This window comes from Lissotriton vulgaris, chromosome 3_1 (genome assembly GCF_964263255.1).
Source record: "Lissotriton vulgaris chromosome 3_1, aLisVul1.2, whole genome shotgun sequence".
Classification (NCBI taxonomy): domain Eukaryota; kingdom Metazoa; phylum Chordata; class Amphibia; order Caudata; family Salamandridae; genus Lissotriton; species Lissotriton vulgaris.
Window position 1 is genome coordinate 1564783797 of NC_141689.1, and position 1050576 is coordinate 1565834372.

Sequence of the window (1050576 nt, forward strand, 5' to 3'; positions counted from 1 at the left end):
CAAACAAATAAATTAAATTAAAGTACAGCAACACTTGAAAGTCTGAGTTTAATAGGTATAACTTGAATCTAGATATATTATCTTCCTTATACATATATACCTTCCATGTACGTATGTTTTATAATTATTACTTTACTCCTAATTCAGCATCTCAAATGCACGATCCTATATCTAACCCTATCCCTCTCTCAATATATCCTCTACCTCCACTCTCTGACTCATCCCAAACCTCATTCTACTACTTTCTTCAATGTACTACCCTAGTTCTCCCCATACAACTCTCAATATATCCTCTGCCTTCTCTCCCTGACTCATCACAAACCCTATTCGACTACCATGATCCCCAAAATAACCCTTCGTAGACTCTTCCCTACTCTACTCCTCCTTGCATCATCTCAAACCTCTTTCACTATTCAGATCTCCCAAACAAGCCTTTCTAAACCCTTCCCTCATGTATTTCTCCTAGACTGATCAGATACCACATTTTTCTCCTTAATCCACTTCTAGAGACTCTTCCCTCCTCCATCTCTTGTTTACTCATCCCAAACCTCCTCCTACTGCTATAATCCCCGAATAAACGCTTTCTAGATCTTTCCCTCTTCTATCCCTCCGCTATCCTTTTCAATCCAACTAACAGGCTCACGTGTCCACTGCTTAAATTAATTTCACATTTCCCTATACTAATTCACCAGTAATCCTTTATGGGTCCCGGAGTTGCGTGTTATTTGCCGAAAAACACTTTTATGCATTGCATGGGGAAGTGAGCGCTATATATATATATGCAATTACAATTACTTCCATAACACTTCTTTCCTCTTCCCATCCCAGATTGCATGTGTGCATCTTCTCCTCTGACATCACACACATCAACTGCATCAGTGGGTTCAGGGTCAACTTGGAGCCCAAAGCAGCCCTGGCATTTTTGTCGGACCAGCCCTCACCTCTGGGATGAGGAGGGGGGCAAGTGTGAAACACTGCTGCTTACCAAAACTTCCCCCCAGCACTGCTGCTTTTGTTACTGCAAAACCAGCCCCCAGAAACAAAATCGGGCTCCACCCTTCCTGCCTCCCGGGCCAACGGCTGATGCCCTCTACGCCCAGTCCAGCCCTGGGTAGGTGCGTAAATGGATATCTTGTGCACCTACTTCTGGGGCAGAGCGCGCATTGCACTTGGCCAAGCCCCTGCACCGCTTCCCACTGCAGAGCCCATCCCAAAGGCAGACACTGAGACTAGGCTTCAAAGTGCCACAGGTGAAAGCATCACCTTCTGCGTAGCAGCCCACAGACCCTGTTTTGACAACCTAGTTGCCCAATGTGACTTATTCACCTGCATCAGCCTCGTCCTGCTCTCTCTCCGCCAATGCTGCCCAAACCAGGCCCCTTCACGACCACCCTCTGAACTTTTTGTATGGGGAGGGAGAAGGCAAGCACTGCTAACACAAAACCATCCACAAACCTTGTTGAAGCCCAGGCCCCACGTGGAACCCATGTCTGAGCTATCACTTCAGAGACTATTAATTCCTCCTGCCTTCCAGGAGTGCTTCCACTGCTGTCTTTGCATGTTCCCTTGCCATTTGTTACAAACCACAATCCCTAACTATCCTCACAAATCCTTACTATCCTATCGCCTACAATCTACAGTACTTACCTCTAAGGTATGGCCTACCACTAAGGCCCGGCTCCTGACTCTGCCCCTACATTGTCCATTATGCCGGTCCCCCGCCCGGCCCATCCCCCGCCTTCCCTGACCCGAACCACTTCTCAAAGGACTTGGGGTCCCCTTACCTCCGCCGGCGCTCCTCCATCTAAAACCCCTGTGGCTACACGTCACATTTTCCTCCTCTTCCTCCTATAATACACCGTTTGTCTTTTCGCCGCCCGCCCGTCCCGTCCCCTGCCCGGCCCGCCTGCCCTGCCTGCCCCGACCCTCGCCTGCCCCTACATGAGTGCCCTTACCTCCGCCGACGCTGCTCCCACCTGTCCGCTCGCACCACCGCTCCTCCCCTACGCCATGTCCGCTACTCCTCCTCTGCCGCCGGTCCTCTGCTCCTGACGTCACCGCTCCTCCCCGCGCCATGTCCGCCACTCCTCGGACGCCGCTCCTCCCCGTGCTCCTAACGTGACCACGCATGTCGCGGCCGGCGCTACTTTTGAGGGACTACTTTTTTTTTAACCCAAAATTTTAAATAACGTTTATTTTTTTAATTTATGTAGCCTATAACCATCTACATACCCTGCCGATTTCAACGATTTATCGGGTGTGTAGATTGGCGCAGTGGTTCCCGAGTTTACCCGCCTCAAAGCCTGAAAGTTTCTGCTTTATTATAGTATATATATATACTAGTCTGGGTGTAAGATCCTGATATGGTGAAAGGATCAATCAAGAAGGCAGGTTAGCTCAGGAGAACACAAATCGATCAGCCAAGCAAAAGTCTCACTTTAAAATATGAACACGCCTTCATAACAACCATTGTAAGAAACCGCTGAAAATGAAGTAGTACTTGTATTACTAATTAAGCAGTAGCAGCGAGTTTCTTACGAGTTTCTTAAACAGTGACTCATCTCGACACCCATCAGAGAGTCAGATTGTAACCACGACTTCTCCACCATAGTCACAGAGAGCAGAAAACGCATAGCACTTGAAGAGACTGTTGACAGACGAACCATTGGAAAAGAGACAGAAGGTACTGCCTCACTGCTCGCTCAAGTTTAAAAGTAATAATGTCAATAAAAGATAATTAAGGGCACAGTACCTGGGGCGTGGTTTGAGCGCCGACCGGGATGGCTGTGTGAGCGTGCAGCTCCGCTCCGAGTCCCGACATTTATCCTGGTATCCCTGCCATTGGTGCCCCCGGGGGTGCGGATTTACCGCACGAGGTGTTGCTCGAGCGGAGGGGAGAGTCTGAGCGCCAACGGGACCTCGGAGAAAGTGCGGAGGTCCGTTCCCGGAGTTCGGAGGAGCCGGGCCGAGAACAAAGGAAAATGGCGGCGTGAGAGACCTGAAGGACCCAGGGACGGAGCGCACCCGAACTGAGCCGGAGTTCCGGCGGCTGCCTCGCAGAGCAAGCGGAGCGGGGGCTCGACGGAGGGTACCTTCGGCGCTGAACCAGAGAAGCAAAGACATCGTGACCCCAGGGTTCGGTGAGTGCGGCGCCCCTCCCCCCGCTCCCCGACATAGTAGCCGAGTGAACAGCGGGCTGCTCCTGGGCGGCGACACCTGCAACCGGCAGGGGTCGAATACCCGGGGCACTGGCCGGGATCCTTTGGAGGGGGCCGCATGGGAAAGCAGATTCGGCCGCCTACGTGAGGAACAGTGCAGGCGTGCGGCGGGCTCCAATGCGGCAGCGGGAGCGGACCCAGAGCACGAACGTTTCAGGACCCTGAATGCCGAGGGGCACTGCAACTACCGAGAGTGGCTGGACCAGATTTGGACGTGCCCTGCACACCAGTAGGGACTGCGGGGAGCCATTGTCAGCGGCGAACCCCACCCGTCTGGACAGCTCATAGTGTGGTGGTTGAACGAACGCAGAGCGAGGGCTGGGACAGCAACTTCAGCCTACTACAGTGTACTATTTTTGGGCGGCCGGCGCGATCGGCTCTGGAAGGTGCCCACTTGCTCTTTGGGGGTTGTGCTGCTGGCTCGCTGCGGCTGGTTTGGAAGCTCCCTGGGTCTCTGCTGGAGCTCTGGTGGACCCCCGCAGCACACGGCCATAAACCATCTGTAGCAGCCCGTGGATTAAAGTGTGCTCTGAGGGTGCAGAAGAAAGGAGGAAGGGGCATAGACGGTCCTTGATAGTGAGTGCTGAGCCCTTGCATGGACAAACACTGGTCCCCACTGGGAGGAGTCAGTGGGCGGGATGTGCCTGTGCTAGGAGCACTGTGAACTGGCGTGGCCCTTGGCGGTGGCCCGGGAGCAGCACCTGACGCGGTCAAGATGGCCGCTCTTGGCGGTGTTTTGAATAAGCCACAAGGGCGAGACGACGCGACCGCCTTGGTCCAAGATGGCGGAACCCAAGCCCCATTGGAGGCATCGACGCCAGAACAGAGGCTGAACCTGCGTCTCGACACCATACTGGAGGCGATCACCACGACGAAGGAATCGCTGCACTAAGACATAGCGCAGGTCACAACGGGGCTGGGTCTACTGAGGGCAGACCATGCCAAGCTCTCGGACGGAGTGAAAGAGAATGAACAATTGCTTCGGGAGCTGAAACCAGCGGTGGTGACCGCGGAACACCAACTGATGGATATTCTTGGCCGCTTGGCGACTCTGGAACGACGGGCGGAGGATGCTGAAAGTCGTAACCGGAGGAATAACGTGAGGGTGGTGGGCCTTCCAGAAAAAATTGAAGGAGGTGATGCTGTGACCTATATAGAGAACTGGTTTAAAACGGTTGTGGCACCGGAGGGTCTGTCTCCCTTCTTCTCCCTGGAGAGAGCGCATAGGGTTCCGGCCAGACCGCCCCTGGAGGGCCGACCACCTCGGCCGATGGTGGTAAAACTACTGCACTATAAGGACCGCGATCTGCTAATACAGAGGGCACGGTCTCAGGGCCCCTTCCAAGTGGACAATAACAAAGTTACGGTCTTTCCGGATTACACGCAGGAAGTTCAGAAAAGCAGAGCGTCCTTCTTGTCCGTGAAAAAAGAACTGAGGGAAGAGGGGATTCAATACTCCTTGCTCTTTCCTGCCCAATTAAGGGTGATCCTTGATGACAAGACCCACTTCTTCCAGACCCCGGACGAGGCATGGTCGTGGCTTGATCTGTACCGTGCAGGAACGGATCGCACGAACAAAAGTGGAAGGGAAAGGCAAAAACCGGTCCAGATTAGGAAGTCGCAGCGCATTCGCACACGGAACAAACTCAAGAGGGCCGTGCTAAAAGCTCAGATGGCGGCTGACAAGAAGGGAGCATTGGCTGCGACGGCGATCATCACGTGGTCACAGCAGGAGAGAACGTCGGGGGTCGGACTCGGAGGAGGAGGGAGAGAAATCTGGGGGAGACGAATCAGACATGGGGAGTGCAAAGGGACCAGCGGTCACCCCGCAGACTTCGGATGGACTGTTTAACGAGTGACGTTTCGGAGACCTGAGCAACTCCGAGGTACCTATTGGGACAGACTCTCCAGATTTTTGGTGGACTATCAGGTAAGGGGCTGTGAAAGCAGCATGGGATTGAGGGCGCGGGTGGGGGCTCTGCCTACCCTGGATCGGCGCTCTATCACCCTCTTGTGGCCCTTAAGGCCTTCTGTGGTGACGACCACAGATTAGTGTAATGTGTGTGGTATTGATGGTTTGGAACGGGGCTGAAGCTGGGTTATTAGGTCCTGTCCTGGGGAGAGGGGTTTGGGGAGTTTTGTGGGGTGTTTTGAAGGGGGGATACAACTGCTGTGATGCGGGAGACAACTGTTTGTTAATAATACTGTGCAGAAACGTATATTATGGGGACGTTACCTAATTTAAAACGCATTACATGGAATGTCCGTGGACTTTGAACGATGGTGAGACGTCATAAAGTGCATGCCTATTTGGTGAGACGTGGCGTTCAGATAGCAATGCTACAAGAAACTCATTCGACCAAGAAGGAATGCGGTGCCCTACAGAAGAGGTGGCGGGGTCAGGTGCTCACTAGCGCCAAGAAACCGCATGGTGTACGTTGCGCTTTATAAATGTTTTAAATTAGAAATTAGAATTAGACATTAGGTGTTTGGCACAACATACTCAGTATTTGCCAGAGGGGTGCTAATATGGATAAGGGCGGGGACACCATTTCAGGTCACGAACCAGCGGGTTGATCCTGAGGGTAGATATGTGGCGGTTGAGGGACGACTTTACGGTAGGGAGGTGGTCCTGTGTAGTGTATATGCCCCCAATTCCGATCAGGCCCGCTTTTTTGACGGTTTAACAAGCTCGCTGGCCTATTTTCTGGCTGGCCCTGTCTTATTGGGGGGCGACTTTAACTCGATCACTGATGTGGTGCTGGATAGATCGCATCCGCCATTAGCCGACTCCCCAGTGCGCAGGCTGGCAGCTCACAGAAAGAATTGGCAGGAAAGGTGGGGACTGGTAGATGTGTTGAGGAAGCAGCATCCTGAGATTAGGAATTATTCCTACTTTTCCACAATACACAAATTGCATGTTAGACTAGACTCGGTGCTGTGTAGTGGCCCCTTGGCGGCTGTGGTGACTCATACTGAATATCTGACCAGGACCATTTCGGATCATAACCCCTTATTGGTGTCAGTGCAGTGGCAGCAGGCGAGGTCGGCGGTTCCATCATGGCGGCTGGGGCCTGATACGCTAGAAGATCTGGTGTTTAGTGACACGGTTCAACAGGCCATTGACCACTATTTTGAGGTGAATGAAGGCTCAGCCACGTCGAGATCAGTAGAATGGGATGCGATGAAAGTGGTGGTGAGAGGCGTGTGCATGGGTAGATTCTCGAATGCGAGGACGGCAGTCTTGAATGATCTGGCGAAAGCGGAAGAGGTATTAAGGGGGCTGGAAAGGCAAAGGCCTGAGCGACCGGATCTACAGGAGCGATTGATGGAGGCTAAGGAGGTGGTGGCGACTGAGACTGAACGGCTGCGGTGCTATGATTATAAGTTGTACACCATTAAGGTGCATGCGGAATGAGATAAAGTGGGCACACTCCTTGCCAAGCTTGCTGATCCAGAGCCTAGGGGGTGTCCGGTCATGAGTATAAGAACGGAGGAGGGGGACGTAGTCTACTCGCAATCAGCAGTCCTGGCGCGCTTTCAGTCCTATTACACGGGATTATATGAATGCCACCTGGAGGCGGAGGTCTCTGAGATAGGCGAATACTTGGACTTGATCTCACTGCCGGTGCTGGATGACGAGGAGGCAAAGGAACTAGGGGGTCCCATAACATTGGCAGAGATTAGAGTGGCTATTAAACAGATGGCTCGAAATAAAACTCCAGGGGGGGACGGCTTACCGATAGAATTCTAAGCCAAATTTGTTGATATCCTAGCACCCAAACTATTGGTGGTGTACTCGGAGGCAAAGCAGTTGGGATGCTTGCCTGAGTCAATGAGGGAGGCGCTAGTAGTGCCACTGTTGAAGCCAGGCAGAGATGCGTTGGATGTGACATCCTACCGACCCTTGTCTATGCTGACAATGGATTATAAGATCTTGAGTCGCATCCTGGCCACCAGGTTACTGCCGCACATGACCACATTAGTGCATAGAGACCAAGCGGGATTTATCCCGACTAGGAACACTTCGATGAATATACGCCGACTGGTCCGGATTTTGGATGGTGCCGGGGCCTCGGCTCTTGACCCCGTGGTGTTAGCAGTTGATGTCGAAAAGGCTTTCGACAGCCTCGAGTGGGAGTACTTAGATGGGGTGTTGCTGAAATTCGGAGTCGGGGAAGGATTTCGGAGGTGGACAAAGGTGCTTTACTCGTCGGCGAGCGCAAGGGTACGACTGGGGCCGATTGTATCCTCGGCTTACCCTGTTTGTAGGGGAACGAGACAGGGCTGCTCATTGTCCCCTCTGTTGTTCGCATTGGCGATGGAGCCGCTGGCGGCACAGGCAAGGTCAGGTGCCATGTACAGTGGGATCGCGCAAGGGACAGAGTTGCATTACATATCATTATATGCTGATGATTTGCTATTGTACCTAGCAGACACTGGACAATCCCTAGAGGGAGCAGTGGATATGCTGGCTAGATTCGGGCAGCTCTCAGGCCTTAGGGTGAATTGGACCAAAACCTGTGTATTCCCATTGCGGGCGGGTTCACCTTGTCCCCCACTAGCGAGAGAGGTGGTGTGGGAGCCCTCCTGCTTCACCTACTTGGGTGTGCGCATTTACCATGAGGCTGCGGACCTATTAGAGGGGAACATAGGGCGTTGCATTCGCGCGCTGAAGGGTTGCATGGATTTTTGGGCATCCCTCCCCCTGTCGGTGTATGGCCGAGTAGCATTATTGAAGATGGTGGCACTTCCGCGGCTGCTTTATTATTTCCGAACACTGCCGATATGGATCCCACAGCGGGTCTTTAAAGAACTGAAGATGTTGGTGACTGGCTTCCTTTGGGGTCATGGGCGGCGTAGGGTGGCGTTGGGTACCCTGACTAGACCCAAGTTTAAAGGGGGGATGGCAGTCCCCGACTTTGAATTATATTACCTGGTGGCACAACTGCAGATATTAACGCAAAATATTGCTAGAGAATTCAGGGGTCCTGAACGCGAACGTGGGACTGGTATCCAGAGGTGTGTCTTGTCATATATAGTCATGCAACAGAAACTGGATACGAGGGACCTTATGGTGGAGGAAAGGACGCTAAAATTATGTTGGCCCAGGAGTCTGAAAAGAGCGAAAAGAGACCGGCCGTATGCACCGGAGATACTGCTGGGGATGCTGACCACGCTGCCGCATGGGGGCGATTGGTCCCAGCTGTTAGAATGGGAGGAGTTGGGCTTGCAGATGGTGGGGGATCTGTACATTGATGGGGTGTTGGTCCCCTATTAGACGTGGCAGGAGTAGTTTGGCCTGCCAGACGGGACTTTTCTACTGCACGCAGCAGTGGTTACGGCGATGCAGAGGCACTGGAAGGGAGGGCTGGCCGAGCCGGAAGTGACTATGGCATGCCAATAAGTGGTGATGGCCGCGGGCACTGTTAAAGCGGTAACTTGCCTCCACACTAGAATGTTGAATGAGGGACTGGTGCCACTGCTAGCACTGAAGTCGCAATGGGAGGACAGTATAGGCAAGCCCATACCGGACACTGTCTGGAGCCATGTGCTGCAACGGACGTGGAAGGGTACAAGGAACGCACGATTTCAGCAGGTGCATTTCTTCATCGTACATAAGGCATACCTGACCCCGGAGAGGATAAAGCGGTACTTTCAAGTGCTTGACGCAAAGTGCCCGAGATGCTTGGCGCCCGAGGTTGATCTGGATCACCTGTTGTGGGGATGTCCGAAACTAGGGGCGTACTGGCCGGAAGTGGGGGAACTCCTGAATGCGGTAACGGATAGGGAAGTGGACTTTGACATGGCGGCGTGTCTACTGCTCTGGTTCCCTCATACTAAGAAGACGAAAATCACGAGTAAATTTATTGACCTGGGACTCACGCTGGCTCAGAGAGAGATAACTTGGCACTGGAAGTCCAAAGAAGGCCCATCAGTAAGGAGATGGATGAATGAGCTGTTGAGATGGTCGGGCTGTGAAAGTGTTATCAGAATGCGACAAGCTACTAGAACTGGCAATGAGAAATGCTTGGAAATGGCGAGAGCATGGGAGATTGTGGTCCAGGCATTGCGTGACTACATGATAGAGGTTGAAGGGGAGGAGCAATGATTGAACAGGGCTCCATGTAGATTACGTGATTGCAAGCAACTCCTGATAAGTAGCGTGCTCCAGTGTTGGTACGGATTATGTGTGCCCGCGTCAGCAGCAGTTGGGGGGGGGGGTGTTTTAAGGGAGGTAGTTAAGCACTGCGACACAGTTTAGGAGAGTACCGGCGGATGGGACTTAGGGCTGGTCCACGATGAGGGGGGATCCCGAGGAACGCAGGTAGGCACCCGGGAAGTACTACTAGGGAGATCCAGGAGGAGGTCTCTGGAGAGATATGGGTGGGACTGCATTGGAGCGGGTAAGAGTTGTTGACGATGTCCCCATGAGAAATCTGTGTCTGTTTGATGGTGCATGGAGGGTGGGATTTTAGGGGGGTAAAAGCAGATACTGAATGCTGGAGCTGACCGACCGCCCGGGAAAGGCGAACACTGTGGCATCTTCTTGAGAACGGAAGACTTGGCGCGCCGCCCAGCCTCCGGGATGTGGGCTAAATGGCTGTGTACGATATCTATGTCACTTCAACTTTTGTGATGCCGTAAGTGTACTGGTTGGCCTATTCTGAGGTCTTGTTTCTAATTCTGCAATAAAAATAAATTTAAAAAAAAAAAAAAGGGCACAGTACCTGCAGTAGAAATACTACCATGAGACCACGCATTAAAGATGCAGTAGAAGGGGCTTGTTGAGTTCTTCTATTCTTTTCGTTCTTGAAGAATTCCTTGTAGAAGTTTGCAGACTATGCCAGTGTAAGATCCTGATATGGTGAAAGGTTCACGCAAGGAGGCAGGTTAACAAGAGAAATCCAAGGTTTAATTCTCTGAAAGAAGAACCCAGCTCCACATCCAGTCAAGGCAACAGTCCTGGTCATTTCAAAACATTACATTCCATCACCTGGGAGACCAGGAACAAGTACAGAACCCCTAGCTGCACTGACATATGACATCAGCTGAAGAACCTGCTACATGCTGTAGCATGCTGCATACTACAAATTTATTTTGTGAAGTATCCGCAGATTTCCAGACACTTCTCCTGGGGACTAACCCTGGGCGGTGAACTACGCTTTGCTCGCGGAGTTTGCGGAGTTTACCGCACTCCGCGTTACGCCTAGCTCGCGGAGTTCCGAAAAACTCCGCTTCGCGTAGTGTATCAGAGTTTTTTTCCTCGATGTCAACGTCAAGTTGGTGACCGCGACAGAGGAAAATCAACCTCCCGGACAGGTTTTTCCTCGTTCGCGATTGTCAACATTAAGTTGGTGTGCGCAAGCGTGGAAAATATATTTCCCGGCGAGATTTCTCAACGCTGGGTGGTCAGGTTTCTCATTGGGAGTGGTCATGCATGCTCGCGACCGCTGGTGAATGAACTGCTTGTTCGCGTTGAGAAAGCTGCTGCTCGAGTAAAAATCTACTCAAGCGGCAGAAAAGGGAAAGAAGGTACCGCTTGAGCAGTGCAAGGTGCCGTTCGCGATGATTGCACAGTGTGGACAAGCGTCTGCACTGTGCAATCACAACGAACATCATTTTTCAATGGAACCCTGCCACTTGCGGACCCCGTGTGGCGCGGTGGAGTTTTTTCGCCACTTCGCGGAGCTGCGTGTAGTGCAACTCCACGAACTCCGCCCAGGCTTACTGGGGACTCGCTACTGCTTGTATTACGCAGTATCAACATCGATTACCACAAACATCATCCTTTTTTTGTTAATGGATATTATTTCCATTTAAAGTTGGCCACATATGCTTGAGCATGCTCACACATAGGTGACCATCGCTTAAAAGGCTTCCAGCTGACTCAGAAATGGCTGACCTTGCTTCATATGAGATGCACTTGCACACGAAAGCCGTTAAAAGGGCTTTCAATCCAATCAAAGATGATCGTCCATGTGTGTGTGTGCACGGGCAGCCATATTTAAATATATTTTAGCCAAACTTAATCACATATAAAAAATAGACGTCCACGTGTGCATGAGCACACGTGCACATGCATTGGAAGCCATTTTGTAAGGTTTTTGTAATAAAAATATTTATGTATCGAAATACAAAATCTTTTAAGAAAACAAGCGCTGGCAAAGCCAACAATAGGCTTATAGAAACCCCAAACCAATTGGCTTTGCCAGTGCTTGTTGGTAAAGTTGTCAAGAAAATTAAACAGTAGATGATCAATTGGCATATTTTGAAATGCCTTACTTGTTTATGAAAAATGCATGAGCTGCAATCTCAAAAGTCTAGACAGAGAGAAAACAAATATTTCTTCACTTCAAATCTAATTGTTACAAATACCATAATGATGTGTTTTAGTGTTATTTTAGAAAATAATCCTTTAAGCCATTCAAATAACCTTCCTTTTAATTTTGCAAGATCCACGACTGCAAAAATAGGTCTCTTAGTCAGTTGTAGAGAGCAACACATTTCTTACCCCAATATATGTGTCAACTTTACTTAACTTATTGTTTTCATTAAAACGTATGCTGTGCGAGTTGAGCCTACACAGCACTGACCCCATGTGTGCACAATATATGACAGGAAGCTGGAAAAATCTGGGCTGCCACTGTACAAATAACATTCACGCAACAATTTAGGGCTTATTTGATTAAAGGCTTTCTGGTAAGTCCTTCAATTTGCACTATGGAATATGTCTTCAAATGTCTCTGGAGGCAGATCACAAAGTCATAACTACATTTACAATCTACTGCTGCTCACAGAGGAAAGGAGGTATTATGCTTCCCATAAATCTGATGAAAAACCAATAATGTCTGTGTAGAGAGAGGGCCGGCAACATCCCTGTACTGTATATTGCACCATATCTTCAGAGGAGCAGAAAAAGCTGTCAGTGTAGTGCAGAAGCAATTCGATAAACTCTTTTTGTGGGAATCTCTCTGGTGCAACATTGAATCTTATTGCCTGGAATTACAGTGACATACAATGATTTATGAATTTATACAGAATTGGGAGCCTCCCGGTTGGGGCATTTACTAGCAGTTGGTCTAAGACAGCCAAAGCAGCATGTCCGTCTTGCTCAGCGCCCATAGAAACCATAGGCCATCTGCTATTTGAATGCCCAGTGTATGCAGCTCCACGGAGAATATGGCTTCGCCCAATGTGCAGGTTGATGGGCACCGATAGAGGGTCGGTGGCAATTAGAATTATCCGCTCCTGCACTGGTATGCCACTTTACATAGCTGTGGCAAAATTTCTAGGCTGGGCCTGGACCATTAGAAATAGACTGATAAATGACTAATATGTACCCAGGGTGCCAAACTTAAATTTTAATTCTAAATCAATGTACAATGATGAAATGGATATATATTTTAAATGTAAAGTACCTAGAAATGTTAATTCTGTTATATGTTTTATATTTATTTGTATGTTGCTTTTATGACAATCGTCAAATAAAGCTTGTTTGACTTTGACTTTGAATTTATTACTACATTTGTGAAACTTTCTATAGTTCAATGTAAACTGCCTTGCAGCCTCCTTATAAAGCTTCCCAACATGGTAATATGCTTTAGAAGAGGGGTTGGGGAGAGGTAAAGTACAGACTGTGGCATCTGAGGAAATTGGTGAAGGAAGGGTTAAATGGCTTAATGGCTTTAATGGCTGAGAATCTTGAGAAGTAAGGTGGCATGGGGGACAAAATCAGCTCACAACAAAAACTGCGATCGGCTGACGTGGCAAGTTGATTACAGACTTTTATAGCACATATGGCCTGATTTAGTTCAGTGGATGGGTTACTCCGTCACAAATGTGACAGATCTCGTCCACAGTAATCCAAGTGCCATTTGATGTAATGCACTTGTAATATCAACACCCATCCCCACCACCCTTGCCAAGACCCTCAGGGTTGTCATCCACAGCAAACTCAACATGACTGCCCAAGTCAATGCTGTCACTACCTCATGCTTCCATACCCTGAAAATGCTAATGAAGATTTTCAAATGGCTCCCAATCAGCACCCAGAAAACCGACATGCACCCTCTGGTCCCAAGCAAGTTTGGTTATGGGAATAACCTCTATGCTGGGATCAACAAAAACTTACCACAAGGCTACAAGCCATTCAGATCTCAATGGCCAGGATCAGTCTCAAGCTCCCACACCGCATTCATATTACACCAAACCAGAAGGAGCTCTACTGGCTCCCATTCACAAACGAGCACAAGTCAAACTCCTCACCCACACTTTCAAGCCACATTAGAACACTGGTCCAGCATGCCTCAACAAACGCATCTGCTTTAAAAAACCCTCAGGCCCCTCCGCTGGTCCAGACTGCTACTTGCACAAGTTCCACACATATGGAAAACCAGATCTGTTGGTCGGGCCTTCTCCTGCAACATTCCTAAAGCATGGAACACCTGCCACTACACATAAGAGCCTCGTCCTTACGTCTTGAATTCCGCAAGAAGCTAAAGAGCTGCCTTTGAGTAACCCACTAAGCCCTAGGTGTGCCTAGACTCACACCTGCTCAGTGCCAGGATACCCTTCTGGGTGTTTGTGCGCTCAACAAATCTTAACAAAATATGGTGGATGGAATATTGGTTATGGTTATGATAAAGTAATCTGTGCACTAACCTAGATATCAGGCCCAGGGTCTGGTCAAAAGCTTAATTATGGTGTTCGATTTTCACGATTTTCCTGACAATTAGATCATTTGGTTGAGCAATGGATCAAGGGCTGACAGCAGCAGCTTTGTTCCTTGTATGCCTAGAGTCCTGCTCTGTGTTTTTGTCACCTGAATCTTTCTTAATAAATGATTTGCACCTTGGTTAAGCACAGTGGTCCGGTTGGCACGATGGGGGTTTAGGGATTTATTACAAGTAACTTGGGACCTTTTTCTAGTTGGGTTTGTACCAATGGAGCTGTGCCATGTCCATCTGGTCTGGAATGGTGAGGACTTGCATTGCTTGTCTTGCCCCATTGAGGACAAAACTATGCTCACCCAATGGTAAATGGGATGACGGCAGTTGCTGATCTTTGCCTGGATCTTCATCTCCTTTTCTAGTGGAACCTGAAATTTGCGTTGTCTGCATGCATTTGAAAATGTAGCTGGCAGAGTTTTATAAATTATGCCAGAAGGGGGGAACATCCTTTACTATGCGGATGTTACCCCGCGCTACCATTACTACGCGTCTCTTACAACGCAAGTCGTAACCACGAATTGCGCTGGAGGGCGCTCAAGGACAAGGAATAGTTAATTTACTATTCCAACACCTTCCCTACTATCCACGGGGACTGGTGTTGGAATAGTAAATTAAACTATTCCTAAGTCCGCCCCCTACAGCGCAAGTCGTGGTAACGACTTGCGTTGTAAAACACGCGTTGTAACGGTACGTGTGGTAATAGCCCGCGTCGTACCGTCATACATCCGCCAGAAGGTGCTGGTTGATGTTAAACAGGAGAGTGGAGTGGGGACCACCTTTGCATGTAACATATAATGATGCAGTTCGACAATTTAGTTGGCCCCATGCTAATCTTCCAAAAGTGGTTGCTAAAGGATGATTAGATCCATCATAAAATGGGATTTCATGGTGCTCAGAGTTACAAACTGCTCTTTGGTCGAGAAAATCAGAACTTATAGTTGTGTTTCATCTGAATTTATCTCATAGTTCACGTATATTTTTGCTGCCTCAGTTTCAATTGCACTTGTAGATCTGAAACCTATTTAATGCTCTTGCATTAGGTTCTGAATGTGTTTTGTGTCTACTACTCCTATTTTACTGTGACACGTGAGACCGGGAATAGTCCAATGACCAGCTAAGCTCTCGGGTCAGCTGTATGTTTCTCCTGGGAAAGAAGGTGTAAAGAGATCATGTTTGACATTTGAAACATGACAATAGTGCAATTCAAGGTCTTATTAGCTTTGTTTGACTTCTGCCTTGAACCTCTAGTTTCCTGGCTGTGTTTTCACAGGGACAATCTCTCTCCCCCTATAAAGAGAATATGCATAATATTAATTTTGGGGATTTCTTATTGAACAAATCTGAAAGATGTCATAGACAAGATAAACCCTTCATTGTACGCTCAGCAGGATGCAATCAAAATGGACCTTCTCCCTAAACTGTTGTACCGCTTCAACAACTTGCCTTTCAAACTCAGATTTAAAAACACTAAATGTGCACAAGGGTTTTTGGTGTATAGATACGTGGATACGTGAGGGAAAAGGGAAAGAAAAGCTATTTTTCATGTTCAGTTTAAAGAACAGCTACCAAATGACAGCTTTCATTTCCATGATGTAAAATTATATCTCAAAGCTTTTATTTATTCCTCTTGTCTCATTGGATTTGCAATAGTACAGAGAAAGGCAATATGTGTATGGAACTTAAAAATACAGATTTGTCACCTTTTAGCATGAAACATGCTGTCCTCTTGAATGAGAAGGGCTGTCATATCTTTCCATTACGGTAAAGAAGAAGTAGAACAACGCTCACAGCTTTCAAGATAGGAGGCCAAAGATTTTTCTTTTTCTGCCCTGAAGAAGTCCGCGAGGACGAAACACGTTGGCTGCGGTTTTATCTATTGTCAAGGAGAAGTCATGAATAAAGGAATTAAAACACACCTGCTGAATCAATGTCATGTGTAACTGTGTAGCTAAAGAATATCAATGAATGAAAAACTAATTAATGTAATTGTACAGCATTTATGTATAACTACAATTAAGGGTGCTGGATCATTCAGGTTTTTATGTTATTGAGGGATCGCTGCGGTCCCAGGAGACTTTGAGTTTGAGTCGCAGGTAAAAACTATTGACTGGGCAGACTTGCTATATTTAGGGCCGGGCTTTGCTCCGCTCTCACCCTTTGGCCGGGCTTGGCTCTGCCGAGGCCTTTCATCGTTGCAGCACCTGCGGGCCGGGCATTGCTCCGCCTTCTCTTTCGGCCGGGCTTGGCTCCGCCGAGCCCCTTCCACCGGACTCCAATTCCCAGCTGCCCCACCTGCGGCAAGGACGCCGCCTCCATCATTGCGTCGCGCCAGGAGGCGCTTAAAGGGCTGACCGGGGCCGAGTGCCCCTTGTAAAAACTATTGACTGGGCAGACTTGCTATCTTTAGGGCCGGGTTTTGCTCCGCTCCCACCCTTTGGCCGGGCTTGGCTCCGCCGAGGCCCTTCATCGTTGCAGCACCTGCGGGCCGGGCATTGCTCGCCTTCCCTTTCGGCCGGGCTTGGCTCCGCCGAGCCCCTTCCACCGGACTCCAATTCCCAGCTGCCCCACCTGCGGCAAGGACGCCGCCTCCATCATTGCGTCGCACCAGGAGGTGCTTAAAGGGCTGACCGGGGCCGAGTGCCCCTTGTAAAAACTATTGACTGGGCAGACTTGCTATCTTTAGGGCCAGGCTTTGCTCCGCCCTCACCCTTTGGCCGGGCTTGGCTCCGCCGAGGCCCTTCATCGTTGCAAAACCTGCGGGCCGGGCATCACTCCGCCTTCCCTTTCGGCCGGGCTTGGCTCCGCCGAGCCCCTTCCACCGGACTCCAATTCCCAGCTGCCCCACCTGCGGCAAGGACGCCGCCTCCATCATTGCGTCGCGCCAGGAGGCGCTTAAAGGGCTGACCGGGAGCGCGCCGGGAGAAGCCCGGGACAAGGGCGGGACCGTCTGAGGCCTGAGGAGGCTGGGCTGGGCCCGAAATCCTGGTCAAATCTTCGCAGATGTGCCCTGGAATTGTAAGCATTCATATTTCATATATCGATTTGTACTCCTCCAAAATTGAGACTATTTGAGACTGGCTAAAAATTTGCTTTAATACAATCTAGAACTCCGGACTGTAGATATTATCCTTCGGTTGGTATATTCCACTATGTGCACTCCCAACTAGTCTATTTAAACAAATAATTTCCCCTTTCTTGGTGATCTTTGAAAAATGACACACGAAACCAGAAGTAAGGCTGCAGCTGGAGGGACAAAGCTGACGGGAACCCTTGATGATTTTATAGTACGCACAAATTCGCTGATTGATCAGGGAAGTGTGCTCATGGAGAGAAGGGTATCCCAAGATCTAGCATTTGCCAAGAGGTCGTCCATGGGCCACATTGCTGAGGTTTGTAGCCCGGAAAATGTCATAAGTAATTCTACCCCTTTGCAGACACACGCAGAGGTCCACAACATTACTTGTACCCAGCCTGCCCTTCGGGACTCTATTTCCTGTGATTCCCAGGACTTGGCACCATCTGGAAATATTATGATTACCACACAAATAGATTCCCAGGTGGAAAGTAGCAATAATGAGATGCGAGGGAAAAGGGAGGGAGCAATCCCAAAAAATAAGCATACTAAAAATAATAATACAATCTCTAAGAAGGCAAAATCGGTAACTGTGACCAAACCGGGAACCGATAGCAGTAAAGAACCAGTGATGGGAGCTTCCGGGCGGATACAGGGAAAGAAGACGTTGGTTCTAGAACCATGCCTATGACTATTGATGATTCCATCTTAGATGACACTTTGGCTGACATCTTTACTAACAGCACTACAGCCAATAGTACAGGTATTAGTATAGAAAGGGAAGATCTACTTATAACTACACTGAAGACTCTTATTAAATCCTTGTTGTCTCCCCTGGAAAAGAAGCTTCTGGTAATAGAAACCCAACTAAATGTGCTACATAAGGATATAGAAGCCCTGCATACGACCCAGGCTAAAAAAGTAGCCCATTCAACCCTACCTGCTAATAAACCACAAATAATAGATAAGCATTTAACTGAAGGTAAAAAACCAGCTCCTAAAACCCCATTGCTAAACCCCCGCCCGCCTGAAACAAGTAAAACCTGTGTCAAATCCACTCCGGCCACTGAGGCTAAGATAAATAAACCAGACACCCTAAATGTTCCCACCCATAGTCCAGATAAAGCCCACCAAGATAGGACTGAAAAGCGCAGAAGCATTAACTTACCACCAGAAGCATGCCCATACGTGGTAATCCTAACCGGGGTTCGTGAATTGGCTCCCCAAGTTACGGAACCATTCTGGGCACTTAAAAATAAGGTGCTTCACTGGTTAAATTCCAATCACCCCCTTCCACCAACAATAACTAGTAACATTTTAATGGTACAGAGGGTTCCTTGGGTGGGACAAACTAGAAAGAGAACTCAAGGAGACTGTGTGGTGGTAACCTTTGAAGATTCACGAACAGTGGATCATATTTGTCTGAGGGCAACGAGAAATAATGGAGTTACAATCATGGCAAGACCATTCTCTTTTTTCTATATGCCAGTACAGCAACCGGACAATAGATGGAGTTGGATGAGGGGCCCTAATTATCCCAGGGGAGGGTGGGGGCATGAAATGCTTGGGGATCCAATTCAAAATATTTGGGGAGGGGGGTAAATGACGGCTGGACTTCAATACAGCGAAGGGCTGGGAGAACACATCACGGTGACCGACAGCACTATGCAGAATGGATGGGTCCACAGTATGTTCCATTCACCATCCCTTGTTATAATCGGTTCAGTGAATTAGAGGCTGTGGATTGACGCCCAGAACACAAAGAGGCCCCACAGTCCCCTTTATTTCTATCCACTCTTATTAAATCAATAGATAGTAGCGTAAAGCAGGACACTCTTGACATGAGCATAAGAAAGGAAAGCGACAAAAGGGCACTAAATGGAAATGAAACTATAAACTTGACAAATACCTTGTGGAGGGAGAATAATATCTGTAATGGAGTAGATACCAGGAACAACGGTAAATATACCGCCGTAGATACTAACACCCCTAGAAAAATTATATCTGTAAAACAGGGGAAGGAAACAGGAAATGTCAGTATGGTCCAAAATAAAGATATGTGTACTCTGATGTTTTGGAATGTGGCAGGTTTAAAACTGAAAACTACTAATCCCTCCTGGGAAACTGTCACAAATGGCCTGGACATATTGGCCGTTCAAGAAAGTTGGGCTATAGATCCCATACATTTAAACGGCTATAAAACATTTTGTACACCGGCAGTAGGTGGAGCCCATGAGAGACCCATGGGGGGCTTAATTACGTATCTCTCAAACTGTTTAGTGTATAAGAAGGTACGTTTTTACTCTAAATGTAATTTCTACCATAAATTAGCGATAGATACTAAAACAGGATTGAGTATCATGATTATAAATTTTTATAATAATATCCCAGGTAATGCGATTCGGGATATTTTGAAAATGTTAGTTAATGACTTACAATGTGAAATAGACAGCAAGGAGAAGGAAGTAACGATTTTATTTATCATTCAGCAGCAATATACTATGATAAAAAGGGAGCGTTTATATTTTATGTTTGTTGATCTTACATCGGCTTTCGACTGCGTGCCTCATTTTAAATTATGGGATTTGATGTATAGGCTGGGCGTAGAAGAGTCGATTATTCGATTCCTAAGGGAGTTGTACTCAGGGGCCACTGCTATTGTACGTTATGGAAAAGGGGGGTAATGTAGTAGGTCTTTTGGGATAGGGCGTGTTGTTCGCCAGGGGTGCGTTTTGGCGCCCTTCTTATTCCTTATCTACATAAATGGCCTTGAAAGTTGTCTGCTGCAAGAGTGTGGGGATATGGCCAAGGTTGGAAAAAGATCTATCCCTGCACTCTTGTATGCAGACGACGCTTTCTTAATGGCCTGTACCCCCATGGCCCTGCAAAAATTGATAATATCCTTTAATAGGTTTATGCTCAGTTTGGATCTAAAAATTAACTGCAGCAAGACTTTTTCGATGAACTGTGGCACACGTACTAAGAAGCAAATGAAAACAATGTATATAAATAATGCTCCTCTAGAAAAAACATCCACCTTTCCTTATTTAGGAATCTTGTTCCACGAGACTGGTTCTTGGTCAAGTGCGGTGAAGGCAAGAACGCTCTTGTTCTCTAAGACAATAATGGCCTTAAAGAGTTTTATTAAAAAACTGGGGAAAAAAACGATCAGGGAAATTTTAACTATTTATAATGCAACGTGTGTATCGGTGGCATTGTATGGAGCAGGGCTCTGGGGATACTCCAATATAAAATCAGTCCAAACAGTGGAAAATAAATTTTTACGGCATATCCTGTCAATACCAGAAAGTACAGCGACTTTTATTTGCCATGCTGAGCTGGGGCTGCCGTATATTTCAGATACAATTAGAATACAGCCCGTTCTTTTGTGGCACAGGGTATGGACTGTAAATGAATGTGTACTAAACCGCGCCATACTTCAAGACGTGTTAAAACTTGAAAATGTAAATGGACTCGAATGGTTAAATTACGTCAGAACGTTCCTGACGGAAATTGACCGCTTACAATATTATGATGATCCATCTACAATGGTACATATCTCTAGAAAATTATTGAAAAAACTGTGCATGGAGTACTTGAGTGAAAAAAGACTGTTAGAAGAAACTAAGAAAAAGACTGTTTCCTCACATCAGTTGATTTTAACCAGAGACAAATTACAGCCATATTTAAGCCTCCCTATGAATAATTATGATAGATTTCTTTTAACACGTTTCAGACTTAATATTGTTTTTAGATTATTCACCTTCCCTGAAATGAACTCTTAGTCAAATGAACTGTCTGTATGCCCCTGTGATGAATTATCTGTACAATCCGATATTCATGTTCTATTCTTTGGAAATTTTATACTTTGCCTCGTAGGAAACTTATTGTCCCTATCCTAAAAGAGATGATTTTACATAGATGTCGCCCAGCGTTTTTAGAACTGCAAAAAATGGACACTGTTTTTACTGTTGTTTCATTATCTGAGTTTTTTAGACATGTTTTTAAATATCGGAAATCAATTTGTTTGGATGAAATTAAATTGTGTATATTATGGAAACCATGAACTGTGACAACTTCTCCTTTTATAAACAGCTGCTTTATTAATCACTGTAAATTTATTTTATTTGCTGCTTTTATGGTTATTGACTTTTTAACCGAATAAAGTACTTTTTGAACTTTGAACTTTGAGTCGCAGGTCCTGAGCAACTTACAGCTTTTTTGATACATTATCTTACAGCTAGATAAGTGCAGTCCCATTTGCCTCAATCCCCGAAAAAAATATTTCTGTAGTAAATAACTATATCCAGTTGTTATTGGCATGATGCATTTGATTTCTATGGGTTGCAGATCGTATTTTCTTACATTGCCTTTGAAATTTTCATACTAATCTTAATTCATTTAAATTACTTAGTTGGAGAAGGTGTATCAGGGCTGGATTTATTCTCATCAGCAGATTTGAGGTGATCGTCATATTGTCGCATTGCTCACTGTCGAGCAGATGCCAGAGAGAGTTTGTACAGTGACTTTCACAATCACTGCTAATCAGGAGGTACATTAGACAAGTGTGAGTAGAGAGGCTAGCGCGCACTGTAAGAGTCCCGTCCCCCTCTCTGAAGGGAAGTATGGCAAGGGGCAAGTAGAGGGGTGAGGTTTGGAAGAGAGATGGTTACTTCAGTGTTGATGTGATTGGAGAAAACCAGAAACTGAGCACAGAGAGGGATTAGAAGTCATGATCCTACACTAGATCAGCACCACATGCAAATAAGTAGTTACTGTTTGGGAGAAATGCTGAGAAGTTGTCTGTGGAGGAAAAGGCTCTGGGCCGCCATTGATTTATTGTATAATTTCATGGAACAATTAGGCAAAAACTACAAAGCAGCAAAGAATTAGGCAGTCTATAGTAACACGTGAAGAGCTAGATGAGGTAGTTCTGCTGTGAATAGTAGTCGTTGACTGGCAAATAAAATAGCAAACTGGCTGTTAGAATGGGGGGGTCTCTAGTTGGCAATGGTTTGCATCTTCGTCCAACAAAGGGACCCTTGCTTCTAGTCAGAGTAAGGGGGCTACACTCCTAAAATAACCCCTGCTCACCCCTGTGGTAGCTTGGCACGAGCGGGTAGGCTTATCTCAGAGGCAGCATGTAAAGCATTTGTGAACACATACAGTACTACAGTGAAAACACTACAGATGGACACCACAAAGGTTTTACAAAAAATAAGTATTCTTTATATAGACTTAACACAAGACCCAAACGACAAAAATCCACAATACAGTATTAGGAAAATGACTTTTAAATGGTAAAAATAGCTTAGTTCAAAGTTGATGATAAATGCAATATGTTTCTCACAAAGTACCTTTGGATGCTTAAAGCAAGATAAACAAAAGGTTCTACAAGGAGGGTGATGCATCGGTTCCTTGCTTCGGGGAGGTGATGCGTCTGTTCCTCAGTGCTTGTGCAAAGTAGGCGATGCATCTTTTCCTTACTGGAGAGGAGGTGATGCGTGGATCTCGTATTGTGTTCCAGTTCCGATGCGACAAGATGGTGCCTCGATGCGATGCGACGATCCGATGCGATGCGACAAGATGGCGTCTTTGATGCGGTGCGACGACGTGACGATGATGCGTGCATGCCTGACAGCCGGGCATCAAACTCTGTAACTTCTGAGCCCCGACAGGCCCTACGACACACTTCTGCGGTCATGCGGCAGCGACCCTTGCGGTGGCAACAGGCTTCTCCGGGGATGCGATGACAAACAGCTGCGACGGAGACGCTCTTCTCCTGTGACCTTTGCGGCGGCGACACACATCTCCGGTGATGGATGCGACGGCAACAGCTGTGGGGTGACATGCTTATTCTCGTTGAGTTGCGCTTCCAGCTCCCAACAATACACAGGCTTCTGCAGACAGAATTCCCAGCAAGGAAATTCAGGGGGGACCTGGCTGTGAAGTCTTGTATGGGGAACAGCCTTTACGACGCGGCTGTTACACCGCCGTGCCCTTACAACGCGGTCTTTTCAACGCAAGTCGTTACCACAACTTGCGCTGGAGGGCGCTGCAGGACAAGGAATTTTTTAATTTACTATCCAACACCTTCCCTACTGTACGTAGGCTGGTGTTGGAATAGTAAATTAAAAAATTCCTAAGTCCGCATCCCCTCCAACGCAAGTCGTGGTAACGACTTGCGTTGAAAAAACCTTGTTGTAACGGCACGCATTGTAAAAGTACGCCTCGTAAAGCCGTACATCCGTCTTGTATCCCTGAGACTTCAGCAGGAGGCAAGCACACTTCAAGCCCTTGGAGATTCTTCTTCAAGATGATGAAAGTTCATTAAAAGTTCCTTCTCCTTTCCTTGGTAAATAAGTAACCACTGCAGGCCAACCCCAGAAAGTAGCAAAGGTTTGTCTTGATTCCCAGAAGTGATCTAAAGTTTCAGGGTCTGGGCCCCAATATTTATACCAGTAATTTCTTTGTTCTCTGAAGGCAGAGAGTGTCTGTACCTGGCCAAAACCAGTTCTGTCCTCACTGGGGCAGCTTCCTGGCAAGAGATGGAGACAGCATTGTTGAAAGCAGACCTGGCCCAGGTAGCTGAAAGGAAATTTCCTCCTCCTACTCTCTATTCGATGAGGACTCAGGGGAGTGAAAGCAAATCTCCGCCCCTAATCTCTATTGAGCCAAGGTCCTATTCAGCCCAGCCCTGACTCATCAGACTGCTGGAGTCCAAGCCCTCCTGTCACTCACAAACCAGACATACAATACACAACCTAGCAGAGGCAGGCTGGATGGTTAAGTAATAAAATACCTACTTTCAGAAAGTGGTATTTTCAAACACAGAATGTAAAAATCACCTTCACTAAAAGATGTATTTTAACATTCTGTGTTCAGGCATACTATATTCGTTTTTCTAGCATGTTCCCTGGGTAGATTATAATTATAAAATGTTATAATCAAACTGCCTATTCTGGCCTATGGGGACAGGTAGCCTTGCAATAGTAAAAAACGAAATTGGCTGTAATTCACTATCAGGACTTGCCACACACACCAGGGCATGTCCTACCTTTTACTTACAATGCACCCTGCCCTTGGGCCTACCTTAAGGGTGGCTAACATGTAGAAAATGGAAGGTTTGGGGACTGGTAAGTAGGTGCATTTACCAAGTCGACACAGCAGTACTAGTCTGCACACAGGCTCTGCAATGGCAGGCCTGAGACACACTTTACAAACTGCTTCTGTGGGTGGCACAATCAGTGCTGCAAGCCCACTAGCAGCATTTGATCTACGGACACATGGTGCACTGTACTAGGGTCTGACAAGTAAATCAAATAAGCCAATCATGGAGTCACTAATCCATTACAAAAATTTACATTTGGGAGCACTTGCACTGTGGCACTGAATAGCAGTGGCACAGTGCCCAAAGCAGGTAAACCAGCAAAACATATCAAAATCAGAGGACACAACAGCGGAAAATGTAAGGGAAACTCACGCCAATGGTACCAGGTCTAACACTGACTGAATGAACCATTAAGTTAGGCAAGGATTGATTGGTTCAGGGGAGTAAAATCAACAAGCTCACAGCGACAAAGCAATCCAACTCTAGGATGCTTTGTGTGCAACAGTGTATCATTCAAGGTGCAGCGTTTCCTCAAGCTAAACACAAGTATCTATATCAAAAAGGTGTGAGACATCTGTGAGAGGCACATTCTCATAGTGCTCATTGTGTGCTGACATGGAGTGGTTTGTACACTGGCACGCTTAGTCTGACCGAAGAGGAGCAATCAAGGAGCGCGCCGCCTTGGCAGAAAGGATAACTGATTCTCAGGAACTGACAGACATCCCGATCCCCTACCAGAGCCAGCATGTGCGGGTATTTCCAAGCCCTCAGTGGAATCCCAGCATTGATGCCGATGTCCGCATTACAAACCGTGACAAGGAGTAAAAGCATGATGGAAGACCAGGGTTGCAAGCATTGTAATTGTGTAAGGTGAAGCACATGCCCACCTTAGATTACTGTGCATCTCATTATAGGCCTCCTTTTAAGGAGTGTCCCGGGTATGCAGCCTGAGGCCCATCATCCTTCAAGTCTTAACTGTGATTAGCTATATATATATATATATTTAGTTGTATATATTCATTCTTGAATCCGCCTTCTTGTATGGACTTCTATCAACACCTTAGATTCTTACAGCAAAGGATCTCAGATCGTAGAATTGATCCTCAGCCAATACCTTCACTCAGCCTTGCGGAGCATGCGGGATGTTGTGGATATATAAGTATTTGTTTGTTATATTATTTTCCAAGAGTTGTGCAATTATTAAATTATAGTTTTTGAAAGGATAGATTTGCTTGGTTAAACTGTTTTGAATCTTGTTTCTCTTGAGTATTCACCACAATTGCTATTATGTAGCAAACATTTAATAAACACGTATCTTCTTGTACAGAGCTTTGCTGGTGGCAAAAGTAAAAATGTGAACATTTTTGCATGCATATGAGTAAAAAATTAAATAACTCGCAGCGTGCTGAAATGCATCAATGTATATCCATTGTGACTAACTGTTGCTTTAAGGACACACCCTAGCCCAAATGAAAAGAGAACCTTTGAAGTGATTAAATAAAAAACTCTGAGGCTTATTTACATGCCCCTTGTCTCGCAGGTACGTCACTTTTTCTCATATTAAATTGTAAATAAGCCCCTCCATGTGTAGTGCACACAAATGAATATAAAGCTCACAATGTGGCACCTGAATTTTATGTTATGTTATGTTAACTGGTGTTTTGTAGAGCGCTCAGCTACTCAAGCAGAGTATCCCGGCGCTATCAGACCCAGCAAGGCACGGAAAGGGAGTATCTGACAATTATTGGCAGAACAGCCACGTCTTGAGCTCTTTTCTAAATGACAGCAGATTCTCCATCTTCCTCAAAGACAATAGCTTGTCAGTACAGCCACAGCAATACTTCTGTTTTCAAACAGAAAATGACACAGTGGTCGCTGATCCAACACAGTTGAAGCTATGCATCCCACAGATAGACTGTATCCCTCAGTTTCGCCTACAGAGATCCTGTCAGAGCTGCCCTCGCGGCTTCATCGAGCCGGCTGTCAGGAGATGTTACATTAAGAAGCATGATGATTGTTCCCTTGAATAAGAGATTTTCTCCTTCAATAGTCATTGCACAATGAAGCCAGACAGTTATTCACAATCTGTCTGACTTTCAATGCAGTAGGGATAAGTTCACAGGGTCATATTTACATGCCACCAATTTTGCTTCATTTTTAACATGGGAAAAATGACGCAAAAGTTGTGCAAGGGGCTTGTAAATCTGCCCCACAGTTTCCTCTCCTAGTCTTAAGGTCTTTTTGGGTGACACTCTTCAACAGAGGTCCACCCATGAACCTCAAACTCTGATTCATGCATGGTCCATAAAATAAAAAAAATAAAATTGTAAATTAATACTTGTATAGCGCACTACTCACCTGCAAGGGTCTCAAGACGCTTGTACGAATACCGCTGTGGAACCCATCCTGGCTTTCCCTGTGAGGCGTTCACTCCTGGGCACCCCCAAGGTGGAGGCCAGGCATCCTTAGCGTTGTGGGGGCCATTGTGGAGATTAAGCAAGCTATTGCCCAGAGTTGCAGAGTGGGACTCCATGATTGGAATAGGCACTGAGGTGAGAATTATCTGGTCTGTGGAATTTTGAGCCCAAGACCTGCCGTGGCAGGGAATTGAACCCTGGTCGCGGGCTAGACCTCTGCATCAGGGTCTGCCGCTCTAATCATTGAGCCACACTTCTCCACACGAAGGTACCTGCATTTCTATGCAGCAACAGATGCAAGCAATAGCACAGGCATATTACAAGTTGATTTTACTTTGATATTATCTGTTTGATAAGTTACTTTGATATTTGTATGCAATGGTCCAGACTCAACTAGTCTCCGTCATGGAGAAGATAAAGGCAGATTTTAGATTTACCCGTGCAATGTCCTGGGCTCAGTATGTCTCCATACCTGGCGGCTCATCCGTACTTGGCGTTTCACTCTCTTTTTAAGTTCTATTCACTTACCTGACAAACAAAATGCCACCATAGACATTAATGGATCACCCAATTTTCCAACCAACAACACCCTCCAAGAAAGTGTTCATTCTCCATTCTCATGATGGGAATCACCCTCTGTAAACTTGACTGCCCCTCCCCCCCCCCACGTTTGAGTAAAGAGATTGACAGGTTACTTCTTTTATATCTGTTTAATACCCCTGTTCCCTTCATAATACATGATAACAACATAACGGTATAGGCCTTTGCTCTCAACAAAATTTTGGAGTTTCTTCAAAATAACCAGATTTTATCAGGGTATTTCAGGACATTTCTGTGAGTGATAGCACAGATTCCATAAAAGAAATGTGATTTCCATTTTCACTCTGTGAAATTTGGCTAGCTCCTTACAAACGCTATATACCTGTGTTTATATACTGCATAACTTGCTGATCACTGGCCAGGCAGGCAGGAGACATGTTTGATGGTGAGCTGGAATGGTAGCATGGAGTGTATTTGTGTAAGTTTAGACTTGGATGGCAGGAATATATATATACGTAGTGCAGTGTGAATGAGACCTTTGCAGGTGTTTGCACCTATCATTTCTGAGAGGCCCTCTCTTATAGTGCTCATTGCGCGCCGATGTGGGCACATAGTACTCGGGTAATCTTAGTCTGACCGAAGAGGAGCCATCAAGGAGGGACCCGCCTTGGCAGGCAGGATGACTGCTTCCCAGGAACTGATAGCCATACCAAATCACCATCCAAAACCAGCAAGCACGGGTATTTCAAGGTCCTGTTAGGGATCCCAGCTGATTGCATTGATACTGATCTCCCTCTTACAAACTTTGACAAGAAGTGCAAGCACTTAGGAAGATAAGTAGCACTGGGACCAGGAATGCAGCCATTGTAATTGTGCAATGTGACACACATACCCACCCTAAATTACTCTACGTCTCAGTGTAGGTGTACTTTATGGAGTGTGCCGGGCATACAATCTTCAGGCCCATCATCCTTCAAGTCTTAAATGTGATTAGCTGTATAGATATTCATTGTTGAATAGCCTTCTTGAATGGAGGTCTATTAACACCTTTGATTCTTACAGCAAAGGATGATAGACCGCAGAATTGGTCACCATCTAGGACGTCCACCATTGGTCTTGAGGAGTATGTGGGATGTTGCTCTTGTGGACAAGAAACTGTTTCTTTCTGGCACATATTATATTCTTTTCCAAGAGCTGCACAATTTTCAAAGGATAGTTTGGTGTTTGAAAGGATGGCATTGATTCTGGGAACTGTGGATAAAGGTTTCTGGAGTTATGTTTCAGTTGGAGGTTCACCACAGTTGTCATTATGTAATAAACATTTAATAAACATTCAATTACCTTCTTGCACAGAACCTTCCTGGCGGCAAAATGTTGATGAAGGAAGTCAAGACATCATCCTAGTTCTGATACTTGGATTAAATACATTACCTTGTTTTCAAAAGCATGCATGCGTGGAAGGATGAGTTGTCTGTATGAGTGTAATGTGGTATGGAGTTGGAGCACCTTTTTTAAAGTAAATTCCTGAAGAATTATTAGTACAAGCTGTCAATGGTCCTCCGTCAATGTGTTCCTGCTGCCTCCACCCAAGTTTTGTCCCTGATTCTACTGTTCCTTCTCCCGTTGATAGATTTTGTCTTTTTGGCCCTGCTGTGGGTACATTTCTCTGACTAAAATCTACAGGAAGGCAAGAGACTTCTGCTTCCAAATCAGCCGTGTGTCAGTCAGCACGTGGGGATGAGAGGACTGTGGCAATTCTTTCACGCTTCTAATTTAGCGTCATAGAGATCAAAGTCATGAGTTTGTATTAATGTCATTTTTAATGTGCTAATGGCGCCGAGACGCCTTCGGGTATTTGCCTGCGCTTAACAAATTTCATTAATAAATAAATAAATGATAAATGTGTGTGTGTGTGTGTATGTGAGAGTTAAAGTACAACAACCCACAATTTGTTTGTGGTCATGAGTATAAAGCCATTGAGATTAGCTGTTGCTTTTTAGACACAATGGGGCATATAATTACAAAGATGTGATGGAGCGGGGCGTTAGCCTTCTTGGCTTAACGCCTACCTCCGCCACTTCTGAAACGCAGGGCTGCACTGTATTTACAATAATACAGTGCAGCCATGTGTTTCTTCCTGCACTGGTGCTAATTTCAGCTGCCTAGCGCCAACGCAGATACGATAGTGCAAGGGTGCCTGCGTTGTGGTGAATGATTGTTTATGTGCTGGAAGGTGTCCCTTCCTGCACATCAACAATCTTAAATGGCGATTTGTAACTTCTATGTGTGCTGCACATGTTGCAATTCGTCATAATTAAAACAATCATTTATATCCAGGAAGGGACCCCTTCCTGTACATAAACAATCATGCATGGCGTTTTGCTGTTTTTATGTGTGCTGCACTATGCAGCACAAATGAGAACAGCAAAAACGAGGAGAAATAACGCATTTCTCCTTATTGCTCCCTGTTAAGACCAGGTTTTGCCTGGTCTTCATTTTTTACGCCACTCTTGTAAATTTCGGGCAGCATAAAAATCAATAGGTGTTGTGGCAGAACGCCCACCACAACACCCATTGCCTTATTTACAAGGCAGCGTTAAGTCACATTTACTGGCTTGTAAAACTAGTGACGTTCTGGTGGCGATGGGGGCTTGTAAATATGCTTCAGTTTATCCCAAATGAAGAAAACATTTTAGAAAGCCTTAAGTAAACGTGCCAAGGTCTGGTGCACAGAAACAAATTTGAAATGTGCGATGCGGCACCTGAATGAACTTGCCAGTACAGCTGAAGCAACGCTTCTGTTTTCAAACAGAGAATGACGCACCCAACACAGCTGAAGCGATGCGTTTCTGTAGACAGACTGTATCACTCCACTTTGCCTGCAGGGATCCTGTCAGAGCAACCCTCACGGCCTCTTCAAGCCGGCTGTCAGGAGTTGTTACGTTGAGGAGCATGATGATTGTTCCCTTGAATGAAAGATTTTCTCCTCTCATGGTCAAGGCATGTTGAAGCTAAACAATTCTTCATAAATTGTCTGACTTTCAAATGCTGACTTCAAATGCAGCAGGGATAAGTTCATAGGGCCTTACTTATGAAGCCTTATGCCGCAGTTGAGACACTTCTTAGGTGACGCTGCTGCGGCGTAAACAATGCGCCACACTGCCATATTTCCAAAGTGACGCATCTAGGTAGATGCTTCTCTTTGTAAACCCATGCGCTACATTATACCTACGTCAGGTATATGGTATGTAGGGTGGGTGTTACCCCATAAAAAAGGCTTGTATTAGTAGCGCAGTTAAATCTATGAGAATTCACTGCATCACTTCTACGAGTTCACTGCGTCATATCCTTACGCCTGCTTCACAGCAGATGTAAGGACTGATGCAGGCTCTTTTACACGGGACTCGCCCACGTGTATTGACACATTGCTGGAGTTGCATCTGTTTTGCGACACACTCCAGCAATGTGTCATTAATGCGCCACCAGATACATTAAGATTCCTGATGTATCGGATCAATCCGGTTAATCCTTGCGACATGGAGCGCCGTACTGTAAATACGGCGCATCCATGGTGTCGCAAGGAGGGCGCACTGAAAAGTGTTCCATCCCTGTATTCAACCAGCGATGCAACACTTTTCATAAATGAGGCCATCAGTTGCTTCTTCTGGTCTAAAGGGCTTGGTTGCTAATTGGGTGACACTCCTCTCTTCAACCGAGGTACACATATGGATCTCAAACTCTGATACATGGTTTTGGGCACCTGATTATACCTTCATCTCTACAGAGTCTCTGGTACAACCAGCAGCACAGTCACATTATTGTTCTTTTAAAATATCTGTGTGCTGCTTTACTTCTATGGTTTTATATTATGGTCCCGGCACAGCTAGACCCCGGATTGGACTTGGAGCGGGGTAAGACTGACTCAACTTGGAGTTGTCTGGGAATTAGTGCTTATTTATTTATTTGTGAGTTTTATATAGCACAAACTAGACCCGAAGGCATTAGAGCGCTTTGCAGAATAGGCACAACAATAAATTAAAAAATTTAAATTTAAATTGATACTTGTATAGCGCAGTACTCACCCGCAAGGGTCTCAAGTCGCTTGTACGAATACCGCTGTGGAACCCATCCTGGCTTTCCTTGTGAGGCGTCCACTCCTGGGTACCCCCAAGGTGGCGGCCAGGCATCCTTAGTGTTGTGGGGGCTGTTGTGGAGATTAAGCAAGCTATTGCCCAGAGTTGCAGAGTGGGACTCCATGATTGGAATAGGCACCAAGGCGAGAATTATCAGGTCCGTGGAATTTTTGTGCCCAAGACCCGCCGAGGCGGGGAATTGAACCCTGGTCCAGGGCTAGACCTCTGCATCAGGGTCTGCCGCTCTAACCATTGAGCCACACTTCTCCTATATAGATAACAGCCTTTTGGTTGCAAGTGGTGGTCGTTTTTGGGACTGGAACACCTTTTTCATCATGAAAGATTGATCCAGAGCAAGAGAAAGAATGGGAGAAAAAATGTGGAGGTGAAAGGTAAGGAAATGTTTACAAAAGGAGAAAGCAGGGAAGAGAAGAACAAGTTACCTTCCGTAACGCTCTTTCTGGTAGAGACTCTATCTAGCTGCAGATAACTCACCTTGATATTCCCCAGGCATCAGACTGGATCTGGAAACTGTTCAGCAGTTCCTCTGTGCATTGATAGGTGCTGATGTGCGACTCTGCACCAATGTCATTCCACTCAGGAAATGACGTGTGGAGCCTATAGAAGTGCCATTCCTGCACGTTGATGTTAGTTGCCTTCAAGACTGTCTGCGCCCTCAGACGCAGACCCCCAAAGCAAAATTGACCCAGGAAGTGTGCAGATTCTTAGACTACGAATTGTATTACTCATTACACTCCAATCACAGAACAGGGAGGATGGGAGCGTTGGTGAGGAATCTATGGCTAGATAGACTCTGTTCCAGAAAGAGCATTACCAAAGCTAAGTGACCTGTTCTTTTGAAAGAGACTTCTAGCAACAGATTCCTTACCTTTTTAATAAATATCAAAGGAGCACCTAATTGGAGGTGGGCTGTGACTGGACTCAGACTAAAAAGTCCTGTAGAACCGAGTGGGAAAAATGCCCTTATCGGCGGACCTGCCTGTCCAGACAATAATGCTTTGGGAACGTATGGACCGATGCGCACGTAGCTTGCCGAAAAATGTGTAGGAAAGGGTCCCTGCAAGCTAACACAGTGGTAGAAGCTTTGACCCTGGTAGAATGCGCACACAGTCCTTCCAGGGGCTGCTTTTTAGCAAATGCCTAGCAGACCTTAATGCAGATTGTGATCCAGTGGGAAATATTTCTCTTCCGCACAGTCTTCCTTTTTTTCGCTACAGTGAACTCCACAAAGAGCTGATCCTCCTCCAGGTGGTCTTTGGTACGATCTATGTAGCAGCTCAGGGCTATCTTGGGGTCCAAGACATGGAGCCTCGCCCCCTCCTTAGAATGGTGAGGTGCAGCATAAAACACTGTCAGTTTGATGGTTTGGCCCACATGGAACTGCATCACAACGCTTGTCAGAAAGCATGTTCAAGTCTGCAGAAGCAGTTTCTCTGGGAAGATGGTAGTGTACAGTAGGTTGACACCGAGGGCTTGAAGCTCACTCACACGCTGCACCAATGTTATGCTGACAAGGAATACTGTCTTGAGGGAAAGGAGCCATAAGGGACTGCTGTGAAGCGGCTCAAATGGAGTGTGCTTTAGGTTGGTGAGGACCAAGTTAAGGTCCCACTGTGGCATGACGAAGGGAGAGTGAGGAACCAAATGTTGTAACCCCTTCAAAATTCTCATAACAACATAAGACTTGAACAAAGAGGGTGGATTCAGAAACTGTAAAAAAAGGTGAAAGAGTCATAAGTTTCCCTTTAGCCCGTCCCAAAGCTAGGCCTTGCTGAGCTAGAGTCAACAAACAAAGAATAAAATGCCAGATTACTTGTCCTAAATGGGGTCACTCTGTTGAGTGCCACACCAAGCTGTAAATGTGTTCTAAATATAGGCATATGCAGTTTTAGTCGAGAGCCACCTGACTGCCAAGCTGATATCAACCACCTCCAGAGGAAGGTCATAAGTGTTCAGCTGTAACCACTTAAGTTCAATTCATGAAGTTGGAGATTGCAAATTCTCGGGTGCAGAACCTTGCCCTACACTTTGTGACAACAGGTTCTCCCAAGGGGCAGCATGATCGGACGACAGATGCTCAAGCTCAGGAGTTCTGGATAGCATACTCTCCATGGCACCCAATCCGGTGCCACTACGATGACTTGGTCATTGTTGGTCCTGATTTTCTTGAAAACTCAGGCAAGAGTGGTATGAGCAGAAAGGTATTTAGGAGTCTGAAGATCCACTTGTGGCAGAACTAGTATAGCAAGAGATATCTTGGAAACTCCAACTGCTGGCATTGCGTGTTCTTGGTGGTGGGAAAGAGATCGAGGCAAGTTTCTCCCCATTCATGGAAGAGATCCTGCACCATCACTGGGTGTAACTGGCACTCCTGATTTGCTAGGCACCAGCGGTTGAGCTAGCTGCCCTGGCTACAATGATCCCACCAGGAGGTACACCACCAGGAAAATTCCGTTGTGACCCAGCCAGTTTCAAAGATGCGAGAACTCCTGGCACAGGTCCATGACCACACCCTGCTCTGTTTTTTGAAGTACCCCATGGCAGTGATGTTGTCTCTGAGCACCTGCACCAGCCTTCCCTAGATGGATGGAAGGAGGGCTTTCAATGCCAAGCAGATTGCCCTCAGCTCCAGAAGGTTGATGTGAAGCTGAGACTCCCCCAGAGACCAGAGGTCTCGGATCTCCACCCCTTCAGATAGCCACATTGGTCACCACTGTCAGATCTGGGTGGGGAAGGAAGAGAGGGCTGCCACTGACCCGAACGCGGTCCAATAATAACCATGCAGATCTTTTGCAGGCCCCTCCAAAATCTGAACGTGGTCAGAAAGGTCCCCTGATTTTAGACCCACTGAGACCTCAGATCCCACTGCAGAGCCTGCCTGTGCCACCTATGCACTCAACGAGCAGGATGCAGGAGGGTATCAGTCACAGCAGTTTCAGAGTCGACCACCCTGAAATCTAGGGCTGAGACTGAATGTACTGGACTCTCTTTCTCAGAGAGCACAGGCACGAAACCGAACCATGTACAGAATGGCTCTGATGAAGGGAAGCGTATAAGAAGAAGTACCAACCATGTCATACGTCTGGCGCAGGCAACCTCTCAATAACCCCTTTGGCCAAAAAGGCTTTCAATTCTTCTCTCAAACAGAAAGATGATCAGTCTTTGCGGAAAAGGTGGAAAGTCTAGGAAAAAGTACCAAGCATCAGCCATTTGAGATTCCTTTCTTCTTGCGGGCCACAGCAACATCCCTGAGGCTTCCATAACAAATCCTGCAAGCTGGAGCTGTTATTCATTTATTTAACAATTATATTCTTTATTCTTTTTATCTTGTTTTTTATTTATCTCAAGGTCAGGGTTAGCATTCTGAGAAGTACCTGCCTTTTTTGTTTGTATGTAAGGTAAATGCTTAACTCTTGGTCCTGGACTACAGAAACTTTGCTCACTCAGAAGCTGCTACAACTATGTTGGTTGCAGTCCATCTATTTGCTAGGTGAAAATGCCTTAATTTATGTGGAATTGAAAAAGAATTTCAATAAAGCACAAGGCACAAAATACTGATATACTGAAGTGAAAAGGCTTTGAGGATAAGTGTAGAGTGGTGGTGTGCAGCAGTAACAGGCAGATTTAAAGTAAAGGCGGAACCAGTGGTGGAGCACAACTGTGTTCCTTCTTTAAACCTGTGAGATGAATTTAGATCAAAACCAGGTCTGAGAACAGAGTGGGTTGGTAATATGGAATGCCTCAAGAAGAGAGGCAGCCATATGAAATCACCGAGGTTTCTTCATAATTGAGCAACATGTTCTCTGCTTTGCATTCTTATGAGCACAAACATTTAAGGCCCATCTACCGTTAGAGGAGTGTGTGGAATTGCTAAGTGTTAAGTATTTTTGTGCATTTATGTTTCTGTGCATCATTAACAACTTGATAATGCAGTTTCATACTCATTTATACATGTTAATTGATAATGTACTTTTGTCTTTAAAACAAGTTTTCTTAGATGTGCAGAAGTGCAGTTTCATGACCTTTGCTAAATAGGCCTCAATTTGGGCCTAGCAGCCATGAGTTCCAAAATTAATGTCATCCTTGTCTTTCCCCCTGCATGTTTCACTATGTTTTATTTCTAGAGCACGCAGTCACAGAGAATTGTATTTGTTCATTTCCATTGTCATTTCATTGTGTTTCCATTGTTCTCTTCTCCGGCTCAGTCACAAAACTGCAACAATTACTTCAATGTCCTTCTGCTACCTTACTGTGCACTATTCATTTCTAATAGCTTGTTGTTGTTCATGTTTCTAGTTTGTTCCACCATCTTCACATGGCATTAGCGTAGAGTGTGCAGAATACTTAGGGGCATATTTACAAGAAAAGTGACAGAGCGTGCCGTTAGCCTACTTTTCTTGACAGCGAGCTCTGCCACTTTCGAAAAGCAGGACTGCAGTGTATCTATGACAATACGGTGCAGCTCTGCATTTTTCCCTGCGCTGGCGCTAATCACATCTACCTAGTACCAACGCAGGCACCCTTGCACCCTTGTGCAAGGATGCCTGTGTTGTAGGATTGATTGGTTATGTGCAGGAAGGTGTCCCTTCCTGCACATAAACAATCTTAAATGCGATTTGTAACTTCTATGTGTGCTGCTTTGTGTGAAATAATGATGATTAGCTTGTCTCCTTTCTGGTGAAGAATTGGCTTGGTAGTTTAGTCTGCCCTGTTCCCATGATGCACTGGGCCAGGGACAGACTGAATTGCATATAGCCAGGTTCTGAGCTGGGATGGTGCAGTGAGATAAATAACGGTGATGGATCAAGCCCTGATCTTTGGACTGGGTAAGAGTGGTCTGCTTAATTCAGACACCCTGTTTATCACCACCCCCTTTTCTAAATCGTTTTTGGCCACTATAGGTGTGGCAGGGTATACTCAGACATGAGTCCCTTCATCACTGCACCATGAGGATTCAAGCAAGCCGGGCCGAAGACGGCTGAAATGCCAGAAACCGGTCCCCGGTAGCTTGTCTCCTTTCTGGTGAAGAATTGGCTTGGTAGTTTAGTCTGCCCTGTTCCCATGATGCACTGGGCGAGGGACAGACTGATTTGCATATAGCCAGGTTCTGAGCTGGGATGGTGCAGTGAGATAAATAACGGTGATGGATCAAGCCCTGATCTTTGGACTGGGTAAGAGTGGTCTGCTTAATTCAGACACTCTGTTCATCACCACCCCCTTTTCTGAATCGTTTTTGGCCACTATAGGTGTGGCAGGGTATACTCAGACATGAGTCCCTTTCTCACTGCACCATCAGGATTCAAGCAAGGCGGGCCGAAGACGGCTGAAATGCCAGAAACCGGTCCCCGGTAGCTTGTCTACTTTCTGGTGAAGAATTGGCTTGGTAGTTTAGTCTGCCCTGTTCCCATGATGCACTGGGCCAGGGACAGACTGATTTGCATATAGCCAGGTTCTGAGCTGGGATGGTGCAGTGAGATAAATAACGGTGATGGATCAAGCCCTGATCTTTGGACTGGGTAAGAGTGGTCTGCTTAATTCAGACACTCTGTTCATCACCACCCCCTTTTCTGAATCGTTTTTGGCCACTATAGGTGTGGCAGGGTATACTCAGACATGAGTCCCTTTCTCACTGCACCATCAGGATTAAAGCAAGCCGGGCCGAAGACGGCTGAAATGCCAGAAACCGGTCCCCGGTAGCTTGTCTCCTTTCTGGTGAAGAATTGGCATGGTAGTTTAGTCTGCCCTGTTCCCATGATGCACTGGGCCAGGGACAGACTGATTTGCATATAGCCAGGTTCTGAGCTGGGATGGTGCAGTGAGATAAATAACGGTGATGGATCAAGCCCTGATCTTTGAACTGGGTAAGAGTGGTCTGCTTAATTCAGACACTCTGTTCATCACCACCCCCTTTTCTGAATCGTTTTTGGCCACTATAGGTGTGGCAGGGTATACTCAGACATGAGTCCCTTTCTCACTGCACCATCAGGATTCAAGCAAGCCGGGCCGAAGACGGCTGAAATGCCAGAAACCGGTCCCCGGTAGCTTGTCTCCTTTCTGGTGAAGAATTGGCATGGTAGTTTAGTCTGCCCTGTTCCCATGATGCACTGGGCCAGGGACAGACTGATTTGCATATAGCCAGGTTCTGAGCTGGGATGGTGCAGTGAGATAAATAACGGTGATGGATCAAGCCCTGATCTTTGGACTGGGTAAGAGTGGTCTGCTTAATTCAGACACTCTGTTCATCACCACCCCCTTTTCTGAATCGTTGTGTGAAATAAAGCATTTCTCCTCATTGCGCCATGTTAAGACCAGGTTTTTTTTTGGGCTTAATTTGGAGTTGTCCCATATTTATGTCAAATTAACAAAGAGGGGAGGGAGGGTTCACAGGTGGATTCGTACCCCCTGGTCAATAGTTTATAAACAAACAGAATCCACTGTAGGAAGGGTTTCCCTAACTATGGTTGGGAACACCCTATGTTTTAAAATATCCCTCACACACCAAAAGGACCCTTGGTGTCATGCTTCATCATTGGGGTCTTCGCACCCCTCTACGGGATGCGGCGTGCTACGACCTGCGACTACGCAGGAGCACTTTATCAAGACTATGTGTGGTGTATGTGAAGGTCTCTTATGTGAGTGGTGAGGTTATAAACGGCGAGTGAAGTTTAAAAAGGGCTTGGCTCGTGGGGTAACAAAGAATTTTAATCTGCCCCCGCGCTGGCACTATTAAAAACGTTTCGGAGACTGGGCTCCCTCTTCAGGACAGGGTACACAAATCCCCACCTTACTCACGTGTTTCTATTTAAAACATGAAGTATTTTTACAAAAGTGAAATATATGTGCAGGACTGAGAGCGGAGCCGCGTATGGGGATGTCAGGCAGCAGTGTCTCCTAGACCTTCGTAACGAATCAGCACGTTAATCCCCTACGTTCCACAGGCTCATGAGGCATTGGAAGAGAATTATTACAGTCAAATATAGCAACTCGATATCAACCAGTAGGTACATAACATGTCCAACACATATATTTCACTTTTGTGAAAATACTTCATGTTTTAAATAGAAACACGTGCGTAAGGTCGGGATTTGTGTACCCTGTCCTGAAGAAGGAGCCCAGTCTCCGAAACATGTCGACACACACACAAAGGAGGTAGTGCACATAGCCTTGCACTTCAAACCTCCGCTTACTGCACGTTTTTAATAGTGCCAGCTCGGGGGCAGATTAAAATTCTTTGTTACCCCACGAGCCAGGCCCTTTTTAAACTTCACTCGCCGTTTATAACCTCACCACTCACATAAGATACCTTCACATACACCACACTTAGGGCCCGATGTAGCCGAATTCGGCCGTTTCCGACCGGTATTACGGTTTCATTATGTAGGGGGCTACATAAGTACAGATTCAGTAATTTTACCGATTCTGTACATTTACCGATTCAGTAAAATACCGAATTGGTAAATGTACAGAATCAGTAAATAGAGATGTAGGTGGCAATCTGAAGAGTGCCACAGGCCTTCAGGACTCGGTATTTTACCACCCAATCCAATTGGGTGGTAAAATACCGAATCCAGGTGTGCTTGCACATCTGTGCATGCACACCTGTGCCATGTGACACACAGACATGCCCTTAGGTCATGTATGTGTGCCACATGGCACACAAGCCTGTAATTGGGGTGCTAGAGGGTGTCAAAGTGACACCCCCCGCACCCTTGCAAGAATAGGTAATTACCGAATCGGTAAATACCGATTCGGTATTCCACTTTGATTCCTATGGGCTTCAAGGCCCATAGGAATCAATGGGGGATACCGATTCGGTATTTACAGAATCGGTAAATGCCAAATCTTACAGATTCGGTATTTACCGAATCAGAATTACCTACATTTCCCCCCCTCTAATTTACCACTTCTTAAATACCGAATCGGTATGATTCGGTATTTTAGAAGTGGTAAATTAGATTTACCTACATCGGGCCCATAGTCTTGATTAAGTGCTCCCGCGTAGTCGCAGGTCGTAGCACGCCGCATCCCGTAGAGGGGTGCGAAGACCCCAATGATGAAGCATGACACCAAGGGTCCTTTTGGTGTGTGAGGGGTATTTTAAAACATAGGGTGTTCCCAACCATAGTTAGGGAAACCATATTTATGTCACCCCTATAAATATGGGGCAGCGTCAAAATCAATGGGAGTTGTGGTGGAATGCTCACCGCAACACCCATTGCCCACCCCTTTCACGCTAAGTATAGCTTGAAAGGGTGCCTTACAAGACAGCGTGATGCCAAGTTAAGTGGCTTAACACTGACTTGTAAATAAGGCAAAGCCTGTATCGCCACAGGATCGTCGAAAAAAGTGGCGTTCCTGTGGCGATAGGGGCTTGTAAATATACGCCTTAATCCGGCACTGGGATAAAGTTTAGGTGTGAAGCGGATATCATGCTTAATGAGACTGTGCACTGATTTTCCCTGAATGTAACATATTTGTTCATCCACAATGATTCTGCAGTTTTGCTAAGTTCGTATACAAAAATAATGTAGAAATGCCTTTGATTTTGGGCTTGAGCCAGAAGACTTTCCTGAAGACTTAGATGCTGTCCGTTTCCCTCTTGATTTTGCTGCCCACTTGGGTTTTTCAATATTTTTGATTTTGTACTACTCTGAGATGCCCTGTTTGCTGCGAGCCTTCATGGCATTAATACTGTACTGCATTTGTTTTGAATTTTAAAAATAAATCTGTTAAATTATCCCGCTGATCCAGTTCTAAATTATTGAGTGGGCCCTTTTACTTAATTGACTGTATTTCTGATATTTTTGATGTTCAGGGAGGTGCTGTACCTCGTGGAACGATCGCCTCATAAAATTGACATTTAACACCGACTCTGACTCTGAACACAGTCTCCGACTCTTCGAACTGCGGACTTTCTATTTGGGTAAATTTTGGGGTGTCAAATTTGAGGAGTCCCTTGAGCCCACACCAGTTTAAGGCCATCCTGGATCTTCGAATATTCAATTGTGGGCCTGAGGCTCATCAGAATGCAAAAAACAATTGATAGTGTTTTAAGTAAGGTAGTAATCAAAAAGAAAACATTTATAAAACAATCACACATACTGCAGTCTTAATTCAGGCTTAAGGCTCAGAATCAATGCATGAGCAAAAGTCAGGTTTATGAAAAGCCACCAATTTAAGTTAGAAACAGAATGCATCTAGTCAGGTCTTTCAAATATGTATTGCTTTTACATTTAGGGGCATATTTACAATAAGGTGGCAGAGTTAGGGTGAACTCTAAAATAGCATTTTGTTGCACTCCGTCACTTTAGAAACACATGGATGCACCGCATTTACAAAAATATGGTGCTCCCCGCGTTTCTCCGAGCTCTGGAGCTAAATTAAGTGGCCTAGCGCTGACGCAGGCACCCTTGCACCATAGTGCAAAGGAGCTTGCATTGAGGGAATGATTCTTTATGTGCACAACACTGACCCTTCCTCCACATAAATAATTCAGAATGGCGATTTGTAACTTCTATGTGTGCTGCATTCTGCCCCACACATAGAAGTTGCAAATTGAAATTTTTATAATGATAGTCCATGGGCAGGAAGGGACCTCTTCCTGTACATTAACAATCGTTCATGGTGTTTTGCTGTTTCTATGTGTGCTGCACAACGCAGCACACATAGAAACAGCAAAAACGAGGAGAAATAAAGCATTTCTCCTCGTTTCACCATGTTAAGACCAGGTTTTCCCTGGTCTTGATTTTGGTGCTGCCTCCTATTTATGCCACCCTTGTAAAAAGGGGGCGAGTCAAAATCAATAGGTGTTGCGGTGGAACGCCCACACAACACCCATTGTCTACCCCTTTCACACTAAGTATAGTGTGAAAGGGCGCCTTATTTACAAGGTGGTGTAAAGCCACTTTAAGTGGATTAACCCCACCTTGTAAATAAGGCAAAGCTCCTATCGCCACAGGAACGTCACTAAAAGTGACGTATGTGTTATAGGGGCTTGTAAATATGCCCATTAGTTTGCCAGAATGAGGGACGAAAGAGCAGCGATGATGTTTTTTCTGCCTTCTGGAAACAAACCCTGATATTCTTTGTCTGTCTCAGTTCTGTGAGACTACCATAAGCAGCCCACACACACTGCACAGTAACTGATATAGGTTTACCACAGACTGCCGAAAAACCCCTATCGAGAAAAAAACCCTCAAACTTGAGTCAAAACTGAGTTGAAGGAGGAAGTGAAGTCTGCAGTTCTCCAAAATGTGTCTTAAAATAGTACTCATTCATTTTATTTCCATTGCACATGCCAAGTTACTTCATGTGAACTGTCCATAGAATACTAATGAAGTCAACTCAGCTGTTTTTGAATGTGGGGCATATTTACAAGCCCTAAGCGCCGCTGGAGTGTTAGATTTTTTGATGCTCCTGTGGCTCAGCACCATTTTCCATATTTACAAGGTGGTGCTAAGCCACTTTGTGTAGCTTAACGCCACTTTGTAAATATGCCCCTTTCTGCCTCAGTCCTCTGAGGCGAAAGGGCGTGCAATGGGTGTTGCTATGGGCGATCCACCGCAACACCCATTGCTTTTTGATGCTGCCCCAGATTTATAAGGCAAGGCAGTGCCAAAAACTGTCACTGTGGAATACCAGGCGTTAGAATGGCACAACGAGGAGAAATTATTAATTTCTCCTTGTTGTTTGCTTTTTACATGTGTGCTGAATTCTGCAGCACACATAGAAGGTGAAAATCACCATTATTGATTGTTTATGTGCAGGAAGGTATCCCTTCCTGCACATAAACAATTGTCGCCACAGTGTAGGCACCCTTGCAACGTGGCAACAGGGTGCCTGCGCTAACGCTAGGTAGCTTTTTTGCACCAGTGCTATGGGAAACACAGGGGTGTGTTGTATTCTTGTGAATACGGCGCATCCCTGTGTTTGGAAAATGTCAGAGCGCGACTCTGCCAAATTTGGCACAGCTCAATGCTCCAACGATGTCTTGTGAATATGTCCCTGTATTTTCTTTAGTTTTCATTTAAAAAAAGGGATATTGACGGTTTGTTTCCCTTAGCAATACAGTTCAAATGTAAATGCTGTGCAAAGTTTAACCAATTGCAGACTTTTCTACAAAGTTCCAACAATAATGCCACACTTTACTCCTCCTTTATTGTTTGTCACTATAATGCACAAGGGTACAGCACCTCAGCGTTTACAGTCACCATGTGCTGTAAATAGCATTTCCATTGTACCTAGTGGTGCTATGTGGGGAACAGAGGAGGTGGGGTCCCACTCTTTCAGTTCCCTGAGGCTAAGGTGGCCTGGACTATTTGAAGCTGTAATAAAACCTATTTAAAAGAAAAAGCAATGAGCACCTACTCCTGGTGGTTAACTTTAATGTGAGATAGTGACTTCACTTTGCCTACATATACTGCCCTGCTGTTAATAAAACACTGTCTGCTCCTGAAATGGGTCTTAAGAATCCCACACTTTGTTCAAATTTCAAACAGGGTTAGCTCCTCCGTTATGGGGGAGGAGCTTTGCCCCTCTGCTGAGAGCCAGCAGATTCAAACACATGAAAAATAAATGACGATGAAACAATTTTATTATCATTTAAAACATTTTCTGACCTGCAAACTGCCAGTGAGCCGAGGCCTAGGGCAGGGCATGGCCACCCTTTGACTCCCGCAGGAAGGATGAGTGGTAGGCACTGTAAGTGCGCATGTCAGTTTGGCTGGCCATCTTAGGACGGCCAAATCGACATGCACAATTAGCATTTCTCCAATCCGAGCGGTGTCGCACAGCTGGGTGGAGAATACACAGGCTCCCAGGCCGTGTCTAAGTGGTAAATTAGGCCGCTCAGACCAAGCCCAGCGCTTCTCTCATGCTGGGTGATAGTATTCCCAGCATGAGAGCGAAGTCCGGATTAGCATCAGGGAACCTGCGCAGTGTGCACCAACCGGTGGGAGTTGAGGATCAGGAGAGGAGCAAGGCGGCAGCCACAGCGGCAAGTAAGTACTATTGGTTTTTTTTCCCTTTTTTGTCTGGTTTTTATTTTTATATTTCCCCTGCGCTGCCCCACCACTTCGCATTCCAAGCAGCCACCACTAGCAAACTGTAAAATTAAAACCATCTTAGACTCTGGTAGACCTAAGTTTTATAACACCCTTAATTGGTAATTTTTCACACTAATCCCTTTTCAGGCTTCTAAGTTATTCTGACGTTATATAGGTATTCATAAACCTGGAATAGGTATGTTTTAAAACTTCCCACCTCTTCTTGAAAAACAGATCTGCAGCAGTGCAGTGTAAAAACTTCTGAACAACACAATGCTCTATGTAACAAGTCTGGCAAGAATTCCTTACTCCTTGGCTCAAATTCCCTCCAAACTGCATGAATACTCTTCTTTGGCTGAACTTCCCACAGGATAATTTGTTTTCATGGGTACTCAGCACTCTTCCTCTCATACCTCTGGCAGGAAATCCACTCACAGGTGAAACCTGGATCATTTTCCCATGTGTGCAAAAATATTTAGGTCTCACCTGAGATAAGGCATGTGCTATTGCCTGCAAGAAAGTCTGTTTTCTTACAAGGTACTTATGCCTGCCCATTGCCTATCATTGGTTGGCTTCATCATTACTCTCATTTCCTTGCTTCTCTTTGGTCAGGGCGTGTCAGCCTCATTCCCTCTTTGTGTGTTTGATCATCCCCTGGAGTATGGCCCAAGTACTGCTTCCTTTCTGTGTCCAGATTCCTTCCACTGCTTGCACACTTGCGGAGATATGTTTTATTTGCGTTTCATTTCAATGTCACTCCATAACAGTGCATGTGCTTGTAGACTTGTCTTCCTCACATCCATCTACCTCCGCCCCACTCCCTCCCCTCTCTGTGTTGTTGTTGGGCCCCTCCCACCTTGATTTCCATTACAAGTCATGACATCACAAGCGTGGAGTTCAGCTCTGGCTGGCACTAGAACATTCTGCACAAGAGAACCCAACCTACACACATTTTATAGATAAAAAAAAACATTGAACACCCTGGGGAAATTTACTCCCGGTTCAGAAAATAATACAAACGTCACTTTGAATCCTGCTCGCACTAAATAACACCACAACAGTGTATAAACATCACTTCTGCTAAGCAGTCATTACTATGCAAGCTTTTGAATTAAGAACTTCATAGGTGCTGAAGAATAACAATTAATGTAATTCAATATTTAACGTTTACTGCAAAAAGTCCCTGTCACTCTTTTGGACTCTATGCCTTTTTCTGTTGCGTCACTTATGCTCTTTATAAACTTCCGTTAATTTCTTTGTAAATTAAAATGCAGACACATCATGTTCTTTTTAAAGCAGAAGCTATTGTTTGTGGACTTGCCAATGAAATGTGGACTTCCTTTATTCTGTTTTGATAGATATTTTTAATTTAATTTAAATAGCCAAACAAACATTATTAAAAAATACTAAAGCATGACTGGTCTTTGAAAATCAAATCTATAACACAAGAAAGAAAAAAAAGAGGGGACAGCAGTCCACAACCCCATACTTTTCTGTTAGAGAAGCATAAGACCCCTGGCTTGCCTGGCAAGCCTTCGCCTCAGCGCTAAAGATTTTCTTGCAACTGGTTTAGCTCTACCTCCACTGTGTTGGCAAAGGTGGCATGGCCCTAAAGCAAGCAAGGAAATAAGCCCCTATAAGCTATGTGAAGGTTATGAAATACCATCATGATAGGGGAGAAGTGGGCCCCAAATGCCCCTGGGCCCAGGGCCACTGCACTGGGTGCATTATTGATAGCTACGTCCCTGAGTACCTCTGCTTCTCTTGTACCTGGTACCAGGTCTCACGTCCCAGATGGAACTCAAGGACTAAATGTGGCCAGTATATATCCATCCTCAGCAGACACAGTCTATTGGACACTGAATATCAGACACTACATTGTGGTGCAGTAAATCGGGAGCTATTACCAGAACATGAGTACATCAAGAGTATTATTAGGATGTATGACGTTACAACGCAGGCTATTACAACGCCTGCCTTTACAACGCGGTTTTTACATCGCAATCCATTACAACGCATAGCGCTTTGGGGTGCTGGATAGTGAAACGTTTAATTTACTATTCCAACACCAGTCCCCGTGGACACTAGGGAAGGTGTTGGATAGTAAATTAAACATATTCCCTATCCTAGAGAGCCCCCCAGCGCAATGCGTTGTAATGGTTTGCGTTGTAATGACCGCGTTGTAATGGTAGTGCGTTGTAAAAGTTTCATTGTAAAGGTTGTTCACCGTTAGTTAGGACCACGTTTCCATAGGGAAAAACTTTTTTGGATTCCTTATAACTTGGTGGCATTTGACTTTCCCCAAAAAATCTCATTCACTCAGCTCCTTCCTGGAAGTTTCAGGGTGATACGCCAAGCAAGGACTGAGAAAATTAGGGGTCCCAAAATACGTTTTCCACATTCATTTTTCCATAGGGAAATTAAACAGCAATACTGCAAAAACTGCTGAAAGGATTTACACCAAATTTGACGAAAAGCTAGATCTTGGTCTAGGAGGTATGCTTTTTGTGATTTTGTGTAACTATGTGCAGTAGTTTTTGAGCAATTAAGGCTCAAAACATTGTATATTTCACATTGCAGAGAATCCGCTGAGCCAACAGAACTGATTGGCGGCCACCACATCAACAACAATGTGGCTGCAGCCATCTTAGGATTCAGGACTAATTCATGAGTCCTCTAGAACAAGTGAAAAAAAGATATATGGGGTTAGGGTAAGGATACTCTGCCCCCAGGACAGGTGGGGGCGGTTCCTGCCCAACGGCCAGCACACTTAAGAATTTAGGGAAGGAGGGCATGTGGCCCGCATCCCTGAACCTCTGGGAGGCCCTAGGTACCCCATCCACCAGGGCCAACATTAAAAGAAAGCGGGGTGGCACAAGGCCCCCCTCACCGAGCCTGAAATGGCCCCAGGGCCCCGTTCCAGAGGCAGAATAAAAGTAAAAGGGGAGGGAGACATGTGGTCCCCTTTCCAATTCCAAAAATGCCCTGAAGACCCAATGCCATGGGGCTAGCTCATTCACCCTGTCCTGGGGAACCCACCCCTCTGGGAAACTGTAGTTTTACTGCCCATGCTCTCGCGGACAGGGAACACTTGTCTTCCCCCACCCGACGGGATCTCTAAAAATGCTTCTGCTGATTGGGAACTGGCTTGTGTTCCATTACCGTGCTCTTTCAAGCAGGGAAAATCAGATTGCACATGTCTGGTGGAAGCATGCATAATCAGCTGCTCCTGTGTGGTGGGAGCAATGCTGCCTCTGGATGCACCCTGGAAGAGTGCAAGCAAGGAAGCCATGGGGTCACGGGGGCCCAGGGGCTCCTCCTCCAGTCCTAACATTAGGTTTTATGGGTGCCACAATTGGGCACCGGGCACCTAGTCAAAGGGGCTTTTAGGGCCGCTTTTGTCTCGGGGTGGCCCCCCTCCCCTTAAAAAAAATAAAGGCCGGGGCTTGGCCAGGCAAGATGGCCAGGTAGACCTGTCTTACCTCCACTCCTGGTCCATGCCAAAATCCCGGAGTTAGCAGAGCCATCAATTCCGCTCAAACCAGCCTGACGCGACCCTAAGCAGTCGAGGGACATGGCGGAGGAGCAGCGGAGGTGATAGGGCATGACCAAGGTGCTCGGAAAAGCTGAGTTAGAAATCAGGAGCCCGGCAACATGGCGGCCGTAACGGGGGAATGACAGGGCAGCCCCAGAAGATATACGGCCCCTGCGGCGATCCTTGTGGAGAACATTAGGGGATTCTCCGGTCACCGACTCAACCCTACGGAGCGACACGACTCACCAAGCAGGATCGGATTGAGGTACACCCTCATGGCTGTGGAGCCCTCAAAATGGCGGCCACCACCTATGAAGGAGCGGAGATCAGCCGCTAATGATGTCGGCTGCTAAGAGACCCACCGCCTCATAGCGGACATACAACGGAGCACCTTTTTGGGGAGTGGCGAGAACAGCCCACGGGAGAACAGAAACAAAAGGCCTGGCGGCGCAGCGTGGTCGGAGCTGCTTCCTACATTCAAGTGAGTGAGGGGAAACAAAGGAGAGTCCTTGGGTGGCTCATATTGGTGGCGGGGGTCATCACAGATCTGGAGAGTTCCACCCTGCATGGCTTCTCACCCAGAGAAGGATCAATCGAATATGCTGTAGTGTAGTTCCTATATTCCCAATAAGCACTGCGCATTTGAATAATATATCCTATAGAATTGACGTAGGACTTAGGTCGACTAGGTCTCTATCGAATATATTAGACTTAATTGTGAGTGCCAGCTAGGTCAGAGGTCGCTAGAAACTTTCTTGAATAAACAGGAAGGTATTCGTTTCTGGCAACCGCATAAACATGACAACTTTGTTTCCCCAAGAATAAAACTAATCTTCAGAGTCGTGGAAACAATAGATAGATATTTCACTCAGTCAATCGTGCATGCTTCGTTTCATCAGAGGTGCAGAGAAATAGAGAGACGGGCATTTTCAATAAAAGGTTTATTGAACAGTCTTCTTTCTCATGCAAAAGAAATGAACTGCCTCAATCGTAATACTAGTTGCAAAGTATAATGCGTACAGTAAGAAGAGTATTATAAAATAATACTGTAAAAGCATTGTATGGTTCCTAGACCATAGATAAATACATACATAAATAACAAAGGCTAAAAAGTACTCAACTGGTGATTCTAAAATACGCCTACCCCAATGTACCTAACCTAAGTCTAGTACGAGGGAAGAAGTAAGTGAGGTGTAGCATAGGTTTACTTTGTCTTTGCCAAGAATCTAACCAAGATTTCTCTTAGGATCTAATCAGCTCCGTACCTTGGTTTTAGAATGTCGGAGGTCTGGTATCTCTGTCTCAGGACTCGATTTCACACACCCCACTCGAGGGGAGCTAGGAAACACTTGAGCTGGATTCCCAGCGAGAGAAAGAACAGCCTCTCTGTCAGTGCGTCAGCTGGAGGGTTGGCTTCCTTCGGCACTTGCTGTAGCAAGCTGCGTCATGCAAGTAGATAGTCGAGCTGCTCCGAACCACCGTGTGTTTGCTAGGGCAAGTGTAGGCATATTTATACCTTGAAGGTGCCTTGTTTGACGTAAAGTCGAACATAATAACATCACCAAAGAACCCCAAGGGATGTCCCTGACTGCTGAAGCCGAGTTTTCCAAGAAATCATTGTGGCTTTTTGGAACTAGTGTTAGTAGCCATGTCTGTATTTGGACTGGATGGGTTATGTCTAAATATGGGCAGGATTTCTATGCCAATATAAGGGCAATGTGAATTGTACCTATATAAGTGCATGAATCGGTAAATTACGCTTGGTTTCTAAAATGCTCCACAACACCCACTCCACTTTATTATGTTCGATATTACTAAATTCTAAGCATTTTTAAACATATCTAAAGCATGATGTGTAAAAATACCTCCCAAAACGCATCAATTGCATTTGAAATGGCTGTACACGAAAGATGTGCATTTGTGCTGTATGGCGTACGCATTTAAAAAAACAATACTTTCATTCAAAGCATGTAGTGTGACATTGGAAAATGCTTTATCAGAATGAGTCATGAAATAACATTTATGAAATGGCTCTTAAATACAGAAGAAAGTTCGAGACTATTCCATGACATAATATATATATACTGTTCAGGTTGTAGACAAGGTCAAATATTGTCTCTTGGAAGTGTTTCAAAGAATACTTGTTCTCTGAGAATAGTTCTACTTTAAGCAGATTACTTTGTGCCAAAAAAAGTTCAATTTTGTAAAAGTAAAAATCGCAATAAAAGTAGAGTTCTAAAGTTGAAAGTTTTGTTATGAAAAGTGAAGGTCGAATACAGAGTCCCTTAGAACCCTGCGTGCTAACTTCAAAAGTCATTCTCGTTGTTTGGAGAAAACATCAAATCTTCTAAGCTGGCAAAGAAATCATCTACCACAGTAGGTGAAAGTTGGACCACTTCATTAAGTAAACCAATAGCAAAAAAATGTGAAGCATCGCTATCAGCGTTAGCCGCATTAGCAATGTTTGTCGGAGAGGAATACGGATGTGGTACCTGTGTGGCTGTCGATCCACGTATCTCACTGTCAGCAGATTGCGTCCGTGAGATCTCAATGAATGCCGTCATCAGGATTGGTAACCGCTGGGGACAACATGATGCATGGGCCCTTACCGAACCAAGCAGGGTATCAACATCTGTTGGCAGTGCTGATGGAAGTGTTAGGCAGACGTCCAACACGCATTATTCTCCACATAGCAGGCATCGTGGAACAGGTAAGATGCAATCTTGCCAGATTGGTTGGAATGATAGGAACCGCGTGGTATTCAGGTCTCTTAAGTGAGCCACGCCCAGGAACTGTATCATGCGCTCATGACACTTTATTGCCAGGGGAGTGTTCTGTATGGTAATCTGGGTGTCGCTGCTGACCGGACTTGCCATATCGAAGCAGGAGAAACAAGAATAGGATTCCTGCTACGAGTCCCAAAATGAGAGGTAGGCCGCCGAACACAGAGTGCACAAAGTTTGGAAAAATGCTGAGGACTGCTTCAAATTGTGCTAATAGTCCCGAAAAAACTGTCTTAAATACATGTACAAAATGTACGGGGCAGTTTGTTAATAATAGGGCATGTATCTCTGCAGAGGACCTTGCAACTTGTAGTTCATACGTCTCTTTAGACGAGGTCAGTGGCACTGTTTTTTTGTAAAAGAATGGCTTTCATTCTGCTTAAAGTATCAATTCGAATAGAAGAGCTGTTCAGTGAAGGCCATAGCGTTGACTCCCTGTCTGTCTTAGCTTTAGGAAACAATACCTGCATACAACAAGTGACCCTGGCTGCCACAGTTACGAGATAGGGTTTTCCTGGCATCATTCCACAACAGCTGTGATCATTCAACATTATATAGCTCCCGTTAGAAAGATGCCTAAAAATTGGATCTATCACTGCTGCCGAAGAACCTTGCAGGTAGCAGGATAAATTGTGTGAAGAACCATCACAGGCTACGTGTAAATTAATACCCTCACATAAAAGTGTACCACTTAGTGCGCTTTTGCATTGTGTACCACTAAGAAATACCTCTTTTACCCCACTCCAACATTTGTGTGTGTATGGTAATTCCCAGGTTGACTTTATGTATTCATTAACCCAACCTTTCATAAACGGCAACTGGTATATGTTTCAAACAGTATTGAAAGTTGAAAATTGTGACAGGCAGAGTGATTATCCCATGTAATAGTCATTCTGTCACAAGTTTTTACGAAGCAGTTAATGGTAATCTTTCCAGTTTCTCAATGCTTAGCACCGTATAGTCTGCTCCTCTTTGTGCCAAACTGATTTGTTTATCTGTAAGGTTAAATACAGCAAACAATGACGTGGTGTTGATTAGACGCCATGGCACATATCCAGATTGAAGATTTTGCAACGTCCAGCCTAATAGCAATATAGAACGCAATTGTGACTGGCCATGCTGTAGCATGAGCAAGTCCTGTTCCATTATGTCTATGGCCGATGATACTATGCTATTCAAAGAATAAATTCTGATGATAGGGTTGTTAACCCATTGTCAACTACAGAGAGTGCTTTCTCTAAATTAATACAATCAATTTCTCGTATTCTTTCTGCAGTCTCTGCCTGTGTCGCTTTCCAAGCTTCATTATAAATGGCATATATACCTGCTTATATGAAATGTTTTTGACGTAGTTTTGCAGGACCTTGTAAGAAGTCCCTTAAATCAACGCCTTCTTTAAGCAAAGATAAGTGTTGTTTAACCTCTGTAAGAGTAGATTTTTGTAGCCTCTCAAGGCACAGTATTCCTACACTGTGTGTTGTTACTATCCCTGGATGTTGTCTCTGGACATATTTTGGATCTCGCCTAGTTACTGTAAACCCTGGTGTCTTATTCAGGAATCTATCTTGACAGTTATTCGTGTCTGTGGGCCAGATTAACAATTTTTTCCAATCAGGATCAGTTCTGTTTTTTAGAAAAATACATTTTACATCGACCCCTCCCTCTGAAGTATTTTTGCCATCAGGTGTAGGTGTAGGTATAGACGGTTTGTTTAAATCTTTTATCTTGCCATGCCAAACCAGGATGTCTGTTGAACAGTGTCATTTAAAAACATTATTTGTGTGGATGCAGATGGGGGAAAACATGGCGGCAGCTAGCTGAGCTGCTGTGGTGCTCCGTGACGAGCTCCCGCTAAGGCTCCCTCCAGATCCACGTTACCTGTAATGAAGCACATTCTTCGAGCTGACTTTGCTTGTGAGGGGATGCTTGCTCTATCGGTCCGGCGCTGAGAGCCGTTTTTGCTTCTTTTGGTGTTTGTGCCGGTTTTTGCTTCTGCTTGTAATCCCATAATCCCGTATACCTGCGGCTGAATGTCCGTCGTCCCGGAGGTGCCGCTCTGGGGTGTCCCCTTTCTGTTTCCATGGCCATAGGCGGATGGAGGTGGACGTCGTGATTGTACTGGTATGCCTGCTCCTTTCCGGTGTTCTCCCAAAGGTTCAGGCGCTGGCTCAGTAATTTTGAAGATCACATCAGGAAATACACCGTTGGGGTTGAGGCTGTGGTCTGCCGCACTGGAGCTAAGAAGGAGGAGGAGGGCACGGAGCCTGACACTGTTTGTTGCTGCCTCGGCTGTTACTGGAATTCGTCCAAAAGAGCGGAGCAAGGTACCTAGGAGCCCTGCAGACAAGTTACAGATACAGGTACGGGCGCAGGCGGACTTAATTGCGACGGTGGCGGGGGAAGAGGCAAGCAGCGCTACTGAATGCGGTAAGGACATTGAGCCTAACTGTTCTCTCATAACATCACTGCTAGTATCCACTACACCACCTGGGGCAATAACCACTGCAATACCGGCTGTAGTAACGGGTGTATCCTCCGGTTAATCTCCTGCTCCCTTGACCCTCTTCAATAAAGGCAAAAATAAACGAGGCCGGAAAAAGACGGAGGTAGCAGGCGAGTCTGTACCATCTGTACCTTCTGTACCTTCTGTACTTTTTGAGCCGAGCCCCGAGTTGTTGGTAAGGAGCAAGCCCTCCTCATTCCAGTCCACTGAAGTAAAATCTAAAAGGACAAGATCCTCCAGGGTCACTAAGAACCCTAAAGCAGTACTATCTTCAGGGTCTAAAATCACGCCGTCACTACGTTCATACTTTAAGGTAGTTCCCCAAATGTTGGACTTATCGGATGATTGCAGAATGCCCTCGGCTGGGGTTACAGCTATTCCAATTGACTAGGACTCTGCAATAGTTTCCACAGTGCCGCCTCTTTCACCTATCCCTGAAATTGAGATTGAAACCGTGGCACCGAATGTAGTAGCCCTTCTCTGGATTCCTCCAATAAGATGGAGGGGGTCACATCCGATACATTTGCTGCGGATGTGGAAGCCGGTGCAGGCACTGAAGTAGGGGCCGAGGCTGAGGAACTGGGAGAGAAGCATGTTGCCTCTCATACCCACCCTAATACTATTGAAGAGAATGAATTCTCCAGCACGAACAAGGGTATGAATTTGGGCACAGATTCCACCATTCCAGTTGCTTCCCTACTGGCAATGTTTTCTTCTCTGTCGCTTGACATACGGAAAGGGTTTAATGAATCCTCTGCAAACCAAGCCGAGATAAGAAATTATTGTGAGTCTTTGGATAACAAGATTGATCTGCTCACGTCAAGAACGGGAGTCCTGGAAGAGACAGTGGCTGTATTATCAACACATTTGGACCAGGCTAAAGTAGATATTGACAAACTCACTTGTGAAGACTTGGCACTTAGTGAAAGGATGGAAACATTGGAAAATAACGCCAGGCGCGGGAATATTCACATCCTGAACGTCCCAGAAGGATCAGAGGGCTAGGACATTAAACATTTTATCATTATTCTACTGAAGGAATCCCTAGGCTTAGATCATTCAATTGAGGCGCTGGCCATTGATATCAAGCGGGTGCATAGGGATCCCTTTAGGCGAAACCCTCAAGGGTCTAAACCACGCAAGATCTTGGTAAATTTCCATACTTACACTTTGAAGGAGCAGATTCTTAACTTGGCCCTAAAACAGAAATCACTCGCCGGGAAGGGGTTTACTTTTTTAATCAGGTCTGACCTGTCCAGAGTCACCTTAGAGAAGCAATGGGAGTTTGGGAGGCGCTTGGATGCCTTTAGGAAGCTGGGTGCAACTGCCCAGCTTATGTTTCCGGCTGCCTTAAAAATCATATACAATAACAAGATGTTTAACATAAGATCTGTGCAGGCAGCCGATGAGCTATTACTGGAGCTGGGTAATAAGAGCAAGAAGGGTTCTTCAACGTAGGTTAGGTTGGTATTACCTTTTCGTAGGCCAATCTACCTTGTTATTTACTATTGCAGGTCGCAATTTTGAGATCATATTGAGATCATTACATTAAGACCATTTTGTAGAAGTAAACTTAATGGATATAATCCTTTAGAAATATATTTAAAATGGTGGAGCAAGGAAGGGAAGGGATAACTAAATATATAAAAAATATATATATATATATATATATATATATATATATATATATATATATATATAACGCTCAAAATCCTCCCAGACTTCAGCAGAAGAACAAGACAGCACTCGAAGGGTAGAATATTTTCAACACGCCAGATTTTATTTAGCGGAGGGGCACACACAGACGCGTTTCGGCGTGCTGCCTTTGTCAGTGTGTGTTACACTGCGTTTACTCTCGACATTGTTTTTAAACATCATTCTCTCGATCCCACATCCTACAGGACATGAACATAGAAAGGGGACTTATACCATTTACAGAATAAAGGCGGCCATCTTGTAATGTTTGTTCTAATAACAAAACAAGTTATTGTCATACATTTTATAAACATTTGGCCCACAGATGAGCAGATGCCTTACTCTGTCCATGGTATTTATAATATACATAATCCAAAATGGAAAAAGTAATCAAGCCGTGGATCGGCTAATGTCCCTTTTCAAATAAATCAATGCAGTCCTTCAAGTTATAAGACTTCAGGTTCGATAACATTCCTATTGAAGTTACTTATAAGTAAAAGTAAAGTATGGGATTCATAAGGTAAGATGCTAAAAGTATGGCAGCAAATTGGTACATTTTCACAGAATTAGTCGATTATCTACAATTCTAAACTAACAATTCATCTGTAGAAATAATCTCTCAGAATAAGAATAAAAGTAGTCATCCAGCAATCCATTGTGAGAATCCAATCAAAATTAATCAATATTAAATCAAATATAAATCAAAATTCAATAAATCATGTTGCATTGATGCTCGTGAGGTTTGATATTGTCACTTTGTTTTGGCTCCTTTTCACACCTTTTCACAAAATCATAGATATACAGGGATCACAAATTACCCAGCTTGGATTACCAACTTTGAAGGGTACATTGTTAGTATAAGAAGTTGTATACATCATATGATCCCAATGCCCGTTCTTAATCTAAAAGCATCGTCATGTGCTAAGGAAAGACAAATCTCCTCACTCAAGGTTAAGCAACACAATATAAATGCATATAACGTTATTCCTTCATCTGACAAATAACAGTTCTTGACTTAAGTGTATGCTATTATGGGGTCTCCCTGTTGTAGATGTCACTCGGATAGGTCTTATCACAGCTTTCTAGAACGATATGGCATCTACAATCCTCTAAATATTGTTATCATTGGGTGATGGATCTGGTTTATTTACCCAAGTGAAAGGCCATCTCCTTCCCACTGTTAAGACCTTTCGGATGTTTTGTTGAAAGGTCTATGATGTATCTCGATTCCAGTCTCCTTAGCCTGCGTAAACGGTCACCGCCACGTATATTGGGAGGCACAATATCTAGGCCGAAGTATTGAAGTTTACTCCGGTTCTAGTTTATGAGCCTCCGCAAAGTGACGAGCCACCGGATAAGCCTGGTCCACTTTATCAATGGCTCTTAAGTGCTCAAGTATTCTTAACTTGAGCTCCTTAATCGTGCTCCCAATGTAGCGTAAGCCACAAGGGCACTGTAGACAATAGACGGCATACTGCGTACTACTGGTGATGAATTTGTTAATATTCATTTTTCTTCCTGTGTCAGCTATAATGTACGAAAGGACCCTTTTACTACCTGCGCACGCTTTGCAGCGGCCACAGGGGTAAAAGCCTTTTTGCTCCCTTAGGGTGTTAATTCTTTGGGGCAATTTTTCAAAATGGCTGGTCACTAGCATGTCGCCTATTGATCTGGCTTTACTGAAGGCCAGCAGAGGATGGGCTGGTAGGTCTTCTTTGAGCACATTATCCGTTAGGAGAATGTGCCAATTTTTCTTGAGTATACCTCTTGTATTGTATTGTATTTGTATTGTATTTATTTATTTGTAAAGCGCTAACATTCATCCTGAAAGGACATCACGGCGCTGAAGAAAGTTGCAAGTGATTTGACATCAGCTCTGATTGAAAATTATTGATCTGGCCTGGGAAAGAGGAATGTTTTCAATTGTTTCTTAAATGAGACAAAGCAGTCATTTGTTCTAATTTTAGGGGGTAGCTCGTTCCACTTTGTTGCCGCAATGTGAGAGAAGGCCCGCTCTCCCATCCTGACAGTACGAGCTCGGGTGATGACTGCTCTTCCTAACGTCATAGATCGTAGGTGTCTAGAGGGTTTATGAAATCTGACCCTGTCATGTAGGATGGTGGGGCCTGTGCCGTGGAGTACCTTATGAGAAATGCACAACAGCTTAAAGATGGCTCGTTGCCGCATTGGGAGCCAATGAAGCTCACGCATGCAACTTTTAGCTGAATCATATTTTCTTTTATTGCAGATGGCTTTGGCAGCGGCATTCTGAACCAGCTGCAATTTAGAAAAGAGATAATCCGCCATTCCTACAAACAGAGAGTTACCGTAGTCCAGCCTACTCATCAGTAGTGACTGGACTAAGGTTTTCCTGCAATCCGTTGGCACCCAGGGGAAGACACGTCTAAGCAACTTCAAAAGTCCAAAGCTCCTTCCACAAGTTATAGAAACATGGGATTTCATGGATAAATCCCTATCCAGTGTTATACCTAAGTTTTTTGCTTTAGCAGTGGGGTTGGGAGGCAAACCCAAGTCACTTGGCCACCAGCTGTTGTCCCAGGCCTGTGTGCCTCTGCCGAACAGTAAGATTTCGGATTTGTCGGCGTTTAGTTTAAGACAGTGGTCCTGCATCCAAGTTGCTAATTCGGTCAAACAGTTCGTGAGTCTAGTTTTGGAGTCATCATTTCCATCAATGGTGACCATCAGCTGAGTGTCATCAGCATAAGAGCACATTTCTACGCCCCACTTTTTGCCAATGGTTGCCAGCGAGGAGACGAATACATTAAACAAAGTTGGGCTCAATGACGCCCCCTGGGGAACTCCGTATTTTATGAGTCGTGGAGGGGATGTGTAGTCACCCAAACGTACTGATTGGGTTCGATCCGCTAGGAACGATTGTAGCCATCCCAATGCTTTGCCCAGTATTCCTTTCTCTGCCAGGATGTTCAACAGTTGATTGTGGGGTACAGTATCAAAAGCCGCTGATAGATCAAGAAGTATCAGTGCGACTGTTCTACCCTGATCTACCTTGGTTCTGATACTGTCTGTCACCGCTAAGAGTGTAGTTTCGGTGCTGTTGTTTGTCCGGAACCCTGTCTGTGAATCATCCAGCAGGCCATTTGCTTCCAGAAATGTGGACAGAATTCTGTTGACCAACTTCTCCAGAACCTTTGATAAGTAAGGTAGCTGGGATATTGGTCTGTAATTGGCCGGATTGATTACGTCTGCTCCAACCTTCTTTACTAAAGGGGTGACTAGGGCCTGTTTCCATGAATCAGGAAATTCAGCAGAACTAAGGGAGAGATTGAGTACTCTAGTAACTGCTGGACATATTACAGGAGTTAACTGGGAAAAAATGTGATGTGGACAAGGGTCAAGTGGAGAACCCGACTTGACCTCAAGCATGACCTTTTCTACCTCCTCTTCTGAAAACGGGCCGAAACCATGGCAGCTGGTGTGTGCAACGGTTGGTACATCCTGTTCATAGATTTCGGTCAGGTGATTTGGAAAGGAGGCGTAGATGGTATCAATTTTTTCGCAGAAAAAGTCATTGAGCTTATTACAATTTTCCTGTGAGGGGGTAAGATGTAGGGAGAGATTGGTTGGGTTGCATAATTCTTTGACGATTTTAAAAAGTTCTTTTGAGGAATTTTTATTCTCAGATATTCTACGTGTGAAGTATTCCTTTTTCGCCTTTCTGATTGCCCTGTGATAGAGTGTTTGAGCTTTCCTGAAGTTATCTTTGGTCTCATCTGTTTTGGATAATCTCCATTTATGCTCAAAGGAAGTACAATTTCTTTTTAGAAGCTTAAGTTCAGGTCCGTACCATCTCTCTGATTTTTTGTTGCCTGGTGTATGACGAGATTGGGTGGTCGAACAATGTTCAAGAGCATTTTTGATATTTTTGTGAAGGAGATCTATCTCCTCATGGATATCGGTGCTTGTGCACGAGGGGTGTGAGAAATGATTTCTAAATTTATCAATTGTGAAAGATTTCCAGTTTCTCGTGCTTACTGTAAAAACATTGTGTTTTTTGGTCTGGGGGATAGGAAGATTAATATGAAAGGTAATCAAGTAATGATCAGTCCATAACAGTGGTATTAAAGGGTCGATGTCTATAGATTCAATATTAGAGAATATCAAATCTAATGTATGTCCTGCAATATGAGTTGGTTGATGGACTCTCTGAGATAATTGCAGGATAGCCATGTCTTCCACTAGTAGATTCGTCAGGGAGCTACTACTGTTGTCCAAATGTATATTAAAATCTCCAAGAAGGAGGATATTCTTATTCTTCAAACAGACAGGCATGATTTGTGTAAGTAGTTGTGTACTAAAATTTAAAGTGCAACCTGGGGGATTATAGATTAAAAAGCCTCCGAATAGTACATTGGTGTTCATGGACACAGTAAATGCCAGGACTTCATATTTTTCAGCCGGCACGATAGTCTCTTGCCTGCATGAGAGGTGGTCTCTGAACAATAGAGCTACACCACCACCCCTTTTATCAACTCTATTAACATTCAATATCTTATAGTCTGGGGGAAGGGCTGTGACTATATCAGGGATATTATGGTCATCTAGCCAAGTTTCCGATAAACACAATAGATCGGGTTGATGTTCATTAAGAAGATCCCAGATATAGGTGGAATGTTTGGGTAATGATCTTGCGTTCGTGTATAGGCATTTAAGGGGAACTGTAGGTAAATTTAGTGTCACGGGGGACAGCGTGGGGGTGCATTCCCATCTACAATTATAACAGCTGAATGGGCCGTAAGTATCCATCGGACCCATGTGGGCACAGTCAGATATATTTATGGCTGTCGTACCAGCCAGATCCAGCAAATTACGGTGTGTATAAGTGAAGTTCCCGCTAGAGTCCGGCATCTTACCCATGATTTGGGCAGGGGTCCTGGCCCCTGACCCCGGTCGGCCGCGGACGGGCGCAGACGGGCTTGGCTTAGGCGCGGCTTCGGCGCGCATCCGGCGCGCCCGCTGCGCCAGCCCGCTGCGCCGTCTGGCCACCTGACACATGATATAGGGGGGAGGGAGAGAAGAGGGCGGGAGGACGGCGCGACTGGAGCGCTGTCCCCGCCTCACTCAATATGGCGCCCACCGCCGCCGAGTATCGGCTGAGAAGCGGCTGGGCAAGTGTTAGGAAGTTTGTTAAGGTGTCAGAGTGCCTATGATTTAATTCCCCTTATTCTCAAAGCCCCCCAGGATAAAATAGTGCAATTTTTAAAATTTCATAAAAACGCTCCAATGCTCCGAGTTCAGATAACACAGATCACAGTGTTGCAGCTCGCAGCCCCAGTTCCCTCAACTAGGGAGAGCTTATAGAGGCACCGAGCGCAAGAAAGAGACTGATTAAATAATCTAGGAGGGCGGGAGGACGGCGCGACTAGAGCGCTGTCCCCGCCTCACTCAATATGGCGCCCACCGCCGCCGAGTATCGGCTGAGAAGCGGCTGGGCAAGTGTTAGGAAGTTTGTTAAGGTGTCAGAGTGCCTATGATTTAATTCCCCTTATTCTCAAAGCCCCCCAGGATAAAATAGTGCAATTTTTAAAATTTCATAAAAACGCTCCAATGCTCCGAGTTCAGATCGCTAATAACGCTAATAACACAGATCACAGTGTTGCAGCTCGCAGCCCCAGTTCCCTCAACTAGGGAGAGCTTCTAGAGGCACCGAGCGCAAGAAAGAGACTGATTAAATAATCTAGGAGGGCCGGAGGACGGCGCGACTAGAGCGCTGTCCCCGCCTCACTCAATATGGCGCCCACCGCCGCCGAGTATCGGCTGAGAAGCGGCTGGGCAAGTGTTAGGAAGTTTGTTAAGGTGTCAGAGTGCCTATGATTTAATTCCCCTTATTCTCAAAGCCCCCCAGGATAAAATAGTGCAATTTTTAAAATTTCATAAAAACGCTCCAATGCTCCGAGGTCAGATCGCTAATAACGCTAATAACACAGACCTCTTAAGTTCTCTGCTCCTGATGAATAAGGAGTTATGACTCTGAATTTACCTTTGTTGTCACCCGTTAGTCCTCTGCGTCTACCCTGCTCAGGATTGTTGGTCAAGAGAGTGTGTCTTTCAATTCTCCTAACTTTACTTAGGGTGTTACTCAGTAGTTTTTCACCATAGCCCCTGATTCTGAACCGGGATACGCACTCCGAAGCAGCCGCTTCGAAGTCAGACTCTTTGGAGCAGTTCCTGCGAAGCCTGAGTAGTTCCCCGTAGGGGATACTGTTGATCAGTTGGGGAGGATGACTACTGCTGGCAAAGAGTGTAGAATTGCCAGCAGTCTCCTTTCTAAATAGGCATGTGTGGAGGTGTCCTTCTTCTACATATATCTTGAGGTCCAGGTAGTCCGCTGCCACCGGACTAACTGTTCCAGAGAAATGAATATTAACATTATTTCTGTTCAGGACATTGATGTATTCATGTGCTGTGTCACATTCACCACTCCATATCAGGAACAGGTCATCGATATAACGATGCCAACATATGACCTTTCCCTCCTTACCTCCCAATACACAGCTCCTGGGCACCTGCTCCTCCCACCAGCCCACAAACAAGTTCGCGTAGCTGGGAGCAAAGCAGGGGCCCATCGCCGTCCCAGACTTCTGAATATACAGTTGATCCTCAAACAAGAAGATATTGTGTGTCAAAAAGAATTGTACAAATTCAAGAATCATGATGTTATGTCTTGAAAAACGTAACTGGCGTTGTCCTAATGCATGTTTGACAGCCTCTAGTCCATGTTGGTGTTCTATTCTAGTGTATAGACTAGTGATATCTAGTACCATCAACAGATATTCTGGTTCCCACACAAGGTTCTGTATTTTCATCAAAAAGTCTTTTGTGTCTCGTACATAGGATTCCATAGTTGATACCAAAGGAAACAAGGTCTTATCCACAAAGTGAGACATGTTCTTGGTGAGGCTCCCGATAGAGGAAATAATTGGGCGACCAGGTGGGCAGTCACGGTGCTTGTGCAGTTTTGGGAGGTGGTAAAATGTAGGAGTCATGGGGCAGTTAATTTGTAAGAACAGATGTTCGTCCTTATTCAGCATCTGGAGATCATACCATTTTGTGATCAATGTATCATAGTCTTTTGATACTCTGCTGGTTGATCTCATTGGTGCATTTACTAAAGAAGTTCTCATCCGAAAGCTGCCTCAGAGCTTCGTGTTAATAGTAATCTTGTGTCATTAAAACCAGATTCCCACCCTTGTCTGAGGGTTTCACAATAATGTGCCATATATATATATATATATATATAAATATATATATTGTTGTGATTGGCAGTAGTGTAAGAACCATGAACACCACTAACCTTGTCCTGTAGCCAAGCAGAGACGATATCTGATGCTAAGCCCCTTATTTCCTCACAACACAAAAACCCAACAGAGAATATAAACAACTCTGTCAGACTCCGCGCCACAGAGGAAAAAAGGGAAAGAGGATGAAGGTGTGTTCCCTCCTTTTCTCACAGGGACTTGCTTTACTCTCTGGGCTGGGTCTAGGATACCTTCAACGCTGTATTCCTCTTTTCCCTTCCTTTATTATCCAGTGTAATCCCAGTCTTTTATCACTTATGCCAAAATCAGGAACTCCAAACAATGCCAGGTCCGGAGGCTAAATATCAATAGCACGTGCCTCTCCTCAGCACTAGTCCCCTTCAAGAAAGGCACTTTCCTGTCCCTCGTGCTCCCTAAGATTGTTTCCTTCACAATGCAGGGGCTGAAAGATCCACAACCGGATTAATTGGCTCCGGCACAAAGATAAGATACTGTATCCTCAATTGTACTACAAAAGTCTCGGTGAAAAAAGAGCAGGCGATAGGCTTCTGGGTTCAGTACCTGCTAAATACACACAATGTATCTTTCTACAAACTCGAAGTTGAGTTAGAAGCGTCTCGCGCCTCTCAGTGTACCGCGGCTACAATTACTAAAGATCTGCAACAAAGTATCAGAAGTTCCAAGATTTCTATACACGGAGAGAAAAGGCGAGCCCGCGCTTTTCTCACAAACATTTAGTAAGTGGTTACAATACCAGCCGGCATGCAAGCACTCGGTTCCAGGATAAACAGGCTTCCCAAAAAGGCTGTAATCTTCACGCTGGGATCCGGCGGGGAACACCATCCGCCCTTCCGATTCTCCTCCAGGTTAATTGACAAGCACTTTCCCTTTGGAAAGGAAGTGCTTATATCCCACTAGGAAATCCCAGGGCAGTCTGGGACTTGTAGTTTCCATGAGTTTTCCTGATTTCTCTGCATACCTGGAATACAGTCCTCGTGATCTCAAAATCGCCACAGAACCCCCTCTCGAGGACTGCCGTCCCGGCGGTCGTCCCGGCTTCCCAGGATACTTCTCATGGAATTGCGCGACCAACTCAGGACAATTCAGATTGGCCAAAGGCTCCCACGTTCTTTCCTCAGGTCCGTAACCCTTCCACCCAACCAAGTATTGGATCCTACCCCTAACCATACGGGAGTCAAGGATAGCCTGCACCTCATATTCCTCCTGCCCATCAATGTCAATAGGAAGTGGCCTATCCAGTATTCTTGCACCATCAGGACAAGGAAGGAGTAGGGAAACATGAAATACGGGATGTATCTTCCAGGAATCAGGGAGGGACAATCTCATAGCCATAGGGTTAATAACCTCCACTATGCTGTAAGGCCCCACATACTTAGGCTTCAGCTTGTTTTCCCCTTTCAAATGTATGTGCCTAGTGGAAAGCCACACCCTGTCACCCACCCCATATTCAGGTGCTGGTGATCTCTTCCTATCAGCAAAGCGTTTCTGGGAAGACTGAGCACTCGCCAAGCTGTTACGGGCTGCCACCAACACCGCCTTGAGATGGGCATGATGTTCATGAATGCTGGGCACAGGGGAATGCACGGGTACCTCAAAGGGAAGGGCATTGGGATGATAACCATACAAACAAAAGAAAGGAGAACAACCCAAGGTGGAGTGTATGGCATTATTATATGCAAATTCAGCCATCCAAATTAACATCGTCCAGTCCATATCATTTTGCAGAGCAAAACAGCGTAGATACTGTTCCAACGTCTGGTTCAGACGTTCAGTTTTGCCATCAGTCTGGGGGTGATAGGAGGAAGAGAGACGAGCATCGACGTCCATGGTCTTACAAAGAGCCTTCCAGAATCGGGAAGTAAATTGGGTTCCACGATCCGTAATGAGCACGCAAGGAATGCCATGTGCTCTAACGATATGTTGCAGAAACACCTGCGCCAGTTCAGCTGAAGTAGGAAGACTCGACAACGGAATGAAATGACCCATTTTTGTCAAATGGTCGACGACCACCAGGATCACGGTCTTTTCATTACAGGGTGGCATTTCAACGATGAAGTCCATAGACAATGTGTGCCAGGGTTTTGGAGGAATAGGCAGAGGCCTCAGAAGTCCCATGGGTTTGACATGGACGGATTTCCCTTGCATGCAGACAGTACAGTTTTTGACATACTATCTCACATCAACTCTAAGGTTGGACCACCAGAACTCACGTTCCACACCTACTATGGTCTTGTAGATTCCCAAATGGCCTCCTAGGGGGGAGTCATGTACCCATTTCAGGACTTGCAGCTGTAAGATCTCAGTGGGTACATAGATAGCGGACCCATGGTAAGCAAGATCATCTTTTTCCATTCGATGTGCCGGATCTTCTTGTATCCATGCTTGTACATCTGACTCTGCCAGGGCTATCTTCACGTCGTCCAGAAAGTCCTGTGTAGCTAACAAGGCTATAGCGGGTAGACAACCACTTGCTTCTTTCAGGATTAGTGGGGGTTCTTCCGTGGAGCCCGCATGTTGGTCTTCAGTTTCACCTATGCAAGACAGGGCATCCGCTTTACCATTCTGGGGTCCAGGTCTGTACTTGATAATAAAATCATAATCCGAGAAGAACAATGTCCATCTCAACTGCCGAGGCGTAAGCGCCTTCGCGGTTTTCAAGAACAGAAGATTTCGATGGTCTGTGTAAATTTCAACTGTGTGAACAGCTCCCAATAGGTAGTGACGCCATTCTTCACATGCCCTTTTAATAGCCAGGAGTTCTTTATCCGAGATGGAATAGTTGATCTCGCAAGGCGTCAATTTCTTGGAGAAAAAGGCAACAGGATGCAGTTGACCAGTGTCAGGATGGCGTTGTGATAGTATACCCCCTATTGCATATTGCGAAGCATCAGTTTCCAACACGAAGGGTATTTGAGGATCCGGATGGCGAAGGATGGGAGCTTGGGTAAACTGATCTTTCAGATACTGGAAGGAGATAGCCGCTTCTTGGTTCCATACAAATGGTGTGTTTTTTCTCAACAAGCTGGAGATGGGATGGATTATCTTTGAAAAATCCTTGATGAACCGTCTATAGTAATTGGCAAAGCCAAGGAAACTTTGAACGGATTTCACATTTGTAGGCGTACTCCATCCGATGATCGCCTCGATCTTACTAGTATCCATTTGGAATCCATTGGCGTTGATGACATATCCAAGAAATGCGACCTCCGTGACATGAAACAGGCATTTTTCAAGCTTGGCATACAAGGAATGATGTTGCAACTTCCTGAGAACGATCTTCACATGCTCCACATGTTCATGAAGGGTCGACGAATAGATCAAAATGTCATCGATATACACAATACAAAAGGTTTCTAGACAACCTCTCAATACTTCATCCATGAAATATTGGAAGGCGGCAGGGGCGTTACAGAGCCCGAATGGCATCACTCTATATTCGAACAACCCGAACTTTGTTCGAAACGCCGTCTTCCACTCATCTCCCTTCTGGACTCTGACCAGATGATACGCCCCTCTAAGATCGAGCTTGGTAAAGAAACGGGCACCCTTCAATTGATCCAACAGCACCTGTATAAGAGGGAGCGGATATCGATTCTTGATGGTCATTCTATTGATGGATCTGTAATCGATGCATGGTCGTAACTCGTCGCAGTCCTTCTTCGGGATGAAAAACATGGGGGATGAGGCAGGCGATGTAGAATGCCGAATGAATCCCGTAGCCAAATTCTCATCGAGGTAATTCCTCAGATACCGCGTCTCTTTTTCAGTCAAGGCATATACTCGACTACACGGTATGTCTGCTCCCGGAACGAGATCAATACGGCAATCATACACTCGATGTGGAGGTAACTCCGTTGCCTTCTGTTTGTCGAACAATGATCGGTAAGCCTTGTATTCTTCAGGAAGAACCGTGGCGCAACAATAGTGTCCTCGGGTACAATCTGTTGCCAAACACACAGAGGGCGTGATGTTATTCTTTTCCAGGTCAGGCAAAGCTTGCCTACAATTCTCTTTACAAAAATCCGATGATAGAGTGATGGTTCGCGCCGCCCAACTAACCTTAGGATCGTGAAGGGTCAACCACGGCATTCCAAGGATGAGCCGGAACTGTGGCGCGTCAATCAGATCGAATTGTATATGTTCCTGATGATTCTGGTTCGTCTGCATCAATAACGCACGTGTATGATAGGACACAGGGCCCGATGACAAGACAGTCCCATCGACTGCTTTCACTAACTCCGGTTTGTCCTTCTTCTCGCAGACGATTCCGATCTTCATCGCATATTCTTGATCGATGTAGTTGCCTGTAGCACCTGAATCCAGTAATGCATCGATTTCCATAGCTTCACGAGAATTAACCCAAAGGGTGACCTTCAGGTTCATATGAGCTACTGCGGGATGCAAGGTGTTTGCAAGTATTGGTGAGATCGTTTGTAATTTACAACCCAAGGCAGAGACCTCTTCCTGATTTGGGCGTTCTAGTTTTCCGCCGGTCGTCCTGATTGAATCATCGCTTGGGTATTTGGCCCTTGGAATCTTCCCGGCAAGGCATTCCTCGCCCTACAGTCCTTAATGAAATGGCCTCCCTTGCCACAATACAGGCATTGCTTCAGTCTTCTTCTCTTCTCCTTCTCTTCCTTTGAGAGGGGTCCCCTTATACCTCCGATCTGCATAGGCTCTACCCCATCAGGCGATTTCGGATGCTCCTCTGTGGTATTCTTGAACCGGGGATAGAAGAAACGTCCTTCTCCTCTGTTCCTATCACCCCTTCTTTCCAGAAGTCGGTGGTCCAATTGGACTGTCAGGTCGATCAACTCTTCACAGGTAGAAGGGAGCTGCACTACTTGTGCCAACACGTCTTTAAGCTCCCCTCTTAGTCCTTGATAGAAGATAGATATTCTTTTCGCCGTGGGCCACTCTGTTTCAACCACTAGTCGATTAAACAAAGTGATGTAAGAAAGCAAGTCTTGAGACCCTTGGCGCAATGTTAATAGCTCTCTATCCAAGGACAGCATGTGTAGCTTCCTATCAAAAAGTCTTCGGAGTTCTAAACAAAAGTCCTCGAAATTGTGCAGCACAGGATCGTTTCTCTCCACCAAGGGAATCGACCAACTAGATGCATTGCCTCCCATATACGACATCATGAACGCCGTTTTTGCTCCATCTTCCTGGAACACCCCTGGTTTACACAAAAAGTGTAACCTACACTGGTTCAGGAAGGTCTCGAACTTACGGGGATCCCCATAGAACCTTTCAGGGGGCGCAAGAGGAATACCCGTGCTTTGTATCACATGCACGGTGGGTACAGTGTCAGGAGGTGAGGAAGTGTCTGAGGAGGACAGAGAAAACCCCCCCCCCTTCAGCTCCCTGAGAGACCGTAGATGCAGGGGGTTGGAATGTGGCTGGCTTGATGTAAGACGCCCCTCCTGTTTGTTTACGTGCTAACCCTGCCACTTCTGTCCGAAGCACCCCCACTTCCTTATATAACACCTGATTCTCCGTTCTAGAAGTAGCGACCTCCTGTTGCAGAGCAGCAAGGCTCTCTACTACAGAGTTCAACACACTTTCTATATTCATCGTCTGGGCCGGGCTCATACACTTGGGCTTGTCAATCTGTCGTGATTGGCAGTAGTGTAAGAACCATGAACACCACTAACCTTGTCCTGTAGCCAAGCAGAGACGATATCTGATGCTAAGCCCCTTATTTCCTCACAACACAAAAACCCAACAGAGAATATAAACAACTCTGTCAGACTCCGCGCCACAGAGGAAAAAAGGGAAAGAGGATGAAGGTGTGTTCCCTCCTTTTCTCACAGGGACTTGCTTTACTCTCTGGGCTGGGTCTAGGATACCTTCAACGCTGTATTCCTCTTTTCCCTTCCTTTATTATCCAGTGTAATCCCAGTCTTTTATCACTTATGCCAAAATCAGGAACTCCAAACAATGCCAGGTCCGGAGTCTAAATATCAATAACACGTGCCTCTCCTCAGCACTAGTCCCCTTCAAGAAAGGCACTTTCCTGTCCCTCGTGCTCCCTAAGATTGTTTCCTTCACAATGCAGGGGCTGAAAGATCCACAACCGGATTAATTGGCTCCGGCACAAAGATAAGATACTGTATCCTCAATTGTACTACAAAAGTCTCGGTGAAAAAAGAGCAGGCGATAGGCTTCTGGGTTCAGTACCTGCTAAATACACACAATGTATCTTTCTACAAACTCGAAGTTGAGTTAGAAGCGTCTCGCGCCTCTCAGTGTACCGCGGCTACAATTACTAAAGATCTGCAACACAGTATCAGAAGTTCCAAGATTTCTATACACGGAGAGAAAAGGCGAGCCCGCGCTTTTCTCACAAACATTTAGTAAGTGGTTACAATACCAGCCGGCATGCAAGCACTCGGTTCCAGGATAAACAGGCTTCCCAAAAAGGCTGTAATCTTCACGCTGGGATCCGGCGGGGAACACCATCCGCCCTTCCGATTCTCCTCCAGGTTAATTGACAAGCACTTTCCCCTTGGAAAGGAAGTGCTTATATCCCACTAGGAAATCCCAGGGCAGTCTGGGACTTGTAGTTTCCATGAGTTTTCCTGATTTCTCTGCATACCTGGAATACAGTCCTCGTGATCTCAAAATCGCCACATATATATATATATATATTCAATGAAAAAACCATTGGTTTTAGGCCATATATAGTTAGGGATTTGCATTTACAAAACCTTATTTTACTCGCATAAAACCATTGAAATTCCATATATAGTTATAAGCGCTAACTATATATCGCGCACCCGCAATCCACTGCTGATGATGTCACATATTACATCATTCATGACATGGTTAGTGACATCACTGATGACATCTCAAATGACATCACTGATGACATCACTGATTACAACATCCAGTGACTGTATGTTTCTGTAAAGTTAAAATATGTTTTACATATTGAAGAATGAGTGGATATATAAGTGTCTGGATGAAGGATTTACTAGGTGCATGACTGACTGACTGATTGAGTGAGTGATTAAATGTGTCTCACTGAGTGCATGGGTTAGTGACTAAACTGTTTTAATTTGTGCATCATTATGGGCCAGATGTAGGTAAATTTTATTTTCCGACCTCTTAAATACCGAGTCATACCGACTCGGTATTTCAGAGGTCGGAAAATAAAAGTACCGAGATGTAGGTAAATGCAGATGTGCAATTACCGAATCGGAAACAGTCGGTATTTACCGATGCGGTAAATACCGACCAGTTAATGCCCATGCATTCCTATGGGCTTTGAAGCCCATAGTAATGAACGGGCATTTACCGGTCGGTATTTACCACATCGGTAAATACCGATAGCCACAAGGGTGCAGGGGGTGTCACTTTGACACCCTCTGGCACCCCCAAAAGAGGCTCGGGTGCCATGTGGCAGGCATACCTGCCCTAAGGGCAGGTCTGCCTGTCATATGGCATAGGTGTGCATGCACACATGTGCATGCACACCTGAAACGGTATTTTACCATCAAGTAGTATTTGATGGTAAAATACCGATTTTTTAATGCTTGTGGGACTCAGAAGAGTCCCACCTACATGTCAATTTTCCCTATTCCGTTAAAATACCGACTCGGTATTTTACAGACTCGGTAAATATACCTATCGGTAAATTTACCGAGTCTGTAAAATACAGGGACCTACATGTCAAATTGCTTTTACCGGTCGGTAACGGCCGAATTCGGCCGTTACCACCCGGTAAACGCCTACCTACATCTGGCCCTAGATCTGTTGTTCTACAAACTGCTGCATATGTTGATCAGTAGCTATATGAGTAACTGTATGGGTTATTGTTGGTTGTCCAAGTATTTGTATGGGAAACTGAGTGTGTGTGTATGGGTGGCTGGAAGGTGTGTGACTCTGTACATAGATGTGTGAGTAGTTGATTCACTATATGTATAGATTCAAAAGTGCATGTGCAAACAGCTGTATGGGCGGTTGACTGTGCATGAATGTATTAGTGAGTGAATGGATATCTCAGTGCTACATGTCAAATTAAGTACATATGTAAAACACAGTACATGTGAGAGTTGACATCTATAAATAACTGTGCATAAGAGCCAGTGAATGTGTGAGTGGCTGTATGGATCATTGTGAACATGTATCAGAGATTGTATAAGAGAGTAAAGTAAATATGTGTTAGTATATGTTTGAATAAGTAAGGTGTGTATAACTGTATAGTTGAGAAAATGGAGGTGTGATTGATTTTTGGCATAACTGACTAGGTGTGTGAGTAACTCCATGGATGAGTGACAGTCTGTGACTGTCTGTTTACACTGATTGTATCTAAGGTTATATTAGAGTCTGAAGAGGTTCATGGTATTATCACATGAATGATATCATCAGTGATGTTATCAGTCATGTCAAATGAGATGTTTTCAGTGATGTCATCAGTGATGTCATTTGAGATGTCATCAGTGATGTCATCAGTGATGTCACTAACCATGTCATGAATGATGTAATATGTGACATCATCAGCAGTGGATTGCGGGTGCGCGATATATAGTTAGCGCTTATAACTATATATGGAATTTCAATGGTTTTATGCGAGTAAAATAAGGTTTTGTAAATGCAAATTCCTAACTATATATCCACTATAACCTATGGTTTTTTCTGTGAATTTCATTGGTTTTTTAATAGCAAATATGAAAAGCTTTAAAATGTCAAGTACGTGATAGATAAAAACATTTTCGTATTTATGCACGCTGATGTGCTTTGAACGCTGCCCCCCTCCCCTCTTTTCTCTTAGTAGTACTCTCTCTTTGCAGATAGTGAACAGTAGTTAACGCAGGCCTTTACCCCCGTTGTAATCCGTCCTGCCTGCTTGTCTCTCCATTTGATTGATTATTATCCAAGCATTTACTGTTTTTCAATTGATTCTCTTTGGTTCATTCTCTATTTACAAACAAGCACAAAGTCGCAATACTCTGTTTAGTCTTTGCAGATCGTGAAAAATCGTGTAAAAAAATAAAAGTAATCGAGCAAAATCAGTAGGCCACTAATTGGATCTCTTTTTGACCTCGCTAAAATAGAAATATTATAAACAACCCTTCATGAGAAATATGAAAATAGTGAGATGAACTGAGCTCCACACCATGAGGGCTGCAAGACAGCTCGGCTCCGTCACCCACCCCGCCCAAAATAACGACAAACCCTATGCAAATATTAAAAATATAGACAACACACCAGCAAATAAACAGGGTAAAACATTTTATTAAATAACTATTTACATAACGTTGGTTTATAAGATGATGTCAGTAGTGGACCGATGTGTGAATAGGTCGGAAGCAGCACAAGGCGCCAAGATCCGGATGGAAAGTCCTGGATATTGGGTGCCATAGTTCAGAGTTCTGAGTTTGAGCCTTTTTCAATGCCTGTGCTTTGTTGTTTCCCCTCCATCAAAAACAAAAAAAAAATATAAAACTGTGCAAAAATACAAAAAAACCAAAAAATGTTTACAAAAGCAGTGCTTGTAAGACTGTCTGAAGCTTATTTCCACCTACTGCAGCTTCACTATTCCAAAGTAAGTGAGGGTCGTTTGTGGACATGACTGCATTTGAAAACAATGTTATATGGTACCTCCCTAAACCGCTTGACGGAGGCCCCCGAGGGGCGGTGTGATGACACGGACTCGGAGAAGACGCTTGGCTCCGACCCCCTCCCCAAGTCTTATAGCACTGGTGTAGCCTGAGATCGCCCCCGACATAGGCGGCCGGCTCCCGGGGTCCGGCGGAACTTTTTGCCTTTTGATGACTCTTCTATTCTGGACTTTGTCCCACAATCCGTTTGACCTGAAGACACGCTGTAGTGGGGCGCCCCTTTACCGTTTTAGTTGCCATTCCGCCCGCTTTTGCTACACTGTGCCTCTTCCGCCATTCAGCTGTTTACCGCCCGCTCTTGCGACTACAGCGTCTCGCTCACCATGTAGTTAAGTTGCTCCCGCTCTTGCGGTGCAGCGATAGGCGGCTGCCACAGGACTCTCAAAATGGCGGCCGGCTCTTCGGTTTTGGGCCTGGTCCACTAAAATGGCCCTGGGACACCTTGGAACTCGGACGCTTCCCTGATAGGGCTTGGGTCCCATTCTCGAAAGCGTCCCCTCAGCCGTGAAGATTCTACAAAAGTCTTGGGGGCCCCCGACTCCCGCAGGCTTCTGGTGGGGAGCGGCTGCCATGATTGCTCGTGGAATGGCCACGACGGAGCTACGAGATGGTAGTGCTCTCATGCTGACGCCAGCTTTAGTCTGAAACATCCAGAAACACTGTAGACTACCAATTCGATCAGTTCCGGTAGCGTCCCAACATGACCCGGAAGAGAAGAACTTGCCCTCCCCTCTTTGACTGATGGTTCTTGTTGCCTGTCCCCTCTGTTGTCATTTAACAGAACTTTTTGGACTGCTGAAAGGGGTTGTGTTCCGAACGCTGGTTGGTGGAGACATTTTGACTATATTCTTGACCTACGTTGTCGCGTAATGCGTTATATGACACGCCGCGTTAGCGCACCCGGAAGTGATCCGGGGCGCGGCGCGCAGCGCGTAACGTAAGCATAACAGGTCATGTGACTTGTTAATAAAACTTTTCATTGGTTCATTTTACTTTTGTTATTTTAATGATGAAAAGCTTGGTCATATGACCTAAAAATTACGCTTTTTATTTTTTTCAAACATTATTTTTTCTAAAACATATATGTTATAATATTCCAGGCTAATGTACTTTCCCGGAAAATTTACAACTGTCCTGCAAGTAAAATATATTCCTTTTTCGAGAAAAAGGGCGTTTCTTCGTTCCATGACGGAGCCGTTGAGTAAAAGAGACTCGGCCTGCTGTCTTAGTCGCCGATACGCCTGATTATCAGATTCTTATCGATCACTTTATGTTGCAGAAATGAAAAACACAACTGCCCTTGACCATTTATCTTTACTGCGTTCCTACATATTATACCTTTTATCCGTCATGTAATTGGACTGCTTTATTTCACTTGCCTTTTACTGATTCGATAACAGTGACTAAAAGTAAAAACTTTACCAATGTAAATACTACTACCGTGTTTTGTTTTAAAAACCTTTATTGTGAAAATATCAGTATACAAATACGGGCCTATAACCACGTGGGACGGCCACGGAGCAAACTGAAATCGTATATGATGAGGAGACATTTACACTGTAGAGGAACGTAACGAGCGGGCCATTAGGTTGCAAGAACTAAGGTGTCTAACAGTTGCGGAATCGGTGGACGTACATTTTGTAATTAAAATAAGACAGGGCCACTTACAATAACATTTTCTAGATATACATTTGCGGGCAAGGAGTTACGAGTCCCATTTATACCGGCGCCATTTTGGGCGAGGCCGGGCAGGTCCAAGATATAGTCAAAATGTCTTCACCAACAATCGGCCAGACCAGAACCCCTTTCGGCCCTTTATGCTACAAGATGGTGTCTTCCATTCAGAAAATATTGTTGGCAGCATTTTGAAAGGAAAGATAAACAGCCGTTCTCCTAGTGAGTCTCACATTGTTACATTTAGGAAGAATGTTGAAGAGTAATATGTGGAAAATCTGAAGCCATTTTTCTACAAACTCTCAATCAGCCTAAGTCATGGGCGATCTTTGTCCACACCAGGGCAATAGTGAAGCTGCAGCAGGTGCAAAAGAGCTTCAGACAGTCTTACAAGCACTGCTTTTCTAAACATTTTTTTGTATTTTTGCACAGTTTTATATATTTTTTTTGTTTTTGATGGAGGGGAAACAACAAAAAACAGGCATTGAAAAAAGCTCAACAGTGCAGGGCGCCTTGTGCTGCTTCCGACCTATTCACACATCGGTCCACTACTGACATCACCTCATAAGCCAACGGGGCACCCCACACTGACTTTCGGCGCAGCATTGTAGGATGGCCACACCAGTGCGGCAACTTGCTGGACACCACCTCGGTGCCATCCGGATCTCGGAGCGTTCGAGTCACTGTACCGCAAGAGTGACCGGAACTCAGCTAGTCACGCCGTCTTTCGGCGCAGCATTGTAGGATGGCCACACCAGTGCGGCAACTTGCTGGACACAACCTCGGTGCCATCCGGATCTCGGCGCGTTCGACTCACTGTACCGCAAGAGTGACCGGAACTCAGCTGGACACGCCGTCTTTCGGCGCAGCATTGTAGGATGGCCACACCACTGCAGCAATTTGCTGGACACCACCTTGGGCAACAGTGAAGCTGCAGCAGGTGCAAATAAGCTTCAGATAGTCTTACAAGCACTGCTCAGAACTCTCAACTATGGCACTCAATATCCAGGACTTGCCATTCGGATCTTGGCGCCTTGTGCTGGTTCCGACCTATTCACACATCGGTCCACTACTGACATCACCTCATAAGCCAACGGGGCACCCCACGCCGACTTTCGGCACAGCATTGTAGGATGGCCACACCAGTGCGGCAACTTGCTGGACACAACCTCAGTGCCATCCGGATCTCGGCACGTTCGACTCACTGTACCGCAAGAGTGACCGGAACTCAGCTGGACACGACGTCTTTCGGCGCAGCATTGTAGGATGGCCACACCAGTGCGGCAATTTGCTTGACACCACCTCGGTGCCATCCGGATCTCAGCGCGTTGTGCTGCCTTCGGCCTATTCGCACATCGGTCCGCTACTGACGCCGCCTCACGTGCCAACGGATTTTCTACGCTTTTTCTAGCCCTATGCCGCATAACAGGTCATGTGACTTGTTTATAAAACTTTTCATTGGATCATTTTACTTTTGGTTCCTAAAGATGGAAGGCTTGGTCATATGACCTAAAAATAACACTTTTCATTGGTTTAGAACATTTTTTTTTCCCAAACGATGAAAGCCCCACCTTGTTTCTGGATCATTCAGACTGAAGCTGGCGTCAGCATGAGAGCACCACCATCTCGTGGCTCCGTCGTGGTCATTCCGCGAGCAATCATGGCAGCCGCTCCCTACCGGAAGCCTGCGGGAGTCGGGGACCCCCAAGACTTTTGTAGAATCTTCACGGCTGAGGGGACGCTTTTCGAGAATGGAGCCCAAGCCCTAGCAGGCAAGCGTCCGAGTTCCAAGGTGTCCCAGGGCCATTTCAGTGGACCAGGCCCAAAACCGAAGAGCCGTCCGCCATTTTAAGAGTCATGTGGCAGGCGCCTATCGCTGCACTGCAAGAGTGGGAGCAACTCAACAACATGGTGAGCGAGACGCTGTAGCCGCAAGAGCGGGCGCAACTCAGCTGGATGGCCGCCACCTGGGGAGGCCCGTTCACGCCGCCTCCCCCACGCCCCCCCCCCGCCCCCCCGGGGCTGCCGCACGCAAATTTTCGGAGCAGCATTGTAGGATACCAAAACCAGTGCAGCAGTTTACTGGACATCACCTGGGTGCCATCAACATCTCAGCGCGTTCTGCTGCCTTGGGACTATTCGCACAACAGACCGCTACTGACGAGGCCTCCCCCCGCCCCACCCGGGACGCCCCACGCCAATTTTCGGAGCAGCATTGTAGGATCCCAAAACCAGTGCGGCACCCAGGCGACATCACCTGGGTGCCGTCCAGAACTCTGCACGTTGTGCTGCCTTGGGACTATTCGCACAAAAGACAGCTTCTGACCATTGTTGCTTTTTTGGGTGAAAAATGTTTAAATGTTTTTACAGTTTTTGTTCCGTTCATTATAGTTAAATGTTAATAAAGTTTTAAAATCTAACTTTGTTGGAGTGCTATATATGTTTAAAAAATCGAGTGAATGGGGCCTTGAATCGGGTTATTGTCATGTGTGGGCTTTGCAAGTGTACTGCTACAAGATCGGACATTTCAAACTCAAATGCACGTTCTTTTTCTTACCTTTCCGAAGCATGGAGCGCAATAGCAGGCAGAGAAAGGGTGATGCACGTGTTGAACACTGCCTGGCCTGGCAAGTTTCTGGCAGTGCCCCCCCCCGCCCGCTCCTGAAAGAGGGCACACACACACCGCCGCCCCGAGTACTTCATAAATCTTTAAAAGACCATGCGCTTGTTCATGAGGCTTAAATGGTTTATCACCCCTTCTAGAACCCCTGCATCGACCCTCTGACGTTTCCTGGAAGAATTAGCACGTAACACAATACCAAGCCCTGTCAGCTGAAACCCCCGAGAAATCATGGGGCATATTATCAAGGGGGGTTATTTCCGCTTTTTTGGCTTTAAAAGCCAAAAAAAAAAGAGATAAAATTATCTCCCTATTACCAAGCTGTCGCTAACACCAGCTAAAAGGAGATAGCGACCATCTTGGGCCCCGCTTTGCATATCAGTGATATTTATCACTAATGACATGCAAAGTGGGCGTGCCAAGATTTTAGCGACTGGAAACAGTCCCTAACCATCGCTATCTCCTATTACCAACTTTTGGAGATATTCGCGCTAAGCGCGAATATCTCCAAAACCTAACACCTGCCCTGAGCAGTTTTAGCCATGTTATCCAATGGGAAGTGGATAACATGGCTAAAAGCATTTGCTGGATAATGCATGAATATCGCTGACTTTTCAACGATATTCATGCATTGCGGCCGTTTTTTATCGCATTTGCGATAAACCTTGCTAATAGCAAGGTTTATGTGCGATAAAATTCGCCGATGTGCGGCGATAATTTTTGTCTCTAAACAAGTTAGAGACAAAAATTATCGCTAGTTGTTGGTAATATGCCCCCGGGTTTTTGCTTGCAGGAATCGGGAGGCGGAAGACTAGCACTGAAATCAGTAGTCTCACGCCTGAATCGGGAGGGTTGGCATGTCTGGATACTCTACAGCTGGGGCCATAAACTACATCCGCAGGGCTAGGTGATAGCCTAGGTCCGGCCTGGACAATCGGACACAGAGGAAGAGGAGTGTCAGAGGGTGCGGTAGTGAATAGGGTGAAAGGGAGGTGTCGGGCGGGCACAGGGTGTGATTCTCAGAGAAGAGCAGCGCAGATGGGGGGAAGTATATGGCCCATGCATGAGAGAAACAGCGGGGTGACCAGTGCGTGGAAGAGATGCTTGCGAGGGTGGGGAGCCATGCTGAGGATCGGCGGCGTGCAGAGAGTGGCCCTGGTCAAGGCATCTAAAATGGCTGCCGTGCACGACAAAATTGTGGCATTGGACAAAAACGCAAGATGGCGCAGACAATGTTTATCAATAAGGATTCATTTATAACAAAATATTTACTCGCAGTGACAAAATGGTGGTCAACACTTCCTGATTTCCATCGAATCGAACGTTAACAAACGTCACGCAGCAAAAAAAAAAAAAAAAGCTCACGCACAGAGCAGTTTTAAGCCATGTTATCCAATGGAAGGTGGATAACATGGCTAAGAGCATTTACTGGATAATGCATGAATATCGCTGACTTTTCAGCGATATTCATGCATTGTGGCCGATGTGCGGCGATAATTTTTGTCTCTAAACAATTAAAACGAAGCACAAAATGGCGAATTCCCGTTTCGCTACCAGTTTGCGGCCCAGTTTGCGGCCCGTGAAGCGCTTCTACCCTGAAAAATCTTTTTTTTTTTATTTTCCCCACGGGACCCTTTAATAACCCCAACAACATTCCTAGGGGGTCAAGAGGGGTATACCTTGCTCCCTTTCAATAAATTCCCCCTTCGTTTTTCACCTCTTCTTCTCTCTCGATCCTACCGAGAGATAAGATGGCGGCCGCTCCGGACTGTTTAGAATGTTGACAGACACCGGAGAGCCAATCAGCTTTCTGTTATCCAATGGAAGGTGGATAACATGGCTAAGAGCATTTGCTGGATAATGCATGAATATCGCTGACTTTTCAGCGATATTCATGCATTGTGGCCAATGTGCGGCGATAATTTTTGTCTCTAAACAATTAAAACGAAGCACAAAATGGCGAATTCCCGTTTCGCTACCAGTTTGCGGCCCAGTTCGCGGCCCGTGAAGCGCTTCTACCGTGAAAAATCATTTTTTTTTTATTTTCCCCACGGGACCCTTTAATAACCCCAACAACAATCCTAGGGGGTCAAGAGGGGTATACCTTGCCCCCTTTCATTAAATTCCCCCTTCGTTTTTCACCTCTTCTTCTCTCTCGATCCTACCGAGAGATAAGATGGCGGCCGCTCCGGACTGTTTAGAATGTTGACAGACACCGGAGAGCCAATCAGCTTTCTGCGCGCAAAGTTCCGTTTCGCGAAAAGTAAGCGGACCGGATCGCTGCCCGGAGCGCTGTTACAGATATATATCTTGTTTTGAACGTTAATTTCTCAAAAACTACTGGAGCACATATATTGAGACCTAGCAAAGGCACATCGGGCTAACAGTCCCTACAATTTTGCCAAGTTTCGTGCAAATCCATTCAGCCGTTCGAGCTAAAAGTGAGTCCAACCGCCCTATGGAAATTAACATGGGAAAAACGCGTTTTGGGACCCCCCTTTTTTCTCGCCCCCCCCTTGAGGAAACCCCCCCAAATTTTCAAGGGCTGCTCAGAAACAAAATGTGCCATTTTCCTGAAAATTTCAGCCGATTCCGTCCACAAACGCCAAAGTTATTAGACATAGAATTTTCAAAAATGCCATAGGGAAAAAATCCTAACTATATATACCTACTGGCGACCGCCAGTAGGTAATATATATATATATATATATCAAGCCAAGGGTGTCCTCAAAGGAAAGGTCGCATTCAGAAGAATTTCCACACACCATTCCAGGCAGCTGCCACCACCACGAGCCTTTGCAGCGTTCAATATTGCAGTGCGCCAAACGTTTCAAGCCATAGTCCTTGATCACTGGCCTGCAATAAACACAAAAGAGGCATCCACTTGAAAATCGGAACATTTATTGAATGTTAACAGTCCCGCCCCAGTGGGCGTAGGCAGGCAAGGCATCTTGGTAAATGTAGTCCCTCTGCCAAGACTTCAGTTCCGTGTATGCCCCAGTGGATTGGGTGCCTCATAGTGTCACAATATATACCCCAGTGGGCGAGCGCTTGCATTTAGTCCGGAGTGTAGCTCACCAATGCAATCCTGAAATAAGGCCCATTCTGTTCCAAATGGGTGCTCCGAGTGCGAGCACCAGGATCTGCTAAAAAATCAGCAGCGGGACCCCTCCGCGGCCGGACGAGCCGCCAAACATCAAGCGAAGGGTATATATATATATATATATATATATATATATATATATATATATATATATATATATATATATATATATATATATAATCAAAATTATCACCCTCAAAACATATTTTCTTAATATATCTCTCCTCCTGTCGGTGGTAGGGGTTTTTGTACCATCCTCTATCTTCTTACTATTCCGTTCTTTCTAGGAGCAGCCTGACGGTTATTCTCCTTCTTTTGAGTCTACCCCGTTCTGATGTGCCTTACACGCTACAAAAAATATCGCTTCAATTTTGTGTGACAGGGGGGACCTGGCAGGAGCTCGAGGAGGGGCGCTATCTACTGGACTTGTTCCGGTTAGATAATGTAAGGGTTTTCCATGGGGAGGGTGGCGGGGGGTGGGGGGCACAGGGGTAAGTTAGGTGTAGGGGGTGGAAAATATTCAAAAATGTCCTCATTGTCCATCTAGGTTTTATGTGGGTAGGCTTAAGGCAGGTATTGGTTGTCGACTTAATGTTGTACTTAGGTATTCTCCCTTTTTGTTATCTTAAAAAGTCTATATGGTTTGGACAAGTCTGGATTGATAGCTATGGGTAGCTTAAAATATATCTCCTGGAACATTAATGGCCTGCGCACCAAGCCAAGAGCTAACAGAATTATGCAATATCTACGAGATTCTGATGCGCAGGTCATTATACTCCAGGAGACTCACCTAACTCAGAACGAAATGCTTGCCCTTGTTAAGAAGAATAGATGGATTGACTTTGCTGTATTTTCCTCTCAATCAATGAATAATAGAGGTGTGGCAGTTATATTTAAGAAACAGATAAAAGCCAGGCTATTATCTCATGTAGTCGACCCAGGTGGTAGGTGGGCCATAGCATCGGTCGTTATAGCTGGTTCACAAATTACAATCGTGGGTTACTATGGACCCAATCAAGATGACCCCACAACCTTAGAGTCTATTTTTTCGCATCTGTTGTCATTTCCGGAACCCATTATTCTGGCAGGTGACTTTAATGTTGTATTAGATCCGGTGCTTGATAACTCAGCTAACAGTCGCCCCCTTGTATTATCCAAAACTAGGTCCCTTTTGCATATTCTATGAAACAATATAGGTATGTCGATATCTGGAGAGTGAGGTCAGGACAGCAACAGGGTATCTCCTTTCGAAATTACAAATACCACCATCAGTCTAGGATAGACTATATCTTAATCAGTCAGAGGTTAGTGGATACTGTCAAAAGCATTTTATATCTTCCCTTACATCTTTCCGATCATGCTGCGGTAGTAATGGAACTGGAGGGGACCACTAAAAATTCCCCCCGGGCTTGGTCTTTCGATCGTTCTCTTCTCTCTCAGCCGGATGATATATTGGTGCTTAAAGCTGAGGCTCACAACCTTATGAGAATTAATATTGGTTCGACATCCAGTGGAGTCATCTGGGACTCCTTTAAGGTCTTCTTGAGAGGGGTTATAACGGGTAAAGTGTCCTATCATAGGAAACTTTATAGAGAGGAAATTCTTGCTATTGAAGCTAAGATATCTAAACAACAACTAGAAATAGATGCTAATCTTATCTCTCCTGAGCCCGTGCTTAAACAGCTTCAAGATCAACTCCTGGTGTTGAAAGGTCAACTGGCTTCCGTTCTAACCTTTAGAATCCAACAAAAATGGGAAGCTAGTAAACTAGCCAATTTTGAATACGGTGAGGGGGCAGGAAAATTATTAGCTCGGAAAACCAAAACAGACCAGGTCCGCAACAACGTAGCCTCTATTATAGTGGATAATAGTACTTTCTCTTCTGATGAAGATATTAGGCGGGCTTTCAGGGAATTTTTTCAGACAATCTATCATGAAGACAATAACATTGACCCAGATTCTATTAATGGTTGGCTGAGTGAGATCCCCCTTCCTTCTCTTACCAATGAGCAGCGGGTAGTTTTAGATAGCTCTATCTCGGAGGAAGAGGTTAGGTCAGCCATTATAAAGGGCAAGAAAGGGAAGGCTGCAGGACCCGACGGGCTTCCTGCTGAGATCTATAGGGCCCTGGAACAAGAAATAGTGGCCTTTCTTACCATCATGTTTAAAATTTTATTAGAGGGCCAGCTACCGCCAGCTTCTTGGGACAGCGCTTCAATTACCCTTATCTTGAAACCTGGGAAACCAGCGGATGCGTGTGGCTTGTACAGGCCAATATCAATCTTGAACGTGGACTATAAGATCTTTGCCACAGTTCTTGCTAACAGGCTGGCCTTGGTTGCCCCTTCGGTCTTACATCAAGATCAGAAGGGGTTTGTGAAGGGGCGCCAATTGTACGAGTTAACATACGATCTGATAGGGGCCATCGATATGGCATTGGTTGAGTCGCTCCCATTAGCTGCTCTTACGCTTGACGCAACCAAGGCCTTCGACAGGGTTAATTGGGCGTACCTGTCGGAGGCCTTGGCCAAGTTCAACATGGGTGAGGGTTTTAGACATACTGTTGGTCTTCTATATCGGAATCCATCAGCGCGCCTTCTGGTCAATGGAGAGCTATCCGACCCCTTTACCATCTCAAGGGGGACGCAGCAGGGTTGCCCTCTCTCCCCTCTCCTATTCGATTTTTATCTCGAACCCTTTGCTCAACAACTTAGGGAGGATGTTAACATCAAATCTTTTATGTATAGAGGATGGGAGAGAAAAGTAGCCCCATATGCGGACGATGTCCTTATTCTTACATCTGAGGTCTCTACTGCACTTCCTGCAGTATTAAAAATTGCTCGAGACTTCGGGCAAGTGTCGGGCTATGAGATCAATGCTGCAAAAACTGAGATGCTGGTATGGAATGATGATGTGAGGGCCACGAATATACAGTCTAGTTCCTCGATGCGGTATCTGGGCCTGAATATGTTGAAAAATATCAATCTAATTGCTTCAGTAAATTTCTCTGCAATAGCTAAAGACTGTCGTAAGTTGATGCAAGCATGGGCCCATCTTCCGCTTTCATTGATTGGGAGAGTAAATTTGATTAAAATGTCAATTCTACCTAAAGTTTCTTTCTTATTTAACACGATCCCTCTTTACTTTAACCAATCCTTAATATCTAAGTTACAGTCGGAAATGTCATCTTTTAGTTGGGACAGGAAGCTTCCAAGAATTGCTTGGAAGAAACTCAGACGGCGTAGGGAGAAGGGAGGGTTGGCTGCCCCAGACCTAAAATTATATGCATGGGCATTTCAGTTATCTCATACCCATATGTTGTTAAAAATGCCTACCGACTACAGGGTAGGGTCCATGATTTCAGCTTTGCTTGAAGGGGAGGGAGTCAGTCAGTCTGGCTTCTTAATCAAATTTGGAAGCCCGAAATTTAAAAAATAATTAAGCTGAAGGTCTTGCAAGGGATGGCCAAATCATGGTCAGAACTATCCAAAGCTATAAAGCTGGGGTACTTTTGCAATAGGACTCCTTTATTGCGCCTCCCAGAAAGTCCTGCCTGGTTAGGAGATAGCTTAGCGGTCCCTTTAAAAGAAGCTGGGTTGGAAGTATGGGGTGACCTCTTTTTTGAGGGGGACCTGCTTACATGGGAACATCTTAGGAACAAAATCGGCCCCAATTTTGCAAGGTTTAAATATATGCAAATTGTTAGCTGGACTCATTTGTGGGGATCTACTTTAATTGGCCATAACCTGCAGGAGCTGTGGTCCGCCTCATTTGGCCTTTTATGGAACATCGTGAAGCCTGCTTGGTTACGAAGAAACCATCTCTTCACCCTACACAGGGCATACTATTCTCCCCTTAGACTTTCTAAATTCACTGTGGGAAAGATAGTAGCGTGCGCCAAGTGTGGCTCGGTAGCCGCTTCGGATGCCCACATGTTCTTTGAATGCCCCCATTTATCCACCTTTTGGGATGCGATCAGTAACATTCTCACGGTATCTCTGAGCTTTCAAGTATCTATGGAGCTTCCCCTTGTGATTTTCGGGATCCTGGATGGGGTCCAGACCGCAGCTGAAAAGCTGGTGTTCTATTCTATCTTATTGGCCAGAAGGGAGATCTGTAAAAAGTGGAAGGACCCTCTTCCTCCCTCCCTCCCTCAACGACTGGCAGGTATCCGTCCTGCAGATCTCACGACTGGATCTGGCTTGGGCCGGACATCGAAGTAGTAGGTCCTTTTGGCATTTGTTGTCATGGGAGCATTAAGATGCCCGGGGTTTTTTTTGTGGTTTTTTTCTCCCGGGTCCAATGATTACGCTACTCTGGTTAGCACACCATCTGTAGAGCCTTTTGTACGGTGCTAAGCCCGGCCCGATCGGGCTGTAACTTCCACCGGATAGTACCTATTTTTAGGTAATTTGGTTTTTAAGATGCATGGCTTAGGAGAGAAACGTTTGTGCTGAGGGAGGCCGGTTTCGTTCTCGTTTTATCCCTGCCAGTTTGACAATCTGTGACAGCATATCGTGACCCCACTTGAGTGTGCATCGGTAACCATGGTGGTATATGAGGACAAAGAAAAAAAAAACATTATTTGTTCAGGGATAATACAGGCTCGAAATAAAGCTTCTATTCCCTGCACTTGCCAGTCTTTTGAGCCCCAGACAGTTTTTGTTTTTATGTTGAACCCACTAACGCAGCAGCAGTACAAGCGGAGCAGGGAGGCCGGACTCTTTTAAACAGATGGTCAATTGAAAAAAACACATAAGGAGGACAATCCCCTACTTCCATCTGTAAGGACAATACTGGCCTTTTAATACTCGTATCCTTCGAGAACAATTATAGACCTCGGTGGCTCCCTTTTGCTTAATTGAAAAGACATCACCCCCATCAAACCAATGAAATTAGGTGGGTGGCAACTGATAAAAGTCCTCCAAACTACAGTGGAACCTGTAGGAGAAAAATCAATTATTCTGAGAAAACTGTCCTGATGAAGGTGTAAAACATTTACCGAAACGCTGCGTCGACAACTTGTGTTTTCTGTTTTTAATCTTTTTAATATGTCTATATGAATTGACACTGTTTTAATCTTGCTTTATGGTACTTCTGTACAGAATTTGTATTGTTATTGAATACATCTGTATTTTTAATATCACTGTTTTTTGATTAGTAAATTGTTTTAATTAGTCACTTTGAATATGTAATGTTGCACTTTTGGGTTGTGTGAGGTCAGTGGATGCTATATATATATATATATGTGTATATATATATATGAAAAAGGAAAACATTTCTTTCTTGTGCTAAAAAAACATATCTAATGGATAGGATTGCAGGGACTACTTCTGTTTTACTTTGTTTTTATGTTGTCACTCCAAAAGTCAAAGCCTAATGAGGACTGCTGGGCATAAAAGGCTGCTGAATAAATTTGCTTTGTATTGCTTAACATACTTTTCATTCCTGTCTTATTAACATTTTTGAAGTAAAATGTTTCCGGATTTGTGTTATTAAAACCTGAGAAGTATGGAAATTTTGCATAGAATGTTTTTGAGCTACCTTTTGGTGGCATTGGACAATGTTCCCATTGATTGTAAGTATAAATATTCCTAGGGTTTGCAGATTTGTGAAAGTAATGATGACCATATTGATTATAACAATACATTTGTGCATAATCTGATGAACCTTCTAAGTATTCATGTTTTGTAAATTTTGCAGACATCTCTAAATCTGACATCATAGTATTAACAGTCTCAAAGTACCAATCATCAGAAAATGTGCTGGGTGAAACAAAGTCACTTAATGAAACCTTAAATTGATGTGGAATCTTCAACAGCTCTGCCGGACAGTAAATTTCATAATCAGTTCTGTCCCATGCTATACCGCTGGGTATAGGAACGGCTGTGATGTTCACTGATGTCAAGTCTCTTTGTTCATGATAAGATGATTTGTGTGGCTTCAGGAGCAAGTTGATGTTCTTACTTGCTGTGTCCATTTTACTATATTTTCCATCTATCAGCATTCCCAAACTTAATACGAGGATTAGCCAAAGTAGGAGAAAAAGTACACCTAGCACAATCCAAAATTCAATCCATGGTGAAACCAGATACGTTTTTCAAGTTGCTGAAAGAGTTATGTTACTTGATCTTTAAAAGTTTTCTTGGTTGGCTTTGTTTCAGGCTTACTGGGATCCTCAGAAAACATATCAAAGTTAATGAAATAGCCAGAGGCAGTTCTGTCAATTGTTGGTGTTGCTTCAGGATTACTGAAAATCACTGGGGTTACCGGATCCTTTGTCATATTAGTGTAGTCCGATGCTACATCATTGTAGACGGGAGTGTCTTGACAAACTGTAATTTGGGTTTCAAGAGGCACAAGTTCCATTGCTGTGCTGCTTAGTCCTTCTTTTCTTACTGCAGATTCTTCAAAGGTGATGAGTCTTTCAGATTGAACCTCTTGGATAGTAGCAAGATTTGGTCTTCTGCTACATCTTTGTAGTCCACTGGGCCTACTACTTATTATCGGCCACATGATGTGGTTTGACCAGGTCGTTGGATACGAACCTGTTCTCTTTTCTTTCAGGAAGGGGCGGCAGTAACACTGTTCTTGATCTGTGGATTGCTAGTGCCGGTACTGGTTTTCTGTAAGAAGGCCCAAATTCCTTCTTATCCGCGATCTTTTCTCTGATTAGATCCCCAATTTTTGGAATCCAGACAGGCCTTGCTGGGACTGGTGGTTCTCCTTCAGTGATCGTTAGCTTCCGTATTGTGTTGCTTTGACTTCTCGTTTTCTCGCTTAAGTCCTGCAAAACAGCCAAACGTTCTTTGATATCAATGGGTTTTTGTTCCACCACTGAAGTGTGACGATCGAGGTCCTGGACATGCATTCTAGTACCAAAAAGGATTTCATATGGAGTGATTCCATCCAGAGAATTACTTGGCAGATTATTTAAACTACGTTGGACACTTATTAGATGTTTGACCCACCCGTCACCCGAGCCTAATACCCTAGCTGTTATAGATTGCTTTATGTCCCGTTTTTTTCTTTCCACAACTGAATTTCCCTCAGGATGGAATGGACTTGAATACCGCAATGCAACGCCCAAATTGACCATGGCCTCCTTGTAAGCTCAAGAGCTAAACGCTGGACCCTGGTCAGAATGTAGCGTGCCGACTGCGTATGTGCCGATAAAGACCCGCAAACCTTTTATAACAGTTCGGGTGTCAGCCTGCTCGGCCAGATCCAAATGAATCTTGTCTTAATAGTTGTGGGATCGCATTTGTCCATAGCGACGTCTGCGTGTAGACAGTCTAATGCTGTCTAGCAAAGGTGTCTGTCCTGGGCTGGCTATGCTGTAGTCAGGTATCTGGCGGCGTTCTCTGCAGCGATCTCTGTTGCAGTCAGGGCAATTAATTGCAAATTCGTAAATGTGGGTATTCATCCCAGGCCACTAGTATGTCTCTTTTAATTCTAGAATGGATTTAGAGATCCCTTGATGTATCAGACCCTCTCCCATATGTGCTTCTTGTATCAAAGCTACTCTACGTCTCCTGTTTGGAAGTACTCTATCGCCCAATCCAGGGATTCGAGCAAAAGAGACGGAGTTGGCAAAAATTATGTATGCATATTCGAGTGGATAGTTTAGAAGTAACGATGCATCGCTGCCTTTGCTTGTGGCATTGACAGCTAGCATTGTTTTGGAATCTATTTTTGTTTTTGAATGAGTGATTGCAGCTACGGAAGCCGTTTGCACAGCTGCCTTCGTGGCTTCATCAGCCAATTAATTCTCTGCAAAGTGAACGCCATCACGCTGATGACTCAGTGTATGGATCAAGTGAGTCTTTTGTAGTTCTTTCTGTAATTGAACTACCTGTTCCCAAAGCAACTTATGCTTGATTGTGCCACCTTTTGCATCTTTGAAACCATTTTAAACCCAGTTCTGCAAGTATTCATTGTAAGATTGAGCGCTGTAATACGAATCTCACACTATGAGTGTGGGGAATTCGCGATCGGTATTTCCAAGCACCATCTTGAAAGCCTGTAGTTCAGCTCGCTGAGCTGTACAGTCTCTGAGAGATTGTGTTTTTATGACCATAGGTCGGAATTTACCATCGCGCCAGCGGCCTTTAACAATCGCGCACGCTTCACTATAAGCTTGTTTACCCCCAATTGCGGGTTGCGCTGATCCTTCTGTATAGATTATACATTCGTACTGTTCCAGAGGCAGACTCTCAGTGGGCAGAGGACATTCCTGTTCGTATTGTAGAAATTCTTGAGTTTTCAAGTAGGGGTCAAACAAGTATTCAACGTCTGCTGCAGCAAGAGAGTTAACCCATTGTATCCATCTTGGATGTAAAGCCTTAGCATTTGGAATACTTGCTTTTGTCACTGCTTCTAAGGCAGGTACAGAAGTAACAACCATTATGCGTATATCCTGTGCGAGAGCTCTCTCTTTTGCTACTGCAGTTTGAACCGCTGTCAGAATTTTTTCGGCTGACGTGAATTTTATTTCAGCTTGTGGGTACAAGTGTGATTTGTCAGTAATTGGTACTTTTTCACCTTCATTAAAGGTTAAGTACGTAAATCAGCATCTTCCTGGGATTATTTTGATTACAAGGTTGCGTAAGTTTACCTGTGTCTGTAAATGTGATGTTGCTAACATGTCTGTTTGTATTGAACGCAAACTTTCTGTGTGTTTTTGAGTCCAATTTGTGGTTTTGAAATCAGATTTGATTAATTCATAGAGAGGTTTAATCCTTTCTGCGTATTTTAGAATGTATGTTCTTCCGAAATTCAGGAAACCTAGGATTGACTGTAAGATTTTCAGCATTTTTGGAGGTTGGAGCAGCGCACACCTTTATAAAAAGTTGGCTGCCAGGCTTTTGCCTTCACTTGATAACTCATATCCTAGGCATAGGACGTTGAGGTGGTCAATTCTCGATTTCTTAAAATTGAATGTGTACCCTTCAGAGGCGAATCCAAGTATAATGGTATTTACTCTGTTCAAGTGCCTGTCCAAATCATCGTCTGGTAGATAGATGTCATCGACATAAGATAATGCTTCATCATCATATGTTTGTAGTAACTCTGTTACTCTGTCTGAAAATGACCCCGGACTATTCTTGAATCGCCGGGGGAGATGACAGAAGTGATGTTGTGTCCCCATAATTGAGAAAGCTGTCAAGTTCCTGCTTTCAGGTGCAATGTTTTGACAGAAGAACCCGTTAGAAATATCTAATGTGGTTTTATATTTTTTTGCGCACAATGCTATTCATCAGTGATGCACTGTGTGCATTTTGTACTGCGAAGGTTTTGCAACAAGAGTTTAAATGTCTGTAGTCCAAAACTAAATGATATGTATTGTCTGGTTTGGAGACAGGAAACAAAGGATTGTTCATTGAGGAGGTGCATGTTTCAATCACCCCTTGGTATTCAAGTTGATCTAATATCGCCTTGACCTGTTTTGTAGCTTCTTGCTTAACTGGATACTGCCTCTGTGCAGTTTGTTGTGATTTTAACTGGATTTTATGGTGAGGGGTATCCTCATCCCATTCCACATGATTTTTATATAATGCTGGAGCCTGGGCTACAGTTCATTTTCTAGCATAGGTGTATTTTAAATGAATTGGAATATAATTAGAGAAGGCTGGCATAATGATGTTTACGCCATGTGAGCACTCCCTGACACATTTTGGTGGCCAGTCTTTTTCAGCTAGAAGAATGTCATAACCCTTAGAGAGCATCTCCCAAAGGAGTGCTCTTATTTTTCTAGTTATGTTCCGCTCCATCCGGAGCGTTACTTCATATAACTTATGGGGTACACTAACCCTGGTGCCAGCTGTTTCAACCTGAATGTACTCGTTCAAGTCCACTGTCTCCAGATGTTCCTTCAAGAACTTGCGGGCTATGGTGACTTCTGCTACGCTGTTCAGCATTGTCTGGGCCACTCCTCGTTCTTGAGTTGTGTCCTCAAGATCCTCGGCATGTCTCATTTTTAGACCTGCTTCCTTCTTTTGGTGAATTGGGTTTTCTTATTTTTTGGAACGTGTTGATCGTCTTTGGACTTCACGCATTCTTCCTTGTGTTCTGACCGTCCTCTTCTTTCCGATTTCTGTGAAGAAGTCTGAAAGGTACAGGAGGAATGTGTATCAGTATCTTGATATCTATCAGATTTTCTCAAATTATCCCTGTTCCTGAGGTTATACCTCTTTTCAGAGGGCTCCTTTTGAGGAGACCTTCCTCGGGACTGAGAACACTTCTCATTAGAAGTTTGTTTAGTGTTCTCCCATTTCTTTTTAAGAGTAGTGAGAGTGTTTTTAATAAAGACCTTTTCAGGATTTTCTGTTAGTTGGGGTTTTACTGGTTTCCCACCCAAACTATCTCTACCTAGTTCTTCATAGGATTTTTCAATTATTCTGGCCAGTTCATATGGTTGCTCAGTTACATCAAATTCTCTTAGTTTTTGGCGGATCGCCACGGATGCTGCTTAACCTTTAATATTAGCTAATATTATAGCTGGGACCTGTTTGAAATCTTTCAGTAATTCCATACCCAGATTTAAAGCAGGCTCTGCCCCGTATTCATTTTGAATCTGTTTCAGGACGTCTGGTATCACCGCCATAGATGGAACACTATGTGTTTTTGTGTAGATTGCAGCAAAGACTGTACCCCAAGTGTCGCAGTCCTCCAGGTGTTGTGCGATCCCCATTGGTAAACAGATGGTTAAAATTCTGTGTTTCTCATGAGGTGTACTATTAGGAAATACTGCCTCGATTTGAGTAATTTTTTGAGCTATCCAGAATGGAACTTTTTCCCTTGTTGCGGGTGATTTACCAATGACTGATTGTATAGTCTGTGGGGTCATTTTATTTGTGTTCCCCTGGTGAGGGGTTTGCTGTGGAATCTTTATAGGAGGTTGGACTGTTAGAGTCTGCATGACATATTGAACCAATTGTCTATGTATTTCAATTTGCTGTTTTATTTAAACTAAAAGTTCTTCACTCGACAGTTCTTCAATGTCAGGATGTGGTGTATAGCTGGCTAGTACCGGCCATGTTGCTCCTGGTCTACCTAGTGGACCGAGCCTGGTAATGTGATTTTGATGTTGTAGGGCGCCTTTAAACCACAGCTGATGCTCTTGGTACGTTAGTGGAATTTCAATGTCCTTGAAAGGATCGTATTCTGTTGGATTATCTTCTACTTTGTAGAAGTGAAACACATGCAATACTGCATTTGCTTCAGGGAAGACTATCCATGACTAGACTACCTTTGTCTGCCGATATTCGTGTGCCTCTATGACAAAAATTACCCTACCACCTCTAGGTGATAGGCCATTTGTCATAAGCTTCATAGCAATTGTTTTCCTTAAAGTTTTCCAGGATAATTATAGCATCCGGGTCGGTTTCTTGGAAACCTGTAACGTCTAAACCCGGTTGGTTAGGAGTTGCTGCAGCTCCACCAGTTGCGTTATTGTCGCCGTTAAGCGACATTGTTTAATGAAAGTTGCAGAACAAGTTTCAAGGATACAAAGATAAGGTGCACAATATTTTGGAACAATGTATCCTTGGACATTGAATCAACCAAAAACTAATACATAGGATTTTTGTCCTACTCAGTAATGGCGGATATTTTATCCTTTTACCCACTCCAGACGTCTATTGGAGTATTTTACGGGAAAAGGGGGCTCTGTGAAAAGCACGACTGAGTTACTCTAGTATCTAGCGTTACATTAGTGCCTTACCAAATGTTGGGCGCCATGTAGTGTAGTTCCTATATTCCCAAGAGTCTCTGCACATTGGAATAATATATCCCATAGAATTGACGTGGGACTTAGGTCGACTAGGTCTCTATTGTATATATTGTACTTAATTGTGAGTGCCAGCTAGCTAAGAGGTAACTAGAAACATTCTCGAATAAACAAGAAGTGATTCGTTTCTGACAACTGTATAAACATGGCAACTTTGTTTCCCCAAGAATAAAACTAATCTTCAGAGTTGTGGAAACAATAGATAGATATTTTACTCAGTCACTCGTGCATGCTTCGTTTCATCAGAGGTGCTGAGAAATAGAGAGACTGGCGTTTTCAATAAAAGGTTTATTGAACAGTCTTCTTTCTCATGCAAAAGAAATTAACTGCTACAATCGTAATACTGGTTGCAGAGTATAATGCGTACAGTAAGAAGAGTATTATAAAATAATACTGTAAAGCATTGTATGGTTCCTAGACCATAGATAAATACATACATAAATAACAAAGGCTAAAAAGTACTCAACTGGTGATTCTAAAATACGCCTACCCCAATGTACCTAACCTAAGTCTAGTACGAGGGAAGAAGTAAGTGAGGTGTAGCATAGGTTCACTTTGTCTTTGCCAAGAATCTAACCAAGATTTCTCTTAGGGTATAATCAGCACCGTACCTTGGTTTTATAATGTCGGAGGTCTGGTATCTCTGTCTCGGGACTCGATTTCCCAACACCCCTCTAGGGGAGCTAGGAAACACTGGAGCTGGATTCTCAGCGAGAGATAGGACAGCCTCTCTGTCAGTGCGTCAGCTGGAGGTCCGGCCTCCTTCGACACTTGCTGTAGCGAGCTGGTCCGTGCAAGTACATAATCGAGCTGGTCCGAACCACAGTGTGTTTGCTAGGGCAAGTGTAGGCATATTTAGGTGCCTTCTTTGATGTAAAGTCGGACATAATAACGTCACCAAAGAACCCCAAGGGAATGGTAGTTCCTTGAAAACGCCATGATTTCTAGGACAAATCAATATTCAAGCAAGGGGATGTCCCTGACTGCTGAAGCTGAGTTTTCCAAGAAATCGTTGTGGCTTTTTGGAACTAGTGGAAGTAGCCATGCCTGTATTTGGACTGGATGGGTTGTGTATAAATATGGGCGGGATTTCTATGCCTATATAAGGGCAATGTGAATTGTACCTATATAAGGACATGAATTAGTAAATTATGCTTGGTTTCTAAAATGCTCCACAACAATGCCTGACCTCAACATGGCCGCCCGTGCTACAGCATTTTCCTAGGACCAACAAAGTGATTCTGAGGTGTCCCCTCCTCTGGGGTCCCTGCCCGCCCACACCACGGCGAGGATAGAGGGAGAAGCTCCGGGCCCTGTGCCCCAATTATAGACGCACCTGTGCGCAGGACCCACCTGGGGGCCCCAAAGGACAAGGAGAAACAACTCTAGTGACAGCACCTGTTCCCTCCCGATGGACCTAGATGGCTGAAAGGTGTGCATATCACGGAGGCGGGACATAAGACACTCATCTGACGCAGACAGAGAGTTTTGAGGGAAACTTTTTATGTGACCACCGTCACACCCTCATATACAGACGAGCATTGGAAGACGCATCTATGCCACCAAAGAAGACGCCTGCTAAGTTCTCTAATTTTTTCTTGCCGGCTGAGAAACAACAATCATCGGCGCAGGGAGACCCCTCTGACGGCATGGCGCTCAAAAGAAAAGATCTATTGACAGCGCTACAAGACTTTAAAACAGAGCTGCGTGCAGAGCTCAAACAAGACATCAAGCCCTCATAGAACAGCTCAAATCGGACCTGACTACACAAGAAGCAACACTCCAGCAAGGCGGGGACTCGGTCGGCACGACGGTGCTGGACCTGGAGACCCACACTCAGGACCTGGATAAGCGATCCACGGATACCCAGGAGCAACTACAAGATTTGCAGAAGCAATTACACCTCGCACTGCTGAAGTCAGAAGACTTGGAGAACAGGGCCCGAAGGGAGAACATAAGGGTTCGGGACCTGGAGGAAGGGGCGGAAGCCCAAAACCTAGAGGCATTCCTTGAGGGACTTATTGCGGAAATTCTCAGCCCACGGCAGCTCAAAATCAAGCTGGAGAGGGCGCAGCGAGTGGGGACTCTATCCACAGGAGACCCCCGCAGACAGTGCAATGAACTCGCAAAGTTTCACTCCTTTAAAGTGAAAGAAGCCGTACTCCAAGAGGCCCTGACGAAGAGCAACATCGCCTTCCAGGGGTTTTGCTGTACCGTTTACCAGGTCTTAGCCCTGGCCACATTGGCGAGGAGACAACAATTCCGACCCATTACCACAAAACTCCGCGAGGAGCGCATCAGGTACCAGTGGACATACCCCTTCAGACTGAGCTTCGAATTCAAGAATAAGATGCAACACATCACAGAGTTCAAGGAGGTAATGAGGATACTGGGACTCGATCCTGGAGAAGTGGGGACCGTGCTCGATAAATCGGGGGGCAATAAGTGAGACACCCCAACAAACCCCCAGTGGAGTGCAAGTCTGAAGGTGGGGGTACAAAAGATCAGAATCATGAGGGAAGCTGGAGTCAGGACTACCGATGACCAGAGGCCGCAATAACTTACAAGGACAGAGGCCAACTTTGAGACTGCACTGCCTGTGGATCGGTGGAGTGGGGCAGACCTGCTAAGTAAAGGTGAACACCAGACCAATCTTCACGTGCTCTATCCAGGTAACAAGAAGCGAACTGTCCCAGCGTCCCGAGACGGGGGCTTATCAAGATTTCTGTGACATTAGCCAAAGCCCTATTTGAGGACGGTGTTTACCGTTACACTCATGCACACTGAACAATGGCGTATATTGATGATATCACCAGAAGTCGGGATGAGACCAGACGGGAACTCCAGCTGAGTCTCCCACGGACATGCCCAGCAGTGGAATGCTCCACACCGGCGGCGATCCAGTCTTCATCTACTATAACTGGTTGTTGGTATTGTTAGAGGATGTTATTTTATGTTCTTTAAATGGGGGGTTGGTGGGACACAGTAGTGGCTCACGGGACACAACGGATGGGCTAGAGCAGTAACATGTCTAGGATGGTTTGTATAGGGTGATGTCATGTTCTTAAAACGCATATGGGGGATGAAGAACAGGGTTTTTTAACCCAGCGGCGCCAGGGACACGCCCAAAGTCTTTGGGTTCACCTGTCTTAGAATGCAGAGACACAGGATACTTCTCGGTAGCGTCAAAGATCGAATTTATTGGCTGCAACCAGAAACAGAAGTCCACGAAGTACAAGACAGCGTACATTAGTAGGAGACTGCTCAAATTTGTAAGGCGAGTCATTCTCTTTTATGCCAAAAATCACATTCCGGACAAACACCCACTATTTACAATTTGTTCAAACATTGGTATTATTACAAAAGGCATCGCATGACGGAAAAACCCACTTTTCAGTTGTCCGGCCCACCATTAATTATACAGGAAAGCCCAACATTCCTTCTTACACAAGTCGGACAAACCCATAATAAAAGGACCACAACCCATGTAATAAAGAGGCCATAAAGGAAGAAACAGAAACAAATACAGAGCAGGATAAGGGATGTGTGTACATATTAAACTTTACAATGTCCTGTGCTCTGATCCTCAATCTTGATCAGCTATCGGGCAAGGAACTGGTTTAGCAAGGTCAGTTTCAGGCAACGAGGTCAGTTCACTCGGTTTATCCAGAAGTCAGCACGAACTCGAGCTAACGTGTACGTGTACCAAGGACTCGTTCGGTCGCAGTCGACGGCCTATGTGAGGGCAACCACAAAATGGCTTCCATGCACAAAATGGAACCCATGGTTTGGAACGAAATCTCCAAATACATAGTGAATCTGTCGGTCCAACATGACGAAATCACTCGTACTTGCCGAACTCACTAGTTACGGTTTGCTACTATCAAATTCGTAACGAAACCAGACATTTATAAAACGGGTTCACAATTCACGGAACCTCAGACCCTCCTTTTGCCCTTACATAGGCAATCACTCAGTCTGCGTCTGAATCGATGTCAATATTCATCAGATCATCAAGATGCTGCTGGAGCATCATCCTATTACTCAGTACTTCTCTCGAGACAGGTCTTCTCACACACGTAGTAGCACAAAGGCCACATATGGTAGGACCACACTGTACACAGAGACAACACGAGAAAAGAATCGCTAAAACCATCCCGATGATCATCAGAATCTTCCATCCCCAAGTGGATAACAGTCCCCAGAACCATCCAGTCAACGACCAATCTCCTTCGTCCACATATATAGACTTGGAGATCTTATGTAGCCTAGAAATGGCCTGGTATACTGTAGGAGCATTATCTGGTATGAAAATACAGCAACTCGATTGGATCAATTTACATACCCCACCTTGATCTGCAAGTATGACATCTAAAACCATACGATTCTGTAATGTCATAAGGCGATCCGCTTGAAGCTCAGCAGTCAAATTACTAAGGGCACCGGCAGTTTCATTTATGGTGGACTCAACCACTCTCGTCAATTGCCGTATGTTTCTACTATTAGCCATAGGTCCCCAAAACGGTAGGAAACCCTTGAGAAAGTCTCCCACTTCTTGTCCCGTGGTATCTTCCTGATTGAAGGCACCCCTAATAACTCTTGTTCTGTGGTAATCTGCAGCAGCAGTATACGTAGGAGGTAACAAATATGCAACATAACAGGTTCCTGAAAAATCAGGAGGCAACCATGTGTATGCTCTGTCATTGCAAACAAAATACGTGCCCTTAGCTGCTAAAAATGGTGGGGAAGTTTGGGATGCAAAGACATACGTCTGAGTACAAACACTCTTCCCTAACTGAGCCCTCGGATTCTTGCCTTTACCTTGTAGACAAAAATGACCACAATGGGGTACGATCCAAACGGAGGTGACCTTTTTCGTCTCTGCTTTTCACTCAGACTAGCACTATATCAGTCACGTTCCATCCGATATAAGCTAATGCCTCATCCTTAGGAATAGTCTCATATGTATCGATATCTCTAATCATATCCGTTATTCCCTTCACTAAGGCACTATTACTCAAGTTATCTTTCATGGAACGTAGGGGATAGACTTCGTTGGCATAAATAAACATCATCTGATATGCCCATACAGACCCATTGTAACTAAGTAGCAGAACCAAATAGGGAATACCTCTATCCGTAGTATGTGGCATAAGACCACACACCCAACAATTAGTGGTGTTCACTACCAACTGGTGTTGATGCAGAAGTTGTACAAAGGAATTATTAATAAACTCTGACCTTCTAATCAGTTCATGTTCAGGTAAAGTATGGAAAGAATGCAAAGAAGTAGTAGTAGGGAAAGACATAGGTTGGGAGGTGGGTGCAAATGTCAATTGGGTAGCAAAAACAATCCAACCCATCAGAGACAACGTCATGCTAAAAAACACTAGAAGACACATTATTAAAAAACATTTGCTTCGAATCAATTTACACAATTTTGTCTTAAAGTTCATCTCTGCAACAGCTCTCTCAATCTCAAAAAACTCCATCTTCTAACCATGCTGTTCGCGGCAGTTGGTTTTCTTCGCTGTAAGTCTAGGGAACGCCCTAGAACAAACCAGAACCGTCGACCTTGTGTCTACACGGTTTGCCACTCCAAGTTTTGATACCGCGACCCTACAGCTGAACCCAGATGGCGGTTCGAAAAAGAAAAAAAAAATAATAGAACAAAACAGCTTCTTGGATGAGAGAGTGCAGTTTTCGAAAACAGAAAGAAATTATTTTTTTATTAGTCCATTGTTTCTTGGTCGCAAATTATAACGGCCTTTACCAGGCACCTTCTGATCTCGGAACAACAATTCAAGCTCAGTGGTGTCCAACCTCAAAGGCGGAGGCACAGCTGCTTGCAAGATATCGTCTTCCTCTCGCTCAGACCTGGTCCATACCAAATGTGCGTCGCTAAACGGCATATATTTCGGCACTCTTTCTGTTTCTGAATCACCAATACCCTCACGGATCCACTGGTCGTACGGCAGAGGTAAAGGTACCCTCTTACAATGTACGCCGTGGATCCAATTTTTCTTGCTGTGGACTCTTACTGCTGTTCGTGTCGATAAAAGTACTTGGTATGGGCCGGTCCAACGGGGCTGAACATTCTTGGTCCGCTGGAAATTGCGCACTAATATCCAGTCTCCAGGATTGATGGTGTGACCTGGATCTTCAGATGCTTGTGGGAGGTTATCATGAACCTGTTGATGTAAGACGCGCATTTTAGCCGTCAGGTCATACAAGTAATCAACCAACACAGGATATTCGATGTCGCTAAACTTCGTTGGTCTCGGCACTCCCCACACATTTGCCGGGCGACCAAACACAATTTCGTATGGACTGAGTCCTATTTGGGAATGCACTGCAGTTCTAGTTGACAAAAGTGCCAACGGCAACGCATCGGGCCATTGGAGACCAGAACTTGCCTGAATCTTGGCTAACTAAAGCTTCAGAGTACCATTTTTTTTCTGTTCTGCCACTTATTTTTTTTTTTTTGTTGTTGTTTTTTAGACCAACGGTCCCAGATTTTATTTAATTTCACAAGTAACAAGCCAATAGATCATACAATGTCATATAAACGACAATCATTACCCAGTCAGTAACATTTTCGACATTTCGGTCGTATGTAGGTGAAAATAAACAGTAGCCAGGGAAGATGCATTAGTCCGCAATTCTCAGTTCCAGGAGAAATCTTAGGATGCAGTGCCTGCAGTGTTTGTCACTGCAGAAGGGCAAAAGTGGTCATGAAAGTCAACAGTGGTTGTTCCAGGCTGTGTTCCCTGGGTAGCACGGACGATGTCAAAGACAGGAATAACATCCCACATTACCATATGGGATACAGGGCTATAGTCGTGTGATCATGGCAGTATTTAACAAACATTGAAGAAAAGTTAAATGGGACGGGAGAGATCAACATCATCATGAGCACAGCAGAAACAATGCCAACTGCCAATCAAGAGAAATAATAGGGAAATAACGGAAGTAGGAGGGAAAACACATCAACAACAATCGGACTAGTGCTTGCGTGTACAGCAGTGTATCAGTGACACTAATGGTGCATGTGACGCTGTGTGTGGACAGTGTGGGGACGGGAATGGTCGTGGATTGAGGATTACTGCGGTCATGTGGCGGTAGGGGGGAATAATAGCAAGCAGACTTTGTTGGGCGTTACCCCAGCGGCCGGGGAGGAGAGGGGGGGGCGTGGCATGTCGGGGCGGGGAATGACGGGTCTATCACCGCTCCGTAACGAAGCGGTCATGTGATACCAGCCTGGATACAAGTCTGATGGTATGCAGTCAGAGTAGTGTCCCACTCTTGGGCAATTGGGTACATTCGAAGTCCCGCCGTCTCCTCTCTGTGTAATGTCACGCTCTCTGCGCTAGCCCAGTTGGAAAATGAGCGACGCCAGTCCACTGGTCGCGGAGGGGCATTATTCTTACAGCGTTTTGTGATGAGCCGCTTGGCCGTTATGAGCCCCAGGTCCCAGAAACGTGCCTGTAGTTTGGTCTGCTTGGTCCTCTTGTAGAGTCCCAGTAGGCATAAATCCCATGTCTTAGGAAGGGTGTCGCCCGTGGCTGCCGCTAATGTGTCAGCGACCGCCGACCAGTACATGGTAAGGTGAGGGCAACTCCAGAGTGCGTGTAGCAGATCCGAGTTCAGGAGTCCGCACCTGGGACAAGCTTCAGAGTACCATTATAGCACTCGACTAAACCAGCTGATTGGGGGGGATTCGCAGCATGAAATATCTGCCTTATGCCCAAACCCTCACACACTCTCTTCATGATCTGGCCCACAAACTCACTTCCGTTATCACTCCACACCATCCTTGGCAAACCAAACCTAGGGAAGAATTCTTTGAGCAAAATTTTAGCTGTGGATAAGGCAGTGTTATCCTTTAGGGGATAAGCCTCTACCCATCTTGAAAAGGCACAGACGACCACAAGGACGTATTTCAGATTGTTATATCTCTCCATGTGGATAAAATCCAATTGCAACACCTTGAACGGATACGTCGGAGCCGCGAAGTGACCGGCTGGAGTTGGGGTTCCCTTGCCAGGATTATGCATCAGACAAACCATGCAGTTCTTGACCAGAACACTTGAACACGTCAGCACGAACTCGAGCTAACGTGTACGTGTACCAAGGACTCGATCGGCCGCAGTCGACGGCCTATGTGAGGGCAATCACAAAATGGCTGCCATGCACAAAATGGAACCCATGGTTCGGAACGAAATCTCCAAATACATAGTGAATCTGTCGGTCCAACATGACGAAATCACTCGTACTTGCCGAACTCACTAGTTACGGTTTGCTACTATCAAATTCGTAACGAAACCATGACATTTATAAAACGGGTTCACAATTCACGGAACCTCAGGGACACAGATGGCAAGACATGGGAGGTGGGGTAAATTCCTATTGACAAGATGGTAATTACGATTGCATCATGAAACGTTAGGGGCATTAACTCAACGCAAAAAAGGCAGAAAGGCAGAAAGTATTGAAATACCTCATTGATCACCATTTTGATATAGTGGCACTCCAAGAGACTCACCTTCAGAGGGCCGACGAGCTGAGGCTTAAACATAAACAATTTCCCCTCATCTATAGATCCTTAGCACGCACCGGGGGTGGTGCTCCTCTTTCATCCTCAACAAAATTTCAACCTCTGGACGTCCTATCAGACAAGGAAGGCAGGATGATCTTGGTTAAGGGCTCCCTAAGGGGCACTCTTTGAACCTTTGTTGCCAGATATGCACCTAACATAGGCCAAGCAAGCTTTCTCACACATCTACTTGACACAATAGACCGCTTTGCGATGGCCAAATAATTCTGATGGGAGACTTTAATTTTACATGGCACCCGGACATCCATAGCACTCACCCACACAGGGCAGGCATTGGCTCCTTCACTGCAGACTTACAGCAAAGTGACAATGCCGGAGGGCGCCAGAGGCCCTCAAAATCGGCCCGGCCCTCCCGCAGCGCGGGACACGCGCGGGCGTGCCCAGGCAAAGCCCAGGCCAAGGGCGGGCCCGTCCGCGCTCATCAGAGGCCGGAGGGGGCCGGGTTATCCCCCTGAAAAGTGTCATACGAGAAAGGTGAGTGGTAAACCAGCGACCGAAGTATGGGAAGACGTACGGCCACCTCAGGCCTGCGTCCTACTACTATCATTGATAGTATGCTTGAGAGAGCAGTCAGTATTGTCTCCACAGAGATAGAGCTACTGGAGAGGAGACTTTCTGTGGGACTATCCATACCCCACTCCACTCTGCTTTAAGGAGATGAGCGGGGGAACTTTAGCGACCCTCCCTTGCTACCTTTGTCACCCAATGTCATAGTCAGCCCTGTGAGCCACCTACAAATCCAGTCAGATGCCCCTGAGCCGATGGACTCCGAGGGTAATGAGATTACTGAAGTCTTAACAGATCGGCAATCTCTGAATCACATCAAGGACACTGCCCAAAGTGTTGTCACAGACCCCAAAACAACAGGGGCTAAAAGGAAAAGAACTACGGCAAAACAAATCACCACTAAGAGAAAACAGACACCTCGCCCTTATCTACAGCCCACAGCCTTGAGCTCTTGCATACAAGGCACAACAGCAATACCCGCGGGGCCCATTGTCACAATAACTGACACTACTGTTGATCTAACTATATCAGAAGCCACGGCACATCCTGTCCACTCCATCCAGACCCAAACCGAGCATACAATAGCTCCAACTAATCAGATTAGACCTGGAGACATCTCAATTGACACTATAGTGGACTCGGTGTATGAACGCTTGAAAAACCTGGTTGACAAACATTTGAATGCCCTTTCGAAACGCTTAGACCAGTTGAAGAATTTGATTAAGAAACCTGATAAACAAAGAGGCTTATCTAGTGCTATTGGCAAAAATAAGGAGGTATGCCTATAAAGTTACAGAGAACAGTCAATTTAAACACGTCCCAGCAGACTATCGACCCTATGCCCCCTCCTTGTAACACCGCCTGCGTAACATGTGGCAATCAAAACACCAGCCCACTTTCCAAACCAATCCCTAGCGAGACCCTTTCAACAGGTATAGTGCCCAGCCACAATAGTATTACCAATACAAGTAACAGCTTGCGTTGTAATGTTGTGTCGGCTAACCTTAGAAATTTGCACCCTACACCACCAAACATCACAAACACTACTAGCATGAATCATAACTTAGACAACCAGGACATTATGCCATCCACAGTTGTTCTTAATCTACCTCCTGAAGCGTGCCCTTATGTTTTAGTTTTAGTGGGTGTCCCTCCCTTAAAGAAAGATCAACCTGAGTCCTGGGCGCAACTTAGGAATAAGAGCGCGGACTGGTTGGCCAAACATAAAGGTTTAAGGATGGCAAGTGTCAGTGAGATATTAATGGTGCACAGGGTGGGTTGGGTTGGCTCCTCCCAAAAGAATGTCAAAGGAGATTGTATTGTTGTAAATTTTAGTCGCCCACCGCTGGTAAAATGGTTATTGTCAGCACAGGTATTCAATAACAACTCTCCAACTCTTATTTGGTCACTGCCACTGGGGTTTTTCTATAAACCACCCCCGGTTTTACATATTTTCGCCATTCCTACACACACCTTGTATAACCGGTTTTCTGCTCTGTCTGGCTTAGAGAGTCTAGATGGCCCACCACTCTGTCCGTCAATTGTCATACCTGCGGATAACAGACCCTTATTAGATCCCATTATTGCCGCAGGCCCTGAACTGCCTAATTCAAACTTAGACGTGCTTAGTTGGAACGTTGCTGGTGTAGCTTCTAAATTAAACTCGACGGAGTGGGTTGACCTAGTCAAAAAACATGATATTTTAATGTTTCAAGAAACATGGTGTACAAAGGAATTGTTTTTAGAAGGTTTTGTGTGCAATAATAGTATTGTACCTAGTCCTAAGGTGGGTCGCCCACCCGGTGGTCTTTCGACCTGGATAAATATCTCAGCAGGGGGAGTATAAAAACCCTGGCAGCAAATAATGATAATTTTCAAGCAACAATCTATACACGTGGGGCTTCAATCTGTTTTATAAATTTTTATAAAAATGATTTTACAACTTTAACAAACAGGCATTTATTAATTTGTTTGAGTTTATCGCCAACTTACAAAATTATAATATGCACGATGAACTGGTCGGAATTTGTTTAGGCGGTGATTTTAATGTAAGACTCTCAAGCGACCCTGGCCTATCTGCTATTTTCTCGACCATGGAGCCTATGTGTAAAAGAGGAGCGGAACTAGCGGATCATTTATCCGCTTGCAATTTAATTAATGTAATGGAAAGAGTTGATGTAAACCAAAACAAGTACCGCATAATACCCACTTACAGGGGTCGAGGTTGCTCCTCTGCAATCGACTATGTTTTTATATCAGCCTCATTGGAGGATCTGTTAGTAAAGGCAGATGTTTTATGTACCACTTCGGGTGATCATAAAAAGATTTTAACATCCATTAGATTCTCCCCGAAACCTAGCCCCGTGATAGAACCAGGGGCAACTAACTTAGTGCCATCTACTGGTAAGCTAAGAGTAATTTGGAGGGGAATAGATAATAAAGCTTTATTTGCCAAAATGATCATCATCTTATCCACTGCTTGTTAGAACTTGCCTGTCATGCTGCGCTTCTGACGCAGAGATCATTGAGGGGTTTAGTAGCCTATGCGCAGGTATCAAACACATGATCTCAAGACCAGCTCCAAAAACTAGTACGAACCCTCAATGGTACGACGGCACCTGCTCACGGGCAAATAGAGAACTGCGTGCAGCATTAGTGGCTTCACACAGGGATGTAACTCTTGTTAGATCGTTACGATCTTGTTACAAGAAAGCGACCAGGCTACGAACAGACGAAATCTTAAAAGAACGCTGAGACAACCTTGCCTGTGCTGCTACACTGAATGAAGGAAACTGATTTTGGTTAGCAGTTAAAGCTATGAGATCGATGGGTCTAAATATCACTCCCATAAGCTGTAACATAATGAGCGAATCATGGGAGGCACATTTCGCCAGGATCCATACAGCATCATCAATGATCCCGGATATTAGTATTAGCCCTCCAGCCGCCAAGGTATTCAGATCAGTGATCGAAGTAGAGGATGCCATACATCAAAGTGTAGGGAACAAAGCCCCAGGCCCAGATGGGCTTTCTATTGATCTTATTAAAGAAGAACCGGAATTTTGGGCACCTCTTTAATGTAACGTTTTTAATAATTTGTCTAAAACAATTATTCCGGGGACTGGGTCCACTAGCATTATAGTGCCCGTCTTCAAAAAAGGTGACCGATCCGACCCTAGTTGTTACCGACCTATCTCTTTGATAGATAACACTGAAAATCTTAGGAAGGGTAGTGTTTAATAAAATTAGGATCTGGGCGGAGAAATACCAAATTTAAAACCAATGCCAGTTGGGTTTTAGGAGAAATTGGGTACAGTCGAACAAGGTCTGAATTTAAATTTAATCCTTGGTAAATATACGATTGTACAAAATTCACCTTTTTATTTGGATTTTATGGACCTCACATCAGCATTTGATTTTGTTAATAGGTCACGCTTATGGTCGGTCCTTTTAAATTATGGGTTGGACGTGGCTCTGGTTTATTTCTTGGCATATCTACATATGGATTTGAAGGTGCAGGTCAGTATTAGTAATGATGGGGAGGTCTCTGGGGAGATTGTTATTGGTAGAGGGGTCAGACAGGGATGTGTACTTGCCCCTCTACTTTTTATTCTTTACATAAACGATTTACATAACACCCTGTCAAAACTGACCAATTACGTCCCAAAAATTAATGGCAATATACTCTCCGCGCTGCTACACGCAGACGATGCGGTCATTATGGGCCGCACCCCCAATGCACTCCGCACTTTAGTTAAGGGTTTTGTGACCTTCATGACGGATTTGGAGCTCTGCACCAATTTTAAAAAATTGTATATAATGAGTTGTGGTCGAAAAAATATTGTATCAACTCCATAACATCTGGCACTGAATCCCTATCACGCACACGCACTTTTCCCTATTTGGGCCTAGTGTTTTCAGAAACAGGATCTTGGCAAGCTCATGCTGCCCACACCAGAAGCAAACTTTCAAAAGCGATTAATTCTATCCTGTGCCTTCGACAGCCGAAACAGGCAGAGATAGTTTCACCTTTAATGAAAATATGTAAAGAGCAGTGTATTCCGACAGCCACATATGGCGCGGAAGTTTGGGGATTCACAAATTGCAGCGGGTTCAAAGAGAAGAAAACAGATTCTGCAGAAAAATTTTGGGGGCTCAAATCTCTTCACCTTCCTATGTATGTCACAGGGAACTTAACTTGTTTTATATAGAAGATTTTATTAGGTCACGCCCAGCCATATTCTGGTTAAAAATATGGCAGAATCCAGCAGCATCCGTGACAAGAGAGATTATCATTGACTGCCTTAAGTGTGACAAGGGTGGCTCTATACCATGGCTTTCCGCTGTCAGAAAAAGTTTAACCTTCGTGAACTTGGAACATGTTTTTTTAGAACCACTAGTAATTGAGGGCATGAACAAAAGATCACTCATGGGGACATTATGCAAATCATATAATAATGAAAGATATGCCACCGAGCCCCTCAAACCTTCCGTAGTCAGGTACATGGCCCTTAGGGAGGCAATCGTCCCCCAAAACCCCATGCTACCTAAATACCTTTTAGATAGCATTGGGCGCTGGAAGAGGAGTTTACTCTTCCGCCTCAGAGACGGGTCAATAAAATACTCACTTTGTTTCCCTCTGGGATTTAATACAAATCTTGGGCAGATGCCTTGTCCGTGTAGCGCCGGAAGCAACCAAACAGTGGTACACTTCCTATTCTTCTGTAATTACTATGGTAAATATACAAAACAATATCTGATCCCGTATTTTAAGGAAGCAAGTGTCACCGATTACAAAACAGCGCACCTTGAAATCTTACAACTGGGAAGTGTGGATCTGATCCTCCGAGTAAGTTTGTTCTTAGCAGTGGCAGTACGTTCACGCGACTCTATGGGTGACTTATAACGTGTTAAACGCACTTAACAACGTCTAGGTGCACTTAGCTATTATTATTTCCCTATCTGAGCATTTACTAAGGCCGTATCGTTTAGGAGTGGAGGCGTAGGTAAAATTAATCATCATGTAGCATGTTGCGGTTATTGTTTACAATCATATTGCACTTTATCCTAACTTGATGTTGCTGCTGGTATTCATATTTAACATTATATGCACTATGTGGTTAACATTGTTTACACTATTTGCACTTTATTATATTATGTTGTCTTTGAATGCCCGTCCAACAGTTTTTTAAATGTTACCCTATTGGTCTATTTATTTGCCAACCTTTTAATATGACAGTGCTAATTTTTATTGTGTCTTTTCATACAATGTTTACGGTGGAAATTTCTGTTTGACTGTGATTGAATTGTGCTTTTATGGATTTCTTTTATCCGAATAAAGATCAAATTGAATTGTCAGGCCTGAGACATGTTTTAAAGTGCTCAGTTAGTTGGTGGCACGACAAATGCTGTAGGCCCTCTAGTAGCATTTAATTTCAATTTCAGATCCAGTATACATGAGGTACCATATACTAGGGACGTACCAGTAAATTAAATGTGCCAATCAGGGGTAGGACCACTTTACTGTGCTTCAGGGAGAGAGCAAAGGCACTTTAGCACTTGTTAGCAGTGATAAAGTAAACAGAGTCCTAAAGCCATTAAAAATTAATTCTGCAACCCATAGGAGCGAAGGCAAAAGGTTTAGGGGTATGCCATGCCAAGGATGTCATGTCTAAGAGTAGTCAACAATACCAGCTAGATGGCACACATTGAAAGAAGGAACAAGACAGGCAGCAAGTGTGTTGGGCCACCAGTTTGAGGTTTAGAATACCACATATTAGGATAATGGTCTTGTATATGTTACCTTTGAATGAGAAGGCATTCTTACAGCTCACTACCGAGAACAGGTGCCTTTTAAACTATTCCTGATGAATCACAAGATGATCCTCACATCTTAGGTTGATTTGTGTATCACACATAGAGGTGTAAGACCTAGAGCTATAAGATGCCATAAAAGTTGCAAGTGTGGCTCCATAGATGTTAAAGATCAGTGGGCAATTAGAAGAGCCATGCGTCACACTACAATTTATGGCTTTGTAAGTGGAGCAGAAAATTGCCAATGTAACCAATTGTCAGTGCCCTTATAAAAAAGAAGAAAACCAACTCTGTGCTGTGCCCTTTACCCTGCATTAGTAAGTCTGTCCAGAAGGACATTACGAGAAATCATATTGAACCATATCAAAAGCTGCATATAAATTCAGTAGGATGAGGGCAGCCAAGCTTTCCACATTTACAATCATCCTGATGTCATTGCTGGCAGCAATCAGTTATGAGACTCAAAGTGGTCCTCTTAGGAAATAAAGAAGACGGCCATCAAAAATTAACATTAACTGGTAGCCTTAAAGGGAAAAAAAGCAGGGTACAATATAGCATCTTGCATTTCATTACTCCAGAAAGTGAGGTTCTGTGTGAAACTCTGTTAATGTTTGTGTTTTACAAAAACAGGATGACACATAACACCAGCTGGATATTTCATATGTAAAAGATGACAAATACCAGGAATATGGCAAGCACTGGTAGTCTATCAGAGAAGTCTTCGGGGAGTGGCGTGATGTAAAATGAGGGCCGCCTCTGCAAAATGTGAAGCAGGTCCTTGAGTTTGTCAAATCCACAGATATTCGTTGGTCTTGGATGGAATGGGGCCCTCTGAAAGGTTAGGGTACCCCTGAAGGATTGGAGTCCATCTGCACCGCAGGGGCTGTAGGGTGGCCTCTGTTACCCCCTGTCTTAGGGTATAATAGAATTTTTGGGATGCTGCCCACTCCATAGGCTCAGGTCCTTGGTCCTGCTGTATCAAAGGATTTTACCCATTCTATGTCGACAAGGTACAATAGTTCTCAATTGGTATATCTGTTCTTGCAATCTTAGCAAAGTAACCTGTGCCGCTGCTTCAGCCTACAGCAGTGTGGTTGGATGAATAAATGGTCTCACGAGAGGAGCAGCTCGAAGTTCACCGTGGTATGCCACCTTCAATTAAACATGATGACACGCTTAACAAGCCAAATGCCTAGATGGACTTTAGAGAGAGGTGGCTCATTACCAAATAAGCTTAGCCTACTGAACGTATTTTACTGTTATTAACTTAAAGGGATTAGCGTCCACAGCTCTTAATGTCGGGTTGTACCCTACCGGAAAGTTACCTGTTTCAGGGGAAGCAGGGGTGTATGAGGTCATGCGGTGTTACAGGGTCCGGTTGTCTAGCTGGGAACCAGTTGGTGAGGTCTAACCTACCTCTGTCAGGCGTCCCAGCACGCAGCCCTCAGATGCAGAGCCCAGGGCTCAGTGACAGCCCCTGCAAGTATTCGCCCGCTACCAAGGACTTCCCTCCGGTGCACAGGCTGCAGGACTTCTACAGCAGGTGCCATTGAGCTGGGCACTAATGGAGCACGCCTAATTCCAGGCTGGGGACGACTAATAACTTCTCCAAAGCTGAAGGCTTTAGTTTAGTACAACTCAGGGCTCTGGCTCGCGCCCACCCTGAGCACTCTCAGCCCGGCCCCCTTTAAACAGCAGCCATGCTACCCATTGGAGTCAGTCCCAGGGTTGCGAGCCGCCTATTGGCCGCAGGAAGTGGAGATTGACTACCCCAGCGTCATGACATTGCCGCCTCAGAAGACGACGCTGTCTGCGGTGCAGGCATCTATGAATTGTGGGTAGGGGTGGAGGGATACACTTGCTCACAGGAAAGTTGCACTTTTACCTGAGGAGCGCGGGGAGGGGGTGGGGATGGGGGGTATTGGAGCGACACATAGTAATGACGACGCCCGACCACACGCCCCTCAAGTAGCAACACCTCTAGGGAGGGTCCTTCCACGCCTGTTTCTTGAAAATTATTGGGCGATATCTGGCGCTCATGCTCGCTCCCGTGAACCCTAAGCCACAGAACAGAGAAAGCGGGACATGCACCCCTCTTGGGCCAATCGCATGCTGTCTTTCTTAGGAAGACAGCACGCAAAGCCCAATAGCAAGTGATAAATTCCACGCACACACACAAGCGTGTGTTTGGAATTTTAAAGCTCTTACAAAATGCCTTGCAGGGCAATGCATGCGGGCTGGCTCAGGCGAGACCTAACAATGGGAACATAGGTGGCATCCAGATGATGGAGATTAGAAAATGAGAAACCACACACTGTGTTGCTCATATAAACGAGGGATATTTTGAAGATTCTGTAGCTTATACACACTGATGAGGAAAGAATTATATATACACATGCTTTATGTACCTGATGATGGACTGGAATTGCGAAGGGCATAAACTCAATTGAAAGTATGATCAGGGAGGTGATGGAAACAGATCTCTGAATAATATTCTAATTGTGGACGTCTTGAATGTAGTTGAAAAGCAAAAGAAACTAATGCAACAATGGGTTTACATGGGATCATGTGTGCACAGAAAGGCTTGGGAGCATAAAAAACGATTACGAGTGAAGATCCTGTGTTGGTAATTTTGGGGCTAAATGTCACACTACGTTTACCATGGATTCTAGTAATGTATGTTTTTGAGGTTTTGGACACAGCTAATGGAAGAATAAAAAACTTGTTGCATTTGGCTCGTGGGGGTTGAGTGGTGACGTATGGTATTCTGCAATGGAGATGGAGGCACTTGAATATTGTTGATCATTCAGTTTAAAGCTAAACTGATTTCAGACAAGAATAGCCAAAGGAATCCACTCTCGATAAAGAAGAGTCTAAGGACAGGGAATAATCCAGCAGTGTGATCACTGGACAAGGCAAAGGAAAAGTAAGTGTGGTTATACTAGGAACACTCATTAATATAGGTTTTCTGAAATTGTATAATCATACAAAGACGTCTTCACTTGATGAAGAATAAAAGTTATGCATGTGATGGTGTCGCCAGTCGACCGATGCATTTTCTTTCTATTTCCACAGTATGCACTCATCTTCCAAGTTTGAAACAAATTGTATTATGTTTGTTACATGAGGGAGAGTTCTCATGAGAACCCTCTTACCTAAGCTAAGGATGCTCTTAAAACTCATTGTGTAGACAAAAGCTAGTCAGCAACAGAGAGACACGTATATCTTTTATTCGGAAGCAATATTTTACAAAGGTTTATGTCACCATTTATGCTATACAAATCTACTAAGATCATAGTATTGCATTGTAATAATCTAACATGGGGTGAAAAGTTAAGCAAACATCTTATAGTCAGCACATTTCTAAGATGACATCAGTGCTAAGCAGACGCACAGCACCGCTCCACCATGAGCAAAGGTTGAAAGAAAGGCCTTTGGGCCTTGTTGCTGTTTAGGATTCAATATAGCTGCCTGGTACATATTTTTTTTAAAAAAACACTCATTTATTAATGAGCCATTTTAAAGACATCCCAAATTATTACATTAACAAATAAAATACATTGCACAGTTTATTGATGAAAATTGTATCAAAGTGCATTCTTGTATCTGTATGTCTTCTTCAATGGCAACATTTCAAAAGCATTTTGATTATCTGATTTCAGAATGGGATGACATTCAGTAGTTGAGATTGTGGGTAAGGATGTGAAAGAAATGGCTTTTGGTGTTTTTCTTTTGGGGTGTAAGAGTGATGAAGATTGTTTAATACAGCAGTGTTTCCGTTATGCACATATTTGAGTGAAATTATTCAACAGCTTCACTGGCAATAAGTGCAGAAGATGTGTTAGATTTGTGTAGTCAGGGAGCAATAATGATAATGTAGGAGATAAAGGTTTTGATAAGGCTGGAATGAAGCTGAGATTTCAGTATTAGTATGATTAGGTTTTAGACAAGGGAAGTGGTGAGGGCAAGAAGAAAATGTTTTTAAAATTTCAGGACTTTGATATTTTTTCCAGCTGCCCATCTGGGATAGCACTTTAATTATTAAAGATCAATGCCAGGAAAGATCCAGGGTAAAGTGCTTGAAACGTCATAGTTCACAAAGGGAAGTGTGAGTCTAATGTTAAGTGTAGTGTGTTCAGGGGCGTAACAAACGCCCCCGCAGCCCCTGCAGTGCGGGGGGGGGGGGCTCACTCCCTTCATTAAATAAAGGGGGCCCCCCTCAGCTCTTCTGAGGGCTGTGAGAGATGCTTGTGCAGAAGCAAGCCTCAGGCTGCAGCCTGCTCGGATCCCCTCGCCCCCTCCCTCTGACTGAAGAGAAACAAAGTATCAACATACATTGTTTCTCTTCAGTCAGAGCAACGAGGCCTGGAAAGAGGATGGGGTGGGGGGCCCCAGTGAGCAGGAGGCACAGGCAGCACCGAGCACTGCTCAGGGCCCTGACAAGGGTGGGAGTGGGGGCCCAGAGAGAGCATTCCACAGATCAAGATTTCAGGGACACTGAGCGACTGTGGGGCAAGGCATAGCCAGCGACTGTGGATAAAAGCCATTTCCATGAATTTGGGGTGAATACTCCCAGGATGTCTGTGGGTTTTAAGTCCCAAAAATTGTAAATCTCTGCAGGTATTTTACAAAAACTCTTCCAACCAATTCTGACAAGCAGGCCAAAAAAACCTGGGATTTCTTATTCTTCCAGTTTGAGGGGACATGGCCGGGCAGATTGGGTTGAAATGCCCTGTTCAGGCAGGGCCAAGGCTTATTTCTGTACGACTAATCCTTGTGTGTTATGGCACAGATGGAGCTAAAAACGACGGAATAGAATTCAACGTGAGTTATTACCAGTGTTTTTAGTGATCAGAAGACCATACATTAACTACATCTCTCATCAGCCAAACATATGCTACTCAAATACAAATACTTTTATATAAAAAGATAGATATTCAACATATGTGGAATGTACAGAATGTGCCAAAATTAAAACCCTTCTGCACAGATAGAATGAATGAAAGGCTTAAAGTGTCATCCATTCAATAAACAGGATACACATTAAATAAATCTCACACATCGCCTGCTATAAGTTAATGTACTCATGTTAAATTTAATCTATTTTCCACTTTATACTTTGTGTCACACAGTGCCTTAAATGAAGTCTCATGTGTTCAGGCTTGGCCATAGCTTACTATTTCTCCATTAATATGTTTTTTAAAAAAAAAACTCAACTCTGAAAATGTTTATAGCCACAACCTTTCTAATGATAAAACAATTCCTCCATAATTACAAACATTCTGAACTTCTCTACCCATCCAAACGGTAAGAGCTTTCCAACTCTTCCTTCTTGAAAAATAAGTCTGGTCATTAACGAGCCACAGACAGGGGCGTAACAAATGCCCCCGCAGTGGGGGGTGGGGAGGGCCCACTCTCTTTGGTAAATGAAGGGTGCAAGGCGGAGGGGAGAAGGGTGCAAGGCGGAGGGGAGAAGGGTGCAAGGCGGAGGGGAGAAGGGTGCAAGGCAGAGGGGAGAAGGGTGCAAGGCAGAGGGGAGAAGGGGAGAAGGGTGCAAGGCAGAGGGGGGAAGGGTGCAAGGCAGAGGGGAGAAGGGTGCAAGGCGGAGTGGAGAAGGGTGCAAGGCGGAGAGGAGAAGGGTGCAAGGCGGAGGGGAGAAGGGTGCAAGGCGGAGGGGAGAAGGGTGCAAGGCAGCGGGGAGAAGGGGAGAAAGGTGCAAGGCAGAGGGGAGAAGGGTGCAAGGCGGAGAGGAGAAGGGTGCAAGGGGGAGTGGAGAATGGGGCAAGGCAGAGGGGAGAATGGTGCAAGGTAGAAAAGGGTGCAAGGCGGAGGTGGAGTAGGGTGGAAGGCAGAGGGGAGAAGGGTGCAAGGCAGAGGGGAGAAGGGTGCAAGGCAGAGGGGAGAAGGGTGCAAGGCAGAGGGTAGAAGAGTGCAAGGTAGAGAAGGGTGCAAGGCGGAGGATGAGAAGGGTGCAAGGCGGAGGGGGAGAAGGGTGCAAGGCGGAGGGGAGAAGGGGGCAAGGCAGAGGGGAGAAGGGTGCAAGGCAGAGTGGAGAAGGGTGCAAGGCAGAGAGGAGAATGGTGCAAGGTAGAAAAGGGTGCAAGGCGGAGGGGGAGAAGGGTGCAAGGGGGAGGGAGAGAAGGATGCAAGGGGGAGGGCGAGAAGGGTGCAAGGCAGAGGGGAGAAGAGTGCAAGGGGGATGGTGATGAAGTTAAGAATGTGCCCCCCCCCTGAAACATTTCTGCGGACGCCCATGGCAACGCACACTACTTTGTGAGAGAGAGTGGAGTGAGAGAGATAGTGGAGTGAGAGAGAGTGGAGTGAGAGAGAGTGGAGAGAGAGAGAGTGGAGAGACAGTGGAGGGAGAGAGAGAGAGAGAGAGAGAGTGGAGAGAGAGAGTGGAGAGAGAGACAGTGGAGAGCGAGAGTGGAGAGTGGAGAGTGAGAGTGGAGAGAGAGAGAGAGAGAGTGGAGAGAGAGAGAGAGAGAGAGAGAGAGAGAGAGAGAGAGAGAGAGAGTGGAGAGAGAGAGAGTGGAGAGAGAGTGGAGGGAGAGAGGAGAGAGAGTAAAGAGAGTAGAGAGAGAGTAGAGAAAGAGAGTAGAGAGAGAGTGGAGAGAGAGAGTTGAGAGAGTCGAGAGAGAGAGGAAAGAGAGAGTGGAAAGAGAGAGCGTGGAGAGACAGTGGAGGGAGAGAGAGAGAGAGAGAGAGAGATTAGAGAGAGAGTAGAGAGAGAGACTAGACAGAGACAGTAGAGAGAGAGTAGAGAGAGAGAGTGGAGAGAGAGACAGTGGAGAGCGAGAGTGGAGAGCGAGAGTGGAGAGCGAGAGTGGAGAGTGAGCGTGGAGAGAGAGAGAGTGGAGAGAGAGAGAGTGGAGAGAGAGAGAGAGTGGAGAGAGAGTGGAGAGAGAGTGGAGGGAGAGAGGAGAGAGAGTAAAGAGAGGCGAGAGAGAGTAGAGAAAGAGAGTAGAGAAAGAGAGTAGAGAGAGAGTGGAGAGAGAGAGTGGAGAGAGAGAGTCGAGAGAGAGAGTCGAGAGAGAGAGTCGAGAGAGAGAGTCGAGAGAGAGAGGAAAGAGAGAGTGGAAAGAGAGAGAGTGGAGAGAGAGTGGAGAGAGACAGTGGAGAGAGACAGTGGAGAGAGAGAAAGTGGAGAGAGAGAAAGTGGAGAGAGAGTGGAGAGAGAGAGTGGAGAGAGAGAGAGAGAGAGAGAGTGGAGAGAGAGTGGAGAGAGAGTGGAGAGAGAATGTAGAGAGGGAGTGGAGAGAGTAGAGAGACAGTGGAGAGGGAGACAGTGGAGAGGGAGACAGTGGAGAGAGTGAGTGGAGAGAGAGGGAGTGGAGAGAGACGGAGTGGAGAGAGAGAGTGGAGAGAGAGAGAGTGGAGAGAGGGAGTGGAGAGAGGGAGAGTGGAGTGAGAGAGAGTAGAGAGAGTAGAGAGAGTGAGAGACAGTGGAGAGAGAGTGGAGAGAGAGTGGAGAGAGAGAGTAGAGAGAGTGGAGAGAGTAGAGAGAGTGGAGGCAGTGGAGAGAGAGACATTGGAGAGAGAGTGGAGAGAGAGAGAGTGGAGAGAGAGAGTGGAGAGAGGGGAGAGAGAGAGAGAGTAGAGAGAGAGAGAGTGGAGAGAGAGTGGAGAGAGAGTGGAGAGAGAATGTAGAGAGGGAGTGGAGAGAGTAGAGAGACAGTGGAGAGGGAGACAGTGGAGAGGGAGACAGTGGAGAGAGTGAGTGGAGAGAGAGGGAGTGGAGAGAGACGGAGTGGAGAGAGAGAGTGGAGAGAGAGAGAGTGGAGAGAGGGAGTGGAGAGAGGGAGAGTGGAGTGAGAGAGAGTAGAGAGAGTAGAGAGAGTGAGAGACAGTGGAGAGAGAGTGGAGAGAGAGTGGAGAGAGAGAGTAGAGAGAGTGGAGAGAGTAGAGAGAGTGGAGGCAGTGGAGAGAGAGACATTGGAGAGAGAGTGGAGAGAGAGAGAGTGGAGAGAGAGAGTGGAGAGAGAGAGAGTGGAGAGAGGGGAGAGAGAGAGAGAGTAGAGAGAGAGAGAGTGTGTAGAGCGAGTGAGAGACAGTGGAGAGACAGTGGAGAGAGAGAGACCGTGGAGAGAGAGACAGTGGAGAGAGAGACAGTGGAGAGAGAGAGAGTGGAGAGAGAGAGTGGAGAAAGAGAGAGTGGAGAAAGAGAGTGGAGAGAGAGAGTGGAGAAAGAGAGAGTGGAGAGAGAGTGGAGAGAGAGTGGAGAGAGAGAGTGGAGAGAGAGAGCATGGAGAGAGAGTGAGAGTGGAGAGAGAGAGAGTGGGGAGAGAGAGAGTGGGGAGAGAGAGAGTAGAGAGAGAGATTGGAGAGAGCGGAGAGAGAGAGCGGAGAGAGAGAGAGTTGAGAGAGAGTGGAGAGAGAGTGGAGGGAGAGTGGAGGGAGAGAGGAGAGAGAGAGAGAGAGAGAGAGTGAAGAGAGAGTGGAGAGAGAGAGAATGGAGAGAGAGTAGAGAGAGTAGAGAGAGTGGAGAGAGAGTATAGAGAGAGAAGGGAGAGAGAGTGGAGAGAGAGTGGAGGGAGACAGTGGTGAGAGAGAGTGGAGAGAGTAGAGAGAGGGAGAGACAGTGGAGAGACAGTGGAGAGAGACAGTGGAGAGAGAGAGACAGTGGAGAGAGAGTGGAGAGAGAGAGCGGAGAGAGTGAGAGAGTGGAGAGACAGTGGAGGGAGAGACAGTGGAGGGAGAGACAGTGGAGGGAGAGACAGTGGAAAGAGAGTGGAAAGAGAGTGGAGAGAGAGACAGTGGAGATAGAGTGGATAGAGTTGAGAGAGAGAGATAGAGTGGAGAGAGAGAGAGTGGAGAGAGAGTGGAGTGAGAGAGGAGAGAGAGAGAGAGAGAGAGAGAGAGTGAAGAGAGAGTGGAGAGAGAGAGAATGGAGAGAGAGTAGAGAGAGTAGAGAGAGTGGAGAGAGAGTATAGAGAGAGAAGGGAGAGAGAGTGGAGAGAGAGTGGAGGGAGACAGTGGTGAGAGAGAGTGGAGAGAGTAGAGAGAGGGAGAGACAGTGGAGAGACAGTGGAGAGAGACAGTGGAGAGAGAGAGACAGTTGAGAGAGAGTGGAGAGAGAGAGAGCGGAGAGAGTGAGAGAGTGGAGAGACAGTGGAGGGAGAGACAGTGGAGGGAGAGACAGTGGAAAGAGAGTGGAAAGAGAGTGGAGAGAGAGACAGTGGAGATAGAGTGGACAGAGTTGAGAGAGAGAGATAGAGTGGAGAGAGAGTAGAGACTGATTGATTAAGAGACTGAATACTGACTGACGGAGAGACTGACTGGCTGAGAAACTGACAGAGAGAGAGAGAGAGACTGACTGACTGAGAGAGACTGACTGACTGACAGACTGAGAGAGATAGAGAGACTGACGGAGAGAGAGAGAGACCGACCGACTGACTGACAGACTGACAGAGAGAGAGAGAGACTGACAGACTGAGAGAGAGAGAGAGAGAGAGAGAGAGAGAGAGAGAGAGAGAGAGAGAGAGACTGTGATGGAATTGGGGTCAAAGTGTGTATGAAGCTATGCAATGCCTCTTAAGATTGCTATTGTCTACTAATAAAAATGTATTATCAAAATGTGCTCTTTGTAGTTACATCTGCTTTTGAAATACTGCATTGTCGCATTGTCCAATGTTTTAAAACGGAAAGGAGAAGGAGCAGAGGATGCGCTTTTGTCAAAACTGAACGATGAGTTGGCCCAATGTTGTATATCATGACAGGAGTCTGCATCAGGAAACCCACCTAAAATTGGGCAAACTTCCCCGTCGTACTGTTGGCCGGGACCCTGTAATGAATGGACCACCACCTATGATAGCCTGCTGGCAGACTACGCCCAACCTTTAACTCCACCATCCAGTGTTACTCATAACGGCTGTATTGGTGACAGTGGCGTAACAATAGCCCGCATCCCCTGCAGTATGGCGGGTCGCTGGCCTGAGTGCTCTAGACTGGCACGCAGAATGGGAGGGGGGCCCCCTCCATGTAGTTTGCAGGGGGGCCCCCTCAAGTTTCGTTACGCCACTGAGTGTGTTGTGAGGTTACTGAAGGAGTTGGGATCAGGTGAAATAATGAGATTGTTGCACACTGTGTTGTGGTAATCAGGGATGTCTGGAGACGGGTGATTTAGGTGACTACTGGGTGGAGGTACTGTGAGGAACAAGTGGATGAGGATGTGGTCAAAGGAGGATAAGCACAGGGAGATTTGAGAGTTGTTGATGTGCTTAGGGATTTTTATGCAGTCAAGAGGATTGCAGTGTGATTGAATGGAATATGTAATGTTTAGCTTACGGTCAACAAGAAGTTGTGAGAAAAGAATGTTTTTTTGTCATTCTTCAGTTGAGTACAGTTTATAAATATAACCACTGGCAAAGGGGTTTAGTTGATCTCAGATGTTGTTCTAGATTCTTGAAAGTGTGGGTGGATGGCAGATGACAATGTGTGCCTAAAATAGGACAATAGTGCTAATGGTCAGTTGTTCAAGTGTCACCAAGTTGAAGTATGGACAGGTAGCTCTCAATGATTTGTTTAGAAGAAGGCCTACTTTGTAGTCTGTTACGCATAATTGAGGTGAGTGTGTGAAGGGCTGGTAATGTTGAATTGCTCTTATGTTGATTGTAAGCCTTGAGGCAAATGCTGTGCAATAGTTCTGGTTATACGAGTATGGGGTGAATAAGAGAGCTAGAGGTATTGCACACAGAGTGGCCAGTGTGATCCTTATGTAAATGTTCTAATAGAAATATTTATCAAAATTGGTGGCTGCAAGAGTTTCTGAAGTGGCAGATATAGAATTTTGGAGGACAGTGATTGTAAGGACTGAAGAAGACATGTTAGATGACTCTGGAGCAAAGATAAACATTTGTGATCGAAAAATGTTTGGTTTTGACAAGTTATAGCAAGGACAAGGAGTGGGGTTCTGTAAGTTTCCAGGTATTGAGGGATACAGTTTTGATTCCAGCACTGCACTTGGGATTGTAGATTGACATTCAGAGATTGGACATCAAAAAGGATCCATTGCTCTGCATGTGGTGCTGGAGGGTTAAAGGTTCTGAGATGCAAATGTGGATCTAAGAGTGAGGGAAGTGTGTTTCTGAGGTCATAGAAGATGTTGGGACTGGGCGAAGTAGAGAGATTGTAGTGCACTATGGTACAGCAAGCAGGGATAAGGTACAGGATTTTATATCTAAAGATTGATGAGTTGACACTCAGTGAATCATCGTGGAAGTAGTGTAATGGGTATATGCATGCAGGCATGATCAAAGGGATGTGGACATGGAAGGCCAGAAGTAGCCTCTGTGTCCAGAGGTCAGTATGAGGTTGTTGTGTTCTGTGTGGAGCATGCCTGAATATTAATGAGTATCTGGTCAGCATGAAGTACAGAGGAGATTGTATTCTGTATGTGGGTGTTTGTATACCTGTTACAAACCCAAACCCCAAGAATGTTCAGAGGGACCAGAGTGTGAAGGTGATCTAAAATGTTGTCAAGTTCTTAAACTAAAACTTTTGTGGGTTCAGGTCCATTGTAAATAGCAGGTGCATGAAATGGGGTGGTTACAGTGTCAATTAGTTGGTAAAGTATTAGTGAGTTATTGTTTTGGTGTATGGGTGTGAAAGTTGTCAGTGATGTTGTCACACAAAGGCTTAGTTAGCCAACTTTACATGATGATTGAGGGAAATAGTTGACGTTTGCATGGTGAGTCACTAATGCAGTGTGTATTCAGAATTCTAGGCTTAACATTGACTTACAAGAGGTATTGGACTTATGCTGGTCCTGAACTTTGAGGGGCGCACCAAGCGAAATCCTCATGTTGACTACTGGACTACTGTCCTGGTCAGGTGCTTCACACATGTGGCACAGTGGTGGCAGCGTTAGTGTTCTGCTGGTCACTGTGATCTTGGGTCATAGCACCAAGATCCTATGCACTTAAGCATGTGCGTGTATGCTAGTGTGGTTGTGTGCAGTGTATGAGTGAACAGAGTGACACAGGTTAGAATCCCTTGACTGTTCATATACACAACATGGCTATGAGTATGCTTTGCCAGTGGAAATGTTTTGCTGACATTCCTGAGACTGGAGGAAGGGAACCAAGACACTGAAGTGGGGAAAGTTGAGACAGGCCTCCCCCTTTTAAATCCGATTAGGTCCTTTCTGATACAGACAGCTGCTGATGGAACAGTCATTTGATGGATGGTAGGGTTGTGGAACTGCAGTATCTGTTAGTTCTAGTTCACAAACACTCTAATTTCAACCTAAATGGAACCTTTTCCAATATTTTGTATCATTAGTCTGGTAGGCCTTCTGTCTACAAGCCTTAAAAACATGCTAAATGTTCAAGTAGTATGTATTTGTTTTGGTAATAATGCATCAGGCTTCCTCAGTTGACACTAGTTATATTTTGCATTTCAGAAATATAAGATCATCTCCCCTGAAGCACAGTTTGTCCGAAATGCATTGGTAGTCGATGGACAACAAAGGAGGTATCTTATGTTGTTTTAAGATAATGTAATATACTTGGGAAACAGTTAGTTAAAAAGATTTGAAAATAGTTGCACCATAAGTAAAGCATTGGATAAACTTGGATTCACGGATGAATAATTCAAATTTGGAGTAGCCTATCTCAAACAAAGCAGTATGAGACTATAATTGCTCGCCACTTAGTGCATTTGGCCTGCAGTATCTTGTCTCAGGTTGTGAAAGTTCCTTAGAAGGTGAACAGCCCATTGTCTCTCTTCCTGATTTCTATCAGATTTGGATGTTTATAGTGAAGGTGCAGACTGTTCACACCTCCTCTGTGCATCTGTTGTGGGTGCTTCAGCCTCGAACTAAGCCCGCTGTAAGGAGCATCACTCAAGACAAAGGTTCAGGGGGCGATTTATATTATGGCCGATGACCTGTAAATCTCTAGAAACTTGGCAGACAAAAGTTCCCCGACAGGCTGTATTTTTGAACAGTCTGTCATGGTATGGATGATCCTGGGGCAATGCAGCTGAATAATCATTGAAAAGCAATATAGACTCCAAAATAAAAAAAAACCTAGCTGTGCTCATGACCAGTGTGAGTAGAAAGATTGTACAGTTGTGTTGTGTGGGTTTCCCATGTTCAGTGTTAGGCTCAGAAAGTCTTTTAACTCCACAAGTCACATGGGAGTCTCCAGGTGTGCCCCAGACTGAGGCAACAGAGTGCCTCCATGATTCCTCAGAAACCGAAAGGCATGTAAATGTGTTTGGTGCTTAATTTACTCACAAAATCTTCCTCCAGAAAATTATGGAAGTAGTTATTGGAAACAAAATGGAGTATTGACCTTACATCCAGCACCTACAGTGCATGGGGGACTCTGTGCCTGAACTAAATTAGGAGTCTGCCAAGTAAGCACTCTGCCTGTACTCTGCGATGTGCCTGCCTGCTTGGACTCAACAATTCCATGGAAAACTATGTGAACATTGTAGGAAAGTGCCCCTTTTTGCATGGTTACCCCTAACATTCTGCCAGATACATGTTGCCAACTTGACTGAGTGTGCCCTGGGTCCCTGTCAATCAGACTCCCAGGGCCTGTGTTCTTTCCCAATACTGTACCTTTTTCTCCACAATTGGCAAGCCTCTGGGCCACATGCAAGCACCTTGTAAAAGGTACCCCTGGTACCACCGGTCTTGTGACCAGAGAGGGCCTCTGAGGGCTGCAGCATGTATGATGCCAACCTCAGAGACCCCCTCACCATAAAACCCATAACCTGCCATGGCAGGCTGCGTGCTTTGATGCAGACCAAACTGAAGAGTCGAGATGGCATACATCCGTATGTGCCATGCCTACCCACACTGCCTATGGCATGGGTAAGTCACCCCTCTAGCAAGTCGTACAGCCCTAGAAGCAGGGTACACTGTACCACAGGGGAGGGCATAGCTGCATGAACAATATGCTCCTACAGTGTCCTTGCCATTCACAGACATTGTAGTTGCAGTGAAGCCATTTTGAACACATGGGCTGCAGGGCCGGCTCTAGGCTCATGGTGGCCCTGGGCAGGGAGCGTAGGTAGGGGGCCCGGATGAGGGGGTCCGGGCGGGGCGGAGCGCGCAGGCCAGTAAAGAGGGGAGGGGGTCAGGGAGTTTAAAAGTGGAACAGAGCCGGAGGCCGCCAAATCCCTGCCAGGGGCCGCCACGCAAATATGTATCCATCCTCAGAGGATTATTATATTAAGGATATATATTGGCGTGGTGGCCCCTGGGGTTTGGTGGCCCTGTGCAGGTGCACAGCTTGCACATGCCTAGAGCCGGCCCTGTGGGCTGGGAGTTTGTCAGCAGAAACTCCACAGCTCCATATTGACTTTATTGAAGACTGAGAAGTTTGGTACCAAACTTCTCAGCACTTTAGACCCACTCTGATGCCAGTGTTGCATTTAATGTAAAAGGCACTCAGAGAGGATCTTAGAGATGCCTGCTGGAAAACGACCATCCCTGGAGTGGTTCCTGAATGGCCACCCGCCATCTGCCGCCTCTCGGGGGTCCTGATAGAAAGCACATCCTCCTGGGCAGAGGTGTCATGCCTCCTCCCCCAGGATGGGGAGGTTCCATGAACCGAAAGGCTTGCTGCCTTTGTTAGCTAGCCCCAAGCCTCTGCTGCTATCAGGAGTTGGTTCCTGTCGGTTCTGACACCACTTGGGGCAGGAGGATTGGTGAAAAAACCTACAGAGAAAGGGAGGTATGCCCACCTTTGCCAACCCCAACCCTCAGGTGAGGGAGGCGAAGTGAAGCGCATATCTCAGTCCCCTCCATCTTGAAAGATGAGGGGACTCCACCAATGAGGACGAGGCTTATGCTCCCCCCACTGGAGGATGGCGTAAGTGGGGGCAAAGAGACCCCAGGTAAGGCCCCCATTGGTCCCAACCCTCACCCACCTGTAACACCCCTAAATCTAGGTATTTAGGGGCACCCCTGAACCTTAATCCTTAGATACGAAAACCTAAGAAGAAGAACAAAGGTGCCATGCTGCAGTGAAGATGATGGCAACAACTGCTGTGGCCCCATCCCCACCAGCCTGTCTTCTGCTTCAGAAAACCTGCGAGCTGAAACCAGCGAGTCCTGCAGCTAAGCACCTTCCATGAACCCTGGGGACCTGCCCTGCCTTCTAAAAAAGACTTGTCTCCGAGGATACGAATTGTTCAACAAAGAAACTCCAACTTCAAGAACTCCCAATCCAGGCTGATCCGCGTCCCCAGCACAGTCTGCACCAGTCGCCCACGGCCCGATTTCGAGTGTCTCACCTATCTGTGAAGTCTCCCCGGCAATCCTGACCTCGTCTGTATCAGTGACTGACCTATACAGGAACACCTCTCCCCCTTGATGCCTGCAGCCTGACTGAGACTGGAACCAGTTGAGAAACTCCAATACCAAAAGGCACCCCTGCATCTCCCGCCCCCTGACTTTATGGAGCCTAGCTGATGGTGTCCCCCAGCTATCCAACTTAACTGCATACCTGTAGGTCGCATTCATCCAGCATCCTGGTCCAAGCCTGTGGCCTCTTTCTGAAAATGACGACCTCCGTTGGAAAGCAATAGTTGTCAGACACTGATTTGAACCCTACACCCAGCCACTCCTGTGCCGCTGGTGGTGTAGCTTTGGTGCTGCTTTGTGGCCACCCTGTGCTCACTTTAATCCCTGGGACGTGTGCCTTAAGACCGTGGGTACCGACCTGCAAACTGTGCCTCTTCGAAGTACTCCCAGGCTCTATTGGATAACAATGTGCACAGCGACCTCTGTATCCGGCTGACCTAGTGCCACTGGTGGTGCAGTACCTACCTGGTCTTGAACCTTACCCTGTTATGTCCTAAACCCCCAAAGCCTGGGGAAGGACTTTGAGTACTTACCTGCAAACTGTTTAACATTGTGGGTACCTACCTTCAAACTGTGCCTCTTCGAGGCACCCCCCGGCTCCTTTGGATAACATTAGCCCCAGTGACCTCTGCACTCAGCCGCCCAAGGGCTGCTGCTAGTTCAGTACCTACCTGGTCTTAAACATTGCCTTGTGTTGTCCTAAAACCCCAAAGCATGGGGAAGTCGGTTGCGTACTTACCTGCAAACTGTTTATTATTGTGGGTACCTACCTTTAAACCGTGCCTCTTCGAGGTGCCCCCGGCTCCATTAGATAACATTAGGCCCAGTGTTCCCCGCACTCAGCCGCCCCAGTGCTGCTGTTAGTTCAGTACCTACCTGGTCTTAAACCTTGCCTTGTGTTGTCCTAAATCCCCAAAGCCTGGGGAGATACTTTTAGGTACTTACCTGCAAACTGTTTAACATTGTTTTCCTCAATAGATTTACATTGTAGTTCAATCTATTGCATTGAACTGTCAAACCTTAATACTGCAAAAGCATACAACTGTACTTGATTGACATCTACAGAAAACATTAGTAATATGATAAAGTATATACCTGCATTTACAAAACATTACTGCATTCTTGAAAAGTATTGCTACTTTTAAACTACTGTGAAACTTACCTGCACTAAGGGATTTTTAGTTCTAGAAATAAAATAACAAAATAACGTTTTGTACAACCTAATCGTCTGAATTCAGTCTTTGAGTGCCCCTTTTTGCATCGTTATCCCCTTACATTTTTGCCAGATACATGATGCCAACTTGACTGTGCCCTGGGTATCTGCCAATCAGGCTTACAGGGCATATGTTCTTTCCCAAAACAGTACCTATGTCTCCACAATTGGCACACCTCTGGGCCACATGAAAATCCCTTGTAAATGGTACCCCTGATACCAATGGCCTTGTGCCCAGAGAGGTCCATCTGTGGGCATGCCACCATTGGCGACCCCCTCACCGTAACATCCACACACTGCCACTGTAGGCTGGGTTTTGGTGCAGACCGAACTAAAGAGTTGACATGGCCCACATCCCTGTGTACAATGTCCACCCACACTGCCTGCAACATGGGTAAGTCACCCCTCTAGCAGGCATTACAGCCCTAAAGGCAGGTATATTATACCACTTGTGAGGGCATTGCTGCATGAGCAATAGGGCAGAGGGGTTGGCCTAACGGCTAGGGCGGTTGACTTCGAATCTTGGCAATGACGCTGAACATCCTGCTATTCTGGGCAAATCAGTTAATCTCCCTGTGCCTAACAAAAATGAATGTGTCCTCATATAATGCAACTGGAGCAATGTTAAGGGCTCTGATACCCGAAACCTGGTCAAGTTCGCACTATATAAAACTCTGTGTTCAAAAAGTTACGCTACAGTGTTTGTGCCATTCACAGACAATGTAAGTGCAGTGAAGCCATTTTGAGTACATGGGATTGGAGTTTGTCAGCACGAACTCCACAGCTCCATGGTGGCTTTACTGAAGACTGAGAAGTTTGGTACTAAACTTCACCTGACATTAAACCCACACTGATGCCAGTGTTAGATTTAATGTAAAATGCACTAAGGGACATCTTAGAGATGCCCCCTGGAAAATGACCATCCCTGCAGTGGTTCCTGAATGGCTACTCTCCATCTGCCTGCCACCTCTAAGGGTCCTAAAACAAAGCACATCCTGTGCAGAGGTGTCATTCCTCCTCCACCAGGGTGGGACGGCTCCACGAACTGGAAGCTCCAAAAGCTTTCTTCCTTTGTAAGCTAGCCAAAGCCTCTGCTGCTACCAGGAGCTGGCTCCCACAGGTTCTAACCCCCACTTTGGGCAGGAAAATTAGCTGGAAAACCTAGAGAGAAAGGGAGGTGTGCCCACCTTTACGAGGGGTGGGGAAGGCAAGTGAAACACACATCTCAGTTTCCTCTATCTTGAAGATGAGAGGACTCCCCCAATGAGGACGAGGCATATGCCCTTCCCACTGGAGGGTGGCATAACAGGGGTGTAGACACCCCCAGGGGAGGGACCCATTGCTCCCAACCTGCATCTCTCTGTAACACTCCTAAATCTAGGTATTTAAGGGCACCCCTGAACCTTGCTCCTTGGATACGACAACCTAAGATGAAGACGAACCGAAGAGCCATGCTGCAGAGAAGATGACAACAACAACTGCTTTGGTCCCATCGCTGCCAGCCTGTCCTCTGCTTCAGAGAACCTGTGAGCTGAGGCCAGGGAGTCCTGCAGCTAAGCAGCCTCCAAGAGACCTGCCCTGCCTTTGAAAAAGACTCTTGTCTTCCGAGGACACGGATTGTCCAACAAAGAAACTCCAACTTCAAGGAATCCGTATCTAGGCAGATCCGTGTCCCCAGCACACTCTGCTCCCGACGCCCACGGCCCGAGTTCGAGTGACTCACCTATCCTGTGAAGCCTCCCCGGTGATCCTGACCTCGTCTGCATCAGTGGCTGACCTATCCAAGACCCCATCTCCCCCTCGACACCTGCAGCCTGACTGCGACTGGAACCAGTTAAGAAACCCAGACACCAAAAGACACCCCTGCATCCTCTGCCCCCTGACTTTAGAGAGCCCAGCTGATGGTGTCCCCCAGCTATCCTACTCACCTGCCCAACCGTTGGTCGCCTTCATCCAGCCTCCTGGTCCAAGCCTGCAGCTTCTTTCCGAAAACGACAAACTCTGTTGGAAAGCATAAGGTGCCCAACACTGATTTGCATTGCAGCCTAGACCCAGCCACCCCATAGCCACTGTTGGTGTAGCTTAGGTGCTGTTTTGTGCCCACCCTGTGCTCACTTCAGCCCGGGGCATTTGCCCTTAGACCATGGGTACCTACCTTCAAACCGTGCCACTTCGAGGTACCCCCCCCGGCTCCATTGGATAACATTGGGCCCAATGACCTCTGCACTCTGCTGCCCCAGTGCCGCTTGTGGTGCAGTACCTACCTGGTCTTCAACCTAGCCTTGTGTTGTCCTAAACCCCTGAAGCCGGGGAAGTACTTTTAGGTACTTACCTGCAAACTGTTTAACATTGTTTTCTTCCTTAGATTTGCACTGTAGTTCTATCTATTGCATTGAACTGTCAATCTTTTCACTGCAAAAGCATACACGTGTACTTGATTTACATGTACTGAAAACATTCTTAATACTGTAAAGTATATAACTGCATTTACAAAACATTAATGCATTCTTGAAAAGTATTGCTACTTTTAAACCACTGTGAAACTTACCTGCAGTAAATGATTCTTAGTTCGAGAAATAAAACAACAAAGTAAAAACTGTTTGTACAACCCATTGGTCTGGATTCAGTCTTTGACTGTGAGACATAATTTCTTGTCTGAGAGTGTACAATAAATGCTTAACACTACCCTCTGATGAGCCTAGCTGCTCAGCCCAGTTACCACTAAATTGAAAGTAAGGTATTATCTACTTTAACCTATGCCATACCTTTGGGGACGCACTGGACTCTGTGCACACTATACTTCTTTTTGGTACAGTACATACAGATCCAGCTTCCTACAAACATCCACACCCAAATTACAAAATGCAAGTGCAAGCCAAAGTCTTTAGCGCCCTCGCATTCTAAAGACATTCCTGACAATATACAATCAATATGATACAGGTAAGAAAAACAGAACTCCTGAGGAGCTCTTGATAGTGAAGGTCCTCAGTGCAACATGCAGACAGGTCATCACATCAGCCTAAGTACAGTACTATACCATCACCATCAATGGATCCACCAAAAGAAGCAGAGCATTCTTCAAGACAATCAAGAACTGCATCCCTCCTGCCAGATTCACATATTTCTCACTCCACAGAAAAGTGCAATGCCATCAACCTCTTCTTCAGTGAAAAAAATAGAGAAGATCCGAGAAAACATTGACGCCCCTAAACCTACTTCATCTCATGAAGGACCTGGCCTGTTAGTTCAAGTTGGACGGCTTCCATTGGAGCAGGTCAGAACAGACTTTCATATGGCTAGGTCCAAACTAAGATGGCATGGTGTGCAAAATAATTGATTGGGAGGCAGCCTGAGTAATTACCAGTGGCTGAGAATAATTCAAGCATTCTATCCATCACAGTTTTGTATACTTTAGTATTGTCCTAAATACTGTGGGCATAAAAAAACATGAATAGCTGGTTAACTGATCAGTAGTTGGAATGGGCTGTCCCACTGCACTGTGTTGTATGCTGTGCTAGGTGGAAGTAAAATGTGAATGGCACAAAAATTAATCAGTAGCTGAAGTAGGCTGACACTGCTGCCCAAGCAGGAGGCACCTAAAAAGCCCTGGACAAAGTTAATAGCTCTTGCCTATGCAAGACTAATGGTTTTGCCAGTCTTTTATCCATATTGATCAGCGGCGTGGCAGCTGTTCAGCATAGCGAAAAGTTAGTGGCATGTCATAGAGTGGCATAGGGAAGAGAGGCGTAGAGTATGTGGCATGTGGCATGGAGTAGCATAGAGTAGTGTAGAGTAGAGTGGCATGGAGTAGAGCGATGTAGAATAGAGTGCAGTGCCTTAGAGTGGAGTGACGTTGAGTAGAGTGGAGTGGTGTTGAGTGGAGTGCTGTGGCGTAGAGTAGAGTGGGCGTAGAGTGAAGTGGTAGAGTATAGTGACATAGAATGGAGTGGGGCTGAATGAATCGAGTGGTGTGGAGTGGCATAGAGTGGAGTGGTTAAAGTGGAGTTGAGTAGCGTTGAGGGGAGAGGTGTTGAGTAGAGTGGCATAGACTTGTGTAGAGTTAAATGGAGTGGTGTGCAGTAGAGTGGCATAGAATAGAGCGGAGTGCTGTAGAGTAGAAGGGCGTACAGTTGGGTGAAGTAGAGTAGGACTGCATAGAGTGGCATACAGTGAAGTGGGTTTGAGTAGAGTGGAATGGAGTGGTGTAGAGTGGCGTAGTGTAGAATGGAGTGGCGTGGAGTGGCATGAAGAAGAGTGGAATGGGGTAGAGGAGTGGTGTAGAGTGGGTTAGAGAAGAGTGGTATAGAGTGGTGCGGCGTAGAGTAGAGTGGCACTGAGTGGCGCGGTCTGGATTGGAGTGGTGTAGAGTGCTGTAGAATTCAATTGTGTGGAGTGGTGTTGGTGGAGTGGCGTAGAGTGGAGTGTCATAAAGTGGAGTGGCATAGATTAATACAATTGTGGGTGTAAGTAACTCAAACAAGGGACCAAAATCAAAATGAGGGTAAAGGTATGAGGCATGAAAGGGATGAATGTCTGAAAAACGATGATAGGTGTACGGGGCGGCAAGCATTATGAGGGTGTATTCTGTTGTTAGTGTGGAATTTTACATTGTAACAGCTCTTAAACCAAACCACATAGAATAGCAAAGGATGATCTAATAGTAGAGATTCGGGGTAAGAATGTTTGACTTCTAAGGCAGTACATTTGGAATGGGTTGGTGTTTTCTTGGGGGAGAGAATACAGTTCTAGTTTGCACCCTAGTCTGTTCAGGCTAAGTTGATTTCAGTGAATCAAGTTCTAGAAATATGTACTTTGATTGTTCTATACTGTTCAGATGTTCTGATTTTCCATTGTGGATCAGTTGCCTCTTTCTTGGCTGTTGCACCAGCACTATGCTCTTCCTTCTAGGCACATTATGCTTTGATGGACTGTACCTCTATCTTTTGCTGCTTTTGAGATCTTCTTGTTTTGAGCCTGACGGCTCACATAATTTCTGCTTGCAATGGGCACTTGCCAAATACTAGTTGCTCTTTAGAGATAATGCACAAGGCCCCCTTCATCTCAGCTCATCACTCCCCACAAGATCCAGAATTCCTAGGATCTATAGACTTCATTCTCTCGACTGTTCTCCAACACTTCAGCTTCATTCTTGATGTTGTAGATAAGTCGCAAGTAGCACACTCATGGACACATATGAAAACCTCTGGAGCGGGTGTCCTTTTTTTCACAGAGATTAGTATGAAACCCCACGAAAGAGGCATCAAATGCTATAAATGCGGTGTTACGTAAAATGGACATTGACACCTTTGTCCAGATGTCTGTCAAGATAAGGGCAAACCATAAGGTAGTCCATGAGATGAATATATATCCATGTTTTACAAGATGGGACTGGAGCAAGCTCTCTGATTCTGCAGGGGAGAAAAGAAAAATAAATGTCAGCAGTTGATTGGATTCTTCACACAAGAGATTACTATGGAAGTTATAAGAAACAGATTGTCTAGTTTTTGTTTCATGGTGTGCTTAAATCTTATTTTTGAGGTACACTTGAGGAGGGGGTGAATGGGACACCCTCCCTCGCACACATAAACAGAACAATTAAAGCAATGTATTCACTCACACGCTCACACACAAACACATTCATTCACAACACTCTTCACCAAACATTCATACATACATACACGCACGCAGTGGCAGTGCGTCCATTGGGGACGCTGGGGCGTTGCCCCACTAGCCACATGGCCCTAAAATTAATGCAAGCAAATAATCAATTGTCAACTACTCCTCCTCCACTCTCACGCGCATGCGGCAATCAGCCACTGAAGGGGGTGGGGCGGTGCTGTGGCAGCACTCAACGTGATTTGAGTGACAGTCAGACACTGACAGTGGCGCATAGTGCCAGTGCACATGTTCAGGTTTGGGCTGGTCATTTTTATGTCTAGCCCGAACATGCGCACTGTCAGCCACTACTATACCTTTGAGTAGGGAAGCGAGGGAGGGGGGAACCCGAGAGGCCCTCGCAGCCCCATGGTCTCCTAGTGGGAGGGCCATATCCATGCCCTAGCCAATCCTGGCGCTGCTAATGCAGCGTCTGGATTGGCTGACAGTCAGACACAGGTCTCGCAGTCTGAAGGTGGTGCGGGACCAAGATCGGGATCAGGTAAGTTTTTTAGTTTACCCCCCCCCCCCCCCCCCATACCTCCCCACCCCCAAGAATTGCGGGCCGCGACTGTTTAATAACAGTCCATTTCTATACAAAAATACACGCGATACCGATCGTATTTCAGCAAGCACGTGTGCAGAAAGGGTAGGTTAGTTCCCTCCACTTCTGGAATAGGAGGGCAATGTGAGGAAGCTGAGGGTGAATAATACAGTCCTAGTTCTCTATAGACGCGCAGTGTGATCTTGCCTTTACAAATGTCGAGCCCAGAAGCGTTTCATGCCAACCTCAGAACCGTGGCAGTTTGGCCTTGCGGGTCTCTTCTCTGTAAGGGTACAAGCTAGGCGGTTCATGTAGATTCAACTCAAAGGCACAGTGATAGTGACGCTGCGGTTCTATTGCAAATGTTATTTCATTTAATAAAAGGCCAATATCGCAGTGTTGTAGAGAGGAACTAACCGATGCTTAGCATTTTTCCTATCAAATCTATTCCCTTCTTATTTCCCTTATCACGTTACCCCTAACTGTGCTTATTGACATTGAATGCCTCTTTTGTGATGCTTCTCTTAGATTTAAATGTGTGCCAGACCAAATTATAAAAGTTACCATTGTGAACAAAATTAGGTCAGTTTAAGGAAGGAGTTGCAAGAACTTATTTAAATTCTCGACCCCAGGTCTAATTGCACATAAAATAGTTTTGTATTGAAATGCCTCTCTTCTTTTCAAAGTGTTCACTGTGGAGACCTCCCCCGTATCGGTCGGGTTTGCTCGCATTTGGCGTGCTTGTGATGTGACACTCATCCCCAAATTTTACGCCCTACCACTTTGAAAAGTCACCAACCGCCACTGCACACACGCACGCACCAAACAGTTTAAACATAAAACAAACACTTACATGCAGCCAGCTCTGCCTCGGAGGTTTCAGAACGCTTGGGACTGCTGCCTTCCCTCATTAAGGTCAGCCAATGAGGGAAGACAGCAGTCCCAACGTCATCACAGAGTGGGATGGGGTCAGTGAGACTGCTGACCCCACCCTACTCTGTGATGAAGTGTCACTGATTGACACCAGTTGCGGATGGTGGTAGGAGTGCTGCGGGGCGGTGGGACGGGACGGGGTGGAGCAGAGTGGGGGGCAGTAAACTATGGAATAAGGCCCAACGGAGGTAAGTAAACAAATAAATAAACGGATTTTGTCGAGTGGCCTGCATCGCATTTGGCAATGTAGCATGCGCAATAACATTTGTTTTATTTATTTATTTGTTTACCTACCTCTGTTCAGCCGTATGCCATAGTTTACTAACCCCCACCCTGCTCCTCCCCTACCTCGCCCCACCCCACCGCCCTGCAGCACTCCAACCACCGGCCGCTACTGATTGACAATCGACACTGGTCGCTTCGGCTCTTAAAACTGAAGCACACAGGTGCGAGGCAATCAGTGACACTACCCCTCTTCACTGAGGGGAGGGTCTCAGGGACCTTTGCTATGCTGAGGACATCATGCCCACAGGAGCTGTGACTTCCTCAGCCCTGTAAAGTTCAGTTCAGGCAGCCAGGAGCAAGCGCTAAATGTGCATGTCTGGCTCCTGGAAGCTTGAACTGAAAGAGAACAGTGTCTGTCAGGCGACCTTTTTACAGTCTGACAGACACTGTTCATGAGGGGCGAAAGGAGGAGGGGCCTCTCCATTTTAAACTGGGTAAGATGAGGTCAAATAAACAAATGTATGGACAGACATACATTCACTACCATTTTAAGCAAAGGATTAGCTCAATTGACTTCCATGCTAAATTAGAAAAATGGCAAAAGGGATTATTTAGAGTTTAGTGGATTTGGGAGATCTACCAAAAAATGATGAATGTTCTGAGTGCACTATTAAGAGAGCATATCCAAGATTTAAACTCTAACTAGTAATGACAGTAATCCACAAGTTATTTGCAGATGGCCCACATCCACCAAGCACTGAATAACCCCCAAAGTATTTTGTCATTTTTCACCAGTCTTTAAATACTCATTATTCTATGGGGCATATATACAAGCCCCTATCGCCACAGAAACATCACTTTTAGTGACGTTCCTGTGGCTATATCGGCTTCGCCTTAGTTACAAGGCATCTTTAAGCCACTTAAAGTGTCTTAATGCTGTCTTGTATATAAGGTCTAAAAAACAGAAGGGTGTGTGGAGGGTCAGGGGGAAAGTTTCATGACCTGTCTGCTCGCTCCCCAGTCTTATAGATACAAAACACAAAAGAGCAGATCAAGTCAAGGGAATGTGTGTGTCTGTAGTATCAACGCGCGGCACCAATGGTGAGACGTGAAACAAGGGTACCAAACATGAAACCTCTTGGCGGCAGGGGGCTGATAAAATTCCCATCAGACCACCCATGTGGTGGAGTTTGCATCATGTGGGAATTTGATAATCATGCCATCCAAAATCCAACCAAAAAGTGTCGGTACAGGCAAAAGTATCACAAATCTGTGATCATTATGTGTATCCTAAAAGTGATGCAAACTGAAAAAAGGGGGGGAGTGACAGTGCTCAAAATAATTTAAAATTGGCTACCCAGACTTCAGAGGATGTACTAGGAGTCCGAGTGTCAAGGATTAAAAACACGCTAGGTAGTGAGACTACCCTGTGGCGCTAAATAGTGTGGTCAAATTGTGGTCGACATGTTTCAGCCGTCAGGGCAACTAGCCCGGCTTTCTTCAGGACCTCTATGTAACAAATCTTACTACTGCAACACCAAATAAGACGTCACAGTGAAGAAATGACAAACATGCACTTAAAAAGTTACAACCATATCCAGAAAGCTTAGAATACTTAAGCGTCCACTCAAGAGGAAGTAATATTTCTTCTTCCTATCAAAAAGAACAAGAGAGAAAACATGTTGAAGTCACACCAAGTCCCATATCAACACCATAGTGTTCACACGTAAAGACAATTCAGACACACCTGCATGAATAATTTACATTCTGCATACGGGAAAAGCATACTAGCTTAATCACATTGAGGAATTGCCTCAAAAGTGATACTCACCCAGCTTTGTGTGGGTGATGGCCTCACCTCACCCGGCAACCGCTCGGGAGTATGAGGCCCCGCTCTAAAGTGTAGAAAAAGACACAGTAAGCGCACAACTTTACCATGTCCAACCAATCGTTCTACATTCAAAAATCCAACAGACATATGATAGTGACCGCTCTGTCAGGACTGAACCTCAACTCACATCAGAGATTACAAGAAGGGTATTAAAGTCATATTAGCAGGACAAGAACTAAATCCTCTTGTGTACCACTAGGTAAATCTACCTGATGTAATGCATTAACAGTAATAGTAATAGCCTCATAGTCGACTAGTAGACCTGACTTTTGGATGGACACGCTGCCGCCCACCCATGGTAGTCGCCTGAGCCAATTTTAAAGTTAGAAATGCTCAATATATGCAGTGGTATACATATATATATCTAATGAATGGAATATAAGGCCACCACCTCAAAAAAGAAATAATGAGGACAGGAGGCCACACAGGCTCCCATCACTGAGCCTAACTTGGTTTACTGTTATTGACTCATTAGTATAAGATACAAAACCAGGCTGTATTGCAATAAAACGGGGGAACAGAGCCCCAGCCAACCTACCTCTCCGTCGGTGCCTCGAGGTGATGGCGAGCGGAAGTGGAGGTAGGTTGCAGCGGAAGCCTTCCTCTTTAAATACATGCCCCAAATGGGGCACACAGATCCCCATCAATAACTCGCCCCGGCAAGCTCTTCCCAAATCTCCTCAAACGCCATTAGAGCGCACGGACACAGAAGGAAGACCGCTATCTTCTCGCGCATGCGCGGGTCGGCAACTAGCACTACTCACTCGCGCATGCGCCTGCAAAGATTCCCGCAAAAACCCTTTGCTACTGCTAGAGATTGTGATTATGTGCTATTAAGACGGTTGGTTCGCGGTCAAAAGACTTGCACATCTCACAATTTATTCGTGAAGTAGAAAACTTCCAAAGAATAATTTAAGCTAGTGCTTTCACCATGTATAACCGTCACTGAGGACAGATATATGTTTTTCAGAGAGAAGTACCTATACTTCTAAGTTACAATGGTGTGTTGACACTATAAATAACAACATGGAGTGGCGAGGCTACATCGTTCATAAAAAGAATTGCAATGTCACAAATAGTGAAGCATTTAACTCTATCACTTGAATTAGGGATTGGGGAATGATGTAAACATCTATCAATAAAAGGGACTTGTTATTAAATGCCCGCATCGCTCAGGGAGATATATGAAGGGAATGGCTAGTTTGGGCCATTGATTTGGAGGAATGAGATTATTCTCTTCTAGTCTACAGCCAAAAACGTAAGTTGTGGCACATATAACAAGCTTTCAATTCTGTGTGTAGAATGAAAGGATGACGGAACCCCTTAATGTGCAATGATGGAGAACAGGTAATAGACGACAGAGGGGCAAACACACACAGTTAAGTTGGATGAGCTTAGAAGGTGCAAATTATACTCTATTTGCTACCCAGTTTAATAGACCCGCAACCAAAGGCTGCACTAAATACTAAAAAACAGAAGGGTGTGTGGAGGGTCAGGGGGAAAGTTTCATGACCTGTCTGCTCGCTCCCCAGTCTTATAGATACAAAACACAAAAGAGCAGATCAAGTCAAGGGAATGTGTGTGTCTGTAGTATCAACGCGCGGCACCAATGGTGAGACGTGAAACAAGGGTACCAAACATGAAACCTCTTGGCGGCAGGGGGCTGATAAAATTCTATCAGCCCCCTGCCGCCAAGAGGTTTCATGTTTGGTACCCTTGTTTCACGTCTCACCATTGGTGCCGCGCGTTGATACTACAGACACACACATTCCCTTGTATATAAGGTCCCCTTTCACGCTATACTTAGCCTGAAAGGGGCGGGCAATGGGTGTTGTGATGGGCGTTCCACCGCAACACCCATTGGGTTTGACGCTGCACCATATTTAAAAGGGCACGTAAATATGGGGCAGCACCAAAATTAAGACCAGGGAAAACCTGGTCTTTACCAGGCGCAAACGAGGAGAAATGTTTCATTTCTCCTCGTTTTTGCTGTTTCTGTGTGTGCTGCGTTGTGCAGCACACATCGAAACAGCTAAAGACTGCAGATTGTTTATGTGCAGGAAGGTGACCCTTTCTGCACATAAACAATCAATTAAAAAATGTGTCATTTTGCAACTTCTATGTGTGCTGCATTAAGCATGACACATAGAAGTTTCAAAATGCCATTTCAGATTGTTTATGTGCAGGAAGGGACACCTTCATGTGCAGGACGGGACACCTTCATGTGCAGGACGGGACACCTTCCTGCACATAAACAGTCTTTCCCTACAACGCAGGCACCCTTGCACTATGGTGCAAGGTTGTCTGCGTTGACACTAACTCTTGCACTATGGTGCACGGATGTCTGCGTTGACACTAGGCAACAAAAACTTGCACCTGTGCACGGGGAAATGCAGGGGTGCGCCGTATCCTTGTAAAAACGGTGCAACCCAGTGTTTTAGAAGAGGTGGAGAGCGGCGTCAAGCCAAGGTGGCTAACGCTGCGCTCCGCCACTTCCTAGTAAATAGGACTGAAAGTGTCAAATATAAATTTCATTAATTATAGAGTGATTATTCAATAAATTTACTTTATCCTAATGTAATAATTAGTTACATTTATAAATTAAATCATTTCTCATTTTCTAAATGTTTTTATATATTTTTTGTTTTAAACGAGCATTTGCTTACTGGATTAGGTGCCATCGCAAACAGACACTACATCCTAAGGAACGGTGGGAGGGTGGTAGTAGAGAGGTCCGAGAGGAATTGATGAGTGCATATGCAGGTTGACCAGACGAGTGTAGATGAGCTTCACTAGGTAAGAATGGTTTACCTTCTCTTTGTAACGCAGACGGTTGACACGGTTGGCCGAGGGAACAGGAGACGTACGGGGAGGGCGGGGAATTGGGCGAGTCAGAGAAAGTTTAGAGGTTATTTCATACGTGCTTAATATTGCAGAATGTGTAGGTAATACCTGCTAATGTATGGTCGGGCCACAATATCACAGATATTTGTTTGAGTTGGTTTTAGGCATGGTCCGTTTGAAGACAGAGTATAGAGGCAGCATGTACTTGTTAACCTTTCAACCTGTCATAGTTGCCTGGGGAGAAAAAAGAAAAGACAGTACATTTTTGACAATGCATATTGATGTATAATAACATGCTTTGCAGTCGCAAATAAAGAATTTAAAAAAAAACGAGCATTTGCTTATACATTAAAACAACAACCTATCTTTCAACCAACGTTTCACAAAGAAGGTGGAGACGGCCTGAATATAATGTGGAGCTACTATAATTATAAATCACTTTCATTGGCCCAATGATGATTGGTTCAATTACTTTTGCAGTATTAGAAAAATATTGCTCTGTTTGTAGTTGATATCCTTGGTAACCATTCTTGTTTGTAGGGGTGTATCATCTTTAAGACCAGCTGCATCAGCTACAAATCTGTTACAAAAGGCTGATGGTCTTACCTAGCAGAAAACAGTCCATCTTTGGTGGTCACTGCAATACCAGAAGCCAAGGCACTGAGAGGCTCGAACCTGGAAGAAGAAAAATAATTTTACCCTCTTCAATCGAGGCTCTAGGGATAAAAAACACCCACAATTTTACCAGGCCACCCTTCATCCCCCCCAAGTAGCTTTTCCATCCTTTTTCTCAAATAGTCGATCCGCATGGAAACAAAAACTCCAAAAACATAATTTGCAGAGAGATAAACTCCATAATATGGATTGGCTTAATCTCAACCCTACTAAAATATCTCCCTGCAAAAATTTCAATTTGTATTTAATCTCTAAATTCAGCCAAACTCCCTACCTATATTAGTGGGTACATTTACTGTTTGAGCTCCAGACGTGACATAATTCCGCGCTGGTGCTCGATAAAGAATAAATCCATTTTTTTTGAAGACACGTTCATGTACGACCAAAATTTGGGTGATAGGGTTTTATGAAAAAAGGTTGGGAAATTAATGGCGTTTTTACAAATGCCACAGAATTACGGCATAGTAAAAATCTTCCCAAGGTAACTCAATTAACAGTGTTTTGCCCCAACGATTTCACTTCCCCCTTCAGAGTAAATGAGGTCGGAATAGGAAATGACGTGCATAAGCGGGCTTGCCACACCCAAAATCTGCACTTTTCCCCCATTACAATCTGTTATGCCTGACAACCAAAAGTGCAGCAATTTCACACTACTCCGATTGGAGATTAGGCTCAAACAGTGCTTATGCACAATATACGATGTAACCCAAACTTCTAATGATAATGGAGAAGTGGAATTGTTGGAAAATTGGGCTCAAGTGAGATTGGGTAAATTAAGGTTTGGGACAAGCGAAGTGTTTTGAAGTAAGGAACTTGGGTGTGGAAGTTTGCCAAATAATGGAGGATCGAGTGTGCAAAGTGGGAAACAAATTGAAGTGGGTGGCAGTCACAAGGATTTTTAGAGTTTTATATAGCGCAAACTAGACGAGAAGATATCGGGTATCAGAGCCCTTTACATGAGCACCAGTTTCGTTACAGATTAACACATTCATTTTTGTTATACACAGGGAGATTAAGTGATTTGCCCAGAATCACAGGATGTTGAGCGTCATTGCCGAGACTCGAACCCGGTGCCCCAGCGACGAGGTCGACCACTCTAGGCTACATCCTCTAGAAATGGGTTACGAGTAATAGGGTGATGGGCGTAATGTAGGGGAGTGGAATTAAACGGACTGGGTTTAAGGGAGGGACTGAAATATGATATGAGCAGCAAGTTGAGGTGATAGAAGGTAACTAGAGTAAGGTATGGTGATTGACGAGAGTAAGGTATGGGAGTCAGGGAGGTATAAATTGAAACAAGTAAAGCAGATCTGTAATAAGGCAGGTTTTGGAAATGGACAGATTAGGGAAGGATTGAAAAGATTGAAAGAAAAATGAGTGGCTTGGCAGATTTTGGGTATAGAAGGCCGCCTTTTTTTAACGCAAACTTTATTGCATGTTTTCTTAACACATGTATACTTACATTTGTCTCTAAGCAATAGTGATATCTAATTTTACAAGTATAGGCTAGCACCGGGATTCTGGATTATATATTTACAATTAATTGTCACATCTCGTACATTGGTGCGCATATTCCTATACCCATTGTCTGTCGTACAGCTTGTGTTGTCTTCCTGCATGGGGTATAGAAGGCCTCATGAAGTGGTGTAAGTAGGGTGGATTTGCCTAAAACGATTTCAAGGGGGTATAGGTGTGAAGATATTTCGAAAACTGGGGTTAAGGTGGATTATCAAATCGGGTTTCAAGCAGTGTTTTAAATGGGCCGGTACTCACAAGTACTGAGTACCGGCACTTCTTGTTTTTACCAAGCTGAGTACCGGCACTTTTCCAGTGCCAAGGAGAGTACTGGCACTAGGATTGCTCAGATGGGCACTGGGCCGATGCCTAAGGGCCATCTGTGGCCTGTTTATTTCGCAGCATGTTTGCCGTTTTGGCGCCTGCTATAGGCCTGCCACAGGGGCTACTGGGCGACTGCTCCCGAAGCTCTGATTGTCCTCAGCCGCCCCCTGGAGGCCTCCATGCTGGGTCATCTTGTTAGTGGATTAGACATCGGCTGCCAGGGGCACAGTGATGTGTGCAGCCTGAATGGGTGGGAGGGAAGAGAGCCTGCAGTGACTGTGCCATTAAAAGCTTGGCCTCCCACTGAGGACTGACTCACTTGCTCCTGCAATTCGACCCCGCCCCTGTCCACCTGCTGGGACATTGACAGGGATGAGGTGGTGGAGATGGCTTATGCAGCCTGCCTGGAGCCCAGGCGAGGTGGGAGGAGGTGTACTGGCCTGCCCATCAGAAGGCCAGTATTGTTCTTCCCCTGACCTCTGCCCTACTGGACTCTGCACATGCTCTCGACCCTGCAGTGCTCACTGCCTGCCACTGCAAGGTCTCCGGCCATGTGACCTTCTATCGAGGGAAGAGTAAGGAGAATCAGGACACCCAGGAGGCATTTGAAAAGAAATGCGTCTAATGCTTCTTATTAATGATGGCATGCCAGTCTCTCTCGTCCTGGTGCACATTGATTCTTAACCTGGAAGGGCTAGTCCCGTTGATGGCTTGGCTGCATTTAGGGTTTAGAAGCGCCTTACATTGCTCCCAGAAGTACTTCACTCCACCCTTTATTTGCATATGTATCTGTTAATCGGCACACATGGAAAGTTTGAGATAACTGTCAAGGGCAATGCATGGGCAAAATGAATACCGTGTGAGGCGGCCGCTCCACCCTCCCTCCTGAAACCATAACGCTGATTGTGGTATTGTAGCGCTGCTCCTTTGGCAATATTGTCTCTGCACTTATTAGATCTGCACCCGCTCTGGCCGTGTAGCGCTCAGCTTTGCCCTGCTTTCAGAGAGATTACCACGTGAATTGTGTTTACTATTGATTGTGCACTAATTAGATCTGCACCCGCTCTGGCCGCGTAGCGCTCAGCTGTGCTCTGCTTTCAGAGAGATTACCACGTGAATTGTGTTTACTATTGATTGTGCACTAATTAGATCTGCACCCGCTCTGGCCGCGTAGCGCTCAGCTTTGCCCTGCTTTCAGTGAGATTTCTACGTGAATTGTGTTTAATATGCATTGGTGAGTCTGATTAGCATATTGCATCTAGGAAAGCTGCGCACTGCTTTCACTTAACTGAGACTGCTATTGTGATCGTGCTCCAGCGCCAGCTCGCATTTCCCGGTCCTGTTAGTGTTTATCTCCCCCTCCATTTTGTTGTGCCTGCAGCCCGCCCCTCCCCCTTCGCTCCCGCCTCCCAGATCCCCCTCCCACCCACGAGATACCTGGACCGTCCCAGCTGAGAAACCTCCGTGACTTGCCTGACTCCGTGTGAGGCGGCCGCTCCACCCTCCCTCCTGAAACCATAACGCTGATTGTGGTATTGTAGCGCTGCTCATTTGGCAATATTGTCTCTGCACTTATTAGATCTTCACCCGCTCTGGCCGTGTAGCGCTCAGCTATGCCCTGCTTTCAGAGAGATTACCACGTGAATTGTGTTTACTATTGATTGTGCACTAATTAGATCTGCACCCGCTCTGGCCGCGTAGCGCTCAGCTTTGCCCTGCTTTCAGTGAGATTTCTACGTGAATTGTGTTTAATACGCATTGGTGAGCCTGATTAGCATATTGCATCTAGGAAAGCTGCGCACTGCTTTCACTTAACTGAGACTGCTATTGTGATCGTGCTCCAGCGCCAGCTCGCATTTCCCGGTCCTGTTGGTGTTTATCTCCCCCTCCATTTTGTTGTGCCTGCAGCCCGCCCCTCCCCCTTCGCTCCCGCCTCCCAGATCCCCCTCCCACGCTCCGCCCCCTCCACTATCCATTAATGCTTGATGTCCCAACGCGCAGCGTCCACGCGCTACGGCCGCGCCGAAGGTGCGCCAAAGGTAAGCCCGTCTACGCCCGTCCGCGCCTGGACCGCGCCCAGCGCCAGACCCCCTGGTCCTCGTAACGTCCACCCCTCCCGCATTACTTACGATGCCGCCACCCTCCTAGCCCTCAACTCCGGCCCTTCCCCCAACTGCGTCCAAGCCGCCCCTGGACACACCCATGGACCCTTTTCCTGCAACTCCTGCAAGTTCGACGGCACCAAGAACTACTCCTCATCTACGATCACACAACAGATATCCGACCCCAACCACCTACAATGCATCCTGCTCAACACCCGATCGGTCCACAGGCACGCCATTGACCTCTGGAATCTACTTGACACCAACTCTCCCGACGTCGCCTTCCTAACAGAAACATGGATGAACGCCACATCAGCCCCAGACATCACCATTGCCATCCCGGAAGACTATAAGATCATACGCAAGGACCGTACCGGCCACACAGGAGGAGGTATCGCTATCGTCCATAAGAAATCCATCCGCATCTCAACCAGCTCAGACGTCAATCTTGCCAACTCTGAACACCTTCACTTCCAGATCCACATCGACCCCAAAACCACACTCAGAGGCACCCTCCTTTACAGGCCACCAGGACCCCGCGCACAGTTTAGTGAAGACATCACGGACTTCATCACTCCACACGCGCTCCCCTCCAAGGATTACATCCTTTTGGGAGACCTCAACTTTCACCTTGAAAAGAACAACGACCGCAACACCACCACCCTTTTGGACAACCTCGCCAACCTCGGACTTAAACAACTTGTCACCACCTCCACCCACATCGCAGGTCACACACTCGACCCTATCTTCACCTCCAGCAAACATGTCTCCTTCAGCCACACCACAGCTCTCCTTTGGACTGACCACAGCTGCGTTCACTTCACATACAACAAGCCCAATTCCAACAACCACCCCCAACCCACTCTGCAAAGAAACTGGAACAAAATCACCATCGACCAGATCTCCTCATCGCTTCTTCAAAACCCCCCAGCCCACTCCTCAAACCCAGACCAAGCAGCCATCAACCTCACCCAATGGTTATCCAACAGCGCCGACATCTTAGCACCACTGAAAAAATGACAAATCAAACTAGGCATCAAGAAGGCCTCCTGGTTCAACGATGATCTTAAGAAATCCAAGAAACTCTGCCGCTCCCTTGAAATGGCCTGGAAAAAAGACCCAACCACCAGCACCAAGGACGCCTTCAAAAACGCCACCCGCATACACCACCAACTGATCCGGAATGCCAAGAAAGCCGCTTTCAAGGACCGACTAGATAACAATGCCCACAACAGCAAGGAATTATTCAACATCGTCAAGGAATTTACCAACCCCTCGGCCAACTCCAACGACATCACCCCCTCTCAAGCCCTCTGCGACTCCCTAGCCTCATTCTTCCACAACAAAATTGCAGACATCCACAACAGCTTCGACAACCGACCCGAAGACCAACCCACCCAATCCCCTGCAGGACCCCCACCCCCCCTGAACATCCTCAATGACTGGAAGCCAATCTCCACTGAGGACACCAACCGTCTGATGAACTCTATCCACTCAGGATCCCCCACAGACCCATGCCCTCACCACATCTTTAACAAAGCAAACTCCATTATAGCACCGCACCTTCGAGACGTCATCAACTACTCCCTCAACTCCGCAACCTTCCCGGAAAGCTGGAAACATGCCGAACTCAGCGCCCTCCTGAAGAAACCCACAGCTGACCCCACCGAACTTAAAAACTACCGCCCTATCTCACTCCTTCCATTCCCGGCTAAAGTCATTGAGAAAGCGGTCAACAACCAGCTCGCCACATTCCTCGAATCCAACAAATCCCTCGACTCCTCACAATCCGGCTTCCGAGCCAAGCACAGCACTGAAACCGCCCTCATCACAGCAACAGACGACATTCGAACTCTACTGGACAATGGAGACACAGTCGCCCTCATTCTCCTCGACCTCTCCGCAGCCTTCGACACGGTCTGTCATAGCACCCTTTTACAACGCCTCAGAAACGTCGGAATCCATGGAAAAGCACTGGAATGGATCACCTCGTTCCTCACCGGAAGAACCCAGAGAGTCCGCCTCCCACCATTCAAGTCAGAGGCCACTGAAGTCATCTGCGGCGTACCCCAAGGGTCCTCACTCAGCCCCACCCTCTTCAACGTATACATGAGACCCCTCGCGGCCATCGCACGCCAACACAACCTCAACATCATCTCCTACGCCGACGACACTCAACTGATCCTATCACTCACCAAAGACCCGAACACGGCCAAAACCAACCTGCATGAAGGAATGAAAGAAGTAGCCAAATGGATGAAGCACAGCCGTCTAAAATTGAACTCAGCCAAAACAGAAGTCCTCATCCTAGGCACCTCCCCCTCCGCCTGGGATGACTCTTGGTGGCCAGAGGCCCTTGGAAAAGCACCTATCCCGACGGACCACGCACGCAACCTGGGCGTCATCCTGGATTCCTCACTCTCGATGAACAGACAAGTCAACGCCGTTTCTTCATCCTGCTTCAACATTCTTCGCATGCTCAAAAAAACATTTCGCTGGATCCCCACCGAAACTAGAAAAACAGTCACTCACGCTCTGGTCACGAGCCGACTGGACTACGGAAACACCCTCTACGCCGGTACCACCGCAAAAATCCAGAAAAAACTCCAACGCATCCAGAACGCTTCAGCCAGACTCATATTAGACATACCGCGTAAAGAACACATCTCTGGCCACCTGAAAAACCTCCACTGGCTCCCCGTCAATAAGAGGATTACTTTCCGGCTCCTAACCCACGCACACAAAGCACTCTACGAAATCGGACCCGAATGCCTCAACACACGACTGTCCTTCTACACCCCCTCCCGCCAGCTACGATCCTCCAACCAAGCCCTTGCCACTGTACCTCGCATCAACAAAACCACCATGGGAGGTAGATCCTTCTCCTACCTGGCAGCTAAAACCTGGAACTCACTTCCCACTCATCTTCGCCTTACTCAGAACCACCTAGCATTCAGAAAGCAACTTAAAACGTGGATATTTGACATGTAATTCCCCACCCTTCCTCAAGCGCCTTGAGACCCTCTGGGTATGTAGCGCGCTATATAAATTTATTGACTTGACTTGACTTGACTAGATGTGTTTCTATCAGCAAGTCTCACCCCGCCTCTAACCTTTCCCACAAGCCACGCCCCTAAATCAATTTAATGAGTACTTGCACTTATTTTTTCCCGTTTAAAGCACTGGTTTCAAGTCTGTTTTGAGCGTTATTGCTTCACTGGCTCACATTCTCTCTCTGAGGCAGGCAGCGTGACCCTCTCCTCTTCCGTTGAGGGAGTCCGTGTGATTCAGCCATGGAGTCCGTCTTCTCGCTGGTCTCTGGCTCCAGCAGAGGCTGCCTCGTGACCATGTCAGGTTCTTCAGTGCGACGGCTCCCTAGTAACTGACCCTTATATACACCAAGAATATGTCACAATGTGTTCCTCATCACAGTTGGGAAAGACCATGTGCCTCGAGGCTGTGGGGGTGGAACGGAAAATCACAGCAGCGATTGTGTTTTCCAAGTAAACTATCTACCTGTTTAATTCATTTAACCAGCAGCGTGGACAGTTAGTTGTGTAGTCTCTGAGGTGATTGCTGATTTTACGATGTCCTTTCTTTGCTTCTGCTGCAGCAAAGTTGTCCCCGATCGAGTGTGTTGTTTTCATGTTCCACGCGCCTTGTGACATCATAGTACAGATGGTGTGATGTCATCAGGGGTTTATGCTGATGCTATGGAGATATGCAAAATCCATGAGAGGGTTAAGATTTTGCCTGCTCTTAGATCACCTCATCGGTGTATTACTGTACTTTGCCCCCAGTCTCTACGACCATTTAGTAAACATTCTGATGGGGGGGTTGTCACAGGTCACCTTTCATTTTCCACTTATGCTCGGAAAACTCTTTTTCTGGATCGCGGTTAGACTTCTCATTACATTATTTACTTTCATTTTTCATGTATGTATTTATTTGGTGCATTTTAACAACCTAATAATCACTCACCGCATCCCCTGAAAGGAATAAAAGAATATAACTGAAGAAACAACGACCTCCGAACCACGTTTATGAGTGATGAAATACTTTTGAAAGGCCTTTTTAGGTCTCGTAGCGAAAACACAGCGCGTCAGCGCTGTGTCTCGCTAGAGATCTATTGTTAGCGACTGTGCTTCCCAGGAGACAGTCCCGGCCGCGCGCATCCTTGGAGCCGATTTGAAACTGGAACGCGCGCTGTGGCCAGGCGCTGTCTCCTGGGAAGCGCAAGCACCACACACGCATGCGCATACACACACACAAGCGCCCATGCACGCACGCACATACATACATACAGAGACACCCCCCCCCTGACACATACACACACGCGCGCGCACACACACAAGTGCACCGAGGCCCCCCCTCCTTCCCCCGCCGTCACCGTCGCACACATACATACACACACGAGCATACACGCACACACACACACACAAGTGCACCAAGCCCCCCCCCCAGCCTTTTGGAACTTACCTGGCCAATGTCAGGGACTCTTCTCTCAACACGCGGCGCCCAACCTCCTGCTAGCGCGGCCCCGGGGCTCCACACCGCTCACAGGGGCCCCGGGCCGCGAGACGCATTGACTACGCCTGCCTCCTCTTCCGGTCTGGACGTGGCCCCGCCCCCGTCACAGGCGACCGTGCCTGACTTCCGGGGCGGCCGCGGCGGGATTCCGGGGGCACTTCCATCTTCATTTACTGTCAAGTCGGAGAACGAGCTTAGTAAGTGTCCTCGATTATTGATTGTGGCATCTGCTTCAGCCTTGCTTCATCCAGAACATAGCTTGGAATTTTGCTGTCATGAGTTTCACGAGTATATCGCAACTATTGTGAAGTATAATAACTTCACATACAGTAACAGGATTCATGGCAAAGCGTGCGCATTAGACATTGTCAGCGACATTAGTAATGGCAGGTGTTCAAAGGATGGTGTTTTCGGCACAATGAATGTACAATATTCAGCACGCACATCGCGTGTACGTGTATCTTTCGATGTTATTATATTTATAGGGCGAGGATATCGCCAAGTAGGCACTGGGCGTTTACACCGATTATGGAAACAGGTTTGAAAAAAAAGTAGTCAAACTTCACTCCTTAAGGCAACTTCTATCAGACTGACTTGTACTTTAAAAATAGCGATTTCATGAGCGCGATATTAAAAACAATGGACCTACTTAGACAAGCAAATACTACAACGTCCAGTTTCTAAGTACTGCCGTAGCATTTCATGCAGTGGGACAACTCATCAGAGCGAGAAAATTCAGCAAAGTTAATCTGAATGAGTGTTCAGGACCCACAGGCCTACGGATACAATGTCAACTAGTGTAGGTTCCGTACAGTAGGCGCACTGCTGGGCAGAATATACAAGTGGTTTGATCGTGCACAGTGCAGTTGGTAGTGTCGCACAGAGAGTGCACTGTGCTTCAATGTAGATATCAGTAGATTATGCAGCGTCTTTAGTTCGTGCTTGTAGCAGACCTGAGAAGTAGCGACCGCATGCGCCTTGGGGGGGGGGCTAAAAGTCCAGGGTCTCTGGGACGCCGTCCGGCCGGAAGCCGTAGAGAGTTAAAGTAGCGCACTGCAGGCAGTGAGAAGAGGTCTCAGTCTGAGCAGCATCCTGGGGGTTGAATAACAGATGTTTATTGATACCCAACTCAATGGTGCTCAGTTTATCGACTCAGATGGATGAGTGGACCCGCCGGGATTTGAACCTGCAACCACAAGGTCAGACACAGAGCCCTAAGCCACCAGACCTGTCATAGAAGCCACAGTGCAAGAGTGGAAGTTGTTTTGCTGTCGCTCGTGACGACCAGAACGAGGCTTATCTTGACATTGGTTGCTGTGTTAGGAGGGGAGTGAAGAGTGGCGAATGATAGAGCACTTGATTTACTGGGACTGGTTTGTGTTTTTCTCTGCCACCCCCAGGCAGTGGACGGGTAATGAGACTGTGATAGCCCTCGCTGCCACTGATGTGCGCCCTCATACGGTGACAACCGGCGCGCGTTTCCCCCTCACGCTGGACATTTTATGGTGTGATGGATGTCAGTCTGGCCGTGGTGGATGTAACAGATGCTGGGTCTGTCCTGCCCCCTGGAGGTGCTCAGATAGCAGCCATTGTACAGCAAGCAATATGAGGATGTTGGAGGAGACCCGACCATACATTATGCACGTCAAAGAGGGTATAAATAGCAACCAAAAAGGAGATTTCGCTGGGTAAAAGCATGATGTACGGGTCCATGCATAATTTACGCCAAATTAGGCTCTCTGCGAACTTGAGGAGCTGAAACAAAAGGGGTTGGTTAGAACCCATACCAGTATCATGTGTCCCTGCACAGGCAGTAGAGGTGAGTGTGGCATGTGTCTGTTATTTTTATCTTCACTGGATTCGTTTCATCAGAGGGTGGTACATGGGCGGAGCCTGTTCAGTCATCCTGGTACTAGAACTGGTAATGTGGCCAACAGAAAGGAAGTCATGTCCACTGGAGCAGCTGTACCTTGGTTAACTTGCGTTGTTGCTTCCACGTCTCAATTTAAAGTTTTTGTCTGCCCTTCCTTTGGAGAAGATTACATTCAAATGTTAGTCCTCATCCCCCACAGACTCGTACTGTGTCACCCAACTCTAGGAGTTAGGCGTCATCTGGTGTGGTTGCACACCCATCCTATCTTTTCTTTCAGTGTGTATGTTTTGAATATCCTCCTGGCGCTTGGCAGGTTTAATTTCACATGTGGGGGGCTATTTGAAGTGCTGAAACAGTTCTCCAAGTGGCTTCCTCTGAGAGCTTGTCTCCAGCTCAAATTATAGAAGATGCAAACGTGTAAACACATCCCTAAGGATGGTATACTCCTTCAGAAGTAAACGGATGTTGGACTTGCTTCGACGTGCTGTATGTGTACTGTCTCCACAATGTATCTGTTTTCTGTAGGGTCCATAATGCAAACCTTATCAGATGTGGTCACTGTGCTGAAGTCAGTGCTGCAGTCCAAACATACAGAACTGACACGGACACCACCACTGCCATGCACCACATCACTCAGGGGCACCGCCACATCACTCAAGGGCACCGCCACATCACTCAGGGGCACCGCCACATCACTCTGGGGGCACCACCACATCACTCTGGGGGCACCACCACATCACTCAGGGACACCACCACATCACTCTGGGGACACGACCACATCACTCGGGGACACCACCACATCACTCTGGGGACACCACCACATCACTCGGGAACACCGCCACATCACTCGGGGACACCGCCACATCACTCGGGGACACCACCACATCACTCGTGGACACCACCACATCACTCGGGGACACCACCACATCACTCGGGGACACCACCACATCACTTGGGGACACCACCACTTCGCTCAGGGACACCACCACTTCACTCGGGGACACCACCACTTCACTCAGCAACACCACCACACCACTCTGGGTCACCACCACATCACTCAGGGGCACCACTCGTCACTCGGGGACACCACCACATCACTCGGGGGCATCACTCGGGGACACCACCACATCACTCGGGACACCACCACATCACTCGGGGACACGACCCACTTCACCCTTCCACCAACTCAATTACAATAACTTTTATTTAAGTATTAAAAAAATGAAAAGCCATTGTTATTTCTAATATCAATACACCTAAGTCATGTAAATACAACTCATATTGCATTACAAATGCTATAGGTGTCACATTTGCAAATGTTATAGCTATTGGCATTGTCATACACAATGCCAATAACTCAAACTGTAATGCTGCAAGACCTATTGCATTGTAAATGCTTGTTTAAACCAGTAGGAGATGGTTTAGTGTTTATACCTAATTTAAGGTGTTCCATTTGATTTCTCAACACATGTACATTTCAAATAATGACCAACAGCAGCGACCAAGAACTGAATGTGACTTCCGTTTCAGAGTCAGCAGTCAGTCTTATTTAAAAAGGAAAGACATAGGGCCTCATTTATGAAAAGTGACGCATCGCTGCGTGAAAACAGCGATGCGTCACTTTTCATTGCGCCCTCCTTGCAATACCAATGATGCATCATATTTACACTATGACGCATCATGTAGCAAGGAGTTACAGATACATCATTATTTCTGACGTATCTGTAGGCGCACAAGTGACGCATTGCTGGAGAGTCACAAAAGTGACACAACTCCAGCAATGTGTCCTTTCACATGGGGCAAGCCCCATGTGAAAGGGCCTGCGTCAGTCTTACGCCTGCTGTGAGGCAGGCCTAAGATTTTGACGCATTTGAGTCCTAGAATTTCACTGCGTCACTTCCATGACCCTTTCTTGCGTCAATACGCCCCCCTTGTATACATTATACCTGGCGCAGGTATAATGGGGTGCAGGGGTTTACAAAGTGATGCATCTACCTAGATGCGTCACTTTGTAAATATGGCGCAACAAGGCGCATTTTTTACGCCACTGGTGCGTCACAAAAAGTGACGCACCGGCGGCTTAAAAGTGACCCACAGCCTCATAAATGGGGCCCATAGGATTTAAAGGCAGCAACATTGAACGTACACAAAATGTAAACATCATGTGGCAAGAAAGGTGCATTTTTAACCGATTAGCAGACTGCAGTGATCTTTTACATTTGCAGCACGTGCAATTAAATTTGTTTTAGTTATTTATTTGTTTACTTACCTCTGTTGGGCCGTATGCCGCAGGTTACTACCCCCCACCCTGCTCCTCCCCTGCCCCGACTCACCGCCCTGCAACACTCCCACCACCGGCTGCTACTGGTTAACCCTCGACCCTGGTCGCTTCGGCTCTTAAAACTGAAGCTCCCAGGTGAGAGGCAATCAGTGGCACTACCCCTCTTCACTGAGGGAAGGGTCTCAGGGACCTTTGCTATGCTGAGGACGTCAGGCCCACACGAGCTGTGACTTCCTCAGCCCTGTAAAGTTCAGTTCAGGCAGCCAGGAGCCAGTGCTAAATGTGCATGTCCGGCTCCTTGAAGCTTGAACTGAAAGTGAACAGTGTCTGTCAGGCGACCCTTGTACAGCCTGACAGACACTGTTCATGAGGGGAGAAAGGAGGAGGGCCATGGCCTCTCAGCTCCAATGGATCGGTCACTCCCCATTTTAACCTGGATAAGATGAGGTCAAATAAACAAATGTATGGACAGACATGCATTCACCACCATTTTAAGCAAAGGATTAGCTCAGTTGACTTCCATGCGAAATTAGAAAAATGGCAAAAGGGATTATTTAGTGTTTGGTGGATGTGGGAGATCTACCCAAAAATTATGTGTGTGCACTATTAAGAGAGCATATCCAAGATTTAAACTCTAACTAGTATTGACAGTAATCCAAAAGTTATTTGCAGATGTCCCACATCCACCAAGCACTGAATAACCCCCAAAGTATTTTGTCATTTTTCATCAGTCTTTAAACACTCAATAATCTATAGGGCATATTTACAAGCCCCTATCACCACAGAAACCTCACTTTTGGTGACGTTCCTGTGGCTATATTGGCTTCGCCTTAGTTACAAGGCATCTTTAAACCACTTAAAGTGTTTTAATGCTGTCTTGTAAATAAGGTCTCCTATCACGCTAAACTTAGCGTGAAAGGGGTGGGCAATGGGTGTTGTGGTGTGCGTTCCACCGCAACACCCATTGGTTTTGACGCTGCCCCATATTTGAAAGGGCAGCGTAAATATGGGGCAGCACCAAAATTAAGATCAGGGAAAACCTGGTCTTTCCAGGCGCAAACGAGGAGAAATATTTACTTTCTCCTCATTTTTGCTGTTTCTGTGTGTGCTGCATTGTGCAATACAACAGCCAGTCAAGCGCACACAACAGTTGTAATGACGTAGTCGTTTATAGTAAAGCGATCAAGGATAAGATCAAAGACACAATGTTTTTTCCGTCTTAGTTTTTTTAATTTGGTGAGTGGTTGGGCCTCCTGTCCAGGAGAGACCAACGAACAAAAAGAAGAACCAGCCGACACGTGTTTCGTCAATCAGGGCAGTTAACCCAATGACTCTTCAGGGCTGTCGGGGAGTAAATGATCGTAGTATCGGGGGACCGGTGATACTTCCAACCCGGTCCTGGTCGGGTTTCAGGTGGGAGAAAATAAGTCCACACCAGAGGTGGCACAATCGGTAATGCCCAGATAATGTTAGTCCATAAGGCGGGTAATGCCTAAAGTATGGATCACGAGCGGCTCGCAGTGCCGGGTGATCAGGAGACGTGGAGCTGCCGGGTGCGGGAAAAGCTGCATTGTGCAACACACATAGAAACAGCAAAAGACCACGGATTGTTTATGTGCAGGAAGGTTATCCTTCCTGCACATAAACTATAAATTTTAAAAATGTGACGTTTTGCAACTTCTATGTGTGCTGCACACAAAGAAGTTTCAAAATGGCATTTCAGATTGTTTATGTGCAGGAAGGGACACCTTCCTGCACATAAACAGTCGTTCCCTACAATGCAGGCACCCTGGCACTATGGCACAAGGATGTCTGCGTTGGAACTGGGCAGCAAAAATTAGCACCAGCGCACAGGGAAATGTAGGGCTGTGCCGTAACCTTGTAAATACAGTGCAGCCCAGTGCTTTGGAAGCGGTGGAGCGCAGCGTTAAGCCAAGGTGGCTAACATCGCGCTCCGCCACTTCCTAGTGAATAGGACTGAAAGTGTCAAATATAAATTTAATTAATTATAAAGTGATTATTCAAAACATTTGCTATATCCTAATGTAATAATGAGTTACATTTATAAATTAAATAATTTCTCATTTTCTAAATGTTTTTATATTTTTTTTTAAACAAGCATTTGCTTACACATTAAAACAGCAACCTATCTTTCAACCAACTTTTCACAAAGAAGATGGAGACAGCCTGAATATAATGTGGAGCTACTATAATTATAAACCACTGATTCAATTACTTTTGCGCTATTAGAAAAACATTGCTCTATTTGTAGTTGATATCCTTGGGAACCATTCTTGTTTGTAGTGTCCCTGTATCATCCTTAAGACCTGCTGCATCAACTACAAATCTGTTACAAAAGGCTGATTGTCATACCTTGAAGAAAACAGTCCATCTTTGGTAGTCACTGCAATACCAGAAGCCAAGGCACTGAGAGGCAAAAACCTGGGAGAAGAAAAATAATTTTGACCTCTTCAATCGAGGCTCCAGGAATAAAGAACACCCACAATTTTACCAGACAACCCTTCATCCCCCCAAGTAGCTTTTACATCCTTTTTCTCAAATGGTGGTTCCGCATGGAAACAAAAACTCCAAAAACATAATTTGCAGAGAGATAAACTCCATAATATGGATTGGCTTAATCTCGACCCTATTTAAATATCTTCCTGCAAAAATTTCAATTTATATTCAATCTCTAAATTCCGCCAAACTCCCTACCTATATTAGTGGCTACATTTACTGTTTGAGCTCCAGACGTGACATCATTCCGCTCTGGTGCTCGATAAAGAATGAGTCCAATTCTTTTGTTGACACATTCATGTAAGACCAAAATTTAGCTTATAGGGGTTTACAAAAATAGGTTGGGAAATCAATGGCGTGGTTACAAATGCCACAGAATTACGGCATAGTACAAATCTCTCCAGGGTAACTCAACATAAGGTCCACCGACAACCACCTTATCTTCAGAAAACTACTCAAGAATTGGCTCTTCCCCACATAAGCACCATAAGCAAACAGAAATTTACAGCATATCCTCTGTATATAAGCATTTGTTTTCCCTATAGATATGTACCAATCTTTGTGTATTGCTTTGTATAAACATGTAAAATAATTGTTGATAGGAAGAAATAATAAATAAAAAATATATATATATTATAATAATAAATAAATAAATAAAAATCATCTGTGGTCTACATGTAAATACTTCCACTGTGCATCTATGTACCTTCCTTGTATCTGTTACTTTTCTCCTGAAAAAGCATATCCAATGCACTACCCTATTTCTAATCCTGTGCCCTCTATCAATATCTTTAATCTACATATACTTGCCTCCGTTATGTATCTTTATACTTTCAATGTACTTATGGATCTATATATTTATCACTTTCTTCAAATTTAGCATTTCCAATGCACTGCCCTATTTCTCAGCCTATACTTCTCTCAATATATCTTCTAGTCCAACCTTCTAACTCAACCCAAACGTCTTTCTACTACTCTTTCCAAAGCACTACCCTATCTCTCATCCTATACATCTATCAATATACCCTCTACATCCACTCTCTCATTTATCCCATACTACTACTATGATCCCCCAAAAACGTTCTAGACTCTCTCCTACTCTACCCCTCCTTGCATCACCTTTTTTACTAAAACGATCCCCTAAAACAAACCTTTCTAAACTCTTCCCTCTGACTCCTCCCCTCCAAAACTCTTTTTACTCATCCAAAAGTCTCCTCCAACTGCTAAGACCTAAACAAAATCATCCTTTACTCTTTTATCCCTCAACTATCCTTTTCAATCAAAATGAACAGACTAACATGTTAACTTCTCAAATTCCATATTCAAATATATGACTTCACCACTAATCCTTTAGGGGTTACAGAGTAGTGTGCTACTCGCCAATAAAGCGTCTCAACACTCCGTCAGAGTTGCAAGTGCTACATAAATGCAAACCTTTTCCCTTTTCTACCCCTCCCTAACCCTTCTCAATCGAAATACCTGACTAACATATCCACCACTAAAATTACTTTCATATTTCACCATACTAAATCAACACAAATCCTTATCGGTTACAGAGTAGCGTGCTACTTGCTCTTCAAAACCCCTTCAGGGCTAATAAGCGCTTTATAAATACAAACCTCTTTTCCTCTTCTATCCCGCCGTTTACTCTTCTCTACCCAAATTACTGAATAAACTATCCACTACTCAAATTACTTAATATTTTACTATACTAATTTTCAATACTAACCCTTTATGGGTTCCGGAGTGGCGTGCTACTCGCCAGAAAAGTGCTTCAACATCCATCAGGGGTAACAAGCGCTATATAAATACAAACCTTTTTTCCTCCTCTATCCTTCTGCTATCATTCCAAATCCAAATAACTTACTAACCTATCCACCACTTAAAATGTACTTACATGTTTCACTATACCAAATCAACACTAATCCTCTATGGGGCCCGGAGTAGCGTGCTACTCGCCGAAAAAGCGCTTCGACATCTTGTCAGGGGTAGTAAGCGCTTTTATAAATACAATTACAGTACAAAACAATTAACAGTGTTTTGCCCCGACGATCTCACTTCCCCCTTCAGAGTAAATGAGGTACGACTAGGAAATGACGTGCAAATGCGGGCTTGCCACACCCAAAATCTGCACTTTTCCCCCATTGCAATCTATTATGCCTGACAACCGAAAGTGCAGCAATTTCACACTACTGCGAATTCGAGATTAGGCTCAAACAGTGCTTATATGCAATATACGATGTAACCCAAACTTCTAATGATAATGGAGAAGTGGAATTGTTGGAAAATTGGGCTCAGGTGAGGTTTGGGTAAATTATGGTTTGGGACAAGTGAAGTGTTTTGAAGTAAGGAACTTGGATGTGGAAGTTTGGCAAATAATGGAGGATGGAGTGTGCAAAATGGGAGACAAATTTAAGTGGTTTGCAGTCAGAAGGAAATTTTTTTTAGAGTTTTATATAGCGCAAACTAGACGAGAAGATATCAGGTATCAGAGCCCTTTACATGAGCACCAGTTTCGTTACAGATTAACACATTCATTTTTGTTAGACACGGGGCGATTGAGTGATTTGCTCAGAATCACAGGATGTTGAGCGTCATTGCCGAGACTCTAACCCGGTGCCCCAGCTACGAGGTCGACCGCTCTAGCCGTAAGGCTACATCCTCTAGAAATGGGGTATGAGTAATAGGGTGATGGGAGTAATGTAGGGGAGTAGAATTAAACAGACTGGGTTTAAGGGAGGGACTGAAATATGATATGGGCAGCATGTGTGACAAGTTGAGGTGATTGAAGGTAACAACAGTAAGGTATGGGAGTCAGGGAGGTAAACATGGAACAAGGAAAGTAGATTTGTAATAAGGCATGTTTTGGAAATGGACAGATTAGGGAAGAATTTAAAAGATTGGAAGAAAAATAAGTGGCTTGGCAGATTTTGGGTATAGAAGGCCTCATTTTTTTTTACACAAACTTTATTTCATGTTTTCTTAACACATGTATGCTTACATTTGTCTCTAAGCAATAGTGACATTTAATTCTACAAGAATAGGCTAGCACCGGGATTCTGGATTATATAGTTACCATTTTTTGTCACAACTCGTACATTGGTGCGCATATTCCTATACCCATTGTCTGTCGTACAACTTGTGTTGTCTTCCTGCATGGGGTATAGAAGGCCTCAGGTCCAGGAAGTGGTGCAAGTAGGGTGGATTTGCCTAAAACGATTTCGAGGGGGTATAGGTGTGAAGATATTTCGAAAACTGGGGTTAAGGTGGATAATCAAATCTGGTATCAAGTCTGTTTTGAGCGTTATTGCTTCACTGACTAGATGTGTTTCTATCAGCAAGTCTCACCCCGCCTCTAACCTTTCCCACAAGCCACGCCCCTAAATCAATTTAATGAGTACTTGCACTTATTTTTTCCCGTTTAAAGCACTGGTTTCAAGTCTGTTTTGAGCGTTATTGCTTCACTGGCTCACATTCTCTCTTTGTGGCAGGCAGCGTGACCCTCTCCTCTTCCGTTGAGGGAGTCCGTGTGATTCAGCCATGGAGTCCGCCTTCTCGCTGGTCTCTGGCTCCAGCAGAGGTTGCCTCGTGACCATGTCAGGTTCTTCAGTGCGACGGCTCCCTAGTAACTGAGCCTTATATACACCAGGAAAATGTCACAATGTGTTCCTCATCACAATTGGGAAAGACCATGTGCCTCGAGGCTGTGGGGGCCGAACGGAAAATCACAGCAGCGATTGTGTTTTCCAAGTAAACTATCTACCTGTTTAATTCATTTAACCAGCAGCGTGGACAGTTGGTTGTGTAGTCTCTGAGGTGATTGCTGAATGTACGATGTCCTTTCCTTGCTTCTGCTACAGCTGAGTTGTCCCTGTTCGCGTGCGTTGTTTTCATGTTCCACGCGCCTTGTGACATCATAGTGCAGATGGTGTGATGTCATCAGGGGTTTATGGTGATGCTATGGAGATATGCAAAATCCATAAGAGCGTTAGGATTTTGCCTGCTCTGAGATCACCTCATCGGTGTATTACTGTACTTTGCCCACAGTCTCTGACAATTTAGTGAACATTCTGAAGGGGTGTGTTGGGAGAGGGGTGTTGTCACATGTCACTTTTCATTTTCCACATATGCTCGGGAACCTCTTTTTATGGATCGCGGTTACACTTCGCATTCTTTTATTTACTTACATTTTTCTTTTATGTATTTATTTGGTGCAATTTAAAAACATAATAATTACTCAGCGCTTCCCCGGAAAATAATAAAAGAATATGACTGAATAAACAATGACCTTCGAACCACGTTTATGAGAGATTAAATACTTTTAAACCAGTGGGAGATGGTTTATTGTGTATTTACCTAATTTAAGGCGTTCCATTTGATTTCACAAAGCATTTACATTCCAATACGAGCAACAGCAGTGACCAAGAACTGAATGTGACTTCCGTCTCAAAGTCAGCAGTCAGTCTTACTTAACAAGCATTTACAATGCAATGGTTTTGCCTTTGTTAAAGTTAGAGCTATTGGCATTGCTCTTGACATTATTTTTATTTATGTTTTTTTTAACATAAATAAATGGCATTGTCATTTACAATGCCAATAGCTTAATCTCTCGCAAATGCCACACACAAACACCCACAGAGAGCCCCCCACACACACACACAGCGCCCCCCCACACAACCACACAGCGCCCTCCACACATACACCCACACAGAGCCCCCCCCACACAGAGCAGAAGTATGCTACATTTAATGCGAGTCACAGGGCTTTAGATCTCATCCACAGAGGATACCAGACCCTTCTGGTGTGCATTAGTTATCATTCTGCGCAGTCTGTATTCGATCCATCAATCTCGGCGTCACTGGAGAGCGCGAGATACCCGGAAAAATAAACTGCGCGCGCATGACGCAGCCCCCACCTCCCAATCCTGACAGGAGCCGTTCAACACCCCCTTCGTACGCTGCGCTAGCCTCCAATTTTAAAGAGCAGTTTAGCTAAGAAATGGCACTTAAGTGAGGCACACTGATATATCCGCGGTAAACACAAGTACAATAACCGAGAATATGAAAATATTTTTTTTTTAAACCCAGCAATAGAAGCTAAAGAATTGAAGCACTGAACATACAAAGTAAACTGTCGTAGTAGGTGAATGCACAACAATACACAGTGGGCAAAACTGGACTGCAAACCACAGGAAGACTGTCACAGATTGGGACGTCCTCCAGGATGTGAACAGGAGATACCACGCCACCAACAGAGATAAGAACACCACTTGGCCGAGGACACAAAGCAAAACGCACTTTAATAAAAAGCTGGCAACAACAACATTACTGTTTAAGCCGGATTTGTTTATTTTTATTTGTGTGCCTGCCAAAAAAGCTGCATTTCTAGCGCGACTACCACGCCCCGGGTAAAATTATTCCCTATTCTGCTTAAAATAACGTTTCCCATTCAGTGAAGTATTTTTCGGGGGGGGGGGGGGGCGGTGGCCCCTCCACGCTGAATGTGTCCTTTTATCCATTTCAAAATTCAGATAAATGTACTAATAAACACGGTGACTCAAAGTGGAGCATTTCCAGAATAACAGTGAAAAACGCAGGCAACGCCTGATGACAGATCTCAAGTGGTCACGTCAGGTGTGTCAGTGGTATGAAGTATTGTAGAAATACAACTACTATACAATACTTAGTGTCCTAATGCATGTAGTCACTTGGTATCCATACTCTACATGACATTCATTTTGGAGCACATAACAGTCACGTAATCAAAGCACTCAGATAGATTACGGTCTCACACGAGGAAGTAACCAGGCTATTAAACTATCCCCCACTTCAACCATACCTACGACCAGGAGAAAGCCCGACTCAAGTCTTCGGACAGTTCTGTGCACCCGTTCACCCTACTTACAACTATCTTTCGCCCTTCTATCTGTTCATCCGTCCATCCCTTCACATCATCCACCTATGCATCCGTTCACCCTTTCACTTATACATCCACCCCTCCAGTCACCCACCCATCAGTTTACCCATGCATCCATCTATGCGTCCTTTCACTTCTCCCCATCTGTCCATTCGTCATCCTTCTACCCACCCAATCCCATTACTCTTCCACCCTTCTACCCTACCTTTCACATGTTCTTCTTCATTTCCTTTCAAATGTTCTTCTTTCTCTCTATCCTTCCTTACCCCCCCCCCCATTCTTTCGCTTAATATCTCCCCCATCTTGCCTCTTACCTTTGTTTTTTCTTACCTTTCCATCTCATGCTCACTTTTCTGCATCCCTCTAGTATTTTCACTATTTTCATTCATTCTCTTAGTCGGTTTTCTTTTCTGTGCATGACAGCACCCACGCCCTCTGTTATGGTGTTCCTCAACGGTGTTATTCATGAGCATTTTGTCAGTAGACATAAGAGGCCCATAAATAACTAATTAAGGTTTAGTAGGGTCCAGTTATATAATCCTTAAAGCCCACTAGCTTCCCTGGTTTAAACTCCTTACGAGGGCAAGGTGGGGGGCACTACGCCACTGGGCTCTTACGTAGCGGTACACAAATATTCAAGCAAGCGCAAACCATGGCCTATTTGCCCTTCCACTTCTCGGCCCCTCTAATGGCATCCCCTTTACAGGTGATACACATCCTCCGGGTTGACGGTCTTCTCTCTGTAGCAGCCGTGCTGGAACGTGTATTTAAACACAGGCCACGCTTTTCAACACTGTCCACGTCAATCGGGTCACTTCGTGGCCAACTCCTCTTGACTGCAGCAGTTGCATAGCCAGAGACACGAGGTCCCCCTGGGGCACAACTCAGGGACGGGGGGGGGGGGGGGGGGTAATACAAAGGGACGGGCACAGACCGGGCTTGTTGGGCCGCGGCTGGGTTTAGAAGAGGAAATCTCCGACGGGAGAAACGAACGCAGAGTGTGGTGGGAGAGATCGAGCACGCAGGCATCTGAGGGGCAGAGGTTACTTACTCTCTGATGGACAACAGAGGTTTGGGCGAGAACGTGAGGAGAAGAGGTGGGGGCAGAGGCCTGTGAGAGAGAACGAACACCGAGACCTCGGAGGGGGGAGACACACACGGTAACAATGCAGTAACACAAAACGGTGGTGGCCCTCTGCCGAATGGGGTGCGGGCCGCTGTAACCCACAGCTAGTCACCCATAGGCAATAGACTGAATTACGCCCACCCACCCGCGCAACAGCCCTCTGCAGCACGATTCCAGAAGCATCCCCTTTACAGGTGATACACATCCTCCGGGTTGACGGTCTTCTCTCTGTAGCAGCCGTGCTGGAACGTGTATTTAAACACAGGCCACGCTTTTCAACACTGTCCACGTCAATCGGGTCACTTCGTGGCCAACTCCTCTTGACTGCAGCAGTTGCATAGCCAGAGACACGAGGTCCCCCTGGGGCACAACTCAGGGACGGGGGGGGGGAATACAAAGGGACGGGCACAGACCGGGCTTGTTGGGCCGCGGCTGGGTTTAGAAGAGGAAATCTCCGACGGGAGAAACGAACGCAGAGTGTGGTGGGAGAGATCGAGCACGCAGGCATCTGAGGGGCAGAGGTTACTTACTCTCTGATGGACAACAGAGGTTTGGGCGAGAACGTGAGGAGAAGAGGTGGGGGCAGAGGCCTGTGAGAGAGAACGAACACCGAGACCTCGGAGGGGGGAGACACACACGGTAACAATGCAGTAACACAAAACGGTGGTGGCCCTCTGCCGAATGGGGTGCGGGCCGCTGTAACCCACAGCTAGTCACCCATAGGCTGCGCACTTCTCACTAGTGGAGAAGTGACGGCATGACGTCATGCCAGCTGAGGGTTGTGGGGGAAGGGAAATCCTTTAAAGAGCCATTTTCTTTCTGGATTCCCCTTCTCTTTCTGAAAAGCAAGAGCAGCAGCATTGTGGTAGGGTCGCCAGGGCTTTAATTGAAAGCTTTTTTAATATTATATATAACAAGCCATAGTTGCAGCTTATTTATTTTATGCAACTAATAACAATTGACAAAGCCAAAAGTCCTGACTTGTTGTAGGTATGATGTTACTTGTTGTATCAAACACCAGAATGCAATGACAGAAACAGCCAAATACAAGTCGGGCGGCACATTATGCCAAGTAAGCACAGATTTTTAGCACGCCCCTAATTACACTGGCCACGCCCCTTTCAGAGACCCCCCCTCCCCTCCCCCGTTTTTATATTTCAGTTTTATAGGCCCTGGGTACATTACTGACACCCCATTGTTTCCATGTTGGCATGGGCTACCTGGGCACCCGTAACGCTGTGGTAGCAGAGCGTGGGTGACCCTAATGCGGGCGCCTCCTTCTTTAGCACGTGGCTGAGCTGTGGCCAACAATGACCAGCAAAGAGCTCTTCAGGCGAGGTCCGCATCCCGTGATCGCCCGCCAACCGGGTCAAGGGTGCCTCCGAGGACAATGGCAGGCCGGGTCACTGAACTTTCACCAATGCCCACCCCTGGGGACTCCGATGGGGCCGCTGCGTCTCTGCAGCCCCAGGCCGCTGCATGTGCGGGATTCCAACCCGCGAGCCGTCTCTGCACGCGATGCGGCTGCTAATGAGCCTGAAACTGCGAGCGAGAGGCCCCGAGGACAGGCGGTAATGGCAGGCTGCGGCTGAGCGGGAGCTCCTGCCACCGCGCCACCTGCCGACTGACTGTCTGGAGCCGCGGATGGGGGCGCGGCCTGCTCGGTCAGCTTCTGCCCTGCTCGTGCGAGTACCGACCTCACTCCCCGACTCCTTCACAGCTGGCAATGTACATCCAATGTGCACCCCGGGATCACAAACTCAGATCAATATCCCGCGGCAGACTATTGTTCACTAAACCATGATTAATACCCAGCAGCACTTTACGCGCATTTGAATATCGTACAGCACTTTAAACAAGCTCTTTCAGCATTTTACACCGGTATTACTTGCATATTAATATTGTAGGTAACTTTACACACTTGGTAATGCACCACAACACTTTACAACCAACATAAATGCTCCCTCCTGCTCGTGGAGGGTCGATGCATGGTTTGCGTGGAGCACGTAATGGATGCGCAGTCTTCAGATGTGGCTGAGTGGTCCATGAGTTCATAGACGCGGGATTTGTGTGCTTCTGTCCTGTCAGATCTCAGGGACTGTTGGCTTCTTGCGTGTGGTGTAGGCTGGGGTTGCTGCCAGGATGCGGGACCTCAGGGTACGGTGGGCCACTGTGCGTGGAGCAGCACGTGCTTAACGGAGGCCGTCTGCCTTCCTGCTGTCTACAGTATCAGGGCCCAGCTCCTTCCAGGAGCTTTGCTGGTTTCTGACTCAAAGCCACGTCGACACCACATCAAACCCCGAGAGGGAAACCACAGGTTAGCAGGCTTATCCACTTGAGACAAGTATTGCTTGTTGATTTCTACCTAAAATGATTCAATATTAAAGTCATTTTATCAAAGGATTCTTTATCCCCATATTCCCATTCTAGTTGTCTATCAATTCTCCTATTTTGACCAGTGAGATGGATAATTTCTACTTAATGATGCACCATTTCCAGTAATCTTTTGAATCGTTTCGTGGGCGAGACACTTAAACTCTTTCAGTTGTCTTTGGAACAATCGGCTTTTGGAATAACGTGTCATTCAGGGATAGTGCCGGCAATGCCGGACCAGACACGGGGGCGTTCCCGGCGTCCCGTGACGTCGGCAAAAGCCAAAGAATGTCGGGAACGCCCCCGTGTCTGGTCCGGCATTGACGGACAGGCCCCTCGTCCAATGGCAAGGCTCCGTTTACGGAGCCAGCCAATCAACGACGAGGGCCGAACAAAGCCACCCTACAGTTCTCAACAGGATTTCGCCTGCGCCGAAAAGATGCGCAGAGCGCATCTTCGGCGAGGCAAAACCTAAAAAGGAAAGACATAGGATTTAAATGCAGCAATATTGAACGCCCACAAAATAAAAACGTCGTGTGGCAAAAAAAGGTGCATTTTTAACAGATTAGCAGATCAGTGATCTTTTAAATTTTCGTTCAATATACCCATAACTGAAACTATTCAGTATTTATGTATTTTTGTAGTGAGGTGTGTACGAACGGCCATGTCAACAGAGGGTGCATGAACTAATATTTCAAGGAAATATGTTAGAACGTCTCTTTTTTTCGTAATATCTAATTGCATGGATGTTTTTCTACTTAGTGGAGCACTCAAACCAGGGTGGTTAATTCCAGTCATTCAGCCGAGCCCAGTCTTAATTTTCTTCTGCATTGCATGGGAGATAATATAGCTTGCTTTCTGTCAAGACCCACTGCATCAACTACAAATCAGTTTCAGGAGGCATACCTGCAGGGCACAAGTCCTAAAAAAAGAAGCAGGGGGACTAACCTAGTTAGGCAGTATGCAAGTGACACCACGGCTCGTGACATCACACATGGCACCACAGGAATTGACATCATAGAAAGAGGCATCACATGCCACGACTTTACTGGAAGTAGCATCACAAGAAGTGACATCAGATCTAAAGCCCTCACAAATATGTTTAGCAGGTCGATCATGAGGGCATTGCGAGGATAATAGCACAGTGAGCTATGGAAGATGGTATGTGACTTCTACACCTTGCAATCCCCTTGTAGCATATCCTGTACATTAATTTACAAACATAAAATGTATTGTACATGTAATATGCACATTTTGATGTAAAGAGATCTGACAATCTGCATTGGAATAAGTAGGGCTGCACAAGACAAGCATTTGCAATGCAAATGGTATTGCCTTTGGGACCTTATATGTATTTAGCTATGCAGCACCTTAGCCTGGGTCCTGAAACATGGAGAAGTGTGGCTCAGGGGTTAGAGGCGGCAGACCCGGAAGCTGAGATCGGCCCTGGACCAGGGTTCAATTCCCCGCTTCGGCAGGTCTTGGGCTAAAAATTCCACGGACTCGATAATTCTCGCTCCGGTGCCTTCTCGACTCGACTCACGGGTTCACACTCTGCGACTCTGGGCAATAGCTTGCTTAATCTCCACAACGGCCCCTCGCGGCGGGATGCCTGGCTTTCACCTTGTGGATATCCTACCGGGGTTATCTCACAGGGGAATACCAGGACGGGTTCCCTAAGCAAGCGCCGGGAAACCCACTGCGGGTAGCTGTGCGCTATATAAGCTCAAATACATAAGCTCAAATACAAACATCTACTGTTCTTCAACATGTATACAGCATGCTTCTCTCATGACATATCATGTTGGATGCCTGTTATCAATATAAGCAGGAACCCAGCAAGGACAATCTAACTCATTTTAAAAATACTGAAAGTGAACATGGTCTCCATTCCTCTCAAAAACCTTTGAAAGACTCCTTATGTAGATATAATAGGATCTTCTAGACTGCCCTGCAGAGTGTTTCTGAATAACCTGAAAAAGGAAATCGTCTGCATTCTGATACCTGAAAATGTGACACCTTATTAAACCTTGTTGCGTTAAACCATATTTGTATAAGTGTACCCAATGCAAGGATTAATCTGATTTGATTAAATCATCGGCCTTAATCTCTTACTAAAAAAGAAAGACTAAACTAACATGCATCCTTTGTTTTGTTTACACACTAATCTCACTATTAAAAACAAGCACTGAGAGACACTGAGAATGAATTCTGGTGTTAAAAAATAGATAGGAGACACAAGTGAAAATAATGCAAAGTTTTCTGAACCACGTCACATAGTGATGGATTTCAGAATCAAGTTCACTGCCAGCTGAGGCTGTTTTGCCTGAAATTTATCTGATGGTATTATTCACAAGTCTGATATCAAAATTACAAAAAACTACATGTAATAATCACCAGTATTGGCCTGGGATTAAATGTAATAGTATTTCCTGTTCAGGTCAGATGGCAAAAGACAAAAGAGTAGCAGTTGGTGTACTGTTGGAACCTATATGGGAAAGTAAATGAAACGCACCTGCTGTTCCAAGCACTTTGCGTTCCACGCGTGAAGTGGATGTAGTTAGGTGCCATGATACGTGCACATAATTACAGCATGGCACGCATCTGTAGATGCAATGCGCACAGTTGAAATAACAGTAAAAATCGGAAATACTACTTATTTAAAAAGAAAGGTGTGGCGGTCTGCTGGGTGAAATAAATGATTAAATACCGCTCAGTTGTATCTATTAGGTGAATGAATTGTTATATCATCTGTGCGCATTGCATCTACAGATGCAAGCCATGCTGTAACTATGTGCACATACCATGGCACCTAATTACATGCACTTCATGGTGGAATGCAAAGCTTTTAGAGCACCTTGTGAGTTTCATTTACTTTCCCGTTTGGGTTGCAACACTACAGCGCCTGCTTCTGCCCGTGCTACACGCCCAGCGGCCGTATAGGGAGAACCAGTGTAATTAGTTGTTGCAGTATGCATGCATACGTCAAGCAAACAGGAAACGAGGCACCCACTAAGAGAACACATTCCCGGCGGGCCGGACTGCTCTATCAAGGTACTGGTCATTGTAGAATTGTCATCCAAGTGTATGTATGTTTGCCTTTCCCAAGTGAAGATTGTAATTTGATGCCGCAGCACGCCTACATAAACAGAGCATGACGTGAACTCACAGCAGCAATTCACAAGCAGAAACGAATAAAAAAAAATGACAGCATACTCACAGCCGCAATTCACATGCAGAAACAAATACAAACAAGCATTTTCAATGCAATGGTCTCGGCAGTATTAAAGGCATTGCTCATGATTTTTTTTTTAAATCATAATTAAATGGAATTGTCATTTACATTGCCAATAGCTTCATCGCTTGCATATGCGAGACCTATTGCATTACCATCCACACACAGAGTAAGTAGTAGAGTGAGAAGTTGATAGAGAGTAGGAGAGAGTTATTAGTAAAGAGTATTAGAGAGCGCATCAGAGCTGTGTGAATAATACCTGCGTCACCCCCGTGTCTCAGGTGCATCATCTGAGCTGTGTGAATAATAACAGCTGGGAGCCCCTGCCTGAGGTGCATCATCAGAGCTGTGTGAATAATAACTGCGTCAGCCCGTGCCTCAGGTGCATCATCAGAGCTGTGTGAATAATAACAGCTGGGAGCCCCTGCCTGAGGTGCATCATCAGAGCTGTGTGAATAATTACTGCGTCAGCCCGTTCCTGAGGTGCACCATCAGAGCTGTGTGAATAATAACTGCGTCAGCCCCATGCCTGAGGTGCATCATCAGAGCTGTGTGAATAATAACAGCTGTGAGCCCCTGCCTGAGGTGCATCATCAGAGTTGTGTGAATAATAACTGTGTCAGCCCCGTGCCTGGGTGCATCATCAGAGCTGTGTGAATAATAACAGCTGTGAGCCCCTGCCTGAGGTGCATCATCAGAGCTGTGTGAATAATAACAGCTGTGAGCCCCTGCCTGAGGTGCATCATCAGAGCTGTGTGAATAATAACTGTGTCAGCCCCGTGCCTGAGGTGCATCATCAGAGCTGTGTGAATAATAACTGCATCAGCCCCGTGCCTCAGGTGCATCATCAGAGCTGTGTGAATAATAACAGCTGTGAGCCCCAGCCTGAGGTGCATCATCACAGCTGTGTGAATAATAACTGTCAGCCCCGTGCCTGAGTTGCATCATCACAGCTGTGTGAATAACTGTGTCAGCCCCGCGCCTGAGGTGCATCATCAGAGCTGTGTGAATAATAACTGTGTCAGCCCCGTGCCTGAGGTGCATCATCAGAGTGGTGTGAATAATAACTGTGTCAGCCCCGTGCCTGAGGTGCATCATCAGAGCTGTGTGAATAATAACTGCGTCAGACCGTGCCTTTAGCTTTATAGTCCGAGTCAACAAGTAAGCATGGGAGGCACTGACTAACAACAAACAGACTGCCTGCATGTTTAAAACTGAACTCACTCTAACATATTAAGTACGTAGTGTGCGTGGACATGGAGAAAGTCAAAATGTAAATGGAGGAGAGTGAGGACTTCCTTTTGACACTCGCAGGGAGATCCGTTTTAAATCGAAAATAATACATTGAGTACCAGAGTACCGTCAAAGAATTCCTACAAATTACATTAACAGAATCCCCTTAAAAGTCAGGAGGGCGGGTGAGAGAAGAGGCAGCCAGCTTGTTTATGAGCGCCGCGCACCTCGTGAACAGCACCGCGCGCCCCTCTGCAGACTCCCCCTGCATTCCAGAGAGGCGCGCGACGCGATCCGGTCTGCCATGCAATGCTGTACAGACAAGACCTGGCCGCGCGCACAACGCTATCCTATGGGGAAACGCTGCGCGCGGCCAGGTCTTGTCTCACTTCGGCGTTCTCAGACTGCTGAGACGCCGACTATAGTTCTCGGCGAGAACGCGCTTTCAGCGCGCTACTAGCCAAGACCTAAAAAAGGACAGCATACTCAACCCGGCGCGCTTCTGTTTGTCCATTTTTGTTCATAGATTCTAACTAACATCCTAGACTGTACCAGAGAAGGGTACTGGAACTACAACACAAAAGGCGTGGAACACTCACAGTTATATTTTACAAGGCATTTGCCATACTTCTCTACACAGCTCATGTATCTTGATAACCAGGCCAAACATCTCAGAACAGGTAAAACAATGTTTTCATCTCCTTTCACTTTTCAAGGATTTTGGGTAGAAAGGGGAACCATTTCTTGTAAAACATTTATATAGAAGGAAAACAAAAATTAAGGAAAACAAAAGTTAAGGGAAAAAACATATATGAAATGTTCAAAAGCGAAGCATTGGCCCTTTATACACTGAGTAAATTACGCGCACGAAGGATAAGAAAAACAGGTCCCAATGGAGAAAGTACAAGAACAGCAAGTTCTTAAACACAGCACATGCAGTAACAGCACGCGTAGGTCAGAAATGCTGAAATGTTGTTGGTGGACCAGATATAGGTGTACAGTACACACTTAGCTGCTTTTTTTGCATGCTTAATACCCAATATTTTCATAAAAGTACAGCATGTGAGCTCTGTAATTCCCTTAGTCATGTGCAGCGTTATCTAAAACCGTTTAGTGTCTCCCGTTTGTATCTTTACTCGTGTGCTTGTGATCTGCATCAAAGATCATACAAAATACTACAAGGGGGCACGGATGTGTACTGCGTCAGTGCCTGGGGTTGCAATTCGTGTACAAAGCAGGTGTACTTGCAAAGTGACAACTCTCTCTTAATTAGTAGGGCAGATTCCTCCTTCATTGTCAAAACTTTGTGGCGAGAGTCGAGAGGGTGGGGGGAAGGAGGGATTACGAGAGCGACAAATTAAAAAAAAATATGTTAACGATTGGTGGGAACGGCATTTAGTGAAATGTTGTAAAACTACTGCGCTAAACCAATTGTTCTCTTAGTAATGGGAGGTGGACACACGTAATGATGAGTGGACACACGTAATGATGAGTGGACACAAATATGTTTAACTTATAGTGCGAGTATCTACAATGAAGTAATCTGAATCAAAAAACTAATGTAATAGTACTTTTCCTGCCCCACCCACCCTCCCCTAGGAGATGTTTCAAATGTTGACAGTTGGTGAGATGGGGAACAGATGTATTGCAGATCATGGGCCAGGGAATGCCGCCCAGGGTGCAGCCCGGTAGTGCCCGGAAGAGCTTCGGCGGCATCTGGAGGGGTGCGCACTGTAGCGCGGGAGTTTCCAGGGGGATCTTCGGTGGGACTATGAGTGCCGCTGAAGGGGTGGCCAGTGTGGCTGTGCACACTGCAATCTGGGAATTCCCAGAGGAGCTTCAGTTGGACTGTGTGCAGTGGTGCACACTGCAGCTCGGGAGTGACAAGGGAAGCGTCAGCGAGCGATGTGCGCAGCGGGAGGAGTGAGTGCCCTGGTGCACACTGTCTGCCACTTAGAGTGTGCGGTTGAGTTTCTGGAGGTGGGAGGCCCGGGCAAAGCGGAGCCTGCTCAAGTTTCTCCACCAGCTCAACAGAAAGTATGCAGAAAGTTTACTCAGGAGCCGCCCATTGCACTAGTGCACACTTCCGCCAAAGGGAGTGGCCCGCTCTCCCCGTCATGCCACAAAGAGAGGCAAGCTGTCCTATATCAAGAATGCATGCAGCAATCTGCCCCGCAATGGTGCCCCACAACCGGGAAGAGAGTGTTAGCGGCATGTTTGTCCTGTTTCGTTTCCCTGCTTGTGCTGTCTCTGCCTTCCGCCATGAATTGGCCCGTGTTGCAAACCTCAACCTAACTCCTTCAGCATGAAAAACATTGTAAGCGCATGTGTTGTGCGCATGTCAGGCAAAATAGAGTGCAAACTCCCCCAGCTAATCCCAGCACAAAACAAGCATTTATAAATGCAATATGACTTGTGTTTACGTGAGAACTATTGCATTGTAAATAAAAGTGCATTCCTCGAAAAAGGTACGAATGGGAGTAGGAGGGGGTGGTGGTGGGCAGAGAAGCCACAAACTGCGGGAGGGAACGGGGGCGGAATGGGAACAAAAACGTTTTGAAAGTAAAGGGGCCAATAGCTATGGAAGGAGAAAAAATTACGACATGGCCGTCAGGAGGCGGGATTAAGTTCCTGAGATACAACCAGATTGCAGCATTTAGTATTTCAGCCAATCACAAAGATAGGTGAAAAGAGGGCAGAGCTTCCCCCACTAAACTGTACACAGCATCTCTCGACGAGACAGCACATGTGCTGCCTAGCCCAGACCTTAAAAGCAATGAGTCTCCTGGGTCATTAAATCCATAATCCTACAAGAATATAACAAGTGTTTTTTAAAGCATTCCTAGCTGGAATTCTATCCTCTTAAATTGGAAGGTAATGCCTTCTTGTGGTTGTTTTTGTGATTGCATTTTGTGGACTGAAAAATGCTAAAAGAAAGACTTAGAGACATATTAGTTTTCTTTGCTTTTTTTAAAAACAATGTGTTTCTGAATCTTTTTTTAAAAAAAATTCACCTCACAATATGCAATAAAACAAGCATTAGATAAATATATTTTATTTCCGCACCAAGCCATAAAAAGTTTGCATAACAAAAACACTAAGGAAAAGTCATACATACAAAATTATTGCACATGGGGAAATACAAATGAAATCATTTTTAAAAGGAAAACATAATAGCTAACAATCATCAATAATACCGTTGATTGTTGCCATATTGCTTCTATATGATAATTCTGTTTAGTTATAAAATGGAAATGTATCCTCTTGTACAACAAAGTCTAAAAAGAAAATATATCATATTGTAGATATAAAACTCATTCATATGTCAATCTTAAAAGAAACAGTTCATAAAAATATTGCATCAATCAATATCCTGAGTGTAAAAAGAGAAAGACAGGCACTATACAGCCTATATGAGTTTTGCTCAGCAGTTTAGTTATGGTAATTAGGTTTTATCTATGGCCTTCTTTCCTAGTTTCCATGCACAATGCAAATACCGAGCTACTGTAAAGGCTAGTTGTTCGCTAGTGTCACTCTTGAAGAGTCTCATGGCTTCCCAATAGTGTCTCAGGCCCACGAGTTTACACACAGCTATGAGCCATTTATTTCGAGCAAACCTATATAAAGGGTAGAAACACATAAAGTGGGCCTCCGGTTCTTTAATATTAGGGCAGTTTGGATAAAATTTAGATGGAGAAGGCGGATTGGTCCATGCTGAAGTAGTAATTCTCAGGGGGAAAAGCCCACATCTGAACTGAACATATAGGTGCTTGGATTGGAAGGGGTAAATTCTATCCATATAAGGTTCAAAGATTGGGAGAGACATATGATTCAGGAACTGGCCTGTCAGGGTGCTATCTGGGTATGGTTCCCAACTTTGGATTAGAACTGCCTCCCAATATAACTGTTTTTCTTTTTGTGCATTGCCCTTAACAATCGGCTACGGGGATGTTCATAGTTCATCCATGCCTACTGTTACTTCTGGGGGTCACCAGTTGGCAGAGGCAGGTACCACTGTCCAAATAAGGACCCTTGCTTCTAGTCAGGGTAAGGAGGATACACTCTTTATATAACCCCTGCTCACCCCCTTAGTAGCCTGGCGCAAGCAGTCAGGCTTATCAATGGCAATGTGTAAAGTATCTGTACCAACACTCACAGTAACACAGTGAAAACACCACAAATGGACTCCACAACAGTTTAGAAAAATAGAAGTATTTAATCTAAACTAGACAAGACCAAAACAACAAAAATGCAACATACACAGTTCAAGAATACGGTTTCAAAAGAGTTCTTAAGGTTGTGTTAAAATAATCTACAGTTGCGTCATGTTTTAGCCAACAGTACCTTTAGATGCGAAAAAAGTTCCAAGTGAAAGCTGTAGCGTTGAAAAACAAGCGATGCGTCACTCCTGAGACCCTGGGGGGGGCGATGCGACAACCCCACTGGACACAGCGGGCGTGTTGTGATGACTCCGGTCTGTATGGGGAGGGATGCGATACCTTTTGTGGATTCCGGTGCGCAGTTTTCGTAGGAAGCGCCTTGCAAAGGTACAATGCGACGATCTTTGGGACGGCGACGATCTCAGGAGTGGCGACGATGCGCAGCGTCGATCTTCTCCTCTCGCGGACCCTCGATGCGATGGCTCTGTGACAACTCTCGCAGCGACGTGATGCGGTCCGCAAGCAGGTGGTGCGATGATCTCACCTAGTGACGGCAGGGTCTGGGACGATACTCGCAGCGATGGTACTTTTCCAGGAGCGATGCGTTCCCCAAGCGAAGGATGCGTTGGTGCTTGCAGCAGCAACAGGCGCTGCGACGATCTCGATCTTCGCGATGGAGGGAATTTTCTCGCACTGACGGGGATGCACTCTGCAAGCGAGCGATGCGTGAAACTTTGCAGAAAGTCTTAAGTATCTTTTCTTCCAGCTTCCCAACCACATGTACAACTTCCAGAGTCACCACAACTGGCCCAAGCACTCTAGGAAGGACAGAACTCTCTCAGTAGAGTTCAGGGAAGCTGGGGGTGAAGTCCTTTTGTTCCTGGGACTTCTTAACAGGGAGCCAGCTCAACTCAGGCCATTGGAGATCTCTTCAAGCAAGGGGACACAGCACAAAGCAAAGTCCTTCCCCTCTCCTTGGCAGCAAAGCAACTACAGGTCAGCCCACAAACACACAGCAGGACAGTCCTTCCTCTTCAGTCTACCAGCTTTCTCCTTGGCAGAGGTTCCCTCTTGATCCCAGGATGATCTAATTTTCTGTAGCCTGGGTCCTATACTTATACCCCTAAAAGTATTTGTTCCCTTTGTGCAGGAGGGCTCTGAGCCCGGACCAAACCAGTTCTGGAGCACTCTGTTTACATGACTCCTTCTTTCCTTTCACAGTGCAGAGCAGAAACATCAGATGCCCCACAGGAGGTGGAGCCAGCATTGTGGAGGGAAAGCACAGCCCTGGAGCACTTTGTTGACATGATTCCTTCTCTCCTTTCACAGTGCAGGGCAGAGCCATCAGACGCACCACAGGGGTGGAGCCAGCACTGTGGGGGGGCTGGAACAGTCCTATTTAGGTCCCAGGTGCAACTCCTCCCTCCCATCTCGATGCAGATCTCTCTATTCACCACTGGGCGGACTCATTCTGTCTCCTGGAATCCCCCAGCCCTGTCACTCACAAACCAGACAGTCAATTCACAAACAGGCCAAGACACACAGAAAGGTCAGACAAGAAAGCAGCCACTTTCTAAAAGTGCTGTTTTCAAACAAAGGATTTAAAAAACATCCTTCCTAAAAGATGTGCTATCAAATTCTGAATTCAGGGATACCAGACTTTAATTTTCTATCTTGCTCTTATGGGAATATACGCAGGTAAACATTATACACAGCATTCCCCATTATAGCCTATGGGCAAGATAGCCTTTCAATAGTGAAAAACGAAAATGGCTGTAATTCACTACCAGAGCATGTCAACCACACTAGTACATGCTCTACCTTTCACATACACAGCCCCCTACCCAGGGGGGGTACCTAGGGCCTTTCATAGGGGTCTCCAATGTGTACAGAAAGGGAAGGGTTAGGCCTGGCCAGTGTGGAAACTGGGCAGGTCAGCATGGCAGTTAGCAACTGCACACAGGCACTGCAATGGCAGGCCTGAGACACCATTTTAGGGCTATTCCTGCGGGTGGCACAATCAGCGCTGCAGGCCCACTAGTAGCATTTGAGTCACCAGCCCTGGCACACCCAGTACACTTTACTAGGGAATTCTCCTGGTAACACAAATATGCCAATCAGGGATAACCAATCACAATAACAATTTATACAGAGAGCATATGCACTTTAGCACTGATCAGCAGTGGTAAAGTTCCCAGAGTCCTATTGCCAACAACCACGGGTCAGGAAAAATAAGGGAGGAAGAAGCAAAAAGTTTGGGGATAACCCTGCAAAAAGGGCCATTTCCAACACCTACTCTATGTGATGTTTCTTTAATATTGTTCAGCCATGGAGTGCAGAGAGACCTATCAACACCTATTAGGTCTCTAACTCAGTCTCTATAGGTTTCTAATTCTTGCGTAGACCACAGTCTTATCCAATATAACAATGGTTTTATTAGGACTGTTAGGTGTATCGGACTTAGGGCCAGATGTATCAAGGCTTTTGCGACTCGCAAAGGCTGAAATTTGCAGAATTTCGGCCTTTGCGACTCGCAAACGGCCTTTTAGCATTTTTTCATATGTAAGAAAAAATCGCAATTTAAGGAATCGCAATAATTTGCGATACCTTATTTTGCCATAGCGTATAAGGAATCACAAATTTTGCGATTCCTTAAATTATATGTATGTAACTTTTTAAAAATGCGATTTTGTGTTAAGATTTCGCAAATTACCACCAACTTGTAGTTGGTGGTAATTTGCGATTTCTTTTAAAAATGCCCTATTTGGCATTTGTAAGGGTGGCATGTGAGGCACATACATGCCCATAGGGCATGTATGTGCGCCACATGCACACACATGTAAATTTCAGGGGTGCAGCAGGGTGTCTTTGAGACACCCCTGCACCCTTGAAATAATAGTCAAATTGCGATTAGCAAATTGCGAATTTGCAATTTTAAAATTATTGCACTATCATTCCTATGGGCCTCCTGGCCCATAGGAATGCATTGGAAATTATTCCTTATTTGCGAATTTGCAAAAGGCGAATTCGCAAATAAAGAATTTTAAGGAATCGCTAAAAAATAGCGATTTTGTACATACATGCCATTTTGCGAATTCTAAATAGCGATTCGCAAAAAATCGCTATTTAGAATTCGCAAATCGGAATCTTGATACATCTGCCCCTTAGTGCTAAGTCAATTCGTAATGGGGTGGTGTGCGAACTTGGGGGAAGTTTAAATCGACTCTTGATAAACTTATTTTCAATCTTAGTTCGGGACACCGAAGTGGCATAAGCCCCATAACTCTGCTCCATATATCGCAGATGGTATGACTGCTACTCTGTACACCGTAAGAACAGGGGACATCGCATCTCCTGATGCGGCCCTGTATTTTCTCACTATTGCTGAGGCTTTCTGTTTGAGTATGACTTTGCCTTTTTCCAGCTGCAGACCCCATGTTTGGCTGTCGCTTAGCCTCACCCCAAGATAATCGAAATGGGACACTTTTTCTAGAGGAAGTCCCTTGATTTGTTGGGATTTATAATCATAACCTTAGATTTGGAAAGATTTAGTGTGAGTCCTCTATCCGTACAGAAACTCAAATGCATTCAATTCTGTTTGTAAGCCCATGGGCGTACGAGAAATCAACAAGGTGTCATCTGCAAACATCAGGATCGGGGTAGGGATACAAGCTAGTTTAGGGGCATCATTCGTGCATCCCCTCAACTTCCTCACTGCACCATTAATATACAAACTAAAAAGTGATCAAGCAAGGACACACCCTTGTCTGACTCCTTGCTTGATCTTTCTCCTTTCTGTAAAATTAGCTACATTGTTCCATCTAACTCTTGTGTAGGTGGTAGCATGGAGCTCTATCAGTATTCTTAATAACTCTGGGGGGATACCATATGTAAGGAATGAAGAGATGTTTTCATCGTCCAGGAGAAGGAAAGAACTCCCTGACAGAAAGCACGGGAGTGAAGAGGATGTGGCACAGTGCCTAGTTCTGCTGACTCGAGAGGTGGCGATCCCAGTTCCTATCTTGTCGGCGCCGCTCAACATCCTGTGACTGTATGCAAATGACTCAATCTTTCTGGGTGATAAATTGTTTTATAAATATGCTGCAATTGTAAAAAGCAAAACGTATTGAAAATATAGTTCCACCAAAGCAGATTGTAGCAGTATTATGGCGGGGGGAAACTGATAAGAGAAGCAGACGAGGAACAAGCATTGATAAATGCAGGAAAACTATGTTGAAAGAAAGACTCCAGGCATTCTTTTCATTAAAACTTAACTAGCAATTTTCCAATAATCACTATTAATAGACACTGAAGTGTGTGAAGTACTGAAATATACATTAGATTAAAAATATTGGTGATTTTTGGGGGAGGAGCCAAGCTCGCGACCGTGATGGCCGCACTGTAGCTCGGCTCCGCCAGCCTTCCTGCCTAACACACATATCCTGACACGCATCCTGCCCCGAGACGTCACACTCGGGAAGAAATGGAAAGGTGAAGCAACGCTCATACTCACCGTCTGTCCTGGGGGCTCCTGCGAGCTGCGGATCCAAAGCTGTGCCCCTGTTTGGTCCGGGGCCTCCGCGGCGTGGAAACCGGGGACTTGCCTGTGGAGGTTGGCCGGAGTGACGGTGTCGGCGGCGGCCCTGGTGGAGGAGAGGGGTCGGCTGGGAGAGGCCGTTGTGCGGCGATGCCGGTGGCGACTCACCGGGCCTGGTCCAGCGACCGGGGGGCCCCGCGGTAGGGCGCGGCACGCCGTGGATCGGGGAGGACCGAGCAGGAGGCATCCCCCCTTTGTTGCCCTGTCTGGTCATCTTGAAGCCCTGCGCCCGGAGTCGGCGTGTGGCGTCCGCGGGGCGGTGACGCTGGCGGTCCCCCCTTTTGGTGGCTCTCCTTTCTGCACCCAGGTTGCCATTTCTGAGGCTCGAGGGGACTCCAGCGGTGGCCTTGCTTGAGAGCCCGCTCCAGAAGTTAAGGCGTGTGGAGACGCGGCTGGACCTGCAAGATGGCGGCCGGCGCCCTGGGTCACTGATTTACCCAGTGCGGCGAATTTGGGTCACTGAAATGCATGGGGGCCTGGTCCTGTGAACGTGAGCCCACGCTTGGCGATGTCCTTGACGCCCTACATTCTCTACGCGCGACCATGGCGCTCGACGCCCCTGTGCATGATAGAAGGTCTGCCGCCATTTCTGTTGGGCCGTCCCTCATGAACGCGGCTCGACTTCGAGTGTGTGCTGCTTCGTCCCCCTCAGTTGCTGTGAGGGGCGCTGCCACCGGGCATCGACAAGACTGTACGCCTGCGGCCCCGAATCTCCAGGTAGCCTTGATTGTGGCGGGTGCGGGGGTGGGCTCCACACCGGGGCCCGTTCCTGCTCGAATGATCGGGGAACGGCGTGGATTGCCGATTCGAACTGCCTCGGTGAGGTCCCTTTGTTACCTTGCGGGGGAGACTTTACTTTTCTGGGCAGCGAGACTACGCCCATACTGTTTGCTGTTCCAGTTGTCGCTATTGGCTAGTCTGGACTGCCGCAATGAGTTCTTGCTTTGCTGCTGGTTGCCGAAGTCCTCTGGTTTACACCCGTGGCCCGTCTTGTTCCGACCATCTGGCCTTTCCACTTTGAAATGTTTGCTGCCCACTACTTTATCACGCGTAGTAGCGATGATTAGGAAAGGACAGGGGTGAGCCGGTTTGATCCCGGAGGACTACTGGTTAACGGATGGAGATGAGGAAAGCCCCCAACTACGATAATATGGACGATTCCCTCGAAAGTTTATGGTACCTGAGTCTGTGTCAATTTCGTTTTGATGTTGCATAAATGTGTGTGAAGGCGAGGGGCGGGGGCCGGACGATTTGATTGACGGCTTCCTCTCCCCCTGGTTCTTTCTCCTTTTTGTTTCTTTTGTTTCCTTTCCCTCTCCCTAACTTTTCATACATTTCGGATTTCTATTTAGGGCGACAGGCACGCTGCTGGGGGGGTAGGCCGTAGCCTTCTGCAGGGGTGCAGGGTGGGGTGGGAGGGTTGGGGTCTCTTTTCTGTTCGTTTTCCCTTAAGTTCTATGGCTCTTTTGTATCCCTTTATCGGGACGCCGTGTCTGTGCGTGTCTCCCATGGTGTGATTGCTGGTGGGATGGGGGGGTTAGCTATTTTTCTTACTACGAGATTGATTGCACATATATCATGGCTTCCACGCCCCACCCCTGATAGCGGGATCCTCAGTCACTTTGCGCGCCTTTATCGCTGTGGGGCGCGTGCAGCAGAGCGGCGTTCTTTCTTTTCTTCTTTATAGTATTCCCCCCCCCTCTTTTTTTCCTCTTATTTGGGTTAGTATAGAGGATGATTGTAACTACTGTTGCTGTTCTGGTTCCTCCGTTATGTATCAGTACAATACTTAGGTGGTCGATGGGCACGTGGGGGCCACGGTGGGCACTTATTTCAAATATGGCGTCTATAGTCTGATTGCAGTGAACTGTTGCTGATAACCGTTTTTATTGATGCCTTTATGTCTTGATGCTTGATTCGTGGCCCGCTAAGGGAACTTAGATGAATAAAAACTGCAACTGATCCTGCTATACTTCCTATTAAAATTTAGCCTTCTTTGATCCTGCTTTCAGCGGTCGTACTCAGCTGTTCTAAGATTGACCTACTTGGCTTGCACAATGCTGGGTGACTGCCGGGAAACCTCTTTATTGAATTACGTGCTTCTCATAATGTGTCGTGGCCGGCCTGATTGGTTGTGGGCCCGTATTTGTATGCTTCTACCTGCGCAATAAAGGTTTTCAAAAATAAAAAATAAAAAAATAAATATTGGTGATTTTAGGAAAAAGATGCTATATCTGCATTATATATATCTATATGCTCTCCCCTGGATAAAGCCAATAAGCTCACTTGTTATATTTTGGTGGTGTGACTTTTCGACAAAGTCAGTAAGACTGCATGAGTGTGGTCAAGGTCTGTGAGACCGCGCGATGCACATGCCAGAAGGCCATGTGTGATGTGAGGCTGGCTTCTCAAAAGTGCTTGGCTTAAGGGCCTGGCCACAGGTCGTGCGCGGCAGGGTGTTGGCTTTACATATGGTAATAAAATATTACTTCATGTTTAAAAAACATGGAAATTCACAGAAAAAAAATCAAAGATTAAAGTGAGTTTATAGTTGGAAATTGAAATTATATCTTACTTTACATTAAAAAACCTTAAGAAATCACTGGAAAAAACAAAGGTTAAAGGGACATTATGTGAAAATGTCACTTAAAACATATTGTTTTAAACAAATAAAACCATGAAATTCACCAGTTATATTTATCTCAAGTAACTATAACTTGTGCCATAAAGTAACTATAACTCGCGCCCTCATCATACACTGCTTATGACCTCACATATTACATATTACCTGGACAGATGACGCTGTGAGAAGTAGCTCGGGTGAGTGATGCACGAGTAGTGTCTGGACCGCTCCCCCGACGGCCTCATTTTGTTCTGTGTGGAGGCGGACACCCCCGTGGTGCGGCATGTACTGGGGGAGCAGTATTGAACAGCACGTCGGAAGGTGCCTGCCTGACCCCAACATGGCAGCGGCCACACGCAGGAGCCCTTCTTTCCATGGAGTAAAGACCTCATCCAATTTTGCGCACCCACTCTGAAATAACCTGCATGAAAGCAGCATGGTCCAGTGATTGCTATCTAGTGTAGCGTGAGCAGCTGGAGAACTGAGTTGAAAAGACCATTGCAGCTCTATGGATAAGATGGCAAACAATACTGAAACTTCTGCAAGGAACATGATGTCTAAGCCTCTGGCGGCCATTCAGTAGGAGAAAGCAGAAAACGCAAATAGGTCTCACCTTTGGGACCTTATAAGTCTTATGCCATGCAGCATATTACACTACTCTACTATTACTACTTTTCTTTTTTCTTCTCACTTGTCAAGCCTTCCGTGACCCATAGCTGTACTCAGAGCATCTTTAAGGAATGGGTGGAGATTCATCACTCCCATCCCAGGCTGCCAATGGAGGATATGAAACTAAGTGACATGGAAAGTGGTAAAGCCTTTGTGGTGGGCGGGGGGTGGGGTGAGCATGCCACCACTTTGGGCAATTCTTAACAAGCTATCCATAGCTGCAGGCAAACGTGCAGTGCAAACACAGAGCACACAAAGGCAGTTACACACAAAGATATTGGCCCCATTCAAACACCACAGATATTGGACAGAAGCAGTCGAATAAACCCAGGAGCAGAGATGCTCTTTCTCACCCTCCACTACCGCTATCCCTCTTTCATTCTTTGTCTACTTCTTCTGCCCCTCTCCCCTTGATCTCTCCCCTTCCCTGATACGCTGCCTAGCCCCCTGTCCCGTGTGCCCTTTAACTAAGCACTCCTTTTCCCCTTGTTGGGGAAAGATCCAATTACTTATACTCTGGAGTCTCAGTGATCCCTCTGAGAGAGTCCACTGGGCCAAAGGAGCCACTCACAGTTAAGGTATGGTATGGCGCCCCTTGCCAAAGCACTCCCTCTCTCCTTTTTGGGGAAGGATGCAGTAGATAGGCCTTGGAGTCTCAGAGACCCCTCTGAGAGAGTCCACAGCGTAAAGGGAGCCTCTTGCAATGGAGTTGGGGTAATGATACCACTTCCCCTGGGATCACAACTTCCTGGACCTTGGACGCAGTTATTACTCGTCTACCGGTTTGTGCCCGCATCACCCTGTCCCACTTTCGTTCATGCTGTGTCTCTCCCCCTCCCCCTCCTCTTTTCCTCCTTCATTCGCTGTCTACTTCCCTGGCTCCTACCCCCTCTCCCCTGAATCTCTCCCCTTGCCTGCTTTTTCCCTTACGCATATTGTCCTCATTGCTTGTCTCAACCTAGCATGTTACTATGTAGCTATGCTCTAATAACCATGTAATCTTTGTAACGAAGTAACCTGCAACTATGGTCTGATACTCATGTAAAGAGCTCTGATACCTCCGGGTCTAGCCAGCGCTATATAAAACCTTTCAAATAAAAAATAAAAAAATAAACATCACTCATTACATGTTCTAGGACATCATTGATAACATCACTGCAGCATTTGAAATTACATTATTGATGACAAACTGTGGATGGCGGTGGAGCGAGTTTTAGTTAATCGAGTTTATCAACTTTGAATATCAGACTGATTTTCCAGGGGCATACCACACGTTGCCTGAAATTGAACCCGGAATGCTGAAAGAAAAGGAGTAGCATCTTATACAGTGACATGTTAAGGAGTTGCAGCTTTTACAGTGACATGTTATTTTGTTATATCAAGTATATTGAATTTGCCATTGGTCCTATGTATGAGTGCTCTTTTTTGTATGCAAATTGTCTGCTTACTTGATGTACTTTTTAGGAAATGGAGTCAGAGGTCAATGTTTACTGCTGAGACTTTGCAGCAGAAGAAAAATATATTTGGCCATTCAGTGTTAACGGACAAGTTATCAGTGTTCAAACTCACACTCATTCTCACCCTGGCTCTAGGGGACATTAGAAAGCTTCTGCTTTGGGCATTTGGGCTTCAGCTGTCGTTTATGCAGGGAGAATGGTTGTTGGTGATGTACCAGGCAATGTGATGAGCAACAGACATTTGGACACGAGAGAGGCTGCAGAACAAGGCTGTGGTCTATCCCCTCTCCTGTCTTTGTCAGAAGTAGAAAATTTGCTGCCCAGTCAGGACAATGGAGCAAAAGGAGGGGCCTTTCGGGGGGTGGTACTCTAGTCCAGGTATGATTTATGCTCGTTCAGCCTAACCTCACCACGTCACCACTACCCTCAGTGCTTTTACTCTCTCTATATCACAGAATACCTACCGCTTCACAGGCTTAGACCAAGTCCTGCTCTGAAAGGAAAAACAGAATTGGCAAAGCCAATCAGTCTGTCCTTTCACATGAATTAAAGACTCACAATTATTAATAGGGGTGTCTTTTGAGTCAGATGCAAAATCATTGAAATACTTTCAGGAACCTGCAGTTTCACAACTTGTTACTAGAGGTCCCTTTCAAAGTCTGATGCTACTGCTTCAAATAATCATCACCAAACTGAGGTGGTGTAACTTTAACAAATACATTTTAATACCCACTTCCGGTATGTTACTGCTTTATGCTTTTTCAGTATGGTAAATTAGGATCTTTGAAGTCAGGTTCGGAGGAGATGGGACATGGGCTGAGCGACTGGCAAAGACGAAGTAGAAGCTGGGACTCTGGAGCCTAAGGAAGCTGATGATCAAGGTGAAGACACTGGTCTTGCACAATGAGACCATGCCAGTTGTACGGTATGTCGCTCAAGTCTGGCCAGTGCAGCCACAAACAGCAAAGATCATCACACTAATGAACTTCTACTTCATCTAGAATTGCAAGATGGATAGAGTGAAGAATGAGGTGCAGTTCAAGACCCATGAGAACGGAGACAAAGGAGCGTCTGACATCGTCACCATCCTGAGGGGTATCTCAGGATACCATTAAGGAGGATCTCAGGATGCTACTGCATGCGTACCATGAGGAATGAAGACGAAAGCCATGCCAGCTTTGTGATTGAATGCTTCTTCCTACTAACGGTGTGGATGAGCCTCAGATGGGCAGAGTGGGTGAAGGCCATCCTATGTAATTGGGCCACACCATAGTTCTATGCAGAAGTGGAGAACTTCATGAAGGCGTTTGGCCAGGAAGCAGCTTGCTTGGACCTGTGAACTCTGAAGATCATCCAAAGAAAAATCAGAGCATAGGATGTCTGTGAACACATTTGTGCCTTCCCTCAGCATCAACAGACCACATATGGAAGACTGTCACCTCCAGACACCTGAGCAACAACCACAGCTGTAATCTTTTCTATATCTTTATTTTTCTCTCTGCTCCTCGTCTTGCTCTTGGTGCTGATACGTACCAAGCTCATTTCCTCTGCTTTTCATTTTAGATCTGGATTGCTATCCTTAATCTATGTCTTAATCTTACTATCTCTTTCACATTCTTTCATTTTTGCATCCTTTCAGTCTTCTTATTTGGCAAGTACATTTGTTTTTTTTGTCTTCATTTCTGTATTACATTCCATGTATTTGGAGTGAATATACTAACAGACTTGCCTCCTCCAATACTGATATTTCTACCACTTTCCAAGAATATTACCAATTACTCTACTCGGATGACACCAAGCCTTTGAACATAATATGCATGTTTTTTTTATGCCCTTCCTAGTCCCCCACATATGCCTGATAATTTCAAAATATTAGAAGCTGCCATTTCTCTTCAGGTAATAATGGACGCCATTAAATCCTTTAAAAAAAGCCAAGGCTCCATGACCTTATTGATTGTCTATTGAATTTTTACTTCTTTCTCTTCTATTTTTTCACCTTAATTGCTTGAACTTTTTAATTCTTTTTTATTAGACTCCAAGGCCACTGGTTCCTTTCTAAAAACCTTGATTGTCCTTATTCACAAACGTGATAAAAATCATGCCCTTTGTAAAAATGATTGTCCTATTTCATTAATCAATTATGATTGTAAAATATTTCCGAAAAAGTCTGGCAGCCCGCCTTGAGACTATTGTTCCCTTATTGGTCAAAACTAATCAGTCTGGTTTTGTAAAAGGCAGAGTGGCTGCTGATAATGCTAGAATATTTGAAAACATTATCACATATGGTAAAAAATATCTCTCTCCCCCTCAATGCATTGTCTTTGGATGCAGAAAAGGCTTTTGACCATCATTAATTGGCAATTTAAGTTTACTACTTTACAATGGTACGGTTTTGGCCCTAAATTAATCTCCCTTATAAAACTGTATATTCTGTTCCCTGTGTTAGTGTTTTTGTTAATGGTCGTTTTAGTTACATAGAGGTATGCGCCAAGGCTGTCCTCTATCACCTTTATTATTCATCCTCTGCTTAGAACCGTTCCTTGAACGTTTTTGTTGTAACATACTTATAACATGTTTTTAAATTTAAATCCACTGAAATCAAATTATCACCTTATGCAGATGATATTTCAATTTATATGTCAAATCCTCTTTCCTCTTTACCTCCTTTTTTAAACAAAATTCAATTGTACTCTAGTGTTTCTGGTTATACATTGAATTTTTCAAAGACTGAAATATTAACATTAAATTCATTATGTTTTCAATATATGTTTGCTAATACTGATTTTACTTGGTGCCCTATCAAAATAAAATGTCTGGGCATTTGGTTTTCTTCTACTATCTCTAAGACCATCAGTTATACTTTTAGGGCCAGATGTAGGAAGGCTATTACCGGTTGGTAACGGCCGAAATTAATGAATTTCGTCCGTTAGCGACCGGTAATAGGCTTTTCTCATGTTGGGGCCGAAATTAACGATTCGGTAATTTACCGAATCGGTAATTTAAGGAATCGCTAAATTACCGATTTCTTAAATACCGATTCGGTAAATTACCGAATTCCTAATGTAGGGAGCACTTAAATGAGTGCTTATCCCATGTTAGGACTCGTTATTTACCACCAACTACAAGTTGGTGGTAAATAACGAAAACACCCCAAAAAGCAATTGTATGCAAATTGCTTCAGTGCCATGTTGCAGACATACATGCCCTTAGGGCATGTATGTCTGCAACATGTGAACCCATACACAATTGAGGGGTGCAACAAGGTGTCAAAGAGACACCCTGCCTCCCTTCAATGTTTTCCCCCTTTTACCAAATCAGTATTTACCAATTCGGTAATTGACATTCTTTTCTATGCGCCTCCAGGCCCATAGGATTGAATGGCAATTACCGAATTGGTAAATACCGAGTCGGTAAATACAAAATCTGAACGATTCAGTAATTTTTACCGAATGATTTGCTACATAGCATTTACAGATTAGAAAATACCGAATCAGTAAAATTCTGTATTTTCGAATCGGTAAATGCTATTTACCTACATCTGGCCCTTAATGTTTTAAAACTCAACTTGCAGAAATAGCTTTCATCATGGTCACCTCTCCATCTATCATGATGGGGCAGACAAGATACTAATAAGATGAAGATTGTTCCAGAAGTACTGTATAAATTATCTATGTTACCTTTTAAGATACCTGCCAAATTTCTTTTTAATAATAAACATTTCCGTATTGCTTTGGTTAAACTCAAATACCCTAAGAATGAAGATGGTGCACGCTTTCCCGATTTTAAATTATATCACTGTGCATTTGTAATTCGACAATTTTTTGCATTAACCAATATTTTTTATGATACTCCCACACCTCGGTGGATTATGTTTGAACGTTCTGTACTGACGGACATTTCATGTGATGATGTTAGTCATATATCTAACTGTACTTTTATATCCACTAATTCTATACTAAAATATTCACAACAATTGATTCATACATTATTTTTTTCAGGTTTTGATTTGCATCAATGTTTTCTTGCTTCCTCTATTTGGTATAACAAGTTTATCAAATGTCGGAGCAAGTCCTTCTACTATAAACACTGGAAAGAGAAGGGTAGTATGTTTATTCATCAGCTTGTACAACATAGATATGTCCCTCCTTTTTCCCAACTACAAGCAAGATATAATTACTGAGCTTGTTTTTGCTGGAATATATTTTACAAACCTCCTCCTTTCACTCCTATTTAACAGCCAATAACTTCCCTCCTGATGTTGTATCTCTCACTCCTCATATATCACTCTACACCATTTCTCACGATTATATACCTAAAGTTGCTTATTTATATAATATGTTATGTGTAATAATCGTCTGTCCCTAATTGTCTCAAAACCTCTATTGAAATATTGTGGGAAGCTGATTTATCTCTCTCTCTCCCTTCTACTACTTGAAATAAATTGTGGCATAAGATGTTTAAAACATCTAAAGCTGCCCATATTACACAATCTTTATTTTTTATTTATAACAGAGCTCTCATTACTCCTGAATGTATTTAATTTCCCCCCACCTCATTGTCACTATATTGTTTTAGTTCTACAGGGACTTTTCTTCATTTACTATACCATTGTGCCAGTGTGTTTACATTTTGGGAAACAATTTGGTCAAAATGTCTTCCTTAGAACTATTTCATCAGATTTTGATTATCTTGCTCCTAAACCCCTGTTGTTTGCTCTCTTTATTGCTATTGCATTTAAGGTGATACTGTCTTACTGGAAAGACACTTCCAACTTGTCTTTATTAACTTGGTGGAATTTTATTTGTGACTAGCGTTGCTGCGATCTCAGAAGAAATGAAATGTAAGGAAACTTGTTATGATAACATTCAATTTACATTGTGTCATTTTTATTGAAACTTAATCATTTTAATATGGAAAACATTTAAAATTTTTGTTTTAATTCTATTTTTTTATTCGAGTTCTTGTGGATACACAGTATTTTTTGTTTTTCCGTCTCGTGCGTACACAAATAAATCAGAAGGTTTTCCGACGTGTGAGCTGGCCACATACAGTTGTCCATGTGAGAAGCATCGATTCTCCAAATCTAGTCCACACACTTGCAGCGATTGTCCTTGTGCTTTTTTGATGGTCATTGCAAAAGCGAGTTGCACCGGAAACTGTAAACGTTCAGTATTGGAAAGATTATGAGGGCCGTGGGGGGCCGGGGGGCCGATATTTAACAATTTTTTCTTTTTTCTTTTTTTTTTGCCAGAAACCTTCGCGGAGGTGTACTCAACAACTTCCCAAAGTTTCATGCCGATCGGATGAATGGTGTAGTAATGCATAAAGGACAAACAGACAGACATACTTTCGTTTTTATATATTTAGATGAACATAGAGTGGCTATTATTTCCACTCTCTCCTAATTTCAGAAAATCAAATCTGATCTACTCTGATTACCTTTTTCTACATGTCTCCTCCTCCTCGCCTCTTCCTTGATACCATTACTTTTTGTTTTTTTTCTTTCTTTTTTCTTTCCTCTTCTTTCCATCTTTTGCTTTTGCCTACTTAAACTTTCTTGTTATATATTTATTGTCTTATACTGCGTTTTTTCTCAAATTTGACATTGTTATTCTTTTGTGAACCTTCTTTGGTATTATATACTACTGATGTTGTATTTTATTGTTGACAATTCGTGTGTTCTTAATTCTTCAATATAAATTATTAAACAGAATAAAAAAAATATAATGCCTACCAGTATGGATGATATTCTATTCCTACACCTTGTAATCCTAATTGATTTATGTAACATTTCCTACAGGCTGATTAACATATGTATGATTCGTTGTCTCTGAATAATTTGTGTGTGATGTAAAGTGCTCTGACACCCTACACTGCTATAAGTAGCACTATAGAACAAATGACAGAGGGGCTATGGAGAAATGAGGGGTACTGTTGGGGGGTGGTAGAGAGGTAATCCGTGGAGAAGGAGGTCATTGGGGGGCCGCCAAAACCGATTGCTGTCCCAGATTCCACTATCCCTAAGCAGGCCCTATATAGGACCATGCACTCTTGATGAATCCTTATAGATCCCGATTCTCCTACACTGCACTAGCATGCTTAGACGCACAGTTCTAGACAGTCTCAAAACATTCCCAGAAGTATGTCTCGAAACCTATGCCTAGCACAACTTTTCAAGTGCGTTTCAACAACTGGCTCTGAATCTCAGATAGTAGTAAATCTGCACTTGAGCGTATCTGTTAATGTACTTTAGAAGATTTACTATATCTTTCTTAAATCTGTAAATCATGAAACTGTAAATATGGAAAAAACACAAGTGTACTGTACTAGTTACATGCTGTCATGTTCTTCGGATCCTGGTTTTCTACAGTGCGGCCACAACCAGACCTCACAGTACCGCTTGATCGAGATGCCTTTGATAGGTAATAACAATGTAAGGAGACAAACTAAACAGCCTCCCTGATGTGAGAGGGTATATTACCAGAATATTAAACCTTAAATATTGTGATGCAAAAATATTGTAGCCGAAACATAGAATACAAAAATATCATGAAGGTAAGAAATATATGGGTAATTATAGATGTACTATCCTTAACTGCACATATATGTATCATGGCAATATATTTCTTCAAGGTATGTAGATGTTACTTATGAATAGTAAATCTGTATTTCCCTAAATATACTTCTCTCACAATATTTTGGTAGTCGACATTATAGCAATTACATTTTCGCAGAACCATATTTTTGTGCACTATTCTGTAACATAAAATCCCCAGGGAGATGGGGGCGTATTTACAAGTCCCTTGTGCCACCGGTTCGTCACTTTTTTTGACATACCGGTGGTGCATTTTGCTGCCCCATATTTACAAGGACACGTAAAGCCACTGTGCATGGCTTTTTGTGTCCTTGCAATTACGGTACCTTTTCACGCAGCACTTTGAGTGACAGGGGCGTTCCATAGGTGTTGCTGTGGGTGTACCCACATAGCACAGATGGATTCTGCTAGTTTCTCAGATTTACAACATTTCATAAACCTGGGAATACGTCAGAAACCTACGCCTTCCCAGGGGAGGTGTATGGAGATGCAATGAGGAACAATATTCTTATTTCTCCTCGTATTTTTCCTCTTTCTATGTGTGCTTCATTCTGCAGCACACATAGAAAGAGGAAAACACATCTCGTGATTGTTTTTGCGCAGGAAGGTGTCCCTTCCTGCACAGAAAAAAATCATCCCCGTAACTCAGGCACCCCTGCACCATGATGCCTGCATTGTGGTGCAAAGGTGCCTGCATTAGCACATGGCAGGCAATTAAGCACCAGCCCAGGGGAGAGCTCAGGTATACGTCATATTGTAGTAAATATGATGCATCCCTTTGCTTCCAAAGTAACAAAGTGTGGCGCAGCCAAATGGTGTACTTTATTGTAAATTTGGTCTAGGGAATATTATCCTTCCCGCTCACTGTAGTATGGCTTTTTTTTTTTGTAGAAGGATGTTTCTCCCTTGGCATGCTCCTTGCATGCTTAGATAGGAACATAATTTAGACACTGTTGCCCACGTGGACTGTTTTCTTTAAAAATATTTGTATAGTGACATAACTATGACACCTTCTTTTCATTGAAGAAAGAATTTGCCAGCAAAGTATTACTTGTCCATTTTTAAAGGTGATCCTATGCTAACTACAATTTTATTAAAACCTTGTTTCCCACTTATAAGTTATAAGGCTGATTGACGTTTGGCCCACGTTCCTTAGTAACATAGGCATCAAAACTCGAGGGTGTTGCCTTTCAGGCCTACACAGCAAGCAGCTTATTAAAGTGTTTTGAAAATTCACTCATTAATGCAACCTGTATCGTTTAATAATTCACTCAAGGGATGTTGTTCTCTTCCCAAACATCTTACCACTTGCTGATTCAAACACAGCATCAAATATGTAAGATCTGTCCAAGTTATGAATGCTTGAAAATCTGTGGTTGATGATTGAGTGCATGTAAACAGCGTGAGCAAGCCCTTCATCAAATGTCTGAGGTAGGCTGAGCTACAGACTTCAATAGAGCTGCAGAACCACTAGCATTCTAATGGAAGACACCATGGGGCTTATTTGTAAGCCCCTTGCGTCGCAGGTACGTCACGTGACGCACAGGCGGTTCTACCTCCTGCATGATATTTACAAGCACACGTAATGCCATCCTGCATTGCTTTATTTGACTTGTAAATATCGCCCCTTTTCACGCAACACTTTGCGTGTGAGGGGCGTGACATGGGGGTTGCTGTGAGTGTTCACCCATGTCCACTGCTGCATTTCCAGATTTACGAGCAATGATAAACTTGGAAATACATCAGAATGCTAGGCCACCCCTAGGGTGGTGTAATGAGGTGCAACGAGGAGAAATGTTCTCATTTCTCCTTGTTTTTTCCTCTTTCACTGCATGCTGCATTCTACAACACGCATTGGAAGAGGAAATCACCTCAATTTATTGTTTTTGTGCAAGAAGGTGTCCCTTCCTTCACAAAAACAATTTCCCGAAGACACAGGAATCCATGAACCATGGCGCAAGGGTGCCTGCACCAGTGCATGGCAACAGTTTGTGCACCAGCGCAGGGAAAGACACGGTGATCCAACTGATTGTTGTAAATATGTTGCATCCCTGTGCTTTGAAACTAACACAGCGCGGTGCAGCAAAATTACTATGTTCGTTTCTTGTAAATTGGGCCCTGAGAGCTAGACACGGGGGGTGATCCTACTAGGAAGTCAAATGCCCTCACCATTTTACCTTCAAGTATTGCAATCTTTAGTGTTCTACCAGTCAATAGTGCTGAATGTGTGCTAGTGGTTGCAAGTGGTGAGGACTCACACTTATATTTCATCAAATTCAAATTCTGAGCAAGAGAGAGAAAGGGAGAAAATGGAACATAGAAACCGGTGATAAAGAGAAAATCAAGGATGAAAAAAAACCTGCATGAGAGTGCAATAGAAAGACAAGAAGAGTGGGCAGGTGGAAGAAAGAGGCATGAGGAGACATCAAGATTAGACAACCTTGTGTGAAGCCACTATAGAATTTGGCCTTTAAGAAATACTTTAAGGCCCCAGATATTTTTTACAAATTATTCAGAGTGCATACTACGAGCAATAGGCTTCTAAGAACATCTGTGGGCACTGTACTTATTTATATTTTCAAACTAAGCACCACTGACCAGCTGAAAAGTGCTCCAACAAGAAAGAATATCTAAAATGTGTTTCCTAGGTCCTTAGGATTTTAAGTCTCAGTCACAAGAGGTGGCCCATGTCAGTTTAAGTCCATGGTCCACAGCATATCCGCAATGCTAAGTTAGCCCCAATAGGGCTCTGAGATAAGGTTTAGGGGCGAAGGGGCCGAGCCAATATGTTCTAGATCTGTTCTAGAACCACAAGTCGATAGTACTTTTTCTTAGCATGAAATCGTGTAGTAGAGAAAAGTGTGGCACTCTCCCTACATTAATTTTTTTTTTATTGAGCAGAATTAAACAACATACATTAAAGCCAGCATCCCATAACATCGATATACATTATAATACAATTAATACATAATTTTTAATTATGGAGGAGTAATCATGTCAAACAGCTGGAATATGTCGGGCAAAGATCCTACCAACCCAGCTAGCTTGCTTACAACATAAAAATTAGGTTACACCGTAGTAGTATATATTTATGGAAAAAACCTTCTCTTGTACTAAAGTGCAAATGCAGTTAAACATAGAATCCTAAGAATATCATTGAGCAGCATAATTTACACAATTAGACAAAGTGCCAATATATGCTCCCGAAGAAAGTCAAACTAAAGTACAAGGCTTCTCTAGTACTAAAGTGCAAAAAATAGAATTAAGGTCAAAGAAATGTCATTTGACAGTGTAATTTACACGATCAAGTAAAGTGCAAATGCAAGTGCAGATATATACTCCCATTCTCATACAAAAGGAAATGGAAATACCATTGATGACCCAGGAGTATGATTCATAAAAGAAAATCAGAAATAATCCTTACCCCTGAGCCTTCTTATTAATCATAAACATATTCCAAATAATACTCAACACCAGATTGTCCCTGAAGAGGCCTTTCCATTTGATCAAAAAGTTTCCAGATTGACACAAATTTCTTAATCGCTCCCACCCTTTTAGCATATGCTTCTTCAAAGGTTCTCACACGTTTCATTTTTTTATACCATTCAATAAGAGTTGGGGTCTTGCTTGTTTTCCAATTCTGCAAGATCAATAAACGTGACACAAAGAAGGAAATTGATATAAACATTTCACCCCCTTTTGTTAACACCTGATTTGCGCTTTGTTTTAATAAACCAAACAATGCCGCCTCCGGTTCTAGTTGTACAATGGTTCCGATAGTGCAGCTGAGCCCAGCACATAATTTCAGCCAAAACTGCCTCAATTTAGGGCATGTACAGCCGATATGTAGCCAACCGCCCTCACTGGCTTGCTGACATCGAAAACAGGTATTTTCCACCTCCTGATAGATTTTTATGGAGAGCCTGTGGTGTTTAAGAAGCCGACCATCGGGACAGAAAAGCCATCCTTTTAAAATTGGCAGCCCTAAGTAGCTGGTTGTCATTCTGCGAAATCGCTTGCCATTCTCTAATTGAGAAATTGCAGGCCAATTAATTTTTTCTTTTTTCGAAGAAATTAGTAACAATGAAAGACTCCTCTTGATTTTGAAAAACTCTATACCAATTCCCTATGCCTCTCAATTTCATTCTAAACATGGACGCAAGAACTGAAGGGGTGCCTGTGTTACCTAAGGGTGCATATTTATTTATCCAGGATCTAACCTGAAGGAAACTAAAAAAAAAGGAGCCTACTCTGAGTGCCACATCTGGGCTGCACCTCCTCCCAGATCATACATCTGCCTCCTGACAAAAAGTGACCTAATTCTTTAAAACCTTTTAACTCCCAAAGTTTAATATGACTACTATGAATAAAAAGCCCCAAGCTCCTAGCCTCTGACAACCCCAAATATTCAAATTGCGTCGATTTTGCAAAAAAGAAAATACCGAAGCCTAAAGAGAATTCTTGAAACGTCTTATATCTTACTTTTTAGGCAATTTTGATGTTTTTAAAAACACCCGAAGCTGAGTCCCTGCTGCATTAGCCATTTTCCTCATTAAAAAACATCCAAAGACCCCCTATTATCAAGCAAACTAATTAGAATATCCATAAATGCTGCCTCATAATAGGTTCGAATATGGGGAAGTGCCAACTCCCCCCACTCCCCCCCCCCAACTTGTATCTAGCTGCAAAATTGATAGTTTTACTCTTGAAGGTTTTTTATTCCAAATAAATTGTCGGAAAAGTGTATCCAATTACCTAAAATATGCTGCACTAACTTTAATCGGGACATTAGAAAAAAGAAAAATTAAATAAGGGTAATACTGACATCTTGATCAGGGCAATCCGTCCTATCAAAGAAAGAGGGAAGCCCTATTTACCCAATAAATCTTTCATCTTACTCAAGGTAGCTTCATAGTTTAGCTTATAAAAATCTGCATATTGGTTTGATACATAGATTCCTAAATGGCGGATCAGTTCAATGGCACATGATTGTTGTTTCAAAATATCCGGAAGAAAATTACAACAAACATTAAGGGGGTCATTAGGATCGCGGACGGACTTGCGTCCGTCCGCGACCCCAGAGCAGGAGGGAACCTCCGCATGGCATGCGGAGTTCCCTCCTGTGCAATTAGGATGTGACCGCAAGGGTTGCGGTCACATCCTCTATTTTTAACATTGCGGCGGGTGGAGCTTCAAGCTGCACCCGCCGCAATGTTAAAAATGCACGCATTGCATTTGCATGCAGTAAGAGGCAGGCACCGCGCGGTGCCTGCCGCTTTCTGCATGCAAATGCAGGGGGGTACCATAGGTACCCCCCATGTGCACCCCCCACCTCCCCTTCACCTAGGGGGCCCGCAACGGGCCCCCGCAGTGAAGTTCCGTATGCTTTTCCACAGCGGAAAACCCGCCGCGGAAAAGTATAATTTACAGGCCATCCTAATATGGTGGACGGTGTCTGGAAGACACCGTCACCATATTAGAGCTTTGCCGCCGCGGTTGTAAGCCGACCGCGGCGGAAAAGCTGCGGACGGAAACCAGGACCCACCAGCCATCCTAATGTGGCGGTGGGTCTTTGGTCAGTCCGCTGCGGTTTTTCCGCATCCTCTGGGCCGGCGGTGCCTTCCGCCGGCCCCGAGGATGCGGAAAATTCGCAATCATAATGACCCCCTAAGTGCCAATACTTCAGTTTTTTTGTGATTAATTTTGTATCCTTCAATTGCTTTAAACTGAGTGAACTCCTTCAAAATTTGATCATCATTATGCTTTTCCGGTTTAAGGTAGAGTATCACATCATCAGCAAATAATTTAATTTTAGATATCCCCCTGTAGGAGTTTACATATATATGTTCTCCCTAATCTTTACTGCTATGAAGAAAGTAAACAAAACGTGCCACAGGGGACACCCCTGTTGGGTCTCACGTTTTATATCTATTAAACCTATAGATTTAGAATTTATCCTCATCTGGGCCCCTTGATAGATATTCCGAAGCATGGTAATTATTTGATCTAGAAAACCAAATTTTTCAAGGCCATAAAATAGTGCTCCCCAATGCACAAGGTCAAATGCCTTTTCAGCGTCAACCATCATTATTATTGCAGGGGTTCGATGAGTATTAAAATAGTCAATTGCTTGAATAAGAAAACTTGTATTTGATGACATTGATCTGCCTGCTATAAAGCCTGCTTGGTCCTTGTGAAATGCATACTGAACCATAGATGTACATCGATTTGCCCACATTTTCATCAAAATTTTATAATCTACATTTAGGAGACTAATTGGCCTATAAGAGCCAACTTCCCTAGGATTTTTCCCTTTTTAACGAAGCTAACTATTGATGCTTCCTTAAAGGCTGTTGGAATTTCCCCTCCTGCACTAGCAAAATGAAAAAGCTCAAGCATAAAAGGAAGTAATTCTGCTGAGAAAACTTTATAAAATTCGGTCGGCAGACCATAATTCCCACAAGCTTTACTTCCAGGCATCGAAGTTAGAGCCCTGGAGATTTCTTCTACTGAAAAGTCGGCCACTAAAGCCTCTTTTTGACCTGTTGAAAGTTTAGGGAGAGCTAGATCTTCAAAATAAGACTGTATAGCATGATTAGCTACCTGGTAGTCAGTTGAGTAAAGGTCTTTATAATGATCTACAAAGATTTTAGAGATGCTATCTTATCCTAAAACTAGATTCTGGGTTCCAGGAATGAGCACTTCAGTAATTACTGCAGCTTCTTGTTTAACCCTAGTGTACCATGTCAGTAATTTTCCTACCATCTGGCTTTCTTCATGATCTTTTTACTGATATGCTTTTGTACTGCATATCTCTTCCATGAAGAAAAATTCCCTCAATTCCCTTTTGGCCCTGTTAAGTTCCTCTCCAGTTACCTGACCACTGATAGAGCAGCCTCTCCTGTTTTTGTCAAAGCCATCTCCACTGCTTTCTGGAGTTCTACAATTCGAGCTTTACCCTTTCTAACTTGCGCTGCCATAGAAGCTATCATTTGTCTTCTTATTATAGCTTTAAACGCCCCCCAAACTGAAAAAAGACTCGCTGTTCCTCTGTTAATTAAAAAAAAAAATCCCCATTCCTTCATATCCCTACCCACTGTTGGTTCGTTAAGAGAAGTCGATCCATCTGCCACCTGGATTTCTCTGTAGCCCCCAATCCAAAATCAATTTCTATTTTTATTAAAGAATGGTCTGAGAAAGAATTAGCCATGATCTCCGTATTTGCACAGCTTAGAGAGTGTGATACTAGAAAAAAATTGATACAAGAAGCTGACTTAAATTGGCTAGAATAATAGGTAAACTGTTTTGATACACCATGAGCCCTTCTCCAAGGATCCACCAATTGATGACTCTGTTTAATAAGATCTATCAAATTCTTAGTCACAGGTTTCATCTGCCTTTTTGTCTTATTAGATGTATCTAATTGCAGATCCTGAATAAAATTAAAATTTCCTCCTAAAATGATTGGGCCTAGCGGCGTTCTTGCTCTATCATTAATACTTTTGAGCGCCACCGAGTCATCCTCAACGGGTGCATAGTAATTCACCAGATTCACCAAATTCCCCTCCATCTTTACCTGCATCCAGATCCATCTACCATAAGGATCTCTATCAACTTGAACAATTTCACAATTTAAACCTTTTCCAAGATAGATAGCCACCTCTGGAATTGCTGCCTGAGCTGAAGCAAAATAGGCCTTAAAAATATTTTGGAATAAACAGTTTAGGTTGATTAGTTTTGAGATGGGTCTCTTGCAAAAATAAAATTTGGGGGGAAAAGGCTGCCTATCAACTTATCAAGCCACCATAATTTTGCTTATTCGAAATACCTTTGACATTAATGGAAATAATACAAGCATTAGTACCCATTTTTCGCCTTATTGTTCAAAATTATATCAATTAACATATCCTTTTTCAAATTATACTGTTTTACAAAATTCTGGTTATCGCTTCTCCCTTTCTCTTTTAGCTTACTTTTTATATATAGACTATTCTGCTCATTCATTTTTCTTACAACACCACCCTTGCCGTGTGCCCTAACCCAAACCCAGCCCTCCCAGAGAACCCCGTGACCGAATCCCGTGACCCAAACCCTTAGCAGAAGGGGAATTGTCCGCCTTACCCCCTGCTGACCCACCTTGGTTCTCCTTCATGACGGGTGCCATGGAATTGCACCCTGATGTGATCGCCCCCCCCCCACCCCACCCTAGAAGGAGAAAAAAGAGAAAAGGAACAACAAAAAAGAAAAAGAAAACCCCAATTTGTTCCTTTTTACTTGTCCTTCGTAATTCGCTGCAGAAGTTCCTGTGCTTCATCCAGATTTGAAAACATATGAAACTTCCCTTGAATTAAGACTCGTAATTTTGTCTGTTGGGTAATAGCTGCTTGTGCCCCCTGTGCCTTGAATAAGTAAAGGAGTTTAAGAAACTCCTTTCTGTGATGTGCAGCCGCTGCGCTCATATCTGAAAAGATGCGGCAAAGAGGGACCTCTTGTGTTGAAAATTGTTTTTTTTTTAATTGCCCTGGTCAGTATTTGCTCCTTAATACGATAGTCTGCAAAATTCACTAAAATAGTTCTGAGAAGTTTGGAATTAGGAAATGGCTGTGCTGGAACTCTATGGGCATGGGTGATTGTAAGGTCCCCAGAGAATTCAGGAAGGACTGTACCCATTGAGCCGGTTGTGATCCTTCACACTCCTCCGGAACACTCACCAAACGAAGTTTGTTTGCATCTTATCCTCTGAAACCTGCAGCTGAATTGAGGTCATCTGGTCCTCCAACTGAGAGATTCTTGACTCAGCCTCCTGCAGACGAGATGGCATAGTCCCCATTGCCTCTTCAATTTTTGATAATCTTGTATGTAGTGCTGCACTCTCCCTACTTGCAGCGTTCCAATATCTCAGGTGTTTTCCCAGGATTCCTTTCGGGTCACGCCATCCAATCAGACCACATTCTCATAGGTAGTTTCCCACAGGACGGCGATGTTCCCGAATGGCAACAAGATGACCTTGATTCCCAGGCCTTCTCCGGTGAGAAAATATGAAAGTTCGCCTTATCAGCCTTAACTTCCAATGTATCCTCTTCTCTCCTTGCCTTACTCCTAAAACAAAGGCATTATTCTAACAAGGGTGCTTCTTCCACCTACAATACAAATGTGAGACAGAACAGAATCCAGGGTGCACATGAAATTCAAACTATTAATTCTAATGCAAGGGCTTCCAGGGAAAATGTATTTCAGGCCTACAAATTTAGCTCTATCACAAAAAGGAGCTCAGAGGGAAAAAGAAAGAACAGGGTTGCCCTCCACTCAAAGAACATCAATACCAATGAAACCCTGTCTTATGGATGCAAATCATGTCATTGTGCCTAGCAACAGATCACTCTCGTATCAGTGTTTGCCTTAGCAATAGCCTCCTAACTTTCATACTTTAGTGGATATCTACTGCAATGCATCTAGCATTTTTTTTTAAAAAACTATATTTTTCTATAAAACACGGGGAAGAAAAGTTGGTATATTGATTACCATCTCCTGACAATCGCACGGAACACCACAAAGAGACAGAACCGTTCCGTCTACACAGTGCGAGCACCAAAAAATGAACCAAAGATGTGTCAAAGCAAATTCTGCAGAGAAAGAAATCGTCTGTCAGAAAAATGTGTGGCGAAAAGAATGACACCTCACGGGAACACCACCCTCGGGGCAATGGGCAAATCCTCACCAGACTAGGCCCCTTTTCTCATCATTGGTCGTCATTCAATTAAAAAAAAATTGTCCAAACAGAACCCAAACAAAAAGTGTGAGTGCGCTAAAGCAGACCCATTGGAACTGCTAGTGACAATATAGTGTGATTAAAATCAACAGGCACACCAATTTGCAACCTTTTATTCCTAAATTATAGGTGTGAGCTGTTGAATTAAAAAGGCTGGTAGCTAACCTCGCATACCATTACCTATTGCCAACATGTTTCTCTGCCTCAAAAGTAAAGGCAGATTCGTCAGGGCAACACACCTTGTCACCACACCACTGTTGGACACTTTGTTCTGTAGCGACCTCTAGCAGCTTTGTTAAGTCATACCAGTTGTCGAGGGGAAAAGGGGCTTAGACGTGATCCTCCTGCAGTGAGGTTTCCTTAAAATACACTTTGGCCCTCCTGATTGTGATCATCAATCGTGCATGTAAACGCGGAGCACGTTGTCTCCACCGATTTCGGAGGCCCGCCCGTCTGAGAAGAAAACCTCACTGCAGGAGGATCACGTCTAAGCTCCTTTTCCCCTCGACAGCTGGTATGACTTGAGATGCCAGTTTATATGCCAGTTCTGCCATCCACAACATGTCTACTCATGATTCCTGAGCATCTTTGGCATAACACCTCAAATACTTTTTCAGTGTCTGGTTCAACCTCTCCGTCTGCCCGTCCGTTTGTGGATGGAAGGAGGTTGATAGGGAAGAATCTATGTGCAAAGCCTTACACCACATCTTCCAGAACCTGGCTATGAATTGAGGTCCCCTATCCGACACGATAGTCTCGGGAACTCCATGCAATTTGATCACGTTAGACATGAGAATCTGAGCAGTTTGGCTGGCAGTGGGAAGATTGGTACAAGGAATAAAGTGTCCAAGTTTAGTAAGGCTGTCTATCACCACCAAGACTGCTGAGAACCCCTTTTCTAGGGGTAGACCTGTGATGAAGTCCAAACTTATGTGTGTCCAAGGACTAATAGGTGTGGGCATGGGCATCAATTTCCCTTTCTTGCCCCTTGTCTCTCCTTTCGCCCTTGCACATTCTTCACATTCAACCACTCAACTCGCCACATCTTTATTGAGCTCTGGCCACCAAAAGTGTCTCTGCAACAACTCTTGTGACTTCTTGATACCCTGATGACCTGCCAAAGGAGACTCATGACACCACCGAAAGGCCTCTTTTCGTAGAGCGGAAATGGGTAGGTACAGTTTGGAGCGATGGAACGGCAACCCTTGTCGCATTGACCGCTCGCTGTGTTGAGTCACCCAGGCCTTCCATTCACCCACAGAGCGATGTTCCTTTACCTTATCCAAGAACCTTTCCACTGTTACAGCACCCACCACCTTGGATGGCTCTATTACAGAAACAGGTACAGCCTCTTTTGAACAGTCCTCTCCGGTATCTAACCTGGACAAAGAATCTGCTTTATGGTTTTCCGCCCCTGGGCAGAAAGTTACCACAAAATTGTACTCTGCAAAAAACAGCATCCACCTCATCTGTCTTTGGGAGAGATGTCTTGCTGTTCTCATGTATTGCAGATTCCTGTGGTCTGTATATACTGTGATAGGATGTCTGGCACCCCACAAATAGTGTCGCCATTCCTCAAACGCCCTTTTAATAGCCAGCAGTTCCTTTTCGGCTATGGTATAGTGTTTTTCGGCTGAATTCAACTTCTTAGACAAGTAAGCTACAGGATGTAGCTGTCCCGTACTCTGATCTCTTTGGGACAAGATCGCTCCCATTGCTTCATCTGATGCATCCGCCTCAACTATGAAAGGATCCTCTGTAGGAGGATGAGACAAAACAGGGGCTTCCGTAAATGCCTTTTTTAGGTAGTTGAATGCGTCATCGGCCTCTTGAGTCCACTGGAACACATACCCTTTCTTTAGCAACCTAGTAATGGGATCAGCCACCTTGGAAAACTGCAGGATAAACCGTCTGTAGTAGTTCGCAAAGCCCAAAAAGCATTGCACCTCCCTGACTGTCTTTTGAGTCGGCCATTCCTGCACAGCTAGCACTTTCCTGTCGGCCATCTGCAAACCCTCTGGACACAACATTACTCCCAGGAATTCAACCTGCCTCACTCCAAACTCACATTTACTAAGTATGCAGTATAGTTTATGCACCCTTAGCCGAGCCAACACCTTGCAAACATGACCTACATGTTCCTGTGGAGTTACTGAGTAGATCAAAATGTCGTCTATATAGACAACGACAAACAAATCCACAAAGTCTTTCAGTACATCGTTTAAAAAGAATTGAAATGCTGCAGGTGCATTGCAAAGGCCGAAAGGCATGACCTTATATTCATACAGCCCGTACCTGGTTTTGAAGGCTGTTTTCCATTCGTCCCTGCTCCTTATTCGTACCAAATGGTACACCCCTCTCAAATCTAGTCGTGTGTAGATCTGGGCCTCCTTCACCTGGTCTAGTAGCACAGGAATCAGGGGTAACGGATATCTGTTCCTCACTGTGTTCTTGTTGAGGACTCTATAATCTACTCAAGCTCTCAGATCGCCATTCGCTTTAGATATAAAGAAAAGAGGCGACGCACCCTGCATGATGGAATAGTAGCCCCCTCAATCAGATCGATAAGGCAGTCATACTCAATATGGGGGGGCAGGAGCTCTGCCATTCTTTCACTAAACACATCCTCATACTGGATATACTCCATGGGTAACAACACCTCCTTCTCTTCTGCAGTAGCAACTACATACGCTTGAGACAAAGCTGTAACTGCTATTTGATGCAGTGAAAACAAATAGTCTATGCATTCCTCAGCTGAGAATGTGATGGTTTTCGTCGTTCCATTCTATGATGGGATTATGGAAGCACAACCACGGCATGCCCAGAATCACCTCGTACTGAGGTGCCTCTATTATGTTCAGGGCCAGACTCTCAGTATGCCTCTCCGTAGCCATTTTGTATGTCAATACTACCATTTCTGTTCTTTCCACAGTCAACCCTGATTTCAGAGGTTGTCCATCAACAGTAAACACTTCCTCCGCCTTTCCCAATCTCACCCTGTGTATGCCCAACCGGGATACCAAGCCGCTGTCAATGAAGTTGCCGGTGGCACCTGAATCCAACATCACTTGTACCTGATGCATCTCGTGTTTCTATGTTAGATCCATGAGTATATTCATGTGTGTCTCACTGTCCACTAACGCCAAAGCTGTCAGGGAAGGAAGCTGCAATCATTGATCTGACCTCCCCCTCTCCGATGGTTCGCTGCTCTGTGATGGACTACAGTATGATGACACAGCTACTTTCTTGCCACTGGACCCATAATCAGAGGTTCTGGGTTTGGTAGGACACTCTCTTACAAAATGCCCTCTCTTCCCACAATACATACATAACCCTTGCATGCGTCTGGAGTTTCTTTCTTCTTTGGACAGGGCCGGTCTAACAGCACCTATTTCCATAGGCTCCGCTCCCGTTTCTGGAGAGGGGATTGGTTTGCGAAAAAACCTGTCATACCTGTAAGACCCCCTGACCCATCTCCGTCTATCCCCACCTCTATCGACCATTCTGTCGTCTAATCTCAGGGTCAAGCTAATCATAGCAGCACAAGTGGTAGGTTGGGGATCTATCTGGGCTATGACATCCTTAAGCTTGTCTGGTAGGCCCTGGTAAAACAACAACATCCGTTTCTCCTCGGGCCACTCAGTCTCTGCTATCAGCCTCTTAAAAGGTGGTTAAGTAAGTGATCAGATCTTTTTTCCCTTGTCTTAACTCAAGCAATTCCCTATCTGCACTAAATGTGGTAGCTCTACGATCGGATACCCGCTCAAATTCCGCCTTAAAAGCTGCCCAATCCGATAAAATGTGATCATTGTTTCTTACCAAAGGAACGGCCCATTAGCTGCATCCCCGACTAAATATGATATGGCAAAGGCAACTCGTGAGTGGTTATTCGGGAAAGATGCGGGTTTGCAGGAGAAGTGTAGCATGATCTGTGTTAGGAACACCTGCACCTTAGAGGGATCTCCGGAGTACCTCTCCGGACTAGCCAGAGGAATGGGAGGAGGGACAGTCACCTGAATCTGAGAGGCCCCAGCGCTTGCATCAAACGGATTCCTGGACAATCTCTCAACCTTTTCTTTTAAGGCAGTGGTTTCTGCTTTGGAAGAAGCCAACTCTTGCTGTACTAACAGAAGGATTCAGAAAAGGGGGTGGTGATGGACAGAGTATCTGAATTAAACAGAACACTCGTACCCAGTCAACAAATCAGGGCTTGATCCATCACCGTTTTTTTAACTCACTGCACCATCCCAGCTCAGAACCTGGCTACATGCAAATTAGTCTGTCCCTGGCCCAGTGCATCATGGGAACAGGGCAGACCAAACTACCAAGCCAATTCTTATACTGGAAAGGAAACAAGCTTCCGGGGACCGGTTTCTGGCATTACAGCCGTCTTCGGCCCGGCTTGCTTGAATCCTGATGGTGCAGTGAGCAAGGGACTCATATCTGAGTATACCCTTCCACGCTTATGGTGGACAAAACGATTCAGAAAAGGGGGTGGTGATGGACAGAGTATCTGAAATAAACAGAACACTCGTACCCAGTCAACAGATCAGGGCTTGATCCATCACCGTTTTTTAGCCCACTGCACCATCCCAGCTCAGAACCTGGCTACATGCAAATTAGTCTGTCCCTGGTCCAGTGCATCATGGGAACAGGGCAGACCAAACTACCAAGCCAATTCTTATACTGGAAAGGAAACAAGCTTCCTTGGACCGGTTTCTGGCATTACAGCCGTCTTCGGCCCGGCTTGCTTGAATCCTGATGGTGCAGTGAGCAAGGGACTCACATCTGAGTATACCCTTCCACGCTTATGGTGGACAAAACGATTCAGAAAAGGGGGTGGTGATGGACAGAGTATCTGAAATAAACAGAACACTCGTACCCAGTCAACAGATCAGGGCTTGATCAATCACCGTTTTTTAGCTCACTGCACCATCCCAGCTCAGAACCTGGCTACATGCAAATTAGTCTGTCCCTGGCCCAGTGCATCATGGGAACAGGGCAGACCAAACTATCAAGCCAATTTTTATACTGGAAAGGAAACAAGCTTCCGGGGACCAGTTTCTGGCATTACAGCCGTCTTCGGCCCGGCTTGCTTGAATCCTGATGGTGCAGTGGACCGTAGTACATATAGGACCGATTTAGACCAGTTTATCAGGTACCCTGACATCCCCCCAAAGACACTGCATATGCGGAGGAGCTCTGGTATGGAGCATTCTGGGTCCGTTAAGTGCACTAATATGTCATCGGCATAGAGGGAGATACGCTCCTCCTAACCGTCCCTCCACTGTATTCCCTTCAGCAAGGGGGTCCCTCTGATCAAAACTGCCAGGGGTTCTAAAACCAGCACGAACAGGAGCGGTGACAAGGGGCAACCCTTACGCGTCCACCTTGCCAATGGTATCTCATCCGACGTGTGACCATTAGCCAGCACCCTAGCCAAAGGCTTCGTGTACAATAGCCTTATCCACGCGCAGAATTTGGGGCCAAACCCCAGACGTGGAAGTATCACAAAGAGATATGTCCATTCTACCATATCGAAGGCCATCTTCGAGTCTAGTGATAGTATAATCGCCGGGCCTGACAATGAGGAAGCCTTCGCTAGCACTCCATGGAGGCGTCAAAGATTTAGTTCTGTGTTCCTGTTAGGCATGAAGCCCGATTGGTCTGGGTGTATTAAGTGAGGTAGGTGAGTTATCAACCTGGTGGCCAACTATTTAGCTAGAATCTTTTCTTCTGCATTCAGTAGGGATATTGGGCAGTTCGCCCTTCTCCAGGCTTTCTGTATACATTACCAGCAGAGGCGGGCTCACGGTTTCTGCCATCCATTTATACCATTCAATCGGGATGCCGTTGGGTCCCAATGCTTTTCCGGACTGGATCGATCTGATCGCTAATTGCAATTCCTCGACCGTAAGGCTTGCCTCCAGTTCTTGGGAAGCCTCCTGTGTCAGTGTAGGCATCTCTATGTTCCCTACGAACTCTGTCACAACCTCCTCTGTTATCCCCGATGTTGGTGTGTAAACTTCCCGAAAGTGTTGCACCAGTGTGGATACTATTCTCTCCGGATCTGTCGAGAGATGCCCCTCTGGTTGCCTTATCTCTCTTATTCCTCTGTTGTTTGTCCCTCGCTTGTCAAGCCACGCCAGTAGTTTGACCGTTTTGTTTCCTATGTCATATATTTTGTGTCTAGTTGTTACTATGTGAGCTTCCGTCTTTTCATGCAGGTGTGTTCTGTATTGTTGTTGTCTAAGATGCAAGGTATGCGCCGTGTCTGGTGTGGGGTTTGTTGCGTGGTCTGTGTCAGCCGTTTGTAATGCTATTTCCAATGTAAAGAGTTCTTTCTCCTTATCTCGCTTATGGCCCGTGATAGAAGCTATTGCTTGTCCCCTTAAGACTGTCTTATATGCTTCCCAGACAATAGAGGGTGATGATACCGACCCTGCATTTTCCGCAAAATAATGCTTTGTGGCTGCCCGCAAGTCTTTCTTTATTTGGGGAACATGGAGGTACCCTGGGTGTATAGGGTATATTTGTCAGTATTCAACCCTTGTACGGCATTGGGAGGCACAGAACTACATTTCCCATGATGCCAAGGTGCTGACAGGAAGTGTTAAAACATGTCCTGGTTACGCGTAATTCCTTCCTGTTTGGTTTCTCGCCGGGTTGGCGAGGATTGTTCTGAAGCCAGGGAGCGTTTGGAGCTGAAGAGGCTGAGGACTGTTTCTTTGGAGGAGTCCGTGAGTAAAAAGGAACGGTGCCTGCGTAGGCACCGCCTCTCCCCTGTTGCTTTGTTCCGTTAGCAGGTTCTTGCCGCTTGCGGAGCCTTTCTTTGTGACACAGCGGGTTACTGCGAGCCTTCCGCCGCGTAACGCCGTATCTGACAATACATTACTGGTTCTGATTTAGACATTTCAGCGGGTTACTGCGTGCTGAGGAGGCAGCGTAACGCCGTCTGATTCTCTCGATTGGGGAAGTGTTCTGAGGACATTACAGCGGGTTACTGCGTGCGGCTGCAGCGTAACACCGTCTGTATTTTGGGACCTTTTCACTTCAGTGCTCTTTGTGCGGAGCTTGGCGGTGGTCACAACCGCAGGTTACCGTTACTAAAGGAAATTCCTTTGGATTCAAACTTCTTTACTTTGGCTGTGAGAATAACAGCGCTTTTTGGTTTCTTTGATATTTTACTGATACCATCATCCTAGGTAGGGGGTAATCCAACGCTTATTCCAGGAAAGGCTTCTGTATGGTACTGTTGAGTAGCCTTCAGTCAGGGTGTCTTTCAACCTTGTCTTGCTGCCTTCACATTCAACTGTTCCTGTTGGTTCATAGGTCCTGCAAGGCTCACAAGATTTACAAGCAGGGTAGGGGTCTGGATATAAGCATTGGTATTGAGAGTATGCTAATGATTGACAATACACTGATACTTTATTCTGCTTTCCTCATCAGATGGTGTTACAGGATGTCATATGGTGTTTTGTTAGAAACATATGCAGAGGATGCTCAGGTATTATTGACATCTGGGTTCTAGCGAGAATTGATGAGAGTAGTTTGTGTACAAGTATCTTATTGTTGTGTTTATGTCTTTTCAGAGCCTTTGTCCCTGCTGACCCCTCCCCTACCTGGTGTCCCTCGCTTGTTAACTCGAAGACCCTGGGGGGAACCCCATGTCAGTGTACTTGGTGATGTCAGGAGATGGTCCTTTATTCTACTGCAGCTGAATCCTGCGAAGCCAAACCTGACAATATTCGCCGGTGGAATGTCTTTTGGAAGGAGAACAGCAATGTTATCGGAGAATGATCAGATATTCCCCTAGGCTTGATAGCTACTTCTACAACATTTTGCAAGCCTGTATTGAACATCATAAAATAGTCGATCCTTGACAGACTATTATGCACCGTAGAGTGAAACGTGTATTGATGTGCTGTGGGGTGGAAGTGCCTCTAGACGTCTGTCAGACCTATGGCTTCTGTGAATCCCTAGAAACGAGAAGTGCCAGCCGGTGTTGTTCGGGCGGATATCTATCCTCGGAGGCATCCATTGTAGCATTAAAGTCCCCTCCCATAATAAGTTCGCCTTCAGGCAGGGCCAGGAGGAAATCGTTTAAAGCCGGGAGCGCTACTGCGTGTAGTGCCGGGGGGATGTACACTGAAACTACATTGAGGAGTTTGCCCTCCCACTGACCCTGCAGTGCTGCAAATCATCCCTGATCATCTATTTTGGTCTGGAGCACTATAAAGGGAGAGTTCTTTTTCACTAGGATGCCTGTCCCCCTGGATCCGGAGGAGAACTCCGAGTGTACTACCATCTTATAACCCCATCTATCTATGTGGTAGTACACTCGGAGTTCTCCTCCGGATCCAGGGGGACAGGCATCCTAGTGAAAAAGAACTCTCCCTTTATAGTGCTACAGACCAAAATAGATGATCAGGGACGATCATCTATTTTATACATGCCGCCCTGTGAGGTGTGTCTCTTGCAGTAATGCTAGAGTGGGGCTGTGACGCTTCAGGGCCTGCAGTACTAGTCCCCTCTTTATCTTATCACCCAGTCCGCGGACATTCCATGTGACTAGTTTTAGAGATGTTACCTGTGTTACCTGGGCAGGGTTGTGTGCTCTATCAGGTTGTGGACCACTTGTCATGAGGACTGTATTTGTATGACTGGGAGTGCCATCTATTCGCCATCTGCGAGAGTATTTTCACCTTTCGATTCTCTATCTTACTACCAATGCCCCTGTAGACTAAAACCAAACTAGACCAATTCTCAACATCCCCTCCTCTAACCCCTCCCCACCTCCCTGCCTCCCTGCTTAACGGACTTAGAACTGCCCGCCACCCCAACTAAGCAGAGTGATTATTCCCCAACCCAACCATGGTGTAGGAGGGTGGATACCTGACTATGGTTGTCCCCAACTTTTTGCCTGGTGTTTTGCTGGTTTTCCGACTTAGTTGACCTGGGACCCTGCTATCCAGGGCCCCAGGCCTACTGCTCTCTCTGTAAAATGGATTACATGTACCTTAGGTACATATCTAATTGGTACTGGGCCACCTTATCAGACCCTGTAACTCAGGGCATAGGTGTACCCAGGGCCTACCAGGGGCTGCAGCATGTACTATGCCTTCCCTGGCTGGCCATCTAAATCTGACACAACTGGCTGCACGACAGCTGGGGCAAGGTGGTGTAATCACCCTTTGCTTTAGATATAGTATACCTATATCTAACCCTAAAATGGACACATATATTCCTATCAGTCAATCCTATGGCAGGCCTTGACAATCCTGAAGGCAGAGTGCTTGGAATTATGTGAGATGGTGCTCTGGCATGAGCTGAGCCCGTCTGCAGCTTGCGGAACCAAGTCCTAATAGCTGTTCCATGATAACGCGTACCATATACTCTTAAGTGCCTTATAATCCTCGCGGTTATTTGTCAACTTTGGTATCGCTTTATCAAAACATGTCGAGTAAGGTGTCATACGAATTGGAATACTAACCCCTCGCCAATTCTGGCGACGGGGTTAGCATTCCACCCTTCTAGAGGGACACGACATGTATGTAACTGTGAACCCCGGTTAAAGTTAACTCAAGCCTCAGCATCACAAAATGGATGCTGCCATCACAGACACAAGTCTGACCTCCTGCTGCTGGGAGTCCTTCCAGCGAGGAGAGCTTGGACAAAGGGTTTCCTGTCGGAGGCGGTGCTAGCACCATCCCAGACAGGGTTTTGTGTATCCCAGGTAGGCAGGGCTTTAGAGGAAGGTGACTGCAAGTGGCACCCCGGTGCTCACTGTGCATATGCCGGCTTGAACCAGTTCCAGGGGCACACCAGCCCCTGAGCTGGGGAAAGTCCGGACAGGGGAGAGGCGTGTAACCACCCCCCTTCCTGGTTCCACCCATGGGCAGGACCTAGTCGCGTACCAGCCCCTTTCTTTAGAATAAAGGTAGGAGCGGGGACCCTTCCAAATTAGATCAACTTTGAATCCTGAAACTACTTTCTACGAAAGGAACTCAAGACTTCTTCTCAAGATTTCTCCCTTGTGACTAAGGAGTAGTCACCCTGCATCTGCGGGCACCAACTAAGTAACCTGCGGTTTGCTGCACGTCCTTCCTCCGGAACCAGACCGACCAGCACGACGAGACCCGGCTTCCCTGGCACCTCTGACCTCTACCTACATCATCAGCCCAGCTGAGATTCGTGGGTGTGACGAGACCTCGAGGGACCGGCCATCTTCAGAACTGCACTACACTCATCCAGCACGACTGCCGAGGGATCCTCGAGTGAGTGCTTTGGGGTTCGAGAAGCCCTAACCCGGAGCAGCTCCAGCACAGAAGTCCAGCCCCCCAGCATCCACCAGATCTGCGTGGGGCCCTTCTGCTCTTTGCTGCTCACCGCGTTGTCCGGCTATTTGCCTGCTGGCTTGTAGCCCTCTTGACGACGAACGATGACACTTCCATCGCTGGTCTGGTTGCTCCAGACTGGCCCTTGCTTCCCTCCAACAGAGGAGCACCCCGGACCCTCCTGGTCCACTCCAGACGCCATTTTGAGTCCACTGTGTGGGCTTGCATTTGCCAAGAGTTGTTGCCCTAATCCTGGGTCCAGCATCACCGACAGCAGATACCTTTGTGGGACAGCTCGCACCTCCATCCTGGTTGCCGACAACGCCTTCTGGTCCGAGAGACTGCAGAGCCCAGCGTCGCCCACTCACCTGGTCGAGGTGACTTCATCCGGTGCCATCCTGGTACCCATCTAATCACTGGCTAGTGATTCAGAACTTGGTTCCCTCTGCTTACAGGTACTCTTCTTCAGCTGACCCAGTCCTTGGATCAGCCTGGAACATCTTCACTGGTCGCCTGCCAGCAACTTCCACTTCAGGCTCCTGGTTCGTCAACTAGGGTTTCTGACGACACTTGAACCCTATGCAGCCGCATCCCTTGGGCTAGGTAAACCGAGTACCATGGTGCTCCAGCGTAGAACAACTCTCTAAGTGTCTAGATCCACTTTCGTTTTTGACCTACCTAGTCGGGTTCGCCCGAGAACACTAACTTTGTAATTTCTAGCAACCATAGACTTTGTCCCGCATTGCGCGTGAGAGTTTCCACTCTGCACACGACGTCCCTAGGCCTCCTGCTTCTAATCTAAGGGTTCAGCATTGTAGGTCCAGCGTTTCTAAAGCCTATGAGAGTAGTACTTACCTGCTAGTAATTTCGCATTCCACTTCCAAAGTATATGGTTTTTCGTGCCCCTCGGGCATTTGTGTAAATTGTGCGACTTTCAGTATTTCTTTAAGAGCTTTGTATTGTGCTTAGTGCCCTGTCCTCCTAAAGAGTCCAGGGCTGTTGTGTTCTAAATAAATATCCTTTTATTTTCATAACAACTTGTGTGGTGTCCTTTCACTTGGTGTTCAAGGGGTATATGTGATGGTATAACAGCTGGCTTAACACGCCCTCTAGAGTTTAGCCTAAAGACTGCTCTTGTCCATGCTACTAGGATAGCTGGTCTAAAAGGTTGACTTGCAACCAATCATCAATAAGGGTCATTTGGACTGATACATAGTGATCACTAGAATAGTGAGCACTGCATATCAGGTCAATTTCTCACATTGGTGAGCAGCGGTTGGGATTTGCGCTTGCTGTTGTTTTACCACACGTATCCTAAGAATATCATTTGAAAGATCACATAAGTACCAAGGTACATATAACTTAGCCTAGAATACTCTGAGTTCTACTGAACCAGCTGTTGTAGTTCAACAGGGCCTAGCACACCCTGACTACAACTCTTAGCAAGGGATCAGTAGGCAAACAAATAGTGTAGGTAGGTGCATCACTTACACCACACTAGAAGCATGTCAGACAAAGGAGGGAACTCAGAGGCCCCCCTTGTGTCAGTTGACTCTCCACAGGTCATTTCAAGATATGCTGCTCTTAGATTCCAGGAGATGAGACAAGTGTGTACCTCCAGGAAGCTAAAACAGGGTTCTAACCCTACAATCCCATTCCTGATTGGTCTCTTAGAGACTTATGATGCCAGGAGGGCTTCTAACACAGGCCCTTCTAATCCAGATGGGAACATGCCCCCCTTAGAGGGAACCCTTGGGGACCCTGACCTCCAACTCAATGGAACATTTAGTGAAGGAGAGGAGGAGGATCAGGAGTTGTCAGGGGACGAGGCAGACAAAGGTCAGGTAGAAGTCAGTAGACTCACCAGGACCAACTTAAGTAGGCATGAGAATGGACTTGGGGGACCCCCAGGGCCACTCTTAGGCAGGCTTAATATTGGGAGTGGACGAGTTAGGTCTCTATCTAGAGGCTCTAACAGATCCATTCGAACAAATGGCTCTCAGACCTCTTCTCACAGAGGGATGACATCCCCTCAGAGGAGAGAGCATGAGGCCAAGATGAGGGAAGTCAATCTGAGGATTGAAAGGGAAGAACTTGCCCTGGCCAAAGAGAGACTTGCCTTTGCTAGAGAGCAGAAATTGAGTGGGACAGATCCCACTGGTGGCAGCATTTTACCTAGAGAAAAGGACAGGAGTTTAGACACTAGACACCTGAGTAAGATAGTGCCCCCCTTTAAAAAGGGGGATGACATCCACAAATGGATGACTGCTTTGGAGAGGGCCTGCACTGTCCAGTGCGCCCCCCAGAGTCAGTGGGCTGCTATCTTGTGGCTCTCCTTTGAAGGCAAAGGTAGAGATAAGCTCCTCACTACTAGAGCTGAGGATGCTAACAATTACCATGTCCTGAAGAACACACTGATTGATGGGTTTGGCTTAACAACTGAACAGTACAGGTTGATGTTCAGAGACACCCAGAAAACTCAGTCTCGGGATTGGGCTGACTTTGTTGATTGTGCCACTAAGGCTTTTGAAGGCTGGCTACTGGGAAGTAAGGTTACTGATTTCAAAGGATTGTACAATCTAATTATGAGAGAGCAAGTCTTGAGTAATTGTCAGAACCAGTTATTACACCAGCACCTGGTAGACTCTGATCTGACCTCTCCACAAGAATTGGGTAAGAGGGCAGACAAATGGGTCAGAACCAGGATTAGGCCTAAGAACCAGGGTGGTGACCAAAAGAAGGAATCAACCAAGCCTCAAGAGAAGGGTGGGAATAAATCTTCTGATCAAACCCCAGGGCCCCAAAAATCTCCTGAAAAGGGTGGGTCCCAAAATCCTTCCAATTCCCAAAAGAAACCTTATTGTCATACCTGCAAACAGGTAGGCCATTACAAAACTGACAGCAGTTGCCCAAAGGCCAACAACAATAAGGAGAACATACCCCCAAATAAAACTTCCCAGCCTCCTGTTACTACTAGTAGTAATCCCCCAGGTGGTGGGAGTGCCCCCAAGAATCTGGGTGCATTTTCTTTGGGAGTTCCTGGGGACTCTGGCCTAACCAGGTCCCCTGACTTAGATACTCTTGTCTGTAAGACTGGCATGGGGTTTGCCAACTTCACAGCTTGTCCCAACACTTTGGGCAAGTACAGACAGGAGCCCCTCATCAATGGTTCAAAAGTTGAGGCCTACAGAGACACAGGGGCTGGCATCACCATGGTGACTGAGAGCCTAGTCCCCTCAAGGCAACTTATACCTGGAGCCACATACCAGGTGATGAACATTGATGGAGTGCAGAGAGATCATCCCATAGCAGTGGTAAATCTCAGCTGGGGAGGTGCCACTAGCCGCAAGAGAGTGGCAGTGTCACGAAACTTGCCTGTAGATTGCCTACGGGGGAATGATTTAGAGATCTCAGCCTGGGCTGAGGTAGAGCAAGAAACCCCTTTTAAAATGGTGAACCTCCATGGTAAGGTTAGTGGGGCAGTGATAGCCACAGCCCCAGTCCAAGATGTCCTCCCTGAACAGGTCAGGAGGGCTGTGCCTTCCCAGAAAGATGCCTTTCCTGAACAGGTTGGCAAGGCTGTGATGGTCACAGCCCATACCCAAACTGAGTCCCTTCCTGAAAAGGTTGGTGGAGTTGTGATGGCCACAGCTCAAACTCAGACAGATAATAGTTTTGTGAAGCCTGAAACTATGGATCACTCCACTCAGACAGAGAGCATTGAGGAGGAAGAGAAATCTCCCTCCCACCAGACTCTAGGAAAGGATCAGCCTCCTCAGGGAACTGATCTGACCTCTTGTGAAGGAACTGCACCAGAGCTAGTCAGGCCTAGCCTGGCAGAGCCCCTGATGTCAGTGGACCCTTCCAAGGTGGGACCCAGTCTGGAGCAGGTAACCTGCCCCTCTCTACCCTGCCTCAGTCAGCCCAGGGCTGTAGAGGTCAGGGAGGCCAGTGGTGGTCCCCAACGGGCCCCCTGTCCAAAAGAACTTCCCAATCATCAGATTAAGGGCACTGAGGCTAGTAATCCTAGCCCAGTGAAAATAAAACAAACTCCTGAGGGATCCCGCTTAAAATTAGCTAGGGACCTCCCACAGAAGGACACTGTTGGGCACAGCCAAACCTGGGGCCTAAAAACCCCAAACCTGACCTGTCCTTCCAGTAAGCCAAACAGAGGGACTCAGCCTCCAGCTTTAGGTAGCCAGAGGTTGACCCTGAGAGCTCACAGCAACTCAGTCCTGGAAAGAAAGGCACATATGGTGGATAGTGATTGGAGGAAGTTGAGCCCAACAGTAGTGGAGTCTCACTTCAGTACTCCATTCCCACACCAGCCTTTTACTTTGCCAAAACACACCACAGGTAGAGATTCCCTATGGTGGAGACCCTCAGATACCCTTAGGGTGAGGGATTGCTTAGTGGACCATGAAATAGGGGGTAACCATGCCAGTGCAGGTACCACCTCATATGGCCACTCAGGCAATATAGGCTTACCTGGTCAAGGATAGCCTTACCTCCTTTCGTTTGGGGGGGGTTGTGTAGGAGGGTGGATACCTGACTATGGTTGCCCCCAACTTTTTGCCTGGTGTTTTGCTGGTTTTCCGACTTAGTTGACCTGGGACCCTGCTATCCCGGGTCCCAGGCCTACTGCTCTCTCTGTAAAATGGATTCCATGTACCTTAGGTACATTTCTAATTGGTACTGGGCTACCTTATCAGACCCTGTAACTCAGGGCATAGGTGTACCCAGGGCCTACCAGGGGCTGCAGCATGTATTATGCCACCCCTGGCTGGCCATCTAAATCTGACACAACTGTCTGCACGACTGCTGGGGCAAGGTGGTGTAATCACCCTTTGCTTTAGATATAGTATACCTATATCTAACCCTAAAATGGACACATATATTCCTATCAGTCACTCCTACGGCAGGCCTTGACAATCCTGAAGGCAGAGTGCTTGGAATTATGTGAGATGGTGCTCTGGCATGAGCTGAGCCCGTCTGCAGCTTGCGGAACCAAGTCCTAATAGCTGTTCCATGATAACGCTTACCATATACTCTTAAGTGCCTTATAATCCTCGCGGTTATTTGCCAACTTTGGTATCGCTTTATCAAAACATGTCGAGTAAGGTGTCATACGAATTGGAATACTAACCCCTCGCCAATTCTGGCGACGGGGTTAGCATTCCACCCTTCTAGAGGGACACGACATGTATGTAACTGTGAACCCCGGTTAAAGTTAACTCAAGCCTCAGCATCACAAAATGGATGCTGCCACCACAGACACAAGTCTGACCTCCTGCTGCTGGGAGTCCTTCCAGCGAGGAGAGCTTGGACAAAGGGTTTCCTGTCAGGGGCGGTGCTAGCACCATCCCAGACAGGGTTTTGTGTATCCCAGGTAGGCAGGGCTTTAGAGGAAGGTGGCTGCAAGTGGCACCACGGTGCTCACTGTGCATATGCCGGCTTGAACCAGTTCCAGGGGCACACCAGCCCCTGAGCTGGGGAAAGTCCGGACAGGGGAGAGGGGTGTAACCACCCCCCTTCCTGGTCCCACCCATGGGCAGGACCTAGTCGCGTACCAGCCCCTTTCTTTAGAATAAAGGTAGGAGCGAGACCCTTCAAAATTAGATCATCTTTGAATCCTGAAACTACTTTCTACGAAAGGAACTCAAGACTTCTGCTCAAGATTTCTCCCTTGTGACTAAGGAGTAGTCCCCCTGCATCTGCGGGCACCAACTAAGTAACCTGCGGTTTGCTGCACGTCCTTCCTCCAGAACCAGACCGACCAGCACGACGAGACCCGGCTTCCCTGGCACCTCTGACCTCTACCTACATCATCAGCCCAGCTGAGATTTGTGGGTGTGACGAGACCTCGAGGGACCGGCCATCTTCAGAACTGCACTACACTTATCCAGCACGACCGCCAAGGGATCCTCGAGTGAGTGCTTTGGGGTTCGAGAAGCCCTAACCCTGAGCAGCTCCAGCACAGAAGTCCAGCTCCCCAGCATCCACCAGATCTGCGTGGGGCCCTTCTGCTCTTTGCTGCTCACCGCGTTGTCCGGCTACTTGCCCGCTGGCTTGTAGCCCTCTTGACGACGAACGACGACATTTCCATCGCTGGTCTGGTCGCTCCAGACTGGCCCGTGGTTCCCTCCAACAGAGGAGCACCCCGGACCCTCCTGGTCCACTCCAGACGCCATTTTGAGTCCACCGCGTGGGCTTGCATTTGCCAAGAGTTGTTGCCCCAATCCTGGGTCCAGCATCACCGACAGCAGATACCTTCATGGGACAGCTCGCACCTCCATCCTGGTCGCCGACAACGCCTCCTGGTCCGAGAGACTGCAGAGCCCAGCGTCGCCCACTCACCTGGTCGAGGTGACTTCATCCGGTGCCATCCTGGTGCCCATATAATCACTGGCTAGTGATTCAGAACTTGGTCCCCTCTGCTTACAGGTACTCTTCTTCAGCTGACCCAGTCCTTGGATCAGCCCGGAACATCTTCACTGGTCGCCTGCCAGCAACTTCCACTTCAGGCTCCTGGTTCGTCAACGAGGGTTTCCGACGACACTTGAACCCTATGCAGCCGCAGCCACTGGGCTAGGTAACTAACTTTGTAATTTCTAGCAACCATAGACTTTGTCCCGCATTGCGCGTGAGAGTTTCCACTCTGCACACAACGTCCCTAGGCCTCCTGCTTCTAATCTGAGGGTTCAGCATTGTAGGTCCAGCGTTTCTAAAGCCTATGAGAGTAGTACTTACCTGCTAGTAATTTCGCATTCCACTTCCAGAGTATATGGTTTTTCGTGCCCCTCGGGCATTTGTGTAAATTGTGCGACTTTCAGTATTTCTTTAAGAGCTTTGTATTGTGCTTAGCGCCCTGTCCTCATAAAGAGTCCAGGGCTGTTGTGTTCTAAATAAATATCCTTTTATTTTCATAACAACTTGTGTGGTGTCCTTTCACTTGGTGTTCAAGGGGTATATGTGATGGTATAACAGCTGGCTTAACACGCCCTCTAGAGTTTAGCCTAAAGACTGCTCTTGTCCATGCTACTAGGATAGCTGGTCTAAAAGGTTGACTTACAACCAATCATCAATAAGGGTCATTTGGACTGATACATAGTGATCACTAGAATAGTGAGCACTGCATATCAGGCCAATTTCTCACACATGATACTTGCTTGACTGGGGTAAAGAGTCCAAGGAAGCGCCAGTCCCTTTTTCTGCCTCCCAGGCCCGTCTCAGTCCGGTATCCATCAGCGACACGACCATGATTTTGCTTATCCGGGGGTGTTATCTCGGAAGTCTTCCGATTAGCGGGTCATTCTTGATCGGCCACTTCTGCCTCTGATCGTGGTGAGAGGTTCGAGTTTGGACGTTGTGCGTTCCGGCTACCAGGTCTTCTTCGTTTTCGTGACGGTGATGGATTCTGCACCCATTACTTTGCTTCCCCACAGTACGCCATCCTTCAAGCCAGTCATAAGCCGCCTCAGGTGTCTCGAAGAACCACGTCTTGTCCTCTGCCACTACCCTGAGTCTCGCAGGGAACAGCATGGAGTAAGGTAATTCTTGCGCACGTAGAGCTTTTTTCACCTCCATAAAGCTTCTTCTGCGCCGGGAGACTGCCACCGTGTAATCCGGAAAGAAGGCTACTGTTGAGTTCTGTATTCGGATTGGTGGGGAAACCCTTGCCGTTTGTAAGATGGCATCTCTATCGTGGAAATTGAAGAGTCTGGCGAGTACTGGTCTAGGGGGGGTTAGGACACATTTTTTAAAAATTGAATGACAACCAATGATGAGAAAAGGGGCCTAGTCTGGTGAGGATTTGCCAATTGCCCAGAGGGTGGTGTTCCCGTGAGGTGTCATTCTTTTCGCCACACATTTTTCTGACAGACGATTTCTTTCTCTGCAGAATTTGCTTTGACACATCTTTGGTTCATTTTTTGGTGCTCGCACTGTGTAGACGGAACTGTTCTGTCTCTTTGTGGTGTTCCGTGCGATTGTCAGGAGATGGTAATCAATATACCAACTTTTCTTCCCCGTGTTTCATATAAAAATATAGTTTTTTTCAAAAAATTGCTGGATGCATTGCAGTAGATGTTAATGTTAATGTTAATGTTAAGTTGCTTCTAAAGCGCAATCATTCATCCTAGATAGGATATCACAGAGCTATGATTTCTGCAGTAAGTGGTGGGCTAGAACATAAATCATACGGAGTTAGTCGGGTTTAGGGAAAAGAATGGTTTTTAATTTTTTTCTGAAGGTCACTTGGCAGTCCGTGAGTCTAAGATCCATGGGCAGATCATTCCATCTGGTTGCGGCCAGATGGGAGAAGGCCCGCCCTCCCATCCTGGCTCTTTTAACTCGAGTAGTTGTCGCTCTTGCTGTTAATTGAGAGCGAAGATTCCTGGTGGGTACATAAAACTTAATCCTGTTTTTTAGGATGAGGGGGCCGGTGTTGTACAGTACCCTATGTGTTATACATAGCATTTTGAAGGAGGCTCTTTGCCTCATTGGAAGCCATTGAACGTGTCTCAAGCAGCTCTTGGCTGGGTCATACTTTTTCCTGTTGCAGATTGCCTTTGCTGCCGCATTCTGCACTAATTGTAATTTTGTGAACAGGTAATCTGCCATGCCCACAAACAGGGAGTTTCCATAGTCCAGCCTGCTCATTAGCAGTGACTGGACTATTATCTTTCTGCACTCAATGGGGATCCATGGAAAGACTCTTCTGAACATTTTTAACAGTGCAAAGCCCTTGCCGCAGATTGTTGACACGTGGTTTTTCATGAACAGGGTGTTATCAATGAGGACTCCTAGGTTCCTTGCTGTCAGTGCTGGGTTGGGAGGGGTACCCAGGGCAAAGGGCCACCAGCTGTTGTCCCATAGCTGTTGTGATCCACCGAATAGGAGGACTTCTGACTTGTCTGCATTAAGCTTTAGACAATGACTGTACATCCAGCTTGATAGTTCAGTGAGACAGTTTAGTAACCTATATTTCGGGTCCTCTTCTCCGTCTAGGGTTACCATTAATTGGGTATCATCCGCATATGAGCAAATATCGATACCCCACTTTCTCCCTATATCTGCCAGAGATGATACATATACGTGGAATAATGTTGGACTTAGTGAGGCCCCCTGTGGGACCCCATATTTGATGTTCCGGATGGGAGATGAAAAGTTGCCCAGACGCACAGATTGTGTTCTGTCCGACAAAAAGGATTCGAGCCAGCTTAATGCTTTTGCCCGAATTCCTTTTGCCGCAAGGGTTCCTAGTAGCAGGTTGTGTGGTACGGTATCAAACGCCGCTGAAAGGTCTAATAATAGCAGGGCGACTGTTTTTCCCCGATCCACCTGTGTTCTGATATTGTCCAGCACGGCCAAGAGTGTTGTCTCGGTGTTGTTATTTGCCCTAAAACCCGTCTGGGAGACATCCAATAAGTTGTTAATTTCAAGGAAGTTAGAAAGCTGTCTATGTACCAGTTTTTCTAAAGCTTTCGATAAATAGGGTAGTTGCGATATGGGCCGGTAGTTGGCGGCAGCTTTTTTTATCAGTGGGGTGACTACTATGTTTTTCCAAATTGTTGGGAATTCAGCTATGTTCAGTGAGAGGTTGAGTACACTTGTCACTGCCGGACAAATTATCGGGGTTAGTTGCGAGAAAATGTGATGCGGGCAGGGATCCAGCGGGGAGCCTGATTTGATTTCTAACATGACCTTACTCACTTTTTCCTCCGAGAAGGGGCCAAAACTGGAACAACCTGCCTGCGGGTTGGGGAGCCCATATTGCTCGGCGTGTTACAGGTCATTTTTGGAGAAAGAGGTATAGATTTTGTCTATTTTCTCGCAGAAAAAGTTGCTTATTTTATCACATCCTTCTTGTGATGGGGTCAGGTTAGACAAGAGATTTGTAGGGCTGCAAAGTTCTTTAACTATTTTAAACAATTCTTAGGATGAATTTTTGTTGTCAGTTATTCTACGTGTAAAATATTCTTTTTTCGCTTTCCTGATGGCTTTATTGTAAATCTTGAGTTCCCTTTTATACATAATTCGGGCATCTTGGGTTTTCATTAGTCTCCATTTATGTTCGAGTGTTGTGCATTTCCTCTTTTGTAACTTTAATTCAGGCCCATGCCATTTTTCTGACAATGCTCGTCTGGGTTTGTAGTTGGAGCATAGCACTGAGCAGTGTTCCAGTGCATTCATAATGTTGTTTTGCAGTTGGCCTATTTCATGGTCGATAGAGGTTCCTACAGTGTTTGTGTGGTCGAAATGTTGTTGGAATTTCTCTACCGAGAACTTCTTCCAGCTCCTGGTTTTTGCCACAGCCTGAGCCAGTGGTCTGGTGTTTTTGACAGGCAGATTGATGGTGAACTCGATCAAATAATGATCTGTCCATGTCAGTGGTTTTATATTGTTAACGAGGGTTGATCCTATGTTCCACTAAAGTATGAACTTTAGGAGGATATTGCCAAGGCAAACACTGATACAAGAGTGATCTGTTGCTAGGCACACTGACATGATTTGCATCCATAAGACAGAGTTTCATTAGTATTGATGATCTACAAATTTAGCTAACATAAGAGAAATGGAGCAAGAGCTTTACGAAATTGCATAGAATTTATGGTATATTCAGTTAATATTCCTACCTACATATGAAATGACATGATTAATAAACACATTCAGTAATAAATGGTTGTCAGTTGCACAACACAAGTGCTTCTGATAGTGTTTTCTGCTGGTTACATTTGCTTTTCCACATTAATTGTTCATGTATGTTACATTATGGCCTAAACACATCACTTTTTATGTTATTCAAGTTTCAAGTTTAAATACTTTATTCAACAACATTTGTCATAAAAGCATGTAACCCTAGACTAAACAAAATAAATTACTAATCTAAGAGATAAAAAACATATTAAATTCCATACAATTTGTACTTTGTTGGCGAATAACACAATAAAAGATGCTCATTTAAAATAGCGACACAGCACAAAGTTTTTTTTAAAAAAAGGTTTGATGATCAAATAGTTCATAGGAGTTTTAAAGTGCGCGTGCGTATTATCCATGCCCACCCCATGTATTTAGCTACAGCAATTGCAAGGTTAGGGGCACAATTTTCTTTCAGAATCCTTAAGGCCTCTAAATATTTCCTTGTGCCCAAGTTTCTGCATGCAGGCTTCAACCATCTATTTCTTGGGGCAGCATATAAGGGGCATACAAATAGAAAATGTGGGATATCCTCTACATGTGTTTTACAATAAAAACAAGTATTTGCATTATCAGGAGACCATTTAACCGTGAAAGCATTTAGAGGTAGAGAGCCAATTCTAAACTGGAAATACAGTTTCCTATCTAGAGGCTTGGAGATCAAATCCCAGTACTGTTCAAATTTTGGGGTCGTTTTGACTTCCAAAAACTGGGATGTCAGGGCAGATGGTTGATTGGAAGTCAATGCAGCGTTGTTTATCATGTCCCAGTACAATCTTTTCAATGTAATCTTTGATGGAAAATCATCTGGGTCTACTGCAGACCACAAGTGTTCAAGGTGCAATTTTTGGAGTAGTTTCCTCACTTCTTTAAGCCAAAGTACTTTATGGAAGGTATCGGAGTTATCAACGTCCAACAGGGCAGATGCGTAGTGACTCAACTCAGGAGTAGTTTTTATGCGCCTCCAATATAGGAGGGGACGCAGTCTGACCATATCCTCGATCCTTTTCCTCCCAAGATCGTAGTGGAGTGGGGTCGAGGGGGTACTCTGTGGAACACCAATTATGCGGCGTAGAAATTTATTTTCTGCAACTACTAAAGTGTTCAGATTGGTGAAACCCCATAATTCTGATCCATAAAGACATGCACCCAGCACTTTCATACCGTAAATCTCCATTATGGGCTGGATTGGTTTTGTGAATGAAGATTTGTGCTTTTGGGCTATTGCCCCTGCCAGCTGGTTGAATTTTAGCACTACAGAATCCATATGTGATCTCCAGTTCATGTTAGCATTTAGAGAGATGCCTAGGTAGGTAAAAGCATCCACTTCTTCCAAAAAAGCCCCATTGTATACCATTTTCCCCTTGAATTTCTTAGTGGGATTCAGATTCATAAATTTAGTCTTTAATGTATTTATTTCCAAGCCCCGAATCCGGCAGAAGTCACCAAAAGCGTTTATTGTCTTTTGTAGACCGCTGGGGGTCGGCGAGACCAGCAAGGTGTCATTTGCGAACATTAGTACTGGAACTCGCTTCCCATCTAATAGTGGAACATCCGTCGGAAATTGCTTCAAAAAGTCAACTATGCCATTAATGTAGAGAGAGAATAAGGTGGGGGCCAGGACACAGCCCTGTCTCACGCCTCTCTCGACAGGGAAGGATTCCGTGACGTCTCCCTGGGCTCCCCACCTAATACGGGCATAATTGTCCTCATGCAACCTTACAAGCAAAGTTAGTAGTTCAGGGCTTATTCCGAGTTCCCTTAAGACAACCCAAAGTTTTTGCCGGGGAACTAGATCAAAGGCTGACTTCAGGTCAACGAAGACAGCAAACAGAGGACCATTTAGCAGGGTTACATTTTTCCAGTATATAGTTAAAAAGTGGAATACCTGATCGACAGAGCTAGTTAAAGGGCGAAAACCAGCTTGGTATATGGAGAGGATGTCCTTGTCAACTATCCAGGCTTGAATCTTGTTTTGTACCATCCTGCCCATCAGTTTTTGTGCACAATCAATGAGGCTGATGGGCCTATAGTTACTTGGTAGAGCCTTATCCCCTTTTTTGTAGACTGGTATTATTTCCGCTCCTTTCCATGTTGCTGGTATCTCTGCCCCTTGTGCAATGGCATTTCCAAGCCATACAAAGTATTTACACCAGCTGTCCCTGTCCGATAAGAAAACATCTGCCGGTATTCCATCGATTCCTGGCGCCCTTCCTCTGGTCACTCCATCCATTGCCTCGTGTACATCTTTCAATGAAAACAATTCATTGGAAAAAATACCCTTTCTAGGGGCGAATCTATTTGCGAACCTGAATTATCTGCATATTGGGGTTTGAAAAAGTCCACCCAGGACTCCTTTGCTACATGATTTTTTGGACAGTCAGCTATTCCCCCTGAGCCCCACTTTAATATGGCCCAAAACTCTTTCTGTTGTTTATCAACACATGCTTTCTTCAAATCTAGCCAAAGGTTCTCATCCCACCGTTTTTTTGCCTTAATCTGGGTTTTTCTGTATTCGTCCCTAGCATTTAGAACTCCTATTTTAGCTCTTAGTGCTATACTAAGATTTTGTCTTGCTATTCTGCAGGATTGGTCGTACCAGCCCCTTTTTATGGGTGGTGCAGTGCCCTTCCTCTTCTTAATTGTTTTAAAGAATAGCTTCTGTATGTTAGCAAAGAACTTTGGCTGTGATTCTTCAATTCGTAACTTAAAATTGGTATCATTCATTAAAACCTGAAGTCTGGTTACTTCATCAATGACTAACCCCTCAAGGGCCTGCCTGTCCTCTGGATTATCTACTAATGTAGTCCATCTAATATGACGGAGATTGTTAGTTGGGACAACATCTAGGGTCATGAAGTTCCTAGCTAAATTTTCTGAATTTACTTTTTGTTCCATGTTGAATAGCAAAGACAAGGGGTTGTGATCGCTCTCCAACCTGGGAATGACCTGCATATCGACCACTTTGCTCCAGCCTCTAACATCTATCAAAATGTAATCTATCCTGCTACTTGATCTAAGGTTATCAAAGGTATGCCTGCCCTGTAGGTCAGAAGGCGTGCGGCCGTTGGCTGCCCTCAGTCCTCTGGATAGGCATAAACTTTTAACCTGTATTGCTACTTCTGTCCACTTTTTTACCAATGGAAGGTCTAACTGGGGAATTCCCCACTTGGTATCTTCCTCTTGAGTCAGATCACTATCCTCACAGCCTATAGGTTCAAATGTTGTGTTTAGGTCTCCACCCACCAAAGTAGTGTATTGCGTAGCTAGCAATTCTAAGTCATTATCTAAAGCACCTACTATATCAGAGGATGTGCCCCCTTGGGTTCCCCTTGCATAGATATTATATATTGCCAGCTTGTAGCCGTCAACCCAGGTGAGCACAATAGAAAGTAGGTCGCTATTAGTAATATGTCTCTGCTTAATAGTACATTGCAGAGATTGACGTATCCATATAACTAGACCCCCTGAAGGGCGTCCCTTGGTGTTCTTTATCGCGGGCACGTAAAAGTTTAGAAAGCCCTGGTGAAAGACTGGTGGCACTGACCATGTTTCCTGTAGCAACACAATGTCGTAACGGTCAATGAACTCACACCAGTCTGGAGTCTCTATTTTCTGTTGGATACCCGCAATATTCCATGAGATGAACTTGATGCTACCTTCCCTTTCCATATTCCTCTTATTTAAGGGAATAGTCAGGTTAGGGGGAAGCACACAAGGTGGAGAACTAACTTCAACTGCATTAGTACCAGTATGAACAACTAGTAAGTTGTTCTCTACTGCATTAAAGGCGTGATCTCTAGGGTCAGGTGTCTTGCCCTCAGAACAATCTGTTCCTTATGAATTGAGAGTACTAATATTTCCATGTTTAACCTTTACAATCTTTGGTTTCCCTAGGCTCATTGATTTTTCCAGTCAATCACATTGGCTTAGACCTGAAAGGGCAGAAAACCTGTTTTCTATCGAGATTACCCCATTATTTTTATTTTCAGGGATTTGGGCTTTTCTTATTACAGGGTTCCATTTTGTTTTTAACAATGTTGGATTTAGAATGTTTCCCTTTTTTATGTAAAAGAAATCCAACGTTAGTGGCACTATTTCGGTGGATCTACGCTGGGGGGGATATATAATAGCTAGAATGTTTGGTAAAACTTCGGGATCTGAGAAGTGTAGCACCACACAATCCCCCTTAAACTTTTTGATGCCACCCCCGATCCATTCAACCCTTCTAGCTTTTACTACTTCCTGTGCCAACTGGTCCCTGCCTCCTGGTTTAAAAGCCATATTCTTTGATAACCAGTGGAGTGATTTATTTATCAAAGAAGGGATGTTCTCTACTTGCCCTGGTTCTAGTTGAGGAACGTTTGCTAGAACCAATATTAGCGGGGAAGCTTCCACTATTAATTCAACAGGCCCTTTCTCTATGTTATCTATATCTTTTGTACTTCTAGAGGTGGGCCCTGCAGGGTCCTCAACAATAGTAGCTGGGTTTGGGATTCCTAACCCCTCCCCCCCCTTGAACAGGCCTCCAAATGGTGTTCTGGGAAGTTTTTGCTGGAAGATCTGACCCAAGTATAGTTTTAGTAATTTTTGGGTCAACTGTAACCGGGTTTAGTAAAGCAGTATTTGGTCTTTCTTCTGTTGTTTTTTGCAAAAGTGCCCCCAGTCTAGTAACCTCTTCTGTGAGCTGGTCAATTTTGCTTAGGAGTGGTTTGGTAATAGATTTAATTTTATTATCTATGGCATTCAGTAGCTTCTTAAATTGGTCTTCGTCCAGATTGACCTTTCCTCCCCCGTAACTCCTAGTATCATCTCCAGCATTCCCCTGGGGGGAAGCATCAGGGCGCTTTTTGCCTGATCGAAGACCACCCCTTTTTGGTATATTCTTTCCCCCTCCGTTTGTTACTCTAGGAGCTGGAACTGGTGTAGGGGTTTCTTCTTCTAGAGTAATGATGTCAGTATCAGTTGTACATTCGGGAGCTGGTTCATTGATTGCTACTAGTAATTGGGTCAATGGGTTAATATCTGGAGTCTGAAACACCTCATTACTGATATCAAGAGCTGGGGTAGGTAGAGGCGTATTGTCAATAAGCAAGTCTGGTGAATAGCTAAGACCCAGAGATGATCTCCTGTCCTGGTTGATTTTGGCAACTTTCTGTACCATGTAATTGTCTATTGTGTTAAGTGGAGCTGAAGATGTTTTTGCTTTAGACATTTTACAAGGTTTCAACAATGCAGCTTCGTGGGGTTTTAGATCAATATGGTATCCCAGACACTTTCAGGGATGCGGGGAGTCTGTCACTTACTTGAATAGTTTTTGGGCAGCGTTCTTGGCCCTGCTCCTGCCTCTTCCTGCCGATGAGGGCCGTAGAGGGCCCGCCCTTTGCCCGGGCCTTGCTCCGGGCGTCCCGCGAAGCGGGTATCTGTGGCGCTTTTGTGCGCCACCTGGCGCCCTCGCGTCGTTGGAAAAGGCGCCGCCGCGTAGGCTGCCGGGAATTGAAGTCCTGGAGCGGTGGCGCGTGTAGTCAGCTGGAAGTTGACTCTTGGCGGTGGCGGCTTGCTTCCAGGTGCCTGTGTGCCTTTAGAAGACTCCTGGCGGTGGCGGCGTGGCGGCGTCTAGCAGGTAAGTTTCCTCGTCTCCCCCGCTCCGCCGGTATCTGTGGCGCTTTTGTGCGCCTCCTGGCTCCCTCGCGTCGTTGGACTCCTAACACTTAGATTAACACGACAACAGATTATATGCGACATTCACGTCCCAATTATAACATGTGAGTGCAAGTAAAAGCCTTCGGCACCCTGATACGTTAAACTTGCTGACAATAAATGATCCATCAGCAGATAAAAAAAAAATGAAAGAAAAAGAGCACTTCTAGGAGCTCCACAAGCAAAGTACTACACCAACACTATTAGTGAAGCCACCAAACGAAGCAGAACGGTGTTCAAGACAATCAAGCACCACATCAACCCTCTGCCAGACCCACCTTTTAATCACTCTACAGAAAAGTGCAATTCCATCTGCCTCCTCTTCCATGAAAAAGTACAGAAGATACAACAGGACACCAACAACACCAAGCCTGCTTCCATTCTTACACCCACCCCTCCTATAGAATTCCAAAATGGTGAGTTTTCAAATCCCTGTTCCTCCCAGATCTTGCTGACATACTCAACTTCTTCAAAGCCACTTCGGAAGGTGATGTCTTACCATTGTCCATCATTAAGTTCTCTCTGGAGATCCTCTCTTATCCATACTTACAACTGTCAATGCCTCCTTCATGCAAGGTATCTTCCCGGAAGTTCTCAAGACAGGACAGATGTTTCCACTACTAGCGAAATCCAGACTAGACCCTGATGACTTTGCAAACTGACCCACCATTCATTGGCAAGATCATTGAAAAAGCAGTCTATGTTCAACTTCAAGACCACATTACTGCTGACCATCTCATGCACAACTACCAGACTGGCTTCAGATTGCTCTGTAGGATGGAAAACACCAACTTACACATCAGAGATGAAGATTAAGTATGGGCGTAAAATTTGTTCCGCTTGCGAAATTTGCGGATTTTCTGCAATTTCGCGATCTGCGAATCTCGCGAAATTGCAGAAAAATCCACGAAATCGCGCGGAACGAATTTTGCAAAACTGAAAGCACTTAGCAGGTGCAAAAGTTCAAGCTAATTTGCAGCCATTCCCTGTAGTGCTTCCTGAGGGGCCCCTCCAGCGTTCAGTTGCCTACTTGCAACTATTCTCTGACCCTGCTCTGACCCTCAAAGCAGTTATAAGTATGGCACAATGCTCCTGTAAAAAAATTAAACTGCAACAGGAAGCACTTACAGCTAAGGAAGCAGGTGCCAGACTTGAAGCTCAAATTCAGTGACACATTAACCAGCCCCAAATTAATTCATCTCAGTTGAGGCTGGGCAGGTGTGCTTTCCCCTCATAATCTACAGTGGTGAACCAGAGGGTGCTGTGATGAACCAGAGGGTGGCAGTGCTGAACCAGAGGGTGGCAGTAATGAACCAGAGGGGGCAGTGGTGAACCAAAGGGTGACAGTGATGAACCAGAAGGTGACAGTGATGAACCAGAGGGTGGCAGTGGTGAACCAGAGGGTGCTGTGATGAACCAGAGGGTGCTGTGATGAACCAGAGGGTGGCAGTGATGAACCAGGGGGTGGCAGTGATGAGCCAGAGGGTGGCAGTGGTGAACCAGAGGGTGACAGTGGTGAACCAGAGGGTGGCAGTGGTGAACCAGAGGGTGATAGTGATGAACCAGAGGGTGGCAGTGGTGAACCAGAGGGTGCCAGTGATGAACCAGAGGGTGACAGTGGTGAACCAGAGGGTGGCAGTGGTGAACCAGAGGGTGATAGTGATGAACCAGAGGGTGGTAGTGGTGAACCAGAGGGTGGCAGTGATGTACCAGAGGGTGGCAGTGGTGAACCAGAGGGTGGCACTGATGAACCGGAGGGTGGCCGCGATGAACCACAGGGTCGCAAACAGGCTGGACATGTGGAAACAACATGGTCCCGACCGTTGCGACCACACAAGTAAGTTTGCGTTCCCGAATTTGTAAAACACCCTCGCGAACTGGCAAAAACCCTCGCGAACTGGCAAAAAAATCCGCAAATTTGCGGATTATGCGAATCGCGAATTCGCTTTGCGAATTCGCAAATTTCGCCCATGCTTAATGAAGATGCCCCCTGCCTCCTGATATTGCTGGACTTGTCAGATGCCTTCAACATAGTTGATTATCCCACCCTCGTACGCACCCTGGAGCCTCAAATGAGATTGCCTGGCAATGTCCTTCACTGGTTCTCCTCCTACCTTCCTGTTGACATCAGTTAGTTTCGCATGAGGATGTCCAATCACCAAATTTCCCTCTCACCAGGGTTTCATACTGTCTCCTGTCACCTTCCACCTATATTTGGAGCCGCTTGGCACCCTAATCAGCATCAAGATTCCAATATGGCCTTGATACATGACTCTACTTGAAAGTTTCCTCTGCTTCAGAAATTGAACATCTGTCAGAACCCTCTTCAGAGTGCCATGGGGCACACAGGAACTACTGGGCCCAACTGTGATGGTTGAGGCTTTTACTCCTGTTCTCCTGGGGCCCGACCTACTATGGATCCTGCTCAAGTGGGCTAAGTGCCCCTTCTGTCCTTGACTGTTAGTGGTAGCTGTGTTTGAGCAGTCAAGGCTCCCTCGTGGGATAGAGGGGTTGTAGATACAGTTCAGTGAACACTACTCATAACTCAAAGTGCAGACATTGCGAACAATAAGTTAATGTCCACCCAAATATTTGCTTTTATATGAAAAAGTAGTATTTTTATTCTAATTCTTCACATGCAAAGGAATATGACATTCAAAAGCAAAAACACAATCCCCCTTGAGGAAGGGGAGCTAGTAGTAAGGGTCTAAGAAGGGTTTTTTGGTAGGTTATAAAAAAGGGCGCATAGCTGGGTATTGACACAATATTATTTCGTGAATATATGATGAATATGAGGTGCAAAAATGGGTGAGGGGAAAAGCCCTATAACCCCTCAATGTAGTGTCAGTCAAGACAGACACTGTATACAGTAATTTTGGTGGCCTTACCCGGCACGCAGTTCGGATTACAGATGTCAGATACACCCGTCTGATACACTGAATCATCAATTTCAATAGTTCCCAACGTGTTCGGAGTGTCAGATGTAACACTCGCTCACCCTAATCTATCTCGCAATACGAAGATTAACTTGACAAGAAATCCTCCTTTTATCGTGTATATTGCTAAATAGTCCAGGGCCCTGTTGGTTCGGAAGTATCACAGACGGAGCGACTCTCCACATGATACTACTTTGCGCCATAGCCCTGAGGAGTCGCGGGAAGATTGTCCTAGACGCAACGAGACACGTGTCGGCTGGTTTCCTTGAACATTAGAAAACACCCTTTTCTCAAGACCGATTCCAAGAATATTGATCATTTATTTGCAATCATATGCTTTGTCTCTTATTGTACTAAAATGTCTACACTGACAGTTTTGTTTATTATTTAGAGTGTGCATGGGTGGCGGGGAGCTAGTAGTTGTAAGGAAAATCCCTGTCCCACCCTCCTTCACGTAACATGTTCAGGGTTATTCCCCATTCACTGGTGACCGCATCAGGGAATGCAAACTATTAGGCTGTATTCAAGAGTTCTCTTTTGACTCTTCATGATTTCAGTGAAAAGTGACTATGGTGCAGCTGCACCTTCAGCAGTGGATCCCACAGGAACCCAGAGGACCGGATTCATTCGTACAAGCTCTGGCGGTGTGGCAGTGTTCAGCAGTGCAGAAAGTGCCCTCTCCTCGGTGCACCCAAGGTCAGATCCTGTACAGTGAAGTTTGGCTGCCAGTGGTGGATGCAGCAGCACCTAGCGGTGCATGCTCTTATTGTTGAGCAGTGCTGCTGGTCAATTTCCAGTGATCGCAGCGGCTCTGTCTTGGCACATACCAAAGTTACATTGCTCTTCCCCATATAAAGTGGGGGGGGAATTATCCGGCTCCCAACTGGAGCTCTGGTCACTCACATGATGTCCTCAGTGGCACCCTCAGGGAAACATTCAAGTTCAGTTGGGGGGGCTAGACCCGCTGGTCAGGGCAGTAATCCTCTCATCCGGGCCAAAACCCGAACAGTTGGCCACAGCGATACCAGCAGCTCCTTCTGGCATATGGGGTTGCCACATTTCTCTCTACTAGGCATCGATGTTTTGGTGCAATCGCCCTAAACACAGTGGATGAAAGTCTTGCTCTTCAGCCAAATTAAGTTCAATGTTGGCGCCTTGTGGCATACAGGCAGGGTCACCGTGGTAGTGCAACCTGGTGCTTCCTGCACGGTGCACTTCACATGGCTGAGATCACAGCAGCACTCTCCTGGTATACAGTGGTCATCGGACTGTTCCTGTACACGGGCAACATCCCAAATGGTGTGCAGCCGCTCTCCTAACACTTCGCTCAGCGAGTCCTCACAGTAGGTCTCCCAAATGGACCTCACAGCCACCAACGCTCTGCCTTTCCTTACAGGGCACACTGGTCTTGACAAGCAGGCAAGCACTGGTGCTCCAGGATCTACGGCAGGTAGTCTTGGATTTCATGGGTGATGTCCCCTCACCCAGTAGGTAGACTAGCAGGCCTTGGTCCCCAGTCCTGGTCACAGGCAGAAGGCGTGTAGAGCCTCCTCTTCTCACACAGCAGTCTGGCTGCTTGGCAGATGAGACATTTTTAGGGACTAAACCTCCCCTTCTTATAGTCCTTTTCAAGACAGCAAATGTAATTTAGGGTCTGGGTCTTTGAAGTTTTATCTTTTGCTTAATTTGAAGTGGGCATGTAGGAACTGGGGTCACCAGTTCCCCGGGTGTAGCTTGGCGCGAGCAGGCAGGCACCCGAAAGCTTAGGTGTAAAGCGACCATACAGCACACACATCCACTGAGACTGGTAACGCACACAATGACTGAGACCACACCAGTAAGTTTGATTTAAATCAATAAGTTTTATCTAGATCAAGGTTCAGGGAAATCAGGAATCAAGGCATCAGCATCTCCTTAGTACATTTCATCAGGGAAGCAAAGGGAGCAACTCAAGAATCAGTGTAGCATGTCTCAACAACCATTGTATTAGCGGAATAAAGACTTCATTACTCAGCAGTAAACATTTCATTAGAGGGGTAAACACTTCAATGGAGTAACTAGGGGCATTCAGAAAAAGCGGCACTAAGCAGGAGTAATCATTTCATTGCAGGTATAACATTTCCTTAAAGATCAGGCCGCATCTCTTTAGGCAAGAAGGAACATTTCTTTAATCAGCAGTAAACATCTCATCCGATAAGGGCAAACCTGTCCTCACTCAGGAATAACCATGGTGAAGACAGGGGGCCGCAGAAGCAGCACAGCCCGTACCTGGTTGATCCCCAGCAGTCCTTCATGGCACTTTTTGGTTCCTGCGCCCTTAGTAGACAGTTTCTTGAGTGGGGGGGGGGGGGGGGGGTTTGAGTTGAAGGCTGCTGACAGGATTCCTCCGCAGGTCACTGCAGATGGTCCCTGAGTTCCCCTCCCGTCAGGCCAGATCAGTGGGGATAGTTCAGTGTTCCTCACACAGCTTGGTGGGCAGCGCCTAAACCCTGTCACCCCCAGTGGTATAGGTTTCTGACTAGGCCCTACCGCCTAGGTCTCCTGCGTAGGTTCCCCCAGGTCAGTGGAGCCCCAACTGACTAAAAACTTTCCCTCCTTTCTGTATATATGCCCAGGTCAGGTGACCACACTCTAAGGTTGCAAAAGCAGACCCCGCCCCTATTCTAGAAGGTTCCAGGAGCTTCCCTACTCTAACTATGGGCGTGCTTCAGTGTCTCGAATGCCTCTTGGCAAGCAGCCGTCCAGATCACTTTTCGTGGCTGCTTCTTGGACGTTAACTCCGTCAAGGGGGCTACAATGGTACCATACCCCTTGACAAACCAGCAGTAATATCCAGTGAGGCGAGAAAAGCTCGGACCTCAGTTTGGGTTTCGGGGGGCTCCCAGGCCAATATGGTTTCAATTTCGGCCTGGAGGGGTTGCACCTTACCCCCGCCCACCAGGTGTCCCAGGTAGGCGACAGATCCCTGTCCAATCTTGCACTTGCTAGCCTTGATGGTCAGGCCAGCATGTTGCAGAGCCTGTAGCACCTCCTGGAGATGCTGCAGATGGTCCTCCCAGGTGCTACTAAAGACAGCTTTGTCGTCCAGGTACGCCGCTGAGAAGGACTCCAGGCCAGACAGCACCTGGTTCACCAACCGCTGGAAAGTGGCCAGAGCATTCTTGAGCCCGAAGGGCATCACCCTAAATTGAAAGTGACCCTCAGGGGTGGAGAACGCTGTTTTCTCCTTTGCTCTATCGGCCATGGCAATCTGCCAGTACCCTGATGTTAAGTCGATGATGCTGAGGTACCGGGCTGCTCCCAGCCGGTCAATCAGCTCATCTGCCCCTGGGATCGGGTGAGCGTCTGTCTTGGTGACAGAGTTCAATCCCCAATATTCCACACAGAACCTAAGTTCTGGTGTGGTGCCCGGTGGCGCCGCTTTGGGCACCAATAGGACCGGATTAGCCCAAGGGCTGCTGGAAGGTTTGATCACCCCCAGCTGCAGCATTTTGGCCACCTCACCTTGGATGCTGTTCTTAACTTTATCGGACAGCTGGTAAGACTTGGTTTTTACAGGCAGACTGTCCCCTGTGTCGACATCATGGGTACACAGATGTGTAATTCCAGAACAACGAGGCGTACTGCTCCAACACCTGGCGGCAGTCCCTCTGTTGCTCTGCGGTCAAGGATGAGGAGAGGACCACTCCCTCCACCGATCCATCCTTCTCCTGGGCCACCAGAAGGTCAGGAAGAGGCTCACTCTCCTCCTCCTCGCTCCCATCCGTCACCATGAGGAGAGCAAGCTCAGATCGCTCATGGTGTGGCTTCAGGCGGTTGATGTGGAGCACGCGATGGGGCTGTCGGGGGGTGTTCAAATCAACAACATAGGTGGTCTGGCCTCGTTGCTCCACAATCTCGTACAGACCCATCCACCGGTCCTGGAGGGCACTAAGCTCCCCAGGCTCCATGACCCACACCTTCTGTCCAGCGTCCAACTCCACCATCCGAGCGTTGCGGTCATACCACTCCTACATGGCGGCTTGGCTAGCCTCCAGGTTGTCTGAGGCTTCCTTCCACAGCTTGGTCATCTGGCTGCGGAATGCCAGCATGTAGCTGACGACATCTCGGGGAAGCTTCTTCGAAGTCTTCTCCCACCCCTCCTTGACAAGGCTGAGAGGCCCCCTAACAGGGTGGACATAGAGCAGCTCAAAGGGGCTGAACCCGACCCCCTTTTGTGGTACCTCGCGGTATGAAAACAGCAGGCAAGAAGGGAGAAAAGGTAACAGTTTACACGGAGCGCACAGCGTGTGTAAGTAAATTTAGGTTACAAGTATCGGTGGTGCACGCGGAAACACTGAATGTTGGACACTCCAGATACGAGTTGATGATTGACTTACATTATGGGATAGTGAACATTGGATTAATCGACTCGGCATACAGATAGCTATTGGTTGATTTATGTATGGTTTGAAGTTACTACCCACATATTACACTTGTGACGAAGATAATACTTAGACGTGCTACAAGATATTATAGAGATTACTGGTTGTAGACAGATGAGAAGACGTGATTACATTGAGGATTGAGGAATACTGAATACATTCTTTTTTGGGCCCTGAAGAAGTCTGAAAGTCAAACACAGACTAAGACGAAACACGTGTTGGCTGTATTGCTGTATTAAGAATCTCTTTTCATTGGATGACGGAATAAAAGAAGAAGTCTGAAGAAACTTATTCATTTTACTATTTTGAACTTGGACTGGATAATTGAGTGCTTGGTGAATTCTTTGTGCAGGCAAGGAAGGAGGATGTCCCACTTCCGCCTCAAGTCCTCTGGCAGGCTCCGGATCATCCCCTTCAAGGTCCTATTAAAGCGCTCTACGAACCCGTTAGTCTGGGGGTGGTAAGCAGTGGAGTACCGATAGCTCACTCCGCATTCCTTCCACATGGCCTGCATGTAGGCCGACATGAAGTTTGTGCCCCTATCTGACACCACGACCTTGGGGAATCCCACTCGGGTAAAAATCCCCATCAGGGCCCGCGCCACCACAGGTGCAGTGATGGTACTCAGAGGAATAGCCTCCGGGTACCGAGTAGCGTGGTCCACTAACACCAAAATGAACCAGTGTCCAGCAGAGGTCGGAGGGTCCAACGGCCCAACAATGTCAATTCCGACCTGCTCAAAAGGGGTCCCGACCACCGGGAGCGGTTCCAATGGGACCTTCACCTTAGTCCCAGTCTTGCCACTCGCCTGGCAAGTCTTGCAGGTCTTGCAATAGGTGTCAGAGGAAACTCTCATCCTGGGCCAATAAAAATGTGGGACTAGCCGCGCAAAGGTCTTGTCCTGGCCCAGGTGTCCAGCCAAAGGTATTTCATGCGCCAATTCCAATAGGAAGGCCCGGTAGCATTGGGGGACCACTAAGGTCCTCGAGGATCCATGCACCGGAACCTTAGGCTCACTGTAGAGGAGGCCATCCTCCCAGTACACATGATAACTGCAGTTCTCTTGGTTGGTTGCTTGGGCTTCGGCCTGCCCCCGCATACCTTTAAGCGTTGGGCACTCTCTCTGCGCCCGACAGAATTCCTCCCGGGTAGGCCCTCCTTCCACATGCCACTCGGCAAGGGTCGGCAAGTCCCCCACGGGAACAACATCCACCTCCGCGGACTCTGGGGGTACCTCCGCGGGCTCCCCATCCATCACACAGGGTGTGTCCTCCACACCATACTCCTCTGGACCGGCATTGGGTTGGGCCGTAGTTTCAGGCTCCAACCCGGGTTGAGTTCTTTGCCGGGCAGCCATGGACCTCGTGACCACGCAATTCCATCCTGGTAACCCCAGCATCTCAGTGTGGGCCTTAAACAACACTTCCTTCCAGGCGGTATGTTCCAGGTCGTTTCCTAGCAAACAGTCCACAGGCAAGGCAGGGCTTAAAGCAACTCTCAACGGGCCTTTAACTCCTCCCCACTCAAAGGGAACCTGAGCCACGGGATAGTAACTCATACTGCCGTCAGCCAACATGGCCGGATGGAATACGTCAGGCTTCACTTGCTCAGGGGACACAAGCCGCCTCACTACGGTGGTCATGCTGGCACCTGTGTCCCTCAGAGCCTCCACCTCCTCCGCGTTAACCTTCACCCTCTGCTAGTACTTAGCAGTGTTCAATGGTAAGGGCGTCACTGGGACCATCTCTCTATCCCCGAGTGAAACCAGGGTCAGGCCTGTCCACTCCCCTTCCCTATCTAGGGGCAGCTCAATCCCAAGCGCTACACTAGCCACCCCGGGACTCTTGCCACCTGTGGGGGTTGGGTGTGTCTTGCAACACTGGGGATCCCCCTTGTAGTGTCCAACCTCCCCGCATTCGTAGCACCGGACAGTTCTTGGCTGCTGACTCTTGTCAGGTTAAGTGGGGTTTGGGGAACTGGACTGAGGTGGGGTACCTACCCCTCTCCCAAACTGTCTGTTTTGTGGGCCTCGTGAGAACTCCTTCTTTTTATCTCCCCCCTCTTTCTTCTGGGGGAAACACTGTCCGCCTTTCGGGCCATCTCCCGCGGGGCCCTTGTGAGACACCCGGGTGCTAACCCAAGTATCCGCCTCCTCCGCAAGCTCACGGGGATCAGTCAGCTTGCGGTGCACTAGATGTTGGCGCAGCTCCGGAAAACATTTATCCAAGAGGTGCTCTCTCAAAAATAAGTTGTACAGGCCCTCATAATCATGCACCTCGCTGCCACGCACCCAACCATCCAGATCCTTACGGGCATAATCAAAAAAGTCTACCCAATTCTGCGTGGACAGCTTATGGCTGCCACGGTACTTCTGGCGATACCTTTCAGGGTTGAGGCCAAACATTTTAAGTAGCGCCTCATTCATGGGGTGATACCTGACTTGGTCCGCCTTATCTATGTACAGGAGGGTGTCCCTGACATTGGGAGTATGTATCGGTACAGGCCACCTCCCCAGTAGCTCTCAGGCACCCCATGGGCTGTCAAGGCCACTTCATACGCCTCCAACCACCTGGCGATGTCATCCCCCAGAGTGTAACTCGCTATTACCTCTTTGGGTAACCAAAGCTTAGGCTCATGTGGAGCCTCTGGTATGCTGCCACCATTAGGACTTCTTGGCGCACCTAACTGCAATGCTTGCAGCTCCAACTCCTTAAGCTGAAGCTCGTGTGCCAGCTCCTTTTCTTCCATTGCGAACCTTTTATCTTCCCTTTCTCTCTCCCTCGCGTGCTCTAGCTTGGCAAGCTCCCATTTCAATTGCCTCTCCTCCCTCCTGTTCCCAGTTTCTTGTGACGACTTACTCCTTCTAGACCCACTACTGCCTGCCCTGGAACGTCTTCCTGGCAACACATTTTCACTCACATCAATATTGAGAAGGTCTAGTTCTCCTGGAGCACCCGCCTCTCCTTGTGGGCCCTGCACCTCCTGTTCCCCATTCCCTCTCCCCTCTGGGTGGGCCCTTACCCATGCCCTCAAGGCTGTACGGAACTCCTCCTTTGCGGCTCTCCGCCCAACAGGCACCCCGATCCCCTGACAAAATTCCCTTCGCTGCACCACGGTATACTCTTCCAGATCGGCTAGCTGGAACTCCATTTTGACAGGTGGGGACCCAGATACTCAAAGGGAAAATCACTAGGACGTAGGTTACTGTATTGGGTCAAAACAGGACTCTACACACTCAGGTTAGACAGTGGGGGGGTCAATTGAGTAGGCTTGCATACACAACAGGTGTCTAGTCCAATTGCGGCACACTCTGCCTCACTGGAGGGTGCTGTAAAGCCACAGGTCCTGATCCCACCGTTCGCCAACAATGTAGGAACTGGGGTCACCAGTTCCCCGGGAGGTAGCTTGGCGCGAGCAGGCAGGCACCCGAAAGCTTAGGTGTAAAGTGACCATACAGCACACACATCCACTAAGACTGGTAACGCACACAATGACTGAGACCACACCAGTAAGTTTGATGAATCAAATCAACAAGTTTTATCTAGATCAAGGTTCAGGGAAATCAGGAATCAAGGCAACAGCATCTCCTTAGTACATTTCATCAGGGGAGCAAATGGAGCAATTCAAGAATCAGTATAGCATGTCTCAACAACCATTGTATTAGGGGAATAAAGGCTTCATTACTCAGCAGTAAACATTAGAGGGGTAAACAGTTCAATGGAGTAACTAGGGGTTTTCAAAAAATGCGGTACAAAGCAGGAGTAATCATTTCATTGCAGGTATAACATTTCCTTAAAGATCAGGCCGCCTCTATTTAAGCAAGAAGGAACATATCTTTAATCAGCAGTAAACATCTCATCCGATAAGGGCAAACCTGTCCTCACTCAGGAATAACCATTTCAAGAATCCCTTCCAGTAGGAATAAGTATTTAATTGCCCAGGGATAAACATTTCATTAAAGGGGAATAACCAACTCCTTGAACAGGAATGGACATTTCATTTTACACCCAGAGCAGGACCTTTCCTGGGAGCACAGGTTCCTATAACAGTACTGGCCCAGCTCAGGGGCCTGGCAGGCTTACAGTCACCTTCCCAGTCTCACAGGGCCAACCGGGCCCAACTCCAACTTTCCCCGGGGGAGGGCGGACACGGGGATCCCTCACCGCTCCTAGGGGGACCCCGCTCTCCTCCGCGCCTTGCGCCCTCCTCCCCGGGGGTTTACCTGGTTCTTCCGGCCGCTCGAGGCCCCTTGCGGTGATTGCAGCAGGACGGAAGGCTACTGCCCTCCGGTGAGCCTCACTCGGCCTGGTGCAGTCGGGGAGGCTTGCGGTTCCTGGGGAGCCCCCACGCCACGAGAGAGTCGGTCCCGGGCCTCGCGCTGACTTCAGGGGCCGGGGGTACAATCAGGCACATGTAAACAACAAAAGAGTGTCGGGGTCCGGTTTGAGGGTTTTGCAGGGTGCCTAGCGTCGAGGGCGGTGTGCCAATTACGCTTCCACCCCCCTCCCGTGACCCATGGTGTACCATGAACACACCATATAAGTGCTGAAGCCTCCTAAACCAGGAGTAACTGGGAAGAGAACTCTCTCCCCTTTTTTTGCACTTTTTTCACTAATTTTCACTCTTCACGTCCCTAGGTAAGGGTGGGCCTTAGCGTGCCCATACTGCCAGGGTTTAGTACACCTTTTTTAATGTCCTGATGAATGCCTGGTAACTTTACACCGTTTCAAAGGCAGAAACATGTTGACTGACAAATAACTAACTTTGAAAACAACCACACAATCATTTGTGGATTACTTTCCTACACCTAATTTTAAATGTATGACCTAGTGATCTGATAATAAATAATTTTTGATACACTCAAGACATCTTTTTAATTCCCTCACTATATAATATAATTTACTTTCACTGCACGCCCGAACTCACAAAACCTGCTCCGCAGTAACTCTGGCGTCGAAGCACACTAAAGAGGCACTCTGCCTCTTTAGTGGGGCCCAATGATGAAGCATGTCACCACTAGGTGGTGAGTGAGGGCTTTCCTAACTGTCCCAAGTGAGGCCAGTTTTTCGTTCTCCTGCTCCTGTTTGTGGTTTCTCAAACACCAGAGAACACTCTTTTGTTGTTTACATAGACTTAACCGGGGAATAAGAGTGCTCCATAACTCTCCCTATCTCTCTTCTTGTTGGTATATACAATCAGGCACAGCCTCAGGGTAGGCGCGCCCGCAGCCGCCGATGGCAGTGCGGCCTGCGGGGGCGCGACAACCAAGGCTCACTGAAGACGCCACTCTGGCGGGGGCGGATCCTCGGACGCGCCCCGCCAGGTAACGTGGGAACAGGCTTCGGGGCCCAGCGTGGCCCACTGCGGACTCCGGCGGCCCTCTTCTGACACCGGGGGCTGCCACAACGATGGCACCAAGTGAAAGGGGGTCCTTAGGCAGGCGCCCGGCGGCGACAGCGTCCGTCGGCCCAGGCGGGGGGGTCCGCTCAACTAGAGGCAGCAGCGGCGCTATACTCCAGTGCCTCGATGCAGCAGGCAGTGCTCTGGGGTCGACAGAGGGACCGCGGTGGCGGCGGTGAGTACCACAGCGCTTGGGCGTTCCAGTGCTTGGCTGGGGGGGGTCAGCTCCACAGTTCTGGCAATTACGCTGGTGGCACAGCGCTTGGGGAGGAAATACAGTGCTTTCTTGGTACAGCAGTTCTGGGGTCAACAGCGCTCCTCCAAGGACTCAGCAGGAAAGCGCTGGGGGCAGTTAGGCAGGTCAAGCCACACAACAGTTCTTTCAAGCTAGCGCTCGTGGAGACAAGTACAGCGCTTCTAAAGCACAACAATTCTGGCAGTCTACAGTGCTGGATAGGTAGGACAACAGCTTGGCAGTGGAGATGAGGCAGGACAGCACAGGGGTCCAGGTGAAGACAGGGGGGGCGCAGAAGCAGCACAGCCCAGTACCTGTTTGATCCCCGGTAGTCCTTCTTGGCGCTTTTTGGTTCCTGCGCCCTTAGTAGACAGGTTCTTGAGTGGGAGGGGGTTGAGTTGAAGGCTGCTGACAGGATTCCTCAGCAGGTCACTGCAGATGGTCCCTGTGTTCCCCTCCCGCCAGGCCAGATCAGTGGGCTAGTTCAGTGTTCCTCACACAGCTTGGTGGACAGCGCCTAAACCCTGTCACCCCCAGTGGTATAGGTTTCTGACTAGGCCCTACCGCCTAAGTCTCCTGCATAAGTTCCCCCAGGTCAGTGTAGCCCCAACTGACTAAAAACTTTTCCTCCTTTCTGTATATAGGCCCAGGTCAGGTGACCACACTCTAAGGCGGCAAAAGCAGACCCTGCCCCTATTCTAGAAGGTTCCAGGAGCTTCCCTACTCTAACTATGGGCAGGCAAGACAGGCTGGTATTGCAACAATGTTTAGGGGTTCCAGCCAGCTCCTGGCAACTAGGGTGCTACTACAAAGACCACTCCGCAGTAGCAGGGGCCTGTGGCAGCCATGTTGGAAGTAGAGAGCACCTGCACCTTAGCATTGGTTAGCAATGGGAAGGTGCTCGGAGACCTAAGGCCAACAAAAAAGAAGTTGGGAAAAATAAGGCAAGGGCGAAAAAAATAGGGAAAGACCACCCTAGGGCTGACAGGTCTAACAGGGCACTTCTCATTTTCATTCATGAAAGAGGTCTGTCACAGCAGGCACGATTCGGAAGCTGATTGTCCATAACGTATTGTATGGGAGTGACCAGAATTTCCACCTGGATGCCAGCCACAGTGATATGTGCATCATCAAAGGGTTATTCCCAGACCCTCAGCCCTACTCTTTGATTCTCTTATCAGCTCTATCTCCCTTCCTGGGATATGTCCAGGTGCCTCTTGTGATCTAATACTGAATCAAAGAGCAGTCTTTCGAATTGTAAAGGAAATCTCATCCTTTTTCTTCAGTGTGTTCACACCTAGTTCACAGGAATGCAGCAATCCACAAATTTAAAAGAATATGGATGAGAGCCAATATACACGAGATGCAAGTTACAAGTTATAAGTGTACAAATTGATTAGCAATCAATAGTCGTTTGTTGATGTTGTTGTATGTCTTTATTTCACACATGCTTGGTGTACATCTTTAGAGACAGCCAGACACAGATCAGGACTCGCTACACTGCGTTTTACTCAAATACTCCTCTTAAGAACCTTGGAGGGTCTTTGGCTCTTAACGTAATAAGCCAGCCTGATTTTTCTCTAATAAAGATACACAGTCGGTTCCCTTTGGCGTGAGGCCTCTCTCTTTGAGACAACGTCCTCTAAGCAGACACTCCATACCAACTGCGCACTACCGGATTGAATCTCTTTGGCAAAGGCACTCCACCACTACTTTTTTGCCCTGAAGAAGCCCTTGTAGGGCGAACGCGTTGGCTGTCTCTAAAGATGTACACCAAGCGTGTGTGAAAAAAAGGCATATAATGAGATCAACAAACGACTAGTGATTGCTTATCAATTTGTACACTTATAACTCGTAACTTGCCACTCGTGTGTATTGCCTCTCATCCATATTCTTTTGTGTTTTCTATTTGTGGTCATGCGGCAGCTGACCATTTGAGGTAGTCAACACAAAGACCAAACATACCTCGTGACTGACCTGGGTAGAGCAGTTTTCAATAACCCGGATGTTTCTTTACATGTCAATCTACAAATCTGTCCGGGGAGATTTCTCTCTTCCTTATGTCTTCACCAGGCATGCCTGGGATTCCCAAAATGGGATCCAGGGTCCTCCATACAATGTAACATTGCAGGCACATTTACTCAGGGTACTCTCTCTGCACACTCACTGTCCAGCAGTAATACCTCTTTCCATTGTACATTTACCTGTAAACATGCAGTCAGTATACACACTCAATCTGTGTGCACTTCACAACTCTTCAACCTTCATATATTGTACATCACACAAGCACACATATGCCCAGCACATGTGGTCCATGCTCACACACTGCACAGCACTACATCTTTCATGTAATGTATTCCTCTCAGGCATACATGTACCTGCACATGTACTAACCAAACATGCAATGCACATACTGCATCATCCTTGTGCTGCACCCTTCACAGGCCCACATACAACCAACACAGGGTCACTATTCCTGCATTGCGCAGCACCTAACACCTGATATGGACCAAGGGTGAGTTAAGCACACAGCAGCAGAACTTTTAAAAAGGTGAGTGAGCCTGTAGGCCTCACTCCATTCACACAGGGCAAAAGGGAACTGTTAATTTCCACTGATTACTACACTGTATGCTGCCACAGCTGCGCTTGTGCTGCTTAACCCCTGTTGAAAGTAGTAGCGTTCCACCACTATGAGGGTGGTACTTTGGGTGCCCCTCCCAGTCTAACAAAACCGTAATCTGTGAGACAGGCCCATGCTATGGTGTACACGCATGATGTGTGTTCGCCTTTGACAAGAAAAATCAGCGTTAGGGACAGACAACATTACGGTTGGGCACTCAGGGCAGAGATACATGTCTTTACCATGCAGAGGACTTTTCCGTCCCAACAACCTCCAACACAGCTTTCGCATCATCCAGCCCTGGATGATCAGTGCCTGCCTGAAGCTCAACCCAGCTAGGACAAGTTCCTGTTATTTGCCAAGAACAATGCACAAGATACAATGCAAACATGGCTAATGACATGAAAATTGATGGCTTTGCACCCTAGCTTTCACTGAATGCCAGGTCACTTTGATTCACCCTGGACACCAACCTCAGCCTCAAGGTACACATTGCTAGAAAACAAAAAGATGGCTTGGTATTAGCTCTCTCTTCTAAAAGAAAGTCATACCATTTCTTCCAGAACGTGACTTCAGAAGTGCTGTTCAAGCCATTGTACTTTTGCACCTGTATGGCCTTCAAGATGCCACACAGGCACCTCTTACGGGCAACCTATCTGTTGCATCACGTCTCATCCAGGGCCTATAACTATAAGTACATATAAATCCCATTCTGATAGCACTTCATTGACTCCTCTTGTCAGCTCACACCAACTTCAAACACAGCTATTTCATTTACAAGGCTGTCAAGACTAGAATCCCCGCTTATCTTGCAGATAAGCTCACCATTTCTGGTGGATTTCTGCACACCCGCAGCCAGGACACCATCAGACTGCAGAAATGGCAAATGCAAACAACAAGACAGCAGATCATGTCCATCTACGCTTCGAGGATCTGGAAGAACATTCCTATGTCCATGACCACATTTCGAAAAATGCTTCAATTTAGGGAGGAGCTGAAGATTCACCTCTTTAAGGAACACAACATTGCAATACATGAACCATCCTCTACCCCTTTTACTTGTTGACTGTATGCTTGTCTTTGACCATGAATAGCATTCTGATGCCTTATGGTTAGGTTACCACTATAGAAATACCATATATATACATACATACATACACATGCATACAGGAGTTCTGAATCCTATCCAGGATTCCTCTGGTCTAAACCTCTCTTTGCAAGATCCAAAGTCAATTGACGCTTCTCCACCAAGCCATATTACTTCATTTTTTAATTCGATCCAGCTCAAGGTTTGACTCGTTCAGCAAGCATTGAGCAAAAATATCCACTGAAACAGTTCTTAAGCTATGGGGAGCCATCAGCCTCATCACCACCATTTTCCTTTTCTTCTTTGGCCTCCTTTCCTTACTTTATCCCTCAGGATATCATTCTTTGTGACTATCAAGAAACCATACAGTAACCATGTGTAATGGCAGAGTTTTTGGCTTTATTTAGCAGTGATATAGATCATTAGTCTTGCTCGCATCTAGTATAGGTATTCTTAGCCTGTGTTGGCCCTTTTAAGCCCTTTTTTCCAGACCTAGAAGAGGATAGCTGCTTAATATGCCTTTATTCTTGACTTTAACCTGTCTATTGCCTATTGGCTTTGACATATTAGACACATTGGTATGGTTTATGTAGGTATTCTGACAGAGCTAAGGAGCATTTCACCCCTTTCAGGCCTACAGGCCTAGAGCTAGAGGGACTCCATCTTGATGAAGCTGAGAGGCTTTTCAGGGCAAAGGCAAAGTTTATAGTTATAACTGTTGTTCGCCCTAAGCAGACCGGAGAGAACCGGCCAGAGCTGAATCTAATCAGGAATTGTTCCCGGGCTCAGGTCTCTAGACGAAACAAGCAGACTGGTCACTGTGGGAGCGTCTAGCGCAAGGAGCCTGGTGCATGGGATTGGTGGGAGGAAGCTGCTGGCTGGAACTTTCCATGAGGAAACAGCATTCTATATCAGTGAAGTGCAGAGGCGGAGTCAGTCAGTCAGCCAGAGAGTCAAGCAGAGTGTGAGTCGAGCAGAGGGAGTCCAGCAGAGAGTCCAGCAGTGGAGTGGAGTTGGCAGAGAGAGAGAGAGGGTTCAAGCTGGAGAAGAGCTGAGTTGAATAGTGAGCTGGAACTGAAGGAAGCAGTCAGAAGCAGTTGCTTATCAGGAGGAGGTGTGAATAGCTGGAGTCTGAAGTAATGCCTTTTAGAAGAGACAGAGGAGAGATCGTGGACTAACCTATGGGAGCAGATGGAGTTAATTGGACATTGGCGCAGAGACAGAGTGAATAAGCTAGTGGAATGAACGGTGATCAGAGCGGCAGGAACCATTAAGATTGAAGATAGAAGGTGGAGACAGTCCGTGTGGGGGAGAGGAGTCCAGAGACAGAGCGATCAGCGCAGAGGTGTACCCAAGAGTGCAGGAGAGAGAGAGAGTCTGAGATGAGCCAAGGCACAGACGAGAGAGGAACCCAGATGACAGCTAGAACAAGACTTCACACTAATCAGGTGATATTGTTTTCATCACATTAGTTACACTTACACTTTATGTCTAATCTTTTCCCTTTCAGCGGAGTGTTCCTGTTATGTTTAATCCTTCTCTTTCAAGCGGTGTGTTCTACCTATAGTCTTTGTCAGATCTGTGTAAAGGTTTATATTGTACTAATAATAAATGACCCCATTAATTAGTGAATTAGTGTGCATGAGTTCTTTTATGATAAAGTTATCCTGGCTTCAAGCCAGTTGCTGTTGAGCCACTGATGGATCAAAAAGGGGGGTAGGAGCGCTTAAATCAAGAAATAACTCAGTCACATAGTGTGTATATCTTTATCCCCATACAGTGAGGGTAATCACTCCTGGTAGTTATTACTGTTTGAACAGATGCTACCCATGATCAGGTAAGTAATAGTGAGGGAGAGAGGAGACTTGCAACCAAGGGACTAAGTTAGTACACCATCCCATAATATTATTGTAGTAGCAGACCCTTAGTGAAGAGACTTCCCAATATATATATATATATGTATAGGTGTTCATAGGAATGTGGTCGTCGTTGATATGCGGCGTTAGTGAGAGCACTGAGTATGAGATCAGTGTGTATACCCACTGGATTGTGGCTTGAATAAGTGAGAACACTAGGAGGTTGAACTAGTGTGTAGTTTCGCAGGATTGCGAACAGTTTGGAAAAGGGAGCATTGGGTTCTGCAGGCCCGTGTGTAGACGCACCGGATTGTGTGTCATATCTGCCCTAGGGTAGAACGGTCTGGGTCAGGGTGGCCGCGAGACCAACTGATGTGAATAAGTGTGGTGTAGGGTATGGATATCCCTAGTAATCAGTGAGTATTCTTAGTATCCCTATAGATTTAGTGGTGTTTTTAATAATATGAGCTTGTATATTGCGAGTTCCCCATCCTCAGGTAGGTACCAGGTGCCTGGATAGTTGGTCCTGAGGAGGGAAGGTGAGTACGTTCTGGCTGGGTTGGAGGGGCCCCTGGGGGCTGATCCCACCTACTCAGAAAATCCAGCCATAACATCTGGCGTCACGAACTGTTTACCTATCCTGTGTGTCCTGGCCATGTGCTTAGAGAGTTTCCCATGTGTTCTGAGGGAGTGCCCTGAACGCTGGTTCCATCTGGCGTAATGTTGCAGTTTATGTAGCTTGTTAGACATAAGGGCTTGAACAGTTGCAGCGTGAGGAGATTGCATTACATCATGGCATTTGGTTTATTGAGGGTGGAAGGAATGGTTTTCATCTTGGTGTTTAAACTGTCAGAGTTGAAGGATGGCATTACATGAGGAAGCCAGTTACATCTATGTGATGGTCCAATTGTATAAATGTGTGTAAAAAATGCTTTTAAATTGCCCATTAAATTGCTTGCTGCATCTGCTTATGCTGTGCAATGTGAAATGTGTTCATTGTAATATGATTTGTGAAGTTCTTTGAATATAGCTCCTTGTAAATATGACTTGTGAATAGCGCCATATTAATGTGGCTTGTGAGGTGCAGGTTCTCATGTTGATCTATTGTGTTCCTTGTGCATTGCGCCTTGGATACCTTGTTTGTGAAAAGCTTGTCTTGTAAATATGGCTTATGAATTGCGTCATATTATTGTGGCTTGTGAGGTGCATGTTCTTATGTTGATCTGCTGTGTTCCTTGTGCATTGCGCCTTGGAAATGTTGTTTGTGAAAAGTTTGTCTTGTAAATATGGCTTGTGAATAGCGCCATGTGGTCATGGCTTGGACAGGGCATGTTATCATTACGTTAGGCAGGAGAGAGCTGGATCTCTCTCGGGTGCTTGGGGATAACGTTTTGAAAATATGTGTACGTGTCATCTGTAAACGTGAAGAAATGTGATCATGATTTTCCCATGTATCAATGGACATTGGGGAATGATTGTGCTTGAGCTGCCAAAGGGTTAATATCTTGAGTTGAGGTGGCAGTCTTTATTTTTTTTTTACATGCTGTCAACATGCATGGTTATCTGACCTGACTATAAAAGTCAGTGGATTATTTTAAGGATTATTTGATGGTTTGATTTTGACTTTTTTTTTTGATTCCTTGGTCTGCCTATGTGTTTTGTCAGTTTCTTGACGGAAAGGTACCATCTTGTGTTTTGCGAAGGGTTCTGTTCATTTAACATTCCTTTTGAAATGCGTCTACGAATTTGTGTGGGTTTGCCTTGGAACTGATGTGGTTATAAATCAACCAGTCGGATTACGGAGAGAGCTGTGTTTTTTTTTTTAAATGAGTGAAATGTTAAAAAGATGGCCCGTTAGAGTGCACGCTACGGAGCTGTTTTCATTAATTATTTCTGTGAGGGGTTTCCATCTAGACAGGAATGTGCTGGTTGCAATAATGATAGGTTGAGAATAATAAATCTTGCCCGACAGTGCATGGTAACATGTGCTTTTAATTAGTGGAAGGCAACCATGTGCCTTTGAAAGAAAAAAATGTTAAAATGTAACATTATTATTTTCCCAAATGTAAATTAAAATGTATGCTTTTATAAATGTGTCAGCAAAACCTTAAATTAAATACAATGTTGAAATGTATCTGCATTTTATGTTGTTTTACAAATTATGCTCGCAAGATAAGGATCTAGGGGTGCAATGTAATGGCAGAGTTTTTGGCTTTATTTAGCAGTGATATAGATCATTAGTCTTGCTCGCATCTAGTATAGGTATTCTTAGCCTGTGTTGGCCCTTTTAAGCCCTTTTTTCCAGACCTAGAAGAGGATAGCTGCTTAATATGCCTTTATTCTTGACTTTAACCTGTCTATTGCCTATTGGCTTTGACATATTAGACACATTGGTATGGTTTATGTAGGTATTCTGACAGAGCTAAGGAGCATTTCACCCCTTTCAGGCCTACAGGCCTAGAGCTAGAGGGACTCCATCTTGATGAAGCTGAGAGGCTTTTCAGGGCAAAGGCAAAGTTTATAGTTATAACTGTTGTTCGCCCTAAGCGGACCGGAGAGAACCGGCCAGAGCTGAATCTAATCAGGAATTGTTCCCGGGCTCAGGTCTCTAGACGAAACAAGCAGACTGGTCACTGTGGGAGCGTCTAGCGCAAGGAGCCTGGTGCATGGGATTGGTGGGAGGAAGCTGCTGGCTGGAACTTTCCATGAGGAAACAGCATTCTATATCAGTGAAGTGCAGAGGCGGAGTCAGTCAGTCAGCCAGAGAGTCAAGCAGAGTGTGAGTCGAGCAGAGGGAGTCCAGCAGAGAGTCCAGCAGTGGAGTGGAGTTGGCAGAGAGAGAGAGAGGGTTCAAGCTGGAGAAGAGCTGAGTTGAATAGTGAGCTGGAACTGAAGGAAGCAGTCAGAAGCAGTTGCTTATCAGGAGGAGGTGTGAATAGCTGGAGTCTGAAGTAATGCCTTTTAGAAGAGACAGAGGAGAGATCGTGGACTAACCTATGGGAGCAGATGGAGTTAATTGGACATTGGCGCAGAGACAGAGTGAATAAGCTAGTGGAATGAACGGTGATCAGAGCGGCAGGAACCATTAAGATTGAAGATAGAAGGTGGAGACAGTCCGTGTGGGGGAGAGGAGTCCAGAGACAGAGCGATCAGCGCAGAGGTGTACCCAAGAGTGCAGGAGAGAGAGAGAGTCTGAGATGAGCCAAGGCACAGACGAGAGAGGAACCCAGATGACAGCTAGAACAAGACTTCACACTAATCAGGTGATATTGTTTTCATCACATTAGTTACACTTACACTTTATGTCTAATCTTTTCCCTTTCAGCGGAGTGTTCCTGTTATGTTTAATCCTTCTCTTTCAAGCGGTGTGTTCTACCTATAGTCTTTGTCAGATCTGTGTAAAGGTTTATATTGTACTAATAATAAATGACCCCATTAATTAGTGAATTAGTGTGCATGAGTTCTTTTATGATAAAGTTATCCTGGCTTCAAGCCAGTTGCTGTTGAGCCACTGATGGATCAAAAAGGGGGGTAGGAGCGCTTAAATCAAGAAATAACTCAGTCACATAGTGTGTATATCTTTATCCCCATACAGTGAGGGTAATCACTCCTGGTAGTTATTACTGTTTGAACAGATGCTACCCCTGATCAGGTAAGTAATAGTGAGGGAGAGAGGAGACTTGCAACCAAGGGACTAAGTTAGTACACCATCCCATAATATTATTGTAGTAGCAGACCCTTAGTGAAGAGACTTCCCAATATATATATATATATGTATAGGTGTTCATAGGAATGTGGTCGTCGTTGATATGCGGCGTTAGTGAGAGCACTGAGTATGAGATCAGTGTGTATACCCACTGGATTGTGGCTTGAATAAGTGAGAACACTAGGAGGTTGAACTAGTGTGTAGTTTCGCAGGATTGCGAACAGTTTGGAAAAGGGAGCATTGGGTTCTGCAGGCCCGTGTGTAGACGCACCGGATTGTGTGTCATATCTGCCCTAGGGTAGAACGGTCTGGGTCAGGGTGGCCGCGAGACCAACTGATGTGAATAAGTGTGGTGTAGGGTATGGATATCCCTAGTAATCAGTGAGTATTCTTAGTATCCCTATAGATTTAGTGGTGTTTTTAATAATATGAGCTTGTATATTGCGAGTTCCCCATCCTCAGGTAGGTACCAGGTGCCTGGATAGTTGGTCCTGAGGAGGGAAGGTGAGTACGTTCTGGCTGGGTTGGAGGGGCCCCTGGGGGCTGATCCCACCTACTCAGAAAATCCAGCCATAACATCTGGCGTCACGAACTGTTTACCTATCCTGTGTGTCCTGGCCATGTGCTTAGAGAGTTTCCCATGTGTTCTGAGGGAGTGCCCTGAACGCTGGTTCCATCTGGCGTAATGTTGCAGTTTATGTAGCTTGTTAGACATAAGGGCTTGAACAGTTGCAGCGTGAGGAGATTGCATTACATCATGGCATTTGGTTTATTGAGGGTGGAAGGAATGGTTTTCATCTTGGTGTTTAAACTGTCAGAGTTGAAGGATGGCATTACATGAGGAAGCCAGTTACATCTATGTGATGGTCCAATTGTATAAATGTGTGTAAAAAATGCTTTTAAATTGCCCATTAAATTGCTTGCTGCATCTGCTTATGCTGTGCAATGTGAAATGTGTTCATTGTAATATGATTTGTGAAGTTCTTTGAATATAGCTCCTTGTAAATATGACTTGTGAATAGCGCCATATTAATGTGGCTTGTGAGGTGCAGGTTCTCATGTTGATCTATTGTGTTCCTTGTGCATTGCGCCTTGGATACCTTGTTTGTGAAAAGCTTGTCTTGTAAATATGGCTTATGAATTGCGTCATATTATTGTGGCTTGTGAGGTGCATGTTCTTATGTTGATCTGCTGTGTTCCTTGTGCATTGCGCCTTGGAAATGTTGTTTGTGAAAAGTTTGTCTTGTAAATATGGCTTGTGAAAAGCGCCATGTGGTCATGGCTTGGACAGGGCATGTTATCATTACGTTAGGCAGGAGAGAGCTGGATCTCTCTCGGGTGCTTGGGGATAACGTTTTGAAAATATGTGTACGTGTCATCTGTAAACGTGAAGAAATGTGATCATGATTTTCCCATGTATCAATGGACATTGGGGAATGATTGTGCTTGAGCTGCCAAAGGGTTAATATCTTGAGTTGAGGTGGCAGTCTTTATTTTTTTTTTACATGCTGTCAACATGCATGGTTATCTGACCTGACTATAAAAGTCAGTGGATTATTTTAAGGATTATTTGATGGTTTGATTTTGACTTTTTTTTTTGATTCCTTGGTCTGCCTATGTGTTTTGTCAGTTTCTTGACGGAAAGGTACCATCTTGTGTTTTGCGAAGGGTTCTGTTCATTTAACATTCCTTTTGAAATGCGTCTACGAATTTGTGTGGGTTTGCCTTGGAACTGATGTGGTTATAAATCAACCAGTCGGATTACGGAGAGAGCTGTGTTTTTTTTTTTAAATGAGTGAAATGTTAAAAAGATGGCCCGTTAGAGTGCACGCTACGGAGCTGTTTTCATTAATTATTTCTGTGAGGGGTTTCCATCTAGACAGGAATGTGCTGGTTGCAATAATGATAGGTTGAGAATAATAAATCTTGCCCGACAGTGCATGGTAACATGTGCTTTTAATTAGTGGAAGGCAACCATGTGCCTTTGAAAGAAAAAAATGTTAAAATGTAACATTATTATTTTCCCAAATGTAAATTAAAATGTATGCTTTTATAAATGTGTCAGCAAAACCTTAAATTAAATACAATGTTGAAATGTATCTGCATTTTATGTTGTTTTACAAATTATTTCTCTTTTCAGCAGCTGACAAATGGACCATGTTAATTCGTTTTTTTCCCAAATGCAGAATGTATAATCTTGTGTGTATAAGTTAGTTGCCCCTTTCTAAATAAGTGCCCATATTTTAAGTGTCTTGCCTTTAGCTGAATTAGTTGGACAAAAGTCTTTTTAAAAACTGGAGCTTTTTTAATTGGCAGTACACTGTAATAGAATTGTTTTTTTTTTAAATGCTAGCTTCCGTTAGTTAGAAAATAAGGCATGAGAACAGGCAAGGAATTTGTTTGTCGACCTTGGCAGACCAGCTGGTTTGTGCAGACGAGTTTTTTTTCCTTTGCTCTGCAAGTTTCGATCACGTCCCAGTTCGTTATGATTGGCTACAATCCAATTTTCTTCCGCGGATGGCTTGTTTATTTAAGGGAGGGGCTGGTTTAGAGAGGCTCATCATATTGCAGTTCAAGTAGCTTCACACTGTAGCGTGGCTCCTGCTCTGAAGGGAGGGGCTGGCTTAGGGAGGATTAGGGTATGTTAGGCCCTGCACAATGTTATTAAAAGTTAAATTTTGAATGTTTTTAATTAATTAGGATATTTTCTTTTCAATAATGAAAGGCACCCGGGGTGCTTTTTAAATGGAAAATTTTATTTTACAAGAATAATGATACTTGTTCTCTTGTTTCTAGGATTGCTGAAGTTGTGGTTGTGCGTGGGTCCCTCCCCCTTCCACTTCTTTTCTTGTTTTAGCTTTTTACTTTCATGTTTTTATTTTAGTTTATTGTTTTTGGATGATGGAACCAGACCAGACCAGACCAGACCGGAAGGGTGATGGATGGCCGCATTGGAGGAAGTGTCCGGATACCGAGGATGCAGGGTGGTGGCCTACACTGAAGAATTTGGACATAATCGCTTGGCCTGCATTTTTTTATAGACATCACTTCGAGCAGGCCCCACTTTTAAAAAAAAATAATAACACAAACATGTTTTATTTGTGACAGAATTATAAATGGATTTGATGCATAATCCCTTGGACAAGCAGGTCCCACTTTTTAAAGCAAAAAACATGTCACCTATTATAGTTTTTCTGTTTTCTTCAAAACAGTTTTTGCCAATGAAGGACCTTTTTTTTTTGGATGGTGGTTCACACATGTGTTCCACAGTGTGATTTAAAATGATTGTTTTGTTGTTCTAAGCTTGATTTTACACCAGCTATCTTGTAGAAATGGGGTTGTTTTTCTTTTTACTGTTCTTGCATTTTCACCTTGATTGATCAAAGGGTGGTTACCTTAAAATTTGGATTGTTCTGGGTGGTGTGTCTTTTAGTATGATTATGTATTAATGTTTGCCCAGACCTTGCAACTGTATTTCTCAGATTTCACTTTAAATTGACATATGTCAGTAGGTAGGCCTCATTTAGGCCTATTGTTATTTTCATCCCACAAACAAGCCCCTACACCAATAGTTTCATGAGTCATCATTAGCTTAAGTTGCCTATAGTACGTAGGGCTCATTTAGGCCCTTTGTTGTTTTCTCATTAGGAGTTGAAACACATTTAGTTCTTAAGTTGACAATAGTAGGTAGGCCTCATTTAGGATTAAGTTGTCCGAAGTAGGCCCCATTTAGGTCCCTTGCTGTTTTCATTCAACACATAAGTCCCTACATTATCATTAGAAGTTGAGGCACATTTAGTTTGAGGATGCTTTGGTTAGTTTCTGTTGTTATCAGATATGTTTCAGCATTCAAGTCAAGGGTGCTTTGATTTGTTTTTAGGTTTCTATTCCCTACAATTGAGTTTCAGGTGGAATTTCCTTGAGTTGTTATTGTTTTTAGGGAGTTTTTTTTTAGGTTTTGATTTGTTGATAGATTGTGTTGATGTTTGTTTATCTAGATGTTATTGTTTATAAGATGTTCGCAAGATAAGGATCTAAGGGTGGATGGCAGAGATATTTAGCAGTGATATAGATCTTAATCTTGCTCACATCTAGGATAGGTATTCTTAGCCTATGTTGTATAGATTATGTTGATGTTTGTTTAGATGGTTGTTGTTGTTTATTGATGCTCGCAAGATAAGGATCTAGGGGTGCAATGTAATGGCAGAGTTTTTGGCTTTATTTAGCAGTGATATAGATCATTAGTCTTGCTCGCATCTAGTATAGGTATTCTTAGCCTGTGTTGGCCCTTTTAAGCCCTTTTTTCCAGACCTAGAAGAGGATAGCTGCTTAATATGCCTTTATTCTTGACTTTAACCTGTCTATTGCCTATTGGCTTTGACATATTAGACACATTGGTATGGTTTATGTAGGTATTCTGACAGAGCTAAGGAGCATTTCACCCCTTTCAGGCCTACAGGCCTAGAGCTAGAGGGACTCCATCTTGATGAAGCTGAGAGGCTTTTCAGGGCAAAGGCAAAGTTTATAGTTATAACTGTTGTTCGCCCTAAGCGGACCGGAGAGAACCGGCCAGAGCTGAATCTAATCAGGAATTGTTCCCGGGCTCAGGTCTCTAGACGAAACAAGCAGACTGGTCACTGTGGGAGCGTCTAGCGCAAGGAGCCTGGTGCATGGGATTGGTGGGAGGAAGCTGCTGGCTGGAACTTTCCAAGAGGAAACAGCATTCTATATCAGTGAAGTGCAGAGGCGGAGTCAGTCAGTCAGCCAGAGAGTCAAGCAGAGTGTGAGTCGAGCAGAGGGAGTCCAGCAGAGAGTCCAGCAGTGGAGTGGAGTTGGCAGAGAGAGAGAGAGGGTTCAAGCTGGAGAAGAGCTGAGTTGAATAGTGAGCTGGAACTGAAGGAAGCAGTCAGAAGCAGTTGCTTATCAGGAGGAGGTGTGAATAGCTGGAGTCTGAAGTAATGCCTTTTAGAAGAGACAGAGGAGAGATCGTGGACTAACCTATGGGAGCAGATGGAGTTAATTGGACATTGGCGCAGAGACAGAGTGAATAAGCTAGTGGAATGAACGGTGATCAGAGCGGCAGGAACCATTAAGATTGAAGATAGAAGGTGGAGACAGTCCGTGTGGGGGAGAGGAGTCCAGAGACAGAGCGATCAGCGCAGAGGTGTACCCAAGAGTGCAGGAGAGAGAGAGAGTCTGAGATGAGCCAAGGCACAGACGAGAGAGGAACCCAGATGACAGCTAGAACAAGACTTCACACTAATCAGGTGATATTGTTTTCATCACATTAGTTACACTTACACTTTATGTCTAATCTTTTCCCTTTCAGCGGAGTGTTCCTGTTATGTTTAATCCTTCTCTTTCAAGCGGTGTGTTCTACCTATAGTCTTTGTCAGATCTGTGTAAAGGTTTATATTGTACTAATAATAAATGACCCCATTAATTAGTGAATTAGTGTGCATGAGTTCTTTTATGATAAAGTTATCCTGGCTTCAAGCCAGTTGCTGTTGAGCCACTGATGGATCAAAAAGGGGGGTAGGAGCGCTTAAATCAAGAAATAACTCAGTCACATAGTGTGTATATCTTTATCCCCATACAGTGAGGGTAATCACTCCTGGTAGTTATTACTGTTTGAACAGATGCTACCCCTGATCAGGTAAGTAATAGTGAGGGAGAGAGGAGACTTGCAATCAAGGGACTAAGTTAGTACACCATCCCATAATATTATTGTAGTAGCAGACCCTTAGTGAAGAGACTTCCCAATATATATATATATATGTATAGGTGTTCATAGGAATGTGGTCGTCGTTGATATGCGGCGTTAGTGAGAGCACTGAGTATGAGATCAGTGTGTATACCCACTGGATTGTGGCTTGAATAAGTGAGAACACTAGGAGGTTGAACTAGTGTGTAGTTTCGCAGGATTGCGAACAGTTTGGAAAAGGGAGCATTGGGTTCTGCAGGCCCGTGTGTAGACGCACCGGATTGTGTGTCATATCTGCCCTAGGGTAGAACGGTCTGGGTCAGGGTGGCCGCGAGACCAACTGATGTGAATAAGTGTGGTGTAGGGTATGGATATCCCTAGTAATCAGTGAGTATTCTTAGTATCCCTATAGATTTAGTGGTGTTTTTAATAATATGAGCTTGTATATTGCGAGTTCCCCATCCTCAGGTAGGTACCAGGTGCCTGGATAGTTGGTCCTGAGGAGGGAAGGTGAGTACGTTCTGGCTGGGTTGGAGGGGCCCCTGGGGGCTGATCCCACCTACTCAGAAAATCCAACCATAACACCATGTCACGAATGCAAGCAAAGATTCAAACAAACCAAAATAAATATACTTAGGGCCTTGTTTAGAGGTTGGTGGATGGGATACTGCCATAAACTACACTAGCCTTGTAATACGGTGGACGGGACATTTGCCACATTGGTGATGGAGTATCCTATCTGCGAAACACTACATGAGCCCCTTATAAACAACTGCAAATCTCAAACATTATGTCTGTAAAAAGAAAACTGCCTACAATGCATGGTTAACTATGTTTCTCAATCAATTCTGAAGGATGCTGACAATTTGCACCCTCCCAGACAGTCCCTGTTTCGTTGTGTCGAACCACTGCCAAATTCCAGAGAGCTCGGAAAGTGGCTACCATTCTCTGAGCTACTCACACAGAACCAGAGTCTAAGGAGACCGAAGAAACATGGTCTGTAAAATGGTCCTACAAACCCAACAAGGCTATCAGTAACATGCTTAAAAAGAATGCTCTAGCCCTTTTAAATCTCTCTGTATCACTGGCATTCTTAGCTGTATCAACATGTTATGGCTGGAATGCATCTCTGGCTTGCAGGCATCATGTTCTTTCCCACAGAACTTTCTGATACCCTCTACTGTCTCTCATGGGACCATGTACTCTATATGGATTTATGTGGATATAAATTCTCCTACACTACACTGACAAGCTTACATGCTGAAATGATTGTGATGAGACACAATCAAAGCACAGTTCTGGCTTTCATTCACAACACAACTCCCCACACCCAGATAAAGTTCTTTCTACATACATCTGTGATCAATCATGCAGGCTCCTGGCTGAAAGGGATCCCAGGAATGACAGCTGTATTATGATAACACAAAAGTGGCAGCTGTGCACTTTTCAAATACTAGACAATGAAACAAGGACATGTATGATTGTAAAATCAAGAATAGGAATGGTGATTTTGTGGAATTGTTCCAGACCTTGGAACTAGGGAATATGGGTTCTAACCCTCTCTTTTGCATTTGATCAAAATCTATGGTGCATATTAAGTACAACAGCAAATATACTTTTTTAGAGTCTGGCTGGAATCCAAAAAGGGACTCCTGACAGGCACATATGCATTTAAAAGTGTGGATTTACAGCGAGAATAGGTGCCCTTGTAAACAGTCCAATGACATGTTTTGTGAACCCAAATAGTAGTAAATCTGCACCTGCACATATTCATAAATGTACTGCTGCAGATTTGCTATTTGTACGTGAATCGGGTTCTATGTGATTCTGAGCAAGTCACTGTTTCTAACTCTGCCACAATTGTAAATATGGAGAAAAAACCACTGCGATGTGTCTGTTGCATGCTCCTGTTCTGTGCATCATAGTTTTCTGCAGTTTGGCCACAAAGAGACCCCACAGCACTATATAGTTGAGGTTTTCTTTATACAATACCAATGGGCCAGATGTACAAAGCTCTTTCGCAAACAGCCCAATTTGGAGAATTGGGCCGTTTGCAAATGATTAAAGGCACTTTTTAATATACAAAGGCTTAATTTGCGAATCAGTAACCTATTACCAAATTGCAAATGGGGTTTGGGATTCGGTATTAGGAAGGGGCATGTTTAGGGCGTCCCTTCCTAATACCGAAATGCAGTCACACAACATTCACATTGTACCACCTACTTCAAGTAGATGTTAACCCATTCGCAAATGGGACGGGTCCCTAAAGAACCCCGTCCCTTTTGTGAATGTTTGTAAAAACATTTTTAAGAGCAGGTAGTGGTCCCATTAAGGAAAATGGGCTGCATTAAAAATAGAAACATTACTTTATTGAAAAACAATCACAGATATGATGGTCTGCTGACCCCAGCATGGTCACCATCCTAGGGATTTTTGCAATTCCTAATGGGTAGCAAACCGAGACCTGCCGTATGAATATTAATCAAGTAGGGCTATTTGTGACCCACGGGGAATCATGGAAAGTGTAAAGCACACTTCCGTATATGGGTGTTTGCGAATACTAAATAGTAAATCGCAAACATTTGCTATTTGGTAATCGCAAACCATTCCCTACATACATCTGGGACAATGTTCTTTGTACAGAGCACCATTCATCCTTTAAACCATGCCTGCATTATAAGAAACACCTAAAAACATATCCAAGTATAAAGGCAAAATGATCAAACAAGGCACCCTCTCGATACTACCTGTAGAACCTGGCCCTTTATCAGGGTCTATCCCAGATTCTTGCTCCTGAATCCTGTTTTATTGGCATTAGGAGTCTGTGCTCATTTTCTCTGCTATCCAGTGGTAAAGTGCTTGTGCTCTCTCCATAAAATATGGTAAAGTTGGACTACACCTAATTGCCACCTTTAATTTACTTGTAAGTCCCTAGTAAAGTGGTACCACATGTATCTAGGGCCTGTAACTGAATTGCTATCAGTAAGCCTGCAGCACTCATTGTGCCACCAACTCAAGTAATCTTTTAAAACCTGTCTCAGGCCTGCCACTGCAGCCTGTAGTGCAGTTTTAAACTCCATTTCGATCTTGCAAACAATACCTTTAGCCAGGCCTAAACCTTCCTTTTTAAAACATATAAGTCACCTCAAGGTAGGCCCAATAGGCTCAGTGGGAAGGGGACATTGTCTTTAAAATGTAGGATATGTGTACTTTTACTTGTCCGGAGTGAAAAACGACTAAAGTCGTTTTTCACTACTGTAAGGCCGATCTATCTTATTGATTAACATAGGGTTACCTTATTGCGTTTAATAAGTGATAACGTTTGATAAAAAGCAGATAGAGGTATGCTGTTTCAACTCCAATTAATTGTTACTTAAAACCCTCTTTAATGGCAAAGTCAGATGTCACAATTCTAAAAATGGCATTGTAGAAATGTGGTATTTTCTTGTCCTAATCATTTGTGCCTTCTGACAGTATACTCGGTCAAATTACTGTGAATGGCTCTGCGGTTAGGGGTGTTTATTGCTTCCAGACAGTGACACAAAAGAGGGTAAAGTGTGGACAGGATGGGCCATCCTGCCAGAAGGGTTGGTGTGGAGGTGTACACAAGCCCCACTTATAGTTCAAAGGGCTTTGTCTCCTGAACACACAAAGGAACCTGACACTAGTCTTTTGTCATCTCAGAGTTCTTGGAATCTTGACAGGAGAAGGACGATCTTTCCAGAACCAGAATTGGGGTAGTATAGGGAATTCACCCATTTCAAAGGCTGGCACCAAGTATAAATATTGGATCTCTAGAGCCACTCTTCAGTACACTCCTGGACCTGTGGACATTACATAAGAAGGACTGCCTTGTTCTCCAGAGGACTTGTTACCCAGAGGACATCCCTACTGATTCCAGAGACCTTCCCTGCTGCTTGAGCCCTGCCCTGCTCTCTGAGAAGGAAGACTGGACCTTCTCCCTTCATTCCAGGCTAACCTGAGTGACTCAAAGGGTCAGTTGGCTGACCTCTTGTCCTGACCAATGCAACTTTGTTTCAGGCCATTTTCTGTTTGTATTTTCCTCGTACATCTAGAACCATCTGCCACTGTGACTTGCATCCAGGTGTTTGTATATAGCTGCTTAATGGCTCGGAGTATTTGTGCTGGAAGCCCCCATTTCCTTAATTTGTTCCATAGAATACTGTTATATTGTACTAGAATTTAATATGTGAGGCTGGGTTATGTCATCTATGATGTATTGGAGTTCTATCTCTGAGTTTATTCACATGGTCATTTCTTTCTTTTCTTTTCTGTTTTTTCTCTTCTTTTCTGTTCTTTATTTTTAGGTAAGTATAAGATGGGGAGATATGTTATATTGTACTAGAATGTAATATGTGAGGCTGGGTTATGTCATCTATGATGTTTTGGGGTTCTATCTCTGAGCTCACTGTTGAGTGTGGTAGTGACAGTTTAACCAGCTGCGTCTGGTAGGGTGGCTCTGTGTTTCTCCTAACATTAAACTTTAATCAAGATAAGCAGTGAACCTGTCAAATTCATTACAACAAATACCTCTTTGTACACTGTCAAATGCAGCTTTGAAATCTACAAAGCATACATATAGGGTTTTCCTCTGTTGTATGACCTTGTCTACCATTGAGCCTAAAGCTAGGCTATTGATAATTGTGCCAGAACCCCTACAAAATCCAGACTGATTAATGGGAATTATGTTATTAATTTCTGACCAATGTACCAATTCTCTAAGAACAAGGGAGGCGTAATATTTAGCTTCTGACTCCATTTGCGAGATAAGCCTATAGTTTGCTGGTTCCTCTAAATTGCCTACTTTAAACATAGGATTGAATATGGTGCCTCTTCAGCTTTCAGGTAAAATACCAGAGCTGCTTACTTCATTGTATAAATGAGACAAAGGAGTGGCCCAAAAATCTGCATCCAATTTAAAAATTGCTTGTGGGATGCTATTTGGTTCTGTAGCACCATCCTTTCTGCCTGATCTTATTATTTTGTAAACATCATCTTTTGTGTATTGTATTGGCAGGTCTTCAGTTGTGCTGTTTACGGTTGCTTTCACATTCTGGAATTTTCCAGATGTCTTGCCAGTGCTATAAGGTGGATTATTCTGTCCAGTTTGGCTACATGAAATCGGATAGATAGTGTCCCTTATTATTAGTTCTGAATTTACATTGTTATCCTTCACTGGCAAATATTTAATGATGTTTATAACTTCATTTCTATTGTTTGCCACTTTCCCATAGGTGTTTATCAAATGATATACCCAACTTGCCCCGAGAGGCAGGGAGCATTGATTGTCTTTTTTGGTTTCGTTAGGCAGTTAACCTGTTCCCAGAAAGCTTTGCCATTTGATTGGTTCGCATTGAAAAGCAGCTTGGACCAGAAGTTATCTGTTTGCTTCCTTCTGTCCTCCCAAATTTCCTTTTTATACAGTTTTTTAAGAGATTTTATTTTTTCCCAGGTACTCTTAGAGACAGTTTTTGCCTTTGTAGATTTTACCAGTGCTCTCAGTTCTTTGCTTGCTATCAAGGACCCCTCCCGAGGATAGTGCGCTGTTACCAGCTCCTTTGCTTTGACAGCTTTCTCAGGAGGGTGTTGGTTGTCCATCTTATATGCTTTAAATTAATTGTTGATATTTCTCCTACTGATGGCAGGGCTTCCATTAGCCTTGGTGGAGCGTTTAGTAATTTGAGGCGCTGATGTGAGTGATCACTTTTGATGGAAAATTTAATGGAAAAGTCCTTTACTAATGCGAGTAGTGGCAAGGTGAGTATTGTGTAGTCTATGGTGGACCCTGCCTTCATCATATAGTATGTAATCATTTGATCTGTATATGTCCCGTTTTAAAATGAAATCGTCTTTTATTGCTAAAAAATCCTTTTAATGCCAGGGGCATACGCACTTGTAGATCTGCCATAGTAAGGTGTCTTGATCCAAATGACCCGGAACTTAACTGCAAATTGGTAAAATGTTTACTTTTATATGAGAAATTAACTTGAATTGGTATCTTAAATGGCATTTTATCAAAGAGAGGAATATTCTTGATGCACTGTTTAATATTGTCTTATCTACTCAGAATTGGTTCTCTGGTGGACCATCAGTAAATCGAACATGTATACAACACTGGTATCAATACCATCTTGATATGATTTTATCAAAAGCTGTAAACCTTATTAATGTTAATTAATTATTTTAATATGTATATTATATTGTTTTCTTTAGGGATTGTTTAATTTTGTCGAAATTGTTAGGGTTTTAATTAACTTAAACAATTTCACAGGTGTCACTCCTGTCCTGACCAACTGGAATACAACACGCTCCAGAGGCCTCCCTGTAACTGCCCACCTGACCTGCTGCAACTGGACCTGTAACTGGAAATGTCTGAGCACATCTGGCCTCTGTTAGAGTGAGTCCCTGATCCCCAAGAGGTGCCTCCCCAGGCTCTGGACCCTTGAATGACATCAGAATGTACTCCTCTGCAAGAAAAGGTGAACACTTGATGGTTTGGGCTCTTCACAACCGCAAACAGGCCCGCGCATGCGAAACTCTGCCACCGATGTCGACCGCCACCGTGAAGTTTTGGTGTACCAAACTTTTTCAGGCTACATCAACCCACAGTGACAGCTGTCAATGTGAGAACTGCACTTTGAGCTACAGCAACAACAACCTACGGTGACAGCGACCACTGGCGATATAGTGACTACCCTCTGCAATGCCAGGCCTTTTTGTTGCTTTACAATGACGACCATCCACAACACTCTCCCTGCGCCTTGCACCCCCTTCCACCACAAATGGAACTCTTTGTGCCAGACTTTGAGAATGTAAGTTCTGTCAGCGGGACAAACTTGGTCCCTGTTTCCGGCCTGCGCTCCATCGCGGTCGGCCTGAACGTGTGACTTTCCCTCGGTCTAGCATGACCAAATGACAAACCCAAGTGGCGCTTTGTGTTTTTAAGAGCTATACCTACCTCGAAGTTTGAGATTGAATATCTCCAGTTCTACTGATTGTACGTTTGTCATACTGGTATCATTTTATTTATTAAAACGTACTCTATTGTTCTGAATCGATTTGGGACTTTTTTCTTGTGTTGTATTTTTACTTTATTACTGTTTGTGTGCTGCATTTATACTCAACAATGTGCTTCTAAATTAAGCATGACTGCTTTGTGCCAGGATACCAGAGGGAAATGCACAGCTAATTAAGAGCTAGATGTAGGTGGGCAAATACCGGTCGGTAACGGCCGAAAATTGGTAAATTTCCCATTACCGACCGGTATTTAGCCCTTTGCCATGTAAGAGGCTGGACTTAAGGATTCGGTAATTTACTGATTCCTTAATTTAAAGAATCAGTAAATTACGGAATCCTTAAATCCTATGTAGGGAGCACTCAAGTGAGGCGCACAAAAGGCTCACTGGGACCCCGCTGCGTGGGGAATCGCGCCACACACCTTTGCTGGCCCGGGGCTAAACTGTTTTGAGAACCTACCTGCTCCTCTGCTCACGGAGCTGCCTTTTTGCTCGTGCTGGCCGTCAGGACCGGAGTTTGCACTGGGATCCACCCGTCCGCCGGAGGACTACAATTCCCGGCATTCCTAGCGGCGCTTCACCCTGCACACAACGTGGTCGCGTCAGGAGGCGCACAAAAGGCTCACTGGGACCCCGCTGGTTGGGAAATCGCACCACACACCTTTGCTGGCCCGGGGCTAAACTGTTTTGAGAACCTACTTGCTCCTCTGCTCACGGAGCTGCCTTTTTGCTCGTGCTGGCCGTCAGGACCGGAGTTTGCGCTGGGATCCACCCGCCCGCCGGAGGACTACAATTCCCGGCATTCCAAGCGGCGCTTCACGCCGCGCACAACGTGGTTGTGCCAGGAGGCGCACAAAAGGCTCACTGGTACCCCGCTGCGCGGAACGTTCGCGCGCGCGCGCCGGGTGAAGCCCGGGACAAGGGCGGGCCGTCTGCGGCCGTCCGAGGCCACAGGAGGCCGGCCCGGGCCCCCACCCTAACATTGCCCTTCAAGTAAGATCCCTGTCATTATTGACTTTATATTTGCGCCTTAGGAAAGACATTATTATCCTGATTATAGGCTGGTTAGGGTAACTAGAGTATTAGTAATGGCTGTAAGATCAAGGAAAGGAAGGAAGTGTATCCCTGGGGTCACAGGTGGTTCGGTTACCGGCACATTAGATATGTTTATAAAAAGGGCAACATCAGTGCTGGAGCATGAAATTGCACTCACAGAACGTCGATTGTCCTTAGAACCTTTGTACAACAGCCGTTCATCATTGGGCCCAATAATACTGGCAGTAACTCCCGAGAATGGAGTCTCTAAAACACATACCTGTGCCCCAATAGAGGGGGCAACGATCCACCACGATTCTAGTTCACTAATATCAACGCGTGGGACAATTAACGAGCATGGCTCCACGGTAGAGATTAATGAATCCCCTTTAATTGACACTATAACGTGATCCACCCCACAGATCCAATCAAAGACTGGCTCAAATGACAAACAGAAATTAGGACCTAGCATACAGGCAAAAAAACTGGTGTTGGGTCCAGGGACCAACTGTAAGAGGAAGCGTGGGGGTACTCATCAGAAAGGTAGATCGCCCAAACTAATTAAAACTGCCAGAAATGTTGCAAATTCGGCTATACGGCCCCAGCCATTATCAAGCAGTACTGTCTAAGCTTGTACTAACCCCATATTGATTCCCCCGACTCCGCCATCTCAGCTGGTCTCGGACTTTGTGCCTCCAAACCCTGAGGCTTTCATGGGTCAACTGGAGCATTTAGTAAAGTCACTAATCTTACCTTTACTAGAAAGAATCAAAAATGTAACTGGAAAAATAGGGTTCCTGGAAAAGACGGTATTGGCTAATGCCGACTTATTGAGAATATTTGAGGCCAACTGCCATAATAGCACTCAAGAACCTAAAGGTTTGAGAAATTCTACTGTGGTTAACATACCTGTAGTATCCTGTAGTCCGGCAAACTCCATAACAGGGAGTCATAATGGGCCAGCACAAGTCGAGGTACTATCAGGAGTCAGGTCATTGCCCCAAACAGAACAGGAATAAAAGATGTTGAAAGTGTGGTTACAAAAGAAAAGGTTACGGTGGAGCAGCTCAGTAAAAATAGACACCAGAGGATGGTATGGTTTTTAGCAATAAAAAGAAGGCTATATACCCACGTATTGACCTGCCCCCGCAATCTGTTCCATACACTGTAGTCCTGACCGGGGTGCCTAAGTTGAATAATGATAAAAGGGAAACCTACTCAGACCTGAAAAACAAAGTCACTTTTTGGCTCAACACGTATAGACCTCTCCCAGCCCATCTACATGCTGAAATATTACATGTTCGGAGAGTGGGCTGGGTCGGACATAAACCAAAAGACCTCTCTGGGGATTGTATACTAGTCAATTTCAGGGATAGACGGGCAGTAAGGTTTATCTGTAAGTGTCAATAACGGTATACAAAGTTTAGATTTAAATTATTTCTACCTGCCTACACACACAGATTTAACAAACACAAATCAGTGGCAAAAACGGGGATTTTGTGATGGAAATAGAGACAGATTTAATATTCCTATTTTTAATCGTTATGATATACCGCAGGGGTTAGAGGATGTTGATTGACTCAACACTGTTATTCCCCCTGCTGACTTTGTCCCAATTGAAGGAAATGTTGGACAAAAATCATTGAGCGTGAAAGAAGGAGTATTTGAAACACAGACAGATGTTGGGGTTAATTATAAGGAAATTACTAGGAGTGAGGTGGGGGACACAGATGGAGTTAACTGAAGACGTAAATTCTGTGATTAATCTGGAGTCCCACGATGTTATCAGTTTGACGGGTAGTGAGTCTCCTAGGGCCACCTGGTCCTTCTTGTATTGGAACATTGCAGGTTTAAAATCAAAATTGGGGAATAAACAATGGGGTAACCTAGTGAATATGTATGACTTTGTGAGCTTACAAGAAACCTGGGCAACTGTACCACATCATGTGTGTGGTTTCAAAACTTTCTTTTCACCAGCTATCAGCTCTACATATGGGAGGGCCAAAGGGGGTTTAGCCACATATGTTTCTAACTTGTTTAATTGTTTAAAAAATTAGATTCTTTTTAATAATATGTACTACCATATAATCAGGATTACTATAGATAAAGTGTTTACTTTGATTTTGGAAAATTTTTACAATAATGTCCCTGCAGAGGCGGTGGAAGATACTTTTAAAACCTTAGGAAATGATATAAAATCTACGTTAAGTGGGAGATTTAAAGAAGTTTGTGTCATTTGGGGCAGGGATTTCAACTGTTCTATATGCCAAAGTGGTGAGAGAGGAACCTGCGGCATAATGCTGGAAAATGATGTTAGTTTAAGTCATTTTGAGCACACTTAGTGCAGGGACCTTCTCATGACATCATCTTTGGGTGTGACATGGGTTTCGTGAATAGAATGGTTAGACTTGAGACCCCCTTTGATCCCACTTTTAATGGTGGAGGGGCAAATTCAACAATTGATTTTATATTGATGACGGCCAGACATGGGGGAAAGATCCAGGTATTTCAAGTTTTGGATAACCCATTGAGCGACCACTTTCCCCTTAGCCTGGAAATATTAGGTAAACCTAAAGATCCACACGGAAATGACATCTTAAAACTGTGCGTGGATAATATTGCTATGGTTAGGAAAAATGGGTATGCTCTGAAGTGGACCACTGTGGTCCCTGAAGATTTCCTCCGTAATTTGATTAAGAAATGTGAGCCCCAATTCCGCGCCTGTACAGATGGGAATATTGATGATTTCGATTTTATAACAATTTTTTTAGATATTATTTCCCAAATAAAGAACAGACTATGGGTTGAATCGAATAACCCTAAAAAAACTCTAATTAGTTGGTTTGACTCGGCTTGCACTAAGGCTTATTCAAAGCTAAAACACGCTTTAAAATCCGCCCAAAAAGATCGCGCTCTAATCAAAGCCTTGAGAAATGATTACAAGAAGGCTTTGAAAAGGAGAAAGAATACCCTACAAAATGAAGCGTGGGAAGCATTGTGCGAGGCATCTTTAAATAGAGATTCTGCAGCCTTTTGGAAAGCAGTAAACGCACCGCCTATAAATGAAAATGTTCCAGCTAGGATAGAAATAGCTATTACTGAAAGGGAATGGGTTAAGCATTATTCGGAAATATATTCTGAGATGAGTTCTGAGGATGATTCCTCAGTAGTGGATCATATTACTGAGGATTCCCAATATAATCTGGTTACACTTAACCCAGCCATATCCTTAATGGAGGTAACCGCAAGCATAAATGCTAGCTTGGCAGGGAAAGCCCCCGGACCCGACGGGGTCCCGGTGGATTTAATCAAATATAATACCGGTCTATGGGGTCCGCTTCTCACCAAGCTCTTTAATGTTACCTCTCGCATAGGTCTTCTATCTTCCTGGTGTGAGTCTATAATAGTGCTGATATTCAAGAAAGGCGATAGAACAAACTGTCATTGCTATCGCCCAATATCGCTCCTGGACTCCACTATTAAGATTCTTGGCCGTGTAATTTTAAATAGACTTCAGTCCTGGGCAGAAGAAAATACAATAATTAGTGACCTTCAATACGGTTTTAGAAAAGGATTGAGTACTATTGATCAATGCCTGAATCTGCACGTCCTTATTGAAAAATATACCAAAGCAAAGGATGGTTGCATGTTTTTAACCTTCGTTGACTTGATGTCAGCGTTTGACTGCGTCACCCACTGTAAACTATGGCTGATCCTTGAAAACCTAGGAGTAGAGAACTCGATAATTCAATTTCTTAGGGAACTTTACTCGGGGGCAAGAGCCAGAGTTAGGTTTGGGAAAAATGGTGAATGTACAGAAACATTTGGTATTGCTAGGGGGGTACGACAAGGTTGTGTCCTTGCCCCTTTTCTCTTCCCACTTTACATTAATTATGTAGAGAGGAAATTATTACAGGAGGGCAGAGACATGCCGATGGTGGGCAAAAGACCAATCCCAGCGTTGTTATACGCAGATGACGCTATCCTAATGGCCAGGACACCAATGGCTATGCAAACCATAGTCACTCCCTTTACTGACTTTATGACTAGTCTGGATTTAAGGATAAATTGCTCTAAGACCTTTAGCATGAACTGTGGCCATGGGCCAGCTAGAAAGAGAAAGAAAAATGTTGTCTCCTCTAGCCCAGTTGATTTTACCTTAACCTTCCCATACCTAGGTGTTTTATTCGATCATACCGGTTGATGGAATAACACAATCAAAACAAGAAGGTTATTGTTTTGCAAGTCAATAATGGCCCTAAAATTTTTTTGTAAAAGAATGGGTAGAAAACCCATTAGGGAGATGCTCACAGTGTATAGAGCGACCTGCGTAGCAATTGTTACATATGGTGCTGGATTATGGGGACATGCAAATGTGAGGTCATTACAGGTGGTGGAAAACTCGTTCATGAAATATCTTTTAGCTGTTCCTGAAAGTGTATCGACATATGTATGCCACACAGAACTTGGGGAACCGTATTTAGAAGATGTAATAAAGGTTGCACCGGTTCTGTTATGGCATAGGGTCTGGACAACTGAAGAACGTAAATTAAACCGCTCCATCTTGAGCGATGTGATGAGGTTAGACAACGGTGGTATGATTGGATGGCTAAGTTATGTGAGGAAGTTTCTCACCAACCTAGGTTTTGGAAATAATTTTGTTGAACCTTTATCTATGTGCGATATTTCCAGAAAAGGACTGAAGGAAATGTGCATGAGTTATCTGGAAAAGCGTAGAACTATCACCGAGATGTCGAAACAAACGGTGGTTGCACACCAGTTGATAACAATTACCCCAAAAATGCAGCCATATGTCAAATTACAAATGAGTGATTACGAGAGGTTTTTACTAACTCGTTTTAGATTAAATATTATATTGATTGCGCTTAGCTTTCCCAACATGAATAATTGGACAAAAGTTTTATCTAAATGTCCATGTGACGAAACTTCTGAACAATCTGACATTCATATCCTTTTCTTGTGTAAATTTTATTCGATTCCAAGACGTAGATGGATTGTTCCGTTGCTGAAGACCATGGAAATTAATCGCTGTCGTCCTGCTTTTTTAGCTGTTCAATGTTTGGATAACATTTTAACTGTCGCATCAATTTCAGTGTTTTTTAAAAATGTTTTTAGATCACGAAAATCTATTATAACCTGATTGGTGATGAATTACTTGTATTTTATGATGAGATTCTGTAAATTGTGATTTTATTGTACTTTTATGGTTGTTCTTTTTTAATAACCGAATAAAGATTTGATGATGAGTGCATTTTTGGTGTAAGGATTTGTTATTTACCACCAACTACAAGTTGGTGGTAAATAACGAATACCTTTGAAAAAGCTATTTTGCGCTTTTTTAAAAGTGCCATGTGGCAGACATACATTCCCTCAGGGCATGTATGTGCGACACATGTGCACACATGCACGATTCAGGGGTGTAATAGGATGTCAATGTGACACCATGCCACCCTTGAATATTCTCCCCCTATTCTCCCCCTTACCATTCATTCCTATGGGCCTGGTGCGTTCCAGATATTTTAGTTGTCAATATTCTGGCTACGATACAAAACCGGTCCCAGGATGCTTGTTTTCGGTCTAGGGAAGACATGGCTTGGCAGTTCGGGCTGGACTGTTCCCATGAGGCACAGGGTCAGACTGATTTGCATATGGCCATGTCTGAACTGGGGTGGCTGAGTGAGCTAAAGAATGGTGATGGATTAAACCCAGATCAGTTGACTGGGGGTGAGAGTTTGATTTGCTCAAGCGCTCCATCCATCATCCCCTTTTGTATCGCTACGATACTTTTGTAGCACAATATTTCTGTGCTCCATATTCTGGTATGCAAACATGAACGAGAAGCAGGTGGGATAGGGAAAATTGTACTGCTGGGTCGATGTGACTTGACTTGCCTTTTTATAGGGTATGATGTTTCTTTCTTGGCATGCTTCCTGCATTGACAGTGTAGCATAATATAGACATTGTTGACCACTGGGAGTATTTACTTTCACAATATTTTAGAGACAACTATATTATAACACCGCCTGAGGAAAGGATTTGCCAGCAAAGTATTACTTGTGCCTTTAAAAATAAATGCCACGTTAATAATTACAACTTAAAAAAACCTTGTTTCCAAAGCTTAAGTTGTTAGCTACTTGATGTTTCCTTTGGAAAATAGGCTGCTTTCCCCTAAACTATCCTCACCATTACAGGTCAAAACTCCGAAGTATTGGCGTTCAGGCCAACACAACAAGCAGCTTATTAAAGTGCTTTGGAAATTCACTCACTATTGCAGCCTGCCTCCTGTCAAAATTCACTTGGGGAATAGTGTTCACTTCCCAAACATTTCACCACTCGCTGGTTCAAACACAGCATCAACAAGCATTTACAATGCAATGGTCTCTGCATTATTAAAGGTAGAGCAGCTATTGGCATTGCTCATGACATTTTATTTTTAAATCATAAATAAATAGCATTGTCATTTACATTGCCAATAGCTTAATCGTTAAATAAATGGCCACACACACACACAGAGCCACACACACACACAGACAGAGCCACACACACACAGGAGAGAGTCACACACACACAGACAGAGCCACACACACACAGACAGAGCCACACACACACACAGACAGAGCCACACACACACACAGACAGAGCCACACACACACACACACACAGACAGAGCCACACACACACAGACAGAGCCACACACACACACAGACAGAGCCACACACACACACACACACAGACAGAGCCACACACACAGAGCCACACACACACACACACACACAGACAGAGCCACACACACACACAGAGCCACACACACACACAGACAGAGCCACACACACAGAGCCCCACACACACACATAGAGCCACAAACACACACAGAGCCACACACACACAGAGCCACACACACACAGATAGAGCCACACACACACACACAGACAGAGCCACACACACACAGACAGAGCCACACACATTCTACTACAAGGCCATCACATTTACTGAACTGAGCCCTGAGGCTTTCACAGTCTGCACAAATTGATTCATTACAATATGAGTGCAAGGCTGGCTACCTGATAAAAGGCCCCCTCTTTGTCAAATGGCAGAGAGAGCAGTCATTGGCAGTAGTGTCTGTTCCTGTCTCACCAGAGCTCAGACCCATGCTTCTATTATGCATCAGGCCCTTGCTTGCTGTCCTCTCTCCGTGACCTCAGACTGACCCACAGTTTGGAAAGGCATATCCATGCTGACCGCCTGCAGCTACTTCTACTCCCTCCCTCAACCCCAGCCGGAAGAAAATGGCACTCGAGGGCTGTGTGGTTACTACAACTTGTGAATCTACTAATCTACAGACACAAGTTATTGTTGGGACTACCTCTCCCTGCCAGACTCACTCTCACAAGAGACACGAAACTGACACTTGCGAGAGAGGCAACAAACTGAATGAGCACATTCCCATCAGACTGAAAAAGGGGTGATATGCGCTGGTGGGCAGTGTGAGGAGGCTTGCACTGTCATGGAAGAAGCAGAACAACAGGAAGCACACAATCCAGGCATCTGTCACCTTCCGGGGAGAGGTAAATGAATTAGGCAAAGGCACGGGACGCCCCCTCAGAGTGAAGAGAGTGAGAACGGAGAGATGGTGTGCATGGAGAGGAAAAGGAAAAAGAGAAGACAGAAATTGAGTTAAAGGAAGGAAAGGAAGAAATGGCGAGAAAGCAAATAAAAAAAGTGAAAGAGGCGTATGTGAGAAAGAGGTGAGGGCTGAGATAAAAACCAAATGAGGGAAATGGATGCGAGGAAGCATACCAAAAAGTTTCAAATACTTGACAAAGTGGCATGACACTGCTTCCAAAACAGTCAGTTAAAGTGATATAGCAGCATTACAAACTGCCAACAGCAGGACATCTGACGTACATTGCTTACGATGCAAATGATAATATTGTGATAATCAGATAGAAACACTAACTTTTTAAGCATAGTGACATTGCTACGGTCGCTATGAGCCAGCAAAGTGCTTCGGCGCATCGTCGGGAGTAGTAAACGCTATACAACACCCAATACCATAGCACATTATACTGAGACTGAAAGCCCAAGGCTAAAAATGACATGGAGTGAAGTATGAATGAACCCGGATCATGCCCTAAATGACAGTGACAGTTTTATAGTCAGTGCCACTCAACAAATTCACCATGTATGTGCTTCAAATGCCAGCGAATGCTCCGAAATTTAACACCACCTCGTGTATTAAGGGACCATTAAGAAAACTGCTGGTACATCCAACTTTCCAAGACCACCAAGCGTTAATTCTCCTACCTGCAGGACGACTGAAAAAGCGGCTCCTTGCAGCCTCACGGTGCTGTCTGGTGGCAGGGTTGGAGTCGCTGCTATGTCCCTTTTTCCAGCGCTTTCAGCTTGCCGGCCGTGCCAGAGCACAGTTTCCCGGTCTTCCCCATGATGTCTACCGGCAGCAGGGTACAGAGTCAGCGGGGTAAGAAGAGGGCCCAGACAAACACACGTGCATGCAAACACTAAAGGGCATGAACACAAAAGAAGGACAAGCACCGTAATGCTTACCGCAGCTTGTAATGTAATGAAAACATTGTAGCCATTTTAAAACGGCAATGTCATGTATACGGCAATCGACCAGAGTCCATCTCCGCAACCTCCATAACTTTAGTACCGGCCGCATCCCTGCCCGAATCATCCCCCTGAGCCCCCGAGACAGCTGGGGCGGCGAGAGCAACACCACTCGGGCCGTCATTGCCCTACTGTCGGTTGCAGCAGGGAGCCCTCCATGACTGCAGCAGCAGCACGAAGACTAGTTCCGCCCGCCACGCCAGCTTCTTTCGGCTTCGTCACGCTAGCTTGGCCCTTCCTCAAGTGGCCCCGTGCCGCACCTGGCTCGAGCCTTGTGCTGTATCCATTGCGCCATCCTTCAAGGTCTCCTTTGAATCTTTAGCCGCTTTGTTTGATTTAAGAGCCATACCACGCTGCCAGTGTCTACACAGCCTCAGATATAACAGATCAGCCGAAGGGTCAAGCCGATCCCTTTTGACCGCTGTAATAACAGTCCACAATTTCCGGATCTCCACGCTCTAGCATCAGACCCAAGCAAAGTTACCGGGTAAGTCCACACAACCATGTTAGTCCGTCCAGTTAAGCATTTTAAGGTGCCTCAGGGAGAGTGAGAGCAGGTGCTTGCTCTCACTGAGGTTAGTAGGTGGCCATCTTGCCCACTTGTCATTGTCATTTCTATGACGTATTAGTATAAGTATTCACAGCACGTGCAACAGTAATTCAGCCCCAATACGCATATTGAAACAAAGCTAGACCAATGAGTGAAATGGAGTCCAATCTACTCTGTGTAATTCAGTGCACGGTCCGGGATGGGGGGAGAGCCACGAGGAGGTGAGAAGAGGGGTGGGGGGGAGTGGAGGCGACGAGAGGAGCACACAGAGCCCAGCGGCAGGCATGGAGTCAAAACCGAGCACAAGCACTTACCCAGGAAAGCAGACCACGCCATAACATCAACCTTCTTTCTCCGAAGCGAGGCAGAAATGCCTCGGAGAAAGCAGAGTCTTTTTCCGATTTGGGGCGTGGTTTGTGTTCTCTCCTCTTCCCATTGGCTGGAAGGTAAAATTCCAGCCAATGGGAAGAGGAGAGAAAGTAAATAGAAAGAAGCTTAAAAAAAAATGCCCCCGAATCCGAAAAAGACGGGGCATAAAGGGAGTGATGCCCCTCCCCTCTAATGGCTGGCCACCTTTTAGGAAACCAGCCAATGGAGAAGAGGGGCGGGTTCCAAGCCCCCTCTAAGAATCATTAAATCTTCGGGCTCCGCCCACTGCTACGCAGTGCGACGGTCCCTCGACCTAAAAATGTGTAATCTGTCCAAGTTATGAATGTTTTAAAATCCTTTGTTGATGATTGAGAGAGTAAGCCCTTCAGCAAATGATTGCTGAAGGCGGGGCCGCAGACCCCTTGAGCTGCATACCACTGGAGTCCTGATGGAAAAGTCCATGTGAGGAATTATGTGAGTGTGCGGCCACAGCGATTTTCACATAATAATATATTGGCTGCATTCATCACATAATTTATCATCTAATTCATAAACTGCCGATTTTAACCTTTCTGATGCTTATAGCTAGTGCAACCAGTGCCCAGACAGTGTTACCAAGTTTAAAAATTGCGAAATAATGAAGTAATACAATTAAAAATTGTGCCGCATAATTTGCCTTTTCTTGCTGCATATTTACTCAACTACCTGATAATTTGGCACTCTCCTTCTGCATAATTCCAATGGCCCTGGCTAAACGCTACTTTGTGCTACCTATATAAAACTTTATAAATAAATAAATAAATAGGACAGCAGATGTCCTCCCCATGCTACCTGCAAGTATTACAAGCTTCAGGGCTCTATCACTCAATAGTTGTGAATGTGTGCCAGTGATTACAGGTGGTGAGGACCGGCATTCATTATTTAGGACTGGGACTTATCTTTCAACATCAGACGAAGAGCAAGCGAGAGAAAGTCAGAAAAAGGAAGAAAGAAGGAGGAAGATAAAGATGGGAAACCAATGATAAAGGGAAAATCAGGTACGAAAAGGTATGTGCAAAAGTGCGAGATAAAAAGAGAGGGGCTGTAGGGAGGTGGAAGAAAGAAGCATTGGGCAAAATCAAAGCTAGACAGCCTGGTTGTCAGCAACAAAATCATTTTACTTTTAAGAAAAACTTTAAGGCCCAAGTAATTATTCGTGTAACAAATTATTTAGAGGGCCTTCTGTTATGCTGCACCAGGCGTCTAAGAAACAATTTGGGATCTGCACTCATGTATTTTTCCTTCTAATTGAGCACTGGTGATCAGCGCAAAAGAGGTAAAACAAAAAAGAGCCTCTAAAATTGTGATTCCTAGACTCTTAGGACTTCAAGGGTCAGTCACAGAGGTACCCCATCACAGTTTAAGTCCGTGGCCCAAGCTTATCACCAAATTCTAAGTTACCCCAATGGGGCTCTGAGATAACCATCAGACGTTCTAAATGTCATCAGGTTTCCTCTAGTCTAGCCTTCTGTTTTCCAGGTCCAGAGTAGATTGTCTCACAATCTCATCTTTGCGTTCAATCCAGCTCAAGGCTTGAGCAAGAATGTCCACAACAACAATCCTTAATCATGAGGTGCTATCTGCCTCAACACTTCCATTTCCATTTTCTTCTATGCCCTTCTTTCCTTCCTTTATATCTCAGGACATCTTTCTCTGTGGCGAGGAAACAGCACACTCTGCAGCAACAATCTCATGAATGCAAACAGTGTGTCAAGCAAACCCCAGCAAATGTACTTAGGGGCATATTATCAAGAACAGCGATAAAATGATCAATGCTTTAGCAGAAAATTGCCGCTAAAGCAGCGATAATGGGCTTGATAATATGTCCTGGAGAATTCCAATAGAAGCCCATCTATTGGAATTCTCAAGGGCATATTATCAAGCCCTTTATCGCCACTTTAGCTGCAGTTTTCTGCCGCTAAAGCTGCGATAATTTTTATCTCCGTTCTTGATAATATGCCCCCAAGGGCCTTGTTTAGAGTTTGGCGAATGGAGTACTTTGTCAAAATATGGCAAATGTCCAATCCACCATATTACAAGTGTTGTACACTATGATACACTGGTAGGGCAGCAGACGAGACATCCACAGCGTTTGTGACAGAGTATTCTGTCTCCGCAAACTTTAAAAAAGGCCCTTGGAAACAACTGCAAACCTCAAATATTACTATTTGTAACAAAGAACTCTTCCTACAGTCAATCAATCAATCAATCACAGTATTTATATAGCGCACTACTCACCCAGAGGGTCTCAAGGCGCTAGGGGAGGGGGGTCCGCTACTGCTCAAACAGCCAGGTCTTGAGTTGCTTCCTGAAGGCGAGGTGGTCCTGGGTCAGGTGGAAGTGGGTCGGGAGGGAATTCCATGTCTTGGCGGCGAGGTAGGAGAAGGACCGTCCCCCTGTGGTGGCTCTTCGGATGCGGGGGACGGTGGCGAGGGCGTGGCCGGTCGATCGAAGCTGGCGTTTGGGAGCGTAGAAGTTGAGGCGGCTGTTGAGGTATCCTGGTCCTTGGTTGTGCAGGGCTTTGTGTGCGTGGGTGAGGAGTCGGAAGGTGATTCTCTTGGTGACCGGGAGCCAGTGCAGGTCTCTCGGAGATGTGGCTGCGGCGGGGGATGTCCAGGATGTGTCGTGCTGAGGCGTTCTGGATCCACTGAAGTCTTTTCTGGAGTTTGGCGGTGGTGCCGGCGTAGAGGGAGTTGCCGTAGTCCAGACGGCTGGTGACGAGGGCCTGGGTGACCGTCTTCCTGGTCTCGGTGGGGATCCACCGGAAGATCTTTCGTAGCATGCGCAGGATGTTGAAGCACGACGAGGAGACGGCGTTGACTTGTCTGGTCATGGAGAGGGTGGAGTCCAGGATGAAGCCCAGGTTGCGTGCGTGGTCTGTTGGTTTGGGTGCGCTGCCCAGGGCTGGGGACCACCAGGAGTCGTCCCAGGCGGAGGGTGAGGATCCCAGGATGAGGACTTCCGTCTTGTCCGAGTTCAGTTTCAGGCGGCTGTTCTTCATCCATTCGGCAACCTCTTTCATCCCTTCGTGGAGGTTGGCTCTGGCGGTGGCGGGGTCGTTGGTGAGGGAGAGAATCATCTGGGTGTCGTCGGCGTAGGAGATGATGTTGAGGTTGTGCTGGCGTGCGATGTCTGCGAGGGGGCTCATGTACACGTTGAAGAGGGTTGGGCTGAGCGAGGAGCCTTGAGGAACGCCGCAGATGACTTCGGTGGCTTCAGATCTGAACGGGGGGAGGGGGACTCTCTGTGTCCTACCGGCGAGGAAGGAGATGATCCACTCCAGAGCCTTCCCCTGGATTCCGACGATGCTGAATCGCTGCACTAGTGTACGGTGGCAGACAGTGTTGAAGGCCGCGGAGAGGTCTAGGAGGATGAGGGCCGCTGTTTCTCCGTTGTCAAGCAGAGCTCGGATGTCATCGGTGGCTGCGATCAGGGCGGTCTCGGTGCTGTGGTTGGTCCGGAAGCCAGACTGCGAGATGTCGAGGGATCCGTTCGTCTCGAGGAAGGTGGCCAGCTGCTTGTTGACTGTCTTCTCGATGACTTTTGCAGGAAACGGGAGCAGCGAGATGGGGCGGTAGTTCTTGAGGTCGGTGGGGTCGGCTGATGGCTTCTTTAGTAGAGTTCGGCGTACTTCCAGCTCTCCGGGAAGGTAGCGGTGTCGAAAGAGGTATTGATGATGTCCCGCAGGTGGGGTGCGATGACAGCGTCGGCCTTGTTGAAGACGTGGTGAGGGCAGGGGTCGGTCGAAGATCCGGAGTGGATGGAGTTCATTGTGCGGACGGTGTCTTCGGTGCTGATCGGGGTCCAGGCGCGGAGGGTGGTGGTGGGGGGCGGTGGTTCGGTCGTGGCGTGCGTCGGTTGAGTGCTGAAGCTGTTGTGTATGTCCGCGATCTTGTTGTGGAAGTAGGAGGTGAGGGAGTTGCAGAGGTCTTGCGAAGGGGTGATGTCGTTTCCGGCGTTGGGGTTGGAGAGCTCTTTGACGATGCTGAAGAGTTCCTTGCTGTTGTGTGCGTTGTTGTCCAGTCGTTCCTTGAATGCGGTTTTCTTGGTGGCGTGGATGAGTTGGTGGTGTTTTCGGGTGGCGAGCTTGAGGGCAGTCATGTTGTCCGATGTTGGGTCTCTGCGCCAGGTTCTATCGAGGGCTCGGCAGTTCTTCTTGGATCTCTTGAGTTCGTCGGTGAACCATGGGGCTTTCTTGCTACCGGGTCTGCTAGGCGGGGTCTTCAGAGGGGCGAGGTCGTCTGCGCAGTCGCTGATCCACTTTGTGAGGTTGGTGGCCGCTTGGCTGGGGTTCGTTGCGCTGGTGGGTGGGTTCTTGCTCAGGGCGGTCGCGAGCTGGTCGGCTGTGATCTTGTTCCAGCTTCTGCGTGCAACCTGTTGCTGGTGGATCGTGGTCCTTCTGAAGTTGAAGTGGACGCAGCTGTGGTCCGTCCAGTGGAGTCCGGTGGCGTGGCTGAAGGCGATGTCCTTGCTGGATGAGAAGACGGGGTCGAGTGTGTGTCCGGCGTAGTGGGTGGGGGTGGTGACCAGCTGCTTGAGTCCGAGGTTGGCGAGGTTGTCCAGCAGGGTGGTGGTGTTGCGGTTGTTGTTGTTCTCCAGGTGGAAGTTGAGGTCCCCGAGGAGGATGTAGTCAGCGGACGGGAGGGCGTGCAGGCTGATGAAGTCGGCGATGTCTTCGCTGAATTGTGTGCGTGGTCCCGGGGGTCTGTAGATGAGGGTGCCTCTGAGGGTGGTCTTGGGGTTGATGTGGACCTGGAAGTGCAGGTGCTCGGCGGGTGCGAGGGTGTCGTCGGTGTTGGTCGTGATGCGGATGGTGTTCCTGTGGACGATGGCGATGCCTCCTCCGGTGTTGTTGATGCGATCCCTTCGGACGATCTTGTAGCCGTCTGGGATGGCGATGGCGATGTCGGGCGCTGAAGAGGCGTTTATCCAGGCTTCCGTGAGGAAGGCGACGTTTGGTGAAGTTGTGTCGAGCAGGTTCCAGAGCTCGACGGCGTGTCTGTGGACGGAGCGGGTGTTGAGCAGGATGCATTTCAGGTGGCTGCTGCTGTTGCTCATCTTGGTCTTGGTTGGTGCTGGAGTAGTGCAGGTCCGGATGCAGGTGAACTTGCAGGAGTTGCAGCAGAAGGGTCCGTGGGTGCGTCTCGGGGTGGCTCGGTAGCATCCTGGGATTCGGCCGGCGTTGAGTGCGCTGAGGGTGGCATTGTCGTACGTCCGGCGGGTGGGCTGGGGTCTGCGGGGGCATGGGGTCCTGGCGCTGGGCGCGGTCCAGGCGCGGACGGGCTTACCTTTGGCACTCCTTCGGCGCTGAATCGGTGCTCCCGCTGCGCGCGTCCGCTGCGCGGTTGCTCTGGGGACGTCATAATAAGGGAGCCGGTCGGGCGGGTCTGCGGGGGGCGGGAGCGGGAGCCAATCGGCTGGCGGGGGGCAGGGCCTCGGGCTAGGGCGGCAGGAAAATCTGGCGCGGGCTCGGCGGCCCTCGGGTGGCTGGGGTGGCGGGAGGCTCGGCGGCCCGCGGGTGGCTTGGGTGTCGGGAGGCTGGTGGGCTCGGCGGCCCTCTGGTGGCTGGGGTGGCGGGAGGCTGGTGTGCTCGGCGGCCCTCGGGTGGCTGGGGCTGAGAGCAGGAAAGGCACAGGAGTGTGGGGGTGACCAGGCCAGGAGGCGCAGTGGTCACAGCGCTATCTTCATAGGTGTTCCCTCAATGCACAGGGCATGTCCGCATGCAAATGAGGGAATCACTTTCACTTTGCGGCAGGGCTGTTTTATGGACGCGGGCGCAGAGGCTAACATGCCCTTCGAAGGCGCACTGTCACTGCGCTCCGGGAGGTCAGCCATCTGGAGGAGTCTAAGGAGGACCCATGGACCCCCAAAACATCCCCCTGCAGGAAACTTACATTTAGGGCAACCAATCATTCAGTTATAAAGCATGCATTTGCTTATTTTGATTAGTGGAGCAACCTTGATTTTATTCTTCAGGGGAAAGAAAAGGTAGAGTGTGCATCAATGATACAACCTTTAGAGGGGTTGTGGCTAGTTTGGAATCATGAACTGACTAAGGGCTAAACATATGTTATCCTTGGTATGGTATGTTATTGGGTACTTGTATACAGCACAACTGCCACTGGTTTGCCACTGTGGCAGTCTAAGGGGCAGATTGAAATGGAATTCACGCAACACAGTGCAGCAAGGCAAGTTGCTGATCTGATTTGCACGAATAGGAGACAGCTGAGAAGTGCCATATCTACTAAGATAAGGTGCTCTTTAGCTCTCTACATGCGCTGGTGCCAACGTAGACACCCTTTCACCATGGTGCAAATGTGCCTGCATTATGGGCAAGATTGTTTTTGTGCAGGAAGGAATGCTTTCCTACAGTAAAACAATACTTAGAGGCATTTCCTCTCTTATTATGTGTTCTGCAGAATACAGCAATGTGTTACTTAGCATTAGGGAGGCATACCATGGTGGAGCATGGGCGTTCCCATGCATCCACCCATGAATTTTGGTGCATTTCCGGGTTTACTAATGCTGGTAAACCAGGGAATCTATAAAAAAGCTAGGCACCCCAGAACAAGATGTAAAGAGGAGAAATATCTTTATTTTACCTCGCTAATTCTTTTTATGCGAGGTGCATTCTGCAGCATACATAGAAAGAGGAAAATGTCTTAAAGGATTCTTTTTGTGTAGGAAGGCATCCTTTTCTGTACTAAAACTATTATGCCACCAAGTGTGCCTGCATTGGCTCTAGGCAGCACACAGTGCTAGAAGACATCAGAAATGCACCACATCTTAGTTGATATAGCACATTTCTGCGGTCTCACTTTCATACAAAGCAACTTTGCTTGCTGCCTTGCATTGCATGACAAATTAGTAAACCTGCACCTGAGTTCTTCTGTGGAAGGTACATTATCCCGTTTTGAACTGTGGTTTACTAGTTTTGTGAGAGAGCACTCTCTTATTTAGGATGATGGTCTTTAACAAATGATTGTATTTATTTTTTTTCCTCTCTATCTCAAACTAACACTGCTGTGTTTATAGCACGGACCCTAATAGACAACACCTACTAGACAACACCCAAGTAACATGCTGTCTTCCACCAGAAACCTGCCGTCTATCCACGGCCCTATGCTGCCCCACTAGAGTCCGCATAACTTTGCTAGGACAGCAAGAGGATGAGATATACGATAAGTATAGGCTTAATGCAGCAATGATCCATGATCTAATCAATGAATTGGATCCCATTCTGGAACGACAGACACCTAGGACCAATGCTACCCCAACGCATGTGCAGGTCCTATGTTGCCAACACCTACTGGCGGCAGGCAGTTTTCTGGGGGTCATTACTGTAGCTGGAGATGTGTCGCAAAGCGCACTTTCAAGAATATTCAAATCATTCCTTGATGCCATGATGGCCCGGATCAAGTCACACATCAATTTCCCTACCACATCGCATGACCTTGCGAAAACTAAACAGGAGTTTTACCAGATATCTCGCTTCCCACATGTTTTGGGTTGTATTGATTGCACCCATGAGGCAATATGTCCCCCTGCAGCACAGGAATATTTATTTAGAAATAGAAAATGTTATCCAACCCTGAACAATTCTGCAAGATAGTAGCAGCATGTACCATGCTGCACAATATTGCGACAAAGGGAGGAATGGAAATTGAGGTGTCTGACAGCGATTCGGAGGATGAGAACCAGCAAGTGCCACACCACCATGCAGCAGAAGTGGCAAGCGCAGCAGAAGGGCGCAGGAGAAGATTGGACATCACACAAAATTATTTCTGAGGTGAATAATGATGACACAAATTGTGTATATTGCAATCAAAGTAATTTTTATTTAAATAAATTATGACATGAGTGTTGAAGCACACTTTTAATGTGACCAGTGGCACAGCATTCTAAGTAATGGACATAAGTGGATTGGAAATTAATAATGACTTGTAAGTCAGTCAAAAGGTCAGATTACAACGTTACATCACCATATCGGAATGTCAGTGTACATGGCAGTCTAGCGCTTTCTCCCACGAACACCCAGACGCCTGTCAGAGCCAGCATCTTCATCCCTCATGTTGAAAGCGGAGGGGGTACTGCTACGTGTGTTGCGTCTTCCTGCAGTGGCGACTGGCATAGCTATACTACTCATGCTTGAGGCCCCCTCACTACCCTCTTCCTGCGTGGACATGTTGGCTGCAATTGTGGTAGCATTCATAATTTCCACTGCATTGGTCACTTGGTCCAGTGCTTTAGCCACATCCCAGCTCCAATGACACATTTCTGTTTGCATGGTCACAGACATACGTGCCAGCAGTGCAGTTGTTGTGGCCAGCCTATTGTTGGATTTAGCATAGATTTTGAGGTGCTGCATTAGTTGACAATGGTGTCTTTTCTGGGATACATGTCCCTCCTGCATTAACTTGGTCAGTTGCTGCACACTATCGGACAGTACTGCAATGTTGGCTGACATCTTCCCAATTTGTATCTGTACTGAACGTGTGTTCTTGGTCTGCAAGCGCTGCATACGGATCATCTGTCCCTCAAGACCACCCCAGACATCATTTCATTGCTCCTCCAGCTGTGTTTTGAGTGATGTAGCTCTTCTACGCCGGACTCTGACATTGCTTCTGCAGAACTGTGTTTGTGGATTTGGGATGGGAGTAGCTTGGCCATGGCTGGCCTCAGGTGTTGCTTTAGCCTCATCATCAGAATCCATGGTGACCAGTGGTGGGACAGTTGCCCTGCGTGAACTTGGGGTACGCGATTGATTTGTTGGCAGAACCGGTGTGTCCACATTTTCAACTCCTGTCTCCTGTCTCGGCTGGACTACGGTAGCGCGCTGATGCTGGGGGTAAACCAGGCTGAGGCATCTAGGCTACAAAGGGTACAGAATGCTGCGGCGTGGGCCATTGTTGGCCTTCCCAGGCACTGCTCGGCCTCCAGCACTATCTCTGCCCTTCACTGGCTACCGGTTAGGCAGAGAATTAAGTTTAAGGCGCTCTGTCTGGCCTTTAAAATTTTGAAGCTCTCCTCGCCGCCTGCACTGGCTAACTTACTCATCCCCTATGCTCCTTCGAGGTCTTTGAGATCGGAGGCCCTCCATCTCGCGGTCTGCCCCCGCTTTAAACTCAGTAGGATGGGTGGCCGCTCTTACCGAGTACTTGCCGCTGGGTTATGGAATTCTCTCCCGGTGCACATTCGAGCTCTAAACAATCTGTCCGCCTTCAGGCGTGCTATTAAAACTTTCTTGTTTCCTGTACTTGCTTAGCTGTCTGTTTTTTCTTTTCCCCCTTTGTGTGTTATGTTTCGGTACTTGTTCAAGCGCCAGGACGCCCCTTTGCTGGGGCAGCTGCGCGCTGCATAAATAATATTAACATAACATAACATAACATAACTGCGCTTTTGTCCTGCATGTCCTGGGAATCACTATCCTCATCTTCTACACATTCTGCATCTGTGAGGTTAAACAGTGCAAAACAGCATTAATTAATGTCTGTGATGTCATGTCACAGTAATCAATTTTTAGGTTTCGGCTACCGTCCCACTGCGTAAGCAGTGGGTGGGCGGAGCCGAAATCTTTTGTTAATAGTATGGGGGCCTGAACACGCCCCTCTTCTCCATTGGCTGGCCTCGTAAATGCTGGCCAGCCATTGGAGGAGAGGAGCGTCACTGAGTTCAGGGCCCGCCTTGACGCGATTCGGGGGCGTTTCCGTGTCTTTTTTTAAGTCACGCCCTCTCCTCTTCCCATTGGCTGGAATTTTACCTTCCAGCCAATGGGAAGGGGAGAGCACGCCCCCGAATCCCTACACGCACTCCCATCCCACCCTCGTCCATTCATTCCCCTGTCCTCGCCCTCCCTCTCTCCCTTGAAACACCTAGCTCTGTATTTAACGTTGCGCAAGTCCTGCTGGCAGAAAGGTGAATCCAGAGACGCAGTGCCGGCTTGGAGAGAGTTTCCTTCCGTTATGGTCGTTGCGCGACAAAGTCTGCCCTCGTGCCAGATAAGAGCACCAAAAAAAAAAGCCTGCCGCATCTATGGCACCCCCTCTACCACTCTGGCCCCCCGGCCCTCTGCCTGCCTTCCCTCCCAGCTGAACACGCTAAAGGCAAACTGCAGGCGCTACCCAGCGTGGCAGGGTGCAGACATACAACTTGTATGTCAAAGTGCGTGGGTTGTTGTCACTGTTTCCATGTTACTCCAGCACAAACGACGAAACTCCCAGAGTGTGCGCGTTCCTTCTGTAATCACTTCTTCACGAAGTCCAGCTGAGGAGGCAGATTAGCAGGATGGTGTGTGTTTTTTTGTCCTCCATCAGAAATAGCAGCGTTTGCCGGGTTGTGTACTGTAGGGAGCGAAGGCACGTCGCCTGCGCATATTACAAACTAACAGCTGTAGGAGATCAGAGAGCCGGGCCATTCTCTAAAGAGAGGAAAACTCAAAATGACTTCTACGATGAAAGAGAGATTCCCTAAAAAGTGTCCTAAAACGACCGCATTTCAGCCGGACTCCCTCACTCAGTGCTTAATTTGTGCCGGTGCTTAGCACCGGCACTTATTGATCAGGGCCGGGTCTACAAATATCAGCACGTCAATGGCATTGATGACATATTTACCTCACTGACTTGGGCAAAAAGTGTTGTATTTGTTCGTCCCTCGTGTGAGTCCCAGTGAAGTGTTACGGCTGTGAGAGCCAAGATTCAAATGATTGAATTATAATTATTTACCCAAATCCTCCATATTGTATCCGTATTGCGAATTTGCATTTGGCGGCGCAGAGACAGCCCTTAGTTCATTGATGCCGGTGGGCGGGTGCCAGGCGGGACACCGATTGGGCTGGATTAGGTTTTTGCTGGGTGGGGGCTGTGCGGCAGGCAGCGTGCACAGATTGTTTTCAAAATGGCACGCGCACGCCCCAGCACGCCCGCACCCCACGAGGCATCAGCGGTTCAGCCAGGTCAGCCCGACGATGTGGAGGGTAGGCAGCAGGAGCTGCACCAGGCCTATCAGTTAAATAAAGTCAGTGCTCCAGCCGCCAACCCCCAGTAAACCGTAAGTACTACTAAGAGCCTTGATTAAGTTTCAAATCTCAGCAAACCGGGCTGTAGGCGTCTTTAGCTGAGGTACCGCACACGTGAAATAATCAGTGCACTGTCTGATAATTCTTGAGCTACTGTGTTTAACAATTGTTAAAGTGACAAGCGGTTTTCATTACCACCCTGGCCAGGACGACGAGGCTGGAAATAATGTACGGCTAGGGCAGGGCCCCCTGGGCATCGTCGAATTTTGAGGTTGTGGAGCCAGAGTTTTGTGAGATTAGAAACCACTGAAACTTTATCGAGGCTCTGAGCTCCGCTAAAGCTGCGCCCCGTTGAAAGATATTGAACAATCACAACAGAAATGAAACCAATATTTTATTTAATGCATGCCTGAATGGTAACTACAGCAGCACACAATTAATTTGCTAATTACTTTTGTGTACATACTCTTGGTTTACAGCTCAGACCTCTTAGGCTCATGACACACCAGGGAAGGGGTCAGAGAAGAGCAACAGGCCGAAATGCAAGCGAAAAGCCAGAAGAGGGGAGAGCGTGTGAAATAAATACACATGGGAGAATGCTTTCTGTAGCTGGCAGGGTGGAATCTGAAAGGCAGTGCGGCATAAAGTGTGCAGTGCTTTGATTCTCAAACTGGGCCGCCACCACCGATATTTTCTCTGAAAAAAACTGAAAATTATCCTTTCTAGCAGTCAACAAACAAGGGTCTAAGTTGAGTAATTAGACTAAATTCAACCAATATCGGGGTAGGACCGCAAACATGATCCTGAAACACTACCTAGAACACTGGTGATGTGACCAAACACCACAGTAGTGGCCGTGGCCCTGACAATTTAGCTACCCACGGCATTCACTCCCATTAACTCTTCGCCTACCTCCTTAGTTTTATGATCGTTAACTTCTAGCCTTCTACCAGTGTCTGGGCTGGAGCTGCAATTCTAGGACCCTTTAAAAACGTCTCCCATCTTGCACTACAGAGCTACAGAGGTGTGCATATATCACTTTGTAGTACTGCTTTCAGAGTGTCCCAGGTGCCCCTTCCATACTGGACCTTACTCTCCAGCCACTGGAACCAAGTACACCCAAACCTACCCGGGGTCAGTGTATCTTGGTTACATAAAAGGAATAGAACCGATGTTGGCCAAGCCTCTGCCACTGTGTCAACCCCCATCTCTTTTCCCTGTTTCTCTAACTGTTTTCCCACACTCTGCAACATCCTCTTTCTGCCTTTTAAAATATTTTCATAACCCTTTCTTCCTATCTTTCTCTCTTCTCAAGCATCCTCTCCTCCTCGGTCTTGATCAGCTACCTCTCTTCCCCATCCCCTTTCCTTCTGTCACCAGTCACTAGTCACTTATCACTTCGGTTCTCACCTGGCCTCCTCCCTCTTTTAAAACCAGTGCCCTGGGGCAAGAGTGTCTCAACGCTCCGACTGGCAAGTTTGGAATGTTCTGATGAAGACAAATGTTTACCAACATGTAAATAGGATTTACACATTTATTTTACATTAAATCTTTTGCTGACCTTTTTGTGCTTTGTGGAGAACATCTGTATGTGCTAGATGAACACTTCAGTTATCAGAGGTTTACCTTTTCTTTCTGTATTTTTATTAAGGTGTTCTTAATGTAATTTGCAATATCTTTTGTGATCTATTCGCATACTGGCTGAGCAATGCTGTTCTCAAGTGCACATTCTGTGTTGCTCTCCTTCACATGTGGTTGAATGATATATTATGATTTAATATTTGTCAACATTTCCCAGGGTTGCTATGAGGAAGGCTCCATTGCTGAAATTCAGATAGGGTATTACCTCTATTAACAGGGCCAGTTGAGGATGTGGGTGGAACCAATAGAGTAAGTGGGTGGAGCTGGGGAAAAGTAGGTGTGGCCTCCGACAAACATTTGAGCACCTGGACTTCATATTTTACAAATTAAGCACTGCCCTCACTACATCGATGTAAATCTGAGGTCGGCGTTTGACTATTCACCGCATCCCCGTTTCAGCTACATTACTTTCAGTTTGCCATTTACGTGTGCACTCCAGAAACGGGTTCTTCGCAGTTCTAAAAATGAGCTTCCTTTATATACGTGCAAAAATGTCGTAATGCGAAGGGGGTGTTAATCTAATACTATTGCTTCTTTAAAATGTAATGTTCAAAGGTTGAAACATACAGATTTCTAATTCCCTCACCAACAAGCTGTGCCGTGATGCAGAGTAATAGCAAGCTGGGCTAGTGTAAAATACGTGTAAACAATTATTTACTGAACTGTAATATTGAAAGGTAACAAAATACATTTTGCTGCGTAAGCAACAGCACAAAATTAAATGCATCGCAGATAACATAATGTTAAAAAAAAGTCGTTTTAATATTACTTGACGTAAATGAGGCAGCTGTTGGTAATGCAAGCTCGCCTGTTTCTGTTAATTTAAGACGAGACAATTGTTTTAGAAAGTACTTTAGCTATTTCGGTAGCAAAGTATATTTCAGAATGTGGTGCATTTACATAGCTTCCATTGACATTTATTTTAATCGGGTAGTGTGAAATACGGAATTACCACAGGAAGTCAAACCCACCCCTCAACACAAAAAATGGAACAATTAGTTGCATACGATGCAAAGCAAAATGCAATGTGCTGCCCACCACAAACGTCAGTAATTTTTTTCTTTTAGGTCACATGTTGTAAATAGTCCATTTTTTAAATATAAGAAGTCAAACACGTTAGCTGCTAAAGTTCAAGGGCTTGGCTATTAGTGGCTTTTAAACATAAACAAGCATTTACAATGCAACGGTTTCGCCTTTGGAAAATTTAGAGCTATTGGCAATGTAAATGACAATGCCATTTATTTATCTGTTTTCAAAACCAACACATAAATACAAATTTTGTCATTTACAATGCCAATAGCTCAAACTTTTCCAAAGGCGAAACCGTTGCATTGTAAATGCTTGTTTGTTTTGTTATTAAATTGAAAATATATTACACTATTTCGAGTTGTTTTTCTCATATTTGTGTGTTTGTCATTGTAACTGCTTGACCTGCCTACACTCCACGATCTAATGTCCATCATTACTAAAACTAAGCAATAGTAAACATTTAAAGGTGCATGTGTATTCCAACCCACCCCAAAATAAAAAAATTTGCATTCGAAATGGTGTATGCAAAATACACGAAAAAGATTATTGGTACTGTACGCTTTTCAAGCAGTGTAATCATTCAGTTAAACATGCTTATATATATTAGCTGAACGATTTGCGAAAATTACACATGAAATGGCTCTTAATACAGAAAAGAAGGTTGAGACCATTCCATCATATATGAATACAGTTGCTGTAAATGTGCTAGAGGCTGAGGTAATATATTGTCTCTAGAGTTCCTAAAAATAGAAGCTCTGTTCTTTAAGAATAGTTCTACTTTAAGCAGAGTACATTTGCCAGAAAAAGGTAAATATTTTGGAAGTTGAAAAAAATAATTTTGCTTTCAGGGGAGAAAATAGTTCCAAATGTTTTCAGTAGCTTTTGTTTATCAAAGCTGAAGGCCGAATTCAGAGTTCAGGGGAACGCTGTATGCTCGTTGCTTAAAAAGTTATTCTTTATGTTCAGGGGAGAACATCATTTCAGACAGACTCGCAAAAAATTGGTCTCCGACATCAGGTGAAAGTTCGACCAAGTTTGAAAATGCCACAACAGTGCAGTCGTGAGAATGATTGCTATCATCGATGTCAGGATCAGCAATGCTCACAGAAGGTCGTACCTGGGTGATGCTGCTCTCATCTCGTACTTCACTGCCACCTAATCGTAGTGGTGAAGTCTCAACGAATGCCGTCATCAGAATGGGTAGCCTATGGGGACAACACGATGCATGAGCCGTTACAGGACTTAGCAAAGTATCTGTATCCAATGGTACTGCTGATGGTAGTGTAAGACAGACGTCCAACACACATTCTTCTCCGCATAGCATACATCGAAGCACAGGTAGGATGCAATTTTGCCAGATTGGTCTGAATGAAAGAAACCAGGTCATATTCAGATCTCTTAGCCGGGCTAATCCAAGGACTTTAGTTATGCGGTCCCGATAGCGTATAGCTAGGATCGTTTCTTCCATCGTTGCTGGAGACTTGTCTGCGACTTGGCTTGCCATATCGGAGCAGAAGGATCAAAAATAAAATTCCTGCTACGAGTCCCAAAAGTAGTGGTAGGCCACCAAAGACAGAATGGACAAAATTGGGAAAAATGGCCAGAACTGTTTTGAAGGGTGTTAACAGTCCCGAAAAAATTGTCTTAAATATATGTGGGATACCACTGGTATCAGACATATTTAGGATATGGCTTAGCATTTCTACGAAATGCACGGGGCAATTTGTTGATAAAAGGGTATGCATCTCTGCCGTTGTCCTTGCAACCAGAAGATCATACGTTTCTTTTGATGACGTTAAAGGCACGGTTTTCTGTAAAAGAACAGACTTCATTCTGCTTAAAGTATCAATTCGAATAGAAGAGATATTCAAAGAAGGCCAAATCGTCGCCTCCATATCTGGAGTGCTGTTAGGATACAATACTTGCATACAGCAAGTGACCATGGAACTAACACTTACGAGATAGGCTTTCCCTGGCACCATGCCACAACAGCTGTGGTCCACTATTAGAATATAGCTCCCGTTAGAAAGCCGTCTAAAGAATGGCTCTATTTGTGTTGCAGGTGTGCCGTGCTGGTGACATGAAAGGTTATTTGAAGTCCCCTCACAGGCCCCATGCAAATTAATACCTTGGCACAGAAGTATACCGCTTAGGGATTGTTTACAATTGTTACCACTAAGAAATACATTCGATTTCTTTTCACTATAACATGTGTGTGTAAGGCAATTTCCATGATGACTTAATGTACCCTTTACCCAACCTTTCATACTGGCCCGCTAGTATATACTCTTGGCAGTATTTAAATTGGAAAGTTGTTATCGGAATTGTAATTATTCCGTGTATTATCCATTCAATGGCAGGTCTTTCTGACATTGTCAATGGTAATCTCTCAAGTTTTTCAATGCTCAGAATCGTATAGTCTGCTCCTTTTTGTGCCAAACTGATTTGTTTATCAGTAAGGTTAAAGATAGAGAATAATGACGTTGTGTTTATCAAACGCCATGGCACGTAGCCTGAACGCAGATTTTGCAACGTCCAGCCAAGCTGTACAATAGAACGTAATTGGGACTGACTGTGTTGTAACATTAGTAAGTCCTGATCTATTATATCGATAGCAGATGATACAATACTGTCCAGTGAGTATATTCTGGAGGACAGAGTCATTAACCCATTGTCCACAACAGAAAGTGATTTTTCCAAATTAATACGATCAATTTCTCGTATGTTTTCTGCTGTTTCAATTTGAGTTACTTTCCAAGCTTCGTTGTATGCAGCGTATATACCGGCCGCTATGAAACGTTTTGTACCGCTGTTTGCGTGTCCCATTATGAAATCACGCAAGTCAGCACAGTCTTTAAGTAAAGTCAAGTGTTGCTTAATTTCAGTCAGTGTACATTTCTGTAGCCACTCAAGGCATAGTTTCCCTACACTGTATGTTGTTACTGTCCCTGGATGTTGTCTCTGGGAGTATCTAGGGTCTGGTCTGGTCATTTTGAACCCCTGTATTTTGTTCAGGCATCTATCTTGACAGTTATTTGTGTCTGTTGGCCAGATCAACCACTTTTTCCAATCAGGATGTGTTCTGTTTTGGTGTAAAATATGGGATACATCTATCTCAACATCTGTAGTGGTATTACTATCAGGTATTGGCTTTGGAATAGATGGTTTGTTTAAGTCTTTAATCTTAGCCAGGCCAAGACAAGTAATCAGTTGAATGGTGTCATTCAAGAATATTATTTGTTCTGGGATCATGCAGGCTCTAAATAATGCTTCTAAACCTTGGACCTTCCAATTTTTTGTACCCCTGATGGTTTTCGTTTCAATGTTGTGTTTCCAGAATTTAAAACCAAATGTAATCATTTTTTCATAAAATGTTTCAGAATAAATTAATTTAGTATTTGTCAACATTGTTTTTATCCCTGTCTTATTTAACAGTTTAAAATAAAACGTTTCTGCATCACTTGTGTTAAACCCTGCGAAGTATGGGTATTTCTCATAAAATGTTTTCGAACTGCTTTTAGGTGGAGTTGCACAATGTTCCCATTGATTATACTAAAAACATTTCTAGGTTGAGCAGATTTATGTAAATAGTGATGTGCAAAGGGATTGTAACAGTACATTTGTTCATAATTTGACGAACCATGTAAGTAATCATGTTCTGTAAATTTTGCTGACATTACTAAATCTGACATCATATTGTTTATGCTTTTTAAGTCCCAATCATCAGAGAATGTACTCGGTTTTACAAAGTCACATAATGAAACCTTGAACTGAAGTGGATATTTCAAGAGTTCAACCGGGCAATAGATTTCGTAATCCGTTTTGTCCCAAGCTACCCCACCGGGTATTGGAATGGCTGGGACATTCACTGATGATAGTTCTCTTTTCTCGATGTGAGATGACTTGTGTGGCTTTAGGACCAAGTTGATGTTTTGACTTGCTGTGTCCATTGTACTGTATTTTCCCTCAATGAATTTTCCCAAACAAAGTACCATGATGAGCCAAAGCAGGAGGAAAAGTACACCTAACACAATCCAAAATTCAATCCATGGAGAAATCAGATAGGTTTCTTTGAGTGGATGAAAGAGTTCAGTTACTTTGTCTTTGAAAGTTTTTGTTGTTGGCGTTTCTTCAGGTTCGCTTGGATCTTCAGAATTTTTTTTGAAATTGATGAAGTAGCCAGATGCAGTTCTGTCAATTGTTGGAATTGCTTCCGAATTTTCCTTTGCTTTTTCATTTTTTCTTTCATTAGCATAGTCTGAGGCTACATCGTTGTAGACAGGTGTTTCTTGACGAACTGTTGCAATTTGGTTTTCAAGAGGCACAAGTTCCATGGCATTGTTGCATAGTCCTTTTTTATTCACTGCAGGTTTATCAAATGTGATTAGTCTCTCAGTTTGAACCTCTTGGATTGTAGCAAATTTTGGTATTCTGCTGTTTCTTGGGAGTCCACTGGGCCTACTACTTATTATTGGCCACATGATTGTGGTTTTACCAAGTCGATGGATACAACTCGGTTCTCCTTTTTACCAGCAAGGGGCGGTAGTACAACTGATCTTGTTCCGCTGACAGCTAAGACAGGTACTGCTTTTCTGTAAGAAGGCCCAAATTCCTTCTTCACCGCGATCTTCTCTCTGACCAAATCCCCAATCTTTGGAATCCAGACAGGCCTTGCTGGGACAGGTGGTTTATCTTCAGTGGCTGTTGGCTGCTGTTTTAACTTTATGTTGCTCAGGGCTTTTCTTGTTTCATTTAAGTCCTGTAAAACAGTCAAACGGTCTTTGATATCAAAGCATTTTTTTTCTACCACTGAAGTCTGGCTATCTAAGTCCTGAATATGCATTCTAGTCCCGAACAATAGTTCGTACGGACTGAAACCTTTTAGAGAATTTCTTGGCAGATTATTAAGACTACGTTGGACACTTGTTAAATGTTGGACCCACCCATCACCCGAACCTAATACCCTCGCCGTTATAGATTGCTTTATGTCCCGGTTTTTTCTTTCCACAATCCCATTTCCCTCAGGATGGAAGGGACAAGAGTACCGCAATGCAATGCCCATGCTGGTCATGGCCTCCTTATAAGCTCGAGAGCTAAAAGCAGGATCCTGGTCAGAATGTAGCATGCCAATTGCGTATGTGCCGATAAAGACTCGCAAATCTTTTATAACAGTTCTGGCGTCAGCCGAGCGCTGGGGCCTGTATTTTTAAGTGAATCTAGTCTTAAAAAGAAATTAATGGGACGCTGGATTTTACGTATAGATAGCCTTATGCTAACTACAAGAAGGGCCATGGCAATACTCCAGTCGGTTCGCTACTGCGATCTCTGTTGCAGTTTGGACAGCTCTTTGCAAATTTGTAATGTTGAAGGCTCATCCCCGGCCACCAGTATTCTGATTGTAATTCTTTCAGAGATTCCTTGATCTCTTGGTGGCTTAGACCCAATCCCATGTGTGCGTCCGCTATTAAGAAGATTCTCCTGTTCGTGTTTGGAATTACTATATCCCCCACTACAGGGATTCGAGCAAAAGGAACGGAGTTTGCATCAATTATGTATGTATAATTGAGTGGATAGTTCACGGGAAGTGCTGCACAGTCTCCTTTTGAAGACGTTTTTACCGCCAGCATGGTTTCCCCGTCTATGTATTTTTCTGAACGCTTTTTTGTGGCTACGGAAGCCGGTTGAGCTGCTTCCGCTGTGGCTGTATTAGCCAATGAATTCCCTGCAACGTGAACGCCATCACGTTGATGACTCAGTGTATGTATCACGTGAATGTTTCGTAGTTCTTTCTGCAAAAGAACTACCTGCTCCCAAAGCTTCTTATGCTTTATTGTGGCACCTGTGTCATCTTTGTAATCGTTTTGAACCCAGTTCTGCAAGTCATTATTGTAAGATTTGACGCAGAAATGTGAATCGCACACTATTAGTGTCGGGAATTCACGATCAGCATTTTCAAGCGCCATCTTTAAAGATTTGATTTCAGCTCGCTGAGCCGAACAGTTTCTCAGTGATTCAGTTTTTGTTATTTTTGGTCTGAATTTACCACAGCGCCAGCGACCTTTAACAATCGCGCACGCTGCATTGTAGGATTTATTATCCACATCGTAATGTTGTGCAAATCTGTCCATATAGATTACACAAGAGTACTGTTGGAGAGGCAGAATTTCGATTATAAGAGGATATTCTGCGTTCATATATTAGATCGTTCGGGTTGTGCATGTTCGGGTGAAAATAGAAATGTTCCCACTGTATCCATTTTGGATCTAATGCCACCGTTTTTAGATTAACTGGGCTTAATAACGCCTCAAGGGCTGATTCTGCTGTATAATCAGTTATTCTTTTGCTTTGGGCTTGTGCTCTTTCTTTTGCTACAGCAGTTTGAACCGCATTTACAATATTTTCTGTAAGACTGAATGTTTTTTCAGCTTGTGAGTACAAATGTGATTTGTAAGCTATTGGTACCGTTTCTCCCTCATTAGAGGTCAGGTACGTGAATCCGCATCTTCCTGGGATGACTCGGATTACAAGGTTGCGTGTGTTGTCGCGAGTTTGTAATTTTGTTTTAGCTAACATGTCTGTTTGCAATGATCTCAAAATTTCTGTGTGTTTCTGAGTCCAATTGATTGGTTTAAAATCAGGTTTTATTAATTCATAGAGAGGTTTAACCCTCTCTGCATAATTTTAGAATGTAAGTTCTTCCGAAATTCAGGAAACCTAGTATTGATTGTAAGTTCTTCAGCGTTTTTGGTGCTTGGAGTACAGCGCACTTCTCTAAGAAGTTGTCTGCTAGGCTTTTGCCTTCACTTGATAATTCATATCCTAAAAACAGGACAGTTAGGTGGGCAATGTGTGACTTTTTAAAGTTGAATTTGTAACCCTCTGCTGCGAACCCAAGTATTATGGTGTTCACTCTTTTCAAGTAAATATACAGGTCATCATCTGTGAGATAGATGTCATCGACATAGGATAATGCCTCATCATCATATATTTGTAGTAACTCTGTTACCCTTGCTGAGAATAATCCTGGGCTATTCTTGAATCCCTGTGGGAGTCAACAGAAATTTTTCTGTGACCCCATTATTGAGAAAGCTGTTAAATACCTGCTTTCAGGTGCAATGTTTTGACAAAAGAATCCATTAGAGATGTCTAATGTTGTTTTGTATTTTTTGCGAACGATGTTATTCATAAGTGCTGTACTGTGTGAGTTTTGTACTGCAAATGTCTTGCAACATGAGTTAAGGTGTCTGTAGTCCAAGACTAGACGATATGAATCGTCTGGCTTGGGGACAGGAAACAAAGGATTGCTCATTTGAGAGGTGCATGTTTCGATCACCCCTTGGTATTCAAGTTGATCTAAGATCTCCCTGACTTGTTTTTTAGCTTCTTGCTTAATTGGGTACTGCCTTTGTGCAGTGGGTTGACAATTTAACTGGATTTTGTGAGAAGGGGAGTCCTTATCCCATCCTACATGATTTTTATATAATGCAGGAGCTTGGGCTACTGCCCATTTTCTTGCATATGTGTATTTTCTATGAATTGGAATATGATTTGAGAAGGCAAGCATAATCATTTCTTCGCCATGAGGGCACTCCCTGACAAACTCTGGTGGCCAGTCTTTCTCAGCTAATAGGATGTCAGCCTTTTGAAAGGTTATCCCAAAACAGACCCCTTACTTTCCTAGTCTTATCTCCCTCTATACGCAATGTTATTTCGTATATTTTATGAGGTTTGCTAACTCTAGTATCTGCACTTTCCACCTGAATGTATTCATTCGTGTCCACTGTCTCTAGATGATTCATCAGGATCTTGCGAGTTATTGTCACTTCTGCTGCGCTGTCTAGCATTGTCTGGGCCCACTCTCCGTTTTTCAGCTGTGTCCTCAGTATCCTCGGCATGTTTGATTATTTTAATACTGGCTACCTTCTTTCTTGGAAATTGTAATTTTTACTTTGAGCAGGTTCCTTGTCTTTGGACTTGACGTGCTCTTCCCTGTGTTCTGACCGTCCTCTTCTTTCCGATTTCTGCGAGGAAGTCTGAAAAGATCGAGAGGGACGTGTATCAACATCTTGATATCTATCAGGCTTTTTCAAATTATCCCTATTTCTAAGGTTGTATCTTTTCTCAGAGGGCTCCCTCTGGGGAGACTTATGTTCTTGGTCCGGAGATCTTTCTCTCCGCCGAGGAGACCTTCCTCTGGACTGGAATCTTTTTTCTTTGGGAGTGGATTGTTTATTTCCATCCCAGCTCAGCTCTTTTTTGGAGTGTTTAGATTATTTTTAATAAATATCTTTTCCGGATTTTCAGTTAGTTGGGGTTTTACCGGTTTCCCACCCAAACTATCTCCACCTAGTTCTTCATAGGATTTTTCTATGATTCTGGCAAGTTCAATTGGTTGGTCTGCTATATCTGTTTCTTTCAATTTCTGGCGGATCGCCACAGATGCTGCTTCTCCTTTTATGTTGGCTAATAATATAGCCCAGACCTGCTTGAAGTCTTTCAGTAATTTCATACCCAGAGTTAAAGCAGGTTCTGGACCGTATTCATTTTGAATCTGTCTTAGTACATCTGGTATTACCGCCATGGACGGAACACCATGTGTTTTTGTGTAAATGGAAGCAAAGACTGTGCCCCAAGTGTCACAATCCTCCACATGCGGTGCGATCCCCATTGGAAGACAGATAGTCAGAATTCTGTGTTTCTCACTAGGGGTAGTATCCGGAAATACTGCCTCTATTTGAGTTATCTTTTGTGCTAGCCAGAATGGAATTTGTTCCCGTTTTGCGGGTGTTTTACCAAGACATGATTGTATGTTCTGTGGTGTAATTTTGTTTGTGTTTCCCTGATGAGGGGTCAGCTGTGGAATGTTAATAGCTGGTTGGACTGTTGAAGTCCGCATTACATATTGGACTAATTGTCTATGTATTTTAATTAGTACTTTTAGCTGGGCTAAAAGTTCCCGGTCTGACATTTTTTCGTTGTCTGGATGTGGTGTGTAGCTGGCTAGAACCGGCCACGTTGCTCCTGGTCTACCTAGTGGACCAAGCCTGGTGATGTGATTATTACGTTTTAGGGCGCCTTTAAACCAGAGCAGGTGCTCTTGGTATTTTAATGGGATTTCAACCTCCTCAAAAGGAGTGTATTCATCCGGTGGTTCCTCTATTTTGTAATAGTGGAATTCGTGTGTTACAGCGTTTGCTGCTGGAAAGTTTATCCATGAATAGAATACCTCTGTCTGCCGATATTCATGGGCCTCTACCACGAATATGACTGTACCAACTCGTGATGTCAGTCCGTTTTCTATAAGTTTAAGAGTTATAGTTTTTCTTATGTTGACCGGAATGAGTATAGCATTCGGGTCATTCTGTAGGAGACTCGTGTCCTCCTCTAGGAGTCGAGCTGCTATTCTAGCTGCCTCCCTCTCGTCTTCACTTTCCCCCATTTTACTGGCCGAAAGGTTTTTGCTGCAGATCAAGTTTCAAGGAAACAAAGATTAGGTGCACAATATTTTGGAACACTGTATCCTTCAACGTTGACTAAACCAAAAACTATACATAGCAATCTCTTCCTACTAAGTTAACCTCTTACCCACTCCAGCCGTCTTTTGGAGTATTTACGGGAAAAAGGGTCTGTGTGAAAAAGCACGACTGAGTTACTCTAACGTCTTGCGTTAGATTTATCACCTTACCAAACGTTGGGCGCCATGTAGTGTAGTTCCTATATTCCCAATAGGCTCTGCGCATTGGAATAATATATTCAGCAGTGTAGACGTAGGACTGAGGTCGACTAGGTCTCTACTGACTATATTAGACTTAAGGTTTGCCAGCTAGCTCAGAGGTCACTAGAAACTTTCTCGAATAAACGAGGAGTGTAACCTCCCTGGATAGACAAGAAGGGATTAGCTTCTGACAACCATATAACATGACAACTGTGCTCCCTCAGATTAAGAGTGTATCTCTAGAGTCGTGTGAAAACAATAGACAGCTATTTCACTCAGTCAATCGTGCGTACTTAGTTTCACCAGAGTGCAGAGAAAAGAGAGACGGGCGTTTTCAATAAAAGGTGTAATTTATTGAACAGTCTTCTTTCTCATGCAAGAGAAATGAATTGCCATAATTGCAATACTTAATGTAAAGTAAAGTGCGTACAGTAAAAGGACTATAATGAAATAATACTGTAAAAGCATTGATATGGTTTCTTAGCCATAAGATACTTTAAAATGGATAAAATATATACATACATATATACATTGACTAACGTACTCAACTGGTGCTTCTAAATACGCCTACCCCGGTGTACCTGACCTAAGCCTAATACGTGGGAAGGAGTAAGTAAGTAGCAGTTTAAGTTAAGTTGGTTTTGCCAAGAATCTGACTCAAGAATTCTCTTTAAGGGTTTAGCCAGCTCTGTACCTGGGTAATAGAATGCAGGAGGTCTGGTATCTCTCTTTCAGGACTCGATATCCCAGCAGCCCGCGAAGGCAGCTGAGAACACCGGAGCTGGATTTCTCGGCAGGAGAAAAGACAGCGTCTCTCTCAGTGCGTCAGAAGGGAGGGGCAGCGTCCGTGGGCTCTCGCATCAGCTGGGCTCTCGGGCAAGTAGATAGCTGCTCAGCTCCAAAACCACCACCGTGTGTTTGCTTAAGGCAACGCTGGTATATTTATACCAGAAAGGTGTACGTAAGGTTGGACATAAGACGTCAATAAAGATGTCACTAAGAACTGGCCGTTCTTACAGTGCTTCACAAGAGTTCTAGGACGAAATCAAAACAAAAGCAGATGGGGATTTCCCAGGTTGCTGGAGGTTTGGTTTGTTTAGAGAACTCGTTGTGCTTTCTAGGAATCCGGGGAAGTAGCCTTGCTTAATGTGACTGCATGGGCTACAACTAAATATGGATATGATTCCTAAGCCATTATAGGGATATTATTGATTATAACCGTACAAGGGCATAAAATAGAAATATCGATTTAGGTTCCTAGATAAAAACACAATAAATGGACTTCCCATTATGAATACATTGTGTACTGGATGTTCAAAGTGTGCACTTGTGCTGTACTGAGGTCATGTTCTACCTTTATAATTTAGGACAGTGGTAACATGCATTCATCTTACCTTCAGATGTGTTTGCTGCTCCTGACGTGTCTAGCTTTGTCACACCAACAACAGCTTCAGACTGGACTGTGGATTCAACCAAGTCCTCCATGGGAGTGTTTCCAGTGTCTGTTGGTGTTCCCCTCTAGTCTTCATTGCCTCCTTAAGCCAGTCAGCAATGCACACCTTAGCCCGACTGCGCAAGTCGTAACATCATTTTTTCAACTCTTCAATGGTGCGGTGTGTCACCCCAATGGCATTCACCCTGTTTTGGATCCGGATCTATATTTTTCTTTTCTCCTGCTCTGCCACTTTTAATGATAATTTGCCAAACAGCTTATCATGGCTGTGGACTACTCCCTCAATGAGGGTGTCAATTTCTTTTTCAGAAAATGTAATTTAATTTTCCTCTTCCTGCCTGTTTGGCTGCCCTCTGCTGATTTGAAGCTTCTTAAAAATGCCAGGTGTTTCCAATGTCTCAGTCCCACTCCTGTTCAGCTCCCAGAGCCGGCTTCCTCCTCTCCCTGAGACTGTGCACTGAAAATGAGGCTTGTGCTGCTCACTTCCTGGTTCTGATGTCATCAAGATGGATCAAAAGTCGACTTTGGTAATTGCGATTTCGCAAATAGCGAAATCGCTAATAGCGAGTTTGCAATTACCGAAATCGCTATTATATTTGCAATATTTAGCGATTCTTTAATTTATCACAATTTTTTTGTTGCATCACGTTTTAAGATTGTTAAAGATTGCGATTCCTTATTTGCGATTTTTAAGGAATCGCAATCTTTAACAATGATGCATGTGCCTGATGGAGCCCAACATTTTGCAGTGACTAACTTCCTGTGCTACCTGGAAGATTGATGGTCGCTCTATAAACGTTAGGGGTGGCGATTCTATGCAAAGCTGGCATCAGGCGGGGGAGGATAGGCTCTTCCGAAGTGGTGATGGCCGTTTCCTTAAGGTGACTGTTGAGGTGGGACTACGACATCTTACACTGTGCAATGTGTATGCCCCCAATCTGGCGCAGGATCGTTTCCTCCGAGACCTCTTGCGCGAGCAGGTACGTCAGGGTAGCCCCTCTCTGATTCTTGGGGGAGATTTTAACATGGTATGGTGTCCAACGATCGACCGGAGTGAGGGCTCCTTTAACGGGGCTGGGGCGATGTCTCTGGCGCTTCGCAAACAGATTGGCAACCTAGGTTTGTTTGACGCGTGGCGCTATTTTTCCCCGGATAAGAGAGAGTACTCTTTTTATTCGAGCGCCCACCGCTCTTATTCTCGCATCGATCATATGTTCCTATCCCATGACCTCCTCAGGGACGTGGTGGACATATCCATCTCGGACCATGCGCATGTGGAACTGCTCCTTCGGGATCCGCGGAACTGTCCCCCCGAGAGCGGAAATGGTATCTGCCACCGCACATCCTTCGTGATGAGGCGTCTGTTGAGGACATTCGCACAGCCATTATCTCCTATTTTGAGACCAACGACCTGCCCGAGACGCCTTTTTCGGTGGTCTGGGACGCCTTTAAGGCCACGATACGGGGCCACATTACATCCCTGGTGATTGCGAGGGCACGAGAGGGGAGGGCGGTGGAAGATGGCTTGGTGAGGGACCTGAAAGCTGCGGAGGCGCAGGATCAGGAGGGATCTACCTTGAAGACAAGACGCCACCTGGCAAATCTTCGGGGTCAACTGCGACTGCTGCGTACGAACAGGGCTGAGGGCTCCCTTCTGGCTCTGAAACAGTTGCATTTTGACGGAGGGGATAAGGTTGGAAAACTCCTAGCGAGACGGCTGAGGGTCAAGGCGGCCAGATCCCATAATGCGAATGTGGTGCTCCCTAATGGGGCGCGAGCGACGGCGGCGGGAGACAAACTGCGGGCGTTCCGGGATTATTATGCTTCACTTTACACGGCGGAACCGCCAACTCCTGCCCGGATGGAAGAAGTCTTGGAGCAGTATAGCGGGACGACGTTGCACCCCCTCATGGCTGAGCTTCTGGAGGAGTCGATAACGCAGGACGAGATAGCCTCGGCTCTTAAGGAGCTCAATCTGGGGAAGACGCCAGGCCCCGACGGCTTGCCACTCTCCTTCTATCGCTTGTTCCAGTCTCAGCTGAGTCCCTACCTCCTTCGGCTTTTCGCCTCTTTTGATGAGGGCCAGGGCCCTTCCCCAGATATGGGAATGGCGGAAATAGCCTTAATTCCGAAGCCTGGGAAAGACCCCACACTTTGCTCGTCGTACCGCCCGATAGCGCTACTCAATACCGACTTTAAAATATATACCAAGGTGCTGGCTAAACGGCTGGACCCCCATATGCCTGACCTCGTCGACTCGGATCAGGTGGGCTTTATCCGTGGACGCCAAGGAGCCGATAACGTACGGAAAATCTGGTGAGGAAGGCTCACCACTGGCAGATCCCGGCCTGTCTCCTCTCGTTGGACGCTGAGAAAGCGTTCGACCGGGTGGACTGGTCGTTCCTCCGGGCGGTCCTTTGCAAAGTGGGGCTTGGTCCAAAGATGGTCGCCAGGATCATGGCACCTTATGTTGCGCCAAAGGCTAGGATCCGCGTGAATGGGCGGTTAACGGACCCAATCAACATCGGTAGAGGGACTAGACAGGGCTGTCCTCTCTCGCCCTTGCTGTTTGCCTTGGCGATAGAGCCTCTGGCGGATGTGATCCGTCGCAATCCGGGCATTCACGGCATTCCGATGGGTGGACAAATCCATAAAGTCGCGCTTTACGCAGATGACCTCATCCTTAGCCTTATGGAGCCCCGACAGTCTTTACCAGCGCTCCATGCAGCGCTCTGCACCTTCGAAATCACCTCCGGTCTGAAAATCAATCACAATAAGTCCTGGGTACTTAACCTTACGATCCCTCAGTCTGATGTCCCCTCGCTAGAGCGGTTATGTCCATACCGATGGACCGCTCGCCACATTAGATACCTCGGCCTACTCTTGACCCCCTCACTAGAAGGCTGGTCGTCACTTAACTGGAAAGATTGTCGCAAATCGATCCTTGATGACCTGAGAAGATGGAAATCGCTTATCCCTTCATGGCTGAGAAGACTCAATGCAATCAAAATGTCTATCCTGCCCAAACTCCTTTGCCTATTTCAGTGCCTGCCCACGCCTATCCCCTTTCCAAATATCTGAGCCTTGCAAAAAGACTGCACCAACTTCATATGGGGGAATAATAGACCCCGCTTCTCCCAAGCACTCCTTATGGCCCGAGAGATCGCGGAGGACTAGCATGCCCTAATCTAGCGGATTATTATTGGGCCGCTCACCTGCGATTTGTGGTTGAGTGGGGCACCAGGAGGAGTGAGAAAGGGTGGCTCCATATGGACAGAAAAGGTAAGAGTGCCTTCAAGGGAATTTATTTTAGTATGTATTTTGTAATTTGTGATGGCTTTAAAAGGATGAATTCATAATCCTTACTGTGAACAAATCGAGTGCTAGTAGACTCTAATTCAATGTAAACTCAATTTTAACAGGACACAACATATAAACAAAACACGAGGTGTATTAGAAAAATAGATTTTTATCAAAAAGAATTTTAAAGGATACACTTCATATACAGATAAGTAAACAAACAAAGAATAGGTCTGTGGGTACACACAGAAATAAATCAATACGTGACTCAACAGAACCTAAAAGACATCTATCCCCAGTCACATTGAATAAAACAAGATAGGGATAAGATGTAGGGTCGACGTTTCGGTTTCCTAAGAGTTATTTGTAGAAACCATCTTCAGGACTGCTGTCAGTTGAAATCTGTACAGAGACGGGACGAATCGACTGCACGTCGCACGGCATTCTGCTTGTTACTAGTTTCTCGCTCCATGACTTGGTGAATCTCCGCTTTGAAATTAATTTTCTGCATGCGGCAAGTTAATTTCTGACTCGGCTCGGCATTTATACCGGTCCCAAAGGTTGATACAATACAATCTTTGCTCGCTACTTTAAAAAGATTACCACCGTATGGTTGTCGAATTATCTGCTCTGAAATTGACCATCTACGTATGGAAAGATTTATCTTCTAACTTGGAGTTGTGATTTAATTCACTTGTTTGATGACATACAGCTCATCGGGCGATTGCATACCTCGAAACGCCACCATTAGCACAGCAAAGTCCACTACTTGCTCTATATGCTAAGAGGGTGCTGAAAACGTCGAATAGATTACAATATCTCTGTACAGATTTCAATTGACAGCAGTCCTAAAGATGGTTTCTACAAATAACTCTTAGGAAACCGAAACGTCGACCCTACATCTTATCCCTATCTTGTTTTATTCAATGTGACTGGGGATAGATGTCTTTTAGGTTCTGTTGAGTCACGTATTGATTTATTTCTGTGTGTACCCACAGACCTATTCTTTGTTTGTTTACTTATCTGTATATGAAGTGTATCCTTTAAAATTCCTTTTGATAAAAATCTATTTTTCTAATACACCTCGTGTTTTGTTTATATGTTGTGTCCTGTTAAAATTGAGTTTACATTGAATTAGAGTCTAATAGCACTCGATTTGTTCACAGTAAGGATTATGAATTCATCCTTTTAAAGCCATCACAAATTACAAAATACATACTAAAATAAATTCCCTTGAAGGCACTCTTACCTTTTCAGTTTAATTACCCAAGCCCTCAAGGGTTTATTTGGGTCGCTCACTTTTTGTTAATTATCCATATGGACAGGGCGGTCACTGGCCGTACTATCTGGGATTTGGCTTGGACCCATAAAGCGGGGCGGTCTCCGAGCGCGTATCTGGCGGTGCCCACAAAGACAGTACTGGACGTGTGGGATAGGATAGCGGTACGAAGGGGTCTCACGACTTTTCCCTCCCCACACACCCCTATTGAGGGCAACCCGTGGTTCACACCGGCTTATCGCACCAGAGCCTTTGGTAAATGGACACAGGGCGACTGCAGAGTCCTTACGGATCTCTTTGATGGGGGTACCTTTAAATCTTTTGCCCATTGTAGGGAGGAGTTTCGGCTTCCACCTGAAGCTGAGTTGCAATATCTCCAGCTGCGCCATTGGGCCTTGACGGACGCGATATACCCTGGGGCCACCCGGGACTTTACTCCGTTCGAGCGCCTGGCCCGCTCCTGCACTGACACGAAGGGCCTAATTTCCCAGATTTATCAGATATTGCAACACCCTCAGACTCCCTCCTCGCAACCGTACCAACAAAGATGGCACACGACGCTGGGAGCCGACATCACGCCGACACAGTGGACTCGCTTATGGAGAGATATCCCCAATGTGTACCGCAGCATACCACAACAAGAAAACGCATACAAAGTAATGACACAGTGGTATTACACGCCTCAGTGCTTGCATAAAATGTTTCCCTCTTCCTCTCCCGGCTGCTGGAGGTGCCATCATGTGCCTGGGGATTTCCTACATATCTGGTGGACCTGCCCCCTGATCGCTATCTTTTGGAAAGAGGTCCTGAGCCACATAAGAGGGGTCCTGGGGTTCCCTTTGCCTGACGCCGCTAGTACAGTGTTGCTGGGAATCAAACCTGCCAATCTGCTCGCTCTGACCCGAAGTGAATGGAATGGTGAACAGACAAAATATCGACTCCAAAATATCGACTGGACATAATATCGAGTTTTAAATATAGACTGGACAAAATATCGACTGGACATAATATCGACTACAAAAATATCGTTTTTCAGGTAAGTGAAGTAATATCGACTGTTTAAAATATAGATAGCAAAAATATCGATTTTTTAATAATATATAATATTTTATAGTGTATTTTTATGTAATAATATGTGTGAAAAGTGTGTATTAATGTTATAAAATATTTAATTAAATGGAATTTGTTTTTTTAATAATTGCGTCATGTAATTCTGTAGCGGGTTCTGGGTTTATAGGGGAATAGGGTGGGAAGTAATTTAATAATAATTAATTAATTAATATATGTTTGTAAACATTTATAATTAATAATTAATTGATAATTAATAATAATTAGTTAATTAATTAATATAATTTTGTACATATTTTGAATTAGTAATTAATTGGTAATTGATTAATTGTAATTAGTTAATTACATTAATTAATGTACATTTTAATATATATAATTTTGTGTTATTGTTAAGTAATTAATTGGGAAAAAATAATATTAATTATTAAAATAATTACAGCTAATGTCCTAATATATTTACTTTATTGTTATTGTTAATTAATAATTAATTGGTAATTAAATAATATTGATAAATTTTGGGTAAAGGAGTATTTTTAGGGTTCAGGGTCAGTTTTTAGTTTTTGGGTAAAGGGGCATTTTTAGGGTTCAGGGTCATTTTTCAGTTTTTGGGTAAAGGGGCATTTTTAGGGTTCAGGGTCAGTTTTCAGTTTTTGGGTAAAGGGGCATTTTTAGGGTTCAGGGTCAGTTTTCAGTTTTTGGGTAAAGGGGCATTTTTAGGGTTCAGGGTCAGTTTTCAGTTTTTTGGGTAAAGGGGCATTTTTAGGGTTCAAGGTCAGTTTTCAGTTTTTGGGTAAAGGGGCATTTTTAGGGTTCAGGGTCAGTTTTCAGTTTTTGGGTAAAGGGGCATTTTTAGGGTTCAGGGTCAGTTTTCAGTTTTTGGGTAAAGGGGCATTTTTAGGGTTCAGGGTCAGTTTTTAGTTTTTGGGTAAAGGGGTATTTTTAGGGTTCAGGGTCAGTTTTGGGTTTTTGGGTAAAGGGGTATATTTTAGGGTTCAGGGTCAACAAATAAGATTGTAAATTTTTTTTCTATTATTTTCATTTATTATTTAATTATAATTTAATTTAAGTATTTTTAAGTATATTTTAGTCATTAAAATTTAATATTAATTTAATTTAACACTGTTTTTAATAAAGTCGATATTTTTTACATCTATATTATTGTTAACGATATTTTGTACTCGATATTTTTGTACTTACCTGTTTGTAGATAGAAAGTCGATATTTTGTCTGTCGATATTTTGGCAACGATATTTTTGCAGGTCGATATTTTGGCAGTCTATATTATTTCAGTGATCCGAATGGAATATATCATTACAAATGCTGGGTGCTGCCAGACAACTTATTGCCCTGTATTGGAAGAAGGCGGAGCCCCCCCCCCCCCTTGCCGCATGGTTTGAAAGACTCTGGCATGTCATCACTATGGAACTGCTCTCCGCGAGACTACAGTCTCGCACTACACGCTTTGAGAAAGTGTGGCAGCCCTTGGTGACCTATCTGTGCAAAACTGAACATGCGAGAAGCATGCCTCCTAGGCTGAGGGCGCTGCGTTTAGTAGATGATGCTGTGATCCCCTTTACCCATCGTAGACCCATGAGGTGATGGCCCTAGAGACCGAACTGTGCTTACTGATGTGTGCCCCGACGACTGCTCCTCTCCGGGTCCTCTCGCTCCCCCTTTCCTGACTTTCTCTTTTCTGTCTTTCCCTCTAGTCCCTCTTTGCACTATCCTTATTATTCTGTTGCCTTCCTCTAGGCTCCTGGTTGTTTGTTGGACCGCTATGGTCCGATAGTTGTTTTGGTTAGACCTCTGGTTGACTCCCGATCTTAAGGGCCCGACCCTATGCGTGGTGACATTTAGGCGTGGTGGACAGCACGCACTACTCTTTACAGCGGCCGGCCCGATTGGGATTTAGGCGGAATGCTATGTATGAGACTGACGTGATTACTGACCATGTACACACAGTATGTTATTGCAAATTTTTTCGTGACGCGGCCGGCCCCTTGAGGGTTGTAGGCTTATCGCTGTGTAACTGTCACCTTTTCTCCTGCGTACTCCCTTTTGGGGGTAGAATAAAAACAGACGTTGAGATAAAGGGTTTCTTCCTGTGGTATATACCCTACTCTGCTAAGCCGGCAACTCAGCAGAGCTACTAATAGAATGAATGAGTACCGTAGTCAGCTCCTGTAGTATTGCTTATCTATTGGTAGTAGCTTGACTTACCTCATTTTTTATCACTTCTTGATATATTAACAGACTTTGTCTTAGCATGGAGATAGAAAATGTGTTGAAAATTAAAAAAATATGTGTACATTTGCAGAATGTACAAAATATCTGAAGAACTCAAAAAACTTCAGGAAACTAAAAAAAACAAGATTTTCTGCAGAAATATCTATGCTGACTACTTGGTCACCCATTAATTATTGTTCACATTTTACAACTTAATGCTCTCGAAAAAGTTTTAAATAAATGACATCCCGAAGGTTTTGCAGCAGTGGTGCAATATCGGCCCCAGTAGCAAAAGCAGCAAGCAAGCGTTTTCAGCCTCTCGGGCCAGGCAGGGGCTGATCTGATAAAATTGCCAGGGCTGTTTTGGCTTCCCAGCCCAGACCTGCTGCTCACAAACAAACAAGGAGCATTACTGAGCAAACATTTGGTTTACTTAAATGGCAGATTCCAATGTCTGCACAAAAGTGGGGGGCCCGAGAGTATGATCCAAAAATATGCTGCAAAATCATTGTCACCTGTGCTGCATTGCATAATCTGGCCAAAGCTAAGAGACCCCCAATTGACCCTGAAAGTGACAAATCGTTTAACATTGTGTAGAAAATCCCCATCTCTTAGTATATACACGATTCGATGGTAAGCATGGGCGTAAAATCCGTTTTGCAGGCAAATTTGCGGATTTTTGACAATTTCGCGAATCATACGAATTCACCCAATAATCCGCAAATTCGCAAACTGCGAATTATTTTGCTTGGTTCTCACATCTTGAATATACCTGTTCACAAATGAGGGTCACAAATTCACTATTATAATACTTTTATAATACCTTGGTTCCGGATTTGAGCATAAAGGGTTTCTTCCTGTGGTATATACCCTACTCTGCTAAGCCGGCAACTCAGCAGAGCTACTAATAGAATGAATGAGTACCGTAGTCAGCTCCTGTAATATTGCTTATCTATTGGTAGTAGCTTGGCTTACCTCATTTTTTATCACTTCTTGATATATTAACAGACTTTGTCTTAGCATGGAGATAGAAAATGTGTGGAAAATTAAAAAAATATGTGTACATTTGCAGAATGTACAAAATATCTGAAGAACTCAAAAAACTTCAGGAAACTAAAAAAAACAAGATTTTCTGCAGAAATATCTATGCTGACTACTTGGTCAGCCATTAATTATTGGTCACATTTTACAACTTAATGCTCTCGAAAAAGTTTTAAATAAATGACTACCGAAAGTTTTGCAGCAGTGGTGCAATATCGGCCCCAGTAGCAAAAGCAGCAAGCAAGCGTTTTCAGCCTCTCGGGGCCAGGCAGGGGCTGATCTGATAAAATTGCCAGGGCTGTTTTGGCTTCCCAGCCCAGACCTGCTGCTCACAAACAAACAAGGAGCATTACTGAGCAAACATTTGGTTTACTTAAATGGCAGATTCCAATGTCTGCACAAAAGTGGGGGGCCCGAGAGTATGATCCAAAAATATGCTGCAAAATCATTGTCACCTGTGCTGCATTGCATAATCTGGCCAAAGCTAAGAGACTCCCAATTGACCCTGAAAGTGACAAATCGTTTAACATTGTGTAGAAAATCCCCATCTCTTAGTATATACACGATTCGATGGTAAGCATGGGCGTAAAATCTGTTTTTCGGGCGAATTTGCGGATTTTTGACAATTTCGCGATCCGCGAATCGCGCGAATTCACCCAATAATCCGCAAATTCCCAAACTGCGAATAATTTTGCTTGGTAGCGCTTGAAAAATCCAATATCGCGCGCGCGACGTTGACTTACCGTGATTCTGAGTCCGCCGAGTTGTTTTTCTCCCGGTTTTGCGTGTGCTGCGCCATTTTAGATCTTGCTGCGTGATCGCGCGAGAGTTTTTCGAACGCAATTACGTTATCACGGCTTGCCATCTTGCATGGCAAGAGTTTGACAACGCGATTACGTCATAAAGGCCCGCGACGGCGCGCAGCTGACTTCCGGCGATTTGAACAGCTCGCGTTCCCGAAATTGCAAAAATTACAATTCTGCACAAGAAATCCACAGCAGGAAGCATAAACCTTGTGAAAATGATGATTTTGATCAGAATAACTCCTCAGATTGACATTTGGCTGTACTTTTTGGTGCAGGAGTCCTTTTTTTGGGGTGGGGTGGGAGGAAGGAAGTGCCCCAGAGTCTCCAACTTCCTGTTCCTGTCCAGCAGGCTCCTCCCAGTGCTTTGTGCATGTACTGGTCACTTTTCATTTGGCTGTGGAGCTGGAAGGATTACTTTCTGTGACTGCTGCTGGATTTGTATTTGAAGACTTTTTGGACTTTGGTGTTTGGATCACTTTTGGACTTGAGATTTTACAAGTAAGTTGGTGTTGTTTGTTTGGGTCATTGCAGTTGAGGCAACTACAGTTCTAAAACTTTTTTCCCAACTTTAACAAAATATATATTGTGGTGGGTAGCCACAGTATCCAGTAGGCCCAGGGTTAGTCATGGGTCCGTGTTACAACTGTTTCTGTGATTTGTTTTTTAACTTAATTCTCATTTATGTCATGGAATTTTAGCTCACTGTTATATGTTGATTTTTTTTTTAATTTTGGGGTGCCTGTAAAGCCTCACTAGCCAGTAGGCCCAGGTGTAGTGAGTGGTGCTGGGGCCTAGTCTTTCTGTGGGGTGTCTTGAATTTAAACATCATTGAGGGCATGGATGGCATGGGATTGGGGTGATTTTTGAGTGTTTTTCGACTTTTTGGGGTGTATAACTGATGTTCCTCTGGCTTCCATTGCTTTTAGGTGCACAAGAGAACCACCAGTGCTACGAAGAAGTCCTGCAGCGGTGTGTGCAGCACAACGTCACGTGACGTCACGTGTGGCCACAGACAAGACAACTCTGCAACTCGTGCAAATGCGGCCTGCTGTTCTGACATCTCAAGAAGATGGCCCAAAAGAAAGTTGCCGTAGCGCCTCAGCGAAAAAAGTTGATAGTGCTACTGCCAGTAAGAAGGAGCAGAAGAAGCAAGTGGCGCCACCTACCAAGGCGACTGGTGTGCCCACCAAAACCTTTTTGGTGAAAAAAAACTACGCCTGCAGCAGCAGCGGTGTCCACCGGGGACCAAGCTGGAAGCAGCACCTCCGCTTCATTGGGCTCAGTGGCACCACGCCAAGTTAGGTCCAAGACCATGAGTGCTGCTGCGGCAGCCACTTTGGTTTTTCAATCACCATTGACCAGTGATGTTGGCTCATCACAAGAAAGTACCATCCAATCAACGCCGGGTGTAATTCAGCTGACGAGTGTTCAACAACCACAGCCACAAAACACAGGTGCAAGTAGTACAAGTGCAAGTACATGGGCAAGGAGAGGCGCAAGTACAGCCGCAAGGAGAGCCGCAAGTAGAGGCACAAGTACAGCCGCAAGGAGAGCCGCAAGGAGAGGCGCATGGACAGGTGCATGGAGAGGTGCGACTAGAGGTTCATGGAGCGGCACAACTGCCTACAACGCTTTTTCCTCCAGAAGTAGGGGCACATCAGGAAATTGCTATTCAAGAGGAGGTATCACCCGAGGAAGCCACTCCTCCTGATGATGATTCATTGTCTTCCAGATCCCCAGCAAGAAAAAGGTCAAGGAGGGCTACTACTACTACAAGTTCTTCTTCAAGCCCCCTTCCTTCTGATGACCTTTATCCTGATTGGAACCCACAAATGCAGTCTGAGAGTGAGGCACACCATGATGAGTCGACAAAGGTAGCTAAGCCTAAAAGGAAGGCTCCCGCAAAGCTTCGACTTATGGCTGATGACGACGAACAAGAAGTTGTGTCTTCTGCTGCTGATGAACAGTCTGACGATGACCCAGTCATCACAGTCGTTACTCCAGCCCCTGCAGGCATGCAGCAGACAGACATTTACACTCTATCCCGAATGGCTGCTGAGCGGGATATGGGCAGCGTGGCACTGGTACCACCACTGTTAACTACAACAGCAACACGACCTACAGCTCCCATCTTTTTTAGTCAGAAGGGCCGGCATGGACCTCCATCCAGCTCGACCTCAAGTAGTGGTGCTGTAAGTGAACAACAGAAACAGATTCAGCCACGCCCATCCTCCACTTCATGTGGCATTGAAAGTCAAAGTAGCACCTCCACCTTCAGCAGACATCACCAGTCCCCAGTTTGGGACTTCTTTACTGTTAGCGCAAAGGCGGAAAACATGGTCGTTTGTTCGATTTGTAAAGCATGCATTAGTCGGGGTAAGCTTGGTACCAACTATGGTACCGGAGGCCAGAGAGGTCCTCTCAAGCAACACCACACTATCATTTGGGAAACACACATGAGGAAGATCAAGGAAAGCAAAAGGAAAACAAATCCAAATGTATCCATTGATATTGCATCTGATGATGACGAGAATCTGATCATGCAGGGGGGAAGTGAAGAAGCGACAGACATTTTTTCTGGTACACCCAGTACCCCTGGCAGCAGCACTGCAGTGGTATCGCCCACACCCTCTACCCCTGCAACATCTATGAGGCACACTAAGAGTGTTGGACAGACACCAATGCGAAAAACTACATCACTGGGCCTAACTGGTTTGAAGACGTCATCATCATCATCACGTAAAATGATCCAGCCCACCATTCGCGGACTGTTCTGGTCGGAGGCGCCATTTGAACGCAACCACCCAACGGTACGTCTGTATAACGCAAAGCTGGCTAAAATGCTAGCGCTGGACCTTCTCCCTTTTTCTTTCGTGGAAGGGGTGGGGTTTCTAGAATTAGTGGCAACAGTCTGTCCTAAATGGAAGGTTCCTAGCCGGTCCTATTTTGCCAGAGTTGCGGTTCCAGCACTACATCAAGATATGCTGGAGAAGAGTGCTGTTCACACTATCCACTTGACAACAGACATGTGGACCAGTTGCCAAGCCCTTGATTACATGTGCATCACTGCACACTGGGTCTCTTTTGCGGGGTCTTTTGCAGGGGTTAAAGACAAGTCTAGTGCAGCTGTTGACCTGGACACAGTTTTTGAAGCTACTCGGAAACATGCAACATTAGCCATGTTTGCCATGGAGAAAACTCATACTGCAAAAAACATTTTGGAGGAGTTTAACAGTAAGGTCTCTGAATGGCTGCAACCAAGAAATCGCATAGTTGGTTATGTTTCCACGGATAATGGCAGTAATATAGTTAAGGCCATGCAGGACGGTGAATATTTCAGAGTGCCATGTTTGGCGCACTGTATAAACCTGGTTGTGCAAGATTTTTTGAAAACTGAAAACACAGTCAAAAAGTTACTGACCACCTGCCGAAGAATCTGCACACATTTCAGCCATTCTTTTAAGGCCCGGAAGGAGGTGAGGAGCATTCAACATGAACATAAAGTGCCAGTCAAAGGACTAATCCAGGAGGTGGCAACACGTTGGAACTCAACCTTTTACATGCTTGAGCGTCTGTCTGAGCAGTGCATAGTAATCAATGACTATGTCTTTCAACTAGGTTCTGATCATAATGACAAGAGGCTAGAGTTGGAGGAATGGAAGCTAGTTAAAAGCCTGACAGACATGCTTCGTCCTTTTGAGGTCTTCACGCGTGAAGTCAGCAGGGAGGACTGTTCTTTGAGCAAAGCTATCCCATTGTTGGTCATGCTTGGTCCAACTGAAGGCGGTGTCTTCAAAGTTCAGAGATGATGTTGGAAAGCAAGATGCATATCGGTTGGCGGAGAACTTATTAAGCCACCTAGTTGCCAATGAAAGGCTTCAAAACATACATACAGAACAACATTACATTTGTGCCACTATTCTGGATCCACTGTACAAAAAGGCAGTGGCCAGCAAAGCATTAATTCCTTTTGATGAAGCAGATGTTTCAAAGTACAAACATTGGCTCGCTGTGTCAGCCAGTCGGTTCGAAAAAGAGCGGCAGAAAATTCAAGGAGCCGTCAGAAGTCCAACTGAATCAGCAGGCCATCCAGCATTAAGTTCCACTTCTGAATCTGTGTGCGAAGGGAGTCACTTTCCCTCACAGCCGTTAACGACACCAGCAGCAACCGTATCATCATCCTCACCTGCACCAGGCCCAGCCATAATATTGTCGGAAGCGCATTGGCTAACTCATAAAGGGTTTCTTTGTTCCAGCGCTGAGAAGGCCACAGATGGTACGCAAAGTGGAGCAACCGTGGAGAACCTTGAGTTGATGGTGCAGGCCTATCTGGATGAGCCAACACAGGTCTTTGCTAATACGAACCCATTGCTGTATTGGTACAGAAAAATGGATCTATGGCCACTGATCACCAACCTGGCTATAAATTATTTGTCTTGCCCACTCGCAAGGGTGTCTTCTGAACGTGTTTTCAGTGCTGCTGGTGCCATTGTAACTTCAAAAAGGAGCCGCCTCTCGGTCAAAAATGTGGAGAAGTTAACACTGATCAAGATGAATCAGCACTTGATACCACCAGATTACAAAGTACGTGAATGTACGCAGGAACAAGAGGACACCGACTTAGGTGACGGAAGTTCTTCTCTGTTCCCTGACCTACTCCCGTCTCAATTCATGGAGTTTGAGGACGAGCACTACTTCCCTGACACCGAGCCCTGAAAATGACTTCCTTTTTTTCGTCCTTATTCACTTTTATTCCTGTGTGTCTTTCTTTGTTTTGCAACTTTTACCACAACAAAACTCTAATCACCTAATCACAAGTCCATCAGCAGCACTGTCTTCATCTTATATTCCTTATTGATTTGAAGGTGCCTCAGTCTGCATTCCTGAGGTTCACAAGTTCACAACTCAATCATGCTCCTTTATACTCCTCCTCCAGACTCCCCCTATCCATTTCCCTCACCATTTAGGCCCTGTTCTGTCACTGTCCTCAGCTGCCCAGCAAGTAGTGGGCAGCTGCTACGTTTAGGTTTTGGTGCAGTGGCGCAACCTGGACTTTGATGTAAGTTCTGTGCTAAGGTAATTTCTGCGAATTCTCCTGTGCTGCACCTCTGAATGTGTTTTGATGTATCATGTGCCTTGTTCTTACACCGCTGAATGTATGTTTATGCATCATTCGTTTTGTTCCCAGACCTATACCCCTAAATGTACGGTGATATTTAGTTGGTTGTTTTCTCCTAGTACAGGTGTTCCCTGTGAGGTCCTGGTTCCCTGCGTGATATTCTCCTAAGGTGGTTAGGGTTGCGTAGGTGGTACTTACCGGTTACCAGTAGTTACTGGTTGTGTGCTAAAGTGATTTATACTCTATGTTCTAAGTGCTAATTCTAACAGTATTTCTAGTTATAAAAGTGCTGATTCCTGACAGTGGTCCAGGTGGCCCTGTCTTGTACATATCCCCTGTAAATTCTGCCCGTGCCTGTTGGCACATTGTAAAGTGTATGTTTTTAATCTAATGTGTTTTGGTGTAATACAAAGGCTATTTTTATACATAACCTTGTGAGGAGTTTCCTTTGTGGTGGGCCTTGGGTGTTGTTGCTAGGGGTGCATGCGCAAACACTTAACTCACATTGCCTCCGAGTTTAGCCTTACTGCTCGTGCTAAGTTACCAAGGGGGTGAGCAGGGGTTATCTTGGCGCGTAACTCCCTTGCCCTGACGTGGAAGTGGTGGTCTCTGACTGACTTTGGCGCAAGCCCTGGCCGGCCAGGGATCCCATTTCTAACATTGGCTCGTTCATAATGATGTTGGCAATGTTTTAGGGGGGTTTGGTGTTATTTGGTCCAGAATTGGCAGAATTTTGGCCTTTTTGGGTGTTTTTCGGGCGCGTGTGTTTGGGTGAAAACTAAGTGAAAACTAGTCGTAGACCTTCCTTCTTCTTCTTCTTCTTCTTCAAAGAGCGCAGTGGTTTGATTTTGTTCTGCCTTGCTGAGATTGTTGTGAATCGCTGGAACAAGTGACTGTCCATGTGAGTTTCAAGAGGATCGAAGTAGTGGAAGTGCTGAAAACAGCAATGTTTTGTGAACAGCGCAATTTGCCATGTTTTGAATATACCAGTATTGCATGTTTTTGGGGGGCTGTTTGGGGGCTCCTAGGTTTCTGTGGGTGGGTTTTGGGGTCTGGGAGCACTGCTGGCACAGTCTAATGTTGATTGCATTTGTTTTTCAGGAAATCCATGGTGGAAAAGGGGAGTTAGGGCCTAGCTGCAGAGCGTATTTGGACTGAATTGAAGGTAGACCCATTTTTGCTTTTTGCCTGTTTGGAGGTGTTCTGCTTTTTGGCGGGTTGCTGCAGGGGTCTGGGGGTATAGCTCGGAAGGTCTCATATCGGATAAAAGTGTTTTGGATAAAATCCATGGTGAAAAAGTTTTTGCGTTTTTGCTCACTTGCCTGTCTTTGATGGGCTGTTTGGGGGGCTTCTAGGTTTTTGTGGGTGGGTTTTGGGGTCTGGGAGCACTGCTGGCACAGTCTAATGTTGATTGCATTTGTTTTTCAGGAAATCCATGGTGGAAAAGGGGAGTTAGGGCCTAGGTGCACAGCGAATTTGGGTTGAATTCCAGGTAGGCCCGAAATTTGCTAAGTCTCACTTTTTGTGGTTTTGCTTTTTGGCTGTTTGGGGGTGTTAAACTTGTTTCCGCCTGGGTTGACGGGTCTGGGGGCATTGCTGTGAAGGTCTAATACCGGATAAAATTGTTTTGGAGAAAATCGGAGGTGAAAAAGTGTTTCCATTTTCAGGCATTTCGCTCACTTTAGCGTTTTCGGGGGCCTGCTTGGGGGGGTTCCTGGTGTTTGTGGGTGGGTTTTGGGGTCTTGGAGCAACGCTGGGTATGGATACTTTTGATTGCAAGAAGTTTGAAGAAAATCCATGGTGGCAAAGGGGAGTTAGGGCCTAGCTGCAGAGCGAGCATAGAGTGATTTTGGAACGAGGGCTAAATATTTCTAAGTGCCCATTTTTCCATTTTTGCTTTTTGGCTGTTTGGGGGGGGTTAAACTTGTTTCCGCCTGGGTTGACGGGTCTGGGGGCATTGCTGTGAAGGTCTAATACCGGATAAAAGTGGTTTGGAGAAAATCGGAGGTAAAAAAGTTTTTCTATTTTCAGGCATTTCGCTCACTTTAGCGTTTTCGGGGGGCGGTTTGGGGGGGTTCCTGGTGTTTGTGGGTGGGTTTTGGGGTCTTGGAGCAACGCTGGGTATGGATACTTTTGAATGCAAGAGGTTTGAAGAAAATCCATGGTGGTAAAGGGGAGTTAGGTCCTAGCTGCAGAGCGCACATGGAGTGATTTTGGAACTAGGGCTAAATATTTCTCAGTGCCCATTTTTCGATTTTTGCTTTTTGGCTGTTTGGGGGGGGGGGGTTAAACTTGTTTCCACCTGGGTTGACGGGTCTGGGGGCATTGCTGTAAAGGTCTAATACCGGATAAAAGTGATTTGGAGAAAATCGGAGGTGAAAAACTTTTTCCATTTTCAGGCATTTCGCTCACTTTAGCGTTTTCTGGGGGCTGTTTGGGGGGTTCCTGGTGTTTGTGGGTGGGTTTTAGGGTCTTGGAGCAACGCTGGGTAAGGATACTTTTGATTGCAAGAGGTTTGAAGAAAATCCATGGTGGCAAAGGGGAGTTAGGGCCTAGTTGAAGAAAGCGTTTGACACTATTTTTACCTTAGGGCTCGTTAGGGTTAGCAGTATTGCATGTGTTTGGGGGTGTTCGAGATTTTGGCAACTAGGTTCTGGGGTCTACTCTTGGAGCACTTGTCGAGAAATGCCTAATTTTGGTTGCAAGTGGTTTGAAGAACATCCATGGTGGAAAAGGGGGGTCCTGGTTCCCTGCGTAATATTCTCCTAAGGTGGATAGGGTTGCGCAGGTGGTACTTACCGGTTACCAGTAGTTACTGGTTGTGTGCTAAAGTGATTTATACTCTATGTTCTAAGTGCTAATTCTAATAGTATTTCTAGTTATAAAAGTGCTGATTCCTGACAGTGGTCCAGGTGGCCCTGTCTTGTACATATCCCCTGTAAATTCTGCCCGTGCCTGTTGGCACATTGTAAAGTGTGTGTTTTTAATCTAATGTGTTTTGGTGTAATACAAAGGCTATTTTTATATATAACCTTGTGTGGAGTTTCCTTTGTGGTGGGCCTTGGGTGTTGTTGCTGGGGTGCATGCGCAAACACTTAACTCACATTGCCTCTTAGTTTAGCCTTACTGCTCGTGCTACGTTACCAAGGGGGTGAGCAGGGGTTATCTTGGCGCGTAACTCCATTGCCCTGACGTGGAAGTGGTGGTCTCTGACTGACTTTGGCGTAAGCCCTGGCCGGCCAGGGATCCCATTTCTAACATTGGCTCGTTCATAATGATGTTGGCAATGTTTTAGGGGGGTTTGGTGTTCTTTGGTCCAGAATTGGCAGAATTTTGTCCTTTTTGGGTGTTTTGCGGGCGCGTGTGTTTGGGTGAAAACTAAGTGAAAACTAGTCGTAGACCTTCCTTCTTCTTCTTCTTCTTCTTCAAAGAGCGCAGTGGTTTGATTTTGTTCTGCCTTGCTGAGATTGTTGTGAATCGCTGGAACAAGTGACTGTCCATGTGAGTTTCAAGAGGATCGAAGTAGTGGAAGTGCTGAAAACAGCAATGTTTTGTGAACAGCGCAATTTGCCATGTTTTGAACATACCAGTATTGCATGTTTTTGGGGAGCTGTTTGGGGGGCTTCTAGGTTTCTGTGGGTGGGTTTTGGGGTCTGGGAGCACTGCTGGCACAGTCTAATGTTGATTGCATTTGTTTTTCAGGAAATCCATGGTGGAAAAGGGGAGTTAGGGCATAGCTGCAGAGCGTATTGGGACTGAATTGAAGGTAGGCCCATTTTTGCTTTTTGCCTGTTTGGGGGTGTTCTGCTTTTTGGTGGGTTGCTGCAGGGGTCTGGGGGCATAGCTCGGAAGGTCTAATATCGGATAAAAGTGTTTTGGATAAAATCCATGGTGAAAAAGTTTTTGCGTTTTTACTCACTTGCCTGTCTTTGGTGGGCTGTTTGGGGGGCTTCTAGGTTTTTGTGGGTGGGTTTTGGGGTCAGGGAGCACTGCTGGCACAGTGTAATGTTGATTGCATTTGTTTTTCAGGAAATCCATGGTGGAAAAGGGGAGTTAGGGCCTAGGGGCACAGTGAATTTGGACTGAATTCCAGGTAGGCCCGAAATTTGCTAAGTCTCACTTTTTGTGGTTTTGCTTTTTGGCTCTTTGGGGGTGTTAAACTTGTTTTCGCCTGGGTTGACGGGTCTGGGGGCATTGCTGTGAAGGTCTAATACCGGATAAAATTGTTTTGGAGAAAATCGGAGGTGAAAAAGTTTTTCCATTTTCAGGCATTTCGCTCACTTTAGAATTTTCGGGGGCCTACTTGGGGGGGTTCCTGGTGTTTGTGGGTGGGTTTTGGGGTCTTGGAGCAATGCTGGGTATGGATACTTTTGATTGCAAGAGGTTTGAAGAAAATCCATGGTGGCAAAGAGGAGTTAGGGCCTAGCTGCAGAGCGCGCATGAAGTGATTTTGGAACGAGGGCTAAATATTTCTAAGTGCCCATTTTTCCATTTTTGCTTTTGGGCTGTTTGGGGGGGGGTTAAACTTGATTCCGCCTGGGTTGATGGGTCTGGGGGCATTGCTGTGAAGGTCTAATACCGGATAAAAGTGGTTTGGAGAAAATCGGAGGTGAAAAAGTTTTTCCATTTTCAGGCATTTCGCTCACTTTAGCGTTTTCGGGGGGCTGTTTGGGGGTTTCCTGGTGTTTGGGGGTGGGTTTTGGGGTCTTGGAGCAACGTTGGGTATGGATACTTTTGATTGCAAGAGGTTTGAAGAAAATCCATGGTGGCAAAGGGGAGTTAGGGCCTAGCTGCAGAGCGTGCATGGAGTGATTTGGAACTAGGGCTAAATATTTTTAAGTGCCCATTTTTCCATTTTTGGTTTTTGGCTGTTTGGGGGGGGTTAAACTTGTTTCCGCCTGGGTTGACGGGTCTGGGGGCATTGCTGTGAAGGTCTATTACCGGATAAAAGTGGTTTGGAGCAAATCGGAGGTAAAAAAGTTTTTCTATTTTCAGGCATTTCGCTCACTTTAGCGTTTTCGGGGGGCTGTTTGGGGGGGTTCCTGGTGTTTGTGGGTGGGTTTTGGGGTCTTGGAGCAACGCTGGGTATGGATACTTTTGATTGCAAGAGGTTTGAAGAAAATCCATGGTGGCAAAGGGGAGTTAGGGCCTAGCTGCAGAGCGCGCATGGAGTGATTTTGGAACTAGGGCTAAATATTTCTCAATGCCCATTTTTCCATTTTTGCTTTTTGGCTGTTTGGGGGGGGGGGGTTAAACTTGTTTCCGCCTGGGTTGACGGGTCTGGGGGCATTGCTGTAAAGGTCTAATACCGGATAAAAGTGGTTTGGAGAAAATGGGAGGTGAAAAAGTTTTTCCATTTTCAGGCATTTCGCACACTTTAGCGTTTTCTGGGGGCTGTTTGGGGGGGTTCCTGGTGTTTGTGGGTGGGTTTTGGGGTCTTGGAGCAACGCTGGGTATGGATACTTTTGATTGCAAGAGGTTTGAAGAAAATCCATGGTGGCAAAGGGGTGTTAGGGCCTAGTTGAAGAAAGCGTTTGACACTATTTTTAACTTAGGGCTCGTTAGGGTTAGCAGTATTGCATGTGTTTGGGGGTGTTCGAGATTTTGGCAACTGGGTTCTGGGGTCTACTCTTGGAGCACTTGTCGAGAAATGCCTAATTTTGGTTGCAAGTGGTTTGAAGAACATCCATGGTGGGAAAGGGGGGATTTGGGCCTACTTTACTTTCAAAGTACGTTTTGTCACCATTTTCCACTAGGCCTCAGACAGGTAGCAGTATCGCACGTTTTTGGGGTCTGATTGGGGGTATTCTACATTTTAGCGTCTGTCTTTAAGGGTCTGGGAGCCCTGCTGGGAAGTTCTAATTTTGTTCCAAAATCGTAGTTTACACTACACCTAGCTTGAGGGGAATGATCCGCAAAATTTGCCCATACTTATTTATCCTTCAAAAGGAGACGCAGAGTACGCCCTTTCGAAACTATTGTACTGTCGATTCTGAAACTGAAAGTGTGACTTTTTGCACTACACAGCGTACGTACCTTATATTTTTTTCTCAGTGGTGTTTTAATATCACTTCCTGTTTTCCAACAACATTTACAGGGCGGCTTTCACCCTGTGCAATGGAAAAAAGGATGAAGTCAGGCTTCACATTAGCGACCCGCAATTCAGCATCCGCTGGCAGGCAGTGGACAGGGTGTCTTCTGGTCACCAACATTTATCGACGGAGCGTCAGATGGAACGGAGGAGTACTGCAAATAGGAGGAATGGCTTGATGCATGCAACTTCCCAAATTCAACAGGACAAGTACAACAACATACAGTAACAGTATCCATTCATTTCTACTTTTTTTTAAGTAATGTTATTGCTGTGAACTTCTATGAATGTGACTCTGCATTTCTTTGCTCTCTGCTTCTAAATTTGCTATGTTTTTGCTATGTTTAACAGCAATTTAATGTTCTAAGTGTTTATTCTCTCTGAGGGCAGACAGGCAAGTGAAATTGCGTAATGACTGCAGCCCTGTACTCTCAACTTGTTTCTTCGTAGTTACTAGTAAGTTGCAGTAAGTAGTAGTGCTACTTTGCAGTAACCTAGCCATCCATTTAGTAAACAACTTCTGGCATGCAGTAGTGCACTTCCTTTATGTCCCTTTAAAGATTTATCAATATCTTCAAATCCAAAGATTCGTTTCTCTTCATTTGTTGTTTGACTGTCCATGCTGTGTTTTTTTTCCTCTCTACCAAACGTTCCCAAAAAACCCCATTCCCATCCAATTTTCAAACCCTAACCCTCTTCCCCCGGGCTGTGTGGTATTTCATTGTGGTGTGACTGACAACAACAATACATTCCACACACTTGCTGGGGAGGAAAAGGTCAAAGCAGCCAAAATCATTACAATCAATCAGAAGTTCATGTGCGCCATCGTGGATTGATAAGAATATCCTCCTCCTACACAACGTGAACAATCAAATGCTTAATGCTTATGTTACGTTGATGACGTGTCCTTTGCCTTAATTTCTTATAGCAGTCTAACTCCACGCAACTACTACTTATATTTACATTAATTTAACACTGCTTAGGCTACAATTTAGGGCACTGTTCTCTACCGTACTATCTAATGTACTGTTTCTAATGCTACGCTCAGCCAACTCAATGTTTCATTTCCTTTTTTTCATATGGTGATACTGCCAGTGAGTACCACGACTGCTACCAGCACAACAATGATATTGCATCCGTCGAGGATTCAACTCAACAACCAACCTTATTCACCAACCGTGATTCAAAAATCACAGGTAAGATAAGCATATTGGAGAGGTAGTAGAATAATGGGCTAGGACTAAAGTTGAGAGCAGAGAGTGACAGTACTACTAGTAAAGTACAGTAGTAGGGCTACTGAATTGACTAACTCGGTTACTTGCATTTTGGTACATTTCAGGACAAGATGTTTCATTCATGCTGGTAAGTTTGAAAAACCAAACGTCCAGTAACCACCTCCAACCCCCACACAAAATAATATGAGCGTGTATACTGTGTTTTGGTATGAAAAATATAATTATTAAGAAATATAAATTATAGATGTTGCTGTCACAAAAATAAAATAAATTACCCCAACTCACCCCCCCCCTCACTAATCAAACCAATGTCCAAAAATAAAAAAGTCCCCTTTCCCAAAAACCCAACTCCCACCCCCTCAACAGTCTTTAAAAAAGGGGCAAGGGACAGTCACTTCCTCTGGTGTCGTGGTGTGGACAGCTGGTGCTGCACGTCCCGCAGCTCTTTGCGGAGGTCCCGGAGCTGGCGCTGATGTTTTTTGCCCAACCGCTCCAGGTAGTCCACTCGCTTTAGGAGGCGGTGCACACGTGCCATCCAGGCTCTGGGGGGGGGCAGCTGTTGTTTTTGCTGCTGTGCGGCGGCGGCGGGAGGCTTTCGGGCCACGGCTCCGTTTGGCTGGAGGCTTGTGGCTGGTGGACCCGGGGGCAGTGGAAGAGGATGTACTGGTTGATGTGTCCTCATGCTCCTGAGCCCACAACCGCCGATACTCGGCACAAATAGCCTCCAGCTTACGGGCCCTGGCCCGGACAGCCATCTCCTTGCGGGTGAGCTTTTTTGGAGTAGCATCTATGAAGAAAGAAAGAAAAATACTGTAGCCAATAGTCTTTAACATAAAGTCAAAATAATTCAACGGAAAGTTGACACTCAATAACACCAGCATCAGTAACACCAGCAAGTAGCAAACACAGTATAACATTTTGAAGATAACGGACCAGGTTTTTTGATTGTCGATCCACAACTGGCGCCTCCCGTGTGTGACGTTATTTATAATTTCTAACCACTATTTTGACAGTGCCCCAGATAGGAGGAAGAACCTAAACCTCCAATTAGGACCAAGATCCAAACATAATTGATACAACAGGTATCTGTGCACACGTCGCCTTTTACAGAGTAAATGCTGTAGGTAATCAAACAACACAAGCAATAGACAAACAATGTGGAAGTAGTCTTGATGGAAGTTTTTCTTCAATTCAGATATTATTCACCACGCCCAGCCAACACGTGTTTCGTCAGGGCTAGTAGCCCACGACTTCATCAGGGCTCCCGCGGGCAGCAGTTCCAAAGCTATTGCCACAATGGCTATGTGCTCTTAGCCGGTTCTAATTTCGACCCGGCTACCGGGTACTGTGGAGGTTCTCGCTGATTCGTCTCAGCCGTCTCAGCTTTCCAGCATCTCCGCGTGTAAAAAATGACTTCCGCATTTACACGCGGAGACGCTGGAAAGCAGTACGGCTTAACCTGCTGCGCACACGGATACTCCTATGGTGTGTTGCATCTTTGGTATCAACCATCACACGGACGCACTATGGGTGGACTCACTACTACATACATAGTCAGAGAGTACTAAAAAAAGGCCTTTTTTACTTTTTTTCTCTTGTGTTGCAAAAGAAATTACTGGTACGTGAACTTGTGGTAGACGCCATAGTGGCAGGTCACGCAGCTTTTACCCAAGAAATACAGACACAGGCCATGATGATGCAGACTCGCAGTACTTTAAGCAGTACATGCAGGTGGGGATAGGAATGTCTTACTTTTCTATAGGGGTGGCACTGCCACTGGCCATACTTCATCCACTCAGCGTCTGCTCTACTACATCATACACCTCTGCTATCGATGAGGATAAAGAAGATAACATCCAGGCTTCCAAAGTACGTCTATGATTCTTCTTATTGTCTCAAATGTATCAAAATTTATTTTTGTCAACAACCAACTAACGCCCGTTTCATTATATTTTGGAAACCGCCGTCTTCTTTACAGTCATAAATATTAAGACTCGCTCGTCCTTCGTTTCACCCTTCTTTAACTTTTCGTTCTTCACATCCCTAAACTACATCTGATATGACTTGGCTTCACAATAAAAATTTGCCAGCTGAGTTGAAATGAAATAGAGGGGGCCAATGGTTACCAGAGAAGTACCGCAGCTAATGCTATAACAAGTCAAGGTGGACTGTCTTCTCCGTGATAGCCCAAAAAGTAGTTCTAAATTAGTAACTGTTCTTAACAGTACAGTCTACTTATACTAGTGTACTGTGTACTACTGTACAGTACATCATACACTCCTTTGTGAGCCTACTCAAAAACATTTCAATGAGTAAGGAGTATAATAACTTACCACCGTCCGCCGCCGCTGAGTCTTCCCCCCCAGCTCCTCCTGTTGGCGCCGCCGCATCCAGAGTGGACCCCTCTGCACTGCTGGCTCTGGCACTGGTGGTCATCTGTGCCGCATCAGATGTTGTGACGTCTAGGAAAAACATGTCATATTTTCAGATGCCATACACAACCCCCTATTTTGTCTCGTAATAGAAGGAAATGTTACATAACACATTTTTTATTACTGGGATTGAAAAAAAGTAACGGTTTTGGAGAGGAAGTGTTAACCTTTTATATGCTTATTCCATTAAATGCTACACTTCTTCTTTTGACAACTGATGAATGCTTGCTTAATGTGCACCATTTTTCTCATTACAGAAAGAAGATTCCATTGCCCTTCTGCCAGACGATTCACCAACTACTAGTAATTCATCACCAGCAGTACTTTAAGTACTTTAAAGAAGGTGGGGGCTCCCACACAGTTATTCTAATAATTTCATGTGTCTGTTAACTATTATTAAGTTTGAGTAATACTAATTTAATTCATGGGAATGTTGTTTAAACTTTAACGTCATCTTCATCCATCACCATTGCTCGCTCCGAATACTACGCTATTAAAAATTAAGAAATCATGTTTTCATTTCTTAATTGAAAATAACAATTTTAAACTAACAAACACTGTGTGCTTTTTGTTCACGAGTGAGTGAGCGGAAGGGTTTGAACTACTGCACTTGGCAGTCATGTTTCAGTGACTCAGATAGGCCGGGACTCGGCAGTAGTCTTCTTCTGTTCTTCGGGGTCGTAAAATCCTTGGTCAGACACACTAGATAGTCGGACAGGGGATTGGGGGTTCAACTTCTGTCGGACTGAGCTATGTCGAAAGTCGAACTGCACCAATCATCAACAATGTCCTATTTATCTTGTCCATACTTCTTTGTGTGCAGAATAGTCCCTGAAACACTAGCGGTATGGGATGTGCTCCTCTCAAATCAAAAAGGCAACTGCTACCTTTTACTTGGTGTAAACAATGACATTGTGTTGTTGGAAATTGTCAAAGCACTTACATTAAGAAGACTGGAATAGACAGGAAGGGCAACCCAGAGGACTGCACTCAGTGCCTAGAGCTATTGCTGGATCAGAGTTTTGTTTCACACCGTTTGCCGACTGGGCAAGCTTAGCTAATTACACAGACCGACTCATAATCGTAAATAGTAGTAGCACAGAGAGTGATGGTAGAGGCAGGATAAGAATGTAGAAAGTAGTCTACATTAGAAGAAGATCAAAGACTATTTTGTAAAACATAGAATTATTAGGAAACAGTTTGTAATGAATATGAGCTGTAAAAGTTAGGGAAGTATAAGTATTAATATAACAATAGAACAACTTACTGGGGCCAGCAGAAGAGCCTGCAAGGGACTTATCCTGTCCATCTTCTTCCACCGGAGTCTCAGTCGCCGTCGCCGCCTTGCTCCTGAGAGCTTCTGTTGGACATGAAATAAAGAAACACAACATGGATGATTGTTTTTGGGGAAATATTTGATTTCTTTGAACACAATCTAAAATTATGTCGGGAAACAAATTAACAAAAATTGCATCTGATCTGGTCAACTAGGAGGATAGTAGTACAGTATTGCAGGATTCGCAGACCGTCTAAAAGGAAAGTTATGTCATTTACTAACTACACCAACAACAAAAAGGTTCTAGTACGACTGCCATCACTCAGCAGCACGAGACGTCGCGTGACAGACACTGTCCGTCATCATGATTGCAGACCACTAACAAATGTAAAGTAATAAATAATATACTCAACGTATCAATCCACCACTATCTCTTCAAAGTGGCAGCAGCAGGCAGGAGTACAAAGAAGGACTAGACTTGAGTGTACTGTCTCCACCATTACGCAGTAATGCTCTCAAATGAGTAAAAAGTTGCAAACAAGTAAGCAAAGTAGCAACGCCAATAATCAGGCGAGCACCTGCAATGACAGAAGCTATTTAAAGATTAATTTACCTGCAATGTAATCAAATCAGCAGCATTCCTACTCTTCAGGAAAGAAATAGATTAGCAATATAACAGAGCAAAAGAAAAAAAAGTAGTTATTAAATAGCTACTTACCAAGGCCAGGGATCTCCAATCCTAGCAGGTCAAGCATATCATTCTCCCGGTCCAGGATGTCAGTCCACCGGTGCGTCACTTGCTGGTAGGTGCGCCGGACTCCAGACTCCTTCCACATGCGCCGGCACACCTTCTCCCACAGCTGGCGATGCTCCCGGAGGCCGTAACCGGAAGCAATCCGCCCACCTGCTGCCACGGTCTTAGGGAGGTGGGCTTGCACAAACACCATCAAGGCGGCCACCTCCATCACAGAGAAGATCTCCCTGGCCTGGACTAGCTCCCCCCTCAAACGCCAGCAAGGGAGCCGGGTACGGGGTGCTGGGCCCTTCCCCTTGCCCTTGTCGGCTCCCTTTGCCATAGTCGTGGGCACAAGAAAAAGGAAAGAAGAATAGGTGTGAAAAAATAGTAAGAGAGAGAGTGAAAGAAATAAAGTAGGTAATAAAGTAACAACAAGTAAAAAAATATATATATATATATATAGATGTAGGAAATTGTAGAGATAGATAATAAGCAAAAAAAAGCAAAAGAAAGTTCAGAAAAACATAGGATTACAAAGATGTAAGATGGATAGAAGATAGCATGCCCAAAAACCATAGCAATGAATGAAAAACAAGATGGCCGCGCCCATAGAGGACCGCGTGGGTAAGTTTGCGCGATATTTTCCCCGCGAGCACGCAAAAACACAGGCGAACTCGTAATAGCGCGCCGCACGCAACGCGAGATTGTCAATAGTGTCCGGAACCGTAAATACGCAACGCGCACAAGATGGCCGCGCCCATGTACGACCGCATGGGTAACTTCGCGGTCAGTGCGCTGCAAGCGGCTTGCGAAGACGCAAAAAAACCCGCGAACACGCAAAAAAAAACAATCTGCAAATTTGCACGAATTCGCAGATTGTAAGTTCGATTTAGCACGAATTCACGCCCCGCAAATCTCGCGAAATTGCACAAAAACGAATTTTGCAAAACTGAAAGCACTTAGCAGGTGCAAAAGTTCAAGCTAATTTGTAACCATTCCCTGTAGTGCTTCCTGAGGGGCCCCTCCAAAGTTCAGTTGCCTACTTGCAACTATTCTCTGACCCTGCTCTGACCCTCAAAGCAAGGTCAGAGAATAGTTACAAGTATGGAAAAAATGCTCCTGTAAAAAGAATTAAACTGCAACAGGAAGCACTTACAGCTAAGGAAGCAGGTGCCAGACTTGAAGCTCAAATTCAGTGACACATTAACCAGCCCCAAATGAATTAATCTCAGTTGAGGCTGGGAAGGTGTGCTTTGCTTTACCCCCATAATCTATAGTGGTGAACAAAGGGGGTGGTAGTGGTGAACCAGAGGGTGCTGTGATAAACCAGTGGGGGACAGTGATGATCCAGAGGGTGGCAGTGGCAAACCAGAGGGTGGCAGTGATGAACCAGAGGGTGGCAGTGATGATCCAGAGGGTGGCAGTGGCAAACCAGAGGGTGGCAGTGATGAACCAGAGGGTGGCAGTGATAATCCAGAGGGTGGCACTGGTGAACCAGAGGGTGGCAGTGATTAACCAGAGGGTGGCAGGGATGAACCAGAGGATGGCAGTGATCAACCAGAGGGTGGCAGCCTTGAATCAGAGGGTGGCAGTGATCAACCAGAGGGTGGCAGTGATGAACCAGAGGGTGGCACTGGTGAACCAGAGGGTGGCAGTGATGATCCAGAGGGCGGCAGTGGCAAACCAGAGTGTGGCAGTGATGAACCAGAGGGTGGTAGAGATAATCCAGAGGGTGGCACTGGTGAACCAGAGGGTGGCAGTGCGGAACCAAAGGGTGGCAGTGATGAACCAGAGGGTGGCAGGGATGAACCAGAGGATGGCAGTGATCAACCAGAGGGTGGCAGCCTTGAATCAGAGGGTGGCAGTGATCAACCAGAGGGTGGCAGTGATGAACCAGAGGGTGGCACTGGTGAACCAGAGGGTGGCACTGGTGAACCAGAGGGTGGCAGTGATGATCCAGAGGGTGGCAGTGGCAAACCAGAGTGTGGCAGTGATGAACCAGAGTGTGGCAGGGATGAACCAGAGGATGGCAGTGATCAACCAGAGGGTGGCAGCCTTGAACCAGAGGGTGGCAGTGATGAACCAGAGGGTGACAGTGATGAACCAGAGGGTGGCAGTGATGATCCAGAGGGTGGCAGTGGCGAGCCAGAGGGTGGCAGTAATAAACCAGAGGGTGACAGTGATGAACCAGAGGGTGGCAGTGGTGAACCACAAGGTGATGAACCAGAGGATAGCAGTGATGAACCAGAGGGTGGCAGCCTTGAACCAGAGGGTGGCAGTGATGAACTAGAGGGTGGCAGTGATGAACCAGAGGGTGGCAGTAATCAACCAGAGGGTGTCAGTGATGAACCAGAGGGTGGCACTGGTGAGCCAGAGGGTGGCAGTGATGATCCAGAGAGTGGCAGTGGCAAACCAGAGGATGGCAGTGATGAACCAGAGGGTGGCAGTGATGATCCAGAGGGTGGCAGTGGCAAACCAGAGGGTGGCATTAATGAACCAGAGGGTGGCAGTGATGAACCAGAGGGTGGCAGTGGTGAACCACAAGGTGATGAACCAAAGGATAGCAGTGATGAACCAGAGGGTGGCAGTGGTGAACTAGAGGGTGGCAGTGATGATCCAGAGGGTGGCAGTGGCTAACCAGAGGGTGGCAGTGGTGAACCACAAGGTGTTGAACCAAAGGATAGCAGTGATGAACCAGAGGGTGGCAGTGGTGAACCAGAGGGTGGCAGTGATGATCCAGAGGGTGGCAGTGGCAAACCAGAGGGTGGCATTGGTGAACCAGAGGGTGGCAGTGATGAACCAGAGGGTGGCTGCGATGAACCAAAGGGTCGCAAACAGGCTGGACACGTAGAAACAACATGGTCACGACCGTTGCGACCACAAAAGTAAGTTTGCGTTCCCGAACTTGTAAAAAACCCTCGCAAACTGGCAAAAACAGCAAATTCGCAAATTCGCACGAATTCATGAATTTTGCAAATTGCGAGTTTGCTTTCGCACAAATTCACGGATCGCAAATTTGCAAATTTCGCCCATGCTTATTCGATGGTACAGGAGCAAGAGAGCAGCGAACGCGCAGGGATCATGTGACAAATAACTCCTTCTTAAGTACACATTGAATTTATAATTCAAAATAAATACCAAACAAAGTGCATCAATTAGTGAACAAATGTTTTTCTGTTTAGTCACCATTTCAATTGAAGAAGAAGAGGAAGATGTTTATTTCGAAAATATTAATCTGGAACTGAAATAATTTTTAAATTCAAACAAAAAAATAAGCATATTATCTTTAACTTTTTGAAAACAGTGTAATTGTAGGATTCACTATGTGCATCTGTGATGTCCGGCGCTTGGTCTTTCTGTGGGTGGCTTTCTGCTCCTTTCTCATCTGTCTCTAGTCTCTCTTCTAGTGCATCCTGATGTAACCTGCTTACCTACATATATACAACTCACACTTGTATTTGGGCTAGGCTTATTTCTGCACTACCCCTGTGGTTTACTAACTCCACCTGCAAGTTAGCAGTTCTCCAGCACTTAAGGTGGCTGTAGACAACGCTTCAACAAAATGCCCAAATTTGTGGAGGCAGTAGGTGTCGCTGCTGATGCTTTTGTGTTGCTGAGTCTTGAGCATGTGTTTGGCCATGTTCTTTATAGCCATTCTTAAACCTTTAAAGACAGATCTAGTGGTTGCATTTCCTCCAGAAATGGTCCTATCTCATTTTTCTACGTGTATCCTCAATTCAGATGTACCCTGTGTTGCTTTCTTTGAATTTTGTTCCAATGCATGGGACCCTGCTGGTGTAGGGGAGCTTTCCTAGACAGCTCTATTTCTGGACTTAACAGTAGCCCTTAAATTATTCTTTCTCTTTCTGAAATAAGAAGGGATGATTTGGGCTGTTGTTGAGTTACTGCAGAGGAAGCAAAAGTTGTAGTTAGGTCTTCTAATGTAGGGGGTAGTGTTTTGTCTGCTGGGTCAACTTCAAGTCTATAGAAATGGTAATCCCTGTATCATCAATTTTTGCTTCTGTGTTTAAGACAGGATGAATCACCAACATCCTCTGCTTTTAATACTAAGAATATGCATGTTTTGGAATGATCTATAGATAATCAATATCATCATTCATTTTTTTAACTTTAAGTTTAACTTATATCTCAAACATATATGCACTCAGGCAGCATATTTCTAATATTGACATCATTTTGCGACCACACAATACACATTAGTTATGTTCGACTTATCGTGTCACTGTTATTAATGATTTGATGTTAGTCAAGGTTCACCAGCATCGCACCAATGGGCAACATATGAGCCTCAAAGCATATTGCCAATAATACTAAACATGCAGATATCGCCCCCTGCTGGGAATTTAAATGTTATATTTCTAATTATTATAGACCAGGCGGCAATCCAAAAATTATAACTGCATACGTAACAGCTAACAAGTACATCTTGGGGCCGATTCACAGAACTAATCTGAGACAAAATCCTAAACTTACTACTTTTGGTATTCACAGAAGACATTTAGTAGTAGTAAAGTAAAGTTCGGATTTTGTCTTAAATTACAAAATTAGGATTTTGTCTTAAATCAGGATTTTGTCTTAAGTTAGGATTTTGTCTTAAATTAAACTTAAGTTAAACTTAAGTTTGTCTTAAGTTTTGGTCTTAAAAAAATCCTAATTTAAGACAAAATCCAAATTTAAGACAAAATCCTAATTTAAGACAAAATCCTAACTTAAGACGAAATCCTAACTTTACTACTACTAATGTAGCGTTGTACGCAATGACGTCACGACGGGGCGGCCATTTTGTCGGCCGAGTCGTGACTTAATCACGGAGAGCTCCGGACGTTCCCGGCGCTCTCCTGCTGCATAAATATAATAAATACACGAATAAACTACCCTTGCCTCCAGCATTTCTTTAGAGGAAAGCATACATTACAGTGGCGACGAGTCGGGATCCGAAAAGAAAAAAAAACGGAAAATAATAAACAAGCAAAAGATTACCGACCCACCGGGCATTGTGGAGACACCACGAGGAGCAGCCAGCAAGGCTGAAGAAGCAACAGCAGGAGAGCGTGGCAGTGGGCAGTGCCAAGGCAGGCAGACAACCAGGGAGGAAAAGATCCACCAGCCACCACAAGGAGCACAAGTAAGCAGTAGTACAGGAGGACGCTCCCACAGAAGTACCCACCGTCTTACAGGCTAGAGGATAGCAGAAAGGGGAAGACACCCTACTGGGAAGCCGTCTCCCACCGCACGCAGCCAGTAAACACCCAGGGCCCTGGCGGAGTCAGAGCAACACGGAGAAGAGGAAGCCCCAGCGCCCCAACTGACCCATACGCACCAAGAGAGTATAAGTGCACCAGGCAGCCCAAGGGGATAAGAGACAGAGCCAGCGAGATGCGCCGAGATGAGCGCACAAGCATCCTCACTCACGATATTGATCCCATTCTTACCCAAACCGGGTGAGCCCGTAATGAAGTGGGAGGACTGGAGAGAATATTTTATGAATTACATAGAAGCCTTGGAGGATGAAAGCGGGGAACCTAATCCCAGTCAAAGGAAGAGGAGAATATTGCTACACAACTTGGGACCAGAAGGGATCCGGGTCTTCCAAAATCTAGTACCCACCCCAAGGTCAGCTGCAGATGGCGACGTGTTCCGACATGCGATAGAAGACCTGAAAAATCACTATCGGCCGGCAGTGTGCACGTCCATAGATAGGTATAACTTCCAACAAAGGAAACAGGAAACAGGTGAATCTATAGATGACTATGTAGCTGCGCTAAGAAAACTAGCGATCACGTGCAAATTTGGGGTCTTGCACGATGAATTCATAAAAGACCAGATAGTCATGCACACAACGAACAAAACCGTCCAAGACAAACTATGGGTGAATGGAGATGCAACGCTGAAGGAAGTTATCGCCATGGTAAAAAAGGCAGAATTATCCAAGAGGTGCACTGATGGAGCAAAAAGAGAATCCATCCCGAGGCCCATGATCAACAAAGTCGATAAAGCGGGACCAACGGAGAAAAGCAAAGCCACGGCAATGGAAGGGAAAGCCCCAAATAAGTGGACAGTTAGACCCACGCAACAAAGAAGACAGAACAAAGAAAGCACAAATGCGTGCTACAGGTGCGTAAGCCAGTCCCATGCAGCGTATGGCAAACGCTGTCCGACGTTCCGAGCAAAGTGCATGTACTGCGGGATAGTAGGACACTACGAGAATGTGTGTCGCCGCAAGACAAAGAGACCAACGGTAAAATACGTGACGCAGGAACAGGAGGAGGAAGACGAAAGGGAACTGGACGAAGAGGATAACGTGCTGTGTGTCGAAGAACAAGTGCTAGGCATCGACTGCAGACGTTCCAGGAAACCACTATGTGACTTGGTGGTAGGAGGAATACCGATTAAAATGGTTGCAGACTCGGGCTCCCCATACACTATAGTCCAAAGAACGGTGTGGAGCGATAACTTTAAACCCAGTCTCGGACCACATTTAGAACCTCCGGACATAAGACCAGCCACGTACACGGGAGAACCTATTCCGATGGTAGGATACCGAGTCTTAAAGTTTGATTTCAAAGGCCGCAGTGCCGAGTGCAAGCTGTACGTCGCGGAGAAGGGGCCATCAGTCCTAGGACGGATAGATCAAGGCGACCTGGGCATACACGAACTCAGGAGGAGACACACAGGTACTGATGACCAGCCCAGAGTGTCAACCCAACTTTGAGAAGATGAGAAGAGACTTTCCCTAAGTGTTCGGAGGAACAGTGGGCAAACTACAAAAATTCACGCACAAGATATATCTTAAGGAGAACACCACTCCGGTATCCCACAAAGTGAGGAATATACCCATAGCGGTCAGGGAAGCAGTACAACAAGAGCTGCAGAGACTGGAGGACAATGGTATCATTGAACCCATAAACTGCTCAGAGTGGCTAGCTCCGTTGGTGGTGGCCATGAAACCTAATGGCAAGGTCCGTCTATGCGTTGATCTCCGCGAGTTGAATAAGTGCATAATTGTGGAGAAATTCCCGCTGCCAAGGATAGAAGAAATGCTGGCCAAGACGAAGGGGATAAAATGGTTCTCCACCATTGATTTCACATCAGCCTATTACCAGATAGCACTACACCCTTCGAGCCGGAAGCTGACGTCCTTTATAACACCTTTCGGATGCTACCAGTTCCGCCGCATGCCTTTCGGTCTAGCATCCGCAGCGGCAGTGTTTCAAAAACTTATGCATAGACTGTTTAAAGACATAGAAGGAGTATAGTACTTCCAAGATGACATATTGGTGATGGGCAAGGACCAAACTGACCACGACAAGAAGCTGGCTAAGGTACTCCAGGTTCTGGAGGGTAATGGCCTCACGGCGGAATGGGACAAGTGCCGATTTGGAATGACGTCAGTTACATATCTTGGGCACGAGATAGGGGTGCAAGGCATAACACCCAAACAGACCAACGTCAAGGCGATATGCGACGCACCAGCACCTAAGAACAAAGAAGAAGTTAGATTCTTCTTGGGGATGGACGAATATTACAGCAAATTCGTGCAACACTTCGCCACCAAGACGCACCACCTGAGGCAGCTGATACGGGACAAAACATCATTTACTTGGACCGAAGAGGCACAGAAGGAATTCAACATAATAAAGGAAGACATCAGCAAGGTGGTACCTCTTCAAGGATACAATCCTCAGGGGCAATCCCTATTAACTACTGACACCAGCGAAAAAGGACTAGGAGCAGTCCTTATGCAGGAAAGAAAGAACGGAGAAGTGGCGACCCTCAGCTTTGCATCTAGGTCCCTATCCCCAACTGAACAGAAATTCAGTGTAATAGAAAAGGAGATGCTAGCAGTAGTGTGGGCCATGGGAAAGTTCTGACAATTCTTGTGGGGCACGAGATTCAAACTCAAGACTGACCACAAACCCCTGGTCAAAGTACTCACATCAAGCGGCCATGCCAGCGCGACACCCCGCATCGCCAAGATGACTCTGAAGCTGTTAGACTACAGGTATGATATGGAATACATCCCAGGGGCAAATAATAAGGTAGCTGACTACCTCAATGTTAGACGGACCGGGAGGGTCGGCCGAGGTTACGGGGAGAGGTCTCCAGGGAGAGCCGTCTCCAACGACTGTACAGATAAGTAACTTCCCCCCCACAGACGGACACCACACAAGGTTGAAGGTTAACGAGACTTTATATGCAATTCTTAGGTTACGAGGATGGATACAAGGAGGTCTGGACTCAGGGGTCCCCTCGGTTCTAGTCTCTGGTTTAGGAAAGGGGTAGCGGGACAGTCTTAGTTACCAATGAGTACAAAATAGCTCTCAATCCTCGAGCTCGGCGTTCTAGATGATCGGGCCGTGGAGGAGCCAAGCAGGTCCCGAGATGGATGAAGGAAGGACGACGGTCCGCGGCGGAGCCTGCAGGTCCCGATGGAAGATGACGGTTACAACGGTCCGCGGCCACGCCAGCAGGTCCCGACGACGATGAAGGATGAAGGTTACGACGGCTGTGGCAGCGCCAACAGGCAGGACGATGGTGCACAGGACAGAGCTATGGCAGCGCCAGTAGTCCGTCCAGGATGAGTTCCTCTTTACGTCTCTCGACTCCAAGATACAACTGCCTTCCTGCTCTGGAGCTGCCCCAGTTATAGGGCTGGCGTGCTTTGATGTCCGGACCCTCGCACTTGGAGGTCGGGAGGTCCGGGATGGGGGAGTCCAGACACCCAGCAGGGGGGTGGAGCCAGCGCCCGGGGAGGCGATGGGCGAGCGGCACTTGGTGGGGGAGAGCCATCGGCACCTCTTTCTCCCATTGACTTGCCAAGTAGCCCGCTCACCTCCTGGGTGGAGGGTGGTGCCGGAATGTCTGAGGCCGGGCCAGGCCCAGGGTTGAGGTCGATCGGGGGCCAGGCGGCCTCGTGGTGGAGTGTCCAAGATGGCGCCCCAGGCTGGGCGCGTGGGCCGGCAGTGGATCGGACCCTCGAGGTCGGCAGGCTCGAGGGCAGGGGTCCCTGAGGGGACGGAGGACGTGCAATGGTGGTGTGTGGTACTTGCGGGACTGGGCTCAGGCCTGGTTGGGCCGGGGGAGAGCGGCCCTTCATGTGGCCTGTCCAACATGCGTCCCCCCCAGCTGAAGGCGGGGAGAGTTACCCATCCTCTTGGGGACTCTCCTCGTCGAGGCGGAAAAACCGGGACAGGCCATCCGCGTTGGCGTGATCTGGCCCAGGCCGGTGTTCGACTGTGAAGTCCATACCTTGCAAGGAGATGGACCAGCGTAGCAACTTTGGGTTCTCCCCCCGCATATGCATCAGCCATTGCAGGGGTCGGTGGTCGGTCTGCACCCGAAAGTGGGTGCCGAAAAGGTAGGGCCGGAGCTTCTTGAGGGCCCATACCACAGCGAAGGCTTCCCTCTCTATGGTGCTCCAGCGTTGCTCCCGTGGTAGGAGTCTCCGGCTGATGAAGGCCACCGGTTGATCAAGGCCTTCGGTGTTCACTTGAGACAGGACTGCCCCAATGCCCTGGTCGGAGGCGTCCGTCTGGACGACGAACTCCCGGCTGTAGTCTGGGGCCTGGAGCACAGGGGCGGAACACATGGCGGCCTTTAATTGTTCAAATGCAGTTTGACACTCTGGGGTCCAGGTGACTTTCTTGGGCTGGTTCTTTGACGTGAGTTCTGTGAGGGGCCCCACTATGGTACCATAGTCTTTTACGAACCTTCGGTAGTAGCCCGTGAGGCCCAGGAAGGCTCGTACCTCGGTTTGGGTGATGGGGGGCTGCCAGGCCTGGATGGCGGCAATTTTCAGCTGTAGCGGGGCCACTAGGCCGCTTCCCACCTGGTGTCCGAGGTAGGTTACAGACCCTTGCCCAATTTGACACTTGCTGGCCTTGATCGTGAGGCCAGCTCGCTGAAGGGCTTGCAGCACTGCTCGGAGGTGGTGGAGGTGCTCGGTCCAATGGTGGCTGTATACAGCGATGTCGTCTAGGTAGGCGGCGCTGAATCCTTCGAGCCCCGCCAGGACCTGATTGACGAGCCGTTGGAATGTTGCTGGGGCATTCTTCATGCCGAAGGGCATGACCGTGAAATGGTAATGGCCATCGGGGGTGGAGAAGGCAGAACGTTCTTGCGCCCGGGGTGTGAGGCCGATCTGCCAATAGCCTGCTGTCAAGTCGAAGATGCTGAGGTAGCGGGCAGCTCCCATTCGGTCGACTAGTTCATCTGCCCGGGGGATGGGGTGCGCGTCTGTTCTGGTGACCGCATTCAAGCCCCGGTAGTCGACGCAGAACCGGAGTTCGGGTGTGGTGCCGGGGGCAGCTGCTTTGGGGACCAGTACGACAGGGCTGGCCCAGGGACTGTCTGAGGGCTCGATGACCCCGATCGTGAGCATCTTGGCTATTTCTTCCTGGATGCAGGCCCGTACCCGGTCTGGCACGCGGTAGGCCCGGTGGCGGATAGGGGGGCTGTCCCCGGTATCCACATCGTGCACACACCAGGAAGTGACACCCGGGGTGAGGGAGAACAGGCTGGCGAACTGTGATAGGAGGGCTTGACACTCCTGGCGTTGTTCTCTGGTGAGGGCCTCTGAGAGCCGGACCCCATCCACGGAGCCGTCTTGCTCTTGAGTCCGGAGGAGGTCAGGGAGAGGCTCGGAGTCTTCTTCAACCCCAGTGTCTGTGGCCATCAGGAGGCTGAGCTCTGTTCGCACAAAGTGGGGCTTTAGTCTGTTAGCGTGGAGGACCCGGAGAGGGTTCCGGGAGGATTCCATGTCGATGAGATAAGTGGCAGGACCCTTGCGCTCTATTACTTTGAAGGGCCCCGTCCATTTGTCTTGCAGGGCGCATGGCTCAGTGGGGGACATCACCCATACCTGTTGGCCAGGTTCGAATTCAATGGATGAGGCATTCTGGTCATACCATTTTTTCATGTCCTCTTGACTGGCCTCTAGGTTGGCCTTCGCTAGTTCTCTGAACCGCCGGGTCTGGTTGCGGAGGGTGAGGAGGTACCGGAAGACATCTGGAGGGTTCTTTAGCGGAGGCATCTCCCAGCCTTCTTTGACGAGACTGAGCGGCCCTCGCACTGGGTGTCCATATAGCAGTTCAAATGGGCTGAAGCCCAGGGATTTCTGGGGGACTTCTCGATATGCGAAGAGGAGGCACGGCAGCAGCACATCCCACTGGCGACGGAGGGGCTCTTCCAACCCCCCGATCATTCCCTTTAGCGTGCGGTTGAACCGCTCAACGAGTCCGTTCCCTTGAGGGTGATAGGGGGTTGTGAATCTGTAGGTGACCCCGCACTGTTGCCAGAGGGACTTCATGTATTTGGAAATAAAGTTCGTGCCTCTGTCGCTGACGACTTCTCGGGGGAAGCCCACACGGGAGAAGATCCCCATCAGGGCCCGGCCGACCACCGGGGCTGTCACAGTTCGCAGAGGAACAGCCTCAGGGTAGCGGGTGGCGTGGTCCACTAGCACCAGGATGAATCGATGGCCTTGTTTTGTGCGTGGGTCCAAGGGCCCCACAATGTCTATTCCGACTCTCTCAAACGGGGTAGTGACCACGGGAAAAGGTTGCAGGGGAGCCTTTAGTTTGCGGCCGCTCTTCCCACTGGCTTGGCACGTGGGGCAAGATCGGCAATGCTGGTGCACATCGTTTCTCATTTTGGGCCAGAAGAAGTGGGTCACTAGGCGACTGTAGGTTTTATCTTGTCCCAGATGTCCTGCCAGGGGGACATCGTGGGCCAGGTTTAACAGGAAGTCTCTGAAACGGAGGGGTACCACTAGTACTCGGTTGCTCCCCAGCTCGGCGATTCTTTGCTCGCTGTACAGCAGATCATTGTCCCAGTAGACCCAATGAGTTCCGGGGGTATCCCCTGCGCTTTGGGCGAGCGCTTGCTGGCGGAGTCCCTCGAGGGAGGGACAGGTCTTCTGTTCTTTGCGAAATTGTTCTTGCGTGGGCCCCCCTTCTTGAGGCCACTGGTCGAGGTTAGCGAGGTCGGTAGGTTGAGCTGGTTCGGCGGGAATGTTACGGTCGGTGTTTTCGGCCGGGGCGACCGGAGGCGGTGGCGCCGGCCATTCGGGTTCTTCTGGCTGGTGGTTGGCACGGGCGGCCATGGAACGGGTGGTGACGCACGCCCAGTCTGGGACGCCCAACATCCCCAGGTGTTCCTTTCGCTCCACGGCGGCCCACGGAGAGCTTTCCAGGTCATTGCCCAGGAGGCAGTCTACGGGGGCATCGTCTCGGACCGTCACTTTCAACATGCCGGAGACCCCCCCCCATTCGAAGGGGACGCAGGCCATCCGACACAGGCTCTCTGAGTTATCGGCTGATCGTACAGGGCAGAGAATGTTCGGTAGATACTGTTCTGGGGCCACCAGGTGACAGCGGACGGCTGTTACACTGGCCCCGGTGTCACGAAGGGCTTCGGCCTGGTGTCCATTGATGCTCACCCATTGGCTGTACTTCTGGGTGTTAGCGGGTAGGGGGACCCGCGGGACCATGTCTTTCCCCCCTAAGCAGGCTAGAGTCATGGCGGCTGGCTCCCACTCTTGATGCTCTTGTTCGTACTCTTCTTGTTCCTCGGAGATCTGTTCTTCCCCTAGGGCTGCAGCGGCCACTTGGCGGGGTCTTGGGCTCTGGTACTGCGGGCAGTTTGGGTCGTTCGCATAGTGGCCGACTCGTTGACATCGGTGACACGTGACATTGGCTCTGTACCCCGGTCGCGCTGGGGTGCTGCCCCGGTTGGCCGGGGGGGTGGTGTTGGTAGCGGGGGCGACCGGGGCGTTGTCTCTTCCTCGCCCTTGGCCCCCTCCTCCTCCTCTGGGTCGGTGCTGACCATTGTTGTTCCGGTTCTGTTCGTAGGACCCATTCCGGCCCACTCTGGTGATCTCCCACCGGTCAGCTTCGGCTGCGAGCTGCCGGGGATCCGTTAACTTGCTGTCGAGGAGGTGTTGGCGGAGTTCAATGAAGCAATTGTTCGACAGATGCTCCCATACCATCAGGTTAAATAGTTGCTCGTATGTCGTGACGTTGCTTCCTCGGATCCAGCCCTCGAAGGCTCGGCTAAAGTATGTTACATAGTCCACCCAAGTTGTACCCGGGATGCGGGTGCAGTCTCGGAACCTCTGACGGTACATCTCGGGTGTGAGACCATAGCGGGTGAGGAGGGCCGCTTTCATATGGTCGTAGGAGGTCATCTGGTGGTCCGGGAGCTGTAGTAGGGTGTCGCGGCCCTCATTGAGGAATCTTCCCCAGAGACCGGCTCCCCAGTCGCTTCTATCGATCCGGTGTGCAGTCATAGCGATTTCATAGGCTTTAAACCATTGCTGGATGTCGTCCTCTCTGAAGTATTCTCGGACAACATCCTTGGGGATGTGTACCTTTTTGTCTGTGGCCCCTGAGGTGGGGGGTCGCTCGGGTACCCCTGCTTCTTTATTCTGCTTGCGTAGGTTGATCTCGGCTAGGTTTCGTTCGTGTTCGTACGCCAGTTTCTTTTCCTCGAGCTCCCTTTGTCTCTGTTTCTCCTCTCTTTCTTCTCGGAGACGCAGGTGCTCTAAGTTGATTTTTTGTTCGGCCAACTTAAGTTCAACGTCCATTTTAAGTCGGGCCATTTCTAGTTCGTGTAGTCGGGTCCTTTCTCTTTCCTGGATCTCGCCTTGCGAGAGACCCGTTCTTTGCTCTTCCGGGGCCGTGGTCGTTTTTTCTATGGTGCTTTGATCAGGGGTTCCGGCAGCCCCGGTTTCTGCCCAAGATTCTAGGGCATGCTTAAAATCGTCCTTGGTACTCAGTCCGGTGGTAGCGATACCCAGTTCGATGCAGAATTGTTTAAGTTCACGATGGTTGTACTCCTCCAATTTCTCCATTTGGAATTTCTCGGTTGATCCGCTCTCTTTCGTGGTCATTGTGACTTCGTCGTGGGGTGAGCTACTCTCTGTACGTTTATGCGGTGATTCGGATCGCGCCGCTGGCCACCAATGTTAGACGGACCGGGAGGGTCGGCCGAGGTTACGGGGAGAGGTCTCCAGGGAGAGCCGTCTCCAACGACTGTACAGATAAGTAACTTCCCCCCCACAGACGGACACCACACAAGGTTGAAGGTTAACGAGACTTTATATGCAATTCTTAGGTTACGAGGATGGATACAAGGAGGTCTGGACTCAGGGGTCCCCTCGGTTCTAGTCTCTGGTTTAGGAAAGGGGTAGCGGGACAGTCTTAGTTACCAATGAGTACAAAATAGCTCTCAATCCTCGAGCTCGGCGTTCTAGATGATCGGGCCGTGGAGGAGCCAAGCAGGTCCCGAGATGGATGAAGGAAGGACGACGGTCCGCGGCGGAGCCTGCAGGTCCCGATGGAAGATGACGGTTACAACGGTCCGCGGCCACGCCAGCAGGTCCCGACGACGATGAAGGATGAAGGTTACGACGGCTGTGGCAGCGCCAACAGGCAGGACGATGGTGCACAGGACAGAGCTATGGCAGCGCCAGTAGTCCGTCCAGGATGAGTTCCTCTTTACGTCTCTCGACTCCAAGATACAACTGCCTTCCTGCTCTGGAGCTGCCCCAGTTATAGGGCTGGCGTGCTTTGATGTCCGGACCCTCGCACTTGGAGGTCGGGAGGTCCGGGATGGGGGAGTCCAGACACCCAGCAGGGGGGTGGAGCCAGCGCCCGGGGAGGCGATGGGCGAGCGGCACTTGGTGGGGGAGAGCCATCGGCACCTCTTTCTCCCATTGACTTGCCAAGTAGCCCGCTCACCTCCTGGGTGGAGGGTGGTGCCGGAATGTCTGAGGCCGGGCCAGGCCCAGGGTTGAGGTCGATCGGGGGCCAGGCGGCCTCGTGGTGGAGTGTCCAAGATGGCGCCCCAGGCTGGGCGCGTGGGCCGGCAGTGGATCGGACCCTCGAGGTCGGCAGGCTCGAGGGCAGGGGTCCCTGAGGGGACGGAGGACGTGCAATGGTGGTGTGTGGTACTTGCGGGACTGGGCTCAGGCCTGGTTGGGCCGGGGGAGAGCGGCCCTTCATGTGGCCTGTCCAACACTCAGTAGTGCCTCCGAGATGGAAGAAGCCCCAGCAGGCCCAGATGAGAGAGAGGTCCTGGTAGCCTTCACTGAGGATCTGGAGAAAGTGATACGCAGCCAAGAATGGACAAAAGATTATGAAGAAGATCCGAACATCGGTGATGTCAAGGAATTCTTGCTACAGGGATGGCCAGAAAAGAAACACCTACGGGAAGCACTCAGGAAGTACTACGAGGTGCGCAAGGAGTTTTCCATAGGAGATCAGGGGATATTCCTGTTTAGAGGGGGCAAGGTAGTCCCACCATTGGCATTGATGCCGCACCTGTTAGCGATACTACATGAAGGACACCTAGGTATCGTGAAAACGAAGATGAGAGCGAAACAGATGTACTGGTGGCCAGGAATGGACATCCAGGTGGAGAGACACGTAAGGGAATGTGACCAATGCCAGCGAGCGGACAAGACCCAAACACCCCTAAGACCTTCATTAGGGAAATTCGCCAACCCTATGAATCCTTGGGAAGAGGTGTCGATAGACATTCTGGGTCCCATGCTAGATGCCCAGGGTACCCTGAAGTATGTGTGTGTCCTCATTGACAGGTATTGGAAGTGACCTGAAGAGCATATACAAGAGGAGATGGACACGGACACGATCCTCCGATTTCTCAATGGCATATTCCTCAGGGAAGGCATACCCCGATCCATCTTGAGCGATAATGGTCCACAATTCACCTCAGAAAAATGGCACAAATACATGGAACGGAATGGGATCAAGACGAAGCATACAGCCATATACCACCCGGCCAGCAACGGCCTAGTGGAAAGGTTTAATTGCGTCATAATGGGTTCTAGACAAACTGCCATTGCGATGGGCAAGGACTGGGAAAAAGAAGTGCAGAGTATGTTGTGGGCTTACCGCATCACGCCCACCGGAACAGGGTATAGTCCATTTCAGATCCTGAGAGGACGGGATCCGTTCACTAAAGACAATATGGCGTGGAAAATCAAAACTGTCACCAGTAAATGGTCTCCTGCAGTAGTACAGCACAATTTGGAGAAAGCACAAAGAATATACACTGCGCACTACAATAGGAGACGCAATGTGAAGGAAGTCCCCCTCAAAAGAGGGGAGTGGGTTAGAGTGAAACTAGCCCTGCTGAGAAGGAAAGGGGACAGCAAATATAGTCCACCCATGCAAGTAAAGGAGGTGTACGACAGAGCAGCTTTGCTGAGCAACAGAAACGTCTGGTCCCAAGACCGCATGTCCAAATGCAACTAGATTCTGCAGTGGGCCAATGAAGAAAGATTGGAGACTTCACAAGATTAAACCCCACTCATGGACAAAGAGGTACGGTGTGGAGGAGAAGAGCACCCTGGGGCAGGAGCGAGTAGTATGGAGTCCGAGAATGGAAGTAACACCAATGTAGGAGAACACCTAGAAGAGATGGATGAGGCTCCGACAAGAGAGAACCCTCAGGTAATCGAAGACAGGCAAGCGAACTTGGCGGAGGACAACCTGGGGAATGCCTACACCACACCGGTAAGACGTACAAGGGTGGGCAGAGCAGTAGTGAAGCCCTCCAAATACAGAGACTATGAACTGGGAGATGGGAGAGTTAGTATGATCCCATGATGGACTTAACATTCTCTATTGTTATGTAAAGAAGGGAAATATGTAGCGTCGCGCTCTAGTTGTTGAGCGCGGCGCAATGACGTCGCGACGCAGTGGCTATTATGTCGGCCGAGTCTTGACTTAATCACGGAGAGCTCCGGACGTTCCCGGCGCTCTCCTGCTGCATAAATATAATAAATACACGAATAAACTATCCTTGCCTCCAGCATTTCAATCAGACGAAAGCAATGGGTGTAAAAATAGGAGGTATCCCCGACTAAAGTTCCTAAATCCGGATCACTATATTATTTGGAAAGACAGAAATTTAGGAACATGGTTGGCAAGTGGACTGAAACTGACAACTGAGAGGACAGGATATAAATTAACGGTACATACTAAAGCTTATGGTTAAAAGGTACTTTATTTTATTATATTGTTATAGATATAACCTTTTAACATTCATTGGTTTAGATCCAACAGTTGTACTCATATTGTGCACTTTAAAAATATTTTTATGTGTCACAATGCATTACAATTTAAATATACAATTCATCAACAATTCAGAAAAAATACATAAGTACAAAAAAAGTAAATATTAATCAAAACATATGGCTAGAAAGTAGATTATTATTGCTACGCGCGTTTCGGCTATTAGCCTTCATCAGGAAGCCATGATGTATGTTCCAAATGTACCTATACAAAGTGAGAAAATATTTAAAAATCCATGTCAGTGTCAGAATAAAGTCCTACTAATAAAGTAACATGTGCATTCAATACATTTAGTCTATTATTTACAGAGAAGAAGGCATTAGTTACTTACCTGTACACTATAGTTCTCCAGTATTATCTTTCATAGATTCACATGCTTGTATCTTCCCCGTCGTCATGGTGGGAGTCTCACGGTAACAGAATGACCAAGCAGTATCATAGAGAAGAAAACTGCATAGAAAATCCCCATAGGGACTGTAGTATTTGGTAACCAGACCATCTCCTTGTTTGGTCCAAAAGTCAGCCAATCAGCATCGCTGCCCTGCCCTCACACTCCCTAGCAGAAGCTTCCTGCCTCAGATTTCCGTCCCCGAGTGAGAGACATGGATAAATACCGAGAAACAGGATCTGCCTGAGAAACGGGGAGGCGGGCGGGCGCATGTGAATCTATGAAAGATAATACTGAAGAACTATAGTGTACAGGTAAGTAACTAATTCCTTCTCCAGTATTACATCTTTCATAGATTCACATGCTTGTATCAGAGTAGTAAGCAGTGCTCACAAAATTTGCAGCGTTTCCAGGACAGAACCCAGAAGGAAGCTCTGCAGCAAAGCAATGATAGAACAATACATATCAATATAATACTATATGTGCAGATATATATATATGTACAAACATAAATCAAAGTACTGCATAGAAAAATAATCAGACAATCAAATCATACCTTACTGAAATAGGCGTTTCAGAACAGCTTTTCCCACTGCCGTGTCCTCTTTCCACGCAGTGTCTAGACAGTAGTGCCTTGTAAATGAATGCACGCTCTTCCACGTCGCTGCTCTGCAGATGTCGGGCAGCGACACTCCTGCGAACAAGGCCATTGAAGTCGCCATCTTCCTTGTGGAATGTGCATTCACTTTAGAACAGAGCGGCTTTCCCGCTTTCTCATGACATTTCAGGATAGCTGATGATATCCATCTGGCAATACTCAGTCTGGACAGAGGAAGGCCTTTCCTTTGACCTTCGAAAGCAATAAATAATTGTTTGGATTTGCGGAATGTCTTTGTCCGTTCAATGTAGAACTTCAAGCATCTAGAGATGTCCAGAGAGTGCAATGCCCTTTCTGCTTCCGATGAGGGATTGCTGAAAAAGGTAGGCAAAATGATAGGCTCATTGAGGTGAAAAGACGTAGGAACTTTGGGAATAAAAGTTGGATTTGTCCTTAATATAACCCTGTCCTCGCGAAATTGTAAGAAGGGCTCTTCCACTGAAAAGGCCTGAATTTCGCTAACCCTCCTTGCTGATGTCAGTGCAAGTAGTAGGGCTGTCTTCCAAGATAGGAACTGTAAGTCTGCTTTGTGTATAGGCTCGAAAGGTGGCCTCATAAGTTGTGACAGGACTGTATTGAGGTGCCACGGCACTGGTGGACGCCGGATGGGTGGAAAAACTCTAAAAAGCCCTTTGATAAATTCCTTTATTATCCTGGAAGACCAGAGAGATGGCTCGTTTGGCTTCCTCCTGAAACGTGATATTGCTGCCAAGTGCACCTTCACCGAGGCATGCGACAGACCTGCCTTAGATAGCGACAGTAGGTAAGGTAGAATACCTTCGGGGTGTAAACGGATGTAAGTTTTGACTGTCGCACCAGTGGCAGAAACGGGTCCATTTCGCTGCATATATCTTGTTTGTTGACATAGCTCTTGCGTGCGAGAGAATATGCCTGCACTCCTGCGTAATGTCTAGATTTTGGAATTCCCGCTCATGAGGTTCCATGCTGACAATTTTAGTGATTGCAGATCCGGATGCAGAATCTGACCGTCTTTCATGGAGATGAGGTTCTGGAATGTCGGAAGCTGTATCTTGCTGCCCTTCGACATCTGAAGTAGTTCTGAAAACTACTCCTGCCTCGGCCAGGCTGGTGCTATCAGTATGACATGGCACGGTTCCAATCTCATCTTGCGAAGTACTCGCGGTATTAAAGGATACGGAGGGAACGCGTAGGCAAACCTTCCTGTCCAGTCCATGTGGAATGCATTTCCCTTGGATCCTTGCTGATGGTACCTGGACGCAAACTGAACGCACTTTGAATTGTTTCTGGTTGCAAACAAGTCTAATGTGCCCACCTTTGAAACAGGTTGTGAAGCTGAGTGCCGTGCAGTTCCCACTCGTGCGTCACCTTGGAAGTGCGACTCAGGGCATCTGCCCGTATGTTGAGGACTCCCTGTATATGTTGTACTTGAATTGAAATGCCGTGGTTTATCAGCCATTTCCAGATTCTTTGCGCCAATGTCGACAGCTGTTTGGATCTTGTTCCACCCTGTTTTAGCAAGTAAAACATAGTTGTGGTGCTGTCCGTTTGGATAAGTACAGACGATTGGCGTATCCTGGGAAGGAATGCTTGAAGCCCCAGAAAGACCGCTTTGAGCTCCAACATGTTTATGTGAAGCTGTGCTTCCCAGTCTGACCAAAGGCCCTGAATCTCCAGCTCCTGAAGATGCGCACCCCATCCTTTCAGCGAAACGTCCGTTGTCATCACGTAGTCGTGATCTTGAGTAACAAAGTTCAAGCCCTGGTCCAAGTTCTTCTGATCCTTCCACCATGACATGGCCACCTTCATACGGTTCGTGATGGTAATCCGATCCTCGAAGGTTCCTTTGGACTGAACCCACTGCTCGCCCAGTTGTTCCTGCAAAGGCCTCTTTCGAAGACGGCAATTTGGTACCAGTGGGATGCAGGATGATATCATCCCCAACATGGACTTGTACACTCTCACCGAAGTGGACCTTTTTGTCTGAAGTGACGCCGTTAGACCCATTATCTTTCTCATTCGGTCTTCGGAAGGATAGGCCTTCACTGCTCTGGTGCATATCCATGCCCCTAAGAATTGGATGCCCTGGGCCGGAGTCAGCGAGGATTTCTCCAAGTTGGTCCGTAGTCCCAAGCGCTGAAATAGCCGGATGCAGCACTGAAGAGATCTTGTTGCCTCTCTGAATGATGGACCTGTCACCAGCCAGTCGTCCAGATATGGGTAAATGTAATGCCCTTGCAATCTTAAGTGGGCCGCCACCGGGGCCATGCATTTGGTGAACACTCTCGGGGCCGATTTGAGGCCGAATGGCAGGACTTTGAATTGAAAATGGCGACTCTCCACGATGAATCTTAAATATTTCCTGTGCTTCCGATGAATGGGAATATGGAAGTACGCATCCATGAGATCCAAAGACGCCATGTAGTCTTTTTCCTTTATCATTTGTAGGATCTCTTGCAACGATAGCATTCTGAAGGGTATCTTCTTTATGTATTGATTCAGATCCCTCAAATCCAATACCTGTCTCCATTTCAGGGTTTGTTTCTTTTTGATGAGGAAGAAATGCGAATAGAAGCCTTTCCCTCTGATATGTTGCGGCACTTCTTCTATGGCTCCCTTTTGCAGAAGCGAGTGTACTTCCTTCTGCATTTCCTTACGATGTTGGTTGAGCCTGAGCACTGGGGGATGATCTGGTGGCATTTCTACGAATTCCAGAGTATGACCCCTGCTTATGACATCTAAAACCCATTTGTCCGATGTTATGGACATCCAGTTGTTGAAGTATTGAGACAGATAGTGGTCGTTTTCCGGGATCAGTTGTGTGGGGAGCGCCGGCCTGAAATCATTGACGTCTGTTAGACTGTTGATTCTTTCCTCTGGTGTTTGTTTTGCCCCTAGACTGCTGCTGGTAAGAGGAGTTGGAGGGCCTGTACTGGTTGTTGGCATTGTATTGTCGATATCCTTGTTGGCTATAAGGCTGATATCGATTGGTCTGAAAAGAGGATCTTTGATTGAATTGACCTCTTGCACCCCTTTTTCGAAAGGACTGAAACCTTCCCTGTTGAAGGGATCGTAGCGCTCTAGCTGTATCCGTGTCAGATTTTATGCCTTGCAATGCCTCGTCTATATGTTTCCCAAATAAATTTTCGCCATCAAAAGGCATATCGACAATCTTTGCCTGTACTTCCGGGCAAAACGATGTTGCTTTAAGCCAGCCTTGCCTGCGAAGCGAAACTGCCCCAGCTAACTGTCTGAAGGCCATAGACGAGACATCCATGGCGATGTCGATTGATTCGGCAGCAGACCTAGCTCCATCTTTAATGATGGCCGCCGCTTCCTCCTTCCTATCTTCCGGTAGCGCAGATAGTATGGGTGCAAGATCGGACCACATTTGCCTGTTGAAACGGCTAATAAGGGCCATTGCATTGGCCGCTTTAATAGTAGAGGCTGCCATGACCGCACACCTCTTACCGGCACCGTCCATTCTCCGTCCTTCCTTGTCTGGTGGCACCAAAGAAGTAGCCACCGGGTTTTTAGAATTCCTCTGCGCCGCCTGCGTCACAACTGACTCCGGTCTGGGGTGCCCTATAAGACAGGCTGCTGCAGACTCTGGCGCTCTGTACTTTTTTTCAATCCGAGGAACAGAAACCGCTATGGAAGCCGGTGTTTTTAAAATCTTTAGGCCCTCTTCCCAGATATGAGGGATAATAGGCATTGAACGAACCGATCTTTTGGCATCGTCCTTGAAATCATACAAGAAACATTCCGTCTCTTGAACTTCCACATCCAAATTGAACCTTTTAGCCGCCTTCTCCATGATATCATGGAAACCTCCGATGTCTTGAGGAGGGGAGGTAGACGGTAGTGGGATAGGTGACGGGGCCGATGGCAAAATGTATTCATTCCATTCCTGCCCCGAAGCATCATGAACAAGTTCTCCTTCTTCAGGTTGTTCATCCTCGTCGGATTCTGTTAGGTCATCCCTTATAGCAATTACTGGCGGTGATCTCACCACTTGTTCTTGTGAGGCAGAGTTTGTTTTTGGGGGCTGTGAAGAAGGCACCTGCGTAGATGGTTGAGAGATGTTTGCCTCTGGGAAACGACGGTAGTAGTCGTTTATCATGAACCTAAGGTCAGATACAAGAGACACAGGTATGGAAACCGTCTCCTGCCGCTCTTCCTCACGTGATTCCTCTTGTTGCTCCTCCTCCTCATTATAATCACCAGATTCTTGAAAAGACTCGTATCTGGAAGATTGAGGTCTGTCCTTGAAGGAATATACTTCCTCTTCGTCCGTGTCTTGGCTCTTTAGCTGAAGCTGAGAAGGACTGTAGGCGGCACCTGAGGACTCCTCTCCATCTGAGTCCTGCTCTAACAATGAAGAAGGTGGTAAAGGCGAAATCTGCGTCCATGAAGTGAACTCCGCAGATTTGCTGATAGTCGCCGAACCCCTAGTTGACTGAAAAGACCGAATAGAGATCATGGTCTTCGACTGTGGCGATTTGAAAGCCTTCGCCGCTGACAGAATGATTTTCGTCGACGGTGTCATCGACGGTGCCGTCGACGGGACCATCCTCAATGGAGCCTTCGTCGACGGGACCATCGTCGACGGGGCCCCCGGCGACATCCTCGACGTCGAACTTGTCGTCGACGAAGTTGTCGTCGTCGACGTCGTCGACGGTCTCTTCGTCGACAGTGAAATCTTACTCGTCGACGTTGTTGTCGTCGACGTTGTCGACGTCGACGCAGCTTTAGATCCTATCGTCGACGAAGCCGTCGTCGTCGACGAAGTCGTCGTCGACGGTGAAGTCGTCGACGGAGCTGAAGTCTTCACCACAGATTTTGGAGCAGAAGCTAGGGAACTGGTCGATGGAGCAGACCCAGACCCTTTCAGACTTGACTGCTTCTTCAGAGGAGTAATAGGAAGAGATGATGTTAATTTCTCCTTTGATTTACTCTTTTTAGGCTCCACTTTCTCCTCAGAAACAGAGGCCTTTCTCTTCTTGGGTGTCATATGAGAAGATTCCTCCTCAGAATCTGAGCCTGTTGTGGCCTTCTTCTTCTGAAGCCATAACAGCAAGCGAGCCTCCCTGTCTCTAAGAGTTTTGACAGGGAAGGTTCTACACTATTTACAATCCTTAGCCACATGTTTAGGATGAAGACAGTAGAGTCAGTCCTTGTGTGGGTCCTCAGAGTAGAGCCTGGCCTTCCCACAGGATCTGCAAGTCCTGAACAGCCTCTTTTTAGAACTTTCAGCCATAATGAAGAAAATAGGTACACACAATACCTGTCGTGATTGAAAGCAGCGCAAGAACACGCACGCGCCACTAACCTGACTCCGATGCCCAGCAGAGACGAGGAGATGACAGTCCTCACAACCTCCCTCCGTACAACACCCAACAATGGGAAGACCACCACTATTGGAGTAAGCACAGTCGGAGGACGCAAGGTGAAATGGCGAAGGGATGCGGGTATTTCAGGTATCTTCAGGTCAAGATATATTCTCAACGGATCACTGGTAAGACCTCCCTGGAGGTGGATGAGAAGACAGAGAGAATAATGTAGATCCGTAATGTCAAGAGTATTCTCCCTTCCCCTTTTTCCTAGACTCACCAATTCCTCCAATCTGGACTCCGTGAATGAATCCTGAATCATATACTGGAGAAAGTAGAGTCTACCCACTGTGTCGAAAAGTTAACTCCACTTCTCGAACACGATCCGCCAAGAGAATCAGGTAAGTGGGGTTTCATACGATAATCGTTAGGCAAGGTAACGTTTCCAGAAAAACCCAAAATAAACCTTTTGAGTATAAATAGCCGTCTACTCCAGCTATTCTGCAGTCTGAAACAAATATGTTTGAATTCCAAAGTTCAACAATTAAGGGAAAGTGCACTCTGCACAAAGTACTAAACGTTGCTCAAAACTAATGAAGATTCCATGAAACGGAAGAGAGCGAGCCCGCTCTCTTCGAGGGTTCCAATCCAACACGGTTCTGCTTTACTCACTGAACACTGACCACGCTGGCACTTCGTCGTCGCGGCGAATCACAGGAACACTGACCACGCTGGCACTTCGTCGTCGCGGTGGATCACAGGAACACTGACCACGCTGGCGCTTCGTCGTCGCGGCGGATCACAGGAACACTGACCAAGTAGGCTAGTCACGGACGCTCCACGGCAAGACTCCAAACAAACAAACATGCGGAAAACCAGGAACAAGATTGACAAGCCCCGTTTCATTCCAGGGGCGGAGTTTAAATAAGATCCTCCCATTGTGCCGAATCACAGTGCCACATGGCCTTCTGGGACTGGTAGTTTTTCCGTAGGGGGCATGTAACGCGATGTCTACTGCAACCGGCTGCCCTGCCATGGGCGATCGCTACAGAATCCCCTCTCGAGGACCGCCGTCCCGGCGGTTGTCCCGGCTTACAGGGATTGCGTTCATGGAATAGGTCAACCAAATCAGGGCAATGCAGATGATCTACAGGTTCCCATGTTCGGTCTTCGGGGCCGTAGCCCTTCCACTCGACTAAATACTGGACCCTGCCTCTCACTATACGAGAATCCAGGATGGACCCTACTTCGTATTCTTCATGCCCTTCCACTTCCACAGGGCCAGGGCGCACTGGTAACCGGACACCAGGTAGGCAAGGCCGCAGAAGCGACACATGAAACACAGGATGTATGGACCATGTCACGGGCAAGGAGAGTTTCATGGCCACTGCGTTTATCACTTCACAGATACCATAAGGACCAACATACTTAGGTTTCAATCTTGTCATTCCCTTCAGGTGCAGGTGGCGTGTGGAAAGCCAGACTTTATTGCCTACCTTATATTCGGGTTCCTGGGACCTTCTTTTGTCAGCGAAAGTCTTTTGGGCGTCTTGAGCCTTTTTCAAATTGTTCCGAGCCTCAATCAGGATCGCCCGGAGATGAGCGTGGTGTTCATGGATGGCAGGAACTAGGGATTCAGCGGGCCAATCAAAGGGAAGCATGTTCGGGTGGAATCCGTACAGGCAGAAAAAAGGAGAACATCCCAGAGTGGTGTGTACCGCGTTATTGTAGGCAAATTCCGCCAACCACAAAAGGGTGGTCCAGTCAGTGGCGTTTTGCAATGTGAAACAGCGAAGATATTGTTCTAGGGTTTGGTTCAACCGTTCTGTCTTACCATCCGTTTGCGGATGGTAGCTGGACGATAGACGAGCGTCGATCTGTAAGATGGTACATAGAGCCTTCCAAAATCTAGAAGTGAATTGCGTTCCCCGGTCTGTTATCACCACACTCGGTAGACCATGCGGACACACAATATTTTGTAAGAATACTTTCGCTAATTCCCCAGAGGTAGGCAAACCCGGTAAAGATATAAAATGTCCCATCTTGGTGAGATGGTCTACCACCACTAGAATAACTGTCTGTTTCTCACAGGATGGCATTTCTACAATAAAATCCATGGACAGGGTATGCCAAGGTTTAGGCGGAACTGGTAAAGGGTGTAACAATCCCGCTGGTTTAGCATGACAAGATTTCCCTTGCGCACAAATCGCACAGTTCTTGACGTACTCTTTCACATCGGTCCGGACACTAGGCCACCAAAAGGATCGTTCCACATTAGCGGTGGTTTTGTAAATACCCATGTGTCCTCCCAGTACAGAATCATGGGCCCATTCCAACACTTTGTTTTGCAACTCAGTTCGGGGAATGTATAAAGCATGGTAATGATACGCTAATTGATCCTTTTCACAGAGATGAGTGGGCTCTTCTTGGATCCATGATGGTATATCAAGGTCAGTGAGGGCGATTTTGACGTCCTCTAGAAAGTCATCCGAGGTGATCAATGCGATAGATGCTTCTGCGTTCTCAATTCCCTGAAGTATAGAAGGGGGTTCAACGGGCCTTAATGTGTCATCCTCCGCCAATCAGGAGAGAGCATCTGCTTTACCATTCCGTGTTCCAGGTCTATACTTGATAACAAAGTCAAAGTCAGAGAAGAAAAGGGTCCACCTCAATTGACGAGGCGTCAAGGCCTTTGCTGTTTTCAAAAACAGCAGATTACGATGATCCGTAATGATCTCCACAGTATGCACGGCCACGAGGAGGTAATGTCTCCACTCTTCACATGCTCTTTTTATAGCCAGGAGTTCCTTGTCCGTGATGGTGTAGTTGACTTCACAGGGAGTGAGCTTTTTTGAATAAAACGCCACTGGATGGAGTTGCCCTGTGGAAGGATAACGCTGTGACAGAATACCACCAAGAGCATATTGGGAGGCATCTGTTTCAAGAATGAAAGGCAGCTGTGGGTCTGGATGCCGAAGAATAGGTGCTTGAGTAAACCTCTCCTTGAGGAGTTGAAATGCCTTTTCTGCTTCTGCCCCCCATTTGAACAAAACGTTTTTTCTCAAGAGGGACGTGATAGGATGTATTATCTTGGAAAAATCCTGAACAAAGCGCCGATAGTAATTGGCAAAGCCAAGAAAGCTCTTAACGGATTTGACATTCTGCAGGGTTTTCCAGGTAAGTATGGCCTCGACCTTTCTCATGTCCATCCTAAACCCTTGTGCATCGATCACATAGCCCAGAAAAGCCACCTGTTGTACGTGGAAAAGGCATTTCTCGAGTTTGGCATACAAAGAGTTTCGTTGAAGCCTCTCCAATACTTTCTTCACATGTGTGATGTGTTCTGGGAGAGTGGCCGAATAAATCAGAATATCATCAATGTAGACGATGCAAAAGGACTCCAAACACCCCCGCAACACCTCATCCATAAAATACTGGAAGGTGGCAGGGGCGTTGCAAAGACCAAAAGGCATCACTCGATATTCGTAGAGGCCGAATTTGGTTCTAAAAGCAGTCTTCCACTCATCCCCGGTCTTTACTCTCACAAGATGGTATGCCCCTCGAAGGTCGAGTTTGGTGAAATAATGTGCCCCCTTGAGTTGGTCCATTAAAACGGGAATCAAGGGCAGAGGATAACGGTTCTTGATCGTCACTCTGTTTATGGCTCTGTAGTCTATACATGGTCGCAACTCATCACAATCCTTTTTGGGGATGAAGAACATAGGTGAGGAGACAGGGGAAGTGGAGTGTCTTATAAACCCGGTAGCCAAATTGTCGTCGATGTAGGTTTTAAGATACTGTGTCTCCTTTTCAGTCAAGGCATACACTCTACTGCAAGGGAGATCCGCACCCGGAACAAGGTCCACACGGCAATCGTATGCCCTATGTGGAGGCAGATGAGTAGCTTTTTTCTTATCAAACAAGGAAGTGAATTCATGGTACTCAACCGGCAAGACCGTGGCACAGCAACATCTGTCGACATCGCAGGACCCAGCCAAGTAAGAGGCGGGTGAGGGTTCAGGAGAAATGTTGAGAATCACCTTGTTCTGACAATGTTCCTTGCAATAATTGGATGTCATCCTGACCGTGCGTGTTGACCAGCATACCGAAGGGTCATGCAAGGTGAGCCAAGGCATACCTAAGATGAGACGGAATTGAGGAGCATCTATGAGATCGAACTGGATGTATTCATAGTGATTCGATCCGTATTCCATTAACAACGCAAGGGTGTGCTGAACCACAGGCCCTGACGAAAGGACTGAGCCATCCACTGCCTTGACGGTTTCGGGCGTCTGTTTCTTATCGCAGGGGATACCCATTTTGAACGCATAAGCCTGATCACTATAGTTCCCTGTAGCCCCCGAATCCAATAGGGCGTCGACTTGAAAGGGCTTTTGATTCATCACTTGTAGAGACACGTTGATATTCATGTGCGCAACTGCAGGGTGAAGGGTGTTAGCTACATAAGGGGAGACCGGAATATACGGGAGTCTTGAATCAGAGGTCTCATTCTGATCCAAGACCTTCAGTTTTCCGACGGCTCCTCCATCTTCAAGGTGGCCTGTGCTTTGGAAAAGGTGTTCTTTCCAGGAGTAGAATTCCGAGCTCTACATTCATTAAGAAAATGTCCGCCTTTACCACAATACATGCATAATTTGAGTCTTCGTCTCCGGTCCCTTTCTTCCCTGGTAAGGGGACCCCGGATTCCTCCAATCTGCATGGGTTCCGGCCCTTCTTGGGCCTTGGTTTTTTCTTCACCCCCTTGGCGGGGTCTGACCAGGGGATAGGAGTATCTAGTGTCCCCTCTGCTTCTATCCCCTCTCTGTTCCAACAACCTGTGATCCAGTTGTACTGTCAAATCAATGAGTTCTTCACAAGTAGAAGGCAATTGCACCACCTGCGCTAACACGTCCTTCAATTCTCCCTGATAAAACAGAGAGATCCGTTTCTGAGCCGGCCAGTCCGTTTCAACTATAAGTCGATTAAAGGTTGTAATGTATGATAACAGATCCTGTGATCCTTGGCGTAAAGTCATCAATTCCCGGTCTAAGGACAACATGTGGGACTTTCTGTCGAATAGTTTTCGCAATTCAAGACAAAAGTCGGAAAAATTATGTAACACGGGATCATTCCGTTCCAACAAGGGAATGGTCCAACTGGATGCATTTCCTCCCATATATGACATCACAAAGGCTGTCTTGGATGATTCATCCTGAAAGATTTGAGGCTTACATAGGAAGTGAAGACGACATTGGTTCAGAAATGTCTCAAACTTTTTGGGGTCTCCGTAAAACCTTTCGGGAGGAGCTAGTGGTATGCCATGGGTTTGCAGTATGTGTACCGTGGGAGCTGCGTCAGTTGAAGTGGAAGGAGCTGCAAACGAACCTCCAGGTTGGAACGAAGGAGGCAGGGGCAAGGTAGCAGGCCTAATCAATGGTTTGACATTTGGCTCCTTATGGGCAAGATCGGACATCTCTCTACGCAAGTCCGACACCTCCTTGTATAAGGCTTGATTCTCTGCACGAGATGTCTGGACTTCGTTTTGTAATTCTGTGAAACTCTCCAATAAGGAGGTAAGTATGGTATTGGTATCCATCGTCCGGGCTGGGTATTGTTCTTGGGCTTGTCAATCTGTTGTGATTGAAAGCAGCGCAAGAACACGCACGCGCCACTAACCTGACTCCGATGCCCAGCAGAGACGAGGAGATGACAGTCCTCACAACCTCCCTCCGTACAACACCCAACAATGGGAAGACCACCACTATTGGAGTAAGCACAGTCGGAGGCCGCAAGGTGAAATGGCGAAGGGATGCGGGTATTTCAGGTATCTTCAGGTCAAGATATATTCTCAACGGATCACTGGTAAGACCTCCCTGGAGGTGGATGAGAAGACAGAGAGAATAATGTAGATCCGTAATGTCAAGAGTATTCTCCCTTCCCCTTTTTCCTAGACTCACCAATTCCTCCAATCTGGACTCCGTGAATGAATCCTGAATCATATACTGGAGAAAGTAGAGTCTACCCACTGTGTCGAAAAGTTAACTCCACTTCTCGAACACGATCCGCCAAGAGAATCAGGTAAGTGGGGTTTCATACGATAATCGTTAGGCAAGGTAACGTTTCCAGAAAAACCCAAAATAAACCTTTTGAGTATAAATAGCCGTCTACTCCAGCTATTCTGCAGTCTGAAACAAATATGTTTGAATTCCAAAGTTCAACAATTAAGGGAAAGTGCACTCTGCACAAAGTACTAAACGTTGCTCAAAACTAATGAAGATTCCATGAAACGGAAGAGAGCGAGCCCGCTCTCTTCGAGGGTTCCAATCCAACACGGTTCTGCTTTACTCACTGAACACTGACCACGCTGGCACTTCGTCGTCGCGGCGAATCACAGGAACACTGACCACGCTGGCACTTCGTCGTCGCGGTGGATCACAGGAACACTGACCACGCTGGCGCTTCGTCGTCGCGGCGGATCACAGGAACACTGACCAAGTAGGCTAGTCACGGACGCTCCACGGCAAGACTCCAAACAAACAAACATGCGGAAAACCAGGAACAAGATTGACAAGCCCCGTTTCATTCCAGGGGCGGAGTTTAAATAAGGTCCTCCCATTGTGCCGAATCCCAGTGCCGCATGGCCTTCTGGGACTGGTAGTTTTTCCGTAGGGGGCATGTAACGCGATGTCTACTGCAACCGGCTGCCCTGCCATGGGCGATCGCTACAATACCTTAATCCAGAAGACAGGAAAATAGATTCCAAAAGGTCAAAAGTTCACTCAGGAACAGTAAACTGAGCAGAGCTCAGGGAGACTCCTTTCTCACATGAAGGCAGTTGGAAATCTGAGGCAGGAAGCTTCTGCTGGGGAGTGTGAGGGCAGGGCAGCGATGCTGATTGGCTGACTTTTGGACCAAACAAGGAGATGGTCTGGTTACCAAATACTACAGTCCCTATGGGGATTTTCTATGCAGTTTTCTTCTCTATGATACTGCTTGGTCATTCTGTTACCGTGAGACTCCCACCATGACGACGGGGAAGATACAAGCATGTGAATCTATGAAAGATGTAATACTGGAGAAAATTATTTTTATAAATATATATAAAAATATATATAAAATATATATATAGAAAAGGTTTTACTATATACATATATACACTTGCATGAACGAATCATACATTAACAATAGAGTGTTGCGTACATTATTCTTTTCTCTATTGTTTTCCTCTCTATATCAACATACATTGAAACCAGACTATGGGCCCTATTTCCTAAAGCAGTGCAATGCTGCACCAAGGGTGTTTATAATAGGTTAGGGTGCCCAGTTTCTAGTACTTCTTAGCCCTGTAATTCGTCTTTAAATAGTCAAGCTCTATGCGATCTAGTAAAGAGGTAAGGGAAAAGGAAAGAAAAGTGCAGGCTAAAAAAGGGAAAAAACAAAAGGGAAATGAGAGAGAAAGAAAAGAGAGGAAAAAAGAGAGAAAGAGGAAAAAGAGAAAAGATGGAAAGGAAGAAGAGAAGAGCAACAGAAAGACGGAATGGAGCGGATTGTGAGGTAGACCTGCTTGGATTCAGTCAGGGCAATTTCAGACTCAAAAAAAGATGTTAAATAGCGGAAATTTAGGAAAGTGTGTTATCACAAAACAGGAGGTGTACCTTACCAATCATGTATTGCTGCCGCAATACGTGGAAGGGAACTCTGGGGACGCCTCAATGGTCGTAGAACGGCCAATCTTGTAATGCAGACTAGAGTGCAGACGGTTAACCCTTCGCTATTGAAAGAACATGACGATGTTATCAGTCAAGTGGATATGGGGGACATATTTTAGTTTATCTCATGATTCGCTATATCCAATACCTGTTGCTAAGATCTTTGTAGATTAGGGAGGGGCCTGGGAATATCTCCAAATTTAGTAAATGTGACGCTTGCCTGTGTTCCTCTGTGTTTTCGGGAACCGCAACAGAGCCAAGAGAGGAAAAAAGGGTTTATATTAGAAAATATATTTGCAACACAAGAAGAGAGGCTTCTATTGGTAGTATTAGGGGGCAGAAGCTTCTAGTCGTGATGAGTAATGTTCCGAACCTGTTCCTACATGGATTATAGGCTTAGCATAATATACAAGACCTCTGTCGGGTGGTGAAAAAGGTCTGCATTACCTTAGTAACACGGCAGCAAAAGGGTAAAATAGAATAGTCCGCAAAGGATCATAAAGAAGGGAACATCATGATTAAAGCTGTTAGGGAAACAAGAGAGGGGGGAGTTTTAAGGACGCAGTTAAAAACTACTAAGTTTAGAATATCCAGATATGTCCTATCGTCTGAGGTTACCTGGTTGTATGGCAGCTCTGTTTGTATGGGTGAAAAAGATCAGTCTGTACAGTGACCAGAAAAATACAGGGGAAAGAGTATATTAATGCGACTCAGGATGGTAATCGTTGTGGTATTCGATAGAGAATGGCCGGTCTAATTTGATAGGGGATGGAATTTACCTTAAATTGAAGATAGCAGCGTCCTCCAATCTGGTCTGGTTACGAGCTTTCAGGCATCTCGACAGGATGTCGGAAGTTGTGAGTGTGATTAGATGGAGTCCCTATTTATGTAATGGGTTAACGCGCGCATTTGGTGGGTGATAAATCGGAAGTGAATCTACTATAACCCGGACGTATAGCTACGAAAGAATTAGACAGAGACAAAATGTAGCTAGATTATAAGAGCCTGTCTCGCGGCCATCTTAAGATGCCAAAGAAGTGCTCAAAAAAAGTGCTGTATTACATTTGAATAATACATTTTTGTTGCATTTGAAAGCACCGATTCCATATTTCAGTTAAACCTCCACTTGTGTTATGATGTTTCCTAAGTTATGAATCAATAGTTGTTCAAAGTGATGAACTAAGGGCCGGTTTTAAGACTACTGGTGGGGGCGCCGATTCCATAATTGGATTATACTTTCGATTATGTTATATTATTTCTTCAGGTATAGGACAACAAGGTGTCAATGGGCCACAAGGTGTTAGCCTGAAGACCGGAAGTTGAGCTACTTGGAGATAGACTAGGATACCAATATGTCTCAATTACAGCGGGGACTCTTGCGGCCATTTTGTAGTATTGAATAAATATAAGGTCACATATTCATATAGTTCTTTCTATATATTGGAGTGTTCCATGCAAAACAGTACTCTTAGTTGCATAAGAACCTATGGTTTCTTAGTTTGGAATTCAGTAAAGAAAAAGAAAAAAATGAATATTAAACAGTTTTGGATCAGCCGCAGTTATATTTTAACACCTGCTCCCAGGGTATTTCATTATTCATGCCTGTGGCATAGGTGTTCAAAATAAAAATCCAATACACTTCTCGACATTTGCGTATTTGTGTACTTAATGTACCTGATGACTTTCGAATTTTTTCCAGTATGAGCCAACGTATGTCATTGGCATTATGTTTTGCTTCCAAATAGTGTTTGACTAGTGGTGCTTGAATTTTCCCAGTTCGAATAGCGGACCTGTGTTCGGACAGTCGTATAGACATAATTCGTGCAGTTTCGCCTACATACCCTTGATTACATGGGCATAGTAGTAAATATACCACATTGGTGGTTTTACAATTTGTCAAAGTTTTAGGTTGTATGGATATGTTGTTAAAGGACTAGTTTTTAGTCTCAATTGCAAATTCACATGCAGCACATGAAAGGCATTTGTAGTTGACTACGACAGGGGTGTTTTCAGAAAGAGATGTTTGTATTGGGTGAGTTTTCTTTATTTGCATTCTGGACCTCACTACTAAGTCATTGAGATTTTTGTTTTTCCTATAGGCAAAAACAGGTTTGGGTAGCGACTGTTCCTTAGGTCTCGTTGCATTCAAAATATGCTAGTTTGCATTGACTATTTGTTGTATTTTGGCATTCATAGTAGAATGCCTTGTTACAAGGACCATTTTGGAATTTGACTCTTTTAGTTGAGGAGTAAGCAGATGCTGTCTGTCAAAGTATCTTGCTCTCTTATATGAGTCACGAACTAGACGCTCAGGGTAACCTCGGTTTATGAATTTGATTTTCATGTCTTCTGCTCTTTTGTCAAAGTCCGCTACCGTTGAGCAGTTCCTTCGGACTCATAGGAACTGGCCAAAGGGGATGCTGGACTTTTGTGTTTTAGGATGATGGCTAGTAAAGTGTAGAAGTGTATTGCACGCTGTGGGCTTGACATACAGGTCTACATTTAGGCTATCGTCCTGACTTGATATGCTGATATCTAAAAATTCAACCTTAGTTTGGCTAGATGTGGCAGTAAAGAAGATGTTTTTGTCACATAAATTCAGCCATGATACAAAGGTGGAGAGATCTTCTGTTTCCGAGGTCCAGATAAAAAATATGTCGTCTATAAAGCGAGACCATGATGAGATGGACTCACTGAAAGGAGCGATGTCATTGTAAATGTACTTTGACTCATATTGGGCCATACATATATTGGCCACAGTTGGGGCACAGGAAGCCCCCATGCTAACGCCTTTTGTTTGTTGATACAAAGAGCCATTTAAATCAAAGGTATTTTCAGATAACACTATTTTAAGACAATCCAAAATGAAGGTTTTTGAACAGTCTACATGGAAGGTTTCTATGAACCAAGATACTGCTGTTATGGCTCCAGATTGTGGTATATTAGAGGACAGTGCCTCTATATCCATGGTTACCATCCATTGAGACTCACAATTGAAAGTTAGGTTTTCGACTACATTAATGATATCTCTGGTATCTTTAATGTGCAAAGGAATTCTGGATATGTATGGCCTTAGAATGGTATCAATATACTTAGACAGAGGCTCTGTTATAGACCCAATGGTGGTGACTATAGGTCTGTAAGGTGGGTCCTGGCTGTTTTTATGAATCTTGGGGACTCCATATATGGCTGCCATTTTAGGTTGATGGATGTTAAGATATTACCATTCGTTCTCGCATATGATATTATCATTAAGCGCCTGTGTTGTAAGTGTGAGGATGGTGGACTGTACTCTTTTGGTGGGATCTTTTTTGATTGGAATAAAATGAGCTTCATCATGCAGCAGTTCTTCCATTTTGAGTATATATTGTTTAGTGTCTAAGACCACAATTCCGCCTCCTTTGTCGCAACACTTAATGGTTATGTCGTTATTATCTCTGAGAGCTTGCAGTGCCTGATGTTCATCATGGGTGATGTTAAAATTGGGCGATGGGATATATTTGGTTGCTGCTGTTAGTTTATTTAACACCATGTGCTCAAATATAGCTATCTCAGGAGAGACTTGTTCCAAAGAGGGTAGGAAGGTGGACATGGGTTTTAGGCCTGATCGATTGGTTATTTGCTCTGACTCTTGTGCAGTTACTTCAAAAAAGTTCTGAAGCCTGATCTTTCTGAAAAAGCTCATTAGATCTTTAAAGAGCTCAAATTTGTTAATAGTACAGTGCGGGACAAAGGAGAAGCCCTTGGTGAGTAATTTTTCAGTAGCAAGATTTAACTGATTGCCACTTAAATTGAATATAGGGATCTCTTTTAGTCGCGCCAGTATTGTGCATGTCGAGTTACTAGGTATTGATTTGGGTTCGGGTACATGTTGGAGGCTTCCTGGCAGTTTTTGAGGTGGAGGGTAAGCATGCATCTGTTGCCCTGGATATTGTTGGTTCGCAGGGGGGGGATGGTAGTGTTGGTTGTGCTGTTGGAAATTTCCCCTGAATCTGGACTGGTATCTGGGTTTCCAGCGTCCTTGTGCATTGCCTCGCTTGGCTAAAAAAGGCCTGTTGCCTCTATAATAGCCTCCTCTCTGATTCGTTGCACCTTGATCTTTGTCGCTGTTGGTACCTTCATTATCTGATCCCGAGGTATCCGAAAACTTGGTTACTTTCTTGGACATGTGAGTAGGGTTAGGTTGATCTGATGCCTCTCCTGTAGGTTCTGGCTGATAAAAATTATCTGCCAGATAAGGGTAAACTTTTTCTTTGCTAAAGTATTGAACATCTTTTTTAAGTTTGTCCATCTTTCTTTTTAGGAGATAGTCATTACATGATTGCATTTCTTTTTCCATGTCCTCAAGCTTTTTTACTGCATCTTCTACTGCCGAGCTATTATTAAGTTTTAATTCTAGGTCAGCTATTTCTTGTAAAAGAGCTCCAACTAGATGTTTGGCTGTTTCTACAATTAACATCATGAGGTCTGAGAGAGCGCAGAACAGAGTTAAAAATTGTATGGGTGCATCATATTCACGAGTAGTCAGCACCCACATATATAGAGGACTTACTAATTGTGTTCAAATATAATGTAGGGTTGAGAACTAATGTAGTCGGTATTAGAGTTACACTAAGAGCTAATGTAATGTGCTTTAATAATCAATAATGCTGTTTTAACATAGGGATGCCGTTTGTTGTGGAGTATTTCACTAATAAGAGATGTGTTTAATAAATCACCATTGTGCCTTTAGATTCGCCTTATTAAACTCACAATTGTAACTTTAAATGCGATTGAATGGCTTAGGTAGAGAATTGTATTTTGCTTTAAAGATTGATGTTAAAGAACGTAAATGTATTGCTTATGTTAGGATGTTGGTGCACATAAACGTGCAAGAGGCCCATTTCATGGAAATCGCGTAGGCCTGATTTGAAATGCCTTGCTTAGCATTAAATCGTAGAAATGTTTTTGGAGAAAGCTGCTTCAGCTAAAGTCAATTGCAACATTTAGAATTTGTGAGCCGATTCACATGCGTTCCTTTGCAGGTGCAGGACAAAGTAGATAGTGGAGTAGAAGGGCCCATTGTGTATGAGGGTTAGGATACTAGGCTCCGACGTGGAGGAGTAGCCGAGGAATTCAAGGAAGCAACTTGAAGCGAAGAAGAGCCTGGGACCCAAGGACGTTTTAACGGACAAGGATGGAGAGGTGCCATAATGGAAAAATCTGAAAACCAACACCTTCTAGAGGGGCGTACCTGAAGGCGTGTCGTTCGCATTGTGGGGTTTTGTATTAGGGACAGCACCCCGAGGGTGGAGGTAGAGCAGATGGGCTGAGCAGTCAGAGAGAGAGGTTGGTCAGGCAGAGAGCTTAGCCATAACTGAGTAGTCTGAAGATTGAGATCGAAGGAAAGTGAGTGAACTCTTTTGAGAGTCACCACTGCTGACACCTTTTTCTGAATGGGATATTGTTGAGTAGGGATGCCATTTAGGATAGTGTAGGGACAGACTAACCTGGATTTATTCTTTTTATAAATGCTTACTAAAACTCAGGTCATAGCAATTCTTGTTAGCCTGATGATTCTTGAATTGATCCTTGTATTATTTCTGAGTCGTCTGAGATTCTTTCGTAGGATTATGTTTGTATTAGTGCCTGTTTATCTTTTGAATCTTTTGCTGAGATGTTTGTACATCCAGTTGTATTTGGCTTTGTAATAAATCTTTGAACTTAGTTCCTAGTCAGTTGTTCTTTGGGGGAAGAAGGGGAATTGGTTGAAATTGTCTAATCATTGTTTAAATAGATTTCCTACTTCACTCTATGACAGGTAAAAAGTTCTAGTCGACCTGTGTCCGGGATTCTGGAGTATGGTAGGCCGACTCTAGAAGTAAAATCCCGCCCTTTCAGGTCCCTCGAGCATCTGTTTGCTATGAGGGACCATCTCTCTAAGAACCTGCGTATTTGTACAAAGAGTCCTGGAATATTCTCGACTCTTAGGCCCTGAGGTATAACTCCTGCTCTAAGGTACTGGAGCATAAATTCGCCATGTAGTTCTATTCTTTTTTTTATTTTTTTTAATGCCAACAATTTTTGATACTCCATGTTGTTCTGTATATTTTTACTTAATGGAGTATCAGTTGTTGTTAGATCTCCTACCATTGAGGCAAAATCTTCATCAGAAAACCCAAATGTGAGTAATGTATCCATATTTATGTAGGGTATGTGGCAATTTAGAGTAAAAAGCTGGTGTGCCCTGGATGTACTAAAGGGGAGAAGAAAAAAAAAAGAAAGAAAAGGAAAGAGGAAAGGGAAAGATAAGTAGATCGACAATAGTAAGAGACCTAGTGGGTTTAAAGGGAGGATGGATAAAGAGGATTGTGTAAACTAATTTTTTTGAGTAAAACCTAAACTGAGAACCTAAAGAGCTAACTAAGTAAACCCCCGCACAGACAGGCTGTGGAGACAATATAATAAAATAAAGTACCTTTTAACCATAAGCTTTAGTATGTACCGCTAATTTATATCCTGTCCTCTCAGTTGTCAGTTTCAGTCCACTTGCCAACCATGTTCCTAAATTTCTGTCTTTCCAAATAATTAGAGGAAAGCATACATTACACTACATGCCTCTGTGAATACCAAAAGTAGTAAGTTTAGGATTTTCTCTCAGATTAGTTATGTGAATCGGCTCCAATGTTGTTTTAAACAATTAATGAAAATGACAACTCTTACATTGCGTGTCAATTTCCCCTCTCTGGCCCCAGGCCAATTTGACTCTCAGCTAAAACAAATGAGATGTCCGTCATTCAAAGAATCAGTAATGATACAACTAGTCAATGTGTTTAACTATTAAGTTTTAAAATATCATGTGAGTGCCAGGAGTCCTGTTTGTTGGTAACATTCTTGCTGAATAATGTCCCTGCTACTAGAAGCGACACCTCAATGGTAAGTCACAAAGCCTGGAGAGGTGTTCCCATCAAACCATAATCATCAGTCCTCACCGCAAGGCAAATGCTCGTGTGGTGCCCAGCACCAGGTACCCGTTGGTCTTCTGAGTGAGTTTGAAGGCTTACTGTGTAGTACCAAAGTCCCTGCCCAGACAGTCAACAGACTCCCCCACGCCAAGTCCTCACCTCCACCTCGGCCAACGGCTCAAATTACTCATCCCAATCTCAACCAGAGGGCTCTATATATATGTAAACACTCTGCACCATCCTTAGGAGAGGCGCACTCAGATGCCAACATAATCAATAGTTCAAATCTGCTTAGCCAAGCAGTGTTTATTCCTGGTGCGATCATGTGAATGCATAAAAGAGAGAGAGAGAGTGAGAGAGAGCGAGAGAGAGTCACATAACCAAACAAGCATTTACAATGCAATGGTTTCGCCTTTGGAAAAATTAGAGCTATTGGCATTGTAAATGACAAAATTTGTATTTATGTGTTGGTTTTGAAAACAGATAAATAAATGGCATTGTCATTTACATTGCCATTAGCTTAATCTCTGCAGTCACTCTGCAGTCCCTAGCACTCCATAGCACTCCCTAGTCACACTGCACTCCCTAGCACTCCCAAGTCAGTCTGCACTCCCTAGCCCTCCCTAGTCACTCTGCACTCCCTTGCACTCCCTAGTCACTCTGCACTCCCTTGCACTACCTAGTCACTCTGCACTCCCTAGTCACTCTGCACTCCCTAGTCACTCTGCACTCCCTAGTCACCCCTGTCTCTGCCGACGAGGTGTGCTGTCACAGTAGCGTTGGAAGGATATAAATATTTAGGCATTGAGATAACCAGACAAGAAGATCAATTCCTGGCGAGCAATATCATCCCTCAAATAGATTGTTTCCAGATAGATGTGGATCACTGGCGCACACTCTCTCTCTCTCACTGATGGGAAGGGCTGCCCTTTTCTAACTGACCCTCTGGAGACTCCTTTATATTATCCAAAATACACTTTTCAAAATTCCTAAATCTCACATGTGGAGACTTGACAGCATTCTGAGAGCTCTACTGTGGGATGGAGGCGCAGCGTGAATCTAGTTAGCAAAACTTCAGCAGGGGGTGTACGACTGGGGTTTAGCAGTGCCGAACCTCAAGGCATATTACTGTGCAGCCCAATTGGCAGTGGTAAATGAGTGGGTATTTGGGGAGAGACAAGAACCCGCGTACTGAGTAGACCCCCTGGCCATGGGAAGCAGAGACTACCCGGCACTTCTTTATGGTAAGAGGGACCGGGGTCGGCTCCCACGACACACATCTGCAGTGCTGCATGCCTGGAAGACCGAAAATAGGAGCCTAGGATGGGAAAGAAAGCTCACAGCAGAAACCCCATTATGGGATAGTGACCTGTTGAGAGAAGTCGGGACATAATAGGTATTGAAAAGCTCGGATATATGGAGATCGGGAGCACAGGCTTCTTTCGAGACACTGGCCAAAGAGTTCGACCTGGCATTGTCAGAAATATTTTAATACAGGCAACTACAGCACGCCTTGAAAAATCACCTACTCGCAGGAGAGCTGATCCCAGATTACTCTTCCTTGGAAGACAGATTACTTTTGGATCCAAAGCCTAGTAAGGCAGATTCCTGACATATAAAAAAATTATGAATATGCCTGACAATCTTGGTAGCTACGAGAGGCCTGGTTGGCGGATGTAGGTGCCATAGAGGACAAATAGTGGAACAAAGCGCTCCAGAGCTCACAGGAAATAGCGATGAAGGCTAGGTTTCGACAAGTGCAGCTATGTATACTTTACAGGTCTCATTTGTCCAGGACAAGAGTGTTTAAAACGGGGCGGATAGGTTTGGCCAGCTACCCCAGGAGATGGGGGAAGTTGGGCAAATTTTTTCATACACTATGGTCCTGTCCAGTCATACAGAATAATTGGACCAAAATACTAGCAGTGATGATATAAGTGATGAGGGTATAGGCGCCACTGGACACCAAGTGGATGTTGTTAGGGATGTCTGTAGAGGAAAAATGGTCAAGACATGTTGGTATCTGGCTGGGGGTAGCGGCAGTGGTTGCTAAACTTAACAAAATGGGCTGTGGGGAGAAAGTAGGCCCCCAACTATCAGAGAATGAAAGTAGGACCTGGATTGGTGCCAACAGGCGGAGCAGACTATCTTTAGTGCCAGAGGGGCGTCACAAAAGTTCCAGAAAATATGAGTTCACTAGAAGCAATATCGGGGGGTGCGGAGGGGTTGGGTGGAGTGCTGGAGTCCCTAAGATGGATGTAAATGAACGGAGAAAACGGGCTCTATCCTTGAGCTGTATGAAAGGTCGAAGGTACTGAAAAATTATTTATGCTCAGCCCTCCTGCGAGGGGCCTAGATATGACAATATGAGCCATACCATTGTTATGTGTCTTAAAAACTACAAAATAAAATTAAAAATATATAACATCTTTCATTTAATGCTACATTGCAAATTCAGACACTGCATTCTTTTGACAGGACGACACCAAAATGTAGGAGAGTAGGGTCTGCAATCCTATGATCACCCGGACTTTTTGCTTTTGTTTCACTGGTTTACGACTTTCTCGGGCTGTGGGCCTGCCAATCAGACCCACAGCCTAGCTGTTCTCTCGCTAAATTGATGTGTACCTTAGGTGCATTACCCAATTGGAACTAGGCCACCCTGTCAGACCCTGTAACTCAGGGCATCGGTGTACCCAGGGCCTACCAGGGGCTGAAGCATGTATTATGCCACCCCTGGATGGCCATCTAAATCTGACACAACTGGCTGCACGACAGCTGGGGCCACGTGGCGTACTCGCCCGTTGCTATAGGTGTAGTATCCCTATACCTAACCTTAAAATGGACACCCGAGTTCCTCTCAGTCACTCCTATGGCAGGCCTTGACAATCCTGAAGGCAGAGTGCATGGAACCGTGTGAATTGGGCTCTGGCACGAGCCGAGCCCGGTTGCAGCTTGCGGAACCAAGACCCAATGGCTGTTCCATGATAACGCGTATCATATCGGTAACTTCGGTATCGCGTTATCAAGACATGTCGAGTAAGGTGTCATAAGAATCGGGATGCTGCCCCCTCAACAGTTCTGGCGACGAGGTTAGCATTCTGCCCTTCTAGAGGGACACGACATGTACGTAACTGTGAACCCCGGTTAAAGTTAACTGAAGCCTCAGCTCCACAAAATGGACGCTGCCACCACAGACACAAGTCTGACCTCCTGCTGCTGGGAGTCCTTCCAGGGAGGAGAGCTTGGACAAAGGGTTTCCTGTCAAGGGCGGTGTTCGCACCGTCCCAGACAGGGTTTGTGTATTCTGGGTAGGTAGGGCTTTGCGAGAAGGTGACTGCGGAGTGGCACCCCGGTGCTCACTACGCATCTGCCGGCTAGAACCAGTTCCAGGGGCGCGCAGCCCCTGACCTGGGGAAAGCCCAGCAGGGGGAGAGGGGTGTAACTACCCCCCTTCCTGGTCCCACCCTTAGGGCAGGACCTAGTCATGTACCCACCCCTTTCTTTAGGATAAAGGCCGGAGCGGGGACCCTTCCAAATCAGATCATCTTTGAATCAAGAATACTTTCTACGAAAGGACTTGAAGACTCTTCTCAAGATTTCTCCCTTGTGGCTAAGGAGTAGTCACCCTGCATCCGCAGGCACCATCTAAGAACTCTGCGGTTTGCTGCAAGTCCTTCCTCAAGGATCCGACGGCCCAGCTCGACGAGAACCGGCTTCCCTGGCACCTCTGACCTCTACCCACGTCATCAGCTCAGCTGAGATCTGTGGGTGCGACGAGACCTCGAGGGACCGGCCATCATCAAAACCTGCACGCTTTCTTAACCAGCACGACCATCGAAGCAATTCTCTGGTGAGTGCTCTGGGGTCCGAGAAGCCCCGACCCTGAGTAGCTCCAGCACCGAAGTGCAGTCTCCCAGCATCTCCACGATCTGCGTGGGGCCCTCCTGCTCGCTGCTCAGCACGTTGTCTGGTCACTAGCCGCTGGCTTGTGCCCTTCTTTGACGACATCCGACAACCAACGCTGCTGGTCTGGTTGCTCCAGATCGGCCCTTGCTCCCTTTTTCGAGAGGAGCACCCCGGACCCTCCTGGTCCACTCAAGACGCCATCTTAGATCCCACCACGTGGCCCTGAGATCTGCCAAGGCTTGTTGCCCCAATCCTGGGCCCAGCGACGCCGACAGCATCAACCTTCGTGGGACAGCTCGCACCTCCATCCTGGTCGCCGACAACGCCTCCTGGTCCGGGAGACTGCAGAGCCTAGCGTCGCCCACTCACCTAGTCGAGGTGACGGCCATCCGGTGCCTTCCTGGTACCCTCTGACTACTGGCTAGTAGTACGAACTTGGTCCCCTCTGCTTTCAGGTATCAACGATCACTGATCCAGGCTTGGATCTCCACGAACTATTCATCACTGGTCGCCGGCCAGCAAACTCCTTTTCTTCCGGCTCCTGGCTCGTCAGCGAAGACCCCCGACGCCTGTAAGACTTGTGCAGCCGCAGCCCTCGTGGCTAGGTAACTTCGGCATTTCGGTGCCTGCATAGCCTCCTTACTCTAGGGTCCCGAGTCCCTCGCTTCCGACTTGCCTTATCGGGTCCGCCCGAGACCACTAAACTTTCCGTGCCCTCAGGCACTTGTTTTAAATTGTGCACTTGAAGTATTTTCTAAGAGCTTTGGTTCTGTGCTTAGTACCCTGTCCTCATAAAGAGTACAGGGCTGTTGTGATTCTAATAAATATACTGTTTATTTTCATAACACTTGTGTGGTGTCCTTTCACTTGGTGTTCAAGGGGTATGTGATGGTATTACAGCTGGCTTAACACGCCCTCTAGAGTTTAGCCCGAAGACTGCTCGTATCCACGCTACTAGGATAGCTGGTCTAAGGTTGACTTGCAACCAATCACCATAAGGGTCGTCTGGAACGATACATAGTGGTCGCTAGAATAGCGAACGCTGCATATCGGGCCAACTTCTCACATTGGTGAGCAGCGGTTGGGATTTGAGCTTGCTGTTGTTTTACCACGCGTATCCTAAGAATATCTTGTGAAAGATCACATAAGTACTCCAGGTACATATAACTTAGCTTAGAATACTCTGAGTTCTACTGAACCAGCTGTTGTAGCTCCTCAAGGCTTAGCACACCTTGGCTACAACTCTTAGCAAGGGATCAGTAGGTAAACCCATAGTGTAGGTAGGTGCATCACTTACACCACACTAGAAGCAGCATGTCGGACAAAGGAGGAAACTCTGAGTCTCCCCTTGTGTCAGTCGACCCTCCACAGGTCACCTCCAGATATGCTGCACTTAGCTTCCACGAGATGCGACAGATCTGTACATCTCGGAAGTTCAAACAGGGTGCAAACCCTACCATTCCGTTTCTGATTGGTCTCTTGGAGACTTATGATGCTAGGAGGGCGGGTAACACCGACCCTTCTCATCCCGAAATGGAGATGCCTCCCCTCGAGGGAACCCGAGGTGACCCTGACCTTATCCATCTCTCCGCCGAGGATGAAGAGGAGGACGAGGAACCAGAGACATCTGGGGACGAGGCAGACAAAGGTCCAGTCATAGCTAGTCAGCTAACTCAGGACAACTTAAGCCGGCACGAGATTGGTACTAGGGGACCCCTGGGCCCTCTCTCGGGCCAGCTTAACATTGGAAACGGACGAGTTAGGTCTCTGTCGAGAGGCTCTAACAGATCCGCTCGAACCAATGGCTCTCGAGGTTCTGCTCGAAGAGGGATGACATCACCTCAGAGGAGAATGTACGAAGCAAAGGAGAGGGAAGTCAATCTGCGGATCGAGAGGGAAGAACTTGCCCTAGCCAAAGAGAGACTCGCCTTTGCTCGAGAGCAAGCTTTGAGTGGGACAATTCCCACTGGTGGCAGCATTCCCCCACGGGAACCCAGGAGTTTAGACACTAAGCACCTGAATAAGATAGTGCCCCCCTTTAAGCAAGGGGACGACATCCACAAATGGATTACTGCTTTGGAGCGGGCCTGCACTGTACAGTGCATCCCCCAGAGTCAGTGGGCAGCTATCTTGTGGCTCTCCTTTGACGGTAAAGGTAGAGATAAGCTCCTCACTACTAGAGTCGAGGACGCTAACAATTACCAGATCCTGAAGAACACACTGATTGATGGGTTCGGCCTAACCACTGAGCAGTACAGGTTGCTGTTCAGGGATACCCAGAAAACTCAGTCTCAGGACTGGTCTGATTTTGTTGATTGTGCCACTAAGGCTTTGGAGGGCTGGTTGCTGGGCAGTAAGGTTACTGATTACACAGGATTGTATAATTTGATCATGCGAGAACAGATTTTAAACAATTGTCAGAACCAGTTGTTGCATCAGCACCTTGTCGACTCGGATCTGACCTCTCCCCAAGAATTGGGAAAGAAGGCAGACAGATGGGTCAGAACAAGGGTTAAGCAAAACCAGGGCCAGAACCAGGGTGGTCAGAAGAAAGCAGACCAGAAGGGTAAAGATTCGAAAGGGGAACAAACTGACCAGAAGTCTTCGACAGGTCCCCAACAACCCAAAGAGGGGGGGGGGGGTCAGGCTTCCCAGAAAAAGAAGAATCAAGAAGGCCAATCGAAAAGGTGGTGCCAATACTGTAAAAGTAAAACTCACTGGTTTAGTGAGTGAATCAAGAAAGGAGGGCAGACTCCTGCTACTGCAGCCCCTAAGGCACCTGTGCCCCCTAGTACAGCCAGCAGTAGTAGTGCGCCTCCCAAGGGACTAGTTGGGTTAACCTTGGGTTCTGAGGGGTGTGACAGCTTAGCTGGTACACTCACTCAGGCTGTCCTTGTCTGTACAGGGGATGTGGATATATCCCCTGATGTCAGTCCCAATACTTTGGGCAAATACCGACAGACGCCTTTAATAAATGGCAGAATGGCTCAGGCCTATAGGGACACTTGTGCCAGCGTCACCATGGTGACGCCTAACTTTGTGGACCCTGGACAGATCATGCCAGGTACAGATTTCCTGGTGACCAATGCCAGCAACGTCACTACCAGTCATAGTATGGCGATTGTTGCTTTCTCCTGGGGAGGGGTAAATGGCCAGAAAAAGGTTGTTGTTAGTTCAGACCTCCCAGTGGATTGTTTGTTGGGCAATGATTTGGAGTCATCACAATGGTCAGAAGTGGAGCAACGGACTCACATGGAGATGTTAGGCTTGCCAGCACACGTGTTTGCTGTGACCAGGTCACAGGTCAGACGATGCCCCACTGAACAGGTGCTGGATCCTGGAACAACGGACCAGACACCACCCAAGAAGAAGAGCAGTCGGGTTAAGGCTTCGCCTTCCCCCTTGCCCCAGGTCGAGGATCAGGTCTCAGAGGAGGCTGACCTCCAGGAATTGCGGGAAACTGAACCTAAAGAACTCGAACTTGATCAAGTTGAGTTTCTGGGCTCAGGGGGACCCACACGAGAGGACCTGGGGAAGGACCAGTTAGACTGCCCTTCTCTTGAACCCCTCAGACAGCAGGCTGCTGCTGAGGCTGCTGGGAACGCCACAGGTACCCACAAGGTATACTGGGAAGATGGACTCCTGTACACTGAGGCAAGAGACCCCAAGCCTGGCATGACCAGGAGGCTGGTCGTCCCCTTGTCTCAGCGGGGTTTCCTCCTTACCTTGGCCCACGAGATTCCCTTAGCAGGACACTTAGGCCAGACGAAGACGTGGGACAGGCTTGTCTCACACTTTCACTGGCCTCACATGAACGAAGATACCAAGGAGTTTTGCCGCTCCTGTGTCACTTGCCAAGCCAGTGGTAAGTCAGGTGGCACGACAAAGGCCCCCCTTATACCAATGCCTGTGGTGGGGGTGCCCTTTGAACCGGTGGGGATCGACATCGTCGGTCCCATGGAACCACCAACAGCGTCAGGGCACAAGTTTATACTGGTGGTAGTGGATCATGCCACCAGGTATCCTGAAGCTATTCCCCTTAGGACCACTACAGCGCCTGTTGTGGCAAGAGCCCTAGTTGGAGTATTCTCCAGAGTGGGCTTCCCTAAGGAGGTCGTCTCCGACAGAGGTGCAAACTTTATGTCGAGCTACTTAACTGCTATGTGGAAGGAATGTGGTGTCAACTACAAGTTCACTACGCCCTATCATCCGCAATGCAATGGGCTTGTTGAGAGATTCAACAGGACCCTGAAAGGGATGATTCATGGACTACCTGAAAAGCTTCGGCGTAGATGGGACGTCCTGATCCCCTGCCTTTTATTCGCTTACAGAGAAGTCCCACAGAAGGGGGTTGGCTACAGCCCTTTTGAACTTTTGTACGGGCATCCTGTAAGAGGACCCCTGTGCTTGGTGAAGGAAGGATGGGAGAGACCTCTCAAAAAGCCTGGAACCAACATAGTGGACTATGTGCTTGGTCTCCGCTCGCGGATGGCTGAATACATGGAGAAGGCATCCGAAACCCTTAAGGCCAGCCAAGAACTCCAAAAAGCTTGGCATGACCAAAAGGCTGTCTTGACTGTTTACCAGCCCGGACAGAAGGTGTGGGTGTTGGAGCCAGTGGCCCCAGCAGCACTCAAGGACAAATGGTCCGGGCCCTACACCATCCTGGAGAAGAAGGGAGAGGTCACCTACCTGGTAGACCTGGGAACTCCCCGGAGCCCCCACAGGGTGCTCCATGTCAACAGGCTCAAGGCATATGTCGACAGGAAGGACATGAGTTTGCTCATGGCCATAGATGAGGGACAGGAGGAGGAGAGTGACCCTCTCCCCGACCTGCTCACTCAGAATCCTGACGATGGATCAGTTGATGGTGTTGTCTTTTGTGGCAGCCTCTCCGAACATCAACAGGAGGATTGTAAACGGGTTCTTCAATCCTTCCGGCATATGTTCTCTCTAACACCCAGTCAGACCAATTGGTGCACCCATGAGGTTGACACTGGTGACAGCTTGCCCGTCAAGAGTAAAATCTACCGGCAGCCTGATCACGTTAGAGACTGCATCAAGAGTGAAGTGCAGAAAATGTTGGAGCTGGGAGTCATTGAACCCTCGGATAGCCCTTGGGCTAGTCCCGTAGTTCTAGTGCCGAAACCTCACACTCCGGGCGGTAAGAAAGAGATGAGGTTCTGCGTAGACTACAGGGGTCTCAATGCAGTCACTAAGACTGACGCCCACCCAATACCAAGGGCAGACGAGCTTATCGATAGATTGGCTTCGGCCAACTACTTAAGTACGTTTGACCTGACAGCTGGGTATTGGCAAATCAGGTTAGCTGAGGACGCCAAGCCTAAGACCGCATTTTCTACCCCTGGTGGGCATTATCAGTTCGTGGTGATGCCCTTTGGTTTGAAAAATGCACCTGCCACCTTCCAACGGTTGGTGAATCACGTTCTCACCGGGCTGGATGACTTCTGTGCGGCGTATCTTGACGATATTGCTGTCTTTAGCTCCACCTGGGAGGATCACCTGGTCCACCTGCGGAAAGTGTTAGAGGCTCTGCAAGTAGCAGGTCTCACTATCAAGGCTACTAAGTGCCAGATAGGGCAGACACAGGTTGTATACCTGGGCCACCTCGTCGGTGGAGGCCAAGTTCAACCACTGGAGAGCAAGATACAGTCAATCAGGGACTGGGCTCCTCCAACCACCCAGACTCAGGTTCGAGCTTTCTTGGGCCTGACTGGTTACTACCGGAAGTTCGTCAGGAATTACGGATCGATTGTGACTCCGCTCAATGAACTGACGAGTAAAAAAATGCCAAGAAAGGTTCAGTGGACAGCGAGCTGTCAAAAAGCATTCGATGACCTAAAACAGGCCATGTGCACGGCACCTATCCTCAAGAGTCCAGACTACTCCAAACCATTCATTGTCCAAACAGATGCTTCTGAGTTGGGTGTGGGAGCTGTTCTATCTCAACTGAATTTTGATGGTAATGACCAGCCCATTGCTTTTATAAGCAGACGGCTGACCCCCAGAGAGAAAAATTGGTCAGCTATAGAGAGGGAGGCCTTCGCTGTGGTGTGGGCCCTGAAGAAACTGAGGCCATACTTGTTTGGCACTCATTTCAAGATTCAGACCGACCATAAGCCCCTCCTATGGCTAAATCAGATGAAGGGTGAAAACCCCAAACTGCTTAGGTGGTCCATTTCCCTACAGGGGATGGACTTCACAGTGGAGCATAGACCTGGCACTGATCATGGCAATGCAGATGGGCTCTCCAGGTATTTCCACTTAGAACAAGAAGACTCACCTGGTCAAGGTTAGCTTATTGTCCCAACGTTTGGGGGGGGGGGGGGGTCATGTAGGAGAGTAGGGTCTGCAATCCTATGATCACCCGGACTTTTTGCTTTTGTTTCACTGGTTTACGACTTTCTCGGGCTGTGGGCCTGCCAATCAGACCCACAGCCTAGCTGTTCTCTCGCTAAATTGATGTGTACCTTAGGTGCATTACCCAATTGGAACTGGGCCACCCTGTCAGACCCTGTAACTCAGGGCATTGGTGTACCCAGGGCCTACCAGGGGCTGAAGCATGTATTATGCCACCCCTGGATGGCCATCTAAATCTGACACAACTGGCTGCACGACAGCTGGGGCCACGTGGCGTACTCGCCCGTTGCTATAGGTGTAGTATCCCTATACCTAACCTTAAAATGGACACCCGAGTTCCTCTCAGTCACTCCTATGGCAGGCCTTGACAATCCTGAAGGCAGAGTGCATGGAACCGTGTGAATTGGGCTCTGGCACGAGCCGAGCCCGGTTGCAGCTTGCGGAACCAAGACCCAATGGCTGTTCCATGATAACGCGTATCATATCGGTAACTTCGGTATCGCGTTATCAAGACATGTCGAGTAAGGTGTCATACGAATCGGGATGCTGCCCCCTCACCAATTCTGGCGACGAGGTTAGCATTCCGCCCTTCTAGAGGGACACGACATGTACGTAACTGTGAACCCCGGTTAAAGTTAACTGAAGCCTCAGCTCCACAAAATGGACGCTGCCACCACAGACACGAGTCTGACCTCCTGCTGCTGGGAGTCCTTCCAGGGAGGAGAGCTTGGACAAAGGGTTTCCTGTCAAGGGCGGTGTTCGCACCGTCCCAGACAGGGTTTGTGTATTCTGGGTAGGTAGGGCTTTGCGAGAAGGTGACTGCGGAGTGGCACCCCGGTGCTCACTACGCATCTGCCGGCTAGAACCAGTTCCAGGGGCGCGCAGCCCCTGACCTGGGGAAAGCCCAGCAGGGGGAGAGGGGTGTAACTACCCCCCTTCCTGGTCCCACCCTTAGGGCAGGACCTAGTCATGTACCCACCCCTTTCTTTAGGATAAAGGCCGGAGCGGGGACCCTTCCAAATCAGATCATCTTTGAATCAAGAATACTTTCTACGAAAGGACTTCAAGACTTCTCAAGATTTCTCCCTTGTGGCTAAGGAGTAGTCACCCTGCATCCGCAGGCACCATCTAAGAACTCTGCGGTTTGCTGCAAGTCCTTCCTCAAGGATCCGACGGCCCAGCTCGACAAGAACCGGCTTCCCTGGCACCTCTGACCTCTACCCACGTCATCAGCTCAGCTGAGATAATGTAAATGTAAATGTAGGTGTATTTATATTGCACAACCTGTCACCCAAAGGGCATCCTGGCGCTTGCTTAGGGAACCCGTCCTGGTATTCCCCTGTGAGAGGCCCCGGCAGGGTGTCCACAGGGTGAAAGCCAGGCATCCCGCCGCGAGGGGCCGTCGTGGAGATTAAGCAAGCTATTGCCCAGAGTTGCAGAGTGAGACCCCGTGAGTTGAGTAGGCACCGGAGCGAGAATTGTCGAGGCCGTGGAATTCTGAGCCCGAGACCCGCCGAGGCGGGGAATCGAACCCTGGTCCACGGTCGATCCCAGCTTCCGGGTCTGCCGCCTCTAACCACTGAGCCACACTTCTCCACTGTGGGTGCGACGAGACCTCGAGGGACCGGCCATCATCAAAACCTGCACGCTTTCTTAACCAGCACGACCATCGAAGCAATTCTCTGGTGAGTGCTCTGGGGTCCGAGAAGCCCCGACCCTGAGTAGCTCCAGCACCGAAGTGCAGTCTCCCAGCATCTCCACGGTCTGCGTGGGGCCCTCCTGCTCGCTGCTCAGCACGTTGTCTGGTCACTAGCCGCTGGCTTGTGCCCTTCTTTGACGACATCCGACAACCAACGCTGCTGGTCTGGTTGCTCCAGATCGTCCCTTGCTCCCTTTTTCGAGAGGAGCACCCCGGACCCTCCTGGTCCACTCAAGACGCCATCTTAGGCCCACCACGTGGCCCTGAGATCTGCCAAGGCTTGTTGCCCCAATCCTGGGCCCAGCGACGCCGACAGCATCAACCTTTGTGGGACAGCTCGCACCTCCATCCTGGTCGCCGACAACGCCTCCTGGTCCGGGAGACTGCAGAGCCTAGCGTCGCCCACTCACCTAGTCGAGGTGACGGCCATCTGGTGCCTTCCTGGTACCCTCTGACTACTGGCTAGTAGTACGAACTTGGTCCCCTCTGCTTTCAGGTATCAACGATCACTGATCCAGGCTTGGATCTCCACGAACTATTCATCACTGGTCGCCGGCCAGCAACTCCTTTTCTTCCGGCTCCTGGCTCGTCAGCGAAGACCCCCGACGCCTGTAAGACTTGTGCAGCCGCAGCCCTCGTGGCTAGGTAACTTCGGCATTTCGGTGCCTGCATAGCCTCCTTACTCTAGGGTCCCGAGTCCCTCGCTTCCGACTTGCCTTATCGGGTCCGCCCGAGACCACTAAACTTTCCGTGCCCTCAGGCACTTGTTTTAAATTGTGCACTTGAAGTATTTTCTAAGAGCTTTGGTTCTGTGCTTAGTACCCTGTCCTCATAAAGAGTACAGGGCTGTTGTGATTCTAATAAATATACTGTTTATTTTCATAACACTTGTGTGGTGTCCTTTCACTTGGTGTTCAAGGGGTATGTGATGGTATTACAGCTGGCTTAACACGCCCTCTAGAGTTTAGCCCGAAGACTGCTCGTATCCACGCTACTAGGATAGCTGGTCTAAGGTTGACTTGCAACCAATCACCATAAGGGTCGTCTGGAACGATACATAGTGGTCGCTAGAATAGCGAACGCTGCATATCGGGCCAACTTCTCACACAAAAGATCCTTGGTTTATTTAATACTTTGAACTAAAAACTTGAGTGCACTTCGGTATTATTGTTATAATAATTGAAGAGTCATGTAATGCTCCCAAGGTACATAAGTATGCTGATATGCCTCAAGTCTAAATACTAACTTATGGCATCTCACCCCAGCAAACGTCAGTGTTTGCTCGCCTCAACTGCAACCTTACCTCGAGTACACTTTTAGCACAACTGATCCAATGCTGCTTTGCCATTCCTACCACCATACAAGCCATTCACTCAAGGCAAACAATAATACTATGTACAAGGCCTCCTTAACTACACCTTTGAACCAGCCTCGCCAGCTTTACGTCTTTTTTTCCAGTCAAGGTCTAACTTTTCCATGACCCACAATATATAACCATAGTTTGCACATTCCCAAAAACCCAACCTGGCTCTAATGTCACTTAATCAGAAAAACTCTATGGGGCCGTATCATAGGTCAGCGATAAGTCCAAAAGAATTTCTTTGTCTTTTTCATCCAATTGCGTATGGCGGATTGGCTTTATCCTTAACGGGATTGACACTTTACAACTCTGGAGGAAACAGTTTGAACTGTAACATGGGGCGTGATATAGATTTTTCTGAGGGAAAAAAGGAATTTGGATAAAACATTTTTGGAGAATGAGAAAAAGATTTATGTGTTGAAACCTTGAAAAACTTGGGGATTTTACCCAAATACTGACCAAATTACGCATCTCGTTCACTGTTTGTTATTGAACAAGCTGAGATGGCAAAGCAACCGACCGACCGGGTGTCATGAAACGTGCTGGCTGAATCATGTGATTATACCAGCATTGGCTTCGTACATCCGACTTAACAGCAAAGTCATATTGCTGTAAGAACACAAACCTTTGTGGAAACTTTACCAGACTTATTAAGAATGCTTTATGATCTCCTGACCAGTTGAATCATTTCATATTAATATTATAACTAATTGTGTACAAGCTTTCTCCATTACATTCAAATAGTGTAGAATAAATAAGACTATCATATATACTTAATTTTTTGAGATAACGGTAATGGTGCATCACTGTTTCTTTCCATTTTCACTTTACACCAGTGATAAAATTGTGGGTTTGAGTACACCTAGCGCTGGGCATTACAGCTCAAAGTTACTTCAATATATTTGCTGACCAAAACCAGTCACGCTGTAATCCCATATTCTAATACTCAACAATAAAGTTATTCTGCATGGCCCTCTTCCCTAAAAATAGCCCAAGCTCCTCAGTACTTACTGTGAACGGATAGTTTACTTTAAGTTCGCAAAAATCAAGCTACAAAACCTAATCGCAATGTTCTAAGTGCAAGGTTAACAATTTTGGGTTACTATTAATGTCGAAAGGCTATATATACTAAGTGAACGAGCCTTCCCAAAGGATGCAGACATAACTGGTAATGAAGAGTGACAGTCGAAGCCGTCTGCCCAGAAATGCAGTCGGTAAAAAATGTGGATAAGGCAAACATGGCTTTAAGAACAAGGAAAGCTGTGCATGAAGGTGCTTCCTTCATAGTGATGCCGGTACAAAGCTGATTTGAGAAGAACCTGGAACGCAGCCAAACCTATGTGACTTTCAACCTGTCAAAGTTTTAAAGTGAGACTTTTGTACCACATCCAATAGGGCAATAAAGCACATCTATTCTATAGTAACATGAATGTCCCCTGCCAATAAACCAGTAGGCTAGTGTGCACAGCGCCAACGTTATTACAAGCAGAAAAACAAGCATAAAGAAGAGGCTAACAAACCTCAACCTTCTCTTGAAAAGGATGCATTTTTGGGTGCTCTTAAGATAATATTAGTAATTCTTCTTCCTGAAAACCGAAGCGCGGAATATTAAACGCAGGATAACCAGGGAGTTGTGTCTAGTGCCGCTGTTTCAGAACACAGTGCTTTGGTGCTTACTAAATTCTGTCAAACTCTTACCTAATGTACAGCGATTTCGGACTGCGCTCAACCCTCGGACCTCGCTTAATAATATATGCTTTAAGTGTAACTCCAATACACCATAACAGACCTAGGACCCGTGCAATCGCCCTCCCACATATCAACATGCACGTGAAGTGTCACTGTAAGGGGTTAGCCTAGAACAGCAGCCACCACTCACCATATGTATCCAGTAACCAGTCCCCCAAATACGAATTGAGCTATAATGCCTCCAAATGCACCTCCCCCATATGAGACACACAACTCTCCCATGTTGTCACCCACCCGACGACCCCCTGGCCGTACTCCCTGTTGCCCCTCCATGGGGTTCCACCAGCTGGTCCACGGCCCAGGTTCAGACCACAGGTGCTGGCTTTGTTGTCACGCTTCCTTTTATTACTGGGCTGGTTATTGCTTTCCAGAGGTAGGAAATCCCCCTGCGGCTGCAGCATGGCACCCTGCGCGCTCGGCCACACCCGTCCCCAAAGCCGCTGTGCCCTCCCGACCTGCTCAGGCTGTAGCCAGGCGATGCGCAGAGTTACTGAAGATGTTTTACTATAGGAAGCCTAATTGTTACAACAGCATGTGACGCCACGCAACAAAGGAAAAGCAGACCACTGACTCAGCAAGTAACCGTAAACGGTGAAAGAAACGTCCACGATGAGCTCCTTGGGACTCCGTAGAGGGGACGGCCCCCATGCGCTGTGTCTTTAAGCTTTCCGTAGTCCATTGACTCCAAGTGAGCATGCGGCTGTTTTTCACGCATGCGTAATGATAAAACTCATTTTTTTTTCTAAAGTGTATTTCTCAATCCCTGCCCGTCGAAAGTATTATGCTGATGTTCGCAAAACAGCGCAATGTTCGGCATACATGCCAACATTTCAGGAGAGCAAAGTGGGAGATTAAAATAGCAAGCTGCGGCACTACGCCATAAAAGATGCTGGGCTCTGCGGTAGGAACAGACTTCCCAGGCAAACGTACCTATCAGAAGAGAGGCCGATATAGATATAAATAATACATTATTGTTTGTTTTTGTCATATACTTAGCAACAGGGCTTTAAGTGGAATGAAAACAAGTGAAAGCACAGCACGCCCTGAGGGATTCGGGGGCGTGTTTTTCGCGCTCTCCCCTTCCCATTGCCTGGAAGGTAAAATTCCAGCCAATGGGAATCGGAGAGGGCGGGACTTAAAAAAAGACCCAGAAACGCCCACGAATCGCGTTCCGACGGGGAAATAGTGACTGACAGCCAATCTCTTCCAAAGGCTAGCCTCCATTTATGGAGCTAGCCAATGGAAGACAGAGGCGGGACTAAGCCCCACACTGTAGGAACATAAGATTTCGCTGGGCGGAGCACTAGTGCTCCGGCCCAGGCGAAACCTAAAAAATAATAGTTCTCATGAAGACTGCGACTTTAGTGCAGAGTTATGATACAGTTCTTTAGTTGACCCATTGGAAGGCATCCCCTCCCTCTAGAATACTTTAATTATAAGGCTGCTGGTTTCCTTCACAAAGATCTATCAGTGAAAATTCAACTTTACACGTGCAGACAGGAGGTCATGTCAAGTGTCAATAACAGAAAAAGAATCCAGACTGAGTCCTTCCCCATGGGTCTGTGTGTCAAGTTCGCGGGGATTCTTACCGCTCAAGCTTCTGGAGCTTGTAGGGTCTCCAGGCTGCTGGAAGCTGGTTTCATTGTGGTTTGGGAAGTTGCTCATCCATCTTTCTTTTCCCCACAGACCTTAATAGGGGTTTCAGTTTACCTCTTAGAAACGGGCTTTGGTGAACTACAGATCAGAATCAGTTTAATACAGCAAAATGTTTCAAGGAGGGGGTGTTGTGACTTGACTCCTCCCATCGAAATATATTTGATTTGAAGCGGATAATTAAAAAGGGAAAGAATCGGGAAATATTTCTGTTTTTTCTTAAAATGTGGTTGTGTGTCGATATGCTTACTTATGTGCGGGTCTGTTCACATTTGTGCACGTCTGTGCGTGTGTGTCCACAATGTGTTTGCGTGTGTGAAGTTACACCCAATGCTGCATCAAAACATAGGACTCCTTGCTGGCTTCTAAGAGACAATAGCTGACATTTTTACTATACTTCACAAGCCCCCACCTCTCCAACCTCCAAAATTAGTTTGAGACAACTGTGGAACACAGGGAGGTGAAAGGGATAGCACAGTAGTAGATCGTGCAGTCATTTCCTTAGTGGTTTATGGCAGATGTCCAAAACCACACTAGACACATCGAAGAGGCATGCCTTGGTGATAGTATGGGATGAACAGTTACTCAACTGAAGATGTTCTTGCATGTCAACATTTAGCTTTTGTTTATCAGAAGATTTCCCTGACTATTAAGGGCAAGATGTACCACTAACGTATGCAGTATAGTGCAGCAGCTGCAAATATGGCTCTCTCCTCCCCTTTCCCTAGCTCGGGCGCTGAAATCAGCTGCTGTGTGCCATGGAGACACCTTTACGTCATCACGCAAGGGTACCTCCGTGAGTCTAGACTAGTTTATGTACTGGAAGCATTCCCTTCCATTATGAAATAGTATACATAGCCTGACTTTAACCCTTTCCCTCTTTTCATGCGTGCTGTAAAGTGCAGCACACATACAAAGTCGGAAAAGGAAGGAGAAATGAAAGCATTTCTCTTTTGTCGCACCTACTTCAGAAGGGCACAGTTTTTTAACGCTAAACCCTGTCTATTTTATTTAGTAAATAGGGTTTTGCGTCAGAAATTTTGGGTGGGTTTTAAGGGAACGTCCCTGCTCCACCCATGGTACGCCCCCTTGACGCTAAGTGATGTGAAGCAGCGCTAGGTGCTGCTTTGCGTTACTTTCACGCTATTTCCGGCACTATTAGCACTGAAACCTATGAATCGGCAAAAAATATTTTGCCCCGATGTGATGTAAACAGGGTGTAAAATCTTAGTAAATCTCCCCCCAAGTGTTCCACTGCCTAGCACGTGAGTGATATAACTACAAATCACATGGGGTCTCTGGGAGAGGCAGATGCTATGGTGCACATGATGCTACCCTCTAAAATGGTACATATCTGTGAATTATGCTTAATGTGGAATAGTGACTGCGCTGCGAATTTAAAGATTTAACTTAAATCTCAGAAATATGGAGTAAAAACAGCGCAGACTGTTGAAGTTGGAAAGTTGTGAACATAAACAACATTCTCAAATAACCCTGATTGAGCGAGTAAAGCAAGTGAGCCAGGCTATGATAAAGGATGTGTGTTGGCCGGGTGGAGGGGAGTGGGGTAGTGGGGGCCCCCTCCCCTGCCAGTGAAAGAACTAAAAAAAACACAGGTTTTTAGAATGATGCTACTGCTAAATTACATATAGGTTTCAAGATCGGACATGTGGAAACCAAATGTACATGCTTAGTCTTCAGAAAGAAGTAAAAATATATATACGTACAGGTAGTTTCATAGAAAGCTTTATCAATATAAATTATAAAAAGCATCCAAGCAAGTCATTAAATAACAGTAGTTGTTCTCTAGAACCAAAGATTCACTAACAGAAAAAAATGTCTCCACGACTCAGTTTGATATACTGAAAACATAAGGTTTAAATATTTTCAGATATGCAGTAATTTTACTTGAAACATTAATATGCTTGTTTCTGAAAATATTGACATATTTCTAAAAAAGTACAATATTTGGCATCAATTAGCTAATTTGCCTCCGAAGAGAAGTGTGTCTTCTATGAAACAGAATCCACTATAATCAGAAGAACAGATCCATTAGAAATGGATGTATGACATTACAACGCATGCTTTTACCACACATGCCTTTACAACGCGGTTTTTACAACGAAAACCTTTACAACTCATAGCGCTTTGGGGTGCTGGATAGTGAATAGTTTAATTTACTATTCCAACTCCAGTCCCCGTGGACACTAGGGAAGGTGTCGGATAGTAAATTAAACTTATTCCCTATCCTAGAGCGCCCCCCAGCGCAATGCGTTGTAATGGTTTGCATTGTAAAAGTTGCGTCTTAAAGGCACTGCGTGGTAAAAGTTGCGTTGTAAAGTATGTTTCCCATTAGAAATCTATTCCCCATCAAAAAAAAAAACAATTATGAAAGTAAAAAATAGACCTTTCCATGGAAAACAGAATAATAATGGTGAATGAGCTGTATTATTCAGAGGACACCCCTGTACCCCCCTTAGATCTCCCCCAGTCCATTTGAAAAACAGCCCATTCATCTGGGGAAAAAAGAAAACGTCCAGCACCCATTGGAAAAAAATAACTAAAATAGGAGCATAATTGAAAAAAAAATGGCCTTCTCCAATTCTTTTCTATTGAAATATGTTCATAAAAAAATAAGACAAAAAAGGTTGAAAATAAAAGTGTATATTATGTTATATAAATTGCATCTAACGCTATTGAAATATTTTACATTTTAAAGATTATTTTATTCAAATAATCAATGTATTTTAACGTTAAAAATATTATTCCTACCATGTTTTTCCTAAATATTTTTAACATTTACTGTAAAATATATCTATGCATATTAATTTAATTTAAAGTTTACAATAATAGGTGTAATGTACTTGAATAATGTACTATATTTTATGTTTATGTTTAATTACATTTGTCAATCAATCAATCAAGTGTCTTGTAAAGCGCAAATACTCACCCATAATGGTCTCAAAGCTCTAGGAAGGGGGGGAAAGATGATCCGTCGAAGGCGCTGTGGTTCTGTCACAGACTGTAATAAACCTACCTTTTGAAGGATTGACTTCAGATGTGTTCTTCTGCAATGTTCTGATGACCGGTACAGTTGCTTCGCCAATGTAATTGCCATATGAGGTACAACTCCTGATATAGTGGGGGGTGCCATGGAATTGTTAACGTAACCACAGATGGTATTTTTTTCATTCTGCTTCAGATAATTGACGGCAATATGGAGGCAAGGTTCTATTTATGTTGTTAACTTTTCAATCCTTAATAATAACTATCCGTAATTGCTTCCTGTCCTGCAGTTTAATTGGGATACAAAGCCCTATATACTAGGACCGGGCGAAACTTTAATTTAAGGAGAAATGTTGGTAATTTTGGTAGTTAGTTTAACTGTTGTGATGTGAAATGACCAACAATTATGCAATAACACTCGCTTGTTCACTTTTGAGTGATTTGGGGCAAAAATGCTTACTGCAAGAGCCAGGAACAGAATGCAAGTGTCAGTTAGATGCTGCTGGTCATTTTTGTTGCATTGCGCACTATTCTCTGGTCCATTTTGGATGTGAAGGTGCATTTTGCACTAAGAAAATGTCGCTAAATGCAGGGTTATGCTCCTTGTGTAATTCCGCCTAGTCGGTGTAACTCTGCTGTCATTGCACATAATTAGGCTACAGCAAATTATGTGAGTTACAACCCCCCTGCCATACACATGCCACAACACAATTCAATTCAATTGCCCTGCTTTCTGACCATATGAAACACTTTCAAGCTAAGATGACATATCTCTGCTGTCTAAGACCTGAGATTGTGGCATTGCATTCTTCTCCTTTCAAGTAGATTCTCAATCACATCGTGTGGCGTTGGGGACAGAATGGGAAATGGAAGGAACAAGGTAGAAGTAATAGAGTATGGTTTATTTATTTTTTAAGTATAGGAGGACATGTTAGCCTGCATGCCCAGATCCCAGATTATATAAAACTTGCCTTTGAGTCAATTTACTTGTGAAAATTTGCTAATTGGTCCCTTTCTTCGAACTTCTGAGAGTCTCAGGCTCACTGTTTAGAACAGGGTGTCTGGCGTTTCAGAGAGCCCAATTAAAGCCTGGTTTTCAGGATAACCACTTTCTATGTAAATACTTGTCATTTCTAGTTACACTATTAAGATGTGTCCGTTCTGAATGTATGAAAAATCCGGCACGGATCCAGCTCTTGTGAAGTAATGTTGTGTAGCCATCCAACAGACCATAAAGAACTGAATTATTTCACAGGTGCTGCCTGGGGATTCCAATTGTATGGAAAATGGAGTTTCAGAATGTACCACTTGGCTCAATGTTTGCACTATGCTTTCTCTGTGCAGTTTGGGCACTCTATCCCATTTGCTTGATTGTTCACCAATGTAGATAGACTTCCGTTTGCGATTTCCTAATAGTAACTTTTTGCAATTCGCTATTAGGAAATCACAAACAGCTATGTACAGCAGTGTTTTACACTGTTTGCGATTCCCAATGAGTCGCAAGGGACCTGCCTCATTAATATTCATGAGTCAGGTCGCAATTTGCAACCCATTGGGAATGGCTAGTACTCACAGAGACAATGGCCTGCTGGGGTCAACAGACCACCATGTCTGTGACTGCTTTTTAAATAAAGCAGGTTTTTAATTTGACAGTTGACCCAAACTCTTTTGAAGCCCGGGAAGAGCTGACCAGTTCTCTAGGCAATAAAGTTATTGCTTGGCTAAATAAATACTGTGGGTTTCCCATTGCTTTCTGTAACGACATAGTGTCAGTGAGTAGGGTTGACTGGATTGGCACTTCTAGAAAATCATGCAGAGGCGACTGTGTTATTGTAAATTTAAGACACCCGCAGCACGTCGCAACTGTATTGTTAAGGGCGGCCTCCTTACCTGTCACTGAGGACAATATAAGTGTGCGCCCGTTGGGGTATTTTTATAACCATTTGAGCATGACTCCTACTCCTAATTCTTATGTTGGTCATCAGACTCCCGCCTACCCCTCAAACAGGCAGGCCTTTTTTCCTGGGATGTCCCAAGATCATCAACCGCTTGTGAATATGGACTCATATTGCTATAATTTGTGTAGGCCTAACCCACAATCACTTCCAATTTTGCCCTTGTTTAACCGGTTCGGCCCTCTATCATCTTTAAGTGAAAATGATTGACTGTCCACCAACGAGGGCTCCTTAAATGAACATTGTCGAATAATGACCTGGAATATTGCCGGTATTAGGGCCAAAGTAGGGATTGATGAATGGATTAAACTAGTGAAGACCTTCGACATTCTTGCATTCCAGGAAACTTGGGACTTAACGAACAGTTTCTCTTTGGATGGTTACACACATTTTTCCGTACCTGCTACTAGAGGTGGGGCAGGCAGACCAAGGGGGGGCCTGTTAACTTTGTTTAAATCGTCTTTAAAAGGGGTGTTATCACAACATAATTCCGGTTCCCAAAACTGTTTGATTGTGGAATTTAATCCTCCCTCTTTTTCAAACATTTTGTTTATTAATTTTTATAATTGTAGCCCAAATGATGACACTAGGCAGAATTTGGATATTATTGAATCTTTCTTGTCAGTCTACAGAACCAAGGTAAAAGAGTTTGAAGTTATTTTATTAGGTGATTTTAATATTCATCCCTGCAATCAGTCATGCACAGGTCCCTCAGAAGAGGGGCCTCCGCACTCATTATTAACACACTTTGAGCATTCTATTAGGGGGGAGACCCTTGAATCCTACCTGAATGCTTGGAATCTGTATGAATCTAGTTGTGGGGAATTTGATAGCAGAACTCCTACCTTTAAAGGTAATGGCAACGGTACAGTAATTGACTATATATTTATGTCTTGTCAGATTTTGGAGAGGGTGGTTCACTATGGTACTACGGTCTCAGTATTTAGCGACCATAACCCTGTAGTAGTGGAGGTGTTGTCAACTGTCTTTTTGAATCACGTGCGGGTCAGGTGGGAATAGAAGTCAAGACGTGGCGTTAAAGGACCAGGGTAGCAGATTGAAGTGGTCTTCTGTTGTCCCCGAGGATGTTCTTCATGCCGTCCTTGATAGTACTGAAAACGATGTGTTAACATGTTTGGATACAAGGGCATCAAATCTCCAAGTAATGTCTGCCTTTGGTAATATCTGTAAAACCATTGACATCAGCCTGACTAATAAGAAAAAAAATCTAAGCATAGGGAGAAAAAATGGTTTGATCATGCATGTTCCAAAGCACACACTGTTTTGCTTAAGGCCCTTAAAGCTGTTCCTTAAGACCGCCCACTAATAACCACTATAAAAATCTTTACATAAAAAAGCCTTAGAAAATAGGAAGAAGGAGATCAGGGAATCTGCTTGGTTAGAACTGTCTCACCCTGAGATTGTCAAAAACAGTGCTGACTTTTGGAGGGTAGTCAACCAGCCCTTCTTTTCAGATAAGGATCAAGCTTCCCTTGAACTAAATATCCCGGATGGTGTTTGGATTGATCATTTTGAGGCAATATATTCGAGTAATTTAGTGGATGATTTGTCAGATGGCCTCTCCTTTTCTCTGGAGGTGCAGGGTGTTGTTTTTGAGGCCTCTGAAGTGGAAAAGGCCATCGATCAGACCTTAAAAAATAAGGCACCTGGGCCAGATGGAGTCCCTGCTGACTTCTTTAAAACGGAACCAAAGCTTTGGTCGAGGGTGTTGTGCCGTGTTTTTAATGCCATAACTAGATGTAGTATTCCAACATCTTGGAAGGAGTCTGTAATTATCCCCGTCTTTAAGAAGGGAAGTAGGGTAGACCCAGCATGTTATCGCCCGATATCTCTTATTGATTCATCAGTAAAAATTATGGGATGGGTCATCCTACTTAGACTCCAGGCATGGCTTGACGATAGAGGGGTCTTATCCCATCTGCAGTACGGTTTTTAGAACGAAACGGGGCACTATGGACCAGTGCCTTAATCTGCAGATGTTAGTGGATAAATACACCAGGGCAAAAGATGGGTCGTTATATTTAGGGTTCATGGACCTATCTTCGGCCTTTGACCTCGTGAACCGCTCTAAATTGTGGCACATCCTTGCCGAGATGGGTCTTGATCGGGCACTTGTAAATCTTTTAGCCGATCTCCACTCAGACCTCCAGGCATCTGGCAGGGTTGATTCAGGGGGACGACGTACTAGTTGTTTTAAGTCCAAAAGAGGGGTGAGACAGGGGTGCATTTTGGCACCCCTGCTCTTCACAGTTTATATAAATGCCCTTGAATCTGAGTTAAAGACAGCAACACCGGACATACCGCGTATAGGGGAGACCTGTGTTCCTGTCCTCCTGTACGCGGATGACGCAGTGCTTTTGTCCCGCACAGGGCTGGGACTCCAGCGGTTACTAGATGCCTTTGACTCTTTTATGATTTCATTAGACCTTAAAATAAATGCCAAAAAGTCACAAATTATGATGGTGGGTAAAGGCTCACGCTGCAAGAAAGTTAAAACGTTCTATTGTAGTAAAGCAGAAATGCAAAGAGTATCGACATTCCCGTATCTAGGAGTCACGTTTGAAGATAAGGGGAGTTGGGGCCCCCAAATAAGAAACAGAAATAATGCCCTAGTAAGAACATCTTCTGCCATTTTGAGTTTCAGCAGAAGGCTGGGGGCTAGGCCAGTCCCAGCCCTTATGACTATTTATAACGCTAAGTGCGTGTCTGTTGCAACCTATGGCTGTTCACTATGGGGATATGGATCGATGGACTGTCTTCAGGTTTCTGAAAATAAATTTTTTAGATCAGTCTTGTCTGTACCTCAATCTACACCATCTTATTCGGTTCATTCTGAACTGGGGGCTGATTTTATAACAGACAAAATCCGAGTGGCCCCTTTAATTATGTGGCTTAAAATTTGGCTTAATAATGAACTATCTTTAATTCAGGCCATTTTGAAAGACTGTCTTTTACTTGACAATGCCCACAAAATCAAGTGGTTAACCTATGTTAAAAATGGTTTTAGCGCTCTGGGACGATCTAACCTCTTCTCTTCACCGGAGACTATATTGCGGACTGATATTGTTAGAACTAAAAGTGATATGCTCATGAGGCTGTCCCTCTTAAGAGAGGAAAAAGAGCTGATAAAACCTTTGGTTAGAGCACACCTTTTGGTCGCAACTCCTCCAGGCCCTGAATTTTATCTCACTCTGGTTAACCGCCCCTTTCATAGGTTTTTATTAACTCGTTTCCGCCTAAATATGATTCACCTGATATTAGGTCAATACACAACTTGGTGCAAACCTGTTGAATTTCCACCTTGTTCTTGCAATAGTTTTTCTATCCAAGACACTATACATTTCACCATGTTCTGTGGGCACTTTACAGCGGAAAGGAGGAAGTATCTTGTGCCAATCTTAAAAAAGGCAGGGTTTCTGCAAGTCAGACCAGCACTTCTTTATTTGCAGCTGTTAAACCATCCCAGCACTGTCTTTCACGTAGCCAATTATTTGGTGTGTGCGGTACACACCAAGAAAAGACTTATGGAGAATGAGAGATAGGCCATATTGTTGTGAAGCTTTGCACCTTGCACTTTAGTAGTTAAATAGTACCATATATCAGGAACTAGGTTGATGGCGGTATGATGATTTTTAAATATTTTATGATATAGCTTTTTTATGAATTTAGTGATGTCTTTAAAAAATCTTTTGCTTTCTTGTTTTGTCTTTTAGTAAACTATGACATGGTTTTTAAATCTAAAGATGTTTATTTTTAACATTGTATAATGTGTTTTTTTTTTCCTTTATGTACCGTGCCTTTTTTTGATATTAATTTATCGAAATAAAGATTTTTGACTGACTGACTGATTTTGAAATGCAGCCAGTTTTCCTTAAAGAAAAACGGGATGAATTTAAAAAATAAAAGTTTTGTTTTCATGTGTTTAAGAGTATGCAGTGGTCCGTGCAATCACAGCCTGCTCTTAGAAAATGTTGCCGCCAACATTCACAAAGCGAAGGGGGCCCTTAGGGACTTGAATTTGGTGGTAACTGCACATTTTTTGCGATTGCATTACCTGTCACAAAACATTCCTGCATACCAGTGCGATTAACTATTAGGAAGAGACACCCTTTACATGCCCCTTCCCAATAGCGAGTTGCAAACCCTACTTTGCAAGTCGGTAATAGGTCACCGACTCGCAAAATATGGCTAGTACAAGACAAAAAGCATTTTACCGGTTGCAATTGAACCGATGGGCCGTTTGCGAGCGGTAAAATGCTTCATACATCTGGCCCCAGGTGTCTTTGTCAGAGTTTATCAGTCAACTAGCAAACAGTGACGTAACACAAGCATCAGCAGGCCATGCTGCGCAGTGGGCCCCCAGCCCTTTAGGGGCCCTTGAACCCATGAGAAGGGGCCCATTTAGCACAAAGTCAATAAATAGCTGTGTGAAAGGGGAGATTTTGTTTTGGGGGGGGGGGCCTTTTCACATCCTGCATAGAGGGCCCATTATTTTTCGTTACGCCACTGCAACCAAAATACTGCTAGGCTACGCCAGAAAGCAAAAAAAATTACAATAGCATTCATTTCACTGAAGTATCATCTAAGCTGTCTTTGAATGGAGCAGGAACCTGAGCTGCCAAATATTTTGCTTTTATTGGCGCACACAAGAGAAGTATGGCTCACTGCAGACACATGCACTAGAAGGGAAGCAAAGGGCTGAGAAGCTTAGAATGTCATTAACTCTGCATGAGCGCTCCTCTTAGGTGGAGAGTAGCCCAAATGAAGTGTATCATTACACCAGCAACATTCTAAATTGTGCGCTCAAATGTCTGCATTCTGGCAAAGTCTTGAAGCCAGGGTGGAACGCAGGCCCCTGTGGTTCAGGGGCGCCCGCAGCACTTAAGCCCCCCCCCCCCAAAGTACATGGGGGCACAATTTTGCGTTAAGCACTGGATTGGAAAAATACCAATGATTCCAAGCCACAAAATGACATAAGCATTTACCATTCCAGGCAAAGTATTACAGCTTTCATATGAGTTATGCATGTGTCCAGCACACAAAGAAGTAAAACATTGGTCAATAACACAAATTTGTACCAATCTAATAGATTTTAACTCAATAGAACACCATGCAAGCCGAGTAGGAGCAGAGTAAAAGCATCCACTGACACACGTTTCACTCTCATTAGAGCTCACCAGAGGATTATTGTCCAGTCCAGGCTTGAGCTTGAAACGCAGCATGATACCTGTACTTGTATTCCACAGCAGTCTATATTGACTAACACTTGTGTGAAGATGGGTTGTACTGCATGGCACCAACTTCATTTCACAGGAGGGGTGGGGGCAAAGCAGTGCTTAATTTGAGCCGGTGGTTTCCTGTGCCCGGCACCAGCACTTAATTGTCAACACCAGCGCTTGTGACAGTCTGCCACAAGTTGACACTGTTTGGCTACTTTGGAGATAACCACAACAATAGTTAATTATTATTTCAATATATTGTATTTATTTTTATTTTATTTTATTTTATTTATTGCGATTTTATATAGTGCGAACATTCCCCGAAGGTGTCAGAGCGCTTTACAAAAGAACCAGTTGCGATACGTAAGGACTTTCGATTAAATGAGTTACATAAGAGATACAAACAGAACAAAATTGCAAATGTACAAGGTTTAAAGTCACTCAGACTGAGGTTGTGTCCAGTTAGCTCAGTGGAATTCAACATTTCAAATTGTGGGGATGATAAGGACTTACTTTGTATCCTGGAACTCATCACACTCCTCCCTTACTCTGTCTATCTCTGTCTCCCTCCGTCTGTCTCCCTCTGTCTGTCTCCCTTTGTCTGTCTCCCTCTGTCTGTCTCCCTTTGTCTGTCTCCTTCTGTCTGTCTCCCTCCCTCTGTCTGTCTCCCTCCCTCTGCCTCCCTCCATCTGTCTCCCTCTGTCTGTCTCCCTCTGTCTTTCTCCCTCTGTCTGTCTCCCTCCCTCTGACTCCCTCCCTCTGACTCCCTCTCTCTCAGTCTCCCTCTCTCTGTCTCCCTCTCTCTGTTCCCCTCCCTCTCCATCTCTGTCACCCTCCCTCTGTCTCACTCCCTCTCTCTTCCTCTCTCTCCCTCTCCATCTCTCTGCCTCTTTCTCTGCCTCTATCTCTCTGCCTCTATCTCTATGCCTCTGTCTCTATCTGTCTGTCCCTGTCTCTGCCTCTATCTGTCTCTGTCTGTCACTGTCTCTGCTGTCCCTGTCTCTGCTGCAACCGGCAGTGTTTGCTGACATTCTTTAAAAAAAACAAAAAAAACACAGGTACGATGTCTGCAAGGTCCGCAGGCCGCCAAAGAAGGCTTGACAGGCTGCTGGTGGCCCGCGGGCCGTACTATGAGTACCTGTGGCCAAAATCAAACACAACACACTTCCAACCACACAAGCCACAGCGTGTAGTGTGGTACCTGCATGTATAAGCGAACAACATGGGGTAGTAAATGCTATACAAGCGCTATAATACAGTACAGTAAAATACTGCAGTGGCCTAAACCAGCGAGGCTAAAACAACAAGCAATGCAATAGGCCCCCAGTTACACAAGCCTAAGCCACCGGCACTACAAATGACAATGCCCCCCATTTACCTCCCTCAACCAGTCACCCAGTTTCTTATAATAATAATAATAGTTATTATTATTATTATTATTAGTAGTAGTAGTAGTAGTAGTATAGTAGTAGTATTATTATTATTATCAGCATTATCATTATTATTATGCTAATCCTTTAAGCATATGGTTAGGACATTTAGCTCAAAATTATTGAAAATGTCAACAGAGTATAGCAGTCCCAAATACAGTATAGTGTTCTGCAAAAACGCTAATAAATAGACCTTGAAATTAGGTGTCTAAGCTTTTGAAGTTTTACTATCTATGAATTCTTTGGAAATGTAAAACATGAGAAGGAAATTAAATAGCTCTTTCTTTTCATAATTAAAACACTGGAATGTTGAGCGCTCCACTGAAGACAATGGAGTGCTCTGGGCTTCTAATGGCTGGTAGAAGCCCGGAGCATCAACATTCCAATGTTTGTACACAGTTGTTGCTGTGAACAAAGGCCTCACGGAGCCCAAGGGGATTTCTCCCCCCTCGCCTTTGGCTCGGGCCTTTAACACTGATGCAGGCATTTAATTGCCGGTTAAGCCAGCTAAGTCTGGCTCTAAGGCTATATTAGAGCATCGGATTGTTGGGAGTTCCATTGAAGACATTGGAGTGACTGAAGGTCAATAATGGCTGGTACAGACATCTGCTCCAAGATTCATTGTTTGTCTTTCTGTGTGTAACTTTTTAATTTAGAACATTCTACCCTCAGTAGGTGGAATGTTCTAAAACATTACAGCCCTTCGGCTTTGGCCTACACTGGTCATTGGAGGACCTTTCTTTCCCTCATTATAGCTCCTCGCCTTGGGCTCTGGCCTTTTACTAAAGTACGCAAGTCTAGCCCTCATCAGAGGGCTATAATTCAATATTAGTCACTGGAAGACACTTGAAACTGCAACTATAGCTTTCAGAGAGGTAAGGCTGAGAGAAGGTACTGTTGAAGACATTTCAAGTTGCACAACAGAACTTGGACCAACCCTTTGTTCCACATATGTTAAACTAACAGATCTTCACTAAACAACATACCTTGTTGCAGAGAGTCTACGCAGATTGGTGTGCAACAAACAAATGAAAAACATGGCAAGTATAAATGTTAACTACTACCATTGTTTACCTCATTGTGAATGGATTTCCTTGCATGAGTGCAAAAGATTGAAAAATGATTGCTATTTCTATGATTGCTCAGAGTGCTAATGCACCTTATACACAGGTCGGTGTGCTTTTCTAGTTCCCGGTTAGGCCAAGCCAGTCTTCCCCTCTTTTTGGGTAGATGAAGTCAGTTATATTCAGTGGGCCACAGAGGCATCTGTTAAGTCATAGGACTATGGCAACAAGTGCTTTAGAAAAAATACAGTGCTTTTACAGAAGCGCACTGACCGCACGCTATGCACTCAACCAGGGCTGGACTGGGAACACAAACCAGCCCTGGCAATTATGTCTGACTGGCTGGAGGGAGGCGTTGTGGGGGGGTTGGCAGAAACACTGCGCTGTGCTTTTCTTACAAGGGGCCAATTTTGCAGCACTGCAGCAAAACCGCCCCCAGTAACAACAAGCATTGGCATAGCCAAAAGGTCTCGCTTTTGGGGCCTAATAAGTATTTAGTTATGCAGCACAATATCCTTGGTGCAACAACAACTGTTGCATAGCTAAACACTTATATGGTCCCAAAGGCGAGACCTACTGGCTATGCCAATGCTTGTTTATTAGGACGCAGATGTGCACACGATCACAACACAAACACAAACTGGCAAGGATCTGGGGAACTCTTAGCCACTCCCATTGGTTCTGTACATAGCTGGCTTCTGGGCGACTTGCTCCATTTGAAACACTAACTCTTTCTACCGGAAAAGGAACCATATGGATTTAAGACCACACAACTTGCCCAGGCTGGCACAGTAGGCAGAGTAGGGGAGCTGGGATTACTCCCGGCGTTGCTCTGGGAGTGCTGTCCATAACAAGGCAACTAGAGTTCTCGGAACAGCGTACACGGAGCGCCTTCGCCTGTTCCTACTTTATGTAGCGTGCTCGCCTCTAGGCACTGTGTGTGGCAAGGGGCATTGGGGAAATGGAAAGGTTTATAGACAGGCCACCAAATTAATGAGCCAGGCATTAAGTCTTGAGTAACCAGGAGCGGCGCATTCAGTTTGAGATGTTTATCTGAGAGTGAGAGATGCTCGGAAGTGAACGTCATGAAGCTCCAATACGTTTATAAATGAGTCATGTCAAATGTTGGCAGAGGACAATGGGTGATATGTGCACCAATGGGAAGCCGTCTTCCAGCTCGGACGGGGACGCTGTGGAACAGGCTCCCCAGCCCAGGCGGCTCACCCAACGCCAGATGGAAGACTTCCTAAACTGACACAACACTGCTCCTTGCAGGTGTTTTGGGAATGTTCCTGAGCGCTGAATGTGGGCTGAGTAAGATGATTTGGAACTGTGGCAGATACTGGCCCTCCTCTGCCACATAATTTCAGTGGCCCAGATTATAAGCAGTGCTTTAAAATGGGTGAATACTGTGCAACTGCACGTCTTTCATCTAAAAGGGAAAGAGTACCAGAGCTTCTCAACAGTTGTACATTAGTACCATGGGTGTAGCTTCAGAGCGGTATTTGGGGTGACACCCCCCCAGTACATATTCTGTAGTAAATAGTTGAGTAAAGGTGGTTTAAGTCGGGTATGGTGAGATGTTTGTCGAATCTCACTTGGAATTTTTACATGCACATGCAGGCAAAACAAAAACTCATGCACATACACTCTTGTCTCAGTTTCGAAGGTCTTAAAGATAGTTATTTTACCAAACTTTGATTCACAAGAAATCCTCATAATCCACACTCCTCGCCCCTGCAACTGCTCCATACGGCCCCCTCCTGCCCTGCATCTCGTATAATGTATTTTAACCAGCATGATACGCCCCTGATTATTACCTGTGAAGAAGGCGAATGCAGGCACACTTTGGAAGCAGGACCTACAGCTCTTACCCCCGCGGTCTCCACATAGGCTGTCACCAGCCCGCAGGGGCAGTGTATGTTCACCTGGGTCTCGGGGTATCCGGCACCAAACCCAGCAAGGCGTGGCCACACATGTAGCTGTAGCCCTCGTTGTGCATGAACAGCACTCCCAGGTTGGCCTCGGGCAGCTCGCTGGGCTCCCACAGGAGCAAACGGCATAGCGAGTCCAGCTCCTCTCGCACATAGCGGCGCTTGTCAAGGAGTCTGGAACCCGCAATGGATGCAGGCCGTCCGCTACTATCCGAAAGGGCTTCCCGCCTGTGAGCGTGTCCACAACCGACAACACCGTCCTGTCGTGGGGAGGTAGAGCTGGAGTCGCCATGATACGGGAGAACAAGCACATGTAAGAAAGAAAGAAAAAAAAACACGCGCACGCGAGTTGCGCTAACAAAAGAGGCAACAGGAGGAGGGAAGACAGGAGAGGGCATGCAAATAACTGTAAAAGCTGAAGCCACTTTGGCTTCATTTCACCGCCATTAAAGTTTAAAAATTGTAGTCAGCATTTTTTTTCAACGTTGTGTCACCATTAGAAAAAAAAATGTGGAGTACAATTTTGAAACTTTAATGGCGGTGAAATAAAGCCGAAGTGTCTTCAGCTTTTACAGTTATGCGTGTTTTTTTTCTTTAATGGGCACACTTATTACGGGGCTTGTTTTGTATATTGTGGCACAGGTACAAAGCAAGCCCCGGAATAACTTTGCCCATAAAAGAAAACAAACACACGCGCAAAAAACTGTAAAAGCTGAAGACAGTTCTGCTTTATTTCACCTTCATTAAAGAAAACAAAAAAACATGCGCGTGCGAGTCGTGCTAACCAAGGAAGCAACAGGAGGAGGGAAGACAGGAGGGGGCCTTCGCCTGTTTCCCTTGTTGGAACGAGCAGGGGCACCATATGTTTGCAAGTTAATTACAAAGATATGGTTTCCAAAGCTCATTCCCGCAAGGGAATCGCCAGACGTGCACGCGTTGCCATTGAAGGCAATGGAACGCATGCACGTTTTGGCCTGAAAAGGCGCTTCAATGGCTAAGGTCTTTCTCCTATGTAGCGCATGGGCGCTGCCTAGGCGAGACCTAAAAATGATCCCCACTGGTCCAAAACCGGCCCCCACCTTTCCGGCCCACTGGGGAAACACCCAGTGCCCGCTGCGGCCAGTCCGGCCTTGCCCTCCATCAATCTAAAAAGACAGTACCAGAACCAATTTTCTTGGTTATATGTATATAGACCTCATGTGATAGGTAGAAATTGGCTTCCTTAGGCTCCACTGCGGGTAGCCTACTTGTTTCCAAATGCTTTCTTGACAGCCATTCGCCAAAATAGCAAAAGAAACAGGGAAAATTGTTGGTTGCAAAACACCTAACAACACACTGAACAGCTCTGGGACACGCTGGTACAAAGAAGTGTTACAGTAATCTGCAATGGCCTTGGCTTTCAGGTAGGTTTGTTTCACCTGTATTAAGCAGGGATTTCCCCCTTTCATATGATAGGACACTCCACTTTGGTAGCATGGATAGTACCACAATAATGAACTATAAATATCAACCTGTCCTAATATTGACTACAGAATACTGACTACCAATATATTGAGTATTGATAGATGCAAAGTTATAATAGTAAGTATACACTTCCCTATATAGTCTTACTTTGTTGATATTGAACAGAGATGACTCCTGTGAGATTGTGTATGAAGCTTTCTTTTGCATGGACCACAGAGACTTTGCAAGAAAAATGGCAAATAGGTACAGTACATACACGTTTATGAAACTGCATTTGCATTATACAATTAAACAAATTTAGGTGGGACTTTTCAAAAGGCAGCCAACATTAGGACAGCCAGTAGGTCTGGCCTAGGCAACTGTGATTGTTTTTATTCCTTTGGGCATTAGAATTGTAAAAACAATAAAAAGAAATTAATTCCACCATTAAAAGGTAGTGTCCATATTTGAAAAAATAAATGAATAAATAAAAAATTATCCATCACAAAAATAAATAAAAAAGATATAAAATTAAAGCAAAAATGAAAGCAGAGACTGGCCTATCAACCCTGACACGGAAGGGTTGGATTATGCTTACCTCCACAATGATGTTCCGCTCACCCGATTTAAATGCCGGCAGAACTTGGGTTTAATCACAGTGGATACTACTATGTTCCGCTGTGATTAAACCCCTATAACGGCATCGAAAAAGTAAGGGCTGTCAGAGGTTGACCTCTTATTTCGCTCACCTTATTTAGGAGGCAATGGAGTTCAGCTTTCAGTGCCCATGACTGTCAAGAAAACCCTGGTGGTAGTGGGCAGTGAAAATTCCTAAATGCTCCCTTTGCCATGGTAGATAGCTTCCATGTTGAGGGGGGCATTTTCTTTTTGAAAATAAAAACAATTTGGTTTGATGGATAGCTCTGTCATGCTGACAGAGCCATGCACAACATTTTAAACAGCATTGACAGGAACCACTGTGATAGCGGTTCCTGCCAATGGTTCAGAAATGATCGTCGGCTTGACAGTCATTCCTAAATTTGGCAAGTGGTGTAGTCTCAGCCTCAAGAACATTACGTCCTCTGCCAGGCCAACAGAGGTTACGCCATCCGCCAAAACATAAATCAGGCCCACCTTTATTCACAGGCCTTAGTTTGCTTGTGTTCTGGTTCAGAGAGGACCTGGCTTGACAGTTTGGGTTGGACTGTTTCTGTTGGAGCAAGGTCAAGGATGATTTCCATATGACTGCACCTAAACTGAGATGGTGGACAAAAAATTATCAACTGGGATGCGGCCCAAGTAATTACCAGTGGCTGAGATTAATTCATGCATTCCATTTGTATTCCTAATTATTCACAGTCCAGGCAGCTTATGACGAAAGTGGGCTACTCTACTGCCCTATGCTGCAAGTTATCCTGATAACTAAATATGAATGACAACTGAACAGATAATGCCGTCTTCAACAACGGACGGAGAGGGCTGACCTAAAGTCCAGTATGTAGAAGAAGAAGGGCAGGTGCTCCACTGATGTAGCGAGCATCCTGACTTACAAATTTAAAACGAGGTGAAATGTTTATAGATCTAAGTTACATAAGTGACATATGCGATCTTTTTTTTGAGAATGCCAGTCCAAACCCCCAAAAAAGTCTAATATTGCATAATGGCATAATCTAAGTCTAAGTGTGCTTTTGTTCACATGATCAACACTGAGTAATTTTGCAGGCTCAATACTTCATAGTTTGCAGCCAGTGGGGTACCACGTTTTTACTTTTTTAAGATGCTTACATCATTTGCATTGCAATCTCAACAAACAATTTCTTGTAATACGATTTATGACCATTTCCATCCGACTCAGCTTTAACCTAAATAGCACTGTTGATGCCACTTTGTATAATGCTAATAGTCGAGGTAATTTATGCATTCAATGATGTTCCGTACTTCATTAATTGTGACATTTACTCTAATGCAGCATATGCAATGAACATTGATACTTTACAGACTGATGCCGGGCAGGTCACTGCCCCCTAAATGCCATCTCTGGTGGCTAGAGTGTGAATCTCCACTTGGGGTACGCCCTCCACCTTGAATCCGCAAGTTGGGATCTACTCAGGAGAGCTACCATTGCAAAGGGGATATTGTCTTCTTGCATTGATTTGTGCTGGGGGAGTTATGGCTCTCGAGCATCGATCAGACTAAAAGCAGTCAAGCCTAATGGCGGATACTAGTTTCAGTTTCCCGTGTGTGACATCTGCATGCTGTGTGTGCTGACGGTCACTGTTGGACAGGCCACGTGAAGGTCTTGCTCCCTCCCCGCATGACAAGGCCCGAGCCCGGCCCTCCAGGTGTAACCCACAGTAACCACCCGCTCCCCGTCTCATACGGGACCCCTGGCCCCGGACATCCCTGCATCATGGGTCCGGACCACTACCGGCCCCCTCGCCCGGCCTGGGCGCCATCTTGGACATTGCACCACGAGGCCGCGTGGCCTCCGATCGACCCTAACCCTGGGCCTGGCCAGGCCCCGACATCCCGGCACCACCATCCACCCAGGAGGTGAACGGACCACTTGGCAGGTCAATGGGAGAAAGAAGTGTCGATGGCTCTCCCCCGCCAGGTGCCGATCGCCCCCAGCTCCCCCAGGCGCTGGCTCCACCCCCCTGCTGGGTGTCTGGACTCCCTCATCCCGGACCTCCCGACCTCCAAGTGCGAGGGTCCGGACATCAAAGGGCGCCAGACCTATAACTGGGGCAGCTCCAGAGCAGGAAGGCAGTTGTATCCTGGAGTCGAGAGACGCAGTGAAGAACTCATCCTTGACGGACTACTGGCGCTGCCGTAGTCCTGCCTTGCGAACTACCGTCTTGCCTGCTGGCGCTGCCGCAACCTTCTGAAGCCTTCATCCTCGTCGGGACCTGCTGGCGTGGCCGCGGACCGTTTGTAACTACCACCCTCTCGGGACCTGCTGGCTCTGCCGCGGCCCGATCATCGAGAACGCCGAGCTCGAGGATTGTGAGCTATCCATCTTATCATCGTATCTACCAGATTGGTAACAAGACTGTCCCGCTACCCCTTCTCCCCAAACCAAGAGACTAGAATCGAGGGGACCCCTGAGTCCAGACCTCCTTGTACCATTCTACCGTACTTATCGAATTACTTATAAAGAAACGTTAAACCTTACTTCTGTGTGGTGTACCTCTGTGGGGGGGAAGTTACTCGTCTGTACGATCGCTGGAGACGGCTCTCCCCGGAGACCTCTCCCCTTGTCCTCGGCCGACCCTCCCGGTCCGTCTAACATTGGTGGCCAGCGGCGCGATCCGAATCAACGCGTAATCGTACAGAGAGTAGCTCACCCCACGACAAAACCACAATGTCAACCAAAGAAAGCGGATCCACCAAAAGATTCCAGATGGAGAAATTGGAAGAATACAGCCATCGTGAGTTGAAACAATTCTGCATTGAACTAGGTATCGCTACCACCGGTCTGAGTACTAAAGACGATTTCAAGCACGCCATTGAGTCATGGGCAGAAACCGGGGCCGTCAGACCCCCGGACCAAAATGTCGCAGCAGCAGAGAAAGACACCACGGCTCCCGAGGAGCGGAGAACGGGTCTCTCGCAAGAGGAGATCCAAGAACGAGAAAGAAACCGACTACATGAACTAGAAATGGCCCGGCTCAAAATGGATGGCGAACTCAAATTAGCCGTACAAAAACTGAACCTGGAACATCTGCGGCTCCGAGAAGAACGGGAAGAGAAACAGAGACAAAGAGAACTCGAAGAGAAGAGGCTGGCGTATGAACACGAGCGCAAACTAGCTGAGATAGACTTACGCAAGCAGAACAAAGAATTAGGGGTGCCCGAGCAACCGCGCACCCCGGGGGCAACAGAAAAGAAGGTACACATCCCCAAGGATGTCGTTCGAGAATATTTCCGAGATGACGACATACAGCAATGGTTCAAGGCCTACGAGATCGCGATGACCTCCCACAGGATCGATCGAAGCGACTGGGGAGCCGGTCTATGGGGGAGGTTCGTCAATGAGGGCCGCGATGCCCTACTACAGCTCCCAGACCATCTGATGACCTCCTGTGACCACATGAAAGCTACCCTCCTCACCCGCTATGGGCTCACACTCGAAATGTACCGCCAGAGTTTCCGAGATTGCACCCGGATCCCGGGTACCACTTGGGTGGAATACGTGAACTATTTCAGCCGAGCCTTCGAGGGTTGGATCAAGGGAAGCAACGTAACGACCTACGAGCAACTCTTCAATCTCATGGTATGGCAGCATCTTTCAAACAACTGCTTCGTCGAGCTCAGGCAGCACCTCCTCGACAGTAAACTGACTGATCCACGGCAGCTCGCCGTCGAGGCTGACCGGTGGGAAATTACCCGAGTAGGCCGAAATGGGTCACATGAACAGAACCGGAACAACCACGGTCAGCACCGTCCCCGAGGAGGAGGAGGGGGCCAGGGACGAGGAAGAGACAACGCCCCGGCCGCTCCCGCTACCAGCACCCCACCCCCGGCCAACCGGGGCAACACCCCGGCGCGGCCGGGGTACAGAGCCAATGTCACGTGTCACCGATGCCAGCGAGTCGGCCACTACGCAAACGACCCGAATTGTCCACAGAGTCAGACTCCGAAACCTCGCCAGATGGCTGCCGCCGCCCTGGGGGAAGAACAAATCTCCGAAGAACAAGAGGAGTGCGCGCAAGAACACCAAGAGTGGGAACCAGCCGCCATGGTTCTAGCGTGCCTAGGGGGAAAAGACATGGTCCCGCGGGTCCCCCTGCCCGCCAACACCCGGAAGTACAGTCAGTGGGTGAACATTAATGGACGCAGGGCCGAAGCCCTACGTGACACCGGGGCCAGTGTAACAGCCGTCCGCTGTCACCTGGTGACCCCAGAACAGATCCTGCCGAACGTTCTCTGCCCTGTCCGTTCAGCCGACAATTCGGAGAGTCTATGTCGGATGGCCTGCGTCCCCTTCGAGTGGGGGGGAGTCTCCGGCATGTTGAAAGTGACGGTCCGAGATGATGCCCCCGTAGACTGTCTCCTGGGAAATGATCTTGAGAGTTCCCCGTGGGCCGCCGTAGAGAGAAGAGAGCACCTGGGGATGTTGGGCATCCCGGACTGGGCGTGCGTAACCACCCGGTCCATGGCTGCCCATGCCATCCCCCGACCCGAAGAACCTGAATGGCCAGCACCTCCTCCCCCAGTCGCCCCAGTAGAAGACACCGACCGGGCCGTCCCCCCAGAGCAAACTCCCGAGGGGCTCGTTCAACCTCAGAACCTTCCCGACCTGGCTCAGTGGCGTCAGGAGGGGGGGCCTACCCAGGAACAGTTTCGCCACGAGCAGAAGATCTGTCCCTCCCTCGAGGGACTCCGCCAACAAGCCCTCGCCCAGAGTGCGGGGGATACCTCCGGAACCCATTGGGTCTATTGGGACAATGAAGCGAAAGAAGGGGGTTCCCCACAGGGTTTCTTTAAGGATTTAGGCAGGTCGTAGGGGGAAAAAAGACTGAGTAAAGAACAGAGCACGTACCCCGCCAATTGATCTAATGGTCCCAAAAATGGGATCCAGGTATATGAGGGGTGAAGAAGCTAGGAGTTGGCACTGCACCTGGACAAAATATATACAATCCAGATATATGCAAGGAAGAGGGTTTTTTTTGTTACCAAAAATATATATTTTTATTATTTATTCATCCATATACTTTTTTGGTCAGCATAAATAACACATAATATTGCACAATCAGACATCAAAAGTTACAAAGAGATAAACATAACAAGGATACATTTTCACTATAAGCGCCTACCCAGCAACAAACCACACTTCATTCATACTCTCATTCTCTCGGAATCTTACCAACAAATTCTACCTAAAATTCTATCACTCCACTAGCATTCATCATTACATTTCCATCATTCTGTTGTATGTCACACATAGGTGGTAAATATGTGGCATAGAACAGAGTCTTATTCAATACAATAACTCATTGTACGGCCCCTTATTAAGAGTAACATGATAAGCCGTAATTCATGAGACATAAGCCGACGCGCGTTTCGGTGTATGGGCCCAAAGGGCCACACCTTCGTCAGGGCTGGGGACTGTTGGCTGGGAAGTTGATGATGATCTAAAAACAAAACACAATGCCTTAATATTTTTCTAAAAATCAAAAGTTCATAATTCATTTATCATGATACAAATCTGGCTAATCAGGTGTTTTCAACAAATGCAGTTACTTTAAACCATGATTATTATCATTTTTCTTATCTTCACATAGTTGTCATTCTGACCGTGTGCAGTAACCAACTACCTAAAAGCACTCCCACTAACAGCCTCCCAAAAGGTGAGGTCTGTAAAGGCAATTGGATGGCCAGGGCTAAGTAACCAATCAGGGACACAGTTATTCTTCTTACACACTTAGCCATATTTCGCATTATACCAACATTCATTTTGAGACACATATTTGACCAGAGATGGAGCAAAGAGGTTATTTTGAGTCACTACAAGCTACCATATTGGGGATCCCTCACTTTGACTGGAGAGGAGGGAACTTTTTAAACACAATTAGTCCGTAGGAGGTATGTTTACAGTCATTTTTAGTTTTATTTTTATTTTTATTTTCACGGGGCGAAGTAACATAAAGATCAAAGTAGATACTACGACAACGACTCTGTCAGGAAGCTGTTTTTCTGCATGTTGCCTAGGTCTATAGCTGCAATAAAAGTTCAACAATATCCATAATGCGATTTACCTGGTGAAAATATTCACAGGATATTCTAATGCAGAGGTGCTTTATATATGTTTTCAGGAAGCCAGAGATCTCCTAGATGATAAAAAATGAGCTCTGATTGTCTAGGATCTCTGGTAATTTATTTTAGTTAAATAGCGACAAGGATTCAAAGTTTAATTACCTGGGTCCTGAAAATAATATTTAGGAATGGTAGGCTGCACTGCTACTGGTAGGCTGCGAAGAGGATGCTGGAAGGTCAATATATTTTCGTGATTGTGATGTTATCAGGTACAATTTCCCTAGGGTAGAATTATATAATCAACATAGGCACTCCACTCGTATGTAGGTTTATTCAGGGTAAAATCATTAGGGGTTTATACCAACCGGAAATTGCAGGAAGATTGAACTCTAGGTCTATGTAGTATAGTTCCGTCAGACGATATGTGATGTGCAAAGGGTGGCATATATTAGTACCTAATGGAGAATGAGACAAGATACATATCTTTTACACATAGGGGAGCAAGTAAATGCGGGTATGTGGTCAAAGCTAACCGAAACTAACTGATACTTTAGTATCGGGAATTCCTTACATGTGCCGATAGATAGACCGACCACAGGTTACTTCCAGAATGAACGCGGCGCGTAGCTGCCGAGGGTGTCGCCTGTGCACGGACGGAGACTGGGTTCCTCCAAAGTAGAAGAGGCGCGTGGCTGCCAAGGATGTCGTCTACGGTATAAACAACAAAGAGGGAGGGCACATGAAAAGATGCGGTTAAGCGCATTCTTTTCCGAAGAGCGAGGATCTTAGTCTATCGGGTAGTATCACTTACCTTAAATCAAGACGAAAAGTTCCGAGAATGGGGTTCCGGTTAGCCGAGTCGGCCGTTCCTAACGGACGTCAGGAAGCATGGACAAGCCAGGCCTGTCTAGATTTAAATAGCCGATATTTCGCGCCATAGTTGATGTCTGTCAGCTGCTAACGAGCAGAGAGCTCGATAACGGACTAGGAGGTTAGCCGGTGTTTTAATGTCGGCCATCTTAGAACGGGCACAAACTGCCTAGACAGCTCTATAGTAGCGTTTGGTCATTCGTTTAGCCGAAAATTGTATTTGTCTAATTAGCAGCGTATTATTATTTTTTAATAATAGAGACATATTACGTTATGATTTATAGAGTATCAAATGTATTTATAATAATTTTTTTATAAGATTTCTTCTCAAGGAGACACAAGTGACATCTAACACTGCATTTCAACAGTACTATTGAATTTGTCATCACTGTCTAGTGGTACTATTCACGTGCCTATAAGATTGATTATGTGCATAATAACTAGGGAATTAGACTATGACCTGATCTCGCTGATTAAACCAATCACCACAATATAGACACAAGCCTAAAGGAGCATTATAGCAATTATAGGTATAAGTACCTTATTGCTGTTATAGGTATAAGTACCTGGATATTGTAGTACCCGGAAATATGCAAATTCGCCTTTTTACATCGTATCTCCGATATAGGACAGTTGTTTCCTACTATAAAAAATTTTTTTGTTCACAAAAACTAGGGTCAGTCACAGTGGTCTGGGGGTTCATCTCTTACAGAAAGGCCTGGTGCCAGGGACATTCCTCATTGAGACCTTTGTTCACAGTGTCCAGAAAAAAGATCCAGAAGACCTCCCGTTTTTTTCTCAAACCTACGGGGTCAGTACCTGGGTTCGCTTTTATTTTTTCGAGAATGAACCAACGGAGTTCGTATTCCTTATGGTCTTTCTCAACCCAATGGCTGACCAAAGGGGCAGTAGTTTTTTGTTTCCTGATGTTAGACTTATGTTCCCCTATCCGTATTCTACATTCCCTGCCGGTTTCTCCAACGTATGGGAGATTACAAGGGCACAGAATTAGATATACGATATTGCTTGTCCGACAATTTGTCATGTTTGCATTCCGTCGTACGGATATCGTGCGAGTGTTGGTAGTAACTGCTTCTCCCACGATAGCCTGAGGACAGATGTGGCATGTCCCACATTTATGGTTACCATAAATGGGTTCAAGTCCGGTTATGGGGGTTTGGATCGATTCTGACATATCTTGAAATTTGCCTCTAACCAAATGGTTTCTTAGGTTAGGGTTTTTTTTAAAAGCAAATATCGGTCGGGTAAGGTGTGGTTTCTCATTGTCAACATTCAGGATATGCCAACTAGAGTTGATGGCCTGTCTGATCTTATGGTTCATTTCAGAGTGGCGTGTAACACACACAAGTTGGTTGTTTTTTTCTGAATCTCTCGGTGTGAACATCGCCTCTCTGTTAGTATATCTTGCCCGTTTGAATGATTCTTTAATCAGTCTGGTTGGATATCCTCGAAACCGAAGTTTTTTTTGCAGGATATCGGCTTGGGTCAGAAAGTCATTCATGTCGGAACAATTTCTCCTAATTCGGAGAAATTGACTGTAAGGGATACTATCCCTCTGACTCCGCGGGTGGAAGCTGGAGTATTGGAGCAAGGTGTTCCGAGCAGTTGGTTTAGTGTATAATGATAACTTGATGGCATTTTTGTCATGTTCAATCCAAACATCCAAGAATTCGATTTTCGAGGTACTGGTGTGGCTGGTGAATCTCAAATTGGCATCCGCCAAATTGAGCCATTGGATAAATTCAGAAAGCTGTTCTTCGTCCCCCTTCCAGATAAAAAAGATATCGTCTATGAACCGTTTCCAGTTCATGACGTTCTCGAAGAAGGGGGCCATTTCATTAAAGATGTTAATTTTTTCGAATTCACCCATGTATAGACACGCTATGCTAGGGGCACAACTTGCCCCCATGCTGACTCCAGTAGCTTGCCTGTATATGATGTTATCAAATTCAAAATAGTTCTCAAAAAGAACTATCCTGAGGCATTGCAAGATGAATTCATGGTTGTTGATCTCTGGTTTTTGTAGAAGTATGTTTTCAATGACTTCGTATGCTCCCCTTTGAGGTATGTTAGAATACAGTGATTCAACATCGAGGGTAACCATTATTTCTGAATTCGCGTAGAATGGTAACCCTTCTATTTGCTGAATGAGGTGTCCCGTGTCCCTTACGTATGACTCTAGTTCAGTCACCATTGGGTTCAAAAATTTGTCAATATATTTTGACAATGGCTCGGTGGCAGAGCCGATGGTTGATACGATCGGTCGCATGGGAGGGTCCACACTGTTTTTATGGGTCTTAGGAAGCCCGTAGATAATTGGCATTTTGGTGTTGCTCGGGGTCAAGAATTCTGCTTCCGCCTCACAAATATGGTTTTGATTGACACCTTTTTGGACCATGCTTAGGATTCGTTTTTTTAGGGCATTTTCAGGGTTCTTAGTGACACGGATGTAATGACCTGAAGCTGAAAGCAGTTCAGTCATTCTTCTCTTGTAGTCTTTGGTGTCAAGTATAGTAATCCCACCCCCTTTGTCACAGGGTTTAATTGTGATACTTTTATTCAATTCAAGCTCTTTCAAGGCATTGTTTTCTACCTGGGGGAGATTAGCTTTTGGTATTGGAACATATTTAGTCACTTTATTGATTTTATTCATGACAGTCTTTTCGAAGATGCTGACCTCCGGGCCCACCATTTCCAATGAGGGTGTGAAGGAAGATGGAGGTTTGCATCCCGATCTGTTGTTCTCACTGTTGGTGGGGGGGGCCTCCGAGAAGAATTTTTGGAGACGGACTTTCCTGAAAAATAGCTGCAAGTCCTTATTTAGTTCGAATTTGTTAAAGTTTGCTGATGGTACAAAGGATAAGCCCCTAGTTAAGAGTTGTATAGCCATGGGATCAATGTTCTCATTCGATAGGTCGAACACAGGGAGCCCCCTTATGTTCGCCAATATTGATGGTGACGAGTTTGTACGTACATCTGCGGCTGTCCGCGACCCTGACGGTAATTCCTCGTCTGGGGTGCTCTTGACGGGGGACGGGTGTTTCCCCGGCGATTTCCTAAAAAACGATTCTGTTGGTGATTGTAATTACCATTCCTGTTGCCACGGTTGGAGTTATGTCCCTGGTTGTGGTTATGTCCTTCATCATAACTAGGGTCATACTCTTCAGGGGTGTCCCCTTCAGAGTCTGTGGTTTCTGAGAAGGTGGTGACTTTTCTTCCCTGTCCCCATCTAGATGTCTGTCCCCGGGGAGCATTCTCTTCCTGGGCAGTATAGAAATTTGGGGCCAAGAATGGATATGCCCTCTCTTGGGTAAACATGCGGATATCCTTTCTTAGTTTTTCAGTTTTACGCTTCAGGAGATAATCAGAGAAGGATTCCAATTCTAGTTGGATCTCCTCGAGCTTTCTTTTACCGTCATCAACCGCATTGCCTTCTTTCAATTTGTCCTCCAGTTCACGGATTTCCTTATTCAGGATATCTATCACGGCGCGAGCTGTTTCTACAATGAGCATCATCCAGTCCCTGGAGCAACGATTGGAGATAAGGGCCCATCGCTCCAGGAACTGTCTGATTTCAATGAACATCCCAGGGATGTTTCGGACTCTAAGTCCGATTGGGATAGTGCCGGCTCGTAGATAGTCAAGCATAAATTTGGCGTGTAGTTCCGTCCTTTTTGATTTTTTACGGAGGTTTAAGAGTTTGTTCCAATCACCGCTTAAACCTTTAGGGACGGTAAAGTCCTGGTTGCCATCTGCTGGGAGACCCAGCATTTTGGCAAAATCGTCATCGGTGAACCCGAATGTTTTTATGGTGTCCATAATGATTGTAATCCAATACAGGATATATAGTATCAGAAAGAGATCCCCACTAAAGAAAACTCTAGTTATCCTCAAGGGCTATAAGTCAAGTAATGTGTTTTACATTCAACGCACTATTTCAGTCATACCGATTATCTATCATGACCCATCCTGAATTGGTTAACTTAGGAGGAAGACACCCGGATAACCCCCACAGCACAAGGCTGTGAGAACAAAGCGAAAGAAGGGGGTTCCCCACAGGGTTTCTTTAAGGATTTAGGCAGGTCGTAGGGGGAAAAAAGACTGAGTAAAGAACAGAGCACGTACCCCGCCAATTGATCTAATGGTCCCAAAAATGGGATCCAGGTATATGAGGGGTGAAGAAGCTAGGAGTTGGCACTGCACCTGGACAAAATATATACAATCCAGATATATGCAAGGAAGAGGGTTTTTTTTGTTACCAAAAATATATTTTTTTATTATTTATTCATCCATATACTTTTTTGGTCAGCATAAATAACACATAATATTGCACAATCAGACATCAAAAGTTACAAAGAGATAAACATAACAAGGATACATTTTCACTATAAGCGCCTACCCAGCAACAAACCACACTTCATTCATACTCTCATTCTCTCGGAATCTTACCAACAAATTCTACCTAAAATTCTATCACTCCACTAGCATTCATCATTACATTTCCATCATTCTGTTGTATGTCACACATAGGTGGTAAATATGTGGCATAGAACAGAGTCTTATTCAATACAATAACTCATTGTACGGCCCCTTATTAAGAGTAACATGATAAGCCGTAATTCATGAGACATAAGCCGACGCGCGTTTCGGTGTATGGGCCCAAAGGGCCACACCTTCGTCAGGGCTGGGGACTGTTGGCTGGGAAGTTGATGATGATCTAAAAACAAAACACAATGCCTTAATATTTTTCTAAAAATCAAAAGTTCATAATTCATTTATCATGATACAAATCTGGCTAATCAGGTGTTTTCAACAAATGCAGTTACTTTAAACCATGATTATTATCATTTTTCTTATCTTCACATAGTTGTCATTCTGACCGTGTGCAGTAACCAACTACCTAAAAGCACTCCCACTAACAGCCTCCCAAAAGGTGAGGTCTGTAAAGGCAATTGGATGGCCAGGGCTAAGTAACCAATCAGGGACACAGTTATTCTTCTTACACACTTAGCCATATTTCGCATTATACCAACATTCATTTTGAGACACATATTTGACCAGAGATGGAGCAAAGAGGTTATTTTGAGTCACTACAAGCTACCATATTGGGGATCCCTCACTTTGACTGGAGAGGAGGGAACTTTTTAAACACAATTAGTCCGTAGGAGGTATGTTTACAGTCATTTTTAGTTTTATTTTTATTTTTATTTTCACGGGGCGAAGTAACATAAAGATCAAAGTAGATACTACGACAACGACTCTGTCAGGAAGCTGTTTTTCTGCATGTTGCCTAGGTCTATAGCTGCAATAAAAGTTCAACAATATCCATAATGCGATTTACCTGGTGAAAATATTCACAGGATATTCTAATGCAGAGGTGCTTTATATATGTTTTCAGGAAGCCAGAGATCTCCTAGATGATAAAAAATGAGCTCTGATTGTCTAGGATCTCTGGTAATTTATTTTAGTTAAATAGCGACAAGGATTCAAAGTTTAATTACCTGGGTCCTGAAAATAATATTTAGGAATGGTAGGCTGCACTGCTACTGGTAGGCTGCGAAGAGGATGCTGGAAGGTCAATATATTTTCGTGATTGTGATGTTATCAGGTACAATTTCCCTAGGGTAGAATTATATAATCAACATAGGCACTCCACTCGTATGTAGGTTTATTCAGGGTAAAATCATTAGGGGTTTATACCAACCGGAAATTGCAGGAAGATTGAACTCTAGGTCTATGTAGTATAGTTCCGTCAGACGATATGTGATGTGCAAAGGGTGGCATATATTAGTACCTAATGGAGAATGAGACAAGATACATATCTTTTACACATAGGGGAGCAAGTAAATGCGGGTATGTGGTCAAAGCTAACCGAAACTAACTGATACTTTAGTATCGGGAATTCCTTACATGTGCCGATAGATAGACCGACCACAGGTTACTTCCAGAATGAACGCGGCGCGTAGCTGCCGAGGGTGTCGCCTGTGCACGGACGGAGACTGGGTTCCTCCAAAGTAGAAGAGGCGCGTGGCTGCCAAGGATGTCGTCTACGGTATAAACAACAAAGAGGGAGGGCACATGAAAAGATGCGGTTAAGCGCATTCTTTTCCGAAGAGCGAGGATCTTAGTCTATCGGGTAGTATCACTTACCTTAAATCAAGACGAAAAGTTCCGAGAATGGGGTTCCGGTTAGCCGAGTCGGCCGTTCCTAACGGACGTCAGGAAGCATGGACAAGCCAGGCCTGTCTAGATTTAAATAGCCGATATTTCGCGCCATAGTTGATGTCTGTCAGCTGCTAACGAGCAGAGAGCTCGATAACGGACTAGGAGGTTAGCCGGTGTTTTAATGTCGGCCATCTTAGAACGGGCACAAACTGCCTAGACAGCTCTATAGTAGCGTTTGGTCATTCGTTTAGCCGAAAATTGTATTTGTCTAATTAGCAGCGTATTATTATTTTTTAATAATAGAGACATATTACGTTATGATTTATAGAGTATCAAATGTATTTATAATAATTTTTTTATAAGATTTCTTCTCAAGGAGACACAAGTGACATCTAACACTGCATTTCAACAGTACTATTGAATTTGTCATCACTGTCTAGTGGTACTATTCACGTGCCTATAAGATTGATTATGTGCATAATAACTAGGGAATTAGACTATGACCTGATCTCGCTGATTAAACCAATCACCACAATATAGACACAAGCCTAAAGGAGCATTATAGCAATTATAGGTATAAGTACCTTATTGCTGTTATAGGTATAAGTACCTGGATATTGTAGTACCCGGAAATATGCAAATTCGCCTTTTTACATCGTATCTCCGATATAGGACAGTTGTTTCCTACTATAAAAAAAAATTTTGTTCACAAAAACTAGGGTCAGTCACAGTGGTCTGGGGGTTCATCTCTTACAGAAAGGCCTGGTGCCAGGGACATTCCTCATTGAGACCTTTGTTCACAGTGTCCAGAAAAAAGATCCAGAAGACCTCCCGTTTTTTTCTCAAACCTACGGGGTCAGTACCTGGGTTCGCTTTTATTTTTTCGAGAATGAACCAACGGAGTTCGTATTCCTTATGGTCTTTCTCAACCCAATGGCTGACCAAAGGGGCAGTAGTTTTTTGTTTCCTGATGTTAGACTTATGTTCCCCTATCCGTATTCTACATTCCCTGCCGGTTTCTCCAACGTATGGGAGATTACAAGGGCACAGAATTAGATATACGATATTGCTTGTCCGACAATTTGTCATGTTTGCATTCCGTCGTACGGATATCGTGCGAGTGTTGGTAGTAACTGCTTCTCCCACGATAGCCTGAGGACAGATGTGGCATGTCCCACATTTATGGTTACCATAAATGGGTTCAAGTCCGGTTATGGGGGTTTGGATCGATTCTGACATATCTTGAAATTTGCCTCTAACCAAATGGTTTCTTAGGTTAGGGTTTTTTTTAAAAGCAAATATCGGTCGGGTAAGGTGTGGTTTCTCATTGTCAACATTCAGGATATGCCAACTAGAGTTTATGGCCTGTCTGATCTTATGGTTCATTTCAGAGTGGCGTGTAACACACACAAGTTGGTTGGTTTTTTCTGAATCTCTCGGTGTGAACATCGCCTCTCTGTTAGTATATCTTGCCCGTTTGAATGATTCTTTAATCAGTCTGGTTGGATATCCTCGAAACCGAAGTTTTTTTTGCAGGATATCGGCTTGGGTCAGAAAGTCATTCATGTCGGAACAATTTCTCCTAATTCGGAGAAATTGACTGTAAAAGTGAGGGATCCCCAATATGGTAGCTTGTAGTGACTCAAAATAACCTCTTTGCTCCATCTCTGGTCAAATATGTGTCTCAAAATGAATGTTGGTATAATGCGAAATATGGCTAAGTGTGTAAGAAGAATAACTGTGTCCCTGATTGGTTACTTAGCCCTGGCCATCCAATTGCCTTTACAGACCTCACCTTTTGGGAGGCTGTTAGTGGGAGTGCTTTTAGGTAGTTGGTTACTGCACACGGTCAGAATGACAACTATGTGAAGATAAGAAAAATGATAATAATCATGGTTTAAAGTAACTGCATTTGTTGAAAACACCTGATTAGCCAGATTTGTATCATGATAAATGAATTATGAACTTTTGATTTTTAGAAAAATATTAAGGCATTGTGTTTTGTTTTTAGATCATCATCAACTTCCCAGCCAACAGTCCCCAGCCCTGACGAAGGTGTGGCCCTTTGGGCCCATACACCGAAACGCGCGTCGGCTTATGTCTCATGAATTACGGCTTATCATGTTACTCTTAATAAGGGGCCGTACAATGAGTTATTGTATTGAATAAGACTCTGTTCTATGCCACATATTTACCACCTATGTGTGACATACAACAGAATGATGGAAATGTAATGATGAATGCTAGTGGAGTGATAGAATTTTAGGTAGAATTTGTTGGTAAGATTCCGAGAGAATGAGAGTATGAATGAAGTGTGGTTTGTTGCTGGGTAGGCGCTTATAGTGAAAATGTATCCTTGTTATGTTTATCTCTTTGTAACTTTTGATGTCTGATTGTGCAATATTATGTGTTATTTATGCTGACCAAAAAAGTATATGGATGAATAAATAATAAAAAAATATATTTTTGGTAACAAAAAAAACCCTCTTCCTTGCATATATCTGGATTGTATATATTTTGTCCAGGTGCAGTGCCAACTCCTAGCTTCTTCACCCCTCATATACCTGGATCCCATTTTTGGGACCATTAGATCAATTGGCGGGGTACGTGCTCTGTTCTTTACTCAGTCTATTGGGACAATGACCTGTTGTACAGCGAACAGAGAATCGCAGAGTTAGGGGCCAGTCGAGTGCTAGTGGTGCCCCTCCGCTTCAGAGACTTCTTGCTAAACCTGGCCCACGATGTCCCCCTGGCTGGCCACCTGGGTCAGGACAAAACCTACAGTCGCCTGGTGACCCACTTTTTCTGGCCCAAGATGAGGAACGACGTACTCCAGCACTGCCGGTCTTGCCCCACGTGCCAGGCCAGCGGGAAGAGCGGCCGCAAGCTTAAAGCACCTCTGCAACCTTTCCCAGTGGTCACCACCCCGTTCGAGAGGGTGGGGATAGACATTGTGGGGCCCCTGGACCCCCGTACAGCGCAAGGACATTGGTTCATCCTGGTCCTGGTGGACCACGCCACCCGCTACCCCGAGGCTGTTCCCCTGCGAACTGTGACAGCCCCGGTAGTCGGCCGGGCCTTGATGGGGATCTTCTCCCGGGTGGGCTTCCCCCGAGAAGTCGTCAGCGACAGGGGCACAAACTTTATTTCAAAATACATGAAGTCCCTCTGGCAACAGTGTGGGGTCACCTACCGATTCACGACCCCCTATCACCCTCAAGGAAACGGACTAGTTGAGCGGTTCAACCGCACGCTCAAAGGGATGATCGGGGGTTGGAAGAGCCCCTCCGTCGCCAGTGGGATGTGCTACTGCCGTGCCTCCTCTTTGCCTACCGAGAAGTCCCCCAGAAGTCCCTCGGTTTCAGCCCGTTCAAACTCTTGTATGGACACCCTGTGCGAGGGCCGCTCAGCCTAGTCAAAGAAGGTTGGGAAATGCCCCCTCTAAAGAACCCTCCAGATGTTTTCAAATACCTCCTAACCCTCCGCAACCAGACCAGACGGTTCAGAGAGATGGCAAAAGCAAACTTGGAGGCCAGTCAGGAAGACATGAAAAGGTGGTACGATCAAAATGCCTCCTCCATCGAATTTGAACCCGGCCAACAAGTGTGGGTAATGTCTCCCACCGAACCGTGTGCCCTGCAAGACAAGTGGACGGGGCCCTTCAAAGTAGTCGAGCGCAAAAGCCCTGTCACCTATCTCATCGATATGGAATCTTCACGGAACCCTCTCCGGGTCCTCCACGCCAATAGACTGAAACCCCACTTTGTGCGCTCAGAGCTCAGCCTCCTGATGGCAACAGACAATGGAGCCGAGGAGGACTCCGAACCCCTCCCGGACCTCCTACGGACTCGGGAGAAGGACGGCTCCGTGGATGGGGTCCGACTCTCGGAGGCCCTCACCCTGGAACAACGCCAAGGCTGCCGAGACCTCCTGCTGCAGTTCGCCACCCTGTTCTCCCTCACCCCAGGGGTCACCCCCTGGTGTTTACACGACGTGGACACTGGAGACAGTCCCCCTATCCGCCATCGGGCCTACCGCGTACCAGACCGGGTACGGGCTTGCATCCAAGAGGAGGTGTCCAAGATGCTCACGCTCGGGGTCATCGAGCCCTCAGACAGCCCCTGGGCCAGCCCAGTGGTACTGGTCCCCAAAGCGGCCGCCCCTGGCACCACGCCTGAGCTCCGGTTCTGCGTCGACTACCGGGGCTTGAATGCGGTCACCAGAACAGATGCACACCCCATTCCCCGAGCAGATGAACTAATCGACCGCATGGGAGCTGCCCGCTACCTCAGCATCTTCGACCTGACAACGGGCTACTGGCAGATCGGTCTCACACCCCGGGCCCAAGAACGATCTGCCTTCTCCACCCCGGATGGCCACTATCACTTCAAGGTCATGCCATTCGGCATGAAGAATGCCCCAGCAACATTTCAGCGGCTAGTAAACCAGGTCCTGGCGGGACTCGAAGAATTCAGCGCCGCCTACCTGGACGATATCGCTGTGTACAGAGGTGCTACAGGCCCTCCAGCGAGCTGGCCTCACGATCAAGGCCAGCAAATGCCAAATTGGCCAAGGGTCCGTGACCTATCTCGGGCACCAGGTGGGAAGCGGTCTGGTGGCCCCTCTGCAACTCAAGATCGCTGCCATCCAGTCTTGGCAGCCCCCCATCACCCAGACCGAGGTCCGCGCCTTCTTGGGACTCACAGGCTACTACAGGCGGTTCGTGAGGGACTATGGCAGCATTGTGGGGCCCCTCACGGAACTCACATCCAAAAACCAACCAAAGAAGGTCAACTGGACCCCAGACTGTCAAGCGGCCTTCGAGAAGCTGAAGGCCGCCATGTGCTCCGCCCCCGTGCTCCAGGCCCCCGACTACAGTCGGGAATTTATCGTCCAAACGGATGCCTCCGACCATGGCATTGGGGCGGTCCTTTCCCAGTTGAACCCCGAAGGACTTGACCAGCCAGTGGCTTTCATCAGCAGACGGCTTCTGGCCCGAGAACAACGCTGGAGCACCATCGAGAGGGAGGCCTTCGCTGTGGTGTGGGCCCTCAAAAAGCTCCGGCCTTATCTCTTCGGCACCCACTTCCGGGTACAGACCGATCATCGGCCCTTGCAGTGGCTAATGCAGATGCGGGGGGAAAACCCGAAACTACTGCGTTGGTCCATCTCCCTGCAGGGGATGGACTTCACTGTGGAACATCGACCTGGGCAAGACCACGCCAACGCAGATGGCCTGTCACGCTTTTTCCGCCTCGACGAGGAGAGTCCCCAAGAGGATGGGTGACTCTCCCCGCCTTCAGCTGGGGGGGACACATGTTGGACAGGCCACGTGAAGGGCTTGCTCCCTCCCCGCATGACAAGGCCCGAGCCCGGCCCTCCAGGTGTAACCCACAGTAACCACCCGCCCCACGTCTCATACGGGACCCCTGGCCCCGGACATCCCTGCATCATGGGTCCGGACCACTACCGGCCCCCTCGCCCGGCCTGGGCGCCATCTTGGACATTGCACCACGAGGCTGCGTGGCCTCCGATCGACCCTAACCCTGGGCCTGGCCAGGCCCCGACATCCCGGCACCACCATCCACCCAGGAGGTGAACGGACCACTTGGCAGGTCAATGGGAGAAAGAAGTGTCGATGGCTCTCCCCCGCCAGGTGCCGATCGCCCCCAGCTCCCCCAGGCGCTGGCTCCACCCCCCTGCTGGGTGTCTGGACTCCCTCATCCCGGACCTCCCGACCTCCAAGTGCGAGGGTCCGGACATCAAAGGGCGCCAGACCTATAACTGGGGCAGCTCCAGAGCAGGAAGGCAGTTGTATTCTGGAGTCGAGAGACGCAGTGAAGAACTCATCCTTGACGGACTACTGGCGCTGCCGTAGTCCTGCCTTGCGAACTACCGTCTTGCCTGCTGGCGATGCCGCAACCTTCTGAAGCCTTCATCCTCGTCGGGACCTGCTGGCGTGGCCGCGGACCGTTTGTAACTACCACCCTCTCGGGACCTGCTGGCTCTGCCGCGGCCCGATCATCGAGAACGCTGAGCTCGAGGATTGTGAGCTATCCATCTTATCATCGTATCTACCAGATTGGTAACAAGACTGTCCCGCTACCCCTTCTCCCCAAACCAAGAGACTAGAATCGAGGGGACCCCTGAGTCCAGACCTCCTTGTACCATTCTACCGTACTTATCGAATTACTTATAAAGAAACGTTAAACCTTACTTCTGTGTGGTGTACCTCTGTGGGGGGGAAGTTACTCGTCTGTACGATCGCTGGAGACGGCTCTCCCCGGAGACCTCTCCCCTTGTCCTCGGCCGACCCTCCCGGTCCGTCTAACAGTCACACAAACAAAAAAGACAAACAGGGGATGCGGAGGAAAATCTTCCCTCATGTCTTGACTGTGCTTACACCAAAAGCCTTTCTGTTTTAGTGTGTTGGATGCAGTGGTGGCGATACATATTGACAGTGCTGGGGCAGGTGGAGGGAGCGCGTGGAGCACGGGGGAGCGCAGCGGGAGAAAGAAAAGAAAAAAACTTATCTCATGCTGCTTCTGCCATCTCCCCCCGAGCTCCTCGGCTTTCTGGTCCCATCAGACACTTGGACAGCAACTGACTCCCCATCCAATTCCCACGTTGCTCTCATGCTGCATTTGAGCATCATGGGGAATGGCCTGAGTGGGCTGCTTTGGTGTACCGCTCAGGTCAGGGAGTTTGTACTGTTTCTCCAACCTAGCTGTACAATACAGCCAACTTGGAGAAACCTTACTGCACATGTCTGTTTGGCCAGCCTAAGACTGCTGGCCAAACAAACACCCCCAGTTAGTAGTGCACATCACTCTGCCTCCCTCCCATTGCCCGGCCCGTCCCCGCCCATCCCCACACATGCTAGCTCAGCCAGAAGCTGAAAAATAAAACAATATAGTTTTATTTTTCAGCTGCTGGCTGAGCAAGTGGGGCGACGTTCCTCCACCATTGCAGAGAAGCCGCTGCTGGTTGGATGAACCGTTCACATCCACTGCACTAGAGGGAAAATGAGGTAGACAAGAAGGGTTCTTCCACCATATTAAAGCAATTAATTTCATGCAGAAAGTATGCCACTCTTATTTGTCATATGCTACAAAGATTAAGACATCACTGTCTACAAGCAGGTCTGAAACAATGTTATTGTAAGAGCACAGTCAGTTGCATTTTTTAGGTCTGGGTAGTCAGTGCAGCTGTCCTTGAACCTATTGTTACCAATTCTTTAAAGAGTTTAAGTTTGTAGATTTATATAGAGCGGCTTGTCACCTGTGAGGGTATCCAGGAGTTGTCCGTGGGCACGGGTGATTAAGGGCCCTATTTACTACAAAATGGTGATGCGCTGCTGTTAGAAATGGGGGTCTCTAGTTGGCAATGGTTTGCACCTTTATCCAAGTAGGGACCCTTCCTTCTACTGAGGATAAGGAAGTTACACTCCTAAAATAACCCCTGCTCACCCCCTTGGTAGCTTGGCACGAGCAGTCAGGCTTATCTCCGAGGCAGTGTGTAAAGCATTTGCACATAACCAACAGTAATACAGTGAAAACAAAACAAAAAGGCACCACACCAGTTTTAGAAAAATAACCATTATTTTATCTGTGTAAGCAAGACCAAAAATGATAAAAATCCACCATACAGCTCTCAGAAATCTCAATAATCAAAACTAGACTTAAAATACAGTTCATTGAAGTTGAAAACTCAATCCGGGACTATCACGTGGTCGTGAACAACAATTCTAAACAGTCCTTGCTGACCGTGGTATCATGGGCCAGCCATGGTGTTGGGTAGACCCGCAAAACAGTACCTTTTAGAAAATGCAGGGCGTTGGCGACCTCTCAATGAGCCCCGAAGAGCTGGAGTCTGCATTCGTCATTTCCGCAGGTTGGTGCAGGAGTCGTCAGGCCCTTGAAGTCAAACACGTTGCAGATTGAACTCCTCAGGGTTGAAGTTGGGAGCCGCGGCATCGGCAGGCATCAGGGCTGCAGTGCGAAGTGCAGAGGTGAGGCATGCGGTGCCCTCAGGTCGTGGTGCAGGAAGCGGCTCGGTGACTGTCGTCCAGCGATGTCGGTGAGACCAGGGCTGCAGTGCAAAGTGATGGGGTGCTCATCGTGGTGCTGGCAGGTCACGGTGCAAGCTGTGATGTCGTCGTTGCTGAAGCGCTGTGGTCAGCTGACGAACTGGAGTCAATGGCGCCGGAGTCAGTAGGCCAAGACTGCAGTGCGGGAAGAGGACGGTGATCGTGTAACTTACAAGCGGTGCCCTCAAACCACTGTGCAAGCAGCGGCATTGATGTTGGCGTGGAACAGAGTCGTCGGTGATACCTGGGCGGGGGCATGAAGCATGGCATTGAGGAGTACGGTGTCATCAGGTTGCGGTGCAAGCAGAGGCTCAGTGGCGGTGTCAGGTGGTGTCGTTGGTGAGACCAGGGTTGCAGTGCAAAGTGCGGCGGTGCCCTCTGCTGTGCCTTCAGGACACAGAGTCGGCAGCAGCGTTATTGACGGCATTGGGTTACTTTTCCTTCTGTTGCAGCACAAAACACAAAGCCCCCAGTGCTGGTAACAAATGAATTTGAAGACTTTGCTGTTCCTGAGACTTCTTGAGCAGGGTGCAAGCTCTACCTCAAGCCCACTCACACAAAGAAGTTGTAGAAAGTTCAGTCCAGTCCTTTCCCTGCACAAGACAGAGGCTGCCACTGCAGACCAACACAGGAAAGCACACAGCAAAGTGGTAGTGCCTCCTCACATCTTCTCCAGCTCTTCTTCTTGGAAGTGTTCTTGGTTGCAAAAGAGTTCTAAAGTTCTGGGGGCTGGGCCTCAATATTTATACTCAAAATTCCTTTGTTCTCTCCAGCAAAGAGTGTCTGTGCTTAGACCAAACCAATTCTGTCTTCTCTGGCCCAGTTTCTCAGCAGGAGGTGGAGACAGCGTTGTCCGAGGCAAACAGGGCCTATTCAGGTGCAAGGCAAATCTCCTCCTACCACTCTAAACCAGACCAAGCCTATTCGGGTGCTAGTGAAAACTCCTCCCACTACTCTGAATGCAGCCCAGGTCTATTCAGCCCAGCCCGACTCATTCAGGAAAGATAGGACATACATCAACCCCACCCCCCAGAGGCTGTCTGAGAGAATGTGCATCCCCAGCCCCTGTCACTCCAAAGTCAGACAGTCAATCAACAAACCAGCAGAGGCTGACAGGATGGCTAAGGAAGAAAATACCTACTTTCTAAAAGTGGTATTTTCACACAGAGAACATACAAATCATCTTTACTATAGATGCGTTTTTACATTCTGAGCCCAGGCATACCAAACTTTACTTTCCTATCTTGACCCAATGGAAAGTTATATTTATAAGATGTTATAAATAAACTCCCATTTGATCCTATGAGACAGATAGCCTTTCTATAGTGAAAAACGAAATGCACTCTAATTCACTACCAGGACACGCCACACACACTAGTACGTGTACTACCTTTGACATACACAGCACCCTGCCCACAAGGGTACCTTGGGCCTACCTTAGGGGTGACTTATATGTAAGAAAAGGGAGGATTAGGGCCGGGCAAGTCGGTGCACTTGCCAATGCAACATAGCAGTCACAACTGCGCACAGACACTGCAGTGTCAGGTCTGAGATACCTTTACAGGGCTACTTCTGTGGGTGGCACAATCAGTGCTACAGGCCCACTAGTAGCATTTGATTTACACGCCCTGGCACTCTCAGTGCACTGTACTAAGAACTTACTAGTAAATCAAATATGCCAATCATGGAAAAACCAATCCACAAAAACAATTTACCTGGAGAGCCTATGCAGTTCAGCATTGATTAACAGTGGTAAAGTACCCAGAGTCCTAAAAAGCAAAAAGCCTGGGGGTAAATCCGCTGAAAAAGTCAAGTCTAACACCCACAAGCCATTTTGCTGTGCAGAGCTGCGTCATTTTAAAAGCAAAGGGAGGCATCATAATTACAACAATATGGAGCATCCCTGTTCTTCTCCCTAGGGTACCTGAGTTGCAGGGATGAATGTTTTTGTACAGGAAGGGACACCTTCCTGCACGAAAACAAACACAAGAGGCCTTTTTCTCTATCTATGTGTACTGCAGAATGCAAAACGCATAGAAAGAGAAAAAACTGAGTAGAAACAAAAGTATTTCTTATTGTTGCGACTCCTTACTCCTCCCCTGGGGAGGTGTAGGACTCTGCTGCTTTCACCGGTTTGCAAAATGTTGTAAATCTGAGAATGCTGCAGAATCCATGGGTGTTACGTGGGAACAACCAACAGCAACACCCATGGCATGCCCCTTTCAAGCAAAGTGATGAGTGAAAACGGACCATATTTATAAGGCCATGAAAAGCACACAGGGTGGCTTTGCATGGCCTTGTAAACATGGGGCAGCATGTTGCATCAAGACTTGAACTCGGATCCGGATCCCGAGTCGGCAGCTCTGGCCGCTGTGCCATATCTTCCTCCATAAAATTATCTGCTTCGTACATGAATTCGTTTTTTCCTGTGGGCCGTATTTTTTTTTCTGTCGTTTTCTCTATCTGGCCCTTACCCATTGTCCTTCCTGCTCCGTATCCCTGTAAAAGGTGTTTGGCAAAGCCAACAGAACTGGTTCAATGAGCTAAAACAGGCAGATGCACAAATGTTTCAAGGTGATGGGATTCGAACTTGTGACCTCAACTCATTGAGCTAATTTCTCCAGCATCTTGCTGATACTTGCAGAGTGGGAGAAGAGTGAATCACAAAGTGCCCACGAATAAAATAACAATACTCTGTTAAATATGGCATACACTTTAATCAGATATCTAGTCTGTTCTAAATATATGGATTAAAAAAAGAGACAGGCATGTAAAAAATGCGGAGTCTCCTGCTAAAATTGAAGCCACGCTGCTACACATGTTTGAGAGTTATGCGTCTTGTAATATCCCCCTCTACAATCTATAAAGATGAAACAACCATTCAAAAATGTATCTCCTTTCACAAACCACTGCAGCTATCCACAGAGCACAAGAATCTCCTGAACACAAGCACGTGTACTATGCGTACTAACAATTAGCTCACTGTTTTTTAAATGATTCATCTCTCTAGTAAGGTAAGAACCAAGATCAAAGTACACTAAAGCAACTTCGCAATCTAGAACTGACTCAAGAACATTCAAGTCAGTTTTATGTTCTCTTCATATTTTGAGATTTCTGATCCAGTTTTAAGAGAAATTACAAGACTTGTCTTCAAATAAAGGTGTGTGTGACTTCAAAGTCTGAACATTTTCAGAAAGGAGAAAATCTTATTTTCTTAGGCCAAAAGCAGCTAGTGCTTGCAAAACATTTGCCAGAAGAGCTGCCAACGGTGTGACTTAATAAACCGTTAGCTGGGAACTTTTTATAAATAAAAACATTAGATTTCCTTAAACTCCAGTTTTGGGGTCTTGAAAGTGGAAAGGCATGCACAGCCATATGTAGACGTGTGGCTTAATTAGGAAATACTCTGGTTAGACTTGTGGCTTATTAGCACACCTGGGGATTCCTCTGGGCCCAGGCAGGTTAAATTAACGAAGTTCAAAACGGGTGTATGTTTGTCTAACAACTGCTATGGTGTTAATAGTCATTGACAAGTACACCAAGAAAAGCTATTTCATCCTTTTTGTTGAAATACCCAGACATCAATCCTCAAAGCTTTATCTACAAGTAGTTGTGTTTTAGTCTTGTCTTAGTAGTGAATTACTGCTAAATTTCCATGTCTGATTCACAAATCATTTCCTGTGAGTAGTTGCTCGTTCCCAAGACTCAGAAGTGACAAGCTCAGAAATTTCCAGTAATAAGACAAGCATATGCCTGGAATTTCACAAATAAATGTTTTTTTCCGCAAGAAACAAAGTCTTACTACTGTAAAGTATATTAGTAAGTTACTTGAAAGACTAGAGTAAGACACAATTACCCACAGGCAAAGCTTTGTGAGTCAGCCCTCTGTGTCAGCACTCCAAGAGCTCCTGGCTCACTCAGGTTCATAACAGTATTTTATTTTATTTACAATACTATTATGGATTGTGGGACCGAGCTTGCTATTGCTTCTGTAAAGATATGTGTGCCACTCTTTCCACTTAATGAGCCACATCAACCAGTGACTCTCGTGAAACGCGTACGCATACCGAATGGGCATATCAGTTTAAGTGCAGTATCATCAATACCAAGCATTACCAATGGGTTTCAAAACTTTGGTGCTGTGGAATATGCATAAAACAGCAACCTGTATGACTCCCACAATCCATGTTTTTAGGAAGGTATACCTTTCATCCTTGAACATTTCGTCTGCCTAAACAGGCATCACCAGTTGTACCACCTTTGCCATGCACATACACCATGTAAAATGTAGGATCAAAGCAGAATGAGGCTACATACCAAGATACACTTAAAATTTAGACTCCCTGAAAGAGGAGAGTATGATGTGTGTGTAAATTAAAGGTCAATTATGGTTATTTATACAGGACATAATATTGTGGCACGCCAATAAATGGCATACGTCTCTTCGTTATGAGGGAGCTTTTAAGTTCATGGACAAATACGGTGACACTGTGGGTACTTATTTGTAAGCATGGGGGACTCATCCTTTCTTCCACATCTCGAGGGTGAACTATACTCTTAAACTTAAGGAAAGGCCAAACCTCAGTATTATTTTAAGAAAGAAAACAAATGAAAGTGTTATGCAAATGTAATGTAAGATATATCCTGAGTATAAAATCAAGTGGGTGAATTGGGATTCTCGTCTGGAAAAAAAACTCCATAAAACGAGGGTGGGCAAAATTCATGTACTTTCTTTTTCGATTATTATGCGAAATGTAGGAAAAAATATGTGAAATTACGCAAAATGCACTCGGCATTTAGCACTATATTTTATCATAAATTGCACCTTGCCACCATTTTGGAAGCAAAAAAAGCGCAAAAAACACAAGTGCTCCAGGACGCTCCTTGGCTGGAGCATCTGTGCGCCTAATAAAAACGCATAACATAACATAACATAACATGAACAAACAACACTTGTGCGCCTTCTGTTCATTCACGTTGTTCCTGTGCTCCAGCGATGGGATTTTTACCCGAATGGACTTCAAATATCGCCAATGTGGCATAAATTGGGGAATTTTGCATCGCAACCATAACACAAAATGCTGAAAATGACACAAGAATACACCTAGGCCTACATAAAACAAGCACAAAGGGTCTGTGCACCAGAGTCAATGCACCAGTATCATTAAAAGCAACTTACCTAACTTGGAACCAGTCATGTCTCAGAGTGGAACTGGAATTAATTGTAGAACACCATCAGGGGCTTAGCCAATGGTAACAGTTGTCATCTCAGCAGATAAGTCACCAGACAGGGAAAGACAGCGCCATCAGTGATTGCTACTGGGTCGTTAGACAATAGCATCAGCAGTCCGAATTGGCCAACGCTTGCTAGCGCACAGAGTCTCTGCAGAGGTTTTGGACACTACACCTGAATGTATGCATCTGGTATACTTAAAACCTCGGCACATGTGTAGTGTGGAAGACTATTTCCTTGCAGTTTCTTTAAATGTATCTATGTCTACATTTTGTGTAACTTTTTGTTTTTCTTTGCTTTTTATTTCTGTTTATGTTTTTCAGGCCTTTTGACGTGAAACAAATCACCAGTATAGTGAAAGACCCTTCCTCTACGACAACCCTACGGAGAGAGTTTATGCCTGATATATTTGCATCTTCGCATACTGTGGCTAGAATGATACAGCTGCCCCCCTTTTAAAGACAACGTTGCCCTTTGTGTAACACAGTACAGCCTAATAGTGCCCTTTTACTAATACAAACCATTGGGGTCTTTGTTCAGGAGTGCACACCCCATGCTACAGCACTACTGCTCAAGTGGAACGAGGGGCATTTACTCGCCTTATCATGTGCCAGACTTGGAATATCCCAAAAAGCACTGGTAAAAGAGACATAAAATAAACTGCACACGTCCCAATAGCATGAAAGTGCCATCTTTCAATGAACAGTTTGTTTCAGTAATTCACCTGTTTAAAAAACAAAACAGAGTAATAAGGCTTCATGTGGGTTGAAAAGTTGGAGAGGGTCCCTAAAAGGGGCATGGCCAAAGAAGTGTAATTAGGAACCCTTTCCGAGAGGGGTGTCTTATTTAGTTTGGGTGTGGCATAACACATGAGATTCAAAATCCTGTGCCTTTCTGTGAGTTTCTGTTACTGCACCCAGACATACCTCAGAATAATGAAAGTACACCTAATACAAGCCAGGGGCGTAACTAGCATTGGTGCAGTAGGTGCAGAGGCACTGGGGCCCAGAGCACGGATGGGCCCAGTGAACCCTGATAACTGCTGTATTTACTATACCAAGAGCGGTCAAAGAGAACATTTTTACATCAGGGCCTAGGTCATCCTTGCTGCGCTACAGAAACAAGCCAGAACTATTGATTTTGCCAATACCAGTTAGTAGTATGAGATTAATTAGCGAAAGCCAGGATTTTCTTCTGAGAAACTAAAATTGAAAATGTTTCAAATCTGTAAATGAGACTGTGAAATGAATATTAGTAAGGTCGGCAGAAGGGGTAGTGGTCTTTGCAGGTTGTAAGACACAACCACGCATGCCTACACCAAGCATGACTTAACCACGCGGTCTTTACAACAACTGCGTCTTTACCCCGCATGGCTTTACAACTAATTTCGTTGTAAATCCATGAATGGTAAAGGTACATGTGTGGCAAAGATCCCACCCCAGCCCCCCTGCCCTGAGCCCTAAAATTGTGCCCTCCTGAGTTGTAATCTACCCGCTCCTGCCCTATTAACTACCCTGATCCCCTATCCTGAGCCATAAAACTCAGTCGCCTAACCCCAAAAAAACTACCCTAACCCCAGCCTGTTGTTCCGCTTGCGGGAAAATGGCGTGCATGCTTATGGCAACATTGTAAAAAGGCTGTTTCCCGTCTTCGAAGTGTCTCAGTCACTCCTGTTCTCCCCTTTCCACCAACTAACTCTGCAGCCGCTCACTCTTACAGGCACTTAAGCCTTTTTTCTCCTCATATCTTTCTGGTATTTCCATCTCTCAATTATCATCTCCTTACACTTTATCACTTTCACTCTGCACTTCTACATATACTTCCTTGCATCACCTCCCCTTCACCATGCATTCTTTCTGTCACAGGCACAATTCTCTCTCTCCGTCCATATCTGTAAACACAGCATTTTCTTTTCATTTGGTGCTGTCAGCATTTTGACAGCAGTGTACCTCCTCCAAACACTTTAACATAAAACGCTAATTTCAATGACCCTCCAGGCAGTTCGCTCCCCACTCCGCGAAGCTCCACCTGACTGCGCCAGTGCCACCTTCTCAGCTGCTGCCTCTGTGTCTGGGTTCTAGCACCGCCATAGGTTCTGCTCATTTTTCTCCTGCTTAATTATATTTTGTGCTGTGCTGCTTTATTGTAGTTGTACTGTGCCTGTTTTTTTGTTTTTTGTGGTTTTGCTCATTGGTTTTAACGCTTGTCCCCCACTGTTGCCTATTGTTTTTCAACCGCAGTTCTTTTCCCTCTCCCGCTTTCCCGCCGCTGCGTCCACTGCGGCCTGCCCCCCTCACCGCCCATTCACCTCCTCGCTTTTGCCTCCCAACTGCTCCTCCCTCTCACCACTCCTTATATGGCGCCCGCTGCACTGCAGTGAGAGCGACCCTTGACCCTGCCTCCAGGCAGGTCGCTCCCCACGCCGCGCAGCTCCGCCACCTTTATATGGCGGCCGCTGGTGCGCCTAAGGCAAGTCCGTCTGCGCCTGGACCGCGCCCAGAACCAGAACCCCTGGCCCCCGCGAACGTCGCAACACCAGACTCAACTACGACTCCAACACCCTCCATGCTCGCAACGCCAGATGATCACGTACCTGCTGCCTTGCTGTCCCAAAGCGCACCCAAAGACCCTTCTCCTGCCAGAACTGCAGCTTCACCAGCCTCGGGCCCACCAAACCACCAACCAGGAAAGAACCCAACTACCTCAGATGCATCCTTCTCAACACCCGCTCCACCTGCAAACACGCCGTTGAACTCTGGGACCTACTCGACTCCAACACCACAGACGTCGCCTTCCTGACAGTGACCTGGCTGAACCCCTCCTCGGCACCCGACATCGCCATAGCCATCCCGGAAGGCTACAAGATCACCCACAGGGCCCGCACCAATGGAGGACAACACCCTAAGCACCGCCAAAACCCTGCACTTCCAGATCCACACCAACCCCAACACCACCCTCAGAGGAACCTTCGTCTACAGCCCCCCTGGACCTCGACCACAGTTCAGCGACTCCATTGTCGACTTCGTCAGCGCAAACGCCCTCGCCTCCACGGACTACATCCTCCTCTGGGACCTGAACTTCCACCTCGAGAACAACAATGATGCCAACTCCTCCACCTTGATCGCCAACCTCGCCAACCTCGGACTCCGACAACTCGTCACGACACCCACCCACTCCGCCGGCCACACACTTGACCCCATCTTCTCCGCAAGTTCCCATGTTTCCTTCAACCACACCACGAGCTCCACTGGACCGACCACCGGTGCATCCACATCAGCTCTAGAAACCCACAGCGCACCACCGCACCCAACAGATGCCTCGCCGCTGCTGGAGCGGAGTAACCGAAGACCAGCTATCCACCACCCTCGCCCGGATCCCACCTGCAGACCCGACTGACCCTGACGCTGCCGCCCGCAACCTCAGACAGTGGGTCGACGACTGCGCCAACACCCTTGCACCGCTCAAGAACCCTCCAACAGCCACAACAGCAAGAAAGCCAGCTAGTTCACTGAGGACCTCCATGCCTCCAAGCAAACATGTCGAAAGCTAAAAAAAAACGTTGATCTGTGAACGAACCCCAGAAAGTTACGCAGCCCACAAGAATGCCACCCGCGGACACCACCACCTCATTAGAAACGCCAAAAGACCTCCTTCAAAGACCGCCTAGACAACAACGCACACAACATCAAGGAGCTCTTCAACATTGTGAAGGAACTCTCCAACCACAGCTCCAACACTAACGACATCCCACCATCGCAAGACCTGTGCATCTCGCTGGCCACCTTCTTCCACCACAAGATCGCAGACATCCACGACAGCTTCAACGCCATGACCGCCCCGGCAACCACTGAGACCTCCGCCCCCATGACCACCATCTGCACCAACCGCCTGCTCTCCTGGACCAACATCAATGACGACGACACCATCAAGATCATGAAGACCGTCCACTCCGGACCCCCGTCAGACCCTTGCCCACAACACATCTTCAACAATGCCAGCACCACCATCGCACCCCATCTCCCGAAAGCCATCAACATCTCCTTCGAGACAGCGACCTTCCCGGAGAACTGGAAGCATGCCGAAATCAACGCCTTACTCAAGAAACCCAAGGCCGACCCCAAGACCCTTAAGAACTTCCGACCCATCTCCCTACTCCCGTTCTCGGCGAAGGTCATTGAGAAGGCCAACTGGCCAGCTTCCTCGAAGAGAACAGTATCCTAGAACCATCCCAGCCCGGGTTCTGCAGCAACCACAGCACCGAAACCGCCCTCATCGCCGCCACTGATGACATCAGAACCCTGCTAGACAATGGAGAAACCACAGCCCTCATCCTCCTGGACCTGTCAGCCGCCTTCGACACGGTCTGCCACCGCACAATATGCACACACCTCCACAAGCCGAATCCAAGAGAAAAGCAAAACTAAAGGGGATAATGGATGAAGTGTTGAACAATGCAAGCACTCCCCCCAGTCAACAGATCTGGGTTTAATCCATCATCATGCTTTAGCTCACTCCGCCACGCCAGTTCCGACATGGCCATTTGCAAATCAGTCTGACCCTCTGCCTCATGAGAACAGTCCAGCCCGAACTGCCAAGCCATGTCTTACCTGGACCGGAAACAAGCATCCTGGGACCGGTTTCTGGCTAATCAGCTATTATCAGCCAGGCTAGCTTGAATCCAGTGGTAAAATGAGCTTACAATGTTCAACACTCCGTCCATCATCCCCTTTGGTTTTCCTTTGTTCCCCCTAAGTTGGCAGGGTATGCCCAGACGTGGGTCCCTTGCTCACTTTGCCACTGGATTCAAGCTAGCCTGGCTGATAACGGCTGATTAGCCAGAAACTGGTCCCAGGATGCTTGTTTACGGTCCAGGGAAGACATGGCTTGGCAGTTTGGACTGGACGGTTCCCATAGGACTGTACTGTAAATATATTAATTCCTGTTATACATTCATTATGCAATAATATGTTGTTATCTGCCCCAGCAATTTTGTTTTTAGCAAATTATGTCTCTGTTGAGGAAGCAACATGCTGTGTAACTCTCATATCTCATCTCCGTGATGATAATCTGGTAGTTGTTATGGGAATGATTCCCCTTTGCCGTAATTATGAACATAAAAAAGGAGGATAGGGTTTCACTCTTTTTAGACACTCCCTTGTAAGATACATGACACAACCACCACCATTCTTTGTTGACGTCCCCTCGAGGCTCCCGTCAGAGAGCACCGCGATTGGCTGTAGCTGAACGAGCCTCCGAGCAGCATCCAGCGCCTGCACCTCGTGTACCTCCCTATTAATTAACGCGATTGGGTTGGCTCATTCTGACCCAAGCAGTGATGGTGGCGCTATACAGGTAGGGATACGTCTTCGGCGATCCGTTTTTCATCTAGATTAAACACCGAGGTCTGGTGCTACCCTCAGGCACTTGGGGTATGTTCCATGTGCTACTAACCTCTGCAAACCCTTTTTGTGCTCCCTATGTGAGCTTTCATGGGTGATGAATCATTTGCAGTGGCCGAATGTGTTTTATCGTCCCTCTAGCGAGCTGGCATTCCCACGACCGCCAGACACGCTACGCGAGTTCCCATGGGTGTTGAGTCATTTGTAGTGGCCGGAAGTGTTTTATCGTCCCTCTAGCGAGCTGGCATTTCGATGACCCACTGACACGCTTCGTGATTAGGGAATCCCCCCACCCCCTTTTCTAGTCAATGCCTCGAGTCTGGGCTTGACATGACCCGGATTTAATTAATTGTACCTCTTGACTACGAAACATGGCTTTCAGTGACTGCTTTATACTTTCGTAACTATGACAGTATAATGGCAATTGATGCACGCGTTTTCAATTTCCCCCCCTTCCAGATCCACTATCAGGGCCTGACTATCCTAGCGACCCGTGCAGGCGGATTGATAACGCCCCCCATGGCAATAATAATATTTCAGACTACATGCAGAATAACCAGGAGATTGATACCCGGTTTCATCCAGACCCCACCTCAGTAAGTCTCCCTTATTCAATACCAATGCATACACTAGGACAACAATTACATGTCCTAGAGCCTAAACATGGGACCCCTTTTATATTTTTTCAGATTAACCGAGCAATGGAGGAACTAGTGTAAGGTCCAATACAGACGGTCATTGAGAGGTTGTTCATTAATGTAGGTATCATGCACTTCGATACCCCTCGTTAATGTATAAAAGTTCACCTTAGACTGTCAGACTATGACACTGTACACATGTTTTTAATTTTAGGTGCTCTAATATAATTTTGTCCTGATGAAGACTCCAGAATGAGGCGCAAATAGCCCTTTAATCCAGCGGAGTCGAAACGTAGACTGACTACACTACTGTCTCACATTATAGGATCCAAATATATCGAGATATCCATCCTATATGTGAAGAGACATAGGGAACTATGGATCGTATTAGACTGTAAAGGTCTTTTTCTAACGATTTTGTGATTGTGTTATTGTCACACCACCTTTACCCAGTCCCACACTTACCTTATCACCCCATCCTGCTCTAACACTTCTTTCTTCTTCACTGAGAGCACGTTCAAATTTTAATATGAGATAGATAACTTTGATTTACAAGAGTTACTTATGCACCTTGGCATTTCCAAAACTGAATTGTTTGAAAACTTTTCTTGATTCATTCTTTTGAAATTATAAAATTGCTTTGTTGATTCTCCAGAATTTTTTGTCTATTAAATATGAAATGTGGTATAGCATTGTCGTGAACTTTTGAATTTTGTGTTTTTGGCAAGTTTTGTTACATTTTTGATAATGTTTAAACACTGACCCATACCTAATGTACTTCCGGTACAGGGAAGACATGGCTTGGAGTTCGGGCTGGACTGTTCCCATGAGGCACAGGGTCAGGCTGATTTGCATATGGCCATGTCTGAACTGGGGTGGCGGAGTGAGCTAAAGAATGATGATGGATTAAACCCAGATCAGTTGACTGGGGGCGAGTGCTTGCAATGTTCAACAATCCGTCCATCACCCCCTTTGGTTTTGCTTTGTTCGCCCTAAGTTGGCAGGGTATGCCCAGACGTGGGTCCCTTGCTCACTTTGCCACTGGATTCAAGCTAGCCTGGCTGATGATGGCTGATTAGCCAGAAACCGGTCCCGGGATGCTTATTTCCGGTCCAGGGAAGACATGGTTTGGCAGTTTGGGTGGACTGTTCCCATGACGCACAGGGTCAAGACTGATTTGCATATAACTGTGTCTGAACCGGGGTGGTGATGGATTCCACCCAGATCTGTGACTGGGGGTAAGTGTCTGAAAAGTTGCAGAGCTCCGTCCATCATCTCCTTGTGTTTGCTTTAGTGACATCCAGACACAACCTGAACTTACCTAGACTAGTAGAGGCCACTCATTTGACTGTGGGTGTTATAAAAATGGTATGCTGCGTGAAAACAATTACAGAAACATTACTGGTATGGAACGCAGATTAAGTGAAACTTGTCAAATGTAAACAGAGGTTGCACTGTTGATATAGGCTACCTTAAGGGTTTTTGCAGTCATTGTCAAGAATTTGATCTGTGATTTTGCCTGGAACGTTAATGACATGAACAAAGGGCCTGGTCCGTAGTGAACGGTTTCAAAGTCATTTTTTAATTAAAGTAGGTCTCAGACTTGACAAGACCATCCCCACTATAAGCTGTTCTGCCATGGCTTATCAAGCCTCGGCGCTCTTCTCTCTCTCATCTCTTGGCTGCTTTATCTTCCCTCCAAATGGCCGAGCAGCTGAGGTTAAGATGTGATGCCCCATGCTTTCTCTTACATACTTGCCCGTTCCTGTACCCGGCTCTTGTACGTGCAGGCTTGTTCTAGCTTCCCCTCCAATCATTGTCCTGCTACAACCTGTGTCTTAGGCATGTGTAAGGAAAACATGCTTTGGGGCCACGCAGGTGCACACCTGCAGAGCCCATCAGTGTACAAGGAACAGCTCTTTTATGGACCGCTCCTGATAATGTCACTAGAAAACTAACTTATTTTCGCAGTTTGCAAACTCCTAAGGACATCAGAGCTCTAAAGGCCTGCTTCACTTAGGGAGTTTAAGCAACACGATTACCTGGAACAGAGCTCTAAATATTCATTAAAATGTCAAATAAATGTGTTAAATAAAGTTGCAATGAGCACATCTGCTTTCTTGAAAATCGAAAAATCACAATGCAATGGGCTTATATCTAATAACTGCGCGCACTGGAAACGCTTCTGTTTGAGAAACTATCAGGTGGAGACAGAGAAAGGTATAACTTCATACCACATATATATATATATATAGATATATATATATGTGTATATATATATATATATATATATATATATATATATATATATATATATATATATATATATATATATATATATGTATGTGTATATATATACCTCAGGGGGGTACCTTGACGCAAGCTAGGGGCGCCTTGGTTGTAGCAACGACAGTAATCATTTGTTATGACTGAAACAACAGGTGCAGTTAGCCCGGGTGCCACTACACCTGCTGTACGAAAGCTAGGCACGCCCTGCTTTGCCTCCTTCAACCGCTTGCTGTTGCTGCATATCTAAAACAAAAACAGACCGCCTTTGCCACTTAGGTAGACCCTAGCTACGGAATTCCATCTTCTGTTCCCCCCGCCACCGGGCTGTCGCACCCCACCCCACCTCTGGCTCGTGCCTGCAGCTCCCGGGAGCCCCCATCGCCCCCAGAGGAGGCGCGCGCCGGCTGAGGCCCTCAGTGCACACATGGCCTGTGCGGCGGCGGCCAGCTCCGGCTAGCAGCAGCAGCAGCAGCACAGCTGGGCGGCGGGCAGCCCCCTCCCCCGCAGCCCGCTCACTCCCACAGCAGCAGCGCAGAGCCCGCTCGCGCTCCGGAGCCTGGGCTCGCTCGGTCTCCCTGGGTGACAGCCGTGTTTTTGCAGATCGCTCTCGGCGCGTGCTCCCTGCAGGATGGCGGAGGCTGAGCTGCACAGGGAGAGGCTGCAAGCCATCGCGGTGAGTCCCTGCCTGCTTCGGTGCCGTGCATGATGGGTCTGCGTTTGGGGGCGCGCATCGGGGGTTTGCCCCCTCCCGAGGGGGTGCAGCAGGCGGAAGAGCACCTGAGAAGTTTGAAGCAGCTCTTCCGCTGCTGCCTCCTGGCTGCTCCCGCGTATAGTGGTGTGATCTTGGGCTGGCACTGGGCATCTCTTGCCACACCTTGACCTATAGTGAGATCGTTTCTAGTAGCATCAAGGTGATGGGGAAGAATCGATCATGAACCGATGGGGATGAGAGTGAGGAAGAAGGTGGGGCGTGGCGCGACTGATCAGAACTTAGTAGCACAAAGGCGTCCTCTTCAGGTACAAGAAGCCCCCATCGCATTGATGAAGAGGATGAGTGCAACATAGCGCGAGCACAGCAGCGCCCATCAACTGGGTATTCAAAAGGCACGTGAACGCCCTTATCAGAACACCCATTGCTCAGACCAGCCAAGAATCTAGCAAGTTTAACAGATTTACTCGCATGCCTCTGTATTTAACACGCGCACTTTTCGATCAGCCTGGCTTGTTAAAGACGCGTGGACACGTGAAATAACGTACAAACATTATGAATTTATTAAACAAACAATTGCAATTCGAAATTATACCGGGGTATTTGGATAGACAGAGACATTCAGGGAATAATAATGACAGGTAACGAGAGAAAGAAAAAGTGAGAGATAGGGGAGACGGAGGCAGGCATAAGGAGCGAGGGGGAAGACCGAGAGAGAAGTAGAGACAGACGGGGAAAGAGAGAAACAGAAAGGAGCGAGAGTGGTGTAGAGAAACAGGGAGGGGTTAGAAGGAATACTAGAGACAGACAGATGCAGGGGGAGACAGGCAGATAGAGAGCGTCTGCTACGTGGAAGATGAAGATAGAAACAGACAGAGTAAAACCTAAAGAGGGTCTAAAGAGCCACAGAGAGCGAGAGAGGTGCAGGCTAAGAGAGGTGACATGTGCATGCAATGTGTCACATTCTCTTCTGACGGATGGGGGGCACGGTTCGTGACAGTCAGGGTCGCACGGTAATGCTGAACATGTGTTCCCGCTGTGACCTCTGTGGGGCTCGTTACCTCCAGAGTTGCCTCTGTGACCCTCGACCTTTGGCTGTGAGATGCTGGGTATGGCCTCCAGTTCTTTTCTTCAGCGCCACATGTCTGGGATTGGACCTCGTGCAGAAATGCCTATGTATGGCATGTGGCTGTGGAGCCTGCATTCCGCAGGCTGTGTCGTGTGCCCCGTGGCATGACGGTGCCAGGCTGAAAAGCGCCCCGTGTGTCTGTAATGTGAGTTTGGTGTTCCCAGTGGAGTGAAGTGCAGGCCCAGAGCTGTTGGTATTCCGTGAGACTTTGAAGGCTGTTGCATATTGCAAGCAGTGCAGAAATGAAGACGCGTGACATCTGCTGTGGGCTGTCTGTGTTCTTTGAGGTTCCCTGTGAAAGCACGTGTCCTCTGCGCACTCCGAGCTGGAGGCAAGAGCAGCTTTTCAGAACAGGAGTGCAGCGGTCCTCCCCACTTCTCCAAAGGAGACTGCCTTCCGTGTTCACTGGCATTCTGGTGCAAACCATAATAAAGTTTTCATATGTTGGCCCTGCCCAAGTTCTGTAGTGTTTGCCCAGTTCACTTGTGCATTATCAATAAGGCTCCCCGTTTTCCGTTTTTACTGATTTTTACAGATAAATACAGACCGAAAACCATTTATTTTCTTGCCTGTATTTTTTTTAAATGTGGGTAAAACACGTGCTTTTTGAGTGATTCAAATACACTTTGACTGCCAGGCCAATAACTCTGTGGATTGATAGGTGAGGAGGTTAAAAAATGAAAGACATTTTAGTAACATTTTAGTAAAGAAGCTTAAACAGCAATATTAGCAACTTTATAGAAGAAACTGGAAGTGGGGGGTGTGTCTCTGCAAGGAACCAGGTCCTTTATGAGTGTGCATCATGAATCTAACTTTAAACCCTGCTGCTCCATTTTTACTATTGCTAAGTTGGTTATATAATTGATAGGCCTAGGTGAAATGTTCATACCACCTGGAAAATTTCCAGAGTTTCTGAATTTCCCATTCACCCAAGTTTGCGAAATTTCTCAAAATTGCACATTAAGCAATTTTGTGTAGTTTTCAACTGCTGCAGGCTGGTTCGTGTAGAAAAAGTCTTGCCAAGAGACATTTTCTCCTTGAATCTCGCTCTTGCCAGTGCCTCACATGATTTTTTTTACACAAGGTATGCTGTCTCTTGAACACAGTCTTTATGTTTGTTTTTGACAATGTTCAGCACTCCGCTGCCATTTTCACAAGGTTCGCTCTACAGAAATTATATGTGCATATATATATATATATATATATTCAAAATCACCTCGAAACAAGGAATGACGACGCTGTCTTCTGGCCAAATTCAAAATTTATTATCATCCGACAATACATTTTGAGTGTGACCAGAACACGGCGTCGTCATTCCTTGTTTCGAAGTGATTTTAAATATTAAACGGACCTGGCTTGGTTGGTCCAAAGCTGACAACGAGCCCTCTGATTTGGAGCCGCGATGGGTGTAAACAAGCAACAGGTACATACATATATATATATATATATACACACACACACACATATATATATATACACACACACACACACACAGACACACACATATATATATATTACCTACTGGCGGTCGCCAGTAGGTATATATAGTTAGGATTTTTTCTCTATGGGGTTTTTGAAAATTCTATGTCTAATAACTTTGGCGTTTGTGGACGGAATTGGCTGACATTTTCAGGAAAATGGAACATTTTGTTTCTGAGCAGCCCCTGACAATTTGGGGGGGTTTCATCAAGGGGGGGCAGAGAAAAAAGGGGGGTCCCAAAACGCGTTTTTCCCATGTTAATTTCCATAGGGCGGTTGGCCTCACTTTTAGCTCGAACGGCTGAATGGATTTGCACGAAACTTGGCAAAATTGTAGGGACTGTTAGCCCGATGTGCCTTTGCTCGGTCTCAATATATGTGCTCCAGTGGATTTTGAGTAATTTAGGTTAAAAAAAAGATATATATCTGGGCGGAGCCTAACCACACATCTGATCTGATTGGCTGTCAGCACTTCATCCAAGAAGTGTTGGCAGCCATCTTGGGACCAATATACATGATAGCACCTCATTAAAAAGCATTGTAGTTAATAGAGGGTTTTAGGACTTTAGTTACATTATAAATCATTTGTTGATGGTACCATACTCGTTTTAGGAATTGTGGTGGGTTCTAAGGTGATTTTACCATGTGAAAAAACCTTCTGCTGTGATATCATGAATATTGTTTGAAAGAAAACTAATATCTCATGATTTTCCCACAGTGGTTTGGAAGGGGATCTATAAGCTAAACTGAAAGCATATTTTCTGTAAATTCACATTATCTTTCTCAGTCATGTGAAAATGAAGTCTGACATTCTCAGTAAAACATGTACATCCAACAAGGACAGAGACTGTCAGTTGATTCCTTTGTGTTCTACTGCAGCCTCCTAGAGTGTTCTAAAGAACAACTAGAGCGCTAACAGTCCTACTTATTACAAAGGTATGGCACACCTGAAGCTATCTTGATTGAAATAAAGTGGTAACTCTTAAAACATTTAATTTAAAAAGAAACAACATGAGGGGGTATATTTTGCCATAGAAAGTATGATTAGTGCTGCAGAATGAAAAATTAGGGCACATTTTGAGTGACTTCTCAAATCCTTTTCTATTTCATTAAAACATTCTGACATGCAGTCTCCCAAAATGGCCACCAGAGACAAAAGAGCCCAAATGTAGCCCAAATATCACCCAGATGTAGCCCAAGTATAGCCCAATGACAGAATGTCCCAGAGTGTTCTAAAGAACAACTAGAGCGCTAACAGTCCTACTTATTACAAAGGTATAGCACACCTGGAGCCATCGTGATGGGAATAAAGTGGTAACTCTTAAAACATTTAATTTAAAAAGGAACAAAATGAGAGGGTATATTATGCAATAGAAGGTATTATTAGTGCTGCAGAAAGAAAAATTAGGGCACATTTTGAGTGACTTTTCAAATCCTCTTCTATTTCATTAAAAAATTCTGACATGCAGTCTCCCAAAATGGCCACCAGAGACAAAAGAGCCCAAATGTAGCCCAAATATCACCCAGATGTAGCCCAAGTATAGCCCAATGACAGAATGTCCCAGAGTGTTCTAAAGAACAACTAGAGCGCTAACAGTTCTACTTATTACAAAGGTATGGCACACCTGAAGCCATCTTGATTGGAATAAAGTGGTAACTCTTAAAACATTTAATTTAAAAAGGAACAAAATGAGGGGGTATATTTTGCCATATGAATTATGATTAGTGCTGCAGAAAGAAAAATTAGGGCACATTTTGAGTGACTTCTCAAACCCTCTTCAATTTCATTAAAAAATTCTGACATACAGTCTCCCAAGATGGCCACCAGAGACAAAAGAGCCTAAATGTAGCCCAAATATCACCCAGATGTACCCCAAGTATAGCCCAATGACAGAATGTCCCAGAGTGTTCTAAAGAACAACTAGAGCGCTAACAGTCTTACTTATGACAAAAGTATGGCACACCAGAAGCCATCTTGATTGGAATGAAGTGGTAAGTCTGAAAACACTCAATTTAAAAAGGAACAACATGAGGGGGTTAATTTTGCCATAGAAAGTATGATTAGTGCTTCAGAAAGAAAAATTAGGGATCATTTTGAGTGACTTCTCAAATCCTCTTTTATTTCATTAAAAAAACTCTGACATGCAGACTGAAACATGCACTTTGAATACCAGCAGCAGACGTCCCTGGTGAGCAGTAGCTTTACTACAGTGATCTAATGTGCAACTAGAGTGCTAACATTCAGAATTTATGGCAAATGTGTCACACATCTGAATGCCTTCTTGATGGAACCAAAGTAAACAAGCATTGAAAATGCAATAGATCTCGCCCTCGTTTAAGTTAAAGCCATTCTTTTTGTAATGAGGTGGCTTTTTAGCTTTGCTTTTATTAGTGTTTTTTCAACTTTCATGTAAATAACATGCATCTGTATGCATATAAGTATATGTATGCATGCATTTATGTTTGTATTTATATAGATATACAGATGATATATGTTTATATATGTATGTATATATATATATTCACTGAAAAAACCATAGGTTATAGACCATATATAGTTAGGAATTAGCATTTACAAAACCTTGAAAATTCACTGAAAAAACCATAGGTTATAGACCATATATAGTTAGGAATTAGCATTTACAAAACCTTGAAAATTCACTGAAAAAACCATAGGTTATAGACCATATATAGTTATGAATTCGCATTTACAAAACCTTATTTTACTCACACAAAACCATTGAAATTCCATATATAGTTAGTTGCACTAACTATATATCGCGCACCCGCAATCCACTGCTGATGATGTCACATATTACATCATTCATGACATGGTCAGTGACATCACTGATGACATCACTGATGACATCTCAAATGACATCACTGATGACATCACTGATGACAACATCCAGTGACTGTATGTTTCTGTAAAGTTAAAATATGTCTTACATATTGAAGAATGAGTGGATGTATAAGTGTCTGGATGAAGGATTTAGTAGGTGCATGACTGACTGTATGAGTGAGTGATTAAATGTGTCTCACTGAGTGCATGGGTTAGTGACTAAACTGTCTTAATTTGTGCATCATTATGTCTGTTGTTCTGTAAACTGTTGCATGTGTTGATAAGTAGCTATATGAGTAACTATATGGGTTATTGATTGGTTGCCCAAGTATTTGTATGGGAGACTGAGTGTGTGTGTGGGTGGCTGGGAGGTGTATGACTCTGTGCATAGATGTGTGAGCAGTTGATTCACTAGATGTATGGTTTCAAAAGTGCATGTGGAAACAGCTGTATGGGCGGTTGACTGTGTGCATGTGTGTATTGGTGAGTGAATGGATATCTCAGTGCTACATGTCAAAGTAAGTACATATGTAAAACACAGTATATGTGAGAGTTGACATATATAAATAACTGTGCATAAGAGCCAGTGAATGTGTGAGTGGCTGTATGGATCATTGTGAACTTGTATCAGGGATTGTATAAGAGACTAAATATGTGTTAGTATATGTTTGAATAAGTAAAGTTTGTATAACTGTATAGTTGAGGAAATGGAGGTGTGATTGATTCTTTGCATGACTGACTAGGTGTGTGAGTAACTCCATGGATGAGTGACAGTCTGTGAGTGTCTGTTTACACTGATTGTATCTAAGGTTATATTAGAGTCTGAAGAGGTTCATCGTATTATCACATGAATGATATCATCAGTGATGTGATCAGTAATGTCAAATGAGATGTCATCAATGATGTCATCAGTGATGTCATTTGAGATGTCATCAGTGATGTCATTTGAGATGTCATCAGTGATGTCATCAGTGATGTCACTGACCATGTCATGAATGATGTAATATGTGACATCATCAGCAGTGGATTGCGGGTGCGCGATATATAGTTAGTGCAACTAACTATATATGGAATTTCAATGGTTTTGTGTGAGTAAAATAAGGTTTTGTAAATGCGAATTCATAACTATATATGGTCTATAACCTATGGTTTTTTCAGTGAATATATATATATATATATATATATATATATATATATATATATATATATATATATATATATATATATATATTACCTACTGGCGGTCGCCAGTAGGTAGTTATAGTTAGGATAATTTTCAATGTTAAATCTCAACATTCTATTTTGAATAACTTTGGCGCCGGTTGACGAATCTGCCTGAAATTTTCAGGAAAATGGTCTCATGGCGGTCCGGTCCTTCCCTGAAAGTTTGGGGGGGATTCGTCAAGCGGGGGCCGAGATAAAAGGGGGGTCCCAAAACGCGTTTTCCCCATGTTAATTTCCATAGGGCGGTCGATTTCACTTTTAGCCCGAACGGCTGAATGGATTTCCACCAAACTTGGCAAAATTGTAGGGACTGGTAGCCCGATGTGCCTTTGCTATGTCTCAAGATATGTGCTCCAGTGGATTTTGAGTAATTAAGGTTCAAAAAAATATATATATCTATAGCAGCGCTCCGGTAAGCGCACCGGTACGCGCACCGGGCGCGTCACGCGACTTGCGCGGAGAAAGCTGATTGGCTCTGGGGTGTCTGTAAACATTCTAAACAGTCCGGAGCGGCCGCCATCTTGTGTCTCGGTAGGATCGAGACACAAGAGGTGGCCAAAACAAAGGGGGAAATGACCATAAGGGGGCAGAGTAGACCCCCCTTGACCCCCTAGGTTTGATGTGGGGGCCATAAAAGGGCCCCACGGGGCAAAAAAAAAATAAAAATTTTTTTTTGATTTTCGCGGGGTGAGCGCCCGGTACGCGCACCGGTAAGCGTACCGGGGAGTGTACCATGGGGAAAAAGAATGACAGTTTTAAAAGTAGCTGATTAGAAAAAAAAATGTTTAGTTGTTTTTTTTATATATACACATACATATATATAAATGCATATGCACATATATATATGCATATATGTCTATATGTGTGCGTGTAGAGAGAGGTAGAGAGGTAGAGGTGTAGAGGTAGAGAGGTAGAGAGGTAGAGAGTAGAGAGTGAGTAATAGAGAGTAGAGAGTGAGTAGTAGAGAGTAGTAGAGAGCAGTAGAGAGAGTAGCAGAGTGAGTAGTAGAGAGTAGTAGAGTGAATAGTAGAGTGAGTAGTAGAGAGTAGTAGAGAGTGAGTAGTAGAGACTGAGTAGTAGAGAGTAGTAGAGAGTAAGTAGTAGAGTGAGTAGTAGAGAGCAGTAGAGAGTGAGTAGTAGAGAGTGGGAGAGAGTAAGTAGTAGAGAGTAGTGGAGAATATTCCAAAGTTTGGCACAGCACCACTTTCACAATGAGTCCAATCAAATCATATCACTTAGAGTACTTATTGAAGCGCTGAATCTTGGTGTATATTCAAATGCTTTTATTTTCCTTAAGTTTATGTACCACAGCCAGCCGAAACGTTTCGTTCTGTACAACAGAACTTCTTCAGGGCGTTCTTATTTCCTTCAAGTTATGTCGGTATCCCGTTGTCATATAACTAGATATTTCTTCCAAATGTTAGACGAGACATAAGTATATTCTTATTAAAAGTGACTAGGTATCAATTTTACCCACACAATTCGGGCAGACTTGAGTAATTTATAGCATCCTCAAAGTCAGTCTTTCAAAAATTCCAAAGTATAGGACATGATAATCCAAATCCAAATGTTTCTCAAGAAAAGTCATTTACAATCGTTCGGAATATCGGTGTTTGGGCAGATATGATCCAGGGACCCCCAGTATGCAAGGGGAATTAGTCCCCCCTCTGCAAAGGCGCCAGTGGCCTGCATTGCAGAGAGGTGTAACAAGGGTGTGGCCTCATTACACTTCTCTGCAATGCAGCTCCCTCGTGCATACTGGAGGCTCCTGGTGGACTAGTTGACCCCAGGGACCCCCAGTATGCAAGGGGAATTAGTTCCCCCTCTGCAAACGCGGCAGTGGGCTGCGTTGCAGAGAGGTGTAACAAGGGGCATAGTCTCATTACACCTCTGCAATGCAGCCCCAGGCGCATACTGGAGGTTCCAGGTGGGCTAATAGGCCCCCAGGGGCCCCCAGTATGCAAGGGGAATTAGTTTCCCCTCTTCAAACATGCACGGGGGCTGCGTTGCAGAGAGGTGTAAAAAGGGTTGTGGCTTCATTACACCTCTCTGCAATGCAGTCCCCTGGCGCATACTGGAGATTCCTGGTGGGCTTTCAGGTCTTATATAGTTAGGAATTAGCATTAAAAAAACCTTTGAAATTCACTGAAAAAACCACAGGTTTCACACCAGTTATAGTTAGGAATTAGCATTTAAAAAACCTTTGAAATTCACTGAAAAAACCATAGGTTTCACACCAGTTATAGTTAGGAATTAGCATTTAAAAAACCTATTAAATTCACTGACAAAACCAGTTATAGTTAGCTGGAAATTTTACTGACATAAAACCATTGAAATTCCACGTTATAGTTAGTTGGACTCACTATAACTTGCGCGTGCAATGCACTGCTGATGACGTCACATATTACATCACTCATGACATGGTCAGTGACATCACTCATGACATCACTGATGACACCATCCTTGTGACATAGTGACAGACCTCCTTTCACTGTAATGTAACCCTTGAAACACATATTCAAAAATAGAAACTGAAATTTAAAAAAAATGGAGATACCCATATCAGTTGCAACAAGCAATTCAGTAATTCCACCATCTATATGCACATCCAGTCATTCACCAACAGTTCTATATAGTCACTCATACATATACTCACTTATCATATGAAGTGATACACCTATACATCCTGTTACACACCGACAGTCATCCAAAAGTTACTCACACACATACTCACACGTGCAAATAAACTATTGAACATCCATTTATTTGAATATAGAGTTATACACACACTTCCACCTTACTTGTATTGAAAATTACACATATTTATTCTCTTAAACAATCACTTATAGAAACACATACTTATTTAAACAGGAACTCTTACAATCTCTTACTCTCACATATACTCACTTATATACATCAATATTCACATATACTAGATTAAAACATATGTAGTTACTGATAAAGACACTAGTGAGACAGTCATTCACTCACTAACAAACACATATACACACTCATCCATCCATACAGTCCTGCACATATGCTGTCTTCAAAACACATACAAACAGCGAGTCAGTCACTCATGCATCTATGTGCTAAGTAATACCCCCACCAAACCATATAGACACTCATACTGATACTAAGAGAAACATCTAATAACCCATATACATACGCATGTAGCTACTTACCAACACATGTAGCCACTTATACACAAAGTGAAACAATAATATATATATTTAAATATTTAAACATTACTCACTAATATTTATTTTTCAGAAAGACACATATTCACTGGATGGTGTCATCAGTGATGTCATGAGTGATGTCACTGACCATGTCATGAGTGATGTAATATGTGACGTCATCAGCAGTGCATTGCACGCGCAAGTTATAGTGAGTCCAACTAACTATAACGTGGAATTTCAATGGTTTTATGTCAGTAAAATTTCCAGCTAACTATAACTGGTTTTGTCAGTGAATTTAATAGGTTTTTTAAATGCTAATTCCTAACTATAACTGGTGTGAAACCTATGGTTTTTTCAGTGAATATATATATATATATATACACAAACAAACCACATTGTGCTCAAAATGCGTAATTTCACAAAGTTTCGTGAATTTTTGCTGAATAGTATGCAATTTTGCACAGCCCTCATAATAAGGGATTGGTCTGGTCGTATCATGGGTCCCCAGCCCAGTCGCTGGTTTGAAGCCTTAATTGTGTACCAGGATGCTACTGGGAAATGGCACAAAGCAGGTTTGTGCCACTGCTTCTTCAGCGACTAACGAGCAAGTGGAAGAGGATATTCACCAATAGAGCCTTAAAACTGTACAAGTGTATGATGTTTATAACTGCACTTTATTCCTTGTGAAAAGCTTAATTAGTAAAACCTTTTGCGTGCATGTTTTACACATCTACACAAGTACCATCTCTGGCACAAATGGCGGATCCTGATTCATTGGGCTATGCAGCAGTGGTGATTACACTCACAGAAAGCACACACTAAGTTGGAAAACCAACCAGTACAGATGACATTTCACCCGTAAATTTTGAACTGGGATGAGAACATGGATCGTCCCAGGGGAAGGGAGCTAGCCTTTGGGAAGTTAGCAAAAACCCATGCAGTGAGGGTTTTGTTGATATTCACAATCCTTCTCAATAGATTTCCACATTCATTTATCACGTTTAATGTTGATGTCAAAAAGGCTGGTGCAATTGCAGATATAGGATGCAGAAAAACAGCTAAACGTTTCCATAGTGATAAAGGGTAACTTGGAAGTGATTTAGGGCCATATGACTCAAGCCAAATTGACATCGCAAACGCCGAAATTCGCAAAATTTCGGCGTTTGCGAATGTAATTTGGACAAATGGTATGTATGAAGGAAATGTGCTTTAAAAATAAGGAATCGCAAAATGTGCGATTCCTTATTTTGCGATTGCATTTAAGGAATCGCAAATTTTGCGATTCCTTAAATGCAATGTAAGAAGCCAAAAAAAATCGCAAATTGGCCTTAAGGAATCGCAAATTACCACCAACTTCTAGTTGGTGGTAAGTTGCGAATTCCTTTCAAAATGCATATTTTTTAATTTTCCAAAGTGCCATGTGACGTACATACATTCCCTTAGGGCATGTATGTGCGCCGCATGTGTACCCATGCAGATTTCAGGGGTGCAACAGGGTGTCCTTTGGACACCCCTGCACCCTTGAAAATATTCTCAATTTGCGATTAGCAAATTCCGAATCGCAAATTTCCCCTTCATTCCTATGGGCCTCCTGGCCCATAGAAATGAATGGGAAATTATTCCTTAATTGCGATTAGCAATTTGCTAATCGCAATTAAGGAATTTTAAGGAATCGCTAAAAAGAAGCAAATTTCTACATATATACCATTTTGCGATTTCTAAATAGCGATTCCTTAAAAATCGCTATTGAGAAATCGCAAAACGGAATGTTGATACATTTGGCCCTTATTCACTTGGTAAAATATTTTCCACGAGGACAAAAAATAAAAAGATGAGATTCATCCAAATCTTAACTTTAAACTGGTGGAATGTCTATCTATTGACATCCTGCCTGTTTCAGGTTAGGCATATGAACAGAAATGAAAAGTTTTTGATCGAATTCTATGGATGGATAATTTTATTGGATTGAGCGTGTGAGAGCATTCATTTTGCAATGGGATGAAGACTCCCTCAGTAAAGTTGTTTTTTCCATTTTTGATAACTTTATTCATAAATATATGACTGACCTACATAAACTATTTCTGCTAACATATTAGATATCTACATGCACTATCTCTATGTCACTGATCTACAGATACTATCTACGTATGATTACCATGGAGCTACATATACCATCCAAATGAGCATGACATTGATCTACATATACTACCCACACATGCATGTTACACATCTACGTATAGTATACAAATGTCATTTATCTACCTATCATCTACATGTACATGATTGAGCTACAGATTTGATCTATATATAACTACACATAACTGTTATTAACCTGCATATACTATCTACATTTTATTGTATTGTAATTGCATTTATATAGCGCTTACTACCCCTGACGAGGTGTCAAAGCGCTTTTTCGGCGAGTAGCACGCTACTCTGGGACCCATAGAGGATTAGTGTTGAATTAGTATAGTGAAACATGCAAGTACATTTTAAGTGGTGGATAGGTTAGTCAGTTAATTGGATTTGGAATGATAGCAGAAGGATAGAGGAGGACAACGGTTTCTATTTATATAGCGCTTGTTTACGCACGCTATTCAGGAAGGCTACAAAGGATTAGTGCTGAATTAATATGGTGAAATATGAAGTAATTTCAGAGGTGGATATTAGTCAGTTACTTGGAGAGAGAAGGATAGCGGAGGGATAAAAGGGGAAGAAAGATTTGCATTCATATAGCACTTGTTACCCCTGATGGTTGTTGAAGCGCTTTTCTGGCGAGTAGCACGCCACTCCGGAACCTATCAAGGAGTACTGTTGAAAAATAGTATAGTAAAAAAAATATCAAGTAATTTGAGTAGTGGATATGTTATTCAGGTTTTTGGGTAGTATATTAGTATAGTTTAATATGAAATTTGAGAAGTGAACATGTTAGCCTGTTTATTTCAATTGAAAAGGATAGTGGAGGGATAAAAAAGTGAAGGATTTCTTTTCAAATTTTTTTTTAGGTCTTAGCAGTAGGAGGAGGCTTTTGGATGAGTAAAAAGGAGTTTTGGAGGGGAGGACTTATAGGCAAGAGTTTAGAAAGGTTTGTTTTAGGGGATCGGTATAGTAAAAGAGGTGTCAGATGATGCAAGGAGGGGTAGAATAGGAGAGAGTCTAGAAAGGGTTATTTTGGCAATCATAATAGTGGTATGGGGTTTGGGATAAATGAGAGAGTGGATATAGAGGATATATTGCTAGACGTATAGGATGAGAGATAGTTTAGTGCATTGGAAGGAGTAGTAGAAGAAGTTTGAGATGAGTCAGAAGGTTGGGCTAGAAGATATATTGAGCGAAGTATAGGATGAGAAATAGGGTAGTGCATTGGAAATTTCTAAATTAGAAGAAAGTGATAAACATATAGATCCATAATTACATTGAAAGTATATAGATACATAAAGGAGGTAAGTATATGTAGATTAAAGATATTGATAGAGGCACAGGATGAGAAATAGGGTAGTGCATTGGATATACTTTTTCAGGAGAAAAGTAACAGACACACAGATTCCAGTACAAGGAAGGTACATAGATGCACAATGGAAGTATATACGTGTAGACCAAAGATGATTTTTTTTCCTCTCAATAACATAATTATTTTACATGTTTATACAAAGTAATACACAAAGATAGGTACATATCTATAGTGAAAAAAATGCCTGTATACAGAGGCATATGCTGTAAATTTCTGTTTGCGTATGGTGCTTATGTGGGGAAGAGCCAAATCTTGAGTAGTTTTCGGAAGATAAGGTGGTTGTCGGAGGACCTTATGTTGGGGGTTAAGAGTTCCATAGTTTGGCTGCTTGAACAGAGAAGGATGTGCCACCCATGGTTTTTTTCTTGTATGGTGGGATTTTGAGGCAAGATGCTCCTTTAGAGCGGAAGTTACTTTTTTGAATGTGCTTGGTGATTTTATTCCTGATGAAGAGTGGTCCCATTCCATGTATTGCTTAGTGGGTGATACAAAGCAGCTTGAACGTGGATCTGCTGGCAACCGGTAACAAATGTAGGGCTTTCAAGGCAGGGGAGATGTGGTCTTGTGGTTTGATATGCAAGAGTAGTCTGGCAGCGGAGTTCTGAATCCGTTGTAGTTTTTTCATGGTCGTTAAAGGTGATCCGTGGTAGAGGCTATTGGCGTAATCGAGTTTGGACAGAACTAGGGAGATTGTAGCTTGGACCTTGTGTGGAAATCCCAAATGAGGGAAAATTAGTCACAGCGTTTTTATAGTAGCAAAGCTTGATCTTGCTAGTTTATCCACTTGGGCATTCATCGACAGCTTGGAGTCCAAGGTCATTCCGAGGTTTCTTACTTCCTTCGATACTTTAGGCAGTGATCCCAGTTCATCAGGCCATGCGGCAAGCGGGTTGTAATGTTTCCAATCGCCACACGTGAGTATTTCAGTTTTTGAAGCATTCAATTTGAGATGGCTCCAGGTCATCCACTGATCCACGGCTCGGAGACAGCTGAAAATTGGTGATTTTCCAATGTCTTTGGGCATTCCAGTTGAAGGAGTATTTGCGTGTCATCTGCATAGTTATTGCACGTAAGGTGAAATTTATTGATCAATACTGGTAATGACTTCATGTAGATGTTGAAAAGCATGGGCGAGATGATAGAACCTTGAGGGACCCCTACTTTTGTGGAGTATGGTTTGGACGAAAAAGGTGGGGTATGGATGACATTCGTTCTGTTTTGAAGGTAGGACGCAATCCAGTCTAGAGCAGTTCCCTCTATGCCGGCTTCATAGAGTCTTGGTTTCAGAGTGTCATGGTCAACCGTGTCAAAGGCAGCTGAGAGGTCCAAGAGGAGGAGCGCAGCAACCCCGTTGCGGTCAACTGTATTCTTTAGGTAATCCCAGATGGCAAGGAGGGCAGATTCAGTGCCTCTTCCCGGACGGAATCCTGTTTGGAAGTCTGAAAGTATGTAAATCTCTTCAATGAATTGTGACATCTGGGCAAACGCTACTCTTTCTATCAGTTTGCCCAGCAACTGTCCATTTGTAATGGGTCTGTAGTTGTCAGGGTTCAGCTGGTCCAAGTTTGCTTTCTTCAGTAAGGGGCGTATGTATGTTGTCATTGAGCTGTGATGTCACCGTAGGTTTCCTCGTTGACTGCCATGCAAGTGTGAGGTGCATGCGTAAATTGTATCCAATCCAAAGCTGAAACAAACCTAACTCCTGCATCCACTCCATAGAACACTATGGTGGTGTTTTTTTTATCACGCAAACAAATCAATGGCAAGTTTGACACAACAGTTTTTGAGAAAGAGTTAGACAAAGCCACTGTGTGGCTACGAGCACTGAAAACACCCCCTTTTATGTCTTCCTTATAACCCAGTGTTCTTTGAACAAATTGTTACCAAATCAAACATGCAAGGCCCATCCCAGTTATGCTTTATTTCACGTTTGTTGTGGCTGTGTTCATTTTATCCCTCATTTAATGCAGTCCAAAAATGGGATTACTAAGAATATTGAACTTTAAGGTCCAACTTCAATTAAAAGTGTACATTAAAACGTAAACAAATAGATTCCGCGCAAACGCAGTAATTTAAGAGAATTGGGCACTAAATTGGGCAATGGTGGAAGGAGATATGGTATACAGCATAGTTACAAACTTTAAAACCCTGAAATGTGGCATGGGTTTTTTAACTTGATTGAGTTTGTATGATCTTGGGCAAATAATATTATCGGTCTATGTCTTTCCTTTACACATGAAAATTAGGACTACTTAGAAACCTAATACACATCAGTATTAAAATACTTAAAACAAAAAAAAACCACAGAAGGACCATTTTATTCAGTCAAGCAAAGAGTCACTTATTTGACAGTGTTTTGTATTACAGATTTGTATTTTGCATCAAACAGCAGTAGATGTTTCATACTTTATTCTATTCCTACCCGTTTGCTTGCAAATGAGGCTATGTACTTATTATTGGTGACCAAGCACATGTGCTTGCTGATTTTTAATTCACGCCTACCTCACACTGAGCTACCATAATGAAAGTATGTGTTCGGTTTTCTAGTTTTCTGCTAGAATTAATTCCTATCTGTGTTCTTTAAAGGAGTTAATGATGCTTACTGCGCACAACCAGGACTTTAAAGTTGAATGCAAAAGTGTGTGTGGGAGGAATCTCTGAAAGGTGTGTGGCTAATATAATTAGGAGTGTGGCTTAAACAATAACTACATTTTTGTGATCCCTATAGCGCGCCACCCGAATAGTATTTTGGTACAAGATGAAGTAACAAGCATTTACAATGCAATGGTCTCGTCTTTGCTAAAGTTAGAGCTATTGGCATTGCAAATGGCATTTTTTTCATTTTTTGTTTAAAAAAAAAAAAACATAAATAAGTGGTATTGCCATTTACAATGGCAATAGGTGAGCATTAGAGAGTAGTAGAGAGTATTAACAGTGATTAATAGTTAGTAGAGAGTGACTAGTTTATTAATAGAGTATACTTGCATAGAGTAGAGTAGGAGTGAGTTGTAGGCTATAGTAGTTAGTGAGTAGTGTAGATTAGTAGAGAGTAGTATAGAGTGAGTAGTAGATAAGTGTGTAGAGAGCGTGTAGGAGTTAGCGAGTAGTAGAGAAAGAGTAGTAGTGAATAATGAAAAGTATTATATAGAAATAGATTTAGTGTAGTGAGTCGTAGATAGTATATGGAGTAGTATATCTATTCAGTAGAGTGAGTAGTGAATGATTTTTAGAATAGAGAAAATATTAGAGAGCAGTAGTTAGTTAGTACTTTTGAGAATTAGAGTGTAGTAGAGAGTAGTAGAGTAGTAGAGAGTGAGTATAAAATTGTGGATAGTATAATTGAGTGAGTAGTGAGGAGTGTGACTTGTATGTAGTAGAGAGAGTAGTTAGAGGGTGTATTAGAGTGTGATTAGGAGAGTGAGTAGTAGAGTGTGAATTGAGAGTATTAGAGAGTAGTAGACTTTGAGTAAAGTGTGAGTAGCCCCACACACACACACACAGCCCAACACACACACACACACAGAGCCCAACACACACAAACAGAGCCCAACACACACACACAGAGAGCCACACACACACACAGACACAAACACACACACACAGAGCCACCCACACACACAGCGAGCCACACACACACACAGAGCGAGCCACACACACAGAGCGAGCCACACACACACAGAGCCACACACACACACACAGAGCCACACACACACACAGAGCCACACATACACACAGAGAGCCACACACACACACATAGCCTCACACAGACACAGAGCCACACACACACACAGAGCCACACACACACACACACACAGAGCCACAAACACACACAGGGAGCCACACACACACACACAGAGCCACAAAGACACACACAGAGCCACACACACACAAAGCCCAACAGACACACACAGAGCCCAACACACACACACACAGAGCCCACCACACACACACAGAGCCCAACACACATACACAGAGCCTAACACACACACTCCCCTGCTGGGAATAGGGACCCTCCTCTGGCTTGGTGAGCTCTGATGGCCACATCTGCAGGGCCGGGGCGCCAGAGAGCAGCGCTGGCTCCGCTTGGACACGGGGAGGGCGGGGCTTCTGTCTGCGGGCTGGGGGGTGCAGGGAAGGGGTGTCTGCCCCCCTCTGTACAGAGAGGAGGGGGATCAGGGGGTACGGAGGAGAAGCAAAGCTGAAGAATCTGAGGTGCTGCCAGAGGGAGGAGGGGCAGAGGGGGGCGGGGTGGAGAGTGGAGGGAGGGAGGAGGGTGTGAGTGCGCGGGGTGATTGATGGCGGCCCTGCGAGCTGTCTGAAAATGACCAGCTCTGATCGGTTTCAGTCCAAATTCTCCATTTCAAGGCTGAACCGCGGCCCTGCCAGCTCAGCCCATGCAGGCAGCTCCTCCTCCTACCCTCCACGGGCTGGGGCAGCCAGGGTAGGGAAGAGGGAGGGCACCGAGGGATGAGGCATCTCTTGCCATAAACACACTTGCTGCACTGATAACACTTTGATGCTGGTCAAATTTAACATTTCTGTGCTTGGATTTCCTTCGCTGCCAAAATAGAAAGTACTAACAAACAGGCAACTGGGTATGCTCCGGTACTAACAGGCAATATTAAAAAGTAAACATTTTACTTCATGATGCACCAACAACCAATCTCCAGCCAAAATCACACGAACGAACAAGAAACACTCCCCTCCCCAATGCACAACCACCAGCCTCAGTACTACCATCCCCCACCTTCAAATATGCGACTACCACATGCGCGCGCCCACCAGCACTGAAATAAAACACCCCGACATACACTCAAGCTGCCTTTTGAACCCCACGACTCACACTCCACCAGCAAAACAACACACAGAATCAGTTGAGCCTCCCCGAAAGCACAGAGTGGTCCCCAGTACATGTTTGCACACTCTGCTCCACCCCAGCCCCCTTAACAGGAGAGCCGCCCTGTCCTCCCAGGCACTGTTCCCCACGGGCTGCACTCACCCGTTGCTTCGCTTGCTGTCCGCCCGTTGCCGGGGCGGAGGCTCCTACTCCTGCACGGGGTGCGGCTGGCTGCCTCCTCTGCCGTTCCTGCGCTCAACGCCTCTGGCACATCGGCGAGCCTCCGAGACGGCCAAGAGCATGCGTAAACTCACAACATGGTGGAGAAGAGGCCGCATAAACAAGGAGGAAGGACTAAACCGGGGCTTCATGGATTAGAGCCGAGGGCCCAAAATCGAGCAACCAAGTGCGCTGGGAAAGAGGATGAGCAACAGCACGAGGGGCTTAGAGAGGACTAACGCAGCACGCACAGAAAGGACAGCGTGTCGGGTCATATTATGAGATGACCCGTACTGCGCTAGCACCATAGCCTCCGAGAGCGCACAGCGCCTGCTCGGTAACGCCTTCTCTTTGCCCTGGTGCACCCCGGGCCGACTCGAGGCCGGTTCCTGCCCGGGGGCCGCCTGACCCGACCAAGTAGCCTCGTCCGAGGTTGCTGGCCTGAGCTTGCAGAGGGCAGCCCCAACCCCCTCGCCCTCAGGTGGGCCGAAACCTGGCGATGGCCGGGCTAAGCGACCCCGCCTGCACTCTGCCCTTCCAGCACTCCATGGCGGATTCGGGGATGTGAGGGTGGAGGGACGTGCAGAGCCGGGGAACGGCGGAGAATAAATCCCTCACTAGCGCTGGAGTGAATGGATTACCCTCGCCTCAGTCGGAGCCAGCAGTCGCTGCACCGCCCTCTCCGCTCGCAGGCCAGAAATGGATCTCCAAAACGCCCCGTCATTTTCAGACTATGTTTATCATTGTGTGTGTAGTTGACACAGCATGGTCTGGACACTATACCGTTTCTGCAGGCACAGCCTCAGCGCTTAAATACCTGGCAAGAGCGAGCTGCTCGCACTATTGCCATAGAAACAATAAACTTGAACACATTGCGCAGCGCTTAATAAAAACCAAAACAGTGGAATAGATAATGCAGTGCTAAACCATGGGGAACATTCCCCCCCCACAGTGTTATTTAAAAGTTTTTTCCTCTACACTTTACAAGAATTTTCAGTGATTTGAAACATGACCTCCAGAGCGATTTGCTCGCGCTCTCGCAATTGAAACAAACACTTGATCAGTAGTGGCTCCACAGCAGAGACCTCACAAATGCTGATATTAATCTGGGAACAGAGCTAATGCCGCCCGAATCAAAACCAGGTACATGGAGGCACCGTGGCGCACAGCGGTACTACTCTGAAAGCTGATCTGGATGACTCAAGCGAGTGACTCCAATCAACTGGGTTGACGGTGCTTGATGTCCCATGGATACATAAGCTCTCAACACAACGCCATCTATATTGCACTTGCTGTGAGGGGACTTGCTCTGACCGCTTGTAAGCGTGAGACTAACATTGCAGCCCCCGAAATGCTCCTGTGACATTATGTGCTCTAAGGACCTTAAATAAACATGTGCCCACTATCTGGATACTTGGGCCCTGCAGAAGCGCTCACATAAATTACATCTGCCTCACACGCGGCGTACCCGCTAAGCGATTACCTTAAAAGCATTTCAAATGGTTCCAAAGACAGAATGAAGTAGAGTACCCCTATAAAGGTGGGAAAGGCCCGAACGGGATTCGAACATGTGGAGCGAAGGTGCCTAGGCCGACAGGAACTGTGCCCAATGGGCTGCCTTAACCTACATCCGCCATCATTCCTATCTTTCTTTCTCAGCGTTTTATATAGCGCAAACTTGACCTGAAGGTAACAGAGCGCTTTACAAGAGCCCCAGCTGCCTCTCAGACACGCTCCTTCATTTTGTGGGGCAGAAGACGATTGTTCTAACTAGTCACCCACGGGGCAGCGAAATCTGGTACCTCACGAAGACCATGAAAAAGCTGCTGGCCTGCAATCCACCTACCCCTTTTTCGTGCTGCGCACACAGTGAGCTTCTATTCACACGTCCCAGTGTGTGCAGCTCCCACTGAGAATCTCATTAAAATAATAAACCTGAAATTTATGAATCGTGAGGTGAGAAACCCCCTGTGCAGTGTGACATATTTTCGTCTAGGTGACTTGAAAGACAGTTAAGGAGCTTGCTGGAAGGGGCAACGTGTTTTCCCACAAGCCTGTGTGTGTGCTTGAGTGAGCGCGCACGTACCCACGCGTGCAACTCAGACCAAAGTCTTTCAAAACAGCTGCCAGAAAAGGCGGGGCCGACATCGGCCCCGTCGCTGTTTCAGCGCGGTACTTTGAGCGCGCAAAGCTAAAACACAAAGGCTTACAAGTGCACACCAAATTGGCACCATGAAGCAGTTAAGCAAGACGAGCAGGAGGTTATCTTTACCTAGGTCATTTCTTCTGCTGCTCCTGGCGATGCAGTCCGTTGGCTCACTCTGCACTCCCCTGACTCTGTGAAACGCACGCCGATCGCTTCAGCAACTCCGCAGCTGCCGGCTTCCGAAGGTGGTCAGCGGTCTTTGTATTTCGCTTCGCCCCTCCTCGCTTAAAGGCTCTCGATGGGGAATACCCTGCAGAGGGTTCTCCCAGCGGGATTTCTCGGCGGTGCCCCTCCTTTCACAGACTGCTCCTCCCGTTGCGTTGGCCCCTTGACGTCGATTCCTCCCTGCACCTGTAAGAGGAGAAAAAACAAGAAAAAGAATTACAGCCTCCTAGAGGCTGGAGGGGCAAGCCGTGGAGCGCGGAGTCAAAGAGGCGGACTCCCACGCTCCCCGGCCTTTTAACCCCTCATCCACCAGGCCGGATCTAACCGGCCTGGCCTTTGTTCCATAGTGACCCGGAAATGATTCGATCACTTCCGGGACCCGGGGCCCAATCCCGGTTGAGGCGCGCGCGCCGGGTCATGGTGACGCGATGGGGGCGCGCCCCAACATCGAGAGCGGGTAGCGGGTGGGGGCGGTGCGCCCCGCCATACCTGCGGCCCCGCCTTTCCTTTATGGCAGGTGCTTATTCTGACTCCTGAGTTATCTGACATCACCAAGGATTCCCATCTGCGCTTCTGATAGGCTATCCGCATTCTTAAAATAAAATGCTGGCTTTTCCTTCATGTCTACATGGCCGTGGGCCAAGCACATTTTGCATAAGAGCCGGGATTTCTTTTTAGCGCATGATTTTGATTCTGTATGCCCCGTGTGGATTTAAGAACTGGTTTGACTTCTTGGAAGGGCTCATTTTGTTTCTGATCTAGATTTCCTATTTTAGTTTAAAAGGGGTAAAAGCCCAGTTTTTCAAATGCTTTTACCAACAATAACATGAAAATGGCTGAGTCATACAGATTGCAGCCATGCTTTGCAGCAGCTGGTGCTGGTGACAGGAAATGATAGCATTTGCAGCCATGATGGAACATCCGCTTGAGCAATTATAGATGGCTCATTGTGGATTCAGTGGTTAAGCACATGGGTTATAAACCTGAACAGCTCCCTGCTGCCTCTTAGCTAGGCTGCGTTATACATTTACAAAGCGTGCACACACACACACACACACACATGCATACATACCTACTGAACTATTCTGGACAAAACCTGAACATTTTATTGATGGCTAATGATGTATCTGTTTCACATGATATTTATGCCACTGAAATATGCATTGTCTTTATTTCAGCTGTAAGCATGGAGACTAATGTGTAGAGACCCAGGTGCCACAATTGGACCCAGTTAACACTGTTGATTGTAAACTGGCATGTCCACTGAGGCGGGTAGAAGCAGGAGTCCCTCCTTGCTGCGCAGGCCCAAATCAGAGTTCTGATACCAGGGACCAGTGGATCTGTGAGCATGAGGCAGTTTCAGTGTCTTTTGACTACATAAAGCTACTTTGTGGGAGCTCTAAAGATTTCCTCGTGGAATACCACATTTAGGGTCTCATTCCTGAGCTCACCAGGTTTAGGAGAGAGGTTATTAGGGGTCTAGACTCCGGAGTCTCCAGTTTCCATTTGTTTCTCCATTCCTGAATATGGCGATTCCAAGTTATATTACTCAGAATAGGTAAATGGTTACCATCTTTCCAAGAGAAAATTATCGGTCCGCTGTTGCAGTTTTAAAGGTCTGCATAGGCCTAGATATGATACTACGTAGGACTTTAAACAAAATCATATGTATTAATTTGTAAAATCGCTTTTCTGCCCTTGTGTACTATAATAGTCAGGGATCATTGACAAAGCTCTAAAACACATCTAAAAGTGCTTTATATTCACTGGCGGCCACCATAAACGAAGGATAGTGAAACGTACCTTATGCTGGTGGCCGCTCCAGCGTCGCGTCTCGTTGCGCCACCTCTCATTGCGCCACCTTTACTCTTCCTGCCTGCTAGTCCCAGCAGCCCATGGGACAGACTCCCTGTCTAATCCCCGAGCTGCAGAGCAGCGCAGGGATTGGTCTGAGCAGACAGGAAAGATGCCTAGCTCAGACCAGGGAGTCTGTGGGGTTACCCCAGCCCGGCTGCTCAATGCAGCTGGACTGGAAAAAACATAAGTGCACATGTGTGTTTTGGTTGGCCTAAGACGGCCGGCCAAACACACATGAGCACTTGGGGAGTGGAGTGGACTAGCACTACTCCTACCTCCTCCCATGCCTAAGCTCCGCCCCTTCCAACACCGCTGGCAAATGCAAATTAAAACGATGCAAGAACATTGTTTTATTTTACATTTTCTGGCTCTGAGCCAGGCAGTGGGGCGATGCTCCTTCGCCATTGTGGAGGAACTGCCTCTTTTTATATTTATATTTGCTGTTTGAAGTATGCACAGATAAGAGCTAAAAATACCAGCTCGTGCTTATATTTGTACCAGGTGAACATTAAAATACCAGTAGAAAACCATCCAGGTGGCAACCCTAATAAGGAATAATGAGCAGGCTCAGGAATACCAGGTTCAATTCCAGTAGCGGTCGGTCGTGGAGTGCTGCCGGGCGGTGACGTGGGGAGGGGGAGGGGGAGGGGCAGGGTGGGGAGTAGTAAACTATGGATTATGGCTGATTACAGGTAAGTAAACATAAAAACAATTAAAATGATTTGGCGATGCAGTGCGCGCACCGTCACCGCTCGGCAGCACTCCCACGAGCGACCGCTACTGTTCAATTCCATAGTCACATCAGGGCCACATGAACCCCCGCCCCACATGCCCAAACCCGCAAATAACACAAAGACACAAGTGTTAGGTTTGGGAAAAATTGCTGCAGGTTTATTACATACAACATATGTAATGACGGTGGGTTAGCTTACGGGCGATCCTAGGGCAGGCCGCATTCTCGCCACCTGCCCGCCTGTTGAGCCAAACAACACAGTGGCGAACCACCCAACTGTTGTAAAATTACCATAATTATACTGACACGCCCATTGCGGGGCGTGACTAGGCAAACCCCCGGTTGCACAGGCCCACAACCGCCCGAAGGACTACTGGGGCGCCGACACGAATTCCTGCACCTCCCATGAGGTTACAGGTTAGGCTCTGAGGTTATGCTCTGGCACCCCTATGTGCCCGCTGACGTCCAGCGTTTGCACCTCTCTTCTTCCGGATCGCCCCGTAACTCCGCCTGCAACGAAAAAAGAAACACAGGTGGAGGGGAACTTGCTGCTTCTGTGTTGTGCAGGAGGAGAGGCCCTCTCGTAATAAAAGCCATCGATGTATAGGTAAACAAGAAAGGCTGAGAAATTTTGAAAGTAAAACATGGCTATTTGTACCTCTCAGTCCATGCATGACGAGCCTTGATATAAACCATACATGCCAACATTTTACAGAGTACCTGCACTTCTATTTTTCCATTTCAAGCACTGATGCAAAAATAAAGCACTTTTTGCTATAAAAATTCTGGAGTCTCCCGTCTGAACTGGAACTACAAACGCAAGTCCTGCAACACATTTGAAAACAATTTGGAACTCTTATTGAAAAGGTCAGTGTTCAATGAAGCACGTTATGACGCAACTCCTTTTTAAAACGCACCTCGTGGGGTCTCTTGGTTCATTTACTCACGTCATGTAATTTGGGCCTGGGCCTTGATCACACAAGACCTAACCGACCCCACTCTGCGCCGGGCATTGTGATCCATTTAATACGTCCAGCCTCGAATAATCCGACAGCCGGCTCTAGAAACCAACCGTGCATTGTTAAAAGTGTTGACTGTTTATATCTGCGCTGTTGTGTTCCCGGCAGCTCTGGCGCGTGCAAACCTGGCGCGTGCGCTGTTGTGCTCTTGGTAGCCCTGGCGCGCGGCGAGCCGCTCGTGCCACTGTTGAGCTGCTCGTGCCACTGTTTTGCTAAACCGCAACCCCTGGGACAAATGGCGCCTTCTGTGAGGGGGGAGTGTCGCAGCACGTGCGCGGGCCCTGACAGGACCTCGCCGAGACGGCCGTGCCATTAGCGGCTAAGCCGAGAGGCCCACATCCTGTTACAGACACGTCTAAGCCCAAAAGTGTAGATGTCGACTAAACCGGTAACCAGCGGAGGGTGGGGTGTAATGTGCAGGCCTTGGCAGGAGTCCTCGGCGGGCCTAAATGGAAACCAAATGTAGGGAAGAAAGGGTAATCCGTGGAGTCAGACGCAGTCTGAGAGCAGGTTTTTTTCCATCACAAGAGCGAGAGATCGCAGCGCTGACGAGGAGCAGACATCCGAGCTAGAGCCCAGAGATACCCCTTAGGTGTGTAGTGGGCACAACACAGGACGCCTGCACCCGCCGGCGACATGGCCTCGCAAAAATTGTAGCGCCATTATGTGAGAGAAGCCCCTGATCGCTCCACTAAGGGGAGCAGAAGGGGGTGCAGCACAGATGAGAGGGAGTAGTCAAACTGGTGGGTCTTGGGACGCTTGAAAGCAAATCTGGCCAGGTCGGCACAGGGCAGCAGCAACTGAACACCCACTGACATGAAATAGATCCCAAAATAACTCAAAGCTAAAAATATATGTTACGGTAGTAAATTGTAATTGAGCAGCCTTGCCATAACACCTTTGCACCTATAAACCCATACTTAACATCTGTTATCAGCATCTAGAAGTCAGACAAATTGTAGAGAGCAATAATAATAATAGTAAATAATAATATTTGTTGTTACAATAATTATTTCTGGTATTTTCCTATCAAGAGATGTACCGGGTAATAATTTAGAAAGTTTATTAAAAGTAATAAATGCAGTTGTTGGAAGTCAGTCTACTTGTAATACATTAATTTCTTTCAACTTTTATTTAACTTCTACTTTTTGTTAAACACTGTGGGTACCTCGTCCCTTTGTTAATGGTGTTAATCGTTCCTAGTTGTGTAGTGCCTAGGTATTTATATTGCAAACTGATAGGCTGCAAGTTAGCAACAATTTACATGAATCATTTTTGTTATTCCTCAGTGTGCTTCATTTGAGTAAATCCTGTCTTTTCTCCTTTCACACGGCTCCCAGTGACAGATGCACTAAAACAAGACACACTGCACTAGAAAAGGTATCAGACATTGTGCAAGTGAAGAGCAGTGAGCTGGGATCAGAAGGTGCAGCTGTTTGAATTCTCTTTCCTAAATTTCGATTGTCCTGGCAGGAAATTTGACCTTACATTTAGGACACTGATGAGCCCCCTTTGTATGCAAGTATTAGCATTAGTATGCCGTCAACTTAATTGAGAAGCAACAAAATGCTGTACATTCACTAGGGTAATTTCATCATTGAGTTATTCAATTTATTTCATATGTTTATGGTTTTGGGCGCAGGGAGTTAGGCAATTTGTCCTCTATTACGAAGTAGCTCACAGTTTTTCATCAGGTTCTGAAGTTGGCAGCTAAGACACTAGCCACATCCCTCCACGTAGAAAATTTCCTTCACTTTTCACTTGCACCAATTTTCCTGGAACAGGTCCATGGAGTCGCCAGGAGTGCTGCCAACAGGCTGGAATAGACCAACAGCCCTGCTTCCTGAATCCCCTTTAATTATCTGCATTCTGGGAAGACTCAGTGCCTTTTTTGCAAATCGAAGCTGTTATTAACCAAGAATGCAACACCTGAAGCCAAAGACTGCCTCTGAAGAACAGACTATGATGACTGGGCTTCAAAAGACTATGGCTTGATCATGGTGTTTCAATCTAGTTTCAAGGTGTAAGCCAGCTTCTGTGTGGATCCTGCACAAAGAATTGAAACCGCTGAATTTGGACCGAATGATAGCTTAGTGTACAGACCTGAAATAAGAAGTCTTAGACAGCAAACAGAAGGTCAGGTAGCTAAACCGTCTTCATGCTCCTTTGGTAGTGCAGCAGGAAGTGTTATGCATTGCTTTTTAACTTAAGGTATTGTTAGAATTGAAACATTTTCAATAGAATTTTGGAAATAGTGTTCTTGCTCTTGTTACTACTGGGATCTGCTAGCTGCAGCTCCATTTTGAGTCATCAAAGCTGCTCCATATCCGAAACCACCACTCCGGCCTGTAGATGGTTTGGATTTGAGCAGTGCCTTTCACAGCTGACAGTGCCCATTGGAAGGTCAAGCAAGTGTCATTCAGCTAGGTAATAAAGTGCATAGCAACGTAATATTATGGGATGTGGTTTTGACCCATCACACACCGGCCATTTAATTGGCCCATTAAATCTCTTGGACCATGAAGTGTGTGTTTGCAATTGTGGAGTTGCCCACTGAGTGTCTTTCTTTGGGTGTACATTTTTTGACAGCCCAAGTCCAGAATAGTGATTGTGGTTTTGTGTTGGATGATGGCACTTCCTTTAGAATGAAATCTAAAGACACAGTGGTCCTGTAACTTGGTGATCAAGTCTTTGTGTGGGATCAATTGTCTTCTGATGTCGCAATGTGGTTCATCGCATAGCAGTGTAAGTGCTCTGACCCTTTGCAAACCTGTGTTGCCTACTTGGGGCAATCGATAAACCAATGGTCTTCTTAGGCCTTGTTCTATATGCGCAATAAATGATTTTTCCTGAGTATTTGTGGAATACTTCTGTGAGTCGGAGGATAGAATGTATGTTGCTGATAGCCAGGTTACATTTTTTTACAGTGACACCAGATGCGGCCGACTGTTTTTAAAATGTTTCTGCATAAGATAAACATATGCATGAAGTACTTTTTGACAATGCTCAACATTTGTGCAAAATTCCCATCAAAATACCATGTAGACACATGACCCTCAACGCACCTGCCAAACTAGCACCAAAATTATTTATTTTAATTGGTGAAAAAGTAAAGGTGCTACAAACATGTTATGTTATGTTATGTGGGGGGTTTTCTATAGCGCTCGGCTACTCCGAAGAGTGTCCCGGCGCTTAGGATCCAACACTAAACTGCGGAGTGGGAGGGCCGGATAGCTTTATTGGGTGAACAACCAGGTCTTTAAACACTTCCTGAAAGGGAGCAGACTGACCGTGGTTCTTAAGGACACAGGAAGAGTGCTCCATATCTGAGGGGTGAGGAGTTTGAAAGAGCGACCGCCACACCTGGCCCGCCGTGTGGTGGGGACTACGGCCAAACATAAGTATATAATTAAGCCCTCATTAAAATAAGTACCACGGAGTGAAGGTACTGTAAAACATGGTACTAATATAGCAATATGAAACCACATGTTCATAGCATTGAGGACGGAGCGCTCTCTTTTTACCATATCAAGTGCAGGAGGTTATCCATATCTGATTTTTAGCTCACAATAATATGCCTTACCTTATGGCATGGGCACTAGAATGATGTGGTTTTGCTTCTCGGTGTTTTCCACTTAATATGGATTTGCTGCATTTGCCACATAATCCGCTACATAATCTGTAGATTTTAACAAAAAAATATAATAGTTTCTAGCCGTTACGAATCTAAAGCCACTATAAACTTCCCTCTTGATTGCTGCATGCAAAAACCCGATTCCTCAGAGCTTCTTCCAACAGGGACTGGTCTTGTGTGACTCGGAGCATGCACAACCAGTAACCTGCTCCTGCAGGCCAGTGCACAACATTTTTGGCATGCTCTCTCTGCCTGCCATAGCGCTCTCTCCGTGCTCCTGAGTCGTCCTGACAGGTAAGGAAAACTAAATGTGTATTTTCATTTCAGATATCTGATCTTGCACCAGCACGCTTGGAAATCCCATACATGACAATAGACCCGATTCAGGCATCAATAGTAGTCAATGAGATAAATACATGCTCCCAATTATTTGTTTTTAAATCTCCCACTTTCCTTTTCTGAAATGTTGGCATGTATGCAAAGGTGACTGGTCATCTTTCTGATGCATATTGCTGTATTTGTTTGGGTGACCAACCGTCTGTAAGTTTCACGGACCATCGGTAAATTGGACCTCACGTCCGTTGTCCGTAAGGATCCCTTTTACGACGCCTTTTGTCTGTAATGTTGGGCCTTTCAGGGATCAGAGCTACTCCCCTGCAAAAAGCCTCAGTTCCTGCCTCGCACTCCTTTGAGCACAAGAGCAGCCCCACCCAGCCCATTGTCATCTGTCTGCGGCTGATTGCCACATACAGAATGACAATGGGTCAGTCTGGGCTGGTACCACATGATGGCCTCCTCCTGCCCTGGTCTAGGGCAGGACATTCTGTCATATGGAAGCGCAAAAACGCCTATGCTGCTGCTATGTGAGAATCCAGCTCATCAAAGGAAGGGGTGAAAGAAGTTCAAAGGAAATAATTATAGTTCTTTCAGAGTCTCTTCATTTTAAAACGGACACATTTTCAATATTATATTCAAGGAATCCATGGTTGCTGCTTTTTTATTTTATGCAACTAAAAACCATTGACAAAGCCAATAGTTCTGGCTTGTTGTAGGTGTAACGTTACTTGATTCAGGTGTAACGTTACTTGTTGTATTGTATATCTGGATGCAACGACAGAAGCAACAAAGATACCAGTTGGGCGCACATTGTACTAAGCACAGATTTTTAGCTTAGGTGTTTTAAACCACGCCCTTAATTGCATCGAACACTCCCTTTGGAGAGACCCCCTAGTTTTTTCATCCCACTTAAAGCTCTGGAAACAACACCATGTCACAGTCACCTCATGCCCAGGCACTGCGCAACATGCATGACTTATGCCTTCCACTTTTTCAGATTGCCTATGTACAGGAGCATAGTGAACCCTCCCCTACCCCACCCCTTGCTTTAGGAACTACAGCGAGGGTGGAGTTCTTGATGGGTCTCTTCTGTCTGCAACTCTGCAGACAAAGGCTCAGCTCATAATTAATGTGAAAAGGTGAGTGAGTAAGTAAGTAAAGGGATGGGTGGATGGATGACTGGATAGATGAGTCAAATGATGGATGGATGGATGAGTCAAAGGGGGATGATGGGCGAGTGAATGGGTGGATGGATGAGAAATGATGGATGGATTGATAAATTGATAAGTTAAAGGTTGAATGGATGGATGGGTAAAAGGGTGAATGTAAGGCTGGATGAGTGAGTGAAAGGGCAGGTAGATGGACAAAAGGATGGATAGATGAGTGAAGGAGTGAAAGCTTGGATGGATGAGAGAAAGGATGGATGAATGAGTGAAAGGATGGATGAGTGATAGGTTCAATGGATGGATTCATGAGTGAATGAGTAGATGGGTGGGTGGATGGAAGGATGGACGGCTAAGTGAAAAGGGGATGGAGAGAGAAGGGGAGGATGGGTGAATGGATGAATGTACAGCTAGATGGGTGGAAGGATGAGTGACTGGGTGGATGAGTGAGTAAGTGAAAGGATGGCTGGATAGGTAAATGTCTGGATGGATGAGTGAATGGATGGAAGAGTGGAAGAGTGGATGGATGAGTGTACCGATGGATAGGGTGAAAGGGTGGATGGATGGATAATAGATGGATGATTAAAAGGGTGGATGGAGGGATGGATGAGTGAAATGATGGATGAAAGGATACGTGATGGATAGGTTTGTAAATGGTTGAATATGGACATGGATGGGCACACAGTTGGAAGGACAGAATGAATGGTGAAAGACTGAATGATGGATGAAAGTATGATTACACATCGTAAGCCTCATTATCTGAAGCAACATTTCCTATACATTGACTTTCACATTTATATGAGTCATTGTCTCTATATAATATGTGTGTGCTGTGGCACTCCGACACTCTGCCCTACATACTTTGGATGAGTAGGACTATAAAAGAAAATAAATACACATGAGAGAGGGTCTAGGTGAAGATGAGGGTGTGAGAAGTTGGCCTGATATATGATGCTCACTAGTTCTAGTGATCACCTTGTATTAGTCCAAACAACCCTTCAGGTGATTGGGTGTAAGTCAACCTTATAGACCAGCTATCCTAATGGTAGCATGGACAAAGCAGTCTTAGGCTAAACTCTTTTGGCATATGAAGCCAGCTGTTTTACCACATATAACGCCTTGAATACCAAATGAAAGGACACCACACAGGTAGTTATGAAAATAAACAAGATATTTATTAACTAACATACACCTCTGAACTCTTTATGAGATCAGAGGGCTAAGCACATGACAAGACTCTTAAGAAAAATACGTTAAGTTGCACAAATTACAATGGTGCCCTAGGGGCACGACAAACCATATACTAAGTAAATGGTATAAGGAAATCGATAGAAGGAATGGAGCTGTCCAGAGGATGTAGGATCGCTGGGACTACACTATCCTGACCTGAGGTAAGTAATAGGAGGCCCACGGGACGCGTGTGCAGAGTGTGAACTCACACGCGAGATTCGTAACAAAGTCAATGGACAGTACAAATTACGAAAAGGTAAGTATTAGACAGTTCCGACTAGCTAGGACTAAAACGACTGGAAATCTGGACACTAGGAGAGTCAATCTACCCTTGAGCACCAAAATGCTCTTGTTACCTCACCCACGGGCTGCGGGTGCATAGGTGTCAAAGTGTGTTGGGTTTCCGCGTTGAAGTCTATGGAGCCTGGAAGAAAAGATGCTGCAGGCGGCCAGATGGAAGATGTCCAGAGTGATCCAAGGGTGGATCAAGGAAGATGAGGACCTGAAAGCAGAGGGGACAATGTTCACAGTCACTAGCCAGGGACTGGAGTGGAACCAGGAAGGAACCAGATGATGTTGTCGCGATCAGGTGAAGAGTGGACGCTTGACTCTGCAGCCACGTGGACCAGGTGGTGTCTTCGACGACCAGGATGGAGGCACGAGCTGTCCCACGCAGGCTCTCGCTGTCGGCGGTGTTGGATCCGGATTCGGCGTCAACAGGCCTTGGCAAAGGCAACCCACGCTGTGAGTGGAGAAGGCGTCTGGTGCGGACCAGGAGGGTCCGGGGTGCTTCTCCTTTGCAGGGAAGCAAGGGCCAGTTTGGAGCAACCAGACCAGCGGTGTGGATTTCAAGGATCGGCGTCTAGGAGGCCACTAGCCAGCCGGCAAGTGACCAGACAACGCGTCCAGCAGCAATCAAGCAAAAGGGCCCCACGCAGATCTCGTGGATGCTGGAGGGCTGGTCTTCTGTGCAGGAGCTGCTCGGGGCTGGGGCTTCTCAATCCCCAAAGCACTTTCTCGAGGATGCCTCTGAAGTCGTGCGAAGTGCAGTTTCTCCAAGATGGCCGGTCCCTTGTGTCTCGTCGCACCCACAGATCTCAGCTGAGCTGCAGATGTAGGTAGAGGTCGGAGAGGTCTGAGAATCCGGGTCTCGTCAGGCTCTAAAGTCTGGATCCACTCGTGAAGACGACAAAGTGAACCGCTAGGACGCTTGATGGTGCCTGCAGGTGCAGGGTGGACATTCCTTGCCCACAAGGGAGATTTCTTCAGTCTTCTGTGGAGCAGAACGTCGAAGTCCAGAGTTTCTTCTTGTAGAGTTTCAAATCAGGATAATCTAATTTGGAATGGGACCAGCTCCTACCTTTATTCTCCTAAAGGGGGCTGTACTATGACTAGATCCCTCCTATGGGTGGGACCAGGAAGGGGGGTGGTTACACCCCCTATCCTTTGTCCGGTTTCGTGCCAGAGCTGGGGCTGGAGTGCCCCAGCAACTGGTTTGAACCGGTGTATGCACAGGGCACCTTGTGTGCCCCAGGCATGTCTCATTCCTTTCAGGCCTGTCCTACCTAATACACAAAATCCTGTCTGGGGTGGTGCTAGCACCTCCCAAGGCAGGAAACCCTTTGTCCAAGCCTCCCTCGCTGGAAGGACTCCCAGCAGCAGGAGGTCAGACTTGTGTCTGTGGTGGCAGCATCCATTTTGTGATGCTGAGGCTCGAGTTAACTTTAACCGGGGTTCACAGTTACATACATGTCGTGTCCCTCTAGAAGGGTGGAATGCTACCCCCGTCGCCAGAACTGGCGAGGGGGTAGTATTCCAATTCGTATGACACCTTACTCAACATGTTTTGATAATGCTATGCCAAAGTTAGCAATAACAGCGAGGTTATAATGCACTTAAGAGTATATGGTATAGCGTTATCATGGAAACAGCTAAAGGACTTGGTTCCGAAACCTGCAGACAGGCTCAGCTCATGCCAGAGCACTATCTCACATAATTCCAAGCACTCTGCCTTCAGGATTGTTAAAGCCAGCCATAGGAGTGACTTATAGGAGTATATGTGTCCATTTTAGGTTTAGATATAGATATACTATATCTAAAGCAAAGGGTGATTACACCACCCTGCCCCAGCTGATTGATCAGCCAGTTGTGTCAGATTTGGATGGCCAGCCAGGGGTGGCATAATACATGCTGCAGACCCTGGTAGGCCTTGGGTTCACTTATGCCCTGGGTACCTATGGTACACTGTACAAGGACTTACAAGAGTGACCCAATACCAATTAGTAAGTGCACCTAAAGTACATGGATGTCAATTTAGAGAGAGAACAGCTAGGCTGTGGGTCTGATTAGCAGGCCCACAGCCAGGGAAAATCGTAAACCAGTGAAGCAAAAAGCAAAAATCTGGGGTGACCATAGGATTGCAGACCCTACTCTCCTACAAGGGGCACCATTGGAGGGTGGTAGCAAGGCCAGACTGGCCGGACTAAGCATCAGGTGTTTTCTCTGTGTGCTGGAAAGATAGGGTGGGGGCGGTATTGTTACCACAAAAAGACCTGCACATTTGCTTAAAGCTGCGTGCATACTGAAAAACCATGAAGTGCACAATTGTCTCAACCTAATATAAACTTATTTTCACTTGTACTTAAGTGGTTGTCTATTTATTTATATACTATTGGGCAACCTCCTCTGATGTTTCTGTAAAACTTACCTTTTGTCCTGAATTTTGACCTCCTGTCCTGAATTTTTGTCCTGAATTTTGACCCTTTGTCCTGAAATTTTACACTCACTGTCCTGAATTTTTACCCATGCCAGTTGGTCACCACAGTAATTGGGTGTTAAACTGGTAGTAAGGAGGGGATAGCTTTGTCAAGGCAGTGTTAGTATTTGGAAAAATAACAAAATAATAAAGTAATAATCACAAAATCTGCCGCATTACGCAGCATCATTTGCTTTTTCTTGGAGCATAATTTAGTCATCCCTGCTAAATAATTTGGTCCTACCCTAGTGCATAATTTCAGATGACCTGTCTTATGCCACTGTCTCCTGTTCACCGATGGTGGTGAATAGTGCCTCTGAACTTATGTGGAGTGCTCCCTGTTTTCACTGCCGAGGATCACACAGGTGGTATATTGGAGAGGCTGAGATTAGTACTACGAGTGTTTGGCTCAACAGATGATTTCTTAAATGCCTCTTGACTGGCCATAGAGTGGGCACCAGCGAACAGCCCCCTCCACTTCCTCTCTGGTGCCACAGAGACTTTCCTTACAGTGACCTCATTTCATGCTACTAGTCTAGACATTACACACCCTTTGCTTCGCCCCTTGCTTTTCATTTACACCACAGAAACAATTGAAGGCCAGCCCAGGGTCGCCGAGGGGAGCCTTTATGGGGTTTGCGAAACTCGCAGCAGAGCAGGGCCCTGCTCCAAGCCACTGCTCTTACCCTGCATGGCGGTTCTGTGAGGGAGCGCTCTGGTGTGTTTACACAGATGAATTTAATGTGGTCTCCTTTCATTTATCCGGTGAGTGCGGCAAGAGCCGGCCGGGCCTGCCTGAGAGCGGCTATTCTTAGCCGCACATGCCAATCGGCTGCAGCTCTCAGGCAGGGGCGGGGCCTGTTGAGGGAAACAGGCCCGCTCCACTTCTCGGGTTTCATGTGTGTAGCGTGTGTGAAGTCTTTTATGCTGCTTTGTCAGTCGAGGAGCCGTTTTAACGACCTAAGGGCATGTATGTGTAATGAGATTTCATCGCACCGCGCAGTGTAAGCACGTGCTCCGAGGCTCTGTTCAGAAGGCATGCCAATAGACCCGATACCGGCGGGAGAGACAGGATTTTGGAAGCCAAAGTTTCCATATTTAGCTGTCTCCCGCCTAAAATTGCTTCTGCTTAAATATAACTCAATGGGATGAATATATTCTCTAGACTTTTTTCAAAATGACATTTTTACCCCCCACCCCCTATCAGTAAACACTTTATACAATAAATATTAGAATAAAGCACTTAAAACTGTGTTTGACAGTTGCCCTAATCACCCCTGACTAATAATTAAAGTAAATAGTGGCAAAAAGGGCTTGTTTAAAATGAATACAGACAACTTTGTATGAAGTTGAACTTAAGAATGATGTCTAGGTCTTTCCAGAATCTTAAAACAGGTGGCCAGTATTTTTTTGTGGGAAGAGTGGTGGCAGGGCTGGCTTTCGCGCTGGTGGTGCCTGGTGCGACAATCCCTTTTGATGCCCCCATTGCTCCGTGACCGCCTCTTCGGATTCTCTCTCTACCACTGGCAAAAGTGCCCCTCATCTCTCCAATCATAAGATATTGCTAAACACAGCACAACACCTGAGGTCAGTGCCGCCACCAACAAGTCAGTGTCCAGTGCGGGCGCACCAGTCGCACTGCCCTAAAGCCGGCCCTGAGTGGCAGCCCTCCCTCAATCCTCATAGTGAACAAAACAACACTGATTAACATCAATCCCCTTCCTTACGTGTTTTCAAGACATGCTTGTGAGTTCAATAGTTTCTACTGGAACGAATATGCCAGGAGGTGGACTTCTAAAACACTTTTTCAGACCATGGCCTTGGCCTTGTGTTAGCCATGATGCTCTTCAGTATTTCAGAAGATACCTCAGATACTTGTGTGACCCTTTCCTTCTGTGCCCAAAGAAAGCAAAGTGGGCATTTTCTTATTAGCATGGGGAAATGCCGCCATGCAAGTGAGGCAAAGCATTTGCATGTGTGCCTGCAGCATAATACAGATGGTGGTGCATAGGCAAAAAGACCCGTTTGGCTCTCCCTGAGGGCACAGTTTGGGAAGGGCAAATGGGCCGCAGAAGCCCTGAGGGACCAACCTATAGTGGGGCACAAACACAGACTGCACCCATATGTCGAGTGCAGTGGTGTAACTAAATGTATTTGGGCCCCCCTGCAAAGTACATGGAGGGGACTCCCTCCGGACTCACTCCGGAGTTCTCAGGTCATTGTACTGTGCTGAGAGGGCCCCCTGGAGCATGGTGGGTCCTCCACCCTGCTGTGGCTGCGGGGGCCTTTGTGACGCCATGGTTGATAGTCCTTGGCCACTCCAAAACTAGGCCAGATTCTGAGCACATATACTGATATCGCAAAAAGAACTTCACTGTCATGCCCTGCAGTCTTCAAACATGTATTCAGTTAAACCCCACACCTCAAGGAGTAGCAATAGAAGCATAAATCCTTACTTCCCCTGTCACACCCAGAGTTTCACCTGGAAATCTCCAAGTGAAAGTAAACAGAGCCACTGTATTCCTGTGGATCTCATAATTCTGATCGGGCCGGTAACTTTGATTACTGGGACCATCGAGATTACAGTGGTAGTCATTTCAAGCCCTAAGTAGGCATTTATTTCGTGCTCATCTGATTCCACCAGCATTTTTAACAGCGTATAAGATTCTGTATGATTGTGAGTAGAGACAGCCATTTTTTATTTGTGCCACACCAGTGCACCAACTCGCAGGCTCCAGGTTTTATCATGAGTGAGTGAGGCAATTACTCCAGTCAATAACTGCTTACAAAGCACCATCAACCATGAGCTTCGCTGTTAACTGACCATTTTGTTGCCAAAACACACACTTTCCCTCTTTTCAGACCTGGTAACGTGTCTAATATACTGTACTTGCATCTCAAAAATGAGTCTAGTTTGATTTTTGTTGTACCTGCAGTTAATGTTCCAAAAATGGCTTGTTTACACAATCGGTTGATTTTCACGATTTCTCCTAATGCCTTTATTATATTTTTAGCTATATATTAACCTCTGTACCTGAACAATCATTCGGGATCTTGTTCACGCTATATAAAACTTTATAAATGAATAAATAAATATAGGGCAATATAGAAGGAAGTGCTAACTGACCTGAAAGTACCAGAAAAGTGTTGTGCTTAGGATATTACGGAACAACATGAGGAGTAAGGCTATCTAGTTGATTAATTAAAAAAAATCTGGCCTGGGGGGCTAGTTTCTAATTTATTTGCGAGATGTGTCACCCCTGTACCTGGGTCACTTTTGATAAGTGGAAAACGAAGTTCCGCTAATGTTTAAACAAGGAAAAATACTGGCCTTCTTAGCCATTAACTTTATATTGTTTACTAATGTTATACAAAATCAAATCAAAAAGAACTTTATTCGGTTTTCGTGATGAAAGCCATAAAAGTACAAATATACACAATAAAAAATACCAAGAAAGTTATTGACATCATTAGATTCAAAAATATAAAAGATTAATATAAAAGATTAATCTCTCACAGAGAGCACTATACTGTCTCTAAAGTCCGTGTTTGATGCAGCTATTTATTTTTCATAAGTTCATGCGATGCCTGAGGCACAGTTTTAGGTAGTGTACGACAGATTTCGTTGCTAAGATGTTTTCCAGAAACTGCAGCGCCAGGTATGCTGGGCGGCATCTGCGGATCTTCATAACTTTTAAAATTGGTGTAATCCACCTTTTGCGAAGTGGCGTATAAAATCTACAAAAGAAAAGAACATGTATCGTGGACTGAAATGAAACAGAGTCACAGGGGCACAGAATCGTATTAGGTGACCAAATGTTCTGTGACGGGAATGAAACCATGATGTGAAAGAGATTAAACCTGAAGCGGGTGAGAAGGAACTTTTCAAATTGCGTCAGGTCATACTGCAGATACGGTTGGATAGATGGAGTCAGTTGTATCATAAGGCAGTGTTGGACAGATGGCTTTCCTATTTCGGACATCAGTCGCAGTTGAGTTAGATGATTTCGGACATCAGTCGCAGTTGAGTGTTATACAAATTTGTCTTTCATTGTATGTGGGACTATGTGTACAAAATGACCTTTTCCTGCAGGTTCTTGTGGGTCATATGTGGGTTTGCTTTCTATAACAGAAAGGAGGGCAATCCCTCCATCAATGTGTAATGGCAGAGGAACCTGTGAAGGTGTTTGCAGATCAGTGCGAGAGGTATAATATTGAAATGAATTTTACTTTAAATGCTAATGATCACTTTTTAGTTATTCAAATTCAAGACATACCATCTGATTTATTTCAGTTTGTGTGTAGAAGTTGATTCTCCTGCTTTAGGAATAATTCGCGAAATGTTTTTAGGATCTTTGAAAAGGTTTATGGTAAATTATAAGGATTTTTATTAGAAAATACGAAACTTGGAGTAGCAAAATTAGTTATTCGAAACAGAGCTTAGGTTTCCAGATTTTACGGGTAACCAAAGTGCCATGCTACACCTTGCAGCTCGATTAGATTGCTTTACAGCGCATTGGGAAGCGACCTTAATTGGATCAGCACCAAAGTATATAAAATAAGAATTAAAAAATGTGAAGTTTGGAATTCATTGTTGCTACTGCAGGCCTGGCTTCCCCAATAGGAAATAAATCAGATTTTTGAGCTCCATCAGTCCTCATCATTTTTTTTAATCCACTAGAAGTCTAAACATTATGAACAATAAGGTCAGTGGAAGACATTTGCATCTAACGCCTATGCTTTTTTGCCCTTCTGTGTTTGAACGTCTCTCCAAAACACAGCTGCCGGTGGTTCCCATATGTTGCCACTACGTAAAACACATACATAAATAGGTATTCACATTCCAAGTTACGTTTTTCATCGAAAATAGTAACCTTTCTTTCATCAGGATCCCCACAGAGGATAATGGGGCGATGTTTTGAGTTAAGCTTCTATCCATGCCAAATGTACCCATTTCCAAAGAGCTCAATGAGAGCAGGCATGGATGTGAGCTACCAGCTTACCTCTGTGAAACACACATGAGAGGAGTATAAATACAAGTACAGAATAAACCGTACTTGATCCATCGGGGCTGCCAGGCCCCTCCTCAATTGTGATTGAGAGCAGGGTATAGACTAAGAAGTAAATCAATCCTTTCAAGCTGTATGAGCAGTAGGTCTGTCCCATAAGGGAGATGGGGTCAGCACAATCACTAGCCTCGCCCACTGGGCTTCAATGTTGTATATGGGTGCAATGGGATCAATGCGGGAGGAGGTGTGAGCTACAGATGAGACAATATTTTTAGACTGAATACTCCTGTATTGTCTTCTGGTAGATTAACTCATTTCAGATTGAGTTCTTGAACCATAGAATTGTGGCAGGCTCACCGTCTGCAGGGATGACTTTCTACTGATTGGTGCTGAGGGTGTCTCTACTGATTGGTGCTGAGGGTGTCATAGACTAGAAGAGCGACACCTGAGAAATTTTTGATTGACTCCGAGCCCCAAGGCGGAAAAGATCTACATGTGGATGGTTAGGCCATATATTTGTTCCTACCTCCTTCATTGCCTCCTAACAACACAAGTTAAATGCAATAGGTCTCGCATTGGTGAAAGTTAGAGCTACTGGCGATGTAATGGCAATGTTTCCTACTTATGTTTTTTTCTGCAGTCGAGTGGTTGTGGGTATGCATGAGCTGTTTGATGTTTACAATCAGCAGGTTTGAAAACATCTAAACAAAAAGCAAGCTAATAAAGCGGATGGATCAGGAGGCAGGAAGTGAAACCAAAAAACCTGGATTAATCACAGCTTCCGATCTTAAGTAAATTGTGTGATACCGTGCCCTTCTCAGTTAATTTAAAGTGTATGTCGCTGCTGGAGGAGCAGTATGGAGGATATATGACATCACAGCAGGGAGGCTTTATGACCTCACGATACACGCCACTATGACGGCACAGGAGCCTTATTACAACACAGCGAGTCTTTATGACATCAGAACACATGGTATATTGACAGCTTGGGAGAGGACTTTAGAGTTGGAGCTTTATGACGTCAATGCAGGGATGCTTAATCAGAGAGAAGCTTTGTGACATCACAGCAGCTGGCAGCGTGACTTTACAGCATGGGCTATTGATAGGCAGTATGACGTCCCTGGGCGGGCTCACAAGGCAATCTGTGACATCACAGCAGGAGGAATCCATTTCACCACAAAGACGGGCATCCGCTGCATCACCACAGCAAGAAGAATCCATGGCACCAGAAATGCGGCCCTTCGAGACATCATCACAGCAGCATGAGTGACACTGATTAAAAGACACGCTGCACCTGTTCTTGCTGCAGAGCGATTTTGATGTCACGCTGATGTTCCATCACGTACAGGCCAGCTTCAGATAATGCCTGAGCTTGCGACCTAATCACACCATCACAAGAAACAAAGCACGAAGAAAGCAAGCAAGTGTAATTTTCCAACAGCTGATGCCCATGTACCTGCTCGCATCGTGTTCTCCAATTAAACTTTGCTCCTACAATTGCTCTAAGGGCAGCTCTGTCTGTCGTCTCTCCCACGTGCCAGTCTCCCAATAGTTACACACACAGCAGCGCAACTACGTCATCATACCAAAGGGCTGAGAAGGCTCAGACAGAACGCGAATGCAACTACGATGAACGCTCAGAGAGTAGTAACTTTGGGAGGGCTCATAAACATTTACAATGCATTTCCCACACGTATTACATTTCTAAACCAACTCCAGAATAATCCTCGTCTGTGGTATAGCTGTGGGAAAGTGAACAAACATTCCTAGTATTCGTAAACAGTGTGTTTAAAAGGAAACCAATGTCACATGCTAAATCTCTAAGCTTTGGAAGCGCAAAGGTTGTACCAGAAACGAGCATATGCCAGGAACGTATGTAAAAAAAGAGTCTCTTGAACACGATCATTATGCAGGTTTACTCTAATTTGCGTGAAATGCTTCCCAGCATTGCTTTTCTACTTAAATGCCGATCTGGAACGTAGGCCATAACTCAGAACCAGTGGTGCGCGCGCACCACAGAGGAGTGGGGGTGGGAATCGAAACCAGTTGTGCGCGCGCACCACAGAGGAGCGGGACGAGGGAGCCTGTTGTCTGTGCCGCTCCTGCTGCGCATAATAGACACCAATGGGAATGGGCGGAGCAAAGGCCGGACATGCACCCGACTTTGCCCAACTGCGCACTGTATTTTTTTTAATAGCACGCTAAAGCCAATTGCCGCCGGAGAAAGCAAATCCAGACGCACAAGCGTGTGGTCAGCTTTCTGAAGCCCAAACACGAGGTCTTGTGCTGCACGTGCAGTGCTGCGCACTGCAACGCCTGGCGCGAGACCTACAAATGCCTGCCCCCCCCCCAATTCTTTGGAAAGTGTGGCAAATAGCATCACAGACAGTGGTAGCTCAGACTGACTGAGTCAAAGTTCACTATTCTGGCCTGTGTTATCAACAGAGGGCCTTTATAACCTTTGGGACAAGCACAATGGCTACGTGTAATGCCTACATAACAACTTGCCAGAGGTGAAAATACTCATTAACACATTTCCAGTTTGAGACATTGCTTTTGAAGTGCCAATTGTGCCAATTACACATTGCCAAACAGTACACCTTCCAGCACAAATTAACATTCTAGTGTCGGTAGCCTTGGTTGTTACAAGTGTTGTGTTTAAGTTTTCATAGAATTTATGGAACTTTCGGGAGTAACGTTGTAATGACTGATTGAATAAACCATATCTTTGGGCAGTCTAGTGAGAGATGAAGCAAGTGTTTATTGTATTGGTACATTTCCTCTTTAGGGGTAGAACAAGTAACTTGATTGAAGTCACTTGATTCAATCGGTGTGTCAAAGTAAAGCGGATAGAAATTAGGAGGCATATTCACACACCAGCAGTGTCACAGTTTTGCTCAGTTAGTCTAGCATCACACTAGCTGTTTTAACCGTCCAAGTGACCCTGTCCATCTATACCTTCTGATAGCGTCCAAGTTGCCTATACCTCCAGTTAGTGCCAGCAGCGGCTCCTCTGCTATTGGGGAGGAGCGTAGCCCCCACCGTCAGCAGCCCAAAAAAATCAAAACTAAAACAATAATAAACCCTTGTTTATTAATGTTTTATTTTTGCTCTCCAAGCCGAGGCTTGGGAGCGGGGCCTGGGGGATGACAAGCACTGTTATCAGTGCGCATGACGGTTTGGCTGGCCATCTCAGGATGGCCAAACCGTCATGCGCACTGAAGCTCTCACCAATCTGAGCTGTATTGCGGGGTTGGAGAGAGCAGGCACAGACTCTAAGTCTAACTGGGAGCGCAACTCAAGGGCACTCAGGCTAATTCTGACGTTGCTCTCATCCTGCCAGCAGCATGAAAACAGTGTCAGGATTGGCCGCAGTGAACTCTGTGAGCCTGTGCCTGCAGTGGAATGGAGCGCAATGCGGCAGGTAAGTGTTTTTTTGTTTTTCTTTATTTGTCTCATCATTTGTCCATCCCCTAACCCCCCGCCACACCACTCTATCGAGACATCGGTTGCTACTGGGTAGGGCATGCATTTCTATGCCTCCTCTGAAATTCAGAGGAGCAGCATAGCAATATCCCACCTATTGGACAAAAGTCTGTTTTACCATTCTAACGCCAGGCCTTGAATATTTTAATATCTGCAAACGCAGAGGAGGGCTTTACAGAGAACATGTTAAAGATACAAATAACATGAAGTTAACAAGGTGTTGGGGAAAGGAAAGGGAACATGGAATTGCAACAGAGAATGGGGCAGTACATTTGAAGAGGTGGAAGATTAGACAGGAAATCTCTTTGAAGAGATTAGTCCTAAATGAAAGGCTACATGAACTTAATCGGATGGCTCTAGGGGATGGAGTTCTAAATTGTTGGGGTCAGGAAAGACATGGCTTGTTTGATGGTTTTACTTTTCCTTTATTGAGAGGTTTCAAGAAGGGAGTGTATTTACCCTCCGTAGATCTTTCACCATCAGTTGTACTGAGTTTGTCTTTGAGGTAGGACGGAAGGCCAGCGTGCATGACCATGTGGGTAATGAAGGCAATTTTGAAGTTAATGTGGGCTTCAAGAGTCAGTGTAGCTGATTAGGGATAGGGGTGTTATGGTCTGACTCTGACTTTTTTGCATTAGGTACGTGCCAGGCTGCTGTATTTAGGGTTTCTTTGAAAGGTGCAAATGATCACTTCAGTAGTCCCGGAAGAAGAGTATTGCCTCCCTCGATGAGTGAAAGGGCCAGGCATTGAACAACAACCCTTCAATATGCAGGGGGGAAACAATTTGATTTTCCTTAGGAGGTGTAGTTGCTCTGTGGCTGATTTGGCAAGTTTATAGATATGTGCGGGTAGGTTCATGTTAAAATCAGTGATGAAATCAAAGGATTTTGCGGATTGTTCAAGAGAGGGTTGATGTTTATGGAAGATGGTAGTTGAGCTCTTTTTTTAACTTAGGTAGGAGAGTTGCTTGTATGGAGTACAATTAACTCAGCTTTGTTTGGGTTCAATTTTAGAGAGGAAGCAGAAATGTATTTAATTAACTTGTGGGAAAGTGGGAGCACTGCAGCCCTTTCAGTACATAGGAAGACAGAGGTGCCAGTGCACGTGTGAAGTATATTGTCAAGAGAAACTGTGAGGCATTGATGGACATTGAGCTTAAACAGATGCAATGCAGTCTCGTCAGTAATATAGGATAAGTGGGTTCTGCGTTGTGATTGTGTTCCCCCTTCTGAAGGATATTTCACCGACCCTCAAAAATATTAATACCACCTCGTGAGAGAAGTTAGAAATTTAGATCCTGGGTACAAGAATCGAAATGTCAATGAATGTCAGATCCACAGCGAAATACAGTTTGACTGTGTGTCATGATGTTAGCATACTAGTAGTTGGGAGTGGGTGGAGCTAGGGGGCCAGAGGAAGAGGAGGAGCGGACACAGGAAGGGGACAGTTAGAGTAGGGACCGGGACGAGGATGGATGTGTAATAATAAAGCTCCAGTGATAGCAATCCATGGTGTCTGTGGTTATTGTAGCAGGATGCTACAACTGGCGACGAAGGTGGGATGGGTCTGAACCCAGCCCACAGAACGCCACAAGAGAGCCCTGTCCCTGGCAGCCTCGAGGAGAAGAAAACGCTGCCCAAGGGAAACGAAGTTGCTGCCTGAGACAAGAAGCCAGTAGCAGGTGACCCTGTTCCCCCAGCAGCGGAGAGGGATCCAAGAGGGAGCCGAGGCACCGAGCGTTAAAACGCTCGAAGAAGAAGAGACCCCTTCGCGCCAAAACGCGACTCACGCAGGAAGCGTGCAAAGACTAGTAAGTGCTGCACGAGCAGAAGTCAGGAGCCCACCCCGACTCTGCCAAGCCCCAAAGAGAAGAGAAAGTGCCTCAGCGTGGAGGACGGTGCCCCACGAAGACCGCCTGCCAAGCGCTGCTGAAAGCGCTGAACGCGGAGCCCGAGGGAGATCTGAGGTCGGAAAACCTCACGCCCGATGCGTGAGGTTTGGCACGGTGCCGGCGAAGGAAAGCGGGAATTTAAAAGTAAGGAGGAATCGGGAGCCCACCCCGATCCTGCCTAATGCCCTGGTTACAAGAGGGCGCCTGGAGCACTGCGGAAGCCCCGTGGGTGAGCCCAAGAGTGAGAGCGCTGTTCGCGCCAAAACGGAAGAAAAGCTCACCCCTGATGCGTGAGACATTGCCTGCGAGCCACGAAGTGGAATCGGGAGCTCACCTGGATCGTGTCTGACTGCTCCGGTGCCCGAGGAGCATCTGGAGAGGTGCGGAGGGTGAGCTGCATGAAGAAACCGGCTGCCGGTGAGTGCCGGGGAGATTCCTGTGAGTGGCAGACTGAATGGAAGCAAGTCTCGTGAGAGGTGAGATCTCAGGCGAGCGGCCATCTTTGAGTCAGGCGGATTTCAAGGACATACCCTGTGTGATTCATAGGCGGCCATCTTGGAGTCAGGCAACAGCCAGAAAGTGAACAAGCATTGGCAAAAAAGTGAACAAACATTGGCAAAAGGAAGTCAACAAACATTGGTACATGCAAATAAACAAGCAGTGATACATGCAATTAGACAAACATTGGTACATGCAATTCAACAAACATTGGTACATGCAAATAAACAAGCAGTGATACATGCAATTAGACAAACATTGGTACATGCAATTCAACAAGCATTGGTGCATGCAAAGACAAGTATTGGCGAAGAGTAAGCAAGCAGTGGTACATGCAAAGAAACAAGCATTGTTCCATGCCAAGAGACGCAAGCACTGATACATGCAGACCAAACAAGCATTGGCGAAGACCAAACAAGCATTGGAGAAGACCAAACAAGCATTGGCCAAACGAGCATTAGCGAAGACCAAACAAACATTGGCAAAAGACCAACAAGCATTGGCGAAGACTATCAATTTCTAAGCAAACGACCAGCAAAAGACGTCAATCCAGAATCTCCCTCTCTCATGACGGGAGGAGACGCAGCACAGCGGGTCACTTCATACAGTGAAGTACCGCCTCCAGCGATGCAGACTGATGATTGGATCTCGGATCTCAAACGACACCGGTGGCTCGAAGCATTAGAAGATTTCTTAAAAGCCAATGGTGAGCAAAGAGAGAGAAAATGTCTGATGCTACTCCTCCATTTGGTGGGTCCGGAGGGCCGATGCCCAATCAGGACATTTTCCAAAAAGGATACAGAAATCTATAAAAGACTCCAAAGGAAACTCTGTGCCCATCTCAACGCACAGACAGATGTGGACCATAATCGCATGGTTTTCAATACAGCACGGCAGGAACCAGGCGAACCGTTGCCAAATTTCATCACTCGGTTGCAAAGTATGGTACGAGGCTGCCACTTCAACACTTTTACAAATGAGGATGCGGTTCGACTTCGGATAATTGAAGGCTGCACAAACCCTGACACAAAGCGCAAGATCCTGCAAGGGCATTGGTCGTTAAAGGAAATCATCAAGAAGGCCGAAATTGGAATGCAAATCAAAGCAAGAGAAGGATTGAAGGACGTGCACCTAAGAGCAAACCATCAAGATACCTGGGAAGACAGAACTCAGAAAACAAACAGAACTGAAAGGAGAGAGAGGGAAGACAGACCAGCAAAAAGACAACGGGAAAGATACAGTGACAAAGAAAATGACACGGATTACTCAGAGTCAGATGACCCAGAGTCAACCATCCAAAAGACAATTCCAAGAAGTTATTCACCCCCCAGGAGTTCCTCAAGGAGTCATCCAAAGTATGACACACCATACTCTGATGAGGAAAGAGCATCAAGTGGGACCGATCGCACTCCTGGACAAGAAGGCATCCTACACAGCAAGTGGGAGAGAAAGACTAACCATAGAAGAAGGGGTCGCACTGGTCAACACCGGAAGTCGGCGCAGGAACATCAGTCGACAAGCAGTGAAGACGAGTCCAAGGAAATATCTGGCCAGAGAACACATAAACCCCAAATCAGAGGTGTTAGAGCATCAAACAATTGGGAAGGAGAACCAGATCACACAAGACGGACTGGTCCCTCACAACAACAACAACAACCAGCAAGAAAAGATCCATGCATTCATGGGCCCCAAAGCATCCATGGGCCCCGCGACAACGAAGAAGCAGAGCGTAGATGTGTAACATCAGGCGAGAAGGACGAAGAGGCAAAAGCTTGGGATCAAGCACAAGGAACAAGCACGGAATCTTCAAACAATCTCCCAAATGAGACAACATTGAAGATGTTCCAACAAAGACACACGGAGAAGCTTTTCAAAGACACTTCCGAGGTGAAAAGCAGCTCGTCACGGACTACCCGGTTCCGAAGACCACCTGGTAAGACATTCCCAAAGGAACACTCACAGAGGGAACTGACGGAGCACCCCTCTGATTCAGAAAGCATGTCGGTCCGATCCTTTGAGTCGGCAGAGTCGTGGTCTCGACAACGACCACACGCAGCATTCTTAAAGAAACATTCTCAGAGGGAAGTGAGGGAGAACTCCTCTGATTCAGATAGCATTTCGGTCCGATCCTTTGAGTCGACAGGGTCGTGGTCCCGACAACGGCCATGGAGCCAACCACCTGAACACATCAGTGAACCAAGGGACACTCTTCCCGTCAAGAGCGACGTGTCCCACACCAATGTCAATGCACACTCGATCACTCCACCAGACAACCTGTCACATCGAGCACAGGTGCATCGCGACACTAATACTACACCGTCACCCCGGGTAGGGGCAGCAAGGTTGACTCGAAGGCCCTGGTCCTGGTCCTATAAAATGGAATCAGACGTCGTGGCCATTAGCACCCAAATAATAACGGACCAACCAGTCGATCTGCAAAGGAAGCCAGACATGTCAGGAGAGCCAAAGCATCATCGGATGAGAACAAGACACGCAAATATTCAGCCGGTTCCAGGGTCTGCCTGGTCTAGGCGCGAGCAGGCGTGGGAGAGACAACCCGAGACAGCAAATCAATCTCCAAGTCATACCCAGATGACCTCCACCGTTCATACCCCACCGGCTGGCATCCCAGACTCGAAACAGGAAGACAGTGTTGTTCTTGACCTGACAAAGCAAAAGGAAGTAAAAATACATGGAGACACTCGCCAGGGAACTAGGATAACATCCCTTTGGAAGAGAGGCCGATCGTCACGTGAGCAAGAGCCACAAAGGAGGACAGACTGCCGATATCAAACTGAGCTTGCCAAAGGCACCTCAGACACAGGAGGCTCCATCTCTCCAGACATCAGCAACAGAGCTTGTCTATTCAAAGACGAACCACTGGCAATCATGAAGAGGAAAGAAACTATGTTGACGGCGGAGTCCGAGCAGTGGCGAGTCACGAGAAACATCTCGCACTTTGAGAAGCTGTCACAGGATACCTCCGGACTCCTGATGAGTGAAATGGACACGCCCAGTTCGGATGAACTGCACTCAGATGATAGTGAGAACACTGCTCCGATCATTGAGACACTAAGTAATAATAGTCCGAGAGCCAGGTCGCCACGACCTCATCGTGACATACATCCACTCAAGAGACTGATCGTAGAGACGGACTGAGAAGTCAGTATGTTTTGTTTGTTTTGCCACAAAAGGGGGAGATGTCATGATGTTAGCATACTAGTAGTTGGGAGTGGGTGGAGCTAGGGGGCCAGAGGAAGAGGAGGAGCGGACACAGGAAGGGGACAGTTAGAGTAGGGACAGGGACGAGGATGGATGTGTAATAATAAAGCTCCAGTGATAGCAATCCATGGTGTCTGTGGTTATTGTAGCAGGATGCTACACTGTTATGCTTGTCCTACGGTTTAAGAACTACAGCTAATACTGCCTGCTCGTTCATGTGGTTGTAAAATTTGCTTCTGAAACGGGAAGAGGCTATAGGATGCGACCAGAGCTGTTGGGGACCCAGACAATTTGCTCTGTAAACACTGGGACTATTTGCAGAGATGTAGTGTATGGATACAGAAATATGTAGCAAAGTGAGAGGGGACCAACAAGTTTTTCGCTTCCTGTCAGACTTGCTATTCTCTCTCTCTTCGCATCTCTACACACCCCAACAATAGACAGTCCTTTAAAAAGCGTTGGTATACTCTACCATGGTTCACGCCTAGAAAATGTTGTTACATACTTTGAAGAGTCTGTTTGCCAATATGTCCTTGATGTTCAGAAAGAGCAAAGGCACATTTTGACATTTGCTAGGCAGGCCAGCTGCTGTCGGCTGGCATGCAAAGGAATACAGGAAAGCCTCTTAGACTAATTCCACACTCGGTGCGTGCCTTTCTTACAAATCCTTTGACTTGCATGGGCACGGTTTTTATGTGGCTTTTGTACTAAAACTCCAGCTTAGGAATATACTTTTATCTCGCAAGAAATCCGCTCGTAAACTATTGCACGGCAAATTATATGGCGATTTCTACCATTATCCTTTTAAATACTAAGCTAGATTGTCCTACGGTTTCAAAAGGAAATTTAAGAAACCATCCGTGCTGCATGCGATCACAAACTAACAAAACATCAACAACAGTTTAGAGAGCCGTGCAGTGAGATAAAAATGTGCTTACCAAATGTTCTTTGTGGTAAATTTGTTTTAATGTGCTAGTCTACTTATTGGTTTATTTACATTTGCATAGAGCAGTTTGTTTAAAGTGTACAACAATTGGTAGCATAATCAGTGCATCCAGAACACATAAGGAAATGCGAGAGACTGAAAATGTTCCTTTGGCCTCCTTTTGAAGAAAATGAAGTTGTAGAGGAGCGAAGGGAATGATTGAGGTATTGCACACCTGAGGAGTGAGTAAGACAAAGGGATTTGACAGGCTTGCAGAAGGCTGCCAATCCTTTAGACTCCTCTGAGGTTTGGTGACTTCTCATGGCGCTCCTCTATTCCTGGTTCGTCCCCTGTGAATTAACACTGATGTTCATTCATTGCGGTATGGAGTAAGGGGCTCTCCTCCCTTTTTGGGGTCTGTGACTTTTGATACTTACTTACGTCATTCTTGCTTCTCTGTCTTCTTTACAACCAATGGGTTTCAAGACACAGGTTAGTTCTGGGACATGGGGAATTTCAATTCTTCAAATTTTTGGGATTTATAGTACTTGAAAACTGTCTTTGTGTGTCCTCCAGACTTTCTGGTCTTCACCTCTGGCACTATGGTTGCCTATTTCCCCCCTGAAGGTACTAAATGAAGCATTCTGATATTTTGTGCTATTACACCGGTTACGTGTACTTTAAAAAAAAAGTATGTTGCTGACATCAATTGGTTACAGGTCACTTCTGGTGTCTGATGTAGCTTGCCCTGATGGCTCTAACAAGTATAGAGAGAAATGTAGTGATAAGTGGGAAGCACAAAAGGAGGAGACAGAGTATGGTCGGACATATGTAAAGGCTTTGCTTTGTCCAAGTTGAATTTTAATGTGAGACGTTCAAAATGTGTCATTTAAGCTTGCTGTGGATGACTTTATGGGTGGCGAATCTGTTACCTTACACTTCAAAGTTGTGTTAGGAGGCATTTTGGTTGTTCTGCAGAATTTGAGCATTCTATAAGATTGCCAGAGAGAGGTGGTGACGTTTCATGATGAGGTTTTCCATTTTAGATTTTTTTTTTTATCAAATAGAGCTGATCTGTAACTCCATATAAAGTACAGCTAAATTATTGAGTTTTTTATTATATAGATGAGTGTTCTCATTTTAATGCTACTCAGAACTTGTGTATTTTATGTTCTCTAATTGTACAGAACATCAGGTTGTTAAGCAGTGGAATTCCTATGCAGAGAGTGGATGATTTGATTTGATATCAAATTATCCAATACCATAGGATGACATTTCTGTACAAATATGATACGTTATGTCATCTTTACTAAAAAATATACAATAGAGTTCTACTCCAACTGTGTGCTTGTAAAAAAATAGGTGTCCAGTTGTGCTATTCTGTTTATTTATAAGGGCATATTGACTTATACTGATTGTCCAATGAATTTTCGGTAGAAATGATTCAGATGTTTAGATTTTGACTGGTCAACACTATGCAAATACTATGTAATCCTTTTTTTGTGGTTTCGTATTGTGATTAGTAACATGTTTTCAAAAAAGGAAAACACATAAACATACCTAAAGCATCAGATATGAGTGGCATGAAAGTGGGGTCATTTATACACAAAACATCAAAGCTGAGGCAGCACTTCGTGATCACTGTAAATGTATTTATTAGAGAGGAAGAAAGTGAGAGAGAGAGAGAGAGAGAGAGAAAGAGAGAGAGATGCAGGCTTGCTTTAGCAAAACTAGCAGCATATTAACATTTCAGAAAAAACAAACCTATTTGATTGAGAATCTGGGGTGCATTGTGCCCGTAAGATTGTATCCCAATTCGAGGTGACATCCTGCTCCCTACATGAGCACTTTAATGAAAATAGAAGAAAGACAGTGGCATTATAAATCTGAAAAGAGAGGAAAGAAAAGTTGTGGGTGGAGGAAGGTGGCCACAAAAATATTGCCGGCCTATCCGTAAAGCAAGTAGTTCAAGGTGCATCGTAAGATGTGTAACAAAGCCCCCATATATAAGTAGTAAGCAACTGAAATATTTTAAATATGACCGGATTTATGAACATGCAAAATATGAATAATTTAAAATTAAGGCGGCATTTCAAAGGCACAACAAAGTACATTCATCGTGGCCTTCAACACTCAGCTTTAAACTGGTCAGAGAGAGAAAGAATGAGGGATAAAGAGAGAGAGAATGTTGTGCTAAAGAGTGAAAGCCTCAGCTATAAGTAATGACTCTAGTAGAAATAGAAGACAGATGAGATTCTTTTTTTTTAGTGATCAAAGAGGAGTTGCAGATGAAAACTAGGTTGCCATGACTGAACCATCTTTAAGCATGCAATACAAGAAAGGCTCAAAATGTCAAGACAAGATATATGTTAACATAGATACTTAGGACCAAGGCATATCAGAACAGAGACTAAATCATGTTCTTTGGAGTAAGTTATGCCACTCTTTCTGGTTGTTAAAATGGGTTGTATTTTTTGCATAAGTGTAATATCAACTGTGAACGCATCAATTATCACCTAAACAATAGAAAAGAGGAAAAACATAGGAGAAGAGACTAAATTATATGCAGCGCATTAAATTATGCCAACCTGTCTAGTCTTGTGCAGTATCAGGACGATAACTCCACTGCTGATCACACATCAGCAGCATTTATTAGTGATTACCGTTTTAGGGCAAAAATTTATCAGTGGATCATGAACACGTGTTTTTTCCAAAAGCCACAATATAGTTTTCCTTATAATTTTAGTCTAATATTGACTAGGATTTCCTCCTTTCTCAGAAAACGATACTCACCATTTGTTTACATTTTGCTAGACTGGAAGGGCCAACTGCTGGTCGGTGAAAAATAATTAGTGTACAATTCTCACTATTGTTTAGTAGATTGCAATTATCACCCCGTTTTAAAAATAGAGTTAAAATTAATTAGACAGCCCTCAAACACATTTTAAGTGTTTTATTTATTTTATTTCTGTTTTATATTTAGATTTTAAATGGGGAAAATACCAGATGTTACCGCTTTTTCCATTTTGTTTTTACTAGCAGACAGGGATTTAGGTAGGCCAGGTCCTTACGGGTCACAGACCGGGCAGTAAATAAAAAATTACTTTGAAAAAGGTTCCTATCTGACTCTATAATCTTGGCAATTTTATTGATAAAAACACTAAAGCATTTCTCTATAATATTCCAAATCAGTGAAACAATCCTTGTTCATATTTCAGGTTTTAGTTCATCTGATATACCCTCTATTGTCTTTTTACAAACTGTTGTGTTTCTCTACATCTTTTCATGCAACAAAAGACTGTCTTATACTGCACACTTTGGACTGATTAGCCTTCATTAGTCTGAATGAGTTTAGTTTGTGGGAGGTGCATGTGACTGATAGAGAGCTCTGAAATTGAGGCAGACAGCAGTGCACGTTTCTCACAGTTCCAATCAATATGGGTTTGCAGACTACATGCACATCCAATCCTTGCCCTCTCTCATTTTGGTTTGTGGGGAAATCGATGGCATGTATTTATTATAAGGAATAAAGTACCCCCTGCAGTACATGATAAAGATATTTTAAGTAACCTTGGAGTTCTATTACCTCAGCCTTAAGCTCCTCTATATAGACATGGAACTCTTATGTGACCTCCAATATCCTTATAATGTTCGGCAGAGGGTACCTTTTCCAATATATAATCCCCAGCATCAACTGTTGTTGCCATTATTTGTTGTTGTTGTTGTAAGAACTTTATTTCGGCCAATTACGCCATAAAAGTGCAATATAAACAGTTACCGCGTATGTACATAAATCATGCAATAAATACATGTTCGAGGCATATGGGCTGCAGATGGTACATTATGAATAGATCGCCATCTGGTGTTGGGCTCGGATGATTGCACTTTGTTTTTCTCTTGGAGAGTCTTTTGTAGCTTGGTGACTCCTCCTTTCGTTGGTAGTGCGCATGGGCATCGGCTCCATCCTTAGATTGTTTTTTTCCGCCATCGGGTTCGGATGAGGATTGAGACGCTCCAGATCGACTTCGGAAAGAAGTGATTTATCGGCGCGTATTCCCTTTCCAATTCGACGGTATTGTTATCGAACGCGATTTCATTTCCATTCCGACGCGTTACGACTCCAACATCGAAGAAAAACTTTGATCTACGTCGACGAAAGGAGGCCTTTCTCGACGTGGTCAAGCCCGGAGTCCATGGAAAGGACTCCATTTAAAAAATGTCCAAAGTGTGGTGCTAAGTTCCCACACAAGGACCTACACGAGGTGTGCAACCTCTGCCTGTCGCCTGAACACGAATCCAGGGACCGCGAAGCCTGCGCAGCATTCTCCTCCAAGTCGACGATTAGAAACCGTCGAGCTCAAAGACACGAGGTTTCCAGAATGCAGTCGGAGGCGATCCCGGAGCTGTTCGAAGACCAGCACCTCGATGAAGAAGAAGATCATGAAGATCAGTCGGGGTCGGAAGGGGACGAGTCGGATGTCGAGGAACTCAACGTGCAACAAACCGTGAGTGACGACGTCCCCTTACCAAAAAACCGACCCCGTGTGGTAACGACCCCGCCTTCGAGCCCGGTCAAACCGCAGAAAAAAGTTTCCGACGCCCCACCTTCGGGCCCGGCAAAGAAACCGAAACTGAAACCGAAACTCTCGGCCTCCCACCATGTCAGATCCGAGAAGCGGTCGACATCGACTTCGACACCGAAGCTTCATGCAAGGGAAAGCTCGGCATCGAAACACTCCATGTCGAAACAAAAACATGATTCGACGTCGAAGACTCACTCGACACCGAAAAAATCGGAATCGAGCAAACACTCGGTGCCGAGAACACCGAACATTGACGATCGAAAACAAAGGCACCTTTCGGAACCAAAAGCTTCGGTACCGACACAGGAGCAGCAAACAGATCCCAAACAAAAGATTTTGTTTATAGATCCGCAAACTGGCAAAGTAGTGACGAAGAAGAGGAAGAATGAACAGTTAGAAGACAAACCTCTTCCTTCTAAAAAGAGAACACTGGGGACAAATACAACTCCTCCTACTTCTCCTCGACCCAAAGTCACACCCTCTTCTCCTATTCCTCACACTATGCCAAATATTCCTCCACCTTCTACACCAAGACCATCTACACCTCAGTCAGATGTAGACAGTGACACAGGGGAGGGAGAACCTCAAGGGGATGATGACACCATCCCAGATGAGGATGACCCATGGGAAAATTATGACGCAGGGTCAGATGATGACAACGACCCAGAGTTATATCCCTCAAAGCCTTCACCACCTGATGATAACACAGGGTTTGTGCAGCTCATTAATAGAGCAGCAAAATCAGGGCTCCACAAATCCACTCGCCCTCTCGCATTTGAGAGGGAGAATGGATGAGGACGAGCTATTTTTAGGCCCTACTCGCCCTTTCTGGTGAGTAGGAAGACAAACTAACTTTTGTCCTCTGTCTTTGAAAACAGAGCAAAAGTGACAAGATTACAAGATTTAAAGGCATTTTTATTGCTCACAAAGGGACTGAGCAATAAAGATGCCTTTAAATCTTGTTAACTTGTCACTTTTGCTCCGTTTTCAGAGACGGAGGTCAAGTAGGTTGCAGTTGGGTCGAGTGGATTTTCCAAGGTACTAGACCTGCAGGACTAGTACCATTTTTCAGATTTTTCGAGCCTTGAAAATACCATAAGGTAGATCTACATACAGAACCTCAGGTAGAGGATTTCCTATTAGAGACACTACCTACTGCACAAAGAACATCAGGTACTCTACCTATGTTGAAGGGTCTTCTCAGTCACACAGCAGAAATATTCGAAGACCCAGTGAGGGCTAGGGTGTTAAACCCAAGAATTGATAAAAAATATAAGGCGGCTCCAAAGGATCCAATATTTATCAAAGGACAGGTACCTCTGGACTCGCTTGTAGTTTCAAACGCTCGCAAGAGAGCAAACTCATTATCTACAGGAGAGGCCCCTCCACCCGATAAAGAGTCAAAATTAATATATGCATCAGGAAAAAGGGTAGCATCACAAGCAGCAAATAGCTGGCGTATAGCCAATACACAAGCGCTACTTGCACGTTATGACAGGGCACATTATGATGAGTTAGAAAAACTCATCACACATCTCCCCAAAGAACATCAGAAGAGGGCAGATCAGCTAATACAGGAAGGAAAGATAATAACTAACACTTCCATTAAGTGCGCCCTAGACGCAGCAGACACTGCAGCAAGATCCATCAACACCAGTATCATGTTAAGGAGACATGCATGGCTTAGAGTCTCTGGGTTCAAACAAAAAGTACAAACATCCTTATTGAACCAACCCTTTGATCAGAAAACTCTTTTTGGCTCAAGCACAGATGAGACCTTAGAAAAGATGAAGAAAGATACAGAAACGGCTAAGTCAATGGGAGCATTACAACAGCCAACACAAAGGGGTTCCTTTCGTAGATCCACCTATAGAGGAGGCTCAAAAAATACAGGAACAAATCAGCAATCCACCTCTTTTACACCTACGTCACCCAAGGGTAATTCAAGAGGTAGTTACAGAGGTAACAACAACAAGGGTAGAGGCCGCGGAAATAATAACAACCGCAACTCCCCAACCCCAAAACAGTGACTTAATACAACTTCCCCCAGACCACATAACACCGGTCGGGGGACGTCTATCACAGTTCCTACCTGTCTGGGAAAACATCACATCAGACAAGTGGGTGAGACAAATTATCCAACATGGTTATTGCCTAGAACTCACAGCTACCCCACCAAACATCCCCCCAAACAGCGTCCAATGAGTCAAGATCATCTGACATTGTTAAAAGAAGAAGTACTATCACTGCTACAAAAGCATGCCATAGAGAAGGTTCCAAAACACCAACAAGGGACAGGAGTATACTCTCTATACTTCCTAATCCCCAAAAAAGACGGGTCTCTAAGACCAATCTTAGACCTAAGACCTCTCAATGCATACATAAATTCGGAACATTTCCACATGGTCACGCTCCAACAGGTACTTCCTTTACTGAAGAAAGGGGACTTTCTTTCTACACTGGATCTAAAAGACGCTTACTTTCATATCCCAATTCACAAAGCCCACAGAAAATACCTAAGGTTTGTAGTGGAAGGACAACATTATCAATTCAAAGTCCTTCCGTTTGGGGTCACAACGGCACCAAGAGTGTTCACAAAATGCCTAGCTGTGGTGGCAGCACACCTAAGAAGACAACAAATACATGTCTTCCCTTACTTGGACGATTGGTTAATAAAGGCCAAGTCACAAGAAAAATGCCTTCACAACACACAGAAAACCATTCAATTGCTGCACCATCTAGGGTTTACGGTGAACTACAAAAAGTCACACCTGCAACCAAACAAAATTCAACATACCTAGGGGCGACTATAGACACAGAAAGAGCCATAGCATACCCCAATCTAATCAGGATACAGACAATGATCAAGTTAATACAAAGATTTCAACCACAACACTCACTACCAGCACGAGTGTTTATGCAGCTGTTAGGCATGATGTCCTCCTGCATACTGCTAATACCATATGCCAGACTACAAATGCGCCCACTACAGGAGTCTCTAGCGACACAGTGGAATCAGGCTCAAGGTCAGATTACAGATCTGGTGTTGGTAGACGACCGTACGCATCGCTCTCTGAAGTGGTGGAACACAAAAAACATTTCCAAAGGACGGTCGTTCCTAGAACCGATTCCACAAGTAGTACTGACAGCGGACGCATCGCTCTCCGGATGGGGAGCGCATATGGACAAATACACAGTGCAGAGGAAGTGGACTGTGCAGCAACAGAAACTGCACATCAACTACTTGGAACTATTAGCAATATTTCTAGCACTAAAAGCTTTCCAAATGCAAATAAACAACAAGGCAGTCCTGATCAGAACAGACAACATGACTGCAATGTATTATATTCAAAAACAGGGGGGGACACACTCTCTCCAACTATCCAAACTAGCACAGGACATTTGGAGATGGGCCATTCCTCAAAAGATCTATCTGTTAGCAGAACACCTACCAGGAGTTCAAAATCAGATAGCAGACATCCTAAGCAGAGAGTCAGAACAAGTACACGAATGGGAGCTGCACGACCAGATACTGCAGCCATTCTTCCAAAGATGGGGGCAACCAGAGATATATCTGTTTGCCAATCATCAGAACGCAAAATGCCAAAACTTCGCATCCAGGTACCCACACCACCGGTCCCAGGGCAATGCACTATGGATAAATTGGTCCAACAGATTTGCTTATGCTTTTCCCCCTCTCCCACTAATTCCGTTAGTGGTTCGGAAACTGCAACAGCATTCAATGACAAAGATACTATTGGCACCCACGTGGGCAAGACAGCCGTGGTTCACCACGCTACTACAACTCTCACAGGTGCCACATCAAAAGCTAAGATTATTACCCATGCACCTTACACAGAACCATGGAGAAATAATGCACCCAGATCCCAAACAATTGAACCTAGCGATCTGGCTCCTGAGGTCATAGAGTTTGGATATTTAGATTTACCACCAGAATGTATGGAAATCATTAAACAAGCAAGACGTCCTACCACCAGAGCATGCTATGCAGCAAAATGGAAGAGGTTTGCTGTATACTGTAACAGTAATCACATCAACCCTCTGGACGCATCCACTAAACAAATCATTTGCTATTTACTACACTTGCAGCAATGTAACTTAGCATATACCTCTATCAGGGTTCATCTCGCAGCTATAGCGACGTACCTACAAAACAGGCAACATCTTTCCCTGTTTAAAGTACCAGCAATTAAAGCTTTCATGGAAGGACTCAAAAGAGTCATTCCACCAAGACGGCCACCTTCCCCAGTCTGGAATCTCAACATAGTACTTATCAGACTTATGGGACCACCATTTGAACCTATGCATAGGTGTGAAATACAATTCCTCACATGGAAGGTGGCCTTCCTCATAGCTATCACGTCACTCAGAAGAGTAAGTGAGTTACAAGCTTTTACGATTCAAGAACCATTCATGCAGTTACACCAAAACAAAGTGGTTCTTAGAACAAACCCAAAATTCTTACCAAAAGTAATTTCTGCATTCCACATCAATCAGTCAGTGGAACTACCGGTCTTCTTTCCAAAACCACAGACGTTAGCGGAAAGGGCCCTACATACATTGGATGTCAGAAGGGCAATATTGTATTATATAGAAAGAACACAAACTTTCAGAAAGACAAAACAGCTATTTGTTGCGTTTTCTCCTACACATAAGGGCAATCCCATCTCTAAAGCGGGCATTGCCAGATGGATTGTAAAATGTATTCAAATATGCTACTTAAAAGCAAAGAGGACATTAACTGTTCCTCCTAGAGCTCACTCTACACGTAAACTAGGAGCATCTATGGCATTTTTGGGAAACATTCCACTAGATAACATATGCAAAGCAGCTACCTGGGTTACACCGCACACCTTCACAAAGCACTATTGTGTAGATGTGCACACAACACAACAAGCTAGAGTGGGACAAGCTGTATTAAAGACTTTATTTCAGACAGTTGCAACAGACACGGGTACCACCGCTAGGGAGAGAACTGCTGTATAGTCTATTCATAATGTACCATCTGCAGCCCATATGCCTCGAACGGAATATGCTACTTACCAGTATGCATCTGTTCTTGGCATAGAGGGCTGCAGAGTGGTACATGCCCTCCCAGCCTCCCCGGAAACCTGTGTCTGTTCCAACAATATCTTATTTAGATACACTTACATGGGCATTTCTATCTGTATTCTATCATACTACTCCATCTAACCCTACTATGGCAAAACAATCTTAAGGATGGAGCCGATGCCCATGCGCACTACCAACGAAAGGAGGAGTCACCAAGCTACAAAAGACTCTCCAAGAGAAAAACAAAGTGCAATCATCCGAGCCCAACACCAGATGGCGATCTATTCATAATGTACCACTCTGCAGCCCTCTATGCCAAGAACAGATGCATACTGGTAAGTAGCATATTCCTTTCATAATATATACATGGTTAAAAAACACTTACTACGCAATACAATTTTCTAAAAAGGAATTAATGACCTGGACAATCATTAAAATACACTATGGCAAAGTAGTAAAAGAAAACAGACAACAGGGTATCTCAAGTTACTCCTACCCTACGCAAGTATTAAAAAACTTCTCCTAATGTGCCACATGGCATTTAAAAAACGTGATACTGCGAATACAATAGGGGGTTCGGTATCATATTTTAAAATTCTAAAGGCCTCAGCACAAAGGGTAAACCCTAAATTTTTACATCATTGGGTTACCCAGCGTTTGAGGGTTAGCACATATGCCGGGCAGAAAAATAGGACATGCAACTCAGTTTTAACCGCTCATTTACAACTAGGGCACATATTCAAATTCTCCGGAGCCCATGAGCTAGTATACTCTGCCAGAGGTAGGTTCCCCCATCTAAATTGCACATACAATTTCCTCGCCATCAGTGGCTGGATAGCGTCCAGGAATCGTTCCTTTATGTACATCTCCTTTACTTGTAAAAACTCCCTGGTCAACCTGCCCTCTTTGGTGCTCTCCTGTGATAGCAGCAGATTGGATTGCCTAACCTGTTTAACGAGATCCGCCCGGTATATCGTGGGACAGAATAACTCAGGAGATGGCCAAAGATCCGGTGTCCCAATCCTATTGGCAAGGCTTCTGATGTGGGACAACCATGGGGTTTTGCTGGGATTGAGTCTGGGGAGGAGCTCTTTCAGCTCTTCTTTAAATGCACTCAGCTCGGGGGTTACCCATAGCCCTCTCCAAAATGTCAAGGTCCTGAGGGCGATCTCTTGATCAATTGGCCTCATACCAAAGTCCATGCGGAGGGGCACCAGTGGGGTGCTGCGTGGCAACCCTATGAGCTGTCTCATGAAGTTGTTTTCTAGCTTCATAAGTTCTGTAGTAGAACTATGCCCCCAATGCTCTGCCCCATACAAAGTGGCCTCTCTGGCTTGAGCCTTGTATATCTCTACCACAGGGGCAGCTGGCTTGAAGGTAGATGATTTAAGCATTTTCATTATCCCCCCTGATGTCTGGGTGAGCCTAAGCTGTGCTTTAGTAATCTGAGGGGCCCACCCGAATTGTTCGGACAGTTTTATACCCAGATAATCAAATGTCCTTACTTTATCAAGAATAGGGAGGGGTTAGGGCGCACGATCTTTGGAGGGTTGAAGACCATAAATTTGGTCTTGAATAAATGTATCTCCAGACCTCTCATATTGCAAAACTGGGCAAACCCATTCAGGATGCGTTGTATGCCTAGTGGTGACTTAGACAATAGCCAAGGATCGTTTGCGAACATCAACCAGGTATTTTCCCAGTGGCCAGTTTCGGTGTATTCGCATCTTTAATGTTGTTTAAAAAAGCAATGAGCCCATTGATGTAAAGGCAGAATAGTGTAGGGGCTAGAACACAGCCCTGTCTAACCCCCTTTCTGACAGGGAAGCGCAAGGAAAGTTCCCTGAATTTGTCACATCTGACCTGTGCGTAGTTATCAGCGTGTAGCCTCACCAACACATTAAGAAGGTATGGTGGGCACCCAAGCTCACCAAGCACCTCCCACAGCTTCTTTCTTCACAAGTTCAAAGGCGGACTTCAGATCAACAAATATGAGATAGAGGCTGCCACCCTCCATCCTCACCGTTTTCCAGAAAAGTAGCTGTAATCTGAATATCTGGTCCACGGTGGACATATTTGATCTGAAGCCAGCCTGATAGGGGCTCAGGATATCCTGCTCCTCCATCCACCCCTGTATGCGAAGCAATAAGACCCTGCCCATCAGCTTTTGGGTATTATCAATTAAGCTGATGGTTCTGTAATTGGTGGGTAGGAGAGGGCAACCCTTTTTCAATATGGGTACTATTTCCGCGCCCTTCCAAGTGTCAGGGGGGGTTCATGCCCTTCAGGATTGCATTAAATAAGGCTCTCAGGTATGGGGCCCAAACTGTGGGTTGTTCCCGAAAGAGATCCCCCGTGAGTTTGTCGAGGCCCAGGGCTTTATTGGAAAGTAAGCTGGTTAACGTATTTCGAACCTCTGTCAACGTGATGTACCCGCCTCCCTCCAGGCAAAGCTCCGAGTTGTTACTCAAGTTCTCTGGGCTTGGGTTGTCTTCCATCTCCACTCATGCAGGGCCCCAAAGTGTGACTCCCATATTTCGGGCGCTATATTGGGTTCTATAGCTGCACATCCCCCTCCTCGCCTGAGCTAACTAGCCTCCAAAATAGTTTAAAATCATTAGCCTTAAGGGCCGTCCCCAAAGCCTCCCACCTTTCTATTTCCCAGTCTTTCTTTTCCTGATACAAGGTTTTCCTGTGCTTTGTTCTGGCTGACTTAATGATTTGCCTATCCTTGGCTTTCAATGCATTTACAAGCTCTTGTTTTGCTTTACGGCATTTGCTGTTATACCAAGAGCATTTGGGTCGATCTATTTCCCTCTTAAGGATTTCCGGGCAAAGTACATCTGTCAGGATTGCTACTAGATCTTCATGAATTATTCTAGCATTGTCTCTTTCCTCTTCCAATGACTCTACGTGTCCCAACACTCTCATTCTATCTATAATCGATATTGCAAGCTGGTACACCTTTGCCAATTTAGGGAGGGATTGCCGGCCATAATTCCATTTGATTTTTCTCCAGTTATTAGTGGTTACCAGACCATCAATGCTGGTCACCGGTTTTGAGCTGGAGGCAGCCGCGCCCAGATTCCCCAGCTTCAATGTTACAATCAGAGCATTATGGTCACTGTCTTGCCTCTGTTGTACCTTGAAGTCTAGGACCTTCTCCCAAGTTCTTGTTTCCACCATAATATAGTCGATTAACGATGGCTGATCATTGCGATTGAATGTGGATTTACCTGGGAGGTCATACTTAGTCCTCCCGTTGCATGCCCTTAGTGAATTGGACAACGTGAAACAATTAATTTGTATGGCTAAAGGTGACCAGACTTTGATTGGGGTGATCTGTGGTTCATGCATTGACCAATAAAGATCTTCTTCTGAAGGGTCTTCCTGAGAATTTTCAGTTAGAGGTTCGAACTGACAGTTAAAGTCACCTCCCAGAATTAACCAAATTGCCGGATCCAAAGTTGGGAGATAGTGGCTAAGATGGTCTATAGTGTCAGATTCTAGTCTATTAACTACAGGTCTAGAATAGACATTGATTAGGGCAATTTTTGTCTTGTCAGGGAATAACAGCAAGACACATTGAATATTGTTGTTGGGAGTTATCATATGCTCTTCCTTGCACCCAAGATGTGTGCCCGCCCAAGTTGTGAGACCCCCCCGACGGGCGCCCTCTCCTGCTCTTTGTGGCCAGAAGGTTAAATTGGGCAAATCCTACCCTATGATGTTCTTCGCAGGCCCATGTTTCTTGGAATAAGCAAATGTCTTGGTTGTCCACAAAGGACCCCCATTCTGGACATGGTAGTTTGTTTTTTAGCCCTGCTAAATTCCAAGAAAGAATTCATAGCTCCCTATTCCCCAATCCTGCCCCTATCGGAGCCTCCCTGCAAGACAAAGGGGGAGGGGGTAAACAGCCTGATGGATCCTATCTGGACTTGCAGATGCTACCCTACCTCCACCCCTGTCAGTGCATTCCAGCTGGGGATAAAGGGAATTGGGTACAGCCTCCCTACTTTGGTGGCTATTCACTACTTGAAAATCATGCACGTGGTCCAATAAATACCCTACCGCTAGTTCCGTTCATATTGCTCGCAGGGAGGCTTTCTTCAATGGAGGATCGAGTAGCTGTTTCTTCTGTGAGTCGCCAGTAAGATGACTCTCCCCTAGTCAGTCAACCTCCTCAAGATTTTCATACTTATTAATTACTGGTATATTGTACCAAGGGCGCCTACAGGGGTTACTCCACTTTCCTTCCATGAGGGGACCAGGACCCACAGTGAGGAGTGGCAAAAGTGCACTACCTCTCTGATTTAAGCTGGGTTGAGGGTAAAAATAATCCAGCGTACAATGGCTTATTCCTGTGGGTGTGTGGTGATCTGCGTTAGGAGTAGATAGGAGTCTGCTAGCCGTATTGGAGTTGTTAAAGTTAATGACAACACACTCCCCCGCTTCAGTCTTTCATGCGTCGCCCAACCAACCTACTCTGCGGACCCGATTATCTCCCCCGCCCTGGCATACTCAAAGTGCTTAAACCTTGTGAGCCAAAATAGACATTTGTTCCTTAGGTCAAGCTCAGACTCCTTCGAGTTGTGTGCAATTGAGGGAATGCCTGTCATAATAGCGACATATGGGGCACAGGCTGGGGGGAGATTTATACTAGGGAGGGAAGTCAGCTTGTTCTCACTATCAAGAACCTCGGCGGGTAGTGAAGTTTGTTTGCTAGTGACCACCCTACTCGCAGTCTTAGCCATGACCCCTCCACCTGCTTCCAGAATACTCCTTCTGCGACTGGTCTCTTGGGTGGCTGATGTAGTTTTGGTGTTTGCTTACCTCTGTAAACCACTGGTTGTGTGTATCTCAGGTAAGAGGGTGCCCCCACCTTGTACATGGGCTGAACACTGAATAACATCATGTCTACCAGTTTCAGATCCTCCACCCACTTTGCTAGGTCCGGGGTCAATTTATACTCATGGGCCAAAGCCCTGCCACGCTCTCTCCATTCTGTCTAGACGGGCTACTAGGGGTGCTAATTCTTTTTGAATGGTGGCTCTTAGTTTAATTAAAAGGTCAACCATCAAATTATCTACCAACGTTGTATGTTCTCCAGTTATGTTGTCTGTTTGGGTTTTACCCTTTGATTTTTTTTACTGGTTCATCTGAGCCCAGTGAGTCAGCCTGATTGTTTGCACGTTGTTTTTGTTTTTTGATCCTAGACCTGGAGTTGCTTTACGTTTCCCTTAGTTTGTGGTATTAGTAAGCATACTAGCCCTATCTAGTTGCTTACGGGTTCGAGTGACCCGCGGTGGGGGCACCCTATTGGAAGTTTGGGATTGTATTTCTTGAACCCCAGTTGTCAAGACGGGAGAGTGGCCGGAGGGGGGGAGGGACAATGGACTGGGCTGCGATGTATGTGAGGTGGTTGGTGGCGGGGACGCCTCAGAGTCTAGTATCCAAATATCAGGTGTATGGGAGAGCCTCCTTTCTGTGCGCTCTATTTCCGTGGACACCACCCCAATGGCTCTTTGGAGCATTTTGTCTATCGCCGTGGTTGGGGGCTCACAAGCTGTTTTGATTTTGCTGGCAACTAACCTTTTACCCATTTTTACAGCAGATGTCGTTACCGCTCAATTTCACAGAGTAGCCTTGTTACCCCACTGTGCAGATGTATCTGAATCCCCTTATTGGCACATAAAGGGCTCAGCTCAGAATATGAACCACCCGTCGACACAATTACAGATGCATCCCCCAGTTCGACTACCAGTTCGTTTGCACACAACCTTCTCTCCAAGGGGGTGCTTAAACAGTAGCGTCGTAATCGTCCCAATGACTGGATGGACAAACAAATGCTATTGTTGTTTTTGGTCAAAGTCATCAAGTTATTGTGGGCATATAGATTAAAGTAAATCTTACCCCTACTTTAAGTTTCAGAGTGGGGGAAAATGCAGCCGCTCAGGGGGGTGGCCCTGCCCTGCCTCTTCCTGTTTTTGACAGGCTCGCCCTTGGCCCGGTGTGCACCCGGGCAGCGCCTGCGTGCGTCCCGCGCTGCGGGAGGGCCGCGCTGCCTTTGAGGGCCTCCGGCTTTCTGCAAGGCCCCCTGGGAGGTGTAGTCCTCAAGCGTGCTTTTGGCGTGAGGAAGCTGGGGGTGCACGGGCTGACGTTTCCCTCACGGCTGTGTGCAGGGCGAGGTGACAGCTGGTAAGTTGCTGTCTCTGGCCGTTTCCCTCACGGCAGTCTCAGGCTGGAAATGCGCGACCCCATTGCCATTATTAATATGGTTGCTGCTATTATTAGTAGTAGTGTTGTATTGGGATAAAAGAGTAGTGGTACTGTTGCAGTGATATTGTAATAATCATCGTCATTAATTATCATCTTAATTTTTATATTCTTTTACTACAAGTGTTGTTTACGTCAATTATTGTAATCATGATTCTCTGTTAATATTTGTCATTATCTTTTCTTATTCTTTCTATAATTAGTTTAAGCAGTAGCTGTACTGTAGTCATATTATTAAAATCATTAATATCAATTATCATTATTGTTGTCATTGGTACTCTTTATATTCTTACATTTAGCAGTGTTGTTGATACCAGTTATAAAAATGATGATCGTCATTATTATTACAAAACAACCAAATTATTAGCAGTATTAGTATTATTGTTATTATTATTCCTAAATAATAATAATCAGGCCCACTGAAATTATGCGATTGTGCGGATGCAGTGTTTTTTGCATAATTAACCCCTTGCATGCTGATGACGGCCCCCAGCCGTCATCCACTACGGCGCTCGTGTGCTGATGACGGCTGGGGGCCATCATAAACCTGCAACTTGCGATTTTGCCGCACATGCGCAGAATCGCGGCCGCATGCAAGGGGTTAAAGATTTGCCACATAATTCATCATCTGCTGCATGATCTGCAGATTTTAACAACAAAAAAATTGTTTTTAGCTCAAACGCTTCAAAAGTTACTAAAAAATATAGAGACACTTGTTGCCGGGCATTGGAAGGCCCTTTGCAAAGGTAGGCTCGTCGCCTCGCTGTTGCTTATTGCTATATTGGGGTGTTAAACTGATACTAAAGAGATGCAACCAATGGCCAAACTAAAAGTGACAAAATGAAGTAATACCACAGCAAGATGTGCCGCATTACGCTGCATAATTTTACTTTTCTTGCCACATAATTTACTCACCCTGCCGCATAATTTGGCACTCGTATGCCGATAATTCCAGTGGCCCTGATAATAATAATAACAATAATGATAATAATAACAATACTACTACTACTAATAATGCTAACAATACTACTAAATTTACTAATATTTATAATAAGTGGAAGATATGTCACGTGCATCACAGGATTAATTAAGAGGAGGACATTTCTGCCCTCCTTCTGTGATGAAAATGCGGATTTCTGCATTTCACTCGCTCCCAGCCATGTCACTTCCGGCGTGTCCCTCGGCATGGCGACTGAAGCGAGACGCGCGCGTGGGGGTGTAGCGCAGGCCTGTCCTCGGCCGTCTGGCGGCCCCAGAGAGAGTTGGCGCTTCCGGGTCCTCCCGCCCCTGGGGAGGCAGCAGCGGAGGCTGGCATGGCAGCGAGGGTGGCACAGGGGATCCCGCGTAAGGCTTCAAGCCTGAACACGTCGAGAGCCAGGCTCAATCCGATTAATATTTCACATGCACACGGAGCCCGTCGGCAGCTCCGAATGGTTTCTTTATTAAAATGGGAGGACAAGTGTGTGTGACTCGTTTGTACTAGCGTCTACCGGGCAAGGCCAGTGGGTGCAGGGAGTCGAGACTCCCTACCCGGCTGATGGGGCCCCTTTGCTGCGTGCAGGGGCATTGCTGGAGGAGTAATGGAGCAGATGCCGAGTATTATCACATGTTCTAGGGCGAGGAATACACTTTATAGCATTTATTAGCAGTCGTGCGTCAAGCAGTAACCACACTTTACAACTAAAATAAAGTAATATTCTGCTTGTATTTTTTCATCTGAAAATGGGTTATTGCTATTCTGATGATTGGGAAATTAATTACTATCAATATGATATTAAATAGATAGAAAATATTTCTAAGGGAAGACAGCAGACAGAACAATTCTGGGTTTTACGATAAGAAATGAACTGCAATTGGTTAGGGTTAAAATGCTGTGTTTGCATATCACAGCGTCCCTCTGCCAGTCCTGCTGTTTGTTTGGTTGTTGCAGGTAGTATGAACCAATAGAGTTAAAGGCTACATACGCAGTGCTTAATTTGAGCTGGTGGTGGGGCCCCGCCAACAGAACGGGGCTTATTTTTTAAACATCAGACTTTGATTGAGAACAAAAGAGAACAAAGAAAGAGAAAGGTGGGAAATTGTGATAAATGGAGAAAGCAGGGAGAGAAAATAGCTTGCAAGAGTGAGGTTTAGAGCGAGGGAGACCCTCGCCTTGAGACTCTTACGGGTGAGTAGCGCGCTATACAAATTTTAGTGATTGATTGATTGAGGGAGAGAATGTTAGTGGATGAAAGAAGCATGACGTGAAATCAAGACAAACATCCTTGGTATGGCAACCTGACATTCAGCAGTGACGCCGACATCTGAGAAAAATTTGGGCCTGGAACGTATTCTTTTACAAATTAAGCTTTGCCTACACAGGTTCTGCTGAGCTGCTGTGGTTTCGCTATTTCTGAAAAAATTGAAATACAGAGTCTCTCTATGCCGCAGTTAAGAGAGAAAGACGAAAGGGTTGATTATGCGTGCCCAAGTTTTTTACCACCCTCACTATGCGCTTTTTAGGTCTCGCAGAGAGACCTATTGCCGCCCATCCACAAAGCTGACTTTTACGATCCGGATTTGTAGAAGTGCACGTGCTCGTGACCGCGCTTCTATCCACCTGCCTTGCTCTTCAAAGGCTCCCCTTACCGTGACTCGCATTTCTGCCCAGCCATCTGTTCCACAGCCTTACTCGGATTTCTCATCCCCCTCCCCTCGTGGACGAGCAGGCCCGAGCCTTCCCACTGCCAGCAGCCTTCCTCCACGGCCGCCAGGCCACATCAAAGGTTTCCCCAGCACTGCCCCGCATATCAATCACCCTACCACGCCAGCAGCTCTTCCCGCTCCGCCCCCTGCTTGCTTGTAAAGTCGTGCCTGAAACTTGGAAGCAAAAGCCATGCACTGATGCTATCGCTTTTATGCTAGCCCTATAAACATGCAGCAAACTCTGCTTAAACGGTTTCTTCCTTTCACCAAGGGGGAAAGTCTTTGTTCCAAAAAAGATTACGTTTGCGTCGAAAATAAGGAGCTAGAGTAGTTTTTCTGTTACGTGCAAGGAGTTATACGGCTGATGACCTAGCAGTGTGACACTTTGGGAAGAGGATCTTTTTCTGTTTACATACTTTGTGCCTTTTAACTACAGCATGCCAGTTTGCGGACATGTTACGTTGTCAGCTTTTGTGTAGCGCTTCCCTGTCATGTGTAAGGCCTCGCACACACATACTCAAGAAATAAATGCTGGTGACGGGTTGCTTGTTTCTGACGTACTTCCTGAAGGCTAAATGGAGATGGATCTCTGGCTGTCAACGGAAACCCATGCAAAATGCAACGCTTGTTTTTTATTCACGGTCAGCCTGCAGTTTCGTTTTCAACGCCCCATGTCCATCTCGTGAAGCACAGAAACTACTTAGGTTGAAGTGGGTATACGAAACCAGCCAGGCTGCTGCTCCCTCGCCAATGCGTTCCCGCCCCCTCCCCCCCATACCAACCAGCACAACAGATGTACTGAGCCGCGGCCACGTACAAACACACACACAAACTGTCAGAGCAGCACATTCCAGACTCATGTCTACAATGGCGATGAGAACAGGTTGGAGCAGCTTGAGTGTCGTACCAAAGGTGCACTGTGCAAGGAGGCGGAGTAAGTAGGAGCAGGCATCTGCACAAAAGACAGTCTTTCACAAACGTGTGAAGAGCTGCACACTCTGCTTAGCGCAGATTACTGACCAATATACCTTTATGCACAAGACAAGAACATACATCAAGTCTCCAACCGGGCGATGCCACCTACATAGACAAACAGACGAAATGCAGGAGCAGGGAAGAAGCTAAAAAGCTGACGTCATTTTTATTTTTCTCCATTGTTAGGAGTCAATCACGCAACGGTCCCTTCTCTTTAGGGCGAGCGGTAGTGCCTCTTAAGGGTTCAGATGGTCTCATGTCTTCAGAGGCACCAGTCTGACTTCAATAGAAATCTGGAGGATTCAAGACCATCACATCAACTCGGGTCCCACATAGTTTAAAACAGAAGACACAAGAAATCATTTGGCAAATACGATCGCAATTTTAGTTGAACTAACTCCTTACAAAAGTAGGCATTACATTATGGTAAAAGCAGACCACCACATAACGATCTGTATTCGCATCAGACCCACCACAGCAATGCCGAGAGCTTCACTCTTCAAAGGAATGCTCTCCCCCGCCCCCATGCCTCTTCTCTCACCCTTTCGCTATCTCCCCCGCCCTCCCACCTTCAGCCTCTTCCTCTGCAGTCTCAGCTAGACCTGCCCTCCTTCACCGTTTGTATGCACAGCGCACTCTCTCCCCCCTCCCTCCTCCTCACAGCGCTACACGAAGGTTGGCACCCCGGCTTGTTGGAGAAGGGTGCTTTACACTGACATCTCCAAACTTAAGTTAAGCGCCCTTAGACTGTACTTCCCATGCGGCGGATGTTTATATTGATTTGTTTGTACTTTGTAAAGTAAGCACGTGTCTTTCTATATGTAAGAACACCTCTTGAATACCAGGGACTTCTTCAATCTGCACCCGACCAAGAGTTTCGTAAGTTAATATTAAAAAAATAAACTCCAGAGTGTTGTAAGAGAAAGGAATTGCAGGCACAGCTAAACATTTTAAAATATTTAGCAGCACTTTATCAAACGAAGTTGGCTGCCGTGTAACATTTTGTAGTTGAACGCATGGTAAATGTGCTTCAGGACAAAAAAATTAAGGTGTTTTCATTATTAATTTTACATCTGAACGCCATAAAGGATTTATAGGTGTGGGGGCTGCAGCACCTCCTTCTCCCCTTCTTCCAGTGCATCTGCTTTCAGACCCACAATCCCTTCATGGGATCTAGACACGCACACAATTTAAAAAAAAAGTCTCTGACTCTTGGACAGCTGATAGCGACCTTTGATACAGCGCATTGCAGACTCCCACTCATCTCCAGGCGCGCCAAACAGGTGTCTGTGTTACCCGACTCAATGGTTCTCGATTCTTTGGCGTCAAAAAGATGTGACGCTAGTTTTAGTCTACAAGTCCCAGGCAAATGTCTCGGGTAATCGCTTTAGTCCACTCAGCTATCCTAGAATATATTTCTCTATCTCTCACGCTCTTGGTCACTCCCATATCATCCTCCTCTTGCATCCCCCCCTTATTTAGTTTCACTTCCTTTCTAACAATACTATAAAATCTCCTCTCCTCTATCTCCTGACTCTCCCCTCCCCTCAGTCTCTCCACTCTCCCCTCTCCCCTCCTCTCTCCTCTCTTCTCCTCTCCCCTTTCTCCCCTCTCCCCTCTCCTCACTCTCCCCACTCTCCCCTCTCACCACTCTCCCCTCCCTCTCTCACATCCCTCTAACTTCAATCTCTCCTCTCCTCACTATCCTCACTCTCCCCACTCTCTCCTCTCACACCACTCTATCCTTTCACTCCACTCTTCCTATATTTCTGTCTCACTTTCTCCTGCCCCTTCACTGTCTTGGCCTCTCCACTCTTCCTCTATTTCTGTCTCACTCTCTCCTGCCCCATAACTGTCTTGGCCTCTCCACTCTTCCTCTATTTCTGTCTCACTCTCTCCTGCCCCTTCACTGCCTTGGCCTCTCCACTCTTCCTCTATTTCTCTCACTCTCTCCTGTCCCTTCACTGTCTTGGCCTCTCCACTCTTCCTCTATTTCTGTCTCACTCTCTCCTGCCCCTTCACTGTATTGCCCTCTCCACTCTTCCTCTGTTTCCGTTTCACTCTCTCCTGCCCCTTCACTGTCTTGGCCTCTCCACTCTTCCTCAGTTTCCGTTTCACTCTCTCCTGCCCCTTCACTGTCCTGGCCTCTCCACTCTTCCTCTATTTCTGTCTCACTCTCTCCTGCCCCTTCACTGTCTTGGCCTCTCCACTCTTCCTCTGTTTCCGTTTCACTCTCTTCTTCCCCTTCACTTTCTTGGCCTCTCCACTCTTCCTCAGTTTCCGTTTCACTCTCTCCTGCCCCTTCACTGTCTTGGCCTCTCCACTCTTCCTCTATTTCTGTCTCACTCTCTCCTGCCCCTTCACTCTCTTGGCCTCTCCACTCTTCCTCAGTTTCCGTTTCACTCTCTCCTGCCCCTTCACTGTCCTGGCCTCTCCACTCTTCCTCTATTTCTGTCTCACTCTCTCCTGCCCCTTCATTGTCTTGGCTTCTCCACTCTTCCTCTATTTCTGTCTCACTCTCTCCTGCCCCTTCACTGTCTTGGCCTTTCCACTCATCCTCTGTTTCCGTTTCACTCTCTCCTGCCCCTTCACTGTCTTGGCCTCTACAATCTTCCTCAGTTTCCGTTTCACTCTCTCCTGCCCCTTCACTGTCTTGGCCTCTCCACTCTTCCTCTATTTCTGTTTCACTCTCTCCTGCCCCTTCACTGTCTTGGCCTATCCACTCTTCCTCAATTTCCGTTTCACTCTCTCCTGCCCCTTCACTGTCCTGGCCTCTCCACTCATCCTCTATTTCTGTCTCACTCTCTCCTGCCCCTTCACTGTCTTGGCCTCTCCACTCTTACTCTATTTCTGTCTCACTCTCTCCTGCCCCTTCACTGTCTTGGCCTCTCCACTCTTCCTCTATTTCTGTCTCACTCTCTCCTGCCCCTTCACTGTCTTGGCCTCGCCACTCTTCCTCAGTTTCCGCCTCACTCTCTCCTGCCCCTTCACTGTCTTGGGCTCGCCACTCTACCTCTATTTCTGTCTCACTCTCCCCTGCCCCTTCACTGTCTTGGCCTCTCCACGCTTCCTCAGTTTCCGTCTCACTCTCTCCTGCCCCTTCACTGTCTTGGCCTCTCCACTCTTCCTCAGTTTCCGTCTCACTCTCTCCTGCCCCTTCACTGTCTTGGCCTCTCCACTCTTCCTCTATTTCTGTCTCACTCTCTCCTGCCCCTTCACTGTCTTGGCCTCTCCACTCTTCATCAGTTTCCGTTTCACTCTCTCCTGCCCCTTCACTGTCTTGGCCTCTCCACTCTTCCTCTGTTTCTGTTTCACTCTCTCCGCGGACTGCAAGGCTGACGGGACATACACAGAAAGTATGGAGATCGTCTTCCCTTCCCACCTGTCCGTAATAGCCGCATATCGACCCCTATCGTCTGGTACAGTGTCGTCTATTTCCAGGGGGAGGGAGCTCCTGACAAGAACGCCCGCCCCCCTCGACCCAGTAGTAAATCCGGAGTGTGCCACTAGACGATTGCCCCGTCTATTCAATGCATGGCATGTGCTCCCTATCAGGTGTGTCTCCTGCAACAACACTATATCCGGGGAGAGATGTTTCAGATACTGCAGAACTATCCCCGCTTTATCCTGTCACCTAGACCGTTGACATTCCAACTCAGCACCCTCAGCCCCCTACCCCCATCCCAGAAATGAGGACAATGCCCCCCACAAAGAAACAGGCACCAAAAACGAAATATACAGCAATGTGTGGCCTCGTAATAAACAAAGAAACAACAAGTTCCCCCCCACCACCCCCAGAGAGATCCCCAAAACACATCCCCCCACCCTGCACCCCTGCGTTAGACCAAAAAGCCACCCCAACTTGCAGTGTGCCTGTCGCCCCAGTAAAACTAATCTACAAAAAGAGAAGAAACCCCTAGAGGAGGAAGAGTCCCGATTCCCCCCGCCCCGGGTAATTACCAATATATGTACACAAAGAATCATCGAACCACTGCTGTAAGTCTATAGAGCTCGCACGCCGGTAAGGCTTCACTCCTCCTGCTCCTCCGAGCCACCTTCAGCGCCCCTCGATTGTTCCGGGTGATCTCGATGCTGTGGCAAAGTATCGAGCCAGTCACTGACGACCTCAGGTCGGTCAAAAAAGAGCGCACGCTCCTCATACTCAATCCTCAGTCGGGCCGGGAAAAGCATGGCATACTTCAGTCCCATGTCCCAAAGTCCCAGTTTCACCCCCGTGAATCCCATGCGCTGTTTTTGCACGGCCTGCGTAAAATCGGGTAGAAACTAATCGATGCATTTTCAAATTTTGTGGGACCGTTGGTCCGTGATGCCTTTAGAATAGCGTCTCTGTCCCGAAAATTGAAAATCCTGGCTATGATAGGCCGCGGGACGGCACCCGTTTTAGGCTTCCCACCTGGGACTCTGTGAGCACGCTCCACCGCGAAAAAGTTGCTGAGGCCCTTGGGCGTCAAGTGATTCAATACGAGGTCCTCCACGAGGAGATCTGTAGATAGTTCAATGGGCTTCTCCGGAACCCCGATGATACGCACATTGTTGCGCCTGGCCCGGCTTTCGAAATCATCCAGCCGACGGGCAAACAAGTCGTTAGATGAACGAAGATTGCGAACTTCGGTCTGAAGATCGGAGACATCGGTAGTGAGACTGGCAGTCTTAATGTCCAGGGACTTGACCCGCTCGTTGGTCTTCGCAAGATCAGTCCTGATCAAGTTAACACCAATCGCCACCGTGTCAATCTTCGAAGCCAGTGTCTCAGACTGCTGGCCCATAGACGTCTTCATACTTGCAATGGCGCCCATGACGTCCCTCAATGTCAGTTCTGCAGTTGCGGGAGAGCCATCCCCTGTCTCGGCCAGAACTTTACCCACACCACCGGGGGATCCTTTTGGGCGAGTGAAGTGGTCCATAGTATTGAATTGGGTGGTACCCCCTCGGTACGTGCCCTTGGTGGCCCGCTTCTCGCTCTCCGGCTTGCCCGCCATACTGAGCAGCGAGGCCCGACGGGGCTTTTGGGACCTGATTTGAATGGCCCCCCGCAAAGCTGACTTGTAGAGTCCGGGGACGAGGTGGAAGACAAGCTTACGGCCAATAGCAAAGCACGGCCAGCAGTGGCAACAGGCAGCAAGTCTCAGTAGACAAAGGCCAAAAACGAAACCGAAAGTACCACAGGGGCAGTGGCCGAGTCCCTCTGGCTGTTGTTGTTCAATTGCCACCTGGGTACCTCGGGCACTCGAGTCCCGGGCTAGTCTTCGATGTAGGCCGCGAAGTTTCGAGGTGGAGTAAGTCCGGTTCCCGGCGGCCAAATCGATTTTTGGAAAGAGATTCCGTGTCAGCAGGGTGACATCTAGAAGAACCCGTCGTCTATATCAGGATTTGTGGCAGGATAGATGCGGGAGGCGGAGAGGGTCTCGGGAGCCCTGTGCTCACGCGACCAGCTCCTCCCTCTTATGGACCATTTTTAAGGCAAATCTCATAATGGGTTTCAATTGTAGCACCTAATAAATTCTGGGCTGCACGGTGTTGAATTTTATTAGTTGAAATAAATCGTACTTAACTTCCACAACACTAGTAATCTCATGCCAGAAGCCTAAATGTTGCTATTTTCTGCTGACATTCAACTATTGCCAATGGTATATGCAGTGCCACTGGAATTATGCACTTGAGCATCTGCTGTGTTTTTCACGTGATTATAGATTTGCCGCGTTTGCCGGATAATCCGTCATCTGCTGCATAATCTGCAGATGTGAACAAAAAAAGTGTTTGTTTCCTACTCAAACTGTTAAAAAGTTACTAAAAGCGAAGCAACATGTGTTTATGCGCAGTAGAAGGCTCTTTGCAAAGGTTAACTTGTCACTTTTCTGTTGCTTATTGCTATATTTTGGTGTTAAACTGGTACTAATTAGGTGCAGCCAATGCCCAGGCAGTGTTAAGTGTAAAAATGAAAAAAGAATGAAGTAATACTATCACAAAATGTGCCACATTACGCCACATAAATTGCCTTTTCTTGCCACATAATCTACTCCATCCTGCCGCATAATTTGACCCTCCCCTGCCGCATCATTCAGTGGCCCTGGGTATATGTCAAAGAAAGGAGGTGTGGACTTTATATTAAGTCAATCCCAGGGTTAGACTGGCCATTCTGTCAATCTGTCATTTTCCTGCAGGGCTGCATGCTAGGGAGTTGGTTGGCTCCATGACCCAGTTATTCCACCTCCCATGACTCCATACTACTCCCAGCCTCCTGCAGTGGATGCAGGGGCTGCTTTGAGCTGTTTTGCTAGAGGTGATTTAGGTTTCCGTTCCGGCCCTGGTTAGTCCAGCTCTGGAACTGTTGTGGAGTGCAACTGTATGTACACCAACCTTCTTCTTTTGAATTCATTACTTTGATTTTTTTTTCTATTTTCTTGATAAAAGCATTGCTACTGGTGCTGTATTTATTTTCCTTCTCCTACTTCTGTGTCATGAAATGTTATGTTCTGAATTTTATTTTTTTCTGCCGATGCCTTCAGTTTTGTCCTCGTCAGGTAACAACAAGCAGATGCACCTCACGAAGAAACTGTATAACATGACGCACTTAGACTCACAACATGACGCGGATGTACGTCACTACCACGCACACTTTTACAACGCGTACCATTACAACGCGGTTGTAACAACGCAAGTCGTTACAACGACTTGCGTTGGGGGGGGGCGCAAATTTAAAAAATATAATTTACTATTCCAACACCAGTCCCCGTGGATAGTAGGGAAGGTGTTGGGATAGTAAATTAAATGATTTATTATCCTTGAGCGCCACCCAGCGCAATTCGTTGTAACAACTTTTGTTGTTATAACCGCGTGGTAATGGTACTTCGTTGTAACGCTCGCGTTGTAAACGTTGTATACCCATGACGCGCATTGTCAATTTCTGTGATTTGAGGCCCATAGAGGGCCTCATTTACGAGGAGTTTGTGCTGCTTCACTCTTTTTGATGAAGGGGCGGCGCAATTAGTGCCTCACACTGCTCCATATCTACAAACTGACTCATTGGGCCCAATGCCTTAGTTTGCAGAGGCCTGCGTCACATTATACCTGCGCCAGGTATAATGTATGCAGGGTAGGCGGTCCCACGCAAAAAAGGCACGTAGAAGTGGTGGACTGAAATTTACAGCATTTCACTGTGTCACTCTACGACTTGACTACATCAAAATCCTTACGTCTGCTCAGACCAGGTGTAAGGATTGACGCAGGGCTTTTACAATGGGTCATGCCTGTGTGTTCTGATGTATTGCTGGAGGCGTGTCAGTTTTACTACAAATTCCAGCAATGCGTCACTTATGCGCCAACAGATGTGTCAGAATTACCGATGGATCTGATGTGGAGGAGTGTGGCTCACTGCTTAGAGCGGCAGTCCCTGGTACAGAGGCCTGGCCGGGACCAGGGTTCAAATCCTGCCTCGGCTGATCTCGGCCAATCTCGGCGGTTCTTGGGCTCATAATTCCTCGGACATGATTTCTCGCCTTGGTGCCTACTCTGAGCATGAGTCCCACGCTGCAACTCTGGGCAATAGCTTGCTTAGCCTCCACAACGGCCCCCTACAGTGCTGGGGATGCCTGGTTGCACCCCAGGGATGCCCAGGAGTGGACATTTCATGGGGAAAAGCCAGGACGGGTTCCCTAGCGGTATGAGTACAGTGCCAGGACACACTGCTTGCCGGGGTATCAGTGCGCTTTACAAATACGGCTACATTTACATCTGTTAAATCCTTGTTCCGTGTATCCCTGTATTGTAAATACAGTGCATCCATGGCGTTGCAAGAACATTTGGCGCAAGGCAACTCACTCATCGATGCCAATGTGTCAGTTTCTTATAAATGAGGTCCTTTTGATGTTTGATAATTGACACTTGGTAGTAGCATATTGGAAATATTTGGGCCCCCGTAGAATGAGAATATGATGACGGGCCCCTAAAACAACCAGCTCTCACAGACATAAATGGACTTTATCTTAAATGGAAGCCCCATGAATGGTGCGGCCCCTCTTATATTGCAGGGGCTGCAAGGGCCTTTGTTATTCTACTTGGTCTGGGGTGATACCCAGTGTGACTCTTGGGGTGCCCAATTCTTTTAATCCTTTTCAGGAATTCAGACATTTTCGTGGAGGGCTCTCCATGCAGATAAGGGAAACACTGTCACCCGCAGTATAAGCTCCATTACAGGAAACTTATCAAAGAAATCCCACCACTTTTATGTGGCAAGCAAAAGGCGATTGGGCATGAAGGGGCACTGGGTGCTGGAGCAATAACCCACCAAAGGGTCTGTGCCAGAAGTAAGGCAGAGTGAGAGGGATAACTGTTCTCTACCTGCACCACCACCTCCCTTCACCAAAGGTGGAAGTGGACAGGAAAAACGAAGTACTATGATAAAGGTGCAAAGCTTGAATCATCTCAGGAGAGGACACAATTGGTAGTGGCCTTTTTGAGTGCCAATAGCAGTGGCTCAAGGGCATGTTTATGGGACTCTCTGCGCATTCACAGTGTGTTCTGGGGCTGAAGCAACATGGACAGTTGGTGAGTGAGTTAAGCCTAGAAACTGTAGAGGGTTATCCTTCCAGAATTGACATTAAAGCTGCCAAAAGTTCATCTGATGATTATTAAATAATTTTAATTTATACATGATTTTACTTAAAAGTTACGTCCCCATCCATAAGCAGCTCTAAGCTGAGCATTAGTCTAGAGTATGTTGTTCTTAGCAAGATGTACATTGGCTGAAGTAACCGGAGTGAGTGCTCAGGTTAATATGCTCCCCGCAAGATGGCATACGTAGAACGTTAGCTTTCTAGTTGTTCATTAGATGTGTACGCTGAGGCTACAGTTGAGCACTGGAGAACCAACTGATAGGCTGCTGCTGGGGTGAGAAGCACGTTTTATTCAGCGTGCCAGACTTTTTTCTCACATGGATCAGGAAGAGTTTTTGTCAATGTTTCACCTAAATAGTGGCATGGAAAACACACCATCTAGCAAATAATTTCATGAATTTCACCCCAGATTTTTGTGGGTCCGATTTACAATAACACTATTATCCAAAGGGTTGGGCACTCCTGGTTAGTTACTGCCCAGGGTGGAGTAGGGCCCATGGACACGGGCCCGCAGAATCCACACAGGTCAATGACTAACCTAGAGCGCCCTCATTTTTGGGTGATATTGCTTTATTAGAACATTGGAATGTTGAGAGCCCCATTGAACACAATAGACTGGCTGAGGGCCAATAATGTCTGATACAGACCTGCTCCATGTCCTAATGCTTGTATTTCTGTTTCTCCCTATTTTAATTTAGTACATTCTACCCTGTGCGAGTGGAAAGTTCTAATGGCCTTACTGCCCTTTTGCCTTGGGCTACACCGGTCCTCAAAGGCCCATTCCTTTGCTATAGACTCTCGCTTGTATCTTGGGCCATATGTTAAGAAGAGGGTCTTTCATGGCAGTGGGCTATAATGTTGTAATATACAACAATGAAACCTTTGCGCCGCTTCACAAATGCATGTTCCCAAGTTATTTTGTCAAATTACTCCCATAATGAGCACTGTCTTGCACTTTTACATCTAATCATGTAAGTTGATTAGTCCTCCAATAGAGTTCCGTGCCCAAACGGAAACATGCTACCCTCTGAGAAGAACTGGCTGAAAGTTGTTGACCAGCAGCGTAAATATCCAAACTGTGCCGAAGCACTCTGCAGTTGGCCACATCCCCGAGCCCAACACACACACACCAGATCCAAGCTCCCTATTTATATCTGTGAATGTATAATAGAACTGCAAAAACTGTTCTAGTTGGCTTGGTTCCATCACGTCAGATTTGCATCTAAACATTGTTATTTCATATCCTGTTCAGGGGTGCAGGATGTAGGTGTAGTCCATGGTTCCTTCTACAGACAGAGGAATGGCATGTACTGCAGAGATTATCTGAGCATTAACACAATGATGTCAGAAGTGTAATGTCATTTATTTGTAGAATATTACTGGGAGTACTCTCAGCTCCACCCGCCTGGGATCTGACCCTGGGTTGATGACATTGATAATTATTAAAATAGTTTCCTATCAGCTTCTACCAGAGCTTCAGTTCCCATTCTGTTCTTGACTATGGGTATTACAGCAGTGACCAGCCTGGACCTACGAGGCAACACCACACTAATGCACTTTTTTTCATGGGTGGAGTGACTTGGGAACGGATGATGACATTTAGGAGAAAAAAATTGTGTTTTTGAAGCCTATATCAACATTATAGTCTCCTATTTGGTTCCTCCCTCTCCCCTTGCAATCTTGTAGCTCTTGCGGACATTTCTGATGGTACCATAAGCCAGCTGGCTCCCAGAGCCATATCAGCTCTATGCATAAACCTAGATGAACTCAACACATTTTTAAGGCATCCATGCATATGTGTTGCTCCACTGAGGAAGTGTCACCTCATAGAACACAGGTTCCAATCGCCCTGACCATTAAGTTTTTCACATTATAAATGTTATCTCTCCCTGGCCAAAAAACATAGTACATGGCAATGCCATGTGTGAGTCAAACATATGGATGGATTTCTCTTTGTTATGTTGCTTAATCAGTTTATAAAATCAAACCAGACCTAGCCTGTGAACACTGATGCTTGGCTCCGCGATGCTGGAATTCTATGCCCGTCGCTCTTAGGAAGACTAGTAATTTACTGGGTTTCAGGAAGGAGCTGAAGACATGGCTTTTTACCCAGTAATTTCCCTTTCTTTTCTTGCCCTGCATCGGCCCTGGTCTCTTTTTTCGGGTTTTTGTCAAAGCGCCGGGACACTCCATGGAGTAGCCGTGCGCTATAAAAGTCCCGTTTTAACATAACATAACAATGTAGAAACATTTGCTCACTCTTTCTCATTGGCAGCTCATCTACAGGGGCAAGGGGATGTAGCCCAACCATAAGCCTAAATGTGTCACTAAGAGAGACTAAAATCACCGCACCCAATTCTGTACATTACAGGACCTGGTGTACCACTTGCAGCCTCTCTGAGTGACAGTAGCAGCCTGAGTAACCAGTATATGCAGGGCCACTGGAATTATACAGCAGGAGAGGGCCAAATTATGTTGCAGAGATGAGTCAATTATGCGGCAAGAAAAGGCTAATTATGTGGCATAATGCGGCACATCTTGTAATAGTAGTAATTCTTTATTTCATGATTTTTAAACTTGGTAACACTCAGTGGGCATTGGTTGGTCCTCCTTTGTACTATTAGTTTATCATCCAAATATAGAAATAAGCAACAGAAAGGTGACCAGTCCAGCTTTCCAAAGAGGCTTCCGCTGCAAGGCAATACTTTTCATTGCATTTTTAGTAACATTTGAACCCTTTGAGCTAGAAACAATTTTTTTGTTAAAATCTGCAGATTATGACGAAGATGATGGATTATGTGGCAAATGTGGCAAATCTATAACCATGCGAAAATTGGCGCGGCAGCACAATCGCATAATTCGAGTGCCCCAGAGTGTATGTGTGACGGGATGAGCTCCACATCTAACATAAATGTATTCTATTTTTTGGGAAGCAAACAATGCACTTCTAGAATAGCACCCTGCTTCGGTAGCCTGGATACATTGCTTACTGCATTGCTAGCTTCGAATTAAGACGTTGTAAGCACTCTGAAATTGCACTGGTGTCCGGACCTGTCACGCCTTGGGGCTGTCTCCCAAACTGCGACTGCCGCCATTAAGCACCTCTTTTTTGACTGTTATCATGCACTAGTTTTCAAGTAATGAAGCAAGCTGAACCAAGAATCTGCGTCATTATGTACTGATATTCCAGTATTGAGGCAATCAGCGGCAGCTTCTCCAATGTGGCGGCGGAGCATTGCCGCCCCTGCCAGCACCCTCAAAAACCTGAAAAATAAACCAATATTATTTATCTTCCAAGTGACTGTGTCCCGAGTCTTAGGGGCCGGGCCAGGGGGGGGGGGGGTTGATACTACTGTAAGGGTAGTGGTGGGCACTGTTATCAATGTGCATGATGGTTTGGTCGGCAGTCTTAGGACGGCCAAACCATCATGCGCACTGAAGCTCTCTCCAACCTGAGCTTCGTTGCCGGGTGGAAACAGCAGGCTCAGGCTCCCAATCTGTCTAGGAGCGCAAATTGACGGTTCTCAGGCCAATCCTGCAGCTGCTCTCATGCATGAGAGCAGCTTCGGGATTGGCTGCAGGGCAGTCTGGAAGCCTGTGCCTGCAGTAGAGAGGAGCAGAAGGAAGAGCGAGATTCTGTAGTGTGGCTGGTAAGTTCTTTGAAATATTTTAATTTATCTCTGTCATCCCCCTCCCACCTCCCGCCCCGACCCTGCCTGCCTCTTCTGCCAGTCACGAGCCGCTCCTGGAGACACTCATAGGGGTTTCGCAATGCACCCCTATTCTTACCAGCATTATGAACTGATATTCCAGTATTGAGACCATCCCAAAGGTTTCATATGGCGCATGTATTCTGATCTCCATCATTCACCACTTTCCCACCCCTATCCACACATGATGCCTCTAGTCTGACCTCACCTTGCTCTGATATTCCAGCATTGAGAGCTTTGTGGGGTTGTCAAAGTGTATCCTATACTGCACACTGCACTAAAATCCCAGTGCTGATAGGCTGGCCAGACCTTATGTCCGCTATGCATTGATAACTAAATACTGATACATTATAGGACTCTCGCACTGCACCTATACACTGACCTGCACCTTGCACTCATGCCCCAGTACATAGAGCACACAATACATCGCTAATAGCTCTGTGCATTGAATCATGTTTAAAAGAATGTTGCAACCCACAGATCAAAGGTTAAATGCCTATGGGATAGAGATGAGTCTCTGCTGCTGAGATCTGTGTGTAACCTGTAGGTCACAGGTTTTAAACCGAGCAAGCCAGCCTGATGAGTTCATGCACCTGCTTCAAAGGGATAGAGGTATCTGGATTACTGGCTGCCTTCCTGGTAGAATAGTATAACAGGTTAACCCCTTCGATGCTCATGATGAGCTCAGCTCGTCATGAGGTACACCTCTCGTGTGCTCATGACGACACCCGTTTTTATTGCTGTCCAGCACAGCAGAGGAATTTGTGCAGCATCCATGTGGTTAAAACAAATGCCTTATAATGCTATCATTTAGGTATTATTATGGTCTTCAACAAAATGGCCCACCCTGGCCTATTATGTGATTTTAGGCATTGTGAGAGCTCTTGCATGTGGGATAATACGGACATTGTAGCTACCACGTGGTATTAGCATGAGGTGTCCTTTTTTGGTGCATTGCGAGTATTGTAAGTAATATGGTGCCTCTGGCATAAAGTGCCTCTCTTTGGCATGTTGTGGGCGTCCGTGGCATTTTTGTAGCCATTTCAGGCATAGTGGTGGTCGTCAATCACAGAATGCTACCCCTTAGAATATGGTGGCTACTCAGAACCTCTGATGGGCACACTGCATAATAAGGTTTACCATTAGCTATGGTTAGCATGAAGGTAGATTTTGTCAATGATGGGAAGTAACAGATGTCAACACTTGAGAAAAATAACAAGCTGGCATTTGGAGTCCAAATTCATAGATTGACTAAATTTGACATGCTGGTGTTATTTTACTGGTGCCAGAGGGCAGTCGCTGCTGTGATGTTTTTCCATGGCTTATGTGTAGGCAACTCTCATTGTTGCAGACAACACGTTTTACCGTAGTACAGTTGCCGTTACTTCAGCAGCTATATATTCATGCTGGGATTGTTTGAACTACTTGAAAAACCAATAGCCAACTCTTAGGAAATCTGACTGCAAAAGAGCACAATTTCGTAATTATTGTGCAATATGATTCTGGGGGAAGAAGAGCCTCCAACATTCTGGGGGACGATCAGGCATGTTTGGCATGGTATAAAGGCAATTTAATGTTTCATTTTTTCAGGGGTGCCTTTTTTGAAGTGCCTTTAGGCCGCATTGACCGGATTCACCTAGAAATTCAGAAAATTACAGGCAGAGATATCCGCCTAGACGTATTTTTCCAACTTTTTGGAAATCCCAAACGTTCATAGAAGTATGCCTGGATAGCTGCACAAGGCATATAGGTTTTCAGGCACACTTCCTGGAAGGTCATCAGGATCCCATTCCCTCTTTGCAGAGCCCCCATAGTGATTAACTCCACACAGGTGGAACTGGAGGCCGTGTCAAAATGAACTCTTTTTTCTTCACAGGGAAATGATTATTCCCTGTAGAGAAGTAACTTCCCATAAACCCCCACCAAAATCTGGGAATGATCGGGTCCCATTCCCAACTTGGAAACCAATTTATTCCAGCCCTGGACATGAGTAAAAATCTTACTGTTACCACAGTGGTAAGAGGAATGATAGGAGTTTGTGAATGCAGGGAAATTCTGCCATACATGTACGTTCACGCCCTATGTCATTCTAATCCCGTTTATTTAAGAATTTGTCTAATAAATACACATTTTGGTCCACATTTTTCAGATTATTTTTGTGGCTCCCATTTATTTGAGAATTTGTCTAAAAAATGCACACTTTTGTCCACGTTTTTCAGATTATTTTTGTGGAGAACTCTCTTTCCAAAACTATCTTCTGATGGAAGTCAGACTGCTCACTCTGTGCGATGGGCCCGCTATTTTCGCCCACCACTGTTAAAGTTCACACGTTGCCACCCCCGTTCTTATCATGCGCTCTCTATCTGCTGTGGAATAACAGGTTTCCTTCTGTGACAGCCCCTGATAGAGCATTATTAGTTTCTTGCTTCCTTTTGTCAGTGGACCATCACACGAATTTCCTTCGTGTGCCAGTAGAACAAATTAGGATTTCTCTATATGTTGTGCAACATGTTGAAATAAATCTCACTCTATGCTGCTACGTGTTGTTCCAAAACCCGAACACGCAGCTCGGTGGTCATCACGCACGACATGGAAACACTTCCCACATAGAATCAAAACAAAAACAACACCCTTTCAACCACACACATGGTGTAGCTTGCTACTCACGTAGGCAAGTACTCCAGTGCCCCACATATGGGTATTAAGCGCTATACACATGCTATAGTACAATACAATACACAGGCCATACTTTTGTGTATGCCCAGTTTTGTCTGGTGTTCTACCTTGTTTTTTTTTTTTTTATTCCATCCTGCAGAATTCGTGAATTTAGAATAGCGGCTATCGCTATATTGATTTAATATTCTAAACTCCACATCTACGCACCTTCGAATATATATATCATCAACTTACTTGTATTTGGTGTTTCAAATTGCAAATTTACTTATGTATACATACCTATACAATATGGTAGTAGCTGATATTCAGGGTTCAGCATCTTTGCTGGGCGATATTATTTACTTTTATATTATGGAACATAACCGTTTGGATCATTTTTTTTACACAATCTGCGAAATTCATTTGAGTTTGCACCAAACACATAATGAGTAAACTTATTTTGGTGCATTTTTCTTCTAAACCAGTCACATAGAGAATGTAGATAACATTTTGCTTTTGATAAAATTCCTCACTATAAAAAACACGGAAACAAAATAAATTGCTGATTTTGTCAGCTAGCTACTGTGCCACGGATACATGGCATAAATAACAATCTGCCTGCTTCCCAAATGTGAACAGTTTGCTAATGTTTTTTCAAAAATGCATGAATTGAAGCAAATACGACAATAACGTAAAACACATACCTTTTGTCCTATTCTTCACGTGTAAGAAATAAAGTAAAATCTTATATAAAACTGTTTACAAAACTCTTATGTACCAAGAAAAGCTCCCCAGTTGAAATTCTATTAAGCCATTTAGAAATATTTCCTATTGAGACCATGTGGAATTTTCGACATTGAGCTGTAGGCCTTGATTTTTTCAGATAAAATGAGGTTCATCAATGAAACTACAGTGTACCAAAAGGAATATCTTTAACCCACCGATTCTATGTCCCATCCGGTGCCAAGGTCCAATTTACAGCAGACAGGGTGGCATATATAGAAAGAGCTGATGGTGTTAAATCATATTATGTTCCTGGAGTTTCCTAAGAGTGTGAGAGAACTTCTACTACAAACATTCAGATGCAAGATGGCTGCCAGAAGCTACACTTGCGAATGTGTTTCCTGGGTTAGGAAAGTTCCCTCTCTAGCACTCAGGTTACATGGGATTAGGTCCTGGCTGGGTGAGCACCCTTGTCACAAAGAAAGCATTGCATGATTAGTGCTGGCATGTTTTCAGCAGAAAAGTAAGAATCCAACGCTTGAGCTAAAGGAGTCTACACGAGTTGGAGGGAGCCTAAGAAAAGGGTACACAGTATCTGTGTTTACCCCTGCCCTGCTACTGCAGGCCAAGTCCAGGGTCTTACACAATAAGAGTGGGTTGTTAGATATAAAACAATTGAAGCCAGACTTCATGCCTGAGCTGCTGACTAGTAAGGTGAACACCACCACTCAATACTTCAGCTTGTGACTCACCACCACTCTTTATTTCACTTTGGGGATCACCACCACTCAAGAGTTCGCTTTTTTGCATTACCCCCACTAAATACTTCACTTTGTGGATCACCACCACCCTATATTGCACTTTTTGGCTCACCATCACTCAATATTTCACTTTGTGACTCACCACCACTCAATATTTCACGTTGCGGATCACCACCACTCTATATTTCACTTTGTGGATCACCACCACTCTATATATTTCACGTTGTGGATCACCACCACTCTATATTTCACGTTGTGGATCATCACTACTCTATATTTCACTTTGTGGATCACCACCACTCTATATTTCACGTTGTGGATCACCACCAATCTATATTTCACGTTGCGGATCACAACCACTCTATATTTCACGTTGTGGATCACCACCACTCTATACTTCATGGTGTGGATCACCACCACTCTATATTTCACGTTGTGGATCACCACCACTCTATATTTCACTATTGGATCGCCACCACTATATTTCACGGTGTGGATCGCTACCACTCAATATTTCAGCTTGTGGATCAAGCAGTTCACAGGGACACTCCAAACCAAATTGTGTGGCCAACATAAGCTTACACACATGAGTGTACCAATGCTTTTAAACTGTTTACAGATACAGCCATCTGGCTCCCATGTAAAGTGCATTTTACAGCTCTAGCCAGTCATTGGCCAAAGACTGTCAATACTTTTTTAGTTTGTCACTTGTCTAGTGTACTCCCTGAATGCACAATGTGTTGGGTTAAAAATAAAGACAATAATAAAGAGAGCCGCTTTGCCTGTTTGAGTTGTACTGAGAAGTCACTGTTTCTGCAGACTGGGTGGTGAATGACACTCTAAAAGTGAACTTGGTTTCTGCTTTTGAAAACATTTCCCTGCGGCCCCTCTATTGTAACACAATGGGCGGCAGAGTATAAACCCACAACTCCAATTGTGCTCTCCCTGGACGATTTGAAGCTGAACCAGAGTGTTTCACTGTGATCACACCACACACAGAGCCCGGGACACAGCCACTGCGTGTGCGACAAAATGGGAGACAGGCAATGGGTTGGGTGGAATTCACACATAGCCAATGGGAGAATGTTCTCCTCTTCACGTCCAGATCTCGTGTAATACCAGAGTTCATCTCACTCATGTCCATATGCTGCACAGAACTTATACAACTCCGGTGAAGCTACATTGAGGAGCCCCTACAACGACAATAACTGCCCAAACTGTAAGCTGATAGATACCATGCTTTTTCACTTTATTTGGAATGGTCCACTCTTGCTACCTTATTGGGGTGCAGTAAGGTAGAAGATTACTGGAATAAGTTGAGACTGGTAAAGACTAGAGTGCCACCCTGATGCCTATCTACGATGTTAGTAAGTCTAAATTTCTTCTGCTTTTATTATTGTTGGCAAAAAGACGAGTTGTGGTACAGTGAATGGGCCCCTGAGATTTCAGAATGGATGAAAATTACCTGAAGACCAGGAGATGTGGAACAAACTTCCTAAAGACCTAATATACCGGCCCAAGACAAGATTTCCCTAAAGACCTAATATACCGGCCCAAGACAAGATTTCCCTAAAGACCTAATATACCGGCCCAAGACAAGATTTTCCTCTGGTTGTCAAATCCTCGAAATGTGACTGTTGTGACTGTGACTATACCCTACTGAATTACACGGTGCCTCAGGCTGTCTCCTTGGGTGCAGCCTGCAGTGCTTAATTTGAGCTGAGGAGGCTCAGCACTAACACTTAATTCTCAACACCGGCACTTACGACAGTCCACCACAGGGTTGCGCTTTTTGTCTAATTTTGAGATGAGCTCAAGAACTGTGTTTAATAATTAAATATACATTAAAAATAATGATACTTGGTACCTAGAACATTCTTACAGCTTTGGGTGGCAGGAATAGTCTGAACTGTCACACTTGTAGGAGTGTGATAGTTAGTAGTTGTTTTGGTACTGGATTTGGCAGTACTGCCAGGGGCAATCATTGGTGCAAGCTGAAGTAACCTCCTGAGAAGGACGCTGGCGCTTACATTTTTAGAAATTAAGCACTGGTGCAGGGCCCTTGCTACAGTGATGGCTGGCACAGGTAAAAGTGGTGGGGCGGGGCAGGGGGTGGGGGGAAGTCGACAGACGACGGGATAGGTAAAATGAAATAAAATAAAGAAATAAAACAACTTACCTTGCACTCACCGCAGCGCGGGCAATGCGGCAAGTGCAAAGTGAGTGGTTTTATGTTTTTTATTGAATTTTACCTATCCCGTCATCTGTCGACTTCCTCGCGCTCGCACCGACTCACCGCCCTACCGCTCTTACCTGTGCCGGCCACCACTGCCTCTCTATCCGACTAAGATACTCTCAGTCTGTGGCCCCGGGCAGTAGTTATGCTCTGCTGCTTCTAGTTAACCATGGTCGCAGCGGTGACCGCCCCATCTGTTACCTAGCTGTGAAGAAATGGACTGATCTACCATATTCCATTCAACAGAAGCCCATTATTTTCACACAGTTCAAGAAAAAAACGGAAAACGTGGCTTTTCCAAGAGCCATAATAATCTCTCTGGCTCGCTTACATTTAAGCGCCAGGATGCCCCTTTCTGGAGTACAGTGCACTATACAAAAAAATGTGATAACATAATGGCACCAACATTATACACGATTTGTTTTCCATGTGAGAAAATAATAAAAGGTTTTTTAAAAAGAGTTTGAGATGAGTACCAATGTTTTACCCATATAAGCAGCAAAGGAGTTACATTACCATGCATTCAATCATACCGCATTGCCATCACTATGAAACAGATGGGGTTCACCCTTAGACTTCAAGCTGGCAGACACACGTTGTACTTTTCTCTCATTCAGGTTCACTGGAATTCTATGAATATCATTGTACACAGAATTACAGACTAGCACTGGTTTCTATAAGTCCTTCAATGTCATTGGTTCTGAGCGTAGTTTGGTTGCCAAGCTGCTCGACTGGAATTCTCAACAGCGGTATTTGTCATCATCCCTGTTGGCTTTCAGGGAGCTCTGTGGTAAAGTTGTGGGTGAAGCACATTCCAGCGGCAGTTACTTACCAACATGGAATGCCACGTTTGTTGTTTCCTATCCACACGTGCCTACTGGCTGAGCTGCGCCTCGGACTGTAAAGAGAAGTTGAGTAGTGTATACTGCATGTCAACCCGCTTTAAAACTGTCTCATATATCTACATGTTGTGTTCAAAGCATATCTTAAGATGAGTGCACACATTCTGAGTGTGCAAATCCTGTATTCGCTCTGATAGTTTTGTTATGGACGAGCACATTAAAAGTTATTCACCAGAACAAAAATGGTAACACCATGAAATAGTAGTGCCCTGAAATTCATTACATGTGCCATAAAGCATATAATGTAACTAAACACACATAACCTTTTCTTATAGTGCATCTGTGCCAATAGCCATTAATGCACTTCACAATAAGCAATGTTAGTTGCATTGGAGTATATGAAGAACTGGGTAATACTCATAAACCTTACAGGAACAGGGTAGGGGCGGGCCCTACAAGCAGGGGGTTAGGGATGTGATGTTCAGTAGAAGGTCAGATGGAGGAGGAACACATGCATTTTCAGCCTTTTTCATGAAAGTCAAAAGGTTCTGGTGAGTTCTAAGGGGTGAGTGGTCACTGCACATTTGATGGATGGGTGCAACAACATCACAACATAACAATGATTAGCTAGCGGGATATCTTTTACCAATCAATTGGAGCCACATTGGGAAACCGGTGTGGCTTATGACCTATTAGAATGTACTGGCTGGCAGTGGCCCAGTAGAGAGGATTCTGCAAATGACGGTGGAAAATCATTGGCCAAACTAAACATATGAAGGGCCATGGCTAATAGAAACCAGAGGTTTCAACAAATTAAGCGAGTGATCCTAGACAACCAGAATGAAGCTGGTGCTAAAGCATCAGATCTTTCATGAACAAAGTCCTTTCCTGGAAGAAGGTCTTTTCTGTTAGCTGCACACTAGCATTAAAATGACGATTTTTCAGATCTTAGTCCATACTATTGAATATAGACCATTGGTAGAAAGTACCTGCTAACAGGATCTATTTTTGCCTTGCCAATGCTTAATTCCAGTTCTCGACAAAGGCTCTATCTTCTGTACGAATGCAAGATTTGACCCAGAGAACCAACTGAGTTCTAAATACCAAGACCCCAAAAGAACCCCTCAACTCTCCTTAGCAGATCAGAATGTCCCCAAAGCCACCAGGTCAACACACAGTGCGGGGGATCACTTTCATTTCCTTAATGGTGGGACTTCCTAAAAAAGTTGTTTTGTCACCCATCACTCAATTGCAACTTGACTAGTTGATGTTCATTAGGCTTGTTGTTTTCCTACTACATGCGAATGGGAATTGTACGATGTGACCCTCCTAGTAAATAGGTTGCACTGAAAAATAAAAGGTTACACAGTTGGACCTGCCTGTGCTAAATTAGTCCCAAGTTCTTATACCTATGCTTTTCCCCTGACAGATCCTTGGTTCCTCTTCCTCATCTTCCACCCTCGCTGTGAATCTTTTCTTACGTCCTCCTGCCCCACCTTCTTCTCTTGTTTTATTTTTTTCATCACCCGCGCTGTTCTTCTTTGACATTACTTTCCAGGGGGAACATCCTTTTCAACGCAACTTTTACCACGCAGTGCCTTTATGACGCAACTATTACAACGCATGTCATTACAACGCATTGCGCTGGGGGGCGCTCTAGGATAGGGAATAGATTTAATTTACTATCCAACACCTTCCCTACTATCCACGGGGACTGGAGTTGGAATAGTAAATTAAACTATTCACTATCCAGCACCCCTTAACGCCATGCGTTGTAACAGCATGCGTTGTAAAAACTGCGATGTAAAGGCATGCGTGGTAAAAGCATGCGTTGTAATGTCATACATCCCTTTCCAGTGTTCGTATGGGGATGTTTTTTGTATAGATGCTCTGCATCAATGTTGTTACTTCAGCAGCATGTGGTATAAAAAATGTGTAATAAATGAAGTAATAAATTGCCATAGAGAAGCGAGGATGAGATTGGCCCAAAGAATTAGCACTTTCATTAACTACATATCATTGTAGACCAACCTGTCCACACAATACCTTACCTCCCCTGAACTCCTTTGTTGTTACCTAGACTCCCAGATGCCTTAATCCCTGGATATCTAGTGTGCACATTCAGTAAAACACGCCCGGTGGGAGGGGCTGTTGGGGAGAAAGAAATAGAGCGAGTTAATTAGGAGGAGGGCTGTAATTCTGGTGGGAATCTCAATTACAGCTCAGAGCTTCTGAAATTAAATGGAGATGTTTCAACCTTAATGAAGCAACTTTCCATAGCCCAGGGCACAGAACTCATGCTGGAAGCGTGCCCTCCAGAGCTACATTTGAGCCGGTGGCTGCAGGTAGGGCCCACCGGCACTCATTTTAGACGGACTTTCCCCCACATGCATCAAGCATTTTTGGAGTCGCAAACGGTGCGATTCCTTAAAATCGGCCGTTTGCGATTCCAAAAGTGCTTTTTGGGATGCATCATGCAATTTTAGAAATCGCAACATTTTTGCGATTTCTAAAATTGCGATTGCTTTTAAGGAATCGCAAATTTGCGATTCCTGAAAAGCAATGCATCATTCCTAAAAAATTTGCGATTTTGTAAATTGGAAGTGCAAATTACCACGAAGTTCAACCTCGTGGTAATTTGCGAAATTGTTTAAAAATGCTTCAAAATGCATTTTTAAAACTGTCCAGTTACAGACACACATGTCCTTAGGACATGTGTGTATGTAACCTGTACTGAAAAGTACATTTCATGGGTGCACGGGGGGGTCATTTGGACCCCCCTCTCCACCCTTGAAATGAATTGCTGAATTGCGATTAGCAAAGTGCGAATTCGCAATTCCCATTCATTCCTATGGGCATTTTAGCCCATAGGAATAAATGAGGATTGCGAATTCGCACTTTGCTAATCGCATAATATTTGAGAATCGGTAAAAATTGCGATTTTTACCGATTCTCAAATATTTTGCGAAAATGTACATGCACCCCATTTTGCATTTCCTAATTTGCGATTCCCTAAAAATCGCAAATTAGGAAGTGCAAAATGAAACAATGATGCATGTGGGGGTTTGACCGAGAGTAAGAGAGAAAAAAACAGCTGGAGGAAGAAGAAGGAGGAAAAAGACAGGAAAACAGTGACAAAGGAAGCGAACAGGTTCGAAAAAGACCCTGCAGGGAGTGTGTGGTGCTGAATTAAACAGGCAAGACTTTGCAGCGGGCACAAGTCAAGGGTACACGTGGGTGGACGGCATCCACCCACTATTTTCACGGGGTGAACACCGCCCACCCTGCTAAGAAGTTGGCCCCACTAAATAATGTGCTGAACTCATCCCGGTGTAATTTCCAAACACCAGGGCACTTTCAGCAGCACCTGCACATTGCCTGCTTTACATCTGCAACAAGCAACAACATGCAGGCAGGGACGGGGCTTTCCTTTTTAGGTTTTGCCTGGCGAAAAGATGCGCTCTGCGCATCTTTTTCGCGCAGGCGAAAACCTAATGAGAACTGTAGTGTGGGTTTGGGTCGGCCCTCGTCATTCATTGGCTGGCTCCATAAATGGAGCCTAGCCATTGGACGAGGGGCCTGTCCGTCAATGCCGGACCAGATTCGGGGGCGTTCCCGAGATTCTTTGGCTTTTGCCGACGTCACGCGACGTCAGCCAAAAGCCAGGAACGCCCCCGAATCTGTTCCGGCATTGCCGGCACTTCTGCGTCCCTCCTCCCCCCTTTCCCGCCCCCTCCCGCTTGTTTCCTGATGCCCGCCTTCCTGCTCCGGCCGTCGTGTGCACAGCCGTTTTGCCCGTGAAAATCACCGCCGCAGCCCCGGGGCCACGGAGAAGCCGAGGGAACCACCGCTGACGTCACCCTGGAGCCGCGCTGCCATTGGTTCAGGCTGCGGGAGGCTCGCCGGGCGACCTGCACGGTGAGAGAAAGGACTGCAGGGCTGGGGCAGAATCAGTGCGGAAAGCATCACTTACACTCCCCCTGGTTTCTGGGCGCTCGGCAGTCCGGGCCTTTGTTTCTTTTGTGTGGTTATTCATTACTTTTGTTTATGTTTCATTGTCCTCGCTCACTGAAACGCCCATTTCAGCAGTTCCTTGCTGTTTGCAGATGGGTGGATGATTGTCAACGGCTCCGCATTTCACCCGGCCGGTCCCTTTAAGAGGAGGCGCGGTGCCTCCCTCCTCGGTTTGCCAATGGGATCTTTCTCGACTTCTGAAAGAGGCTGAGATAAGAGAGCTGAGGAGATTATCAGCCTTTGAGTGGAGGGAGGGGGACGGGTCACGTGAGCGCCCCCCCATCCAGAGGAACAGTCCGGACACACCCCCGGCAGCAGTCACACCACAGCGAGCTAGAGGGGTGTCCTGCATTCACCCCGGAGCCCCCAACCTCGTCTCCGACTCAGTGATCGCCGCAGAGCTCGTCCCGCCTGCACCCAGGAAGAAGCACCCGAGGGTGTCCGTGCTCACTGAGTGTGCACTCACAGCCTCACTCCATCGGTGGACCCAGGAAGAAGCACCCGAGGGTGTCCGTGCTCACTGAGTGTGCACTCACATCCTCACTCCCTCGGTGGACCCAGGAAGAAGCACCCGAGGGTGTCCGTGCTCACTACTCCCTGAGTGTGCACTCACACCCGGAGCCTCGTCCCGCCTGCACCCAGGAAGAAGCACCCGAGGGTGTCCCTGCTCACTAGTCCCTGAGTGTGCACTCACACCGGAGCCTCGTCCCGCCTGCGCCCAGAAAGAAGCACCGAGGGTGTCCGTGCTCACGTGTGTGCACTCACAGCCTCACTCCATCGGTGGACCCAGGAAGAAGCACCCGAGGGTGTCCGTGCTCACTACTCACCGAGTGTGCACTCGCACCCGGAACCTCGTCCCGCCTGCACCCAGGAAGAAGCACCCGAGGGGGTCCGTGCTCACTACTCCCTGAGTGTGCACTCACACCCGGAGCCTCGTCCCGCCTGCACCCAGGAAGAAGCACCCGAGGGTGCTCACTAGAGCCTCACTCCATCGGTGGACCCAGGAAGAAGCGCCCGAGGGAGTCAGTGTTCACTACTCACTGAGTGTGCACTCACTGTCGGAGCACCCTCCCGCCTGTGGACCTTGAAGGAAGCACCCGAGGGTGTCCCGTCCGTGCTCACTGGAGTCTGCACAGTGCACTCACTCTCAGAGCCTCACTCCATCGGTGGACCCAGGAAGAAGCACCCGGGGGAGTCCGTGCTCACTGGAGTCTGCACAGTGCATTCTCACTCAGAGCACCCTCCCGCCTGTGGACCTTGAAGGAAGCACCCGAGGGAGTCCGTGCTCACTGGAGTCTGCACAGTGCACTCACACCCGGAGCCCCATCCCGTCTGTGGACCTTGAAGGAAGCACCGAGGGTGTCCGTGCTCACGTGTGTGCACTCACACCCGGAGCCTGCCCCCGCCCGTGGAGCTTGGAAGGATATCAGGGTGCGTGTGTTCTCCCAAGGGTCTCGCATGCACGTGTGAACGGATCGCGGCTGACTTTGGGGTCTTCCTGGCGTCTCTGTGTCTCGTGGAGGGACCCCTGAAGGTGAGGGGCTCCGAGGTCTGCTCTCACACTCACCCCTGCTGAAGTGGGGGGCTCGGATACCCACTCCCACCCCGGGGTGTCTGGATCGTGGCAGGAGCCCTCGGACGGTTCCCAGCACCAGAGGCGCCCTGACGCGCTGCACGTCCGCCTTCTGGGAGCTTAAAGGCGGCGCTAGGTAAGTGAAACAACACCTCTAGGCGCTACATTAGCACCGATCTCCCTCTCCTGCTGCAATCACACTGCGCTGTTGCCATTTATCCGAATAACTTCATTTTAAACGCAGGATCACACGTGTCTGAATAGAAATGGAAACACTGTGTCTGGGCGTGACACTCACTCCTTAGGAGTAAGGACGGGGCCATTAACGCCGAGCGCGTTCTTACCAGTTATAGGCTTTGATTTAATAAAGCAGTGCATTCTGGGAGTTGTAGTATTTCTTACTTGCAAGTACACAAACTGTTTAATCCGTGGGGTCCTAAAAATTCACATAAGGATCAGGATGACCGTGCGCGCGATTCTGATGTCATGACGGCGAGCACGCGCACCAGGTTGCCCTAGTCCTGACGCTGGTTTTTCTTTTTTCGCTTTGCATTGTGGTACTTGTAGTTTTGCTTTTCCCGAGTGCCTCGGTGATGCAGGAGGGCTCGGGAGCTCTGCTGGCGGGTGCAGGATGTGGTGGTGGGGCAGCTCTATTTGGGGGTGGGAGGGAGGGGTCTGAAGTACGCGCATCCCCGAGTGTCCAGGGGAAGGGCAGTGAGTGCAACAAGGCAAGCCACAAACCGGGGCTAGGAAAGTGCTGATCGGATTAAAAACAGAACCGTGAGCTGAGGGTGAACGAAAGTAAAGCTGGGGACCGCAAGTGTGCGTAGTCTGCTACTCTCTCTTTTCGCCCCCTCGTTTTCTCCCTCCTCCTCTGTCTCTCTTTTTGTCTCTTTCTCTTCCGCACTCTCTCTCTCTCTTTGGCTCTAGAATGCTTCGCTGAGGCTCCTTTGCTCTGCCTTTCGCCCTCTCTTCTTAGTTTCTCCACCCAGCAGTAGCACCTGCTTCTCGGCTCTGCTTGCTTTTGGCTCGAGACTGCCAGAGGACCTCGAGCCGAACCAGAACAGGGCATCTGGGTCGAACCTTCTAGCCCACCTCTAGTTTTTGCATGTTCACCCCACCCACCCATCTCCCCTCAACCCCTCTCCCCTCCCCCAATCACCTCCCCTGCTGCAGCCCCTCTCAGGTGACTGTTCTGCCACTAACCCAGTTTCATATTCGGTTACAAGGGGTCAATTCAATGCCATTTATTTATGTTAAAAAAAACCATAAATAAAAATAATGTCAAGAGCAATGCCAATCGCTCTAACTTTAACAAAGGCAAAACCATTGCATTGTAAATGCTTGTTTAGACTCCCGCTGGGCCCATAACAAAGGCCGAATTTGAGGAGTCATCAGGCCTCTTTTTGTTCAAGTCTCTTGGCTGGGAGCAGTCAGGAGCCTCACACCTAAAAGCAAATGCAGCAGAGGGTAAAAACAAAGGTTAGCATTTCACACATACTTAAGAGAGGCAGCTTTCCACTTTGAGGCTCTGTTTACTAGATATGCATGCCCTGTAGGAATGTCAGATGTGTTGGTCTCTCCCAGTATTTTCATATTACTAAATGCGCTTACTACCCCTGAGGAGGCGTTGAAATCATTTAAGTACCACTGTTTTTTTCTTGTATAGCCCTACTTATCCCAAAGCAGAGTGTCAGAGCGCTTTACATCACACCTAAATATTAAAGTCGTGGCTTGTAATGCCACTTCCTATGATGTCAATTACTGTGATGCCACATGTAATGTCATGTGCTGTGATGTCATGTGCCGTGATGTCGCGCACCATGATGTCACTTGAATACTGCCTAACCAGGTTAGTCCACCCACTTTTTTTTTTAGGACTTGTGCCCTGCTATGCAGTTTTAATATTCAGACCCCAGACCTGTTGCAACATGTGCTGCATTATGCCGCATAAATTGCCTATTCTTGCTGCATAATTGCAGCATAATTTACTCAACCCTGCTCATAATTTTTCCCTCTCCTGCCGCATAATTCAAGTGGCCCTGATCATCACTAGTATATGTAGTACACCTTTGTACTTACTACCATTCCTATGTGATTTCAGATTTGATCAGTTTGTATCTCTTCCCTGAGTGACTTTACAACTTGTACATGTGCAATTTTTTCCTGTTTATATCTCTTCCTTGAGTGACTTTACACCTTGTACATTTGCAATTTTTTTTCAGTTTGTATCTCTTATGTAACTCATGTAATCCAAAGTCCTTATGTAGCACAACTGGTTCTTTTGTAAAGCGCCCTGACACCTGCGGGTAATGTTTGTGCTATATAAAATCGCATTAAATAAATGCTACAAAATGTATAGATAAGTATACCACCCATCCACCAAAAGCATTTTAGCGCCCTGTCAGTATTGGCTCCAAATGCCAAAGAGCCCCATTGAACCCTGATTATTGCTTTATTTTCCCATGCAAACATGAGTCAGGGGGGCCATTTAGCTTGGCTGCACTTGAGCCCCTGGCTCTCTTGCTGCTGCACTGAGCCATGGGTATAAAGCCCTGAACAAATGCAAGTGCAAATCATTGCGAAGTGTCAATCCTGCCTTGCAATGCCCAAATTCCTCCAAAATAGCTCAGGTGAAAACAGGTGTTTGTCTGAAGCCTGGCGAAGCCTTCTACCAGTTATGGCATCTTCACTGAGGAACAACAGTGCTGGACCTCCCAACCTTGGGATGCATCTCAGTGTGGGGGAGGAGGAGGCTGACAGGGAGAGGTTCAAAGGAAGGGGTGGGGCCTTGAGTCCTTCACTCTCCCAATGCCAGGGATGGTGGGTCATGCACGGGGCAGGGATTTGAAGCAAGCGCTGACCCCACCCCACCCAAGAAACAAGCATTGGCAAAGCCAATAGGTCTTGCATATGCAAGAGCTGTTGGCTTTGCCAATATGTTTTTAGCAATGTTGTACACAAGTATGGCTGCTGTTCAACATGTATAAAAGTTGGGTAAAGGAGAGTAGCATTGAGAGGAGTGTTGTAAAGTGGAGTAGAATGGAGTGTTATGCAGTGGTGAGTGGTATACAGTAGAGTTGAGTGGCGTGGAGAGAAGTAAAGTGGAGTGTCATGGATGTTTGTGGAAGAATACAGTAAACACGATTTAGGCAACAGGAGGGACAAACGGAATCAGGAGAGCCTAAAGCAAATAAAGTAATAAAATGTGAGTTACAAACCACAAAGCCAATGGTAATCCACGGGCGGAATGTATTCCTAGGTAAACTTTCTGAAAGTCCCCAAGATGTCTTTAGCATCTGGTACGCTGCGACCTAAAAACACAGACAAAAGATTCTGAGACTGCAGCTGATGCCCTACTGAGACTGCAAAACCACCTATTGCCATTAGCTGTGCTCCGCTTCCTAATACCAACTGGAAACCCAGTCTGCAAGTTACCAGGTCAAGTTTTCCCCCACTGTGTGATATCGACTCCTCACTAGGAGACTGTGTGAACAGAGATGATATTGTGAGGCGCCAGGGGTGCAAAACAGGGTCCTGCATTCCCTACGGAGGATGGGGGGCCCAACCCTTCAGGGGTCCCCTAACACTTCAGGGGGCCCTCCATTCAGCTCAAATTATGTGGATAAATGTGAAATATTGGATATAAGGGGATACCTTATCACATTCCGCGGGGGCCCAATCATTTTGCGATACGCCATTGCGTGGCTCTGTGGTGTGTGTTGGCAGGTCTGCTGTGGTAAATTTGAAAGCCTTTCAGAGCTCCAAAGGGTGGGAGGGTGAAGCCTGAGTGACTGAGGTGGGCCGGCCACATGGCGTGTCTCATTTTTAGGTCGAGCCTGGGCAGCGCATGCTCTGCCGCCAGGCATGCCGTAGTGAAGTATTGCTTGGAAGCCCTGCCCACTCCGCACATGTTTTTAATTGGCTTGTGTCACTGTCCTTCGCAAACGCTGGCTTCTGAGTCGTTATTAGACTTGTTAGTCCTTCCTTGGTACCAGCTTGTCTGCATTTGTTACCTCCCATAACGACTGAACATTTTACTGCTGTTGTTACATGGTCTGCTTTATAAGTCGGTGAGCACTATTTTATTGAATGCTCTTCCCCTATTCCACCCACTACCTCGCAGCACACTGCCCGCTATTATTTTAATTTTTACTAATGGCAGTCTGCTTTAACTATAGCTACTGCGTATTTTTATTTGTTTATTTTTGCAGTGCGGTCCGCATTTAGCGGCCGCACTTACTTTATTAATTTTCTTTACTAACACCCAAGCGGCGCTTTCACATTCTTACCAGCCGCGCCCCTTTCTTTACACAAACCTCATCTAAAGAAAGGTACGCGGCCGACATTAAAGTGAAAGTGCGGCATGGGCGCTTTTACCAAAACAAACATCTGTTTGTCAACTTGACAAACAGATGCTTTTTTTTTAAGCCCCCATGCCGCGGTTTCACTTTAATGTCGGGCACGCCCCTTTCTTTAGACGCGACGTGTCTAAAGAAAGAGGCGCTGCCTTCATGAATGTGGGCGCTAGTAAAAAAAACGAATATTTGCAATGAATAGGGCTGTCATTTGCGAGAGTTTCAGCTATTGCATTACCAATACCTATTGCGTTGCAAATGCTTGTTGGGCTCAGTGTCTCTGTTAAGGCCTAATGGCAGCAAGTGATGTATGACCTTGGATCCGGTTTTCCCAAAGGCCCGCCCTGTCAGGATTGCTCCCTGTCACAGCACCGGTCAGTGCACGTAGGCATATCGAATTCCTTTCTGCCGGTGACAGTCGCCCGGCGCAGCCTCACACCAGCTGTGCTTCATTTGTGCTGAGGGAACAGGGCCGCCATTGTCCGACCCCCGAGGTAGGGCCTGCAGCCACAGACTACAGCGCGTCAACATACCGGCTCACGTTCTTGAAACTTCCAGACACAACGCGACCCCACTGAGCTGGGAGACTCATTAAATACACATTTATTTATAGAGAACAGTTGTGACGTGAGATCTAAAGGGTCTGCCTTAACTGCGTTGCGAGAGAAGCGAGACAGGGACAAACTGCCAAGAATAACACCCACAGTTAGGGCTTTAAGTGGAATTAAAAAGGTGGGGGCGGGGAGGGAGGGTCTCTATGAGCAGTGCGGCCAAAGAAGCGTCATTACAAATCCTCTCTAAGAGGTGTGACCTGTGTGATTAAGGTGTGGCTCACACACAACGCGCCTACTCACCTGTAAACACTGCATTTTGTTTTAACTTGACCCTGTCAATATTCTGACGGTTTTGTTCCTTCTTCATACGCACTCCCATGGAATTACAATAACAATTGGAACATGCCACCATGCCCTCTGCACCAGCGGGGTGGGGGAGGGGCAGGGTGGGGGGTAGTAAACTCCGGCATACAGCCTAACGGAGTTAAGTAAATGAATAAATAAATAAAACGAATTACATTGCGCACGCTGCATCGCCAACCTATAGAGGAGCCATATGTGGCATGAAAAACACTACAGAAACACAACATCCTGGAAAACGCAAAACATAATTTTGCATTCCATCAGAGTATTCTCTGATGGAATGCAAGATTAATTAAAAAGGGGAAATGTAAAGAGGGGGTGTATAGCTTACATGGATTACCTTAATGTTCTCACGGTTATTGTTGAGAAATCGATTGGTGTTTTTGCCTGTAAAGTTAAGGACTTGAACTCGGGCCTGATGACATTTTGAAGTCAGTTTTGATTTCTGCCGCATCTGAGACCCGGGGGCACCCATCCCACTTGAAGCCATACTTAAGCGTTACTGTGATCCACACATGTGGTACTAGGCCAGGGAGTAACTAGAAAATATATGTTTTTTAAACTAGCTTAAGGAAGAGGAAGCAGTCAAAGTGGCGGGATAGGAAGGTACTTTACGGGGCAAAAAGAGTAGTATTAAAACATCTTCCTCTTTCATAAGGTCACAGTGAGAAATGGCTAGTTTACGTTTTTGTGATAACTTGGTGAGGTGTGCACCAGCTTCTGTGATCTGTGTGTACGAGGTTTTAATCATTTTAGGAGTGTCATTTTGGTGTGTAGCATTTGCAGGTTTTCTACATGCCCTTTTGAATTTAAGTCTTCTTCCCTCTAACTTCTTCCCCACTATGAATCGGTTCCCGCATGCCAAAACACCATGGGGCTCATTTACAAACCCATTGTGCGGTCAGTGCATAACTTTTTTTGATGCACCGCCGGTGCAATGAGCTTGCTCATATTTACAAGGCCACGTAAAGTAATACTGGGTAGCTTTTCATGGGCCTGTAAATATGGACCGCTTTCACGCATGACTCTGTCTGAAAGGGGCGTTCCATGGGTGTTGCTGTGGGTGTTCCCAACCAACATCCATGGAACCTGACACATTCCCAGATTTACAAGTTTTGTAACCCAGGGAATGCATCAGATTCGCACTGCTCTCCAGGGGAGGCGTAAGGGAGGCGCAACGAGGAAAAATATCTTTATTTCTCCTCGTTTCCCATTTGCTATGTGTGTTGCAGCACATATAGAAAGAGGAAAACAACTCTCATGATTGATTTTATGCAGGAAGGTGCCTCTTCTCTGCACAAAAACTATCACCCTTACACGGCAGACAACCTGCATTGGCGCATGACAGCCCATTGTGCACCAGCACAGGGGAAAAGGACAGGAATGCGCCATATCTTGTAGATACAGCGCATTCCTGCTCTTTTCTATTGACGCACGGCAGCGCAACAGGAAGGCTTGCTGTGCATCAACATATTGTAAATAAGGCCCTTTGTAAGATGCAAGTTACGTTCGATTCAAGCATGTTTTTGACTTCTTAAAACCGTCCCAAAATCAGCTTTTTATTAGCTCATTTTTAATAAGGGGAGGGGGCATGTGTCCCCTCCCCAAGTCTCCTCAGGCCCAGGGAAACCCATCCCTGGGGCCAATACATTTTTTTAAGGGAGGGGTCAAGCAGCTCCCTTCTGTGAGCCTCTTCAGACCAGAGAACTCCATCCCCGTGGCCAATTATTTAAATAACGTGGGGGTCCACCCTTCCAACTCAAGATTAGCCCCACTGACCCCATCCCTGGGACCAGATACTCTGCAGTGTCCCAGGGATCCCACCCCCAGGAAACTGTGGTTTCCTGCCCGGGAGGGTGCGGGCATTTCTGCCTGCACTTTCTTGGGCAGGAAACAGAACTTTGGTCCCACCGGCTGGTAAGTGAAAAAAAGGATGCTCCTGCCTGTGAGGGAGCAAAGGAGAGGTGACAGCTCGTGCCAGCACCCAATATGGTCTGGCCAGGGAGTCAGAGGGCATTGGGGCTTTCCCTGCGGTCCCCAACATGTCCTGTATTGTGGGTTACCTGGGTGGGCACCCACCAAAAAGTCAGTAGCAGCTGGCATTGCTCGTGGGTGGGGCAGGCGCGAGCAGTTGCGGGGTATTTGCAGGGGGTGTAGTGGGGGAGAGAATCACAGGGAAATTAAATGCTCTCCTATCTCCAACAGAAATAGGAAGCAGGCAGACAGGCTCCCTCCCCTAAGCCAATCACAACGCTGCAAGCAGCGTTGTGATTGGTCGGGACACCGCCCAGCCAGGGGCTAATGGGGTGGCCACTGCAGCCTACATGGAGAAGGGCAGAGTATGTATGACTGGTTTGGGCGGCCCGAAAGGGACGAACAAATAGTCTGTGTGCACTCAGGAGTGAGCAAACCACTTCTCCCCTGTGCAACGAGCAGAGCAGAGCAGCCCTGCCCACCCGCAATGCCCAAAGCAAACATAAAATGGTAATAACTTTTAGCTATTACTATTTTATGTTTTGGCTTTCTCACACTGCGAGAAAGAAGTGACGCAACACACCTCCACCCTTGTGAAGGAGCCGCCCCTGCTAAAAGTTGAAAAAATGTCTGGCTTCTGTCAGGTGTGCTAGGTGGGCCAAAGGGGTTCTGGGGTTCGCCCCATGGCTCCCAATAAAAATTGAGCTGTGCACTGGAGCACCAACTTAATAAAAAAAGAAAGCTCCTGTCGGCACCCACGATGGTGCTGGCAGGGGAGGCGGCTGGGCTCTCAGGGCCCTTGGGTTCCCCCTGCAGCCCCAACCAAACTTAAAGATGTTGATGTCTCAGGTGGGTTCCAGAACACCCACAAAAAAGAGAAAAAAAGGAAAAAGTGAATAAGTCCTTCCAATCCGGCTTCAGAAAAAACCACAGTACGGAAACCGCCCTCCTCGCCGCAACAGACGACATCCGCACCCTACTGGACAAAGGAGAAACAGTAGCCCTCATCCTCCTAGACCTATCAGCGGCGTTCGACACAGTCTCCCACCGCACCCTAATACCCTGACTCTATGACGCAAGAATCCAGGACAAGGCCCTCGACTGGATCTGCTCCTTCCTCTCCGGCAGGACGCAACAGGTCAGACTCCCCCCTTTCCTCTCAGACCCCACACCTACCACCTGCGGAGTCCCCCAGGGCTCCTCCCTCAGCCCGACGCTCTTCAACGTCTACATGGCTCCACTTGCCCCCATCGTCAGAACCTACGGACTCAACATCGTGTCATACGCAGACGACTCCCAGCTCATCCTCTCCCTATCCAACGAGCCCAACACTGCCAGATGCAACTTTCGAGAAGGCATGGAAGCCGTCGCCAAATGGATGAAAAACAGCTGCCTACAACTAAACACCAACAAAACAGAAGTACTCCTCATGGGCCCAAACTCCGACGCCTGGAGCGACACCTGGTGGCCCACCGCCCTCGGAAACCCGCTAACCCCCACAGACCACGCACGCAACCTGGGAATCATCCTGGACTCCGAGCTCAAAGTGGACCGCCAGATCAACTCTGTCTCTTCTTCTTGCTTCCACACCTTCCGCCTCCTTCGTAAGACCTTCAGATGGATCCCCCTCGAACACCGAAAGACAGTCACTCACGCCCTGGTCACCAGCAGACTCGACTACGGCAACGCACTCTACGCCGTAATAAACAAAAACCTCATCCGCAAGCTACAGAACATCCAGAACGCCGCCGCAAGACTGTTCCTCAACCTGCTAAAACACTGCCACATCTCCCAGCACCTGCGCACACTCCACTGGCTCCCCGTCGAGGCGAGAATCACCTTTAAGATGCTCGCCCACGCACAGAAGGCCCTCCACGGCACCGGACCAGCACATCTGAACAGCCAGCTCAAATTCCACGCACCCCAAAGGACCCTACGATCAGCTCAGCTCTCCTACCCCGAGGTCCCCCGCACCAGAAAGACCAGATCGGGAGGCTGCTCCTTCTCCTTCCTCGCGGCCAAAGCATGGAACGCCCTTCCGCTCCACCTCAGACAGACAACATCGCTCCCCATCTTCGCAAGAAACCTCACCCTGCACCCCCCCCCCCCCACCCCTAGCGCCTTGAGACCCTTACGGGTGAGTAGTTGCGCTTTAACAAACTCCTGATTGATTGATTGACTTGAGATAAGTATAGCTGGAGTATTTCAGTGGCTTTGTTAGTTACAAACAATGTGTTTAAACTGACATTTTACCTTACTCTAACATCCCTTTAACTTTGTTTTTTGAACAAGGGAAACACTAGGTGATGCTAAAGGTTTAGATTGGGACCTAGAAGCTTAGTCACCTATTAGGCCAAGTCTCGTTAACACGCTGTATATACCTGGTAGCCATCTGTAACACTTGACCTGTTTGATGTACTGGATATGTCAGCCATGATTTTCCTGTATTGATACCAAATTCAATAAAAAGATTTTGAAACAAAAGGCTTTTTGTCATGTTACAGCTCAGCATGGATAGCACTCTGCTAGTCTTCTGCTTAAAGACTTTGATAGAAAAGCGGACATTTGAGGTGAGCAGATCTAGAGTGTTCCTGGTGTTGAGGGTGCTCTACACAGGAACTGCTTCCACTTAAACTTGAAAACTACCCGAAGTTCTCTGCTTCTTTTTGTGTATATATATATATATATATTGGCTTCCGTAAAGACATTCCTATATATATATATATATTGTAATTATAGTGCTTACCACTCCTTACGAGGCGTTGAAGCACTTTTCGGTGAGTTGCACACTACTTTGGAACCCAAATTTGATTAGTGGTGGATTATTAGGGGGAAATATAGTTGTATGTATAGGATAAAAGATGGATAGAGTAGGAAAGAGTTTGACAAGAGTTGTTTGGGAATTCATAGTAGTGAAAGAGGTTTGGGTGAGTCTAAGAGTGGAGGTAGGGGATATTTTAGAAAAGGAATAGGATGAGTCATATAGTGGTAGTTTGATGAGGTTTGAGGAGATTAGTTCATCTTTTTCTCTGCAGTGAGAGTTAATATATAAATATGTAGATCGAAGGCCACACATAAGAGGTATTGCAAAAAACACAGTTGATGGACAGAATGTTTTTAGCCCGAACTACCAAGCCATGTCTTTTTAGGCCGAACTACCAAGCCATGTCTTTTTAGCCCGAACTACCAAGCCATGTCTTTTTAGCCCGAACTACCAAGCCATGTCCTTTCGAATCCCGAGTGGGACGGGTATGCTCAGACGTGAGTCCCGTGCTCTCCATGCCACTGGAATCAAGCTATCCAGGCTGATGAGGGCTGAAAGCCCGAGTCCGGTCCTTCGATGCTTGTTTCCAGTCCAGGGAGGACCTGGCTTGGCAGTTCGGGCTGGACTGTTCCCATGGGGCACAGGGTCAAGACCGATTTGCATATGGCTGGGTTCAAACTGGAAAGGCATGGTGAGCAAAAAAACAATGGATTTAGGCCCAGATCTCTGTACTGGGGTGAATGTATGACATTGTTCTGCATTCTGTCCATCACCGGTTATTTTTGCACACATAAGAGGTACACATACATAGAAATTTTACAATGATACGCATATGGAAAAAAAGGAGATATAAAATTTCTAAGCGCACGCAGGTCCCCATCAATGAAATAAGCGCACACCACTGAGAAATCATCCCCCTGCTCAGCAGCACACACAACTGCCCTGTAGCCAGTTCGGCCCTGGCGGGTGGTCATGGTGGTACCGAACCCTTCACTTTGAGCTTGTCGTGATGACTGTACCTACATTAGCAGTGCTCGTGCTTTAGTAACTGGCAACGTGCTTAGCCGCATGTGTGACATGAATGTGTTGTCTTAATCCATTTGAAAATCAGCATACATAGCATACATGGAGTGCACCTCATTTGAAATGCCACATCACAACTGGCATAAACCAACATACGTTGCTAATACCTAATGCGCTGGCAAGTATGAACAAAGATGAGAGCAGATATAATGTTGTGCCTAAAATACCGCTTCTGGAATGAACAAAGCTACTTTTGGGTTTTGTGGCTCATTGGAATACTGCAACCTTTGTAGGGATTGGTGTCCGACTTTATGGTTAAAGGTCCAAATTCTGGTAAGTCCTCTCAGCTTTTTATCCTTCCAAGGTTGATAAAACATGTTCTAATGAGCTGAGTACCAAGAGTGCTTTAAATGGGCATGTACTGTCCGGTACGGTACTGAGCACCTACACTTCTTTAGTTTGAAAGGGAGAGTACTTGCACACCTCAGAACTGCTGCAATACATTTAATAGGATAGTACCAGCACTTTGCAGAAGAAAACTGGTACTCTAAATAGTGAACACCTGCACTTTTATATTTCTCTGTAAAGCACTAAGTACAAGTAAACCTCTGTTACCTAGTAACTAGATGCCTTTTACGGGTAAACCTGTGCTTTACAGATAAATGCGTTATTTTATGTGAGTTGTAAGCCTGGCTTCAAGCACTTGGGCATGTTGTATGATTTTGGACACTTCACTTCCATTTTCAATAATTCTATGACTAGGCTGCCGCTTGAGGAGCGAAATCCGGTCAGGTTTTCTGGAGCTCCATCATTTTCACATTTGAGAAGCAGTTACACTCAGTGGGCCTCATTTATGAGGCCTTGCGTCAGTTTTGCGCTGCCGATGCGTCACTTTTTGTGACGCATCGGCGGCGTAAAACATGCACCTTGTTGCGCCATATTTAAAAAGTGACGCATCTACGTAGATGCGTCACTTTTTAAACCCCTGCGCCACATTATACCTGCGTCAGGTATAATGTATGCAGAGGGGGCGTTCCCCCGCAAAAAGCCTCGTAATAGTGATGCAGTGAAATCTATGAGATTTCACTGCGTCACTTTTAGGACGCTGTTGCGTCAAAATCTTGCGCCTGCCTCACAGCAGGCGTAAGACTGACGCAAGCCCTTTCACATGGGGCTTTCCCCATGTGAAAAGACGCATTGCTGGAGTTGCGTCACTTTTGTGACACACTCCAGCAATGCGTCACTTTTGCGCTTACAGATACGTCAGAAATACTGACGTATCTGTGACTCCTTGCGACATGATGCGTCATACATTAAATATGACGCATCATTGGTGTCGCAAGGAGTGCGCAGTGAAAAGTGACGCATCGCTGTTTTCACGCAGCGATGCGTCACTTTTCATAAATAAGGCCCAGTGAACTTCAGGGAGCGTGGACATCATTTACGTGATTGTTCCTTTTCTTGAAATTCCAACTGTATTTTACTGCTCGTCGAGGACAGCCTTCCCCTTTATCAAGTACAATTTGGATCGATTGAAAATAAGCTACTTGCTCCAAGCCTAGCACACGAAAAAATAAACACTCTGTGAAATCATGTAGTTGAATTTCAACCTTTTATGGTCTCGCTGTCGTACAGATGCGCAACATTAATTTGTCAGCTAAACAAAATGTGCACGCGCCCCTGCCCCACAGTGCGAGCCAGTGTACCTCACAAATGTGAATTATCTAGTTCCTTAATTAAATATTCATTTTTGGCAAAGTTGGATGTCTCTTCCCTAAATCACAGAGCTCCTGTGGAAGGCAGGCGGGGGAGAGAGGCCGACACCTGTTCATGTTTGACGCCAGCAGTTCAGTTTTAAGCTGAACTCTTCTGTTCCGAGGTTTTTCAGCTGCTGCTGCCTTGAGCTCGGAAGTAATCCTTCAGCAAGGGAGAAAGGATTTGTTTGGGTGGGTGGGAGATTAAACACCTGCCAGACATGGAAGTATGCTGCGCGGAAGTGTGAGGAAGCATAACAATAGCACATTCCTTGGTCTGCTCCAAAGAAAATGGCGCCACTTGAGGAAGAGGATGTGTAATGGGAGGTCCAGGGGCAGGGTTGGATTGGGATTAAAAATCGGCCCTGGCACGCCAAAAAAAAGTGGCCTACATTTGCATATTGTCTTTCTGCAAAACACTGCTTCGGCAAAGTTTTATGTAAAGAAGGGGGAGGGTCTCTGACAGAGCCATGTTTTCTTAACTTTACTTAGATAAAAAAATGCACGGATTAGTTCAAAACTGCTGAGCCACACGTGAATGCAAGTGAGACCATTTGGCTCAGGCTCCCTGCCCCTGCTCAATATGCATATATTAATGAGCCGGCCCAGTGAGAGAAAGGGAGTGACACCTCCGCCTGTTGACAAAAGGGAGGTAATAGAGGCCCATCTGCCTCCAGAAAGGCCAGTCAGACACCCACTGGGCCGCTGGCGGCATCCGAACAACACAGACACCACCCAAATCAGCCCTCCAGGAGGCCCGAAAAAGCAGCCCACAGTTGGAGCTCGGACAGTGGCCCCTCAGTCATTGCCCGAGTACCAGCCTTACCAATCCGACCCTGTCTAGGAGTTACATGAAGTGTTAATGCAGTAATGCTGTAGGGAATGTTAGCACTCCAACCAGTATAGTATTTTGCATGCTGGAAGGCTCCCCTTAGACGGGAAAAAGTCAATCAATCAATCAACTTTATTTCGCATTAGAAAAATGCTTAAAAAGTACATAAAATGTACATTTCTACTAAATTTCCAACACAACCGAACAGTCTATGTACAATATATAAGAATTGAAAAATATCCATTAATAACACCATTAAAAATTATTAAAAGACAATAGCTAATAAGTAAAAACAATCAATTAAATAGTAAAAAAAAATTGTGAGAGCCTAGTAGATTGAGTATTAAACAAAGCGCACCAGTGTAGATGAATAACAGTTACTATATGAAAGGGTTTAAAGTACCCAAGTCTCCAGAAGCTATAAATTAACAGTCACTCAAAAGTGTTCCCCTTATCGTGGCTGCCTTTCGGTTTTTTAGGGCGGCCTGTAAGAATGAAGCAATCATAAAACATATGTATGGCGTTTCCAGTATTACTGAGACTGAGAGAGCTTCTGTAGAAAAACGTAAACTGAATTTTCTCAGCATTGGGGTGATACATTTTTTCTCACTACTTTATAGAGTGAACAAAAAAATAAAATGTGTGAGATAGACTGGTTAGAAAGACTGGAAAAAAGTCATTTTCATCCTTTTTTTCAGTAATTCTGTGCCATCAGGAGGTGACGTCCTAAAAAGGCCTTACGACACCGTATGAAAGCATTGGCCCTCCTTCCATTATAGCCTGGTCCAGGAGGGAGTCTGTCAGGTCAGAGTCTTTGTACATCTGGGCCCATATTACAGATAGGGCGCACAGACCAGGTCTTCGCCTCAGTGCAGTGGGGTGCTGGACACAGACTGGGCCAGCGCGCTCTATCACAATGAAGGCTCTGCCCCCAGCACCTCCACTATGGGCAGGTGTGATAGAGAAAGGCAGAGCAGACGTTTAAAGCATCCGGTCGACTTTCTCTATGCAGGTGCCAACCGGCCTGCACTTCAAATGGGGCTGAGACTCCCCTGCAGGCGAATGCAGTTAGTGCATCTGCCTACGTAGGGATGTCTTCGGGGGTCACCTACAGTAAAATGCTAGGGGGAGGTTCTTTGAACCCCATTTCCCCCTTCCAAGGGGCGCCCTCAAGGGCCACTCAGGCTGAGCCCCAGTCCTTTGTGGCACATAGTCTATGCACCGCTGACATCTCCCTTGCCTCTTTACCTATAGTTAGAATAGAGCACGTGCACCCAGGCAACGTTTTTCTTCATTTGCATGGGGTCACACGCCTATGCAGTGCCGTCTTGATGCATGCGGGGCAGTTGCCCGAAAACCCATGAGCATAAGGATCACGTGCTAATCTATGCATAGACCAGAATTTAACCAGGTGTTGCTCCTTCGCACTCCACCTGTGAGTGGTTGTGTAGGCAGGGCACAGCGCACTGCTTTGCTGGGGGCCTATAATGCTATTAAGACAACCCTGCACCTATGCAAATGTGGGGGAACCACCCTTGGGGAAGTGCCAGTGCGACCTGGTAGAAAAGAGGCCATGCAACCTCTGTAACCCCTTCTGTGATCCCAAAGTGCCCCTGGGGCACAAACAGTGGTCTCACATGCCCATAACACCCCCTGGGCGCTTTGTTTTACTTGGTTTCTCCTTCGCCACTGTAAGACTGGAGAAGAAGGACCCTGGAGTGAAAATATTTTGATAGTAAACTTTACCTCAGGCTTACTGTTGGATGTTTATACCCTCCAGGAGTGATAGAAAATCTTCCACTGCTAAATAACGGAGAGGCTCCAACTGGGAGGATTCAGCCATTCCTGAACTGGAGTACAACCGCACCTTGGGATTTGGTAGAAATGTTCACATGCAAATCAGATTGCTCAGCATCAGCCAGTGATCACTAAAGTTGAACCTTAATGCACCCTGACGTCTAATCCCGCTAACATTTATAATCAAGGCTCAAGCACAGTTGTGCAAAGCAGCCGGGCCAGCATCTTCTCACACTGGCTTCTGTGTGCTATTGAGCTGAGTATTCTTTACAGTCTATGCATTTGATTCACACAGCCATGACCTCGCCTCGTGTTTCTGTTTTTTGTATTACGAGCAGTACAGTCTGTGTATTCAAGGGCATCCCGCTTGGTTGCTCCGGGGCTGCCCAGTGCTTGTTTTCTTCTGTGTATGCCCCTAGGCCCAGTCGCCACTGTAGGCAGAAGGCGGCACCAAAGGGCAGCGTCCAGCTTACCTGGGCCCTGGCTCTGCCAGTCCAGAGCTCTCTCAATGTGCATATGCCAAGGGTAAAAAATGGTTCTTTCAAGTTTATTTTAAATGTTTTGTTTTGATCTGTACCTTAACATTGCTAAATTTTGTACATATATTAGTAGACAAATGCACCAAAATGCACTTTAAAGATTGTCGGATATGTGTTGTCAAATCTATAATGTATTTAAGCTATTAAGGTATTTTGCAAATCAAATTGATACATATGTATGTTGTACTTACTTACATTTTTTTTGTTTATTATGTTTGTCGCTATATGGTTGTATTTTTACATACCGAATAAAGCATCTTTGAGTGTCATTTGAGTTGCCTTAGGACTTTGCACTTATTTATGCCAAGGGTAGGGCCACATTCTCTAGCATTACCTTAGCAGGCTGCTTTGCAGGCAATCAACTTTGGCCCCAGCGCCATCTTGTATTGTAACCACTCGCTTGTTCTGTGCCAACAATGAGCCTTAATCTTCGATTCACCCCTTACACCTGGTGTTCCTTGCCACACTTCTGTGTATTGTAGCCTGGTGGGAAGAGAGAGGGAGGTTGGCCTAACATTTGGATATAGTTCAGGGCCAGTTACTTCACAGCTCTGCAGCCAGGGAGCTGTTGAATTACATGGTCCACTCCATCATAGGGGTCCTTGGTTACAATCCCAGGTAGGCACAAATGCCCTAGCAACACTGGTAAATAAAGATGACCTTGTTTCTTTGGTGCATCTCCAGGCTGCCTTTATTTACATTCAGGGTTGAAGTGCATAAACAGATACTAGAACTGTGATCCCGAGTGCCACGGTAGCTAGGTCACTGAGTTTGCAGACGGGAATGACTAAAAAGAACAAAATATTCTTTCATTATTTTGTTGTTAATGCACACATTAAAGGAAAAAATATTCAAGTTAGACTAATTATGGGCAATGTACTCTTTTATGTTATGAAACCTCAACTGGTTATTGCAATTACTGTAGATGTCTGTGTGTGTGTGACCAGAGGGTCACAGAATTGAATGCTGGTTGGTGCAGTGGGCAATAGTGACTTGCGTATTTATAGTGCTATGAGGTCCCAGCCGGTGACAGAAAGCACCGTGATTATGTAAGTCAGTATTTTAAAATTTCATTATATACAGTATATGATCGGTTGCTGCGAAATGGTTTAATGTCTACAATAAAACTAAATATATCTGATATAGTGTTTAAGATAGAAACAAGTGCTTTAAAAATCTATATTTTAGTAATACAGAATCAGACTGTGCCTAGTGCTTTAAAAGGACAAGCTCCAAAACTCAGCCGGTAGAACACTTGCCTTTCTTCTCAAAAGCAAGAAATCTTTGCCTCTATGAAGCTTCACTTGACTCTATCAATTAACACCTATTCTGTCCCCAAGCATCAACCCAATTGCACACATCTATATTTCTTTTAGGTAACAGGCAACCTGGTGAGAAGGCCTGTCTCTTCTTTAGTCTTCTGTCTCTGGCCATCCCTCAACTTCACAGCCAGGAGCACCCCCTCCCCTCCTTTTTAGCTAAAAGCACTTCAAGGTCATCATTAATCATTCAGACACTGATGGTTTTCATAAAAAGCACTGGAACTGATTTTGTAATTTAAAATAAAACATGGGCACACCATTCCCCTAAGATCCTGCCACTTCGACCAGATGTCCTATCAGTGCAGCAGTGAGTTGGCAGGGAGGGTAGGGGGTGGCAGGGAGGTGGCCAGCAGAGTCACAATCAGATCCTGAGTTCTGATCGTCCGAGCCCCTGGGACCTTAGAGTAAGGGCCGAAGATGAAAGAGAAGGGAGCAAGAACCATGAATAGTCTCAAAGAGATTGCACCAAGGATGGGTCCTATGTAGGGGGCTGATTTTTGTTACAAATGGACAGAGGCAGCTGCCTCAGAGAAATGTCCTGGGGAGGGATGAGAAATAGGAGCCCATTTTTTTGAAAGGCCCATCACTACCATTAATGCCACTGAGCCATATGTGAGGGGCCACTGCAGCCCAAATATGGCTGCCTCACTACCAAAAAGGGAAGTGGGAGCAATTTTCCTTGGTAGCATTGGGATTCAAGTCCCCATTGCTGTGCAGGAAACAGGGTACAAGCACGGGAAAACACATTATGGGGCTTTTTCTTATACATAAAGGGGCAGACAGCCAGCCTGATTTATGCCTCGGGCCTATGAGGGATGGCCTAGTGGTTTGGGCGGAAGAGACAGCCTGCTTCGCAGGGCTGTAGCTATTATAGATGCTGCAAGTGCATGGCACATGGCCCCTGGGTGTGATGGACCAACTAAACCCCAATCATGGCTGTTTTACTATCCTTCCTTGCTTGCATCAGGGCCACGCAGTGCACCCTAGTTGCACCAGTGTACCTCTGGGCCTAGGAGGGGAAAATTGAAGCAGAAGAAACACCTTAGTCTGGGCCTCAGAAAGATGGTGGGGAGGGGTGAAGCAAGAGCAAACAAAGGGCAGAGGAGACAGCCCTCTTTGCAGAAAATAGCTAGCACTAGTAAATCAGGTGCATTGGTACTGGGTCCCATGGGTTTGAGGGGCTCACTGCACCACAGTTACTTTACAAAAGGGGTATTGGGGTGAATTTTATTTGCTAGCATTAGGGCTGAGAGCACCCTCACTGCGAATAGGGGAGTAATAAGTAGGAGTGCATTTTATTCTGAAAGTGTCTGTTGCACGATTGGAGTGATGGACAGGCACGGCTATCACGAATGAGGCAGAGGAGACAGCCTGATACTCAGGACAGCAGCTACCATTAGTGCAGCAGATGCAGTTGCATTTGGTCCAAGGGGTGTGAGGGGCTCACAACACACCCAATTATGGGGAGCAGTGTTTATGGTCAATTTCTGTAGTTGTTTTATGCATTTGCTCTTTTATAAGTCTGACATTTACTACGAATGGTGTCCTACAGGAAAGGTACCACTGAAATTATCTGAAAAGACCCACCTCCTACACTGAGCCCCGACCGGCCCCCAAACCTTGCTATAAAGTTTTAAAGGGGGTCCTGACTCCAAAACATTTTGTGTAGGGGAACTCAGATCAATAACAGTTTGAAGACCTTTTGTGTAGACTATGAAGTGTTGGGCCACCAAAGTAGTATCTGGTTGAGCACACTCCGCCATGATGCAAGAACTCAAGGGGTTACTGGGGAAACCCAGAAAAAGCCCTATAGACAGCCTCACTGTTTCATTCCAATAGGAAGTTGATACAGGACGAATTTCGACCGATATGATCACCTACATGTTCCCCAAAAGTACACTGATAGACTAAGGAAACAGCAGGGCACAAGGAGCATCCATTTTAAAAGACACTGGTTTGCTCCACATTGGATTTCAAGTTTCTTTTCCTGCTGTTTCCATGCATTGATCAAACCTATAGTTGGAGTAAAAAAAACTTAAGAGCACAATCTGAGCGGAGGTACAACGTGTTATAAATGCGTTGTGCTGCCCCTTCCTAAACCATGAAGCTGAGGTCTCTGGCACTGTTGTGCATTGTAAATAAAACGAGATTGTTTACTATGTGTGCATTCTTACTCTTCCATATTTATATACATGTTGTTATATTTTGCTGATGGCTTATGAACACTATTTTAATTGTCAACAGTTTGTGACCAAACGGAGGTAACAATTTTCAGATTCCAGAGAAACTAATTAGCATAATTATGACTTCACTGGAAGTGACATCACATGTCCGTTAGCCCAATTGTGACGCCACTGGAAATTACATCATACGAGAAGGGGTCCAGCTCAGAGTAAGGACAGTGGGGCGTCCCACCCAGGTGACATCATGGGAAATAAAGGAGTGAAATGTGTGCCGCTGACTCCTCCCCTGTCAGCAAACAGCTGTGCAGTGGCGGTTTCCCAGTTAGTGACTCCCACGGCAGCTGTGAGACTTGCGTTTCAGTGCTCTCAGCAGCTTTCAGTGCTGGTAATTAATGATCTCACCTCTCAAAGACCTTTCAACAGGTTCAAATAGTATCTTATTAAAAGCAGTTGGATTGCTTAGATGAAGCCAGGGGCTGCAGTTCTGCTGCAAAAACAGCGACCTAGCACCCTAGGCTGTGGGTCTGGCAAGTAAGCACGGATTTCTGTAGTGGAGAAGCTAAAGGTGGGTTAGTGACTGACACCTGTCACTAGACAGCTCGGAGAAGAGCCGAAAAGGAGCTGTGGTCTTTCGGCTGGAACAACTGACGTTGAAACAGGGGAGCCAGGTTCCAATCTTGGCCTCCTCTCTATAGCCTGTGTTCCTCGGCTAATCGCTTTATTGGGGCTCACATAAAGTGCTCTAATTAGTGTGACCAGAATTTTAAAGCCAAAAACCGGGACGTTTCCCAAAAATAAAAGAAGGGCTACAATTTTACTTCAATCCAGCGCACAGAATGACTGTGCTCCTTAGCAGAGAATAACAGAGGAGGCAGTAAGAACATAAATAAAATGCAATTTTTAACCCCTTGTCTGCGGCATGAAATCCGCCACGGGATGGGGCGTGGGGGTGAGCACGGCGCCGCCATGCTCGTGACGGTACCACGCCGTCATGAGCCACAGGCGGCGTGTGCTCATGACGGCGTGGTTCCGTCACTGCCCCGCCTGCTCACTAATTTGTCCGCACAGGCGGGGAACCCGTGCCGCGTGTGCGGAGCGGCCGCATCATGACGGAACCACGCAGTCATGAGCACAAGGCTACCGTGGCTCATGCGGCGTGGTTCCGTCATGAGCAGGATAGGGGTTAAAGCCAGTAGCTTGCCTGCAAAATAAATTGCTTTCTTATAACAGCTGCTAACTATCCCTACTTTGCGAAACATAAAAAGATACCTCCCACCGTTTTCAGCTGACCTTTTTTAAAAACCGGGACAGGAGCCTAATTTCCTGAAATCTGCCGGGACAGCTGGTGAAAAACTGGGACTGTCCAGGCAAATCCGGGATGCCTGGTCACCCTAGCTCTAACGCCCTCGGATCAGCTTTGCGCGCTGTAAAAAGAGGACAGTAGGAGTGAGCTCACTTTGTAGTATCAGCACTGACAGGGGAAAGCCGGAGCTCACCATCCCTCACACAGGAAGTAGCAATTCTAAAAGAAGGCTCCCAAGTTAAAAGTTCATTTTTTAAATCTCAGAGTACGAAGTAACTTTAAAAACGTCAATGAAATGGTTTGGGTGATACAAAAAAATTCCACCGATTTTGCAAGGAAAGTTTTGAATGTGCTATAATACATTTTTTTGTGTTGAAAGGTATATTTTCGAGAAAAAAAATAGATCGGCCTAAATCATGCTGCTGCTTCATCAATCCGGTTACAGCTTTTGGGTGAGGTGGGGGTTGACGGGTTCGGGGGGAGGGGATTGGTGGCCGACTAACTTGTTCTCGGGATCAGGGAGATGGTGGTAGTTGACAGACACAACTTGCTCACCTCCCCCACTTCCCTCAAGCTATGCCACTGATGTGATCTAGTAAGTTGTCACAGAATCTTAAACACACCTTGCATGCATCTATATTAGTAGTAGGAGTGGGCAATAAACTCCGCTCTGCCAGCTGAGTTTGCAGAGTTTTGCCCACTCCACATTACGCTTGTAACGTGGAGCTTGAGAAAAACTCCACCAACCACCGCCTGGTGGACTTTTTTTCAGCACGTGAGCACAGGTGACAATTTGCGTACCCTACTGTATTTTCAGGCCCTAGAATGCCACCCAGCAAGATTTTCTCAACGCGAGCATTCCTGGCAGGTCGAAACAATTCAATTTGAGAAAGCAGCTGCTGTTTGAGTAGAAAATCCCTGTTGTCAGTGTTTAATTTGCTTCAGTAGATGTAGGTGTTGGGCATCAGGGTCGGCCTTAGGCATGTGCAAGCTGTGCACCTGCACAGGGCCACCAAACCCCAGGGGCCACCACGCCAATATATATCCTTAATATAATAATCCTCTGAGGATGGATACATATTTGTGTGGCGGCCCCTGGCAGGGATTTGGCGGCCTCCTGCTCTGTTCCACTTCCAAACACCCTGACCGCCCCCATCTTCCCTGGCCTCCGCGCCTGCGTTCCTCCTGGTTCCTGATTGGCTTCTTTTTTCCCTACCCACTGCTGGCCCGCTGGTACAGGCGTATATAACATTGCAAGCAAAATGAAGAGAATTCGAGTACACAAATCTGGTTATTCGAAATGAAAGAGAAAGGCGGCTCAGCAGGCTTTTGTAGCATCACAGGAAGGAGCAATCCTGAAGTTTATCACCCAAGGGAAACCTAAAGATGGAGAATCCTCCGACCAGAGTCAGAGGATTGCTGATGACCATAAACAAGAACAACAAAATGATGATATCCATGAGCAGAATGATACTCATGGCGGCCCCAGGCAGGGATGTTTCCGGGCAAAGAGGCCACCGATTCTTTCTCTGTGGGGTGGCTGTGGGTCCGGGGCCCCTGTCATGGCCCTGGCACTGCAGCTGTCTGTGCCAGTCCCTCACGTCGTGTGTCACAATATACCCACCTCCTCCTAAATGTTATAATTCTGAGACAACTTCGGAAGGGTAGGAGCAGCCTCAGGTACTGCTCATCTAATGCCTTTTCTGGACGTTTAATTAAAACACCTTCCTGGCCTCCAGGGGGCTCCGCCCCGCCCGGACCCCCTCTTCCGGGGCCCCCTATCTAGGCTCCCTGCCCAGGGCCGCCATGAGCCTGGAGCCGCCCCTGTGGGCATCAGCCTTTATTTTGGGGACTGGGACTTATTTTTTGTTATCCGACTTTAACCAAAGAGTGAGAGTGAGGAAGGCGTTAAAGAGAGGTAGCAGAAGGAAGAGGAATATATGAAACTAGTGGCAATGGGAGAAAGCAGCAGAGACATGATGATAGTGCAGCAGTTTCGGTTACACCAAGAACCCGAGGCCCAATGCACCTCAATTCTACTTGTTTTTAACTACCAAACCAGGGCATGGGAGCCCTTTTCCTTGCCTTTATTATAGTCATTGGTACCCTTGCTTTGACGATGAAAAGCTGGGCTGAAAAAGAACATGAAAGACTGAGCGAAACAGACAAAGTGTATGGTGGATGTTGAAAAAAAGAGGCATGAGGTGGGGTCAAGAACAGCCAGCCTTGGTATTCAGCAACCTCAGCATTTAGCTGCACTGACGTTGAGCTCCTAAGAAAACATTGGGTCCCCTGCACTTATATTTTTACTAATTTTGTTTGTTGTGAAATAAAATAATGTTAGTTTTGAGACTGGGCGCACAGGCTCGGATGGATGATTAATATTCACCTCGTCTCACTAATTTTCAGCTAACTGACTGTAAAAGGTCAAAGGGCAATGTCCCAGTTTGGGGCTGAATGGGTGCCCCATGCACCAGAGCATGCATTCATTGCTGTACAAAAAGATGGCTGCCTTTTATAATGCTGGGAGTGTTCTGTAGACATTTCCACATTTTTAGTGCCACTTACACCTGGTTTCCCAAAGATTGAGAAAGTTGCACCACCTTATTTTACTGTAGTTCCCTGAACAGCCTGCTGGGCTCACCTAATAACGCTTATTATCAATTCAATTCAATTCAATTTAAATGATTTATATAGCGCGCTACATACCCAGAGGGTCTCAAGGCGCTTGGAGAAGGGTGGGGAATTACTTGTCGAATACCCAGGTTTTAAGTTGCTTTCTGAATGCTAGGTGGTTCTGAGTGAGGCGAAGGTGAGTGGGAAGTGAGTTCCAGGTTTTGGCTGCCAGGTAGGAGAAGGATCTTCCTCCCATGGTGGTTTTGTTGATGCGAGGTACAGCAGCAAGGGCTTGGTGGGAGGAGCGTAGCTGGCGGGAGGGGGTGTAGAAGGAAAGTCGTGTGTTGAGGCATTCGGGTCCAAGTTCGTAAAGTACTTTGTGTGCGTGGGTTAGGAGGCGGAATGTTATCCTCTTATTGACGGGGAGCCAGTGGAGGTTTTTCAGGTGACCAGAAATGTGGTCTTTACGCGGAATGTCTAGTATGAGTCTGGCTGATGCGTTCTGGATGCGTTGGAGTTTTGCGGCGGTACCGGCGTATAGGGTGTTTCCGTAGTCCAAGCGGCTTGTAACCAGTGCGTGGGTGACCGTTTTTCTAGTTTCGGTGGGGATCCAGCGAAATGTTTTTTTGAGCATGCGAAGGATGTTGAAGCAAAATGATGAAACGGCGTTGACCTGTCTGGTCATCGAGAGTGAGGAGTCCAGAATGACGCCCAGGTTCCGTGCATGGTCCGTCGGGATGGGTGCTTTTCCAAGGGACTCTGGCCACCACGAGTCGTCCCAGGCGGAGGGGGAGGTACCTAGGATAAGGACTTCTGTTTTGTCGGAATTCAGTTTCAGACGGCTGAGCTTCATCCACTCGGCTACTTCTCTCATTCCTTTATGTAAGTTTGTTTTGGCGGTGTTAGGGTCTTTGGTGAGTGAGAGGATCAGTTGAGTGTCATCAGCGTAGGAGATGATGTTGAGGTTGTGTTGGCGTGCGATGGCCGCGACGGGGCTCATGTATACGTTGAAGAGGGTGGGGCTGAGTGAAGATCCTTGTGGCACGCCGCAGATGACTTCAGTGGCCTCTGACTTGAATGGTGGGAGGCGGACTCTCTGGGTTCTTCCGGCAAGGAACGAGGTGATCCATTCCAGTGCTTTTCCTTGGATTCCTATGTTTCTAAGGCGTTGTAACAGGGTGCTATGACAGACTGTGTTGAAGGCTGTGGAGAGGTCGAGGAGGATGAGGGCGACTGTGTCTCCATTGTCCAGTAGAGTTCGAATGTCGTCTGTTGCTGCGATGAGTGCGGTCTCAGTGCTGTGTTTGGCTCGGAAGCCAGACTGTGAGGAGTCTAGGGATTTGTTGGTTTCGAGGAAGGCGGCGAGCTGGTTGTTGACAGCTTTCTCAATGACTTTGGCCGGGAATGGAAGGAGCGAGATGGGGCGGTAGTTTTTGAGTTCGGTGGGGTCAGCTGTGGGTTTTTTCAGAAGGGCGCTGAGTTCGGCGTGTTTCCAGCTTTCCGGGAAGGTGGCGGAGTTAAGGGAGCAGTTGATGACATCTCGGAGGTGGGGTGCGATGACGGAGTCAGCTTTGTTGAAGATGTGGTGAGGGCATGGGTCTGTGGGGGATCCTGAGTGGATGGAGTTCATCAGGCGGATGGTGTCCTCAGTGGAGATTGGGTTCCAGTCATTAAGGATGTTCAAGGGGGGTGGGGGTATGGCAGAAGGTAGGTTGGGTTGGTCTCCAGGATGGTTGTAAAAGCTGTTGTGGATGTCTGCTGTTTTGTCGTGGAAGAACGAAGCTAGGGAGTCGCAAAGGGCTTGAGAGGGAGTGATGTCGTTGGAGTTGGCAGTGGGGTTGGTAAACTCTTTGACGATGTTGAATAATTCCTTGCTGTTGTGGGCGTTGTTATCAAGTCGGTCTTTGAAAGCGGCTTTCTTGGCGGTTCGGATCAGTTGGTGGTGTATGCGGATGGCGTTTTTGAAGGCGTCCCTGGTGCTGGTGTTTGGGTCTTTTTTCCATGTCTTCTCAAGGGAGCGACAGAGTTTCTTGGATTTCTTAAGATCATCGTTGAACCAGGGGGCGTTTTTGCTGCCTAGTTTGATTTGACGTTTTTTCAGGGGTGCTAGGCTGTCAGCGCTGTTGGTTAGCCATTGAGTGAAGTTAATGGCTGCTTGGTTGGGGTTCGAAGAGTGGGCAGGGGGGTTTTGAAGAAGCGATGAGGAGATTTGGTCGATGGTGATTTTGTTCCAGTTTCTTTGCAGAGTAGGTTGAGGATGGTTGTGGGTTGTGGTCTTTTTGTAGATAAAGTGAACGCAGCTGTGGTCCGTCCAATGGAGAGCTGTGGTGTGACTGAAGGAGATATGTTTGCTGGAGGTGAAGATAGGGTCGAGAGTGTGACCTGCGTGGTGAGTGGGGGTATTAACAAGTTGTTTGAGTCCGAGGTTGGCGAGATTGTCCAGCAGGGTAGTGGTGTTGCTGTCGTTGCTTTTTTCCAGGTGAAAATTGAGGTCTCCCAATAGAATGTAATCCTCGGAGGGGAGGGCGTGTGGGGTGATAAAGTCAGTGATGTCTTCACTGAATTGTGCACGGGGTCCTGGTGGCCTGTAGAGGAGGGTGCCTCTGAGTGTGGTTTTGGGGTCGGTGTGGATCTGGAAGTGAAGGTGCTCGGCGCTAGCGAGGTTGACGTCTGAGCTGGTTGAGATGCGGATGGAGTTCTTATGGACGATAGCGATGCCTCCTCCTGTTTGCTTGGTGCGGTCTTTTCGGATGATATTGTAACCTTCCGGGATGGCAATGGTGATGACTGGAGCTGAGGAGGCGTTCATTCATGTTTCTGTTAGGAAGGCGACGTCCGGAGAGATGGTGTCTAGTAGGTTCCAGAGGTCGATGGCGTGTCTGTGGACCGAGCGGGTGTTGAGCAGGATGCATTTAAGGTAGTTGGTGTCAGGTCTCTGTTTGGTGTTAGTGGATGAGGAGTTGGTCTTGGTGCCGTCAAACTTGCAGGAGTTGCATGAGAAGGGTCCATGGGTGTGTCCGGGGGCGGCTTGGGCGCAGTTGGGGAGTCGGCCGGGGTTTAGGGCTAAGAGGGTGGAGGCGGCGTATGTAATGCGGGTGGGGTGGGTGGGACAGGGCCAGGGGGTCTGGCCCTGGGCGCGGCCTTGGCGCGGACGGGCGTAGACTGGCTTACCTTTGGCGCACCTTCGGCGCGGCCGTAGCGCGTGGACTTTGCGCGTTGGGGCATTCGACTTAAATGGATAGTCGAGGGGGGCGGAGCATGGGAGGGTCAGCAGGGAGGCGTTAGCTGGGAGGGTAGGCGGGACAATCGAGTAAACAACAAGCCACAACTCCCCCCTCCCCCCTCTCGGTTTAAGTGGTGCTACAGAAATTCTATACTTCTAGGGATTGTGTCACGTTCTGCACTTTTTCCCTTGGAAGGTTCCAGTAATTCTTGTGCATACTGGGGCAGATTTACAAGCCACTTGCGCCACTTTTGCGTCACTTTTCCCATGTTAAAAGTGACGCAAAAGTGGCGGAAGGGGCTTGTAAATCTGCCTCCGTGTTTACTAGCTGTTGGTCGCAAAGCTCTCAGCACGTTCTCTGCATATGGACTTTCACAAATTTGGACTATCGTGTTACCTTTAAGTTCTTTTGAGATGAAAAGATTGCAATAGCCACCACGTTTTACAACTCTAAGGTAATGGCGAGAAAACGTCCGGTCGGCTTTCAGTGGCAACTAGCACTTGTGAGGAAATGCCGCCAGTTTGAAAATCAAGACTAGGCCAAGCTGTGAAATTATAAGAGTGAAAAACTCCTTCCGCTATAGGGGCTGCAATAATTAAGGTCTACGTGAGATTTTCTTCATGTAATAAAAACTTTGTGCAACTCTACTTGCAAGTAACATCAATGGATGTAAAACTAGGCCCATCCTGAATTTCTGAATTCGTTTATACTTTGTAGAGTCTAAAACGTTTACCTGCATTATGCTTTCCCTTACACTTGGAAAAAAGGTTTGAAAATCTGTCTATGGGCTGAAATCTTCTTTATTCCAGGTAAAGCTTTTTGAATCAACCCAAATGCATTTTAGGTTCTCCTTTGTAAATATAAAGTTATACTGGTACGAGAGGGTTGATAAAGTAAGGGGAAATGATTAAAGACCCTTGTTTTCTCCTTAGCACAAATCCTTACTCCACGCTTATTTTCAGGTCTGGCTTCACAGTGCAACCGTCTTCATGACCTGTTGACAATTCTTTAAAATATTTATTAAGTGGACTTTGTCCCTGCCCAGAGGAGTATTTTTCTTTCACGGCATGCTACCTAAGTGCTGTAACATGGGGAACTATTTTACGTCTGAAATTAACGTACTGTCACACCTCATTTGTTATGACCTGTATGCATTATATATAGGAGGCAATACTTTTTTAGTTACTTTTTCCCAACATCGAGGAGAGCCAATGGGTCAGAAGCAACTAAACACCGTTTGTGCTAGCGAAGCACATTTGTGGATGCCTTTGTTTGGGTATTTTAAAGCCATACCCATTGCTTAGCAAATGCTTGTTTTGCACTTTGCTGTTTTGTTCTATCTTGACGGCTTCCGTCATAGCAAGTATGGCAGCGTGTAGACGCGCACAACGCGGTGCAACCACCCTTAGTTGGTTCAGGTATGCTTGGGAAGTGCTCTGAGGGAATGCAACCCCAGCCCTGAGCCAGCAATTGCAGTAGTTACTGCTCAAATGGCATGTTGATATTAAATTTCAACCAATGAAAGCGGCCATCAAATTTTTATAAGCTGTTTCTCTGATGCTTAAATAATTTAGCGTAGCATCAACATTTTTCCTTGAAAGTGTCGGAAAAATGGGGAGACAGCAGGCAAGACGCATTGAGAAACATCATTTTTGCAGGATTCCATGGATGGATTTATAGGTGTCACTCAATCTGCCCCTGCCCCCTGGTGGCCTGATTTATAACGGGGGTAGCCGACCACAAGAATGTAGCACGCGGACTGACATCAACAACTCCTGAGATGCTTGCCATTCCTACTGATAGTGTTGCCAAATTTAGGAGGCTATTTGGAGACCATGTTGACAGGAGAGGAGAGGAATCTATGGCAGCCACTCTTGGGAAGCCTACTGGGCCAGCTCAGTTTTGACTAGTGGACGGGAAGGAATGCAGCCATTGCTGAATTACCTTATATAGAGAAAGCGTGGTCTGTAGTGGAGGACAATGCTTGCATTAGTGTTACATTCCATACTCCATGGGTGGGGCATTTGTCGTGAGAGCCTTTGGCTGATATCAATACAAGGCACCTATGGTCCAGTGCTTAATGTGTAATAAAGTAAGTGCCAGGGCCCTCGTCAGGAGGCCTCCCCAGCTTGCACCACCCATTGACACTGCCGTCGCTGCCACTGACAGTACTTGCACAACTACTAACCATCACACTGCTACAAGCGTGACAATTCAGACTGTTCGAGGCCCGCAAAAAGCTATAAGAATGGCTTGGGAGGCAGGTATTAGCTGTTTTAATGTCTATTTGCTTAATAAACAACTGTTGTTGTGGTAATCTCTATATTACACAAACAGCGCCACCATGTGATAGCTGTCATAAGTCCCGGTGTTGTCAATTAAGTGCCAAGCACCGGAAACCACCGGCTCAAATTAAGTGCTGCTATGGTCATGATTGCGTAGCCTTTGGGAGCATAAATCAGGGTTTTCCCTAAATGATAGCATGCATAACAAACTCCTCGCCTTCAATAACTTAATTTTGTATCATGCTTTATACTTTTGCCGTTTCTTAGTGCCGTAAATAACGTTGGTTACTGTTACCCAGTTACTTGCTTGTGTTTTTAGAAATTTATTGTCACAGATTGCTTGTGTTCTTAAATTTCACCTACCTGAAGTTTTTAGAAATTTATTGTCACAGATTGCTTGTGTTCTTAAATTTCACCTACCTGAAGAAACAGTCGTTGCACGCAGCGGAGCCAGCGCTGACGCTGCACGCTGGTCGCATACTCCCCCTCGCGCCCTCCCGCCTCGAGCGGAGGCCACGCCCCTTTCAGGCCACGCCCCCAGCCACTCCGGAATAAAAGCCGCCGTGTCAGGGCATCTCGCAAAACCGAGAGGTAAGCTCCTGAGGCGGAAAGCCGGGAGCGAGGCACCATCTTTTTAATAATATTGTCACAGATTGCTTGTGTTTTTAGAAATTTATTGTCACAGATTGCTTGTGTTCTTAAATTTCACCTACCTGAAGACACAGTCGTTGCACGCAGCGGAGCCAGCGCTGACGCTGCACGCTGGTCGCATACTCCCCCTCGCGATCTCCCGCCTCGAGCGGAGGCCACGCCCCTTTCAGGCCACGCCCCCAGCCACTCCGGAATAAAAGCCGCCGTGTCAGGGCATCTAGCAAAACTGAGAGGTAAGCTCCTGAGGCGGAAAGCCGGGAGCGAGGCACCATCTTTTTAATAATATTGTCACAGATTGCTTGTGTTTTTAGAAATTTATTGTCACAGATTGCTTGTGTTCTTAAATTTCACCTACCTGAAGAAACGGTCGTTGCACGCAGCGGAGCCAGCGCTGACGCTGGTCGCGTACTCCCCCTCGCGCCCTCCCGCCTCGAGCGGAGGCCACGCCCCTTTCAGGCCACGCCCCCAGCCACTCCGGAATAAAAACCGCCGTGTCAGGGCATCTAGCAAAACCGAGAGGTAAGCTCCTGAGGCGGAAAGCCGGGAGCGAGGCACCATCTTTTTAATAATATTGTCACAGATTGCTTTTTGTTTTTAGAAATTTATTGTCACAGATTGCTTGTGTTCTTAAATTTCACCTATCTGAAGAAACATTCGTTGCACGCAGCGGAGCCAGCGCTGACGCTGCACGCTGGTCGCATACTCCCCCTCGCGCCCTCCCGCCTCGAGCGGAGGCCACGCCCCTTTCAGGCCACGCCCCCAGCCACTCCGGAATAAAAGCCGCCATGTCAGGGCATCTAGCAAAACCGAGAGGTAAGCTCCTGAGGCGGAAAGCCGGGAGCGAGGCACCATCTTTTTAATAATATTGTCACAGATTGCTTGTGTTTTTAGAAATTTATTGTCACAGATTGCTTGTGTTCTTAAATTTCACCTACCTGAAGAAACAGTCGTTGCACGCAGCGGAGCCAGCACTGACGCTGCACGCTGGTCGCATACTCCCCCTCGCGCCCTCCCGCCTCGAGCGGAGGCCACGCCCCTTTCAGGCCACGCCCCCAGCCACTCCGGAATAAAAGCCGCCATGTCAGGGCATCTAGCAAAACCGAGAGGTAAGCTCCTGAGGCGGAAAGCCGGGAGCGAGGCACCATCTTTTTAATAATATTGTCACAGATTGCTTGTGTTTTTAGAAATTTATTGTCACAGATTGCTTGTGTTCCTAAATTTCACCTACCTGAAGAAACAGTCGTTGCACGCAGCGGAGCCAGCGCTGACGCTGCACGCTGGTCGCATACTCCCCCTCGCGCCCTCCCGCCTCGAGCGGAGGCCACGCCCCTTTCAGGCCATGCCCCCAGCCACTCCGGAATAAAAGCCGCCGTGTCAGGGCATCTAGCAAAACCGAGAGGTAAGCTCCTGAGGCGGAAAGCCGGGAGCGAGGCACCATCTTTTTAATAATATTGTCACAGATTGCTTGTGTTTTTAGAAATTTATTGTCACAGATTGCTTGTGTTCTTAAATTTCACCTACCTGAAGAAACAGTCGTTGCACGCAGCGGAGCCAGCGCTGACGCTGCACGCTGGTCGCATACTCCCCCTCGCGCCCTCCCGCCTCGAGCAGAGGCCACGCCCCTTTCAGGCCACGCCCCCTCGACCCACAACCCCGGAGCAACATAAATTATGTGCATTTTTCGGTCGCGCAGCGGGCGAGCGCAGCGGGCGCGACGTTTGCGCGCCGAAGCCGCGCCTAAGGCAAGCCCGTCTGCGCCCGTCCGCGGTCGGGCGCGGTCCAGGGCCCTAACCCCTGCCCTTTCTCCTGCTGACCCGATAACCTATAATAGACAGGACCTATGGGACTTATGCCCGTCGATAAATATGTGTTGCAGGCACAATATGGAGGTTATATCTTCTATTAAATGCCGACATTGCCCATTTAAAACCAGTAAACAGATAGGCAACCATCTTTTTAATAATATTGTCACAGATTGCTTGTGTTTTTAGAAATTTATTGTCACAGATTGCTTGTGTTCTTAAATTTCACCTACCTGAAGAAACAGTCGTTGCACGCAGCGGAGCCAGCGCTGACGCTGCACGCTGGTCGCATACTCCCCCTCGCGCCCTCCCGCCTCGAGCAGAGGCCACGCCCCTTTCAGGCCACGCCCCCTCGACCCACAACCCCGGAGCAACATAAATTATGTGCATTTTTCGGTCGCGCAGCGGGCGCGACGTTTGCGCGCCGAAGCCGCGCCTAAGGCAAGCCCGTCTGCGCCCGTCCGCGGTCGGGCGCGGTCCAGGGCCCTAACCCCTGCCCTTTCTCCTGCTGACCCGATAACCTATAATAGACAGGACCTATGGGACTTATGCCCGTCGATAAATATGTGTTGCAGGCACAATATGGAGGTTATATCTTCTATTAAATGCCGACATTGCCCATTTAAAACCAGTAAATAGATAGGCAACAAAGAGCGGACAAGGGGCCTCAGGGGAGGCTTGTTGAATTGTCGATCCCTCCCAAGACACGCCTTGCAAATTTGGGACCTGCTCTTAGAGGAGTGCCTTGATTTACTCTTTCTGACGGAAACATGGCTGGGGGTAGATTCCGACCCCGAGATTATCGAAGCCCTTCCACCCGGATATAGTATAGCCAGGGTGGATCGACCGTCAGGCAGAGTAGGCGGGATTGCAGTGATCAGCAAGGCCCCCCTGGTGTGCTCCCTCGAACCTCTTGGAGTAGAGAATTGCGAGGCCGGCAAATTTGCATTGAAACTTGGCCCTCAGGACCAGATCTCGGGTGTCCTCCTTTATAGACCTCCTGGGACCCTGGGAAATTTTAGGCATAGTCTGCAAGAACACCTTGCTCACCTGGCGCTTAGACATAGGAAGGTCCTGCTTCTGGGTGATCTAAATATTCATTTTGATGACATCCAGTTAAAGGAAGCCACGGAGATGAGGCAGGAATTACGAAATACGGATTTGGAACTGATAAATCAAACACCCACACATACTCATGGCCATTTATTGGACCCGGTGTTTGCCAACTGGGAGGGCATAACCACGAGTATTCCTAACCCACTTCCCTGGACAGACCATTTTCTAGTCCCTTTTGAAATTTGCACTTCAGGTAGCACTGACCCCCAGTTGGGAGGCAACAATAGTTACCCATACCGTAAATGGAAAAATTTCTCACAACATATCTTCAGCGAGATGCTAAGTTTAAGTGGGATGCCGGGAGGCACGGATAGTGAAAGTGCTAATCAAAACTTAGAAACCCGGATCCTTGATGCCTTGAACAGGGTAGCCCCTTTAGCCAAGGCCAAACTGGGGAACAGAGTTAGGAGATCGGCCCTATGGTACAGGATAGATCTACAGTCAATCAGATCAGAATGTAAAAAGCTGGAACGACTTTGGCGCAGGGATATGAATGAGCGCACTAAACTTCAGTATAGAACAGCTCAGAGAAGTTACCAAAAGCAGGTTAGAGCTGCTAAAGCCACATTTTATGGAAACAGAATTAGTGAGGCGGACTGTTCGTCTAGAGAACTGTTTAAAATTTACAAAGAAATCTCAGCCGTCTCAAATTCCAATGTTCCGGAGACTGACTCCGTCATGGAATGCAATAAGGTGGCTGAATATTTTGCCAACAAGGTTAAAAAAATCTACAGCTCTTTCTCCAGTTGTCCTGCTGATGGAGAAACCTTCGTAGAACTGAAGGAAGTGGCACTGCTGAATTCTGAGATGAGGTTAGAGTGTTTTACCGTACCGCCCAGCAAAGAACTTGAAACCATTTGCACTAGTATAAAATCGGGTTCTCCACGAGATCCCGCTCCCCCGAGGGTCCTGGGTGCAAGCATAGTGGCTTTAGAACCTTACATCCGCCATGTCCTTGTAACATCCTTTGACTCCCAGACCCTTCCGATAAACTGGAAAAAGGCCATTGTGTTACCTATTAGGAAAAAACCTAATGTAAGCCATGATGTCCTGGAGAACTTACGACCCATTTCTCTGCTACCCTATACTGCAAAAATTGCACAGAAAATTGCAAATGTGCAATTGATGGCATTTGCGGAGAAGACTAATCTCCTGCACTCCTCCCAATCGGGATTCCGAAGGGGTTTCTCAACTGAGACGGCCTTATTACGAGCCACCGAAACTCTACGCCAAGGGGCTGACGCAGGCCTAACCATGGCACTGGTCATGCTAGACCTTAGTGCAGCGTTCGACACTGTAGCACATATCACCTTGCTACAGTGTCTGAACAGAGGAGGTGTGACTGATAGAGCACTCGGCTGGCTAAAATCGTTTCTGACGGGCAGAAGCTTTCAGGTCCAGTGGGGCTCGTTTCAGTCTGAGGAGATGGTATTGGAACAGGGGGTGCCACAGGGCTCAGCTCTGAGTCCTACTCTTTTTAATTTATATATGGCCCCCCTGGCTGAGGTAGTTCAATCGTTCGGCGTAGAGATTGTTTCCTACGCCGACGATACGCAGCTCTTACTCACCCTCACCCAAACACCTGCAGCTGGAGCCAATAACTTCCGAGCCTGCATGCAAGCATTGGCCACTTGGATGGATAATCACTGTCTAAAACTGAACGGCTCCAAGACAGAAGTCTTGGTGGTTGGTGGTGATCAACGGCTCTGGACATGTGACTGGTGGCCAAGTTGTCTAGGCTCTATGCCTACACCCTGTCCTGAAGCTAAGAACTTAGGGATATGGGTGGATCCCACACTCTCTTACGAGACACACATCAATCGATTAGTGGGCAAGTGCTTTGGAGTCCTAAAGACTCTCAATAAAACCCTGGACCTCCTTCCTTTGGAGGCTCGGCGCACTATGACCCAGGCACTGATTACGTCACGCCTCGACTATGGGAATGTCCTCTTCTTGGGAGCTTCTAGTAAAAGTATAGGACGACTCCAGATTCTGCAAAACGCTGCAGCTCGCCTAGTACTTAGACTCCCAAGAAGAGCCAATTCCAGAGCCGCCCTGGAGGCCCTCCACTGGCTCCCAGTGAAAAAAAGAATAATGTACAAAGCCCTCCTAATATGTCATCGGATCCTGTGGCATAAAGCTCCCGGCTATCTGGCGGGTCTGGTTACCTGGTATGAGCCAAGCAGACCGCTTAGGTCGGGCGGAATGGGCACGCTTGTGACCCACCGCTATAGGAGAGAAAAAATGGGAGGTCGGTCCTTTAGAGTGGCGGCGGCGATAGCCTGGAACAAACTTCCCACCAGTCTCCGCCTGGAGCCATCGGAAACCAAATTCCGCCGTCAACTGAAAACACATCTGTTCTCCTTGTAAGTCTCCATTAGTGTCTCTGGCCTTGCACTGTCCTCTCCCCTGGCGAGCTTTCTTCTCTCGTTAGCGCGGGGACACGCCGGGATGGCGTAACCATAGCGCTTTTATAAATGTCTTTATTATTATTATCATTGTACAAATAGTTTTCAGTATCAATTGTATCCACTGCCTACCAAAACACTGAAATCAACTGTTAGTTTATTTTGGGCTGTAACTAAAACCAAAAAGCGTGACAAAATATTTAAAATAATAACATGACAAAATCATTAATTCTTGCGTGTTGTATATGAGAATAAGAACGACTTTCAGAGCCAAGCCAATATACACAAAGTATATAAGTATGGAATGCAAACCGCTATCCGACAAGACATTAACACAGATCATAATGCCACAGAAGCCTGCACAAACTGTTTATACAGGTAACCAAATTTAGCAAAGCAATACTAACACTTAGAGTATTTTATATATACTTCTCTGATCTAATAATAAAACTATATCAACAAAAGCATTCCTGTGTCTCACTGCTGCAAAGAACATTTGACCACAGCAAAATTAATCAGTGATGCTTCAAATGACAGGAGATGCAACAAAGCAGACCTACTTCTCTAATGCATTAAAAAAAGAAATTGCAAGTTGCATGTTTACAAGGATATCCCAAGGACAAAGGAGAGGCCCATAACTTAGGAAATGATAACAGATAATAAACACAAATCTTAGGGCCAGATTTATGGGTTGACGGACAGAGTGTCCTCTGGGTCCGCCTGCCCCACTTAGAGAAAGGGTGGACTGCAAGCTTTCTGTCGATAGAACTCCTATTGGCTCAACAGAGTAGGGGTCGAAGAAGGAAGGGCCTTACACCACCCACCTATTTAAGGTGGATGGTGTAATGTCTTTTTACTTCTGTCCATCATTGCCACGTAAAACCTGGTGGTGTAGGACAGAAAAAAACACACAATGATCCCCACGCTCTGTAAGAAAATTCCCAGGGTGTGGAGGTCATTAGTTTTTTTGTTTTTCAGAAACAAACTCTCACTTTGAGAAAAAACTAAAATGGTTTAAAGGTTTAGTGAATGGCCTTCAAAACTCATGGCAGCCACCCACCAAAGATTTTGTACTTTGAACGGAACCGCTGTGATGGTAGTTCCTTTTAAGGGACTGCGATTATCACTGGGCTAACAGTCATCTCTAAATTTGGCAGACGGTAGCCCATTAGGGTGGTGATGGTAATGTACTCCGCCACCCTGACTGACGTAGTACTGTCGCCAAGTCCGAATCCAGCCCTTAGTCTTGTTAATACATCTTCGAAATTCATTCTTGGCTCACAAAATATGTCGCTCGAGTCCTACCTTTGTTTTAAACTGCAGGTATGGCTTCACATAGGGCTATTTACTTCCGAGGCTTCTCTATGCAAGCAGCATTGTTACCTCATTTTTTATTCACTTTCTCAGTCGTCTCAGTTATCCGGGGATAGGGCTGAAAACAACACACAATAAGCTGCAGGGTCTTCATTTACGTACTCATTTGGAGATCCCTGGTAATCCCAGTTTGGCCCGTATCTGAGTTACTGGATGAACCATTATTACTAGATCCACTGTAACTCTGCAGATTTGTTGGGGCAGCTCAGTCCATTACCTCAAGATTACAGGAAACGCCGAAAGTACAGATCTGTTCCATTAGCTGAGCCAATTCAGTAAAGATTACAAGATCCTCTATCCCCAAAGGTCTGTTGTGTCGACTGACCCAATTCAATCAAGATTACCAGATCTGCTGTAACCCCACCGCTTAGTTGTGTCAACTGATTCGATTCATTCAGTTGCAAGATCTGTTGTAACTCTGTGAAACTGATGGGTCAACTCATCCAACAGGGTAGTTCTTCCTTCCTTAGCCACCTACAGAAGGTTTGGGCTGTATGTACCTCAGGGCCAGACTGGTCATTTTTGGTGGTTGCTGCTACTGACCGGGGGTGGTGAGGCGGGTTAGGGATACCGTTTTTTTAAAAAACACCACTTATCTGATTACGGTTACGGCCACAGCTTCTCCTCCGTCCACTTCTCTTCCTGGCTCCCGTCAGCACACAGGCTTCCCATAGCCAGTCGCGATGCTGCTGTCACCAGCATGACAGCAGCGTTGTGATTGGTCTGAGACAGTGCCTGGGAGCCTTGGGACTGTTCTCCACCAAGCTGTGAAACACAGCCAGGTGGAGAAATACTCAGTGCACATGACTGGCTGGCCCAAGACAACTGGCCAAACTGTAATGCGCATTTATGGTGTACAAACCACTCCTCCTCCTCCTTGTTATCACCATTTTATTTTTCCTTTTTTCAATGCTCTGAGAGCAGTGAGGCGATGCTCGTCCGCCTTAGCGGAGGGGCCGCCGCTGGAAGTTTTACTGGTATTGAGGAAGGAATTATGAGGTGTTTTGAAGGTGGTGTCCTACTCAGTTGTGCAATTTTCTGTTTCCACGTTCATATGCCTAGCCCGATCCACTAGGTGTTACGTTATCAAGTGGAAAAGGACCTATCATGATGAGCACAAAGTTGGATTGGGCATCTACAGCCAGAGAATATTCTCTCACCTCTTTTTCTATTAGCCAAATGTATCCTGCTGGTACACTTGAAACACTGGCAAGTGTTTCCTTAACGCTCAGTCCCTCTCCTATTCCTTTCTTCCATTCTTCCTTGCCTCCAATGCGTTCTTCCTCTCTATTCACCCACGTCTTTTTACTTCATCCTATGCCACTATTGCGTCTTACATCGGCTTGCCTTCCCCTAACTCCAGGATATCACGATGCCATCCATCCGAACCCTGATGAACTGTTTTTCCAGCAGTAGCTTCCGCTGATTTTGTGCCCTGACAATCCACTGTCAGATTTCATGAACTAGAAGAAACAATTGATGGACAGAATGCTGGACAATGCAAACATTCACCCTCAGTCACAAGGATCTGGGTTTAATCCATTTTTTTTTTATTCACCACACCACCCCAGTTTGGACCCAGCGGTCTGCAAATCAGTCTTGACCCTGTTCCTTATGAAAACAGTCCAGCCGGAACTGCCAAGCCAGGTCCCCCCTGGACAGGAAACAAGCACCCTGGGACAGATTTCATGAACTGACATCAGATCACTTGTATTTTAGTTTATGCAGAAAATGATGAAAACGTATACATAAAATCCAAATGTTTTATGTTCTGTTTAATTTGCAGAAAACGTATTATACGTTGACAACAAAACAACCCTGCACCACACTACACACTACATAATTTGCCTTAACACCACAAGAATGTTCTGGGGGTTCTGTGCATCTCTGGTTACCTTACTTCATGATGTATCTTCTTCAGTTGTGGGGTCTGTATACACAGTAAAGGATGTTTTCAGATGCTGTGATATGCACATTTAGTGGGTACATCTGGAAAGCATCGTTTGACGCCTCTCGCTTGAGCCAGTCCTCGCTGGCTGCATTAAATGTGGCTGCCCCCCATGGTGTTCCAGAGAAGATGTGGGTGGCACTGGTAGCTCAAAGACAGCATGGCTTTCTGGAGCCCTCCCAAGCAAAACGCTCTGGGCTGTATACTAATTAAAAAATATGGGCTTATTTACAACGAAGCTGAGGTGCGTGGTGTACATAGGAGCACTGCCAATGCCTTGTTTATAACGAGCGAGAACAGAATACAGACTGAAGTTAAAATAAGGCAACATGGTAACTGAATAAAACACACTTCTCCACAGCAAAGTCACCACACATTTAACAACGAGAAGCACAGCTAGAGAACTCTGGGGCATATTATCAAGGGGGTTTATCACCGCTTTTTTGGCTTTAAAAGCCAAGAAGGCGGAGATAAAATTATCGCCCTATTACCTAGCTGTCGCTAACTGGTGTTAGCGACAGCTAGTAGGAGATAGCGACCATCTTGGGCCCCGCTTTGCATGTCAGTGATATTTATCACTAATGACATGCAAAGTGGGCGTGCCAAGATGTTAGCGACTGGAAACAGTCGCTAACATCGCTATCTCCTATTACCAACTTTGGAGATATTCGCGCTAACCGCGAATATCTCCAAAAGCTAACACCTGCCCTGAGCAGTTCTTAGCCATGTTATCCAATGGTAGGCGGATAACATGGCTAAGAGCATTAGCTCGGTAATGCATGAATATCGCTGGCTTTTCAGCGATATTCATGCATTATTGCCGATTTTTATCGCATTTGCGATAAACCTTGGTAATACCAAGGTTTATCTGCGATAAAAATCGCCGCAACTCGGCGATAATTTTTTCTCGCTAACCAAGCAATAGTGATAATTATCGCTATTGCTTGGTAATATGCCCCTCTATTTTTAGTGTTCCAGCATTGCTCTATCTTGAGAAATCCCAAGCCCATTCCTGCGAGGGCTGAGTGACCTTCTGGCAAAACACGTCCCATACTTCGTTTGTAAATAAATAAGGCCAGGGGCCAAAGGTTTCTTTGGAGCCTGCCGCCGGCGCAGCCAATGCTGAGTTGGTGGGTATCAAGGGTGCCAAGTTTTGGTGCCACCTCATGCCTTCCCCTCACTTCCTGCCCCTTTACCTCACACTTGCAGGTTCTTTTTTCATCCATGCTTTCACCTGTAGTCACTATTTTTATATCTTTCTCTTCCTGACTCTGTCTGCGTTCTTGACAACAAAGCCAACCAATGAGTGAGCTGTAAGCCCCTGTCAGTTCTTGGTAAGCCCATAATCCGTCTTTTGCCATCAGACAAAGCGCAACCTAAAATTGTGAGAAAGTTATTCTTAGGAAGCGAAGGTTGTCCTTGTTTATTCCCCCTGGCCACTCTCTCAAGGTGCTGCTTCAGTGACCGAACGAAAGTTGACGGCCCCTTGTAAAGTACATGGATTGCCCCCCTCTGGTCTCACCCAGGAGCTCTCAGGCCAGGGTACTGCGCTGAGGAGACCCGATGGAGCACAGGGCCCCCCACGCTTCGGGGGCCTTTGTTACGCCTCTTTGCTGCGTGACAACATAAGTTTCTCTGTTCCTGTAAGGGAGAGTTGGAGGGGTCAGTGAAGACCACGGGGAGCAGAGGGACATTAGGACACGCCTCAGGCCCTTCTGCGGTGCACTACTACCACTATAGTAATGTGTAACATTTGTTATTGGTATATTATTAAGAAACATCTCTGTTCCGCTCCTGCTTCCGTCTGCTACGCTAATAATGTGTAAACCCAGTGCTTAATTTGTGCCGGTGCTTAGCCCCGACACTTATTTATCAGGGCCGGGCCTACGCGTCTGCTTCACGCAACATTATTCACATATATATTATATATAAGTATAACTCACATATATATATATATTATATTATATAACTCACTGACTCGGCGCAGATTGTTGTTTTTGATTGCTCCCAAGTCCTACTCTGCTCCCGAGTCACGGTGAGGATGAGTGTTGCGGCAGCTGAGAGAGCCTGAGGCATTGATTCGGCCAACAACAGAAGATTCAAATGTGGTGACAATCATGGCATTGGTAGCCTCGGCCCTTAATTCACTGTTGCACTTGCTTTTGCAGGTGGGCGGGACATTGAGTTCGGGGCATTGGGCTGGATTTGGTTGTTCAGGGGTAGGGGCTGTGCGGCAACGTGCGCTGATTTTGTTTAGATTGCCACGGCCGGCACAATCGCAGTCATCATTATTAAAGGCAGCGACCGCAGCACAACGACGTAGAGGGCAGCCCAGCCCAGTCCAACACGTAACCGTAAGTAGTAAGTACTACTAAATAGCAGTATTAATTTTATAGTAAGCGGTAGTAGCCATAAACGCTTTGTTGTTACTGTCCGCCACTCCTCCCCTAGCCTGTGGCATAGCTTGGGCTGCCAAATGAGCCTCTTGGTGTGGCACTGTGCCAGCGTCTGTGTACGGGGCAGTTGTCGAGCTTCATGACACTGTTTAAATTACAATTTTCTTGCCCCGTTACACAAACATGATTTGCTGGCGCTAGTTCATATACTGCAATCAGATTGGATGATCATCAGTAAATAAAGAGCAATCACTGAAATGCGGTCGTATTCTGGTCCCTCAGTGCTGCTCCAAAATAAATAGACAAACGCAGTCCACTGTCCACCCCACTGAATGTGTTATCAATTGCCCTAGGCCCTAGCACACAAAACGGCAGAATGTACTATGTACTTTACTCCACTCACTACGATTCAAGGGGAACCAGGGTGTACTCAGAATGTGGTTTAACTGACCGTATAGGTCTCCCTCTATGTGTGGTTCACCATCAGTTCTTGCAGTTATTGTATGATGTGACCATCGATGTGAGTATAGATTAACCCCTTCCATGCTGATGACGGCCCCCAGCCGTCATGGCACATAGTGCTCGTGTGCTGATGACGGCTGGGGGCCGTCATGACCACGCCCGCGATCGGAATATGCAGCACAGGTGCGGAATTCCGGCCGCGGGCAATGGGTTAACTTCCAGTAGTGAAACCATGCCATAGTTAAATAGTAGTATGACCGCTAAATGTAAGTTAATTGTGTCTTCTGTGAAGCTGCTCTCAAGCACATGCATATATTGCCTCATATGAGCCTCCGTCAGCCTCCAATTAATATTAATTTGGTTACCAATGCTACCATACCGATGACATGCTACCGAGTACCAGATACAAACACTGATCAATTTGTTACGCCTTCAGTCCACAAAGATGTGTGTAACTGGCTTCATATACATGTTCATTTGCATATAGAAGTTGGGGTGGCCATATTGGATATACTGAGCACCAGAATGACATTTTCCTGCCTACGTGCTTGTTTTAAAGCTGCTCCTCTGCCTTTGGTCTTACAGCAGGGACGAATGTTTGAGGAGCCTAGAATTATTTCAATGGACTGGAAGTCAGTCACCTATCCGTATCACAGACAAATAAAGTGCCTCACGTATCCTTCCACTAGCAGCTCCCCGGCAAAGAATCATGAGAGCAAGCAGGGGAGGATATGGGCCCGGCCCCAAAGGAAACCTGGGTCCTAATGCCACGGCTGATGCCACGGCTGATGCCGCGTACCCTGAAGGGGTGCGCTTTCTCCAAACTTGCCGACCTGACAGGACTCCAAACTCAATATTATGAGACCTCCACCTAACTTCATATAATCCGCAACTCCAATATTACAAACAAAGCCTCTGAGTCCTTTTCGCACTGTATTGACATCGTATGTCACTTGTTGTGAGCCCTCCAAGTAACTATGTGAACCAAGACACCAGGTCTTTGGTCTAAAACACAATTTTAGTACAAAATACCTACTCACATTGGTCAGACACTCACTTTCATCGTCACAATGAGTAACCCTCCTAAATAGACTGATACACCTGTCACCTATGAGACATCCACCTCACTCACTTGACTGACACTAGCATGCCACTAACCTTAAATGCCTGCCTTAATAGTGGTCGAAGACCTCTTCACTCAGCTGCACTCTTGTTTAACTGGTCTCTTAGACTCCTTTCTGTTAGCCTGAGAGACCCTCAAATGAATGGGCTGAATTGTTCCCCTCACTAGACTGAGAGACCCTCCACCTCAGTAGATTGATACCCTACCTCACTTGACTGAAACTGCTAGGGAGGCAGCACATTAGTGAACAAATGGACCAGCTGACTAAAGTAGCTGTTCCACTTTTCACAATGCAATGGCAACATGGCCTGTTGCAACTGCACCTGCCTAGAGAGGGTATGTCTGGGGCATTCACAGTACCTCCTTTTCTCCCCTTGCAATGGGTGGCCACAATCAGTGCACCAACTCATATGAGGCACACAGTGTGGCCCCTTACCTGCTCCTTTGCCCTGCGCTGATGTCTCCATGCGTTCGCGTAGAGAGGATGCACTGAGAAAAAAGGTTTTCCTCATTTGTATGGAGCCACCTGGAGGCATTCCTTTAGGTTTCTGTAGAATAGCATGCTCCTGGGGGTTTTAGCAGGTGAGTGTAGTTTGGCATCAACCGACAGCCACTGGCCGGCCACAGTTGAATAATTAGTTCTCTGCATTTACCTATGCATGCCTGGGGCCCACACCATGGACGGACTGGTTGAGGTGCCTGCTTGCATTCTCTTGCAAGATTTTTACCTCCAATTTAGAATATCATATTACCATTGGGCAAAATACTAACAGCTTTATTAACCTTCTGTGTATGTCAATACTACTTATTAAAGGGTCGCCCTCTATCCCTTATAGGCCTTTGAATTGGACCTTTAAGTTGGGTAGGGGGCCTTTAACAGCAAGTATAGACATTGGTAGCAGGAAAAAATCTATGGTGCAGGAAGCAGCTTGGTTCCCTCACAGGCTGAGGCTGGATGAGTAAATGGGGAACCGCCAGGCCTGGAAGGAAGTGTGCTTCTCTTGGCAGCAGGGCTCACAGTGCAGAGTTTCATTTGCCAGGTAGTGAAGTCCTTCTGCTCTCGTTGTAGTGCAGTGCATCCTTCATCCAGTGACACTGACACCAGCCGCATAGCTGCCAAGGCTTCAGATTAGTATGAGTGCCATTTTCATAATTTTAGTCAATTCAGTGTAATTATGAGTGACATTTCAACAACTATGAATGACACTTTCTAGTTAGTAAAATCAAGCAAAAGACGAGAGATTAGAAACATATAAATCTCAGACATTGCACCCATTTGTGCATCGAGATTGTCTAAATCATAAGGTTTGAGCTGAATCCTCACCCTTTATTATAGCATCCGCTACATTATGCTCCCAGACAGGGCATTACAGGTCTGTGATTGTTCAACACCTTTGAGCGATGATTCTAATTTGTAGGCCAAGGTTATGGTGAAAATGTACTCTATTTTGCTCCGTAGAAAAAATATTCCTCTAGTGTGATCAAAACCTTACTATGAGGAAGGCTCCCTTGCTGAAATTCAGATCGGGAATTACATCTGATTTTTAGCGGTGCCAGTTGAAGATGTGGGTGGAGCTAATAGAGTAAGTGGGTCAAGCCAGTGGAGGAAGTGGGTGGAGCTGGAAAAAAGTAGGTGTGGCCCGACAAACATTTGAACACCTGCACTTCATATTTTACAAATTAAGCACTGTGTAAAACTTCTCACTGGTATATTTGTAGGACATAGCACTGCTTCTCCTGCAATAGGCTCCTCCAGTAGTGTGTAATACACATTACTGGTGTCTTGTTAGGCCACATCTCTGCTCGCTCCGCCCTGTACTACGCTAGTAATGTGTAATAGTTCAGTGGCGTCACTAGAGTTGGTGTCACCCAGTGCGGTAACTCATGGTGACGTGCGGTCCGCACCCTCTAGTGACGCCACTGGTAGTACCCCTGTAGTGTTACTCCACGTACTCATAAATGTAGTGTGGTGTGTGTATTGTGTCGTGTGTCCGCAAACCTTTCTCTTTCCCTCTTTTATCTACCCCTTTCCATTTATATGCCCCTCTTTTCTCTTTCCCCTCTGGCTCCCCCTCGTGTCCTCACCTGTAGGCAGCAGGTAAAAATTGCGCCCTCAGAACATTGTCTCCTCGCAGCATGAGGGTCCCAGAATTCCAGCGGAAATCACTGCAGCAGTCAGGCGGCCTTATGGTGTACCGTTTCTCCGAGCAAGGATCCTTACCTGATCTGGAACCTTGCTCCTTGATGTCTGCTCAATGTCTGCTCTTATCCAGGCCTCTCTTCTCCTTCTTTCAGGTCAGTTGGCCTCAGTTGGCCACTCCGAGTTCCTGCTTAACTCCGTGCAGAGCTCAGAGCAAAGCCCATGTCTAGGCCGACGTAGCTTTGAGCTCTACTGGTGCGGATCTGCCAGCTCTGCACGCAGTGGCTGCAGCCACCCTGTCGGCGCGAGCTGCACCGGTCTAGCACGGTACCGGCTGATTCCGTACCGGCAGAGAGACCATGGGCCCGACCCTCCCCTGCCGAGTCCGACTTCCATCAGGCGAATAAACCGGAACCGGAAAGACAAGTAAACACTGAGGCAATGCTGGTTGCCCACCCCAGGGTTTGGCTCGCTCTGTGCATGGGTGTGTGACACCTGTCATTCACCCTGTCTGGGGGCTCCACACCCAGAGTTTCCACCTGACTGCTTTTCTGTCACCCCGTCTTTCTGGGAAGCAGATTGTCCGTGACCCTGTCTGCATCTCTGTGACCCTTCCACTGCCTGTCTGTGTGTCTGTCTGCGAGTGTCTCCTAGTGTGGGCCTGTGGAACTGTCACTGTGTCTGCTTGCTTTGGTGTCATGGTGTCACCCCATGTGATGGTGTCACCCGGTGCGGTCCGCACCCCCCGCACCCCCCTAGTGACACCACTGTAATGCTTTTTTTAAAATAAACTTTATTGGTTTTGGGTGATATCGCATAAACAGTGTGATGAAGGAGCTGTCAGCATATTACAATGTGCCATTTTTCACTTCGCAGGTCTGTAAGCATAGATATAAACATGTATTTCTAATGCAGAACAGGTGTGTCACATACTATGCGCATGAGAATTCGAAAAAGTGAAGAGGAAGAAACATTATCATCCCTGCGTACATGTCTCATGTGCACCTCTTCCGCAGCTGCCCGTTCAGAAACATCTTTCAATCATGCCACATATGTAGGGGGTAGTGGGCTAAGCCACCCAATCTCTAGACGGCGCTTCGCCAAAACCAGGCCAAGGAGGACAAACTTCCTACTCAATTTTTTCTTTGCAGAAGAAGGAAGCAGGTCCAGTAATGCCTGATGGATCTTAAGTGGCTCCGCCCATCCGGAGGCCCTATTCAGATTTTGCAATATTGCATGCCAGTAAGGAGACAGGGAGGGGCAAGACCATGCCATATGTATGAAATCTGCTATTGGGGCCCGCACCGTGTGCAGCAGGCAAGTTGGGTGGGGTATATAGTATCAGGGCCGGACTGGCCGTAGCGTGCACCGGGCATTTCCCCGGTGGGCCTCCAGGGTTGGGGTCCGGTTTTGGGCCCCTGGGGGCCGATTTTGTTACAGGGCCGTTTTTGCAGCATGGCTGCAATATTGGCTGCTGTAACGAAATTAGCAGAAACTGGCCCTGGTAAACAGCTCGGCCGCACCCCCAAACCTCTGGGGGGCTGGCCAAGCACTTTGCCAGGGCAGGTTTTGGGTCCCAGTACGGTCCTTTATAGCATGCAAGGTTTGTAGAGTAAGGTATGTTTGGTGAATAAAGTTATATTGCAATACCTTGAATCGAGCGTTGGAGCTAACCGTCCTCACTCCCTCTGGAACCTTTACCCCTCTCTATGGTAATGTGGAATACTTATTATTGGTATATTATTTGGACACACCTCTATGCCCTGTGCTATGCTAGTAACATTTAATACTTAATATTGGAACATGATTACAACACGGCTATGCTTTATCTGCCATGTGCTTCCCTAGAAATGTTATTACTATTTTGTGAGGGCTCAGCTCTGTTCCTCTTGCCTTGTGCTACTCTAGTAGCGTATAATACTCGTTATTGGTATAGTATCAGGACACAGCTCCACTCCGTGCGACTCTAGCCATGTGCAATGAGTTATGCTTAATATTGGTATATTCATGGGACACGCCTCTGCTCCCTCTGCCCTGTGCTGTGCTAGTAGTGCGTAATACTTGTCATTGGTAGGTCATTATGACAAAGCTGGGCTTCTCCTGCCTTGTGCAACTCTAGGAATGTGTAATACTTCCAACTGGAATATTGGTATATTATTAGGACACAGCTCTCCCCGCACTGCTGTTTGATACACTAGTAACATGTAATGTGTATGTCAGACACCGTCTGGGAGCCACCGGCACCAGCTGTGGTGGTTGTGGTTGTCCTACTATGGATCTGCAAACCGGACCAAGTATAACCCTTTCAATACTTCTACTGTTGCATTTCTGAATCTAGCCAAAGCGCCGCGAGGTCTCAGGGTAGTTTGTGCGCTATACAAATATAATTTTCATTTCATTCATTTCATTTCATTTCAATACTTGACCCTTATGGAAGTGAGGACAAGTTCTCACGGGCTTCGCTATGAGGGAGAGCATGGGCATGAGCTCAGAACTCAACATTTAACAACGGACACAATACATTCCACGTACTACCCTGTGCCTAGGTTTTTAGAAAGCAAGTACTTTTAAATCTCACAACAGAGCTAAATACTACAGACTTCAATCCAGTATTTAGGGCATTGATCCTGGTCACGGTTCTCCCTTGTGGTGCTGCACCATCTGACTCCCAATCCACCTATCTACCACTGATGCTTGATAGTCTTGACCCTCAGCAATTATGGAAGAAGCATGAATCAGTTTCAGGCAAAGATGCTAGGGCCCTCAAATGTGCAATCAGTTCATGCTCATAGCATGTTCTGGTGGTGAAGTGGATAGAAAGTTAGTCTCGGAGTCACTTGTGGTCGACTGGCATGGATCTGGAGGCTTAGTCTTCCCTCCACATGTGGAGGCCCTCGGTAGTTGGAGGCAGCCCTAGGAAGCCACTGACGAGGCCGGGCACCACCCTCGTCTCTTCTCAGAGAGCCCAGCATCAATCAGCAGCCCTGGTGCAGCCTCAGCTGCTGTGGCTCCTTCCTGGCCGTGAGATGGACACAGCCCAACACGGGCTGCTGGCCAATGCCGAAGCAAGAACAGCCCCAACTGGTGAGGTACAATCACAAGGGCAGCTGCGGACCAGGCCATGCTGATACTTTTACAAAGCACTTATAACACCGACCGGGCTGACACAGTCACCACACGAGTTGCTGCCCCGACTGAGCCAACACTATCGCCAGTGCAGTTTCAGCCCCGACTGGACTGACATGATCACCGAAGCGTTTGAAGCCCTAACCGTCCGACACAATCATCAAGGCAGTTGTAGCCTGGAGTTAGCCATTGAAGCTTTTTGTGGTTTCTCTCATGAACCTTTGGAGAGACCAGGGCCCCACTGCAGCACAGCTTGCTCTTTCTTGCTCTCAGGAGATCAGCTTTCTCTAAGTTTGGCTCCGTCCAGGGGAATTCTGGGCTTCTGCTCCTGAACAGTCTCACTCCCTGTAGGGCAGGGCAGACTCATTCCCTCTCTCCACCTGCAGACAGGCTTCTAGACACAAGGTGGACCCTCAGCTCCTCCAGCAGAATGTGCAGACTTCAGGTGATGTCCTCTCATCTCTAGGAAACTGGCTGTCCAGCAGACACCAGCCCCGGTCACTCAGGAGTCCTTTGAGTACTCAGCAGAGGACTCCCTTCCTTGGACCTGGATACACACGCAGGGGGGCGCATCTGTGTACCCTGCAAGGGGGTGGGAGCACATCTGTATACCCTGCAGTGGACATTCCCATCCCACCAATGTAATGCTTGTTCTTAGTCTATAAAAAGGACACCGCTCCCCTTCCCATGCTTGTGCATCTCTAATAATGTTTAATACTTACTACTGGTAGATAATACATGGGATCCTGTAATCCCTGTATAAACGCCTATCTCTAATTTCTTTATAACCTGCGACTTGTGATGCACCCAGTCACTGTGTATCAGAACTTGACTATTATAAGTTATTACAGTCGAGTCCTGTCGTCACAAGGCCTGTTGCCAGAGTCAGGTGAAAGGCAGGCCAGATCAGAAGCATAATTGAAGCGGATGTTTAAAGCAACGAAAATGGAATGTTCTTTCTTTCTCTTCTCTATTTTTCAGCTCACAATAGCAATCAGAAAGAACATGTTTATTTTTTGCACTCGTTAGACAGTTAGAGAAAAGCTAGAATCTTTCTGCATGTTTCTACACATTCCGAGCTCCTGCAGCTTTTATTATTTAAAGCAAAACTGACTTGTATCTAACTGTTTCTAATATCTGTTTGCAACAAATATCTAACAGGTTTTTTCATGTGTTTAATTTTGCACTAGAGTTTTTATTATTCATGTTTGCAAATATGCTAAGCTATGCGCTAAGGTTTTAAGTGGGAAAGGTGATTGTGAGCCCATGTATTATATGAGATAATGTAACCCCTGGCGTACATGATAAGGATATTGCAAGTCACCTCAAAGTTCCAAAAACGTATAAACAAACTCGACCTTTGGCCTCATTCCTCTATACGGTCATGGAACTCCCCTTGATTTGCAATATCCTTATATTGTACAGTAGGGGGTACTTTATCCCATAAATTATTTGAACACACCTTTGCTCCTTTTGCCGTGTGCTAAACTTGTAATGTATAATACTTGTCATTGGTATATTATTAGGACACAGCTCCGCTTTTTCTTTTGATTTATTGTTTTTAGCACTAGCAGCTTTCAAGTCTGGTCACTATAATGCAACCATCCTAGTGTTGGTATACATTGGACACTGTGTGATGCCATTAATGCATGATATTAAATGCTGGCATGCAGCATTTGCTTAGAATTTTTACAGGCTTTGGTTCAACTCATCGGTTATAACAGATGTTGTTGCTACCCAGTAAAATGCTATTTCTTGTAATCACCCCTGAAGGATGAAACACTGAATCAGCCCAACTTTGATTTGATGCAGGGTGCACACAGAATTCTGCAGGACAGACATTACCCTACTGAGCCATCTGACCAATTATTTTACCTTTAATACTGGATAGACGTTGCAGAGAGCAATAATTATAAAACTGCAACTATTTCTAATGTATGTTGCCACTTATTCATCAAATTAAACCTTGTAGCCCCCCTCCCCCACACACACCCATTGGTGGATCATGCCTTGTGCAAAGATCAGAAAATGCTGTTCACCAAAGGGTGCCTCAATCAGTAACACGCTGAGCACAAAACACATATGCATTCACTTGCTGGCTGCTTTCTTGGCATTTGATGCCAGGAAGTAAATGTTTTTTTTTATTCTGTAAACTGGTTGTGTAGAAGTTGGGTGTCTGAGATGTATGATATCAATTACTGATTGAGTCAGGTACTTGTGGGTGAAATAATTTGAAAGCACGTGAACTGTACTTGGTGGCAAGCAACATTTTAACAGCAAATAAATAAAGAAAACAAAAACGCCTGAAATCATCATACACAGTGGCATACGTTTTCTAAATGAAATATCAGTTCGAAAGATGGTAAAATAAAAGCAAGATTAAAATATTTCTGACTTCTGTTGAGCCTAAAGGGCGACTAAAAAAATATTTCCCGCAGTCTGATCCAGCACACGGCTACTTACTAATGGTTTGCAGATAATAGACATGAATTGAAAGGAACAGCCAGCTTCTCGTCATAAATCAAAATATGCTTTGTCAACATTTCACCTCAATCATTTTTTCATTTAGATGAATGCTTTCGTGGTTTTGGACACAACTCCTGTGCTCTTCCCTCGCCCTCTCCTGTCAATACAACCAAGGATCACACACCAAGGCACATGTGCCCCTTAATGAGCCCAGCGGACTAACACCCCACATTCCATCCCCCCACATTTTTCAACTCACCCTCTCAAATATTCCACCCAATCAGATAGCAGCACTCCTCTCACTGTCAATGCAGCGATCACATGTATCCTTTCATCAGACCAGGGGCGGCTCCTCCGTTAGGACGGAGGAGCGTCGCCCCACTGCTTTCTCGCAGTGCGAGAAGCCGAAACATAAAATGGTATTTTAAATACCATTTCATGGTTCTGCTTCTCACGCTGCAAGAAAGCAGAATGGTATGCCTGATTGGGGGCGGGCGGGCGGGTGGGCGGTTCGGGCATGAGTGGCTCGCCCAATGTTATGGACCCTGATTGTTTGGTCAGTCCTCTGTGGCCGAGCAACCCAGTCATGCGCACTTTGGGTTTTCTCTATGTAGGCTGCATGCAGCCTACATAAAGAAAATGGCCTCCCTACAGGCGACCGGCTGGGCACAGTCCGCACCAATCACAATGCTGCCATTGCAGTGTTGTGATTGGCTTGGGGGAGGGGAGGGAAGGGGGAGGGAGGATGCCTGCTTACTGTTCCGGCACGGAATCCCCACTGCGCAACTTTCCATTGGTTCATCCCTGCATTGCTCTTTTTTCTGGCTCCTTATTGGTTGGTGCTCCCCATACCTAATTTCCGTTTCATTTCAAGGCGCACTGGCCAACAACAGTTTACTTACGCTGTATGTTATAGCACGGTGCCCGCTTTGATGTGAGCCATCGTGCACATAACTTTTATATAGACGGGTGCCGCGCTTTATGTTTCAGCACAACGCCCGCTTTCATGTTTGCAAAACGGGCCCGTGCTTTATGTTTCAGCACGGCATTTGCGTTTATGTTTACCATTCCAGTAGCTCCAAGGCTCACAAATGCGAGACCTATTGCATTGCAAATTCTTGTTCTGAATGGTTTTCTGTGGCATCACATGAAATGATGGAGCGGAATGCTGAATGTGAAAAGAGGCTCCTGAGACACACATTTCTCACAGATCTTCACTGGCCTGGGATGGAAAGGGCCACCTGAAAGTGTGGGCCCCCTGAGAGTTTGGGCCTAACCCCCTGCACCACAGGGAATCAAGGGGCCCATATTACACACTGTTCCAGACAGAGGGTGTGGTTTCAGAGGTGGCGCAGAATCTGCACACGCCATGCATACATTGCATAAACGGGTTATACTGGTGGGTTATGTTGGCCAGGAGACATGTGTAAACATTGAAGAGCTAGCGTGAGATTGTGCAGTCTTGGAAGACATCACATATCACCATTGGTCCTGGTTTTATTTGTTAGGAGTGGCCCTCCAGGTACAAGGCTACCCATGCTACAGCAGTGCTTCAGATGCCCTGGCTTAAGATTGTGTGATCCACTGTGCCCTATGCTGCTGAGACTATCAATGGATGCTCCTTATGTCTGCAAGCCATGAAACTAGACTGCTGGACAGCATCAACGCTTCTTGCTCACTTTAGCACCTCTATAGGTGTGTGGCTTAAATTGAATGTATATTAATCTTCATTGTTTAATTTACGACGTACTTTCAGCAAAGCCCTAAACATATATTATGTTAACAATTCTAATCAAGTATTGGAATCATAGTCTTTAGATCAGTGAATCTCTGGACATCATTTAAACATCTAAAGGCTGGAATTTACTGAGACCAAATTTCACACTGTATTCTGTAGCCACTGAATCCCCTTCAGTTGGATCTCTTGCAGAACCACATCAAACCTGTTGGATCGATGGATGGTCCAAGAGGATCATGGTGGCTTCTACTAAGTAAATTGTCTTTACATACCATCATAACTCATTCTCCAGGACTTATAAACAGTGGTGCTGGATCAATTTTCAGAGGTGGGGGAGCAACATCACTGAAGTCATAAAGATTGTGCGTCACACAAAGAACAAGAGTAGCAAACCAGCAACGTCTATTCGGCAGTAGAGTGGTAAAGGTGTAGTATGTTGCCAGTGCTACATTTTAGAGCACGCTGTTGAAGATATATTACTAAAGCATGGTGTGTCATTAACAGGTGGATGTTTGCGGGCCTGTTTCATGGTTTGGGAGACCAGTTGCCAATGCTTGTTTTTGCTGATATTTTCATAATCCCTCAGTAAGCACAAATGTACTCGCCCATATCTTGAAAAACGCATAGATATTTCTCTTTAAAAGATTAAAGCTGCCCTTATTTGCAAACGTGGGCACTTTTTTAGGTTTCGCTGGTGGACGGAGCCGTTAGGCTCCGCCTCCAGAGAAATCTGTAGTTTCTAGTATGGGTGACTTGAACACGCCCCTCTGCTTCATTGGCTAGCTCCATAAATGGAGGCTAGCCATTGGAACAGAGAGGCGTCCGTCATGGCCGGAGGAGACACGGGGGCGTTCCCGAGATTCTTTGGCTTTTGGCTACGTCATGATACGTCAGCCAAAAGCCGGGAACGCCCCCGAGTCTCCTCCGGCCGGGCCGTGCTTGCTGCTGTCCTGGGCATCGTGAGTGTTTTTCCCCGGCACGTTTCCCGCCTCCCTCCCGCCGTTCGTGTTCTCTCCCGCCCCCCAGCTCCTTCGTCCTGCTCTGCCCCCCCCTCACTCTGCCCGCAGCTCCGTCGTCCTGCTCTGCCCCCCCTTCCCTCCGCCCGCAGCTCCGTCGTCCTGCTCTGCCCCCCTTCCCTCCGCCCGCAGCTCCGTGGTCCTGCTCTGCCCCCCCTTCCCTCCGCCCGTAGCTCCGTCGTCCCGCTCTGCCCCCCCTTCCCTCCGCCCGCAGCTCCGTCGTCCCGCTCTGCCTTCCCTCCCCCCGCAGCTCCGTCGTCCTGCTCTGCCCCCCCCTTCCCTCCCCCCGCAGCTCCGTCGTCCTGCATTGCACATAATGTAATACCCCCGTAACCTGCAAGGCCTCTATACGTCTCTCGTGAACAAGCTTTCAGTCGTGAGCAGACGGTCCGTCACCTGGCTCCCTGAACGAACTGATCAAACGCTCACTCAGGCAGACCACTAGAGATCAGTCCTGTTCCGCGCCGCCACCCTTTTAATCCAAATGGCGCCTATTCTGGTCAGCCCAGCCCATTAGAGGGTTATAGTCCGTTCCAGAAAGGTAGTCCGTCATTAGCTGTCGTCCGCCAACTTCCTCAAAATCGGCTCGGGAAGAGGTAAGTAAATAAACTCCACAGCTCAGGATTTACGCCTCCCTCCCGCCGTTCGTGTTCTCTCCCGCCCCCCAGCTCCTTCGTCCTGCTCTGCCCCCCCCCCCTCACTCTGCCCGCAGCTCCGTGGTCCTGCTCTGCCCCCTTCCCTCCGCCCGCAGCTCCGTGGTCCTGCTCTGCCCCCCCCCTTCCCTCCCCCCGCAGCTCCGTCGTCCCGCTCTGCCCCCCCTTCCCTATATACCAGCCAAGGCTCCTTACCCCGCACCGCCTGAAAGGACGAGATAGCATTCAGTGCATGGTGCACCGGGAGGATTGACGGAATGTGCTGCGCACACCGAGACAGGCTAGGGCGCCTCTTGGGTAGCACAGCATTACCGGGCATGCCCCCTGATCACCCTGTAGTGAGGGCGCTCTTTCCAAGGGGTCATTCTAGTGCGCAGACAGGAGCCGATATGCTATTTCGCCACTTTGGGGTCTCTTCCGGGGTGGAGGCATAGGGGCTACGAGTAACCAGCTCCCACCTGTGACCTCCCTTTCTTTTGGCAGCTGCAGCAAGGAGCACAAGTATCCCCCCTCATCCCTTAATTCTTTGGCTATTGTGTCAGTCGCTCCCCAGGACAGATGTAGTTCTCATATGTATGTGCCCCTAACATTGTATACTCCGTTACAGTGGGATCATGACAGTCAAGTTGGAGTTGTAGAAACAATATTTTAACCTGGGTTCTCTAGGTCGAGCATTGTTGATTTGTGATATTTCTCGAGAGGCTCCTGGTAGGCAAGGGGGTCCCGAGACGAGCAAAGGAATCCCTAGTGCGTTGTGGTGCACAGATACCCTGTAACACACGTTGTTCTCGTGTTCTTACTTATCTGGGGGAAGGGCGCTTTTTAACCCATATCACAAGCTTACGTGGTGGGAACCTGTGTGTGAGCCTTCCAGGTGAAGGCGGCGGATTGTGTTGGGAGACGTTACATGTAGTACTTGATTCACTTGCAAATACTACGGTTTTGTGGCGGGGGCTTAAAGTTGGTGTTCAGAAGTCGTGATTGGTATTTTCAGGGTAGCGTATTCGGCGTTTTTATTTTATTTTTACCCCTTCACCCTTTCTCTATGCACCTCGATTATGTTCTCTTCCCGAAGGAGCCATTTTAAGCCATGTACTCTGCGCGCCTGTGAACAAAAGCCGCCAGCAAAGCGCCTTCCAAACGTGGCGGATTTGAGCCGAAACCCCTCCCAAAAACAATCCATCCTACTGTTTGCTAACGATGAACATGTATAAATCCCTAATTCGATCAAACGAATTAAAGATTATTTGATTTGTTTTTAATCTTATGAGTCGTCCCAAAAAATAAAACGAAATATCCTAAAACCCAATTGGAATACTTTCCAATCCTCCTTCAGTGGTAAAGACTGCTCTTGGGGACCCCGTGCTCCCGGGGGTTCTGAGCCGCTGTGGCTGGGAGCTGCAGTGGCAGCCAACATGGCCTCCTCCCTCGCTCTCTGCCTCTCTCCCTCTGTGCGGCTCCCCCCTCGGCTCCCTGTTTATATAGAGCCATTGCAGCTCTCTAATATAGACTCTGCAGGATGGGAAGGTGCTTTGGAGGCCCACGTCACTGCCTTTCCATTTATACAACCGGGCCAAAATTTTAAATAGGGAGACGGGCTTTGGCTGCCAGCAAGGGAGGTGCTGCTGCGGTGGGAGGGTAGAGAAAAGGATCTGCGGCGCTGGGAGGTAGCGAGGCAGGGGAATCGCTTATATATGGGTTGTGACAGTGCGAGGATGACTACAAATGGAGGAGGAAGCAGGGACTCTAATGTTGAGCGATTTGTTATGTTTGAGGCAGGCTTGGCGAATGATCTGCTTCGAATTCATTTCAATGTATTCGATTTGTGTGGTATTTCTGAGTTAGTGGGGTAGTTCGAGTGAGGGCAGGTCCATGAAATGAGCTCCTGGCTGGTGATGGCGACAAGAAGAAAGGCTTTAGGCTACTGCTTACCGGGCATGTTTATCACAAAGGCGGCTCTCGAAATTAGTTGCTTTGCTAGCTCTCCCGAGAGTAGTTGTGCATCCCCAGTCAGATGAACACTGAGATGCGAGCTTGTGCCAATTCAAGATCGCTCTTGCTGTTTAGTTATAATTGTGCACTGTCAAATAAATATTCTTCACTCTACGCTGGAAGTGGTAACATTCAGTTTCCGACTTCTCTTATTTTACCGGGCTGCTGCTTTGCAATTTTAAAATAACAACCATCTTGCGCATTATTCTATGCTTTATGTTTAGTAATTCAAAAAACGAAACTTTAGCATTATATTACAGTGCAGGGTATTTATGATAATTAATGCTGCTCTCTGTCGTGACTTACTCTTTAGCTTCATATTTAGTCATAACATACCTATAAATTGTCCAGGCACAGCATGTTAGTGGGGGTCGATATCATTTAAAAGCAAGGGGGTCCGTGTGGTAGGTGGGTGCGTGTGGCTCTGTGTGTGGGTGTGTGTGGCTCTGTGGTTCTGTGTGTGTGTGTGGGTGCAAATGCAATAGGTCACACATTTGCGAGAGATTAAGCTATTGGCATTGTAAATGACAATGCCATTTATTTATCTGTTTTCAAAAACAACACATAAATAAAACGTTTGTCATTTAAAATGCCAATAGCTCTAACTTTTGCAAAGGCGAAACCGTTGCATTGTAAATGCTTGTTTAGCTATCTTAATCGCTAATAAATGGTGGCTACCTGTATTTTAGTGCCCGGGCCTATATCCTGCCCCAGTCCGACCCTAATGAATTACATCAGCATTTTTGTGCTAATAGAATATTAAAGTTGGCACTCGCTGCTGCAGTCCTTACTGAGCACAATAAACGACATTAATAATGCATTTAATAACTGCACGGCCTTGGGCTAGGAAGGCTGGCAAAGCGGCATCAGGGGACTCAGCTGCCAGGTTAGGCTACTGCAGAGAATCCCTTCTGGAGGTCTGGGCTACAGCCCTAGGCTAGCTGTTCTGGAAGGATAAATGTCTCTCTGTGAGGTTCTGTGATTTACGCTGTGATTCTCTGCATTTCATTAAAAAAATGTAACTATTCCAGTTCATTAGCTTCTTGTGCGCGTATCAAGTTACAAGTCAAAAGTAATGTTTATTTAGACCTTCGGTCCTTAAACATAAAATAATAATAACATTTTCATCTTTCCATAATACAGTATCATTAATCATTTATACACTATACAATTATAATACCATAATAAATAATTATTTCATTTCCTAATCTAATTCCTATTGTCCATATATAAAATCATAAAATCCCAATTTTATAAACACGAAAAACGTATAAATCTCCCCAGTGCACAAGCTATGTGTAATATCTTAATATGTATGTCCACATCTCTTCCTTGACTCCACCAGTGGAATTCTGTAAATGTGATGTCATTTAGAATGTTATCATTGGATTCATCACAGTTGGTCTTGGGCTGAGCACCTAGCCAGGCTAAATCTACCTGAAATCTACCTTCAGTCTGGACCCAAGTTACTACACTATGTCCAAACATGTCGTTTCCGTTAACAATTCTACTGCCTGTGCACGGTTCTTTATCCCAGATTTAAAAAATATTGGTCGTAAAAACAGTTTCCGTGTGTCGACGACCTTGTGACAATCTAATAATATGTCCAATATATCGGTTTTCGTGCCTAAATTACAGGTGCAACTCCCTTCGGGATCCATCATAACAGCTTTTTCCCCATCATTCATATAGCAAGGATTAGTCCCTATTCGTAATCTTAAAACTTAGTTTCTTAGGTAGCAACTGATTAATGTATCTATATACGGAAACTGTTGATCAGAGTTCCATGCTTTATTCATAAAACCCACCGATTTTTTCCTCTCCAGAAACTGGTAATCCTGATCTTGAGACATTCCTTTCCCTAGAACCTTCAATTCTCGTTTTACAACATCAATCTGTAAGTCCTGGGGGTTAAGTTTAACCCCTAGTTCCCTACATACTATCTCTAACATTTTCCTCACCCCTGATGCCCATTTCAATTCACTCTGTATAATTGCCCTTTTGCACCATTCTGCGATTTCTTTTGCTGCTCCCCATTTCCCAAGTATTGCCAAAACCTTATTAATGCCACAGTGCCGGTACCTCCCAAGAAATCAAGCCTGTTTCCATTCTTACCACCTGTATCATAGATGATCTAGGTAGGGATAGTACATTTTTTATACATTTTCCCTTCCTCTTTATCCCTCCTTTTTTCGCCACTCAGATACAATAGTTCAGCTCCATATTGGAACTGAGGCGGTATCAGGGCCATATAGGTTTTCAAGACAGGTCTGTCTGACCTATCTCCATAGTTCCTGTTCCATTTTTCAACCGTCTGACTGAGGCCTGCGCTTGTATCCTTAATGCATTTAAATGAGTTTCCAATGTTAGGGACCTTTCAAACCATATCCCTAAATATTTATACTCATTCACTTCTTCTACTTTAGTGGAGCCCAGAAACCAACTGAATTTCCTTCTCTTCTTCCCAAAACTCAGGACCTTAGTTTTGTCTAGGTTTACAACAAGTATTTTCTGACTTCAATATTCAATTAACACAGTCACCTTCCTCTGCAGACCTATCTCTGTTCGGTCTAAAATTAACAGGTCATCTGCATAGAGGAGGCAGGCTATGTGGTTCCCATCTAATTTAGGGCTGGCACCCCATAACTTCATTAATATAACTGGTAAATCAGCAATAAACAAGGAGAAGAGCATGGGGGCCAAGACACACCCTTGTCTTAACCCATTTTCAATTGGGATCTTCTTTGACAGTGTCCCCTCTGTATCCAGAATAACTTGTTACCAATTGATTCAATGGAGGTCTTGTATAATGGGCAAAAGGTCTTTAGGGACGTCAATATTTATCAACATCTCCCACAACTGATTACAGTCAACCAAATCAAAAAGTGCCTGCTGAACAGCTTATCCCCCTGCTCCACCGACCTCCGTGCGATGGACCAAAGGGAGAAACAGTGATCTATTGTAGACTGCCCCTTCTTAAACACTCCCCTGTTCCAGGGGTATTTTTGGATTATCCTCCACCCATTCTTTATGTTTTCCTAAGATTACTTTAGAAAATAGTTTCTCACCCACATCCAAAAGGTAATTAACCTGTAGTTTTTGGGGATCTTTACATCTCCTATTTTATGGATGGGTCTAATGATTGCACCTTTCCAAATTTGGGGCATCTCCCCTGTCTCCAAAATACCTGAACACATTTTTGTAAAAAATATTGCCCACCAATCCGATTGGGTCTTTAGAATGACTACCGGGAGATTATCAGGGCCAGCTGCTCTAGTCAGTATTAAATTTGCTATGGTGCGTTTAATGTTACTTTCCGAGAATGAAAACCCGGTATCCTCCTCCATCTCTGGAAATATAAGGTGTTCCGTAGTTGCTTGCCGTTCTCCTATTCTATATATTTCTCCCAGATAACTTTCCCAATTCTCTTCTACCCCTACGCAATTCATAATTGCATGTGTCGTCCCAGACCCATCTTGGACCAGTTTCCAAAACATTTTTACATCCTTAGTTTCTATTGCCTCTAGCAAATTCCCCCAGAACTTCTCTTTATATGTTCTTTTATGGCCCCTTATGCCCTTCTTTTACATGTTCTTTTTAGACATGGGCAAACATTCTATTGCAGACATGGTACGCCTTCGTCCTTTGTTGTTCTGGGTGCGCCTGCGAAGGACGCCAGAACTGGCAAATTATGCGTTGGTTCTGGATGAGCTGATCACCTTGAATAGTGCAAATAAGATACCGTGGCTAACCAAACTGAGGCAGCTGGTTTTGAAGCTAGGTTTGGGTGAATTTTGGACCTCCCATTCCCCTCCCCACAAGCAAATCATCAAAAAAATCTACTGGAATTGGGTACAGGAGGAGGAAGTAAAATACGCAAAGTGGGTGGCACTAACAACTCAATTTATGAAATTCAAACCTTGTAAGAAACTTGAGCCCTTCCTAGATTTTATCCAAAACCCAAGGGATAGGTCTCTCTTCCTGAAAATGAGATATGGGACTCTACCCTTGAATAAGTTCACTGAGGGATGGAAAGGAAGGGGGGCTCACGCCCACTCTCTTAGTTGCCCTGGGTGCCCATGCACGAGCTAATCTCTTCCCCACTTCTTGTTCGCTTGTAGGGCATATAAAAGACCAAGAACAAGATGGTTAAAACCGGTATGTAGAGAGCTGGGAGTGAGAAAGTTCAGAACTGCCTTGCGTATTTTCTTATCAGATACTACATCTATGTTAGTTGTATGTGGGGTCGCTAAATATTTAGCCAGCGCGTGGTTTATCCGTGCAAGACTGTTAGTTGATGACAAGACCTAGGCTTGGGCAGCCAAACTGATGTATATACCCACTGCTGTAAATGTATCATTGAATTTCTCTGTTTTAAATGTAAAGACTCTGAATTTTATCTTTTTATACTATGAAAAGAAATGTAATGAATATTGAATATTATATTTTTTAAAACATGTGTTTATATGTTTGTATTGTTTGTACTTTTATGATATGCAAATATCGAATAAAGTAGTACAACAACATGTTCTTTAATTCTGTAGACTAATCACCGTATCTATATCAAACTTCAATTTCAATCTTCTTTCCCCTTTTCTTATATCTGATTTTAGTTTCCTGCATTCCTCACTAAACCAGTTTTTCTCTTGACGTCCCTTCTTGTTCCCATCTCCTCTACAGTTTTTCCCTTTAAACTTAACTCTTAGACATTTCCCCACTTGAACAATTACATTTTCGAACCAATCTATGTTGCCAATCCTTGGAATATCTTCTAATATTTGTCCCTGCTGAAATGACCTCAATTTCTCTAGGCCCTCCCCTTCTTTAGCCATACTCCATGGTATTCTGACAAACATTGGACCCAATGTATGTAAGAAACATGCTCCAAGCCTTAAGTTTTATAGGCAACAATAGATTAAAAGGTATTTGTGAAATGTTGTAACAAGACAAGATTTGCCAATGAAAGTGCAATCAATAAATCTTCAATCCTTTTGGGATACTCCATTTGTTTAGGGATAATTGTATCTCTTGATTTTTTATGTCCTCCGACTATCTTAGCAGTAAGTGGGAAGTTATCACTTCCTTCAACCCACATCACCTCAAAATCTCTTATCAATTCAAAAGTCCATGCATGGGTAAAGATGTAATCTATTGGGCACAATTGATCACCCCTCTTAGATGTGCAATTAGCAGGCCGATCTGCCTCCATCCTTCCATTAGCACAAACTAGACACATTGTGCCCATGAAGTTACATAAGGCTGTATCTCGTGTAGTAAAACCTCCCCCTAGGAAAGCTGGCGACATTTATATTATAGGCCATCAGTATCGCTTTACATCCTAAATCTACTCTGCAGAGATCTCATTTGTGATTAAAGTCACCTAGTACTAAAACCAAGCCCTTCTGATAGGCGTCTGATATCTTGTCAATATCTTCTTTAAACTTACTCAGGTCTGCTTTATATTCCTTATATCCACCTCCCTGCATATGAACATTTACGATGATTATACCATCATAATCATGATTGGGGTCCCGGAGGTGCACTCTACCGGCCACCAACCATTTACATTTGAGTTTCAGAGGGACCACTTGTTTGCCTATTTTAGTCGATATCATGATTATTTGTCCACCCACCCAACAGCCAGACTGACTTCTCCTAGCTGGTGTATTTAATTGTACATACCCTTACTACAAAGGGGTTTTGTCGCACAGCCAAGTTTCTCGCAGGCAGACAATTTCAAAACATTTGGTTGTTTTTTTTAAATCCCAGGCTGTGCGACAACCCTACTTCTTAATCAATTTCGCCTAAACAGCTTTTTTCATCACTCTCCAATGATGTTAAAGGCCTATATTTCTTTATTAACCCCTTAGCTGCGACGGCTATTCCGCCGCAGCGCTAAGGGGGAGGCTGGGCCGCGCGGCACTCCCGTACTCATGACGGAACCGCTCCGTCACGGCCCTCGGGAGGGCTGTGCTTGTGACGGAACGGTTCCGTCACGGCCCCGCCCGCTCTTTAGAACGTCAGTGCAGGCGCAGAATTCGCGCCGCGCAGGCGCAGCGAGCGGGCTGTGACGACACCGTTCCGTCACCAGCACAGCCCACCCAAGGCTCGTGACGGAACGGTTCCGTCACGAGCACGGAAAGGGTTAATTTTAATCCTTCTCTGTACTCCATTTCATCAGTTTGCAGCGTAATGTGTAGATCTTTTTTTCAAATGCCTGCTCAATCATCGAATCTGCCTCGTTCCCAACCCTGCATGATTTTTTTATGAAGGGTTGCTTACCTAGGTCCTTAGCCATTACTTCTTGTTCTGGAACTAATCTAATTCCTTCCTCAAGTAAGTCCAGTTCTGTAGTCAGTAGTGCTACCTTTACCAATCATGAGTATAGCAGGACCTTTGTTACTTCATGACCCTTTCTATTTTCTATAAATCCTACTTGTCTAAGGCCTTGTGTCCCTATATCTTTCAGACCTCCACATTTAGAGAAGGTGTGAAGCAACTGGGTTTGGTTTAAGGGAATTGGTTTTCTTCCTCTCTTTCCACCATTCTTACATTGTGTTGATTCATTTCTTGTTTTTTTCTTTTAATATCTTTATTCACTAATCTCTGTTCCTGATCTTTATTTCGATCATTCCCAAAAGAGTTATCACAATATAACAATGAATTAAATAAAATAAAAGTGGAATAGAGTGCTGGCATTCACCGTGTAAATAACTCGAAAAACAAAAGCAACATTGCACAAGCAAAGCAGATACTAGTAAATAAGACAAAGTGCTTCCAGCGCACCTCTTTATGGCAATTGTGTTAGATTGCCTTGGTAGTTTTTACCTTTCAAGTGCAGCTGGTCAACTCAAACAAAAATGTATAATGTGGCTCCTGAGGACATTCCAAATATGTGTGAAGAAAACTGTATTTCAACTTTAAATGGAACCTTTTTTCTGCATTTGCTAAACAATCTTTGTGTACTACCAAAACGAACTATAGCAAGTGTTATATATTCTATCGGTACCCTAATATAGCTCCAGGGAACCTAGTAGGTTTTACCGACAGATGACCGCTTTCAAAAAAGTGACGGAGAATCGCCGTCTTGGTTCATCCGAAGCCCACGAAGCGACAGAACCCGCTTTGAGTGTAACATTTGTAAGGGTCTGAATGTAAAAGGTGTGTTCAATCCTGGATTCAAAACAACATGAAGGCGAGACCTCACTTTTACATTCGCGAGGCCGAAAAAAGAAAGCCGCAATTTAAAAAAATTGCGAAGCACTTGGCGGAACGTAATGTACTGGTGCCAAAATAGTGCTATTTCGTGCATTGTACTGTATTGTTGCATGCAGCGTATGATGGAATCCTGTCTAGATGAAGGGCATGTGGTATCACATAAAAATATCACAGGTGTGGTTCTCAGGCATTGTTTTTTGCTAATGTGTTCCTCACAAAACTAAGAACAACCAAGGGCCTTCTGTGCCCCCTGCTTAATTCCACAGTTTGTCAATGTATTCTGCAGACACACCTGCCTAATATAGGTCCTGGCCTTGACGTGGTTCTCGAAGACACCAGCGGAGATGGAGTTAAGTAGCCTAAAGATTGTAGTAGTAGCAAAAGGCATTAATTGCAATGTCTTTCTGCAGCTATTCTGCATAGATGTAGGCAAGCCTCTGAAGGTCTTAGTAAGGCTCAAGTCAGATGCCTGACCCTCGCTCAACTTGAGGTCCTCCTGGGCACTCGAGCCAAAAACGAGCCACGTTTTCATGTTTTTTCTCGCCTCAGCCTCAAGCCCTCCTATCTCTCCTTCTGCAGAGGAGCTGCTGCCCAGGGCTGTGGCTGTTTCGCAGAAGAAGGCCCTCCAGACCGCTGTGAAGAATCAGTGGCGGCTGGCACTGATCGGGAATTGTGGCCCTGTGGAGCGAGGATAAATCAAAAAAAATACACGTACCTTTTTACCACATCTCTCTGGGTCTCTCCCGGCCGGAACGGAAGCAGGAAGCACACAGGCTCTTCTAAGCCAATCACGGCACTGCTGTCAGCAGCGTTGTGATTGGTCTCAGACAGGCAGTTGGAGCCTGTGCATGTTCTCCCCCCAGGCTGTGCATTACAGCCGGTGGAGAACATGCAAAGTGCGCATGACTGTTTGACCGGCCCAAGATGGCCGGCCAAACGGTCATGCGTACTGACAGGTTGCACCCACCACTCCTCCCCCTGTTCTTTGAGTAGAGCAGGCCAGCCTTGACACGCAAAAATGCTTCAGCAAGGAAAAATAAAATGATAACATTGTGTTATTATAATTTTATTTTTATTTTTTGCACTGCTGAAAAGCAGTGGGACGACGCTCCTCCGCCTTAGCGGAGGAGCCGCCACTGTTGCCCCGAGAGGGATGTCATGCTGTTGTGAGAGATTGTGAGACGAGTTGGAAAATCATATCTCTTTCACAGCATTCTATAGGTTCTTGATGGTCTGCCCATCTGACCCACTGGCCCTGACCACAGGAGATAATATAAATGCAGAAAACCCACAGCGTGGTCTCGCTGTGACACTCTCCTGGCAACAGAGCTCTGCACTTTACGTGCGTCACGTAATCTCTGCGGGCCTCCCCAGACCTTTGTTTTATTAATGCCTTTAATCGCCTTCACTGAAGCTGTTGAAACAGAAATTAGCCTGTTAAATCAGTAAGAAGGTGATATCTACATTTAAACAGAGTACAATGCCTTCTGCTAACATAGTTATTTTTTTATATGAATATTTCAAGCTTCTGGCAGGTAAAGCACAAAATAACATATTTATTTTACAGAGTACTGATGTAGCTCCTCAAAGAAATCAACAGAAAGCATTATTCACGGATGTAAAATGCTGGAGAGAGATATTCATCTAGTTCAGTGTTCTCCAATGTCAGTCCTGGAGGGCAGAACCCATGCCAGATTTTTAAGATAACTACATTTGTATGAATGGGGATATGCTAAATATCTGCCATGGATCTGGCCCTCCTGGACCGACATTGGAGAACCCTGATCTAGTGGATGAACTTCATAGTGTGTTCATAATGTGAAACCAGGAGCTCTTGGATCAACCTCTCTTCTCCCCGAATAGAGTGATCCTGGGCACATTATTTTACTTTGCTGGCTTGTCCTTCATCCTAAAATTCGAAATACATCACTTTACGGTGCGCGCTGTACAAAACCCTCTCTTGCACATGCGTTAGTAGCCTAAAGTTGTTCCATCTATAGCAACAACACAAACCACAAAATAAGGTATACATGACAACTGACGCCTCGTGGTTCAATAATAGCTGCGTCATCAGGGCGGTATGGCAGATGGCTGTTTCTAACTTAAATTTAGAAACTATCATTTGGAATAAATGCCACTCAATGAAGTGAAGCCATCCAATGTATCAAAGTAAAACACTTCCGCATGTTAAATATATAGGGGCAGATTTACAAGCCCCTTGCTCCTCTTTTACGCCGCCGTTGCATCACTTTTGTGACACAACGTAAAGCATCTGGGAGATGCGTCACGTTGTAAAGCCCTGCGCCATACGTTGGCTTTCCGGCGGGGGAGGGGGAGGGGTGGAGGGCGTTCCGGCGCAGGAACGCCTATTAAAAGTGGCTGAGTGAAATCCACAAGATTTCACTCAGCCACTTTTAAGGCCATGCTGCGTCAAATCCTTGCGCCTGCTTGAAGCAGGCGTAAGGATTGACGCAGCATTTTAAAGATAAGGCACCCCTGAGCCTTGCTAGAGCTGCGTCACCCTTGCGATGCAACTCCAGCAATGCGCCGCCTTTATGGCAGAAGTTGCATTGTAAATGCGCCGCATCCATGGTGGCGAAGCCGTGACGCACAATAACTGGCGCATCCCTGCTGACATGCAAGGGTGCGCCATTTATTGTAAATCTGCCCCATACACTTTTTGGAATTTTGAAGCACCTTTATCATATATTTCTGTTATATTTGTTGTACGATTTGCATGTTATCTTATGTTAACATATTTATAAAGCGCACAAACACTGATGCAAACATTCTGGCCCTAAAAAGAGACATAGAGCAGATTAAAGGATAGGAGCAGTCATTTGCTATTGAGTGAACATCTGGGTAATTAGGGTCTTCCTAAAGCGCCATTGAACAAGTTTTGCATAAGGTCACCAGGAGTTTGGCAGCTGAGGCTTAAAAGACCTGCCTCCGATGGGCACCCGACTGAACCTTGGTATCATCAATAACACACAAAAAAAGAATAATCATAATAGGGACTTATCATTGGAGCGAAGGGTATGACTAGGAACACAACATATATTTACATGCCAAATACATTGACCCTTAGCTTGTGTTATGACTCCTAGTGTCAAGCCAGACTCTTGACTCAGCTCTGACTTGGCTCTCCATATTAATTTAATAGCTTGGTCGCTCCTAAATCTGCATAACAGAAAGAGCCCACTCTTCATTATGTGAGGAGGGAAGACAAATGATTCTCCTACTGGTCCTGAGAAATTCTTCAGGTCCATTCCTGTGCCCTGCACCGACATATATAGCGAAAACCGAAGTACCAGTGGCTTACCTAGCCCTTGTGCCGCCCGTGGTGGTCCCTGCACTTGCCGCCCGCGGCGGCCTCATGCAAGAGTGGGGGGTGCTGGCAATTCCTGCGACGGCCACAGGTAAGAGCGTAAAGGGAGACCACTGCCCCCAAAACTCATGCGGCCTGGGGCAGACCGCAACCCCGCCCCCCAACCTGCTACACCACTATGAAGTACTCACATTTGTTTTGAGCCCTACTCTCAGTGCCACAATCACCGGCACTGGCAACAATCATTTCTCCCAAGTGACTGCTTGTCGCGGCTCACACATTGACAGTGGGGTAGAAGGGATCCTCTGCGCCCTAATGCATACAGGGAAAATCCCCCCATCCCATGTATCCCCCATGTCCCAGGCAGCTGCATAGCATTGAACATTTGTAATCCCTACTCCTTGTAACCTAGGGGATGTGAGAAAGGGGGTTTCTGCCCCTTCCTTACCCATACTCCATTGTATTCCGATAAAGATAGGGCACAATGTATGTAAAAAATGTGCTCCAAGCCTTAGGTTTTATAGGCAACTATAAATTAAAGGCATTTGTGAAATGTTGTAACAAGCCAAGATTTGCCGATGAGCGTACAATCAATGAATCCTCAATCCCCATTTTGTAATTTTTGGCAAGTATGCTGTCACGCCTAAAAATAAAAACCTGTAATAATTTTAAAATAGACCCCCTCTCTGGAAGCAAGCATGAAATGAAATCTGGGGATCAACCACTTCCATCTCGGCCATACACATGTAGTCTTCAAAGGTACCACATTCTGTGGCCTCTAACCTTTTCAAAGGGCACTCATAAAGCTTCCAAAGCCTGCCTTCACCTCCTACCTGTTTCCTTTTCCCAACCAACTTTTGAGGCCTGCACAGGTGAACTGCTCGATGTACCCAAGCATCTGATTCATGCCTGTGATTTTTTATGGCTAGGGGAATTTGGAAAGGCGTATATCTTTTTAACAGAGTGGCAGAGGAACACCAGGAGCATAGGAAGACATCCTGTTTGTGCTGGTGAAAATGATACAATAGAATGGCTGAAAAAGCACTTAAAGCAAGTTTTTCACGTTGAAATGCGGGAATCTGTTTCAGATAAGGTTCCGTTGCAAAAATGTTTTTTTTTCCCCTTTTTTTTGTGGCTATTTTGTACCACCTTACAGTGGCCCCTTCTGGGTTATTAATTGTGCTGCCCATCAGCGTATTTCGCTTCCAACATTAATACTGGCCCCGGAGTACAGCCACTAAATTGCATGCTGTCCTCACGGAACTGGGAGTTGGAAAGCGTAGCCAGTTTGTCAAGTCCGGTAAGTAAGTAAGGAGGAGGTTTTTTGAAAAGACAGCGCCCCCTTTCGCCATCTTAACGGGGTTTTGTTTAACCAGGAACTACCCCATCTGGTATTGGGTTCGTTTGATTCGCCACTTCCCTAAAACCTTGTTTGGCCTATCTCTATAGACTTCCTCCGCTGAGTCAGTACTAAAGAGCCAATGACCAGCGGGACCACATGGGTAAAGGTCACTGCAACTGAGAATAGGGTAAGAGAGTTGCAGCTATCCCCACACCATTTCTCAAAGAAAAAACATGAGAGTGGATTTAGTTCTATTGCATTTGTTAGAAAAGCAATCCAGTGAAGAGAGCATGAGAGGGCAAGAAAGTGTGGCATTGGGCTGAGCCTGTCTTCTCTGGCAGGAGAAGGCAGGTGTTAGAAAATAATAATTGTGTCCTTTATATTGGCCGTGCCACAAAATGATCCGCAGTTGGTGCTTAAATATAGCATTCACGATTAATAAATGTAGTGGTGCTACATTTATTTGCCGTTTTTTATAACGCAAACTCTACCTGAAAGTGTTGAAGTGGTTTCCATGAGCAACAGTTACATTGCACAAGGATACATTCATTTTTGGTATTCATGGGGAGGTAAAGTGATTTGCCCAGAACCACAGGACGTTGAGCCGACGAGGAGACTCGAACCTGGTTCCCCACTTCCAAAGTCGGCAGATCTGACCGTTATGCCACATCCTCTCCTCAAAAGGATGAAAGGTTGGATCAGCTTTCCTCTTAGCATTAAATCTTCTTATTCTACTAGTTCAAATGCTGAAAAATATAAAACCCAATCACCTTTTGTTCTGCTGCTCTTAAAACAGATTAACAAGTCTTGCACTAGTAAAAACATCTCTACAGCTAAATCAGAACAGTACTCAGAGCACTGTAAGACTAAAGGGATAACAGTATAAAGTCAGTATTCTGTCAGCCAGATCTACCTACCTATATGAAGATAATATGCCAGAGTACAAAGGATGTTGGCCATTAGTTTGTAGTGAGGATGGTGTACATACAGTGAAAAAGTCCTACAGTCTTTGCTCTAATACCAGGCTCGATTATCAGTTTTGTGAAGCGCATTCGCTGTGTAAGGAATGGAGAATTAGTCATCTAAAAAGCTCTATAGTTTGATATGTATATTTGTACATAATCTTAGAATAATGGGATAGGAATTATTAAATCCTAGAGAATCATACTTTTAACGGAAATATGCGTTCCTATTTTACTTTTTGTTATTAAATATGCTTTTTATTGATTAGATGCATTGTTTTGTGTATATTATTGTATACCGTGTGCAATATTGTGTTATTTACCAGCATGTTTCTAAGCTATTGCACACCATAAAATAAATGTGAATTTAACAAAGTTATAAATCTCCCAAATAACTTTGTGAATTGGTGAAAAAGGCAGCCTGCTTTCCTATGTTCTTTGGAAACGATGTCAAGGTTTAGCTGCATTTTTCTCAAAAACATTTGCAGGTGAAAAAATGAAATAATCACATCTACCACCCCAATACAGACCTATCACATAATATCACAATGTAAACTTCAAAAAACGTTTGCGCCTCTAGGGCAAATTCGTTATTTCTTAAGTTCCAATCTACATTACATTCAAAACTGCAACCAACACCTCCAGTACTCTGTAAAGCTACACCGCAGATGGCTCCCTCTTTAAGGAGATTTCTAAAGAAATCTGTTTATTTTCACGAGCGGCCAGAACTTTCTAACAGAAATGTACCTAGGAACAAAAACAATGTACGTTGTTTGATATGCAGAAGTACAGACGACAAAAACCAGAATGGATGATTGAGGCATTGAACATTGATGCTGTTTGTGAGGGATGGTCAGCAGAACAGGGGACCAATGCACACATTTTTGGCAGAGTTTCATGAAAACTCTTATTTACAGTTTTCATTTAATATACACCACTAGGACAGATCTCTAAGGTCCAACCACAAATGATACCTCACCACTCCCCGTTTTTCTAAGGCAAGAATGGAGGGTAGGACATTCGAGGTGGTACCACCAATTGCTGGAACAACCTACCTTCCCAACTAGGCATGATGCATTCCAAACAGAAATTCAAGAACGGCCTTGAAGACCTGGCTCTTTTGTCGAAATGACTAGATATGTGTACACCTCTACCTTTGTTGCTGTCTGTGTAAGTGCCGGGACACCCGAATCGGGGTAGCTGTGCGCTTTATAAATGTCTTTATTATTATTACTAGCAGCCCGTCCCGACGTTGTCCGGGTATGAATTGCTGCAGGCCAGTAGTATATTGTTTTGTAGGATTTCCTTTTGATAGCATTTCTTATCTGTGACAGGCCTGTGAAACGCTCCGATTCACAGTGCACTGCTGATGCACTTAAGAGTGCGCGTTCAGTAGTGTGTGAACTCGAGTTTCCCTACTTTATTTTTCCTTGCAATGTTATATAGCGCGAACTCGACAACATGGCATGAGCACAATTTACATTACAGAAGAACACATTCATTTGTGATAGGCACGGGGAGACAAAGCGATTTGCCTGGAATCACAGGATGTTGAGCTGATGCTGAGATTCAAACGTAGCTCCCCAGCTCTAAAGTTTGCATTTCTAGAACTTGTGGCGGGAGGTGTGTCTAAAAGTGTATGTCGGTGCTGGCCATCAATGAAAGAGACCTGTGCATTTTTCAAATCGGTGGTGAAAAAATATGAGTATGTTGCTGGAGATGTGGGCCGCCGTGCCACCAATATACTTACCGGGGGAGGGTAAACACCTCTTATTCTGCAACTTTCTTTCTGCATACCATCACTCTGCATACTTTCATTACGAAAGTACCATGTCTCCGCAATGCCAATATAACGCATGGCATTACATTTTATATGCTTTTACCACGCATAAATTTACAACAAAATTCGTTGTAAGTGCATGAATGGTAAAAACATTTTTTTTAATGTTTGGATAAGGTAAGTAGGGGTATAGGGGTATATGTTTTGGGGTACTGAGGTATATGGTTTGGGGTTGTTTGGGTATTTTAAGGGTTCAGATATAGTTTTGGGTTATGGGGTACAGGGGTAGTTTTAGGGTTTAGGGATAGGTATAGGTTTTGGGGTACAGGGGTATTTTTAGGGTTCAGGGGTAGGTTTGGGTTTTGGGGTATAGGGGTATTTTTAGGGTTCAGGGGTTGGTTTGGGTTTTGGGGTACAGGGGTATTTTAAGGGTTCAGGGCTAGGTTTGGGTTTTGGGGTACAGGGGTATTTTTAGGGTTCAGGGCTAGGTTTGGGTTTTGGGGTACAGGGGTATTTTAGGGTTCAGGGGTTGGTTTGGGTTTTGGGGTACAGGGTTATTTTTATGGTTCAGGGCTACGTTTGGGTTTTGGGGTACAGGGGTATTTTTAGGGTTCAGGGGTAGTTTTGGGGTACAGGGGTATTTTAAGGGTTCAGGGCTAGGTTTGGGGTACAAGGGTATTTTAGGTTTCAAAGGTAGGTTTGGGTTTTGGGGTACAGGGGTATTTTTAGGGTTCAGGGCTAGGTTTGGGTTTTGGGGTTCAGGGGTATTTTTAGGGTTCAGGGGTAGGTTTGGGTTTTGAGGTACAGGGGTATTTATAGGGTGCAGGGCTAGGTTTGGGTTTTGGGGTACAGGGTTTATTTATAGGGTTAAGATGGGTTCGTGTTTAAGGGTGTTGCGGTATTTTAAGGAGTAAGGGTGGGTTATGAATATGGGGTGCAGGGGTATTTAAAGGGAGCAGGGTGGACACCCGGAGCTGGAATGTACAGAACCTGGGAAGAAAAAACAATGAAATATTGGGCACAACGCTCATTTTTTTCCGTAATCTTGCGCCCCGCACACGCCCACGCCCCCAGCACACGCCCACAGCACACGATATGAGACATGGCATGAAGGGCGGAATGTACCACACACCCCCAGCGTTTGTCACGCCCCCAGCACACGCCCACAGCACAAAGCAGACATGCCTATAAGGGACTACTTTGCTGGCACGGTTCTTTTACCTTTTAAATGTATATGGTGGGCGTCTGCATAGCCTATGTCCTTCTGCTGCAACTGCCCTTTCCAACGCTGTATTGGGTGTTGTGATTGGTGCTGTGGTTCCTGAGATTACCCGCCTCAAAGGTTTGGGCTCTCTCTTTATTATATTAGTATAGATAGATTATTATCCTTAGTTGCTCTTTTGGTCCTACCATATAAGATGGCGCTTTAGGATAGTTTGGGACTCAGTGAGTGAGGAGCAGGAAGGGATCTTGGGGGCAGTGATCTCATGATGGGGTACACAAGGTGCAGGCATCAGGACACGGCACATGGGGATTTGGAACCCCTAATTTCTACGTAGGGAATTATAAATTCAGGCTGGGAGTTTAAAAAGACAGTATGTTTGCAAGGAGGAAATGCCATGGACCACTTTGAGTACAGCGGTCAAAAAGTTGCTAGATGGCCCTCGGTTTAGCTGATAGCCCCCCTTTGTTGTGTTGAAAAGTAGTGCGGGCGCACACCTGGATAGGATGAAAAGGCTCGTGGTAGCAGAGTTAACAACCTGGTTCAATGGGGTGAAGGAATAAAAGCGAAGTTATACAAGAAATGCAATAGACCAAATATCTCCTTTAATTTTTAACCCTCTTTAAATCCCAGCAATTTCCAGCCTCTCACAAACCTACACTTTCTTTAGAAATGAATTGAACAATGTATCTGTTCCCAATTTCCTTCCACTGGCGCCCTGATGAACAGTGAGCAACCTCCGAGACAGTCTGTTTGACCTCCATGACCAGTTACAACAACAATCTCTGCTACCTATCAAAACAACTTACCCTGTCAGGCAGCATTTAAAGGCTCTAGACTCAAAGTCTACTTTGCATGAAAATCCAACTTCCCAAACAACATCAGATGTTAACATTCCTTCGGAAGCTGCTCCCACGAAATCTGGATCCTCACTACCCAGTCTCCTCTGAGCAAGTGCTGGAATAACACAAATCGTGAAGGGAGTTCCTGCGTTGAGACTTTACATACATTGCACGCAGGATAATTAATGCTCTACAGGAGGCTGCACTCGTCAAGGAAAACCCTAGAAAGTCAAGCAAGGATGAATGAGTTTGGTGGGGGTACTATCATTAAATTCCTTCTGCTCTATCTGCTTTGGACTACTTTAATGTGTGGTGTTGACAAATCCTATATGCCAAGCAATGGACCAAGCAATATGTTTTGACTCTACTGTACAGGTAGCCACTAGACACCAGTGCAAGGGTTTTTGCCTTCCTATGTGAAGCAGTATTTTACCACTCACCTCGGCCCCCTGCTGGTAATGCCCTAAGTGACAATCTGGTCATGTCTTGCTCTCAATGGTTAATTTGTGAAAAAATAAGTGCGTGGCTCCCGTCAGGAGGTGGCTTCCACCAGACTATTGTTCCTTTTAGTGCTGCCAATAACAGAACTAACCAAAACCCTACAAGTAGGGAGAGGATGTGGCATAAGAGCCAGAGCTACCGTCTTTGGAGCGCGGGAACCAGGTTCGCTTCTCGGTGTGGGCACAACATCCTGTGATTCTGGACAAATCACCTAATCTCCCCATGCCTACCAAAAATGAATGTGAATGGACGAGTTTGTGCTATAAGCGCTGGTGTTGACAATTAAGTGCCGGTACTGAGCAGCGTAAACCACCGACTCAAATTAAGCAGTGCGGCTTTAGAAATGGCCCGAGTGGTACTCAAGCAACCTTCGAATCCCTGCTCCCGAGCAATGCTCATCATATTGAGGGAGCATGAGCTGGTGCTTTGGTGACATCATCTATGATGTCATTTTTTTAGGTTTCGCTGGGGGGCGGAGCCGTAGGCTCCTCCTCCAGAGAAATCTATTGAGTACAGTATGGCACTATGGAACACGCCCCCCGTCCCATTGGCTAGCTCCATAAATGGAGCCTAGCCATTGGACGAGGGGCCTGTCCATCAATGCCGGACCAGACACGGGGGCGTTCCCGAGATTCTTTGGCTTTTGCCGACGTCACGCGACGCCGGGAACGCCCCCGAGTCTGGTCCGGCCCGGCCGTGATTGCTGCTGTCCTGGGCATGTTTTTCCCCAGCACGTTTCCCGCCTCCCTCCCGCCGTTCGTGTTCTCTCCCGCCCCCCTCCCCCCTCACGCCCCCTGTGTCCTCTCCCGCCGTCCGTTTTAATTTATATTCACTCAATGTACACTTATCTGCCGGGATCCACCATTCTCGGTCTTACTTTTGCGTTTGGAATGTTACTTCATACTTACCCCTAAAATACATAACGACTGCGTGACTCTGTTCCACTTGCCCCTTTCTCACCCGTTCCTACACAAAAAGCAGTTGAGTTGTTTTTCCGGGCGCTTTTTCAAAGGTTTATCATTTTGTTGCGTCTTCGCCCCACCTCCCGGCACGTTTCCCGCCTCCCTCCCGCCGTTCGTGTTCTCTCCCGCCCCCCTCCCCCCTCACGCCCCCTGTGTCCTCTCCCGCCCCCTCCCGCCCCCTCCCGCCGTCCGTTTTAATTTATATTCACTCAATGTACACTTATCTGCCGGGATCCACCATTCTCGGTCTTACTTTGCGTGCTAATTACCCTTGTTTCAGATGTGTTCATGCATTTCCACCCATATATTTTTAGCTGCCTACATATAATGTTGTATTTTTTTTTGCGAGGCATACACCATGCTCCACTGTACGCTTTTCCTTACAGCGTTTGGAATGTTACTTCATACTTACCCCTAAAATACATAACGACTGCGTGACTCTGTTCCACTTGCCCCTTTCTCACCCGTTCCTACACAAAAAGCAGTTGAGTTGTTTTTCCGGGCGCTTTTTCAAAGGTTTATCATTTTGTTGCGTCTTCGCCCCACCTCTGATTTTCTAAAGTCTTCACATGTCCGCTGTCAAAGCAATTGAGGAAAACTGAGAGGATCCGGCCCTGCAGCAACTTTCCACATTTCACCTTTTATCAAGCAGGCCTTTGTCCTCCCTCTCCCCTGATGTTGCCTGTGTTACTTGAAGATATGCCTCCGGGTCACGGGGTTAAAAGGGGGCTTGAAGGGAGATCATATTGGGCTTGCTTTACACAGGCACCTAGCATTAGACACAAGGCCCAATAGAAGAAAGATATACTACTCCTGTTTGATGAGCACCGGGGCAATAAATTCATTAATCCTCATTTTATGACTCATCAAACACTTTCCAAGTTCCTCCATGGGAGTTATACAAATTAGCCACTGAAAAGGCAGTAATTTTAGTTTAGCGAGGTAAGTGGTTTTTGATTGCCTTCCTGAACAATGCTTCCCTTGACAGCCTAATAAATCAGTGCTTTCTGAGGCCGAGGCGCAGCGAGTGTGAACAATAACTCGCCAGAGTTTCTCCTCTGAATTCGGCCCAGAGGCCCGGGGAGGACGGGCCCGAATCAGAGCTGTCGCTTTATTGCCGGGCAAGGCTTTCTTTGAGAAGAATAACTATTATTTTGAGGGAGAGGGCAGCGAGAAGGTCAGCATGTGTGAGATAAGTGGAAGGGGGTGGGGTCAGGGCGCGGTGGTGGGTGAGGGAGGAGAGAGCGCGCGATTGGTCGGTATGTGGCAAAAGGGACGATTACATGTCACACAGACCCTTACTCGGATAGGGGGAAGAGTGTGGCATTTTAATTAGGGCTGGGCTCGTTCGGAAAATGTAGCCTTATTGACAATCCAATCATCCTTCTGGGGATATGTTCAACACATCGATTCAACGTAACAAACTAATGGGCACGTGCGTGAGCACTCCAGTCACAGAGACACACACAAACCATTTACACGCGGAGGCACGCACAAATATACAAAGACAAATACACATGAACACATAAACACATGCGAACACATCCAGTAAGCGTACCAATACATACACAGAGTAGTAGAACATCACACACAATTGCGCAGGAGAGATGCAAACGTATGCACGTGCGCAAATAAACTTTCCCACATACAAACACATGTGTGGTAAATAGATAAAATGCAAAAATACGCAGGTAAACCGAGATGTAAACAATCACACAAATTATCAGAGTAACAGATACATAAAAATAGAGACAACACGAACTGGACTGCAGGCGCCTACATATAAACGATAACACGCATAAGTATCATAATGCCCACAAATGCATATACAGGTACTTAACACAAACCTTTTTTATATAGGCACACACTCGCACAGGGATGGAAACATAAATGCATAGATTAAAAACACACACTTATAAATGTATGCGTATACAAACACAGACATTTATTTGTACACGCATTTGGCCTCGGAAAACCAGGAGGAAAGTTGCATTCCCTGAAAGGTGCACATACATCAGAGTCCGGCTGTCTGATTGAGCGGGTGCCGCGCGCCCTCCTGCTCTGCAGGGCACAGCTCAATCTCACGCCCTGGCTCTGCACGGATTCAGAGCAAGGAGCACACCGCGACAGCAGCCCCGCCGAGCGGCTGAAATATCTCCGCTGTCACCGGGCCGGACAGGTGAGGGGCGCTGACATAAATCTAGGGTGCAGTCCAGGTGGAGGAGGGATACGTGGCACGGGGGGGATTGTGGCCAGCACTGGCTGGAGGGGCAGCAGGGTGGGTGAACAACACTGGGGTCATAACTCTGTGCTGCACTTGGTTAGAGGGCTGCGGTGGAGGCATTTATGATCAGGATGAGGCGAAGGTGCAGGAGATGGCAACGTCCAGGAAATGGGCATGTAAAGCGTTAGCACCGAGATGATGACATAATGGGTGGGGGGACTCGTGAAGGCATTAGAATGAGGAGTGGAGAGGAAAGGCAAGAATGGAGCTGTAGTAGGAGAGGGCATGAGAAGTGAGCGGTATCTCGAGCAGTGTGGGTGGACTAGAAGGTAATGGGCGTTGTCACTGGAGCGGCGAGGTAGTGTTTAAAGAGAGGGGAAGTGAAATAGGTGTAGCGGTGTAGCACAGTGTGTAGACGAAAAGAGTACGGTGCCCCATAAAGTCTTCATGTTTCCTGCCTTCGCTTTATAAGTATACCATAAGTAGTTTACGACTTTATTCTTCCTTTCCTTGTTATGTTCCTCCATCATCCTTCCTAGACCCTGTGACCATATCTTTATTGTCTGAATCGTGTTCGTGTCATAACTATGCAGAGCTTTAGTGCTGTTACATCTGAACTTTGACTCTCATAGTGTCCTGTGTTATTCTCTGACGCCTTTGCCTGCCAGTTTTGTACCTTCCTGTCTTCTATATTTCCTTTTGGCGTATGAATGTCCCTTTTATGGCCTTATGGTTGTCTTGTTTTTGTTGTCTGTCTCCAGTCTCTCTTTATCGTCCTGGAGATGTATTTCACAGGACTGGTCATGATGCTCCATGTGTGCCATCTAGAACCGCACACAATTCTCCAGATGAGTACTATAAAATATGCTGTGACTCATGCCCAGATCTGGACCTGATGCTCAGGCTTGGTCTCTGTACTTGGATTGTGTAAGCCTGGAGCACTGCTTATATTGGTTTATAGAGGACTTGGGGCAGTGATCCATTTTGGTGAGGAAACATGTCTCCAGAGAAGCATATACTAGTGTGACTCACTGCATAGCACCAGTACAGTTGGGCGTGACTGTATAATGAGTTCTTGTGTATTTTGATTATAGGTATATCCCCAGAACGCCATGCTGCTTGCGCATATTCCACCTGTGCATGAAGGGGCAAGCCTGGGGAGTGCCAGCGCCACATTAATCTGATAGCCACACTAGATCACATGAAACGCTTTAAAGGGACATATGGAGCAGTTCCAAGGTACCAGCATGGTAAAAAACAAATAACTGCACGTCTGCCTCTTACGCTTCATCATCCAACACACTGCTACGCCTTGTGTCCCATACCATGATAACCGCACCTCAGTGGTCGTTACGCACAACATGGAAGCACTTCCCACATGGAATCAAAACCGAAAGAACAACCTTCTATCCACACTACCGACATGGTGTAGTATAGTGCTTATGAAGGCAAGCACTTCAGCGCCCCACATAAGGTGAAGTGTTTCAATTGGCAAAAGATTAGTTGGGGGATCAAGAGGCTTGGCATGAACTAAATCCACTGTTTCATTGTGCGAAAATCGAGTAATCCTAATTTCTGTTTGGCTTGGTATCTAACCCACAACGTGATGTAGGAAATATGAGCAATGGGGATAGGTTGTTGCCATTTAGACTGCGATGGGATAGGATAGTACTCGATATGGCAATACCAATAAGATTTCAAATCTGTAACTCTATTTAAATGTTTGATTTTTCGACACACTGCAAAAGCATGTGTTTGATACTGTTCTTGTAGTAGCTGTCAGCTGAGCAGAACACATTTTTGGTTTGTATTTTTATTTTTGTAGTTCATAGTATTTCTATTGGATTTTTTTTAGCATGGAGATAATTTGTCGAGGTCTTGATGCTGTAACAGGAGCATGTATTATTTTACCATCATTTCTATTTATGTTGGGTGACGTGCGTTGTTAAAGAGTGACAAGAGGGCTAAAGACGTGTTTGCCCGTGTTTGGTGAAAAAGGCTAGATGGATATCTCGACGGGATGCACCCATAATTCAAGGTATTCACGTATATTCTAGCCTGGCATTGTAAGTGTTTTTGGTGACTTAAGAAGACTACAGCGCTGCTTCGCAGTCTGAGGCGCTAACTCGACCTCACGGACTCCGCGGCCCCACCGCCCGCCCCTCCTTCGGGGAAGGCGTGCGTGGTTTTGCTGTGAGTCCCTAGAGCAGGAAGTCAGATTGTGGTTTTCTTGCAAGCTTGCAACACTTCCCTTTTTAGGTTTCGCTGAGGAACGGAGCCGTTAGGCTCCGCCTCCAGAGAAATCTTATGTTTCTTAGTGTGTACTGTGTACTCTTAGTCCCTCCCTCTGTTTCATTGGCTAGCTCCATAAATGGAGGCTAGCCATTGGAACAGAGAGGCGTCCGTCATGGCCGGAGGAGACACGGGGGCGTTCCCGAGATTCTTTAGCTTTTGCCGACGTCACGCGACGCCGGGAACGCCCCCGAATCCATCGACACGTGTTTGGTGCAGACTGAAGGTTTGTGAGCCTTCCCCGAGCAGAGCGCACTAAAATAACCCGTGTGCAGCTTCACCACCGCGAGCCGGGATCAGTAAACCCCCGACGAAGGGCCCCGTACCTTGCTGGTACCAACGCGACCGAAAACGAGCCCGCTGCTCTCCGATTGGACGGGAGAGCCGAGCCCCCTCACCAAACGCCGCCACATCTTTCCCTCTCAGCTTTCTTTCTTCCCTCTTACAGTTTCGGTTTCTCTCGTTCTCTCACTCTCTCTCCCCTCCTGCCGTCTCTTTTCCTCTCACCCCTCCTCTTTCCTCGCTCAATCTGTGCCCCTCGTGTCTGCTCTCTCTGGTCACCAGAAGAGACAGCGCCTCCCACCGCCGCAAAAACGCCCGCCATAGAAAGAGCGCAAGGGACAGGAAACGAATAAACAAGGGAAGGAAAGACACACAACCAAGAGTGGAACACTTAAAGCTGCTCCAGAGAGGGGGAGCCGAGCAGGTCCGCCTGGAAATGTACATGTGTAGAGACACTTCCTCGGGAAGGTCCCCCCTCCCCCCGTTCAGACCCTTTCAATTATTCAATAGCTAGAGCAGACCAAGTGACTGCCAGGTGCAATACATCAGGCTTAGGAAGGGCTTTCATTAGATTCGGAGAGATTCACGCTGCTCTCTCCCTCCATCCCTCCGCCCTCACTCCTGTGTGGGTGGCTCTGTGTGTGTGTGGGTGGCTCTGTGTGTGTGTGCGTGTGGGTGCAAATGCAATAGGTCTCACATTTGCGAAAGATTAAGCTATTGGCATTGTAAATGACAATGCCATTTATTTATCTGTTTTCAAAACCAACACATAAATAAAAAAATTTGTCATTTACAATGACAATAGCTCTAACTTTTACAAAGGCGAAACCGTTGCATTGTAAATGCTTGTTTGATGTGGCATTACGGCTGTCAAGAGCGCTGAGGCAGCAGTAGTTTTCTGAGGTGGGATGAATAGACCGGCCATCCACACTCCAGAAGAAACAGTTTGATCATAGGCAAAGGGGTAGATCCAACTCTGCATTGTGGGGACCACAGAAGCAGGGAAGTATGTTCAGATTTAGTACTTTCTTGATTTAATAGCAGAGTATTCCACCTAAGCAAAATATAAACCTGCCAGTTGCTAAATACGTCTGGAACAGGTTATCCTTTTTTGGCAGCACAGCATGCAAACAACGCTAGATACATTTTTCATTGCCTGTCACTCGAGCCAGTGTGACAACTGCTAAAAAAATACTCCATTCCTTATAATGAATAATGCGTGATGGGACATTGACCCGATTGTGACCTTTTCTTGAAGAGGATTTGTGTGTGTGTGTTAACACGTCTTAGAGGGAGCCAGCCAGTGTATCACAGTGCACATCTGTCCTGAGCAGTCCATCTTGCCTCAGTTTAAATGAATTGCTCTTCAGTGTGATGCATTTCAAAACATTGGCTTTAGTGTGTCAGTGGAAACAAAAGGTCTGCGGGGCAGCGCGAGTCACTCACGCAGGCACACAATGCACTTGTGTGGGGCGACTGAGAAGAGGCAGGCGCCATTTTCTGGCAGGCTTTACTGCTTCAACATCCAAGAAAGAAGCGCTTGCGTGCTAAGCATTTGGTGCTGGTATATTGGGAAAGAGTAATAGAGCAGCGCATCAGAAATTGTGATGTTTGTGTCCCACGTGGATATAGGTTTTAAGATGCGATCACTATACGATTTATTTTTTACAATGCAAAAGATCGCCCAAAGAATAAATTGAATGGAAATTGTAATTGTATTTATACAGCGCTTACTACCCTGTACAAGGCCTTGAAGCGCTTTTCAGCGAGTAGCGCGCTACTCCGGAACCCAAAGGTGGATTAGTGGTGGGTTAATATACACTGTTTTTGGGAGTGGTTGGAGTGGTGGAGATGTGAGCCTGTTTGGTGGATGAATAGGACAATATGGATAGAGGAGGGAAGTGTCTAGAAATGTTTTTTAGGGGAATTCATAGTGGTAAAAGAGGTTTGGGATGAGTCAAGAGAGTGGAGGTGGGGGAATATTGAAAGAGGAATAGGATATGTCATAGTGTAGGGCTTTGGGGAGGGCTGGGGAGATTACTTTTTCCCACCTGAAGTTCTCATTCCAGAAGGTAGACCATTTGCGAACTTTGCAAATGGTAACTCAGGAGCACACATTGTTTTATGTCCTATTCAGCAGCCAAGTGTAGAACTTGGTCATATATATCTTACATAGAAATAAAATACAGCCATTTTACCCATTCAGAAGTTCAAGTCTCAAACTATATCAATCAAACAAAGACCTATCACCGAGGGTTTAACACTAATCCCTTCATCCCCGTTATTGCAGCAGCCTCTCCAACATGGCACCAGACACACGTAGCAATCTGGAAAAACGCTACCATTTTTACTGAGTGGGGTGGCGCTCTTAGTCTGTGCCATTACACCCAGGGAACAAAATCACAGGGGCACATGCAACATATTTATCATGACAGTCCCTTCATATTTAGGTTTCGCCTGCACAGAGAAATATATTGTTTTTAATATAAACTTAAAAAGGACTTGCATCCCGCCTCCTCTCTTTCCTGGTTTCTCATTGGTTCCTGTGTGTGACACTTACCCCTTTCCTCCATTTCTATTGGCTGTAGCATATGTTCCTGCATTTACCAATGCTTATTTCTCATCTGCTTCTCTTATCAGTTTCCTGTCACAGCAATACTGTTAACATCCGCTTTGGTGGAACTATATTTTCAAAAAGTTTTGCCTTTTACTATTGCAGTATACTTATATATCACCCGGAGAGATTTAGTGATTTGCGTAGAACCACTGGATATTGCGTGGTGCTGCTGAGACTCGAACCAGGATCCACAGTTCTCAAATCAGGAGCTCTGGCTGCTTCACCACATCCTCTCCACTCCCATGCTGTCTGCCAGGAACCTCTTTCCTTCTCCCAGACGATGATTGGTGAAAACAGCTCTTTATTCATTACACAGGCAAAACTGATGCTTGTTTTTAGATCTCGCCTGTTGAAGATCTATTTTGTACTCTGCCAATACGTAGAGTGGGCATTGGGTTAGCTCATTGCTTATAATTTGTTGGCTTTCATGTTAATCTCCTTTGATGATGGTGGTAATGATAAAAATGTATACAACACACTATTAAGCCAAGGAGTCGCTTGGCATTAAATGCAGAACAAACCATCTAGATAAAACCGATTAAGGGAGCTGGATGAGGAAACAAATGTTTTAAGACACTTACGGAAAGCCAGATGCTTGGGACCAAGACACCAGCCCTTACATTCAAGGAAAGCGAGGGGCCGGACTTCCAAGCAATCTATAGGGATCTGAGGAATGTCAAGGAGCATCAGGGAAGAGGGGCAAAGAGTTTGTGGTGGCAAATAAGGGACCAATTTTGAACGTATATGTGTAGGGATCTGAGCGTAGACTGCTAAGGGACAGTATATGATAGTGACATGGTAATTTGAAAAGAAACCTAGTGGCAGAGTTATGAAACAGCTAAAAGATAGGAAGAAAATACAAGACTACAAGGCTTCTTCATAGTCAAGCCTCGTTAGTGCTAGGGTTTGAACAACCATCATTTGGCATGGCCTAGTAATAAGATGAATACTCTTCCTGCTCATTTTTAGCTAGAATAAACAGCTGGAGTGAAATGTGTTGATCTGAGCAGAAAAGGGTAACAGAGAGTCAAGGTAAGACTCTCAGATTTTTTTTGCGGAGTGAGTAGGAACACGGCGGGAACCTTTTTTGGATGGCCACCGATTATACAGCCAGATATCAGAAGAACTATCAATAATCAAAACTTTAATTTCTTGGGTATGAAGCTTTACATGGTTGTGTTACCTTCAGTAGTCCACCTTGAGCCAAAAAGAGAAGCACGTGAAATAAGCAAGATCAGGAAACTCATCTAGGCATGAGACAATTTGCATATCTTCTGCGGAGTCCATTACAGGCAGCTTATATGAAGCAATGTGCCTCGCCATTAGAGCAACTTACACATTGAAAATTGTTGGGCCGATAGAAGACCATTGGGGTGCATCCCAGGTGAGATAGTGAACGTTGGAATGATGAGCTGGAAGGATGACAATGTGACCCTTGACCCACAAGGAAAGATTTCAATCATGGGATTGCCTGTACGTCACAGTCCGTGAGATGGTCAAATAGGATGGCATGATTCACGGTGTTGAGCTCTGTCAAAATATTGATGATGATTGGGGGATTCTGGGGAATAACGTGAAGAGATCAGTGGTTCATGCAAGATTTCCCCTACTTTCAGCTCATAATCCCAATATGGAAAGCAATGCCCATTTGCCCTTTCAGAAGTGCCAGCGACACTAGAGGGCCTCAGTCTCAAAAAGTACTGGAAAGTGAGGACGAACCTGACTTTCAAAAATGTAAAATATCCCAAAAGCGTCGGTATATGGCTCTGACTAGTTGAAGTATAATACTTTTACCCATTTTACATACCCACCGATCTATGTTGGGGAAAACTGTTGTCCTCGCTTCCAGTGAGCATGTATTTAGCCTAACGTTCAACTACTTCAACATGCGCATAAGCTGTTCTACCTTTCCCTCTTTGGCTAGTTCCTACAAGAGGGACAAATAACTCATCCAGTCTCCTATTCCGTCCCTGATGCCATTCCTCAATGCGTCCTTGTGTTATACTTGTGTGACTTTATTACCACCTAATGCTGTATTGTTCAACTATGATTCTTACGAATGCCCTCATGTACCTCGCGTGAACGTTATCACTTAATATGTAAAGCGCTCTGATTCCTTCGAGTCTAGCTAGAGCTATATCTAACTAAAAATAATAACAATGATAAGTGTGAAGATTGTCAACTTTGCAGAAAATCTGCACACATATGTCAGTATCTGACGTCTAATATTGTTTGTCACATGCAAAACCTGTTTCCTTTTGAAGACTTTCTTTCACTTACACCCTCAGTAAACAAGCATTGGCATAGCCAATAGGTCTCGCCTTTGGGACCTTATAAGGGTTTAGCCATGCAACACTTAATGCTGTTGCACCAAGGATATTGTGCTGGATAACTAAACACTTGTAAGTCGAGACCTATTGGCTATGCTAATGCTTGTTTTAAATACTTCTTAATATTTTGTTGAGTAATCGAGCACATACGTCTCTAGCTTATAAGCACAAATGCTACACGGGAACTGGTCATGAACACTTGATTTAGTGCATTGTAAATAATGGAGCCTAGGCTGAAAAATCCGCACAAACAGAAGTTTGTGCCGGACATATTGGCTGCATGTACAGGCAGCAGTTCATGTCAGGAAAAGCAGGCATTGCACCTTTGGGGGTCAAATCTAAGTTGAAATGATTTTAAAACTATGCAAGAATATCAATAGAGTGTTATTTCAACAGCAAGAGGGTGCGTGCACTTGACAAGTGCCTTTCGAGGAATAATGAGAGTGCACCTGACCAGAAGAGACCTCCATTTACTGCCCCACTCCCATCAACTTAAAAGCCATTTAAATCAGTGTTAGTACAATGCCTTTACCTGCAGCAGCTATGCCTGTGTTTAGAAGCGCCAGAGTTAGTCCCTGACGTGCAGGTTGCTCTGCAGAATAGGAGCACTTATCTATAAATAAATAAAAAGCAGGATGCTTTTGTTTGCTGGATAGTTTCAGAATTATCCCCAGAGTACAGGATGTAGTTTCTTTGAACTGGACACCACCTGCTCACTATGACAGAAATAAAGTGGATGCAGCACGAAGAACTGCGAACGTTGGTGACATAGCACAACAACGTGTGCTGTGTGGTGTTTCTGGGGATCCCCTTTCACGCCCTAGCAGCAGCAGCAGCAGTACTGATGGGGGAGGGAGTATGCAATGAATGTTCTGTGCCAAGCGTTGCCCCGCAGGATGGGCTGGACAGCAGTTCTGGGAACCGGTTGTCAAAAATGGGTTCATTCAGTGGCTTTCAGAAGCGTTTAGTTAACAGGAAATATGACAAAATCTGAGTTATGCGAACAAATGTTTGTTACAATAGGTAAAAGTGAAACTGATAAAGCCCAGATCAAAAGTGTTAAAGAAACAACGTGGAATCAAACATAAAAGTTAATTAGGTCTCCTAGCTAAAATAGGTAAACAACCGAACAGCAGGACCAGTTAGAAATGTGGAGGCAACTGAATGGACAGTTGTGGGACATTCTTAACTGGAACAAGACACTTATGAGTAATAACGGGTTGAAAGTTTCAGACTGTGAGACATTACTGCGGAGTTTGAAAACTACGCCTTGTTGGCAAAGCTGCGTGTCGAGCCTAGGACTCCTGTCACTTTGGGATCAGAGGGCACCGGTGCCATGCGGGGCGGATGGGCAGGAGCAGGGGCCAGGTTCACCTGGAGGGCGCCGCCGCCTCTTGGGGATGAAGCCATGTTGGTTTACTCCTGGCGCTCGGATGTTCCGGTACGTTAGGGCTCCCTTCTTGCAGTGCGGGTGAGCGCTTCGGATCGCGCTGCAGGACTTGCGGCTGGGTGCGGGGTCAGTCAGGTAAAGGAAGCCAGGCAGAGACAGAGCCCTGCAGCAGCTGGAGGAGGATTCCTGCACCAGGCACAGGGAGCGCCCCTCTGCGCGAGGAACGCACAGCGAGAGTGGTGCCAGGAAGCCATTTGTTTTGAATTATCGCGCACGCGTCTGGTCACGTTAATTCAAAACACATGGCACCCGTGTGGGTAACCGCAAGCAATAGGCCATGGGTGGAGCAAAGGCGGGACAGCACCCGCCTTTGCCCAATTGTGTGCTGTCTTTCTAAGAAAGCGTGTGGTGAGCTTGGTGAGCTTTCTGAAGCCCCTTACTAAAAGTCTTGCAAGCAGCGCATGCGCGCTGCTCTAGGCTCGACCTAAAAATAGAGATGGTCCATGCACTTTCACAATTCCTATACTTACATTACCCCTGACGACTTATGGTTCTTGAAACTAGTCTATGTGACAGGATAAGTCTAGAAGTGCACAAATGTGTGGGAATGGCGTTGTAGCAGTTTGTAAAACATATTTTACACGCCCGATTGCAACATTTTTTTTACATATTATTTACACTGACACACAGATGTTTTTGACCTGAGCTCGAATTCTGTATGTATTGGGTTAGGGTTGGTTTTGAAGGAGTGTGCAGGCTCTCCACCGAGGAGATAGGTAATACATCTTGTCTGCTTTGACCCATGCTTTAAGAGGTAAACAATCTCAGCTTTAAAGGAAAAAAATGTGAGCTCTGAAGGTCCAGTCTCACATATACATATTCACGCATAACTTGTGCAACTATGCATTTAGCTCCAGAGCTTCTGCAATAGTCTCGAACAGAGAGACTCAACATGTCATCTTTTTCCCACAGCACAATGAATGGCAAGGCAGATTGTCGATGCAGTGGTAGATGTGACATTAACAGTTGCTGTCTGTAGGCAGTGCCATATTAACCCATGAGCATACTGGGCAGTTAACGGGAGCCCCACGATCATAGGGACCCCATTCAGGCCAGAATTTATTAAACATTTTTATTCCTGTGAATGGTTGTGTAGGCAGGGCCCAGTGCTCTGCTTTGCCCGGGGGCCTATAAAGCTGTTAAGACTGCCCTGTCTGTAGGCGCAATTAGGTGCCACCTCACCTCAGTGGTTAATTCAAGCAGGAGGCTGCGGAATGTTTCAGGACCAGGTTTTATTTATCCTCATTAGATGTTGACCCAGAGGAAGATAGAGGAATACAGAAAAGATAGAAAGAAGGAGGAAGAGAAAAATAGAAAAACAGCGCCTATGTGAGAAAGCAAGGATGAAAAGGAACCCACTCAGTTGAAATAAAGAGCGAGGAAGTGCTTTGAAAAGAAGAGAGATGGAACCAAAACATGGCAGCCTTAGTAATCGGCAACCTCCATATTCAACAGCACTGGCAGCGGGCTCCTAAGAAAAACTTTGGGGTCATTGCACTTTTTTTTTTTAACAAATTGAACGCTACTACCCAGTTCTGTTTAGCTTGTGGACCAACCCTGGTGCATGAATAATCTTCAGTAGTAGGTGGTACAGAGAGAGCAATTAAATATCTTTTTTTCAAGGGTGTTAGGGATCGCCTACCAGAAAGCATTTCTCAATCTGTAGGCAAAAGCTGTTATGCACCATACCAAAAGCAAATATAGGCTTTGGCCAACCCGGTGCTTACCATTGGTTGGCTTGGTTGTCACTCCTATTTCATTGCTTTTTATTTTATGGCTTGCCTTGTCCTTCTTGCTTTTATCCCTCCCTTTCTCCTGCGTGTTCCTACCCTGGAGAAAATGCCTCTTTGCCATCTATTTGACAGTATGACTTGTATCCTTCGTCTGCCCACATTCAGAGAGCTACTTTTATCTTTTCTGTTAAGCACTCCATTAGAGTGCATGTGTTTTCCAACACGCTCATGTGTGTGCTCACCCCATTCTCCATGTTGCTCTCTCCCTCGTGTGCTGCTCTCTCTTGTCTGCTTCTCCACCCACTAAATACCTCCCCCAGACTCAGTGTTGCTCTATCCCTTAATTCAAGCTTTGCCCCTTCTTCTTCATACCTCCCCCACTAATGTGGCATTATTTTTATTTAACCTTCCCATCACCTACTTTTGGTAGCGCCCCTACCCATTCTTCAATTACTCACCCACTTCTGTGAGTCCTTTTTATCACTATATAAAATTATTAACATTTCTTGGGGGCGAAGGGGGGGGGGGGGGGGGTAACCTTACAATTGCTGCCAGTCCGCAATACGCCTTAGCACTATTGGATGGTTTTTTTTGGTTTTCACTTATTGAGCCAAGTGGAGTCCGCCATTTTGGATGCCCGCATCATTCAGTATGCATGTACATGTATGGTGATGCATGAGCGCAGGTACGTCATCAAGCATGCGTACCGAGTGGCCTGTGTTCCATTAGTGTTGTGTGGCACATCTTGTGTACAGCATTGCCAAAAAGTACTTGCACAGTCAAAAGATCGCAAAGGCGAGAACTCTTGGCTTTGCTAATGCCTGCTCCCTTTGCCATTTTGTGACCCTTCCCAGTGGAAGCTGGGCCATGTCTCATGGCAGTTCACGAGCCTGAACTCAAGCCACTGTTTCCTGTCTTTGATCATTAAACCTGCATTTTACTCAGCCGACCTGCTGCAGCTTCCTTTGTGTTTCCTTCTTACAACATAAAATCAATCTCGAGCAGAAACCAATCTTGGCCGCGTTGTAACTGTGAAACTGGTCCCAGAGGCTGGCGCGCGCGGCTCTTAAATAAGACAATGTGTGGGTGTGAAGGAGGTTTTTGGCTGCACCTCGAAGAGCCGTGGCCAATAGGCGCCGGAAATCAGGAAGTGCTTCTTCTGGCGTATACATCACCATAGAAACCACGCTGCACAGTACTGTAGAGAAAACGCAGCACACCAATAAATAGATAGCAAAGTCTAATTAAAAAAATGTTGATGGGCATTTCCTTATTGCCTCCTTTTTCATCTGGTACAAAGTTGCATGTGGTGGTGCTTCTGGAGCTACACAGAGCACGCATAAAGTTTGTACGTCCATCACACTGATGGCCTTCTTAGGGATAAACAGGGACACTTAAAGTATGCGGCAATGGAAGACCAAATTATGAAAAGGGTTGTCTAAATTATGCCAGGCTGAAAAGGTGGGCCACATTTTTAGTTATCTGAATCGCTAATGATTATGAGGGCCACTTTTATTTTGGAACCCGGGCCTGTTAAAAAGGGGTTCCAAAGACAACCGGTAACCAAAAACCCTTTTTATGTTGCCCGGCGGTATCGCCTCTATGACCCACCAATATTAATCAATGAAGAAGCAGGCGCTGGAGACTGGAAGGCAGGAAACGAGGATTTTATTCTCTCCGGAGGAGAACACATCAATTCAGACAGCAAGTATCATCACGAGGTGCTCTAGCCACATCTCTGAGGCCTGGCCTCTTATACTAGGGTTTATGACCTTTATTGCACATAACACATTCTCGCAACATTTTAGTATTAGAAAGAACATCCTCGGAATCTCCCCTTCAGGCCCGTTCCCACATACATTTACAGTTGGATTCCCCACCCCGGTCACAACAGGTGATGGTTGTCGCACAGCAGGGCATTCCGCCGATTCACGGAATGCATGGGGTTGGTCGGATCTCATGGGGTGGGGGCTTTGATCGGTTCGGGGGTCTTTTGATGGGGAGGGGAAGCTTCCTACTGTACGGGGTAATAAACAGTATCCGCAGAGCCAGGTGGCGGCCTGGGAACAGGGAAGACAAACGGGGACACAGGAAAAGGGGTTTGCATCAGAAGGATCTGAGGCCATGAAAGGAATGAGGGGAGGTGTCGCGCTGGGAACAGGATGGGATTCAGTGGTGAAGCTGCGCTGAAGAGGGGTTTATGACCCAAGGCATGAGAGAGCGGGGGTTGTCAGTGTGCGGGGGGGATGCTTGCGAGGTTAAGGGAGAGAGAGAGACGCGCTGGCTATCAGCGAGGGGCAGGGAGGCCATGGTGCTCAAAATGGCTGCCGCTTACGCGCACGAATGGGCTTGGAAAGGGGCAAGATGGCGCCGATAATGTTGACGTTTTGCAGTCTAATCTTTAACAGTCCTCCCTTTTCAACATATCTTAGCCAACTTGCTTACTCAATGTCAATCTTCATCAAATTCCTAACCTCGGCATCATATATTGCTCTCATACGTTCCTTTTCAAAGTCCACAGTCTTAGGGCAAATACAATTTGCACATAATGAACACAGAGGTGGCAGACATTGAATTCCTAAGCATAGACCGCATATTACAACTACAGGAATCAGGATAATGGTGAACAGTCTCCAACCCCAGTTCTTAACGGTGTTCCAGAACCAACCACCAAGCGACCATTCTTCTTGTTCCTGGTGGACTTCTGAAGAGAGTTTGTGAAGATGTTCGATGGCTTTGTACACTGAGGGTGAGTTGTCCGGTATGTATGTACAGCAGCTGGACCCAATGATGCGGCATGCTCCACCACGGTCCGCAAGAACCACATCCAGGACAAGGCGGTTCTGGAGGGCCACCAAGCGGACCGCTTGAAGTTCAGCGGTGTTGTTAGCAAGGATACCAGCCGTGATGTTCATTGTTGTCTCAACTGCTTGAGTCAGATGTCGGATGGCACGGCTGTTTGCCATCGGGCCCCAGAGGGGGACTAGTCCTTTCATAGCATCGATGAATTGCGCTCCTGTTGAATCGGCTTGTTCGATGTCCTTGGCTCGTTTTTGTCTGTGATGATTTGCTGGTGCCACATAAGTCGGAGGAAGGATGAAAGAAATGAAACAAGTGCCCCCCCAGCCTTTGGGGAGCCAGGTGTAAGCCTTCGTGCCGCAGACGAAATACATGTTTGGAGATGCCACAAAGGAAGGTGGGTCGGCGGAGTCCAGAGTTCTGGAAAACCGGCAGGCACTGTGGCCTACCAGCTGAGTCCCAAGCCCTTCCATGCACATGTGGCCGGTGACGTTGATGACTGACAGGGCCACAGTCAGAGTGTCAGCCGTTCGTTTTCGCAGGTAGGAGAAGGTGGTTCTGGTTGGATTATTGAACACTTGCATTTCAACTTGTTCTTTAGCAGGGATATCCAAGTGGATTGTGTAGTTGTTGGTCTGCGGGCAGAAGTGTGTCTTTGTTCTGTTCCGCCAGACCCCGTGGTAGAAATGCGTTACGGTTTTGCTGGAGCTGGCATTGTCCTTAAAGCTTTCTTGCAGAAGCATCAGCCAGGCAAGACAGGAGCCGTGAACTGAGAAAGGCGAAGGGATGAATGGTATCGAGTGTCCAGTGGCGTGGGGTAGCAACCCACAGATCCAACAGTTGGTGGCATTGGTGGCAAGGTTGTGCTGGTGAAGTAGTTGTACGAAGGAGTTATTCCAAAATTCCTTTCGCCTCTCTCTGAGTTGGGGAGAGAGCGAAATCAGATAATGTTCCTTCATGGTGGTAGGCTGGACAGTGGTCAAGAAGGTTTCGTGAGCAGGTGCATTTTCTTCCACGATCCAGAGTGTGGTCATGAGGAGAAAGCAGAAGAGGATTGTGATGAAGAGCGCAATAGTCTTGGGGCTATGGAGTTTGTCTGCTTTTGGGTTTCTGCGGTGGGTATTTCCTGTTGCCTTCATCATCTTCTTATTTGGCGCTTCCATCATCTTCTTAGCTGGCGCTTCCATCATCTTCAAGGGGCTCGGTAGCGGGCAGAACCACAGACTTTGTTTTGCTTCTCTCCGGGTAACCCTTGGTAGTGTTTAGGTCACCGTTCTGAGATTTAACTCAGTCCGTGGTCTACTTAGCCGAGACTCCCTCCTTTCGACGCAGGAAATACCCTTCTTTTGATGGCACTGTGGGATCAGAGAATTTTGAAAGTTCAAGTGTGTCGGTATCAGGATAGCAGGTTAGTGACGGTCGATCCTTGTTCAGGAGCTCTTCTTGGTTGTCGATGTTTTCAGTCGAGGTCAGGGTCGAAGAGATCTTCTTACAGTGGTGTGCATGCAGCCAGTTGCGTTTTCCCTCCACCCGTAGGGCTGTTCGGGTGGTGATGAGGACTTGCCAGGGGCCCGTCCACCGGGGTTCCAGACTCTTGGCACGCTGGAAATTCCGGATCAGGACAAAATCCCCAGGCTGAATGGTGTGTCCGGGACCCCTGGAAGTGTCAGGGATGGCATGCAGCACCTGTTGATGGATAACAGACAGCGTTTTAGTCAACTGACATAAGTAATCAGACATTAGGACGTCCGGGACGTCATGAATGGAAGTTGGTTTCGGTGCAGACCAGACATTCATAGGCCGGCCGAATACAACTTCGTATGGCGTCAAGTGGTGTTTGGTGGGGGTGGAACGCATTGAAAGCAATGCCAGGGGGAGTGCGTCTGGCCATTTCAGTCCTGTGGTAGCTACTATTTTGGCCAATTTTAGTTTCAGTGTAGCGTTATGTCGTTCAACTAGTCCAGCAGATTGGGGGTGGAAGACTGCGTGGAACTTTTGTTTTACACCCAACCCCTTCAAAATGAGTTGGATAACTTCGGCTACGAAGTGGGGGCCATTGTCGCTCCACAAAATTCGACAAAGGCCGTAACGGGGGAAAAACTCCTTTAACAGTACTTTTGCTGTGGCCATTGCAGTGTTGTCACGGGTTGGATATGCTTCCACCCATTTGCTAAATGCACATACCACCACAAGTACATATTTCAGGCCTTGACATCTGTCTAGTTGGATGTAGTCCATCTGCAGGACCTCAAATGGGTGATTCGGGACCCCAAACCCTCCCCGGGGTACTACAGTTCCTTTCCCGGGATTGTGTTGCAGGCATATCAAACATTGTTGGACCAGGCGTTTGGCGGACTCTGTGATCTTATCATTGTGCCAAACTCTGGAGACAAGTTCAATCATGGGGGCTGATCCTATGTGGGCAGGGGAATGTGCCATAGTCAGTATGGGGATCAGATACGAGTCAGGTAACAACCATTTGTTTGTGTCTTTTGTCCGCCAGCAGCCTTCGTCATCCTTCAATCCCACCCGTGTCCATTCGGTCAGTTCGTGTTGTGTGCTAGCCATTTGAATGTCTCTAATAGTGTCCCTAGCGTCAGACCATTTTTCGGCTTGTGACCTGGTCGCGTACATGCGTGTTGTCGTCCTATTTTCAGCTGTCGTTCGGGCAGTGATGTCGGCTAGTGCATTCCCCTGTCCAATAATGTCTGTCACCCTTTTGTGTGCCTGACATTTGATGACTGCAAGCTTTTTGGGGAGAAGGACGGCTTCGATCAAGGCGGAGACTAGATCCCCGTGCAAAATGGGGGTGCCGTGTGAGGTCAAGAATCCCCTCTCCCTCCAAAGGAGCCCAAAATGGTGAACCACCCCAAAGGCATACTGGCTGTCGGTGTAAATGTTTGCTGTGGTTCCTGCTGCTAGAATACAGGCTCGTGTCAGGGCAATCAGTTCCGCTGCCTGGGCAGATCGTTGCGTTATGCGGGCTGTCTCGACTACAGTTCGAGCCGTGGTGACTGCATAGGCAGCTGAAGTGGTGCCATCGGGGAGTTTGATGCAAGAACCGTCCACCCACAGCTCTCCGTCGGGGTCGGGGAAAGCCGTGTCTCTGAGGTCAACCCTACTTCTGGTCTGTTCATCGGTGAGGGTCACACAGTCGTGTACAGGGTGCGCATTGGGATCGTTTTCTGGTAAGGGCAGCAGGGTTGCTGGGTTCAGTGTGGTGCATCTCTTCAGAGTGATGTGGGGTGCGAGCAGAGTCAGTTCGTATCCTGTCAGTCGTGCACTCGTCAGGTGTTGCGTTTTGGTTTGGTTTAGGAGGGTGTCAACTGCATGGGGTACCAGTACTGTGAGGGAATTCGAGAGCACGATCCCCTCACTCTGTCGGATAGAGATCGCAGCAGCAGCTACGGCTCGAAGGCATGCAGGCAGGGCTCTGGCTACAGGGTCAAGAGTGGCTGAGAAATAAGCGCATGGTCGTTGCTTTGAGCCGATGGACTGGGTCAGGACAGATAAAGCACACCCCTCCCTTTCGTGCGTGAAAAGGGAGAAGGGCTTCGTGTAATCGGGGGTACCCAGCACAGGGGCCGAGCAGAGGGCATCTCGTAGTTGCATGAAAGAAGTCTGACACTCAGGGGTCCAAGGGAGTGGGAGAGGGATGTCCTTTGCTAGCAATGAAAGCAGTGGTTTTACTACAAGGCTAAAGTTGGGTAACCACTGTCGGCAGAAGGAAGTGAGGCCTAGTAGAGAGCGGACCTGTTTCTGGGTCTTAGGGACGGGGGTGTCGAGAATGGTTTGGATCCGGTCAGGAGTCAGCTTCCTTCCGTCTTCGGACAAAAGGTGGCCTAGGTAAGTGACCTGGGGTTGGCAGAATTGCAACTTCTTCTTAGAGACCTTGTGGCCATTTTCTGCAAGGAAATGCAGGAGTTGAATGGTGGCTGTGACAGCTAGTGGAGTGGTGTCGGCTGCCAAAAGGATGTCATCGACATATTGTACTAACACCACTCCTTCGGGTAACTGGACTTGATCCAGTTGTCTCTTGAGGGCCTGGCTATAGATGCTAGGGCTTTCTGTGTAGCCCTGGGGTGCTCGGCAGAACCTATATGAGCGGGCTTTTAGGGTGAAACCGAAGAGATATCGGCTGTCTGGGTGGATAGGGATGGAAAAGAATGCGTTTTTGAGGTCAATGACAGTGAAGGTGGTGGCAGTGGAGGGAATCAAAGTCAGGATGGTGGTAATGTCCGAGACCACAGGGTACTGGGGTACCACCACTTTGTTGATCTCTCGAAGGTCAATGATGAAGCGGTATGCTTTCTCATCTCCTTCTCCCTGTTTCTTAATGATGGGCAAGATTGGGCTGTTGCAAACGTTGCTAACTACTTCCTCTACCACTCCTGCGTCTATCAGTGATTGGATGATTTCTGCCAATGCCTTCTCGCCCTCGGGCGATATCCGATATTGTGGAAGTTTTGGGAGTGTTGCATCTGGTCGAACAGTGATGTGCACTGGGTCAATCATCATGCGCCCTACATCCGAATCCGTTTTGGCCCACAGATACGGAGGCAGAGTGTCAAGCAGGGAAGTGTCAGCGTCGGTGATGGAAAACATGTGTCTGGGGGGGCAATGTCTAAGCAGAACAGGATTGTCGTAAAGGAAAACTCGGACTCCATCTTGAGAACATCTAATCGTCGCTCGGAAGTGTTTCAATAAGTCGAGTCCCATAATTGCGTCAGGGCTATTGGAGGAAAGCAAAAACGTAGTGTCAGTGGTGTTGTGTTCTAAGTCAAAGAGAATTGGGGCGGACAAAGGGTTAGTGGAGGGCGTCCCATCGAAACCTGTCGATGTTATTAGTAAGCCAGACAAGGGTGCCCTTGGAATCAGTCGTTTAGATAATGCACTACGTGTTGCGCCAGTGTCTACCAGGAATTGTGACTTTGTACCCAAGACCTTAGCAGTGACATAAGGGCCTTGCTGGTCAACATGGAGCTCGACTGGATCCCTCCCTTGCCCTAGGCAGTCCTATGCAAAGTCATGAACGTCATCGTAGTCAGATTGCTGGCATTGGTTCTGTCGGGGTCGATCAAATGTGTTTGGTCTACTGGATCTATCATTAGTTGCGTTGTTTGGGGGCCCTCGCTGTGGTCCCCTATTTCTTGGTTCGTTTGCTGAATCTCTAGGATCTCTATTTCTGGTGAGTTCCAAAAGAACCGGGCACTGAGATTTCCAGTGGCCCGATCCTTTACAGAAGGCACACTGGTCCTCTCTAATGTCTGTACGTCCAATGTGGGGAGTTGAAGCACGGTCTTTGGGAGGTGCCGTTTTAGGGACATTCATCTGATGGTTTCCTCGGTACTGGTCTCGTCCCAGAGTCACCCCTTGCAGTTGAGCTATCATCACCCTCTCTTTTAATTCTTTCTTCTTCCTCTCTGTCGTTCTATCGTTTTCGTTTTTCTGATGTTCATAATATTGGGCCATCTGGAGGATAGCCGTAGGTTTGGAGGCTGCCCAACTACTTTCGCTGGCCTGCAGTTTCTGCGAGACCTCCGGTGATAAACCCTTAACGTCAAGTCTGCTGTTCTCTGGCCATTCCTGCTGTCGTCTGCGTATCCTGCTGCCCCTTTGATCTCCATTGTGTGTGTTAGAGACCTCGCCGGACCCGCTACGCGGGTCCCGCAGCGCCGCACTTGGAGCCTGTGTCATCCCTGGGTGAGGAGCTTTAATCTTGGGCGTGAGGAGCTGCCGGCAGGGCTGCGAGCGTGGAAGCAGGGACTCGCTCTACCAGGAGTCCCTGCGTGCCCTATTTGCAACACCTGGGCTGCTCTCCCTGCTGGCCCCGCCCACCCGCCCACGGAGTGAAAAGCGGGAGAGGAACTTGCCTTTACGGGATCGTCAAGTCTGCTGTTCTCTGGCCATTCCTGCCGTCGTCTGCGTATCCTGCTGCCCCTTTGATCTCCATTGTGTGTGTTAGAGACCTCGCCGGACCCGCTACGCGGGTCCCGCAGCGCCGCACTTGGAGCCTGTGTCATCCCTGGGTGAGGAGCTTTAATCTTGGGCGTGAGGAGCTGCCGGCAGGGCTGCGAGCGTGGAAGCAGGGACTCGCTCTACCAGGAGTCCCTGCGTGCCCTATTTGCAACACCTGGGCTGCTCTCCCTGCTGGCCCCGCCCACCCGCCCACGGAGTGAAAAGCGGGAGAGGAACTTGCCTTTACGGGATCGTCAAGTCTGCTGTTCTCTGGCCATTCCTGCCGTCGTCTGCGTATCCTGCTGCCCCTTTGATCTCCATTGTGTGTGTTAGAGACCTCGCCGGACCCGCTACGCGGGTCCCGCAGCGCCGCACTTGGAGCCTGTGTCATCCCTGGGTGAGGAGCTTTAATCTTGGGCGTGAGGAGCTGCCGGCAGGGCTGCGAGCGTGGAAGCAGGGACTCGCTCTACCAGGAGTCCCTGCGTGCCCTATTTGCAACACCTGGGCTGCTCTCCCTGCTGGCCCCGCCCACCCGCCCACGGAGTGAAAAGCGGGAGAGGAACTTGCCTTTACGGGATCGTCAAGTCTGCTGTTCTCTGGCCATTCCTGCCGTCGTCTGCGTATCCTGCTGCCCCTTTGATCTCCATTGTGTGTGTTAGAGACCTCGCCGGACCCGCTACGCGGGTCCCGCAGCGCCGCACTTGGAGCCTGTGTCATCCCTGGGTGAGGAGCTTTAATCTTGGGCGTGAGGAGCTGCCGGCAGGGCTGCGAGCGTGGAAGCAGGGACTCGCTCTACCAGGAGTCCCTGCGTGCCCTATTTGCAACACCTGGGCTGCTCTCCCTGCTGGCCCCGCCCACCCGCCCACGGAGTGAAAAGCGGGAGAGGAACTTGCCTTTACGGGATCGTCAAGTCTGCTGTTCTCTGGCCATTCCTGCCGTCGTCTGCGTATCCTGCTGCCCCTTTGATCTCCATTGTGTGTGTTAGAGACCTCGCCGGACCCGCTACGCGGGTCCCGCAGCGCCGCACTTGGAGCCTGTGTCATCCCTGGGTGAGGAGCTTTAATCTTGGGCGTGAGGAGCTGCCGGCAGGGCTGCGAGCGTGGAAGCAGGGACTCGCTCTACCAGGAGTCCCTGCGTGCCCTATTTGCAACACCTGGGCTGCTCTCCCTGCTGGCCCCGCCCACCCGCCCACGGAGTGAAAAGCGGGAGAGGAACTTGCCTTTACGGGATCGTCAAGTCTGCTGTTCTCTGGCCATTCCTGCCGTCGTCTGCGTATCCTGCTGCCCCTTTGATCTCCATTGTGTGTGTTAGAGACCTCGCCGGACCCGCTACGCGGGTCCCGCAGCGCCGCACTTGGAGCCTGTGTCATCCCTGGGTGAGGAGCTTTAATCTTGGGCGTGAGGAGCTGCCGGCAGGGCTGCGAGCGTGGAAGCAGGGACTCGCTCTACCAGGAGTCCCTGCGTGCCCTATTTGCAACACCTGGGCTGCTCTCCCTGCTGGCCCCGCCCACCCGCCCACGGAGTGAAAAGCGGGAGAGGAACTTGCCTTTACGGGATCGTCAAGTCTGCTGTTCTCTGGCCATTCCTGCCGTCGTCTGCGTATCCTGCTGCCCCTTTGATCTCCATTGTGTGTGTTAGAGACCTCGCCGGACCCGCTACGCGGGTCCCGCAGCGCCGCACTTGGAGCCTGTGTCATCCCTGGGTGAGGAGCTTTAATCTTGGGCGTGAGGAGCTGCCGGCAGGGCTGCGAGCGTGGAAGCAGGGACTCGCTCTACCAGGAGTCCCTGCGTGCCCTATTTGCAACACCTGGGCTGCTCTCCCTGCTGGCCCCGCCCACCCGCCCACGGAGTGAAAAGCGGGAGAGGAACTTGCCTTTACGGGATCGTCAAGTCTGCTGTTCTCTGGCCATTCCTGCCGTCGTCTGCGTATCCTGCTGCCCCTTTGATCTCCATTGTGTGTGTTAGAGACCTCGCCGGACCCGCTACGCGGGTCCCGCAGCGCCGCACTTGGAGCCTGTGTCATCCCTGGGTGAGGAGCTTTAATCTTGGGCGTGAGGAGCTGCCGGCAGGGCTGCGAGCGTGGAAGCAGGGACTCGCTCTACCAGGAGTCCCTGCGTGCCCTATTTGCAACACCTGGGCTGCTCTCCCTGCTGGCCCCGCCCACCCGCCCACGGAGTGAAAAGCGGGAGAGGAACTTGCCTTTACGGGATCGTCAAGTCTGCTGTTCTCTGGCCATTCCTGCCGTCGTCTGCGTATCCTGCTGCCCCTTTGATCTCCATTGTGTGTGTTAGAGACCTCGCCGGACCCGCTACGCGGGTCCCGCAGCGCCGCACTTGGAGCCTGTGTCATCCCTGGGTGAGGAGCTTTAATCTTGGGCGTGAGGAGCTGCCGGCAGGGCTGCGAGCGTGGAAGCAGGGACTCGCTCTACCAGGAGTCCCTGCGTGCCCTATTTGCAACACCTGGGCTGCTCTCCCTGCTGGCCCCGCCCACCCGCCCACGGAGTGAAAAGCGGGAGAGGAACTTGCCTTTACGGGATCGTCAAGTCTGCTGTTCTCTGGCCATTCCTGCCGTCGTCTGCGTATCCTGCTGCCCCTTTGATCTCCATTGTGTGTGTTAGAGACCTCGCCGGACCCGCTACGCGGGTCCCGCAGCGCCGCACTTGGAGCCTGTGTCATCCCTGGGTGAGGAGCTTTAATCTTGGGCGTGAGGAGCTGCCGGCAGGGCTGCGAGCGTGGAAGCAGGGACTCGCTCTACCAGGAGTCCCTGCGTGCCCTATTTGCAACACCTGGGCTGCTCTCCCTGCTGGCCCCGCCCACCCGCCCACGGAGTGAAAAGCGGGAGAGGAACTTGCCTTTACGGGATCGTCAAGTCTGCTGTTCTCTGGCCATTCCTGCCGTCGTCTGCGTATCCTGCTGCCCCTTTGATCTCCATTGTGTGTGTTAGAGACCTCGCCGGACCCGCTACGCGGGTCCCGCAGCGCCGCACTTGGAGCCTGTGTCATCCCTGGGTGAGGAGCTTTAATCTTGGGCGTGAGGAGCTGCCGGCAGGGCTGCGAGCGTGGAAGCAGGGACTCGCTCTACCAGGAGTCCCTGCGTGCCCTATTTGCAACACCTGGGCTGCTCTCCCTGCTGGCCCCGCCCACCCGCCCACGGAGTGAAAAGCGGGAGAGGAACTTGCCTTTACGGGATCGTCAAGTCTGCTGTTCTCTGGCCATTCCTGCCGTCGTCTGCGTATCCTGCTGCCCCTTTGATCTCCATTGTGTGTGTTAGAGACCTCGCCGGACCCGCTACGCGGGTCCCGCAGCGCCGCACTTGGAGCCTGTGTCATCCCTGGGTGAGGAGCTTTAATCTTGGGCGTGAGGAGCTGCCGGCAGGGCTGCGAGCGTGGAAGCAGGGACTCGCTCTACCAGGAGTCCCTGCGTGCCCTATTTGCAACACCTGGGCTGCTCTCCCTGCTGGCCCCGCCCACCCGCCCACGGAGTGAAAAGCGGGAGAGGAACTTGCCTTTACGGGATCGTCAAGTCTGCTGTTCTCTGGCCATTCCTGCCGTCGTCTGCGTATCCTGCTGCCCCTTTGATCTCCATTGTGTGTGTTAGAGACCTCGCCGGACCCGCTACGCGGGTCCCGCAGCGCCGCACTTGGAGCCTGTGTCATCCCTGGGTGAGGAGCTTTAATCTTGGGCGTGAGGAGCTGCCGGCAGGGCTGCGAGCGTGGAAGCAGGGACTCGCTCTACCAGGAGTCCCTGCGTGCCCTATTTGCAACACCTGGGCTGCTCTCCCTGCTGGCCCCGCCCACCCCGCCCATTAACTCTCCCCGCTAACATAAAAGGAGTAATACGTGCCGCTGCGCGGGAGCGCGCGGGAGGGCGCCGGGAGAAGCCCGGGACAAGGGCGGGACCGTCTGTGGCCGTCCGGGGCTGGATGAGGCTGGGCTGGGCCCTACTATTAACATTATATCCTTCCTGACGTTTTATTTGTAAAATTGTATCTTGGTTATATTTATATAATATTAATAGTTTTAACTTTGTGTCTTGCGTGGTATTGCCGTCTACTGAGGCTGTTTTTGCCTACCGTTACTCAAAACGATTATTAAAAATGACCCTAAGATCTGGTAAGGAGAGACAGGTTCAGGTCTCCACCTCTAACGGTACCTTTACTGGTACAATTGACCAATTTTTCAAACGCTCAACTGCTATATTAGAGAAGGAGATCGCCTTAGTTGAAAAACGTCTTTCGCTTGATATTATTACAGGCAAGCGTTCTTCACTGGGCAAAATAAGTGAGGCGGTCTCTCCAGTTCCACTCTCTACGTTGAATGCAGATAGCAATGTAGATGTAATGTTGGCACCTGTCCCTGAGAATCACACTGGGGAGATTTTGAACTCTAATCAGGAAACTGTTCTTAATACTACACAGGAGAACTTACTCATCAGTGGGACTATTTGTTTAGATCACACTGGGGACAATTCCGGTCTCTCAGACTCTCCAAAACTTAATATTAGTAATGATCTAACGGACTCTCCCTCTCTGTTAGAACAGACCCCAACTCAGAATCCAGGGAAACGTAAGAGGGTGGCCTCACCAGATTTGGAGGAACAAATAGAGGGAGTGGTAAATGTCCCAGCTTCGCCCCCACAGCCTCCTAACACTAATGCTTCTACACAACAAGGGGGGGGTGAGACCATGACAATGATTAGCATTACCGAAGAAATATTTTTGGCCAAAATTGAGTTGCTACTCAAGTCACTTCTTCTGCCCCTCTTTGAAAGAACAAGGTTGTTAAACGCAAAAGTGGACACCATAGACCTGTTGGTAAAGGATAATATAGCAACCTCTGATAGAATTTTCTCCAGCATAGGAAAAGCTGGTTTGTCCCTTCCAATTCCTTCAAATCCGAAGCCCACGATTGCGACAAACAATAAAGTAGGGGGTGGTAATAACACACAAGAAGGAGTCTCTAAATTAAAGGTCCAGCAAAAATCAGGACCCGCTGACAAAAATTTAGCTCCTGCAGTCAATCCTGCAAAGCCTAAACCGACTAAAAACCAGCAGGCTAGGATTAATCCAACACCAGTCAGGGGTCAAAACACCACTCATCAGCCTATTGCCAAACCCATCCCAAAGAAAAAGTGTGTGAACCTTCCACCAGAGTCAGTGCCTTATACAATTGTTCTAACTGGCGTGGCTCCACTCGTACAAGGTAAAAGGGAAACGCACAAGGATCTTTATAATAAGGTCACATTTTGGCTTAACAAAAACCGGCCACTCCCTCCCAATTTAAATCCTGAAATACTCAATGTTAGGAGGGTGGATTGGATTGGTTATGGCAAGAAAGATCTTGAGGGGGACTGTGTGGTGGTTAGTTTTAGGGAGCCTTGGGTTGCTGAATATATCGGCAGGGAAGCAAGATTTGGTAGAGTTGGGGACGTACAAACCTTATTACTGCATTATTTTTACCCAACTTTACATGCCAATAGGTCCCACACCCCGTTTCAACATTCTACACGAGACAGGCCCAGGGGGAGATTTCATTTTGACACCACACTCTACCCAATGTTCCATCCTCACCTTGTGAACCGGTTTGCTCCCCTCTCCGGTTTAGAAGGCGTGGACTGACTTGATGTAGAACTACAGAATACTGGAAGTGTTAGTGCAGTACCAAGTTGCTCTCAAATGAATGTGTGTGTTTCAAGGGCAGAGATTGTCTTTACACCTAGTGCAAAATCCAAGAGGGGGGATAACATGGAAATATCCTTGTCAGGTAATCTTAGAAAGACAACTATTAAGGCAACCGCTAACCCATCTGCCTCTATGGCAGAGAAGATTTCATACACCCTTGTAGCCTTGTCTTGGAACGTAGCGGGGTTGAAGGGGAAAATGTCAGAGGCCGCTTGGGGTTCTTTTGTGGATCTACATGATGTTATCATCTTGCAAGAAAGTTGGTCAACTGAAGCTATCCATCGGGTTGGCTATCTTAATTACTATAAACCAGCCAGCAAAGGACCGAAGGGCCGCCCATCAGGGGGTTTGGTTATCTGGATCAGACAATCCTTAGCCATTACCATCACGGAACTTCCTACCTTGGGTAATGATATCCTGGCACTGAAACTAACAGATAATAATAATCGGGTTTTTTTTCTGATAAATATCTATGCCAGAGGGATGCCAGGTGGGAAGCCTGCGGGAGTGGTAGCTGAACTCGACTCCCTATTGAATGACATAAGCAGTGACAGTTGTGTTATGGTGGCAGGCGACTTCAACTGTTGCTTTGAACCATTTCCCAACCTTGATGGTGAGAGTTATGGTGAAATTGATCAGATCTGGAACATTCCCCCTTTGTCTGCCGTCCCTATTAAAAAAGTTACGGAGGCAGTCATGCGATGGTTGGGTTTTTGTCTTGAATGGGACTTACGTGCAGTAAACGGTAGGACCAAATCAGACCCGACGGGAAAAGTTACATTTGATAACTCCATGAACTCAAGCCGTATTGATTATTTTTTACTTAAGATAGAGTACTGGAAAATGTTGGTGGATATGGAAGTAGTCAGTAGATGTGAGAGTGATCACAACCCTTTGGTGATATCATTATTAGTATCCGAGGACTTCTGTATGAACTCTGCCACAAACATTGCAACTGCAGACGCTGGCCTTGCAAATGATTGTAGAAGGGTTAAATGGGCTGGTCTCCAAGAAAATACTGCTACAATTAGCAGGATAGCCATGGAGGTTTCAGTGGCTACAAAACAGATGGAACCCATACTCGAGGCCGGTACTCCACTCGATCAAATTGGGGCAATACACGACACTCTTTTTAATAAAATTAAGTCTTTTTTTATCAAACCTGTTAAGGAAGGAGGTAACAAAGCCCAAGCACATTCTAGGCTTAAATGGTACGATAAGACCTGTAATATTGCCCATAGCTCTCTGTTAAGTGCCATCAAATCCAAATCATGTGTGGATATAAGGATAGCTAGGGCAAATTATAAGAAGGCATTAAAAAAGGCAAAAACAAAATGGGATGACCAGCGTTGGTTGGATCTATATCAGGCTAGTACCTCATCCAACCAACAAAGATTTTGGGAGGTTGTAAAATGGGGTGAATCGGGGGAACTACATTGTCCGGTAAATCACGTTCCAGCAGAACAATGGGTCAAACATTATGAGACGCAGTTCAGCCACACGGAACGGATCTCCCTTACTACCATTAGGGAAGATGCCAGTGTGCAGCCTGAATTGATCTCATCTGATCACGTTGTTTTTACTGAAGCCGAAGCTATTTCTGCTCTTAAACAAGTGCAGAATGGCAAAGCTCCCGGCATGGATTGCATCCCTGCGGACCTCTTCAAATATGACCAAAAACATTGGGTCCCGTATATCTTGATTTTAGCAAACGCCATAGCTAGGGGTACTGGCATCCCAAACTCCTGGAAAGGGGCAGAGATTTTACCGGTGCATAAAAAAGGGGACAGATCTGATGCAGGAAATTATCGCCCCATCAGTCTCATCGATGCCCTTCAAAAAGTAATAGCCAGAATGCTGTTGGGGAAAATTCATATGTGGATGATAGAAGTAGACATTCTGTCTCCAATGCAGGCTGGGTTTAGGGCACACATTAGCACAGTTGACCAGATTTTAAGATTTGTCATGATCTATTGGAAAACTGTGTTACTGAGAGACGGGAAGATCTTCGCTGCATTTGTGGACCTCAGATCAGCGTTTGATCTGGTCCCCAGGGGGAAGATGTGGGCTGCACTAAGAAGGATGGGGGTTCCTTCTGCACTTTTAGATTTTACCATTAAGATGCACGAGGGTAACTTCGCAAGAGTCAGATGGGGTAGGCAGGGCCAGGTTACTGAATCCTTCCCTGTGACCCGAGGTGTGAGGCAGGGCTGTGTCCTGGCCCCCACCCTATTTGTGCTCTTCATTAATCAGGTGGTTAAGTTTCTCTCTGACACCCACACAGACGCTCCTTCACTGGGTGGGACAAAATTCCCCCTTTTAATTTTTGCAGACGATACGCTTATATTGGCCAAAACGCAGAAGGGTTTACAGGTTGCAATTAACAAATTTATGGATTTTTGTAATCTGAATGATCTTGAGATTAACGTCAACAAAACCAAGTTTATGGTCTTAACCAAGAAAAAGCCTATGAGGGGTAATATCTTATTGAATGGATCCAGACTGGAACAGGTTGATGTAATGACCTATCTTGGGGTTACTCTGGATTATAGATTAAAATGGAAAGAGCAAGTAGAGGCACTCTGTCTGAAATCTGCCCGCTTGACTGGTTGTTTAGTAAAAGAGCAGCGGTGCTCCTTGACTAAAAGAGTACTGCCTGCGCTCAAAATCTATAGTGCTAAAATCAGTTCAGCGATATTGTATGGTGCTGACATCTGGGGCTGTGTGGACTTAGCTGTCCTGGATAGGATACAGAATAAATTCTTACGTAACCTAGTTAGTCTCCCTCCTTCAACACCAGTGATTCCACTTTTGATGGACATGGGCATGCATACCATTAAGCATCAGGCCCAGTACAGGATGGTGGCTCTATGGAGACGCATATGGTCCACCCCTGAACTGGCCATGTTTGCCCGTGAGCTTCAAGATGTGAGACTGCAAGAGGGGGCAGGCAACATACCATGGCTCAAACAAATCAAGAACACCCTTGTTGAAATGGGCTTACCTTTGTTATGGTCAGAGCCGGGCTCCCAAACCTTTCCTATTAAGGATGAATTTAAACGTCTGTTCTGGTCCATGGTAAAAACAGAATATGTAGCACTCTCTGAGAAAGTGAACTTGACAGGCCAGTTCTTGCTCCACAAAATAATTCCCAACAAAGAAGTATATTGGGATGTAATCCCTAAGACACTAGATAGGAAACTATATCATCAGCTCCGGGTGGGCACGTTGCCCTTGAGGGCCTTTACTAGCGGCTGGCAGAGGCCGGAAACAAGTCTCTGTCCCTGTTGCGCCGCTAGTGAAGAAACACTAGACCATTTTTTATTTGTCTGTACTGCCTATTGCGAACCACGCAATAAGTGGCTGAAACCTGTATGTATTAGACTTAACACCCGAGTGAGAAGTGAAGCAGTGTACGCTTTGAAAACGAACACTTCTGAATGGCTAACTATAGGATTGGCGAAATTCCTCGGGTGGGCTTGGTTGATTAGGTCTAAGTCAATTAGTTTATAAATCAAGATCCTAACAACCTGTACACTATGTTCTTAAACTGTTTTCTGTTATTATGGTCAGTGAAATTAATAGTATTGATGATCCGCAAGTTTTATAAATGTTTTAATGATTTTACTACTTTTCTTGACGTCTTTACTTATATGTTTAATTTAGATCTTAACTTCACTTATCTTGTCGCTCTGGTTATCACATGTATTCATTATATGTATTTAAACATTTATATCATTACGATTTTGATTGTATTTAATGTTGATTGTATTTAATGTAGTTAATGAAAATTTTTTCTTGTATATATGTGTCTTTTATGATGAAAAATCGAAATAAAGACGTTAAAAACTGAAACTGATAAACCCTTAACGTAATTCTGGACAAACAGATGGTGTCCGGTTGCAGTGGTCAGGTCCTGGCCACTGTAATCGGAGAACACAGTTTCAAACCGGGAGAAGTATTCCGATACATCCTCCTGAGGTTTCTGGCGACAAGCCGTTACTATCGACCAGTCCACTTTCTTTTCTGGGATCAGGGTTTTTAATTTCTGTACGATCTTATCCGGGAGGTCTAAAATGGCTTTCAAAGGCTTTTGTCCGGGTTCTCGTTGTCTGTCTATGCCATCAAGTTGTGACCAGTTATGTCCAAACAGCTCAGAGTGGTCGACTTTCCGGATTTGCTTCCACACATCAGCTGGTAGACATAACCCGAAAAACAAGTCGATGTCAGCTAGAGTCATAATCGTCGATCCTAAGGCCGTACCCAACTCAGTATAGAAGGCAGTGGGGTTTTTACGTAGGTCTGGCAGAGATTTCCGGAAGGTCAGAATCTCTTGCCGGTCCCATGGTTGGTAGACCCAATTGTACACTACCCTTCCCTTTGCATCTTTGTTGTTTGCGTCATCATGAGTCCCTTCACCTCTTGGAGGAACCCAGTAAGGGGCAGCCTCTCGTATCGGCATCATAGTGTTAGGTCGTTCAGTTTGTGGGTCGGTTGCTACAGATGTAGTGGATTCGATTTTTGGTTTTTGTTCGGTGAGGTGGCGGAAAACCTCAAGCGTACGCGTAAGGAGGTCCATCACATCACTCTCACTCTCATCCCCGATATCAACCTTCCGGTACAGAGTCGTTAGGCTCTGTGGACCTTTTTCTTGATATCGGTCCTCGTATGCGTTTAAGACGTGGTAACACAGTTGTACAGTAAAGTGTCGTCTGTGACTCCCAGTATAAGAATTAAACACATCCGTGATGGACTCTTCATCTTCCCTCTTCTCTACCAGTATTTTTGCTATCTTGTCGACCCCTGCTCGTTCGTGTTTGCTTAGTCTATATGCTCTAGCAGGACCAACCCTTCGGGCTTCTGGGTCGCCCGGCGTTGTCGTTTGCGTAACATCTAATACAAGGAGTTCAGCCGGCACGGAGGCCATGGGGGCTGAAGCCGTGGGGCTAATCTCGCTGGTACCTGGGGATAGTGGGTGTTGGGCTAAGGGTTGGGAAGGGGCATATGGAGGGGGCATGTGGATGATCGGAGGACCTAGCAGCAGATCATCGTTGGTTCGCTGTTTTGGGTGTAATTCAGGGTAGAGCGTGGAGGGAGTTCTAACCAGACACTGGCTTGATGTTTCTATTTCTAGCTTCTGTTTGGTATCCTCTCTTTCTTTTATCTCTTTCTCTAGTTTCTGGGCCGCTAGGTGGGCTGCTTTCCGCAGCTCTTTTCCCAACCTACTCTCAGTTCTCTTTTTGCGTTGTTCGGCTTCTTTTCGCCACATGCCGAAGCTGTCAAGCATAGTGGACGTCGTCTTGTTTTTACCAAGGGCTGTTTCTAGTGTGATTATTCTATCGTTTTCGAAGGATCCTATCAGTGGCCACTGACTTTCTCGATCCTTTTTCGTATATTTATGCCACAGCTGGCTATAGGCTATAGCGACTAATCCATGCTTCGTGAACATGTCCTTATTAGGGGTGCCTTCCAGTGGAGCCGGATGGTTCATCTCTAATAAGCGGTCCGGGCTAAACAGGCTACTAACCAGTGGGGAGAAGACAGGCATGACGGATCACAATGGGATAATAGTCAGCACTACCTATCTTATCACTGCGCGCAAAGACTAGACAGAATATTTCTATTCTACGTTGTTTGCACGTAGTGAATACCTCATGAACCAATCTTGAGCAATCAATCAATGTTAGGTCAAAAATAAAAAATCAATATGGTCAATGGGGAGAATAAGTAGGCTCGCAAAGGTTCGCGTCACCTACCCTTTCACTATCTGTAAAGAGGGGACCTATTTTTCCCTGTTTGCAGACAGAGAATATCCAGAAAACAATCTATAACAGTTAATCAATGGGGGGAAGGGGCAATTGTTCAGTGGGGGAGAAAGATAGGTCCGACGGGTGCGTACCTATCCTTCGCTGTTTATAAAGGGAGAGCCTGTTGTTTCTCCGTTTGCAGGCAGCGAATCTCCAATAAATTAACAAAAAGTAATACTAGTATTTTCTCAACAATTATCAATCACTTTCAATTATCTATCACTTTCGCAATTCGTCGTGTTTACACGACCTTACCCGGACCGCATGGACAGTTTCTTGTCTTCCGAATCCAGCGCCCGATCGTCCTCTTCTCTTCGTACTTCTCGTGGCACTCCTGATGGTTCCCAGTCAGGACCGCAGATCACTCGAGAGAGGTCTGTTCGGAACCAGTGAAGTTCGGATGATCGGCTGTCAGACGAGGGTCTATCGGACAGGGTACCTTCCGATCGTTGCAGTCGTTCACTCTGTCGTCAGGACCTCTCCCACTGGATCCACGAGTCGCTGATGGGCCCCACGTTTGGGACGCCAATTGTTAAAAAGGGGTTCCAAAGACAACCGGTAACCAAAAACCCTTTTTATGTTGCCCGGCGGTATCGCCTCTATGACCCACCAATATTAATCAATGAAGAAGCAGGCGCTGGAGACTGGAAGGCAGGAAACGAGGATTTTATTCTCTCCGGAGGAGAACACATCAATTCAGACAGCAAGTATCATCACGAGGTGCTCTAGCCACATCTCTGAGGCCTGGCCTCTTATACTGGGGTTTATGACCTTTATTGCACATAACACATTCTCGCAACATTTTAGTATTAGAAAGAACATCCTCGGAATCTCCCCTTCAGGCCCGTTCCCACATACATTTACAGTTGGATTCCCCACCCCGGTCACAACAGGTGATGGTTGTCGCACAGCAGGGCATTCCGCCGATTCACGGAATGCATGGGGTTGGTCGGATCTCATGGGGTGGGGGCTTTGATCGGTTCGGGGGTCTTTTGATGGGGAGGGGAAGCTTCCTACTGTACGGGGTAATAAACAGTATCCGCAGAGCCAGGTGGCGGCCTGGGAACAGGGAAGACAAACGGGGACACAGGAAAAGGGGTTTGCATCAGAAGGATCTGAGGCCATGAAAGGAATGAGGGGAGGTGTCGCGCTGGGAACAGGATGGGATTCAGTGGTGAAGCTGCGCTGAAGAGGGGTTTATGACCCAAGGCATGAGAGAGCGGGGGTTGTCAGTGTGCGGGGGGGATGCTTGCGAGGTTAAGGGAGAGAGAGAGACGCGCTGGCTATCAGCGAGGGGCAGGGAGGCCATGGTGCTCAAAATGGCTGCCGCTTACGCGCACGAATGGGCTTGGAAAGGGGCAAGATGGCGCCGATAATGTTGACGTTTTGCAGTCTAATCTTTAACAGGCCTATTTTCTGTTACAGCACGACCCTTCTGAGCACGGGCTGAGGGATAGCTCGAAGAAGGTTCAACTGAAGCCTAAAACATAGTAGATCTCAAGCGTTTTTGGATCATGTGACCCCAGGAGTAGCTCTGTGGTTCTGGGAGGGATGTATGACATTACAACGCATGCTTTTACAACGCATGCCATTACGACGCAACTTTTACAACGCAAGTCGTTACAACGACTTGCGTTGGGGGGCGCTGGATAGTGACTAGTTTAATTTACTATTCCAACTCCAGTCCCCGTGGATAGTAGGGAAGGTGTTGGATAGTAATTAAACTATTCCCTATCCTAGAGCGCCCTCCAGCGCAATTCGTTGTAATGACTTGCATTGTAAAAGTTGCGTCGTAATGGTAGTGCGTTGTAAAAGTTGCGTTGTAAAGGATGTTTCCCTTCTGGGAGCTTAGGAGAAACATCTAGCGTTAAAGAATTCTAAAGCACCGTGGCCAGCGCAATGGACTGACTCGTCCAGAGAGAGAGCTGTGAGAACAGTGAAGGAGCACTAACAGAAAGACATTCTCAGGTCAATGTGGATCCAATGTAAACTGATCAGGAAAAGACAAAAGAAATAAAATACCTACCCCATGCTTCCACCAAGAGGCACTACTCTTGTAGAGAGTCAACACTTTCACACGACAGCAGGAGGCGGCCAGGAATGGATACATTATGTGGTTTGGCACTTTTCTGCCAATGGCCGACTCTTCTTGCAATATCAATGCCCTACTTTCCCTCTATTGTAGGAAACATTCTACTAAGGACCATGGGGACTGTACCACTGAGGGGAGGGGCTGGAGTTTTCATTCTAGAACCGTATTTTTCGTTCACACTGGGGGGCCTGTATTTCTGTCACTTTGATGCGCTAGACATCCTGCATGCTATATTCTTGGAAGCAATCACAAAGATTCATCATCGGCATGTTTTTCGAAGTCTGTAATAGCGATTATTAAGGAATCGCTGTTACAGACTCGCAAAACGGGATTCATGTAGAAATCGCAATATTTATTGCGATTTCTACAGCTTCCTTATTTGCGATTAGCTAATTGCTAATCGCAAATAAGGAATAACTTCCCATTCATTCCTATGGGCCTTAAGGCCCATAGGAATGAATGGGAAGACATATCAATGTGCGAATCGCTATTAGCGATTCGCATGTTGAGTTTGTGATTTCAAGGGTGCAGGGGTGTCCAAAGGACACCCTGTTGCACCCCTGAAATGATATTGGATGCTAGTGTTACACACATACATGTCCCAAGGACATGTGTGTGTAACATACAACTTGGAAAAATGCACTTAAGTGCATTTTTCTGAGTTTCCGCTATTTACCACGAGGTTTGACCTCGCGATAAATAGCGGCCCAAAATAGCGAATTCACAATTTTTAAATGTTTCATGAATTGCATTTAAGGAATCTCAAATAGAGATTCCTTAAATGCAATTCCTCGCAAATTTGCGAATTCTATAATAGCGATTTTTGCATTTGGGATGATGAATCCCAAATGCAAAAATTGCGCTCGCAAAGGGCCAGATTCTCAGAATCTGGCCCTTTGCGAGCCGAATTTCCGTTGATGAATGTGGCTGAATGTAGCTAATCCTTTCTTGTAGGGCATATATGGTTTGAATTTTACTTTTCATCACATCATAACTGATTCTACTTCGCTTCATCAGAGGTCTGTGCTTCTTAACTAAATAAACAAGCACTGGCGTTGCCAATAGGTCTCGCAGTAGGAGAGTTGGAGCTATTGGTTTTGTAGATGACATTGTATATTTATATATTGTTATTGACAATGCCAATAACAATATATAAATATAAAATGTCATCTACAAAACCAATAGCTCCAACTCTCCTACTGCGAGACCTATTGGCAACGCCAGTGCTTGTTTTTTCTTTACTTTCAGCCATGCTGCACAGCAGAGCTGTACATGGCTAAACAAGGCATTAAAAAGTCAATAGATCTAGTAGAGGTGAGCTCTATTGGCTTTTCCAGTGCTTGTTTAGAAATGGTGACCTGGATCCAATACGAGTCAGTAGCACCCTTGCTGACAGAGTGGTATTTTAGAAACAAAACACGTGCCATTTTGCAAGGGTGAAAAGACAGCTCAACCAACACCAGCACTCGTGTCCTTTTCTAATGCTTGCAGCAGTCACGGGACAGCGCTTCAAGTTCCAAGGAAATAACGGAGGTCACATACTGCGGCTAACACTTGCCAGCAATGACCACACGTTGCTGCTTTCTTGGGCCCAGATGGGAAGTTTGAATTTTTGGATTATGGCTTGGTGCAGACTCGCTGAAGTTCCCATCAGGGGTGTGTTGAGAGCTCCGTAATAAATAACAGCGCTATGCTGGCAAAGTGGACATTCTTCAAATGCTGACGAACAAAAGCAAGTGAAAACAAAGTAATTTTTTTTAAAGGTAGGGAAATGCAGAGGCGTCTTGTGACGGAAGCCGGATGGGGGCGGGAGAGCCTGGGGCGGGATTCCGAGTGAGGGGAGGCCATCGGATTAGGAGGGAAGTGCAGACTCGCTGAAGTTCGCATCAGCGGTTAGTTGCTTCAAAAGGAATGTATTTCATTCCGGGTAAAAGCCCAAATAAAGAACGTCTGCTCCTGCACTGGTGAACAAATCAAATTATCTACTGTGCCTAATAAAAAGTAAAGTAAATCTAGCAGATTAGCACAAGTAAATTATTTTTAATAAACACAAACTGGGTGACCCTAACCTAAAACAAATGTGAGTGTGGTTAGAGCTCTGTAAAAATAACAAGGATTGTTCACTCTAGGTGCTTCTTGTTTTGGTGAATAAGTATGGCGGGGATGTTTTCCACTTCCCACAAATGTGCACGCGTGTGCTCATCACCCGACTCACGTCCTAAACCCAGCTCCGCCTAAGGGATTAGGTCTGAGGGGTGGCAAGATGCCGGTGCGGGCGTCGGTTGTGTTTACATTCGGGAAGCAAACCCTACAAGAGGGGCCAGGGTCAGGGTGAAAGAGGGGCCAGGTAGTGGTTTCTGCGGAGCCCTGTCGGACGGCGTTGTGGGATAGAGTCGATGCGGGACATGTGCTGAATGTTTTTAAACCTTTAATAAAGTAGCGTAAAGGCGGAGGCTCGACAGAAAATGAAGGTTGACAGCTGACTGGATGGTAATACGCAATGCAGTAGTGTTGGCGGGAGAACCTTGGCTCTGTGGGAGGAGGGGGGAGGGGCGCTGGGGGGTAGGAGGCACATGAGAATGAGCTCGTGTAACAACATGCTTGTCTGATGGAGAAGATGCTTCCACTTAAGAATGTACCGATGTAATCACGTTGTAAACTAAAATAAAACAAGTAAGGCTGTGTGCCAGGAGAGAGAGGGGAGGTGAGGTGCTGGAGCTGGAGAACAGATGGCCGTGTGCGAAGCACTTGGAGAGTGTATGCTGGGCGGGAATGCGAGCGAGCGGAGGCAGGCTGTTGTGGGAGGGGGGAGGTGCTGGTGTGGGAGGAGTGCTGCTAGGGGAGGGGAAGCCTGATGCCGGATGGGGGCGGGCGAGCCTGGGAATGCGAGAGGCTGGGCTGGGCTTGCATGCGCTGACTGGATGGTAATACGCAATGCAGTAGTGTTGGCTGGAGAACCTTGGCTCTGTGGGAGGAGGGGGGAGGGGCGCTGGGGGGTAGGAGGCACATGAGAACGAGCTCGTGTAACATGCTTGTCTGATGGAGAAGATGCTTCCACTTAAGAATGTACCGATGTAATCACGTTGTAAACTAAAATAAAACAAGTAAGGCTGTGTGCCAGGAGAGAGAGGGGAGGTGAGGTGCTGGAGCTGGGGAACAGATGGCCGTGTGCGAAGCACTTGGAGAGTGTATGCTGGGCGGGAATGCGAGCGAGCGGAGGCAGGCTGTTGTGGGAGGGGGGAGGTGCTGGTGTGGGAGGAGTGCTGCTAGGGGAGGGGAAGCCTGATGCCGGATGGGGGCGGGCGAGCCTGGGAATGCGAGAGGCTGGGCTGGGCTTGCATTCGCTGACTGGATGGTAATACGCAATGCAGTAGTGTTGGCGGGAGAACCTTGGCTCTGTGGGAGGAGGGGGGAGGGGCGCTGGGGGGTAGGAGGCACATGAGAACGAGCTCGTGTAACAACATGCTTGTCTGATGGAGAAGATGCTTCCACTTAAGAATGTACCGATGTAATCACGTTGTAAACTAAAATAAAACAAGTAAGGCTGTGTGCCAGGAGAGAGAGGGGAGGTGAGGTGCTGGAGCTGGGGAACAGATGGCCGTGTGCGAAGCACTTGGAGAGTGTATGCTGGGCGGGAATGCGAGCGAGCGGAGGCAGGCTGGTGTGGGAGGGGGGAGGTGCTGGTGTGGGAGGAGTGCTGCTAGGGGAGGGGAAGCCTGATGCCGGATGGGGGCGGGAGAGCCTGGGAATGCGGGAGGCTGGGCTGGGCTTGCATGCGATGCGCGTGCATGTTCACGTGAACTTCATGAAAACCGCTGGGCTGAAAGCCCTTTGGTTTGAAGATGTTTTCGCCACATGAATTCTCGCTCCGCTCGATGCGCTTGCGCACATCGATAGGTCGCGAGACCTAAAAATCTAGGCATTCAGTTATACAAAATAAAACAAATGTGGGCATTGACATTTTCTGTCCACACATTAAATCTTTTCAGGTAAGTATGTCCTAATTGGCACATTAGGGACCGGAAACACAAAGGTAAACTTTCACTTTTGTGTAAGTTGCCAGTTGTTTCCTTTTCACAAAGGGATTTCCGGGTAGTATCTTTACAAGTGCGGGGTCTGCGCACATAAAAAGATAGGACGTTTTATGTGCAGAGATTCCACACTCTTAAAGATATTACACCTAAATCCCTTTGTTAATAACAAACAATTGTAAACTTCACAGACGTGTAAGTTTACCATTGTGAATCAGGGCCACTGTCTTGGTCTTTCTGCTGACAAGAACATATGGATGAGCAACTCATGCAAGGAGTGGTCATGCTAGCTGTTAAATTGACCAAAGTGTGGGGAAATTCGTTTGGGTGACTTTCATATCTTATTTGCTCATTTATTTGTACATATTTGATTTTGCAATTTAACATTTACCTTAACTCACATTTCCAAGCTAGGCCGTTCATGTTCCCACTTGGAGAATTATCCACAGCCTCCCAGGAACTGTACTGGAATTTTTAATACCAAAAATTCATACAAATTCCCAAATTAAAATGGTGAGTGTCGTGACCCGCAGTTAAGTTGGTGAATTTACCGTGCTAGAGCAGTAAGTGTACAGAGATAGACTGTCCTTGAATAGAACATTTTCATAAATTATATTACCATATAAATTAATGCGCCTTATTCACAATTACTTTTGGGTACTCAAGTTGAACTTAAGTGTGCCAAAATGTTCACTTTGCATGCACGAACTGTGATTCTTACAAGTACATGGTACATATGAGCATGAGTAAATTCTGCTGTTATGGTGAACCTTCTGCATTGGAAGATTTATTAACACGCTTATTGGGGTTCCAAGGGGTCCCACCTGCAAGAGGAGGAGAGCTTCACCAACTCATGTGTGTGGGTACTCACATATCCCTTGCAGATGCTGCATTTATATCCCTGTACATGCACCATTTCTTCTCTCAATGGAAGAAGTACATTTCTTGGGTAGCAACTGGAATGGAACAACCTCATATACCATGTGGGTCCGGGGAGAGGTGTTATTTTGAATAAAACAATATGTATTTCCCCACACAGGAACACAGATGTGTAAATGATGGTTTGCCTCAGATATGCACAAGCAGAAAAATGTGTCTGCAATGTTTTGCATGTAATTACTCAATATTAGTCAGAATTTTGCTCCAAACCTATTGGTATTCGTATGGGGGTATATCTCTGAGTTTGAAAGCCCAGCTTTGTGGACTGGACCCACTGACTCAATTGTCCCATTTCAGTTTTTGCTTCCAATAGTTTACTAATCCGTTAGACAGGAAGTTAGCCAGATGAAGCAAATTATGCCCCCTTCCCTGAGGTGCTGCCCACCCTTGATGAGCAGTTTACAAATAATATGACAGGTTCCCTTAATATGCCACTCGCCCTTGAAATGCCTCCTGTACTTTATATATGCAGTGCTCTTGATATGCATCCACCCTTTGATATACACCCAGCATTGATCGGCACCCACAAATGATATTGCACTCACCCTTGGCCCTTACACTTGATAGGCTCCCACACTTGAAATTCACCCATCCTTGATATGCACCCATCCTTGATATGCACCCACACTTGATATACACCCACCCTCGATATGCACCCACACTTGATATGCACCCATACTTGATATGCATCCACACTTGATATGCACCCACCCTTGATATGCATCCACACTTGATATGCACCAATACTTGATATGCACACACACTTCATATGCAGCCATGCTTGATATACACCCACCCTTGATATGCACCCACACTTGATATGCACCAATACTTGATATGCACACACACTTCATATGCAGCCATCCTTGATATGCACCCACACTTAATATGCACCCACACTTGATATGTACTCACCCTTGATATGCACCCATACTTGATATGCACACACCCTTGATATGCACCCACCCTTGATATGCACCCACACTTGATATGCACACATCCTTGAAATGCACCCACACTTGATATGCACCCATCCTTGATATGCACCCACCCTTAATATGCACCCATCCTTGATATGCACCCATGCTTGGTATACACCCACAGTTGATATGCACCAACACTTTATATGCACCCAATATTGATATGCACCCACCCTTGATATGCACCCACACTTGATATGCACCCATCCTTGGTATACACCCACACTTGATATGTACCCATCCTTGATATGCACCCATGCTTGGTATACACACACCGTTGATATGCACCCACATATGATGTGCACCCACACTTTTTTATTAATTTATTTATTTAGTGTTTTATATAGCGCAAACTTGACCCAGAGTAGGGTGTCAGAGCGCTTTACATTTTCATTTCCAAAATAATTATGTTACCAAGTCATCCGTTGTTGTACAATGATTTAGAACAAAAACATTAAGCTTAATATACAAATATACAAGCCACAAAAAGATTAATGTTCAAAGAAAGGTAGCGTGTAACTGATCAGGAACTATCCATGACGCTGGCGAGTCTGTTGAGATTATGGGAGGTATTTACTCATATAAAAGGATTTTGCTTCGTTTTTTAATGCAGAGATGGACAGGATTTTTCTAATGTTGGGAGGGAGAGCGTTCCAGATTCTAGGAGCTGCTCCAGAGAACGCTCGGTCATAAGTTATTATCTTACGAAAACAGGCCGGTTTCAGTTATAGATCTCCGTGTTTCCTAGAGATATGGCATGCTCCAGATAGAGTGATTTTCTGGGCTAGGTACACAGGTGTTTGGAAATGTACCACTTTGCGAGTGATGCATGCCAACTTAAATTGTACTCTTGATTCGTAGGGCAGCCAGTTGAGAGCTTTCAAATGAGGGGCGATGTGGTCGAATTTTTGACATCCCGTTATAAGTCTTGTGGCCGCATTAAGACGAGCTTTCCGTGGGGCTGTTGAGATCTTGGGAAGACCGGCCAGCGTTGTGCAATCATAGTCTATCAGTGATATGACAAGTGCCTGAACTGCTGTTTTGAAGTCTGACTTATTTAAAAATGTTTTCAGTTTTCTGAGGTAGCTTAAATGGAACCAGGCGTTTTTTGCCATTGTGTTAACATGTGATAGCATGTTCAAGTTTAATGCCGTGATCAGATTGGTCCGCTCAATAATGTTCGTGGAGCTTTTCTGGTGGGAGATCAGCCGGAATTTGGTTTTATGTGGGTTAAGCTTCAGATGGTTACTGGTTAGCCAATGATTGGTTCTCTTCAGTGCCTGGTTCATGATACCTATCTCTTCTGTCGACTTGTCTTTGATGTACAGCTGTGTGTCATCAGGGTACATGTGGAAAGAAATCTTTGCTTGTTGTAGTGTTTCCATGATTGGTTCTATGCACAGATTGAATAACGTCAGGGATAGTGTGAAGCCCTGGGGAACTCTGATTGTATTTCTGGATGAAACTGATAAAGTTTGGTTGACTATGAATTTTTGCGATCTTTGTTCTAGGAAAGAGCTGCCATTTTAGGACTGTACCCTCTACTCCCATTCTATTTTTCATGCAATCTAGTATTTTGGCATGGTTTACCGTGTTGAACACCAATGAGAGATCAAGCAGGATTAGGAGACATGTTTTGTTATGGTCTAGGGCAAGTAGAGCGACGTCCATCCTTGGTATACACCCACACTTGATATGCACCTGCACTTGCTATGCACCCACATTTGATATGCACCCACACTTGATATGCACCCGATATTGGTATGCACCCACCCTTGATATGCACCCATCCTTGATATGCACCCACACTTGATATGCACCCGTCCTCAATAGGTGCCCACCCTTGATATGCACCCATCCTTGATATGCGCCCACCCTTGATATGCACCCACACTTTATATGTTCCCACCCATTATATGCACCCACACTTTATATGTGCCCACCCATTATATGCACCCACACTTGATATGCACCCACACTTTATATGTGCCCAACCATTATATGCACCCACACTTTATATGTGCCCACCCATTATATATACCCACACTTGATATGCACCCACCCTCAATATGTGCCCACCCTTGATATGCACCCACACTTTATATGTGCCCACCCATTATATGCACCCACACTTTATATGTGCCCACCCATTATATGCACCCATACCTTATATGTGCCTACCCATTATATGCACCCACACTTGATATGCACCCACCATCAATATGTGCCCACCCTTGATATGCACCCACACTTTATATGTGCCCACCCATTATATACACCCACACTTTATATGTGCCCACCTATTATATGCACCCACACTTGATATGCACCCACCCTCAATATGTGTCTACCCTTGATATGCACCCACACTTTATATGTGCCCACCCTTGATATGCACCCATCCTTGATATACACCCACACTTGATATGCACCCACACTTACTATGCACCCATTCTTGATAAGCCCCCACCCTTAATATGATGCTCTATAGTATTTTGGGATGTAGGAGTAGTGGCTGCTTTTACGCCTAGACTCGAAAGTGCGATCCCCTGTTTGCAAACTGTTTCCAGCTCGCTGTAAATTGCTGGAAGGAAATCCAAAGGTTGGTTTTTCATAATGAGGGCCCAGGTTCTGTAGTCACACAGAAAGACTCTTCTACTGTTTCTTATATCTATTTTGTGTCCAGAGCATCTATCCTTCCCTTGCCTCTGGCTCCCAGAGCGAAACAATCTTGCTCTCTCATTTCACCAGGAAGTAACTGAGCCAAAAACCCTGGCAGGTTATAGAAAACATGAAGGCATCCACCACTGTGGCCCTGCTTGCAGTCTATGACTTTTCAAGGTTGCCTTACCAGATGTGTACATAAATCGTTTTGAACACATGTGCTGGGTGCTAGTGATAAGCTGCGCATAATCTCGCTTAGCATGGCCACAAACTAATCATTTTGGCATTTTTCTGAAAATGTCCATTCCCCTAATAGAGTTATATATTTTTATTTTCGAGCCCAGGTATGGTACTCCTTGACATAATAATTGTTCATTTTAGTCCGCCCAGGTGTTCTGGCTAGCTATACCCCGGTGCATTGTGGTTTCCTCCCATCAGTGCTCTTTCCTCCCTTGGCTGACTTCCACCACAGCTGCAGACTTCCCAGAGACTCCAGTCTAGAGCACGCCCCCCCCCAACTCAACTGAATCAGTGACAAGCCACTACTACACCCCCATGGGTAAAAAGTCATGTCTATTAACAGCATCACACAAACTTAACAATCATAAAAATCAGACAGCAGATGTCAACAGTTACAGAAATTTACAAGATGAACCCATTACAGTACATGGTGAACAATCTACAAATAGCGCATCTAAGAACTTGGGCAGTCAATAGCGATGGTTGTAGCTTGCATATATTTACAAAAGAGGCCTTCCCTGAGATGTCACAGCACTAAGTGCTACATTTCTCTTCCTTTTGCTCGCCTGCCCAGACTACCCAGGTGAACTCACCTGTATCCCAGAGGGGCGGTCCAAACTCCTTGCACCCTTGTGGAGAAGTGTGGCTCACTGGTTAGAGCATGCAGACCCTGAAGCAGAGGTCAGACCAGGACCAGGGTTCAATTCCCGACGCGGCAGGGTCTTGAGCTCAAATGTCCATGGACTCGATAATTCTCGCTTCGGTGCCTGACCTAATCATGGGTTCACACGCTGCAACTCTGGGCATTAAGCTTGCTTAATCTCCATAACGGCCCCCCGCGGCGGGATGCCTGGCTTTCACCTTGGGGATGCCCTGTAGGGGCTATCTCACAGGGAAAAGCCAGGACGGGTTCCCAAGGCAAGCGCGGAGATACCCCTTCGGGGGTCGATTCTGGCGCTATATAAGAAACATAATAATAATAATTGATGACTGGCCATGGTCCCGACTCTCCATACAAAGCTGCCAAAGGGGCCAGAGGATGTGAGAGCAGCGGCTAGAGGCCCTCGACCCACACTGGTTAACTGTGAGACTATGCCCCCAAGCTGGTGTGCAGGTCTCTTGCAGAATAAGGATTCTGTAAGAAGGTAGCAAGTGTCTTGGGAGGTTTTTGGTGGAAAGGCTCTCTATCCCTTCGAGGAGTCCATGCTGCTTGCTGATAATCCGCCACCACTTAAATGGCCTGGGTAGGTGGGTGGCAGTGTGATCCTTCTAGCGGTGCCTGCGCTGCTTCTTGGTCCCAGTGTTGCGATGGTGCAGCGAGTTGGCCGCTGATAAATACCCTCTCGCCATTGCGACACTACAACACTGCAACATGAAATGAGACGCTAATTACGTTCCTAGCTTCCTGTCTCCCACCCCATGTCTTCTGAGATGAGGGGAAGGAAGCCTCTACCTATCCCCCATGGTGCCTCCATGGCTCAGGCCAGTGAGTCAAGAAAGCAGGGAAGGTGCACGGCTCCTCCGGGACCCCTGGCCCTAATGCAGCGCATCCCTATGCATGTGTGCTCAGTCCCTTGGATGGAGAAGCAGTTCAAGGTGGCCTTTTCAGTGCCTGTTGCTGTGTCCTTCAGCCAGCCTTGCTGGTTCTTACTAGTTTAAATGCTACAATGTGTGTGCGCACATGTTTCTTTGTGTATATTGCAGTGAAGGCTGCTGCCAATCCGAGCTTGAGGGGGCGGGGGGGGGGAATAAATATATAAACTTGCCTTTCCTATGGGCCGCTGCGATCTTCTGCTCCCGCACCACGGTACGCCTCGCTGGTCTTCTGCTCCCGTCTCGGCACACAATTCCCATGAGCACAGCCTCCCAGACTCCCTACTCAATCCCAGTGCTTCTCTCATGCTATTACTCCCAGCATGAGAGAATTGCAGAGAGTGGGCGGAGCGGGCCAGTTTTGCGCTCCAGTAGGGACAGGGAGCCCGTGCCCCTGAGCACTAGGATATCCCCAAGGAGCACCCTGGAGATATCCAAATGCGCATGTCAGTTTGGCCGCCTGTGGATGGCTGGCCACACCAGCATGCTCACTTTCAGTGCCTACCACTTTTCCTACCCCTGCTGTGTGACGATGCGGTATGGCCCCGCCTTAGACTTGGCGGACTGGAAGTAAAAATAAAATGACTATAAAATAGTTTTATTGTTATTTTTTTTTCTTCTGTCTGCTGCATTTAAGGCGTGGGCCAATGCGCCTCCGCCATAGCGGAGGAGCCGCCCATGGTGTATTTGCATGTATGTTGTGTGTGCGTGCATGTTTGTGTTGTGTGTTGCCTGTGCTTGTGTGTATGCACGTGCACTTGTTAGTGTGTGTGTTTGTTGTGTGTGTTTGAGTGTTAGTGTGTGAGCAATTATGTGTCTTTGTGTGCATGTGTTTCTGTTGTGTGTATGTGCTACTGCGTGCATTTGTCTTCAATGGTGTTTGCGTGAGTATGTAGGACATATTGCATTATTGTACCACTGACACGTTTTTTTCTTCGATACTGTGACATGTTGCGTTGCATGATTCATCAAAGTCCTGTTAATGCTGGTTTCTGATTGATGGGAAGAGGCATTACAATGTATTCAATTTAGATCTGTTTGCTGGCAGCGCAAAGGAACCGCAGCATTCTTAAGTGCAGTGAGCGGCTAATCTGTCTCAGTCAATTTACGCTTAAAACGCCATTTGCAAAATACCAGTTCTAGGAGCATACTTTTCAAGCGTTATTTTATCAGAACAAACTCCTGGGAACGAGGTGATTAATTGCTTTGCAATAATCTAATTCATGGGCCACACAAGGAGACACAAAACAAGATCATTGGGCATCCAACTTTCTTCAGTCTATATAATTGTAATGTATCAAGGCAAACTGGAAGCCTTTCGTGTCGAAATCTATAAATCAGTTTAAGTGCAGTAATGTTTCTTTTTTCCCCAATGCCAACCTCCCCAGCTGGAAGTACCAGGGCTCAAAAGCAGGCAGCCTATGTGGGTCATCAATACAGGACTTCACACATCTAATATGTATCTGCCCAACCTTAGGGTCATCTGTTGAGGAGACAGTTCAATGAAAGAGGCATCCGCACCTGCAGATCCGCAATACTAAAAAGTCTGGACTCAAAGGACCCGCAACAAATTTGCCAATTGATAACACTTTTAATCTGCTATGAGAAATTAATGATACAGTGATACAAGCCACAATGTTGCTTAGTGGACCCTCTCTGTCTTTTAACAGTTATAACATTGTAAATAGAAATAATGAATCAAATTTTAATTTATTTATTTATTTAATAGAATTTGTTAAGCGCACGAATACCCGAAGGTGTCTCGGCGCCTGTATTAAACAAAGACGGCGGTGTATTATCTGTCTATACTAACTTCTTTCTCTCTCTTCATGTCAAAGAAACTGGGGTATTTTTACCACGTAGATAAAAAATATTTTATGTATTGGAATATTGTGATGTTTTTAACTAACTATACAATAAATACCTTTTTTCACTGTTTTTTTCACTTTCATTTCAATCACATACGACGAAGAAAATCACATTTTCTAATGAAATCTTAAAGCGCGCCATTGGTGCTGCATAGACCGGCACGCGGTCAAACTCCAGCTACCTGAATACAGCACAACAGTTTCGCTTTGCAGCTGACTGAAAACCTCTCATTCAAGCAGCAGTTGAATGAGAGAGGTTGGCCTTTTCTCTGTCTCTGCTGACAGGCAGAATCTTATAGCAGGTACCCTGTTTTTAGGTTTCGACCTTGGCCGTAGCACCGCAGGTGCTACGCCCAGGGCGAAAGCTTTTGTTTACACTAGGGGGAATTGAACACTCCCCTTCTTCCTTTGGCTAGCTCCATAAATGGAGGCTAGCCATTGGAAGACATCAGCGTCAATCCCTTTCTCCCGGTCAGAACGCGAATCGTGGGCATTTCTGACTATTTTTTTAAATCCCGCCCCTTGATGTCGTGTGTCCCAGGCTGCGCTGTGATTGGCTGTCGGCCCGGGACACCCCAGTGACGTCATTTCCCGGCCCGCGCTGTGATTGGCTGCCGCCCGGGACACCCCCGTGACGTCAGCCAATCACAGCACGGCCCGGGACCTGACTTGTTTTTTAAGTATTCTGCGAAATAGGAAATTGGGCTCTCCAGAGCAGTCGGGCCGGGTTTTTACGGATCAACACTTTCACATATCCCCTACCGCCACTGAAAATCAGCCTGTCTGCCTTTAATCGTTAGCCGGGAAGCAAACACTTATACACGTCTGCTAGAAAAAAAGATTCCACTTAACATCTTTCACAGAAAAATTGTTTACGCATAGATTTTCTCCCAAGACATTCTTCTTGCCAAAAAAGTGATTAATTACCTAAGAAGCATGCGGAAACGTCTCTTAACAAAGAAGCAAAGACAAATGTATCTTGGCTTGTTTTAAAGGGACGATCTGATAGTATATTTTAAGTTCGGAAATTCGTTTATTTTGCCATCAGCCTGTCGTTGGGAAGTACGTGCAGCAGCTTCAAATACACACAAGACAAAAGATTATCAGAGCGAGGGCTCTCCATTTTGCGGTCTATGTGGTCACCTAGTGGGCGTTCTCAGGAAGTGCAGCAGAATCTTCATTATTTTTATACACTTGCACACACACGGTTGACAGTACTGGCTAATCACGTTAATTTTACATGAAGTTACTATATTTCATCCAGATATTCAATTATGTATTTAACTACGATAAGGACGTTCCGAAATTAACATGCAATCAATGTGAAAAGATCGATAGGCACTGTAAGAGGGGGGCGGGATGGGAAGGGTAGGTAGGGAGGAGAGCCGCAGGTACGTCAAAGGTAAAGCAGGAGCCGTGTACCACGAGCCGAAATCACAAGGTGGCAGGGAGGACGAGCTGAAAACCACTGTAAACAGTAGATTATGAGCTCGTTTTTGGAAGCTGTAAGCAGCCATGTCCACTGAAAGGTGTGAAAACACCCAAGGACATCTATGACAGCCTCCGTGACCCTTTGTTAAGGTTTTTTTGGAGAGGGTGGCTGGCTTGGTGAGGGGCAGAGTACCTCTTAGATAGCTCTGCACCAGGCCCCACCACCTCCCCCTCCTCACACGGTGAAATGATTTTGTACGTTGGCAGGAATGCAGGCGCAATATCTGCGACTCCAAAGCCCTTCATCATTTGTAACGTCATGGGCCCTAGGGCCGCATACTAGTAAATGAGTGACACAGTCAAACTGGGTATAGTTACTGATCTGAGCACGTGCACTTAGGCTCTTTTTCTGGCAGGGTCACCTGAACGGTGATGTCTCTGGTAGATGGGTGTGGGCGTAAAAGCAGCCCTCTGGCACTCGCTGGTTGAAACCCTAGTATGTGTCCAGCAAAACACTACATTCCTCCCATATTCTATGAAAAATAAAAATGAGTCCAACCTATGGAAATAAAATAAGACAAGATACCACTTATTCTATCAGCCTCAAGGCAGTCCGCAGGACAGCAGTGAACAGGTGCAGCTGGGAGCACTGGGGCATCTCTGCATGTGTCCATGGTTTAACCAGCTACTACTGGGAACAAGCATTGTGTAGATGGAGTCCGGATTCTTTGACAGCATGTCAGTTGGGTAAGTGTCCATTGTTTCCTCACTTTGATGTGGTTAGTGTCAAACAGTTCAAACTTGCTTTATCAGGAGCCCCGGGGGAGTCTACTGCGGAGCTTAATCTTGAGGGCGTCCTAGTTCCGTGAAGGCAAGTCTTGTCAGGACTAGGATGGCGTAGACGATGCTTGGGACGCCTTCCTCTAAAGCCCCAGTGTCTCCCCGTCTCCTGTTGGTGGAGCATCTTCCAGACCATCTCTGATGTGGGAATTCCCTTGAGGTCTGTTCTGAAGGGTTGCCACAAGACCATGTGGACTGTGCAGGGCGGCGTGTGGGCCGCTGCACGATCGCAACAGAGACCACAGGCAAGTCATTCGTGCAACCGCAAGGGTTGATATATGGTCGGGGTGCTTACCAACAGGACCCAGGTGCGGGTGGGCTAGTAGATAGTCTCTGGTCCCTACAATGTCAGGAGCACCTTCTTGGTGGTTTGCAGGTGTAAGGCTCCACTTTGGTGGGGAGATGCTCTTTTGGTGGTTACGTTGATGCACATGGCATGGTTGTCTTTTTGCCATTTGACAACCTGCATGACAGGTGGAAATTACTTACATGGAGAAAGGGTGGCTGGAGGGACTTCGCAGCCACGTGGCTCATTGCATAATTGGTGCAATTCTTCTTCTTCAGCATGTGCCATTGCTAGCAGGGATGCCATTCTCTTCAAGCAGCCGGTGACAGGTGGCTGGGCAGTCGCCCTGTGAAGCGTGGGCAGTACGCGGATCGTTCATGCAGGAGGCTTATGTTCGGTAGTCCAGCTGAACGTTCTTCAGTGATGTCACTGCACCCCGGGGGCTGGCTTGTATTGGTACGTGCACTCTCAGGTAGTGGTGCGAGTCCTCAGCCTTGCCCCTTGTTCATTTCTCCTGTGCACCTACTGTCATTAGGTTCTTCAGTTTGACAGGATTGTCACACTCCTTTACTTTTGATTTCTTCTTCATGATCTGGCATCTTGCCATGCTCTCTTCTTCTTGCTTGCTGTGTGATGTGGCATCCGGCCAAATGTTGTGTGGCGGCATTAGGCCACGTGGCGCCTGTTCTCTTTGCACGGGCCTCTTGCTGGTCCTGTCCTGTCTATATGACTGGGAGTCTGCTCCTCCGAGTTCCGGTGGTGGCAGCTTGCCACTTGGGGTGTTTGGCTCTCTTCTTGCCTGAAGTGGGCCACTGGTGACTATGTCTTAAGGCAGTGTGGGGGAGGACACTCTCTGTACAGTCTTATGGTGGTGGTACTGCGGGCAGTGCTACTGTCCTTAGGGGCATGTATTGTAGTTCTCACCCATTGATTCTGTGCTGGGGCAGTGTATAGGAGCGCAGTGGGGCGTACTTCACTTATTCTTTGCGTTGGGCAGCAGGGTGGCTTGCACTTAGCATGGTTGTGTATTCTTTTCTGATGACACTCTTTCAGTGTCGGCTGGAGGTGCAGGTCAGCAGCGTTTGGGTGCCTCGAGCGTTGAGAGTGGACTTTGCTGGCTGCGGCACTCCCTCCCCTCCCTTTAAAAATCTCTCTTTCTCCCCTGGGCCAGTCTGTACAGTGGATGGGAGCCCTTCTTGCATACGGGCCTCGTTAGGTTTCGCCTCGCCGAAAGCTGCGCAGCAGACTTTCGCGCAGGACGAAATCTTTTGAGTTACAGTATGGATGTTTGTCCCGCCTCTGTTTCCCATTGGCTAGCTCCATAAATGGAGGCTAGCCATTGGAAAACAGAGGCGTCTGTCTTCTGCGAGGCGACTCGTGGGCGTTCCTGAGATTTTTTCTCATCCAGCCCCTTTTAGGACGTCAGTGCGGCGGTGGGCGGGGTTTATTTTTTTGTTCGTCCATGTTTCTTTTGGTCATTCCACGGCCGACCGCCGCCGGAGGAAGTCCAGGTCCAGGTAAGTGCTTTTGATTGTGGCCGTTCCCGCCGCCTCCCCTCCCGCTGTCCGTGTGCCCGTTCCCGCACCCCCTCCCGCTGTCCGTCTTCCTGTTCCTGCCCCCCTCCCGCTGTTCGTGTTCCCGTTCCTGCCCCCCCCTTGCTGTTCGTGTTCCCGCCCCCCCTCCCGCTGTCCGTTCCCGCCCCCTCCCTCCCGCTGTCCATGTGCCCGTTCCGTCCCCCCAGACCCCACTGTCCGTGTCTCCGGCCGGTGGAAACCTCACGCACGTTCTTTCTGTGCCCAGCTATCGTTGGCTCCATACGGCTTTGATTCGAAGTGAGTGCTGCAGGGATGAGGGGGCGCGGTGGCGTCTTGGTGGTGACCTGCACCTATTTAGCCAGGCTAGGGTTACCTTCGCAGCGGCCCCCATTGTGTATAAGTGCATTGGTGCATATGTACGTGCTTTTTTGTCTCCAGTTGGGTGTGTGGCGCTGGGGGGTGCCTTGTTTATATTTGGCAGCGTGGTGTGCACTTCCTCACCTGCGGCTGAGTTGCTGGCACCCCGGCTTCATCAAACCCCATCAAAAGGGCAGCAAGCCTTCGCCTCGTGCCCCTCACCCCCTGTGGGCACAGGGTCTCTCCTCACCTGGCTCTGCCCAGGTCTGGCTCTCACCTCTCTGGTTACCGCTGCTCCCCTGTGGTCACCACTCCCTCATGGGGGCCGTCCCGCTGATGCACTGTACATCGATGTGTGGCAGGTACCTCGCTGTCCCTTCTAGAAAGCAGTCTCTCCCCTTCACGTTGCTTGTCTCTCTCTTGTCAGTCTCATCTGTTTGTCTCCTCTCATGGTTCCCGTAGTCTCATTTACCTTTCTTAGGTGTTCCTTGTCTCTCGTTCTGTACTATAAATTTGTGGAAGTATCTTTACTCTCCCTATATCTTATGTTTCCTCTTTCTCAGCCTCGAAGTTTCCGTCGCTCTTTCTTAAACAGTTGCCTGTTTCTTTCCCTGTCTCTTTTCGCTCTCTATGCCTCTTTACGCCTCTCTTTCTCTATCAGTTTCTCCACTCTGTTGGCACCGGTCCCTGCACTCACCTGTCCGCTCTTTAGACTCTCTGTCCCAGTTAAGCTTTTGAGAGTTTGGGCATCACTTCTCTATGCCTCTGCCTCATACTCTGAGCCCTCCCCTCTCGCTCCTTGTGATCCTCTGCCGCCTGTTTCACTTTTTATTCCCTCCATTATAACATTATTCACCCCCCCTCCATCTGCAACATACTCCCTCCCACGCTGAGATTATTCCTTTTGTTTCCACAATGGAAGTTTTTCAACAGAATTTGGATTACCCTGTCCCATGTCCTGTTCGCTGGCCACCGTCCCCACCTGCTTGTTACTGTATCATTTACTGGCTCCTTCCTCTGTGAACATAAGGCACATGAAAACACACCCAGCAGCAACAGGTTCGGGTGCTCACCCCTCGCTACCAGGAAGCGTCCTCCTCCCTGGAGACCTTCTGACTGATTTGGAAGTTAAAGCCACCACCAGCCCACACGTGCTGCGAGAGGCAGCGGTTAAAGGGAACGCTTGGTTCAGTATTCCAAGCCCGGGGTGAAAGCAAAGACGTAACAACAATGAACAACCACCTCGAGAACAACAAAAGCGCCGCTAGCGCAGTAAAGGTAGATTGTGAGACAATTCCGAGAAAGTCTGAGGAGATCTTAGTGTAAGGGCAAAAGCAGACCCAGGACCACGGGGACGGGCACTATTTATTTAGGCAGGGAGTTAGACGTACTAGAACACCATGGAAATGTTTATTTTACAGCAAGATCTGTATATTTCTATCTACACTTCTCTATCTTTCCCAGAGTGGGTGCCAGTGACTGCACCTATGGTTCATTGGGAAAACCCAGACTGATGCTATGGTGTTTGCCTGAACCTACACTCTTCAGTTAAGGTTAATTAATTTAAAGTTTCATCATTATTTAAACATATTTGCAGATTAGTTAAAGTGTGGCAACGTTATTTGGGGAGACTGGGAAGGATATTTCACACCGGAAGTCTCATACAAATTTGTGTTCACCACTATAGCAAAAAAAGGCCGAATGGAACTACACTAAAATTGCAGGTCCTTATTATTGGGTTAATGTAAATTTGAACAGTCGTTTCCTGAACTTTGCGCTTCAAAAAAGCGTGGTTCTGCTTTGTAGAGTTACATTTATCTCTATGTGTGGTTGGCTCTGTGTGTGGGTGGCTGTGTGTGCGGGTGGCTCTGTGTGTGTGTGGGTGGCTCTGTGTGTGTGTGGCTCTCTGTGTGTGTGCGTGCAAATGCAATAGGTCTCGCATTTGCGAGAGATTAAGCTATTGGCATTGTAAATGACAATGCCATTTATTTATCGGTTTTCAAAACCAACACATAAATAAAAAATTTGTCATTTACAATGCCAATAGCTCTAACTTTTACAAAGGCGAAACCGTTGCATTGTAAATGCTTGTTTAAACCTCTCTACACATCCCTTCTTTGCAGCAGTTAACTCAGTCACTTGATTTTTGTTTTGGGGGTTTTCAGCGCAATGATATCCCATCTGGGTGAACGTTTGTGCTTTTAAAAAACTCCTAAAACAAATAAATTAGAAAATACACTCTAAAATTAACACTCCCAGGAGGCTGAGGCGCTTCTTAGGTCTGCTTCTGGGTCAGGGACTTCCATCAAGTTTCTGAAAATTAAATAGCCTGTGAGTCTCTGCAAATGAAATAGCCGGTGATCTCAGGAAAGAGACCGTTCAAGAGGGCCTGGGGAAAAAATATTGGGGCATATTATCAAGAAAGGCGATAAAATTATCGTCGGTTTACCGGCAGGAAACTGCAGCTAAAGCGGCGATAATGGCCTTAATAATATGTCCTTGTGAATTCTCATAGCAGCCCAGGCTTGTGTATTCCCATAGCAGCCCAGGTTCTGCTGTTAACCCGGGCTGCTATGGGAATTCACAAGGGCATATTATCAAGGTCATTATAGTCGCCTTAGCCGCAGTTTCCTGACGCTAAAGCGGCGATAATTTTATCGCCTTTCTTGATAATATGCCCCATTGTCCTTCTAAAATCAAGGTGTTATGCAGCCGTTTAAGGCAATTCAGCTGAAAAGTTTGAAGCTTGTAGTTCCAGTTGCACTTACTTTCTAGTTATTCACCTCGGTCACTTTCCTCAGCAGTTTCCAAATATTAAAGTCCTGATGTACGAAGCAATTTTACGAATGCAAAGGGCATATCTGACCCATTGCGACAGGAAAATTGCTTTTTTAAATGTACAATCCCAAACTCAGATTGGGTAACACTTTACTGTATCTCAATTTGGGTTTCAGACTAAACACAAAATCTGTATTTGGAAGAGGCGTGTCAAGGGCTTCCCTTCCAAATACTAATTTCTTACCTTGTGTATTAATGTTTTGCGACTGAAATCGCAAAATGTTAGTATTCTACTACCAAATCCAAATTACTGGTAATCATTCACAAACAGGGAGGGGCCCATTTCCCCGCTGTGAGTGTTCACAGAAACATTTTTAGGCACAAGCAGTGGTCCTTTAGACCAATGCTTGCTCCTAAAAAAATGTTTGTAAAATTAATTTCCTTTTCTAAACGCATGTTTGTTATCCTTTCAGGAAAACAGCCTGCATTTTAAATTATGTCAAACAAAAAAAGCGAGTACCTTGTTTACCTAACAAAGGATCCTTTAGAGTCCCTCACTTATAGCAAAGCAGGATGGAACCTTCTGGGTTTCTAAAAAGACCCCCTCACTCACCAACCTAGTTGGTGACGTGTTTCATTATTGGGTTCCCATCCCCAAAGTTAAGTGCCTCTAAAGTGTACTTCAACGCTTGATTACAGCTGAGCTGGTTGTTTTTATAGTGAAATGAAAATGTGCAAGTGACTTAAAATTGACTCAATGTCACCTACCTAAAAGGTATTTTAATCTTGGAGACTTTGGGCAAGGTTTAAAATCAGTGTTTTGGATACTTTTGAGATGTCAATGGACTCATATACCCCTTATCATGGTCAACATGTTTCAGCCATTCATGCTAAGTGTGTCAATATGGCTTTCGTCAGGATTGTAGTTAGGCAAACCTATCTTATGGAGCACAGGCATAACCCAAGCTGGGCACATATGAGGTCATGCACTACATTCCATTCATGCTGGAACCTCCAGCAATGCCTAATGTTTATCCACATGCAAAAACAACAGGTGATGGACAGAATGCAGACCAATGTCATACATTCACCCCAGTACAGAGATCTGGGCCTAAATCCATCGTTTTTTTGCTCACCATGCCTTTCCAGTTTGAACCCAGCCATATACAAATCAGTCTATCCCTGTGCCCCATGGGAACAGTCCAGCCCGAACTGCCAAGCCAGGTCACCCTGGACTGGAAACAAGCATCCAAGGACCGGTTTCGGGCTAATGTTTATCCACCGCATTCCAATCATGCCTTGTGTACAACCTAGGAAACGTCCTACTGTGTTTGTGTTGGCCGTGTGATATATTTATACATTGAACAAAATGAGAAAGAGCCTGAATAAAAACCTACCTGTGTGAAGCACTATTCCACAACATGGATCACTTTGGGTGATGACCCCTGTAGTCACACTCTAAAAATGTATATACACATAGTGTTGGTTATTTTAAGATCTGTTCTTGAGGTCATGCAGTGAACACCAAGTGAATCCACGTCCCCCCTCACTTACTTCCTCAAGGTATCTCACCCTCCCATACACCTAATGATCCTTCTCATATGGTCTGTATCCCAATCTGGATCTAGTTGCTGAGGCTTTAAGTATTGCGAATCTCTGACCTGTGCTGCTTCCGGGGACTCACAGGCTTAGTCTGTGATAGGTAATTACCTATCCTGCTTGTACTGGCCTTAATCGTGAGTGGGCCTCAGGGGTAGGCTTCATCTTCGCAGCATACATTGCAGCAGTGCTGCGTTAAAGGCCCTCATGAGGAGTGGGCGAGAAGTGATTGGGCACCGGGGAGAAGTGTCATAACTTACGGCAAGTTTCCCAGCTGTATTGTATGAGAAGCCCCCGCGTGGGGTGGGGGAAGGGTTCGGCACGGGTCATCGTGAAAGCATATCCCGGGTGTGGGCCTGATGGAGGTACCGCCCAGCTATCCCGCCCCTATTTAAGGGGGCCCGCCCGGTTTTACACAGGGCCATGACATTGAGAGCTACAGATGCAATCTTGGAACGGCTCTCTGTGTCCATGTTCATATTAGACACAGTGCTGCAACCACATATACTTGAATATGAAAGATGCCTTTATGTTTTAAATAAATGGACATTTTTACTCAGATTGATTTTTCAAATCACTATTACAGCAATTATTTCTCCGGTTCATTCATTAAAAAAATTACAATTCGTATAAGAGAGAATTATTCATATTGATTTGCTCAGCCAATATCACAGCAATTATATCTATGATCTAAACGTTAAATGATCGTTGTTGCACTGTGTACCAGGGAATATTATCATTTAATCCTGTCTTGTTGGTGGACATGCGATAAATCCATCTTTGTTCTTTTTCCAGTATTTTCCAGTAGTGCACCCTCTTTCTTTTGGGATGTGGTCAATTTGTTCGCTCACCACCCATCTCATGTCATTGATGGTGTGTCCAGCCCTCAGAAAGTAATCTGTCCTCCTTGTAGTGTTTTTCTTGCATCGTATGTTACTGCGGTGCTCGCAGATCCGTGTCTTTACCTTTCTTGTGGTCTTCCCAACATAACAAAGATTGCAGGGGCACATTATGAGGCCTCTTTAATCACTGTGAGCGTATCATCTTGGGGTAGGCTAGACTAAGTAGTAGGTTTTTATGAATCCTAACCCTTTGTAAGAAACCCTACGTTGTGTGTCTGTTAGGGTCACAGAAGATAAGTTGGTTACTATATCGGGTCCATGTTGGTTGTCCCACCATACTTCTGGTGTTTACTCTGGTTTGGGAATACTCCCAGGATAACCCCATTGCCCCTACTTCTTCTTCTTCCCCTTCCTCTCCATAAAAATGGGGGAGCTAGTTATGAAGGAAGCCGTGTGGTGGGCCTTGGGGGTAAGTGTTACCCCAGCCAAAGAATTGTTGGGATTGTGGGTGTTGAAAGAATTGTTAAGGCATGTTCATAGGGTTTTGAAATTGATTAAAGTTCTGCCAAGTTTGTGGCCATGGTTTGCCTCTATTTCTGCCTTGAGACTTCTGTCTGTATCCTCCCGACTGGACCAGCTGCCAATGTCAGAAGATCCCTCATCTGAGGAGTAATTATCCGAGAAATACTCCTGTTTGTCCTTACTAGTGTATTCAGGTACTGATCGGGGTTAGATTTTTGGATAGAGAATCTTTTCAGATCCTTTTGGAATTTCTGGATATTTTTTTGTGTAAGATACTCTTTAAATTAATCACAGACATGGTGGTCTGCTGAGCCCAGCTGGCCACCATGCCTGTGACTCCAGCCAATCGTAATATGTCTCAGTTTGTAACCTACATCATGCATATTAATGAGGCAGAATTGTGACCCACTACGAACTGGTATTTTGTGAACCAACTAATTAATTCATAGATTGGTTCACAAAATACCAATGCATGTGGTAAAAGTCAGTGTGCAAACTGCACACACTTCAACCAAACCCATTTAAGTCGATTCCTAATAAGGGATCGCAAATTACTAATCATTATTTGATGCAATTTATGGTTTCCCCTTAGGAATCTTAGTACATCAGACCTGAAAAGGTTTGGGGAAAAAAAAACGTTTTTTAGATATCAATCTGGCCTTACGTTTGCATTTGCAATTACACTGCTTTGCCTTTCCTTTAACTATTCAGATTTTTTATTCTATCATCGGTTCACAGTCAAGTTTGGCACCAAGCTATGGAAGTGGTCAAACTGATGTTCAAACTTTCTTTTTACACTAAGGGAGTTATTTAGAGTTTGGCGAACAGCATAGTACATCACATACATGGCAGATGTTCTACCCGCTGTACTCCAAGTGCCATTATAGCTTATGGCACCTGTAATATGGCGAATGGGATATGTCATGTTTTGAGAGTATTCCATCCGCCTAACCTTATATAAGGCCCTAAATATTTTTCAGCTCAATGTTTTCTGAACACAAAGTTTGAAAGTAAGTGATTTCAAAATGAATGGCAAACTTTTTGCATAATGTAGAGTATAGAATCATTTTGTACAGTAAATGCAGAGAAAAACCCTGACTCTGAACCCTTTTATTGGAGTCCAGTAAGTACATTAATCAGGGCAAAATGGTAGCCGAAAAAAAACCTTGAATTATTCTTTAATACGACCCCTTGCATGACTGTGATAGTCAGTCTAGCAAAAAAGATTGTCTTTCTTCAGTGGGAGTATGAGGGACAAAGAGGTTTTCCTCCTCACGAGCATACTTTAAATATGAGATCTAACTGGATTTTTATAGTACAATTTCCCCGGTATAGCTGTTTTAATATTTAGGTACATGAAATAGCATGTGAGGGCCCTGAACACATGATGGCAGATTTTATTTTACAGTGGCAAGGGATAGCATAACCGCAAGACAAGCAAAGACGTCAGAAAGCAGGAAATGTACATTATCAATAAATATGGTGTTATTCTTGTACGTATTGCATACAAGGCCATTGTCTTTACAGGAGCCCCCAAAGTATAGCAATAGTTCAGGGCCTTGCATAGTATTCCAGGACATTGTTCCACTGCAGCAGCAGATCATAGTTGTGCCTTTATGAAAATTGTGTGCATTGTAAAAGCACAGGGTGATCAGCAAGCAAATATATATTTAACCCTCAAACCAGCATCTCTCCGATAAACTCATGGCATTCCAGCTGTAGTAGAAATAACAACTGTGTTGAAAAAGCATGCTGTATGTTAGATAAAATGTGCTAGGAAATATCATGTTCTTGACTATTTCTGTGTCAAGTTATAATCAAAATTCCCAAATCAAGAAAATAAATGCCTCCAGAATTGATGCTAACACATCCAGCACCAGCACACATTAAGCACTGCTTAAACCCCCTTGTAATAACCTAGATTGGTGTAATATGTTCTGTCTTGCCCCATGCCCACCCTCTTGCTAGGGACTAGACTAATTGAATAGGAAATGTAGGGATGAGTGATGAAATATGGTTAGGGTTTAGGGTCTAATGTTCATGTTGTTTTAAATTATTGCTGAGATGGACATAATCATTGCAATTATTCTGATACACTAGATGTATAGCATGATAAATAACTGTACAGTGCCAACAACGGTGTGTGCCTGCTGCTTCTACGGGTCAGGGTGTGGATCAATTTATATATACAATACTGGAAATGAGAGTTACTCTCACAGGATTGCCTGACTCCTAACATTCCTTATCCGAATGAATATAACTTGTTGTAGTGAGGAGTGAGAGACACTTGCCAGTTCTCCTTTTCCCTTAAGGGATACTACATATTATTCCCCTTAGGACTTAGGAGATCTGCCCAGGTATGCCCCCCAAAGACAAGACGTGGGGTTCACATCAATGCAAGAATGAGACATCAATGCAAAAATGAGGAAGAAAGGCAGAGAGAGTATAAGATACAGAGATGGTTTGATGCTTTAATCACAAAGCACATGGTGTTACTGTTAGCTGAAGGTTCAAAGGTCAATTTGAAGGAAGCAGGTGAGACTCTTTATGATGGTGAACACCTGGTGGCGCTTTTTTTGTGAGTACAATTCCTGGTTTTTGAAATCGGATTCTCCCTCTTAAACAACACTCTTCCTCATGGCTTTCAAAGCTACAATGTGAGAGCAACTCCCATGGAAAACTGAGGTAACAACTGGCACACTGAGCATGCTTCCTTCATTACAATAACAATGAATTAATCAGTAGGATGGGCCTAAAAAAATGTGATGCCAACTTGTTTTGTTTACTTCGGCTATTGACAGGTATCATTATCATAAAATATAATTAAATGTTAAGATAAGTAGGATTGTGCAAAATTCAAGTAATTTGCATTTGCTTAATTAGGCACCATTTCAGGCAAATTAAGGGTAATGATGCAAAATACAAACAAAAACGGCTATTTCTAGCATGAAAGGCATCAATGCATACATTTTGACATAATACGCATTTCATGCTATAAAAATGGTGCAGTAAACAAAAGCACCACAAATAGCAGCCGCTCATGGTCTGGTCATTCACGTTTTTCGCCTGCGCTTGCTCTAAATTGTTTCCGTAAACAGTGTGTAATTACAGAGTGCGGCATATTAGCATAGTTTCGGGAATTTCATCTAACAAACGTAATGCGAAATTAATGAAATCATGTTAGATTACGCTGGTGTAATGAAAATTTCACCAATACCGAATCCTAACTGCAGTTACAGTCTGAAACACCTTTTCAAAAGCAGACTTATTGCTTGTGAGGAGAGGAGTAAATCAAGCGTCTATCAACATGGCCGCCATTTTATGGTTTTGTTTGGTATTCTAATGAGTGCCTGATGTGGTTTTGCTGATGGTTTCTGCAGTCAGATCAGTTTTCCTTTCCTCTAGAGGATGATTTCTTCTTTCAAGGAGCTTTTGTGGGTACACATCAATGTGTCTACCGCTTACGACTGCGACTGGCCCTCACTCAGCGTGTTACCCATTCCCAGGTTGCGCGGTTCCCGGTTACACATTGTTGCTGCTCCCATTTTGGACTGCGTGGCCTAGGGAAACAGAGCACTTTTTGTGAGGGCTTCACCTCTGAAAATCCCATGAGGAAATTCAATATGGTTTTTTTTGTGCACCAATGCTCCAGCCTTTTAATTGGTCCAATTCGAAGAAAAGTGAGACAACATTTTACATGCTCCTGTTCTGCAACTGACAGTTCCTTTCCACTCCTGCCATTGCTGTTCATGTTTCTCAAACAGGAAACACTGCTGATCGGCTCTTGATATTTAAAAGGTTTCATGCCTTCGCACTGCAGTCTCTTTTCTTTGACTCACATTCATACGTTTCTTTTTCAGTCAAATGCCAAGGCTTCTTGGTCTGGATTCCACCTCCTTTCTCTTTCTTCCATCGGCGTACACTTCCTGTTTCTTTATCTTACTCTTGCAGATTATTTTTCAGCCTGGCTGTCTCTCTTTGTTATTATGTACATATCTTTCTCTTCCTTTTCCCTTTTCTGCCTTTCTCTTGCTTGTTTTGTGTCAAAGTCTGGTGATGAAAAGGGTGTGCAGGCCCCCAAAAATGAGTGCATGTCCTCCAAACATGACTGCGGGGCTCCAAAAATGAGTGCATGTGTGCACCACTTGAAATGAAATTTGATTTGTAGAGCGCATGGCTGCCCGAAAGCGTCCCAGCGCTTGCTTAGGGAACCCGTCCTGGTATTCCCCTGCGAGATAACCCATTACTGGGCATCCCCAAAGTGAAAGCCAGGCATCCCGCTGCGAGGGGCCGTTGTGGAGATGAAGCAAGCTATTGCCCAGAGTTACAGAGTGGGACTCCATGATTGGAATAGGCACCGAGGCGAGAATTATCAGGTCCTGGGAATTTTGAGCCCAAGACCCGCCGAGGCGGGGAATTGAACCCTGGTCCGGGCCAGACCTCTGCATCAGGGTCTGCCGCTCCAACCACTTGAACCACACTTCTCACTTGGAACCAACTCCACCTGTTAAGCACTTCTCTTTCAATACAAAAATACAAACTGGGCAAGGGGCATCGCTTCATACAAATTACTACCCTTAGATGGATGTAGTTGTCCAGCACTTGCATTGTATATTAGGCAGTGGCGGTCCGTGCAGGTAAGCGCAGTGCAGTGGGGGGTGAAAGTAACATACAACGAGATAAGGTCAAACTACTCGCTCACCACATTGCCAAGTCAGCGGTGTGGCGAGCGCAAGGTGAGTGGTTTTAATTAATTATTTATTTTATATTCCTTATCCCGTCGCATGTCACTTGTACCCCCACCCCTGCCCCGCCCCACCCTACTGCGCATAACTATACGAACCGCCACTGGTCAACGGATCTACAGTTGGATATCAGCACTTTGGCTTGTCTCTCTTAAAATCATTGCTCAATTGTGCCCCCCCCCCCCCACCTCCCCCCCTCCATCCAGTTATTCTCTATGGAGAGGGTAGGCGGACCTCTGGAACAATTTCTCATGTCACAGCTCTGGAAAAATATCAGTGCCTCTGTTACAAACAGATAGAAGACAGGCAAATCTAGCATTTCAATTTCATTCCACGTCAGATTTAAATGATGCAGAATGGTCTTGTAACTCTAACCACTGCATAAAGTTCTGCAGCTTTCAGAGCAAGGGTCGTTTTCAGTTCCCTGTTTTGTTGGCTAGAATTGCAGCTTAAAAATAATATCTGAAAGTAATATGGCAACCTCACACACACTCTTACCATTACCATGCAGAATATTCGTTTTTTACTCTCCAAACCTGTCATACACACACACAGACACACACAAATACGCACACACACACTCCAAAGTGTTAGTGCTTTTATGTAGTCATAAAACCAGGTCTTACTTGTTATGTAACATATGTATTACTGTAACACCCTGTCACATACAATAAAATCATTGTTACCATTAGGCATCTGAAAATCGAAATGTACTTCCATTGGTTAAAATAGAAGAGGACATTGTCACCTTACTGCTCACCTTGTGTAAATTTTCCTTGCCCACTTTTAGTCCTGCCCTCATCTTCCCCAAATCTCCCTATTTCCAGACAGCCAGCTTCTTCCTGCCTATCACCCCTGCAAATTTCGAGCTACCCCATTTCTTTACTTTTTCATCTCGAGCAATCACCTCCTCCCAACTCTATTCTTGTCCCTCTCCTGACCTTCTAGGGTGACCTCCTGGCTCCAGATTTGTATAAACATTGTCTCTAGTTGTGAACTTTTCACTTACAGATCATTGTTTTCAGGTATGTTAATTAATTAGTTAAATTGACACAAAACAAGACTACAACACTCAGAATGTATTAGGCTATCACAAGAAAGTCCAAGACTCGATAGAGTGGCCTTAATGACCTGGAGAAAGGTGGACATCCTAACGCATTTTGTGCACTAAATCTCAAAAAAAGTAATCTCCCTTTAACCCATTGGCTGCGTCGGACGTTCAGCTCCAGTGCTGAAAATTCGAAAAACGGGTGGGGCAGCGTCGGCCAACGGACGTGCGCAGCACTACCAAGGTAGTGCATGCGACGACCGTTGGCTGACGGCAGCAGCCAACGGGTTAAAAAGTACCCAGTTGCTCTAACTGTACGCTATTCATTATTTGCATTACTACCTCCTAATACAAACATCTAGCAGCCTTGTCAAGTTTTACCTCCAGAAACTTACCAAGGTCTTTATTTTGGTGCCCTTGGAGAAATACATCCACGCCTGTGACACCATTAACTTGCATTTATATTTTCTCTTTGACTAGTGGTATTCAGCTGGAGCCGTGGCGCCTCTACACACAAAGCCCGATTTGCGTGGCTTTGCATGACTTTGAAAAAAAAGAAAGTATGTACCTTTGCATGAGGGAGGCATTAGTTTGGTGGAGCTTCATCCACCCATGTACTTTGACACAAACCTGCATTTACTAAATAGGTTTGTGTCAAAATTATGTGTCTAGCCGAGGCTAGCGTAACGAGGTGAAATATCATTTCTCCTCCTTATTTCCTCTTTGCATGTGTGCTGCATTCTGCATTCTTCAGCACACATGTAAACCTCTAAGAATTGTTTTTGTGCAGGAGGTTATTCCTTCTTGTACAAAAACTATTGGACCACAACACAAGCACCCTTACGTCATGGTGCAATGGTGCCTGCACTGGTACTAGGCAGCTAGAAGTGCACCAATGCTGTGAGAGAGCAGAACTGCACACTGTCTTTGGAGATATGGCACAGTTTTGCTCTGTCCCTTTGACACAATGTGGTGCATCAATTTCCGTAGATGTGTTGCGTTGCATCAAAATTTAGTGAATCTGCCCCTAATTGTCATAGATGAAAAAATAAAGGTTAACAACCAATTATTGTCAAAATATCTTTGTTGATATATATTTGCTCCCTGCATCCAAAAGGCCTATGTACATTTTGGCTCTGTCACTGAAGAGACATTTATAGCTTAATGAAATTATACTATTAAGAAGCACCACAGAACATAGTTTCTGGACTTTTCTTTCAAATTGTTCCAATTTGTTTTTACTAGAATTGTTGGCTCACCTACAATCTAGTGCCTGTTACATATTTTTGGGTTTAATGTCCTTTTTATTTATTTTTTGCAGAGTTTTATATTGCGCAAACTAGACTTGAAGGCATCAGAGCGCTTACAAGGTATCAGTTACGTTACAAACAGACACATTCATTTTTTTTTTGTTAGGCACGGGGAGATTAAGGGCCAGATGTATCAAGCGTTTTCCCGTTCGCAAACGGGCTGATTTCCAGGATTGGCTTGTTTTTGCGAACGGGAAAAAGCCTTTTGGGATGTATCATCCCAAAAGGCATTCGCAAAATAGGTAATCGCAATTTTTGAAATGACCTATTTTGCGAATACATTTAGGGAATCGCAATTTGCTATTCCTTAAATGCAATGCAGGAAGCAAGAAAAAAATGCAACCTGGCTATAAGGAATCGCAAATTACCACCAACTTCTAGTTGGTTGTAATTTGCAAATTCCTTTAAAAATGCACTTTTTCGCATTTTCCTAAGTGGCATGTGGCGCACATACATGTCCTTAGGGCATGTATGCGCCACAAGTGCACAAAGGCATATTTCAGAGGTGCATTCAAAATAAATTTTGTGTCCCTGTTATGTGAAGAGCGGATTTCATTCGCTAAGTTAAATAGGAATGGTCTAACTTCAGTGAGATACTAACTATCTATACCCATGTAAATTAGAGACACATAAGGCAAAGTGGACAACTACACCAATGAATAGATTTAGGTAAATATACCAAGGAAACAGTAATTATAAAAAAGGATCCACAAATGTATTTGTACCTCCCAACTGGGTTACAATCTAAAACATAATCAATGGCAAAAAATATAAAAGGTTTAAAAACAACCACCAACGGTGGCAATACAACGAAATTTTCAAGCAGTCAAAGTTAAAACAGTCGACGCGGCGTTTCGGTGCTTTTGGGTTCTTGACACCTTCATCTTAGATGATTCCTAAAATCTTGTGATGTGGTTGCGGCCTCCCTGCTCCTCCGTGCTCGCGTCTTCATGGGGATTCGAATCCCCATGAAGACGCGAGCACGGAGGAGCAGGGAGGCCGCAACCACATCACAAGATTTCTTCTTCCATCGATGAAGAGACGATCTTAGGAATCATCTAAATTTATACGATGCCAACGAAGCATAGAGCATAAATAAGAACCATTCCACATATAACCAGGTCTAAAGATCTAGGAAAACTACTTCCCCTCCACAACTGACGGTGGCCCCTCCGTGCACATAGAGGATTCTAGCTCTGTGGTCAGAGACTAAAGGAAATATGAAATTCCTGAGAAAGTCGTAACAGATTGGAAGCCATTGGAAACGCTTCAAATAATTTTTGTCAAAATCACAGATACGGAGTCAAATGTTTTTAATGTCCTGAAGAAGGTGTCAAGAACCCAAAAGCACCGAAACGCCGCGTCGACTGTTTTAACTTTGACTGCTTGAAAATTTTGTTGTATTGCCACAGTTGGTGGTTGTTTTTAAACCTTTTATATTTTTTGCCATTGATTATGTTTTAGATTGTAACCCAGTTGGGAGGTACAAATACATTTTTGGATCCTTTTAGGTTTTGACTGGCGATGCGTACTTCAGTATGCATGCGCCAAAAAACCTTTTGATGTGTGTGTGTGGGGTCGGGAATATGCCCTCTCCTCTCATTGGCTAGCTCCATAAATGGAGGCTAGCCATTGGCAGGAGGGGGCGTCCGTCAATCTCGGACCAGATTTGGGGGCGTTCCCGAGAATTTTTGGCTTTTGGCTACATCACGCGACGTCAGCCAAAAGCCGGGAACGCCCCCGAATCTGGTCCGGCATTGAGCCGGCACCCTTTCCTGCTTGCGTGAGTGCTTTGCCGTCCGTGTCCCCTCCCGCCCCCCTCCCGCCGTCCGTGTCCTCTCCCGCCCCCCTCCCGCCGTCCGTGTCCCCTCCCGCCGTCCGTGTCCCCTCCCACCCCCCTCCCGCCGTCCGTGTCCTCTCCCGCCCCCCTCCCGCTGTCCGTTTTGTAACATGTTTGTAGCGAACCTGCTGGGCATAATGAGTTTGATTTTTCTAATTTTGATGCCTTTGACTGTGTATCATGTTTGCATGTCACTGGAGAGTCCTGTGCAGGAAATTAACAAATGGGCAATTAAGAAAGATTTGTATAATCACTTGCTATGATCGAGCAGTGCCCGGTCATTGAAATACACACACGTTATGACGCTCATTCCTGCTTCAAGATTTCTTTCTACCGACTGAAGCGAAGCTATGAAAACAGCAGATGCCATAACGGCGCAGGATGAACCCTTCCTGGCGCATGACGCTTGCATTTCTCTTCAATCAACCAATCATAAAGCAAACCCCCCCCACCCCCCCCGCGATGTCACCCACCGCTCGCTGCCATACTGCCCCTACTGTCTCCAGAGAGAGGCCTCCTCTGAGAGGACGGCTGGGCAGAGTCAGTCACACCTCATACAATGGTGAATGGTCGAAGGGAGAGCCCCTTCACCGGCTGCATCCGGGGACTCAGGACTGGGGAGGGCCACAGCCCGCACACAACCTACCAGTGCCTCCTTCAAGCCTACAGCCTCCACTGGCCCCGCGCCTGTAGGTGCGTTCAGGGGGTTCATGCACCTGAAGCGGAGCTCAGCCTGCAGGACGGGGAGTCGGAGCTTCCAGGCGCGTCCGTGTGTCCTCTGGCCCCGCGCCTGGAGTTGCGTTCAGGGGGTTCATGCGCCTGCTGCGGAGCTCAGCCTGCAGGACGGGGAGTCAGTACTTCCAGGTGGGTCCGTGTGTCCTCTTGCGCAGTCCGCCGGTCTGGGCTTTTGCACCAACAGCTCTTTCCATTTTGGGGCTTTTAGTTTCGGTTTGCAGTCCCATCATGCATGCGCGGCTGGCTGAAAGCCCAGGACGGGCAGCAGGTGCCACAAACGACCAGGGCTGTTTGATGTAGGAATATCTGCTCTCCCTACCCAGGCCAGACCTCACCCTCCCCTCCATCCTGCCAGGGTACCACCACCCTCTACCCTTCCCCTGGCTGCTTGGCTCTCACATCCCGCATTCCTCGCCCTCCACTCACCCGTCCACTCTCACCACCTTTGCACCCTTACCCTCCCGCCCAGCTCTCAGGTCCTCCCACCCCGATACCTCTCACCACCTTTGCTCCCGGCCCTCTCAGCTCTCAGGTCCTCCCACCCCGATACCTCTCACCACCTTTGCTCCCGGCCCTCTCAGCTCTCAGGTCCTCCCACCCCGATACCTCTCACCACCTTTGCTCCCGGCCCTCTCAGCTCTCATGTCCTCCAACCCCAATACCGCTCACCCACCTTTGCACTCAGGCCCTCCCCCGTTCACCCTCACGGAGAAGGACAGGACCTTGATGAATAGGAGACAAGCGGCCAGGCAGTGGGATGGAGGAGCTGGGATGGCTAGAGACACGGAGCTAAAGGGCAGAAGCCGCGGGACACCGCTTGGGGTAGGGGTTTGTAGGCTAGAACCTGGGTGGACACCCTTGAGCCAGCAGGACTTGATGGGCAGAAGCTAGAGGTGACGTTCAGAGGGGCTGGGGAGGTTGAGGGCAGATGTTGGGGATGCAGAAGTGTGGATGGTAGCAGCTGGGAGGGCAGATGCTCGGGGTGGCATCTGGGTGGACATGGTCTAGGATGACAGCACTGAGGGCGGAGGACCTGGGAAGTGAGGGTCGGGGGTCAGATCCCCGGGGAGCACAGCTTGAGAGGCAAGGCTTGTGACTGGAAGCAGGGAGAGGGTCGGGAGGAAAGCCTGGTAAGAGAGGGCCTTGAAAAACTAAAGTTCATTGTGCTTGAGAGCGTCTGCGAAAACAATGCACTCTCTGCAGCACGTTAAAAGAGCACCCTTTCCATGTAACATAAATGAGGCTGCTGTTGGCGGATAATGTGACACATCGTTACATACGTGTTTTATTGTCATGGCTGAAAACGGAAGTATTGCCAGTGCGTCAACTATACAGAAAAGAAAGGGCTGTCATTTCAGTAATGCTAAAGACCATAACCAACGGAGGCCTCCCGTACCGAGTTTAAGCTTTCCCACAAGGCAACCTTCAGGCGTATGGCCATAAATTACTTAATATAGAAAATGACAGTTGTCAAGGGAAAATACTATCTCTCCGTAAAACAGCTGAACAAGGATTATTGTGGTGGATTCCTTCCAACTACTTGGTGTTATTGTCTCTCATACCTGCAATATACAAGGAAAGAACAAGCCTGCTATGGTGTATGGCAGATACAAGGGTAACAGAACACTTCATACCAACCTGTTAGGTAAAGCGTGCTGTGCACAATAGCTTTAAAAACACCTCAAAGTGAGTAAAATCCAGTGTAGGTTAAAAGGGATGCCTAATGAAGTGTTTAAGTAAGCACATCTGTTAGGTATAGTGATCATCCCTGTAATTACACACAGAATTGCAAACAACACACTTGATAATGCAACAATCATGTATGGTAGACACTACATGCATTTCGAAAGCAAACGTTTTGCTCCATAGTTCCTCTGGTTGCACGGTGAGTCTGTAGTCACATTCCATGTCTATATAAACAGGGGTAGTTGACATGATTAAGTAAGGAAATCGTCCTGCAATGTGGTTAAGAGTCGGCTATGCAGTATTTACTGCATCAAGTCGCCCCCTCAGCCTATGCATCTCAGAGTACCACACCAGGGCCTGAATATTAGCCGACTTACGTTATTCATTCTAATTTTAAGTAATTGGTCTGAAGTCCGAGGGGGTGCTTTCTGAAGGCTGGGGGTGCTTTCTGAAGGCTGGGAGGTGATGTCTGAAGGCTGGGAGGTGATGTCTGAGGCTGGGAGGTGCTGGCTGGGGTGCTGTCTGAAGGCTGGGGGTGTTTTCTGAAGTCTAGCTGGTGTTTCCCAGAGAAACATATACATGATGCTTGTGAGACGGAAGGCTGTGCCCCATTGAAACAGTTACCAGCAGTCTCTGCCCTTGTGTCCTTGTATGGCGAAAAACTACTTTAATTATACCTGGGTCGGAAAATGCATAAAACCTCATGTGTGAAGGTGCCTTTAGTCCAGGTTTGTCAGAAGTGTTTGTGGGGCTTAAGTGAAAAAAAACGAATGTGTAAGTCCAAGTTATTCAGTTTATGCAAGGTGCCAAGAGCACCTCAATGAGAGCTAAAATGATACAGTTTGTGGGGGGCTCGCAGTGTGTGGGGGGGCTAGCAGTGTGTGGGGGGGCTCGCAGTGTGTGGGGGGCTCTGTGTGGGTGTGTGTGGGGGGGCTCTGTGTGGGTGTGTGTGTGGGGGGCTCTGTGTGGGTGTGTGTGTGGAGGGCTCTGTGTGTGTGTGTGTGTGTTGAGGGGGCTCTACGTGGGTGTTTGTGTGTGGCATTTGCGAGAGATTAAGCTACTGGCATTGTAAATGACAATGCCATTTATTTATGTTAAAAAAAAAAAAATAACAATGTCAAGAGCAATGCCAATAGCTCTAACTTTAACAAAGGCAAAACCATTGCATTGTAAATGCTTGTTTATAATTACTGTTTGCTTGGTATATTTACTTAAATCTATTCATTGGTGTAGTTGTCCACTTTGCCTTATGTGTCTCTAATTTACATGGGTATAGATAGTTAGTATCTCACTGAAGTTAGACTATTCCTATTTAACTTAGCGAATGAAATCCGCTCTTCACATAACAGGGACACAAAATTTATTTTGAATGTGATTACCCCCCACCCTGTAATACATTTCAGGGGAACCTCCTTGTGTTAATAATTATATTTCAGAGGTGCAACAGGGTGCATCAATTGTGTGTCTTTTACAGGGTGTCCTTTTGGCACCCTTGTATCCTTGAAATTGCAAACATAATTTGTGAGTACTTATATGATACTCGCCGATTGCAAATGCAATCCTATTCATTCCTATGGGCTTTTAAGCCCATAGGAATGAATGGGAAGGTATTTCTTAATAGCGAATCGCAATTTGCAATTTCCTATTAAGGAATATGTAGGATTCACTATTTTTTTTGCAAATCCTACATACATTGCTATTTAAGAATTGCAAAAGCAATTCTTGACACATCTGGCTCTAAGGGCCCGATTCACAGAATGAACTTACTACTTTTGGCATTCACAGAATGCACTTACTACTTTTGGTATTCACAGAATGAACTTACTCATTTCGGTATTCACAGAAGTTAGGACTACTAACTTTAGGACTCCTAAATGCCTTCTGTGAATACCGAAAGTCTTAAAATTAGGATTTTTCTCAATTTAGTAGTAGTAAAGTTAGGACTACTAACTTTAGGACGCCTACATGCCTTCTGTGAATACCGAAAGTCTTAAAATTAGGATTTTTCTCAATTTAGTAGTAGTAAAGTTAGGACTACTAACTTTAGGACACCTACATGCCTTCTGTGAATACCGAAAGTCTTACAATTAGGATTTTTCTCAATTAAGTAGTAGTAAAGTTAGGACTCCTAACTTTAGGACTCCTAAATTGAGAAAAATTGTAATTTTAAGACTTTCGGTATTCACAGAAGGCATTTAGGCGTCCTAAAGTTAGTAGTCCTAACTTTACTACTACTACATTGAGAAAAATCGTAATTTTAAGACTTTCGGTATTCACAGAAGGCATTTAGGCGTCCTAAAGTTAGTAGTCCTAACTTCTGTGAATACCAAAATGAGTAAGTTCATTCTGTGAATACCAAAAGTAGTAAGTGCATTCTGTGAATGCCAAAAGTAGTAAGTTCATTCTGTAAATCGGGCCCTAAGTGATTTGCCTAGACTCACAGAATGTTGAGCCCCCCTAGCGAGATGCAAACCCGGTCCCCCAGCTCCGAGGTCACCGCCCTAGCCGTTAGGCCACATTCTCTCCTGTTTTAGAAGAGAATTGTTAAGATTATAACTAATATGAATACAAGCAATGATGGTTTTACTGCATTTCGTAGCTCGATGATTCAAATAAATTGAATTGAAATGAAAAGTACTAAAAACAATCTATTTTTCTACATTTCGTGAAGGCAGTGCTCCCGACACTTATATTATATTTTAGCTTGCTTGAAATAGTTAACTTTTTACATTCAAATTGTGGGAAATTATTACTATGTCAGTTTAATAGTGCCATGGATAAGTTATTTTATGAAAGGGGGGCTCAGCTTGAAAAATCCTTAATGAACAGCTTGAAAAATCCTTAATGAACCTATGTTCAAATTAAACACGATCTAAATGACTCCTAAATTAAATTAAGGATACTTAACTCTATCTTCTCATACAGTACAGTTGACCTAACTCCTTGTCCAAAGAAGGAAATCCTCAGCCAGTAACCTCCTTCTATGCGGGCATTAGTAGTGCCTAATCTGTAAAAGAATAAGTGACGGGTCCTAATTATTTGCTCAGAAGCATGCTGCTGGTGCTACAGACCGTCAGGGGGTGCCAAATAAAAAGGTTGTGTAGTCCTAATTCCATCACACACCTCTTCCATCCACCACATGCCTATTTCCTCCACCACCAGACACTCCCTTCCACTTTATCTGACTTTTGCATGTGCTTTTTCTTCCCTGCTTTTGTCACTGTTTTCCTCCTTTCTTTCCCTTTTTTGTGTTTTCCTCCCTCTTGTACTGGGTCATAGTCTGAAGAGGAAAAATAAGTGCTGGTGCACAAAAATGAATGCCTGTGAGCTCCACTTGCAAACACCAGCTCAAATTAAGCACTGGACACCTGTAATGCACGGTCATTCCCCCACTTCCTTATCATGGGCGTCCGCAGACATTTTTCCAGGGGGGAGGGGTGGGGGGGGCAAAATGTTAACATCATCACCATCCTCCGACATGATGTGTGCCAGGTGGGGCACAAGAAACACTGGGGCGTAGAACTGGGATAGACTCAATTAAATGCCAGGAATGCAGGACATGTGACTGACCCTGCCACAGGCCAACAAACCCCACCTGTAGGGAAAACGCTGAACTTTCTAACAAGGTGCTTTATCTCTGTGTGCTAGGTGTGCAGGCTTCAGGGTCCTCGATCCAACACCAATCAAGGCTGTCTTCAGAACGATTAGATTTTTATCAGAATACTTTAAAACAGCCTATGATTAAAGCACCAGATTAAATATATTGTATGCACAGTGTATGTTAGGGATTATTTGTTATGCTCTATATATTTCACTCATCAGAATCGCCGGAGCTAACTAAAAAATTTTAGATGACACTGTGGCCTTCCGGTACCCCTTCTGTGCAGAGACACTATCTTTTCGCATCTAATTCAGTCCACGGCTGGTCCAGTCTATTTCACACTGTAGAAAGGTCCATAGGCTTCCCTACTAGAAGCCAGATATCCGGGGTTGTAGATATTTCAGTCACTTCACCTGAGAAATTGGAGGTAATTAAAGCAAAGCAAATTATATAAAACACAGTTTTTGTATTCCCCTTACATCCCCCTCACATGCAACAGCCAATCAGTGACTGCCATGTCACATATCCCTATATACCAAAGTGGCAATATCCAACATATGGCAACCAAGTGCGTCTGTGCCTCAAACAGCGCCTTGCAACTCTTGAGGGCTGCGCAATACCAAATCTGGCGCTGCGCTTTCTGGTGACCTTCACTTTCCACAGTTTCTTCTCTGGCGTGCCGTGTACAAAAACAATATACATACATTTTATTCCACAAACACAGTGCAACAATGAACATATCCTAGTAAAACAAAATGGACCTGTGTGGAATACACTTTAATACATTGTGTTGAAGTAGCCACATTACAAAGTATGTAACTCATGCTTTTCTCCCTTTGCTCTTGGCATCTGTTGCAATGCAAAGCTTTACAAAGTTTTCATTTTATAAAAAAAACGAATCTTTACTTCTTTAGGTCCATTTCAACATACTCCCATTGAAACACCATACACCCTGATCATCAACCTGATTACCCTAATCATGGTCCTCCAATGGATCTTTTGTTGAGCTAACAGGGACTAGAAAACTTGGAGAACGTGAGACAACTACTTTATGAGGACCTGGAATAAATAATTGTCAACTCAAACCTATTTCATACCTTTTCTCAGACAACAATATAAACACCTTGAGACAAGAAAAATTACTAAAAGAATGAGACAGAATCTACACAAATAACACATGGAAAAACATCTATCTAAAGCCTACTTTGAATGGACAGATCATGAAATTGCATTTCAGGTCAGATTTAATAACAAAATCATTAGTACTAGTAGCCTCACAATACAGCACAGAAAATTAATAGACAGTTTGAAGTTTGTCTGTGGAGTGAACACAAAATGAAATTTGAGTCTAAGTTATCAATCATACAAACCAAAGCAAAGTTGAGAGATTTTGTCCATCTTCAGTATGGATATTTGCAAGTCTGAAATGCAGCACCGCGTGCCACAGAAGGAGTCAGCCAAGCCAACCCTTCAGCCAAAAGGTTATTTCTTGCTAAACTTTACCAGCCGGTAAAGTACAGGTTTCAAGAAGGCAGTTAGGGGGAGTTCAGTTCAAAGGAATAGCATAAGAGAATCAAAGGCCAGTCCGACAGCATGTCAGGCGGAGACATTGAAAATGACAGCCTGCAGCCTCAACTCCTCCTCCAATGGGGCAATTATAACTTAAACAGTTCCTGGTTTACACCCCTTAATATATCTATTTAATCAGTACATGGGGTTCTCATTGGTCACTCACAGTGGGCGATGTATGTGGTGATCGGTGAATCTCAGAAAAATCCGGAAGTAAGTAAACCTTTTGCAAATTCCTTTAGATTCATTAAGTTCAATTGTATTGTTCTTCCATCACTTCTACAGGAGTAGGTGGAACTTTATTTTGATCACAGTCCATCCATTCCCAAGTGCCTTTCATGGGTTTGCAATATTGTTACATTTCTATCAAGTATGTTTCTTAGTAACAGGTGAGTCCATTGTTAACCAATACAGAAAAAAAATACGAAAAGTTCTCACAGTAGTTAAAGCGACTGCCTTGTATGATTTTACGTTTGCACAGGAAAGGAAAAGTATTTGAGGCCTAAAGGAAAATTAGCTAAGTCACTGCCATTTAGTATTATTATAAACCACACATTCACAAACACATTTAGACTTTTCTCAATTAATTCAATCATTATTCTCTTCAAAGACTATGGAGCTCATTATGACGCCATCGCTGCTGGAAAAGGGACCGCCTGCCATAGGTGCGGCGGTCCCGCAAAACGAATTAGAATGCGCCCGACATACTGGCGGCGCATCCTGTATGTTTCGCCACAATGTAAAAATACATGTTTTGCATTTGCATGTACAATGTAGCAGGCACAGTGCGGTGCCTGCCACCTTGTACATGCAAATGCAGGGGGGTACCATAAGTACCCCCCACATGCAGCACCCCCCCCCCTGGGGGCCCGCAACGGGCCCCCAAAGGCATTTTCTGCCTGTCTTTTTGCGGCGGAAACTCCGCCGCAAAAGACAGGCATCATAATGCTCACGGCGGTGCCTGCACGGCACCGCTGCCACAGCCCCATTGTATCTGGTCCCGCAAGGCGGGCAGAAAAGGCCCGCCTTGTGGGACCACAGCGGACGGTCTTTCCGTCCGCCGAGGTACCTTTCCCCTACCCACCGCCATCCTAATTTGGCGGTGGGAATTTTAAGGGTGATGGTGGGAAGTTCACCACCATCGGGCCGGCGGTCCTCACCGCCGGCCCAGCGGTGGCGGACTTCCACCATCGTAATCATCCCCTATATGTCAATATTAGGTACTACTAAAATAAAAAATCTTTTCAGACATTATTGGCATGTTATAATTTTTAAAGCAAATTATTTATGAGTCATTTTGATATAAACGTGTTACCACATAAACGTTACAGAAAGCTTAGTTTTGCACCATACTGATTCTTTCTAAATTAGCATTTTAAGCCTTTCTAGAACCTCATTATATAGGTATTTATCTCATGTACAATGCACATTTGGATATTATTGTCACACAACTCTGTATGTTAGCTGTATTTTATACACTTTCAACACGTAAATACTTTCATGTGCAGTTATCATTGTTTTCACTTTTTGTTTATGTTTTCGTATCATCATTTTAGAACATGCTTTAATGATGCAGTATGAAAGATCACATTTTTCGACTTGGCCAGTTAACGTGTCTTTATCAAAAGTTTCTTTGTCATAATGATCCTTTAATGGTGAGAATTGATAGAGGCAACTGTCAGTCAACATTTACGCCCCGTCACAACTAAGCCAGTGAAGGCAGACACAACGTTATTTGCTAATATTTCTCCTATTATATGTGTAGAAAGAGCTCAAATATCCACGTAAAGCCATCCCTCTGCCTTCCATCTTGATAAGAGTAGATTATTAATGACAATATGAAATGTAAAGAAAGAACAATGAAATTAATAGGCCTGTAGAGTATTCCATCTTTTCGATTTGTGTCGAAATAGTACCAAACACTTTTGCCAACAGTTGCAAACGATATGTTGTGTTTTATTAATGTAACTAGCAGCCCGTCCCGACGTTGTCCGGGTATGAATTGCTGCCGGCCAGTAGTATATTGTTTTGTTTTGTAGGATTTCGCTGTGATAGCATTTCTTATCTGTGACAGGCCTGTAAAACGCTCCGATTCACAGTGCACTGCTGATGCACTTAAGAGTGCGCGTTCAGTAGTGTGTGATTGGTGCTGTGGTTCCTGAGATTACCCGCCTCAAAGGTTTGGGCTCTCTCTTTATTATATTAGTATGGAAGGAGACTTTATTACTCACCGTGAGTTAGGCTTCCATATTTTTAAAACTTGGAGAGGATCAGACTGAGCTGTCGGATCCTTTTTCAGGCATAGCCCCTCAGACGCAGAATCTCGCAGCTGTTGTTAAAAGATTCACCTTGCTGTGTCTTTATCACTTAAACTCTATTTCCACCTCAGTTCCACACATGGAGCACAAGGAAACTTTCCTGTCTCTTCCTGGAGCCCAGATGTCTCCTCAGGACTTGATTCACAGCCGAGCTCATCCTGGCGCACGCATGTTCTCGACGCAATTCTTCTAGATTGATGGTAGTGAGTGAGGAGACCTAGTCAGTGGAATGCTGGACCTGGATCGTATTGGGCTCAATAGAATGGACTCATTTTTAAAATGTTAGATATATTGCTTTACACTTCTCGCCAGCCATCTTGTAAGCGCTCTCAATATTTCTGGATAATTGATGCAGGGTAAAGGGAAGCATAATTTGTCTGATGCAGAGCCTGTCATTAGTATGTCCTTCAAGCTCATGTGGGAGCATTTCTGGCCCATTCCATTAATATCTATGGAAGACCCCGGAAAGTTGGAAGGATTTTCAGTGCTCCAGACAAAACTGACTTTTACCAACATGAGAATTCTCCTCAACCTGAAGGGGAACATCCATTACCACACGGTTTTTACACTGCACTACCATTACAACGCGGGCTTTACAACGCAAGTCGTTACCACAACTTGCTCTGGAGGGCGCTCTAGGCTAAGGATTAGTAGATTTACTATTCCAACACCTTCCCTACTGTACGTAGGCTGGTGTTGGAATAGTAAATCTTACTATTCCTAAGTCCAGCACCCTACAGCGCAAGTTGTGGTAACGACTTGCGTTGTAAAGCCCACATTGTAATGGCACGCGGGGTAAAAGCCTGCATTGTGTTGACATACAACTAACCTGAAAAGGGCCTATTTTGGTCTTTCCTCAATCTTTTTGAGCAAGCACCAGGGGGAAAATAGAGGCTACCTAGTCCTACCTTCTGGAAGCACTCGCTCTGTCAGACCACAGTTTGAATTTTGCTGTGGTCCCACCTTTTGGGTGTTTTGCTCCATCCATCAGACTTGATGAAGCAGAGGTCCTTGTATCTCAGTCGTTTACTATAGTCATCAAACAGGAGTCTCTGATGGCCGTATGGTCAATTGGTTGTCGACTTGAAGCGTAAGAAATGAGCTAGAATCACCAATACATTACAAGTACAGGGAAACCAATGTGACTTCACAAGGACGACCGAGAGGATGGCTTCCAAATCCTAAGGGTTTTATTAGCAAATTGGTCAAAGTTACAAGCGAATCAAATTTCAGCAACTTACTCAATCTAAAAAATAATTATGTATATTCAAATGACCCTGTAGTCTAAATAAGTATATTATCAAGAAACAGATGCAATATTTTGCAGTACAGGGTAGGCAGATTATTAGGTAGACAAGTTCCATAAAGATCTTCCCTTTTTCCAAATAAAAATTGAAAGGGGAACAGGGAATTTTTAACAAGAAGGTGCCAGCATCAAATGAACCAAACTTAACCCCTTGTGTGCTCGTGACGGAACCGTTCCATCACGAGCCTCGGGTGGGCTGTGCTGGTGACGGAACGGTTCCATCACGGCCCGCTCGCCGCGCCTGCGCGGTGCGAATTCCGTGCCTGCGCTGGACATTCTATTAGGTGGGCGGGGCCGTGACGGAACCGTTCCGTCACAAGCACAGCCCACCCGAGGCTCCTGACGGAGCAGTTCTGTCAAGAGCACGGTAGCGCCGCCCCCCCCCTCCCCCTTAGCACTGCGGCGGAATAGCCGCCGCAGTGAAGGGGTTAAGGTGCAGAGGATACGTATGGGTGCTCAAGCATGAAGCTTAACTCCCCTGAGTGGGGTAAAGTAGCAGAGTTAGGAAGATATCTTCTCTCAGTGAAGCCTGGACAGGGTCTGCTAAACTATTCTACAAAACATATAATTAATATGCATAGAAAAATTGTGGAAGAGTCTCCATATCGGTTACCACCAAACAGTCCAATCAACATCGGCCGTCCTCTGGGATTAAGTAGACTCCCTAGTTTTCCAGTGCTGGACAACTAAGCTCACATTTACGCAACCGTGGCTGTATCACTGGTCAGGTCGGCCTGGCACAGGAGGATCTCTCCCACTATCACAATCTGTGTGTCCACAGCCAAATTCCAATTAATGTCTAACTATCTAACAGTTTCAGTACAATAACAATAAGCCTGTTGTAGCTAACAAGCATATTTATAAGACGCCTGCAGAAGGAGAAAAACATGAGACTTGCAGAACATTTTATAAATGTAAAATACATGCACCTCGGGCCTGGTTACAAGTTAGACCAACCTTAAGATTTACATGGCTTCCAAACAAGTGCATTTAGCATGAGTAAATGTTTTCATTACATTACGGTAATATATGTGTGGCTCTTTTCTAAGGTAAATACAACCACCTACTACATTTTACTAAAAATAATTGCACACAGATTATTACTGTTAAGCACACAGTGAGTATAACTTGCATATAAATGCATAGAGCACTGAATTACCCGGCTCCAGACTTGTCTAGATTTGGTAGATGTTTAGTTTCATGTGTAAGGAACATTGTCCTGTTAAATCATTTGCAGATGGTGTGAGTTCGTGACCTGTGAGTGTATGATATTGTTGGCAGAGAATTATGATTTGATTAAGTGGAAAGAAAGAAAGAGAATGCATGTTATCTTAATAGGACGTCAGCCCTACAGGTAAATAAAACTGTGGGTGCACAAAGTCACAACTTTTTTCTCTTACAGGCTTTACACATTCTTTGCAAAAACCGCAAAGAGCTTGCAAAGGCCTAATCAGGCTCTCAAGTTTCAGTGCTGGCAAATCACATGCAAAAAACTATTCTTGGATGGAAGCGAAGGAAAAAACGCTAAACGACGCAAATGCCAATAGTTGCGAACTAGATAAAGTTTTGCGTGCCAAATACCATCTTTGCAAAATTCAACTGTATTCTGCAACAGACACTCAACCCACTGTGTTTTGGTTCTGGCAAGAGCAGCAGTAATTGGGGATACATGAGATGCAACACAGTTTATAACCCACAATCCACCCCAAATGTAGACTGTCTTTAGCGTAGGTACACACACAGATCATACTAAATCTAAGTAGGTAGCCATGTGGGTTTTACACATACCATAAGCATTCAATGCCTCATATGGGTTAGTAAGAGTTATATAAATCCAATTGTAATAGATATATCAAAATATCATGCCCTTGTAATCAATCAATCAATCAACCATGATTTCTAAAGCACGGGAAATCACTTGTGAGCAGGGCTCGAGTCGGGGTACCACACGGGTGGACGGCGTCCCCCCACTTATTTTAAGGGGTCTTACCGGGTGGACGCCATCCCCACTGTGCAAAAGCTGTGCTGAGCTGGCGCTAGCGCTGTCTACGGCTCCGGGTCATGTGCTGAGCCGACAGTTCCCAAAGACAGTATAATTAAGGCCCCAGGCAGGGCGCCTCCACTCCGGCAAGTGAGCCATTACCGACACAGGCACCCCCCCGGCAAGCCCATTCAGTGATACGTCATGGCTGGAGTCAGGTTACAAAAGCACAAACAGCCCCTCCAAAAGCTCCTCGAGTGCGATTCCGAGCCTTGCCCTGCCTCTCTTGCGCTCCTCCTCTTCGGGGTAAACTGTCTGGTTAGCTAGCTCAGTGGGTAAAAGCAACTGCATTAGACATCAGTGTATGCCTTGCAAGGCTCATGTTTTTTTTCTCACTTTTCCGACATCTAGTTTTACCTGAGTGCACTGGGCAAAAGTTGGGCTGTTGCAAACTTTGTCTACTAAGTAAGACTATTCTCGATTACGGACATTCTTAGTAGGTCATTACGTCACTTTCAGATGAGCTCTGTAGAATGATATATGAAAGGTTTCTGCAATATTAGGTACTCGTTGCCGTTTTGTAAATTATTATTATTTATTTTTTAACTGAATTTTGAACTGGTTGGGGTTTGCACAGGCAGAATGCGACATGCCAGCGAGGCCGCAAGCCCCCTTCACACAAATGATAGCCCTTTCCACGCATGAGCGTCCCCAACTTCTAGTTTTTTTTACCTTTGGTGACGTCACTTCCGGTTATGCCGTCACTTCACGTATTTGTGCGTCCCCCTACTTCTAGGTTTTTTACCTTCCGTGACATCACTTCCTGTCGTGACGTCACTTCCGTCTCTGAGCGTCCCCCCACTTCTTTATTTAGGACTTGTGCCCTGCTTGTGAGGGTATGAAGGCGCTGGAGTTCCTAGCTGCTTTGTGGAGAAAGCAGTGAAAAACGAGGCAAAGGCAGGAGAAAGCACTCAGAAATATGGGGAAGAGGAAGGGGAAAGCAGTAAAAAACAAAGCAAAAGCAGGGAAAATCACTCAAAAAAACGAGGCAGAGAAAAGGAAAAGCAGTAACAAACGAGGCAAAAGCAGGAGCAAGCACTCTGAAAAACGGGGGAAAGGAAGGAGAAAGCATAAAAACAAAGCAAAAGCAGGAGAAAGCTCTCAGAAAAACATGGGGAAAGGAAGGAGAAATAAGTAAAATAGAAATGAGGCAAAAGCAGGAGAAAGCACTCAGAAAAACGGGTAGGAAACACAGCAGTGCAGCAGTACAGGAGAGTTGGCCCTGGGATGTAACATCTACGAGCATGTAACAAAAGTTCTTGCCTCCCAAATACTGACACCTGCTTGTACCTTGTTTCTGTGTCCTGCTCTCATACACAGGGTCGGACTGCCCTATTGGGTGATTTGGCAGTCCCCGAAAGGCTAATCTGACAGGTATGTGTATGGGCTGTTGTTTGGCTGTTTGTGAGTCTGTTTTCGGGTGGGCCCAGTTGATTTCCCTGATATTACCACAAAAATCGCCTGCAACATGCACAAATGTATGCAGTTTCCCATACCTTGCAAAATGCATATACTTCTTGACTTTGCAAGTTTAAAACTGCCCTGATTTGCAAATGTGAACCACTCTTTTAGCTATTTGATTCGCCAATGGCGACCACTCTTAATTTTGTGCCTTGGTCTATCATCTGTCCCAGTCTGACCCAGCCCATACAGGTGACTCCCATGCAGCTGCTGTTCTACCGGGTCTCATTGTGGATACCTACCACACACATAGTCCCTGTTAGAACCCTAAAAACGACCTTCTTTCAGCACCATGGTCCGAGCTTCTGCTGCTGAAAACAACTAATTCAGGATCTAACACACAGACTCGCTTTACCCCATTTTTCATTCAATGCTTGCGTGTTCTGCTTTTCTCTCCAACCTATTCGGAGAGATGTTCGTGAAAGTTAAATCCATTACTCCCTGTTTTTCTGTCATGTGCTGGCTATGAAAAGTAATACAGTGGTTAGTATTTTTAAGACGATATATCTCAATTTGGAGACATGTGACGCTAGATCAAATTGGAACAGGGACAGCCTTCAGGTTCGAAATTGTACAACATCTATGTAAAGTGCAAATAGATTGAAGGTGGCAGACTTTTAAAATCCAAATAAAAACATTTTTAAGTCAACAAATTAGATTATTTTGTAATAGCTATTGGCATTTTTAAAAACTATTTTATATCAAGTTTTTAAAACTGTTTCGTCATTCAACCTTAACCTGCCTAAAACTTCAACGTCGTCTTGCCCTTATTTCACGAGGCGAGATTTACAAACCTAATTACAGTGTTAGCCGATCTGGGTGTTTGTGCCAGGGTGTGATTCTGGTACATTGTGGTAATAGTAAATACCAATGGTTCAATATTATTTTTGTTACTATATGTTTTTTAACTAAGCTTTTTTTTTAATTAAAAGTCTCAAAGAAAATTATTTTCAAGCTAAGTGTTTCTTTCTAAAAGACTAATGCTGCTGCTGATATGACCCACTATTTAGCAACCCACATCTCAATCTTGACCTCGAGAACCTTTAGAAAATTCCATTGCGTCCCACCTGAAGCCAAGAACTCTCCAGAAGAAAATGAATTAAGGAACACATGGCCCTCCAAGGTCTGTAGTTAATCAGAAGGCAGCACCTCATCCCCATCTTCTAGAACATTTTAAAACATGCCAATCACAATACAAGAGACACTGAGACTGCCCCAGCTGATAGCACAGTGCTGTGCACACAACACACTGAGGTGGGCCCATTAGAATGTCACTTCTTCATTTAGCACTCTTCAACACCCACAAAGCCTAATTGTAGCCCAACAGAATTGATGAGTGCCCCCAAAGACAACTTAGCTCCTTCCATGCTTGTGACGGAACCGCTCCGTCACGAGCATCGGTTGAGCTGTGCTCATGACGGAGCGGTTCCGTCATGGCCCCCTCGGCGCGCCTGCGCGGCGCGAATTCCGCACTTGCCCTGGACGTTCCATTGAGCGGGCGGGGCCATGACGGAACCGCTCCGTCATGAGCACAGCTCAACCGAGGCTCGTGACGGAGCGGTTCCGTCACGAGCATGTGAGCGCCACTCGCCCCCCCCCCTCCTCCCTAGCGCTGCGGCGGAATTGCCGCCGCAGCAAAGGGGTTAATGCTGGTCATGTGACCACCCCCACCCTTGCCACAGAACACCAAAGTCAATCAGAGGTTGCACTCCCTTCACTCCTTCATTTTCAGGTCACATAGGTTTCCTTGCTGGAGTCTCTGAGGGTAAGGGAAGATACAGACTTCTCATGTGTGGCCCTCCAAAGGCCAGAACCATTCCCTCCCTCGACGGTGGTAACTATCGGAATGTGCCAGATACCACTTGTGGGCAACTCGATCCCCACCCTCAAACGCACAAATACGCTGCATATTCCATCATCACCTACAATGAGCTACCTCCATGGAAGTCATTTAGGGGTAGCAGCTGAGACCCTGGCTTCCCTCTTGCAACCCCTAGCACTGCCTTTGCAACCCCTGGCCCAAGAGGTGGCAAAATCAGTGCCAGGAACACAGGGGCAGCTCGGCCTTAGGGACCTCGATTGGGGTTCCATGTTCCTTGTTTTCAGTCAGTTTTTTTACTACACTAGTAGTGAATAATAACATATTAACCACTATTTATGTAATAAAAAAATTGAGTACAATTAGTTGGAATATGACCCTGTCTGGCAGCTGAGGTAATGAGAAAATGCTTTTAAATGTTTGTTGTGTGTGTGTTTGCAGGTGAGAGTGTGCTTAAGTAGGACAGAGTGTTTTTATGAGTTAATGTGTATGTGTAAGCATGTGTGTGTGAGGGAAAGTAAAGGTCAAATTGGGTGTGATGTCACTTTCGCTACCTCAGGCATTTTGGTAAATTGGCGTTCACAGCTAGCTCCTTTTCTTTTTTTACCTGCCCTATGATAAGATATTAAACCATTCCCAATTTGAATGTTGCATGTATGGCTGGGGATATTTGAATGTGAAAATCGATAAAGGGGACAGGGAGGACTTGAGCTCTTCTTGCCGCCTCACGTGGGATGCATTGAGGTACACTAAATGAGAAAGCAATACACATCAATGGGAATTGAATTTTTTTAACTGTTAATTTAAAAAAAGAGACGGCACCTAGTTTGCCCATGCTCCTGAACCTAGTATAAAGGAATGGGCAAAGGAATTCTCCCATTTGTTTGGGGTCATGACCCCGTAGCTAAAAACGGCATGCCCATTTTGCAGTATGTGGATAAACTACTATAATGGGTTTCAGAGACTTGTGCAGCCCTCTTTTTGATAGCAAACTTTCACAGCGGCACAAAAAATGCGTTTGTGGGAACTTTCCCTCACATGAGATGCAAATTTGTTAAAATATATTCTATCCCATTCTAAATATTTGTAAAAAGAATTGGTGTAGGGGCCTATATGTGGGTGGTAGTAGTACCAAACTCTAATATTGGGTGGGGGTGGTAGTGCAGCACTAAATAATAAACTTGGGTGGGGGTGGTGGTGGTGTGGGTAGGGCAGTACCAAACTCTAATCTTGGGTGGGGGCAGGGCAGTACCAAACCATAATTTTGGGTGGGGGTGGTAGGGCAGTACCAAGTTCTAATCTTGGGTGGGGGTAGGGCAGTACCAAACTCTAATCTAGGGTGGGGGTGGTAGGGCTGTACCAAATTCTAATCTTGGATGATGGTAGGGCAGTACCAAACTCTAATCTTAGGTGGGAGTAGGGCAGTTCCTGGAAGTGTTTCTTTCCCATTGTGTGCTCCTTATGAAACTTTTGGTTTTCAAGTATGCAAATCTGCCAAACTAAAGGTCACCAAATTTAGATTTTAGATATAGATTATCAGAGTCTCTAAAGCTAACTTTGACTAACTGAATACAGGCACCATGTGAAGGTTCACAAACACAAGTAAGATGTTCTCAAACATGTGGACTAAACAACCCTGAAACTGTAAATTAAAAAAAAATCCCAGGGTGAAACTTTAAACAGTATAAAGAAGGTGCATCAATTTTAGCTTTTGTTTTGCGTATTTGAAAAAAAGTAATAAAAATTGCCACCCCACAGATGTTCGTAAATTGAATAAAGTTTTTAAAGAGTGGTCTGTGAAAGGGCCAGGGCATGCTGTACCGATGTGTAACTGGTACAAGAACAGTTATGATCATAGCCTTGCTTTTTACTATATTGTGTAATGCTGGAAACAAATTGTCAATTTCACACCATCTTTACATGTCAGAAAATTAACCAGCATGCAGCTGTTCTATATGCTAAGGGTGACTGGGCATGACTGTCCCAAAGAGTGGTAGTCGAACTGGTGTCAACAACTATGATAGTGTGTTCACTAGTGATCACAGGTGCACCCCGCTAGTGTAAGTCAACCCCTATTTATGTCAGAATGTTTTACAAAGGTTTCTTTTTAGTTGGATATACCGAATATGAGGGGAACACCGAATCACAAGTTATGTTATGTTATGTTATGGTCATTTATTACGCGCACAGCTGCTCCAGCAAAGGAGGGTCCTGGCGCCCGACAAGGTACCAAGGTACAAGTGAACACACTTGTGACTTTGTTGACATGTATCCTGGGCCACCAAGGCAGAGGGATGCTCAGGGCAGCAGGGTCAACACTGACTTGTCTTTAACTATGAGGAATTGAATGTGAGGGCTCGTTTGAGACTGTGATATGGTTATCATTGTGGAGTTTATACACACTAAAGAATATAGCCTTTGGCATCACTAGTTGGTGGTGTAATGAGTGTACCTGGGCAATGGGTCCCTGCTCGGGGCAGCTCACGCGGTGACACACTGGGAAATGACTAATGGGGTAGGTCGCACCGCACAGTTGGGCATGCCACAGATCCCGTCTTTATCATGCACTTATGCGCAGATTTGCCCGGCACCATAACACAATACGCCTCACTCGTAACGAGTAACTCGTTGCACTGTGACACTTTGACAGCAGCCTGCTTTAAGTGAAGGAATTGGAGTTGTCGGTTCCTGTTGTTTAGCAAAGTGCTATTACTTATTTAAAGTGTACATAAATCCCACGTGTCGCCGCTGCTGCATAATTCATAACCACCATATAAGCCTTTGCGCAGCCACAGGAGTAGAAAGCACGCACAAGTCAGCGCGCAGGCAGTTCCCTCCGTCCAGGGCAGGCAGGCAGATGCTGCCTGCAGGCACACAGGAGCAGGCACCCTGGTAGCCGAGGGGAACGCTCACAGGACTCTGGGAACAGGTGAGAGAGCCGAGTGCAGGCACGTGGCAAGGATACAGCACACAGACACAGACCCCCTCTTCCCCTCAGAGTAGGGGAGGGAAGCACACACACACACACACACCTTGACAGCAGCAGAGCAGGGGAGGGAAGCACCGCAGGCATGCATGCCCTGATGCCACGGAGACTGATGCCAGCCCCCCGACGGAACGCGGAGCCACAGACTCAATTCTGAGGTGTCCCTTTTGTTTCCACATTTTGCAGGAAAAGCGCAAGAGGCAGGCGGAGATCGAGGACAGGCGGCAGCTCCTGGAGGACCAGATACTGCAGCTGCAGCATTTGAAGGTAAGAGGGTGGGGGCGATGGGGGCGGCAGGGCAGCCTTCATGAAATATGCAGATGGCGCCCCCCCCCTGTGAAGGGCCGCGGCTGCCCGCGCTCGTTAGCGGTGAAAGCATCACTGCCTGCTGCTGGCACTCCCCGGCGTGGGCTGTCTGCCTGCGTTAGGGTATCACGGTGTGAACGCTGAGGCGCCCGGGCATGTGTGTGGTGTTCGGTGGCAGGGCTGCATGTGTGTGCTCGGCAGGCATCAGCGCGTCACGTTTCAAGGGCCGACACAGACCTGACAGCGCAATGGCTGACTTCTGCAGTTTCCTGATCTGATCCTGCGCCTGGAGGTGCGAGATTTAATGTAAAATGGCAACCGGGCTGAGATTGTTGTCAGTCCTTGGAACGCCCCGTTGTTGTTTCCCAACACACGTGACAGCAGCCCAGACCTGCATGCGTACCCTGCATGTAAAACCCCAAAGAGAGGAGAACATCCACTGTGCAAAACCACTCTCGTGTTCTTGCCAAGGTTTGATTAAGATGCCAGTGGCAGGTGGTGTTTGCTTTGTAGCTAGGACTGATTTTGGCTCAGCTGCGTGTTTTATCCTATCATTGTGCAAGCGGGGTGGGGGGTGGGGCTAGGAGTGAGTTGCACTAGTGAGCCTTCATCCGCACAGGCAGTCAGTGCTGTCACCACGCCCCCTGTAGGTCTGCTCACCTTCCACAGCTCGGGCACCAGTGACCGTTTATTGAATTCCCCTTCAGACTGACGTCACAACCTGAGCTAATTTCCCGCGTTTTGTGTACACCGAGGTGTTCCTCATGAGACATACAGCGACATCATCTGTGCTCGTGATTTGAAGGCTGCCTTCAAGGTGGAAGTCCACCTGCTGATTGATGTCACAATCAGTGTTAGATTAGATGGTCTTGTTTTGTGCACACTGAAGTGCTTCTCAGGGGTGAATGTGAGCAGTGCTTTCCTGTTTTGCTAACGTAAGTCTCAAAAGCCCCTTAGAACTGGGTCACCACAGGTTCAGTAAGAGAACAGGGTAGACATCTGGGACCATATAACATAAGGTGCCCGTGGGTACAACAGGCGATTGTGCCCCCCTTTGCTGTCCCCCCCCAGGCCCTTTGGTATTACAGAAGGGGCCTGAGCTGACCATGTGATAAAACCCCAACTGTGACAAAGAGTCACACTTCGATAAGACAACCGAAACAGCGACTAAAAAATTCTAAATGAATGTGGAGTAATGAGGTGACTACCTCGGTATCCAAAAACTCATCACTGTCAGAAGGGATCTGACAGGAGAAAACAAGACACACAGACATACAGCACCAGCGCTTCCTCAAGAGGGCGTTGCCTCATTTGCATGGGGGCGTGGCCATGCAAATGAGAGAATCCCTTTGCCTCTGCACCTGCCCCGTATTACAGACGGGGGTGCAGAGGAAAAGAAGCTCTCAGGAGGCACACTGACAGTGCACCATCTAAACGGTGGCGTACTGCCAGTCAGGCACGCAACGTCCATTAGGCTCAAAGGGCTTCAGCCCCCGCCCGTCGTGTGTGTCAGCCTGGGCTGAGACAGCTTCCCGGGCTGGCAATCGTCTTATTGCAGCCGCACCCAAGTATTTCACAGGTCTTTAAAAGACCATTTACTTGTTAACGAGGCTTTGTTGTGTTTTCACCCCTTCCTAGAGCCCCTGCATCTCCACTCTGCCTATTGCTGAAAGAATTAGCTTCCCCCTGAAATTTTTATTAGCGCCCCCACCCCCCTGAAATTTGGCTCTAGTTGCGCCTCTGCTGTCAGTGCGCCCCCTGAGAGCAGCCCTCTGTAGGGGGAAAGACATCCCCTTGTAGGCAGGTATAGTCACTGACTGCAGCCGCCTGCAAGGGGCTTTCTAAACCCCATTAAAAGTGAAGGCGGGTCGCCGCTGCACTGTGAAACACGGATCGGCTGCTTTAAAGCCGCTCTGTATTTCACTTGAATGCGCTGCACCTAGGGCAGCACAAGTTTGTGGCTGTCCTGGGGGCAGCGCGTTCTATGTAATAGGACGCACTTTGCCTGTTTGCGCCCGGTGCACCTATTTTAAGGTGCGCCGGGCACAAACAGGGAAAGTGCGCCCTATACATAATAGTAGGGCCCCAGGTTTATCAGCTGCAGTACGAGTTGTTCTATTCTTATGTGAGGAAGGAAAAGCAGAGGGTGCTGACTAAGAGGTCTCTGTTAATCACATGGAGTAGTACCCCATGTCTATCGTCTCAGGTGGTGGGATGTAGCCTATATTGGGAGTGGTATTGTCTCTCCATCCCTCAAAAACAGACTAGTTTGTTTAGGACACAAACCCTCACCCACTCTCACAGCGGCAGCGTTTTCAAATCGCTTATGCGTGACACTTCTATGGTTTCAGTCTGGCTATGAGTGACATGCTGCTGTCAAAAGAGTGCCACGCAAACAAATGATGGATGGAATGCTGAATAAATCATACATTTTCCCCCAGTTAAGAGATCTGGGTTAAATCCATCGTTCGTTTGCTCACCATGCCACCCCAGTTTAGACCCAGCCATATGCAAATCAGTCTTGACCCTGTGCCTCATGGGAACAGCCCAGACCAAACTGCCAAGTCAGGTCCTCCCTGCACCGGAAACAAGCATCATGGGACCGGTTCCTGGGTTTAACAATTCATCAGTCAGGCTAGCTTGAATCCAGTGGCACAGTGAGCAGAAGAGTGACACTTCGAATGACACTTTCTCTGGAAATCTATCAAAGCAACGACCAGTATTTGGGAGTCTCTCTCTGAGTTTTCACTCACTATATCAAGAGCTATCTCTCAGCAATGAACATACACCTAAGACAAGTCTGACCTATTGGCATTGCCAATGCTTATTAGCAGAAGTAGATCAATAAGTAACAAAAATGAGTTTGTTATGGATTAAAATTGGAAATGTTTCAATTCTGAAAATATCAGACTGCACGTGGAATAATTCCCTGTCTGTGGATTGCATATGTCAATCACTCCTATTCTCTCCTTCATATCATTTCCTTTCGCACTTTCTCACAGTGTTAGCCACTTACTGGGCTGCAGACCAAGGTGCACTGTCCTGGGCGGACTGCAGGCAGGCTGAGCCTGGTACTTCTCAAGGAAGAAGCCTGCTCTTGCACTCAACTTCTGGTCTGGTTGCAGTGCTTTGTCACAAGACTGCTGGATACTAATCCTCAAGTCGCTCTTCACTGAGGTCAACTTTGGAAATTCAGAGCGCACCAAGAACGCAGCCAAAACACTGCTCCTCGTCTGGCCAGTTGACTGCCTGCCCGCCCATTGTCTGAAGACATCACAGACGCTGCCGGGGAACATGCAGTAACTTGGTGTTGGTGGGTTGGAGATTTCAGGCAGCCAGCAGGCTGTGATCAGTGGGTGGGTGTCATTTGGAGGTAGTCAATGGTCGCAGCTGTGACAACACTTTTGCCTCTTCTGAGCCCAGGGGTCACAAAGGAAGTGCAGGAGTAGCAGGGAGCAAGCTAGAGGTCAAACATGTGACCCCTGACTACCTCCAATTGATATCCATGGAGGGGGCAGTTGAGCAGTTATTTGCTCAGCAGCTATAGGGAGGGGAGCAGGCAATCTAGGCCAAGCCAAGCCTAGAATTAGTGGCCCATCAAGTGGCCTGCCATGGTCTTCCTGTGCCCTTGTACAGCTGTTTGGATATTGAACCCTTGATTACCCAAATCTGTGTATTGTCTTATTCCTATACTCTCAATGGCAGGACTCATACCATGGGACTATTCCTGTTACAAAGTCCATTCCCTCAATTGCCCGTCAACCATAGGGAGCTTCCAGCAGAGTAACTGCAGCCAGCTGAGCTGAATAGACAAAGCCTGTGGCAATCGGGCACTCTAACTGAGGATTGAAATACAGTGTATATAGTTTAGGAGGAGAAGGTGGCGTTTGGTGCAGCTTGCGAGGGACTCCTGAGTAAAGTTGGGTTAAGCAGTGTTGGCATGTTTTGAATTGAAGTGATGAATTACTTTATCCATTATGTCTGCAACACACTAACTTTGATCATTTGGGATTGTACTTTTCATTGTTACTGACTTAAGCTTTTGAGGAAAACTAGTATTTAACCCAAACTAATACAAACTTAAAGAGGCAGACTAAGGCATAGTTTATAGTGACAGAGGAAAGACAGAAAACCCCTACATGATTTTCCCTTTTCCTGCCTGTCCATTCACCCAATAATGGGCTTTACCTAGTGATTCAGTAGATAAGTGTAGTTATCTTAAAAATCTGGCATTGATCCGGCCCCCCAGGACCGACTTTGGAGAACCCTGTGCTGCTAGCAAATATACTGTTCCCTTCTTGGTTATTAGCCTCTTGCATCCAAAGTTTTGCTTACAAGAACATGAGGATAACTTAAGAGGAAGCTCTGAACATCAATTGGAAGTGGGCCCCTTCATCTTGGGGGTGTCAGTGTACGAGAGACGCATCCACAGCACACTGGCCTTATACATTACATCTCTGGCTGTCCTTCCGGATGCTGTTGACAGTGAGGCAGCCCTCAGTGCACAGGCTTTCCATTACCCTGATGTAAGAAAGGCCCAAGCCACTGCTCTTATGTTCTAGGTGGATGCAATGACTTTTCATCAAGCTTAATCACACTGGTCACAATTGAAAACAATAGAAACATGTATTTTCTCCATTTCCCAATAAATAAATTCAGCAGGATTAGTGTGACATATACCTGGTCAATAGTTATCACTGGTGCAAACATCACACACATACAGCAGCAATCGTGAAAAACAGGTTTCCCTTCTTTCTTTTTGCACCAATGAAACGTGTCTGTTATATGGTGGCCCTTGGTATTTAGCCCCTTTACTATCTGAAATGAAATCTTTTATCGAAAATGTGTGAAGATGATAAACGCAAGATACATTAAATAACAGGCCTTGATAAAATAAAATTAAAATATCATACGATAAAGTAAGACAGACTAAATAGTAAAATACGAGCAAGGTGGGAGACCGTGTAAAGTTTTACCTTGCATAACCCCAACTTTCCTGTTTCCCCCCTCAATGTATTCCCCACGACAAATGTTCCAATTTGTCGTAAAAATCATAGCAGGAGGCATAGAGACACAAATAATGTCTGTATGCATAATCTAGTGGCACAGTCAAGGCGAAATACATGCAGCCAGGCCACAAGCCGGGGGGTTTTCGCGAGTGGACGGCATCCACCCATTATTTTCACAGGGTGGATGCAGTCCATCCTACCAAGAAGTTGGGCCACACTGCAAAATATGCTTAACTTGTCCCGGTGTACTTTTCAAACACCGGGACGCATTCAGCAGTGCCTGCACGTTGTCTGCTTTAATTCCGCAACAATGTGCAGGCAGGAAGGGGGCTTTCTTATTTCAGACTCCAGCTGGGCCCAAAAACAAAGGCCGAATTTGAGGGGTCCTCAGAACTCCTTTTGTTTGAGTCTCCTGACCCGGAATGGTCTACAGCAGGGTTCTCCAACCTTTTCTGTATTGAGAGCTACTTATGTTCAATAAAACACATTAACAGCTACTAATATTATTAGTGCAGTATAATTTCGATTTCTTTATATTTATAATAATTCAATCATGCAAAATCTTTCTAATTTAATAAGCTGGGCTGCACACAGGTGAGCTACTCAGAGTTAGCTCAAGAGCTACAGTAGGTCACGAGCTACTGGCTGGAGACCCCTGGTCTAGAGCCTTACACCTAGATACAAATGCAGTGGAGGGGAAACAAAGGCTCAGACCTTGTTAGAACTACACACGTACTTAACCCTTTCAATGCTCATGACGGAACGGTTCTGTCATGAGCATCGATCGAGCTGTGCTCATGACGGAACCGTTCCATCATGACCACACCCATTAACATTGGGGCCCAGCACCGGCGGTAAATCGGGGCAGCACGGATGAGGTTAAGAGAGGCATGCTTTTGACTTAGTTCCATCCCTGTATAAGAGTTACGCATGCACTGTAGGAATGTAAGATGTGTTGGTCTTTCTCGGTATTTACACAAAACAAACTGGATATATATAGCGCTTAGGCGGTGAAATAACAATTTAAATACCGCTAGTTTTTCTTTTATAGCACAACTCATCCCAATGCAGGGTGTCAGAGTGCTTAATAATCAATGTACAGTATATGTTACATAACACATTGGGGACTACAAGGTGTAGAAGTCACATATCACCCTTCAAAGATCACTGTGCTATATTAGAAGGATTGCAATGCAACTGCAAGTAATATGAGGATCTCTGTGTTCAAAGTAATAGCCCACTTACCTACCTACATAAAACAAAATCTGTCCTCTGCATGTTACATGATGTGCTTTGCAGGAGACACATTGACCTTCTATGCTAAGTTGAGTCAACACTGGGGCTAGACAAAAGACAGATCATTCCAGCAAGTGCTTTAATCTTCAGAGTTATCTTATTATTATTATTCACTCAGATTTACTGGGAACACACAGATCTCTGCAGCAGGTGGCTTAACCCCATAAGTTATTGTACATGTCAGACTTTGCAATCAATTAAGCAGAACAGATTTACTGTCAGTTTTCTCCTTGTTGTCAATTTCTTTGTGCCAGAGTTAAAAAAATAATGTTTAAGTTGAGGCACAGATTTTGGGTCAGGGTTGCTTCACCTTTTATTGGCACAACCCTAACAAAAAAATCTATGTTGGGATTTACAGAGCCACACAAATCCAGTTTGTGGTGCTTTGTAAAGAAAAAGGGAAAACTAAAGATAGTGCATTGCCCTGCCTTGTGTTACCTTACGTCAGGTAGGCATTACATGGGTGATGCTTGAGCGTTCCTGTGCATCGACCAACATATTTTGGCGTAAACGCATATTTACAAAGATTTGTAAACAGGATTGCACCAAACTGATGAGTCTACCTGAGGCTGGTGTAACAAGCACAGCTAGCTTTATTTCTCCTTGTTAATTCCTCTTTGCATGTATGCTGGACACATAGGATAGTTTTTGTGTGTTTTGTAAAAAAAAACTAACGCAAGGGAGCGCATTGCGCTGCCTTGCCTTACTGTGTGTCAGGTAGGCATTACATGGGTGGTACATTGGCGTTCCTGTACATCCACCCATGTATTTTGTGTGCAAATAATATACACAGTCTTCTTCAGGCAGGAACACTAGCTTTCCTTGGATCAGCTCTCGAGTCCACGTAAAAGGATCAAGGTTTTTCCCTATCTATGTGAGGCACCGTTCCAGCTAGGTCCCACTAGTGAGTTCAAATCTTAGACGTTCCCTGATGGTTTTAAGAAAGTCAAAGTGCCTCCACGCTGTAGCGTGTCAGTCAGAGCGAGCCCAGTATCGGCAGCCCAGTATTCAGTCTTACCCACTCTCGCTGGAGTGGAGGTTTAGAGTCCCCTGGCACGCATCCGCAGCCCGGCGGTGAGCAGAAGACTAGATGCTACGGTAGAGGTGGCAGGCATCCACACGCTTCTCCGCCTACGTGGTAAGCCTCCCTGAATCCGGCAGAATGCCTTGGGTCCTCTTGGATTGTTGGATAGTTGAATTGTTCCTCTTCCTCCGTGGGTAATGGCTTGCTTCTCCTTCACAGGTGCACACTGCTTTAGGGTGGCAGCCCTTTAACTGCACCATGGCCCTTCTCCTGGCTTACAGGGTTTGTGTCAGCGCACACAGGTAAACGCCCCCTTCAGGTCACAGCATTGCATGGAGCAATAGCCCTCTTCTCGATAAAGCAATGCAACAGGGCGACAGCCCTATATCATTACCATCGGCCCCCACCTGGCATACAGACTTTAAGGGCAGCACTCAGGGTTTCTGCATTCACTTTGTGCAATTCAGCCACTAAATGGACATCTCTTTATTTCCCATATTTCACATAAAAGGTCAATATTATGTCTTTCGTTCCTGGTGCATGAGGTTAGAGTGTGGCTGGCAGAAGCCACATGAAAGTAAACTGTCAAATGCATCCTATAAGTGGCCTAGATTCTTGTTACTATATTCCAAGAAGGAGGGAGTGAGAATTGATACAGGGTTCGCTCACCTTGCCAAACATTTAACCATACAAAACAACAGGAGGGAACCCCCTTCAGTGCTTAGCCTATCTCTCTATAACAGCCCAAGGGGCTCACCCTATGGGATTAAAATGACTCTCACCCACTGGAATTCCAAGTGGCATATTTTATCATAGAGTCCTCGTCCGTATACCTAGTATATCTGGGTGGACTCAACCTTGGTAGCAAAGAAACTCTTTGGTTATTGGGTGGGATCCTAGATTTAAAATAGTAAAGGGTGCCCTGAAAGTTCATTTTATTTTCAAAGGGAACCCTAACAGAGTAAAAAACAGGTGAGATGCACTGAGGAAATTAGTATTCTCTACATCCCTGGGTCAACATGTTTCAGCCATCATACCAATGCCTCACTAGCTTTCATCAGGACCTCACTAGGATTCCGTTAGTATCCTATTTGTGTGCAGTCAACTGTGAAACTTCCATTCACCATAATCATACATGCCATACAAACCAACCCATTTGGTCTCTACGTTAGCATTTCTTTAGTAGCATCCTATTTGAGCTCCATGAGGATAAGGAGGCAGGTAGACCTTGTTGTCAAACTTTCATCAAAGGTCTCTTCCCGGCTGTGAATCTATTTGGTTCCTCCTTACCCTGCATCTTAGATTCCTATTATACATGGTGCAACATTACAGCAAACACAAGAGAGAGATCTGCCTAAGATCACATAATTTGGGGAAGCTGGGACTGATCCCAAGTTTTCTGCTTTCACATTGCTCATTTCATCCATAAGATGGACATCTCTTTATTTCTCCCATTTGTCCTGGTTTACATCAAAGGTTAATGATTTATCTTTAATTCTTGGCACATGAGGTTGAACCGTGGGTTGCAGGCAGATGCCACAACTGTGCATTTTTCACTTCAAAGAATGATTGCCTTACATAATCCAGCTTGCTCCCTCATGACCCAGATATTTCAGGTCACACCACAACAAAAAAATAATTTCCAACCATTTGAAATTATGTTCTTTATTTCCCAGTTCCAATCACTAAATATTGAAGAGCTGTTTCCCTTGAAAGGAAGACAAGTTGCTTTTTTGTAGCTCTGGAAATTTGAGAGCACTGGATATAGCTAAGATCATTTTTGCCAAGTTGTTATCCTGCCGAGGCATGGGTGGTCTTGGTTGTTGCCCATCTCACACCTACCTACCGCAGCAATGTTGCAAAGTTCGACATTCTCTGTATTATAACACAATAACACAGGGTAGTTTTGTTGTTATAATGCTCTTAGGCCTGGGAGACTAATGTAATTCAGAGTTATGCTTTGTATGAAACAAAAGATCAAGTGTGCTTACCTAGTGAATAGGCGAGCCCACAGGTCAGTGTTACTATAAACAAGTAGGTCAAGTGGCCGTCTCCAGTGCGTCATGTTGGCAGTGTGATATGTATAGTATATTCAAAGTTCTTATTAGGGAGCATAGTCTAGTGTAACTTCTGATTACTGGCCATAGCTTGTGGTGTCTCTTGCTGTTCCTACATATCCCCACTTGGGTAGTTTTTCTATGGAATCTAGTAATATTTCCTTCTGAAGGACAATGTTTTCGTGAAAGTGCTAGTTGTGACTGGACTTGCATGTACCTTTTTCTTGTGAGTTACCTTTGTCACCATTTCCTTCTCATCCTTAGATACTGCACGGCTTAAGTTTATATTGATTTGGAACTAATACCTCCTATGTTGAAATTTATGGTCCATTCTTGGTGTGGGCATTCTGGTGGAACTGATTCCAGGGTGAGCTGTTAGGTTGCGCTGGTGATTGTGAGGGTGGTTTAATATTGTTATGCCAATAATAAGAACATGAGAGATGTCTGCTACTAAATCTGGAGAAGACATTATGGGGGCAGTGTGTAATTCGTAAAAACATAAATGCAGAGCCCCAAACCTTTTCTTAGGGTCTTGTTGCTGAAGGCCAATGTTGCCATAACCTTTTTCTTTCACTACCCTGCAACTGCCATTCTTGCAAGTTCTTTTATCCCCTTTTCTGCCTTCATCATTGTTTTTTTTTCTCTTTTTCCTTTCTTCCCCTTATGTATTTCTCTCTTGCTTTGGGTCATGGTCCGTTGGTGAAAAGGTGAGCCTCAGTCTCCTAAAATGAGTGCAGGTGGCTAATGCTGAGTAAGAATACTTCGCATAGGATTGTGTCTCACCTCCGGAGAGCACAGGCAATGACATCTAGATGGAAATGTGCTGCATATGGAATATTTTGCCTGGTTGAGTAGGCTACAAGTTCTAGGGAATACCTGACTACTGGTTTGAAGTGCTGTTACTTAATTTAAACAAACACTATAAGACCCAATTTTTTAATCCTCTTGGATCTGATTATCCATTTAATTATGCTTTTTAGATTTCAAAACACTTTTATATTATCTAAAAAACGTCAGATTATCAGGAAAACACTTATTCATTTGAGCATTAATAAACACAATTATACACAAGATATACACATATAATGATGAACATGTGACTAACCATTGTGAGACATTTACAACATACACGAATGCACCTATCTCTTCATTCACCAGTTTTCACTAATGCTTTAGAGCATAACATTTTTACAAAACAATTAAGACAGATGTCATCATATTTAAGTTTGACATTTTCAACTGGGATCACTGACATAATATCGAATTCACAAATATAGAATTACCAAAATATCGAACAAAAAATATAGAATGCAAAAATATCGAATTCCTATCTACAAACAGGTAAGTACAAAAATATCGAATCAAAAATATAGTTTTAAAAAATATAGTTAGTCAAAATATCATTTTTTTTTAAATGTCTTAAAAGTAATTTAAAATTATTGAAATAATAAATATAACATTTACTATTACCACTCCATTGAGTGCAATAGTAGGGAAAGCGTTGGATAGCGTAGGGGTAAAAATAACTATTCCCACACCAGAGAGTGCAACAGTAGGGAAAGCGTTGGATATCTTAGGGGTAAAAATTACTATTCAATATTAAATTACTTACCTTCAATTCGATATTTTCACCACTATATTCAGTCCATTCTATATTCTGTCCATTCTATATTTTGTCCATTCTATATTTTGACTTCGATATTTTGGTAATTCTATATTTTGAATTCAATATTTTGTCTTGTTACCATTCAACTGATTATGTCCACAAACAAACAAGCCAACGTGTTTCAAGTCCTTCTATAACTTGTGGGACTCTCATCAGGGCTTCAGGGTTTGTTAATCCTCTATTTTCTAAGGGCTTTTATATGTGAATACAATCTTCTTATCGCCTTTGATCCTTAATGGGCAACAGATGTTATTGTTTTTTACAAATCCTTATTCAGTAGGAGGCTGAATTAAAGTAGGCCGAGGGGAAAGCGTCTCTACTCGTTTGACCTTCTTGTTGTTTGGTTTCCTGATTATGAAGCATTCAACGCTTGTTGATTCTAGCGTGTTGTCCATTTAAATGCAAGATTTATGGAGTTCCTATTGCTCGCATTTCTTATTTTATGCAGCCAGTATTAACTCCAAGATAGCGTGCTGAACTTTTATTTCATTAACGTAACCTGGCGATTTCCAGAGACCTTTTATGCAGGGGATCGTGTGCTGGTGTTCTTCCCTCGAGTCTCCTTCACAGCCTTTCTGTTGAGTAGGCTGGCTTTGGACTTAGTTTGTTCAATCCTTGTGTAAAGGAAGCTTTACGCTGACAAAAGGCAACATTATTTGAAGTGTAGTTTATAGATGTTTATATCTACAGCCTAAATCAGGAGTGTTTGCATGTATACTCGTAATGCTCTCAAATGTACTCATGATAAACTTGTTAAAATTGTATGTGAGGTCTTAAGATCTGATGTCATTTTTTGTGATGCCACTTCCTACAAAGTCATAGCTTTTGAGGCCACTTCCTTGTGATGTCAATTCCTGTGATGCCATTTGTGACGTCACATGCCATGATGTCATGCAGTGTGATATCACTTACCAACTGTCTGACTAGGTTAGTTCCCTAACTTTCTTTTAGGAATTGTGCCCTGCATGCAGTGATGGTACCCGCTCCAGCAACAGATGTGAGATTAAATATAAAGCCAGAGGCTTGGATGTAAAAACACCAGCTCCCATAACTGGGCATGAATTTGAGAAAGACATGGCAGAGCAGAGGAACCTGGAAGGGAAACATCCTTTACAACGCAACTTTTACCACGCAGTGCCTTTACGATGCAACTTTTACAACGCAAACCATTACAACGCATTGAGCTGGGGAGCGCTCTAGGATAGGGAATAGGTTTAATTTACTATCCAACACCTTCCCTACTATTCACGGGGACTGGAGTTGGAATAGTAAATTAAACTATTCACTACCCAGCGCCCCAAAGCACTATGCGTTGTAAAGGCATGCGTTGTAAAAACCGCGTTGTAAAGGCATGCGTGGTAAAAGCATGCGTTGTAATGTCATACATCCACTTGGAAACCTCAGAAACAGAAGTCAGAACGAAGTTTAGCCCCGAGTTAAAGCACATTGGCTGTTTTTGTTATGCAACCTCGTTAGCACCTCGCATAGGGTCCAAGATCTATAATGCGCGATTAACGTGTTTTAGTGTAGTGATGTAGACCTAGCACTAAAATGCCTGTCTGACCCCTGATGCATGGTACTTGGTGGGGCTGCACCCTTCGGTGCCATGGTTCCCTGATATGGTTCCTTTGGACACCACAAATGAAAGTCTGTGGTGTGGGCTACAACTTCCCCGCAGTAGCTATGTGGGCAAAGGGTGTGGGAGGTGATGCACAGTGCAAAGTTACCGAAGTAGAAATTACACTACCTCTTGATGGTACTAGAGGATACATACACATATTTTATCTTAATTTTACCCAATATGTGTTTGCCTGCATTAGGGGTAACTTTGTTGTCTAACAAGTGCACTGTAGTATGACCTTTCACCTCCACGAACCCTTAAACTGCAGCTTCTGCAGAACGACGCAGGGATCCAATACAAGGCCCTGGACTGGACCTCCTCCTTCCTCTCCGGCAGAACCCAGAGAGTTTGCCTCCCCCCGTTCCGATCTGAAGCCTACGAGATCATCTGCGGCGTCCCCCAGGGCTCCTCCCTCAGCCCAACGCTGTTCAACATCTACATGGCGCCCCTCGCACGCATCGCCCGACATCATGACCTCAACATAATCTCCTACGTCGACGACACGCAACTGATCCTCTCCCTCACCAAGGACCCCCTCACCGCCAAATCCAACCTCCACCAGGGAATGAAGGCCGTCGCCGAAAGGATGGAGGACAGTCACCTTAAGCTGAATACAGAATAGACGGAGATCCTCATCCTTGGGCCCAACCCCTCAGCATGGGACGACTCCTGGTGGCCCGCATCACTGGGCACACCACCCGCACCCACCAACCACGCATGCAACCTGGGAGTCATCCTCGACTCAAAACTCACCATGAACAAACAAGTCAACACTGTCTCCTCCACCTGCTTCAACACCCTCTGTATGCTCCGCAAGATCTGCAGATGGATCCCGACTGACACAAGGAAAGCAGTCACCCATGCCCTAGTCAGCAGCAGACTCGACTACGAAAACGCCCTCTACGCCGGCGCACCGACCAAGCTCATCAACAGACTGCAAAGAATCCAGAATGCCTCTGCAAGCCTGATCCTCGACGTCCCGCGCCGCGACCACTTCACCCCCACCTCAGGAACCTGCACTGGCCCCATGTCGACAAAATAATCTCTTTCAAGCTCCTGATCCACGCACACAAGGCACTTTACAAAACAGGCCCGGCCTACCTCAACAGTTGACTCTCCTTCTACGCACCCAACAGGAAACTCCGCTCCGCAGACCTCTCCCTGGCCACTGTCCCAACCATCCGTAGAGCCACAGCCGGAGGCAGATCCTTCTCGCACTGCGCCGCCACGGCCTGTAACACCCTCCCCCTCATCCCACGATAAACCGAAGACCTTCTAACCTTCAGGAGGCAACCCAAGACCTGGCTGTTCGACCAGTAGGAACAGCACCCCCCTCCATCCCCCCAGCGGGTATGTAGTGCACTCTACAAATGGTATTGATTGATTGATTGATTGAATGTGACAGGGTTTATGGGCTGAGTGACAAGGGAACACACAGAGATAGTTCATCTTCCCTATTCTGTTTGTAATGTTTAAAGATTCAATTTAGGACATGCTTTAAAAGGGTGCTGTCAACCTGGACGTGTTTCAGACCCTCTAAATGGAAGTGTTTACATCATCTTATGCAGGGCTATGAATATTTGTCGCCTGTTTCTAGACTCAGCATATTGAAGTGTGAGCTATTGTTTGGTGATATTCTGGAGACATGTTTTTTTTCTTCTACAGGATCTAGAATTTAGAGACGCTCTAAAGCACTCTAGATATGAGGTCTCTTAAACATATTCCTAATGGACCATCGTGTGTCGGTTCACACGCGTGAGCAACTATAATTTTAATGAAACAACAGGTGTGGAGCAGCTGGCAGGCATAAGGTTAATAATAAGTGAAGACGTATTAGGTGTAAGGCTGGGGGGTAACGTTTTGTAAAATGTTGAAACCCTCTACCATGTACATATCAAAAACCCCTCTGGTCTTTAACCCCTTCCATACTGATGACGGCCCCCGGCCGTCATGCATCACGGTGCTCCTGTGCTGATGAGTGGGCCGTCATGCACCCGCCCACTCTCCCAAGGGCTTAAGGGGTTCTGAAAAAATACAAGGAGTATGCATGGACTACTCGTGCTGCCAACACTTATTTCTGTTGATTGTCTTCATGCAGACAATCCACAGGAGTACGTGTGGTGGCCGTGTGCATTATCATGTGCGACTTTCTTATTTTTCTCGGCCTAGAATATTTAGAAATTTGAGAAGCGTTCCCTACCCCTTCCCACCTTTGAAAAACACTTGTTCTTACTTTTTGAAGAAGTAAAATTTACATCGCTTTCCAGATAGCGAATGCTTATAGGGAATGTCTCTGAATACCCACAAAGTTGAAATATTGTCCCTGATTATGAGTATGCTGGAGTTTTCCGAACCCTGCTCAAACCCTAGTTTGCCGAAGTTTTGTGGAGTTTGCCGCACCTGATACTGACAGGGTGTGATTAAGTCTCCATTTATAGTTACATTTCAACAGGTTAAACCTCCCGAAACGTAAAAGGGAAAGAGTATGGTATTTACCATGACCCGTTGATTATGATGCAGTAAGCATCAAAGTCTACGTTATTTCCCAAAACCCAGAAAAGGTGCAATTTATTGCACCAGACAAAATTCCAAACCCCGGGTTTTCCGATTTTATCAGGTGTGATAACTAGCACCTCCCCCTGTTAGATCGGTGACCTGTAGTAAAGGCTATGACCCACAGTAATGTGGCGGGCACGACATGGACACAGAATGTTGGTTGCTTCTTTAGCCACCAGGTATACTCCCTCTGCACTTTTATGAACCGTGCGGTGACGTCACCGCTGCAGCCATCCTAACAGGGGCAGGGCCCATCTGTTAAAACACCCTCCTTAACCCCTTCCCTGCTCATGACGAGGCACAGTGGAGCTGTGCTTATGACGAGCTGAGCTCATCATGAACAATGGTATATCTTACTTTGCAGCACAGGAGGGGAAAACCTCTAGCAGCCAAGGTGTTAAACAAACGTCATGGGATAGCCCATGCCAACACAACATTCCACCTTTACCCAGACATCACAAAACACAACATCCGCTGCACAGAAGCACCATGAAAAATGGCATCACATAATAACTGAGCTTGAAGGAACGCAAGAAGGGAGAGAGGAAAACAAAGAAAGAGAGAAAGAGAGAGAGAGATAGCATGTAGGCAGTAATGCACGTTCATGAACTGGCTTATTCCACCACATGATGACTTCATCAGACGAGGCCCGAGGTGGTATTTTTCAGTCGCTTGCCGCTTGGGAGTTCCACTCCCGCTTCCTGGACCTCCTGTGTGACCCACTTGTGGGACACCCCCGCGCCGCACGGCCACCAGCTGCTGCGTGTGCCCCTTGCCGCCCTCTGCCTCGCTGCTGCCTCGTTTTGTCGGCTGCCGCCGCTGCGAGTGGTTTCCTTGTTTTGACGGTTCTTTGTGCTTGTTTGGGCTAAACTTGTTTTTTTCCCTGTTTTAGCGTTCATTTTTGCCTGTTTGTACTGTATTTTAATTTTTGTTCCGTGTTGCCCTCCTTCCTTGTTGTCCGCCTACCTCGACGCCCCCCGCCCTCCCTTCCCGCCACCGCCGCTTGTCCCCGCCCCTTTTTGCCTTCTGTAACCCTCCCCGCTCCCGCCTCCCAGCTGCTCCGCCCACCCGCGCACTTGGCCTTAAATGGCGACCGTGCGAACGCGCAGCGGTCACGCGCAGCGGGCGCGCCGTTTGTGCGCCGAAGGCGCGCCAAAGGTAAGCCCGTCTGCGCCCGTCCGCGACCGGATCGCGACCAGCGCCAGGACCCCTGGACCTCGAAGACCCCGACCTACCCGCCTGACGTACTCAGCCGCCACCCTCATCGCTCTCAACACCGGCCGACTCCCAGAATGCCACCAAGCCACTCCAAGACGCACCCACGGACCCTTCAGCTGCCACGCCTGCAAGTTCTCCTGCATCCGGACCAGCCCCGCACCAGCACCCGCCAAGTCGAACTCCAGCAGCACCCACCTCAAGTGCATCCTGCTCAACACCCGCTCCGTCCACAGACACGCCATCGAACTCTGGAACCTCCTAGACGCCACAGCCCCTGACGTTGCCTTCCTCACGGAGACCTGGATGAACGCCTCTTCAGCTCCCGACATCGCCATCGCTATCCCAGAGGGCTACAAGATCGTCCGGAGGGACCGAAACGCCAACCAGATGGGAGGAGGCATCGCCATCATCCACAGGAACACCATCCGTCTCACGACCAGCACCGACAACACCCTGACCAGCGCCGAACACCTGCATTTCCAGATCCACACCAACCCGAACACCACCCTCAGAGGCACCCTGATCTACCGACCCCCTGGACCACGCACGCAATTCAGCGAGGACATCGCCGACTTCGTCAGCCCGCATGCCCTCCCCTCCGCTGACTACATCCTCCTGGGAGACCTCAACTTCCATCTGGAGAACAACAACGACCACAACACCAGCACCCTGCTCGACAACCTCGCCAACCTGGGACTCAAGCAACTGGTGTCCACCCCCACCCACCTCGCCGGACACACACTCGACGCCGTCTTCTCATCCAGCACAGACATCGACTTCAGCCACGCCACAGAGCTTCAATGAACGGACCACAGCTGCGTCCACTTCACCTTCAAGAGAACGACGACCCACCAACACCAGCAACAGACCGCCCGCAGAAGCTGGAACAAGATCACAGCAGACCAGCTCGCCACCTCCCTGAGCCAACACCCTCCTGCCAGCTCAGCGAACCCCAGCCAGGCCGCCGACAACCTCACGAAGTGGATCAGCAACTGCACGGACGAACTCGCCCCGCTGAGGACCCCGCCTAGCAGACCCGGCAGCAAGAAGGCCCCATGGTTCACCGACGAACTCAAGAGCTCCAAGAAGAACTGCCGAGCCCTCGAGAAAGTCTGGAAAAGGGAACCGACACCGGACAACAGGACCTCCTACAAACTTGCCACCCGGAAACACCACCAGCTGATCCGCGCCGCCAAGAAAACAGCATTCAAGGACCGGTTGGACAACAACGCACACAACTGCAAGGAACTCTTCAACATCGTGAAAGAGCTTTCCAACCCCAGCGCAGGAAACAACGACATCACCCCATCGCAAGACCTCTGCAACTCCCTCGCCTCATACTTCCACAACAAGATCACGGACATACACAGCAGTTTCAACAACCAACCAACGCACACCACGACCGACCAGCCACCCCCCCCCACCACCACCCTCCACGCCTGGACCCCGATCAGCACCGAAGACACCATCCGCACGATGAACTCCATCCACTCCGGATCACCGACCGACCCCTGCCCTCACCACGTCTTCAACACGGCCGACGCTGTCATCGCACCCCACCTGCGAGACATCATCAACACCTCCTTCGACACCGCCATCTTCCCTGAAAGCTGGAAACACGCCGAACTCAGCGCTCTACTCAAGAAACCAACAGCGGACCCCACCGACCTCAAGAATTACCGCCCCATCTCGCTTCTCCCGTTTCCAGCCAAAGTCATCGAGAAGACCGTCAACAAGCAGATGGCCGCCTTCCTCGAGACGAACGGATCCCTCGACCCCTCACAGTCCGGCTTCCGAGCCAAACACAGCACCGAGACTGCCCTCATCGCCGCCACCGATGACATCCGAGCCCTGATGGACAATGGAGAAACAGCGGCCCTCATCCTTCTAGACCTCTCCGCGGCATTCGACACGGTCTGCCACCGCACCCTAGTACGGCGCCTCAGCAACATCGGAATCCAGGACAAGGCGCTGGAATGGATCATCTCCTTCCTCGACGGAAGAACACAGAGAGTCCGCCTACCACCGTACAAGTCAGAGGCCTCCGAAGTCATCTGCGGCGTCCCCCAAGGATCATCCCTGAGCCCCACCCTCTTCAACGTCTACATGAGCCCCCTCGCGGCCATCGTACGCAAACACCACCTCAGCATAATCTCCTACGCCGACGACACCCAGCTGATCCTCTCCCTGACCAACGACCCCGCCGCCGCCAGAGCCAACCTGCACGAAGGGATGAAAGAGGTAGCCGAGTGGATGACGACCAGCCGCCTGAAACTGAACTCGGACAAGACGGAGGTCCTCATCCTGGGCTCCTCACCCTCCGCCTGGGACGACTCCTGGTGGCCTCCCGCCCTGGGCACCGCACCCAAACCGACAGACCATGCACGAAACCTGGGCTTCATCCTGGACTCCTCCCTCTCCATGACCAGGCAAGTCAACAGCGTCTCCTCGGCGTGCTTCAACATCCTACGCATGCTACGGAAGATCTTCTGGTGGATCCCCACAGAGACCAGGAAGACCGTCACCCAGGCCCTCGTCACCAGCCGACTGGACTACGGCAACGCCATCTACGCCGGGACCACCGTCAAGCTCCAGAAGAGACTCCAGCGGATCCAAAACGCCTCAGCCAGACTCATCCTCGACATCCCACGATCCAGCCACATCTCCGGACATCTGAGAGACCTTCACTGGCTCCCCGTCAACAAGAGAATCACCTTCCGCCTCCTCACCCACGCACACAAAGCCCTACACGACCAAGGCCCGAGCTACCTCAACAGCCGAGTCAACTTCTACGCTCCCCAACGCCACCTCCGATCAGCCAACCACGCCCTCGCCGCCGTCCCCCGCATCCGAAGAGCGACTACAGGAGGAAGGTCCTTCTCCTACCTGGCCGCCAAGACCTGGAACTCCCTCCCGTCCGACCTGCGCCTGACCCAAGACCACCTCTCCTTCAGGAAGAAGCTGAAGACCTGGCTGTTCGAGCAGTAGCGGCACCCCCCCCCCCCCCAGCGCCTTGAGACCCTACGGGTATGTAGCGCGCTTTATAAGTGTCACTGATTGATGTGTCAACTCGGGACTTACCGGCAGGTTCAAACTGTCCTTTCTCGAATCATCCCTGAGACCAGGCAAATCTCCTGGCTGCTGATGTCCATTCACTGCTAGCAAGGGCGGAAGCCGGGGGAAATGGAACCAGGCGCCTCCGACTCCCAAGACGTTGAGCACTCCTTGTCGTATCCCCTTTTGTCCACTTGGGGCAGCTGCTGGTGGCCATCCTGCTGATTGGCAGATTGTTTGTAGAACTTGAAAAATCATATGTTTCTCGTGATCGTTTCACCTTTCGAGGTGAATATCGTTTGACACAAATGTTGTATCAAAATACAGTTTACAAAAATATTGTGTTCTTATACTTATAAAGTTAAGTACAAAAATATCGGAAATAAAGTATGGTTTACACTAATATCTCCAAAAACATACATTTTTTTATATATACAAGTTTAAAGTAGTAAATCTGAAATATTTTAGTATGTACATTAATATATTGTGAGTACATAACTTCCTCTAATACTTAACACTATTTATAAATATATACTTATATAAACATACACATACATATATATATATGTGTGTGTTTAAATATATATATATAGTAACACAATTTTCAAATATATATTTTACAATATATTACATTTAATTTTGTCTATTTGTTTACATTTACTTCTATGAAAATCATATGTGTACATGCATACTTATCTATCTAGCTGTATATAAATATATTTAAATAAAATTAAAAATATTAAAGTTTCCGTTACAAAATATTAAATACATCACCAAATAAATAAAATATAAACAATTTAAAAACCAAAAAACACAATTATAATACACATTATAAACAAATTAAAACAAATAAACATGTAAGAAAATAATATAATATAAAAAAATAAAAATAAAAAAATATATGTAACTAATAATATGAAAAGTATGGGAGTCTGTGTATTAGATATACATTCCCCACTCCAGTTTATGCAATAGTAGAGAAAGTGTTGGACTTCGACTGGGTTACATTTATTATTCCCACTCCAGTAAGCACAACAGTAGGGAAAGTGTTGGACTTTGGAGGAGTTAGTTACTGGTCGCACTCCTAACAGCATAACAGTAGGGAAAGTGTTGGGCTTCGGAGGGGAAAAATGCAGAGCCGGACTGGGAACCAAAACTGGCCCTGGCCAAGAGCTTGGCCGGCCCCCCTGGGAGCGGCCGAGCTGTTTGCCAGGGCCGGTTTTGGCTGATTTTGTTACAGGGGCCCATTTTGCAGCTATGCTGCAAAATCGGCCCTGTAACAAAAGGGGCCCCTGGGGCCCAAAATCGGCCCGACCCTAGCTGCCCACTGTGGAAACGCCTGGTGCCCGCTACGGCCAGTCCGACCCTTGAAAAATTTACTAATCCCACTCCAGTCTATGCAACCGTAGGAAAAGCGTTGGACTTCGGATGGGTAAGATTAACTTTTCCCACTCCAGTCTGTGCTACAGTAGAGAAAGTGTTGGACTTCAGAGGGGTTACATTTACAAGTTTAACTGCAGTCTAAGCAACAGTAGGGAATTACGTTCCATATTTGAATAACCCTATTAATTTAGAAAAAATATTAAACTCTCATTATAAACACTATTAATTTACATTAATATATATATTTATCTAAAAAATAAAGAGCAATTAAACAATTTACATAAATAATAATACATGAAATAATGAATTATCAATTATAAATGATTCTTTATTTTTTAATGATAATTATTTACTATTTTAAAATAATTGTAATAATGATTTACTGTGTAAACAATATTGTTAAAATAATTATTCAATCACTTCTTAATTAACTTCCCAACATATACTCCTACAAACCAAGCAGCTTACACCTAAAAGAAAAATAAATAAATAAGTACAGCACAGTTTACATAATTCATAATCAAATAAATAATTTAGTATTGATTAATATTTAATTGTTAGTTGTTTACTACTTAACTTCCCACTCTATTCCCTTACAAACTCAGCAGCCACCACTGTATACCTAACATATATAAGTTTTAGACAATTTACATAACTAATTATCAATTAAAAATTAATTAACAATTAATAGTTAATTGTTCAATAATTATTACTAAATTACCTTCCAACCTTAAACCTCTACAAACCTAGCAATCCGCACCTACTATGTAGCTAAAATATATTAGTATTACATAATTTACAAAATTAGTCATCAATAAAATAATTAATTCTAAATTAATAATTAATTCTTAATTATTACTTAATTAAATTCCCACCCTATACCCCTAAAAACCTAGCAAATTACACTAAAATATAACTAAAATAAATCGGTATTACATAATTAACATAATCATATCAATCATATAATCATTTAAGCATTACTAATTAATTATTACTTAATCAGCTTCCCACCCTACCCCCTACAAATCCATCAACTTGCTGCAACACTATAAATGAGTATTAACAATCAAATAAAAAGTTCTAAATCACTTAAAATTACAAACTGCATTTAAAAACATTAATAGTTATTTAAACATTTATTAATTTAAAATTAAACAAATTTAAAATTGATATTATTTACCCCTATATTACTGAAAACCTTATTAAAAACCACAATGTTCTTAAAATGATAAAACTTACTTAAAAAACAAAATTCTTGAAAACAATATTTTTACATCATGATATTTTTGCATCACAATATTTCTATCTCTCAATATTCACAGCTCGATATTTTGTCCGAATAACGAATTTGTGATAGTTAAATTCGGGAAAATGTAAATCAGGATTTGGATATTCTTACCACATAAATTAAACTCTTTGGATATCTAAGGGAGCTTTGGTGAGACAAATGGCCTATGAATCTGCTGCCAGAGAATATCACAGAAGATAGTAAGTGGTATGAAGCATGCAGGGCACCCTTTGTGCAGGAGTTATCTCAGAGTTAGAAAATACCACGGAGAAGAAAAGCTTCATGTGTGTTCAATAAATGTTGGAAAGTATAACAACCAGGGTCCTAATGGTTTTTAAACGTGAATCATTCCAAGCCAAGAAAACAATGAGAACCAATCCTGGTCAAATGCCATATTTTGAAAAGTGAAGGTGAGTAATTGAAGAACAAGTGTGGGCATGTCCACAAGACTTATTGAGTGACTATAGAGCAAACGCTTCTGACATCTGTGAGTGACCTTCAAAAAGCTTTGCGTTTTAGTGCGTGTCATTTTAACCCTGTGAATATCAAGGGCAGTATGATCATGCCATATAATTCTTAAGAGTTCGCCCAGTTACAATCTGGGTAATGTGAAGTTAAGACCAAGGCTCATGAAGAAAGTATGTGCGCCTTAACTGATGCTGTTGAAATTTTTATACAGTTATACTTTTTAATACATTTTATAAAGCATACCACATCACATAGTGTATTCTAGAGCAGTGCTAAGGCCCTCATTTTGAGTGGCCCTTAAACTCCAATAGGGCAAGCCATGGGAGTTATCCACTACATCGGAACTGTAAGATGTAATGTTTGACCCAGAGATCTCAACTATTGAAAGCAGTCAATATAGCCATGTGAAACACCATGGGAAAACATGGGGGACTTGGCATGGAGACATCAGTTCCTTCATGGTATCCCTCCAAATTCCATAATCAGGAGTATTTAGACATACCCACCCCTAAGATATTGATGCTGTCGCTAAGGCTAACTTAAGGGGGGCAGAATACTGCGTCAGGTTGCACAGAACACTGACATGGGGTTCTAAGAGCAACATACACTCTTAAAATCAAATATAAATATATGAGCAGCACAGTAAATGGGTGTCTTTTAGCATCTACTCAGAAAACAAAAAAGAGACAATCATTTATGATACGAAATTCCCAATAATACCCAAAATGCAATGCATGTAATCCTTTCATTTTTCTCTCTTTAATCCTCATGTCAACGTTTGTTATTTTAGACAACGCTCTGATACCCGTCGGGGTCTTGTTCACGCTTTATAAAACTTTCCAAATAAATAAATAAAATACAGTCAATCCAATTAACCATTCCAAATTCAAATTTTACTAGTGAAAGACTTATCCAGGTTCTTGTATTCATAATTAGGCTTTCTTTTTGACAGCCACGTTATTCTAGAGGCCTACATTACCAAGAACACACACTCAGATGCCTGGCACTAAAAACAACTCATGCTGGGGAGCAAAATAAAATGATACCACCTATCAAACACATTCCAACCCCACCCCCCTTCATCTCGTGCTCTCGTGCTGGGAGAGCTTGCACAAGAGAGATTCTGTACTCTGAAAAACAGACAATCCTCACATAAATATTCATTCTTTTTATTCTACTTAAGGCGACTAGCTTTGACTGCCTTCCAATTCACAAAGGAGCATAACCATACAAAAGCATGAATTAGAAAAATCATTAATCCAAATCATCATGCAGTTGACCCTAAGCAATTGCAAACAGCCAATTGAATGAAATTATTATAGAAAAACTGCTAGGTTTCCTCTAAGATAATACTTTCCCCATGTTTTGTTAAATGTTTCCGCATTATCGTTGCACAGCCAAATTACTTTTTTCAAAGTCGTGTTTTTCAGATTACCATTCCACTTCCCGCGCTTACTGTTTATCTGGACCCTTGCTTCTTCCTCCTGACTTTTTCGCCGTCTTGCTGTGCCGCTTGGAGAACTTAGGGGTCAATTTTGAACTTTGCCCGACCCATCGCCACCCTCGCGGACCGCGGACTGCCGGGGCACTACATCCCTGAGAAGGCAGTGCGGTCTCGCGAGAAGAGCCACGAGAGGACCGGCGCCAGCATTCAAAAGCAGCTGGCAGCCCCCGCGGCGCGGGACGCGCTTACTGTTTATCTGGACCCTTGCTTCTTCCTCCTGAGTTTTCGCCGTCTTGCTGTGCTGCTAGGAGAACTTAGGGGTCAATTTTGAAGTTTGCCCAAACCATAGCCACCCTCGTGGACTGCGGACTGCCGAGGCACTACATCCCCCAGAAGGCAGTGCGGTCTCGCAAGAAGAGACGCGAGAGGACCAGCGCCAGCATTCAAAAGCAGCTGGCAGCCCCCGCGGCGCGGGACGCGCTTACTGTTTATCTGGACCCTTGCTTTTTCCTCCTGAGTTTTCGCCGTCTTGCTGTGCCGCTTGGAGAACTTAGGGGTCAATTTTGAACTTTGCCCGACCCATCGCCACCCTCGCGGACCGCAGACAGCCGGGGCACTACATCCCCAGAAGGCAGTGCGGTTTCTCGAGAAGAGCCGCAAGAGGACCAGCACCAGCATTCAAAAGCAGCTGGCAGCCCCCTCGGTGTGGGATGCGCACTGGCTTGCCCGGGCAAAGCCCCGGCCAAGGGCAGGCCCGTCCTTGCCCGTCAGTGCCCGGATGAGACTGGACTGGGCCCTTTCTCTTGGCTTCGCGTGGGAACATTTGGCCTAATGACAGTAAGATCTTAATCATCAACATAAAGGTGTTCTTTTGGACATATTCTGTTTTCTACCCCGCCGTTGCACCGGGGTAGTGTTAAGGTCGAACTGGAATCCTCGTAACTACATGATGATTGCTATCATTGCTACTGCTAACTAACTTGTAAGTTTGCTAAACAACAACTAGCATAAGGGTTTTTTAGAAGTATAAGGCCCGAGTGTAATATTCTGGTTCCTCTAATTTTTTTATTCTTTGATCTTTGAGTTACTACGTGATATTCAAACTGATCATGGGTAAAAGGAAGCTGATAAGTCCTAAACAAGGAGGTAAAATACGGGTTAGCAATACACAACAAACTCTATTGAGTTATATTACAGGGGCAATGGGGGCACTAGACAAGCAGATATCCTCAGTAGTAGAATCAATGGAGGCGGGGAGCCCAAGCCTAGAGCCTGAACCTAAACAGCTTGAAACTCTGGAACTATCGGGCCCTAGTACAAACTTAAATCCATCTAAAAATGGCTGCATGCAGAATTTCTCTTTTAGAGATTCTATCGAGCGATTCAGAATCGGTGTTACAACCCCCCAGAAAAAGCAAAAGAACCCAGTAAAGTAACGTGGTGAACAGCCCACTAGGGAGGGGGGTAAAAAACAACCTAAGGCCCCCACGCCTATAGGGATGAGACAAGATCATCAAGGGAAGAAAAGAGTGGGAACAAGAAAAGGTTCATACAAGGGGAAAAGAAGATAGTAATAAAAGAACTGATACCTATAAAGCTGATCTGAAATCTTTAACAACCCTTGTCGAGAGAATGGATCTTTATGTAAGAATAACATTAGATCAACTAACCGCTAGATTGACCAACATTGAAAAATCCTTGACAAGTAATTCCAATCAAGACATAGCCTTGCCACCAACTGTGATACCTTCTGCGAATAGAGGTAACATGATGCAAACAGGGCAACCCTGCGGAGGTAATATAAGAGCTAGGGAAACTGATCCCCCGAAGCACCCCGCTCACCCAGATAGACCAACTGAGATAGGAAAAGCACCCCACCACAAATAAGGGCGAACAATTTCCTAGGTAACATTGAGAAAGGGACCGGGCACAGGGATGCTACAGTTAGAGGAAGTATAAATGGGACTAATACTCCCCCTCATTACTCACAGCTTTATCAACCTCCCGCACCCTCAGACATATTTCAAGTACAGCAAAAACATCCAATAGACGAACATCTTGATTTACCACCTGACGCAACCCCTTATGTAGTGATCCTGGCAAACATGCCCAAAAAGGCCCCATTAGAAAAAGAAACATGGGACACGCTAAGAAATAAATCACTACATTGGTTGGGAACAAGGACTGGATTAACTCAACAGCTTTTCGCTGTCTTCAAAATGGCAAGAAGGGTACTACCAGGAGATTGTATCGCCCTGACATTTAAATCTCCTGGACTCGTGAAGAATATACTCTGGGAAGGAAGCAGCAGCTTGTTGTTAGAAAGTGGGATTAATGTTTTACCACTAGGCTTTTTTTATCCACCCCGCAAAAGGGCTGCCAACAATCGTAGTATCAATAAAGTAGGTTCTTCCCAAGGCCATTGGAATAATTTCCAGACCTACAATAGATTTGACGTACTGTCAGGTTTGGAAGAAATAGATTGACTGGCAAAAGGGAAATCTCTACACCATAAGAGGCAGAACATACTGAAAGGACCAGCCCCCCACATCAGGGAATCCTGCCCAAATGCCGAGATTTGCTCTCCCACTGTGATAACTAGTTTCGAACTTGCACCCCAGCCTAGTCACTGTCATCTTTTAGGGATGAGCATTGCTTTACCCCTAATGATAAGGCTCCTATAGATCACAAAGTTATGGGGGATGTAATTGATCATGACGACAATGTGGGCTCCATGGAACATAGTCTAGTCCAGAAAGAAACTTGTGGAGGTTCAGGGGCAGACATTGTCTTTTGGAACGTAGCAGGGCTGCGTTCTAAATTAGGTAACGACGAATGGCTCGGATTTGTTGGAAGGTACAATGTCCTCTGTTTACAGGAGACTTGGTCCACTACCGCCATACATCTGCAGGACTATAAGACTTACTTTTTGCCCGCGATTCCCTCGATATCAGGGAGAGCCAAGGGGGGCCTGACTACGTTCATCTCCAACCTCCTTGAGTGTAAAGAAATAGTCCCTCTTCAATTGGAACAGAATTTACAAATAATCATCCTCGGCATGAATAAGTACGAGATTTATGTACTGGTTAATTTTTACAACAACATCCAAGGACCCCAGTTAATTACTGTCTTAAAAGAGATCCGCTCCATTTTAATGGACCTTAATCATAAGAATTCCAAAAAGGTATCCATAATCTGGGGCGGAGATTTCAACTTAACACCCTGTGGGTATAATGAGAACTTTACCTGCGGTGTAATAGACGAGGACGGGAACAATATAACTCACTTTCCACATTCAGTAAGTGGAAGTTTTTTAAATGAGACTATCTATTCTGGAACTCGCTTTCGCAAATGAACTAGTGATCCCACCGGTACCACGGAATCAGACCTTTAATGGTAGATGAGCGAGCACCATCATCGATTTTATATTTGCATCAAGGAACGTTGGGTCCCGCATCCTAAATTTTAAAACTCATAATAACGCTACTAGAGATCATTATCCAAATAGTGTAGAATTACTATTTCCTAATAAACCCAGCAAGAGTATGCGGACTAGAACACTAGAACAAAAAGATTTGACCCTAGATAGGTTGAATGGTTACACGTTAAAGTGGGATAGAGTTGATCCGCTCCAGATTACCACTGAAGTGATAAAGAACTCTTGTAAATCAATAGAGGTATGTTTAGATACTACCTCCTCGGACCGAGAAATTTTAGCCAGCTTCGAGGTCATTACACGAGAACTAAAAGGTGCTCTAACTGTCCAACAGAGAAAAAAAGGAAAACCCAAAGGATGGTTTAATAGGGCATGCACTAAAGCATACTCCGATTTAAAATCATCTCTGCAAAAAGCAGTTAGGGACCAAAAGAAGTAATACTTCTCAGAAAGGAATATAATAAAGCCATCAAAACAAGGAAAGCTGAATTAAAAAATGAGGCATGGGAACAATTACATAAAAGCTGCAAAGACAACGATAGTGCGGCTTTTTGGAAAACTGTAAGAACCCCTTTTCTATCCGAAAGAAGTAATACTCCAATGGTAGAACTAGCCATGGACGGACATCTAGGGGTAGAACACTTCTTGCAGATATTTGGGACAAGTGATAAGGAAGCAAGCTCCCTAACTCTAGGGGATAGAGTAAGTCCCCGTGTTAACCCTCAACCTTCCCCATTGTTCTTAACATCTCACTGCTCGAGGTCGAGCGCGCCGTAACGGCTAGTAAAGGGGGCAAGGCACCAGGCCCCAATGGAGTTCTAGTAGACTTGTTTAAATTTAACACGGAACTCTGGATACCGATCTTAACCAGGGTGCTGGAAGCCTCATGTGCAGTGAGTCTTACTGATTCATGGTCTGAATCAATCCTGGTCCCGATATTTAAAAAAGGAGACCGCCACAGTCCTTCCTGCTATCGTCCCATCTCTTTGTTAGACTCCCTAGGGAAGATAGCGGGACGTATTATTCTTGAACGTTTACATCAATGGTCAGAAGACAATAACATCTTGTCGGATCTCCAATTCGGGTTCATGGAGGGCCTGGGGACCACTGAACAAGCACTGAGTTTGACCCTACTATTGAGGAAGTATAAAAACGCGAAGGGAGGACACCTATACATGGCCTACGTAGATTTAACAGCAGCTTTCGACTGCGTGGACCATGCAAAATTGTGGGTTATTTTAAGTGAGTTAGGAATTGAGCTTCCAGTGCTGAACTTTTTGCGAGAAATGTATACGAATGCCACGGCTAGGGTCCGTTTTGGTATAGGCGGGGAACTTGCGACATCCTTTAGAGTGAAGAGAGGGGTAAGGCAGGGCTGTGTCCTGGCGCCCTTTCTTTTTTCACTCTACACCAACGGCCTAGAACAAGCCATGTTGAAAGGGTTCCAGGACCTACCTTGTGTGAAAAATCATCCAGTCCCTGCTCTATTGTACGCGGACGATGTCGTCATTATAGCACGCTCTCCTCTTGAACTTCAGCGTGCTTTAACTAGGTATCATAGCTATATGGCAAATTTAGATTTAAGGAGTAACATTAAAAAACTTTTGTTATGTCCTCTGAGACAAGCCATAAGAAAAGGAGGAGTGTCTTTATAGAACAGTTACCTATCCATACCTTGGAATTTTAATTGATAATAAGTGTTCGTGGAGGCAGGCAACAGAGGCCAGAAAATTATTGTATATAAGAGCTACTACTGCGATAGTTAACTTTGCACACAGGCTTGGTAGAATGTAATGATGATGATACTTGTAAAGCGCACTGTTACCCCATCTCGGGGTGTCCTGGCGCTGAAGACCGCTGGGGAACCCGTCCTGGCTTTCCCTGTGAGATGGTCCCTTCTGGGTATCTCCAAGGTGAAACCAGGCATCCCCGGCGTCTGTGGGGGGCCGTTGTAGAGATGAGGCAAGCTTAATGCCCAGAGTTGCCGAGTGTGATCCCTGGTTAGAGTAGGCACTGAGGCGAGAATTATCAAGTCCGTTTACCCTGGTCCACGACCCTGCCGCGTCGGGAATTGAACCCTGGTCCCGGGCCTTTCTCTGCCTCCGGGTCTGCCGCCTCTATCCAGTGAGCCACACCACTCCACTATAACAACTCTTGACTAAGACTGTGCGACAATCCAAATCCACTCCCAACAGGCCGATAGAAATGCAATATTTTTTTATTTATTGACATTTATTTAAGGATGAATATGGAAATACTTTTATTCCACTGGTGCTTCGACGTCATGGCCGCCTAAGGAGATGAGCCTAATATACCAAGCAAAATGTGTTAGCGCAGTAATGTATGGTGCAGGGGTGTGGGGTTATGGAAATGTAGACGCCCTCTAAAAGGTGGAGAACAGTTTTCTGAGGTTCCTTCTTGCGGTCCCAGGAGGTACATCAGTTTTTAGCTGCCATTTGGAACTGGTCTTCCATATATCACTGATCTGGTAAAAATCCAACCGATTCTCTTGTGGCACGAATATGGGCCTCCCCAAACTTGGTTTTTAACAGAGACCTCCTGAACGATTGCCTTTCACTTGAAAATTCAGATAAGATAGGTTGGATTTCATACGTTAAAAGTGTTCTGTATGGCATAGGCATGGCAAGATATTTTAAAAAGCCTCTTTTGATTCAGGAGATCTATAGGAAAAACCTAAAGAAACTGTGTCTGTCACACATGGAGGAATTGCGTCTGACCACTGAGGCATCAAAAAGCTCAGTCCAACATATTCTCGAAGTACAAACTACCCTGTCCATTCAGCCATACCTCACATTTAGTCTGAGTAGCTATGATAGGTTGGTGCTCACTCGATTGAGAATGAATACATTCCATCGCTTGCTAACCTTTCCAAAAATCAATGATTTGTCCCACTTGTTATCAGTGTGCCCTTGTGACGAAATGTCAAGTCAGTCTACGATGCATGTGTTTTTGTTTTGCAAATTCGACCATGAACCAAGGAAGCAGTGGATGAAACAGATAATGGAAATTTTGGGTCTTCGGCAATGTCGCCTGGCTTTCCTCGTGATTCAATATCTTGAAGTGGAGTTTTTAGCAAAGAATATCGCTAAATGTTTTAAACTTTGTATAAAGCACAGGTCAAACTTGGAACAGGATTCGTGAAGTAATTATATCGTAATAAATTTGTGTCTATAAATTGCTTAAATTTGAGCTGCATGAAATAACCCAAGTTAGTACCTCGTAATTGTGTAAGCTCGCCCAATATTTTTATGGATAAGACATAAACTGTCTTTTTATCTTAACACTTTTAGAGAGTGTAAATGTAATTATGATGTTTTAACTGTTTTTTTATAAAGCACTTTTATGGTTTTGCACTTTAAAAAACCGAATAAAGTATCCTTAATTGATTGATTGACAGCCACGTTATTCTAGAGGCCTAAATTACCAAGAACACACACTCAGATGCCTGGCACTAAAACAGCTCATGCTGGGGAGCAAAATAAAATGATACCACCTATCAAACACATTCCAAACTCACCCCCCATTAAAGCACTTATCCTTACTCACCTTGGCTGAGGAAACACACTCCCAACTCGCCTGCCAAAATCATATAATTGCCACGAAGTCTATCATTCAGGACACAATTTTAATTGCCATGATCAATGCAAAATCAAACACTATCCCTAATCCTGGCCACACTCCGGGAATAACACAAAGTGCAAGTTTTCTTAAAAACTTCATCTCGTGCTCACAATCCCTGGGAGAGCTTGCACAAGAGAGATTCTGTACTCTGAAAAACAGACAATCCTGACATAAATATTCATTCTTTTTATTCTACTTAAGGCGACTAGCTTTGACTGCCTTCCAATGCACAAAGGAGCATAACCATACAAAAGCATGAATTAGAAAAATCATTAATCCAAATGATCATGCAGTTGACCCTAAGCAATTGCAAACAGCCAATTGAATGAAGTCAGTATAGAACAAGCATTTACAATGCAATGGTTTCGCCTTTGGAAAAGTTAGAGCTATTGGCATTGTAAATGACAACTTTTGTATTTATGTTTTGGTTTTGAAAACAGATAAATAAATGGCATTGTCATTTACATTGCCATTAGGTTAATCTCTCGCAAATGTGAGACCTATTGTACCCTACGGATGAGCTCAGCAGACAGCAATTACTACCACACACACACACCCAGAGCCACACACACACCCAGAGCAACACACACACCTTAACCGGTATTATTTCATGGTGCTCTCAAATGGGAGGACAATGATAAAGGAGAAACCGTGAAGAAAACTAATTGCTCACAGTGACACCGTTTGGAAAAGCTGGGAAGCCAGGAGTGAACCCAAGGTTTTTGGGTCAGAGAACCGCTGCTACGTTTTGCCTCCGGTTCTACAAAAGAAAGTTTCTGACTGATCATTTTACGCAAGTGCACTCACAACATAATTTGCTTTTTCATAAATTGGGGCAGCAACAGTGGGAACATTCCAGTATAGAGCAGGTACACCTTGGACAGAAAGAGTACAGCCTTTTGCAATTACAGAACAGGTCAAATTCGGGCAGCAGCAAAGCAAGCTTTACTTCCTCACAGAACAGGCATGTCAGCAGGAAAGCAAGCTTTCTTTACTCATAAAAGGACGCAAGTCCAATATTTCATTCCCTACTGAACATATCCAGAAGCGTAAACAAAAACAAAAACAAACTTTCAGCGCTCACAGAATATGTACAGTTAAGGAATGACTGACAAGTAGATTACAGACATATCTGGAATGTGCTCAAGTCTCAGAGTACTGTATAGGTGGATAAACAAATGAATACTTGAGTTCTGACACAAATTCTCACTTAGACGATACTCCATGTCAGCATCCTGAAAGCCCTGCTGCTAGGACAGGGAGACTTGCCTACTGTTTGTGTTGATTCTTGGGGTTTCCATGGATTTAGAAGTAGCAATACCCATAATATCACTGTATTTTGGATCAGCACAGCTCAATATGCTCAGGACAGGTACACATGCACCATTCTCTTCTAAAATATTCTGAATGCGTGTGCGCAGGGCTGGATTAAGCAAAATAAGCATGTGCTTAGGGCATCAAGGGAAAAGGGACACCACAGACATTTTCAATTGCCGGATTTACCATGAACCATATAATGCAAACTTGCAAATGGTGCAGCTGAACCTATAAAGTGGAAGTATACAAAAACAAACTTTATCCATCTTACTCGAAGTTTTATTTCATTGTGAAATAATAAAATGTTAGTTTACAAGTTATTGATTATTTTTGGAATTAGAAATATATGGGGCACCAAAATCTTACGTGTTTAGAGCCTCTAAAGGTCCCTACGTAATCCCAGTCTCGGAGCGACACTCGTTCAGTGTTAAGAGCCATAACAGATATTTGAAACAAAGATCAGTGGGGAAAAAGGGGGGGGGGGGGAGGCAAATGAGGGTCATGAAGACCCAGTAAGGACAGCAAGGGGGCGGGACGGCAGTGAGACCTCTACAAGCTAATTAGATGCAGCGAGTGATCCACAAACCAGGTAAGTCTTTTTTTATGAAAACCCCTGCTGTGCACTCCACCCGCTGTACACTCCCCTGCACCTCCTCCGCCACTCTTTACTTGTGTCAGCCGCCACTTAGGGTTAGTGCAGGTTCCCATTCAGTGCAGGGTGAGAGCATTGGAGCAGAGGATGCAGGCTGAGTGTGCGGCAGCAGAGGGTGCAGGGTTAGTGTGCGGCAGCAGAGGGTGCAGGGTGACTGTCAGAAGCAGATGTTGTGGCGTGAGTGCACGGGAGCAGATGATGCAGGATGACTGTCAGAAGCAGATGTTGTGGGGTGAGTGCACGGGAGCAGATGAAGCAGGATGATTGTCAGAAGCAGATGTTGTGGGGTGAGTGCACGGGAGCAGATGATGCAGTATCCCTGTCAAAAGCAGATGTTGTGAGGTGAGTGCATGGGCGGGAGACGATGATGCAGGATGACTGTCAGAAGCAGATGTTTCAGAGTGAGTGTCAGAAGCAGACGATTCAGGATGAGTGCATGGGAGCAGACAATTCAGGATGAGTGCATGGGAAGAGACAATTCAGGATGAGTGCATGGGAGCAGACAATTCAGAACGAGTGAGTGGGATCCAACAATGAAGAGTGAGTGTCAGGATCAGACTATGCAGGGTGAGTGGGTGGGATCAGACAATGAAAAGTGAAGTGTCAGGAGCAGACTATGCAGGGTGAGTGGGTGGGATCAGACAATGAAAAGTGAGTGTCAGGAGCAGACTATGCAGGGTGAGTGGGTGGGATTAGACGATGAAGGGTGAGTGTCAGGAGCAGACTATGCAGGGTGAGTGGGTGGGATTCGACAACGAAAAGTGAGTGTCAGGAGCAGACTATGCAGGATGAGTGGGTGGGATTAGACGATGAAGGGTGAGTGTCAGGAGCCGACTATGCCGGGTGAGTGGGTGGGATCAGACAATGAAAAGTGAGTGTCCGGAGCAGACTATGCAGGGTGAGTGGGTGGGATTAGACGATGAAGGGTGAGTGTCAGGAGCAGACTATGCCGGGTGAGTGGGTGGGATCAGACAATGAAAAGTGAGTGTCAGGAGCAGACTATGCAGGATGAGTGGGTGGGATTAGACGATGAAGGGTGAGTGTCAGGAGCAGACTATGCAGGGTGAGTGCATGGGATCGGACGATGAAGGGTGAGTGCCAGGAGCAAACGAGGCAGGGTGAGTGCGCAGGAGCAGATGGTGCAAAGTGAGTGCATGAAAACGAATGGTGCACATTGTTTGCAGGGGAGCATAGACTGCAGGATGAGTGGGCGCATATAGTGCAGGGTGAGTGCACAAGAACAGACAGTGCCAGGTCAGTGCACAGGAGCAGATGGTGCAGAGTGAGTGTGTGAAAGCATATGGTGCACATTAATTGCAGGAGAGCATACACTGCAGGCTGAGTACGTATGAGTAGACGGTGCAGAGTGGGTGTGTGGGAGCAGACAAGGAGGGTCAGTGTGCTGGAGCATACGGTGCAGGGTGAATGCACGGGAGGTTATGTTACAGTGTGAGTGTGAGTGTGTGGGGGCAGAAGTTGCCGGTTGAATGCCTGGATCATAAAACATGGGCCCACCATCACATAAATAATATATGGGCCTCTGAGTCACGGTGACTTGACGTAGGGCTTCTGGACAAATGCATCATAGGAACCAGTGATTAATAATACAGCGACGCATGTCTTTCAATAACAGGGTACCTCAGTGAGGTGGTCATTTAAGGGGCCTGGCATTGTTCCTGCTCTGCGGCTTCTGCTACAATGCACTAACCTAAGCAGAGGCCACAACTGCGGCACTTCCAGAGTGCAGTGATGACGCCGTGGCAGGGGGGCGTATCAGTCTGTGACTGCAGACAGAGAGTGTGACACCAACACCACGAGGCTCCTACATTGCCCTTCACTGCACACAGGGACAGTGACACCAACACCACGAGGCTCCTACATTGCCCTTCACTGCACACAGGGACAGTGACACCAACACCACGAGGCACCTACAATGCCCTTCACTGCGCATAGGGACGGTGACACCAACAACACGAGGCTGCTACAAGGCCCTTCACTGCGCATAGGGACGGTGACACCAACAACACGAGGCTGCTACAAGGCCCTTCACTGCGCATAGGGACGGTGACACCAACAACACGAGGCTGCTACAAGGCCCTTCACTGCACTCTCAGCAGCAGCCGCACACCAGACGCCACTGGAGGGACGCCACCCGCAGCAGCGGTACTCACCCCGCACCGCGGTTCTCGCACCCACCGCCACTCCACTCCTTCCAATGAAAGGCCCTTCACTGCACTCTCAGCAGCAGCCGCACACCAGACGCCACTGGAGGGACGCCACCCGCAGCAGCGGTACTCACCCCGCACCGCGGTTCTCGCACCCACCGCCACTCCACTCCTTCCAATGAAAGGCCCTTCACTGCACTCTCAGCAGCAGCCGCACACCAGACGCCACTGGAGGGACGCCACCCGCAGCAGCGGTACTCACCCCGCACCGCGGTTCTCGCACCCACCGCCGCTCCACTCCTTCCAATGCTGTTCAACAACTACCTCGGACACAGCTCATTCAACAGCGGGACCAGGACACAGCAAGGGGCTGGCCTCCGAAGGGGGCGGAGCTGGGTGTAAACAGCAAGCCATGTTCCGTGCAGCGTGCAGGAGGCATCCATGCTTCAGGGGAAAGAAGGCGGCAGAATAGGCGTGCGTAAACACCTCCACCAATCACCGGATGGATCCTGCAGGCGGGTTCAGTTTTGGCTTTGGTCCGACAGTCATTTGTTGCCGTAGCTTAAACCCATCCACTTGCGTCTCGTGCAACACAGCAGTTCTCTGTATAAAGATGCCAGATTTTCAGGGGCAGTAAAGGGCGCGCGCGGCTGCACCAAGTACCTCACAACTAGTTATCCACGTGACAGGCGGGAGAGGAACGGACGGCGGGAGGGGGCGGGAGGGGGGCGGGAAAGGACACTAGAGGAACGGACGGCGGGAGGGGGCGGGGGCGCGCGCGGCTGCACCAAGTACCTCACAACTAGGGAACAAGAGCGAGTGGTCTTAGGTTACGAATGTTCCACACCAGGAAACAAGCGGGAGGGGGAGCAAGGGAGGTGCCGGCAATGCCGGACCAGACACGGGGGCGTTCCCGGCGTCCCGTGACGTCGGCAAAAGCCAAAGAATGTCGGGAACGCCCCCGTGTCTGGTCCGGCATTGACGGACAGGCCCCTCGTCCAATGGCAAGGCTCCGTTTACGGAGCCAGCCAATCAACGACGAGGGCCGAACCAAAGCACCCTACGGTTCTCAACAGGATTTCGCCTGCGCGGAAAAGCTGCGCAGAGCGCAGCTTCCGCTAGGCGAAACCTAAAAACTCCTAGGTTTCCTCTAAGATAATACTTTTCCCATGTCTTGTTAAATGCTTCCGCATTATCGTTGCACAGCCAAATTACTTTTTTCCAAGTCGCGTTATTCAGATTACCATTCCACTTCCCTTTTGTGGAGGAAAAATATATTTTCATCTGATAATTTTGCCATTAACATTCATGAAAAACAAGGGCCTCAGTGATCGCCCATTGAGGGTAAGATCTATACAGCTACTCTCATTTAGAGACCGCCCTCTACGTGTAAGATCCCTCTCACACCATTGGTCAGCGCCATTCAAAAGAGATCATTTTTAGTTCAGTTCCTAAACTTGTTGCCAAGCAGCGACTCCACTCCCACATCATGGACATTTCACACCGTCTACTCTCCCTATCTTTTTCAATCTGGCGCCAATTCAATACAGTGACAACCTTCGATAGAACTTCATTCTCCTCAGCTAAATGGTAAAGAGCATCTCATTCACAGCCTTACGAAGCCGTCTATCACTATTCATCCTGGATCCTTTGTTTATTAATATAATAATCCACCATAACCTTTCCTTTAGGAAAATACAAGAAAAGACATTTTTATTTTCTTAGCTATCAACCAAGTCCAACCCTTCAAAATACATCAGCTATAAAGATGTGTGGAAAGACCTGGTGTGAATAGCGAATTCTAATTATAAATCTATAAAGGTTTTTTCAAGTGAGTATCAATTGAGGTAGCCTGATAATTCCCAATATCTCCCAGACTTCTGAGACTCTGTCAGTAAATAATTTTTTTAAAATGTTGTTTTTTTATCAAAAGATGAGTATTGGGGTGAAATTAAGGAATGCAATTTTTGTGTTTGATGTTGCAATGCGAACTGTTAAAAACCTTCTGTTGAGCCCCTCTGAAAGATTAATCAAGGAGTTACTTGAGAACATTGATTCTGGAGGCATTAGTAGAGGTACATTACGGGATGCCTTTACGACTGTTTTATGGGGAAAGAATATTGCCATGAAGGCTAACAGGCAACATATGCACTTCACAATGAGAGCAGTGGAAAAAGGAACTGAGGGAAGCAATGGAACGCCATAGAGAGATATGATCCCTTTAATCATTACAAGACAAGAATACTACAAGAGGTCGAAAGAACATGAGGCTTACTGAGGAAAATGGAACTGCTTTATTCATTCTGAAACAATACATTAATGAGCATGCTAATAAATCAAGCAAAATCCCAGTGGCACATTTAGGTGTGTTGAAATCAGATGCTTACATTCCCAAAAGTACTGGCATGTTAAGGTATATAATCATCAATAAAAAGAGTAAATAGGGGATTTTTTTAGTTATTATTGAACATTACGTGCAAAATTGAGATACCTAGAGCGTGATACAAAAGAGGTATATGGACAGGTTAGAAATACCCAGGACATCTTCAGATTTGGCTAAGAAAGTGGATCTGATGATTTCAAAGGAGGAGGTGAAAAGGGCAATGATAGATAAGCATCATTTCAAGGTTATATTTCCGGGTGGTTTTCTAGACTCCTTCTATAAGATGCTTGTGGGATTACTTGCCCAACATTGGCAGAAATATCAAATTAATTCGCAGATATGGGGAAGTGACCCGATCCCTGGTGGAAGCCACGATTACATTGATACCCACAGAGAGGATGTCTCTGGAGTCCTGTATATTGAGCACATCAATTGTAATCATTAACAGAGAGGTGACATTACGGAGAAGTTCCTTCTTGCCCGAGGGGCCCGACAAGAGACCACGACAGGGTTGCCCCTGTCGCGATTTCTCTACACCTGGACGATCGATCCACAGGCAATTAAAGTGAGAGGGGACAAAACAGAGGGTTTTTTTTTAATATGAAGGTGATACACAATGAATTCATCTTTTTGAAGATAATATCTTATTACCTTTGCTGATGGTTCTAGTGGAACTGCAAGTCTTTCAAGAGATGTCAGGCTTTGGAGTTTATTTATGTAAATTAGAGATAATAAACTCGACAAAGTAGGGCCATGAATTAGCCACAATGACAGAGATATCACTCTTCACTGGGGAGAATGTGAAATAAAGTTTTTGGGTGTATAACTCACCCCTTCGTTTGGTACCTGGAATGTGCCTTGTATGTGACACTGCTCAATACTTTTAAAAATTATTTACATAGGTGTCCCACCGTTATATCTTGTGGCATGCTAGCACTTACTAAGGTAAATATTCGCTCATGCTTTTATATCTTTTCCAGGCTACCCTAACAGTGCCACCAATCCACATGAAATTCAGAAAAAATCTGTACTAATTTCACATGAGAACCTGGGGTGCTGGGAATAGGGGTTGCATGTTGGTCTAATGTTAAAGATTACTAGAGAGAGGCTGAGTCGTGTCTAGCTTTTGAATCGTCAACTGTGAGAAACACTGGATACGTATGGATGAAGCAGTGGCTGGTAGATCCATTTTGAATCTTCTGTGACTACACAAAAAAGGATTGTCCCACTGATTTTTATAGTGGTGACATTGTGAACCCTCCGGTGAATATGTGGAATGATGGAACTAAATTCATGGGGTTTCACTCACCATGTATACCATTATAACATATCCTCCTTTAGTTGAAATTTCATTCAACGCTACTTTCTAAAAAGAAACCGGAAGATGCTTACAGCAGAGTTTTTAGGTCCACTATTGCTGGCTAGCCAACCGGTACTGATTTTAGACCCCAACAGTGATCCCTGACCTTAAATAACTGGTTTGCTGCTGCAGTAGAGTCTATATCCCCAGCAACAGTTACTAAATCTATGAGGAAATCACCATTAGCTCCATGGTTTGCAGAGTCACTTAGGGCCATGAAAGGCAGGTGTAAACGCCTGGAACGACAGTGGAGGGCGGATTACAATATTCCGGCTAAAATGATTTACAGGAATGCCCTGAAAGCAATGCATAAATTGATGAAGGAGGCGAGGAGGGACTTTATAGCTAAGTGTATTGGTGATGTGGAGCAACCTGCTAAAGTAATTTTGAAGATGGTTAATTTGTTTCTTAAACCCCGAGAACTGGGATTGGTGCCCAGCACTTTGAGGGGCTGTGTGAGAGGATTTTGGATTTTTTTGAACGTAAACTTCGGAAGATCTACAATTCCTTCTCTCCTACAGTGGAAACTATCAAGACGGATGTGCTAGAACGGGAGGCAGAAGTGCACCCCTTCTCGGCATTTGTTCCTGTCTCTCAGACTGATGCATTAGCTGCGATACAGGGCGATACAGGGCTGTAAATCTGGATCCCTAGGGGATCCATGCCCCACTAAATTATGGCATGAATTAGGGTTGTATGACTTTCCAACGCATTCCCTTGCAACTCATGCCTTTACCACGAATGCGCTACAACGCGAATGCCATTACCGCGCATAACCTTTGCCGCGGACATTCCTTTACCACGCATACCTTTACAACAATTTTCGTTGTAAATGTATGCATGGTAAGGGCTTACTCTTGGTAAAGGTTATCTCTGACCCCTTGCCTGTTTCCTATAACTGCTCCCTTGCCCCCTCCCCTCTCTAATTCTCAATTTATTTTTAAATACCCCTCCCCTGTACCCCTGCGCGACTCCCAGACCCCCCGTCCCAATCCTTCTTATAATTTCCCCTGCCCGGAACTGTTAAAATGTTTCCCTTCGCGATTCCCCCACCCCTAAACCCCTCTAACAAATACCCCTCCCCTGCCCTTAACCCTAAAATCGGACCCCTGCGTAACACAACCCCCTCAATCCTTAAACCTAAAATTCCCCTTACCTCTCCACGTCGTCTCGGAAGCGGAAGTGTCTTTCCCTTTCCTCTAACGACGCCAATTGCCTCCACATCGTGACGGAAACAGGTGCGTTTTTTGGGGGTGAGACCCCCCAAGCCCCCTTTTCTTCGCACACATTTCTTTTTTTGGGGGGGAGGCCCCCAAGCCCCCTTTTAAAATTTTAGTCTTTAACACACATGCCTTTACTACGTAACTCGTAGTAAAGGTATGCATGGTAAAGGCTATTCGTGATAACCACGCATGCGTAATGCATGCGTGGTTAAGGTTATGCATGGAAACAGCCACGTTGTAGTGGCCGTTTGCCATGAATTAGCACATCTTCTTGTTCATGTGCTATCCAAATTATGGAATACCTCCTTCTCTTCAGGTATTTTTCCTGATGCTTGGAAGCACGCCACTCTCCTTCCCCTTAAAAAAAAAAACAATGGTGATTCTAGTGACCTGAAAATCTATCGACCTATTTCTTTGCTGCCTGCTCCTGCAAAAATGTTAGAAAAGATAGCACAGCGTCAACTGGCTAGCTTTATTGAGAATCATAGGCTTCTGCCCGATACCCAATCTGGCTTTCGTGCTGGCTTTAGCACCGAGACAGCGCTGCTAGAGGTGACAGACTCTGTTAGGATGGCTCTGGATCCAGGGGCATCAGCAGTGCTGGTGCTCCTGGATCTTTCTGCCGCATTTGATACAGGTGATCATTCGCTACTGGTTCAACATCTTCTAGATGTCGGCATAGAGGGGACGGCTTTTGCCGGCTGAAATCCTTCCTACATAAACGCACTCAACGGGTGGCCTTACAACCTTATGGGTCCAGCCGTAAACACTTATGGTGTGGAGTGCTGCAGGGCTCGGCCTTGAGCCGTTTGCTGTTTAACATATATTTTGCTCTTTTATTCTCACTGATAGCAAACTGGGGTGTGAAGTCGATTTCCTATGCCGACGACACCCAATTGGTTTTCCCTTTCCATGATCAGTCGGAAGATTCTTTTAGGAGCCTCAAGGGATGTCTAAAAGACATCGCCAACTGGATGAACAACAATAAACTTAGGCTCAATGCCGATAAAGCAGAGGTGCTGTTTTTTGGCACTAACCAACTTCCAGATGCTAACCTCTGGTGGCCATTGGAGATGGGCCCTCCACCTATTCCTGTTAGTTCTGCCACACATTTGGGAGTTAAATGGGACATTGACCTATGCTTCTCAGCCCAAATTCAGCAGGTAACAGGGGCATGTTTTGGCAGGTTGAAAAACCTTCAGAAATGTATACATTTGCTACCTGCAAATTGTCTTCAGGTCGTAGTCCATGCCACAGTGACATCCCGGCTGAACCCCGCAAACGGCCTGAATCTTGCCCTTCCGGCTTACCTTGTCAGAAAGTTGTAAATGGTACAAAATGTGGCTGCGAGATTGATCAGAAATGTTCCTTTTCGACATCCTGTCTCTTTGCATATTAAAGAACTACACTGGCTACCAGTTGTCAAAATAATAAAATTCAAGGCCTTAACTCTAGCACATCGGTCAATTCATGGTGCCTGCCCTTGCTATTTGAGACAATGGCTAGGTAAACAATCTTCAAGATTATGATAAGGGCTCCCGGTTTTCCGTTTTTGCTGCTTTTTACAGATAAATACAGACAGAAAACAATGTGTTTCCTGTCTATTTATTTTTAAAAGCGGATATATATATACTGAAAATGGGGCTTCTTGTGAGAAACTCTCCATATTGTCTTTCATGATTGATTGATTTATTTATTTGTTGATCAATTAAAACCATTACAACAAAGGACAGAAATAAATACAACACAACACATTACCTAATTGAATATTCCAGGATACAAGGCATAAAGTTGACCACAATCAATTAACTTTTTCCAGTTCGGGGTAATTTAAAATTATTATTTCATTTTTAAAACAGTCTATAGGGCTTGGCCTTTTCCAGGTATAAAGTGCACGTATGTCATTCGATAAAAATAATAAACATTATGAATGGAACATTATCTAAAAAGTAGTACTCTAAAAACAAACAATTAGTACATTAAAAAGAGCCATAGAAATAATTCATCATCACCTTAAAAACAGCAACATCCTCATTTCACAGCCGTAACAAATTTAACATATACTTTGGGTGTCAACCTTACATAATTTCATTTCCACTGTAAGCATAAATGCTACAAATTGGTGTATTATATGGACGTTGACACCGCTTAAGCAAAATATTAATGCCAATCTACAAGTCCTAAGTCCCATTTCTTTAAAAATAGGTTTTAAAATAGTTTTCCGTTCCTTCATCATTTTTGGGCATAGTGTTACCATATGCAGCAAGGTTTCATCATATTGTCCACATAGCCGACAAATATTTGATGCCCATTTGGACCTCCATTTAGGGGTTCCATCTTTGGTTGGATGGATTCCAAACCTTAATAACATAAATTTGTTCTTAATTAAGGGTTTTTGATGAAAAAGTAAATAAGGTTGGACCATCATTTTGTCGAAGCAATTGGCAATGGGCCAAAAGTGTTTTTTTTCCCCAACTCATATTTATCCAACACTTCTGACAGCAAGGCAACGGTTGAATTAATTAATTTTTTTGTCTTTCATGAATTTTAGGCAATAGCTAAGCAGGCAGACAGCATGGCGGGATAAATACAGGATGAGATTTCCTTAAATACAGGCATATGTTAACATATATTTGTAGTATCATGCTAATATTTAATGTGAGTGTAGTCTTTGGTTATACGTGACTGCTTAGTGTGCTAAAATGTGATAGGCATCCGTTTTTGTGTGCACATCGAAGAGTTATATAAATGCAAAAATATACAATTTTATAGCTACAATTATTCTTGAAACACAAAATAAACATGGATAAATACAAACGGAAATGTTAAAACAATAAATACCATAAAACCGGGAGCCCTAATTATAATCAATTGGTACCGAACCCCACGGGAGTCTGGGTGTTTCCAAATACATCGGACCAATATTGTAGTGCATGTGGCAACATTGGGGATGAAGTAGATATCTGGTGATCCTGTCTGAGACTGGGTATATCCTGGAAAGAGGGTTGGTGAACGTCAATGTGGTGTTTCACCACTAAAATCTGTTTTTTAAGGCATAGTGCTGAGGTTGAATCGATGATGAGAAGATGATCGGGCTAAGAATCACAGCATCACCTTCCAAAGAACACATCATGTTAGGACACTTGTGGCATATTGTGGCAACGGAGCTCTTGACAATCAAGACTCTTTCAAATAATTTTGGAAACTTTTGCAAGAGTTTATTGGGTGTTCCTGCATTAGCTTCATGTCTTAGATCATTATGAGCCTCTCAGACTTTATTGAGAGCCCTAGATTCTGAATCTTTTAGCTATCTTATGAATATTAATCTGTGCATTGACTTGATGCTAACCCAGGAAGACTCCAGAATGTTCTGATTTTCTTTTACTGTAGTAACGCAATAAGCCATCTGAGTTATTGTCACCTTACATGATTGGAAGGGGCAGGCAGAAATCTACTAAGGTCTTCAGATGGGGGTTTGATTTGCTGATATTGTATGTTCGTATAAAAGAATAAAATTAAAAACTTCTTACAGATTTTTTTATGGTAACATTTTGTGGCAAAATCTTACTTGTTGAATGGAGAGTCGCATGCTGTATCATTGCTAAATTCTGAGCATTGATTGCGTCCAGACTTTGAAAACATTTTAAATAACGAACTACAACTGCCTAGTGATAATCACATAAATCCGGAAGTGCCCAGCAACATTCATTCAAAGTGTTGCACTTTTCCCTTTTGCTCAGCCTGTATCCATAGAATAGAATTAAATGCCTGATTCACCTGATGAATCTGATGATGGTTTCGAGTTTTGATGCATTATGGGATATGCGCGGATCTTATAGTGAATCGCCTAAGGCTTGCTATTTTATATTCCCACAATGTAAAGTTTGAGAAAACAAATACCATTACAAGACCAGCTGATGAATGGCAAAATATTGCTGAGCACGTTAACTTACAGTAGACGCAACCGCAAAAATACCATTAGATATAAGTAATATTTTTAATTTTAAAAGATGAGGCACAGTTTGAAACAGTAATGACAACTGGCTAATGGCGTCATTTTGAAAAGGTGTACTCTGCCCATCCGTCTCAGTAGAAGATTATCCCAATTGCTGAGCTAAGGCTCAGTTCAAAACTGATGTGTACATCAGTCAATGCTGATCATCCTCTTCTGTCAAGTAACTCTGTGTAGTGTGTCTGGCCTAAGGGAAAATTCTGAGTGCTCTTAGGTTGTTCATGGTTATTTTGTATGCGTCCCTTCGATGTAGGTTGAAGCGCCAGTGGATAGGGACTCCCTTTATTCAGAGTTCGGTCCTGCGGCTCTTAGTCAGTGCACGAGATTTGGGTGGACTATGGGAGTTAGAAAGTGTGTGTGCAAGAAATGTCGAGCAAACGAATGGATTCCAGACTACAGGGAGCCTAAAGCACCCCGTTCCATCGGAGCGCAGGCAAAGCACACCAGGGCTACTGTCTCCATGCTGAGGTTCAAGTGATTGAACCGTCAGGGTTCGACTGTGCATGGGTAGCCTATCAGAGGCAAAGCATGGCTAGGCCAGTGGTATTTCTAGCTATACAGAGCGGCGGGAAGAAGTAGGGGTGAAAACATACACACACACACACTGTATGGTCATCTCCTTGCACAGTATGAATCTCTCATTCAAGGATCGGTTAGACAGGCAGCACAGATGAACATCTTATCGTTGACCACCCTTCTTAGTTTGCGCTGGGCAGAAGCACCGTCACTCCAGTCTTGTGTGGCTTCTTTGCACTCAGGCAGTGTTGCCTCACAACAGTGCTCTCAGAAGCTGAGCCTTAGCAATTCTTCAGATATGTACAAGAAGGTTCCCATTTCACAAGGCAGTCTACTGCCTTTTCAGGTGCAAACAACAGCAGGCTTTTGTGTAGTACAATGTGCATCTTAAGGGCAGCTTCCTGCCCCTGGTCTTAAAGAAGCTACCCAACACAGATTATTTCAGCAGGTTTTTAAGAAAGAGATTCATGGGTCCAAGCCTTAATGCTGCAGGTTTTATGTTTGAGATTATGGGTTCCAGTACTCCTAAACATCTGCTGATCCAAACAAGCCTTGCTTCTTTTTAAGTATTGAAGCAACTTGAATCAGCAGTAGTGTAACAATTCCCTCAGATACATGTAAGCATTACTGTCTTCTCTACACCCCCCACCCCAGGTTCCTGCCTTTGTTTTTCAAGCTATATTGTCTTGGAGCATCAAAACACTACTTTACATGCAGACAGCAATTGCCGCAATGTAGATCTCTTTATGCAGAGTTGACTCAGTGAATGCTAAGCATCTCACTATCTCCATGTGACGCATATTGGTTTTATCGATGCTGAATACATAATAGGAATAGAAAATGTTTAAGCCATTCCTTTAGTTTTGCACACAAACAACACATGGATCCAGCCTCATCCTGGTATCCGGGCCTCTGAAGTGACTGGGTAAAGCGGCATTTTTCCAACACCTCGCATCGGGAACATCTTTGTTGCTTATGGCAGCGATTTGGTGCTGTAAAGTCTTCCTTATCTCTTCCTCCTCTTCCATTCTTGATTGGAGGTAGGCTTGCCAATGACCTAGTCTACCCATGTCCTGCAACACTCTGATTGCACCTTCCTCTGATTGGAGGTAGACTTGCCAATGACCTAGTCTACCCATGTCCTGCAACACTCTGATTGCACCTTCCTCTGATTGGAGGTAGACTTGCCAATGACCAGGTCTACCCATGTCCTGCAACACTCTGATTGCACCTTCCTCTGATTGGAGGTAGACTTGCCAATGACCTAGTCTACCCATGTCCTGCAGCACTCTGATTGCACCTTCCTCTGATTGGAGGTAGACTTGCCAATGACCTAGTCTACCCGTGTCCTGCAACACTCTGATTGCACCTTCCTCTGAAGGCCAGCTGCTACTTCTGCACCTCCTAGGTGTCTTACCGCAACATTGAGGTCTAATATCGCCCTGCAAGCATATCACCTCCAGAATATCAATTACTCTTACATCTTCACGTTAAGTATTGTATAGGTGCGTACCAATACAGATAAGTAATGTGGTGTAAGAAGTGTAAAGCTATACATAACTATATATGCTTACATTGATAATTTAGTGGAAGTCAATATTCTGCAGTCGATATTCTTGCAGGTAGATATCTCTGATCGGGATTTTGTGACATAACACACCTTCAATAGTCAGTCAGTCAGTCAGTCAAAATACTTTTATTCGATTTTGGTAAAAATCATAAAAAGACATTGCATACAAAAGTTCATAAGTACATTTACAGTTACTTCAACAGCTCAATGAGCTGAGAAGTCTCGTTGTTTTACACCAACATTCTCCATCAACTTGCTAACTGTAAGACATAATACTGTCCCCTCAAACAACTCTGTATTCCCTCACAGTATCTGTCATACCAAGTAGGGACATACATGACTTTCTGTTGTAATCCCTTCCCTGAAATTCATTCCTCCTTTGCTTTTTTTTTTCTTTCTACTTTTCTAAAGAAGTCTGGCACCCTTGCATAAGTTTTTTAAACATCTCCGTGATATCTCTACCATGCGTGTAATAATTCTTCAAAACTTTGTCACCGTCAGATGCTGTAATATTTTCTAACACATTTCTGTAAAAGGTGCTACTCAAGATTGCTGTTTCTTCTAAGTTGTTTATTTGTTGACACCGCATACTTGATACTTTCCTTGATGTGTGTTAATTAATGGGAAACAAAAACTCAGAAACCACATTGGAGCAATTCAACTCAAGGAAAACCAATTTAAGGAAAGACAGTTTTATGGAAATACAAAAACATCGAAAATTAAAGGAAAAATTAAAAAAGGAAAGATCATTTCAAGGAAAAGTCTAATATTACATTAAACTTTGGTGGATTTAGGACTACTGTGGGTCACGTGGGTTCAGGGATGGGTAATGTTTAGGGCGATGAGGGTTTTTTTGGGTTCAGGAATGATTGAAGTTTGGGCATAGAATGGAATTTTTTAGGGTTCGGAGACATTCTATGAATTTGTTTCTCTCAAAATGTAAATGCCATTCATTCAGAAAATTTCCATTAAACAGTTTAGATGAAATGGTTTCTCAGTTATGGTATTCCACAATCAGAAAGTTGCTAAGTCTCTATATCATGATTATATAGTAGTCAGGTATGATAGACAAGGGTAGCAGGTGCATCTCTCTTCTATCACTGATAGAGTGAAAAGGAAATAAGGGCAACCACTCATTGGTGTTACTCCGATCACCCCATCTTCAGCAATAATATATGAATTAGGTATTGTTCCCATTACCATGCACCTTTACCATGCATGATAAATTCAAATCTAGGAATTTGTTTCAGTTAGGGCTGTAAAATAACGATAACAATAAATTAAGATATAACAAAAAAAGTAAAACAGTCTCATGAAAAAGGATACAAAATAGCAGTGTATCACAATTCCACCTCACTACCAAAATTTACACCATGTGTCACTTCTGTCTCCTGTGAAAGCGCAGGTGCAAAAATTAACTTTGTAGCCATATGTATACATGCATTAGGTCAGAGCTTCCTAAGCTTTTCACCTCCGTGGAACCCCAAGGAATCACTGCTGGAAGCTGGGGACCCGAGCTAATCAACTTCAGTGTTTTAAAACTCAAACAATACAGAATAAACTGAAACAAGTGTACATTAAATAAACAAACTACAAACTTTTTTATTTAACCGCTTCTCCGCGGCGCACATTCCGTCGCTGTGCGAGCGAATTCCACACGTGCGCAAACACACACGCCCACCATGACATCAAACGGCCGGGGGCCATCCGATGCACGTAAGAAGTTAATTCATACATGCAAACATATGCAGAATTTTTTTTTTATTGTAATCAGAAGATTGTTTTGTTTAAAAGTTTTATTTCTAAAAGACAAAGGGGTCTTCCGTTCGATGGTCCCGACCCCTCCATTAGGATGCGACCAAACACTGTTCGGTCGTATTCCTATATTTTACCATGGGAGCATGCATTACCGCCATCAACCGGCCGTAATGCAAGCTCCCATAGTTAAATGGGAGGTGCAGTTCATCCCTGCACCCCATGACAGGCACAAGGTGCAGGGATCAACCCTTGGCCTCCAACCAGAGGCCATGCACCAAAGGGGGCCCTGCAGGGGGACCCGAACACGCTTTTCGACATGGTTTCCATGTTGGACAGACCGGCATGGAAACCATGTCGGAAACTGTGCATTGTAATCTCAAGGGCGGAAAGAGCCGCCATTGAGATTACAGGCCCCATTCCAACTGGCGGACGAGCTCTCCGACCCCGTCAAAAGCCAGCCTGAATGACCGGTCGTATTCCCTTCCAAATGCCTCCATCCAAATGAGGCCGTCGGAATGGAATCCAACCGGCTCATTACGATGCGTCCCTAAAGGCTCCAACCAAAGGTCGGAGCCATTACCGGCTGTATCGCACCCACCCCCAAAGTGATATGCTTGACTCCAGCATATCATTTTGTCTTTTTTGATTCAAATCCATGCTCTTTTTATTGGCGTTTACCAGTGCTTCAACAGGGGCCACCAATTGCCCATACTAGATTACTTTTGTGTACTTGCATTGCTCTCACAAATCAATATAAGGACACCAAATTAATTTATATCCCTCAATTTCAAATTCCTTCCCATAGAACAAATGTAGCTTTTTATGTATGTATACTTCCTTAATCCGCTGGTATTATTTAATTTTCTAAAGAGTTGCAAACCCCATGATTAGGCATTGCCAACCCTAGGTGTCCACGGAAACTCCCTGGTTATGAATCACTTCATTAGGAAATTCTGATTAGGATCAGATAGTAGTAGTCATAACATAGTTAATAACATTGCAATAGAGTACCAAGAAGGAATAACTGTCTGACATCTTTCCACTGATGGTTTTACTATTTTGTTCCCAGATTAAAAATTTGACTCACTGTTCAAGGCTTCCGTGTAAAATGAGCCACAGAAAACAGGATTTTGGCATGTTGAGTACCTTTATAGTGAGACAGCATGCGTTACAAGATATTAGTCCTATTCGTTTCAACATGGGATTTGTGGCTGAGGTCAGACCTAGAAAGGACAAGCAAATAAGAGGAGTAATTCATCCTCATTCAGGGAATCATAACAGTTACAGTACAGGCAATAAGCCTAATTGTAGTTTACAATGTGGTTCCTCAGAAGGAAGGATCCCAGTCTAAGGGGCTTGTTACGAGTACGGCGAACGGAGTACACGCGGTAGAAGTCTGCCCACCGTATTCTTGCCGTCACAGTACTGCTGCCTCTGCCGGGATCCGGGTTCCTGGATCCCATGGTGGTGGGGGAGCAGAAAGGTGCCTGAATATTCTGGCGTGCCAGTGTGGAACTGCCAAACATATTCCACTTACATCTCTAGTGCCCATTTAATTACTGGAGACCACCATAAAGAGGGTGGTGTAGATGCAGGTAAGAAGGCCCTAACAGGGCCCCTGGATGATTCTGGGCTTGGGGGTGCATGCGGGGGCACAATCTGTGCTCTCCTAGAATTCCACCCTCGTCCCTGCATAGTGTGGCATGCATGACATGGTGTATGCCACACCGTGCAGGAATGTGCTGCAGGCACTCTCCCAGCAGCGGTCTGCTGTTAAGGCTCTCCTATGAGACTAGAACAGCTGCCGCCCACCTGCCCTGGATTCAACTCGGAAGCTGGCGGGCGGGTGCACCACGGGCTTGGCAGTTATCCTGGCAGCGCAGCGATGGCGGTTCTACAGGAGGACCACCAAATTCATATTTAGGCTCCAAGTGTTATATGCTGACTGCTCAGATCCACTCCAGGAATCCTTACGCGCCTCTATTGGTCTTGCAGCTCTTATCTTGTGAGGCTCGTGGTCAACTATTGGCCAACTACCAAAACTTTTCACCTCCCACCACTGGGTTGAAAGTTTTTAAGTTTACAATAATTTTAAATGCAAGGAGCAGCTTGTGAATCACATGTTGGGATCATGTAATACGTGTGATGTTATGTGTTTACAACAGAAATGACACTTATGGAGCTTTTAGTGGCCCGGGCCCCAGATCCGGTAGCAATAAAAAAAACTGACTTTGAAGCAGGTCCCTATGGCCCTTTATTCATGTCATTAACTTTAAAGACAAAAACACTGATCAATGACTGATAATGCCCATAAAGTAATCGACTCCAACAATGAAGTCCATGTTTATATTTCATATTTTACTTGGTCTTGGATTCTCAATGATTTTTAGCTCCTTAGGTTTCGACTGGGGAACGGAGCGCAAGCTCCGCCCCCAGAGAAATCTCTAGTGTTCAGTAGGGACTCTTGGAATACACCCTCTGTCCCATTGGCTAGCTCCATAAATGGAGGCTAGCCATTGGAACAGAGAGGCGTCCGTCATGGCCGGACCAGATTCGGGGGCGTTCCCGAGAATTTTTGGCTTTTGGCTACGTCATGCTACGTCAGCCAAAAGCCGGGAACGCCCCCGAATCTGGTCCGGTCGGGCCGTGCTTGCTGCTGTCCCGCCTTCCTCCGTGTCCCTCCTCCCGCCGTCCCCCCTCCCGCTCTCCCCCCTCCCGCTCTCCGTGTGGTCCTGCCTTCCTCCGTGTCCCCCCTCCCGCCATCCCCCCTCCCCCCCTCCGTGTGCCCGTCTCCCCTCCCGCTTCGATTATTGGGACTCTCTGCAAAAATAATTTTTAGATTTTTATTTTGTTTCTCATTGAGTCGGAAGACGCTCTTTAAGAAGCCGCTTTAGATCCGATGTTTACAGGCCCCCCCCCCCTTGTTGCTCTGAATAATGTATGTGACAGCTGTCAGACATGACTGCAGCCGTCTCTCAGCTGACATGTACACAGAGCGAGGGGCAGACACCCCCTAGGATTGGGGGCCTGACAACTGACCACAGGAGGTAAAACATGCGGATATTAACACAACGTAGTGTCTAAAGTTTATGATTGTAACTCACCTTTAAAGGACAACAATTGTGCTAAGAAATCTGATTTACAGCGACAGTAGACGCCCTGACTGGCGCGTTAAAGAGGCGCCATGTTCACACTGGAACTACTTCTAAACCACGTTCACTTTCCTTTAGAAATGCATTTTTTCTTCACTTTCTTGCCAATCATAAGAATTTGTGTTTTTTCCCGCCTGATTTCCATTCTAGCTCCTACAGAAAACATGTTCAAGTTTGCAAGAAGCCTCTGCAATCCCGTGCACGTTTTACTGAGCACCAGAGGGTTCTCGGCGTCACAGGCCAGATGCGGTCTCACCACCCACCTTTGGGGAACGACCCTTCTTTACTATAAAATTCGATGGGTTAGTAACCTGTATACGAATGAGTTGAAGAAAAGTATCCAAGGAAAACCTGCACGAGGAAAACAAGTCTCAGGTGAATCTGGAAACTCCGCAAAATACTTTAAAGAAATGACGCTCGCCAGCCCCCCTAAACTACACAACCCCCGGCTGGGGCCCTGCTTCCTCCTCTCTCACTCTCCTTTTAATGCCCCCCCTCGGACGTGTGCAGTGTCAAACGTGGCCTGAGGAAGTAAAGCTGATAAATCCTCTCTCTCTGTGCCTCTGTTTCCCTACAGGCACAACGTGGGAGCGCTTAGAATCAGGCGAACTCCGGACTCGCAGCGCTACACAAGGGAAAGGCTCCGAAGGATGCCTGGCCCCACACACAACGCCTCGGGCCACGCGTGTGACAAAGGACAGTCCTCTGTTTCCCTACAGGCACAACGTGGAAGCGCTTAGAATCAGGCGAACTCCGGACTCGCAGCGCTACACAAGGGAAAGGCTCCGAAGGATGCCTGGCCCCACACACAACGCCTCGGGCCACGCGTGTGACAAAGGACAGTCCTCTGTTTCCCTACAGGCACAACGTGGAAGCGCTTAGAATCAGGCGAACTCCGGACTCGCAGCGCTACACAAGGGAAAGGCTCCGAAGGATGCCTGGCCCCACACACAACGCCTCGGGCCACGCGTGTGACAAAGGACAGTGTTTGAGCCGTGTTACAGTAAGAGCACAGTGAAGGAACCCAGCGGGGCACCCCCTCTCCCCCCCACCACCGAGGGCTGCACCCCTCCTTTACTAGAAACCGCATAAATGGAAATTAAAAATTCATTTCATGCATTTACTAATTTATTTTATGACAATGTCTGGAGTCGGACAGAATTACTGGCTGTAGTAAAATTACTTCATTATTTAGTTTCCGCATAAAAGGAAGAACCCGCAGGGTTCTATTCAGCAAAGGAAGACAGTTTAAATAGCAAAAGAAACGAGAAAAAATGAAATACGCCCTGTTCCCATATCTCAACTCACGCTTGGCGTAGGTTTCCAATGGAGGCGCGTGTGAAGGGCACACTCACGCACACGCACACACACGTGCACATACATGCACACAAACACATACATACACAGGCAGCAACACACATAAACGTACTCAAACATTTGCACGTACACGCACACCAAGACGCCAGCCATACATACACATATAAACATGTATGCACACCAACATACACAAACACATATGCATACACGCCATCATGGATCTACCGGTATACACAAACACATATGTACACATCCGTGCAGACAAATAATCCCACTAACACACACATACTTGCGCACCAACACACTCCTGCTAAGATAAAATGAAGACAAGAATGATTTATCCTTACCAAGTGACCAACTCGTTCATTCAAAGGAAAGGAACGTATACTCGCATCTAACCCTGACTGTCCACACATACACATATAAACATGTATGCACACCGACACACACATGCATACACAAATATTCATATATTGTGAAGAGAACTTCGGCAGAAGGTGTGGCGTACCGGGACACGGCCTGAGCAGAGGCTGAACATTGTGCTGGCCAGCCGAGGTTCCTGTGGCGAGGCCATGTGCGGAGCGTCGAATGCACGGCCAGGAGTCTCGCGGCCCCAGCACTGTGGGCCGTCATAAGTGGAGCTGGGCCCAGCAGCGGCCAATGAAAGCTACTTGATCGTCGGCAGACCCTTCCTTAAGGCACCGGCTCCGTCCGCGGCACATACAGCATCTGCCACAGCCCTACGCCCCTTGAAGCTTGTGGCGGAGGCCCATTCTCCACTACTCGGGGCGGTAGTCTGGCCGTGGTGCGGCAGGCTCACAGTGCCAGCCCGTCTGCAGAGGCTGTGCCCGGGGCCTCCCCCTCCAGATCTGTGGTGTTGCTTGGGACCGGATTTTACCATTGGAGTGAAACGGGCCCTTAACCTCCCATGGCCCACTTCGCCTACATCCTTGGACCACCGCTCCAACCCTGGAGTGCCCAAGTGGGTGCCCGATGCCTCCTTGATGTGACGAGCTGAGGAACTACTATGGCACCAAGTGGGGGAAAGGGAGAGACTGTCAAGCCATGCAGTCTTAGGTCTTGTTTCCTTGCATGGTTACTCCTGATTTTTACATCCTTCCCTAAACTACTCCCTCCTCCACCATCCTGCTTCCACCATTCTGACCACATGTGAAAGAAAGGCTACTCACAGAACACATTTTGTCTGTCTAGTGGTATATAAACATTTTGCGGGGGCGGGGGGGGGGGGGGGGGGCTGGCTTCGAGCCGCCTGGTCCTAGACTGGAGGATGTGGCAGGATCCCTCCCGATCCTGTGTCACCGAGGGCTCCCAGCCTCCGCCATGTCACCTGCTGCGCCCCGCCTCACTTTCACCCGCCTCCCCCCCTCCCCTCCCCCTTCGCTCACTCTCGCCATGCCTGGCACAAGTAACTAACTGCCTCCGTGCTATCCCCCCACCAAACCCCACTTCACGGATTTCACATGTCAGTTTGCACTCAAAGCTCTCGAAACTGCCTTTCCCCCCCCCCAAAAAAAAAACAAGTCACCGCCTTTCACATGTGACCGTGACTCCCTGCCTTCCACTTTTCTCCAAAACTCTCGACACTGCCCCTCATATGTGCACACCCCCCCCTTCCTCTCCACATACAAACCCCTGAAACTCCTGTCAGTGCCTGGCACGTGTGCCCCCTTTCCCTCCACCCTATCCTCCGTTCATTGCCTTCCGTTGTGATTCCCTCCACTCACCTATAAAGCGCGTGACTCCCTTCCCTGCCCCCCCCCCCCCCTCGCCTCAAACCTATCACCACACCTGGCATATGTGACTCCCGCCCTCGTCTCGCCTCAAACCTATCATATGTGTCTCCCTTCACTCACCCAAAATCTCCAAAATTGTCTGTTGTGTATTTTAGGATGGACGTTCTGTATGCGAACAAAGACCCGGAATGAGTGAGAGTTCCTGATTATGAGTGTGTGTATATATATATATTCATGTCAATAGTGATATTTTACTTTAAGTAGTATAGAATGTAAATCTTGACACGGTATGAGTCCACTTTATAGTATCCGTGTTTAAAAGATGTTAAAGTTCACACTTTACTACAATTGTGGAAACTCCTAACAAAGGTGAGTAAATAAGTCCTTACATTAGACACCACATTTAAAAAAGAAATCCTGTTCAGGACCCTCGTTCACGGAGTTCTTATGGCCGACAATATCCCTCCGCAAACGATAACTGACCAACAGGTGCCGGCGGCAAGAACTTCCAAGTTCATTAAAGTTGAATGTAACTCCCACATTGAGTGCAAATAGTTGTTTTTACTATGAGTAGAGTGTGAATTCAGGTTTCTTTTGAGGTCTCGGTTTTCGAACCTATTGCTATCAGTGCACATAGAGAGGAATTGGGTCTGCTCTTTTAAAACATTCGCTTTCTTCAACCAGCCTCCTTCAGCCATTGGTTTGAGATTTTGTCAATCACGTCTTGGCTCAGCCAGTGAACAGTGGTGTAACTTAAATGAATGTGAAGCTGGGGGAGCCCCCTCCCAGAGTCTCCCATATTCCATAGATATTCATTGTCCTTGTGGACAATAGGGACCTTCTGGCGGGTTTGGGGGCCACTGAAGAGTTGAGGGGGAGGGGGAGGTGGAGGTGGGAGACCCCCTGCACCGCAAGGGGCCTTCTTTAGGTCCCTGCCAGTAAAGTATTTGTTTCCCCCCCTTATGCTATTGGCTATTCGAGTATATGGGACTACTTTACAGCGATAACCCTTTCGGCCTTTCCTGCTGGCTCTACCCTGTCTGTCTCCCTTTAATGTGCTAAGTTTGCTTGCATTAACACATTAAACCCAGACCTGTTGGTTTTCCAGTGTTTGTTTGATTTTTGCTGTGCTGCTCTCCCCTCCCTCCCCCCAGCTTATCTAAATTACAGATGTAAGCAACTGTGGCACACTGGCATCTACATAGTCGCCAATGGTTAAAAAATGCCTTGTGACGGTCAAGCTTACGATAAGACACCTTGCCACCGGCACCATCTTTAGCGTATTCACTTTCCCTCCAGGAATGTCGCCGCTCTCCCGGTGTGGATTCAGTCTCGCATAGGTGCGTCTTGTCAGTTGAACCATGTCCTGCATTTGCCTGAGTCTTGCAGTTTGCTCAAGTGTGTGAACTGATAGGTTTTAGGGCTTGTTGGGGCTGAGGTTTTTTAGCCTTGGGTTCGATGCAGATCTGTCTCACCTGTAAGGTCTTTGTGAGGTTGGCAGGATCAAGGAGGCGTCTTGGGAGCATATCTAGTGACCGCGTTTCAAAGGTACATGGTTCTCTTCAGGCATTCAGCGGTGAGGCAGAGGATATTTATTTGATTTTAGCCATCATGGGGGAATGAGTGTCGCTGTTGAGGGTATGTTTGAAACAAATTAAGAAGTTTTGTACGGCGGTCGTGCCAGCTCCTACCTCACTCCTAAAGCCTGGAATGTGCTTTTATGGATATGGCGCTATCCGAATAAAGTTTTTAAGTAGGTAAAGGCTGGAATGACCTGTCCATGTTCATCAGAGCCGTCTCCTCAGCTCTTGAATTCCACAAGAAACTGAAGCCCTGGCTTTTCACTTAGCCCCGCACCAGGACGCAGTCCCACGTGTTGTGCGCTATACAAATACACATAACATATCATATAAACTGTTTCTGTTCTGGCCCGCCGCCCTCTTCACTCTCTCTAATAAACCCATTTCCACCTGCTGGAGTCGTTTGGCGAGGGGCGTCATTGAGTATTCTCCCGCTGAACTCTGCCATTTTTTGTGAAAAGAAGTAACAAAGAATTATAATGAATTGTCGTTGTCTTGTCCCATTGTTTTGTTGGTTTCACTTTTTCCTGTGAATGTTTCCGTCTTGGCCCTGGGGCATCTACAGCTCATTTCCTTGGCTAGCTGTCAGCGTAGTTATGTAATTTGGGCTCTTTGGAGCCAGCTTGGCTATTATTTAGATTTTCTAAAGTGAAAGGTTTTCATTTAATCCATAGACTGGCGTAGAGAGTAGTTACATAACACATTGGCTGCAGTAGAAGGCATTCGTGCCATTCGTTGGCGTGAGTAGAGGGTATTCACATCATTAATATGCCGGGGTGTTTATGTAACACACTGGCCGCCGTAGAAGGTATTCATGTAATACAATGACGGGAGTATAGGGCAAACACGCTGGCTGGAGTGAAAGGTATTTATGTAATACATTCATTGGCATTCACTAATTGCGTACAGGATAGTCACGTAACCCATTGGCTGGAGTAGAGGGTGTATTATGTAATCCATAGGATAACAAAGGGTATTCATGTAATCCATAGGTTGCAATAGAAGGTATTCATGTGATACATTAGTTAGAGTGTAGGGTAGTCACGTAATCCATCTGGACATTAATCAGTCTGCCCTTGACTGTGATATCGTGTTCTGGGCAGTCATGGATGGCTGTCCTGAGCAGTGGATGTGAGAGCTGTGTGGGCTGTGAGAGCTGTGTGGGCTGTGAGAGCTGTGTGGGCTGTGAGAGCTGTGTGGGCTGTGAGAGCTGTGTGGGCTGTGTGGGCTGTGTGGGCTGTGAGAGCTGTGTGGGCTGTGAGAGCTGTGTGGGCTGTGAGAGCTGTGTGGGCTGTGAGAGCTGTGTGGGCTGTGAGAGCTGTGTGAGCTGTGTTATGTTATGTTATGTTAAAAAATTTGTACCGCGCACGTACACCGAGACGGTTTCTTGGCGCTCATAACAGACATAACAAACTGAGGCAGGGAGCATTACTCAAAGGCCAACTTAAAAAGGTGAGTTTTCAGGGTTTTTCGGAACAATTCATAGGTAGGGCAGTGACGAAAGGAAACAGGGAGGGAATTCCAAAACGTGGGACCTAGAAAGGAAAACCGGAGGCCGCTGTGTTTTTTTCGACGGATCAGTGGAATGCAGAGGAGATTGTCGGCAGAGGATCGAAGGTTGCGGGATGGGAGATAACGCTTGAGTTTGGAAGAAATGAACTCAGGGGCGTGGTTGTGAAGGGATTTGAATACGGTGCAACCGAGTTTAAAGGAGCACCGTTTGGCCACAGGGAGCCAATGAAGGCTCTTCAGGAGAGGGGAGACATGCTGATGTTTGGGTTGACGAAACACCAGGCGAGCCGCCTGGTTCTGAATTAGCTGGAGTTTTTGAAGCTGGTAGGCGGGAATCCCCGCGTACAAAATGTTAGAGAAGTCAACCCTGGAAATGACCAAGGCCAAGATGGTAAGAATGAGTGCCTCTCTGGTTAAGAATCTACAGATCTTGCGAATCCTGCGCAGCTGGAAAAAGCAGGATGATGTAACTGCCGAGATCTGAGATTTCATGGATAGATCCTCCGAGATGATCACTCCTAGACTTTTCACAGTGCTGACTGGACGAGGGGGGGCGCCAAGGGAAGATGGCCAGAAGTTGTCATCCCAAGGGTTGGTGGGGCCGCCCACCAGGACGAGTTCCGTTTTGGACGGATTCAACTTGAGTTGGCTATGAGCCATCCAGTCAGAAATACGTAGCATTGTGGTTTGGAAGTTAAGACGGGAGGTAGGGGAAGTGTCCAGGGGAAAAATCAGTTGCAGATCGTCTGCATAATTGTATATGGTGGCTGGGGAGTGACGAAGGGATGCCAGGAGTGGTTGCATATATAAATTGAAAAGAAGCGGGGAAAGGGCTGAGCCTTGGGGAACACCACAGGTGAGGGGGGAGAAAGGGGCGGAGAAAGTGGAGAGGTGGACAGCCTGAGAGCGGCCTTGTAAGAAGGATCGAACCCAATCAAGGGCGACCCCACGGATCCCGGCGTTATTGACACGGTCGATCAAGATGGTGTGATCGACCGTGTCAAAAGCCGCCGACAGATCTAACAAGACAAGAGCCTGGGGGATGTTATTGTCGGCGCCGGTTCTAAGAGTGTCCATTACTGCCGTAATCACCGTCTCTGTGGAATGTAGGGGGCGAAAGCCAGCCTGATGAGGGTCCAAGAAAGAGGAAGTTTCCATAAAGGAGCTGAGGCACTTGGTTACATATGTCTCCAAGATCTTTCCCAAAAAGGGGAGGAGAGAGATGGGTCTGTAATGACTCATCACGAGAGGGTCTGCGCTAGGCTTCTTCAGGATAGGTAGCACAATGGCCTGCTTAAAAGCCTCAGGAACAACCCCTGATGTCAACGAAGAGTTGAGAAGGGCTAGGGCAGGATCGGGGCAGAGCCTAAAGATTTCTTTAAAGATGTGAGGAGGGCAGCAGTCCCTAGGGGAACCAGAGCTAACTTTATGGAGGAGGCTGTGAAATTCAGTAATAGAAATAGGAGGGAAGGTGTGGAAGTTCTGGGCATTTTCAGGAGGGAGAGGGAAAGAATTGGAGGGAGAGGGTGGGGAGATGTTGTTTTTGATTGTGGAAATCTTGTCTAGGAAGAAAGAGTTGAGCTCATCACACAGAGCCTGGGTGGGAGCAGGCGGGAGGGTGATGCGGTCAGGGAGGGAGAGCTCATTGACGATAGAAAAGATGTCCTTAGCTTTTGAAGCCGACTCCAGAATCTTGCATGAAAAGTAAGAAGTCTTAGCCTCAAGAATAGAAGATTTGTATTTACTTAGTAGAGTAGTAAATTCAGTCTTGAGTACAGGGTCGTACTTCTGGCGCCAGCGACGTTCAGCCTGGCGAAGGGCCAGTTTATCAAGTTTAAGCTGGTCCGTGAACCATCGCTGAGCGTCATGGGGGCGAGAGATTTTGATGGACTTTAGAGGGGCTACAACATCGGCAGCTGCCTTCAACCAGAGCTCAAGAGTGGAGGCTTGATGGGAAACAGATTCAAGAGCATTAGGAGTTGAGGCTGCCAAGAGAGAATGGAAAGTGGTCATATTGGCGTTTTTCCAGTTACGGGCCATAATGCCAACAGGGCGCGGAGGACGGTGAAAACTGGGCAAGTTAACAGAAAAGGAGACAAGATAATGGTCGGACCAGGTACAAGGGGTGATCAGCGGGGGCGAAGAGTCAAGATTAGCCAGCCAGACCTGGTCAAGAAATGGCCCTTACAATGAGTGGGAGTGGAGATCAACTGCTGATAATTCAGGCTGGTAAGAGTTTCCGTAAACAGTTCTGACAATCGGCTCTCTTGGGGATCGGAAGGCCAATAATTAAAATCACCCAGAAAAAGAATTCTGGAGTGATTTATAAGAAGCTGGGAAAGGAGTTCCCCGACTGAAAGAGCAAAGGAGGGCATATAAGAGGGGGGTCTATACATGAGAACACAGACAAGGGAAGTGGAGGGTGAGCGAAGCAGAATGGCAAGGGTTTGAGAGTGAGGAATAGGGGTGCAATCTAACATGGAAAAGGCGTGTTCTTTGCGGATAATGGCTGCGACCCCACCGCCAGCTTGACCTCCGGGCCGATTTGCATGCAGGATATAGTAGCCGTTAGGAAGAGCGGCTAGGATATCAGGTACAGAGTCCTCTGTCAGCCAGGTCTCTGACAGAAATAGAATGTCAGCGTTAGTGTCATCTAGTAGGTGGAAGATCTCGAGTTGATGTCTCACCATGGAGCGCGTATTGAGGTAAAGGATCTTAAGGGTAGCAATAGTAGGAGTGGGGGAAGGGGAGTCAGAGGGGGCAGGAGAAGGAACAGGGGCAAGCGAGGAAGGGAACACCGTGCAAGGGAAGTTGGATATACCGCTAACCTGAGCCCTCCTGACAGCCTCAGGGGGCAGCGGAACAGGGTGTTGTAGAGAGCATAGGTCCGCTGATGAGTAGCGGAACGTAGGAGCAGGATGAGCGGCGGCTAGGCGCGGCCCGGCGCGGACGGGCGCAGACGGGCAGGACTTTGGCTTGACTTCGGCGCGACGTCGGCGCTCCCGCTGCGCTCGTCCGCTGCGCTTCCGCCATTCCGCCATTTCATGTGGAGGGGGCGTTTAACCACTAGCACGCTGACCTGCACTGAGTGAGGCAGGGCGGAAGTGGGGAAAGGAGGCGGGTGAATGGCGCTCTGCAGGCGACCCTCCGCACAAGCGGCACTCAGCCGGGGCGGACCGGGGTCTGGAGCGTGATGAGGCAGGTAGGCAACACTCGCTAAGCGCGAAAATAATGAAACACCAAAACGTGATAAGAATACTATCACAATTTAAAAGCACACGGCGCAAATGCAAAGAATGCGGAAAGCCGCTTTAAAAGCAATTAGTCAGCTCAACAGGGTTTGATAAAATGAGGCGAGTAGTCTGCACAGCCTGGGTCGCTGCGTCTGTCAATGGTGACCTGCAGGGCACAAGAATTTATGCAGAGCAGTCAACAACCACTAGCACGCTGACCTGCACTGTGTGAGGCAGGGCGGAAGTGGGGAAAGGAGGCGGGTGAATGGCGCTCTGCAGGCGACCCTCCGCACAAGCGGCACTCAGCCGGGGCGGACCGGGGTCTGGAGCGTGATGAGGCAGGTAGGCAACACTCGCTAAGCGCGAAAATAATGAAACACCAAAACGTGATAAGAATACTATCACAATTTAAAAGCACACGGCGCAAATGCAAAGAATGCGGAAAGCCGCTTTAAAAGCAATTAGTCAGCTCAAGAGGGTTTGATAAAATGAGGCGAGTAGTCTGCACAGCCTGGGTCGCTGCGTCTGTCAATGGTGACCTGCAGGGCACAAGAATTTATGCAGAGCAGTCAACAACCACTAGCACGCTGACCTGCACTGTGTGAGGCAGGGCGGAAGTGGGGAAAGGAGGCGGGTGAATGGCGCTCTGCAGGCGACCCTCCGCACAAGCGGCACTCAGCCGGGGCGGACCGGGGTCTGGAGCGTGATGAGGCAGGTAGGCAACACTCGCTAAGCGCGAAAATAATGAAACACCAAAACGTGATAAGAATACTATCACAATTTAAAAGCACACGGCGCAAATGCAAAGAATGCGGAAAGCCGCTTTAAAAGCAATTAGTCAGCTCAACAGGGTTTGATAAAATGAGGCGAGTAGTCTGCACAGCCTGGGTCGCTGCGTCTGTCAATGGTGACCTGCAGGGCACAAGAATTTATGCAGAGCAGTCAACAACCACTAGCACGCTGACCTGCACTGTGTGAGGCAGGGCGGAAGTGGGGAAAGGAGGCGGGTGAATGGCGCTCTGCTGTGTGGGCTGTGAGAGCTGTGTGGGCTGTGAGAGCTGTGTGGGCTGTGAGAGCTGTGTGGGCTGTGAGAGCTGTGTGGACTGTGAGAGCTGTGTGGGCTGTGAGAGCTGTTGGCAATGTAAATAACAATGCCATTTATTTATAAGTAAAAAAAAAAAAAAGAAATGTCATGAGCAATGCCAATAGCTCTAACTTTTCCAAAGGCGAAACCATTGCATTGTAAATGCTTGTTCCATCTGTTGTGGGTTTTTTCCATGCAATTTATGGCTGTTACATGGCTCTTTCTGTGAAACGAATGGCACTCAAATGTCTGGGTGTCAGGTTGTGAGTGGGTGTTTATGACGACAAAAGATTGGGCGCTTTGGGGCTGAGGCTAAAAGCAGTGCAAGTTTCTCACAGCGCCTATCTGTAGGTCCTAAAGATGGACAGAATACAAGCAAATCCTATCCTTGCCCTCTCTGTGGAGCACATAGACCTATGGTCACATATGTGACAATTTGTATTGTGAGAAAGTGTGCAAAGGAGGTCCTAAACGTTCGGAATACAGACAGCACCACAGGAAAAGAAAATACAATGCTTACTTACAAGCGGTGCATTTTGGGTTGTGTGGGGGGTATGGTGCACGAAGATGAAAGGAAGTCCATGCAGAAGAATAGAATAATAAGACACGCTGAATAGGAAAGAGAAAATGTGTTATAGGCAGGCGAATAATTTCAGAAATATGTGGGGGAAAAAAGGGTGTAAGGGCCATATGTATTTGCAGAATTTCGCCGTTTGCGAATGCGAATTTGCTAAATTGTATGTATGAAGCAAAATCTGGTGCAAAACAAGGAATCGCAAAATTTGCGATTGCTTATTTTGCAATTACATTTAAGGAATCACAAATTTTGCGATTCCTTAAATGCAATGTATGAAGCCCCAAAAAAATGCAAATTGTCCTTAAGGAATCGTAAATTACCACCAACTTCAAGTTGGTGGTAAGTTGCGAATTCCTTGAAAAATGCACATTTTTGCATTGTTCAAAGTGCCATGTGACGCACATACATGCCCTTAGGGCATGTATGTGCGCCACATATACACCCATACTTATTTCAGGGGTGTAACAGGGTGTCCTTTGGACACCCCTGCACCCTTGAAATTAAATTTGCGATTCTCAAATTGCGAATCAAAATTGAGAATAACTTCCCATTCATTCCTATGGGCCTCCTGGCCCATAGAAATGAATGGGAAAGTATTCCTTAATTGTGATTCGCAATTTGCTAATCGCAATTAAGGAATACTAAGAATTCGCAAAAAAATGTGAATTTGTACATACATACCAATTTGCGATTCTGAAATAGCGATTTCTTAAAAATCGCTATTTCAGAATCGCAAATCAGCTTGATAATACATATGGCCCTAAGTGTCTAACAGAGTTAGAGACTGCAGAGGAAAGTTGTATGAGTTGGATTTCAGGAGTGAATGAGGCACTACAAAGAGCCCTACGCCTTCTACACATTTTAGTGATGTCTAATTCACAGTCTCGTACTTGCAGAATTGAAAAAATATTTTCAATTCTAATCTTTCACAAAAAAAATTATAGTTTCTCCTTCATTTGATCCTCCAAACAGTTATTAGCAAAGCCAATACGATCGGCTTGTTTCAGGCAGATTTTTGTCGTTTTGTAGTATGTCTGGAGTCACCCGCATAATGTTCAGATGGCAAGCTGCATAAGAATTTAGTTTACATGTTTTAAATACGGCTTTAACTACATAAGTTACACCTCTTGGAAAGGATTTTTTTAAATATACTTTTTGACCATACCCCTTTTAGAAACATCTTCCCTCCAACATTTTACATCCCACTTAATGCCCTGGGCAATGAGAATCCAGTGTATCTGGAAATTGTAAGCGCCTAAAGGATTACTGATGTGGAAAGGAGTCTTAGATTAAGAGAGAACTACTACTATTGGGTGCAGTCACAGCTGAAGCATGGGCGCTGACTGTCCTGTTTATTGTTATTTTTTATTTATTTTTCAAAATGCAAAAAAGACAAAAAACGAACCAAATGCCATTTGAAAAAGCACAACGCTAAAGATGCACTGGTCAGCAAATGAGACAGATATATAGGAAAAAAGGATGTGAAGTTGTATGGAATCTTCTCTTTTCGTTTCATTCAGATTGATGCTGGGGTCACTGAGCCCTGTTCCATTCCCAGGAATTGCATTTGTTGTTTTAACGGAATAAAGGCTATTCCCAGTAGCATCTGTGCTCCTGAAATAGATGCTGGAGAATGCACTCACTGCTCAGTTGGGTCACTGGTACTTTTAGTTTTTCTTGTTCCGCATTATGCCTTGTTCATATTTCCATCGATGTGCATCTGCCTCGCCATCTCTTTCTGTTTTTCTCTTGCTTTCTTTCTTATCAGCCACTTCCTCTCTTCTCCCTGGATCTCCGTTGTGTCTCCCCACTATCCGTGTATTCATCTGTATCTGCCTCCATCTTACTCCCCCGCCCTCTTTCTTCTTTTCTCGCTAGGTTGAGCCTGGGCAGAGCATGCACTGTTCTGCGAGGCATGCTGTATTTAGGTAGGACCTACTCCCCGCCCATATTTTTCATTGACTTGTGTCTTTGCCCACTGTAAATTGTGGCTGTTCATTGGTGAATAGCCTTAGTGTTCCTTCCTTAGTACCGTGTTGTCTCATTTTGTAACCTCCCACTGCAACCTCCCATTACTCTGTAGGCTGTACTTACAGCCTATGAGCATTATTTTCTCAAATGGCTTTGTCAGTTCCCTCCGAACGCTTTAAAAAAAAATGTCATAGCACGGGCGGCGAACGCATTTGCAATGCAATAGGTCTTGCCTTTACAAGAGTTTAAGCTATTGCCATTGTAAATGACAATGCCTTTTATTTATCTGTTTTAAAAACAACACATAAATAAAAGGCATTGTCAATTACAATGCCAATTGCTCAAACCTTCGTAAATGCGAAACCTATTGCATTGCAAATGCTTGTTTCCTATTTCTTTCTCTTTCCCCCTTTTCTCTACATCTGCCCTTCACATGTGGCTGATCTTACTGTGCATTTCTTTCCTTATCCCTATATGAGCCATGTGTGCCCCTTTTGGCAACAAGAAGCTTAACTTGAGTGCAGCTGCTGATAAGAAAGGTTAGTGTCGTGAAGGTGAAATACTTTGTGCAGGGAAGGCCACAAATTGCCTCCAAGGATGGCTTTTACAGAATAGGAAACTGTCTACCTTCTTCTCATTGGCTACTGTAAGTTTGATCCATTATCTTCTTTATAACAGCCCTCCTTCTTTCCAGTAAGTCATGGTGATTTAACCATAGCTACAAGGTAACTCTGCTGTAAATTATAGATCTGCTCCATCTTTCATAAGTGAAGGGATGAAATATAAATATATTATGTATGGGTATTTGTTGCTTCACGTGGTAGTCTACAAGTCTGTTTCGGGCTGTCACAGAACCTTACTATTTTGACTGCCCATGCGTTTAAAGATTGAGTAGAGAGGTTACATCACTGGCTCTAGGGGCATCACCAGGCCCCTGAAGCTCCTGCGGGTCACAGTGGCCCCCTAACCCTTCCAGGGACCCCCATTCACCCCAAGGCCAATGAATATCTGGGAGAAATGGGTGACTAACGGGCCCCTCATCACATTTTGAGGATGGCCCCATCATTTTGGGTTATGCCACTGACTGACTGCCTGATAGACCAACATTTGAAGTCATGGGTGGTGCAAGAGATGTACCTAGTCTCACTCCTGGATCTGTCCCTAGTTGAAATTAATATGCTCTGCTGCTTCCCTCTTGTCATCCACCCAAGAGCTCTTGGAAGCCCTCAGACATCAAATAACTTGATATAGTGCCACACTAGATGTGGAAAGCCCCTCATGTTGGAATGAGTTCAGACAAATTGTTGCTCACTGTAGGTATTGCAGGCATCTCTTGTTTCTTCGTGCCTTCCCAATGAGCTTACGCCCCTATATTTTGATCTGTGCGCTTCCTCCTGGCACCTTGCCTTCTTCTATAATTTGCCACTTTTCTTATTTTAGCTTCTATTTTCAAAACAGTGTGATTGATGGTATGTTGTTCGGTAAATATCGCGAAAAGCAATTTAATTAACTCATAGGATTAAGAAAGGGAGATTTGCATACCCTGTGCATGGAGAGTTACCATCTGTAAGTAGGGAGCATGGTTTCTGTTTGAGGCTCTCAAATGGGAAAGACTGATAAATCTTTCTAGCAGTAAGGTGGGTGATATTCAGGGCTTAATTTGAGCTGGTGGTTCCCAGTGTTTAGCACCGGCGCGTAATCATCAACACCAGCGCTTTTCATGAGCCCCAGTTAGGGACACATTTATGGTAGGCACGGGGCGAGGAAGAGATTTGCCTAGAAACACAGGATGTTGAGCTGACGCCAAGAGGCAAACCTGGTTCCCCAGTTCTAAACTCGGCAGCTCTGGCCATTATGCCACATCCTCTCCCTACTTTCCGGGTTAGTAGTTGGTTCTTTTTTATGCTGCGCCAACAGGATAAATGGGCTGGTGCAATATGCCTCCAGCACTTATGTTTTTTTATCAAATTAACCACTGATATTAAGTATGCACCCTTCTGCTGATGTTTCAATGAGACGGGAGTGAACTGTCCCAACAGGAGAGGAAACCCTGAAATCATAGTGACCACTTCACAAAGGAAAAGAAATTAAGTGATCCTTAAATACAAATGGCAAATGGACAAAAACACACAGTTGGTGGTCTACCTTTTATTTTAACGGTCTACGCACATTTGCCACAAGAAGTGCAGGTTGTATGGATCCTCGTGCAAAACTGAACCTTCATGTTGGTTTTTATCATGACTGTTTAGACAGTTGCGAGGCAAGCATGCTCAGGCTATGCACTCATGTACAAAAGTCTAGTGAGGTACCCCCAGCAAGGTACATCCATACAGTGTCTGTTAGTTGCATCATGAACGCTACTAGCGCAGCACGCGCAGCACACATCCGGTTTCACAGACTGCTGTAGACATTTCTACTCGGCGTGTGAGAGAGAAAGCCACGCTGTCTTCATAAGTGTAAAGAAAATAGGAGATTACACAAGTCCAGTAATCACTGTTTAAATGACATTACACATGCAAAGTTAAAACAAGCCTTGGCAAAGCCAGTAGGTCTCACCTTTGGGACATGTTGGCTTTGCCCCATCCTAGCCATGCTGTGCAACATCCCCGTTGGTGTGTGGTATGGCTTTTAACCCGTTCCACGCTGGTGACGGAACCGCTCCGTCACGAGCCTTGGGTGGGCTGTGCTGGTGACGGAGTGGTTCCGTCACAGCCCGCTCGGCGCGCCTGCACATCGCTGATTTCGTGCCTGCGCGGCGGGTTTCATTAAGCGGGCGGGGCCGTGACGGAACTGCTCCATCACAAGCACAGCCCACCCGAGGCTCGTGACGAAGCGGTTCCGTCACGAGTACGGGAGCGCCGCGCGGCCCCCCTCCCCACTAGCGCTGCAGTGGAATAGCCGCCGCAGCTATGGGGTTAAAAAAAAAAGAAATACATTCAACGTGACTGGCTGCGTCATTGTAGATGCATGCCTATAAAACGATGTGAGCTCTTTTTTTTCTTTTTTGTTTGTGATCTGAGTTAGATCAATAAAGAAAAAACATGGAAACGTTTTGTGAGTGCAGGGATAGAAACATGGAGGGAAGGTGGGTGAAATAACTGATGGCTGGGTAAACAACAGGAGGGCGAAGAGCGCAACAAAATGAGGGGCGCAAGTGGGGGGAAGCAACAGGGAGGGCACGGGTTCGAGCATGGAAACAGAGGACACATGTGGGAGAAAGGAACATGGAGAGTGAGGGCGGAGAAAGTAGAACATGGGGAGGAGCTAATGGATAAAAGAGCAAAACATGGAGTGGGGGAGAAGTAGCTGGATGAAAAAGCAATGCCGTGGGATAAGCGCACGAGACCATCACCAAGAAAGGCTGTAGAGATGCATACGGGCAGCAAAAGAGCAACATGACTGAGTGCGGCAGAGAGGCAGAAGCATACAAATAATCTCAGGAGTCAACTCAATTCTAGAACGACCAGCCAAATACGTCGACACCTTTCTTAAACCCCTTGTGGGTCAAACCACAAGCTTCATCAAAGACACGATGGAAGCAATAAATTTTCTTGATGGTCAACCATTCGACGAGCCGATGGAATTTCTGGTCACCATGGACATTGTGAGTTTATACTCCAATATCCCGCAAGAAGATGGCTTGGAAGCCCTAGAATTCTTCCTTGACAAGAGAGAAAGACCACATAATGTCCCCACGGACTTCCTTTTGCAATTAGCGGAAATCTGCCTGAAATTCAATTTTTTCAAATTTAACAACGTCCAATACCTCCAAACCATGGGGACCGCCATGGGATGTCCATTTGCGCCAGAAATGGCTATTATGTACATGGCACTGTACGAAGCTACCTGGATTTATAACAACAATCCCTATGATGGCCACATAAAAGTTTGGCGTCGTTATATAGACGATGTCTTCATGCTATGGAGAGGGGAAGAACATCAACTAAAAGAATTTGTTGTCTGCCTAAACGACCGCAATCCCAACATCCAATTCACCTTGGCATATAATAAAACACAAATAATTTTTTTGGACCTTATGGTTAAACACGAGGATGGCACCATTTATACTACCTTATATACTAAAGAGACTGATCGGAATACTTTCCTACACTTCTCCAGCTTCCATCAACGCAATCTCCGCGAAAACCTACCACTAAGCCAATTCATGAGATTGCGCAGGAATTGCACAAAGAAAACTGATTACTTCCTCCACGCCCAGGAGTTGATTCAGAAGTTGATCGAGAGAGGATACCCTAAGAAGCTACTGAAGAGAACCATGAAGAGAACTTGGTACATCCCAAGAGACACTCTCCTGACCCCCAAAGAAAAGAACAAGGAAGAAACTCCAATCGTATGTGTGACTACCTTTTCTGGGGCAACCACAGAAATTAAGAAAATAGTCTCCAAAAATTGGAACACAGTACGGGGCCTGAAACCTTTCGATGTCCCGCCTATTTTCGCACTGAAAAAGAACGAGAGTGTGAGAAACAAACTGGTCCGAGCAGATACATCACTGCCAAGGCAAGAAAGTTCCATTCAGTCACTCCTGAACCTTCCTCCTGTCAGAGGACACCACAAATGCGGAAATTGTATTTCCTGCGACAGTACCATAGAAGGATCAACATTTTTATACGGCCAAAAACAAATCAAACACGAGCCCTTCACAAACTGTAACACCTATAACGTTATCTATTGTGTCATATGCCCATGTGGACTTGCGTATGTCGGCAAAACGAGCCAACCAATAAAAACAAGAATATCCCAACACCGCTCTAGGATTCGGTGTAAGAAAGAAAATGCACCTATGGTCCCCCACTGCATTGAAAAAAACCATGGACCAGACGACTTAAAATGGACAGTGGTAAGATATATCAAAGGTAAAGATGTGGCCAACAACCTGTCAAAGCAGGAAGCGAAAACCATCATGTATCTCGATACTGTCAATCATGGATTAAATGAATTAGCGGAAATTTCAAGCTTCATGTGCTAATTACAATATAAAGTCTCACAAACTCTGTGTAGAAACTACAGTCTTTAACAACGCCGACTGCAGCAAGCGTCCTGATCTCTTAACAACGAGATCACATGTACACGTATGTGGAAACATTGACCAATCAGGAGCCTTTTCTCAAACTCGCCAGTGAGTCCACCAATGAGCAAGCTTTTTCCTCTCACATTCCAAGTGAAAGACACAATGCCGGACGTGCGCTGTTTGGATCTTAACCGAGCGGTACCCGGCTTCGTGGTGTAACGCTTTGCGAGGAGACGCCGCGGTCAAAGAAAAGCGGTTACCGCAACGGCCGTCAACCCCGCGGCTAGACTGCCCCGCGAGAAGATGCCGTGCAAAACCTAACAAAGAAAAGCCGACAACGGTCACCGACCAACCTCTAGGTACGTGACGCCCATGGCGGGTCCGTTTTTTACCAAGCAGCCTTTCGAACTAGGCTAAAGACGAAGCCAAGTCTCCCCACGCACATAAAGGAATACAAAATAGGTGCAACTGCCTGCCTTTTCTCTTTCACCCACGAACATTGCAATATGCTTCTTCTATGCAACATGCCATACGTTAATAGGACGCCAGTGAAACATCAAGACATTGAATCCATTTTCTCACCCTCTCCACAGCACATCCCGGACTGTGGGCAGACGGGTCCACAACGACACCAGACTAACGCGTGATACATCACCACACCGAACCCTGCGACCAACTTGTAAATAAGACAAGCAGAACCGCCTCTACTTATATTGGGTACGTGACCTCAACACGCACTAACAAGCACTTGAAAAAGCACAGTCTTTGTTCTTGCACTTTACAACCCAGCACTAAAACATGCCCCTTACACCCCTCCCCAGGTGTAACATGATGTCCTACAGCACCAACAGCGAGCCCTGATGAAGACCTGTCCAAAAACCTTTCCTGTCAAGATTTAGAAGGTCGAAACGCGTAGGCTCAACCTCCGGGCCAGGAGAACTGTATGCCCTATGATCCAGTAAAGCAATAGGACATATAGTGAGAGACGAATCTCACACTAAGGCAAAAAACTTTTCTAGAAAGAAGTTGTTTTCCCTGGCCACATACAGGACAATTAATGAATCCTTTGAGGGAAAAATAGTCATTATACCCCCAGGCTATTCACAAAACCTTTCCTAGATTCACAGTAGGACCCCCCTCCCTTTCTTTGTTAATCCGAAAATATCAAATTCTAAGGATAGTGTTGATATACGAACTTAATTAATTTCATCATTGTGTATTGTTTATTTGTCTCATGTTGATTTACTTTGATGTTAGAAAATTATTTGTCTTAATATACGTTGAATGTGTTTTAAGGAGATAACTACAAATGATTTTTTCACACCCAATTGTGTACCATTGAACTACTCGTAAAGTAATGTGCTAAAAGTATTTATGCAGTCATTGTCAATAAATAGGACTTTGAAAACAAATAATTTGCGAGATCCATGGTGTCAGAGGCAACGTACACTTGACAGTATTTACCTTGATTCCAGCCTCTGATTACCTTAACTGAATCAATCCCCTGTGATTTTTGCTAAATATAGTGTAGACACCTGTCTACGAGGGACACTTTGGAAATCCAGTTTCCCTCACTGAGCGTCACGCTCCACTTAGCAGGAGCACAATCCCCTCTCCTGCTATAATTTATCCACGGTACCTAGTGGTGTGATACTTGAACAATTCTGTCATTTATGAACTTATCCCTTTCACTTGTGCGACTCAACAACCTCACGTACCCTAGAATACTAAAGAGAAGAACAGCCACATCAGTACCCTTCCGGTATCTAAATGTCCGAACCAAAAACTCTGAGCATTAGAGAGGAAGATATTGAAACACTACTTAAGAGACCATCAACTTTGAACCCTGGAAACACAGCAATCCAAGCTGGCCAATCCACAGAATTGGAGAAAATTGCCCGCCTGAAGAAAAAACAAATCAGGACATCCCTCCACGGGGAGGTATTACTAGAACATTTACGAGCAGGAACCACTCCGGTTGGATTACAAGTAAAAAATGTGCCGGTAATCTTTACTGATGACCCCGAGTATTTGGAAGGATTTAGTCATATTGGCACCAAATGCTCTAGAGATTGGATGTTCCATTCAATCAAAACTGCTGAACGACTAGGACTTAAAGAGCAGGAGCTAATTAAGGAACTAGAAGAAGCTTTCAAGAACAACAAAGCAATTGAGAACGCCCAGGCACTCCTAAGTAAATTAGAAAAAGAAAATCAAATTTTCCAAAAAACAACGGAAGACTTCAAAAAACAAAAACTATTGAAAGACATCACTAATTACTCTGAGAAAAAAACATATCCGTATCTGGAAAAGGACTATTACAAACAACAACAAAACACTGGTGCCCTACGTACATACGGAGGCAGAAGCAGAAGGCAATTCGTAACATTTTCGGAAGACTCCTCCGCATCAAACAGCTCAAGTGACGCTGACGCTTCCACCAGCAACAGAGACGACCAAGCCCGCCAATTCTACCAACAGGCACCTTTTTCCGACAGAGGCAGAGGCAGATCTCGTGGCCGCCCGAGAGGCAACAGGTGGTTCAACCGTCCAAACAAACAATACCAAGGAGAAATCACAACGAGGAGACGTGTTTACCGATGGTAAACCCGAACAAAAGTGCAGTATTCAATCTGTCCAATCATATTCTGTCAGCAAGCGAAATGAGTGTGTTACAGAAAGGACTAACATTCATTCCGACAGTACGTCCAGATATCTGCCAGACAAAATTAGAATTAATCCAACTTTTCAGAAAAATGAGACTGAAAATATTTTTTGAAAATCAGCAAGACCTAACGATTAGGAATTATTCTGGACTAAAAAATCCTTCCACCTTTTTCCCACATTCCAGCCAGATGCCTGTGGAACTGTTAACGTTTGAAAAGAATGTGTTGCGTGATCTTGACACGCTCGAAAAGAGGAAGAAACGATATATCAAATGGAATCTCAAAATGGAAGAAAAAATTGCGCTACAGGGACTCCAAGACAACAAAAGTCTCATCATCAAGCCGGCAGACAAAGGCGGGGGGATTGTTATCCTCCCACGCGAAATGTATGAAGCCGAAGTCCAACGGCAAATTGCGGATGAGAAGTATTTTAAAAAAAATTAATGACAACTGGAATGATAAATTGACACATCGCCTGGAAACTCTAGTAAATCAAGGGCGGAAGGAAGGCTGGCTATCCAAGAAAGAGGGAGAATATCTGATAAACAAGAATCCACGAACACCATTGATGTATATTCTCCCCAAAATACACAAAGATCCCAGGAATCCACCTGGTCGTCCAATAATCTCAGGAGTCAACTCAATTCTAGAACGACCAGCCAAATACGTCGACACCTTTCTTAAACCCCTTGTGGGTCAAACCACAAGCTTCATCAAAGACACGATGGAAGCAATACATTTTCTTGATGGTCAACCATTCGACGAGCCGATGGAATTTCTGGTCACCATGGACATTGTGAGTTTATACTCCAATATCCCGCAAGAAGATGGCTTGGAAGCCCTAGAATTCTTCCTTGACAAGAGAGAAAGACCACATAATGTCCCCACGGACTTCCTTTTGAAATTAGCGGAAATCTGCCTGAAATTCAATTTTTTCAAATTTAACAACGTCCAATACCTCCAAACCATGGGGACCGCCATGGGATGTCCATTTGCGCCAGAAATGGCTATTATGTACATGGCACTATACGAAGCTACCTGGATTTATAACAACAATCCCTATGATGGCCACATAAAAGTTTGGCGTCGTTATATAGACGATGTCTTCATGCTATGGAGAGGGGAAGAACATCAACTAAAAGAATTTGTTGTCTGGCTAAACGACCGCAATCCCAACATCCAATTCACCTTGGCATATAATAAAACACAAATAAATTTTTGCGACCTTATGGTTAAACACGAGGATGGCACCATTTATACTACCTTATATACTAAAGAGACTGATCAGAATACTTTCCTACACTTCTCCAGCTTCCATCAACGCAATCTCCGCGAAAACCTACCACTAAGCCAATTCATGAGATTGCGCAGGAATTGCACAAAGAAAACTGATTACTTCCTCCACGCCCAGGAGTTGATTCAGAAGTTGATCGAGAGAGGATACCCTAAGAAGCTACTGAAGAGAACCATGAAGAGAACTTGGTACATCCCAAGAGACACTCTCCTGACCCCCAAAGAAAAGAACAAGGAAGAAACTCCAATCGTATGTGTGACTACCTTTTCTGGGGCAACCACAGAAATTAAGAAAATAGTCTCCAAAAATTGGAACACAGTACGGGGCCTGAAACCTTTCGATGTCCCGCCTATTTTCGCACTGAAAAAGAACGAGAGTGTGAGAAACAAACTGGTCCGAGCAGATACATCACTGCCAAGGCAAGAAAGTTCCATTCAGTCACTCCTGAACCTTCCTCCTGTCAGAGGACACCACAAATGCGGAAATTGTATTTCCTGCGACAGTACCATAGAAGGATCAACATTTTTTTTTTTTTAAGTTTGAAGTTTATTGAAATAAAAAGAAGCAAAGACAGAAAATGAAGAAACAGTCAAAAGTTATGAGAAACATGAAAACTCTCTTACATAATGGCGAAACTTATTAAGGCTATCTTATACATAAAAATAGAATAAGCAATAAATGTCAGGAACATAGGGGAATGAGGGAACATCTTGAATTATAAAAGTATATAAATGATATGATAAACAGTAGAAGTAATGGAGAACAGTATAAGCAAATAAGAAAATGCATTCACGGTGGTTTACAAACTTCAACATTACGTATCGGAGAAGTGGGAGGAGGTCTGGCAATCTTGGATAAATATTCAGTAAGGGGGAGCCATAAAAGATCACGTTTGATTGCTAAGGAAATGGGGGAAACAAAATTAGTGTCTAGACGGTGATTAAAGCAAACTGCGTTCCACCAAGCAGTAAAAGAAACATCTTTAGCCTGTTTCCAGTGTGATGTAATATGGTGAAAAGCAATGGCTATAAAGAGGTCAATTAATTTATGTTTGTGGTGTGACCCGGTAAAAGCAGGAGAAAGGGAACCTAAGAAAATGTGTATGATGGAAAAAGAAAAAGTAAAGTTGAAAATCTTTTGCAATTGGGACCAAACTAATTGCCAGAAACGTAAAATGTGAGGACATTCGAATAACATATGTTTCAAATCAGCCAAAGAGTATGGGCAGGACCAACAAGTGGAGGGAGTGTCTGGGGAGAATGATGACAGAGTTAATGGAGTGAATAGTGTACGATTGTAAATAAAGAATAAGGTTTGTGTAGTGTTTGCAGCTCTGGATGTACTGTGAATCTTAGACCAAATTTTATCCCATAAAATGAAGGACCAAATTTGAGACAAATCTTTTTCCCAAGCCAACTCAACTTTAGATTTTGTACGATCGTTAGAGGACTGCAGAGATTTATAAATAAATGAAGCAGAAAGAGATTGGTCAAAGGCATTAGAAATCGAAAGGTGTATGACAGGGATAGAGTTGGTGATCGGGAGTGAAGAAAGGTTTTGGGTAAGGGATGGAATCAGTGATAAATACTGTTTATGAGAAGAGGAAGGCAGCGAAAATTGCGTTTGAAGATCATGAAAAGGAAGAGGTTGAGTGTCTGAAAGAAGTTGTGAGATCCATTTTAAACCAAGAGAATGCCAGGTTTTCCAGTATAAGGATCGGTTACGGATTTTGAGGAGCTTATTATGCCAGATAGGTTGGGTGTGAGTGGAGGAAGCAGAAGGGTATGTGGACAATAAATAGGGACGAAGAAGAGAGCAGGAGTGAGAAATGATAGGGGAACGAAGGGATGATACCTTAGAGGAAAAGGATAGAACTTCTTCAAATTCATAAGGATGAAGAAAAGAAGATTCCAACGTGAGCCATAGAGGAGGAATATGAGGAAGATCAGAAGAAAGCCACCGCAGGGCTTGTTTTAAGGAAAAAGCATTATGATATGATTTAAAGTTAGGGAATTTGACGCCGCCGAGGGATTTATCTTTTTTCAAAGAAGAGAGTGCTATCCGAGATTTTTTACCCTTCCACAAAAATTTTAATAGAAGAGAGTCTATCGACTTGAAATAGTGGTCTGGGATATGGATGGGAATCATGGAAACAGAGTAGAGAACTAAAGGTGCTAGCATCATTTTGATGGAGTCCAAACGACCCCACCAGGAAAGGAAGAGAGTGTTCCAACGATTGATCGATGTAGTAATTTTATTAGAGAGAGATTCAAAATTAAATTTAAGAGTGTCGGGGAGACGAGGAGCGAACCAAATACCTAGATACTTAATCTTAGAGGGTTGCCAGGAAAAGCCAGAGGAGTCAAAGAGATGTTTTTGACATAAAGGGTTTAAGGGTAAAATTTCGCATTTGTCAGTGTTGAGGCGATAACCTGAAACATTTGAGAAAGAAGAAACTTGAGTAAGGAAGGAAGGGAGAGTTGTTTGGGGGTTTGAACAATAAAATAAGATATCATCTGCGTAAACCGATAATTTAGCTTGTTTTTGAGAACCATAATGAAAACCAGTAATATTATCATCGAGTCTGATTTTAGTTAAAAAGGGTTCTAAAGCCAGAATAAACAAAAGAGGGGATAGGGGGCATCCTTGACGCACCCCTCTTTGAAGGGGAAAGTAATCGGAAGTCATACCATTTGCAAAGATTGAAGCATGGGGGCTAGAGTAAAGTAAGGAAATAAGAGAAATGAATTTAGGGGGGAAACCAATCCAACGAAGTGCTTGAAACATAAAATCCCATCCTATTCTATCAAAAGCCTTTTCAGCGTCTAGGGAGATGGCAGCAAGGGGAGTGGAAAGGGAGGCGGCCTTACTCAAAATATTAAAGAAGACACGAGAGTTGTCTGACGATAGGCGACCTTTAACAAATCCAGACTGTTCAGGGCCAATAAGTTCCGGTAGTAGAGGATCTAATCGAAGAGCTATAATTTTGGCGAAAATTTTATAATCAGTGTTTACTAGGGAGATAGGGCGATAATTTTTACAAAGGGTATGATCTTTATCTGGTTTAGGTATTAAACATATTAATGCTTCTTGGAAAGTACCCTGAGAAGAACCGGAAGCCGCAAAGGATTGAAATAACAAAAGTAATTTAGGGAGAAGAAGGGAGGAAAAGTGATTGTAGAACTCAATGGTAAACCATCGGGCCCAGGTGCTTTACCTCGACGAAGGATAGAGACTGCATGTGAGATTTCAGAAAGGGTAAGATCCAAATCTAATGATTGGAAGTCAAGATGAGAAGAGTCCGGAGAGGGGATATCTTGAAAATATGTAAGAAGATCGATAGGGTCAGGATTAGATTCGGGAGTGTAAAGAGTTTGGTAGAAAGAAACAAATTGAGCTAATATGTCCTTGTCTTTAAAGAAAGAAACACCAGCTGGGCCTTGTAAGGATTCAATTTTTGTTCTTTCTTTTCGTATCTTGAGATAATTGGCTAGAAGTTTGCCCATCTTGTTCTGTCCACCGTAATAGCGGGAATTGCATTTAAGAAGAGAATTTGAGGCAGCATTGGTGGTATATTTATTAAAATCAAATTTGGCGGATATAAGTTCACGAAGAGAAGATTCAGAGTTAGAATTATAGTAAGCATATTCTAGCTTCTTAATTTTATCTAAAAGTTGAGTTGATTTAGAGATTGATTGCTTTTTCTTTTGAGAAACGAAATTAATGGTGAAGCCCCGTGCAGCCGCTTTAAATGAATCCCATACCATGACAAAGGAAGATTCTGGAAGACGGTTAAGTGTAAAAAATTCAGTAGTAAAATTTTTTAATTGGGTGCAAAAATTGGAATCAAGGAGTAAAGAGTTATTAAATCTCCAGCGCCCTGAGTGAGGGGAGAAGGGGATAAGGTCAATATCCACAAAAACGGGAGCGTGGTCTGAAATTAAAATGGAGCCTATGTCTGAGTGAATGGCAAGTTGTGCTAATGGTTTGCTGAGGAAGAGGTAATCAATACAGGATTGGGAGTGATGAGTGGGGGAATAGAAAGTGTATTCTCTGAGGTCCGGGTTACATAGCCTCCAAATGTCAACTAGAGCATTGTTCTGTATAGATGTGACAAATTGGGAATGCATTTTGGAAGGAACAAATTTAACTTTTGAATTCCTATCTAGAAAGGGATCAAAGACTTGGTTGCAATCACCGCCAAGAATAACGTATTGGTCATTGAGGGGTAACAAGTTTATCAGAAATAGCAGGCCAGAACAATTTATCAACACCTGTAGGAGCATAAATATTGAAAAGAACTATAGGTATTTTATCAATAAGGAGATTAATGAGAACCCAACGACCATTAACATCGCATTCTTGAGATAAAACTGAAACAGTTAACTTTTTATGACATAATATAATTGTACCATTTTTCTTACCTAAAGCAGGAGAGTGAAAAACGTGACCCACCCAACAACGCTTAAGTTTGGTAGCCTCCAATTCTGTAAGGTGGGATTCTTGGAGGAGGGCTACATCGGCTTTAAGTCTGGTCAAATGTGTTAAAACTCTTTGACGTTTAATGGGGTTATTTAACCCCTTAACATTCCAGGTAACTACTCGGAATATAAAGTATCAGGAGAATGATATAAAAGAGAAGACGTAGTAGAAAATAAGTTGAGAAGAAAGGAGAGAAGTAGTAAGAATGCAAAATAAAAGAATCTGTAAGAGAAATAGAGAAAGAGAAAAAGTTGAGAGTAAGGTAAGTGAAAGGTTGAGAAAAGAGTAAAGAAAGAAAATAGTAAGAAGAACAATAGAAAAATAGATAGCATAGAGAAAATAGAAAAGGGTGGGAAGAGAAGAGAAAACATACCAACAAATACAGAAGAAGAAAGAGGGGTGACGACGCCAGAAGAGGACGACATCGACAACGGAAACTCACGCGACCGAACACTCGAGGAACCAGCATAGGAGCAATTGAAGAGAGCGTAAATACACCAGGGTGAGGAACATGAGGAGGGGATCTGTAGGAAGACAAAAATTGAAAAGGGGAGGTTAAAGAGACATATGAGAAACCAAATATGTAAATGCACAATATTAGACACAATAAATGAGGATTAGGTGTAATCACTGGGATGGAGGAAACAAAAACTAGATACGGTAGGATAAGAAAGAGATAAACACTTTAGTCAAACAGGGTAAAAAACATGAATAATTAAACAGGTCTTGCAGTGTCCATGTTTTCGGCTTCATGATGACGGAGAAACTCTTCAAGGACGTGTGGTTCTTCAAAAGTCGTGGTCTTATCTTTGTAGGTCACCTTGAAGAGGCACGGATGAAGCAAACCAAACCTGGCACCAAGATCCCGAAGTCGTGGACGTAAATCAAGGAACTGCTTCCGACGGTCAGCTGTTACTTTAGCTACATCTTGAGAAAGATATAAACGGTGACCTTCCCACATAACTTGTTTTTTTGCTTTTGCTGCTGAAAGTACTTGAAGGAGGTCAGTATATTGCAAGAACAACATGATGACTCCGCGGGGTTTGGTGGAAACTTTCGGACCAAGTCTATGTGCGCGTTGAATGTTGAGTGAAGTAGAAGGAGGAAGATCTAGAATTTTCGGTAAGAAGGTTTGGAAGAATTCAGTTGGATTTGACCCTTCTGTGAGTTCCGGAAGATTATAAAGGCGTGGGTTATTTCTACGATTTCTATTTTCCAACTCCTCTGTCTGCCTTCTTAAGAGAGAGACATCCTTCTCTAACACCGAAATTTTTGCACAAGAAGTCTGAAGAGATTCCGTAGATTGTTCCACCAAAAGAACCCTTGATTCAAGTGTAGACCATTTGTCATGGAGAAATTGCAAAGTTTTAGTGGTTTCGGCCATGAAGGGTTTAAGCGCACGAAGTTCTTCAAGGATAAGATCCATGGACGCTGAGTGCGACGAGGAACCTGGAGAGGGAGGATCTTTTTTCAGACGTTTCGTAGAGCCAGGTTGTAAAAGCTTACTGGAAGTATTAGTTTTAGGAATTGCCCCATGTGTAATCTCCGGTTTAAGGGGAGCTGGATCATCCATGGTCTGCGTCGTGGAATCAGAGTCTGAGGATTGACGAGAAACGGTCTTGGAAGCAGTAAGCTTGAGGTTGCGCAGTTTCCCCATATAAGGCAAGGGAAAAGTACAGCAGTGCTACTACAGAATCCAAGAAAAAAGATTATGTGAGGAATGCAGTCTTTGAAGTGATATTATAGAAGAAAGAACAAAGATTGCGTGAATCAAGGAGCAAAAGTTAGTTATATCTCGTGGCCTCTTTTTGGATGAAAATCCTCTTCAAAATAAGTAAAATAGTATAGAATGCGCCAAAAGCATGAATGCCGTGAAGAAAAGGCGCCAACCACGTTGAGAGGTCATTTAGGTGAGGAGGCAAGTTAGTGAAAACAGCGTGGAGCCTTGAAAACATAGAAGACGAAAAATTGCAGCTTTATAGGCATGTTGCAGTAATACGGGGCTGATTGAGAAGGGGGATTCATATGACAGTCTCTAAGAAGGGAAAACGAGGCTTACATGAGCGAAAACCGCTTGTGAAAAGATCGCGGTAAAAGAAAATGGCGGCCGCCGGAATAGCGGACCGCGTCACTTGAAAAAAGAGCGCATTCCGGCGGAATTGAGAGACAGGGAATATAGCGTCCTGCTCACCTCACATTCCGACTGCCGATTCTGTGCAGTGGTCCAGGGAAGTCCCGGTGTAGGCTGAGAGAATCGCCGGCGTTCAAGGTTCATCAGCGGAGCCTCGCCGTCAAGCCGCCATCTTGTGCGGCGCTCAAACAACGCCCCCCAGGATCAACATTTTCATACGGCCAAAAACAAATCAAACACGAGCCCTTCACAAACTGTAACACCTATAACGTTATCTATTGTGTCATATGCCCATGTGGACTTGCGTATGTCGGCAAAACGAGCCAACCAATAAAAACAAGAATATCCCAACACCGCTCTAGGATTCGGTGTAAGAAAGAAAATGCACCTATGGTCCCCCACTGCATTGAAAAAAACCATGGACCAGACGACTTAAAATGGACAGTGGTAAGATATATCAAAGGTAAAGATGTGGCCAACAACCTGTCAAAGCAGGAAGCGAATACCATCATGTATCTCGATACTGTCAATCATGGATTAAATGAATTAGCGGAAATTTCAAGCTTCATGTGCTAATTACAATATAAAGTCTCACAAACTCTGTGTAGAAACTACAGTCTTTAACACCGCCGACTGCAGCAAGCGTCCTGATCTCTTAGCAACGAGATCACATGTACACGTATGCGGAAACATTGACCAATCAGGAGCCTTTTCTCAAACTCGCCAGTGAGTCCACCAATGAGCAAGCTTTTTCCTCTCACATTCCAAGTGAAAGACACAATGCCGGACGTGCGCTGTTTGGATCTTAACCGAGCGGTACCCGGCTTCGTGGTGTAACGCTTTGCGAGGAGACGCCGCGGTCAAAGAAAAGCGGTTACCGCAACAGCCGTCAACCCCGCGGCTAGACTGCCCCGCGAGAAGATGCCGTGCAAAACCTAACAAAGAAAAGCCGACAACGGTCACCGACCAACCTCTAGGTACGTGACGCCCATGGCGGGTCCGTTTTTTACCAAGCAGCCTTTCGAACTAGGCTAAAGACGAAGCCAAGTCTCCCCACGCACATAAAGGAATACAAAATAGGTGCAACTGCCTGCCTTTTCTCTTTCACCCACGAACATTGCAATATGCTTCTTCTATGCAACATGCCATACGTTAATAGGACGCCAGTGAAACATCAAGACATTGAATCCATTTTCTCACCCTCTCCACAGCACATCCCGGACTGTGGGCAGACGGGTCCACAACGACACCAGACTAACGCGTGATACATCATCACACCGAACCCTGCGACCAACTTGTAAATAAGACAAGCAGAACCGCCTCTACTTATATTGGGTACGTGACCTCAACACGCACTAACAAGCACTTGAAAAAGCACAGTCTATGTTCTTGCACTTTACAACCCAGCACTAAAACATGTCCCTTACACCCCTCCCCAGGTGTAACATGATGTCCTACAGCACCAACAGCGAGCCCTGATGAAGACCTGTCCAAAAACCTTTCCTGTCAAGATTTAGAAGGTCGAAACGCGTAGGCTCAACCTCCGGGCCAGGAGAACTGTATGCCCTATGATCCAGTAAAGCAATAGGACATATAGTGAGAGACGAATCTCACACTAAGGCAAAAAACTTTTCTAGAAAGAAGTTGTTTTCCCTGGCCACATACAGGACAATTAATGAATCCTTTGAGGGAAAAATAGTCATTATACCCCCAGGCTATTCACAAAACCTTTCCTAGATTCACAGTAGGACCCCCCTCCCTTTCTTTGTTAATCCGAAAATATCAAATTCTAAGGATAGTGTTGATATACGAACTTAATTAATTTCATCATTGTGTATTGTTTATTTGTCTCATGTTGATTTACTTTGATGTTAGGAAATTATTTGTCTTAATATATGTTGAATGTGTTTTAAGGAGATAACTACAAATGATTTTTTCACACCCAATTGTGTACCATTGAACTGCTCGTAAAGTAATGTGCTAAAAGTATTTATGCAGTCATTGTCAATAAATAGGACTTTGAAAACAAATAATTTGCGAGATCCATGGTGTCAGAGGCAACGTACACTTGACAGTATTTACCTTGATTCCAGCCTCTGATTACCTTAACTGAATCAATCCCCTGTGATTTTTGCTAAATATAGTGTAGACACCTGTCTACGAGGGACACTTTGGAAATCCAGTTTCCCTCACTGAGCGTCACGCTCCACTTAGCAGGAGCACAATCCCCTCTCCTGCTATAATTTATCCACGGTACCTAGTGGTGTGATACTTGAACAATTCTGTCATTTATGAACTTATCCCTTTCACTTGTGCGACTCAACAACCTCATGTACCCTAGAATACTAAAGAGAAGAACAGCCACATCAGTACCCTTCCGGTATCTAAATGTCCGAACCAAAAACTCTGAGCATTAGAGAGGAAGATATTGAAACACTACTTAAGAGACCATCAACTTTGAACCCTGGAAACACAGCAATCCAAGCTGGCCAATCCACAGAATTGGAGAAAATTGCCCGCCTGAAGAAAAAACAAATCAGGACATCCCTCCACGGGGAGGTATTACTAGAACATTTACGAGCAGGAACCACTCCGGTTGGATTACAAGTAAAAAATGTGCCGGTAATCTTTACTGATGACCCCGAGTATTTGGAAGGATTTAGTCATATTGGCACCAAATGCTCTAGAGATTGGATGTTCCATTCAATCAAAACTGCTGAACGACTAGGACTTAAAGAGCAGGAGCTAATTAAGGAACTAGAAGAAGCTTTCAAGAACAACAAAGCAATTGAGAACGCCCAGGCACTCCTAAGTAAATTAGAAAAAGAAAATCAAATTTTCCAAAAAACAACGGAAGACTTCAAAAAACAAAAACTATTGAAAGACATCACTAATTACTCTGAGAAAAAAACATATCCGTATCTGGAAAAGGACTATTACAAACAACAACAAAACACTGGTGCCCTACGTACATACGGAGGCAGAAGCAGAAGGCAATTCGTAACATTTTCGGAAGACTCCTCCGCATCAAACAGCTCAAGTGACGCTGACGCTTCCACCAGCAACAGAGATGACCAAGCCCGCCAATTCTACCAACAGGCACCTTTTTCCGACAGAGGCAGAGGCAGATCTCGTGGCCGCCCGAGAGGCAACAGGTGGTTCAACCGTCCAAACAAACAATACCAAGGAGAAATCACAACGAGGAGACGTGTTTACCGATGGTAAACCCGAATAAAAGTGCAGTATTCAATCTGTCCAATCATATTCTGTCAGCAAGCGAAATGAGTGTGTTACAGAAAGGACTAACATTCATTCCGACAGTACGTCCAGATATCTGCCAGACAAAATTAGAATTAATCCAACTTTTCAGAAAAATGAGACTGAAAATATTTTTTGAAAATCAGCAAGACCTAACGATTAGGAATTATTCTGGACTAAAAAATCCTTCCACCTTTTTCCCACATTCCAGCCAGATGCCTGTGGAACTGTTAACGTTTGAAAAGAATGTGTTGCGTGATCTTGACACGCTCGAAAAGAGGAAGAAACGATATATCAAATGGAATCTCAAAATGGAAGAAAAAATTGCGCTACACGGACTCCAAGACAACAAAAGTCTCATCATCAAGCCGGCAGACAAAGGCGGGGGGATTGTTATCCTCCCACGCGAAATGTATGAAGCCGAAGTCCAACGGCAAATTGCGGATGAGAAGTATTACAAAAAAACTAATGACAACTGGAATGATAAATTGACACATCGCCTGGAAACTCTAGTAAATCAAGGTCGGAAGGAAGGCTGGCTATCCAAGAAAGAGGGAGAATATCTGATAAACAAGAATCCACGAACACCATTGATGTATATTCTCCCCAAAATACACAAAGATCCCAGGAATCCACCTGGTCGTCCAATAATCTCAGGAGTCAACTCACTTCTAGAATGACCAGCCAAATACGTCGACACCTTTCTTAAACCCCTTGTGGGTCAAACCACAAGCTTCATCAAAGACACGATGGAAGCAATACATTTTCTTGATGGTCAACCATTCGACGAGCCGATGGAATTTCTGGTCACCATGGACATTGTGAGTTTATACTCCAATATCCCGCAAGAAGATGGCTTGGAAGCCCTAGAATTCTTCCTTGACAAGAGAGAAAGACCACATAATGTCCCCACGGACTTCCTTTTGAAATTAGCGGAAATCTGCCTGAAATTCAATTTTTTCAAATTTAACAACGTCAAATACCTCCAAACCATGGGGACCGCCATGGGATGTCCATTTGCGCCAGAAATGGCTATTATGTACATGGCACTATACGAAGCTACCTGGATTTATAACAACAATCCCTATGATGGCCACATAAAAGTTTGGCGTCGTTATATAGACGATGTCTTCATGCTATGGAGAGGGGAAGAACATCAACTAAAAGAATTTGTTGTCTGGCTAAACGACCGCAATCCCAACATCCAATTCACCTTGGCATATAATAAAACACAAATAATTTTTTTGGACCTTATGGTTAAACACGAGGATGGCACCATTTATACTACCTTATATACTAAAGAGACTGATCGGAATACTTTCCTACACTTCTCCAGCTTCCATCAACGCAATCTCCGCGAAAACCTACCACTAAGCCAATTCATGAGATTGCGCAGGAATTGCACAAAGAAAACTGATTACTTCCTCCACGCCCAGGAGTTGATTCAGAAGTTGATCGAGAGAGGATACCCTAAGAAGCTACTGAAGAGAACCATGAAGAGAACTTGGTACATCCCAAGAGACACTCTCCTGACCCCCAAAGAAAAGAACAAGGAAGAAACTCCAATCGTATGTGTGACTACCTTTTCTGGGGCAACCACAGAAATTAAGAAAATAGTCTCCAAAAATTGGAACACAGTACGGGGCCTGAAACCTTTCGATGTCCCGCCTATTTTCGCACTGAAAAAGAACGAGAGTGTGAGAAACAAACTGGTCCGAGCAGATACATCACTGCCAAGGCAAGAAAGTTCCATTCAGTCACTCCTGAACCTTCCTCCTGTCAGAGGACACCACAAATGCGGAAATTGTATTTCCTGCGACAGTACCATAGAAGGATCAACATTTTCATACGGCCAAAAACAAATCAAACACGAGCCCTTCACAAACTGTAACACCTATAACGTTATCTATTGTGTCATATGCCCATGTGGACTTGCGTATGTCGGCAAAACGAGCCAACCAATAAAAACAAGAATATCCCAACACCGCTCTAGGATTCGGTGTAAGAAAGAAAATGCACCTATGGTCCCCCACTGCATTGAAAAAAACCATGGACCAGACGACTTAAAATGGACAGTGGTAAGATATATCAAAGGTAAAGATGTGGCCAACAACCTGTCAAAGCAGGAAGCGAAAACCATCATGTATCTCGATACTGTCAATCATGGATTAAATGAATTAGCGGAAATTTCAAGCTTCATGTGCTAATTACAATATAAAGTCTCACAAACTCTGTGTAGAAACTACAGTCTTTAACAACGCCGACTGCAGCAAGCGTCCTGATCTCTTAGCAATGAGATCACATGTACACGTATGCGGAAACATTGACCAATCAGGAGCCTTTTCTCAAACTCGCCAGTGAGTCCACCAATGAGCAAGCTTTTTCCTCTCACATTCCAAGTGAAAGACACAATGCCGGACGTGCGCTGTTTGGATCTTAACCGAGCGGTACCCGGCTTCGTGGTGTAACGCTTTGCGAGGAGACGCCGCGGTCAAAGAAAAGCGGTTACCGCAACGGCCGTCAACCCCGCGGCTAGACTGCCCCGCGAGAAGATGCCGTGCAAAACCTAACAAAGAAAAGCCGACAACGGTCACCGACCAACCTCTAGGTACGTGACGCCCATGGCGGGTCCGTTTTTTACCAAGCAGCCTTTCGAACTAGGCTAAAGACGAAGCCAAGTCTCCCCACGCACATAAAGGAATACAAAATAGGTGCAACTGCCTGCCTTTTCTCTTTCACCCACGAACATTGCAATATGCTTCTTCTATGCAACATGCCATACGCTAATAGGACGCCAGTGAAACATCAAGACATTGAATCCATTTTCTCACCCTCTCCACAGCACATCCCGGACTGTGGGCAGACGGGTCCACAACGACACCAGACTAACGCGTGATACATCACCACACCGAACCCTGCGACCAACTTATAAATAAGACAAGCAGAACCGCCTCTACTTATATTGGGTACGTGACCTCAACACGCACTAACAAACACTTGAAAAAGCACAGTCTATGTTCTTGCACTTTACAACCCAGCACTAAAACATGCCCCTTACACCCCTCCCCAGGTGTAACATGATGTCCTACAGCACCAACAGCGAGCCCCGATGAAGACCTGTCCAAAAACCTTTCCTGTCAAGATTTAGAAGGTCGAAACGCGTAGGCTCAACCTCCGGGCCAGGAGAACTGTATGCCCTATGATCCAGTAAAGCAATAGGACATATAGTGAGAGACGAATCTCACACTAAGGCAAAAAACTTTTCTAGAAAGAAGTTGTTTTCCCTGGCCACATACAGGACAATTAATGAATCCTTTGAGGGAAAAATAGTCATTATACCCCCAGGCTATTCACAAAACCTTTCCTAGATTCACAGTAGGACCCCCCTCCCTTTCTTTGTTAATCCGAAAATATCAAATTCTAAGGATAGTGTTGATATACGAACTTAATTAATTTCATCATTGTGTATTGTTTATTTGTCTCATGTTGATTTACTTTGATGTTAGGAAATCATTTGTCTTAATATATGTTGAATGTGTTTTAAGGAGATAACTACAAATGATTTTTTCACACCCAATTGTGTACCATTGAACTACTCGTAAAGTAATGTGCTAAAAGTATTTATGCAGTCATTGTCAATAAATAGGACTTTGAAAACAAATAATTTGCGAGATCCATGGTGTCAGAGGCAACGTACACTTGACAGAAGCATACAAAGGAGACATCTGAAAAACACCATTACTCTTGTAGAGCATTAAACAAAAAGTAATGCTTAAGGGAACAGAGAAGGACACAAGTAATGCGACCATGCTTCAGGGGAGGGACAAAGACAAGAAGGGAAGGGAAAGCCCACACACACACTAATGAATCAGACGCCAGTCAATGAGAGTGACAATGAGGCCAACCAATGGTAAGCAATGGTCGGGCATAAGTTCACTGTAAGCTAACAATACTTCTTACACCAGGCAGCACATGCGTTGTCTAGTAGGCAAGACATAATTACTCCGAGGCCTAGACAGGACAGGGTTGGGCAAGCAGTAGAAGTACAGGGGTAAAGAAGTGTGTATTGAGCTGACAAATCAGCATGAACAGAGCAGTTCAAGGCAAACTAGAGGATAATTACTGCATTGTTTCTCAGCACACTTTGATCCAAAGCAAGAGAGAAAAACACAAAAGAAGGAAAGAATGAGGAAGAAAAGACGTAAAAAGAGTGACAATGGGAGAAAGGAGGAGTTAAAAATAACCTACAAGACTGAGGCAAAGAAGTAGGTAATGTCGGGTAGTGGATTAAAGAGCTATGAGGTGGATCAATACCAGACAGCCTTGGATAGCACCGACAACGGCTTCAAAGCAAAATAGTTGGGCCCTGTCACTTATTCTTTTTCAAATTAAACAATGCAGGTGCCTTCCCATGGTTTATATCTGTGACCTTTCATCGAAAGTTCCAGACTCCAGCTGGAGCCTGACTGAAAAAAAACCTTGCATTGACTGGAGCCGGCCATGCACCACTTCTGACATTTGTAGAGCTTATTCACAAGCTGCAGCTAAAGCCTGTTGTTTATTGGCAGAAGAGGCGCCTGGGTCACGTGCTTGCCCTCGGATCAGTGATGTCATTTGCAAAGGTTATCTGTCAGTAGCACCAAGAGTGTGATTGTTTGGGCAGTAAGGGAGACAAAACAGCCTCCACCACCGACGGGGGTCTGATAAGGCCAGGCAATTTATTTCGAAGGCTTTGACATTAAAAGACGGTCATTAATGGTAAAAGCCCCATCGGTCATCAACAGTGGGGCCAAGTCAACAAACAGATTGCATTTGAAATCCTGTTCTTTTTTTCTAGAATGGGGTTGCTACAGTGATTTATTTCTGTCGGAAATTTTGGTTAAAAAAAAAGGTTGTACTTTGCCTTTATTTCTGCATTTTAAAATGTGATTTCTGTTTTTTATCGCTTGAATTTAATTGGGCACGTTAAGTGCTTGGGTGTCGTTTGCCTTTTGATGTAGGACTTGTTCTGCGCTCACCAAACGTGTGCTTGTGAGAGAGGACGCCTTCCACTGAAGTATTCTAGGATAATTAATGTCAGAACTGAGAAAGTATATCCTATTGAATCACTTTATCACTTTGTTGGCTGGCGTAAGAAATGTGCGGTGATTGTGTATCGTTTCGCAATTAAAGTTTTTGTTTTAAAAGTATACGGAGTGGAATTCCGAATAAGGACATTGGAAGATATACATAAAGGAAAGGGCACACCTTTGCTTACTGGCACAAACAGCAGCGTGGATAAATTCAGTTCAGAAAAAAAATCAATATGATGCGTTTTTTTCAATAGTTGTGTCAGGCTGGGGGTGACTTGTGCCCCCACCCACCCAGCTGTCTGCATTGAATCATATCTCTTTTGAAATATTTCCATGTCATGTCAAAGGAAGGTGAAATCACACTTCTCTTCGAAAGGTTCTCCTACAGTTAAATGCCATTAGCACTCCCCCCTCCCCCCCCCCCCCCTTCTAGGGTTCAGGGAATCCTTGCTGAACCCAGCTGTGTAGAAAGAGGTACTTAAGGGGGAGGGTTAGGGTTCACCTGGAGCACAGAGAGTCAGCTGAGATGTGGGGGGGGGGGGGGGGGAGGAGGGACTCCTTACATGGGATTACACATGGACGAGGTGGAGGACAGGCCAAGCTTGCCAGATCTGGGCAGGGATGAGGACACAGACCCTGATGCCGCTGCAAGGGTCGCACAACGACATGGAGAGCTTAATCTTACTTGCCAGAAGGCACTGTGCATAGTAAAGCTTTCTGTGTTATATTTCTAAAATTCCTTTTCTAGTTAAATTCCAGAAATGCATGTTTAGATGGAGCTGTAGGACATCCACCTGTAATGTATTAGGAGGTGTCTTAGGGTTGATGTTATAGTGATGGAACTGTATCATTAGATGCTCATTGGCTGGCTCAGAGTTCTCCTGTGGAATGTGTTAACGTTTCGCTCTGAATGTACATTCAGGTGGAGTCTTCTTCTGGGCTCTTTCGCATGTTGGCTAAGGACAATAAAACTTAAGGTGATATCCACTGTTCCTGGACATTTCTACTTCACATATTGGCGATGGGATGGGTAGAAACGGACATGCCTTTTAACCTGCTCACTATTAAGGTACTGTTTCTTATACTTATTAAACGGGCCATGGGGCTTTTCAAAGCGCTATATCTGTCCTCATATTCAAAGCGCACTTTGTGTTCAAGATTTAAGCTTTCGCTTTATGTGCACGGCGGCAGGATTTTAAGTATTGAGGTGTACTCCGCCTGTTACTTGCTGGTTGTAACACTAAGTTGGAAGTATTGTCTTTAAGAGCGAGCAGCGTAAGACTGTGGAATTGCCTTGGAGAGGTAGCTGAGCAATTCTGTATTGTTTATTTATGTGGCTGTGTATGCACTTGGCTCAGTGTCCTCCTGTGGGTTGCATTAGGTTTAGCTATGAATTTACATTCAGTTGGAGTCTTCCTCTCAGTGGCGGCTGCTGCTTAATGGGGTTGCGGGCGCAGGGATGAAAAAAAAAATCTCTTACCTGTAGGCCGCCGCCGCCTCTCGGTCCTCTTCAGTCGTCGACTCCTAGAAGCAGGAAGCATACAGGCTCCCCTAGCCAATCACAATGCTGCCGTCACCAGCATGACAGCAGCATCATGATTGGTCTGAGCGCCCTGGTTCGGTGCTCAGAGAGGGACCGGGAGTCTGTGCATGCTCTCCACCCAGTCTGTGCAAAACATCCTAGTGGAGTGCACATGACTATTTGGCCAGCTCAAGATGGCCGACCAAACAGCCATGCAGACTTAGAAAATGCCTGCCACTCCTCCCATGCTCTGGCCAGCCCAGCCCACCCTGCACCTAAGCCAGCACAGAAAAATACGATAATAACATTGCGTTATTATCATTTTGTTTTTCCGTTTTTTAACTGCTTACAGAGCAGTGGGGAGACACACTTCCGCCTGAGCAGAGGACCCTTCGCTACTTCTTCTGGCCCCCTTTGTATTAAGAAGATCTCCACTGTGTCTGGACATTTCTATTAACATATTAGCTGGTCCTCCTTTCGAGCACAATGATATAGTTTTGGGATAGTAAGCGTGAAGAGGACGCTCACGGATTGGAAAAAAGCAGTAAATTTGGATACATAGCAGCGCACCCACATCATGAGGTGGTGAAGTAGGAAAAGACGATTTTGAGGATATGGATTTTATTTTTTTGCCACATTACTTTGCGAAGTTAAGTTATCATTTGACCTGTTAGGGACAGAAATCAAAGATTTAATGGCCAAACAAATATATAAAAGGCCACTACTTACTGGATTTGTATGTAGTAACAGGTCATTAAATTCCAAACTTTGGGGTGAGGCCCATAGGAATGAATAGGAAGACATTCTCAATTTGCGAATCGCAATTAGCGTATCGCAAATTGAGAATGCGATTTCAAGGGCGCAGGGGTGTCCAAAGGACACCCTGTTGCACCCCTAAAATTGATCTGTGCACATATGTTGCGCACACACATGAAACTTTGAAAAATGCAAATTACCATGAAGTTAAACTTCATGGTAATTTGCGAGCCCTATTAGCGAAATCGCTATTTTTTAAACTTCATTGCATTTAAGGAATCTCAATTTGAGATTCCTTAAATGCAAGTAATCGCAATTTTGTGATTTCTTAATGTGCGATTTTTCCAGTTGGGATGATGCATCCTAAATCAAAAATACCGGTCGCAAAGGGGCAGAATCTTAGAATCTGCCCCTTTGCGAGCGGATTTCAGTTTGATGCATCTGGGCCTAAGCCTTATAAATAGTTTGAAAATCAGTTTTCTTTGGCACATCGAGGTCTGTTGAAAGCAATTAAGGCCTCTCCCAGAGATCGTAAATGGGTTGCTACTTGCTGTGCATCCTACAAAAGTATTTTAAAGAATCGCAAAAAGATTTGCGTAAAGAGGCTTGGAACCAACTTCAGTGTGCTAGTAGACATATTGAAATCTCCAGATTTTGGGAAATTATTTACCGGCTCCTATTTAAGCCCTCAATGGGGCGTGTTTTAGTCCCCACTAGTTTGCCGGAGTTCTGGGTTAGCCATTTAAATTTCATATATGACGCACCCACTTCTGTCTCTGTTTCATATGATCTTCCTGCGAACGATGATTCATCATGCCTGTGCAGAGAATGCTCTGCAACCCACCCATGAAATTCTGAATTTTGGCTGCATCAAGAGGTTGTCATCTGAGAAACACAGATAGCAACCGGGACGGCAACAACGAAGCGTGTCGCCTAACAACGAAACAGGTGTCAAAACTGTTCATATATTTAAATCCACCTTTAGATGTGTGCTGCAGACAGCTTCCAATACAAAACCTATGCTTGGCGGAAGTCTCACACTCTTGCATTACAGTGCAAGGGTGTGTGTGTTAGCGCATGGCAATCTTTCTAGAATGGCACTTTCTTTCTCTCACCCTTTGGCACAATACTTAACTATACAATAAGTGATGGATGGAATGCTTGAATTAATCTCAGCCACTAGTAATCACTCGGGCTGCATCCCAGTCCATTGTTGCCACCTCATTTTGGACCCTCCCATATGCAAATCAGTTTTGGCCTTGCTCCAATAGGAACAATCCAGCCCGAACCGCCAGGCAACCTCCTCCCTCAACTTTAACTTGATGCAAGGTAGTGCAAAGTAGCACTTAGTTCTACTTAGTGGTACTTTAAGCAATTTTACGATGCAAATCATGATTTGCTATTTAAACTGAAACATACCAAGGACTTTGTAGTGGGTTTGCATCAATTTTGAGATTCAAAGTGTTAATAAATGAGGCCTTTGTGTTCTGTCTTCTGACTAAAAAAGTTACATATAAAACCTTTCCATATTAATCCATATGTGATGTGAAATAAATAAGTGCAGCAGAACCAACCTGCACAAAAGAGCTCCTTTGAAGTAACTCGCCACTAACCCTGGAATGTTACTGTAACCATTTCTACAATCGTAAACATTTTTTGCCAGACAATATGTTTTAATTCGTCAAGGGATGTATTTCTTCAATGGTATGAGTTCGACCAGAACATCAAGATTTCTCAGATGGCAGATGTGATATTATTACTTCATAGAAATTTCATTGGTTTGACGTCCATTCCCGCTTGGACTTTCACTTAAATCTTTTTGAGCAAAAAGAAATGGAACAGTATTATCTCTTTTCCACCACCTGTATAAAACTCTCTTCTTTGCTTGCTACTGCATAACTTCAGGTAAGGTTTTTGTGTAGTTACCACAGCCAAACCTGAAACTATAGGCGGCCCTGGGGCAAAACATTTTTTTAACTAGCTCACACTGCAGGTGCCCGTGGCTAGACTAACACTATAGAGGCACAGTTAGGAGTTAGCAGGCCATCGAGCCCTGAAGCCGCCAGTTAGCCGGCAGCCCACCAGGAAAATGTCAGAGTGGCCGAAAAGTGATTCAAGCCCTTACACTGACTTCTAAGGCCCGATGTTGCTGTTCTGCAGGTGTAAGGCAGTCAGGAACTGGGCGGTGCTGCCACGTCATGCTAAGGTTTGGCTATTACGTTTCTCCTGAGAGGTGATTGGTCAGTGGCAACCTTATGCCAACACCTGCCTTTTATTGGCCATCCGGCAATTATAGTTGTGAGTGTGAGACCCACTGTGAAGGATTTCAATGTTGCTCAATTTCATATTTCTCAGCAACTTAAGTGCTGCGCCATGTGACCACCCATCCTGTGTCTTGGTTGAGCTGGCTCAGGTAGTTTATGGATTGGCTCCAGACAGATCAACGCTGCAATACTTATCTTGGACATCCCCAGCCACAGCCACATCGTTAATCATCTGAGAAACCTCCACTGGCTCCCGATCAACAAAAGAATCACCTTCAAGCTCCTCACATACGCCTACAAGGCCCTCCACAACATCAGACCTGCATACCACTGCCTCTCCTTCTACAATCCCACCAAACCCCTCGGCTCCCCCAACCTGGCCTGGCCACTATCGCATGGATCCGCCAGACCACGTCCGGGGGAAGATCCTTCTCCAAGCTCTCCGCAAAGACCTGGAACTCTCTTCCTATACATCTTAGGCAATCACCCTCACTGCCTCAATTTAGGAAGGACCTCAAGACCTGGCTCTTCAAGTGAGCTGGCTCTTTGAGTGAACTGCAGAACAAACCCCTCAGCGCCTTGAAACCCTAATGGGTAATTAGCTGCATTCTATAAGAACCCTGAATGATTGATTGTTTGAGACAGGAGGCCATCTCCCAAAGGAATTAAAATCCAAGCAGGAAATGGGGAATAGATTGGGTTCACTCTGGATACTTGGTGGGCTACTTCTAGTGGAGGTTAATTATTTTCACGTGTCCTATCAAAACCCCAGAAACAATTGCTTCAGCTTCCTCAAATCTAGCTACTGTAGTTTGGTACTCAAATGCTTCAGAGTAGATGTGAGTATTTATGAACCTCCCCCGTAGTACTTAACACATAGGAGTTTTGAATCTATTTCGGATTGGATCTTTGGCCCAGAAAGTTGTAGGAACTTCTGGTATTCACTGTTAATCCTATTTTCTAGAGTATATTACTATTAGGTGTAATTAATTCTTCTCTTTTTGAATATAGAGCTAACTCTACATTGACCTTATTACTTGGTACTGTCTTTCACACTGTATTCTGAACATGTAATCCTACACCACACCCTTGAGCAAGCCTTGGCTGGTTAAACTCGCTACATTAATTGTAGTTTATGGCCGTTAAACTCCCAGAGTCTTGGGACACCAAGGCAAAGCTTGAATAGCGGTGGGAGTGGAAACCAAATTGAAATTAATGCATATGAGTGCCGCAAAGAAGGTGTTCTTGTCATTGGATTCCCACTGCTTTTTGAGGGATCTTGTCAAGGAAATGGAGAAAGGTGATGCAGTCATAGATCACAGACCCAAATGTATGAAATATATCCAATAGCACAAGATCGCTTGTTTCAGGCAGTCGTTTGAACTCTTGTGGATAAGAAGGGCCCGTCCTAGGGACAGGAGGGTGGATCCATGCTAAATTTCCAACCTGTTCACATGAGCATAATTTGAGTCCGCGATGCTGGTGGTGGGTACAAGTACTCACTTTAGCACACCGGGACTTATTTTCCATCATCAGACTTTCAAGCAAAGTAAGAGAGAGGAAGGCTGTATAGGGAGAAAGAGTGAGGAAAAGAAAACAATAACAAAGGAGGAAGCAGGGATTAAAAGTAACCTGCACTACGTGATATGAAGAGGCAGGAAGCATAGGGTGGTGGAAGAAAGAGGCATGAGGCGGAATTTTGTATTTACAAATTAAGCCATACATTTTGATGCTGTAAATTTAAGTGGCACTAATTTGCAAAGTCATGGCATGTTGCTGCTCTCCTTGACATATGCAGCAGAATAATGATAACAAATTGTTAATGTCTCTCAATGTTCATACTGATTGTTTACATATTTCTTCATTTCATCATACAAACACTAAATTATGTGTAATAAAAGGCCATATCCTTCCCAAGGACCAGGTACATATCCTTTCAATTGATTTTTGTGACCAGTATTGATAAAGCTTGTCTAGGCGTGGTAACTGCATGGTCGGAGTAGGCATCCGAGAACCCTGCTTCGTCAGTCTGTCCTGATGCAGGAGCCTTGGTGAGGAACTGTCACTTTGAGAGGTTGTTTTGACTCATTGCACCTACCTTCTTTTCTTGTAGTCCAAACTGCTTCGAGAGAAATGGCTGATGCAAGGGACGCCTGCTCCATCAGCAGAGGAGGAAGAAGCTAGGAGGCGACAGTGTGAAGAAGAAGAGCAGAAAGTCCAACGGTTGGAAGACAACATCCACAGGTAGGTGGTCATTTTCACCTTCTCATGCTTTAAAGTCCTCAAGGCTCCTTGTGTTCAAGAAATATGTACTTCTGATATTTGCCAGGTATTTATTTTGCAGTTTTTTTCCAATTAATTGATTTATCTTCTGGGTGTGGATCAGGGGTTGCTGTGTTAGCTGTCAGAATGTTCATCATAACCCTGGCAAGTAATGGATTTCTGTCCAATGGATGTGTTGGGTATTGTGCAGTGTACATGTTTCATTTTAGACCAAATATTTTCATTGAAACTTATAGATCATCTATCCTCTCAAATAAGCTTGAAACAGTTGTAGATAATTCAAAGTCAAATGAGTCTCAGCCAAAGTAATTAACCTCTTCGATGCTGGTGACAAAGCCAGCTCGTCATGGGCGTTACCTGCGCTGCGCGCATGACGAGCTGGCTTTGTCACGTAACCCGCGAATTTCGAATTCTCAGCGCGCAGCGGGAAAACCCGCTAGCGAGCATGCGGTTAAACACTGATGCAAAGCCAGTCAAAACAGTAAACGGTTGAGGCAAATAAAGAAACAAAGACCAATAATATAATTTCTAATGGACATGAGTGGCGTAGATGCAAAGCACAACAATGTAACATAAGAACACCTTTTTCAAGTTGTTGACATGAAAGTAAACAAAGACTGGATTCCGCATTAAATGCATTCTGTAGGGATAATTGACTTTCAGCTGTTACACATTTAGGGCCTGATTACTATGGCGGTGGGACCTCCACCGTGCGGCCATCGGTCATCACCCCCCCCCCCCGACATCCTAACCAGGCCCTTAGTTTCGTGATATATGTTGACCATGTTGTGTTATTGGACAGCAGTGATGGAATGGGCTTCTGTTCTACTTGTAGTATGCATTTTTAGATAAAAAACTGAGGGCTCGTCTGTTAGTTTATCCTGTGTATTTTCAGGACATTGGTTTCTTGGTCTCAAATATTGGTAGCTCTACAGAATGAGTTCAGAGGTCCCAGGTGCCGCAGGGTAGTACTCACATTAATCAATAGCCCGTTGCTCAAATGTGCATGCTTAAACCTCGGTAAACAGGTCCCTGTGTTGCAACAACAAGAAAGTGTGAGACGCCTGCTGATCTGGTGGTTTTCCTAAAGACCGCTAGTAGTTACCAAACCTTTGGTTGAAAGTTGTATTGCTGATTAATGCGTATTTACTTGTAATAAAATCTCACTAGTGCAAAATGTGAGGCTGTCCTTGCTAGAGGGACATAGGCTTGCAGCAAATCTCACCTATAGTTAGTCAGCCTGAGTAACTCTGGCACAATACTGACTCATGCTTTAAGAAATTAAGGTAGAACTTTATTTGTATGTTGTTTTATTTCCTGCGCCATGCAAAAACAGAATATTTGAATACCATAGCATAAATGTCCATGTTTAATATTGTGTTTATTGTTTGTTGTTTCTATAACACTTAGATGCCTTTCTAGGTTTTTGTTTGCTCTTGATAAAACATTTAAATTAAATAAAAATGGAAAATTGCCAATATAGGAGGCAATGTTATTGACAAGGTTGTTGGCATTCATGTCTAATATAGGGATCAAGCCGTTCTTTAAAAACTATCTCTGTAACATTTGTTTTGATCTAGTGTGACAGTGCAGCTGTTGCCATACCTTATCTGAGCAACAGAAAAAAAGCTTTCAGAAGTACTACTGAGAGAGGGGCTTAGCCATCACCCACATGTTGGTTCCCTTGACTGCAGCATTTGATTGGGCAGACACTGTGTGCGTCCACTGAAAAAGAGTGTTTGTACTGCAACTATGCCATTTGCAAAAGCTTATGCTCATTACAGCAGGGTAGAGTTACTTATGGTGACAGTCAATGATCAAGGCTTTAGGCTTCATCTGTTTATTATGAAAAGTTACACTAAAGGCTGTTTTTAATGTGAAAATCATATGTTAAACTAAATAGGCACTTGAGGTTGGATTGTTATTACTCGGTATGAAAGCCTTCAGGGAAGTATATGGTTACACAGAGCCTCACGGATTACCACAGTATGCTAGGGTTTTGGTATTGGTTAACCCCTCTGACAATTTGTGGGTCTGGGACATTTGTATTGCGATAATCCTTGTTAGGTTCATTTTAGGAGAGATAGTACTCCGCTTTGACAATTGTAATTTTGTACATATTTGTAATTTTATGTCTAAGCGCCTTAAAGTTTGTCTGTGGGTAAGCTTACTCTCAGTACAGTAGGCTTGAGGTGGTTATAGTGACAAGCTAACGATAAAGGCTATAATCCTGATTGATTAATTGGGAAAGGCTATGTCCAATGCCATCGTTCTGACCTGGTTATTATCCGCATCGCTGCGGCGGCTTTTCCCGCTGTGTGCGGAATTTTCGAAATTACCGCGTTACATGACGAGCTCAGCTCGTCATCCGCACACGGCAGGTAAGCCTGATGACGAGCTGAGCTCGTCATCAGCATCGAAGTGATTATAAAAAGTTAGGACAATGGAAGTAACTCTGGATCATTTATTGTGAAAAAGATTAGTCAAAAGCATTAGGCCTTTAAAGGTGGATTGTCATCACTGTGTTACAGGCTATAGACAGGTAGTCAGTTACATCAAATCACACAGATTACCGTAGTAGGCAAGGGTATCGGAGTTAGTCTTCCCGTTTGACAAACATTAGGGTTAACAGCTATTCACTGTGATAATCTGTGTTAAGCCCCTTTGAGAGTGGCTGCGTTTTGTTTTGCCAGCTCCAATTGTATATGTATTTGTAATTTTATAACTATCAGCATGATGTTTGCCAGTTTGCACCCATTGGGTGGCCGTGGTGTCTTGCCAGTGGTAAAGGCTATAGCCCTTATTTGTTAATTAAAAACAGTTATGCCAGATTCCATGGGTTTGATCTGTTTGTTATGAAAAGTTATGACAAAGCTGGTAGACCTGTGCAAAAAACACAGTGGATGGACAGAATGCAGTACAATGTCATACATTCACCCCAGTACAGAGATCTGGGCCTAAATCCATGGCCATATGCAAATCAGTCTGACCCTGTGCCTCATGGGAACAGTCCAGCCCGAACTGCCAAGCCATGCCTTCCCTAGACCGTAAACAAGTTTCCGAGGACCGGTTTCTGGCATTCCAGCCGTCTTTAGCCCGGCATGCTTGAATCCAGTGGTGTGGAGAGCATGGGACGTCTGAGCATACCGATCCCACTCGGGGTGACAAATGCAAAAACCACAGTTGATGGACAGAATGCAGTAGAATGTCATACATTCACCCCAGTACAGAGATATGGGCCTAAATCCATCGTTTTTTTGCACTCCACACCACCCCAGTTCAGACATGGCCATATGCAAATCAGTCTGACCCTGTGCCTCATGGGAACAAGCCAGCCCTGACTGGGACCAGACCAGATCTCCGATCTTGTTCCATAATAGCTGCCGGATCTGAGATCCAACAGGATTCCCCTAATTTTCTGCTCTGGCAGTAGTTAGATGTGGTCATATTAGTTGCGCCCGTGATTGATCACCACCAATACGTCGACATCTGTACCCTGGCTGGCTGTAACCTCAATCTGACCGACCATTGACATGACCTGCTATTAACTCGACTTGCCAGTTAGTGCACAAATTGCTAGGACTGGAGTTAGAAATGTAATATCTACAGAGGTAAGGAGAAGGTCATGAATGTGGTAGTGGTCAGCTAGTGAACTACGATTAATTTCAAATAACCATTTGATCAATCTTAGGACACAGGTAATTGTACAACTCTTTTAATACAGCTACTCTTAAGTTATATATACTTATTCGCTGCACCAGCCACAAGATGAATTCCCAAGCGCCTCACTCACAACTGACCGACACGCATCACACACTCCATGCCAGAGCCAGGAGAACTACAAGCTTGCATAAATCACATTTACATACACATGATATGACTAAACACAGAGCACAACTTATTCACATTTTTACGAACAACAATACTACTGCTAGTAGTAGAACTATTACTACTAATAGCAAGAACAATAATAATGGTAATAATTATGGTAAAAATAATTTTGATTTATTAAGCACTAGGTTTAAAGGATCTGCTGTTTTGTGGAGTAGTGTACTTCCCACTGGCATAGAATGCAGGCAGTACTGTTGTGTTTATTACAGATGGGGAGAATCATTGCACCAGTGACTCTTGACTGTGGTTCGAGACACCTCCCACCCTAACTCCTCCCCATGCAAATATTGATTACAAGATGAGAAGATAAAAGGAGAGGAAAGATAGTGCCATGCAAGAGCTTTCAAAGTGTTGGCAGTAATGTCTATGTGGGAGAGAGATGGGGATCAGGAAAAGGAGGCGTGCCTGCCAATGCAAATGCCAGCTCCAGCACCCCTGGGTGTGCTGACTGCACGGGGACATCTGGTGACTGAAACTGGCTGGCATTTCTGCACTCATCAGCTGCATTTTTTTCGATCTGAAAATTGTATTTTACAGACTAGCTCAGTGGAAATGTAAATGTTATCAGAGGAAAATGTGCATTGCACACTTGGGGGCTTATCCACAAGCCCCTTTTACCACAGGTGCATCACTTTTAACCCCTTGCATGCTCGTGACGGCCGGGAGCCGTCACGCGTCACGGTGGGCGTGTGCGGAGGGAGGCCCCCCGCCTTCCGAATCCCGCCCACTTATTCAAATCCCCGCACAGCGCGAAAATTTGCACTGCATGCAAGGGGTTAATATGGGAAGAAGAGACGTACCGGTGGCGCAAGGGGCTTGTAAATAAGCCCTCTGGTTTGCCAAGAACTGTGCGCAAAGAACTGTGCAGAGGGGAAGGTTGTAGGACCAGGGAAACTTTATTGTATGAAGTGCTTTAAGCGGGATGGAAAAGCTGGCGGGCCTAAAAATGGGCGTGGCTGAAGAAGCCTTGACGCCAAGTTTGGCATATCTAATTAATACATGTGAGATAGACTTCTGTGCTTTACACATTCATAAATGGTATCTCCCTGGAAAAAGCATAATCACAATCAGAGGGATATTTTATTTAATAATTTATATTGTACCTTTATCCAGCCAAAAGTAATAGAAAAACTTGACAAAATAAGTTAAAAAATTAGTGGCAATGCATTGGTTATTCAGTTCAAACTAAATACTGCTGTCGGCTCTGGAGCACCAATGGTAAACCACAGTAATTACCGGTCAATTTGTCCCTGTGTCACAAAAGGGACTTCTGGCAACATTCTGCCAGATTCATCAAGCTAAATTGCACTCGCAAAGGGCCAGATTCTGAGAATCTGGCCCTTTGCGAGTGCAATTTTTGCATTTGGGATTCATCATCCCAAATGCAAAATTCGCTAATTAAGAATTCGCACATTTGCGAGGAATTGCATTTAAGGAATCTCTATTTGAGATTCCTTAAATGCAATTCATGAACCATTTTAAAATTGCGAAATCACAATTTTGGGCCGCTATTTACCGCGAGGTCAAACCTTGTGGTAAATAGCGAAAACTTAGAAAAATGCTTTTAAAAGCATTTTTCTAAGTTGCATGTTACAAACACACATGTCCTTTGGACATGTGTGTGCGCAACACCTGTGTAAATTTGCATTTCAGGGGTGCTACAGGGTGTCCTTTGGACACCCCTGGCACCCTTGAAATCGCTATCTTATTTGCGATTAGCTAATTGCTAATCGCAAATAAGGAATACTCCCCATTCATTCCTATGGGCCTTTGGCCCATAGGAATGAATGGGGAGTTATTCCTTATTTGCGATTAGCAATTTGCTAATCGCAAATAAGGAAGAAGTAGGAATCGCAATATTTTTTCCGATTCCTACATGAATCCCGCTTTGCAAGTCCTTAATAGCGATTCCTTATGAATCGCTATTAAAGACTCGCAAAACGGGTCTTTGATGAATCTGGCAGTAAGTGTTGTAATGCTAGCATGCGACAGGCAGGACGGTATGCTGTTTTTCCTTCAGCCAGTAAATGATAGTGGTAGCGGGCCTCATGGGGCCCTGGTTCAGTGTCCATTTTTTGGGTTTGCTGGGGGGTTGGCAGATCTTGTCCCACTTAGAGCACTGATTAAATGGTATAATCAAGTTATGTATTTTTAATTATAAAAAAAAACCATGGTACTTTATACCAGGATCTGAACCGTGCTGCCTTCCATCTCATGTGAGATTCTTGGCCGTATTCTTGATTAATATTTGCCCCGCCCCCGCTCTGAAGTAGAGGATGCATTATCTCATTCTCTTTTTCTCCACCGGTTTTATGATTTTGACTAGTCATTTTATTTGCTATTATTTGTTATTCCCTCCAGATTGAGTAGCCAAGCTAATCAAGTTAATGCATTTCACATTTTGACTTGATCTTTTTCTCACACTTTATCACTTTATGTTTACTTATTTTGGTGCTCTGTGGATCGCAACATTTCAGTTTGTGATCACTTCAGAGCTCTTGGCCACCAATCAGGTGCTGAACAAGTGGGAAGGTTGGTTGAATTCCAGAGAGCATTGCGATTGGCCGAACTTCAGTGCTTGATTTGTAAAAGGATGAGTGCAGTGCCCAAAGCACTGATGAGAAGCCTACGGCCGACGCTGTTAATCCGTTGGCTGCTGCCGTCGGCCAACGGTCGTCGCGTGCATTACCTTGGTAGTGCTGCGCACGTCCGTTGGCCGACGCTGCCCCACCCGTTTTTCGAACATTCAGCACTGGAGCTGAACGTTCAACGCAGCCAACGGGTTAAATATCAGCATACCCAATACCAAGGCTGCGTAGTCTTGAATTCACTTCAGGCCTCTTTAATCCAATGCTACACCCCCCCCCCTTCTCTTTTATCTCAGTCCTGCAGGTTCCTGCTTTCTTCATTTGTAAAGTTTTTCCCGTCTTTCTCTTCCTCCTTCTTTTCCCTTTGTGTTTTTCCCCTCGCTTTTTTGGGGGGAAATGTCTGACAGTGACTTAGGGTAAATTGCATATAGTTTGCTTTTGCAACAAAATTTCTATCTGTGTATGGGAATGTTTAATCGTATACTGCAGATTCTGCATGTATTTTCCATTGTTGTAAACACACACATTTATATGATGGAGCAAGAGACCAGGGATTTTATGGGTGAAAGCGAAACCACGTATTATAATGAGTAAAATACTATTTGTCATACTTTAAAAGGATATTGCAAGTCACCTTAGAATTTCATGATCTTATAGAAGAGTGGGCCATTTGGTCAAGGAGCTTCTCAGTGACTTGTAATATTGTGATAATGTACGTTAGGGTGTACTTTATTCCATATATTAGAATTACTATTGTTATAACTAGTAGTAGAAGTAGCAACAGCAGCAGCAATAGTGGTAATAGCGATAGAATTAATATCATGGATATACTTATACAAATGTAGACTTACTAAGGCCCATCCAGTGGCCCCACAGGGGAGGGGGGGGGGCACATTGCGTGCACCACAGAAATTAAAGGTGATAGAAACAGGTTAATTTTGAAACATAAAGACTGTTAACTTCCGGGAAATCTAATCAAATACATTGAATTATTTGGCGTAATTTTTTCTCCAAATAAACATAAGATCCATGTGATAGCTGCATTTTAAAGCAATTGGCTAACTTTTTTTGATTACTCAATTGCTTTATGTAAAAAATAAATGCAATTGTGTGTAATATAATATTACCCGTCTTAGTTTTTGTTATATAAAATGATCGAGCTGGATCTTTTAAGCCACTTTAAGTATTTTTTAACTTTAAAGTTCATTACCTAGGCACAGTCCTTTAAAACAAAGATAGCCTTGATGCTTAATTTAGTAGCAGGATCTTTTCAATGTTTGCCATCACTAAAAACGTAAGTTATCAAAATATCATGGGCCTCATTAATGAGGCTGTACGTCACTTTTACGCCGCCGGTGCGTCACTTTTTGTAATGCACCAGTGGCGTAAAAAATGTGCCTCGTTGTGCCATATTTACAAAGTGACGCATCTAGGTAGATGCGCCACTTTGTAAACCCCTGCACCACATTATACCTGCGCCAGGTATAATGTATGCAAGGGGGGCGTATTGACACAAGGAAGGGTCATAGAAATGACGCAGTGAAATCTATGAGATTTCACTGCGTCACTTTTAGGACGACGTTGCGTCAAAATCTTGCGCCTGCCTCACAGCAGGCGTAAGACTGACGCAGGCCCTTTCACATGGGGCTTGCCCATGTGAAAGGATGTATTGCTGGAGTTGCGTCACTTTTGTGACACACTCCAGCAATGTGTCACTTTTGCGCTTACAGATACGTCAGAAATACTGACGTATCTGTAACTCCTTGCGACATGATGCGTCATACATTAAATATGACACATCAGGAATGTCGCGAGGAGTGCGCACTGAGAAGTGATGCATCGCTGCTTTCACACAGCGATGCGTCATTTCTCATAAATGAGGCCCCATGTTTGCTAGCAAAGGAGAGGAGTGGTTAGTGCATGGTACTTAAAACATTGTTACTCACAGATTGTACTGATCATAACAACGAATTAGCAGAAAAATCACACCTCTATTCTCCACCAATAGCTAGTTGAAAGATCATTTATGGACCTGAAACTGCAATGGTGACAGGAACTGGAGACTGAGGAGAATGGAACCTCTTCTTTCGTCTCATACCTGGAGGTGATTTAGCGTCAGGTTGGTATCAGTGCAGAGAAGGGGAGAAAAAGGGACTCCGGAGAGGAAGTCATGATTGAAGTGAGGAGGCCGATTGATTGGCTGTGTGGAAAAATAACTAACCGTTTCCACCACTCTCCGGTTCATCCCCCAAATATGGTCCTCAAAGCCGAAATTATAATGGAAATGGAATTTCAATGGGTGAAAATAGATATTCTGCCCAAACTTCTTCCTACTGTAAAGTGCGCCATCAAGTGACTTTTCACATTATGTTGTTTAGTGGTACGTTAATGCAAAGGTAATTGGGGATTTAGAAGTGATAAACGTCATCAACATATCCTTGTTGCCATTTCTTGCCCACCTGCAAAAGAGTGCTTGTGCTGCTGTGCATCATGATGCCTAGAACTGCGTGTACTCATACCGCAGTGAACCCATCGATGAAGCGTTGGGCCTGCGCTGCGTCCCATGCCTTCTCCATGCTCCTCCTTTTCTTCAAGATCCAACCAAATGCTATTGTTTTGGAGGCCAGGGTTGTGGCCAGTCCACGTCGTTGTGTGGGCGTTGCTTGTTTTGTTCTTGAAGTCCACCCAAATGTCTTTTGCAATCGTTGGTATGCAGCACCGCCCACCGTATGGCCATGACAACTGCACAAAGTTTATGGTGAGTGCTTAATGTGGAGCCCGGAAGGCCATACCCCACGTGCACCTCATTTTCCGTAGAAGTCATGAGTGCAGCTGCAGACGATACTAGTCTGTAAAAACAAATAGAGCGCACCATCTGTATGAACCCCTATGTTGGGCTCATACTGGCCGACTCCCACCAAAAAACACTGCAGGCATGTACTCCCCACCCACTTTTCAGCCCCAATAAGTAGCGAGCATAACCTTGCTGCTGGAGGACAAGGCCTTGTCAGTGCAGGTTAGAAAAGTGTGAGAGGTAGCCATAGTATATAGGGCAGATGACAGGGTGTGGTCTCATGAAGCTGCCAGTGGTGATATGACCCTACATACAACATGACGCGTGCCCAGTCACGCAATAGCAACACGTCCTACACTCTCCAGACTGTGGGCGCATTTAGTGTTGTGTGTGTGTGTGTATCGAGCGTGCGCCCGTGCACGAGGTTTTGGAATTGAGTGCACGCTCTTCCACAAGTTCATTCTATATGTTCAAAGGCGATTGATTCTTGGTTCTGGAGTCGAACGGTATCTGCGAGGTACTTGACGGCGTTGGTCAGTTGTTTGTTGTACCTCGCAGATGTTTGTGGGTACTTTACCTTGGATTAAACTAAAGGGCAATCCCATCTGGTCCCTTACTACAGCGCACCACCACCACTACTGAGTGCACAGCAGTGTGAGCATCAAAGACTGGCCAGTGACCTGTCACTCATCACCTCACAATAACATTTCTGCCCTCCCACCCCTCTCCACTGTTTATTTTTCGTTCTGGTTTCTTGCCTATGAAATAAGCCATCTTGACAGTGTCAGAACATTGCATTGTTGAGTCTTCTCCTCACGTCCCTCTTTCTTTCATGAGGACAAGTTACCTTTGGAGCAACATGTCTACTTTCTTTCTCCGCTGATTATATCTTAGACCGACTGACTGTCTGGGAGCTCAGTCTCTGGGGAAAACCTGCCACTGGCACTTCATCATCAGCCACAGAAAAGTGAAACAAAGCTGCCTCACCTTGGGCCAGATGTAGGAGCCCTAATATCGGTCGGTAAGACCAGTATTAGGGTTTTCTGATGTAGGGGGCCTATATTTTAACGATTCTGTAAATTTACCGAATCAGTAAATTTACAGAATCGGTAAACCGAATCGGTATATTTACCGATTCGGTAAATCCATATGTAGGTGACACTCCTATAGAGTGCCACAGGCCCTTAAGAGTCGATATTTTACCACACAATCCTATTGGGTGGTAAAATACTGAATTCAGGTGTGCATGTACATCTGTGCATGCACACCTGTGCAATGTGACACACAGACATGCCCTTAGGGCATGTATGTGTGCCACATGTAACACAAGCCTGTACTTGGGGTGCTAGAGGGTGTCAAAGTGACACCCCCTGCACCCTTGCAGGATTCGGTATTTACCGATTCGGTAAATACCGAATCGGTAAATACCGAATCGGTATTGCCCATTGATTCCTATGGACTTCAAGGCCCATAGGAATCAATGGGCAATACCGATTCGGTAAATACCGAATGTTAACGATTCGGTAATTCAAAATTCAAAGTTAGCTACATCTCCCTCCTTCTAATTTACCGATTCATAAATACCGAATCGGTAAAATTCGGTATTTATGAGTCGGTAAATTAGAGTTACCTACATCTTGTCCCGTTTTAACAATGCAACATTGTGGATGGTAGCTTTCAGATAGCTCCTGTTACTTTGATTATAGTTTGCCACAAAGAAATGTCTGCACTTCCTACCACACTCCTTGATGTTTGGATGTACAGCGGACATAGCCACACTTGAGTCTGCGTACTGGGTTATGATGCAGTAGCTGATGTCACTAATTTGTCTGCGGTCCGGCCGCTGCGTTTTCTGCATAATAATGAATTTGCCACACTTGCCACATAATCCTACTGCAAGCTTTGAGATTTTAACAAAAAAAAAGAAATATTTCTAGCTCTAACTGATCAAAAGTTACTAAAAACGCTACATCATGTGATGTCGCACAGTGGCAGGCCTTCTGTCACTCAGCCGCAGGATAGCTTTCAATTGTTGATTGGTCTATTTAGGTGCTGCACTAATATTAATAAGGTGACACATTTGCTCGTACGTTGCTATTATGCATACCAATGAAAGAATAGAAAAGAAATCCTTCTTCAAAATGTGCTGCATTTTGCTGCATAAATTGCATTTTCTTGACGCATAATTTGGTCCTCCCCTGCCACACAATTCCACTGGTCCTGCCTATAAGATCAAATCCAATGGGAGTGTAGCGACTCAGATTTTGCTAGACAGATGGTGGCATCACATTTAAGCAACCGCCTCATTATGCACTAGCATCCGTGCAGGACTGCGCAGTGGAGTGAGGTATTGAGAGACCTGAGGCACAGGCCTGGCGGTGGTTACAGGAGATGGGTGCTCACTGTGTTATGCAGATCCACGTCTTATTTTTACTACCCTTAGAAATACTTTCATCAGCTCCTGGTGAGACTTGAAAAAAAATGTAATATTCAATTTAATTCTGTTCACTTAAATTCCATTTAATGCAACTCATGTCTGTTAAGTTTGCCTAAATCCAAAATAGCTCGAGACATGCAATAGCACACATTGTTACGCCAGGTGTGCACCGCTGAATACATGGCATATGACCGATTGACAAAACACAGGAATGTGTCTTTTAATTTTCCAATTGTATTCAAACATTTGGACATAAAACATAAATACAGTTGAGTAGATATGCTTTTCCTAAGTGTTGGCATTTAACCCAGTCACATGATATATCACATATGGGAGCTAATTCTGTCATGGATGTCTCTTTGTTATAATAGGATGATGAACATTTTGTCTTCACTTTTCCTTTGTATGTTGTTTTTCTCATATACAATTTAGGAGTACTTTTCCTGAATATCTCTCTGGCCAGCAATCAAAACGCTAAAAAAACATTGTACGTCAAACTCCGGTGCACATATAGCGGTATTTATGAATCAAATCCCACTTCTGATCTCGTACACGCAGGCAGCCAATAATAGCCTGCCCACAGGCAGAGGATTTAATGCTCTGTTGTAAATTCCTGAAATGTATGACACTGGCCGAATCAAAATTGACCGCGCTAACCATGGCTATGGTCCATCAGCACTTATACTGGCAAGCAGTGGCGTCACTAGGATTGGTGTCACCCGGTGCAGGTAACTCATGGTGTCACCCCCTCACGACTTACCGCATGGACCTCCTCAGCCCCGAGTCCGCCAGTGGACACAGATGGCAAATATATATATGTTCATACAGTTTCTCTTTACTGCGGCATGTGATGAAATCACAGAACCATATTTTCATCTCGTGATTGACTGTCTCTTTCACTTTAAAATCTGGTTCCTCTCTTCTCTTTGTGGGCACTTGAAAGGCGCAGCATGAATGCTCTATTTTCTAACTGGTAACCCCATAACGCCGATTTTACCTCCAACAGACCTGAAACCCAAAAGAGAAATGGCACAGCCAGTGTACTCAGAGAAGCAGGGCCCCAACCGAGGGAATGACCAAAATAACAAATCACAAGTCAGCAGAAACACAAATCCACAGCCAAAAGCACAGGGACATAAAAGCTGCCACTGCCAGGATGGACAATAAGGCAGCAGGATGAAGACCGGCCAGCAAAGCAGGCATATTTCAGCCAAAGCAGTTCACTTCATAGTATACGTATGAAGTGAACTAACTGTGAAGTGAACCACCTGCAAGTGAAGTGACGAGTTTAAGGAAAGGCCTGGCCTGCTCCCTGCCTTGAGCAATGAATCATGCAGCCGGCCGTGTGCAACTGCAAGCACAATGCACCGCCTGGTCAGGACTAGCCTAGGAGGCTGGAAGGGCGTGCCGGACAGGGTCTTCTATCTATTTATGAGTTTTTATATAGCGCAGACTATACCCAAAGGCGTCAGAGCGCTTCACAATAGGAACAGTAATGAAACATGAGGAGAAAATTACAAGTGAACAAATTACAAAAGCAAACATTAAGTTACAAGAGGCAAAAGTGACAATTGTGAGCAAACAAAATACATGAGGTTGCAAACTGTGCATTACAGGAGGAAAAAGTGACATGTGTGCAGGTTACAAGTGCTTAAAAGATAAACTATGACTGAAGGCAGGTTTTGAATTTTCCAATCCCTGAATGTAAGAGCTTCACATCCACTGTCTGAATGCCAGATGCATTATCTACACGAGTAATTAAACTAATAACAGTGTATAAAAGCAATTACTAATGCCTCTTTATTACTAAAGGAACACTTTTGTGAAAAATTTGAATAATGAAATACTGAGCAAAAAGCACTGTTTCTAAACTTATACCTTGCAGTTAGCATGCAATTCCTTAAAGATGGTTCATAATTCATTAAGCAGGTATATTACAAGGATGGTAACCTGAAACCTATCTCACTCAAGAATGTCTGCAATGAAAGCAGTAACTCACTGAGCTTCCTACGTAAAATACAAATCTGTGACCTGCATGGTGCATGCTTCACTTTGTATGAGTCAGGCCGGCCTGTAACTAGACTGCACACAGATCTCTCCAGCAAGTGTATTCACCACCAACGTTATCTTACTGAGCTACAATGCTTTGGAATTTATTGGGTAAACAAAGATCTCTCAGATCATCTCTGCACCAGGTGTCTACTGTCTAATCCCAATAAACTATTTTAAAGTGAAGTCTGCTCGAGAGAAAATAAAGTACAATTAGAAGAGGGATAATATTACTGCAATATATGGTAGACACTCAAGCACAAGAACAAACATTACGTAGGCAATGGTGGCACACTTCTGCAAGTATCTAAAGCAAACAAAATGTAGGAGGTACAGTGTGTTACAACAAGAAAAGTGGCATGTGCATGTTACAAAGGAGTACCAAACGCAGGTAGAACGATAATACTGCAATGGCAGACACTCAAACACAAGAACAAACGTTACGTTCGTAGGCAATGGTGGCACTTGTGCAATGATGTGCAAGTATCAAAGCAAACAAAATGCCATTACAGCGCAGTCCCCAGGCCTATTTGTGACTGCCCAAGCCTAGGAAGGAAGAAAACTTAGCCTGGTGCACCTGCCCGAAGAGGGCCGCGTTTTCGTTTGTGCCAGTAAAAAAAAGCATGTACTGAATCGTATCAGTTCATTTGTGTGCCACTGCACAGCCACATTTTTAACTTACTTAGTTCATGCATGCACATGCAGTAATAGTACTATTCATACAAATAAAGCAAAATATGTCAAGAATATTATTTCTCTCAGTCTCACCGTCCAAAATTTGAAGGGGAGAGAGACCACGACGATGCACGAATCACAATATCATAAGATGGTGGTGCAGTCTCTGATGTCGTCGTATTAATTATTCCCACCACGCACTCTCGTCTCCGACCTCAGTCTGGACTCTGGCTGGGGGGCGCGTGACCGCGCCGTGACGTGTCAGCAGGTGCGCACAGCGCACGGGGGCTGTCCCAGGGCCGTCATTGGTAGCTCTAAGATTGACGGCCCTGGGACCAAAGTGCTGGGTAGTACGCCGCGCCGCGTGCATCTGCATCGCACCACCAGTGACAAACATCACAATCCATCTGGTGCGGTGCGTGGCGCGGTGGTGTGTGTGTGCCTTGCACAGTGACAGCACTAAAGCAGTGCAGCAATGCACCACAGTACACTAGTCAGGCAGACAGCTAAGCTAACTAACTAGATTGGTGTCATCCCAGATGGGGCGACACCCGGTTCAGTCTGCACCCCCCTAGTGACGCCACTGCTGGCAAGCACACACTCCCCTGTCGTAATGCAAGCACTGAGCACTTTCGTTCCTTCAGAGCCCTACTCTACGACCCGCTGCCCAGGCCATGGGCTCAGTATTTACTCATGCACTAGGCACTTTCTCTCACTTTTCACCACACGCAGATCTGCTCAGGGTTCACTGCACCATGATGCGCTGCACTTACTCTCCTTGGCACTTTCCTTATGACCGAGCACTATCCCAGCAATAAATCTTTACAAATCGCACCAGTTTAAAATGGGTATCAATGTTTATTAAATGTTTTTAACTAGTGATTGCAAAAGACTCAGACACCAAGGCTGCAACTGGTCCTTCTACTGTATTTTCCATTTTAAACTGGTGTTTTTAATTGTAAGTTTTAATTAACTGAACAATAAAGATTCATTCCTTCATTTCATTCCTGATTCGCAGTTATGAATAGTAGGATTTTCCCCTTTTTTAAATGTAATTTACTCATCCCGAAATTAAATAAGTGTGTAGAATTTCCGTGTGAGTAAATGTGCTTGCTCCAAGAAGCAGGTTTGGGGCGTACCACTTTGGACACACCTGCAAAGTTGGGGAATGGCCACGAATTCACTATTCTCGTTGTATTCTGAAACCTTTTGCAGATAAGGTCTTTGACTGTAAACAATTTTAGAGTTGCACCGGTCAAGGGGTGGAGTGAATCCATCTTTCACATTAGATGAGAATGTGCGGGGAACATCCCTGTGGGAAAACAATAGTAAGAAGTTAGAACGTGCAATGTGCTTTAGTGTCACATTTTCTCAAGTAGGAATTGACTCCTGTACATTTCCAAACGTAACCAACTGATTAGGCTTCAGAGAACTCTGAGGAATCTTCTGCATACACATGGAATGCATTAGGAATTCCATGAAAGTTGGACAAAATTCAAAACCCGGACAAAAGCATATGTGGATACATTTCCGAATATCACCTAGGCTTATGCTAAATTGTGAAGTCAGCGCTCGCGCAAGCGCAGTTTCTTTGAGTTGGTGATCGTCAGAACGTTCTAGAAAAACGGTAGCATCAACGGCCCCTCTCCACGACAAAGTTCTGCTGCTCACCGACAGCTCCTGTCATGTCCTGATGCCAGGTCCAGCTGTCACCCCCTCCCACCCCAAAGGGAAAGTTCCACTGACCTACCCTTGGCCCCAGTCCCCTAGCTACTAGGTGAGGCTTCACCCTTGGCTCTTTCCCTTTCTCCACTGTCATCCCCTAGACTCAACCAGGACATGTCCACTGGAGCCCTCCCAGGCCTGCCTAGCCAGTATGGACTGCTGCCGGAAGCTGAGAGATCGTCGTATGATGATGTCACAGCCTGAAGAAGGAAATCGACCTATGACAATTTCCTGCCTGTCTGGGCCCCCTCACCCTGCCTAGAGGGTTAAAGCAAGACTTTCTTTGCAGGCTATGTAGGCGGGCAGGCGGATCAGGCAGAGCCTTTATTTGAGAAGTAAAAAAATGTGCCCATGATGGCTATCAACGCGCTGTTTTTGAATCATTCCCTTTGTGCCTTGGATAATGCAGGAATGACGGTCTCTCGGTCTCTACTTCTGCTGTGACACGTGTTGTAGTAGGTTTCTTAGGGATTTGACTTCTCTTTGTGTGATCTGTTTGGACCTGTGGTTGCTCATTATGTGCCTGGAAAGCATCTTCCTGTGTTGTGGGCTCTTGCTAGAGGCGAGGGAGCATGCTGCCTTATAAGTATTTAGTTATGCAGCACAATATCCTTGGTACAACCACATTATCGGTTGCATGGCTAAACACTTATAAGGTACAGGGTTTAGCCATGCAACAGCTGATGGTGTTGCACCACGGATATCGTGTTGCATAACTAAATACTTATAACTATAAGGTCCCAAAAGCGAGACCTATTGGCTAAGCCAATGCTTGTTTCACTAGGGGCAGAGGTTCAAGCACGGATTTCTGGCCCAGCAGGGCATGCCTGGGTTCTCAACCAGAAGCCCTCCATCAGAAAAATGAAACCATTCACAGAGTTCCCATGCCTTGACAATTATTAGGTGTGAGATCTAATTACCATATTTGATGACATCACAGAAAGTGAAGTCACACGACCTTTACCCTCAATGAAAAATGAGACGCGGCTTCAGTGAAATGATAAACCGATGGTAATAAATGTAAAATTGATAAGTTGACAAAGCTTTGAACAGAGTTACATTTAGAGTTCAGGTTCTAGCCCTTTCTCACAGGTGTGGCATTTTCCGGTTGTGAGTGAGATCTCAAAGCGACCTCCACATGGGTGAATCTCACGTGCAATAAGTGAGTCTTGAGGTCTCTGCGTCTAGCACACTTTTATTATTTGTTCTTGTGTTTATGCAAGAAAAAATAATCAGTCATTGTGTTCTTGTTTGGCTCCAGGGGTCACGTAGGAGACATCCCTTTTATCCAAAAGTTAGCAGCTGTAGGAACACACTTTTATTGAAGGAAACACAATGGTATGCTTCTTTGATTTAAAGAAAACATAAGAGTTGTGCCATAATGTATAGGAAATGCCACTTTAAAAGAGGCCAAATCAGCCAAGAGCAGACATTCCTCAAACGTGACCAACAATCATCCCAGACGCGTGTCACCTTGTTTTACGACTTGGCAATGTGATGTAGCAAGCATGCTTTGAAAGAAATAACACTTGAGGATGCAATATTGAATATGGTCCATGAAGGCGCATAAACATCCCTCATAATTCACGGTAGACTGAAGGTGTCCATGATTCTGAGTAACCACACTACTGCCCACCCCTCCAATGACCAGTATGCCATCATAGACACAACGCCACTGGCAAAAGTTGCGGTTATGCCTGCGTCGACTAACCACTTTTAACCCATTACAGTCCAAAGCAAGAGCTCAGCTGAAGGTCACAATATGAGGGGCAGTCTGTGAAGCTGTACCATGTTCCACAAGTAAGGACCCATCCACGTCTCAACACTCAGAGGCCTAGATGTAGGTCATTTTATTTTACCACTTCTTAAATACCGAATTTTACCGATTCGGTATTTAAGAAGTGGTAAAATAGAGGGGGGGGGTGTAGGTATTACAGAATCGGTAAATACCGAATCGTTAAGATTCGGTATTTATCCATTCTGTAAATACCAATTCGGTAATGCCCATGGATTCCTATGGGCATTGAAGCCCATAGGAATCAATGGGCATTACCGAATCGGTATTTACCGATTCGGTAAATACCGATTCCAGCAAGGGTGCAGGGGGTGTCACTTTGACACCCTCCAGCACCCCAAATGCAGGCATGTGTGCCATGTGGCACACAGACATGCCCTAAGGGCATGTCTGTCTGTCACATGGCATAGGTGTGCATGCACACATGTGCATGCACACCTGGATTCGGTATTTTACCACCCAATTGGATTGGGTGGTAAAATACTGAGGGCCCGATGTAGGTAAAACTTTTTTACCACTTCTTAAATACCGATTCATACCGAATTGGTATTTAAGAAGTGGTAAAAAAGAGGAGGGCAGATGTAGGTAATTATATTGTAATAATTACCGAATCGGAAGGAATCGGTATTTACCGATTCGATAAATACCGAATTGGTAATGCCCATTGATTCCTATGGGCATTGAAGCCCATAGGAATCAATGGGCATTACCGAATCGGTATTTACCAAATCGGTAAATACCGAATTTTGCAAGGGTGCAGGGGGTGTCACTTTGACACCCTCTGGCACCCCAATTACAGGCATGTGTGCCATGTGGCACACAGACATGCCCTAAGGGCATGTCTGTGTGTCACATGGCACAGGTGTGCATGCACAGATGTGCATGCACACCTGGATTCGGTATTTTACCACCCAATTGGATTGGGTGGTAAAATACCGACTCCTAAAGGTCTGTGGCACTGTTTTCAGTGCCACCTACATGTGGAATTTACTGATTCGGTAAAATTACCGATTCGGTATTTTACCGAATCGGTAAATTTACCGAATCGGTAAAATTACTGATTCTTACAAAAAAGGTCCCCTACATCTCAAAAGCCTAATACCGGTCGGAAACGGCCGAAATCGGCCGTTTCTGACCGGTATTGAGGCCCCTACATCGGGCCCTGAATCTGAAAGGCCTTTGGGACTCAGAAGTGTCCCACCTACATCTGTAAGTTACAGAATCGGTAAAAATACCGATTCGGTATTTTACCGATTCGGTAAATTTACCGAATCGGTAAAATTGGCCCCCTACATCCCAAAAACCCATTTACCGGTCGGTAACGGCCGTAATCGGCCGGTAAATGGCCACCTACATCTGGCCCTTAGAGTAAAAGCATGGCATCTGGGGTGTGTGCCATTCATCGCATGCCACTGGAGTGCCCTCTGGAAGAAGCCACCACTCCAACCTCTTTCCAAACTTCAAAAGGTCCTTGAGAGGGCATGGAAACTATGAAGAAATTACGCATAGGGCCTGGAACCATGAAGGCCTGGAAAAGAGGTATTATTTTTGGAATCCCTTCAAAGCAGCATGGGATCTCCGGTCGAGTGAGTTTGTGAGAAATTACTGTTAGAAGTTACTGTTTAAAGCACGCTGCGCGGTTTTTGTTTATTTTTAGTGAACCAGGCCTTATAGTAGAGACAAATAAGACTTGTGTTTGATTCCAAACAAGTTCAATTTTTTTTAGAGTAGACATAACGGGGAGCTGTTCTTGAGGCGCCATTTCTTGAGAGTGCAGCTGTGTTTTCCAATACCACAGTGCTCTGCAGCGCTGATGTAAATGTAAATCTTATGTCAAGCTCTCTGGTATTTGGATAGTGTGCAAGTGCCACCGGTGTCGCATTGCAGCGCTTAAACTGATGCAAGCGATTGCAGGCGGACATGTATGTTTAGTTATGAAATATGTGGTTGTATGTCCAGTGTGGTAAAAGTTGGGTTCAGTGTGTGAAATCCTAAAATGAGGTCTTGTTGCTTTGTGATGACCATGTGCTGGGAGTGTATGCCATTGTTTATAGAGTAAGTGAGAAGTGAGTGAAAGCACCTTCCCAGTTGGGTTTAGATGAAGCATGGTCTTTCGGTTTGCAACAGCGTGTTGGAATGGAGGCCAGGATTTTTGTTGGACGAATCTTGAGTTCTTGGTGTGTTAAGTAGCCTTCCTCTGCTCTGAAAGTGATCCGGTTAGAGCCTGGAAGCAGCGCAGTTTAGTGAACAGAAGGGTCAAGATTTAGTAGTACCTAGGCCACTGATTTTTAAAGTGTTAATCAGGAATTTCTGAACTCCTGCATTAAGCTTATTCGCATAGTCCAGGCGAGAGAGTACAAACGTGGCTTTGGGTTGATCTTGGCTGGGATAACTAGGGTATGGGACAACCCATTCTAGGACTATGAGCACCTTCAGACACTATTTCACGACAGCATCTGTTACGGTCTGCTTCGATGATAACTCCTAGACCTTTTACTATGTCAATTGAGGGTGTGCCTGTCCTATGTCTGAATCCAAGCTGGGATCTGTCCATTGATAGTTTCCACATCTGTTTCATATAGAGTGAAATTAGAATGCTTAGTGGTCATCCAATCTTTGTCCGCATCAACCTCATGCGCATTGTGTAATTGATTTGTTGGAACTTAAAGAATGTAGGGTAAATTGAGTAATGAAAACAGCTAAGTCCAAATGACTGAGCCAATGCAAGGAGAGGTCTGAGGTAGATTTTGAAGAGGAGAGGGATGTTTGAGCCCTGGGACACTGTGGTCCAGGCTGTAGGGTTTGGTGGTACATGGTGACAGGGAGAAGGTGTGGTTATGGTTTGCTAGGTAAGAGGCCATCCATTCCAAGACTTTGTTATGAATAACCACTTTCTGGAATACGGTCTGTAATGTTGGGTGATGGGCTGTACTGAACGCAACCGAAAGGTCTAGTAGAATCAGCACAGCTCGCCCATTGGCGCTCGTCTGCATTCTGAGCCCACCCATAGTAAAGACGATTATTGATTTGGCCCCTTTGTAGGGGCAGAACCTAGCCTGTTCATCAGAGAGTGTGTTATTTTTTTTCCAATAGCGTCTGAGAGTAGGTTGACTGGGGGTGAGTGCTTGTATTGTCAATGCTCCGTCCATCATTTCCTTTGGTTTTTCTTTATTTGCCATAAGTTGGCAGGGTATGCTCAGACGTGAGTCCCTTGCTCACTTTGCCACTGGATTCAAGCAAGCCCGGCTGAAGGCGGCTGGAATGCCAGGAACGGGTCCTGGGTAAGCTTGATTCCGGTCCAGGGAAGACATGGCTTGGCAGTTCGGGCTGGACTGTTCCCATGAGGCACAGGGTCAGACTGATTTGCATATGGCCATGTCTGAACTGGGGTGGCAGAGTGGGCTAAAGAACAGTGATGGATTAAACCCAGATCAGTAGACTGGGGGTGAGTGCTTGTATTGTCAACGCTCCGTCCATCATTTCCTTTGGTTTTTCTTTGCTAGGTAAGAGGCCATCCATTCCAAGACTTTGCTATGAATAACCACTTTCTGGAATAAGGTCTGTAATGTTGGGTGATGGGCTGTACTGAAAGCAACCGAAAGGTCTAGTAGAATCAGCACAGCTCGCCCATTGGCGCTCGCCTGCATTCTGAGCCCACCCGTAGTAAAGACGATGATTGATTTGGCCCCTTTGTAGGGGCAGAACCTAGCCTGTTCATCAGAGAGTGTGTTATTTTTTTTCCAATAGCGTCTGAGAGTAGGTTGGCTTTTTTCAGTTTGTCAGGAAGCATCTGTTTGTAATTGGTCTGTAATTAACATGGTTATTAGCATCCAGACCAGCCTCTGTTTTAGGACAGGCTTAATGGATGAACATTTAAAGTTATCTGGCAGGGTGCCAGTACAGAGTGATGTTTTGGTTATTGTCTTAGTGGATTCTGCAGTGTGTTTAATAGACAGGATTTCATTGATATTTGCTGGGATGGTGGGTGGGGTTGACGTCAAGAGTCAGCTGGGGAACCGCGCATTTTGCTGTGTATTATTTTGCAAAGTTTGTTCCAGTCTGGGTGAGAAAGTCTCTAGGGTGCTTGCTTTGGATGCTGAGGTATGCAGGTTTAGTGGCGAGTGTGTGTGATTTGTTGGTGTCTTTGATCTCAGAATTGTGTGTAGTCCTTAAGCCTTTCCCTGGAAGTGAGAGGCTAAGGCATTGCAAAATATTTTTGAAATGAGTCATTTCATTTTAGCAAGCTTTTGGGTTCTTACACTCAGAAGTAATTCTGAAAAAAAACAATTTCCTGGCATTTTGCAAACGAGAGGCGAGATGCGACTTTATAGATGGTCCTTTGTTGAAGTGTAGCGAGTCAGAGCACTGATTTACACACTCTTTGTATAGTTTTCATTTCTTGAAAATGCTCGCTTAGTGGCTTTGTGGGTTGCAAGTTCTTTAGTGAACTATTTGTCTGACTGAGTGGGATTCTAGTATTGTGATATTTCTATGAGATGACAATGTTGAGTGTTTTATTTCTTGCCAGTCATTGATTTGTGGAATTGTTGACAGGAAGCTGAACGTTTCAGGAGATGGACCTGAGCTGATGACAATGGTTTCAGCAAAGTCCAGATTCAGACCCTTCTAAACACAATCTGGTGTTCTTGGAGCAAAGGGTAATTTAACAATGCTGGAATCCAGTGTAATGATCTGAAAGGGACTGGTAAGATGGTCACTCCAGAGTAAAAGAAGAAGCACAGACATGGCCTGGTGCTGCTGTGCAAAGTTATACTAGTTTGAAAACTACACTTGGATGTACATGACTATGTGACCAGGGATGTGCTGCCCTTTCCTAATAGGAACTATCAAAAATATAAGTCAATTTACATTAGTTCTCCACGTTTGAGCTGCCCTACAAATAGATGCGGGCCCATATCACGGCTTAATGTGTTTATACGTGGCCAGGCGACAGGTTCAGGCAAGTAGAACTGTCCAGAGTTCCTTCATTCACTATTTCACAATATAAGGTTTGGGTTGGGCACCCCTGATGCTTTTACACACACTGCTGTGTAGCTCACACTTCACTTTACTACCACTCCTCGCACCTCCATAGTGGCTGCCATGGCCAGTCTGGCAACAGCAACCAGCCCTGGCAATCAGTGGCGGCTGGTGACATTTGAAAGTGGTGAGCCGTAAAATTCTGGTGAAGCATTGTTGTGCACATGCCCAGCCTCTGTGCAGCTTTGTGCACAAGGCCAAACTCGATACAGAATCTTACACACAGAAGGACGTTTGACAATGCTGGTGTAGGGCCTTCTAGGGCAGAGTAGACTGGCACTCCTTACACAGTACAGTGCACAGTCACCAGAGATACCACTGTAAGCATCAATCCCGAAACATCATTGCATGCACGACAGTGCAACACTGTGCACTTTTAATCTTCTCACAACACAAGTGCATGCTATTAGACCCCTCCCACCACCGGGCATACAGCACACCCCCACAACGCTGTTCACTCCCCTCACAGCACTGTGCTCAAAAGCAGCCCGGGACACCCTAGCATCTTTGGAACAACTGTGTATGCATTTTGTCACTGAACATACAAGTTCACACTCAACACTGCACACTTTCAACGCTGATGCAGCACTGGCAGCGTACACAATGTCTCCTCTCCTACTGCACACCTGGACAGTCTGTACAGCATTGCCTTGTACAGTCGTGCACATTTTCATTGGCACACCATTGTAGAGATCGTTTACAAAACTGTGCATAGCGAGCCCACGGAATCTGCTACAAAATATATCGACCAGTCGCCAGAATACATACTACTAGTACTACCAAACCAATAGGACTACTAAGAAAATAATCTTAAAGTATGTATGGATATGCACAGTAGACGAGGACCTCCAGCGCAATCAGCTGCTCATTTCTATATTTCACTTTTCCCTTTCTAGCTAGTTTAATCATTTGCTAACACGGGTAACAGGAAGCTTTAATAAAATATAATGCAGCGACTATAACATGAAGGTAGCCAGATCCATGCTGTCAGATTATAAATCCTAAATCGGACATCGCATTAATTTAACCCCTTCGCTGCGGCGGCTATTCCGCCGCAGCGCTATGGGGGCGGGGGGAGGGGGGGGCCGCGCAACGGGCGCATGCTGGTGACGGAACCGCTCCGTCACCAGCCGCGGTTGAGCTGTGCTCATGACGGAGCGGTTCCGTCATGGCCCGCCCCGCTCAATAGAACGCGCCGCACAGGCGCGAAATCAGTGCCGCGCAGGCGCGGCGGCCGGGCCATGACGGAACCGCTCCGTCATCAGCACAGCGCCACCGCGGCTGATGACGGAGCGGTTCCGTCATCAGCATGGAACGAGTTAAAACAAGTTTACAATTTCAGCTGGTTTACTGGTAGCATCTTTCATTTTGAGTCAACCTGTATTAAATGAAAATAGCTTTATTTTGGCTTGTATGGCAGCATCATTTTTTAAACATATTTTTCATGTATAATAATTAAAGCCAGAGCTAGACGTCCCCGGCCCTATGATACAAGCACGCAGCAAGTATTCACAGCTAACGGTTGTCCTCTGATAAACAAACACAAGGATAAACCTGCATAAGAAATCTGCAGTGAAGTCCTTTGACCTTGATTATTTCTTCCCTTTCAGATTCTAACCGTGGGTCTTGATTTGCTTTTGCTGAAAGATGACTCCAATAGGGATGCGGGAGCAGCTACAACACCCTCTGGTAACACTGAAAGAGTTCAGACTTCAGAGGCAGAGTAAACCCACACCAAACAAACAAGAGGCCCAGGAGAATTTTGTTTTTTCCAAAGACTGGAAAATATCACGCAAACTCTTTTGGCAAACTGCTGGCCTTATTTAAACACAGAACTCTGCATTTTATTTACCTTTCTCTGACTGCAAAGTGCACCTTGAACACAGCTGTGCTCTAGAGCAGTGTGCGGAAGGGGAATGCCAGAGCATACCGCAGATTTCCAAACAAGTATATACATAAAGCCATAAGTTAGGTTTGCAAACTAGACTTCACACAGTCGCGGCCGGCATTACGGGCGGGTGGGGGGGGTTTGGAAATGGGGTCCCACTCGCGACGACCTGAGGGGATGAGGGTGGAGACGGGAGGGGTTTGGAAACGAAAACAAATATATAAAACAAAATAAAGTAAACTTACCGTCCGGAGACTCCGTCCCGAATCCCGCCATCCTCGATTTCAAGTCCTGCAGCACGTCATCAGGAAGGCGGAGCGGCAGGCAGCCTCCCTCTCCACCGCCACGTTTTTGATTGGTGCGGCCGGCTGCCCCAGGCTACGTCATTTTCTCTCTGTATGCTGCTGCTGCAGCATACAGAGAGAACAGGGAGAGTGAGTGGGTGGTGTTACTCGAGGGCAAAGGGAGTGGCTTGGGGGAGTGGCTTTCCCACCGTTGTTAATACAGTCTGTTTGGGCGGCCTCAGGCTGCTCAAACAGTCAGTATTAACAACAGTGGGCAAGCCACTCCCCTAAGCCACTCCCCCTGCCCTCGAGTAACACCACCCACTCTAAACCAGGAAGTTCTGCTTTCTCGCCGTGCAAGGAGGAAGAAACAAATGGTAGTTATAAATAACTACCATTTGTTTCTGCCTTCTCGCACGGCGAGAAAGCAGGGGGGGGCGGCGCCCAAACGCCCCCATGGAGGAATCGCCACTGCTGGCAATATGCTTGACCGGCCTCGGTAGCGGGGTGGGGGTGCTAGTAAGAAGCACTGCTCACACTTTTGTTACAGGGGGCTGATATTGCAGCACTGCTGCAAAACCGGCCCTCATGAACAAAACCAGTCCCCAACGGTCCAAAGCCGACCCCCACCCATCCAGCCCACCTGGAAAATGCCCAGTGCCCGCTACAAACAGTCCGGCCCTGGTGGCTGCGGGACAACCATAACGTTCAGATGGATTGTAGTGAAGGAAATATTGCACAAACGTAGAAGTGGGGCTATTTTAATGAGCAACGGAAACTTGTTACATTTGCTCAATCTCTGCAATAGCAGGGAAGAGTCCCATGCAAGTCCCTCATTATAACTAAAGCGGGGAACGCCACACTGGTAATGCTGCACCTAGAATTACTGAAACAGCCGTGTTCTTTAATTCCAGAATACAGAATTTCAATTTATCTTGAGGAATGAGGAATGACTGCGGAAACTAGTGTTTCTGCACCAATATTCACGTGTAATTCTGACACTCAGGCAAGCTGCTTTTTGCCAACATTTTCTGCAGGGTTTTGACAATGCGAAATGGGGATTGTGGAAAGCTCTACGAATGCAGAATTAACACCTATCTGGATATCCGGATTCAGGAGGAAACTCCTATTTCTAACCAACAAGAGATATCCAAATTTTTACATTTAGGGCCAAAATGGGACCCAGGCTATGTTCCTTGGTCTTGTTCTGTGTGCTTAGAAAAGAAGACTCTGGAATAGTTATTTCGTAAAAAATTTTTTTTACATTTAGTGCTTTTTTAGGTGGAGCCTAAGCAGCGCATGTGCTGTCGCTCGACATGGGTATCTCTCCTTCTGGGCTTTCACCACACCCTTGCTTTCATTGGTACCTTGGGCCGCCTTTAAAAATTCGGTTGGTTTAGTAGGTAAATGCTTAACTTTGTTCCACCTTCTGGCTGTTTAGTTACCGCCTGCAGACTGGCCCTGTTACGTGCATTATTTTATTAGCGGCCATATATAGTGTTGACGCACACATTTTCTTTAGCCTCCGCTAATTTTCTTGGCTTCCTGCTGCTTATGTTTGGAGCTCTCTGCTCCAAACGCCATCCATTGCAGGGGCTGCCTTAGGCATGTGCAAGCTGTGCACCTGCACAGGGCGGCCAAACCCCAGGGGCCGCCACGCCAATATATATCCTTAATATATTAATCCTCTGAGGATGGATACATATTTGCGTGGCGGCCCCTGGCAGGGATTTGGTTGCCTCCGGCTCTGTTCCACTTCCAAACACCCTGACCCCCCCTCTTTGGGGCCCCGCCCGGACCCCCTCTTCCCGGGGCCCCCTTCCTACGCTCCCTGCCCAGGGCCGCCATGAGCCTAGAGCTGCCCCTGTCCATTGTTCATGTTGCCTTTACTCCTGCCCCCTCCCATTGTCTGAAAGAGCTGTGACAATATACAGAGGATGGGTTTCTTTCTTTGTGTTAGGGAGAAACAGTGGCGGATCGCAGAGGGCGTGCTGCGCGGCGGTTGGGCGGGGTGGGAGAGGGGCAGGGTGGAATGGTATTAAACTCGGACATACGACAGAACGGAGGATAGTAATCATTACTTTCCCCCGTTCCGTCCTATGTCCGAGTTTACTACCTCCCTCCCACCCTGCCCCTCCCCTGCCCCACAGCATGCCCTATGCGAGCCGCCACTGAGCATAGCAACCAGAGCAAAAGTGCCAGGCCCGTGCCCATGCCCCATCCCTTCTTACCTTTCATTGCTCAAACCAAGAAGGGGCGCATGTTCGTCTTCAACATCGGAGTCAATAGCAATTCCGTTGATTAGCTCGTTGTGTCAACCAGATGGCCACGATGCTGTTTTGTCCCATATTACCAGACCGCCATTACAGCTGACGTAAGTTCCCTTGCAGCAATAAGGACGCAAATATTGTCTTCCCCACATCTTGACTCTCGCTCGGAGAAGCAAGTCAAGGCTTACGTGTCTGACAGTGCACTTCTCTCTCTCTTTAGCCTCTTTCATCTTCAACTTGAAAGAAAAGTGTGATTTGTTAAAAATCAGCTGGTTGTTATTTTATGTTCCCCTGCAGGAAAGTTCTCTGCTGCAGTCCTTTCCTCGAAGTTCATCTTTCAACAATAGAGCACAACTCTAAACTATTTCCGCCTATGGCACCAGTTAACAATCTCTTTCTTTCTCTCAAAGATGTGCTCCTAGTGCGTTGATTCATATGGCCTGTTCTAAAGTATTTTAGGGCAGATTTACAAGCCATGTCTGAACTGGGGTGGCAGAGTGGGCTAAAGAACGGTGATGTATTTAACCCAGATCTTTTGACTGGGTGTGAGTGTTTGATTGATTCAGATGCTCCGTCCATCACCACCCCCTTTTGTACCGCTTTTGGCCGCCAATAGTGGTGGCAGGGTATGCTCAGACGTGAGTCCCTTGCTCACTTTGCCACTGGATTCAAGCAAGCCGGGCTGAAGACGGCTGGAATGCCAGAAACCGGTCCTCGGAAGCTTGTTTCTGGTCCAGGGAAGACATGGCTTGGCAGTTCGGGCTGGACTGTTCCCATGAGGCACAGGGTCAGACTGGTTTGCATATAGCCATGTCTGAACTGGGGTGGCAGAGTGGGCTAAAGAACGGTGATGGATTTAACCCAGATCTTTTAACTGGGTGTGAGTGTTTGATTGATTCAGATGCTCCGTCCATCACCACCCCCTTTTGTACCGCTAAAGTATTTTAGGGCAGATTTACAAGCCACTTGCGCCACTTTTGCGTCACTTTTCCCATGTTAAAAATGACGCAAAAGTGGCGCAGGGGGCTTGTAAATCTGCCCCTTTGTTTTTAATTTTTGATTACGATAACACAAAAACAAAAACTAGAGCTCCAGGAAGGAATTAGCCACTGAATAAGGCGTCAATTAGCAGAGGCAACCCTTTTCTTGACTCTGAGGACTATTTCCCAGCTGCTTGTGTAAAAAAAAAAAACAGAACTTTATATGCCCTTTGATCCAGGGCTTTAAGTGGGCCAGGTCTCACCGCGTCTGAGCACCAGCAGTTTTTTTAAGGAGGCATCAAAACGGGTCTCTATCAGGCTCTGTTTTGTGCCGTGGCACAGGAGGTCCGTTTTTTTAGCGTTATAGGGGAAGGGTAATCCTTTAAAGAGAGTAATTTTATCTCTGGATTTCTCTTCTCTTTTCAGAACTAAGGAGTAGCAACATTGTCGTGGTCTCACCAGGGCTTTAAGTGGATGCTTTTTCAATATTATATACAAGCCACATTTGCTGCTTATTTCCCTTATGCAACTAACAACAATTGACAAAGCCAATAATCCTGGCTTGTTGTAAGTATGATGTTACTTGTTGTAACATATATCTGGATGCAATGACAGAAACAATAAAATACCAGTCGGGCGGCACACTATGCCAGGTGCCCAACGCCCATTAGACTCAAAGGGCTTCAGCCCCCCGATCCCCCCATCGTGTGTGGCAGCCCGGGTGAGACAGCTTCCTGGGCACATACACAGCCGCACCCAAGTACTTCACAGGTCTTTAAAAGCCCCTGCTGCTCCACTCTGTCTTTTGCTTGAAGAATCAGCCTCCCCCGAAATGTTTTCTTAGCCCCCCTGAAATTTGACATTAGTTGCGCCTCTGCACTATGCTAAGCACAAACTTTTAGCTTATTGGTTTTAAGCCACGCCCTTAATTAAATTGGCCACACCCCCTTGAGACCCCCCAGTTTTTTCATCCCACTTAAAGCCCTTCTTAGATCTATTTTAACCCCATTATGCCCCTAATTACTGGCATTCTTACAGTATAAAGCACTATATTAAAACAAGCATTTACAATGCAATAGGTCTCGCATTTTGTACTTATAGTCCTTACTTACGAGAAGCATGGCTGGCAGTAAAAGATGTGCAGTTACTGCCAGCCTTGCTTCTCGTATGCAACTACTAGAAGTGCAAAGTGCATGTTTACGCACTGCTTGAAGGTTTTCAAAACACATAAATAAAAGGCATTGCCATTTACAATGCCAATAGCTCAAACTCGCGCAAATGTGAGACCTATTGCATTGCAAATGCTTGTTTCTAGGTGCTAATCATTAAGCTCTTATCATCTCCCAATTGGTCGAGGATTTTCTGCCCCAGCAACCTGTCAACATTTTATAGCATTATTTTCCTGAATAACTGTCGGAGTAAAACGCCCTTCTGCTTAGTTGAAGAAAAAGAAACGAAGGATAAAATCTAATGTAAAAAAAATGCGAGAGTTACAATTCTAAAAGCGGGTTCCCAAATGAGTGGGAATGTTGGACAAGGTGTATATTAAATCCAGGCACTGTTATGCATAAGCTGCAGGTGAGTTGATTTAACACGGGGGCACCTATATGAAGTCCAAGGTTTGTTTTTTTGTGTGTGTGTGTGTGCACGCGCACATGCATGCCATTTTTGGTACTAGTCCTCTTCTTTCTCTTGAGCGCCCAAGCCAGAACATTTACCTATGCATTGATCCAGGGCAGTCTCTAAGGGCGGTGGATCATATCCGTTGCTTACACAGATTCCAGTTTTCGCTGCAATGCCTACTATCGTAGGTTTGGGAAGAGCGCCCGGTGATTCTGTGTCATAAAGAAGTATGGGACTTAAAGGCTTCCAGAACTTTTGTAGTTGCTAGGGGATTAAAGCAATTCCTTTCTAAATCTAACTCCCACTGCAACTGCATGCCTTGGAAATTTGTCATAGCACCAGCATGCTTGAAGGTCTGAAATTTGAGGCAGGAATACAGCCAAGACAAAACAGCTGGAGAGAGTGGGTCTCAGTATTTTACTACTGTACTTGAGGCTCTTCCGACGTAGAATTGCAAAACTAAAGCCTGGTTCTCTGGCCTGGTCTTCAGAAGAGCCTCTACAAGACATCGCGAAAGACATCTTTCTTTAACCCCTCCCCTGCTGATGACGGAACCGCTCCGTCATCAGCCGCGGTGGCGCTGTGCTGATGATGGAGCGGTGCCGTCATGGCTCGCCCGCCGCTCATGCGCGGCGCAAATTCCGCGCCTGCACTGAGTATTCTATTGAGCGGGCGGGGCCATGATGGAACCGCTCCGTCATAAGCACAGCGCAACCGACGCTGGTGACGGAGCGGTTCCGTCACCAGCATGCGCCCGCCGCATTTCCGCCCCACCCCCTTAGCACTGCGGTGGAATAGCCGCTGCAGTGAAGGGGTTAAGGCCTTCTCAGTCTAACATCTACCCTGGGGAGTTGCAAAATGTATCAGGTTCTCCCCAGTCCTAGCCGTTCTTCTTATATGTGGTTGTCAAGTGCCAGAACCGGTTGAGAGCGGTGTAATGCAGCCATCTCTTTAACAAAGGGAACAGGAGACTCGGAACCGCCATGACGCTTTGAAAAACGTCCTTTCTCCACACTTCTGACACTACTGCAGAAGAGCGATGCAATTGGTCTGATTGGAGTGCTCCACTTTGAAGTATCGAGTGGTTATAAGTTTTTTTCTTTACAAATGCTTGCCCTATGCAAAGATATGTTGGAATCATGCATTTTACTGTGGGTAATGCTGGAAAACCATGGGATGAGGTGGTAATGTAGGAAGCACCGAACAAACATGTCAACACTCACTAATGAGGTGTGAGGGTTCCACATCTGCACTTACATGTCACCTCCAAACGAGAGTATTTTAGAACGCTGATTATTCCGGTCTTGCCTGACCCTAACATGGCCTGGTCTCTTTGGAAGACGAGAGGATTCACCTGCAGTTTGGCACTGGGACCCATATTCAATGGAGAACACCGTCAAATCCTTACTTATTTTTATTTTTATTTTATAAAGTTTTATATCATCCACAAATAAAATAATAAGGGAAGCTGAGCTGCACCTGCCTGGATATCAGGGTAGGAGCTGTTAGAAAATGTCACCTGCATATGGCATCCAAGCTTTTTTGAGATTTTATTTGAATTGCCCCTTCCAGTAGCACTCTCTTGGTTGCTGCTAGGACGAGTGGGGCTGCAGCTTTCCTCCAGACGCCTGATCTGGAAGAGTGAAGCAGCTTAGGTTTTCTAAAAAGTTCAAATGATGTTTTCCATGATGTGTCTTGAGAGTTCCAAACTTTACAAAATAATTAACCCGAAGCAAAGCTTTCCAGTCGTAATTACTAAGCGTGTTAGGTGTAACATGTGGAACAGCTTTAAAGATGTTTGAGCCTGTAAAATCTGTGTACCCTGGTGCACACATGTGCTGTCGGAGATCAGGGCTTGTATGGTCTAACTAACCTTAGGTAGCTCTGCTGTCAGATGCTGGTACCATCAGAATTGTGTAACCCAAGGACTTACTTTGGTGGCCAAATCGTTGGCCTGTAAGATCTCTGTAACCCGACGGTGAGTCCCTATGTTTTGTAGGTAATTATAGACTGTGAGATATTGTTACAACTGGGGTTAGATATGCAGTCTCACACCTGAGCCTGAAAGATGTTTGAGGTCAGGGGTCTCCATATGCCTCGACTGGTAGGATCCCTGTAATCTGAACAATAGCAGTGCCGCCCAAAGCCTGAACCAATCAGATCTCCGTAGCCCTTCTGTCATAAACCTGAGCCTGTAAGTATGTGTAATCTGAGGGAAAGCTTCTCTGTTGTTACACAGGGCTTGTCTGAGGCACACAGAAGGTGAGACAGAGCTGCCCTTGAGGAATGCTACAAGGTGAGACAGTTTTGCTTCTGCACGGAAATAACTTCCTATGTCACTGTGAGATTCAACAGTGAAAATGTAGTGCTTGGCACCTTCTTTTCAAAAGATCTCTTTTCGATTAAACATCTCTTCCCTTCACCTTCCCAGCTTAGATTTGCTTGCTTTTTGTAACATGGAGTAGCCATTACATTATTTAAACATTTTCAAGGCTCCTTTTGGTTCCTTGTATACCTTATTGTCAGATTCCTGAACTTACAAGGTATCATGGAAGGGATAGCTTTGGTGTCCAAAGCAGGGGCGGCTCCTCCTTGTGGGCGGAGGAGCGTTGCCCCACTGCTTTCTCGCAGTGCGAGAAACAGAAACATGAAATGACATTATAAATATCATTTTATGTTTCTGCTTTTCACACTGCGAGAAAGCAGGAGGGTTTGATTGGGGGCGGGTGGGTGGGCGCTCCTGCTCTAGGGCAGGGGAGGAGTGGCTTACCTACTTCAGATCAGTGCTACCCAAAGGATAGGTTTGCTGTGAACTGATTAAACCGGCATGATCATTGTAATCTGTGGGCTAGGTCTGCTGTTCTATGCCAGAGCCTGAAAGTTGCTTGTAACCAGAGGAATAGCTTCGCCTTTAGAATTGCAAGCCTGTGAGATTTCTGTAACCTTAAATTCAGCTCTCTAGACAGACAGGGTTTAGCCTGTAAGATTGTATAACGCTGGGATTAATGTTGCTGTTTGGTACATGGGCCTGCAAGAGATGTGTTTTCTGATTAATAAACCTTTTAGTTAACAGAATCAAAGTGCCCATGCTGACTACCCACAATGCACTAGTACCCCATCTAGTGAGATGCTGGTGGTTTTGGAGAGGACCATTTCATCCACACTGCTCATCACTCACCCTTTGCATCTAGCCTTATCTCCCTCTTTGGGAGCCGTTCACATGTAACAGAGAGTGACTGGTCTGTGATTGTTGGACATCGCTGATGGATGCGAATATGTGACTGTTAAACATGTGAGGTCAAATACGAGTACCAAAGTTAGAAAAGCAATAGGTTTGGATGAAAAACGTTGACTTAATACATTGGAAAATGCATGTGTCTTGAAAAGTGGAGAAAAAGAAACACATTTGAAACATCCAAAATGTAAAAAAAGGAAATTAGTATATTTTATTATCTCCGTATTCTTGTAAAGGGTAAATGGGCTAAATATCGATTCCAAAATATAGACAAACCAAAATATCGAGTCCAAAATACAGAATGGACAAAATATCAAATGGACAGAATATAGACATCAAAAATATTGTTTTGAAGGTAAGTAATGTAATATCGATTTTAAAAATATAGACAGTCAAAATATCGAAGTACATAATATAGTTTATTAAAAATATCGAATTTTTTATAATATCGAATTTTTGTAAGTGTTTATTATGTTAGTATATGTGTGAAAAGTGTATATATTTTTGTAATTTATTTTAAGTAATTAATTTTATGTTATTTAATTATTGTGTAATTTAATTCTGTAGCGGGTTGTGGGTTTATAGGGGAATAGGATGGGAAGTAATTTAATTATAATTATTTAAATATGTTAATTAATTAATTGGTATTTATTTAGAATAAATTGTTCATTATTTTTAATTGGTAATTAATTAATTCTTAATTGATAATTATTTTTTATTAATTGATTAATTGATAATTATGTGAATTAAATTAATTTATTTTCTGTAGCGGGTTGTGGGTTTATAGGGGAATAGGGTGGGAAGTAATTTCATTATAATTAATTAAATATTTTAATAGATTAATTGGTATTTATTTTGATTAAATTGTTAATTAATTTGTAATTGGTAATTAATTCTTAAATTATTATTTTTTTATTAATTGATTAATTGATAATTATGTGAATAATATTAATTTATTTTCTGTAGCGGGTTGTGGGGTTATAGGGGAATAGGATGGGAAGTAATGTATTTATAATTGTTTAAATATGTTAATTAATTAATTGGTATTTATTTTGATTAAATTGTTAATTAATTTTTAATCGGTAATTAATTAATTCTTAAATGATTATTTTTAATTAATTGATTAAATGATAATTATGTGAATAATATTAATTTATTTTCTGTAGCGGGTTGTAGGTTTATAGGGGAATAGGGTGGGAAGGAATTTAATTATAATTAATAAATATGTTAATTAATTTATTGGTATTTATTTAGAACAAATTGTTAATTACTTTATAATTGATAATTAATTAATTCTTAATTGATAATTACATTTTAATAATTGATTAATTGAAAATTATGTGAATTATATTATTTTATTTTCACTAGAGTGGGAATAGTAAAATTTACCCCTATGCTATCCAACGCTTTCCCTACTGTTGCACTCTCTGGAGTAGGAATAGTAATATTTGCCTTTACGCCATCCAACGCTTTCCCTACTGTTGCACTCTCTGGAGTGGGAATAGTCATTTTTACCCCTACGCTATCCAACGCTTTCCCTACTGTTGCACTCTCTGGAGTGGGAATAGTACATTTTACCCTTATGCTATCCAACGCTTTCCCTACCGTTGCACTCTCTGGAGTGGGAATAGTAAATTTTACCCCTACGCTATCCAACGCTTTCCCTACTGTTGCACTTTCTGGAATGGGAATAGTAATTTTTACCCCTACGCTATCCAACGCTTTCCCTACTGTTGCACTCTCTGGAGTGGGAATAGTAATTTTTACCCCCACGCTATCCAACGCTTTCCCTACTGTTGCACTCTCTGGAGTGGGAATAGTAATTATTACCCCTGCGCTATCCAACGCTTTCCCTACTGTTGCACTCTCTGGAGTGGGAATAGTAATTTTTACCCCTACGCTATCCAACGCTTTCCCTACTGTTGCACTCTCTGGAGTGGGAATAGTGATTTTTAACCCTGCGCTATCCAACGCTTTCCCTACTGTTGCACTCGATGGAGTAGGAATACTAATTTTTACACCTCCACTATCCTACGGTAATAATATTGTGTATTTTTCATTAATATTATGTTAATATATAAATATGTTTTAACAGATATGATTGTATTTTTTTTTATAAGTTAAATTAGTTATTTAATATTTTAAGGTAATTTAAGTATTTTTAAGTATATTTTAGCTATTTATTTTCAATATTTTTGTAATTTTACATTAATTTTAAGAAATTCAATATTTTTATAATGTATATATATATATAAACGATATTTTGGGGTCGATATTTTGGTACTTACCTGTTTGTAGATAGGAATTCGATATTTTGTCCGTCGATATTTTGGAATCTATATTTTGGGTAGTCTATATTTTGTCCCTCGATATTTAGTCAGTGATCCCTTGTAAAGCAAAGAGAACAGGAAAACACTTCTTGAAATTGAATTTGAGTTAAATTAACAAATCCAAATATCCTACTGTTAGCCCTAAACCTTGGACATATCTTACTAGTAAAAAAAATTGTGTTTCCCTTTGACTCAAATAATAAATGGTAAATATTTCAGTGTAAGCCCTCTGACAGTGAGATACAAACCGAATATTTCAATTTTTCCTCAAACAACTTTTTATTCTATTTGATGGAGAATGGGGATATACCTCCATGCCCGCAAACACAGCTCACTGTCTGTTTTAAACAAGCATTATTAACTTTGCAGTTGTGAAATGCCGTGTGCAGCCATGATATGCTGCAGATTCAACCTATGCAGACCCAAATGCAATCCTCAAATGCCTAAGCTCTACATTTACCTGCCCAGACTCAACCACAGACCTTTAAATTATTGGACTATGCTAAACCATCTTTTGCCCAGATTTGCATCTAATTTGTCCTTGCTTATCTGTCATTAGCCCTGGTTCAACCATCATTAACTATAATGTGCCCAAGCTCAACCACCTTACACCAAATGCAAACTCGTATATAGAGGTTTGACCCTAATATCTCTTTTTAGGCAGTAGGTCCGCTGCCATTTCCAAACAATTAAGCATTGCCTCTGGAGAGGAAGAAATTGCTTGTCCATTTACACTGGATGTCTCGGAAAATCGTTTCTATAATCCAGGTTATCATGTCCACACTTTGGGGCACATGCATCAATGTAAATTGCATTCGCAAAGGGTGCGAATCGCAAAATTCGGCCGTTTGCGAATGCAATTTCATTATTTGGGATGCATCACAATTTTTGTATTGTTTGCAATTTAAGAAATCGCAAAATTGCGATTTCTTAAATTGCGATTGCATTTAAGGAATCTCAAATTGAGATTCCTTAAAAGCAATGCATGAAACTTAAAAAAAATAGCGAATTCGCACTTAGGGGAACAAATTACGATGAGGTTGAACCTCATGGTAATTTGCGAAACCTTTGAAAAATGCACTTTTGTGCATTTTTCTAAATTTCATGTTGTGCACACACATGCCCTTAGGGCATGTGTGTGCACAACATATATGCACAGATTGATTTCAGGGGTGCAACAGGGTGTCCTTTGGACACCCCTGCAACCTTGAAATCACATTCTCAATTTGCAATTCGTAAATTGCAAATCGCAAATTGAGAATGTCTTACCATTCATTCCTATGGGCCTCTAGGACCATAGGAATGTATGGGGAGCTATTCCTTAATTTTGATTCGCAATTTGCGAGTCGCAATTAAGGAATTTTAAGAAATCGCAATTTATTTAGCAATTTCTTCATGCATAGCGATTCCTTATTTTTCGCTAATAAGGAATCGCAAATGGCCATGTTGATGCATGTGGGCCTTAGTGCTCAAAAGGAGGTCAGACACAAAAATATATGCCAAAAATATTTTTTACATTTCACTGCACTTTTATGTTAACATTGTTTCTAGGAAAGATCAGTATAAATTTTATTTTAAAACAGAAACATGAGCCAAAACTACCCAAACACAATGTATTTAACTTTTTCATGGGAATTGGTCTGTCCTATCTTTATTCAATAACACCTGATTCCTGGAAAACTCTTGGGAGAACTTTGTGACCCATCCAAGCTCTAAATTCTACTTGACATTTTGCATGCTGTTTGAATCATATTTTAAACATTATTTCATGAACCCAAAACCTCCTTCCACAGTTTTGCTTGTGCACACTCAAGCCCACGCATGCACACACAAAAACACACACACGCACATAGAAACACACCTTATCAAAAAATGATTCGCTCAAAACCAATTTCACATTATATACATATTGTTACCCTAAGAATGGCCTTCTATGATTCAACATGTATGCTTATATGACACTGAATTTCGGACAATGTACTATGTTTGCTGATGTGCAAGTAATAAACCTACAATCCGGCCAGTCAAAAAGAATTTTGTTTGTTTGTTACCTTTCACTTCATGAGATACCTTAAGGAAAGGGTATTTCCTCAAGGTATCTTTGGGTTAGATTATTTCCTTCTTCAGATAAAAAAGAAAAGAACTGGTTTACAAAGTTGAAAACAACTAGTTTACTATGTTTAAACTGGGTAAAGACCTTGTCATTGTCTCAGATCCCCTGTCTCAGCCCTGAAAACATTCTGGCCCAAAACATTTCCACACAAAACGGGACAATCAAATAGTCTATTGTGCACCTGTTTTGGAAGGCCTGTACCGGATGCTCCAGGCAGGTTTCTCCCATTAGCCCCCCCTGATGTTGGGAGTCGCGAGGACAGTGCCAGGGATAGCAACAAACAAACCAGGTGCCGCAGATGCGACCCCTTAATGACATCCATGCCTTCTATGAATCTCCATAAACTTTTCCAGACAAAAAGATCATCAGATTTAGATTAACTGTGACAAGTTTCAAGCAGATCTGTATGTAGCGGAACTAAAGTGAGGGTAAAAAAGTAGTAGTTCTTCTTTTTATGCGTCATAGGAATGTTTGCTTTCCAGTACAAAATAACACACCACCTTTCTGTACACTTGCATGAAACTAGATCTATGTTTTACTTAATTTCGTGTAAATCCTTACAGTAGTTTTTGAGAAATGAGTGTTACAAAAATATGCTGGGTAGTATTGGAAGGGTTAAAAGTTCGAGATATTTTAATAGTTGAAATGTGTTTTTTTTTCATTTGGTACAGTTTAACAAAAACTTTGGTACAGTTTAACAAAAATTGGCAGACCCCTTGCATGTTTTGCTTAGTTTCACTGCTCTGAAAAGCATTCAGATCTGTCAAAGAGAGGCACAGTTAACAGAATGCGTCAACAAGTGTTCATTTGAACTGTGGCCTCCTATAACAAATCCATATGAAATGTAGCAGACACGATTTTACATATTTTGTCTTTTGTGGGTTTGGCAAGTTTATGCAAATTCTTCCGGATGCAAAGTTAAAAGAGAGGGCAACATGTTTTGTGAGTTGGTACTGTTGAAAGAATCTGCATTACAAATGCCAAGCTTTTAGCATGTTAAGCCTGGTACAGGTATGCCAGGGTTCTTGCTTACTTAACAGGGGGTCACAGTTAAGAGAGGCATCAAAACTCATTGGTTTACAAATAAAAATAACTTTGGCACAGTTTCATGGATCTGCCCGACAATTGACAGACACTTCATGTGTTTAGCTTATTTTATTTTTTATATTTTAAATTTTATATTTTAAACTTCATGAAAATTCATCGGTGGGCAGAGTTAAAAATGTGTTCATTCACTAATAACTTTGATGCTTTTTTACGAATCTGCATAACTTTGCAGGCTGTTAGTAGGTTACATACAGTTCAACTAATTTCAAGATTCACTAGGATGCAATCAGAGGGGGCAAAGATAAAGGGGGCAATTATCCTTACATTGTTAATAACTTAGGTGACATTTCATAGGTCTGCACCACATTTTGCAGGTGCTTGGCATGTTCAAATGACTTCTGATATGTTCATTACATGTAGATTCGTCAAGATGGACAAGGTTAAAGAGGGGAAGCAAAAAGTGTTCAGTTACTATGAACGATTGTTGTGTCCTGCTGGACACATTCTAGTGTCTAGCAGGCACTGTTTTTTTCCAGCCACTCCCTCGAGGGCTGGACACAAATGCACCTGACACCCATCTATCACAGGCGTCACGACGTGAGCCTGTTAATAAAAGGGCCCGGATGCACGTGCTCGTGGCCACTTCCAGTACCCATGCAGTGTGTTTCCGTGATTCATTTGCAAGCATGTGGGCCTAGTGCCCACTACATAACAACTATGGCTCCCTTTCACAAATCTGCTGAATGTGTGTCAGGAATTTAACATGCTAGACTTCTGTTGGTAGTTAAGCCCGAAAGTCAAGTCAGGTTAAGCCCAGTTTTTATGCATCTGACAATAGGGAGTCAAGTTAAAACAGGTGAGGATCAAAAAAGCTTTGATTTGATACTATTTGATGGATTTGCATGAAAGCTTGGATACCAAAACTTGGTTTAACTTGCAAACTGCATGTAGGGCTAGCAGGTGTCCGCACTGGAGATTGCTTGCCTACAGCAGACCACCATTATACAGGACCGAAGCGTACGTGCAACATTGATTAGGCCTTGCAGTCAACCCCCCACTGTACAAAACAGAAAGCTATGCAGGTTGGGGGTTAGCAACAACACGATACAGAAGCATCATCATTCACCACCATGCCTTACACACACCCACCACCTATAGCCAATGAACCACCTGTAAAACACTTTTAACTTTCCATCTAAAAACATAACAACATAGGGCCCTATTATGATGTCGGTTGGAGGCTTTACGACCAACATCATAGGATTCACTTTCGACCGCCGAATTACAATGAATTACAATGATGGCAGTCCAAAGTGAAACCGGCCGGTCATTCCGGCTGGCTTACGACAGGCACAAGGAGCCCGTCGGCCACTCGGAACCAGCACGTAATCCTTTAAAGACTGTTCCCGCCGTCGGTATTACGATGTCAGTTTTCCACAGGATTTCCATGGAGGGCTTTCTGACATGGAAAGCCTGTCGGAAAGTAACTTTAGGGGGCCCTAGCAGGGACCCCTTCTCCCTGCAGCCTCCAGTTGGGGGCCAAGGAGGCACCTATGGTGCCCCCCTGGTAATCCCTGCACCGCGTACCAGGCACAATGAGGTGCCTGCTACTCAGAGCAGGGACTAACAGAAGCTCCAATTTCTCTATGGGAGCTTGAGCTGCAGCCGGTTTACAGCCACAACACAATCTCCCATAGAGAAATGGAAGTAGGTGAATGCATCATATGCGGTCGTATTGTAATAGCGTTGTCGGGACCGCCTATCCGCCTCGGTCCCGAGACAGCAATGGTCACGTCCACCCGACATTGTAATGAGACTCATAATGTTTAAAAACAGTCCTGAAATTCACTTTCAAACCACAGTTAATGTGCAGTTATGGTCACAAACTAAAAATAAAAAAAATCTTGAAATTACCCAGTTAGGGTTAGCTTATCAACCTATAGCTAGCACACCTGCCATGCAAACCATAACTAACATACCAAATGCGATGCTTATGAAATGATGGTATTTATAACAATAAATAAGAGGACCTCAGACAAAGTTTTTACATCACAACATATACACAAAGAGATTATAAATGTCCCTAGTAGTGTCATTCATAATGTCAGCAGTAGGGGAATATGTCATACCATTCATTAACTAGACATTTATATCATTTGAGAAGTCATCCATTACATCACAGGTGGGGTTGTTCGAATTTCATTTGGTGTGTGAGTGATGGTTTGCTGGCATGCCAGGGTTTCCTGAAGGTTCGGAAATAGAACACATGTTTCCAAAAATTAATTCAAATAAACTTCTAAATATATGCCGTAGCAGTCATTCTTCTTTGAACTTTTGTGGACATTCCAGACTGTCATCTAACGGCCAGGTCATCAATGTCCCGATTTGAGAGTCCTTAATAGCGATTATTAAGGAATCGCTATTAAGGACTTGCAAATCGGGATTCATGTAGAAATCGCAAAATAAATTGCGATTCCTACAGCCTCCTTATTTGCGATTAGCAAATTGCTTAGGCCCATAGGAATGAATGTGGAGTTATTCCTTATTTGCGATTAGCAATTTGCTAATCGCAAATAAGGATGCGATTTCAAGGGTGCCGGGGGTGTCCTGTAGCACCCCTGAAATGTCAATGTAGACTGATGTTGCGCACACACATGTCCAAAGGACATGTGTGTGTGTGTAACATCCAACTTAGAAAAATGCACAAAAGTGCATTTTTCTAAGTTTTTGCTATTTACCACACAGTCTGACTTCGCAGTAAATAGCGGCCAAAAATAGCGAATTCGCAATTTAAAAATGGTTAATGAATTGCATTTAAGGAATCTCAAATAGAGATTCCTTAAATGCAATTCCTCGCAATTTAGCGATTTCGCAATTAGTGATTTCTGCATTTGGGATGATGAATCCCAAATGCAAAAATTGCGCTCGCAAAGGGCCAGATTCTCAGAATCTGGCCCTTTGTGAGCCCATTTTTCTTTGATGAATCTAGGTGTAAGTGACTAACATTTCTATTAATTTTGCATCTTCATCATCAGCGCACCCAAGTTTCCCTGTTCCATTTGTGAACTGTACATGCAAACCATGAATTTTTTCTGTGAATTTTAGTGTGTGTGGTCCTCTGCATATCTCCACCGAAAGGGAATATGTGAATGGAGAGAAAAGGTCTGGAACGAAGGCGCTCCTCAAGCAAGGAAGTGGTATGCTCTGCATAGTGTAAGTGGCACAAGTCCCCAGAACTCTGAAAGATTGATTAGAGGGGGCAAGGGTGGGGACTTCCCAGGTACTCCTAGTTGAAGTGCAGTCATGCAAATAGCCATAAGTGCTTGTGCTAGCAGCTTCCCTGACAGCTATACAGTGCTCACACTCAGTTGCAGTGTTCTCGATGCAGTGCTAGCATTTCTCCCCTTTCTTTTCTGATTCTTTGGATTGGCTTTTTGATTCTAATCAATTGGAGGGAGCTGAAGCTTAGCTCCCAAGTGATTGGTTTGTTGAAACCATGCTTGAGGCTCCGGCTTCATTGGTGGAGGAAGGACTGGTTCCCAGAATACAGAGTATGATACCTTTTAGCTCACACACATTTGGTGGGTGAAAACCGCCAGTGGGGTCTTACACAGACTACCCTGTTGGCCTCCTTTCTTCCACTATACTGTTGGGTACAATAGGCTCTGGGTGAAAATATCAGATAACAAACAACAGTGGCTCTTCACAATCTCCATAATGTGCAGTGGCGGCTGGCAGGGAGAAGGGGTGAAGAGGAAAGGAGACGAAAAAAAAAACCACTTACCCTTTGCCGCCGGCCATCTCTCCTCAGCTTCAGTCCCTTCCCACACCGCCTTCTAATCAGCTTCAGTGGAAGCAGGAAGCACACAGGCTCCCTCCCCTAAGTCAATCACAATTAGGGCTCCCGGTTTTATGGTATTTATTTTTTTGCCATTTCCGTCTGTATTTATCCATATTTATTTTTCGGGCATTTATTCTGTATTTATCCACATTTATTTTTGCCACAAGCAAAAGACGGCGCTACAGCTAGTATTTTTCCACATTTATTTACATTGACAATGCACACATGCGCTCAGTTGTTATTGGTCAACACTATACGCTGAAAAACCTGTAGTATATTGAGCACCAGCCTCATTAATTCATAGTCAGAAATTAACAGGTAGCTGTAGTTTTTCAATGTAGTGATGACAGAACAGGGGTGCATTTTTGCCACCGGAAGCACAGTAGGGCTGTGCTCATCTAAAGAAAGAAAACACATAATTGACAGAGGAATAATTTTCAGTATTGGAATATGGTTGTTTTTTTGTAACCTGCTTTGTTTCATTGGTGGGCTGCTGTGTAGTGGAAGAGCCCAGACATAAACAGCATGCCTTTGCACAACGGGCAAGACTGCACACACAGTTATAATCTATCAAAACTGCAAAGCGGACATCATCATCATGACTGTCGTGGCCATTGTCACAATATTTACTGTCATCGAGCCCAGGTACTTTCACCAACACCAGTTTGGATTCTGGGACTTGAAATTTTACTTTTCCAGCCATGTGAACTGGTGGGCCTGCAATCTTACCAGGTGGGCCTGTAATCTCAGCGTACTTTGAGGTGTTCGCTAAAATTCATGGACTAGTAGGAATCCTACTTTTTGGGTGGACAAACACCCGAACCATATCTCTTCTAGTGCCTTCAATCACATAAGCCCTTCCTTTGTTTGGAAAAAACATGCAGATGGTTTGTGTGGATGATGTAGTAGTATCTGTTCAATTGGACGTGGCTGTAACCCACCAGGTCTCTTTGTACCAGAATGAAATAAAGGGGCAGAGAGTGTCTGGTGGGGTATGAAAGAGCCATGAAATTAAGTCAGAACTACACAGCTTTCGTATTCTGCACACCTGACATTCTACAGATGCGGCTGTGGCTGCTGAACAAAAGTTTTGGACCTGGCACCCTTTAAAAAAAAAAAAATTAGGCACTGAAACCGCTTCACACATCAGCACTGAACTTGTGTTGAAGACTGAGACCTGCGCCTTCTGTGTGTGTATTGCCATTTCGTATCTAAAATTTACTTCCCCACCACTTTTAAAATCCACCAGCCAAGGACATCCGATTGGTTGGTGACAGCGCGCATTGTGCTTAAATGACGCACTGGAAAAACCATTTGTAATTATTTAATGCACACGCACTCTGTGTTGTTTAATGAAACATTTAATTTCGCTTCATGCAGCCTGCCTGTTGGAATGCAACAAACATTTTAAGATATTATGAAAGCGTTTAAAACATCGATCATGTTTTAAACGCTTTCATAATATCTTAAAATGTATGTTGCATTCCAACAGGCAGGCTGCATGAAGCGAAATTAAATGTTTCATTAAACGATACAGAGTGCGTGTGCATTAAATAATTACAAATGATTTCACCAGTGCGTCATTTCAGCACATGATACAAGAGCCACAACTCACACAACATGGTGTGAATAGAGGCTCCTAATCGGACTCTGGCAGGGGGCTCTAAAAGGGGTGAAGCCTCATTAACAAGTTTAATGGTCTTTCAAAGACCTGTGAAGTGCTCGGGTGCGGCTGGCAGCTCCGTGTCTGCCCGGGAAGGTGTCTCAGCCCGGGCTGACACCTCTTAACCCTCTAAGGAGGGGGGAGACACCAGATTGCAGCACAACAAAATGTACTAGTATTTTCCCGTTTTTTACATATAAATACAGATAAAGGAAAACTTGTTTTCCGTCTGTATTTATATGTAAAAAGCCGTAAAAACGGAAAACCGGGAGCCCTAATCACAATGCTGCAATACAGCGTTTTGATTGGTCTGAGTGCCATGGGTCGGCATTCAGACGGTAACAGGAATCCTGGGTATGATCCCCACCAGGCAGTGTACTGCAGCCTGGTGGGGAACATTCAAAGTGCGCATGACTGATTGGCCGGCCCAAGACAATCGGGGTTATTATCATTTTATTTTTCCTTTCTCCTGCTGTGAGAGCAGTGGGTCGATGCTCCTCCACCTTGGCGGAGGAGCCGCCCCTGATAATATAACCATTCCCTGGAAATAGAAAGTATTACTGTTTGCTAATTTATGGGACTGACTGTAGCCACCTTCAGGAGGAAGAAAGGGTAAGTGGGATTTGCCAGAATTCCAACTAGCAGCCGTACAATCAATATCCTCATAAAGGCACCAATGCTCAACTTGTTAAGCTATTCCTCCGGCATGCTGATCATAGTTTCACAGCGGAGAGCAGAGTGAAGCACGGCAGAGCCCATGTATACACTTAACGCTACTTGTTAAATATGACATGTTCTTGAATCAATGGGATCTAGTATGCTTTAAACAAACGGATTCAAACACACGTCTGACATGTAAAATAATGTCATCTCACTAAAATTGTTAGTCTCACCTGCCAAGCCGCAAAAAAAAAGTTGAGCAGTATGGAGTAGAATAGAGAGTACACATTCATAGAGAGCTGACCAGCAGTGGAGTAGGAACAACTATTCTGCCCCTTCCTGTCCTTACTAATGACACCTTGTGGGTGCCATGTTCAGGGGAGGCTCCTCCGTCGGAGCAGAGGAGCGTCGCCCCACTTAAAATCCCCCCAAGCCCCATGAAAAATAAAATGGTAATTTATTACCATTTTATTTTTCAACCCCGTCCGGAGCCAAGCGTCAGGACCGGGCGGGAGTTACTGCTGAGTGACAGCAGCAGGGAGGAGGGTCTATACACTTATGTTTAGTGTGCGTGTGTCTTTTTGGACGTCCGTCTTCAAACAGCCAGCCACACATGCACACTTTAAACATCTCTTACCCAGCTGTCTTAACACCATCGCCGCTGCACCAATTCCCCCCCGGTGCTGAACTTTTCAGATTTACATCGTTTCATGACGAGCTGGGCTCGGCATCAGCGTGCGAGGAGGCTACGCCATGACGAGCCCAGCTCGTCATGAGTGTGGAAGGGGTTAAGAGAGGTGGGCTAGAGTCAGTGCAGGCCTCCAAGGCGCTGGAGCGCCGAGTGAGGCCGCTCCCTCCAATAAGGGTGTTGCTCTCACAGCATTAGAGCAGCGCCCGATTACTCAAGGGAGTTCCAGGATCCAGCTTCCAGTTCCTGTCGGGCTCCCCCTAAGTTTGTTTTTTTGAGCGCGCGCCAGCCCGCCACCTCCCTTGTCGTAGATGCCAGCTGCTACTGGCCATGTTAATGGTCATTCAAGGAATGCAAGGTAGTCAGCCATTCTGCATTACACAGGAAGCTCGACACCAGGGCTTGACGGTACCCAAACCTGACAGCGCTGCTAGGCTGTAATAATGACAATACAGCACTATAAAATGGAAGACCAGGGTTCTCAAGTAGGTGGCTTTGGTCTGACATGGCATTCACATGCACCTGTCATGCTTTAATTGTAACATCTTTTACTGGAAATCCTTCAATAGCTTGACTAGCAATAGTTTAAAACGCTAAGTTAAATGTTCTTCCATTCCACCTTCTGTTGCTGGCAGGAACAGACTGTCCTTTCTGCCACTATGGCATTTACCCCATGTGCGGGAGGTTCTGGGGCTGCTAGTCAAGATGGAAGGGTTGCCATCGCTAAACATTTTACCCAAGCCTGATTTTGCTTTCTAGTTTTGCCGACTCTAGCCGTTGGGCACATTTTGAGAGTAATGGTGAACATCTATTTTGAACATTGTTCTTTCTTCTCAATTGTGAACTTAGGGCCCGATTTACACTATAGATGGCAGCCCACCATCTGTCAGGGTGGTGGATGGCCTTTCCTCCTCACTCTGGCTGGACCACCACCTGCCATATTTTGAGGTTCTCACTGGCCCTCTAGAGTTCTCTTTTTTGTTTTCCAAAAGCAAAGAATAAAATGACCCTGGGAGTTTTCTTCCAGGGTGTGGGGGTCATTTTTCTATTTTTTCAGTTCGGGGACTGACACAGCTACCATTTGTGCCCAAGGAACAATACTTTAGCTGAAATCCTGGGGTACAAGCTCACAACTAACATTTGTAAGAAGTTCTGCCAGGTTCAACGTAGTGATTAGGCATATGGGACCACCAACTCCACGCTATACATGGGCAACGAAGAACCAATGGCGTAGCATGTCTGACCTGGGTACCTCGACTTTTGGCGGCGGCGGTCAAGCCTCCCCCCCCCCCCCCCCCCCCCGGCCTACCCGCTCTTACCTGCACCCGTCGCGAGGTGGCAAATGCAGGGATCGCTAGCCCTCTCCCCACCCCCCCTTACCTGCGGCCGTTACGGGGCAGCAAACACAGGGCTCACCAGCACCCTCTCCCACGCCCCACTCTGCTCTTACCTGCAGCCGGTCGCCGGCGACAAACGCAAGTGACCGCCACGGGCAGCAAAAGGTCTAGCTACGCCACTGCGAAGAACATGTTTTTTTCTTACCTTCCACGTCCTTTCAAAATAATTTACAATTCATCTCTATTAAATCTTTTCATTTTCTGTTCTGATAGCTATTGCAATTGAAAGTCATCTCGTTCAAATGAAGATGTTATTATAACTAGGTACAGAACCACTCTTCAAATGTTATTCTCCTTTTTAGTCTCTTAAGCTACTCTGCTACCAGTCCTCTGCATCAAACTGAATGCTCTACTCAACTAAGTCCAGCTCTACAATGTGACTCATTAAATGCTTCCTCTGTCTCACCCGCACCCTGCCTCAACATTCAATGCGCTCTCGGAGCAATGTAGTTATTAACACAACACTGCAAAGTGTTTCTCATTAAAAAATGTCCTCTGGTGCTGGAGGGGGCACCTCACAACGCGGGCTCTGGGAGTAGCAGCAGGCAGTGCCCCGTTGGCATGGTGCGATATCCTCTCCTTCCCAAACAGTGGCAACTCCCAGGGCCAGGACAGGACTCGCCAGGGCTCAGCTGGTGTGATCTCAGTCTTTCCGCCCAGCTTTTATTTTTTTTATTAAAAATAGATTTCCTTCTTGTCTGTCACCCAGACGAAAGAGAACATGGGAGCAAGCAGAAATCGGGTGGGGGGGGGGGGTGGGGGGGGGGGGGGGGGGGGTCAGGTGGTGGTGGCGAAGGTGGGGTCGCACTGACTTCATACACTGTTGTAGTATTTTATGTTATGCTAATATGTTAACTAAGATTTGTATAGTGCTGCATTATCATTATTAGGCTTTCAGCGTGTTCGGGTTTGGTACCTTGGAGCCCTGTGTAGTGTCCTGCTGGACACGTTCTAGTCTTTCTGAATTTGTAACCCACACTATACACCCACCCACCACCGGCGTCACGAGTCAGGTGACCCGGTCATAAAGGGGGCCGAGTGCACGTGCTCGTGGCCAGTTTCTGAAGTACATTCCATGGTGTCTGTGTCAATCCTTTACGTAATGCGGGCCGGAGGCCCAACACCACATTGGCGACGAGGCGGGTACTAACCCTGCATGGCCGCTGCTTCCTCGCCTTCATGAGGAGGTATTGAGGAGCCGCCGCCGCGACGGTGGTGTGGGTTGTGCTCAGCATCGCACGGAGCCCTCCCTTGAAGGAAGGAGGCACGGAGACTGGCCATCTCCCACTCATATCACCCGGCACATGGAGGAGTGGGTGAACACCCCCGCAGCGGCCGCCCAAACGCAAAGTATAGCGTGAGTCTCCCCACCATGGTCGTGGGATGGCCGCCGCAACACTCAGGCAATTGGCGCTGCAAGAGCCTTGCTACCCTCACTGTGCAGTGCACGAGAGCGGACCTGCCACCCCGAGCTAAGCAATTCTCTCCCGACTGCGCTCCCTGCATCTGTGACACAAAAAAAAAGGCACCGTAACGAGACGGGTGTGCACGCCCGCAGCCACAGACAGCACGACGGCACCGGCGCAGGGCATGAGGAAGCCCAGCCGGCGGGAGCAATATACAAGGCCTGCAGTTGCCCACAGCACACTCCAGCGCCGCCTTTGACAATGGCTGGCATCGGAGGGAAGAGAGCTGAGGCGGTGTTCACCCGATAGGAAACCTGCACCTGCGTGAGCCGGGACGTGGAAAAACACATTGCCGCGGGACCCGGGCTCAAGAGACCCCATAGCTGCCAGCAAGCCGCCCAGCCCATATGCACCGCCCCACTGTGGCCCCCTACCTTCCTCCAGCGATTAACATGGTCCGGAGGTAGGCACGCGGCCGTGAGTTCAGTCTGCCTGCAAGCATCTAGGCCTAGCGCAGGTTGCCACGACCGAAGAGCCCAAGCTCCAGCAACGGAGGGAGAGAAGTGTGGCAAACTCAGCGGGTTTCAGGAATTACCGAAAGCAAAATCCAGCCAGCAGCTCCAGCCCATGTAGCCTGCTTTCGAAAGGGAGAGCTACTGCAAAACACACGCCCCGTCATCACAAGTGGAAGGCCAGCTGTAAACTGCATCCCCTCAAGAGAACTGTCCCTGTCGACAGCGCAAGAGAAGACTGGTGCAGAACACGCACCACCTGTGGCTGCTCAACGCCACCACCGACTACGCATAATCAACCGCCACTGGGAATTAATAGCAGATGACATCAAGCAATCTAACCCGCCTCTACATGCTTTCAAAAAAGCACGAAGTGTAAAAGACCATGTAGTTCGCTCCTTCTTGAAGACTACGGAGGACCCCACGGTCGCAACCCTTTGGAACCTGCCTGCTATTGTGGGCCATTTCAGATGCAACAGTGTCATTCAAACCAAGGAATTTATTTACCGTCATCACAAAATTCCTCTAAGAACACACACCAACTGTAATTCATCAAACATTATATACGCCATCCTATGTCCATGTTTAATGATATACATTGGTCAGACACAGCAGAAAGCTAAAGCCAGGATCCTTCAACACATGAGTAGGATCAGGTGCCAAGCACAAGGTGCACCTTTGGTCGAGCACTTCTCTACGGCCGGTCACACACCTGAGAGTATGAAATGGGTAATCCTTGAAAAAGCTACCTTAGGACCCCGGGGTGGTAACATCGCGAGTATCTTAAATACTCGTGAGTTGAAATGGATGTTAAGGTTTGATTCTATTGAGAATGGGCTCAATGAGCAAGATAGCTCTTTCTCCCAATTGGCAACCTTATCGTCTATTTAAATCAAACTTTACGTGGCTGTCACCTCTTTGTAAGACAAACATGAACCATATGTGGCTTTTACCCTCGTGTGAGAAGTACGCCACGTCCTTTTACGTGGCTGTCACTTTCCAGTGAGACAATGGGTGGCCTTTACCCTCGTGTGAGAGGTACGCCACGTCCCACTCCAGTGTTACTAGTATAAATCCCTTACCTAATCCATCAGTAAAAGGAACATGCCTCTTTTGTAGACACTATATGTCTAACATAACATTCAAATGATTACAAAGATTTGTGGCCTTTACCCTCATGTGAGAGGTACGCCACTCCCTGCTGTGTTGTTGTTATTCTCTGACTTAGCAACATCTATTGTTTGATTATCTCTTTAGTAGTGACATATGATGTTTAATCTGCTGAATCCTCTGTATACAACAACATGTGAATGTACTTTCCTGATTGACTAGAATGATATGTTACCCTTGTGCGTAAGAGGTACGTCACTACCGCTCGAGCAATGAGATCTTAGATAGGCCCCGCATATGCATATAACATGTGACCATATGCATACTTGTTGCACTTTAAATAATATCACCTAAATTGCGGGTCATCACACCCATCCTTTACTCGCCTTTTAATCATTACGCGACCCCATGGCCAAACACTCTATATTCCCTGTCTGTCCAAAGTGAATATTAGAGTTGGTTCTCCCATACATTAACATTGTGTCTTTGCGACGTATTCTTAATTAATAGTTTCCTTGAATACGCGGTCCGTTTGAATTTAATGACTGTCTTGTGTTTTACAATTCAACATCATTCCGTTTATTAAGGTCACTGTATTCTGGCCTCACCGGTAGTCTTTTCACTATGCGTACACGGGTGCTCTGCACCACGTGACTCCATCGCCATGGTGATATCTCTATACCCGGAACTGCACTTCGCCATTGCGATTTTCAGCTCTTTGCGGGACGTGATTCACTCCGTAATCGGTAAGCACTATTTTGAGTATGCGGATGCCTGTTTAGCGATCATCATCCCTATATGGGCTTTTTCAACAACATATCCTGCCATTTCTTTTAGAATACAACAAAGTTATCGTCTGACTTGACCAGACCTCTTCACGATCCTTTGTTGATCGCGTTGTTCATTTTCTTAGGTGAGTGCCCTCCTGTCTCTGATTCGTACTGTTGTGATGCGGCTAGCCTCCTCTTTGCTTAACTCTGGTCCCCACTATTTATATTCACCAGTTTCGCTAGCATCGACGGTACTTTGGACCACGCCGATAGACTGAATTGGGGTCGTCTCAATACCACCTTGTGGTAAGTTCCCCTTCCACCTAACTTAGACTGCTTGTTCTTAACTACAAATTCAATACCCAATCATTCCTAAATGTTCCCCATTATTTATAATTACCAGTTTCGCCAGTATCGACGGCACCTTGGACCACGCCGATAGACTGAACCAGGGTCCTTTGAATACCACCTCGTGGTAAGTCTAGACTATTTGTTAATACTGAGACAGCACTCGGTCCACCACCATCATCATTAGTTGACCCGGTGCCTGCACTCTGAGCCTTACAGTTGCTCTACCGAATCCCATTGTTGGTGGGTATTGAGATGTTCAGTTGCCGCCACCGACCCCGGGTTGGCCCCTCTCCTATCCTTCCGTAATACCATGTGAGTTAAACTGCTCATTTAGCGCTACTCCAATTGTTATTTAACTTTGTCATTACAAATGCTATCATGATTAATTTAGCCAATTACCTACCCCATACTAATCTCGGGGCGCAGTAATACCCATATCCCCTACCATTCCATGATGGTACTGATGTGCTCTTTCGTTTTGAAATAAATAGGGATAATTTTTCCCGTTGTTAATCTATAAATTTATATTAAATAGGTGTGTCCCTACCCCCGTCCTGATGAAGACCCCACGGCAAGGATAGCAACTGTACCTGCATACTAGAGGGTCGAAACGTCGACAACCATTTGTATTATCAACTCCACGCCCTATTGCTTTCATTTTCTGAACCATGTGGAGTATGCTGTTTTGTGGAAATAATAATTTGAACCTTTTGGTCCCTATCTCTGCACATACTGTGTAGTATGGACAAATGTTGCATATCTATTGATTAAACTGTCACTTAAGAATTTTCCTCCTTCCCTTCACCTTATCCTCACAGGATCACCCCCCCTCCTTCTCTCTCCACTATATTTGGGGCACTGTGAAACCACTATTGTACTTACGTTCTTGGATAAAGTATATATTTGGTATATACAGTCACATTGTGATTAAAACAATGTGGACAGATTTTGTTTCTTGGTTGATTTATTTTCATTTGTTCTGCAATTTGTTCGTTGATTACTGGGACCCCTCCCTTCAATCACTTTGATAACCCAGGTCCCAGTGACATTAGCTGGGTATAACCCTTTATTGATACCCTACGCAGACATCTAGGCAGTTGCTCCTCCCAGTGTACAAGCACCCCAAGTGCCAGAAGACAGCTCCCAGGAAGAGGACAAAGCATGCGAAGTCAGAGGCACCCAGAAAACCGCACCAGGGAACCTGACAGCACGGGCAGGCACCCGGGAGATAGAGACATCTACACAAGGAAGCACTGCTGAATGCAGCACAGAGAGCAACCACATCTCTACTGCACAAGTGGAGCCCCACAGTGGGCCGAAGACCACACACAGTGTCCTCCCTCACACTGCCTCAAGACAGAGTCGACCGCGACCCACGACAGGCAAGAGAAAAGTTGCACACTCCACGTGGCAGACTGCCACAGCAACACGCGCGCCTACAACCAATGACACAAGACCGGACGTCACGTCGCCCAGCAAGCAAAGAACACGTCACCAAGTGACCAGTCCAGACAAGCATGCCAGAGCAAAGGCAGAGGCCGGCGCCATGACAGCGCCGCCTCGAGGTCCAAACGCAACTCCCTCGAAGAAAAGAAGAAGAGTGACAGCCATGTCACCCTGAAGACCGGATGAGCACAGGTAGGCTGAACAAGCCAACGAAGGGAGAAGACCGAGGACTCGCAGCCAGCCAAGAGCACACCCTGACACACCAGACAGCTACCAAGGTGGACCAACGTCCCTGGATACAGCCTCATGGATGAACCGAACGTAAGCCGCAGCAATCCCCAACCGCGTCTCATCCTAACGCTTCCCCAGGCGACCGCCCGTCCCTAAGCGTCAGCAGTCTAAGTCAACCGCATCCCTGCTCTTGTCCGCAGAAGCCAAAGGTGAAGATTAGCACTGAGTGCCCATCCTCACAACGCCTCAAGATGGAGTCGGCAGTGGCCCCACGACAGGCAAGAGAGGATCCCCACTCTCTACGTGTCAAGCCACCACAAACACTCCACCTCAGCAAAGTAGAGGCACAGGGCTGCCAAGCCTCTCCGAACATCCAGCACTCCCAGCAAGTCACCAAAACCTGTCATCCCGAGTCACTACATGGCTGGCAACCACCATCACCCCAGCCATCAGCACCTGCGCCAAACAACACCACTGCCAGAGATCGGCAGAGTGGACTGGCAAGAGGTCCAAGAAGTTCAAATGAGACGTGGTCCACGAGCATGGCCCAACGAACTTCGACATCATCAAAAACCGGAAGTAAAACTATTAACTGAAGGAGGTCGCGGCGATCGGTCCAGTCACAGAGTGAAAAGAAGACAGTGTCCTAGAGCCAGGACAAGACCAGAGGAAAACGGGTGGAGTGCACGCCGCTCGAAGAAGACTGGTCAGGAGGACAAGAGCAGCAAGATGACCGGACCGCGTTGCGTGGAAGAAAAGAAGATGGAGAACCAGTGGCACGACGCAACGAAGGAAAGAAAGGAGGAAAGGAATCGAAGGGCATGGTGCCACCAGAAACAACAACGTCAAGGAAAATGTGAAGAGGTGTGGCAAGCCAAAACACACCAGAAGAGAAGGTGACACGCGCCACAACATCGAGCACATTGACATACATGTCCAGGAGAATATCGGTGGCATGAGGAGAAGAACAGGAATCTACTTACAAGTCCTCTGACAACCTGTCGACTTCAAGAATGAACAGGCTGGACCATTGGCAACACCCACCTTTGGGATTGAGCGGAAGTCTGGATGAGGAGTGCGCTGAGACGTCCGGCAGAAGGAGAATTGACCACTCCACACCAACCCGCGGATATCCAAAGGGCAAAGGCCTCAGGGACACCCGTGGCAGAGGGTCCCGACAAGAGAGATGGATCCATCGCCGTCTACCCTGTACGTCCCAGGAAGAAGAGGAACTTGTGCGCAAAGGCAGGAGTCAACAACCACCCTCCAGGTGGAGCTACGGACTTTGAGGTAGTACTCTCATCGTCTCCTCCATTCACAAGCAGACTGTGGAGTTGGAGCAACGCTGCGGAAAACACCCGGCCCAGTGGAAACCTGATGAAGAGGGCCTCCGGGATATCTCGTGGAAGGGGAACACCCACGAGAGGGGCGTCCTAGTGAGAAGGATATCTTTCAACTACCCCCTCCTTTGCAAAGAGAAGCCACGCTGCCTACACAAAAGAAACCAGGACTGAGTGGTAGAAAACAACATCCATCCAGTCTACCGTCTTGTCATCTGTTTGTCGTCACCACAAGAGCGAGGCTGAAAGTCCAGAAGGGTACATCTACGGAGCACCAGGACGTCGTGCCCATGTGAACTAGTAGTTCCAGCTGCAAATTTCCATCGTCGGCATCCGTCAAGCAGCTGAAGAGACTTTTGTAAAATTGTGACAACAGTATATTGTGTGTTTATTTCCTCCCGCAGGTTCGGACTTTATTCATTTAATTTTTATTAAAGTTTGGGAGGAATGTAGTGTCCTGCTGGACACGTTCTAGTCTTTCTGAATTTGTAACCCACACTATACACCCACCCACCATCGGCGTCACGAGTCAGGTGACCCGGTCAATTAAGGGGGCCGAGTGCACGTGCTCGTGGCCAGTTACTGAAGTACATTCCCTGGTATCTGTGTCAATCCTTTACGTAATGCGGGCCGGAGGCCCAACACCACATCCTGGTCTTGCGGGTTCTGTCGCAGACCGTAGTCTGTTTTCTGTTTCAGTTTGATCATCAGGAAAGTGGCTGCGCTAAATAGTGTGCATGTTTGGTGGTAGCAGGGCCAGCCTTGGGCATGGGTGAGCTGGGCCCCGGCCCAGGACACCAATTTTCTGAGGGACGCAGCAGGGAGCTGCCTGACCTAACGTTATGCAAACTGGAGCTCGTCCATCCCACTTGGTCTCAATTGGGTCCCTTTAAAGACTTTATAATCAGCCCTTAATGTACCTCAGCGTAAATGTTAGCACCCCATCAATTCCTTGCCCTCCTCCCATCTTCCTCGCACCTCCTGCCATGACACCACAATGTCCCCCAACCCCCACAACAAACACCAAATGTTCTTTTCCCCCAGGACTCTGTCCCAGTCAATCTGATTTAGGGCCCACCCTGTGTGGTAGAGTGTAGTGTGGTATCGTAGCCGGAGATCCCTACCAGTTGGGTAGTGCTTGAAATGGAAAAAGAGAAATGCAGGCTCTCTTTAACAGAGTGCCTGCTTGTTTCTGAGAAGTGCCGGTACTCTGCAAAAAACGTTTCCCCTACTTTTTGTTAAAAGACAACTTTCCCAGAACCTTAGGGCATCATTTTGATGCTGGGTGGTCGGACCGCCAACCGATCGCCAGCAAACATATGGGCGGTCCAACCACCGTATTATGATGCGACACCCCAGTTGATGGTTGCAAACTCATCGGGGCATGCCTCGACTTTGGTGAGGGGCTGCAACACATGCCGACTCCCTGCAATACCTCCTGCAAGTCCGTGTGCCATACATCTTGTGCCACACATCTTGCCATGCATGGTACCTGGTGCGCGGAGGTGAGTGGGGGCACTACATGAGCCCCCAGGGCCATTTTTCTGTGTCCCACAACAGAATGGGGCCCTGTTTGGGACCTTCCATATCCCTTTCCAACAATGTTTTCATGGTGGTGTCCCCGCCTTGAAAAGGCTGTTGGAAATGGATATATGTAATCTTGATGGTGGTGCCTGCCTCAGCACAACTACCATTGTAGGATGCTGCACCAACCTCCGCCCCGTCGGGATCTATGATCCTGGCGGAGTCTGCAGTCTTGCGTCCGACAGATTAGGGTCCGACTGCCAGCATCGTAATGTGGCATTCGGACCGAAGGGATGTCGGCGGTCGGACTGTCCCCAATGGCCTGCTGGTGATCACCCGACATCCTAATCAGGCCCTTAATTCCAACAATTGAGGTACCTCATCTGAAAGGGAAAAGACGAGGGTGTCCTGTGCTTTGGAGATGAAGGCGAGACATAGAGCTAAAGAGGATGCAAGCCTTATTGCTACGATGCCTGCTTTATGAAAGAAATGTACATGTGTTTGATGAGTGTATCAGCAAATGTAAAGGCTGCTTGGGAGCCAGTATACGGTTTCAATAGATGGAGCCATTCGAACTTTTTGAGAGCTAATGTAAGGGTGTTTCCAGCTTAGTTCTAGAGTGTGCCCTCCTAATGGACTCTCATACTAAATGTTTTCACTAGCTACAATCTGATTGACTTTTTCTAAAATCTATATTTTGAAAAGTACTTTTATCTTCAACATAAATCCGTTTCCACGTTTTGCTGCGGGCTATCATACTGAGGGTGTTGCACGTTTAAAATAATGACTTACATATTCACAGTGTTTTTTTTCACAGGCTGGGACCTCTTAGCTCAAAAAATACACAAGTCATTATTCCCCACTGCATTCCTCAGCTTTCAATTCTGTGGATGTCTGGTAATCCACACATCTACAACCACAACATTGAATAACAGAGGTTTCACAGAGGGAAATATTGCATCCCCCACTGACTACTTTCACTTGCATTTATTTTTCATTTAATGTGAGCGCATTATTTTATATGCAAAGATCAATAATATAGTTAACAGAATGTTTTGCTCTTTAAGCCACGTTTGACCCGGCCCCAAGCTCACTGACACCGACTCCATTGCACTCATGTTCACAGTTCCCAGAATTTTTTGTATACACTCCGACTGCAGATGAACCCTGTGATCTTTCCTACCAGAACAATGAATTTGTGACAGATTAGTATAGATTGCATTTATTTTTTTATTTTAGGGACCATGGAGTGTGTATATTTTATTTGTTGTCGACCGCTGACGTGGGCATATATTTATGACTCCCAATGACTCGGCTTAACACATTCTAATCGTTCCACGAGGCGGGTTTGCTTCATGTCCCCAGGCGCCCTGCTAAATAGCTTGAGGCACTATATATATCTGTCTATTTAAAAAGTCATCCGTGTAAAGGGCCGTCGCGCCGGATACTCCGGGTCATGGTGCCTGCAACAACCCAGTGTCCGTTGTTGGGAGCTATTTCTGCAGCCAAGATGCGTTTCCCCCTCCCTTGTGGTACACGTCACCTCACGGCAGCTCATCTTCAAACTCGTTTGACGTTTTCGTGCGCAGTGGCTTTTAAATCCTGCAGGAAAGTGCTACAAACACCCTCCGGGGGGTTTCTGTTCCTGCTCAAACCTGGACTTCACTGTTCAAATAAAAACACGTGAAAAGGGCCTCTGACGTGATTCCTGGAACACGTGCAATATCAAAAAGACAGAGCCCTGGGGTCACGGTTTTTCTGTTTTTGACGGGGGGGGGTCCAGTAAGATCAATCTCCTAATGGTATTTCAAATTTCACAGTTCCATAATTTATGTATTTTAAATGTATCCGTAGTGCTATTTAATAGTAGTAGTTGCCGCACCTGTATTAATTAACTTACAGGAGGCCACCTGAATTTGGCCAGGAAGTGTGAAGCTAAATGTCAAGAACAAGGCCCTTTCCCAGATATGGCATACAAGGAATCGTACATAATCTCCTCAGTTTTCACTCATAGGGGGTGAGTCTCACTCCTTGGTCACTGCTCCTTTCTGGGTCACTTTCAGTGGCCACATAGCCATCAGTAGAATCTCACATCAAGAAACTATATTTTTTTCTCCTAAAACATGCATTTTTGGTACAAAGCTCACAAAGCCTCTTACTGCGGATTGTACCCTTGAACACCAAGCACAAAAATATCGTGGTGCAGTGATGTCATCACTAATAGCGTGAAAAAAATATTGAGAGACAAAATATTGACAGATAATGCACAGAGGGAACACAGATTTGAAGTTTCAAATAGTCAATATCTACTTATATATGAACCCACCCACACACTTATCAATATACTGCACCAATGTGTGATGTTTGTAGAGAGAATCATATCCATATGTATACGTTGCAGGCCACCTTCCCTTAATATATGTACCTGCGCATCACCCCCTCCCTTTAACCCCTTCGCTGCGGCTGCAATTCCGCCGCAGCGCTAGGGGGGAGGCGGGGCCGCGCGGCGCTCCCGTGCTTGTGACGGAACCGCTCCGTCATGGCCCGCGGGTAAGCTGTGCTTGTGACGGAACGGTTCCGTCACAGCCCCGCCCGCTCTTTAGAACGTCAGCGCAGGCACGGAATTCGCGCCGCGCGGGCATGGTGAGCGGGCCGTGACGGAACTGGTCCGTCGCCAGCACAGCCCACCCGAGGCTCGTGACGGAACGGTTCTGTCACGAGCTTGGGAGGGGTTAATTGATATGTTTTGACAACAAGGGATGGGGTCCTGGGGACCCGAATGCCAACTCTATGCTGCGCGCGACAATGAACGTGCACGGCCTGGGGTTGGCAGCCTGCTGGAGGTTTGGCCATAGGACCTGGCGGCAGAACAAGACCTGTGACCAACCCCCGGCTGTGCACGGCCAAAGGCTGTGCGCATGGTGTCAGCAGCCTGCAGGAACTTGGAAGGAGGGCCTGGCTGCAAGACTAACCCCACACCACACACAACGAAAGGCTGTACACAGCGTGAGGTCGGCTGCCTGCAAGGCGGGCGGGCTGGGGCATTTGGGTGGGTTGGCCACAGGCCTCACATATTACATCACTCATGGCATGTTCTATGACATCACTGATGACATCTCAAATGACATAATTGATGATGTCACTGAGGACATCATCCAATGAGTTCATGGACCTCATTTAGGGGTTACCAGGGGTCACAGCTGCAACCCTTGGCTTGCCCCTTGCTATCTGTGGCACTGCTTTTACTGCCCCTGACCTCAGAGGTGGCAAAATCATTGTCTGGAACACAGGGACGCTGGTTGGAGCTCCACTTGCCTGGTTTCTGTCAATGTTTTTATTACGCAAATAGTCAATAATATTATTCACTATTAGTGTAATAAAAATGGAGTTCATTAGCTAGAATATGACCCTATCTGGAAGATAAGGTAAGTAAAAAATATTGTTAATTGTATGTTGTATGCATAATTGTGGGTGAGTTTATGAGCTCGAGAGTGTGTGAATGTGTTAGTATGTGTAAGCATGTGCTTGTGAGTCAAAGTAATGGTCAAATGGTGCTCACTGTCACTTCCGCTACCCCTGGCAGTTTGGTGAATTGACATCCATGGTGTCAGTATGTTTTCTAGTTTACATAGTGGCTGATAACTACCATATACATTTTCTACCTTATTTTATACAGTGTGTGTCCAGCTAAAGTGTGTAAGTGTTTACAAATCGCATGTGCTTCTAATCCATCATAGGTGTGTAGAGATATTAAACATGTTATAAGTATTTGAATTGAAGAGTAACTATGTATGCAGATGGCAGTTCATGACTTGTGGCCAGTATCTTTCCACACAAGTTTTAGTTCTGCACAAAAAGTTTCTAACAGGGCAAAGATTCCATGTGCGCTCCTCCCCTAAATAAGTAAATTGGGCGCCATTGGATGGGGTCTCCCGGGCCGAATACGACTTATGGGCGGGGGGTGCAAGCCCCCCTCCTATCTTTAGATTTCAACCTCGGGGTGGGCTCCCTAGGGCCTAAAAAGGCTCAGGGAGGAGGACCACACAGCCCCACCGCTTATAAATACATTGGGACTTAGGGGTCCCCTGGACTGAATACGCCTTGGGGAGTGGGGCGCACATCCCCTCCCCATAATGACTAAATTGGGCCACAGGGGATGGAGTAACCGGGCTGAAACCTGCTCAGGCACGGGGCTGCGTGCCCCCCTCCCCTTAAAAATGTATTGGGTCCATACTAGTCATAGTTTTAATATACAAATAGAAAAAACATTGTTAGAATCTGAGAGAGGATTATAGCAACCATCAATCAGCTACAGCAGCCACAAAAGTGTGACTGAACACCCAATGTTTAGTCAATCATGTTTATTGGGAGGATTGAGGAAAGGGAGGACATGGGCGTAGGTACTGTGCCGCATAGACTAAACTGCCCCTAAATATGTGTAGCTTGATGCATGAACGGATCATGGATGCCCTAAGCAATGGCAAAGCAGCCGTGCAGGTACCGGGATAATACTCAGGATAGCGTCACCTCAGGGTTGCTCATATGTTGGTGCCTTCGTTGTTTGGGAGGTTGTGAGTAGGCTTGATTACGTGCCTCGCCCTGTTATTTAGCGTCATGGTCACTGCTCTTGGACTTGCTATTTTATGGATCATAAACGCTGATGTTCTTATACATCATTGTCTTATACATCATTGTCAGCATGTGTGTGCTTACAGTAACTATGTGCAGAGGCATAGCAAGGGAAGATGTGTGGCGCAGCGGCCAGGGCGCCTGACTCCGGAGCACGAAGGCTCACGATTTGATCACCTGTGGCAGGTTAGCCGAGCACCATGTGACTCTGGGCAATAGCTCGTTTAATCTGGCCGACGGCCCCCAGCGCCTTCACAACCTTGGGCAATTGTTTGTGCTTTACAAGTACTGGCTTTAAAGGGTGCCGGGGCCTAATCCAAACTACTGTAATGGGCCCCTGCACCTCCCCATTTAGGTGGTGACATACGGGCGCAATTGGAGAGAAGCCCTTCAAATCCTGGGCCCGGTGCCACTGCACCTGCTCACTATTGATAGTTATGTCCATACTATATGACTTTGATAGCCATGTTTTGTGTTTGGGATTATCTGCTGGCTAGGACTTTCCGCCACTCTGTGGCGCTGTAGACGTTTATCTTGTTCCCTTGCCTTCTTCATGCTATGCGATTTAATTGAGGGCTAGGCTGATGGTGAGGCTTCCACTTAGATTGCAGGACGTAAGCGCAACAGCACCTAGAGATGGTTTATATAATGAGCTATAGAAGGGTGAAGACTACCTCACCTAGTGGAAGGTGCCAGTATGTAAATGTCTGTGAGGTTGCAGTGGTACCTATAACACACATATGTAAAGAGGCTAAGCCTGATTTGTCACCTCTCAAAAGGCCAATGCTTAAGTTGAGCCAGTGGTTTTGGGTGCTTGGCATCAGTACTTATTGCTGGCACTGGCACTTAATTGCTGGAAGCTACACTTAGGACAGCAGCCACATGGTGGCGCTGTTTGTGTAATTTAAACATGAGCAGAAAAATAGCTGTTTGTTAATTCAATATACCCCAAAAGCATCTAATACCTGCCATCCAAGCCATTCTTAAAGCTTAGACAGTTTATGATTAGAGGAGTCCAATTGGAATTTATGAAAAATTCTTATGATTGAAAGCACATTTGAAATGAGGTTTTTAGAGGTGTGTTAACCTCGTGTGCATAGAAGACTACCTCGTAGTGTGTTGCCTTGATTCAGTCTGCAAACATTGATTAGTTTCCAATCAAATGGGTAGAAGGAACTAATGAATATGTCTTATGTTGATTTGTGATGTATATGTTGTTTGTATATATGTTTGTATGTTTTCTATAAAAAGAAACTAAAAGAATGATTATTTTTTCCCAAAAATGTGTCTGTGGTATGTGACTTGTTGTTTTGAACAAGGCATATGAATTTATCGTAGGACGATGTACTGTCAATAGGGTAGCATGAAGTTCTCTGTTAGTTAGTGATTACAGATGTTCTTTCTAAGGGTGGGCGTAGTTCGCGAAGTAGCGCTACGAGAAGCTACGCGAAGTGCACTTCGCACTTCGCGAACTTCACGTAGCACTACGCGAGCTGCGTAGTAGCATGTTCGCACTGTGCAAGATGTGTTTTCAATGATTGCACAGTGCGGACAAGCATCCGGCACTGTGCAATCATTGAAAATGGCATCTTGCACAGTGCGAGCTGTAGTTTTCTGCTGCTCGAGTAGATTATTACTCGAGCTGCAGCTTTCTCAAAGCGAACTGGTAGTTTCTCACTGAGAGCGGTCGCGAGCATGCGCAACCACTCACAATGAGAAACCTTACCTCCCCGCGTTGAGAATCTCGCTGGGATGTCATTTTGCTTGCTCGCGGTCGCGAACATGACGTTCAGGACCGCGAACAAGCAAAAAATGAGCGCTGCACTACGCTACGCTGCACTATGCGTGTTCGCACTGTGCTACGTACAGCTCGCGTAGTGCGAAGTTGCGCAAACTTTGCAAACTCCGCGAGCGTAGCGTAGTGCTTCGCCCAGGGTTAGTTCTTTCCTCCTTGCCCCTCCCTGTTTTTCTACTTTTTGTAGTACTTTACCCAGGTACAGGAGGATAATTTGGGTATACCCCAACATACTTTTGAAAATACATTCTTAAAGTTTTGGCGGCCTTGAACTGTCTGAATTGTCACACTTGTAGCAGTGTGATGGTCAGTAGTTGTGTAAGTACTGTCATTGGCAGCGCTAGCAGTGGCAATGGGTGGTGCAAACTGCGGTGGCCTCCTGACGAGGAGCCTCGCACTTACCTTTTTTTTAATACAAATTAAGCACTGCAAAAGGCATGTATGTACTGCTGGCCATAGGTACGTGGTTTGTGCTACTGCGTGACGGTGAGCGCCCTCCTATGAGTAAAGGCAAAAAACACTATATCTAAAACCATATTCGCGACCCAACCCTAAGAGGTGAAACTATATACCCTCTGGCAGGGGCACAGAAATGGCGGCAATCCAAATGGAACGCCCCTGTGAGTCTTGCACAGCCTGCCTGTCTCGTGCCAGAAATGGCGGTTGCTCTGTAACTGAGAGCAGCAGAGGACCGTATTCAACAAACGAGCCTTTCACTTCTTATCTGCGAGAAAACGGATGTAAAAAAAAACCAGAAGCAGCAATACTTTGGGCTACATTAGTTTTGACCTGTCAACGCGGCCAGCCCGCCTGACTCTTCAATTAGGGAGGCGAGGAAAGGCGCAATTCATCTGCTGCACCTGCATCAAGGCAACCGCCACTTAATGGCCGCCAGCATCAGCCAGGGACTATGACTAGCAAATATGTGTCCTGATTCAGAGGCATTCCGCTGGCTGCGTTTTTACTTATTCATTATTCCCCTCGTTAAATCATACACCTGCTTCGTAGGCAGCAGTGGTTGTTTGATTTTTTTTCGGCATGCTGGCAAAATAGAATGTCACTTCCTGGTGCCTCAATCACCATGCTCTGAAAAAATCTAGGGGCATATTATCAAAAAACGCCGTTAAAATTATCACCGCTTTAGCAGCAGGAAACTGCCGCTAAAGCGGCGATAATGGGCTTGATAATATGCACTTGTGAGTTCCCATAGAAGCCCATGTTCTGGTGTGAACATGGGCTTCTATTGGAATTCTCAACGGCATATTATCAAGCCCATTATCGCCGCTTTAGCGGCAGTTTCCTGCCGCTAAAGCGGCGATCATTTTAACACCGTTCTTGATAATATACTCCCTAGTTATTTTGGACCAGTTGCAGTAATTTAGTGTAACCACTAGATGGCTCCTTCAGGCCGCTGCAATACTCGTGCCCTTAGAGAAGTACGGGCCTTCGTCTCAAATATATACTGCATGCATGTTTGGGAACAAAAATGCGTAACTAGTTGGTCGACAACATCAAAGCATTAACCCCTTGGGCGCGGCCGCGATTCTGCGCCTGTGCGGACGTTTTAATGAGTGGGCGGGTTCATGACGGCCCCCAGCCATAATCAGCACACGCCCACCGTGATGCATGACGGACGGGGGCCGTCATCAGCATGGAAGGGGTTAATGCAACTCTATGGTTGGGCAAGTGGTGCCATAGAGACACGTAGACAGACGGAGCATTTCATGCAGTTTGCCACGTTTGGCACATGGTGGCGCCGTGGCACTAATTCAATAATGCCTTAACACCATGACTTTACTTAGGGATGGATTTTAACAGAATGAAGGTTTTTCTGATTCACTAGCATTCTCCCAATTTTATATATGAGGTTTGGGTCTCTTTATTTAGAGGGCAGACATGGGCATGCAAGCATCCCAGTAAACAATCGAGACCGCAGTGAGACACAGACGTATTTACAATGTGAACCGAGGATAGTAAGTGTTTAAAATACAGAAAGGTCCCACGTGGACCTGTGATGGTGTCACAAGCAGACGAGTATTCAGCCACCTTTTCAGGCTACTCTGGATTTCCTCCCAGCAGAATAAACACACTGTGCTTTGTGTAGACAGTGTTCCCACAGGGGTATTTCCCATAGTAATAATGTATTGCTTCCTGAGGAAACGTATCTCACTTTTGACGAGTTCCGGGTCACATTTATGAAAGCTGCTGAGATAGCTGAGCAGGTTGAGCCCCTGCCGACAGGCAGTTGAATTATCATTGGTTCTAATCCTAGAAGGGACGACTCACTTCAATATGGTCCAGTCTTCTTTTTTTCAGATTAATGGAGACAATGCGGGTTTGGGTCGTGCGATATAAAAAGTGATCAATATATTAGGGTCAGTGCAACTATGTGGCAATGGATGACCAAAGTATGCTGTAGGGTTGACTAAAATATGCAACAAAAGAAGACACGTATTAAGGGGAAACAAATTATGTGCTTTATTAAGTGAATAAAAGCAGCTGGTGCAGTAGATTCTGCGGCATTACTGTCACACTATTTTCGCATTTGAACGTACATTGATATTAATGCTTTCAAAAATGCATATGTTTCTTAAGGAAGAAAACTACAAACTCAGCAAATCCTATTAAAAATATTCTTCATCAAAAATTAACAATTTTGTCTAGCATGGAAACATAGAGATGCAATTGTAATGGTCTTTTCCTTTCTACTTCCCAAAATAAAACAGATTGTCTAAAACGTATACAATGTTGCACTCTGTTGTAAACAAGCCTATATGCACACACTTCTTGTAATAAAAAGTATACCATATTTATTCAGTGCGTACCATTTAACGATTGAACTTTATGCTACTGCACATAAAGAAGAAAACAAGGAAGGGTAAATGTTTCTCCCTTTTGGTGGGGAAAACAGATGGATAATGAATTCCACATAGCTTCAATGTCAACAAAAGACAGCTTTTCTAAGCATTGCATCGTTTCCTTAACTTTAGAGCACTCGGTTACTGCTTCAAATGCAGAAAACCATCCCTTCGCTATTATACGGAATAATGTACCCCCATTTTACAAGTAAAGAACTACTCACCCAGCTGTTTATGCACTCTGGCTGCATACTCATGCTTTGTTGGGCACTTAGGGCTTGATTTATACTTTGACGGATGGGATAATCCATCACAAACATGACGATTATCCCATTGACCGTATTAGAATTACATTATATTCTATGGCATTTGTAATACGGTTGACGGGATATTCGCTCGTTTGTGACACAGTATTCAATCCGCTAAAGTCTAACTCAGGCTCTTAGTTCCTTTGGGGCTGGTTATGAGCGCTCCAATAGATTAGATGGATCAAACATATGTTTAAGCAGGGATCGCAATTATAAGTAGTGCTATGTTTATCACACCTAATAACGCCTTGTTAAATTTAATCAGGTCAAACCCGCTGTAATGTAAAGAGTGTAAAAGACTTACAAAATACCAAGACATGCAGATTTTGGTGCAGTAAGCACAAAATGAAGTATGGTATATCCCATTTTTAGAGAAAAACTCAGCATAGGCGATAAATACTACCCTGATAAATTCAGAGTACCTCAGAATTAGATTTTTCTAGATGCAAAAAGCATCCTTAATTGGGCCCTCAATGAGTTATCATGTCTTAATAGTCTGCAGCTGGGGGTTCTCAATATGTGATCAAATAGACCACTGATAGCGATGCTCACCACCCCCCTGATCTTCAGGCCCAGACCATTTCAAAGGAGAAACTGGCTTATTCGCTGCTTGCGTGAAGTCATCGCTAAACTATGCCCCGCGTAAGCCCTGGATCTGGGGCATGACATGTTGGCAGGCTTTTGCTAAATGCCAGCAGCTTGATATACAGTTTATAGCCACAAATATCAAACATCCCGCGCATAGCGACCTGTCTGGAACAAATCAGCTATTTAAATGTCTGCCCAGAAGCAACGCCAGTTCCTGCTGACCACATTTCATCTGCTCACCATTCAGATCATCTTTATGGATGTACATATAGTCTCTAGGAACATGGTCATTATTGTATACCTGTTTCTTTTAAACAGCTGCTTTATCTCCATCATTAGGCGCTAGTGACTGTAAAAGCAAGGTAGATGCATTGCAGGCTGTATATACCACCCCACTCTGCTCCTGTAGCATACTAATTAGCTATCTTAGAAACCATGCTGAGTACAGGATAATCTGAGTTTGTTTGGCACATAGTTTTTGGATCTTTTTTCTTTAATTTTGTTTGAGTTTTTTTAAATGTATTACAACATCTTGTAAACTATAAAACAAATTACAATGCTGATTGAAATAAACCAAAAATATTTTTTTTTTATCTAATTACATTTTAATGTACCCACTATGAGTAAGTTTCATAGATCTTGTAAAACATTAATTGCTTCTTTTAAATGTAAAAAATGTAGTAAGGTGATATATTTGAAGTCACAGGTTCTTCAAGCCCACACACCTGATGCTTGCTCTTTTGGCATCTCAAACACTTTATTGTAAAGATTTAATGCAAGCAAACTTAACATACTTACAAAGGCCGCTTAGTCAACCGTGAGCGGCAGTACGCATTTGAAAAATCAAATCTGTTATGGGTCAAGAAGAGCTGTCTTTTTGTTGCATACTGTCTCTTCGTAGTTTACCAGCTTTATGGAAATGGGAAGAAGAGCTCAAAAATGTGGCCGGCTAACTCAGAGCAAGAAAAGTCAAACGCATACGTCTAGGTTGAAAAACCTACCAAGCCGTACCAAGTTGGACCTAAGCACAGTTGGATCTCAGAAGTTGTACTTTCAGTAAGTCTGACATTAGCTCTGCTTTAACTTTACAAATAGTAGGAACATTTGTTGTTGGGGGGACTCATTAGTTGAGCTACAATTGATCTTTGGAACCCAGGTATCGTAGCTTTCCATTGTGTTGCACAGGCTGGTCAATATGTTCCAACAAGATATTTAAATCAGTGGTCCATGATTACCAGGGGTAGATACTTAAAGGTCATTCTGCGATCTCCGTGTCGCTGCCATTCGAGCAGATCTTTTCTATTATTCCCAGATTTAAAAAAAACATAAGGTCTGAAGAGGAAAGACAATGAGTGACATCTACTGGTTCATACGAAAGTCTGACATCAACTTGTGGAGATGAACGACACGTTTTGAACCCAGGTTGTTCTTCGTGATCCTAATTTAAAGCCCAAAATTGATGCAGTTCAAAATATACTGTATCTTCTTGCTTTAATACCAATATCAGTGCCACGCCTCGATTACCATAGCCTTATCAGGCGCAATGTAGACCCTGCTATGTAACTTGGGGTCTTATTTAAATCAGGGGAATGGAGAAGGACCTGAAAATTGAGCCTGGCTATTATTTTGAGCATCTAAGGGGCGAGGCTTGCCCAGGTTTGTTCATATTAGAGCAGCTGGGGACAGGTAGAATTTGCAGGGACATCATTCAAAAGAAACCTTTTATCCATGAACTCCTCAATATGACAAGTGTGGGGATCCAATCGTACTGTAAAAGAGAACTTAGCCTGCTTTTTCTTGTAGAGCTTTCTGGATGACTCTGTACATTCAGGGCTTCATTTTTTAAATAATTAGCGCCAGGGCCCTTGTCAGGAGGCCCGTGCTGTAAGAAAGAGCTGAAATGCACCGGGTTTTGTGCTTGTTGTCCTTAAGAGAGAGAAAGCTAGAAGCTAATGACTAAACTCACACTATAATAGTATTGATATATTCTAATATTTTATTTCTTTTTATATCATCTTTTTTTACAGAAAGTATTTTTTTATCTTATTATAAATTATTACATACAAAAAAACAATACATATAATATAGTAAGTGTGAATAATAATAAACAATCCATTTGATTTATAAAATACAGAAGTGCATTCCCATTTCAACGCGTTTCGGCGTGAGCCTTCTTCAGGAAGTCTGTATTCATGCACAATTATGTAGACTTATTGTGAATAGGTAGAATTGGCGAACTGAGATCCGTAGTTCTGTCAATAATAGGGTTCACCAAAACTGTAGTGCGTGTAGCCTTATATTTACTGGTAGAAGGACTATATTATTCCAGAAGATGAGACGAACCCTTGGAGAGGGTAATGAGGATAAAGAACAGATTGGGCGCCCACTCAAATTTACTTAATAAGAAGATGTAATCCAACTTGACATGATGTTATGGTGAGATAAAGGATGACTAAGATATGTCATCACTACCGTGTCTACTCCATTATGAAAAGGATGGCTCGGTTCACGGAGCGGGCGTCTTACTGCAGTTCTTCGTGTCAGGAGGCCACCACAATTTGCACTACCCATTGTCCCAGCCATTCTGCCAATGACAGTACCTACACAACTACTAACAATCACACTGCTACAAGTGTGACATTTCAGACTGTTCAAGGCCCCTAAAGCAAAAAGAATGGCTTGGGCGGCTGGTACTAGTTGTTTTTCGTGTATATCGAATTAATAAACAGCTGCTGTGCTCTTCTTTAAATTACACCAACAGCGCCACCACATGGCAGCTGTCATAAGTACCGGTGTTGACAATTAAGTGCCCGTGCCAAGAACTGGAAACCACCGGCTCAAATTAAGCTCTGTTTACATTGCTTTAAAGATGGTAGGAGTCGATGAACCAGTGTTTGCACTGTTATATTGCTTATAGTCATCCTCGGATTTCTCTTTGCTGGAACTACTACTGCATGTAGGAGTGACTTGCACACAGGGCCACCGGAACTATGTGATGCTCTTTCTGCTTATCTATGAGTTGACTACTCTTGCAAAATAATCCACCTTGTGCTGATAATCTGCAGATTTAAAAATGTCAGCAAAAAAAATTCTAGATCGCAAATATCGTAATTGAATCGTAATATATTGAAAAGTATATTTTGGAAGCAATAATACATTTTCTTTTGGTTAACCTTATTCAACTTTGCAAGGCAATCAGTTTCATACTGGGCAACTGGAAGGGGCAAAATATGAATGTTGATTATAATCAGGTCCACATTCAATAACCGGGGAGATGCAATATTCCCTTTTGGAACAAGTTGTGCATTATGATGCGAAGTCCGCTGTACACTTTGGGGATAAGAAATGCATACTTTGAAGAGATTCATATTTTTCGGAGGAAATCAAACAGGTTGCCAGTTCGAGGCACGTTTTAGGTGCTTCATTCCACAAGAATGTAATAAATGTTTCTGAGTATTTAAAACATTACCTCAGGGCCACTTCGTCCTTTTTTACGAGTGGCCTGGCAAATTACAATTTACAATTCCAAGTTAGATAGATTTTTCTAATGCGCCCCAGAGATACATTTCCGCAGGTCAAAACTGCGGGACAAGCATATTTGGGTGCTCTTGCGTCAAAATCGACGCTGCTCTTCATTTTCAGTAAGAGAACTTGTGGCAGGTTTTGTTTATTTGCCCCAGTAAATACCGTTCCCTGTGGTATCAGCATGAGCCGCTTCTAATGAGGCCCAGTGGCGGCTGGTGACATTTGAACCTGGTGGGCGGAAAATGATTTCCGCACTGTAGCTCGCGAGCGCGCGTGCCCGAACACCCCCAATTGTATACCAGGGCACACATAGACACCAGGAATACCTTTGAGAGTGCATTTCAACTGTTGGAGATGCCTAGACTGCTGTGTTGGTGCTTTAGAAGACAAGCCAAATAAGCTTTTCCACACCATGCTTCCTTGTAGAATGTTCCAGAATGTGGCTGTGAAACACCTTGTACACATATCTCACGAGGTATACAGTAAAGAGGAGACAGTATTCACACTAAAAAGGCACACATGGGACATCTGAGTCATCCATAAGACAACAATGCCATTGCCATCAAGGGCAACATCATAATTCATTACTTTTAGACTTTTACTCCAGTAAGATGACAGATGTATAGTAACAACCACATGACACAAGATTATACATTGCAAACCATTTACACTTAAATTAACCCCAGCACATAGTCAAACTATATGTGTAGATTAACAAAATACTTTTTAGGGGGGAATCGCCCAACCATCACGCCTGCTGGTCCAGGAACCTCACCTGCCTGCCTCTTAGGAAACGCGCTTGAGACACGGCGTGCGCGCCCCCCTCCCCCTCCCTGCCAAGGCCACATTATTAGTGAAAGGGACCCCTGCGCCCTTCAGCGCGATTGCATAGTAACACACACACATATGGTCGCTGGAACTAATTATTTGAAGCGCAAATTCAGTGACGCATTCATCAGCCCAAAAACAATCATGAGTGTTGTCGAGGCTGGGCAAGTGTGCTTTCTTAACAAATCTACCTTCGAAAGATTGTAATAAAATCAAATGCCCGCACTGGCCTGTCCAGGAACGTCACCCGCCTCACCGCCGGCCTGCCTCATTGGAAACGCGCTTGAGACACGGCGCGGGGGCCCCCCTTCCCCGTCCCTGCCGAGGCCACATTATCATTATTAATTTATCATTCTCAGCCCACTAGCCCAGCCCTGCACATAAACCCCTGGCAACACTGCACCTGGTCCTGGGGGGAACAAGAGTTGCATTGTGGCTCACCTCAGTAGTTCTCGTTGCCGATGTCCAGCTCCACAACGAGTCCACGACCACGAGGCATGAAGAGCACTGTGTGGCAGTGGCTGCGGGTGCGGGGTGAGAGTGACTGAGGAGGTGAGTGACGTCACGTCATGCCAGACGTCATCAGGCAGGTGAGGATTGGTAGGAGCAGCCAAACTCCCCGCCCCATTAGGAGGCTGGGGGCTGCGGCATGAGGCAACCCCCGGTTTCCAAGGGGGGGGGCTAGTGCGCATGTTCCTGCCGGGCAGAAAAATTACCAGCCCGAAAGAGTAGACGCGCACTAGCGCGTCTGCACAGCCCCACCCCCCTTTTCCTGATGGTTTCTGGTCCGGCCCGGTGACCGGCCGGCCAGAAACTAGTTGCTGAGTAAGGTTTGTTTTCAGGCACACTGGCGGTCCCGGATGGCGGCGGTGCGCATTGGGAGGGCAACGCCTCAACGCCCCAATGGACGCACCGCCGCTGATGAGGCCTTAGTGTCATTTTGGCAGAATGTCTGCGACCCGACACTTGGGTGGAGTTGACATTTTGTCCTGGGTCCATGGCAGCCCTCGCTTGCCCCACCCCGGAACCCATGTTCCACTAATAACCGACCTCCAAGGGCGACTGTCCACCTTTAAGTAAGTAAGTAAGTTATTTTATTGTATAAGTTAATAAAAACCTTTACAAAAAGGAATTGCTCAAGGCGGAAGTTCATAAAAATAAACTACAGTTTCTTCATGTATGCACACAACAATATAAGAACTATGGGACAGTTTGGTTTGGCCTAGCGTTTCCTGTTCAGCTGGCTTGTGCCTTGCTCCGGCAGGGTGTCTATTCATCTGATCAGCTTTGGGCGGTCCTTAGACCCAAACATGTAATATAAAACATGAATTAAATGTAGCCTATGAGTTACATTTGTATTTACAAGTAGCATAATTTAGTAGTATTGTATATCAGACTTGTGGTTAATTTTTACAATCCTGTCCACCTGGAAAAAGGCAGTCCGAGTCTGGAACCTGGCTCTGCCATTGGCTGCTGGCCAGCAGTGGGCCTGCTCATCATGTCGGGCCCGGTTATGAAGCATAAAAGGGATAGATAAAAACAGGTAGAGAAGATTGCAGCTTTTTTGTTTTTCTTCTGTAAAAAAATCTAATTTTGGCGAAAATTATTAATATTACCCAAAATACTATTCGCCGTCTTCTGCGGGATGTTTATAGGCGAGACCATATCTCGCGTACAAAATTCGCAGGATATACCAGAGGGAGACCAGCCAAAAAAAAGGGACTCACGAGCGAGGCATCCATAAGTGTCACGAATCCGGTGAGACATTTTCTGCTCTAACCACTCACACGTCAGCGAAAATACAGGAAAATGCACAAATGGGAGGAAAAAAAGAATAAACCGAGATATCTGAACCCTAGCATTAAAAAAACCAAAATATGGATATTACTTCTGTTAAAAAAATAATAACTGCACCCAGACCTAGTACAAAAGGGCCCGTATCTCCTCTCATGTTGGGACTTCAGACTCAGAAAAAGGCTTATTTGTTAAGGGTCACCAGGGGTCACACAAACAGGAAAAGTTACCCTCAGAGTGGTCATTCGGTTCGCGGTTCTCGTGTTCGGCCTGCTTTTGCTAGACTAGAATTATATAGAAGTGCTCGAGTCGGCTGCGCACTTGACTGACGTATTTATATTTCAAGATAACAGGCCTCAGAATCTGGATGAAGAAATAATTTTCCTGTCACCTGCGAAGACAGGAAAAATAATTGGTCCTGTCGCAACATTTCCCTGAATCGAGTGGGACAAAAGAAAGCAAATTAACTTCAGGAAACAGCAAATGAGGCCTACGAGGCACTGCTCAGATTATAATTAAATTGAAGCGCGGCTTCCCTTTAAAACCCTCACAAAGCGCCGCGCGCGTTTCGTAAAATGAGCGTGCTTCGACTTCTGTATTTTTGTATGTTTTTTTAATGGGTACATTCTGGGTCGAAAGTGTCTGTTTTAGAAAATAATCATGTCTGGTTCTGAGATGGGAAAGTGCGTGAGGGCAGAGTAGCATAATTGCAAGAGAGCCTTGGGTTCCAATACTCGTAATAGTAAAAAAGCAACATTTCAGGTGCAGTTAGTTTAGACCCCGAGCCTCGGTACCACTGCACCTGCTGCACCGTTGAGACCTACAAACCTGGGAGTGCACATCAACCAATTAAGTAGCTTTCGCTCCAGGAAAGTGTGTGTGCGCACCACGAAAGTGTGTAATTCCACACTAGCACTTTGTATGAGTGCAGTGCACTCCAGAGAAAGTGCGTGGGTGTGCACCAGGAAATTATGAGGGTGCACGCTAAAGAAGTATCTGAGGTGCACATATCTGGAAGTTATAAGTGCACACCGGCAACATGCGTGGATACATACAAGTAAAGTGTGAGGGTGCACACCTGGAAAATGTGAGTGCACACCACAAAAGTGTGTAATTTCACTGTAGCAATTTTTATGAGTGCAGTGCACTCCACATAAAGTGCGTGGGTGTCCACCAGGAAATTATGTGGATGCACTCTTAAGAGATATCGGAGCTGTACACCTGGAAGTTAGAAGTGCACACCGGCAACATGCGTGGATACATACAAGTAAAGTGTGAGGGTGCACACCTGGAAAATGTGTGAGTGCACCCCAGAAGTGTGTAATTCCTCTCTAGCACTTTGTGAGTGCAGTGCACTACAGGAAAAATGCGTGGGTGTGCACCAAGAAATGATGTGGGTGCACTCTAAGGCGTATCTGGGGTACACCTGGAAGTTATAAGTTCACACCGGCAGCATGCGTAGATACATACAAGTAGAGTGCGAGGATGCACACCTGGAAAGTGTGTGAGCACACCTCAGCAGGGTGGTGCGAGCTGGGGTCTTTGGAGGCAGCACATTGCAGTGCTGTGATGTGTTTGTTGAATTATTTTGAGAGGAAAGGGAGGCATTCAGTTTGGAGATGTTTGAGGAGAAGGACAGCACTGGCTAAGTGAGAGGATGGTGAACGGAAGTTCACCCAGAGAAGAGTGGGGAATTGTATGAGGACATGGGCATTAGAGTAGGGTAGGACGGGGAAGTGAGGGTGCTATGAGGGCAGGAGTTATGATTGTAGTAAGAGTGTTCTAATAAGGGAACTCACACTCTCCAAATGTGTCCTGGTTCAACATATCTTTAACACCCAGCCGCTTCTCACCCCCACTTAAACCTCTTCCTTGTTATCATCCTCTAATTCTTGACAGTCCTCCTCTTTCTCCACCTCTTCCTCCTTTTCCTTCTCCTCCCAAAAGTCCACATGGCCATCACAGTCTTCTACTGTGGGATGCTGCCCCCCACCTCTGCTCTTCTAGTCTCACACTCAGACCCTATATCCAGGGCCACTTAGATTATGTGATTCCTCAGCTGTGCAGTTTTCTACAGAATTATGGATTTACCTTATTTGCCACATAAACCATCATCTGTAGCACAATGTGCAGATTTTAACAACAAGAAAATATTTCTAGCACAAACAGATCAACATTTACAAAAAAGTTTGACTACACATGTTGTAGGGCAGTGGAAGGCCCTTCACAAAGGTTGATTGGTCTCCTTTCAGTGACTTATTGCTGTATTTGGATGTTAAACTAGTACTATAGAAGTGAAACTTTTGGCAGGACTGTGTTAACATGCAAACTTGCAAATAAAGAAGTAATAATCACAATATGTGTCACATTATGCTGATTAATTTGGGATTTTTCCACATAATTTAATTAACACAATTGCATAATTTGCTACTCCTTTGCCTACTTCACAATTCCAGTGACCCTGCCTGTATCCAGTCAGAATGTCTCAACGGAAGCCATCACTTACTACCTGGCTGCCAACCATCAATCAGTCTCTGCCCAATCCATCAGCCATGAGGCGCCACTTGCTGATTTACTTGAATAGTGCCCTGTACTAAGCATTCAGTGCAGCCGGATATCACTACACCTCCACCCCCTTCACCCCTTATCCCCTAGATCTAAAACTACAAGAACTCCCCATTACCATCGTGCCAACAAGCCAAGGGCACAAATCACACTACTCCACACTAAGTCAACTACAACAACATTCTTCTCGTCCCTCCTTCGTGCATTGCTACTCCCTCAGTCACGGCACCGCTTTCCCCCAAACCCTTTTCCTCTCTATTTCTTCCTACACACTTTACTGGATGAAATTGTTTTCATTTATTGTTTGCCACTCTTTGACATCTACACTCCTTATTCCGCCGCTGCCTAGTGTGAACCCATATATAAACAGGCATTGTATCAGCAAGAGAGAAAGCAGCCGGGTTATAGATAACTGCACTTCCTAGGTAAGTCATGTGGTGTATATTTATTGCCCACCTCAAATGGTCAGCTGCCACTTGACCATGAATAGAAAATTCAAAAAGAGATAAATGAGAGGCAATAGATAGACCATAGTAGCAAGTAACACAATGCTAGGTGTACAGTTCGATAAACAATCAATAGTCATTTGTTGTAATCTTTGTGTCTTTATTTCAAGAACGCTTGATGTACATCTTAAGACAGCCACAGCGTTTCGCCCAAACATGGTCTTGTTCAGGGCTGCAATATCATACAATATAGACGTTTTTAGAAATCTGTGATGTAATATCAACAATATTTGATAGGTGGTTTGAGTGAAAAAAAGTGAAAAGGGAAGAAAAAGATGGAAAGAATGGAAGAAAAGGTCCAAGAAAGAGAAGGGGTTGGGTTCTAAGGAAGGAGGGCCACAAAGGAAGTGCCCATGTGTTAAATATCTGAAAAAAGATGGTCGAGGAAGGTGACGGGAAGAGAAAGAGGTAACCGAGCTATAAGTGTCCAAGAGCTGTAGTATTGGTGCTGTGGCTTAATCAACACCCTGGTGTCAGTTATGTGATACGGATATTCAGAAGTTTCCTATTTGACCAGTTTACCATAAGGTTAGTGTAGACTGTGTATATCCAATGCAGAGATTTGATCTAATGTAGTTGGAATATCACGTCCGTTTGGTAACGTATGTTGTACGATTTAGGCCTATGTAGGACAAAGGAGGTGCAATTACTACAAGCAATGCCACAAGTGTGCAGCATAAAAACTTTGGGGTCAAGGTTTTTGGGTATGCGGATCAACATACATCAAGCTTAAGGGACCGCCTATGTGTCCTTGCTAGATGGATCCCGGTCCAGTTATCGGGGTCAAAGAGGCCAGCGTGTCTCCAAGAAGGTCTTGAAATCTAAGGGAACGGTGAGAAGGAAGTGAGTAGTGACCGTGTTGGCGGGCTTGGTTCAAAAGAGTCAAGTTGGTTAAGTCTGGGCATAAACCATCAAAGCCTGCTGTGTGTCACTTTACTCTCATCTATGTTCTAACTACAAAGACTTCACATTTCTTCTTGACGCAATTTATCTCGAATACTATTTTACTCTTTGATTCATCCTTTTTACCTGGATTAACAGGATTACGCTACAGACGGAGCAAGCACAAGTCATGACCTTGAGTCCTTGAGTAAATGAGGAGGCCTCCGTGCAACCTCAGAGGAAGCACAACAATTGAAGTTGAAGTTATAGGTACCATAGACCCATAATATCTGAGAAGAAGGGTAAGTGCAAAAGCTTACCTACGTACACCATAAACTTGGTAACGTGCGCTATACAGGTCCTGAAAAAAGCCCACCGACCCGCCTGGGCACCGATGTGGTTGAAACATGTTGACCACCTACGTTTTTAAAGTAGGTGCTATGGAACAGTAGCCCTTCTAGATAGGCACCGTCCTTAGTTTTTATTCTTGCCCATCTCCAACAGAATATAACACGTTTTTTGAGAGACGGAGGTCATTTTAAATTCACTTTAATCACACTTTCACTATCTCTGATCACTACTGTAATCCCTGGTAGGTCTCCCTCCAGGTGGAAGAAAGCATACCAAAAGGCACAATGATGATGCTTTTCATGCAGGCAAACTAGCAGAAAATCAAGATATACCGCCACGGTACAATCTACATGAGTGAGTTTTATTTTTAACGGTTTATACATTAGACCCTGGTAACAATACAGGACACGTGATCCATTCTCCTATGATAACTAAACTATCGCTTGGAAGCCGAATGGATCTCAGCTTCTGTCTCCCTTGAGTGTTTAAAATATATCCTATGTGGACCTCAGTGATCAAAATAGTCTGTTTCATCAGCATCATTTTCCTTGCAGTCTAAGAACAGGTCCTGTGCCAAATCTATGCTGCCAAGCCACTGTCAGCGGGGTCTGAGTACAGGGACTTGCCTATGACCAGGTTCCCGTGCCACTGAACATGTTGCCCGTGGCCTTTGGTTGTGTTCAGCTGCCTCTGGTTGTAGGATGTCCTGGGCAGCGGAGGCCCCCAGACACCAATCCAGCTGTGCTTGGCCTCTGCCATGTTCAGTGGACTCTAAAGCAAGGGCTGGCCTGTAGCCAGGCTACGCACTTACCTCTGTCCCATAGAACCAGCTCCTGTGCCTCCGAACCACCTACACATTGCCTTCAACTGAGTGCAGTGGATTCTAGGGCCTGGTCTAGTCCCTGTGTTCACAGTGCCTAGTGCATTATCCTTTTCGCCATCCCCACCAGACACAGCATTGTAATAAATAATCTGTCTATCAATCTATCTGTCTGTCTGTCTGCCTTTCTAAAACACAAAAACAGACATCAATGTCCTCAGTGCATCCACAGTGCAGCCCTCCCTTCCACTTCGCACAATGGTATCATTTTAATACATGTTATTCCATCTGCTTTCAGGAGTTAATTCTATTTAGACATTTCCTCTTCCAAGTTCATTTCCCCGAATCCTTGTGAGTGCTTCTGAGAGAGGCATTTCACTTTCATAAGAGTTGCTTGTCAGCTTGCTTTCACGTCAAGGCGTGATCTTTGTCCTGTGACTTTATTTGCCGTGATCTTTGTCCTGTGACTTTATTTGCTGTGCGACATTCCATATTTTCTTGTGGTAACCACGCGCCTGCCGTTAGCCCATCCACAGTTGCTCTCTTGACACTATCGGTTCATCCCAGCAGAGAACGCTGTTTTGCTTACTCATCAACACCTCTTTTTCAGCTCAGCAGCTAAGCACATTTGAATTCCACAGCTCCCGAGCACATTCTGGGCTCACGGAAAAGATAAGGCCTATTTTTAGGGCAGGGCGTGTATAAATCACGGGGAAGTGACAATTCAGCCCTGTCCGTAGCATCACTGTACCCATTCGGGCTTTGCTTGGGGATGACCCTTGGTACGACAGTCCTGCAGAAGGGTCGGCCGGAGCCCAAAGCTCTGCTCAGAAGCCTGTGGCTGGTGTTATTAAATGTGGGGTCACCGAATACCAAGGCTGCGCAGTCCTGAATTCATCTCAAGCCTCTTTAATCCACTACTAGACGCTCCCTGCCCCTTTAGCTTACTCATGCCAGTCCCTGCTTTCTCCTTCTGTGACGTTTGTTTTGTCTTTCTCTTCCTCTTTCTTTCCCTTTTAGGTGCTTTTCCCTCTCTTGCTCTCGGTCAATATCTGATGAAGAAAAATAAGTGCTGGTACCAAAAAAGAGTGCAGTAGGCCCTACTAGCAACCACCGGCTCAAATACAGCACTGATTCTGGCCCATTTCCAATGCAAGATTTCTGTGCCGGCAGAACCGCTGAAATGTTCCTCTTCTGTACAAGATTTTAAGGCTAACTTCTTTCCATTGTCTCACCTGTTATGTCCCGAATCTTCTGATAGACAAAATAGCATCACCGTCATCGTATATATTCTGAGGCTTGATTTCGGCCTTTGGGCGGAAGCAGAAGTAGGCATGCAAAGGGCACTACGGGAGGAATGGTGGCAGAAGATAGAAGAGAGGAGACATTTTGCCCAGGAGACAACGGGTAGTCAGAAGAGAGGAATTCCCAGTAACAAGGGACGCAAGCAGTAGCGCAGACAGTGAGTGTCATGAGCCCTAGTGCAAGGAAGGAAATGGGCTGTCTGGTTGGATTGTAAAACACAGCAACATACCTGCCAACTCACACGGTGCCACAGTGTGACACACGCAATCAGCTCCCATCACACGGTCGCCCTGTGAGGAGCCAATTTCACATAGTGACAGGGGAAACGAGCTGAAAACCACTGTAACAGTGGTTTTCAGCTTGTTTTTCAAGGCTTTGAACTGCCGACATCCATTACCCCTTTGATGCTCACACGGTGCTCGTGTGCTCATGACGAGCTGAGCTCGTCATGACCACACCCAGTTCTATTATGGCCCAGCACAGGAGAAGAATATCTCAAGCATCGATGAGGTTAAGGAGTGTCAAAACACCCCAGGACATCGGCACCAGCCTAAGCAAGCTTTTTTGGGGGGAGGAAGGGCTTTGGAGGAGGGTGGGGCTCAAAAATGCCTCATAGGTCCTTCTCGGCACGAGGCCCGCACCTTCCTCACACAGTGAGATTGTTCTTAAAATTGGCATGCATGCAGCAATAATTTGGATTTGGTGGGCCCCTGTGCCACTGCACAAAATACAATGGAAGCTACACCCCTGGACGCAAGACAGTTGGAAAAGAGGTGACACCATGGACAGGGCCCGGAAACTAATCCGAAGTTATCGAGCGGCCGTAATGAGATTACAGGTAAGTAAATGTGGAATAGCTGTGTTGCTTTCCCTTTCTGGTCTGCAGCTCCACAGAAAATCAAGATAGAGCTTGAGTTGCCTCAAGCTGGCGTAGTCCGTAACACCACTGTGCCCCTTCCTCAGAGTGCAGCATTTACATTCTAGCGGTTAAATGCTTTTGGACAAGCTGCTCTACAGCCAAAGGCTGGTGTTAGAATGGCTTGTGATCCGTTTCTGTTCAAGACAGGGGTATAGGAAGAAAGGGCTCTATTACGTACAATGGACTTTGCTGCCTTGCAGCCAGGGCATGGAATGGCCTCCCACTACACCTCCAAACCTCTGCCACTCGACCAGGTTTCTGCAAGACGCTCAAAACCTGGCTCTTCGATTGATCCATTGTGTCCCTGCCAGCACCTGTATGCCCTCACGGGTGACATGCAGCGCTCTATAAACCGACTGATTGACTCTCAGACTCTCCCACCCACCTGGATTGCAACAGCCTCTCCCACTATTCTCTCCCATTCCTTATGAGGCGTGCATTAGACCTTTTTCTGGTACATAGTAACAGGCATCTGACAAGACATGGAGGTATGAGGTAACTTTATTTCTGCACCAGTGTCTTTTAGTTGGGCATGCCTGACTGTCTCTAGAACAGCTCTTTCACATAGCATGTACTGCACAGAAAGAATACAATAGTTGCAAAATAATTGGTTATATCCAAGCAGCTCAGGACACCTCCTCCTCACCAGCATAACATGCACTTTAGATAGCATAGATGAAGTATCTATTAAGATTCAAGGCAAATTCAAATGACTGGATAGTATTTTATTGATAATGTGGTGCATTCAAGACAATTCTACCTTGGAGTCCTTTGGGTGATTGTGGCTGTCGTTTTTGGCTCTGGAACGCTTGTGAAGGTGGAACGCACAGCGAGCCTTGCTCCTTCCTGCAACAAAGCTGGATCAAGTTTCTCTGATGTTGCACTAAGTCTGCAAGTGCCGGCATTATCACACAAAGGCTCCATTTTGGATTAGGAAAACATCTATTGTGGTAATGTGAAGACACGTGTTGTGTCAGAGTTCCTATTCATGCTTTCCCAGTGCAAATGCGGTGATGCGCACACCTCATCATTTATTAGGATTAATAATCTGCTTCACTGAACAAGTTTATTTTGTGGTTGAGCTTTGAGCATTTATTAATTTATGTATTTACTTATTGCACTTGTATGGCGCGACAGCTACCCTGAGGGTTTCCCGGCGCCTTGGATCTGTGTTACTGAAAAGTAAGCGGGGGGACAATTATTGATCGAACATCCATGATTTCACTCCTTTTACGGAAGCGTAGATAGCAGGGTTCTAACCGCAGTTGGAGAGGGAGTGAGTTCCACAGTACAGGTGCCATGTAGGCAAAAGAACGACCGCCCAGTCGAGCTCTTTTTACCCTGGGAAGGATGAATTTTCCCTGGTTCATTGAGCGTAAGTTGCGAGAGGGTAGATATTTCTGTGCCATCTTACATAGGTACTCCGGGGCTGCCCCTGAGCTGATCTTATACATGTAACAGAGTGCCTTGAACTTTACTCTACTTGCCAATCTCAACCAGTGCAGTTTCTTAAGGTATTCTGTCATACTCGTGCGACCTGGGAGATTTAGGAGCAGTCTGGCTGCATAGTTCTGAACGACTTGAAGTCGATTCAGAGTACTTTTCGTGACTCCTAGGAATAGGACGTTACCATAGTCTAATCTCGAAGTGATTAAGGCCTGTAGGACCGTCCTCTGCGCTCCATCTGGCAATTGCCACAGTATTTTTCTCAACCATTTGAGGATCAGAAAACATGTGGAGGCAGTTTTGGCTGTGCGCGTGCGCATAGACAGCAATTATTACCCCTAAGTTGCGTGCGGATTGTACCGCAGTCAGGGTAGCGCCCATTTCAACAGGCCAATGGGTCAGGCCCCAAAGATTGTTTTGTTTGCCAAAAATAAGTAACTCTGTTTTATCCCCATTCAACTTTAATTTTTTGGAATGGAGCCAGTAAGCCATTCTAAGTAGTCCAGAACGAAGGGGAGAGATGTCAGATTTTTCTGTAGATGTGAGGGAGAACACAAGTTGTGTGTCGTCCGCATAGGAATAAATGGTGAGGCCCATATCTTCAGCAATTTTGGCTAGGGGAGTGACATACACATTAAAAAGGAGGGGGCTCAATATAGAGCCCTGGGGCACGCAATAGGGGGAATCATATACTTAGGAGGAATTACTTTTGGAGAAAACCTGATATGTTTGATGCAGGAGAAATTGCTCCAACCATTTCAATGCTTTACCTCTGATTCCAATATCCTTCAGGGACTGGATGAGGGTTGTATGACAGATGGTGTCAAATGCGGCACTCAGATCTAAAAGAATGAGTGCCGCCGTGCCTCCAGTATCCAGTTCTTGGCGGGTAACCTCAGTAACCCCAAGTAGCATTCCCATGAGACACTTATCTTCTTCTTGTACTTTTGAGGTAAATTGATTCTTGATGTTCTGCCTCAATTTACTTGACCAGCAAATTTTTGGGTTGGAATAGCACGTCTCCCTAATTATTGCTTCACCTCTGTTTTTATCTAAAGCAGGCCCTCTGTCAATCTGGATGATCAGAATGTTCATCCTGCTAGGAAAAAAGCCTTACTATTAAGTGTTCTGTGTAAAGAAGGTCCGCGTATTGTTAAGTATCTGCAAAGATGAGTTTGAAAAGCACTTAAACATTTTGAAACCAGATTTGCGAAAAAAAGGTCAACCAGTTACGGCTATGCATGTTTTACACACAACCAAAAGGAGAGTTAATCTGTGGTTGAATTTATGGCCAGACTATGTGAAATGTCGCCTTGGAGTAACAACTGACAAACTAATTTGTGATCAGCTAATAGTTCAGTGTCGGAGTAAATGGATCCTAGACGTCTTTCAGCAGCTAAAAAATCCTACACTCAGAGATGCTATAGACATCCCTAAGATGGTGGAGGAGTCAGAGGACTGTATGAAAGAAATGGGTAAAATGGAAAGAGGAGGGATTGAGTTGGCCCTCATTGAAACAAATGAGAATGCCAGATCGGATATTTAATTCCGTACTGAAGTTCTGTAAAAGACCCACTAAACTTGAAGTTGCAGTCAAACATTTCTCTAAAAGGTGTAGTAGTTATGGCAGCATGTATCATGGGTCAGAATCAAAGGGATATATTGCCATTAACAAAGACTGTAGAAAGTGTGGCCATAAAGGTAATTTTGCACATAATGCTTAGGCGGATTGCCTTTCTCGATTGGATAGACGCTCTAGGATTTTGGGGAAGTGCGGTTATCATGCCGCTTGTCAAATTTGATACAGACCTTAAAAATTCATTCTCCATTCCACTTTAGAAGATGGCCACTCCCCAACCCCCACCCTTGTATTTGGATTAGGTTAAAGGACTCTATGCTTTTTTAAAGGATAGATATACTCTATTACATTAATGCTTTATAGGAAATTAGAATTCCTTTGATTTTCAATGGCTTTTGGAGACCAAATCGGTCTAACGAGTTTATTGGATCCTAAAATATTGCTATACTTCCTGAAATATTCTACTGCCTGCCCTGATGAAGCAATATATCATTTCAGAAGTTGTGAAACACTCATCGACTTGGCTTTAGTTTTTATTAAAATTCTAAATAAAATATTTGAAAATTTGCGCATCATGCCTTTTCACTATATTTGAAAATCTGTCTATGATTATATTAAATTTCGCAAGACTTGAAAGGGTTCTTGGTTTTCTTTTCCAGAGTTTTGCACACAGTCCGGTTCCCTTGCACCATTGAATTGAAACTCATGCCAGATTGGATGTTGATGCCGTAGTCAAGTCCAGCAGCAGACCCACTAAACTCGTAGTTCCAGTCAAACATTATTCCAAATGGTGTAGTGAGTGTGGCAGCATATATCATGGGTCAGCATCAAAGGAATGCATGGGAAACAGCATTTACAACGCTGTTTACGCAATGCAGTGCTATTACAATGCGGTTGTTACAACGACCGTGTTGTTAGTACGCAACACCTTTACATTGCAAGTCATCACAACGACTTGCTGTAGGGGGCGCAAAGGTATTGGATATAAAATCCAACACCTTCCCTGCTGTTTCGTAAACTGGAGTAGGAATAGTTTAATAGTACTATTCCTAAGTCCAGCGTGCCCTCTACATCAAGTCGTTGAAATGACTTGCGATGTAAAGGTATTGCGTAGTAACAATGCGGTCGTTGTAATGACTGCGTAGTAATAGCATGCTATGTATAAACATGCTTTGTAACATGCTATATTCGAATGTATTATGACTATAAAGGTCATTATGCACATAAAGCTCAGGTGGATTGCCTTTCTCGACTATTGATAGATTAAAAGTTAGTTGATGGATCATCCAGGAGGGACCTCTGAATATTAGAGCGGTGGGGCGGGTGGGGGTATTTGACAGACAACAGAACTGAGAGAACGAGGGTGTAGTATTTCTGTGCAGGATGCAGGGGTGAGAGGTTTGTACCACCAGTTGGTTTGCAGTTGAAATTTTTTAAATTAGCTCAGGAAGGACATATGGGCCAAACATTGACTAAGAAAAAGCTCAAGAAAAAATTCTGCTGCCCAGAATTAGATTATCAGGTTAGTTTGTGAGTGAAAAAGTGTGATGATTGAAAGAGGTTGAATAGAGATTAAAAGTGGGTGTGCAACCTCATGTTGGTCACATTGCTGACCCTGGAATACGTCGGCACACAGTATATTTAGATTTCATTGGAGAAGTGAGTGGCAGTTTGCCTTGGTGATGGTTGATGTTCATTCAAAATGGTTAATTGCAAAGTTTATGGAATAAAAAACTACCATGCCCATCAATGATGATCTTGAGTCGATTATTGCTAAAGAATGTTTAGCATCTGTTCTTATAACAGAAGTGGAACCCAACTCGCGTCTGGTGAGATGGTGAGATTTCCTGGGGACTTGTGGTATTAAGCATAATCGTACTTCACTTTGCAATCCTCATGCTAGCAGATTGGTCAATGGTACCATTCAGATGTCCACCAATGATCGTGATGTTGTTAAAGTGGTTGCTGAAATAGTGTGGGCGCACTGCACTTGATGAACAGTGTCATGGAAAGATCGTCACTACAGTTGATTCGTGGATGTGCTCCAGGTACAAAATTGATTCCGGCACGGTTTAAGGATTGGCTTTTCGAATAATGGTTTTAGTACAATGATTTCCAAAATTGTGATGCATAATAAACTCAGAGTGGGTTAAAATCAGGTTAGGCCGTAAAAGGATTGATTTTTCGAAGTTTAAAGGTCCTTTCAAGATTAAACAAGTGCATAGGGTCTCTCCATTGTTCTTGACAATGGTTAGCAGTGGAATCATAGGAATGTTGCGTTGCATCAGAGAGGAGGATTGTGTGTGGAGAGACAGGAAGGGTCTTCTGGAGATATGTTAATGAAAGATGAGTTCTGTGGTGTAAATCGTGGGCAGTTAGTGAAAAGAGGATGTGGCCTATCTGCTAGAGCAGTCGACCTCGAAGCTCAGGAACCACATTCGAGTCTCGGCAGGGACGCTCAACATTCTGTGATTCTGGGCAAATCACTTAATCTCCCTGTGCCTAACAAAGAATATATCTGCCTGTAACACAACTGGTGCTCATGTAAAGCGCTCTGATACCTTTGGGTCGAGTTTGGGTCGAGTTTGCGCTATATAAAACTCCCCCCAAAAAACTCATGAGCAATTGGGTCTTTCGAAGAGTGCATTCGTGCGTTGCCTCTTCTGTCTAAGGAGATTAACAAGACCATCGAGGGATCAGAGACCTCCCTTGTATCTTCATGAATATGTTAGCTACGTTCATCATTAGTTCTGTTTTTGTATTTTAGTTTTTATTTTGTTTTTGTTCCTTTGCCTTTTTATGAAGAGAAGGGGATGTGCTGTATTGTTTATGCTCAATGTTATTAGAATGTTTGTGTTTGTTCCAATGTGTGCATTCCAGACGCTGTCAGTTGGCGCCTGGTCCTCTCAGGATCAGGGCCGGACTGGGAACCGAAACCAGCCCGGCAGGGGGGTTGGGGGTGCGACCGCACTCATTGCCAGGGCCGGTTTTCGGCCGTTTTTGTTACAGGGACGTTTTTCCTGCTATGCTGCAAAAACGGCCCTGTAACAAAAACGGCCCCCTGGGGCCCAAAACCGGCTCCCACCCATGCGGCCGACCGGGGGATTGCCCGGTGCCCGCAACGGCCAGTCCGGGCCTGCTCAGGATGATCATACTCGGGGTGTGTCAGGAATAAACCTGCCTACTGCTTTCAACTCCTGTCAAGTTGTGGACTCCTTCATTCCAAAAGACACTAACAAACAATTACTAACATTCAGCAGAATGATGATGGGAGGAAAACCTGCCTCACCTCAACCTATACCCTGGAGTGATTTACCTCTGCCATTCGGATAAACGTCTTCCCCACTCCCTCCTACTCTCTTCCCCACCCTTATTTAAGCTATTGAAAGGTGAAGAGTATTATTTCCAGTGAAAAGAAAAGCTAAAAAAAAGAAGCACTGACAAAGCTAACAGATCTAGCCGTGCCAAACTGGTGCGTTGATTATATATTTTTTTTCTGGGAAGCATGTGACACAAAAATAAAATCTAGAAAAAAAAGATCCTGCCACCTAGATGTGATGGCCACGTGTTATTGCAAAGTAAAGAAGCACCTACCAACCCAGGCAATGAAGTGCAATGCTTTTTAGGGGGTGTGCACATGTGATCTGGTAAAATGCTGTCACCCTGCAAAAGAACCTATTATGGGCAAAGAGAGCAGACCCATTGCATCATGCTTTATGCAGCGGTGAATGGAAGCAACATATGAATGGCACAACAACAAGGCACTGGATGGAGTGTGCTAACTTCGTGTCTCTCTATGAATGTATATTTGTATGAATTAAGATTCTCTCTATGTATGTATATTTGTATGTATGGATATTCTCTCCAAGCATGTATATTTCAAGATTTTTATTATATAAGACTTGAAGCAGAGCAAAAGCTATCTGTAAGTAGGTCAGGCTCTAAATCCGCGTGATTTTCGTGTTGCCATTACAACGAAAATTAGCAGCCTAGCTGCTATACTATAAATAGCCACAAGGTGTCACGTGAAGACAGCAAACTGTGCCTTCATACAGAAAAGGCTTGTCCTACCAGATCGAAACATGAGATATGTGTGGCATTTAATGGACACTCCGACGTGACGTGCTTCGTAAATTTGAACCTGTTGTTCTCATGTCATAAACTGTAGCTCCAAAGTGCCGAATCATTCGGCGCATGGCAGAACGAGTGGCTGAAACCTGTTCTTTGGATAAAAACGACTTCTAGTCATTACACCTCTTACATTGTGTTTGCTTTAGATACTTGCACAAGTGCCACCATTGCCTACGTAACGTTTGTTCTTGTGCTTGAGTGTCTGCCATTTACTGCAGTATTATACCTCTACTTGTACTTTGTACGCTTTTGTAACCTGCACACCTGTCACTTTTTCCTCCTGTAATGCACCGTTTGCTACCTCTTGTATTTTGTTTGCTCACAATTGTCATTTTTGCCTCATGTAACTTAACGTTTGCTTTTGTAATTTGTTCACTTGTAATGTTCTCCTCATGTATCAGTTCTGTTCCTATTGTGAAGCGCTCTGACACCTTCGGGTAAAGTCTGCGCTATACAAAAACGCATGAATAAATACCCAGCGGTGCGAACAAAACGTTTTTCCAGACACAAAGGGGCAGATTTACAAGCTCCGTGCACCACTTTTGTGTCACTTTTAACATGGGAAAAGTGACACAAAAGTGGCATAGAGGGCTTGTAAATCTGCCCTATAATGTTTAACGTGTTTAGTTATGTTTATTCATTTCTTTTGTTTCTGCACGGTAAAACAAGCAAAGCTAATAGCCTAGGTCTTGCCTTTTGGCTTTGCCATTGCTGTTTGACAATGCTAGAAAAATGGATACTGGCAAACCTGAGCAGCAAAGGCAAACAAGCATTTGCCATGCATTAGGTCTCGCATTAGCGAGAGTTTGAGATATTGGCATTGTAAATGACACTGCCTATTATTTATGTGTTGGTTTTCAAAACAGATAAATAAAAGACATTCTGTCATTGTCAGAAAAAGGAAGCCCCTAATATTAGACAGAATTGAATTCCACAATAGCAGGTGATGATTTAAGTTCTGTTTGAAGTCCCTGGGTGCTAAAAAGTCAGTGGCCACCGAGTAGGTAGCTGTGATGTTGTCATAGCTATTGCAGGGGCTTTTCATCTACAGACTTACATTTTTGTACCTGGAAGTCAGTGAAAATCAGACATGGCCTTAGAGACAGTAGCAAATTTAACCAAAACAAATGCAGATGAGGTGGGGCTCTTTGTACATGCTGGAGGAGTCGATTGACTTGAGAAGCCAAAAGGCCAAAGTTCATGTATTTTGAATTGTTCGTTTTAACAATAATAATGCTACCACAAGTGTGTTGTAGCATAGAATTGGGATAACTGAATGGACCTATTTCATTTAACACAATCGATCAGAGACTCCACCTTATACATTATTAACTACACCATATTGTCAAGGTAAGTAGACAAGGACATAGAATAGTACATTTACACCTCCTTATGTGCACTTACTTTGATGATATGTTGATAGTCGAAGTTGAGGAGTTAATGTATGTGCAAGTAAATATTATCGACATTGACATTATTACATAAAAGCGATGTTTTACTTTTGCGTCGCAGGCCTTTCTTGGCTGAAAATAGTGAATGGACGAGACAGATTGAAATTAAAGAGATGCTATCTTCACCCTTATGGAGGTTAGGTGTGTTTTCTGGTCAGAGTTAGTGTCTTTGGTGTAAAATGTGAAAAGAGCCCGGACGGGCGGTAGAAGATTCTCGGTGAACGCAGCCAAGTTATGGAATGCGCTGCCTCTGAATTTACGGACAGAGACTGGTACTATTCGATTCCGAAAGCTACTCAAGACCCACCTGTTCCCCGCTTAATGCTCTTAGCTCCATTCCCTTGAGATATGAACGAGCGCTGGGATGCCCGAGGGTAACAGTGCGCTATACAAGATTCCAAATAATAATAATGATAATAAAATGTCCAGCTCTTTAGTCCAGGCCAGTAGGGGCTCCTACGGAACCTGGGTGGTGGGGTGAGGGGGGGGACAAAAAAAGAAGAAAAAAAAATCACTTACCTGAAACGGCCGCCACATCTCTGTCTTCCGTCCCTCCGATATCTTCCTGCACTCCCGGCCAGCAGCAGGAAGCATCCGCCCCCTCTCAGCCTTACCATAGCTATTCACAATACTGCAGTGCAGCTTTGTGATTGGTCTGAGCCAAACCTCTCCCTACTCCACCAGCCCCGCCAGGCCCGAGAGCCACTGAAGTATATCGGAAAAATTAAATGAAAATAACAATTGTTATCATTTTATTTTTTGTTTTGTTCAGTGGGGTGACTCTCCTCCACCGCCACTGGTCCAGGCTCTATCTCCCTATTTATAGGGCTCTGGGTTGTGTAGTGTTTATTGTTTAGACCTTTCCATCTGTAATTATCCATAATTCTTTTATCTCCTTTTAACTGTGTTGAAGCAATCAACCTGAGACCAGTATATTTTACAGATTTATTTACTCACGAAGTTGCTCTTAAAATTGGATGCTGCGTGAGCATTGGTGCTTTGAAACATCATATGCAATACATCACTCACCCGCAATACACACTTTACCATTTTAGTACACTTGCAACTATTTAGAGATACAGCAGGAAATGTGTACCCTTTTTTCAAACTCACCTGCTTGTCAGTCTGCGCTCCTTTTGGCCTAGCACTCCTGACAGACAACATTAAAGATCACTCATTTAAAAATGAATCCAGACTGAGAAATAGATTTTTTAGGTCTATATTTATCTGTAGAAATCAGCAAAACAGAAAACTAGGAGTCTTGCTTATTTATTTATTTAGATTTGTTATAATGTGCTGCACATTCCCTTTGGAAACGCTGGCTTCCCTTGTTCTTGGGCTTCGCTCAGACTTGCAACGCCTCAGGGATAATATCTGGTTAGTGATAATATTCAATAACCAGTTCCAAATTTCTTCTGGGAAAATACCCTACACTGCATTATTTTTCATACTCTTAACAGTAAAGGCGAAGGGCAATGTGTGCAGGGGTGTAGCTCAGTCAGTGAGATTCGGTGGGTGTGAATTCCAAATTTCCCAACTTAAAAGCTGGGGGTCGCAGGGCTAATAGGTAACATGACCATCGTTTGGGGTGAACTGTTCCCATGCAAAGCTGGGTCTGCACCAATTTGTATTAGCTGAGCCTCAGGGGCTGATTTACAGTTTGGCGGACAGGCCCTCTGTTGCAGTAGCAACAGAGTACTAAGCCAGCCAAACTTAAGGTCTGTCCGTCTGATTCTGAGTCGGACGGACCACAAGTTTTATGCTGTCAGAGTAAAATGTATTTCTCCCTTGGTGTAAAACTTCCTCCACCGGCCCTGCAGATTAGGTGCCATTGCAGGTATGTCATCTGACCATCTGCTCTATTTGTAATGTCCGTCACCGCCAGGTTTATCTTGGCCGTGAGGGACAGTAAATTAAAACAAGCATTTGCAGTGCAATAGGTCTCGCATTCAAGAGAGTTTAAGCTATTGGCATTTTAAATGACAATGCGTTTTATTTATGTTTCAAAAACCAAAAACGTTTTATTTATGTTTCAAAAACCAAAAAATAGATAAAAGGCATTGTCATTTACAATGCCATTAGATCAAACTGCGGTAAATGCGAGACCTGTTGAATTGCAAATGCTTGTTTGCCTGTGCTACACTGATCTGATGCAGAATTAATTAAATGAAGCAGCGCGGCCACTAAAGTGAAAGCGGACCACACTGAAAAAAGGAAACACCAATAAAGAAAATAATGCTCACCCACTAAATAACGGAGACCGTGTAACAAGCCAAGTAAAAGGTCCAGTCGTTATGGGAGGTTATAAATGGAGACAAGGCGGTAGCCAGGAGGGACTAACAAGCCTCATTATGAATCGTAATTCAACATTTACGAAGGAGAATGACACCAGTCAATTAAAAATATGGGCGGAGAGTGGGCGGAGCTTCCACTACATATTCTATTACAGCATGCCTCGCAGAGCGAGCAGTGAATGCGCAGTACCGCTAGGCTCGACCTAAAAAATAAAAATTATCACTACACCATGGGAGAAAACTCCTATGGTGTGATTTCTTTTTTTAAACAAACTTCCGCTTTGGGAAATTTTGGAAGTCAGCCATTGTATTTCATAAAGCAGTCCGTCAAACATTTCTTACATTGACAGCATCGGCCATGACATTGTTTGTTGCCAATGTATTGAGATGTTCGAAGGGCTGGCAGACATCTCTTAATTTGGCAGGAGGAAGGAAATGTGGTGGATAAAAATACCTCTGCAAGCCTGTCTACCTTTACACCCTCTGCCAAACCCTAAGTTGGGTCCTTGGTTTAGAGTGGCACAGTGGGAGAAAAGCAATGGTTTAAAATACTCCCTCGATGGATTGCAAGTGAATAGACTATTTGCAAATAATTGTCCCATCACCTTTGAGTGTCTGATTGCCAGCAGAACCTTGAGACTGTCACAGCTTTCCATGCTTACTACTGCCAATGCTTGCGAATTCTAGATAGTAGTAAATTTGCATCCATTTAAGGAGTACTTTTATGGGTGCAGATTTACTATTGTTTGATGAGCCATTCAATATATATATATATATATTCCAAAAAGAAGTTGCCAGAAGCTTGGAGGCCCTCTCACACCAAAATGTCTTTATTTCAGCAAGGCAGCGTTTAACCACAGCAAGGTAGGTACAGCGATTGTTTCTGCCAACAGTCCCAACGCGTTTCAGGCTCCTTTCGCCTTTCTTCTAGGGGATGGCTTGTGAGGAAAAGCAGCTCGCAGGTGTTCTCATATGGCAGTCAATAGTCCCGCCCAGTGGGCGTGTGCAGGCAATGCACTGTGGTTGGTGTAGTTTGTGCCAAATTAAACCTGTAGTAGGGCCAGCCGCTTTCATTTTCCTAAGTGTATCTTGTGCCATAGTGGATTCACTGCATCATACAATGCCACGGTTCTGCCAATTTTCACCTTGCTAGAAGAGCATCGCAATTTCGTCAAAGTGAAAATTGGCAGAACCGCGGCATTGTATGATGCAGTGAATCCACTATGGCACAAGATACACTTAGGAAAATGAAAGCGAGCTGCTGTTCCTCACAAGCCATCCCCTAGAAGAAAGGCGAAAGGAGCCTGAAACGCGTCGGGACTGTTGGCAGAAACAATCGCTGTACCTACCTTGCTGTGGTTAAACGCTGCCTTGCTGAAATAAAGAAATTGTGGTGTGAGAGGGCCTCCAAGCTTCTGGCAACTTCTTTTTGGAATATATATATATATATATATATATATATATATATATATATATATATATATATATATATATATATATCTCTTCGGCAGAGCCACGCCGAAAATTATTCACCAACAGCTTACTTCTTCAGGAAAATCAGTACGCACTCACAAGATCCAGCGTTTCCCCAAAGTTTCTTTAATTAAAGATAAGCTTCCAGTTCAAAAAGAAATACCGATGCATTTCGTTATCTACAGATAACTTGGTCACGGTTGATAATACCCACATTCAAAATGCGTCGGTATTTCTTTTTGAAAGGGTGCTTATCTTTAATTAAAGAAATTTTGGGGAAACGCTGGATCTTGTGAGTGCGTACTGCTTTTCCTAAAAGTTGTTTAAAATCCCATTGTGGGTTGCTGTGCCCAAAGGAGACCGGTGTAGAGCTGTCTTTCCCCTCGCAAACCGCCACATCGTTCCTATTGGCGTTCCATTAGTGGCTTCGCATGACCTGCGCTTCTGCAGGAGGGATCTCCGCGACCTGGGGAGGCCGCTAAATATTCCAAACGAGAAAGCACCACCAATTGGAGACTCGCATTTGTTGTGGAAATATTTTTTGCCAGGCAACTCTGTCATTTAACATCCACAGACACAGCTAGGATCTGCCGTCAGTTTCCCCTACGAGTTTCGGGCGTCATCATTGCCCTTGCTCACAGGAACGGCTTGTATGGAAAGGCGGCATACAGCATGATTTCATATGCAATGTGGTAAGTCTCGCCCCAATGGGGATTTGGGGGGTGGCCGACCAGCGGGAGGCTCTCTCCCCCCCCCCCCCGGGAAGTTTGGGGCACCAGGGGAGGGGGGAAGGAAGCTTGTCACTCAGGGCTCTCCGTAGCTGGGGCTGGTTGGGCTGGTTGGGCTGGTTGGGCTCCTTTGGGCTTGCTTTGGGCTTGACCCCTAGTAATACAGCCATTTTGTGTCACTGCACACTGTTTGTGGTGCAGTGACACAGCAGCCAGGGGTCCGTAGGCAGTTTTGTGGTCCCTCCCTCCCTGTATTTTTTCCACTGGGTTTGTGTGGCGGGGTTGGTCCTGGTTCTGAGGGGTTTTGTTGGTCGATGGTGCACTGGTTTAGGGTGTCTAAAGTTGTGGTGTCGCTGGAACAGGTGCGGTTACTGGGGGCGCTTTCCTAAGGAGATAGGGTGGATTTGCTGGAGGCCTGGGACTGTATGGTAGGCGGGGGTGAGGTCATGGAGGTTACTGTGGCATTCAGTCGGGGGGTAGGTTGCTGTGCGGATGTGTTGTATTTTCAGTTGCAATGTTGGGTTAACTTTAGGGGTGGGGGTGGGGGGCTGTCAGGCAGTTGTTATTTAGTGAGCAGTAGTTTTGTTCGGCACAGGCCAGGAGGGACATTGTTGTAGGTGCACCTGATTCCAATAAAGCGGCCTTTATCACATTATTTTGGTGTCTGTGTCAGTGCTTCCCCCCCTCACCTTCTGGTGTGCCCCAATGGGCGTATCTGCTGTTGCACCTTGGTATTTGCAGACTTTGCCTTGTATTCCTATCGTAGATTCCTGTGCCCCTTTTCCTAAAAGTTGTTTAAAATCCCATAGTGGGTTGCTGTGCCCAAAGGAGACCAGTTTAGAGCTGTCTTTCCCCTCGCAAACCACTATGGGATTTTAAATCATTAGTGGCTTTGCCGGACCTGCGCTTCTGCAGGAGGGATCTCCGCGACCTGGGGAGGCCGCTACATAATCCAAACGAGAAAGCACCCACAATTGGAGACCCGCATTCGTTGTGGTGCCTCAATTTTAGGGCAGCGTCAGATGGAATGTGATAGCGGCCCGACCCGGGTCGCAAGGCGCCCCACCGCAGAAGAGCGGTTCCTGCACGCCGTCCAAGATTAAAGCAGCGTCAAATGGAACAGCGTGACCGTTCTCAAGGACAATACTGGCTGGGACATGGTTGTCTACATTGTCAGCCAACCTACTATAGTTTTTTTTTTTTTTTTGAAAATTCTTTATTGTCAGGAGTTCAAAAAGAGATATTCATACTTTCATTCGTTAGTTGCAAGTACATATCATTAGCATGTGTCATTAAGAGAAAAAGAACTTAACATATTTTGTGTCAGCAACTATCAGTGTCTGCCACGGCCATGTATTGGAACAGGGAGTAGAAACAAGCATATGCATATCACGGCCCAATTTTGCTCCTTATCCATAAAGTATACCCCGATAATGCAATTCTGACACATTTTTCCGAAATCTACAATTTGAAGTTTTAGAAAAAACAAAAAACATTAAAACCCAACTATGGTCATCATTGTGCAATTGAGTGTGTTCATCCATATACAATTATCTACAGGTTCAGTTATTCAGCAATTCGCCTACGGTAGCGTTGCGTTCCCGCATCCTCCCGGCCCCCCCCCCCTCATTGTGCTGGCATATCCTCTGCTACTAGTCCTCGTCATCCTCTGATTCCGAGTCCTCACCCTCCGGCAGGGCCTCACATGGTTCTCCCCTATATTTGTTCCATGGCGTCCACACCTTATTCCACTTGCGGGGGCAAGCCCTTAACACATATACTGCTCTTTCCTTCACCATTAGGAGGTCCATGTTCCTTATCCACCCTGCCACCGTCGGCAACTCCGGGGCACCCCACCTCTGTGCAATGTCTCATTTGGCCACTGTCACCGCCAGTGTGACCCACAGTTGTCCATACCTGTTTAAGTCTGTAGGGTCCCAGATGTTCAGCAAGCACTTACGGGGTTCCGGCAGGACAGATACATTGATGGCCTGTGAGACTGTACGCATAATCTGCCTCCATAGTTCCCTGATTTGTGGACATTCCCATAGCGTGTGGAGGAGAGTTCCCTCATCCCCGCATCCCCTGAGGCAGTATGGGTGTGGTGCCCTTTGTATTCTGTTTAGTAGTGTGCGGGTGTAGTAGGTGCGATGTAAAATCTTAAGCTGCACTAGGCGGAATCTAGCCGAAATGCCTACTTCCCGCGGCGAGGCAAGTGCCTCGTTCCACTCCGTATCATCCATTTCACCCAGTTCTCCCACCCATTTTTCTTTAAGTCTCTGTGTGGGATCTGGCAGGTTATTAATCAGTGTTCGAGGCATATGGGCTGCAGATGGTACATTATGAATAGATCGCCATCTGGTGTTGGGCTCGGATGATTGCACTTTGTTTTTCTCTTGGAGAGTCTTTTGTATCTTGGTGACTCCTCCCTTGGTTGGTAGTGCGCATGGGCATCGGCTCCATCCGTAGATTGGTTTTTTCCGCCATCGGGTTCGGATGAGGATCGAGACGCTCCAGATCAACTTCAGAAGAAAGTGATTTATCGGCGCGTATTCCCTTTCCAATTCGACGGTATTGTTATCGAGCGCGTTCATTTCCATTCCGACGCGTTGCAAACTCAAAAATCGAAGAGAAAAACTTGGATCTACGTCGAAGAACAGGAGGCCTTTCTCGACGCAGTCAAGCCCGGAGTCCATGGAAAGGACTCCATTCAAAAAATGTCCAACGTGTGGTGCTAAGTTCCCACACAAGGACCTACACGAGGTGTGCAACCTCTGTCTATCGCCTGAACACGAATCCAGGGACTGCGAAGCCTGTGCAGCATTCTCCTCCAAGCTAACGATTAGAAATCGTCGAGCTCGAAGACACAAGGTTTCCAGAATGCAGGCGGAGGCGATCCCGGAGCTGTTCGGAGACGAGCAAATCGAGGAAGAAGAGGACCAGTCGGGGTCGGAAGGGGACCAGTCGGAGGTCGAAGAACTCATCGAGCAACAAACCGTGAGTGACGACGTCCCCTTACCGAAAAACCGACCCCGTGCGGTAACGACCCCGCCCTCGGGCCCGGTCAAACCGCAGAAAAAAGTTTCCGACGCCCCGCCCTCGGGCCCGGCAACGAAACCGAAACTGAAACCGAAACACTCGGACTCCCAACATGTCGGATCCGAGAAAAGGGCGACATCGACTTCGGCACCGAGGCAACAAACAAGGGAAAGCTCGGTATCGAAACATTCCATGTCGAAACATAAATATGATTTATCGCCCAAAAGACACTCGATACCCAGAAAGTCGGAATCGAGCAGACATTCGGTGTCGAAAACAACAAGATCTGACGATCGAAAACAAAAACAGCTCTCGGAACCAGGATCTTCGGTACCGATTCAGGAGCAACAGACAGATCCCAAACAAAAGATCTTGTTTATTGATCCACAAACTGGGAAAGTGGTCACGAAGAAGAGAAAGAGTGAACAGTCAGAAGATAAACCTCTTCCTTCAAAAAAGAGAACAATGGGGACAAATATAACTCCTCCTGCTTCTCCTCGACCTAGAGTCACACCCTCTCCTCCTATTCCTCACAATAGACCAAATATTCCTACACCCTCCACACCAAGACCAGCTACACCTCAGTCAGATGTAGACAGTGATCTAGGGGAGGGAGAACCTCAAGAGGATGACGAAACTATCCCAGATGAGGAGGACCCATGGGAAAATTATGATGTAGGGTCAGATGAGGACAACGACCCAGAGCTATATCCCTCAAAGCCTTCACCACCTGATGATAACACAGGTTTTGTGCAGCTCATTAATAGGGCAGCAAAATATCACAAACTAGATATGCATACAGAACCTCAAATAGAGGATTTCTTGTTAGAGACTCTACCTAATGCACAGAGAACATCAGGTACTCTTCCTATGTTGAAGGGTCTTCTTAGTCACACAGAGGAAATATTCGAAAACCCAGTGAGAGCCAGGGTGTTAAACCCAAGAATTGATAAAAAATACAAAGCGGCTCCAAAGGACCCAATATTTATTAAAGGGCATGTACCTCTAGACTCGCTGGTGGTCTCAAACGCTCGTAAAAGAGCAAATTCATTATCTACAGGAGAGGCTCCTCCACCAGATAAAGAATCAAAGTTAATAGATGCATCAGGCAAAAGAGTAGCATCACAGGCAGCGAATAGCTGGCGTATAGCCAATACACAAGCACTACTCGCACGTTACGACAGGGCACATTATGATGAGCTAGAAAAACTTCTCACACATCTCCCAAAAGAACATCAGAAGAAGGCAGATCAATTAATACAGGAAGGTAAAATAATAACCAATACTTCCATTAAGTGTGCATTAGCGCAGCAGACACTGCAGCAAGATCTATTAACACCAGTGTCATGCTAAGAAGGCATGCATGGCTTAGAATCTCAGGATTCAAACAAGAAGTACAAACAGCCCTACTGAACAAACCATTTGATCAGAAGACACTGTTTGGCTCAAGCACAGACGAGACCTTAGAAAAAATGAAGAAAGATACAGAAACGGCTAAGTCAATGGGAGCATTGCAACAGCCAACACACAGAGGTTCCTTTCGTAGATCCACCTATAGAGGGGGCTCAAAGAATACAGGAACGAATCAGCAATCCACCTCTTTCACACCAACATCACCCAGAGGTAATTCAAGAGGCAGTTACAGAGGTAACAACAATAAGGGTAGAGGCCGCGGAAATAATAACAACCGCAACGCCTCAACACCAAAACAGTGACTTCATAGAACTCCCCCCAGACCACATAACACCGGTCGGGGGACGTCTATCACAGTTCCTACCTGTCTGGGAGAACATCACATCAGACAAGTGGGTGAGACAAATTATCCAACATGGTTATTGCCTAGAACTCACAGTTACCCCACCAAACATCCCCACCAGACAGCGTCCAATGAGTCAAGATCATCTGACATTGTTAAGAGAAGAAGTTCTAGCACTTCTACAAAAGCATGCAATAGAGAAGGTTCCAAAGGATCAACAAGGAACAGGAGTATACTCTCTATACTTCCTGATCCCCAAAAAGGACGGGTCCCTAAGACCAATATTAGACCTCAGACCTCTCAATGCTTACATAAATTCGGAGCATTTCCACATGGTCACGCTCCAACAAGTACTCCCTTTACTGAAGAAAGGGGACTTTCTTTCTACACTGGATCTAAAAGACGCTTACTTTCATATCCCAATTCACAAAGCCCACAGGAAATACCTAAGGTTGTGTTAGAAGGACAACACTATCAGTTCAAAGTCCTTCCCTTCGGTGTCACAACAGCACCAAGAGTTTTCACAAAATGCCTAGCTGTGGTGGCAGCACACCTAAGAAGACAACAAATACATGTCTTCCCATACTTGGACGACTGGCTAATAAAGGCCAAGTCAAAAGAAGAATGTCTTCACAACACACAGAAGACAATTCAATTGCTGCACCACCTAGGGTTCACGGTGAACTACAAAAAATCACACCTGCAACCAAACCAGATTCAGCAATACCTGGGGGCTACAGTAGACACAGAAAAGGCAATAGCATACCCCAACCCAATCAGAGTACAGACAATGGTCGGGTTAATACAAAGATTTCAACCACAACACTCACTACCAGCACGAGTGTTTATGCAACTATTAGGCATGATGTCCTCCTGCATACTGCTAATACCACATGCCAGACTACAAATGCGCCCACTACAAGAGTGTCTAGCGACACAGTGGAATCAGGCTCAAGGTCAGATTACAGATCTGGTGTTGGTAAACGACCGGACGTATCGCTCTCTGAAGTGGTGGAACACAGAAAACATTTCCAAGGGACGGTCGTTCCTAGAGCCAATTCCACAAGTGACAATAACAGCGGATGCATCGCTCTCCGGATGGGGAGCGCACATGGACAGATACACAGTGCAGGGGAAGTGGAGTGTGCAGCAAAAGAAACTGCACATCAACTACCTAGAACTATTAGCAATATTTCTAGCACTAAAAGCTTTCCAAATGCAAATAACAAGCAAAGCAGTCCTGATCAGAACAGACAACATGACTGCAATGTATTATATTCAAAAACAGGGGGGGACACACTCTCTCCAACTGTCCAGACTAGCACAGGACATATGGAGATGGGCCATTCCTCAAAAGATCTACCTGTTAGCGGAACACCTACCAGGAGTTCAAAATCAGATAGCAGACATCCTAAGCAGACAGTCAGAACAAGTACACGAATGGGAGCTGCACGACCAAATACTGCAGCCATTCTTCCAAAAATGGGGGCAACCAGAGATAGATCTGTTTGCCAATCATCAGAACGCAAAATGCAAAAACTTCGCATCCAGGTACCCACACCACCGGTCCCAGGGCAATGCACTGTGGATAAATTGGTCCAACAAATTTGCTTACGCATTCCCTCCTCTACCACTAATTCCGTTACTGGTTCGGAAACTGCAGCAACACTCAATGACAATGATACTAGTGGCACCCACGTGGGCAAGACAGCTGTGGTTCACCACGCTGCTACAACTCTCACAAGTACCACATCAAAAGCTAAGATTATTACCCATGCATCTTACACAGAACCATGGAGAAATAATGCACCCAGATCCCAAACAACTGAACCTAGCGATCTGGCTCCTGAAGTCATAGAGTTTGGGTATTTAGATTTACCACCAGAATGCATGGAAATCATTAAACAAGCAAGACGTCCTACCACCAGAGCATGCTATGCAGCAAAATGGAAGAGGTTTGCTATACACTGTAACAGTAAGCACATCAACCCTCTGGACGCATCCACTAAACAAATCATTTGCTATTTACTACACTTACAGCAATGTAACCTAGCATATACCTCTATCAGAGTTCATCTTGCAGCCATAGCGGCGTACCTACAAAACAGACAACATCTTTCACTGTTTAAAGTACCAGCAATTAAAGCTTTCATGGAAGGACTCAAAAGAGTCATTCCACCAAGAAGACCACCTTCCCCAGTCTGGAATCTCAACATAGTGCTTACCAGACTAATGGGGCCACCCTTTGAACCTATGCATAGGTGTGAAATACAATTCCTCACATGGAAGGTGGCCTTCCTCATAGCTATCACGTCACTTAGAAGAGTAAGTGAACTGCAGGCTTTTACGATTCAAGAACCATTTATGCAGCTACACCAAAATAAAGTGGTTCTTAGAACAAACCCAAAATTCTTACCGAAGGTTATTTCAGCATTCCACATCAATCAGTCAGTGGAATTACCGGTTTTCTTTCCAAAACCACAAACAGTAGCAGAAAGAGCCCTACATACATTGGATGTTAGAAGGGCCATATTGTACTATATAGAAAGAACACAAACTTTCAGAAAGACAAAACAGCTATTTGTTGCGTTTTCTCCTACACATAAAGGCAATCCCATCTCCAAAGCGGGCATTGCCAGATGGATTGTAAAATGCATTCAAATATGCTACTTAAAGGCAAAGAGAACATTAACTGTTCCTCCTAGAGCTCACTCTACACGTAAACTAGGAGCATCTATGGCATTTTTGGGAAACATTCCACTAGATGACATATGCAAAGCAGCTACCTGGGTTACACCGCACACCTTCACAAAACACTATTGTGTAGATGTGCACACAACACAACAAGCTAGAGTGGGACAAGCAGTATTAAAAACATTGTTTCAGACAGTTGCAACAGACACGGGCGACCACCGCTAGGGAGAGAACTGCTGTATAGTCTATTCATAATGTACCATCTGCAGCCCATATGCCTCGAACGGAATATGCTACTTACCAGTATGCATCTGTTCTTGGCATAGAGGGCTGCAGAGTGGTACATGCCCTCCCAGCCTCCCCGGAAACCTGTGTCTGTTCCAACATTATCTTATTTAGATACACTTACATGGCCACTCTTATCTGTATTCTACTATACTACTCCATCTAACCCTACTATGGCAAAACAATCTAAGGATGGAGCCGATGCCCATGCGCACTACCAACCAAGGGAGGAGTCACCAAGATACAAAAGACTCTCCAAGAGAAAAACAAAGTGCAATCATCCGAGCCCAACACCAGATGGCGATCTATTCATAATGTACCACTCTGCAGTCCTCTATGCCAAGAACAGATGCATACTGGTAAGTAGCATATTCCTTTTTGTACGTGAGTGAGGTCGCTTTCTGCTCCATAAATTCGGTCAGTAACCTGTCTTCCAGTGGTGATGATTCTGGGAGTGTGGTGTCTGGTGGGATTGCTTGCATTAGAGCATGCCGGATTTGCACATACCGATATGTTTCAGAGGGGCCCAGGCCGTATAGCTGTTGGAGCTGTGGGAAAGGAACAACCGTGCCTTTGTCCAGAGGTCCCCCACCACCGAGATCCCTATGGTGTCCCATCGTGCGAACCCCTTACATGTCCGCAGGTTACCCAGTGTTCTAGTGTCCCACAACGGAGTTAACCTGGTGATTTTACCCTTCCACCCCAGGCGTGATTGTGCTGCATGCCAGAGCGTCGCCGTGTGAAGCGTTGGACCAAGTAAGGCTTTCACTTGTGGGTAGTTGTACAGCACTGAAAGCATGCCCTCAGTCCCCAGTTGCGACCAATCCGCCTTATACGCGGGGTCCTCCCGTGAGACGTGGATCCAATGATTAACAACCTTAAGCTGGGACGCCCAGTAATATAGTTGGAGATTGGGCAGCGCAATCCCCCTTCGTACCAGCTCTTCACCAATTTATTCTGCGCTATCCGTGCTGGGCCATTACTCCATAGCAAACTGGAAACCAAAGCCGCGACCTGTTGGAAGTACCGTGGGTTAACCACATAAGGGGAATTTTCGAGCACATAGAGAAACCTTGGGAGAGCCATCATTTTATAGAGCGCCGCTCGTCCCAGGAGGGTCAGCGTCAGTGCAGCCCAATATCTGACATCGGCACGCAAGCGTTGCAGAGGTGGCTGTAAGTTTTCGGTATAGAACTGTGTAGAATCGGTAGTCACAAAAATACCCAGGTACTTAAATGAGGTGGTGGTTATCTTGAGGGGACAGTCGGCTGGTAGCACTGGACCCGGGCCCTTGAGTACATAGAGTATGGACTTGGACCAGTTCAAGGTATAGCCCGAAGCCTTGCTGTGTTCATCGCAGAGAGCCAACAGGGCGGGGACCCCTTCATTTGGTCTGGTCATGTAGATCAGCATGTCGTCCGCATATAGGGAGACCTCGTCCTCCCACCCGTCTTCCCAAGTGATGCCCCGGAATAGCGGCGTCGTTCTAAGCAGGACTGCCAACGGTTCCAGCACTAATGCAAACAGAAGGGGCGATAGCGGGCACCCTTGTCTGGTTCCCCTCCCCAGTGGAAAGGTCGATGATATGTGACCATTTGCAACCACCTGCGCCACCGGCAAGGTGTAGAGTAATTGCACCCATGCAAGATACTGTGGGCCGAATCCCATTCGGGTCAGGACAGCCAACAGGTACTCCCATTCCACCAAATCAAACGCCATTTTTGCGTCTAGGGAGAGTATCACTGCCTGCTCTGTAAGAAGATGCGCCCGCGCCAGTACCCCATGCACCCTCCGTAGGTTCAGCGCTGTGCTCCTGTGAGGCATGAAGCCCGATTGGTCAGGGTGTATTAGGGTACTCAGATGCTTGGTCAGACGACTGGCCAGGAGTTTCGCCAGGATCTTTGCTTCTGTGTTGAGCAAGGAAATGGGTCGGTACGAGGCGCAATCTGTCGGTGGCTTGGCTGGTTTGGGGATGGCCACGATAGTGGCCGTGCGTTGGTCGAGTGGAAGCAGTGCCTTTTCCACGCTTTCTTTGTACATGTCCAAGAGAGGCTTGGCCAGCACCGAGTCCACCGCTTTATACCATTCCACAGGAATCCCGTTGGGGCCCAGAGCCTTACCGGACTGCAACGCCTGTATCGCTAACTGGATCTCTCCCTCCGTCAGGTCTGTATCAAGTTCCTGCCGCGCTTCAGGTGCGAGCACAGGGATAGAAATGTGGCTGAGTGACGCCAGGGCCTCCTGTTCTGTGACCGATCGTGTCGGTGTGTATATCCCCTGGAAGTGGTGAGCTAGTGTGTGTACTATCCGTTCCGGGTGAGTCTGCAGCTGGCCCCCTGCATCATATAGTCGTTGTATCCCCCTGTTACTGCCGCCCCCCTTGTCCAGCCATGCCAGCATTTTCCCTGCCTTATCTCCCACATCATATATGCGGTGTGCGGTGTTCGCAAGGTGCCCTTTAGTGATTGTAGTGAGGTGTGCCTGGTGCTGCTGCTGTCGGAGCTGTAGCTCATGTGCGGTGTTAGGGGTGGGGTCTGCCATGTGTGCATTGTTCGCCGTGTGTAGTGCCAATTCTAAATTAGCCAGTTCAGCTCTGGATTCCCTTTTATGCCCAGTAATGGCCGATATGGATGCCCCTCGCAGGACCGTTTTGTATGCCTCCCACAGTACCGAGGGTGAGGCGACCGATCCCGTGTTCTCATTAAAGTAGTGTGTTGTAGTCAATTTAAGTTTCTTCCTGATACCGGGTATCTGCAGATAATTGGGATATATCGGGTACACTCTAGCGCGCTTTTGTTCTTTGGTGGAAAGGTGAAGGGAGATCGGGGAGTGGTCAGAGATGCCTCTCGGCAGAATTTCCAGCCCGTCCACGGAGCCCAATCCTACCCCTAGAAAGAAGAAGAAGTCAATACGTGAAAGGCTATCGTGGGGGGCTGAGTAGTGCGTGTAGTGCTTCGCCGTGGGGTTCAAGTGACGCCACACATCCGTGAGGCCCATGGCAGTCAGGAATCCAGGAAGCGTGGCAGCCCCTCTCTGGCGATCCCGTATGGGAAAGGTGTCTAGTAGGGGGTCTGTTATAGCATTGAAGTCTCCCCCAAGGATCATATCACCTTCCGGGAGATCAATGAGAAACTGGCCAAGAGCTGGCAGTGCAGTAGAATGAAGCGCTGGGGGGTGTATACAGATACCACATTTAGGGCCCTCCCCTCCCATTGGCCAGAGAGTGCCGCAAACCGCCCCTGATCGCCTGTCTTGTGGCTAGTGACCAAAAAGGATGAGTTGTTCTTGAGGAGTATCCCGGTGCCTCTGGAGCCTGAGGTGAATTCGGAGTGTACTGCCATGGTGTAGCCACGCCTGTTCAGTGCTTTGCAAGTGGTCCCCGCTAGATGTGTTTCCTGAAGCAGCACCAGTTCAGATTTATGGCGTTTAATGGTTTGCAGTACCAAACCACGCTTAATTTTGTCCCCCAATCCCCTGACGTTCCATGTAAGTAGCTTTAGCGGGGGCACCAGTGTCGTTACAGGAGTGCCCTCAGCGGGTGCTGCTTGTGCTTGTTGTGCCATTTGGGTTCATGACCCATGATGCCAATGGGCAGCAATGTGGTGAAGCCAGTGTGCGGAGCCGCTCGCCGTGATACCTGGCGCCGGCGGCTAGTAGTGTAACTGTGCCTTGTACAATCGCAATGATGACCAGTAACCTTAACTTTAACTTTAACAGTACAACTCTTCCCCCCCACCCCCTCCCTGCTCCCCTGCACCACGGACGAAATCCCGCCCGTATCCCCAACTTGGCAGAGTGCTTTTGTCCCCTCCCTATCTAGTCTTACTTGCTTGTGGGGTTGGTGAGTCCCCTACAGGCACCGGCCATAACCCGCCCTACTCAGTTCCATCGGCCCGAAGTCCCAAGGGCTGTGTCCAGATCATGTCGTATACGGCTCAGGTAGTCAACCCCTGCTAGGCTGACCGGAATCAAACGGGTCCCTCTCAAGATCAGAGTCTAATCCCCCGGCTGCGCCTTGTTCAGTAGCCGGGCTGGCCGCCCGGTGTTCCGTCGTCCTCTCGCTGCGGCGGTCTTGGCGTTCCTTGTGCGGGCGCTGGGGGTTTGCCCACCGGCCTCCAGCCATCCAGCCATTCTCGTGCCACCTCAGGTGTGTCGAAAAACCATGTCTTCCCCTCAGCCACAATCCGCAGTTTGGCGGGGAAGAGCATCGAATAGGGCAGTCCCCTGTCACGTAGCGTTTTTTTTACTTCAGTGAAGGATTTTCTACGTCTGGCCACCTCGGCTGTGTAGTCTGGGAAGAAGGCCAGAGTAGAGTTTTGAACTTTCACAGGCGGTGCCACCCTGGCTGCTTGCAGAATGGCGTCCCTGTCCCTAAAGTTGAAGAGTCTAGCCAGCACCGGCCGCGGTGAGGCTCCTGGTTTGGCCGCTCCCCCAGGGACTCGGTGCGCTCTCTCGATGGAGAAGAAGTTGGACAGGCCTTTAGGCTGCAGTTTGGTCTTGATAAGGTCCTCGATGTATAGGTCCATGGCTCCCTTCCCCTCCGATTCCGGAAGGCCTAGGATGCGGACGTTATTTCTTCGTGAGCGCCCTTCCTGGTCATCCAGTTTTTCTTGTAGTTGCTTGGTGGTCTTTTCCAGTCGCTCCATCGCCACCTGTAGATCTGAGGTGTCTTCAATGAGTGACTTTGTGACTACCTCCACTTGAGATACCCTCTCTGACATCTTCTTAAAGTCTGCTCTCAGCAGGTTCACTTCGGTGGAGATGGTGCCCACTGTCGCCTGGACCTCAGTGAGGGTTTTCATAATGGCTTCCAGTGTAACTTTCCCAGCCCCATTCGCGTCTGTGGATGCACCGGTGGAATGACGCCCAGGTCCTTGCGAGTGACCGCTCTGGGTATAGGCAAATTTATCAAGCCTCGCTTGCGTCGTTGTACTCCTCGTGTTTTTGCCTGCCATTACGCTGTGTTCGGCTCCGCACTGTCCGGTCCGTCCAGTGGTTCTTGGTCCAACCTCCCACTGATTTCACCGTCCCCTGGGTGTGCGCCGTTGACGCAGATGGCAGGAATTCGGATCGTGGCGCACCGTAGCCCCCTAATGCCAGGCTTGGGTCTCAATCCGCTTGGGGTTCAGTCTTATTTTCCAGCCACGTGTGAGGCCCTCACCTCCGTGGTCACTGCAGTTTGATTCGATATGAGGCCGTGTTGCGCCGCTGGTGGCGTCTGCGCTATGGGCACCTCGCAGGTATCATTCGATCAGGGCGGTGCCCCCTCCACGTGGGTCGCACCGCCGCTTCCCAAGCCTTTATAGGTGCTTTGGTCGCAGGCGCTGCCAGGCTGTGAGTGTCCCTCCTTCCCCACGCTGTCTCGGGCCAGAGTCCAGTTCGCCGAGCTGCGGGGGGGGGGCTGCGCTGATCTAGGCGCCTTACGCCCTACCTTGTCGTGCGCGTGAGGTGCCTGCCCGGCAGCGTAGTCTCAAGATGGCTCCTCCGCGGTGCAGGGATTCTTCCGCCCCCGAGGGCGCCTATTTTGCGTCCAGGAGGGACTGTCGGCCAGGCCCAGGTGCAGCAGCCGTGTTCGATTCCGCCGGCTGCCGCGCTGTTCAGATGCCGTGCTGATGCCTGCCGTCTGGCGGTGGGACGTGGGCGCCGGCTGGAGCTGACGTCCTCCGGCCGGGTAGGGTGGACTTCCGGTCGGGCACTTCCAGCACTCCAGGCCGGTGCTGCTGGGCAGGCGGAGGCCCCACCTCGCCGTCGCCGAACGGAGCACTTCTCGGTGTCGGATTTTCACCGGGGGCGGCTCAATGTGCGCCGCTTGGTTCCTGGAGCCGATTTCACCCCTTCGGGCGGGTTAGTGTACGGATGGGTAGACGGATATTTGCGCGGGCCGGTCAGCCTTGTGGAGCTCCCGAGTTAAGCTGCCGCCATGCTCGGCAGTTGGCCACGCCCCCCCCTACTATAGGTTTTTAAGATTGAGAAGAGGTATGGAGGCATACCACTAGAGTTTGAAACTACCACGACCAGAGTGCAACATAGCCACGTCCACTGTGGCAAGAACTCAATTTAAAGCGCCTCAAACATGGCACGAAAACACGCAGCCTCCTACCTGCAGAATCCAGTGACCAAGGGCTGAGGAAGCCCGAAACTAGTATGAACTTTGAAAATCTCTGCATGCAGATGCCGTTTTCCCTTGCCACCCAAGTATATAAAAGGTTTAAAAAAGCTGATGTGTGGTGCCTCAATTTTATATATATAAATTTATGTAAGCAAAGCAGCAGGCTGGCCAAGTCCGGGGCAGTGACCCGATGGAAATTACAATGTCCGAGTTTGAGGCACAGCAGCGTCTGGTACTACTTACCTGAACTATGAAAACCACAATGCCCCGCATGACAATGACACGCCCAGGGGGGCGGTCTTCCGAAGTCTCAACACCTGAAAAAGTCAAGCTCATTGCTGTTTCCTTTTCCCCAGAGCCAAGCCGGAGAACAAGGGGAATGGTCCCCGAAACGCATATGGCTGTATGACGCAACCTTTCACTGTGAGGCTGTTTTCAGAGTGCTGCAGCCGGCTGGAATAAAAGTGGCAAAATTCAATGTTGTGAGTAGTATCTTTTCTTGGGAGCAAGTTCGATTGCAATATATAGATATATATTCTGTATTATATACACCGAGCACAGGGGTTTGAGGCTATACGATATTGCACCTATCCACTAGTGTCACGTTAATATCTGCAATGTTTAGGTGCTAAGGACAGGAGATCCAGACCCCTAGGTCTCCCTGAGACTAAAAAATCTCATACATACACAATTTGACACAATGTCCAGCACTCTACAGAAGTATGAAAATGATCTATTTCTATATGGTATAATAACCAAGAAAACAGCAATATTCTTTATGGATGAACACCATATAGTCGCAACATTTCATTCATTCAATCCAGGTAAGTCAAGATTCTTCAATGGTTGAGTAGTAAAGTCTTTATTCTGTTAAAAAAAGCATGGATTCTATCTTCATAAAAACAATGTTGTAGCCGGTGCCTACGCGTTTCGTCCAAAAGGACTTCTTCAGGGCAGGTAAGTCACTGTCTTTATCTAATCTGTCGCTTCATCTAAGGAGTTGTCTGCGAGTTACTTTCTCAGCATGGTTTCACAAGCATTATGTTAAATATCTTGTAATTGGTAAGTATAGTCTTTTCGTTGGGGGTCCCGTATCTTTGAAAAGTATTTTCGTGCTGTCTTTAGTAAAGGTCTCTACTGAGCCGGATTATCGTAGGTCCAACTCATTGCTGTGAAAACGTGGATCCCGAACTTCATGGCATCGTAACCGCATCCGCTTAGTAAGCCTTTACTAAAGACAGCACGAAAATACTTTTCAAAGATACGGGACCCCCAACGAAAAGACTATACTTACCGATTACAAGATATTTAACATAATGCTTGTGAAACCATGCTGAGAAAGTAACTCGCAGACAACTCCTTAGATGAAGCGACAGATTAGATAAAGACAGTGACTTACCTGCCCTGAAGAAGTCCTTTTGGACGAAACGCGTAGGCACCGGCTACAACATTGTTTTTATGAAGATAGAATCCATGCTTTTTTGAACAGAATAAAGACTTTACTACTCAACCATTGAAGAATCTTGACTTACCTGGATTGAATGAATGAAATGTTGCGACTATATGGTGTTCATCCATAAAGAATATTGCTGTTTTCTTGGTTATTATACCATATAGAAATAGATCATTTTCATACTTCTGTAGAGTGCTGGACATTGTGTCAAATTAGATATATATTCTGTGCATGGTGAAAAAGTTTGGAAACAGACTCTATCTGCGCCAGAATTATATTAATAAAGACTAACATATATGTGGGCAATTTGCATAAAAAATTGCACAAAGACAAAGGCAAGAGGAAACAAAAGACTGAGATGAATTTTAGTCATGCATGAAGTAATGCAAGAAAGGAAGATAAAAAATAATGAATTGAGAATATGTATCAATTGTATATATTTTTTAGACAATTACATAAATTGAAAATGAGGTACTTTTTATCAATCTGTAAATTGTATCTGCCTTTAAGAGCAAAATCGAGTGACTAAGAAGAACTCTATCTTGCTGTAAGAAAGACGCTGTATAAGTATAGTCTGTTTACCATGTTTATTGCGATTGGTGACCATGTGACAATCTCCCCTCTGGTATAAGAACTGTGTATTTTTAATGGCTGCCCATGTTAACAAGGCAGGTGTGCCGAAACGCGTCATGCTGTTTTGAAGAAATAAACCCTAAACTGGATAGCTGATTGTGCTCCTGTGTCGGTGTCCGATTCTTCAAAAAAAAGATATCAGGTTTGGTTGGAATATATATATAGTTCCTGATCCATAAAATGAACATGTACAAACCTCTAAGGGAAATCAGGATGAGGAATAAAACAGACACAGATATAGCAAAACTGACTAAAGGCCCCCAGATCCAACTGCCAAGCAAAGAAAGCATTTATTTGGGCGGGGTCACATCCCAACACCCCCCTGAAGCTACGCCTCTGAATGTGTGTGGCATACATGTAGGATATTTCATTTATCTGTAGTTTGTTTCAGCTAACTAAATAAATTGTAAATAAATAAATAGCAAGTAAATGGGTTATTAGATTGTGGCCTACCGCTGTGTGAACAATGCTCTTACTCTTTTTTTTAACTGTTTATTATTATTTCTCAACAAAGTACATATAATATGGGATTGGGCATAGCCACATTACAGACAGTATAATCCTGTACATTGATCTTATATAATATCAAGTTGTTATGCCTCATAACAATGTGTTCTAACTTTATCCCAATTCGGTTCACTTATTTAGATTGTCTTATGGGTTTCTGATTCTGTCCTCTCCCCCCTCTCACCTCTCCCAACAATACAGGATGAATTTTCTAGGCGATTCATTCAGGCAGGCAACTAGAGCCAAATTTCGGGGGTCTGAAAAAGATTTGGCGGGGGGCTAATTCTTCCAGCCACAGGCAGAGTGGCTCTAAGAAGGGGTAAAAACACAACAAAAGCCTCATTAACAAGTAAATTATCTTTAAAGACCTGTGAAGTACTCAGGTGCGGCTGCAATTAGACCGTCACCAGCCCGGGAAGCTGTCTCAGCTCGGGCTGACCCACAAGACGGGGGGCCTGAAGCTCGATGAGCCCAATGGGTGGTTCGCGCCTGTATTCATTTATCCTCCTAGTTCCTGCAATGTTGCAATCAGACCATATGTCACCGAAAAAAAAGAAGTCACAAATTTGCAAATTCAGTGTGGTGTCATATAGATTCACTGCTCCAGAAGTCCAAGAAACAATATTCTTGATAACCATGATACTGCTCTAGGGCTTTTCTTAGGACTAGGCTTTCACCTGAGGGGAAAAAACATGCCTTGTGTACTTCCCTTTCGAGAAAAAGCAAGGATCCTGCTTCAGCCACTAACTGCCACAGTAATTAAGACCACCAGACCTCAACTCCCCAGGGAGACGTGCATTGCTGAATTGTGGCTTTCTGAAGAGTTGTGGGCCAGGTGAATGTGCATCCCAGGCCACCTAGCAGCCTCAACCAACAGCAACACCAAACATCTCACTTTTTCTATGTGACTCTCACATTTTGGGACACACTCATATTAGCCTGTCTTAATGGTTCCCAAATCACTTATTGTAAAGCATTAGTATTTGGTGTAAATCCCCACTTCTGTCAGTCATAAGAGATATGTCTTAGTGTTGCAGTGGTCAGCACCAACAACCAGGGTTGGATTGGTACGGCGGGCACTTGGCCAATAGCTGAAGGGCCGGTATCTGACTTCCAGATGTGGGCTGCTTTTTTGGGCAGCCCTGGGGCCGATTTGGGCGTGGCTGTCTTGTTCAGGTGCTGCCCACGGCCCAGTGGGTGCCTGAGTGGTCTTTCTGGAGGCAGATGGGCCTCCGTTACCTCCCTTTTAACAAGGGGCAGAGGTGTCACTCCCTTTGTCTCGCTGGGCCGGCCCTTTAATTTATGCAGATTTAACGGGGGTAGGCGGCCTGTGCAGAAGTGGCCTCACTTGTAATAAGGTGTGTTTACCACTGTGAACTAATCTGTCCTTTTTTTAAATCTAAGTTAAGTTAAGAAAACCTGACTCTGTCAGAGACCCCCCCGCCCCCCCTTCTTTTCATAAAACTTAACCGAAGCAGTGTTTTGCAGAAAGGCAATATGCAAATATGGGCCACTTTTTTTAGCATGCCTTGGTCGATTTTTTATCCCAATCCAACCCTGCCAACGACATAGTTATCTGAGGGGCAGGGCAGTAGTGTGGTCAGTAAAATTGGGGGGTGAGGTTTGGATTAAACTGGCATATAATATTAAAGGGGAGGCGACCCCCTGATCGCCTCCCCGGCGACGCTCAGGCCACGCCCACTTTCGAGGCCACGCCCACTCCAGTATTTAGAGCGCGCGCTTTGGAAAGCTGCCGCCAGAAGTGTCAGAGCTCCGCAGGCAGACGCCGGGAGACTCGTTTTTAAAAATTGTTTGAAATCTGCTTTTACCTGTGTGTAACTACAAGTAGCCTGTTGCCTACTCTATCTCTAATCTTTAAAACCCAAACAGCGTCCTTGGACGACTGCAACGACCCCCTGATCGCCTCCCCGGCGACGCTCAGGCCACGCCCACTTTCGAGGCCACGCCCCCCCCGCCTATATTATGTGTTGCCAGCGGAAGCGCAGCGGACGAGCGCAGCGGGAGCGCCGTTTGCGCGCCGAAGGCGCGCCCAAGGCAAGCCCGTCTGCGCCCGTCCGCGGCAGACCGGGGCACGGGGCCAGACCCCCTGGTCCTCATCCCCCGGAGAACCGCTACGACAAAGAAGAGCTTCTCAGCCTTCGCAGCAAACATCTCAAGGTATGTGAGCACAGTATTGATCTCAGCCGTCCCACCAACCCCTGTGAAAACTGCGGCTTCACCCTCAACAAACACTCCAAAGCAAGTGCGCCCAACGGCAACGTCCAATTAGAGCACAGTAGAACAATCAGTGGCGCGCTACTTAACTGTCGCTCCCTCAAAAAACATAAACTGGAAGTATTCGACCTTTTAACTGACAATAAATGGGACCTACTATGCCTTACTGAAACTTGGCTGGACGAAGACTCAGACCCTGAAGTCAGGGAAGCCCTGCCCCCAGGCTATGCTATCTGCAGGCAGGATAGACCTAAGGGAAGGGGAGGCGGCATTGCCATAATCTATAGAACGAATATGACATGCATCCTTGAACCTATCACTATAACAGATAGCGAAACGGGAGTTTTCTCCATCGATATTGACAAAAATACGGTCATCAAAGGCCTATTGATTTATAGACCTCCGGGAGGTAGCAGAAACTTTACGGAAAGTCTTATCCAGAACGTCACCCCACTGGCTATGAGATATAAGAATTTCATTGTATTAGGGGATATTAACCTCCACATTGAAGACCTCAACAACACAGCTGCTCAAGAATTATGCCAAGAGCTGCAGATCCTACAATTAGTCACTACCTCCCACGCCCCGACTCATCGCCATGGGCACCTTCTAGACCCCATTTTTAACAACATGGAGGATTTGAAACAGGATACCCCCATTCCTTTGCCGTGGACAGACCATTTCTTAGTTCCTTTTCAATTCCTAGTCATGCCTCATCATACAAAAACTCACCATGGCGCAAATAAACTGCAGAGAAAATGGGCCAGGTTTTCCATGGAGTCCTTCGAACATCACTTCCTACTAAACGGGTCCCCTGCAGACCTAGGAGTGGACGTTGACAGAGCTTGCGCAGCCCTGGATGAACACATCAATAAAACCCTGGATATTACTGCCCCTTGGGCCAATAAGGGCCCGGAGCGACAAACTAAAACTGCCCCTTGGTTCAATACAACTCTTAGAGAAACCAAGGCAGCCTGCAAAAGGCTTGAACGCGCTTGGAGAAGGAACTACTCATCAGAGGCAAGAGATGTTTACAGAGCTAACATAAAAGAATATCACCTCCTAATTAGGAAAGCCAAGGCGTCCTTCTATGCCGATCGAATAGATAGTGCTTTATGTTCTCCCAAGGAACTCTTTAGGATTTATAAAGAGATTACAACACCTCCCCCTGGCTTAGAGCAGGCAGATACTTCAGCACAATCATGTAACGCCATCGCAGAATTTTTCCATAAAAAGGTACGCGACATCTACAACAGTTTCCCAGAGGATGCCAGAACTGGATCTAACCTTCTTCCTCCTCACGAAGAAGCAGTGTGGGAGGCGACGATCGAAGACTGCCTCACAGTATTCCAGACTCCGTCGGAAGATCTCCTGATAGCCACTGCTAAAGGCATTAAATCAGGCTCCCCGCACGATCCTGCCCCTGCCAAATTTCTGAACAGCGCCATGAGTCATCTGGCACCCTATGTTGGCCACGTTCTATCTACCTCTTTTGACACCGGCAAGGTCCCTCTCCGGTGGAAACAGGCAGTCGTACTGCCTCTGAAGAAAAAACCCAACATCAGTGCGTCCCAGCTTAGCAATCTACGCCCCATTTCGCTCTTACCCTTCTTTTCCAAACTGGCGGAAAAGCTGGTTAACCAACAACTATCCGCGCACATAGAGTCCAGAGGCCTCCTGCACACCAACCAATCGGGCTTTCGTGTACGCCACTCTACAGAATCAGCCCTCCTTTTTTCTACTGAGGCACTGAGGAGGCACGTAGACGCGGGACATGTGGCAGCACTAGTGCTTCTGGACCTCAGTGCAGCCTTCGACACTGTAGCACATCATACGTTGCTGCAGTGTCTGAAGAAAGGAGGGGTGACAGGCCGGGCCTGGTTATGGCTGGAATCTTTTCTCACCAACCGCAGCTTCTCGGTAGAGCAAGGAGGAGCACGCTCCGACACCTTTGACCTTGGTCAAGGAGTGCCACAGGGCTCAAGTCTCAGTCCAACCCTTTTTAATCTATACGTCACCCCAGTGGCTTCTACGGCAGAACGATATGGGGTAGAAGTAGTGACATACGCAGACGACACACAGTTGGTGGTCGCTCTGACCCAACCTGCTGAACAAGCAGCCGCCAATTTCTCAGCATGCCTCCAGGACTTGGCGGGATGGATGGCGAAGAATTGCCTCCGTCTTAACGGGGACAAGACTGAGGTGCTGATTGTTGGAAAACCTCCCTCAGTCTGGACATCTGCCTGGTGGCCACAGACCCTGGGGCCCCTTCCTACCCCTAGTGACCAGGTTAAGAATCTGGGAGTATGGGTAGACTCGAAATTGGACTACGACTACCATACCAGACGGGTAGCCGGCACGTGCTTCTCGATCTTACGGAAACTCCGCAAAACCATCGACCTGCTCCCTGAATCATCTAGGAAGACCCTTGTCCACGCCCTGGTCACATCAAGATTGGACTACGGCAACGCCCTTTATTTGGGGGCCAACGCCTCTAGCCGGCGGCGACTGCAGACTATCCAGAACGCTGCCGCCCGCCTGGTCCTCCGGTTGCCCAGAAGAGCCTCCTCAAAAAAATCCCTTCAGACTCTTCACTGGCTTCCGATCAATGAAAGAATTGATTTCAAAGTCCTTTGTATCAGTCATAGGATAGTACATGGCAAGAGCCCGGCCTTCCTTCGGAACCTTCTATGCCCCTACACGCCCACTCGTCAACTCCGCTCGCTAGGAGCAGGCCTCCTTGCTGTCCCCAGACACAAGAAAGCCAGAATGGGTGGAAGATCCTTTCGCATTCTGGCAGCACGTAAATGGAACTCTCTCCCCCTGAGCTTAAGAGCGGAAACATCTGAGCTCATCTTCCGCAGAAAGCTCAAAACATTCCTCTTTCCCAATGATTAACCAGTCTCGTTTGACTTCGGAGTTGATGGCTCTTCTGACAGCGCGGGGACACACGGAAGTGTAACCATGCGCTCTACAAATTCAGAAATAATAATAATAAATACATAATATGACAAGCAGTATTCATGGGAGGGGCTAAAGGCAGTGGAAAGGGAGACAAATGATGATTGTTAGGGGTACAAAAGTGAGAGAATGCCAATATTTTTGAAGACTTTTAAAACTGAGAGGGAGAGAGGGTGTGTGTACGTTTTTTTATCTGTTTATATGGAACAATTCCTGATGAAATCCGACAGACACCTCACCAGGGCTCGAGTTGGGGGTATACGCAGATACACGGCGTCCACCCACTATTTTTACAGGGTGGACGCCGTCCCCCCTGCCAAGAAGTTAAGCAGCACAGAAATATGTTGAACTTGTCCTCGTGTAAGACGCCGGGACACCGTCAGCAGTGCCTATACAATGTCTGCTTTCCATTCCCAGCAGCAACGTGCAGGCAGCGAGGGAGCCTTTGTTCACCTCTACCTGGGTCAAAGTTAAGGGCCCATCCGGCCTCCTTTTGTTTGTATATGCTGACTGGGGGCCGCCTGGAACTTTACAATTAAATGTAAATGCCACAGAGGGAAACAAACCGGTACAAAAGGGGGTGGTGATAGACGGAGCATCTGAACCAATCAAACCCTCACACCCAGTCAACAGAACTGGGTTTAATCCATCACCGTTCTTTAGCCCACTCTGCCACCCCAGTTCAGACATGGCCATATGCAAATCAGTCTGACCCTGTGCCTCATGGGAACAGTCCAGCCCGAACTGCCAGAGGGAAACAAAGGCACACAGCTTGCCTTCTCTTCACAGGTACTTAAGAGAGGCTTTGCCTTTGTTCTGTCCCTGTATATAAATGCAGACACTGTAAGACTATGGTTTGTTCTTGGTCATTCAGTAAGACCAATGTATTTACTATGTGTAAGGACTGTGTAATGTATGGAGGGTGGGGGGACGAGTTCCTAATTGGAATTTATGCAAAGTACATCTAACATTAGTACCAATGGGTGACACAATTCAGTACAAGAAACAAGAATGAACTAAGGTATATATAAAAATATAGTGCAATTTATTTAGGTACCTCCCTGTTAAGGGTTACACTCTAAATTAAAAACATAAGTTTAAAAACAATACATTTCATTATAAAAAAGCAATTTCCATAACCATAAAACAGTCAAAAAACAAAAGTCGACGCGGCGTTTCGGTGGTTGTAAAATGGTTGCACCTTCTTCAGGACGTTTTGACTAGAATAACTCGAAGTCTAAAAGTAGAACAACATTCTTTTAGATACCTATTTCTGTGCATCAACATGTAAATAACAATTTTAAGAATAAGACCACACCCATTCATTTGGACTATCTCCACCCCATGATTACATCGAAGAAACTATCTACACCTCCATCTTATGACTATAGAAACTGTTAGCGCACTTATACTTGTGCCAAAACACTACATGACTTATACATCATTCAAGTACCTTAAAATTGAAGACTTTGTTGAAGACAAGACTTTCCTTTAATGTTGTCTTGGTTTGTCAGATGGGTGAGCCTGTCCCAGTATTTACACAATTAATTTAAAAAACACTATTTTATTTCTTTAATAGCGCTACGTTGTGACGCCAAGAGGTCATTTGCATACTGTCTTACTTGGTCAGTCCCCCCACTTCTTTTTATAGGACTTGTGCCCTGCACTTCAGCATACCTGACTGAAAGCACCTGGACCCAAATATCTACTTGAAAATACATTTAAGAGGAGGTTGTAACAGCCCAAACACCTCCCATGAAGCTACACCCCTGCTGATGGGCCCTCTGAGTCCTGATTACTGTTGCATTTATTCGTCAAGCAGAGTTTAGTTAGGATGGCCATTTTCTTTATTTGCCCTATGACCCATGGCACCCACGCTACTCCACTTGTCAGCACGGATAACGTACCCTCACGGACCTCACAGCTCCTGTTATGTTTATTATTATTTATGTTTAGTATTTCGTGATGTATATGTGTTCTGTTCTCGCTCCCAGCCTTCTGCTCTCGCTCCACACTCCTAAGTCAGTTGTGTTATAGAGCGTGGAGCTGTGGATGTGAGCAGGGCTCGAGTCAGGGTACCACGCGGGTGGACGGCGTCCCCCCACTTATTTTACCAGTAGCTTGATTACTGGAGCAAATGGAGCCACACATTCACTCTTTGGCCTCTCTGGAGCTCATTCAGAACGCTGCTCACGCGCTGGCTTCTCTGATGCAATCGCATCTAAGGGTTGAGCGAGGGGAGGCAATGAGTCAGATGGTGCAAGCCACCATTCGTGACGTCACTTCCTGTCATGACGTCAGCGTTCCCCCCTTCTTTTTTCAGGACTTGTGCCCTGGATGTGAGCTTAGAGAAGAGAGCAGGGGTGTTTATCTGCCGTGACAAAGCTTATTGAACTAAAGCTTCTTTAACTCAACTACCGAGTCTATTGATCTTTACAGCTCCCTCTTCACTGGCACCTGTTTTAGTTTAAGCTCAGATACCGTCGGCAAGTGAAGCAGGGATTTGTAACGCTGATGCTGGTCACAGACGCTGGGCCTCGAGCGCTCCACCCGCCCGGAGCCTCGGGGAGGCAGTGAGCTCCGCGATGCCACCCAACTCTCCCGGAAGTGACGTCCTCCGGGAGACAATGCTCGTGCAGCACGTGCTGCTGGGGGGAGGCACTGATATCCGCGCTTGGCCCGAGTCCCATATAAGCAGGAAGTCATCCGCTGGCATTTCCTGCAGGCATTCCTCGCCATGAGAAGTGCATCTGAAACTTGGATCTTCCCACAAATCCGAAGGGCCTCGTTCCAAAATTCCATGAGGCAATCACGGTTTATTTTCTGTATTAATAAATCAAGTGCTGATAGGGGGTGGAAGACAATTTCAGACTGGGTACGAGGGGGTCATCAGGCACGCTAATGCGACTTCCGCTGCGTGTGGTGTGTAGCTTGTCATGATGACTCTTTCGCCATTTGTAGGTAACAGTTATAGTCATGATCCTGGGTCAAGTCACTTCTATGGCCCTTTCAATATTCAATGTACCGCATATCTTTTTTTCCATGCAAATCGATTAGAGAAATATTGTAAAATTCAACAGCTTTCTGCCAGTGCTTAATTTGTAACACAATGAGCGCCGGTGCCCAAAGCACTATTCAAAACAAATCGACCGGGGCTATTAAATGTCTGTCTCTGCGCCAAATACCAAGGCTGTGTAGTCCAAAATCCACCTCAGGCCTCTGGCAGACTCTCTGCCCCTCCATCTCACTCGGGCAGGATGTTGTTGTTTTTTCTCCTTTGCTGACGGGTTTCTCGTCTTTTCCTGCTTCTTCTTTCTCGTTTGTGTGTTCACCCCTCTGTTCCTTTCGGGGAATCTCTGATAAGGAAAAAATAAATGCCGGTGCAGGGGTGCAACCCACCGGCCGAAGCGATGAGCAAACACCAATCACTGACGGGCCCCTACATTGTCCAAGCCCTGCAACAGAAAATGCGTTCTCTCGGAGAGTCTTGAGTCAGCCACCCTGGATGATGTACAGATGGCAGATAGGTTATTTATGATTGTGACAGCCTTATTATATTTCGTGTCCTGATCAGAACAACCCTCCCAAAAGACGACGCGTTGCAACAGCGCCCTCTAGTGTTGAAAGGCTATGACTGCTGAGCCAAAGATTTTGGTTTTATCAACTCTCAAGGGGCCTAGATCAATGTGTCAGACTGAAATGAACTCCTTTTTCGAGCTCGTGCCCTAATTGGCTCTGAAATAGCCAGCTTGACGTTCACATATGATCCTGGCATGGGAACGGCAACTGCTGGATTACACTGCGTTCTCACGTTTGTCGATGGGCAACTTGGGGCAGCATGGAAAGACGCCAGGACTACTGAGAGGAGAGGACGGCTAAGGGTCACATTTGTTCACGGTGGAGACATTCAACCCTACCCTTAATTAGTTACAGCCTTCACAATCGTTTATTACCGGTCGTAAGCTGTTATGTTGCAGTTTTTCTTCTGTGAAAACAACACTTTCATATATTAATGCTGGCTGGGATATGATGTGGGTAAACATAGGGAAGTGGGTTGGATTTGGGCTGGTCAGACCTAGGGTTAGTGTGGTTAGGATTATAAATAGGGTTTGTTTTATGTTTAGGAAAAGTGTAATAGTAGGGTCAGAGTTTGTGTTTGGTTTAGGGTCGAAGTAGATGCAAAAACAAGGTAATGTGTTGAGTTAGGGTTCAATTACAATATACACTGACCAAGTCAACTGGCTCCTTCGATTTTGTGGTATATTGATATTGCGGATCTTAGTGTAGTAACATACAACCAACTGCACCCCATAGTGTACTGCTTGGGAGTCCCCTTACTGTGTATATTGTGTGGCAGCACAGGGGTCAGGCTGTGAAATTGCTGTTTCCCAGCATGCTGGGAAGTGCGCCTAGCTGGACTCACTCACTGTGTCTCAGCCAGTGATGAGGCAAACAAGAGGCCAAAGGCGGAGGAGTAGGTTGATAGAAACTCATGACCTAGTGTCAGCATGAGATACTGCATGAGGTGGCAGTGCTTGCTAATGCAGCAACTGCCTTCACTTCACTGGATATAACTTAGTATAGTGTCCATCTTGAGTTCCTGTCTGGCACCATGAGCACAGCAGGGAGGAAGGTGCAGCAGATCAGAGAGTATTGTGGTGCAAAATAACTTAAAAATGTATTTCCCATGTAAAATGTGTGCACTAGAGCAAGATCCTTTTAGTTTTTTGGGGAATATTGAAAGATGTATTAATAATGCAGCTAACAACCCAAAATGGCGACAGCTCACGCACTGCATGCACAGAATGCTTGTCCAAGCCTGTGTATCAAGCCTAGGCATGCGCTTTATGCATTTTAGATCGGTCCCTTCTGGGACACAAGCCACCTTGAGTAAGTAAGACTGTGAGTTGCTCCATTCCATGTCCCCTTCTAAGAGGACGGATCCATTACAACCTGGGGGGGGGGGGCTCCATGCTGAGGAATGCACTGGCACGAAGACGGCAGATTTCTCCGGTTCTCAGATCCGTTTGTCAGTGGTTGCCATAATTTGTGAGCCCCTGGGGAAATCAGCGAGCCAGATGAAAAGCAGAGGCGGGCCTCTCCCCGAGCTGATGGCCACCGTGGGCGCCCTGAGCACCGAGAGAAGAGACTGCGGAGGCTTGGAGCAGCGGCCGAGAACAATGCCAGGAAGCCACCGAGGGTGGAAACCATAAACCCGGCGCGGCCCACGCTTCTGGAGACTTCCTGATTGGCTCTGGTCTCGCGGGAACACCTAGCTAGGGCCACCATACTCTTTTCTGAAGAGCTGGGTTATTTGCACATTGTCGCGCCATAAAATGTGTTTTCCTTTGCTGCAAGTCGTCTTTGAGTAAATAGCATTTTTGCACAACATATTAAAATACCGCTTTCATGTTTTACAGCTTATGACGCTAAATACCGCTTACAGCAAGCTGTTTACTGGGTATGGCCAATATTATACCACCAACAATTGCAAATGCACTATTTATATGAAGCAGCCAAGGTGGGTTGGAAATAGAAAAGTGTATGGGCTCGCTGTGACTCCCTCTTGTAAGCGTCCGAGGTGGGGATTTCTTAAAGTGAGGCGCTTCCTAGACTATCTTTCTGCTGATGATTTTAACAGTCTTCATTCTCTATTCACCACCCACAATGTGAACGCAGAAAAATGCTTCAAAAGCGAAGCCTTGCTGGTCCTCTGCATTGTGGCATTACACGCCTCCCTGATAGTCTGTACGGTTGGTCTTTGTGCCCAGTTCTGGAGGGGAAGGGGGAGAAGGGGGCCATCAAACCTTTCATTGTGTGGAAAGAGATTTAGAAAAACAAGGGGGCAAGTTGAGGACCACCACACAGTGATGGGAAATAGGTTGTTATAAAGCTCAATTCAGAAATTGGTTGACCTGTTTCTTTCCTTGACCCTCTTCCCTCCTCCTCACTTACTACTTGCACATCCTCTCTACCTGTTCGGTGATCACTCTTCGAAACTGCTTGACAGCACTCATTACTCTCTCAAAATTCCTCTGCTCTTCCCCCCACCTTTTTCTTTTGACTGTGTCCTGCTTTCCATCTCTTGGTCTCCCATTTCCCCTTCCTCTCTTTCACCCTCCATTTCTCTTTCACAATTTGTATTTCTTTTTTCCGTTAGTTTCACTTTTCCCTTTTTCTGCCTTGATTCCACTCCTTCTTTCTTGTTTTATCTACCCTGTCACAGTTTTCTCCTTCCTTTCATGCCTTTTCTCTACCCCTTTTCATTGTCTAGTGCTGCTTATCCAACTTCTTTTCTTTCAGTTTATCTCATTGTCTCTTCAATTTATTTTTCTCTTCTAGTCCAATCCAAGTCCTCCATTTTCAAATCATATTTTCATCCCCATTTACTACCCATTGAGGCCATATATCTAGAAAGTCTTTTCCTGCCATTAGTCGAACTTTCCTTACCAATCCTCTCTGGGTTCTGTGTATCCTAGAGCGGGACAGGAGAACCAGATTTGCTGTCACTGTAGTGTTTTAATTGATGACGAAGTTGGTAATTTTGCCTCAGATATCCAGGGCCTTGTCGCTCTTGATGACTATAGGTCCCTATTCCCATCTCCCACCCTTGCAATTGAAGAATCTAAGTCAAATTGCCAGATTGCGCACAGCGCTGCAACGGTTAACGTGGGCTGGGAAACAGCCTAGGGTGAGCTGGAAGGTACTCCCGAATCCGTACCACCGGGGAGGGTTCGCCTCCCCCGACCTACAACTGTACTATTATTGCGCACAAGCACAACATGCGCATTATTGGACGCAACCGCACTCCCACATCCCGCACATAGCAGTAGAAACTGACAGCGTTCACCCGCAAAGTCTAATGCAGTACATATCAGACCCTATAGGGAGCTACCCCAACGAATTAATACACCCGGTTAAATGCACTTCTTGAGCATGGCATGTGTTGGCGATACGGGCAAGGAAGATGCCAATATATGCGCCGGCACTCCCCCTAGCAAACCATCCCAAACTATCGGTCACACTTGAACAGAACATGAGGAAGACTCTGGGGGAGATGGGATTAGTGACACTTGGCACACTCTTTCCGCACACTACATTTATTCCACTGCAGAGCCCGTCTCTGAGTGTACACCAGACGCCGCTAAAAATATTTGCGTACCTTAGACTGCGGGCGGCAATGAAAGACCTATATGATACGTTCCCGGCTGAACCCACAACTCTGCAGGCCCTTCAAACATTACTTACTGCACCTACACGCGTTGCACTGGTGACGAAACTGTACACTGCATCCCAGGCTGAACAATACACAGACCCGGATAGAGCACTAAAGAGATGGGAGGAAGCCACTGGGGCACCCATTTCGGAAGATGACTGGAACTACACCTGTACTCAACTGCATTTGCTTACATCGAATTGCAACCTACGCATCATACATTTTAGATTTATCCACCAGACATATTACACACCGAGTAAATTGTACCGATACGGCCTTAGAGCGGATGATAAATGCTACACATGCTCCGCTCCTGGTGCAGACTTCCTACACACAGCCTGGCCATGCCCTCAACTGGAGACATACTGGCGGGAGGTGGAAGAAGCACTAACCATTATGCTAGCTGAACCAATTCCAAATGAGCCGTTGGTTTGCTTACTTGGTAGGCATAAACTCAAACTGGCTAGACGGCGCAAGTTACTGGCTGTGGCCCTTTTGTAAGCAAAACGACGAGTCGCAATTAAATGGGAAAGCAAATGCCCGCCGCGCTTCAAGGATTGGTTGACTGATATGACTTATTGTAAAGAGACACTGGGAACTTATGAGGAAGGCCTACCTCAGGCTTCTAGGCCTAAATATTTTTGGCAGCCGTTTCTAGATTATCTACAACAACAGCAGGAAGACCAACTGGCGAACACAGGGGATAAGACGGAGGGCACTGTGGGTGACACTGAGAGGGGGGGCCTGGGTAGTGACTACATGCATTTGTAACAAACAGTTTAATGTATTACCTGTAAGCTAATGTGACATGCCAGATAGGATAAGAAATAGCAAAGTGTTTGGAAATGATGTAACTCGAGGCCCGATGGAGTCGCAGAAATAGTAGTACGTCAAGATGAAAATTTCAATTGAGACAAGGAATGTTGTAATGCACTCTGAAAATACTGTGAATGACAATGTTGTGAAATGCTATAATAATGTTACCTGGTGAATAAAAATTTTTTTTTTTTAAAAAGAATCTAAGTCAAATTACTTCATCAACTTCATCCTCCCCTTCCAAGCCCCTTCCACCAAACTGGCCTAGATACCCCCATCCCTGTAGCTGTGCTGGCACTATTGTTATTCACTCAGCCCCCTGTCCTATGCTGGTGACTACCAATCTTTACTCAAGGATCGTGTCTATCTGTGACGACCTCAACACCCTCATTCTCCTGCCTTCTGTTTTGCCCCGATTCCCTTCCACCAGCTCCCTTGCCCTTGTCTTTCGCCTTACTGCTGGTGAAGTGATAGATCTCAGCCATGTCTACAACTTCTAGCCAGCTAATTCTTTTTAATCAGAATTGACCTCTCTGTGGCTTTCGGTAAAGAAGACCACTCCATCCTCCATGGGCACCTTATCCAATCTGGCTTTAAACCTCTCTGCCTGATCAACTACATTGCTGAAAGGCAACCAGATCTTGCTTCTCGTATCTCATCCAGCAGCATTCCCACAGGGGCCTGTTCTTGCTCCCTTTTTCATTTCTCTTTTATACAATCTCTCTAAGTCACCTATAACTTCTATTATCAACTCGACAGACAACACTCAAACCTCTAGCTCCTCTCCCATATCTACATCAGATCTTGTATCCCACATCACTCCACTCTCTGCGTACTGATAATACCAGTGGGGGCTCCTCCGCTAAGGCAGTGGAGCGTCGCCTCACTGCTTTAAAGTAGTGCTATGGAAAAAATAAAATGATAATAACAGAAGTTATTATCTTTTATTTTTAGTATTCCAGTTGCCGCCAGGTTAGGGTGGGGCACTGCTGGGCTCTCCACATCAAAGGGAGGAGTGGCTGATGCTGCACCTAAAGTGCGCATGATTGTTTAGCCGTCTGTCTCGGACCGGCCAAACAGTCATACGCACTTTGCATGTTCACCATCCAGGCTGTATTACAGCCTGGATAGAGAACATGCCCAGGCTCCCACTCCCTCTCTGAGTGCCGAACCATGCCACTCCCTCTCTGAGTGCCGAACCCCGGCGCTCAGACCAATCCCGACGCTGCTATCAGCAGCGTTGTGATTGGCTAGGGGTGTCTGGAATCCTGGGTGCTTCCGGTTTATGGTTCCTGTGAGGGGAGGCGATGGCTGATGAACAGCAGTAAGTTTTCTTTTTATTTATTTCTTAACCCCCCGCGCCTCGTCCCCACAACCGTCCGCTACAAGCCGCTACCGGATAATACGCCACTATATGGCATTGCAGTGCCTTTTTTGCAACCCATCCAATAATAAAAATTACCTATCATGCAGCCTCCACAGTGGAACACATCTGTTCCCACTTACTGTTTCCCAATGGACCATACATCCCACTAGGATTTGGAAATTCTGTTTGACAATGAGCTGTATTTGAAACATTCTTTCCATCCTTTACCACTTAGCATGCCTTTGGCTGCTCATCATTTTCAAAGTCTTCCCCTCATCACTAGCCATATTGCCAAGCCACCAACAATTCCCTGCTCCTTCTGTTTCAGTCTTCTCATAGGCCCCCCTACTTATCATGGTTCAACATTCACCACAACCCTTTCTCATACTCTCCATGCTCATGTTCAAACCGAACCGTGACCCCGCCCCTCAGTAGCTTGAAGAATCAGGGTCTCTCTACAATTCCTGCCCTTCCCTACAGCCACACGGCCTATCAAGTCCCCCAGCCGCCCTTGGCCTCATTACATTTACAGTCATTCTACATAGTCAACCCACTACACTGCATCACATTAATCCGGGACATAAAATCATTGACCATGTTCGTGAATTCAAAGAGTCTCTCAATTCTCATGTTCTCGGCCACGGAACAGAAACTAAGCTGGTGAAAGTAAATTATGGTCATGACCCTCATCCTTGACCAACAGGACATGAGGCTTTCAAGATCTGACTAGCTATCCCAGGTACTGTCTCATATTGCTGACAAAGATCTTCCAAAGATCACCAAATGATTATTATTATTATGGAGCGAGCTCCAACCACTAAATTGGCTCTTTGGTTCTTATGTACTGCTAACAATCCTGTTCTCTGGAACAGGGCCTTGTGGACAGTTACCAATTCTCTAAGACTTGCTTTGGAGGCAGGTACCCCTTCTATGCTAGTGCTGCAGGATCTCTCCGCAGCTGTTACGGTCTCTCATTCTAGGCTGCAGTAGATGCTGCAGGAGATTGGTATCCTGGGGAGGATGATCAAATGGATTCACAACTTCCTGAACGAAAGATTCCAAACTATCACTCTGGGCCCCTTCTCCTCCGGTAAGATATGTCTGGAGAAGGGTGTGCCACAGGGCTCATATTTCAGCCCCACTTTGTTCAACATGTATATGGATCCCCTGGCAAAAATTGTGGAGCCTTTTAGTTTTGGAATTATTTCCTAATCCAATGATACGCAATTTACTCTATCTTTTGATGCTGACTTATATTCAACTAAAGCTCGATTTATGAAAGAAATGCTGGCCATCTCTGGGTGGATGACTGACAGTTGCCTACAATTGAATTCGGACAAGACCGATATCATGCTGTTCGGCAAAGCCAACACTATGTGGTCTAATGAGTGGTGGCCCTCCCAACTAGGATCAGCCCCCTCTCCCAAACAAGCTGTTAAGAATCTGAGTATACAAATTTATCAGTTTCACTCTATGAAAGCCCCTATTTTGGATACCATGGGTATGCGTTTTCATAATATGTGACTTCGCCGCAGAATCTTTTGCTTTTTACCGTTCTCTTCAAGAAGAACTTTAGTGTAAGCCTTAGTAGCCAGACGCCTATATTATGGGAACTCTCTTCTGGTAGCAGCTAACGACATGCTAGTGGCCAGACTCCAAGTGGTACAGAACGCTAGACTAATTTATAATCTTCCATCGGATACTCCGTCGGCTCCTTCACTGAAGTTGCTTCATTGGCTGGCAGTAAAGGAAACAAGCATCTTTTAGATCTGCTGCCTTACTCACAAGGCGATAAGGGGCAATGGCCCTGGCTACCTCCAAAAGAAAGTTAAACTGTATTGCCCACATGCATCAAACTGAATTGCATTCGCAAACGATGCAAATCGCAAAATTCGGCCGTTTGCTAATGCAATTAATTGATTTGGGATGCATTAAGCTTTTTGCTTTTTTCGCAATTTAAGGAATCGCAATTTATTTGCGATTTCTTAAATTGCGATTGCATTTAAGAAATCGCAATTTTTAAAATGCAATGCATGATTTTTTTTTTAATTGCTAAATCGCAAATAGGAAGTGGTAAATTAACATGAAGTTAAACTTCATGGTAATTTGCGATAACCTTACAAAATGCACAAAAGTGCATTTTTGAAAGTTTCATTTTACACACACACATGCGCTTGGGGCATGTGTGTGTGTAAAAAGTACTTAAAGGTACATTTCAGGGGTGCAGGGTGGGGTCCAAAGGACCCCCCCTGCACCCTTGAAATTGCATTCTCATTTTGTGATTCCTTAATTGCGAATTGCAAAATGAGAATGCTTTCACATTCATTCCTATGGGCCTCTAGGCCCATAGGAATCAATGAAAAGGGATTCCTTAATTGCGATTCGCAAATTGTGAATCGCAATTAAGGAAAATTAAGAAATCGCAAAAAAAATTGCGATTTCTTAATGCATAGCCATTTGCGAAATCTTAATTGCGATTCCTTAATTTTCGCAACTAGGAATTCGCAAACGGGAACATTGATGCATGTGGCCGATAGTTCCCACCAGAAATTTAAGATCCATGGACAAGAACTTGCTGTGTGTCCACCGCATCCCCTTGTCTAGATGTGGAGGGAGATCTTTTTCTTACCAGGCCCCTGTCTACTGGAACAGACTCCCTGTGCACTTTCGTGCTTGTTCGAACTATTTCCAATTTAGAAAACAATTGAAAGCCTTCCTCTTTTAAGGAGCTTTTCTTTATGTCTGCTATTGCTGTGCAGCGCTGGGATGCCCCCCCGGGTGATTCGAGCGCTATATCACCTTATTATTATTAATATACCAATCAAACCAGGCCCAACTGCCCATTCTTTCGGGCAAATATTGAGAAAGTAACGAGCTCACTGAGTGACAAGTATATCCTTTTTTAAGCATTGACTGTTTTCAATATTCATAGCTGTCAGGCAAGGCTCATGCTTTGAGGGGGGTGTAGAGATAGCATGGGAAACAACCGTTACAACGCATGCATTACTCCGCATGCCATTAGCCCACATTTTTTACACCGCAAAACGTTTACAACGCAGGGCTTTACACCGCAAACTGTTATAACGCATTCCCCAAAGTACCGCCCCCATGGAGTTAGAATAGTAATTGCGTTGGAATGGGGAATGCGTTGTTACAGATTGCGTTGTAAAGCCCTGCATTGTAAAAGCTTTTGTGGTGTAAAAATGCGGGGTAGTGGCATGCGGAGTAAAAGCATACGTTGTAACGTCATACAAACAGATATCATATCAGTGGTACACAATAATTATGTTGTCCAGGCAGTGGAATGAATTTATGAAAAGTATGAGACTTGATCCAATTGTTCATTAAAATTGTGATTCTTCCTAACCTCACAGTATGTTGCGTCAGTTCTATAAACATAGACAATCTGATCTTTCCACATGAGGGGCACCTTGAGTACAGAGAATAGGTGCATAATTGGTGTCAGACTGGTACTCATGTGCAATGACTGACCTGCAGAGCAAAGTTATGGAAGTCTGTGCAGGTAGTCGCTAGCCTTATTGTTCTTTTTCCACACGTACAACTCTGTGTTGGGTCTTTCAGTTGGAGGAGTGTATTTTATATTCAGGGGGTCAGATCTACCCAGGCAGGGGTGTATGCTTCCAGTGCTCTCAGTCAGAGTTTTGTAAGCAGATGTGTTTGTCCCCGGTGCAAGTGGTTTAGTGTTTTTAACAGTGATAGTTAGAAGGAGAGGGCAAGGCTGGTCCAGTCCTCCGTAGTAGAACATGACGAAGGTCAAGGATCTATCTCAACAGTGTTTTGAGCTCTTCCTTGTCCCACGTGTTGGTAGGTGGATGTGAAATTGCTTACTCCCAGCAACTCTCCTGGGCTGGACTGGGCTTTTGCCAGGGTTTCCAGTCATCCAGTTTTCTTGTAGTCTTCCTCACGGCAGGCACACCTGCTCTATCTTTGTTGTTAAGGTTTGTAAGGTAGGGTCTGTGCAGACGGGGCAATCTACCAACTTTGCTCCTTCAGTGCCCAGCAATGCACCTTTTTGTAATTCAAATTTGGTTGCTATTCATGATGGGAGGGCAGCCAATCGTCCGGACTCTTGAACAATTCTTCATCAACTGAGGACACTTCTGGCTATCAGTGCCATTTTATATCCTCAAAGAACGTCAGGTGGAAGATCAAACCAGCAACAGAAAATTCACGCTGCGCCTGCATTTGTGGGGATTCGACTGGTTTCAAGTTAGTCTTCCTTAAACTTGAGTGCTTTCTCCTAGAAGAGAAGACCCCACAATGTTCTCATAGTCCAGCCCAAGACAATGTCAGGCATTTCATTGTATCACCTTGGATAGTTGATTAATCTAAGACAGAGATCTTCAAACTTTTTGATGCCGAGATCTCCCTGTCAAAACATTTTAAATTCAAGGACCCCCTCCTGACAAAAAGTTCTAGAACGTGGTCCTCCTCATTATTGCCAACTATCGACAACCATAAACTCCCCAATTCCCACAGCAAGTCATTTTTACATTGGGGAAATACATTAAACGGTGTTTATCAAACCAAAGGTGTGTGGGGGCGTGGTCCAAGGTGTGGCTAAAATAAAGGGCCTCATTTATGAGGCACTGACGCAGGGCAGCGCCGCAAGTCTTCTTGCTGCGCTGCCCTACGCCAATGTGAAAGGGCAGGAATGCACCTCATTCATGAAACATGGTGGATTCCTGTCCTTTCCCCTTGTGTTGGCGCACAAATTGCTGCCTAACGCCAACATAGGCAGGATTGTTTTTGTGCAGGAAGGGGCACCTTCCTGCAAAAAAAGAATCCAGAGAGGGGTTTTCCTCTTTCTATGTGTGCTGCAAAATGGTCTTGGATCACTTGGCTACCTAGCACATTTTCCAAATACTAAGTTCCTGATTCACAAAGGTAAACATACGCTTTTTAGTAAGTTTACAATTGTTTGCTAATCACAAAAGATGTACGAATAGTATTGTTAGAAGTGTGGAGTCTTCGCACATAAAAAGATAGGACTGTCCTATCTTTTTATGTGTGGAGACTCCATACTCGGAAAGGTGCTACTCATAAATCCCTTTGTGATACCAAACAATCGCAAACGTACCCAAAATTGTAGGTATACCTTTGTGAATCAGGCCCTCTGCCGTGGTAGGAACGCGCCATTGGTGTGGCCAAATTCTCCTATTAAGTGAATAAAATGAGGTCTGCTAGTAACTCCCCTAATGAGCTCTTTAAGGTGATAAAAGAACCAGTGCGACTGGTTGGCAGTGTTTTGTCTTGTCTGCTTTTGGTTTGTAGCCTGTCCCTGATGTGATCGAAGGCCTGCCTAGAGACAGGTAAAATTCTGGTAGGGATAACCCTGCCTTTCATTAGTCTAAGGTTAATCATATGAGTATCTTTAAGCAGGGTAACAATAGTACCTATTATGTATGTGCCCAAATACATTTTAGATTGTGAGATGTGCTGTATAAATAGACATGATTATACTGGACTCGGCCACCTCTTCGAAAAATGACCACTGTCCGAGAGGAAGAGGATACACACCCTTGCTAGTCTTAAAGCAGCTCTGCTCAAATGGTTGTCAGCTAACAACAACAAAAAAGTCTTTGCATGCGTACAAGTGACGCAAACAAAGAATGTAACTAGGTGGAGTTGGAAGAAGCTTCCTGAATGTTGCAGGGAGAGGGTGGCATCTCTGACTAATGTGTACATGAATAACACAAGGTAAAGCAACACAGTGTTTTGTCTGGTGAGCAGTGGCAACGCCTTCAAGCATATTTTGGGGCTACACCCTCCCCCATCGCCTGCAGGTCATAACAGTGCCTTGTGATCCTCTGCTCAACGTGCTATGGACAGGCATCTGAGGCTCTTCAAGATTCCTCGTGTCAGAAATAATTGTCCTCTGCTTTTCCACTTATTTCGTTGTACATATTTTCACTCGACGTTGTTGTTTGAAATCTCTAGAAACATTGTTAGATATTTTATGACTACAAATTGTATTTGTATTACATTCTTCTCTGACAATTTATATGTCATGAATGTGCCATTTTTTAATAAAAATTAAGTATATTATACTTTGCAAAATCTTCTACAGCAAAACATATGTTGCTGTACAAACAGCCTCAGCGTTTGCACAGCTAAGGATCCGTGATCCTTCTTTGTGCAAAGGGATTGGGTGCTGTGAGTAGGGTGACCCGGCGTCCCGGATTTGGCAGGACATTCCCGGGTTTTCACCGGCTGTCCCGACAGATTTTGGCATTTTTGGCTCATGTCCTGGTGTTTAGAGGGGGTAGACTGAAAACAATAAAAGGGCACTTATTGGGTGTTCTAAAGTTGTGTTAATTAGCAGCTGTTATAAGTAAGCAATTTAATTAACAGGCATGATGCTGGTTTTAGAAATTACATTTTAGTTATTCCCTAAGTGCCTCTACTGTGTTCCTATGTTGATGAGAACTTTCATTCTGCGCCGATTCGTTGATATAAAATTGTAGTCCTTCTTCTATTTTGCAAAATGTCCCGGTTTTTGGTTCACAATATCCGGTCACCCTAGCTGTGAGGCACAAACCACCTGGACGTTATATTATTGGGGCAGGAATGGGGACACATGAGTGCAATGTGAGGAAGGTCCTATCCTCTTTGACGTTGAAGTCTTAGTAGATATTAAGAATTTTATCACTAAAGTAGATCGTAACTTTGTCGCAGAAACTTTGTGAATTCCCTAAGGAATGTTAAACAGGCGGAGTAGAGAGCCCTTTTACCACCTTAAAGAGCTCATTAGGGGAGTTATTAGCAGACCTCACTGTATTCACTTAAAAGGAGGATTTGGCCACATCAATGGCGCGTTCCTACCGGAGTGTCACCTCTTTAAGTTTTTCTTTATCCTTCAGGGAAAATTCGCCCTCCATTTCCATTCTTGCTACCGACACTTCTGTCAAAGGTCTTTCAGTTAATCTGAGAACCAGGAGACAGACGCTTTGGTTCTGGTACAGATCTTGGGGGCAGATGTATCAACATCCATGTTTGCGATTCTCAAATAGCGATTTTTTGAGAATCGCTATTTCAGAATTGCAAAATGGGATGTATGTAGAAATTCGCAATTTTTTAGCGAATTCTTAATATTCCTTAATTGCGATTCGCAAATTGCGAATCGCAATTAAGGAATATTTTCCCATTCATTTCTATGGGCCAGGAGGCCCATAGGAAGGAATGGGGAGTTATTCTCAATTTGCGATTTGCAATTTGCGAATCACAAATTGAGAATAATTTCAAGGGTGCAAGGGTGTCTTAAGGACACCCTGCTGCACCACTGAAATTTACATGTGTGCGCATATGGCGCATATACATGCCCTAAGGACATGTATGAGCGCCACATGGCACCTTTACAAATGCAAAAAACTGCATTTGTAAAAGAAATCGCAAATTACCACCAACTACATGTCAGATCACTTATGACCCTCATTAGATCTGTACTTTATAAACAACAACGGTCCATAGGTAAGGTAATTCAAAACAGCAAAAATGAAATATAGACACAATCGTAGCTATATTTGGTTTGTTGACCTACCCTCCCGGGCAATGGTCAGATATTTACTATTAATCAATTCCACAAAAATTCAATAAATGTACAATGTGGAGCACAAGCCTGTATCCCACAAATCACACATTGACATGTACACAGGGGAAAACAAGAAGGAAGGGGGCTTTTTAGGCAAAACGCTCGAGGTTAGCAACACTTCCAATTAAATAGTGACAAAGTGTAGCATAGCAATAAACCATTACACCTTTACATTTCAAATGCAAATGCTCAACAGTATAAGGTATACAAAGGGTGTCAACAGCGTTTCGATTCGCTTTAAAGAATCATGCGAATCATCATCAGGAAATTTGTAATGCCTAAAGATAGCCTTAGTAGCCCATTGTGGCAAATGCGGTGGTGACTCCTGTTAAAATCAGCGCGACCGTGGCTGAATTGAATGCCAGAATCGGCAGTACAACTCGATTCTCCAGTGATTCAGTATTTCCGTCCCGAGGTAATTTATCTGATGTGAGGCATCGAAGGGCGGTGCAATGCCCGTCGTGCCTGATCGCAGTGTGGCCTCATTAGATCTGAACCCAGACTCTTGAGTAGTAGCGTAACGAAACTTGAGGAGGCCCCTTACAAAGTACATAGAGGGACCCTCTCCAGACTCACTCAGGAGCTCTCAGGCCAGGGTACTGTGCTGAGGGGATACCCTGGAGCTCGGGGGTCCCCACACTGTGGGGGCCTTTGTTAAGACACTGCTCTAGAGATGGTGTTTAGATGGAGACCCACCAGCGCACCAATGTACAATCTGGCCCATCACAGTTTAGGTGGCCTTTAGAAGCGATGGCCAAACAAAGAGCTTCACAGGATCAACTGTGATGTGATCCTGCTCTACAGAAACCAGCTTTATGAGTCCAGAATGTAGTGTTGATGGGACAAGATTTGTAGTAGTCAAGGCAGGCTGAAGCAGAGTACTGTTTCCCCTGCCTCTGGAGAGTTGACATAACAAAACATTGATACTGTTTGGCCTCAAAGAGCCACCGTCGGTCAGTTTCACATTCAACAGCGACAGAACTCTGACAACCTTGGAATTTCCATGCAAGAAAAACACGTAGGCATGGAAAGGAAAATATTTATGGCTAATCTTCAAGCTCTCAGGCAACCCCCTAGAGCTTCATTGGCATGTCGGCAGCATTCTCACATCCTTGTTTGCATTGTATCTCAAGGTATAGGAAGCTTCTGTTTATATTGTAGCTGATGTATGTTACTGGAAATTACAAGTTCAAGCTGGGGTCCTGTTGTGTTGTTTTGTGTTTTTATGCAGTTCTAGTCATGTATTTTTTAGGTGAAGTGAAATAGTAATTGACTTAAATGTATACTAAACATGCTTTTTCGCTGGAAGCAATCATAGACAAAGCCAGTAGTTTGGGCTTTTGTACCACAAAAGGTTTCTCTACATCTACACACTGAGGTCTTGATTCACAAAGAAAAACGTACACTTCTGTGTACGTTTATAATTTTTTGGACATTTACAAACTTTGATTTTGATTTTACTAATAGTAACTTTGCGACTGCTGCGACTCCACAGTCGGGGCAAAGAACTGCACACATATAGGAGAGGCCTATTTTTTAAGTGCTGAATCTCCGCCACTAGTGCAGAGACACTTCAGTCATAACATTACTACTAGTAAAATTAAAATCGTAGTTCGTGAATACCAAAATAGGTAAACTTACACAAAAGAGTAAATTTACTTTTGTGAATCAGGCCCTCAATAGGTACAGCACCGGGTCTGATGCATCCTCAAGCAAAATATTCTCAGTCCGCCATAACTGTGATCCGTCACGTCTCTAAAATGTGCATTATGTGGTTGTGCTTATTAGGGGTATCCACGGGTTCAGTGTGTTGCATATATGGAGTCCTCTGTGAAGACATGCGGGGTATCACACTTGATGTAGTTCCCTGCATCCGAATCAATCCAATTCCTGCTTTACTGTCCCGAAGCTGCCTCTGGCGTGTGCGTCTCAACAACTCTGGAAAATTGTCATATGTGTGTGGTTTCGGGGCAGCAATCAGTATTCAGACAAGAGATCTCCTTAGCCACAGTACATGGCTGAAACTGGTTTGGGTGCTGTAACATCCTTTTCCCCTAATCTGCCCACTAATAATTCAACCACACTGTCTGTCTAGCCTACAACTTCCATTTCTTGCATGCTCCTCCCTCTAGTCCAGGATGCCTGAAAATGCACGTGAAGAGGTTTCCTGAGCTGGTTGGCTAGGGTTATGAAATATGATGGTGGCTCACCTTCTGACTGGGCCCATACTTCCTGCCGGTTGCCCAAGATTTGGACAAGTACTTGCTTTCTGGAGCAAGAACTCTGTAATCGTCCTGACTTCAGAAGGACGCCTATAGCCCCTACTAAAAAAGACACTAGATAACAGTACTTCCATTTTGGGATATTGTTCCCCAAATGCTGGGACCATGTATAGAAAAAGAGAATAAGGTCTTGCTTCTGTGCTCAAAGATGAGTAACAACAAAGCCCGGATTGGGTAAGAGATTTTCTCTTCTGGAGGACAAGCCAAGGCCAGCTCATGGAGACTTAAGTGGATGATGTCTCAAAGAGACAACTGACTTAGGGGAAATAGGATCTCCAGCCTACTTGACCTGAACTGAACCTGAAAGGTGAAGACCTACATCTCAATAGAGAGTTGATGACATCGCAGAGCTGCCAATGGACTGTATCTACTTGTCAGTCTGTACCAACTGCTCTATCCATCTCTTATACACTCACTCAAGCCAGGAGGAGCATCGGGTGCATGACTCAGTGGAGGACCCATTGCTGCGTCCTAGTGGAACTTTATAATTTCTCCTCTCACCTTCGACCCGTGGGGTGCACTTCTTTGGCAAGGGCCGGTCCTTCTAAACTCAGAGCTGTTAGAACTATCATTCTGCAACAAATTATTTCAAAGTTTCCATATTTGATAGTCCAGTGACACCATTACTGTAAACCCAGTAGCCCCCTTATTTCTGATGATTTCCAACCAGTCTAGTGGATGCCCACACACCTGTGGGGGCCCGGGCCGCCAGACAGCTGTGGCTGCTACTATTCTTAAGAGATCATACTTTTGGTTCCTATTTCCGGGTGAAACTTTGTCTCCCCACCTTGGTGTAGACCAGTTTGGAACAAAGCCGGTCTCAAGACCTGAGTTCAGTAGCCCCACTAACGCACAGGAGACCACAAGACCGTGGCCCACCGTTTTCTATGCTGTACTTGTATTTGTATTTGTATTTGTATATGGTATTTATAGAGCGCGAACTGTCGCTCCGAAAGGAGCATCCTGGTGCTGATACGGTGTACAATACAATATTAAAACCTGTATGTATGTCTAAACAATGTCTAAACAATGTATAAACTGTCATATATTTTATACATATACAAAGACCTATACATGCTCAAAAGTATAGCACTGTTATAGCGTGTCTGAGTTTCAAACCATCTACCACTTCCTAGACTAAGCTTTGACTACTACCCAAAGCTACATTTGAAGAGTTAGGAGTACTAAGAGAACGCAACACCATTTCAATGGAGTGCAGCACTATCCAGCCACTCAAGATACAAGTAGAAAATAAACGTGCCCACAAAGGATTCACCCAACTGTCTGCTGACTACCCTAGGTTCTGGAGAAAAGAGCTCAACGTTTTTGTAAGAGGGCTGGAGGGAGCTCTTCATCATCTATGCTTTAGCGTTTGCTCTTGATTTGTTGTTTACTCCTGCAGTTAGGCACCAGGGCCCGTAGGCGAACAGCCATCACAACGCATGCGTTACATCGCATGCGTTTACGTCGCAAGCGGTACAACGCAAGACACGTTACGACGCCGACCATTACTACACTCCCCATTACATCGCATGCACTTTTACAACACATGCTTTTAAAACGCATGTGAAGTAATGGGCGATCCCCGGGACGGACATGCGCCAGGACAGAGACGAGGAAGAGACGACGCTGGGACTGGAACCACGACGAGAGAGAGGTAAGGGGGATTGTGCTTAGAGTAGTAGTGTACGGTAGGGTTTTGGGCTTTAGGGATTAGAGTTTAGTGTTGTGTAGGGTACTGTTTTAGGCTTTAGGGCTTAGGGTTTAGGGTTTAGTGTTGTGTAGGGTACTGTTTTAGGGATTAGGGTTTAGGGTCGTATAGGGTACTTTTTTATTTGGGGGTTAGCTTGGGGGAAAAATTGCGATGTAAGAGCATGGGGGGGTTTAGTGTGCATTGTAAAGGGGTTTTGTATGCATTTCAAAGGAAATGCGATGTAATGGTTTGCGATGTTATTGCTTGCGTTGTGACGGTACATGCAAACTAACAACTGCGATGTAAAGGCATGCGTTGTTTTAGTTTGCGATGTATCATCATACATCCGGGCCTGTATTACTCACAGGGCAGATTCTGTGTGTGTGTGTGCCATGGTGTGCCTTGTGTCGGCTGCAAACAGGGAAAGTGCGCCGTATTATGAAGGACGTGATGTCCCGAAGGCAGCCATGAACTTGTGTTGACCTCAGGGCAGCGCATTCAAGTGAAATATGTGGCATCTGAAACTTCTGACTTGAGACATTTGGGATGTCTGAATTGTTTATTGAGCAGAACCCCCCCCCCCCCTCCCCCCCCCCCCCCCACACACACAGAATATTTCTTCTTGCAAAGCATTTTACTACTTCAAACTAAAATTTCTTCAGAGAATTCGCTGTCAGGATAACTTACACTAAGAACTCAATTCATTGAGAACAGGAACCCCTGGGAGACACAGCTTTGCTGAGGGTCAGTGAAACCAGATAAGCAAAGCCGGAAAACAGCTTGACGGCCCCAGGCAACTGCTTGTACAGAGTAAGGTGTAGTAGCCTATTCCAGTCTTCCACTTATTTTGCATGTGTTTTCTTCACTGGACCTATCTGACAGACGAAAGACGCGAACGCTTGCTGGCTGCTGCAAATGTGAGTATCCAGGTGAAGAATTGTCTCATTAGTTTGATGATACCCCATTTTATGCCATCTTTCCAAATGGCCGATTTTTTGTCCCTTAAGCAAATGGCTGCTAGAGGAGGCACTTTGGCGTAAATTAGTGAAGGTTTTTAAAAAAAAATAAACAGCCATAGAGCTAATCCACCCTCTCCTCAAAGAGCCATTTGTTAGGCCTCACTATGAGTTAGGGGAAGACACCGAGCCAATCCCCTGCAAGCTGTGAGGAGTGATCTCTTGACTGGCATGTCTGCTGCTCAATGAAGCCCATCCCCCATGTGCTGCCGATAAATCCTCCTGTAAAAGGGTGGAGCCAACTAAGACTTCCTGTTTAATGCTATTACAGAAGTATGATTTGGAGAACAATTAACGCTTCCAGGAACACAGCACTGTCAGGGCTGGACTGGGAACCAAAACTGGTCGTGGCAAAGAGCTCGGCCGGCTATGTACCGCTTCGAAGGCCATGAATTGTCATGGATATCGATTAAGGGTGGCCACGATACTAGCCACGCTAAAGCTCCCGTGGTCGAAGGGAGGTTTGGGCCTGTAAGACTTTTTTGGGATTATGCAGTGGCACAACTCTAACACACAGCTCGCTGGTTTGACGATGGCCACTACTGTCAGGTTCATGGGCTCAATATACATTACCGGGATACTTTTTTGTGGGTAAAGGCATCCCAAAGCAAATGTCATATCTGGTGCGCCAGATGGCGGAACTATGGCACACAGTTGTGATAAAAACTTTGAAAAGAGCCAATTTAGCTGCGGAAATCCCCGTTTGGTCCCTTGGGCCATTCCAAACACTGACCATTGATAGGACCCTCCACCGCTGGCGGGAGGGATGTTGAGAGCGAGTTGGGGACCTGTATCTTAACAATTGATTTCTCACATTTTTACAAGCATCATAGCAGTTTGGAGGTGGACTAAAACAAATTTTACAGTACGTCAGGATAGCTCATACGGTGAGATCTATCTCAAATGGTTTTTCGGAGGCCTTCACAGGGCATGTGGTAATGCTGAGAATTTTTTATTTGTCTGGCAGCAGAAGAGTGATATCTGTGCTATCTATATGCAGCGCTGGTACAAAATAGAGGGGTTAATACAGAGATGGCTAAGGAGAGGTGGGTAGGGACTGTCCTGAGGAGCTATTGGATACGTAAAATGGAAGGACGCTTGAACAGATCAGAACAATATCACCGAATGCGTGGTTTAAACTAACACGCTCGCTATGTACACAGAACATTTGTCACACCTCAGAAGGTTGCCTTGATATTTTCAGACAGATCATCAGCATGTGGTAGGTGTGTGTGGAAAGAGGCAGACTTCCTGCAAATGATGTGTGGGTGTCCGAAGATTAATGGTTTCTGGGATGAAGTGATGAAGGTGGTTCATGATATAGCTGCTATGAATGTGATGAAAACCGTTAGTGTGCCTGTGTGGGATACTGCCGCGATGAAAATCAATCAATCAAACAGCATTTGTAAAGCACAACACTGTCACCCCTAGTCTGAGTCACCGTCAAAGAGCCAGGTCTTGAGTCTCTGCCTCAAGTCTGCCACCGAGGCGGCAGTACGGAGCTGGAGGGGAATGTCATTCCAGGTCTTGGCAGCGATGTAGGAGAAGGAGCGGCCACCACTGTGACTGCAACGGATGCGGGAGGTGTGAACAGGAGCGCATGTGTCTAGAGGGTTTATGGAAGTTCAGTCAATGGTTGATGTAGGCAGGTCATAGGTTGTGGAGGGCTTTGTAGGCGTGCGTGAGGATCTTGAACTGTAAGATGAATGTGCTGATGTGGGCACTTGGCACAGTGCTGGCAAATAAAAAAACAGAGCTGTCCAAACACGTTGGAAAAAATACTTGGTTGTGTATGCCCCTGCGGATGAGTAAAATGAAGAAGTTGTAAAAAGATGAAAAACTACCAGGGGATTTATCTGAGTGGGCACAAATACTGACTGAACAAACTGACCCATCCAATAATAGACCGCCCTGAGCTGTTCGAGTTTCCAGTTAAGGTCTGCCATGATTAATTAATTTGCACACTTGGGTGGGTCTGTTATGAATACAGTGTAGGGGTAAATATGTAACTGTCTGATCCAATTAATGTCTGTGCAGATTGCTGTTTTTGTTTCTCCAGATCTGTTGCATCAATGCACGTTCGAAAATAAGCTCAATAAAAAAGATTTATTAAAAAGGGAGTTCACTGCCAGTGATCGCAACCTACCACTGGCATTTTGGTGAATCAGCTCCCTTGCTCGTGGCACCGTAGTGCATATTTTAGCTCGCAATCAAAATCTGAGTTTTGGGCATTGATCCTTTGTCACTAACATAATTGTTTCGTTGTTGTCATGGACATAGCAAACACGATCCCCCCTAAAAAATCTGAATTACAGTGTCCTAATAGTCTTCGGTGATCACACTGCCTTCAAGGTCAATAGTGAATGAAACTCAAACTCAAGACGTCAATAAAAACCTTTAGAAACATTTCTGATCAGGCAATATATACATTTAAGAAACCATCTCCATTCACGGTTCATCGGTGAAATGGAGACCTCAAATTGTTTGCGACAGGATCAATCTGGGTCAAAACTGGCATAAATATAGCAGCTCCCTTATGAAAGGAGATAGCATTGGCCCTTTGTGGCTTCTCCACCCAACCCTACACCGGCACCCCCGCCTACTGTCAAAGCACACTGCCAATTTCTCTAGCCTTACCTGTCACAGCTCCTGGTTTACAAGTAGGACCGCTGATGCTGTAAGTAGGGTGCATGCACCAGTTTATCAACCCCTAGTATCCTTCTGCTTGCATTAGTACTAAGGTTGCATGTCATTTGGTTCCTTTGGTAAGAGAGGCCTAATGTCAATTTGGATATTCTCATGTACTGAAATCCACATCCTACTACAGTAGGACGTGCTACTACCAGTTGTATTTTGAACCCAGGGCTGATGGCTGTTTCCAGTGGCATGCACTAATTGTTGTAAAACTATCCATAAAAGAGATGGCCAGAAGCACCATTTAGATTTTTGTACGTTCATTTCTTTTGTGCGGTTAGCCTGAAAATGTGGCTTGGATCCACCCTACTGGACCTATGCTGGGCATTGCCTATGTAAGTGATGTAAGGACCTTGTGCCAAAGTAGCTGAAGTCTAGATTAAGCTGAGTTGAATTGAGTGGAGAAGTCTGGCTCAATGGTTAGAGCGGCAGACCCTGATGCAGAGTTCTAGCCTGGGACCAGGCTTCAATTCCCCGGGTCTTGGGCTCAAAATTCCACGGACCTGATAATTCTCGCCTCGGTGCCTATTCCAATCATGGAGTCCCACTCTGCAACTCTGGGCAATAGCTTGCTTAATCTCCACAACGCTAAGGATGCCTGGCCTCCACCTTGGGGGTGGCCAGGAGTGGACGCCTCACAGGGAAAGCCAGGATGGGTTCCACAGCGGTATTTGTACAAGTACCTTGAGACCCTTGCGGGTGAGTAGTGCGCTATATAAGTATCAATTTACATTTACATAACATTACATTTACAATTGTGCATGGATGAGAGGCAGAGAGCGGTGTTTTACGTTGTACCTATTTGCAGGTCCTGGCTGTTTTGTCTGATCTGCAACTGTCCCATTCAATCGAAGCGCAGTTTCATCTTTGTTTGGAGCTAGGGTTGCCAGATCGCTCTTTGTCACAGACCTGGAATTTCATTTCACAAATCCGTGCATTTTGGGAGTTGTAGTCTCTAAATTCTTTCAACTGAATCACTTGGGCTAACACATCTGGTAACAATGACCTGTAAAAGGGAAGGGAACTTCATGTTCTGCCAACATGGACAGAGCTGCTAAACCTATTTGGAAGATCATATAACATTATTTTGTTCCAAAACATTCTTTTTGTGTTAGACGCTTTCACTTTTTGGCCTCCTTTCTTTTTACCCAGAACTGTGAGATTTTTGTTTGTTCACTTGCACATATGTGTGGATGTACATGTATAGCCCACACTAGGGGTATTGATGTGTGTTTATGTGTACGTACTATAAACATGTTGGTGTTGACGTAAAGGATAAATAGAAATAGATACTTTTATTTTCTGTCCAATTAATTCTAAACGTTACATCAAATGATAGATAACTTTACATGTTTCAGTGAAGATCCTTGAATCCCGGACAATGTATTTTACGTGTTACAGCATGACAGTATAGTAATATGCCTCACTGTGCACCGCGTAGTCACATTTTAACTTGATTATTTTTAGTCAGTTTCATCCAAAATGTTCAACAGATTCAAGTTCAATATTTCATCCATCATGTGATATTTTATCATACTTTCTGTTTGTTATTCTGTGTCTCATAATTCGTATTTATAGTTACACGGTTGTATATAGTACAAACATGGCCTAAAGGCGTTAGGGTACTTTACAAAGAAAATTACAAAGCACTAGAGAAATAGAAGGAGCAAACAACAATCAGAAGGTCATCCACAATGGAAAATGTTCAATGAGGAGAAAGCATCTACAGTCAACTGGGTGAATATAAAAGTCGTGGAAAGCAGCACTAAGACAACGAAGAGCAGCTGAGATGGAACTGTATCAATTTAAAAGAAAATTAGGGAAAGATCAAGCATAGAAGAACAAGGGCTTGAGACAAAAGGCTACAAGCTTTGGAGGAACTAAAGAAGGACCTGAGAAAAGGAGGTGGCCAACATAAAATCCATTAGTTGGGACCTGATCAGAGATGTTTAGCTATTCATTGATTGTTGCAAGAGGTGTGTACTGCCAGAAAAATATTGAGCCATGGTATATCCCTTTTTAGGTCTTGCCTGTCGCTTGTGGAGATCTTTTGTTATTAACTTAACTAAAAGGCGGCTTAGAGTCCCACCATTACCATTGGTTGGTGTCATCATCCCTCTCATTTCTTCGCTTCTGATTGGTTAGTGCGTGGCAAATTCATTTCCTCTTTGTTTGTTTGTCCCTTCGCTGGAGCAGGAGCATGGACCAAGTAGTGATTAATTTCTCTATTAGTATCACTGCTCACACCCTGATTGAGGTACTTTTTTCATGTTGCTTTCCTTTGTCATCATTGCCTTACCTATTGCTGTTCCTTATTGCTTAACGCTTCCCACCTCCCATGTCATTGCTTGCCCTTCACCCCTCTCGCACTTGCTGCCCTGTTTTGCATTGGCGAGACCTATTGGCTTTGACAGTGCTTGTTAAAAGCTGGTACTGCTCAGAAAAGTCATTCTGCACTACGGAGCGATCTAAAACCTGCAGACCCTTTCCAATTTGATGTTAAGTACACATGAGTGGATGTGCCAATGAGGCTGTTAATATTACAAGCCGACTGGTAAAGTGCTCTGACTTCCATGGGTAGCATGTGAAGTATTGCACTGGAGTAATGTGGTCCTTATTTAGGTCGAGCCTGGCAGCGCATATGCTGCTGCGAGGCATGCAGTATTAGAGTATGGCTTTGAAGCCCTGCCCACTCTCCACCCATATTTCTAATTGGCTTGTGTCATTGTCCTTCGTGAACGCAGGCTTCCGAGTCATAGTTAGGCTTGTTAGTCCCTGCTTGGTACCGCCTTGTCTTCATTTGTTACCTCCCATAACAACTGGACCTTTTACCTGTCTTGTTACACGGTCTGCTTTATCTTGGCTGTGAGCACTATTTTATTTAATGATTTGCCCCCATACCACCCACTACGTTGCAACACGCCACCCGTGTTTATTTTATTTACTAATGGTGGCCCGCTTTAACTATAGTGGCTGCGTTTCTTTCTTTATTTTTAACAGCGTGGTCCACTTTAATTACAGTGGCCATGCGTACTTATTATTTTTTGTCTTTTTTATTTATTAGCGTTCATGTGGCGCTTTCACATTCATGGAGGCTGCACCCCTTTCTTTTAGACAAGCCCCATCTGAAGAAACGAGCGCATCCGCTAATAAAGTGAAAGCACGGCATAGGCGCTTTTACAAAACAAAATCTGTTTGTCAACTTGACAAACAGATGCTTTTTTTGGTCAAATCGCCCCATGCCGCAGTTTCACTTTAATGTTGGCCGCTCCTCTTTCTTTAGACACAGCTTGTCTAAAGAAAGGGGCGCAGCCTCTATGAATGTGAAAGCGCTGCATGGGTGCTAGTAATTTGCAATGCAATAGGTCTGCCATTTGCGAGAGTTTTAGCTATTGCATTGCCGATAGCTTAAACTCTCGTAAGTGCAATACCTATTGCATTGCAAATGCTTGTTTTTACTTCTAGCGAGGAAGTGCGGCGCTGCATGTAACACAGCATTCAGAGGAGCTGGGGGTACCCTAACAAGACCAGTGAGAGGAGAGTTGTCATAGTCAACCATTGGCAATACAAGGGATTTTGCAGAGGCCTTGAGGTTTTTTTCTTCTGAGATGAGCTGACAAATGTCACAAAGACACCACAGTTGGAGAAGTGCATGCTACGCCATCGCTTTACTTTGTATTTGACTGCTGTTTTTTTTAGAATGGTACTAATGGATTTAGTGCTGTCAATTACAGCATGTTTACAGTCAGTGACAGCACAAGAGTTAATCCAGAATTGGAATGGTAAATACAAATATGATGGCAAAATGAGGAAAAACCTTTCAGTGATGTAACCCATACCTGCTTACCCGATTGAAACTCAGAGTTTTAAAAAACATTTTGTACTCCCTTATGGTTTTCAGACAAAAACGTCATCAGAGCAGTGGTTTGCTTTCCAATAATTGGTCAACCTTATGATGCCCTGTCTTCCATCTTGAGAGTGTGGTTCAGAAACCTTCAGCTGGCGTTGTCTACTGTTTTTCCTCTTTTTTTGACACTAGATACATAGGGGCCCTGTGAGAAACATTGTTCTATTGGGATGTCTGTAAATAGTTAGGCAGAAACATTCAACATAGAAGACTAGTTCCTGTATCCTGATGGTTCCTGTAGTATTGCTGGCAGACATAGGCTGCGAGAAGCAAGTGTGCGGAAAGTGATATCTTGTACTAAGTTGCACTTATTAATTTTTTGTTAAGATGAAAGAAGGTCCATGGAGGTCTTTGTACATTGCATTATTAACAAAGTCATAAGGACAAATAGGAGCAACTCAGGAACCTTCACGCAGCCACATACAACCATCCCAACTGCCACCACCACGAACCTCCGTGCCCATACCCTTCCATTCCCCCTCCAACATCCCACCACGGCAAGTATGTGCCCCACTAGCTTGTAATTGAAATTTGAGGTACATAGTGTGAACTTTTTAAATTCTATATACTATCCTGCGGTTCTCAAAATGTATGAGATGTACCAGGAATTTGTCAAGCACACGTGCAGCAGTAGGTTTGTTGGAAGGTAGGGGAGTAGCAGGATTCTCCTGGTCAGTCTACTCACCTTTTCTGCCTTTATAATGGATGGATCTTTGGGAAGACCCTAATGGGGACAGTTAAGGAGTTCAGTAGTCAAGAGCCAAGGCTGAGAAGACACGGTACCTCAGCTATCATAATTTAATATTTGACACCGATAGATGAAATTGAGACCATGAACGTAATATCCGATTGAGAATGAAGGGTTCACTTTTTTCATTAGGAAAGATGGACACCTCTGTTAAAAGCTGATAAGGGCAACGCATAGTGGGGCATATTACCAAGCAATAGCGAAAATTATCGCTATTGCTTGGTTAGAGACAAAAATTTACCGCTGATTTGCGGCGATTTTTATCGCAGATAAACCTTGGTATTACCAAGGTTTATCGCAAATGCGATAAAAATCGGCCGCAATGCATGAATATTGCTGAAAAGTCCGCGATATTCATGCATTACCGAGCTAATGCTCTTAGCCATGTTATCCACCTCCCATTGGATAACATGGCTAAGAACTGCTCAGGGCAGGTGTTAGCTTTTGGAGATATTCGCACTTAGCGCGAATATCTCCAAAAGTTGGTAATAGGAGATAGCGATGTTAGCGACTGTTTCCAGTCGCTAACATCTTGGCACGCCCACTTTGCATGTCAATAGTGATAAATATCACTGACATGCAAAGTGGGGCCCAAGATGGTCGCTATCTCCTACTAGCTGTCGCTAACTGGTGTTAGCGACAGCTAGTTAATAGGGAGATAATTTTATCTCCGCTTTCCTGGCTTTTAAAGCCAAAAAAGCGGAGATAAACCCCCTTGATAATATGCCCCAGTGTTATAAAGGAATTGCCTTTCCCTAGCCAGTAACTGTTGTAAATAGCTGCCCCGTGACACATAAAAGCAGTCCTATAAACCACAGACCAACTGAACTGCTGAGCTCCGGATGTTGCATCCGCGCATAGGTCGGCCATCTTGTGTTAAAAGCAATACACTGCTGAAATGCATTTGAAAACAAGATATCAGAGGTGTGCATCAATTAGCTTTTATGCTTTTAAATGGCAATCAACATTTATGATACAAATAGATGTTGTGACAAATCCTTCTTGCGGTTGGATGTCACTATATCGAAGTCGACAGTCTACATCAGCCTCCCACAACATTGTAAATATGTTTTTTGCATTCTTAACTCCACATATGCTCACCTTACTAAGTAAAAATAATTGTATTGAAGAACAGTAGTTACATATTCATCTTTCAAAGTAGTGGTAGGCCTGATGCAGTGGATATTATATCATTGCCATATAATATATTGCCGTCAATATAGGGATCCACCACTCCTTGATAAAAAGAGAATTGAATGCAGGAATATATTTTTATCAATTAGGGATTTTGCCGCAGCGACACATTTTCCAGTTTTGGCCTTCTCACCAACAAGATAAGAGAACTATACTAGAAGGTGACTCAACACAGCTTCTAGTTCAAATCCATATGTGTTGATTAGTGATAATACATTCCATCTAGTTTTAAATCTCAACTGGGCTGAGGGGTTCAAATAGCAGCAGAAACCTTGGTGTGTAAATCACTTGAACCGTGCTAGTTCAGGAGGGCAAGCAATTCAGAGTATCTTCAACATTTCATTAAAGATAACTGAACACACAGGTGCCTTTTTACATCATTATTTTGATCAGCAACATTTGCACACAAATCTATGAGTGGGTGGAGCTAGTACCTCACAACAGTGGTCTATTCCTCATATGACAATAATTCTATGAGGTTGGCAGACAACCATATGACAGTAACATCTCAATTCTCCAGGCCTGGCTTTCTCTCCTGCAAGCCAGGTAACCTAGGGGCATATTACCAAGCTATAGCGATAATTATCGCTATTGCTTGGTCAGCGGGAAAAAAATATCGCCGAGCACCGAGGATTTTTACCGCTGAGATACCATGATATTATCAAGGTTTATCTCAAAAGCGGTAAAAATCCTGCGAAATGCATGAATATCGCTGAAAAATCAGCGATATTCACGCATTATCTGCTCTTAGTCATGTTATCCACCTTCCATTGGATAACATGGCTAAGAACTGCTTTTAGCAGGCGTTAGTTTTGGAGATATTCGCGCTTAGCGCGAATATTTCCAAAAGTTGTTAATAGGAGATAGCGATGTTAGCGACTGTTTTCAGTCGCTAACATCTTGGCACGCCCACTTTGCATGTCATTAGCGATAATTATCGCTGACATGCAAAGTGGGCCCCTAAATGCCCGCTATCGCCTACAAGCTGTCGCTAACTGGTGTTAGCGACAGATTGGTAATAGGGCGATAAAATTATCGCCGCATTAGCGGGAAAAAGTCCTGCTAATGCGGCGATAATGCCCTTGGTAATATGCCACCTAGTACTTAGCCTTATTGGTCCATTTATTTTAGACCAAGATTCCATCTCCCAAAATAGGGAGAGGAGTTGGCCTAACGGCTGGGGCGGTCGGGGCAAATCACTCAATCTCCCCATGCCTAACAAAAATGAATGTGTCCTTATGTAATTCAACTGGTGCTATGTAAAGCGCTCTGATATCCGATTCGGGTCAAGTTTGCGATATATAAAACTCTGTAAAATGAAAATAAAATAAAAGTAGAGAGCAGTGTTAAATTAAAGTCCAGAACTGGACTGTTGTTTCTCTGGTGCTATGGAGTCAGTTACAGCCACTACGAATTTTCAAATATCTGACAAGGGTGGAAGACCTAGGATGGCTTTGGAATGCGGGGAAATTAAGTTTACATACTTTTGTTAAGATGAAACTAAGTCTCTGATTTAGAGTTTGGCAGGCGGCCTACTCTTCACAAGCGTGACGGATATACCATCCACCATATCACAAGGGCATAATGTGAGAAGTTGGCCTGATATGTAGTGTTTCCAATTCTGGAACCACTTGGTATCAGTCCAAACAAACCCCAAAGATGTCTGGTTGTAAGTCAACCTTGTTAGACAAGCTATCCTAGTGGTAGCATGGACTAAGCAGCCTTAAAGGCTTAACTTAAGAGGTCGTGTTAAGCGAGCTGTTTTACCACATACAATCCTGTAATCAAATGAAAGGACACCACACAAGTATATATTATAAAAATATATGTGTTTATTTCTAAATTAATCCCCAGTACTCTTTATGAGGAAAGGGGCACAAGCGTTAAATCAAAAGCACAGTATAACATACAAAGTTGCACAGTTTTGGATAAGGGCCGGTGGCCACTTAAACCATATACTAAAAAAGTGGTATAAGAGATGCCAATCGAACAGTGGTTAGGCCTAGGGCCTAGAGATTCGCTGGGAGCAGTCAGGACTAGCAATGCTGAAGTCGGGAGTAGCCCACGGTACTCGGGTGCAGCACGGAAAGTGCGGCTTGCACCAATGCAATGTCAATGGTGCGTAAAAGTTACACAAAGTGAGTTAAAAGATACTTCCGCTGAACCTAGAGGAACAAAACTTTAGACACAGACCCTAGAGGTGTGTACCAGTGTGGGAACATCGGCGTTGCAATGTTACCTCACCCACAGGCCGTGGGTGCACAGGGTCGAAGTGGCGTCGGGTTTTGACACGCAGGCTCTTGGTGCTTGAAGCTGTTGCAGCTGCAGGCGATGTGAAGCAGAAGTGTCCGGTGCGATCCAAGGGTGGATCGAAGTAGAAAAGTACCTGAAAGCAGAGGGGACAGAGTCTGGGTCACTCAGCAGTGACCAGGGTGGAACCAGGACGGAACCAGGCAATGTCGGGCGCAATCAGGTGGTTGTCCATAGGCTTCTCTCCGCTGTCACGTGGGCTCTGGAGGAGCGGGTCACAAGTATGGGAAGAAGAGCCATTGCTTTAGGTGCAGGTAACAGAGATAGAGTAGAACGCCAATCATTCATGGGCAATGGGCTGACCCAAAGCACACTCTATGTGCATTTCATTGCTAATAGGTGTTTGGCAACAGGTGACTTTTGTAGGCGAGACCTAAAAAGTAAGCGGGCTCTAAAAATAACCTTTACTTTTTGTACTTCCCTCTGCTTCCCCTTCCTCTAATCCTTTAGGAGCAAATGGGATATTATTGAAAGGCTAAAGGTGGGATAAAGGGTTAATCATGTGAAGTCACTGGGGTCACTCTCACTACCCCCGGTATTTTGAGGAATTGACATCCATTTCCAGTATCCATGTGCACTGTCTAGTGGTGTCTGCCTGCCAGCCTCAGCTGTTTCTTTCTACCCTTGGGCTGTCAGCTGACACTCTACATAGCCAATGGTCTTCGCCGGTTTTGGAATTTCTTCAGTGTCCATTGCACAGAGATCATGGGGTCTGTTTCATGTTGCGCCAGAATCAAGCATAATTTAATGGGAATGTCAGGTTGTGCCAAAGGCTGTGCACCTGGAAGTTTCCAGTGCTTCCTTGACTTATTACTGTGCTCACAATACACATGTTCTGTTATCCCCCAAGACAGCTGCAGGGAGCTCAGAGGAAGCCACTTCCGGGTCCCTTTGAAGGCCCAGAGCCTGCCGCGCGCAGCCAACAAAGGCGCGCGGGATGAGGAACTCCTAATGGTTTCCTTGCCAGGTGTTGAGTGACTATCAGAAGTGTGTTCATCACTGCCACAGGGAAAAAAGCAAGCAGCCTAATTAAATTAACCCTTTAATGACTGTGATAATATGAACAAGTTTTTTGTCAGTCTAGTGGCTTCTCATAGGGCTGGGTTTTAAAAGTACAGCATACCGAGGTATATTATTCAATAGTGTTTGTATTTATTTTATTTTATTTAATGCAATTTTATATAGCGCAAACATTACCCGAAGGTGTCAGAGCGCTTTACAAAAGAACCAATTACGTTACAAAAGGACTTTGGATTACATGAGTTACATAAGAGAAACAAACAGAAAAAAATGGCAAATGTACAAGGTGTAAAGTCACTCAAGGAAGAGATACAAACGGATAAACTCTAAAATCACATAGGAATGGTAGTAAGCACATAGGTCTACTACATATACTAGTGGTAAGAGTTATACATATACAAATAGTAAATTCACTCAGGATTGCATTTTAACAGCGATTAGGCTTGGACAATTATATATTGGGAACTCTCAATGGAACGAAACGCACACCCTGAGTTTTTTTTGTCATAAGCAGCCCCCTTCCTTTATCGGCCTCTGAGTGATGTAAGAAATGTCCATTCCGTCAGGCTCGTGGCTTGCTTTTGCAGTACTCCTGGTATGCACCTTAGGTTACACCTGGAATTCAGGAGTAAACCAGGAGATCTACATGAGTAAGTAAAAGAACAATCTTTCTGAACTGGGCCCTGTTGACCCAACACATAAAGCTATTTGTACATTTGAGCCGAACCTACACACAGAAATGGCATGGTATGGATGGAAGTTCACTTTGGAAATTCATACATGAGAATTTGCACCATTAAGGGGCTTCACTCGTGCGTAATATTATGAGGATATGATGTAATTTTAGGCATGAGTACATTTTCTCTAAGGGTGGGTATAGCAGCCGGGTAGGCACAGCTTTAAGTGGGCTGAAAAAGTAGGGGGGTCTCTGAAAGGAGTGAGGCATAAGAAGCATACCTAAAGGCTGTTTAAAATAGGACTGGCCTCTGTAACTTAGGGGGGGGGTGTGCACCCATATATGTCCAGGTGCCCTTGTTGGGGGGATCTGGTCTTCTTCTTCCTCCTCCACCTAGTCTTCCTTCTCTTGGTTTTCTTCCTCCCTCTGGCACTCTTGAACCTGGTCTTCCAGGACCAGGAGAGGAAAAAATGAAATTAAAAAGTATAATCACACCTGTGTTCAGATATTTTCCTATGCAAAATTGTACACTGTTTTCATTTAGGCATGCAAACCTGCTTTCACAGTCACCTAATTATAAAATCACTAACATTTTCCAGGAGTAATCTTTGAAACCTGTGGCTGTTGCAGGTTTCCTGGCGGACTCCAGGAAAGCTCTGAGAAACCTGAAATGTTGTAAATCGGTAGCCAGGCTGGGGAGTCCATCTTTACATTGTTTATTGTCGCATCTGTTGTGGACAATACCAAACCGTAGAGTGCGTTTTGGGCCAGCCCATTACTTACCATTCGCTGGCTTTCTTTTAAATCTCATGTGCTTGTTTCTTAATAAATGGCTTTCCTTCCCCTTCTTTTATTGGTCACTCATTTGGAGCTTAGCTTCTTTACCATCCTTTGGGCTACATGACTTGTATCCTTTCACTGCTCATTTTCAGACAACATACTGTTTTATTTATCTTTCAACGCTCCATGGGAGTGCATATGTTTATTCTCTATTCAACCTCGAATGCTGCTTCACCACAAATTCCACCCCCCCAGCTCGCATATTGGTTCCTCCACTTCTCTGGCTATTTTACACTTTTAATTTTTTTCCTCCCTACCTGAAGATTCTCCTTTGCTGCTCTGCTCACTCCCTGTTGCTTTCCACTCTATATTGACTAGTCCTCCAGTCCCACAAGCGCTTTTCTGTTGCTCCCCTGCCCCTCCCATCATGGTCTTTAAAAAAAATAAAGTTTTGTTTAATTTTTTTGTAGGGCTCGGTAGCTGCCATTTGATGCCCATGTTTCATTATTTGTTTTAATTTCCAATTCCAAGATTGGCATCTGCCGTCTTGGATCAGAAAATTAAAAAAATAAAATAAATTGGGGCTATATCATGCTTTATGCACACCCATGCATGGTGGCTTGGCCACGGTAGCATCATAATGCATATGCATGATGACAAAGGTGCACATACAAGTCATTGGGCTTTTTTCTCTTGTCCAGTGCTGAACGGCGTTGGCAAAACCATTAGGTTGAAAGGGTGAGATTTTGGGTTTGCCAATGCTTGCTTAAAAAAAATCTGCTCTTGTGATTGCTCTTTGGTGACATCACAGTAAAATCTATATAGGCGCCTTTACACTTCTACAGATCGGTTATACATAATGTTATAATTTGACTAGAAGGTCTTGAAACACATCTCTAATTTCACCCAAGAAGGGTGGAGACCTCTCACTAGTGGAGTGGTGTGGCTCAATGGTTAGAGGCGGCAGACCCGGATGCAGAGAACGGCCTGGGACCAGGGTTCAATTCCCGACGTGGCAGGGTTGTGGACCAGGGTCAACGGACTCGATAATTCTCGCCTCGGTGCCCACTCTTACCAGGGATCACACTCGGCAACTCTGGGCATTAAGCTTGCCTCATCTCTACAACGGCCCCCCACAGACGCTGGGGATGCCTGGTTTCACCTTGGAGATACCCAGAAGGGACCATCTCACAGGGAAAGCCAGGACGGGTTCCCCAGCGGTCTTCAGCGCCAGGACACCCTGAGATGGGGTAACAGTGCGCTTTACAAGTTTCATCATTACATTACTTCATAAATAATCATTGCGCGCTCCCATGTAGGTTGAACATTTAAAGGAGGTGGGAGTGGGGGAGGGAGAGGTTGACAGCGAGTGTAACTCCATTGATGAAAAACCTTAGGCATTCTTTAAACAAAGTGAAGCAAGGTCATGGCATAACACTTTTTACAGCCGGCAGGCAGGAAAGTGTTTTCATTTGCACTTCCTATAGAATGTCAAGTTTGTTTTTCACCGTGATTTGTGAAAACGAAGACCGTGGAAAATGGAAATGTTCAAGAGGGCTGGAGTTCAGAGGTCAAGGTGTAACGTAGCCATACGATATTTGCACTAAGCAAACTGTGGGAAAAAAATCAGCGCGGACGGTACGGTATAAAATGTTATGTCAGTTAGTTTCCTTGTTTATTTCTGTCTTCCTATTCTTACTTGTTTCTCTTTTCCCTAATTGATTTCTTTTCATTATTTCTTTATTTTTTCATCATTCCTTCCTTAATATGTTAATTCTTTTTTTTTTACCCCTCACCTCTCTCCTAGTTTCCCTTCATTCTTACTTTCTTTCCTCCAATACACCCACCCTTCCTTCACTCTTTCCTCTTTCTAGACGACCCTCAATGCCAATTGCAGCCGAACTGGCCATTCATTTTGATATAATTACCATGTGTTCTTCAATTATTTCTAGCTAAAGATAAAATACGCCAAAGAGTATTTCTGTCTTCAAAAACCCTGAAAAGTGAAGGGGTTTAACTGTATTACACGATCTTATCACACACAATCCAAGGCTGGATTTAGTAAAGTTGCATCTATATTCTAAAAAACACGCAATCCATTCGATGCACCCAGTCATAACATTCTGAGTAAAATAGTGTCTTGTAAACAGTAAGCAAAAGAAGCACACGTTGTGCCGAGAAGAATAAAGGCTAAGTCAAGCTGTTATACGAGGTATAGTGAAAACGTAACGGTGGAGCAAGGGGTTAGGCAGGGATGCGTGTTGGCCCCAACTCTTTTATCTCTTTTCCTGAATGGTCTAATAGACACCCTTTTGACCGCAAAGGACATAGGGGCATATTATCAAGCCTGTGCGCTAAAATTATCGCCGCATTATCTGCCGAAAACGGCCGATAAAGCGGCGATAATGGGCTTGATAATATGCTCTATGGAATTCCAATTGAAGCACATGTTAGATGTGAAGACATCTAACATGTGCTTCGATTGGAATTCCATAGAGCATATTATCAAGCCCATTATCGCCGCTTTATCGGCCTTTTTTGGCCGATAAAGCGGCGATAATTTTAGCGCACAGGCTTGATAATATGCCCCATAGACTCTCCAAGGTTCGCAAACAGGAAAATACCAGCCTTAATGTTTGCTGACGACACGCTGCTCGTCTCTAAATCATCTATGGGGATGCAGCATGTCTTGGATGAGTTTAGTTCATTTTGCAGGCAAACACTGCTCGTCTCTAAATCATCTATGGGGATGCAGCATGTCTTGGATGAGTTTAGTTCATTTTGCAGGCAAACACTGCTCGTCTCTAAATCATCTATGGGGATGCAGCATGTCTTGGATGAGTTTAGTTCATTTTGCAGGCAAAGGAACTTGGAGATTAACATCAAGAAAACCAAATATATGGTTTTCCATGCCAATACAACAAACTGCCCATACCCCCAAATGGATGGAAGACTGCTAGAGTGTATCTCCACCTTCGATTATCTAGGTATCTCATTAAACGACTCAATGGACTGGAGATCCCAGATAACGCAGGCAAATTTGAGGCTAACCCAGTCTTTGGGAGGCATCCTTAAAGTATTTAAAAAGTGCTCCCAAAAAGTGATAGGGCCACCGGCCGAAATTTATAAAATCCAAGCAAGGGGAGCATCTCTCTATGGTGCTGAACTTTGGGGTACTTGTTCATCCCAATCACTACAGGCAACGGAGAATACCTTCCTCAGACATCTGCTTGCGTTGCCTAAGAGCACGCCCTTAACCCCGCTTAGGATGGACCTTACTATCGGCCCCATTTCTGATGTTGTTGCCTCTCGCCCTCTCCTCTTCTGGCGTCGTATATGGTGTACGCCAGAGCTAATCAACTACAGGGAGGAACTGAGGGATGTAATGTGCAAACTGGGGGCTAAAAACTTACCTTTGCTATCCTATGTTAGGAGTTTGTGTTTCTCTCTAGGCTATGGTAATTTATGGTTGAATCCAGAGGACTTCTGTCACACCACCCTGAAAAATGCACGCACTGTATGTCCTGGAATCACTTTGTATAGTATCTTGAGCCGAGCACTTAAAAAGTTGCGAGCCACTGCTTATAAAAGACAGATGCGCAGGGGAGTACTGTCTACAAAGGATCCATATTTTAAGAGGCGGGGGGCAGGCCAAGATTCAACTCTTTCTTTACTCGAGAGGAAATAAGCCTGGTAAAATTACGGCAAAACTAAACAAGCTCAACCAAAGTTTAATATTTAGAATGAGGAAACGTGGGTCTACTTACCAGCTAATGATGCACTATGAAAGGAGGTTGGAATTCTGAACACGAGCCATTTATAGAAATGCCAGCTGGCTTGCAATATTTGGAGGGTAGATGTACTCTGTGTGCATGCTCTGGTGGGTCCAAACTGGTGACAGTTCCGACACGGCCTAGTGGGGGGAGATACCTTGCTTCACCCTGGCACCGAGAGGGCAAGAGTGATGAACTGTGTGACCAGGTAATGGCGGACAGAATCCACGGAGTTGCAGCGCGATCGGCCAAATGAATGGACGGCATGCCTAAGTTTGCAATGCCTGAATATTCTTCTGGAAAAAGGGGAGCCGACGGAAGGAAGAGAGGGGAGGGGGAGGAGAAATGTGACACGGCGGGAGGTGACAGATAGGTCAGTTGAACACCTAAGAGCCAAGTGTTGTGCAGCGAGTTAAGAAAGAAGGCAATCTAACAAAAGCATTGTGAAAAGCTTTTCTATAATTCAATCTCTGCTTAAGGCCAGCTGGGACAGCAACCCAGTGCAACCCCTCAGTGCGTAAAAGGGTTCAAGGGTTAGGGAGTATAAATACAACTAAACAGGAAGAACGTAGAGTAAAATGAATCTCAAAACGACCTTGTAGTTATGGGAACAAAAAGCGGCAGGACATCCCACCAAAACACTGGAACATGACAAAAGCACGCACTGTATGTCCTGGAATCACTTTGTATAGTATCTTGAGCCGAGCACTTAAAAAGTTGCGAGCCACTGCTTATAAAAGACAGATGCGCAGGGGAGTACTGTCTACAAAGGATCCATATTTTAAGAGGCGGGGGGCAGGCCAAGATTCAACTCTTTCTTTACTCGAGAGGAAATAAGCCTGGTAAAATTACGGCAAAACTAAACAAGCTCAACCAAAGTTTAATATTTAGAATGAGGAAACGTGGGTCTACTTACCAGCTAATGATGCACTATGAAAGGAGGTTGGAATTCTGAACACGAGCCATTTATAGAAATGCCAGCTGGCTTGCAATATTTGGAGGGTAGATGTACTCTGTGTGCATGCTCTGGTGGGTCCACACTGGTGACAGTTCCGACACGGCCTAGTGGGGGGAGATACCTTGCTTCACCCTGGCACCGAGAGGGCAAGAGTGATGAACTGTGTGACCAGGTAATGGCGGACAGAATCCACGGAGTTGCAGCGCGATCGGCCAAATGAATGGACGGCATGCCTAAGTTTGCAATGCCTGAATATTCTTCTGGAAAAAGGGGAGCCGACGGAAGGAAGAGAGGGGAGGGGGAGGAGAAATGCGACACGGCGGGAGGGGGCGGAGCGGGGAGCCGGTCGCGAGGGGTGTGATGTGGTAGCAAGGGGCCAATCTGGATGTGGTGAAGGGGGGGGCCGGGGAGGGGAGTGGAAAAAGGGGAGCCGACGGAAGGAAGAGAGGGGAGGGGGAGGAGAAATGCGACACAGCGGGAGGGGGCGGAGCGGGTAAACAAAGACGGACGTGCACGCGCACGCGCTTTTAAGGTCAATGCGCATGCGCATAAGCTCAATGCGCATGCGCATTGACCTTAAAAGTCACGGGCACTGCAAGGAATCGCCACGATTCCTTGCAGTGTAGATAAAGAGTGGATAACTCGCAATAGTCTCGCTTGCTCGATGCGCATGCGCATCGACAGGCGAGACCTAAAAACCCTAGTAACAGCTATGAGGGAACTGAAATTTGCCCACTTAGTCAGGAGCACGACCTCTAGCTCCTTGACTTCAAGGTTCCTTGATGTCAAGCAGCAATATAAATTGGAAAAGTCTTTTGATGATATCCAACCGTTTCTTGCAAAACATTTTTTTATCCAATTTAGATTTGGAACCCTCCCATTGGGAGCATTTACAAACAAATTGAAGGGCTCTGTTCAATCTCTTTGCCCAGGTTGTGCTGTAGCAGAGGAAACAGAATTACATGTAATACTTTTCTGTCCTGCCTACCACAGGTCCAGATCGAGGTGGGTTTACCAGCTGTGTAGAAATCTAGGGTTAAGAAATGACCATGAGGTTTTTAGGCTACTTAAATATGAAACTTCACCAGTCTTTGTAGTCACAACCTCAAAATTTCTATTTGCTATGTGGTGTACTCGCAGAGGAATCTTAAAGGGAAAAGAGCGGGGGACCAATTGATGTTCCTGTATCCATTAGCTCTATATTCCCTTCTCTTATTACTATATAACATCGTAGTGAACGAGTTGACACTAATTATGTTCTTGTATTCTTTTTTTTTTTTTTTTTTTTTTTTTGAAAACCTTTATTGAGTCTTCACAGATTAGTACACAGCACGTCGCCTACAACCCAACCGGGCCGGCCGCTAACATAGCGTATAAGCAATAAATATGCAGTAACACAGTACATGCTGTTGTGAGGACTTGAGGATAAAGCACCAAAAGGAAGTTGTGAAGAAGGAGTTGCGAATGGTCCTTGCCAAATTATGAGGTTTTCGTTTTTTGTTTAATACCTAAAAAAGGAAAACATTCAAACTTCGGGAAATCACGTTGCCATCGACACAGGAAACTGAATGCCATTCAGGTGGAAATGTGCCTCTGAGTCCATTCAAATCTTGTATTCTTTTTTAATATGCTGGTTTTAACCTACTTTCTTAACTTATTTATTTTTTATTATGTATTTTTATAGATCGCGGACTGAAGCAATAGTGATGTTTCTATCCCTTTTATATATTCGCGTAATAGACTGTCCTCTTGGTTCCTTCGGCAAGTGTTTATGAAATTTGTAGGACTGGTCAGTTACCTATCATGAGTCACGGCTGTTATTACTGTATTTTATCGTTGTATATCATCAATTCTGGTCTTTGGATGCCACAACTTTAATTGTCCTTGTAATTTTTTCAAATTATGTTATATTGGATGCAGTATATTTTATCTTGCTTTTATGGCTGCAAAGCCGAAATAAAGTATTTTTGACTAACTGGCTGAAAACGTAAAATGAAAAAGTTTTGTACTGTAAAAACATATGCGTGTCATAGTTAATCCCATTAAAAAAGCTATCAAAATGGCCACCAGGTAGGAGCGCAGCCTTAGAGCTCCCGGGTTGGGGGATCACCAAAATCGGTAAATATCCCCCTGTTAACCCAGCCATCCACCCTGCATTGCCCTACATCACTGTTGGACAGCTCACTACGACTACGGACCTTTTGCTTCGGAGTCGCTCACCTGCAGTGGGGATCTCTGGGATGATTCGCCGCTTCGGACTCGACACACTTGCCCGTTCTGCCTCGGCTCCCATGGAAGGGTATGATGGCTACGTGACTGCAGGGCGAAACCAGCAAGGAATCAACCTCTTCCGCCTAGAATGCCACGGTCAGGGGCGGGCAGTGCTTCTGCCTGGGTCCTCAGTCTGGCTGGTCCAATGTGAGTACTTGAGGCGCCCCATCAAAGAGTTGGCCGGTCTTCGGCTGAGTCCAATCTGTGCTTCCGGGATTGGGTGTCGGGCGCCCCGGTCTTCTGACTTCATCGCTGCCTTTGGGACATGGCGTCTCTTGCCCCGCCGCCGACCTCACTGCTGCCTTTGGATTCTTCTGCTTGTGTCCACAGCCCTGATTGTCGATCTCATCTCTGCCTTTGGTTGCTTCCGATTGTGCCACAGCCTGGATTGCCGATCTCTTCGCTTCCTTTGGGTGCTTTTGCCTTTGGGACATGGCGTCTCTCGCCCCGCCGCCGACCTCACTGCTGCCTTTAGATGCTTCCGCTTGTGTCCACAGCCCTGATTGCCGATCTCATCTCTGCCTTTGGTTGCTTCCGATTGTGCCACAGCCTGGATTGCCAATCTCTTCACTTCCTTTGGGTGCTTCTGCTTGTACCACAGCCCTGATGTAGGTTTGGAGTGTCGGGCAGGTAGTAACGACCTTCATCTGTGCTGCCTGCTGTGCGTGCATAACTCCAGCTCGCTGGCGATCCGTTTGGGCTGCGTGTGGTGTTTCATCGTTTTGATTCTCAATCTGCCTGGAGAGTGTGTGCGCTTCCATGATCGGAAGTCCAGACCCGCTGACCTGATACATTGTTCCAGCTACCATCGCAGATAGAAGAGTGCTTGGTAGTTTCTGCTCTGGATTGCTCGCAGCTGATGCCTTGACTACGGCTGAGGAAGAGAGGCGTTCTCTGCCTTTCTCCTCACTATCTGCCTTATGTCCGGGTGCGGCGGAATGACGACTCCGCACGGTGTTCGCACTGGACCGGGTAAGTGCTTTTGCGTAAACCTTCCCTGCAGCAATAGCGGCTCACTCTGAGCTGTGGGGTCACTGCCTCTCGTAGGCTGTGGTGGTTTTTTATATGATCTTCAAAAAGGGGCCGCATAGGTTTCACATCCATTCTTAGGCCACTACTCAAAATGGCCTCTACCCAAAATAGCCTCAAGGATCGACTGAACCTTGACTCTCAACGTTTGAACCACACTTTCCTATAATGGCCATGATGATGGTATCCTGTCCTTGAGCTAGGTACTTTTTGGATCCTACTTAAAATGGCCTTGATGTTCCCTCGTGCAGGATTTAATCGTAAGCAGTGAAATAATACCTGCAATCAGGGACTTGTCCTCCTTAACTCGCTCTGTTCAGGCACAGCTTCTGGTTCTGTCTCTACTCACCACTTCTGTATTTCCAAGGCTCCAATAGTCACCTCTTTGAATGACAATAAAATTAAATACCTGGAAGTCCTCAGTCAGCTTTATGGTCCTCTTCTTTTTGTGCCCATTTCCTCCTTTTCATTTCTGCTAGTCTTTTGCCCAGGTTGCTAGGTCACTCGTTAGATGCCTCACTGAAACACTAGGTACATGACTACTCTTCCTACTCTACTCCCTACACCCCTTTTGGGGTTTTACCCTCCTCAGCTTTACTCCCCTATCGCTTAATGTGCTCCCCATACCCAGTCTACTTCTCCTCCGCTTACTGTTTCACCCCTGCTGTTGCGTTGCAAATACGCACTGGCGAGCTGACTATCGCTCCCCATCATTTTACCGGGGCTGCCTCCTATTGGGTCTACTTTTCCTCCCCCAATCTCTTATATCTACATCTTGAACCTTTTTTGCTCTTTCAACCTCTTCCTTCTGCGCGATACACTCATCGTTGCACAAAATACTTACCACGCCTCTAACCCATTAGCTAAATCAGTTTTGAACTCTTTTAAGATTATCTACCCCTCAAGGTGTCGATAAATGGGAAGAAGACCGTCAAACACAACCTCCTCAAACGTTGGCCTGAAATGCTTATATCGGACTCATACATCTCCAGTAAGGGCACTATAGTGACAGACCTCATCTTCTACACCAACAGAAGAGCGCAGTGGAGAAAGTCCCTCACTTCTATGCTTTGTTCCAAACAGCTGACCAAAATGCCACATGGCTTCTGTTTAACACGCTTCCATCCCCGCCCTTAAGGTTGAGCTGACTGTCTTCCTTTACAGTAATGGTAATGTCCTTATTCAAGCCTCGGACCTGAACCTCAAGTGATTTTACTATGCCTTCTTGAGGATTAAGAACACACAAACTAACTCCAACCCGGCCACCCGTTTTCAGACCAGTCCACCCACATTTTCTGCTCCCAAGGTCACAGGCGGCCCCTCCTCCCCTTATCCCGCACTCCAATCTGTAAACATGCACCCCACAGATCTATCCAATTTAACGGAGGATATTTTTACTCCCCACACCACTAACCCGAACAACCCCTTTCTGCCTCTCGTTGGCGAGGGTTTAACTGACCTGATTACCACCCACCTTGTGTTAGTCCCCCTCACTGCTCCAACCCTACCCTGCCCTCCCTCTTATCCTCAGTCCCCTGTGTCACCCACTGCTCGCTCTAACACTGGGGGTGATGGGCACCCTACCAACTCTTAACACCCAGGTCGGCATGGATCTCACAACTTCAGGGCCCGGAACCTAGTTGCTGTCTCCTGTCCGTTGATTAATAACCGACACTCACCCCCACGCTCATTACATTCCTCACCCTCTACCTCTCCTAATTCCACTCTGTCTTTCCCTTTTCCCACTCCAGGCTCTGATTCCTGTCTCAAGCATGATTTTATCTCCCCCTGTAACGGTGCTAATGGTCCTTTGCAACCCTCTTTTACCCCTCACACTGATGAATCAGTCCTACCTTCGCTTGCTAGTTCTGCGAATGAGTGCATTAACAGTCTTTGCCTTGAGGAGAATATTGCGGACCTCAAGCGTGATCTCTCGTTTGTCAAAGAGATAGTGCAAAGCATACTTAAGTTCTCCTTGAAGATGGAGAAGTGTTGGGTCTCACCCGCGCTCAGAGGAATGATATTTACAACTCACAGAATTTGTTTTACTCAGCTAACGACCATCCCTCTTAGTTCCCATTGGAGCGCTAGGCCTTTACCTAATCATCCCTCTAGGCCCCTCAGACCTATACCTCAGCTATCTGAAGAGGACATTGTCGCGCTACTTTTCTCTTACACTGACTCGAAGACGGTCTCCTCTTCCTACTCTACTCTCAACATCCCCTCCATCATTGCGGATTCTGACAGGGAACCGAGTCTTAAGCACAGAACAGTGAACAAAGAAAACCTACTTCACATAACCACCTCTCATCAAGAAGTGGTCACTTCCAATCAGCATGTCAGTTCGATGCTAGTCAATTGTAGATCACCTGTGAAACATGCAGGTGATATTTCAGATCTCATCATTGCGCAAAACCTGGACCTTCTGATCATCACTGAAACCTGGCTCAATGATACCTCCTCCTCAGTTCTTGACATCTTATTTTCCCCAGACTACTTCATTCTCAGAAGTGATCGACTTGTTAAAACCTCCGGCCGGCGGTTCACTCTCTGGTTATCTCTAGATTGGAATATGGGCTGGTGACCATTGCTGGACTTCCTAAAGCTAGCTTGGCCCCACTCAAAGCTATCCTGAAAGCTTCGGCTAGACTCATAACAGTCTTGAAAAAGTATGACCCCATTTCCCCTGACCTTCTGCAAATAAATTGTCTATCTATTGAAGCTAGAATCCGTCTCAAGATAGCTTGCCTGACTCATAAAGCCATGCACTACAACACCCTGTGCTACCTGGAAATAAGCTTGAAATATCGGGCTCTAGCCGGAACCTTAGAAGTACATTCACCCTTCTCTTGAAACCTCCAAGATTCAAAAAGAAAAGATCTTACAACCGTGCTTTCACTGGTCTTGCTCCGACAATCTGGAACTCCCTGCAATTCCGAGATTAGATCCAATCCAATCCAATCCTTCCCCTACATCCGTTTGAAAACTGATCAAACAACTACTCCTGAACAATCGTGAACAGCATCATCATGTGATCATGCTATTGTTTTGATTAATACCCTAATTATTGTTGTACTACACTGATGCGTTTTATTGTATGCTTTTACGTTATTCTGCTCTAGTCCTCTAGGGCTCCTTAACTGCCTTAACTTGTGATCTCGCTCTTGTTTTTGTTAAATTCCCTGATTCTTCTGGCACTTCTCTGGTGCATTTTATTTTATGCTCTTTTGCTCTTTGTGTTCTAGGGCACCACTGATACCCCCAGCTCTTAACCGGTTCGATTTCCCCTTTGTTGTAACTTCACCTACTGTCACATTGTGTTTGTACCCTTGCTTTCTTCAATTCTGTAAAGCGCTCTGATACCCATATGGGTCTTGTTCGCGCTTTATAAAACTATTCAAATAATATAAATTAAATAATTAATAAATCAGGCGTACAACTGGATTACTCCTTGCATTCAGGAGTAGGTCAAGAGCACGTCACAGCAAACTCTTTGGGAATTAGGCCCGTAGATATAGTAACATCGACTGCCAAAATATTAGCCATATGTAAATATCGCCCTCCATATTTTTGACCTCTTTTTTAAATACAGAATAGTTGTTACATACCCTGACGCACACTAACTACCATAAACATATCACAAGCATGACACGCGCATTATACATAGTCTAGGTGTATATGTCGGCCCAGTTAAATAGTAGTACATGACTAATCAAATGGCTTGATTCATTCATTACCTTCTATTGGCAACACTATGTTGAGAGGCGTATGAATGTTTTGGTGTCTGCTGTGTTAATAGATAAGAGCGCAAAACATGTTCTAGTCTTCAAGGGGCAGCCCTTTTAGGCCTCACCTAGGCAGGGCTTGTGCTGTCTCTTTTAAACATGCTGTATTCAGAATATGAGCAGAAAGCTCTGCCCACTTTCCGCCCATCTTTTTAATTGGCTCCTGTTCCTGTCCTTTGTAAATGGTGGCTTTTAATTGGTCAATAGGCTTAGTACTCCCTCCTTAGTACCCCATTATCTCTTGCAACCTCCCATAAGGACACCCCCTGTTACATGTGTTGTTGCTCCCTAGGTTTTATTTACAGCTTCAAGGCACTATTTTCTTAAATGGCTTCAGGCCGGACACACACTTGGTCCTAAGCTAGGCTAGCAGTGGTTACTTCACTCACTATAACATCCCAAATTTATATGAGTCAAGTCAAGTCAAGTCATAAAATTTGTATAGCGCACTACATACCCAGAGGGTTTCAAGGCGCTTAGGAAGGGGAGGAGGATTACTTGTCAAATATCCATGTTTTAAGTTGCTTTCTGAACGCTAGGTGGTTCTGGGTGAGGCGAAGGTAAGCGGGGAGTGAGTTCCATGTTTTAGCAGCCAGGTATGAAAAGGATCTGCCTCCCATGGTGGTCTTGTTGATGCGAGGTATAGTGGCGAGGGCTTGGCTGGAAGAGCGTAGTTGGCGGGAGGGGGTGTAGAAGGACAGTCGTGAGTTGAGGCAATCTGGTCCGATGTCGTAGAGTGATTTGTGTGCGTGGGTAAGCAATCGGAAAGTGATCCTCTTATTGACGGGTAGCCAGTGGAGGTCTTTAAGGTGACCAGAGATGTGTTCGTTGCGTGGGATGTCTAATATGAGCCTGGCTGAGGCGTTTTGAATTCGTTGGAGTTTCTTCTGGAGTTTTGCAGTAGTACCCGCATAGAGGGTGTTTCCGTAGTCCAGTCGGCTCGTGACCAGAGCGTGGGTGACTGTTTTCCTTGTTTCGGAGGGGATCCAGCGAAATGTTTTTCTGAGCATGCGAAGAATGTTGAAACAGGAAGAGGATACGGCGCTGACTTGTCTGTTCATTGAGAGTGAAGAATCCAGGATGACGCCAAGGTTCCGTGCGTGGTCTGTCGGGATGGGTGCTTTTCCGAGGGCTTCTGGCCACCAGGAGTCGTCCCATGCAGAGGGGGATGTACCTAAGATGAGGACTTCTGTTTTGTCTGAGTTCAGTTTCAGACGGCTTTGTTTCATCCATTCGGCAACTTCTTTCATTCCTTCGTGTAGGTTAGTTTTGGCGGTGTTGGGGTCATTGGTGAGAGAAAGGATCAATTGAGTGTCATCCGCGTAAGAGATGATGTTGAGGTTGTGTTGGCGTGCGATGGCCGCGAGGGGGCTCATGTATACGTTGAAGAGGGTGGGACTGAGTGAGGATCCTTGTGGTTCGCCGCAGATGACTTCAGAGGCCTCGGACTTGAATGGAGGAAGGCGGACTCTCTGGGTTCTTCCGGTGAGGAACGAGGTGATCCATTCAAGTGCTTTTCCTTGGATTCCGATGTTATTGAGGCGTTGTAGAAGGGTGCTGTGGCAGACTGTGTCGAAGGCAGCGGAGAGGTCGAGGAGGATGAGGGCGACTGTGTCTCCATTGTCCAGTAGAGTTCGAATGTCGTCTGTTGCTGCGATGAGGGCGGTCTCAGTGCTATGTTTTGCTCGGAAGCCAGATTGTGAGGGGTCGAGGGATTTGTTGGCTTCGAGGAAGGCGGCGAGCTGGTTGTTGACAGCTTTCTCGATGAGACCATCTATACATTTTCCTTCATCAGCTCCTCAAAGAGCACAACCTAATTCAAAATGAATGTAATAATTCTTTTGTCACATTTCAAAGCTACTAATTGTATATATGGACATAGCTATTTGAATGTGCTCGTAATACTGTCTTGCATACATAAGGGTGGATTTACCTTATCGTCCGTAGGGTGCATTCCCATAAGAGACCAAAAGGGGTCCCCTTTTGGCCACATATGGTACTGCACCCTGCAACTTGGCTAGGTAAAAAACATTGCCATTTGTAATGCCAATAACTCCAACTTTGTAGACATGCAGTGCTGGTGCAGTGCTCACTAGGGACCTCTAGGAGCAGCTTGCGGTTCTGCACCGAGACATGCAGTGCTGGTGCCTTGCTCGCTAGGGACCTCACGGAGCCGTTTGCGGTGCTGCGCCGAGACATGCAGTGCTGGTGCCTTGCTCACTAGGGACCTCTAGGAGCCGTTTGCGGTGCTGCACCTAGACATGTAGTGCTGGTGCCTTGCTCACTAGGGCCCTCTAGGAGCAACTTGCAGTACTGTACCAAGACATGCAGTGCTGGTGCCTTGTTCACAAGGGACCTCTAGGAGCAGCTTGCGGTACTGAACTGAGACATACAATGCTGGTTCCTGGCACACTGCACAAGCATTTGCAATGCACTATGTCTCACATTACTGAAAGTATGAGCTATTGGGATTGCATTATTATTTGCAACGCCAATACCTCAAACTATCAGTAATGTCAGACCTATTGCATTGCAAATGCTTGTTTACAAAGTCAATGCTACATATGTGAAAGTGTGAAATGTACTAACACTGAAAATTATGTGAGTAGAAAATGCATTTCCTTTCAATTTGGTCTTAACTATAACAAAGAACTTCTCTTGGACCCTTGGCAGCTTTGAATGCCTTAGTGGTGCTTGAATTAGATTTGAAGGACACTGGGTTCCTGCAGCTTCAAATGGTGAAAGTCTGAAACCTATAAGACAAAAGTCGACTCCCCATTTTATGGCAGCAACTAGTGATGTGCCATTGATTGATCTGTGAATCAGGAAAGCAATCTGGAAGTGGCAACAAATTCACAAGACTATTCTGCACAGCCGCTGAAAATGTGTATTATTTATTTATTCTATTAAAATGTTTCATTTGGTTTTCAAAATACATATAAAATACAGCAACTTTATTTCCATCAAAAAATCTGCACCAGAGTATCAAAATAGTTAATTTAACACTGGAAAATATGCTTATTATATTTCAACTAGTTAACCAGTTAAAATTCTCAAATGTAATCTGATTTATGAATTATTGTAAAAGTGCAAATTTTGAATGGATCCATTGGTGAGAGGCCGCTCAGCTGCAAAAATAGAGTTCATCACATTTTGTTCAGTCCAAAAATTGAGATTTTGCTGCATGCTTGCTGCATGCAACTTAGCCCATCAGGCGCCTTGACGCCTGATGGGCTAAGTTGCGCTATATAAGTTTATTTTCATTCATTCATTCATTCATTCATGCTGAACACTAACTTATGTTCCAACAAGAATTGCTCCTGAAGGTTCCCCAATCTCCCACTGAATCACTGCTGCAAACAGGAGACACCTTCTTAAACCTGCTGTAAAACATCCATATTTTGATTCCGCTACCAATCTACCAAAAATACAAGTTCAGCTTAATTAAAGAAGAAATTTGCAGAAGTGCCTCCACTGCTAAGGTTCCGAATGCAATGAAAATACCTTTATAGGCACACCTAACGAAGCAGAGAGTGTAGAGAGTAAATCCGGGAGTCCTCATGCTACCCGTATGTGTGTCTAAGAAACCCCTGAACTGATAGCTCTTTGAAAAAGCCTGGCTTCTTGTCTACATGAGCCGATCTCCTCTTTAATTCCCCCCAAGATGATGTACTGGATAACCTAGAAATCCATTACGATATTCTGCATTTTGTACTCTTTTTCGCCGCCTTGTCACGGTCTCAGGGATATATTTAAAATCTGAGGTCCTTCACAGAAATTAACAAAGTGGGCACATTACCTTTTATGCTTTTTGTTTTAATCACTTCATTAAAAGAATACTTTGATTGAAGATTGTTTGTTAAAATCATAGTAAAATACAATAAAGGTTTCCTTAGTCTACATAATGATTGTTAAACTCTAATCTTTTTATAATTCAAATAAAAAAAAATTCTTAAAGAAGAAACAGGGAATGAAAAATAAACCATATTCACACATAACTCATTTAATTTTGAACTTACAATGTGACATTTTTCTTAATATTTCAACATATGATATGACCTTTTCAAATGTTGAAAGTGTTAATAATTCTAAAATCTATTCTTACATAAGAGAAAACATTCCATACATTTAAGATTATCTTCCCCATTAGCTTCTACGTAATAAAGAGCATTTTAATGAACACAAACATTGCGCCACAATAACACCCTCAGATTCTCTAACTTTAACTATGTGAAGTAAAGACAGAAAAAGTTTGTGTAACAAAAGTAATGATCAAAACAAATTCCATAAGGTCAAAGAATTCAACCCAAAATCTGATTTGACTTTTTAAGTCAACCTGTCATATGTCATATTCCACATGTTTTTGATACTCCTCAAACTTCAACTCTTTCACGTAAATGCAGAGCAGGTTGTGTGACAGCTTCATTATGCCCACAAATGACATAGTATGAAGCAGAAGAGATGCTAAAGGTCACATTAAAAATTATTCCTGCACATAGTACTTTAGGAATTATGTGACAATGGAGGATCAAACTGTGCAACAGTGTTGACTTGCAGAAAGAAAAGGTAAATTATGGGGCATTCTATGACTGTATTATTTCACTATATTGTCGTTTTAACACACAATAATACAGTCTGCCAAAACTGTCACCTCAGTGTTAGCAGTTTAAAACATGACTACAACAATAATCAACTAAAATGTGACCTATTAACCTTTCTGCTATTGCTCATCAGCACCATGTGTAGTGCTTTCTTAGAGCAACTTTTAATCAATTAACCTAGATACAACATTGTTTTTGTTGAAGCTCCAAATTATTTAGCAGTCAGAGGATTATGTTGCAAGTGTGTTACATACATAATTATGCTAAAAGCATTGTGGCCACAGAATCACGTTATTCCAGTGGCTGGGCCTACAGAAGGTAATTTGTTATAAACATATTTGCAGATGGTTGTAAGCATTCATATGACAGATAGCAGAATCTTGAGAAGTTTTGTCATTTTTCTGCGCTTGAATTTTTTTTTCAGGTGGACATTCCACAAACCAATATTTTAATATTTGTGGAATAGGCCTTATAGAATAACTTAATGTAAACAGCAATGATCTCAATAGTGGTTTCAGAATAAAAATATTTATAGATACAAGTTAATACAACATGACAAATTATTGCCATTACCATGTGTGTGCGCAGGGGACTGTCAGGGTTATGGCCTCATTCCCTGTTTAGCATAAGACTTACTGAGAAAGGATTAACAGTACTTGCTTGGTGCATGCTCCCATGATGCCATACTATGCAATTAATTATACAGTTAACGATTAAACATATTTAAAGATTGTCTCAGTCCACATTTTGCTTCTTAATTTTTCTAAAAGAGATTTAATGTAAAGTTAAATGATTTGAAATCATGAATAAGAAGGTGATAATGATATGCACTTGGCTTCATGGACAGGTTCATCCTGTCCCATAAATGTTCTCATGATTTGATGTCTTGCTCATATAGGCTATGATAATGACCCGATAAGAAAATAAAAGGACACATGATTGAAACGCGGCTGGGCCGACTGAGCCTTTAATTCTTCCAAGGTTAATATAATAAGTTCATTTGAATGGAGTCATAAGGCGATCTGCAGCATCCATTATATACTACCCCATGTAATACTTCACTTACCCCCTTTTGTAACTGACCAACTCTTGGTGCTTTTGACAGATATGATTATTATTGTTGTTGTTGTTATCTCGCTATCAACACCAAATAACATGAGTGCAACACAATATCATATGGTATGGAGTCGATCCAGTATTGGTCAGACCACCATGCGTTATTGTATCATACGAAATATCACATACTCTTTACTCTGAAAGATTATTTTATTGAGCTCAGCACAACATCCGCCTAATCGACTTTTCTGACTTCTAGGCTGGGGGAGGATATCAAGAAGCTGGAGAGCGAGGAATCGGAGATCTCTGCCAAGGAGAAAATTATCTGTAAGAAGTTGAGGGAGACGGAAACATCTTTCGAAGACCTGCAAAAGGTAAAGAGAGTGGAAAGCTTTTATTTTAGCCATTTATTGTTTTGTGTCACGAATTGAACTTTTTTAATTCATGATTTGCTATCTTAACATCCATTTATTTTTTACAAAGGATTCATTTGTTTAAATGTTCAAACTTTTTAAGGTGATTCATGTGAGGTGGGAAACTTTGATTAGCATACAGGTAGACAATCTGATTCCAAAGTTGACAATTTAGCCAGTAGACTCCATGCGGCACTCTCTGTGTTTGAGAGATTCAAAGCGTTGAACTGACGGATGAAGGATTTACATCTCGAGATAGAGCAATCCTGGTTTTGCCTCATCATAAGGCATTTGTTAAAAGCAGCTTGTCTGGTCACTATGTTTGTTCCGGTATGGGGAAGCGCCACTTTGTCCATTCATATCATCTCTTTATTCTCTTACTGGCCTGAGATTTGCAAAGTCCATAATATTGATTATACCCTGTAGAACCCACCTGCTTACATTCATCAACTTTGCAACCCAACGGTGAGCTTGAGAAATACATTGTTATAAAAAAAACATCATTTGTTTCCTGCTATATCTTCACTTTAATCTTAGCTCAGTTGGTGGGGAAAAAGTGCAGTGTCAATACTGAGCTCAGCTTGTGCTAGCAAAAGCGAGCTTTCAACCTATGACTGATGTAGTTTAAAGGCATTGAGAAAGATCACACAAGGCTGGTGTATGCTACTTTGTGCTCTGCTCTAGAGGCAGAAACATGAGTGAACTTTACCCCGCTTACTTCAGGAGCATGCTAGAACTGCATGTACTGGACGGAAACTAGCTCTGGGTGTGCAAACAGCCAGTATCTCTCAATGAAACAATATTTACTTTATTTCACTGTGTGGTGGTTTAATTGATTCCTAGTGAGATTGTCAACTTTCTTAAAAACAATTTCACTTGAGGGCTCCATGAGCATGTTTTTTTTTTTGGATGGGGTAGTTTTATATAGCGCGAACTCGACTGAAGCACCAGTTGTGTTACAGGCGGACACATTCGTTTTGTTAGGCACGGGTAGATTACTTGATTTGCCAGAATCACAGGATGTTGAGCGTCCCTGCCGAGGCTCAAAGCCGGTTCCCCAGTTTCAAGGTTGACTACTCTGGCCGTTAGGCCACATTCTTCCCCAATTACATCATATTATAAAACCTGCAATGAGAAAAACATAACAGAATGTTCTATATATGACCTAGAGCATGGTAACTCATTCCACCATATAAAGAAGTAGCTATTGGCAAGACCTAGGATTTTACCAGCTCCAGGCTATTCTTATGGTGAAATGGCGCTGTAGAGAAGCAGAGACATCACCATTTGATAAAATTCCAAAATGTCCGGATACTATGTTGAACTCTCACATATACTTTCTGTGACTATATAAAAGTTTGGATTTTTTTATGAAAAAGGCATAAATAACTTTTATAACCTTTTTACAAATAATCCCAATGTTTTAGACTACAAAAAAAAATTCAATATGTATAAGTTTTAATAAGGTGGAACTTATTTTTTAAAACAACACCTATGTAAACAGTGTATGTTCCTAATGTGACATTGTGATCATTGGTAAATGTAATCACTTTAAATGACGGTAGTGGATCAGGAAGATTGTCTTGCAAATGTTAAGGCCTTGGGAACGTACCTACTCCAGCAAGGACAGATCATTCTCCGAATACCATAGCAAGGTTAGCTTAAACCTGTAGAAGACTTGTCAAATCAAGCAATTTTGCCAGAGGCAATCCAGTCGAGGAACTGTTGGCATGTCAGTATTTATGTACGGGGTCTGGGTATGGAGATATACCTTTGTAAACCTCTTTTCATAACTCAGTGTAGACCCCTAAAAGAAGTTCTGGGGATGTCAGTTTTAATGCAAATGCAAGGAGATGATGGACGGAGCGCTGAAACTTTTCAGACACTCTCCCCCAGTCAGAGATCTTGGTTGAATCCATCATCATTCTTTAGCTCACTTCGCCACCCCAGTTCAGACCCGGCCAAATGCAAATCAGTCTATACTCTGTTCCTCATGGGAACAATCCAGCCCGAACTGTCTTCCCTGGGCCGTAAACAAGCATACTGGGACTGGTTTCGGGGTAACACCTTTCATCAGTCAGGCTAGTTTGAATCCAGTGGCAAAGTGAGCAAGGGACCCATGTCTGGGCATATCCTTCCAACTTAGAGCGAACAAAGCAAACACAAGGAGATGAGGGATGGAGTGCTGAATTTATGTACAGGGTCTAGGTATGGAGATATACCTTTGTGAACCTCTTTTAATAACTCGGTGTGGATCCATAAAAGAAATTCTGGTGATGTCAATTACACAGCAATTAAAATGTACTAAACCCTGAAAGGTAGTGTAGTCTGCACAAGGGGCGTAGTGTCGCTGCCTCAGGGCATGGTTTGTCTTGAAACGTTGAGCATTCCCACAATGTTGGCATTCACAAACTCTTTGTGGACCCTTTCCCATCGTGTGAACAATTGTAATTCCTACAAAGGACTTCTACTGTGTGTACAATCCACATTTGGGAAATACCAACTTGGGATATTGACACATTGACTTCCCAGGAGTAAGCCTGCAAAGTTGCTTGTGCAGCTTTCCTAGTTTATCACTGCAAAATCACACAAATTCAATATGTGTTGGTGTACATGTCTGCATAATGATCGATGAGTATTCTCGGTGCTGCGGGCCCCCAGTCTTTGATAGTGATCAGCTTGCAGCTTCGAGTTTTGAGTAGGAAAAAAGCTAATTCATGGAAAAATGCAGCCTGCTTAGATGAAGTCAGAGATGACCTGAAGACAGCATGTGTGGTTGTAAATACCTCCTTTTAAACAAACTGGTTAATCAAGTAGTGAACGAGGATATTTCGGGACACAATAAGATTTCCAATATCCTCACTAGAGGGTTGGTGGAACACTTTTCAACCACTTGATGACGCCCCTTGAAGTACCTTATCTTTGGGTGGAATGGTGTTTGACTTTCTGCACCTAACAATTGATGAGATTAGAAAGGCCACCAGCTCTGGCCACTTGAATTCAAACCAGGAGTTAAGTGGGTTACTTAACATGGTGGATCTATGCCTAATGTGTGGGCTGTACTTTTGATCAATGCAATTATTAGTTATCCTCAATTGGATTAGATTCCATTCTAAGGGACCCAATCAGTGATCAAGTATTATTACAAAATGGACCAGTGACACAGGAACTATGGTGGGTGTCCAATATAGGCTTGGAGTCAACACCTCTAACTTCTTAAGTCAATGTGTGTGTCTTCCAATAAATAAAAAGTCAGCTTGGCATTTGTGGACTTAAAATCTGCATTTGCAAATTTGAATATGGAAAAATTATGGTTGATCTTGAATCAAATGTATGTGGATACTAAAACAATAAATCTATTGAAGTGTGTGCATGATCATGTAGTAGCAACAGCTAGACGTGGAGGTAACAGAAACGTACTGGATTTGTATAAGTTGTTTGCCACTCCTTTAGTTTAGACAGACTCATATGGTGCAATTACTTGGTTTGTGCACGTTAATGTTAGACCCTATGCTTAAAGTCTTACACACATATATACATACATAAACCCAGTATATATCCAAATAGATGAATACATTCTTCTCTGCAGTGTATTGAATGCCCCCAGATAGTTAGATAGAATTACCAACGTCAACAGGTAAAGCTAATAACATAAACCTCACATATGTATCTATCCATTCTGTTATTCTTAATTGAAATCACAACAATAGAAAATTAGCTTAAACGCCTCTGGAAACGCCTCTGGACAGGCTCTCACACCACCACATACCAATATTGTTCTCAAGCAAAGGTGCCTTTAGAGGCAGAAGATTTAGATCTAATATGTGACATGTAATTGTTATAGAAGTCTTGGTGTATTTTCAATATCCTATGAAAGAGTAATGGTGCCTTGTATTTTTCTTATTACAGAGTTTCTCAAATCAAGATGGAGGTGAGTGGCCATTATGTCTTGCATGGGTATAATACACTCTGCTAAAAACTCTTTAGACACTGCTCTGCTCTTCCTTGAGTGAGTCTTACCCCTCTATGTATCGTGTTGGGAGGAGGGGGGCACTTTTTGAAGGTGCCGCACAAATTCTTCAATCCAAAACACATACACCCTGACTACAAGACAGCTCTAAAATTGCTTGCCAATGGGATAGGAGATGTTGCATTGTTTGTGGAGAGTCTTCACAAATACTTTTTCTCTTGGAATATTATACCCTTTCATGGTCCTCAATCAATAGTATTCCCCCACATATTCCCAGTTATTCCCAGTATTCCCTGCTTCCAGCCTATTCACTATTGTTCTTCTTGGTCTGGAACATCTTCATCCTGTTCTGAAAACAAAGTTTGATTTTACCCAAGGTTTGCGCCCCCTCCATCTTCCTCCCAGAATTGACATAATTCAACTCTAGTCATTGGGCGACAAAAGGTCGTCAATTCATTCAATGCGTGATCCAATGCATTACAAAATGAGTTGGGACGAGGTGGATACACCTCCTTGTAATGTTTTATCAAATATGGTCCAATTTTCAGCCTAAAGTGCATTACATCTACAGTACCCAGAAATATTATTAGGATACCAAGCCACAGGAGAACTATCATGCAAGCCTGGAACCTGCAACCCTTCAACACGTGATAGCTAGAGACAATGCCCATTAGAAACTATTTGACAAGAGCAGAATACTATCATGCAAATTTCTGTACCACTCTTATGCCTATTGAGTTACTGTGTCCACATACCACGGTGGCTTGAATAACTTTGCACTTCACAGATTGCCACAAATTTCCGGAGATCTCCAGCCTGTCATGAATCCGTCATCTTGCCCCCTTTCTTCATTTAGAGAAGACACCACTCCAGGTCAGCTGGCCTTATGGCCAAGTAGTCAGGTTAATTATGCTCAGTATTAGCATCCAATCCTACACCACTTCACTCATGTGATACACAGCATACCAAACACCAAAACCATCTACATCAAATGTAGTTGCTTAAGAGACATAAAGAAACCACAATAAGAAATGTACTGATTAACAAAACTGAGAGAAAGAGCGGTGGACACAAGATCAGTTCTGGAGCAATGTAAAACTAGGCAGTCACCAAGGGCATCCCTATAAATGGGTACCAGAGTCCATCAACAAATAGCACAGTTTGTTCCCGTATGAAGGGTTCTAAATGGTACTTGGCTCAGGCTATGGTATTTTCCACATAATTTAGCAGACGCTTGTTTGTTTTTAGTGACACAGAAAGGAAAACAAGGACATCTCACCACAGGATTAAGACTAAGGGGGACATTCACAACAAAATGTCGGAGTGTGGTGTTACACCAAAATTGGTAACGCCGCGTCACAATATTTTTAACCCCTCCCACGCTTATGACGGAACCGCTCCGTCACGCCCCTCAGGTGGGCTGTGCTGGTGATGGAGCGGTTCCGTCATGGCCTGCTCGCCGCGCCTGCGCGGCGCTGATTTCACGCCTGCGCGGCGCGTTCTATTGAGCGGGCGAGGCCATGACGGAACCGCTCCGTCACAAGCACAGCCCACCCGGGGGGCGTGACGGAGCGGTTCCATCACAAGCGTCGGAGCACCGCGCAGCCCCCCTCGCCCCTTAGCGCTGCAGCGGAATTGCCACCGCAGTTAAAGGGTTAAAATGCAGGGATGCGCCGTATTTACAAAAATATTGTGCACCCCTTTGATTCTCCTAGCGCTGGTGCTAATAAATCTCCAGTGCCAGCATAGGCACCCTTGCGCCATTTTGCAAGGGTGCCTGCACTGCAGGGGCGATTGTTAAGGTGCAGGAAGGGACACCATACTGACCATAAACAATCTTGAAAGGCAGTTTGGAAAGAGCATAAAAACAAGGAGAAATTAATAATTTCTCCTCGTATTGCCAGTCTAAGACCAGGTATTAGTTTTTGGTGCTGTCCCAGCCTTGTTAATATGGGACAGCAATGCGGAAGAACACCCACTTCAACACCCATTGCACCCCCCTTTCAAACTAAGTGACACGTGAAAAGGGGCCTTATTTACAAGGCCCCTTTAAAAATAAGGAGAAAGGGATATCTTCAACAGAACATGGCTAAAAGTGACGTTCTGGTGGTGATAGCCCCTTGTAAATATACTTCTAAGAGTTAGAAGTGAATTATATCCAATGGCACATGAATTACTGCAAATGGGATATCTGTGTAGTTTGTGAGAGAGTAACTCACCTGCCGAACTCTAAATAAGGCCTAAACATTAAACCCTGCATTTTACTTTCCAGTGACATTGAAAAGGAATCTAAAATATCTTGTTGGCGCAGCCTGTCACGCCCTCCACCCTCAGCTAGATCTCCAGTGCTTTCACGCGTCTCCCTCAGAAGCAACCATCACATAAACTTGCTATACTATTGAACTCCGTTTCAGAATAAACAATCACTAAGCTCATACTAATCCAAGACACAGTAAGATGATGTGTATTGTAAAAAAAACAGAAACATAGTTATAACTTAATGAACTGTCCAACAGCAACAGGTACTTATGAATTTTTATGAATAATAATAATTATTAGAAATGAAATGTCTTGCGCTGTCATTGTAACAAAGATAAAAGAAGGTGGGAGACCCAAAATACCCTTGCGGGCTTGGGCAGATACTGAAAGTTTTAGAAGGTGCCAGCAAGGGAATTTATTTGAAAACACAATTAGCAGATTTCAGACTTAAATCTTATTTCTATATGTTAGTCTGTTCAAGTAAAATTGATATCTGATCTCAATTCAATTTGTTTGTCTACCAATTGGATAAGAGAGTCATTTAAATTGAATAATCAAAAAATATATAATGAAGAAGCAGCACGGGAAATCTTTTTTATACAAAAATATTTCTTTTATATATTTTTTTCATAAATTCATAGGGTACATTTAAACAGTTAAAAAACTGATCATAATGCTTTCAAATGAACAAGAAAGTTCAAATTATTCCTATAATTCATCTGAACAAAAAGTCCAGTCATTGTAACGAGGCTAAATGCAATCAATCCGTGCTTAGAGTGACAGAAACAACCATTTGACAGCAGCAGGGAAGTTTAACTCAACTACAAATGGCGGCTGATGAAACAATTAGAAAGGAAGAAGAATGTAAAGCCTTTGGGGAATCTGGTCAGTGACTCAGTTAGTACACAGTGAACTATCCACCCACTCTTAAGTTTAAGTTTGCACCTCCCTTCCTATGCTTGGGCCTCCCATCTCATCTGTTACACTTTCCCATCATTAATCCTCTCCCTACATACAAAACTCCCATCACCCTCCCCTCAAGGGCTCCCCACTCGCTGTCCCACTTATCGACTTCTCTCTCAGTGATCTGGTCTCACCTTCTTCTCCTCTCGTGTGCCAAAACCCTCACTCCATCCCATCTGCCCTTTCCTTCCTGTCGCTCTATGTACATTTGCATCTCTCCCCTCCCAGTTCTGAAGTGTCACACACGATTCCCCACCACAACCCCCATTACCACTCCCTGCTCTTGACCTACCAAGGTTCCCTTTCTCCCCTCGATCTCCTCAGATGCCTCCTTCCTTTATACCAACTGCACTATAGAAGGACTAATTCACTGTGCTTCTTGAGTGTCATCACTTCCCTCAATGGTCCCTTGTGCTTTACTACACACTGTTGAATGGTAAGCATTGCTTTTCTGCAAAGATCTCAGGTTGTGGCCCAGAGCCTAAATTCACACTTCTGGGGGTTCTCAAATCATAACGTCGTGGAGCACTTTGTAATAAGGGGCAACCACTCTTTTCACTGTGAATTGTGTGAAACTTCCACGCCTTGTGAAAAGGAGATATTATGACATGTATTTATGACATAAGTAATTACTCTGCATATCCGATCATAACTGTGAGCCAAAATAACATTCATACCTACCTTCAGCGGCCAAGGTCAAAATTTACTAATCTCACACCTGAAATTATGAGACACTAATTACTGATTATATGTCAATGGTACCATGCTTTGTTCTTTGATCCAGTTCTGAGGATAAGAGCCTCCACGGGTACTGTTTCTTTAGATAAGCTCATCCCTCTCAAGAGATTATCATTTAGGGAATAGGAAGCAGTCCCTTTCTGGAGAACCTAAAACGGCCCTTCCACTGGGCCTTATTTTTATGGTATCACCCATGTGGACCCATTGTACCACATTCCATTGTAGAGATGGAAAAAAAGCATCCATTTTCAAAACCAAAGCATCCCTCTTCTGAACTTTGCATTTTTGAAGGTTTGTTCTAAGAGTAATCATCTGCCGTAGAAGCCAACGACCACTTTAGGAATGCTTGGTCCCAATGCACTCACAATATAATGTCCTTTCTATCTTTCCAATCTCAGATGCAGTAAATTACATTTACTCTCAGATCCCTGATCTCCAAGGCCTCTACTCTCGAACAGCAGAGACCACTGCAGGGCAGGACCGGACGTACAAGGCTCCTGGTAAGTGTTGGCGACAGAATGCGGGAGCCTGGCCGTCAAAGCTTGGTTGAGGTGTGGAGGCATGCTAAGCAAATTGTGTCAACTGTGCAGTCCTCGTTGATGAAACATGATGTTGCCTTAAATCCGCATTACTTCATGCTTCATATTCAGCTTTGGCTTCTCCCTTGTTTTAGTGCTGGTGCAAAATGCATTACATGAAGGTGTGCTTGCTTGTTGACATATTAGCTGCTTTTTATGTTCATTAAGCATGGGGAACTATGTATGCTATTATGTCTATGCCACAGCTAACCTGGAAAGTAAAAAAAAAGCCTTATAAAATGTTTTAAGAGTACCACAAGATTGCAGTGTGCGATTGGCAAGCCACTCCAACTCTCTAACGGCGAGTTTGAGCGTGCAGGCTCCCACAAAATAGTTTGTAATAATATAGTCAAACTATTAGTTTCACAGCACAGCTTTCTTAATATATTAGCTCAAATCTATATGTACAGGCACTCTGGAGAAAATCTCATGAAAGAGGCAGGGTCCAGCACAGTACTCCAGAGTCATGTTTATGTGCATCTATGTGCCTGTGAAAGAATTGCGTTCTTGCTCCCTTGGGGTTGCTTTGTTATCCAGCCCTGTCCTTCTATCCTGCCTATGGTAATTCCTATGCCCCTTAGGAATAGCTCGGACCACAGGGCGCTGGCATTCGTGCCATAGTGTGCAGTCCGAAAGGCATGCATTGCAGTAACCATTGACACTTGGAGATCCCCTGTTCCAAACATTCTACCGAAATGCTGCCTCCAACAAACCACTTCTAGGTGGGTGGTAGCAGCTGTCGCTTCTATATGGTTGTAGAGTGGTAGTTGCCAAAAGGTGACATCTAAAGATAAAACAAGCGATTACATAAACTGAATAAGTCATTATATACAAATTATAAAGAAATAAGGTTCCAACTACCTAAAGAGACCCATCCTTCTGTGAAAAAGTGTATTGTCTTTTTATATTTCTGCTTGGCTGAAGTTCAAGCATCTTTATTGTTTTTTCACTGTAGAATATCCTAAAAAAGCAATATACTACATTCCCACCGCTGTTTCCCACTCTTGCGACCTACAAATACTTATTTTTTCACAGAGCAGATGTAGTGAGAAAAATAGGAGGGTTATTTTCCAATTATTCTACAAAATTAAATATTGGGATGTTTTGTTTTTCAAACATGCCACTAACCTCTAACAGTAGCCTTGTTCATGTTGACCTGAATTACACAGGTCTGGCCGAAACGGGCACCGGGCAATCCCCCGGTGCGTCGCACGGGTGGGGCGGTTTGGGGCACCTGGGTGCCGGTTTTTGTTACAGGGCCGTTTTTACAACATAGCCCCTGGGGAGGGGGGGGGCAGCCGAACACTTCGCCAGGGCCGGTTTTGGTTCCCAGTCCGGCCCTGTGTACTCTTCATTAGGATGCGTGGCCGTCAGACGCTATAAGTTTCTTTCATTGCATGTCGTTAGGTATTCTTGGAACACCTGCCTTTAGGGTTGAACAACATTTTTCAGCGTCACACCAGGTCTAGCAAAGATGAGGGTTTTATTTATTTATTTATAAAGTTTTATATAGCGCGAACAAGATCCCGAAGGATATCAGAGCGCTTTACAAGAAGGCTGTAAGGAAGGACATAAAAGCAATGTCAACATCAAATAAGAATACAAAAACAGGAAAAATCGCAAAATTCCAAGGCACACTTACATAGTTCTTCCCTATGAACTCTTTGAAACTGAGTGCAGGTCTGCCTCCTCTGCACTTTTTTCCTAACTCCCTTCTCAATACTGATCTTACCCCCATCATCATCATCCACCACCTTCTCCAGATGGGATAACTGATGAGTATATGGATATTCCTACATTAAAGTTTTCTACTTCTCACAAGTTCTTTTTAAGGAGTCCGTCAAGTGATTCTTCCTCATCTCCCTCATTATGTCCCATCCCTACAATCCACGCAGAAACCCAGTTTATCTCACTGGATTACCTTCCTATAGAAATCACAACTGTAAGGGTAGTGAATCTCCCACTCGTCCTGTTTCATCAGAGAAGTATCTACCCAGCCGCCCATTTAAATGTCTGACCCACATAAGAACCTAAGTGACTCCTCTAATAGCCCGACTGCTAATACTAACATTCACGCCAAGGGTAAATTTACACTCCTAAATAATCTTGAGCAACCATCATAATTACTTATGCTTGCAACCCAAACCCAATATTTCTCAGAAGGGATACAGGGTAGGTTGGATATCTTTCTGTAACAAATAAAAAACAAAGCTTCTCCGAGACATCTCAGGGATATGAACTCAATGCCATTTCTTCCAAGATCCACACCGTCTCAGACCGAATTGTTTAAGTTTAGGAAAGCCCGTAAGACCTGGTTCTTCACAAAACAACAATGATCAGGATGATAGGATGATAGCTGCCCCCCCCATCTTCATTTCCCCTACCTGCTTCTTATCACGACTTTCGCAATCTTAGCACCAGAATACCAGCCTGGTCTCAGTGCACCTCCTTAGGAGGGCATAGGTGAGTGTTACACCCCGGCAAGTAGCTAGCGCAGACATTGTAATGGAAGTGAGGCTCATTATTCATACGTATTTCATTCACAGAAGCATGGTAGTGGGGCAGGCAGTAGAGGGGTGTTTTCCCTTGATGTCCTACATATATGAACAACTGACATGTATAGTTATAATGAGAATCAGGAACTCCAGATGAACCAAATCAAAAGAAATGCGTTTGGTGTAGTTACTGTGTAAGAGCCAGCAAAGTGTAATGTATGTTATTCTGTATATAGTCAGCAACATGTTTGCTTGTTGTAAGAAACTGGGTTACTGGTTGATTGGGGTGTGAGCTCTAGTCAAGAAGCAACCACAATCCTTGCCAGGGTAAGGCACAAGCAAACCCTAATTTAACTTGTGCAAAATCCCCTGGTAGCTTGGCACAGACCAGTGAGGCTTAACTTAGAGGCAATGAGTGAAGTATTTCTGCAATATTTCAATCAGTAAAACTCAAAACAGCACACAAAAAGATCCCACACCAGATTAGAAAAATAGAGCTTAATTTAATAAATCAAACAAGACCAAAAGGACAAAAATCCAAATGGTAGAACCAGAGACATTGAATTTTAAACTTGTTAGTGAAAGTAGCACCAAAAGGCATTGAGTGTTAACTATGGATATCTGTCTAAGCCTGTTTTTTTTATCACCAGTAAAAAAAAATCCCAATGAAGAAACAAGTTCACTTACAACTCCACCAAAACTGAGGCAATCCATTCAACTTCTTATTCTGCAACAGGAATTACTGTAGCGTATGACACATTTCCATCCATTTCCAGGGTTGTAAAGGGTCAGATTTCAATATGCGAAAGCTCACAAACATGCCTGTTTGTGACCATTCATAATCTTACAGGGCTAGCTATGCCCTGAATGTCTACTTCCAACCCCTTGTGTGGGATTTACTTTTCAGCATTTGCAGGGGCCCAGCTTGGTTAGTAAGATGGGGGGGATGTGATCTTCAGATTTTTCAACAATAACACTGGCATACAATGCTAAAATACGTCATGATAAGCAGGGCTCATGAGAGGGGCTAAAGGGGCAGTGGAAATGCAGATGACTACGGATTGGTAGAGGTACTAAGTGAGAAAAACACAACATTTTGTAAAGTAAACAACATTCCGGAAGACTTTCAAATCATAGAGGGAGAGAGAATATGTATGTTATTGTCTGTGTGTATGGAAAAATTCCTGGCGATATCCAACAGACACCTCACTATAACCGACTGAAAGCACCTGCACCCTACTATTTTACAGAAAATACTTTTATTTTGGGGGGGTGTAACATCCCAAACACCCCCCTTGAAACTAAACCCCTGAGCTTTTGTCTGCACACATGGCAGATTATTCCACAGTTCTAAATCCATTTACACCAGCAAGAATCAGTTTCTGAATTCCTGGCAGTTGTAAATACAGGCATTTCCAGTTGTAAACATAGATTAATGGTCAAAAATAACTTTGTGAATGTCCCCAGTAAAACTATGTAGTCTTCAGATACTGCATAGTTTACATTTTAAAATCCATTGGGTGTGGCAGATTTTCCTGTCTTGCTTGGACCCTTACTGAAAATCGGGTTTTTTGTTTTTGTTCAATTTCTACATTTGTATGCCATCTCCCTCATTCAGGAATATCCAGCTAGGATAAGTGCTATTACCTTGGTATTCCACTATGTCTCCTGATTGTAGGAATACTAGGTATGTCGAAGTTTGGACAGAGGTAAAGTCATGAAGGAAGATGTTCATGTCACTTTATTCATGAATGGTATATGGTATGGTATTCCCTTTTCTAAAAATATAGACTACCAACAGGCTCTAACCAAGCGTAGTAAACTTTGATAGTGATATGTCCCACAACTTGTAAAATAAATAGGTGGTTTGCGGGCTTTCCACTTTTTAATTAGCTCATTGGGTCATAAATGAATCACATCTATCCAAAAATGATTGAATTTTGTCATTGCAATTTTACTTAGCATTGCAATGTAAGATTGTTCAATTTATTGTCATATTGTTAATAACACGCACTATTATTATTCCCCATTATTCATTCTAAATATATTATTCACCCAGTGGCGGCTCACAGTGGGAATGCTGTGGGGCAATGGGGCGGGGAGGGGGAGGGGCAGTGGGGGGGTGGTGGAGTCAAACATGCGACGGCCAGGAGTAAAGTAAGTAAATAAATAAATAAACCTATTTACCTTACGCTCGCTGCATCGTCGAGTTGGCGATGCAGTGAGAGCAAGGTAAATAGTTTTATTTATTTATTTACTTACTTTACTCCTGGCCGTCGTATGTTCGACTTCACTAACCCCCCCACCCTGCCCTCCCCCGCCCCGCAGCACTCCCACTGCGAGCCGCCACTGTCTTCACCTCTTGGGGCCTGGTTCACAAAGGTAACATCCACGTTTGATTAAGTTTTTTATTTTTTGGCTAATCACAAAATTTGAGTGTAAATCTCCTGCAATTTGAAGTGCTCGGGGGCTATTTAAAAACAAGGGACTATTCACAAAGGTAATTTAGACTTTAAAGTAATTTACACGTGTAATTAACTCTTACACGGTTAAGTAACTTTACCACCTTTGGCTGTTCACAAAATCTGGGTGTAAAGTTACTCAAAAGTATATGAGTAAATTACATGAGTAAAGTGCTCAAATGTGAAAGTTACCTCTGCCAGAAGCATTAGCCCCAGACCTACACGGGGACCAGTCATTGAAACATTGCAACACCCCAATTTATGTCTATACTGTGATGGAGCTGGACGTATGATTCATGCCTGTCCTAAATGGCATTTGAGGAATGATGGAGGGTTTTAGTCCTCTCCTAAGAAGAAGAAGACAGAAGTGTGCTGACTTCCTTGTATTAGATCTTATATGAATAATGGTGAAATCTTATGTTCCTCTAACCAATTGTTATGAGAACAGAAGATGACAACTTTGTAAAAAAAAAACTCTGCTCTGTTGGTTGTAGGTGACTGTTAAATGTGTATTAATCATGTTTAGGCTGTAAACAATAATATTCCCTCGAAAAGAATGAAGTCTCCAAAAATGCCTGATCAGATGAGAGATGCAACTTCTAAACTCATAGTGGCTGACCTTTGCGCAGTGTAATTTGAGTCCCATGCCTTTTTATCCAGTTTTTGCTAAGCCTGAAATCTGTTCACTTCCTCTTCTTAGAGAAAAGTACTGTTCCACACCACTGGAACAGTCATTTTTCCTTTTGGACATATGTATTCTTTAACAGAGAAAGAGTGAATTTAGAAAGGATACAATTTTATACTTTAGTTGTAAGCTGAATGCATCTAGAAATGAAATGCCTTCTAGAGATCCTAAGAAGAAGCTATCAACTATTCTGGATTGGCCTTCTCCAACAAGTGTTAAAGAGACTCAATGTTTCCTTGTGTATACAAACTTTTATCATTAATTCTTCATTAATTTTGCAAAGTAAACTAGCAAGATTACTTGACTCCTAAGAATTGAGAATATAGATAATCGTTTTTGCTGGGATTTTCAAGGCGAAAGAGCTTTCAGCACACTAAAACAGATGTTTGTTTAAGCACCAATTTTCCATCATTCTGATACTTCAAAGATGTTTATTGTGGAAATATACGTGTCTAAAAGATAATTTTGAGCAGTTTTATTGCCATGAGCCATTTGAAACTCAAATCGGTCATCTGTATTGTAAAAATCTTCATTGAAGAAATAGTCATAAAGAGCCATGTGCATTATTCTTTGCATAGTTTGATTTTATCATTGATTAAATTTCCTGGCTCAAATAATGTGTCAAAAGATGCCTTATCCCTTCGTTATGGTGAGCTGTTGTCCAATTATGAACAGCCTGTAATTCCTCCTCAGTATGTTAGAATAGTTCAGTCACTTTTTGATGTGGTCAAGTTACAACATAAAATGATGGATTTGAAGGTGTTAAAAGACCTTCCACAACAATTTAGTTCAACAAATTGAACTGTATTTCAGCCAGAAAACAATTTTTATTCCTACTAGGAATTACAGCTGAGTGTTATATAGATGTATAATGGCTTAATGTAAAGGCCTAGAAGCTGAGAAGATTTATTGAAACCCTGTCTTGACTGTCAAAGGAAAGGATGACTCCTCCCCACAGAAAAGTTGCCACCATGCACAGAATAATATGTGTGACGGTACAATACACCATGGTACTCTCGCTTCCTGAAACAACAGATATTTACGGTATCAGTGATTTGGGGTGTGGAAAAAACGCATTCTCCCGAACTCTTTAATAATGAATTTACAATAAAATTGAATCTTGCATCAAAGCTTTTTATAGAAGAAGAGCATTGAATATAAATTTGTCACCAATTCCTCTGGTGTCACTGCCAATAAACTTTAGAAAACTTTGACAACACTGGATTCAGTAGATTGAAACAGCTTTACTTGACAATAGGGTGAACTATCTTATTTGTTAAGGAGGATTCATTTTCAAGTTTCAAATATCCCCTCACTGAAATGGAGGGCATATCATTACCAGATGTACTGTCATTGTGAAATCCTGGAGGGACAATTTTCATGATACAAGTATAGTTGTAGGCATGGGAGAGGATATGGTCCCATTGTCACACAATGTGGATATTATCTTTGTTATATCCTCTATATCAGGGGTGTCCAATCTTTTCACTTACAAGAATTACTTATGTTTAATGGAAATCATCCCAAGCTGCTAATACTATTGGTGTTGTACACATCAGACAAGATTACTTTAGTGACCAGCTGTGATCTCCTCAGTGCAGGATTGCCAGCAGTAATGTAAAAAAGGATTAGTCATTTTAGAATGTCCCTACAAGGTCAATACGTACCAGCCAGAGAAGCAAGGCCGCCTGGCACCAAAGTAATAATATTAGTAAAAAGTCTCTCAAGGCTGCATGATTTATCATTCAAATATCAGATTTAAATAGATTTTGGAAACTATATTTTCTGAAAATACACACACTTTCATATCAAATACTCACTTTTCAATTGTATTATATATATATTAATTCAACCAAACAAAAGCTTCTAATTTGTTAGGCTGGACTGCATAAAGGAGAGCTACTTACAGGTAGCTGGAGAGCTACCAGTAGCTCGCAAGCTACTCGTTGGAGAAGCCTGCTCTATACCTTCAGTTAGATTAATCATAACAACATAAGCGGCGAGAGACTCATTCACCAAGCATGAAGATGATGTACAAAATTAGGTCAGAAAGTAGTAATAGGAAAATATTTTCTTTAAATATTTAAACTCCAAGCTGGAGAATATTAGGTGAAAACATTTTTTGATTTCAATTTAAAGATTAATCAAAACCGAAAATTGCTCTTCTATTTCATTTTTAAAAGAAAGGAGATAATGATATGGAATTGCAAAATAATCTGGAATTTTTTATTCACTGATAACAGTAAAACAGTTTTTGTTTTCTTTTGTTTTTTTTCTTCTAAAAACACATGCATGCTTTTTTGTGTCTGGCTATCTATCTGTGTCCCACCATGTGTTTATATATATGTCCATTTCTGGGTTTGTATTTTGGAGAGTATGTCCCTCACCATCACAGTTCTGTGTTTTTCTGAATCTCTGTTATGTATGCTTGAGTTTGTATGCCATTATATTTTGATTTCCTTGTATTTGTGATGACCTGTAGGTGCAGCCATTTATGCCATGGGCATCAATTAGGCGCAGCCTTGAGTAGTAATTAATACCACGGGCATGCTCTTTGCCACCTCTGAACACTGATTGTGCTGTTCCTGGTTTTAGGACTGTGAATTGCGGCTCCCTCTGAATCGGATATAGAAAAGGAGAATGCTTTTGAGGATACTTCCTTGAATATACCTACATACTTATGCAAATAAACAGACAACAGGGCCCTCAAAAGAAGACCTCAAGCGATGTTTAGGGTACAAGACATTCTTAGTGGAAAAAACTAAAACTAAAACAATAAATCAGACAGTCAAGGCTACAGTGATTACATTGGCCTGAAGGCATATAATAACACTGGACTGTGAGCCCCATAAAATGAACACTCAGGAGGGAATCAGCAATAACACATAAAACAACGGTTACACTAGAGTTTTGTCATTCTACAATTATGCAATTAATGTTTTGCAAGGGTGATAGACTTTGCCCATGTGTGAAATTTCCAACATAAAAAGTATTGATGGCAGATTGTTCCCACCACAAAATGTTTTAAGAAAGCTGGTAATCTGCCTCCATCACTTAAAAGGAGGTAAGGAAGAGGTAGCTAATAAACTAGTTAAATCGCTACACAATGGACATGAAGGACCACAGAATAAATCTGCTGTAACAGACTTATATTGGCATCTGTCCAATTAAACCAACTCCCCCAAATGAGGTAATTCCATGTACTACGCTCATACTAAAAGGAACAGACCCTTGTTGGATATAGATGAACGAGAAAGAAGACACAAATCTCATAGTTCAGGCATACCCAAAGAATCAATCCGTACCTTTCAATGCACTCTAGAATCCTAAAGGCAGATAAAGAGAATTTCACTGAGTAAACAAGAGTACAATATATGAGCCTTAGATATCTCCTACTTGAGAACATTAAGAAATTTTTCAAATAAATATTGATGTGACAAGTTATTCTCCAGTAACCCAGCAACGCTGTGTAAATCTTATTGATTATTTCCATCCTTTCACAAAATCAATAGAATTAATCTTATCCACTATTGTAAGGTATCACTGCACTAATATTGTTGTTTTACATGACCAATTTAATTTACGAGTGGTAACCCTAACTTTGCCATTATTTTATGTTCTCATATCTCCGTTCGAACCAAGATTTAAACAATTTAGGCAAGAGTACAATTAAAGGACAAAAAACACAATGGGCTTCAAACTTTAAAAATGTAATAAGAAAAGATATCTTACCACTGATCATTTGCATTGTACAGAACAGAGGAAACATCCCATGAAGAGTAGAATTTTAAAACAGGATTAGACTAGAAGCCACAATGTTGATCACATTTATTGTCACAAGGCCATCCGTATAATGCTCTGTAGTTCAGTGTAATGAGATAGTCATTTAATACCAGTACCAATAGTTATTTCCTCAAGCTAGTATTTGGAAGGTTACCCTCCATTAAGCTTCTCACAGTTAATTAATGTGGGTCTTTGACTGCAGCATCTCTATATCCCAGGTAAGATTCTGATTCAGCGCCAAGAGACTATGGGTGAACGTGCGCTTTACAAATACACGTTACGTTATGTTATAATAGAACAAACATTAGCTGCAGTGTCAGAGAAGAGTTTCCACAGACATGGAAAAAAATACATGTGCTTGATCAGCATCAATAGTTGAACATCAAGTACTTCCCTTCGAGTATTATAAGTAGATTGTTTTTAGTTTCACTGGTAAATATGTATATTCTAAATGTAATTGTTATAACCAGACCCTCTGTTATTTTAAAATATATTTTCAAAGTGTGTCTGGCAAATATAATTCGCTCTTGGTGCTATTTAGTTACAATTGATTGATATCTGTGTAGAATTTCTGTATTTCGTTTGGTGTAGAATTCCAAAGTTATTATGACTATTTACTTCCTGAAATAAAGAGCATCTTTGAATTGTGATGGTAAACTAATAGAATATTATCAAATAATCGTAGCCACACATTCCCTGAATTGGATATATAAACATTGGAAACTGTCTTTTGTTTTTAGTCTTTAAAGTTGTGAAATGTCTTTAAAATTACCATCTGGATACAAAACATCATGTGCTAGGGTGAGCATGGTAGTGAAATACGTTGGACATATCAAACACCCGCTACTGTCAGATGATGTCTGAATCATATCTTGAATAATTCTGAATCTTAGTTTCTTTAGCAACTTAGCAGAATTCTTCAGAAATCAAGAACCCAAACAGAATTGTCAGCTCTTGTTGACTGTAAACCTCATCCGGGGAGCATTGTTATGGGATAACACAAAACTAAAGAACATAAAGGCAGGTTTCACACAAATATAATCAAAAACCTAGCCATCCCTTATTGATGTGTAAACAAAAGGTAGCACACAAGTTTTTATTAACTCAGAGGAACACGTTAATCTGAATCTCAAGTATTGTGAAATATGCTTATAGAATATGATGGGCAAATATTGAAACATGTAATGTATTCAGGAGCACAGATATTTTGATTTATTTACATTCACAATTAGGGAAACCAGTATCCCTAATTTTGCTACAGTGACAAGTTTACATGTGACCATGAATGTTGGTACTTTAAGGTAAAACAGTCATCCAAGTTCCGATGTACAAAACCCCCCGAAATAAAAAAAGCTTTTTAACGGATTGAACTACTGCATGACTTGGTATGTTCAATGTCATTAGTTCGATTATAGGAGCTTTGACTTTATAACCAGTAAATCTAATGACACTAGCCAGTAATGAAGTGAAGGTATCAAATGTCCTGCTGTCAGATAAACATAGGAGGAATATCCCCCACCAGGTATGCATCAATTGCACATGATTTAAATAGTACAGACCTATAATGTCAATGCCCTGCATCAACTCAATTTTATTTACGTTGTTCATACCTTCTTTAAAAATCTTTTATGTAAAAACAATTTGAGTAGAATTACAAACAGAATAAAGATGGTTCAATCTCTCTTAGAAAACTGCAGTGTATTATTATCACTGGAAAAGGGCATACCAAATTATTGCATAATGATGGTTCATCATCCTTAGTTTACTGTAAGAAGTATGCCTGCTACCATGTAAGAAAAAAGTGTTCATGTTTGCTATAATATTAGGGAAACTTTTTGACTTTGATTACAAAACAATGTTTTAAAAGCATACTTAGAATACATAACCTGAAATACATGGATACATTCTCACTTAAACCCCAAATGTATCTTTATGGCTAACATAAGCAGTCGTCTCTTTGAAGGTGGTTGGGGCTAACAGGGAAGAATGAGTGAAGCATTAACAGGGAAGGGTAAACAAGATGGTTGAGGCCTTTCGTTGATCTTATATGGCATATTTTATAGACTCCTCAATCTTAGTCTAGAGTTAAAAAGAATTAGCCTCTTTTTGATGTAACACACAGTATGATTTCTGGTGCTCCATACCTTTTGACCAGACATAATTGCTAATCAGTGGAGTCAGAGCATTTGCATTTTATGTACTGTTATTACATATCCTATGCAATTGCTTCCTATGTAGATACTTGCCTCTATTATATGTTGACTCTGTAAGGAATTCAGCTCACGCTTTTCCCTTGTATTAATTCGGCACTTAATTATCAGCCCCGGGTCTACGCGCATCTGCTGCGCACATATTGCACTGATAGATGTATTTTATAATTTACCTTCATACTACTGCACTCGGTGCAGCCGCATCATGTTTTTCTGGTCTCCTGAATGAGTCAGGGTGCTTAACCTTTTCGATGCTGATGACGGAACCGCTCCGTCATCAGCCGCGGTAGCGCTGTGCTGATGACGGAGCGGTTCCGTCATGGCCTGCTCACCGCACTTGCGCGGCGCGGATTCCGCGCCTGCACTGGGCGTTCCATTGAGTGGGCGGGGCCATGACAGAACCGCTCCGTCATGAGCACAGCTCAACCGAGGCTGGTGACGGAGCGGTTCCGTCACCAGCATGGGCGGCCGCGCGGCCGCTCCGCCCCCTTAGCGCTGCGGCGGAATAGCCGCCGCAGCGAAGGTGTTAACAGTGTTGCGGCTGTCACTCTTCTTAGTCACTTAGCCTGCCCTGAGCTGCGAGCCCAAGAGGAAATTCAAATTAATACATTTATTATGTTGTTGATCGTGGGGGCAGCAGCCTGGCTGGCCCTTTCAGTCAGTCAGTGTGGCCACTTGCCGGTGGGCGGGCCGCAAGACGCTGATTTTTGGGCTAGATTTTGGTTCGGATGGGGTAGGAGCTGTGCGGAGCGTGCACAGACTTTTTTCACATTGCCACGCCCCAGCATAATCACTGCAGCTCACCATGAGTCATCATTGCCATTCTTTCAAGTCAGCCCGACCCGACGATGATGATGTTAAGGGCAGGACAGCCATCGATCAGCCAGAACTGTCTGCTAGCATAGCAAGCAGCACCAGACCGCCTAATCAGTTATTAAAGGCAGTGTGAGTGCACAGCCTGTGTGTGTCCTTGACTCCATGCCGGCCGGCTCACCACGAGTAATGGTAAGACGTTATTCACTAAATTACTTAGTATTAGTAGGAGCCAACTACCGATGCCTTTCCAATAACATGCCAAAACCAAAGCTGTTTTATTTTTTGGGGAGCATGGTGGGGCGTGACGGTCCAGTCATCATATCACTGTGGTGGTAGGCAGCTCGCCTCCGGCACAAGATTAAATAATTAAAATGTGATCACAGTACTGTGTGGTCATCATTCATTCATTCAGATTCACTGATTACCGGCTGTAGGTACATCTCAATAGGGCCTGCCCTTTGTCGGCACCGCAGTACTGTCCTGCCGGGGTTAACTAAGTTAAAAAGTCAAGGCCCTGCCCGGCCAGTCCCTGGCTTGCTGACTTGTCCAAACATGGTGTGCAGCCGCGCACAAATTAATTTCCAGATGAAACTCAGTTTAATTAATTAAAATTAATTATGTGCTTATATAGCGCTGGAATCACTCCCGAAGGGGTACCTCCGCGCTTCGACCGCTGCGAAACCCTTCCTGGCTTCCCTGAGAGATGGTTCCTTAATGGGTATCTCCAGGGTGAGACCAGGCATCCCCGGCGGTCTGGTGGGGCCGTTAGTGAAGATGAGGCAAGCTAATGCCCAGAGTAGCCGAGTGTGATCGCTGATCAGAGTGGGCACCGAGGCGAGAGAATTATCGAGTCCGCTGACCCTGGTCCAGAAACCTGCCGCGCCGGGAATCGAACCCTGGTCCCGGGCCGTCCTCTGCTCTCGGGTCTGCCGCCTCTAACCAGTGAGCCACACTACTTCACTTTGGTTTCACTTTCTCAGGTGTGGTCACCCCGTCTCACCCAAGAAACGGCTGGGTACCGTACTACCGCCGGGCAATGGGCACACATGCTTTGAGTAACCCCGGGCCTTGCCTAAAAAAAGATCAGCAAGCAAGAGGCATTTCCTCTTCCATTAGGGTACAATTATTTAAGCAAGACAGTTACTAAAATCATGAACTGGATTGTAAACTAACATCGTCCGAATTTCTGAGGCATCACTGACAAATCTTGATTGGAATAGAACGCATGTGCGCTCCACTCACTTGCCCAAATGACTGGCGGGCTGGCGGCATCCTATAATATAGCAGACAGTCTCCTAACTGGCCATATTTCCTGTACTGGTTGTCTGTATATTCCAGATTCATCAGCATGGCCGGCTCTAGGGTGGTGCGACCGGTGCCATCTCACCGGGTGCTGGCTTCCTGCAGGAAAAGTCTGTCAACTTTATTATGCTTTTAAATAGCCTGCTGCCGTGTTCCTTTCCTCTTGCAATTACAGGCCTCACAAAAATGTCAAGATAACTCCTGTGATTAATGTTTTTCCTGGACAGAGATCAGAGTTATGTGTAGTTGAGGTTTTCACTTTTGTGAGGGTTGCACAGAGGGTTAATATGCTTTTTACAAAGAACGTCTACCAAGTAGATTACAGAGTGCATTTAATGTAAATTGATCGGCAGGTTACTGCTTTTAAAAGAGCCATCCTTTTGTTACTTGCAATTTATAACTAAAGTCCTTATATAGAATAGTGAGGTATTAATTAACTTTAATCACAGAACTGCATACACTCTGAAAAGTATAGAACATTGAATAATGTTGCAAAAAGGGCTAATTTGGGTAGAAATGGTTTGTTATTATTAAAGAAAACTCCCAACTATGCTGTTTCTTTTTCGACTGAGTTTGTGCTTCTCCACACCAAGCACTCCTAAACTATACTGCCTACAAGTATGGATGACATGTGACTCCTACACTTTTAGTCCTTTGGCTTATGTAACATTTCCTATACACTGATTTACACAAGTATGATTGATTGTCTGTGTAATGTGTGTGTGTGTGATGCAAAGTGCTCTGACATCCTTTACTGGTACGAGTAGTGCTATATAACGAATTCAGTGCATCTGAGAGAGAGAGTGGTTTTGGAGACTTGGTCACTGTTAAAGGGTGCTAGTGAGAGAATCTGTGTTGGAGGTGGTCATTGGGGCGCCAACTAACATTGTGGCTCTGGGGGCACCAGCGCTAAAGCTGGCCCTGTTCATCAGGCTCACTGGCTCAGGCTTCAAAGTTGAAACCTTGTGCAGGCACGACGCAGCAGTCCGGCACCCCATCGTTCTAAAAGCACTTCCTGCAAGCATGTGACTGAGCATGGATGGAATATATATGATAATGCAACACAGACACAGTACTGGCGCAACAGCAACTGTGTGTTGTTCCTTTGGGTTTCTTTCTGTATGAAGATCCATGAGTACAGGCAGCCAAGAGAATGCACTCCGTGGCTTTGTGTCTTTGCGGTGGAGCTCATAGCCTCTATTGACAAGCTGCATTCCATACCCCTGTCCATGCTCCCTTCTCGGCCACAGACCGCAGTTCAGGTGTCACGAGACCTGAGCAGGCAGAGGCCAAATAGTGGGGCCAAATTACATCCATTTGAGGCAGTAATGGCAATTCTGCAGCACAATTTGCAACAATTAAAACAAGCATTAAATAACATTTTTACCAACCGACTGCTACAAAAATAAATATCCTTCTGGCTCTGTCCGATCTGTAGAAATTCAAATCGTAAATTGCCTATCACTGCTGGTACACATAAATGCAATCTGCTGCCTTCATTATCACTATCAGCCTCGCTGCTGCAGAAGCATGATAGCAAGAGGGAGCGAGGTGAGGTTAAGAATAATTTCGAAGAGGGTATGGAAGAAAGGGTAGGCAGCAGAAAGAGACAGAGGTAAAGAGGGGTGTGAGCCTTGAGGTCACATACTAAGCAAGAGATGATGGAGCAAGTGATGGATGAGGAGTGAAGGAAAGATCTATAGAAAGACAGGGTGTTGAGGGAGGGACAGGTAGAAAGAAAGTAAAGACAATCAGAGGTAGAGGTAGACGGGGTAGTGGGGAGTGGGGGTTAGAGAGAAAAAATGAAGCAAGTAAGTGAGAGAAAGAATACTGGGGACTTCACTACATTATGCTCCCAAAGAGGGCATTACACTTACACGTCTGTGATTGTGTACAACTTTGAGCGATGTTTGTAATATTTAGAACAATAAGGTTATGGTGAAAATGTACTCTATTTTGCTGCATGGAAAAAGTATTTCTCTAGTGTGGCCTACAACAAAACTGTAGTCCAAATTATCTATAATACTTTAGGCCTTCAATTCCTACTCCTGAATGTCATTACATTGAAGTTTATATTTTTCAAATGTGTAAGTTTGATGTGTTAAATAAGCCTGCACAGGTGCTCACGCCCGAACATAGATGTAAAGTTATCCCTCACTGATACACACCTAATAGTAGTTACAACACACAGCTGTTGCAGGAAGCTCAACCAATAATCCAACGCCTCAGAAACATCGGAATCCAAGGAAAAGCACTGGAATGGATCACCTCGTTCTTTGCCGGAAGAACTCAGAGAGTTCGCCTTCCACCATTCAAATCAGAAGCTACAGAAGTCATCTGCGGCGTGCCACAAGGATCTTCACTCAGTCCCACCCTCTTCAACGTATATATGAGCCCCCTCGCGGCCATCGCACGCCAACACAACCTCAACATCATCTCCTACGTTGATGACACCCAACTGATACTATCACTCACCAAAGACCCCAACACCGCCAAAACCAATCTACATGAAGGAATGAAAGAAGTAGCCGAGTGGATGAAGCACAGCCGTCTAAAACTGAACTCCGACAAAACTGAAGTCCTCATCCTTGGTACCTCCCCCTCCGCCTGGGATGACTCTTGGTGGCCAGAGGCCCTTGGAAAAGCACCCATCCCGACGGACCACGCACGGAACTTAGGTGTCATCCTGGACTCCTCACTTTCTATGAACAGACAAGTCAACGCCGTCTCATCTTCTTGCTTCAATATTCTTCGCATGCTCAAAAAAACATTCCGCTGGATCCCCACCAAAACTAGAAAAACGGTCACCCACGCATTGGTCATGAGTCGCCTGGACTACGGAAACACCCTATACGCTGGTACCACCGCAAAACTCCAGAAAAAACTCCAACGCATCCAGAACGCGTCAGCCAGACTCATACTAGACATCCCGCGTAAAGACCACATCTCCGGACACCTGAAAAACCTCCACTGGCTCCCCGTTAACAAGAGGATTACTTTCCGCCTCCTAACCCACGCACACAAAGCACTCTACGAACTTGGACCCGAATGCCTCAACTCACGACTTTCCTTCTACACCCCTTCCCGACACCTACGATCGTCCAACCAAGCCCTTGCAACTGTACCTCGCATCAACAAAACCACCATGGGAGGCAGATCCTTCTCCTACCTGGCAGCTAAAACCTGGAACTCACTTCCCACTCACCTTCGCCTCACTCAGAACCACCTTACATTCAGAAAGCAACTTAAAACCTGGATATTCGACAAGTAACTCCTCACCCTCCTCAAGCGCCTTGAGACCCTCTGGGTATGTAGTGCGCTATATAAATCTCTTGACTTGACTTGACTTGACTTGACTTGACTGCCAGCACAGCATCTCTGGGATAGACTCGGGAATCGGGATAGCTTGCAGTTTCACTCTTCTTACCATTAAACACTGGCCTACATGCTGCCTGCAAATTACATCTGACTTTTAGCAGTGCCAGTTGAAGATGTGGGTGAAACTAATAAGAGTAAGTGGGTGTGGCCATTGGAGGAAGTGGGTGGAGCCAGAGAAAAGTAGGTGGGGCCTCCTATAAACATTTGACACCTGCACTTCATATTTTACAAATTAAGCACTGGAAGACAAAACATTGTGTTTTGTGTGTGTTGGTCCTGTTGAGATGGGAATTAAACAAACCAGGGTTTCACATGGAAGGCATGTGGTAAAATGTAATTGGAACAATTACTTAACTGCACATTTTATTTTTACATTTGTAGAGGGGTCCACATATTTACATTTTGGGCAAGATTATATTGTGATCTGTCCGGTGTACAAGCTTTGTTTCGGGAAACCCTAATGTCAAGATTAAAACTAAGATCTTTTTGTACATAGGGAATCAATTTAGTGACTCAGCCGCATAGCCTTGAACACAAATGGCCAGCAAGGATCAGTTCATCAACTCAGTATGATCTTCCTCTTGTTCTGTCTTTTTTTTTTCTTTGAGCTAACAAAGGCAATAACTTACAGTTGTAGGGATAACCTTTGGTGATTAAAATTACAGGAAAAGTCTGTCACCTTTCAGTCAGTGTCTAGCAGAAAATTTGAGGAATTTATGAGGTGTAGGCTTTTCTGAATATGGAACAAATGGGGCCTAAGATGTTTGTGGTCTGTGAGCTGTGATGTCACAAGTTCAACAAGTTAAGTTTGAAAGTTTAACTAGTTTAATCTCAAAGCCAGATTATGGATTTCAGTTCTGAATAATACGTGTTCTTTGATCAGTAAATTGACAGCTACGCCTGCAGTGTCTCCCTCTGTTTTTTTCTTGTAGCGTAGGTGTACGACCACTAGTCTTGGGTGCACTATGCACACTGCCTTTGTACCTTTTAGTTCATTAGTATGAAAGGCTTACCTTAGATTTTCCCACAAAAGTCGTGAGGGTTTTCTCATTGCTGATTTCTGTTATCTCATGCTCATGAGCAAGATAGATAAAGGAAAAAAAACTGAAATGTGTATTCAAGATACAGTCTGAAAAGAAATATAAAATAACACCTCCATCATAGTCTAACAGAAAGACTACTATGCCTGTAGAAGCACTCCTGGTATAGACAAAATAGCCTGCATTTTATGTTTACATGCAAGAAGCTTTGGATAGCTGTCAACTCTTTCAAATTAACCATAGAGGGATACAATAGAAAAACTATTATGTATTGAGTTACACAGCCCTATATACAGATACTAGTCCCTCATTCGTTTGTGGATATAAAGACAATGGGAAGGCTCAGGTCATCAAAGAACTGTCAGTGTGCTTTCCTCTTTATAGATTCACTAGAACCACTATTATTTCTTTGTGGCAGCAAGGCCGCAATCTGTAACTATAATATAGCCTTATAGCCCGTCATAGCAGGCCATACCGGCCATTAAAGGCCCACTCCATTGCCTAGGCTTTTAACAAGGGAGCGGGCTTTTAATCCCGGATTAGCGTCACTATTAAAGGCTATAAGGCAATTAGAACATTCCGCCACTAGAAGGCAGAATGTTCTAACAAATAAAACAAAAGCCTCATTGAGCCCGAGAAATTGAAATCCTCTGAGTCTCCGTGAGGCCTTTGGACAACATTGAAATGTTGGAGCTCTGGGCTTTTACCGGCCATTAGAAGTCCGGAGCACTCCATTGTCTTCAATGGAGCTCCCAACATTCCAATGTTCTAATATTCATTAGATCATTCTGCTGTTGCATTAACTCCCATATCAACCTGCTCAGATGAATTCTCCTCCCTATTTGTTGCACCATTCCTGTTGTTTCTTCAAGGCCTACCTGACAGAGTTTCTTAATAGCAACATATCAAAAAAGTTGATGGAAAAAGCTTTTCGTATACTTTTACCTGTTCTGCTGGGCTCTTTTGAGTTATGTCGGTGCAGATTCTATAATGACTCCACAGACGCCATAAGAGATACAGAACTTCCAAATGCTGGCCACTCCCTTCCTCTGCTTCCATAGTCTCACAACAGAACCACCATCCATGTCCTGGCTGTTTCCTGACTAGACTATTACAATTCTTTCTTCTAGGCCTCAAGAATGCAGGCTTTCTCACACAATAACTTAGCCAGAAAGCATCATTCAGACCAGTTGCTGAAATCTGTCATTAGGGTCAAATTTAACTGACCCTCCACATTAAGTGCCAAATTTCACCAAACCTTCACATTAAATGCCAAAGGTCACAACCCTCCACATTAAATGCCAAATTTCACTAACCCTCCACATTAATTGCCAAATTTCACTAACTCTCCACATTAAATGCCAAATTTCACTGACACTCCACAATAAATGCCACATTTCACTAACCCTCCGCATTAATGCCAAATTTCACTGACCCTCCTGCATATCCCATCATGTACTGATTTATGTCAGCAATATACCCTGTAAAATAGTGTGATCAAACGTCATGCATAGCACAACACAAAAGCAAGTAAATGCATAATAATGCGCATTGTTGAACACCATTAACCACCAAGCAATATCATTCATTGAGTTAAGTTTCAAGGAGAGATCTAGAGCTAGGGTTTTTATTGACCAATATGCAACCCAGGATTTCTTAGCTAACATCATACATTTTTTTACTGCATGTCTGATGAGATATTACTGTAATGTACAATTTGTATGTGCTTTTATGGCCTAGTGCCGTATTAAAGACTTGACTGACTGACATTTAATTTTTAGGACCAGATTCTTGTGAGTGCTTTTAATTACTTTTACATAATTGTGCAATATTTCACTTCTTTTGAGATTCTTTTCTAAAAAAAACTTCAATTATTTTCAAATTTCCTAATCTCGCTTAGAGCGTCCTGGGGTTATGGTGAGTTTGCCAATGTGTCCTTCTGGTAGCACTGCTGAATATATATTTTTTAAACCTTCTACGGGGTCATAACGGGTGGCTATATAATATTTTCGTTCTGAACAGGGATTATAATTCCTCTTGTGACCGTAGCTTCCCCATTATATGAAATATATTTTCTCTGAACACCTCATAACTAAGCCTATTATGCATGTCTCTGTCTGCCTATTGTGAAGCCTGTGATGTTTCCCTGTCTGTACACTTGTTTTGCGCCTCCACTTAGCAGTGAGACTTATATTTTTGCTTCAACCACTGTATGTTTAAGTATAGCAAATACATCTTTCTGTATAATATCTGAATATCACGTTAGAAATATCAATGTGTCGAAATGTAATTGCTCAAATATTCTGAATCAAAATACCATGAAGGTAAATATTTATAGGTTGGCAAAGGTTTATTATAACCCACTTACTTAATTTCATCTATATGTACATTGACAATATATGTATCTTAAGGTATGTAGATGTAAAGTTAAGAATAGGAAATATATACTTATCAATATATATAAATTTCCTCTTGATATTTTAGTCTTCAAAATTGTTTGCTACAATATTTTGGTGCATCTATGTTTCCCACGTGATATTTTGACATACAAGAAATCTTTCACTACATTATAGTGTCTCCGATAATATGCGTGTTGCCACATAGATCATGAGAGAAATTTCCCATTTCCACCTACATGCCTTAACTACTATTCATGCTCGGCTTGCTAGCACAATACGGCTCGATGCTGATGTGTGACTAAATTAACTTCTAAAACTCAATTAATACAGTTTAAGATCTCCCAGGTGCCAACCTTAAAGTAGCCCCTTTTTAGAAGAGTCATAGGGTTTAATATGAATCCACTGACTATGAATCTGATGAACTCAGTTTTCAAAATTATATTTAGTAAAGATGTCAAATTTCTATGTTTGCCCACTAAAATATACAAAAACAGGGATTGATTGAGTTCTTGAATTGATCTCAGCTACAGGTAATTACTTAGGTCGCGTCACAGTCTATTGTTATTTTGAACACCAATGCGACCTTAGTTTAGGCCAAGCCGCCCAGCTATGTGCAAATCAATCTTGACCCTGCTCCAATGGGAACAGTCCAGGCCGAACTGCCAAGACAGGTCCTCCCTGAACCGGATTCACCATAGTTAGGGCTCATGGAGCCCCAAGCCAAATTCTTTGAGTTTTTGATGTTCAACACTAGTGAAAATGGGGGCAAAGAAAGTATAGGGATAAGCTGAAAACGAGTTTAGGGTAAGGCTGGAAATTATGTCTTAATGGCTTGGAAAAGCTGCATCAATAAGATTAGGGCTTACCATGGTGGATAAAAATCTGCGAGTTCAGCACAAACTTTATGCAAGTTGCAGCTCAAGATGAAATGTGTATCTTCTTGGAAAAGAAGCAGGAGAGCTCTTCTCAGGTCCACCAAAGACCTTAATAGACGTATCTTGCCTAACTGACCTTCAAATGCAATCTTCCTGGTTTAGCTATTGTCCTAGTGAGTACTCCTCCTGTCGTTGTTGTCTTTTCTTTATTCATTTTTTCTCAAATGGACTGGTCTATATAAGTAATCCGTTCTTACTTTATATGTATCTCTTCAGTTATTAGAATTCTTCCTTGTTTTAGTGTAATCCTTTTTGGGTCATTGATCCTTGCACCATCCCTGGAGTAGGTCTTCTGCATGCCCACATTTCTAAAGGGTGAAATAAGAACATTTTTAGGAGTTCTTGGGTTTGCCTCCATGGAGCCTTCCGTGCAAGGGTTGTGACAAAACTTATGTCAACTTCTTCCAATAACTCTGGTCACTTTCCCAATGTACACCTGCTTCAAACTGAACACGTATTTGCATATAACAAGAGCTTATGGGTGTGTTTATTAATAGCATTGCCAAACAAGGGATGCTGTTTATAATTAGCAGTGCTTGATGGGATTGCGAATTGCATGCATGTTATTACACCTCTGCACTTACAGTTACTATTGTCAAGTTTGGCACTATTCAACCAATAGAATCGAGTTCACTTATAGCATTGCCAGGCACTCTGCACTCATAACAACAGAAGGATATTTTAAAGTTTTGTAAAAACAGTTGGCATGAACATACAAGATTACTTTATCATGTAACCACACATGATCGATATAGTTAACACACTCTAGCATGAATGCTGATTTCTTAGGGGCCATGGTGTAGGCCGGGTGCTAATTTGCTCATGTGTCTGTGCAATTAACCAATCACTGGCTTGTTTTGTTGTAACATGCACCTCCTCTCTTGTTTTCATTCAAGCTTTGTATGCAATGGAAATTAATGTGGAGAAAGACAGACAGACTGGAGAAACTAAGATTCTCTCAACATCAGCCATTGGCCCAGAGGCAGTCCATCAAAGAGGGATCAAGGTCTATGATGACGGTAACAAGGTAGTCTATGAAGTCCGTAGTGGAGGTGTAGTGGTAGAAAATGGAGTCCACAAGCTGAGCTCCCAGGATGTAGATGAACTTTTACACAAAGCCGAGCAATCAAACATGCGAGGAGGGCTTGAAACAACATCTCTGGCAGAGAGAACAGTAATCATTGATGGAAATCTTAGAAACACAAAAGAACAAATACTCTGTAAGGAGGCAAAGCTAGAAATGGTGAAGAAGTCAGGCAGAGATTATCAAAGGGACAGAGCTAAGAAAGAGGAAATCCGTGACGGAGCCCCAGATCAGCCCGTGACTATGATTTTCATGGGTTTCCAAAACATTGATGATGAAGAAGAGACAAAAAAAGTGTTGGGCTACGATGACGCTATCAAGGCTGAACTAGTCCTCATCGATGAGGATGATGAGAAGTCCTTGCGAGAAAAAACTGTGACTGATATCTCCATCATTGATGGAAATGCTGCTGAGTTAGTATCTGGGAAGCTTTTGACAGACACAACAGAACCCTCGTCCCCGGAAGCAAAAGAAGAAAGCCTGGTTACGGAACCTGTCCCAGGTACTCAAAAGAAAAAACGCTGCCATTGCTGTGTAGTAATGTAATCACTCCTTCCTTTCTATCCTTAAGTCCAAGTAGCATGGGCTACAACCAACTATTTCAAATTACTAATTGCAATACTGTGACCTGGAAGGGAATGTCTCTGCGGTGTTGCAGTTGGTTTTGGTATACTTGGAATTGCTTAGCAACACTTCCCCCAGAATCTACGCACAATCTATTATTTATATATTGAGTGTACATATGTATACACAAAGACATATAAATACAGTGTAGATGTATATAAATATACAAAGAGAAACATAGTATATGTATGAATTAATATTTATTTTCACCTTTTTGTAAATTTTATATTTACTCTAAAATATCTAGATTATCTAATAAGCCTTCCACACGGCACTAAACGGTGAATCACTTAGTGATTTCAGTTGCATTTCAGATTTACATGTTCTTATCTATGATATCAACTAATACACTCCTTCATCACAAGAACCATTTCATAAGTGTCCTTCACAAAGGAAATGCATACAATATTTTGTTTCGAAGATCACTCTGTGGAAGGGATCTTATAATAAGCTCCTGGTTTAATATTTAAGATTTTTTGTATAATTGACAAAAACCTCTGCTATTTTGCCGTACGAACTTCCAGTTCACAGTATTGTTCTATGCTGTCCGTCACTCAAAGAGGGAATGATCTGTGATAAAATACTGGCACATTGAAGGAAATGTAACTGCTGGTTTTGTAGTGTGGAGACAGTAGCCGTGCCAATTTTTATAACCAAGAGTAGACTTTTTTAGTCCACAATTCGTGGGCTCCCTGATCCTTGCAATGTAGTACTAGGCACAAACAAGCATACTTTCCCATTGTTCTTTACTCTCTTTGAACACAAATGTGCTAAGATTTCTAAATTAAGCTAGAGGGAGGATGCTGAGGTATGCGAGGGAACATACTTTTTGAGACTGCCAGAAGCCTATATTTTTCTGATGTTAATGCATTTTTTTACATACACATTCTTTGCAAAAGTGAATTTGAAGTTGTGAGATTTGTTGTTTTGTACATTTTTGTAATTCTTCTTTCTAGCCTGTGGTGGTTTTTTAATAACATGTTTGCACTCTTGTGGATGGTGCTCTACTGCCTGGCCGGCAAATGTTACATCCTGACTACTTGGAGATACTTTTACATATCCTTGCTCTGTGTTCTTTTCTTTTTGTGCTAGTAATTGGGCACTGTTCCCTTCCACCATTACTTGGCTGGAAAGATCTTACAACAGAGCAAAATAAAATAGAAAGGAATAAAGATGTGATAGGCCACAAAATCCCTCTCAAAGAATAAATGTGATTATACAAATCAGGCATCGAATGTACAATCGGAAAACAATGGAAATAATTTTATTGTCACCCTGCTATGTTAGTTTCAGTTTCGTTTTTGCCACCCTTAAAGAAACAAACAGGCTAAAAACAGGATTAATATTTATTGTCACATTAACTGAAGGAAGAGCATTTAGGTGTTGGTCTGTTGGTAAGAGGTGATGTGGTAAGGTATCCAACTCAGTTCCTTACATAGCCTAGAACAGGGGTTCTTAACCTTTTGACTTCTGTGGACCTCCACTTAATCATTACTGGAATCCGGGGACCCCCACTGAGTCACATTATTGGACTCCGGTGACGTAGCCAAACCTATTTCAATGACTGCAAAATACACACAATACACACAAATATAGAGCCAAGCAGTCCTCAAACAAATACACAAATTACTAAATAATTTATTTAATGATCAAACGTAAACAAAATGCACATTTTAATTTTAATGGGCAGGTTGGAGCTTTTCTAAATTCAACTGAGGCAATCCGTGCAACATACTGTATTCTGTTTGATGCACTTGCACTGCTCCCACAAATCAGCCTGATGATACCCCCCTCATTTTTAGCTCTGATTTGAAGTCCCTTCATATTTACAGAACGTTCCAAAACGTTCAGTTTTGGAACGTTTTGGAACGTTCCCTATTTGCTGCCCTATTTATATCCACTTTATTAATTGGTTAATATTACTTATTTTCTAAGTAGTCCCGTCACAGGCCCCCCGAGTAGGCGCCGTGGACCCGCAGGGATCCCTGGACCACAGGTTAAGAACCGCTGGCCTAGAGTGTGACTCGCATGAATATGTCAAAGCTCAACTGGGACAGAGGTTTTTTAATCTATTGCATCAGTAAGGGTGATACTTATTAGCACAATGCCCATTTTTATCAAAATAGTTAGAAACAAATCTAAGAGAATGTATTTGATTGACTGTACCCCATTGATAACTCATAGCAGTGATGCTTTTAGAAAGTAATGAAAAGACAGACAGGTCTTTTTCTTAAATGTAATATTCCTCAGAGACCTATCTTAATGTTGTGTGCAGTAATTCTCAAAGTATGGCTTGGTTGATGCATGCGGCCCTCCTGACCTTTACATGTAGTTCCGCTGGTCAACTGCAGCACTGGGCTGTAGGTTACTCCATTCAGCACCAACATTAAAAATATGTTAAATATGCAGGCAAGTATTTCTTTAAAAGTTAATTACAGTTAAAGAAAGGAAGTAACTGTGGTGTGCTGCATTGCTTAACTTTGGAACACCTTCGTTTTTAAAGATATCTTGCAGCAAACGTAAAAATATGATAAAGTCTCTTCAAAAAATGTATTTTATTAACATGCAGAACCGTTTCACCTTAGTGAAGCAGATATCAGTGCATTGAGAACTATTTTTTTAAGTGATAGTTTTCGAACATGAATTTAGAAACATTCATGCTTACCCCTCCCCCCAATAACAATGCCAATAGTGAATAAAGAGGAAAGTCAGCTGTTATGTGTCACCTTTTGGTGGCCACGGTTGCTATTATACATGAAAAAATGTATAATTTCTAAAATCAAATGCAGAAGAAGGTTTTGTACAGCATACATCATGTATTTCGAGGTACTCATATATGTAATAATGAAGAAAAAGGAAGGAAAGTGAAATAAAACAATTTCCTAGGATCACACAATTTACCTGAGTGGGGAAGCAGGGATTGATCCCAGGTTTTCTGATTCTGCAATGTGCAATTCATTTCAGTCACTAGTTACACATGCTTCGCTTTCCCTACAGCCACCTCGCACCGACCACCCCAGCTCCAACTCCTTCCCCCTCTTACCACCACTCTAATGGCAGCAGTGCAGCCTTCAGTCACACCACAGACCAAACATTTTGGCCGCTGGGAAAATGTTTGTGGCTTTGTGGCTTAGTTTAATTTTCTAGTAATTTAAATATCTGCTGGTGTTAAGTGGGGGTGGTAAGTGGTTGTTGGGGAACTGTGTTGCAATGAAGCATTATCGAGTGGTTTTGATTTAAGAGAGGTAGTGTTGCTCCTGTAAATTAATTCTCTGCACAATTTACACACTGAGTCAGAGTAAAGGGAGGCATCTGACAAGATAAGTGGGATCATAGAAATAAGTGGATGATTAAAAACAATCTTTACATTTAGCATAGAATTTGGTGAGATAATCTACATAAACATCTTGAGTAGACCAACATAGCACCTGTCAACGTCAGATACCACTCCTACTCTGTACAAACACCATTCTCTGACATTGTTTTGTTAAAAAAAGTGCATCCTAGTAAGGAAAAATCATAGATCATGTTTATACGTACATCTAAAAGGGAAAGAAAAGCAAAACATAAAACAACAGCTCAAGTACTCCTCGGTGAACAAGTATGGGGTGTTTGCTATATAATGAAAGCAACAAGAAACTCAGGACAAAATATATATGACAAATATAATATATATGACAAATATCCCTGAATAACTAATATTCAAGCCCCAGACACAAGACTACTCTTTAAACTGATGTGCACAGTGTGGTTGAGCCTGCATGTAAAGAAGTGGATGCTAAAATGTGTAGGGGCTCGAGAGTTGTGCATTTGAGGCCCTCATTTTGAGTGACCCAATATATTCAATTATGTAATATGTTTACAGCACATGAGAAAATGGTGAGTTCTGCATCTAACACCACACCCCTGCAATTGTGCCTAAGTACATTTTCGTTAGGTGAAACCTGCTAAAACCACAAGATGGACAATGCCAATTTAAATACTGAAACTTACAAATGCCGGTACAACAAAAAGCAGCAAAATTCTTGTATTATTCCCCAAAACATGGAATATGTGCTATTTATCCCACCTGATAAATTTAGACCTTCACACTAGTACTATTCCCCCCCCCCCATAATGAAGTCCTATGTAGCACTCATTGAAAGTGTGTTAGCTTTTTCTTGGATGAACAGAGAACGCGTGTCGCCCACCCCACCCCATAAGAGGACACGCATATTCTCAATTTCTCCCAGAAATTCACTGATGCCTGTATGAATGATAATTTCAGGGGTAGATATGCCACTTATTGCAAGGAAAGCCTAATAACCAGCAGGGCTGATTCTGGTGGTGAACAGAATATAGGTGCTTGGTACCTTTAGTTTTGCCATAAAAACAGGTAGGCAGAGTGAACAGTTTGCATGCTCCTGGCAAAGAACTAGCCAATAACTTTAAGATAGAAAAAAAAACGATAGTCACATTCTGCCAAAAACAATACTATCCCACAGGCAAAGGAAGAATAGCCTCCCCTCCCCCGCCTTGCCAAAAAAAGCTGTTTACATTAACAAAACAACGACGACACAGGAAGGCGTATACACCCCATGGAGGTCAGTCTAGACTAAACTCAGAGGCTTTCTTAGAGTGTGTCCCAACTGAGCATATATGAAACACAGAGCTCGTGACTGCAGCGGATGCTTCATATTCTTAAGAATTACACTTATGGTGCCTACCTCAATCAGCACACGGAGCCTGAGGATTCAGGCTCCAAGAGTGTTTTGATTTATGAGTGATTTTCCCCCAGTCACAACCCAAAACTAAGGACAGCGCTGGGATTATGAAGGCATTCGAGAGAAATAAAATCAGGGGTCGTGTTGCGTTTGGTGGCCCTTACCTATGAAATTTGAACATGAAAATTTTTTTCTCTAGAAGAAAAAATGGAAAAACGTAATAAGTGAAGCATTGTTTTTCAGAAACTGCAAAAAAAAGAACGCCTGTCAGTCGCACATAGTTAAGCAGGGTGCACCGGGACCCAGCGCCCTGAGGTGACCCACCGAAGCTTGATAATGTTTCTAGAGAGAACATGCAATGAGAAGGAGCACACGAGGCAGTCCTAGCTGTAGTTTCAGCTGGTTCCATGTCATATGGGCACTATTCAGCCAACCCTCGTTTTTCAGCTAGAGGACTAAGCATGCTGGGATATGTAGTTTATCATTCACTTTATAAGTAGGGGCCTAAAAGTCGAAGCATGCTGAGTTTGTTGACTGAAAACCAGGAATGACTGAAAATCATCTCCATGAATCATGACCTGAGGTTACCTGACAGCAACGGACAGTCACCTGATTGTGTATAGCAGCACATATGCCATGTTAATGTATCTGCATTGGAAATAAAACTCTCCAACAACCAGGCAGAAATGTAAACACTAGCATAAACCGCCTAATCTGCTCAGTAAGCAAACCTTTAGAAGCTGACTCCACCTCGATAGTCATCAAGCACAACATGAAACACTTCCCACACAGGCTGAAAACAAAACAACACCCTTCCATCCACATACTCAGTTGGCATAGCTTGCTTTCTGTAAAGGAAAGCGCTTCAGCGCCCCCACATATTTGTAAGCACTATACAAACGCTACAGTGCAATGCTGGTAGCCCAACCGTTCCATTGTCAGGCAGCTGTTGACACGTCTCAATTGTCAGTCAGTGTGACAGCCACTAACCAATCCCTCGAGGAAACGTTGGTGCGGAGAGCACCCGCCCAGCTGCCGCCCTCTCCAGCCATGAGGTCATTCGAAGGGTTTACCGCGCAGCTGTTTCATCCGCGCGCTCACTCGCCTCAGAAGAACTGCAGCTGTGGGGCGCGCGCATCTATTTGCCTGAGCAGTGTGTGGGAAGAAAGTCAGCAGCGGCCACTGCTCATTAGCAGTTCTAATGTAACGGAAGCCGTGTTAACGCAGCGTAGCTAAAGGAAAAACCACAGTGCGACGAGGAACTGGTGTGTTTTCATTTTATATCATTTATTTATTATTGGGTGAAGCTACATCTTGAAATACGTGGCTTCTGGAGTAAGATGCTACTTTGCATGTAGCGCTTCAACGCCTCGTCAATTGTATTGAGTGAGCGCTATAGAAATGCAATTACTTTACTATACAATTCGAACACGGATTCACGTGGGAACAACGGGTTCTTTCTTGAACATTTTCCCAGGTGTTATGGCTTATGTGTTCGTTTATAAAAAAAGTTGTTGTTAGGCATAGGTCTATGGGCACAATACCGTACATTGCAGGGTGCAGCCTGACACGTGGGGGTAAATCTCTTGAAGATTAGGGACAACTAGTGGAGCAAAGTGCTGCAGCATTCTATTGGCAGGATAGCAGGTCCAGTGGTGCAATGCAAGCATGAGGAGGGACTGCTTGAAAGTCGGCCTGAGGCCTCCAAAAATCAGTTTTGTGTACCAAACAAACTAACAATGTTCAGCACAAGGTCAGGTTACCTCACAGGCACACAGAGCTCTTCTCCATTTGAATAAATTGTCCCCATGCCTAGGGTGACCAGACCAGATGACTCCATGTCACTGGGATACAACCTTTCCAGATACAGGGTTTGACTGAGCTTATCAGTGTACGTTGGGAGCAGCTGTAGTCTTGGTTCATTTTAATGGAGCCAATTGGACCAACACACCTGACAAAAATCACTTGTCAAAGCAAAGTCCAGGAATCGAAAAGAAGTGTCCGGGTGACATGGGTCCACCTGGGCATCACACTCATGCTCGTCAATGGTTGCAGTGTCCCTGTTTCTCACCTGGCAGCATTGGGACAGGGGAGTTAGCAGTTCAGAGTCATCATCTAGCTTTATGTTTAACATTTACTAAGGATACCTGTTTCCAACGTCCTCCTAAAGAGCAGGAGGGTCGCCCTCTCTGTCATGCCTGCTTCATGGGAAAATCTCTAATGTGCACGAAATCTGACTGGCCTGTAGTTTCACATCTTCTCCGTCTGGGCACTTTTTGTAGTTAATAATACTTCTCCCACTCTAGCTTACTCAGAACCTCCCTATTTTGGGACGCCAAATAGATGCATACGGATAGCCGTCAAAGCAGCAATCTGTTGTGTCTCATACACTTGGGGGCCTGGAACTAAAATTAAAAAATAGAAAGTCTTGAAAATCAGAAAGACAGCAAATAATGAAATGAGTGCCCCTGGAATGCCGCGTCTAGCTTTCTCTTACGGTACTTCAGTGCAAAGTATGGAGTGCCGTGCAGAAAGAACCCTATATTGGCAGACATTCTTTAATGAGGTGTAGGTTGGCATGAGGTTCCAAATTAAGACAACTGCTGACTTTGGAGCTCACTGATAAAAAAAGGTGAAAATCCTATGCATACTAGAACTATATTACATAGAAGATAAAACCTTCTACATACAGCAACACAGTTGCATATTATTTTATTGTGAAAGTATCGAGGGTGGCTGTGGTGTGATTTTGTAGAAAATCAATGGGTGAACCCATGCCTGTTAATTCATTTGGCTTTAACTGCAGTCGCGTTTATACAGACTTCACAGAAAGCTCTAAACAAGTATTGTCAATGCTTAACTCTGTGGCTCTTGGTCGGTGACACCATTTTCTCATCTTCAGTAAGACCAGGGTGACACAGGGGCATCACCAATGCAAGTGTCCATCTTTCATGAACAGGTATTGTACAGCAGCAGTGCAAGCTTTCCTTTCACTGAGGGTGTTCAATGCCTCTTCCCATCCTAAAAAACGGATTTACTCCTGCCCTTAATCAGAGAAAATCTGTAAATATATTTAGCGTGTGAAGTGACCTGTAAAAGACTTGTGAATATTCACAACTTAAGTGTGTGTGTGTGTTCACCAACTTTTGCTGGCACCCATGTTATGAAATGCCCACGCCAACCCCATGAGAAGATGTACTTGCACGTATAATAACGCCACACTGATGTAAATTCAAGTGTGATTAAATATATTTTACTAGTGTAAATTAATGTTTTGTGAATCAACAACATAAAAGATTCAATTAGTGTATCTCAGACAGAAACAGGGGCACAAATGGATTTGTGACTCAGACCCTTAAGCAAGAGATGTGGCCTTGTAGCTAAGGTCCTGCAAGGGTCATGAGTTTAATTCATGGTGAAAAGAATATGATCTTGATCAAGTCCATTTGTGACTCAGTACCTTTTTTCCCTTATATAAGCAAATATTAAGAATGCCTGGAATCAGGGTGAACTTCTTTGTTAAGAGTAAAGTAAAATAGTAAACAACCAAAAACAAGAACGCTAACACAATGGAAAACAACCACTCTTCAAGAGTTACCTTTATTGAAAGACTGTGTACAACATGAGAGACAGTCACAACAAAAAAATCTCAGACAGCATACACTATTAGACCATAATTCTTTAAACAGGAATTGTTCCCACCCACAAAATGAAGCACTATAAAAGTGTGAAGTGCAAGTAAACTCTCAAGTGCTGAGAAATGACCATGAGCACAAAAACATAGAAGTGCCATTTTGCAGTTGCACAGTAAACCTTTCACCTGTTGTTTGAAAGGAGGGACCTGTTTCCTTTGTGTTTTTATTTATAAATATTCACTGCCTGTTCTTTTTCAATACAGATCTTTGCACCTCGTTATTTACGCATATAAAATCACTGCTGTTTTTTTATGTGGAATGTCTTGCCTTGCTGTTTATCATACAATTTTATTTCATGACTTGCATGTTACTCTGGCAACTTTATAACTGCACTTTCTTTAAAACAAATATTACACATTGCTTTTTTCACAGGGAAAACTACACATGTTCCTTCATACAATAAAGTTAGCACCTTCCTTTGTACATGTATGCAGGTAATAATCCACCTGTTCTTAGGCAGACGTTCAAAGACACTCTTTTTCGAGAAAACTTTACTGCTGCTTTTTTTTACATGAAGAACTTTACATAAGCAACCTAATACAGATCATTTTACATGTTACTTAAAATTATGCATTACACATTCCCTTTTACATAGTAACTGTACAGCTACTCTTTTAGATTGAAGATAGAAGACTCTTCACACCTGCTACTTTGTAGGAATGACATTCCACCTGCTCTTTTCTACACACAATATTACACTTAGGGCCAGATGTACGACCCTTTTTTACAGCCGCAAACGGGAGATCCTCATTTTTATTTTTTAAATGCATCCTGTTTTTCTTTAAGGAAAACGGGCTGCATTAAAAAAAAAACTGCTTTATTAAAAGTCACAGACATGGTAGTCTGCTGACCCCAGCAGACCACCATCCCTGTGAGTGCTAGCCATTCCTAATGGGGTCACAAATTGCGCCTGCCTCAGTAATAATAATGAGGCCTGCAATTTGCGACCCGGAATCGCAAACATTGTATGAGACACTGTTGTGCATCCCAATTTGCGAGCCACAAATGCGACGCAATTTGTGAGTCGCAAATTGGTGGGTTGTACATCTTTTACCCTGGTTATATTATTACTGCTTCTTTACACAGATATTACACATGCATTTTCACAAATGTCTTGAAAGACACTATTAATACAGTTTATTTTGCTGCTTTTTTACAAAGAAATTTTACCAGCTACCATTTGGAGATAACCTTACTTCTGTCCCACAAAATTACTTTGACACATGTTCTTTTACACAGAGAGCAATACAGCCACTCCTCTAAAAGAGAACTTTGCACCAGCTACCGCATTCAGATTACACGTGTTCTTACATTGATACGTTTTAAAATACTTGCTTACACAGAGAACTTTACAACTCTTTTATAAAGAAAACGTTTCATCCACTACTTTATAAACAATTAATTTAGTCCCACTTATACATTCATTATTTTTTCACATGGTTATTTACACAGAGGATGTTACAATCTCTCCCTCACACAGGAAATGTTAACTCTAGTACTACCTTAAATTGACTTTTCACCTGCTTTTACCTTGATGCATTTTCACTTGCTCTTTTACAACCACTCCTTTTCAAAACAAACTTTACATTAGAAACTTTAGAGAGACACTATGTTAAATTGATAAATTTTCACTGTTCTTTTACACAGATAACTTAATATTTCCACTTTTATGGCCGCTCTTTAAAATAATAAACATTACACGTGCTACTTTAGAGAGGCCTGTAGTTATGTTGATACCATTTCACTGCTCTATTACACAGTGTAATACCTCCCCTTTTACAATTATTCCTTTACAAAATATACTTTACGCCTGCTACTTTAGAGTGGCTCGATGTTAAATTGATACTTGCCATTTAATTAGTTGGACTTTATAACTTGCTATTTTGTACCAATAATCTTAATCCACCGTCTTAAAGATAAAGCTGTCTAAATGTTGTTTTACACAGTACACTCTGTATTTGCTACTTTATACCAATCCTTGTTGCCGAGCTCCTATATTAAATCATTTATTTATGCTGTTTTAGGCATAAAAAATATACACCTGTTGCATTGGTCATTAGGTAACATTGCATTTACTTTTTTTCATACATTTACTCATGTTCAGTCGTACATCAAACATAGTGCCTGTTCCTTTGCAGTAATAACTCAATGCTAGCTCTTTGCCAAATAGATCTTTGGAACTTGTTTTGTAATTTGTTACTTCCTCAAGAGCCTTCAACCAGCTCATATACACCAACAATATAAATGATGATATTGTTAAAAGCAGCAGCACCACGAATAATTATAATCATTTGCATTTTTTATAGTGCTTAACAGCACAATTGTTGCCATCTCTAAGCACTGTCCATGAAAGTTGTTTATTACATATACGTTCTTTTACACAATCAATTTTGTACCTGCTATTTTATGAAGCAAACTTTACACATGCTCATGAAGTAAGAACTGGATTTGCACAAAATTAGATACTGCCAAACCATTTTACTGAGGTATTTTTTGTTTCATATATGAACTTGTATGTGTTTACACCCCCTTATAAAATATCATAATTACTCTTTTACCAATAAAAAACTTAAAACAGGTATTTCCCAGATACATGTGTGCCTGCTTGTTTACACACAGAACTCCAACCCAGCTCTTTTATACATAAACTTTACACAATATTTTCAAACTCTCTTAGATCTGAAACTTTATATCTGATTTTGTATGTAAATGGAGCTGCATGCCAGTTTCTGCAATATCTACATCGTTAGTCCTTCTTCTTGCCCCCAAAAATTTTAAGGTGGACAAAGAATTGTAAGGATATTATAATAAAAATATATGAATAATAAATAGTTGAAAAATATAATAGAGCATTATTGCCCACTGTTAATTACCCTATGATTTATTAAATGCCCCGTAACTAGAAATGGGTCTATTAACATCTGGTACAGTCCTCTGAATTGAGGACATTAAGGGAAGAATGCTCTAGAGTACATAGGTAGGAACAGAAAGAGAAAAACAGAAAAATTAGAGCACAGGACTTAATCCAGTCATGCAAAGGAGGGAACGGCCTCTAATGATAGTGCTGGCGCTTTGTGTGCACCATCGCTATCTGTATTACAAAATGGGCCGAACAAGCATCTCTGGCCCCTTCTGTAAAATCAAAGTGCCAGCGCCACATCAAGACGGTGCAACCACCTGTTGCGCCCCAGGGTGCTGGTGCAATACGGCCCAAGTTAGATTTTAAATAGTGTAAATAACTCAATTACAGCTCACTAGAAAATATTCAACATACCAGTTTCCCAAATACTACAATACATTTTAGGCCAAACATTACCATAGACATCCTAGTTCTTTTTCAGATAGAATACACAGTAGTTCAACTGGTATGTGCATTTTTCCTATTCAAGAAAACTGTGGCACACAAGACACAGGCCAACCTACCTGAGTACTACCTAGGGTGGTCAAGGAGACATTGCTTAAGATAAGGTGTCAAAACCCCCAGTAAATAGATTATAATTAATAAATGAGGAGAAGATGTCCTTGTACTTTCATCACTTTAGGAACGAACGCCAATATCACATTATAAATCTGACAAAAAAAGCAAAACGTAGGTGGATCACTCACTGCAAAAACACAGAGCAAGCATTCGTAAGCTTCTCATACCTTATGCTGACACACACAATGGGAGAGGAAGGAACTAAATAAAGACATTAGAAAATTCAAGAAGCAATCTGGAAACTATGATGGCAATGCATTTCACAGCTGAAGGGATCCATGGTGTATGGTACATGAACAACTGCTACATTCAGAAACCACTTCTGTTCACCTCTCTATCCGTGTTGATAAATTGCTGTGGGGATGGCATTAGTTTTAGCTACTTCAGCAATGACCAAATTATACAGGAAGCTCTAGAAGCAGTTGATTGACATGTCAGTAATTTGACACACACAGATTGATACCAGTATTGATTTAGACAGTTTTGTGTTGAAGGCTTACTTTCAAAGGAAACCTCCTCTTTATTGACTATTTATTCTGAATTGAAGGGAGTGTTTTCCGCTACTTGCGTTGCTAGCACAGTGAGATATACAATACCCATGGTGAGAATTGGCCAATCAAGAAAATTTGTTATCACATAATTATACAATGTCGATTTGACCCATGTCTTCTCTTGAGTACCGAAATTTTGATACACATATACTTAAATCCAGTTTTGTAACTAATACAGAGAAGACAGCGTTTGCGGGGAACCTCCACTCATAACACTGCTTCTGATCTAGGCCAAGCTTCTGAAAGGAAAGGGCAACATTTCTACCAAACATCCCGTCTTGGGACTGATACCCGATAGTGTGGGCCCCAGTTTCTGTCTCTCTCTACCGAGTTAGACCTCGCCATTAGTTCCTATGGTTGCATCATAGTTAGTCTTTGGTTACTGGAAACCCAATGCAGAGGGTCTCCTAACACACTTCTCCATGCTAATTGTTAATCTTTTCCGAGTGCATCAAAGTTGACATAATTTTATTCACTGTCGAAGGCTCACAAGTTTTGATCACTTTCCAATAACCTGCAAAGTAACATAAGTATTCTTTGTCCCTTGGTCTCAATAGCCCAAGGTGTCATCATGGTTCGCTAGAGGGTGAGCATCTGCCTCAGCGCCATGACGGAATGACTGACCCACACTCCAACAACTGACACTACACAAACGCGGCCACTTGCTCCAGAGCTTACGCTACAAGGAGACACTAGAGTGCATCAGAAATGGGTGTCAGATCCTGGTGACAGGCTAACAGTTTAAATATAAACCGACAACAAAATAAAGAGAGAATAAGGAAAAACACTGAACCAGCAAGAGGCTAATTGAAGGTTTGGCTAGAAATACAATCCTCAAATGTTGTGGAGGTATTCTTGTGATGTCATGCACCACCATATTGGGGGTGAGTGGGTTATTAATGTCAAGAGAACCCTGGGATGGCATTATGAGCCTGTAGTTCATCTAAGAAAGACATTGATCTTTTAAAATAAATGGTGTAGTTTGCCTTAACATGGCAGGCAAAGATATGGTTTGGTGTCAATCAGGAAAGTATTTATTGAAGTGATAAGTAGAATAAAATATAATATATTGTCATTTGTAGGTAAATAAAATGGGAAATTATAGTTATTTAATGTTGAAGTAAGGTGTTAGAATTTTTTTTTACCATTTGCTGTAGAGAATTTATCTACAATAATTCATTTGGTGTTTTTATAAGCTGCCTTGTTTACTACGGTGAGTTGACAACAATGGGAATTAATTAAATTGGTCTTCATGTACTTGTTTTCACTAGAGCCTTAGCAGTATTCTATTTATACCATTAAACGTTTGCTTTAGTAACAAGAAGGTAGGCAATTCATGGCTTAGATCGCACTTTATACAGCCTATATTACTACTAGAAGCTTCTGCCTTATGAGGGCAGCATTTTGTTTTTAATTAATACACCCCTCTTGGGAGCCTTCAGGCAGAGTAAAACAACTCTCAAGTCTCTGCATCTTCCCTGCGCCTCCCCACGTGGCTCCCAAAGACACTGATGACAGGGGTAGGAGGCAAGGCACTCCAACATGCCAATTTCATTAAGTGACAGGAGAAGGTGAGGGGTACCGGTAGCACTACATGATGGTTACAGTGAAAATGGGAAGCTTTTTTCAACTTTCAATCACTAAAGCTCTGGCCACTCCCTCTGCCATGCAACACTACATAACACCAGCAAGGAGGCAATGGATAGACAGAGGCTGTGTTAGAAACCAATGAATATTCATGTTGATGGCTGCGGACCTAGAGCAGCAGCAAACACCTGCTGCTGCTTCATTGTTTTCAACAGAGTTATGAACAGTCCAGTCTTCTAATATAGCCTTGGAACCCGACGTGCAGGGCTCTACCGGCCTTTAAAGGCCCCCTCCAATGTTAAAGGCCAGAGCCGAACATAAGGGATTTGACAAGGGAGCGGCCCTTAAGTTGCCTGTAGAGCCTGCTATGGAGGGCTCTAACACTATTAGAACATTCCACCCCTAGAAAGCAGAATGTTCTAATTAGTAAAAACAAAGGCCTCTCTGAGCCCAAGGGGGTTTAAATCCCCTCAGGCTTTGATAGGCTTTTGTTCACAGCTACAGCTGTGAAAGGAAAACAATGTTGAAATGTTGCTCTCCAGGCTTCTATCGGCCATAGGAAGCCCGGAGCACTCTATTGTCTTCAATGGAGCGCTCAACATTCCAATGTTTTAATTCTGAGTGGACAGTTGTTTAACAACAGGCAATTGATAGTAATGATTCATATATTTTGTTTATCCGATTGATTATGTTAAGACAGCAAAAGAAGCGCATTGACTTGTGCAAAGGGAATCAGACTAAGTGAATTAATTAACTAGATCCAATCAACTGGAATTAATCGATCATGTTAATTCATGGTCAGTCGGTAATTGTGGTATTTGTATAACTTTGTTCTGTGGAATTTAGGGAAATCAGCCACTGCTGTGTGGACTTGTTAAAGTATCAAACGATATAATATATGAAGTCATATGTAAATACCAAATATGTACCAAATGTGCACACATATATTATATTGATATACATATGTACATTTACAGATGCGTGCACACGCACACAAACCCATGTATGCAAAAAGGATATTTATTCAAATGTGTCCAAAGATTGTTGTGTGTGTATTACAAGGCTTTGCAGTGAATGTGATTTGTGAAAGGGTTTAGTAGTGGCCCACTTGCTGTTTGAGTAACTGTAAGAAAAGGGTAGTGTTGTGTGGAAACTGCTCTCCTGAAATGGATTTAGAAGCGTTGGAAACTGTAATATACTTTATAACCATAAGTGTACTTTTTGACTGTTCTGTTTCCTCCAGGTTAAAAACACAAACACAATAATGAGCACTGCCAGCAGCCACTGCAGTAACTGTTGCTTCTTTCTACTTTCTGTACAGAATTAATAAACTTCCTTTTCACTGCATCTGTCTCTACGTCTCTTCTCTGTGCTTTTGTTCTTTGTTCACTCTCTTGCACATTTCCTGGTGACTTGGGTGTGAGGTACAATGAATCTGGGTGACATCACTTCCACTGGCAATTGGAAATACTAACCCACCATTTGACCTTCCTTTCTGTGGCTGTACTAACTGTACACTTTGTCTCTTCTTTTCAGCATTGCTGGTGCTTGCAAAGTGGTCTAAGCATCATCTCTTGTACTGCCATTTGTACACCATTCTCATATGCCACTTGAACACACGCCATGCTTGCAACACTGATTTTTATGTTCAATGTTCAAAAATGCAGTTGTTCAACTAAAAGTCCTGCTCAGATTATGGTGCAATCCAGCTGTAACTCAGAAATAGTGCTTCTATCGCCCCCCACTCCATGGGAGAAAACGTGAACTGCAGTGCTTTTAACATCACAGTTTGTGCCAGGTTTAACACTTGATAAGTGAAATGTTCATCCTTTTTGAAATTCAAATTCTGGAGCAAACAGGAATTTATGCCCTGGTTTGAATGAAGGCCAGCTTTGTTGATTATAATATTGATACACAGTGATAATAGGGAGAATTTGATAATGCTAGTTACCACTCACCTGAAAACCTGTTGTATCACACAAAAAATGATTGAACATAGTTAAGAATCTGGGTTTAAGCAGAAGCAGTGAGTTTACAAGTTCTTGATGAGCAACACTCATATTTAAATTTTGCCCAAGTAGCCCAGAATGATATTGTTCTCTAAGCTCAGTATTACTTTAAACAGGCTTCATCATCCAAAGACCAGCATTGCTCATGATGCTAAGCAATCACAAAGGGGATCGGCCTGTACCAATGTTATACCCAGTTCCAGAATGATACATTTCCTCACTGTCTGTGACTATAAAGTTGGACGTTCATGGTTGTAATGCTGCAGGAATCCAGATACAATGTACTATCAGACCCGCCAAGACTTCCTCCCTTGCAGTAATCCATGTAAATGTTATCATTATTGAGTTCTGAACTGAGGTTGGGATCTCTGTTTTCACTGAGTTGAGTTTGAGGACTTTTTTCAAGCTCCACTATCTTTATGACAAGCTCACAGTTTGCCCGGGGAATTGGCTGATTTTTCTTGAGGTGAGTTTTATCAGTGTACTGGTAGCTGGAGACATTGTCACACACACTAGCCCTAGTTGTTAACTAGGGATGGGAACTAGAGACACAGGGCCTAGCGACCAGCCAGCCTCCAACACGTCATGTAAACACAAATGGGGCTGTCCTTAGTTGGGATTCCTACAGGATTCCTAGAGATGCGTATCCAGTGCGGGCATCTCACAAAAAGTAAAGGACTGGCCTCACACACCACCTGGTGTCATGCTTCATCATAGGCCACCCTCACCCTCTAAAAACTCTGTTTGATAGAGGTTGGGCATACACCTGGAGACAGGGATGCACTTCTAAACTAAGTGGTGGCTTGTGAGTTAAATTGATCTAAAAACCATTACAGTTGTCGATAAATGATTGACTTAAAGGAACAACTGCATGGTATTAAAAGAAGTAGGCGGTGATTTGGGAACCAATTATCCCATCACCGTGCTAAATACGGTCAACATGTTTCTGCTTTAGGATCCCCGGAAGGTACATAGCATTCGTCAGGACCAAGTGTTGCTAAAGGGCTCCGCCTTTTTACGCAAGCAGTATAAAGGATCAACCACTAAAAGACTGGGGGTTGTATGGATCAATACCCCTGCTAGTGTGGTACTTACACAAAAAACCCTTGGTCACTATCCTACTTACTCCATGGGAGGTCGAGGTTGGAAGAGCCTACTGTGACATTTGTCATCTTCAGCTCCTCCAGCTGTGTGTCCTACAGTTGTCCGCTTCGCCTCCCCACCGGTGGGGAGGCAAAGCGGACTACTGTAGGAATCCCAACTAGGGACAGCCCCATTTGTGTTTACATAGCTGGACACATTGTGCTTGATTCTTAAACCGTTATTAGGGTTTAAATCTGGAGTTTTCAATGTCAAGATGTCAGTAGCAACTGTGAAAATACAGCCATATGTGCAGAATGTTTCACAATCATAAGTGAAGGAAGAGAGGAGAAGGGTCCAGAATACTGAGTTTTTCATATCGTCCTTCAAAAATATTGTATCCAGATTATTGACTACCACAATATCATGAAGAAAAGTTTATGAAGGTAACCTTAGATTGGTTTTTAATATTATTTTTAAATGATTTAATGAAAAAGTTATAAACCGAAACAGTCCTAATTTTAATCCTGGTTTAGAATATACATTATCTTGTATTACAAAATGTGTAAACAATTATGTGAACCTAAGTATTAGCATCTTATCTTCCAGTTTTGTGTCCTGGATAAAGGTGAGAGCAGGTGTGCAGCCATTGAAGTGGAAGAACATGTTTGGACCAGGAGCTATTTTTGCTTTGAAAAGTAACACAGCTGTGTGTGTCTTGTGGATATATTCACATCAACAAGAAATATACAGCTGGAGTTACATTTTCATGAAAATAAGTATTACGAAACTACATATGTAGTTAAGAATAGTATATCTATTCCTTGCTATATAAACTTACCTTCCCAATTATTTGGTATTTGATATCCTGAATATAATATTTTTGTTGGACAATAACTTTTGTTTTCGATATTCCAACATAAAATCAAAAGAAGAAAGTGCCTGTTAGGAATTTGGTCCTTGTAAAAGTCATGAAAGCCAACAAACACATACCTTTGTGGATAGACACCAATACTTACAATGCCTCTCACACATTTTCACAACCTCTTAAGTTGCGCACAGACCGACAAGGCTGAAGTGGTGCCAAGTATGTGGGAGAAGTGTGAGGAATGCCAGAGAACAATGTCCATTTATAGGGATTGTGGAAAAGGGAAAGCTCCACATGAAATAATATTTTCCAAAGAGATTACTAAAGAAATATAGTACATGCCAAAATCCATATTTAACATAAACCTGCACCAAACAATTTCCGTGATAAGGACATTAAAAACCCTTAGGATTAAGGATCACATACATATGCAGTCATTCATGAATATCCTTGGTAACACCTTGGGCTCCTAGGAATAAATTAAGAAATAGAAATCTCCGTAAATTTGAAGAATCCTACATTACCTGAAGACTGTGTTAATACATTCAATCAATTCTCCCTAAATACATACACTATTGTGTAAAAGTATTATTTGCTAGGAATCTAATATTACCTTTGCCAAGCAATTGGTTTGATTTCATACTGCCTAACAAAGTAATACCACATACACTAAGCTGTAATGGATGATATATCATCCAATCCCACACATACTTAGCTGTACTGGATTATATCAAAACAGCAATTACATACTGTCAAAGACATCACATATTTGGCTGCTGTTATTGTACTAAGAGCAGTGGGTTCAAAACCTACCTTACAGGAATTATGTGAACCCTCTGACTTATTTTCCAGGATACACACTAATTAGATAAATCCCATACAATATTAATTTCAACTAAATGGAAGCTTACATACTTAAATCCTCATTATGATTTCCTTATGATTAGTCAATTAGTCTCTATATATCTGGTGGCCTTTGGTCTTTTGGACATTATCTCTACATTGTCTAATTTAATTTAATTTAATTTAAATACACTTTATGTTTATTCTACACGAGATAAAACAAACAAAACCGTTCAGTGCTATCAGCTGTTTTTTGTTTGTTGAACAGTACAAAGATCAGTTGTAAAAACCATGCGCTCCTGCAGGTAAGACAAATGTTTAAAACATCGAAAACACATTCTTTTAGACCTCAATTTATTGACTAGCATAAATTACGTTTTTTTCTATACTTTTACTAAAATTAAAGACACAGAAATGGTATTAAACAGTATTCAACTTACTGATGTCCTGTCTGGAAACCAAATGACCTTCCCACAGAACGTAAACAGTGATAGATGATTATTGTGGAATTTGATTTCCTGTTTTCTTATTATCATTATTTCAAAGCACAAGTTTATCCATCTAACTACCATAGCTGATTTTTTTATAGCTTCACTTTTCAAACAAAACTGAGAAGTTAGAAGAGACATTAAATCTGCCTGTCATGATGACACCGTTCTGTCCTTCCCTTTACTTGCCCCATTTCTTAAAGTGTGAGACATCTTGGTGTTGTCCTGCAAGGTTGACAGTCTTTCTTTTTTTTTTTTTTTTTGCAGAGTTTATATAGCGCAAACTAGACCCGAAGGTATCAGAGCGCCTTACATGAGCACCAGTTACGTTACAGACAGACACGTTCATTTTTTTTACTTTATTTGAAGAAGACCCTCATTTTGATTTGTAAAGTGTGGGCATTAGGGTTCCCGGGGTACTAATATCAATGAATAGTTAGTGAACATATCCCAAATGCAGTTCACCTTGTCTTTGATCCTTACATATCAATGAGGTGTGGTAACTTGAAATTTCAGTAAAGCTGCAAACATGCTACTCTTCCAAAACAAATGTCAGGCCACTAAAAAATTTACCAACCGTTAACCTTTTTCAAAGTTCTTCTGCCAAGCTCACAGAATCAGTGGATGCATTCAAATTGCAATCTTTGTTGAACCTAACAATCTTCCCCTTGATCCCAAAAAGGCCTGTGACCAGTCATAGGCATTCAGTCAGTACAGTTGGCACTGATGGATGTAGGTGACGATGTAATTAGCACTTCAGTACTGCTAGATCGCTCTTGGTCATTTGAATCAATTAACAATCAAACTTTACTATCTCATGATACCTAGATGGGCATTTGAGACTCTACCCACCTCTGGTTTTCATTTTGTCTGCTCAAGACCCTAAGAAACAAGGACATCATCTCTCCTCCAAGAAAACAGCAAGGCGTGGCTTTTTGCTCTTGGCTCGCCACACACAAATTCCAAGTTCATCTGGTGTAATTCTGTTCGTCCGTAGTCTGTCAGTGTTTATCATCAATGATTTCCTCATAGTTTGCATGCACCACATATAAATATTCACATAACATGTTATAACATTTAGCAGCCTGCCTTTAAAGCGTGATAGAAATGCTTCACAATGTTTTCTATTTCTATTGCACCTCGTTCGTTTATTAACCCCAAATTACCCTAGATTGTCGACAGAATTTTGTAAAGCATTGTTTTACAAACCAGCAAAGACTAATCCAGTCTTCGTTGTGTTATTAACTCAATGAGAAGAAAAGAAACACATTTATTTAAAATTAGATTTTTTCACCATAGGGAACATAAGAGAATGTTATGGGGCCCTGTAAAAAACGCAAACATGTGCCCCATCAGCATTCCCTGTCAAAAATATTCTTAAAACTTAATGGATTGTAGATTCACTATCCATATTTATCCGCTTTCTGAGAAGCATGCCAGCTAGGATAAGAATTACAAATTAAAGATTCAAAAATATATATATTTTTAGGGGGGTATGCAAACTTATCCATCAAAAGGTTTCTCCTTTTGAAGCCTATGCTTTTATCATTCATGGCAACGCGTCCAGTAACTTAACATAGTGATTAGGCGTTTTAATATCACTTCTAATCCACTGCCTGCAATCTGGTTGGAGATTCATTTGCAGAAGGCGACATCTCTCAATTCTGATAGTCACACTGCATCATAAATATTTTTTGAAAGCCATCTATTATATGTTCTACACCACAATATCTTTTCAGAATTGTATGTGCCAGTGGGCAGCCAACATTGCTTCGATGGGGGGCAGTAGAGGAATGACAAAATGAATTAGGTGCCCTGGTGCTGTTGCGCACTTGGGTGGTCCAAGTGCCTCAGGCCATAATTAGTGCACAAAGAGCTGCAGAACAGCAGCATCTTAGAGGCATGGATAATGCAATGTACATGCCTCAGTCTGGCTCACTTACTCACATAAACACCTCTGCTGTATCGTCTGTACAAGTGAGTAAAAACCTGGGTTATGAGTTGAAAGGGTTGGAAACCCCACTCAAATAAGGAGCACAATCCTTGTCCGGGTGAACAACAAAAAGTCACTAAATTAACCTGTACTTAACCCTCTGGTAGCTTGGCACAAAAGCAGTCAAGCGTAACTTAGAGGTAATGCGTAAAATATTTATGCAGCACACAAGCTGGAAAGTATATCATGGAGGAGAATACAGATAGTTGCAAAGAGAGTATTGTTTTATCAGTGACTGGAGAAGTAAATGCAAGAAAAGCAGTATATAGTGATATATCTCTTAATGACAAACCGATGGAGAGGTATCCATTAATGTTGGTAGGGCATGTGAAAAGGTTATTTGGAAAAGAGTAAGCTTTAATGAAGAAAACTAGCATTAAGCCTGCTGTACAGTGGTAAACCTATAAGGGTAAGAGGATATGCAGAAGTGAAGTGCACATGAAAGAGAAAAAGGAATCAGTGATGGGATGGTTATAACAAGTAGAGTCATACATAAAGCGTCACCCAAATGGTGCTAAACAGGTACTTCAAGTAGATGTGTATAGTAAGGTACCAACATTTCTAAAAATGTATGACGTTTGAAGGGTTTTGGTCACTAGTTTAGAGTAACAATCTAAGTGGTTTTCTTGCAAGCTGAGAAATGTTCCAGGAGCTCTACCAGAGGCTGTGAATTTAGAACTGAAGGACTGAAATAAGGGTATATTTGAGCCATTGTAGGGTTACTCTCTATGTGTAGTGTGCAAAGTCTCAGGCAAAGTGTGTCTATGTGTGGATTTATGGAACCTTAACAGTGAAGTTGTTTTAGATAGATTTCGCTTGACACATATTGAGGAACTAGTGACTCTCCTGGAGAAGGCTATGTGTTTTTACACTTTTGTTCTCACATTAATGTAGTACCAGGTTCAACTTCACCCTTCAAGGTATGATATGACTTTGTTACACATCGGGTTGTGTTTAGGTTTCAAATATTCTACAGAAGCAGTATGTCATAAGCACCTGTTTATAAGAGAATAATGTAAAAGCCTGCTTCCATTTTTATACCCTTTCTCTGCCATGAATCATTAACCTTGCACACATCACCTAAGCAACTTAGTAAACCCTCTCTTTCAAGAGGATCACAGGAGTGATCCTGAATGTTCATGATGATGTTCCTAGCGGCTGTAGATTCTCACTACAAAGCCAATGAATGAGAATGGAGTTAAAGCTATGGCGCCTTGCTGCTTCCTACTGCTTGATCCAGCACCTAAGATGCTTAGATTTTTTTGAGTAAGCATTGTAGAAGACATATCCTTACTGGCTGCAACCTCTACACTTTCTCTGGCTTTTTCCTTTCATCTTCACTGGTAAGACTATTCTTCAACTGTTTTCTCTGCTACCTTGTAGTGCAATATGATTTGTTATACCTTCACTTTTGCTGCTGTACTGTTCAAGGCATCCAGGCACTTGCAGGTAAGGCAGCAACCATTCTTATGCCTACCCATACAAAGCAAAAGTTAATAAAGCAGATTACACCTTACATTTTGTATTTCTCTGTATAGAACAATGTACTTAAATATGATAGCTTTTTCTCGGAAGTGACAGTAATGAAGGCAGCAGAAATACACTGAATAGACAACCTTGCTCAGGACTTGTGTATAATGCCAGTACAGCGGGGAAGGTAAAAACATCAAACAGCTAGCGTTATAGGGCCACTTTGGGAGAGCAGCACCTGTAAATTAGAAAAATCTATTTTTATTTTGTATTTGTATTTCTGTTATTTATGAACCATAAACAGATGTTGAACGGTGTAGCTTCAAGGCGCTTAACAAAATAAGATAATACAAAGAGGACATTATAAAAGTTAAAACACAGCAGCATAATAACACACATTAGTAATAGCCAACACAAAACTCTAAGAAGAAAAGTTATTAAGTGCAACTTCAAACTATATATAAAAGTGTGACAGGATGTAAAGCAGCAAATTTGTGCTGCCACTTGGTTGCACAAGAGAATGCCAGCAAACCTCAGGCACTTACTGCCCAACCTGGAGTGATACCATTTATCAACAATCATTTTAGAATCTTTTGGCGAGTGCAAGGACGGGCTACTGGAACTGAAAACAGTTCAATAAATAGCATGGAACTTTACCTTGAGTACATTTCCATGCTAGACACAGGACTTTCAATTAGATTATAACATTTATTTAAATCCAGTCAAGACTGGCCTAGTAGTCAAGCCTGGCCTGGATGATCGTTCCTTTTCTAGGCCAAATATAAGGCACCAATGAGATAATTAATTATGGGCCAGATGTATAAATCGTTCTTTGTGGTCTCAACCTTTCGATTCATGAAAATATAGAGTCTGCGACAGAGAAACCCCTCCTCTTGCATATGTACTAACCTCATTTGACGATTCCGAAATGTTTTTCCAAATCTCTAAATGGGGTTAGAAATTATTATCAAATCCCAATTTGAAAGGGGCGTTCCTTCCGAATTGTCATTTGGTATCCAATGTATTAATGGTAAGCAAACGAAACACGGGTAGCAAACTAGTGATCATTTACAAACTCCCAAAAGTGTGGAAACTGATGTGCAAAGGGCCAGGGTACCATTATGGACCTCTTCTTTTTCCTAACTTTAAGACTCCTACACTGAGAAAAATCCTAATTTTAAGACTTTCGGTATTCACAGAAGGCATTTAGGAGTCCTAAAGTTAGGAGTCCTAACTTTACTACTACTAAACTGAGAAAAATCCTAATTTTAAGACTTTGGGTATTCACAGAAGGCATTTAGGAGTCCTAAAGTTAGGACTCCTAACTTTACTACTACTAAACTGAGAAAATCCTAATTTTAAGACTTTCGATATTAACAGAAGGCATTTAGGAGTCCTAAAGTTAGGACTCCTAACTTCTGTGAATACCGAAATGAGTAAGTGCCTTCTGTGAATACCAAAATGAGTAAGTGCCTTCTGTGAATACCAAAATGGTAGTAAGTTTAGGATTTTGTCTTAAGTTAGTTCTGTGAATCGTTCCCTCTGTGAATTTAGAGCATTCCATTCAAAGCCTAAGGAGATTGTCATTTCATTCATAACTTCCTCTCCTGCTCTACGGAGATGCAAATGTTCCAAAACAACAGGCTCAAAAGGTTGACAATCTTCATGAAGACACCAAAAACTCTTCTGTCTGAAGTATGAAAATACTTCTAAACCGTCATTTCACATATTGACCATGGAAAAGATATGCATTCCAAAATTAATTTGAAAAAAGTACATACCTGCAATTTCTCAAGCTGCGGAAAGAAACAAAAATGAAATACACATACATTCTGGCAAAGTAAAAACATCCTACAAAAACATATTTCATACCATTCCTCAACCATGTTAACTGAAACTTTATTAAATTATCCTTCAAAAATTATACTTTGATTGTATCTGTCTTCTTGAACTCCACCCCTTCTAGGCATTTAATACAACTGAGATATTGTAGTCATTCATGCTTTACCACAATGAATGGAAGAATGATCAGCTGGCTTTATATAAAAGGGAGTAAAACTGGAAGCGGAAAGCCATACTGCTGAATTCATACCATCTGGCAGATATCCTCTCCCTCAGAAAAATTGGAAACCATTACATCTCCATCTCGAGCAAAATAAGTCCTAAAGACCTAAAACATCCTGGCCTGCTTCATACATATTTGATTTCACTCATTTAAGCAGTATGGAGCTTCCAGTGGTCTGGAATTCTGTGCCTACTGATGAAAATGTGACAATGTCCTGATTGTAACACTTCACATGTTGATGAACAGGGCCGGACTGGCCGTAGCGGGCATCCGGCGTTTATCCGGTGGTTCGCCAGTGTGGAGGCTGGTTTTGAAGCCCTGGGGGTCATTTTTCTTACCGGGGCCGGTTTTTACAACATAGCCGCGTTGATGAATCAGACTGTTTTTACAATCCTAAGAGACAAAGTTTAGAATTATCATCCAAACAAGAAGAAACCATTAGCCTTATGTGTGTTTTTGACATTCCCTGAAGAATTAAACCTAAAAAAGTCAAACAGAGCAGCAGTACGCTGTTTGTGATCTCACAAGTGCTAGTATTTTGACTTTACTATGTAGCGCTACACCTCAGAAAAAGACCCCACTGCTCTCAGACCTCACAATATACAATAATAACTGAATAGGGAGCACTCTCCAAATAATCACTGGGCATCGGAATAGTATCGACATTAGGAACAGAAAGGGAATGTAATCCTATTAAAGTCCATCCAGATGGGTACAGAGATGTTTACATTTAGTTTATAAATACGCGACTAGACGTAGAGGTGAGTCTTCAAAACACTTTATTCTTCACATATTAAACATCCAGCCCAACCAATGCTTTTCACCTTTCAACAAAAGCTTCATCTGGGCAGTGAAATAAATATATACAACAGCTATATTTAAAAACACATGAGATACATTTAAAACAACAATCGTATTTGAGATTCCCTCCAGCCTCATCTACACATCTCAAATTCTAATCATTTAGGTCTGGCAAAAAGCTACTATACCTAAATATGTTATATATACAGGATAATGAAATGAAACACCCATTACATTTAAATAAACCAACATTCATACTGTCAAAACATGTACCAAGGATATCTCAAATTAAAATGGAATTTGTCCAAGAAAATAAGTATCAGTAAGATATTGTATACAACGAATAAACTGAAAAAAGTCTAGGGGTAAAACAGAAACACAGGCAGCTAAAAGGTTGGATTAGAATGGCAATCTCCATCTGTTTGGAACAGAAGTTCTGCATGCCAAGAATACTTCAGTTTTTGAGTGGCGTTTAAGAGTACGCAGATACTACTCGCTACCTAACTTGATATACCGCTAGGAAAGCTAGTAAAATATTCTGTTAATTTATGACATCTTTTTTTTCAGTGGAAAGAGTTTGTTACTAATTTGTATTTTTTCGACATTTTTTTTTCCAGTGGAAAGAGTTTGTTATTAATTTGTATTTTTTGTAAAGTGTTAGTGGTAGTCTCAGAGCACTCATGGCAGGGATATAAGGAAGAAGGTGAAAAAGGGAGGGGCACTCTAGATGAACATCTTGAGAATGATGACAGATACCCGCCTCCTTGAAGTTGAATGAACCATGGCAAAGCCCCTTAAAAGCGCAGAGCCGAGGGTCATAAAGTTACTCTGAGATGAGGCAACAAACGTGCTCCAGAACGTCAGAACAAATACAAGAAAAGTGAGGTAAAATGAATCACTTCAATACATTTTCCATAGCATCCAAAGGTAACGTGAGTTCTTTGCAGCTCTCTGGATAATTCAGAATGGAGAAGAAATCAGAATCAAAGGTCTTGTCTTCCCTTATCCCCGATGAGTAAGTACAGTGTCTAAACATTTAAATTCACTAGTAAGCTACCAGGGGTGACTAATGCCAAAACAAAGTGGTGGGGTGGGCAAAAATAATAATAATTTTTAAAAAGCACTTACCTACTGCTCACTCTGTCAACCACTTCAGTGCCTCTCTCGTCTCGAAAGATGTCCAAGGGCCGGCACAGGCTCCCAGACTCCCCACCCAATCCAGACGCTACTCTCATGTTAGTAGAGCAGCGTCAGGATTGGTCTGAGTGGCCTTGTTTGGTGCCCACTAAGGGACTGAGAGCTGTACAATGCAGCTGGACTAGAGAAATCTAAGTATGCATGTCGGTTTGGCCGTCCTTAGATGGCCACCCAACCGACATGCGCCCTTACAGTGCTGCTGTCTTGTCAAAGAGGACAGACAGCTCAGGCCTGCCCTACCCTATACTCAGCAGCATCGGCTGTCAGTGTAAAATAAAACGATAATAACATTGTTTTATTATCGTTCTATTTTTTATCAGCAGGGGGGCAACACTCCCCCACCATTATGGAGGAGCCACCGCTGTAAGCTACATTTGTCCAGCTTACTCAAACATTTGCAGTCTTCCTCTGAAGTATTTTCCAATTAAGAATGTTGGAAACCATTTCCCAGTAGTTTCATATTCCTTGAGTAAATTCATCTTGGGCAAATATCCAATCGGCATCTGCCTCAAATCTACCATAATTGCACACCGCCATGCATCATGCAGTTGAAATGGGGTTGGCTTTTAGTCATCCCCACTAATGGTGACTCCTTTGTTCCATCAAACAGCAGAAACTCCAGTGGGGTGTACAGCAAGCCCAACTCTAAAGATATCCTCAACCCTGCACTATGAGTGCCCATTGGTTGAATTTTATAGATGCCAATGTATACTGTTGGAACAAACCTTCTTCGACATATGAATCACCATCAGCACCAAAAGGGGTGTGACTCACTGATTATCATCAGACCTGGCATGCATCAGTCAAAATTCTAATCTCACATCACCCCCTCTTTCCCAGTTCCCTGCTCGGACGGATACTCTAGTAAAGGAAGAAAGTGATTGTACCTCCCTAATTAAACAGTTGCATCAGTATTACGTTGGCATGATAGGCTATCTGACCAATCAAATCACTGCTTTCTCTTAACTTCAAACTATATAATCGAGGTATGCTTCCCTGTGAGGCAATGTATTGTTGGCAATCGTTTAATCAACTTTGTGTTGTCAGTGTCATTAAATATTATCAAATACAGATGATAAGAAAGCCCAAATAGGGTTATCAGAAGAAAGTCTCAAGAAGTACAATTTACACTAACAAGATAGCTATTATGCAATGCCTATCAGAGGCCATAACACAACTTAAATACATCCTCAATCCGTGTTGTAGGAATATTTGTGCTCATTGAAATTATAATTGTATAACACATACAAGAATGGCATGTTTGAGCCACAGAACTCTGGACCTTCACAAACTAGACACATAAATTGAGGTAATATTTCTGATTATTAACTATCAATAAATTAAACATGTGCAAAACGTATCTCACATTTCTTTGCCATTTGTAACTTGGAGGAGATTGTTGCCTGGATACTCCTTTCTTTCTGCTGTGACCTCTCTTTCACAACATGTGTCTCTCCGTCTCCCATGACCTGCTTTCCTTTTTAGGTCTCGCTGACCTAGCACTGCAGCGCGCATGCGCTGCTCGCTCTGCGAGGCATATTGTAGTAGGGTAGGTTTTAGAAGTGGAGTGGAAGTCTGCCCCTTTTTTCCATTGGCTTGCGCCATCGTTCATGCTAAATGCTGGCTTTTGATTGTAAATGAGGCTTCTAACTCCCTCCTTGTTACCTCCCTGTCTCTTTCTGGAATGGCCCATCTAGACTGGATCTTTTTCTTGCGGCGTTACACAGTCTCCTTCATTAGTAGGGACGCACTATATTTTTTCACAATGGCGACAGCTTGTTTAAAATGCGCCTCGGGTGGGCTCTCTTACCTCTTCCTCTGACCCCAGGCTGCGCAGCGTCCTGCTGTCGCCATCTCCCTCAGGTGCCCCCGGGGCGGTTCAACGTGTCGCCATTACTTCATGTCGAAATAACCAGCGGGGTCGATCCAGCAGGGAGAGTCCGCATTGGCAAAGCCGGGGTGAGAGGCTGGCGGCAGAAAAACAGAAACCACATCGGGAAACACAGTGGGCCGAGCATGCCCTTTATTTTTCAAACCGCACACAAAAATAATATTTTATAATTCAGAGTTGCCGGTGCTCCACAGGAGTCAGCAGTTTTCGTCGGGTTGATGCGATGTGTTCCCAGCTGCAAATGAGGAATAAGAGAGGGCGGATATGTCAGACATCGTACAAACAACATTGTCCACAGAGGCAGGATCGCAGGGACATACTGTTGAGCCTCCTATACAAATCACATAATCATTTGTATGTAGCTAATCCAACCTCGGGGTTCATACAGATCTACTCAGCAAAGGGTTAAACCCACCGAGCTGTCCTGACAGCAATTAGAGCATTGACCAAAATAACCTACCTTCATAATTTCAGAACTAGCATCACATCGCTTGGAATTTACCTACTCATCGTGTATCCTTCTGTAAACAACTCCTGTTATAATTGTAGGGCAAGTTTATTTTCTCACTACTAACTGCTTCCGATGGCGAAATCTTGAGTAATGCCTGGACAGACAATTGGTTCCAAACAGAAAACAGTCAAAGTTTTGTCCAAATTGTCCAATCACTTTCGCTTGTAACTTTTGCAAACTTGAAATGTCTTTGTTTGTTGAAATGACAATTGAGGTATTGGCAGCTATAAGTGGCCATGACTTGAACCCGGATTGGCTAAATACGTACACAAAAATAATGCCCATCAGCTCTGCTGCAGGGATGTTCTGGGACGCTGGTGAAATTATATTTTGCCTTTTGCGCGCTCCCAATTTCCAGTAACAAGGCCATTTTGAGGTAATTTACTATAATCTGCACCCTCTTACGGCCCTTTGCATTATCAGGTGCCTTAAAGTAGTACCAGCCCTTCGATATAGTAATGAAGACAATCCTGTTTCAAAAGAACTTCCTAATGAAAGAGGGATTTGCATGGCAGGGACCCGAGAAATGCTAGTGTTTTGGAGGAAGATCCCCATCCACTAACCCCCCTCTTGCTATCTTTCCCCCCTTTGCATCTCTCCTTTTCCCCTGAGTGCTTTTAGGCGCACTCTGAGTGGCACAAAGCGCTACACACATAAACAACAAAACTCGATACCGTCCACAGCTCGACTTCTTGAGAATACTCCTCCATGGACAGCATACAGGCTTGTTCTGCCAGTGGCCTGCTCAATATTCGTCTGCTGTCCCCTCTGTCTTTGCCCTGAGTCTCTGATGCAATCCTTACTCCCCATGAGTTCGTCCCAAAGGAGATGACCATTGAAAACAAGCGTTTGCAATGCAATAGGTCTCGCATTTACGCGAGTTTGAGCTATTGACATTGCAAAAAACAATGCCTCTTGTTTTTGTTTTCATTTTTAAAATATAAACTAGCAGCCTGTCCCAACGTGGCCGGGTATGAATTGCTGCCGGCCAGTAGTATATTGTTTTGTGGGATTTCGTTTTGATAGCATTTCTTATCTGTGACAGGCCTGTGAAACGTTCCGATTCACAGTGCACTGTTGATGCACTTAAGAGTGCGCGTTCAGTAGTGTGTGAACTCGAGTTTCCCTACTTTATTTTTCCTTGCAATATTATATAGCACGAACTCGACAACATGGCATGAGCACAATTTACATTACAGAAGAACACATTCATTTGTGATAGGCACGGGGAGACAAAGCGATTTGCCTGGAATCATAGGATGTTGAGCTGATGCCGAGATTCGAACGTAGCTCCCCAGCTCTAAAGTTCGCAATTCTAGAACTTGTGGCGGGAGGTGTGTCTAAAAGTGTATGTTGGTGCTGGTCATCAATGAGAGAGACCTGTGAATTTTTCAAATGGGTGGTGAAAAAATATGAGTATGTTGCTGGAGATGTGGGCCACCGTGCCACCAATGTACTTACCGGGGGAGGGTAAACACCCATAATTCCGCAACTTTCTTTCCGCATATCATCACTCTGCATACTTTCATTACGAAAGTACCATGACTCCGCAATGCCATTATAACGCATGGCCTTACATTTTATATGCTTTTACCACGCATACATTTACAACGAAATTCGTTGTAAATGCATGAATGGTAAAAGCATGTTTTTTTAAATGTTTGGATAAGGTAAGTATGGGTATAGGGGTATATGTTTTGGGGTACTGAGGTATATGTTTTGGGGTGTTTGGGTATTTTAAGGGTTCAGATATAGTTTTGGGCTATGGCGTACAGGGGTAGTTTTAGGGTTTAGGGATAGGTATGGGTTTAGGGGTACAGTGGTATTTTTAAGGTTCAGGGCTAGGTTTGGGTTTTGGGGTATTTTTAGGGTTCAGGGGTAGGTTTGGGTGTTGGGGTACAGGGGTATTTAAGGGTTCAGGGCTAGGTTTGGGTTTTGGGGTACAGGGGTATTGTTAGGGTTCAGGGCTAGGTTTGGGTTTTGGGGTACAGGGGTATTTTAGGGTTCAGGGGTAGGTTTGGGTTTTGGGGTGCAGGGTTATTTTTAGGGTTCCGGGCTAGGTTTGGGTTTTGGGGTACAGGGGTATTTTTATGGTTCAGAGGTAGGTTTGGGTTTTGGGGTACAGGGGTATTTTAAGGGTTCAGGGCTAGGTTTGGGGTACAGGGGTATTTTAGGGTTCAGGGGTAGGTTTGGGTTTTGGGGTACAGGGGTATTTTTAGGGTTCAGGGGTAGGTTTGGGTTTTGGGGTAGAGTGGTATTTTTAGGGTTCAGGGCTAGGTTTGGGTTTTGGGGTACAGGGTATTTTTAGGGTTCAGGGCTACGTTTGGGTTTTGGGGTACAGGGGTATTTTAGGGTTCAGAGGTAGGTTTGGGTTTTGGGGTACAGGGTTATCTTTAGGGTTCAGGGCTAGGTTTGGGTTTTGGGGTACAGGGGCATTATTAGGGTTCAGGGGTAGGTTTGGGTTTTGGGGTACAGGGGTATTTTAAGGGTTCAGGACTAGGTTTGGGTTTTGGGGTACAGGGGTATTTTAGGGTTCAGGGGTAGGTTTGGGTTTTGGGGTAGAGTGGTATTTTTAGGGTTCAGGGCTAGGTTTGGGTTTTGGGGTACAGGGTTATTTTTAGGGTTCAGGGGTAGGTTTGGGTTTTGAGGTACAGGGGTATTTATAGGGTTCAGGGCTAGGTTTGTGTTTTGTGGTGCAGGGGTATTTTTAGGGTTTAGGGATAGGGTTGGGTTTTGGGGTACAGGGTATATTTATAGGTTTAAGATGGGTTAGTGTTTAAGGGTGTTGGGGTATTTTAAGGAGTACGGGTGGGTTATGATCATGGGGTGCAGGGGTATTTAAAGGGAGCAGGGTGGGATTAGCACACAATATGAGACATGGCATGAAGGGCAGAACGTACAACACGCCCCCAGCGTTGGTCACGCCCCCAGCACACGCCCACAGCACAACGCAGACACGCCCACAAGGGACTACGTTGCTGGCACGGTTCTTTTACCTTTTAAATGTATATGGTGGGCGTCTGCATAGCCTATGTCCTTCTGCTGCAACTGCCCTTTCCAACACTGTATTGGGTGTTGTGATTGGTGCTGTGGTTCCTGAGATTACCCGCCTCAAAGGTTTGGGCTCTCTCTTTATTATATTAGTATGGATGGATAAATGGCATTGTCATTGGCATTTCTTGTTTTAGATGTAAGGCGGCAAAGGGTCACACCCTGTGATGTCCTGCTGACGTGCACATACTCCCTAGTCCCACGTTGGAGGTCATGGGCAAATGACTAAAAAAGAGAATGCCCCACCTGCTTGTAGTTGCACGCGGGTGTTTGCAACATGCCATATGCCTCTGACTCTTCTTCCTCGCGCCAACAGCATGCATCGCGCCGTGCCACTACAAAGGTGACGAGGAGGTGCCAGCCCTGGTACACTCATTCTGCACACTGCTGTCAACACTACACGGTGTGCTCGGCCCCACCCCTGCTACATGCCTGTAGCCAGACACTGCCTTAACAGAGCTGTTCTTCAAGGCAGGGGAAACCCAATAAACCCTTGTAGGCTTGGGCACTGTATAGTTAAGGTCAGAATGTGCTACAAGGGACTTGTTTGAGGAAGGTTAAATTTAGACAGTGAGTTGTACATATGTAACACACTCAGGAGTATCCACAGGATGACCGTCTTATATCATCATGGTAAATGTATTACTGGAAGGAAAGGAACACATAGAGCAAAAAATTGTATTTGAAAAAATATTTTTACTGCAACAAAAGAGGGGAGATCAATACAGACAAATTAATTAGAGCAAAAGGTCATGAACAGAGATGGATGATATTTTCTCTACAGTTCACAACTGAAATCATCAACTCCAAATGATAAATAACACAACCTAAATTAATTAATAAAAAATGGTTGTGAATTGGTGACAAAGCAACTGTGCAGGAGATGATGGAAAGTCGACGTTTCGGTCTAAAGGGCAGACGTCTAATAGACCATCATCAGGACGATGTTTTTCTATGCAGAAGAAAACTCCCTTGAATTTCCATATGAATGCCAAACGAACACGGGAACTGCAATGTAGTGGAGCAAGTAGTCAACCACGGGGCACAAACATGGATTTGTGGAGATTAAACCACAGAAATAAGCTGGGTTCAAATTTATTGAGTAGTCAGATGAATAGCATTCCGATATTTTCAAAAGAGTGTTCGAGCGGCAAACAAAGTATCCTCGTCAGTGCGTCGGACGCGTTTCCGACGCACTGACGAGGATACTTTGTTTGCCGCTCGAACACTCTTTTGAAAATATCGGAATGCTATTCATCTGACTACTCAATAAATTTGAACCCAGCTTATTTCTGTGGTTTAATCTCCACAAATCCATGTTTGTGCCCCGTGGTTGACTACTTGCTCCACTACATTGCAGTTCCCGTGTTCGTTTGGCATTCATATGGAAATTCAAGGGAGTTTTCTTCTGCATAGAAAAACATCGTCCTGATGATGGTCTATTAGACGTCTGCCCTTTAGACTGAAACGTCGACTTTCCATCATCTCCTGCACAGTTGCTTTGTCACCAATTCACAACCATTTTTTATTAATTAATTTAGGTTGTGTTATTTATCATTTGGAGTTGATGATTTCAGTTGTGAACTGTAGAGAAAATATCATCCATCTCTGTTCATGACCTTTTGCTCTAATTAATTTGTCTGTATTGATCTCCCCTCTTTTGTTGCGGTAAAAATATTTTTTCAAATACAATTTTTTGCTCTATGTGTTCCTTTCCTTCCAGTAATACATTTACCATGATGATATAAGACGGTCATCCTGTGGATACTCCTGAGTGTGTTACATATGTACAACTCACTGTCTAAATTTAACCTTCCTCAAACAAGTCCCTTGTAGCACATTCTGACCTTAACTTAACAGAGCTGCATCAGCTCCTGCGGCCCCCCCCCCACCCCGAAGAGCGCTGAATGCTACATCGCATTCTCACCTGCTCCCCAGCCTTTTCAGCGTGCATTACCTCGATCTAACACCAGGACCTGTTCCGTCCTCCAAGTATATGTCAGCGGCACCAGTAAGTCATGCTGCCACTTGTGGTGAGTTCCTGCTCGTCTGCCTCACTGCTGTGTTAATCATACATTCACACTGTCCGTGAGGGCTCCACCTGGCTGATGCTCGTTCGAACCATGCCGGCCACCCATCATGATCTCTGCCCAGCAGAACAAAGTGTAATCTGCTCCCGACCAGCAGGCTGCACCCCCGCCGCATGGCCGGGCAACAACACTTTAACGCCTCATGCCTGCCCAAGTTATTGGTGGTGTGTTGAATCCTCTGCCACTGTTTAGCAAACTCAGTGATCCAGCGACTGCTGCCCATCGGTGGCACACATGGGTAGAACGTCTGAGCAACTGTTTTAAAGCCACTAAAGAGACTGATGGCAGAATAAAACGGTCCTGATTCCTCCACTAAGCGGGTGAGAAAATCTTCAAATTATTCTTCAACCTGCCCGGTACTGATGATGATGTTGACTACGGCGGGGCCATAGCAGCCCACACTGAGTACTTTGATCCCCAAATGAGCCCTGACTTTGATGGATTTAAGTTTCACCAAGCCCCGGCAATGGAAGGGCGAGTTAATTGAACTATTATAAGCCCACCTAAGAGTACTTGCCAACACCTGCACTGCCACAAGGAAATACAAGCACAAATCATTCAAGGTTGCCGGTCCGCGGCATTGACACGCCACATTTTCCGACATCCTGATGCTTGCCCGCTCCCATGAGCTGTCCAATGACTGAAACGACCAGATTGAAATGTCCTCCACAAACTTGCCACCCCTTCTGAACCCCAACTTCATCCCATTAAGACTTAGTCAGCTGCAGCAGTCTCTAGAGGCCCGTCTCAAAGGAGCACACCCCTGCGTCCAACGCCAAAAATGCCACCAAGGACTCATGCAGCAACTGTGGATACTCTTCACACCTCTCCTTGAACGCAGGCAGTGCTCCATGAACAGTCAATGACACCATAAGCTGTTATCATATCGCCAAGTGACAATCTTGCTCCAAATTAACATGATGATGATATCTTCCTACTTTCCTGCACTCTTGATCCGGAGCACCTCCCAAAACGCTATCACCCCATGTGCTAAGGTATGATTGGACATACACCTGTCACCTCTCTGATCGACACTGGAGCATCTGTCAATGTAACCAACCTGAGGTAGTTTCACACCATCCATCCACGTTCTACTCTCCTACCTGCCTCAGACATTGGCCTACGGCAGCTCAACACCCGCCCTGCTGGCAGGGATGTTTACATGCTCTGGTTTACAGGCTCTGTCTTCCGAGGAGCCCAATCCTGGGTCAGGAATTCTTTTGTTGCCTCATCAGCCTCTGAGACACTCATCAGCTGTGACACCGCTGAAAATCTCCAACTCATCCAGTTCACTGCAGCCATCAGTCATTACCCTAACAATGTCGACCTCTTACTTCTCGACTTCCCTCACCCGTTCACTGGTCTTGGACATTTAAAGGGACCCCTGGTCACACTCCACATCGAGTCTACGGTCCACCCGAACACTCTGAGACACCAAAGGGTCCCTCTCCACCTCCGCCCTACCCTGGAGGCTTAACTGTAGAAACTCGAAGATACAAGAGTCATGGAGAAGATCTCAGGTCCCACCCTGTGGGTCTCACCATTGTGGTTGCGCCACAGGCCCAACCAGCCTGGTGGTACCCTCATCTGTATTGACACATGAGCCTTCCAAACAAGGCCATAAAGCGTGAACCCCACATCTCTCCAACAATTGACAATCTGATCACTGACATGAATGGAACACAGTGGTTCTCAAAGCTTGACCTCAACTCAAGATACCACTAGCTCGAGCTCCATGAGGACAGCAGATACATTATGGCATTTTCCACCCAGATTGGCCTCAGCCACTATCACAGACTCAACTTCAGGATAATATCGGTAGCGTAGGTCTCCCAGAATGCAATCAAAGAAGTTCTTACGGATCTAGATGGAGTAATAAATGTAAGTGATGACATTCTCACACATGCCTCCATCACCAAAAGCCATCATTGCCGTCTGCGAGAAGCCCGCCACAGAATCTAGGCAGCCAACCTCACACTTAATCGAGCCAAATGTTGGTTCTTTCACCAGGAGATGGCGCCAGCTACATCTTCTTGAGCAGCTGCATCAAGGTCGACCCCACCAAGAGTATCAACATTAAGGATGCAGAAACAACATTAACTACTTTTGCCAAAGTCCGGAGTTTCCTCGGCCATGCAACGTACTGTGGGAAGTTCATCCCCAATCTGGCAATGCTGACAGGCCCACTCCGATGTCTCTTGAAGGCTTACACACCTTGGTTTTGGGGTAAGGAGGAAGACAATGTCTTCCAGGCTGTCAAAAATGCCCTCCTCCACAATATCACTATGGCATATTTTGACCCAGCAAACAACTCTGAACTGGTTGTTGATGGATGTCTTTATGCGCAAATGTATGGGAAGAACTACTTCGGCACCGCAACTTTGCGCCGAGAGCCTACTTATACGAATCACTCAAAGTTCTAGGCCTGACTGACACCTGGGAAACATCAATAGACCTCTTGTCTTTTAAAAAAGTAGCAAAAAAATCAGCTAGTATCATTTCAGTGATAGAAGACAAGAAGGACCTAGCAAATAGAGCACATGGATGGCTAACGGTGGGTGACTATGGAAAACTGCGGCCACAAGCATACTTCAGCATTGGCATGAAAATAAATGTGAAAGAAAAATTCTTAAAATTACGCCTCGGGGTAGTTCCCATCCTTCCACATCTACCGCCTTGGGAGAGAAACAACTCTTCACAACAGTGCCGCATGTGCAAAACCGGCAAGGAGGATATAGTTCACGTGATCTGCATCTGCCCCAGCTTAAAGGACTTGAGGTACAATCTATTACGTCCTTTCTTCAACTTACATGCCGTTCGGACCTGTAGACAGGCAGTCAAACTGTGCTTCTCTACTAGCGACATTAAGCTGAACTGTCAAGTTGTAAAGTTCTTTGGCATAATAGGAAATAGGCTTAACCACGCCAGATGAACTTTTTAAATCCCTCGAGGGTAATCATAAAACTGTGAACAATACTGTAATTTTATGTATCCTAATTTTGTTATGTTTAAGTAACAACAATTATTGGACGTTTTACAATTTTGTAAAGATTTTAATTAATCATATACAAATAAAAATATTTACTTACTTACTTGGTTGTTGATGCCAGCCCCATTTGTCAAGGTGACATGTTGATGCAGCGTGCCAACGACGATCGCTGGGCACCTGTCACATTCACGAGCAGAGCCCTCATGGACACTGAGAAACACTATGTCCATATACAGAAGGACGTGCTAGCTATCTAATGGAGCTGTCACAATTTTCACCTTTACCTCTCCGGACAGCCCTTCAGGCTCATAACAGACCAGAAACTGCTCATACCCCTCTTTGCCAGCACTGCGACTCAAACCCAACCCTGCATTGAGAAGTGGACTCTGCAACTACAAAAATATCAGTTGACAGGACACGATAAGGGCACTAGAAGCCAGGCAGAGACAATTCTGTTGACTACCTCTCCAGACATCCCAGGCGGCTCACTTGTTTTCTATTGCTGACGAGTATGTGTGTTAGACTGCAGAAGTTGGGTGCCTTAAATTGATAGTACACCAAGACATCGCTCATGCCTCAGACTCATGTCTCCAAAAGTTTGTGGAAATTATCATGTCCGGACAGTGTAAAACCTTTCTCCAGGGCTTCCAGAAGTATATTCACATAGCCCAATATGACCTGTCTGCTTAGTGGAACATCCGGCATGAGCTCAGCATCACAGACCAAAGGGTCACCACATTGTCATCACCTATTGGTTGCGGCCAGCCATACTCTCGCTTGCTCACACTGGGCACAAAGTAGCAACCAAGATGAAGACATGCCTGCAGCAAAATATTTTGTTCCCCACTTTGGATGGAGAAGTTGATGACATGGTCGCTCAGTGCCACCGGTGCCAAGTCTACAAGCTTCTACATCGGCCCAAGCGAATCACCACCGATAGCCCCAATCACTCTTCAACGGAAGACAAATGCTAGTGGTGTTAGATGCCTTCTCTAAAATCCCCATCGTCGAGGTGTTAGCCAGTACAACTGGCTTATACTAAGAAAGTGCCATGACAACATATTTGCTTTGTTTGCAGTGACTGAAACTATCAAGAGTGACAATGGCCCTCCCTTCTAAAGTCAGGATTTCAAGGAATACCTACAGTCCTTCACAATAACTCACCAGAAGATCACACTTCGGTGGTCCCAAGCCAATGGCAAGATTGAGAGACTGATGCGTACACGCAATAAAGCAATCCGCATATGCTATAAGCAGCAGGCCGATGTCAAAGATGTCATTCATAAGACCCTAGAGATGTACAGGCGTACCCCGGACAGTATCACCCAAAGGGCACACGCTGACATCCTGCTTGGAAGGGCGGTGATTGACAACATCCCACATAAAGACGGATGGACCCCCGAACTTCTGGATGTGGAGGCTTCACAATGGATGGAGAACAGCAAAACACCAGCATAGCCAGGAGAGCAAAGGAATCAGATATCCTCATAGGAGATTGAGTTCTTGTGCACGATCGGCACCCATGGAGGAAATTCCATATTCCGTTTGAAGCACCAACACTTCAGGTTTTCGACAGGAAGGGCACGTCGGTGGCAGGTAAGACAATTCTTAACTAAATCACCAGGAACATCTCGGATTTCACCAGGTGGTACCAACCTCCACCGTGCACATCGGAGTCACAGCTGCCTTCCATGCCTGGGTTTAGTCGGGAGAACGAACAGGACGTCGACCGGCACCATGACACTGGAGTAGCCCAAACATTAGCCAACGCAAACCTTAACACTCACAAGTCCTGTAACCTAATGTTATATGGGAACCCAGGCACCAGCGCCCATACGGTGTGAGACCCAGCATTAAAGACCCAAGAAGCTGGAGGACTATGTCTGTGAGTTAGTACATTGAAGTATATGTCTTTGCCTCTGACTGAACTTGAAGCACCTGTTGGAACTATTATGTTATTTTTTTAATTTTCCGTTAAAGTTTTGAAGGAATGTAAGATGGCACCCTGGGACGTCACCCTGATGTGCACGCACATCCTGACCCTGCGTTGGAATTCATGGGGGAATTTATATCAAGGGGAGGGAATGCCCTGTCCTCGCACAGTTGCGTGTGGGAGTTTGAAACACACCACCTGCCACTGCCTCCTTTCTTCCGTGCTCCAACTGTAGACTCCGCGCTGCGCCACTACAGGTGTGCCTGTTGGCCAGGGTTTCAGGTTGCCGCCAAAAAAACATGAGTCATGATACACACAAATTTCTGCATCCTTCCACTAAGTAGGGAGGGTGTGTTCATGATTCGCCTCTGCCTCCCACAGGAGATTTGTGGGTCCATTCATTATTTGGTACAGACCGACAACTTGCAGGGGACACAAGTACCAAATGAGCATTACTTTGTATTAATGTGCTGGGCTGGAAGGAGCCACAAAAAAGCCATATTTCCCTCACCGTTATCAGCCCATTTGATAGATATAGTGAAGCCTACTCTGTCTAGCAGTATCTATGAAAGCTTTTTTCTTGGCAATGTACATTGTGCTGCGTAGATCTAAAACACAATAAAACGTTTTGTGAAAGCCAGTTTGAGTGTGTTAAGCCCCCTGGTTAAAAAAAAATCCATCATGAGAGAAAACATGTGACAAGTATGACATGCAGAAAGTGGGCAGCGGGAAAGCATAACAGGCACAGGCTCTGCAGAAGCAACGTTTGCTGCAACTGTGAAGTATGCTTGAATGATGTCTGTAGTAGGAGAAGGTTACATACCATTTACAGATGAATTAAACAAGGACCCCCTGGGTAGTAGTAAGGTACAGACTCCTAGGGCAGGGTAACAAAGTATGTGAGTAAAATAACCTAGGCCATCCACTAAATAAGTGAACAATTAACCAGACCCAGTGGTGTAAGGAACAATCGAAGATAAAATTATATAAAAAACGTGTTTTTAATTAGCATAATAAAAATCATATAGAAACTGGAAAGAAGTCAGACTATATGATAAGCATAAACAAATGTCATACAGCATACATCAACATATACAATTTAAAAAATGAATACATTACATATAAATTGTACAATTCAGTTAAAAATACATTCACCTAGATATCTGATACTTGTTTTTTTCTTGTAAATGTATTTCCAGAGTATCACCTGTGACTCCTGAGGAAGGCGTTTTCTGCCGAAACGCGTGTCGAGTTTTTTATGGTTTTCTGTATCTTAGGCACCAATTATAACCCTGAATGTATTTTTAACTGAATTGTACAATTTATATGTAATGTATTCATTTTTTGAATTGTATATGTTGATGTATGCTGTATGACATTTGTTTATGCTTATCATATAGTCTGACTTCTTTCCAGTTTCTATATGATTTTTATTATGCTAATTAAAAACACGTTTTTTATATAATTTTATCTTCGATTGTTCCTTACACCACTGGGTCTGGTTAATTGTTCACTTATTTAGGAGATGGCCTAGGTTATTTTACTCACATACATACCATTTACAGCCTTTTACTGTGTGAGGACCATCAACACACTATCAGTGATGACCAGAGGGAACTCACCTATGAGAAGATGGCATCTGGTAGCTGAGGCATTGGTGTAAAGATACAAGAATAGGGGTCAATGGATGCCCACCAACAAGCCAAGGATGTTGGCTTTATGCTAATGAAACCAAAGGGCTCCCTCCCTCATTAAGTTTTGTCCCAGCTCGAAATCGGCCCGGGGAGGGAGGCTCCCTACCCCTTGTGTAATTTAAAAAAGAGAGTGCATGGTTCTCCCTTTCAATTACCCTGAGTATGCAAATGCTCAAAATCATCTAAAGCTTGTTTGGACCCGCCACATTTTCCTTAGTAGTATGTAAAAGTCTTCATGCCTTTTCCCACGTTGATGGACAGTTTAACAAAATTCCCCCAAGCACATTTCCCACCAATTTTGGTGGTGCCTTCTTGATGCAGAGGAAAATGAGGACATCTCCACCAAACAAACAAGCACTCACTTCATATAACTAAGAGTTAAGTCAAGTCATATAAGCTTATTCGAAATCGCATAGTGAATCATAAAAGCTACAAAAATATAACAGTATCTAAATTAAGAATCTATTAAAAAGAAATAGTTAAAAAGATAGATAAAACACATGGATGAAAACAAGGAGGGACATCCCCTTGTAGTCAATAACATTTCTACAGCAGCTTCCTACATCTTATAACAGCCAATAAGAACTATGAAAATACAGCACATATATATATATATACAAACTCAGAACCGATTGCAGGTGAATAAAGGCTGGTCGACATTGCACAATTCCAATTTGTTTTTACAGGGGCTAAATAAAACGTTTTCTCAAGTATGAGTAAAATATACAAAAAAAGAGAATATGAATAGTACTCTGCTTGGAAACGTTATCGCATGGGCATAACACAGAAGTGTGCAACCAGTTAATAATGGTGGGAAAGCTGGTTAAATTATGGAAAATGTCCTGCAGAAACCGAATCAGCTCAAATCCATGGCATGGATTGTATACATTAGCTAGATAAGGTTGCATGTCATAACTGGTCAGAATCAACTGTTCTACCGGACTGAAGGTTTTATTATCTCTGTAGATAGCCTCAGATCCTCAAGTAGCAATCGGCATTTCAATTTAAGAGCATTCCTTTGGATGCTAATCAAGAGCTCAGGGTGGTAAAAAAACTCAGGATGGCCAATGTCAACCAAGAAGTCACACCCAAATTTGATCCAGGGGATTTTAAATGCAGACGTAGTTCTGAGACAGTCCTCTACAATAGAACGATTGAGCACTGTATTCAGAGGGCCAGATTTTGTGCCAGAGCTAGACTAGCTGGATCTTGATCCAGGCTGCTAAACAGGGAACTCCTAGTTCAAAGTGGCAAACGAAAGTTGAACAACTTTTTAGAGGACATGGAGATTCATTAGGAATGCATTTTCCGCTAGCATGAGTAGATCAGCATTTGCATATCCCCAAAGCTCAGACCCATACGTGGTGATTGGTCTATATTTGGCCTTATAGATGGTCATCATGTCCCTTGGGTGTTTAATGCTCAACTTCGTAGCGAAGTTCAGCTGATCCGCAGGGCTTTTGACGAATTGAAGCCTCCTTGACTTAATCACACTAGTCCAATTCTATCTTTGTTAAATAAAATGATTAGATATAAAAATGTTGATGTAAACCAATTCTCAAAACTCTTGATTAAAATGTCACAGCAGTTTGTAGCTCTTTTCCCAAGTTTCATAACAAAGGTTTTACTGATGTTAATTTTTAAACCAGGATTCTGCATGAACTGGGCAAATTCATCAAGTAATCGCTGTAGGCCAAGTGGGGTACGAGCAGGGCCGGACTGGGAACCAAAACCGGCCCTGGCAAAGTGCTCGGCCACCCCCCTCCCCACACCTCCTGCGAGGGGTTGGGGGTGCCGCCAACCTCTTTGCCAGGGCCGCTTTTCTGCCGATTTTGTTCCAGGGACGATTTTGCAGCTATGCTACAAAAACGGCCCTGTAACAAAAACGGCCCCCGCCCGAGCAGTCCGGCCCTGGATACGAGCCATTATTAGAGTGTCGTCAGCATATCGAAATGCCGGATTCGAACGCTGCCCTACTTGGCCTAAGTCTGTGCACGTACTTACAAGGGTTCTGCCTAAGCTATTAAGTCTAAGGTTAAACAAGAATGGAGTGAGTATGCAGCCTTGGCGTACTCCTCTTTCTATATTGAATGGCTGGGTGCATTCGCCTTTTAAGCTGTATCATACTCTGCCCCTTCCTAATGCGTACAAGTATCTAAGGAAGTTCACAATTGTGTAGTCCACACCCGTGCTGACCATAATTGAACATAATTTATCATGCACCACAAACACGGAGGTTAAGTCTACAAATGTTAAAAACAGGCTGCCTCTTTCATTGAACACATATTTCCCTATGAGTACATTTATATTGATAGCCTGCTCTGTGGTGCCCACGCCTGGTCAGAAACTGCATTTCAAATCCGAGATAATACTATTGGACTCTGCCCAATCCTGCAATCTACCTAGAAGAATGCGTCCGGCCACCTTAACCAGGGAGTCCAGCAAAGAAATGGGTCTACATTGTGCTGGACTATTGCGGCCGCCCTTCTTGAATATGGAAACTATAAGGGACTCGGGCCATGTGCATAGGAATTGTAGACTTCTTAAGGCCTTCGTCAAACCAACCAAAATTCCCTGATCCATCTTTATTTCAATTAACGGTAAGCCCTTCACTAATAACTTTTTTTATTTGCTCAAAGGCCACGATCATTTTATGTGCCTCTGCACACTCATCAAGACAAATATAAAAGCCGCCCTCTGTAGGGAAATTAATTTTTCTATAAAACTATTTGAATTTAAAAAGAACCATCTTAAAGCATGCCCATTGCGCCTGGAGTTATCGACTTTCTCCATAGTTGACACGCTATGTTTAGCCCCCTGTTGTGAGAGAGGTTAATATTCAGAGCGACACTTTGAGAAAAGTGATTGCTAATTGCAATGTCATGTATAACAAAGTCTACAACCAACTCTGAATAACATAAAGGTAACAGCAGGAAATCTATGACGCTATTCTTTCCCCTGCCATTTAAACTACTTTGAATTCAGCTGGGGGTCTGGTTAATTCATTGCAAAAACACAAATTGTATTTGAAGAGTAGATCGTTTAGCCAATCCCCATACTCTGTATGGAATAAGTGAGTGATAGCACCATAATCAAGGGCAGCTAATCCACAAACCTTATTGGATGTCTGGCGACATGGACGTAAATTAAAGTTGCCGCCCCACAGGATGATTAAGTCCCTGCATCTAGTAGGAAAAGCTGACTCAAGGTCGGTGTCTAATTGGTGAGGGGACAAATGCTAAAAGAACAATTGATGGACAGAATGCAGAACAATGTCATACATTCACCCCAGTACAGAGATCTGTGCCTAAATCCATTATATTTTTTCTCACTACGCCATTCCAGTTTGGACCCAACCCAATGCAAAACAGTCTTGACCCTGCGCCCAATGGGAACAGTCCAGCCTGAACTGCCAGGCCAGCTCCTCCCTGGACTGGAAAGGACCGGTTTCGGGCTTTCAGCCCTCACCAGCCAGGATAGCTTGACTCCAGTAGCATGGAGAGTACTGGACCCACGTCTGGGCATACCAGTCCCACTCGGGGTGGCAAATGCAAAAAGAACAATTGATGGACAGAATGCAGAACAATGTCATACATTCACCCCAGTACAGAGATCTGGGCCTAAATCCATTGTTTTTTTGCTCACCAGGCCATTCCAGTTTGGACCCAGCCATATGCAAATCAGTCTTGACCCTGCACCCAATGTAAACAGTCCAGCCTGAACTGCCAGGCCAGGTCCTCCCTGGACTGGAAAGAAGCATCCTAGGACCAGGTACGGACTTTCAGCCCTCATCAGCCCTGATAGCTTGACTCCAGTGGCATGGAGAGGACGGGACCCACGTCTGGGCATTCCCGTCCCACTCGGGGTGACAAATGCAAAAAGAATAATTGATGGACAGAATGCAGAAAAATATCATACATTCACCCCCGTACAGAGATATGGGCCTAAATCCATTGTTTTTTGCTCATCATGCCATTCCAGTTTGGACCCAGCCATGTGCAAATCCGTCTTGACCCTGCACCCAATGTGAACAGTCCAGCCTGAACTGCCAGGCCAGGTCCTCCCTGGACTGGAAACAAGCATCCTAGGACCGGTTTCGGGCTTGCAGCCCTCATCAGCTACGATAGCTTGACTTCAGTGGCATGGAGAGCATGGGACCCACGTCTGGGCATACCTGTCTCAGTCAGGGTGACAAATGCAAAAAGAACAATTGTTATGTTATATGTATTTATAGCGCGCACAGATACTCCACAGAGTGTCCTGGCGTGTACGTGGAAAAAAGGAAACAGAAGCCAGAGCAAAACTAGAAGAGAAGGGTTTTTAACTTTTTCTTGAAGATTACAGGATCCTGAATGCCGCGCAGGACCAGGGGAAGTGCATTGATGGACAGAATGAAGAACAATGTCATACATTCACCCCAGTACAGAGATCCAGGGTTAAATCCATAGTTTTTTTGCTCACCAAGCTAATCCAGTTTGGACCTAGCCATATGCAAATCAGTCTTGACCCTGCGACCAATGGTAACAGTCCAGCCCAAACTGACAGGCCAGGTCCTCCCTGGACTAGAGACAAGCATCCTAGAACCGGTTTCGGGCTTTCAGCCCTCATCAGCCAGGATAGCTTGACTCCAGTGTCATGGAGAGCACGAAACCGGTCCTAGGATGTTTGTTTCCAGTTCCCATTGGGCGCAGGGTCAAGACTGATTTGAATATGGCTGGGTCCAAACTGGAATGGCATGGTGAGCAAAAAAACAATGGATTTAGGCCCAGAACCCTGTACTGGGGTGAATGTATGACATTGTTCTGCATTCTGTCCATCAATTGTTCTTTTTTGTTATTGATGGGGGGGGGTAATAATATTGTGCATGCAGGCATTATTATAATAATAATAATAATAATACTGTAATTTATTAAGCTCGACAGCTACCCCCAGCACAGGGGTGTCCCGGCGCTGAAAATTACACTAGGTGAAGAGCAATGAAGGGAAGCGGACAGTGTTTAGATCTGCAGTGTTTCTGTCTTGAACAGCCATGTCTTCAGAGATTTTTGAAAGCAAGCTTCGGACTTGGCGCTGCGCAGCTGGGCAGGGTTCCACGGAGTAGCTGTTTTAACCGTGACGGCACGGCCGCCCATCCGTGCTTTCTCAAAGCGTGGCATCTGTAGCTAGTTGTAGGAATTGGAGCGCAGCACTCGATCCTGTTTATAAGGATAAAGTCTCTCCTTCAGATAATTGGGGCAATTTCCATTCAAAGCCCGATAAGCCATTGTCATGGCTTTGAAAATGATTCTTTTCTCCACCGGCAACCAGTGTACCTTACGCAAATGCTGAGAGACATGATGTCGAAAAGGAATTCTGCAAATCAGTCTCGCAGCCCCATTTTGAATCATCTGCAGGCGGTAAAATGTGTATTTTGGGAGGCCAAGATAAAGAGCATTGGCATAATCCAGCCTGGACGTAACTGTAGCATGTACCACTGTTTTGTGGCAATCATTTGGTAAGAGGTGCAAAAATTTCGGAGGGTTTTCGGCTTGCTGAAGCAGGTCGCCGAAACTTGTTGTATTTGGGCTGAGAAGGTCAGGTTTGCTTCCCATTTCACTCCTAGATTGCGGATTGAGGTAGCTGGAATGGGTGGAATGCCCATTTCAACTGGCCACCAGAGCTCTGACTTCGGCACATTACCTTGGCCGAAGAACAGCACCTCAGTTTTTTCCGCATTCAACTTTAATTTATTAGCATTCATCCACCTAGATATGTCGCGTAGACACCCCTTAAATTTTTTAAAACCATCCACTGTCTGCTCTTTAACACCTTGGCTGCTAGGCGTTTTCCCCCCCTGTGCTGGAAATTGCTCTTACTATGTATTCATGACGAGCTCAGCTCGTCATCAGCACAGCTCAACTGTGCATCATGACGAGCTGAGCTCGTCATCAGCATCGAAAGGGTTAAAAGAGAACACCAGCTGGGTGTCGTCAGCATAAGAAATAGCTTTGACCCCCCAATTAGCAATCAACGAGAACAAAGGAGCTAGGTAGAGGTTAAAAAGTAAGAGACTCTATGCTGAGCCCTCGGGTACTCCGCACCATAGTTGTTTTGACTTGGATTCATTTGGCGTAGGGGCAACTTTCTACGTGCGTCCACTTAAGTAAGAGGACAGCCATGTAAGAGCCCTGCCTTCCAGACCACCTTCTTTTAAGCGCTTGCCAAGAATGGTGTGGTCCACAGTGTCAAAAGCTGCCGACAGATCCAGGAGCACCAGCAATGCCAGTGCTCCTGAATCCAGTGACCATCTAATAGACTCTTCCACCTCCAGAAGAGCCGTTTCCGTACTAAATCCGGCTCGGAAGCCCGATTATTATGGGAGTTTACTATAGCCATGGTAGTACGCTCTTTAATTTGAAATGAGATGATATGGGAGTAAACTTTAGTCGCAATCACCACAATATTCTGTGGGGCCATCTTATTTGACATGTAAATACATAAATCCCCTTTAGGTCTCCCACAGATAGAGGAAATTGCTGGAGTGTGGTATGTTTTGAAGCCATTAAGATGTATTGAGTCCACAACCCATGTTTCTTGTAAGCAAAGAATATGGAACTTAGATACGAAATCAAGCTACTTCGCCTTAGTACATTTATGGCGTAGCACTGCGATATTCCAAAATAAGACAGTGTTAGCTAAAGTAGAGGAGGAGACCAGGGCTTGTGGCAACTGCGTGGCTATTACATCCTTATCAATGCATGGCTGAGGAGGGAGGGAATCGTAGTCGGCCCCTGCATCTAGGCAGGCATCAGGTTTGAGCTCAGGTAGGGTGGAAAGTCTGCACCGAATACCCTCACTTAGAATGGTATGGGCATTCAGTCAGTCCTCACCGTTAAGAGTAGACAGGAAATTAAACCTGTTATAAGTTACAATGGGAGGTAAAGGAGAAGTAAACGGCGCCACTTAAAAATGGGTTGGCTGTTGAAAAGTTTTGTGTATGACGGGAGGCTGGTAAAAAAGCCAAGGGGTAAAACTGCTATTTGTTTTGCGGTGAGGGATAGAGAACTGGCTCTCTCTAATATGGTTTTGACTAAATTATGAGAGCAACACACAATCTCCCTCCAATGATTTACTCCCCCAGCCAACCAATTTGACTCACCCAAACATCTTACGGTCTGCAAAAAATGCACCACCCAACCCCACCCTCGCATTTAGCCAGTTTAGGGATTTATTCCTACACCATCACCCAGCTAAAAAAACAATGCATCCTGGAATAACTAAACAATGCATCCTGGAATTACTTTTGTCCAGTTTCAGAACGGGATGTCCTCAACATCATCACCAAGCTTAAACCATCCTCGCACACCAAAGATCCCCTCCCGGCCTATCTTGTACGAGACCTAAACACATCATCGCCCCATATTGGACCACTATCATCAACTCCTCCCTTGCCACCGGTAATGTCTCTGCGTCCCTCCAACTAGGCCAAATTACCCCCACCATCAAAAACGCTACAGCCGACCCCAATGACCTAAATAATCTGCACCCTATTTCTAACCTTCCTTTCTTATCTAAGGCCCTTGAAAAATGCGCCCTGCTCCAGTTGGACAAACACATCGACTCAAGCAACCTCTTGGACTCTTTACAATCAGGTTTTCGAAAGGGCTGTTCACTGAAACAGCCATGCTCAACATTATTGATGACATCCACCACTCCCTAGACAAGGATGAATCCTCCCTTCTCATTTTTCTTGACCTCTCTGCTGCTTTTCATACTGTTAACCATGCCACCTTACTCAATATTCTAAAAGATCGTTTTGGCTTTGACAGTGCTGTTCTCAAGTAGTTCACCTCCTTTTTCCAACATAAAACCCAACAAATTAAAGTCAGCGATAGCCTTTCTAAACCTCTGCCAGTCACCTTAGTCATCCCCCATGGCTCTATTCTCTCTCCCATTCTATTCAACCTCTTCATGGAACCCGTCACCCTTATTCTTAAACGATCGAAAATCAGTTACCACTTCTATGACGATGACACCCAACTTTACTATAGGATCAAACCTCACGCTGATGTTTTACATTTCAATGATGCCTTGACTAAGATTCAATTGTGGTTCCATCACAACCACCTCAAACTAAACCCAAAAGAAACAGAAATCATTCTATTCTCTCCTAAAAATAAATCGCTTCCTATTCAACACTGGATCTCTGACATCAAAGCTCGCAACTGCTCTCTCTCCATCTCTAACTCAGTCTAATCCCTCAGCATCAGCGTCGAGCAGAGCCTCAGTCTTACTCCCCACATAAAAAATTCGGCCAAAGGTGCTCTCTTCACACTACACCATCTCAAAAAAATTTAACTCTTTATTCCTGCTGATGACTGACTTTAAATCAGTGGTGCAATCATTGGTCCTGTCTAGAATTGACTATGTATTGCAATCAACATAAGAGTGTCAAAATAAAAAGAATTAAACAACAGAGGATGAAACACAAAACCAGTTTGTGCCAATAGACAGAATAGAAATTTACACCGTCTAAGAGTACTGAAATTTAGTAAAGAAATAGGGTGCACGTGCTCAGTGTAGAAAAAGGACCCTCAGGCACCAACTATAAAAGTCGGTAGCCAGTTGTCTTCATTGGGTCCCTAAAGATTGAAAAGGAACGGAAATGGTGATTGGAAAAGTGCTTTAAAAAGAGTATGGGCTACTCATCAAACAATGATTTTATTGAGAAGGTAGCTCTAACTCTAGTAAAAACAGTGAAAAAACAATGGACTGGTGATTGGTTGAGTTAGTTTGAACCAATAAGTCCTCACTGAAGTGACAAGTAAACAAAGATGGTCAACATGTTTCTGCTAAGGAGCCCAGGGTCAGCTCAGCGTTCGTCAGGACCAAAACACTCATTCATACTCCTTGGTGGGCACTCACTAAGGTGTCCGAGCCTAAGGTGTAGAAAAGAAAAAACTCTTTAAGAAACTAATACAACCTGATTAATGTAAGGCTTCCTACGATGGATGAATCTCCAAAAAGTCTCGCCTCATTAAGGGAGACAAAAAATCTGAAAAATAAGAGAGACAAACAAATCTGTTTTGAATGTGACTATTCTGTAATTGTCAAAATTCAGTTTATCTAAGCAAACGTGCACATGTATTATCAGTTAGTGAAGTTACTACAGAGAATTATACTGTTGAAAATGCAGGGTACAATGCCCAGGGCAGGCTGTCTCATTATATGAGTTCTCAAACAAATGCTCATTGTTTATTTAGCCTAAATCAGATAACACGCAAATCATATTTTGTCTGCATGTTTAGAGGGTAGATATTTAATTAGTAAAAGTGCTCGTCGAATTAAAGGACCATCCAAAGGTTGGAATTATTGAAAATACAAAAACGGCCTTTGAATGGGGCACAAACAGGTAGAATGTCGTGTCAGAGAGGGTAAACTCACTTTAAAAAGTCCGTTGTCGAACATCATGGGCTGGCGGTGGGGGGAAAACTTTCACGCTCGGTCAATCTGTCAGCATAACACAGTGGTATTATTATGTTATAAAAACCCTCTGCTAGCGTGTGATTGCAGTTATAAAGCTACTGGCGGTAATTAGATAAAAGATCGTAAACCTACTTGCTCCGATGCGACTCCCCGCCTGTAAACCTGCTTGGACCACAACCGCCGCCCGTAACAACCTAGCGGCAATGTGGGCGCGGGTTTGTTTTGTAAGAGAATGCGGAAGTACGGGGAGGGCGCGGCTCGCGTTGTTGGCGGTCACGTGCTCCTGCAAGTTCTCCTTTTACTTAAAGGGGCCTCACTGGATCGTTGTTAACTATGCCGCGTTCACAAACTATCGGTATGATAGACCGAAAGGAACCCGTTGTTTTTCTAAACAAAATGTGTTGTATTGTTAGTGATAACATTTGCAAAAAGAGGCATGTATCACCAGTATGCTCACGGGATCCAAGGATGTCAGAATGCATGCCAGGAAGAATTATTTAAGTAAGCAGACAGTCGGTCGCTCTATCAACCTAACCCCAACAGTGTGTTAAAATTTAACTCTTTATTCCTGCTGATGACTGACTTTAAATCAGTGGTGCAATCATTGGTCCTGTCTAGAATTGACTATGCTAATGCCACTCTCACTGGAACCGCTAAAGTCCACCTAGCCCCTATCTAATCCGTTCTTAACCTTGCTGCCAGGCTTATTACTGACTGTAAGCGTTTTGATCACATCTCCCCTGTTCTCAAAGACCTTAAATGGCTTCCTAATGAAGGCAGATCCACCTACAAGACTGCTTGCATCACACACAAAGCCCTCCATCAAAATACCCCATCTTACCTCTTCGACAAACTCCATAAAGCGGGTTCTACTAGAACAATGAGGAGCACTAACGCTCTCATCCTTGTCCCCCCTTTATTAAAAAATAAATCAACACAGTCTGGCTCTTTCTCTGGAAATGCGCCGTCCGTCTGGAAAGCTCTCCCTAAAGAACTAAGTTGCGACCCCTCCTACACCAGCTTAAAAAAAGACCTCAAGCTGCTCCTTTTCAACAAATACTGGGGTCCTTAATATATTGTCACTGGCTACTATTTCTTACCCCTGCCTTGTCTGTATAGGTTTCCCTCTACTTATTGTCCCCCCCTCCCCCCACCCATTCTATTCTTTCATTTCGACCACCCCCTCTTTGTTTTTCAGGAAAATACCCACCTTCTTCCACCTGCTTTCCCCTTACCCCTCACCCTCCACAGTTGCCCTTCACTCTCTCGCCCTCTACCTCCTCACCCATTAACTAAACTTGCTTTCTTCTAGTTCCACTGTCTTCGATCTGTTGTTTGACTTACGTCTTCCTAGTTAATTTACCCCATTTAAAAAGAACACTGTCTCAAATTTTCAAATTGCCTTGCCTCATGACCTCAATATACTAAAGTTATATTGTAATTCTGTATTACCAAAGCCTGTAAGGCGCTCTGATACTCTTGGGTCCAGCCAGCGCTGTATAAAACCTTTTAAATAAATAAATAAATGAAACCCAGGATTCATGAACAGTGGTAGAAGTGGAGGGGGCATTGGCTAAGATTACCACATAGGGTGTGACTGCCAGAGGAAGCTCCAGGTGCTCAGATTTACAAATAAGAAAAGAGCGTGGTGAATCGTTAATAGCATTGTTTACTGATAATGGATTAGAAAAAGTATCACGTCGTAGGAAAAGGGTTACTTGGGGCAGAGCAGGCCAGTTGGGGCATAGGGGTAGCATTAAGACTGCAACCAGTCGGGATGATGCTGAGTGGAAATGCAATGGGAACGCTGGCTGAAACTAGAGGCAGTAGGGGATGCTCACATTGGGCTGGACAGTGAACGTTGGGACCTGGCGGAAGCTGTGGGGGTACTATGTTATCTCTTACTGGGGGTTGGCGTTGGCACATGACCCTTCCCTAACAGGTCCAAGCAGGATACAATTGACTTTTAATCGCTCAGTTAAAAGGATCACTAAATGTGAGCCTTTCCATGTCCACAAGAGCCTGTACTGAAGCTTCCAGAGAGGGATGGTCCTCAGATGGTAAGAACGGGTAGTTAACTAGAGCGTTAGTGGGTTTCTTAGGTAAAATTATTTTCTGGGGAATGGTTTTCTTTGGGGCCCACCCTCCCGGGGAGCTGAGGAGATCTAAGTCAGGTTAGTGAACTGTGTTTTAAGGCATTTTCTCAGAGGTTGGGTGACTGGCAAACAGGGATGGACTGGGAGCCAAAACCGGCCCTGGCAAAGTGCTCGGCCAGCCCCCCGGGGGGTTGGGGTGCGGCCGAGCTGTTTGCCAGGGCCAGTTTCGGCCGATTTTGTTACCGGGGGTGATTTTGCAGCTATGCTGCAAAAACAGCCCTGTAACAAAATCGGCCCTCAGGGGCCCAAAACCGGTGCCCGTTATCAGCAGTACAATTAGTTATGGACTCCTCAAGACTCATTATCTGTTTTTCAATCACCCCATAGCACCAGTAATGTAGTTCAAAATAGAGGAGGACGGTCGAGTTAAATTGGGCGATTTGCCCTTTCTCCCGCCAGGAAGTTTTCTTTTCACCACAATCAAGACCTTTCTAAAATCAGTCCTTATGTAAACATAAACCTTGCACAATCAAGTCAAATTAAACAGAAAGTGGCAGATCACGCCGAGCCAACAAGGAAAGTTACAATAGTCAATATTGTAAGGTGGCAATATCTATAAAAGTCAATAGCGGTAGCCGGGTCTATATAAAGGAAGTAGTGCAAATTCACAGACCTCAAGGGCGAATTGTACACATACAGGTTGAAGGTTCTAAAGATCCTACACGGTGAGCCAAGGGAGATGGCTCTAAATCTTCCTGTTGCTAACGGGCACACGACAGGCCTGCCCTTGGCCCTGGCTTTGCCAGGGCGCGGCCCATGCCAAGAGAGCACTGAGCACATTAAATAGCGCAATGATGGTGAACAGCTGAACGTGCTGTGCAGGCTACAGGGACCGCCTCTTGGAGCCCTAGGCTTCTAGAACTTGAAGTCCGCAACAAAATTGACAAGAAGAAAGTTAAGAGGAGTACCTCTGTTTGGTGGAGATTCACCTCTTTGTAGTCTCATCGTATTCTCTTGACGAGGATTCATGTTATCACAAATTTGTAGATGAAGACGCTGCAGGAACAATCACTTTGCTGAAATTTCATGCAAACAAGGTCAGTAGAGACATTTACTCATGGTCCATTACACAGCTGTTTTGTAGAATATGTAGTAGCTCTTACCCAATAAGGTAGCACTTACTAATTAACTAGTAGAAAGTGCTCCAGTTGGGGAGACATTTTGTGCAAAACGGTTCTTGCCCAATCACTCACACAGCTACTTACACAGACACCCACTCACATGCCCATTCAGCCACTCTCACATACCCCCACAGTCACTCACAGACCCATACAGCCACCAACATAATCACTCACTCACACACCCACTCACACACCCATACAGCTACACACACAGCCTTTCACATACCCAGAAAACTACTCATACATCCACTCACACACCCAAACAGCCACTCACACATCCACTTACAGATCCATATCAACACTCACACACCCACTTGCTGATCAATACAGCCACTCGAAAAACCCACTCCCAGACCCATACAGCCATACACAAAACCGGTCACACACTCACACAGCTACTCCCAGGCCCACTCAAAAATCCATACAGCCACTCACACACCCGGTCACTGACCTATACATCCACTCACAGACTCATACAGCCACTCACATGCCCACTTACTGACCCATACTGCCACTCACGCAACCACCCACAGACCTATACAGCCACTCACACACCCTCTCACCGACCTAAACAGCCACTCAGACACCCACTCTCAAAGGCTGCAGGTTACAGTTAGGAAAATAAAATTTTTAAAAACCTTAGAAATTCACAAAAAAACAAAGGTTACAGGTACATTATGGTTAGGAAATAACATTAAAAAAAGTAAAAATGCACCGAAAAAACAAAGATTACAGGGAAGCTATAGTTAGGAAATGAAATTTAAAAAAACCTTAGAAATTCACTGAAAAAAACCAAAGGTTACAGGGATGTTACAGTTAGGAAATAGAATTTAAAAAAGCCATTGAAATTCACTGAAAAAACAAAGGTTACAGAGTCATTATAGTTAGGCTCAGATTTCACTTGTACTAAACCAATTAAATTCAGGAGTTATAGTTACCTGAGCTAACTATAACTTATGCCCCATGCAATGCACTGCTTATGACTACACCTATTGCATCATTCATTACATGGTCAGTGACATCACTGGTACTGTGAAGTTCAGCTAATGGCTTCTCGGTAGAGGTTAGGGCCTTACAGGCTTGCTAAATGACTTATGGGCCCTCTGTTGGCCAGCAGAAGGTAACCCATGGTGGGATGAGGGCAGTTTAAGAGTGGAAAAGCCTATGCTTCATAAAAGGGGGATATCAGACTCTGAGCGCAGGCTGAGTGGGTCTGAAGGATTATCTGAGTGCCAGGTGAGGGTATATTAGGAATGGCTCAGGATCTCTCAATGTGACTGATGGCTTGCATGTGGCTGCCTGATGTCTACTTTGGAATATTTTAGGATTGACCAAAGGTCTTTCTGAGCCTTTATTATGGCCAGGTTAGGGTCTGTAATGATTGGCTGAGTTAGTGAGAGGCAAGAGCCTATGAATACTTGCAATTGATTTCAGGTGATAAGGTGAGGGCCTTCAAATGGTTAAATTGACTTAATGGCTGAGAGATGGGCTGGAGAGTGGGATGGAAGTTCTAGGGTAAGACAGAGGTCCTAGTAGCAGTTCCCTGTCGCAACATTACGAGAAAACCCCTGCTTCCTCTCCCATCTGTATATACTGTTGTGTGAAGGAGTACCTCAGAGTACACCTGCTCCCCTCTATCTTTAGCCAGCATTGTCAGGAGAGATGAACCTAATAGTAGGTCCCAGTTGTGTCGGCTTTCACTGTGGGGTCAGGAGGCTACAAAAATAGTGCCCTGGGCTCACACTTGGCTTTTATTTGCACTTGTTGATACATGTTACCTCTGTGAGGTAAGCTTACATTTCTGCTAATACCGGTGGAAGTGTTTTGTGTGTGTGAGGAAATCTTATACTGCTGTTGCCTCTACAGCACCTCTTTGGTGCTTTGGAGAAAGTTTGTACTCAGTGGTGTACCAAGGATACCATGGGCCCTAATGCAATCAAGGCATGTGGAATGCATAATCCTGCTTGGTTAGTAAAAGTTATCCATAATTGGAGCAACGGATCCCTCAAACCTCTGAGCCCTGGTACCACTTCTCTTGCTGCACTAATGATAGCTAGGACTCTGCTTGCACTGTGGTTATATGCACAGTGCCTAATCATTGTGTGTGAGGGAAGCTTTAGCTACTGATGCTTTTGCTGTATATACTGTTGCACATATAAATGGAATGTTTGGAGGGGTAAATTGGGAAATGCACCATTGCAAAACATCCTTTCACTTCTGACTACATGCTTTCAATATTAGATGTTCGCCATTGTATATTTTAGCAGATTACCAACGCAATAGATAATAAAAAGAACTAGTTCGCTTTAGGTAGTTTCATCAATTTAACATGATCTACTTCTAGGCAGGGTAAAATCTCAAAGGACATGATGTGAAAGCATCAGCCTGACTTCAAAATTCGGTAACCATGGTTCAAAGTGGGTTGAGCATGCCTGTAGGGGTGTAAAACATGTATTCCCTTAGTGTAGAAACAGTGGTATTCATACAAAGGAATGAGCAACAACCTTCTTCAAAAACTGTAGATATGACATGTAAGGACAACATTGTATTTGACAAGTATCTCACATGGAGGGTGTGTTTCATTAAACATGCAATAAGCTCCAAACCACTGGAAAAGATTTTCAAGGATTGAAGGTGTCCAGAGTTGTCTCCTGGGCTGAGTAAACAGGGCATGGAAGGACTGTCTTTTAAAAGAGACATGCTATGCTGTCTGTCCCTTTGCTAATCTGAAAATTCCAAGATAGCAGTCACAGGACTCAGTGAAATGCCAGGTTCTTAGCCTAAAGGCCCCTCTAAGGTGTGTAGACCTTATTGTTTCTCATCAGGCAATGAAATTAAGGAAGAGTTGTTAGTGTGGTTAACTAGGCTGCGGCAGTGGTTAATGCACGACATAGTTCCACTAAGGATACTCTTCTCGTCCAGCTGTAACCACAGGCCGAGTGCAGGGAGTGGCCGGTAGCTCTCAGCTGGCCTGTGTATACAGTCTGTCCATGCTGTGGAGAGGCAGTGGACAGGGCCGGTCTGGGAACCACAACCGGCCCTGGCAAAGGGCTCGGCCGCCCCCAACCTTCCCCACTGGGGGGGAGGGGGGCGCCGAATTCTTTGCCGGGGCCGGTTTTCGGACGATTTTAGTACAGGCCCAATTTTGCAGATATGCTGCAAAAACGTCCCTGTAACAAAAACCGCCCCCAGGGGCCCAAAACCGGCCCCCACTCATGCGGCCCACGAGGGGATTGCCTGGTGCCCGCTATAGCCAGTCCGGCACTGGCAGTGGAGCATTCCACAGGGACAGTCAGTCAATTTTGCCAAGATGTTTTACAGTGACAGGGTGTTCTTTCCCTTGTTGTCTCTATTTTGGTGGATAGCCTAAAAGAAAACAAGCATTTGCAATGCAATAGGTCTCGCATTAGGAAAGTTTGAGCTATTGGTATTGTAAATGACAGTTTTGTTATTTATGTGTTGGTTTTGAAAATAGCAAAATCAATAGCTTTGTCATTTACAATGCCAATAGTTTTAACTTTCGCAAATGTGACACCTATAGCATTTGTAATGCAATATGTGTTGTATTTACGTGAATTAGATGTATTGATATTAAAAATAAATATGGCTTTTAATTTTTTTAATAATTAATACTTGAATAAAAGTTCTTCTAATTGTGTGGCGTGTGTGTTGCATTCAGTAGAGTGTAATTATGTGGTGTGTAATTATCTGGCACTGAGTGGTATTTGGAGTGTATGTTGCATTGAGTGCAGTGTAATTATGTAGCTTATAATTATGTGGCATTGAGTGGTATTATGGGGAGGGTATGTTGTATTCAGTAGAGTTTAATTGTGTGGCGTGTAATTATGTGTCACTGAGTGGTATTATTTAGAGTGTATGTTGCATTGAGTGCAGTGTAATTATGTAGCATATAATTATGTGGCACTGTGTGGTATTATGTGGAGTGTATTTATGTTGCATTGAGTAGAGTGTAATTACCTTGAGTGTAATTATGTGGCACTGAGTGGTATTCTGAGGAGTGTATGTTGTATTCAATAGAGTGTAATTGTGTGGTGTGTAATTATGTGGCACTGAGTGGTAATATTTAGAGTGTATGTTGCATTGAGTGCAGTGTAATTACATAGCATATAATTATGTTGCACTGAGTGGTATTTGGAGTGTATGTGGCATTGAGTGCAGCGTAATTATGTGGCGTGTAGTTATGTGGCACTGAGTGGTATTTGGAGTGTATGTTGCATTGAGTCCAGTGAAATTATGTGGCATGTAATTATGTGGCACTGAGTGGGATTTGGAGTGTTTGTTGCATTGAGTGCTGTGTAATTATGTGGCATGTAATTATGTGGCGCCAAGTGGTATTTGGAGTGTATGTTGCATTGAGTGCAGTTTAATTATGTGGAGTGTAATGCTTTGGGGGATAAAAATCAAAGCACAGCAGGATACTGTGGAAAGCCAAACATTATTTTACAGGCTATACTTCAGAACAGGCTGAATATGGTCAGATACTCTGGAGTGTTAACTCGCTTACATAGTGCAATGTGGGTCTAGTTTGAATACTGCAGCACACAGGATTTTTGGAAAAGACTGGCTGTATTCAAAACAAATAGGAAATAATGGAGTACTGAATACTGTGAAAGTTATAGCATAGATACCCCACATCATAATCCATTAGGAGTGCAGTCAATACACATAAGACGATATGATGCAATCGCATGCTCAACATTTGAATAACTTCAGCAAGTAACAGAATGATGATGAACAGTACTGTCAAAAATTCATTGACACCTGCGGTTACAGTTAATAACTGGAATGGAACCCATTCTGAAGGTTGTATGACGATCCATCGTAAACAAAGATATCGCGTGACTTCTCATCGCAGCAATAACATCGCAACGGCAGTCACATCGGCAATTATGTCATCGCACGTTGTTGCGACGCAAATGCGGGCATGTAATTGGTTAGCGTGTCACATCGGCGACTTTACATCGCACGACATGACAACGCGATGCGGTGTTTCCCATTTACAGCTCTAATTATATTTGAAATTGGTTATCTCGAATAATATACATTTGCTTCATATTACTGAGATTAAAAGCACCTTTTAGAGCAGTCGTGGCTTGGTTTTATTGCCATGATTTGCATGCATAGTCCAGCAGAGTCCCTTTAAACCGGTAGCAAAATAGAAACTCTCAAAATGCCAGGGCGGAGTCCCGGCACCCTACCATTTGGCAGCACTGAATGACGACGCCAGGAGACATGGTTTCTGATGGAAGTAGCATTTGGCCCTGTGCAGAGATGTAATCTTTCCTTTAATGCACAGAACAATAGCGTCTGCCCCCGGCTGCATTCTCATAATGTCATATGGACGCGAGGCCGCCCTCAGCGCCTCTTCCATTGTGCTCAGAATGTAACTACCACTGAGGCAGCAAAGCCTCTGGTAAAGAAAACACTCAAGGATGTGACGTGCGCTGTGAGCGGAAGAGAGCCTCGCTTCCAAGGAACTGCTTAGACTGGCTTCTCGACGACTGCCTGACCATTAGGAACACCGTATATTGCTGTTATGTTCAATTCTGATTGCATGCGTCCCTACTAATAGAGAACTAAGTAACTGTAATTTGTAAAATACAACCTTTATATGAGTGTACATCATAAAGTAAACGATGCAGCAAAGCAAAGTTGAAAGGAAGTACGAATGTGTGAACTATTCTCAGACCAGCTGAAAATATATGGCAAAGGAGGGCCTAGTTCTAACAGTGGTTAACCAGATCATGATGCAGGGTTTACTGAATTATGTGGGAAAAAAAGAATTTATGTGGCATAATGCAGTGTAATGTAGCACATGTTTGGGGCCGTGAAAATGCACTATTTTGCCTTTTGAACACACATTAATCCTGCCTAGAAAATGTTTTATCTTATTAGTACCAGTATAGAACTGGAATACAGCAATCACCAATCTAAGGGTTGCAGGTTAAGGATTGCTGAGGTTCTGCCACTGTGCAATGTTTCTGTTATGTTCTGTTTTTGTAAACTTGCGTGTCTATTATGGTATGGCAATGAAAAGCACATTATTTTTGCGATGTAAAGGCATTTTAACATTGCATGCGTTGTCATCCGCCATCCATTCATCCACCCATCTATGCATCCATCCATACAGCCATCCATTCATCCACCCATCCATGCATCCATCCAGCCATCCACCCAGCACCCATCCATGCATCCATCCACCCAGCACCCATCCATGCATCCATCCATTCATCCACCCATCCATGCATCCATCCATACAGCCATCCATTCATCCATCCGCCATCCATTCATCCATCCATCCATGCATCCATCCATCCAGCCATCCACCCTGCACCCATCCATGCATCCATTCATTCATCCACCCATCCATGTATCCATCCATACAGCCATCCATTCATCCACCCATCCATGCATCCATCCAGCCATCCACCCAGCACCCATCTATGCACCCATTCATTCATCCACCCATCCATGCATCCATCCATACAGCCATCCATTCATCCACCCATCCATGCATCCATCCAGCCATCCACCCAGCACCCATCTATGCATCCATCCATTCATCCACCCATCCATGCATCCATCCAGCCAGCCATTCATCCATCCGCCATCCATTCATCCACCCATCCATGCATCCCTGCCATCCATGTATCCATTCATTATACTGTCTGCCATCATGCACCCATTCATCCATCCTCCGCCATGCACCCATCCACAATTTGCCCCATCTATGCATCCATCCAGCCATCCACCCAGCCAGCACCCATCCATCCATGCATCCATCCACCCATACACCAATCCATACACCAATCCATGCATCCATCCATACAGCCATCCATTCATCCATCCGCCATCCATTCATCCACCCATCCATGCATCCATCCAGCATCCATCCATTCATCCATCCATCCATCCACCCAGCAACTCACCACACACACATCCATCCACCTAGCCTGTCATAACAAGGAAATATATACAATAAGAACAACGTTATCATTTGCCCGTTTCTGTTATGTTCTATTTTTGTAAACTTATTTCTCAGCACGTCTCAGCCCGTTTCTGTTATGCCTGTCATAACAAGGAAATATATCAAATCATAACATAACAAAAATAATGTTTCTGTTTTTGTAAACTTCCGTTTCTGTTATGGTATGGCAATGAAAAGCACATTTATTTTTGCGATGTAAAGGCATTTTAGCCTCGCATGCGTTGTCATTGCATGCGATGTCAATGCCATCGCGCCTTTGTTGCATGCGGACTAATAGGCTGCGATGTGACCGACCATGCGATGTAAAAGTCGCAGTGCGATAGCACCGCGATGTATTTACATCGATGTAATGGGTGGTTCCCCATTCTGAAACATACAATATCAATGTGTTGTGGTTCAAATAAATATTCCCTGCATATATTCATATACTAGTTAAGCATGGGCGAATTTTGCGGATCTCGCGTTCGCGAATTTTGCGGATTTGCGGATTCGCAATCCGCAAAATCCGCGAATTCCCGCGAATTTGCGGATTTTTTTTTTTTTTGTGTTCGCCCGTGTTTCTGCCAGTTCGCGAGGGTTTTTACAATTTCGCAATTTGCGAACTTACCTGTCGGGTCGCAAGTTTTGCGAACTTGTTGTTTCTACGTGTCCAGCCTGTTTGGGACACTCTTCTTCATCACTGCCACTCTCTGTCACCACTGCCACTCTCTGACTACTCATGCCACCCTCTGGCCCACCCATGCCACCCTCTGTTTCATCACCACACCCTCTGGTTGTCCAGTGTACATTATTTTCGGCAAAGCAAAGCACACCTTCCCTGCCTCAAGTGACCTGAATTAATTTGGGGCTGATTAATGTGTCACAGAATATTTTTTTAGCTGGCACCTGCTTCCTTAGTGCGCCCTGATTAGTGATCTTTTGCACTTGCTAAGTGCTTTCATTGTTGCAAAATTAGTTACAACACCTGCCCTGCCCCAACTGACAATAATGAATTAGGGGCTGATTAATGGATTTTAACTTCCAGCCTGGCTCCTGCTTGTCTCCCTTAGCTGTAATTCAGGACCTTTGTGGCATATGTGTAACCATTCTGAGGTTCAGAGCAGGGTCACATAATAGTTTCAACTGGCAACTGAACTCTGGAGGGGCCCCTCAGGAAGCACTACAGGAAATGGCTACTAATGATGAGCCTGAACTTTTGAACCTGGTAAGTAGTTACTTTCAGTTTTGCTAAGAGCGTATTTCTGCAATTTTGCACTTATTCGCGGGGCGCGAACTCACGCGAACAGTGCGAGCAGTGCGAGCAAAATCCGCTGCTCGCGGATTTGCAGATTTTGCGGGAGATTCGCGAATCTCGCGGATTGCGAATTTCCCGAAAATCCGCAAAATCCGCGAGCGGAACGGATTTTCCGCCCATACTTAATACTAGTCTCCCCTAGGAGTCAGTGATAATGCACTCAGTTTTTTAGCACCGTCCAACAGTGAGAAGAATATACGGAAAGAAAAAGCCAGTTTAAGCATAAAGCACTGTCTCTAAAGCGGATTCGGAGACAGGAAACGGTGGTCAGAGGGCTGAATATTATGAACCTAGAAAGGGTCTCTGGGTGCCGCCGCGCTGCCCGCGGCGACCCGGAAGCTCTTGGCCGGCCGGCCAATCCGCTCGCGGCCGACCGGAAGTCCCGCCTCCCGAAGTCCGTGAGAAGGCATGCCGGCGCATGGAGCGCCCTGCCGGTCCGGGGTAGCCCGGGTCCCCAGGAGGGGGCCGGGGAGAAGGAAGAGTGTGGCGCCTGTTGCGGGCTCCTCTTACCTGAGGGAGCCCCGATTCAGAAGAGGAGACGCGCCGCGCCGTGAGGAGCGGAGCGCGAGAGGAGCCCCGCCGGAAGAGCGCAGTCGGTGAATGGGGCCCAGGGCTGATGTGAAGTCCGTGCGTGCCTGTGTGTATGCCTGTGGGGGGGGGGGGGAGGGGAGGGGAGGGGGGGAGTGTGTGCGCGCGTGTGTGCGTGTGTGCGCGAGGGAATGTGTGTGCGCATGCGTGACTGTGTGATTGAGAGAGAATGCGAGGCAGGGGATAGTGTGCCGTGTGCCTGTATGTGTGCCGTGTGCCTGCGTGTGCATGCGCGCGCCTGTGTGTGTGTGAGCGTGCGTGCATGCAGAGGGGTGGGGGCTGCCTGTGTCTGTGTGTGAGCAAGGGCTTTGCTCCGCGCAAGCGCAGCTCAGACGCGCGCTCCCGAGGTGAAATCTGACATTGTCAAAGCGCGCGTCTGATAGCTGTCCACATTCCTAAATATGGGCCACAATAGGTCTAAAGCAGACACCGTCAATGCTCACGCATTGAGGGTAGGTCTGCTCGACCTAAAAAGAGAATGGAACCTGAGGTTCAAAGGGGCAGCGATGTAGCAAAGAAATTATAAGACATTTCTCTGTCCCACCCACTCATCGTCTGGCAATGGGAAGTGGCTATCAAGAGCTGAGCTAAACGCATTTCACATGTGCATCTAACAAACGATGGACAGACTCTGATGGGAGCTAGAACTATTTTAAGAAAAAATCTGAAAATGTTATGTTCTCTCTCTAGCCATATAAATGAGAATATCTGTTTGTGAACATCTGTCAAAAGTATGCAAAGGAAATGTGTTTTCAATATAAGCGATTCATTCTCCCTACTGACAGTACACAATGAAAACTGGCAGCATCAAAGGATCTGAGCAGGAACAAGGGAGGAACTTGGGTTCAGATTCACAAAGGACTTGTGTTCTCCTTGCATCTCTCAAGGTGACGCAAAGCAAAGCAAGCTTTGCTTTGCGTGGGATTTACTAAGCCACGCAAAGCCACATTGCCTGGCTCTGTGTGGCTTAGTAAATCCATAGTAACACAAGGTACCACACACCACTGTCTTACGTTGCCCTGCACTGGGATGGTGTTCGATGGGTGGTGCATAGGTGCTCTGCATCCACCCATACATTTTGACACAATACCTGATAAATTTAGTAAACCTGGAATGCCTCACACATGTACAGCTTCCCAACAGGGGCACAAAGAGGAGAAATAGCTTTATTTCCCCTCGTTATTTCCTCTTTCTATGTGTGGTTACACACGTCGAAAGAGGAAAATGCCTCACAGGATTGTTTTTGTGCAGCAAGCTGTCCATTCCTCCGGCACAAAAACAATCCTGCTTGTGACGCAGGCACCCTTGCACCAATGCGCAATGTTGTCTTCGTTAGGGCTAGCTAGCGAGCAGCACTCGGTGCGCCAGTCCAGGGAGAGAGAAGGAATGTGTTGTATCTTAGTAAATATGGTTAATTTATTTTCTCTCTCTGTCACACAGCGCTGCAAGTTGTCTGGCTGTGTTACATGACATTTTGATAAATCTGCCCCAAGGCTTTTACATACAGACATTACGTGACTATTGATACAAAACTCCCACTCTGAGAAGCTCCCAAACAGGCTCTCGCCCGGGTCAAGGCACTGACACCGCCTTGCTGGCAGTCGCGGAAGAGGCACGTTGCATTTTGGATTCAGGAGGATCAGTGGCAGTGATCCTCCTGGACCTTAGTGCAGCGTTTGACACTGTTAACCATCGAGTGTTACTTCAACGGCTGTCAGATGCCGGAGTGAGGGGGATGGCGCTGAAATGGCTTAGGTCATTTCTTAGCGACCGGACCTTTCAGGTCTGGGAAGGGGGCGCACGATCAGCATCCACCCATTTCCATTGTGGAGTGCCTCAGGGCTCCTCTTTGAGCCCCACATTATTCAATGTGTACATGGCCCCCTTGGAGGATGTGGTGGCTCCATTTAACATCAAAATCGTGAGCTATGCCAATGACACCCAGCTGGTGTTTGCCCTTTCCCAGGCCACGGAAAATCCCCAGGTGCTACATTCCTGCCTATCCAAAGTCCATACCTGGATGGGGGAATCAGCTTTAAAACTGAACGGTTCTAAGACCGAGATAATGCTGATGGGGATGAAAGGTCCCTCACTCCCCCGGTCTGCCTGGCCTAGCTGTCTAGGATCCCCTCCCAAACCCAAGGCTGAGATCAAGAGCCTTGGTATTTGGTTGGAGCAAGATCTTTCCTTCAGGACCCAGGCTACTAAACTGGCTGGTGTCTGTTTTGGCCTTCTCCGATCGGTGCGCAAAGTGCTGCCTCTGCTTCCATTTCTATCTCGGAAGCTTCTGATCCATGGCCTGATTATATCAAGATTAGATTTCAGTAATGCAATCTATTTGGGTGCCCCTGAGATCACTTTGAACAAATTACAGCAAGTTCAGAATGCGGCGGCACAAATGCTTTATAACATCCCTATGTCACGATCGGCCAAACCCGCATTGAGGGCGCTGCATTGGCTGCCAGTGCGAGAAAGGGTGAAATTTAAATCTCTCTGCCTTGCACATAAAATCTTGCAAGGTAAAGGTCCTCCCGCCCTTCAAAAGCTGGTGACCCCGTATAAGGCAAGTAGAACACTACGCTCAGACCAACAACACCTACTTAAGATTCCTAGGGTCAAAAAGGCCCGTTCAGGAGGGAGGAGATTCTCCGTAAAGGTTGCAACCCTCTGGAACTCACTCCCCCTAAGTTTGCGCTCTGAGCCATGCCTTTTGCGTTTTTGTAAACAACTGAAAACTTTTCTCTTTAGTTAAGCCACTGTGCCTCTCATTCTCTTAAATTGTTACTCTGTTGGTTAAGCGCTGGGATGCTCTAGGGTAACCACGCGCTATACAAAACTGTTTTAATAATAATAATAAAACACTTTCATTTTTTCACGAAAGACTACTCAAGACCTATGCTCTAACAACATCAGAGGCAAACAGCATTACCTAGAACATAAAGAGCAAAGGCAATAAGCTTGCCTAGTCCACAGTTCAGCAACGTGCACTACACTTTAGAGAAAGCTGAAAAAACAAACAGGGAGAGCCATCACTCAGGGCAAACAGTTTTGCACAGCACATGTAGGAGGTTTATTACAAGCCCAATGCACCGCCAGTGCGTCACTTTTATTGATGCATCGGCAGAGCAATGGGTTTCCCCATATTAACAAGGCCACATAAAGTCCCCCTGTATGAAGTTTCATTGCATTGTAAATATGTTTCCCTTTCACGCAGAACTCTGTGTTAAAGGGGTGTTCCATGGGTGTTGCTTTGGGTGCTTCCAACAACACGGATTCACAGATTCATAACATTTTGTAAACCTAGGAATGCATCAGAATCCTATGCCTCCCCAGGGGAGGCGTAACAAGGTGCAACGAGGAGAAATACTTTTATTTCTCCTCCTTTTTCCTCTTTCTATGTGTGCTGCATTCTGCAGAACGCATAGAAAAAGGGAAATGACTTTAATGATTGGTTTTGTGCTGGAAGTTGTCCCTTCCCACACACAAACATCATCCCCTCAGTGCAGGCACCCTTGCAAAATGTTGCAAGGGTGTTTGCGCTGGCACACGTCTGCTGTTTTTGTGCAGGCACATGGGGAGGACCTGAATGCGCCGTATCTTATAGATACGGTATGTGTAAAGTGGGTCCCCGCAAGGAAAAAGTGTTATGTGCACCATACACCACAAACAAGACTAAGTGTTATTTTCCGAAGACAATAATTAGAACTACTGGCAAACGGTATTGATGTTTATTTTCCAATACCCATCGTAGAACACTTATCGGTACATACATAAAACATTTTCGAAAGCCCCAAGGCGGGGGAGAGGTGAAGAGTGAAGGAGGGGGGAAGAGGGTGTGCTCTAGGCAAGATAAGGTCAAACAGAATAAAAGTGAATCACAATGAACGCAATCAAAATTGATAATACATGAATCAAAACAAATTTGATACCATTGCCTAAGAAATTATGGCATTCAATATAGATATGATACAGACAGGACCTTCAACGGTCACACATAGAGTATTAGAATTATTGAAAGGACAGGTGCCGGAGGTCTGTGTTGAAAAAAGAAGCCGTCGACGTTTCGACCCCTGGCCGTAGGCTAAGTTAGGTCCTTAAACGGGGTCTTCATCAGGACAAGGAAGGGGCAGGGTGGGAAGGGGCAGTGTTATCTGTCAAATTAAAATAAAAACAATCAATCAAATTAATGTTCTGAAACTGTCAACCATTTGGACAGAGTGATTAACAACTATTAATATACCATGGGCTTAGGGCCAAATGGGCCTCTAAGTGTTGGGGAATTTTAAAGTTAGACCAGCCATAAGTCTGGTTCAAAATCAAGTGCTCTAAATCCACAACTACACAGAGGGAAAGCTAACGAATTATTACGTAAAGGAACAAGAGTTAAAAAAACTCACATCATTTGTCAACCAATCAGCCGATTGGTGAGATTTACTGTTATCAACCCACACAGGGGATTAGGAAACCAGGCAGTGTTCTTGAACTGCAATCAGAAGGTGGTATTAGATAAATAAATGTAGTATATGAGATTGGCCTAGTGAATGCCCATTAAGACATATAGACTTACTTTAAAAGAGAGGGAAGTCAACCCTGGTGTCACCGTGGGTCTGAACCCGGGAGGCTTGCTTCTTAATCAAGTATTTAGAAAGAGCTAGTTACTGCTGCAGAGGAAAGATGAATACAGACTTGTAAAGGCTACATCATTTGAATACATGCTATGAAAGCACTAGCGGGCAAAAAAGTCCGTTTTACGTACCACTAAAGTAATCCGTCACCCACACGGCATCAACAACTCATCGTGGGTCCGAATAAATCAATGTGGACGTTTGGAGCCTATACGAAAAAAGGCAATACTGTCCATTAGGGGACGGCTGGTGTGTGTAAGGCGTTAATCAATAAAGGTAAAACAACACCAAACTTACGCGTGCTGGGGCTGGTCTATTCAAGATCGTACCGCATAACTCCTTTGTTCGTGCGCGTTAGTGCCGAATTACTGCCGCGATTGGCTTACAAAGTGTTTCAAAATATTTAGCGGGAAAGATGAATCCTGAGAAAAACCAAGAGGTAGGGTTTCAGGGTTATGTCCGTATTTCAACAAGGTTTTGATCAGGGGACAGCTTAGTATAGAAAGGCGTTTAGTACCTGTCCCGGCTGACGATTACAGCCGCCGTCTATGCGCGTCAAAGTGAATCTGCAAATCCGCTACGCGGAGTTGGGGGCGGGGTCTACAGGTAAAAAGGCTTGTTAGACATAGAGGAGTTACTCTGAGCCTTGCGCAATCAAGGGTTGTAGTTTTTGGTGGAAAACGTACGGGTGAAATGCTACGCGGAGTTGGGGGCGGAGTCTGCAGGTGAAAGGCTTGTTAAACCTGGGGGAGTTACTCAGAATACTGCGCAATTTATAGTTTTTAAGATTTAAATGAAAGGCTTACAGATAACAAGATGTTCCTTGAGGCCACAAACTTAAAAATAAACAACTATTCGCGCACTTCTTAAACATAAGAGTGTAGGCGAGTAGTGCCAATTATAGGATTTTCAACAATTTTAAAGAGGTTTCACAAGTAGATATTAGTATACACTTATAAAGATCTTTTTTATATATAAGAGACCACCACATGATAAGATGAGAGTTACTCGCGCACCTCTTCAACACAAGGGTGTAGACGAGCGAAACCACACAAAGGAATTTCTAAGACATTATGATGTTGTCATAAAAAGAGATGTTACCTCGAGCCGATCAGATAAGTTATGAGTTTGTTACAAGGGTAGGACATTGTCGAATGGAATATTATTCATTAAGGGCACACCATGAAATTAAGAGAATGATACTCGCGCACCTCTCCAACATGAGGGTGTAGGCGTGTACACTTTTCCAAAGTTTATGACTTTACTTCAGGTAGATGACGAGAGTGTAATAGCCAAATTGTGTGATCCACCTGCAGACATTATCAATCTAATGAATGAGGAATTGCAAATTAGTCACGCACCACATTTTCATGATAACTCATGCCCTGTGTCGTATGAGATTGCCACACTGATTACACGGGCGACTATATATGGACACTAGTAGTTCACCCAAGTGCTGCTAACTGTGCCAGGCTACTATCATGTTCATTCAGGCCATTTTTGATAGAGTCCAGAAGGGACATCCATTTGGATTCCCTTGTATTAAGAGCTCCCTGAAGGTTACCTCCTCTGGTGCCCAAAGAGACTTTTTCGACCACCCACCATTTAAGGTCCGGTACCACATGTCCCTCCTTCTGCCAATGGTCTACTAGGGGGGCACCCAAAACCTTGCACCGCAACCTGCTGCAGTGGGACGAGATGCGGGCTTTTATCTTTTGCTGGGTTTGCCCCACGTATATGTGATCACATGGGCATTTTATGATGTAGATCACGCTGCATGAATTACAGTTCGTATGGTGTCTCAATGTGTAAGTACGTCCGCCATGAGTGAACGACTTAGTCTGAACGGTAGTGTCGCATGCAGTACAATTTCCGCATCGAAAATGACCTATCAGCGGAGGTATATTCCATAATGTTGTGATCGTAGGGTGACTCTCTGGTTCGAGGTAGGAATGAACCACCATGTCACGGATGCTTTTTGCCCTTTTAAAGGAATGAAGAGGAAGATTTTTTTGACTTATTTCATCTGCCACCAGATGCCAATTCTTGTTAATGACCTGTTTCACCTCATTGCTCCGTGTGGAAAAAGTGGTGACACAAATGAGACGTTCACACTCAGTTTGGGTGGAGGGTACGGGATTTAATAAACTTTCTCGTGGGTTGTACCACGCTCTTTTTCTAGCACGTCTGACCATTCGTGTAGGGTAACCCCGTGCGATGAGACGATCATTAAGGATTTCTGACTCCTTTATATAGTTAGCTCTAGTTGAGCAATTTCTCCTGATCCTTAGAAATTGTCCCACCGGTAGGTTGTCTTTTAGACCTCTAGGGTGGTGACTCCCGTACTGTAATAGGGAGTTACGCTCAGTAGGTTTTCTAAAGAGCGTCGTCTGGAGATGATCCTTGTCCACATAAATAGAGATGTCTAAAAAGGGAATAGACTCGTTACTGGATTCCATTGTGAATTGTATGTTCGGGTTTCTGGAGTTCAACCATTCATGGAATGAGGCTAATTGCTGTCTGCTGCCTTTCCAGATACACAGAACATCATCGATGTATCGAACCCAAACGGTCAGGTTAGTATGAAAGGGATTGCTGATTGAAAAAATGTGCTGGGTTTCGAAGTGGTCCATATAGATAATGGCCAAATTCGGGGCAAAGGTAGCCCCCATTGCTACCCCCTTAGTCTGAACAAAAAACTCTTTTTGGAAAATAAAAAAGTTTTGTTTCATCGAGATACTCAACAGTTCAATAATGAAATAAGTTGGAACCTGTACAGGAGCAGGTCTTCGGTCCAATACCTCCTGTATCACATCCAAAGCTTCCTGCTGGGGGATGCTAGTGTAAAGCGATACTATGTCGCAAGTCACTAAGAGCTCCTTTTGAGGATCAAAAGATCTTTCATCTATCAAGTTTATGGTTTGAGTAGTGTCTCGAAGATAGGCTTGGGTGTTTAATGCGATAGGTTTAAGGAAGAAATCAATATATTTACAGAGTGGCTCTAGCATGAAGCCACAGCCCGATACTATCGGGCGGCCAGGAGGAGCATCCAAGTTCTTGTGAACTTTCGGCAAAGTATAAATAGTGGCCAGTCTCGGGAATTTTTGATTTAAAAACTTAAATTCCTGCTCACTCAGGAAGCCCTCTTCCAGGCCTTTCTGGGTGATGGACAAAATAGCCATTGCCAGATCTTTAGAAGGGTCACTCTGTAGTTTACGGTAACTAATTCCATCTGACAGCTGTCTGTGGATCTCTTCCTTGTATTTTGTCAAATCCTGCACAACAATGGCACCGCCTTTGTCGGCGGGTTTGATGACCACATCATTGTTGGTACCCAGGTCTATCAATGCCTTCTTTTCTGTTTTACTCATGTTAAATTTCACAAACTTTTTTTGTTCAAGGAGCTGGTCGACTGCAGATGTCACAATCTCTTCATACGCTAAGATCTTATGGCTCATCGCATATGTCGGTGGGAAAAAGGTCGATGGTTCTCTGAGTCCAGTGATGGACTTCTGTTGCCTTGTTGTCTGATTGCGAAAATAGTATCTCAGCCTAATTTTTCTAAAAAACCTGTATAATTCAGTTTTCAGCAGAAATTTATTGGCCAGTGCAGTGGGAACATAAGACAGGCCTTTGCATAACGCTTGAATTTCTGCGTCCTGTAGTTGGTATTTGGAGATGTTGATTACAGGATTCTTGGGCCGCATGTTAAGACAAGATATTTCCTGTCCAGGGGTGGGGACATGATTCACCACCTGTAGGTGTTGCGTCTGGTCGATATCTCTCCGTGCACTTCTGGCCGGAATGTCACCCGTTTCTGTTTGCCCCTGTTGCCATCCCAACCTGAATTCTGTTGCTGGCCTCTCGCCTGTCCTCTCCCCCAGTTGTTGCCACGTCCTCGTGGAGGTCGCCATTGTCCACGGCCCTGTTCTAAAAAATGAGGTTGAAATTGTGGGGGGTATTGTTGGTAGCTCTGGTCTGGTGGTGGATAGTTGTAAGAGGTGCTTGGACCCGGTTCCCCGTCACTGCCTGAACTATATGAGGAATCAGAAAAGGTTGAAAAGTTTCGCCTTCCTCTATATCCACCGCGGCCGCGGTTGGAAAACCGACCCTGGGTATCCTGCTTATAAAAGTCGGGGTGTAGATAGGGGTACACAGTCTTTTTATCAAATTGCTTGAGGTCCCTAGCCAATTTCTCTAATTTCTTGGTCTGAGCTGTGATGTCAAACTCTTTGATAGAGGCCTCCAGACTCTCCAGAGCTTCTTTGGCTTTGGTAAGCGTACTGTCGCCCAAGATTTCAGCTTTGAGATCAGCGATTTCCTTACTAAGAGTAACTACTTGTTCAGCAGCTGTTTCAACCCCCAGCACCATCCAGTGCCAGGAGCAGTTATTTGCCACGTAGCTAAACCCTTCTTTGAACTTGGGGACGTCCACAAATATTGCAGGCTCGATCTTAATCTGTAGTCCCACTGGAATTATATTTTCTTGCAGGTACCTGGTAAACAGATGTCCATGCAGCCTGGTCCTAATGAGCTTTTTCTCAAGTCTTTCCAGACGAGAAATTTTGTCATTAAGGGTCACATCAATCGTAGGGACAGAGGTCGATAAAAAAGTGGTGGATAAATCTTTCGTTAGCTGGTTAATGTATTCTTCTGTGTAGGAAAGAAGTTCAGATTCCACCATGGTTTTCTTAAGTAAATTACAAGGCAGAAAAACCTCGCAGGTCAGCACCTGCGCAGAAGACGTTACATGTAAGGGGGGTTGAACCCATGCAGTCGCGGGGACCTGGGCGTTATATGGTATGTGTAAAGTGGGTCCCCGCAAGGAAAAAGTGTTATGTGCACCATACACCACAAACAAGACTAAGTGTTATTTTCCGAAGACAATAATTACAACTACTGGCAAACGGTATTGATGTTTATTTTCCAATACCCATCGTAGAACACTTATCGGTACATACATAAAACATTTTCGAAAGCCCCAAGGCGGGGGAGAGGTGAAGAGTGAAGGAGGGGGGAAGAGGGTGTGCTCTAGGCAAGATAAGGTCAAACAGAATAAAAGTGAATCACAATGAACGCAATCAAAATTGATAATACATGAATCAAAACAAATTTGATACCATTGCCTAAGAAATTATGGCATTCAATATAGATATGATACAGAAAGGACCTTCAACGGTCACACATAGAGTATTAGAATTATTGAAAGGACAGGTGCCGGAGGTCTGTGTTGAAAAAAGAAGCCGTCGACGTTTCGACCCCTGGCCGTAGGCTAAGTTAGGTCCTTAAACGGGGTCTTCATCAGGACAAGGAAGGGGCAGGGTGGGAAGGGGCAGTGTTATCTGTCAAATTAAAATAAAAACAATCAATCAAATTAATGTTCTGAAACTGTCAACCATTTGGACAGAGTGATTAACAACTATTAATATACCATGGGCTTAGGGCCAAATGGGCCTCTAAGTGTTGGGGAATTTTAAAGTTAGACCAGCCATAAGTCTGGTTCAAAATCAAGTGCTCTAAATCCACAACTACACAGAGGGAAAGCTAACGAATTATTACGTAAAGGAACAAGAGTTAAAAAAACTCACATCATTTGTCAACCAATCAGCCGATTGGTGAGATTTACTGTTATCAACCCACACAGGGGATTAGGAAACCAGGCAGTGTTCTTGAACTGCAATCAGAAGGTGGTATTAGATAAATAAATGTAGTATATGAGATTGGCCTAGTGAATGCCCATTAAGACATATAGACTTACTTTAAAAGAGAGGGAAGTCAACCCTGGTGTCACCGTGGGTCTGAACCCGGGAGGCTTGCTTCTTAATCAAGTATTTAGAAAGAGCTAGTTACTGCTGCAGAGGAAAGATGAATACAGACTTGTAAAGGCTACATCATTTGAATACATGCTATGAAAGCACTAGCGGGCAAAAAAGTCCGTTTTACGTACCACTAAAGTAATCCGTCACCCACACGGCATCAACAACTCATCGTGGGTCCGAATAAATCAATGTGGACGTTTGGAGCCTATACGAAAAAAGGCAATACTGTCCATTAGGGGACGGCTGGTGTGTGTAAGGCGTTAATCAATAAAGGTAAAACAACACCAAACTTACGCGTGCTGGGGCTGGTCTATTCAAGATCGTACCGCATAACTCCTTTGTTTGTGCGCGTTAGTGCCGAATTACTGCCGCGATTGGCTTACAAAGTGTTTCAAAATATTTAGCGGGAAAGATGAATCCTGAGAAAAACCAAGAGGTAGGGTTTCAGGGTTATGTCCGTATTTCAACAAGGTTTTGATCAGGGGACAGCTTAGTATAGAAAGGCGTTTAGTACCTGTCCCGGCTGACGATTACAGCCGCCGTCTATGCGCGTCAAAGTGAATCTGCAAATCCGCTACGCGGAGTTGGGGGCGGGGTCTACAGGTAAAAAGGCTTGTTAGACATAGAGGAGTTACTCTGAGCCTTGCGCAATCAAGGGTTGTAGTTTTTGGTGGAAAACTTACGGGTGAAATGCTACGCGGAGTTGGGGGCGGAGTCTGCAGGTGAAAGGCTTGTTAAACCTGGGGGAGTTACTCAGAATACTGCGCAATTTATAGTTTTTAAGATTTAAATGAAAGGCTTACAGATAACAAGATGTTCCTTGAGGCCACAAACTTAAAAATAAACAACTATTCGCGCACTTCTTAAACATAAGAGTGTAGGCGAGTAGTGCCAATTATAGGATTTTCAACAATTTTAAAGAGGTTTCACAAGTAGATATTAGTATACACTTATAAAGATCTTTTTTATATATAAGAGACCACCACATGATAAGATGAGAGTTACTCGCGCACCTCTTCAACACAAGGGTGTAGACGAGCGAAACCACACAAAGGAATTTCTAAGACATTATGATGTTGTCATAAAAAGAGATGTTACCTCGAGCCGATCAGATAAGTTATGAGTTTGTTACAAGGGTAGGACATTGTCGAATGGAATATTATTCATTAAGGGCACACCATGAAATTAAGAGAATGATACTCGCGCACCTCTCCAACATGAGGGTGTAGGCGTGTACACTTTTCCAAAGTTTATGACTTTACTTCAGGTAGATGACGAGAGTGTAATAGCCAAATTGTGTGATCCACCTGCAGACATTATCAATCTAATGAATGAGGAATTGCAAATTAGTCACGCACCACATTTTCATGATAACTCATGCCCTGTGTCGTATGAGATTGCCACACTGATTACACGGGCGACTATATATGGACACTAGTAGTTCACCCAAGTGCTGCTAACTGTGCCAGGCTACTATCATGTTCATTCAGGCCATTTTTGATAGAGTCCAGAAGGGACATCCATTTGGATTCCCTTGTATTAAGAGCTCCCTGAAGGTTACCTCCTCTGGTGCCCAAAGAGACTTTTTCGACCACCCACCATTTAAGGTCCGGTACCACATGTCCCTCCTTCTGCCAATGGTCTACTAGGGGGGCACCCAAAACCTTGCACCGCAACCTGCTGCAGTGGGACGAGATGCGGGCTTTTATCTTTTGCTGGGTTTGCCCCACGTATATGTGATCACATGGGCATTTTATGATGTAGATCACGCTGCATGAATTACAGAAGGAGGGACATGTGGTACCGGACCTTAAATGGTGGGTGGTCGAAAAAGTCTCTTTGGGCACCAGAGGAGGTAACCTTCAGGGAGCTCTTAATACAAGGGAATCCAAATGGATGTCCCTTCTGGACTCTATCAAAAATGGCCTGAATGAACATGATAGTAGCCTGGCACAGTTAGCAGCACTTGGGTGAACTACTAGTGTCCATATATAGTCGCCCGTGTAATCAGTGTGGCAATCTCATACGACACAGGGCATGAGTTATCATGAAAATGTGGTGCGTGACTAATTTGCAATTCCTCATTCATTAGATTGATAATGTCTGCAGGTGGATCACACAATTTGGCTATTACACTCTCGTCATCTACCTGAAGTAAAGTCATAAACTTTGGAAAAGTGTACACGCCTACACCCTCATGTTGGAGAGGTGCGCGAGTATCATTCTCTTAATTTCATGGTGTGCCCTTAATGAATAATATTCCATTCGACAATGTCCTACCCTTGTAACAAACTCATAACTTATCTGATCGTCTCGAGGTAACATCTCTTTTTATGACAACATCATAATGTCTTAGAAATTCCTTTGTGTGGTTTCGCTCGTCTACACCCTTGTGTTGAAGAGGTGCGCGAGTAACTCTCATCTTATCATGTGGTGGTCTCTTATATATAAAAAAGATCTTTATAAGTGTATACTAATATCTACTTGTGAAACCTCTTTAAAATTGTTGAAAATCCTATAATTGGCACTACTCGCCTACACTCTTATGTTTAAGAAGTGCGCGAATAGTTGTTTATTTTTAAGTTTGTGGCCTCAAGGAACATCTTGTTATCTGTAAGCCTTTCATTTAAATCTTAAAAACTATAAATTGCGCAGTATTCTGAGTAACTCCCCCAGGTTTAACAAGCCTTTCACCTGCAGACTCCGCCCCCAACTCCGCGTAGCATTTCACCCGTAAGTTTTCCACCAAAAACTACAACCCTTGATTGCGCAAGGCTCAGAGTAACTCCTCTATATCTAACAAGCCTTTTTACCTGTAGACCCCGCCCCCAACTCCGCGTAGCGGATTTGCAGATTCACTTTGACGCGCATAGACGGCGGCTGTAATCGTCAGCCGGGACAGGTACTAAACGCCTTTCTATACTAAGCTGTCCCCTGATCAAAACCTTGTTGAAATACGGACATAACCCTGAAACCCTACCTCTTGGTTTTTCTCAGGATTCATCTTTCCCGCTAAATATTTTGAAACACTTTGTAAGCCAATCGCGGCAGTAATTCGGCACTAACGCGCACGAACAAAGGAGTTATGCGGTACGATCTTGAATAGACCAGCCCCAGCACGCGTAAGTTTGGTGTTGTTTTACCCTTATTGATTAACGCCTTACACACACCAGCCGTCCCCTAATGGACAGTATTGCCTTTTTTCGTATAGGCTCCAAACGTCCACATTGATTTATTCGGACCCACGATGAGTTGTTGATGCCGTGTGGGTGACGGATTACTTTAGTGGTACGTAAAACGGACTTTTTTGCCCGCTAGTGCTTTCATAGCATGTATTCAAATGATGTAGCCTTTACAAGTCTGTATTCATCTTTCCTCTGCAGCAGTAACTAGCTCTTTCTAAATACTTGATTAAGAAGCAAGCCTCCCGGGTTCAGACCCACGGTGACACCAGGGTTGACTTCCCTCTCTTTTAAAGTAAGTCTATATGTCTTAATGGGCATTCACTAGGCCAATCTCATATACTACATTTATTTATCTAATACCACCTTCTGATTGCAGTTCAAGAACACTGCCTGGTTTCCTAATCCCCTGTGTGGGTTGATAACAGTAAATCTCACCAATCGGCTGATTGGTTGACAAATGATGTGAGTTTTTTTAACTCTTGTTCCTTTACGTAATAATTCGTTAGCTTTCCCTCTGTGTAGTTGTGGATTTAGAGCACTTGATTTTGAACCAGACTTATGGCTGGTCTAACTTTAAAATTCCCCAACACTTAGAGGCCCATTTGGCCCTAAGCCCATGGTATATTAATAGTTGTTAATCACTCTGTCCAAATGGTTGACAGTTTCAGAACATTAATTTGATTGATTGTTTTTATTTTAATTTGACAGATAACACTGCCCCTTCCCACCCTGCCCCTTCCTTGTCCTGATGAAGACCCCGTTTAAGGACCTAACTTAGCCTACGGCCAGGGGTCGAAACGTTGACGGCTTCTTTTTTCAACACAGACCTCCGGCACCTGTCCTTTCAATAATTCTAATACTCTATGTGTGACCGTTGAAGGTCCTTTCTGTATCATATCTATATTGAATGCCATAATTTCTTAGGCAATGGTATCAAATTTGTTTTGATTCATGTATTATCAATTTTGATTGCGTTCATTGTGATTCACTTTTATTCTGTTTGACCTTATCTTGCCTAGAGCACACCCTCTTCCCCCTCCTTCACTCTTCACCTCTCCCCCGCCTTGGGGCTTTCGAAAATGTTTTATGTATGTACCGATAAGTGTTCTACGATGGGTATTGGGAAAATAAACATCAATACCGTTTGCCAGTAGTTCTAATTATGTGTCTTCGGAAAATAACACTTAGTCTTGTTTGTGGTGTATGGTGCACATAACACTTTTTCCTTGCGGGGACCCACTTTACACATACCATATAACGCCCAGGTCCCCGCGACTGCATGGGTTCAACCCCCCTTACATGTAACGTCTTCTGCGCAGGTGCTGACCTGCGAGGTTTTTCTGCCTTGTAATTTACTTAAGAAAACCATGGTGGAATCTGAACTTCTTTCCTACACAGAAGAATACATTAACCAGCTAACGAAAGATTTATCCACCACTTTTTTATCGACCTCTGTCCCTACGATTGATGTGACCCTTAATGACAAAATTTCTCGTCTGGAAAGACTTGAGAAAAAGCTCATTAGGACCAGGCTGCATGGACATCTGTTTACCAGGTACCTGCAAGAAAATATAATTCCAGTGGGACTACAGATTAAGATCGAGCCTGCAATATTTGTGGACGTCCCCAAGTTCAAAGAAGGGTTTAGCTACGTGGCAAATAACTGCTCCCGGCACTGGAAGGTGCTGGGGGTTGAAACAGCTGCTGAACAAGTAGTACTCTTAGTAAGGAAATCGCTGATCTCAAAGCTGAAATCTTGGGCGACAGTACGCTTACCAAAGCCAAAGAAGCTCTGAAGAGTCTGGAGGCCTCTATCAAAGAGTTGACATCACAGCTCAGACCAAGAAATTAGAGAAATTGGGCTAGGGACCTCAAGCAATTTGATAAAAAGACTGTGTACCCCTATCTACACCCCGACTATTATAAGCAGGATACCCAGGGTCGGTTTTCCAACCGCGGCCGCGGTGGATATAGAGGAAGGCGAAACTTTTCAACCTTTTCTGATTCCTCATATAGTTCAGGCAGTGACGGGGAACCGGGTCCAAGCACCTCTTACAACTATCCACCACCAGACCAGAGCTACCAACAATACCCCCCACAATTTCAACCTCATTTTTTAGAACAGGGCCGTGGACAATGGCGACCCCCACGAGGACGTGGCAACAACTGGGGGAGAGGACAGGCGAGAGGCCAGCAACAGAATTCAGGTTGGGATGGCAACAGGGGCAAACAGAAACGGGTGACATTCCGGCCAGAAGTGCACGGAGAGATATCGACCAGACGCAACACCTACAGGTGGTGAATCATGTCCCCACCCCTGGACAGGAAATATCTTGTCTTAACATGCGGCCCAAGAATCCTGTAATCAACATCTCCAAATACCAACTACAGGACGCAGAAATTCAAGCGTTATGCAAAGGCCTGTCTTATGTTCCCACTGCACCGGCCAATAAATTTCTGCTGAAAACTGAATTATACAGGTTTTTTAGAAAAATTAGGCTGAGATACTATTTTCGCAATCAGACAACAAGGCAACAGAAGTCCATCACTGGACTCAGAGAACCATCGACCTTTTTCCCACCGACATATGCGATGAGCCATAAGATCTTAGCGTATGAAGAGATTGTGACATCTGCAGTCGACCAGCTCCTTGAACAAAAAAAGTTTGTGAAATTTAACATGAGTAAAACAGAAAAGAAGGCATTGATAGACCTGGGTACCAACAATGATGTGGTCATCAAACCGCCCGACAAAGGCGGTGCCATTGTTGTGCAGGATTTGACAAAATACAAGGAAGAGATCCACAGACAGCTGTCAGATGGAATTAGTTACCGTAAACTACAGAGT

The 1050576-nt window shown here is 45.3% G+C and overlaps 1 protein-coding gene across 1 annotated transcript; it reads left to right on the forward strand.

The window, feature by feature from the left end:
• The first annotated feature begins 423831 nt into the window (after window positions 1-423831).
• Window positions 423832-971513, forward strand: LOC147728190 (paralemmin-1-like). The gene is made up of 7 exons (XM_086962050.1): window positions 423832-424013; window positions 677216-677296; window positions 772224-772354; window positions 939606-939720; window positions 943669-943690; window positions 948088-948189; window positions 970669-971513. Exons 1-7 carry the CDS (start codon window positions 423969-423971, stop codon window positions 971400-971402), a joined length of 1230 nt encoding a protein of 409 aa, XP_086818176.1. The 5' UTR covers window positions 423832-423968; the 3' UTR covers window positions 971403-971513.
• Window positions 971514-1050576: the final 79063 nt, after the last annotated feature.

What these genes read in the sequence shown, in the direction of transcription:
- LOC147728190 (XM_086962050.1), top strand. Translation starts at nt 423,969, where the DNA reads ATGGCGGAGGCTGAGCTGCACAGGGAGAGGCTGCAAGCCATCGCG. An exon ending in TGCAGCTGCAGCATTTGAAG is followed by an intron (nt 677,297 to 772,223) that starts GTAAGAGGGTGG and finishes CTTTTCTTGTAG; the next exon opens with TCCAAACTGCTTCGAGAGAA. An exon ending in CTTTCGAAGACCTGCAAAAG is followed by an intron (nt 939,721 to 943,668) that starts GTAAAGAGAGTG and finishes TTCTTATTACAG; the next exon opens with AGTTTCTCAAATCAAGATGG.